General features: G+C 30.6%; 4 protein-coding genes and 1 pseudogene across 13 annotated transcripts; 3 read left to right on the forward strand and 2 right to left on the reverse strand.

Annotated features, from left to right (window-relative positions):
- The first annotated feature begins 9672 nt into the window (after window positions 1–9672).
- LOC142324029 (uncharacterized) lies at window positions 9673–109003 on the forward strand. Of its 2 annotated transcripts, XM_075364594.1 has the most exons (9): window positions 9673–9883; window positions 37981–38374; window positions 47079–47292; window positions 56950–56997; window positions 73814–73956; window positions 76984–77115; window positions 82642–82955; window positions 91424–92259; window positions 108700–109003. In XM_075364594.1, exons 1-8 carry the CDS (start codon window positions 9876–9878, stop codon window positions 92250–92252), a joined length of 2082 nt encoding a protein of 693 aa, XP_075220709.1. In that variant the 5' UTR covers window positions 9673–9875; the 3' UTR covers window positions 92253–92259; window positions 108700–109003. The 2 variants fall into 2 exon arrangements, with proteins under 2 accessions (XP_075220709.1, XP_075220710.1); XM_075364595.1 differs by lacking the exon at window positions 56950–56997.
- A 2266-nt stretch (window positions 109004–111269) lies between these two features.
- On the reverse strand, window positions 111270–113421 carry LOC142322738 (uncharacterized; annotated as a pseudogene).
- A 52858-nt stretch (window positions 113422–166279) lies between these two features.
- On the forward strand, window positions 166280–770133 carry Ypel (Yippee-like). Of its 5 annotated transcripts, XM_075362051.1 has the most exons (7): window positions 166280–166466; window positions 294844–294858; window positions 467188–467267; window positions 670154–670293; window positions 752408–752451; window positions 760599–760707; window positions 769640–770133. In XM_075362051.1, exons 4-7 carry the CDS (start codon window positions 670192–670194, stop codon window positions 769730–769732), a joined length of 348 nt encoding a protein of 115 aa, XP_075218166.1. In that variant the 5' UTR covers window positions 166280–166466; window positions 294844–294858; window positions 467188–467267; window positions 670154–670191; the 3' UTR covers window positions 769733–770133. The 5 variants fall into 5 exon arrangements, with proteins under 5 accessions (XP_075218166.1, XP_075218165.1, XP_075218168.1 ...); XM_075362050.1 differs by lacking the exon at window positions 294844–294858 and having other exon boundaries at window positions 166280–166714; XM_075362053.1 differs by lacking the exon at window positions 294844–294858.
- Window positions 770134–786147: 16014 nt separating this feature from the next.
- Window positions 786148–786516, reverse strand: LOC142322739 (uncharacterized). Its single transcript, XM_075361816.1, has one exon. The coding sequence runs from the start codon at window positions 786514–786516 to the stop codon at window positions 786148–786150; it is 369 nt and encodes a 122-aa protein (XP_075217931.1).
- A 24106-nt stretch (window positions 786517–810622) lies between these two features.
- On the forward strand, window positions 810623–1014373 carry Srrm234 (Serine-arginine repetitive matrix 2/3/4). Of its 5 annotated transcripts, none has more exons than XM_075364599.1 (12): window positions 810623–810933; window positions 845995–846262; window positions 867377–867484; window positions 934941–935228; window positions 936949–937017; window positions 955348–955506; window positions 959528–959615; window positions 985928–985992; window positions 999338–1001131; window positions 1004808–1005029; window positions 1010915–1011115; window positions 1014040–1014372. In XM_075364599.1, exons 2-12 carry the CDS (start codon window positions 846024–846026, stop codon window positions 1014086–1014088), a joined length of 3282 nt encoding a protein of 1093 aa, XP_075220714.1. In that variant the 5' UTR covers window positions 810623–810933; window positions 845995–846023; the 3' UTR covers window positions 1014089–1014372. The 5 variants fall into 5 exon arrangements, with proteins under 5 accessions (XP_075220714.1, XP_075220712.1, XP_075220713.1 ...); XM_075364597.1 differs by lacking the exon at window positions 810623–810933 and adding an exon at window positions 836910–837045; XM_075364598.1 differs by lacking the exon at window positions 810623–810933 and adding an exon at window positions 836919–837040.
- The last annotated feature ends 56329 nt before the right edge of the window (window positions 1014374–1070702 follow it).

Below are 1070702 nucleotides of genomic sequence, written 5' to 3' on the forward strand. Positions count from 1 at the left end.
ATTAATAGTATAATGAAGTACGATTACATTTTAGAGCACTTGGGAGTCTGCATAGTAAATAGCTGGTTAAATACTCTTGCATTCAAATTTTTTACTTTATTTTCTTAAATCAATATTATTATTAATTTTATGAAAATTACTATTCTATAGATCATATTTTATTTTTAATTTTGTCATACATGGTCTTCACAAAAGAATGGTGGGATTCTGAACATGGAATAAATGAAACTAAAAATACTTATAGTTAATGTAGTTTATTTATCAATTTTATCTCAAATAGTTTTTTTTACATAACTAATAAATTTCAATATGCGCACCATTAGTCGTTCCAGTCATTACTCAGTTTCTGCTCATACCTGAATTATCATACCTTCTGTTATGGTTACAATTGCTTCATTAAACCTTTCCTTTTAGTGACATATTTTTTGCGAATAAACAATGTTTTTATACATCCCTCAAGAATAAATTGTAAGATGTGAGGTCTGGATTCCTTGGAGACCAGGAATCCATTGATGTCCATCCATTGCTGGTCTTATCCATTGATGTCCAAATTTTCCATTCAAAGCCTGGCTGATGAATGCGTTAAAGTTTGTGGTATCTTGTTGGAAATGAATTCGTTGTATGTTTTCAGGTTCATCCAGTTGAGGAAAGCAGTAGTTGTTTAACATATCAAGATAAACACATTAACTTTAGGCATGCCATGTCGTTTCTCAAAAATTACATATGGATTTTCTCCATATTCATGAATTGTATCTGTTTACACACCCATAAATATGGAATGAAACTTCATCCATAAAAATGATATTGTTTAAAAATTATTCATTTTCATTAATTTTATGGAAAATTTCAGCAGCGAAATTGAAACATTTTTCTTCATCAGGTTTCAATTTCTGCAGTAGTTGGATTTTGTGTGTAATCAATCTTTTGTGTAAATCTTTGTGAATTGATGTTTTCAGAATATCTAACTCAAGGCTTCGACGAGAGGTGGATTTGTTAGAACTTCTGATTGCAGATTGTCTAAATCGTTCAATACTTTCTTCTGATACTTGCGGTCTGCCAGTTGATTTTTCTTTGAGAACAGATGCAGTTTCTTCGAACTGTTTGAACCAACATCATATGTTATTTTCATGCATTGGCTCTTTTCTACATTCACATCAAAATGCACATTAAACTAAAATTATAGACTTTAATTCAACTTGCTGTAAAACACACTTTGGTTTTTCTTGAACAATGAACATAGTAACATACTAAACACACCTCAGCAACAATACAAAAACTGATGTGGTAGTATGAACTACTGTTACACAAACTTTTGGATTGGAAGCATCAGGGCTATCAACATAACTTCTAAAAATTTCTCTACTACCTTGATCTGAATTACAGAAACCCCAATCATTCTTTTATGAAGACCCTGTATTTAATACAAATATTAATATTATAGTTTGTTTTTTTTTTAATTTTCTAAATAAAAGTAATATTTTATTCCTTAATTTTTTCTGATGAAAATAATCATTTCTGTATCCAGGATTATTTAAATTGTATTATTATTAATATATTTACTATTGAATAAAATAAAATAGTTTAATCAGTATTTACTCAATAAACTTAAGAGAAATTCAGTAATATAAATATTATACTAAATTTTGTTCACATTAGTTTTTAGTTTTCAGTGAAACTAAAAATATAAATGTTAATAATACTTACCTACGGAAGTAAAGAATTTTTTATATATGCTGCAAATCTTTATTTATTTTTTTTTTAATAAAATATATTTATGATATTATTTCCTGTTGTTGACATTTAAATCCAAACTTAGTGTTGCACATAACAAAAGTGAAATATTAGCCTCAAGTTCAGCCCACAATATTAAATATAGGTACCCAAGCAAGGATTTAAGTTTTTTTTTAATCTATGTTTAATCTCACTTCCTAATTTCAAAGGTTGTAGTACATGAAATGTACCATGCCTGATAAGGAATCAAACAATTGTAACCTTCCAAATGAAAGGTTAAAATTCTTCGACTCCACTATAGAAATCAGTAGATATACATTAAAATTATAAATTATTCACTTTCAAAGTGTATGGAAGCATACCAGGTAACCTTTTAAAACTAATTATGCAGCTCCTTCTTTAATAGAGTTACACTAATAAATGGCACTCATCTTGAAAAGGGTAAAAACCTTTTTAACATAGTTGAATTTTGAATAATATATTTAATCATATGCTGTGTTTATTAATTTAATAAGTTATCTTTGTTAAATTGAATACATTTATAAATTTTGTGTTGTTCAAATATGTACTGATCTTGATTGTATGTCATACATATGAACTTGCATATTGTAGTTATGTCTTGTTTAATATATATATATATATATATTATATTATCCTTTTTCTATGAGGTGATTTATAAAAAAAACTGATTCTGTTGTTTGTAATGTCTCAGTTTTTTTTTTTGTGTGGGTGAATGTGCATCCAGACTGTCCAACATGGACAGTCACATGGTATTTAATACCATGCACTCATACCATTAATAGTGCCGTTGATAGCTTCACTGAAAAACATGTGGAATAATTAACCCCAAAAAATTTTTTTAGAAAAACTATTTCAGTGAAAGTTAAAAGTAAATCATTTAATATTTTTAATTCCTATAATAAATTCTTATGAGAAGAGTTATTAACATAGGTTGAAACTGAGTGCCATTTATTAAAAATGAGTGATCTTCTTCATTATTTGAACATATGTTTTTATGGCGATCAAGAGGCATGAAATAGCTGTTTAATTTATAACAGAATGTTATCTATTATAGCTTAAAGTTCTCTATGTAATTATGAATTGGATACCAGTTTAAGAGGAGCTGTTGCTACAGAGGGATTTTATAATGCCCGGACGAGAAATAGTATAAATAGTTTCATAGCTTATATAACAATTTTTACATTAATTACAGTATACATTATTTTTAAGATAGTTAAAGAAGGCATGAATCTTAGTTAGCTTTCACTCTAAATGAAGCTTACTTAGAGATTGCCACTGGTAACACTGAATGCTTTGGTGTTTAGAAAATAACCTAGTATACAAAATCTAAATATTATACCTTATGTACAGCTGACAGAGAATGAAAACACTCACCAGTGTATAAAAAATATGAAAAATACACCAATATTATTTATCAGTTTTACAATTATTTTCTTAATCAAAAATATCAGAAACAAAAACCACCAAAAAATCATAAATGTTGAACTTTTTGTTTCCTAACATATGCTTATAAATTTATTGTACTTCTTCTGTGATATGGAACAACATTTTGTTCATTTAGAATGTTACGTGTTTATTATTATGAGATGCCCAAAGTTTTTTTCATGGATGGTTAAATTTTGAATAAAAAGCTAACTCAAGTAAAGTTTCCATAACTATTACGTTAAAATAAATTGTACTGTAAAAGCTGTTCAATATTTTTTTTTAACAATTTATCTCTTGAGTACCAGAATTCACAATTTTATTGCTTATACAGACTGATATTTTTAAAAGGGATAAGTGCGTTTTTCTTCAAAACTGTTCATCATCTGGTGAAATTTTTTTTATAAACAATAAAAATCTTGTTATTGCTCTAATCTGTAAATCAAGTCACTAAAAATTACTCCCATGTATTAATTTTTAAATAAAAAAATTAAACATACAGTAAGTGCTTGTTAATATATTTTTATAAATGTTAGAATGTATTAAATATGCAATATTATATTTAAGCTTTAAATTTGCTAATTTTATATTAATTTAATATGTGGACAACATTCTCATTTCTTAATTTAATATTTTTTCTTGTTAATGTATGTAAAATAATGAAGATTGTAAATAAATATATTTTTCAATAGCAAGTTGAATTGTTTTATAATTTATTAATGTTATTCTTTTGCTGCTGTTTTCTTTTTTTAAATTTCTATGTACTTTCTTTTATTACTGTTATATATGTATATTGCCTTTTATTATTACACTGCTATTAAAAGAACTAATAATTTTATTGACATGATTGTATTATTTTGTATAATTATTTTTTTGTAAATGTTATACATTAATAATGTAGTAAAGAAGCAAATAAACTGTACATCTTACATTAAAAAAACTGTAATTTTTTTTTGTGTTCTTTGAACTCATCCTTACCATTTTGCCTAGGTGAAGTCAAGGCCACTCAAACAACTTATCATGTTAGCAGTTTGTATTTGACTGCATTTTTATGATTTTTAAATACCTTGTGATTTTTATAATTATCTATATAAAATAATTTAGACTTAAAAAACTATATAAAAATTAAAACACCCATACAGTTTTATCACTCTTACGAAAAAATTCTTCTCGTAGTCAATGAGGATATATAACTTTTAAATTATTTTTAGTAATTTAAATAGCCAGAGGAATTAGCATTTTCAAATTCAAAATATCAACATAACTTTGATCACTGCTTTTGGTGCATCAAAGCAATGAAACACTGGCTTTCCATATTGGAAATTGATTGTTTGAGGTCTGACCAAACCAATTATATTTGAACAATAGCTGTTTCTCAATACTGTCCTTGGTTGCAATTCTATTGTTGGGTTCTGATTAATATTATATAGCTTGGTAATCCATGCATATAACAAGCTACAGGTACACTGGATAACAGAAATAAGGAATGCAGCTGCCTATGGATTTAAAATCAAAAAAATTGTTCCTGTTACTGGAAACTTGCAGAATATTTTATGTATCAATTGATTATTCCTTGAGTTCTGTATTGTCAGTGGAAGTGTAAAATAAATTGACATGCGACTGTGTATACAATTTTTAACTACAGTATATATAAATCTAGGAATACTAGCAAGAACTATTTTTTATTTTAAAGAAGACAGCATATTAAATTTATATATAAAATGTATCATTTACAATTAAATAAACAATAAATATTTATATATACTTGTACATTTACATATTATAAATAGTAACACACACACACACACATATTTATATAAATATATAAGCATGACAATGTATGTGTACACACCCCTACACAATCACATATCAAAGCAATTAACATGATTGAATGAAAAATCAAAAGAAATTAAATATCACAACAGACTGAACTAGAATACCTTGTGTGAATTATTATTGAATTTTGAGTGCATCTGAATGAACACATTAACAATAGAAGTGGTAATAATTGTATAAACACATGAAAATATATTTATATCTCTAAAAGAATATTTTAAATAGACATTAAATATATTGTTTTACCTTTTTCTGTATAATGTAAGAGTGGGTGTATAAGTTACAATGTCTTCAAATTACATTTTGAAAAGAAATTTCAAATATATTATTTTATACTATAAAAAATACTTTAGAACAAGTTCTTGGCTACCTGCCATTATTCATTCTACCTTATGTATCATCAGTTGAGTGTAAATAAATTTTATGTATATCCATATTCCTATACATCATTATTTAAGGACCTTAGGAACAATTAAACTATACTTTACTTATGAATTGCTTGATGAACATGTCTACTACAATATCTATCTGAATGTAACAAGAGCATTGCATTATTATTGTAAAAAAAACTTGTATTTTATTGGTAGAATATAAATCAGCCAAATTTAACACTTTCTCATCTGAGAAAATAATAATTTAATTATTTCATTACAGTAAATTAAATTATTTTCAAGTAATTCATATAATAATTTATTTAATTCCATGTATTTTAAAATTCAGTGAATATAAGAACAGAAAATAATATGTATACTTCATTTCTGTAGCATAAAGTAGCATAGGATAAACCCATGTTCAGAAATTTGGGTTAAGAAAATTTATACCAAAAAAAGAAGTTTTCCAGTTATGGCTGAAGAAAGTTTTTTTAAGAAATGCTTCTGAGGTTGTTGCTGTACACCTTCTAATTATAATAGTACGACTGAAGTTACTATACAAAATCATTAACATCAATTGTAGAATTCTTAGAGTTATTACTGTAAAACAATTTTGATTAATTATTATTTCATGAAGTAAAAAACACTCTGTCCTCACTTCCATAGCTACAGTATCATTCCCTGCCCAATAACAAGAATCTTATTCCTGTCACTTTCTCAAACAATCCTTCTCCCATCTACCACCTCTATTTCAGTTGTAAACAGCACAGCTTTGCAATCTATCAACTTAGTCATTTGTTAGTAAAATGTGCAACACACAACATTTGAATCTTCAAGGATAAAACCGCAATTACAAGTGAAAGTTTTGAGTGGAAAAAATATGAAAATTTTGAGGCTCTCTTAAAAAGTCAGAATGAGTTTTCAAGATATAAAAACTACTGTCAAATCACTGTTTACCAGCCTTCAGTATAAATCATGTTTATATATGAAAGTGAAAACTTTGTTAAAAAAAGAATTGGCTTAAGAATATCTTAAAAAATTGTGATTTCCAGCTTTATTAAACCAGACAAAAGAACTGTTTTTTATGTGACTCAACACAAGACTTTGGCTTTTAAGAAAAGACATTGTTATACTTCCATTGCAATTTTTAATAATTTACTAAACCATTTGAAAAATTTTCTTAGCAATTTATTTAACATTATTTTCAAAACAATATTACTCTGTCAATTAATTCTGAAATAATAGCAATTAAATCTTTTTTTCAAAAACCCCTCAATTTTCTGCATCCCATTCAATATATATATAAATATGTGATCAAATAATTTTAATTAACACTAGAATTGTGAATTATTTTATATGTATCCTTTTTTTAATAACTATATTCATGTTACCCTTATGAATAATTTTATTCAATAAATTGAAAATATTCACAGGAATTCAAGGTTATTAGTTTTACCAATTTAGGGATAGTTAAAAGGAACCCCGCATTTAAAAAAAGAAAAAAAATATTGCATAGTTTTAATTTTTCACATTTGAATTACAGCTTCTATCACATTTTTAATGAACACTTCTGTAATTTCAAGTTGTTAATTAAACTAATTTTTGTTTATTTTTCCAAAATATCTTCTTAGCAGTAACTTTGTCAAATTCCAATTTTCTAGTTACCCAATCTAAAGAGTTACTGGTGAATACATCAATGAAGATTCTCCCATTTACATAACAGATATAAAATAATATATTATTTTTCTCAGTTTTACAAGGATAATAACATGAAGGAAAAAAAACATTGTTAAAATAAGAAATACTATTTTTAATGTTTGTAATGTCCAGTAATAGGTTATGAACATTATAAGAATTACATTTTCTACTGTATATAAAACATTTTCATGATAAAAAAGTATAAACTATTTAAAAAGAACTGTAAATATCTTTTTGTTTGAACTTTGCCTTTTGTTTTTTTTGTTGTTGCAAAATGTGTGTTAGATAGTCTTATTCCCTAAAATTAAATTCTGATCAGAAAGTGATGTTATCTTCTCTTTAGTGAAAATGTTGTTTTGAATGTATGTTTAGCTTCAAACTTTATATTTTATTCTTTTATATTGTTTTTAAAGTTTGTAGCATCATTTAATTTTTGTTGATTAACAATATCAATGACTTGGTCATCTGTAAATGATCGTGTAACACTAATTTCTTCATCAATAGATAACCATAATTTAAAATCATTTGAACATAACGTCTTCATTTATCTTTACACACTGCTTCCATAGTTTCAATGATCTCTAATATAACACTTAATAATAAAACCTCAACTTTAATTGTAAGCTTTATTTAAATTTCAAATCAGAACAATCACTATTTATAATTTTATTTCATAGATTTTGGTACTGACCCAACATTATGTATAATTCCCTGATCCAGGAAATCTCATTTAGCAGAGTGTAATAAATACCACTAAGTCTGATTTGTTTAAGTGAATTATAATTTATAAAATAAAAATAATTTAGATATTTATTGTTAACACAGCAATAGGAGGCTGAAACCCAATAACAATTACTGATGGATGATAACAAACTTTTTAGTGTGTGGCAAAATGTCATGCCTTACTGGGACTCAAACCCAAAACTCCGGGTGAAAGACAAAGACACTACCATTTTGGTATAAAGATCAGTGGAATTTGAAATATCTACTGGAATTTGAAAGATTTTCTTTAACTGATTTGTCACATGGTGCTAAATTGTTGCAAGATATGTGATTCTGTGTTTTAAAAATGAGTCAGCATTGTGATGTCATACAATCAGAATGAATGTGCCATTATGTTAGATACTGATGTAATGAGAATCTACTACTACACTACTACTACTGCACACCCACACCCACACACACACACACACACACACACACACACACACACACACACACACACACACACACACACACACACACACACACACACACACACACACACACACACACACACACACACACACACACACACACACACACACACACACACACACACACACACACACACACACACACACACACACACACACACACACACACACACATGCACGCACGCACAGGATCTGATTACCAGATTTTATACTTTTCTTCAGGTGTTAGTAATTAACTGATAATATATAATGAACAGTAATATACTAAATTATAATAATATTAATTATTATTTTTCTAATAAAAAAAACTGCTAGCCATATAGGTAACTGCTAGGTAACAATCATTCTTGAAGTAATGAAAAAAATTAACCTACTTTAAAATTGACAAATTTTTTATACTTATAGCTAAAACTCAAACATTTATTATGAGGATAAACATATTTAAGAAAATAAGTAAATAAATGGTAAAAAAAAGAAATAATCATAAAAATTAATCAATCTTTAGAAAGTAAAATATCTCTATTCTTTTCTCATGGCATTAAAATTAACAGAATTAAATACATTTTGTAATTATAATTTTATTATTTGCCTCAGCTATGAATTTAGCAGATCAAAATTCATTCATGTGAATATGATGAAGGTATATTTAGTGAGGACATCTCTCAAATGTAGCCTAGGCTTTTAAGTACAGCTGATAGTAGATATGGGTAGAACCAACCAGCATTTGTAATGACTTAAATATTCACATACATTTTTACCTACTTGAAATTTAAATTATGAAAATTATTCGTTACTGCATTATTATCAAGTTATGTGTTTAACCTGATAAGTTTTTAATAAATCCAATATAACTCACATGAATTGGTTTACATGAAAATTATAGGTTAGTAGGAATGTAGTTTGCCTGTTTGTTTTTCCTGCAATCTTTAAATATTTCGTACTTAAACTAATAAAACCACAATTTTTTTAATTTACCTATTCTATTAGGGGTTTTAAATTGCAGTGAATCGACAGATAGTTAATTTGTTTCAATTACAAGCAAAATCGAACCTGCCTTTTCTGATTGGGTAATTCTTTTTTCTCTATTTTTTTAAATTTATCCCGCCATAAAAAAGACATTTTATGGTATTGGATGTATCGATGTAACGAGGAATGACTTTTACTGATTAATTTTCAACTTTTTTTTTAATGCTATTATTATTTTTATCAAGCCATTAAACTTTTTACATTTACAATCACTGTATCTATATAATCACAATAACAAAAAAATCTTAAGATTAAGTAATCAGAAGTAATTGATTAATTCGATATTGAAACTAAATCATCCGAATCGATTTATATAAGTCGATTTATAGCACCAAACGATAACGAAATGAAAACCAGTAAACGAGTGTAGACGCGTAATGGCCGACGGATTTTGTCGATAATATAAAAAATATTGTTTTTTTAGTAATTTATAAATAACCATTTTAAATTTATAATTTTTTAGTATTTTTTAATATAATAATATATCAAGTGGTCTAAAGCTGTTATTAAAAGGAAAGCATATGTATTATGAAAGTTTTAAAAGTGAAAAGAGCGTAGCCTATTCAGCAAGCCCATGTTAAGGTACATATATGATAGTTTTTTTGTTTGTAGATAATATTTCACGAATGGTTATAATAGTATCTAAACGTCTGAAGTATTATTTACAAAGTTTATTTTATGTAAATACTGCATTTAGCGTTTTCGTTTGGTTTCGGCGTGAGTACATTTTAGGTTTATTAGAAGATATGTAAAATTTTCAACCTATTTTTTTGTTCTAATCCCATATTGTTATTTTTGTTGTTTTTTTTAAGTTTCTATGTAAGTTACTTCATATTTCAATTTGTTTATTATTTATAATTCAGGAATCGAATAGGTTAAGTTACCAACCTGACTTGTATATATCCATGGTAAGTAATATTATCTTTGTGCAGTGGTTGTAGAAGTGAACTTGTGTGGTATGGTTTTTTATAAAATTGTAATTTTCGTTTAGAAGCTGTTTTAATTTATTTGAGTACTACGGTGTATCATGTGATTTTGTTTTATTACTTGGTTTTTATTAATTGTTTATTCATTGAGAACTACAGTATAATAATTTTTATATTTTGTGATAAGGTAAGTATGGTTTAAATTTTTTATAAAAGAAAATTTATAAATTGATTAGTTGTAATAAAATCATAAATGTAAAGGTTTATATTTCATTTTGATACTGTTACTCATGTTATTTTAAACATGAGTATCAAGTTTTGCAACAGTTACTCAGTAATTTTTGGATTAGTTATTTGTAGCGTACAGTTGTTAACTTGGTCCATCAATTTGTGTAAACATACTAATGAAGTGTATAAATTAACCTAACCTGAATGTGGATTTGCTGTACTTCATGAACTGTACTGGCAACATATAATGTGTCATTTATAAATTAAAACTTGAAAATAATTTAATTTTTACCTATTATTTACTTCCATAAGTATTGTTTATTACAAATAATAATAAAAATTATCGTAAAAAAAATTTGATAGCTTAAATAATAATTTAATTTTATCAACAATCTATCTATCAATCAATCAATCAGAGAAAATTTCTAGAGAAATATTTTCAGTTGTAGGATAATATTTTATTATCATACATTAGCAATTTAAACATAAATGAATAAATATCAATTGTAGTAAGGATGACTTAGTTTATTGTTATAAAAAAATACTTTGTATTTATTTTTTATAATTACTGTAAATATAATTTTATTAAAATTATTATTTTGGGGAACTCATATTTATAATGTGTTGGTAGCTGACACTAAAAAAATGTATAAAATTAAATTTTTTAGCATTTTAAATGTTTAAAATGTTCTGTTAACTTGCTGATTTTTTAGTATTTATTTATTGAAAGATACCAATTAAATAATATTTTTTTTATTTGTGATTTAATTTAAGGTTAACATCTAGCAATAAAACATTTAATTTGTATAATTACTCTTAAAAAAGGAGAAATGTAAATTTCTATGTTAGTGATATATAAATACAAATTCATACAATCATAATAATATGAAGGTGGTTCTTAAGTTTCTGTATTTAAAAAACTGATTAATAAAAATAATTAAAAAAGCACATCACCTGTCAATAAAGCTAGACTATTTTTTTTATCTCTTTCATTGGAATAATTATTTTTACAATTTTTTTTTCTCTTAATATAAAATATTATAAAAGATATATGTGATTACAAAATTAAAATTTTATTCAAAGAAATCATTGAACTAAATTCTTTGTAGGAGTATTCTTCAGTCTTAACAATGAAAATTCAGGTTGTTAAGGTACACAAAAAAGTGAAAAAATTGATTTGTTTATTATAACTATTTGGTGTTGTTAACACTTTTGTCAATTTTAGGCAGAAACTACTTTTAACTAGTTAACTACTACGTTGGTTTTTCCATTTTTGTCACTGGGCCAGTTTCATTTTTTCTAGTTTTCATTAAAGTGTAATTCACTGTGTGTGTGTATGTGTGTATGTGTGTGTGTGTGTGTGTATTTTTTATATACATATGTAGTGAATTACATTTATATATATATATATATTCATACAATATAAACACGTATATAAAAATTCCAGTAAAAAAACTAAATATTATTAAACAGTTATGTAAAAATAAAAAAATGTCTATAATAAATCACATAATATCATTATTGGAACTCACCCAGACCATAATTATTATACATTTAATAATGAATTTCACTTTAAGGAATAAGGTTTACTATGGGATTCCCATTAAATAATATTCTATTTGCCCTGTGGAGTAGATAATCCCCACGTTTGGAACATAACATCTATGTTCTACATCCAGAGAGGGAACAGCTGTACGTAACTACTATACATAATGCTGGCTACCCGGGCTCTGAGTGTTTTCCTTAGAAATTGAATTTTTTGTTGACCTGACTACAGCTACAAGTCATTCTACAAGGACTGGACTTTTCGGCCACCTGCAGATATGAAAACTTTAAAATGATTAGGGAAATGGTTTCACACCACCTTTAGAGCTGGCGGTGTGGAGGCCAGGATCGAAGTGATTGCAGGTGTAACAGAGACCCTTCTGCTGTCCACATGAGCCCTGTGATGGCAAGCATGTAGCTAAGGTGCCCATGTATGTCGGTGCATGGTAGCTCTGAAAGCTTGATTGTGTAGAGGCCTGAAGTCAGTGCAGAGATTGTGCATATGCTCTCTGCCAGGACATAAGCCGGTTCCACTGGAGTAACAGACCCGATCTCCAGGGTTGGAAGCCTTAGACTGGGGGTGTGCCTCAGCGGCTAGCCTTCTTACAGAAGGGATCAAATTATTCCTTGCAAAATCCCTGCATTATCATGCAGATTGAACAAAAACCAAATGTGGCAGAGGGTTCACGTTAGCATCCTCATCTTGAACTAGCCATTTCACCTGAAGCGAAACAGAGAAAGAGTCATGAGTCAGTAAGGATGATAAATAATGTTAAGAGTTTGCAGAGAGCTTTATTCAAGAACAATGTTCTGAAACCAAAGTATCTGATAATCACAAGAGAAGATGGCAATTTTTTGAGGGTAAGCCCATTTCTTATCACTTGAGAAATAAGTAATTGCACTGGAGGCCCAGTTAAGGAAATCTGAAAAACATCAGTCGACTTCACGTAGATACGACTAACGATGTACAGTCGCAGAAAATCCGTGGACTTAAGAGTATTGGCGATTTTACTATACATGTTGATCCACACAGCACACTCAACACCTCAAAAGGTGTTGGGATCTGCTGAATTGTAAAGAGCAGGAAATCGTAGAGGAATTGACACCACAAGGAGTAGAGTGCTGTAGGTTAAACATTAGAAGGAACAACAGAAGTCCTACCATCTGCTTCTCATGTTTTCACCTTTAACAGACCAACCTTGCTGGAGAAAGGGCATGCAGACCAATTGGATGTGTGGGCTTTTGTATTGCAATCAGTGAGATGCTTCAGATGTTGACGATTTGGCCACAGCTTCCTGATTCGTAAGACCACAAGTATGCATGTGTGGTGATGAAATTCACAAAGGGGAACTATGCAAGGATCCTCCTGCTTGTATTAACTGTAAAGGATAGTATTCATGCAGATCAAGAAACTGTCCTGTGTACAAAGAGAAGGTGGCTTTTCAGGAAGTAAAAACTCTGCAGAAGGTCAGCTGCTTAAAAGGCAAAAAAGATTGTTAGCACCTGTGAGCTTAGAGCAACAACATATGCTCAGGCAGCAGTTGCTGACTGCTGTTGATCTAGAGCAACTCTTTGGCAAGCCTGCACCTACTTTAGCTACTATGATTGAGAATAATTGATAGCAGAATGAAGTCTCTCTCTATAAGAATGTTATAAAACCATCGATCAAGATATTGCTTCTAGATAGTACATCGACCAAGAGCAAAAGCACATCTGATCAGAAGAAGAAGATACTAAACCAGAAGTTCAAGTTCATCTGCATAACCTGTCAGATGATGGTGTGAAAAAAGTTATTGCTTCAGCGCCTTCTATGGAGGCTCCCAAGCCTTGAACATCTGAGGTAGTCTCAAAACCACAGAGACCACCAAAAACCACATAGGGGGGCCTGTTTCCCCCTGTCTTAGGTGGTGACTGGTTTGACTCCTATTGTGGGGGTCTTCCAGGTTCCTGCTTTTCAATCAGCGCCTAAACCAAGTGCTGATCCATGCCCATTGTTGTCTGTGGCTTCAATGATCTCCGATTCAGAGGTCGAGAGCTATGTGGGCGATGACATACTTATTGAACACGAAGCTTTTCGAAAGATGGAAAAGAAGAGAAAAAAAGGTTGGCCAAAAGGTAAACAACGAGATTAACTCATTAAAAATAAAATCTAGAAATTGGTTTTTAGATATACATAATCATTCAGTTTAAACTCTGCTCACACAGTTCATTAAAGTTTGTGCTTCACCGGCAAATATCCACTACTATATATATATATATTCTTTTTTTTTGAGATGAAATATCAAAAAAACCTTCTCAGTTATGCCAAGAAACATAGGTAAAACTTTTGTTGCAATTGATCAGGTAGTTTTTTGTTTATCCTGAACAAACAAAAACCTCTTCTCTTTATATAATAGTATAGATACTTTATTTAATTCTGTTATGTAATATTATTCATTTGATGGATTCGAATCGTTCAGTTCAAACCCTGTTCACAGTGTATTAATTCACTTCATTAAAGTTTGTGTTTCAACCAGCAAACCTCCCCCTACTGCATATATATATATATATATATTTTTTATTTTTTTTTTTTAATTTTTAATACATCTGATGAAGTGGTGTATACTAAAAGGTGCACAAAAGCACTAATCTGAATGTATAAAATAAAAATAAATAAGTAAATTTTATTTTATTTATTATTTATAAATAATTAACTTATTTACTGCTAGGATGATAAACTACAAATTCATACACGTTATCTATATATATATATATATAATATATTATACATTTCTTAATTGGTCAGTACAATAATCTAAACACATTTTACATGTTAAAAACAGGCAATTTACAAAATCTGATCCATGCTTCTGGTAAAGTTTTTATCCAGAAACTTTTTTTTTTTGAGTTTTCAGCAATTCTGTTTCAAAGATAAAGTAAGGCTATATTAAAATTTAATTCGTTTAACATAATTTTACAGAATGAGTTATTGGTACTGTATGATATTTGATATATAAAGTGAATCTCAAAATTTTATCTTCAGTTTCTGAGAAAACTTGTAAAACCCCAAAAATTTGATACAACTTAACCACCTTTTTTAATTATCAGTAAACAACTAAGACTAACAAAATTTATAGCGAATATAGATCTTAGAAAATTGATGTTAAATAAATTCAATCTAAAACTAAATAATCTGAAAAAAATTGGATTTTATTTTAAATAAAATGGTAGAAAATGTTATGAAAAATAACACTGAAAATTTTACACCTAAATGAATGAAAAATTATCATTTTTAATATTTAAAGAATTAAAAATTATGTTTGATTTACCTTGAAGATATTATTTAATCCCTGTGATTGTTTATTTTTATAAACTAATAAAATGTATTAGTTTACTTGTCAAAGTTTAGAAAGCTTAGTTGGCATAGAGGATGGAGGTAGATTGCTGGACTAATGAATGGCTTCTTGTGATGTCCTTTTTTCACTAATATAGGCTATTATTGTCAGTGGCAATGCTAGTTTGAATACCTCAGGTAGAATTACTGCGCATCTATGTGTTAAACTTTCTAAAGTTTGACAAATTATAAATACTGAGAAATTTTTTAGTTTTGTAATTACAGCCAAATTTTGTTCAGCTATACTGATATTTACAATAAATTAATTTTTTTAAATACTTAAAAAAATGGCAGAATTGATGTTAAGAACAATTGTACTAAATATATCTTATTCAGTTTGCTCATAGAGTTCAAATTAACAAACTGCATGTACGAGTGTTCAGGTGGCCAATTCACAAACATCTGTAAATCCTAATGCATATAAAAGAACTACGTGATGTTAATCTAACCATGCGCTATTATATTTTACAAAAATTATATATATATAATTTTTGTATATATATATATATATATATATATATATATATATATAGATATGTATTTTAAATTTAAATAAATTTGGACATTTTATTTGAGTTTTTTGCAGTTATGAAATTGTCAGTTACCCACCAACAGTAAAATTTCACTAATATCTTAGAAAATTAATGCGATAATTAATAAATTCAATTCAGTTTTCATTATCTGATTGTGAGAAATCCATAGTGCTGTCAGTATTAAGAGATGATACAATGGGAGGCTCAATTCTGTTTTCTATTATATTATCCAGTTCCCAATAATTTGGTTCAATAATATCTGCTACATGATTTATACAGTTTTTCCATTACTGTTGGCCTGTTTTATCGATGGCTTTTAAGCATAAATCTTTTTAACATCAGATATTTTAAAAACAGTATTTTCTGATGCTGTACAACTTGATTTGTCCCCAAATTAACTCAATTTGGTTGAGTACATAATAATGGGAGGTAATTGAACGGTTTTACCACTGGATCCTGCTAACTCATCAATTTTATACAGATTAAAATTACTCTTAATATGTGAAACCCTTTGCAATAATTGGACCCTTAAGTTAACCCTCTTCAAAAAATCACTGCTTTTGAACTAAGCCACATTTTGATATCATTTATTTTCCAAGATGTGGCTGGAATTCTTTTTTTTTTTTCATGAATGATAAGGGGCATTGTCTAAGACAATAATTGAACTTTCTTCAACACATCTCTAAACCATTTCTCAATAAATAGAATTCGTTTTTGTCGAAATTGTCAACTCTTTCTTCAGTTGATCTGTGGGGGTAATTTTTTTTTTTTTTTTAAGGAAATCGTAATTCATTAATAGATTCATACTTGCAAATCACATTGTACATTGAAGCAGCACAACTTCATTTATGTTGGCAGTTTATTAACGACATCCGAAATCAACACTGTTGGATTACTCTGTAATTCACTTTGTAAGCATTTAAAATGATATGTTTTTCCGCACAACTTATGCACTTTTTTCATGGGCTTTTTTTTGGAGGGGATATCAATAATTGTGCACTATAATCGGTGGAATCGGTATCAGACACGTGTCAAAATGGTATAACTCAAGTCATACAGACAAATCTATGAATACACTACATGTTCCTGTAAACTTAAAAAAGTTTCATTATATTAATTTTAAATAACATTAAATAAATAAGTAACAGAAACATAAAAATTGTAACATGAGAACAAAATAGTGATTATGTGAAAAGATCAACAATTTTAACAGAACTGAGAAGACATAACATTATATAAACTTTTGATTACATTGACCACTATATGACAAATTAATTATTCGGTCACTAATATATGAGTAATGATTACACTGATAAACATAATTTTTGTTTCCTAACATGCAATACATGATTTTAATCTCTTTTTTGATGCTGAAAATGAATATGAACTCAGAATCATTCTATCGCCCACCATTATTGAAAATTTTTTTAATTTTAATTAAAGGATTTTTTTTCATTTTTCAATGTATAATTAGCATTTTAAGCTCCTATATTGCATTTTGTTAGCTCATTTTTTATAGTTTAATTTTGTTAACATAATTTGTAAGCTATAAATAAACAATACTTGACAATGAATTAAATCATATCTTAGTCACATATTATGACATCATACCTAATACTAAAGAGTGAGCCTTCATGGACAAGGTTAATCATATCTGTGCAGGTCAAATCATGAAGCTGAAAACACAGGTGTGTGGTTTGTATTAAGCACTGGATTTAGGGATGAATTAATTTTGTTCAGTCTTATTGTTGTTGATGCAACAGTGCAGTGTCATAATGCCTCGAAATTGTGTAAATGTCGTGGATGCCTTTTGTTATGTATATGGTGAGTTTACCGTAAAATGAAATAGAAAAATATTACACCCTTAATTAAAAAACCATATCATTTGTAATTTGAGTGTAAAATTGGTGATCAGGATAAGACATGGGCTTTTCATATAGTATGCACCAATTGTTCTGTATATTTAAGAGGATTGCTGAAAGGTACATGGAAGGCTTTGCAATTTGGTGTACCTATGGCTTGGCATGAACCAAAGGATCATGTAACAGATTGTTACTTTTGTTTAACACATGTCTCTGGAATTTAAAAAAAATCTAAACATAATGTAAAATATTCTTCATTGCAATTTGCAATCGGGCCTGTACCTCACAGTGAAATTATTCCAGTTCCTGAGCCACCTGTGAATGTGTTTTGAAAGTGGCATTGAAGAATCAGGCAGTGAAGTAGACAATGATTTTAAGTTATCTTACAATAAGCCACATCTTCTATCACAAGGTGAATTAATGACTTGGTTAGGGATTTAAATTTATCAAAAAATCAAGCTGAACTGTTAAGATCAAGACTGCAAGGTTGGAATTTACTTTAAAAAAATACAAAAATTTTGGGCCTTCAAAGCCGACAAAAAGAACTTTCTCAGTACTTTATTGATGAAAATAATTTAGTTTATTGCACAAATATAAATATTGATGAGCTTATGTTAGTTACACATAGGACAAGTTCATAAACCTGAGGACTGGCGCCTTTTCATAGATTTGTCGAAGTATAGTTTAAAAGTGGTTCTACTACACAACGGTAACAAATATCCTTCGATATCAATATTAATTTGAAAGACATGCATAAAGATGTTCTTGAAAAAATAAATTATAAAAAACGTAGCTGGAACATATGTGGAGACTTGAAAGTTATAGCTATTTTGTTAGGCATGCAGTTGGACTATACTAAGTACATGTGCTTTCTTTGCGAATGGGACAGCCAAGCTAGGGATAAACATTATGCTACTAAAGAGTGGAAGAAATAAGACAATTTAACTCCAAATGGGGAAAAATATTCATGAGTCCTAAATTGAACCCAAAAGAATATTTTTACCTCCTCTCCATTTCAAGCTAGGACTAATGAAAAATTTTGTAAAACCAATGAAGAAGGAAAGTCATATATATATATGGATTTTTGTACATCAGGCACAAATTTCTGAATGTTTTAAGTGAAGGGAAAATTAATGGATTATTTGTTGGTCCTCAAATAAAAGAGTTGATCAAAGGTGATGTATTTAAGTCAATGTTAAATAATGTAGAAAGTGCAGCTTGGGCTTCATTTAAAGACGTTTTCAAACACTTTCTCGGCAAACAAAAATATGATGATTACCACGATATTGTTATTCAACTTCTTACTTCAAACAGAGCTGTGGGATGTAATGTGTATTTAAAAATACATTTCCTCCATTCACATCTGGAATGTTTGCTGGACAACCTTGGAGATGTAAGTGATAAACATGGTGAACGTTTCCACCAAGACATTTCAGTGATGTCACTATAAAGGGAAATGGAATACTAACATTCTAACTGATTACTGTTGGAATTAATTCAGAATGTGCCTGAGTCTAATTATAAAAGAAAAGCATCAGCGAAATCCTTCTGACACAGGTATGGCCATGCAAAATTATAAATTTTACAGATTGTAACTATATTTTCCCTTAATTTTTTTTGAAGTGTAATTTATTTAAAACTAAGGATGATAGAAAAATTGTATTTACAGATCTGTAATGTATGCAAAAAAGCAATTCAAGAAATGGCATCACACTTAGAGAAACATTAAAAAAAAATTTTTTTGTCTATCAGTGTTATAATGTTGTATATAGATTTGGCCACATTGTGAATCGGTACTGATACAAGGGACGTGACTCAGCAGAATCATGACAAACTCACTAACACAAAAGCAATGTTTGTTTTTTCTTCACTGTATAAGCTAACTAAATACAGTATAGGATAATGTATGGTAAATATATTTATGCATACTGTTGTAAATTGCCTTATGCTTTGTATAATCGATCAAGGATTAATTTTAAACTATATACTTGTAATTTTTAATTGAATAAATGTTGCTAATATTGATGTTTAGTAAAGTTTGTAGGATTGTAATGTTTTACTGCCTTTTTTAGTGTTTTTTTTTATCTTAAAATTATATTTGCTTTTGATTTTATTTATATAAATTTTTTCAGAATTAAATTATCTGTAGATTTTTACCAAGCTACTTACTAAATTTTATTTGCTTATAACAATTTTAACAAAGTTTAGTGAAAGTGGATTTTTCAATTTTTCCAGAATTGAAAATGTAATTTTTTATGGGATACATTTGTTCATGTCAAGTATTTAAAATCACTAATGATCAATGTATAATTTATGTCCTAAGAATTTTAATATAGCATTATTTTACTTGAATAAAACAATCAGGGTGAAGCTTTTTGCCAGCTGTAACTAAAATATTCAGCTGCAAGATTTTACTTTATGATTAGCATGGTGAAAATGTTGAAATTTAAATTTGTATAATAAATCTCTTAAAATAGTAAACTTGATAACTTTGTTTGATTTATATTATTTAATATATTTTTAAATAATTGTAAATTTCTACATTGATATGTGATAACTAAATTTGTTTAACTTTTATTAAGTTTTAAGTAAGTGTAAATGATGTGTATATAGTATTGTATTTTTTTTTTATTATTTATAGGTAGATCGATTGATTTTCAATCGTGAGTCCTTTACAAAGAATGGTGAATGACCAAAGCTGTCAAGCTATCAAGAGTCTTGCTATTCTGTAAATTAAAATAGCAACGTGAAAAAGGTTGCGTCTTTCATTGATGGGCGGATGATAAAAGTGTAGGTTTATCATTTTTGCTATATTTTTGTGTCCGTTTTTACCTTTTTTTTTTATAAATATTGTTACATTTTTTATTATTGATCTTTTTGTCATTGACTTCCCAACAGATTTTTAATATTATTACGTATATTTTTTGCTGTATTTTACTTTTTCTAATTTTTGTGTTCTTAATTTTATACAACAAAACTATGATTATTCAAAGTAAAGTGAACAGACTGATTTCAGATAACTTTTGATTTAATTTATAACATTGTGGAAATAAAAATATGGTAATGCTGATTTCATAGTTTACCGATGGATTCGTGTAGATCACCATAGTTAGGGATATTTCTAGGCTCAGTTTTCCTTCAGAACTTTGAAATAGATAACTGCTTACTATTAAAATTTTAATGTCTTACTATGATTGTCCTTTGCAGTCAATGCCTTGTAAAACATAACCGAGTGAGTGTTTTGAGGTTTATTAACATTCATTTTTTTGGCTGATTTGAGGTTTTGCATTGTTCTCTGTTCTGAACTTACTTTTTCATGTATAAAGTGTATTTATCCTGCTTCAGGAAATTTCACTTTACATTATAGAATAATTAAAAACGTTCATATAAACATAGGCCCAAAAGTGTTTTGTTTTCTAGTTGCAGTTAGATTTCTGCTCTAATTTTTAATTAATTCTATATGAAAACTCAACAAACACAAATTAAGGGAAATTAGTGGTTTAATTTAATATGTAATCTTAGATGAAAAATAAAAAAATAGGTTTTAGAGTGAATAGTTTTATAGTTTCCAGAAAATAGTAAAAGCCAAAAGATTGAATTCAAGAGGCATGATTTTTTTAGATTTGGTGTTAATTTACTTTGTTAAATCACCAATAATAATATGAAGGACAAGAAATAAAAAACTGTCCAAAGTGTAGAAGGTCACCATTTATAAAATGGTGTATTAAATTTAAATAATCTCACTTTTTTACAAAACTATTATGAAAGAAGTAGTCTTATCTTTTAATGTATGACTTGTAGTGTTTTCAGAATTTTTTCTTTGGTTTCAATTAATATGTATTTTAAAAATTCCGATTTCATTAACTCTAATTGAATCAATTTTCTCAGAATTAAGTTTTCTACAAATTTTTTTTGTAGTTTTGTTTGGTTGTAGCCAATCTACTAACAAAGTAAATTTATGCCAAACCTAAAAAAAGAATGTTTATTGACTTCAGTTTTTTTAGGTTTTACAACAATTTTGTTTGAACCTCTGGAGATCAGATACCGTTCTAGTTACCATTTTTTTCAGTTTTTTTTTTTTTTTTTTTTTTTTTTTTTTTTTTTTTGTGTAAGATTGCATATGAAACCACTTGATTTGCACATTAATTTTTTATGTCCATTGTTTAAGTGTTGCATTATTTGACCTTAGAGCAGAAATCCAAGTAAAATCATCTACTTGTGGCAAGTTAAAATTAAAGCATTTTGAGATCTATGTTTTTATGAACCTTTTTCATAATTTTTATGAATCCACCTATCAGGTAAGGCAGAAACTTTCTGGAATACCGAGTATGAAGTATACACGATTCTGTTTACCAAAATATGTTATTCAATTTTGACCTAATAATAAATTGTATGTATACATTTTTTAAAATACAATGTATAATATAAAATATTGTATGTATCATATATATATATATATATATATATATATAATAGCAGTTGATGAATTATTATCATTGTAAATTAATTAATTAGTGTATTAATAATTTGATTTTGTTATAAAAATATTTTTAAATATTTAGGTAGGTAGGTCATCTATAAATTGTAAGTTTATATAATTTAAAATAAATATCGATTTAGAGTTCACTACTATTTGTTAAAACAGCCTGGTGTTGTGAAAAAATTCATTTTTTTATTCTAAGAGCAGGTTTTTTGGGAAATTGTTATTTCAAATGCATTTGATTGAGAGTTAGATAAGTTTTAAAGAAATAAAAGTTGAAAATTGTTAAATATGATAGACTACAAAAAATGATATTATTTTTTTCAATAAAAATGGAGATGTAGGTGGTAACTTTTGTTAATGAGCATCATTAGTTTGTTGATACCTGGATCTTGGCTAATCTTTAAAATGAAATCAAGTAAATAAATGATAATTCTTTATATTGTGTACCGCATCCAAGCAAAAAGATTTTTTTTTTCTTATATGGTATCATAATATGAACTGAATTAAATTTTTATGTACAAGTGATGTTATATTAAAAAAATTAATTTTGATTTGCTGTTGGTATTAATTTGGTTGCAGTAGCTTTTACATGTGCAGTAGCTACCAGAAATCTTGTTATGCATTCATCTGCTGTCCATTCTGTTTGCTGCTGGTGGAACATTATTCTTTGAAACATAGAATCTGCCATTTTTCTCACCACTTACTGTAAGATGTATGTTGTGATTGATTTTGTGCAGGCACAAAGATATAATACCATTGATATAAAATCTTTTGATGGTTGTGTTGTTTTTTTTAGTAATTACAGAAGATCCAATGTGAAATTAATGTCAGAAAGATAGTGTGAGTGATAGAGAGAGACTGATATTCAGAGATTAATATCAGAAATCAAAGATGGGTGGATAGATGTGAAAAAGGTTGTTGTTTAAATGTTGCTACTTGTTGATACAAATTCAAACAGGCAACGTGTAAAATATAAAAATAAAAAAATTGTGACTTCAGTGATATTATGGCACTCCAGTGGAATTTTGTTGATAAAATAACATCAATGTCAGAGTTTTGTTTATAAAACCTTTGGAGATCAATAGGAAAAAATAAAAGTTCATGAAGAGTGTTATTCTTCTGTATGATCACCTCACAAGTTATGCAAAGGCGTTACTTTAGAAGTTTGTGAAGGGAATTTTTCAGCTATGAACACTACATCTAAGTGTTGATGCTGAGTGACTATAATCTGTTCACCTAGATGAAGGCCCATTCAGAGGCCCTTCATATAATTTCAGTTAGAAGTCATTGAGGAGCTTCAGATAGGTTTAATAGTTCAGTACCATGGTGGTAGAGTTTTTCAATGAAGGTCTGCAGAAGTTGGTGTCACAGTTTAGGGATAAGCAGCTGAAAATTGATGGCGACTATAAAATATAGATTTGTAGGCAACTTATATACCAAGTTTTTTTTTCATTTTTCTCTAAGCGATGACAGTTTAATATCCAGTTAATTTTGACAGATAATTTTTTTAGCATGTAAAAATTGCAAAGTTTATCAGGATTCAGACCCAGAACATTCTGGATGAAAGATGATTTTTGTTTAAGATGTTAAACAAAAATTGTTTAACGAATTTCATTCTAGTTCCAGATTGTAATTATTTTGTTTGAATTGTTTTCACTTGTTTTTACTTTGATTCAATTAAGCACCTTCACAGAGATCTTTGCTTCTTTGAATCAGAAATAACTTTAGACTGCAGATGCATTCATTTACTACTTCAGGCACTGAAGTAAAGTTGGAAATAGTAAACATATCTGTGTAGTTTTTAATGTCTCTGTAGAGCACTTAACAAAAAAAGACTCGGCCAGTTAGAAGTTAATTTTGGAATAATCATCAAATTGCTCATTCATATTTCACTTATTTTAGATCAGTATTTGCTAAACTTTTTCCAAGTAATATCTTCCTGACCTCTTATGAGCTAATGTTGAGTTGATGTTTATCTCTGTGTAAATGTAGAAAGAAGCGAGACAAAAGGTGATTATATTCTGTTATTTATTTTTAAATGAATATAAAATTGTAAAGAAGTATCCAGTAAGGTATATAAGTATTGATTAATATAGATCCTGTACATACAAGTGCATATTTTTGTATTACAATTGACTTAAAAATTGATCTTTGATACTTGATTAGAATGTGTAGAGTTTGTTTATCTTATCAATAGTTGATTTTATTGTAGATTACCTGTTAGTTTTTTTTTTTTTATTAGTGATTCAGTTTTTACTAAATTTATAAAATTATATATTTAAGTTAGAAATATTTTACTTTAGTAAAAGTAATTTAAATTGGAACTATCTTAGAAACTACTAGAACGATATATCCAACCTTACATTTTTCTTTGGCAATAGCTAAAGTCATAAAATTGGTGTTTAAGCATGCTCAAACCCCGTGTATACTTAATCAGATGGATGTTTTATTATGCTTTATGACTTCTCTGTTTAAAGTAAAAATTACTGACTTATAACATTTAATATTATCTTTCTACAGTTTTGAATTATGGTAAGAGTGTTATGCTAGGTTGATGTGTTTTTGAAGGAGAATAAAAAGAAGATAGTTTGAAGAATTTAAATAGAATACGACATGTAACATACTTTTGTTTTAATGCTGTACACTTTTAACCACACTCTATGTAAATTTATGACTTCTTATTTATTTGGAGATACTTTCCACACAATGACTTTTTGCTCGCACACAACTTACATCAATCTATTTACATCTTACTAGATTTACATAAGTTTTTCTTAAGAAAAGATCTATATCTGCACAGCTCCTACTCACCAGACCTGGCACCCTGTGATTAATGGCTCCCTCCTAATCTTAAAATTTCGCTTTAGGAAAAAAAATTTGAAAACAGAGAAGTGATAAAAAAAATGCAACAAGACTTATGTGCTCACTAAAAATGACTTTGAAAAATGCTTCCAACAATAAAAAGTTTGCTGGAATAAGTGTAATGCATCAGAAGGGGCATATTTTGAAGGGGATAAGTCGTTGAACTAAATACATTAAGTAATTTTTTTTTATGAGCCAAGTTCAGATACTTTTTGATCACACTTTGCACAATCGAGCATTATTTTTCACTAAATGATTTTTTTTATATTTTATTAAAGTTTCTCTAGTAGTCCCATTGTAATTTTCTTTAGATAACTTGCGTAGAAGATTTTTTAAAACAAAAAATTACATGCCTCTATAGATGTTTGTCTGCTTAGTACTGTATTGAATTGTTATTATTTATCATAATGATCTAGAGCCAATGCTGTTCTGGTAATTAAAGTATTTAAAAAAACAGTTCAAGAAAATTATTTCTAACATTGTGGATGGAAAAAATATAGGAAAAGCAAAAATGCTGCTGGAATTTTTTCAACTTAATTTGAAAAATTTCTGCATGCCATACATCCTTATCTTGCACTTAGGTATCCTAAGAGTATTCTGTGGTAGCACTTTCTTCATGGGCATTTTTGTGCAGTTTTTTTATTTATCAAGGATGCTTCTTTTCATTATTTGATGTTTCATTCATTTTGGTGGTTTATTTTAATTTGGCACAGATTTCCAAAGAGTAGAATTTAAAGAAGAAAGAGATATTTTCCTCTTTTGGGTGGTTTTATTAAGTCGTTCTACAAAAAACAAAGTTTAATTTGAAATAAAATCATGAAACATTATGGAGATATATATTTTTCACTTTTCTCTTGTGAATCATGATATGAACCTAAAAAATATATTACAAATAAATTTTTTAAATCTAGTAAATATAAAATTAAAAAATACCTTGGATTAAGTTTTAATATCCTGAATTTATAGTAAGTTTTCTTACATGTCGATCTTAAGTTGTGGAACTGTTTTTCAAAAAAATTATCTAATTTTTTATTGATGATAATTTGGAGGAGTTTAAGGAATTGTGGAATCAGGACAGGTAGAAGATCTGTGATATTTTACAAGCATCAAAACATCAAATTAGATTTAATGGAAGATGAAAGTTAGGACTTATAGTATATTCCAATATATCATTCTAATATAGTTTAACATTTTATTTATGGAAAGCAAAAACATATGAGGTCTGTACAGATAATAACTGAACATTTTTAATTACCCACCAGTGGAAATATTTAGTGATGTGCGGTTGGCAGCATTGTGTTCCGCATAACCTCCTTTGTAACCACATGTTCTTGATATCTCATTAGTTTTAGTGTTGTTATTTGAGTGCAACGTGTTTGTGTTAGTAGCGATTTTTGTAATGTCCATTTTCAGGAGCAACGAGACAATATAAAATTTTGCATGAAATGGGAAAACTTGCAGAAACGTTTCAACTTTTGAAACAAGCTTACAGAGATGATGCTCTGAGTTGAATGCAGTGTTACAAATGGTTTTCATGATTTAAAAGTGGTCTTCAGTCAGTTGAAGATAACCCTTGACCAGGAAGGCCTTAGACGTCAACTGATGACACCCTCATTTAGAAAATCAGTGATCTGGTGCATGCAAATCACTGATTGACTTTCAGAGAACTTGCAGCAGAGGTTAGGATCTCAACTGGATCATGCCACAACATGTTAACTGAAAAATTGAACATGCATTGATTTGCAGCAAAGTTTGTTCCTCGTTTGATGACCAAACAACAGAAAGAACATCAATTGGATTCTTGCCAGCAACTTCTTGAACAAGCCAATGACTATGAAATTACAATATTTATGGCATCGAGACAAAAATTCAACCATAACAATGGATTAGCAAAAGATCTCCATTCCCCGAGAAAGCACATCAATCTCGATCCAATGTTAAATTGATGCTGTCTGTTTTTTCCAATTTCAATGGAATTTTGAATTTTTGTCTCAAGATTAAACAGTAAACCATGTGTACTATCAAGCTGTTTTACAGCAGTTACATGAAAAAATTCACAAAAAAGACGAGAGTTGTGGCAAGACATCTCATGGTTCCTTCACCAAGCCAGTGCGCCCACTCATTCAACTTTGTCAATTTGTCAGTTTTATGCCAAAAATCAGATTACTGTCCCCCCCCCTGCCTCCCTACTCGTCAGACCTGGCTCCTTGTTATTTTTCTTTTTTCAGAAATTAAAATCAGTGGTGAAAGGATGTGGTTTTGAGACTATTGATGACATTAAAACAAATTCGTTACGGACCTTAATGGCCATTTTAAATGAAGCTATCCAGGACTGCTTTGCAAAGTGAAGACACTGACGTGAAAAGTGTATGGGGAATGGGGTACTTTGAAGGAAACAAGGACCAATAATCTATAAAATTAATAATAAAGTTCAGTTACTTTCTGAACAGACATCTTACAATCAAATTTGACGCCTATCAATCTGTATTTAGCTTGAATACGTGATAATGTTTGGTAATAGTTTTTGCCTGATGTAATTTAATTATATTGATAAAGTTGCTACTCAAGGGGTTAACCAGTTGCATATGACATGTACATCTGGATCATTAGCATCCAAAAGCGGAAATATCTTTTTGAAAATGGGTGAAGCTTATTTATTTTAAAAACAATTTCAGTAAAAAAGTTCACTTTAAAACAGAACTGGCTTTCTGATGGTACATTATATTATGTATTTTTTTTTTATATATATATAATGTGCATTAAAAAAAAGTTGTCATATTTTCATATTTTTTCATTTTTAATTTATTTCAGAAAGCAATTATTTTTTAATTATAATAAAAGTAATAACCTTAGGTACTTCAACTGTTACACTCAAATATTTTCTTCATTATTTCATAAGAAATTTGTAAATTTATTTTATAAAGAGCAAGTTATTTTGTCAAATTCTCTCATTACCCAAGTTTTTAAAATTAATTTTTTTTTTTCAGTTGATAGAGTCAATCCATCTTTTTATTATTTCACTTGCACAGATTGTCAAAGGGTTTATTATAAAGCAATGTTTTTCCAAGCTTTTGGTGAAATTAGTGTGGTATTTGTGTTAATGAGTAAATTGGTTTTTTTCTGATTCCAAAAGTATACAGCTTTTTTGTGAGTGAACATCTAACTAGTTGAAAGTGGATAATATTAATAATTTATTGATAGAAAACATTTTAACACTTAATAGTTTTTTTTCTGGTTTAGTGTAGGGTATTCATAAGATTATAATGAATGTTATTTATTACCCATTCCATTATTGTGTTACTTTGTTTAAACATCATGCTTTTTTATGTTATGTTTATAAATTTTGTAAAAAAAATTCCTAAAATTGAACATATAGTGTAATGGAGAAATAATTTCTTAGCTCTTAAATTGTTTTATTTGTTGGAAATACAATTTTTTGTAATATTGTTTTTCAGATCAATTATAATGATTAATTCACAAAATTTATGACAAAGGCAATTAAATTTGTACAAAAAAAAACAAATTCTGTTTATCTTATATAAAAAATATTTCTTTAAAGTTTGATGTAGCTGTTGCAGATTTTGGTTGTTCACTTCAATTATTTCTTTATTAATTTTATGATGTGTTTAAAAAATAACAGTACTTTTATGTCTGGTTTTTATAAAGAGACATTTTGTGATGGTTGGCATCATTGCATAGTGTAGAAAAAACAAATAATCTCCTACCACCCGTGTATCTACTTGGTTTAGTTTTAGTGTAGCTATTGTTCAAAGTAGAATTGTTTGGTCTCTGGTGATGAGTGAATTACATGAATAAAGAGTTGAGGTGAAATTTTGCATCAAGCTTGGCAAAAAAATGATTCAAGAGGAGAGCCACATACAATGCTATAAGTGGTTCAGGGGTTTTAAAAGTAGTCAGGAATATACTGATTATTATGCTTTTCCAGGAAGGCTATCAACATTTACAGACATGTCCTGCATTGCCCATGTAAACAATTTGGTCAGTTCAAATTGACATTTAATAGTTCAGGAGATAGAACGGACTAGGATTTTGGTGAATTCATGTCACAAAATTCCAACTGATTAATTGGAATGTATTATATTGTTGCCAAATTCTGAAACTTGGCACAAGAGCAGATAGACAGGTGTGTAGCGATCTTCAAGAAGTTTTGAATCGTGCAAATGATGATAATATTTATTTTCTTATCAATGATAATAAACTGGCAATGAGACATGAGTTTATGGATATGACTTGAAAACAAAGTCAGTTATTGTAATAGCTCAAAAAAATCATCATCAAGACTGAAAAGTCATTCAAACACTTAAGGTGATGTTGACAGATCTGTTTTGACATTAAGGCATTGTCACTTGAATTTCTACCTGCAGGGCAGACAGTCAGTTGCTATTACTATTTAGAAGTTATCAGATGTATCTGTAAAAGTATGATGAAGAAGAGAAGTGAATTTTGGCATGAACATTTTAGTTCCCTCACCATGTCAATGAGTCAGCCTTCTCATCACTGTAAGTTGTACAAAAACTTCACTCATTGTCCTCATCCACTGTATTCACCCAACAGACCTTATATGGTCTGTTAAATAAGTTAAACATAAGGTTTAAGTCCCTGCAAGTCTGTTGCCATTTTTTTTTTTATGTACTACTTTGTTCATTCATCTTTACCATTAAACAAACGAGTTAAAATATTTCCAAGGTTGTAATAGTAAATGAAAAAGAAAATAATATGATGGTAATTATAGTATTATTCATATCAGTTGTTCAATGAAAATAAAAAAGGTAATAATTCCTATGTTTTAGAAATGTGAACACACACTGATGTTCAATGGATATTTATAAATTATACCTGATCTGGTAAAACAGTAGAGTTGATGCATTCTGGTGAAAAATGTTACCGAATGCAGTTGCAAGACTTGAGGAATCAGCATGTATAGTCCATTCTTTCACTCACTGTGATAGTTAAAGGTCAAAAATTTTATATCAGGATTAAAACTTTACTTCACAAAAATCTTACAGAATCAGATTGTTTTGTTATCAGCTAACAGTAGACCATAAACAGATTCCAGTTGGGCTGCTTGTTTTTATGAAGAATATGTAAGCATAAAGAATGGCCTAGATTAAAAATACTGAAATATCAGAATTGACCAACATATGAAAATGTCAAATTTTCTTGAAGACTTTTGAATACTGTGGGGGGGAATATCGTAAGCTGCCAGGATTCTAGCATCACTAGTACTCTTTATAATGTGATTTAAAGAAAAGAGAAATTCTTGCTGGATAATCCCTCGCTGCTGGACTACTGAACTGATAAAGAATTGCCTGGACAACACAGCATCTTTGAAACAAAGATTTGTCATCATAGGGCTTGTATTCCTTTTTCAATTTTTTGTTACTGATGAAATGCAAGTTAAAGATTTTGCATCTGACTACGTCACAGTCAAATGAGTAGAAAAGTTCAACCAGACTGCTCTTAAAACATTTTATGAGTATAATCAAATCTTAATCAGATGCTATATTATCATGACCGACTGAAAAAATTACTCATAAAAATTCACAAAAATTTACTAAAATGTATCGAGATGGGCTGTAATGTAATTAATATATTGCCAATTAAAATAAAAGTGTCAAGTGGTCATCCAATTCATCATTTTCTGTCATTTCAAATGATAAGTGGTATCCTTACTTGGAGAAGGTTGTGTCCAATTTATTGTGTAAATGCAAGCAGAACATGTGCAGCATATAATCCGTCTACCAAACTTAACTTCTTTCATAAGTCAAAAGAGCTAATGTTTGGACAGTGTTTCCCTCATATTAGAGCTTTTTGCAGACAGTTGCCCAGCATATTTGAGAGTTGAATGAAAGTGGTGAACTCACTGGAATAGTGAATTTTCCAAATAATTATTAGTCATGAAGAAGCAAAGCGGCTGCATGAAAAGATACTACTTAAAGTACATGTATGTGATTAAACAGTAATGTGCATTATTTATGAAATGTTCCACACATTATTGTTAGAACTACAAGTTTTCTATATTATTTTATGATAGAATGTTTTATATATATATATATATATATATATATATATATATATATATATCTGGTTATATTAACTAATAAAACCAAACTGATCATTAGATGAACTCTGAAAGTGACAAGTAATATTTTAGGAATTAAATTATAATAATAGCAATAATACAAAGATGGTGAAATATATACATGTATATTTGGGAAAGAATAATTTGTTTAAAAAAATTACCTGATTTATTTTGAACTATTGTAAGTTGTTATGCAGTTATGTGTGATGCAAACCTTCTAATTAGAAATTAGATGTGTATTGTAATTATACAAATTCAAAAACAGTAGTCCATGTATAAATGATATTAATTTTAATATAGTGTAACACACTTAACGATTGGTATAAATTTAACTTGGTATAAATAATTATATTGCAAGTACTTTAATTATGAGACAGTTGATTAGTTTGATGTTACTCCCCATTATTTATCTTTCTACATTGATATTTTAACTTCAACATATTTTTTCTATATCATCACCCTTATTTTTCTGATACATATGTTATGCTTTGACTAATTAGTTGCCGAGTTTTAAAATTACTATTGTGTATGATCAGTTGATAAAAATTAATTCTAAAATAATTACTTTACTATGCGCAAACTTTTAAACTTTTCAGTCACTCATTTTCTCTATTTTAACTCTACATAAATGCATATACTTACTATGTAACATATTATTTGCTTTTTTGTTAATGTTAACTATATTTTATAATAATATTTATATTATTCCAGAAAAATAATAATTTACAGTATTTTAAAACTGTAAAAATATTTTTGTAACTGTCTTTTCCTTAAGGGTTTTTTGTTTACATCAGATAATTTTAAACATCTTTTGTCTAAAATTACCTTATTATCCTATCTAGCAATTATCAAATTATCCTATTCCTAGTTTGAAGTAACAGTACAGTAGAGTCTTGCTTATTTGACATAAATGGGCCGGCAGAATGTCAGATAAGTGAAAATGTTGGATAATAGGGGTGTTAAGAGAAGCCTATTAAATGTCAAACTGTGTATAATTTTACACCTTACAAACGTAATAATCATGTTTTACAGCAAAACAGGAAAAATTGACTAAAAAATGAACTTACAGTCACAGAATTATCTGAAGTTTAATATAGTGCGTACAGTACTTCAAAAGTTCAGTCTTGTGATGATTAAAAAATTTTTGAGTGTAATTTACTTTTCTTTACTGTGAAGTCTTGCCATCTTTGCAGCATCATTATGTTGATTCCTGTTGCTTCTTATACTCAGTGTATTTAATTGCAGTTTCTAGAGCCTTAACTCCATCATTATGTGAAATTCTGGGAGGCTCAACAGCTGGTGTTTGATCTTTATCTTCACTTTTGTTATCATCGCAGTTAACAAGAGCGACGACTTCTTCATCAGTTGTTTCATACTGATCATCATCCTTCATCCAACTTTCGATTTCTTGCAAAGATGCATCCTCACATCCAGGGATACGTTGCACTAAAGGTAGAATGGTTTCTTTGTTTAATCTGTGCTTTCCATTTTCATACGTTCATCATCACCTAGCAACTTCTTCCATAATTTGGCAATTGTTATTGCCCATATGTCAGCCTAGGCCTGTGCAATCTAATAAGCAACATCCTTTGCATTTATGCATTTCAATTTTTTAATCATGTCTTGACCTTCTTCAGTTTCTTACTTCACTGTGGACATAGCTTCCCATGATAGTTTCTTTTTATTGTATCCAAAACTCCTTGATCTGTAGGTTGATATATGGCAGTTACATTAGGGGACGGATCTATTATCTAGCAACAAAACAGCTTTTCTGAGTAAATTATTTTCTTTTTAAAACTATTCTGTTGAAGGAATGAATTCCATAAAGAATCACTCTTTGAAAATTTCATTGCTCATCCACGCACTTTGCTGACTATAGTATTTTACAGTAAGAGCATTTTTTGAAAGTGTTTTAAAGGCTCTAGGATTTTGGGACTTTCCAATCATTATAAGGTCCATTTTTAAGTTTTCTGCATGTTAAAATTGTCAGCCTTTATTTACTTTGCTTGTAGCCAAGGGCTGCTGCTTCAGTTCTAGCTGCAATACTTACCAGGTAACATTTTGTAATTAAGGCCTGACTCATCCCAGTTAAGTATCTGATCACCTGTTAGGCTTTCAGTTGTGCTTAATTCCTGAAATGTTTTCTTGAATGTTTTCATTTTTTCAAAATTTGATGATAATTTTTCACCACAAACACGTAACTGTTAGATACTGTAATATTTCTTCCATTGGTTGAGTCAACCAACACTTGCTGTAAAATCTAGGTCCCCTTTATAAAATTTATTATGAAAATGCAATGCCTTTAGCTGTAAAGTAGGCACACACCTTGTCCTGTCTTCTTTTTCCTGTTTTAGCCTCCGGTAACTACTGTTCAGATGATACTCCAGAGGATGAATGAGGGTGATATATATCAGTGTAAATGAAGTGTAGTCTTGTTCAGTCACAGTTTGACCATTCCTGAGATGTGTGGTTAATTAAAACCCAACCACCAAAGAACACCAGTATCCATGATCTAGTATTCAAATCTGTGTAAAATAACTGACTTTACTAGGACTTGAACGCTGGAACTCTCGACTTCCAAATCAGCTGATTTGGGAAGACGCGATCACCACTAGATCAACCTGGTGGTTACACACCTTGTCCCCTGATCTGTGTAAACTAAACATATAAAGCTTAACTTACTTTTTCAAATTTACATTTTTTCATAGTTTCTCTTTCTTTTAATTTACCACCCATAACTCTTGATGCACACCATTTTTCTATTTCTATTCATTTCTTTTCCAGTCTCCTATTGTTACCTGTCTAGCACCAAAGTTGTCAGCTATCTTCTGCATTGCTTGTTGTATCTTCTTTGTCCAGTCTATTGATTGCGTCAAGTTTTTGTTCCATCTATACAACTTTCTTTTTGTCACCATTTTTTCTGTGCTTGTGTAAATTTCAATTTTTAAACACCACAACAATGTTTGTCAAATTAGACACACCATACACTGACACATACGCATAAACAGTAACAGACAATAAACCGATCTGCATACAATGATAAAATACATTTTACTGAATGACAGACATGTGAGTCCTAGTGTAGTTGGGCATGCCACATGTTAGAGTCAGGAGCAAAAAAAAATAGACTACGCTTACTACTTGCAGTTCTTGTTGCCGATTGGTGCTTTTTTGTGGTGGTATGTCAGATAAGCAAGACTTTCCTGTATTTTTATTTTAGATGTGAGATCCTAGATTTACCTGATACAGTTAATACCATGCATTTTGTACTACTGGACAAAAGAACACAGTCCAAGCTCAGTCCACAGGTTGCTGTCCTGTGTGAAGGACATGTGGCTTTAAGGATGCTGTACCCTTAAACTTGACCTTAGCTGGATCTTTTAACTCAAGATACTGAATTCAGGGTAGATAGTACGAAAAAAAATTTTCCTGTATAATAATATTAATAGAAATATGATGGAATCTTAGCAAGAGAAACAAACATACCCAACAACAATGTCATGAGAGATTGTGGATTTTTATTCTGATTGGTTACCTCACATTCAATGATTGTATGCATGCTGTAATAATTTATCCTTTTTCGAAACACTAAAGACCCAGCTGAAGGGTTAGCCTTAAGAGAATTTACTCAAGTTCAAATGTCTCTTGAATTGTATGGTTTGTTGAAGTATCCAGCTGGATAATTATTAACTTTCTCTGACAAACTTTTTTGTGTTTAGGACTGCTGCAGTAAGAAGAACTTGACACTTTATAGATAAAAAAAAGTGTTAGTTTTATTAAAAATCAAAATGGTAATTTATTCATAAAAGACTGTATACATTTTTACCAAACTTATAACAGAACTTTTTTTCATTAAATCTAACAGCATGGCAGATTTATAGTGTCATTCAGAAGGGTCTGGCTTTTAATCTTAGTTTGGCTTTGATTACTTCACACGGTACAAAATGCATGTAATATAAAAAAGAGAAGAGTAGGTTCTTCAGCTATTAAAGGGCGTTGTAATTCTGTATTCAATTACTTAACTATGTAAAGTATTGTCTGATCAGAGTTTGACTAAAATATTTCTTAAAAAAAAAAAATTATTACTCTGTTGATGAGTAACAGAAAAAACGATCTGCCTCCTTTATAATACGTTTTATTATAAATTATGTACTGAAAAGTTTTTTTTTTTAATCAATATCTTCAAAAAGTTATCTTATTTTGTACTGATTTTATTTATTATTATCTTTTTATATATATACATATTATTTTGTATTAATATTTATTAATTATTATGAACTTACAATCACTTGTTATATTTATTTATTTAATTTTTGATGCTCTTTTTATCAAGTTTTTCCCATTTTTTCCCTTGATTTTGCCAGACAAATATTCCAGTAACAGCATCGGTTACCCACAGCATATCAGTTAAATATACTAATGTATAATTATGTACTAATCAGAATAAAACGTTTATCTAAATGATTATACTTTTATGATATAAAACTAGTAAATATTAGCCACTGTTAATTCATTAATTCTTTTACAATTACAGTAGAATTAATTGATTTTTATACAACCAACTTCCTAGTAATGAAGTGAAGTTATGAATTATTTTACATGCAATGTAAAATAAGTTATATTTTACTTACTCCTACAAATATAATGTGCATATCAGGATTTCTGTCTGTTATAAGATTAATTAGCCTGCCTTAGGTAATCATAGCGGTAAGGTCATTGTTATAAATGGTTGAAGGAAGAGCTTGTGTTCTAACTGAAAGTAGTCACTACAGGGTCACTAGTTTGTTATAGTTTTCCTTTAAACTGTACATTTAGCTGTAAATGCATTCACACAATATACGTAAACTATATGCAAAATTTACTATGTAAAAACATAACATATCAAGCATTAGTATTAAATAATTAGTTCAACCAAATTACACTTGGAGAAAATAAAATTGTTACCTGGACTTTTATAAGTGGAAATGGTAAAGGGGCTTATAATAAACATAAAAAAAATAAATGTGTAGGTGGAGGTGGTGGAGGGGGGTTGAAAAATAATTTTTCGAATATAGAAGTTGTAGATCATGCAGAAATATACGACTTTTGTAGAGGTCAGTTTTTAACATAACCTCATAATTTCCGAGAGAAATACGAAAAATATTTTTTTTGTGTTTATTTTTCATTTCCGCAAAAATAATTTAATTTTGATGAAACTTTGTGAAAGTATACCTTTCTGTGTCTTAAATAACCACAAATCTTTTTGACGCCAACTTTTACCATAAATCGCAATAATACGATTTTTCGTCCCTTTTCAACCCTCCACCACCCCCACTCACGAATTAATTTTTTTTTACATTTATTATAAGCTTCGTTACCATTTCCACTTATAAAAATCCAGGTAACAATTTTTTCCCCCTCTACATGAGTTATTTGGATTGGTCTAAATTAAAAGAAAAGAGTATTAACTCTTTTCTTTTCCTTTTATAAATATAATCTAAACTTCAAGCTTTGTATCAAAAAATCCAGGTACTGTCTTTTATGAGTGGACAAAGTTAATGACAATATGTCCCGAAATCATTTAAAAACAATGGGTCATTTTCGATAAAGCCCATAAATGTAAACAACAAAAATTGAAGCAACAGAATGCTAAAAATTTACAAAAAATCCTTTTAAGTTGAATTGTATCAGCTAGAATTCCCTTTAAATGATTTCTTCTGAACAGAACACTTGGAATTATGGGCTGATTTGATGATTCTCTTTGGAGAAAATCATCTTCTCTGAAGTACAGAAGAACTTTCCTAATTGGAAAAACAAAAAGAAAGATACTTTTCGCATATTTTTCTATTAGTAGATACTTTTTACTTCCTTGTATGAAATAAAGGAAGTATCGTGATCATGCAAAATTTCAGTTATCAGATTTCAATGGAAATATCCATCTTGACCATAACACATATGTATCTTGCATAACACAAAAATGTTTAGTTGTATAGCATGTTGACATTTTTAATACAGGACTGTTGTAACATTTAGTTGCGCACCTCCCCTTTTGATTGCGATTGACTTAACCAGAAGTGACAAAAAACCCCAAAATTAAAATTTTTTTGGATATTGGACTTTTTCTTAACTGCAATAATAAGCCCTCATTGAGAGCTTTTCAAGATATATCGTAAGTGGCACTTATTTTCATTTGTTCCAGAGTTATAGCCAAATAAAATTTTAATTAATGAAATGCTTGGGTCTTGGGGGAAAGGCACCAGACTTCATCGGGTTTTTTTTTTTTTTAATTTAAATATATTGATTTATTCATAATTATTAACGTCTCATTGTAAAAAAATTTTTACAGTGAATAATAATTCAATAACAAAAAAATATGAAAAAAAATAGTAGCTTTTAATGAAATAAAATTTTATGTACTTTTCATTTTAAAAAAATGTGTAAATTAAATTTAATAGGCATAAAAGGAAGTCATGTGTTGTCCACATCAAATTTTTTAATAGAGGCTCTCTAGTGAATGGAATTTTAGTATAATTTCCTGAACTTTACTTTTTTTTGTTGAGATGATAGGTATAGACTATTTTGGTCATTTTGCCGTATTTGTAGTGTATGAAAGGTGAACATCTTAATTAGCTTGCAGTTTCTTATTTCCATTGGGATTGTCAGTTTGTTTACTGTTTCTTTCAAACGATGTTGCTATAAATTGTCTCTAAAATATATTATTTTCTTTTTTTAAATTTGATTTTCATAAACAAAATTTTACTTACTTTGGGTATTTGTTGTTTTAGATGTGACCTGGATGTGGGAAACTCTCCTCTGCGCTCAATAAAAGCTGTATCTGACCATTTGACTGAGAGGATTAAGCTTGATTTGACTGACGATCCTAGCAAACCACTGCATATAGTCGCCGAGCCAATAGTCTCCGACCACAGTAGCGAAAGCGCCGGAAGTACAAGTAGTGGACTAGTTAAACATTCTATAGGCAGGACGGCGCAGGCACAGGCTAGAATCAGACCGGACGGGCCGGTGCCGTATGGTCTCGACGACCCGCAGCCAACGTCCGCCAGCATGAATAACAATTTAATGTTCCGCAGTATGTTCTTTATGAATGATGAGGCCAGACATTTCCTTGCACCTGCTCTTCCGTTGCCTCCGACGGAGAGTGATTATTTTCAAAAGAAGGTAATTTTATTTTTTTAAATAGTTCAGAAAAAAGTGATTTTTTAAAAATATTATATTCATAGTTGAAAAATTTTAGAAGTAGAAATATTATGTAATATGTAAATGGTAAAAGAGATATAATATACTAAAAACATTTAGATGTAGAATGATATTTTTAGAATGTCTATCATTTAATGAACAATATGAAGCAAATAGAACTTAATTATAGTACAGCATAAATTTTGATTGTGTATACCTAATAATTATGCATTTGTTTGAATGAACTTATATGTACAACCTAAATTACATTATACCTAAATATTGAATATCTCTTTTATCTGTTCCAAATTATAATAAATATATTAAGAATAATATGGCATTCTAAAGACAAGATTTTCATTTTCTGTTCAGGTTAATTTGTAATTGATCAATCCAGGTTTTGAAACTAAAGTGGAAGAATCTTATTGAAATCTTACATTTAATAAAATGTTAATTTTCATCTGCTTTCAGTTCTGTTCTTTGTTTTTCTGTTGTTTGTGAAATGTTTTATTTATCTGATGTTATTCAGAGAATAAGTCTTTGATCTAGGCTTGTGTAATTCATATTATTTTCTGAAAGTCATTCATTGTACACTTGAGGTAATAGATTAATGTAAATGGGTATTCACAGTTTAGAAATAGATGCTTTCAAATTGTTTTATTTTTTAATTTTCAAGATTTTTTTTGTCTTCAGTCGTTTGACTGGTTTGATGCAGCTCTACAAGATTCCCTATCTACTGCCAGTCGTTTCATTTTGGTATACCCTCTACATCCTACATCCCTAACAATTTGTTTTATATATTCCAAACGTTGCCTGCCTGCACAATTTTATCAAAGCGACTATTCCAGGATCCCTTAATATGTGGCCTATAAGTCTGTCTCTTCTCTTAACTATATTTTTCCAAATGCTTCTTTTTTCTTCATCAGTTTGCTGCAACATTTCTTCGTTTGTCATTTTATTCACCCATCTGATTTTTAACATTCTACCACAGCACCACATTTCAAAAGTTTCTAATCTTTCCTTCTCAGGTACTCCGATTGTCCAAGTTTCACTTTCATATAAAGCTATGCACAAAACATATACTATCAAAAATGTTTTTCTGATGTTAAATTAATTTTTTATATAATCAAATTATATTTCTGACTGAAAGCTCGTTTTGCTTGTGCTTTTATATCGCTTATTTCTGCATTTTATATTACTCCTGCTTCACCCATCTTTAGTAATTCTACTTCCCAAATAACAGAATTCTTCTACTCCATAATCTTTTCTCTTCCTATTTTTATATTCAGTGGTTCATCATTATTTCTACTACATTTCATTACTTTCGTTTTGTTCTTTTTTATTTTCATGCGGCAGTTGTTGCGTTGGACTTCATGCAATACCATTCATTATTTCTTCTAAAAATCTTTTTTACTCTCAGCTAGAATTACTATTATCATCAGCAAATTGTAGCATCTTTATCTTTTCACCTTGCATTGTTACTCGGGATCTAAATTATTCTTTAACATCATTTACTGCTAGTTCTTTGTAAAGATTAAAAAGTAACAGGGATAGAGAACATCCTCAGACCCCCTTTCTTATTATGGGTTTTTTCTTTTGTTCTTTGATCATTACTGTTGAATGCAGTTTGATTCCTGTAAATGTTAGCAATCGCTCTGCTATCTCTATATTTGAACCCTAAATTTGTTAAAATTCTGAACATTTTTCTAGTCTATGTTATCAAATGTCTTTTCTAAATTTATAAATGCTATGTATGTTGGTTTGTTTTTCTTTAATCTTCCTTCTACTATTAATCTGAGCACCAAAATTGCTTTCCTTGTCCCTATAATTTTCCTGAGACCAAATTGGTCTTTTCCTAACACTTCTTCCATTCTCCTCTCAATTCTTTTGTACAGAATTCTAGTTAAGATTTCTGATGTGTGAGTAATTAAGCTAATTGTTCTGTATTCTTCACATTTATCTGCTCCAAATTTTTTTGTTATCATTACAATAACACTTTTTGAAGTCTGACAGAACTTCCCCTTTTTCATAAATATTACACACCAGTTTCTATAACCTATCGCTTCCTCACCTGCACTGTGCAGTAATTCTGCAGGTATCCTGTCTGTCCCAGGAGCCTTTCTGCTATTCAAATCTTTTAATGCACTATTAAATTCAGATCTCAATATTGTATCTCCCTTTTTATCCTTTTCAACCTCCTCTTCTTCCTCTACATAGTTTCTAATTCATTTTCTCTGTATAACTCTTCAGTGTATTCTACCCACCTTTCAACCTTTTCTTTCGTATTATAAGTTGGTGTACCATCTTTATTTAACATATTTTAGAGATAAGTAGAACAATTTATTAAAGAATTTAAAGTTATATCCTTGTATAGTTGTAGTCCCAATTAAACACTTAGTTTATCTATTAAACATTTTGTTTAGTTGATTTTTAGAAATGTTTTTAACTATGAGGTTATATTAGAAGTTAGTGTTGTGTAATTATTGGTCAGTTATGAGACTTCATTTTGGTGATCCTTGCAGGAAGTAATTTGATGATTAAGAAGCTAAAAGCCCTTCAACATCATTTAATTTCAAATTTCCTAAAATGCATAATTATCATGTGTAAGTATCATTCTTATCACAGTGCAGTGCAGGGGCATCTTATTAGAACAAGTATTGATCTCTGGTTCTGTGATGAGATTGAGTGATTCTGTGATGAGTGATGAAATTGATGAGAATTTCAGATTAGAAATCATTAAGTGTCTGTTAAAATTTTAAAATTACTTATGATCCCCAATGCATCTTCCGGAAATTCCAACACATATTCCAAGATGTCTTGAGTTCTTTTTTATAAAGTATCCTGACCCCCATAGTGGGGAAGACCCACTATGTCACTCTGCCTTGTGACAATCCCGGTTGCCACACCACCCCCCTCCATTCCTAGCCCTGATGGGTTTTACTAGGTCATCTTTTAGACCCTCTAAACTTGATAATACAACACTGTCATCAGTTTGACCCCTGTCAGGATGCCACCAATGCAAATTCCTTGGCAGACATTTCCATCAGTGTATTTACACAACCTACTATCGCCATTGTATGGCTTCTTCTAACCATGATCACCTATCATAACTTACAACCCTCAACTATCAAATTAACCAATTTGCGGAAGTGCAATCCCTGCGTCTTCTTCTAACCCCATAGGTTTCACACAAAAACAATTCTTATATCTAACCTCAATTAGACTATGCACCCAAATCATTACTTGGTTGAGTTTTTAAACACTGAAAATATTATCCTCATACCACCAAAACAAGTGTTGATCACAATAATGACAGTTTTTTCCTTCAATCCAATTTATGTAGAGTCCTTTGATTTACCTAAACATCAATAAATAGATTCACAGTTTTAATAAGGCTCTAATGAAAACATACTCATCTCTCTGCTCTGGTCTGCTTTCTGGAGCGAGGTCAATGTCTTCACCCTCCCACACTGCAGCTCTATCACAGAGTTCTTCATACATCCATTCTCATCTTAACAGCGACTATTTAAGCTAACCAGGGCTCGATGCCAAAACGCCTGTCTTGATGAAGTAAGCACCCAGGCAGGCCCCTAACCACCCGGGTTGCTGTTTTATTTATACATCTATACAGCATCAGATCCCCTCAGCCATCCTGTGCAGGGCTAAGAATCTAAGGAAGCCAGCAACTGAGTTACATTCGATTTGGTTTTCCAATTAATTTGCATATCAAAACCACTGTTGATCCTCGCAAGCTCTCTAGCTACTTTGGTATGTTGAGCTTCGTACCTGGAGCAGACATATAAGACATGGTGTGCATCATCAATGGCCCTACACTCCAAACACAGACCTGTATTACTGAACCTGTCTTGAAAAGCAACAAGTCCAGAAAGAAACTGTGTAATATGCCAGTTGGGGGATTGGAAAATTTCAAATAATGACCATAGATATGGGTATGTCTTCAAACAGATGAATTCAGGTTTAATGTGTAATCAAGCACATTGTCAAAGTTCTATGAAGAAGTAGAACGAAAAAAGTATCTTTGTACAGTTAATCATGGGAATTATTGATATTTGAATCCTATGAATTTCAGAGTACAGTGTATCATAATAAAATTATTAAATCTTGACTGCAGTTATGAAAAAAAAAAAAAAAATTTCATAAAAAAAAGTTAAGGCAATTGGTCATATGCCTGTTGTAACTAATAATTAAAGTAACCGATTATAAATTATTTTAATGTGTTTACAATAATCTGATAAAAAACTCATCATTTATCAAATCATAAGATGCATTGTTTATTAAAAAAATTGTGTTCAGAATTAAAACATGACAAAGGCAAAGTTGAATATACCTCTTTAAGTATCTTAAGACCTGTATTTTTTAAAAATATATTGTTCTATTTGTGCTTGAATTGCTGGTCATGCAGATAGTGTAGCATTTTTATCATGACATGCTGTTTTGCATTTGTCTCTACCATGAACTTTTTTCTACTTCATCAAATATGACCTATTAGAAAATCTCCATCTCTTCTTTAAAATGGATTTTATTAATGATGATAAACATTTAAAAAAATATATTTATTTTTTATTTAATGATTGCACTTCATTTTTGAGAATTGTAAAACGTTTTTAACATAATCATACATATATATAAAATAAAATGTTTGAAATACAAAACAATACCTAAATACACAATTGTAAATATAAAAACTCCTAAAAAGTATACACCTATAAAAATTCAAAAGAGTTATGTGAAAGATTCAGAATAAAACAAGAATAATTTTAATGAATAGTTCATAGTTAGTATTATTCTAATGGAATGATTCTAATTCTTGTAGTAATAATTATAATAGTTATCAGAAACAAAAAGCATAATCAAATAACTATTTTAAAAATGTTACTTTTACGTAAAATTTAAAAAGAAATAAATTTATTTTTAAGTAAAAATATGTAAATATATTTTTTGATAGTAAAGAAAAATTAATAATTGCAAATGCTTTCAAGTGTAATTTAAATGATAAGTATAATACAATAAAGAATGCCACAGTTGATATTGAATGCATTATTGAGAAAATGGATAATTTTTGATAAGAACAAATAAGAAATATAATTAGTCATAATATAAAAACTAATATAAAGAAAAAGGAAGTTATAATTAATAAACTAATGATTACAAAATATGAGGTTATCAAACTAAAAAATAAATTTCATGATAATGATCTAATATTATTAAAAGCAAATGAGACCAATACACCAATTATGTTTAAAAACAAATACAAAGAACCTATGAATAATTACATTTAAAAAAAATCATTTAAAAGACATAAAAGACCCAACAAACAAATATTTAAAAATTTTAAGATTTAATATCTAAATATAAACTGATATTTAATTATGATAAATTAAATTGCGATTCAAGATTATACCATCATCCCCAAAACTTATTGGACTACCAAAATTACATGAAATAAATAATCCTTTAAGGCCTTTAATAAATTTAAAACAACACCTGCATATTTCATAGTTAAAATACTTAGAATAAAAATAAATTTTAACTATAACATAATCTAAAAGAAGTCATAATTAAATTAAATTCTATAAAGTTAATTTTAAAACAAAAATGGTAAGGTGTGATATCACATGTACCCTAAAAAACCAGTTGACAAAACAACAGAAATAATAAAAAATAGATTAAATGAAACCTCAGAATACACCAGTGCATTTATCACTATTATAATAAGTATTTGTGTTCGAAATTATTTTGAGTATAATTATAATTGTTATTCACAAAACAGAAGGCTTACCAGTGGGATCAGCTATATCTATCATTATGTCTAAAATATTTTTAAACAACATTTTGAAAATAAAATAGTTCATGGTATAATAATTACACACCAAATGCTATTATCGATAAGATATGTAGAATATATTTTAGTCATATATAACCCAACTATAAGTAATGAACATTTGACCATTCTAAATAAACTTAAAAATTACAATAAGAATCTAAAATTATGTATGAAATAGGAAATAAAAAAAATCCATTTTTTAGATATTGAAATCGAAATAAAAATAGATAATACAATAGAAACATCAGTTTATAGAAAACCTACAATAAATATTATTACATTACATTTTTAAATTCTTATCATCCATGGTCACAAAAGATTAATACATATAAAAACTTGATTTTTAGAGCTATACATTATTCAAAAAACAATTAAAAAAAAACAGAATAAAAAGTACTATGATGTTTTACAGAAATACAACAGAAAAATGAATACTAGTTTATACCTAAAATACAATTACACAAATAAAATGATAGAAAAAAATACTAGCATATATGATAAAAATAAATACAAAAAAGCATATAAACTAAATTACCACATTATAAGATGACAAACAGCATATATATTGGTAAAACCAGTAGATATCTAAAAAAAGATTTGCAGAACATTACACAGCTTACAAAAACAAAAAAGAGGTAAATCTATTGTAGCTGACCATTTGTTAGAATGCAAACATAATACTACTGATTGCAAAAATAATTTAGAGATTTTGGAAGTTTGTAATAATGTTTAAAAAAATGAATATACTCTAGAAATATTATATTTATGAATATAAACAAAAGTATAAATTGATGAACCACCAAATCAATCACATTCAAAGTTGATGATTTAAATTAAACTATAGTAAAGTAAATCTAACAGTTGGCAGTAATGACATTAGAATCAAGGAAATTACGACGTATTAAATATTACATCATTCCCATACTGGATAGCAGAATTTGTGTATTTATCCATAATAATTTCAAAATTTTCAAACAAATTCAAAATTCACAAATTTTAAGAATTTATTTTAATGTAATTATTGAACAAAATACCAACTGAAGATGTGGAATCCAGTGAAAATTGTTTCTTGGAATTAATGTGGTAAGTTTAACTTATCTATTTACTGTGTTTTGGTGGTTTAAATTTCATTTAATGTTAAATTTTATTAACACAGTGGTCAATATGCTAATTAATGGATTATATGAATTTAAAAAAAAAATTGTGTGTGTGTGTGTATATATATATATATAATTTATATTAATCAGATCAAGCTAAGTACACAATAAATAAATAAAATAAAGTAGAATGACACCCACCTTTTTCCATAATTCATGCAAGAGTGCTTTCGCGAGTTTCTCGCGTTATCAGTTGCTCCATATAATTTTTTCAAATCATTCGTATCAAATTACATTACAAAATTGAAATTAAAAATCATCTTGTACTATACTTAAGATTTAAAATTTTAAATTCAAAAATATTTTTCTTATTTTTTTAAATTTAAAATTTAAATTAAAATTAAAAATTGCATGTATATAAATATGAAGTCATTTACTAAAATTAAATTAAAGGTTAAAACTAAAATCAATAATAATAACAATAAAATAAATAATTTAAACAAAATAGAAATCCATGTGGATTAGCTAGTTAAAAATTATGTGACCGTACAGAGTTGAAGTAATTTTTTTTTTTTTTACTATCTAGCCTTCGGGAATCACTGTCAGGTATTACTTCATAGGATGAATGAGAATGATATGTATGAGTGTGTAAGTGAAGTGTAGTCTTGTACAATCTCAGGTCAACCATTTCTGAGATGTATGGTTAATTGAAACTCAACCACCAACGAACACCGGTATCAAAGCTCTAGTATTCAAATCCTTATAAACGTAACTGCCTTTACTAGGATTTGAACGTTGGAACTCTTGACTTCGAAATCAGCTGATTTGTGAAGTCATGTTCTCCACTAGACCAAACCGGTGGGTAGAGAAGTATTATGAATTATCAATGAATCATAATACTTCAACTCTGTACAGTCATAACTTTGGCTAGCTAGTCCACATGGATTTCTATTTTGTTTAAATTATTTATTTATTTACTTTTTTATTGTTGATTTTAGTTTTAACTTTTATTTTAATTTTAGTAAATGACTTCATATTTATACATATGTAATCTTTAATTTTAATTTTAATTTTAAATTTTAAAAAAAATTTGGATTTAAAATTTTTAGTTTTATTTCTGTCTTGATTTTAATTTGGAAAAGAATTTTTTAACAATTTAAAATTTTAAATCTTAAGTATAGTACAGAATGATTTTTAATTTCATTTTTGATATGTAATTTGATAATGATGATTTGAAAAAATTATATGTAGTAACTGATGATGCGAGTAACTCGCGAAAGCGCTCTTGCATGAATTATGATATAAGGTGGTAGGTATCATCCTATTTTATTTTATTTTATTTATTTATTCTTTCTGTACTTAGGTTGATTGGATTAATATAATTAGTATAGTGCAGAGAAATATGATTCTTGAAAGGATCGACTTTAGAAAAATAAATATATATACATTTTGTTTTTTAAAGATTGTGCAACATTTTTGAGAATTTAAGAAGACTTTTTTTTGTTTTTTTATAGTAATGCTTCTAACTTATTTTTGAAAAAAAAAGAAAAGTTTTTTACAGAGATGAAGAAGTTGTATGTTGTATTGTAATTCACTGTGTCGAATTACTATATATCTGTAAGATATGTGGGGGGAGTCTTTGCCTAGAAAATTGTACATATAATCTTTATACCTTATCTACGATCTTTTTCTTTCAGTTTATTCTATTTTTTATTATTATTTTTTTTACTGATTTTTCCAATAGGTAACTGCATCTACAACAGGTGTGGGTAATGTTGGTTTAGAAAATCATGACAGTGGAACATCGGAAAACCAAGTACCTAGTGGCGGACAAGTAGATAAAGAAACGTCAACTGTGCCGTTGACTTTACCTAAGTCACGTCCACATACATGTGATGAATGTGGCAAGTCATTCCTTATGAAACATCATCTTGCAACTCATATGAGAATACATACAGGTATGATTTATAAATTTCATTGTAATTATTATTAGAAAACTCTTTGTATCAAAAATAATTTTTTTTTTAATTCAGTTTTTTCAGGTGAATTTCAGTTTTATTAAAATATTTCCATTGTCATTTTTATTTATTTCAAGTGACAGTAATTATTTGCAAAATATTTCATATTTATTTAAAACATTTTGTACAATAGGCTAGATGACAGTAAGGAAAAATGTGATAGAATTTTGTTTTCTACAATTGGTGTTAATCTAAAAATATTGAAAATGAATGTAGTTTGTTAATTTATTTAAGATTATGTAATATTTTCAAGAAATAAATAAGTAAAAATAAAGATCGATGGTTACGTGACATAAAACACTAATCAGAGCGCATGATGTCATGTCTTGCAAGACTCAGATTGTTGTTTACAGCTGTCTATGTGGTTTGTTGATTTTATGCTCTAGAACATTTTTTTGCGTGTTATATATGATTTTCTATAATAGTACCACAACTACAAGTCTTTGAAATGGAAGCAGGGTTTGCAAAAGCCAACAGCTGTAACTTGCCGAAAATTGATGTGGTTATGCTGGGAATGTTTTTCACATCAAATAGTGATTTCTGCTCAGCAGAATTTTCTGCTATATAAGTATTGTTGGTCAAAATCCATTATATGCCCACAACACTTAATAGCTTGTCAACCATGTAGTTAGTTAGTTCTTAGATGGCGCCACTGAAATGCTGACTAGCGAGCGAAGGTTAGTGAGCATAGGTTAAGTTTGGTTAGATTATATTTTTCATTTTATTTATTTATTTTCTTATTTCAAAATAGCTTTTGGGTGGCGCCATCTAAGAACTAACTAACTAATTATTGGTTGACGAGCTATTAAGCAGACGGCTATTAAATGGGCATATAATGGATTTTGAGTGTATTGTTTTTGAGGTTAGTTGTCAGAAGAAAAACCTATATCATAATTAAATAGTTATATTAATGGCTAAATTTGATTTTAAGCCCTCAAGAGCATTGTTTGGAGATGATGCTGTAAGCTACGTGCAGTTAAAGTATGATAGCAAAATATGTACAGTCAAATGTAAAATATGGCCAGAACATAAAGTTTGTGAAAGATTGTATACAGTTTCTTAAATAAACATGTGTACAGTTAAATAAACTAGTTGTTGGGAGTTTTAATGGTATTACTTTCACGCTGAGGCACTACACAGTACTTGTAAAACTTGGAATTCATTTTAGACTTAGTAATTTTTGAAACGCCTATAAAATTCCACTAAACATCTGATTGTTTTGTAAGACATGATGTCATACGAGAGGCCACGACAGTTTGCAGTGTTTTAGCAGGAAAATTTTAATTGGTTTATAAAAATGTAAAATACATGTGCAAATGATCTTTTATGTGCTATAATATTTATATTTTAAAATAAATTAGACCTTGAGGCATAATATAAGCCGGTTTCTCAAAAAGTCAACTAGCCTATTGTGATTAAGCAAAGTGAGATTTCTGTGATGAACAGTACACTGGATATTTTAGTTTTATTTGTTTTTGCCCTATGACAATTTTTAAAAGCTGTCTTTTAAGATTGGATTTTAATTAAACTCTGCGGGATTATTATTTGAAAGGTATGTGAAGGTCCTGACCAAATCTATGGCTTATAGTTTCTTTGTCGTTTTGCCCAAAGGACCCGAGTATAGTTTGTGAAATGAAGATGAAACCTAGCTTTGAATCTATTTATGTTGTTACTGACTAGTCAGAAAATTAGATTCATGGTGTTTTGTAGAGCTTCTTTCTTAATTAATAAGTAGTATTGATAATAATTAAGACCCTTTCTAGCAGTTAATGTTTTCAGCAGTAAAATTTTGCGTTATGGGAGAACCCATGCTATGTATATGACATGCTGTTTAGTTTTTTGGTTGGATGCTCCAAATATTTTCTGTTTGCTAAATTAGCTATCACACATTACTGTATTCTAATAGACACACATTATCCCAGTAGATCTACAGCTTGACACAAATCATACACTCTTTTTTCTAGATGGTTATTGATGCCAAACAATCCTTTTTTTCTTATTCTGTGTTTCCTTGCACTTAACCTTGACTTTTATATCCTATTATGTGAAGTCATTTACATGTTGTATATATTTGTTAGTATATTTTGTTCAGCTTTATCATTGCTCATCTTCTTTATGGTAGATGATTCTGCTTATATAACTTTTTAAAATTTTTCAGGATTTTTTTTCTTAGTCTTTTACATCTATAAATTGGAAAGTAAGAAATTATGCTTCAAAAATTGTTTGTAAAATTTTTTACTAAAATCTAAACCTCTAGATGTCCATTTCAGCTGTAAAACAATTATTATTAGTAGACACTACAGATACTATAAATAAATATGTAAAAAAAGTAAACAAAATAAAAATAAAATCAAAGAAATAATAAACATTATTAATTGACAATAAACATATCTCATAAAACATTATAAAACAAGTAACTGTTTTTTTTAATTTTTAGGCAATATTAATAGAAAGCATAAATTTAGTTTAAAGATATTTAAACCATATTAATCTCCAATTCAGATTGTACATTTCTGTTTAATTATAATTTTTCATATTTCTACTGATGATGAGTTGAAATGGCCATCTAGGTTTAAGTAAAATCTTTTGTGAATGGTTTTTTGGGCATATCTTGTTTCAATAACTGTTTTGTATACAAGTGAATTTGTATTTGTTCTCAGTTGTGATTTTTTAGTATAATAATAAATAAGTTCTCATTGTATGATATTTAGATAATCTTTACTCCCCAAGACGTGTTTATTGGTGAAAATCATTACTACCTCAGTCTTATGTTACAAGCACATCATATGTCAGATACTTCTCAAAAGGTTTAAAAAAAAATCTACGAAATTTGTTATTATATTTTTCAAATAAGAAGGCCATATAATGCCTTTTATTTATGACAAAAAGTCTCTTTTGTACATATATTCTCTTATATTTTTAAAATTTATTAATAATGTTTCCATCCTATTGTGCAAGGGGTGCTGATTTTAGAAGTTTTTACAAAATTTTAATTTGTGTCCTGATGTACTTATTGACATGTTTCAACCATTGTTATCCTTTTAAGGAATTTAAAAAAAAACACTAGAAAATTTTAGTGTATTTGATGGAGTTCTTTCTTGAGTTTAAAACATTGAGAAAAGTGACACAGATTTCTTATTAAGGTTTTAAAAAGAGATAAACAGTTATTAAGTGTAATGACCAGACAGCATGCTGGTTTTAGCTCTCTGTTATTCACAATAATCTTTTTCATCTTCTGTTAAATCAAAATTACTACTATGAGGGCGGTTCAGAAAGTAACCTCCGTTTGTATAAATAAAAAACCTGCATAGATGAAAATATTTTATTATGGTCAATTTAAAACTACAGCTTTTAACTATTTTTCAATATAGCCATCATTTAAATTCAAGCATTATCATATAGCATTTCATAAAATATATTTATAGCATTATATATAATTATAGCATTATATATAGCATTTCATACAGTCTTCATAAAATTCAGCCACCTGGATACCTAGCCAACCTTTCACGGCATTTTGAAGTTCGTTGTAGTCATTGAAATGCTGCAACGCAAGCCATTTCTTCATGTGATTGAAGAGATGAAAATCACTCTGTGCTAAGTCTGAGCTGTAAAAATGTCCCATTGGAATTGATTTAGAATTTCTTGAGTTCTTCGAGCACTGTGAGGACGAGCATTTTCATGCAAAAAACAACACTGGATGACAGCATATTGCGATGTTTGTTCTGATTGTCTTGCCTAAGTTTCTTCAAAGTTTCACAGTAGATTGCTGAAGTAAACGTTGTACCGCATTCCATATAATCAACTAGAAGACCTGTTTGCTTGTTATAACCTAAAAACATGAGCGCTGCAATAGGAAATCCTGCGAAATGCGAAGTGCATGCTGTGCAAAAAATTACAGATATTTGGTTAGTATGGTGACAGAGGATGGAAGAGTGCATTGGAAATAAAAGGAAAGATAGCAGAGAGGCAAAGGAAGGATTCAGTAAGTTGAGGAAATTATGATATGATGAAAGTCTGGACTTAGAGTTAAGGAGGTTAGCCAAACACTATGTACAGAGTGTCTTGTATGGGAGTGAAGCATAGATGATTAAGAAGATGGAGAAGGATGGGATTAAGGCTTTTGAGATGTGGATATTGAGAAAGTAAAATGGGTGGTTGAAGTGAGCAACAAGGAAGTAATGAACAGGATTAAAGAAGAAAGAGCACTAACACAGGAAGTACGCAAAAGAAAAGGGAACTTATTAGGACATATGTAGATATTTACAACTTATTTGGACATTAGAGGAAATCGAATCTTGATAACTGCATCGGAAAAGTCAGTAGAAGAAGTTAGGAAGCAAGGATGAAGAAGAATGGATGAAGATAGCAGTAGTATAAGATACTTGATGCCAGGCAGAATGCCAACAAACGATGACACACACACACACACACACACACACACACACACACACACACACACACACACACACACACACACACACACACACACACACACACACACATACACACACACACACAGAGAGAGAGACAGACAGACACACACACAGACACACACATACACACACAGACACACACAGACAGACAGACAGACTTACCATCACTATTTGATATTTTAACTTTTTTTATTACGTTGTGCAATTTTATAAAACTTTTAAAATTTTTTATAAGAATAAGATAATTAATAAAAATTAAAATTAGTTAGAAAACAGTTAGATATAGAATTTATAATGAGTGATGTAAACATTCCTAATAGCTCTTCAGACTGGACTACTTTGTTGCTGTTACTTTGCTCATTACTGTCTTATTTTTATTGTGGTACAAAAATATCACTTTATGTTGAAAATCTTTGAATACACTAATATATTTTTACAACTTCCTTTTTTTCTGCCGATCTCCATGGCAGAGTGGTAGCACTCGGCCTTTCATCCAGAGGTCCTGGGGAATTTGAATCCTTATTAGGAAGGGCATTTTTCATAAGCTACAAATTTCCATTTAGGCTAATGACCGTGGCAATTGAATGAGCTTGTAATTTCAAAAAAAAAAACACAACTTCTTTTACACTCTTATTTACAAAGATAACAAATGTTTGAAACATTTACCTAGTTCCATGAGAAAAATAAAGAGTGTTTAAAAACTTCATAAACCCCCCAACCCTTGCACAAAAGGGCTCAAACTTTTAAATTATACTAAACAAATTTATGAGATAATATTTGAAAGGAAAATGTTTACATCCTAAATTCCATAAATTATGTGGTTATGTGAAAAATGTAAGTAAAAATGCTTATTTCTTTATTAACAATTGAAAGATGGCTTTCTCATAATGTTTGTTAAGGATATTAATTAATTAAAAAAAAAAAAAAAAACAATGTTTAACTGAGTCATGAAACCAGTTTTTGTGACCTGACTTCATTCAGATACACAGCTTCAAAAACTAAAGATACACACTTTGTCTTTCATGTTATGGATTATACTGATTTTTGTGCCTATTGGGTAAATTGGTCTATAATCTAGAATTTTTGAAGAGAAAATTGTATAGGTTGAGTTGATATATTGAAAAATAAGTATGTTTTTTCAGTCACCAATTATTTGATGGGTTTAATGATCTACATATGGGTTTAAAGATCACTACATTGATCTTTTAATTTTAATATAATTATTATATGCTAGATCTTAATTTTGTTTCTATTCTTTGTTTCCCTGTAGTTTTTAATTTCTCTCTCCCACTCCTTTATTGAATTAACAAATTCTTGGTGCTTTAATGTATGACTTAATAGGCAATTTTTTCTTTTAGAAAAAAGTATCAGTCGGAATTTTTTTTATCTTCAATTTATCTTAAACCTCATTTTGTATTTTATAAACTTGTTAGGCTTCAGTATTCTACTACATCACTTTTTAAAACCTCTGTTTAAATTCTTTACTTTTTCCGGATGTTATTGTATCATTGTCACAGTAAAACTGCAGTTGATGCAATGTGTTTGAAGATTTTTTTTATTTTCTAATGTATGTTTTATACTAACAATTTTCTATTTAGCATGAAACCGCCCTTTTATGGGAAGTTTGATTTTAATGTCTGTCTTACATTTTGCAAACTGTATTTTATTGTTTAAATAAAAAATTCTTCAACATTTGATATATAATGTTCTCTTTTTTAAGTAATTAATTCAGTATTGTCTTGCCATCCTTGTTGAGATATATTTTTTGAAAATTTTTTTCTTGCGCATGAATCCATATTTTTTCATTTAGTATATTTTGTACATTCATATCTACTTTAAATTAAAAGGAACAATATCAGTGAATTTCAACTTAGTTTTTATCCCCTTTGAATTGTTATGCAACTTTCATTGCCTCTTCTAAATTCAAGTTTCAAAGCAGTAGGGATTGATTAAATCCCTATTATATTTATTCTAATTACAGGTGTCTGATCTTTATGTAGTCATAAATAACACTTTTCTACATCTCATCTGATTCTCCAGTAAATTGTTTAATCATTTTATTTCCCCATATACATTATTGAATGCCTTCTCATGACCTACAAATACTGTGTAAGTAATTTTGTTTTTCTTCATTGTTCCTCTGAAGATTATTGAGCTAGTTAATATCTCCTACTTCACTTCCTGTTCACCTGTAATTTTTTGTAATTAATGTTTTTGATACTTGAGATGTCAAGCTGATGGTAATTTCCTTCTGTTTTCTTTGGGACAATTATTCAATAAATTGAACTCAGGACTATCTACAGTTTCATCTATTCTGCAAACTGATTGTAGTGCATGTTCAATTCTATTTCATTTAAACAGAATAGTAATTTGAGCAGTAAACAATCTTCTCCTACTGTCTAATTCTTGCTTAAATTGTCCAGGTTGTGTTTATAATTCAATTGTTGTTTCTCTATTGTTTATCCTGAATTTAATATTAAATTTTATTGTTTGTTGGTTTTTCTCTGTTTGGTTCTATGATTTCTTTCCACTTATCCTGTTTGCTCTATCTTTAGTTTCCAACCCTGCTTTTTTATTTATTTACAGTACTTGGCCAGTAATTGGTTTTTAATAAAAGTTGATCAACATCTGCTAACTTCTCAAAGCATAACAATTTAATATTATTGAAACAAAGAAATAATACTTGGCACAAAATTAAATCATTTTGCTTTAAATTTTAAGCGTATTAGTTTTGAAGTGGATATTTCAATGAAACTATTCTGATATATAAAGTATTTATTTAAATTTTAATTTCTTACAGATAAAATACAGCGTCGTTTGGGATAGTTAATTATTTTGTAATACATATTTGTATGAATAAATCCATTTTCTAATTATAATTATGTGCAAGGAATGTTTGGAAAGTTAAAATAATAATTGAATTATTATACCTTTAGGTATCTTCTCTTATTTTCAATATAATCACCTGGAGACTATGAATATGAGTCTATGGAATTCAACCTATTTTGTTAGCCAGAAATAAGATAATTGATTCCTATGTCACAGAAGTATCCCGTTTGTTTTCTTAATGATGTAATAATACTACCTAGAACCTTGATTAGTCAGTTTTACAGTTAAGGTATTCTAACTTCATGATTTTACAATTTTGTTTAAAGCTAATATTAGTTAACTGAATTAAACTATGCAAAGGGTTAGCTAAAACTTTCTACATTAAGGTCTGCAATAACTTCTGTATGATACAAAATGTTTGTTAACAAGCATTATTGTGCTTTATTCAGACTCTGTGTCATCATCCTTTACTGTCTGTTTTGTATTGCTTAATGATCATTTGTTAGGATCTTGTGGAAATCAAGCATTTTGTGGTAACTGAAAGAATCACAATAAATAAGAATTAACAAACTTGTCAGTAGGGAACAATTTCTTTTCCTTCATCAACTTGTTTTTGTTCTGAAAATAGTCTTTTTCATATCCTAAAAGATTGCTGGCATGATTTTTTTTATAAATGCTTTGAAATTGTTTGCTGTTGGCGAGTATGTATAATATTTACTACATCAACTATTGCTTCTTTACATACAAGTGTTTCATTTTTAACAACGTAGTCCCGAAAATATCTGCAGTAATGCTTATACTTATCCTTATAATGCTTATACTGCAGCCTGCAACCGCTTGATTTTTCTTGTGGTAATCTGTTGCTATTTCCACCTATATTTCCAACCTTTATGCACACACAGTTTCTTGTTACCTAATATTTTTGTAACTGTTTCATGAACAACTGTTCTGCTTTCTACTCCATTCTACTTCAAATCCTGGAAATTTTTTTGCAGTGTTTGACCTATTCATAATATCCTTGCCAATAGAAACAATTTGGTAGTGAATTTTGTTTAAAGGAATCTCCTGATTAAAACATACTTTGTGCTTGTTAAGATTAAAAATTTATATAGACCATTTGAAATATACTGCAAGTACATTACTACTACTGAGATCAGTTAAACTTTACACATTGTGTGGACCCTATTAGACTAGTAGTGTTGGCAACTATGAAAAAAATATTTCGTTATCATTTTTATTAATATTGTAATAGAATTGTTTTACTTTCCAAATACTCCTTATGTTACATAATTTAAACAATATTCTTGTAACATCCCAGTTGATGGTAACATGCTGTTATCAGTGGTGTAGTTGTGTTAAGATTTATCTTCTGTTGTTTGTTATCATTATGTCATCATGCTGTTATATATATATATACATGATCCTTATTTATAATTATGCATTTTTTATGTTTCCTGTTTTGCTTTTTTTAGTTCAACCTGATATCACATCAATTCTAATTTATTGTATTTGCTTTTTTTATTTTGTTTTATTTTTTTGTATGTGTAAATTGATGTTTGTGTTATTTATTATTATTAATTTAATGCTTGTTGCACACGGTCAAATTTTTTGTCATATGTATAAATATATATGTATTTTCTTATTGATATTTCTTTTAAAAATATCTTTATGAGAATTGTTGCAAAATTTTGATTTGCTCACAGTCAAATTGTATGTTTATTAAACAAAAAATAGTTTTTTGGGTTTTTTGTTTAGTGAAATAATTTTTTTTAAAGAGAAAGTTATGTAAAACTTGATGAAAAAGATATTTTTATTTGCGTTTAAAAGAAAAATAATTTTTAAGTTGATTTTCCATTTTATAAAGTATATTATTGTTTCGTTAATATTTTTATGTGCAACAAAACATGTTCTAATAAAAGTTTGTATTTATTTTTTGCTTTATTATTCTTTAATATTAATTTTGACAAAAAATTACTGTACCTTGTGCAACAAGATTAGGAGTATGTTAAAAAATAACCTTATTTCCTGATTTGTGAGCTTCTTTAATGGAATCGTGTATATTTTATTATCAATTTCTTGAAAGTTAATTATTTTATATAGACAGAACATGTTACTTTAATTATTATTTTATTTATTTTATATTTTTTTATTTTTTTTGTAAAATTTTTATGAACTAAATTTGACAGAAATATTGGCCACACGCAACAGGCATTTTGTTAGTATTTATTAAAAAAACCTCAGTAACGATTATTATTATTGTTTTTTTTCTTTTTTTTATTAATTTCTTCATTGGTTCCTCGGGTTCGCATTACCCAACTACTTCTTCATGCAGTAAATCCTATGGGTCGTATAAAGAAGCCTCGCATGTCTGGAATGCAAGGTTTGTGTGTTTGTTTATGTTGTTGCTTTTTACAGATTATTGTGACTTGTTTTTTTAATACTCTTATTTAAAAAAAAATATGAATAAATAAATTTAGTTATATGTAATTTTTTTATATTAACGTGTGTTTTTAAATGTGTCTGTATTATTATATGTAATTAGTAATCGCGTGTGTGAGCAGTAAATTTGAGGAATACTGAGAATGAAAGTTTAGTGATAGGAAGAAGATATTGGAAGTTGAGAGTTTTAGCTATAAATCAGATTTTTCTACTTTTTGTTTGATTTTGTCTTGCAGTTTGACTGGAGGTTTTGTTGTTAATTTGAAAATTTTAAAATCAAAAAGATTACATCAGTGGTAATTTGTTTGTTTGAGGGCATACCGCAATTCTCCTTATGGATGAAACTTTTTTCCTTTGTTGTATCAGTATGTCCTTTCTAGTCATGTAAACAGAGTGATTTTTTTTTTATAGGCTTTACATTTAAATCATGCTGTATTGTAGATATCTTTTGTTCTTATTTAAATTTTTTTAGGATTTTACCAAAATCTTGTTGTTTTGATCCAATTTGTCATGTTTTTTTTTAATCTGCTAAAACACTTGTGATTTGAAGATAACTGTGCTTTAATTTTATTGTCAACCTTGTGGGTCAATCTGAATGATTTATAGTTCGAGTGGATACTTACACATGTTATACAATTTGAGATTTTTTTAAATTTAATAGGTAATCTGAACTTTTCTCAAAGAACTCTAATTTTTGGAAATGAAGTAATTTTTATTGTATAATTTATTTATTAGCTGGATGATAATGGTTATTTATCTCAGGAACGGTCAACCTAAGACTACAAGGCTGCACTTCATTTACATTCATACATATCATCCTCATTCACCCTCTGAAGTAATACCTTACGGTGGTTCTGGAGGTTAAACAGAGAAAAAGAAAAAGCTGGATGATGCAAAATTGTTGATCAATGAAGGTTTCCTCTTATTTTCAGTAAAAGTGTTCTGATATTCCTGAGGGTTTTTGGTCCTCCTCCTCCTCCTCCTGCTACTGCATGAGGGTGTTTTAAAACTTCCTTTTGTGTAGGATTGCTTAGTTGAAATATAATCCTGTTTGCTTTATATTGTTTTCGTGGTTCCATAAATTTATTTTGGAAAATTATATGATTTTATCTGCAATTAATAAAACTTTTCTAATGCAGTGATAGAAAGGAAAATTCATTTCAAATGAAAGATAATTAAAGAGCAAAAAGTAAAACTTTGAAACTCCAAATTATCCTCTTTAATTATTTAGATGATATTTCTCATATTATTTTAGGTATTTTATTTTAAAAGTGAATCAAGCCAAAGTACAATTTTAAATTTGATTTCCTGTTCATATTTCTGTAGGTTGTTTGTTGAATAGGAGTGCCCATCATTGCAATAATCTGTTCAGTAGACGTTACCAAACAAGTTTCCTTAGAGTTAGTTTAACAGTTTTTTTTAAAGCTAACTTTTTACAAGAAACTCATCCTAATGAATGGCAATGAATATAGATTTAAATCTTAAAAATTTACAGCAAAATTTAAATTGAAAAAATTTTGATATCGTGTTAGCAGATCATTATGCTATTAAAATTCAGTAATCTACAGGTGTTCAAAAAGTGATGCAACCTTATGGGAGAATGATTAAGTTACAATAGTTGTTGAAAGTGGCCCATTGCACACCAAATGCCCACTTTTTGTTTGTTCAGAGTAGGCTCTTGCGGCTGATGTGGATTTTCCATACACGAAATGCTGGAATTCTGTGTATTTGCGTATCCATCAAGATGGAACTACATCTTGTCAGATCAAAACCAATCATCGAGTTCTTCCTCATCTGCCATTACAGATGACATTAACCACTGACAGAAAGCTACATGTTTTCCAGTGTCTGCAGATAACTCGTAAATGACACAAACTGTGTATGGATGCATCTTTTAACACTTGCACAATGCTGAGAGGACATTACCAATGGAGAGACCAGACTGACTAGATAGGCGTCGCACAGACTTCTTGAGACTAACAGAATATGCAGCTTGGTCAATTTTTCTAGTGTTAGCACTTTCAGTCTTCCATTTTTGGCTGCATCTGCTACATTCCCTGTTTTTTGGAACTTGTCATATAGCCATTTCATGGAGGAATTATTTGGTGCATCCACACCATACTTTTCTGTGAAGACATTCTAGGTCTGAGCATAACTGGCACATCTAATGTATTGGGAGAAAATGAATATTCTTTGTTGCATTGCCTAATCTATGTTTCTTCAATTAATCCTGCAACAAAAAAGGAATCATTCTTCTATAAGATTGTGTCATTTTTTAACACCTGTGGCTTAGACCGAAATAAACATACAAAATATAAATGAGTGTTTCAATAAACATCAGCAAAAAACTTTACTGAACTTGACGATAAAGACAATGCCTTCACTGATGAACTTCACAATAATTAAAAAAACTGTTAAGTCACTTGGTGAATCTTTAAAGCTATAAATGACCTTCTATCATTTTTGTTAATAAAAGTGATGAGGGATTATTCATTGCTGTTTCCCAAGTTAAAATATTAACATTTAAATCTGACAATTTATTTAATTGCCATTTCTAAGCTATCCTCTTTTTTTTGTCTGTAATTTCTTTACAACATTTTGGGTTTTGTGGGTATTCAAGAACTCACATTTTTACCCAGCAGAGATTGCAAAATAATCCTAATGGCTGAAGTCCTTGTTGACTAGAGTCATGCATTCTAATCCTCTTAAGGTACTCACTCTTCTTTGTTGATTCCATTTTTGAGATTATATCCTACTATAAAAATCTTTAAATTCAAGATTAATTTAGCAGTTTTCATTCTAGTTTCAAGATTATCATTCTTGATACGGTACCATTAATCAGATTAATGAGTTATAGTATTCATTGTTTGTATTAAAATTTATTCTACAGAACTTGTATGTCTTGGAATTGGCAGAGTATTCTGTCATGGAAAGATTTCTGGCTCATGCGGATGTCTTTACTAAGGGAAGAAATAAGATAGTTATGATCTACTGAGGGTAGTTTGGCTCAAGCCTTTTGTACAACCCATGGAGAGAGGAAACAGAGTACTCGTAGCTTTACCAATCAGGCAACTTCTCTCCGTGGCTGACTATCACCTCGGCCTTTCAGATTGGCACTTTTTGGCAGCTAATGCGATTTTCATGATGTTTATCCAAGGAAGTAAAAATTCAAGCTGTCATGATAGTTTTTGGTAGAGCAACATATTGTTGTATGATACACTTTGGTTTCAGTTCCCAGCTTCAGTCTAATTTTTTTCCATTATTAATCATTCTGTATATCTGCATAAGTAAATGCTTTATATATGTTTATCCATCTAAGTAAAGGATAAAGGGAAGATGGAAATCTGCCATCAGTTCCACATTAGGACATGTATGTATTGTATTTGTATCCAATATTAGCCTTTTTCATATGCTTTGTGTGTATTGAATTAGAGCATCTATATGTCAGAAAGGACTAATGGATTTAAAGATGTCAGTTTTTCATCAGAACATTGGAGTAAATTAAAATTAGAAGCAATTTAACAGCTTAACTTTTTTTTCTGTGTTATATACTTACAAATTATGATTTTTTTTTTTAATTTCTTAATTCACAGTTACATTTTAGATTGGTGATATTGTTCTTTTGTAAATATTTTAGTTTTTACACTTTTCATTTGAATAGTTTTTGTGTTGAGTATACAATCATTTAGTGATTCCTATTGCTTATGATTACCATTATCTTTTGTCTTGTGTAGTTAAGGATATGTTGTGCAGTTATATCTTACGTTTTTGTACCTGTAATCATGGGTCTATTATTAAAACAGTTTCATCATAAAGAAATAGATCATTTTAATGAAATTATTAAATGTTAATTTATATGTATTTATATTCTAAGAAAAATAAATATATTTATTTTATTTAGATAATTACAAAGGTTTTTTTTTAACTTCAGAAAATGCAGCGGTTAAAGATTATTTTACCATGTGGAAATTAAAATAGGTTAGGTGCTTTATTCCATTTTTGTGTTTGTAATTTTTTTTCCCTTGTAGTATACTTTTATTTTCATTTAGTGTGGTAAGAATGCTTAATCATAACTGTATAACATCAGAATTATTTTCATTATAATATATAGTGCATTTTGTTTTCTAGTTTTTATTATACGCTTTTTTTTGTTAACGGTTAATCCACCACAAAAACCATAAGTTTTATGTGTGAGGTATATGTAAAATTTATTGTGCGATAAAAATGGCAAACCCGACCGGGATCCAATCCCATAACCTTTCATATAAAAGGCAGAGAAGCTATCATCCCACTGTGAAGGTAAATGGATTTTTTCTGCAAGTCTTTTAATTCATTGAAGAAAGCCACATTTCTTGATCAGGTAAGTTATTTTCTCAGTTATTTATTTTCATTGTTTATTAGTGTAATTTTTAGCAATATAATAAATTTGACTGAAAATTTAACTGTTATTCACTGAACTTTTTTTTATTCTGTACTTTCTTATTTACTAATTTATTGTAACAATAAAATTAATTTGTAAATGAAATTAATTGAAGCGATTTGTTGCTACTAGATATTGTTAGCTTATGACATTTTTTATTCATTTTCTAAATAAATTAATAATATATATATATATATATATATATATATATACATATATTTAAAAAGAATATATGAGGGGTGGCAATGATGTAATGCACACTGGATCATAACAGAAGAAAATGTTGTACAAAACAATAGCTACTGCCATCTTGTAGTTTCATTCCCCTTCTACTAACATTCTAAAACTTGTTTACCTATGTCCTCTCATTTGCTGTCATTTTCCATTGTTATGAGTTGAGTATGCCTGCTATGTTAACCTCTAAAACAGCAGTGATTTAATTTTTAACAGTGGAAAAATGTGATCCTGCTGCTAGGTGGCATGTGTGTCTTGTTCATCAATCCATAGAACCAATAATTCTTCATCATGATAATGCTCAGTCACACACATCATTTGCAACTGCTGAGGCTCTTTTAAAGTTGAATTTTGAACATATTCCATACCCTTCACACCCACCAGATATGTTACCCTGTGATTTTCACCTTTTTCTGCAGTTAAAGAGAGATAGTAAATATATTCATTTCATCACAGATGATGAACCGAAGGACGCAGTGATATCATGTATCAAGGAAAGACCGCCAGCATTTTTTATTGACCGATTGAGAAAACTGGGATACCACTGGGAGAAATGTGTAGCTGTAGGCTGTGGAAAAATAAATTTAAGCTTTTGTAGCAAATAAAATATACTTTTGTGCCATATTTGTTTCATTTCACTGTCTCTTTTCAATTGCAGGTTATGAGCAACTGTGCAGTATGTTTTAGCCATCCCATATATAAATTTTATTTTTTTTTATACAATGCAATAGAGATCATTTTATTTTTAAATCAGGTTTTCTTTTTATCTCCTTCTGTATTGTGTAATTATAGTTTCTAAACCCATCTCATATAACTAGACAGATAACATATTCAAGGCTATATAAGCCCATATAATTGAATTAATAGCAAATCCAAAGAAACATCCTATGCAAGGTTATTGCGACTAGTTGATTTACTATTATTTCTTTTTGTTAATTTCCCTTCAGAAATTAGCTTTTTTCTGATTGCAACATGTTTTCTGATTTTATAACATTTTTTGCTATATATATACTCCATTTTTATTATTAAGCCACAGCTACACTTAATGATCAAATATGGTATGAACAAACTATATGGAATGCAAAAATGTAGATTATTGGTTATTGATTGATACATCAGAGGAACAGTGGAATTTTTGTAAACAAAAATCTTTTAATGATCATTAAAGAATTATTTAAATGTTTACTTTCTGATTTTTAGTTTAAGTCAAACGTTAATTAAAAATAAAAATAACATTTTTGTGCTGTGTTATTTGGAACTTCGCAAAAGTTGAGTTCTTTTAATTTATTTATTAAAACAGAGAATTTTTTTATTTCATCAATTCCACTTTCTTTATGCTTAAACATTTAATGAATACAGGATTTAAATTTAGTGGGTAATGAAAAGATTTTTTTTTTTTGATTTCTGAAATCCTCAGAAAAGCCAGAAAAACATATTTAGGCCATATATAGTTTTAATTAAAGTACGAGAATGTCTAAAATTAAGTTTCCCAATTCACTACTTTTTTAATAGTTTAATTTTAAAAAAACATTTTTTTTTTGTCTTCAGTCATTTGACTGGTTTGATGCAGCTCTCCAAGATTCCCTATCTAGTGCTAGTCGTTTCATTTCAGAAACGACTAAAAAAAACATTAATTTTTTGAAATTATGTATACTTTTTTAAGGTATCTTTCAATATCGTTATCCTCTCAGTTGATGCACTTGCCTATCCATGAAATTTTCAGTAATATATCACTACTTAAATAATACAGATATATTTGTTCTTAACTTTTGGAATTATGATGTTTACTGGAATATCTGTTCTTCATTCACAGTCATTATTTGTTCCATGCTCTTATTATTTGTTCCATTATGTTCTTGAAACTGGAGAAAAACTGTATGAGGGAGATGCATCTGTATGATGATTTTTCTTGTGTTTCTCTTATCACTTACCATGGGTCTTTGAAATAAGCCTTGTACTTTCCTGTACTCTGAATTGTCATGTACAATGTTCCATATTAAGCAGTATAGAAAATTGAATTTCACTTCCAAATATTTTAGTGTTGCACAGCAAATAATACATAAATATTTGACTACCAGGACAAGATCTGCTTTTCTGATATAGTACGTTCAAAAAGTAACTTTACGCCTGTTTTACTTTAGTACAATACGTAACATCGACTTACCTTACAGTAGTAATCAGAAATGGTCCCAATATGAACATCCAAACATATCTGCATGTGTTATTTGTTCTTGAAGATTCTCATAGTTTGTTCAGTTGGAATGTTCTTGGTGAAATCACAATGAGCAGTTTGAGTTTCTGGAGGCTGCAGGGGGTTTTCTTGTTAAAGATTACTTTTTGCATAACCCCAGAAGTAAAAATATAATGGACTTAAGTCCAGAGAATGAAGTGGCCACAAGTCCTTAGAAATGATTCGTTCTTTGAAAACCTCTTGTAATAATTACATTGAACGCCTGCCTATATGCCCAGTCATGTCATCTTGTTGAATCCAAACATTATTGATTTCATCCTCAGTTAGCTTTCCCATGAACTGAATGATTTCACAATAACGAGCTGAATTTATTGTTTCTGCAAAGGATATCAAGCTGATATTCCTGGTTATTGTAATCCACACTGCAATCTTATGGTCATGTAGAAGAATTTCATGTGTGGCTGTGGTTTGTTGGCAGACTGTAAATGGGACCTCTGTGCATGAAAATACTCTGATAAGCTGAATCATGCTTCATCAGTATAGAAAACATTTCCAAAATATTTTCAGAATTATCTGACTATATTTGAATGATTTTCAGTTTAATTTGTACGACTTTCAATTTATATCAGATGCAACCAAGCTTCTTATGAACTGACTTGTGTGCAGTTGCAGTACCAATGTTTTTCTGTGAAGCTGACTCTTGCATGGACTTGTTGGGATTATGTTGCATAGCAGTTTGATATGTCTTGCAGTTTTTCTTCATCGGGTACTGATGATATACCAATTTGCTCATAGTCCTTTAGTGATCCCTTTTCCCTAAATTTCTCAAATAGTACTCTTACACTACGTCAATTAGGAACTGGTGTACCCAGAAATCTTAACAGAAAACTAGTATTTCACTATCTATATGTACTCACCATGCTCATGGAAGACAAGCTTAATGAGAAATATTCACTGTTCAAAAGTTAACACCATCATTCTGAGCACAGATGGAAAGACGTGGTCTCAAATCGTTCAAAGGCGACAAATACACAATGAACAAGAAAGAACTAGAGATATCTTCTCATTTATGGTCACCAGCTGATTGACTTTTGGAAGCAAACTACATACAATGCAGGATTACCAATCTTTGCTGAAAACACTACTCATAACGTGTAAAATTCCTTTACATACAATCGTGTTTATACACGATTATACTTGTGCAATTACTTTTTGAATGTACCATAGAATAATTACTCCTTTGTTTGTTCATAAAATTTACTCAACTGTTATGAAATTTCAACCTGATGTACACTCTTCACTTGAACGTTGTTTATTGCTTTAAGTTCATAGTGAATTTTGATTGATATCCTTTTCCTCACTAAAACCAAATAAATTGCAACCCTCTTCTGTACAGATAGATGGAACAGTCATCATTGTTTAATTACCTTCAACAGAAGAAGGGTTTGGTCAGATATATCAGTTACTCTAACACACAGCATCTAAACTTAAGTATTGTTTAAGAACCAACCCATTATATGTTGTACATTTGCAGGAACTGAAGATTTCCCCTTGCAAAGAAAGTTACTTATCTTATCAGATTATATTTTATATCAATCAATGGATATGGTTAGTTGACAAAGAATATATTTAAGATCAGAAAACAAAATAATATTTTTGAATTTAGAACAAATGTACTGTAATTGAATTTTTTGTATTTTTCCTTTTGTCCAGCCAGCGAGTATCTCTTTATATAATTTTTGTAATTAATCTGTTTGAATGGGATTAAGCTGATAAAAAATCCTTCCAAGTCATAAGTCTCCATTTCAATTCCAGTGACATCTATTCTCAAAAACATCACTGTAATTTTTTTTTGTTCGCTTTCTTCTTCAAATCATGCAGGAGTATAGAAATTTAGATTTCTTATTCTAAGTATTTATTTTTTTTATATATTAAATATTAAAATTTTATTGTATGAAAATTTATTATAAAAATCATTAATTTTTGCTGTTTTTGTCAACATTGTGTTGTAGTAATTTTTTAAATGTTATTTTTTGTTTAAATTGTAACTTTTTTTTCAAATTTACCTGGGGTACATTAAATCAAATTATTTTCATGTGTGTTTTTTTTCTCTAACTGTAATATCTCTAGTTCTTTTCTTTCTTCCAATACTTTTTTTACATGACTTCCTCCTTATTTCTGATATCTTGACTCCATTTTGGCTGAGACTTTTTCTTGAAATCTTACCTGTTTAGTTTTAAGTGTCGTTCTGATTTTTTGCCTATTGTTGATCTTTTCATGGATATTTAGTTCTTTCATATCTTCTTGAGTGTATTTGAACCAGTCTGTCTTGGTTTTTCTGTTCATAAAGAAGTTGAAAGTCAGTTTTGATTTTTTGTTTGATGTGTAGTAGAAGCCTGATTCTTCTTTTCTTCATCTTCAGATTTTTTGATTTTTCTGTATAGTTCTTTGTTCGGTATCAGTTTTGTTTCATCATTTTGAAATTTCTGCCAGAGGATTTTTCTGATTATTTTTTTCTTTCTTTTTCAATTTGTCCTTTGCTTTAGTATTAATGTTAATGTTGTGTATAGAGCTTCTGGATTTATTACTGTTCTGTAGTGTCTAAATTTGGAGTTCCAGGAAAGTAAGTAAGGTGTTTTTGGTTAGCTGGGCTAGTCCAATCTTCTGCATTTTGTTTTCTGTTGATCTCAATAGTCGATTTCTATCGATTTAGTGATACTTGGTGTGGTCTACTTTTTCAGTCTTGTAGTTGACTATACAAGATACTGTGATGCCTTATTTTTTTTTTGTCGAGTCAAGTTTTCCAAGAGCTAAATATTGTATTTTTTTGTCTGTGGTATAGTAAATTTTACTTTACCGTGAAAGAAAAGTATTTTAAAATAGTTAGTTTCTAATAATTACTATTTCTTTATCTTTTGACCTGTTAAAAGCATATATTTTTTTGTGTTTGCAGTTAATTGATTGATATGGAGGGCAAAAAAGTATCGGATACCCATTAAAAAAAAAAAAAAAAATTAGTGTGGATCTTATGAATTCAGATGTATCATTTTTCTTTGATCCTGATAAAGAGTAGCAAGAAGTTGAGGTGGAAGTCAGTGTAAAGTACTTGTGCTTGAGGAGGAAAGTGGAACCAAACTAGCAAACCTTAATACATCTTTTCTAGAGGTAACAATGGCCTCTTAGGTTGAAGTATCTGAAGATGCTGCTTCCATCTGTTTCCTTTATTTACTATTCTCCAGTGACCTTGCTGGAACATTTTAGTAAAGGAAGTATTATATATATGCTGAATAAGTGCTGCAGAATGCCATATAACATTCATAAGAATTAAAAGTGGATAGGTACTACAGATAAAAATATAAAATTCTTTATCGGTATAATCTTTATTTGAATTATTGTAATAATATAGATGACTGTTGAAAACCAATTTCTGTAGAGTGTTGCCAAAATGAGAACAAAGTATTATGGATATGATGATCCTTTTGAGCCACTTGCTGGAAGTGGTAATTAAAAACAAAACTGACTGAAACAAGCAGGTCGGTTCTAAGATTGTGCCATGTGGGGATTCGAAACCAATTTGTAATGTTGTAAAAGAGAAGGATTGGAAGCCCCAGCTTACCATCCAGGATTCAAGAAATTATTGTATAATGCATTATACAGTATGACGATGAATTTACAGTGGGGTTTTAGACTCTTGTAATAAACAAACAGAACATACTAAAGTGATAATATTGATATCTGGCAGTTCATTATAGAGCAACTCAAAAAGTTCTGAATTATGGAATATGCTTTGGATGTTTGCACAGCTAATCAGTGATTGTGACACAGTGTATCATATCAGTTGACAATAGATAAGGACAGTTTAGAAGATTTAATGTATTATTTGGATAACCAAATTTGAATTGGTGTCTATTGATTTGTAGTGAATATCATTGTGTTGTTTTTAATAATGCACCACTACATAATAATAATAATATTCACCATTGAGGTCACAAGCTTATGAAAACTTGCAGCTTTTTTGTCACACAGCATTCCAGCAGGTTGTCTTCTGTGATTATTGAGTTGATGCTAGTATAGAGAGCTACACAAGGAGCCACAATAAATTGATAGGATCTTACTTCAAGAACACAAACATAACAGTCACAACTTAATGTTTGGTGTTCCCTTAAGCATGATATAGAATGAGTACAAATAATTCCATTCCCTCATGTCCAAAGTTCTATGTTGTCATATAATAATACGTTGTCATATCTGATATGTTGGAATTATATGCAGTACTCTGTATTACAAATGAAAAGTAAGTTTAAATAAAATGGTACTTCTTTATATTACAGAAAAATTATTTATGTTTTTGTCATATGAGGGATTTCCATTGCTGGATAGGAAGGCTCTGTGATCACTGGTTTGTTACCAAGGTTATATCAAATAAAGATTAAGTTCATAGAAGTGATACTGTACTCTTAAAAGCAAGAATCACACAGGTAGTTGAATCTGTCATACCTCATGTGCTTTGTTGTGTATGACAAAAACTCCTCTATCATTAAGATGGCTGCTGGGTTTATTAATGTAATCCATATCAAGTTGCATTAAACATGTGAAAAGAATTTTGTGAGTTACTGTTTTATTAAATTTATCTGATTATAAAAATAATTTGTTCTTAATCTCTTCCCCCCCAAACTAGAGTATAGACACTATTTAGTATAATATTACATTTATTATTGTGCATTTGTATGTTCATCATCATAATTTACTTAGGTAATTGTGTTTTTATTGTAATTATATTTAATCTGTAGTTTTAGAATAAATATATTATTTCATAATATTAGTGTTTTTTAATATCCTTTATTTTAGTTCTTTTATATACTCTCTTAGCAAAACAGTGTTGAATTTTAGGATTTAAACAATAAAAAAAATTTGCAATTTTAATTTGAGGTGAACTTTTTCTTTTTTAAAGATCACCCCAAATATTATCTACTTTTACTACATAATATTATAAGGTTATGTACTACTTTATAATACATAGCCCCAAATATTAATTACATATTTATATTTAAAAATTATTCTTGTTGTATTACAGATAAAATAAATTGAAATACTTGGTTGATGGGTTTTAACTGTTAAAAAACAGGAAAATTATTCATTCAGTTGATTCAACTTAAAGGGTTAAATTAGAAAAAAAAAATGTTTCTATCGTTTGTCTAGAATTTTAGATGTGTAGATATTGTGATGATGAGTATACATAGAGGCCATATAGAATATATATAAAGGCTGATGAATATTTATGAGGCTGTTTGAAAAGTTCTCAGCCTGACAAAGAAAACAAGATTTTTCAGACACTTTATTTTTTAATATAGTCACTTTGCAGTTCAATACATTTAGACAACAGCTTTCCTTACTTTTTAATAGCTTCAGTATATTGCAATTTGTCCAGCTCTGTAAAATAAGCAGTTGTCTCAGCTTTGATCTCATCATTTAAAGTGAATTTTCATCCAACAAGCTATTTCTTCAGGTTTGGGAAGTAGAAGTAATCACTGGAAGTCAAATCCAGTGATTATGTCACATGTGGAAGCACTTCAAATTATAGGTCATGAAGTTTTGTAGCAAAATTTTATTGTGATGAAAGAGTACTTTTATTTTTGGCCAAATGTAGACGTTCAGCCTGAGTAGCACCCTTCAATTGGTCCAGTAAGTAAACTGTAATACTCCCTGATGATGGTCCTGCCTTTTTCCAGCACCATACCTTAAAAATCCCAGAAAACCATAGCCATGAGGTTTCTTGCACATGGAACTGTTTTTGTTTTGTTTGGCGCGCTTTCACCTGCTACTACCCACTGTTGGACTGCTGTTTGTTTTCTGGTATGCAGTGATGAATACATGTTTCATTTACTGTTATAAAATATCAAAGAAACTCAGTTAAATTGATTTTAAATAAGTCTAAACACGGCAACATCAGATTTGATAAAAATATGGCATAAGTCTCCCTATCCCCCATACAGCTCTAATCATGTATTATCAGTCACTGACTACCCCATTTGTGCAAGGCATTAGATTGTGCTTTGAGATGTGTGAGCCCAGCATTATGCAGTTTAATGCCATAAAGATTTTTCTTGGATCTTTTCTTTTTGATGGCTTCTCAGTGTGTTTTTTTTTTAATGACACCATGTAATGTTTACTGTTCATTGTTGGGCCTGTTCAAAAAAATCCAACAAAATGATTCCTCTCTGATCCAAGAACAAGAACCATTCTAGAACTGTTTAAATAACTTAAAATTATTTAAAAATGGATGTGAATTAATTGATGATTACTTGTATTCAAGAAAGTCCTCTTTCATCATCAATTGTAATGGACTTGAGCATTCTAATTGTAATTTGACTGTGTGGGAATTGATGATGTAACATTTCATTCGGCTTATATCATGATATTCTTGCCTGCTTTGTCTGATGTCACTGGAACAAAAAGATACTTAAAGATTAAGATGTTTAATCTTTTAGGATAAATATCTCAGTACAGAATAGAACTACTTTCAGAATTATCAATTTAATGGTCTTTGTGAAAAAAGACAAAGATCATTAAATTGATCTTGCCATCAAGACTGATGGCTACTTCTAGCCGAATAACAAAAGTTCTGTTATTTCTTTTAACAGATTTCATACAAGTACTACAGAATTATCTGAATCAAAAATTGCAAAAAAAATCATTTCTGTGTATGGAGGGGAATTACATGTTACATTTATAAATAAATGTATAACAATAAATATGAAGGACATTTAGTAATTAACGAGACAGATTGATGTAGAGGAAAAACAATTTATTTAATGACAGTGAAACTTACACTACTTTTCAACATAGTCTCCAGCAACATTTAGACACTTGTCCCACCGTTCTGTGAGCTTTCTGATTCCTGACGAAGTCTTCACCTTGCAGTTTGAACCATTTGTGTACTGCTTTTTTGATTGCTTCATTTTCATTGAACTTCTTGCTGCAAAAAAAGTCTTTGAGTGGGCAAAACAAATGAAAATTGTACAGGGTGAGATCTGGGCAGTAAGGAGGATGTGGCAACACCTCCCAACTCAACTTCTCAAGCATTTCTCTCCTTCTCTGAGTGATGTGGAGGCATGCATTGTCATGCAAGGGAATCACACCTTTTGAGAGAGCGCCCTGACGTTTTCTCCTTTTCGCAGTTCTCACTTTCTGTTGGAGCATGTTAGAACAGTACTCACTGTTCACAGTATGTTCTTCTAAATATTCACCAAAAATAGGGCCTTGCAAATCCCAGAAGACTGCCAACATCACTTTACCGGCTGACATGAAAGTTTTGAATTTCTTTTTGGTGGGTGAATCCAGATGTTTCCACTCAAGACTTTGCCATTTGGATTCGGACTCGAAGTGGTTTATCCACATTTCATCACAGGTTATTATATGATATAGAAAGTTATATTGTAATAATGTTTCAAACCGTTCTTTGAGCTCAGAACAGATCCAAATCTGGATGTCTTTATGGGCTTGAGTCAACTGTCTTGGAACCCATCTTGAACATGTTTTGCAATAATTCATCATGTCACGAATGAATGAATGCATGGTTCTAACATTAATATTACACAAACTAGCAATTTGGGAAATTTTGATTTACCTGTCCGTGAATAAGATCATTTATGCGATTTTGCAGCGCGGTAGCCAAAACTTCAAATGGTCTTCCAGAGTGATGAAAATAAGTCACATTTGTTACGTCTGAATTAAACTGTTCACCCTTTTATACACATTACTGCGGTTGAAACACTTTCCACCATACTGTTTCAACATTCTTGAGTAAATTTTTGCTGGTTTCACAACTTCTGATAGCAAAAATTTCATCACTTATTGTTGCTCTTCCGGTGTACATGTTTCAAGCAAAGCTGAAATCAAGAAAGTAGTTATGTTTAGATTAATTATGATCAAATGGCTGATTAAATTTGTTTCCAAGGTTGTCTACTTGACTCTCAAAAAGTTTAATTGTCATTCAATGAAGGATTTTTTCTCTATATCAATTTGTCTCATTAATTATTGAACGTCCCTTGTAAGTCTTTTCCTGATTAAAGTCAAGTCTCTCTGTTCTTGCAACATCAATGTTAACTGTTTAATGTAGTGTTTGCAATAATTTGTTATGGCCGAGTGCTATTTTAATAATTTATTTTTTTGAAATTACTTGTCATTGCTTTATCTATAAATTATCATACTACTCAACAATTTTCTGAGCAGTTGGCATCCATTAGAATTACTGTAGAAATATAAAATAAAACTTTATTGCAATCCTGTATCCATTTTCTTCAGTCTAGTAGATGTTGGATGCAGCTGATATTCAGCCCTGGAAGTGACATATTCATTTTGTATACCATAGGGTCTGGCTTAATAATGAACATCATTATTCTCAGAGAAGAAACACTCTGACCAGTGGCACTTGTGTCTTAGGTATTTAGTGTACTTAACAGTCATAAAGAAAGACTGTGACAGTTAGTGTAAAGTAACAAATAAATGTATTTGTTGTGTGATAGTGAATGTATTCCTTTGTGTCTCCTCTCATGTGTTTTGTTTTTTCTCAGCTTGCTTATTGTATTCAGTTTTCAAAAAAATTCTCTATTTTTCAGGTTTTAAAATGCAAGTATTGGCCACATTTCCAATTTCTTTTAAAATCTCACTATCATTCTTTTCTCTTCTTTCTATCATGTTAAGCATTTATCTTCTGTTGAAACTAAGTTCTGTAATTTTTTCTTTAGGCTCTGACATTTCAGTGAAAATTAAATAAACTAAAATACTTCAAAATAAAAATAAAGTAATTTATCAGTTTCGATTTAACTGTAAGTGTAACAAAAAAACCTCTATAAAAACGTTTTTTAACATTTTTCTTACCTAACAAAACACAACACTGTAATTCGTAAATTATAATAATATTTATGATCGACTTATAAAAACATAATAATATAAAGTAGTTGAAGTAAATTCATAAAAACAGTAATAAGATGTCAGTAGAAAGGATTACTGGATAGTTTGTTTAAATGCTTCACTAAAATGACACTGAAGGAAGAGCATAATTTTGATTTGTTGAAAGATGAGTCTCACAAAGAGTTGAGATACAATAAAATCATTGAGTAGTAAATCTTGGGCAAGTTGTTATTCAGGATCTAAATACATAAAAAAAAAAAACTGATGTATGGTAATGTCATCTTAAAGGTATAGTGGCAGAAGTACAAAAAGAGGTAGGGGAATTGTGATTACATCATAAATTGGTAACTTCAAAAGGCCTTATATCCTTACCTAAACAAAACTTCTGTACTACAGTGACACAAATACAGCACATGTAAGCATAATAAATTAAGTTGTTAAGCTTTTATTATTTTTTATAGAAAATTATTGGGATTAACCAAAATAAATTTCAAATAGTAATCGGACCTCATATTTGTTATTAGTAAATCAAAATTTAATAGGATTGAAAAATATATATAACTGCAGCGTTAATCTTGAATTGAGTTGATTTCACTGAAAGTGTTTATAAAATCAAAACAAAGATGACTACTTTAAAATCCTTAAAGATTTATGGATTATTTTTCAAGAGCCCTTGGTGAATTTTGTTTTCATTGTCAATATTAATAAATTTTATTTTTGTATCTATTTATTGTATCATATTTTATTATATTAGCATATAAAAAATTGCGTGATTCAGCACAGAGGTGTAGATATGTTTTTCTAGTTTAATGATGAAAAGTTATAACACAATGACTCGTAGATCATAATTATATTTTTTAATGAAATTTATTTTAAAAGAGATATAAGTATTATGTGGTGTTTGTTTATCTTTTTTTTCTAGATCTGATGAAACTTTTTTAACAACTTAAAATATTTATATTTAGTATTTTCTGATTATTTGTATTATTGTTAATTTAGGAGAACGACCTCATGTTTGTCCTGAATGTGGAAAGAGTTTTGCATTAAAACATTGCCTCAGTACTCATCTGCTTTTACATAGTGCTGAACGCCCGTATAAATGTCCTGAATGCAGCAAGACGTTCACTTTAAAACATCATTTGGTATATCTTTTTTCTTTTATTTTTATTTATTTTTAACAATTATTTATAGGTTTTTTATGTATGCAGTTTTGATTTATGTGGTAGCAATTATAAATTTTCTTAAAAATGAGCAAATTAATTTAAAATTAATAGAAATGTTTGATTTGATAAAATTTTTGTTGACATTATTGTTCCATAACTTTTAATTCTGTATCCTCTTTTTTAATTTGAGATAATGTCCTACATTTTCAATTACTGCTTTACACACTGCAGTAATTTTTATCTCTGTAAATAAGTGCTTCATAGCCCTTTGCATGTGCTTCTCGCTTAATGTAAAGAGGGAAAAGGTATGCAATATACTGACACTTATTGTTTCATACTGAATGTGGTGGTATTGCTGGTAGTAGAAATAGCTTAAATATTGTAGGAATTCTTATAAAGTGTAGTTTTAAGCTTTCATTGTTACTACTGGCACAGTAAAAAATGTTACATTTATTGTAGCATTCTGTTTTTATTAGTTGTGAAATTACAGATCCTTGAGTTAAGTAATATAGAAAACATTTTTAAGATGGGGGCAGACTATTCTGAAACCCAGATAATTTTAAGATACCTCAAAGTTTTGAGTCCTGTATTGACCAAACTGTTGTGTTGCTCTGAAGAAATTACTAGACACTTGATAGTTTCTATTAATTGACTAGACTTTTAATTGTTATTTATCAGTATTATTCTTCCAAGCATGAGGATAATGAACAGTGTGGAAGTCCATACCCCCACTGGCTAGGTGGGAAGGTTGAACTTCACTCACCCTGACCAGCTATTCTTAATTAAAATAGTCTGAAAAACATCTTATACCACACATAATCTTTGGTATGGTCCCTAAATTGTATTTAAGGTTCATAATCGTATCCTTGATTATGTAATAGATGTTAGTTAGGAACCTTCACAAAAGACGTGTTCAATGAGAATAATGCGTTCCTCTACTGAAAGAACCATTATGTTTCTCGCACTGTTGATCTCGATAAATGAAACTAAGTACGTTCAATCACAGCTCAACAACTGATGTCTTGGTTTATTACTGAGCAACGCCCAGCAAACCCACAGGCAACCATCCTAATGCTGAAAGAACAGAATGCACCACATAATTCTACAGCATACTGCACAGTGACTTTCCGAACGTACTGTATGAAATGAAGAATTATAGAGGAGAAATTATTTATGGAAATGTATGGTAAATAGCTAGATCCTGGATGCTTAGAAGATTGGAATGGATGAAGTAGTAGTAATATGATACTCTTGTAACAACATAATCACAGATTAGTCTAACATAGATTTTGAATTTTTTTCTGATGTTTGGATCAACAAAGAGCAGATCAAACATGTTGTTTATGATATTAGTTCTTATCATTAGATGTGTGGTATAAATAATAATGAAAGTTGTGCTTAGATGGATTTGTTGAGTACTATAAATTAGATATATTTTAGTTGCTATACGTACATTTACATGACAATTAAATTTATATAAATTAGATTATTTATATTAAATAATTATTACTAACAACATTATTAATATTATTATTATTAAACAATTAAATTATTTATAAAGGTTGAGGAAAAAGTAAGTTCTTTTTCTATTAAAATTCTATCTTTGTTTTGAAATTTTGCGTTAAAATGAATTTTAATGAAAAAGTAAAACAAGGTTTTTTTTTTTATATATTTTAAGTGAAGTTTATTAACCCATATGTGCTGTTTTGATTGATCACCTTTTGCCATTTTTGAGGTAAAACCATAATCCTCTTGCAGTAGAACTATGTTTTCTGGATGAAAAACTAAATAAGTAGTTTTCACAGGCCTCTTTTGAAGCCAATTGTACTGTTAAGAGAGTTCTTTAGACAAAAACAAATGGCAGTCAAGCTGTGCAAGGTTAAGACTATTCTGTAGAGGCATCAAAACTTCCCAACCAAGCTCTCTCAATTTTTGGTGGGTCACCGAAGATGTGTGGGATCTGACATTATATTGGAAAATGACACCTTTCCTATCTGTCAATTCTGGTCCCTTTATTTTGATTGCTTGGTGTATTCTTTCCAGTTATTGACAGCTGAGGTTAGAATCAGTTGTTTGACCAGGCGGCAGCAGCAAGTAGTAAATAATTCCTTTCCAATCCAACTATACACAGAGAAACATTTTTCATGATGTCAGACCTGCTTTTGCCTCCATTTGCCGAGCTTTACCTTGCATTGACCATGATATTTTCTATACATTATTTTTGTATGTGATCCATTTTTCATCTTCCATGCTGAGCTTTTCAAAAATGGTTCAATTTCATTCCATATTAGCAGCGATTAGCAGATGGAAATTCACTCCATTAAATTGTTCATTTTTAAATCATGTTGCACTCCAAACATTGAGTCTTTTCTGTCCAGCTTTCTTCAAATGATCTAAAACTGCTTTATGGTTACTGTTTTATTCTTTATTAATATTGTAATTGTTAATGTGTCAGGCTTGCTCATTTTTTTTCCCTGACTTTTTCAGTGATTGGCTGTCAAGAGGAGGGTGCATCATTGACATCAAGATTTCCAAACTGAAAACACTTGAATCAGCTTTGTGCCACATGTACTGATACTACATCATGTCCATAAATATCACAATTTTTTTTTGCAGTCTGAGTCCCATTCCCTTTTTTGCAACAAGATTTATAAATTTATAAATTTTTTTTTTTTGTAATAAAATCTCAAATTGTATAGAATTTTTTCTTTATCTTCACAAAACAATAACTTTAAAATAAATAAACTAAAATATATTGTAACATTTTTAAAAATACGCAGTGATATGGTTACCTTTCAAAAGCATAAAAATGTTGCCAAATTTCATTAATATTACCAGAGTTATGTGATCCTAAAGCCATTTACCAGGATAATATGAAGAAACATTTTCCCCAACCCCAAAATATATATATATATATATATATATATATATATATATATATATATATACACACAGTATATGTGTATAGCATTTTTTTTTATTATTATTAATTTTTTTAACTTGTAGGTGAGCCATGAACGTGTCCATACAAGAGATCGTCCGTTTGAGTGTCCGGAGTGTGGACGTAGATTTCCACAGAAACGCCATCTAACAACTCATATAAAATTCCATTCTGGTGAACGACCATACTCATGCCCGGTAATTATTATTTATTATTAAAATAAGTGTGAGTTCTTATCTGCATGATCCTTTAAATTTATATTCGGTTTGAAAAAAGAATAAAATTGTGTAATCATTAACTTCCCATTATTTGATTTTCTCCAAGTAATCTGGTTTTTTTATTTACCATATCCTTTACAGAGTGAGTATTTTAATGAATTTCGTTTACAATTAGAGTAAAGGAAACTATTGTAGATTGAAATTATTCAAGAAACATTAAAAAAAATATGATATTTCACAAATATATGTTTTTTATTCTCTGCAGTATAGATGATTTAAGATTATGATTTTCAGAGCAATCCAGGTACTCCATGTTCTAAAATTTTTTAAGTAGTAACTGAGGTTAGTACTTATGAAATTATTGATGGCATATAGAAACTTATCAGATAAAATTATTTAAACAGCCAGATGAACTTATTTATAAATACATAAGATAAATAACAGGCAAAAAGGGAATTGGATAAAGCATGGGTAAAAGTTGCACTTTGCCCTCTTTATAGCAATGTAAAAAGTCTTTAAAAAATTCATGCTCTAACATTACCTTGGGAATTTTTAATGTTACCATTTGTTATTTCAGTAATATTGAGATTCTCTGAAATGATACTTCACTGATTTTAGTCAATAATTATATTTGTTGTTATTTTACTTTTAAATTGTAACAAGTAGAAATAATCTTTTGTTGGTGTTTTATGTGAGTATTGTTTGTTTTTACTTACTAATTATTATTATGATTTTTTTATATTTTTAAGTGTTGAGACTATTTTATTCGAATCCCTCAGTATCTACTGCTTGTTGTAATGACTGAAATGGCCATTTAATTAAAATTTTAAATTAATTTCTTTTTGTAAACTGTTGAATATTTTATAGTTTTAGATTTATCTCTGTGACCATTTAGCATAGCTCTCTTTCAGTTAATAAGTACCTGAGTCAATAGAGATTTTAACCTCAAAAAAATTTACTATAGTGATTAAAGTATTGGAATTGGTTCAGAAAAATTTGTAAAATAAAAGTGTACTCTATGTAACTCTAGGGCGCGAAATAAATAAATTTCTATAACTCTGTACCTATTAAAGATAATTAAAAATTCAAAAAGGTATGGATTCATAAGACCCGAGGCTACAGATTAGTAAAATGTTCAAAGTATTTTTAATTTCTGATTGCTTGTTAATCCAGATTTACAGCGAAAATTTACAAGTTGGTGATAAAACACCTATAATAATAAACAAATTGCAAAAAATTAAAAAGTTAATATAGCATTCTCTTCTTCAGATTACCTACTCATTCCATAAGGGATATCTTATTTAATTGTTTATTTATCAATGTTTGAAAATTGCATTTTTTAGAAAAAGCATGTTCTGATATCTCAGCTAATACTCAAAACCGATCATTATTAACTTAGTTTCTCAAATATAAAGATATTGTAATTGTTATTTGTAAGGTAAAACACGTACTTTAAGATGGCAGAGGTGGTTTTACAAAAACTTTAATTTTTCAAAGAGTTTTAGAAAGTAAATGTTAGTTAACCTCATACATGAAAATGACACTACAAACAAATTGTTATAAAAAATGAATGAAAATAGATATTTTTATGCAACTTTATAGATTTATGTAAAAACATATCATTTATCAATATTTAACCGTAAATTTGATTGATTTTGCAAAACTTTTTGCTGTTTGTGGAAAAAAGTTTTATGAAAAAATATCTAGTTTTTCATCAATATTTTGTTTATTTTTAATCTTATGAAAAAATAAATACTTCCAATAGAAAACTAAGACAATTTTGTGTAAAAAAAGGCCCCAAACTCTTTTCTACAAGCAAAGTAAAGAAATTATGGATAAATCATTAATTTATATATTTACTGTTACTGTATACAAGAAGGTATCCAGTTTCCAAGCTACTCCACATCATAGCATGATTTTGGTGCTTATTGTAAAATTCGCTACCACCTTAGTTTTGCTCATAGAAAAAAGTACCTGGGAGGATTTTTATGAAAAATTTCCTCTGCTATCAATTGTTTTTTTTTTAATTTTTACATGTGATTTAAAATAAAACTGCTGTTGATGAAAAACTAAAAATTTTTCATTAATTGTTTTAACAAAAAGCAAATTATATAGTTATTTGCTCATGTCCACTAGGGGCACACTTTTATGCTACATACTTTTCCGAATCCATTCCAATAATTTATTTGCTGAAGTGAATTTTTTTTTGAGGTTAATGACTTTTTGAGTCTTTTGACTTAGCTAAAGTCCATGTGCAGGAAATTGGCCAATGTTTTAAAACATTAAAGATAAAACATGCTTGTCAAAAAAGGAGGCATCTATAAATAAACATATGAATGCAGTAATTCTAATTAAAAATGTTGAATAAACTACATGAAAAATTGAAATTAGAATAATGGGGCATTTGACAAATTATAAGAAAAGAAGCTCAAAGAATTAGGGCATGGGCCCAACTTTGATGGGAATTGATAATAAAATAAGTGAATTGTAAACCAGAGTTTTAAAATATTTCCATAATAAACAGCAGCTGGAGAATTTCCATACTTTATTAACAGTGGCTAGAGAAAATTCATTATCAAATAATGATATGTGACCAGTTTCTAAGTATTCCTAAATATCTTTTAATTTATTATAAACATTCTTTGAAACTTTTAGCATAAGAACATTAAACATTTATCCTGAATAAATTTTGTTAAATATAGAAAATGCTTTTTTACTTGAAATTTCATTTTGTCTGTTGTTCATGTAATAAATTTTATTTTTATCTTATTCCAACTTGGATAAAGGGCACAGATCTAGACACTAGTGACCAATTCAAGTTAATGATTAAAAAATGATTCAGACTGTTTTCAAGCCAACTTCCCATTTTTGACTTGTCCTGTCTAAAATAGTATTGTGTAATCTTCTGTTATTATTATCAATATTATTTATTTCAAGTTACAATTTTATTTTTATTTTTATTTATTGATGATGATTTTTAAAAATCAAAACACACATGTAGTTGTAGATTTTTACTTTTTTATAAATAATTTTGGACCATTTCAATTATAATTTATTTCAGTAACTGTTTAGCAAAGCTCTTCGAATATGTGAATGCAATAAGCAATTAAATGTTCTATTTGTAATTAATTTTAATGTAATTTTTTAATGGTTATCAGATGTACTAGAATATTTTATAATTGTTCTATACGTCTTTAATTTTTATCATGGGGGTTTGGTTGAACAGTTAATAGTGTAATTGGTTACCTCCATATATCAATAGTTCCAGAGATCGTCATGGTTATTTCTTTAGGAACTTACACCTGTTCTTAAATGAATTTAGTTTCTAGAAACTTGGCAATATAAAATCATTAGAAAGGTTTCTTTTCTGACTCAGTTCCTCCTTGGATTGATCATTCTTACTTGCCATCCATTTTTTCCCTTATCGTAGTCCGTTCTTACCCATTTTTAATTTTGTAGATAAACTGAAAGAACTAGATCTTTGATCCTTCAGATCATCCACCCATTGCATGATTTGAAGAATGCAGCTGCCCATAGACCTATATAGAGGCTCTATTTCTTATTGGCTGTCTGTGAAGTTTGTTTAATGGCTGAACTGTTTATTGGCTAAAGCCAGGTCTTTCAGTTCCTACTGTAATAAAAAAAAAGAAAGTATTGTTTGGAACATTTTAATCTTTATATTTTATTAGAAAATGACATCAGTAAAAAATAATAGGTAGTTTTTTCTTACCACTTTGATAAGTATATGTAACTCATTGTATGTTATATTTTTCTATACTTTTCCTAATAATATTTGTGGTATTTATATTCAGATAATGTAAAAGATTTTTGTATAACTTGTATGAGGTCTGTTCAGAAAATAACAAAACATTTTTAATTACATGCCAATGGAGATATTTAGTGATCTGAAGTTGACAGCATTATGTTTCACATAACCTCCTCTGGAACCACATGTTCTTGGATTGTTGATATCTCGTTTAGTTTTTGTGTTATTGTTATTTGAGTGCAATGTGTTTAAATGTTAGTAGTGATTTTTGTAATGTGTGATTTTCATGAGCAATGATACAATGTAAAAGTTTGCACAAAATGGGAAAATTTTTGTAGAAACGTTTCAACTTTTGAAACAAGCTTATGGAAATGATGCTCTGGATCTTACGCAAAGTTATGAACGGTTTTCATGATTTAAAAGTGGTCTTCAGTCAATTGAAGATGACCCTCGACCATGAAGGCCTTTAACTTCAACTGATGACACCCATGTTCAGAAAATCAATGATATGATATGTGCAAATAATCGATTGACTGTCAGAGAACTTGCAGAAAAGGTTAGCATCCTGGTTGGATCATGCCATGACATTTTGATTGAAAAATTGAACATGCATCAAAGTTTGTTCCTCATTTGGTGACTGAACAGTAGAAAAAACATTGAGTGAGTATTTGTTGGCAACTTCTTGAACAAGCCGATGACGAAACATTCGTGCAAACGATCATAACAGGAAATGAAAGTTGAGTTTACGGCTACAACATCAAGACAAAAGTTCATTCATCTCAGTGGATCGGCAAAGTATCTCCATGCCCCAAGAAAGCATATCAGTCTTGATCCATTGTCAAAGTGATGCTCTTTGTTTTTTTGATTTTAATGGAATTGTGCAATTTGAATTCTTGCTTCAAGATGAAACAATGAACCGTGCATACTGTCGAGGCGTTTTACAATGGTTATGTGAAAAATCCACAAAAAGAGACCAGAGTTGCAGCAAGACAACTCACGGTTCCTTCACCATAACAATGCGCCCACACATAGCTTTGTCAATTTTGTGCCAAAAATCAGATGACTGTCCTTCCTCAGCCTCCTTACTCACCAGACCTGGCTCCTTCCAATTTTTTCTTATTTCCGAAATTGAAATCAGTGATAAAAGGACGCCATTTTGAAACTATTGATGATATTAAAGCAAATTCATCACAAACCTTAAAGGCCATTTCAAATGAAGCTATCCAGGATTGCTTTGTGAAGTGGAAACACCGCCGGGAAAAGTGTGTGAATAGGGAAGGGCAGTACTTTGAAGGCGACAAGGACCAATCTGTAAAATTAATAATAAAGATTAAAAAAATATATTTATTTTCTGAACAGACCTCGTATTTTTGGAATATAGAACCATTATTAGTTATGTCAAAAAAATATTTTGTTTCAAATTATTAGCCATTGTATGTACTTCTGTTGTAAATTATAAATGTTTTAATCTCATTACAAGATCGAATCAGTTGATAAAAATAATGGATTATTATAACTGATTTAATATTTTTAAGTTCATATATAAAAATTAATTTATTTGCATTTTTTTTTGTAATTATCTTCAGCTCTTCACTGCTCTTATATTTTAGAAAATTGGGAATGTTCTATATCTATACTTAAACAAGCTCAAGATTATTAAAAACAATGCAGTGTGATTATATAAAATTAAAGATTTATTATTATTTTATAGTGGTTGATATCATTAGTAATTTGTGTAGGTTTGTGGAGAATCATTTTCAAGAGAAGAACATTTGGTTATGCATTCGCGTTTCCATGGTGGACAACGGCCATTTGTTTGCCCAGATTGTGGAGTTGGATTTCTGCGTAAATTTGAATTGGTGAATCATGAACGTCAACACGGTCGTAATCCGGAATCATGTCCTGCGTGTGGAAAAGAATTTTTGCAAAAAAGAACGTTGCTTGTTCATATTCGTACATGTGGTTTACCGCCAGCTACACCACCTACACCACCCAGCCAGACACCCTCGCCTCCAAGATATTTAGAACAAGCACAGGCTAATAAGACTTGCAAGTCAGTATTACTAAAAATATTTTCATAAACATTTTTTTTATTTGTTCTGGCACTTTTCATGTATGAATTCTGCCTACAATTGATTTTGCTCATAATGATTGTACGGTGTTTGAGCTTTATCTCATAGACCAAAGAATAGATGTTAACTGTTTTGTCTGTATGTTTGTAAACACTTTTGTATAATAGTTATAATTTAATAAGTGTTTGTGTTGAGAAAACTGTATTAGCAATACAGTCTTTTTTTAACAGGGTATCTTTTTCAGCCAACCTCAGACAGCTTTGTATCATTTAGGATCTAGGCTTAGCAAATTTGAATGTTAAGAGGTCTTTCAAAATGTGATTCGTAAAGCCTGTATTGGATTAAGGCAGTTTATAGGTATCAGATTATTAGATATAATTAGTTTGACTTATTGCATTTGCTAAATACCTTTAAAATACTGCCTTATTCATGTGAAATTTGTGATTTATGTAAACTTCTACTGAGAATGAGTCAAACCTCTGTGAAGAGTGGATGTATGCTTTAACCTTTAACCCTAAGTTTTCCATTTAGTTTTTTTTTTTTTAAGATATCTTTAATACTTGAATGACATTAAGCTATATATAAGGATAATAGTATAACAATCTTGTACTATGCAATGATGATGGCCAAAAAAATTTAATATCTTCCATTTGCTATCTGGAAGAATTTTGCAGTTAGACTACTAAACTGGCACAGAATAAAAAATGAATCACTGAAGTTTGTTTGATCCAGAGAAAGTTGTTATTACATCTAATTTAATAGTTCATCATAAGAAAATGGTAAAAAATTGTAGTTTCTGGAATCTAATAATAAACACAACTGCTCTCATCCAAGATATTGATAAGGACTTGGATTATCTGATCAGCAGTATCATGATTGATTGCATGTCAGTTAACTTGTAGAAGTCCTAAGGATTCTGCGTCAATTTTCTTATAACAATCTGTGTAGAACCCTTAGTACTTATATTTGAAAAGGTTTGATAAGAATTATCTCATGAAAAAAAAGAGTTGTACAAAGGCAATTTCCCTATCACGTATGTTTCTAGGTTGGTACCTATAGGGCTTGATAAAAAAATACATGGAATTTTTTTTCTGAAAAAATTTTTTATTTATTCATAAATATTGATTTTGTCACCTACAAAGTACTCCCCTTTAGGTATAATACATTTATGCTGGCGATTTTGTCTTTATCTCTTCAGTGTTGGCAAAACATTGTTCTTTCATGATTCTTTCCAGCTTGAGGAATAGGAAGAAGTCACGGGGTGCAATGTCCGGTGAATACAGAAGCTGACGCATCATAAATGTGTTGTTTTTGGCCAAAAATTCACAAACAAGCAGGGAATGTTGAACAGGTGCATTATCGTGGTGCAGTTGCCATGAATTATTTCACCATAAATCTTGGTGTTTTCTTTGAATTGCTTCTCACAAACAGCATATAACTTCCAGGTAGTATTCCTTATTGACCATACAACCTGATGGCAAGAACTCATGATATACGAAGCCGTTGAAGTCAAAGAACACGATGATCAGAACCTTCAAATTTTATCAAACTGGATAAAATTTTTTTCGGTCTTGACTCTAAAGGAAGCTTCCATTGGGACAGTTGGCCCTTAGTTTTGACATCACTCCCATACATCCTTGTTTCATCACCAGTTATGACTCATTTGAGCAGTTCTGGACCATTGTTCACTTTAAACAGCAATTCCTGAGCAATGTTCATTCTGTAAAAATTCAACAATTTTGAAAATTTTTCTTTCATGCCCAACATATCCGAAAAAATTGCTGGGCATGAGCCAATTGATATGCCAACATCATCAACAACCTCTCTGATAGTGATTTGGCAATTGTCCATAATCATTATCTTCACTTTTTCAAAGTTGTCATCAGTTGTTGTGCTGGGATGTCCAGGATGCTTGTCATCTTCAACATCTTCACAGCCCTCTTGGAAACGTTTATACCACTTGTAAACACTATTTCTTTTATTTAGAAGAATCATCAAAAGCAACATTCAACATTTCCAATATGGTGCTGTACGTTATCCCATTCTTAAAGCAACATTTAATGTAAATTCTTTGTTCCATTATTTTCCACAAGTTAAAAATCGCTGACTATGTAGATTGCAAAACATGTGTAATGTTTTCGACAGCCAACAATATTGAAAGCATCCAGTGTGGCTACCAATGTAAATTTATGTTAGGGACAAGCGTACCAATACAAAAAAAAAGAATTGTGACAGTTGGACTTGCACAACATGGGAAATTTCAAATTACATCTAGTTTTTGATTAGACCTCATATAAAGTCCAGGCAAAGATATTTTCGCTACTGCTAGAAATGTAAAAATTTGTAAATGATATAATTATTTATGGATAAGAAGCAATAAAAATATTGCTAACAAAAGAAGATGGTGGTCCAATTATTGTACAATTTAATTAAAAATGATAATTGCAGCTATGATATGGTTCTGCAGGTTAGCCAGATTTATTGGTAGAGGAGGTATGTAAACTGCATCTTTCACAAACCACCGTGAGAAAAAGTCACATGGCATGAGATCAGGTGATCTTGGAGGCCAGAACTGAAGAGCCAGATCTTCATTCCTAATGCATCCTATCCATCGTTGAGGTAGAGATTCATTCCGATATAGTCAAATATCTAGATGCCAATGGGATGAAGCTCTGACCTGTTGAATAATGAAGATGTGTGAATCTTCATTTAGTTGAGGGGAAAAACCAGTTTTCCAGCATGCCCTGGTACGTTATCCTATTAACTGTGTCTTCTGCTTAAAAGGTCCATAAAGCTTTGTTTACGTTAAGGTGCAAAACACCTTAACCTTGGGGGAGTCTCTCTCATGTTGCAGTGTGTCATGGGGATTTTATAGACCCCATATGTGAGCATTGTGTTCACTTTTCCACTGAGATGGAACATTGCTTCATCGCTAACAATGAAATGCAGAAGAAAAGTGTCATCTTCCATATTTTCAAGCATTTGATCATACGAGAGGTTATCTGTAAAGACTGTTTCAGTACAAAAAAATTTATTCTGAGAACTTTATAAATATTTTTTATTTCTCTTAAACTACATACCTTATACTACTTTATATAATCGCTACATAAATTAAGACATTTATCATAGTGATACACCGGCTTCAATATATCTTAATCATATTCTTCTGCTACCAGTCAATTTAGCCACTGATTAAAGGCATTTTTAAGTTCATCTTCACCTGCAAATTACGTGCCACTCAAAAATTCTCTCAATTTCCCAAACAAATGGTAATCAGAAGGAGCTAAGTCCAGACTATATGATGGGTGATTGTAAATTTCCCATCCAAATGTTCTCAGTAAATCACATGTCGGACCTGCAACATGTGGACGTGTATTATCGTGCAGCAGGACAACACCGTCGGTCAGCCATCCTTGTCACCAATTTTGAATGGCGCGCAGTAACTTATGTTGAGTTTTGCAATAGGCTTCTGCATTTATAGTTGTTCTACATAGCATGAAATCAATCAGCAATACTCCAAACTGATTCCAAAAGACTGTGGCCACCAGTTTTTGCCCAAATGGCTGTGGCTTGACCTTTGTTGGTCTGGTTTGTGATTGAGGATGCTACCATTCACTTGACTGATAATATGAAATAATAATATGAAATAATATGAAATCCATGTTTCATCGTCGATAACAGTTGAATTAAGGAACTATCTCCTTTTTCTGTGTTCCGTATCAAAAATTCTAAAGCAGATCCCATTCGGATTTTTTTGTGATGTTCTGTTAAGACGTGCGGCACCCAATGTGCACAAACCGTTCTAAAGTCTAAATAGTCATGAACAATGCGACCAATAACAGCTCTTAAAAATGTCAGGAAAAAGAAGGGCCAGGTATGAAATTGTTGAGCAACAATCTTTTCTGATTTTATCATCGATGCGTTTCAACAAGTCCTCAGTGATTACAGAGGGCCTCCACGAACATTCTTCATCACGCACATTAATTCTGTTTTTTCTAAACCTTTCACACCATTTTTGGACATTTCTTTCGTTCATTACATTACCATCGTACACAGCAACCAACTGCCTATGAATTTCAGCCAGTTTAACATTTTGATGGTTTAAAAAACGTATGACTCCACGTATTTCACAGTCGGTGGCAACATCAATTTTTATATTTATTTTATAACATAATCACATGTAATAATACTCACACATACAATAGATAATACTCACACATAATCAAAGATACTACAATGCGACTACTTACAGATAACAGTGCACTGTGTACATTACTAGCATGGGCATGAACGACACAGGTTCACCAACCTTAAGGAGAGAAATTTCTCTGCGGTCTTTACTTTAAAGATATCCCTTGTAAAATTCAACATGCTTTGGTTTATGTCACCTTCATGAAGAGCCGGTAAAAGTAGGCGGTATGGCTTGAAAAGTAAATGATGCCTTAAAACATGCCAGACAGTTGAGGTATTCCAAGTTCTCTGCTTGCTACTTTCTTTGGGTTGATTTTCTTGGGCTTTGTACAAAATTTTCTTTAATTCATCTCACATTCTCCTCTGTCACATGCGATCAGCTTGTGCTCTTCCATGTTGGGGGGTTATGGAAACGAAATGCACACTACACTGCAGATGGCGTCTGAGATTTTCTGTACTCGAGCACACAGAAAATCTTGTGTTGCACTATAGTCATCTTACTCACAACTGATACATAATGTCAGCACAAGCACTATAGCGGTCGCAATTTCTCACACTCTAATGATCTTATTAAAAACCTTTGGACCTACTCCCTCAACTACTACATAGTTCAGTCAGATACATTGTATAGTTCAGGAAATATAGAGTTAACTAAATTGAGTCCATCATTAGAATTGCCTTGTACTTCAATTAATGGAAGATATTGCCTGCAAGCATAATTTCTTGTAACTTCAAATGTAATCGATAATTTTATAATCAGTGTTATTTATATTTGTAAGTTAGATCTTGTTTAAAATATATATTTATTTATGAAATGAATGCATACTTATGTACTTTAAATAACAATAATTTGTTGTTAGAGGACAATGTTACCATTTTACCTATTGAAAAATGATTTAATTACAGATAGATATAAATTTATCCCAACAATTCATGATTTTGATTTTATAATTGATAAAATTGCTAGAATTAAATTTTACAACATATCACTAACTAATGAGGATCATAAACAAACCTGACTATAAATATAAATTCTTTTGAAAATGAAGTTTTTGATATTGTTTTAATTGACCACCTGATTGTTTGTATGTATATTGCAGTTAATTGAAATGAATTGAATAGTGTTATTGATACTATGATTAAGTCCAGGATAAATTATTGTTTACTTCGGCTTTAAATAGGATGCTGATTAGTATCTTTTGTATAATTTTGGGATATTGATAATGCAAATAATTATTTTATTAAAACATTTTTCTGAGCGTTTAATTAAAAAAGATAACATCCTGTAAAAATAAAAAAGAAATTAGTATGTTTAAAACCATGGATCAATGTAAATTTGGTAAGATAGCGAAATATCTTACATAGGAAATTAAAGTGTAAATCTAATATTAAAAATCATTTAAGGTGTTATAATTATAGAAAAGAAAAAATTTTGAAGAAATTCTAAGCAAATTTAGTCAATCTTTGGATGAATGAGATGTAGTTAATAAAATTGTAGAAAATAAAATTTGAGATATACAGGACGATAGAAGATTTAGTTTCAAAAGATGAAATATTAATCAGTGATAATTTCCAAATAGCAGGGAATTTTAATGCTTATTACTTAAAAACAGCACAAAATCTAAATAAAAGGTTTCAAGGCAAGGGACAGAAACAAATTCTAATTATAGTCATTTAAATAAAATATTGGGTAGATTTCCAATGAAAATGAAGTAGGCAAGAGTAACCTAGTTTTTAAAAATGGAAACATGAAGTGTAATGGAATTTATACACTATTAACTATTCTATTAACATTATCTATAATGGATGTTCAATAATTGACGAGACAAATTATTATATAGAAAAAATGATTTATTCAATGACAATAAAACTTACAGTACTTTTTTAATTAACATAATTTCCAGCAATATTTAGACACTTAATCCCACCATTCTGTGAGATTTCTGGTTCCCACAGCGGAGAGGTTTTTACCTTGCTGTTTGAGCCATTTATGTACTGATGTACTGCTTTTTTGACTGCTTTATTGTTGTTGAACTTCTTGCCATGTAAAAAAACTGAGTTGGCCAAACAAATGAAAATCAGACGGGGATAGGTTCCAACCCAACTTTCAGTGTTTCTCCCGTTCTCTGAACAATGTGGGGGCACATGTTGTCTTGCAAGGAAATCACACCTTTTGAGAGAGCACCCTGATGTTTTCGGCTTATCATGGGTCTCACTTTCTGTTGGAGCAATTTGGGAAATTTTGACTCGCCTATCTTCATGAATAAGATCATTTATGCAATTTTGCAGCGCAGTGTGATGGAGATCAGTCACACTAGTTCTGCGTGCATTAAATTGTTCCAAGCACTTATACACATTATTGCGATTTAAACACTTTTCCCCATACTGTTTCAACAGTTTGGGTAAATTTCAGCCGGTTTCACACTTGAGAGCAAAAAGCTTATTACTGAACGTTGCTTTTCCGGCATACACAATTCAAGCAGGGCTGACATTCTGAAATCAAAAAAGAGGTTATGTTTAGATTAATTATGATCAAACTACTGATTAAATGTGTTTCCAAGGTTGCCAATTTGACACTCAAAACGTTTCACTGCGATTGAATGAACCATTTTATCTCTATGTCAATTTGTCTCTTAATTATTGAACATCCCTTGTAAAATATTTGAATAGTGAGAATAATTAAATTTTTGAATAAGATAAACTTTTTTTTTTTTTAATAAGAATCAGTCTGTTTTTAAAAGAAAGAAAATTACTGAGATTATCTTAAACTCTCTACACCTTAATGATAGATCAAAATATTATGGTTTGAATCATATCTTAGAAGCAAAGGGTAAGGTTTAATAGTTTACTTAATAATCATGGAAGCATGATAAATGGAGTGTCCAGGGTTCAATATATGATCTTTACTTTTTCTTGTCTATTTTAATTAACAAATTTTCTTCTGGCAAATTCAGAGCACTGCCGGCCTCTGTGGCGCAAGTGGTAGCATCTCGACCTTTCATCCAGAGGTCCCAGGTTTGAATCCCAGTTAGGAATGGCATTTTCACCCATACTACAAATCTTTCATTTCATCCTCTGAAGCAGTACCTAACGTTGGACCCGGAGGTTAAACAAACAAAAAATTACGAGCACTGACAACTTTTGCTGATTATACTGCACTTTGTTACAGTTTTAATACTGTATTAGAAATTAAATGAAATATAGAAGCTGATTTATATTTTTTTTTTGTCTTCAGTCATTTGACTGGTTTGATGCAGCTCTCCAAGATTCCCTATCTAGTGCTAGTCGTTTCATTTCAGTATACCCTCTACATCCTACATCCCTAACAATTTGTTTTACATATTCCAAACGTGGCCTGCCTACACAATTTTTTCCTTCTACCTGTCCTTCCAATATTAAAGCGACTATTCCAGGATGCCTTAGTACGTGGCCTATAAGTCTTTCTCTTCTTTTAACTATATTTTTCCAAATGCTTCTTTCTTCATCTATTTGCCGCAATACCTCTTCATTTGTCACTTTATCCACCCATCTGATTTTTAACATTCTAATCATTAACATTATATCATTTAACATTCATTCAAAAGCTTCTAATCTTTTCTTCTCAGATACTCCGATTGTCCAAGCTTCACTTCCATATAAAGCGACACTCCAAACATATACTTTCAAAAATCTTTTCCTGACGTTTAAATTAATTTTTGATGTAAACAAATTATATTTCTTACTGAAGGCTCGTTTCGCTTGTGCTATTCGGCATTTTATATCGCTCCTGCTTCGTCCATCTTTAGTAATTCTACTTCCCAAATAACAAAATTCTTCTACCTCCATAATCTTTTCTCCTCTTATTTTCACATTCAGTGGTCCATCTTTGTTTTATATAAAATCTCTGATTTATATAAAATACGTTATGTTTAAAATGGTATATAATTAAATGTAGCCAAAATTAATTACATTATTTTTAATTTACAAGGGTTTGGAAACAAATTAATTACATTAAGTATAATTTACTCAACTATGTTAGACTTTTTCCCTGCTCCTGTGATTTGATATCTAAAGTTGACCGAGCCTAAAGCTAGATTGTTGATTTTTTTAGAAAGTGCATGTAAATAAAATAAAATAAAAGCTATACAGAAACCTGATTGACTTGGATTACTCTTCACAATAGTTTTTAGATGTGCTAATAAATGTCATGCTAGATTTTATTATTTAAATATTATTCTGTTATGATTACGTATTTTAGATTCAATGTTTCTGATTTTAGGGAATGTGGAGAAACGTTTGCAAGTGTTGAAGGACTAGCATTGCATTTGAGACTTCACGTCGGGGACCACAGTTTTCTATCAGACATATGCAGCCTTGCTGCTACTTTAAAACAATCTGCTATGACGGCAGCTGTACTCGGTAATAAAAAACCACATATTTGTAGCGATTGTGGTCGTGGTTTTAGCCAGAAACATGGTCTTTTTCAACATCGACAACGTCATGCCGATGCTAGTTGCAAATTGAAACCATTCTCTTGTGAAAAGTGCGGTAAATGTTTTGCACAGAAAAATCACTTATATCTACACGAACGGCAGCATATGGATAAACCGTACGAACCTAATCGTAATTCATCAGCCGCGCAACACCAGCAGCAGCAGCAACAGCAACAGCAACAGCAACAGCAGCAGCAACAACAGCAGCAGCAGCAGCAGCAGCAACAGCAACAACAACAACAACAACAGTTAATGCGACCGAAACCAGGAGAACATCCACCACAGCGTCCTGAAGGTATGATGCAACCCGGTGATAATAGAGGGTCATTAATGGGACATCAGAGTGGTTCTGATATGGATCATCGTCAGCACCCTGATCAGCAGCAACTTCAGAATCAACCCGATAGACGTCACCTTGAACAATTACCTGTATCGTTGATACAACAGCCACGCCAAGGTCAAATGGATCAACACAGACATATGATACGACAACCTATGTCTGGTGAAATGGGAGATCAAGTGGATATACTCCATCATCATCCTCAGCGCCCTTCACAGGATGAACCACCTTCTTCGAGTTGCCACCTACAACAAACTTCTAATAAAAACTTCTGAATATCTGGTAAGTCACTGAATAATATCAATTTTTTTTTTTTTAAATTCCATGCAGTACCTTGTACCAATTACACATTAATATGCTTAAGAGTGTTTTTTGTTTTCTATCATTTTGAAGTCTCAACAAATCACAAATCAGCTGATTTTGAAGTCGAGAGTTCTAAGGTACAAATCCTAATAAAAGCAGTTACTTTAATACGGATTTGAATACTAGATTGTGGATACTGGTGTTCTTTGGTGGTTGAGTTTTAATTAACCACACATCTCAGAAATGGTCGACTTGAGACTGTACAAGACTACACTTCATTTACATTCATACACATCATCCTCATTCATCCTCTGAAGTAATACCTGATGGTGGTTCTGGAGGCTAAACAGAAAAAGAAAGAAGGGTGTGTTACATTAAATTGTTATTTTTGTTTTTGGAAGTTGCATCCTCATGATATGTTCGAAGAATCCTAGTCTCCTCTTATGCATGGTATGAGTGGTGGGTTTTAACTCTTTGTACACGACTTTGTTGGGCACAATCCACCACCACTCTGGTACTTTTTATTGATGCAAGTTCTTCCAATTCTTTCAACTTTCTGGAGTCTGTCTCTTTTTTTTCAGGTGGAAGAGTGTTTCTGCAGCTTAAGTGGCTTCTGGTTTTATAAATGTGTTGTAGTGTCTTATTTTTACCTTTATTGATAGGCAGTTTTTATTATAACTGTACCAGGTTAATTTTTGAGCTTTAGCTAGTTCATTTCTTCTTATCTGGATTGAGGTTATTTCGTTTAGGTTGTTTCTTATTATTTTTCTGAGGTATTTAAATTGATTTACTATTTTAATTTTATTACCATATTTATGTTTACTTTTAATTGTGTTGGTTTTTGGGGGTCTGTCTTTTCAAATGTTATTTTGAGGCCAATTTTATCTGCAATGTTTTGAAGTTCTAATATCTGTGATTTAGCTTTGTTGATGTTTACTAGCAGTTAGAAGTCATTGGCAAAACTGTGACAGTTGGTTTTGATTTTTCTACTATTTTTATTTTTGGGGACATTTTTTGTGCCATTCTCTCATTCCCATTTATAGAGCGCAGTTGAATAATAGCGATGAGAACCCATCGCCTTGATGCAATTTTGTTTTGATCTCAAATGGTTCTGAGAGCTCGTCTCTGAATTTTACCTTCGACTTCGACTAGTTTTGAATTTTACCTTCGTCTAGTGTTTGTGAGGGTCAGTTTTATCATGTTTATTAATTTGGTATGTAGCCCAAGGTGTCATAGAATTTTTAGTAGGGATTCTCTGTGGATACAGTCTTTCTTGAAATCTATAAAGCTTATCACCATGTCTCTGTTTCTTTTCCTGTTGTAATCCATTATTAGCTTGAGACTCATGATCTAGCCTGGACTGCTTCCTCCAGGGTCTGAAACCTCCTGGGTATTGTAGTTCTTTCTCGAATTGTGAACCGATCATGTTAAGGATGATTCTTAAAAGAGTTTTATATATTGTATCCAGGAGTGAGATTCCCCTATATTTGTTAGGGTCTGTTTTGTTGTCCCCTTTTTTTGTGTAGCAGGTGGATGAGGGTTGTCATTCAGTGTTCTCGCAGTTCTTCTTTGATCCTGATGTTGACAAGCTGTTGATGAAGAGCAATTTTTGTTGATCTTCCTGCATGTTCTTAGATCTCTACAAAAGTCTGATCTTCTGCTGCTTTGCAATTCTTTATCTCACCCAGTGCTTGATAGACTTCCTTTTCTTGTGGGAAGGTTGATATTTTCTGGTGGTGTTGTTATTGGAGTTTTGGTGTTGAAGTTTAGGAGTTCTATTGGTTCTTCACAATTTGGGAGTTTGTTGAAGTATTTTGCTAGTGGTTCTTCACAATTTGGGAGTTTGTTGAAGTATTTTGCTAGTATTTTTGCGTTGTCTTTATTATGGGCCAGTTTAGAGTTTTCATTTTATTAGTAGGGTTGGGGGTTCGTATTTTTGGAGCTGATTTTTGAAGGTTTTGTAGTAGTATCTCTACTGTGTTTTATTGAATTCTATTGACTTGAGTGTGTCTTTATGGTATATACAATCCTTTATAAATATATAATTTTTCTTTTTCAAAGTAACTATTTCAAATAACTTCATTCAGGTAACGGGCCTTCTGTACCTGCACTAAATCCTTTACTCTAAATGGGTGATGTTTCATACCATGCTGTAAAATACACTTATGTATAGATGTTTTATTTTTATTTTCTGCTTATTTTATTACTCTAGACTAGTGATTCTCAACCTTTTTTGCTTCACATCTCCTAAAAAGTAAAACAAAATATATAATTAATATTTCATGATACCCCAACCCAATGAAACCTTGTTAAAACTGTTCAGCTGCATTGATAGCGAAGGGTATGAACATGCTTGTGTGAGTCTACAAACATGAGTAATTTACAGGTTCCAGCTTGATGTGTATGTGCTCCTTGTAATTTGATCTGCTTGCATAATGTTCACTGTCAGAGCGTCATGTTTGAACATAAGTATGATTTGTTTGAAAACATCATACTCTCAGCAATATAAGGGATTGCAGAACGTGAGTTTAGTTTCAAATACAAAGCGTGCATCCAGTGCCTTCATTTAAGTCTTTAAAAGTGTAATTTCATTTTTGAAAATAATAATAATTGAGGTTTCGGTTTTTTAGGGTGCGTTCAAGAAGTATAACTGTTTTTCTTCTTTTTTTCAATTAGATTCTTACGCAAAATCGATAGATTTGTGAAAAAATGAAGTGAAACCATCTACATCCATTGAACTGATTGGTAAAACAACTAGATTGTACAATGACAGTTTTTTAAATTATGGTTTTACCTCATGGGATGGAAAGCCACAGTGTGTTATTTACTTTCAAGTCCTCTCCAATGAAAGCATGAAGTCGTTAAAATTAATTTAACACTTGGAAACTAAACATCCTGATCATAAAAGCAAACGCATAGAATTTTTTGAAACAAAACTACATACTTTGAGAAATCAATGAGCTTCTATTTGTAAATCAAGCTGTATGGATAAAAGTACATTTGAAATATCTTATCTGTTAGCATTAAGAGTAACTAGATATTCAAACCCCATACAGTTGCAGAAAACCTCATATTGCCTGCTGAAGTTGATATGATCAGTGTTCTAATAGGCATGGAAGAAGCAAAAAAATTGAAAAAATTTTGTTTTCTAATGACACAGTATCAAGGCGAATCGATGAAATGGCTGCTGATGTTCACGATCAGATAATTCAGCAAGTGAATTTTTTAGTACTCAATTTGATGAATCAACAGATGTGGCAAACACTTCTCAGTTCTTATGTTTTATGAGATATGAATGCAGTAAGGACAGATCAATAAAAAAAAATATGTTTTGCAAATCAATACCTGGTCATGCAACAGAACAATGTCTTTTCGATGTTTTTTTATGAAGCTACCAAAAACTATAATATAAATTGGACGAAATGTATAGCAGTATGTAGTGATGGTGCAAAGGTGATACAGAAAAGAACAGTGGATTTCTGAAAAAATTAAAAGATCGTCTTATACTAAGGGCAGAATGGACACACTGCTTCCTTCACAGACAAGCTCTTGCCACAAAAAATGTGCCGGAAAATCTCAGAAAAATTCTTTGTAAAGCAATAAAAATGATTAATTTGATTAAAAGTTGACTGTTGCAGAATAGGCTGTTAGCTAAACGATGTGATGAAATGGCCTAAAAGAAAAAATTTCTTCTTTTCGATACAGAAGTCAGATGGTTATTGTGGGAGAAAGTGTTAACCTGGTTATTGGAATTGTGAGATGAATTAATATTTTTCCAGGATAAACAAACGCAATTTTCAGTGTTTTTACAGAATAATCGGTATATGTTGCTGTTGACTTATTTAGCTGATGCATTTTCACATTTAAACAACTTGAATGTGAATATACAAGGACATGATAAAAACATTTTATTAATGACAGACAAAGTTCATGCTTTCATTAAGAAGTTTGATATATGTATTATTTGCCTGCAAAGCAAAAATTTTGATGTGTTTCCACTCCCTTATGATTATATTGGAAAAAAATGTGGATGAAGAAGACACTTATTATTAAAGTTTGAATAACTTGAAGATGCATTTGCATGAGCTAAAAATTCAATTGACGGACTATTTCCCAGAAGATAAAACTGATTTCTCAAAGAGTTGGGTACTGAATCCAGTTAGTGAAAACATTGCAGTTGCTAAGTTACTGTTTGATATTCATGACTAGCTCATTGAAGTGTCTGCTGATAAAATGTTACAACTACAATTCACATCTGAATATTTAGATACATTTTGGTTTGCTCATCAAAGTGAGTATGGAAATTTAGTTAGAGAAGCATTGAAAATCCTTTTTGCCACATCTTATCTCTGTGAAAAGGGTTTTTTATCTATGGCTATGGCTGCGCTAAAAACTAAATATAGGAGTCGTTTTTTAATCACTTGAAAACAATTTGCTTTTGTGTGTTTCTAACATAGATCCATGTATGGAGAAACTTTTAAATGAAAAACAAATGCAATTTTCTCATTAATTAATTTTCTTTACATGTGTGCTTATAAATATAGTAAAATGTTTATAATAAATAATTTTTTTGTCGTAAAATGATTTTATTATCATTTACATATAAAGTTGTAGACTAATTTCATGATCCCCAGGTTAAGAAACGCTGTTCTAGACTTTAAAAAAATGCATTTTTAATGTATACTAAAAATGCCCATTCCTCACCTCCTGACCAGATAATTTTCTGCAGTGCTTAGGTTTAACTTTTCAAACATGGCTCTTGTTGTTTTTGAATATTCCCATTTTTGTTTATCTGAAAATACCACTTAAAGGATCATAGTTTTAAATCAAAGAGGAGAAGATGAAAGTCATAATGAAACAGCTGATTGGGGCATTCCCAATTAGATTTACAGACATCTTTTTAACAGTGGAAAAGTCAATTAAAAACTTTTTCAAGTGTGTTAAGTTGTATAGGCCGTGTGTTGATAAGATAACTGCTAGAACCTAATGTAAGATAGTTTTGCTCTTTATTTCATTACAGTAGATACTTTTTGAACAATCCTCAAAATTTAACATAATAGCTGCCAGTGTTGTAGTTTTGCTGTTGCTTCTTTATTAGTTTTTTGTTTGGCTTTGTAATGACAGCATTTCACTAAACCATTTAATATTTGCTGAAGCTTGTAGAAAAAGTTAATGTGAGTGGCAACGCCAATTGTTTTCTAGGAATTTTTTTGTACAGCTTGCAAATATTTTAGTAGGACCTTTATGTCATGGTTTTTCGTGTTATTATTACTATTAAAATTTTGTATTATTATTATTATTACATGGTGATTACAAATGAAATAGACACTTTTGATGATTTGTAAAAGATTTATTTTTTAAAATATGGTGATTATTAGTTGCATGGTTTTACAGGAAATTCTTATATTTTGTATCTGTAGGTGTTCTATATATGCACCAAGAATCACGCAGCAGATATCAACATGGTGGTCTTAATTCATTCAGTTATGTGAAAGCATATCGTGTTAAACACTAGCATTTGTTAAATGTTATGTTAAGTCGTCTACATCAACAGGAAGGGAGGAACTTGTCTTTATAAAATCCCATGAAAAATATTCACAAGGAATTATGTCTGGACTTGGTGATTAGTGTATCAATACTATGTTTTTGTCAGTTGCATGGCTGATTGACCTCTTGGAAGGACTTATCCAGATAATTTTGGCTGTTCCATCTTTTATCAGAAAGAAATTCTCACTGTCACCTTCAAGTCAAGGCATTAGCCATTAACTTCATATTATGGGATAAATTCCTCTAGTATGTTATGTGTTTATAAAAAAAAAGAACAGTGCAGATCATTACACACCTTTTCACAGAAAATACCAAAAACATTTTAGGTGGAGTATGTGTTGCACAGTTTCTTTAGACTCCTTTGTTCCTCATATTAGTATGTTCTGCCTATTGACTTTTCCACTAATGTGAAATATCCACACTAAAAATTAGGTAAGAATGAAATCATCTTCATCAATACATGACTGCATGTTCACACAGAAATTTCTACATAAGATGCTACTGTACTTTCTTAAACTGTGTACTTACTGTAATTTATAAGGTGTCGTTTTTAACTGTTTCTGACATATTTACCACAGGATTGATTGTAGAATTTGTAATTCTAAACTAGTTTATTAATCTGGATGTTTTTGGTACATGGCATGAACATGATTGGCTTGTTCTTCTGAAATGGAAGGTCTTCAGAGCCTTTCTTTTTACTCAAACACCCTGTGTTTTGTAATTATTTTTTCCAATTATAGATGGATTCTCTTGTTGGCCATTTACCATACTTTTTTCTGAAACAGCATAATGTATGTTAGTAACAGAGTTTCTTTTGCCTAATTCAAATACAAAAAAGCTTTCTCCTAAGGAACTGTCATCTTACCAGCCTGGTTATGTAACACAATAATCAGTTTTGATGCCAACAACAAATGTACTAACGTAAAATGCAGAAAAGTTGGATTTTTTAAAATAAATCATCAAAAGTGTCTATTTCATTTATAATCACCATGTATTATATTGTGTGTCTTACAAAGAAACAGAAACTTTCAGGACAAGTTATACTAGTGTAAAATAATGAAAAACGTTCATATGAACATAGGTCTGGAAACGCCTACTATAATCTTTAGGACTCAAAAAGTAAAGTGGTGGTTTCTTATGTAATTTGAGCTGGGAAATAGGATAAAACTAGTCCCATAACTGTAACTCCAGTAGTTTCTAAGATATCTAATGTAAAAGACAAACTTTGGTGTCAAAAAACAAGTTTTTTTTTAGGTTTGTAGGTCAGACCTTTGTTAAATGGTTAATAAATGCGGAAGACTTTTAATAATAAAACTTGTACAGAATTTAATTCTGAGAAAATTAATGTAATTACAGCCAATAAAAAGTAGATAAAAAACTTTTAGAAATGGGTTTTTTATTGAAGCAAAACAGACAAAAAATAGACAGAAAATCATATTATTCTTTCTGTATCTAAAAAAAATATTCTTAATGTAGCAAACCAAAAAATTAAATACATGTAATGATAAATGGTAACAGAGTAACAAAACCTTAGTTACAGTAATTGTTTTAAATTCCCTCGTTCTCAATGTACACAGCACTCTACCTGATGTAAAATATTTCCAGTGACTTTCTGTATCATCTCAGGATCACTTTGTATAAATTCAGTAGCATTTCATATTTTAATGAGCCACTCTTTAGTATTAACTTTTTGTTGGTATACTATCGTTTCCATGTGGTTCTCAAATGAAGTAATGTAGTAGCATTATGTCAGATGATCGTCCAATTGATTGGTCCACCACATCCACTCCAATTTAAGAAATTAGCATTCAGATGAAAAATTATATTGGCATATTCCTCATTATAAAATTGAAACAGCATTTTTACACTACAATATGATAACTCTACACTTCCTTTATCTGTATGATAATTTATGACAACAGATTCAAATGAAGTACATAACTTTCATTGTTGACCAGCTGTTAGTATTGCCAACCTATAAAACAAGATTTTTAAAAATATTTCTTATGTACCATACATTTCAATTTAGTTTTTCCTGCGTAAATTATTGAATATACATAGCTAAAATATTGTTTTATAAATTTTGTATTTCTTTTAAAATTAATTTCAGTAATTAACATTTTTGTTTTTAAAAAGAATATTTATTAGGTACAGAAAAAATAATATGATTTTCTGTCTATTTTTTCTGTTTTGCTTCAATTAAAAACTGGTTAAACGTTTTTGTTGGCTGTATTTACCTTAATTTTCTCAGAATTAAATTCTCTTCAAGTTTTGTTACTAAATCTGCATTTAATAAAAAGCTGTTGTGCTACAAATCTAAAAAAAATCTGATTCGGCCACCACTGACTTCCTTGTACGTCTATTAAATTAGGTATACATATTTTTGCTGCACTTCATTTAAACTTATTTCATTTGAAAGTGAGATATGATCCTCCAATTCTTTAGTAGAAGTGGACAGTTACACAATTGTTAAAATATTAGTTTTTATTAACATCAAATATATATACAATTATTAATTCAATAATCTTACCTGAAATATTATGTTAGAATAAAAGTCCCTTGATTACTCTTTAAATAAACTGTTTACCAAATAATTTAATAATAAAAACTGATTATTCTACACTGTAAGGTCAAAATTAATATTTGTAACTAGTATACAGGAGTTCACTAAATGGAATAGTTTAATAATTAACTTTTATTAAAACGACACACCAAAAATCTGAAACTTTTGTTAATCATAAAGTCACAAACATGTAAGTAATACTGATCTGGAATAGTATATTATGTAACAGCAATTACAGTAAGAGCATATTATGCACAAGTGAAAAAAAATTTTCAACAATCATTTTAAATTGAATACAGTTAAAAATGTATTTTATTTTATTTTTTTCTTGAATTTTTACGGGCATCGACTACTAAGGTCATTAGTCCTCGTCACGTTCTTAGAAAGAAATTAGTATCACCATCAGGATCGTCATATGTAAGGGTGTAAAGGGCCCTTACATTTTATTTAAAAGTACAATCTACACAGAAACATTAATCACAACAAGACAAAACAACACTTATGGGATGTAAAGGGCCATTAAAATTTGAGATAAGGTTTTCAAAAGACCATGAAATTAAAAATACAAGATATCAATACCATTTCCTTCTTCTACGTGTCTCGTTTATAGTTTGTTTAAGCACCCTCGGGGCGACCAGAACCGCCGTTGAGCAGTATATCAGTCGCGTCAGGGCGCCGTGGCAGTTGACTCCTCCTTATAAATAAATAGGCTACAGGCATGCACCACGCACACCCATAGCCTCGTGCCCTCAATCCACCCTTGAGGGTCCCCCATGCCATCATTGGAACACCCCGACTCACTGCTCTTGAATGCAGATGAGCCAGGGTGGCTTAAGCAAGAGGGCTACCTCCCGTCACTACACGTGCCATGCTTCGAGAATTCCACATTTAAATGAAACTACCTCTTAGAGATTCTTTAACACAGCTTTAAAATTTTTCACATTTATAGACTTCTAAGAAGTCCACTGGGATGTAAAAATGCAACTATCATTTCTTCATTTCCATTATCCAGATCAGCAGTGATATCATTTCTAAGACAGAACCTCTTTCTGAGGTCCTCATATATGGTACACTCTTCTATTAGATGCTTGACTGTCAGTGTTTTATTACAAACACTGCACATTGGTCTCTCTTCGCCGGTTAACAAATATGAATTTGTTAAATCGCATGTGACCGATTCTAAGTCTGGTCACAGCTACTTGTTCTCGGCGAGTCAACTTCACGTCGCTTTTCCATTTATATAGAGAAGTTTTAACTGAGTTTAATTTTGTATTTAAACTCCTCCATTCAGTATTCCACTTGTTTTTAACTACGTTAGTTAGACAGTTTTTAACATCTGCTACTCTTACAGGAAATGCATCCAAATCATCGCAGACTGTTGCCTTTCTGGCAGCTTCATCTGCGCTCTCATTACCTGTAATACCAGCATGCCCTGGAGTCCATACAAATATGCATCGCTGTCCTCGTTGATTTAAAACGTATAAAATAGACAGGATGTTTGAAATTAGGACATCCTTAATGTTTTTGTTCCGAATTGCAACAAGTGCACTTAGAGAATCGGAACAAATTAGCACTCTCTCTTCGCAATAATGTTCTGTGAAGCGAAGAGCTTGCTGAATGGCAGTAAGTTCTGCCATATAAACACTGTCCATATCTGGCAGTTTCCAACAATGGGCTTCTCCATTTACATATATGGAGCATCCAACACCATGTTTGGTTTTAGAACTGTCAGTAGAAATTCTAATATGTTCTTCGTAACTACTGATGGTTGCCAAAGATTCCTGTTGGATGATCACTGCTGGCTTCTTTTTTATTTCTCCCTGAGAGAGATCCAACCTTGTATTTACCGCTGGCAAAAGCCATGGCGGTATTTCTCTTGTGGAAATTGCTATTGTATCTGGAATAGCAACTTCGTATTTTCTTCTTAATTCGTGATACCTAATTTCAGCTGGTCTGGAATAGGTAGCACGACGTTCATATACTGCAGCCATTGGATGATTCATGAAAAGTTTATTATTTATATGGGCAGGAAAAGCCCATAATTTGCTGGATATCTTAACAAAAGGATCTCTCTTCTATAATGTAGTGGCATTATTCTAGCTTCGGACATTAGACTTGTCATCGGACTTGTGCGGAAAGCGCCTGTCGCATATCTAATTCTGCTATTATGAATTACGTCTAACTTTCTTAAATGCGACTTCCTAGCGGATGAATATACAATACACCCGTAGTCTAGTTTCGATTGAACCAATGCCTTATACAGTCTCAATAATATCTCTTTATCTGAGCCCCAATTAATATTCGATAAACATTTGACAATGTTTAGGGCTTTTTTGCATCTAACACTCAAGTCCTGTATGTGTAATCCCCATCTAAGGGATTTATCCAATACTAGTCCTAAAAATCTCACGTTGTCTTTATTGGATCATTGCCGATTGTCAATGTAGGACTTTGATGAGGAATTCTCTTCCTACAGAAGTGTACACAGCACGTTTTTTCTGGTGAAAATTGGAATCCATTATTCCTCGCAACTTCATTTAGAGCGTTGATCGCTCGTTGCAATTTGTATTTCACCATAGCAGTCTTGTTGCTGGCATACACAATTGCCAAATCATCAACATAGACGCTTATGCTGATTTCTATATTAATGGCGATCATAAACAAAGTACCGCTCAACGGCGAACCTTGTGGTATGCCATTTTCCAAGATTTTTATAGATAAATATTCGTTGTTGACACGTACTTGGAAAGTACGGTCATTCATATAGTTGCTCAATAAGATTGGCAGTTTGCCACGAATGCCCCATTCATGTATCTGGAGCATTATAACATGACGCCAGGTCATATCAAAAGCCTTCTGAAGATCAAAGAAGACTCCAACACAATATTTCCTTGTAATAAAGCTGTTATATATAACGTTCTCTAAGTTAATCATTTCATCAGTGGTAGAATGGTATTGACGAAAACCTGCTTGATATGGTGATATCAGGTTTTCTTTTTCCAAAACCCAAACGAGTCGATTATTGATCATTTTTTCGAATATTTTTCCCATAGCGCACGTCAAGGAGATAGGACGATAGCTATTGGGATCTGTTAAATTTTTCTTTTTCTTTGGTACTGGAACAACGGCTTTTTTCCACTGCTGCGGGTACATTCCATCCCGCCATATTTGATTATACAATTCTAATAATCTGCGTTTTGCAGTGGTATTTAGCTGCCTGATCATATAATGGATTTCATCCGGACCAGCAGCTGTGTTGCCTGTTTTTTTCCAACGCTTTTACAAATTCTTCCATTTTAAATGGTACATTACATGAGTAATTATACTCAGTTCTAATAGACCTTCAAGTTCCTCTTTTTTGGTCCGAAAACCTTCTTCGTAGTTGGCCGTTTTGCTGGCCTTCTCGAAGTGATTGGACAATAGCTCTGCGATTTCGTTTGGAGTGTCCTTAATTCCATCTTCATCTTGAAGGCTAGTTATGAGCGCAAAATTTTTACGCCCACAAATCGCCTTCACTTTCCTCCAAACATCTGATGCAGTAGTGGTTCTGTCAATAGATGACACGTATTGCTGCCAGGATCGTTTATTCAAGTCTGTCATGAGACGTTTTGCATACCCCCTATATTTTTAAAGGCAATAAGATTTTCTGAGGTAGGACATTTCTTAAATACGCCCTTTTCTTTCTTTTTATAGCTTCACTTATTTCATCGTTCCACCATGGAACGAGTTTCTTCGTAAGTTTCCCAGATGCTTTGGGAATGAATCTCGATGCCGACTCAAGTATCGCATTTGTTATAGCATCGACATCGTCCCCGCTAACTCCAGTTGTTTCAGGAAGTATCGTTCTAGCTGTGAAGCTGGTCCAATCTGCCTTTTCAAACAACCATCTTTTAGAGATGGGATATATTTTTCTTGTAACATCAGTTACAATTTGCACCGGGAAATGATCATTTCCATGCAAATCATCTAAAACGTGGAAGCTGTACCTCGGTGCTATCGATCCGCTTATGAGTGCAAGATCTATACAGGACGTCGATCCATCTCTGGCATTGAAAAAGGTTCCTGACCCATCGTTTAACAGCATAAGTTCAGAATTCATCAGGAACCTTTCCAATTCTCTTCCACGGGGATCTACTCGATCCGATCCCCAAAGAGAATTATGAGGATTAAAATCACCCACCAGTAAAACAGGTGGGGGAAGCTCAGAAATTAATCGTGCTATGTCATCCTCCATCTAATCAAAGTACGGCAGGTATATCCTGCAAACAGTGACCTGTAGCGGACGCTTCATTCTAACGGCGACCGATTGTAGGTTTGTATTTAGATCAACAGCTTCGGCGGTAGCTCTGGTCGATGTTAATATGGCTACTCCACCTCTAACTCTTACATTTGGCGGTTGATCTCGCCGAAATATATCATATCCTTTTAATTTATAATTTTCATTTCGGCTGAAATATGTTTCTTGCAGACATATACAAATCGGGTCTACATCATGTACCAAGCGTTGGAGCTCATGGATGTTTGAAAAACATCCATTGATGTTCCATTGTACTATCGACTCGCTGATTTTAAATTAAATTATAGCCCAGGTTTTCCTTTCGGCCATCCTTTTTTTCTTTTTTTCTCCATATTGCGAACAGCTTCGTGTTCGCGGAGAACGTCGTCGCCCGTGTAGCTTCCCGTCTCCGAATCGGAGACAACAGAAGCCGCCGAAGACGACGGGCATGGATCGGCGCCGGTTTCAGGCGGCTACCTGGCCGACCCCCGACACGGGTGCAGCACTGGTTACCGCCTGCGGAAGGGGGGACACTCGCCCCCCCCCCTGTGAGGTTTTTTGTGGCCTTTTATGCTTAGAGGCCACTTCAGTTACAGAAGGCTTGGCAGTCTCCATAACGTATTGCGAAGCAATCACTTTCTTCTGATCATCTAATATCTCACTAAGACGGACTTGAACTTTTGGTTTAATGTCCGTTTTCTTTTGTTCAGGAGCAACTTTCTGTTTTGAAGATGTATCTGCAGGAGGCTGTACAATTATTCTTGGCTTAATAGCTTCTTTGCTGCTGAAAGGCTTCATTTTATTTTCAATGATCCTTTCAGTTAAGCCAGCCAAAGTAGGCGCAAGTTTGTTAATGATTGCATTCTCATCAACAGCAACTGAAGCAGGATCAGGAGTAGCAGCTGCAGCCTAGCATAGGTTGTTGTTGCTCTAGGTCTGCAGGCATTCACAATTTTCTTTGCTTCAAAGTAGCTGACCTTTTGCAGGGTTTTTACTTTCTGCACAGCTACTTCGTCTTTGTATACAGGACAGTTCCTGGATCTACAGGAATGCTGTCCTTTGCAGTTAATACAAGTAGGAGGCTCCTTACATGGCTCTCCTTCATGTACTTCGTCACTGCACACGCATATTTGCGGTCTCTCACACCTAACAGCTGTGTAGCCAAAGCGTTGGCACTTAAAACATCGCATTGGCTGCGGGACAAATGCTCACACGTCTAATCGGTGTATGCCCACTCTTATCTTCTCCGGCAAAGTTGGCCGGTTAAAAGTAAGAACATGAGAGGCTGAAGGTAGGACTTCGTCATTCCTTCTCATGTTCAATCTCCGACACTCTAATACTCCTTTCGGTGCTAATTCTTCAACAATTTCCTGCTCCGTGCAGTTAAGAGGATCCCGACAGACCACAACACCCTTTGAGGTGTTGAGCGTGCCATGGGGATTGACGCGTACAGCAAAATCTCCTATCTTTTGGAGCCCTAGGATCTTCTGAGACTGTGCATCATTCACAGTCTCCACATGAAGTCCATTAAAGGTTTTTCTTATTTCCTTCACAGGGCCTCCAGCGCATTTAGTTATTTCTCGAGCAATGAGAAAAGGACTCACTCTCGAGAAATTACCTTCCTCCTTTGTAATGACCAGATACATAGGCTTTGGAATATTACTATTCTTGAAAAAAGCTTTATGTAAGCTTTTTCTAGCTTCACCTTCAATTTTCTTAAACTCTACACTCTTTCTCCGTTTTGCCTCAGGCGAAACGGCCGGTTCTAGACGAGGGTGTTTACGTGAACCCTCTGCCACGTTTGGTTGTTCAGCTTGCATGAACATTTGATCCCTTCTGTAGTAAGGCTAACCGCCGGGGTACACCCCCACTCCAGGGCTACCAACCCTTGAGGTCCGTTCCGGTACTCCGGTGGAACCGGCATATGTCTTGGCAGAGAGCGGATGCGCAGTCTCTGCACTGACTCCAGGCCCTTACACACCTTGGAGCTATGAAAAACATGGGCGCCATAACTACATGCTTGCCATCGCGTGGGGGGGGGGGCATGTGGACAGCGAAAGGCCTGTTACACCTGCAAATAACTTCGACTGTGACCGCCACATCGCCAGCTCTAATGGTGGTATGAATCCATTTCCAAATCGTTTGTTTGTCCATATCCTGCAGGTGGCCGAAAAATCCAATCCGTCTGGTGACCTGAAGTTGAAACCAGGTCAAAAGTAAGAAGCGTAACCGAGGAATTTACTCGGAACCCCGTTAGCCAGCTATAAGTATTGTACGTAAGCACAGCTGTTTCCGCCCTGGACGTGGAACATAGATGTTGTGTTCCGGACGTGGGGATTACCTACCTCAGGGCATGTATTTTATTTTTGTCAATAATTAACAAAATGATTTTTTTAAAAATAAATATACAATTTTTGTAAGAATTTGCTAAGAAAATCCAAAAATAATGCAATTCTAAATTATAATTTTCAGTTAATATTAAATAGTCAGATGTTTCACCAGCTCTGTTGCATATACACATTCACAATAATGCCTATTAAATTACATATACACATTTTTAAAAGTACATAAAATTTTATTTCACTAATAACTTCTGATTATTTTTCAAAATTTTTTTTTTATTGTTAAATCAATATATTTAATTTAAAAGAAAAAAGTTAAAAATAAATTTAAAAAAGTTAAAAAATTAAAAAAGGAGATGAGTCTGGTTTGAACCAATTTGCCTTCCCCTTATAGATCCAAATGTTTTATTAATTAAAATTTCATTTGGCTATAACTCTGAAACCAATGAAAATAAGTACCACTTTATAATACATCGAAAATTTCTCAGAGGGCTTATTACTGAAGTTAAGAAAAAGTCCAAAATCCAAATTTTTTTTTGGATTTTGGGCTTAGTTGGACCCATTTGGTTCAGTAAATTGTAATCAAAAGGGGGAGGTGCACAACTAGATGTTACAACAGTCCTGAATCCAAAATTTCAACATCCTATGGCTAGTCGTTTTGGAGTTATGCGAGTTATGCGAATGTACATACATTCATACATATGTATGTATGTACAGACGTAATGCCAAAACTAGTCAAAAGAATTCAGGGATGGCCAAAATGGATATTTCCATTAAAATCTGAAAACCGAAATATTTCTCGATCACAATACTTCCTTTACTTCATACAAGGAAGTAAAAAACTTGTTTTTTGATACCAATTTTGTTTATTACATCGAACATTTTAAAAACTACTGGCATTGCAGTTATGGGATCAGTTTTATCCTACTTCCCAGCTCAAATTGTGTAAGAAACCACCAACTTCACTTGTGAATTTGGGTCCCAAAAATTACAGTAGAAACACCTGTTTATTATATTGTTTTATTTTACTAATAATATATTTTTGTGAATTAAAAAAAAAATGGATGGGTAGTAAGTGCAATTACCTGATATATTTCTAATTTTTTAAGCATTTTGAGAATACTTCCTTATGTAGTTATAATAAGGATACTTATTTTAAATAGTTTAAAACTCTTTTAATAAGTCGTATGTCTTAGATCACCAGAAACTTGTTTTATCATTTCATGATTTTTCATTAATGATTTTCCAAGTTTTAAACAAAATTGATTTGCTGGTCATGAATATTGTTTGATTATAAAAAAAGAATCTACACACATGTGAACAAACAGCTGTAGCTCAATGAATAATAACAGTGAGATTGTAAATTAATCACAAATGACAATCTTAAACAAACAATGCTGTAATTTCATATTGTACTTTTTAAAAGTTTGGAGTGAGAATTTTTTGAGCAGACCTTATAAACATTATGTAGAGTTTAATAGAGTAATTTCATTTAAATTTAAGAAAAACTTCAGTTTAAAAAAAAAATAATGAAATCAGAATCATAAAAAAAATCATTCCTGCAATGGGGAAAGACCAAATTATAATTATCATTATTGTTCCAAGTTAAATGATTAAAAGTTGTGTAATTTATTTATTTATTTTAATTAATTATTGTCTGTTAACATGATCATTGTTTATTTTTTTTACAGGCATGAATATGAATTAAGAGGGAAAGAAATAATTTTTGTCACCTGTTCGGAGTTTTCCGTTTAAAGTTTGTTTGTTTGTTTATTTGATTGGTAAGATTTGATCAATTGTTTGTGCTTTTGCTTAAAATATTTGCACACACATATTGTGAAAATTTTAAATTAATTTTTAAATAAATTAGATGATGTAAAAGTACGATGTAAAGAGAAAACAAGAAAAAAGAAAAATAGAGAAAACATCGGGCGATGGTGGTGATCATACTGGAAAGAATCTGATAACATCATCAAATAAATAGAATAAACAAGATCAGTTAGTTTGTTTAACTGTCGGTCTGTACAACAATATAAATGAACTGCCATCAAGTAAAATTATTATTATTAGTATCACTATTATTAATTAATTATTGTATTGTATATATTATATAAGATATACAATTAACAAACATAATATTAACAATATTATATAATATTCAGTTTAATTGTAGTTGTCAGTTTTTATAATTAGATTAATTAATATAGTAAATAAATTAATATCATCTTTAAAAGAAGTTCCCGTAAATATTAATCCTTCATCCATAAGTTCTGATTATAGCAGTCTATTATATTTATCATTTTTGTTTTATTAATTTTGATCAAGATATTGTTGTTTAAATATTATTCATTTTCGTAATATACAAATGCTGCATTCCAACAGATTTATGGTTAGGCAGCAATATTTAAAATTAAGTTTTTATATCAGTTCTTGTGATATAAAACATTAATAATCTTTTTAAATAATGCAGTATTATAAATATAGTTATATTTTCCAGCAAGTTGTGCAGCAATGTGGTGATGTTAAGGTGTAATCATGGTTGTGAATCATATAATCTTCTCTTGCTGTTCATTACTCTGGATTGTTTTGTTTGTTAATGCAATGGAATTTTGATTCATCTTGACTTTTATTAGTACTGCTTATATTAATTCAATTTTCTATTGTTTTTTCCAACATTAATAAAATTCATACTCGTGTATTGATGTTTGTGATTATATACAGTATAAATTAAAAAATATATATTATTTTTGCTGACTGAGCAGTAACTTAACTAAAGCAAGAATAAAATTTTTGATACCCGATGCATTTCTAATCTTTTTTTCAATTGGAAAAGCATGGCATGACCCTGTGGGTATCTACGTTGTTTAAGATAAAAATAGTATATTAACAAAATCTTTGAGTGGCATATAGCATCAGGAATCTTTTTATGGCTGATCTTGATATGTTTAGATGAGGATAATCATTAATTGATAATTAACAGTCTTTAACCGTAACATATTGCAGATGTAATGCAAACTACTTATTGTAAGGATAATTTATTTTAAACTCACCTTTAAAAAAGTATATGAAGTTTGCAATCTACATATAGTTAATTCATAGAAGATGACTGTTTAATTCCTAATTAATATTATCATTAATTAATTATAAGTTCTGAACAAATAGATTTATCAAATTTTTATAATCTGAAATTATAATTTTCATTACTTTATACTTCATAAAATAACCTGACATGATTTAATAAAATAGATATTGAAATCACCTGGTAAACCATTTTAGATTCTTCAAAATGATTCTGCTTTTTTTAATTTAATTAAAAAAAAAAAACTTTTTTTGACACCTTTTAAACTGTGTTTTAAACATGTTTCCATGCTATTGTCATCATCAGTTTTGCAATGAATAGTTTTAACCCAAATTTAAGAAATCCATTAAAAATGAATAATCTTTTGCAATATCTTTATCTTTAATATACAGTGTATAAATCAAGAGGTTATTAATTTTTAATGAAATTTCAATTTATTTTAAACTATTAATCATTAATTATATAACTGATGATAACCAGTATTGAAACGTGTATTATAAGTATTGGTTAATAAGAAAATAAAATTTCCACTAATCTCAAAATAAAAAAAATATTTTTCAAATTAAAATGTGATATATATTTTTATACTTCGCTGCATTGTTTTGACAAGATTCTAATTGATCTAGGTCTTGTTTTGAGAAAATTACATTCAAAGATTTAGTTTGTCATGACATGTTTATTTTTTATTTAATTTTTATGGTTTTAACATTTATTTGTATGTAAAACTAACTTTTATGCCTTGACAAAATCATTTTGCAAAAATCCACCTGTTTCTGTATTAAAAAAAAATAGCCATAAAAGCAATTAAAACCTTGGCAAACCAAAAGTGACTTATTTCAGTATGACAAAGTTCTAACCGCACTTAGAACCTTGTCAAACTTTACTTTTATTAAAATTGATAAAGGATTGGATAAAAAAAATTTCAGAGATGATGAAAACATTATTTAACACAACAAAGTTAAAAACAAAATTTTTATTTGGCTCATAAATACTTATATTACAGTTTAAGTACAACTTTGTAATAATATCTGTCCACAATGGGCATGAACGGGAAAGCAGGCTTTTTGTCTGTTTTCTGTAGATCTGAAACTTCTAAGACTGCTCTTGATGTCTTTGGCCTCACATCAAAAACTGTCGTGTGGTTTTCTTCTTGTAGGATTTTCTGTCACGGGTTTCAAGAAACTTAATATTTGCACAATTAGGTGGCTGATATTCATCATGGCTTACTTTGTAATAAATCACACTGACTGAGTGAAGTGTAGAGAAATGAGACCTGTGTGAAAGGTACAGCCCTGCAATTTAGGAGTTTGGCACACCCAAAAAACACTTTGAAATCATGTGGTTTCATTTGGATATTTCTGTTTGTTTATTTATTGTTTTCAAGATTCTGATTAATCTGATGATGAAATAAAAGTCTGTTTTTGCCATAGCTTTTTTGATTACACTGTGTGAGCTGTCAACTTCCTCAACACAAAAATGTCCAGGAAGGGAATATTTCATTGTAACTGATTTTATGTTAGGGTGTTCTCTTAAGAAATCCATCACAGCATTAGAAATGAAAGAATTTCTATTTTGTGGCATGCACTAATCTGACCATGTTATTAACTCTGATATCTCGTTTTCATCAACCACGACTTCTAATATTTTTCTGAATGTGCTGGCAATATCTTTTCCATCTGTCCAGCCATTACTTCTGTCCATAGGGCACAGTAAACTTTTTTTTTTACTGTGTAGTAAGCTACAAAATTGTACACATTCAATTTACGCAGGTAGAAATTTATGCATGCTACTTATATCAGCATGTGGTGTCAAGGTGACATTTTCAAGAGCAAACAAAAGAACTGGCAGGTCTTTGTTTTCCTTTTCTTTTTTCCTTTCAGCTCTCATTTGGTTTTTGAGCAACTGATGTCTGTCATAATTTTCCTTAAGATCAGATGTTATGGCTGGTATCGGATGTTTGTAACATGGTTTCAGTTTTTCATGCGACTTTGACAGTTTCTCAAATATCGTAAATTACTTTAGGGGATATGGAATCCAAGATTAAACTTTGTTGCAAAAATTCTGTAATACATGGATTTTTTTACTGGAATAATGTTTGCTTCTGTACATTTTTCCAAATACAGTTCAAACATTTTGCTTACACTTAAATGAGCACCCAAGTATAATCTGTTTGTGTTTGCTCTGCAATAATGTGATTCTACAGTTACAAAGTACTTGATATGAGCTCTTGCAAAGTCTGGATCCCCTGTGGGTTTCCTTCTGCTATTTTGATTTCTTCCCCTCTGATCTTGTGTTTGTGTTTTGATCGTTGGTGCCATGTGCTGTATATATCATTTTTTGAGATATATCAAGCTTCCCTAAATAAAATTGTTTACAGACCTGTATTTTTTCTCCATTTACAACAAAGAAATGTTTAAACGTGTACTTCCTTCTACAAAATTATTCTTCGTTGTTGCTTTCATCCGAAATGCCTACGTTTGCACCATCATCATGTAAATTATTGGTAACGTTTCTTTTTGGTCGAGCAGTTAAAATAAAATAATAATAATAATAATAATAATAATTGGTCGTGGATAGAATAAAATTGTGTTCAGAACATTATACTTACTCATTTAAATTTAGCCAATCATTATCTCTTTTTTGATCTTGTGATTGTTCTTGAAAACTTTCTTCCTATACCATTTGCATAGGCCTACTAGAATGGACTTGGCCTGTCGAGTTATCCACTTTGTCGGAGGTCTCATCAATTTTTGTTTGCTTTTGAAAAAAAAACTTCTTTTTGCAGTGGCTCCTTTTCTGATTCTTCCTGGAAGCAAAATAAAACAATGTGTAGTTTAAATCAAAACAACTGTGAACTGTGAACTTACCTTGCTTAATTAACCCTTTGATTGTCATTGCTATATATACTACTAATAAATTGGACCACAACTTACTTTCTAGGATAAACTGTAATGCAGTCCTTAAACTCAGACATAAGCCTAAAAATGCGCTAATGTTATTAGGCACAACAGGATGGTGGTGGTTAACAATTTATTTATGTCTTAGTTGTGTAAATTTTTTTCAGTCACTTTACTCTTTATTATCTTGGTTTTACGTTAAGCCTAGTATCTAACTAGTGTAATAAAAAAGTGTATAACCTACTTTTTTGTTTCAAAAGGAAACATGCATAACAGTGAGTATAATTGTATGTTTTAGTTAGGCCTAAGCTCCAGCGTACTTACCTTTTCAGAAAGTCAAATGGTGATTCGTCACTTTTGGAGCATGATGTTGGAGGCACAAAGTCATCCGAATCATAACTAAACAAGTCTGATAAACTTTCACCAGAGTCTGACATTATAGAAAACAAATAAAAGCAACTAAAAGATGAAATATAATTTCAAATTTAGCCCAAATGTTGAAGAATTCAAGCAATATGGAATTCAAGATAAGGTTATACGATTGTTTTACTTATTTTTATTTTTGATACTATGGCACAGTAAATGGAACAGTTGCCTGCAGTGCTGTAACTGAACTGTAGCCTGCAGTTAGAACCTTGTCAAAGGCAACAAAAATTAAACAAACCTTCAAGTAGAACTTTGTCACATTAATAGTTTGCTTGTTATCCGCTAGATCGCAACCAACGTAAGTTTCCTTAATAGCTAACCCAGACTCCATACATATAGTGAAGCACACATAACCACAATTTTTCTGAATATGTTAGTTTAGAGCTTTGTCAAACCAATGCAGTGACTGTATGTAATAAAGAAATAATTAGAATTATTGGAGTAGTTTAAAGAAAAAAAAAACTTTAAAATGATTAAGTGCTGAGTTTTAGTAGATTAATTTCTTATTGAGTCCACACTAAGTATTTGAATTACTACAATTTTTTATTATAGTATATTATATAAGCACTGACTTCAGTTAAATTTTTATAACCTTTTAAAGATTACAAATTATTTTTAATTTAATGATTCTCAAGACTGAGCAATTTTTTTTGTAAAAAAGGATTTTTAAAAACCATACTTTATTTTTATCAAACACAACATTCCAGAGCTTGCTAAGCAAGATCAGATAACATAACAAATTACTTCCATAGTCTAGTATTATTTAGGGAGAAGATAAACTCTTTCAGAACACCACTAGGTTGCACCACTTATTGAAAAACAGTTCACTGTTTATAAGGGTTGGATATCGTTTGAATGTTACTCATATAATTTGTTTTTTTTTTTTAAACTAAATATTATTACTGGGATGAAGAATTAATTTTTTTGTTTTGTTTTATTTATATATATATATATTTTTAAGGACTTAAAAAGTAATAGAGAAGTAATATTACTGTTTTAAACATTATTATAAATTAATATTACTTTATAAATAATGTCAGATTAAAAGATAAAATAACTCTAATATTAAATAGCGTATAATAATTTTTAATAGTTCTCAATTTTTTTTTATCTATAAAAAAACAGGTTATTTATGTATATACATTATATTCAGATAGTACTGATATAATTAGTGTATAATTACAATTATTATTACATTTCCATTACAAAAATAGATTGTTACAACTTTTTATCTATTATTTTTATTATTATTTTTTTAATTTATGTTTAATACATATTTTATTCTCTTAATAGCTCGTAACCCATTTGGAAATAAAATAAAATGTATCAAAAATTTTAAATAAACAAATTATCTAGAGTTATTTAAAAAAAATATTTTTGTTAATTATATTTTATTTGTTAATGAAATTTATTTCTTGGATTGTTGTAAATTAGTACGATTGATAGTAACCGAAAGTTTGAAGTTTCTGAATTATATTTTAAATAATTAGGGTTTTTTTTCTAAAAAGTCTATAAGCACAATTCAACATAAACCAGATTTTTTTATATGCATTGATTTTCAAAAAAATATTGTTGCAATATGTTTGAATCTTATTATTGCACTATTAGTACTGTTATTTAACCAATTAATTACAAAGTTATAAGAAAACTTACTGTTAGTAATGTTTTCACAGTATATATATATATATATATATATATATATACAGTATACAGTATATATATTAAGGTAATGAGAATAAAATAATTTCTTGAGAATCAAAAATGAAAAGTGTTTCTTATAGTTTATTACCTAATAATTTTATATATTTAAAAATTAACAATAATTACAAAGCTACATTATGATTTTATTAAATTTGTTTTCTTTTTATGATTAATCATGTGGCCTGCTGAATGCCAAATCCCATATACCATTGTTGCCTCCAGTTGTTCCTGTCTTGTGTCTGTCCTTTTGTTTTCATATAAATTTCCATTGTAACTTTTTCTCTTAGTTTCCTTCCCTAAAATCTCTGTTATTTCATTTTCTCTTCTTCTGTCAAAAGGTTGCTAGCGTCTCAGAATATGTTCAATCCGGTTTTCTTCTTTGAACTGTATGAAGGTGAACTTTTGTTTTAAGCAATCCTTCTTAAACTCATTTTGTTCCCTCTATCTTCATACCCTAATTCAATTTCTGCTTTCTCTCTCCTTATATTAATATCATGTTACACATCTGTACCATGAAACACTTCACACATATCATTAGACCAGTCTTTTCCTCAGCTCTAACCATCAATCATAATATTAGTTTGGTCTTAATAAAGGATTCCTTTACCAATTTTATTTCTATTTGATTTGTATTTTATTCTTATTCTATGTTGGTATATTCCTCCCCAGATATCTATACTTTTCAATTTGTTCATTTTTTATTATTATTTAAATTATTACCATTTTCTCTATTGCTTATCTATAAAACCTTTTTTTCCCTTCACATTTATTTTTATTCAATACTTTTCCATTCCTTCTTCTAATACTGTTATTTTTATGTGTATTATATTATAAAAGAACAAAACTGATGATGGAGAACTTTTCTAAAAAGGCATTTTTCTTAAAAAATAATGTATATATATATACACAGCATGTTTCAAAATTATGTTACCACTCAATTTGGATGAATATTTATCTACCTATCTATTAACCGTGCACCAAACATGTACATATTGAACTTTAGCCTATAGCTTATAGTGAGTTACATTGAAGTGGTAAGCAGTCTCAGCTAATACATAATAAACAAACACAGGCATAACCATTAGTCCTAATTGAGGGCTAAAGTTGGATATTGTACATGTTTAGTGCATAGTTAATAGATAGTTAGATAAATATTTATCCCAGTTCAATGGTAATGTAATTTTGAAACATCTGTATAATGAAATTAAGGTAAATATGTCTTCCTTGTGTTTACTGCTTAAAATAATATTTAATATGACGCCACTTAACTCATGATAATGTTTTTGTTGTTTCTAGCACCAACTTAAATTATGTTAAAAAATAATAAATTTCAAAAACTATACTTAATCATGAGCAAATAATTGAAGAAGAGAAATAATTATATGGATTATAACACTATTTTAGTGTATGTACTATTCACTCTGTAATTGGTCTCAGTTGATGAAGTTCTTCATTCACTTAATTTTATTTGAATACTAATGATGATGCTGTTGTAAACAATAAAATCATATAAGGGAACTGTTCTCAAATCTTCTAATATCATGTTGAAAAGTAGAAAGATTATTTATAATAATCAAGATATTGGTTGGTTTCAATACCTATCCCTGGCTTTCATTTAATAGATTGTGATTTTATTCTGGTTAAGCTTGGCTGCAATTTATGGGTAATGTATTGTCATTATTTATATTATGCAATATATTTAAAATTTATATTACCACGCTCAAGTCTTTCTGTAGTAAATTAGTTCTAAATTAAATAGTAATTTAATTCTTAGAAACAATTATTTATTTAGCAGAGTTGTTTAAATAAGATAAAAATTGATATAACTAATTCTAAATCTATCTTGGTAGGGTACAAAGACGTGAAAGCAAAACTTGGGGAAATGGGGAGTGTTGTAACAATTTTTTATTTCTGTATCTTTAAAGATTTATAATGTAATACAATTACATAATTTATGTTAAAACTACAAAAAGGCAAAACAGGTTATCAATAATTTATGAATTTTTTTTTAGCATTAAATTATTGAAAATTCTTCATATTTACTTATTAACATTATCAGTTTACAAACATTTTGAAAATTGTATCAAAGGTATTTGGAATTTTTAATATGACAAAACTATGTGCAGCTGTTTTTTTTTTCACCGCAATCTTGATGCTTGTGTTTTGAAAATGTGGTATGAAATTGCAAAGCCTGTTTAGGAATCAAACCTTATGGGTTCTGGGTTAAATGCTAAATATTTAGCTCTGCATTGTATTTAGGCAAGAATGTTGCCTTTTCTTTTGTTTTGATATATTTAAAAAATAAATTATACATTTTATATATAGTATATACATGTGTAATATATTTTATGTGCCATCATTAGGCTTTTTTTTATTTCTTTCCTTAAAAAAGGAAGCAAAAAATATTTATTAATTTTTTAGGCATTATTTATATATATATTTCTCTGTATTTTGAGAATTTATTGTCTTATAAGTCTATAAGCCCAGTTACAGTTAACCAGTTGCTTTTTTCCGGTTTGAGGCTGATAATGAGACTTGATACTGTTTAGTGAACTCCTTATAATTGAAGTAAATCGGTAATACTCAAAGTTTTGAAATCCAGTTAAAAATAGCTATTCTCTATTAATTTGAATATAAACACAGTCCTATAGCATCATAGAATAACAGCTGACTGGCAACGATGCTAACCACTTACTGAAAATAACAGGTTTAAATACTAATTTAAAGTTGAAATAATGACTGAAGGATGTAGGAGGAAAATGTTATACAGTTGTACCTCACCACAGTTTTTAATTGAATTTAGTTGCACACAGCTGTTTATAATTTATGCAGATATTTTTTGGATATGTCAGTTTTCATATTGTATATTATATTATCTAAACAATTATTTTCAGTTAAAAATGTTCAACATAGAAACCCAAAAAACTTAATAATTGATAAAGATAGTTGGTATTAATAATCCCCCCTATAGTTCACATCTGCAGCATTTAACAGTAAAAATTATACTTGGATAACTTATATTTTTAATATAGATTAAGACAGTCTGAGCATTTAAAATTGAATAATATTAATTTTTAATAATGATAATAATTTGTAACCTTTTAAATCTTTTAATAATACAGTATTTTTTACTCAAGAATTTTGTTCCTAGTTGTGTTTTTTGTGAATTGCGTAATTTGTTTTAAAAAAATTATCTTTATATGCATCTCAGTATCAATCTGTAAATAGTACATTGTGGTTGTGTATAATGCAATAAATTTAACATCACAACATTTTAGTTAACGTTCAATTAAATAAAAAAATATATAAGTATTTTTTTATTACCTTAGGCATACTATTCTCATTTCATCACATTGTTTTATTTAGATCTTTTTTTAAATAAATTTAGTATTATTAAATGATATTGAGCTTTGCTGTATAATTTTATTTTTTTAGATTTAAAATTATTAATTTAATATTTTATATTTTTTGACTTTAACCTTTTTTTCTTGTCTTGGAACAAATTATGTGCTATAGATATGTCTGATGTTTCATTATCTACATTTGCTCATCGGAATCAGCATGGTACAATCATGTATGTTGAAAAAGTTGTATTTTTTTTTTTATTATTGTATTACAGTTCTCTTTAATTGAAATTTATGGTTACAAGAAATTATAGAAAAATTTACTGCATTATATTTTTATTATTTAAAAGCATTTATATCAATATTCTCCCAAATACCTGATGGAATTTCTTTTTCTTTTTAAGAGTAGGGATTTCATACTTATAACCATTGTTTATATATATCTTGGATGTTTTATTTTAATCACCCCCAGGTGATTTTCTTGCAAGCAATGCACAATACAAAAAAAAATGACCTGAACAAAAGTTACTCAGATTGGAGGAGGAGGAGGACACCTCATGGTGACCTTGGATTTGAACTTGATCTTATTTCAAAGTTAACATGATTTTTTAAATGGAATGATTTATTTTTGGCACCACCAATTGAAAGAGCAAAAAATCTTACATAGTATTATGTGGGCATATATATGACCTCGAACCATTTTTTTTAATATCTTACGGCTAACCATCAGAGATAGCGCGTGGTGCTGGATTCTTTTTGCAGATATTTACAGTCACTGGTTTCTAAGTTGAGAAGAGAATTACTATCTGGTACTGTCTTGAATCAGCAAATTGTGTTAATCGGATACTGTATATGATTAACTTCTAAACCGTGAACTTCAAGAAGCTGGAAAAAAGTAAACAATCATAAAACATCATGACTAAAAGTATGTTGATGTGATATTTTTCGCTCTTTACACTGGTGCTATCGAAAAAGATAATTCCATTTGAAAAATCTCAATGACCTTGGGGTGACCGTCAAAGTGGTCAAGGTCATTATTAGATATCCCCCTCCCATCTACATAACTTCTGTAAAATCATTTTTATGTGCTTTCCCATTGTTTGCGAGATAAATGGCCCTGAATATAAATATTTCAGGAATATTGTGACCTTCAAAAACATGTAACTCTAATAACACTTTCTCTGATTGTTAGCTGTATGATAATCAAAAAAGGTTCAAGGCCATATGTGTGACCACATATTCCAATGTAAAATGTTCTGCTCTTTTCATTGGTGGGGTCAAAAAGAGGTCATTCCATTTGAAAAAAAATCATATTAACCTTGAAATAAAGTTTAGGTCAAATTCAAGGTGCTAATGGATAATTGGAGGGGGACATGAGGTGTCCCCTTCCAATCTGAGCAATTTTTGTTCAGGTCATTTTTTGTATGTACAGTATTGCTTGGGGCGATTAAAATGAAACACTTGGTATATATAACTATTGTTTTATATATATATATATATATATATTTATTTAGCGAAACCTCACTAAAACCCATGGGAAGATTAAACAAATTTTAATTTATTATAATAATTTTATTTCTATAATGCATAATTGATGCCAGATTGTAATTGTCACAGTATAGAATCAGAGTAAAAATTACTGTTATAAAGATATATGTATTAATATGCTTCCTCATATTGGAAAGTGTTTTGCATAAAATTCATTTTTTTTTTAGAACTTATATTACTAACTTTAAATGGAAAATGCATAGACTTACATCTACATTAACAACTTAAAATATCATTTACAACGATATTAATTGGACTGACATGAAATACTCTGATAAATAGACGTTATTTATCTTATTATCTAGTTGTTAGGATTATGCCATAGTAACAAAGAAATTTGCATTTCATCAAATGTTTTGCAGTTAAGTGGTTTGGTGTCTTACTTTGATACACTTAGATTTTATTACTGAATCTAAGCTTTTTTTTATGTATTTGTAACAGTTTGATATTCTAAGATGCTCTGGGACAGACGAGATCCTCCAGTTCTTTTTGAAATATAAACCAGCTACTGGAAGAGCAAATTGTTCTCCAGTCACATTTTTTGAAAATTTTAATTAGTTAATATACGGTTACCTAAATATACATATTTTTTGTTACTTTTTGTTTGTTTTTAAATACATCAGAATCTTTTAGATTAAGTTGAAATTTTCTTTAAATTATTTTAAAATATATTTAGTTAACTAAAATCTTAAAATGCAGTTTATAATTTTAAAAATGGTTCATATTTAATTTATTATTTAATTGTTATTTTATGTTAGTGATAATTATTTATTATATTTAGTTAAGTTTAGTTCATTTTTAGTTGACTAAAGTGTTTTTTTGTTTCTCTTTTAATAATGTGTTAATCTTTTAATAAAACCAATATTATTAAATCTGATTTATATAAACAGAAACAGTTTTAATTTATATAAAATTATTTTCTGTTTTCACTTTTTAATAATATATTTTGAATTCATTGTTTATTCTATATTTATATATATATATATATATATATATATATATATATATTTTTTTTTTTTTTTTTTTTTATTTGGAAGCATTGATATAAATTCAAAATTTTATAATTCTTTTTTAAAATTTATTTTGTGGATTATATTTACATCTGTAATTTATTTTCATTCCAGTTTTTTGTTTTGATATTTTACAATTTTTACAAGAAATACTCTTTAGAAATAATATAGAGGAAATGTAATGAAACAGTGTTGTTTTATTTCCCAAGAATTACAGGTATCTTGACAAAGGCAGTTAATTGTTTTTTAACACCAGTAAAATATATAAATAATGCTAAATTACCATTTTAAAATACATGCTTACCTACTTATAAAATATCTGGCAGAATGTATTAATAGATTTTTTTTGTTAATTTTGTGTCATGAATCTAACTTATTGTTAGTTGGTGATGCCTTTCTTGACTATTATTAAAGCCAGTGTTTTTTTTATCAGCCTAATTGTTGAGACAGTGCCATTAATTGAATCCTAATGACCAAAGTATTCCAGTAACATTGGTAATCGTTCTTCAGGTCCACTTAAAAAAAAATCCATATTTTTGCTTAAAAAACAGGAAACCACAACATTGCATAGTGATTGGTATGTAACTTAAGATTTTTAAACCTAATATGTGGAATTTTATGAAATTGTATATTTTCCTCCTCTTATGACCAAAAGAGACTGATTTTTTTTCAGTTTGTGAAGGAGTGTGTTAATTTTTGTTATATACACAACAAAATTTATTGTCTAGGAATGCATTAGTATTTTTTCACTTTATATACTTATATTATGTTGACTGTCCATATGACAAATTTATGAATCGTAAAATACTGTGCAAATTAATGGTGCAAAGTAAAAAAAAACTGTCGTTTTATTCATTCTACGCCTTTTTACACACTGATAAATACATATATTATCTGAAATATGCCCTCCTTTAGCAGAAATGAATGCCAAAATGTCTACAAGAACATTGTGTAGACATTTTGGCATTGACTCCACTAGATTAGTTCATGTATTCTTCAATTCATCATCATGGAACCACACTTTTATAGCATTAGTTATCATGCATTTTTTTTGTCATACAGTTCATCTTGCCTAAATTTCTTCAAAATATTCTACAAGTTCTCAATGGGATTTAAGTCTGGTAAATCTCCAGGCTAATCGAGTACATTAATTTGATTTTCCAGCATGAAAGTGTTGACCAATGTTAAATTATGACCAGGGGCCGTCATGTTGAAATGTTCTGTCAAAGGTTTGCTTGGATGGAACGATCCTATGTTGTAATATCTGTGTACTTGATGAATTCATCATACCTTGAACAGGAACTATGCTTCCAGTGCCATTTGTCATGAAAAAACCCCAAAACATCTGTCTCAGAGGATGTTTTAAATGTTTTTTTCTTCATTTTAGGAGTTAAAAATTTTTTTGTTGGTCTTCTTGCCTTCCAGCCAGCTTCCAGAAGCCTACAGCATTTAGTTGAATTACTAACATCAAAACCAATTGTCAGTAAATCCATCTTAAGGTCTGAGCTTGTTCTTCCTTTGATTAATTTTTCTATTTGTTATTAGAATTTTATCAGTTCTTGGAGTAGTTATCTGTTTGCGTACACATTTTCCTCGCCTTTTTGGAAATGATCCAGATTTTTTGAATGTTGACAGAATTCTTGATATACTTGATTTGTATACACCAAGTGCAGAAGTAATATTTCTCACTGTCATAGAAGTGTGATCTTTAAGAACAATAATTTTTGCATGCTTCCTCAGAGTAATATCCATTTTTAAACACACGAAAGCAACACATGTTACATAAAGCACAAAGACTAACATCCACCTGCCATACTCAAAGGCTCACAACTAAAGCTAAGGTGACTACTTCCACTTTAAAACCAGTTAGACTGCTTTCATATTATCAAGGTTGAACAGTCACACCACCTCAAGGGAGATAAAACCAGCTTAAAGCAATTTCAGGCATAACTGGTAATTGTATAACAATTTAGAGAAAAAAATAGCTTGTTCCAATTAATTCGCACAGTATAGTATATCTGTACTTGTAGACTGTGTGAACCAACAGCGAGTTGTAGGTCAAAATTTATTTCCAAGCTTAACGCTGTTACATTTTAGAACAATTATAAGTACATTGTTTTTTTTTTGTAACTGTATTTTCAAAGTCTACTTGTTTTTATAGATGCACCAAAGCATAAAGTTTTAAAAAGGATGTAATTTTCTTTTAATTGTTACGCATATTATCATTATTATTTTGATAAAATAAAAAAAATTAGTCAACGTAGTTGTAATACATTAAATTTGTGTTTTTATAAGAAAGAAATTATTGTTTTCCGTCTTGTAAATTGTTTTTATTTATTGAATATTTAATTCATTGAGACCTGTATATAAGAAAGTAATGGCTTGCAACAAAGAACTGATGATTCCTATATGTTATTTGAGAAATGTTGCCCGTTTTTTAGTTAAAAGAAAAAATAAAAACCCTTTTTTAAATGAAATTGTAAGTATATCATAAAAAGATACAAAAATAATTGATATTCAAAATAAGAAAAATGTTGGTGAGTTAAATGAAAATGTTTACCAGTATTAAATGACAATTAGTGTTTTATAAATGGAAAGGAATTCATAAAAATTGTTCTATATCTATGTAGCAAACTACACCTAAATTGTTAGCAATAGTCGTGTAATTCAGAATATAAATTGATAATAATGAATTTAATTTTAACATTCAGTTTTAAAAGTAGAATTCTATAATATTTGTTGAAAGTATTCTCTATTTACTTCCAGGTTAGCTTTCACTTGTTGATCGTATTTGGGGATACCTTTATTAATTCTCTCAACTTTTTTTTTTAATAATTCTTGGTTGATGAGATTATTATGTTTGGTGTTTTTTTCAAAAACTCAAAGAAAAAAATCTGAAATTGTATGTGAGATCAAAAAATTAAGGGGAGCAGCATTACCCTTGGAAAGTGATGATTATAGAAAAATTAGTGATTTTATTTGCTGTATCTTTAGAGGTATGCACTACCTGTCTTCAGTATCTAATGGTATCATAAAGTACTTTATAACATTATTGCATATATGTATTTATATCTTATGTAAACAGAAATTGGTTATTTTATGATTCATTCGTGAAATGACATACTAAACACTAATTTATTTTCACTGTATACAGGTGGATTCTTGAAAAAACTTATAAATTTTCAATTCCAATTCTTTGTTTTTATGATGCAACTTAGATGAACTAAGCTTTATCAGTAAAATGTATATTATACAATGTTGTATTTATTGTGTTGGTCGCAAGTGATTAATCTCTTTAGCTGTATCTGTTTCTATCTATATCTGTCTACATTTTATTTTGTTATGTTGCTCTAAAAAGTTTGTGTTAGGGATGATTTTACTGTAAAAATTTTTCTCTTAGATTTTAAGACGTTTTTAATATTATTGTTAAATGTTTAGATTGAACAACTCAATTGTAATTTCATATAAGTGATAGAACAAACATTTTATACTCAGTTTGACACAGGTGTCATTAGTCAAAATTCTATCTTATGTATGCATATAATCATAGCATTCATTCATAAATAATCATTTTTGAATTAAAACATTTTGCTTTAATTAAAAGGTTTTTTTTATATTTGTAACAATAGGCACTAGCAAAAAAAAAAAGATATGACTGATTGTAAAACTAATGAATGTAACGCTTGCCACATTAAAAAAAAAAAAAATACTGTAATGTCAAAATTATAACAGTAATTTCCCTAATTATCATTATTATTGTCTATCAAAAGGCACATTTAAAAATTTTGGATCATGCGATTTGTGGAATGCTTATTACTACTGACAGAAGCCTTTGATGGATCAAGCTGACCTTTGAGCATATACATATGTGTATTTTATTAATCTTTTTTTTATATCATTGCACTTATGAAAGAAATAATACAGTAGTAACTGTGTAAAGTATTACTTAACTGGAATGATGTAGATAGAACTTATGTCTTATTTTCTTAACACAAATGTGTAGTAAAATTTTAAACAGTTATCCAAAATACTGAAATTCATCCATAATTCATCAAAGATGATAAATATCACAAAACTTATAACAGTAAGGATTTTTTTAAAGTCATTTTTCATTTTGAATTTTTACTGTTTTTTTTTAAATCAACAAAAATACTTTGGTTTACTCATACACCAAATGTATTATTGTGAAAAAACTGTTCAGTGCTTCTATTTTTCACCTATAGTCCCATAATGAAAGAACTACAAGAAAAAATTATAAATTTCCATGAGTGAAATTTCATAAAACATATGGATAGTAACATTTTTACCCGTAAAAAATCTTTGGGAATGAAAAATGATAACGATAATTTTATTTTTTTGTCATCCAAAACTACTTGAGAAATACAAAAAGAAAGAAAAGTGTTTCTCAATGTAAACCTGTATGAACACTAACAACTGTTAGTATTTCAATATTTTATATATTTTTTTTTTACTTCTTGGACTTTTTGTTTCAAGATTTATCACTTTTTTTTGTTCTGGTTTTGTTATGTCTAAATTTGTGGAATTTAAATTAAAAACAGCTGCAATGAAATTCAAAAATAATCTTTTAAATTTATGTAAATAACCAAATTTAATACTCATAAAAGTGGGTAATAATTTTAATTTTTGCGCTTCCTTTTTGTTTTAAGTGACAAATTATTATATTAAAAAATAAAATAATTATATTACAATAGTACTTGATAGAATAATTATATTATTGTATTTTCGTTTATAAAATATTATTACAATAGAGAATTAAAAAAAAAATTATATATATTGGTGCTTAAAGATAAAGTGAAAATATGTATATTGATTGACTTCCATCTTAATAACATGTAGTTTATTATTATTATTTTTATAATAAATTTAATTAATTTATTATGTATTTATTTTTATTACAATTAATTATTATTAATAATTTATGTTTCTTATTTTTATTAAATAAGTAAATAATGCAGTAGGAAAAAATTATTTAAAAAAAAAAACAATTTTTAAAACCAAAATAAAATAATTCAAAATAGAAATTTAACAAACAAAAATTATATATATGTAATAAAATAAACGCATAAAATAAAATATTTATTATTAATTAATAAATTATATAAAAATTATTAATTAATATGAAAAATGTGTATTTTGTCGTAATTATTGAATAATGAATAAATTTAAACAAATAAAAAAGCATGTAGAAACCAGTTTATACATTACTATAATATAAATAAAGAGGGATGAATTATATTATTGCAATTATATAAATATATATATTGTAATGTGCATATTATTATATAAATGTAGTATATAAGATAATTATAATAAAATAAATGTATAATTCTCATTATATTGTAATGTTACAGTTATAATAATAATAAAAAAGGTAAATAAAGTTAGGCACGTTTTATTATAATTTAGTGAATTGATGTTGCACAGTTTTGTTTTTTTTATTAGTGAATGAATAAGTAATTTCTGCAATGAATAAATCACTGAAATACAACTATAGGGTGCTGGGTTTATTTATATAAATGTATTATAATTATTGTTTTTTTTTTCAATGCATTGCTGTGCAATGTTTATAACAAATCAAATTATTTATTATATATGTTACTATAGTTTATGATATTTTAAATTGATTATTTATATAATAATTTTTTTCAATTTTTATATTTATTTTTTTATCGTTATTTAAATTTAATTAATTTTAATGTATTTTTCTAAACAAAATTTCGAGAATAAAGTTGACCAAGAATATGTTTGAATGAGAGGTAAAAGTTGAGAAATTGTATGGTTCTTATTAGTTATTGGTTGTAAACAGATATTATAATTTGGGATATCCAGATACATTTCTATGTTATGGAGTTATGAAAAAATTTCCTTTTTTTTATTTTTTATTTACGTTTTTGATGTTGGTAATTACAATAAAAAATTTGTATAATTTTTTCAAACTATTGAAAAATATATGAAGAGTTCTTTTTTATGTATTACTATTCTGGAAACAGCAACCATTCCAAATTATTACACGTTCTAAATTAATAGATGCTTTGCTAATGTAATTCTTTCTTACTGTCTTTTTACTTTTTAATTCAAATTGAATCTATTAGAATTCAAACATCACACATCTGCATAAGTTAATTTTTTCACCTGCTAAAATAAACTTTCTATTTCTCCCCAAAGAATGAAAAATTTCATGGTAACCAAACTGCAGTCGCAGATACCACTCAATTCAGCATATAAAAGTAAAAAAAACTAAATTATTAAATATTTGCCCTAAAAAATTTAGGAAAAACTTTAATGGACAAGTGATGTTACAATTCTAAACGAAATTTTTATTATTAGGAAATCTAGGAAAAATTAATTTGGTTTCAGTTAATGATAAAGTTTGTTTTATTCACTGCTCTTTTACTTATTATATTAATAAATCTTTAAAAAATGCAATGAAAACTTATTTTCCTTACATATTTTAATAAATAAAATATATTATTTATTAAACTGCTAATCTTCATCATTATCTTTTTCAGTTGTAACCCATGCCAGTATTGTTTCATAAAATTGATTATCATCATCATCATCAATGTATTGTTGCACTTTAGATACATCCAATAATTTTTTTGATTCAATTGGATTCATTGACCCATTAAGGAAGGCTTTTTCAGTTGGTAGTGTGATTTTAGAATATCAATAATGGATTTTACGAGTTTAAATGTATGCTTCAATAATCCATCAGTGAATTAATTCTCTGGCAATCACGGTTCCATCTTGAAAATATTCATGATAAAAACCAGATATTTTGAAAACCACTTTTTGATCTCAGTACGCTTTTCCCATAATATTCCACAGATAACACACGATGTTTAAAATAAGTCTTCTACCGCTTTTTAAAATCAATAGATAAGTTCATTATTTTCTAACAAATTTACAGAACTATTTGTTTTCCACTGGCAGCTATGATTTTAGTGTATTCTCTGGAAAGTAAATGCGGTTTGTTTCCTTTATCGCTCATTTAATAACTACAAAATGCCGATCACAAGACTAATAACTATGATATCAAACTGGAAAAAATTGGTGGATTTTTTAAATCTCTTCATTAATGTTAAACTTAAAAGAAATCGTATTGCAACATGATTACTGTTTAGGCTTCTGTATCTGCTTCAGCAGAATCAGAAATGTTCTTCTTAATGAAGTCATAAATAAAACTTCATTTGGACTTTTCTTACATATACCTTCATGGTACAAGTACCATGTTTTAAATCGTGTATGTCAAAACAGTTGACCCACAACTGCCAATAATAAAATATCTATCTCTTCTACTGGAATGTGTAAAGGAAAATTTTGCATAAAATTTATAAGTATGCTGTATAAAGTCACTTTCCTTACATTTCTCCTCTACTTCTTTCATATTAGCATAAAATTTATTTCCTCTTTTTAAGTGCAGAATTTTTTCACCAACAGCAGCTCTTTTAACATTTTCTGCCAATACAGAACTCTAATTTTTACTCGTAGCTCCTCACAAGTGGAGCAGATATCAACTTGTGGCCTACCAAACTGGAAGGTAAACTTTTCTTTAAAATACGTATAATAATACCAATAACTAACTTAACTATTTGGAAATGTTCCCTTAAATAAATTGTGCGTAATCTTTATATTTAAGTGAACATCTAAATATTTTATTTTTCTATTTCCATAATGGCATTTTTTGACTGGAAAAGGAGCTATGCGATTATAGCTGATTTTTACATATCAGCATAGCATGCGATTTATGATTGATTAAGTCTCCTTTTATCAATAGGTGTCTCACCTGACAAGAGAAGACTACTTATTCTTTGAAGCCTAGCTTCACCGATGTCGAAAATGTTTAAAATTGCTGACTTACATACCTGAACCCAAGAATTATTTCCTTATTTAAATAATATTTGAAAATAACATGCTTAGTTTTTGACATTTCATCATCATAACCCAACCTAGGCCGTTTTCGTGCAATATTATTTTCTTTTAATGCATAAAACAATTTATCAACTGCTTCCTCTTTTTGTTTTTTGCTAAAACAGTTTTTTCCTTTTTTCTTGTTTGCTTTCCATGAGATCTTGTTTATAATTCCACGCTTTTGTTTTTTTAGATTCATTATTTTGATTTACTTCACTACTATCACTGTCACTTAGTTTCTTAAATTATTAAAATCTTAATATCAACTTAAAAAACTACCTATGAACAGCTTAATCCCATAAACAGCAGAAAAAGTGTAACTATCCTAGAAAAATGTTCATTCAAATACTAATCACTAATCAGCTAATTATCGCGTGGTTTAAAATTGTAACAACACAAGTCCAGGACATGTGCTGTTTCAACTAAACAAGTTTATTTAGTCTCCATAACTACCTGTTGAGTGCATTGGGACACATGATGTTTCTTCACTCAACAGATTTTTTTTTTCTCAATAACAATTATAATTACATTACCCAATAGAAATGTTCTTCCAATCTCTCAATGTTTTTCAAAAAATGAAAACGGGACAAAAGTGGACATGTGATACTTCAATTCTAAACTATTCAATTGAACTATGATGATATATTTCTTATAATTGCGTAAAATTTTTGTAATAACCAAATTACTGGTATACATTGCAAGTCATACTAACAGATGTTTTCCTCAAGCAGCTTATATAATGAAAAGTAACTTAGTTTTTTAATATTCATATAATAGTTTATTAATATTTAATATAATTTTTTTATAATTCTATATAATTTAATATAAAGAATATTTTAACAGGTCATTTACAATATCCAAAATTTGATTTAGCGTGGTATTGGTTAATCCATAACCATTTTAGCTACTGGTGGGTTTTTTTTTTTATTTGAATCTGTCAGGATTGGCATTTTTCATTATTTTAAAATATTGTAAGGATTCTAAAATTATTATTTTTTTTTATATCACTTTCTAATATTAATAATTACTTCTCTATATTATATACACACTTGAAATATGGGTTACAAGATATTATTTATTCCGTTATTGATTCCAGGAATTTTAAAGCATTGCATTTTACATTTAATTATAGTTTGTTTTTTTTTTAAATTACTCTTGATTTTTATTAATCTTTGTAGTCTGATTTAATTATTAGGAGAACCCTTTATTTCTCAATGATTTAGTATCAATAGTATGACCAGTTTCTAATTATAAACAAAAAATAAAATATAACTTATTCATTATATCTTTTATCAGAATTCTCTATTTCCATTTTATATTCATCCATAGGGTTCAGGTCCGGCATAACATTTCACACACTACAAAATTTATTATCATCTGTCAGTAACTGTTATCAGGCATCAGCCTGTTGTTGCTGTATAAAAAAATAATTAAAACTATTCTTTAATTTTAATGGTGTACACAACAAATAACACACATTTTGCTATTTTTTTTAAACAAATTTTTTAAATATTAAAATATGTTTATAAATTATGTTATTATTTGATTATAATGGAGCTCATGATCTCTGATTTTAAAAGTAAAAGCTAATTATTAATTATTTATATATATATATATAAAAATTTTTTTTAATGTTTTGTTGCATGTTTATTCATTAGACTTTTCATAAAGTGCCTCTGTTTCATTATGGTGCTAGATAAGAATTTTTAATGCTCAAAAATTAAGTTTTTTTCTAATTACATTTCTAGGCTATATGAGCAGATTATTCAGTGATCATGAACTCTTTTATTTCCCCGTTTTTTAATTTAATTTGAGATAAGAAATTTTTATTGTGTTTAAGAATTATTCAATGTTATCATTTTTATATTGCTTAAAACCACTGCAGATGTATTTATAGAATAGTATAATACAGGCACGACTTCTTGCCTCTCATAGGAGTGTGCTTTATTATACTACTTATAAAAAAAAATTATTTTTCTGAATAGGTTTCTTATTAGATTTTTTGAATGGTGATAAAAGAGTCAGTTCCTAATAAGAAAGTGTATTTAATTAAATAAATTTTCAGCTAATAGCATTTTAAAAAATCTATTAAAACCGCAAGTCAACCAAATTTTTCAGTTGAATGTTATATTTTTAAATTGTATAAGTGTCAACTTATTAGCAATGCATTCTAATGAATTATTTGCAAATTGAATTCATTCAAGACTATTGATAAATTATTTTTGAAAAATGTTCTGTATCTTGTGTGCTATAATAATGATGAAAGCTCATTTGAAATTCTGATATTAAGATGTTGATTTAAAATCATATTTTAGTGAGATGTAGTTTATTTAAAAAAATTATGGTATTTATAAAAAATAATGTTACAGTATATTAAAAATATAAACACATATTTTCTTAATGTAATGATATAATTAATTGAAAAATATTTCTAATGCTACTCATTTTAATGTGATAAAATTTTTAAAAAATATCAGCAATTTAGGTTTGTATCTCCATATTTTTTTCATTAATAAAAGATCTGCTATACTTTGCCTGATTTCCCTGTAGTAGAAATAAGTCATATTTGATTGTATAATTACTGAAGTTTTAAAGTTGAAAAAGCGCCTAATAGAAACCTGGTTGTTTACAGCATTTTAAAAGCTTCTTTAAAACTTTTAATATTTTGGCAGCTTTATATACATTTGCATTCATTTTTTTTCTTAAATGAATTCTTTTTTTATAGATATTATTTATATCATCGTTAATCAGAATGAACCATTATTTATTATTCTTTGTATGCTTTTTCTTAGTAAATAAATGAAAAATAACTGTCTGTGTAATTTTTTTATTGGTAAAGATAGTTTTTAACTTGTGTGGCCATATTTATCAGTATGATATTTTTTACAAAAATAAGATTTTTATGTTTAATTTCAATCATTCATTTTCAATTAATTTTATTAATCAATTATTTTTTCAAGATTTAACTGGATAATGTATTTACTTTTTTTTAGATATCAAAAGTTACTTTTTACATCCGTTATTGAATTTCTGCACACGTTATCAAAATTCATTACTGGCTCTTGTTACTTTTATAATATAATTTCCGCAATGGAAATTTGATTACTTTTGTACAGATATTATTTGTAAACAACCTGTGGTGTATAACTGATTTTATGAGTTAATTTTTTTTTTGTTTATAATTTTAATATTACATTCCCATATATATATATATATATATGGGAATATCTGTCTTATTTTATTATTTGATGGTCTCCAATCGGTTTAGTTATAATTAAATATGTAATGATAAATAGACTACAAAAATATTTCAATTACAATATAGAAAAAATGATGTAAGAAAATTGTTTCTTATTATATAAATAAATCCAATAAAGAATATTGAAGGTGTTTTACAATGTTAAAATTTACCATTTGTAAGAAAAATGTTTGCAATTAAATTCAATTTAATTGTAAACTACTATTTGTCTACTCCAAAAATATTCATTTATATTTCATATATTCAGTTTTAGCTCTTATCTCTTTTAAAGTGTGACCTTTGTTACTCAACTTACATAGCCTAACAGTTCTCTTATTGTTAGCTATGGAAATCAATGTTTTGGAATAACAGAAGATTTTTTTATGTGTTTTACAGTTTTGCAACTGTTAAGGGATTCTTTCAGCTAGAGTAATAATCAGAAATTACAAGGAGCTATATTTATAGAGTAGTGTTAGATGAACCTGGGGAATCACTTGTTTAGTTAAAAAGTTCTAAAATTGATATCAGAAATTGGTGAATGTTATCATCATTGGAAACTCCATTTGCGTGATTTCAAAATATCAGGTCTTTTGATGCAAACAACATCTTGATTATGCATTTATCGTTGACTGATATTTCTAATATAAAAAAATCAGTATTTTGGATTTTTTAATATTCTACAAGAATTTTGATAAATTTTCAGTAGAGTTTCTGAATTCTTTAATTTTTATTTGTTTAACACCTGTAATAATGTCACTGAATGCTCACTGGATCTTCCATGTCATTTCAGCTTTGGTATCACCAAGCTGTTGAGAAAAATTGGTTAGTAGTGTTCAACACATCCTGTTATCATGCATGAAATTATAAGACTATGAAAGCATTTAATATGATTGTACACAATTACTATATACATATATCTTGGTCTACACTCATATAAGATTCAACTAACTCAAGAATTAAAGCCAAGGTACGGACCATTCTTTATGTAGACGGTTTGCTGATTGGACTAAAGCAGCTTGAAGTAGATCCAGATTTTAATCAGGAACATTATCTTTTTATTTGAGGCTCATTTTTGGCTTGATGACTTTGTAACAAGCAAAATTTCCATATTTGAGATGATTACAACCCACAAATGATTCCACAGTGACCATAACATCTGAAAAAAATTACTATTTGGTGTGGATTTTGCACTAGTGGCATCATTGAGCCCCTTTTTTTCTAATGAGCAAGGAGTACTGTTACAATAAATGGCTATGATTCATGATTTTTTGTTTGCAAATTTGGAAAATTGATTTGATTTGATTAAGATGTGGTTTCAAAGGATGAGGTCTCATGCCACACAGCTGCTGAAAAAATTCAATTATTTCCTAAATTTTGGTGATTCGATAGTTTCATGAAATGGTAATGTAAGTTGGCCACTAATATTATATGATTTAACTCCCTTAGACATTTTTCTGTGGGGTTATGTTAAGTCAAGTCTATAACAGCAACAGATAACTAATGATTGATAACTTAAATGCAAATATTCAACATGTTATTAGTGGAATTCAAACTGATTTGTGCAGAATCTTCTTACTAGAGACTTGGCTATGTCAAGCAAAGCCATGGAAGCCAAATGAATGATATTGTTTTTCAAACATAGTACAATGTTATAAGCTTCAAAATAAATTAAAAAATTGGTTGATATTACACATATGTTTTGTTTTATTCAATTTTATACTTTTTCTGCCGAAAATGAAGATCATTCATTGCTAGGTTAATTGTTAATAAGCAGTTAATGTACAGTTTATTTTTTTTGTACAGTTAATGTAAGTAGTCTTTTTTTTAATTATTAATATGCAGTTAAAACTAATCCCAGTCAAACGTCTAACAGCTTCTTAATATTTTCAGCAGCCATTATGTTGTTGGGTTCCAGTTGATGACATATCATAGTTTGGCAGTCTGCAAATGTTATAAGCTACAGGCACAGTATGCAATTAACAATGACGTAGCTGTCTGTACAGGCTCTGGATTAAGAAAGTTCTATTAAATATCTGAAGTATTGATGTTTAGCATGTTGATTTTTTTTTTACTGCAAGTACAGATTACACTATTACGAAACTACATAATTTTTTCTTGTTCATCATAAAACCAACCATTACTGAAAAATTGCAATTATATATTTTAATAAATTATTCATCTGGGTTATTTAACTGGAGCATTAAAAATAATGCTTACCAGTAACTAGATTAATTTTTTGCCTGCATCCATTGCAGAATAATAGGATCCTTTCATCTTGAAGGTTCTAGGTTCAAATCCTAGTGAGGTTGGCATTTTCATTGTTATTAAAATCCATTCTTGCCATCATTAGCAGCAGTAATTGGATCAAAATACCTACTGTTACTTAAAAAGTAAATTTATAATATTCAAGAGTTTTTTTTTTTTTTAACTAAAATAGAATGTAAAAAGAACTCAAAACTTTTATGATCACAGGTTAAATTTGCTGTATTTTTATTATTTTAAATAAAAATATTGATTTTTTTTTTTAATTTAAACAATTTGATTCAACTATTGATGTAAAATTAATTATAAATTTATCTTTTTTTAAAATTATTATTACAACTGCTTGATTTACTGAAATGTCCTAAATTCAATTATTTTAAATCCTTAGATTAGATTTAGTTGTATTTTTATTATTCCCTTGCATTGGAAAATTTAATGCTAAGGTAGAATTGTCCAATAAAAAAATAAAACATTGGGTAATATATTATTTTAACAAATATAAATCCAGCACCCAAAAAATAGATCCCATCTTATCAGTTACAAATAAACATTTAACTTTTTTATATATATATATATATATTTGTTTTATAATTTATTTAGATATAACTTAATGAATTATGTACCATAATATTAATTAATTTTATTTTAATTTAATAAACTATTGTTATTATTTTAACATTTTTTGTTTTTTTTTGTTTTTTTAATAATTACAGTATTAAAATTTGTCATTATTAGTTTTATATAGAATAAGTAGTCTATTTTTTAATTGTTAATATAACATTTATCTTTATTATTAAGATTTTTTTTTTCTTTGTGTATGATAAGATATAGTATATTTTCTTTTTGTCATATTATTTTAATTGTTATTAGAAATCTTGTTTTAATTATTATTATTAATATTATAATTAAATTTATTATATTGTAGTTCTGATACTGTTTAGAAATAATAATTATTAATAATTAATAGTTATTGTAATTATTATTATTACAATTTAAAGATAAAAAAGTTTTGTCATAAACAGTTTTAATATTTTGTTTATTTTTAGGTTTTTTAAAATTATATAAAATAATATATTATTTTATATATTACAATTTTTTTTTTTTCAGCCTGACAAAACTTTTTTGTTAATTCTACAATACCAGTGTACACAGTATACAGTAAATATAATATACAACATATACATATTTCACACAGCTGTTATTGTATTGTACGTACGTAAACATTATTACGAATGAATATATGGTGTTTATTATTTTTAAGTTTAAATTACATTATTATAATATATATATATATATATATATATATATATATATATATATATATATATATATATATATATATTATATATATATTTGAAAAAATACGAATAATTTTAAAAAAAGAAGAAATTAGGATTTAATGTCATTGTCAAATAACTCCATGCTATTTAATTTTTTTGCTGATTAAAATTACTATTGCTAAAAAAGGTTTGTTAATTCTTTCTTTTATTACAGCAAGAACATATTACATTCACTGTTGTAAAGAAAGGGATGTTTATGAATGTTTACCTAATTGAAGAACGATAAAATGTATCCTGATGAAAAATGTTAAAGCACCACTTTTAATCATTTCTTTAAATTTCTTTCCTTAACTGATATTATAAAACAACTATCTATTTATTCTTCAATATTCTTTACTCTTACTTTATGAGGGCCATTCATAAAGTTTTCAGACTGACAAAGAAAACAAGATTTTTCAGCAATTTTTTTAATACTTTCCCGTCCGGCACTGTAGCTTTAGAAAGGAAAGTATTGTAATCGGTTCAATTTGGGCATATGCGGGTTTCACCAGATCTTTATGTTTGACATCTAAGGAACCCAAAAAACCGAATGGAAATTTTCCAGATGTTCGTATGTACATATATATATATATTGAGTGTTGCCTCTAAATCACCTTAATTCTCCAGAACTACTCGACCAAATTTGGTCAGATTACTTCTATACGTGGGGCATTGATGTCATTAAATTTTCAACTTAAAGGTCAAGTCAAGGCTGTAGAACAAGGTCAGCCTCAATATCTCGAGATTTCGCCTAATTAAGGTCTTATTTTTCTTAGGCACATTTGTTAACAATTAAAAAATAATATTATTTCCAAAAGAAAGTTTTTGCTAAATCACACCTCCACCCCAAAAAATGTTTAAATAAACTAATGGCTAAGTGGGTACAATGCTTCAATAGTACCCCCTCTCACCACAAGGAAAGCTAGTGTAGCACTGACATACAGCTGCTGTAGTCGTTTGCTATTTTGTAACATTACAGGTGAGCAGTAGAATTAAATAAATGAATTACACTTAAAGTGTAAAAAGTATTTAAAGTGGCCGCTAGTACCGCCACACTCGTGTGAATTAAATATGTTGTGTGTGTGACTTAGAAGAATCATTGAATTAAATAAACCAAAAATGTTATATTTAAATAAAATGATAAATATTAACTTGTGTGTAAGCCATGCATCATAAAAAAGCCATTTGATTGGAAAGTCCTACAACTGTCAGCTTGTGTTAGCTTTTTTTAATGTAGTTACCTTGTAGTTTGATAAGTTTAGACTAACAGTTTTTTAATACCCTAAGTATAAAGTGATTTGTCACACTTGCAAAAAATCGATTGTCTCAGCTTTCATCTCAACATTTAAAAGGAATCTGTCTAGCAAGCCATTTCTTCAGATTTGGGAAGAGGAAGTAATCGTTGGGAGCCAAATATGACGAATATAATGCATTTGGAAGTATTTCTGGTTGTAAATCATAGATGAAGTTTTGCAGCAAGATTCTGAGATGTGTGCAGGCACATTATCATGATGTAAGAGCGTTTTCGTTTTGGCCAGATGTGGATGTTCATTCTGAATAGCACTCTTCAGTTGGTTCAGTAGTGAAGTGTAATATTCCCTGGTAATGATCCTACCCTTTTCCAGATAGTTTATGAGGACTATACTAAAAAACTCCCAAAAAAACCCATAGCTGTAACTTTTCCTGTGGTTGGAAATGCTTTTGCTTTCTTTGGCACACATTCACTTGCTCTTACTCTGTTTGGAATGTTGTTTGATTTTTGGTGTGTAATGGTGAATCCATGTTTGTTTCATCTGCAGTTGTAAAGCATTGATAAAACTCAGTGAAATTGTGTTTAAATAAATCTAAATACCCTTACGAAGTGTTCAGCAGAGCTGTTTTTGGTTGACTTAATAAACTGGCCCATAGAGCAGAAAGCATTTTTCATACCCAAACCATTGTGTAATATGTAGCGACACAGTCTATGGAGAAGTTTGTGATGTCAGTAAGCTCGTGACCTTCAGTCGGTGATCATTTAATTCTGCATTGTGGATTTTTATTATGATTTTGTTGGTCATAGTTGATTTTGGGCTTCCCAAGCATTTATCATCTCGAGTGGATGATTGATCATGTTTAAATTCAGCTGCCTCTTTTTTACCATTGGAAAAAACCATAAGAATCATTTAAAGTGGAATCTTAACTCTTTTTGTATGCCTGTCAGGTTAAACCTTTGGAAAAAGTACTTGATAACACCTGGAACTTCAGTTTTATCCATGTTTCAGAAAATGTTAAAACTTGTTTTTTTGCTTGATAGCCATAAACAATCAACTAAACAGGCATCTGTAAACTTTATAGCATGCTGTTTAAAGGTTCTTAGTTGACAAATATCACAGTCGTTTGGTCGTAACTTCCCATACTACCCTGGTAATCGAATTTATTTGTTTATCTTGCTTCATTGAATATTATCTTATTTATTTATCTATGCCAGCCTTTGTTTCCCCATAATTGTCTAGTCTGTCTATTAAGTTCTGTAAGGATAAATAGGAGGATGGTTTTTCATTATCATTTTAACTGCTGTTAACATATTGTATCTACTAGGCACAATGTATTACTATTTACAAATACAGTAATTTTCATATTTCTCTGCTTATTGTTGTAAACAAATGAAGTAGTTTCAATTTTTATACATTTAGCAAATTACACACAATGTCTTTAGATTACAGTTTATATTTCAATATTCAGGCTTCTAAGTTTACAGTAATACAGTTAGCTTTTTCTGTATTACTTTCCCGTCTAGATAGCGTTATAGCTCTAGAAGGGAATCTTGCCGTTTTGGCACCTAAGGAACCCAAAAAACCAGGTGGAAATTTTCTGGATGTTAATGTTCATATGTTTGCTTTTGGCCTCTAAATCAGCATATATCTCCAGAACTACTGGACCAATTTTGACCAAACTTGGTCAGATTAGTTCTATAAAATGGTCAAGGGGGAGGCTGTAGAGCAAGGTCACCCTGAGTATTGAGATTTCACCTAATTAAGGTCATATTTTTCTTAGGCACATTGTTAACAATTATTAAATAGCAATATTTACTAAAAAAATGTTTGCAAACTCGCACCCTCATCCCAAAAAACACTAAATTACTGCTATGTTGTGATGTCACAGGCAGTGTTCCCTTTAATTTTTAATGACCTATGTGTGCAGGTTTTTTAAAAATAAAAAAGTTTGTGCAGCCATTAAAAAAACATTTTGCATATGGCATAAAAAAATTATAAAACAAGAGTAGTCTAATATTACTACACAACAAATGCCTATCTATTAACCACTTAATGCATAGCTCTGTGGCATCTACAGCTAAATTAGATATAATTTAAAATTACATTTAATATCAGCATTAACTAAGTGGTTGACATTCAAATGAAAATAATTGAAAAATTTTAATGACTTACCTTGTAAAAACATAATCTGGTTCTAACTTTTTTTAACTGCAGGTAATTAACTCAGAATTGTTTATTATTAATATTCTACAATTTTAAAAAATAATCACATAAATAATTAAAAATATAAACATAAATATTATAAATTTAAAAAATACTTTTATTGAAATTATTTTTATTAAAATAGTAATTACTATTACCATATCTGCTAAGATCAATGTAGTTTCTATGTTGAGTACTGTTTACCTTTATTAGCTTCATTCTTTTATCACATTTTAACGTGTTTTGAAACCACTCCATTGTCAAAACTTATTGTAGTCCAGTGCAATAGAGCAGTTTCTCAATGCCTCATAATCCATAACCAAAATTGCATGATGTTAGAGCTGTTACATGAAATGATATCAATCTTCTACCTCATCTTTTGGAAATTTTTGTATAGTAAATTAATACACTTTAATAAATCATTTGTATTTACTACAATATTCTGGTCAGTAGCTTTTTGGTAAAGCATGCTCACCTTACTGCAACAGGCAATATTGCCAGTAAGATATTGTTCTTTTTTATTACTTATTTTTGCATGAGCAAATTGAAAAGCATTGAGTAGCTCTTGGTGCTGTAAAATTTAACATAATGCACGATGTTCTTCTAAAATTGTATTTAAAATTTATAAATTAATTTGAAATTCAATATTTTCTAATTTCTTTAAACAGAATTTTGAAATTACATAATCTTTATTTTCATTATAGTATACTATTATTGCCTTTGAAGCAAAATGTCTCAATAACAATCTCACCTCATTGATGGCCTTGAAAACTGTTGCTTCATTTTCAAATACATATAATATCTTTAAATTTACTTCTCTTCATTGTAGATCTTGAGAATTGAGTATAAATAGTTGTTACCACAGTTTCAATATCTTTCATCAATTTAACTTCTTTCCAAGTGTCAGAAATGCTAGACCAACCCGGTGGGTTGGTCTAGCATTTTACTGTAGATTTACTACTAGATTTAGCCTCCGGTAATTACCTTTCAGATAATACTTCAGAGGATGATATGTATCAGTGTAAGTGAAATGTAGTCTTATACACTCAGGTCAACCATTTCTGAGATGTGTCGTTAACTGAAACCCAACCATCAAAGAGCACTGGTATCCAAGATCTAATATTCAAATCTGTGTAAAAATAACTGACTTTACTAGGACTTGAACACTGAAACTCTCGACTTCCAAATTGGCTGATTTGGGAAGATGTAGTAAATCTAGTAGTAAAAAAAGAGATGATAAATGAAATTAGAATGGCTGATTTTCATACCGTAGTTACTGATGAAAGTACAGATTTCTACAACAAAATGTTTAATTTTAAATTTAGAAAATTTAATCAATATAAAACTATTTTTGGTGGAATAACCCAATTAAAGACCTGTGATTCCTTTTCAGTTGTTTCTGCAATTTTACAGTTTTATGTTGTTACCATATTTATGCCTAATTTGATATCGGCAGGCAAACACGGTAGCAACTCAAATGTGGGCTGGCGCACAGTATTCATACGCGCTCATACAAGCATCACTCCTGCATGCAGTACTCCCACCATAGCGGTGCTGTGTCCCCACCACTCTCAGGCCGTAATAAAAGTGTGCACGAGAGTGAATTTTCAATTCATCGACGACCACCACCTGGAGAAGGCCAAGAAGAAGAAGACAGAAGTTCCCTAGCCACCTCAATGTGGAACCTCCTGGCGGATGCCAACATCCCTGCCAGAGCAGCAGGCCTGGCCAGCCCACCGAGGGAGCTGCTAGACACGGATGAAACTTTCCTGCTTCAGCTCACCCTGGCTGGCAGACTCAGCAGCAGGAGCTGGCCCAGCGTGGGATTGCTCAGGGAGAACCGCCTCGGCTGTGCCGGCGAAGGACAACTGACGCCAACCTGACACTGTGGGCCATCACTGCCACGCTGTAGTGGAGACCCAACTGCTGTTAAGGGGAAGCCTGGTCTTAATTAAATGGACAAGCTGCAACTCCCCAACTTCACTGGAGACACGCTTTTGGACCCAACAGCTCTTCTCAGAGCTAACGCAAAAAAAAGACCCTTTTCAGGGCCACCACAAGGTTATGAATTACAAGCTGTTGAAGCCATTTGATGACAACAGCCCTTCTCAGGGCTACCATAAGGTTATTAAGTGCCACGTGCCATCAAAACCATTCTGCGACAATGTAAACCAGATTGATTTACAAAAGCTGTTATGTTTACTTCTGATGGAACTTCTGTGATGTTGGGAAAAAGAGACAGTGTAGCAGTTAAATTAAAACAGAATGTACCACATTTGGTTCAACAACATTGTGTTAAACATCGTGAAGATTTGTGCATTTCTGACACTTTCTTTCTTTTTCTTGTTTAGCCTCCGGTAATTACCTTTCAAATAATACTTCAGAGGATGATATGTATCAGTGTAAGTGAAGTGTAGTCTTATACACTCTCAGGTCAACCATTTCTGAGATGTGTGGTTAACTACTTCGAAAAATGAAAAGACAATTTTTACTCCACCAACTTTCTGGTATTTTGCCATGGGGTTATTTATCTCTTGAACTGAAAGCAAAGAAATTATCATTATTACTGCCAATAGTAAATTATCAATTAAAATTTTTACTTCCTCAAGATTTGATTTTTTTCACTTGCTGTCATTTGGTGTTTCATTTAATAAACATACTAATCTAATTGCTGGTAATAAGACATTTTTACTTCTTAATTTTTATACAGTTTCCAAGTGGGATTTACTAATTAAATGGCATTTTAAACAGTCCATTTTCCAAATACCGTCCCACATTTCTCCAGTAACAAAATCACTATGTGCCTGTCTGCATCCATCATTACAATAAACATAAATTATACTATTTTCTTGATGAAACTTAAATATTTCTTTTAACTGAATTCATATTTTATTATGACTTTTCGGAGAATCAGTTTCTACAAATTCACTAAGCCATTCGAATTTAAATTTATCTGTTGTTTTTTTTTTTTAAACTTATTTCCATTTTTAATGTGATAATTGAGGATATTGGTAATTTAATTTATGAACAAATTAGACTTCAAACTTTGAACCCAAAGGTTATTTATTATTAAATGAACACTTAATATTATAAAACTAATTACTTAGTGTACCAGTTATATGAATAAAATTATTTCACAATAATTTTCACCGAAACATTGATAAAATTAATATTTAATAATAAAAATTTGTAATCACATAATTATGATTTTAACACAAATAAGATGTTAACTTAAACAATGATGCATTTTTATGCACACATGGCACCATAGGCATGACAGGTTTCCCAGAACTAGCACATCTGTCAGATGAGCATCACTATTTCACATCCTCACCAGTCACCACTGAAAATTGCTGCTTTCTAAACAGAGTTTATAGTTGCTGGTTAATTTGAACTTAAAGTAACACATCAATTTTTAATTTTTGAAGCTTCTGCAAGCAAAAATTTTTTCTGCATGTGAATATTTTTCATGTTTAAAATCTATGTGTGAGCGCACGGCTAAGAGGGAACTCTGGTCACAGGTAAGCTGTAGAATTAAATGAATAATATTTATAGTGTAAAAAGCAACTTGGTCTGGCTGGGTCTTAAACTCGATCACTCAGTTGACTTGGTACCATATGTGTTAAGCCTCAAGGCTACACCAGTTTGCCAACCGTACAAGCGAAATTTGTTTGTAAGTTGTGAAATAACATTAGTTTAGTTAGTGTGGATTGTTGCTGCTAGTACCACCACTCCCAACCCACCGGCTTGGTCTAGTGATCAGATTTTTTTTAATAGTTGTTAATTCATCAAAATTTGTTGATGTCGGACAATAATAAATTTATTTATTCAAAAATTAAAACAGTTCTGTCAGTTGTGAAATAATATTTGTAATAAACATATAAAGCATTTTTTACACCCCATAACAAAGTGAGAAGGTGCTGGTACCAATATAAACAAATGTTTTTCTGTGGTAAATGGTGGTTGTTCTTGTACCTATTAATTATGACAGTAGATATTTTGTGATATTTATGCTAGATGTTACATTTCTGATGCTTAGTTGCAATTTTTAAATGAGAAATTAATTTTTCAGCATGTGAAAAATGCCAAGAGGAACTTAGATTACTTAGAACCTGAAACTAATTTGAAGTACCAGACCAGTTTTCAAAAATAGTAGCATCTTTTAGCTCAGGACTCGGGTTAAATATGAATAACTTTTAACTTAAAATAAAGTGAATTTTGTACATCAAAAAAAAACTTTTTAAACAAAGCTTATCATAGATAACAAAAGTGTGCTGATCTGTGACTTTTTTCTTAAAAAATTAAAATCAATCTTAAAAGGTTGTTTTCTAACAGTAGAAATGGATTAACAAAGGTTCACTGTAGGACTTGTGCATTATCCCACTAATAGAATGACAAGAAGCATTCCAACAACCACTAGGAGCAGTGCAATGCATACTAAATATACAGTGTTCAAAAATTGACACAACCTTATGGGAAAATGAGTAAGTTACAATAGTTGTTAAAAGTACCTCCAGTATGCAATTCACATAATTTAATATGATGTTTTTTGCTCTTAAAGACATGTAACATTTGTTGAGGAATTGCAGTGACGCATCGTTCAATTTCATTTTGCAATTCGGGAATGGTGTGAGGATGAGTTTTGTAAGCAGCACCTTAAGGTATCCCCACAAGAAAAAGTCAGGAGGGGATAAATCAGCAGACCAAAGAGGCCACAACCCCTTCAAAATTTTCATTCATGAAAACACAGGTTCAATAAAGTCATAATGTTATTGACTGTATGAGCTATAGCATTTTCCTGCTGAAACCGCATGTACTCTAGCTATTCTGCAGATATGGTGTTTACAAATTATAGCACCATTTGTATGTAGAGCTCATTGTGCCATGAAAGAATGTCTTAAGATTCACCTACATGACATTGCACCCATTATTTTGTCTGTGCAGAGGAGACTCTTACAGCTGATGTGGATTTTCAGTACAACAAATGTGTGAATTCTATGCATTCATGTATCCATCAAGTGGAACCATGCCTTGTCAGACCAAAACCAATCATTGAGTTCCCCATCTGGCGTTACAGATGACATGAACCACTGGCAGAAAGCTACACATTTTCCAGTGTCAGCAGGTAACAATTCATGAACGACAAATTCTGTATGGATGCATCTTTAAACACTTGCACAATGCTGAGTGGGCACTACCATAGGAGAGACCAGACTGACTAGATAGGCGTCACACAGAATTCTTGGGATTAACAGAATATGCAGCTTGCACGTCGATCAATTTTTCTGGTGTTAGTGCTTTCAGTTGACCACTTTTGGCTGAATCTACTACATTCCCTGCTTTTTTGAACTTGTACAGCCACTTCATAGAGTACTTGTTTGGTGCATCCACACAACTTTTCTGTGAAGGCAATTTGATTATGAGCATAACTGGCACGTCTAATGTACTGGGAAACAAATTAATATTTTCTTCTGTATTGTATAACTCATTTTTCCTCAATTAAACCTGCAACAAAAGAAGGAAACATGCTTCCATAATTTTGTGTCACTTTTTGAACTCTCAAGTTGCACCCTTTTTAGTGTTATATACGTTAGGGAAATTATGCAGTTATGATATGGTATTATGCATTTATAATACATAAATGAAAAAAAAAAATTGTATTGATTAAGCATTTAAAAATGATTAGTTTGCTATTAACTCTTGGATGATGCAGTTCTGAAATGAGTTAGAAGATGGCTTTCTTACAGACTTAGTCATCATTGTTTGTCAAAGTGATGTCACAAGCAACATCTGTTTTCATTATAACGTCTGAGTTACTGGTTGAAGCCATAGCCAGTGCTATATTCAGTGTTCACTTTATTGACATCTTTACATCTTTTGTGAGTATGTGCTGATATAATATAGTTCATTATAAATATTTCTCAGTTATGATGTATTCTAAATTTACATTTCATCTTTTGAAGACGTATAGTGAATATTTTTTGTAGTGTTTGTATAGTATGTGATTTTGCAAAATGTCTAGAAATTGTGTAAACCCCCAACAGCTTTTGCTACATTTTGTGGTGAGGTAACATTTAAATTTCAGAAACATAGTTTTACTCCTATCATTAAAAAATGTTATAAATTTTATTTTTGCTGCAAAGTTGGTGACCAAGACAAACATTGGGCTCCTCACATTTGTTGTGCTACTTGTGCCAGACTTCTTACAAACTGGTCAAAGGATTCTCGGCACATAAACTTTGTGGTTCCAATGATTTGTTGGCAGGAATCAAAAGATCATACCACTGATTATTTCTTTTGTCTGACTAATATTGCAGGTATTAGTTCACAATCAAAGCACGCTATTTCATACCCTAATTTACCATCTGCCATGAGGCCTGTGGCTAACAGTGAAGAACTGCCTATGTCTAAACCACTAGAAAATATCATACTTAGCGATGATCAACAACACAAAGATTTGGCTGAGGATAAGGATGATATAAGGATTAATCCAAACTATGAAGTTTTGTGTTCGTCTGGTGAACCACATTTACTAACACAAGGGGACCTCCCTCAATGACCTTGTACAAGATCAGAATTTATCAGAAAAGGAGGCAGAACTTTTAGGCTTCACAGGAGGTTGGAACCTCCTCCACCACCAAAGAAAAGTATGTATTTTAAGAAAAAGGCATAATGACTTCAAGAATTTCTTTGTATTTGAAGATGGACTTGTTTTTTGTAATAATGTTTTATCTATAACGGAATCATTTGGTCATGAGTACAAAACAGAGGAGTGGTGATTGTTTATTAATTTGTCTAAAGCTAGTCTAAAAGCCATGCTTCTGCACATTGGGAATGAGTTTCCATCAGTGCCACTAGCTTACGCTACAGATCTGAAAGAAACTTATGTGATCATGAAACTTCTGCTAAAGTAAAGTATGCAGAATTTCAGTGGAATATATGTGATGACTTAAAAGTAATTGCTGTGTTGCTAGGTCTTCAACTTGGTTTCACCAAATACTTTGGAAGTGGAGCAAAATGAACAGGAAAAATCATTTCATATAGAAAGAGTGGCTAAACCGAGCAGTATTAACTCCAGGAAAGAATAATATTGTTAATACACCACTTGTTGATTCAAAAAAAGCTTATTTACCTCCACTTCATATAAAGCTGGGGCTTATGAAAAACTTAATGGATGGAAGTGGGCTTGGATTCGCTTACTTAAAAAATAAGTTTCCAAAGATCAGTGAAGCAAAACTCAAAGAAGGAATTTGTAGGTTCTCAAATTTGTAGGACCTCAGAGATTTATTTAAGGATGACAACTTTGATTGTATGTTAAATGAGGTGGAGAAAGCTGCATGAAAGTATTTTAAGAGCATTTGCCAGAACTTCCTAAATCATAAATCCGAAAATTACAAAGAAATAGTGCATGATCTTTTAAAATCTTATGAAATCATGGGATGCAACATGTCACTGAAGATTCACTTCTTGGATTTGCACTTGGATTTCTTCATACCAACTCTAGGAGCAGTCAGCGATGAAAATGGTAAACGGTTCCATCAGAATATTTCAGATATGGAAAAGCAGTACCAGGGCAAGTGGGGTACAAGCATGCTAGCTGACTGTTGTTGGACCCTAAAAGAGATGAGATGTTCATGATGCAAAATGTCATTGAAAATTAAACATTACTACCTTTTAGGTAAGATTATTGTACTAAGAATGCATTTTATATATGCAGTTGTAAAATTTAAATAGTTATCTCTAAAAATTCATATGTGGTAGACTAATTCTGAAACCATATTTGAAATCAGCACAAAAAATGCTATTAGGATTCACCCATTTTCACTTCTGGGACAAAAAATCAATTAAATTTTGTATACCAGTATTTTTAGTTTTTTTTTTTGTATTTTGTAAGTCTGTAGGAATTTTTTGTATTGTTTTGTTAATTTTTCCTTTCAGTTTGTGGCATTAAACCAAACTTTTTTTGTTTATTTATTTGTTTCCCACTGAATCTTCATTAATTATTTCAATTAATCAAATAAATTTTGATTAAACACAAGAAAGGGCGATGATAAATGGTTATTAAAATAAATACAAAAATAAGATTATTCAATTTTAAAACTAGACAACCACTTCAATTGTTTAAACAACTGAAAAAAGGTTTTGAGTCCTTTTTTGTTTTCCTATTTTATTTATCAATTACTTTATCATTTATCTAACTGTTCATCTTTTAATTTATATTTATTATATTCAACTAGATGGTTTAATCCAATTATGAACCAAGTAAGTCGTGTTTGGATAACTACCTGCATATTAAAAAAATGGCTTCTTATTTTAAAAGCTTAGCCTGTTTTATTCATTTCACTTAGAATTAAAAATAGAAAAACAATCTTTTCAAATGTAATAGGCTTTTTGATGGTGTCACTGAGGAAATATTTAATTTAGGTAATCCCACATGAATATGCTAAAGGGCAGAGGAGGTCCATTGAACTGGAGAATGACATTTGGTAATTGGGATACTGCATACCCTTAGCTAACATATCCAGGAAGATGTTTCCCTTTATAGTTTTTTTTTATATAAAAACGAAGGGACAGATAACTCTGTATTGTCTGACTGCCACATTATCTTTTGGACTATCAAGTTAATGTTTGATAATGACATGTGGAGATTCAGTACGTCAATTATGAACATTACACTGATGTACTTGTCCCAAAACAAAAAAAATATAGCATCATTGAAAATAAACTCTTAAAAGCTTTCATCATGATATAACATAACAAGAATATCTGCAGTGAATTCAAATCATTTAATTTTGGCTTGCAGATAAATTTTATCTAACATCTATATTTATTTCATAACCAGTAAAGTGTAGTCAGTTTTTTAAAATGTTATGTTTTAAATGGTTTTTGGAACATCTAACTGTACAGTGCACAATAGTTTTGTTGGACACTGATGATTGTCCTGGAGGTGACTAATTCAGTAGGCTTTTTGTTTCTTTGAGTCTTTTGTTCCATTGATGAATGTTATTTTTGTATATCGGGAACAAGAAAAAGTTAAAGGGACTCAAGTTTGGTGATTAAGGTGGTTGAGGAACCACGGGAATGTTTTTCTTTGCTAAAAACTCATTAATTGAGAGTACAGTGTGACAAGGTGCATTGTCATGATGCAGCACCCAATTGTTTTTGATGGCTGGTCTCATGCGGGCAATTCTTTTCTGCAGTCTTTCAGAATTTATTTGTAAACATATTGATTTACAGTTTGTCCTTTAGGCAAAAACTCCTTATGGAAAATGCCATTACTATCGAAGAAACAAATTAACATGGTTTTGGTTTGATTCATGATGCTACATCATGACAATGCACCTTGTTACACCCACTCTCAATTAATGAGTTTTTGGCAAAGAAAAACATTCCTGTAGTTCCTCAACCACCTTATTCACCTGACTTGAATCCCTGCAACTTTTTCCTCTTCCCGACTTTAAAAAAACACCTAAAAGGACACCATTTTGTAACAGTAGAAAACAAAAAAAAATGTAACTGACCATCTGAAGGATATTCTGGTTTCTGTGTTCCAACACTGCTATGAAGAGTGGGAAAACTGTTTTAAACATTGTGTGGCTTCCTAAGGGAACTATTTTGAAGGTGATAGAGTTCATGTATAATTGGATTGTAAATAAAAAGTCTCATTACTTTGTTTATAGACCTCGTGTATATATATATATTTATATATTCCTAGTTAGAAGAGGTTAAAGTTTTAAGAGTATGTCCATCTTTATTTTCTGTGATACAAGTACCATGTGGATATAAAGCTGAAGTTTCTGCTTTTTCTATTTTTTTAAATCACAATATTAGACTTAAATATTTTTATTTCATCTGATGAAACTGTTGCCAATGACTCACATAATCATTATTGTTTTGCTACAATACTCTTTTCTGTCTCAAATAAGAATTTCAACCTATTATTAGTGTTAGGTATAATTTAGTTTGTTCAAGGTATATAATAATTGACAACACTTTTATTTTTTATTAAGAATTTTCCATTGAATGTCGTCATGGCCTCACAATTAGTTATGGAAATTATTCTAATTAAATAAGTGTCTGTTTTTGATTTTCATTCAGACAGCTGTTTATAAATACTTTTTATTGTTTTGTAATACTGAATATTATCTCTAATCATTTATAACTGTAGTTTTTTGTATGAATATACTCTCATTTTTTTTTGTATCTTTTCAATCAAGCATGCATGAAAAAAGGAAAGCAATGAACAATTACAATCTTGTGTTCATTTATTATTAGTTTCATTGATAAATTAATGTTAATCTATCTATTTTATTATTTTTTTATAATTATAAATATGTAATACATTGTAAATATTAAATAATTAAGTGCCATAACAAATTGGTTACAAAAATGGCACTACCACTCTCAGAAATAACAAGTATATTATGTCAGGATTACTTGGAAAAATATCAAAAGAAGTAGTTTCCTTAAGTAGCAAATTGTAATTCATGCCTATCAAAATATAGTGTAGTCAATACTCAAGTAACACCTTCACTCTGTTTATTACAGAAACAGATTTTAAACATTGCTATTTTCACACAGAGTTACTCTGATTAATCTGCTTGTATCTTAAATATATGTCTCAACTCAATTACTATAACATATAGTATTAAACAAAAAATTATTGATCTTTTTTTTCTGGGAAGTAGTGCTTTTTATCTGTTACCTCCTTCAAGTAAAAGAAGTAGATGTGGTATATTAATATAAAAAAAAGAAAGAGTAATGATATTAGTATCCACTTCTAACAAACCAAACAACAGAAAATTTTCATGTTTTGCGCCATAATAATGTGACCTTCAACAAAATAAACTTTGTTATGCTTTTATTTCTAATTTTTAATAAATTATTTAATAATATAACAGATTGTCCTACCAATTTATTTAAAATTAAATAAAACAATTTTCTTCAAGAAAACCAATATGTACAAGTAATAGTACAGATTTTAGCAATGAAAATTATTCAATTACGTGAATGGATTAAGTCTGGTAAGTTCTATTAATCAACTATTCCTACAATGAACCAATATGTTACCAGTACCAAGTATTGCAGCCAGCATTCATTGGTATTACACTAGATAAATTCCTTTGAATAAAACATTAACATAGCTATAAGAGTGGCAGGAGCCAAATGTGCTCCTGCGGTCATATCCCAAATTTTAATGCCCCTTCCCAGAATTACTTAACTGCACATTTGAAAATTTTTTTGCTTATTATTGATCCTTTGAGAATTCCTGGAATCTGCTTGAAACTTAACTGTTTACTTTATACACCTCTTTACATTCTCTTATTATCTATTCCCTCTACATCTTTTCCACCAGAAACTTAAAATACATAGGGTAAACCTAAGAAGCACCCCCAAGAAATTAATTCTAAATAGGTTGGGATCTACTGTTGTATAATATGTGACAGAAAGTGTACTAATTGGGTCAAATTTTGCGTTAGATTCTTACATATCTTGATGTGTCATGACCCCCCTCTACTAATTAAAAAATCACAAATTTAGCATTGAAAAATTTCAGACCAACATACCTTTGTACCCTTTTTTTTCTTGATATCTCCAGATTGGATGGACTGATTTGGTTGAATGATTTTTTGTATGGAGTGTTGATACCATTTAATTTTGGTCAAGGAGACAGGGAGATACAGACTTTATGGATCCTGTATATCAGAATTTTACTCAAAAAGTAGATAAATCTTTTCACATAACTTAATCCCTCTCACATAGCTAAGATACTTTTTGATTGTTCTGATTTGTTCTTATTCAAATCCCCATAAAGGGGTGGGGCTTAATACTATTTTTTTATTTTTTGTCATGGCTGGACTCAGTCAGATTATTATATCATTTTGGTTATTTATTCTGGGAATTTCATTTAGAGATGGGAGATGAATAAGGTATTTTTTTTTTTTTTCACTTGTTATCATTCTTCTTGACAACTTCTGAGTGGATTAACTGATTTTTATGAAATTTTGTTACAAGACTTCTGAATAGGAGTCATGAAATTTAATTTTGATTACATTTGGTCAAGGGTGTAGGGAGATATGTTCATCCTGATTCTTGTTTCTCAAACTTTTTTTGAAAATAGAGTAGAATAATCATTTACTGCATAATATTTTAATGATTTACTTAATTTTTGTCCTAAGCAGTAATTCGTTGATGTTGGAGCCCTAAGTAGCCAGCCTCTATGCCAGCTGTTTAATATTTAAATTTTAAATATTTTTGTGAAACAATGAAGATTTTAGAAAAAAAAATATTCTAAATAAATAAGGTTTTTATTGTTTTTCAGAAAAAAATAAGTCGTGCTCATAACTTTTAAGGTCTTCCATTGGCTAAGTTTCAAGAGATTTTATTATCTCAAGCATTTATTATTTCTGGGTTGATAATAATTAAATCACTTCATCAATTCCTTCTGCTCTATTTGCATCTCCTCTTAACTTCTAATAAAGCGGTGCTAAATTATTCTTAATTATTGAAGTTTTCATTAGACAACTATTCTGAAAGTTACAGAAACAAATTTTTCTAAACCTATTTTTAAGACATCATTTGCAGTTAACAGCTATTGTATCATTTACATCATACAAGGGCGTTCAGGTCAATCTGAGACTATTAATTTTTAATAAATGTAGAGCATAATTATGATAGTAAAAAATTCTTTTATTTCTCAATATAATCCCCTACTATATTTATACAATTATCTCAGCATTTCACTAGTGTCTGGATACTAGGAATGTAGGAAGATTTGTTGTTATGTTGAAACCAAGGTAGGACTGATTGCTTTACCTCATCTGCATGCTTCCACTCTTTTGATTCCAGGGTGAAATGATGGACCCACGTTTCATCGCAGGTAACAATTCTATTGAGAAAAAGCAGGCCTTTTTTGTCAAAATGTTGCGTTAACTCTTTGCAGATTTGCAGTCTTTTTTGCCAGTTGAAAGTAGAAAGCTGTCTTAGTACTCAAGTGCACTAACCTTACTAAACTTCAGATGCTTGTGAATGATTTTGTTTACAGTTCCCACCGACACATTTATTGCTTCTGCAATTTACTGACAAGTTATACGTTGATTATCAAGGATCAGATCTCCCACTCGCTGAATGCTCATGAGAATGATTACAGTAGGCTCTGAACCACCTTGATCGGGATTATCACTCTTCCGATGTACGACCTTCTTTAAAATGTTTGCACCACTAAAATGTTTTACTACAACTAAGATTCTCTTCACTATACAGTGCAAGGAGTTGCAAATAAATCTCACCAGGTTTTATGCTTTCATTCACGAGAAATTCATTACAAGGCGCTGTTCCACGTATCCATTCAGTACATTGAACACCATTGAATGTTCTTTACAACTGACTGTTGTTAAACGACGCTTCATGCCAGTGTGCCATGAGGTATTAGCTGACACTTGTACCTTATGTGTACAACCAGCAGAATGCTCAGGAATCTCCATTTACACTCTAGTCCAACAAAAGTCCCAGATTGGCGTGAACGTCCCTTGTATTATTTACAACAACAGAAAAAATTCTATTTATTTATTCTGTAGAGTGAATTTATTGTTTTATTCAATACTCCTACATTACCTAGAGTTATGACATTTTGTAGCTTATACTAGAAGCTATTTGAATCTTCTTTTTATCATAGTCTTGTCCTGTTAACATATAATAATTTAAAGAAACATCACAACACATATTGAATACAATTGGTTTTTCGTTGCTTCAGAATGGGCAAATGGTAAAGGAAGTATCTATTATTATTTTTTATAAGGCATTAATTTTAGTCTTAACAAATTTTATTATATGACTCTGTTAATGAGTTTTTAAATAATTAAATAAACTTAAATTTTTGCACACTCATTTATATGCAGTTAAATATAATATTTACTCAAATTGTAGTTCTGTACCCCTACTTAATCTAGTGGAATTCGGCTTCCTTTTAGTTTTGCAACAGCTGGATTTTTATAATCAAGTTGTGAACCCTTTACGGAAAAGGACCAGAGATTCTGGTTGGGATTACTGTACCTTAGTGAATTATTTTTACTTTTAGATACCTAGAACTCATCTTTTTATTCTCTTTAATCTAGTCCCACATACCATTATGCATTGCTCAGGTCCCTTGTCAAGGATTTATGGAAGTAGCATTTGCTGGCAAAACTGACAAAAATTGTAGAAAGCTCTGATTCATGACAAAACAACTGGCATGTATTGATAAAACTTATTGCCATTAGTTCCCTGCTAGTGTCCTACTAATTTTTGACCAGGGCCATAGTTAATCCTCTCTATTTGATTCCTAGGGCTCATTTACTAATGTCTTCAAAATTATTTTATTCTGTATTGATTTTATTATCTTTAAATGATAATTGCTTTAATATTATTATCATTTTTTGTTTTTGTGCATTAATATACTTAATTACTTGAACCATTTATCTTTTTTGTTTATTAACTGGATATTTTGCTATTCTAAATAAGGTTTTCTCATGATTTTTTTTTACTTCCAAACACTATTTTGTACTTTATGATTTGTTATCCATGGATGATCTAACAGTCATAATGCAATCAGAATGAAATAAAAGTACACTATTCTTATTTATAGTTTCTGTTAAATAAAATTTAAAACAAATAGTATATAGTAATTACTAATATATATTATGATGTTTTTTTTTTCTAAAAAGGCTAAGGTGAGCAATTACATTACTGTTTAGTTTGTTTTATTTTTTTAAACTTGGTAATTGAAATAAATTATTTTAAAATAAATTATAGAATGAAGGTCAAACTTTTTACCATATTGCTTGTAATTTCTGTTTTAAGAATCTGCTTCTTTTCTGTACAATGAAAATGAAATGCTTTATTATTCTTTCTGAATATTGGATATTTGCCATTGTTTTCGTCATTTTATTGATCTTATATCTTGAGCTGTGTTTATAAAATTCTTTTCTAAATGCTATTGTTGTACAATGTGTCTTAACAAGATTTAATTTATTATTTATGAGATAGTAAGTGATGTTATTATTAAATTTTATGTTTGCTCCAGTTACATGATAGTTTATTCTCTCCAAAGATTTTATACTGGTTAACAAACATTAAAAAACACTTAAAATACCATGAATTGGTAAGAGCTTACATATAAATTGAAGAAAAGCACTATCAACATCTAGTGTGAAATTAAAGACATGTATGATCTGAATATTTTTAGAATTTGAATCTTATTTTGAAAAATATTGTTCAAATACTCCTAACAAATTTCAGGTTATATTTTTTTAAACACTCTTTTCTACTACAGTTTTTTATTATCCCCATTTTTAAAGAGTAAGATTTAATAACATGGTGAAATGCATAAATCCAGGCTTCAATCTGACTTCTCAGTAAAATTGTTAGCTCTTTCACATTATTCCCCTGCCATAATACATTTACAAGTGTTTTTAGTTTTAATACAATGTTCTGCTACAAAAATATTCTTTTGTAATGAACAATTAGACACAAAATAAGAAAATTTTATTTCATAATATTCATTATTAGCCCTTATTAAACCCCTTCTAATATAACTTAGCTTAAATAAGTGTTATATATCGTTTTCTCATCCATATATATTTACTTATGTGATCTTGCTATGTTTGATGTTGGTCTGATTTATTACATGTTCTTTTTCTTGTGTTGGCTTTTCATTACTGTTTGTTATAATGTCAAGTTCCAGTTAGACTGTGATGTGAATACAGTAGAAAAGGCCTTTCAATTTTTACAAAACTGAAAGTCTTACATAAAAAATTGATTTTATACAAATGGTCATTCAATGAGTTTGTATATTACTCAAAATGCTGAGTACTGGAACTACAATAGATATGCAGAAGTTAAGAAGGAATTAGAAAAGGTACGTGGCTGGAAGGCAGTCATTTGCCTTATATTTTTTTATTTACTCATGTGTTAATAATTATACAACTGTTAGTTTTTACAAAACAGAATTTTAATTAGTGAAAAATTCAAGTTCTGATTAGAACCTTTACTTGAGATAGGAATGTGCTAATCATTTTTTGTCCAATATCCTTTCACAATTGCTGGAGAAGAACATTATTGAAATAGATAAATCCTGTTTCATGTAGTAGAAATGCAACATGCAGAAATTTGTCCACAAAAATGGTTTTTACAGAGGCATACACCACCAAACCAAAGAAATGAATGTGTACACTATGCCCGATAATAACATGACAACCTTAAAACAGTGTATAAAAGATAAAATTTTTCCAAAAACAACTAAAATTTCTGACTTATGGGAAGGATTCTGTGGCCTAGATAGAGATAAAGACATGCAGTATGCCTACCTCACTGTTAACCACAATAAAAAAATTTTGTAAACCTTGTCACAGATGCATATATCTGAAAGATAGAATTGATATGGACCAAAAAGACAACTAAACTAAATGCAGGACAAATAGAAGTCTTTTCAATTCATATTTATGTAAGCTCATGTAAAGAAACAGCAATGGGGGAGCAGATCTGTTCCAGAAAATATTCAAAAACATTGTTGAATTTGGTTTCACAGTGACAACAACAGAAGACAAAATATATTTTATATTTCAATTTGTACATTAAAGCTCACTTTTAATTAAAATGGCATACACGGAGACATAATGCAAAAGACTTATATTTTTGTATGTAATTTATTTTTATTTTCTAGAAATGTGTGAAATGATAAGTTACAACTATATTGTACATGGTGACTGATGAAGATTATAGAAAGGGTACTTCTGGACAGCCAAGAATTGTGGTCAAAACCTGTTACTGTATATGATGTTAGGGAGTTTCGAATGGTGATTGTTGTTTTACTCTGTTGATTTGTTTGTGAACCATTTCATATTTACTTTTCCAGCTATTTTTGTTTTGCTACAGCAGCATAGCTACTAAGGGGATGTATAGCAGCCTGCCAAAATTTTGGGTATCAATGTTTGTGCCAGTCATAATGTTTCAAGAAGATAAATATGTACATATGTGTGTTGGCCTGTATTTGATTTAACATCTTTGTATCAGCTGAACATAAATTGTTTTAAAATGACAAAAAATTTCTACATATGGAACATTGATGGGATTAAATTTTGGATAAATTAAAATAAAGGAGGGGTAGATTTCACCATTTTTAATTTTTGATTTTTTTTTAGTCATTCTGTAAAATTTTATGATGAAAATGTACTTAAGTTATTTAAAATTCTGAAGTTTTAAGTCTTTCAGATTTAAGAAATGCAGATATTCAACATTACTTCTAATAGTTTTTCATCATACTTCAAAATTTGTTGACTAAAATGTTGGAATTTGGCTATGTATATATATAGCGCCAAATTTCAACATTTTATATATATATACTCCAGTCATGATCTGATTTTTGATCCGATTGGACATACCAACCCCATAGGGAAGACACCCAGACGTTCCAGTGACATTCCAGTCGCCACACCACCCTCCTGTTCCTTGCCCTTTGGGCTTTCATCTATCGCCCTCTGACTTTTTACATCTCATAGTAATTAGCCTGGCCTTGCTGGGATGCCACCGATGCAAATGTTTTGGTAGACATTTGCATCGGTGATTTAATAACTCAGCTTATTGCCTTTGCTGTAGGCCTTGTTCAGACATCTTGAATGTCCTACATCATCACCCTCTGAACTAGCTAACTGAACTCGCGGAAGCACGAACCCCGTGCCCAGTTCTACATATTATGAGCCAATTTCGTGAATGTCTCATAATTCGAGGCAAAAACAACACAACATACCACTAAACATGTTGATTGCTACAACAAAATTTAGTCCTAGTTCCCTTAGTGAAACTCAGCTTACGCTTTAAAATAATCCCCTGACTTAGGTTAATTACGTACTCCGGTCTGCTCTACCAGGGAGAGGCGGATTGATCGCCTACTCCCACTCAGCTCCATTGCAGAGTCCTGCATGACATTCACCACCATAAAGTGTCGTCGAGATACCGCTACACCTCACGGCTGCATGGTGTCCCATGTCCTTTGGCAGTGCAGCCGCATCCCACCTACAGTGTCGTTTGCTCATTCTAAAATGCCCTCGTCAAAACGCTGCTACACCTCACAGCTGCATGGCATCCCATGCCCATCGGCAGTGCAGTCGCCGTTTCGCTGACAACTTTAACAATCATTGACACCTCTTATCTAACTAACCGTGGCTCGTTGCCGAAGCGCCTACCTTCGGTCAATCAAACTGTCCAGGCGGACCCTAGCCACCCGGTTTCCTACTCTACTAAATTCCCTCAGCCGCCCTACGTTGGACGAGGAATCTAAGGAAGCCAGCCACAATTGTCCAGTCTCTGCGAGTCCTCCAGTTGACCCGCAGATCAAAGAAGGAGTTCACTCTCTCAAGTTCCCTAACAATTCTGCTATGCTCAGCTTTGTACCTTGGGCAGACATACAGGACATGGTCCACTGTGTCATCGACCCTACATTCCGGGCACAAGCTGGAGTCAACCAACCTAAACCTAGCCAAACTATCCCTAAAAGCACCATGTCCCGAAAGAAATTGAGTAATATGCTGAGTGGAGGAAACCCAGCTAATAGCATACAACTCCCTAACATTTGGAAAAATACCATGCATATATTGACCAGTGGAAGAATCGTTCCAACTAACTTGCCAAGAGTTCAAAACCTTGGTCTTCAATTTCCCACATATGCCTTGATGTTAGAAGGCCTCCCTTCATTGAGATATACTGCTGGCTACGCTCCATAGCCAAAATATCCAGAGGTTTCATGCCGGCAATCACAGTGACTGCTTCTTGTGAGCCATCGACAACAGCTAACAAAAGAAGATGCTGGGCTTGTAAAAAAAATGTCCCTATAACATTGGAATTGTAAACGATGAGCCCAGACGGGTGCAGTGTATAACATTATGGCGTCACAGACGATCCGATTGGACAGTGGGGCATCATATACCTACTTTTTTTTTTTTTTATATAACTATAATTTTATTATAGCCTTGTTGAATAATGTTCCACCAAATTGAGCCAATTTATTGGAGTAAATCTACCCTATAAATTTTTAATCCCCCCTCCCAAAAAAAGGAGGTTAAATGTTACCCCTACTTTAAATAACAGTTTTTTTTTTAAACTTTATTTTTCAAGATTGAAGATCCAGCTCTATCTGGTATTAATTTACAAATAACAGAACTTTTTTAACAAAAAAAAGAGAGTCTCATGAACCTTGACTAAGCAATTTAAAAATTTGTTATAACTTTATTTGTTCTTCAAGTTATGGCTATTATTAAAAATGTTATATAAGATAGTTATTATTGAATAAGGGGTCAAATGGGATCCAAAATCTTTTATTGTTTTAGCATTTATACAAAAAATATAGTATAATTGTAATTATAAAAAAAATTATTTAGTCAAGGGAATCTTTTTACTAAGTATTTGATTTTTTCTCTGTTATATTTTTAATACTGTTTAATTTTAAGGTATAAAGGTCATTTGATCAAGGGTTTCAAACCGAATCTTAATTTTTTTAATGAACATTTTGATCTTTTTCTTAATTGTAGTTCATATCTGCTTTCTGTATTCAGTTAGCCAAACCAAAAAAAACACAATTTCACTGTTATTAATAATAATGTTTATAATCATTAATAACTTGTATTTAATAATAATATTCATAATTTTTATTTTCAATTATTTTATTTTGCTTTAATAAAATAAATTAGCTTCCTGGCACTAAATATTCTTTGATTTTTGGATTCATAAAAACCAAATAATAATATTTAAAATTAAATAAATTTTGTTGAATATAACGGGAAAGTTTTACAATCTTTGGCTGGCTTGTTTCAATTAAATTTTTCAGAATCCCTCCAAAAAAACTTTCTTATACTTGTTAATATAATTTTTATACTAACTGACAGCAGTGATTTTTTTTATATAAAAGGTTGTAATAATATCATGCATCCTCTTAATGAAATCAGGCTACCCTGTCACAATAATTTTACAACTCAAGGACTGTAGCTGTAATTTCAAAATCTTGGTGGAATTTTGCTAAATAATTATAATTAATCCATGATTAAAAAATAATTTAATTTTGGAAAGAGTGAATATACAATTAAATTTGTACACAAGATGAAATGAAATGTGTTTTTAAAATTACTGAATTTCTTCAGAAAAATCTAAAGGAAAAACATGAAATGAGGCAAAGTAGAAAATGAATCCGATTGATAAAAATAAATCACAAGATAGGAGAGAATAATTTTCACTAGAAATTCAGTTTATTTGTAGCAAGCGACATACAGTGTTCAAAATTTGATGCAATCTTATGGAAAAATGAGTAAGTTACATTAATTGTTGAAACTGGCCTCCATTATGTGATTCACATAATTGAATACGATGTTGCATGGTCTTAAACACATGTTGTATGTTTGTTGAGGAATTGCAGTGATACATTGTTCAATTTTGCTATGCAATTTGGGGATTGTACAAAGATGAATTTTGTAAGCAGCATCCTTAAGGTATCCCCACAAGGACACGTAGGAGGGGATAAATCAGGAGACCACAAGCCACAACCCCTTTGAAATCACTTGTCCATGAAAACACTGATCCAAGAAAGTCATAGTGTTGTTGGCTGTATGAGCCATAGCATTATCCTGCTGAAACCACATGTACTTTAGCCTGTTTGCAGGTATAGTGCTTACAAGTTATAGCACCATCTGTAGATAGCGTTCACTGTTCACTGTGCCATGAAAGAATGTCATGAAGATTTGGCTACTTGACACTGCAGACCACCCACTCACTTTTTGTCCATGCAGCTGATGTGGATTTTCTGTACAACAAATTTTTGAATTCTGTGCATTCGTGTATCCATCAAGGTGGAACCATGCCTCGTCAGACCGAAACCAATCACTGAGTTTTTTCCCATTTGGCATTACAATGACATGAACCACAGACAGAAAACTACATGATTTTCAGTGTGCAGGAAACAACTCGTGAACAACACAAATTCAGTATGAATACATCTTTAAACACTTGCGCGATACCATGTGGGCAATACCAACGGAGAGATTAGACCGGTTAGAAAGACGTTGCACAGACTTCTTGGGACTAACAGAATATGCAGCTTGGACATCAATCAACATTTCTGGTGTTAGCATTTTCAGTCGATCACTTTTGCCTGCATCTGCAACATTCCCTGTCTCTTTGAACTTGCCGCACAGCTGCTAGATGGAGGACTTGTTTGATGCATCTACACACTACTTTTCTGTGAAGGCATTCTGGGTCTGGGCATATCTGGCACATCTAATGTATTAGAAGACAATGAATATTTTCTTCAGCATTGTGTAATCCATTTTTTCTCAGTTAAACCTGCAACAAAAGAAGGAAACATTCTTCCATAACTTTGTGTCACTTTCTGAACTCTCTGCATATCAGCAATACACTTTGCTGTTTGCCAGCTCGAGTGAATGTATTTTAGTATATTTTGGCGATGTATGTCGTAGTATTTATGTTATGTATAATAATTACAATGATTGATAATCATACATGAAGCAGTTACTCCTAAAAATGGCTTGGCTCTTCCCAAGATTAACAAGCATTACATGACAGGCTTACTGAGGAGTGAAGTGGTTTTTCATTGTCTTCTTCACTGAGTCAGATACACTACTGCATATCACTTTGCCACGCCTACTGAAAAGCCAGTGATATTCAGTTCTGTAAGCATATCTCTCTGATCACAACCTCTTAATAATGTACAAGTGTCACCAGTACATACTTCACAGTCAGGGAAAAAATTGTGTATGACAGAAAGTATCAATAAAGTAAACAAATTAAAAAAAAAAACATGTATATAGACAGTTTCTTTTTAAGGTGATTAATTTGGCATATGTATTTGTATTAGAGTATTGGAAATCTGATAAATGCCAAACTGACAATAATTCAAATTTTGGACCTTCCAGATGAAAGGACTGTATGTATATTGGTCAGTAGTTTGACTAACAGCATTAAAGTTCAGTTGTTTCCTCTACTAAATGCTTATAGTTAAAAATACCAGGAAAAGTTATAGAACTTCCCAGAAGATGTATGTATTTACATGTATTGGCCTGTATTTTGATTAATATTTTTTTCAAAATGTCTCAACATAAATTCCTCAAAAAGTTTCTATATATGGGGTATTGATGGCACTACATTTGGAAAAAAATCAAAAAGAGGAAGGGATAATGTTTTATTTTTGTACTTTTTGTGTAGTGGTCATAGAAAATTGAGCTTTATATGATGAAAGTATTTATAAGTATTTAAAATTAATATAAGGTTTAAGTTGATAAGATTTAGGCATTGGAATATTCTACATTATTTTTAAACAATTTTTACCTGATATCATGAAAATTCAATTGACTAAAAAGTTAAAGCTTTGGCCTAATTTTCAACCCCATTGCACAAGATGGCATCATTATTTTAGTAAACTAATTTTTTTTAGCCTGGTTGAATAACATTGCACCAAATCAGGCCACCTTATTGATGTCAATAATTAACTTTTAACTTTTAAGCCCCAAAGTACAAGGGAGTGAATTGGACCTATACTTTAACATAAATTTTTTTTAAATTTAATTTTCAAGATTGAAAATCCAACTGTATATAATATTAATGTAATGTGGGAACTTTTTAAAAAAGGAGGTCCCAAGAGACTTGATTTGACAATTTTGAAATTTTTTGATAATTTCTGGTATTTGTTCTATTTCTGGTAGCTGTTGAACAAGAGTCAGATGGTACCCAAAGTTTTTTACCGAGTTTTGTTTTGGAATATACTCTAAATACAGTATTAATTTGATGATAAAAACAACATTTGATGAAAAGAGGTCAAATGGAACTCAAATGTTTTACTAAGAATTTTGATTTTTTCTCAATTATATTTTTAATACTGCGTAATTTTTAAGGTAAATATGCCATGATCAAGGAGGTGAAATTGAGCCAAAATCCGTTTAGTGGTCATATTTATCTTTTTCACAATTGTATTGTAAATATTGCATAATTATGCCATTAGTATTTAAAAACCCTATACCATATTTCAAGTAAAAATTGGCTGTGCGAAAGTTATGCAATCGTTTGCAGACTTTTTTTTACTGCTATTAATTTTTAACACTGATTTATAGGTCATTGAAAATTATTCATATCAGGCCTACTTCATACATAATTTAAATTGTTGTTATAATTTGGTTGACTGTGAGTTATTCATGCATAGTATTCTGCCATTAGGGCAGGTCCAGTAATGGCTGCTGCTCTCCACTTTGTTCTATTCTTTGCTAACCTCTTTGTCTTCAAATATTTTCCCTTTTCCATAATCCCATTCATCATTTGAAATTTCTTTCTTCCTCTTCCTTTCTTTCCATTCACCAAGCCTTCTATCGTATCCACTAATAAACACCTTCTTCTCATATAATGCCTAGCCATTCAATCATGTTTAGCATTTTCCTGTTCTCTCTGATTCTCCTTAATACTTCATTTGTTACACGGTCTTGCCATCTGACATTTATCATTCTGTGCCACAACTACATCTCAAAAGCCTTAATTCATTTCTGTCTGTCTTTCTCCCTCATCCATGTTTTAACTCCATAGAACATCACACTCCAAGTAAAACATAGTATTGTACATAGTATATAAACAATAAATTTAACTTTCCAAAAAACAGTCTTCCCTTCTTATTAAATGTCTGATTACTTCTTGTTATTCTTGTTTTAATTTCTGTTGTGTGAGTCAGGTGATCATTTATAAAGCTCTCTAAATACTAAATTTTCTTCAGCTGCTCTAAAACTTTATTTCCTATCTTAATCTCAATCCTCTCCTCTTTTCCACCTAACACCATACATTTTGTCTTCTTTTTGTTTATCCTCATACTCTTGACTTTCACAAGCTTCATTCAAGTCATCAAGCATTTCATTTAGTTTACGTTGGCTCTCTGCCAATACCACCCTATCATCAGCAAAACATATACATTCTGTTCTTATTCTCTCGATCTTTATCCTCTTTTTCCATTCAGACAGCATTTAATTATTTCTTCCAGATATATACTAAACAGTGTTGGTGACATGCAGCATCCCTGTCTCACTCCCCTTCCAATCCCTATTCTTCCTGTCATTTCTTCTCCTACCCTCATATTTATTCTCTGGTTATAGTACAGATCTTTTATTTGGTGCCTCTCTTTCCAGGCAACTCCCTTCTTTTCCACAATAGCAGTAATTTATCCCATCTAACTCTGTCAAACACCTTTTCTAGGTCAATAAATGGAACATACACACTCCGCCTCCTTTCTATGTATCTCTCTCCTATTACTGTTAGCAGCCTTATTGTGCGACAGAGAAGGTAAAAATAAATCTTTACACTGAGTTGGTGGAGTTTTGTTTGTTGTTATATTTTCATAATTTATTTGTGTTTTTACTATAGTGGATTATTTAAAAATATTTATTTGTTAATATCTTAAGTATTCATATATTGAACTAAACATTAAATGTTGTTAAATGCAATGATAAAGAGTTATACTAAAAGGTATTGAAATATTGGAAAACCATAAAGTAGTAAAAACAGTTTAAAAAAATTACTTAAATCTAAAAAGTTTACTACTTTTGATAATGACCATGTTATTTGTTAGTCACAAATATCAGATTCAAAAGACTTTTTCATAAAAAATATACATATACATATATGTGTGGTGTGAGTGTGTATATATATATATATATATATATATATATATATATATATATATGGAGAGAGAGAGAGATAGAGAGAGAGAGAGAGAGAGAGAGAGAAAGAGAGTGATACCAAATTACGCGGCAATCTCTCTTGAGATTATTCTATAGCCAGAAATAAGGAAAAAAGCTCATATAAACATAAGTTAGAAAACGATTCGTTTGCAAGTTTCGGCTCGCGAAACATTTAGCCCTGCTTTCTGCCCCTCTGTGAAATTAAACCGCACCAAAATTCTTTCGGTACAAATCGAGGAATAAATTTGGTGCTTTCTACGATTTTTGATCTACGAAATTGAATGAAAGTGGTTCCAGACATCAATCTCACTAAGGTTTAAAAAAAAACGGGGTAAAAAACGAAAACGTTTTGTCGTAAAATACACTTTTTTAAGTTTGGAATAAAATAACTTTGTTGATTTACCAATAAACAAAAATAATTTCTAGTTAATTTTGTAGAGAATATAATTCTGAGAAAATTGATGTAAATAACGTTTATTAAAATTAAACACAAATTTCAGAAGTTCAACTTTAATTAGAAACAAAACGCGGGAGTGCTTTGTTTGCTTCAAGCCGATGCCGTTACTAATTTACCTTTCCCTTGTCTTTGGTCTAGGCATAATATCCAGTAGATACAATAATACCGCGTCATTTAAACTTGCTTTAGGCGACTGGGCCAAGGTCTTTTAATATGAACACCAATTGTTAAGAAATATATTAAAAAATCGGTATACTTACTTCTCTCACGTGTTTTACATTTTTAATATAAAATATTTTTTATCTTCATTATATATAAAGATTTATCGCTTAAATAATAAATATTAAACAATAGAATTAAATGATAAAAAAAGTACCAGTTAATAGGTTACGCTAAGTTCGAAGAAATTACAAACGGATGAGCGTCCGATGGAAGATTCGGTAACATGGTGGCTAGCCATGGTGAAATTTCTTGGACTTTTGAAATTTTCACATCCCTTCCAAGGATCTAGTAGATGTTTCACCATCTACTATCAGAAAATCCCACCAAAAGGGATCAAGAAGTATTATTGGATAATGAAAAAAATATAACTGTCCACAGAAAGACCGTGAAACAAGGAAATAAACAAAACCATTCAGAGTTCTTCAAGGCCTATCCAAGTAATGGATACTCAAGGCCACTCACAATTCCTAGGGAGGTTGGACTGCCTTTAGCGAGGATGGGAGCATCGATGTCAATGTTACTGATGAAATATTTTGCGTTCCAATCTGTGCTGCAACAAACTGCTTTTCTCCTAGACTATAAAACTACCTAAAGGTAGGCTCAGGCTTCCTTAAATAATTTCAGAATTTTGTGGCTGTATTCAACTGAACTGTAAATTATTCAGATATATCCTCACCAAAGGATGGTAAAGAAATTATATCACATAAAGGAATTTTATAACGTGTCCGGCTTCGTACAAACTCTTCATGTTGTGTAGTCTTTAATACCATTCAAATCAATGACGTTTCGTATGCCTGGATATTTTTGCGATGAAAAAGAATTACTCTGCTTTATATATTGTCTAAACCGATTGTAATATAATTTTCTGCGAAAACAAATTTTATAGAATAAAACTTCTAAAGCTTCCTATCATTAAAAAAAAAAAAAATTAATTTAGAGGTGAAATTTAAGTTTGGTAAAGGACGTTAACCAGTTTTAATTTTTTTTAAAAGTTTTCTTTCATAATTAAATTAAGATTCTTTAACTGAAGAGATAGATTCTTTAAATTGGAAAGAATTTTAAATATTTTCGTTTAGATAAAAAGATGATGCAGCATTCCAGTGAAAATTTTAAAAATAAAACATTAATTCTTAAATTAAGGAAAAATTGACATAAATTTCAAATTGTGATAAAATCAATTAAAATGTATTTGAATAAGATTACAAGAATTACAAAGAAAAAAGATCGAAATCGCGTCTGTGGCACGACATTCTAGAAACAATATTTAAAAAAAGTGTTTACAAACACGATTTTCTTGATTATAGTATAGAAGATATACGCAAAATTTATATTTTTTGTCTATTAATAGGTGGTAATGTTATTAAAACATAATATAAAAATTAAAATGAATGGTAAAACCGTATTCAATTAACAGAAAACGAACTGAGAACGGTAACTTGTTTTTGTTTAGTGATATTTTCTACTTTGTGTAATAACAACAATACAAAATATAGAGAGACGTAGAAGTCCTAGATCGACCATGGACTGCTAGAGGTACAAAGTGGGGGAAAGCAGGCTGCGCACTAATAATGCGCAGTAGTTAGTACTGTAGACTTGTCAGCAGGGAGCTCTGAGTGTTTATTAGTATATCGAGTAGATTACGGTGTCGGTGTATGGTCGTGGACCCGTGTTTTGAATGCGTCGTAGTACAGTAGTAAATAATTGTGTTATTATCTGCTAAGAACGAGAATCAAATCCTCGCAATCTGGCCTGCAAGCTACACCTGTCTTCTACTACGTCTAATACAGATCAGCTTTATGAATTGTCTTCTTTGATACGAGAGGTTAGTGCTTAGTGATCAGTGACATAACTAAAAATACATTTCGCGTTACATGATATATTATTAATATAAATAATAACAACTTTTTAAGTTCTTTTTTTATTGTTTATCAGAAAAAAATATTTAGTTTTTTTTTTTTTTTTTGTTTACAATGTTTGTTATTTTTGAACGGACAACAGTTGTTAATTGTATCAAGAGTACTGTTTGAAGATGTGTCTTTGTTGTCCGGAAGATGGAATGATTGCTTTAAGGTGAGGTGAAAGGTCTCTTTGTCTGGGTTTCCATGGATGTTTTGGCAGTCAGCTGGTAGCAGCCAGTTGGTGGGGGGATGAGGGGAGAGTTCACGGTAGATGGCGTTGAACGAGAGCTGTCTTACATAAAAATAACCAATTTCTTTTTTTAAAAATCTTTATACGATTTTATTTAAAAGTTGATATATATTTTTAAATTTATTTATGTTATATACACCTATCCCCAGATACATAAATTTTTTATTTTGTGTTGTCCTTTATCTTAAGGTAACTATGATTAAAATCAAACCTTTTTATTTTATAATTGGGACAAAGATTTGGTTTCGTTTACAAACAATGTTCAGTATCATTTTCTACGGATACTTAATTTTTTTTTATCAGATCAGTTTTATCATTCGAAGTATGATATTTTAAAATAATATTTTTGAGTAATTATTAATTTTACTTCAAAATTATTTCCTTATTTTTTAAAAAATAAATAACATATTCTTAAAGTGCCCTTAAAAACTCACTGATGTGTATATATATTAAATTATTACAATTTGGTTTAGAAAATAAAATTACAGTACCATTATTTTATGTAATTACATGTAGTTTAGTAATGTATCAAAAAAAAATCCAGATTTTTTTTAATTGATACATATTGTAAAAGAAAATCAAAAAAACAAGTTATTTATAATAAAAATGACTATTTTAATTATTAATTAAATTATATAACTTTTTATTGCGTTTACAAAGAAAAACAATTGATTCGTTTAAGTCCATTTTTTGTTTCTCCTCGTATCCTCCCATTACTGCCGAAAATTAAAAAAAAATATATATATATAATTTTTTGTAATTTATTTGTATAATGCATCATAAGCTACAAATAAAAGTAGAGGCGTTTCTTATTGCCATTATTGGAAATTGTTTAAAAATTATAATAATACTGTAATACATAAATGGAGAGTTAAATTGAGTACAATAGGCAAGGCGCTTATGTAATATGTTTTACGTAGCTGCAGTACAGCTGTTCACAAGACAAAATCAGCTGGTGTTTTAGTATATCTACGTATTATCTTTTTAATGTAGCATTGCCCTTTTTTGTCGTGTTGTTATTGTTGCTTGCGGTTGTTGTTTGATTTATTCATTATTTAGCTTAAATATATAAATATTTTTGTGTATATATACATATATATATATTTCAGTACTTATAATGTATAATTATATGCAGGCAATATATCTAATCAATATATTACGTAATCAGAGTTTATTGGATTAACAGTTACTAAATATTTGTTTATTTTTTTGTAGATGCTTTCGTTGACGTTACAAAAAGGCTAACGGCTATATTTTATACTTTTGTAGTATTATTTTTTTTGCATGTCTTAATTTATAATTAGAATATCTTTTTTGTATTATGTATATAATCGTATAATTGCTTGTAAAATATGCTTTTTTATAAATTGAAGTTTTGCCAGTTATACTTTTTAATGCTTTTTACTTTTTAAATCAAATTTTCGATCGATTTACAATTAATAGTATTCTGTTTGTCTTCTTTGCCGTAATTTGAATTTTCACATATTGAAGTTAAAAGATAGTATGATAACTGTTCTTTAAATAAAAAAAATATATATAGGTATTACTTATAATTCTATTATCAAATATTAAGAAAATGAATGAATACATATTTTAATTTATTATTTATAAGAAAAAATTTAATTAGTAATTTTATTAATTATTTTAGTGGCCGAAAGATTGTAGTATCCTGTAAAATTTAAAAAACAAAAACAAAAAAACAGATTTTACTCTGTATTTCGTCACCACAAAAAATTCACAATATGGATACAGTATGTCTTATAATATAAACTTAATTAAAGCCCTATTGAACAATCAACAAATAAGATAAATTGAAATTCTGTAGGTCTGTCGAAAACAAAGCGCGTTTTATGTCGTTATACATTTTTTACAGTTCCGTATATTATATTTCATATATATATATAATATATAATGTATTAGAGTGAATATTGCTCTATTGCATCAAATATGGCCTCCTACCTAATTTATATATATATATATATATATATATATATAATATAATATATTATATATATTAATATATATATATATTTAATATATATATAATTTATTAGAGTGAATAGTGCTCTATTGCATCAAATATGACCTCCTACCTAATTTTACATATTATCTAATTCATGTCACTATCGGTTGACCACTATTTTTCTTAATATTACTTTCCCGGCTCTAGCGATATATGCTGCTATTGTTTGTTATAATGGAAAAGTATAAAATCGGTCAAAAAAGATCCAAAAAATTTGTCCTTTTTTATCGTTTTTTCCTGAGACATTTCAAAAAATAGATTAAATAAATTGCAAATAATCTACGAAAAAAATGTCTTTATTCCAATGCTCCCAAACCAAAAAAAAATTATTTTTGTCAGAATAATAATTATTGTGCATATTTGTATGTACTATATATAGACATGCATTTGGTCTTATAACTCTGGACTCCGTTGACTGATTTTCTTCAAATTTAGTAGACAAGTAATACTATCTTCTGGGGGGGGGGGGGAGAATGCATAACATTTTTGCGAAAATTGGAGAAAGGGTTAGGGATGGAAAACAAGAATATAGTCAAAAATGTTTATTGTAGTGTAAAATTGGTACTTGTGCATTAACCGGCACGCATGTTATTTTACATAATTTTCTTATTATTATGTATTTTTTTATTTATCTAACGCTAGTCTTAAAAGTAATTTAAAAAAAAATTATAAAATAATCAATTCAGACTGCATCATTCATGTGCGGGCCAGAAAAGTGATACTCCTTTCAGTATTTCTCCAAACAGTGCATTTTTTTGGAAATTTTTGTCGAAACATGAATTCAACCAGGTAGGATTGCCGGCCTCTGTGGCGCGAGTGGTAGCGTCTCGGCCTTTCATCCGGAGGTCCCGGGTTCGAATCCCGGTCAGGCATGGCATTTTCACACACGCTACAAATCATTCATCTCATCCTCTAAAGCAATACCTAACTGTGATCCAGGAGGTTAAACAAAAAAAAAGAAAGATTCCAAGCGGTGTCGAGCGGTACCCAGTGTTTTTTGTTGGCTCCACTTAACTGATCCCCACATTCTTTAGATATGCTGAGTATGTGATCCCGTCTCCGGGTCGATGAAATTGTAACTGCGATTAACTTGGAGATGAGTGTAACCAGCTGCCTCCAGCTCATCACGCTGATAACCAAGCCGACAGTCTTGATAAGACGATCGATCCCGCTTCAACTTTTTCTTTAATAATTCCCAGCAGCGTTTTTGTAGAACGATCAGGAACTTTGACGATGAAAATTTGATTTATTTCTTTGCAAATTCCCCCCCAAAATCCACTGTTGTGGAAGAACCCTGCTCGCATATTTTTGCATCCTGTAAACAGACTTTCATCGATCTTCACGACTGCGCCGTTTCCACCTATTTTGCCCGTCAGAAGGTGATTCTAAATAAAAGCACGTATTTCTCTTGTGTACATATTCCGGTTGACCTCAGTGCGTCGACTTAATTTCATTTGTTGATCGCAGAAGTCTACTGAAATCAGCTCTCGCAACGACAATAAATGAATCGCGTAACAGTAACTTTCGGAAGCCTACTATCCTCCAAGCCAATTTCCAACACGAAATCGCTTAGTTTCGTTACAAGTTATTTTGTTACATTTCTACTTCATACCGTCACTGAAATATAATTTCATACCGTGATCCTGTCTGCATTTTCGGGAACGTAACGCTACTCCTTATTCCTGTAACAACTGTACCGCTGCCTCTTCAGTATTTGGTAGCTGCGATAAATTCATTACTGTTACTTAAAATGGAAGGAAACTGAATGACGAAAACACGAAAGCTAAATAAATGAAAAAAATTATTGCGATAATAAGCAGATAACGAGAAATAAAACAACTTCATAACAGCGTGCACAACAAAAATAATGCGTAATAATAATATATAATAGCTATATATGTAAAATAATAACTATATGTGTACATAATAGCTGTTATATGTAAAAAAAATGTGCCTGCCTGTTGCTAAAGTGAAGTAAGCTCGAAATTTGTTTTTTTATTGAGAAGGGTATTAACATAATGATTATAATTAATTTAATTAGTGTGATTAATGCACAGGTACCGTAAAGTTAGACAATCATTTCGATTGTTAAATTATCATCAATAGATACAGAGTTGTAATATTAAAAAATTATTGGATGAGGTACTAATAAATAAACAGATGAAAAAATAACAATATTAATTAATAGATATAAAATTATAAGAACGAATATTTAAAAGAACGAATCTTTCTGGCAGTGTTTATTGAATAAAAGGAAAAAAAGTAGTACAAGCAATTGTCGTTTGAGGCAATTCCAGTCGTAAGTATAAAGTTAGATTTTTATATCGGTGGCGCCAACATAAGAGTTAGTAATGTATTATTAATTGATTTTTACTTCCTTATACGAAGTAAAGGAAGTATTGTGATCGCGAAAACTTTTGGTTATCAGATTTCAACGGAAATATCCATTTTGACCATCCCTGAATCCACTTTGACTAGTTTCAGCGTGACGTATGTATCTCGCATAACTCAAAAACGATTAGCTGTAGGTTGTTGAAATTTTGGATTTAGGACTGTTGCAACATCTAGTTGTGCACCTCCCCTTTTTATTTCAATCGACTGGACAATCTTTGTCCAGTCGATTTTGGTCCCAAAATCCAAAAACTGTGGATATTGAACTTTTTCTTAACTGCAATAATAAGTCCTCATTGAGAGCTTTTCAACGATATATCATAAATGGTACTTATTTTCATCGGTTCCAGAGTTATAGCCAAATAAAGTTTTTAATTAATGAAATATTTGGATCTTACATGGGGACGCCACATCGTTTCGAATCAGACTTCATTTCCTTTTTTTAACCTTTTTTTAAATTTAAATGTATTGATTTATTAATAATTATTAACCTCTGATTGTAAAAAAAATGATAATTCAATAAACAATAAAAAAATATATATATAAAAAATAAAAATATCAGAAGTTATTAATGAAATAAAATTTTATGTACTTTTCATTAAAAAAAAAAAACAAAAGTGTATATGTCATTTAATAGGCGTACACGGAAGTCATATGGTGCTCACATCAGATTTTTAATTTACGAGGGCCGCCTTTTAAGTTTTTAAAAAATATTCTTCTTTAAGATTTATACACTTTTGTATGCGTTTGAACCAATTCTCGAAACATTTTGACACTCTAAAGTTGATAACTCAAAAACATGGTTTTGGAAGGATTCAACAACTTCTTGAGGTGATGAAAATCGCTGACCACGCATTTTTTGTTTGTCATTCGAGAACAAAAAGAAGTCGTTAGGCGAAAAATCAGGTGAATACGGGGAATGAGACCATAACTGTTTTTCTCCGTCAAATAATCCGTTGTTTGAAATCCTGTATGAGAGCTGATAGTGTCAAGATGAAGAATGATGCGACGTTTTCGGTTTTTCCTGATTTCATTGATCACTTCTGTATCATTCAACATTAACTGTGCTTCCCGAACGAACCACTTTTGTTGGATTCTGTTCATCTTGGAACAGCCAAACAGTTGATTGTTCATAATCAACAAAACAATAAACAATGGTATGGTTAGTTTCCGGTTTTTACAAATGTATCTAAGATCTAAGTTTTGTCTCCTATTACGATGTTGTGTTGTCGGATTTTGGGTTTCCTCGGTCGAATTTTTTGAGCATTTCCTTACACCGATTGACACGAGCCTTTGAGCTTCGGTCAAATTATGCGGAATTCATCGGGAACAGATCTTTTTCACGGCTAGATGTTCAATGTACTGTAGTCTTCGATATGTCTAAGGATGCCTCTATATCACGCTAAGTCACATGCCGATCCTATTCAGTCATTTTGCTCACAGCGTCGATGTTTGTTTGGAACAAAAACCGATTTTGGTCGACTCTCACGAAATTCATCGCTTACAGAGACACGGCCACGTCGAAATTTTGCAAACCGATTGTAAATAGTCTGTTTTGGTGGTGATTCATTACCAAAAGTTGAATGAAGCGATTCGAGGCGTTGTTGAGTTAGATCCTTAGTAAAACTGAAAAAATCATCCAACAAAATCCTTCACGTGAAATTTCCATTTTTTCACAAAATTGTTTTTTTTTTTAACGTTCTCTGTAAACAAACTACTTGGCTTATTCTGAGCTGCCGCTGTTTTAACAATAAAAAAAGTAAAATTTTACATCAGCAGTAATGCCACATCTCAATAGCGCCAACTAGTGGTCGTTTGTAAAAACTTAAAATCCGACCTTCATATACGCAGATTTCTAACATTGGTAATTTAACAAATATAAAAAATATATTTTATTTTATTTAAAATATATATATATATATATTTAGAGCGTTAGTATTTTTATATTAAAAAAAGTTTTGTTTTATTACAAAGTTTATTTATTTCTACGTACATTTTGCTGAAGATATTACAATTTTTTTATTTTTTTTTTATTTTTATATTTAAGTTGTATTATTTACAAAAACCTTTTAGTATGAAACTTGTTTTACTTCGGATATGGTGAGAGGGTTTTCCCGAAATCGGTTATTATTTAGTACTTCTAAATATTAATATTAACATATAGATCTAGGTTTTTTTGATTTTATATTTATATATATATATATATATATATATATATGTTTTTATTAAATACTAATGACGTACTGTATAAATGTACACGTATAATAAAACACCGGTACCGGAATATGGTTTATAAAAAACAAGTTTAGAATAATTATTGTTGTTTATTACCTATTATGTAAGGTTATTCTTTTATGTATATATATTTATTTATATAAACTTAAAATCATGTTGACCTTGATGTTAAAGCGTTCTTCTTTTTACAGATATGTGTATTATAAACATAATCTACCTTTTGAGTTTTACTTAGATTAAAAGAAAAAAAATTAGTATTTATTTATTTTTTGTTTTACTGTATTACAGTTTACATTTCTATTTTAAAACCAGCCTTTTTTTTCTATGTTATTTACTTTTTAAAATGGAAATGTAAGGGATTTCTGGATGACATAGAACCTAACTCCTTTTATCTCAGTTGTATAGTTCTTTTCAAATTTTATTATTTTTTTTATAACTACGAAAGGTTAACGACGTCAGGATTTAATTATATTCAAATTATTTTTTTTCTGTTCTGATATAGTTGCCGTAAACGTTATATATATATATACATACATATATGTACGTATGTATATATATATATTTTTTCGGAATATTAGTAAACTTTTTTATGCGTATTAAATCGGTGTAGTGTTTAATCGTAATGCATAGTTGTTACCTATTGTAAGGTAAGTTATATGTACATACTACACTTCCTGATTGCAATGAAAATAATAATAATAAAACATTAGCATGTGACGTTAAGTCCTTGACATTATACTGAAAGTGAACAAATACCCTTGCCGCACACCCGAATGTAATATAAGTTTGTAACTTGTCAACTGTTTATTTTATTAATTCGCTTAATTATTCATTGTTATTGTTCTTATAATAGAATGATAAAAATAAATAGATGCCGTATTGATATCAGCAGTCCTCTTCGATTTTTATGATAGTCGATTTTTGTTTTTGAAATAGGTCGTTTAAAATTACTAAACTCTTAATTATTGAATTTTTGTATTATTATTTATTTATTCTATTTTACATAAAAGTGTTTTAAAACTTAGGATTAATTGTCTAAAATATTTGCATATTTAACAAATACATTAATTTAGTAACAGATATATACAAAGTGTCCCGAGAGGTGTTGACCAAACTTAAGGAACTGATTCAGGACATCAAAATAACTTCATAGATATAAATCTCCAATCTCGCTATATTTCCCGCCGTCCATCCTTTTGTGTCTTTTCAATAAAAATTTGTATCTTAAGAACGGATTGTGATGATTTTAATGAAATTTGGTGTACCTGTACCCGACAACAAGTTTTAAAAATAAAACAAGCTTGAAATATTTACATTTAAACATTTAAAAGTGGTGACTGTTTAAATCTTCCAATCATTAATAACTCCATAAATATTAGTTTTATCTAATAATTTTTCGTTAGGTAAAAACTAAGCCTTTTTCTGTGTACACGCATTTGTTCAAATCGGTTGAAAACCGACAAAAAAATCGGTTAAAAAGCTGAGACATGGCTGAAATTGTTAAAGTGGATCGCAAAATTTTGTTCCTGCTTTTACTAATTATAGAAATTATTATTAATCACTTTTAATTTAATTAGTGGAGGATATATTTTTACTTTCCTCTCTAGATAGCGCTATAGCAGAGCTGTAGCTCTATAGAGGAAGTGTTGTAATGTAGCACTTTAACGGAACGCGACTTTAGCCGCGTGACGAGAAAGTCCTACAACTGTGTTTTCAGCTTTATATATATATGGGTGTCAACAAGGTATCCCAACCCTGAAAATATCTTTTCAACAGTAAAAAAAAAATTAAATTAGCATTGCTCCTCCTTCAAAACTATATAATTTTCAGTAAATGAGACCAATAGACTCTCATGACCCTCTAAGGGGCAATTCAGAAATTTTAAATCGAAAGGATTGGGTCAAGTGTAATCATTTTAAAGGTCATTGAAAAACGAAAGTTTTGATGTATAAAAACATCGTGCTACGATAGCTTAATCAAAATGGCGGCCATTTAATGTTTTTTACGGCTAGTTTTAAAAGTGGATTACAGTATACCATAAGTAGTGGTCAATTATCGAAAAAAATAGATCGATTTGAAGTAGGAGTATTTGATAAATTTAATTTTTTTTAGTTCCAGACTTGGTTTATTTAATTCTGGCTTGTGTTTGAAGTGTAGGGCCATTGATGATGTGCGCCGTGTCTTATATGTCTGCCCCAGGTATCAAACTGAACGTAACAAAGTAGCTTGCGAGGATCAATTACGGTTTTGATCTGCAATTTAATTGGAAAACCGGAAAGGAATGGAACATAATTGCTGGCTTCCTTAGATTATTAGCCCTGTGGAGGATGGCTGAGGGGGTCTGATTCTATTATAGATGTAGAGATGGAATAGTAACCTGGGTAGTTAGGGGCCCGCCTGGGTTCTTACTTCGCCAAGATAGGCGTTTTAGCATCGAGTCCCGGTTAGTTGAGATATTGGTCATTAGAATGAGATGGATAACCCACCGGGTTGGTCTAGTGGTGAACGCGTCTTCCCAAATTAGCTTATTTGGAAGTCGAGAGTTCCAGCGTTCAAGTCCTAGTAAAGTCGGTTATTTTTACACGGATGTGAATACTAGATCGTGGATACCGGTGTTCTTTGGTGGTTGGGTTTCAATTAACCACACATCTCAGGAATGGTCAAACTGGGACTGTGCAAGACTGCACTTCATTTACACTCATACATATCATCCTCATTCATCCTCTGAAGTATTATCTGAAAGGTAATTACCGGAGGCTAAACAGGAAAAAGAAAAAGTTGTCTGGAGAACTGTGTGATAGAGCTTTCCTAACTTTATCGATGATAGTTTTAACAAAGCAATTTTATCGAAAGACTCCCTCACGGTATACTAATATGGCGTGTGTCATTACCTATTGCAGTTAATGAAAGGCCGACTTCAAAGTTTGAGCTTACTCAGCAATAGAGCTAGTAAAATCAGAAGTTTATTTGACTGGATTTTCCTTCTCAGGTGTAATATTTATTAATCGATATACCAAACGTGTTTCGATTTGAAACCAATTTTTTAATATGTTCAACCAATTCGTAAAATTGCTACGGTCGGATAAAGTTTGAAAGGGTGTTGCTTTTTTAAATTGTAAATCTCACTGTAAAATGTAATCCGGTGTATTGCATTATAAACAGTAATTCATAACAGTAGTTGTTTTTTCTGTCTTATTACATAATCGTTGAAGTAAATTTTACTTTTCTCAGCAGTTAATGTAGCAATTTAAAAATAAATATCATTTCATACGTATTATAAATATTATGTGATCGTTGAATATTGATACATTATATAGATCACGTCGAAATGAATAGATATGCTACTTCTAAGGATAAAAATGGAACTGCCTCGGCATTTCCTTTGCGTGGATAGATCAAGCAAGGGAAACCGTGATAAAACTTAATTAGTGCAGCATCACAAAATACATAATTAATTATAATATGAAAATGGAATCGGTTAAAGACCATATAAATAATCAAAAATATAAATTCATTAAAAAAAATTAAATTTAATATGCGAGAGTAGTAAATAAATAACAGAGTTTTCGGATATTAATTATTAATTAATAATATTAGGTTGTCTAACAAGTATTGAGTCTTTGGAGGCAAAAATTGAGAATACATTTATTGTTATTGGTAAATAACATTATGAGAACACATATGCACTATTTTTTTCGATGACCTGCCATTTTTCCGGCAACTTCCTAATCCCGTCGCTGTAGAACTTCCATGGTTTCTGGTCAAAAATTTGTGACACGTGGTCTTCACAGGCTTATTTTGAAACTAACTTAACACCATTCAGGAAGTTCTGCAGAGACCGAAATAAATGATAGTGTGACGGTGCCAGGTCTGTGGTATACGGTGGGTACATTAAAACTACCCAGTCAAGTTAATTCGTGACGGGTCGTTAAAGATGTATGTGGTCTGATGTTTCCAGCGTGGTATATGACACCCTTTCTGTTGACTAGTCAGGCCTTTTCTTTTGATTTGCCAAGGTGCAATCACGATAATTGTCGATAGTACGCGTCTGAGTCTATCGTACTGCCTGGCGGCAGCAGCTTGTGACCCTCGATGTCCTTCCAATTTCAGCAAACGCACAGCATAACCTTCTGTGTGAACTATGCCACAGATTGTGGAGCTTTTCCTCACTTCGATCACGATCTTTTTCGCACATTGTCTCATATGTTATGCACTTTTCATCAGTCGTGATCAACCGCTTCAGAAATGGCTCGATTTCGTTACGTTTCAGTAGAGATTCGCAATTAGAAATTCGATCGGGTAAATTTTTCTGAGTCAAATCATGCGGCGCCCAAACGTCGAGCTTCTTTTTGTAGCTAAATTTCTCCAAATGGTTTAACACTGTCTGGTGATGGAGTTTAGGTCATTGGCAGTGGTATGACTACCTACATGTCGGTCTTCCTCGACTTTTGCCAGAATATCATTCATTTTTTCTCTGATTGGTTATTGAGAGCAGCTTCTTGTGCATCGAAATTTTCAGAACGAAAGCTACTGAACTATCTTTTGGCTGTTGTTTTTGATAACATATCTTGCCCATAAACAGCACAAATTTCTTCACGGGCCTGCGCAGTATTTGCGCCTTTATAGAAATAAAGTTGTAAAATGTAGCGCAGTTTTGCGGAAAGTTCACTCATCTTCACGGTGCAATACCTTACGTCTGAATATTAAAACCTATAGTCTGAGTAAATTAATACTTTTCGTCAGAGTATTTAGTAAGAATTCCAACAATTTTTGCACATCTACTAGCTTCAACTTCCAGCTGTCAAATGACGTTCGGCCTGACCCACTGCGATTCATATACCCTGAGTTTTGAGACGCTAACTAGGCTGTTGCGCAAAAGCCTCATTATTTTTTTAGATATTATATTAATTATTAATTTATTTTCGAATATTGATGTAGCTTTGTTTAGTGTGAAGAGTATAACGCACTTATAAATATTAGTTATTTTTAATTTACGCATATTTTTTCTTATTCATCTTATCAAAACGAATGCACTAATTAAAAAAAAAAGTTGTTCTGAATGAAATAACTATTACTTGGAAATTCACCAAGATTACTTGGAAGTTGATTGGAGAATGCTTGGTTGAAAACAGCCGAATTTGCAAGGGGAGGAAATAAAATGAAATTAGTTTATTAGATTATTATGTTGAAATAATAACAATAAATGGTTATCTTGATTAATTTATTTTTAAGATAACATATAATGTTATGACAAAATTCAGTGATATAATAAGATTTTAAAAGTTAACAGAAAACTAATTTCAGAACAAAATAAGACCACCCTCGGTTTTTTTTTATGAAGCGTGTTATTAAACTTCAAATAAATTGGGAAATATATATATATATATATATATATATATATATATATATATGTTGCCACAAGTGTAGCAGTTTATAAATAATAACATTTACCGAAGTTTCAGCTGAAGTGGCTATGATCCACGCCAGTTAATTTATAACCTTGGTACTCGGCTACAGTCATTGTTATACGGTTTTTACCTTCTATATATATTTTTTCTTTTAATCTTGTCTAAATTGCATTATGGACAAATTATGTTCAGCGGTCGTTCAGGGAGATAATTTGTCTACGCTTTATTTTTTATTACTCATCTTTTATTATTATTTTCTTCGTCAATCATTAAATTACGAAAATAAAAACCTAATCTAAACTGTTTTATTTATTCTCATAAAACTGTAATGATAAACTGCTTTAATTTTTTTAATGTTTCCAGTTTTTTTTCTATATCTGTAAGTTAATACAGCGGTTCTGATTTTCATAATATCGATATCAAATAATTTGTTTAAATTAGGCGATTAAAAGAAACTTACCGATCTTCTTTGGGGAATGGTAACGTCTCTCTGCCTTTCATCTGGAAGTTCTGGCTTCGATCTTGGTCAGGCATGACATTTTTTCTCAAGTTACAAAAACATCGTTCATTTATCTTTACTATCGTACTATATAAAGAGAAAGAGGGTTTTTGTTTAATATATATAAATAGTAGTGCCGTATATAAATAGTAGTAAATTTATAGGTCTATAAATATTCTATATGAAAACCTTTATATATATATACATATATTATTGTATAAAGAGGAAGAGGGTTTTTGTTAGTTAGGGATAATCTAAAAAACTATTCGATCAGTTGCAACCAAATTTTTACACATATTTCGTGGCATAACTGAGAAGGTTTTTACATGTATTTCATCTTGAAAATACACACACACACACACACACACACACACACACACACACACATATATATATATATATATATATATAGGAGATTTGCCGGTTGAAGCTCAGACATTAATGAACTGAGAATCTCTGTCAGTGTGTGAGCTGGGTTTGAACTTAACGATTCGAATCAGTCGAATGAATAATATTACAAAAATAATAGAATTAAATGTACGTTAAATAAAATAATATTAAATAAATTTAAAAAAAATTCTGTTTAACAATAATGCGTTTGCCGTGGGGACTGTGTGTTAGGCTAGAGTGGTGAGGTATGTGAGCATCTCGTGCGAGGCCAGACCAGTCGTCACCAAATGGTAATAAACGTCAAATGGTAATAACGGGGTGTCCCTGGGGCGCTGTTTTGGGAGGTGCAATGTTTGATATCTTTGCAAATAATTGTCCGATTTTCAAGACTGAAACGGGGTATTTTTTAGTAGGTTGAAGGTTAACTTTTGCATGCATCAGGTACACGTCGATCTAATAGATCACGGTTATTCTGAAATGTATAAGTATATATATATATATAGTCTGTATATTTGTTTGTTATCTCGAGAAACGCGGTAACTTTTTAAAATTAGGGAAAATGTAGATTTATCCATTTACTTCATTATTATGTTTCAACCACCACGGTAAAGAAGTTATGAATTTTTCGTCGTCAGTAGTGTGTTTTTAGTTATCATAGTTACTATTATTCTGTCTTTGTAATTTAGTTTCTTTTACAGGTTTGTATGAAGCCTGAATAGTTTAATTGTTATTTATCAGTGTTATTCTCACAATCATGAGGATAACGAACAGTGCAGAGGTCCAGAGGGCGGAGGCCTGGACGGGAATGGCAACTAAGCGAGCTCTGCGGGTGTCCAGGGCGCCGGCCCCTCTGAAAAATTGGGAATGGAGAGCGAAGCGAGTTCTGCGCCCCGGGTGGCCCTGAGTTGGCCCCGGATACGCCTGGGCTGACCGGAGCACCGAGGTTCCAGATTCTAGCTAGACGAGTCGGCTAGTATATGTATAAAACCGATTTTTTTTCATTTTGATCTTTTTGTAATTTGCTTTAAATTAGCAAGTAGAAAGTTGGCAGGTATTTTTAATTTAAATTTGTCTTCTAAATATTCGAAATTTGTGGAAGACGTTTTTAAGTATTTATTTATTTTATTATTTATTTTTTTTATGAAAAAGTGGTAATCAGCAGTTACGGTCATTAGGCTATGAAAATTGCTAGCGTATGAAAAGATGCCATGCCTGACCGGGATTCTTACAGGACCTCCGCATGAAATGCTGAGACGTTATCTACTTAGCCATGGAGGTTGGCATTTAAGTATTTATAATGATTTAGCTTAATTTTCGTGTTCAGTTTTTGGGTTCTTTGTAAAAAAAAAGAAATGTGTGATTACTTAGACATTAAGAGAAATTAGTTTAATAAGATTTCGTGTAACCCGAATGATGATTATGAACAAATGAGACAAAATTATTCTTAAGGTAATATTAATAATTTTATTATAAAAAACGTAAATATACTGCCATGGGTTGAGTTTTGAAATAGTATTTAAATAGTTTTAAAATTAGTTTTTTTTATCAATTGGAATACTTTAGATTCATTTAAAAGTTGGGAAATATAAATGACCCATATTTGTACTATAATTATATTAGTACATGAATATATAACGAACAAATAATGGATATGAATTTGTTTTTTAATAAATGCTACAACACGTAAAAACATTCTATCTCTTCCTGTTTTATATTTTTTTTATCTGAGAAAAAATGTAAATACATATATTTTAATTACATCCGATTCTTGTCACCACTTCCTTGTGTACCTGTTCTGTAATTTTAATTATATTATATTATTTATTTTATTAATACAGTAGTTTAAAACGTTTTGTATTTACATTGCATATGCATATAAATTATGTGTAGATAGGTTATGAAGGCAGTGAATAGTGTGATTTGTTTTTTCCCCTGCTTCAGCTTTATGATTTTTTTCTTTATTTGTGAAATTACGGTCATTGACTGCTTGGTCATTTAACCCAATGGAATTGGGCGTATGAAAAATTTCATACTTAACCAGGTTTCGTACCCGGGACTTCCGGATGAAAGGCCGAGACGCTACCTCTCTGCCGCAGAGATCGATGGAGTGTATATATATATATAAAGCCTATTTTGCTCTACAGTAAATAAACCTGTCGCAGTTTTTATAATATTAAATATTCATTAATTCGAAGGCAGATTTTAACTATCCTATTTGCTATCAGCTTCTATAGAAAAAGTAGATATCACTAAAGAGGTTTATTTGTACGAAAGTTGTGATATAGTGGCGAACTCTTCGGTGATGTAATGAAATTGAAAAGTTTACAGAAAAAATTGAAGAACAGAATAAGAACACCCTCGTTTTTTTATAATTTTCAGCACTATTTTTATCATTAGTATAGCAGTTATGCATAATATAACCTGTTATTAGGTTATATTTTTAACCTAAGTGTTATTAGGTTAAAAATATAACCTAATAACAGGTCTTTGCTTGTCTCACAAAGACCTTTAAGACAAGGTATCACATGAGCATGTGTTCCGTTTAAAAGTTTTGAGTCGTCTCTGCCTCCCACCCTTCCAGAAGGCCGAATACTCTAAATTGGAGCTTACTGAGTTAGCCTGTCTTATCGGAGAAGACTTCCAAAGAAAGAATCGGGATACCTCAAATGACAAAAAAGGATTTAAGGGGAGCATACAACCGTAGTTTCTGAAACAAACACATGTTGGCCGGATTGGGTGATCCAAATTTAATTTTAATTGTATCATTTTTCTCGTTCAGCGAGCTGTTTTGAATGATATATCAGATGACCATTTGAAATTTTTGAGTTGACCCCTACCCCCGCCGATCAAAAATCGAAAAGAGTGAACTATACGTACATTGAAGTAGCTCCTCGGTACAGGAAAGAATGCCCCAAACCGCATCCAGTTATCTCAATTATAAAAAAGGTTGGAGAGGATATAAGTTACTTTTCAACCATCCGGTATAAATGAAAGACTTTCATTTTCAGCGCAAAAAGTAAAATTCCAATAAAACCAAAATTATGTGTAATATCAACAATTAACAATTTTTTTATGAATCTTATAACATTACATTATGTTCGAAAAACAATGTCATCTATATGGCTTTCACGGCTTGCTTGACTCATCCTAATCTGTCAACAGAATTTTGCGTGTCTTTTACGGATAAATAGCTAGAATTCCACTAATAACCCGTCGAATATTTGCTTTCAAGTTATCAATCGTTAGTGGATTAATTGTATATATTGTGACTTAACATAATCTCAGAAAAAAGTGCAAGAGAGTCAAATCAAATGGTTTTGGTTACCAGTTGATATTTACCATTCCCTGAAATTTTCGAATCGCCAAATGTTTGACGTAGTAACTGAATTACTTCAGCAGCTGTGTAGCATGTGGCACCATTCTGTTGAAATCACATCTCATTCAAATTAAAATTTTCTAAATTTGTAAACGAAAAAATCACGAATCAGCTCGTTTGCGTTCACCAACTACTGTAATAGCATCTCCTTGCTCATTTTCGAAAAGAAAATGACCCAATGATGCCACCAGCCCATAATTCACAGCAAACAGTGATTTTTTTCGGATTTAATAGTCGCTGTTGACTCATTTACGTACTAGAATCATCCCATATATGGCAATTTTGCTTGTTTACAAAGCCTTAAAGTCAAATATGAGTCTCATCTGAAAAAAATGATTTTTTGATGAAAATTTGGATCCACTTCGAGCTGCTCTAGAGTCCAATCAGCAAACTATCTACACGAAGAATGGTTCCGCGGCTTTAATTATTGAGTTAGTTGAGTCTTATATGGGTGTAATGGAAGCGCACGATACGTAGCTGTAATCGATTCCATATTTCGATAATAAATTTTTATGATTAGTAGAGTTTTTTGAGGTGTGTAGTGTTTCATCCCCACCTTGGAGACACCGCACCACACTGTTACTTTGAGCTGCGGAGAGGTTTTTGGTGTAGTTCACATGGGTTCTCCGACGTCCAGTACCAACAATTCTAGTTGAGTAGTGGATGCCTCGGCAGGAAACCCCACACACTCAGTATTACGGGCTGCTGGGCGTCTGGTTGCAGATTTTCCCTTCTCCGACGTAAAATAAAAAAAAAGTGGTTGCGGTTGAGGAAAACACGTGTTGTGAGTACTTCTTGTGAAACGAAGGCGTTTAGTAGTTTTTTGGACGATTTTAGTGTTGCTTTTTGGATTACTTTTTTGGTTAGCGTGTATGATCATAGTGGTGAAGTTTTGAAATATTCTACCGAAGGGTTCTCAAGATATTAGCCTTTTTCGGTGATCATTGTTTTTTTTTTTGGCATAATTACTGTTGAACTTTGTTATATAACTTATAAGGAAATTGCGGTGGATATGGAGTGTGGTGTCCCACAAGGCTATGTGGTTGGTCCAACCCTTTGGAACTTGGCGTATGATGACATCCTCAGGGTGAAGTACTTTAAGGGGATCTCGGTTACCGGTTTTTCCGATGATGTGTCGCTGCTCATAGCGGCCAAGACAGAGGAGGGAGTAGTTAGGAAAAGAGACGAAGCAATCACCCTCTTCGACAATCGGCCGGCCGGACATGGTTTGAGCCTTGCAGCGGAAAAACCAAGCTGCTGGTGATGGCTGGGAGAAGGCGGCTTGCTGCCATCAGGTTGCTCGTAAAGGGGTTGGAAATAGAGCCAGTTAGTAGGTCCAAGTACCTCGGGGTATGGCTCGATAACAAGAGGTCATTCCAGGTGGATGTTAGGGAGGAAGGTAGAATCGTGTCGGCTGTTTCTAGGCTCATCAGCAGGGTAGGCGAGCCGAGCTCATTCAAGAGGATGCTGACGGCAGTTGCTCGGTCCGTTGTCCTGTACGCTGTGCCGGTGTGGAAGAGGGCTCTTGGCAAGAAGGTGGCTGTTCCGAGGCTTGAGGGCTTGCAACGACGATTGGCGATCGGGGTTGCTAGTGCCTACAAAACAGTCGGCACGGAACTATCCTGGTGATCGCTTCGCTCCCTCCATTGGAGCTTTTGGCGGAGGAGCGAGTGAGGAAAAGGGAAGGGATGCTGAAGGGCATGGCCATCCAGATGGAAATGGGCTTCGTCACTCATCATAGGGCGTTTACATCTTTCGTACGAATGGCATTCATTATGTCACAAAATTCTTTGCATTGTACAAAATCCCTTTCAGTTAGCTGGTGGACGATCATTATTTTATGAATGAAATTTGAGATCATCGTGTAAGATGCGATGAAGCGAACGCTGTGACGTACCCAGCACTACAGCCTGTCGCCTAGTGGATCGTTTCGGACTAGCAGTAGCCATTCTCACTCTGTTTACGTTTTCCGGAGTTTGGAGTGATTGGGAGGGCCAGATGGTTTTATCTTCATCACAGATCTAATACTTCTAAACGCCTCATCCATCGGAGTATGGTGTTTCGATCTGGAGCTGCACCTCGATGTTTGACATTAGAATTTTGACTGAAAAGACGTTGAACCGTGACTACAGAATCATTATTTCTAAAAACTGCTCGACAGCAAACACGCGATGTTCTATTATATAAATATACAAATTTCTGTACGGTAATTATTGTTATTTTGTTTTGTTTCAGCTGAAAAAAAAAAACTAAACTAAAATGTCGTACTAAATTTTGTACCTTTTCACCTTTGATTTAGAAAGGTCATTCTGAAATGTTTTTTTTTTTTTTTTGCTTGATGGATTAGTTTACCATAGAAGCTTACAGAAAAGTTTTTTCGTGGGAATACGTAAATTTAATTTTTTAGCTTATGAAAAATGTCATGCTTGATCGGGATTCGAATCCAGGATCTCTTCAGATATAAGGCCGAGATGCCACCACTCCACCACTGAGATTGTGAATTTGATTTTGAATTAATCTATAAACTGACAGTAGTTTTGTTTTTATTTACTTTTTTTTATTCCATATGTGTTAACCAATTTAAATTTTAATGAATTGTAAAGATTATAAAATTTGACCTAAAATATAAAATTAACATATAAATAAGCGAGGGAAATGGATCTAGGTACAGTATTAATTTGAAGGTTAACAGAAAATTAAGGATAGTAGTTCAGGTTGTTGGTAAGTCGGTTATTGGATAAGAGAAGGGATATATATCCGGTCGTTTACTGTTTATATTGTTTGTTGTTTATCTTGCTTGGTAAGGGTATCATTTAGTTAAATAGGGATGTACTGTGTATAGGCGGGTGGGTGGGTGAAAGAGTGAGGAAGGATGATTCAGTGTTAAGATTTTCTAAGGTTAAACGTTTAGCTTTATTGTCTTTGTTTTGAATACATTCACAAACACACGCGCACAAATACACACTTAAATAGGGATTTATATATATATATATATATATATATATATATATATATATAGGAAATATATCTTCTCGTCAGGTTTTAACAAGGTTAAAAGGTCTTTGTTTAATTCGTCAACAACGTCGAATTAAAATTATTTGTTAAATTAAGCATATAATTTTAGTTAGTATGATCATATTATAAATGTGGATATATGCACGCTTTATTTAACTTTTTTAAATCTCTCCTCTTTAATTACTATTTTCATCTTATTTATATATTTTTTATTTTAATTTTTGCTTATAAATAATTAAATTTGTTAAGTTCTGTAGATTTTCTCTTAAATTAGTTTTGATGACTATTTAGTTTGTTTTTAATTATTACGCGTTAAGTCGTTAGCGCGCTTCTTATGTTAATAAAATATTAATACGAAGTTAATTATTATAATAAATTTCTTAATTTATTTTATTTCAATTAAATTTATTCAGAACAATTTTCAGTAATAATAATAATAATATTATGTAAGCAATTAAAAATATTATATTTCATTAATTTTCTTTACTTTTTGTCTATATTAATTACGTTTCTTTTAATTAAGATGTATTTTTCCATAATAATAAAAAAACGTACTTTAAAAATTAGTAAAAAAAATTCAAGTTCATCGTCATTAAACGAAGAAGAAGGTTATGTAAAATTTTTTAATTAAATGTGAAAATTTAGCAAATATTGTACAGAATGAGTAAAAAGTATTGAAACCCCTCAACAGCTTTAAAAATCGTTCCAGATACGGCCAGATATATAACTGGTCAACTACTTTACCTTTTGAAAAAAAAAATAGAATTTCAACCCCTTTTTAGGAGGTGGCCCAGGGTTGTAACACAAATATTTTAAATGGTAACACCCTGTGTGTGATAAATCATTTTAAAGGTCTCTTTAAGACAATAAAAATGGTATAAATAAAAAGTTGGTACAATGTCTGTACCCAAAATGGCGGCGGGATAAATTTTGGATTTTGAAAATTACTAAATTTTATAAGTTCATATAATAAAATTAAATAAAAAGAAATTAAACCGAATAAAATTAAAATGTAATGTAATTTAATTAAGATTTATTTTAAAAGTTAAATTTAAAAAGATTAAATAATCTTTATTTTTAAAACCAAAAATTGTTTTTGTTCCAATTTAATGAAAAACTAAATAAAAATATTGTCACCTAATCGTGCTGATCAGCTGATCATTGTTGGTCTCTTACAGTTGTTGCAAAAATGAAGCTTGCTTTATTGTTGTGTAGTACTCCGTTTGAAATGTTTCATTACTACACTATTGGTTTCTTATGCGAATTTACTGTGATCCGTTGGCTAATTGATTTTGTCTACCTTTACCACATTTGTAAGCCACTTGTTATTTACATATTTTTTGTTATTATTTTTACCGAATCAATTTTTTCTGTACTACTTGCTAACTTTGCTATCGACATGTCAGTTAGTGTACAGGACAGGGTCACAATTTTAATTATGGGCACTTTGGTGATAGAGTTATGTCGTATCATGAAGTCTGTGAATTGTTCAATGCGATGTTTAATAATCGTAACCCTATTTCAAAACGTACAGTGTCAAAAACTATCAAACGATTTGAAAAAACAGGGAACATTAATAATAGGGGAAAACCAGGGAGGCCTAAATAGGCAACAAATAATAACAAATATCAAAGTTCAGCTATTCGAACGTTAAAAAATGAAAATTTCAAACCCTTCAAAATTAATCCGGTGCAAGAACTTAATCAAGTTGACTACGATCGAAGACTTGAGTTCTGCGAAATTATGATGAACCATATTTGTGGAGATCCTAATTTATTAAACAACGTAGTTTTTAGTGATGAGGCTATATTTTTTTTAAACGACAATGTAAATCTCCGTAATTGTCGATACTGGACTGGTATCAGTCCTCACTGGTATCGTGAGGGACATACACTAATTTAGGCCAAAGGGCCTATACTTATTGATTGAATTTTAAATACAGTGAAATATGAGGCTTTGCTTCTCGACCATATCATTCCAAACATTCAAAACGTTGTCGGCCCCAGCTTCCAGAATATTTGGTTTTAACAAGATAGTGTCCCGCCTTATTTCGATGTTCAGGTACGTGAAATTTTAAATGCATTTTTTCCTAGAAGATGGGTTGGCGGAAGGGATCAAATAAATTAGAATAGCCAGCGAAATCACCCGACTTGTTACGTTGGATTACTTTCTATGGGGTTATTTAAAAAGTATTGTTTGTCATACACAATAAGCCCCAAGATATCGTTGATTTACAAAGTACAGTTTGAGAATCGGCACAAAATATCACTAAGGAATCGTTGAATAATGCAGTATCCTCCTTTTACAACCGATTGGCATGCTTTCAAACAACAGAAGGAGGACATTTTGAACATTTATTAAAATGAAATGTAAGTAAATAAGCAAACATTATGCTTAATAAATAATTAAAAAAAAAAAAAAAATATTCGGTAAAATCCATTTAATCAAATTTTTATGAGTTTATTTATTTGCGATAAGTTCCTAAAATTATCATCAATGTAATTTTTTCAAAATCCAAATTTTATCCCGCCACCATTTTGGGTACAGACATCGTACCAACGTTTTATTTATACCGCTTTTCTTGTCTTAAAGAGACTTTTAAAATGGTTTATCACACAAAGGGTGTTACCGTTTAAAATATTTGTGTTACAACCCCTGGGCCACTTCCTAAGAAGGGGTTGAAATTTTATTTCTCGTCAAAAAGTAAAGTAGTTAGGGTTATTTTAGTAGTTATTTTACCGATACCTTATCCTAAAAGTTGCGGTATTCTATCTGGGACGGTTTAAAAATTGTTGACGGGTTTACATACTTTTGACTCATTCTGTATGATGAAATAATATAAAACAAAAGCTTTTAATAACGCCCATTAACGTCTTTAAGAATTTTAATTGATCGTACTTTGAATTAGGTGTATGTTTAAATGCGCGAACGCGTTAATTTTATAATTCTGGGTTAAAAACCGTACATTAATGGGACTAAACAACTCATTAAGCAATATTAAATATCGTCTCAGATGGTTCTTTAGTGTCTTAATGCAAAACCTGTTTGATGAATTATATATTTAAGTTGAACTTTCATATCGTTGATCATTAATATACTGTTCTAATTCTGGAGAAACATCTAGTTCTCATAATATTGTGGGCAGGGTGGATGCTCATTGGAAAAGCCTGTAGGCGCTGTGTTGGATAGGGTTATTTGTCTCGTCTTGCGCTCTTTCTGAAGGTAGCTCGTCCTTTTATTACCATATTTCTCTTATTTTCTTTTTCGTAGTTTTCTGTAGGTTTTTGCTAGATCCAGGTTAAGAATGTGCGGACTTCTCTAGTCACTATATTCACTATATTCTTGATAATTGTGTCGTTTAACGTCTGCTGATCTGTCCATTGACTCTTTCTCCCAATAAGTCACGCCTCCTAACTTTTTGTAGTATTATACATCATAACCCGCGAATTTCACTATTGTTAAAATTACGAGTGTTGTAAATTTGCCTAATATTTTACTATTTTAACTTCTCTTATAGCACAATCGTTTCACGTAACCGTAGAATACAGTACATATCTTACTAATTATTCAGTCATTATATATTAATTTTTTAATGAAATTACATAGAAGCTTTGAAGCTTGTATGGAATATAGAAATGGAATTTTGTAGCGTATGTGAAAAATGCCATGCCTGACCGGGATTCGAACCCGGGACCTCCGGATGAAAGGCCAAGACGCTACCACCCCGCTAAGGAGATCGGCAATATATCTAGTTTTTTAAGCTTCGTAAAACGACTGTACTCTTTTTCTTTAAACAATCACCGAAGTTCTCAATAGTTTTATTTTAAATTCTTCCTTTTTTCGTAATACTTCTGTTTCCCCGATGTTGATTAAAGTTACGTAATAAGCGAATTTTTTTTATTGTAATACCGCATTTATAAAAAAATTTGATGACAAAAAAACCGTATATATATTTTTTTTCTGGCCGGTCGGGAGAGCGAGGGGATCCCCGACCGGCTTGTCAGAGCCCTGCGATGGTCTAGAAGGGGAGCCATCTTACAGACTACCGCAGAGCTCACTTCGCTCGCCATTCCCGTCTAGCCAGGACCCCACACTGTTCGTTACCTTCATGGTTGCGAGAATAATACTGATAAGTAACAATTCAGGCTTTATAAAAACCTATTTCAAGTATTCAGGCTTTATAAAAACCTGAAAAAGAAACTAAATTACAAAGGCAAAATAATAGTAACTGTGGTAACTAAAACACACACTATTGACGAGGAAAAATTCTCAACTTATTTCTGTTTCCGCGGTGACATCATTTAATTACTGTTTAATAAATATCTTTAATTCACCACTTCATCCCCAAGGGTACTAGAGGCTCGATCTATGATTTAAAACCTTCTCGGGATAACACGAATGTATTCTGCAAATTCGAAAGGTCGTTCGGGTCTCGCGTGATGCAAAAACATACAAACATACAGGCAGACAAACAAACAAACAAGCAAGCTTTCCACTTTATATATTAGATATAAGTGTTATTTTGTTCGATTTAATTTATACCCTCATACAAGCTTATCAAATTTTGATGATTCCCTCCCTCCTAAAAAAAAAACTATATATACAGGTCATCAGACTGTAAGTACGTAGAAGGTCAATGCTCCGAGGGTAAAGTCGTCACTCAGCTGTTTCCAGTTGACCGCATGAACTTATGGAGTATCGGCTGCTGTCAGTTTTAGTTCTAGACTCCAGTCGCTTTGTTGTCTATACTTTTAGTCACCGAAATCAATTCTTTAACCAAATGTATTCTTACTTTAAACTTGATTATCTTTTGTTTTTTTTTTTTACCATATTCTACTTTGTCGATTCAGAAAACCGACAACTGTAATTTCAACTTCTTCCTAACAATGTTTTTTTTTTCCGTTTGTTTTTGTTCCTTTTTGTATAACAATTTTAATTTAACCAATGCAGTTGTTGCTTATTTTCTACTTTTTTGTTTGTTGTTATTTTTAATTTAAAAGAAATTTATTTTATATAAATATATATATATATATATATATATATATATATATATATATATATATACCGGGAGATATTTAAGTATGGAAACAGCTTTATTCTACATATCTGAGAGGTATTTTGAGGCAGAAAAAATGGGTTCTACACAGTTAAAAAAAATCTGCATTGTGATGGGTTATTAATTTTTGTCCGCCATCTTAGGTCCGATATATTTAATCAAACTTAATTTTTTTACATAGGAATGTGAACATATGACACATGATTTCGGTTTAAAATTTTACAAGAAAAACAATGGCGAAACCCGTTTTTGTGTTATTGCCTTCGAGTTATAAATATTCAACGTTGCAAAAATCGTGTTAACAATAAAACGAGGTAAAACGCTCTGCATGAACAATTTTATTGCATTTTACATTCATAATGCATGCAATAACGAACTTTAAACAGTGCTACAATATTGTTAATGATAAACAACAACTAACAATTTACAACGCAACAACAAATTAAACGGCTATATTAACTGATATTATTTTCTAAATAAAAATTAACTTCCAGTGTTAGTAACAGCTGATATTTGTTACTTATCGTAAATGAAAGAAATCAGCTGAAAATACTCAATTAAAAAATGTATTACAAATTTAGTTGAGAAAATCATCTGTTAATTTACAACAATCAGTATTACGTTTAAACAAAGCAACTTAACTCCTCATTTACCTTTTTATATCAGCATACTTGTAATATTAAATTTGATAGTGCTAGTAAAAATAAACTGTAGGCCTAGCGGGTCAAATTTGTTTTTTGGCGAAAGTTTTATTGTAGGTTTCCTTTTTCATTTATTTAGTTTTGTTAAATATTAAATTTTCAAATAACAATGCCTTTAAGTGAAACCGATAGAATAAATAATTCGGTTCATGATGTACGGTTACGGTGAGTTCGGCTTTTACAAGAGGTATCTTATTTATTTAATAATAATTTTACAAAAAGAGAACCGATAAGTAAATCGACTGTGATCAAGACAGTACAGGTTACATTTGAAGAAACCGGTACTACAAAGAATCGTCCTTGCACCGTAGACCGAGAACTGTCACGATTGATGGGATGTCATTAGATGTATCGCAGACCTTTGTTGAAGACCCTCGTTAATAGATTCAGGAAGCTGTTGTTCAACATGACATCGGTTATTTTCTGTTCAAAAAAATTCTTTAAACAAATAAATCTCACCTTTATAAGCTACACTTGGTACAAGAACTTTCGGAAGATGATTTTGACCGCCGAGTAGAGTATTGTGATATATTGCAAAAATTAGACTAGACGCAAATTTTTCTAATTCAATAGTATTTACTGTTGAAGCGACTTTTATGTTAAATGGCCGCGTGAATAAGCAAAACTGTCGATATTGGAGCGATAATAATCCCAAATGGATGTCGGAAACTCATACACAGCACCCTCAGAAAGTGAATGTTGGGCGGGAATCGTCGGTCATTGTATTGTAGGGCCTTTTATATTTTAGATGACAATAGTACAGGAGATGCTTACTGCAACTTGTTAGCCGATAGGAGTTTACCAAATATCCGGGAAAATGTCGGATAAGAATTAAATAATAACGTATGATTTCAGCAAGACGGAACACCATTGAATACTTATAACTCGATAACAAAGGCATTAACAGAAAAACGGATTTCACCATTGTTCTTTTTGTAAAATTTTATACTGAAATCACGTTATGTTCACTTTCCTATTTAAAAAAAAATTAAGTTTGATTCAATATGGCGGTCCAAGATGGCGGATACAAATTAATAACTTACCAAAATGCAGATTTTCTTTTAACTATGTAGAACCCTATTTCTTTCTGTTTCCAAGTATCTCTCAGATTTCCAGTATAAAACTTTTTCCATACTTAAATATCGCCCGGTATATGTGTGTGGCATATAGAATTCCTTTTAAATTTAGTGCTAAATTTGATTTAAACAGTATACGGTAATTAAACGCTTTTAAGACTATATTGTGCATTTTTTAAATCTTTTTTGTCACGTTATTTCACCATACATTATTTATTAAAAAGTATTTTTTTAATTATTTGTATTTTGTGTTCTTACTGTCGGCGCAGAAATTATATGCATTCCAGTTTTGAAGCTGTTATTAAAAAAAAATAAATGTTTCATCCGATTTCAGAACAACAATGTGAGTAAGTTTATTTTTCGCTTAAAAATAATAAAAACATTGAACGTTTGCTTTTTACTAAATTGTAAAATATTTTTTTTCTGTGAGAGCGGAAAAAGACACTATTTTGAGTTTGTTCCTTTGCCATTAAAGAACTACTTCAGTAATACTATTTTATTTTACACGAGGTAATAAATTATTAATCACCCCTTTAATTTTATTAGTTTACATTTAACTGATTAAAACAATTATTTATTTGTATATAAAAATTTCTAAAAAAATTTATGACGGTGATAACTTTTCATTTTTCTTTTCCATATGGAAGGATGGTGCGTGGGTTTATTTGTTTGGTGCATGTGCTCACATTTTTATTGTAGTTGCTATTGGTGCAGAGAGGACCACGTGGTGCGCCGGGCGGCTGCGCGCAGCGTTCGAACGATTTGTACTTCTCGAACGAATCATTCTTTCGAACGATTTATATTGCTTGATACAAAAAATTAATCTAAAATTATATTTGTGTTTTCGGGATAAAAATGGAAAACACTGGGATTAGAGTTATATTAAAAAATTACAACTCAAGAAACAGCTAAAAATGTTCAGGATTTTGAAGCTTTTCGTTGTAAAAGTTTTTGTTGTTGTTAGTATGCTATATTCATGAACGTTATTTAATTAAACTTGGCTAAAATATTTAACAAAATATTGTGTAATGAAACATAAACTATGTAAGATTTTCGCGGTGAGCCATAGACTTGTCTTTTTCTCTAATATTCATAAAGTTAAAAGAACGATTACGGCATCTCTTTTTTTTTAATATAAGAAATTTCTGAGCTAAGAGATTAATGAATAAATTAAATTTTTGATTAACAGTTTATTTATACATTTAACGTAGTTAAGTTTTCAATAATCCACTATTTTGTTATTAATCACGGCAATAGAATCTTTGTTTTAATAATATTTTTACTCTCCCAAATATAGCATCTTGGAAAGAAATATTTCCTTTTTTGCACTTTTTGATGTGATGACCACAGCAGTCTCTAAAACTTCAACAAAAAAAAATTAATTTTTAAACAAAATAAAAAAAAATGTATTTTGCGATAAAAGTTCAAAATTATCCCAAGATGATAACACCTCAATTATAAAAAAAAGTTTGTCAGTAGTTTTAAAAGGGGTAGATATATATATAGAACCTTTTATTATTATCTGATAGAACGTATTACCCTCTTAAACCCTCTGATAAGGGTTGAATAATGTTCACAACCTGATTACGAATTCAAATTCAGCTTGTAAAAATGTTAGGTTTTAGATAAAGAAGTTAGTTGAACTTTAAGCCTCTATGATATCACGCAGTTGTGCATATATTTGATTACATATATCGTTCTTTAATTTTATATCCGTTAATAATATGAAATGTTTTTGATGTTTAGTAATTAATTCTTAATTATTGACGTTAAAAAATTTTCTTAATAAATTTCTCATTATAAGGTATTATTAGTCATTTCTACTGCCTTTAGTTATTTTAATCTGTTATTTTATTAGATATTTTCTCTTTCACATTCAACAATTATTTTTGGTAATTTATTATTTAACTAAAAATTAATTAAACTTTTAATTGATCCCAATTTAATTCTTTTTATTAATAATTTTAATTTCTTCCTGTTTTCTTTGTTCGTCTTAACTGCACAGTGTAAATTCTAAAACTTTACTGTACAGTTCTTTTTATTACAGATCGTTTGATTTAGTAAGATGCTTGGTCGAACGAGATTTCATTATGAATTATAAATGGTCAAAAATAATTATAGGCGGTGTTTACCACCTGTATGGGATGTTAATTCTTGAGGTAGATTTATTTGCTTTTTAGCCGCGATTTCTCCGAGTCAATTCTTCTTTCTCACAATCCATCCATTTTCCTTCTTTTTAATTGCTTTATACGGTGTGGATTCTATGAATACAGGTTAGGAAAGTACTGAGAGCGTTATGTTATATAAAGCTAATCTGTGTCATCTAGTTACTTTTATATGGATTTGAATACTAGATCGCGAATACCGGTGTTGTTTGGTGGTTGGGTTTCAATTAACTACACATCTCAGAAATGGTCGACCTGAGACTGTACAAGAGTAGACTTCACTTACACGCATATATATGATCTTCATTCATCCGCTGAAGTAATACCTGACGGTGATTCCCGGAGGCTGAAACAGGGAGAAAAATGAAATTAAAATCGGTGTCATCTAGTGATGAAATAAAAAGGGCTCGTTATCTCGGTCAAAATCTCGGTCGAGTGCGTTAATGAGCAAAATCGGACCATGAGGGTGGAAATAGGGGAAGCTTTTTGAAAAAAACAAAATATCGCTATAACTTTCTTATCAAGTAGAATATCGAATTCGTTTAAAGTTCCTACTATTCTTTAAATAAGGACATAAAACATACTTAAGTAAAGTTTTTTGATATCACCAACCCTTGCCCCAGGAGGTGGAAAAAATGGGGTTTCGAAGACAAGAAATCATACTTCCCTTAATAGGCACAGTATCGAATCGGGTAAAAGTGATCGTTAGTCCTCTAAACATCACCTAAAATATTTTTCTGAAACAATTTTTGATATGACCAACCCTTACGGCAAGGGATGACCAAAATGTTGCTGGAATTGTAAGAAGATGGGGCTTGTCATATGCTAAACATGTGAAACTTTTTTTCACTTGCAATCTTTGTCGTATTGAGTAAATTTGAAGTTTTTTTCTTAACTTTAAGGTGGAAATCTTTTTTATCCCCTACTTAGCACCGGTAAAATCTACCTCCGACTTCCGGCGTGCCGAAAGGGATCTTTTTACTTCCTTGTACGCAGTAAAGGAAGTATTGTGATCGCGAAAAATTTCGGTTTTCATATTTCAACGGAAATATTCTTTTTTACCATCCCTGAATCCATTTTGACTAGTTTCGACATGACGTCTGTACGTACGTATTTAACTCGCATAACTCAAAAACGATTAGTCGTAGGATGTTGAAATTTTGGATTTAGGACTGTAACATCTACTTGTGCACCTCCCCTTTTGATTGCAATCGACTAAATGAAAAGTGTCCAAAAGAGCTCAAATTCCAAAAGAATTTAGATTTTGGACTTTTTTAACTGCAGTAATACTCGTAAGTCCTCATTGAAAGCTTTTCAACGATATATCATAAGAGGTACTTATTTTCATTGGTTCTCGAGTTATAGCCAAATAAATGTTTAATTAATGAAATATTTGGATCTTAAAAGGGGAAGGCACATCGGTTCGAATCTGACTTCATTTCCTTTTTTTATAACTTTTTTTAAAATTTAAATATATTGATTTATAACCTCTGTTGTAAAAAAAAATTACTGTAAATAATAATTAAATAATAAAAAAATATGAAAAAATATTAGACGTTATTAATGAAATAAAATTTTATCTACTTTTCATTTAAAAAATAATGTGTATATGATTTGTAATAGGCGTACAAGGAAGTCATGTGTGTCCACATCAAATTTTTAAACAAATTTTATGTTTTTGTAATGGGATAAATTTTTTCTAGACCTTTTTCTTTTTAATTGGAGAATAAAACATAATATTATGTAAAACTAAAATATTGAGCCTTTTTTCTTTATAATGTATTTGAATAAAGAAGGGATAAAACCGCTCTTACCACTTTCAGTGATTTTTGTTTGTAAGTATTTTTGAAACAGACGGTTTACAAAATATCATAGTTTATTAACTATATTACGTTCATTTTTTTTTTTATTGCTAATTGGTTGGTTAGCCATCTTACGTATTTTTTGGGGGGAAAGGGGTTGTTGATTTAATTCAATCTTTGGAAACGTTTACATAAAGTTTAATTAAATTTTTTGAGTTCTAACTCAGTTACCATTTTTGTTGTTCCTAATATGTTACCATTAGGTAACATATTACACATAAACTACTTTACACAAATGTCACCTTTAAAATACTATAAAATATTTAATTATTTCGGTTTTAATTTTTTCAAAACTTAACTTTTTTTAATATTCTATTCTCATTAATAAAAGTACTATTTTAGTTTAAAAAAGAAGTTAGTTTTTGTTTGCAGTACTATTTGAGTTTTATCTTTGCATTTTTTTTGTCGTTAATTTTTTATAAGAAACGATTGTCAACTGCATTTTGTATTTATATTTTTATTAGTTTGTGTTTACATAATATGGGAGTTACTAACGTTAACTTGTTTTTATGGTAATTTTTTTTTAAATAGTAATTTTTATATTTATTATTATAAATTTACATACATTTTTCTTAATTATTCTTTTTTTACTTTCAACTTTGTTTATTTATTTATTTTTTAATTATTTTTTAAAATTAATAAAAGATTTTGGTTAAAAATTGTGTGTAATTTTTTCTCTGCAGGTATTCTCTGGTTTGGGGATGAAGCGTGGCGACGAGTAGGGCCTAGGGAGGTAGCCTTATTGCCTAGGGTGTTCTGGCTTCACTGGCAAGTGTAATGGGGTCGGGGCTCCCCGATGATGGCATTAAGGACCCTCAGGTATGAGGGGAACGCGAGGGGGCAGCGGTACGCAGGAAGCGTGCCGGCTGCAAGTAGGTTAGGGACGGGGAGGGTAGCTCCATAGCGGAGGAGGGAGTTAGCTGTCCGGAAGAGGTGGTTGGCTCGCTTCGATGAGGCTTTGGGGACCCCGGTGGGAGATCCTCCGGAAGGAGGCAGCTAGGGTGGGCAGAGACTGCTGCCACGGCACTGCAAGGCGACCCTGCTATGTCTTAACAGGCGGAGGCTGGTTTCCTTGGGGTGCTTAACAAGTTAAAAAAAAAGAAAAAAAAATATATATTCTCTGGTTAAACTTAAAATAATTAATAATTATATAAAATTTCTTTTATGTGATATATCCGTTTTTTATCAAACTGTCTTAGGGGTATTTTTAACATCTCTGTTTTTTATATTCAGAAACTCCTAGGTTTGAATCCCAATAGACTTGCATTTTCTTCATATCCAGAAAAGTTTAATCGAGATGCAACTGACGATAATGAAGATTCTGTAATTTTGTAATATAGAATAGAATTTAAATTTCATTTAGAAAGTAATAAATAAGACTTCGAAAGAAGAAAAATAACCACAATTATACTTGTGTTAGTTATGGTAGAAGTACTGTAAAATGGTTTTTAAAGTTTGGTATCTCAGCAATTTAATATTCAAAAAAGAATTTTATTAAAAAAAGTTGAAAAACTCGTTATTTTAAAGGCCATTTGCTTGTACGCGTACTAACAGTTGAGTTCGATTGGAGATTTTCCCAACTATGGGTGTCTCCTCTCCAGTTATGGAAAGATAACAGCTCTTTAACCGTGACTTAATATGAATAATTAATAGAAAATGATAACTGTTGTTGGTATTTATATGTTAATAAAATCGTTGGCGTGTCATTATCGCAAAAAGGATAAATAAATCAGGTAAACTTCAAGGATAAAAATCCGATGAATATTATTAAAGCTTCGTTATAAACATCAAAACAATATTGCGTGGTCTTATATTATTTTCTTTTTTCTTTTAATATTTATAATTTCACATTTTATAGACATTTTTCTTAAAAAAAAACCTGAAGAAAACTTAATAAAAGTTACCTTTTTGTTGCTAATTTGAACGTAATCGGGTTTGCCGATGTCTGTGTAAAACACACAAAAAAATTATTTCTAAATATATATTCTATTAAATAACTAATAAAAATGCCAAGAAAGGAGTGTAATGTATTTAGCGTGTATGTTTGTATGTATGTTTTTTCCACCGTAGCAGCTCAACGGCTGATCCGATCTAGATGTAGAGCTCCGCGTTGGAATCCTTACGTTACTGGGAGTGTCAAAGGCTATATATAATTATGTATTTATATACAGGATGCCCCACGTAGAAAGGAGAAACTTTCAGGATATTTTCTACTGGTGAAAATAATGAAAAAAGTTCACAATATAAACATAGGTATGGAAACGCTTTGTTTTCGAGTTACGCTTAGCAAAAGATTTCGCCAGGATTTCAGCTCTTATAATAAAAGAAAAGCACTGCTGTAATTTTTGGAACCCAATTAAGGAGTACAGCTGGTGGTTTCTTATGTAATTTGAAGTTCGAAGTAGGATAAAACAGGTTCCAGAACTCTAACTCCAGTAGTTTTTAAGATATCCGAGGTATCGAGAAGATAATTAAAAATAATGTAATATATATATATATATATATATAATATGATATAATATAATATAGATAATATAATTTTTAAGATAATTCCGATTCGAAAAATAGTTTTTTAGTACAATAGCTTTGTTAAATGACTAATAAATGCGAAAGATTTAGTAAAAACCTTGTAGAGAATTTAATTCTGAGAAAATTAATGTTAATATAACCAAAAAAAAACCATTAAAAAACGGTTTTTTATTGAAACTATAGGTGAAAAATAGACAGAAAATCACCATATAGACTTTGTGCTTGGAAATATGAAATGGAAATTTTGTTGCGTTTGAAAAATGCCACGCTAACCGGGATTCAAACCCGGGACCTCCGGATGAAAGGTCGATACACTACCACTACACCACGGAGATGGGCAAGTTACAAGCAGTATTACAACAGAGTATAAAGGAAAAGTAGTTGTTACACTAAAAACATAAATATAATATAGAAATAACGATAGAAAGTAAAAGCATATAGATGATATATTATTAATTAGAATTATATGTAACGTTTATAATAAACGGTAATGTGTAAAGGAAACACAAGTCGATAAGAACACAATCAAAAAGGTGAGAATGTTTTTATAAATGAACAGTAGGCCTATGTACGGAAGGCTAGACAGCTACTACACTTCCTGTTGGCTATATTATGTAGTTATTACAGAACTTACCGTTTTGTTGTAATTATTTAAAATTATTTTAAAATTTTTAAATCCTCCTCTTTTTTCCCACTGTTTAAATGTTTATATCTATTTTATACGTTTTCTTAGTCAGAAAATCCACCAGTATAAATAAAAAATATTGTGTACGTTCTATGTTAGTGTTTCCAAAATGTAAGTAAGTTTTAAAAAGCAATCAAAAAGGTTATTTTTTCTTTGAAGACAAATTATAGTAATAAATACTTATCGGCAATGATGTAACATTATTTGTATAATTTACTACTACTGCACGCAGTTCACATAATGGTGTTGTATTTTTTTTCACTCTGTGCATCTACAGTTTTTTTCTTAGCAATATCAACAAAATATTTTCAATATTTTTTTGTTATAATTAATTAAATTCAGGATTAAAACTTTACCATTGTTAAGTAAAAGCAAAATTGTATTATTTTTCAACAGGATTGGGTATAGTACATTAAAACCCACCTGGTTGGTGTAGTGGTGAACTCGTCATCGCAAATCAGCTGATTTTGAAGTCGAGAGTTCTAAGGTTCAAATCCTAGTAAAGGCAGTTATTTTTATTCGGATTTGAATACTAGATCGTGGATACTGTTGTTCTTTGGTGGTTGGGTTTAAACTAACTACATATTTCAGGAATGGTCGACCTGAGACTGTACAAGATTACACTTCATTTACATTCATACATATCATCCTCCTCTGAAGTAATACCTTACGTTGGTTCCGGAGGCTAAACAGAAAAAGAAAGATGGCTATGGTACATTTAATTGTTCTTTTAATCTCAATTTCAAGCATGCGCTTGAAGTACAGTCTTAAGCAGAATCTGAGGAGCTCGTATTATTTAAGAGTTGCTTTCTTTGAGAATAATAATTCATTATATCAGTCAGTAGGTACGGTGAACAGAATGAAAGCGTCGTTTTTAGAGTTGAACATCATATCTCCTTTTCAGATGGCCTAACATGCTTTTAACAATATTATCAGCTCTGTGAAAAAGGCAACGTAAACTGAAATTAATTAATTTTTCATTCTAAGCTTGACATGAATGCTTATTATTTTTTGAGAATGGCTATTCTATTTTCGGAAGTGTTTCTGTGCATGTTGTGTAAGAAGCATAATTTTTTATTATTTTAAAATAATAATTAATCGGTTAGAGCTTGGTTTGTACATGCACTGGACAGTTTCATTTCCTCAGTGGACAGTCCCGGAACTAATATTACAAGCATATTTTTACATGAGACAATTTATTTTACCACCGTGTGACGTTAGGGTTAGATTAATGTCCGGTCAAGGCTCGTAGTGTTTCGGTGGATCTCGATATTTTTCTGAATTTTCAGAACCGGCCTGTCTGTGTATAACTTCGAATCATGAGTCTTCATTTGTGTCTATTGTACAAGTGCTGTTAATTTGTGATTAGTTAGCTGTATTGTTATGAACAAATTTTTTATGTTTATAATATTATAGTCATACCTTTATTCATAAAATGATAGTTAATTAATTTTAACTTTTACTTATTAATTGTACAGGCACAGTGAATGACGAAAACTTAGTAGAGGTTGTAATACAATGCATTCCATTCTATAGTTCCAGCAATACATTGAACGAATATTGCGATATACAGGATATATTCATTGAATTTTCTTTCATCGTCGATAAAATGCTTAAAAATAACATACTCACCTTCAGTTTTGCATTTTTTACATGCAGGACGCACTCACCACCTTACGTTTTGTCTTCAGTTTTCTTCTTCTTTACAACCAGAGAAATTGTAATTACATGTAAATCTTCCGTAGAGAAATTCATTGTGAACATAACGAGATCAAACTGGCAATTTTTCTCCTGGATGCTGCTCGCTTACCTCCCGGTGTAGTATATAAATTACACCCACAGAAGAATTTGTTATAGAACGGAATCTGTCCGGTGCATTTATAATTGGACTTTAACTGATATCTTCCTGTTCCTGTTTTAACTCGACCTTTTGACTTGTCATTTACTTACCTTTGTGATATAGTTACAGCCAAACGCGTTTTCCAATTTTTATGATATTTTGCTGTAAAATTCGTTAATAGTGTTGAAAAATTGACGCAACCTTATGGAAGATTTTTTTCACCGGGCATGGCTCATTTAATAATTACTTAAATAAAGTAGGAAGGAGAACAGAGGCAATCTGCATGTATTGCGAAGAGATCGACGATGCAGAACATACTTTCTTCATATGTGAAAGATGGGCCACCCTCAGATTTGACATGGCGATCGACGGGATGACTCCCGAAGCTATAGTACCTTTTATGACTAGTCGGGAATCCAACTGGAAGAAAATAGCGTGTTACACCAGACAGATCTTATCGTAGACAAACATCGCCAAAGGAGACAGGGTTTTTGATTTAGGTTAGGGAAGGGAGGGCCGGCATGCCGAGATGTGTCGGTTCCAATGAGCCGCTGGGGACTCCTGGGGATATAGTTTAGGGAATAATAAAACACAAGATATAGAGAAAAGACTTCGACACCACGTCACGACACTCCAGGTATGGCGTGGTGTCTGAAAGTGGCATATAAAATAAAAGATTACTCTCAAAAAGAGCTACCGGTAGGCCGACCTGCAATGCCAGTATATAGCTGGTAGGCGGGAAGGTCTATTTGAGTATAAAGACACTCCCCTGGGTGGCGTAATACCAACAAGTCGGTCCGGCCCAGAGGAGCTGAGAAAAAAACCTTATGGAAGAATGTTTCTTTCTTCTGTTGCATGTTTAATTGAGGAAAAATGGGTTCATTGTGTCCCAATACAAAGGTGTGCCAGTTATGCACAGATGTAAAATGCCTTCACAGAAACGTAGGGTGTGGATGCACCAAACAGGAACTCCATGTAGCGGCTGTGCGACAAGTTCAAAGAGACAGCAGGGAATGTTACAGATGCAGCCAAAAGTGGTAAAACGAAAGTGCTAACACTAGAAACGTCGATTGACGTGCAACCTGCATATTCTGTTAGTTCCAAGAAATCTGCGCAACACCTATCTAACCGATCTGATCTCTCCGTTGGTAGTGCCCACACGGGATCGCGCAAGTGTTATAAGATGTATTCTTACAGATTTCGTGTTGTTGTTATCTGCAGACACTGGAAAACGTGTAGTATTCTGTCAGCGGTTCATGTCATTTTTAACACTAGATGGGGAGGAACTCGATGATCGGTTTCGATCTGACGAGTCATGGTCCCACCGTTGATGGATACGTGAATGCACAGAATTCACGCATTTGGTTTACGGAAAATCCAAATCAGCTGCACGAACAACAAAAAGTGAGTGTTTGGTGTGCACGGCGAATCTTTGTGACATTATTTCATGGCACAGTGAACAGTGAGCGCTATCTACAGATGGTGCTACAACTTGTAAACACTATACTTGCCAACAGGCTAGAGTACAAGTAGTTTCAGCAGGACGATGCTACAGCTCATACAGCCAACAACACTATGACTTCCTTGTATCAGTGTTTTCATGGACAAGTGATTATGAAGGGGTTGTGGTCCCCTCGGTCTCCTCATTTATCCCCTCCTGACATTTTCTTGTGTGGCGATACTTTAAAGGTGCTGCTTACAAAACTCATCCTAATATCATTCAAAAATTGCAGAGCGAAATTGAACGACGTGTCGCTACAATTCCTCAGCAAACGTTACAACATGAGTTTAAGAGCATGCCGTGTTACTCAATTAAGTGAATCGCATAATGGAGGCCACTTTCAACTACTATTGTAATTTATTCGTTTTCCCTTAAGATTGCGTCATTTTCTTGATGCCCTTTATTAGTCTGAATAATGAATGTTTAAAAAAAAATAGTCCGAATGAATGATTTTAAAAAAAATACTTTTAAAGTAGAGGCTAACCCCATGATATGCATCGTAGATCATCCTTACGTAGAGAGAGTTTGGAGATGTTGTGGGTGGAAATATTTAACGCTGAGCCACCGACACCTAATTTCTCCACTATTCTTCATGATACCCTTCTTTCCAGTCTGTCTCCCGGCGGCTAGGCGTTACATTGTTTTTTTACTTCCTTGTACTAAATAAAGGAAGTATCGAGATCACGAAAAATTTCGGTTTCTAGATTTCAACGTAAATATCCATTTTGCCTATCCTTGAATCCATTTTGACTAGTTTCGGCGTGACGCCTGTACGTACGTATGTATCTCGCATAACTCAAAAACGATTAGTCGTAGGGCGTGTAACATCTAGTTGCACTTCCCCTTTTGATTGCAATCGACTGAGCAAAAGTGTCCAAAAAAGCCCAAAATCCAAAAGAATTTGGATTTTGGAGCTTTTTCTTAACTGCAGTAATAAACCCTCTTCAAGAGCTTTTCAACGATATAAGTGGTTCTTATTTTCATTGGTTCCAGAGTTATAGCTAAATAAAATTTTAATTAATGAAATATTTGGATCTATAAGGGGAAGGCACTGCAGTTCGAGTCGGACTTCATCTCCTTTTTTTTCTAACTTTTTTTTTTTAATTTAAATATATTGATTTACTAATAATTATTAACCTCTGATTGTAAAAAAAAATTACAATAAATAATTCAATAATAACTATAAAATAAATAAATAAAAATATCAGAAGTTATTAATAAAATAAAATTTTATGTACTTTTGATTTAAAAAAAATGTGTAAATGTAATTTAATAGGCGTACAAGGAAGTCATGTGTAGTCTGCATCTGATTTTTTTATTTATTCCATCCTTAAGCTTAAGTCTGTCTGAGAATGTTTTCGTTACTCTACAGTATTGTGTCTTTCTCAGTAAGTTAATAACATTTAGTTTTTTCGGAAATTTTATTTATAAAAAAAGGATACGTGTCGACAATCACAATCGGTTGGTGGTGTCCAGTGTCCTTGGAAACAGCGTTAAGGAATCGTATTTAAATGTACTTTTTTAATGATTATATACTTTAATGAAAAAGTAATATTCCCTTTTAGGTAAATTACTGTCGTTAATATTTACATATATTCCTTCCTGTATAAAATACGTGACCAATAACATGTTTATAAAGATGACGAGTTATTTTTATCGTTAACCTAAGGAAATTCCAAACATTATATTATTTTGTAGAAGTTGATTATTTTATGTGATCGAAAATATGAGTCATGTTGTTAAAAACAATTTCGGGAAATTTATTTTTGTAATTGTTTTTCAATTGGGTCGTCCTTTTTATTTTGTTTGTCAAGGAGAAACGTAGAGTCACCTAATCATGTTTTTATAAAGTCAGTATCAGGGGATATGTTTCAAGACAAACCAATGATTTTTTTGGTATATAATAATTGAAATAAATAAAATGGTCGACGACAAACGTGTTATTTTCTGAAAATGAAAACATTGTTGAAACACATTAAAAAAGAAGTATCAAATAAAAGTATGTACTTTTGTGTAAAAAAATACTTCGTTTAAAAAGTATACTGAATATAGATTAGATTCTGTAGAAGGCATAATGTGGTACGTGTTACGTAGTTTTAAAATCAATTTTCTTTAATTTTCCTGTGATAATTCTTTGTATTTTTTATGATGTAAAGTTTTGTATTTTTACTTTATTACAATCCTATAAGAAATACGCCTCCTTTATGAATCATGAGACCTTGCCGTTGGTGATGGGGCTTGAGTGCTCAGGGATACAGAGTAGCTGGACTGAAGGTGCAACCATATCGGAGAGGTATCTGTTGAGAGCCAGACTAAGGAATGATTCCTGAAAGAGGGCAGCAGCTCTTTCAGTAGTTGTTAGGGGCGTGAGTCACAATGACTTAAACGGCCGTATCAACATCACTCAGTCCTCTGAGTACTGCGCAGCTGAAAGCAATGGAAAACTACAGCTGCTTTTTTTCCAAGAAAATGTGGCTCTCTGCATTTTCACATAGCAATAATGGAGGCGCCTTCCTTGGTAAAATATTCCGGAGCTAAAATCCGTTCCCCGGATTTCACCCGGAGATCCCCGTTCGGATCTCCGGGTGGGGACTACTAAGGAAGGGGTCACCAGAAAATTAAAAAATAACATTCTACGAGTCGGAGCGTGGAATGTTAGAAGCTTAAAAAAGGTTGGTAGGCTAGAAAATTTAAAAAGGGAAATGGGTAGGACAAATGTGGATATAGTAGGAATTAGTGAGGTTCGGTGGGAAGAGGAAGGCGACTTTTGGTCAGGTGAATTTAGTGTAATTAACTCAGCGTCAAATAATGGGCAGGCAGGAGTAGGTTTCGTGATGAACAAGAAGATAGGGAGGAGAGTGGAGTATTTCAAAACGCATAGCGATAGAATCATTGTAATAAGGATAAAATCAAAACCTAAACCGACAACGATTGTTAACGTCTATATGCCTACAAGCGCCCATGATGATGATGAGGTAGAGTGTGTATACGAAGAGATTGATGAAGCAATTAAACACGTAAAAGGAGATGAAAATTTAATAATAGTTGGAGATTGGAATGCAAGCATTGGAAAAGGCAAGGAAGGAAATCTAGTGGGTGAATACGGGCTGGGCAAAAGGAATGAAAGAGGGGACCGACTCATAGAGTTTTGCACGAAGTATAATTTAGTAATTGCCAACACCCAATTTAAAAATCATAATAGAAGAATATACACTTGGAAAAAGCCAGGCGATACTCCAAGGTATCAGATAGATTATATCATGGTTAAGCAAAGATTTAGAAATCAACTCGTTGACTGCAAAACTTACCCTGGAGCAGACATTGATAGCGACCATAATTTGGTGATAATGAAATGTAGATTGGGGTTTAAAAACCTGAAGAAAACATGTCAGATGAATCGGTGGAATTTAGAGAAGCTTGAGGAAGAGGAGGTAAAGAAGATTTTTGAGGAGGACATCGCAAGAGGTCTGAGTAAAAAAGATAAGGTAGAAAATGTAGAAGAAGAATGGGAGAATGTTAAAAAGGAAATTCTTAAATCAGCAGAAGCAAACTTAGGCGGAATAAAGAGAACTGGTAGAAAACCTTGGGTTTCAGACGATATATTGCAGCTGATGGATGAACGTAGAAAATATAAGAATGCTAGTGATGAAGAAAGTAAAAGGAACTATCGGCAATTAAGAAATGCTATAAACAGGAAGTGCAAACTGGCGAAAGAAGAGTGGATTAAAGAAAAGTGTTCAGAAGTGGAAAGAGAAATGAACATTGGTAAAATAGACGGAGCATACAGGAAAGTTAAGGAAAATGTTGTGGTACATAAATTAAAATCTAATAATGTGTTAAACAAAGATGGTACACCAATATATAATACGAAAGGTAAAGTCGATAGATGGGTGGAATATATTGAAAAGTTATACGGAGGAAATGAATTAGAAAATAGTGTTATAGAGGAAGAAGAGGAAGTTGAGGAGGATGAAATGGGAGAAACAATACTGAGATCTGAATTTAAGAGAGCATTAAAAGATTTAAATGGCAGAAAGGCTCCTGGAATAGACGGAATACCTGTAGAATTACTGCGCAATGCAGGTGAGGAAGCGATTGATAGATTATACAAACTGGTGTGTAATATTTATGAAAATGGGGAATTTCCATCACACTTCAAAAAAAAGTGTTATAGTTATGATACCAAAGAAAGCAGGGGCAGGTAAATGTGAAGAATACAGAACAATTAGTTTAACTAGTCATGCATCAAAAATCTTAACTAGAATTTTATGCAGAAGAATTGAGAGGAGAGTGGAAGAAGTGTTAGGAGAAGACCAATTTGGTTTCAGGAAAAGTATAGGGACAAGGGAAGCAATTTTAGGCCTCAGATTAATAGTAGAAGGAAGATTAAAGAAAAACAAACCAACATACTTGGCGTTTATAGACCTAGAAAAGGCTTTCGATAACGTAGACTGGAATAAAATGTTCAGCATTTAAAAAAAATTAGGGTTCAAATACAGAGATAGAAGAACAATTGCTAACATGTACAGGAACCAAACAGCAACAATAACAATTGAAGAACATAAGAAAGAAGCCCTAATAAGAAAGGGAGTCCGACAAGGATGTTCCCTATCTCCGTTACTTTTTAATCTTTACATGGAACTAGCAGTTAATGATGTTAAAGAACAATTTAGATTCGGAGTAACAGTACAAGGTGAAAAGATAAAGATGCTACGATTTGCTGATGATATAGTAATTCTAGCCGTGAGTAAAAAGGATTTAGAAGAAACAATGAACGGCATAGATGAAGTCCTACGCAAGAACTATCGCATGAAAATAAACAAGAACAAAACAAAAGTAATGAAATGTAGAAGAAATAACAAAGATGGACCACTGAATGTGAAAATAGGAGGAGAAAAGATTATTGAGGTAGAAGAATTTTGTTATTTGGGAAGTAAAATTACTAAAGATGGACGAAGCAGGAGCGATATAAAATGCCGAATAGCACAAGCTAAACGAGCCTTCAGTAAGAAATATAATTTGTTTACATCAAAAATTAATTTAAATGTCAGGAAAAGATTTTTGAAAGTGTATGTTTGGAGTGTCGCTTTATATGGAAGTGAAACTTGGACAATCGGAGTATCTGAGAAGAAAAGATTAGAAGCTTTTGAAATGTGGTGCTATAGGAGAATGTTAAAAATCAGACGGGTGGATAAAGTGACAAATGAAGAGGTATTGCGGCAAATAGACGAAGAAAGAAGCATTTGGAAAAATATAGTTAAAAGAAGAGACAGACTTATAGGCCACATACTAAGGCATCCTGGAATAGTCGCTTTAATATTGGAAGGACAGGTAGAAGGGAAAAATTGTGTAGGCAGGCCACGTTTGGAGTATGTAAAACAAATTGTTGGGGATGTAGGATGTAGAGGGTATACTGAAATGAAACGACTAGCACTAGATAGGGAATCTTGGAGAGCTGCATCAAACCAGTCAAATGACTGAAGACAAAAAAAAAAAGAAATACGACAAAAAATAAATTTTAAAAAAACTTTTTTTTTCTATGAAAATCATTTATTTTTTTCATTAACAAGAGATAAATATAAAAAATTAAAAAACACGACTACCAAAAAAAATTGCTGACAAACATTGCTCTTTTAATACAGGATAATTACTAAAGAGCGTGCAGGTGAAAATTTTGTATATAGTATAATTACTATTTTTGAAATTTTTAAAAGTTATTTAAAATTCTATTTATAATTTATATTTATATAGTCTATGACATTCCAAGGTATACTAAGTCCATATTTCAGTTAATAAGTACATCAGTTAATTTATGTTCTGGTTTGGTTCCATCGTGATTTAGTATTACACTAGCAAATACCCTGCTTGAATTTTTAAAAACGGAAGATCGGTTGCGAAAATATAACATTTCCGAATAACCGTGATCTATTAGATCAGGAGTGTACCTAATATGAGTAAAAGTTAGCCTTCAACCTACTAACAAATACCCGTTTGAATTTTGAAAATCGGACGATAGTTTGCCAAGATATTATAACAGCACCTCCCAAGACAGCGCCTCAAGGGAACCCCGTTTGTTGCCAGATGAAGGTGATGATCGATCTATCTCGCACGAGTTGCTCGCATCACCTCACCACTCTAGCCTCACACGCAATCCCCATGGAAGTTCATTGTTATTAAACAGGATTTAAAAAAAAAATTATTTAATGCTATTTTATTTTATTTAACGTAAATTTAATTCTATTATTTTTATAATATTCATTCGAATCATTCAGTTCAAACCCAGCTCACACAGTGATAGAGGCTCACTGTTCATTAATTCAATTCATTAAAGTTTGTGGTTCAACCGGAAAATCTCCATTACTACATATGTATATATTTGTGTAGTCTATGACACTCCCGGAATCGTAAAGATTCCTACTCGAGGTCATACATCCTAATTGGTTCAGGCGTTGAGCTGCTACGGTGGAACAAGTATACATACATACGTGCACCCTATATACATTACACTCTTTTTTGGGCAGTCGTGTAAAAACTGAAGTAATGGAAGCAAACAACAAAGAGTGTTTATTTAGTGGTAAGGGCGGATGGTATGTATGGGCTGTCTGGTTGTATGGAAGTGAGACGTGGAGGATATTGAAAAGGGTGTAGAAGTCTGGATTGAGGCTTTTGAGATATGGATGTGGAGAAAGTAAGATGGACATTTAAAGTGAGGAACGTAGAAGTGACGAACATGATTAAAAAAGAAAGAGCACTTATGCGGGCAGTACACAAAAGAAAAGGAAGCCGGTTATGTAATTAGAGGAAGTGGAATCTTGACAGCTGCATCGGATGGGTTAGTAGAAGAAAAAAGAAAACGAGGAAGAAAACGTTAATAGATGAAGTGACGATTGGAAATTATATGGGGAAGAAGTAAAAGGCTTTGTACAGAAATAAATGGAGACAGCGGTGGTGTAAGGAACCTGTCGCCAGGCAGAGCACCGAGTGATGATGATATGTATAAATTTATTACGTAGCCATCAAAAGGCAACTTCCTCTACATTTTTTTAATACTTATTAACCCTATTTAGTACTTGTATGACCTTATTGTGTTGAGATATAATGCGATTACAATTCCATATAGTAATTTACTTCAGTTTGGTTTTGAAACGTTATGAAATCTTGGGTAAAAAAGTAATAAATCAAGGTATATTATGTACTATATAAATAAAACTTTCAATACCATTTCGATATGACCACGGCCTTGTTGCGAAATAAGATAAAACAGCTGTATTGAAATACAGTTTGTAAATGTATTTATTACTATTTATAAATTAAATATTTAAAAAGAGAAATAGTGTGTGGACACAACAGCCAGTACAGTAATCAGTTGGATATTACTAGCCAGTCATGCCTTTCTTTCATACTGTGTTTTATTCCTACACAACGCTCTATTACGCTTACTACTATTATAGCATTAAATAGTGATAGTTGAATTATAGTAGTACTGTTGCGAGTACGTTGCTATACACAAGCACAGTCACGTGTATACATAGACTGGCTGTTGGCTTGCTTGCTGGCTACCTAGCTATCTATATGTATGCACGCGTGTAGGTTATAACTGCTATGTTGTATAGTGTAGGTCTTTGTCTGCATGGTAGACCAAACTACATTTTACCCCTTATTCTTATGCAATGTGCACCAAATGAAGTAACACGTGCGGTCGGTTGGGTGGTTGTATTTATTCTTATTTCTCTTTTTCTTTGACGTCTCATCTTATACGATCGTTTTTTTGTTGTATTGACATTGTTGTTATATTACTGTTCAGGGGTGGGAGTATAGAATTCCATCTGTAGACTATTGTGTAATGTATTATCTTTATTTTACTTATTATTTTTTTTTTTTGTATTTCTTTGACTTTTGTTATAATTTTTCATTGTGTGGTGTATATATATATATATATATATATATATATATATATATATATATATATATTACTCCACTTTTATTGTTTAACAGATATCTTTAAAAAAATTGATTTATATTATTATATTAATAGTAATTAAAATTACACGCATGATTAATTTTGCCTTAGGCTTTTAAAATGTAATCTAATAAAAAATAATGTAACTTTTATATTAATAACAACAAAGAGGTTCGTACAAAGATATTACATATGTTCATGCAAAGGTTATTTGTTTTGTAGGTGGATTAATAAAGGGTGGGATATTGCTACACTTTAAAAAGAATTCAGAAAAGAGTAAGAAGACAATGGTTCATAAATTTATTATTTGTTTTTTAATTAATAAAATTAATTAAAATGAAACTACAAGAAAAAAAATAAATAGTTTTCTATTTTAAAGAAAATAATATTTTCAAAATAAATCTATTTTAAAAAATACATTAAAATTAAAAATGAGGTTCAGTTTCTTTTTTTTGGTCTTGACTTTTGAAGTCAGAGCGCTTTTGACTACATTTTTGAAATTTATGGAATAGAAAAATGTTTTTTTGCTTTCTCGTCTAGATAGCGCTACAGCCCTAGACGGGAAAGTATTGTAATCGGTCCAGTTTGGGATATGCAGTTTTCACCGGATCTTGATATTTTGACACCTAAGGAACCCAAAACACTGGATGGAAGTTTTCCGGATGTTAATGATCGTATGTAGGTGTATGTGTGTATATTCGTTCGATGTTGTCCTCTAAATCATCTTATATATCCAGAACTACCGGACCGATTTTGACGAAACTTGTTCACATTACTTCTATATATGGGGCATCGATGCTATTAAATTTTCAACTTGAAAGGTGAAGAAGTGAGGCCATATTTTTCACATGCACATTTGTTAACGATTAAAAAATAACAATATTTGCAAAAAATGTTTCAAAATCGCACCCCTACTCCAAAAAATGCTGCTGTAGTCGACTGCTATGTTGTAACGTCACAAGTGAGCGGTAGAATTAAATAAATGAATAATATTTAAAGTGTAAAAAGTAACTTGATTTGGCTAGTCTCGAACTTGATCGCCCGGTCGACCTGGTACTTAGTGCATTAAGCCTCGCGGATACACCAGTCTGCCGACCGTATAAGCGAAATTTATTCTATGTAAGTTGTGAAATTACATTTGTTTAGTTAGTGCCGACCATCGCCGCTAGTACCGCCACACCCGCGCGAATTAAATACGGTATGCACGCGCGCTTCAGTTAGAATCACTGAATTAAATAAACGAAAAAATATTATAATTAAATAAAATTATAAATATTTTAAGTTGTGTGTGTATGTGTGTAAGCCGTGCATCAGAAACAACTGTATTTTGTTTAGGTCATTTTTTGAAGTAGGTTTTAATTTTTTTCATTTTATTTAAAGTATAAATAGGTCCACAAAAACATTGCCAGTATGATTAGAAAACTTGTTTACTAGCAACGAAATGTTCTCGTCTTTGATTTTCTTTTTAATAAGAAATTAGAAAAAAAATCTGCATAGTCATGATAATACCAAGAATGAAATAATGTTGTTTGGAATTCAAGAGTATCTGGAATTTTAAAAGTTAAGTTTTTTAATTGCTTTCCTGAATTTTGTGTGAAAATTGTTTTGAATATCAGTATATCTATATAAATGAAAGACATCTATATATCTTCGTTTTGTGTGTGCCCTAATAACTCAAAAACTACTAAACCGATTTGCTGAAAATTTCTCAATTTATCATTATTTGTCCCAGGAGTGTTAAAATTTATTTTCCATAATATCTAATAATATAATAACTGTCTAAGGAAGTCGATATTGACATAGATAACGATTGATGTAGACAGTGATATCGATATAGACTATATCTGTCGATATATACAACCACATTAAGGGGAAATATCTATTTTTTAAAATATAAGATTACGGTTACAATTGTTTGTCATACGTTTACAACAGTTATGAGTAACGTGTAGCATAATTTTCAACCACAATAGTTACTTACAACCCCTGACGTTGGGGTTGAAGTGGCAAAAACAGTGATTTGCTAGAGAAATCATAATTTCATTAATATTGAACCTGTAACAGCAAAACTAATGCCATTTAAAAGGCCTAACTTGGTTTTATGAAGTCTAATAACAAATTATAAATTTTCTAACTGTTTATTTTTTATATTTATGAAAAGTCAAGTTCATTGATATAACTATTTTTTTTTTTTAAATACCTTATACCAAAAGCATTATATATGGTTCTATCAGAACATAGATAAGGAATTCTGAACACTTGGAAAAAAATTATTTTTTACCTAGTTTTTGAACCAAAGATATGATTGATCTACCGAATGAAAACGTGGAAAAAATAAATTTGCAGAAAACAACAGAATAAAATTAACTAAATAAACAGTAATTAAATACTAAAACTCAGTCTGAATCAGAACTGCTCTGCTCCATATGTTACACCTTCTTCCTGCACTTTTTTCTTCATCTTTTAAATTCTTTAAACGTAACCTTCTCTTTCTTTCTTGGTATGTGTTTAACTGTATTTTACTGATTCTCTGTTTTCTTCTCCTGTCCATTTTTCGTCCAAGAATACTGGATGAACGCTCTGGGAAACCCCAGCTCTGTCCATCGCTGATAAAACTGATAATATTTCCAAAATTGTACTCGCCTTTTGTTACAGCCGTCTCAACAATTTTTGGAGAGACACTCCCGGCTTTGTTACATCTTCGCCATATGCAATTATTCAAACTTTCATTACCGTTTTGGGTTAGCCGTCTAGTGCATCTTGAAAGAAGTCGACTGATTGTTAGCTTTACACATATAGGGGCAATATGCTATAAAATAAACAAATTGATCGGTGTTTTCATATTATTTTTATGTTTCCCAGGAGTTTTACCGTGTGCTTACGCTCTATTACAAATGCACCAAGATTACTCTCCTGTTGGACACTTTTGATGCGTAAGTTTATCATCAGTCGGTGAGCAATGTTTAAATGTAGCTAAAATTGACGGCTTCATTTCGGTTGTACTTTTATTTGTGTTAGCCAAAATAGCATTTCCATATTACTTAGTTACTTAATAACTAATAACTTTTTAATTGTGGTGTCTGTAAGGGTGCCTTACTGTTTTTTGTTATGCCTTGTGCCTTACAGGTTTTGTGACCTCTTTTTGATAAAAAAACTCGAGTAAGCGTACACAGCTAACAGTGCTACCGCCGTATAGAAAAATATATAAACCAACAGAACAAAAAATTTCTTTCAACATAAAAAAAATTTACCTACCTCTCTAGCTTGTAGGTATCAAAAGTTAACGTGCGTTTTTTTTTTATAAAAACGGAGGAAATTTTCACACTGATATGCCGCGTAATTTTAAAATTTTCCATTTACGTAGTGGCAAGTTAGAAAAAAATAAATATATCAACATTTTCAGGAAATTTCCGAGAAATACAGAAAAAATTATTTTTTGATTCAGATTTTTTTCTGTATTTTTAACGTATACTATCCCCCATAAATTTAGTAAAAGAAGTTTTAGGTTATTTACTAATACTTTTTTTATAATTTATCCAATAGTGAGATTGGTTAGGTCTGAACTGTGGTAAACATTTCGGGAGCCATAAAAAGAAAAAAGAAAATTAATATTGTACAATTTAATGTTTTCGTAATATTGTCAGTTTCATTGATTTCGTAAGTTACAAAAATGGAAGAAAAACGTAAGTAATAATATTTATGTAGAATATAAAACTTTTATAATTTGAAAATAATGCGTTCAAAACGACAAAATATTGGTCAACCCACAATTAACCATATGTAACCATATAGGGCGGGCAAAACCGCGACGGGTATGCTGTGTGTGTGCGTGTGCGCGCGCGCGTGTGTAACTGAAAGATTAAAAAATGTTCCAATCGCCTTTTAAGGTAATGTAATTATTTTTCGTATCAAATATCTTTTTAAGTTTTCTGGAAAAACCTTACTACACAATCACAAGAGAGATTTCCTCTGTGAAATGAAAAAGTGGCAACGAACTCCATAACATTTTTCCCGCTTCGCCCTAAAAGTATTTATATACTGTATTAATTAACTGTTAAATTACAATAGAAATAGTAAAAACCGACCCTGTTTGAAATTTTTCCATTATTTACCAAACATGGAAGTCATTTTGCCAAACTTCAAGTTTTTATTTAAATTCAGTTCAAAAGAGAACTGAAATTAATTAGTATCACCATTTCTTTTAAAAAATTTATCAAAATAAGATTTTAGCATCTCTAAAAAATAATTTACATTAATGATTTAAACTGTTAAATTGTAATAAAATTAAAAAAAAAAAACATTTATTTCAATTTTTTAATTTGGCTTCACTTTTTTTGTAGTGTGTTTTCATATCATCGATAGCTCCTGGTAAAAGCCTTCACCAAGCTCATCAACTATATCGCCAAGATTTGATGGATGACCAAATATGAATCCACCTATGTATTTTTAAAAAATTGTTGGATCTCAGTTTTTATAATTTTCAAGACTTTCAGTCACCAATTCTACGTTTCTCAGCCTTCTTTTTACAAAAAAAAAAAAAAATATTCAATAATATTTTGTATTTAACCCGTGCTGCTTTCACAGATTTATTTAACCTTCTCTCAAAGTCCGAATTCTTCGTTAGCTTTCGTATCTGTGGTACAAGAAATATTCCTTTTTTTATTTTTCCTTCGCTGATCCTGAGAATTTCGCTCTTAAGGTATTGGCCGCTACGATTCATTACTTTAACAACATTTTTCATCAAACCAAGTTTTATTTGTAACGATGGAAGATACTCATTTTTTGGCTTCATAAGGGCTTGACTTATAACATTTTTCTGCTTGGCTAAATGCTACTTTCTTCGATTTGTCTTTTTTTATTGTAGTGTTTTTCCCGTTTACTTTCCCACTCGCATAAACAACAACGCTATAATCTTTTTTTTCAATCTTTTATCATGAAATAATTCTGGGTTTATTTTTTTCTTAAAAGTTATTTTCATCATAATTTCTTGTTGATTTTATTAATAAATATTTATATATTCATAAGGGTTAGATTAATTACAAACTGTATGAATCTCGGATTTTCCTTTGGACAGAAAATCTTATTTATTACCTTTAACGAAATCCTCAATCGAAATTCCAATTAATATTTCTAACGAATTTGTTTCAAATTTCATCTGCTTTAATTCTTGTCTCCTATCCTAGGATTCATCATGTTAGAAAAAATTATCTCCAGAAAATAAGGAAAGAAAAATTATTTTAAATTTTAGACAAATTTCTGTAAATATTATTTTAAATTTTCATTATTCGCTATAATTTTCATTATTTTAACATTTTCACCGAGATTTGTTCTCGGCATGTAGATCATAAAACCAGTTATTATGTCGATTGAAGAACGGAATCCTTGTAATCGGATGGAAATAATTTTGTAGGAAAGTTATTTCGAACTTATTTTCCTCCGTTAAAATATTTAGCTGATATTCATTCTGAGCGTGTAATTATAAAAAAAAGTTTCAGCAATAGAGGAGCGGATTTAATTTTTTCAATAAAAAAAGTTTTTGATTAAAATATTACATTAAATTTGTATGTACGAGTATGCACACACACACACACACACACACGCGCGCGCGCGCGCATATATATATATATATATATTCAACTATTTAATTACAAATTCAACTAATTCGGGTTCGATTCCCGGTCGTCGGATTTATTTTTTTTAACTTTGCTAAAATAATTTTTTGTTGTAAAATATTGAAAAGTTGCGTTAGTGTTTTTTTATAAAAATAATTTTATTAAAATTGTTTACTTTCCAACTAAAATTTTATTACCAAGAATAAATAATGATGATTAAAAATACGCAACAGTTTTTTAATGATCAGTGTTCGGACTTAGGTTTCTTTAATTTTTAAATACTCTTTACTTATTTTTATTTTGTTATCGTTTAAATGTTTGAGCTTTTTAATAGGATTTAATAGGATTTTTAAATTGAAATATCTTCGGCTTCGGTCGGATTCATTCGGATATTTACAGTACACTCGGCTCCTTTCGTATGGATTCGGCTGCTCACGATTTACCGACTCTTGCACATCACTCGGGCTCCTTTCAGATGCACTCGACTTCTGACGACATCACTCGACTCCTTTCGGATACACTCGGCTCCTGACGAAGCAGCTGCTCCAGCAACATTATTGAAGCTAGTCCATCGTCATTCTTGTGGTAATTCATTCTTCAGTCGTCACCTTTGTTCAGTTCCAGCCAGTCGCCTACAAATGCCAATCGCATTATTCTTGTACAGTCGCACTCAGTAACAGTTCAGTTTATAATTCAATTATAATAAACATTTAATAATATATAAATAATTCATTTAATATTTCAAGTATATGAAACATTGAATTTATACATACAAAGTATTTTCAAATATAATAAAGAATTGATAATATCAACTTATGACTAATTATTTAAGAATCAGCGCCGAACTACATCTATTCGTACAATCAGCACATGGACTTTTAAAAGAAATCCAAAAGAAAGAAAGACATTTTTAAAGAAAATATTTAGTCATATAAAGGACGACACATTTAATATATATTTATATATATACATTTTTTAAATGTGTACATGTATTTTTATCTATATAGTGGCTTTTATATATACGTTATTGCGTGTACACCGATGGTGGCGTAATAGTCACCAGAGTGTCCTTCAAAGTGACTTCTTACATCAATTCGTGTTTGATTCCCGGCCATCGGTTTCATTTTGTTTAACTTTGCTGAAATTAATATTTTTTTTTATTTAAACATAATAATATTAATTTTATAATAAAACTTCAACGTAATTATCTTCCACCCCAAAATATTTGGACCCAATTTTATGAGCAATTAAATGAAATGTAATAAATATAAAGGTTTTTTTTATTATAATATATAATGTTTTGTAGTTTTCCATCTTGCATTGTTGACATTCTGTTATAGACTGGCATCAGGAAGTGCATTGATCGGATTCGTTTAAGGGAATATAGAGAAATGGGAAAAATTCATTTTATTAACAAAAGTATAGAAAATTCCCTTTCATGAAAAAAAAAAAAATCAACATTAATTATGTTTTATTTTCACTAAAAAAAAAGAACCACAATAAAAAATCAGAAAATAAATTAAAACTGGTTAATTTTTCATTTTAATAACGTAAAGAAAGAAAACATCTTTCCATCTGAATGAAGGTATATATATATATATATATATCGACGCATCAATTTCCGTAGATATGAATACATTTATTTAATTGTATTCATTAAGCATTATAGTCTTTGTTAAATCTGAAACTTAATTATAACATCTGATATTCAAGCAACAAACTTAATAGTTTTATTTTTCTGAAAATAGTGATTATCGTTACACAGTTAAACCTACTGCGTCGTTTTTAATTGCTAAATTTCACCTGAATTTTGATAAGCGTGATATGCTAATGTGCAACAATATATTCACATCAATAAAGACGGCAAAAAGAAACTACTTAACTTCTAAATTTCCTTAATTAGCCTAGTGTAGAATTTTGCTATTCTTGAGGTAACAGTATTATTTTAGTAGTAAATAGTATTTCATATATTGAATCAACGACCTACAATCATTTACTTAGTCATCTTATATTATAATACTGTCTAAAAACAGGGAATATTAACAGAGAATAATAAAAAAAGAAAAGAAATGATTTCAAAGGGAAATAATGTAAATATTAAAAGCTATTTATAAAAAGTAGAAGGATTAAATATAAAATCCTCCGCTACTAAAGGGCATTTGTATGTGGGTCTGTGTGTGTGTGTGTGTCCGTCCCTCTTAGCTTAGGACCGGAATGTACCGATCACTAGCGGAAAATCCCGATTCGTTAGTACACATCTCGTGGTGGTCAGGTGTATACTTGTTCTATTATTATATATCGATATATGTGCGAAATATTTATTAATAATATATTCTTTTACTTATCTGATTGCTTTTCTTCATGAAATAATGAACTTTAACCAAAAAAGGTAGGCACCGGAATGTACCGATCACTAACGGAAAATCCCGATTCGTTAGTATCAATTTCTAGAGTTAAATTTCTAATTTAACTTTTGTTGTATCAGTTTTCATCATTCAAAAATAAATATTTTTACACAAGAAGTAATCAATTTTGGACACCTAATAATTACATTCCGAGATGCCGCCCGCCAGGGCAACCCGCCCAGAAGGCCTAGCTGCAGAGGGCCTACAAAAAAAAATTATATATATATATATATATATATAAAAATCAAAATAAAATATAATTGCATTACAGGATCTGCTTGAATTGTCGAAAAATATGTATATTGTACTATTATATTATAAGTCCGCACCAACGTATAATAATTATCTTAATGAAACATCATTATACAATGATCTAAGTCTATTTTTTAAACGATTATTGAGAAATTATTTCTGGAATCCCCTAACATTTTTAACTCTAGAACAGTCAATAAACTTATTTCCTTTGACATAATGGTTCCACAACACCAGTAATGACTCAAAAACAGTTTTGGTAAATATAACGATAGACTTTTTTCCTATTCAAATACTTCCAATTATTTTAGTTAGATATAGTATTTATCGTTCGGGTTAGGAAATAAAGTTAGTAAATATCGTTTCTCATTTCTAATATGAAAGTAGAATCTGCATTTGGTTATAAGGATAGATTTTGGTAAACTTGGTTTATTGTACTTCCTCTTAAATTGGTTGAAAAAATACTTTACAAAAAAAGAAGAAGATAAAGAACAGTTTGGCACAAGCAAGGAAACTTTTTCGTGTTTGAAAGAAATCGGTTTGTGTCAGATATAGGTCAAGAATTAGGATAAATATAGTGTAACAGGAAAAGTAGAAAGGAAATGAATAATAGACATTTGAAATGTGATGTAAAAAGATTTCGAAAATTAGTTGGTTTATAAAGTACGAAATGAAGAAATCTTAACGTTAATATAAGAAAGAGAGAAATTTATTGCACATTTTCGAAAAGAGATGTATTAGATGGGTTGGCCGGATATTAAAACAGGATTTAAGTTAATTTGATAATAGAGAAATGCAATTATATTGGGGGTATCTAACGACACAAACGAGCAGAGTCAGTGATTCTGATTAATTTTCTGTTTACGTATTCGATTTGAATTGAAATGAATATCGAATTTTAAAATAAAATTAAATATAATTTGAAAATATTCGGAAGGTTTATTTACTTACATAATTCACATTACCAAAACATGTTTGTTATTGTTTGATATTCTCTAAAAATGGAATTGAAGAATCATCGTATCCTTCACACATATATATATATATATATATATATATATATATATATATATATATATATATATATATATATATATGTGTGTGTGTGTGTGTGTGTGTGTGTGTGTGTGTGTGTGTGTGTGTGTGTGTGTGTGTGTGTGTGTGTGTGTGTGTGTGTGTGTGTGTGTGTGTGTGTGTGTGTGTGTGTGTGTGTGTGTGTGTGTGTGTGTGTGTGTGTGTGTGTGTGTGTGTGTGTGTATTAAAACATGTTGTAAGTGATTCGTAATCAACGCCTAACAAAAACTTCTGAAGATAAATTGATGAAATTTATCTACATGTCCACATGTATTTGTCTACATGTTCGTCTTCGGTGTAAGTGCACACTAAGAAAGGACTTTTTTGGAATTCCGAATTTAAAGGGTTAAATGGTAACTATGGAATTAACGATTTTTAGAATTTCTGGGTAACAAATGTAGATATCAACTTGATTTTTTGGTGTGCATAATCTTCGTGTGAATATAAAAAACCAATCTCTAAATTTTTTGAAATTCGACCTTAAAAGGTGTGGTGAAAGGTATAAACATTTTTAACAGTGATTGCAAAATGTCTCCCATTTCCGACTAGACTAAACGAGAGATTCTCTAAATTTGGGCTTGCAAGTACTCTTCAAATAAATATTTAAAAACCATTTTTTGTTTTTTTTTAATTTCAATTTTTTAAGGGGTGTAACGGTGTACGGCGCGGTGGCTCAATCAACACAGCCATTGCCACTGTTACTGTATGTGGAATGCGACTGGCTGCACCTTCCTCCGGTTACTTGAATAGAAATCATAAAATAAAAAAAATTTCAAAACAATGAGAAACGAAGTCGGTCATCTCCTAGTGATGTTTGTCGGGTAACGCTAAAAAACGGGAAAAATACATTTTTACCCGTACAAAGGACGGCTAACCAGCTATAATCTACTAATTTTAAGATAGAGGCCGATTGTTTTGAAATTCGTATTCTTCAGATAACTCAATGTTTCGGATCCTGCACGTATCAAACTGTTGCTTTGAAGAAATTACAATACACTGATAGCTATTATAATCTGAACAGACTTTAATTTTTATTTATCATTATTGTTCTCACAAGCACGAATTAGCAAGCTGACTGGCTAAAAATTTCCTGACCACGACGGAAAACGCAAGTTATCATATAGCGCGGGCGAAGCCGCGACGGAGATGCTATAATATACGTATAAAATAGAAATTAAAAAATCTAAATTACAATTAAAAAAAAATTGCTTTGTTTTCCGAATGGAAATTGCAAAATATCACAGGTTTCCAGGGAAAACAAAAACAATGGATGAAGTATACCTGGACTGAAGAAAGAAAAGGAAAACATCGGGAAATTATGAAAGAGATGTGAAACAAAAAAATGAATTAGTTGAAATAATGTAGTCCAACGAAAAAAATTATAAATTCATTACTTTAAAATATTAAAGAAATATTTTAATAAGACAATTTTTTATTTAAAATTATTATTTTTTATTTTAATTAACATTTGTAAAATTAAAAGTTTCCGTTTTTTTTTTTTTTATTAGTGCATTTGGTGTGAGTAATTGCCAAATATCTATTTTTTTGTGACGGGGGTAAGGAACTCTCGCATTAAATATTTAAATATTAAAACCAGTATTAAATATTTATTACTGGTAAACGAGAAGAAACACCAAACATAACTATAATTTCAATCGTGTAAATTCATATGTCTAAGTAAGATAAGTTCGTTTCTCCTGGGACCTCGACATTTCGTGCGGAAGTCCCGGGTTCGAATCCCGGTCAGGAATGGCATCTTTTCATACGCTACCGATTTCCACCGGGATTATGACCATAACTGTTGAAGGACGCTCTTTCATAACGAAAAAAGGTCGCTTCAAGTAAAATTTAACTTAACTTTAATGTAACAGAATATGATATTCATGTGGATTTAAAAATATTTTTGTTATTAATTCATCTAATAAGCTCAAGGATTATTCGAGCTAGTATATGAAATATTTATAATGTATGAAAAATATCAAGCTTAATCGAAATTCGAACCCAGAACTTTCTGAATTAAACTTTTTATTAATCCCTTTCAAACTGAAAAACAGGATCAGATCGAGGTAAATGGGAAGAAATTAGAATAAAAAAGCTATCTGAAGGTACTTAATTTTTTTACTAATCGCAAAGATTACACAAAATAAAATGAAACTTAATTTATAAAACAATAAATTTGTTACCGTGAAAGACCGATATCTGCCATATGTCGATATTCTCCGGTGAATATCCACATATGCTAAATACGTCGGCGAAAGACCGAAATATTTACTTATTCGGACCTTCGCCGGTATATGTCGACAAACACAGATAAGTTCTGGTGGGGCTCGAAACGATAACTAGAAATTAAAGAAAAAGAAAATCACCCAATACCAATCTCTAAGGTAATGAGATTATGAGAAACCCTCGTTAAAAAAAGGAAGTTTAAATTTAGGCTAGTTATAACTTACGCTCGCTAACCTCGTCAACGTTAAATAAACAAATTATTATATGCTATTCTCCAACTTTGGAGGCTATGAATCAAATTCACCGCATTTATACAAAAATTTAATCAAATTTTAAGCATTTTATAAAAATTTGCCAATTTTTGAAAAGAAAGTGCCAATCAGGATATACAGAATATGTTAACTACATGGATGAAGGATAAAGATCAGATGATTTGCTCTTTGTTCAAATTTTTTATAAAAATATTTTTATTCAGCTTTCATCATAAGTGCATGCTGAATGCGGTGAATTTGATCAATCGCCTCCAGTGTTGGAAAATAACATATATCATTTGTATATTTAACGTTAATTAGACAAGGTTAGCGAGCGTAGGTTATTTTTGACTTAAACTAACTTTTTTTACAAGGTTTTTCTCGTAATCTATTACCTTAGAGATTGGTATCGGATTTTTTTTTTTTTTTAATTTCTAGTTATCGTTTCGACCCACCGCCCCCCAACAGAGCTTATCTATGTTTATAACGAACTGTAGTGTTTGTACTTAATCAGGGTTTATACCGGCGAAGATCCGAATAAGTAAATATTTCGGTCTTTAATCAACGTATTGGCATGTGTCGACATTCACCGGAGATTATTGACATTTTCTAATTCGGTATTTCATGGTATCAGAATAATTATTATCTACGTATGCTATATGTGAATGAATAGCTAACATCGGTAAATAAAAATTTAGGATTGATTATTCTGATTTAGGTCAAAATAGTTAGGTATGCTATTTTATGAATAAAAAAAATAAGTATCTCCCTAGGATTTGTTCGTTAAGATCAAGAAAATTGTGGTATTATTGCTTCCTTGGTGTTTGATTTTGATGGAGAAGGCTTTGTCTATAGATACGTCTAGGGACTCCGGACTCATGTTATCTACTCTGATGGCTGTACTAACAGTCTGATCTAACTTGTAGCTGAGATATTTAATAGGATTTATCGGGGGAATCATGGCCCCTTTCCTATATTTTTCCGTTTATCTTTGTACTATTAATTTATAAAATTTATGAACTAGCACAAGTAAGTCTAGGAAACAAACAAGTTTACTCCATTTGTTGAACTAATTTAAATAATAACAATAGTAATAATAAGAATAATGATAATCCATTCAAGCATTAAAAAAATAATTCTATACTTTAAGACCGACTATTGTGGTTTCTTTGAATTGAAATACGTCAACACTTCACTGAACTTTTAAACATTCTTACAAATAAATAAAGGAAATCGGTAAAGATGATTTCAAAAGAAAAATCGGAACAAAGAAAATTTTTACGTTGTTACAGTACAATACTACAAGAAATAAGTAAATATAGCCTTTTTGAAATCGATCGCTACAAAAAAAAAACAAAAAAAACAGTATAGAACGTTATGATGCCCTTGAAACGAAATATCATTAAAATCAACAGAGCTTTTCGATGTGGTCTACTAACTCATCACTATATATATATATATATATATATATATATATATATGTTTTTTTGATGATTTATATATATATATATATATATATATATATATATATATATATATATAAATCATCACTGATATATATATATTTTTTTAAGGTGGGCCAGGAAGCTAGAATATGTAGGATCAACAGAAACAATATTCTGATCTTTATAAAATTAATGATTTTTTTTTTTGTTTTATTAGTTCCTAGCAGAATAAAAAATATAAAAAGAGACTACTTAAATACATAAAATATTTGTATTTTTATTTACTTGAAAATAGAGTAATTGTGGGGGAGGGGGATCGTCAAAGGATTCAGACCTTTTGAAAATTAGTAAGATCGTTTTACATATCGGTGAAGGTAGAACACTTATTTATAAAAGAAATAACCCAGTTTAAAAAATTCATTATTTTTTCTCTTATTAATCTATACAACTATATGTAATTTATTAATATTTGGCAGTAAAGCTATCCTCTTTCTGAAATCGAAGAGACAGGTTTGATAGTTTTGTGTACTACTTATATATATCTCTTAGGGTTCCTATTTTGAAATGCCCTATTTTTATTTAACTATATATCTCCCAAAATATTACACATATCGACATGAAATAGAAATCAAGTTAAAGCCTGTTTTATCAAGTTATAACAATTATAACAAAAAAAAATCACATTACATCACATCATTTCCATATGTGCCCTACCAGTCACACAAAGAATATCCAGCCGTTAGGCAATTTCTTGCCATGTTCGTTGAAATATTTCTGATGTGATGGTTGAAATGGCATTCCGAACGCTCTCAAGTAACTCCTAGATATTTGCTACTTTTGTCGTATTCACCATGTTTTTTAATTAAATTTTTAGAAAAATTTATAAACTAAATCGATTTATTTCGTGAACTTATCGCATTAAACAATTTAAACAAAATTTTTATTAAAATTGTTTAATTCTTTATTAACGAATGACTTTCTGTTTAAAAAGCATAAAAATGGCAGGCAGTCAGAAATGAACCATTTTTTTTAATCGGTTTATTAGTTTTACATTGTACATTTATGCATTTAATTTCTTTTCTTTTAATTATGATTCAGTTGATTGGTTTGATGTTATTCTCCATTCCTTCCTGTTCTATGCTAATCTTTTAACTTCAGTGTACCTATAACATTCTAAATACTTAATAATTTGATATATTCTATTCTGTATCTTCTTCTACAGTTATTTAAAAAAGATTTTCATGTCCGTTTATCACGAAATTAGGTAAATCTTGTTTTACCACATTTCAAAGGCCTCCATTTTTTCCTATTGTCTATTTTTCCTGTCACAAATCGTTACACAATTAACGAATAATTTCAATAATTTAATAACGAATAAACCTAACAAATTTTTATATTTAAAAAAAAATATTAAATTGAAATTCAAGCTGTTATATAGTACATTGTTTTAACATTTAACCGCGATGGACATACAAAAAGAGTTAGATTCCACGTTAAAGAATCCTTCTGCATGGGAATATACGATAGAAAGTTTTGTGATGTATGAAAATTGCCATGTCTGACTGGAATTCAAACCTGGGACTTTGAATAAAATACCGGGTCGCAAACACTTCGCCACGGTGGTCGGCATTAGAATAGATAATCATATGATGATAATATATAAGAATACACACACATATGAGTGGGAATATTAGTATGAGAAGAGAATATATACTTGCTTGTGTAAAGTTAAAGTAAACATAAGGAAACGTTTATTATAATAGCAAACAAATAATTATTATTAATATTTATATAAATATTCTTACTATTAATGGCGACATATATAATGTACAATGTATTTAACCTTCTGATGTGCCGTGTTAAAAGATTTGACATCAAATATTGAAGTGACAAGAATTTATTTAAGTATTAAATATCCTTGACAGTTCGAAACTTGAGTTTAATTATATTCCAATCTTATACATTAGATTTAGCCTAACTTATCCAAACAAACAAACAACACCACCAACAATATAAAACTGTTAACCCGGAAGTATTTTTATATACGTTAAGGAAAGATAATATGAATTGGCTGTAAAGTAATAATAATAATAAGCATTGTAAAGACCGGTTCACATTGTGGGAACGAACATCAACTAAAGCATTATAAAAAACCATATCAAGAATGAGTCTATTTACGTTCGTTCGTCTAATATGAATCGGATTAAGGAAATGATGAAGAATATATGAAGAAACTTTCTCTTATTTTTTTGTTAAAATAAATCAAATATATTATAACCTTGCGATATTATTATTTTGAAGAAGGAAAAATAAATTATTTTTTGATCTGTTCAAATTTCGAATATATCTGAATTTTTATCTCATTTTTTATTATTATCACATTACCATATACCAACAACCGTATATGATATTTTCATTTTCATATATATATATACACAGGTCTTCATAAAAGAATGGTGAGGTTTTGAAATCGATTAAATGAAAACAAAAATATTTACAGTTTATGTTTATTTATCGAATTTGTAATCATCTCAAATAGTTTTTTTGCATAACTAATAAATTTCAGTAAGTGCCTCATTAATCGCTCGGCAAATGTCCAATCGATACTCAGTTTCTACCCATACCCGAATTAACATCTCTTCTGTTACGGTTACAATTTCTTCATTAATCCTTTCCTTTAAATGACGTAATTCGCGTACTTTTTTGCGGATAAACAATGTTTTTTAAAATACCCTTACAAGAAAAAATCGCAAGGTGTCAGGTCTGGACTCCTTGGAGACCAGGGTATACGTCCTTGTCCGCCGCGTTGGAATCCTTACGTTACCGGGATTGTCATAGGCTCTCTCTTCCTCTCTATCTCTAAAAAAAATTAAATCTAAAAAAATTGAAAAAAAAAATTATACTATATTACAAATACTGTGTACAAAATTGTCACCCGCACGCTCTGTAGTTATTCTATATTAAAGAGCAATGGTTTATTTTGGCAGTCGTATTTTTTAATTTTCTCTCTTGTTTTTGTAAGAAAATAGGTGTAAGGTGATTAGGAAATGATAGTTTTTTTTTACTTTGTAACGGAAAAAATTCAGTTTTAAACTTTATTCTAATTTTGGGAAAAATAACGTCATTAACAGCTTTCTTGACAACAAAAAAATTGAGACCTTCGTACTACATGACGGATAACGTTGATATTATTTTAACTTTTGATGATTACTTGTTATATTTATAATTTTTGTTTTTAAAATTCAAATTAGTATAATTAATGATATGTGAAGTAAATAATAATAGCACATCAATGTTTCTGCGGATGGATTACTAATCCGAAAGCGCTCGAACATACTATTAAAGATTGTTGGTAAGTGGAAATTATTACATAAATAAATTACTCATATTTAGTTGGTTGTTAAATAAAATGGAAGTTGTGTAGGTAGTAGTTGAGCATTGATTTTAAATTTGTTTGCTCCTTTTATATCGAGTTGCAGTCGTTAGGGGGTGGTAGAAGAGGAGAAGGTGGTGGTAAACTACCATGCAAAACTGAGATGCCTTATGTTTTAAATTTCAACGTTCTCTATGTAGTTGTGACTTCGATTTATTTCATTGCATTGCGACAACGACCTTGGCCGTGAACTAGACAGTAAAAAAAATATCTTTCTTTCCTCTCTTTCTTTTATTCTCCCTCTTCTTTTCTGTATACTTAAATTAGTGTTTTGTTGAATTTATTAATTATTACTTTTTAAGTTAAAAATAACTCACGTCAGGGTTGTGCTTAGTGATTTTATGATTATATATAGATATGGTTCCGTAGGTATTAAACTTTGATAGCATGATGTTGAATGAAATTAATTTCTCTTTAAATTAACAATCTAGTCTCCAGTCTTTCCTGGGAGAACGTATTAATACTAATATTGATTATTATCATCTCCCTTACTAGAACGAACTAAAAGTACTTAAGTATTTAAAGTCGAAGTAAAATACTGTGAATAAAAAACGCCGCAATGAATTAATTGCATAAGTTTCCCGCTTCGCTGGACAAATTATGCAATTCATGTTTTCAATTCATTGAATCGAGGGGCGCTGCTAGCGCCCTCGCTGGCAAGTATGACAACTTGACAGAGAGGCGGCGACGCTACCTCTATAATCTTTAAAATAGGGTTTTTCGATACCTTCCGTACCTTCAATTCATTTTATTAAATAAATAAGAATGATGTGATTATGAATGATTGCATTTAAGAATTCTGAGTATAAATGCTACCTTATGCTCAAAACAGTTTTTCGATTAGCATTCTTGTTTTTTTATTGGAGCACATCACAGTCCCACAGTAACTACTATCAAAATATCCAGACTTCAGAAGTGGTCCAACCGGGATCAGCTGATCCTGATCGGTCAAAATCGACTCGACCAATTTTCAACAAATTTTAACATGATTATCTAAACTTCGATGAAACTGATGTAGTACTTTGGAGATTTTTGACCCTCAAAAAGTTTTACGTAGGCATATATATGTACATATATAAAATATATCCCGTCAAGTATTTTTCATGATTTATTTAATATTTATATTGAACACTTTGCACGCATACAACCACGCTTTTTAAAAACAGAAATTTGCCTCCGAATTTATTTTCAAAATAAGTGATTATTTTGAAAATAAATTCGGAAAAATGGAATCGACCAAGTAACCCACATCGATACTCGATTTATTTTCAATCGAAAACACATGGGTCTTTGACCATACTTGACCGGTCCGCCGAAAGAGATTTCAGAGTAAGTTATACTCTTATTTGGAAATAATTAGGCTGCTTGGACATGCAAAGATTTGTATTATAATATATGTTTAGAATTCTTGTATATATTATATATTTTCATTTAGCAGTAAATTATAAATGTGGGAAAAAATTCATTCAAACATCTACTCCGAGCTGACACCGACTCTGTAACTTCTGCTAACTACAGGTTTCATGAAACTTCGCTTTACTCGTTTGGATCAATATTTGTCCTTTCTTTAACTTCAATTCGCTCCAGCTCCATTTAAAATGCGTAGGATGCCTAGCAACCTACGTTACCTCAGTAAATTGTACTTTTTCCGTGAGTGCATTCCTAATATGGACCCTCAATCTTCTTGAATTAAAAAAGGTACTGAAGCGGTATTAGTGGGAGAACTAATCTAATCCGATTATGTATGAAATTCAAACTATTCAAATGAAAAGATAATAGTGAAAATTAGTAATTCATTAAGAAACTCTTAGCATAGTTGGATAAATTAACATTTTTTAGATGCTTCAATCCCTCTCGGCGGTCCGGTGAAGTATGGTCAAAGTCCCGTGTGTTTTCGATTGAAAATAAATCGAGTAACAATGCCGGTTACTTTGTGTATTTCATTTTTTTTATAGGGGTCCCATTATAATACGAGACATTGTTTTCATCCTACAACGAATTCTACGGGATGAATTCAGTAAGATACGAAACACTATTAAGAATACTATTTAAAAATAAGTAGTGATAAATTTTGTTCATCACATCTATTTCGTTGAGATCTAGTGTATAAATGGTTTGCAAAAAATATTAGCTGAACATTACTATGTTTAGGCATAGAGTTGTATGTAGAAAAAAACGTTTATACTGAAATTTAAAAGAAACTTCATGTAATAGAAAAATGATCGAATGAAAGCTTTAAGCTTAACAGATAATTTTCAATAATTTACCTTGAAGGCATTCTGGGTCTAGCCATAACTGGCACCTCTAATGTATTGAGATAATGAATATTTTCTGCTGCATTCTATAGTAACCCATTTTTCATCAATTAAACTTGCAACAAAAGAAGGAGACATTCTTCCTTAAGGTTGCGTCAATTTTTGAACAATCTGTTTATAAAACGAGTGTATAAGAATAAAAAATAAAAGCAATTGTTTTTGTTTTAGGTATATCGTATCGAAATTAAGTTAATATGATTAAAGTAAATTAAATTATCTAACCAACTTAAACTTCAAAATTCAATTTTCCCATTACTATTTAATGTACGCTGTTTTATTATAGGTTGGACAGAAAAACGTATCTCAAAAAAGATAAAGTAGCATGTACCTTAAATTAATCAAAAAGATATCTTCGCTCATGAAGAAAAAGATTAAAAGACGATATTACCGTTTAGTATTCTTATGACTGAATATTTTCACAAAAGAATTTTTAATAAATTTAAAATTCAAAAATGGGTATTCCATAACGCCTCATTTTCGTTTTTCAACAGTGAAGTTTATTACAATATGATAATTTGGTTTACTGGCATTCCTCCCGCCACCTGTGCGCTGAGCACTCCTTAAATTTAGAATAAGTGCTCTATTCCTGTCCAACCTATGTGCCCATACGGGCGCCGCGTAAGTGGTCATACTCTCCAAGACACCACGGTACACCATGTACATTTGACGGCCGACAGCCCATAGTCTTTCCGAGCAATCCACCTAAGTTTGTGTATCACAGAGACGGCGTTCGTCGCTACTTGTTTGACATAGTTGCTGAACAGCAACTCCTCATCAAACAAAACACCTAGTTACTTATGAACTGTTACCCGGCTGATTACACAACCTCTATATATTTAATGTGAGGGTTTCGACTATGATAATTTGTCTGCGCCCTTCAGAAGCATATACTTCGTCTTGGGCACAGAAATCTTTAAATTTTGATTGTCCATTCAGCCCTCTGCAATTTACAAGGCTGTTTGCGCTCTTTCTTCCAGCTCGCGAACCTGTCTTCCAGGTCGTGAATTTCCACGAACTAAAAGGAGGCAGTCAGCGGCGAAAGCCTGGGCCCCTTCTGGGAATGTCAATCCCAGAAATCCGTCAAAGACCAGGTTCCACAGCAGAGGACCAAGAGCAGAACCCTGCGGGCTTCCCTTGATGACGGACCTTTCCACAACTAAGCACGCATCTTTGAACAGAGCCGTGCAGTTAGACAAATAGTCACTCACAACGGCCTGTAGGGCTTCGGGAACATCGCTGCGTTCCAACTCATAGAGGACAGAATTCCAACAAAAGGAACGAAATGCTGCTTCTATGTCAATAAAAATTCACTATGATAAAGTAAGTTTCCATTTTATGTCATTTCTGTTTATTAAATACATTCTTGAAATAGAAAAAATTAATAAAAAATTATTATCATCTGCCACTAAGGATTAGGTTTTAGACCTGTTTCGTCCCTCATCTTCTAATCTTTCGCCTTCCTTTTCGATTGTAGTTCAATACATGTTTAGGTTCCATTCTCTGGACATGAACTAACCGGTTACCTCTGTGCTGTTTAATTGTTTCATTGACTGCCATCACCCGGAGTTCGTGCCTAATTCTGTCATTCCTGTATCTTCCAACGTAATCACTATCTTCACTCTCTTTAAAGATCTCATCTCTGCTATTTGAACGTGCTTTTTTTGTTATTGGCAACGTCCAGGTTTCACTTCCATAAAGAAGAGTAGGCAGTGCTAATGTTTTATATAACTTCAAAATGGTTCAGCTTTATTTTTAAATTTCTTATAACGGTTCTACAAATTTGGTGAAATCTACGAATCTTTATCTATATCATTACTTTTTTAATTAGAAATGTCACATCCTAAGTAAGTTAAAATACTCTTGTATTGTTTCAAAATATGACCGTTTATGATTATTTTAGATCAAACAGGTTCGTGGTAAAAAAAACCACGACTTAGGTTTTCATTATGGAAACTTTACAGTTGTATTTTCCAGCTATCTTTAGTAAATTTTTAGACTAGCAACTGGAGTTCGTCTTCTGATTCACTTAGCATAATCAAATCATCAGTAAACAAAAGGAAATTTATAGAACACTTATTATTATTAACTTGCACACCCAAAAGTGCTTTTCTTTTCCATTCTACAATTAAGGAGTTTACTAATTAAAAAGTATCGGCGACAAACTTCAGCCTTGTCTACTTCCTTTATTCATATTAATATATTTTCTATAAAGAAGATAAAAATTAAATAAATTTAATTACTGCTTCCAAAATTTATTAATAAATATATATTTATATAACCCAGATTAGTAATTTAAATAAACAACAAAGGATTTTGTAGTAAGAACAAGTGAAGGAAAAATAGAGAAAGTAAAATATCGCACATATTTGTTGAATAAGGTGAAAGAAAACTAGAATAGCACAAAAGATGGATAACAGGGGCAAAAAGCCTTCAGTATTATATAATAAAAGTTTGGAGTTAAGGAAGAAGTTAGCCAAATGCTATTTGTGAAATGTCTTTTTTTTTATGGAAGTGAAGGATGAACGATGAGGAAGATGGAGAGATCTGGATTGAGACTTTTGAGATGTGGATATTGAGAAGGATGGAGAAAGTAAGATAAAGTGAGAAATGAGGAAATAATGAATAGGTGTAAATAAAAACGATTACTTATGCGTGAATTACCCAAAAGAATGGAAAAAAACCGTTAGAACATATGGTTAGAGGACTATTTGAGAACTGCAGGGGAGTTTCTGTAGATAGAGAAAGGAACCGAGAAAGAAGGAGGATGAAGTTAATAGATGAGGTGAAAATGGAAACTATGAAGGGACGAAGGAGAAGGATTGGTACAGAAATGGATTGAGAGAGCAGTCCCGTAAGTGATCTGCCGTCAGGTAGACCAGATGATAATGATATATATATATATATATTTTATTTGATCTGTTGTGTATTCCATTTTAGGGTAGTATTCTTTAAACATTTTAAATTGTAGGTATTATGAGCTTAATTTCGTAGTTAAATGACCCGATAAGCATCATAGGTCATTACATGTATTGTTCAGCTCTAGTACAGCAAAACAGGTTAGTTGATTGGTCCTTAGGTAATTAACCTCTCTCCATCACCAGATTTAAAAAGAACACACCAGTTCTAGGTTCACACAGTTTCTTCATAAACTTAATGTACATACAAACTGAGTAAGAAGAATACTAACCAAAATAGGAAAGATAAAATATAAGAACAAAGCAGGATTGATGAGAAAAAATCTGTCTAAAGAAGAATCGTCCATGCATATAACAGCTCTTTTTTGTATTAGAATCTTCAAAATTTCTAATTGTATAAATTATCTATAATATTAAATAAAGAGGAAGAATTGTCTGTTCGGGATAAACAAAAGAACTATTCGATCAATCACAACCAAAGTTTTACCCATGTTTCTCAGCATAACTGAGAAGTTGTTAGATATATTTCATCTCGAAAAAAGTAGTGGAGATTTGCCGGTTGCAGCACAAACTTTAATAAATTGAATTAATGAACTGTGAACTATGAGTTTCTATCACTGTGTGAGCTGGGTTTGAACTGAATGATTCGAATCAATTGAATGAATAATATTACTAATGTAATAGAATTAAATTTACTTTAAATAAAATAAAAAATATTAAATTAATTTAAAAAAATTCTGTTTAACAATAATGGGCTTCTCGTGGGGACTGCGTGTGAGGCTAGGTTGGTGAGCTATGCGAGTACCTCGTGGGAGGCTAGACCGATCATCACCATCAGCTGGTAACAAACGGGGTGCTATTTTGGTAGGTGCAATGGGATGCTCTTATAATATCTGTGTAAACAATCATCCGATTTTCAAACTTCAAACGGGGTATTTGTTAGTACGTGGAATGCTAACTTTTGCATACATCATTCATAGTGAATCAAAACTAGTGTTTTCTTTCTTAAACCATCCGGTATTATACTCACCGGCAGCAGTCGACACACTTCGTAAATACTATTCGTTAATAATTTACCGCAATAGTCTAGTCACGAAGACAATCGGGAATGGTGAAAAGGATATTATACGAATTACAATTGATTAAAGAGAGTAAGTTAACTTTGTCAGAAGTAGTTATAATATAAAAACCCATCGGGTTGGTCTAGTGGTGAACACGTTTTCGCAAATCAGCTGATTTCGAAGTCGAGAGTTATTCCGGTGTTCTTTGGTGGTGAGTTTAAATTAACCACACATCTCAGAAATGGTCGACCTGTGTACAAGAGTAGACTTCACTTACACTCATATATACCATCCTCATTCATCCTCTGAAGTAATACCTGACGGTAATTCCCGGAGGCTAAAAGAAAAAAAAAGTTGTAATATAAAACATTAACGTGTAAATCATACTACGCGTCATATAACTTGGCGGATTCCTTTGTAGTGTTACTGTCTTAAAAAAAAATCATAAATTGTTACAGCATCAGTCATTTCATCAGTCATAAATTATCAGTCATTTCTGCGTAAAATTTATAAAATAATACTTGCGAGTCATTTACTGTTTTTTTTTTTTTTTTTTATTAACTTGAAAATAGAAAAAACTGAGTTTTTCAGGAGATTTATGCAGAAACGAACTTTAGACAGTTTAAAAAAAATGCTGACTACACAGTTGTAGGACTACGTCACGCGGCTAAAGCCGCATTCCGGGAAAGTCCTACAACTGTGGATTGTTTCTCATGCACGGCTTACACACACAACTTAATTTAAAATATTTATCATGCATTTAAATATAATATTTTTTCGTTTATTTAATTCAATAATTCTAACTAAGGCGCGCGCACATGCCGTATTTAATTCGCGCGGGTTTGGCGGTACTAGCGGCGACGGTCGGCACTAACTAAATTAATGTAATTTCGCAACTTACATAGAAAAAATTTCCTTTGTACGGTCGGAAGACTGGTGTAGCCGCGAGGCTTAACTCACCAGATACCGAATCGACCGGGTTATCGAGTTCGAACCCCGGCCAGAGTTACTTTTTTACACTTTAAATACTATTCGTTTATTTAATTCTACCGCTCACATGTTACGTCACAACGTAGCAGGCGACTAAAACAGCATTATTTTGGGGTGGTTGTGCCATTTTTCAAAAAACGTTTTTTTGCAGATATTGCTCTTTTTTAATAGTTAATAAATGTGCCTAAGAAAAATATGACCTTAATTAGGCGAAATCTCGAGATACTGACGATGACCTTGCTCTACAGCTTCACGAACTTTAACAACCGAAAAAGTTCCATCCGGTTTTTTGGGTTCCTTAGGTGTCATAACGTCAAAATCCGGTGAAAACCTACATGCCCAAGCTGGACCGATTACAATACTTTTTCTTCTAGAGTTATAGCTCTGCTATAGCGCTATCTGGACGGGAAAGTAAAAATAACTGATGGCCTAATAAGGATTTGCTATTCTAAATATTTTGTTCATCTAATCTTTAATTATCACTCTGCTGAATGCCAATTAGATTTTTTAAAAGGATTTTTTAAAGTAATCTTTTAAAAGGAAACAGTTTGTAAAAGAAGCATATTTTCGGATGTGATGGCCGTTTTGTGATAACTTGTAATAATTGGAAACGTCGGAGAAACACTAATTCAACTATAACAATTTGAAATTGATGTATATGATGAAGATGCTATTCGGTTGTAATTTTGAAATTAAAAGGGCGTGCGAGGAATAGGGGTTCTAAAAAAATTTGGATTAATGAAATGAAGACTAAAAAAAAACAAGTGAAATATATTAAAAATTAAGAAACGAGACTGCCAAAAAAAAAAAAAACATTGTTCTTTTAACATAGGATAATTACTAATATATGATAATTAAACACCGTGCAGGTGCAATAATTTATATAGTATTTGTATAGTATAATTGTTTTTTAATTTATTTAAACACTAGCGGACCCGGCAATGAAATATTATTATTTACGTTTTTTTACATTTTTGTAACTTACGGAAACAATGAACGGACATTATTAGGAAAAGAATAAATTGTACAATATTAATTCATTATTAATTTTCATTCTTTCTTCTTATGACCCCTGAAATGTTTACGACGGTTCAAATCTCACCAATCTCTGTTCTATATAAATCATAAATAAAAAAAACTGTATAAATAACATTCTTTAGCTTAAATTTTACTAAATTTAATGTCGTTATATACATCAACAAGAGATATCGTCTATATTATCGATTTTCATTGTCTGTATCGATTGTTGTCTACGTCAATAACATGACGGGAAAATTAAATTATGAAATTTTCAGCGAAATCGGTTAAGTAGTTTTTGATTTATTAGAATACACACAAAACAAATATTGTCTTTTATATATATATATATATATATATATATATATATATATATATATATATAAATATGTAGAGCCTGTGACTCCCCCGGTAACGTAAGGATTCCATGTGGGGTCATACAGCTAAATCGGTTCAGCCGTTGAGTTGCTACGGTAAAAAAACATGCATACGTACACACACACATATATATATATATATATATATATACACACACACACCCTAAATACATTACACTCCTTTTTGGGCACTAGTAAGACAACAACTTCACACGAATGAGATACGCTGTTTCCGAATCGCTCAGAATGAAGCGTTGAAAAACAAGTTATTCAAAAACGACTCATTCATCTGTTAGTTTTTCAGATTCTTTAAATATATTTAAATATATATATATATAGCCTATGACAGTCCTAAACTGGGCGCCGCGACCTCTTCACAGGGGCACCGCGAAATATTGTAAAAGTTTCATAATTAATTAAACGAAGATATTTATAATTATTAATTTAATGTTAATAAAGTAAAAAAAATAATGAAGATAAACGAGTTTTATTTATTTTTATCTCATACATACGAGTAGTCATACTTTTACTTAGGGTAAGGCGCCATGGAAAAAGTTTAATTTTTCCGCGACTCGGAAAAGTTTGGCAACCAATGGCCTGTGACACTCACAGTAACGTAAGAATTCCAACGCGGGGTCGTACATGTAAATCGGTTCAACCGTTGAGCTGCTACGGTGGAACAAACCAACGTACATATATACATACACCGTAAATACATTACACTTCTTTTTGGGCAATCGTGTAAAAATAAAATTTTTTGTCGTTACTATTTCCAAGGATATCGGACGTAGCTGAATCAAATTCAAATAAATATTTCCACCGTTTTCCCATAAGTTTTATTAATTTTTAAATAAACTAAAATATATACTATAAATATATCATGAAATTAGTAGTATTTATTTGTAAAGAAAAAAAAACACTTCGCCAAGCATCGATTCAGTGAGTATAGGTTTACTGTCTGGCTCTTTCCATTGGCTTAATGCGTGCCATTTTGAAACCGAACATTTTCATTAAAAAAATCACCATACAAAGGGCATTAGGAAATTTTTGCAGTACGAATTTATTTTTTATAATTTTTCAAAATATTTTCCAACACACATTATACATTTCTCCATCATTCGAAACCAGTCTTCAAAGAAACTTGAAGATCTGGGCACATTAATCGTCCCTTAGGAGATCATCATTGCTCGTAAAATACTTCCCTTTTGGTCTGTTCTTCACTTGGGGGAACAGCGTGAAATCACATGGAGCGAAATGAGGACTGAAGGGGCACTCTCCCTGCAGTTTTATTCCAATGATGGCCAATTAATTGGAGCAAACTTAGAATTGGATGCCTTGAAGCGTTATCGTGTTAAAGAAACCATGCGTCTATCCTTGAGAGCTTCGACAACTTTAGGTAGGCATTCCTTGGTGTACCATTTCCCTGTAACTATCTTATGGCATTTGAACACAGCTCACTCTAAAATACCTTTCACACTAAAACAAACGGCGACGATTTTTTTCTTTACTGATCTGGATTTTCTAACAGCCTCGTGGGTCTCCTCATCTTCGAATACCCACACTTTGGTCTGAGCCTTGATCGGGATGTCATAATAGTACAACCAAATTTCGTCACTTGTCACAATACTGTTCAAATCGGAATATTTCCCATTTTCACACTCTTTCATCATTTGACAGCACCATGAAAGACGACATGCCATCTGATCTTCGGTCAAGTTATGCGGAACTCAAAGGAAGCAGAGCTTTCTAACTTGAAGGTGATCTCAAAGAATAGCTCGAACTCCTGGTGCATTAATGAGCAAGAAGGACATTCTATATGGCGTCCTGTTTGCCGTAAGTATTTTTCATATTGCAGCATTGTTTACGAAGACGACCGACCTGGCCTTGGAGCGTATTTAAGATTAAAATTTCCTCTTTCAAACTCTCGGTATCACGTAAATATTCTTGTTGGATGAGCAAAAATCCTCTGCAAGCACAGGAGTCATTTCCTCTAAACACTGGTCCCACGTGCAAAATTGCCCGGTATTCAGCTTTCGACTAAAACGACATAATTTTCTTCTTTTCTCCAACACGGCTAAAAAGCAAATGACATTGAGACAGTGACTAAAGCGGCTACAATACAGGTTGGGACCTATCTAAATACCCACAAACTTGTAATCACATGTGATGATCCGTTCCATTGTATTGCAGAACTTTCCTAGTGCTCTTTATATTCACGTCGTTTCGCCTTATAGCAGCGAACAGTTTTAATAAAAATCTTAAAACTAGTTTTGTCTTAGCTGTATTACAAACATAACTAATGTGAAAAGAATTAAATTAGGACCGCTTTAATCGCTTTATTCGATTATTAAGATTTAGTTTTATTCATTATTGTATGTTTATATGGAAGGAGATGTAGAAGGTAAAAACTTTAAATAAACAAAGATGAAAATAAATAAAAGTTTAGGTTATGTTGTTAAAATATTAGCACAAAATATAAAGAAATTGAAAAGTGTGTCAAACCAGTCTAGTTGTTAATCGCTAAAAAAAAGAATTTATTTAAGTCTATAATACGGGTGTGCTGATTTCAGTATTAAAGTGATATTCCTGCTGCGGTACATTATATTCATGATATAGAACCGATTGTACGTATGTAAGCAGATCTGACATTATACTTATACTGTATATGTATATATATATATATAGCATGAAGTTCACTTAGCAAAACTTTCTCTCTGTTCTGTTATATACATAGTATGTAGTATGTTGAGTTGCGTAAAACACTATAAAACTCCCCCTCACCTCGTCATTACATTGCAGTTACTTTTTAGAAAAAAAAAAACCAGCTGTTATGTAGTGCTAGGAAATATACTAGCGTTATAATGTAGTGTAGAAGTGGGTGCACTTTTAGACCGTTTCGTATCTTTTTCTTTCCTTTATGTTGGCGCATACGACCGTTACCACTTATTGCATAGTTAAGATAAGAATTGCAGCACTTCGCTTTAAAAGCACACGAAAGACTATAGCTTATAACGAACCGCAACTCATATTGTATCAGCCTTCTCCCTCCCCTCCATTGTATATAATAATAAAAACAAATATATCTAACCTTATTTTATCAGTTTGGTTTTACCACAATAATATTGAAAACATATATTGATAAAATAAGAACGTAACCGTACCAGATTATCACACCTTTCATTTTAAGGATATTTAATTTAATTTTTCTTTATTATCCTGTTAATTTTATTAAATAATTCTGGCAAAAAATGTACCAAATAGTTTATTTTTATTATGCTAATGCGTAATAAAGAAGATTTTTATTATGCTAATGCATAATGAGCAGATACGCATTCCAATTGTTAAGAATTCATACGTTTCCTCTGTACTTAAGTACATGTATTAATGTACATGCATTTTAGTACATGTATTGTGACAGGTTGTGTCACAAAGAAACGGAGAAACTTTCAGGACATGTTCTGCTAGTGAAAAAAATGAAAAAGGTTTATATAAACATAGTTCTGAAAACGGTTTGTTACGGCTAGCGAAAGATTTCGCTTGGATTTCAGTTCTTTTAATAATAATATCCACTACTGTAATTTTTCTTACCCAAATTAAGAAGTAAATTGGTGGTTTTATGTAATTTCAGTTGGGAAATGAGATAAAGTAGATCCCAGAACTGTAACTCCAGTAGCGTTTAATATATCCGACGTAAAACACAAAATTCGGTGTTGAAAAACAAGTTTATTTTATGTTAATATATTATATAATAATATATTTTTAATATATTAACTTTGTTAAATGATTACTAAATGCGGAAGATGTACCTGAAAAACCTTTAGAGAACTTAATTTTGAGAAAATTAATGTAATTACAGCCAATAAAAAGTAAATAAAAGCTTTACACAATCAGTTTTTTTATGCAAAACGTACGAAAAATAAACAGAAAATCGTATTATTCTTTCTGCATTTGATAAATATTCCTTTTAAAAACAAAAAAGCTACTTACTGAAAATAATTTTTGAAGAAATACTAAATTTATACACATATCGGTGTATCAGGATTTACGAACGAAATTTTCGTTTCCAACGTGTTCGTTTTCTGTTTAGCGCCAAGTAAATCATCGTGTTAATGATGAACATCGTGTGATTCACCATATTTGACGTAGCCCAGGCACTAGTACAAGGCGAATTTCATATCGCACTGGTTTGTCAAAAAACATAGTGTAGCGCATCGTACGGAAAAAAGTCTTTATCCTTTCTGACTGCAGAAGGGTCAAGATTTGTGGCCAACAAATTAGTCCGGCGGTTAAACTTGTATTATTGGCTTCTAGAAAACGCTGATAAGGTTAATTCAATTTCATTTACTGATGAAGCCACTTTTACCAGAAGTGGAGTCTTCAATTCTAAAAATAGTCATTTATATAGTGAAAACAATCCACATGATTGTATGTAAGCTAGATTTCAACATAGATTTCACATTATTGTTTGGTGTTGACATTATTTATGACAAAATTCTGAGACCGTTTGGTTTCAATGAAAACCTTACAGGAGTTGTACACGCTCATTTCTTGAAACATAATTTGCCGGATCTTTTAGAGGATGTACCTTTACAAACAGGATTGCAAATGATTTTCCAACACGATGGTGCAACGCCACATTTTCTTTGGTAGCTAAAAATCACTTGAAAGCTGCTTTCTTATACTGGATTGAACGCGGTGGACCGATCGATCGAGCACCACGATCACCTGACGTAACGCAACTAGATTACTTCATTTGGGGTCAGATGAAAACGATGGTATACCGACATAAAGTTAGCACCAATGAACAGTTTACTCATTAAATACGAAATGCTATTGAACTTTTACGAAACGATCCTGAGGTGATACGGAAGCCACCGGAAATATTTTAAGTCGGGCAAAGTGCCTGTGTGCATTGTGAGAGAGGTAATTTCAAACATTTACTGTAACTGAGGTTTGCTATTCTGTTACCACTTATTATTTCATGTATTTAATTTTTTTTTTTGTTTTTCACATTAAAAATGTGTATTAGGTACAGAATAATACGATTTTCTGTCTATTTTCGTGTTTTGGTTCAATAAAAAACCGGTTTTTAATAGTTTTTATTTACTTTTTATTGGCTGTATTTACGTTAATTTTTTCATAATTAAATTCTCTACTGGTTTTGTTACTAACTCTCCCGCATTTTTTAGTCACTTCGCAAAGTTATTGTACTGTAAACCTAAAAAAATTGTTTTTTGACACCGAATTTTGTTTTTTATGCCGGGTATGTATTGGAGTTAGAATTCTGGTACCTGTTTTATCCTATTTTCCGGCTCAAATTACATAAGAAACCATCAACCTTACTCCTTAATTTGGGTCCCAAAAATTACAGTAGGGCTTCTTTTTATTAGAAGAGCTGAAATCCGAGCGAAATCTTTCGCCAGCAGTAACTCGAAAGGAAAGCGTTTCCAGACCTATATTTATATGATTTTTTTGTTTCATTTTTTTCACCGGCAGAACATGTCCTGAAAGTTTCTTTGTGGGACATTCTGTATTTGCAATTAAGTACGATTAGGTCCCTGATTTATCTGATAACCATTAGACTTATTTTGTAGCCTCCGAAGAAGAAAAATAATCCTTGGTCGGCCTGCAGGCAGTTTATTTTATCAGATTACGTAAAGGATGCGATGACTGTACAAGTCCCGCTTAGAATCAATCTAACAGGGTCAAGAACAACAAAAAATTTATGAAAAATGATCATCTAACCTTGAAGGAACCGCATCCAGTGGCAAATTCAGTTTCCCCGCTTACTTCCTTAAATCGGGAGATCAGTGGTCGGTTTTAGTCAGGATAAGAAAACAGTTTTTTCCTGGTCAACGATTTTTTTTTGTATTTACTAGCTTAAATATACGATGCAAAAAATGATCATTTTTCCTAACTAAATTAATCAACTAACAACCATCCCTTCAAAATTATTTGACATTTGAATGCATTCAGTTGAACTGTGAATCTTTACCTGTATCCTTATTGGATATATACCTTTGTAGGTAGACATCATTTTACAAAAGAAGAAGTTTTAAACGATTCAAATATCTTCTATTTAATTTTTCCAATGGCAGTCGCTGTGGTAGGTTACGGACGGTTGTACAATTACCATTCTTGACGATAATCTCTTTTTACTGGACCCGATGAACTAGTTACCAGAATTTTCTAGATTATTAGTCATTTATCTTATGTCGTAAAAACTAGTACAAGGCTCATGAAGTAACAAATTCCCCCACCCACTCCGGAATTATTTGACATTTGGAAATATTCAAATGAACCATAAATTGACATTTGGAAATATTCAAATGAACCATAAATTTCTATCTATACCCTTATGACTTATGGCGATGTCATGACTGCTTACACCGGGTCTTTCTTTACTTTTGCCAGAGTACCCTAAACGCTATCTCGTGCGCATAAGTCTCAATACTTTTTAGACTAACGATTACATAAAAGGGATTTTTAAAATCGATTCGGTGGTACCTGAGATTGACGCGAACAAACTCTCTCTCTCTCTCTCTTTAGTTACTATTATATGTTATGTTACATCATTATATATAAAATGTTTAAATCTTTTATATATATATATATATATATTAAAATAAATCCTATATATATATATATATATGTTGGATTTATTCTATATTAATAATTCATTTTTATTTTTTTTCTGCTTTGTTTACAGGTAAGAAAAAAATTATTTTTTCTACAAACTGCTATCATACATTGTTCATATGTATGAATATTGTTTCATTACGGGCATAGAATTTAGATGATTTAGCCTACCAGAGTGAGTACGCTTATATAAATGTTTTACATTGTACAATATTACTGATTTTGCTTTTTAAAAAAACTATTATGGAAATATAGGAAATATACCTTATTTGATTTGTTTTAAAAGTATTTAGGTTTTTATTATGATTAATAAAAACTTGACTATAATTATAACTACATATAGATAGGTATAGTTTCTTATAATAATTCGTTTAGAAAAGTTATAATTTAATACAAATAAATAAATTGAACCAAAAAAGTTATTTCAGAACAAACATGTCCTTTGTGTAGGATATGGGATGTTCGATTTTGTTCCTGAATAAATAAATTATTGAAGCGAAAACTTCAACCCTCACATGATGAATCACGTTCAGCTATAACTTTCAGTTTTATAAACTAGTACAGTAGCAGAGTGTAATGTTTTATCCTGGTCAAAAAAAAGTATTGATGTAAAAAAAATCGTTGAAGGTTGGGTTCTTAATAACCTCATAATAAATTAGTAGAATGTAGAAATGTTTTTATGTAGTAGAGGTTATAATTTCTTTTGAATATTTTTAAATTAACATAAACCTCTCTAAAAAATTGAATTTATTTCAAAATGTAGGGGATTTCACGGTACCTCTGTTACCGTGAAAGACCGATATCTGGCAAATGTCGATATTATCCGGTGAATGACGGCACATAACAAATAGGTCATTGAAAGACCGAAATATTCACCGCTACGTGTCGAAAACAAAGATAAGCTCTGGTGGAGGTCAAATGATAACTAGAAATTAAAAATATATCACCCGATACCAATCTATAAGGTAAATAGATTACGAGAAACTTTCATAATAAAAAGGGAAATTTAAATTTAAGCCAAACATAACCTACGCTCGCTAATGTAGTAGTATTATTTTAAAAATGCATGAAAAAATTAATATTGCTGCTGTAAAAGAAAATCTTTTAATTGTATTTTAAGAAGTATATGTCTAAAGTAAAGACCGCTGGGAAATTTTTCTCCTTGAGATTGACGAACTTGTGTCGTTCATGGCCACGCTAGTAATATACACACTGCATTGTTGTCTGTAAGTTGTCGCGTTGTAGTATCTTTGATTACATTTGAGTTATTACGTTATAAAATGAACAGGAAAATCGATGTTGCCGCCGAGTGTGAAATACGTGGAGTCATAAGTTTTTCAAACCATCAAAATATTAAGCCGGCTGAAATTCATGGACAGTTGGTTGCTGTATACGGTGATAATGTAATGAATGAAAGAAACGCCCGAAAACGGTGTGAAAGTTTTAGAAATAACAGTATTAATGTGCACGAGGAAGAACGTTCGGGGAGACCCTCGATAATCAGCGAGGACTTGTTGAAACGCGTCGATGATGAAATCAGAAAAGATCTTCGCTCAACGATTACCGACCTGGACCTTCTTTTTCCTGATGCTTCAAGAACTGTTATCGGTCGCATTGTTCATGAACATTGACGAGCCGCACGTCTTAACGGAACGTCACAAAAAAATCCGAATAGGATCTGCTTTAAATATCTTAATTCTTGTGGCGATTATATAGAGAAGTAGTATAAGGTATGTAGTTTTAAGAGAAATAAAAAATATTTATAAAGTTTTCAGAATAAATTTTTTTACAATGAAAGGTCTTTACTTTAGAGATAACCCCTTTTAAATACAGTTTTATTTTAAATACGAAACTCCGATTATCCGGATTGAAATTTGCAGGGCCAAATCAGATAATTGAAAATTAAAAAAATCGAGTGAGCAGAAATTTGCTAATAAGAATCAGCATTTAAAAAAGTATCTGGAAGAAATTAAAATTTACTACGTTACTCTTTTATAAAAAAATGTTTTTATAAAAAAAGGTATTTAAAAAAAATTACAAAACACTTATTGAAGATAAATTGAGTGTAAGTGAAAAATTGAGTATAAATACAGTATCTTATAAAAAAATGGAACCGACATCAAAATGTGCTTTAAAAAGTAGGAAATAATTTTGTCCAAATGCTTAATTAATTACTTAGACAATTTTTTGAATCGGCGTCGAAATACATGTTCTCATACTTATGTGGTATTTGAATGTACCTATGGATGGCGTATATAAAAACACGTAATAATCGCAAACGGAAAAGCAATTAAAGCGAATAAGTATGATTTCCACTCATGTAATACGGTATTTATTTTTATGTAGTATACGTATAAAGTATTTTAGAACAAATTTATATATCTAGAAATTAATTTTGTAGAAGCAGGCGCCGATGCAAAAAAGTGTCTTAAGAAATTAAGTTTTTGGACGAAATTATTTCTTAATTTTAAGGCATTTTGGTGTCGGTTCCATTTTTTCTAAAATCAATTATTTCATAATTTTCTGTGTCTGATTAATAATAAGTTATTCGACGGAGTTAACGTGCTCCTTTTTGGTGATATAATGCAGCTGCCTCTAGTTAAAGGCCGTTGGTATTTTGTTCAACCTTCTTGATGTGAAGCATAAATAAATTTGTGGCATCAGTTTTCATTTTGTGAGCTAACAATAAAAATGAAACAATGAAATGGTATGGGGTTCATCGATTTATTAAATAACTTACGTTTTGGCGAAGGTACAACTGGCCGGTTGGGATTTGAGATATCTCGATTTTTGACGATTTTATTGACGGTGCTACATATCTTGTACAGAAACTCACATTACATGTTCTATAGAAGACTATATAACATAACGCATACATATAGAATATCAGGATTCCCACTGACCCTTACTATCTGCCGGACGACGAAAATTTTTTTATCAGTTTTCAGACCCATTTTTTGGCCTAAATTTTTTCAACATCATGGTACCAAATCGAAAAACAACTACGTCAAACAAAATTTATTTGAATCGGATTAATAGGAAAAAGGTTACGCGCCAACAAACATAAAAAAAGAAATATAAGGGTCAAATACAAACCTCCTACTTTGAAGTCGGTTAAAAAAAAAAAAAACAAAAAAAAACAGAAAATTGCAATATGTTTAATAAAATGAAACTTAAGTATAGTATGTAATGAAAACATGTTTTTAAAAACAGTATTCCTTCTTCAAAGATGTATAATCTGTTCTTGCTTTTATGTTATCGTTTTTATTAGCTGCAAGATCACGTAATCGTTAAAAAAAAAATCGGTGTAGAGTCGCATTCTTTTTTTTGCTTCCAACAATAATAGACAAATATTTATGAGCTTTTTCGTATGACGGTGGCCCTGGATAGAAGTCATTACACATCATAGTTCATGTTGAATAATTAATGTGTTTTCATCAGTTTTTTTTTATAGAACTTAAGTTAATAATTATTTTAACAAATACCTAAATTTACGTATGTTTTGAGCTAAACGAATTTTAAAAAAGTCAATTAAAAACCCAGTTAAAAACAATGATCCAAAAAAATACATTTTCTGTTGATGCAAAACTTTATTTAAATATATTTTAATTTCTTCTTTTTTTTAATTTTCTAATGTAGATATAAGCATTCCGGATAGTTGGGCATCTGGAAAATCGACGTTCAGATAATCGATGTCCCACTGTAAATTGGTAAGAAACTTTTTGAATGGTTCGGTAATTTATTAAAAATTAGCAGACCCGGCAGTATTTCGCTATTGCTAGATTTGAGTATATGTATATATAGATTAAATGAATACAATTGAAAGTTTGATAAAACATTAACAAAATGAACATTACGGAACTTCACAAAATTTATCCTTTCCCTTTTACCCTTTCTCCCTTTACTTTTTCCTTTCCACTTTCCCCCATCCACATTTTCCTTTTCCCATTTTAATTTTACCAAATTCCCTTTCCCCATTTTCCAATTACCTTTCCCCCAATTTCTCATACTTCCCTCTCCTTCCCCCATTTCTATTTCCCTTCCTCTTTCCCCCGGTTTTCCCCGTTTCCCCTTTTTTCTTTTTTCCATTTCCCTCTTCTTCCCTTTTACCTTTTTCGATTCTTTCCCCCCCCGCACGTAAATCGGTCCAGTAGTTTTTTAGTCTGCAGCGGACACACATATCAGAAACACTGAAATAGAATCGTATAGTATAGTGTGTGTTGCTTTTACGTCCAACAGATTGCTCTGTTTAAAAAAAAAAAACATGTTTTTACCTGTCACAGATCTGACATCTTAGATATATAAAAACACGCGTCTGTTCGAGTGCAACGTTATGTCAAAATTTCAAAGCGGTTTGTGAAGAACTTTCGGAGATTTATGATTTTGAACAAACGAACATTTATTTTTTTATTTATATAGAAGTCAGTGGAAGCATAATAAGTTAAAATATTGTGATTTAAAAAAAAATATTTTTTTGTCTGGTTTGATGGAGATGAACAATTTCATTTTTTAAGAGTAAGTTTTGCTATTTCTTTTAGCAAAAATTTTATATTCATAAATGATGCAAAGATAAGTTAACTTTTTAATTTTCTAAATATCGGTAGGTACGATTCATATTTATTAGGTCGACAAATTATGATCTGACAGTCCATATTTGTATCTTCAAAATTCGTTCTAACTTATTGAGAGAGCTCCTAGCGATAAAAAAAAAATATATAAAAATAAATTTATAAATATTTATAAATTTTTAGTATTTTTAAAGGGTGTTAACTGGATTTAAATCACCGTCTGTTTTTTTAAAAATTAATAATTAAATAATATGAAACGTCATTGTTTAAACACAACGGGTTTAAATTTAAACTGCCTGATTTAAAGCTCCCAGTCGATGTTCAACAGCTAGTGAAGTTGGTAGAGTTATGTCATTTTAAGTTATTCTAGGTATGCTGGTATGCAGACGAGCTATAATAAAAACACGCGTGCATTTTAAAACACGACCTAGGCATACACATTGCACATTGTATGGGGGATATGTACTTCTAATACAAGTCACCCTTGTTTGCAATAAGTATCATTTAAGATGTAGGGGGTATAAATTATAACTAGTGTAAAGTACTAACAAATTTTTTTATCTTTCTTTTCCTAATCTTTTTACAGTATTTATTAATTTAGGGTGCGAATTACAGATATATACTCTAGAGCTATAACGGTTCATTTAATCAATGTGATATTTTTTTCAATTTCTATTATAATTTCCGCAATAGATTAATATATTTGTCCCATATCTAAATCAGTTTATTTATGCCTGCTGCAAAAAAAAATCTTGTTTCTTGATGTTAGAGTCAATTTAGCACATTTCGGGGAGTGCAGTCGTACTTCCCGATGCAATTTGTCGACGGTTTATCGACTTACCCGAGATGTGTGAGGCGGGCGTTATTGTGAAGCAAAATGATGCATATTCCCGCGCTTTTTATACATAATAAAACATCCCCACCCCAGCTATAATGTTTCCCGCCACAATCGACAATTGCCGGGAACGAAAACAGTCTGGTTACTTGTTCGGATCTTTTTACCAAAAAATCCAGTCCTCCCCGCCTGGCAGCCGAACGCAGCTAGATGAGACGGCCAGGCAGGACGACGGGCTCACAGCGGAATCGGAAGTTACGTAGCTAACGATTTCATAGAAAATCATAAATATACACTGAACTTCAGATCACTGGCTTCACTTTGTTGATAAGAATATAGTATCTGTTGTTCATTGTTCTCTGATATGGAGTATCGACAAAAAACCGGCCTTATTGTACCATAAGACATGATTTTTCCTACTAGTAGTCGGGAAAAATCATGATTCAAAATTCACCATACCTGCAGACCGGCTTGAGTACACATGATTTCAGCAGGACAGTGTTAACGGCTCATATAGCCAACAACACTCTAATTTTCTTGGATCAGTGATTTGAAAGGGGTAGTGACCCCCTCGGTTTCCTGATTTTTCCCCTCCTGACGTTTTCTTCTGAGGATACTTAAGGATGCTGCTTACAAAACTCATCCTCACACTATTTTCGAATTTCAGAACGAAATTGAACGATGTGTCGGTGCAATTCCTCAACAAACGTTACAACATGTGTTTAACAGCATGCATCGTTGTATTCAATTATGTGAATCGCATAATGGAGGCCTCTTTCAACAACTATTGCAACTTACTCAGTTCCCCATAAGGTTTCGTCACTTTTTGAACACTGTAGTGTAAGTGTATATTGTACTGCAGTGTTTCCCTACCTTTTTTGACCGATGACACATTTCAATGAACGCCCACGATATTGCGACACACTTATCTGGTTTTGGTTAATAATAATGATGATGATAACGGTAATAATAATATGTAGTATTTAATTCTAAGGATCAGACATCCTTAGCATCGTACATAGTCCGATGTTCTCGCAAGCGGGCGCATTCTTCTAAATACAAGCAGCATGTCGAGCGGCGTCAGAAAAAAGACGTATAGATACGTCGGCCTGGAATACTGACGTATCTGTATCGGAAGTCCGATTAAAAAAATATATATTATTGTTTTTTTAAAACTTTACTACTAAAATTAACGTGAAGTCTGCGCTAGATGTATTCCACAGAGTTTGTCAGCAAGTGGCCTTACAGTTGACGTAAATCCTCTTCATTCCTTTCTTTAGATTTCGTTATACTCATTGTAGAGAATGCTGATTAACACAAGTATGACGTTAAAAACGGCAGAAAAACTTTTACGGCCCTCTTTGCGATTATAAACTACTGACATCGCGCATAAATAAAAAAAAAGTGTACTGAAGTGTCCAAAAATCTTGTTTTCATGATAGAATCGCATGAAAAGATTAACAATCCATTTTTTTCATTGATAGATATGTTAGTAGCATTTTGTATGTTGATCTCACCAGATATACCAAAAAGGAGCGATTACCTATTCTAACTTTGAAACGGGTAACCTAGGGAAGTACTCTGTTAACCGACCGGGTTGGTCTAGGGGTGAACGCGTCTTCCCAAATCAGCTGATTTGGAAGTCGAGAGTTCCAGCGTTCAAGTCCTAGTAAAGTCAGTTATTTTTACACGGATTTGAATACTAGATCGTGGATACCGGAGTTCTCTGGTGGTTGGGTTTCAGTTAACCACACATCCCAGGAATGGTCGAACTGAGACTGTACAAGACTACACTTCATTTACACTCATACATATCATCTTCATTCATCCTCTGAAGCATTATCTGGACGGTAATTACCGGAAGCTAAACAGGACAGGAAAAAGAAAGGGAAATATTCTGTTACTGAAGTTTGTAACGCATTTAGGTTTTTTTTTTATTAACTTCATCAGACATTCCTTCTTGTTTTGTGTAAGCTGATTTTCAAAACTTTCCCTCAATCTTGAAAAATCCCTACGGTAAGGGATAAATCCCTCAACGTGACAACAATGAACTAAGTATCGTTGCAGGTATTCACCATCACTTAAAATAATTAAACTCAGCATTTTTGCAGTTGTTGACTGGTATAGTCTCTCTCAAAATAAATTTTACCGTTTCAAATGTTTCATGACAAGTATAAATTACGTTGTGACTTTCTGAATTGCATAAAATTATTTTTAAATTCTAAAATTTTGCGATACACCCCATTGAACTGAATGACACACCCTGTGTGTCACGATATACCAGTTGGGAACCACTGTTATAGTGTATACCTATACTGCTATACAAGGTAAATTATGTTAATCGAATTAAATTTCACTTTTCGGGTTTTTTCACATCTTTGACTTTCGGTGACTTCTAACCTAAAAAAAAAAAAACGATTTACCAGTGAAAAACTTCGAAAGGACATGTATACGAGAACATACGTATATTGGCCTATAGTTTGCTTGATATCTTCAAATTAGATGGACTGAGTTTGATAAAGTTGTTATGATGATTTCTGAGTATGAACTATTGCAGCTATTCTAGTGGCAGGGAAATACGGACGTTATAAATCTCATATCTCAAAATTTTACTTTTAAGGTTAGGTAAATTTTTTCACATAATTTATTAATGCTCTTTAGATAGTTAAAATATTTTCTAATGATGTTTTTTCCTTTATTCAAATCCCAATAAGGAGTGAGCGCAAAACCCCTTTTTTTTCGTTTCTGACTTTGTCATCTTTTTGTACTAATTATATGATTACGGTAACTATTATGTAATTTTGGTTGTGTGTTTAAGCAATTTCGTTCAAGGATGGAGTATAATGAACTATAATGAACTCTTTTTTGTTATCTTCAGGCTTGGTTAACTAATATTTTATGAAGATACGGTCACCATGTTTCCTGTTCAACCCAAAGAGTAGCATTTATTTTTTGCGTAACTCGCGTATTTATATACTTTAATGTTTCACTTAATTTTACTCGTAAGTACAAGTATTTCAAGTGCGAAGCCCTTTATAGCCAGCCTAGCTTTTTCAGCTTTCTTTTTAGAGTTTTAAAAAACCCTCATTCGTTCTCCGTTTTTTCCTTCAAACTCTATAATCAGATTATTTACTAGAAATTTCCAGCTTATAATAAATGAGTATAATAAAAAGTATCAAACAAAAAATCAGTGGCTCCCAATTGTCCCCTTATTTCCTTATTACGGGTCTCTTTTTATTATAATAATTAAATATCTTGAAAATCATTAGACGACACATTGTCTAATGAAAGTAACATTCCACATCAGATATGTAGTCAGTGTGGAATTTATTCTGTGAAAGGTTTTTTTTTAAATGTCACATCATCGTTTTATAACTTTTTTGTTAAGGGGGTAGACAACCCAATTTTTCTCTGTAATTTCTGGAATTCTTTTGCTGTTTTGGTCTGAAAACGAACTAGTATCTTCATTCAAATTATATTACAAAAAATCATATCCATATTTCATTTACAACCCCTAAAATTGATGGTGGGAGTAAATAATTGTCATTTACGAGAAACGCTTTATCTCAGTATGATTTTTCCGAGAAACCTAATTCTTTACCCAAAATAAACAGAAAAATTTGGTCTGTGATGTGTAGAGACAGTTTCTGTTTATCTGTTTTCAGTATGTCAGAATAAATGTTTTTACAAAAATGAACAAAGTGATAACGTTTCCTTTATATTTTATTTTTTATTTAATTTCATGCGAATTATTTTAAGATAATCTCTCTACACATCACAGATCAAGAATTAATTTGCAATTAAAAAAAAATATCGAAATATCATGCATACAAGTTTAGTTATAACGTTTCTAGCGTTTTAAAATCCTGGAAAAAAGTTTAGGAAAACATAAAAATATTTTTAGTACATAATTGATAAAATCAGGTCTGCTCATCATGAATTTCTGAAAGTTATGATTTTTTGAAAATCAGGCAGCTGTATACTAACATTTTCTGTGCTAATGTCACGTGTACTAGCATGAGAAGTGCCAGCCAGCCTTTGCTCCATTATCATGAATCTCTGTAGCTACCAGGGCAACTAGATTTTTTGTTTAACGTTTTTTGTTCATAATTTGTATTTTTTATTTTCGTCCTCTTACATTTTGTTTTTGTGAAACACGTCGTTTTATCGATCCCATATTATAATTTACTACATAGACTAATAAACTAATCAAACAAAAATTATAACAACTGTAATAAAAAAAAGAAAAGCAAATTTTTGTACGTATATACATAATCTGTGGCCAAACACATAATCTTAATACTACAGTCACAGGTGAACAATGTTTTAACGGCATCCTATTTATCCCAAATAGCTACGCAAAGTGAAATAAAAAACAGTAATTAACAGTGTAAATAATTTACATATCAAATCCAAAAAATCGAAATACCAAAAGTATTTATCGAAAGATTACACGGTAAACAAAAGTGCCGACACAAACAAATTACTATACTACTGAAAGTGTAGTGTTACTATCAGGTGGGGAAAAAATTGTCCTAAAAGAAGACAAAATACCCTTTAAAATGAGTCCTTAATGAACTACTTATCACTATTGAAACGCGAGAAATAAATTTTTAAAAATCGACAAGTTTTTTGTTTAAAGAGAAATTTTATCTAGCGCCTATAAAATATATTTTTAATATTTAGAATTCAAATATAGAAAAAATAATTATATCACATTAAAAAGCAGATTTTAAAGAATCGATAAAAGAAAAAAAATATTTTTAGTCAAAGTTTGGGTTGACTACCCCATTAATTTTGAGACTTAGATTTTATTAATTGAAGAGGTTTTGGAATGTTAAAGAGAATTTAACCACATTAATTATTTTTATGCTAGAAAATAAATCACTATTTTTCAGTCGTCTACTTCATTATATTTATCAGTTTCATTTTATTGTTATGTCTAATATATTTACCTTGTAAATAACAATAAAGCATACTTATTATTTTGTTTACAACAAAAGAATGCTTTTGTTTAATTATTATGTAATTTAACAGCCTTTAAGCTGTAAAAAGTTATCCCATTTTTTTTAACATACATAGACTCATAACAACAAATCATAAATTATATGAACAATATTTCTCAACGTAACAAACATATCTGTGTTATAATCTATTACGCCGTTATTATACTACTTTTACTATACATGATCGTTCATTCTGAATCACAAATTGCTAACGTATATTCATTGTAATGTATATAACATAAAAAAAAAACAAACAAAACACGCTGCTACTGTAAATAATATATAAACAACAGATGTTTTTCTGTTTCTTTGTTTTTATTTTTTGTAATAGAATAAAGAATTATAATTCGTATAAGTATTAAGTAACTATAAGTTGCTACTGTAAAACAAAGAATAAATTAAGGGTTTAGCTTAAAACTAGTGTTTTTGTCTGATTGATTATACTGTACTATAAATTTTGTTATTTCATTTTCAAATGATTGACATTTAAGTGTGTTGATTTTATAGATTAAATCATTTTCCTATACAGAGTGATTCAAAACTGTACGGCAATCTCTCGGGAGCTGATTCTATAGTTAAAAATAGGAAAAAAGGTTCATTATAAACATAGGGCTGAAAACGCTTCGTTAGCGATTTACGGCTAGCGAAAAATTTCGCTCGGATGTCGGTTCCCCCGGGGAAATTAATACTTCCTGAAATTCTGGGAAGATAAATTAATGGCCGATTTAGTTATATCTTATGGTTTTTGACTTGAATATATTAAAAAAATGGGTCCCAGAACTGCACCTCCATTAGTTTTAAGATATCTGACGTAAAACACAAAAATTAGGTGTAAAAAGGTAATACGTTTTTGGGTTTAACGGAAGAAAACTTTGTTAAATGGTTGTTGATTAATTCAATTCTATAAAGATTCATGTAAGTTACTTAAGAAAAAATTGAATACAGAATATTGAAATTTAACTTAAATTAAGGATATTGAAATTTAAATTAGATTTAATTTCTCTGAGAGTAATGATATTAATTTATATACCCAGTCGTTCATGTTTAGTGAAGGTGTCATTTAATATGCGTGAAAAAAGTAACCGAAAACCTCTTCATTCCTAACCTTTCTTACTAAGCCTGGCATGGGATGCTTGGTATTTTTTAGAATAGCCATAACTGTTTTGGAATTAACTTTATTACGCCAGGTCGCGTAAAGTCGTTATGTAATATAAAATATATTTGCGTATCTTTATATAAATTGTCAGGGTATATTTTTATATACATGTTATACTGATATTTTGTTAAAACTGAAGAACCACTAGTCCGATACAAAATATTCTTTTACTAACATTTTCATTAAATTTTGAAGAAGATTTAGGCGTAAATCTATCTAAATAACTTTATTATTTAGTGAGCAGTAAAACAAAGAGAAAGCGTGCTGTATTTTAACTACTTAATTACAACCAAGTGTGTAAATAGTTAAGATTTTCATGTGTTATCATTTCGTTTCATATAAAACTAAAACAGAAGAGTTCCCCTTAGTAAGCTTTGTTTGTTTAAATTTATACTCATTATCTCGATTTGTGTCTTGCAATTATTATTTGTACACATTACATACGAACGATGTAACGTGCAACGAAACTTGAGAAATGAACTAATTTTAATTAGAGATAGCAATTTACACACCAATTGAAATCTTACTAATGTCTGCTATTTCTTCACTTCAAATATTTATCCAGTGGCCATTCCTTCTTAATAAAAAGTATATTTTTGGAAACTATTCTTTTAAGGACTCTCTTTAAAAAAAAGTAGGGAATTTCAAATAAGATTTTCTTTTTATGTACCTATTCGGAATCATGCAAATTACAAATTACATACTGGAAGTGATTTTTATAAAAAAATTTCGCTTTAATGTTTAAAATAAATAACATTTGAAATGATTTCCAATAACTTTTCTTTTTAATTTTGAATGAGATTTCGATTTGGGTAATATATGTAATATTTGATATTCATGAAGATGATATGGGTCGTTCAGTTATTCTAAAATGAGAAAGTAAAAATTAATTTTTTACATCAAATAAAATCTACATAAAAGTAATATTATTTAAGTATAGGGGAATTTATGTTATTAATGAGTGAAAACTTGTATTGATTGAAACCAGTTTTTTGTGCTTGAACAAGTAAGTTTGATGATGACTAAGCCTTTTTCACACCCATTATGATGTAAGTCGTATTATTTCTACTTAATAATTATAATAATTTTTTCCCGCAACAAAAATGAAACGGTATTTATTAAATCATTGTTTCATAAAAGAAAAAAGTACATTAATGTTATTTTGATTTGAATATGTGGAATAGGGATTAATATAATAAAAGAAGTTAGTTTTATTGTTATTAATGTTTTGACTCATTTGTTTAATTTGAGTATGAGCAAAGATAAATTTCCCTCTATATTTAAAAAATCTGTGTTTACCTATATTTAAGAGCGGTGATAGACAAAATATTAATAATTACCGACCTATATCATTATTATCTGCGGTCTAAAAAATTCTAGAAATAAGTTGACAATACAGTTCTAATACTGATGCATGGCTTACACACACAACTTAATTTATTTATTGTTATTTTTTAATTGTTAACAAGTATATCTATGAAAAATGTGACCTGCATTAGGTGAAATCTCGAGATACTGAGGGTGACCTTGTTCTACAGTCTCATCCCAGTGTCCTTTTAATTTGAAAATTTAGTGGAACGATGTCCCATATATAGAAGTAATCTGACCAAGTTTTGCCAAAATCGGTCCAGTAGTTGTGAAGATATAAGGTGATTTATAGGCCAACACCGAACACACACATGTACATACGAACATTAACTAACATCCGGATACTTTCCATCCGGTTTTGTTAGGTTCCTTAGGTGTCAAAACGTCACCGGTGAAAACCGCATTTGTCCAAATTGGACCGATTACAATACTTTCCCTTCTAGAGCTATAGCTCTGATATAACGCTATTTAGACGTGAAAGTAAAAATTAGGTTAATAGATTTCCTTGAAAAAACAAAACTTTTCAGTAAAAATTAATATGGTTTTCACCAAGGATAAAATACTGTAGATGCCCTTTTGAATTTTACGTCCAATATAATAGAAGGTAAAAAACAAAGGTCAACAAGTAGCTGGTTTGTTTTTGAATTTTCAAAAAGCGTTCTACGTTGTTTATCACAATATTTTGCTTTACAAACTACAGAAAGCTGGAATAAGAAGTCAATGCAATAAATGGTTCGAGTCGTATTTGAGGGGAAGATGTCAATAGATCAAATTAGGAGAAAAAATGAGTTCTCAAGGTAATTTTAGGTTAGGTATCCCACAGAGTTCTGTTCTTGAAACTAACGGGTGTTTCAAAAAGGACGCAACCCTAAGATTAAAAAGGTGGAAGTCTTGCATAGGTAAATATTATTTCTCCTTACATGTCAGTTGGCAACACTGTATTCAAGGTTAGCAGCTGGTAGTAGTTGAATGTCCTTCTTATGCACTAGTGCTATACCAGTATAAATTCGTCTCTATTGCGTTAACTATGTCGTTTTCCAAGGATGAACGTGTGTTTATTATTGAGACTTATTGTGCGTATAAATCTTACGAACGAGTGAAAGACGAGTTTCGGGTAAAATTTCCCAATTCTTCAGTTCCTAATAAGTCGACAATCACCCGGGTACTTTTCTATGCAAAATTTCATCATCTATTGGTGCTTTCTATTTTTACATGCGATTAAAAATAAAGCCGCTATTCGCGAAAAACTAAAACGTTTTCCTTAATTTGTTAATAAACAAATTATTCGCTCATGTCTGCTAGGGCACACTTTTATTCTACATACTTTTCCAAACCGATTCCAATAATTTATTTTGAGATTAAAACCTCTATAGATTCAGGTACTTACAAAATATTTTTCATCGATCCTATTTTGATGTGAATCGGAGAAAGAAAAATATTTTGGGTTCAGCAAGAGGGCATATGGGATGTCTTCATCAACCAATTCTTTTTGTGCAGTTTTTTTTTTAACAAAATATTTTTATCAATATACAAATATTAAATGTATGTGTTTTATTACATGAAATTACAGTATTTAAAGTTACTTATTTACTTGTTAATGTAACTCAGTATGAGCACAATTCACCTTCTCTGGATACGTTAAACCGATAATCTACCTTATTTTATACTCTGGCAAGCATAGAATCGCTTCGACGGTTGCTGTTATTTTTTGGCGCAGGTGATCCAGTGAATGTATTTTTCTTGGCATACGATGTCTTTTACGTAACCCAAAAAGAAGAAATTTATCGCCTTAAAATCGGAACTTCGCAATAGCCAGACTGGGGGAGTTTTTCACCCCTATACGGCCCTCTGGGAACCTGTTATTGAGTGCAGTCCGTACAACTTGTGTATGATATGTAGGAACTCCATGCTGTTGGAAAATTAAGTCCTCCATATTTTCAATCTGTGGAAACACAAAATTTTCTAACATGTCCTAGTACACTTTCCCTATAATAGTCTGCCCATGGGAAAAAATGCCCAAGATTGGATTAATCGTAATATCACACTAGACATTCACTTGCTAACAGTGGCCGATGAATTCTACAAATTCGTGTGGGTTTTCTGAGCCCTATACTCGAGCCAAAATTTATGGCGATTCACGATTTCATGGACATGAAAAATTGTTTCATCATTAAATAAAAAGTGCTACATTAACAAAAATGAAAAATGGTCGTTACAAATTGAACTCTTTGTGGCTTATCGTCAGGTTAATTTCATGAAGTAGCTGCAGTTTTTAAGCAGGAAGTTTCAATCGCTTTCGAATAAAATCATGGACAGTGCTTTTAGGAATGCTTACTCGACTAACACTAAGAACAACGTTTTGGACTTCTTTGGAAAGACAGTGGAATTCTTTCTGTGATTTCGCCACTTTTTTAGGCCTACCTGGCTTCTGGTTTCCAAAACCTGTTCACACCACTAATGTATGATTTTGTCACTCGGAGAATTTGTACTGTCGATTCTCGTATAATTTCTTTTCTCAGCCATTGATTTTGTTTCTGCAAACCAGTACACGCACTGTGCTTTCTCTTCTTGCGACACGATGGTACTGGCCCGGACTAATAACAGCTTGGTCTGTGCAACATTCCAACGTATCTGTTATTTGTCAGAGAATGTGTAAATTAAAACTTATTTGTTATCTAGGATTACGTATAAAATAAAATACTATTGAGTGGTGCAAAAAAGAAATTCGTTCTTTTACGGATTCCCGGTATAGCTATAACCTTCTATATATAATAAACTATAACTAGTAAATTTAAACAAGATTTCTGGTGAAAATTTGATATTTGGAAAGGTATATTATACTACACTGAACAAAGTTTGTCTCTACTTGAAGTAAACAGTAAAAGATAATTACAATATTCACACCACTAATCTGCAGTGTTGCCAGCTGCGACCTCGTGAAAATACTAAATAATGGTAGAGGATGGAAATTAATGGTACAGTAACGTAAAAATGTAACGTGCTGGATGTTTTTAATGGTGGATATTTAAATTACAAACAAAATGTATAATTAAAATGATAATTTGGTCTCTTCGTTAATGTACTGCTGACCGGTATTATTAGACCATTGTATTAAATTTATATTATTTGGTCTTTCTTTTTTTATTAACACATATTCCTAGTGTTGAAAATATCAAAAGAATTTCATTTAGTCTAATAACAAATAAACTCTAAACTGTTGAGTGTGTGTATGTGTACTCACACATGTGTTTCAATCACATAAGTAGATGTTGATTGTTTGAACAGATCGTTTCTTAAAACCTATTAAGGTTTTCATTTCATATCAGTCAGTTAAGAAATATATTTTAATTCCCAGAGGAAAATTTAGAACTTATTATCCCAACAAAACGTTGTTATTACATTCGCAATTCATATTCGGGAAGAAAAGTTATTGAAAATTATTGCAAAGTTTCCACAATCTAACGAAACAACTCCGATCGCATTCGATATAAAATAATCTTTAAATTGAAGAAAAGAATTTTCCATTGCTTAAATAACTATTGTACATTTTTATTTCCTTTTTTATTTCTTTTTTTTAACACGGAAATAAATAGTATTGAACGTTTAACAAAAACAGAAAAAAGAACGAGATAAATTATAATGTTATATTACTGAAGTAGTTGCGAAAACATCTCGAATTTTGCAGAATTAAAACCGAATTTTTCAATAATAGAAGTAATCAACATAGAGGATTTAGTAGTAAGGACAAGTCAATAAAGAATATTAAAAGGAAAAAATTACAGAATTTGAGGTCTATGGTGACAGAGGACTGGTGTTCTCCCAGTCCTCGGATGAAAATAAAAGGAAGGGTAACATCTCATTTGACGGCAAAATCATGGGCTGATGACAGCGGTGCAGGACTTCATTTACCGATAAATAAAGGTGAACGCTTAATTATAATTCATGCCGAGGTGAAACGGGCTTTATAACGCAGTGTTTACTTGGTCACCCAAATCAAATAGTGGTGATTACCGTGATAGCGTAAATACTAAAAATTATTTGAAATGGGCTGAAGAAAAATTAGTTCCTAACCTTCCTCCTGAGTCTATAGTAGTTATTGACAATGCTCCGTAACATAATACCCTTTCTGAAAAACTTCCATTGTCATCAAGAAAAAAAAAGACTTGACAGAAATATCATACTCCATTTTCGTCTGAAACGATTAAACCAAAATGGTACGAACTAATTATGTTGGACAAAAGTAACAGAAAACGATAACGATTTTATGAATTGCTGGAAAGAAGCGGACATAAAGTTCTGCGGCTTCCCCCTTACTTTCCTGATTTAAATCCAATCGAGATGGTGTGGTCAAAGATAAAACCGACATGTGAGCTTCATCACCACGTTTAAGATGTCAGAGTGAAGAAACTGTGTGAAGATAAAATGAATTCGTTGAGTGACGAACACTGGAAACCTTGCTGTGAGAAGGTTAAAAAAAAAATCGAAGGTTATTATTGGAGCCGAGAATTGTTAACAGATTCTTTGACGGAATCTTTCATCGTCTCTTTATGTAGTGATAGTGTTAATAGTGACAGTTACACTGAGGATAGTGATGACATCGAGGACAGCGTTATAGCTGAGGAATTAAACGGATAATTCATTTTCCAGTAAGTAATTAAAGTTACAGTAATAACCATCTATTGCAATGTTCACCGTGTAATTAGTAATAGATAATACTTTGTCATCCGTTATTACATTGTACAATGTACATTACAGAATTAGCCGACTGTATTTAATTTCAAAATTGTTGCATTCATTTGTTAAAAATAGAGGAATTATTTCGTAAGGGGAATTATAAGAGCAAGGAACAAATTTTTACGTTATCGTTGCCATTTTAAGCCACTGTTACTTGGTGGCAACTGTACATGTTACCAATTACATGATATAACCAACCGAAAGGTTTTTTTATTATTATTAAAAATAACGTTAGATTAATTGAAGTTGAATCAAAATGTTCATCTTAATTATGAATTTAAATTATATTTAAGATAAAAATGTATATTATTATAAGTCTCATCCAGTGTTTCGATTATTACTAATTATGCTTTGTAGTCGCCACCTTAAAAAGGTCCGGCTACATGACTGCTATAAAATTCTATCTAATAATTGCTGGAAAAGTAAAAATTATTAAAACATCTTTTACTTATCCTTAAAATGTCAGATAGGTTATATGAATAAATAAATTAGTGATTGTGTGTAGTGCGATTTGGTTGTAACATCTGGATTTGTGAAACCATCGCTGTCACTATAGTGTGTATATAAACTTAACAGTTGATACGAGCGTAGGCGGATACATGTTGGTTGTTAGATTGTATGGTGGATATACGGGGATGAGGTTTGAAAACTAAGGATTTTAAGGGATAAGGAAAAGGTAGGAGGAGATTTAGGGTAATGAAGAGTGAGGAATGGGAAAAGGGGTTCAAGGAACTGTTAAAACGGTACAACGATGATAATAATAATAATAATAATAATAATAATAGTAACTTGTATTCAAGGTTGAGTTAGGAGGGAGGGTATTAAACTAATTTAATATGTTGACGGAAAACCGTGCTTCTGCTTTGCTACTATTTGCTGCAAAATCGTTTCTAATCAAATTACTGCATTAAGAACGATGTAGTAATGGAGGCGTTTGTTTGTTCTTAGACAAATAAAGAAAAATTGGATGTATAAGAGTAACACAGATGGATAAATTACAATTAACAAAAGAATAAAAATTATTGTACACTTTTTTTAAATATACTAATTTAAGTTTTAGTTATATGATTTATGCAAAAATTTAAATTAATCGAAAAACACATCCGTTTCTGTTATTGTTAAACAATTTTTTTTGTAAATTATATGCTGGATGCTGGATTTATTGAAACTTCTGTTTATTTGTTCATTAAAATAACTTATTAAATTAAATAATTAAATTAATTAAATAATTTATTAAATTAAAATAACTTGTATTTACTTGTTAAATTGTAAATTAACTTTTGAATAACAAATTAAATTAATTATAAATTTTTTAATAATGCAAAATATTAATTAAAAATGTAAATTATTTCAAATATTTTTAAATTTATCAGGAAAATATCACGAAAAACCCCGGCAACGAATTTTCAAAAATTTATTTCGTGATCACCAGAGAAATTTCGTTTATTTTTTTTTGTTCCAGAACTTAGTATACGTAAAATCTAAAGGCGGGTCCTCACTACAAGCTGCCTCAATACTTGCCTCCTCTATCCCGCTCCTATTACTCGGCATGTGGAGCACTTGTTACTGATTGCCACAGAAGTATTGGGTACGTGCTGTTTAAAAATAATTTTCGTAAATAACTACGCCACGTCAAAGAAAATAATAACATTATAAGTCTTTAATAAATAAACAACTCATTTCATATACTTTTGTATTACGTTATTGTTACTCTTTATTTATAGTAAAACCTTGGTTAACATACTTGAAAAAAAAAAAACATATACTTTCAACAAAAAAATCAATAAATTACTTTATATCCACCTTGAACAAAATATTAGGCATAAATAATTTTATATGTAATCAGAAATTACCAGAACATATTTCGTTACTATAATAGTGACGTCATAATTAGATACGGTGCAAGTCATTCCAATTAATTGATGTGACGTTTGGAATACACTACTTTGACTGCTGGTGTGAGAAGTCGCAGAATGATGTTAAGAGCAGTGGAGGGGATGCCATAGCGTACTACGGACCTGCTGTCAAATATTACATACACTATAGTATATTTAAAATCGGCTCCTTAAGTGGAATCGTAAGTAAATCGTTTGATAATAAGTACATGGTAGGGGGCTCTTAAGGAACTCCCATAATAAGTCAGCCAAAATAAGTTATCAGCAAGCAATAATCTTTAAGTTCATTAGCAAAGAATGCATCTACCAATACTTCATAGTTCATAAAAACAAAAAAATTAACAAATAAATAGTCAATAAAAAAAATTTTTTTTTTGAGTTTAAATATATTTTCATACTTTTTTTACAGGTTAAAAATTAACCATTTTTTAAAGTGAAAAGTGGATCTAGAGGAAGGTGGTCTCGAATCATTTAACCTTATTGGAACAATAGCACAAATACGAGTACATTAACAATTTTTAAAGTATAATTTTTACAAAACTAATTTTTATAAAACTAACGTTTTTCACCGAACGCAGATCTCCGTGGCGGAGAGAAGCGTATCGGCCTTTCTTCCGAAGTATCCGGGTTCGAATTCCGGTCAGGCGTGCATTTTTCATACTCTGCAAATTTCCATTTTCACATTTCCACGTACAAGTTTTTCTTAGCTTCTGTGGTAAATTAATTCATCATTTAAAAAAAAAATAATTTTTTAAAACTGAAAAATTTAAATAATTAAAGTAAAAATTCTATATACGTAAATCTGTATCAATATATCCCAATTCCTTATTCTAGTTTATAAAAATAATGACTTCATTTCTCTCAACTGCAAATGTTCATTAACCAAAATTAAAATTTGTAGCGTATGAAAAATACTATGCCTAACGGGGAATCGAAACCAGAACCTCCGTATGAAAGACCGAGACGCTATCACTCCGCCACGGAGCTCAGCAAAAAATGAAAAATGATTTATGAATTTTATACAACAAAAATTAGTATAATGTTAAACAGGATTAAAACTTAATCGAAGAACTACAAAAGAGAGAAAGAAAGAAAAATTATTAAGAAAAAACCTAGGACCCAAAAAAGTAAACAATAACTTTGAATTTCATTTTAAAAAAAATTTGAAAAACTATAAAGCCCAATAAATATAAGAAGAGTAGAATTATACGGTAATATCTACAGAATGAACAAAAATAGAAGTGGAAACTAGTTGGTTTAACACATTCAGTGCTGAGCACTTGCAGACGCGTGGTCTGTGAGTAAATGCAACCTGCTACGAATAAATGCAGTTTTCCAAAGGTGACGCAACCTTATGAAACAATGCTTTCTTTGTTGCCGGTTTAGTTCAGGAAAATTGGGAAAAATGGGTTACACAATGAAGCAGAGAATATTCATTCTCTCCCAATACATTATTTGTGCTAGTTATGCTCAGACCCAGAACGCCTTAACAGAAAAGTATGGTGTGGATGCACCAAACAATTCTTCCATCAAGCGGCCGTAAGACAAGTTCCAAGAAACAGGGAATGTGGCAGATGCAGCCAAAAGTGGCCGACCGAAAGCGGTAACACCAGAAAATTTGATCGACGTGCAAGCTGCATATTGTGTTAGTCCCAAGAAGCCTTTACTACGTCTATCTATTAGTCTGGTTTCTTCTTTGGTAGTGTCCATACGGCATAAAGCAAGTGTTTTAAATGCATCCGTATAGAATTCGTGTTGTTCACGAGTTGTTACCTGCAGACACTGCAAAACGTGTAGCTTTCTGTCAGCGGTTCATGTTATCTGTAACGCCAGACGGGGAAGAACTTATGATTGGTTTCGATCTGACAAGGCACGGTTTCACCTTGATGGATACGTGGGGATGCACAGAATTCACGCATTTGGTCTACGGAAATCCACATCAGCTGCACGAGTCTCCTCTGCACGAACAAAGAGTGGGTATGTGGTGTGCAATGTCACGTAGGCGAATTTTCATGACATTCTTTCAAGGTACAGTGAGCGCTACATACATATGGTGCAACAATTTGTAAACACTATACCTGCAGACCGGCTAGAGTACACGTGGCTTCAGCAGGACAATGCTACGACTCTTACAGCCAACAGTACTATGACTTCTTTGATCAATATTTTCGTGGACAAGTGATTTCGAAGGGGTTGTGGCCCTCTCAGTCTCCTGGTTTATCCCCTCCTGACTTTTTCTTGTGAGGATACGTTAAGGATGCTGCTTACAAAACTCATCCTCGCACCGTTCCCGAATTGCAGAGCGAAATTGAACGATTTCTCGCTGGTATTTCTCAACAAACTTTACATGTGTTTAAGAGCATGCAGCGTCGTATTCAGTTATGTGAATCGCATAATGGAGGCCACTTTCAACAACTGTTTTCCCATACGGTTGCGTCACTATTTAAACACTTTGTAAATAAAGGTCAACAAAAATACGATCAAACGTATATACAATTTTCAATATTTAATTTAATAACTTTTCCTCCTTGAATAATCTTACCTTTTATTTTGTTAACATGCGTTTAGCGGTGGTTATATTTGTTTGACTGATGAACAACCTCTCTCACCCTAAATGTTTTCTAAAGTTTTCACATCATAGATTTGGATTTGACATGCCAACTCTAATTAGCTGGCATCACGAAGGGTGTAACACCATTAAATTTCTGTCAGATTTCCCCATCACTATTTAAGTACAATAAACTTGCGAAATGGTGTGTAAAAAAAAATTAAAAACGGCACAGTCTAAGTACTGTATTATTACAAGAGAAAAGGAATAAGATTTTAGTGTAATAAATTATGGTCAATTTATAATTTAAAATGTTTTTATTTTAAAATGCTAGTATTTAGATTATATTTTTTTTCCTTTTTACTTTAAGATATTTTCCTTATTGGCTCACAAACAAACAAATAACAAACGCAAGAATAAAAAAAAAAATATTTTTTATCCATTGTATAAGGGTTATTAAAAGCAAGGTCGATACTAAACATTTGTATAATGTACACATTCAGACGTCAACTGTTTTATGTTAACTTTAAACAAAAAGATAAATAAATGCAATACGTAAATAAAACGTTTACAACACTCCACATCGCCTACACACATTTTTCCATGCATTTTATTTTTTTAACCAATACATTTAAATGTTTACCTGAAATATTGATTGAATCGTTTACCCGTGTTAATTAGTACTGTTACTGTTGTAGCACTCTATGTGCTGATATTATTATCACAAAACAGAAAATATTGAAGTACAAAAAACTACTTTATAATATATCTTAATAATTAGAGCATTGACGAATTGAGTCGAATATATTTATACAAAGTGCTATAAAACTTGGCGGGTGCCTTCGCCGTGTTACTTTGTCATAATAAAAAACTAGATAAATTTAATTATTTATTACTATGGTCAATCATTTCTTTATAAAATGTGTAAATCTTGTGTTTTTCATTTTCCTTTAATAGGCATGAAAATAAAAAAAATATTTTTTTTCAAAAGTCTTCCGAAAAGCAAAATTTAAATGGTTATAAAAAAATAACTGAAGGCGATAAAAATTTGGTACTCACATGTCTATCTAAACTTATTTATCAGTCGTTGAGTATAGCGGGCGGCGTGTAGCTGTGCACATTGCGTGCGAGAGAGATAGATAGATAGGACGGGTGGAACAGTTAGATAGTCATTCCGTTACGAAAACATCTCTTATACCTCTGTATACTTACATAGTATGCAGTACATTGCCAGGGTTGATCAGAATAGTTATAGCACGGTAAGCCAGCCGTCAGCCTATGTGCACAACAATACGCCGCCCACTATAACTCGTGTGGGTACTACCAACTGAGAGATCAGACCGGTTAGATAGGCGTCGCATGCACACCGGGTTGGTCTAGTGGTGAATGCGTCTTCTCAAATCAGCTGATTTGGAAGACGAGAATTCCAGCGTTCGTCCTAATAAAGACTGTTACTTTTATACGGATTTGAATACTAGATGGTGGATACCGGTGTTCTTTGGTGGTTGGGTTTCAATTAACCACACATCTCAGGAATGGTCGAACTGAGACTGTACAAGACTACACTTCAGCCGCTGAAGACTACGTACAGCCGCTCGATGTAGGACTTGTTTGATGCATTCACACCATACTTTTCTGTTAAGACGCTCTGAACTTAACTATCACTTCTAATGTATTGGAAGACAGTGAATATTCTCTGCTGCATTGTGTAATCATTTTTCCACAGTTAAACTTGCAACAAAAGAAGGAAACATTCTTCCAATAGGTTATATCACTTTAACACTATATATTATTTTTATGTTCGAGGACATCGGATATTGGTGGGATACTATTGAGGGCCATCGCGCAAAGTGTATACAAAGTATTTGTTTTAAAAAGGAACCAAATTTAAAGAAAAATAATGTGCTATATTTTATACGATTAGTTATAAATACGTATTACAATTATTCTTGCCAAACAATATTGAGATCAAATCTTTTTATCACAAATGTTGAAAGTGCCCACCATTTTCATCTATGCAAGTATTTACCCTCTTTTGCACATTCCGTGCAACCTTTCGAAGGTGTCCTCTTTCAATTTCTCGTAAATCTTTAGTTATGTTGGTTCTTCAATGGTGTATGTATTATTTTGAATACCCAACCTTTTAGATATCTCCAGAGAAAATATTCTGCAGGAGAAAGTCAGGTGAGCTAGTTGGCCATAAGCCAGTCGATATTACTCTTTCACTAAAGAAATTTCTCAAAAAGTCCGTTGTTGCTCTTGCCGTGACACATGACCCCCATCTTGTTGAAATCACGAATTTCTCTTATTTAATTCTACATCTGCAATAAATTGCGTTGAAATTTAAATTTGCAATAAATTGCGTTGCAATAAATGGGTTGACTTATACCAAGAAGTCTGTATTAAAATGTTTTTAAAAAATATGGGGCCAATTATTCTTCGCCTGGAAGTTTCACACCATACACCAATTTTTTGTTGGTGTAGAGGTTGTGAACGGATGATGTAAGAATTGTTGGAGCTCCAGTAGTGATCGTTCAGACTATGTACGTAATGACTCAAATAAAACCAAACCTCATGTGTAAAAAATACATTAGCCAACTCTCTCTAACGATTAAACCATTGACAGTGGTGGAGCCTAGCAACAAAATCAAATGGGTGTAATTCTTGCGATACATGTATTCGGTATGTTCTTAAGATAAGTAGACGGGTAGCTTTAAAGGCACTATTCAAAGATATTCCTGTTTGTTGCGCAAGTTTTCGTAACGATTTATTTGGTGGGTTTAAAAATCTTACCCTAACATCTTGCAATGTTTCGTTATTAAGTACTGAATGTTTTCGGCTGTCTGTGATTGCTAACAAAACCAGTCTCTATATTTCCTCTATATTTCTTTATAAAACGTGAAGATTTTTTCGGTACATTCTTACCCGGCAACTGCAAATGAAACGCTTCTTGCCACAGAACAAAAAATGTATTTGTTAAATACCTTTCCGCAAAAAAATATCCTTTCTTACGTGTTGAAAACCAATTCTTATTAAAAAACACAGATAACCAAATATAACTAACTGTTCACAAAAAAGAAAATTATATCAGCTGATTATAAAACAATAACTCTAAGTAGTGCTGCCAACCTCTTCACCCGAAATTAAATGTATTAACTTTTCTAAAAACTATTTTGCTTGGGTTGCATTTTAAAACAAACGCCTAGTACACGATCACTATCCCGAACCAGAATGGTCCCATATTTATACTGACGGCTATTTGAAGGAGGCTGGTGGGTGCGTTGCAGTTGGTTCTCTTTTCAGGTTTTATTTATCTGTAGGATGATATCAAACTTATTTTGATGGAGAGCTGGAGGCAATTAACACCGCTTTAAAACAGCTGTCTACCAGATCTGGAATTCCCAAGAAAGTAGTACTGTTTTGCGATCTAAATTTGTCCTCAAAGAAATCTTATCGTTTCTTCTGCTAGTAATGTCAGGAACATCTAAAATTAGGCAATCTGTTGATAAATTAAGTGAAGTTAACGTCTCAGTTATCTTTCTTTGGATACCATCACTTATTGGAATTGAAGGAAATTAGAAGGCTGACACTCGTTGGCGAAGCGTTTGTAAATCCGAATAATGACGACTAGAACATGTACTTGTCTTACCATTTCATTAAAAAAAAACTTATAAACCCAAGGTTTAAACGAAAGCCTCTGATTTATCTAATACCTCTGATGGAAGGTAGACAGTATATTGCTCAAATTAATGGCGATAATATAATTTTTGACAACCCTCAAAGGGAATCTGTGGCAGTCTTCAGGGTGACTGCGAGTCATGACTGCCTTGCAGAACATCTATTGGGATGAAAATCCTTGCATCTCCTGTGTGTGTTTTCCGTGGAAGTGAAGTTTCGGTTCTTTTTCGGAATCTGACTGCCACTTTTTAATCTTTTTAAATCTTTTCTTCCAAATCAGTGGTTATTTGAAGGTATTTGCAGAGACATTATAATTATAATCTAACCAAACTTAACCTACGCTCGTTTCGCTCGCTAACCTATTTTTTTTTATTTCTACTCGTCAATTTTATTGAAACGTGGGTTTCCAAGTGAACCTGAGAAAGGTTCAATATAAGTATTACGCTTAACCTAAATAAACTAAGCTTAAGCAAACTTAACCTAAGCTTGCTTCGTTCACTAACCTTTACTAGCGAGCAAATATAAATATATATATATATATATTTATATTAGCTAGCTCATGTATAAAGAATAGCAGATATATTTCATCATATATATATATATATATATATATATATATATATATATATATATTGTAGTAGTGGAGATTTTCCATTTGAAGCACCAACTTTAATAAATTGAATTAATGAACTGTGAACTATGAGCCTCTATCACTGTGTGAGCTAGGTTTGAACTGAATTATTTGAATCAATCGAGTGAATAATATTACAAATGTAATAAAATTAAATTTACGTTGAATAAAATAAAACATTATTAAATAAATTTAAAAAAAATTCTGTTTTAATAATAATGGGCTTCCCGTGGTGGTTGAGACGTGTAAGGCTAGAGTGGTGAGGTGATGTGAGCACCTCGTGGCTACACCAAACATCACGATCAACTTGGAACTAAAGGGGTGCCCCTGGGGCGCTGTTTGGCAGGTGCAGTGGGGTACTCTTATAATATCTCTGCAAACAATCGTCCGATTTTCAAAATTCAAACGGGGTATTTGTAAGTCGGTTGAAGGCTAACTTTTACACGCATCAGGTACACTCTCGATCTAACACGTTACGGTTATTCGGATTCGTTGTTTTATCTTCGCAACCGATCTTCCGAATTTAAAAATTCAAACGAAGTATTTGCTAGTATAATACATTATCACGATAGAATCAAACCAAAACAAAAATTAAGTGTTATTAATAAAAAAGAACTTGCTTAACGTTGCGTAGCATCTGAATGTACTATTAACAAAGCTACGTCTGTTATTTGAAATTAATGTGAAAGCATATTCTAAGCTAAAAATATATCCTAGATCTATAGATTTAGTGACGATAAAAAAGACGTAATTCAGCGAATTATAATAATTATTACTTGACTGCCCAAAAAGGAGTGTAATGTATTTATGGTGTACGTATTTTTGTTCCACGTTCTTGTTCCAGCGCGTTGGAATTCTTATTTTACCGGGAGTTTCATAGACTATATAAGTGTATGTGTTTAAATAAATTTTTAAATTTGGAAAAACCAAATTATACTATATACAAATATTATATACAAAATTGTCACCCACACGCTCTTTAATTATCCTATATTAAAGAGCTATGCTTTTTGGGAGACGTGTTTTTTAATTTTTAATATTTATTTCTTGCAAAAAATATCTAATCTATCATTTTTTACTATAATGTTAAGAAATACTGGGGTATTTTTAATTTTTTAATTAATTAAAAAACAATAAAAAGTTGCTTGTAAATTAATTTTTTCGACCGAATCTGGAAATAAATATTATATGATATAATAATATAATATTATATTATATGTAAACGACATTTTTTTTAGTGGAATCATTTACTTAAAATAACCATTAACGACTGTGTTGGCGGAAGATTGTTAACTCATTGTAAATTTTCCAAGATCTAACTGGTAATTGAACCTGGGATGTTTCGGTGTATCAAGCAAGCATGCTTTCACTGGGTGAAAGCATGCTTGCTTGAGATCAGGAAATATAAAATTTTTATTTATTAAAAAAAAATTCCTATTTAAAAAAATAGGAATGATAAAGGAAGTGGTTGTTTTTTTAAATAAAAAAATTATATTTTTTTAAACAAGTAATATTTTTAATTGTAGTAACAGTGTTAACAATTTTCAAAACATTAATCTGTAAAATCCTTAAAAGTCAAATTTTAATAAAAATGCGCGTCCTTTTTCCATTTTACAATCGGTTAAAAATGATTTTTAAACGAATTGGTCGCTGTATTGATGTAGACTATGTTTTACCTTATTTTATTTTTTATATTTTAGAAATTTCTTATAAATTTAATAAAAGGTCGCTTTTTATCGATTCAATTTTTACATTAAGAAATGGATAATCGACAAACTTTTGTTTAGGATCTTACGAAAGAATATTTTAAAACCTCCCTATTATTATAAGTCAAAAAAGATTTTTAAAACCCCTCCCTTCTTCCATTATCATGTTCTCTTAATAGAGGTCCCCTTGGAGTCTTTTACCGTATGACTTAAGAAATCCACGCGATAGTAAATCACAAATGACAAAGGATTTTATTACTTTGATATCTCACATCCGTTTCCATTACAGTAACTTATCTTTAGTGTAACGTAGTTATTGCCAGCGATATTCAACTGTTCATTCTTCCTAGATACTTCAAGTTGCACTAGAAAAAACAGATCATCAGAATTTTTAACACTCTTTAAGTGAAGGCCGCCGGCTGAGTGAGAAAACATATCCGCTTCCGTAGTGAATATTTTCTTGGAATTCCTATTTTGCTACGAACTCAGGGGAAATTGTATGTGCGCGTTAGTATGTTGGGCTGAAACAGGGGTTGGGTTGTTTTGGCCTAAATTTTATTTCGGTCAAAACACCCTCTGTGAAAACGGTTTTTCGTGTATGGTTGCGCTAAAAACTAAATATAGGAATCGTTTTTTTATCCCTTGAAAACAATTTTCTTTTGTGTGTTTCTAACGTAGATCTACTTATGTAGAAATTTGTAAATGAAAACCAAACGCGACCATCTCATTAATTAATTTTTTTTACGAGTTCTTATAAATGTAAATAAAATATTTATAATTATCGATTTCTTTCTCATAAAATGATTTCTTTATTGTTTACGTGTAAAGGTATAGGCTAATTTCGGGACTCCCTTTGATATCGCAGTGACCCCGTGGGGGTCGCAACACCCAGGTTGAGAAACGCTTCCATAAACCATAGGAAATGAACTTTTCAAAGAACTCGTGTACTAGCAACTTTGTGTTTTTTATTCATAGACTGATGGATCGTCTTGCTGTAACCAGCATCCACGTTCATATTTTTCTAGCAGCGTTATGAAATCAGTTATACTTTGCTGGGAGCGCTCAGATGTCATTGTTTCGTAAACAATATTTGACCCAATATTCTGTTCCGAGAAATTTTGCAACAAACTCTAATCTTTTCCGAATGTAATTTAGTCTCGTGGAAGACGTTTTTCGAAATCGGCCGGTCAGATCAAGGGCTAATAAATCGTTTATTTTTTTTATTTGGAGTCGAATTATAAAAGTTGAATTTTGAGAATTTAAGAAATGACGTAAAGTAATTACTGCCGAATTCCTGCTAAGGTTATCTGGAATGGGCGGTGAATAAATATTCACCCATTAATTATTATTTATATTATAATGTAAAATAAATAATATAAATTAAAATATTCAAGATTATATTTTATCTTTTTTAAAATTTTTCTAAAAATAAATTTTTTGACTTAAATTTGACGGCCGATCTCCGTGGCGGAGTGGTAGCGTCTCGGTCTTTCATCCGGAAGTCCGGGGTTCGAATCCCGGTCAGGCATGGCATTTTCATACATTATAAATTTACATTCTCACTTACAAGTTTTTTTGTAAGCTTCTGTGGTGAATTAATTCATCACTAAAAAAAGAAAAAGAAATCATATCAGATTATACACTGCGTTCGGAAACTCACTGTGCAGTATGTTTTAGAATTATGTAGTACGTTCTGTTCGTTCGGCGTTAGGTTTATTGCCCTGTGGGTTCGTTATAAGAGCAAGGTATCGGACTTGCTACCACATATAAAGCTGTAAGGAAAGAACTGAAAGTTTTCTCCTAGAATGTAATGGGTGTTCAAGAAGTGAAACCTACACGTCACGCCAAAAGACTAGATTATTGTCAATATAATTTAAGTGATTTATCGCCTAAAATTCCTCGACATTACGGTTTTTTAAGAATGAAGCGTGGTTTCATTTGGGAGGGTATATTAATTCATAAAATACACGACTGCGGACTTAAACTAACGCCCATGAATTACATGAACAATCTTTGCAATAAGCGAAAATTGGAGTCTGGGTCGGTGTGAGTAGAATATGCATTGTGGGTCCAATCTTTTTTGAAAATACAGTTAAAAGTGATCGTTATTTTGCTATTTTAACAAAGGTTGTTAGTTGGTTAACAGAAATGGAAGTAAATCACGGTTGGTGACAATAATATGGCGCCACAGTACACACAGCTAACAGGTCATTGGCTTTATTTTACAAACGAACTTTATTCTTTATTCGAAACTTTATTCTTTGGTAAACGAATCATTTAGAGGGGTTTGTGGTCTGAATGATCGCCCGATCTGACTCTTCCAGATTACTTTTTACGGTGGGCAGCGAAACAAGTAGTGTATCACAACAGACTACGCACAACTGACGAACTAAAAACCGCAATAACGGCATACGTACTAGACATTCCAGTAAAAACAAACTTAAACGTGTGCACTGTTGTATTCATGTTGCAGGCGGTCATTTTCAACACCTTTTATAAACTATTCTAGTTATTGTAATATCTGTTTCTATAAAATAATGAAATAAAAATATAAAGTTAAAATTAAGAAAGTTTTGTCGTTACACTATAATTCCAGTGCACAGCAACTTTCCAAGTGGTCTGTATATCTTAAAGCTGTAATGTAATATAAACAACAGTAATGATCGAAAAAAAAGAACCTAATGTCTTTAAAACGTTTATATTGATAATGTAATTTTTTCGCTTATCTTTCACTGATATTATTTGTTAGAAAATTAATTACGATTATCCTAACTCTATCTGTAAAATAGAATTAGAATCAGCCTTTAAATCCTTAAAGGATTTAATTTAAGGATTTTTTAGGATTTAATTTTAAATCCTTTACAAGTTTACAGTTTTGAATAAAATTCAATATATGTTATACAAATACATGGGTCACACGTTTTTTTCTTACCCTCTTACCATCCTCTAGGTATTGCCTCAGAGGATGAAATAAAATGGCAGTAACATGTGAAAATTCCATACCTGACCGGTATTCGAACCCGGGACCTCCGGATGAAAGGCCGAGACGCTACCATTCGCACCTCGAAGGCCGGCATAGGCTAGAATTTAGTCCTTTAAAAAAAAAAATTAGTAAATGAAGTTATTTACAAACTGGCTTTAACTACTTGTAAATGTAATAGAATATTTAAAAAAAAAATTGTATATGAACTTGAGGAGGATCTGTTTAAACAAGAATTTTTTTTATTATTTATTTTATTAGACATTTTGCTACCGTTTTGTGGCTATCCTGGAGTAAGATATTCGATATTTATTTGTTATAATATTTTTTCTTCTGTCAAATATCATACTTCATCATTTTTCAGTCTATCTAGAAAATCTGGTAATTGTCAGAAATAATCAGACGGATCCGCAAAAATCTGGATTATGTATATTTTCGTATAGAATTACTCTTTTATAAATTTTTTTTTTTTTGTTTATGTAATCTGTACACTTATTTATCCTTGAATAACTTTTAATCTTATTAACGTATCAATAATACAGTCCTAGTGAATTTTTTTTTTGTGTATCAATAACAGAGTTAAAACGTATAGTGTTAAACTATTATTAGAGGTAGAATAAATCTTTTTAAAATTTGTAGTGCAATAAGTAAGAGATCCATTTTGACTCTAAATATTGTGTGTGTGTATGTGTGTGTGTGTGTGTGTGTGTGTGTGTGTGTGTGTGTGTGTGTGTGTGTGTGTGTGTGTGTGTGTGTGTGTGTGTGTGTGTGCGTGTGTGTGTGTGTGTGTGTGTGTGTGTGTGTGTGTGTGTGTGTGTGCGTGCGCGTGCGTAGCAAACCAATTTAAATTTTATATCTTTTTAAAGAAAATGGTATTTCGGTGACAGTGAATAGCTATATATATATCAGCAAATGCTTGAGAAATTTTTCATTCCGGATCTTGAAAATGACGTCGAAGAGGCCTGGTTCCAGCAGGATGGAGCCACGGCTCACATCAGCAGAGCCACAGTTGAGGTAAATTAGGTCAAAATTTGGAAATCGAATAATTTCGAGAAATTTAAATTTTCGTTGGCTTCAAGGTCACCGGATTTGACGGCTAAAAAAAACAACATCCGAACCGGAATAGCGGCAATACCAGAAGAAACATTAGTTTTAACTATGCAAAATGAATTAAAAAGAGCCCAGATTTGTCAAAGCTTTTGACGTCAGCATTTAAAAGATATTATTTTCAAAACCATGTTTTGACTGAAATTTAATTTAAAGCTAAAGAAATTAGTTTTGAGTAAATTTGTAATGTTTTATTAAAAAAAGAATTATGAGAATTTACTTTTAACCCACTCGTTAGTACTTTATTTGTACTTGACTAATAAATCGAGAGGCGTCGCTAGCGCCCCCTATGGGAAGTATGACAACTTGACAGAGTGGCGGTGACGCTACCTCTTTAATCTTTAAAATAGGGTTTTTCGACTCCTTCCTTACCTTCAATTGCAGTTTATTAAATAAATAAGAATGATGTGTTTATGAATGGTTGGGTTTGTTTAAGGATCCTAAATAAAAATGTAATCTTATGCGAAAAACGGTTTTACGATCAGCATTCTTGTTTTTTTATTGCAGCGTATCAAAGTCCCACAGTAACTACTCTGAATAAAGATATTCAGACTTCAGAAGTGTTCCGACCGAGATCAGGATTTTGATCGATCGAAAACGAATCGACCAAGTTTCATAAAATTTTAACATGCATATCTAAATTTCAATGAAACTGAAGTACTAGTTTGGAGATTTTTGAGCCTCAATATTTTATACATAGGCATACACCGGGTGATCATTTGAAAAGTTACCACATTTATTATTCAACAGCTATCAATCCTATCGTATTTCTGTTTGCAGGTATGTACACCATTTTTGGGAGGGATCTTTTTAAAATTATTTTCAAAGGGGTGGAACCCACCCTCTCCGCTACACCTTCCACAACTTAAAAACCTTAAATGACAACGGTAAAATTTAATTACATTAAGTGACAACCCGAAAAAAAAATTTCACAGCGTTAATCCACAGATTATGGTTATTTCAAATGGTTTAAGAAGTAGTATCACGTAATTTTATAGTTATTTTTTCTGGACTGAAATTTAAAAAAACACAAATGGTTTTTCGCATGTACCGAGCAAAGGAGTGGGCAGATTTTAATTTTCGTTTCACCAAAAATCATTATTTTTTTCAGGTTGTCAATTAATGTAATTAAATATTACCATTGTCACTTAAGATTTTTGAGTTGGGGTAGGTGTAGCGGATTGGGTGGGTTCCACCCCTTTGAAAATAATTTATGATGGCATGTATACCATTCTCGGGGGTTCCCCCCGAGAATGGTATATACATGCCTGCAAATAGAAATACGATGGGACTGATAGCTGCTGAATAATAAATGTGGTAACTTTTCAAATGATCACCCGTTATATATGAAACACATCCCATCAAGTACTTTTCATGTTTTATTTAATATCTATATTGAATATGGTTCACGTATACTACCACTCTTTTTCAAAACAGAAATTCCTTTTCGAATTTATTTTCAAAATTAGGATCGTTCTTTTATTTTACAAAAATGTTTATTTATGAGCAAGTATGACTTTGACTTTACATGGAACTCTATGGAAAATTCCATCCGTAAAAGTTAAAATTATTAATTCAGTAAAAAACTCTTAGCATGTAGGATAAATTTATATTTTTTTAGATACTTCAATCTCTTTCGACGGTCCGGTCAAGTACGGTAAAATTCCTGTGTGTTTTCGATTAAAAATAAATCAAGAAACGATGTGGGTTACTTGCTCGATTCCAATATTTCTATAGGGATCCCATTTTAATAAGAGACATATTGTTTTTATCGTACAACGAATTCTACGGGATGAATTCAGTAAGATACGAAACACTACTAAGAATACTATTTAAAAATAAGTTGCGATACATTTTGCTCATCACATCTCTTTCGTTGAGATCTAGTACATAAATGGTTTACAAAAAAAATTAGCTCAACGTAAATATTTTTAGGCGTAGAGTTGTGTTTAGAAAAAAAAAGATTATATTGAAATATAAAAGAAACTTCATGTTGTAGGATATGATCGGATGAAATTTTAAGCTTGGCAGATTGTGCTTTGATTTCATTTTCTGCATGGAGTTGAATGGAATTGTCTATAGACTTCCACATAGATGAAGTCATAATTACTTCTAAATAATATTTTTTTGTAAAAAAAAGAATGGTCCCTAATTTGGAAAATAAATCGGAGGCAAATTTCTGTTTTGAAAAAGCATAGTTATATGTGTGAACCATGTTCAATATCAATATTAAATAAATCATGACAAATACTTGACGAGAGGAGTTTGATTTCATTACTTCCATGGAGTCCATTCATATACATCGATAGCTAATACAACTTATTTCATGTGCTTGGTTTACCTAAATTGAAAATCTTTAAATGAGGGTGACTGTATTTCTTGTCCTAGTTTATTTTACATTTTATTTTTTAGTTTTATTTACATGAAAGTAAATATTTATCATTTTTTCGTACTGCGGTAAGCTATACGATTATTATTACATTGTTATTGCGTTCAATGACACTGACAACCAGAAACCAATTATGTATTACTTTTTTCCCTTATGTTTGTCATTGTATTATATTATAACAGGTGTGACCTTATTTGATGACAGTGATTAAATATTAAATTTATTTTTCTTGACAGACGATTTTTTTCTTGTGCGTACAATACTTTCTTTGTAGTGTTATATTCTTCAATTTTATTGCTTTTGTTAAGACTTCTCATGTCATGTTATGGTTTGAAAATGACCGTTTACTATACATACTATGTCGCTGCAAATGTATGTTGATGATCAGGTTGAATTGTAAAAAAATTGAATTATTCTTGTTTTATTTCCCATTCATTCTCCCCCTCTAACAGGTAACCTATAAAATTTTATTTCATTTATATATTTAGAATAATTAAAGAAAAGACTTTTTAGCGAATTTCTAAAGAATTTGGAAATCACTACTGCACCCGGTCACGTTTATGTACGTATACAGAGTGTTCCACGAAGAAACGCAGAATTTTTCAGCATATATTCTACTGGTGAAAATACTGAAAAAAATTTAACATAAACATAGGTCTGGAAACGCTTTGTTTTCGATGGCTAGCGGAAGATTTCGCTCGTATTTCAGTTCTTTTAATATAAAGAAGTTGTACTGTAATTTTTAGGACGCAAATTAAGGAGTAAAGTTGATGATTTCTTATGTGATTTGAGCTGGGAAATAAGATAAAACAGAACCCAGAGTTTTATCTCTAGTAGTTTTTAAGGTATCCGACGTAAAACTCAAAATTCAGTATCGAAAAACGAGTTTTATTTAGATATACAGTACATTAGCTTTGTTAAATAACTAATAAATGCGGAAGATTTAGTTACAAAAATTGTAGAGAATTTAATTTTGAAAAAATTAATGCAAATACAGCCGATAAAAAGTAAGTAAAATCTTTTAAAAATCAGTTGAAGGAAAACAGACGAAAAATAGATAGGAAATCGTATTATTCTTTCTGTACCCAATAAACATTTCTTTTTTTTTAAATAAAACAAAAAAAAAACGCTAAACAGTGAAAATAATTTTAAACGAAATGTTCAATTTATAAAACAAAATTTTAGCTGTGTATATTCAATAATTTACAGAGGTAAAAATAAATAATTACGTAAAAAAACTAAATTGAAATGTTACTTTAGAAATATTTAAAAAAATTTTATTGTATAGATTGGCAATACTAACTGGTCAACAATAAACATTTTGTTACTTCGTTTCAATCAGTTTGTCATAAATTATCATACAGGTAAAGGAAGACTAGTGTTTATCATAATGTACTGTAAAAATGCCGGTTCAATTTTATAACGAGGAATATGCCAATATAATTTTTGTTTACGGATTTTGTAACGGAAATTCTGAAGCTGCTCGACGTGAATATCAGGAGAATTTTCCTGCAAGCAGATTCCAAATACGAAAATTTTTTCTTCGGTGTATCAGCATTTACGAACGAAAGGGTCATTTCCAATGTGTTTGTTTTCTATTGAACGTCAAGTAAATCATCGTGTTAATGATGAACATAGTGTGATTCAGAATATTCAGCCTAGCCAGGCACTAGAATTTGCGGCCAACAGATTACCCTCAGCGGTTAAACATGTGTCATCGGCTTCTAGACGGCGTTGATAAGGTAAATTCAATTTTATTTACTGATGAAAAGCCACTTTTACACGAAACGAAATCTTCAATTCTAAAAATAGTCATTTATGGAGCGAAGATAATCCACGGTTATGATAAATTATTGTTGCTAAAAAATCGATTCTGTCATTCCTACACGGTGGTTAAACAAACAAATAAAAGATAAGGTAATAAATTAATCTGGTTTAGTTTAATCTATAACTGATTACGTCTGGAGAGGGGATTTTTTTTTAACAATATGTAGTTAAGCAGTTAAAACTTACATTTTATATATATATATATATATATATATATATATATATATATATATATATATATATATATATATATATATAAAGAAAACTCCTCTGAATAGATTTTTTTTGTGACTTACTGATAAAGAAACCGTAAACTGCAGTTCTACCTTATCGTTAAAATCTGGATACTTGTCAATAGTCGTACCCGGGACCTTCAGTTTATTAGTTAGTAGTGGGTAATTTATTTATTGAGCCATTAAGGGAATTTGTTTTTTCTTTTTGTTTCCGGATGAATTAATTCATTGCAGAAGCTCAAAGCTTGTAAGTGGGAATATGAAGATAGGAATTTTGTAGTGTATGAGAAATGCTTCACCGGGATTAGAACCCGGGACATTTGGATGAAAGACCGGGACGCTGCTATTCCGCCACGGAAATCTTTTATTTCATTATATTCTTTGATTAATATAACTGTTAGATATATTTTATTATACCGGGTTATATTTAAGCATGGAAAGAGCTTATACTGACTTCATGTCTGAGGTGTATTTGGAGGCAGAAATAAATGGGGGTTCTACATAATAAAAAAAAAAAAAAAAAATCATGTCATATATCCACTTTCCTATTTAAAAAAAAAATGAAGTTTGATTCAATATGACTCAAAATTAAAAACCCAACATAGTGCAGATTTTTTTTAAATTATGTAGAATCCCATTTCTTTCTGCCTTCAAATATGTCTCAGATATGCATTATAAAGCTGTTTCCTTACTTAAATATCACCCGGTACATTTTTTAGGTTTTAAACAGAGCCGAAAATGTGATTAACTTGACAGGAACAGCCGATTTCGGAAGTAGGAATCTTAAATAGAAAAAAAAGATTGGAGGACCTTAAAATGTTGAATTACAGTAGGATTGTTTGATAAAATACAAAATGAAGAGGAGGATTTATGAGAAACGGGAAAGAGAGAAATTGTGTCAGGATTTTGTAAAGAGACAAACTAGGTCGTTGGACTATGTATTGAAATATCCGTCTTTAATTAATTCAGTAATAGAGGAGTGTATAGATGTTAAATACTATAGAGGAATTTATCAGACAGATAATTTGTGAATGTAGCACGTATTAATTATATTTAGGATAAAATATTAGCACAAAACTGATTGGAAATGCAGAGTTGCATCAAACCAGTACGATGATTCAAAAATGAAATAAAAATAATACATTTATAAGCTTAGTGGTAAATTTATTTTTATTTTTATGATACTTCTATCTGTCCAACTGTTTCATACGTAGTGCATATTTACTGTTGTTTATACGACATCTTGTTCCTACTTTAACAGAGTTGTTTGACCTTGCGTATATATCATTGTATACTACCCACGGGTTTGCATACATTATTATTCGTGCAGGATTTTGTTTTTAAAATTAATTTTTACCTGCTTTGTTTATAATAAAATTTATTTAGTTAGATAACCAACGTCTGGGTTATTTTATTTTAACTGATTTTCTTTTTAAATTTACATCCTCTTAAATCTTACGTAAAATTATGTGAGATTTTCTTCTTAATTATTATTGGAATGTTTTGAACCTGTCATACCAAAGGAGATAAATGCATATTATGTATGTTTATTTGTTTTGTATGTGTTTAGAACTACTGAACTGATTTTCTATAAAATAGATAACTAAAGAATATATAAAAATTTAAAGGAAATAAAATAGTAAATTGTAGAATTTACTTTCAGGGGCAAGTAATCAAATCTGAAATTCAATAAGTGAGATGTCTAATAAGTGTTCTGATTAAGTTGAATTTATTATAAAAAAATCTTTATATTTTAGGTTTTAATGTTTATATATGTATATATAAACATAGATATATATAGATACATATATGTATTTTTTTTCTGTACCGAGTGTAAATGTATAAAGGCGAGCTGTTACGACTCATGTCACATATGAAAATGTTCAAGAATATTAATGTTCGGAAAATTATCAAGATTATCAAGTAAACCATGCCAGGTGTATTAAATAAATTAATCGATGAAATTGTTTCCCGTTGCTTTCTTCATTGTACTGAATTTACTTTAGCTCATAAGTATATTAAGCCTGCTAAAATAGAAAGGTAATTTCGAGTTGATCGGAAGAGGTATTTTAGGCGCGGGTGAGGAAATTATACTGTTGAGCATTAGAATGGGGTGAAACATATAGATGAGATTAACTGAACATTAAACATTGCCTTATATCGCATAATAGTGCATTCCCCCCCTTTCCCACCAAAATTTGTATACGCTTACTATACCCGCTTAGCAATACTAAAACATAGCCAGAAAGAAGTAAAATGAACTATAGACGAGTTGGATTGATACAGGTGAAGCACGTGTTCGTTTTTTCTCTGCAATTAGCTGTGTTTTCGATTGGATCTGTGGCTTTTTTAACGGTACGGACATTTGGAGTTTTGGTATAGTGATTTTTGGACATGCTTAGTGGTTTTTGATTTTCGGAAAACGGACGGATTTGGTTTTTATTGGATTTTTTTCTCTACTAGGGTGAAGTCTAAGTCTACTAGGGTTATTGAGTGGATTAATAGTGTTTATTTATGGTGTGGAAGGACATTGGGCTTGGCTTTAATCATTTACAGGTTTGTATATAGTATTTTCTGTTATTATTTTGTGGTAGCGTCTCGGCCTTTCATCAGGAGGTCCTGGGTTCGAATCCCGATCAGGCTCGGCATTTTGCATACGCTACATTTCCATATTATCCCACTCACAAGCTTCAAGCTTATGTGGCAATATCAATCATCAAGCAAAAAAATAAAAATATTTCTCGCTTCTGGTTGAAGTTATTAAATTAATTAAGTTAAAGACAAGAAACAACTAGAAGGTGACGTTACTTGAGACGTACAGTATAACTAGGTTAGTAACAGCTGCCAAACCCACCGGGTTGGTCTAGTGGTGAACGCGTCTTCCCAAATCAGCTGATTTGGAAGTCGAGAGTTCCAGCGTTCAAGTCCTAGTAAAGCCAGCTATTTTTACACGGACTTGAATACTAGATCGTGGATACCGGTGTTCTTTGGTGGTTGGGTTTCAATTAACCACACATCTCAAGTATGGTGGAACTGAGAATGTACAAGACTTACACTTCATTCACACTCATACATATCATCCTCATTCATCCTCTGAAGTATTATCTAAACGGTAGTTACCGGAGGCTAAACAGGAAAAAGAAAGAAAAGTAACAGCTGCCAACCCATCGGCTTGGTCTAGTAGTGAACGCATCTTCGCAAATCAGCTGATTTCGAAGTCGAGAGTTCCAACGTTCAAATCCTAGTTAAGGTAGTTACTTTTATACGGATTTGAATACTAGATCGTGGACACTGATGTTCTTTGGTGATTGGGTTTCAGTTAACCACACATCTCAGAAATGGTCGACCTATGACTTTACAAGACTACAGTTCACTTACACTCATACTTATCATCCTCTGAAGTAATATCTGACAGTAATTCCCGGAGGCTAAACAAGAAAAAATGTAACAGCTGCCAGCCTCCGTGGCACGAGTTGTAGCATCTCGGCCTTTCATCCGGAGGTCCGGGTTCAAATCCTGGTCAGGCATGGAAATTTCACATGTTAAAAAATTGTCATTTCATCTCATCCTCTGAAGCAATACCTAACTATGGTCCCGGAGGCTAAGACAAAAAAAAAGGTTAGTAACAGCTGTTGCTTGATTTAGCGGTAAATCGGCTAGTTTGGCGGGAGTCTGTTAACATTTGTAGGTTAGCCTACTCTAATTGGCGCGAAAGTTGTTCCCGTGTTTGTTTGTGGATGCTGGCCGTCTACCAAGAAGTTATCTAAGAATTCATAACCTTACTGCAAGAGAATGAGCGTGACTGCTGTTTGCAAAGGAGAGCGCCACTTGCCGTATAGCTCGCTACATTATGGAGATGCAAAGGATTTTTTCGGTGGAAAAATCATTTCTAAAGGATTATGACCACTAAGATCTCCTAATCTGACAGGTCCAGACTTCTTTCTGTGGGTTTACATAAAAGAAATTGTTTTTATGAGCAATTCACACATCCTGCAGGAATAGAAAACAAACATATCCAGGAAATAGACAAGGTACAGCTAATAAGACTAGCCAGGAACATGGTTGCATAGAAGTGTGCATGGATAACATTTTCAACACCTTCTGTAAATGTTTGCCAATAAACTATTATTTATAGACTAAATAATTGTTACGACCTGCTTTATGTTGAACACCCTTGATTTTTATATATATACTGCTGTAATCGTAAGGAGAACGTGAAACTACATTATATACAGAGTAATTTACAAAAAAAAAAAAAACTAAACATTTTAAAAGCTTATTTTATTTGTAGAATTGAAGGAAAAAGATTTTTTTTTCTTAACCATATGTCACGAAGTATTTACTTGATCTTTGCGTTGAATATTTAAAAGTACGGATAATCAAGTAATCTTTAATTTTAGAACGGTTGATTTTTGTAGTAAAAAGTGGAAGACAGATCAAAGTTTAACGTAACGGTTTTAGTTTTATTTCTTTTTTCCTTATTCCAGCAACAATTGTTTTATTAGGTTCTACTTAACGAACGTAATGCAAAACAGGTTCGTTGGAGGATGCATTTCTCGACCCTCTATGTACCGCTGTGCTTGTGTACATTTGTGCCTTGATGTTGGGAGATTCTTATGTAGTGGCAGTTATGATGAGTAAAAGTTTAATTGTGCGGATGATGATAGGATTGCGTTCCGATGCTTTTCTAGATTATAGATCAGTGAATTTAATACGAGTATGTATTTAACATAGTATGTATATCTCGTATGTTTAATCCTTTGGAGAGTTGCAATAAATGCTTCGTTTTCCCAGCGTAGCTCCTTTTCAATTTATCCTTTGAAAGTCATTTATTTTGGTTCTAGATCTTGAGTGATCTAAAAGGAATACGTCTGGTGGGGTTCCCTAGTTTTGTGGAGGTGGTGGTTAGACACGATTTCGTGGAAAAAGATATATGGGGAGGCTGGAGGCGATTAACTGCCTCTCAGTTAGTATGTTTGGGGTGATGGGTTACAGTTAATATCTCCTGGTTTGCTGAACCTTGGATGTAACACTGCTTTGTACATTTATATCCGTACAATATGAGAAAGTATAATGTGTATCTTTATGAAATATTAGGTAAATAAAAAATACCTCCCTTGTTATAAATTCAGATTATTAAATTTAATATGTAATATAAAACTAAGATATCTGGTCAAACAAAGAAGAAACTCATAATGTAACGTTACTGGGATATCTTTTCAATACGGAAGTAACACACACGCGCGCGCACAGTATTATATACAGTACATATAAGTAGGTCAAATATATAATAATTAAATTCTATCGTCCTAAATCAAGCTACGTGTTTTACTTTTAGGTAGCTGTAAGAGCTGTTTAATATTGAATCTAGTAATAAAGTGTAAAACAAGAAACAAATTCATTTTCATAAAGCTTATATTACAATATATATAAGTAGCCTATCAACCAACCAAACAACACAAGGAAAAGAAACTACCTAGTTCACGCAGCTTTAATACCCTAAAATTATGCTTTTCTAAAGTAATATTTTATCTCTGTTACTTAAATCAAACACTTTTATTATTCATAATATATCAAAATGTCTGTGTATTTTTCGAGGAAGTAGGTATGTGGGGCGAGTAAGATTTGATATGTACTTAAATACAACTAAAACATTAACACGTAACTGTAAATTTATTTCTAATTATTCTTAATGAGAATAAAACGAATTATTTTTAATGTTTTTACTTCCTTGTACGAAGTAAAGGAAGTATTGTGATCGCGAAAAAATTCGGTTTAAGTTTTCAACGGAAATATCCACTTTGACCATCCCTGAATCCATTTTTACTAGTTTCGGCGTGACGTCTGAACGTACGCATACACGTACCTCGCATAACTCAAAACGATTAGCCGTAGGATGTTGAAATTTTGGATTTAGAACTTTGTAACATCTACTTGTATACCTCCCCTTTTGATTGCAATCGACTGAACCAAAAGTGTCCAAAATCCAAAAGAATTTTGATTTTAGACTTTTTCTTAACTGCCCTTATTGAGAGCTTTTCAACGACATATCATAAGTAGTGCTCATTTCCATTGGTTCCAGAGTTATAACCAAATAAAACTTTAATTAATGAAATATTTGGATCTTTACAAAGGAAGGGCGCATCGATTCGAATCAGATTTAATCTCCTTTTTTTAACTTTTATTTTCATTTATTTTTTTTTAACTTTCTTTTTTGTATTTAAATATATTGATTTATTAATAATTATTAACTCCTGATTGTAAAAAAAAAACTTTTACAGTAAATAATAATAAAAAAAAATGATATAAATCAGAAGTTATTAGTGAAATAAAATTTTATGTACTTTTGAAATTGTATGTAATTTAATTGGAATTATTACGTATGTGTTTTTTTTGTTGGTGTAACATCTGATTATTTAATATTAATTGAAAATTTAGAATCACATTATTTTTGGATTTTCTAGTTAAATTTTATTTAATTATTCTGGAATTTCAGTTTAATTTTATCTACATTAAGGTTAACTACAGATTGATTGAAAAATAGACCTTCACAAGAACAACATATACGCTGAGGCATACATGCCCGATCTTTAATAAATTGCAAAAAATTCTTATCTTTTAGTTCATTACTCCTCTGATATTGTCGGACAATATTCTCCCTAAGTCGGAGTTGATCATCATTTCATTTGTTTTTTTGTTGCCAATCATTTAATCGCTGTTTGGTTTTATTTAATTCTTCTGATCTTAATTTGTGTACACGCTCTCTAGTTTTTACAAATTTTCTCTCCTTGTATTCATCATCTCTCTTAATCTTTTTATTCTTGCCTTGGTCGTAACATTTTCTTCCTCTTCATATTCGTCTTCTTGTCGTTTTTTTGAGATATATTACTTCATGTTATCTTTTTTTCCTGTATGATTGTTTCTTTTTCATTTTCGATTATTCACCAAATAATCCAATAATAAAAACTGAATATTAAACACCATAAGGTTGAAATCAACATTTGTAACCCGTATACGGCAGTTCACTAAACGGAATAGTTTAATTATTATTATTAACTTTTATTTATACGACACACCAGAAATCTGAAATTTTTGTTAATCAGCAACTCACGAAGATCGAATAATATTGATCTAGTAATACGAGTAATAAAGGGGACTTTAACTCTGTCCTAATATTTCATGTAAGATTGTTGAATTAATAACAGTATAAATATTTGATGTTAATAAAATTTAATATTCCAGCAATTCTGTAATTGTCCACTTTATTAAAGAATTGGAGGATCGTATCTCACTTTCAAATGGAATAAGTTTAAATAAAGTGCCGAAAAAAATGTGTATATGTAATTTATAGGCGTAGAAGGAAGTCGTGTGGTATCCACATCAGAATTTTTTTAAACTTTCTCTAAAGTTTTAATTTAAATGTTAATTTTTAGATCAGCGGTCATGAGTTTAATACCCGGTAACGGACCGGCATTTTTTCCTATTGTTACATTTATTTTATAATTTTGTTTAAAATATGTGTGTACATGTCCAAGGACGTAATTAGTCATTTTTTTTAATCTATATAAATCAAAGACAATCTTCATTTTGTGTGTGCTTTAATATCTCAAAAACTACTAAACCGATTTCGCTGAAAATTTCATAATATATTATTATTTATCCCGGGAGTGTTTACATGTTCCATAATATTTAATAATGTAATAATTTAATAACATAATAATTGTCTGAGGAAGACGATGTTGAGGCCGACACCGAACACACACACACGTACATACGAACATTTACATTAGAAACATTTCCATCCGGTTTTTTGGTTTCCTTAGGTACCAAAACATCAAGATCCGATGTAAACAGCATATGCCCAAATTGGACCGATTGCAATACCTTCCCTTCAAGAGCTATAGCGCTATCTAGACGGGAAAGTAAAACCGATTATTGAGGACTTTTCGTCTATCACACTGGACGTTGTGTGTCGTGTACGGTTCGAATCAGACTTCATATCCTTTTTTTTCTAACTTTTTATTCATTTAAATATATTGATATAATAATAATTATTAACTTCTGATTATATAAAGATTTTTACAATAAATAATAACAATAAAAATACCTATGAAAAAATATCAGAAGTTATTACAGAAATAAAATTTTATGTACTTCTCATCTTAAAAAAGTGTGTATATGTAATTTAATAGGCGTACAAGGACGTCATGTAGTGTACACATCCGATTTTTTTTTTAGTGTTCAAGTAAAAATGTTATGTTTTGTATAAAATATGTAATTATTGAATAACAAAAATAATAATAATAAATAATAATAATAACAATAATAATAATATTTTCTTCTGTTTTGTTTCTAGGTGAGTTATTTTTTTCTATGTATAATTGAAGTGCTGTCATATACAGCTGCATATGTACGATGCCTCTTATAATGTACGTGCTTTGAATTTAAATGCAGAACTAATGTGAGTACAGTTTTATGAGCATTATATTATATATGTAATCAAAAATTTATTTGCTTATTTTTTTTGATTAGCTTATTGTTTTTTTTTTGTAATTATAAAAAAAAATCCCTATTACATTAATAAAACCAGATAAAACATAAAAAATATAATATTATTATCACGCACATAAAATTAAATTGAAATTGTTTAAATTTATATGTATTTTGATCGATATAAGTCAAAATTAGTATTTCTAACGCTTATTTTAATTTTAAATAATCGAGTAAAACTGTTTTGATGTAAGAAGAATCTTAGTAGCGAAGGTTGAACTTAACTTTAAAGTAAACTAAACACAGAGGTTCATTCCTCTCTTATTATTAATATAAGAGTGAATCTCTCTTGTACTGTTTCTTGGAACGTGGTAATTTCTTAGTACAATCAATGTATTTTATTTATGTTTGCAACTACAAAAGAAGTGGCAGACACTTCTTTAATGTATTTTAGTTTGTTTTCTATGTATATGTGCGTGCGCGAGAGTTTTTAAAAAATTAATTGTACTGGCAATCTTGATTAATTAATTATAATTGTTTGTAAGTATTTGTTTTTGCTCGATTTTTTAAAATTTATTTACAATTATAAATACCAATAGATTTATCTGCTAACCTGTCATCAAAGCTTTAAAATTGTATCTGTATGTATACAGTTATCCCACGAAGAATCGGAGAAAAACTTTCAGGACATGTTTTACTGCTGAAAATAATGAAAAAAAATTCATATAAACATAGGTCTGACAACGCTTTGTTTACGAGTTAGTGCTAGCGAAAGATTTCGCCCGGATTTCAGCTCTTCTAACAAAAGAAGCCCTACAGTAATTTTCGGGATCCAAATTAAGGAGTAAAGATGGTGGTTTCTTATGTATGTTGAGCTGGGAAAATGGAGGGAAAACAGATCCCAAAATTGTAACTGCAGTAGTTTTTAAGATATCCGACGTAAAACAAGAATATTTGTGTCAAAAACAAGTATTTTTTTAGGTTTGTAGTACAATAGCTTTGTTAAATGACTAATAAATGCGGAAGATAGAGCAACTAAACTTTTAGAGAATTTAATTCTGATAAAATTAATGTAAGTACAGCCAATAAAAAGTAAATAAAAACTTTTAAAAATCGGTTTTTTATTGAAGTAAAACAGACAAAAAATAGACAGAAAATCGAATTATTATTTCTCTGAAGAGTATACTAGTAGGACCGGGACAGTCATGACTATTTTTAAATTTTAATTCTGATTTTTAAATTTTGACTTTAATCCATTAATTTTAACTCCAGATGATGGCTTCCAAGTAAGCCGAAAGATCTAGAGAACGTATCAACGTGCTGCTAAGGTGGATTATATTAATTGTTAATTTATTTATTCTCTCTGTACCTAATAAACATTCTTTTTAGAAACAAAAACTCTAATTACTGGAATAATTTTAAAAGAAATATAAAATTTATAAAACAAAATTTTAGCTGTGTATATTCAATAATATACATAGGTAAAACAAAATAATTATGTAAAAAACTAAATTGAAATTTATGTTACTTTAGAAATATTTGAAAAAATTGTATAGTATAGATTAAAAATACTATCAGCTGTGGTCAACATTGAAAATTGTGTACTTCGTTTGAATCAGTTGTCATAAATTATCTTACAGGTAAAGGAAGTCTAGTGTTTATCATAATGTACTGTAAAAATGCCAGTTCAATTTTATAACTAGGAATATGCAGATATAATTTTTGTTTACGGATTTTGTAACGGAAATTCTTAACCTGCTCGACGTGAATATCAGGAGAAATTTCCTGGAAGGCGGATTCCAAATAAGAAAATCTTTTCTTCGATGTATCAGCATTTACGAACGAAAGGGTCATTTCCAACGTGTTCGTGTTCTATTGAACGCCTAGTTAATCATCGTGTTAATGATTAACATCCTGTGATTCAGAATATTCAGCCTAGCCAGGCACCAGTACAAAACAATTTCATGTCGCACTGGTTTGTCAAAAAACAAAGTGTAGCGCATCGGAAAGAAAGTCTATCCTTTCCGATCGCAGAAGGTTCAAAGTTTGTGGCCAACAAATTATCCCCCGGCGGTTAAACTTGTATCGTTGGCTTCTAGACAATGCTTATAAGGTAAATTCAATTTCATTTACTGATTAAGCCACTTTTACTAGAAACGGAGTCTTCAATTCTAAAAAAAATAGTCATTTATCTAGTGGCAACAATCCACATGGTTGTGTGTAAACTAGTTTCCAACATAGATTTCAAATTAATGTATGGTGTTGACATTAATTATGACAAAATTCTGGGACCATTTGTTTTCAATGAAAAATTTACAGTAGATGCATACGTACATTTCTTGAAAAAATAATTTGCCGGCTCTTTTGGAGAATATACCTTTGAAAACTAGATTGAAAATGATTTTCCAGCACTATGATGCAACGCCGCATTTTTCTTTAGTTGCTAGAAATCACTCGAACGCTAATTTCTTAAACTGGCTTGGACGTAAAGGACCAATCGATCGGCCACCACGATCACCTAACTTAATGCCAATAGATTACTTCATTTGGGGCCATTTGAAAACGATAGTATACCGATAAAACGTTAATATTAAAAAAGAGTTCCTCATTAACTACGAATTGCTATTGAATTTATACGAAACGATCCTGAGATGATACGGAAAGCCACCGGGAATATTTTATGTCGGGGAGAGTGCTGTTTACGTTGTGAAGGAGGGAATTTCGAACAATTACTGTAAATGAGATTTGTTATTCTGTTACCATTTATCACTTTTTTGTTTTGGTATATTAAGAATAATGTTTAATAGGCACAGAAAGAAGAATATGATTTTCTGTCTTATTTTTCGTCTGTTTTGCTTCAATAAAAACCGATTTTTAAAGGATTTTATTTACTTTTTGTTGACTGTATTTACATTAATTTTCACAGAATTAAATTCTCTACAGGTTTTGTTACTAAATCTTCCACATTTAATAGTCATTTTGTAAAACCTTTCCTTTATTTCAGCTATTGTACTACAAACCTAAAAGAAAGTTGTTTTTCTTCACCGAATTTTGTGTTTTACGTTAAAACTTACTAGCGTTTCAGTTGCGGGACTTGTTTTATCCTATTTCCCAACTCAATTTACATAAGAGTCTACCAAATGTACTCTTTAACTTGTGTTCCAAAACTGACAGTAGCGCTTTTTTCTACTACAAGAGCGAAATCCGGGTGAAATCTTTCGCTTGCCATAATTCAAAAACAAAGCGTTTCCAGACTTATTATTATTTTCGACTGTTCCCCTTTAGGAGAGTGCGGGAACTTGCGCCAATCATGATTTTGTTTCCTTCTTCTTTTTTCTTTTATTCCCAAAAACTCCTCAACCGTTCACTATGTTTCTTCTTCCTCTCCTCCGTCCATCTTCTTGCTGTCGTTTCTCTTGTTCAATTTTCGTATTTTTAATCTCATCTCTAAATTTCCTTCTGTCCTTGATTTCTTCTTCTGAGATGTTCAGTCGTTTCAGATCGTCTTGTGTTTCTTTCATCCAAATGGGCTTTAATTTACTTGCCTTGACGATGCTGAAAATTTTCTTAGTTATCTTCACCGATCCTGGATAAGTGTCCGTAGAATTATAGACGTCTTTTCTTAAACTTGTCAGTGATGGAGTCTGTGTTTTCATATAATTCCTTTGTGGATCGTTTGATCCAGGTTCCGTCTCTGAGGACCGCACCGTGGATTTTCCGTTCTTGCTTTTCGATTTCATGAATTTTGGTCATTCCTCTCATTATTGTGATTTCTGCTGCATAAAAGGCCTCCGGGAAGACAGCCTTATTGTAATGTCTAGTTTCGCATTGCGAGACATTGCCGTTTTGTTATAATGATTCCGCGTAAGCTTGTACGCCTTTAGTGGTTTGAGTACTCTTTCTGTGTTGGTTATTGTATTCAGTCCCGTGGGTCGGATGGTTTTTCCCAAGTACTTGAAGTGGAGTGCTTGTGAGATTTTGCCGTACTGTGTTTGCAGCGAGAATTTTCCAGTTGATTTGGTGTCCATATATTGTGACTTTTCATAAGAAATTTCGAGGCCGGTTTTACACGATATTTCATGCAGTTCCTCTAATGCGAAATGGCTTCATATTTTTGTTTGTTATAGCCATGTATGTAAAGGCCAAACATTTCACGGTAATTCAATTTTTTTCCGATTTGGATGCCTGTGAATTCCTTCTCCCATTCTCTGACAGCCTTCTCCTAGACAATGCAGAACAAGTGGTGATAAGCCGTCCCCTTGTCGGACTTCTGTGTAAACTTCGAATGGGCTTGAGATTTCTCCCATGAATTTGACTTTTGAGGCGGTTCCTGATAATGTTTCCTGGATGATGGCTCTGGTCTTTCTATCGGCTCCAAATTCTTGTAGGGTATTAAACAAGGTTTGTCTGTCGACAGAGTCGTAGGCATTTTTAAAGTCGATAGATGTGACTGTGGTGTTCCGAGGTCGTCTGATGTGTAGCACATGGTCTTGAGGTTCCAGATTTGTTTGATACAGAGCCTTCCTTTTCTGAATACTGCCTGATACTCGCCAATCTGTGGGTCTTCTTGGGGTTCGAGTCGATTCAGCAAGGCTCTAGAGAAGGTCTTATAGGTGATTGGGAGAAGTGAGATTCCTCTGTAATTGTTCGGATCTGTCTTGTCTCCTTTCTCATGGAGTGGGTGTATCAAGGCACCCTTCTATTCTTTTTGGGATTTTCTCTGTTTTCCAGACTTCCAATATTATTCTGTGAATTTTAGGCCTTACATTTTCGTGGTCCAATTTTCAGAATTCTGCGGTAATTCCATCTTCGCCAGAAGCCTTGTTGTGTTTCAATGATTTGATTATGTTCACTATTTCTTCGTGTGTGCCTAGAAGTGAGTCAGGATTTGGTGTAGGTTTTACAAATCTTAGTTGTTCTGAGGGCGCTTCGCAGTTGAGGAGTGTATTGAAATATTTGGCTAGAATTTCACAGTTATTTTCCTTGTTAGTTTCCAGGGACCCGTGGGGTCGTTGGAAGCACAGGCTACGAGACTGGTAGCCCGCAAGATTTTCTCTGAACGTCTTGTAGAAATTCCGGGTGTTGTTCTTGATAATTATATTTATATGAACCTTTTTCATTATTTTCACCAGCAGAACATGTGAAAGTTTTGTCGTGGGACAACTTGAATAAGTTTATTTAATTCCCAGTTTAACTAAAAGTAATCATAAATAAAGCAGTCTTACTCCTATTATCTGTGGTATATTTAAACGGTTTTCTGATTATTTAGCATTTCCTAAAGACGCAATCTACTAATTCTATGTACGAAGTCTATTCCATACGATGAAATATATATTCTATATACTGAAGTATTATTTAAATGATGTATTTAACAATCATTCAGTATAATTGTACAATTGTAGTTATTATACAGGATATGGAGTGAAGGCGATTTACTGATATGCCGCAACTCAATGCTGGTACATTACGTTGATTACGTCATTCTCTTTTAATTTATCAGGATTTTAGTATGATTGACGGTGTTATATATGTAACAGAGTACTTTCCCGTACTCTCGCCAGTTCAGTTACAGTAATTAGAAGTTGTTCGATTCACCATTAAACCTGTCTTTTACAGTTAATTGTATAATTACTCTTAGTTATTGATATAAATTATTTTTAATCGATACACTGTCAAATTAATTTTGTACTTTTTTTTTAATAAACGAAAATATTATTGGCTTTATCTCTATCCATGTATTTTCCCTCTCTGACTAGTTACTGGTCATTTGACAACATTCTCAAATCAAGCTTCTTTTTACATAACAACCTATACGTTATTAATGGGGTATTGATAATTTTTTTTGTATCTTTTACTTTTGATGTTTTTTTTAAATATTACAGTTTTTAAATGTATTAAAAAATTTAGCCTCTTTGATTTTTTTCCTTTTAATAATAGTAATAATTGTAAAATAAATTGATGTTTTAATATTTGTTAGATTAGATTATATGTACATATGCGTGTGTGTGTGTGCGCGTGCGCGAGCATTTAAAAAAAAAACAAGTTGTATTGGTGGTAATCTTGAGAAATTTAAGAATTGATTTTAATTAGCTGTTTTTGCTTGCTTTGTAGTTTTTGCCTATTTTCCTTTTGTATATTTTCATTATTTAATTTGTATTTTAATTGATTTGTTTCAGTTCCCTATTAATACTGTAAGTAATATATTTTAATATTATTTTTGCTTCTTTTTTTGCTACTCATCCGCTCTAAATATTGTGTCGAAAAAATGTGTTAATTGATTGTGTTTATGTCTTAGTTAATTAATTAATTTAAAAATGCGATTATTTAATTTTTTCGATCTTAAATCTTCGATCTTTAATTAAACGATCTTTTTTAAGCTGTAGCTTTTAGTTGTATCCTAAAAATTCAAAACCTTGCCGAAATCTGAACCCGAAACCTTAATTTAGAAATGATTAGACCTCAGTTAGATCAGATTTTAGATTAGATGGATTTAGACTTCAATTTAAGAAGGATAGTTGTTTATTCATCGACGTAGTCTGTTATAACATTTTTTTTAAAATAATTTTTATTTCTAAAAAAAAAATGTAGTATACTTTTTCATTATCGTAGGATTTAATACTAAAATTTTTAAATATTTTTAGAGTATTATTAAAATTATTTAAGATCACGCATTGTCATCCAGATAGAATGAAAGAAGTTCGCTACAGTATTCTTATTCCTTGTCACTTTCGCTTCCTCTTTACTCGCACCTTCTCTTTATTTGATTTTGAAATTACAAATCCTAAAATAACTATTCTTAAAAATAGGCAGACTGTGTGGCAATATAGCAACCTTGAAAAATGAAAAGAAAAAATATTACTTTCTCATTTTTAACTTTCCCGTCTAGATAGCGCTATTGCAGAGCTATAGCTCTAGAAGGGTAATCAGTCCAGTTTGCCCATATGCGGTTTTTACCAGATCTTGACGTTTTGACACCTAAGGAACCCAAATCACTGGATGGAAATTTTCCGGATGTTAATGATCGTATCTACGTGTATGTGTGTGTGTTCGTTCGGTGTTGGCCTCTAAATCATCTTACATCTCCAGAACTACTGGACCGATTTTGACGAAACTTGTTCACATTACTTCTATATATGGGGCATTGATGATATTATATTTTCAACTAAAAAGGTCAAGGGGGTAAGGCTGTAGAGCAAGGTTACCCGTATTTTGAGATTTTGCATAATTCAGGTCCTATCTTTCTTATGCTCATTTTTAACGATTAAAAAATAACAGTATTTTCAAAAATAGTTTAGCAAAATCGCACCGTCACCCCCAAAAAAAGTTGTTATAGTCGTCTACTATGTTGTGACGTCACAGGTGAGCGGTAGGCAAAGTAACTGAATAATGTTTAAAATGTAAAATAGTAACTCGATCGCACGGTGACTCGGTATCTGGTACGTTAAGCATCACGGCTATACCAGTCTGCTGACCGTACAAGCGAAATTTGTTCTATATAAGTTGTGAAATTACATTAGTTTAGTTAGTGCCGACCGTCGCCGCTAGTACCGCCATACCTGTTCGAATTAAATACGGTATGCGCTCGCGCTTTAGTTAGAATCGTTGAATTAAATAAACAAAAAATTGATATTTAAATAAAATGAAAAATATTTTAAATTAAGTTGTGTGTGTAAGTCGTGCATCAGAAACAACTGTGTTCAGCCTTTTTTTTTTTAAATGATTAATTCACTACATTATCCGAAGGTTTGTCTGCATGGGAGTATGATATGTAATATTTTAATTTCCGAGGGTCGATTCCAAAATATTACGGATGAGAAACAAAGTCAGTACTATTTTACTACAGAGCTTTAATTTTAATATTACATAAAATCTTGTAATTATGTATTATGCCTCGGAAAGTATTAGAAAGTGTCTTTGGTGGCTCCTTATTTGTGAATTTTAGGCCGTATATTATTTTTTAAATTAATCCTCAAATATTTATATTTATTTTGATAATTTTGGTTAAGATTCAAAATATTACCTGAAATTGTATTAGTGTAGTGTTTGGGAGAAGTAAAAGTTAAAAAAATCCGTGTGATTTTTTTTATTTTTTTTATGTAAGATTGTAGTCTATAGTCTACCAGAACAGAATTTCCCAGGGTAACGACCGGTTCATAGAAAGTCAAGAGTTTGACTTTTCATTTGGAAAGTTGATATTTTCATTGATGTTAACTTAATAATTTTAACTCTGCTAATTTCAGGTTCTAAATTCTTGATCCTATTCATTATCGGGGTCTAGTGGATGACCTAACGAAAAAAGCCTGTAATAACTTGTATATTTCGTATTCTAGTAACTAGCCCCGACATAAATAATTTATTTTTAGAAATTTAAAAAAATCGTACCTTCATTTTGCTTATTAGAACCATAACCTAAAGGTTTTGTTGGCGACCTGATAATTAACACACAAGTCACTTCCGCCACTTAGCTGGCAATGTGACAAGAGTGAAGTGGTTTTCTTTAAGTTAAACGTACTGCTGTATATCGGCATATTATGCCGACTTTAATATAGCCGAAATAAAGCTTACAAAGGATACTGTAATTTTATTTTCAATAAAAAATGGGTGTATAACGACTATCATTATTCGCAATGAAAGTAATCCTTGATTAGTGGATTACTTGTTTTATATACATCACAGCCGTAACAGGTACTGGTGTAGACAGAATAAAGCAATGAGTTAATATATTTACGTTGAGAAACAATATGTTATATATAAATCGATTTTATTTCATGGAAGGAAATTTCTACAAAGTTGTCTCAACTCTTATGAATATTTAGATTTTTTTTGAAACAAGGTATATCCACTAGTGTGTTTCAAAATAAATATCGGGATTTTAAAGCTATGTTTATTTCTCAAATTTCACGTACATTGATTAATTATACATGAAATGAAAGAGCTACTCAAACAGTTTAAGCTGTGCGCAAACTCATAAACTGTTTCCTGTACATTCTGCTTAAAAGCGCTAGTAGCAAAGATGGCGACAGCCCAACAGAAAGCATTCCGTGTTTTGCAGTTTACAAAGTGTGAATTTATTACCGATCAACGTGCGTTCCGTTTGAATTTCCATTGTAATCCCCCGAGTGACAATAACATTCATAGATGGTGTAAACAATTTGAAACCGCAAGCTATATTTGTAAAGGGAAGAATTCAGGACGACCGATTGCGTCCAAAGACAATGTTGAACGTGTAAGAGAGTATTTTGTGCGTAGTGTTACAAAGGCTAACTGCGAATTAGCGATTCTAGTGACGTCTGTATGGAAAGTGTTAAGGAAACTGTTACAACGGCGTCCATGTCGTTTACAGCTGTTACAAATTCTAAAGCGTATAAATTACGGTTTGCGTGCTAGCTTCGTAAATGAAACGATGCACCATGACGATAAAAACTTTCTTTATGGTGTGGTATTCAGTGACGATTCAACATTCTATGTTAATGGAAAAGTAAACACTCTTAATGTGCTTATATGGGGGACCAGAAAATCACGAAATATTACAGTGTGAAAGAGACTGCCTAAAACCTGATTGTTTTTTGCTCCGTATCCTGACGGCAAATTTACGAGCCATTCTTTTTCTCGGAAGCAAGTGTGTCTGGAATGGACTATCTTGATATGCTAAAACTGTGTCGTTTTTCCTCAGCTGCAATACGAACCACAGAATTTTCTTTGGAAACAAGATGGTGCACCTTTTCACTGGCATAACGTTGTACGTGATCGGTCGAATGAAATTTTCTCCAACTGCTGGATCGGTCACCGGGGACCAGATGACACGGCTTGTTTGCCGCGGCCTCCACGTTCGCCCTAATTGACCCCGTACAATTTTTTTCTTTTGGGGCTTATAAAGGATCAAGTGTGTGCGCCACCGTTTCCGGCTGCCCTACCCGAGTTGAGATACAGAATTGAAGCGGCTGTCGCATCGATTACTCTAGACTTGCTGATTAAAGCATGGGATGAACTCTCCTATCGGCTGGATATGTGCCGTGTGACTAATGGTGCTCACACCAGAGGAACACTTAGAGGAAAAGTGTTTTGATTTTATTTCATGTATAATTTATCAATGTAAGTAAAACTTAATAAATATTACATAACCGCGATGTTCATTTTGAAACGCACGTACTTTACGTTGAGCCTATAATCGTTAAAAAAAAGTGGCCACTGGAAAATGTTTTTTTATTAACATAGAGTGATGATTGAATTTATCTTAAATTTTAGCTTAAGGTCAGTTCCGCCTACCTGGCATCATAAACTTACAGATTCAAGGCGGGAAAAAGCTGAAATTATTACGTACGATAATTACAATGTATTTAAATTTTAACAACAAAACACATTTAAGCTTTTTTTTGTATTATGCAAAATAAACTTCCTTCTGTATTTTTTATTCGTTTAATTACTGTAATCTATCCAAATTTGTGTTTTATTTAATCCTTTTTGCAACTTATTTTTCTTTTAATTAAATTTCACATTAAAATCTGATAGAATATATAAGGTGAATAATAAAATTAATTAATATGCAAATAGTTTAACGTAACCTAACTGATGGGTAGATAGTCTTTATTATTTTTATGTTTGATTAAACATGACTTCACAAATTTAGCTTGCCGATAATAATTTGTTAAAAGATACTATGACAACGTCTATTTTATAATTTAACTGACAATAAATATTGCCAAATTACTTTTGAACTACATATAATAAATAATTCAATTTTAAAATGATTTAATTTATATTCATGCAATTTGTATTTTTTTTTTCTTTTTTTTTATTAATAAAATCGATTTTAAACATATTCAATTATTTGTCATTGTAGATAATGTCTATTCTAGTAATTTTATCAAGAAACTTAAGTTGATGTAAGAGCGACTGATTTTAATCAGTTTCGTCTTTAAATAATAAAAAAAAATACGCATGGTTTAAATTTATTAGTGATAATTTCAGTACTTTCCGTTCTTGTTAGAGAATCTGAATTTTTACGTTTGATTTTCTTGAACAGGATGAATTTAAGTAAAAAATCTGAAAGAAAATTAAATGCATGTAGGCTATTGTGTATATATTAAAAAAAAAACTTTTCTAAGCCTTTTATTTTCCGGGCTATTGTTGTCATTTATAGCATAAGGTATACTGTATAAGGGAAATTGTGCTAATCCGGTCAGATTCTGTGTGAAGGGGTTTTTGTAAGTCTTGCCATTTCATAACTGTCTTTAACCAAAAACTAAAAAGTATTAAAGATGTCCGAAAGGATGAACGAGATGTAACAACAAAGTAATGCAACTGATGTGATAAAAATTTTTACATGACGTATTTAGTCAGCTGTAGTGTAATCTCCTTCAAAGTAGTTCCCTTCTGCTTGCACGCACTTACTCCAATTCGTTTACCACTTCTGGTAACATTTCTGGAATTCTTCTTCTCGAATGTTGTCTAAGACCTTTGTCACAGCATTTTGGACATATTATGTTGTTTGAAATGGTGTAGCTTGACCTCCAAATTGATTCTTGTGAATAAAAAAAGAGTTATTCGGGGGGAGATCTGGTGAATAAGGTTGCTGTGATAGTACTTAAATACGTTTTTAAGTTTAAAAAACTGCTGTACAGATAATACACCATGAGATGGCGTATATCGTGAAGAAGAAGCCAACTCGTACCGATGTTTGAACGGACACGGAGGACTCGTTTTCGAAGTCTTTGTAGAAATATCGATGAACAATGCATTTGGAATAGAAAAAGCACATAAGCATGCATTTCACTTTGACTTCGACATGCGAGTGTTTATTGGTCTGGGTGATCCCATTGTACACCATTGCGAACTTTAATATTTTCTCTGGAACATACTGGAAGAACCAGCTCTCAATACCAGTGATAACACGGTTCAATTACTCTGGATTGATTTGTATTTGTTCCAGCAGATCAGTTGCCATATTATTCCGTGCATCGCGCTGTGAGATTTTTCGGGATCATTTTCGCAGAAATTTTTCGCGTGCCCAGATCTTCTGTTATTATTTGGCGAACCTTTTTCCAATTGATGTACACTTCTTCTGCAATACTTCTTCACTAATCAAGACTGTGAGGTTGTACGGATGACCGCTTGGACTATTAGTGGCGGAAATATGAAAGTAAATGATGGAAGCCAAATTTTGCTAAAAAATCAGTCTTATTATTTTGTTGTTGCATCTCGTATGTTTGCATATATGTAATTATACATGTATGTTGGCCTAATTTTTTGCTAGATATCTCTAGACTGGATGAATCGATTTGGATGAAATGTGGCAAGATAATTTCTGTATATGGGGCATTGATGTTATTTAATTTTGGTCATAATCGATCAAGACGGCATGGAGATATGGATCTTGTGGGGCCCGTATATCAAAGTTTTTACTTAAAAAGTATGGTAACTTTTTTCACGCAACCTAATGCTTAAAACTTTCACAGTATTTTATGTTTCCGCTTGGATTATCATAATTGATTTTAGTGTTATTTTCTGCCGTTAACATTGTCGCTTTAACATTCATAGTTGATGCGTTTTGAAGTACCTCCTTTCTCAAAACTACTTTTAGCATTGAGTCTTCTTGAATTGGGATCGCCGAATAACTAGTATAAAACAAATAATAACTCAATCGGAAGTAATGTTTAAAAATCTAAAATTGTTAAAATAGACAATCAGAAGGATTAGTTTCAAGAAATTGTATAACCGTTAGAGTGGGAAGGACAAAGCAAAAAGGCCATGGCAATAGTAATTGGAAGTGGGAGCAGCTTAACATCGCTTATTCGACGATCCCAACTCAGGAAGACCCATTGCTAAAAGCAGATTTGAGAATGGTGGTACTCCGAAACGCGTCAACTTCGAATGTTAGGGTGACAGTGCTAGGAAGGGCAGAAAATAAACATTCGAATCAATTTAACGCAACTGATGTAACTAAGGTATCTTCTGATGGTTTTTGGCTTTATTCAACCTGGAGAAAAAACACCTTTTTTTGTCGTTTCTGAACACAAAGTCATTTAGTTATTAAATGATTTCATTAAATTACTTATATGTTGTCATTTTGGTTATTTATTTAAACGATTACTTTTCGGGATGAGGGATAATGCTAATTTTTTTCCTTTTTTTATCATTTTGTTTTTATGTAGACTGCATTAACAGTTTTTTAAGAAATTGAATTATTGATCCATTTAATTTTAGTTACAAATTGTCAAGGGCTGAGAAGATAGGCCATCATGGATCCCGTTTTTCAAAATTTTACTCAAAAAGTAGAACAATTCATTATTTAAGCTGAATCAATAGAGATTTTAACTTCGAAGAAATTTATTGCAGCAAATAAATTATTGGGATGGGTTCGGAAAAATATGTAGAATAAAAGTGTGCCCTTGCGGAATGAGTGATTAACTACTTAATTTTTTAATTAACAAATTAAGGAAAAATATTTAGTTTTTCGTCAATAGCGGCTCTATTTTTTAACGCATGTAAAAAAAACACCAATAGATACCTGAGAAAATTTCGCATAATAAACCTTTCGTGTACGTTTTTCTGCGAGCAAAACTAAGGGCGCTAGCGAATTTTACAATAACCCCTAAAATCGATCGTAGCGTAACTGGAGGATGCGCAATAAACTTCCATAACTCTATTCCTATTAAAGATAATCCAAAAAGGTACGGAATTTTTGAAGTATTTTTAATTTCTGATCGCCCTTTAATCCGGATCTACTGTGAAAATTTGCAAGTTGTTGATAAAACGCCTATATCAATAAACAAATTGCAAAAAATGAAAAAGTCAATATAGCTTTCTGTTCTTGAGCTTACTACCTACTCATTCCATAAAGGATATCTCTATATCTTATTTAATTGCTTATCAACATTTGAAAATTGAATTTTTTTTAGAAAAAGCGTATCTTGGTACCTCGACTAACGCTCAAAACCAATCATTATTATTTCTGTGTTTTCAAATATAAAAATATTTTAATTGTTATTTGTACGGTAAAATATCTACTTTAAGATGGCAGAGATGATTTTTCAAAAACTTTAATTTTTCAATGAGTTTTAAGAAGTAAACATCTAGTATACTTCGTAAATACATGAAAACCACGCTATAAACAAATTGTTATAAAAAATTAATGAAAAAGTAACAAGTAACTGGTATTTTTTGCAAATTCGTAGATTTATTTTAAAATATTTAATCAATTTATCAATATTAAGCTTTATTTAGATTTGATTCATTTTTCAAAATTTTGAAATCTTTTTGCTGTTTGAGGAAATAACGTGGTTTTTTGACAAAATATCTAGTTTTTCATCAATCATTTGCTTTTGTTTAATCTTATGAAAAAATAAATGCGACCTATAGAAAATTAAGACAATTTTGCATAAAAAAGCTCACGAATACTTTTTTCTACGAGCAAAGTTAAGAAATTATGTATACATTTTTAATTTATCCATTTAGTCTTATTAGTATATTGTGTATTACATCAATTTTTCTCATTATTTTCACCAAAAGAACGTGTTCTGAAGGATTCTCCGTTTCTTCGCCGAATACTCTGTATAATCTACAGTAAACGGTAATTATGAATAACTAATAAATATTTACATTATTATGCTTAATGATATATTTTTGAATTTAAATTTACTAACTACATAAAAAAAAAATCCCTTTCGGTACGTTGGAAGGCGGAGGTTGATTTCACCGGTGCTAAGTAGAGGGTAAGAAATATTTCCACCTTAAAATTAAGAAAACTTCAAATTTACTCAATACGACAATGGTTGCATGAGAAAAAAATGTTTCACATGTTTAGCGTGCATGTCCATCTTCTTACAATTAAACAAAATTTTGGTCATCCCTTGCCGTAAGCGTTGGTCATATCAAAAATTGTTTCAGATAAATAGTTTAGGTAATGTTTAGAGGACTAACGACCACTTTAAACCGATTGGATACTGTGCCTATTAAGGGAGGTATGATTTTGTTTGTCTTCGAAACTTTATTTTTTCCACCCCCTGGACCAGTAGTTGATGATATCAAAAAACTTTACTTATACAGGTTTTAGGTCCTTATCTAAAGTATCGTAGGAACTTTAAACGAATTCTATATTTTCTTAATAAAAAAGTTATAGCAATATTTTGTTTTTTTCGAAAAAGCTACCCCATGGTCTGATTTTGGCCGTTAACGAACTCGACTGAGATTTTCGTACGAGTTATACTTGTACGAACAGGAAAGTGATCGAAAAGGAACAATTTGAAAGTGATCGGTGCAAAATTACGGCAGTTATCGTGTTCATAAGAAAGTGAAAAATATATATATAAACTTTTGAGTTGATGGTGGTTGGGGGGGGGGGGGTAAGTGAAACGCATAGATGTGTTGAAATTATCCGGAAGTCGAAAAAGTCGAATCATGGTACCCATTACAATAGGTAGTTCTTATGAAATCTACCTAAAACATTAGATTGTCTAAAAATATAATGAAATAAACTATTTTATAATTTGGGGGGTTTTACCCATTTACAACCCCTTAAAACTGGATAATTTATTCGGTTTGAAAAATAAATATTTTACATAAAAATAAAAACAATAATTTATTTTTAATTATTAAAGATCTTTTACTGATTTTGAATAAAAGTCCATTTAAAACCATCACCTTGTTTATATTGGAGTAAACATCGGACCTTTAGTTATTAAATATCGCATCATTATTTTCAAGTCATTTAAATATAAAGTGATGCGTTGCTATTAAACTGTAAGCTGTCCTATCCTATGCGAATTGTATTATAATATTACATTGAAACCTCTTGTTCATATTATAATCGTATAAATTACACGTGTATTATTCTTATTTTTTTATACATTTTGTTTTTATAAGATAGGCATTTTTAATATTACGTTCTATTAAATGAAATGTTTTATCTCTTTAATCCTTAAATAGATAATTAAATTTTTAAATAGCAAATGTAATAATATTTTTTATTACTTTAGACTGCAACACTCGTTTATAATTCTATTTTGTAATATGTTGACATTAGAATATAAATAACAAATATATATATATATGTATGTAACCGTTTACTTCAGGGTTATTATCTTTTTTCTGTTTAACCTCCGGAACTACCGTAAGGTATTACTTCAGAGGATGAATGAGAATGATATGTATGAATGTACATGAAGTGTAGTCTTGTACAGTCTCAGGTCGACCATTCCTGAGATTTGTGGTTAATTGAATTCCAACTACTAAAGAACACTGGTATCCACTATCTAGTATTCAAATCCATAAAAAGGTTATTCTTGCCTTTGCTAGGATTTGAACCTTAGAACTCTCGACTTCGAAATCAGCTGATTTGCGATGACGAGTTAACCACTAGACCGACCCGGTGGGTTTACCAATTAAGCCTGCTACTCTTCAAGATCTGTGAAATCGAATTGTTACTGCAGTGAATTCAATAACCAGGGACCAGTTACCTATAAAAATAATTTTGGACCGATTAAAATAATTAACTGTTATTTATAAATCTCGATTTTTACATCCTTGTACGAAGTAAAGGAAGTATTGTGATCGCGAAAAATTTCGGTTTCAGATTTCAACAGAAATTACCATTTGACCATTCTTGAATCCATTTATACTATTTTGGGCGTGACATCTATACGTACGTATGTGCGTATGTATCTCGCATAACTGAAAAACCATTAGGCATAGAATGTTGAAATTTTGAATGTTCAGGACTGTTATAACATCTAATTGGGCACCTTTCCTTTCGATTGCAATCGACTTGACCAAAAATCTTCAAAAAAGCCCAAAATCCAAAACATTTGGATTTTGGAGTTTTTAACTGCAGTAATAAGCCTTTATTAAGAAATTTTCAAGATATATCATAAGTCGTACTTATTTTCATTGGTTCCAGAGTTATAGCCAAATAAAATTTTAAATAATGAAATAATTGGCCCTTACAACGGGAGGGTACATCGGTTCGAATCTGACTTCATTTCATTTTTTTTTTTTTTTAATGAAAAGTACGCAAAGCTTTATTTCACTAATAACTTCTGATTTTTTTATTGTTATGATTGAATTATTATTTATTGTAAAACTTTTTTTACAATCAGAGGTTAATAATTATTATAATAAATCAGTATAATTAAATTTAAAAAAAAGGTGAAAAAAAAATTTCATCGGTGCTAATAAGGGGATAAAAAAAATGTCCACCTTAAAGTTAAGAAAAACTTCAAATTTACTCAATACGACAGTGATTGCATGTGAAAAACAGTTTCACATGTTTAACGTACGACAAGCCCTATCTTACAATTTCACCAACATTTTGGTCATCCCCTGCCTTAAGGGTTGGTTACATCAAAAATTGTTTCAGACAAAAGTTTTAGGAAATGTTTAGAAGACTATCGACCACTTTTAACCGATTCGATACTGTTTATTAAAATAGACATGGTTTTTGTCTTCGAAACCCCATTTTTTCCACCCCCTGAGCAAATGATTGGTTATATCAGAAAACTTTACTTAGATAAGTTTGAGACCCTTATCAGAGAATAGTAAGAACTTTAATTAAATTCGATATTTTACTTAATAAGAAATTATAGCAATATTTTGTTTTTTGGTTTTGGTCATCCCTTGCCGTAAGGGTTGGTCATATCAAAAATTGCTTCAGACAAAAGTTTTAGATAATGTTTAGAGGACTGACGAAAACTTTAACCGGCTCGATATTGTGGCTATTAAGGGAGATATGATTTGTTTTGTCTTCAAAACCCCATTTTTTCCACTCCCTGAGCCAATGGTTGGTGATATAAAAAAAACTTACTTACATAAGTTTTAGGCCCTTATTCGAAGAATCGTAGGAACCTTAAACGAATTCGATATTTTACTTAATAAAAAAAGTTATAGCAATATTTTATGTCTTTGAAATAGCCACACCATTTCCACCCCCTATGGCCCGATTTTGGCCGTTAACGAACTCTATTGAGATTTTTGGACGAGTTATTTTTAAAAAATCATTTGAAAGTGATTGGCACCCGATTGTCGATTTATATTGTCGGGGTGTGTGTGTGGGTGTGTATTTACTGTAGATTGTGTATTATGCCCCTTTTTTTAATTGTATCATTCCAATTTTACAGATTAAAAGAAAATTATCTTCCCGAATTTAAAAAAATTTTTAAACGAGTTATTATTATAACTTTTCATAATTATTTTATTTTTTTATTTTAGTGCACAGTTTATTCTGTTTTTTTTTTATCTCTTTCATAATGCCTAAAGCAGTTGTCGCATTTCGTTTACTGTTCTTGTTTACAGTGCCCGTTTATATGTAAGCAGTGTTGTTATTTTTCTAGTTTTTTGTAATAATTTATTATTATTTTTAATTATAAGGTATCTTTTTTTTAACATGATGAGGTGTACCATAAAAAAAACCCAATCAGTATTTTTCATACGATGAAATTAGATAAAGAAAAATTTAACGATAATACATAAATTCACGATATCTCATTTAAAATATATTTAAATAAATAAATTTTTAATTATAATTTGTGGATCAGAATTGTATATATATATATATATATATATATATATATATATAGGGTCGGCCTTCTTAAGAATTAACCATGACTTGATAGAATAGGACGTGAAATTCTCAATCTTAGGACATCAGATTTGAGATCTTATATAATCGTGATTACGATGAAGTAATTGTAGTTATGTCATCATTATCCCACATCCGTTACAGATGATGAATAACGGTAGTAATGGTTTAATCGAATTAAATATAATAAAAATAAATAGAAATATTTATTAATTTATTTTCTCTATGGTAAATAAATTTTGCACTATAATCCATTTTAAACATTACCCCTTCAACACAGCTTTTTATGATAAGAATTAAATTTTTGTAGCATGTGTAAAAATTCCAGGCCTGAGTTTTGATCTTACTAACTTCCTCTTGAAACGGAGAGAGAGAGACGCTTCCACTTCGCTAAGGAAGCTGTCAGCTTGATCTGTTTGCATATAATCTTCCAGAGAATTTTTGGAATTGTTAGATACATAATATTATGATAATACATTGTATTATACAAAGGTGATATTTAAATGTGGAAATCGTTTATATTATATATCTGAGAGGTATTTGGAGGCAGAAAGAATTGGGGTTCTACATAGTTAATAAAATCTGCGTTATGTTGGTTTTTAATTCTTAAAAACCTATATCGAATCAAACTTAATGTTTCTAAAAGGTAAGATGGACATTTGACACATGATTTCGATTTACACTTTTACAAGAAAAACAATGGTGAAACCTGTTTTTCTCTTAATGTCTTTGTTATCGAGTTATAAGCATTTGAAGTTTCAATGACGGAAAAATAGTATTAACAAAACGAGGTAAAACGCGCTGTGTGAACAATTTTATTACATTTTATATTTATAACACATACAATAACGAACTTTAAATATTGCTGTAATATTGATAATAATAAACAATAACTAATAACCAACAACACAACTACAAATTAAACGGCTATATCAAGTGATATTTTCTAAATAAAAATTAACTTCCACTGTTAATATTAACTGATATTTGTTATTGTAAGTGAAACAAATCAGCAGGAAATGTTTACTTAAAAAATTATTAAAAATTTAGTTGAGTAAATCAGCTGTTAATTTAGAACAATGCAGTTTGTATTACGTCAAAACAATGCGACTTATTAACTCCTATTTACTTCAACGTACTTGTAATGGTAAATTTTGATAGTGCTAGTAAAAATTAAATTCTAGTCCTAGCGGTTCAAATTTGCATTTTTGGTGAAAGTTTTATTTTAATTTCCTCGTTTATTTATTTATTGTTATTAAATATTAAATCTTCAAATAACAATGCCTTATTTAATTGAAACCGAAAGAATAATTCTGTTGATGATGTACGAGTGCGGTGACAGAGTTCGGCCTTTACAAGAGGTATGTGATTAATTAATAATAGATTTTAAAACAGAGAACCGATAAGTAAAATCAACTGCGATCAAGACTGTATAGCCCTTTGAAGAAACCGGTACTGTAAAGAATTGATCGTCCTCGCACCGGTAGAATGAGAACTGTCACAACCGGCGCAAATTCATTAGATGTATCGCAGACCTTTTTTGAAAACACTTACTCACCGATTCAGAAAACTGTTGATCAACATGACATGTTACTTTTTCGGTTCAAAAAATTTTTTAAATAAATAAATTTCACCCTTTTAAGCTGCACCTTCTGCAAGAACTTTCGGAAGATGATTTTGACCGCCGAAAAGAGTATTGTGATATAATGCAAAAATTAAACGTAGACACAAATTTTTCTAATTCAATAATATTTACTGATGAGGCGATTTTTATGTTAAATGGCCATGTGAATAAGCAAAGCTGTCGATATGGGAGCGATAATAATCCCAAATGGATGTCGGAAACTCATACGCAGCACCCTCAGAAAGTGAAAATTTGGGCGGGAATCGTCGGTCATTGTATTGTAGTGCGTTTTATATTTTAGATGACAAGGAGATGTTTACTGCAACTAGTTAGCCGATAGGATTTTACCAAATATCCGGCAAAATGTTGGATAAGAATTAAATAATAACGTATGGTTTCTGCAAGATGGGCTCGATAATAATCACCTCTTTATCATCTAAGGGCACGGTAAATTTTAAATGAAGAATTTCCAAATCACTGGATAGGTCATTAGAGAAGCCGTAGAATGGCCTGCCAGGTCCTCAGACCTCTCTCCTCTAGATTACTTTTTTTGGGGGTACCTAAAACATAATTTTTACAAAACTAAACCTGTAGATATGACGAATCGAAAAGAAGAATAATTGAAAATCTTCTCGCGTACCATCATACGTGATACAAGTTATAAACGAATATTACTTGAGGTTAGCACACTGTCGAGCTTTAGAGGGGAAGCATTTTGAACATTTATTATTGAATGGTATGCTTTCAAAATTTATTTCATTAGTAATTTACGATCGAAGACATTTATTTAAAATTTTTAAATAAATATTGTAATATTTAATGCAAATAATATGAGTTTATATTGCCGTTTAATTTGTTGTTGATTATTAATTATTGTTTATTATTATCATCAATATTGTACCACCGTTTAAAGATTGTTACTGCGGGCATTATGAATGTAAAATGTAGTAAAATTGTTGATGCAGTGCATTATATCTCGTTTAATATTAAAACGATTTTTCCGTCATTCAAACTTTGAATGGTTATAACTCGATAACAAAGGCACTAACAGAAAAACTGGTTTCACCGTTATTTTTCTGCTAAGATTTTAAATCGAAATCATGGGTCGTATGTCCACCTTCTTACATAAATAAATTAGTTTTGATTTAGTATGTCGGATTCAAGAAGGTGGATAAAAATTAAAAACCCACCATAATGCAGAATTTTTTAAAACTATTTAGAAGCTCATTTCTTTTTGCCTCGAAATACCTCTCAGATATACAGTATACAGCTGTTTCCACATACTTAAGTATCACCCGGTATGTTTATATATATATATAAACATGCACAGTGGAATTATTATAACTCGAATATTCAAGGAACAAAAAAATCGACTTAACGGAAAATTCGAGTTAGAGAAACATAAATGTTAAGAAATTACTACCCATCATAAATTTTAATCACGTAAAATGTACAGCTCTGTTTAAGAAAATATTGCAATTTTTCCATATACAGTCTTATTATATCACAGCAATATTATTACACGACTTGATTCAGCATTATAAATACAGTATACAATACCTATTACTGGTTAGTACGTACTAATATAGTATGTATGTAGTTAGTAAGTTAAACTTAACTAACCTGAAGAGTATTAATTACCGCGGAAGACACTAAACAAAATGTTAGCTAATATATACACACCAAAACACTGTATATTAATCACATTTTTTCTCACTGAAATCAGTTGATTGCTCAAAAATCGTTAATGAATGAAAAATACAAAAGGCTATATAACTTTATATGAATAGTTACACGTATCATTGTTGTATATAAAACACGGTTCAGTTTTTAATTCAACGATTGTGTTTTTAAAAGTTTTTGATATAAAATAAAAACAATACTAAAATTATAAAAAATAAAATAAAAAGTGAAGAATAATTGGTTCTTTCGTTAAAAAAACTGAATTTAATTAAAATCGATTAAAAAAATTGTTGGTAGTTGTCTGACGTTTATTCTGATGCAGTGTAGTGAACCATTTTTCTATATCTGCCACAGCTGAAAAAACCGATTCTGGTACGTCATCTTTTGACTCAACGAATCGTCGAACAGAATCAACGTTATCCGTAACTCCCATTAAAGTTATGGGTGGTACGCAGGGTAGTTCATCATTATTGTTATACGAACCAGTCTTTATGGTGTCATTCTCATTTGCTTTTGCGTTAATCGTATTGATTACAATATCTTCGTCAGTAGGGTATTCTGCTACAACCAAATCTTTGTTTATAGAAATATAATTCCAAAAGTTACGTCGCTGGGTACTTGAAAAACATCGACAACTGACTCCCCTTCATTATCATCGTCATCATAGCCATTATTGTTGCTAGAACAAAGGCTTTCACTGCTAGTTTGTTCACATTCCGACAAAATAACGGGTTGTTGTGGGTTTTTAAATCCAGATTTTTTAAAACAGTTAAAAATTGTTAAGATCAGTCACATCATTCCAAGATTTTTTAACTTCCCACAGGTAATGAAGAAGATTAATTTCTGGTAACGTTTTCATTGTAATCATTTTTCTGTACGTTTCCTTAAAATTTTCTATAATTCCCTGATCCATTGGTTGTAGTTTAAAGGTAACATTTGGTGGGAAAAAACGCATTTTATCGATAACAATTCCTGAGGAAACGATTTTGGATGTGCCGGGCATTTGTCAATAAATAGATCATTCTTTTTATTTTTTAAATGATAATAATGATCCGATTAGAATAAACATTTTTCGAAGATTTCATTGATAATCCTCCTTTTCTGTTGGCTTCGTACTGAATAGGCAAAGATTTAACGTTAGTGAAACAACGTGGATTTTTCGATGTACCAATTAACAGAAGTTTAAACTTTTCTGTCCCTGACATGTGATGAATGAACTGCGACGCGGTCTTTACTTCGTTTCTCACCATGGCATTTATCACCTTTAAAAACTAACATTTGTAAAACAGTCCAGTTTCGTCAGCGTTAAAAATGTCCGATTCGTTGTCTTTTTTTTTTTGTTTGTGGGCGTTATCATCGCCCGGAATTTTATTAATAAAAGTGGAAAATAACTCCAAAATAATAAAACTAATAAGGCATAAAATTAATATTAATCATTAATAAAAATGTATTAAAACAAGAGTCAAGAAGGTAAAATAAAACTCAAAACTAATACCGCAAACGAAGTCTTTAAAATAGAAAAGTTAAAATAATCGAATAAAGAAACTATATAAAATTCGTTGTATTTGCTCGTAATTTCTTTAAGCATAGTGTTTATCCACTTATTATAAACTTCTTCATTTACACTGGCACTTTCACCACAAACATTTTTAAAAATTATTCCACGCCTATCTAAACGTATTAAGCCAATCCACACTAGCTTTGGAATCCGTACAGTTGAACTGTCTCGCAAAGTACTCGGCGTTTTCACGTAAATTTGGTCTACTAATAGGTAAATTTTGATCGCAACTGTTTTTAAACCTCTCTAAAACAGAATAAGAACACCTTTGTTTACAGTAGCCAAAAAACCATACAGATATACGAAAACTATGCATACTAGCTGAGACGGTTATAAAGACACACTGACCGACACTTTTTACGACAAACGAGTTCCGGTGAATACTGACATCTGATGAATTAAGATTTTGCTTCCCTCTTTACCGTGTGATGATTCTTCCTTTTTTGTTATCGCATAGTCCCGGAAGTGAATCGTACTTGTTTCATATTTCTGAACTGAAAATAGGATCAGTATTATGGCCTAGGGTTTTTTAATATTTTGTAATAAACTAATCAACTTTTTTACTTCGATTTATAGAATTTTTGTTCAAGTTAAGGAATTATATTTCCGTATAACATAATACAGTACGGCCGAGAATTAAAATAAATTTTGAGTTGTGGAAATTTTCAAAATATAGGTATTCGATTTACAGGAATTTGACTGTATATACACAAACAACTCATAAAAAGAGAGATTTCTTGTATTTTATTCAGTATATTTTCGAATGGTTTTAATTTAATACTGTCATTTCACGTAGATAAGTCTTTAGAATGTAGAAGTTTGCTTTAGCGATATTAAATATGTGCCAATATGATAAAACTTTCTTATTAAATTAAAGCGTTTGTTCCTTATTTGAAAATTTTAAAAAATTGGTATTTTTACGCAGCCCATAAAGAATTTGTCATTAATGAACCATTCACGAGCTGTCGTTATTTTGTATTTCACGAAATTATTAATTTGATTATTCGCTTAAATTACGTAAAACTCATAAATAATTCTTTCGTGCAAATTTTATTTTAAAGTAAAAAATAAAATCGAAGAAATTTAAACGCAGTTATGCATTAAAATAGTATTGATCTCTCCCGCTGCCGGCTCGCAGGATTGCACAATCTAATCGCACGTTAAATCTGATAAATATCATTTTTAAATGCTTTTGTTCGATTGAATTACGTTATAATCTATTCTTTTTTTTATACTTTAAGAAATAAATATTAGGTTTATCTAGTTATTGAATTAAGATTCTGTTGGATCCAGTCGGAATAAAATGGTCTGTAGTTTTTACCCCTAGCCGGATCCATTCGACGATCACCAATTTGTATTTCGAAGGACTAATTTTATTTTACACTTATGTCTGTGTATGTTAAAAAACTGATAAAAAATTTATAATCTCGAATTATTTTTTTCCAAAAGAGTATTATATTTTTATATTGGAATAAAACAATTTTCAGATTTGGTCAAAAAATAAGGAGAATTTAGGTTCTTATTTAAAGAATCGAGGGGCGTCACTAGCGCCCCCTCTGGCAAGCATGACAACTTGAAAGGAAATTATATTTAAGAAATGAACGTTTGCATCTCCAGTATGGTTTGAAAACGAACGGGCCCAGATTTCTGTCATAAATAATGCCATACCAAACATTAATGGGAAATCTATATTGGAAACTAATTTCCAAACAAACAGTCCCATGTGGATTATCTTCGCTCCATGAATGACTATTTTTACAATTGAAGACTCCTTTTCTCGTAAGTGGCTTGATGAGTAAATAAAATTGAATTTACCTTATCAGCGTTGTCTAGAAGCCAGTAAAGAAGCTGGGGCTACTCTGTTGGCTGCAAGGTTTTGAGCCTTCTGCTGGCAGAAAGGATTAAGATCCTTTTTCCGTAGGATGCGCTACACTTTGTTTTTTGACAAACAAGTGTGACATGAAATTCACCTTGCACTAGTGCCTGGGCTACGCTGAATATGCTGATTCACACAATGTTTATTATTCACACGATGATTTACATGGCGTTCAACAGAAAACGAACACGTTGGAAATGACCCTTTCGTTCGTAAATGCTGATACATCGAAGAAAAGGTTTTCGCATTTGCAATCTGCCTTCAAGGAAATCTCTCTTGATATTCACGTCTAGCAGCTTAGAATTTCCGTTAAAAAATCCATAAAAAAATTATATCGGCATATTTTTCGTTAGATAATTGAAACGGATTTTTACAGTACTATATAACACTACACTTCCTTTTTCTGTATGATAATTTATTACAATTGATTGAAACAAAGTACACAAACTTAAAAATACTTGTTTTTCGACACTGAATTTTGTATTTTACGTCGGATATCTTAAAAACTACTGGTGTACCAGTTTTGTGACCTGTTCTATCCTATCTGCCAGCTCCAATTACATAAGAAACCACCAACTTTACTTTCTAATTTGGGTGCCAATAATACAGTAGGGCTTCCTTTTATAATAAGAGCTGAAATTGAGACGAAATCTTTCGCTAGCCGTAACTCGAAAACAAAACGTTTTCAGGCCTATGTTTATATGAACTTTCTTCATTATTTTCATCAGTAGAACATGTCCTGAAATTTTTCCGTTTCTTCATGGGACATTCTGTTGTTAGGACATCCTAACAATGAAATAAAAAGAAAAGGGAATGCAGGTTAAAATATAGTAATAATGAAAAATATATTTCAAATAATAAATTATAAAATAAAATAGATCAAACTGAATAATTCAGTTTTTATTTTTCCAATTATTATATTTTCTTAAAGAAAATCGCAGTATTTTAGATTAAATAAGGGTTATTAATTTACCGCTTAGGTAAAATCTAAGGCTTTTCGAAACCGTTATATTAATTTTAAGAATTTTGAATGTGTTAGTAGAAAATGGTCTGAGACTAAATGTATTATAACCGCTTTGAAAGTTGTTGGAGTAAAATGTTGTGTTTTTTTCTTAAATCTGTCTTATAATCGGGGTTTACCAAAATCCCCTTTTAAAATAAATTTCTAAATAACAAACAAGTTCTGAATGTGAATGTTCCAAGATAATTCATATATAATTAATACCTGATTGAGCATTTGCAAAGTATATTTGACGTATACTTTAATGTTATAGAATTTCACAATTAAATATTTTAGTTTTGTACAAAGGTAATCAATATATTTTTTCCATCTCGGTTCACTTTTCATGACTATATTCAAATACTCAGTGATTGAAAACTCTTTCATTTTTCTTCGGTTTATTAAACATTTTATTTCCGAAATAAAATTGTACCAGTAAATAACATAGCTGCAGCGAGTGGGCGGCCGCACAATGATTTTAGAAGAATTGTAATAAATTGCACAGAGAAATTTACTTCCCGCGCATTTACAATCAGCTATTATAAATATGCAAGGAATACTCAATAACATATTTAGTTGAGATTACAGAGTAGCACACACCGTGATTTTCTTGCAGGAATTTATAACTATTATTCACAATAAAAACATTCTGTTCAGTTATCGGCAGTTCACCACAAAAAAAAAAAAATTGTAGCCCAAAAACAAGATTGTTCGGAAGCCCGCACATTTTGTTTATTAACAACCCTGCTTAGGTGAAAATGCTTCATCTGAAAACCAAACATTGTTCAACAATATGTTTTGGTTCGCAGCCCGTTCAACGAATGCCGTTCTTTGATGTTTATTTTCAATCGTTAATTTAGGCAACTGTTATTTTGTACGCATACAAATGCAAATCAGTTTTTAAAATTCGCTGCAGAGACCGCCTAGAAATCCCAAGTCGTGCTGCTGCTGCTTTTCTTGTTGATTTTCCCGAGCTCCTCAGCAGCACTGCTCTGACAGTTTCGACATTCTGTGGAGAACGAACATTGGCAGGCCGTTCGCGCTTACTCTCAAATACTGCTTGAACCATCACTATTAAATTTTTCTAAAGTCTACGTATTGTTTTAAATGAAGGCGACCACCGAGTTTGAAAATATGCACGAAACCGTCTTTGTGTAAACATCACACTTTTCGTTTCATTAAAAAACAACACAGTCTTTACGCGCTGTTCAACAGTCAGTCTTCCTTTGTTAGCCAGTTTGGAGCGATACACAAACAGCGCACTCGGAAAGAGAAGAAACTAATATTCATGAAGTGCTGTCACTTCTGCCAACATAAAACATATTAATAATTATTAAACTAAACAATTACTGCCAAAACAAGTGTTGGATCATTTCGTGCGCCACTCTCTATTAATATATTGTGTAATTGATACATGTGTATATAATAACAATAAAACATTTTGCACAAATCGATTTGTGAATAATTTCTTTTGGCCACAATTGATTTTTGTGCGCGCAGCTCTGAAAAAAGTTAAAGACAATTTTGGTGGATTGGTAAATTATTAGGAATAAATTTAAGACCACCGTTAAAATTATTTTTCTTCTTTGTTATTATGAAGTGAATTATTCAATTTTAAAATTGTCAGCAAGGATATAACGCGAAAGTGAACAATAATTCAGATAAAAATGGGGCTTTTCCGGAAGAGGGGAAATCGTGATTATTTTGTAAAGTTCACTAATACATTAGTTAAATGGTTTATTTTAATGATTATTATTAAATATATGTATTTTAAATTAATATAATTTTTTATTGTACAGGTCGCGTTATTCCTTTTAAAGTAATTATTATACTGTTATATAACTTTAAAGTCCTTGCAATGACCATGAAAATCGTTAAAAAAAACTTTTTTTATATTAATGTTGTTAAGAAGGAGCGGTTTTTTTTTATGTGATACGCGCATCTGGAGGGGAGTTAACCGCTCTGTATATGTACAAAATTAATTATTTATATGGTTAATATATAAATTCGTGGTCTTATTAAAATTATTTGGCACGAATATATTTTTTTTATTGAACTTACAATAACGGTAAAATCGTGACGTCATTTTGCATAGGTTGTTGTTGACGTAGAATGGTGGGAGTCAAAAACGTTGTGCGTAGGTGGTTTACTGGGTTGGTCGCCTAGACGGCGCGACTGTTCAATTCTTCCTTTCTCTATTTTTTCTCTCCGTAGTTGTTTTTTTTTTTTTTTTACTTTCTTTTTCCTTCTAATTTTATTTATACTGTCTTTTTTTTTCAATGAGCTACAGTAGTTTACATTTTTATACCTCCATGATTTAACTTTTTCCCTTTTTTGCTTCTAAAAATGTCTTTTACTCTGTATGTGTTCCTCTTTAGTTCATTTACATTCTTTTTTTTTTTAGCCTTCATTTAATTTAATATGTTAATTTATTTGGTGACTGGTCATTTTGATTCAATGTCAATTTTTTTGTTAAAATTGATGGAGTTGTTTTTAATTTTATTTCCCAATTTATTTTCTGTTAATTTTTTTACTTTTATTTAATTATTGAAATTTATCTTCAAATAATTGAAGAAAACATACCATTTCATGAATTTCATGAAATGAATGAATTTTTAACCAAATTTGATTTTACGCCTATATTAAACGCGCAAAAATTTATAAAAAAATGCCTTATTAATCTACTGTTTGAAAACATTTCTAATAAAAATTTATCTCATTAATCTCCGGTCCAATTTTTGATTTTCCAATTGTTTTTGGGTATTAAAAAATGCTGACGTAATAGTTACGTTTGTTAGGAAGTAGCTTTGGGGAAAAAAAGAAAAAAAAAGATAAATAACTTCTGCAGAAAGAAATGTAGTAAGCAACGTTAAAATCTTCGTAACAGATATTTTCGACTAATAGTTGTAAAATAAGGTGTCGCTAATATATTTTTTCTTTTAAGAGTTATTTTACAGGGTGGCGCACAAAAGTTTGACACATTTGAATTTTGAATTACACGTTTATTTTTAAATTTTATATGATTACAACTTTACGTACAAATTACAGTGTTTGTGGAAAGTTTTTGTACTGCCTGACATGTTCAATATGGCCATCGTTACGCTTTACAACCTCTTCTAGGCGAGTGTGTACATTTCTGATGATTCTTCGACAGAAGTACTCTTGAATCTTTTCACACAACTGAACTATCCGCATACGTATTTCCATAAGATTTACAGGTGTTGACAGAAATAATTTCACTTTTAAATATCCCTATAAAAAAAGTCACAAGGATTTAAATCCGAGCTCAAAGGTGGCCAAAAGAAACCTCCATTGTGGTGGCTGGGATGGTGATTTGAAATTTCACGATTATCCAAAACTGAATTTAGAAAATCCAACACATAAGCGGTTTGAGGGGTAGCACCATCTTCTATAAACCACTGAGTATTTGTAGACAAATCAACCGCCAGCAGTTTGGATAGAAAATCATTCCTTAACATATCCATATAGCGTTGAGAATTAACTGTATCATCGAAAAACACTGACCCTATCAATCCATAACTGGATAAAGCTGCCCAAACGGTTACTTTAAGCCCATGTTTTCCATGCACGATTTGTGGTGCTGCTGTCGTCCAAAAGCGGACATTTTGTTTGTTAACAATCCCATCAATATGAAAATAGGTATTGTCTGAAAACCAATTATTGAACAGAACATCATCTTTCCCTTCCGGACAATGTGCAAACTCCATTCTTTTTTGCTTGTTACGTTGTGTTAAAATAACAGGTGAGTGTGCGGATGTGACGGTACTAGCGGAGACGATCAGCACTAACTAAACTAATGTAATTTCACAACATACATATAACAGATTTCGCTTGCGCGATCGGCAGACTGTTGTGGCTGTGGGGCTTTACGCACCAGGTACCGAGTCGACCGGGGAAACTAGTTCGATATCCGGCCAGACCGAGTTAATTTTTTACACTTTAAATATTATTTGTTTGTTTAAGTCTACCGTTCACCTGTAATGTCACAACATAGCAGACGACTATAACAAAATTTTTTGGGGTGGGAGTGCGATTTTGAAAAATCTGTTTTGCAAATATTGTTATGTTTTAATCGTTAACAACGTGCCTAAGAAAAATATGACCTTAATTAGGCGAAATCTCGAGATACCGAGGGTGACCTTGGTTTACACCCTCACCCCTGTGATCTTTTAAGTTGAAGATTCAATGGCATCGATGCCTCATATATAGAAGTAATCTGACCAAATTTGGTTAAAATCGGTCCAGTAGTTCTGGAGATATAAGGTGATTTAGAGGCCGGCAACTAACACATACACATACATACGAACATCTACATCCGGAAAATTTCAATCCGGTTTTTTGATCTTTTGGGTTTCTTATGTGTCAAAACGTCAAGATCCGGTAAAACCGCACATGCCCAAATTGGATCGATTACAATACTTTCCCTTCTAGAACTATAACTCTTCTATGGCGCTATCTAGACGGAAAAGTAATAATTACAAAACGGAATTGTTAATAAAAAATTAATTATGGAAGGTTTAGCCAAAACCAAAAAATCATATTAATATGTTAACAACATAACCACTGTTTCTGCAACATAACGACTAAGGGCATACGAGATCACTAAGTAATTACTGTGAAGAAAGTACTTCCACTATATTCCCGTTTTTTTTTGTTTTAAATTAAAGTAAGGTTAATTATTCTGATAAGGACACGATGTATAGTAATAAATGAGTTCCCTTAGAGATAAAATTTAGCCTTACATAAGATGTAAAACGTGAAATATAATGTATCTAACGCGTAGCCAGCATGAGATGATTGGAAATGAAGAGGTGACCTACATGTACTTACATATCATTTTAGAAGAAGTAATTATGAAAATTGATTAAAAACTAAAATAGCAATGACTAAGAGGAATTATTATAATTGAAAGAAGCATTTATTACGCAATAAGATGGGGTTAGAGTTTAGGAAGCATCTAGTAAAATGTTATGTTTGAAATGTACTTTTGTTATTAAAGTTAAATGTGGATACTGAGAAAAAGAAGGAATAGAAAAAATTGGAGGGATTTGAATTAAGAGCATGGGATAACTAGAAGATTAAATGAACAAAAAGAGTGAAAAGTGAAGATATAATGACGAGTGAATGATAATAAAAGCTGCAATAGAATAGGAAAGCTGTTTTTACTGGGACGTAAATGAGAGGAGAAGAATTGATTAAAACGATGCGCTAGAACAATCAGTAGAAACAGCAAAGATGAGAGAGAGATTAAAAATTATAAACAATTTAAAAAGAAATGAGAGCTATTAGAAATTCAGAAATTTTTCTGTCAGTAGGGGAGAATGGAAACAGGCATGATATTAGGGATCTGCTACGTGACAGAGAAATATATGATGGTAAGTTGGATCGGAGACTGCGTGTTCTATGATAACAGTAGCTTGGTGGCGGAAATTTCCTTTCCAACTTACCTTTCCGTTAATCCCCTGTTTAAAAACGGTAGCAGCAACCGCCATTTCGAAATTAAATATTTTATGAAAAGTTTATTTCTGTCTGTTGTTTGAATATGTTGTCCCTTGACCACCAATTTGACTTTTAGTGATAAAAAAAAAGTCACTTGGGCCAAGATCTGTGAATAAGGTTACTGTGGTAGTACTGAAATGCGTTTTCAGGTAAAAACTACCGTACAGACAATGCAGCATGAAATGGCACGTTATCGTGGTGAAGAATCCAATTCGTACCAATATTTTAACGGGCATAGAGGACTCGTTTTCGAAGTCTTTGCAAAAATGTCGATTAACGGTTTGTCCAGGAGGTATCCACTCTTTATAAAAAATGCCTTTGGAATCGAAAAAGCACACAAGCATTCATTTCACTTTTGACTTCGACATGCGAAATTTTTTTGATCTGGGTGATCTGTTTGAACATCATTGCAAACTTTGACGCTTTGTCTGTGGTTGATACTGTAAGAACCAGCTCTCATCATCGGTGATAACACGGTTCAATAACTCTGAGCTGATTTGTACTTGTTAAAACAGATCTGCTGCCACATTTTTCCGTGCATTTCAATGTTGCTTCTATATGTTGTCTCTATAAGTTTTTTCGGCACCATTTTCGTACAAATTTTCGCGTGCCTAAATTTTCTGATATTATTTGGTGAACAGTTTCCTGATTGACGTTCATTTCTACTGTAATCATTTTCATAGATAAATCTTCGATCGGATCGTAAGATTTCACGCACCCTGACCGTGTTGACGTCTGTCCGTGAGGTTGATGGTCGTCCACTGCGGTCTTCGTCTTCAAGATTCGTTCTGCCTTCACAAAGCATTTTATGGGCACGAAAAACTTGAGCTCTTGACAAAACCCCATTTCCAAAAGCTTTCTAAAGCTTACCGTAGGTTGTTGTCGCAGTCTTACCGAGTTTAATGCAAAAAGAAATGGCATACCGTTGCGCAGTATTTCACTATTTCATTTCCGTGATGACAGACCGAAACATGTGTTCACTTATTACACCACTACACAAGATTGAGAGGTTGTACGGATGTGCCGCTTGGACTATTAATGGCGGGAAGGTCAAGGTCAAAGATGGAGTGACTATGTAGGCTGCTGGGTTTTCACATTTTGTTCAAGATACCAGTCTTATTACTTTATTGTTGTACCTCGTGTGTGTGTATATATATATATATATATATATATATATAGCTATCGTCTTCAGAGAAGTTACCGGTAGCGTTGTGGTTAAACATTTTCTTAAAATGTTGTGGTATTAAAAAACGTATTTTTAATAGTTTTACTTATTTAAAAAAAATTTTAAATGCATAAAACTATTATAAAGTAGTACATTATTCCACGAACCATTAATAATTGCCATTGATGCACGAGTGTGAAGTAAGTTACACCACGAGCCTTGGCGAGTATCGTAAACTTCGCAAGAGTGCATTAATGGAGATAGTAGGTAGTTGCATACCGCATTTTTTCTACGGCTGAGAACATATTGGGATTATTGACTTAAATCAACGATAGAATATATTTTTTATGGAATGTTTTTTTAATTTTTTAAAAATACATCAAACATTTCTTTCGCGATAGGTTATTAGTCATAAGTTCTGCCTTTTCTTTAATACAAATCGGTATGAAAGATATTTCTTCCTCAGAATTCGACTTAATTAACAAAAGGATAAACAGTATAATGTATAGATTTAGTTACCTGTCGGTGTACTTTCAAATTAACCTCTGCTTGCTAACTACTTCTTTATTTTTCTGTTTAGCCTCCGGGACGACCGTAAGGTATTACTTCAGAGGATGAACGAGAATGATATATGAGTGTAAATAAAGTGTAGTCTTGTACAGTCTCAGATCGACCGTTCCTGAGAAGTGTGGTTAATTGAAACCCAATCACCAAAGAAAACCGGTATCCACGATCAAATCCGTATAAAAGCAACTGCCTTTACTAGGATTTGAACCTTAGAACTCTCGACTTCGAAAACCATATTGCTTGTTAACTATACTAAATCTGATTAAAACCAGAGCAAAAAACAGCTAATACATTAAACAATACCCGTTTCTGATCGGTCACTGGTTGAAAAGAGTAGGGTTTTGATCGTTTGAACACCTGCAGCTTAATGAAAATCTTTTTCATACAACAAATGAACTTATATCATAATGAGGGTTTAATCATCCTCATTTGATACAAGTTTCAGCCGCATGATTGAAACGTTATAATACAGCCGTAAATATATCTTTAACACATATAAATACATGTTTAACACATTTTTTTAACCGCGTAACTAGACGTGATGTTATGAAAAATTTAGAAAATCATCACTTTTCTTTAGTTTTTAAACGACTTTAATAACAATCCTTTATAATAAACAATTGCCAATCTCTGGTATTAAAAACTGGATTTCCATTTAAAAATGACCCCGACGATAAACTCCTAGAAAACTGAGCTAACATAATTTGCTCCGAAATTTCGTCGTAAATTGCAAGCCCTGTGTAATTTTAAAATTAATTGTTTATATTTAAATTTTAATCATTATAAAATTTTATTATAAGGTAGAATTTATGACAACGAAAACTTACACAACATTCATCAGTCGAAAGCGGAAACCCACAAAAGTTGTACCTCAGGAAAAAGTTGTTACGTAGAAAAATGAAATAAAAATTAAAAATTAAATAAAATTAGAGCAATTTTGAAAACTCTTTCGAAAATTTGTTGTCAAGAAATTATCTTGACAATCTATTTGTATACAATCTATTTGGTTCAGATATTGTCCTATCCCAAAAGTTGTAAGCTAAATTGCTGGAAGATATATTGATTTATCGACAAGTCATACTGACCTAAAAAGGTGTTAGCTTTTGTTAAATAAACTTCTACATACGTATATAGTATCGTACTATAGTGTGTTTTGTTTTCTTTTGTAAAATATTTAATCATAAAAAATAAAATAGTTATATTCTTTTTTAATGAAATTAAAACCAAGATATATTTCATAAATTTTTATAATGAATTGTGTATTTAGCTGTTGAATCTTTTAATTTTCAAAAACAATGATGATTGTTGTAGAAAAAATGATTGGTCAATATTAGTTGTACGAGCGAAATGAGGTCCTGTTTTAACTTGACCTTCTGGCATATCGTTTATTGTTTCTGTGACGCAGTTACGTTCAAACGAGTTTTCAGATTTTTATGAAATTTTGTGGTAATGGTCTTACTTAGTAAGTGAAATAACATTTTCAGCATAAATATAAATATATTTCTGTAATTATCTCCGAAATTTTAGTCTAGAATTTCAGTTAATATGTAACTTTAAATTTAGTCGATCATAATAAAATTTTAATAATGTTAAAATATTAGGTTTCATTATGTTATTCAAAGATTTTTTTTCGTTATTGAAGCATAATATCGATTTTTTTCCATTTTGTTATTCAACTCGACGTTAGTATACGCGTTCTTCTTGGAATAATATTTTTGTTAAATGGATAGAGATTATATTATGTTAATTGATTTGTAAGGTTTCATTTCTTTGTGAGGTATAAAACAAGAATTATACTGAAAAAATATTTTTGATGTGGAAAAATATATTTGTATTTCTACAATAGAATACACACACACACACACACCCGTGTGCCATATATGGAATTGATAATATAATCAATATGCATGGTGATATAATAATAAAAATAATTTACATGAATTACAAGAAATAATTTCAAATCTTTTATTTATCTAACTGTTCTATTATATTTTATCTAGGGCGATGAGGAAAGGGAAATAATTTTGAAATTGATTCTAGAGCTTGAAATAAAAAAAAAGTTCTTAAATCAATATAAATTAAAAAAATTATGAATTAAAAACTTCGCCTGGATTTCAGTTCCCTCGGTAAAATAAGGTCATACTGAAATTTTCAAAGGGTAAACTTGATGGTTTCTCATGTTTTTTGACCTCGAAAATTGAATAAAATGATCTCAAAACTTCCTTAGTTTTCTTGATATCCAATGTAAAATAGAAATATTCGATGACGAAAAACACTTTTTTTTATGTTTGAAGTACAATAATTTTGTTAAATGACTAAACAAATAGTAAATTTTATTATCAAAACTTTTAGAGAATTTAATTATGAGAAAATTGATGTAATAAAATCTATTGAATCAACTTTTATTATTAAAAACAAAACTTAACGGAGGAATGTCATGAATTTGTATAAATTAAAAATAGCTGTTTTTAGTAGAATAAATTTAGACCTTTGAAAAATAAAAATACTATTAATTTACTTTAAAAATAAAATACTCACAGTGGTTTAAACTGTAATAATCTACAATAAATGTTCGAAAATTCCACCGTTTTTATCGATGCACTTTTCAATTCGTTTCGTTACATTTTCTGTCGACAACCTGTTCAAACCTAAAAAAAAAGCGTGTCACCAAAATTTTCTGTTGTGCATTAGATATCATAAAAACTACGAGGATACAGTTTTGAGACCTATTTTATTAGATTTTTCAGGTCAAAACCCCTGAGAAACCATCACGTTTACCTGTGAAAAATTTCAGTATGACTTATTTCATAGGGTGAACAGAAATTCTGGCGAAATTTTTCACTAGCCATAAATGGATAATCAAGCGATTTAGGACATGCATGAAGTCTAGAATATGTTCCCAAATTATTTCTCTCTTCACCATGAATCACTTTTGTGTGTGTGTGTGCTCGCACACACACACACACACACACACACACACACACACACACACATACAACAAAGTGTTTTTTATGTTATTATCAAACTACATTTATCAAGACAGTGATAATATAACAATAATCATAATATTACGTAGTTATAGTAATTTTGGTATTTTTGATAAATGTATGGTGATAATGATAATGTGAGATTAAATCTAAACTCTTTTCATTACCGCTTTCAAATATAACTTTTCTTAATTACAGAGGGAAACACATTATAAATTGATACTGAGAAATACGGTTATAATATATAATTTAAAAAAAAGTTTAATTGAATTGAAGTATCGTACGAATTAGAAAAATAGATTATACTAATAACAGTAATAATAATATTATATATATATATATATATATATATACACACACACACACGCACAATTTTAACAAAGTATGGGGACCCTTATATAATTTTTCAACAGTTCATCTTGAAACCATTTACACGTATTTTTCGGTACGTCACCATTGTTTGGGATGTACTGTAAGACACTTTTAAATCTAACTGTGAAAAATATAAAAATATTCACTATTTTGGTATAGTTGTCGTAGCTCGAAACATTTTTACAAAAAAATCTTTGTTTTTCATTACCTTTTAAAATGATGTCACATTCCATCTTTTCCACTTAAAATGTTTTAGTTGTTTCCGCTGAAAGCCACCCTGGACCTAGACGGGTGGTGGGGTCTTATACCGAAAAAAAGGTTTTTCTAGGTAGGAGCATATAATTAATTTCATTTTTCAATGTTTAACTATTGTAAAGCTCTTTAAGAGTTGCCAAACTCTATTAGCACTTATATTGAGCTTAAAATTTAGCCTTTTCCTCAGCAATAAAATTTCAAATATTAAGATTAACTGTACGACCATCCTTGTTTCTTTAAGAAAAGTAATTTAAAAATAAGACTCATTCAAAATGATCTGTTAAAGTAATAAGAAACAATAAAAAATAAAACAAAGTAAATGTTAAGTTACTTATTTATGTACTATAAAATATATATATATATAATATTATTATTACTGTTATTACTATAATCTATTTTTATACCCACCCGGTATATATATATACCGGGTGGCTGAAAAGGAGCTTACACCCCCTCTAACTTTTTATAATTGAGATAACTGAATTATAACCGACTGAAAACATTGTCAGTTTAATACAGATGATATTTACAACCAAAAATACTATTCAATTAAAACTAGTTTAGTATCCCGATTAATATTATTATTTTAAAGTAGTTTAAAAAATTATTTTTTCTACTCACTTTATTACTATAATTCGCAAATTCCGAAGATTCGACGAAGTTCGCTGTCGATAGATTCTAAAGAGCTCGTGTCCGATTCTGAATTCACATTTGTCACAAAATTGTGAATATGCAAATCATATAAATGTTCATCTTCAATGTGTTGTTCTTCAACGTTAACAACATGCTTGCTCCGTTCAGTTTAAGACAGTTTATGAAATTCCTCTTCAGCTAACTTAAGAACGTCCGACTTGTTAAAAGTATTTCTTTTAGCTAGTTGTTCTTCCACTTGACTCCACATCATTTCAACGGCATTTAAGCAAGGGTGATACGGTGGCAACTCTAGAACTGTGCGACCATAATTTTCGAAAATGTCATCTATTAGAAATTTCTTTTGATTTTCTTTGTGTAATTTATAATATCATATAATTCAGTCTTCTTCGTAGCAGGAGAATACAGTTAATTCGTTGTTCGACTAACTATTTTATCATATAGATTTTAAAGAGTTTTGGCTGGCTTTGTAGCAGAACGTTGTGATACGATGCGTTATCTTGTTCAGTGAACGACCGAGCTGGCAAGTTGGGAATACACTTCTCTCGTAACCATTTCGTGTACTTTTCGGAATCCATCGATTTTTAATAATCTCCTTTCTTATTTGACTCATTCATAAATAAAGCATTGTTGATGAACCCTTTATTACAGCCGGCATGGAAAATTGTTAATAGTGAGCGCTTGGATATAGTATTTTCAGTCACCGGACTGAAAATAAAATCTGATGTGTACCCATGATTTTGGTGTCGCATGACTACTGTGAATGTAAGTTTCATCTGTGTATAAAATCCGTCTTCCTTCTTCGTGAAACAGGGAAATTTGTCGTAGAAATCTCATTCTTTACATTATAATGTCTTGCCGTTCTATCAGGAGTTTTTCGGGCTATCACTTTTGTGGGCTATTTGGATAATTGTATTCACAGTAGGGACGTGTTTATCGGTTACATGTAATTTATTTATTAAACGCTCCAAAGCATCCGTGTCAAGCGAATCGACTAGCACACAGTACTGGGACGATTTACACGTTTTCTCGGCGAAACGAACACAGATGGCTTCTCAGTTTCATTTGATTTGTACTGTTCGTTTTGATACTTTAGTTGCTTGAACAACCGTATTCAGCATTCAGTTTTCCTCACTATTCCGGTTCCGGCATTGTTTTGTAAAAAGAGATTGCAAACATTGAATACAATTTCCCTCGCCTGACTATGAACTATTCGTACTATACCTTTTCCTCCTTACTTGGGCATTTTAAAAGAAAATAATTGTATTGAGATATTAAAAATTTACATGACTGAATTTATGACAAAGCCTTAAATGAAAACAACACAGCAAATAGTAAAAATAAATCGCAACAGCTATTCACTTCATTAAGTAAAATATACACCGCATTAAATGTTTCTATAATAACTATTTCTAGAACATAATGACAAGCGATGTGTGACAAGATTACTCATAACATAATGATTAGAGTAGTTTAAAATAAAATCTTATGTGGACACCACATAACTTCCTTGTACGCCTGTTAAATTACAGATACAATTTTTTTTTTTGTAATGAAACGTACATAAAATTTTATTTCTTTAATAACTTCTGATAATTTTTTTTGTTTTGTTGTTATTATTGAATTATTATTCATTGTACATTTTTTTATAATGAGGTTAATGATTATTAATAAATCAATATATTTAAATTAAAAAAAAAAAATTAGAAAAAATGAGATGAAGTCGGATTCGACCGATGTGCCTTCCCCTTGTAAGATCCAAATATTTCATTAATTAAAATTTTATTTGGCTATAACTCTGGAACCAATGAAAATAAGTACCAATTATATATCGTTGAAAAGTTCTCAATGAGGGTTTATTTATTACTGCAGTTATGAAAAAGTCCAAAATCCAAATTTTTGGGATTTTGATCGTTTACACTTTTGGTCCAGTCGATTGCAATCAAAAGGGGAGGTGCACAGCTAGATGTTACAATAGTCATAAATCCAAAATTTCAACATCTTATGGCTAATTGTTTTTGAGTTATGCGAGTACATACGTACGTACAGACGTCACATCGAAGCTAGTCAAAATGGATTCAGGGATGGTCAAAATGGATATTAAAGTTGAAATCTGAAAACCGAAATTTATCGCGATCGCAGAACTTCATTTATTTCGTACAAAGAAGTAATAAGTAAATTAAATTTTAGAATTGCTTGTTGTGCTTACATTTCATAAACAGCACATTAATCACGTATGATTCGAATAATTCTACTATTATTATTTAGATCACAATATTAGTAAATAATTTAGAATAAAACTCAACAGTTATATATGCTACAGCAAGTTAATGAAAACTGGTTTTTTTAAAATATATTACCATACCAAAAAAGACATGAAGAAAATGACAGTGCTTTTAGTTTGTTTGTAACAGAGGCCAATGTATGCAACATGCTAGTACATAGACTTTCAGTCCCTGCGCCAACAAATGTACCGATACATCTTGAATATATTAAATGTAAATATTAATTGACAAGTTCATGGTCTCACATACGCACTTCAATTACACCCAACCATACACGCAATTGTAGTATAAACTTACGCACATCGTCTGTGAACATACACACGCAAAACTGTAAACTGTGAAGAGAAAACGATATACTTAGAACGGGAGCAGAACATACACGTCGGCTGCTACCAACTACTATCTTTAATTACCTCCTTTCTTTAATCAGTGCTCCTTTCATTCGCTGTGGTTTTCTGTTGGGCCTTTCTTACTGGATCTGTTGTAAGGATATAGTGACATCTTTGCGTTGTTGCATTCTAGAGATTTATGTGGTTTGATAAGGGCAGATCTGTCGATAGTCCTTTCCAGGGATTTTTATTTAATATCCAATGGCTACACCAAAAGCCCAATTTGTAACTAAGATCTCGGTCATAATAAGCATTTCCCCCTAATATACAAGGTTACGCACAAAATTTTCTCATTGTATTATGTTACATATTTTATTATATAAAACCAAGTAAAAACATATATCAAACATAAAATCACATATAAAAATATTGCACTTAAAAATTTAAATCGTAGTATTTTTTATCTCAAGCGCCACTAATTTATAAATCTTTGGAGCGGGTAATTTTTAATGGATACTAATATTTTCATTTCGTTACATAGCCGACTATAATAGCTAAAAGAGTATCATAACACCACAAAAACGATTCTGATAGGAAACAGTAAAACAATTAAACAGGTCTTAGACTTTGTTTTTAATATATTATTGTCTACAAAATGTTTTAACGATAGGAAATAATTAAAACGTGTTTGAATTTTGCCGCCGACTAATTCCAGTTAAACCACTTCTAATGAACATTTTAACTTTATCGCATTTGTTTATATTCGACTTCATTGATCGTGAAAATTATTTCAAATTAGAATTTCCCATTTCTCCGAAAAGGGTTGTCACTGAAATCAATATTTACTTATTAACAGAGACTTAGTATATCTAATACTGTGAAATAGTGCAATGTTCCAGCTGTGGATTCCATATATTACGTAAGTCATTTAAATATTAAAACATGAAACCTCCCTTTAATTTTTAAAAGGCTTTCTCTTTTTTTGAGATTTAGATCTACTTATATATTTATAACGTATTTATATATTTCAAATAATTTTGTTTCAGATCTATCTGAAACAAATGAAGTCGCTTTTATACTAGATAATACAACATTTTAAATAATATTTTACTTTATTTCAATAATTTATTTATTTATTCTCGAAGCAACATAGCGACTTATTATGCCCAAGTACAGTCACTTTATAGCATGGATTTCATTTCTAAGCATATAAAAAATGTTTCCCGGGATATGAACTCAGAACCTTTCAGATAATTACGGCCTTGACGATATTATTCCATTCTTAATATATAATATTAAGGATATCAACATTCTTAATATATTGTCACAAGGAAACCTGAAATAAAGTCACTCCTGAAAATGGCATCCATTTTAAAGAGTAACAAGCATGCCATGTGAAATATATTAAGGAAAATAAAGAAAAATGATTTTCCGCTACCTTCTTTACTTAATCGAATTTATTGAAGCTCATCTTATATCAAGCCCACCAAAATATTCACGTTCACAAGCAACCATACATCACTTCGTTCCCCATAGGGATTGACTGTACATGCAAACATCATTACTCTCAGAAAAATGTAGTTTGACTCTTACCTCAAGTTTTTACCTGAAGAAATGCATCAGTATCTCTAAATTATAACATTTTTGTAACGTCAATTTTTTAATTTTTTTTTTCTCTGTCGTTTTAAATGTAAATTATCAATATTTATTATTAAGTATAAATTATATATTATATTAAACATATAAATTATTATTATTATTATCGTTTTGAGAAAAGTTTTTATCTTTGTGTTGAAGTTAGAAACTGAACAATTTTTGTTCTAAATAAGAAAAGTATTTCCGTTTTTCTTTTATTGCAAATTGATGAATTTTTTAAAATTACTTTAAGATAGTAATTTGGATTTAGATTCAATCCAAAATTAATAATTTTGGATAGTAATTAAGATTTAGTTTGGTTATTTAAGAGAACTTGATATCTAGTTTAACAAATTACTCTAAAAAAAATATGGTTATTCTTCTTTTAATAATTTAAAAAAAAATCAAAAGTAAAATTATTATAATAATAATTATTAACTTTATTACTTGGAAAAGGTTTAATTTTATTTAAAAATTAGAAAACTTTGTTAATATCAGTTCATGTTTTTTTAAATATTTGTGATCCTAATATGAAATCCAATTTTATTTAAAAATCTAATTAAAAAAATTTAATTTATTACAGTTTTTAATTAAAATTTTAATCGGAAGTTATTGAACTTATTTAACATAAAAGAAACTTTAATAAAAATTGTTATTTAAATCTCTCTGTGTGGGTGGCAAATAGCTTCCTTGCTCATGTTTAATGATCGGTTCTATGCGGATGGCATAACATATCTGCACTGATGCTAACACTTCTTTTATTTATTTTAATTTTTTTTTGCACGTAACTATCTTTTTTATCGTATTATATAGTATAACTTTTATTTGTGACCTACAAATGAATGTTTTTCTGTTTATTGGTTATTATTAATTTATTTTTAATTTTAAAATAGTAGTGGCTGAAATTTTAAGCTTCCGCCTTACTAGTGCATTAAAAATGTTTTGTTTTTATGTTACTGATTTTTAGTCTGTATAGAATTTTTTATTTATCAATATACTTCTTTTTTTATGATTATAAATTATTTGTCGTTATGTTTTACTGCTGAAGGTTGAAGACCTTATATAGCATAGCACCCTCTATAGCATAGGCTAGGATCTATATTTAGATTAATTCATGGGAATTCAACATCTTTTCTAATATAATTTGCTGCTAGTATATTCCAATTTAATATATCGCAAGTGGTGGTCTGTCAAATTCTGAAGAATAGATTAAATAAATAAAATGCGTAGTAATATAAAAAAAGAAACAAATTCTACATTTTTCTAAAACTTTCATATGTATTCATTATTATACTAAAGGCAGTATAAATTGGTGGATGATTTTACCGGGTTACTAGTCGTGAAAAATTCCTTAAAAAAGTTTAATTATAATACAGTGTGTCCGTAAAATAACAGTGGTGTTTTAAATCGTTATAACTTCGGAACAAAACATTGTAGAGAGATGAACTGTACGTTAAATAAAAGAGAAACGCTCCAAGTTTATGTGTGCGAAAGCTAGCTCATGCGCGTTGTGTTTCCAGTAAACGTGAGCAGTACTTGCGCGTTAGTTATGTTTGCGGTGCAGAGAAAGGTAGAAAGTGTGTTGTGACTTGGTATGTTGAGTCAGTTACACGTGTCAGGCGTAAATACCATTCTGTAATGAAGACCTCCCACATGAAAATAGCATTCGGCGATGGGACAAACAACTCAAAGAAACAGGCAGCCTACTGAAGCAAACACGTCTAGGACGGCCATAAAACGATTGAAGCAGTATGAACAAGTTTCTTGCTTAGCCCGAAAAAATTAGTGAGGAAGGGTTCTAGACAGTTGCGCATTCCTAAAACAACTGTCCACAATGTGTTAAAAAGACTCGTTACATTTCACTGCGTACAAAATTCAGATGTTACAACTTTATCGACAGGACAAAGTGAAACGATTTGATTTTGCTATAGACATTCTGAATAGGTTAGAGCAGGGCGATGATTTTTTTAAACAAGTTCATTTTCAGTGGAGCAACGTATCGTGTTTCTGGACGATTCCATCGGCATAATGTTCGTGTGTGGGGGTACTGAACCTCCACATGCCGTTATTTAACATCAGCGTGACATTGAAAAAGTGAATATGTGGTGCACTAGAGTTATTGGCTTCTTCTTTTTTACTGAAAAAACAATAGCGGGGAACATCTTCCTGGATATATTAAAAGGGTATGCAGCGCCCCCTAAATACTGTAGAATTTAATTTTCCAGTTAGACGGAGCTCCTCAATATTTTGCTCAATCGTGCAGGATTTTCGTAATGAAACATTTCCTCAGCGATGGATCGGACGAGAGGGTGGATTGCTTTACTTCCTCAGTCTCCAGAAATTACTCCCATGGATTTTTATTTTTGGGATTATGTACGTAAAAACACAAGTGTATTCCGTGCAAAATCCGTACCATTTAAAAGAAGGAATCACTGAAGCTGTTTCTCTTATCACACCAGATGTTCTCATCCGTGTTTGCCAAGAGACTGAATATCGTATTGACGTCTGCAAGGCAACTAAGGGATCACACATCGAAATCTACTGAATGGGTAAGAAACTTGGAATGTTTTTCTTTCATTTAACGCATAGTTAATCTCTCTACAGTGTTTGTTTCGAAGCTATAACCATTTAAAACCCCACAATTATTTTACGAACACTGTATTAAATTTTATTTTTCCGAAAATCTCCTGAAAAATTGTGCTTTTTCTACTTTCACGCAAATAAAAAGAAAACGGGATACAGTAATAAAGTTTTATTTTAATACATTTTACGCAGAAAAAGTTTGATGATTTTAATGGTGTTAATTTATTTTTTACGAATTTTTTTGATGACACAACTACACGACAAAATCATACGCTAAGTTATCTAACAAATTCATCTTTCAGCGAAATTTAATAAATAAAATTAAAATTAAAATAAAATGAAATTGTCGGGCGTAAATGATTTTAGGAAATTAAGCTATTCCAAAAAAAAAATCTTATATTATCAATATAAGAAATGTTTCTAGGAAAACCATGAGGCATTGATTTATGACTGTCATTTTCTATTACGTTTTTTTTGTTCTCAAAAACAAGCATAGATAAAATATCTAATGGTGGATTAGAAATGCGCGGTGTGTATAATAGTAGAGGTGGTAGTAGTAGTATTAGAACGGTTTTGCAGATGAACTAGAATTTTAACTGTGGAGTCAACTGCTAACGACTGAAGTATCTAATGAGTAGCCGGTGAGAGATAAACTGAAAATTTGATGTGACTTAAGGTGTGAAAGGAAGAAGATCGCTTATTAAATCTACTGTAGCGACTTTTCACTGTAACGGAAACTTATTTCCACCACAGCTCTCTTTAAAACCCATTATAAGAAAGCAGCATTCCATTTTGAAATGGGAAATTTTTTAATTTTTTAAATCTTTACATATATGTCATTGCATATACGGGTAAGGAGCCTTAATATAAAATTCTATTAAAATCGGATAAGACGTTTGACCTTAATCGCATAAACACAGACAACAAAAAAAGACAGTTCCAAAAGCTCAATATTTAAAACAGTATCTCGCTTCACTTATAAATATTTTTCATAAAACGATTAAAAATTTTCAAAAAATTATACTATAAATTTATTTTAACTTAAAATAATGTACAAAATAATAAATGTAACATTTTTACAATATTCTACTTTTGAAAGTAGTAGTCAAAATGAAAATTACAGTGCATTTTTTTGTAAAACTTGTACTAACCCAAAAATTTTGTTTATGTTGTAATGTATTTTTATAATTTTTTTTTTAAGAGAGACGATCGTGTAAATGAGCTGATTAACTTTATACTGCAACTACCTGCGTGCTTCTAGGGAGTGCATCCGACCTTTTTGTTTCTTTGAAGGTGTAAATGTAAATTAAAAAAAGTTGAAAAAGTAAAATTATAAAGGTCGAGCCACCTAAAATTCCCAACAGGAGGTATAATTCTTTCAATGTTAAACACCCTCTTTCGCTCTTTCGTGACTCGATAAACAGCAGGGATAAAACCAAATAGTACGTCAGTCTGTCACGAGATGTTTTATTTTAGTGTAACTTAGACACTGAGCTTTATTTTGTTTTTAATTTGTTGGCAGAAACGTAAATATAACACTAAACTACTTTATATTTTGAACAATTTATAAATAAAACTATTTTATACAGTTTTCCATGAAGAAACTTTCAGAACATGTTCTATTGGTAAAAATAATGAAAAACGTTCATATTAATAAAGGTCTGGAAACGTTTTGTTTTCGAGTTACAGCTAGCGAAAACTTTCTCCCGGATTTCAGTTTTTCTAATAAAAAGAAGCCCTACTGTAATTATTTCGACAAAAATTAAAGTTGCTGGTTTCTTATGTAATTGGAGCTGTGAAATAGGATAGAACAGGTCACAAAACTGGTACTCCAGTAGTTTTTAAGATATCCGACGTAAAACACAAAATTCGGTGTCGAAAACAAGTTCTTTTTTATGTTTGTACTACAGTAACTGATTAAGGAATGCGGTAGATTTAGTAAAAATGCTTTTAGAGAATTATATTCTGAGAAAATTGATGTAAATATAACCGATAAAAAATAAATAAAAAATTTAAAAATCGGTTTTGTATTGAAGCGAAACAGACGAAAAATAGACAGAAAATCGTATCATTCTTTCTGTAACTAATAAATATTCTTTTTAAACAATACTTTAAACCATCCTTTTTAAACACTCTTCAGTGTATTAGCATTTACGAACGAAAGGGTCATTTTTAACGTGTTCGTTTTCTGGTTGAACGCAACTAGATTATCGTGTTGATGAACACCGTGTAATTCAGCGTATTCAGTGTAGCCTAGGCACTAGTATTAGGCGAATTTCATGTCGCACTGGTTTTTTAAAAAACAGTGTGGCGCATCCTACAGAAAAAAATCTTTATCCTTTCCGCCTGCAGGATGTTAAAAATTTGCAACTAACAGATTACCCTCAGCAGTTAAACTTTTATCATCGTCTTCTAGATAACGCTGATAAGATAAATTGAATTTTATTTAAGATGAAGACACTTTTATGAGAAACAGAGTCTTCAATTCTAAAAATAGTCGTTTATGGAACGAAGACAATCCACATGGTACTATGGAAACTAGTTTCCAACATAGAGTTCACATTAATGTTCGGTATGGCATTATTTTGACAAAATTCTGGGACTGTTTGTTTTCAATGGAAATCTTACGGGAGGTGAATACGTTCATTTCTTGAAAATAATTTTCCGGCTCTTTTGGAGAATGTACCTTTACAAATTAGATTGCAAATGATTTTCCAGCACGATGGTGCAACGCCACATTCTTCTTTAGTTGTAAATCGCTTGAATGCTAATTTTTTAAACTAGTTTGGACGCGGTGGACCAATCGATTAGCCACCACGATCACCTGACAACGCCACTAGATTACATCATTTGGGGCCATATGAAAACGATAGTATACTGACAAAAAGTTAGTACTAATGATGAATTATGCATTAAAATACAAAATACTATTGAATGTATACAAAACTATCCTGAGATGATACGGAAGCCGTTCGTAATATTTTAAGTCGGGCTAAGTGACTGTGTTCATTGTGAAGAAGGAAACGTCGAATATTTACTGTAACTGAGCTTAGTTATTGTGTTATACCATTTACCATCTCATTTATTAGTTTTTTCTTTTTGTTTTTTTGTATTAAAAATGTGTATTAGGTATAGAATAATACAATTTTCTTTCTTCTATTTTTCGTGTTTTGCTTCAGTAAAAAACCGATTTTTAAACGTTTGTGTTTAATTTTTATTGGCTGTATTTACATTAATTTTTTCAGAATTAAATTCTCTACCAGTTTTGTAACTAAATCTTCCGCATTTCTTAATCATTTAGCAAAGCTACTGTACAACAAACGTAAAAAAAAACTTGTTTTTCCTCACCGAATTTTGTGTTTTATGTCGAATATCGTAATAACTACTGGAGTTACAGTTCTGTGACCTCTTTTATTCTATTTCCCAGCTCAAATTATATAAGAAATCATCAACTTTATTTCTTAATTTGGATCCCAAAAATTATAGCAGGGCTTCTTTTTATTAGAAGAGCTGAAATCCGGACGAAATCTTTCGCTAACCGTAACTCGAAAATATAGCGTTTCCAGACAAAGAGGACGGTTCATTTAAATATAGATTCGAAAACTTTTCGTTTTCGAATTATAGCTTGTGAGAAAAGATTCGTCCTGAATTCTGTTCCAATAATGTCATATTTAAATTCTTTGAATTTAAATTAATGGATAAATTTGATAGCTTCTATTGCTTTTCACCTGAAAATTTGAATAAAACTTTTCAGAAATTTTTGTGAAAATTATTATAAAACGCAAAATATTTGTCGAAAAACATAGTTTTTTTGTAGGTTTAACGTAAATTTCTTTATATTTCCAGTTAATATATGATATGTTGCAAAAAACATTATGAATAATCTATATAAGTGTCATCGATTGAAGGGGTAGTCTAGTTTAAGATATTTGACTTTTATTAAAAACAATAGAGGCCGAAAAATGGTAGAAAAATATTTCATTATAATTTTAAATAAAAACAAAAATTACTTTAATTTTGGAAAATATAATTTTCGTTTTTACAAATTTTTAGTTTCAAAAACCAGTATTTTAGCTTAGTTATTCCAAAGTGGGGTTTAGGTCAGGCTAAGAAAAATTACTTTGATTAACAAACCGTAACGGATTAAATTAAAATTCTATCTAAAATTTATATTCAGCCCATTGTGCTAGTCTAGTGGTTAACTGGTCGACTCAAATCGACTTTTTAACAGCTGATTTTCGTAGCCGAAGGTTCTGAGGTTCAAATCTTAGTAAAAGTTAGTTGCTTTTATACGGATTTGAATACTAGACAGTAGATACCGTTTTAATTTGGTGGTAGAGGGGTTCAGTTGAGCACTTGTCTCAAGAATGGTCGGCCTGAGTCTGTACAAGACTATACTTCATTTATATCTAATACATATCATCCTCATCTCATTGGGCCATTGTCGGTGGGGTTGCTTATTGTTTACTAGATGAACAGATTGAAACGTATACATTAAGAAATAAACAATAAATAAAATAAATTTATATTTGTATTTAAGGTTGTACCTCTATATTCCTTATTGAGTGGTAATTTGAGGATGACTGTTGAATAGGGAGACAGTAATCTCATTTCATATTCCCATTTATTCAAATCCCCCCCCCCAAACCCTAACTTATTATTATTATTATTATTTAGGAAAACTTTTTTAATTCAGGACATACATTTTTTAATACTTTTTTTTTAACTACAAAAAAGGAGGCTATGTATTCGAACCGTATTTTTTTAAATATTTGTTCGCGCATAAATTTTTTCCTATTATCCGATTGAAATAAATCTTATTTCAATCAACGCAGCTGCTTTTTGCGGTTGTACCATGATGTTGAAAAAAGTTTTTAGATACAAAAAATTGGTCTGAAAATTAAAAAAAAAAACTTTTTCGCCGTCAGTGGGTAGGTAGGGACAATGGGGATCCTGATATTGTATTTGTATGCGTCACGTTAAATGATGTTATTTGGAGTTCTGTAGAGCAGGTAATGCGAGTTTCTGCACAATATATGTAGCACCGTAAATAAAATCATCAAAAATCGGGATGTCTTAAATCTTTCCGACCCAATTTACATTACATATTATATACAGGATCGGTAGGGAAAATGAGAATCTTTTCTATATACGTGCATCGTATTGGTCTTTTGCGGTCTCTCGTAAGGTCGGACAACTAAGCTGAATCGTCTAAGCTTTTCTTTAGATTTAGAGTTACATACACTTGTCCTTCTACTTCTGCTCTATTTAATGTTTTACCTTGGAATTTGTGCACTGTTACAGCCCAGCTTAAAATTAAAGGTAGCATACGTCTTCCTACATTTCCATATCCTTTAGTAGCTCGAAACGTTGTACTTACTGGTTTAATAGGTACACAACCATCTTCATCTTTCCTTTTTGTACCTACTGTTTTGTCATCGAATTTTACTAATACAGCTTTTGGGAACACCCCTTTCCAGTCGGTCCCTTCGTAGGGCAGACCGTTTGAATTTATTTACAATTCCCATAGCGCCGTTAACTAAACAATCAGAAATCGATATATCATGCCTTAACAGAACTCTTGAATCCTCTGCCGATTGTACATTAAGCAACAAGCCACCACAGTTATTGATGACTTCCGGAATAACATTTTCGGAGGGAATTATCCGATATGTTGCAGCTTCTAATGATTCATCAATACCGTTAATAATATAAACCCTATTTGTTTTTCATATCATATCAGTTGTACTACGATTATACTCATCAACAAAATTAATAGTCGGGAATATTCTTACAGCATTTCCATCTGCAAATTCATCTGTTAAAGGTATCGTCCTTTCGCAAAGCATTTCCGATTGGCCAGTTGTTAAGTCTCCAAAACGTAAGTTATTTAATACATCTATGAACTCCACGTTATTTCTTTGTCTCATGTTTATTATTAGCTTACAGAATGAAAATTGATGCTACAAATTTATTTCTACTTCTCACCAAGGAGGTTAAACAAAACACCAAAGGCCTTTGACTGAAGGCAGATGCCTTATATCACCAGAATTAATCCGTTAAATAACTTATCGTTATTAATCAGACACAAAAAATTAAAAAAAAAAAAAAAAAAAACTGTACCGACATCAAAATGCGCTAGTAAATAACAAATAATTTCGTCCAAATATTTAATTAATTCCTTAGAGACTTTTTTGAATCGGCGCAAAATACACGATCGTACTTCGCGGTACTTATGGACCTATGGCGTATACAAAAATACGTAATAATCGCAAACGGAAAAACCAATCAAAACACATAAATATGAAATCCACTGATGTAATATCGGTATTGGTTTTTATAAAGTATACATATATAGTAATATAAAACAAGTTTATGTAATATCTAGAAATTATTTTTTTTAGATGCAGACGCCGATTCAAAAAAAATGTTTAAGGAATTATTGATTAAATATATGTACAAAATTATTTCTTTCTGTGTAGTGCATTTTGATGTCGGTTCCATTAAAAAAAAAAATTATTATCATGAAATTCATTAATAGTAGTAGTAAGCTAGTAGTACTAGTTGTAGTATAAAGGTTTTCTACAGTCGGATTAGAAAGTGACTACTTATCCTTAGTTTGAATTTATTTACTCTTTTAAAGGTAATTGCTTAGAAACTTATACATTTTAAGAACTACCGGTGGTTTGGTACTTTGCGCCTTTTATACACTTAATTTAAAATTTAGTTTAAATTACAAATTTTTATAATTTTTTTAATAATTTTGTTATTCTACATTATGAAAAATATTCTATATGTATGTAAACAATTTATAGGTTACTGTTATTTTTTCTTGCTAATAAATTTCAAATTAAGTAAGAATCAAAAGTATATCAAAGACCGGAAGAATGGGAAACTAATAACCTTAGCAGATATAGTCTTCTTAATTTATTATAGACATCTACGACGAGTATTTTGTTTTTACTCTTTCTCTCGCATTTACGGATTTGAAAATAACTCTAAAACCGACTTTACATTAAAACAGGAAGCTCTTAATAAATTTAATTATATATTAGTTTTCCCATTTTCTGGATTACTAGAAAGTATAAAAATTTATCATAGATATTGCTAAGTAGAACCTTAACCGATATAAATAAAAATTAGTTTGATTAATTGATTAATAATCCTTTAATGGTTGAAATGGGATTTAGGTATTGTATGAGTCAATTAAGTATTTAAACTGCCGACCTTCGCGGCAGAGAAGGTAGCGTCTCGGAATTTTTTGCTAAGGTTCGTCGAATCCCGGTGATCTTTTCATACGCTACCAATTTCCACCGGGCTAATGATTATAGTTGTCGATTCCTTCTCTTTCGTAATAAAAAAAAGAAAAAATATTTAACCTTGCAAAGAATAAGTTTTTCATGCAATGTACGTATACCTAATAATAATAATATTGCATAATTACTGTTGAACATTTAACGATGGTGACAAGTTATTATTTTCATATTAACCGAGGAAATTAAGATAAACAATACCTATATTCCTATATTCTATATTATTATTATTATTATTATATAAAGAGGAAGAGAATTCTTGTTAAAACTACTCGATGAATCAACCAAATTTTTACCCATGTTTCTTGGCATAAATGAAAAGGATTTTTAAATAAATTTCATCTCTAAAAGTATAAGTAGTAGTGGAGATTTTCCGGTTGAAGCATAAACTTTAATGAATTAAATTAATTAACTGTGAACTTTATGAGTCTCTATCACTGTGTAAGCCGAGTTTGAACTGAATAATTCGAATCAATAGAATGTATAATCCAGAAATAATAGAATTAAATTCACGTTAAATAAAACAATATTAAATAAATTAAAATTTTCTGTTTAACAAAAATGGGTTGGGTTTCCCATGCCTACTGCGTGCGAGGCTAGAGTTGTGAGGTATACGAGCATCTTGTGGGAGGCTAAACTGATCATCATCAACTGGTAACAAACGGGGTGGTGCTGGGGCGCTGTTTTGGGAGGTGCAGTGGAGTAGTGCTCTTATAATATGTATGCAGTCGTCCGATTTTCAAAATTCAAACGGGAATTTTTATTAAGTTGAAGGCTAACTTTTGCATGCATCAGTTACACTCTCGATCTAACAAATCGCGGTTACTCGGAATTGTATTATATATATATATAATATATATATATCACCTATAAAGTATGTCTGTTTGTTTGTTATCGTATCGCGAGAATCAACCGACTGATTACTTTCAAATCAGCAGGCTACATTCCTGTTACCCAGGGAAGGTTTTAATAACAGATACAGGGTCTAGCCCCCTTGAAGGTTAAGATGTTAAAGATATTCATTATTTCTTCGCTTCCAAAAAGGGTGAAGTTGAATTAAAGATATTCATTAAGGAAAAAATAGATTAATCCTTTTACTTGGTTATTATATTTCTGTCACCATGGCAAAGAAAAATTTACGAATTTTACGTCGTCAAAGGTGTGTGTAATTTACCTAACTAATGTAATTATCTTTTCTAATTTAGTTTCTTTTTCAAGTTCCTGTAAAGCCTGAATACTATAATTATTATTTTTACTAATATTATTCTCACAACCATGAGAATAACGACCAGTGCGGGTGTCCACGGCAAATCGGGAATGGCTTGCAAAGTGAGCTCTGGGGCCATAGGGTAGGCTCCTTGGCCTACCCTCCGAGATTGAATTTTGCTGACCTGAACCCCGAAGGTTCATGTTCTGGCTAGACGGGCCGGCTAATATATTCGTATTTATTTAAATGGTCGACCAAAAATGGTGCAGTAAATGGTTTCTAGACTATCTGATCTCGGATCTGATTTCCGACAAAAATTAATTGAAAAGCATGTCTGAAGTCATAAAGGGGGGAAATAACATGGCGCATATCTTTGCTGATAAGTCTGAAGCTTAATAAAAAATCGCTTTGTGATAACTAGAAAAAAATCGAACGTATGCTTATTTTATTTCTCAATTTTATTTTATTTTAGTTGAAAAATGTTTTTTCCAACTTAAGTAAAGAAAAATTAAAGAATAGTGTATTTTCTTGACACCTCCTATGAAACGCGGAAAAACATTCTAAAAAAATTAACTTATTATTCATGTTATCTAATTATTTATTTCCAATTATCAACGATTTTTCAAAAATTCCTAATCGGTCATGAATGTTTATGTTCTTTTTAACAAAGGCTGGTAAAAAATTGAACCACTTTCCCAGCTAAGTTTATTCGACACCAGTGACTATAGGACTACATAGAGTAGGTAACTTCTGGCTAGTTTTTTTAGCTCTCCAAAACGCTTTCATTCTTTCTATATGCCGCTTCCTTCTTTCTTCCCACCACTTTAGGTAACGCATTCTTTTTTCTTCTTCTGGATCCCTTTGAATTCTAAGATTTTCTTCTAAGCACCCTTCTGTTTTTTAAATCCGCCACGTTTATATTTACTACCCTTTTTTTTGTTTTCCGTCAGAAGTGGGAAAATTTGCCTCAAATAAACGCCCAGTAGCCCGTACGTACTGGTTGTGTGAGGTTCGCCGCATGCATGGTGGAACCCACTAAAAACCCATTTCCTTCCAATAACGTGGTGACGGAGCCACCTAATATGGTTTTCATCGCCATCACGCATGTCAACGGGCATACCTGTGTAGCCTTCGAGCCACAGCTTCAGGCGTCCTCCAAGGGCACCCAGCAGCGACGATCCAATTGAACCCCCTGCTGCCCATCTTCGGGAGCTGGCCCACCACCATCACTCACCAGCAATACACTACCCTCTAATACTCTTCCTTGTTCATCTTGGTAGAAAGAACTTCCCGGAACCATCTGCAACTCCTCTTCCATTCGTCATCAGAATTAACCATCCTTTCCATCACTTCCTCTGGGGAGATTTGTCTACTAACTGGCCGCATCGCCGCCCACCTCGGGCACTCCAAGAAAGTGTGTTCGGCGTTATCCGGGAGACCACAATATCGACACGTCGGAGTCGTGCGTCTTTTCCTGGCGTACAGGGATTTATTGAACGGTCCGCGGCCCGATAACCATTGGACCGTCTAAAAGTCCGTCACCCCATGCTTTTTATCACACCATGTTCTAATACACGGGATTAACTTATACGTCCAGCGACTAGTCGACGCATCGTTCCACCTAGTTTCCAACAATCTAACAGGGCAGTCCTAGCCATAGCTCTCTCCATTCCCTGATAGCGATCTATCCTTTTCTCCCTTGCGCTCTCTTTAACTTGCTTGAACCATTCAACATTCATCTTGTCACCATACACTTGTCAAAAATTCTCTTCGCAAGCCTGTTTGAATCCATTCTTGACAAATGTCCGTCGAATGCCAGTGTTCGCTTACACATTACTTCCATGATTCTATGTAAATCCCGGGAAAGTTCCTCATTCTTCCTTAATCTCCTACCATCATTAGTTTTTCTGGTCCTTAGGATTTTCCTTAGTATCCGTCTTTCAGCAAGTTCCAATTTAACTATTTATCAGAATTAATTTTCAACTATTCCAGCCGCAGTGTAGTAAGCTGGTTGTGATAATAGCATACACTAAGTAATTGCCGGATAAATAAACTATGGATAATTTACTCTTCCTTTAATTACCTTTAAATTTACATTGGATTAACTAAGTAATACATTAAATCAAAATAATTGCATACTTTAGATAAATACACATTTTTAAATATATGTAGCACATACTGTTTAGCTAGAACAGATGTAAAAAAGTAATGCTGTTTAATTCATATTTTAAAGGAAAGTGAAGTCATAAGTTGTTAATTGCTTAATAATACTTAAGCTCACAGCTGGTTCATTATTAAAAAATAAATAAGAAAATGACAGGATATGTTTACATTTATCACACACATGAATCTGAACATACTTGTTCCCAGCTATGTTATCTATGTCTATAAGACTTAAAGTTACGCAACTTTAAGTACCGAGGAAGAAGCCCTGAGTGAACTATTTACTTAGAAGGAAACTTATTAATAAGCCCGTAGCTTAAATAATTTAGTAGATCCGATTCGACACACTTTCTATTAAATTTATTACGTATATTCTTTATGGATTCCCAATTCTTACTGATTTTCTTAAGATTGAATTTTAATCGACGTTTGTGACTTCACTTAAGCAGTAGTGGAACAGTAATAAACAACCTTATTAAGCAGTAAATTTTTCTATATATTTCTATGTATTGATACCGTTAAATTAGGTCATAATTGGTAAAGGAGGCATTGGTACGGACCTTGTGGGTGTCGTATCTCAAAATTTTACTTGGTGATTAAGTAAGGTTTTTCACACAATTTAATGCCTCTTAGTTAGCTAAGGTAATTCTGATAGTGTTTGGTTTTATTGTAACCCCCATAAAAAAGGGGGTCAGAAAACCCTTTTTTTGTTATTTTTAGATTCAACGTCCAGAATGTCACTTTCTTGAACTAAATAGATAAGTCTATTACATTAGTATTCAGGAGATAATAAGCCTAATTTGTCTGCTTTTTTCGTCAATTTTTTACTTTCCCGTCTATATAGCGCTATAGCTCTAGAAGGGAAAGTATTGTAATCCGTTAAATTTGGGAAATATCACACGTGAGCGGTAGACTTAAGTAACTGATTAATATTTTAAGTGTAAAAAAATAAATTGGTCCGGCTGGGTCTCGAACTCGATCATCCGATTGACACGGTACCTGATGCGTCAAGCCACGCGGCTACACTAGTCCGCTGACTGTACAAGCGAGATTTATTCAATTTGAGTTGTGAAATTATATTATTTTAGTTAGTCCCATCCGTCGCCGCTAGTACCTCCAAACCCGCGCGAATTAAATACGGTAGGTGCGCGCGCTTTAGTCAGAATCACTGAATTAAATAAACGAAAAATATTATATTTAAATAACATGATAAATATTTTAAATTAAGTTTTGTGTGTATGCTGTGCATCAGAAACTACCCACAGTCGTAGGACTTTCCCTGAATGCGGCTTTAGCCGCGTGACAGGGAAGTCTTACAACTGTGTTGTCAGCTTTTTCTGCTTTTATTTTAAGATGATGGGCATCGACTGCTTTGATCATTTTGCCGTACGAGAATGGAAATTTGTATGGTATGAAAAATGCCATGCGTAACCGGTATTCAAACCCTTGACCTCCGGATGAAAGACTGAGACTTTACCTCTCCGCCACGGAAATCGGCAGTTATATTTTTGGCTTGATATCTTAAGATTGGATAAACCGATTTTTATGGACTTTTGAAATATGCGTCATTCAGGCCATTTAATTATCTTTGTTTTTGTTATTGTTTCGTTTGTGTCATGAGAAGTGATGCATATTTTAATATTGTATTTGAGGTGGGCTATCTTTGGATGGTTTCCTGTCAAGTTACTCTTAGCCAAAACCTTCTACTTATAATCTTAATCCTTTTGGCGACCGATTATAAAAATAAATTACTCAAAAAAAATATTGTTAGTAACAACGTATTCAGCTGTTAAAGCCATAGAAATGGTTGAAGATTTTCATCAACCAACACAAAAAAAGTTTCAAAAAATTGAAATTTTTATCCCGATTGGCTTGTAATGAACATTTTAAAATCAGATTAATTAATTTTCAGTTTTTAAATTGAGAAATAAATTTTCAATGTAGTTTTGTAAGGTTCCAAGCTATTTGTAACACTCTCAACCGTTTCCAGAACATTAACAATGGCTTCTATTTTTTATTAAAGTAGTTAAATGTACTGTATAAATCACCGGTTGATTACGTTAGGTGCGGTATTTCTAGGAAAACTAACCAAGTACGTGTTAATGAGGGGAAAGGTAGTATGATTTTTTTTTATGAAGGGTGGTAATACGGTAGTAGGGTTAATAAAGCAAATACACTATACAGTTTCCTCTTGTTTTAAAGAACAGATTTCTGTTATTTAAAATTACCAGTTAATGAGTATTCACTGATGTATTTACGTAGTTTTGTTAAAATCTGCATAAAAAAGTATTTTTTACTTATTTTTCCTGTTAACCAGTATTTGTCAAATAAAAGTTTCAGATTTATCGTTAAAACTAAAATTTCTAAAATCAACAGCATCTTGCTTATATTCCGTGATATCCGATTTCATATTAAACTTTTAACTTTGTGTGCATGTGTACGCGCGCTTGTATTCCATCATTTATTAGAAAGGGTTGGTGTATACCACACTTTATTAAATAGCGTATTATGAGATCTTAACCTAAGCTCGTAACCGATAAAAGGGATCTGGTGGTTAAGGCTATTATGATGGTAAAGCCCCCATATATTATTATATTATGCTATAGATAATATAATATTTATAATGATATTTTAACCCGTATTGAAAACTCATTAACATTTTCCTGTTCGTGCATTGGAATTTTCATTTTGACTATTATAAATATTACATACGATGAAAAAGATCTTATTGTTTAACCATTATTGAAATAGAATGGTATACAGGAAAACACTCAAAAACTGTAAAAAAGTAATAATAAATATAAAATTTTATTTACAAAAAATAAAAAAACGCAAAATAAAATATTATTAACCGAAAACTCTTTACGAATCGGAATGTTTAAATCTAAACCGTAAAATAAAAATTGAAAATTTTTAAAAATAAGAAAAAAAATTTTAGGACTTGAAAAAGAGAATTTGGAGAATACAAAAAATTCCGGAATACAAAAAAGAGAAAACTTTCAGATTCGATAAAAAAGAAAAGATTTTTTTGTTGTGAAAGAGGGGGCATCAATAGCTATGTCATTAGCCCAGTGGAAATTGGTAGCGTATGAAAAGATGCCATGCCTTAACGGGATTTGAACCCGGGACCTCCGTACGAAATGCCGAGACGCCTATGTACTCAGCCACGGAGGTCGGCTGAGAGATTAATATTTTATGGGCATCTTTTATCTCATATATTTTGTTTTATAGACAAAATAAATTAACAAAGAAAATATTCTAATTTTAAAAAAAGGAAAACTTGATTCTTAGAAATCTGAAAATACTTGAGAAAAAACATATCTGTAAACAGGAAATACAGTATAGAAAAATATTTAGGAAAATACATTTAAAAATTGGAAATTTTGTAGCCAAAATAAAAAAAAAAAGTGAATTAAGATTCAATGGTTGAGAGAAAGAAAAAACTACGAAATGAGGCGAAATAAAAGTTATATCGCAACCGTAGTGGCCAAATAAAAAAAATAACTGGATGGGCATAATGATTGTTAAACGACCATCGTCAGGTCGATATGAATAATCTATATATGTATAAAAGAACATGTCTTGATCGACTGTCAGATTCATCAACGCCCAGCAAAAACTACTGAAGATAAATTGATGAGAATTTGTATATTATATTCTTACGGTGTAAGAACACACTAACAAAGAATTTTTCGAAATTCCGAGTTTAAAGTGTTAAAATTGTAGTAGCAATAATATTTATTATTATTTTTTATTTCTCGGTAACAGATGAAGATATCAACTTGACTTTTGGTGTGTGCAATCTTCATGTGAATATCATCTAAAAATCAATTTCTAGATTTTTTCTAAATTCGGCTTTTAAACGGGAAAAGAAAGGTAGAAAGAAATTTTGAACAATAATTGAACATTTTCGCCCGTTACAACTATACTAAACGAGATATTCACTAGAATTGGGCTTGCAAATACTCTTCAGATAAATACCTACGAATCGTTTTTGGGTTTTTGTGAATTTCTTAAGGGGTGTGACGGTGTACGGAGCGGCGGCTCAACCAACACAACCATTGCCTCTGTTAACTACATGTGCGACGCGACTGGATGCACCTCACGCCGATTATTTAACTAAAAAAAAAACTTATTAAAACATATTTTTTTAAATGAGAAATTCGGGTTACCTCCTAGATATTTAATATACATAATAATAATTAAATGAAAAAATATATGCTATAGACATAAAATAATTAATAAATTAACCACAATTAACGAAATACAAAACAAAATAAATATTTTTATCAGTGTTTATGGAGTAAAAAAATTAAGGAAAAAAACTCGTTGATCAATAAACTAAGAAATATTGAGTTTTTTTATTCATTTGAAAACATGGACTTTAATTAATCAGTGTCTATTGACGAAGGTGATTTAACAATCGAAAAATCGATATCCAGTTGTAGAATTAAGTATATATATTTTTTTTTTACTTAAGAATTTCTCAATTCGATCAATTTTATCCACCAATGAACTGATCTTGACTAATTTTTTTTTTTTTTTAGTTTTTCTCTTTTGCCCCTTTTATGTATTTTTTTTAAAAATAACTTATTCAACAATTTTTTTTAATGAAGAATTAAATTGTCTAACGTAGACAATTATTCATTATTATATCGTACCCATTATTTTATTCTGATATTATATATTTTTCAATTGTTGAAAATTATATGGAAAATTTAGGTTAATTATGAAGTAAAAATAAAATATTTTTTTATACTACAGATACTAGATAAACTTCAAGTACAATCAGTAGCAATTGTTAACATCGTTTATCTGCAGCCTTTTTTATTACTTATATTAAAGCCCATTTTTCGTATGTTTCCATTTCTTAAAATTGGCTGTTTTTATACGGCAGTGTTTTTTTCTTTGAAATATTGTCATTTAAAATAAAAACAAGTTTAAAGATATTATAAAATTGACTTAGAAAACTAGACTTGGGAACTAGGGTCCCATCGATCGGGGCTCTAGCTTCCTTGAAAGTTAAGATTAAAAATATTCATTATTTCTTCGCCCCCAAGCAGGATGAGTTGTTAATTAAAGATTTTCATTAAGGAAAATAAATTAATCCTTTTACTTCATTATTATATTTCTGCCACCATAGCAAAGAAATAAGTTATGCATTTTTCGTCGTCAAAGATGTGTGTACTTCAGTTATGATAGTTACTATTACTATATCTTTTGTAATTTAGTTTCTTTTTCAGGTTTATTTAAAGCCTGAATACTGTAATTAATCTTTTTTATTTTTTTAACCGTCGGGACCACCGTTCAGGTATTGCTTCAGGAGATGAGATGAATATTTGAAATTTTTGAAGCGTGTGAAAAATGCCATACTTGACCGGGATTCGAACCCGGGACCTCCGGATGAAAGGCCGAGACGCTACCGGGGGTTCAGGGGATGGAGTTCTCTAGGTAGATGGGAATGGTGACTAAAGCAAGCTCTGAGGGTTTCCAAATCGAGGATGGCGAGCTCTACGGGCATGGGGTAGGCCTCTTGGTCCTGAGTTGGCTCCGGGATTCGCCTGGGCTGACCTGAGCCCCGAGGGTCCAGGTTCTAGCTAGACAGGTCGGTTAGTATTAAATAAAAAAATATTTAGTTCTATTCAAATTCTTCGAGAATTTTGTAATGTCTCTGCTAGTTATTTTTATTTTTTTTCTAAATAAAGACATAGTTGGATTACTGTCAGAGTTAGCGTATAACTTTCTTTATTATTATTTTTTTATTCTATCGTGATTCGCATACATAATCAACAAATCGTAATAATGGAACTTGCTTCAGTTTTTTTATGAAACGTTAAATTATAAGTAGTGAACGAAATATATTGCAAGCAGTAAGAATTCACAATTACAGGCAAAAAACTCAATTACATTATATATATATATTATGTCCTTTCCTTGTACATAGTGGTAGATTTATTTGCTCATTTACTTGTATCTTTTTTATTACATTTAAAAGGATTCTTTTGTGTAATTACATTTATGAATCGATTCTATTTCAGTTAGTTCTTTCTTTTTTTTTTGTAATTATATTAACCTATTATTTATTTGCTTTTTCATTTTCTTTTTTTATTCAACCATCGTACTTCATTCACTCGTAGAAAAAAGATCTGAATCAGAGCTTTATATTATAATTATATTTCTATTTATATCTACGAATAACATACAGTAGATATACAATTCATCTTTTTCCATTTATGTAAACAAAATTTAATTTATAAAATGTAAACGATTTCTATAAAATATGAAAAAAAAAACTATCCCTTTGTATAAAAGTGTATCGTGATTATATGTTACTACATGGAAGATCCTGGGGTTCCCGTTACTTTAGCAGAGAATGAGATTTATCAAAAAGAATTATAAAATAGCTGAAAAAACGTCCTCGATAACCAAGTTGCATAACTTTCACGGCGAAGGCCGGAACAGTTGGACTAGTTTTTTGAGAGAAAACAATTAATTGGAACATTAAAATGTAAATATACAAATAAATAGTTACGTAAAAAAAATTTATTGTATTCCTTGAATAACATTTTGAGATTAGGAAACCATATTTCCCCACCCCTCTGACCGATTGTAACCAAAATTTAAATAGCATCAATGAGCCACTTTATTCAAAAGTTATCGGACAAAATTTCAGAAAAAATCGGTTAAGTCTGAAGATATAAGGCAAAACGATTACTGATAATAAGCAAATCAATCTGCGATCTCCGTGGCTGAATGGTAGCATATCGACCTTTCATTTGGAGATCGCGTGTTCGAATCCCGGTCAGGCACGGCATTTTCCTTTCGTTACAGATTTCCATATTCATATTCTACACACAAGCTTCAAGCATATGTAGTAAAATCATCAAGCAAAAAAATTCGTTTATTTTCCCCACCCCTGAAGAAAAATTCTCAAATACATAACTAAAGTGTCGTAATTGTGTAATGGAATCATCCATTCATTTTCCAGGGATCGAGTCATCGACTCATGTTAGTAAGTTAGGAAGGACAGCTGACCAATTATAAATCGATGGCTCTGTCACATTCGAAACAGTCAGAATGTGCATTTAATAGTGAATCTATCCGAGTATATTCTCTTTCAGTCTATTTTACCAGTCTTTAATCAGAACCAAAGAGCCCCAAAATTAATTAAAATAATGTCTACTCAAGCTTCAATTCTCCTATTTTATTTATATCTACTGTTTGTTTTCAATTTTTATTTATTATTAATAATTCTTTTTTAATAAATTTATATACTTATGTATACTTTCCCTTAGTATATAGTGATGATGATGATGATTGGTTTTTTTAAATGGAAATGATCATCTAATTTTATATTTTTAAAAACATTTTTGCGAACGGGTTATGAGAATAATTTACTTTAATAACCCGTTTAGTATAGCTGTTTATTTGTATTAAGACATGACTGCCAAATGTCAATGCTTTCTAAGTATTCCGGAAGACTTTCCTGTTTATAGATACGTAAATTACTTTTCAACAGTCCCGTCTCCCGTACTAAAAATTAAAAATGATAAGAAACGAATAGAAACCTCTTCTAATAATAAAAATTATCAGCTTAAAAAATCACTATTAAATAATTAACTTAATTGTCAATTATTTCTACGGCATCCTTCAATTTTATTTTTTAAAAGAAATTTTTATAATCTACATTTAATAGGATGCATTACATTTTCTTGTTAAAATTATTTCTAGGATATTATATAATTGAGGATGTCTGTAAAATAGTTCGTTATTATTGTTTAAAATTCAAAATTAATTGACTAGTCTAAACAGTAGTTATTTTTCTAGAAAAATGATTATTTTATGCTAATCTGTTTGTAGTAATTTAACAAATAAAGTATAATTATTTGTGTATTAATACAAATGTTTATTTTTTTTCTGTATACATCACTATTAAATACAGACTCGTATGTATATTTATTTGATGATATATTAATGTTTTTGAGGAAATTATATAAATTGATTATTTATTTATATTTATTATTTTTTATTGAATTGATTTTTACGAGACGTACAGGATAAAGTACTTTTTGAAACTTTTACGATAATATGCTAACTTTTAATTGATATAGAAGTTATTTTAATTGACACTGAGTCTTTTTTAATTGAAGTGGAGGCTTTCCTATGATGAAAACTGGTTTTTTAGTATTCATTTACCAGTCGTACATCATCTTACCAACCGTAAAAAGGTAATTAAAATTTCTTTTGATAAAAATACACATATTAAATGTAGATCTTTATTTAAAGCTATAGAGTGCGGAGTGCCACACGGAAGAGTTCTTGGCACTCTTGCTTTTCTTTATTGTTTATTAAATGATTTATTTCAAATCTTGAATCGTTTATTATTAACTTCGCTTTGTATCTATATTCGAAAATTATTATCTAAAAAGAATTAAAACTTGTAATATAGAAGCTCAACAAATTAATGTGTGAACTGTAACCGTCTAAGTTTAAATATTGATAAAACAGTTGCATTGTGGTTCTCAGGTAGACATAACATTGCAGTCGCATAAATAGAATTTTCATTAATGATAACAATAATACTTCTATTGATATATAATATTATTACTTTTAAAATAAATGAAGTTTTATTACTTCACATTTTAAGATTCAAATACTCGATGATAAGAAATTATTAATTGGCAATAAATTTTGACAACATTTTTCAATTGTTTTGTATTCATAAACCTTTTATAATTAGATATAAAATAAATAAATGACTTTATTTTTAATTTCAAAGTAGTGATTGTCACTTTTTCCTTTCCCCCCACCCTTAAAACCATTAATTTAATTTTTATAATCTTTTGACTATTCTAATCTCTATCGACTTGAAATTTTGGATTATTTTTCTATAAATTAGAGGATATCATAATTTGATCATAGGAGTTAATTAATAAAGTTTTTATTATTTAATTGAGTAACCTAAAATATAGTATCCCAAAAAGAATCATCCGATTTGATGTTTACATTTTGAATAAGATTGAATTTAAAACTTAAGGTTAATTTTATATTAAAGGTTTATTAATGACGTTTTTTTACATACCAAGTCATAGGTGCACAATATGCCCCCCTTGGGATGCACGGCATACGTCCACGCTGTAGTCGTCCCACAACTTAGCAAGCGTTTCTCCATTCACTGCTGCCATGGCTGTTGCTGTTATGCAATTCTGCAGTTCGACTACTGTAGCTGGAAGGGGAGGCACACGGACGGAATCTTTTATAAAACCCCACAAATAAAAATCGCACACAGTAAGGTGCAAGATGAGTAGCCTCCTAGATCTGGCGATCTTGGAGACTATAGATGTAAAACTGAATCGTTAGGTCTCATATGGCCGATCCATCGTTGAGGAATACTATCGTTCATAAATTCTCGAACGTTCAGACTCCAGCGAGTTGGTGCTCCGCCAGGCTGGAAAATAAAATCTTCTTACTCTTAACTGAGGGAAAAGCCAGTTTTCAAGTATATCGAAATACATGTTCTCGTAACAGTGTTCTCTAAGAAAAAATGGGACCGTACACCTTTTTCCGGGAAATTGAACAAAAAACATTGACTTTGGGAGAGTCTCTCTCATGCTGTACAAATTCATGTGGCTTCTCCGTACCCCGTATTCTAACATTGTGGCGGTATACCTTCCCACTTAAATGAAAAGTATCCTCATCACTAAATAGTAAGAGTGTTACAAAAAATTGTAACGTTCTGCCACCTTGTTAAGGACGAATTCACAAAACTTCACACGTTGTTATTTGTCATCTTTATAAAGAGCTTGTAGTAACTGAATCCTGTACGGTTTCATTAGCAAATGTCGACGCAAAACACGCCAGATAGACATTCTGGAAATGTTCAGTTTTCTGTCACCATGGCGAGTTGTTCGGGGGCTGTGGGAGAAACTCTGATGGATGGGTTGCACATCTTCGTCTGACGCACGACGCGACTGCTTGAGTTCCCCTTACACAAACAACCCTTGTCTTTAAATTGTCTATACCATCGCCTAAATGCTGTGAGCGGTAGGAGGTTCACCACGGAAATCTCGCTGAACAATAATTACGGACTCAAACACTGCGCGAAGTGTAGAACACAAAATTATTTCTGTTGGGGAGTCGCCACTTTCTCAAACACTGAAATGAACGAAGTTCTGGTGCTTACCTAGCGGTAACCGCGCGAAACTGGAGAGTTTCCTCTTTCTAGCAGTACTTTTCTCGATCAAAACTGTATAAAAGCTGAGTAGTTATGAAATTTTAAAATCGGATCAGGTGCTTTTTCCTTTTACGCCCACCACTTTTTTTGCATTTTTTAAAATAAAAATTACTTAATGTAGCATGTTTTGTAATAATTGTTGAATGAAACATGAGAGAAAACACTAACATGCTGTTTTATAACCGGTCATTTTAAACATTCTCCGTAATAACATAGTTTACATATTAAAAAAACCACTGAATTATAAGCAGTAATTACTGAATTTATTATTTGCATAATCGAAACATTACTGTTAATTAGTCAAGGTTAGCGAGAGTAGGTTAAGTTTGGTTAGATTATATTGATCCTGTGTCCTGACAATTTGTACGTATATCAATATAACCAAACCAAACCTGTTTGGTTTAAAGATAAATAAACACAAATTTACTAAACCGAAATGTAAATAATGTATATCAAACAAAAAAAGTTTCACTTCACTTGATAGAATTCACTAATGTGTTTTAATATAATATTAAATCAATCTTCATTTTTCTGTCTATTATGCCATAAGATTTCACACAAATATGAATGCAGCATTTGTCGAGGGTTCCTCTTTCCCTCTTATTACGTTTCTTGGAACAAGCTATAAATTTTGAGTGATTTACAGTATGATGTTGAAAATTATATCCGTCCAAATGAGAAATACCGTCATAGGATTTTCATTTGTCAGACATTATTGTTGATCCTTTTCCGATGCATGCTGTTATTGTCTCATTGCTACGATCCGGGACAGCGTACATGAAACAATGACGTGTTTCTCTGCAAACACCCACTGATTTGGAAGAATTTTGCCTCTACTCTACTTTCTTTTTAAAAATGAGGACTCGTCTATTTCTACCGTCATTCCTGGACGGCCTAGCTTTTTTGGGTTTTTTAATAAACGATCAGCACACACCTATCTCAAGAAAATTTTCCAATCCGTTATCGCTTCACTTGACATTTGCAGTTCTCTGGAATAAAACTTAGTTGTTGTATATTCATGAGCCCAGCAGTATATAAACAGCAAAACGTTTTGTAGCGATAGTTTATTATCCGCGAGCCACCTGTTTTTTCTCAAACGAAATTCTTCTCTGCATGATCTTTTCGTAAACATCCAATGTGAGAATGTTTTAAATGAAATTTCAATTTAATTTGATTTTTTTTACACATTCTTGTAGTATATATATTTTTTTTTTTATTGCAAAAATTTCGCAGCTTTCTCTTCGTTATTGATATTGTGAATAAGAGAAATGAAGGTGTGTTATACAGTTCTATGATGTCTAATAACACCAAATAATACTATTTTTATTGAGTTAAAGGGCTAATACGCAATTTCTCTAATGTGTTTTCATCAGTTATTATAATATATGTTAATTTAAGTAATTTTTATATGAAATAATGTGAAAAAAGTTGGGGGCGTAAAACGAAAAAGTACTTCGGATGATTTTTTTAGGGATGCACGGTATACCTTTGTATTGTGAAACAATGACTTAAAGACTGGTTCAACAGCAAATGTTTTTTTATAGGTTCTTTATAATTATTTTAGTCAGGCGGAATATTATCAAAATCATACAATTTGAATAATAAATTAAACGTTAGGTAGATGTAATTTTTTGTCGTTATAGTTAATATGTTTGCAATAATTTGGATTGTACGTTTTTTTTTGTTTTTGCTTTTTTAAATAAAATAAAAAAGTTGTTTCCCCATTCTTATTTAAATAACAAGAGGAGGAATGGTATAGCAATATAGTTAAAGTAAATAAAGAATAAGTGGAAAATGAAATAAGTGGAAAAAAGGTCACACCGTTATTCGTGAGAAGATATTTCAAGTAGTAGATATGTTAGGATTTAAGAAGTGACATTACAACAGTTATTTTAATAAAGATAAGGAGTAAAATAAAAGAAGACAAGAATAAAAAATAGATGAAACAGAAGAAGAAGTAATAAAAGAAGAACTAGGAGATTGTTCCCCCTGGGGAAATAAAGAGTTATACATTGTACGGAAACTGAAACAAGGGACTATTCTGGGTATAGCTAACTCTTGTAGTATGTTGTACCCTGTTTCCCTCTTAACCCCCTCTTTCATCGTATTTCTCTCTTTTTTGTGCGTCTGTCTTTCTTATTTCCTTCTTCTTTTCTTAGTCATCAACATGTATCACATCCTTTCCTTTCACAAATCAACTTAAACCTGCTTACGTTTCAAACTTTAAACTTAGATTAGATCTTATTTGACGTTGGCCTTTTTTTAATATAAAGTTATTTTTCATTTACTATACTCTTGATAAATAGTAATGATTATATTAGTACAAGTTTCGTAACTGATTATACTATGTATTTCAGCATTATTATTATTATTATTACACTTACTTGAAGAAACGGAGAAACTTTAAGCATATGTTCTGATGAAAATAATAAAAAAAGTTCATATAAACGTAGGTCTGGAAACGCTTGGTTTTCGAATTACGGCTAGTGAAATAGTTCGCCCGAATTTCCGCTCTTCTAATAAAAAGAAGTCCTACTGTACTTACCTAAATTAAGGAGTAAACTTTGTGGTTTCTTGTAATTTTAGCTGGGATATTGGATAGAACAGATCCCAGAACTATAACTCCAGTAGTTTTTAGTATATCCGACGTAAAACATGCAATCGGTATCGAAAAAGAAGTTTTGTTTTTTAGGTTTGTAGTAGAATAGCTTTATTAAATGATTAATAAGTGCGGAAGATTTAGTAACAAAACTTGTAGAGAATTTAATTCTGAGGAAATTAATATAAGTACAGCCAATAAAAAGTAAATAAAAACTTTTAAAAATCGGGTTTTTATTGAAGCAAAACAGATAAAAAGTAGATAGAAGATCGTATTATATATATACTTTCAAGTCATTGCCATTGGAAAGGCAGTTGCTGTTATATGGATTTGAATGCTAGACTGTGGATGCCGGTGTACTTTGATGGTTGGGTTTTAATTAACCACAGTCTCAGGAGTGGTCGGCCTGAGTCTGTTTAAGACTACACATTTACATTTACACGCCAGACTGGGAACGGATGCCTTGGCATCTCTGCAGAGTACTGTTGACATCATGTCACTTTGCTGTTACTCAACTATGGAAAAATGTTGGCGTTTTAAATGTAAAGAAAAGTATTGTTTCATTTAATTATTAATAAACAAACGTATTTTGAAGAGGGAAATCTTATTAAAACTGCAGTTGCCAAATAGATTTGGATTATAATAAAATGGATCTGTAAAATTTTAAACAATATAAATTCGATTAACAGGTTGACTACCATGATACTTCAAATGATATCTCAGCCAGTTATCCATTATTGCTGTGAGACATCATATGATGTCTCAGTGTAATGTTACGCTTAAGATGCAATACCATTGGATATTATTAATTTTTTTTTTGTATTCAATTACATATTATTTTAAAGATAAAATTCTGTATATTTTTGTGTTGTATGTAGCACAGAAGTTTTTCTTTAAATTTGAAATTAACGAATGTTTTTTTGAAAATCACCAAATAAAAATAAAATAAACATAATTGAGAAGTGTTGTAATAAAATATGAATTAATTGTAGTTGTTTACTGACAAATTTTAATTAGATTTTAATATCAAGTACTCTTAGAAATATTAAATTCAAATTTTACTTTAAAAATCTCAATTCAAATTATATAATTATCAATAAAATGTGATATTATTACAGAAGAGAGTGGTGACTTTTAGTAATTTATGTTAAAAAAAAGTATAGTAATTAATAAAAGTTAAAGTAAATTAATAAAAGTTATTTAACAATTCTGGAACTGTAGAATTAAAAATAAACACAACCAGTTGTTAGGAAGTAAAAAGATTTACAATTCAATTAAAATAATTTAAACGTTCTGAGACATAGATTGGTGTCTGGTTAACCACGATTGCTGTGAGACACAAATTGATGTCTCAACTTTATTTTTGATTATTTATAAAAGTATAGTTGTAAAATGAAATTAGTATCAAAGATTAGTAATAAGGTAACAAAGTCTTAATTGAAATTGAAAAAAAAAATGGCAGCGCTGATTGATATTTTTAGCATAATAAATGTAGCTGCTTTGGAAATTTTGCATTTTTCAGTGTGACCTTCAACCTGTTAGTAATGGCAAATATTTTTAATATAGTTTTATGTCAAGCGTTATTAGTAATTCAATTTAGTGTTAATTGATATTTCTCTGTTTATTTTAACACAACAAAAATAAGGTATGAAATGATTACGTATATCTTAGAATGGATTAGGATTTCCGGCTTTACCCAATAGACAATGCAAAGTTTAGGTTTATTGTGTAGCCAGTTGAAAAAAATAGTCCTCTCGGTAGAACGGAAACACTTAAATACATGATGGGAATAGCAAATTATCGATCAACGATTTTTTATTAACCAGTCAAAACTTTTTTCCGAGAATAATTCTTACTTTATTCTGAAGTATGCCGTATGCCCTTTAAAAATTAGTTGTTGAAATAATTTAGTACAGAAATCGTTTACAATACGAAAATATCGTATATAAGAAAAAATATCATATTAATGTTTGAACCTTGATTTATAGGAAAACTTACTTTACAATTGAGGGAGCGCAATAACGATCCGTACATGTTACCAGTGCTCCCCGGCAGATTTGCGAGTATTTAAAGGATTTATTTTTTAATCTATCTTTTATATTGCTTTGTATTTCTAATTTAAAGTTTTTTTTACATTGTTTATATTTACATAATATTATTTGAATGGTATAGCAAAATTAAAACTCATGGATTCTTCAACCCGTGTGGCCCGCCTCAGAAGATTTTTTACTCCGCAAACCCAAAAAAATTAATTATAAAAATTTATTTTATTTTATTAAATAGTAGAAAATCGATCTTTAGTTAATTGAAAATATATGTTGTTTAAAATTTCAAGATTTTAAGCCAAAATGATTTATATTCATCGGGGAATATTCAACATTATTTCTTAACAGTTTTGTCTCTAACTAGAAAACGCAATCATGAAAAATACACACACACACACACACACACACACACACACACACACACACACACACACACACACACACACACACACACACACACACACAGAGAGAGAGAGAGAGAGAGAGAGAGAGAGAGAGAGAGAGAGAGAGAGAGAGAGAGAGAGAGAGAGAGAGAGAGAGAGAGAGAGAGAGAGAGAGAGAGAGAGAGAGGGGGGGGGGGAGAGAGAGAGCGAGAGAGAGAGAGAGAGAGAGAGAGAGAGAGAGAGAGAGAGAGAGAGAGAGAGAGAGAGAGAGAGAATGAGTGAGTGAAGGTGGGAGAGGTTGATGAATAGGTGTGGACACGAGGGGGAGATGGAACGGGGGGGAGAGGTCGGTGAGGGAGGTGAGAGAGACAAAAATATCTGCTACTTATATATAAAGCCGAAAGTGGTATGTTCGTTTGTTCTCCTATTACGCGAGAACCAATCGACCAAATTAGCTGGATACATTCGTGTTATCCCACGGAAGGTTTTAAGCCATAGACCAAGAATCTAGTCCTCTTGGGAATGAAGTTGTGAATTAAAGATATTCATTAAAGAAAATTAAAAAAATTAATCTTTTTATTTCATTATTATATTTTTGTCACCATGGCAACAGAAATAATTATGAATTTTTCGTCGTTAGAGGTCTATGTACCTTAGTTACCAAAGTTACTACTACTATTTTGTTTTTTATAATTTATCTTCTTTTTCAGGTTTCTATGAAGCCTGATTACTTTAATTATTATCTATCAATTTAGTTTCACAACCATGTGGGTAGCAAACACTCCAGGCGTCCCGGTTAAACGGGATTAGCGAGCGAATCGAGCTCTGCGGTTCTGACCCTTGACCCTTGGGTCAGCCTATCAATTTCATATCATATTCCATTATCAGTTTCATATTGTAGAGGAAATTAGTTCATATACAATCTGTTCGTCTACATAAGATTACATTTGTTAGAAATCCAGTTCGATTTCTAACAAAAGTAATCTGTGAAAAAATATGATTTTATAAGGAAAGACATCGTCGACCGATGGAATTGGCTGTGGCAATGTATGCTATCTGGAAATATCAAATTGAGTATTGACTGGACATACTTAATTAGTTTTTTTATAAATAGAATTTAAATGATATTAAAAAATTCTTTTAATGCAAAATACAAATAAATTTGGTAAAAATAGTATTTTTTAATTTACAAATATAAAATTAACGATATTAGATAAATCGCATTCCAGAAAATGAAATTGTGTTCTTAAATCGTATTATAAATTATTTAACATGTGTTAAAGAAACTTGTGCTACAGAATACGTATGGCACTAATATTCAGCTATTAACAGTACGTTGTATTACAATTACGCTATCTACAGAACTAAAATGTAACTAAATTAAATATTTTAAATAACATATATTTTTCTTTTAATCATGTCAAATCACTATTGTAATTATATTCATTATTGCGTATTAATTATTTAGTGTTTAAAAAAAAAAAAAAAATTTTAATTTATTTATACCATTACTGAAAAAAATTCACAAAACTACTCAAAAGTGAGGTTGTTAATATGTGGAGGTGCTTTGCGTGTTCTGCATGTTATATTCTCTATTCTTTTATTCCTCATAACGCGTTGTCCTTGTCTATGTGAAGTTTAAACGGGGGTATTTAATTTTTTGATCAATGCTTGCCCCATCGGGGCGGGCTGGAAAGGCGTTTCATATGTGCATATGTTTATTTTTATTACGTTGAGTACGCAATGGTTACTCCACAACAGTATCCATATTACATTATTTTAGAAGTATAGTTAAATTAAACATTTTTTGTATAGATTCAATTCGCTCGCTTGTGTAAGTGGTCCTTAATGTTACTGCCCGATTTCCTGCGAGGCCTTGACGAAATCAGCTATCTTTATTTAATGCCGTTCTCGATAATTTTCTTCGCGTCGTTCTATTCTCGAGCTCACAGCTAGCTGCCAGTATAGTTGGAAAATAACACAATGGATCAAAGTAAATCGTACCGGAGGCAAGCGATCTTAAGAAATTGGCATAGAAATAATAGGCATCCCACCGCCAGGTTTAAAGAAATTAAAACAAAAGTGGTTTATAGTTACATTTAGTGCAACATTTCATTCCATTGTTATCATCAATAAATTGACTGTAATTAAAGTCTCGTTTAAACAAAATGAAGTGGACAAATTGATAGTATTAATAAAATTTTAAATATTTATGGAACTTCGATGTAAGAGGTAGAAATTTGTTTCCTAATTCATGTCTTAAGGGTTGAAAAAAGTATTCTTTCTTTTGGTTTATATATTAAAAAAGTATATAAAAACACATTTGTTTAGCGTAATATCTTTTTAGGTCATTTATTATTCTTTTTGAAAAATTAGTGAAAATATTTTCGGATGTAAAATAATAAATCAATTTTCATTATTGTAGATTAAAGCGTTCCTGGAAGTTTTACCCTACCTATATGTACTTTGGACGCACAGGATTTCAAAATTATTACCAATGAAAAAATCGGTAATGAGGGTATTGTACGGTTTATAATATTTTACATCCTTTGTTGTTACACTACACAATCATCATGATTTAATTAACAAAAAATCATTTTTCTCTGGTAAATAATAAAGGTTTTTTTAGCCTCTAGGACCACCGTTAGGTATTACTTCAGTGAATGAGATGAAATGGAAATTTTTTAGCGTGTAAAATGCCATGCCTGACCGGAATTCGAACCTGGAACCTTCGGATGAAAGGCCGAGTAGCTACCACTCGCCGGAAAAAAATAAAGGTTACGTCGTTTACAGCTGCCCATTTTTTCAACGAACGACAGTTCGTTATTGAATTCATCAATTTGTATTTGTGTGAACACTTTTTTCTCGGATTTTGATTTCGAATTCGGATTAAGCATCATTAGAGGATTACAAAAATACACGAATGGCTGCGATCAGTTGTCAGGTTCACCTCAAATTGGTTGCCAAAAATAATCATTACGCAATAACGATCTAAGTTGTCAAGTTGGTTCAAACGCACTAATATAAGGTTTACTAAAATGGATAAAATATATAAATATCAATTTTTTATATCAAGTGTAAGACACGAAAATGACAGAAAAACTATTTTTTAGTAATTTAATAAAAAACCATAAAATCGCCAAAACACGGGATAAATAAATTATATTAACGTATGTAGCGTAAGTAGAAGTTAGAAATACAATGAAACCCTGCAAAACAGAACTTCTTAAAAACGGAAACCTCCTCAAAACGTACGGTTTCCCAAGTCCCGATTTATTTTAATAAAAATCTCTTCAAGACAAAAAACATTTAATACGGAAAAGAAACTTAAATTTCATATGTTACATTTACCCCATAAGACGGAAAGGAAATAAAAAGCGGGGTCGCCTGTAATAAAATAAAGTGATTAAAAAACTGATCGTACACAAACCACAATTTTTAAAATAATAAATGCAGAAGATGACTAATTGTTCAAGAAAATTCACAGTCACATTTATGGCTCAACTTCCGGCCTATAAGCTTACAGTAATTAATGAAGTACGGTAGCGGGCGAGAACTTATGTAAAGCAATCCATGTTCTGTATTTTGTCAATAAGTTAATCGTGTCTTAGAATTTCTATACATATCAATTGTTAATAATTTTTTATTCAGTGCCGTGGAAGCAGTAATATCTTTCATTTTGTCATGAGCAACTGTTGTTCTAGTTTCGCGTTTTGACTGTTCAATATCCGTTTAGAGTTTAAATATAGTACTTGGATTTTTTTATGATGAAAAATGAATTAGTTTCGTTTAAAAAAAAAGCAAGTCTAATCGGGATTCGACCCCGAAATCGGCGGATTTAAAGCATAACGCTACCACTGCAGCACCAAGATCAACTTGATGGATAATTATAAATTTTAGTTAATAAAGCTCACGTCCTGAAAGATGATATCTGTACTTTATACTATTATATTAAGAGGAAGAGGGTTTTTGTTAATTCGGGATAAACCACTCGAATTGTCGCAACCAAATTTTTACCCATGTTTCTTGGCATAACTGAGAAGGTTTTTAGATAAATTTTATCTCGAAAAATTTCAAAAAAAAAAAAAATTATATATATTTTTTCTTTACTAGAAAATCGTCCCAGGCTATTTTCTAGTAATCTACGCACGATACAAAAAAATTGCCGAGACAAAAGTTATTCAGATTCGAGAGGACACCTCATGGTGACCTTGGATTTGACCTTGATTTTATTTCAAGGTTAACACGATTTTTTCAAATGTAATGACCTATTTTTGACCCCACCAAGGAAAAGAGCAGAACATTTTACAATGGAATATGTGGTCACACATATGAATTTGCACCTTTTTGAATGCCATACGGCTAACCATCAGAGATAGTGTTGTACGGGTGATAGGGTTATACGGAGATAGTGTTATACGAGTTACACGTTTTAGATCATACAATATTCCTGGAATATTTATTATATTCCAGGTCATTTATCTCGCAAACTGTGGGTAAGTGCATAAAAATAACTTTACACTATAACTAACTTTACACTATAGTATAAGACTATCTCCGATGGTTAGTTATTCTACGCTGATGGTTACTATAATTCTGTCTTTTGTAATTTAGTTTCTTCTTTAGGTTTATATAAAGCCTGAATACTATAATTGTTATTTACCAGAATTATTCTCACAACCATGAGGATTACGTACTGTGCGGGGGTCCAGGGGGTGGAACCCTCTGGGTAGATTGGAATGGCGACCCAAACAAGCTCTGCGTGTGTGCAGGGTACTAGTCCCCCTGGCAAATTGGGAATGGTGAGCAAAGCGAGTTCTACGGTCATGGGGTAGGCCCCGAGGAGCCCTTGAGTGGCTCCTAGATTCTTTTGCGTTGGCTTGATCCGCGAGGGTCCAGGTTTTGGCTAGACGGGCTGGCTAGAAATAATATAAATTATAATCAGTGGGAGTTTTGAGATCGAAGAATAAAAGAAGGAATTTAAGAAAAATTGAAAGAAAAAGAATATAGAGGAAAATTAAAAAATTAAATAAGTATATTACTTGAAAGGTAACAATATTTCGTTGTTAAACAAGTATTTTAATATATTGGGATTTCCTAGCATTTACTATTATTTTGTATGTTTAACCTTTAAATTTTGTTCAGATTTTTTTTCAAGGAATTAATGAATTCATAATTTATTTTCCGATTCGTTGAATTAATTAATTGTTAAAGATAAAAATCATTAGTTAATTTCCTTTTCTTATTTTTATTAAAACGTGAATGTTTTTTCCTCTCATTTTTTACATAGTTAAACTAATTTCCACGTTTCCGTAAAAAAAAATCCCGTTCCATCGTTATTTAACGTTACATCAGAACTTCATTCTTTAATGTTTATTTTTTATTTTATTGTGATAATTAAATTAAACTGAAATTACATTCTGTTCGTCTTTTATTGTTTATTAAGTTACTTTCTTCAAGATGAAAAATTACACTTGTTATTTTAACCGATTTAAAAAATTAATTTCTCAATTCTACGTATCTAGGTACGGCAACAGTTAAATAAATTTTCAAACTTGTTAAACATAGAAAAATGAAAATTATAGATTGCTTCTATCTCAAAACGGTCTATTTTCGATGTGACCATTTTGCCCTCTGAGGGAAGGAGTAACTAAAAAAATTTAAATAGAATGGGTAGGGTTGTGATATCATTTTAAAAGGAATTGAAAAAAGAAACCATTACCAAAGTGGTAGCGGTTTATTGTTTTTTAGTTAGTTTAAAAAGTGTTCTACAACACTTCTTAAAGTAATTGACTAATAGTAACAACAAAAAGTAATAATAAAATAATATCCTTGAAGTAGTAATATCATCATACCTTGAAACATACTATTTTTTGGTGTAAGACTATTAATTGGGGTGTAACATAGGCAACTTTTAAAATTAGTTATGAAAAGTATATTAAATGGCTGCCATTTCAGTTAGGATTATCTTAGCCCAAAGTTTTTTATATAAATTTTTTCATTGCCCTCAAAAATGATGTCACAATCCAAGGCTTCCCCTTTAAAATATGTGAGTGCTCCCCACGAAGGTTTGGGGAGTGTTTGATGGTCTTATATCGATACATGAACGGACAGTAAAATTAAACTGTAGATCGTGGATACGGGTGTTCTTTGGTGGTTGGGTTTCAATTAACTACACATCTCAGGAATGGTCGACCTGAGACTGTGCAAGACTACAGTTCTTGTAGAAGAAATACTTTTTAATAGGGTTGTTAAATTTTTTTTACAGTAATTGTGTGTTTTTGTGTTTCATAAAGATTTTTATTTTGACTTTGTTTTTAATATTTTAATTTAAATTTAAAATTTGTTTTTAAATTTCTACTTAAAGTTTTTATTTTAATTCTTGTTATTGTTTTATTAGATTTTATATTTCATATTTTTGTGTTCCGGGCGATGATAACATAAAAATGTTTTTCGCCCAAAAAAAAAAGAATTGTAAAAGTGTTAGAGTTTATATGAAGCGATAGAAGTGTTAGAGTAATAAACAGAAAATAAAAAAATCGTTTATCTTTTACCCCAGATTTTTTGACAAAATACTAAAAATACAATACTGAGACCTATTTTTAAAAAAAATTTTTTCTTAAATTTTTTAGATCAGATATATAAAACGACGTAATTTACCATTTAATTTGAGTTCCAATAATTACAGCTGACTTAATTTTACCGAAGGCGCAAAATCAGGACAAAATATTTCGCCAGCCCACACTCTAATGAAGTGATTTCCGAACTTATATTTATATGAACTTTCTCCTTTATTTTCATGAGTAGAATATCTCCTGAAAGTTTGTTAAATTCTTCGTGAATCCTCTGTGTATATACATATATAAAACGTTTTACGGTGTGAGCAAAATATATATCTTGACCTGGGGTAGATTTTATGATAAAATATTAACGATTTTTTTAAATTATAACAAATAAATGTTTTAAGAAATACCATTACAAAAATTATCATATACACATTTTAAAAAAAATAAAAAGTACATAAAATTTTATTTCATTAATAACTTCTGATATTTTTTAATATATTTTTTTTATTGTTATTGAATTATTATTTATTGTAAATATTTTGTTTACAATCAGAGGTTAATAATTATTAATAAATTAATATATTTAAATTAAAAAAAAAAGTTAAAAAAAGGAGATGAGGTAGGATTCGAACCGATGTGCCTTTCCCTTGTAAGATCCAAATATGTCATTAATTAAAATTTAACTCTGGAACCAATGAAAATAAGTAACACTTATGATACGTTGTTGAAAAGCTCCCAATGAGGGCTTATTACTGCAGTTAAGAAAAAGTCCAAAATTCAAATTTTTTGGATTTTGGGCTTTTTGGACACTTTTGGTCCGTTCGATTGCAATCAAAAGGGAAGGTGCACAACTTGATGTTACAACAGTCGTATATCCAAAATTTCAACATCCTACGGCTAATCGTTTTTGAGTTATACAAGATACATATGCACGTACAGACGTCACGCCGAAATTAGTCAAAATGGATGAAGAATGGTCAAAATGGATACTTCCGTTGAAATCTGAAAACCGAAATTTTTCGCGATCGTAATACTTCTTTTACTTCGTACAAGGAAATAAAAAATCACTAAAACTGCTGATGTTTTTTAACAAATTTTTGTAACTTTATTCTGATACAATCTGTCGATGTAATTTAATTTTTTATGCGGGATTATCAGAATGGGTATTTCAACGTTATCAAAGGCTTAGTGCGATAATATATCCACACTCTTAAAAAACTGAATTCTGTCAAACTTTCCTGTTTCAAATTACAAACTTGAAGGTTTTTTCTAAATTTATGCTTTTATCCGAGTGGGAACAACTTTCTTTTTATCTTATTTGTTAGCGGTAACAACTTTTTCTAAAAACAGAATTTTTATAAATTTTTGTAACCTTTTATTGTTTTAACCTCTGGATTTAAGTTTTTTCCCTAAATTAGGGGTTATCAAGATAAAGATAAATTTTTTAATTACATAATTGAATTTTTTTTAAACAGCGATGTCGAGAAATAGAGAAATTTGGAGAAGAGTATTTTTACAAATAGCAATATCTTCACTCTTTTAATGTATAAAAATATAACAGGTTGAAAAAGAATTAATAAAAGTGAAGAGAGAAAGCGAATGAAGTAGTGAATGGGAGTATGCTTACGTGAGTTTTCAGTATTAAATTATGGATTCAGTTCTCGACTGTCTGTTCTGAAATAGGTTCGCTGCAGTTTTCTTTTTGCACTGAACGATATTGAATCCTTTGGCACTGTCCATTTATCACGTGTTGTATGAATCGGAAGTATAGGCATGTTCATTCGTGTAACACTATTTCCCTCAAATATCAAATCAGATATCTAGTTTTTGTTCGGTGAAACATTTTTACAAAAAAAAAACTCGTTTAAAAGAGTTCGTTCTTATCTCATTTTACTGTCGTATTATTTATTTCAAATCATGAATCTTTGTTTAGTTAAAATGAATGTTTATAAGCTGCACGTACACAGGAACACCATCACCACTGAAACTTAAATAATTACGATTTTCGTAAAATTTATTACACAGAATGAGATGTGATAGTCGATTTCCGGAGGAATACAACAATGAAATGAATAATTAATATAATAAACTGTTGAATTAATGTAGATTTAGATTTTTAAACACCATTTTCACTAATTACAACGGGATTTTGTAAATATTTATACAAAATTAAAAAAAAAAATGCGCAACAAGACAGACTTTTCGTTATTTTGTTTCCTTTTGAAAAATTATAAACTTGTTCTAATCAAAGATTTAAAAAACTTTTGAACCCTACACACACACACACACACACACACACACAGACACACACACACACACACACACACACACACACACACACACAAAATCATAAATTTTCAACTCTTTCACCACTCTGACACTGCACATAAGCTCGTATGAAAAAGACAGCACTATAAATCAACCTAACCCATAAATAAAAAACACATACCCAGTCGTCATAACCCTCAAAGCAGGTGATGCTAGCTGAATAAACCAAACAGTATTGATTGCTAACAATAGATACTGCTGATAAAGAAACGTCAACGTTCCAACTTGCAGCATCTTACGAACCACGCTTTTTCTTGCCCCTTTCAAATGTTTTCGGCCTTAAATTGAGCGTAACTTTAGAACGACTCAACCAATCTTCATCAAAGTTTCACGTACACGACTTCAGATATACTATTAGAAAATTTCTAAATTTCAATGAAATTGATATTGTAGTTTTGCAGATTTTCGAGCCACAAAGGTTTATACATAGATCTATACGTATGTAAATAAATTAATATATGTATATATAAATAAACATGTAAGGAAACCGCAATTTAATTAAATGGTATTTTCGTAAAGAAATTTTTTTTTCACCCCCCATAGTCGATAAAAAGAAAAGATACTCGCGAAACTATACAAACAAAAATTACTTTTATAAAATACAAGAAACAATAAAAACTGTGAGCAAATAATAAGAGGGCCGCCTTTAATTTTTTACAAAATAACAATGAAAGAAAAAAAAAGTTTTGATACAAATCGTTTTTATTTTTTCTCAAAATATTCGCCTTTAAGATTTATATACTTTTTCATGCGTTCGAACCAATTCTCGAAACATATCCACACACAGAAGTTGGTACCTCAAAAACATGGTTTTGGAAGAATTTAACAGCTTCTTGAGGTGATGAAGATCGTTGTACATGCATTTTTGTTTATCATTCGGGAACAAAAAGAGTCGTTAGGCGATAAGTGAGGTGAATACGGGCAGTAAGACATTAATTCAATGTTTTTCTCAGTCAAAGAATCAATCGTGTGACGTGCTGTATTAGAGCTGGCATTGTCACGATGAAGAATGATGCGACGTTTGTTTTTCCTGATTTCACTGATGACTTCTATTGTGTACCATTTAGCATTAACTGTTCTTCGATCTTGTATATCCAGTATAACCGAAGAAACAAGCGATAATTTTCTTGCCAGTGCTTCGCGAACGAACCAATTTTGTTGGATTCTGTTTATCTTGGAACACCCAAACAGTTGATTGTTACTTAGTTTCTGGCTTGTACAAATGTATCTAAGTTTTGTCTCCTAGTACGATGTTTTGTTGGATTTTGGATTTCCTCGGTCGAATTTTTTGAGCATTTCCTTCCGCAAATTGAAACGAGCCTGTTTTTGAGCTTTTATAGGAGATATCTTTTACAGCTAAATGTTAATGCAAAATCAAATTTACCGTAATCTTCGATATGCCTAACGATGCCTCTAACTCACGAGGAAGATATCTTAAAAACTATAAGAGGATATTTTAAAAACTACCGGAGTAACAGTTCTGGGACCTATCCTATTTTCCAGCTCAAAGTACATATGAAACCACCAACTTTACTCCTTAATTAGTGTGCAAAAATTTACCGTAGAGCTTATTTTCATTAGAAGAGATAAAATCCGGGCGAAATCTTTCGCTAACGTAACTCGTAAGCAAAGCGTTTCAGACCTATATTTATTTTAACTTTTTTTATTTTCACCAGTTGGAACATGTTTTGAAAGTTTCTCCTTTTCTTTGTGGGACACTCTGTATAGTAAAGTGCTATGTATAAAAGTTTAGTTTTATATACAGTATTTACTGTGTATCTAAAACGACCTGCATATTGTGTTGGAGAGTAATAAATGTTACTTTAAGGAGAATTGGTCAATTCCCTTACCGACCCCTATTGGATGAAATACTAATATTAATGTAGTATTACACTAATTAAGCATATTAAATTATGTAATTTTAGCACTGGGGGCAAACATCTTCAGGTAGCAGAATAGTTGCATTTACGTATGCGTGCGCACAGTATACATCTAGTATACATCTATACAAGTAAGTATATATCTATATACTTACAGTGTTGTCTATATTGTATGTATATATGTCGTCGGGAGATGATAAAAACGGAGATTTGATCAAATCTCTAAGGTAGATGATCAGTTCACGGAAGATGTTAAAATTACAACTCTGTGGGATGATTTACCTAAAGAAAGTAAGTGATTTGATCAAATCCCTTAACTGTTTTAGTGAAAAGATGAAATAAACAAGTCAGAACTCAAATAACATCAAATAACGAAGGGTAGAAGGTGTCACGACTTATTTATATTTAGTAAACCATGCATTATTAAATGTAGAGTAGGTAATACAACAATAGTCATTGAAACACAAATTATTTATCCGAAACTAATTGAAAAAAAAACTATGAAAAAACTTATAATTTAATTACTTAATAAGTTAAGTTCTACATTTAATAATGCACGGTTTACTAAATAAATACTTTTAATATCTAAGAAATATTATTTCATCTTTTCACTAAAACAGTTAAGGGATGTGATCAAATCACTTACTTTCTTTAGGGAAATCACCCCACAGAGTTTAAATTTTTACATCTTCCGTGAATGATCATCTACCTTAGGGATTTGATCAAATCTCCGTTTTCATTTCCCTGCGACATATATAAGTGTTAAACTAATACGTTTTAATATTCAAAAATATGCCCTCCAGTTTTTGTTATTGTCGATATTTTAAAGCGTACCCTGAATAAAAAAAAAAGGATATTTAAATTTTATTTTAAAGCAAACAGTCAGATGAAGGGTATGCTTAAAAAACGGGTAGGTAAAAAAATGAGGTTCTCAATTTTTGTTTGATGTATATTTAAGCCTTAAATAAATAAATCTTTTATTTGGATTCAGTTTTAAACTTTACATTATAGGTATCATAAATGTTACTAATGAACAAAGTTATACAATATTTTTATTTGTATAAAAAAAATACTGTAGCTATTGGTTAAATTATTTCTCATTTCACTGTCATCTGTTTAATTTTCATATTTGAAACCGGACCCATTACTAAGAATAGGCGTCCACCCCTCCGATATTCTATGCTTTCCTGTCCAATGCCAACCCATACCAAACTATTCCTGTAGCTTCCTTCAAATCATATTCTCACCGATTCTTCTATCTTCCTCTTTTCCTTTTCCTATGGAAAGGTTTTCAAAATCTAACCTGTTTATCCATTTCCTGTCTTATAACCTTTTCAGCTGGCCAGCCCATTTCCGCTTCGATTTCTTGGTTACTTTAACCTGATCTGCCTAACCAGTATGTTCCCCTATCTTTCTTATTTAACTCTGTCATTCCTTTTCAGACCGATCTTGCTTCTCTCCATCTGAACTGTAGGTTAGATGTTACACAACAGTTTAATAACTTGTCTTCGTTTACTTTTTTTTGATAATGAATTAAGGGAGCAGTATTTTTCCAAGCTATCCTTCTTTTGGTCTCATTTCCTGTTCTATTTCAGCCTTACTCTTAATCAAATGGAGCGATTTCGATAATTATTGTTTGATTTTGTAGAAGTTTCTCTGGTAGTTTGTGATTTCTAGGTATATTCATTGAAAGATCTTTTTAAAGGAAAATTTTATTTGTCTTCATGAGCGATTTAAAGTATGTTTGTTTTTTCTCATCATCACCGGGTATAAAATTGCATTATTATTCTTTAATAGTATTCGTTTATATCAAAGACCGATTGAGATAAAAATTTTCTACTTCCGGAGATAGATAAAACGATTGTTCCTCAAAAATTATAATTAAGATTTACCTCAAAACTAATAATATTTAAGCGTGGAGGTAGTTTCTAGTAAAACCACCTCATTTCAGTTAACATTAGGTGTAGAAAAAAGAAATTTCCGCTAATATCAGGCATTAATTTTGTATAATTCATATTTGTAGATTTTAAATTAATAAACATTCTTATTTTATGGAAAGGATCATAAAAATCGATTTAGAAACGATTTCCGCAATAAGTCATGAAAGATGATGTAATAGCAAAATTCATTATAAATCTTCAGGAATCAGACTGTGACTAAAATGATTTTGATACTTCAGACAACATTGAAGAAGAGAATGAAGCCTTGACGGATCGACTTCCAGTTGTACTGTAAGTAATCATTACAAACAATTTTACGAACTATTTTTGTATGATTTTTAACCGAGGGTCTTTACTTTATTTATTCGGAGTTTTTACTACTGTAATAAAAAATTAAAAATAAATTGTGTAAGCAGTTATACATTTTTAAAATTTCTGTGTTATGATAAATTGTATAATGTTTACTGATATACTTTTAATGGCTTTTTGTAATCTGTTATTCTTTTTATAAAGTTGCCTTTGAAAATGTTGTGAATAGTTATAAAAAATAAAAATATAGGAAAATATCATCACCAACAGTAGTAATAATAATATTATTTATAAAAATTATATTTTATAATAATTAACGAAGTATAAAGTAATCTGATAAAACTGTGTGAAAGGTAATATTTAACCATACCCGCGTATCGCTGGTTTGTGTAGCAACGAACAGGATGTACGCTTAACTACCAGTTGCGACTGTACTTTTTGAACGATCGCTTCATACCTTTCCCAACTCAATTAAATAGCTTAATATTAAATATTTTATTTTCAAAATACCGTCATCTTGTTCATATTGATTCACGGATTACAACGATGCGTTTTTTCCTGTAAAATATTCATTGAAACTAAAGATAAGGTTGTCTCGTAAAAAACGCTTTTCACGCTTGAATAATAGTAATTTTGGGCTAAATCTGAATTATAATTATTGAGAAATAATCTTTTAATCTATCTTCGGAAGTAGAAAATTTTTATCTCGATCGGTGTTGATTTTATAGTAATCAAAGTTGACGGTCTCAAAAAAAGTGCAAAAAAATTGTGAGTTTTCCGCTTTTCACGCCCCTAATTTTCAAAGGAATGACAGTAACTGAAATCGGCCGAATCCAGATAGCACAAAACTAATTGCAGTTTCCGACGACATCTTCATTTCTATTGTCCGATTTTTTTTGTAACAGAGATACAATAGTTTAAACAAAAGCGTTGTCTTTCGTCGTGAAATTATAATGGCCGTCATGGCCATTATAATTTGTTGTTATCTAAACATTAAATGTATTTAAAATAAAAAAAATATGTTGCAAAACTTAGGTTAAAAAAATCTTTCCCTTTATTCCAGATATTTGTAGCTCACACTTTGTATGCACGGTGTTAACGTCATTACTCTCTGAATGCCTTTTCTTATTTTTATCAAAATTTAGTAAAAAATGTTTTATATATATATAAAACATAACAGCCTTAACATATGCTTTGTTTATACACATCGTTTATCTACATTTCTTTTGTTACTTTTATGAAAACACTGGTTTCTCACCTTAGCGCCCTTTCTTATGAGCTGGTTTTTATACGGGGAACGGTTTTTTGTAGGTTTTTTAAATTTTAAATAAAACTAAATAAGTAAATATTAAAATAAGGTATATTTAAAAAATGATTATTAAAATATCTTGAAAAAACTGCAATAAAAAATTATTTAATTCTTTTAATAAATTTTAAATTCAAAATTAAATTAATAATAAGGGATATTTTGTGGTACTTATTTTTATTAACTTATTAAAATTGCATCGTTAAAATTATTATTAAAATTAAATGAAAATAGATAAAAATTGATTTGTTTTTAGTGTTTTAGATTTTACAGTTCTCTTATGAAACTTTCATAATGATTGTCATAAAATTTCCAGCAATTAAGAGATTACGACATATCGGTTGTAGAATAACTGGATAATTATGAACATTTTCCTACTATTTAATTTTTAATTTTTAATTAGCGTATCTGAATCAACATTTTTTCATTGATTAAAGTAGTTTTGTTCATTAATGATAGCTGTACGTCAAAATATCTTATTTTCATAGAAGTAACGTTACTTGACTTTCCGCTATGTCCTTCTCATTTTAACGTCATAGTAAATGATTGTACGTTAAACAAAAATTAGTTATTTTTTTTACTTTTCCAGTATAGGTAAAAAGGAAAATATAGTGATCGCACAAAATATTGAGTATTGGGGTTTTTGCAAATGACGACGTTTCCCGATGTTCTTAATCCAAAAATAAAAGGAATGTTACAGAAATTTCGGAAAGATGTATTATGTACTTGTGTTGTCCTGTATTTTGATATCTCCGGACTGCCTCAACATAAATTTTGCGAAAATGACTCAAAACATTTCTACGTATAGAACATTGAGGGCATTAAATTTTGGACGAAATAAAACAAGGGACGGAGTGTTATTGTCATTATTTAATATTTGAATTTGTATTTAGTGGTCGTAGAAAATTGAGATTTACTACGATAAAAAAGCTTATTACGAATAATTTATGTAAAATTCCATTTTACATACGTTGCTTTAAGTCGATTGGATTTAGGGTGTTAAAAGGTATTTCTAAACAGTTTTGGCCTCAGTCGAAAGCCCATTACCAAAATGTTGAAATTTACTTATATCCCATCTTTGTTCTGATTGTCAACCCGCATCGGACATCACGGTACGTATGTGTATATACTATATATAGTTATATATTTTTAATAAACTATAAAGGTAAGGTTTTAGCCTTGTTGAATATCATTGGTTTGAATCGGGCCAGAAAAGATAATTAATCCAATAAATACACTTCTGAAGGTGCAAAAACAAGAAGGTTGTATGGAACCCGTACTTAAAATCTTTTAATTATAATTTTCGGGTTTAGTTTTTGTCTTATTTTTTTGTTTATGAAAAAGAATTTTTTGTTATAGATCGCTTTAATTATTTTGCACGTTTTCTCCATTTTCCCCATTCTTTCATGGATCGTCATTTTTAAGCCATATTTTTTTATAATTTCTTCTGAATATTAAAATTTTCCCCGGTTTTTTGAGATTTTAACTTTAATAGATTCGGTGCATTTTTTATATTTGTTATAAATTTATTTTTTCTATAGAAATTTGTGATCAAGTATTTGCAATATTTTCTTTTTTTAGAATATTAGGTTGATTTTCTGCAGATCTCAGATTTATTAAAAAAAAAGTTTTTTTAGTTTATTATTAAAAATTTATTTTAATTTATTTTTATTAAATCTTTCATTTAGGTCATTTGATTATAAGTGATGAAATAATTTTTTATTATTTTTTTTTTTTTTTTAAAGAAATTTTACAGAATATATAACTTACAGCTTTTTTATATAATCATTCATTTCATTTTAATTTAATAAATAAAAAAGGGGTTATGCTTTATAACAAATAATATATTTTTATACAAAATTCTAACATATAAAAAAACTGCAAATAAAAAAAAGACTTTCAATGATTTTGTTAGTTGATATACTGTCACGTTATTTATAAATCCCAGACATTGATTTTCTCACAAAAGTTACCACTTGTCTCGTTTTTCTTCTCCTTTTCTCTCATTCTTACTCATTTTTTATCTCTTTTTTATATTTTTCTCTTTTCATCCTTTTATCTGTATACTGTTTGGAACTGTCTGTCCTGTTTTTTACTCCTTTTATATGTTATTTCCTTTATGGGTTTTTACGGTATACCTTGCTGTTGTGTCTTTTTAACAAAAAATTCTCAATACTTGAAATATACGCCATATTTTTCTTAAACATTAGAAATATAATTATATAATTAAAATAAAAAAATATATACTTATATTTTTAATATTCAATAACACTTTCTATATAATATGAGTTTGAAAATTGTACCAGTAAATCTTCAATATACGACTTATATACATGGTTTTCTTTCATTAACATAAATTTATAAACAAACATAAGTCTATAAAACAAACCTTATCTTTTGTACATAAATCTGTTTATTATTAATTAATTTAATTATGTAAACAAAAACCTTATCTTTTGTACATAAATCTGTTTATTATTAATTAATTTAATTATGTATTTAAATTATTAATTATTAAATCGTTGGATAATCATTTTTAAATTCACAAGGACAAATATAAATAAGTATTTTATTCAGATCATTACTACATATATTAAACAAATTTTATCAGGAAAAGAAAAATATTATGAATAAAAAAGGAGTGGGCTCAGAATTTGGTTGGAAGGTTCAAGAAATAAATGTAAGGAAAACCTTGATCAGAACAGCATTACAAAATACAAAATTAATTCGTGTTAAAATTATAAAAATAATAATTATATGAAATAATACTGGTCCAAATATGTTAATGATGATAAAAAAATGAAGTGGTTTGTTATATCTGAAAGTAATTATGTTCATTTTATTGCCAGTCTCTGTAGTAAACCTGAATAATACTTGCATTACGGATTGGTTTTTTTCTGATATCTGATAGTGTATTTGGCTCAATGAAAAAGACAGTGGGAAACTGCTTATTTCGTCATTTCTTTAAGTTGAAATCTTAATTATTCTTGAAATGAATAAGCTGTTTACGTAAGAGTATGACATCTCAGATCCGCTTAATATTGAATAAAATATTCAATATATCTCCGGTTGTATCTGCTTAATATTGAATTGTAAAATAAACATAAATAGATAAAATACAATAAAACAAACAATAAATAAATAAATAAATATTAAAAAACCGTTTTTTAAAAGTTCTTATTGGCTGTATTTTCTCAGAATTAAATTCTGTACGAGTTTATCTTCCGCATGTAATAGTCATTTAACTAAGTTATTGTACTGCAAACCTAAAAAAAACTTGTTTTTTGACACCGAATTTTGTGTTTTACGTCGGATATTTTAAAATCTACTGAAGTTACAGTTCTAAGACCTGTTTTATCCTACTTCGCACTTCAAATTACATAAGAAACCACCAGCTGTACTCCTTAATTGGGTTCCAAAAATTACAGAGCTAGGGCTTCTATTTACTAGAAGAGCTGAAATCCGGGTGAAATCTGTCGCTAGCCGTAACTCGAAAACAAAGCGTTTCCAGACGTATGTTTATTGGACGTTTTTTCATTATTTTCACCAGTAGAACCTGTCCTGAAAGTTTCTCTGTTTCTTCGTGGGACAGTCTGTATATATTTTTATATTAAGACTTTTTTTATTTATAAAGTATTACTAAAGATGTCTAAAAATTCGATTATTTAGTGAGTTAGTTAACCCGTTAGTAGTTTTTTAGAATATTTATGGCAAAATGTACTTAGAATTGTACGGTTTTTAAAGATGAATCTCACTTAAATTTAAAAAAAGAAAGATAACAAGTAAATAAAAATATTTTTTTATTCACTACTGGATTAACATTATTATTATATTTATATTTATTATTATTATATTTTGAGGTAAGATAAATTAAATGTATTTTTTTTTAATGTTCTACATATTTATTTTATGTGTGAAAAAAATGCTCTTAGGACATCATTCATATTTTTTGTATATACTGCACAACACAATGCGCGCGCGCACACACACACATTATTTATATATATAAGACATATTTTGTTAAAAGGGATTTCTGCCGAAATAAAAATTTAACTTTACCATAAATCTCAAAATGTTTTCCTTTTGGATTTATCCTTTTAAGTCAGCTGTTCTCTTTATTTTTATTACATTCTGTAGACATCATAACTACTCTGTTATTATGGCTAGAATAACTAATTACATTACATTAGGTTTCCTTTTTTTAAACATTATTCTAAGTATGAAAGTAATTAAACCCATTGGGTTGATCTACTGGTAAAACTCATTATCGTTAATCACCTGATTTCAAAGTCGAGAGTTCTAAGCTTCAGATCCTACTGAAGGTTGTTGCTTTTATACGTATTTGGATTCTAAATAGTGGTTACCTTTGTTCTTTGGTGGTTGATGGAGTTCTAATAATTACAAGTCTCAGGAATGGTCGGTCGAGTCTGGTCAAGACTGCACATTTAGCGGTATATTTCTACACTTATAAATGTAATCTTGATGATTTTAATTATAAAAAAAAAATTATTTTATTTTTTAATCAAATTTAGTATCGATCATAACTGATGTTAAATTATACCCATAAAAATCTGTTACTATAAATTCTTGATTATAGTTCTGATCAGTGGTGGATCCAGAGGGGGGTCCATGGTCCCTCTCACCAGTTCAGTCCCTGGACCCCCATTTTGAAAACTCAGTTGAAAAGAATTGAAACATTTTACCAATACTATATTGTCAAAACAACCGGTTGCAACTCTGTAATAAACGGGAATATATCTTTTTTCTTAATAGATACTTAAGATAGGCAGACGTCATTTGCTGTAATCCGTATTCATAACGACGTGAAAATTGATATAGATCGCATTATCCATCGCTCTGCTAAGATGCTAATCGTCGCGATGAATTTACTTTGTAAATAGAATAATGTATGAAATAAAATGTGTAAAATATTTGATTTTAATGGATTAATTATAAATCTTCAGTTATATTTTTTATCCCATCTTATTTTATTGTATAATTTTGATTGTTTGTATGGCAGTTTTGATTAAAGTTGTTAGGACTATATACAATCCAGAACTTAAGGTTAATCTGGCTTCTGGAGTCCCCGTGATGGTCACTTCGAATAACTTACGACTTAATTTTTATAAATCGAATTAAATTTAAGAATTTTTTTGGTTTTGTCGAAACCGTCCCTTTATGGTACTTTTAAAGCAATATTAATGATTCGTTAAACGACTTTTTGTGTTTAAAAATAGTTCAGAATCTAGTATGTGTCCAATAAAAGTGTATGAAATATTATATACCCAACCCAATTAGGAGTAGGGAAATCTGACCCCTTGCTGCCAATGGCTCCCCCAAATTCAGCTGCTGGATCCGCCCCTGTTCTGATACAATTTTAAACCATTTGTAAAGGTTACAGATCGGTATTAATTATTCATAAGTTGAAATTTGAGTACAGTATCTTCTTTATTAGAGTTGTTTATACACTTTGGCAGATTTTTTTTATGTACAGTTTGATTAGTAGAGATTTCTTTTGTGAAAGTAAGTGGATAAAAGAACTGCAAAGCTAGATAATGGACGATAGCTGAAACTGTTCTGTACGTTCTAGGAAGAAGTAGATGCATAAATTTATGAATTGAATTAAATTATGTAAGTAGAAACTAAAAAGCGTATCAACTATTAATTCAGTACTGTTTTTAAAAACTTCTACAATATAATTTACGAATTTTATGTTTTGACAGTAAAAATTATAGTTTTCTGCGTCGGGGAATTGCTTAAAAATGATTCAATAACTTATATGGTTGTGGAATTAGGTTTTCCTGTAAAAATCGAAACTTAAAGAATTTCTGGAAAATATTCTTAAAAAAAAGTTTCTAATAACATAAAAAATAAAAAATCTTAGTTTTTTTTTACATAATAATGTTTAATTATGCCGTAAATTATACTGAACATCTTTTATAGCATATAAATTGCTTTTGGTTTACTGTTTGAATAGTTAGAAAAATTTAGGTCAACTTTTAGTCAATAAATTTGTTTATTATTTATTTTTAGATTTTGTAGTTGAATTTTTTTATTGTGTAATAAAACACTGTAAGTAATTTCAGTTTTCTCAAATAGATACTTTATATTTGTTTGGAAGGACTTCTGTCAATGTTATAATTTTTTTGGCATTTGATAGCTGCCTCTTTTAGCATACTTAGAAGAAACTTGCGCGAAATTTTGTTTGCATCTATTAGTTTATGGTCATTATTATCATTGAATGCAAAAACGAACATTTTCCACATATTTTATTTTTTCTATTCCTGTAAAGGCAAGAGAACTGTTGAAGTTCACAAAGAGATATGTGAAGTTTGTGATGGTAGTCTAACAGAATGTATGTGTCAGAATCGGTTTAAAAAATTCCATTGTGGAGTTTTTTCAGTCAAAGATGACCAACGTTCTAATCGACCTATTGAAATTGAAGACCAAATCAAAGCCATAATTAAATCGGATCGTCTTATAACTGCGCGAAAGATTGCAGAGAGGTTAAATGTATTGAAAATTATATAAAATGTCTTGGATTCGTTAAAGAAGCACGATATTTGGATTCCGCATAAATTGAAAGAGATTGATTTAAAACAACGAATCAATATTTGTGATATGGTTCTCATACCCAATGAAGTTAACCTATTTTTTGGAACGATTCATCACTTATGATGAAAATGGATCGTCTACAATAATATTTGTCGAAAACGATCACGGTCCCAGCGTGATGAACCGGTACAAGCCATATCGAAAGCTGAATCGCATAAAAACAAAATCCTGCTGTCAATTTGGTGGGCTTATAAAGGTATTTTGAATTTTGAGCTGTTTCCAAGGAACCAAACGATCAGTTCAGATGTTTACTATCAAAAACTGATGAAACTGAAGAAGCGATCAAAGAAAATCCCAGAATCGCAAAGCAGTCGTGTTCCACTAAGATAATACAAGGCCTCACACATGTTTGGTTACTCGTCGAAAATTATTGGAACTTGGTTGGAAAGTGATTTTTCATTCCCCATATAGCCCTGATCTTTGACAAACAGATTACCTTTTATTTCGAAATTTGCGAAACTCTTTGAATTGTAAAACTTTCACTAATGATGATGACCTGAAATCGCAGCTCGATTCAGTTTTTTGCTGATAAGGATACGTTCTATGAGCGTAGAATCATGAAGTTGCCAGAAATATTACAAAAGGTTATCGAACAAAACGAAAAATACATAATTGATTAAATTTCATTCATTGTACAACAAAAAAATATAATTTTATTTCACATTACAAAACCGAAGTTACTTTCTTGCCAACCCTAGTTACATATTATCGCTTTTGATTCAAAATTTTGATAGATAAAAAAAAGATTTTTATAAATAACTAATTAATTAATAATTTTTCGTATAATAGATTATTCTTTAAAATATTTATCATAAACAGATCTCTTTATAAATTCACCACCTTTTATAAAATTTATAAATAGTGTTTATTTTTCAAAGATAAAATGACATGTTATAAAATGTAACCAATTTATAAAATAAGAATGAATATTAAAATATCAAATTATGTTGTCCCGGATACTGTACCGAGGTCAGATAATAAAAACAAAGACAGAAGGTAAACTAGAAAAGGGGATTTAAAAACAAAATACATAAAATTTACGGATGGTGCACTACTAACCTGCTGCCCTAAATAACCAGCCAACCCTTATTTGTGACAACCCCTTGTGTTCCACATTCAACAACCCCACTCCCCCCCGCACCTTCTCTTTATAAGAGAGGGATTGAAACAGGGATGCCAATGCCATTACTATAGCAACAAGATTCTATTTACCTTTCCGTCATAATCTTTATGTTACACCCCCCCACAACACACACACACACACACACACACACACACACACACACACACATAAAATATTGAACTACATACTTGTTTGTTCCAGGCTACAATCTAGAATTACATTACGTTTCTAGTTGAAGAGAGGTTACGAAATAAAACTACGGAAAAAATGTGTCCCATTTATTTTATATTACACTAATAAAAATAAAAGTTTATTTTAAATAATATATTAAAATATTACAATACATTTTTTTTACCGTTTTGAAATAAAAACAGTCTGTGTGTGTATATATATATATATATATATATATATATATATATATATATATATATATATATATATATATATATTTCATATTAGAATAGTCTGTTCATAGCACAAAGTATTTGCAGTTCATAATATTTTTTATACCAAAGTAACGTCTGATTTATTTTAGCGCACAGGGTTAACGCTTGTTTTTTGGATGTGGGGAGGTTTGATAGTTGGAGACTAAGTCATCAGAGCAGTCATATCTTTTTTATCGCATGCTGTTGTCGGCTATTATTCTGCGGTTGGATTTTAATTTACAGTAGATCCTGTCCTGATGATCCAGATATGTAACAACCTGTACAAATAAATATACAATTCTTTTACGACTCAGTTGAATGAAATTGTAACAAAATATTGTGATTTTTATTGATACACGAGTAATTCCCCAGATTTTAATATTTATGACAGTTCCATATATATCCAGTTTAATCGTACATATAAAATATATGAGAGATTTGAATTATATCTGTCATTCAAATACGTAAACCTTTTTTTCTGTAATGTATACATTGCAATCTCTTCGACTAATGAATATACCAACCCCCGTAGGGGAAGACACCCGCCTTGTGACGATTCGGTCGCCACACCATCCCCTCTTCACCGTTCCTAGCCATGATGAACTTTAACGAAGGTCGTCTTTTGACCCTCTAACTTTTTACATCTCACAGTAATAAGCCATGCCTCGTTGGCATGCCACCAATGTTAATGCCTCTGTAGACATTTGCATCAGTGAATGTCTCACTGATGCAAATGTCTACACTCGGCCTTCGCCTTCGCTGTAGGTTTCTTTCGGACATCTTGACTGTCCTATTTCGTTGCCCTCTGAACTAGCTAACCGAGTTCGCGGAAGCACGAGCCCCACGCCTATCTCTACACTTTGAGCTATTACTGTGAGTAAATGTCTCATAATATTCGAGGCAATTTCAATAAATAACATACCATATGAAATGTTCGCAACAACGAAATTTATCCTAGTTCCCTTAGTGAACTTTATAGTTCAAACCCCTGACTTCGACTAATGAACAACACGCAACCCTCCCCCCCCCCCCGAAAGACCCAATGAAATGATATTGAATGAGAATGATATTTATGACATGTAAATTAAGTAGTCCTTGTACAGACTCAAGCCGTTATCATTCTTGAGAGGTGTGGTTAATTTAACCCCAACCACCAAGTACACCGGTATCCGTTGTCTAGTATTCAAATCTGTAAATCTCTCAAAACCTTCGATATCGAAAATCAGCTGTTAAAGAATTGATTTACGACGACGATTTAACCAATAGACCAGCCCAATGGGTTAGATACGTAAAATAAAGTTGTATTTTAAAACGTAAAATTTAAACTTTTAAAATTATATTAATAAACTTTTTTATATTTAAAATATAATATTACTCTTATTATATCTGTAAATACTCTTTAAATTTGTTAAGGAAAACATTGGCTAGGACTTCTAGACAATCGGGGCACCATACCTCCATATTACGCGGACCGCCTTTGGAGTTTTGACAAAAACAATGAAAGAAACATATTTTTTTGTAAAAAATCGTTTTATTGATTCTCAAAATATTCGCCTTTAAGATTCATACACTTCTGCATACGTTCGAACTAATTCTCGAAAGATATTTTCCACTTTGAAATCTGTATCAAAAACATGGCTTTGGAAGGATTCTACAGCCTCTTGAGGTGATGAAAATTGCTGTCCATGCATTTTTACTTCCTTGTACGGAATAAAGGAAGTATACGAAAAATTTCGGTTTTCAAATTTCAACGAAAATATCCATTTTGACCATCCCTGAATCCATTTTGACTAGTTTCGGTGTGACGTCCGTACCTACGTATGTATCTCGCATAACTCAAAAATGATTAGCCGTAGGGTGTTGTAATTTGGATTTAGGACTGTTGTAACATATAGTTGTTCACCTCCCATTCTGATTGCAATCGACTGGGCCAAAAGTGTTCAAAAAAGTTCAAAATCCAAATTTTTTGGATTTTGGACTTCTTGATTGCAGTAATAAGCCCTCATTCAGAACTTTTCAACGATATATCATAAGTGGTACTTATTTTCATTGGTTCCAGAGTTATAGCCAATTAAAGTTTTAATTAATGAAATATTTGGATCTTACAAGGGGAAGGCACATCTGTTCGAATCCGGCTTAATCTTCTTTTTTTAACTTTTTTTTAAATTTAAATATATTAATTTATTAATAATTACTAACCTCTCTCGTAAAACAAAATGTACAATAAATAATAATTCAATAATAACAAGTTATTTGAGTTATTAATTTCATTAAATTAGTAATGAAATAAAATTTTATGTACTTTTAATTTTAAAAAAATGTATGTATGCAATTTAATAGTCATGTGGTGTCCACTTCAGATTTTTTGTTTGACTTTCGGGAACGAAAAGAAGTCATTAGATGATAAATCCGGTGAATACGGGCAATGAGACATTAATTCAATATTTTTCTTTGTTAAATAATCAAATGTTTGACGAACAAAGCGATTCGAGGTATTTCTGTTGAGTCAGTCTAAAATCGTAAAAAACCATCCAACGAAAACCTCCACGTGAAATTTCCATTTTTTCACAAAACTGTTTTTTTTATTTTTTATTTTTTGATTTTTAAACGCTTACTGTAAACAAACTACTGGGCGGATTTCTGAGCTGCCACTGTTGTAACAACAAAATAAGTCAAACTTTATAACATTAGTAATATCACATCTCAATAGAGTCATCTAGTGGCCGTTTGTAAAATCTTAAAAGGCGATCTCCGTAATATTACAAGATTTTTAAACTATAAAAGAATGATTCTGCTATTCTTAAGGATTTATTCATTACGATGAAGCTTAACAAAAGCTTGTGCGTTGAATTACGATGGATAAATTGATATTTAGTACTGTAGTGGATTTTTTAACTGAAACTGTAAATAATTCGGTTAAACGATTTTTAACAATTTTGCACGCAGTTGCTATTGAACAGTAATATACGTTGTGACAAATGTGAATAGATAAAAATAATAATAAATTACAGCTGTATAATGCGTCGCAACCAGACTGTACTTGAATGAGAATTCCACGTGAGTCTTTATGATTCGTAAAATAATTTCAAATCTACGTCATTGTACATGTCCATTATTTATTTCGATTTAAAATTGTTATGGTTGCATTCGTGTTGTTTTTTGAATTCAATAATACCAGATTTATTTCGTCAGATTTAGTAATGCGTTTCTTTTACAAAAAAAAAGTTATAGACATTTTAAAAATCGTTAAATCGAACTGGTACTAGGCAGAGTAATAAATACGCGTTAGATGAATAACATGTTAGAATATCAAGTTTTTATTTGCCATCGATATTTTTTTATAGCGGTCCAAATTTTACTTCTCCGAAAATATTTTTAAAAATGCGCTTTGTTACTAGGAAGATGACCCACAGAGTTTGAATATTTTACGCAGAAAAGATTGATTAAATGTGTAAATTAGATTTTTCTAAAATGTCTTATTTATCACAGTAATATATGGTAAAGTCATTCTCTGGGGTGAGGTTCATGACGTTTAATATAATTCTAAATGTTGGAAACACCTTTTACGATGTTAAGCTGTCTTTTTTGATATTTTAAACTCTTCGATGTTCTAAAAACTATTTAATACAATAAATGAAACTTTCTAGGCAAATCTGCTTCTCTGATATAGAAAAAAGCTGTTTGAAAAGGATTTATTTCCATTATTACCTATTTTTTTATTTTTAAATATTGGCTCTGTGTAAAATATACACAGACTATGAAAAATATACGCAGAACATGAGTGATAAAATTTTTATTTTCTAAACATGTAAAGCCGGTTGAAATTCACTAGCGGATCTTAAAATAGTGTGATAAAAAATATACCAGGTGATATATAACTATGGAAAGTGATTATGCTGCACATCTGAGAGGTATTTGGGGATGCTGAAAGTAAAGGGGTTCTACATATTTTTTTAAATAGGAAGGTATACATATGGCACATGATGCGATTTAACATTTTTACAAGAAAAAGAATGGTGAAACCCGTTTTTGTTAATGCCTTCCGGGTTATAAGGATTCAAATTTTTGCAATGACAAAAAATTCGTGTATTTCGGCTAATTTATGTGTTCCACCATAGCAGCTCAACGGCTGAACCAATTTAGATATATGATCCCGCGTGTAAATCCTTATGTTACCGAGAGTCACAGGCTACATAAATGTGTGTATGTGTGTGTGTGTGTTTGTGTTTGTTTGTTTGTTTGTTTGTTTGTTTGTTTGTTTGTTTGTTTGTTTGTTTGTTTGTTTGTTTGTTTGTTTGTTTGTTTGTTTGTTTGTTTGTTTGTTTGTTTGTTTGTTTGTTTGTTTGTTTGTTTGTTTGTTTGTTTGTTTGTTTGTTTGTTTGTTTGTTTGTTTGTTTGTTTGTTTGTTTGTTTGTTTGTTTGTTTGTTTGTTTGTTTGTTTGTTTGTTTGTTTGTTTGTTTGTTTGTTTGTTTGTTTGTTTGTTTGTTTGTTTGTTTGTTTGTTTGTTTGTTTGTTTGTTTGTTTGTTTGTAACGAGGTGCCCCTGAGGCGCTATTTTGGGATATGCGATGGGGTTCTCTTATAATATCTCCGCAAACAATCGTCCGATTTTCAAAATTCAAAAGGGGTATTTGCTAGTATAATATAAAATCATGATGGAACCAAACCAGAACAAAAATTAACTGATATAGTCAGAAATGGAACTTATTACACGACTACTCAAAATGGTGTGTAATGTATTTAGGGTTGATGTATGTATGTACGTTTGTTTCACCGTAGAAACTCAACGGCAGAACCGATTTAGATTTATGACCCAGCGTTGGAATCCTTACTTTACCGGGAATGTCATTGGCTGTATAAATAAATATATATATATATATGTTTAAATAAATTGAAAAAAAAGATTATGATATAAACAAAATTGTCACCCGCACGTTCTTTAATTATTCTATATTAAAGAGCAATTTTTGTCAGCAATGTTTTTTGGGCAGTCGTGGTTTTTAATTTTTAATATCAATCTCTTTTTTCGGCGGAGTAATTTTGTTTCTGTAATTTTTATTCGGCGGAGTAGTAGCCTCTCGGCCTTTCATCCGGATGTCCCAGGATCAAATCCCAGTCAGGCATGACATTTTTATGTACGCTAAAAAATTTATCACCGTTCCAAAAAATATGTTTTCGCTTTTTTTTTAATTTGGGGGCTCTTGCATAAGGAGGCTTGGGGCTTTTTAATGATTATAATATTCACTAAAATTGATTTTAAATAAATTAAAATCGAAATTAAAAAGAAAATTAATTTTTTTTTTAAGTAAAAAAAAATATATATATATATATCCGTGTCTTAGTAGGGGTATTAAGTTATTTTAGTATCTTAATTTTTCCAAAAACTACGTTCTGAGCATTAAAAATTTGAAGTTGCGAAAATAGTTTTGTTTTTTCGCACTTCAAATTTTTAGAATGGGGGCTCTCATCCTCAAAAGGAAGCATTCGGGTAAAATTAATTTTTAAGAAAATCACTAATATCTTAAGTGGTGATAATAAGTTTAAAAAGAGCTTTTTAAAATTGTTTAAAAAATAGAAAGGGGCAACCATAATTCTAAATAAACAAAATTGTAATTTTTTAGGAAGGGTGAACATCTTTATCTAATTTTTTTTTTTCAAGAAATACTAAAGAGTAAGGCCTATAAAAAGATTTTTACATGTTAAATGTTACGAGTAATTTACGAGATGGATTTAAATTTAAATCTAATTTAAACTAATTTTTTTTTTAATTAAAAAATAAATTTTATTATCCCAGACCAATGGAGTTGGATAGGCAAAAGATTTTTATAGCGGTTTGAATTCTCATCGATTTAAAAAATATAGAAGCAAAAAACTCCGCTTAGCTTCTTTTTTAAAGCAATATATAGCTAAAAAAGAAAAATACATAAAATCATTTTTTGGGGAGGGGGTGAATATTAAATAAAAATGTTTGACAATTTCTGATATTAATAAAAAAATTTCAATCGGTGTAAGAAATATTTTGCTCAAGTGCCCCAGTAAGTATTTGAAATTTTATTTCGCCCAAAATTTTCCCAGCCCTTTTTTTAAATTTTTGGAATAATTTAATACATTCTTTCCCCCCGAAGATAGAAGCAGATAGAGGCCAACATACATAGGTAAATCTGATAAAAATAAATTTTGTTGGACTTGGGGTACTGGAATAAAGAATTTTTTCGAAGATTTTTACAATTTATTTAAATTTGGTCTTTTTAATATCTCCATTTGGCAGAAAACTTTGGGAGTTCTCATTCTCAAGGAGGAAGCATAAGAGTAAATTTAATCTTTAAAAAAATAATCTTTAAGTAGTGATAATAAGTTTAAAAACACATAAGTTAAGTTTCTAAAGATGCATAATCCTAAATAAACATCATCGTAGCTGCTACAGCAGCATATATCGCTATAGCCGGGAAATTAAAACAAAGATATTTTAATTTTTTAAAGATTAAAAAAATAAAAGTAATTTTTATAAGTAGTAGCTTTTGAATCTGTTGTGGGAGGAATGTTTCTTTCCTTTTATTTTTTATTAGAAAAGACCTTGCAGTCGGTGGAACGTTGTGTAATACACCGAATACGTATATATTGTAATATAAAATAGTTTGTATTTATAATAGAACTTGTGCTATATTATATATAACCTAGACAGACTGTGACCTACTTTTTTTAAAAAATAATTGATTTATTAGAAATAAGGTTTGCATTTAAAGTTAGATATTACTTTATAATGCAATTTAATACGATATAAAATCTAATTATTTTATAAACTTTTGCAATTATAAAACACAGTAAAAAGTGTTTTAATGAGTAATAGCTTACAATTCCGAATTATATATTAAACGGCAGTCTTGTTAATAATAAAGTTATTATTATAAAAAGGATAATATACATCCGTTTCACACATTCTCCTTTTTGTTTTTATAACTTACTAATTTATTAATAATATACATAAATAATCTAGTATAATAATTTTAAAAAAGTAATAAAATGTTACGGTTATTTATTACGTACTGCATTACTTGAGTAATAATTATTATTAAATTAAATTTTGTAATTGATTGGTTCAATATTATATAATTATTAATAACTTGCCATTCAGGGCTCTGCCCCCTGGACCCTCCACGCGTTACCCTCATGTTTCTGATAATATTAAGTATTTTACAGAAATATTATAAGAAAAGAAATATTAAAGATAACAGGGAATTAGCTTGGGGACGCCGTCTTCTTCGTTTAGTCTTGTGTATGTTCGTGTGAGGTTGCGTTAGTTGCCAGTCCATTTGCTGCTAGTGGCTCAGAGCGGACCACGTGATGCGCCGGCCGGATGCGCGCCAACAACTCTCTATTGCTAAATAAAGAATCCTTTTTTTACTGTTAAATATTAACTAATAATCCCTTTCTTTTATTAATAAAATTAAATCAATAATAATAAGTAAATAAAGATTAAAATATAAATAAAAATAATGTACGCTTAGAAATTAAATAAAATAATCTGTAAATTAAGTGACAAGACTGCTTCAGGAGGGAGAGAGTCACCGTGTGCAGCCTCCCGGCGCACCACCATTGCTCCGCTCTTCGCCAATAGTAGCTAAAATAAAAATGTGAGCACGTACATCAAACAAAAAAACCACGCACCATCCTTTTCTTATAGAGTGATTTGTTCAGTTTTAAAGGTCAAAATCTATTTTGTTTAATTATTTAAAAAAAATCACTTACTAACAAACGACTAGCTTTGTAAACTACGCAATTCATACAGATACGTCACGCAATTCTGTGAGGGGGGTATGTGATGAGAATTTTCCTTAAGAAAGTCTAACTTTATTTTTTAGCTCCTTTTTTATGTAGAGGAATAACAATAATATATACAGGTAGCGCAGAGAAACGAGAACATTTTAAATAATTAGAAAAAATGAAGTAAAGTTACTAAACTTTATTTGATGTTGAAAATATGTTTTACAAGAGTGGAGATTTCAATATATATTACGTTTTAAAGGTTACTTCACTTAAGTGTTATCCATTTTTGCGTACACATTCAGTAATTCGATTTTGAAAATGTTTTCAACATTTTCAACAACAAATTACATACATATTTTCAACATATTGTGATACGTTCCCTGGGATGTTGGCGATTTCCTCGTCAATCTGCGTTTTAAGCTGGACAAGGTTTCTTGGTCTAGTCTGGTACACAAAATTCTTCAGATGTCCCAATAAAAAGAATTCGTAGACTGAAACTCGGGGCGGCCAAGCGATGTTAGCAGTCCTTGAAATTATGCGATCCCCAAACAAACGTCTCACTGCTGCCATAGACTGTCGAGCAGTGTATGAGGTGGCTCCGTCCTGTTGAAACCAGATTTTCTGAAGGTCAAGATTTGGTAGAGAATGAAGCTTAGGAGCAAAAAATGTCTTTAGCATGTCGATATAAAGTTGAGACGTCACAGTGACAACAGAGCCACCTATCTTCAAAGAAGTAAGGGCGTATCACCCCACGACACGTAACTGAACACCGTACAGTAAGTTTAGTACTGTGTAACGGACGCTGGTGAAGCTGATCAGGGTTTGTTTGTGCCCGGTGACAGAAGTTCTGCTTATTCATGTATCCACGTAAGTTAAAATGGGCGTCATCTGACATCCAAAAATTTTCAATAAAGTTAGCATTCCCATTGATTTTAGACAATAGTTTTTCACAAAATTGCGGACGCAATACACAATCGTTAGGTTTCAATTCTTGGACAGTTTGAATCTTGTAAGGATGAAATTTCAGGTTATGGAGTATTCTTTGCACGCATCCGACGTCCGAGCTCCGTGACTAGGAAATTTTCCGCACCAAACGATGAGGACTCCTTACCATTACAGCTTTCACGGCATCAATCTTTTTTGGCGTATTTACAGACAGTACACACCCATTAGGTTTTTTCAAACCCGAACCAGTCTCTTCAACGTTACGAACCCAAACCGGGTTCAGATTACATCTTTTGTACAGATTTTCTTGGAAAATATACACCAAATATACCACATTTGTACACCAAAAATATCTCAATCCTTTTATGATATAAATTTTTGTTAAAAAAACAAAATGTCGGACAGAGTAAAAATCAAGAAAGACAGGTCATTTATCCAAAATAAATATTGTGGATACCCCCATTCCGGGTAGTATTCGCTACCCTACCCTATATTCCGGGTATTCGCTACCCTATATTCGACATTTATGGGTGCCGCTGATGTGAAACGTTGACTCATAACTAATAATTACATTGTCTAAAAACGAATCGTCTGCAATGCTGTCCATCATTTCCAAACAAAACTGCAGCCGAGCAACTTTGTCATCTGTAATGTGTTAAACTACGGTTAGTTTGTACAGCTTTAGGTACAATCGTTTACGTAATACCCACCAATCAGTCATTTGTGCAATGCCAGTCTCACATGACGTGCGTCGAATGCAAAGCTTTCTCTGAATTGTTTCACAGCAGCTTCATTGTTTCAGGACGCGTGGGTGTCTTGGTGATTTTGTATGTTTAACAGAACAACTTGCCTTAACAGAGGTTTGGTATAAAGAGTAAATTGTACGCCTACTAGGAGGCTCCCTACTGAAAATTATGTTGAACTGCAGTTGTAGACCGCAAATTGTGTAACCAAAACACACAGAGGGCGCGTTCCGCACTAGTAACTGCATCCATTTTTAACAACACTGGTGCCGAATTCGGTACTAAGAAAAACTTGACGTGTAGCTATGAAATGAGATCTCAATCGAATCTAAATAAATTTTATCTAAATTTAAATTTTTGTATACTGTTAATGTTGTGAAGTCCTTTTCAATCATCCGGTAGAGTAGAGTGTATTGCTCATATATTTTCAATTACTAATAATTTTTTGTCATTTGAATCAGTTAAAATTAATTAATTTTATAGGTGAGTTTTTTTTAATAATCATTTCTGACTGAAATAATTTGTGTATTTTTTTAACAGCCGATAACTTGAAACATCCAAGTTGGAGAAGTTTTTTGAGAGAATGAATAGATTAATTATTTCGCGGTTAATTAAACATGTTTATAAAATTTTGCACGTTTCTCAAATGCGTTTTTCTTTAATTGTTATTTTTTCTAATTATTTAACATTTTTTTTTAGAGTAATTAAACTTTATTCATATTAACGTAAAAGTGATTAGGGAGTAAAACAAGTCTATCCTCGATAATTTACGGTTATTTAAGCGAATATTAAGTTTCTGCAAAGATGTAACAAATTAAGTATAATACTTGCGTAACGTATACTCTTTGTTGAATAGACGTTATAAGTTAATGGTTAAAACCAATTTTATTATAGCCTATTACGTACGACGTCTGTTATTAAAAAAATAGGCTGCATTTTATTTAAGAATTGTTCTATTGTCCCTTTATCCAATTTCCGTACGAGTTAAAATGCATAAACGACTGCTCTACTATTATAAATTTGTTTATTAGTATCCAGTCTAACCAAACAATGAATTAATTTAAGGTTTTTAACCCTTTATATATATATATATATATATATGTATATATATATAATGAAATTCGGTTGCGTATTATTTTTTCAATTCCAATTTTAAATAGATTATTTTTTTTAATGAACAGTCTTTTAAACTTTAAAGATCTCCTATAATCTTTAAAGATATCCTATGAGAAATGATGATACAAAATGCCAGAAAAGAATTTATTAATAATGGTTTTTATGATATTTGTAGACTTTTCGTACAAGTATATTTTTATTTTCCTGGCATACATACCCGATTACAAATGTTACATTTCAAGGTTTTTGGAGATCATAACTCCCTTTACGAAAAAAGTACAATTTTAGCATTGAAAAATTCCGAAAGCATGTATACTCTGTGAATTTTTGTATGTTGACCTGTTTTTTTACAAGACTGCCCAAAAAAGAAGTGCAATGTATTTAGGTATATGTATGTTTGTTCCACCGTAGTAGCTCATTGGGTGAACCGATTTAGATGTATAACCCCCGCATTGGAATCCTTATGTTACCGGGTGTTTCATAGGCTATATATATATATCTATATACACTTGTGCAAATGATTCAAAAGGAAAGGGAAATAATCTAGAAACTGATCCTAGAACTTGAAATAAGGAAAACGATCATATAAACACATATCCTTTGTTATCGAGTTACGGCTAGCAAAAGGTTTCGCGCGGATTTCAGTTCCTCCGGTGAAATTTCATTATATTTGGGGTAAACTTGATGTTTTCTTATGTTTTTGACCTGAAAGATTGAATAAAACAGGTCTCAGAACTGTATTTCCCGTATTTTTCATGATATCCGACGTAAAACAGAAAAATTCGGTAACGGAAAAATGTTTTTATGTTTGAAGTTCAATAACTTGTTAAACGACTAATAAATGCGTAAATTTTATTATCAAAATGTGTAGAAAATTCTATTCTCAGAAAATTTATTAGTAAAGTCTATGAAAAGAAAAAAAAATTAGCAAACTTAAGAAACAAATCTTATGAATTTTTAAAAATAAAAAACAATTGTTTTTAGTACAGTAAATTTAGACGTTTGAAAAATTAAAATATTTTTAATTTACTTTAAAAAAATACTTACTATGGTTTATACTCTAATAATTTATTACACGACAGCCCATAAAGGAGTTGAATGTATTTAGGGTGTATGTATGTATGTTCCACCGTAGCAGTTCAACGGCTGAACCGATTTAAATGTATGACCCCCCGCTGAATCCTGACGTTACTGGTGGTGTCATAGGCTATATATATTTTATGTGAGCAACATGTACACGATTAAATATATAATATGTTTAAACAAGCAATTATCCAATATTAAAGAGCAATGTTTTTTATATTGGAGTCGTGTTTTTTATATTTATCTCTTATTTTCTTGATATTTTCGGAGCGTATGAACCGATTGGATGAAATATCGCATTTGGATACGGGCCATTAATAAAATTTAACTTTGATCATAATCAGTCAAGGGAGCAGGAAGATACATACCATATAGATCCCGTAAAAACACTTTCACGTAAAGACACTTTTTTTTCCGTTTCTGAATTCGAAGTCCCATTCTTCTACTAATCAGATGATTAAGTATATTAGTATGTTATTTCGGTATATGTTCGGGCTAATTTGTTTAAAGGGACGATTAATAAGTCTCTGACCTTTTTACTTTCTTTTGTCATTTTCTTGATATTTTCAAAATTAATAACCGGATTTTTTAGAAAATTTGTACGATTATTTCTGAATATCGGTTATTCATGTCTTTTAATTTTAGTTACAGTTGGTCAAGAGCGGAAGGGAGAAACTTTATCCCGCCGCCATTTTGGATACAGATATCATACCAGCATTTTATTTATACAATTTTTCTTGTCTTAAAGAGAACTTTAAAATGATGTATGGCACAAAGGTATTTAAAATATTTGACTTACAACCCCTGGACCATCCCCCAAGAATAGGTTGAAATTCTATCCCTCATTGAGAGGTAAAGTAGTTGACTGATACCTTATCCTGAAAGTTACAGTATTCTATCTGGAACGGTTCTAAAGTTGTTAAGGAGTTTCCATACTCTTGGCTCACTCTGTATAATAAATTAAACAAATTGTAACAGTGTTTTTTGGCTCATTCTGTATAATAAATTAAACAAATTATTACATTGTTTCTGAAGTTTTTAAGTAAAGTCTAAAATTTAACCCTTTTATAACAACTTTTGTTAACTTGAACATTTATTTTGTTCTTATGATCTTATTTATTAATTTTTTTAATACATTTTCAATCAAATTGCACTATTTAAAAAAAAATTGATGTCTTAATCTTTTATATGTATTCTTACATTATAAATTCTCAGTTACAGAAATTATGACTCTGGCGCAAATATTTTTCTTTCAGTATTTCTCCAACTTTTAGTTCAATATTTTACAAAAACTTGATAGAATTAATTCCTGTAATACCCTATACTACCGTACTAACTTTCATAAATTGCAATCTAAATTCAGAATATATATATATATTGTTGTTGTTATAATTGATATTCAACCGGTAATCAATTTCATGCCATGTCCGTTGTAACATATCCACATCTGAGCTGGAATTCGTTATCAATTCTCTCCTTCAGGTCATCAATATTTACTACACGAGTTTTGTATACATTATCCTTGATGAAACTCCATAGGAAAAAATCACGTGGAGTTATATCCGGTGATCGAGGGAACCAAGCGATCGGTCCATCACTTCCGATCCAGCGATTTGGGAATGTGGTGTTAAGGGATTCACGCATTAATAAACCCCAATGTGGCGGCGCTCCGTTTTGTTAGAATACGATTTCAAATGTTAACTCTTCAAGCCTAAGTTAAAAAAACTGTTCTAACAAGTCCAGATAGATATTCACATTAACTACCGTTTCCGCAAAGAAAAAAGGTCCAACCATAGGATCGTGAAGCAGTCCGCACCAGACATTAATTTTTGGGCTACATGTAATACGATCAAATGTAACATGTGGGTTCTCTAATGCCCATATTTGAACGTTCTGAGCGTCTACTTTTCCAGATACGTGAAATGTAGCCTCGTCTGAGAACATAACGTTTTTAAGGTAACAATCATAATTTTCAATTCTTTCAATCATTTCCACAGGAAATTCTTTTCTAGCAGTGCGATATTGTGGTGTAATGGGCTGCAATATTTATTATTTATAAGGACTCAGTTTTAATAATTTCTTGAAAACATTGTGAATAGTAGATCGCGAAAGATTTTACTTGCGCGCTGCACTCAGAGTTGATTTCCCAGGGCTGCGAACAAAGACTGACAAATGATCTCCACTTTAATCTGAAAATTAATGTACATACAGCCAATAAAGACTTCAAAAATTAGTTTTTTATTGAAGCAAAATAAACGAAAAATATACAGAAAATCGTATTATTCTTTCTGTACCTAATAAATATACTTTTTAAAAACAAAAACTCTAATTACTGAAAATAATTTTAATATAAATACAAAATTTATAAAACAATATTTTAGCTGTGTATATTCATTAATTTGCAAAGGTAAAAGAAATAATTGCGTAAAAAATTAAATTGAAATGTATGTTACTTTAGAAATATTTTTAAAACACGTTTTAAATCTGATTTAAGTAAAAAAAAAAAAAAAAAAATTATGTTTCCTATTATCTTTCATAATTACATATATTTCATAAATTTAAGAAGGTTTTTATCATATATGTATTTAACCACCATTCTAATAAATCCGTGGTTTATATTTTCTATTTGTTCAATTTTTATTCACATAAAATAAATCGTACATTTAAAATTTTAATTTTATTATGAATATGTTAAAAGAAAAAATAAACAAATAAAATCATTAAAGTATATATGTGACAACAGGTCTAAAGTGACTCATGCATTAGAATGTTATTTAGACAAAGATAGATGATAGTAAGGGGGGGAGATGGTAAACGATGGACGGGTTTGCGGAAGAAGGCACCTGTAGCTCACAGCTGGTCTAATATTTATTGCGCATGCTTCAAATTCGCTCGATAATTCCCCCGCTGTTACGTCATGATAAACAAACCTCATGTGATAACTGGGTTAGTTTTATCCCCTCCTCTCTAAACATTAACCATCCCTTTTTTGTACACATGTATTCCCTTAAGCTAATTCTAATTCTAATACCTTTGCTGCCTGCCATGTTATGGATGTTTGTTATTAAATTCATCGTCATGTTACTCAGAAAAGTTTGTCCGTTTTATAATTTCATAAACAAATTCACCGTACACCTGCATCCCTCATACTGAAAACTGAATGAACGAATGAAATGCTTACGTAGGAATTAAATTACTAATACATCTTAATAAGAAATATAAAAGAGTACGTTATTTATGTTTCGGAAAAATTATGTTGATTTTTGTGTAGATTTTATACGTTTCATTATATGAGACCATAAATTTTGTTGTTTTTAAATCGATGAAACGGAGTCTGTGATGTACACCTTTAATCGATATATATTTTTTTAAGTTATTGTCTTAATTAAGAGGATTGTTGTATTTCTATACAGTTTTATTTAAACTATTGTTAATACTTAAGGCTTATTGAAAACAATGAGGAGTAAATTGGTTTCCGGTTATTTTTCCATTTAGCCGAATATATTGTTTTAAATATCGTCTTGCCATGTTAAGCTTGCTGAGATGCACGTGATATATAGAATACGTGTTTTTTTTCCTTTTTTGTCATCATAATAATCGTGTCGGTTTTCAGCATCATTAACCTCAAAGAAAGAAAATATAATAAGTTATTAATATATATATAAAATATAATATCACTTTTTGAATATTTATATTTTTTGGTCGATGATTAATTCACAACATTAATGCCGGTGAATATGGAATGGAAACTTTGTACCGGAATGAAAATGCCATGCCTGACCGGTATTCGATACCGGGACCTTCCGCATGAAATGTTGACATGTTATTACTCCCCCACGGAGAGTATAATATTAAACTTAAAGTAATATATATAATAATAATACACAGTCCGTTCAGAAAGTTTCTGTGCGCTGGAATTATGGAAGTATAATGACGAAATTTTCTTAATTAAAATTACTTTGTAGTTTTATTTCGTTATTTTACATAAACGGATATTAAAATAACTGGAATAGTTTATAGAAGGTGTTGAAAATGACCTCCAACATCAATACAACACTGCCACTGCATACGTTTCAATTTTTTTTTTTTTTTCAAACGCTTTAACCAGCTGATGAGCCCAGCAGAGATGCGACCTGAAGGGCAGCCATAGCAGAAGCGGATGAAGAGCTTCTACACAACCTCTCCTTTTAAAACTTACAAGTAGAGTAAAACAAACCAGCAATTGCGACTCCTCCGGAGTAGGGGTCGCATTGCTCCCTCCTTATAGTTAGTGCCCCGTTGTGGCGTATTCCTGCTAGCCTATGAAGCGTTAGCACCGAAAGGACTTCAGTAGACGGTCTGAAGGGGAATTGCGTCGGGAGGACAGGCTTCATAAGCCTAGCCTTCCGCGGTCGGCCCATAAAATGGGTTCGATAACGCTGGTTCAACAACGCATTGGAGTGCAACTAAATCCGTCTTAAATTAACTAAATAATAATAAACAAAACTTGAAAAATTATACCCGCTATATAAAATAACCCTTTTAAAAAAAACAAGCCCGATTAGAATGATCCAGCATCAAGGGACTCTGTCCAGGTTCTGCGATATGTAGGGAGAAATAAACTCCCGTCAACTTTGCATTCCATTCCATTCCACCAGCTGATATACTGGGTTGTCTCGTACGTACGCCGTTATTGCGGTTTTAGTTTGTCAATCGTTCGTGGTCTGTTGCGTTACACTACTTGTTTCGCTGCTCCCCATAGAAAGTAATCTGGGGAGTCAGATCGGGCGATCCTACAGGCCACAAACCCCCTCAAAATTATTGGTTCTCTAAAGACATTTCGTAAAAAAAAGTCATTGACCTGTTAGCTGTGTGCGCGATGGCGCCATCTTGTTGGAACCAGCCGTGATTGATTTCCACTTCTATTAACCGACTAATAAAGTTTGTTAAAATATCGCGATAACGATCACTATTAACTGTATTTTCAAAAAAGATAGACCCATAATGCGCGTTCTACTCACGCCGACCTAAATTCCAATTTTCGCTTCGTGTAAAAATTGTTCGTGAATTCATGGGGGTTAGTTGTCAACCACAGTCGTGTATTTTGTGAATTAATATATCCTTTCAGATGAAACCACGCTTCATCTGTAAAAAAACTTAATGTCAAGTATACCTACGGAATTTTTGTCAATAAAACGTTTAAACCATTGACAAAAATCTTGTCTTTTGGCATGATCTGTAGGTTTCAGTTCTTTAACACACATTACTTTGCAAGAGAAAAATTTCACTTCTTTTCTTACAGTTTTATGTGCACTAGCATGTCCGATATCGTGCTGCTGCGCTCACTTACGCATTGACTTTGATGGACTTTCGGTCATAGTATCCGAAATATCAAGCAGCTTCTGTTCGTTTAGTTTGGGTGGTTCTACTTCGATAGCGTCCTTAACAGAGCCTGTTGCTCGAAAATTTTCTATAAATGTTCAAACTGAATTGAGATGAGGAACAGAAGTATTTGGAAACTTTTCAGAAAACTTGTTCTTCACTAAATCAGTATAGTTGTCACCTTCCCGAAAGACGTGTTCAATGAGAATAAGTGGTTCCTATACCGAAAGAACCATTAGGATTCTTACAACTATTCATTCCGATAAACGAAACGAAATGAAGCAGGTTCAATCACAACTTAACAACTGACGTCTTGGTTTATTACTGAACAACGTCCAACCATCTCACAGGGCAACCAACCTAATGCCGAAAGAATAGAATGCATCACTTAACTCTAAAGCATATCGCATAGTGAATTTCCAGACGCGTTGAATAAAGACTATTTATAATAATTTTTTTTTTTAATTTTATTTTCCTAATGTGTACGTTGCAGTCTGTTCAATTATTGAACAATAAGCAACTGATGATATGTATGTCATGTAAATGAGGTGTATTCTTGTACAGACTCAGACCGTCTACTCTTCAGACGTGTGTTTAATTGAACCCCAACCACCAAAGTACACCGGTATCCACTGTCTGGTATTCAAATCCGTATAAAAGCAACTATTTTTTACTAGGATAAACTTTTACTTTTAAAAATAAAAGATTACTAATGTCTGGTTTTAATGTATTCGCATAATTTTTAATTTTATTTAAGTTATGATGTTTTCCCATAGTTTGTAACAACTGCTAACAGTCTCTGATGTAATCTCATGAGATAATAATAAAATAATGAGAGAATAATATTAATAATAATAATATTAATGAGAGATTTTTAATTCATAATCTCCGTGGCGGAATGGTAGTGTCTCGGTCTTTCATCCGGAGGTCCCGGGTTCGAATCCCGGTTAGGCGTGGCATTTTTAGCACGTTAGAGAATCCATTATCATCCATCTAGTAACTGTAAAAGGGCGTGAGCCAACTGTTACTATGTAAATAAATAAATAAAACTAGATCTTAATTAAACCCACTACGTGTGTCTAGTATTTGCATTTATCTATTTACAAGTAATGGGAAGGTCTTAAATTACCATATTATAGTTTAAGGAATAGATAGCCCCTTCGTCACAAAATTTCGTAATGCAGTTTTTAGTGATCATTGACTGAACTTAAACTAGGTTACTGACATCGTATACATCTAGATAGATCGTGTCCACTACATTTTACACGATGTTATGAGCATGAAAAATCTTTCCGCCCGGTGACCACGCGTCACTGTTGACCGCGTTTGTCACTGGTTGACCAAAACTGCATTTGACTGAATACTTCTCGACGATGTTTAGATATATTGATTCTCTTTGACACTTTATAATAGTAGATTAAACATTGATTCACCACGACACGCCAGAAAGCAAACAGTGGGTGGTAGCAGGTGAAAGTGCACCAAAGAAAACGAAAATGGTTCCATCTATTTTGACATCGCTACGGTTTTTTTGGAATTCTCGTGTTTCGGTATCATAGATTACTTAGAAAAAGGTAGGACCATCACTAGGGATTCGCTTCATTATTGGACCGATTGAAGGGTGCTCTTCAGGATTCACATCTGGCCAAAAGCTTATTTTGGCTAGAGATTACTTCTTCTTCCCAAACCTGAAGAAATAGCTCGACAGAAGAAGATCATGATATCAAAGCTGAGACGACCGCTTGCTTACAATGTATACTACGTGAGCTGAAGGTTTGCCCCTGTCTTTGTCAACCAAACTGTCGGCTATCTAACCAGATAACATCATCCGATTACTAATAACATTTGTATATAAAATGCAAACACGACAGACTAGTACAATACAATGACTAGTACAGTAGACACAGCAGTTGACGAGGGGCAAAATTTCAGCTCACGTATTGTAAAATTGGTCAGATCGCATGATATTGAGGATATTAAAAATTGGAATTTCGTTGTTCTAAATCTTTTAAATCTCAAAGTTTTGAACTACATTGAAAAAGATTTGAAAAATCTTGTGTTTTCTTTGTCAGGGTGAGAAATTTACGAACGACCCTGGTAAATTATACAGAATGTTTCAAAATGAATATCGGGGTTTTAAACGGATGTAATATTTCTCAAGTTTCCCATACATTAATTATTTATAGTGAAATGAAAGAGCAACTAAAATAGTTTCAGCTTTGTGCAAGCTCATAAACTGTTTCCTGTACCTTCCGCTTGAAAGCGCTAGTAGCAAAGATGGCGATCCCTCCCCGCAGTTCTGTGTTTTGCAGTATGCAAAATGTTAATCTCTAATTACCGTTCAACGTGCTTCCGTTGTGATCCACCGTTGTCACCTTCCGTTGTGACAAGAACATTCGTAGGTGATATAAAACAATTTAAAACTGCTGGCTGTATCTGTAAAGGGAAGAGTACAGGACGACCGAGTGTGTCTGAAGACAGTTGAACGTGTAAGAGTCTTTTGGACAGCATAGTCCTAGGAATTCTTTTCTCAACTGCAATACGAACCACAGAACTATATTTGGCAACAAGATGATGCACTTCCTCGCTGGCATAACGCTGTACTTGATTGGTTGAATGAAATTCTCCCCGACCGCTGGATTATTCGCCGGGGACCAGAACAGGATTGTCATCCCGACATGAGACACCGGATTGAAGCGGCTATTCGCATCGATTACTCCAAGCTTGCTGATTACAGTGTGGGATGAACTCTCCTATCGGCTGGATATGTGCCGTGTGACAAATGGGCTCACATTGAAAACTTATACAAAAAACTGTTTAAGTCGATCTTTCATTCCATGTATAATTTATTAATGTAAGTATAACTTAATAAATATTACGTAACTTTAAAACTCCGATATTCATTCTGAAACAGGTATTCGTTTAACAGCTTTCATTTTCATTCATGTTACTACGTAATAAAATAAAATAACAATAAATTAGTTGTATCACAACATAGCTTATTTTTAAATGTAATATTTTTAATTGTAAATATTGTTCAATATTTAAACTGAAGTTTTATTAATTATTATTGTTAGTTATTAAATTAACATAATCTAAATACAATGACTAAACAATGAATATGTATTTAGTTAACGGTTTATTTACCTAAATTGCAAATCACCTATATTTATTATTTATAAACAGTATAACAGAACGTTTAAGACTAGTACAATACAATTTGCCTAAGTTTTACATTTTTTTTCTTCTAAATATTTTTTTAATTAATTTCTTTTTTTTCAAGATGATTAATTAAATAAATTGTACGTATAATATTTGTAATTATTTATTTATATTTAAAAAAAAAACTTATAATAAAAGGTAAATATATTTTTATTTTAAACAAATAAATGTATATTTTTTTCACGATATAAAATGATTGACATATTTTTTAGTGACGTAATTTCAACCGATGGAATTTTGAAAGTAACCATAGCAACAGTAATACAGTAATTTTATTGTAGTTCATCCATCATACTTTATTTTTTTATTTGTAAAGATCAGCATTTTCCAATGTTCTAACATGGTACGTAAAGAAAACCAGTTTCGTTATACGACAAATTTATATGATTTTTCGGTGGTTTAAAGTAACAAAGTTTTTATTTTCTGTTTAAAAGTAATAATCATTAAGTTAAAGTAATATAATTAAGTTTAAAAATTTTTCTATATAAAAGATTTTTTTTGTAGGAATAAGGTGCAAGTTTGATACAACTAACATCAGAATATTTTTCATTACATTCTATAATTCACCCTCGAAGGGGAAAACAATTGTTTATGTTATTTTTAATAATTTACTTATATTTAAAAGCTTGTTATTAATTTTGGAGAAAAAACACAATAATAAAAATTTTATTTTTTTCAATTTCCGTTAATTTGAGACAGTGGTACAATGTGGTAAAAAATTAAACGACGTTCAATTATTATAAGAAACAACTTTTAAAAAAAGAAGCTATTTAGATCTTATATTAAAAGTAATTAAATGTTTTCCCATCGTAGTAAAAAATTATTTTTTGTGTGCGACTTTTAATTTTCGATTAAATTGGAGAAATAGTGCGAAAAATGTTGACTTTTTTAAAAGGAGTGAGAACGCACGGTTTTTTCTTCAAATTCTTTTGTTCATATCATAATTTTTAAGATACATTAATAAAATAAAAGCTAATAATTCCTCCCTTTATAGCTGAGTCAATAGAGATTTTCACCTAGAAAAAATTTACTACAGCAAATAAATTATTGGAATGGGTTCGGAAAAATATACAGAATAAAAGTGTGCCCCAGCGGACATGAACGATTAAGTGTTTAATTTTTTAGTTTTTCATCAATAGCGGTTTTATTTTTAATCGCATGTAAAAATAAAAAGCATCAATAGATAGCTAAAGAAACTTTGCCTAAAAAACCTCCAGTTCGATTTTCAAACTTAAGGACGCTAACGAATTTACAATAAGCACCTAAATCTCAGTATAACTATAATAAATATGTGGCGTAATCCGAGGGCGCGCAGTAAATAAACTTCCATCACTCTGTTCCTATTAAAGGTTATTAAAAATTCAAAAGGTTACGTATTTATAAGACCCAAAGCTATATATTAGTGAATTCTCTACATATTTTTAATTTCTAATCGTTCAATAATCCCGATCTACTATAAAAATTGATAAGTTCTTGATAAAACGCCTATAACAATAAACAAGTTGCAAAAAATGAAAAAAAATCAATACGGCATTCTATTCTTGAGCTTACTACCTACTCTTTGCATAACGGATATCTGTCTGATTTAATTATTTATTTATCAACATTTGAAAAATTAAATTAAATTTATTAGAAAAAGCATGTTTCGGTACCTTGGCTAACGCTCAAAACTGATTATAAATTTTTGTTTTTTTAAATATAAAAATATTTTAATCGTTATTTGTAAGGTAAAAGATGTACTTTAAGATGGCAGAGATGGGTTTTCAAAAATATTAATTTTTCAATGAGTCGTAGGAAGTAAATATTAATATATTTCGTAAACATGAAAATGATGCTATAAACAAATTGCTTTAAAAAATTAATGAAAACAAATTTTTGTGGAACTTAGTGTATTTATGGTAAAATACGTCATTTATCAACATTTAACCTTAGATTTGATTGGTTTTGCAAAATTTTGCAAATTTTTTGCTGTTTATGGAAAAAAACATTTAAAAAAAAAATATCTAGTTTTTCGTCAATATTTTGTTTATTTTAATCTTATGAAAAAATAAATACCACCACTAGAAAACTAGACAATTTTGCATAAAAAAGCTTCCGAACACTTTTTTACGAGAAAAATGAAGAATTTATGGAAAATTATTAATTTATCCGTTCAGTTATACTGTATATGAAAAGGTACAGTACCCAGTAACCAAGATACTACCTCAGCGCGATTTTGGTGCTTATTGTAAAATTCGCTAGCGCCCTTTGTTTTGCTCGTAGTAAAAAGTGCCCGGGAGGTGTTTTTAATTTCCTCATTTAACTATTGCTGCTTTTTATTTTTACTTGCAATTAAAAATAAAGCCGCTATTGGCGAAAAACTACAAATGTTTCCTTAATTTGTTAATAACCAAATTAAATAGTTAATCGCTTATGTCCACTTGGCCACACTTTTATTCTACATACTTTTCCGAATCCATTCCAGTAATTTATTTACTGTAGTAAATTGTATTCTAGGTTAAGGCCTTTCTCAGTCTCTGTTGATTCACCTATTAGTGATGAATTAAAGTGTCAAGCCCCAAGTATTTTTTCAAAAAAATTTACGAATTTTAACAGTTCACGATATTTTTTTTAATATTAATTCATTCAATCAACAAAACCTTAATTCAATACGAATTGTTTTTCTGGATCTCAAATCGCTGAATTCTATTTAGCTATTTGATTGTTAATCTCGATAAAAATATGAAAAACTAATAAGCAAATAATACTGTTTGCCATGTTTTTCAGATCGTATGGTATATCCATTTTATTTTCTATTTTACTTGAAGCTACTATGAGAATAAAAAATCACTAAAATTTTAACATTTCTGGTTGTTTACTCAATAAATTAATCTTTTTCTGTAGCCGGAAAATTAAAAAAAAAAAGAAAGCCTACCAAAATTAAAAAGAAAGAAACGCTTATTAAAAAAGACAACCCTCAAATATATTGTTTATTTTGTATTCATTTGAAATAATCTTAAAAAAACGTTTTTGGGATATATCATGTTAAAAAAAGTTTCGTTTAACCAGGAGGGGGAGGAAAAAACACCCATTATAACTTTAAAAAACATTCTACTAATATTACTGTAAATTTTACATGTTTTATTTTTACCATTTCAGTTATCATTTATTATTTTTAAATGGATTCGTTTGTAAAAGTAGTGATCCATTCAATATACCGGGTAGCTAAAGAGTAACTGACACTCCCTGTAACATTTTTTATAATTGAGATAACTGGATGTGGTTTGAGGCATTCTTACTTGTGCCGAAGGGCTACTTCAATGAACGTATATTTCTTTCTTTTTGGTATTTGGCTGACGGGGTTATGGCAGCAATTCAAGTTTTTAAATGGGACCAATGATCATGATTGAAATATCATTTTAGAGTTCGATGAAACGGAAAAATGTTAGAATTAAAATTATTCCGATAAAAAAGAAAACAAATGCGCTTACATTTCATCTATTAGTTTCTTATCACAAAATCAACAGCGAATATAATTTTTTTTAAAACGTAACTTACCTTTGTTTAACTGTTGAAGCTTTTGTCATTGGAAATAAAAACTACTTTCTTAAAAGTTTCTTGTGAGATTAAATTTTAATGTTAATAATCATTTTTTTCACATTTTAATTAACGTAATGAAATATATGGTCGCAATTTAGATTTAAATAGTCAGAATGTTTTTTTTTATACAATTTTGTTTATCTCACAAAGACCTTTAAAACAAAATATTTCATGACCATATGTCCCATTTAAAATTTTGAACTGCCACTGCTCCTCGCCCACCTGAAGGCCGAATATTCTAAATTGGAGCTTTCTGGATAGCCTATCTTATCGGAGAAAATCTCCCAATAGAGAATCGGGATACCTCAAATAACAAAAAAATAAATATTTGGATGATCAAAATTTAGTTTAATTGTATCATTTTTCTCGTCTCGTCGAACTGTTTAAAATGATTATCAATGGCCATAAGTCCCATTTGAAATTTTTGAGTTTATAGCTCTGCTTCAGCGCTATCTAGAAAGGAAAGTAGAAATTAACGATACGGATGGAGATAACAGAATTATTCATATATATTTAATAGAAATATGCAGAGATAGAGATAGAGCGAGAGAGAGAGAGACAGACAGAAGAGCTCAATTTTATGCCTAAATATTTCTTTATATATTAATTTTTCCATTTTTAATGTTGGTTTTCGTAAATCCCTTACATTTTCATTAGTTAAATTGAACGTAGGAGGGTTCAAATCGTTTCTATTGCATTCAAGATAAAACAGACAGGCGTATTTATCATATTATATATAGGAAGAGAAAGAAAGAGAGATAAATTCTATTTTGTTTTTTTTTATCAGATAATAATATTAATAATAAAATATTTCAGTTTATAACAGTTAGGTCTATTGCGCCTTGCAGATATAAAATATTTGACCCGCATTGCAGCTGAGATCAGATGTCGCCACCACTATGTAATACGTTTTGGTAAGAGTTGCGTATATCTTTTTGTTTGAAAACGTTATAATATATTCAGTAAACAAATATCTATTATCGTTCATGTGGTTTTTTTTCAAAAGGATATATATATATATATATATATATATATATATATACATTTTATTTTTGGTATTGCTGTGGTTTTTGTAAAAAAAAAATATTGAATTGAATTTAATTTATTTGCCATAATACATGATTAACCAGAGAATCCATTACATATTATAAATAAAAAAATCATTACCTTACTAAAGATTGCAAAAAAGTAACTAGGTAATAACCAGAAAAATAAAAACTGTACTTTTCACACCGCCACTTTTTTGATTTTTTTTTTATTTAACTTCTTTGTCAAAATATAATGTATAAAACGTATTATTACAATGTATTAAACAAAAAATATGTGTGATAGCGAGCGTAGATTTATGTTGACTCCGTGTACCCTCGAATCGTACGTTTATCAACATAACCTAACCAAACATGACCTACGCTCGCTTCGTTTGCTAACCTCGTCTAATTAACGTTAAATATGCATATTTTATATAGTTTTTTCACTTCTTTGGCGACAAGTGATGTAAAATGAGTAAAAATATGTTTTTCAAATAATATTACCTACCAATTACATGATTTCGTATGTCCCTCACCCAAGAAATTTTATATGATAGATATGTAAACCTTTGATTAGGAAAACTCGTTATTATGTTGTTTGAATCGTTATCGTTGAGAATAGAAAGTTATACACTGTATAGATATCATAAAAATATGGGATTTACCAAATACCGAAAAAAGGCAATTTCATCTTTACAAGTAAAAAGTCTTTTGCCGATATTCCGTAAATCTAAAAAAAAAAAACACTTTGACTTACAATTTTAAACATCAATATTATCGCTGCATGAAAAGAGATTGTAGGAAGGATATATATTTACGCAAAGACAATCGGTTGCAAGGAAGTCGGTTGCCAGTTGTAAAAATCGTTAGATTTATATAATGTTGGTGCTATGAATTGACAAGTGCAAAATTGTGTAAATGTGAGTTAGAAACGGGACAAAACGCCACAATCGTCTGGAATAATTATACGAGAGAAGTTTGTGTTCATGCCATTCAAAATAGAGATGTGTCAAAAATCGGAGGACGAGGAATGAGTAGAAATTGAAATGCTGGCAGAGTATTACCGCAGCAGTGCTTTTTTGGTGACAATTGTCGTGAGACAAAGGAGTGTTTTATAGAAATAGTACTTGATCGATCTGTTGTAACACAGGTAAATGTCATAAAAAGAGGAATTAAAGACGGTACTATTATATATTCCGACAGCTGGAGAGCGTATCAAACTTCCATTCTAGAAAAAGAAGGCTTTCATCGTGCTTAGTGAATCACAAATATAATTATGTAGATCCAGAGACATGAGTCCACACTCAAAATATTGAAAGATTGTGGGGTTCTTGCAAATGAAGGAATAAAAAATATCATGGCACTGCTCTCGTCATCATTTGGAGAGTTATTTAGCTGTGATTTCATGTAGCGTAAAAATACTAGAAACTGCGAAAATATCAGAAATAAAACCGGTGTTTTGTAATTTTTATTTAAAAAATGTACCTTTCCATCTTAAATAAACTTTTCTTTTCATTTCATTTTCTCATGATCTCTGAAGAAGTTGCGTAAAAAAGTTAAAAAAGAAGTGGCGGTGCGATAACAAACAAGTACCATAAAAACTTGTTCGTTGGTTGTAGTAGAGGTCATTTTTTTAAAATCATACATAGTTTAAAATTTTGCTAGCGTAAGATTCCTACAATATTAATTATAACTGATTAAAATAATTACGTTATACAAAAAGTAAATATGAAATTATGATGAACAGGGTTCATAGGAAATTAAGTAGAAAAATTTCCTTTATCCGGTCAATGATATAACGGGCGTTAAAATGTTTTTTTATTATAATCATTTAAATTATAATCGGTGATGAAAGTTACAAAAATTCAATTTATACAGATTAGCTGACTTCTCTGATAATTGTAAAATTATATAGTTAATATCTACAATTTTTATAATTAATCTTCCTTGCATAATAAATACATCGTGTGGTAATTCAAATTTATTACTATAGTTATAAAAATATTTAATTATACTCAGAAGATACAATCGTCTTATAGTCAAAGAATTATATTCATAAAATATTAAGCAATTCGGAAACGTTCTACATTTATTTGGTATTATTTTTATAATCATTTTTTGCAGTGTAAATAAATCCAGTATATGAGAATCAAATCCTTCACCCTGTATTAACAAACCACATTGCAAAACAGATTGTATAAAAAAATAATAAACTAATTTTAATACCGGAATGCTAAGAATGTTCTTCCTCATTTTGTAAAATTTACAAGATACATACTTATAAAATTGTTTACATATACTTTTTTCTTTTTTCTGTTTAGCCTCCGGAACCACAGTAAGGTATTACCTCAGAGGATGATATGTATGAATGTAAATGAAGTATAATCTTGTACAGTACCAGGTCGACCATTCCTGAGATGTGTGGTTAATTGAAACCCAACCACCAAAGAACACCGGTATCCACGATCTAGTATCTTCTTAGGTTACATGTACTAAGAAGAGAATAGGTGACAGTACAGATCCCTGTGGAAAACCATAATACAAAAACGACATTTTATTGAAATCAAAATTTATTTTTAAGATTTGTAATCTGTTTTGAAGTTAAGGGGTAACTGCTCACGAGTTCAACTTAATGGCGTTTTCATCCCGTGCGATGTCAGGGAGAAAAGGACACAGCTTAATATTAAGTTCAGGGAGATATACCGGTTGCTTGGCAGGGGGATGCCTAGTAATCGGTACTATCATGGGGTGTACTATCATTATCAAACAAGCAACCTAGGGAGGCTAAACAGAAAAAGAAAAGCTAGCTTACAGGCAAGCGCCTCAAATGTATTCGCCAAAAGCCAGAACATTGGCCTTAAACTCATTAAGGCTCGGGATCACTCGTCTGCAAACCGCTGCATAGGCGCTTCGAGGGTCTTCATGAAACTTCTGTATATGGGGCATTGATGCCATTAAATTTTCAACTTGAGGTCAACTAAAGGTCAAGGGGGTGAGGTTATAGAGCTAGATCATATTTTTCTTGGGCACATTTTTTAACAATTAAAAAATAACAATATTTTTTTTTTAATTTTTTGCGAAATCACACCTCCACCCTAAAAAAAATGCTTTAAACTACTGCTAAGTTGGGATATCACAGGTAAGCGATAGAATTAAATAAATGAATAATATATTTAAAGTGTAAAAAAGTAACTCGGTTTAGTTGGAGCTCGAATTCAATCGCTCGGTTGGCTCGGTATCTAGTGCGTTAAGCCTCGCGGCTACACCAGTTTGCCTATCGTACAAGCGAAATTTGTTCTATATAAGTAGTGAAATCTCATTAGTTTACTTACTGCGGCCGTCGCCGATAGTAACGCAACACCCCCGCTCGTATTAAATTCGGTATGCGCGCGCGCTTTAGTTAGAATCATTGAATTAAATAAACGAAAAAATATTATAATTAAATAAAATTATAAATATTTAAAATTAAGTTTGTGTATGTGTGAGTAAGCCGTGCATCAGAAACGACCCACAGTTGTAGGATCTGCATGACGGGAAAGCCTTACAACTGTGTTGTCAGATTTTTTTTTAAATTAATTTTGTTTTATTTCTTATGTATGTATGTGTGTGTTGTTGAACTTAGTATTTTCCTATTTTATTTCCCAAAACATTAATAGCTAAAATAGTATTTTAAAGCTGTTGCGTTTTATTACAATATAATTAAACTATTGCCTTCTAGTTAAAGAAAAGGATGCATTGTCCGCATTATTGTAACGTTATTTTAATATAATTATATTTTTAAAGTCTTTATTTTTTAGATATTTATATATATATCATTAAAGATAATCTTTTTTGTTTTATATTAACCTTTAAATTAAGGTTAAAGATTAAGATTAAGACGTTTAAAAAGTAGCATTTTACCGAATAATACTGGATTCAAAAGATTATTAAGGCGGGAATTCACAAAACTATATAATAAATTTAACTTTTTATTGTAGAAATACTCAATTTATAGTTAAGTATTATTATTTGCAAATTAATATATATATATATATTTTTTTTTTCGCTTGAAAAATCTACGGATCACATTAAAAAACAACTTTGCTCTGCATTTTGTTTCCTTTTTCCGAGCACTCTTTTATTCTTTCACCAACATCGTCCCCCGCTTTTGGAAAAATTTTTTTCCCTTTTTCCTCTCGACTTTTCTTGAAAACTCTTGAATAATTTTTAATTTTTATTTCTGAAAATATTTAAGTCCATAATATCTTCTTTAATATTTTATTCACCCTTTGGGTTGGTCTAGTAGTAAACTCGTTGTCGTAAATCACTTTTTTTAACCGACTTCAAAAAAGGAGGTTATGTATTCGAACCGTATATATATTTTTTATTCGTACATAACTTTATTCCTATTAATCGGATTGGAATAAATCTTGTTGCCATTTTTGCCGTCCGGCGGATAGGTAGGGACTGCGGGAATCCTGATATTCTATATACGTGCGTCACGAAAGATGTGTTTTATGGTGTTCTGTAAAGCAGATAACGTGTGAGTTTCAGAACAAGACATGTAGCACCGTTAGTAAAATCATAAAAAAAACTCTGATATCTCGTCTTAAACCTTTCAGACCCAATATAAATTATCTATAGGGACAGCGGGAATCTTATAATTCTACATACGTGAATCACATTACACGGCATTTGCGGTCATTCGCAAGGTTGGGCAATTAAATCCCTTCATAACACTCGTAACACTGTTGTTAGTAATCAACGTAACGACGCCTTCAGCGAAGTGTAGCACATTATTGAATCTTGTGCAGGGTTTCTCAATCTTTTCATCATTGCAGTTGCTTTTAAATGGTGTAGGCTGTTCAGTACTTTACGTGGATCTAAATCACTTAAAACTAAACCATCTAAGCTGAAAATGATGCCACAAATTTATTTATGCTTCACACCAAGAAGGTTAAACAAAACTTCAATGGCCTTTGATTGGAGGTAGCTGCATTATATCACTAAAAATAAGCACATTAACTTCCCGGAACTAACCGTTATTATTCAGACACAGAAAATTATGAAATAATTATTTTTTTTAAAATGGTACCGACATCAAAATGAATTTAAAAGTAAGAAATAATTTCGTTCAAATACTTAATAACTTAAGACACTATTTTGAAACGGTGCCAGAATACATGATCATACTTACGTAGTACTTGAATGGACCTACAGATGGTGTATATAAAAAGACGTAATAATCGCAAACGGAAAAGCATTCTAAGCACGTAAGTATGAATTGCCCAGAAAGTTCGAAACCTTTTCTTTTCTTCTGTTTAGCCTCCGGAACCACCGTAAGGTATTACTTCAGAGGATGAATAAGGATAATATGTATGAATGTAAATGAAGTGTAGTGTGAGATGTGTGGTTAATTGAAGCTCAAACACCAAAGAACACCGGTATGCACGATCTACTACTCAAAATCCATATGAAAGTAACTGCTTTTACTAGGATTTGAACCTTAGAACTCTCGACTTCGAAATCAGCTGATTTGCGATGACGCGTTCACCACTTGACGAACCCGATTGGTGAAGTTCGAATCCTAGTAAAAGTTAGCTACTTTTATACGGATTTGAATACTATGCAGAGTTTACCGGTGTATTTTGATGGTGGAGTTCAATTAACCACACATCTCAGGAATGGTCGGCCGGAGTCTCTACAAGACTACTCTTCATTTACATATCATCTTCATCTCATTGGGTCGTAGGGGGCAATTGCATATTGTTCACTAGTTGAACAGATTACAACGTACACGTTAGGAATAATAATATTTTTATTATTTTCAATATTTGCTGATTATAAAATTGAAGCCGTCTAAACTACTATGAATATTTAATTTCTATGTTTATTAATTTATTGTTGATTAATTCCACCTAATGATAGATTTTACGTAAAATGTTTGCCACTTTTTTTTATTGTAATATTTTTTTTATAATTTATCGGAATGGGGGCTATTTATTATTTGTGTTTTTAAAATTATTAAAACTGTATATTATTGAAGTGAAAACTTCTTTAGGCGCGTCAGGCACTTTTAGATGGGCATTGAAGAAGTCTGATCGTCAAGCTCTGAAGTGAAACCTTTATTCGTGTAAATTCGAGTGAGCCGAGTTTAGCTGAACGCGGGTGAGTCTGCCGGGTAGTGCGAGATAAATTTGATCCGTCAGGCTCCCAGGTAAACGCTCATTCGGGTAAACTCGCGGTAGCCGAGTTTGCCCGGGTAGGAGAGACATTCAGTTGTGCTTGTCTTCTGTGGTGGTTGGATTTCGTTTAACGTTAAATGCGTTTATAATTGTTCGGGTTCGGTGTATGTGTAATTATTCGTGTAACTAGTATACTTCTCTTTTAATGTGTAGGTTTAGTATATCATTGTTCTAATACTGTACGATTATCGTACTGTACGGTATCTCAATAAGATTACGATCGCCATAGAAGTTTTCAGTTGCCCGTGCGGGTCTTAAGGAAACAAAAACGTTTCTTAGAATGCTACAATTTTAATATTTTTTTTAATACTTTTTTTAATTGTCATTTATTATTATTATTATTTTTAGTTGATTTTTATTTTGAAGGAATTATATTTGTATATACTTGCGAACACACACGCATAAATAATATATACTATACTATTTCAGAACACTAGTAATGTTTATATTTTGTCTTTTATTGGAAATTGTTATGATGCTTAAATCAGAACTTGTCTTGCTATTTTCCTTGTCTACCTATCAGGTTTTTCTTTTTCTTCTTCTTTCTTTCTTTATTTAAAATAAGGCCACTTTCTTCTTGGCTGGTTGAACTTACTATTCTACTTTACCATTCTTTTTTTATTGAATCAGGTTTATTAGATATTATGTATTGAATGTATGTAGGTTATTTGTGTATCATATGTGTACACACACACACACACACACACACACACACACACACACACACACACACACACACACACACACACACACACACACACACACAAAACACGCACACACGTGCGCATGCAGTAATATGTTTTGTTTAAAATTTTTATTTTACTATTTTTAATTTTTTCTATTTGGTCACTGTAAATTTCGTTACAACTTTTATTTGTTTTATTCTGTTATTTTCTCTTTTTTCTATATTCTTCCATGATATCATGTTCTTTTTTTCTTTCATCCGACTATTGGATTTTAATTCATATTTCTTTTTTTATTTTGGCATGGAAACCTTCCAATTTTTTAATTACAACATTCGGAAAGTCTTTTGTATTTTTCTAATTATTATTTATTCTCCAGGTTTATTTCAGTAAATGTCTTAAAGACTGATATCAAAAGGATAAAATAAGATTAATAAGAAAAAAAAAATGTATAATTTCAGTAATAAATGTTTAGAGATATATTAAATTTTTGGAAATAAATTTTAAAGTAGAAACATTTTCAGTAACAAACTGTGTATAGTGGTACATAACAGTACTGCGCGTAGTGGCAATCAAACGAACTACATAATTTTTTAACACTTTGCAATTACTTTCTTTATAATAGTTTACTAAATTATAATAACAGTATTTCATCCTTTTATTTATTCCATCAAAATTCTAAAATGTTATGTTAATAACTGATATAAAAATTTGGAATAATGAAAAAAATTTTATTATTTTTTCTTATAATATTTCTATAACCTAGCCATTTCAGAATACGGATTTGAATACCAGATCGTAGATATCGGTGATCTTTGGTGGTTGGGTTTCAAATTAACCATACATCTCAGGAATGGCTGACCTGAGACTGTACAAGACTACACTTCACTTACATTCATGCATATCATACTCATTCATCCTCTGAAGTAATACACCTTACTGTGGTTTCGGAAAAAAAAGAGAGTTTATTCAGAATGAAAGTTTCCCATAATCTATGTCTGAATATTTGATGGCTACCTAAGTCCATAATTGCAATGTATTATCGCGTATTTAGTCATTTGCTTGTAGCTTTATCACACGTACGTTATTTTAAGGAGTTTTAAGTTGAGATAGAACTACTGAGTTAATCGCATCTTAAATATTGTATGCAAAGACGTTTTCTTAAAACAACCAGAACTTGAAAAAAAGATTAATAGATCCACATTTTCAGTATAAGAATGATGAATTTATTCGAACGGCTGGCTGTAGTAGTTGTTTTGAAGAAAAAATTTTAAAACCAATTTTATAAAACGGGGTAACAAAACTATTTTCGTGCACATAGAAAAAATACATCTGCTTTATTTTTTATCTACTGTTATTTTAATAAATTACCTAGACATCTTAAATATTTTCCTCTCGATTTACGTAAAGTTTTATTTATTTTTAAAAAAAATCAAGAACACTGAAATTGTAAAGAGTTTTAATATTTTTTGTAACCGTGAGCGGGAGACCCCGCCGTATGGAATTACCCTGAATTTTCTTTGTAATTCTTGTTTTATGAAATTGTACCGATTTTGAATTTACTAAACATGGTTCTAGGTGTATGTTTTTTTTTTTATAGTTTATTAAAGTAACAAGCCGATCTTTGCCACAAATCCTATTGGTGAATATAACAAAATAACGTCGTAAAGTTTAATTTGAATCTTTTATTTACTTATTATGTTTAAATATTTCTGTATAAAGTTATTGTTTTTATCTTTCTAAGTAAACTTAACTAAATATTTTGTAATTTATTTTATATTTTATGCAAAACTTACTTTTCTGCTTTCATTTACATTTTCTCTTTATATGGATTAGTTTTTTATACATGAAATTACACATTACCAAGGAGTGAATAGTGTTCCTATAGTGATCTATATAACAAATAATTACTTATTAATTTGAATAAAATATATATTTTTTGGATCAAGGTAAGATTTAATGAAAATATTATCTAAAGAAACTTTTATGAAATATTAAAAGTAAGCTTGTATGCATGGAATATCGAAATGGAATTCTTGAGCGAATGAAAAATGCCTCGTCTGACCGGGTTTTGAACCCGGGGGGCCTCGGGATGAAAACCGAGACGCTATCACTCCGCCAAGGCGCAATGATGAACGTTTGTAAGATAATAATAAACTAACTAAACATTTATCACTGATTACCGTAAATAATGATATTTAACTTGTACGTTTGTTTATTTGTGTGTTTGCCATTCAAGAACCGTTGAATCGATTTACATAAAATAGTAATCTAATACGAAATCAACTTGGAAGATTTTTCTAATTCTTCTTTCAAAATGGGCTCTATTAATTTATTTTTCCTTTATCGCTGGAGTAAATAATTTTTTTTAAAAATAAAAAAAATGGCTTTAAAAATTATTGTTAGAGTTATTTCTAATTATTTTGATTTCTTATCGGTTTTTCAAACCGTTCATGTCAAGTTATTAATTATATCCATAAAATAAAATTATAACGTTTTTATGATGTTACATATTTTTTTTTAAACTTTATCGCTTGAGAAGATTTAAATTTTCTGTGCTAATGTCCAGAACGTACAGCTAAATTTTTTAGCAGTTTTAAAGATTTCAGTTAAAATCTTTATCTTGTTTTCTAAATAATTTCTTTTTTTATTATTATAAAAAAAGTTAAACATTCATAAAAAGTTTTAAATGTACTTGAATCGGATAGACTAAATAAATTTAAATATTTTATAAAATACCGACTTATGAATGTAATCTTTCTTATTTTCTGTGATAAAACAAGAATATAACCTAAAATATTAGCAAAAGTAGGCTGACAATATCATTTTATTTTTATTTTTTATTTAATGCTTCTTCGTTCTTTGCACCTGCGCTGTTATGTAAATTTTAAAGTGCTCTGCAGAGTTTATGGTTTTCTTGACAGAATGTGCAGAGCTGTTTGTATGCTGGATTTAGGTTATACGACCAGAGAAGTTTTGTATATAAATGTAAATAGGCGATTCACACAAAAAAAAACTTTCCTGCATCCAGTCAATATATTTTGTTAAAACGTATAATATAGCCATTTCCCCATTCATTATTATGTAAAAATGGCTCATGTGCATGCGTATGTATAAACAAAATAAAATGAAATTATTTTTCATTCAGATTACAATAAAAATGAATTTTACTGACTGCGAAGTGGTGAAATGCTGTTTAACTTGACCTTATTTCATTTTTTTGTGTATTTTTCACGTAGATATGACCAAACCGTTCTCGGATTTTTATCCAGTTACAGTTCTTGGTATCTGTTTTATCCTATTTCCGAGCTCAAATTGTATAAGAAACTACCAACTTTTTACTCCTTAATTTGGGTCCCAAGAATTACAGTAGGGCTTCTTTTTATTAGAAGAGCTGAAATCCGGGCGAAATCTTTCGATAGTCACGCGCGCGTACACATACACACACACACACACACACACACACACACACACACACACACACAACACACACATGTGTATATATACAGTAAATGTAAATGATTTTTTTTTAGATAGAATTTTCCATTCTAAAGTGAGTGCTTTTTCTTATAAAGTGTTTATTCACATAACAGAATTTCTTTACATTATTTTTCACCGTACCGCTAATTCACGAATATTAATTAAATACACAAGTAGCCATATTTTGAGTATATTCTTTATTGATCAAAGTGTTATTGTGAGTGTAATATGTGTCGTTTGATATATTAAGAATTGCTAATTTATAATAATACATATTAACACAGTTAAGTACAAACAGCTGGTAACCATGGTAGTAACATAATAACAAGTTTCTAGAACATTTATAGAAAGAAATAGCAAACATCTTGATATTACAAATAAAGAGGAAATGTAGCCATATGGGACTGACCAAAAAAGAGTGTAGTGGAAAGTTGTTGTGATAGGAAGTTTTCGTTGCAAAGTCACTTATTCGTGGTTTCCTACACATTTTTGTTCGTGACCTACTTCTGATGTCACCAATCACTTTTATTTCGTGTTTCGATGGATATCCATTGAATACTTAATTCACGTTTCACTCTAACTTTAAGCCTAATCTTTGTCTCAGAGTTCATTTTTCCAATATAATATAGTATCATTCACAATTATCACTCAACATTATTAAGGTTTTAATTTATTAAATTATTTTTTATCGTTCGGATATCTTATTTTTTTAATTTAAAAAATAAAAATGAAAACATGGAGATATAATGAATGTACCTCCTCGATAGCGATTCCGGTATCCTTGGAAATAGTGATTTAGTATCGTATAAAATTATTGCACTCGTATTTTTAGCATTGACATAAACTTCCACAGTAAAAAGTATCCAAAATGAGGTTTTTTCGTTTTTTTAATTTAATTTTATTTTTTATTGATTAATTCAATTTTATTGTATAACTCAACTTGTTAAATTCAGTAAATAATTTGTGTAAAAAATGAGCGAGGTTTATTCACAGTACTATTGATAAGTATGTTTATTTATATAAACTTTTTTTGTTGTAATAGACAAAACTGATTTTTTCTTTATCTGTGTTTATTGAAGATAGATAAAAAAGGATTATTTCGATAGGTTCGTAATTAATGTATTATACATGTGACGTCAGTAATGTTAAGTTTGTTTTTAACCGTAAAACAAAGAAAAACTGTTTCAATCTTATCTGGAACATACAAGGAAAACAACTGAATCTGTTAATTAGAATAGTATACCAATTTTTTGAAGGAGAAAGGATTTAAAAAATTAAAATTAATGGTTCTGCAAAATATTTAATGCTTAAAAAATAGGTTTAGTTTCCGACTTTAATATAAGAAATATCATTTCATCACATTAGAAAGAAATATTTTCACGATAAAGTATGTATATCTTAACCTAACATTGGTAAATACCAGAGGAATATACGGGTTTTCACATTTAAAAAAATAAATTTTAGCCAAGCTGTATTATACAAAGCAGTATAGATGTTACTGTTGAGAAGTAAACTAACTGTGGCAGCCTGTTGTATCGACTTCTCTTTATATAAATTTTACTGTAATGTATTTTTTAGTGTTTTCACTAATGGGTTTTATTTGGGCTTTTTATACCGTATTTTTGTGTGTTTGTGTATTGTTAACACTTTTATTTTACAGCGTAGTTAAATGGGTCGAGAACAATTGTACTAGTTTTTCTTTTTACCATTTTATCTTTTATTCCAGTTTCTGATTTATATCTTTCTCACTTAACTTTTATTCTTTTTCCTTATTCTATTGTATTTTTCTGAATTTCTTTTTATACTATATATTCTTCTTTTTCCTTTAACCTACCTTAATTTTTTCTTTCTTTGATATTCTCTTCCATTTCATTCACAATTCGATTCACAAAAACGAGAAATAAAGTATAAATAGAAAATATAATTATACGGCTTTTTTTTTTACAAATTATTTCGTTCTGTTTATTTTTAGTTCACCAATTTTTTTTCTTTTAATGTATTGTTACTGATATATAACGGTTTTTATTATTTACAAATTGTTAATTAAACAGACTTTTTAAAAAGAGTGCCTCTCGATTAACATAGTGATAGAGGCTCACAGTTCACGGTTCATTAATTCAATTCGTTAAGATTTGTACTTCAACTGGCAAATCTCCACTACTACATATATTATATATATATATATATATTTATATAGCCTATGATATTCCCGGTAACGTAAGGATTCCAATGCGGGGTCATACATCCAAATCGGTTCTGTCGTTGTGTTGCTACGGTGGAACAAACACACTTACATTACACTCCTTTTTGGGCAGTCGTGTAATTATAAAAATTTGTAAAGAATTCATTTAATACTTTAACACCCTCTAATAAAGAAGGTATTATAATTATAAATATTATGATAATAAATTAAAGGTTTCTCGAAATAAAATCACCCTCTTGTATTAATATTTTAGGAGAAAATAAAACAGGACCACAAGCAGATCCCATCCACTTAAGGAAGGACTCGTATAAATGATACGACTGCCTTTTGGCCTACAAGTCCTTGTGTTCTCAGCATGGGTCTTACTTACGTCACACAATAAAAAATTAAACAAAGTGATGTATAATGTGTAAAGATTTGTCTGCACTCGGAGAAAGCGCAGCGTGATTCAAATTACCCCTTCCACACATGATTGGGGTCTTCCAAGCGACATATATCTTCCCTACATCTCCTTCGGTGTTGAGAGTATTTTTGTTCAGGACAGAAACAACTTTCCCTCTTAAATAAAACCAGGATATTCTGGCGTTAGCAAATAAAGAACTATAGTAGACAAAAGGATTTAGAGAACTAAATATGCAGAAAACAAGATTAAAGGAAATCCTAATTTTTCAAAGGTCTGAACTTATTGTACTAAAAACAGCTGTGTTATGTAAAATACTAGTGAATAAGGCAATACTTCGCTATTGCTATATCTGAGTGTATGAATTTAATAAATTTTGTAGTTTATTTGTAAAAAATTATATTACGAAAATGACAATAAAATGTAATATTTCAATTAAATATTAATTTTATTTCAGTTGAAATCAAAACCGTTACAATGCTGTGGGATATACGATGTTTATGCCAGGCTAACAAATATATGAACTAATAACATGTAAACACTCCCGGGACACATAATAATAATTGTGAAATTTTCGGCGAAATCGGTTTAGTAATTTTTGAGTTGTTAGAGCGCACACAAACCGAAGATTATCTTTTATTTATATGGATATATATATTTTTTTTATTTTTTTGCGGCAAAAAAGCTGCCTACAAAAATGTGTGTATGTTTTTGTGTTGTGTTTGTATGTGTACTGACCTATCACAGGAACGGGTTGATTAAGAAACTTTTAATTTGGTACGATAACGTCTCTATATAATTGATTTAATTAAAAGCTTTGAAAAAATCCTTTGAGGAACGAAGGAAATAACGGGATATCGTATCTTAATTTTTTTTTCAGTAAATATATTTTTTTAACTGTTAGAATTTCGAATTTTTTAAATGATCCATTTTCTAAAATGTTTAAATTTTATGAATTTCTATCAGTGCTTGTTTTTATGAATTCTGTTGTGATTTAATAGTTAATTAAATATTTTTTATGAATGCTTAAGTCTAGTATTAACACAATTTTCAGAAGGAATAGGATATACATACGCATATGTAGAAATTCATGTCTGATTTGGGTTAACGTAAATAGTATAAGTTAATGTTCCACTAACCAACAATTTTCAAAATATATTTCCAAGTACTTTCGGAGCCGTTACTCCATCATCAGGGATTTTTTATAAGATATTAATTCAAAATTGAAATGTATAAATATATTTAAATTAAAAATTGTTACGTTCATAATAGTCGGTCGTCAAGAAATAAAAAATAATTTGTACGTCAATAAGACTGTAACGTCATGTCCGAAAGATGTTTACGTCTATAAAATTATTATAGTCGTAAACATCTTACGGGCAGTAAGTTACAGAAGTCTTATTGACGTACAAATTATTTTTTATTTCTTGACGACCGACTGTTATGAACGTAACATTTTTTGATTTAAATATAATTATACATTTGAATTTTGAATTAATATCTTACAAGAAACCCCTGAGGATGGAGTAACGGCTCCGAAAATACTTAGAAATGTATTTTAAAATTGTTGGTAAGTGGAACTTTATACAATTGTATTAATATCAACGGTACCAAATGCTTAGTAAATTAAATCTTAACGTAAATATTTTACGTTTTCTGGTTTTTATGTATGGGACATAAATTGTTATTCAGTTTTTGAAAAATGATTCACTGAGTGGATGATAGATAAAAAGATTGTGGTGTTATATTTCAATTAAGGTTTTTCTTAATTATTTATTGCCTTTTCTATATAAATAATGTTTTATTATTCTCCAATCAGTTTTCCAGCTATTGCCGCTTCTGGATGTGTGTGTGTGTGTATAGGTGTGTAGGCAAACAACTCACCGGGTTGATCTAGTGGTGAACACATCTTCCCGAATCAGGTGATTTGGAAATCGAGAGTTCCAGCGTTCAAGTCCTAGTAAGGCAGTTATTTTTACACAGATTTGAGTGCTAGATCACGGATACCGGTGTTCTTCGGTGATTGGGTTTCAATTAACCATACATCTCAGAGACTGAGACTGTACAAGACTACACTTCATTTACACTCATATTTTTATGAACGATAATTACCGGAGGCTAAACAGGAAAAAGAAAGAAAGGTGTATTGTTAGATGGAATCAACCCGCCGAGTTGATCTACTGGTGAACGCGTATTCGCAAATCAGCCGATTTCGAAGTCGAGAGTCCCAGCGTTCAAGTCCTAATAAAGGCAGTTTGTTACTTTTATACGGATTTGAATACTAGATTGTGGATACAGGTGTTCTTTGGTGGTTGGGTTTCAATTTACCACACAACTCAGAAATGGTTGACCTGAAACTGTTCAAGACTACACTTTTGCATTCATACATATATATCATCCATACATTTATACATTATCATACATATAAGAACTCGAATATTAAAACTCTCGACTTCGAAAAGCAGCTGATTTTGCGGTGAGTTTAACCACTAGAGTAACCTGGCGGGATAATATAAGAATTAATTGAAAAAAATAATTTTCTGAAAACCACCCCCTATAATATTTCAAATTACGAATTTCAATTAGAACTGGGTTTTCGTAAGAAAATTTAAAAATGAATTATACTGGTTCTAAAATCATCTTAATTTGATGTCTTAAAAGAATTGTAGAAAATAATGAATTTAGATTATTACTCATTTCTCCGAACTACATTTATATCAAAATTTGAAATTTACTACCGTGGCTTTATATTACCATGAAAGACCGATATCTGGCAAATTTCGATATTCTCCGGTGAATGTCGACACATACCAAATACATCGGTGAAATACCGAAATATTTACTTGTTTCCGACTTTCGCCAGTATATGTCGATAAACACAGATAAGTTCAACTGGGGGTCGAAATGATGACCCACCGCGTTGGTCTAGTGGTGAACGCGTCTTCCCAAATCAGCTGATTTGGAAGTCGAGAGTTCCAGCGTTCAAGTCCTAGTAAAGCCAGTTATTTTTACACGGATTTGAATTCTAGATCGTGGATACCGGTGTTCTTTGGTGGTCGGGTTTCAATTAACCACACATCTCAGAATTGGTCGAACTGAGAATGTACAAGACTACACTTCATTTATACTCATACATATCGTCCTCATTCATCCTCTGAAGTATTATCTAAACGGTAGTTACCGGAGGCTAAACAGGTATATGTCGACAAACACAGATAAGCTCTAATGGGGGGGGGGGGGGGTCGAAACGATAACTAGAAATTGAAGAAAAAGAAAATCACCCGATACCAGTCTCTAAGGTAAATAGATTACGAGAAACCCTTGTAATAAAAGAAAGTTTAAATGCTCGCTAATCTCGTCTAATACCCAAATTATATATGTTATTCTGCAAAAATGCAGGCTATTAATCAAATTCACAGCATTCAGCATGCACTGATGAAAGTTGAATAAAAATATTTTTATAAAAAAATTGAACTAAGGGCAAACCCTCTGACCATTTATTTGCATCGTTATCGTTCATCCACGCAGTTAACATATTTTGTATATCCTGATCGGCCCTTTCAATTTATAAAATGTTGAAAATTTGATTAAATTTTTTTTAAAATGCTGTGAATTTGATTAATTGCCTCCATTGTTGGAGAATAACATAGATAATTTGTATATTTAACTTTAATTAGATAAGGTTAGACGATGAAACGAGTGTAGGTTATGTTTGGCTTAAATTTAAAGTTCCTTTTTTTACCAGGGTTTCTCGTAATCTATTTACATTAGAGATTGGTATCGGGTGTTTTTTTTTCATCTCTAGTTATCGTTTCGACCCCCATCAGAGCTTATCTGTGTTTGTCGACATATACTGACCAAGGTCCGAGTAAGCAAATATTTCAGTGTTTCACTGACGTATTTGGTACGTGTCAACATTCACCGGAGAATATTGACATTCACTAATTTCGGTCTTTCCCGTTATATGTGTATACATGAGAATGATAAACGTAAACTTTTAATTTAAAATAATATTTTTGATGCCCACTACAAAGATGGAAAAGTTATGCAATTTTTTATCCTTTTTTTAAGGGAGTGAAAGGAAGATATAAGTAAATAAAAGTAGAAATTATTAAAATACAATTTAGATTTTGAAGTTTTGAAGTAGGAAACTCTCTTTTTAAAAATAAATATTTACGGCTATAAATAAACCGGAGGTACGGCTAATGATACATCTTTTTTTAAGACTTCCGGTATTATTTGGAATGTACTGTTTTAGGGAATAATATTTGTATTGACCGGTAACCAATGAATCATGTTGCTATGAAGTTGAATAATTATGTAGTAGTGTCTAGTTATTAAAATGTAGTTTTTTAAGTTCTTTTAACAAATTTTAATGAAAAATGTCATATGTTAGGTATATCTTCCTTTTTCATTTTTTTTTTTTTTTTAAATATTGAATAGCTTATTTTCTATGACGTCATATGAAAAGTTTCTATCGTGTTTATGATGTAAAGTCAGTGATGGGAAAAGTGTATAGTGTTTGCACTTTTATGAATACAGTGAATAAAAGCTTTATTGGTGGTAAGTTTCTATGAAAACCTTATTGATTAGCTTTCGAACGCTGAGTGCTAAATTTTTTAGCTCAAAAAAGAAATTTCTTACGAATACGAAACTAATTTAATTTTCTAGCTCTCTTTTGGCTATCAGTTATAAATTATCAGAAAGGAAATTTTTTTTTTAGTAAAAAAAAATTTTAATTATGAAAATAAAAAATATGAAAATTTGTGTAGTTATTTAAATTGTCCAAAAAACAAATTTATATTTAAATTTTAAAGATTATTCATTTAATTAAAAATTTCTTGCACAATTTTAATTTTTAAAGTTTAACTATACGATTTTTAACAAGAAATAAATATTAAAAATTAAGAACATGACTTCTAAAAAAACATTGCTCTTTAATATAGTATTATTAAAGAGCGTGCGGATGAAAATTTTGTAAATAGTATAATTTTTTCAATTGTTTTTTAAATTTCTAAACATATATATATAGTCTATGACACTCCCGGTAACGTAAGGATTCCAACATGGGGCCATACATCTAAATCTGTTCATCCGTTGAGCTGCTGCGGTGAAAAAAACATATATACATACATAAATACATCATACTCCTTTTTGGGCATTCGTGTAAAAAAAATTAAAGAATTCTGAATTCAGAAATTTGTTTTGCCCAGAAGGTTATCGGAACATCTGCTTGAATATTTCCATACATTTTTCCTTAATTATTGTTTGCCTTTTAAGTTTTTTTTTAATATGCTTATATTTAAGCATATCTAGACGTCATATTTTGATTTTGAAAAAAATATTCTGTAAGTTGTTAAAAATGTTCAGTCGATTTTTTTTATTATACTATGAAAAAACTGAAATTATAACAGGTTATTTTTGTTTCTTATTTTTTTTTGTAAAACGCAATTATGTAATGGAAATTTGATATTTCAATTAAATTAAAGAATAGGTTTTTGGGTTTATTTATTTAATTAAAAAAATTCTACGATTCCATACACCACGAATCGTTATTTATAGTATTAAAAAAAGTAGTAGATAGGAAAAGTATACCAATAATTAAATATTAATAAACACGAAATCTAAAATTAGACTACGTGGAAAATTATCAGAAGCATTTGAGATAAAAACAGGCTAAGGTAGTAGGGTGATGGAATCTTCCCAATTGTATTCAACATTGACGTAGAAAAGTTAATTAGGGAATGAAAAAAACTGGTTAAACATTGAGTCTCAGAATCGCAGAAAAAGGATTCATATTTAGGATGCAGAAAAAGAAATTTGCCATTTGTAAATAGCGTAGTTATCCTTGCTGCCAATATAGAAAATTGCTACATCTCTTTTCAGAAAACAAAAAAAAAAATTGGTTTAGAAATATCCTATGAAAAAACACAACTTAAAATATGCAATGATAAGAACTGTGTAGAAGAAATAATCGTTGAATAGGGAGAAAAAATACACGAAGTAGGGAAATTTAAGTATCTTGGGGAGATAATAACACCGACTGTACTCGAAAAAAAGGAATTAAAAGTAGGATTTGTAAAATGGAAACAGCTTATAGACTGACAGTGGATTTTACAATAAGAAATTCTTAAGCTAAATAAAGCTAAATTACGACTGTACAAAACAGTAATTTGCCCAAAAGCCTTATATGCAAGCGAGTGTTTACGAAAGTTTAATGTAAAAAGTTTTTTAAAAGAAGAATCTTGAGGAAGATTTTTGGACCAAAAGAACAAAGGAAGATATAAGCTAAAATCTAATCAAGAAATTTACATATATAGGAACGGAAATGCGTAAAAGAAGAAGAGGTTTTTTTTGGCTATTTATATAATGAGTGACAGTAGACTTACAAAATAATTATTTAACTTTTACAAAGATAGAAAAACAAAAATAAGTGGCATCAGGAAGTAAACCAAGACCTAGAAAAACTATATAAAATTAGAAAAAATAATAATAGATAGAATAGAGTTTCGAAAAATAATTGAGTATTTGAAAACTAGATAAAAAAGAAAAACCAAGAAAAGCTCCAGAAAATTTATAGAAGAGTAAAAACAAGTACTCTCGGAAAGAATGAAAAAGTACTGGAAACAACCGAAAGAAGAAAGGAAATGCAACGAGATCTAAAAAGGTCTAATCGAAAGAAGAAGAAAAAGGAATAAATATTCAAATCAACCCATAATTTTATTTTTTAAATTTGTTTAGGTTTATTCAAGAATTACTTTTTATCAGTTCTGCTAAGATTTCTATTTTTTTAGAAACCTTTTTAGACAATTTCTATTTTTTATTTTAAAGAACTTTCGGTTATAAGTTTTTTCACATAAATTTAATGGAGGATATCTTTTTTCAATTTTTTATTGTTACTCATTGTTGGGGATTTTTTATTATAAAATAATGATGTATAGAATATCTCGAAGAAACTGAAAAAATGTTCTAAAAGTGAAAATAAAGAAAAAGGTTCATATATAAACACGAATTTGGAAACATTCTTTTTGCCCTACTGTCCAAAAAGGAGTGTATGTATGTATGTACGTAACTTTGTTCCAATGTAGCTACATTTTAGCTACATTCTAAAGCTCAGCGACTGAACCGATTTAGATGTATGTCCCCGCGTTGGAATCCTTACCTTACCTGGAGTGTCACAGGCTATATATATATATATATATGTTTAAATAAATTTATAAAATTTGAAAAAATTATACTATGTGCAAATACTGTAATAAAATTGTCACTCGCACGCTCTTTAATATAGAGTAATTAATTTTTGTCACCCGCATGCCTAACGCGCTCATTCGAAAATCAAATGCGAATTTCCAAAACCGAGCCTAGAAGTTTCGATTTCGACCACTGGATAGCGAACTCTATTTTTTTTGGCATTCGTCTTTTTTAATTTTTAACAGGTTTAATATTTGTACAAGTTAAAATCGATGCCATGCTGAAATTGTTAGAATTTAAATTAAGTGGTTAATTTTATTATTTTATTTTTTTATCTGGAAAATTGAATAAAACAGGTCCCAAGAACTTAAAAGTTCAATAAAAAAGTTAGGGTAGATTTGTTAAAAATGGTTAACTTCTTATTTTTAGTGCTTTTTTAAAAGTAAATTTTATTTATTTATTTTTTTATTTCTTTTAATAAGTTATGAAGAAGTAAAAAATATTCTTAACTAATTTACTAGTGAAGTCAGGTTCCTTGTATTTCCGCTAGATTACTCTGGCGTTAACAATAAAACATAAATTTATCTTGAAAGTATTAATATAAAGTACTTATTTCCCTAACATTTTAAAATGTATTTCTGCTTTCATGTTTTAATGGAAATATAAGTGCTGTCATAATGCAATTCTATTATACTGTATTTTTATTCATTCATTTCTTTCAGACATAGCTTTTATAAAGTTTTATTTAATTTTAAAAGATTAAAAAAAAATTTTTTTCTGTTACATTTGTTGAAAATATATTCTATATATATATATAAAATATTACGTTGCGTTTTTATTAATAAAGATTTAATACAAAGAAAGTTGTAAGCTGATTTTGAAATAAAATCATTAATTGAAAATGCTTAACAGATAAAATTAATTCTAAGTGCATATTTCGATTAATTCATTCAATTCATACAGTTAATTACAAAAAAATAAGAAACTGGGACAGACCACAAAATAAAATTGGGTCTGAAATAGAAAGTAACTGGAATTAATTGCCTTGCCTTTGTTGGCAATTTTATAAGATAATCGTAATTTTATAAGAGATATCTCAGTTTTATAAGATAATCTGAAAACAGCTGTACAAAAGTTTAGGTTTAAGCACAGCTGTGTAGTAAAATAAAAATAAAACGAATAAAAATATACAATAAAATTAAGTGGTTTACAAAACAACAAAACAGAACAAGCAATTGAGTATAAAAAAATTGTCACAAGTCATGCATGAGAAAAAAGAAAACATATAATATATTAACACTGGTCAAATATAAAAAAATTAATTAAGAAAAGCATTTTATTCAACACACAACAGACTGCAGATCCATTATAAACCGTCTCTTTAGTCTCCTCACATCTTCGCTATTATCCAAAAGGTTAATAACCAGATAGTTTGCGTGTGCGTTAAGTACATATTATGAACTTTGCCGGTGGATTTCTTCACGAATAGATGGCATCCCTAGGTAATCGTGGATATCGTTCTTCTTGGCAAAGCATTGCGCCTCCGATATGTTCCTTAGCTCTTTGTTCCGAAACCTTTGGATGATGTCGATATTGCTATTCCTTGTCGAACCACAAAATTGCATCCCATACGCCCATATTGACTTTAAAAACGCATTATACAACAGCAGTTTTCTATTTAACGACAATACGGACTTCCTTCCTAATAACCAGTTCAACCGTCTAAGCTTGATATTTAATTGTTTTCTCTTTTCTCTCACATTATTTTTCCATGTTAAGCGATGGTCCAAATGAAGTCCTAGGTATCGTACGTTATCCGAGTGAGGGATGTGAACTCTATCTAGGCAGACTCCCTTCCTCATCACATGACTTGACTTTTCAGAATTAACATGTACCATCCATTTGACTAGCCATTCACTGAGAAGGTCTAACTCCGATTGCAGTTTTTCCAACGCTACTGTTGGGTAATGTCAACCGCCATTATAGCCGTGTCATCAGCAAAGGAACAACAAATAAATCCATCTTTTTTTCCTGTTTAGCCTCCGAGAATCACCGTCAGGTATTACTTCAGAGGATGAATGAGGATGATATGTATGAGTGTAAGTGAAGTGTAGTCTTGTACAGTCTCAGGTTAACCATTTCTGAGATGGTTGACCCAATCACCAAAGAACACCGGTATCCACGATCTAGTATTCAAATCCGTATAAAAGTAACTACTTTTACTAGGACTTGAACGCTGGAACTCTCGACTTCGAAATCAGCTGATTTGCGAAGACGCGTTCACCACTAGACCAACCCGGTGGTTTACAACAAATAAATCGCCTAAATGTAATCGCACAGAATGGAGGACTTAAAATTTCCTTCAAAAATACGGAATTCATGACCAATATCAAAGATATTACCCAAGTCCCTAAATAATGAAATATGGGAAAATCAACGAAGTCAATAAATTTAAAATTTCTGGAAGAAATAATCCAAACTAATGTTTCAGATTAAAAAAAAACCGATCAAACAAAAACGAGTAAAATGGAATTGGCCTAACCACTAACAAAAGATATTTGCAAAAAAAAAAATCACCAAAATTATGCTTTAAAATACTGTAATCATACCAGAAAGCCTGTTATACATACATACTTTTTATTGGCGTATTTATATTAATTTCTTCAGAATTAAATTGTCTACAAGTTTTGTTACTAAATCTTCTGCATTTTAATAATTGAACGAAGCTATTTTACTACAAACATAAAAAAAACTTGCTTTCGGCACCGAATTTTGTGTTTTACGTCGGATATCTTAAAAACTACAGTTACAGTTACTACTACTGTTAAAAGTTGCAGTTCTGTGACCTGTTTTATACTATTTCCCAATTTAAATTACATAAGGAATCACCAACTATGCTCCTTAAATTGGGCCCCAAAAATTACAGTATGGCTTCTTTTTATTAGAAGAGCTGAAATCCTGGTGAAATCTTTCGCTAACCGTAACTCAAAAACAAAGCAGTTCCAGACTTATGTTTTGAACGTTTTTCATTATTTTCATCAGTAGAACATGTCCTGAAAGTTTCTACGTTTCTTCGTGGGACACTCTGTATAATTACAGAGTAAAGTCATAATTTTTATATTTTAATATCAATTTGTATTTCCCTGAGAATAGCGTGAGTGTAATGAAATAAAGAAAACAAAATCAATCCATAGCAAGATATATTACTTTCCTGGCATCATAGCTTCAAGGAAAATATGGTAATCAGTCAAAAAATGGAGTATGGTTTATTTTCATTTCTCGATTTTTATGACCCAGGGACCCCAAAAAAACAAAAAAGAGTTGTAATATTCGTGTACGTATATATGTATACGTGCGTTGGCGTGTTTAAAGCCTAATAAATTTTAACTGGATAAACCGATTTTGATGAAATTTTGTACTAGACTACTGTATATGGCGAAGTTTGTTGGAAAAATTTTGCGGCCAACATCTCCTCCGTGGGGGGGGGGGGGAGGTTATGGGGACAATTTTCTCAAAACTGAGCACACATATTAAGCTCACTCAGTACATACATGCGTGATTATGTTACGATTTTAAAAAGAGATTTTTTTGGAGCAAAATTCCCCCTTTTCCAAAAAATCGAAAAAAGCTATCTTTTTATTTATTGCATATTTTTTAACCGATTTTTTATGTCTTCTTAGGCTTAATAGCAGTGCAAGTGACCCAAAATAAAAATAAAAAATACTTTGGGGGGCAATTTGGAGTTGGCGGAGCCGATAAAAGTTTAAAAATATCGATTTTTTTGAATTTTTAAATTTTTTAAGGATTTTTTAAAAGTATTAAAAATTTAAATAATAAACTTTTAGTAATAATATTACAATAAAATTTCATCATAATTCACTCCCTACCCGCAAAAAAGGAATCTTAGGTAACTTTTTAGTGGAATTTTTTTTAGTTTCTTCCATTTAACATTGTGAACATAGAAAAAGTTTCTTGAGAAGTGATTTAGAAGGTGGGAGAACAGAAGAAATAAAACCTTTTTTTAAATTTTTATAACTTTTTTTGGTTTATTTAATCATATAATTATAATTTTACAATTAAACTTGCATCATAAATTACCCTACCCCAAAAAGAAATCTTGGTAACTTTTTCATTTATAATTATTTATTCATTATATAAGAATAAATAACCATTTTTTTCTAGTAGAACTACCCTGATGGAGTGCCTTGTAATTTTTTATTCACAAAAAATTGATGTGTATAGATTTACATATAATCTGTTCATCATTAATTATAAGTTTTGATCGGATCGATTGGGAAAAAGTAGGAACCTGATTATGAAAACATTTTCTTCTTCTTCTGGTCTTTTAAATACCGTCTGTACAAAATGGCTGGTATCTCTACGTCATGTTGTCTGCAGTATAACAGTTGTAGAAATAATATTTCCTATGTATCATTTTGTAATCGGGAATGGAAGATTTTTTTTAATAATTTATTCAAGCAAAATGCATTTTATGTAAATAGGAAAACCCAAAATCTTTCAGATTATCTTTTGTACTGTAACGCCCCTCTCTTTTACACACTTTATTTCTCCTCTTTAAACGAGGATTACATAGAGACTTTTTTGTTATTTAAATGGTAATTATAAATTTGTTTTAGCCAAACATTCAAGAGACGAAAATTCAAATAAATAATACATTTTTTTTATTAACGGTTTTATTGAATGGTCTTGAATTGACCTACAATTATTTTTCAGGTATACATATGAAATCGTAATAAGAGGAATTTTATAATTCATAAATCGCCTATTATTAATTACTTTAAATAATCTTTATTAAATGAACTAGGGAAATTATATGTATCTGTATGAAGATAAAGTATTATGATTCCTATTTCTGTACTGTTAAAATAGAATAAATATAAAATAGACAAGGCCAAACTCATTAATTATTATTATTGCATATATTGTTTTTGATATAGATTAGTTTGCGTGATAAATTTATTGAAGGATGTCCACGTCTACATTGCATAATGTATAATGAAATGATTATGTAACGTTAAAATTTAACAGTACTAAATTTTATCGTGACTAGTAATTTATCCTAGTCAGTAAAAAAAGTACAGTGTAATTTTTCGTCGTTTCAATTTTCCCCCTTCTTTTTTCCACCAATACTGACCTAAATTAACACCCTTCCGTACCGTGATCAGATATACAGTTTCAAATGGGATATAATGAATCGCATACCTCCTCTATTTCATCTTGCATCTAATGGACTTTTAAATCTCCTTTATTATAATGTTTATAGTTTTATTACCTAGGATTAAATGGTCGGACTTTACTTGATAACCACTGTAACATTTATACCAGGGTTGTCCCAAAGGTTCCAAGGGGATTTCATAAGCCAATTCATCTTTTTAAGAATTTTAATTTGCAAAAACCGGTTTGCATAGAAATTTAGTATAATGTATGGAGTTTTATTGAAAATTAGTTCCGCAGGACAGCAATCCGCAAATACCTGTCATTTTCAGGCTCTCAGATGTTTGTTTTTTCTGAGGTGTTTTCCATATGAGACGTTAAAATATCTTAATCTAAAAGCCTAATTTCAGCTCGGATGTTCTCTTTTAGATGTTCATGGATTATTAGTGTATTGAGGTAAACTTTCTCCTTGAGAAACAAGAAAAAAGTTGTCATATTAGGCGATCGTGGCTGATATAGATTCTCCGAATCTTGGAAATGAATAGTTCACCTATATCACATATCTCTGTTAAGAGTCCCATTGTTGGCTTGGTTGTGTGAGTGTGGGTTTATCTTGCTGGAACCACATCTCTGACATATTTTTTTCATCTTTGGCAGAACGTAGAAACTTTTAAAGTATAGTATACCGTTCACCAGTACCAGGATTTCTATCATCGTATTCGAAAAAATAAGGTCCGATGATGCCTTGAGTAATGATTTCATACCAGTCTGTATATTTTGTGGATGAAGTTGTCTTTCGTAGGTGACTCTTGGATTTTCCATTCTCCCAAGCCTACAGTTCTATTTATTTACGAATCTATTCAAATGGAACCAGAAATATTTTACCGTAAATATCTAAATGAACTGTAAAATCTTCTTTTATCGAATAAGAAAGAATCAGGACATTTTAATGAAGACTTCAAAATTGTCCTGAAAACAGAACATAGGAAAATAAGTAATCCATAATATTAAAATATTACTGATATAACACATTACACAGAGTATCCCGGGAGATTTTGAGAAAACATAAAGGAATCTTAAGTAAGAGAAAAAAAAAGCTGAAAACACAGTTGTAGGACTTTCCCGTCACGCGGTTTGTTTCTGATGCAAGGCTTACACAACTTAATTAAAAATATTTATCATTATATTTAAATATAATGTTTATTTTTTTATTGAATTCAGCGATTATAATTAACGCGCGCGCGCCTACCTTATTTAATTAGCGCGTGTGTGGTGGTACTAGCGGCGATGGTCGGCACTAAATAAACTAATGTAATTTCACAACTTCGATAGAACAAATTTCGCTTGTGCGGTCGGCAGATTGGTGTAGCCGCAAGTCTTGACAAAACCAGGTACCGAGCCGACCGGGCGATCGAGTTCGAAACCCGGCCAGATCGATTTACTTTTTTACACTTTAAATATTATTCGCTTATTTAATTCTACAGCCCACCTGTGACGTCACAACATAGCGGATGACTGCAATAGCAATTTTTTGGGGTGAGGGTGCGATTTTTGGAATTTTTTTTTTTTGCAAATATTATTATTTTTTAATTGTTAACAAATGTGCCTAAGAAAAATACTTCCTTAATTAGGCGAAATCTTGATATACTGAGGGTGACCTTGCTCTACAGTCTCCTTGATATTTTAAGTTGAAAATGCATCAATGCCCCATATGTAGAGGTAATCTGACAAAGTTTGGTCAAAATCGGTCCCGTAATTCTGGAGATATTAGATGATTTAGAGGCCAACACCGAACACACACGCGCGCGCCCGCGCGCACACATACATATGAATATTATCATCTGGAAAATTCCCATCCGGTTTTTTTGGGTTCCTTAGGTGTCAAAAACGTCCAAGATCTGGTAAAAACCGCATATGGCCAAACTGTACCGATTGCAATACTTTCCCTTCTAGAGCTATAGCGCAAGACGGGAAATTCATGTGGTCAAATGTCCTATCTTATTTCTCCCTCTGTCCCTTATTTTGTATTTTATTTTCTAAACTTATATCTTAAGTATAAAGTAGGATATTTTAATGAAATTTTGTTTATATCAACCTACAATATCGTAAATTGAATAAAATTGAAAATTTTACGTTTGAAAATACTAAAATGGTGACTATTAAAAAAGTGAGAATGTTTTTTAAAAAATTGGTGTCCCATGGAATGCAACTTACAATATATTTTTTTTAAATAATTTCTGTTTTTATTAACTGTTCTTCAAGTTGTGGCTGTTATTAAAACTATTATATGAAGTAGCTTTGCTGTCAGGTAAGGGATTTAAATGAAGTCCGATTTTATTTACTAAAATTTTTATTTAATTTGTTTTTTAACTTTAAAATTCTGAATATAATAATATAATTTTTATGATAAAAACGTTGTCTTTTGGTTAACGGGGTTGAGTAGGAGCCAACAAAGTATTTTGATTTTTTGTCAAATGTACTTTTAATACAGCATGACTTTTAAGGTAAAAACATCAATTGATGAAAGGGGATTAAATTGGCTCATTTTTAATTATTATTTTTATATTTTTCTTATGTGTACTGTAAATATTTGATAATTAAGTAATTACTTTTTAAAAACAGTATGCCATTTTTTAAATAAATATTTGTCAAGGGAAAAGCCGGGAAAGTTTTTCAACCCTTTGTCAAAAATTTTTTTTCTTTTTTTAGTAAGTTTTTATTAATTTCTTTTATATTCTAAGAGTTTAATTCAGAAATTTTCTCAGTTAATTTATCTTTTTTTTTAATTACGCGTAAATTAATTTGTACTTTAATTATGTTAAATTATACGCTAGTTTAAATGATATTCTTTTTTTCATTTTGTTTATATTTACAGTATTTTATAATACCGTAAACTAATTTAAATAATATATATTTCCTTATTGTATACGACGTGACGTATATATTTTCATTATGTCCCGTTTTTCAACAACAGAATTTCAATTTGCAATTGTTTCTTCATGTTGTATAATTCGTTGTTTCTTTTAAATCAGATAAGAACAGTTTTTCCCAAGACGTCTTTCCAGCTGCAAACCGGCAATCATTGTTATTTTCGATGAATATTTTTCTTTCTCATCTATATTATACATCCTTTTCACTTCTTTAACGTTCTTCGTTCCGTATTAGGATATTGACCTTCCTAACTTAGAACGACCGACTGATTCAGTATAGTAATTACAGTATACCCTAACGCGAAACGACCTCACCCGCAGCAAGGGGCTTTAACCTTCGTTTTAGTTTCAGGGCAACTGACCTTCCTTGTCTGATTTTAACCCATTAATTTTAAGTACGAATTATTACACTTTATATTGTTTTTTGCCTTTGTTGTTGATGTTTTTATTTTTTTTATTCTTTTTTATACGTGTTATTTTGTCCGCTTTATTTCATTATTGTGCAGTTGTTTACTTTTATCTATCGTACTGAAGTCCTATCCGTTGTTATTTTAAATTACAATTGCTTTGTTTTAACTAATAAAATATTCGGGAATTTTTTCGATAATGCAACACTATAATTACGTTATTTTACTAATTTTTAAAAAGTTTTATTCCAGTTGATGTAACAGTTTATATTAACTATTTTTTATTACGTCATTTACCATATTTTCCCTAATAAAATAATTGTTAAAAGTACTTTTACATTACCGTTATTATTTAGTGTCGTACGCAAAAAAAAAATTGTTTAATTCTTTCCGATTTCATTACACGATTTTCATTAAAAAAAAATTTATGTTCTTTGTTCGACTGCATAAATTATGATAGGAATCTCTTTTATGAAAGAGAAGGCTTCATTGGTAGCTTAAGAAATGATGTCATGCCTGACCGGGATTTGAACCCGGAGCCTTTGCAAAAAATGCCGAGACGCTACCTATTCAGCCACGTAGGTCGACCGCGATAGGAAATGGTTTTAATTAAAAGAAAGAATTTTATAAGAAAATTATTATTTGATCGTTTAAAAATATTTTCTTATTAGACACGAAACAAGGACTTATTTTGTTATCACCAAAAAATTTAACTTTCTTCAAAATGGTTAATTTTTTAAATTTAAAAATGAATAGGGTGTCCGATATAAAACGCAACCGATCTATGTCATTAGGTATATTTAAATAAAAAAGGCATTGTAAGTTATTAAATTAAATATTTTATTTCCAATACGTTAAATTCAAGAGTAAATACTGGAAGTGGTCGCCATCTTCATGAATACACGCTTCTACTGTTTTTTTTAAACTCAATATTCATTAAGTTTTAAAAATTCGTAAAGTTTTCTCCTCTAAAATTCTAACACCCACTTCAGTAAAAGCTAAAGTAAGAAAAAATAAAAAATTCTGCATTTTAAGTCCGGGTTTATAATTTTTTTTAAATCTGTTTTAGCAAGTGAGTCAGGAGGACGATTTCCGGTTTTAGTTGAAAATTTAGATGAGTTAGTTTTAGATGAACTAGGATTCCTAGTTGAGTTCAGTGGATCCTAAAAGTTAAAGATTAGAAAAAACCCCATACTCCATTATTGTTATGATCCACCATACTTTCACCTTTAGTACTGCTATTCCAGCTATATTCGCCAGGAAAGTAATACGTTATGTACATTGCGTCATTACAAAATTATAAATACAAAAACAAATTATAAGATAAAAAGTAGATATGATTAAAGTCCATAGTATTTAAATTACGAACAGTTGAAATTATAATAATGTGTATGTAAATACAATAAATATAAAGAATTCTTTACAGAATGTTAATAATTTCTTTCTTTATGTTTAGCTTTACAAAACTGTGTAAAAGATTTTTTTTTAAATTCAAATTTAAAATGTTTAATTATATTTTTTCAATCGATTTATATTTAATTTTTGCGAGCATGATCGACACTATTCATTCAAGTTGACTGTAATTGAGAAAATTTTACAGTTCATGTAGGATGTCTGGGCTAAAGGTATCCAAAAGTAAGGCCTATATTTAGAAAAAGAGTCGTTGTTGTTTCTTAAACGGAACCTCAATCGACCAGTCCGACCTTTACCAGTCCTGGAAAGTCAATTAGGCGAGCTAGTTACGAAGTGTAAATTCCTCGTTCCACTGTTTGCAACAATGTTTAGTTAATTAGCGGCTCCATTTGCTAGCGTAGAAGTTAGAACTCTTTCATCACATTAAGCCAAATGATCGCCGCCTACGATATCAGTTTGCTGGAGAGGTAATGCACCATGTTGAAAACAATCTTAATTAGCTTGATACATTGTTATTTAGTGGTGAGGCGACCTTTCATATGTGCGGAAAAGTTAATAGACACAGTTGTCGAATTTGGAGTACTGAAAACTACCATCCAATAATAAAATATGAACACACTGAAAATCAATATCTGGTTAGGACTGCTCAAAAATGGAGTTATATTTTTTTTAATAGAGCCCACTGTGACAGGACATTCGTGTCTCAACGTGCTTGAGAACTTTGCTATTCCTTAGATTCCTGATGGCTTCGGTTTCCAACAAGATGGTGCTCCACCACATTTACATCGAGATGTTACTATGTTCATGAACAACTCTTTCCCCGGGTGTTGGATCGGTCGAGGACATCCAACTGCATGGATACCTAGATATTCATATATTAATCATTGGGACTTTTTTGCTTGGGGATTTATTAAAAGTTGTGTCTATCAAAGATATGTTTGAGATTTGGACGATTTAAAACAAAGAATTATTAAAGCTGTTGGGTCTAATAACGCTGCAGATGCTCCTAAACACCTTTGTTTTTTGTTCTCGATGATTCGGGACCACTACGTACCCCCCATAAGTAGCCTCCGGTAATTACCGTTCAGGTGTTGCTTCAGAGGATGAATGAGGATGATATGTATGAGTGTAAATTACAGTCTCAGTTCGACCATTTCTGAGATATGTGGTTAATTGAAACCCAACCACCGGAGAACACCGGTATCCATGATCTAGTATTCAGATCCGTATAAAAATAACCGCCTTTACTAGGACGTGAACGCTGGAACTCTCGACTTCGAAATCAGCTGATTTGGGAAGACGCGCTCACCACTAGACCAACCTGGTGGATAGCTCCCCTAAACACCTGGTGGTTAGATTATCGTCTAGCTAAATACGATAACTTTTGTAGCTTTACAGAGCTACAAAAATTTCATGCTTTGAACTTGACTGACCTTCATTAAAACTTGGTGGGTTATAATAATAATCACAAAATTTTATTTCTGAATAAAAGATAATTAAAACAAATACGTAATCAAACTTTTATAGACATGACCAAGAACTGGTCGTTTGTCAGGTTTAGTTATATCTAATTATTCTACTACAAACAAAAAAAAGATAAGATAATGATATCAAAAAAATAATAGCAAAGTAATAAATAACCTAATTTCCAGTAATATTGGAAATTCTACTGCTATTATAGGCTAAACAAAATATAACAAAAATTATAGTTAATAAACCGTGTACAAGATTTCCATGAATCCTTATCCAATTCACTGAACATAAGTTATGATGAATTTAGCTTGATTATGACCTTACATTGAAATTATGAATTTCAGTGCAACGGAACTCAGCGATATATACACCATCTTAAATACAAGCACACCACACACACACACACACACACATATATATATATATATATATATATATATATATATATGCATCTACACCTACACTCCCCCCTACTTGCTTGCTATCATTTGTCAATTAACTTTTAACAATTTGTTTCCTATATACTAGTATTAAACTCAGCAACTAAACTTCATCTGAAAGACCATGCACACCTAATAAAACCTTTTAAAAGCCTTTTCCAATCCCTTCCATTAAGTCGATTAATTATCTCTTTCTCCGTTAAGATACTGTTGCCAGTTTAGCAGTTCTTATAACCGCTAATATCGGGCAGGTACCTTTCGATAATACGATGTTTTCTTCCTCCATTCTATTACCTAACGTGCATAACCACCACTGCCCCTCATCCCTCCCTCTTTATTTAATCTCCATAGCGCACCGCGCGTTCTAAATATTACCGCTTCTGTTAAATTTACCAGTAAAATAATTCTGATCCCTAAGTACAGCGTCCAGAAGATTGTGAATATTATGAAACAACGACATTTTTGCCCGTAAATCCCTCTTCATACATTCAGCTGTACATTCCAATCACTCACGACATCCACACCCTCGCTAAATTCACAGCGATACCTTTCCGTCATTGATTTCCACCTCCTATACCATCCGATATTTGATTCGATAACGTTAACAGCAAGTCTATGCGGCCAACGAACTTCTTCTACGGTTGATATTTTTATACTAAACTTAAAATGAATTAAATTATTCTTGCCCTTTTCCAAGTATACTACATAATTATGGGTGGCCTGCGGCAAACAAAATAACTTTTTAATAAAAACTTAACCTTAAAACTTAACTCATCATACATATAAAAAACCCAAACCTGTCCCCCGAATGTTACCATTACTGTCGTTACCGCTTAAAAAATGTCCCGCGTGCTTTTAACCGGTATTTCATTATTAGCCAAAAAACTATTTCATATACCATTCAAACCAAATTTAACTACCGATACCCCTTCACTTATGTGCCCTCAGCAATGAAGTGAAAGTAACGCCTAAGTATTTGTATTTATTGACCGGCTCGATGTATTCATTTCCCAAAAACCATCTTTTATGTCTCACTACCCTACCCTCTCTTCTGAAAATTTTAATCTTTGTTTTCTCCATATTAATTATTAATCCTTATTATTCACAATATAATTTTAGATTGTTAATCATTAACTGGAGTGCTCTTGACGAGGACAATCACCAGCGTCAATTCATCGGCATAAAACAATCTTCTAACATTCAGGTCATCAATTCAGACACCCTCTCCGATGCAATCCATCAGATCATTGATGAACAATAAGAACAAAGCGGATGATAACAAACATCCCTGTTTTAAGCCGCTATGTATATTAAGCCCTCAGAACACCACACAAACGCACGCCTATTTTTATATAACTCTCCAATAACCCTACAAAACTTGTAAGACCAACCCTTTATATAATTTATACAAAACCGCCGATTTATCAGTGCTATTGAAAGCGGTTTTAAAATCGACAAACAGACAATAAACCTTACCTTCCTTATTTGTAAGTTTCAAATTATTTAACATATGCAGATTAAAAATATCGTATTTAGCAGAATGTCCTTCTCGAAAACCAACTTGCGACTTATTTAAAATATTTTTGTCTCTAACCCATCTTATCAGTTTTTGTAATAAAATACCCGAAAATAGTTTCGCTATTGTATTAATAAATGAAATACCTCTGTAATCCTTAACATCCGATAAATCCCCTTTTTTATGAATCGGAAATATAATTCCTTCCAAAAAATTACTAGGAACTTGACCGGTCTCTAAAATATTATTAAAAAATTTAACCAATATTTACGGAAATCCTTTGGTGCCGCTTTGTAAAATTAAAAAGGGTACCTCAGCTGGCCTCCGTGGCGCGAGTGGTAGCGTCTCGGCCCTTCATCCGGAGGTCCCACGTTCGAATTCCGGACAGACATGGCATTTTCACACACGCTACAAATCATGCATCTCATCCTCTGAAGCAATACCTAACAGTGGTCCCGGAGGTTAAACAAAAAACCAGACGAGCCCGGGCTCGTCCGGGCCCGGGCTTTATTTTCTTTTGCTCTTTGCAAAACCATATTTAATTCTACCTCATCAATTGAAGAATCCATAGATAGTTTCGTCTGTCCTAAATGGTAACGCATGTGCAACTGGAATCGCTTCCCTTCCCACTGAATGCAAGCCACTGAAATGCTGCACTCATTCACTTGGTATAATTTCCCTCATACATTTAAATCCCCTCTTTTTAAGTATTTTAACCGTTTCCCAAAAGTTCCTTGAATCTCGAACTCTTAGAAATTTTTCCTTACCCCTTTAAAAAATCAGATTTTTTACATTACATAGACTAAGATAATTCTTTCTTTTTTTCTTCCAAATAAATAAGGCGCCTTCGTTCAGTATTAACTTGTCTATATAAATTAAAACAAGCAAAACATTTTTCATTGCCTTAAGGCATTCCCAGTCAAACCATTTCTGCTTCCCGGGTTTTTTTCCCCCTCTTTATCAGATTTTCCCGGGCTACCTCAAAAACCATATTTAACATGTTTCCTCAACCTGATCACATTCTCCAGATGAAGCCGCACTTCGAATCAAATTTATTGTATCTACCAAGACCACTTCAGTCTTGGTACCGGAGACAACAAGCAATTTTCGTTTGCAATTGGTCGCTGCTATTGTACCCTCACCTCACTGGGCAAGTGATCGGAGAGATTCGCGGAAGTAACTTTAAAATCGTTAACTCTACTTAACAACTTAACCGTTGATGTACAGCATAAATCTACAACTGAACTTCCCATACCTCCAATAAAAGTCCCCTCTTATCGTTCCTTGTTCTCCCATTCATCACACACAGATCAAACCTCTCATATAATTCAGTTACTTTATGCCTCCGAACATTAACCACCTCATCCTTCGAATGGCTAATAAAAGCTTTCCCCTTTTTTTCCTATTTTCCGAACAAAAGGCCTTGTGTACGATCATGCCATTTCCTTGTAACCTCCTGGTGTTTTTCAATATACAACTCGATATCGCTGTTAAATGGCTGAAGTACGATAATGGAGGCATAATCCTTTTTTTACCAAGTGTATTCGCCCGATTATCACAACAACGCTTTATTTGTAACACATCAGTACAAAAGTCCCTCAAAATCAGACGAAAATCCTTATCTGATTTAAATTTCAGTCCTTTAAGTATTAAATTATTACGGCTTGCCCGATCTTCGTAATTGTCCAGCCAACTTAAAATTTTGGCGATTTCCTCTTTCAAAATTAGCATTTCTTCTTACAACGATATATTTTCTTCCGTAAGATTGTAAATGCAGTCGATATACCCAAAATATCTTCTTTAGTTGCAGCTTGGCCGAGTTTTCTTCGAAGAATTTCTTTATCTTTGCTACCATGCCTTGAAGGAAATCCTCATTTTCAGATACAGAGATTCGTTTTGCGCCTGATCTTTCCCCGTCAGGCGAATCAAATGGGCAATTCCGTTTTCCTCCTTGACACTACGGCGTTAAAAAATTATCCATAATTTAAATAAATCGTTGCAAGGAAACACCGACTACCCGAAACACAATTAAAAATGTATATAAATAATTAAAAATCACACTTATTAAAAATAATGCTGATTTAAAAAATATTTCATATTTAGTAAAATACGCAGAAATCGTAATTAGTTAAATGCAAAGTACAGAAAACCGAACAAAACGTATAGCAACAGGCAACGCTAATAAGCGAGCGTACCCCCACTACGTTCACAATCAATCAAGGGCAGAACTCAACTCTCAACTTGGTGAGTTGCTGAGTTTATTAAAAAGAAATAAATTATATTAACTGGTTTTCTTAATACAGTGTTCAAAATGTGACACAACCTTATGGAAGAATGTTTCCTTCTTTTGTTGCATGTTTAATTGAGGAAAAATGGGTTACACAGCGGAGCAGAGAATATTCATTGTCTCTAAGTACATTAGATGTGCCAGTTATGCCCATACCCAGAATGACTTCACAAAATAGAATGGTGTAGATACACCAAACAAGTCTTCCATCAAGCGGCTGTACGACAATTTCCAAGAGAGAGGGAATGTGGCAGATGCAGCCAAAAGTGGTCGACCGAAAGTCGTAACATCAGAAAGGTTGATCGACGTGCAAGCTGCATATTCTGTTTGTCCCAAGAAGTCTATGCGACGCGTTTTCATGGAAAAGTGGTTTCGAAGGGGTTGCAGCCTCCTCGGTCTCCTGATTTATCCCCTCCTGAATTTTACTTTTGGGGATCCTTTAAGGATACTGCTTACAAAACTCATCATCACACCATCCCCGAATTGCAGAGCGAAATTGAACGATGTGTCGCTGGAATTCCTCAAAAAACGTAATAACATGTGTTTAAGAGCATGCAACGTCGTATTCAGTTATGGAATAGCATAATGAAGGCCACTTTCAACAATTATTTTTTTGAAATGAGAACTTACTCATTTTCCCGTAAGGTTATGTCACTTTTTAAACACATTTAAAAGATGTTACGTTTGGATACCTTCACCCCGGACATTCTATAAAGAAAAATTCAGTAAAATAAGATCATAGTGTTTGGCGTTACCATCATTAAAGCTTTGGCAAAGTCTTCTTAAGGTTCAATTTTGTATTTCATTTATTCTTTGAAAAGAGCAATTTCTTAAAGAAACAAAAGCAATTCCTTGTATTTAATAGAACGGTTATCCAGTCAGCTATCCAGTTTAGTATGTTGGATATTTTTATTTTTTAAGTATAAATGATTATTCTTGTTAGCAAAGATAGCTTATTCATAAATATAAATTCATGGATAAGTTAACAGGTTCAGTTTTCTAACTATAGGTGTACACGATTCATACTTATGGACGCCAGATAACGATCTGATAGCCCAATTTATGTATTTTTAAAACTCGTTTTAATATTTTTTTTTGAAGGAACCCCATAAGATGACATTATACGGGAATATATTATGGCATAATAAATATTGAATAATGATTGCAAGCTTAAACAAAGTAATGAACACAAACGAGATCAATTCGAACATCCTAAGAGAACGTTTTAGGTAATAAAATGTACATAAATTTCCATTTATGGTCAAAAGAAACAATATTGTTGTCATTAATAGGAATTATAACCACGCGATCAGCAATGTTTACGTCTGTAGTGGTTACCATGAAAGATGGCGCTTGTGTTTAAACTATTGTATATCAGTTAAAAAAAATAATCGCACAATAAAAATGAAGGTATCTTCGGAAACTGCAATTATTTTTGTGCTTACCGGATTCGGTCGATTTTAGTTACCGTCTTTCATTTGAAAATTAGAGGTATGAAAAGCGGAAAACTCACGATTTTTTGCACTTTTTTGAGAACGTCAAATTTCAGTTACGTACTATAAAATCAAAACCGTTCGAGATAAAACTTTTCTACTTTTGAAGGGCATTTGTATTATAATCTTTTACAAGCATTTAATTCAAACGTATGTTTATTTAGATGTCTTTTGTTTTATTACGTATAATAAAAATAATTGTCCGTTTTTATTTAATAAACGGATACGTCATATGTTCTATTGGAAATATTTTTTATGAAAAAAATTTAGATAGCGGGGTCAAGACAAATCATATTGTTCTAATTGTAATAAAAAAATAATGTAATATTTGCTAAAAAAAATGTCAAATTTTTTTTCAGGAACCAGATAAGACTCATTTATTTTAAATTAAATTATTATTGTTATTATTATTAATAATAAAGAATTACGCAAAAAAAATTATCATGTCCTCTTAAAAATTAAATCTTTTATTTGTTAAAACATTTAACCTTATGATATGCCTGTGTTATAAACGTTTTTGTTTTATTACTTTTATTAGCTTTAATATTACGTCGTACATTTATTTTTTTTATAATGGTTTTACTATTTGTGTAAAAAAAAAATTCTGATTAATAAACTAGGTCGTAATACTTTATCGCAAAATTTTCATCAATTAAATAAAATTTAATTTATTTAGTTGCGTTCCGTTTCGTTAAAAAAATAAATAAATAAATAAAAATCCGTGTTTATCATTGCCATCTTTCAAATAGATATAATTACTCTAAATATTTCATATGTCATTCACTCCTATTAGTAATACTTTTATATTACCTAATAAACTAGATTTTATGGGCTTTTAAAATTATATTTTTATACTTTTTTGCGTATATTTTTGGGAAAGCGCCTTTTCAAACTTATGTAATTCGTGATAAAAATTAGTTTATAAATATATCAGTTGAAATTTCCTTAAAAATCGCGCCCTCTTGGAACAAGCTCATTGTTCTGTAAGCTTAACGATTACGTATTTATGATTAGTAGAGTACTTGTATTATTTTACGCGTAGCTTACTTAACAAGTATATTTAGACTTATAAATTTATTGTTTTTCTTTGAAAAATAATGCGTGAAAGTTATATATATATTTTTTACTAATTTTCTGCTAATTACTGCAGTATATATCTCGAATCAAATCAGAGATTGTGAAATTTCTATACTGTGTAGCTATTCATGATATTTTTTTTATATGAAACTTTCGTTTCTGAGATGGTAGACATTTCAAACTTTAAAGGTAAATTTCGAAATTATACAAAGTGTCCCACGAATAAAAGGAAAAAACTATCAGTACATGTTCTACTAGTGAAAATAATGAAAAAAATAGCATAAACATAGGTTTGGAGACGCTTTGTTTTCAAGTTACGGCTAGCGAATGAGTTCTCCCGGATTTTAGCTCTTCTAATAAATAGAAGGCCTATTGTAATTTTTGAGACGCAACTAATTAGTAAAGTTGGTGGTGTCTTATGCAATTTGAGCTGGGAAATAGGATAAAACAGGTCTCAGAGCTGGAACTCCAGTAGTTTTTAAGATATCCGACGTAAAACACAAAATTTGGTATTGAAAAACAAGTTTTTTTTTAGGTTTGTAGTAAAATAGTTTTGTTAAATGACTAATAAATGCGGAAGATTTAGTAACAAAACTTGGAGAGAATTTAATTGTGTGAAACTTAATGTAAATAAAGTCAGTAAAAAGTAAATAAAAACTTTTAAAAATCGGTATTAATTGAAGCAAAACAAAAAAATAAAATACTTAAAATGATAAATGGTAACAGAATAACAAACATCAGTTACAGCAGCTGTTCGATACAGCAATCTGCCCGACGTAAAATATTTTCGGTGGCTTTCCGTATCATCTCAGGATCGTTTCGTATAAATTCAATAACATTTCGTATTTTAATGAGTAAGCATTAACATTTCTTGTTTAGCACTAACATTTTGTCGGTGTACTATCGTTTTCATATTTCCCCAAATGAAGAAATCTAGTACTTTAAGTCAGGTGATCGTGTGGCCAACTAATAGGTCAATCACGTCCAATCCATTTTATGAAATTAGCATTCAAGTGATTTCTAGATACTAAAGAAAAGTGTGGCGTATGGTGCAACGCCACACCATGCTGGAAAGTCATTTTCAGTCTAAGTTTGTAAAGGTTCATCTTTCAAAAAAGCCGGCAAATTATTTTTCATAAAATGAACGTATGCATTTACCCGAGTTTTCATTGAAGACAAACGGTCCCCGAGTTTTGTTATAAATAATGCCACTCCGAACATTAATCTGAAATCTATGTTGGAAGCAAGTTTCCGCAAAACCATATGGAATATCTTCTCTCCATAAATGACTTTTTTTAGAATTGAAGACTCCGTTTCTCGTAAAAGTGGCTTCATCAGTAAATAAAATTGAATTTGCTTTATCAGCGTTGTCTAGAAGCCGATGACTCAAGTTTAACCGCGGGGGTAATCTGTTGGCCGCAAATTTTGAAACTTCTGCAAACGGAAAGGATAAAGATTTTCTTTCTGTAGGATGTGCCACACTTTGTTTTTTGATAAACCAGTGCGACTTGAAATTCGCCTTGTACTAGTACCGGGGCTACGCTGAATATGCTGAAAATCACACGATGTTCACCATTAAGAGGGATTTACTTGGCGTTCAACAGAAAACTAACACGTTAGGAATGACCCTTTGGTTGGTAAATGTTGAATAAATTTTTACAGTTTTAATTAAACTGTATTTTTTGAAAGTTGGTACAATAATTTTAATATTTGTAATGATTTTCTTTTGTATTGCAATAAAATTAAAATTATTCTTTCCAAAAAAAAATATGTTTTGCAATATACAATACTGGGGTACTTTGCGCAGCAAATGTGTTTTTATTGACATAACGGACTTTTTCTCTGGAATTATCCGAGTTTAGAAGCTACATTTATAGTGACCAAGATTTTACTCTCATAAACTGGTTCTTTAAAGCTCGAATGATACTAATTTATTTAAATAAATATTTGTTTTTTAGTGATATAAAATTATGTTATCTTTATAATGTTAGGAAAAAAGAAGATGTGACCCATTTTTTGGCCAGATGTCCAGCTCTTGCTGAGTTCCGGTGTAAATACCTTGGAAAAAGGGCCTTATCCATAGATGATGTAAAAAAATATTTGAATTGCGAAAAATGGAAAAATTTTAGCTTCTATTGTAAGGGTTCATGGCAATACAGATTTTCACTAGTTCCAGAATTTAATAATTAAAATTAACTTAAAATGTATTAATGGTAAACCAAAACTACTGAAGATATATAGATGAATATTTGTATATATACGTTCTTCTCACGGTGTAAGTGCACACTAAGAAATAATGGTTTGAAATTTCGAGATTAAAGGGTTAAAATGGTATAACATTAAATTGTAATATTTTTTAAACATTTTTCGGTAACACCATGAAGATACCAACTTAATTTTAAGTGTGTATAATCTTCATGTGAATGTCTAAAAACCAATTTCTAGATTTTTCGAAATTCGATCTTGAAAGGGGTGAAGAAAGGTAAAAAAATGTTTGGAGCAGGGATTGGAAATTTTCCCCATTTTCGACTATACTAAATGAGATATTCACTCGATTTGGGCTGCCAAGTATTCTTCAGATAAATATCTAAAAACCATTTTTCAGTTTTTTTAATTTAGATTTTTGTAATGGGTGCGATGGTGTATGGCTCGGTGGCTCAACCAACACAATCACTGTTACTGTATATGCCACGCGACTGGCTGTACCTGCCTCCGGTTACTTGACTAAAAAACATAAGATAAAGAAAAATTGACCGCGACGGGAATCGCATATAACCATATAGCGCAGACGAAGCCACGACAGGGTACTAAGTATATAAATATATATATATATCTTCCAGCTACTGCCGGCTCTGATGGTGTGTGTATAGGCAAATGCAATTACTACTACCGGCATGTCAGACCTGATATAGCTGCAGATGTTAAGTGTAAATGTACCGGTAAGTATGTAGTCTGCAACAGACTAATGTCGACCATTTCTGAGACGTGTGGTTAATTGAAACCCAACCACCAAAGAACAACGTTTCCCACAGTCTAGCATTCAAATCCATATAAAAGCAACTGCCTTTACTAGGACTCGAACCTCTCAATTTCGAATATATATATATATTTAAAATTTATTAGTAATAAATATAAAATCTAAAATGGTCTATAATGTATTACTTAAATCTAGTTTTACTGATAATATACAAAACTTAGCTACTTACTACTTAGTAATTGCCCAAGTGTTTTTTTTATTTTAATCGCGACTTTTTTCTTCGTTTTTTACCTTTTTGGTTTGTTTAGAAGTTTAAAATTTGTTTCTCTTAGTACTTTGTATCCATTTCTTCAAATGCTATTCCATTTGTATCTGTAGTCATGTTAATAGTCTGATATTGTCTCTTATATCATTTGTCTATATTGTAACAAGACCGGTATAGCGGACCTGAGTAACGGATTCCTACCAATTATTATGAAAGTTAAAATTAATATAATAATTGGAGGAATCCAGAAAGGGACAAAAAGGATAATCCTTTTTGTAAATAATAGGTCCGTTTTACGATTGCAAAACGGACCTATTATTTTTTTAGACTGCCTACTAACACACAATAAACACCTGTTGTACGGTGAGAAGAGACCAGGCTTGGAATTCATGGGAATAAAGCCTCGATCGACTGTTCTCACGCTTCGAATTGGGTCCGGTCCGGCAGGTAAAGAAGCTACCATTATAAATAGCTCCGGAAGACCAGCTAAAAATCAGTTCTGTTCTGCGAGACCTTACTACGTCAGTCCAGCGAGGAGAGGCTGCGAGTTGTGTGAGTTCATCGGATTTCTGCGAACCAGTCCAGCGAGACGTTGCAACGTCGGTCCAGCGAGGAGAGTCACATGTGTGAATCTGCGAGACGTCAGTCCAGCCAGTGGAGTCATGAATCCAGTTTGATACGAGTAAGATAACGCCACGAGTAATTCCAGTAACCAAGAAATACTATTCGTGAGTTACAGTAAAACTATAAGTGTGTAAGCGAATGAAATAATGCAGTAAACTTCATTCTAAACTGTTAGGGTAGATAGCAAAGGTATTTGCAAGTGAACACTATACGATTGTTTGTTATTACAAGACTAGCGATTAAAAAGGGTTAAGACTAGCGGTTTCTTTTGTTAATTGGTCTAGTGTTCTATTTGTCTACCTGGAATAAATTCCGAACAAGTATTTATTTTCAACTCCGTCTTGTGTGTAATATATATTTATTATTTACTAATGACAGTTATCACTATTTGATGTGTAATATTTTGATTGTTGTCTTTGTTGATTAAGCTCTGTTTTTATGTAATGCTTATTATTTTGATTATGTTATGTTTTACGACATGTACTATATTATGTATTAATTATTTGATTTGTTATTATTGACATGTAATATTATTATCGTTTACTACTATTATCCTGATTATTATTGTGGTTGTAATTACTATATTAATATTTGTGTCCCTTAATTGTCACTTATTATAATTATTAATTTGTCTGGTTGTAATTATGAATCTTTTAAATCAATAAACTGTAATTATATAAACATTCTAAATTGTCAACCTCTCAATATCCTGATCAAGTCGCGAAACACGCGACAATACTATTAGAATTTGTATTTATTTTTTAATAAATTTAAAATTAAAAAAGTTTCAGAATGTTATGCTTACACATTTTATTAATAATAATTGTTTCATGTTTATTAATAAATTATTCAATTCATTTATATTCTAAATCTTGATTTTATTATTTTGCTATATTTTGTAGTATGATTATTTTTTCCTTTTTTGTGTAATTTTAAAACTCTGTTCATGATTATTTGTGTTTGAAACAGTTTTGGAGTTTAATGTTACTGTATGATTTGATTTATCACTTATAATATTTTATAAAAATTCAACCACTCCCCAGACGGACATTGTCTATGGGTATTTGGGCAGCTGAGTTCTCTTTGTATTATTATTTTTTTTGTATTTTATAATTCAATAAAGGCGTTGTATTATTATTACTGTTATTAATATTAAATATTCGCAATCGATGCGATCTTCCTCCCCGAAAACTGGACTGTTCTCTTCACCTCCCCTCCATTACTTGAAAATTAAATTACTGCACTTTCCCGACATTTGCATATACATTGAATTTTAACTCTTCTTCTTACTGGTAAAGTTACAAAATGTTATTATTTTGATTTCACGTTTTGTTTTTTTTTAATATTTTAACTTTCCTGGCATCATAGTAAGTCAAAAAATGAGGTGTGGGTTTTTCCTTATTTTCTTATTCAATTAAAAAGTATAGTCTACATTTTCAATTCTTATTAATAAAATATATTCTATTATAAGATTTAAAAAATAAAATTTATAAGATATAGTTTTATGCAATTGAGCTTAAAGATTAATTTTGGAAAATCATGGTGTTTAGGTATCGTGAAGACCTGTAATTAAGGAAAATATTGATATGATTATAGTGGTAAAAAGATAATATAGAAATATTTACTTATATTCTTAACTCTCATAACGAAGTAATGAAAATTTGCGTAATGAATATTTTTTAAGAAATATTAACTAAACGTAAAGCAGCTATAAATTTTACTTTCCCGTCTAGATAGCGCTAGAGCAAAGCTTTAGTTCTAGAAGGGAAAATATTATAATCGGTCCAATTTGCGCATATGCGGTTTTCACCGGATCTTGACGTTTTGACATCTAAGGAACCCAAAAAACCGAATGGAAATATTCCGGATGTTAATGAACGTATGTGTGTTTGGTGTCGGCCTCTAGATCACATTATATCTCCAGAACTACTGGACCGACTTTGACCAAACTTGGTCAGCTTACTTCTATATATGGGACTTAATAAAATCAAGGGGGTGAGGCCATAGAGCAAGGTCACCCTCAGTATCACGAGATTTCGACTAATTAAGGTCATATTTTTCTTAGGCACATTTGTTAACGATTAAAAAATAACAATATTTGCAAAATCACACTCCTACCAACAAAAATGTTGTTATAGTTGTCTGCTATGATGTGACGTTACAAGTGACCTGGAGAATTAAATAAATGAATAATATTTAAAGTGTATAAAAGTAACTCGGTCTGGTTAGGTCTCGAACTCGATCGCCCGGTCAACTCGGTACCTGATGCGTTAAGATTTGCGGCTATACCATTCTGCCGATTGTACAAGTAAAATTTTTTGTTCTATGCAAGTTGTGAAATTACATTAATTTAATTAGTGCCGACCTTCGCCGCCAGTACCGCAACACCCGCGCCAACTAAATATGATATGTGCGCGCGCTTTAGTTAGAATCATTGAATTCAATAAATGAAAAAATATTATGTTTAAATAAAATAATAAATATTTTTAATTGAGTTGTGTGTGTAAGCCGTGGGTCAGAAATAACCCACAGTTTTGGACTTACTCACAGTCCTACAAGTGTGTTGTCAACTTTTTTTTTATTAGTATTATGAAAAAAATACGATTTTATTATTTAATACAGTGTCAAGATCGATTTTAGATACAGCTATGCAATTTGGGATGAACTATTTATAAAGAACGTTTACAGTTTTTCATCGAATAAACTAGATTGTAATTGATGTACTAACACTGTAGCTTAATAAGTAAGTAATCGATAACATTGTAAGAATAAGTACGGGATAGATATACAGGGAATCCCGGGAGATGTTGGCCAAGTTTAAGGGATTAATTTAGGACATCTAAGTAATTTAAGAAATATAATATCTCACGTAGACAAGAGAAACCTAAAATATTACAGTTATTTAACTGTAATATATATAAGTGTTTTATAATTAAACAATAATTAAGTGGAACAGCTGGAACAACAAATATGTCTTACGTAAGAAAGTAGTACGGTTTACGGTTTGATACCAATTCGGAGGGATTAACTGAAAGGTTTTCTACCTGTTAAACTATGACTGAAATACTACTTCATCTATTTAGCGTTAAATTCGATGATCTGCACCGCCTAGCACTGCTAAATTTGATGTACCCAACTTTAACTCTCACTTTAATAAGTCGCAGATCATATACTAGCATACAGCCGAAAGGAAAATAAATGTAGCTTTCAACCATTGGAATTACAGGTACAAATTAAAAATATTGTACAAGACCATGCCTTATTTGTTACGTCAATCATTCTAGTGGTGGGTTATCACACATTATATAGCATAGGAGCTCACGTCTGTTTTAATAAAGGTTACCCTCAAATCAGATTAAGGTACAAGATGATTATGGTAGAGTAGTGCACATCCTGGATTTAAATATATATATATATCACCTTCCTGGTTGGTTCGATCGATAAGAACCACTGCTAGCCAGACGAGTCCATATCTCAATCGTTTGATGAAGTGGACCGTTTAATGTTATATCGTCCATGCCACTACAGAATAAATTTTCTTGTGCTACTAGAAAATCTAATCAGGAGTTAGTACATTAATTATTGCTTATTATACTACTCAGATTTGTGTCCTTTAACATTAACGCTCCTACAGGTGTCAAATTTCCGAGTTTATCCTACGATTGAATGAAATTAACAAATTAAGTAATTTTTCTGTTTTTGGTGGTCTAGGCTTCTCAAAATTATTTTCTTTAAGATAATTTTTTATTAATTTACCTCTTTGGTATATAAAAAATAATATTTTTTTAAATGAAAATCAAGTTCATATAATCAATGTCTCCCCACTTCTATTTATCGCTGTATATAAAAATACAAAATTTATGAAAAAAAATCGAACCGTCTACAAAAAGAGAAATTTAAAAAAATATTCCACTGAATAGAAAAAAAAAACTTTTTCATCGATGCATTCAATACAATTTATAAAAATTATTTTTTGAATTCGGCACCAAATTTTAAATGAATTGCAAACGTACGGAATACTATTTAAAAAAATGTTATTTAATTTAAGGCATTATGATATTTGGCGACGTCTTCAAAAAATAATTTTCAAAGATATATTGAGGGCGTAATGAAATAATTCTTTTTTTAAATTTCCAAAATGTATTTCTGTATGATGAATATACCGGATGATTGAAAAAAAACTTGGCAAATTTAAAAGCATGTAAAAATTTATTTAGATAACTTACAGATTCAGTTGAGGTTTTATTCCATAAAAAAACACATCGAATTTGTAACCCAACATTCACTTTGGTACGATATGGCTTCCATTTGTAATTCGATGTAAGTCCACTGTAAGTCGATTTCATCCCAGACTGTAGCCAGCAAGTTGGGCGTTACCTCTATAGCTGCGATGTTAATTCGAAGTCTAAGCTCAACAAGATCAGCAGGCAAAATTTGTATATAAACCCAATCTTTAATGAAATCCCACAAGAAAAGTTAAAGCTAGGTCAAATCTACAGGGCGAGCTGGTCAAGCAGTTGGACCTTCACGACCAATCCACCCACCTGGGAATCTAGTATCAAGGAAAATTTCTGACTTCTAGGCGGTAGTGAGGTGGTGCCCCGTTTATCTGAAATTAATTCGTCCATTTTGGTTATCATCGTCTAACTGAGGAATTAGAAAATTTTGAAGCATGTCCAGATAAACGATACTACTTAGGGTTGTCTTCTGGAAGAAGAACGGGCTGTATCGTTTTTGTTTGCCTAGGGTATAAAAAAATTGACCTCAGGGCCATCACGAAAGTGCTTCAAAGTTTCACGAGGGTGTCTTTCTACTCCATATTCGGCTGTTATGGGTATTCACTTAGTCACTGATATAAAACGTTGACTCATCACTAAAAATTACATTGTTTAAAAATGTATCGCTGTCTGCAATTCTATCCATCACTTCCACACAAAACTGCAGCTGATCAACTTAGTCATCATCTGTAATGTGTTGAACCACGGTTAATTTGTACTGCTTTCAGTGCAATCGTTTACATAATACGCGTCAAACAGTCATTTGCGGAATATCCGTCTCACATGACGCACGTCTAGTCGATTTCTTTGGAGTAGTGCAAAGCTTTCTTTGAGTTGTTCCACAGCAGTTTCAGGGACGCATGGGCGTCCTGGTGATTTTGTATGTTTAACATAACAACCTGTCTCAACTAATGTTTGGTGCCAAGGGTAAATTGTATGCTTATTAGGAGGCTCCCTAATCGTACTCTCTACGAAAATTACGTTGAACTGCTGACTCCAAATAGTGAAACCAAAACACACATGAGCTCGTTCCGCACCAGTAAATCTATCCATTTTTAACAACACTGTTGGCCAAATTTGGGACTAATGAACTACTTGAGTCAAAACTTGATATGTTTTGCTATGAAATGAGACCCCAAACCGAATCTGTTAGTTATCTAAATAAAGTTTTATATGCTTTTATAATTGTGAATTCCTTTTCGAATCACCCGATATATTGGTTATATTTCCACTCCGTTAACTTAATTGATTAGTGTTATATTCTGGCATTCCTATATTGTTGTCACTCTAGCATTCGTAGTTGTCGTATTTCCAAGTACCTCCATTCTCAAAACTACTTTTAGCAATCAGGAGTGCTAACAGTGACAATGCTAGGAAAGGCAGAATATAACACTCAAATCAGTTACTTTTTTCCTTTGTAGATTGTATTCTATTTTTAAAAAATTGTTATTTTTGAAGTCGATTTAACTTGTTCAAACATATTTTATTATTTTTAGTTTCGTAACTTCGTAAAAGCGGAAATATTTACAGGATTACAAAAGAGATTGCTCATAAGAAAAAATAATGTTCTCTTGCAACAAAACAGGCTCGTTCAAAACAGCTTATATTTCGAGGAAAAGGATGCGTAGGATTCGAAGTCAAGAGTTTGACATAGGATATGAACAAAGGCTGTTTAAAATGCGGGAATACATAAAATAGAAGTTATAAAATGTAACGCAGTTAGAAAGGAAATTTCAACATGATATGATCAAGCAAGCGCTTACCAAATATGTTTTTGAAAAACAAAAATCACACCGTTTATCCTCGATTTATGTACGAATGAACGTCCACGTCGACTGTTGTGAGAGAACAACAACGTGAAAAATTGCGAAACGAAAGAGCCGACATAATAGTTTACCAGAGAATGCGTCAAGTTTCAAGTAATTTCAGACACGTTTTCAAAGAAGAACTTTTCAAAAAACAATAAATATTCAACTGCGTAGATCGGAGTTTTTCGCCCAATTCCTTTTTTTTAAAGGGTCTAATATTTCTCGGTAATGATGTGAAATCACCATGATATCTTTATGTATTCCTTTAAAAAATGTTTATCCAAATTGGTGCACGGGGTGAAAATTTATGTCTGGAAAAACAAAAAAAAAGAATTTCTTCTTTTTGAAATGGGTTAAAAATGATTCGACTCAATCTCCGTAACGTAGCTAAATATATCAGTATTTATTATATCGTTTAAACCAACTCTTAAAATATAAAGAAAAATAATATAAATCTTATATCCACAAATTTTTTAAGTAAATTTTTGTGTTTTTGACTAAGAACTTTAGTCTTTATGTAGGCGGATGACTAGTAATCTTGGCTGGTCTTAAGTTGTTTGAAACAGCTGAATCACTTCTTCAAGAAAATTTTAATTCTTTTATTAAATGGACTCATGAAAGGCAACTTTGCCTAAATAAAGATAAAATCGTTGCGGTTCACTTCAAAACCAGTCACAAGCTTACTAATAAGCTTCCAGTTAACAAAGCTCAAGATTGTAATTGTTCTATGAATAATAATGGATGCGATTGAACAATTTTGCAAAATATAAAAGAAGTTGAATATTTTGGAATTACTTAAGATAGTAAATTAAAATGAAAAAGTCATATAAGAAATCTACTAAAAAAAACTTTATGTAGTTACTAGTAAATTTTACTATCTCAGTGATAGATACCTTCAAAAATAATGATTTTGTTATATAAATCAATGTTTCAATCATTAATTAGGTATGGAGTTGAAGTATGGGTTCACCTGCAAACTGTAAAACTGAAAGAATTAAAAAGGCTTAAAATAGAGTAATTAAAATAATTTTGAGTAAAGACCGTCAGATGATAGGAACAAAAAAGTATTTTAATGCTGTATGAAGGCTATTATTTGTAGGTTTATATCAGTTAATATTTATATGTATGTTCCACATGAAAGATGAATTTAAAACTAAAAAAATTATTCATCAAACTTGGTATAAAGATCTATTTTTTTTTGTTTTTAAATATAATAATTTATATGGTAGAAAGTCATTGAAAGTTGTTTCCCAGTTTATTTGATGTTACTTAAAGAAATAAAAGATATGACAAATTATAATTTGTTTAAAAAGTATTTCGATGGCTAGGATCTGAAACTAAATATTTAGAATATCGGTTAATCTTAAGCAACAAAAAGTTAAATCCTTTAATACTTTTTTACGATTGAAATATATACTTTTACCATAATGTATACTTTACGACGCCACTAAATATTTTTCATAATTAATATTATTTTTTATCGTAAACTTAATAGTAGTATACTGTTTTTAGTAATAAAAATTTTGTTTGATTTTTCTTTTGTAATAAATTTAATAGTACATATTTTTAACTTTTTTTTTTTTTTAATGCAATTAATAATGTATTTTCTTCCTGTATTTTTTATTGTTAATGTATTTGTTCTGTACTGAAAGGGTACTTGCCGATAAGGCTAACAGCCTTGGCGAGACGCAAATATGTATATTGAGGAATAACGTCTTTCTGTTCTGTTCTTTTCTTTAAACACTTAAAAACTATGATAATATTACAAATTGGAGCGAGGGATCAGTTTATCGACCGATAGCAGTGTTTTTCTTTGTTTCTGGTTTACATTTTAACATTGCATATGTGTTGTCCCGTAACTGTAACGATTTTAGGCGACTTTTAACTGTCTCATAACTCGTTACTAAAAATGACAGCTATTGAATAGAAGTACTAGATTATTATTTAATAATTTATTAAACTATAATTGCAGATATAGTGTGCGTAATCCAGTAACCAAATTTGATTAATTTTTTATTGTTTTATTTGTTTTCATTCTATTACATGTAATTTTATTCTATTCAAGTAGCTATATAGAACCATTTGTAACAATGTATTCAATGTATCTGACCTTGGACATGATACGTATTTTATATTAATCCGCTTGTGTTTTTGTTTCTCTTTGTATTTATTACTGACCTTGTTATTGCAGTGTTAAAAGTGATCATAACGTTTTAATATAGTTTAATTACGGTACCAATTTGTCGTTATTTAAATTTGTATTTATGTAGAACAATAATTGAAATTTCTTTGTATCAAAAAAGGTTTTATTATAACGATTGATTATTTATTAATATTTATCAAAATAAAAATAGATCACTGTTTACGTAGTATGTAGTGTTTTTTAAACTGTTTTTAAGGCCCTAATTGTATATTCACGTTTTTCAAGGGTAATGCTATCTTACAAGAATTAGGGAATGCACCCTTAAACCGTGTTAATAATATAGGTAAGTAACGGAAATCTTGACGATTTTTAAAGAAAAAAATAACTGGCAAACCTGATATGCTGGAATTGAAATGGCAGCACCATTTTTTTTTTTTTTTTATTTACCTTTAATCATGGAGTTGTGTTATGAAGAAGATCAGTGGTATCTCTCTCGACTTCTCGAAGTGGAATTACTTTTTCTTCTTGAATGATATTCCTGAAATATTTACCATTCCATAATTTTTCCTCATGTTTGAAAAATCTGCATAATTTTCTTCGCTTGAAGCAAATTAAATATCTCGTCCGATTCCACTTCTATGCACTTGTCAACACGTTTGACCATATTCCTGGTTACTCTTGTTAGCTGTACGCTATTTATTTCCTGAGTGGTATCTGTAATGTTCATCTTCAATCCCTGCAGGGTGTGCGAATTGCCCCCATAAACAATTTCTTTTAAGTAATCCCATAGAAAAAAGTCTGGACTAGTCAGATTGGGGATTTTCGTTGCCACAATCCTTTAGAATTGATTCTTTCTCCGAAAAAATCCTGTAACATCTCCTGTGTAGCGCGTGCTGAATTGCAAGTGGCACTGTCCTGTTGCAACCAGCAGTCACCCTCATTCTCTTGCAGTAAGACTATGAATTGTTAGATAATTTCTTGGTAGACGGCAGCATCCACAGTTTTTTTCTCAAAAAACAAGGGTCCTATTCGTCGCCTTGAAACAGCACACCATACGTATTTTTTGCTGGGTGTAGGAGAGATTCAGAGAAAATGTGCAGGTTTTCGTTATCCCCGGTCCGATATTTCTTACTATTAACATACCCACCAAGGTGAAAAAACGTTTCATCAAAACGTGTCAGTATTGCCTCTAATGAATTTCTTGAACCATTGACAGTAGTGAATCCTTTTAGCATAATCAGTATCAGTTAGCTCATGGAAAACCTGCATTTGATACGGATAACATTTCAGCATTCTCGTCACTGCATTCCGGGCTGAACGTAGTGAAATGATCGTTTCCTGGCTTAGTCTCAGTAAAAATTTATGAAGACATCTAACTTTCCTCTTCCTGTACGACCTGCCGTTAAAACTGACTGCATCGAGCAGGTTTCTGGTGTAAAACCGAACTGGTTTCACACAATATTTTAACTAATTTCTGAATAACAGTTTTCACTGGTGTTTTATTTTCAACAGTTAACTACATTTTAGCAAACAACACACGATTACGCAACCTCGTTCAAAAGCCTGTGCTCAATAAAAACTGGCAATGCACCTAAATGTGCAGGCAATAAACAGTTCTCCCCACTCCAGCTCTAGTTGTACCAACATCTTCCACATTACTTTACCCATTTCACACCAATATATGCATTTTAACAGAAATGTGCATTTAGTGTAAACTTTTGTTTTTCTCTATTTAGCCTCCGGAACCACCGTAAGGTATTACTTTAGAGAATGAAGGAGGATGATATGTATGAATGCAAATGAAGTATAGTCTTGTATAGTCTCAGGTTGACCATTCCTGAGTTGTGTGGTTAATTAAAACCCAACCACCAAGGAATCCCGGTATCCATGATCTAGTATCCAAATCCGTATAAAAGTAACTGCCTTTACTAGGATTTGAACCTTAGAACTCTCGACTTCGAAATCAGCTGATTTACGATAACGAGTTTACCACTGGACCAATCCGGTGGGTCTATTTAGTATGAAACTATTGAGTGATGGAGGGTCTCTTTTACGTTGAACATTCTGTATCTGGTAACAGTTTGAGGAGATGCGTTTCCTATTTCTGTAAAGCTTTTACGATTACAACGAATTATTAGATGCCGTTTACCATTTATTGCCACTGTTGATTACTCTCCTGTGAAAATTTATTCCTGTCATCATTCATCGAATTCAGGCTTTAATTTTTATATAAACTTAATTATTTTGTATTCGATTGATAAATAGTTGATCTCTATCACCTTTCAGTACGTTTTCCTCGGTTAAGTGCACCTTTTATCTCGGTAATATTATTTTTTCTAACTTTAAGACCCATTATCTCAGGACACAAGAGAAATTCAGCAGGCAAATTTAAGGTCTTTCTTTTAGCTACTGAGTAGCTAAAAGAAACTTTTACTACAAACATTTTTTCACTTACAGTTTTTATACGTTTCCTATTTTTTGAAGCTAATTTTTTACACGTAAAGTTATGTATCTTAGAAAATATAAATCATCAGATCTTAAAAAAACTCAGTAGCTGTATTTTGCGTACGCAAATACACTGTAAATATTTCATTCTCCTACTTTAAGCGGTTCATGAGATAACGGGTCTTTTATTTACAAAACATGCAATTTTCGGAAAAAGATTAAAAACATCATTTACTGCAGGTCAGTGCATCCCAGCATCATATTCTGCATTGTCTAGGTTTTCTTCCTCATCATCATTATATAAGAATGATGAGGAAGAAAACCAGAATATTCTAGTTGAATATTATATATTATATTGTTCTGGTATTCTTCCAGAATATTCTGGTTGATTTTTTTCTGTTTTTCTTAGTCCCACGTTAATAAACTATTTTTGCTTTCTTATCAGCTTTTCTTTTTATAATAGTCCATCATGTTGAAGATGTTCCTTGATGTTCCACGGACAAAGTCCATGTGAAGGGTTTTTATCTGTCGAGATTTTATGAAAATAAATAGCCCACCCATATTGCACGCTTCATGTGTTTTGTAGTATATGCATTTTTTCTTATAGCAAACACCATAGTAACCCTGAATTTCATTGATAATTTTTTTTTGTCAGTTGAGCCTTTCCTGAAATTTTTTTTGCCATTTTCTAACAAAGCATTCTTCAAGTATCCGCGGAGATTTCGCAATCGTGAACCCATCCGCTTCTGAATATGTCCAAAATTTCATATTTAACCAAAATTGACAAAATTTCTCTATATAAACACTAAATTTCCCTTTCATAATAACTAGACAGTGCCAACAAAAAACAAATAATCTTTAAAAAACTTAAAAAATTTTTTTTTGCTCATTGTGTTGTTTAATTTGCATAAAATAGCATTTGAAATAAGCAAAAATGCAACAAAAAAAAATCGAATTTTTAAAAGAATACAAGTTACCAGGTAGGTGCCCTTTTAAGTGATGTAAAAGAAATAAAAGATTATACCATTATAAAATTATTTCAGTTATGATAAACATTGAAATTTTCTTTAAATTCTGAATAAAGGATATGAAACTTTCCTTAAACAGGGTTTATCGAATATTTATTCATCCTTAATCCTTTTTTATTTCTGTAAGTGATATTTCAATACGTTTTCAAAGAATTTTGTGATTAGCCCACGCCGTTGCCAACTGACATCGGGAAAGATAAAAGTAGTAAGAAATTCATTTTTAAACCATTTTTTATTGCTAGGACTATATTTTAAGGGAAATGCTAAAAAGATTTTATTAGGAATATCGGAGTACATAATTCTCACATTTTTCATGGATGTACTGTTAGGAATGTAGGATGTAGGAGGTATACAGAAATGAAACGACTAGCACTAGATAGGGAATCTTGGAGAGCTACATCAAACCAGTCAAATGAGTGAAGACAAAAAAAAATACAGGACTCGATTTAAACAAAAATCATGTTAGAAACTTCTTTTATTTTTAATTAAAAGAAAAAGCTTCTTTATTAGAGGTAGCATACTATCTAAGTTGAATAACCCTAATAAGCTTTTATGTTTTCACCACTTACGATAGACGTTTTTGTTTAACTTAGTGGAAACAGTCCTTTTTTTATAATAGATTAAAAAATGCGATATTACTTGTACATAATAAAATATTTGCTAAAATATTTTTTACTATGAGGAATTTATAAAACGTATAATTTTTTTCAACCAGGAATTCGTGAGAGACGGATGTTGAGGTTATGTGGTCAGCGTGGGAAAGAGTTAATGTTCATAACAAAAACCTGTGAATGTATGTGGAGAGATGTGTAGACGCGGGCATTTCAGTATAAATGTAAGAATAATATTACCGTAGTGGCTTTTTAAATACCTTTTCATTTATGGTTAATCCGATATTTTTGTTCTTTTTAAATTTTTCTATTTTTCTATTGAAATTTATATTTTATCACTTGTAATGGAATTTTTATTACAAAATTGATAAAAATTGAATAATTAATTACACTTTTAATTGAAATTTTTTTTTTTTTTAGAATGTTAATATATATGTGTAGTTACATGGTCAGTGCAAATGAATTTATTTGTTAAAAAACATGTTCAACAGACATTTAAACGCATAAATACCAGGCTAAAACAATATGTTTAACTTATAGTAGATGCAAAGGATTACATAAATGTTTAAAATTGGACCGTTATTCTGATGATAGTATTTTTCCCCCTTCTGCTTATTTTATTTTATAGGAGAGAATGTTATATCAGTAAAAAACAAATCTCCTTTCCAAATTTGTATTTCTTTATGTTTTGAAGTTTCATGAGTTTAAAAATAAATAATAAAAAGTTTTGTGCGTGTGTTTATCGGTCCCTATTTCCCTTTATATCTTTAGTACGGTGTAATTTATTGTAATGGAATTAGATATGTGATAAGTTTGTATAATATAAGAATTATATTCAATTTCGATAATAATTGAGTGATTGGATGGGGGATGATATTGGGGAGGTGCTGTATTTTGAAAAGAATCACTCTTTGAAATTTATTACTCCCGACTGGGTCTTACCTTCTAAATTTCATTAACCGTAATTCCTTATTGTCGTTCAACATTTTTCTTTCTCTCTTTTGTTCGTAATTCTATCATAAATTTTTTCTTCTAAAATTCATTGCAGACTCATCATCTCTTCGTAACTTCATCACTTCGTGCTTTATCAGTGTACTTAATTTTCAACATTTTACTTAATCACCACGTTTCTATAGAATATTATATTCTTTGTTTCTGAATTCTTATGTTTCACTGCTTACTACTACTATAAGCGCTGCACTCTGTACAATTGTATATTTTTTTAGAAACATCACTTTTTAATTCCTTAATTTATGTTTGATACTAATAGATTTCTTTTATAATAAATATCCTCCTTGTTTTTATATCAATGTGATTTTATATCTTTATTTATTTTATAAATAATCTTTATAAAATAAATTAAATAATTATATTTTTAAATTACTTAAATTATCGTTAAAATAAAGAAAATTAATTGTTCTTTGAAATATATAATTGTAATTTATCTATCTAAATTTTATAATTTATCTAATATTTATAATTTTATTACCTAAATTACAAAATTCTGAAATTTGTAGTTTAATATTTTCCCTTTTATTACATGACTGCACAAAAAGGACTGTAATGTTCCTCCAACCACGACCACCTATCATTACTTACAACCCTCAACATCAAATTAACCGACTCGCATAAGTGCGATCCCTGCGCCTTCCTCTAACACCGAAGGTTTCACATAAAAACTCTTCCCATATCTAACTTCAATTGGCCTGTGCACTCAGATCATTCATTACTTGATTGAATCTTTTTAAACACCAAATATATTATCCTCATATAAAAAAAAATCAAGTAAAGATCGCGCCATTCCTACAATTTCTTAAATTAAAAAATGTTAATTTAATTTTTTCTAAAAGTTGTCCAACAATTCAATCTACTCAAAACCCTCTTGATCTACTCAAAACATCGTGAAATAGATTCACAAATTTAATAAGCCTCTAATGAAAACATACCATATCTCTCTGTGCTCTGATCCTCTTTCGGGAGCGAGGTCAATGTCTACACCCTCACCGAAATCAAACTACCGTTACTGGCTTGCCAGGCCTGACGTAGCTGCAGATGAATTTCAATGTAAGTGTAAATATACCGATAAACATTTAGTCTGGAACAGATTCAAGTCGACCACTCCTGAGACGTGAGGTTAATTGAAACCCAACAAATAAAGAACACCGGTATCAACAGTCTAGCACTCAAATCCATATTAAAGCAACTGCATTTACAAGGAGTTGAACCTTAGAATTCTCGACTTGGAAAATTAGTTGATTTTGCGATGACGAGTTTAACCAGTATATATACTTTTTTTGACTAACAGATAGAATAATTTATATATAAGATAATATATTACATTGTTTTTATAATTATAAAACTACGACAAAGTTCTGTATTATTTATTTAACAAAATCAACAGGCTGTTATGTTATGTATTTACTTCTACGATAATTATTTTCTAAAGTTTTTATATAGAAAAACAAATTCTTACACTTCTACGAGCTGTAGTCCGTTGTTTTAACATTTCTGTTTTACTATTATTGATGTTGTATATTATACATTAATCTTATTACTTTGATCGTTGAACTTCCTCTATATAATTTATTGATTGTCAGATCTAACAATAAAATTTATTTTTATGTGTTTATTGCATCCTGTATGAATAGTTAAGCTAATTTTAATAAAGAAGAATTACATTTTGTAATAATGAAGCTTTATCTTAATCGTGAATCCAATTTTATCTTTATTAAAATATTTATTAATACGTTGTCTGCCATACAGTATTAATGAACATTTCTATTTTAGCCAGAAATTTTATTTTTTCATATTAATTTTAACTACCAATTGTTTGCGTTTTTTTACTTATTTATCGTAGTGATTTTAGATAGATTTCATAAGAAAGCTACCTATTGTAATGGGTACCATGATTCAACTTCCGGAAAATTTCGACATATCTTCGATTTTCACATCCCTCAGACCCCAAAACCACCGTCAGCTCAAAAGTTTATATATATGTATATTTCACTTTCTTATGGACACGATAGCTACGGTAATTTTGCGCCAATCACTTGAAAATTGCTCCTTAAAAACAATTAGTCCCAAAATATCGGTCGAGTTTGTTAACGGCCAAAATCGGAACATGGGGGTGGAAATGGGGAGCTTTTTCGAAAAAAAAAACAAAATATCGTTATAATTTTCTTATTAAGTAAAATATCGAATTGGTTTAAAAATCCTACTATTCTTTGGATAAGAGGCTAAAATCTATGTAAGTAAAGTTTTTTGTTATCACCAACCATTGACCCAGGGGGTTGAAAAAATGGTGTTTCGAAGATAAAAAAGAATCATACCTCTCTTAATAGGGACAGTATCGAATCAGTTTAAAGTGGTCGTTAGTCCTCTAAGCATTATCTAAAACGTTTGTTTGTAAAACTTTTGATATGACGTACCCTTACGGCAAGGGATGACCAAAATGCTGCTCCAATTGTAAGAAGATGGGGTTTGTCGTATGCTAAACATGTGAAACATTTTTTTATATACAACCATTGTCGTATTGAGTAAATTTGAAGTTTTTCTTAACTTTAAGTTGGAAATTTTTTTATCCCCTACTTATCACCGGTGAAATTTACCTCCGCCTTCCGGCGTGCCGAAAGGAATTTTTTTTAAACTAGAAGACGTGACTCGTATATGTACCACATGGTCACACTTTGTGACTGTTGTGGGTCACAATGAACAATTAAATCCCTTAATTGTAAAGATAATTTAACTTATTTAAAAATATTAAAGTAAAAAATACTACTATTATATCTTAATTTACCAACATTTAATAACATCAATCTTTTACTTAAAATAGTAATAAAATATATTCATGATTAAAAAACATAAAAATCCATTTCTACTTTTGCCGAAATTTTAATGATAACTACTGTAACATAAAAGAATTACAATCATGATAAATAAAAATTTGATGTGATCACCACATGACTTCCTTGTACGCCTATTAAATTGCATTACACATTTTTTGCTGCATTTCATTTAAACTTTTTTCATTTGAAAGTGAGATACGATCCTACAATTCTTTAATAAAGTGGACAGTTACACAATTGCGTTGTGGTGGACACCACATTGCATCACATTTTTTTGTGGTGTCCGTATCAGGATTTTGTATTAGTTTATATATTAATTTTGTTTCACTCGCTCAAGTAGGTATGTGGCGTAAGTGAGAACTTATCAGCTTATATGTATATACACACATCGGTTCGAATCCAACTTCATATACATATATTTTTTTTAACTCTTTTTATTTAAATATCGATTTATTAATAATTATTAACCTCTGATAGTAAAAAAATTTGAATTAAAATAAAAAATACATAAAATTTTATTTCACTAATAAGTTCTGATTTTTTTCATATTTTTTTTTTTATTGTTATTATTGAATTGTTATTTATTGTAAATACTTTTTTTTTACAATCAGAGGCTAATAATTATTAACAAATCAATATATTTCAAATTAAAAAAATTATATGTACCGTATACGAAGTCGGATTCGAACCGATGTGCCTTCCCGTTGTAAGATCCAAATATTTCATTAATTAATAACATTTGATTTGACTATAACTTTGGAACCAATAAATATAAGTACCACTTATGATACATCGTTGAAAAGCTTTCAATGAGGGGCATATTACTGCAGTTTGGAAAAAAATTTGAATTTTGACACTAAATCGAAAATTCACTCCTAAATCCAAAATTTCAACATTTTACGTCTAATCGTTTTTGAGTTATGCGAGATACATACGTACGCACAGTCGTCACGCCGAAACTAGTCAAAATGGATTCAGGAATGATCAAAATGGATATTTCCGTTGAAATCTGAAAACCGAAATTTTTCGCGATCATAATATTTTCTTTACTTCGTACAAGAAATAAAAATAGAAATAATAATAATAACGATGATGTGTAAAAATTAACTGAAAGTTACGTGTAAAATTGCATGGTTTTTTATTTTTTATAAAAAATTGAACAGTGATAAAAAAAGATTAAAAGAAATCAACTATTCTGTGAATAATATTTTTTAATTAATTGAAATATGACTAATATTTTAGTGCATACATTAACAATAAATTTTCACTTGTGATTCGTTTTTAGTTCATACCATGAACATGTTATCAAATATGATTCATAAATGTGTCGCTTAACATCTAATGCGTTTGATCGAAATGCATTATATTATTCATAATAATATTATATAATTCAATATATTATTCAAAATTTTATACATAGGCTTATATATATATATGGAAATTACATTTTAATGAATGATATTTTCGTACTCCTCATACCTCAAAACATACAACATAACTTGAGCTCGAAAGTAACACCGTAATTTTCTTCGAAAAGTCAGTAAGAAATCCTTCAAAAATAAGAAAGTACTTTTTAACGTTTGCAGTTTTTTTTTTAAATTTCGACTGTTTGTACTCGGATTTAAATTTCTGTCAATTTGTTTTTAAATTTGAAGCCGACTTCAAATAAATTAAAATTTAAATAAAATTGAATAAGTATATTTCTTTTTATTTTACGACGTTGTGTTTAAATCTTTTTAGCAATGACTAAAAAGATACTGTAACAATAGTTTTTCGAATTTAAGACATTTCAATAAAATTTAATCATTATTGATTTTACTTAAAATTACGAATTTATTTCCTATGGTCTAGTACACTCGTCGTCGCAAATCAGTTGTTTTACAGCTGATTTTGAAAGTCGAAGGTTCTGAAGTTTAAATAATAATAAAGGTTAATTGCTTTTATATGAAATTTAAATACTATACAGTTGATACCGGTGTACTTTGGTGGTTGGGGTTCAATTATCACACACCTTAAGTCTGAGTCCTTACAAGATTATACCTCATTTACATGTCATACATATCATACTCATCTCATTGGGTCGTGGGGGAGTGTTTTGGTAATTGTTCACTAGTTGAACAGAAAAAAACTTATTAGTTTTAATTTATTGTGTTTTTGTTTATTTTAGATGCTGCTGTTCCGGGCGACGAGAAAACAACCCACAAGCCGGGGCAGAATCAACTTTCACAAGACCAGTTGAACCTCCAGGTACGGTAATCTTATTTACTATTTTTAATTATAACAAACAAGTTTATTAATAAATTAATTTTATTATATTGTATGTAATTATATTTTTTGTAATGTTCTGTCATATTTTCGTCTGATCTAAATTTATGGTAAAGATCTAAAAATTATTGATAACAGTTGATAATTTTACTTAGGATTTTTTTAATATATTAATTTACTATATTACGCAAATAAGATGTTATCACACCCTATCCAAGTTTGGATAAATAACAAAATAGCACGTTAATTACGCACTAATTTATCACAAAAAATTATTAATTACATTAAACATAACTTTTTTTTTATCAAGAATGTACGTCCATAAGAATGCTTGAAAAAGAATGTGTATGTTATCAAGAACGTATGTGTATTAAACACATATTTTTCATTACAGTATTGTTTTATAAAAAAAAAAGATACAAAGCTCTAAAAAAATGTATTTACATATAAAGGCATCATAAAAACATATTTTATGCTTCTCAAACTCTTTCGTAATAATAAAACGTAAAACAATTCAGGCTTTAATTTTTAGTAATAATTTGTTTTCACAACTGTTAATAAAAGAATTAACTAAATTAATTAATAGAATTAATAATTCTGTTATTAAGTACACACAGAATTTTAACAAATCAAAGTCTGTTTTCTTTATTTAGCCACACTGCAATCGCGATTTTTATTCTTTTGTTACTAAATACTAATAAATATTATTAAACAATCGATTTCTTTTTTCTATGTAAGATTTCATTTTTCATATTTTATAAATGTATTTAAAATATTTAATTAATAAATTTAAAAATGAAAAAATATATATACGAGTATATTCCTTTATATTATTATTAAAAGTTTTTTTTTTTGTATTATTATTATTATTATTATTATTATTATTATTATTATTATTATTATTATTATTATTATTATTTAAGCGCTTTCAAAATGTTCACTACTTCATCAGCAACTATATTGACAACAGATGATATTTTTTATAAAATATTAAAAGTTACAAGTATTAAGACTATACACAGATGATTGCAAATTGCACGGTAATTTCTCGGGAAATGATTCTATAGACAAAAACAAGGAAAAACGTTCATATAAACATAGGTCAGTAAACGGTTCGTTAGCGAGTTTCGGTTTGAGACACATTTAGCCCTGCTTTCTTCTCCATCTGCGAAATTAAATCGTACAAAATCCTTGGGGTACAAATCAAGTAGTAAATTGGGTGCTTCCTTATGATTTTTGATCTGGGAAATTGAATAAAAGTAGACTCAGACCTCTATGTGACAACCTTCTGGTCCTTGAGATAATAGATAATTGTACCGCATTCAATATTGTTTCTTTAGCGTTGGCAGTTCTCACAAAACATTCACGACCAGCATCAAATGGTTTAAGCTTACCTGTTTCTCGAACTCGCCTCTACAAAATCTCAAATATTTTACGATCCGGTACTCTTCGATGTTGATAATTTTCCCGGTATTCACGCACAGTAACCAATCCAGTTTTACTTAGTTTACCATAAATTAACAACATGTCCGTCAACTCTCCAAATGAAAACAAAGTTGTGGTATCATCCATTGTGAATTACTGACGGTACAATAACGGCACAAACACCGCTCAAATGAATATTCAAATGGTGGACACTAAACTTAATTATTGATAACCTGTTATTGCCAACGTATGAAAAAAAAATTAATATGTTTTAGAAGGATGTCTTTCAAATTTATTTTTATAATTTTTAGCTTTTGTATGTAAATTTTTCTGTTTAAGATCGTATCACTTTTCTAATCTAGTTCGTGTGTTTTGTTTCTAATTAAAGTTGAACTTCTCAAATATTTGTTTAATTTTAATAAATTATTAATATCATTTTATTCAAAATTAAATTATATACAAAGGTAACTAGAAATCTTTATTTGTTTGTTGGTAAATCAATAAAGTTATTTTATTCCAAACCTAAAAAAGTGTATTTTCTGGCAAAATGTGTTCGTGTTTTACCCCGTTTTTCTTAAAACATAAGTGCAATAGAGGTCTGGGACCACTTTTATTCAATTTCGTAGAAAACAAAAACCTTAACGAAGCTCCAAATGTACCTGAAATTTGTATAGTCGATCTCAAAATAATGACCATTTTAATGCTAGGCTTATTATTATTATAGAAAGTGAGGAATAATTATTATTAATTACTATTATTTCTCAATAATTATAATTAAGACTTAGCCAAACACTACTATTACTTAATCGTGCAGAGCGTTTTTTACGAGACAACCGTATCTTTAGTTCAGTGAATATTTTACGGGGAAAAACACATCGTTGTAATCCTTGAAACAATTTGAATATGATGGTATTTTGAAAATGAAGTATTTAATATTAAGATTTTAATTGATGTGTGAAAGGTATGAAACTATCATTCAATAAGTAGTTGCAAACATTATACAAATCAGTAAACATCGTACAATTTATTACACTGAAATTGCTATTGCACAACAATCTCTTATACATTAACAGGGGCCATAAATTTAATTCTATTAGGCCTACATCAGTATTTAAATAATAATTAAATAAAAAAACAAACAAAGAAAATAACCGTGTTTCTTAACAATTTCATTTTTATATTAGTTATCATTTTGTTATTTGTTTTTATTTCATGCATGACTTTAAATGTACACATAATTGTAATAATGTATTTATTTATGTATAATATAAATTAATTAACATAAATAATGATTAACACATGTAATAGTGTAAAAGATTAATGAATGGAACACTATTACATGAGTTATTACATAGTATATTACATGGTTGAGATCGAATCGCTCACTAAGACTGAGACGGCTTCTTCAGTTCATCATATACTGCCACGTTTTTAAATCGATTTTTATGATCTTGTAAATGATCCTCACCGTAAAACGCGGACGTTTATTAAATTAAACGCTACAAATAAATTTTTTTTTCTACACCTAATGTCAACCGAAATGTGATAGTTTTACTTGAAATGGCCTGTATGCTTAAATAATTGTAGTTTTGGGCTACATCTTAATTAATTATAATTATTAGGAAACAATCGTTTAATCTACTTTCAAAAGTAGAAAGTTTTTATCTCGATCGGTTTTCATTTTATAGTAATTGAAAGTTGACCTTCTCAAAAAAACTGCAAAAAAGTGTGACTTTCCGCTTTTCACGCCCCTAATTTTCAAAGGAATGACGGTAACTAAAATCGGTCGAATCCAGTTAACGGAAAAATAATTGTAGTTTCCGAATATATCTTCATTTCTTTTGTACGATTTTTTTAAACTGAGATAACAGTAGTTTAAACACAAGCGCCATCTTTCATGCCGAACACTATAATTACTTAATTCGTATTCTACTACTTGCAGCTAGGATGTATGTTCAGTTGAAACTGTATGTACTTAACAAGAAACTGCCGTTGTACTTACATCTTGTTAATTCATAAAATACTTACAATCTACTTCCCATCATTTTATTCCTATCTTAAGAAGTTTTAGTTTTAGTTTCTTTCTCTGAAAGTAGTTATATTAAATATATACGTATATTTTATAAATATACATATAAAACCCAGGTAAACAAGGTGAAATTGATCCATGTAGGCTTAAATATATCTACATTTCAATGAGTTTAGCATTACGGTTTATCAAAAAGTATAAAAAGAAATGTTTTTTTTTCTATTTTTACGCCGATAAAAAGAAAAGAGAAACATTGTTTAGTATATTTTATTACCCAGAAAAAATTGATGATCTAATTGTAATTACATTTGTATGATTTTTTTTGACATCATAGTCATCAGCTAAATATGTGGCTCTAGTGCAGTAGGGATAATTTAAATCTAATGCTTTAATTTTGCTTTTTCAGTCAAATTTAATTTGAAAAAGTTCACTGTAAAATTCATGCTTATTCTAATGAAACATTACTTTTTCTATATTTTAATCATTAGCTTTTAATATTTTACATATAAATTTATTTTTTTTTAAGTATGGCTGATTATGTAGTAATGTACTTTAAGAAAACTATTCCGTAAGAAACGTAAAAAAAAAACTGTCACCATTTTAAAGGCATATCTTTTAATTTATTTGTACTAATTCTCTGTTGCTAGGATAAATTAAATTATTTTGTAATTTTTGGTTCGTTGACTAGTGAATTGTACCGTATGTCTTTGGTATTTTGATCTTTTGAATTTGTTTTCTTTGATATTCAAATGTTGAATTAAAAATCTCTTATATGACACTTGATGTATTTCTCATTTTCTTTTTTTAATATGAATATTACATAAGGAATGGGTGCTTGTATGCTCAACTTGTCGTGAATATTATTTTGTGTGTGTTCATGTACATATATATATATATATATTTATATCATTCTTGACATCTTGTCATCTAACAATACTTTATTTGAAAATATTTTGATCTAATCGTTCTGTAGTGACAACGATAATTTCATTAGTGTTTATTTATAATTTATTTATTTTTTAATCTAATATACGTCAACTGAATATGTGCTATTAAGGTTATTATTACAAAAAAAAAATCATATCTAGAGGCGTCTAGGAATCGAGCAACACGGAATGAGAACGCTGTTGACAAAGATTGTCAATTCACACATTACGCTTTCTTTCCAGTCGAACTGCATATTTGTTATTATTAATTTCACGGTAAATTCGTAGAAGAAACTTTTAAATTATTGTTAACTCCTTACAAGTATATTATTTGTTTTTATAATTATTCAAATTTACTAAAAAGAATGACACGGAAATAACAAAAATCCCTTTCGGCACGCCGAAAGGCGGAGGTAGATTTCACCGGTGCTAAGTAGGGGATAAAAAAAATTTCCACCTTAAGGTTCACAAAAACTTCTAATTTACTCAATACGACAATGGTAGCATGTGAAAAAAGTTTCACACGTTTAGCATACACAAGCCCCATCTTCTTACAATTCCAGCAAAATTTTGGTCATCCCTTGTCGTAAGAATTGATCATATCAAAACTTATTTTAGACAAACGTTTTAGGTAATGTTTAGAGGACTAACGACCACTTTAAACCGATTTGATACTGTGCCTATTAAGGGAGGTATGATTTATTTGCCTTCGAAACCCAATCTTTTCCATCCCCTGGGGCAATGGTTGGTGATATCAAAAAGCTTTTCTTAGATACGTTTTAGGCTCTTATTCAAAGAATAGTAGAAACTTTAAACATTAAATTCGATATTTTACTTAATAAGAAAGTTATAGCGATATTTTGTTTTTCGAAAGAGCTCACCATTTCCACCCCCATGGTCCGATTTTGCCCATTAACGAACTCGACCGAGATTTTGGGTCGTTATACTTTATGTATCAATTTGAAAGTGATTGGAGCAAAATTACGGCAGTAATCGTGTCCACAAGAAGTGAAATATATATAATTTATATATAAACTTTGGAACTGACGGTGGTTTTGGGGTTTGGGGAATGTGACACGCGAAGATATGTCGAAATTTTCCGTTGTCGAGTCATGGTACCCATTACAATAGGTAGCTTTCTTATGAATTCAAATTGAAATTCTACAACTGGTTGAACACAAATCGATAACTCTACAAGTACATTTTTACAGACGAGGCAAATTTCATTCGAGATGTCGTCAACAGCTTAGCGATAAGCATACATGGGCAGAAGTAACTCCTCATGAAACGGTGGATGGCAATTTTCTATACAGATTTATCGTCAATATATGGTGCGGCCATCTTCATAATCAGCTGTTTGGACCGTTCACATAATATGGCTGCTTAAGTGCTGAAGCCTACTTGCACTTTCTTCAAGAATAATTGTGTAACTACTTGAAAATGTTTCTCTAGCACTAAGCCGCAAAGTATACTTCCAGCATGTGGCGCACCTCTTCACTTCTCTTGTGCCGTCACTTAAATCATTTTCCTGAGAAATGGATCGGTTGTGGAGGTTCACGTTCCTAGCCACTAAGATCGCCTGATCTAATTAACCTTTAGATTTCTGCGTCCGGAATGGATGAAAAATATTGTGTACAAAACATAAATACATTCTCATGAGGAATTAATTGTCCACATTGTGGATGCGGCTGAGCAACTTAAAGCCAACCCTGAAGAACTAAAAATAAAAACAAAAGCAGAATGCCAAGAAATGTATTGAAAATGGCGGGCTCATTTTTCAACATTATTATAAACTTGATGTATAATTCACTTTCATCTAGTGTACTGTATCTAAATAAAATTAGGATTTTTCTAACTTTTCTTCGTTTTATTCAACTTATCATACTGTAGCTAGAGAATGGCGAGCTGAAATCCGAGCGAAATATTTCAGTGGCCGTAACTCGCAAAGGAAGCATTGTAGGACATATGTTTATGTGTACTTTTTTCATTATTTTCACGAGTAGAATAGACTATGAAAGTCCCGGGAGAATTTCGTGAAGTACTCTGTATATATAATTAATTATTTCGATGAATGGATTTTTTGTTTAAATGTAGATATAGTTACTATTTTTCCCCGTCATTTACTTGAAACATACATTATTATTAATTAGTATATTTCAAGATTAGACATTATCAGGGAAAGGAAATGCTGTTTCAGTTTTTACAATGTTGATAAGTGGTGATAGGGTTTTTAGTTAATTTTTTTTTAATAGTCCAAAATATTATAATTTTATATATCTTTAATTTTTTTTTCATCTAAGGAAATAGTAAATAAATAAATACAGTTATAACGTGTTGAGGTCAGTGCTTTCATGTTTCGCAATTAAGTGTATGGCAAACATACGGGAGCAACAATTATACCCATTCCATGCCACACATTTACAAGAGTTATTACCACCTGATTTTGATAAACGGATGAAATTTTGCCTATGGTTAATTAGAAAGTGTGAACATCATCCCGATTTCCTAAGTAATATTCTGATTACTAATGAATCCTTTTGTTCAAGAAATGGCATTGTAAATTATCGAAACAACACTCACACTTAGGTAGAAGAAAATCCCCATGAGATCGCTACGAATCATTTCTAACGCACTTTTTCGTTTAACGTTTCTGTTGATATTTCATAGGCCCTTTTATCTCACCGCCAAGACTCAACGGAGAGCGGTACTTACATTTTTTGCAAACAAATCTCATGGGACTCTTGGAATGTATTTCACTTCCCCAGACTGTAGATGTGGTTTTTCAATTATGGCGCACCTGCTCATTACTGTCGTGACGTGATGAATCATTTAATTAGCACATTTAGTAAGCAATGGACTGGTCAAAACTGATAAAAAACTGGCCACCTCGATCTCCCGCTAGCGGATTTTTTCCTTTGGGGTCGGATGAAGTCGTTAGTCTATTCCGCTCGTACTGGCACGCAATAAAAATTAAGACATCGTATAATAGAAGTTGGAGATACTATTAGGAATAATAATGACGCTATTAGACGTGCCCGCCGGTAGCATGGATTCGCCGAGCTGAACCACGCATTGAATAGAATAACGGCCACATTCAGCAACTGCTTTGAAAAAATGTTTTCTGTTTTATCAAGTAACCATTTTGATATTTAATAATTTTATAAAAAAATAGTATCAGATTTTTATTTTTTTAAAGTTTAAGTTTTAAGTTTAAGTTTAAGTTTTTATGTTTTTAAGTTTTCTATTCGTTTTCATTTACATTATGTTGTTCAAACATTGATGAAAATTGTTCTGTTTAAAATCGTACTACCTCTCCGTTCCAATTTGTGTGTAATATTTCTATTTAAAGACTTCTCAGATTTTTAAAAATTTTAATAGATGTTATTTAATCAGTTTTCTCAAAATTATATTCTCTACAAAGTCAACTAGAAATTTGTATTTTTTTATCGGTAAATTAACAAAGTTATTTTCTTCCAAACCTAAAAAATGTATTTTTCGACAAAACGTTATCGTGTTTTACCCCTTCTTTCGTAAAACCTAAGTGAGATAGAGGTCTGAATCTACTTTTATTCTATTTCTTATATTAAAAGCCATGAGGAAGCACCAAAATTGACCCCTCGATTTATATCCCAAGAATTTTAGTACGGTTTAATTTTGCAGGGGGAACAGAAAGCAGAGTTAAATTTTTCGCGAGCCGAAACTCGCTAATGAACTGTTTATTGACCCATGTTTATATGAACTTTTTTCTAATTTTTGGCTATAGAATCATCTCTCGAGAGATTACCGTGCAATATGGAATCATTCTGTATATTCCTAATGTGTATGTTGCATGAAATCCTTGCGAATTTGGGTGCTAGGCAGTGGATACCGGTGTACTTTGGTGATTGTGTTTCAGTTAATCACACATATGGGGAATAGTCGGCGTGAATCTATAGAAGAATATGTCTCATTTACATGTCATGCACATCATCCTCATCTCCTTGTTCCTTATTGGGGGAGGATGCTTATTGTTCACTAGTTGAACAGATTGCAACGTACAGGAATAATAATAATGTATTATTCTTTAAAAAAAAAACAAACAGTAAAACAATTGATTGAATTAAATAGAACAACTGTTGTAAAATATAATTAATTACAGTTACTTCTACAGAAATATTTTCACGTTACACTACATAAAAATTTGCTTATGAAAAAATATTAAATAATGCCTCAATTCCCATTTTTAATAAATTACATAACGACCTAAAAGATACAAGATAAATTTATTTAAATTGAAACATTTCCTTTTACGAAGAAAATATTTAGTCAGTTGATAAGTTTTTAAATAATACTTATTTTTCTGCGTACTCATTTAACGTGTAGTTAAACACGTACTCAAATATTTATCAATTAAAGTCTTCAAAATGATTTCATTGCATACTTATTTTAATTATTTTATTATCTTTACACATCTGCACAATTATTATTTCATAAAATACTTATTTTCTTTTGTCAGTATGAATTATTATGTAGATTTCGCAAGAAAGCTACCTATTGTAATGTTTTTGTTTCATGATTCGACTTTCGAAAAATTCGACATATCTTCGCGTTTCACTACCCCAGGCCCCAAAATCACTGTCAGTTCAAAAGTTTATATATACATTTTATATATTTCACTTTCTTGTAGACATGATAACTGCCGTAATTTTGCACCAGTCACTTTCAAATTGATACATAAAATATAATGCCCCAAAATCTCGGTCGAGTTCGTTAATGGGCAAAATCGGACCATGGGGGTGGAAATGGGGAGCTTTTTCGAAAAAAACAAAATATCGCTAAAACTTTCTTATTAAGTAAAATATCGAATTTAATGTTTAAAGTTTCTACTATTCTTTGAATAAGAGCCTAAAACTTATCCAAGTAAAGCTTTTTGATATCACCAACCATTGGCCCAGGGGATGGAAAAGATTGGGTTTCGAAGGCAAATAAATCATACCTCCCTTAATAGGCACAGTATCAAATCGGTTTAAAGTGGTCGTTAGTCCTCTAAACATTACTTAAAACTTTTGTCTGAAAAAATTTTTGATATGACCAACCCTTACCAATTTTACTGGAATTGTAAGAAGGACTGGGTTTGTCGTATGCTAAACATGTGAAATTTTTTCACATGGAACCATTGTCGTATTGAGTAAATTTGAAATTTTTCTTAACTTTAAGATGGAAATTTTTTTTATCCCCTACTTAGCACCGGTCAAATCTACCTCCGCCTTCCGGCGTGTCGAAAGGGGGGATTTTTATTATTCTTTTGTTTTCCTTCATTAATTTTTTACTTTTTAATGTTGTTCTGATCAAGATTTTTCCACGACTTTCTTTGATCCTTGCAGGTAAATGCTATTATAGTTCTTTTGAATTATTATTTTTTAATAATTATTCCTGTTGTGATCTATATCATTTTATCTATTTATTTTTTTATGATTATTAATTAAGTACATAACGTTTTGAAACTAAAAAAGAAAATTAATTTTATTACTGAGGGATAATTAATTTTCTTTTTCTTTAATCGTTGGTAAATTAGCAAATAAAAAATATTCTAGCATTCAGAATAAAACCCAAGTTAATAAAAATGTACCACAATAAAAATATTCTGGGCGGGTGAAAACGACATGCTTATCGTATTACTGTGAAACTACTGACAGACGGAGGAACGACGATCATGTAATTTATATATTTAGACCTTGTTTAGTACGGCATGAAAGTATTCTTTTTGTTAGCCTTCGGGATCACCATTGCTTCATATTGCTTCAGAGAATGAGATGAAATGACAATTTTTTAGCGTGTGAAAGTGCCATGCCTGATCGGTATTTGAACCCGGGACCTCCGGTTGAAAGGCCAAGACGCTACCACTCGCGCCACGGAGGTTGGTATCAGCAAGGTATCTATCTCACCAGGAAGCCTGTAACAACAAACTTATAAATATAGGATCGGCGTATGTTTTGGGTTGCGTGTCTTTATAAATGCACTGTAACAATAATACGAGGATACATTCTGAAGTTACTTTAACATTCAAAGAATTTTAATGCGAAAATTCAAGAAACTTTAAAAAAAACAAACTGTAAAAAACTTACTCATATTCTATTTTAGATAAAAATATAATTAAAAATCCCAAACAAGAGAAGAGTCATCCTAAATGGCCTGTAAATCGGGCACACAAATCTAACCCATGCCCATCTATTTGGCTCTCCTCAGCAGAACTGTGAGGCGTGCAATTTAAAATGGTCTGTTAACCACTTATTCATAGATTGCCCAATGTTTGTGTCTATTCGACGACAACTAAACCTGGATTCAGATGATGGCTTTACTCAACCGAAAGAAATACATCAAAAGACGACTGTTGTGGTTTCTCTGTGATAGTGAAATGAAGAACTTAATTTTGCGGTTTTGCTTACGTGAAATCCTTTACGGAATACTGTGTGCGCAGTGAAAATAGTTTAGTGGTGTGTTCCAATATTTATTACCCATCTGTTTTTCATGTTCCAGTTAGTTATCTAATGTTTGATGTTTATTGTCTAATCATTTATGATCATTTAGTTTTAATTAAGTCGCTGATGACTACTATCGTTGATGCGATTATAAACAAAAGATGGAAAAAAAATATTAAAATAAACTTTACAAAAAATTAAAACTTACTTTTAAAAAATGAACTCAAGGTAAAAAATAATACTTTTGCAATTCTTTTTTATTTTTCGATGTTTTGAAGTCTATGCCAAATTAAGGGTATTTTTATTTGTTAGTGAATTTAAAAGTTTTTTAATTTAAAGTAAAATTGAAAAATGTAATATCTTTTACGTTTTATTTATTTATTTTTTTTTTTAAAATTGGTTTTGGTTAATTTTATTTAATTGTAATCAATAAATCAAACGGTACTAAGTAGTTTAGTATTTCAATTGATATGAGTGTTATTTTCTGTTCTTCTTAGCATTGTCACTGATAACACTTGTAACTGACGCGTTTTGGAGTACCTCTATTCTCAAAACTACCTTTAGCACTGAATCTTCTTGAGTTGGAGCCGCCTAATAAATAACAATGTAAGCTTCTTCCAATCACCTTCCCTACTGTCATGGCCTCTTCTACTTTGTCCCTCCCGTTCTAACGGTTATACAGTTTTTTGAAACTAATCCTTCAATTTCAAGGAATTGTAACCATTAGAATGGGAGGAACAAAGTAGATCTTTTTTTCGGGCGCACAATGAAGCATCATTATTAGCTCCCGAACACGAAATTTGAGTGGTAAATAAGTTTTTAAAATTGACAATTATTTAACTAAAACCTAGCAATGGTAAAAATACATTTTAAAATGAAAAACTGTGTAAACGTATGCTAAAAGCGAAATAAGAACACAAATAAAGACAGTGGATACAACATTAAAAAAATAACCTAAAAGAATAACCGAAGAATTACCATCCGACATACGCCAAACGGTATACACAGTTAACAAGAACCGTGTAAATAATTAAATTCTTGAATGAAGATGCACGGCCTTTATAAATCGCAAGACAGTCGATAACATCATTGCATTGTTTCCCAATATACTTCGCATGTCAGCCCCTAATTTTAACTTGCTACGGAATGCCGCATAACAGGTAAAATCCACAAAGATGTGGTACACTGTTAGTTGAGAGTTGTAGTGAGCACAAAGGGGTGCTTCTGTTTGCGTCATCAAATATCCATGATGAAGTTTATTGTTAACAGTAGTATCCCGTTCACTTTCCCATTCATCGTGAACTACCTTCTTCAGGAAACAAACAAGCTCGTTCGAACTGACCCGATTTCGTAAAAGTAAGCCGAAAACAAACCTTTTTTGCCGCACTATCTGCGCGCTCATTGCCTGAAATTCCAATGTGGCTGGGGATCAACCAGAAGTTCACAGTTTTATTACGTTGAGTCATCTGCGAAATATCACTCTGAATCTCACAGACAACTGGGTGTCTGAAGTAAACGTCATTAATTGCCTATAAGGCACTCATGGATTTTGAGAAAACTAATACGTGTCGAAATATTGGGCTAATTATATTTAAGGCCTTATTAATAGCATACAGCTCCGCAACGAAAATACTGGCGATGCTGAAAGGCCAAACATGTATGTTCTGTTGCCAACCAGAAAAGCAGAAGCGACGGAATTAATGTTTTTAGAGCCGTCTGTATAACCTGTAGCATCCAGATTAACGCTATTTATGATATTATAAAATTCGTTTCGTAGGATAACCGGATTTGTATTCTTTTTACGATACTGACAAAGCCCAAAGTAGTAATTAACGGGAGAGACCGCCAAGGGGGTAATAACATGGATCAGTAGTAAAATCTGAGGTAATTGTACGTTTATAACTGAGAAAAGGCTCTGAGCTCAAAAGCAGAAGAGAGCATGAGAGTAGGGATTAGGAATAGGAGGAGCTTAACGACGCTATTTATTCGACGATCCCAACTAAGGAAGACTCAGTATTAAAGTAATTTTGAGAATGGGTTACTCCGAAATGCATCAACTATAAATGTTACAGTGAAAATGCTAGGAAGGGCAGAAAAAACACTCAAATCAATTATGATATTCCTAGCGGAAAAATAAAATATTGGGATAATTTTAGTATTTAAAGATACTAAGTTCCTTTAATACCTAAGCTGTGCCTTTTTACACAAATAAAAATATTTTTTTAAATTACTTTTTTCCATAATTTAAAATATATGGATAACGTTTAAAAAAAATTATGAAAAACCTTTTTATCTCTTTAGTTATAAAGAAGCTAATGCTTTTTCGAATTATTTAATATTTTTCCTTATTAGTATCCGTAATATGAATATAAATTATAAAAATATAAATTAAATTTTTCTTTAATTATTTTTTTTTTTTTGTAATTATTATCAGTTTAAAAAAATACACCAATTTTATTCTAGTACTGAATTTTAATTTCACAATAGATTTAATTCTAAATAATTAAAAAAATAAAATATATTTATTTGTATAATTTTAATTAAAAGGTATAATTACAATTAATTATTATATTTAAGTGTTTTTTTTTTTTTTACAATAAAATTTACGAACAACGTGGCGTTTATAAGACGAACACGTACTTAAGTACATTTATTTTATCATTTCTTATCTTTTTGTATAAATTTATTTTTATTATCTATATTATTATTCTTCCGCTTTTACATCATACATTTTTGTTTTTATTACTGTTATTACTGTTCAAATTATATATGTTATGTTCAATATTTAAACTTGAGTAATTTTATTTTATCTTTCAATATAATTAAATAATATTTGTTATATGGTAGTGTATTAAATACAAAGTGCGTTTTCTAATCACGTTTAAATAGAAATCCATTTTTGGTTTAATATAATAAAATAAGTCACTGCAGGGATCAAAGATAAAGACTTAAATAAACTTAAAAACAAGTTTATTCATGACGCCATTTCGAGTGAAATTTCCCACGTCGGTAGACAAAAGATGCTTAACGAGTTATCGATTTGTATTCCACCAGTCGCAGAACTCCAAGCGTAGCGGACCGTCACCTGGGTGTAAATGTTGAATTGGCTGTTTATGATAAGGATGTGCCCACCAAACTAACGAATGCGAAACTCTGACCCGTTTAATAAGACGTCGTGACTGACACCTGGACTGCGCTGAAGTGCATCGACAATAATTTTATCAATAACAGTTGTCTTGGACAGATCGTTTGTAGCTGGTACTACGAATACTAGGTAGTGAATCTGTTTCCCAAAGATTGCAAAAAGTCGCGCAACTTGTTTTGGGATCTGGAATCCTGCGATTCGGAAAACGTATTTCATATTCTATTGCAACAGCTGTAGCATTACCGTAACACATTCCCAAAATGAATACCGTATCAGCGTATTCCTCTGTAATAAATAAGTACGACATTAATTTAATGGCAAACCGATCACGTTCAAACTAAAATTCACAGAAAACCTTCGCTAACGGCAGTACAGTCTACAGTATCCGATATAGTTATGTACCTTTCAGAATGATTCAAATACTAATATAGTATTGCGCATTGTTGATCAGCTGTTTTTATGTTATTGCCAACTTTGAAATAATAATTTTTCAAATAATTTATTGTATTTCTCTCATTAATGAAAAAATTATTAGCTAAAAAAAAATATTTTACGATTGTTGTGTAATTCCTAGTGTTTTTTTTTAATTTTTTAAAAACAATTTTTAACGTTAAATTTTGTTTCTAAAAATTTTAACAGCACCAAAAATTAATTTGGTTTTTGTTCCCATGAAATAACTTCTTTTCTTAAAAATGTTTATTAATGTTCTGTTTCTAAATTCAGTTCTAACTTTTCCTTGTTTTATTCAACATCTTACACTATGTTTTGTTCAGAATTAAATTCTCTACAAGTTTTGTTTAAAATATTTACGTGTTCATTACCCGTTTAACAAAATTATTGTAATAAGAAATCACTAATTCTTCTTCGTAATTAACGTCCTATAAATTTCAGTAGGACCTTATTACACCGGGGTAGCTGAAATCCGAGTGAAATCTTTCACTAGTTAACTAACTAACTAGCTAACTAACTTAACTCGCAAATGAAACATTTTAGAACACATTTATTGAAGTTCTTCCATAATTTTCAGGAGTAGAATACTATGAAAGTTCCGGAAGACCTTCGAGATACACTTTGTATGTTTGAAGTTAAAGAACTGTATGTAATAAATACTATTACAATTCTATTTTAATTTAATTCTAAAATTTCTAAATTTTTAAATTCTATTATAATTCTATTTTTACATGTGCGTAAACCCCCAAAGTTAATTAAGGAACTTCTGTACCTAAGCTGGGGTTTTTGACACGTTAAACCGTCTCACTAAGTTGTATAATATTTCTATATTTTTTTCTGTATATGTTACTACAAACTGAATTTATATATACTATTTTTACGAATATTGTATAAATTTAGTGTAGCAATGGTACTGAAACGTATTTCCTGAGCTGTGTATCGCCACCTCTCACACCTGACCGATTCCAGTTGTCTGTATTCCGTACTGTAGTACTAATAACATTGCAGTGCAGCTTCTACTCAATACGGAGGTTCACCGCCCTTTGAAGGTCACACGTGGACTATGACTATATATATATATATATATATGTATGTATAAAATATATACACTAGTATACAGATATATTTGTATCTTTGTATTAAGTTGCACGCGAAGTTACCGAACTCTATGATGACTTCTTATTTCATTTCATTATTTTTTTCCTTATATTTTTCCTCTCTTTTCTTTCTTTCTTTCTTTTATTTTGTTTATATCTTATAGACTTTCTTTGTTGTGTTCATTTCCTGGTAGACTATATCTGTATCACTTCCCAAACCGGATTTAATAACGCAACATTAGTTAGTTAGGTTTAGTGTCGTAAGATTTTTTTTATTGTTCTGTCTTATTCTTATTTTTAAATTCTTTACCTTTTTATTTTTTAAATTTCTTTATTTTTCTTTTTTTTATTTATTTAAAGTTCATATAAAAAGTTGTTTAAAACAACTTTTTTAAAAGATTTTTTTTGTTCGGCGCCGGTGATTTAATGATTAAATATTGATCCATTTTAGTTTTTATCTTTTAACATGCTTTCCCTTTCTGTTTGTATTATTTTTTTATTATATATTTTATATTAAATAATTTAATATATATATATATATATATATATATATATATAATTATATATTAAATAGTTATAGTTAATTAAATTTATTTTTAGTAATACTTCCTAAAACAATATTAAAACTTAGTTGTTCAGAATCGGGCTGACGAGTCCTGGAGAATGATAATTAGATCCTAGATGATAATGTACTGACAGACATAACAGGTAATATACAGATATAAAATATACAGAGTGTATCACGAAGTTCTCTCGGGACTTTTTTATTCGTGAGAATAATGGAAAAAGTCTATATAAACATATGTCCTAAAATGCTTCGTTTGCTAGTTATAGCTAGTGACAGCTTGGATTTTAGGTAACCCGGTAAAATGAGGTTGTACTGAAATTTTTCGGACGTTAATTAGGGGTAGAATTTGTAATTTCTTATGGTTTTTATTTATCTGAAAAATCGAATAAAATAGATCTCAGAACCTTATCTGTAGTAGATTTTTAGAAGTCTGAGGTGAAAACCAGTAAATTGGGGTAAAAACCCTTTTTTTTGTTTGACGCACAATAACTGTTAAATGGGTGATAAATACATAAAACTTGTAGTGTATTATTAAGAAAATGTAGAGAACTTAATTCCGAACAGAATGGTTTAAAATAAGTTGAATAAAACAAAGAAAAGTAAGAAATATTCGAATTAAATTTAGAAAAACTGTACATTATCAACATTTGTCAGAAAAGTAATTTTTTAATATAAACAAAAAACAAATAACTTTTTGGTGATGTAAAAAATTTATAAAACCAAAATTAATTGTTAAAGATTGCTGTTAAAAAATTAAAAAAAAAACAAAAAAAAAAACTGGAAATTACACAAAATTGTAAAATAACAATTACTTAGATAATAACTTTTTTATTAATGAAAGAAATACAATAAATTATTTGAAAAATTATTATCTCAAAGTTGGCAATAAAATAACAACAGCTGATCAACAAGGCGCCATACTGTATTAGTGTTTAAATTATTCTGTAAGGTCAGGTATTGTGAACTATGCTGTAGTTAGCGAAGGTTTTTCTGTGAATTTTAGTTTTAACATCATTGGTTTGCAATAAAAGTAATGACGTATTTATTTACACCGGAGGTATACTCTGATATGGTATTCATTTTGGGAATGTGTTACGGTAATGCTACAGCTGCTGCAGTAGAATATGAATAAGTTTTCCGAATCGCAGGATTCCAGATCCCAAAACAAGTAGCGCGACTTTTTGCAATCTTCGGGAAACAGGTTCACTACCTAATATTCGTAGTACCAGCTACAAACGATCTGTCCAAGACAACTGTTATTGATAAAATTATTGTCGATGCACTTCAGCGCAGTCCAGGTGTCAGTCACGACGTCTTATTAAACGGGTCAGAGTTTCGCATTCGCTAGTTTGGTGGGCACTTACACATCCTTATCATAAACAGCCAATTCAACATTTACACCCAGGTGACGGTCCGCTACGCTTGGAGTTATGCAACTGGTGGAATACAAATCGACAACTCTACATGTATGTTTTGATTACCGATGAGGCAAATTTCACTCGAGATGGCGTCAGCAACTTTCGCAATGAACATACATGGGCAGAAATAAATCCTCATGGATCGGTGGAAGGCAATTTTCAACACCGATTTGGCGTTAATTAATGGTGCGGCCTTCTTCACAACTAGCTGTTTGGACTGTTCATATTACGCTTAAATGCTGAAGTCTGCTAGCACTTTCTTTAAGAAGAATTGCCGCAGCTGCTTGAAGATGTTCCTCTAGCGTTGAAACGTAAAGTATCGTATAATCTTTTTTTAACAAAAATTCATAACTATATAGAACGTAATGAGAGTTTTATAAGTTTATATTTGATATTTAATGAAATTAAATTTTCTATGAAATATAAATAAATAAAAATCTTATTTTTGCGATTCTAGAATTTTCAAAATCGTGGCTATTTAATTTTTGTATATAATAGTTCGAACAATAACTTCTAATTTACTTAAAAAAAATAATAAAATAAATCACTAAACTATTAAAAAATAAAAGATAAAACATTTTTTCCACAGCCTTTTTTCAAAGCACCATTTACATAATTCTTCTTAGGCAGTTGAAATTTTATTAGGAACGGTCAAATACTCTTTACTTGATGAGAATGCGGTATGAATATTTATCATGTCAGAAATATACCGAGCCTCAAGATTTAAAACTGGAATCTTTCAGAATGAAAGCAGTTAAAACTACCACTCCTTAAAATAGACAAAAATAATTCATGTAATTTTGTATAAAAAAATTCTAAATCTTATTCTTGTTTAGTATAGACCACTTGCAACCTTTGTTTTGCAGATATAAGTTTGATTTCAGTGATATTAAAAACTTTTTTTTATGAAACTTTTCCAATCCTTCCGAAGGTCTTAGTGTTATATTAATGAAATTCAGTAAAATTTTTATTGAATTCATCCATTTTTGATGCTTGACTTTGATGTTAACACTTTGTAAAAACTTTCATTATTTTCGGTCATCCTTTTAAAGATTAACGGATAGACTTATATAAACAAATGTATTGTTTATGTAATAATTATTTACACAAAAACTGATTGCATATACAGTTACTAATGTTTTAAAATAGAAATTATCTTGAATTAAGTACAGAAATGTATAGAGAAAATAAATATCCTATAACTTATGCTTCTTTCGGAGGATTTAAAAAATGAAAAGCCTTGAACGTTCTTTAAAGTAATTTAAGTAAAAAACACAAAAATCAACTCATTCGCCGAGTTCTTTCTCTTTATCCATCGTAACCAGGCACAAACTGATATGAACACATAGCACTAAAATCACTCTTGATCTACTAAATCGTAAATGGCATAATTTAATACTAAAAATCTATAGAATCATTAACTTATAAATACATATTTTGCTTCAGTAATGAACGTAGCTTAATCGATGGGGGGTTGCTTTCACAAATGATTCATGTAATCTGTTTTACCAGAAAATATTTATTAATTGTAGAGTTCGTTTGGAAAGTCGCTGTGCAATAAGCTTTAGAATTATGTGGTGCATTCTATTCTTTCGACATTAGGTTGGTTGCCCTTTGGGTTCGTTGGGCGTTGGTCGCTAATAAACCAGGACATCAGTTGTTGAGTTCTGTTTGAACGTGCTTCATTTCGTTTATCGGAATCAATATTTGCGATAAACGTAACGGTTGTTTCGGTAGAGGAACGCATTTTTCTCGTTGAACAAGTCTTTCGTGAAGGTGATAAGTATACTGATTTAGTGAAGTAAACGTTTTCTGATAAGTTTCCAAATACTGCTGTTCCTTACCGCATTGCAGTTAGGATGAAAAATTTCGAGCAACAGGTTCTGTATAAGACGCTGATCGAAGTGGAAGACAACCTAAACTAAATCATCAGAAGCTGCTTGATATTTCCGATGCTGTGGCCGAAAGTCCATCAAACTCAATGCGTAAATTAGCACAGCAACAAGATATTGGACTTGCTACCACACATAAAACTGTAAGAAAGAACTGAAACGTTTCCCCTACAAAGTAATATGTGCCCAAGAACTAAAATCTACAGATCATGTCAAAGTACTAAACTATTATCAATAATTTAAAAGTTTTATTGATCAAACTTCGGTAGGTATTCTCGACATTACCTTTATTACAGTTGAAGCGTAGTTTCATCTGGTATATTAATCCACAAAATACACGACTGTAGTCGACAACTAACCCCCATGAATTACAAGAAGCGAAAATTTGAGTCTGGATTGGTGTGAGTAGAACGCGCACTGTGGGGCCAATCTTTTTTAAAAATACAGTTTATAGTGATCATTATTGTGCTTTTTTGACAAACTTCATTAGTTTGTTAACAGAAGAAGAAATCAGACACGGTTGGTACCAACAAGATGGCGCCACAGCGCACACAGTCAACAGATCAGTGACTTTTTTACGAAATTTCTTTGGTAAACGAATCATTTCAAGGGGTTTGTGGCCTACATGGTCGCTCCCAATTTGACTCCTCCAGATTACTTTCTATGGTGTTGGGGGGGTAGTTAAACAACCAGTTTATCCAATATGCACGATTAACACACTACAAACCGCAATAACAGCATAATACGAGACATTCCAGTATATCAGCTGGTTAAAGTGTTTGAAAACAACACTGTCATCACATGTGTGGGGCAGTGTTGTATTGATGTTGGAGGAGGTCATTTTCAACACCTTTTATAAACTATTCCACTTATTTTAATATACGTTTGCGTAAAATAATGAAATAAAAATACAAAGTAATAATTAAGAAAGTTTCGTCATCACACTTCCATAATTCCAGCGCACAGCAACTTTCCGATTGGTCTATGTAACATTTTCATTCAGGAACATATAAGTTATAAAAATATAAAAGATGTAGTTCCGCAGTCATTTAGTACAGAAGAATAGTATATATATATATATATATATATATACACACTACTCTCAGTTGTTTAATAAATATTTTTAACAACCGATCAGGAGTTCACAACAAACTCCCAATCATGTAAGAATTACGTTTAAATACATTAATCTTGTCATATTATATTGTCTGGAATCTTAAAGCAAAGAGAAAGGTATGTATGTATCCTTTCCTTGATAACGTCTTCTGTTATCATATAACACAGCGAATCACAAAATGGGCGTTACCACCTCCTCTCCTTGAAAGTTACAAAACTCTAGAGTGGGTGGAGGTAACTACAATTGTAGAAATGCTAATTTATAAAATTGGGAAATTTTAAACTTAAATTAGTCTCATCACTTTAATTTTATCGTTTACATTTATTATGTTACACAAAAGTATTATTTGAGAAAACGATTAAATTATACTATTTACGGGTTATTTGTTTTATTAATACAACAAATATTGCGTAATTATAATTTTTTTATGATAATTAACTACATAAACTTGTAGACTGTGCGTGGGTGCATACAATGGAAAATTTTTTTACTATTTTATCTCTTTTTGAGGTTATCAGTTTAATTAATGAGTGGTAACGTCTCGGCTCTTCATCCAGGGTCCCGGGTTCGAATTCCGGTCAGGCATGGCATTTTTCACACGCTAAAAAATTCCATTTCCACGCACAAGTATCAAAGCATCTGTGGCGAATTAACGAATTAATTCAAACAAAAAAAGTAATAATTCTATTATTCCATAGGTTTCTATTTTAAGAATTAATTTTTAATAGACTAAAAAAAAAGAAATGAATTTTATTCATAATTTTACTATTTTATTTAGATACAGATTTATTCATACAAAGTCTATTATAAAAAAGCTGACAACGCTGGAACGCGGCTTTAGTCGCGTGACGGGAAAGTCCTACTACTGTGGATTGTTTCTGATACACGGCTTACGCACACAACTTAATATAAATTATTTATCATTTTATTTAAATATAATATTTTTTCGTTTATTTAATTCACTGATACTAACTAAAGCGCGCGTGCACACCGTATTTAATTCGCGCGGGTCTGGCAGTACTAGTGGCGACGATGGGCACTAACTGAACTAATGTAATTTTACAACTTGCATAGTAAAAATTTTGCTTGTACGATCGGCAGCTGGTGTAGCCGCGAGACTTAACGCACCAGGTTGGTACCTGGTGCGTTAAGTCTCATCCGGGTGATCGAGTTCAAGACCGAACTAGACCGAGTTACGTTTTTACACTTTAAATATCATTTCTTTATCTAATTAATTCTACCGCTCGCCTGTAACGTCACATCATAGCAGACGACTACAACAGCAATTGTTTGTGGTGGGGTGCGATTTTGTAAAATTTGTTTTTTGCAAAAATTGTTATTTTTTAATCGTTAACAAATGTGCTTAAGAAAAATATGATCTTCATTAGGCGAAATCTCGAGATACTGAGGGTAACCTTGATCTACAGTGTCTCCCCCTTGACCTTTTAAGTTAAAAATTTAATGGCATCTGTGCCCCATATGTAGAGGTAATCTGACATTGTTTGGTCAAAATCGGTCCCGTAGTTCTGGAGATGTTAGGTGATTTAGAGGCCAACACCGAACACGCACGTACATACGAACATTAACATCCGGAAAATTTCCGTCCTGTTTTTTGTGTTCTTAGGTGTCAAAAGTCAAGATTCGGCCCAAATTGAACCGATTGCAGTACTTACCTTTCTAGAGCAATAGCGCTATCGAGACTGGAAAGTAAAAAAAAAAAAAAAAATCATTTTTCATTTCATAGGGCCTAATCAATTCTCAAAAAATAATTATCTGTTATTTTATTTCTATAATTATTTTTAAGTAGATTTCATAAGAAAGCTGTTTATTGTAATTGGTACCATGATTCGACTTCCACAAAATTTCGACTTATCTTCGCGTTTCGACAGAATCCCCAGAACCCAAAATCACTGTCAGTTCAAAAGTTTGTACATATAAAGTTTGTACACGATAACTGCCGTAATTTTGCACCAATCACTTTCAGATTGATACATAAAATTAACGACTCAAAATCTCGGTCGAGTTCGTTAATGGGCAAAATCGGACCATGGGATTGGAAATGGGGGGCTTCTCCCCCCCAAAAAAACAAACTATCGCTATAGCTTTTTTATTAAGTAAAATATGAAATTCGTTTAAAGTTCCTACTTTTCTTTGGATAAGGGCCTAAAACCTATCTAAGTAAAGTTTTTTGATATCACCAACCATTGGCCCAAGAGGTGGAAAAATTGGGATTTTGAAAAAAAAATCATACCTCCCCTAATAGAGACAGTATCGAATCGGTTTAAAGTGGTCGTTAGTCCTCTAAACATTACGTAAAACATTTATCTGTAACAATTTTTGATATGACCTACTCTTATGGCAAGGGAAGACCAAATTTTTGCTGGAATTGTAAAAAGATTGGGTTTGTCGTATGCTAAACATGTAAAACTTTTTTTCACATGCAACCATTGTCACATTGAGTAAATTAGAAGTTTTTCTTAAATTTAAGGGGAAATGTTTTTTATCCGCTACTTAGCACCGGTGAAATATACTTCCTCTTTCCGGCATGCCGAAAGGGATTTTTTTTAAATCATAAAATTTGATCAAAAAAGACAATGTGCGCATTCTGAAGAAACTATTGTTTACGCGCGCGTGTGTAAACACTAAACAACCTACGTTTCGGTACGAAGCCATCACACTCCATGTAACTATAGGTTTTTAGTGGCGGGGAGGGAACTGAAGAATTTAAAATGGAAATGATCTCGTTATGACACATTATTTTAAAGGGCATTGAAAGTAAAAAATATTTGTATATTAAACTTTGGACTGCAACAATCCTAAAAAAAAAAAAAATAGTTTATTTTTTCTTAAATAACTTTCAATAGTTGCACATTAAAATAAATAACTAAATTTATACAAATTTTCCTAATGCGATCACTATTTGCGATTGCTATTTACTTACTATAGACCAGTTTTGATATTGATTACGAAAAATATTGAATGGCCACCATTTTTGTTATCGTTGTCATAGCTTGAAGTTGTTTACGTAAAGTTTGTTTTATCATTCCCGCTTTAAAATTACTTGTCACAATTCCTGCCCTTTCCATTAAAAAGTATTGAGTTTCTTCTCTACGGGAATCTGGAATATAATGATCTCAAACCGAAAAATACATCGTTATAAGTTACAATTTTTCTATATTTAATTGTTGAAGCTATTTAAAGGTTCTCATACATAAAAATAATCTATTCCATTAAAAAATCGTTTTAACAGTTTGTGTGTTTAGGAATTAAGTAATTCCATATATATATATATATATATATATATATATATATATATTATATTAATTAAATAAATATTCAAGTAGTATTATTCCTTATTTCTGACAATCATTATTAGATGAGGGAGGTGGAGCGCTAAATAAATATTCGTCCGAAAAACGGACAGGAGATGGAAAATGTGTATGAATCACTAGTCTCCCTAATAGGCATTATTTATTTACGAAATCCGTACGGGTTCATAAAAGTGAAATTTCAGTTACGTTAAAATTTTATGTAGTATTTTATCTGTATAGTTATAATTTTATCTTTAATGACGTGTGTTTCAAAATTAATATTGGGGGTTTAAAGCTATGTAATATTTGTTAAATTTCACGTAAATTGATTAATTATACATCGGAAGAAAGAGCGACTCAAACAGTTTTAGCTGTGCGCAAGCTCATAAACTGTTTCCTGTACCTTCCGCTTGAAAGCGCTCGTAGCAAAGACGGCGATCCAGCAACAGAAAGCGTTATGTGTTTTGCAGTTTGCGAAGTGTGAATCTGTAATTTCCGTTCAATTGTAATCATCGTTACGTTGAAGTTCCGTTGTGATCCCCCAAGTGATAATAAAATTCTTAAATGGTATAAACAATCTGAAATCACTAACTGTATTTGTAAAGAGAAGAGTACAAGACGACTGAGCGTATCAAATACAATACGAACCACAGAACTTTATTTGGCAACAAGATGGTGCGCCTCCCCATATGGATAACGCTGTACGTGATCGGTTGAATGAAATTCTACCCGACTGCTAGATCGGTTGCCGGTAACCAGATGACAGGGCTTCATTGCGTAAAACCCCACGTCCGCCCGATCTGACCCTGGGCGATTTTTTCCTTTGCAGATTTATAATGGATCAAGTGTATTTGTCACTTTGTCACCGTTATCGGTTGACCTACTCGACTTGAGACACAGGATTGAAGTAGCTGTCTTATAATTACTCCAGACTTGCTCATTAAAGTACGGGATGAACCCTCCTACTGGCTGTATTGGTGCCGTGATGAAAGGTGCTAACATTCAACACTACAGGAAAGACTGTTTGAGTTGCCCTTTCATTCATGCGTAATTTATTAAAGTACGTAAAACATAATAAATATTACAAATATTTAAAACCCCGATATTCATTTAAACACTTATTATTTGCGTGCTTGATTTACTATGATAAGGAAGAATTAAAATTAATTTTAATTGTTGTTAATCGGTAAAACCCAAAACTAAATTCGATATCATCTCAACCTTATCATTTGTTATACTGGTCGTCTTTTCCAGGAAATGGCATGTCCAATTATTTACGATCGACTAACCATAATGAAATACAGTATACATTGTATTGTAAATGACACCGCCACGCATCATTAGAGCTACTGTTTATATTGAATTACATACCAAAACTGTTTTTAATTAAATTGAACTTTCGTAGGAGTATTTATTTATATTTAGCAGTAATTAATAAATTCGTTAATTTATTACAATAGAAAAATAATATATAAAAATAATAAGAGTAATAAATATAAGAATAATAATATAAAAAAATATTAAAAAATTGATTTTATATGTTAAATAGCATTATTAATTCTTGTAATACATTTACTAAATTGTTTTAATAATTATTTTTGCACATAATCATATTTTTAAATGTTCAGATTATAAAAGTTCATTGAACTTGATATTGCAATTAGTTCTGAATAGTTTTTGAATCTATATAAAAATTAAAACTTAATGTTATTCGTGTTAATAATTTTTCATGTTTTCTTTTTTTTTTAATTAATTATTTTTATTAATATGTAGGAATAATTATAGTTCCGGTATTTTAATTACGCAAGTCATATTTAATTTTTTTTCTATGTAATTTAAAAATACTTCCGGAACTATTTTCTCATTATAAGTTAACATACCTTTAATCTATTTCTGATTATTGTAAGTCATTTTTAGCAGATAATCTGCTTTTTAAGAATAATTACATTACCGGTTTTTTCTCTTGATGACATCTCTACATAAGCTTGAAGCTTGTGTGGGGTATATAGAAATAGAAATCTATACCATATGAAAAATGCCTGACCGGGATCCGAACCTGGTATCTCCGAATGAAAGGCCGAGACGCTACCACTCCACCACGGAGATCGGCCTAATTATTATTTTACTTCTCGGTGTTTTAGGTCCTCTACATTTTAAAATATAAAATTAAAATTAAAAAAAAAATTGTGTTGGCTCACATTTCATTTCATATGTCAAGAAAAAATTTGCGGTATTTTTAAGGAAGGTGACATTTAAAACTAGACCAAGGAGATTTTTGGCACTTTTTCGAAATTTCCTTCCACCCAAAACTTTACAAATTTTTTTTCATAAATCATTTGAATTTGGTTTTTAATCATTTTAATCCTAGTCGGATTAAACAAACTCTTATTAGCCTTCATTAAAGATTGCATCAAAGAAGTTTCGTAAATTATATTTGACTAGTGGAAATTTTATGAATACATTCCTAAGCTGGAAGGAAACAACTTTCAACACTTGACGGTTAACCATTCTGAAACTTTTATGGATCCTGAAACAGAAAACAATGCACAAAATATTGAAAATTTGTGGATGTGCGCTACATAACACAATAAAAAGGAAAAAGGAACTTCAAGAAATCTAATGGATTTACATATATTTCAATTTCTATGGCGTCACCGACATAAGGATGAGGAAGATGATTAATTTGATACTTCAACATTTTAATGAGTTTCATCCTGTAGTACAATTATCATTTAGTAAAATAAGAATAGTATTGTGTTTATAAAATTAATTGTAATTATGGTTTACAATAAATGTTATATTTAAAAATATATTATGTTTTTCGGATCCAAAAAATAAAAAATTTAGTTTAAATGTCACTTTTGTTATCAATAAGTTGTATATGATTTGTAAATTTAACGTTAATTAGACGAGCGTAGGTATGTTTGGTTAGATTATGTTGATTCCGTGTACTGACAAATTGTATGAATATCAATATAATCCAACCAAATATAACCTACGCTCACTTCGTTCACTAACCTCGTCTAATTAACTTTAAATACGCAAATTATATACGACAATAAGTTCATAGTTAATTCATAATTATTAAAGTGTGTTATTTTACATTGATCAAAAATAATTTTTTTTGGGCGTGAAATTCCGAAAAAGTAATTACACTCTCATTTCTCCAAAATAATTTTTTATAATCATTAAAATACATGCATTTTTAATGAATTATGATATTGCACAATATTACAAGTATGTAAGTTATCATTAAAAAAAATAAAAAAATTTTGGCGGGGTATTCCCCGCCAAGAGTTCCAGATTTTTTTTAAAAGTTATTAATACTGACTTTAATTTTTTATTATTTACAAAGTTGTATGTATGGTGTATAATTAGACGAAACAGAGTTATTGGTCCATTCTTTTTCCCTGAAAAAAATTCAACGAGAAACAACTTGCTAAATATGTTAGAAAACTACGCAGTGTTTTACCGTAGAATTCCATTCGCCATTTATAAGGAGCTTATTCATATTTTGTGCCAGATCTCTGCTCCTTATGGTTTTTTTTTATTAGTGGGGTTATATAAAGAAACAATAATGCTTTGTACAAATAAGAAATTTAGATGATTTAAAGAAATGGATTACTTTAGCCATTGTCTATCATACGGATGCTCTAGTAAAGCAAGACGTTGGATATCGTTTTGTTGTCTGCTGGACAACTAAAAGAGAGCATATCAATAGTGAATAAGTAAAATTTTTGAAGAGTTTTTTGAATTTTTTGTAGAGTATACTTCTTGTCTCTTCATATTTCGTTCCAAAATGATGACTTTACAATCCCATCGTTGCTTTACGGACACAATTTAATTTATTTAGTTATTTTCTTACATATAATTTTTCCTCAGTATCGACTGATGATGATTGTTTATCGGTCGAAACAATCAACATTTGATTTTTTTATTTTCTAATTTTTTTTGTGAGTAATTTTATTTTTATAAATATTTATCATAGCTTTTTATTTTTATTTTAGTTACAAATAATTTTTTTGTTTTAATCAGACTATAAATAGGTATTTTTTTCTACGTACATCAACGAAATCCAATTTATTAAAATTTTCAAAAATAACAAATTTCTAATTGAAATTACGATTAATAATTAAATCTAATAGAAGGTAGAAAGAATTACTTAGAACGTTACAGATAAGTTGAAAAAAAAAAATCGTCCGATTTGAACAAAGACAATGGAATTTTTTTTCTTACTGTGTAATTAAAATAATTTTTTAACAAGACATTTAAAACAAGAATTTTAAACTTCAAACGTAGCAAGAATAGCATTATGTAACTAGTATAGCAGAAGAAAATGTTTCCAGAAATAAATCTTTGTCTCTCGATTCCGCATTAGGGAAGAGATGAATTATTATTAAAGACAAAAAGGCAGGAGTATTTAAATAGTACGAGTACATTTAAAAGTTCAAGTAACCATAGAAAAATCTTGCGTAACATTTTTCTTTAATTTAAATGAATATACTACAATGTAAATAAATGACGACTTGTTTGCAAATTATTCATGATACTTAATTTGTTAGATAATTTTATATTACAAATAAAATAGTTGCAAGACATGTTGAAATAACAATTACACCTCTTGTTTTGATCCCTTTTTTACGTTGTTAATATCATTAAGATACATAAATAAAGATAATTATTTTATTAATGATTTTTTTTTAATAATAAACTTATTCATTGTGCGTTTCTTAAATAGTCATGCATACGAGTGCTGTATGTGCTATATACATAGAAGAAAGAAACAAGTAACAAAGACTGTTGATCGGGAGGGGAAAGACGAATGGTGATAGGTTGAGAGAAGTTTTATCCAATTCTTTCTTTGTGTTTCTTAGTAGCATATTACTTTTATTTTATCTTTATAGTTGTTTATTCATTATATCCAGTTTCTAAATAAAAATAAAATTTTTCCGTTTTTTTGTTTATATATATATATAATGTATTAGTATCCAATCTCATTAATTTATTTATACCGATTTTCGAAGAAAACCACGGTATTACTTTCGGTCGCATGGTGTGAATAGGGGGTGTGAAATTAATTTTCTTTACGTTTTGAGGTATAGGAGTACGGAAATACCGTTTACATAAAATCGGGTTTCCTTATATATAGAATGTATTACGAAGTTCTCCCGAGACTTATATAAACATATATCCTAAAATTCTTCGTTTCCGAGTTACGATTAGTGAATGATTTTGCTCCGATTTCAATTAACCCGGTGAAATGAGGTCGTACTGAAATTTTTATCATGTACAAAATAAAAATCCATTCTCGTGAGGAATTAATTGTCCGTATTGTAGATGAGGCTGAGCAACTTAAGGACAGCCCTGAAGAACTAAAAAGAGCAACTAAAGCAGAACTGAAACTTGACAAGAGATGTGTTGAAAAATGGCGGACTATTTTTTAACATTTATTATGCTCGTAAACTGTTACTTAATGTTAATGTACTTTTTAGTGTTTTGTTTCAAACAAAATTCAAATTTTTGTAATCTGTCTTTCTTTTTTCAACTCGTAAACCATTTTGTTCAGAATTAAATTCTCTACAAGTTTTATTTAAACGTTTTATGTATTTTTTACCAATTTAACCAAGTTATTTATTGTACGTCAAAAATAAAAAAACAGTGTTTTTTACCCCAACTTATTGATTTTCCCCCAGATTTCTCAAAACCTACTACAGATACGGTTCTGGGACCTGTTTTATTCGATTTTCAGCTTAAAAACCATAATAAATCACTAGTTCTGCTTCTTTATTAACATCCTAAAAATTTCAGTACGACCTCATTTTACGGGAGTAGCTGAAATCCGAGCGAAATCTTTCACTAGCCGTAACTCACAAACGAATCATTTTAATACACATTTTTATGTAAACCTTTTCCATTATTTTCACGAGTAGAACAAATTATGAATGTCCCGGGAGAAGTTCGTGAATACAGTGTTTATAAACACAGTTTCACGAAATCGGGGGATGGTCCCTCAAATCGAAATAAATAAAAAGATGTTATATTAGCATACATCTGGAAACGTTTAATTTACCAGGTATCCGCCACTTTATATTTTTAACATAAACATTATTTTTCAGGAATGGTTAATCGTATGGGATTGAAATTTCGTATACTGCTAGGGTACCTAGAGATTTATTTGTATAAAAATAATGAATCCATTTCAAAATGGCGGTCACGTAAACTTTTTAATTTCTAATATCTCTGCGAGATCTGGTTTATTTAAATGTTATGTTATTACAAAAAAATTAAGCCTTTCCTGTCAAATAAAATACACCTTATTTGTTATAATCCTTTCATAAGTAACAAAGTTATGGCAAAAATTCTTGAAGTGAGTCAGTCTAGATTAAAAAACCAGTTTTCATTTCCTCCCGAATAAAATTGAATAACTGAATATGATCTCAACTAGAATAATTTTATTAATGTTATCATGTAATAAATTATAATAATTTAATAATATCAAAAATATTACAATAAAATAGAATATTATTGAAATCATGAAATTATAATAATAATAAATAATATTTGTATTGAAAGATAATTTGCATTAGGTGTTTTTCGTTTAGTGAACAGACACTGGTTACTAAACAATTTTTTTTTCAATTAACCTTTTTTTTTAACAATTAATTACCGTATCAGATAATAAAAGAAACTACAGTAGCTGTTCAAAATGGCGGCCCTCATTCAAAATACATGCATCCAGCGGTTTTTTTCATTGACTGCTGGACTCTTTCAAAAATGCCAGGTGTCTGACGAATCTTCTCACTACCATTTAGAATTCTTGTGCGCAATTCTTCTGTGGTATTCACTGGGTTGTCGTATACAATAGTCTTTAAATAGCTCCATAAGAAGAGCTCGCGAGACCTTACAGGCTATGCTACTGGACCTCCTCGACCAATCCATCTGTTTGGATATGCTTTATTTAGGTGATCTCGAACTTGTAATCTGTAATGAACTGGAGCCCCATCCAGCATGAATTGTTGCGTGTATTTAATGGCAAAATGATGACAAAAATCCGGTTTGTGCTTGACTGACCCTCGTATTAAAAATATTGCAAGTTTTTTAAAACTTTTATTAAAAGTTTTTTCGAAACTAGAAATAATTACGGGACCCTGCTGGACATTTGAAAAAGAAATCATGAAAATTTAATAGAATTTAACTTTTGTTTAATTTTATATTAAATTAAAAGCTACTTTGAAATAAAAATGATAAAACCGATGAACTTTTCTTGCTGAGTGAAAACAATCTTTTTAGGTTTTTTATATCTGTGACTCATAAAAAGCATCTGAAGTTCAAATGGAATTAATCAAAATTTACTTTCCTTATAACTAATATATTTCTTACATAGCCAGATTAATAAACAAAGAGAAGTTGGTGTTATTTGCTTTTAATACACTTAATATGCTGATCTATTTTTGATGACTGTTTTCCTAACATAAGCTTTATACTTTTATGCTTGGAAATATGGATAGAACATTTTAGCACGGGAAGCCTTGCCTGACCGGGATTCAAACCAGGAACTTTTCGGATAATTGGTTGAGAAGCTACTACTCTACCTCGGTTTGCTAATATATATTCAGTTCAATAAAATTTAACAGCTATATACTATTTACCTATCTTTTCATTTTAAACCTGTTATGAGAAGATTTGTTATTCTTGGAAATTATTATATTATTTTCACGTATTACTTGTGGTAATGTCATATCAGATTGTTTACAACCGTTTTTGATTTTCGATATCTTAACAAATATTTGGTATTACAACGTAGAAATATTTTGAAATGAAGAAAGATAACTTAGGATAGGAAATATAAACTGAAAAATGCATTAAACCGTTCAATTGACTTCAAAATAAAATTACAATTATTATTTTTGTAATGTAAGTGAACACGTGCGCATGTGCGTGGAATAAATTATTATATGCTATGATTTTTATTAATCGACAGGAGTTCAAAGGGCAAATCTTTTTCATTTTCGTTGGTAATTGAGCGCAGTCGTTAATTTCTTAGTTAGTTTCACTAATGTAGTGTATTAGTGTACTGTACTGTCACACTGTTACAAAGTCGTTTGTATATATATATATTGCTATATCAAGATAAATTAATAAATACTGTAATGATTGAACATTGTGTTGTGTGTAACTATTAAATACGTTATACGTATTTTTCTTGTCTAGATAAGACAACTGTCTGTTTTACATGTAAGAGTGTGTGTGTGTGTTTTGTGTTGCTTTACGTTTATACACTGCATTGCAATGATGCTGCTGCTGCCTACTGACGACTGGCGGTGGCTAGCTGGCTTACTAGTTGACTGCCAGCCTGCCTGATGTCTGCAATACATACAAAACAGAACCAGTCTGCGTTCGTTGCATGTACGGTGAACATTGAGTCTATTTGGCTCTCTTTCTTTATTCTTTTCGACCAGCTGTTCGTTCGTTGTCTGTCTGTGTTGATTTCTTTTAACTCATTCCAGTGTGCTTAACATTAATATTACATCAAATATCTATCGTCGTCTTTGTATTCTTATATGACCTTTAAGAACAAACGTTACGTAATTTTTTAAGTACAGTTCTTTTATTTATTTATTTATCTAAAATTTTTGTTTAATTCTTGTAATTTTTTTACGAAAAATTAGATATGTCATAAAACCTAATAATTTTTACGTGAACCAAAATTTTATTTTGTTTATTTTAATTTTATTATAGACAATACTTTTTTTTATCATTTTACATAATTTATAAAAAATAAAAATATATTTAAAAAATAAGTTTGTTTATTTTTTCGTCGTTTGAGGATACTAAATTTATGAGGTAAGATTTTTTTTATTTTCACTGTATGATTATTGCATTATTTTAAAAAAAAATTATTTTGTTACTATAATTTATAATTGTTAGTTATTTCTGGTAATATTTTTAAATTTAAATAATATTCAATATACTTGTCCTTAAATTCTATTTGTTGATATAATTAAGCTCGTTGAACTTTTTAAAGTTACTTTTCTTTATTTACATTTAAATAAAAAGAGGAACTTTACACTTAAAAAAAAGCAAATAGAATAATTAGAAACAGTGTATTATATTATCCATTTTCTCTCTTTTAAAACAAAAAACGTAAAAGTAAATATTTGTTTTGATTATATGCGTGTTTTTTTCTCACTGGTCTGCTTTATGATATCGATAACTCTTCCGATCCAGATGCCGGGTTTCCATTTCTGTTTTGTAATTATCTCTTCGGTTATTTCAGGATATTTTTATCATGTTGTCTTCATTTAATCCTCTTTTAATTGAATAATGAACTTCCTACGTAATATCATATTTACTTAGAGAAATCAATAACTGAAATATTATGTGTTACCATATCCGGTATAGATATCAAACAGTGTGGTACAATGATTTTTTCCAATTTTTTAAACTGATACATGGTTTTCGAATCAACACGAATTTTTTTATACTATAAAATTCTATTATATTTGTTTATTATCTAAAACAAAAGGGATGATCTGTGAGGAAATACTAAATTTGATACTGTTGCGCTAATACTTGTGTATGTTTTTCCTTGTATATACTATTGAATGATTGTCCTGTCTGCCTAGTATAATATTTGATGAGCAGTCACTGCAGTTTAATTTATTTACTCTTACGCTTCTGTGTTTATCAGTGTGTGTGTTTTTTTATATTCTATATGATCTTGTGTATTTACTTTTTGTTTGTTTTTAATTTGAAAACGACAGAAATCTTTCTTCCAAATAGCAATACAATACAATACAAATAGCTCATACTATTAATAAATTAACTACAATATACACATTTATAAATAAGGAAATAAAAATCAAGATCTCACAACGCACTTGAACAATATGAAATTTAAAAATAATATGATAAACAAATACGTATAACCATAATTCGATTATATATTTAAGGAATTTCCTAACTCGTTTTTTAAAGGTAGGATCTATTAACAGTACTTCTGGTAACTCCAATGAGCTGCTAAGTGGATCCGAGAGGTCCTGCGGAGGAAACTTTCTAGTATTTAAATTTATTTTAAATTAAAAGTGCTGTTTTTTCTTTCTGTTTCAAACACACAATTAATTGAAAGACTTATTTAGCAAAATAATATAAAAACGAAATTTATATATAGATAAATAAGTTAGATGATATTGCAGGATTACACCTGATCCTTACGCCAATAGATAGCTTCAGATAAAGAAATTAAACTTTACCTTGTTATTTTTAAGTCGTATATGCCAACTATTAAGTTTATTAGCAAATAGGTTAACGTTGGTTATACATTTTCTGGCCGTGAAGAATCGAACCTGGCACCGTCGGTATGACGAGCAAGCACGTTACTTTCTAAGCCTGTACCATCGAAGTGGTAAAAATAATTCTTTTATATCTACGAGGTGGAAAAATCCTGCTATCAGTAATTGCATGTTTTTATTCTTTAATATACAAGAAAATTATTTATATTTTAAAATTATGATTTTAATGATTAGCTAATACAAATTGTTAAAGATCTGCGATATTGTTTCATATTTTAATTTTCATAGTCCGTCCGTTTGTTTTATGATATCTTCGCATATTAAAAAAGATTGAAGCAAAATATTTTGCCTCGAATTTCTGTTTTTGTCTGTTGGGGAATTGCGCAAAAACAGTTGAATCGATTTTTTAACGAAACGTGTAAGGGAAATTTATTGTAAATCTTGACTAAAATCAAGTCTATGTTTTTTAAACTAAAATATTCACAGAAGAATCCCAGTTCATATTGGCTGAAATTTATTTATGTTTTCTATATTCACTAGCTCAGTAATATGCATTTTATTTATAAAAACAGAAAAACAAAATTTATAACAAAAGTTTTACGAAAAAAGTTTTTTCATAATATTTTGTTATAGTGAATGAGTAAACAAGTAACCTGAAGAAATTTCACTGATCTTCGTAATGAAGCGTTCGGTTTTTATCCGTTAGGGTTTGGATTCGAATCTCGATAAGAGATTGCATGTTTCATAAGTTACGAATTTTCTATACGTCATTCCTTCTAGAATATATTAAGATTAGGAGGTTATAAAGGGTCATCCTCCCCTCTCAAAAAAAAAAATTTAAGTAATAAGTTGGTCAATACATTTGTAGTTATGACAACCTATATCCCCACCCTGATAATTTTAATTAAAAGTTTAAATCACTTTTATCGTAAAATGTTAAATATATTAGCGTTTTAATATTTTTGTTTAATTGTCCTTAGTCTTTCTTTTCAATCAGCTTTATAAAAACAGGAAGTTCTCAGTTCAACTCAAATGGATATTTTTTATGTCTTTTCTTAATCGATTTGAAAATATTTTGCATTTTTATCATAGTGCTTAGTACTACTGAAGTTTTAGATACTAATAATTCATTACTTTTTACTTGTATGAAAGTTTTTATACTAAAATATCTAGGAACTAAAGTTGAAAAACTATTATTAAAAAAAAGTATATTCTTGCATTCCATAGTGCCTAAGGTGACGTTCGGTAGTAGTCTATTCAGTAACTTATGTTATTTCTCTACATTTTTTATTTTTACAAAGGTGTAATTATCTTGCGTTTATGGTTTTTTTTTTTTAATCATATGTATATCGTATTTTTAGTCTCAAATAAAGATAAAACAAAAATAACCTTTTTGTTATTGTTTGAATTAAATAATTAAATAATGATTAAAGGGTAAAAAAGTAACTCGGCCTGGTTGGGTCTCAAACTCGATCGCCGTTCGACTCGGTACTTGGTGCGTTAAGCCTCGTGGCTACACCAGTCTGTCGACCGTAAATTGAGATTTGTACTGTAAGTTGTAATATTACATTAGTTTAGTTAGCTCCGACCGTCGCCGTTAGTACCGCCACACCCGTGAAAATGAAATATGGTATGCGCGCGCGCTTTGGTTAGAATCATTGAATTAAATAAACGAAAAAATATTTTATTTAAATAAAATTATAAATATTTTAAATTAAGTTTTGTGTGTGTGTAGCCGTGCATCAGAAACAACTCACAGTTGTAGGACTTTTGTAGGAAAGCCCTACAGCTGTGTTGTCAGCTTTTATATATATATATATATATATATATATATATATATATATATATATATTATATATAACAATCCAATACGGCGGTTATAATCTAAATCGGTTCAGCCATTGAGCTGCTACGGCTAAACAAACATGTATACGTACATACATACAACCTAAATACATTACACTCCTTTTTGGGCAGTCGTGTAAAAAAAAGCAATTATTTCCAATAAAATAGTCGCAATAATAATTATTATTATTAGTTTAGAAGTTCACTTATTATTATTAAATACGGAAGAAATAGAATACTAAATGAATATAGTTTCTCGTATTTAAAATTTATTTAATTTAAATTACTATTATAATAAATATGTATATCAATATAGGTATATATGAATAAATATTATATAAATATATCCGTATATACACATATATATACGCGTATATATATGTAGTAAATGAACAAATTGAATAAAATTATAAATCGCGTTTTATTGTTTGTACAAAACTTTCACACTTTGATTATTATTTCGTTACAACTTCTTCCTGATTACATGTTATTATTATCATTTTTATTTTATAAATAAATTTGCAGAGTTTTAATTAATAAATAATAATAATACAGTATATATTATAAACTTATTTCATTCATATTAATTAGATTGAGTCCATTGACCTATTTACTAATTACTGTAATGAAATATTTTAGTCTATTATTTACTTCGTATTAAAATACTGGATAATTATATAATTTAAAATTTAGTATGTAAATTTTTTGGAATACTTTTAGTTTGTGTAATATATTTAAGTTTCATATAAGAATTATGCTAATTATCCCAGTAACCCGATTTATAACTAGTTCAATTATTTGCCATCCTTTTAAAAATACTGAATTGATTTTAATAATCGATTAAAAAGGTAATTCTTTTTTTAATAAATCTTGGTCTTTGGGTTCGTATTTTAGGTTGTTATGTATATTTTCTACCCTCTTTTATTGTGCTCCAAGCATAAAAAGACCTTAAAGGAAAATAGCATTTCATGGATCTTGAAATAAAAATGTTTTTGTTAGAGTTATTAATATTGAAGTATTACAAAGACTTATTAAAATTTGAGGAATCCTAAAAATAGTTTAAAAAAAATAAAAAATTATGGAGCCTATGATAGAGGGTAAATTGTAAAATACTATATAAAGAAGGATATCGGTTAAATGTAGTCTAGTGTTGTATAAAATATCTCCTGACCTTCTTATAATAATCTTTTGTAAGGTTTATAAAGTTGAAAATCGCTGTGATTATATCAAATTTCCAAAAGAAGGGGGACACATTAAGGAGAATAAATATAGAGATAAATCAACCTTAACTGATAAGATAAAGGGTTTTTTAACGAGAAACACTCGCCTTTTTTTTTTATCTTTTTTTTATTTTATTAAAGCGAATTTTATTTTATTAAAGTGAATTTTATTTTACTGTAGTAAGAAGAATTAGAAACTCCGATATTTCCAAATGACCACTCAGATACAGGTTGGATCTTTTATTTAGTATTCAGATAAAGAAACAGTTCCCCCGGTAGATCTTCAGGCAAATTTGCCCTTACATGACATAATAATTAAAGGAGTCCTGCAATCCTTATAAGATTCAATAAGCGTCTGAAAAAGTCTAAATGAATACTACTGAGGAGGAACGATCCAAGTGCATTATATATATATTTTCATACAGGTGTCCCACGCAGAAACGGAGAAACTTTCAGAATATATTATACTGGGGAAAATGAAAAAGATTCATTTAAACATAGATCCGGAAACGCTTTGTTTTCGAGTTACAGCTAGCGAAAGGTTTCGCCCGGATTTCAGCTCTTCTAATAAAAAGAAGCCCTACCCTAATTTTTGGGACCCAAGGAGTAAAGTTTGGTGGTCTTTTATGTACTGAGTGGGAATAGGTGGTCTGTCCTCCTCTCGCTGGTAGACCAAACCGGAGTCCATAGTCAAATGAATTGAAAGTTTATATTGAGCAAGTTAAAAATCATAAGGGAACTAGGACTAAATTCGTTGTTGCGATCAACATTCCTGGTGCTGTTTATTATATTTACCAATTAGACTCGTATGTTATGAGACATTTACAGTCACTAGTAGCTTACTTAAAGTAGAACTAGGAGCGGGGTTCATACTTCCGCGAACTCGCTTGGCTAGTTCAGAGGGAAACGAAGTAGGACAGTTAAGATATCCGGAAGAGGCCTACAGCAAAAGCGAAGATCGAGTTAAAAAAATCACTGATGTAAATGTCTACCGAGGCATTTACATCGGTGGCATCCCAGCGAGGCCTGGCTAATTACTGTGAGATGTAAAAAGTTAGATGGTGAAAAGACGACCTCCGTTAAAGCCCATTAGGGCTTTGAGATGTTTTGAGATGCTGCTCTAATCAAGGTTTCCGCGTTTTTCCTTGATTCTTCCAAGCAAACGCTACAGTAATTCATTTTTAATATTCGTAGTAGCACGTAGTGATGTGTACTAAAAAATGTATTGTTACATAGCGATCTGAGAAATATTAATTTATAAAAGCGATTAAAAATCTCGACTTCCAAAAAAAGTGAAGGAAAAAGGTTTTGGTCGATGTACTACACTGCAGCTTGTTCGAGTAGTTCCTGAACCCTTAGTGAAATACGAATCGTGAACATATTTTACACGTTTACTATATAATTAATAATATACATTTAGTGCACATTTTGATCATTTATTATACTTTCTGAACTCTTCTTTGAAGTTGATATATTAATCATCTTTCTAATATTGGAAAGTTGAATCCATGTATTCATAAAAAAAAAACTCGAAAAAGTATCGCGATATCATCCCGATCCGTATCATTTGGTGAATTTCTTTCAATATCACTCACAGAATATAGAATTTGGTATTCTAGAAAAGCATATTCCTGGCGAACTAATGTTGGATAATCCAAAATTTCCTGCGTCAAAATTTGTAAGAATATTTGATTGTAGCTTAAACTACAAAACCGTTTATAAGATGTGTATTGGTTAAAATCGCTGTGATGATATCTAATCTCCAATAGACTTATTTTTTTAAAAGCACATTGCTACTGAACTGCAATAAAGTGTCACATCCAAAAGAAAACAACATTCTTGCGCTACACCGCATTTGAAAATCGTGCTAATGAACGCACAGCAAGTTACAACATATTTTTCCATATCTCTCGTCTTATAATTCATTAACAAAGATTGGTCGAAATGGATTCATATGCAAATATTTTTTTAATATAATTATTCATGATTGATCGCGTTATATTAAGTTCGTCAGCGTGATTTACGAATAATTGGAGACTGTTCCATCAAATCGTGTGTATGTTTGCAATCGTGTCTTCTTTCGTCCACTACGTGGCCTGTCTTTAACATTGACTATAGCAATGTACATTTCTCCCGTTCAGTTATTGTTACGAAGGAGGTCTTTTTTTAAAAATTCATGAAATTCACTCATTTTTTATAGCACTGTTTACCTCTGCCACCGTGCATCGTCGTTCGTGAACCTAAATGTACGTCTCTAACCGCTACTCAACATTATAACTGTATCCATTCACATCAACCAAGGGTTCAAACAAAGGAACTAATGATCCTGTGTACCCTTAAGATCAAGCATAAAAAATCGATGTAAAGAAATTATTTTTTATGAACCGCATCTGCGCAATTCTAAAAAACAGTATTAACATGTTCATTGCAGGAAGGGTACGGGGACTTCTCGGACGTATTTTATTGTCGCTGTGTTTTGCCGATGAGTTTAATGTCCAATAATTCCCTTTATGATAGCGATAAAATTTCATTATTATATTAATATATTTCCCTTATGCGATTATTATTCTTTTTAAGTTTAATTCCCGTCTCCCAGCCGCGTTCCGGGAAAGTCTTACAACTGTGGGTTGTACGGCTTACACACACACACATTAATTAAAAATATTTATCATTTTATTTAAATATAATATTTTTTCGTTTAATTCAATGATTCTAACTAAAGCTCACGCGCATACGGTATGTAATTTGTACGGATGTGGTGGTATTATCGTCGACGGTGGGCACTTAGCTAAACTAATGTAATTTCACAAGTTGACAAAACAAATTTCGTTTGTATGGTCGGCAGACTGGTGTAGCCGCGAGAATTAACGCATCAGATACGTAGTCAACCGGACGATCGAATTTGAGACCCAGACCGAGTTACGTCTTTTACACTTTAAATATTATTCATTTATTATATCGAGCGGTAGAATTTTATATGATTTTACCGTTCACCTGTGACTTCACAATATAGCAGACGACTAAAACAGCGTATTTAGGGAGGGGGTGCGGTTTTGCAAAAAACTGTTTTTTTTTTAATCGTTAAAAAATGTACCTAACAAAACTATGGGCCTTAATTTGGCGAAATCTGGAGGTATCAAGGATGACCTTGCTCTACTGCCTCACCCCCTTGACCTTTTGTGTTGAAAATTTAGTGGCATCAATACCACATATATAGAAGTGATCTGACTAAGTTTGATGAAAATCGATCCAATAGTTCTGGAGATACAAGGTAATTTACAGTCCAACACCGGACACGCACGTACATATAAACATTAACATCCGGATGATTTCTATCCGGTTTTTTTGGGTTCATTAGGTGTCAAAAGGTCAAGATCCGATGAAAACCGCATGTGCCCAAATTAGACCGATTACAATACTTTTATTTCTAGAGCTATTGCGCTATCGAGACGGGAAAGTAAAAGTTGCGTTTTTTTAGCGGTAATTATAATTTTCAAATTTTTTTTGTTGGTGGAAGGGTTGCATATTTTAATTAACATGCAAATTTCCGGTAGGTTTATAAATATGGTAACGTTTTTACATTTTTTTTTTTTTTTAATTTGTGAATAATATTTTTATGTATAAATTACAAATTTTGTGTTACATCCATCAGGCTTAACTTACCAATTATAACGTGAATTTCGTAAATTTGTTGTATAGTTTAAAAAAAAAAGATTTTCTAAACGACTTTTTTAAAAAGAAAAAATTATAGTTAATTCATAAAATGAATACTCTTTATTCATTTTTATTTTTTTATAAATTGTTTTATATATTTTAGTTTAGATTATTGTTTATTTTTGTTATAACGTAAAGAAACATTCTCATATTATGAATTCGGTGGTAATTTATCGATGAAAAAATTGTTCACGTGCTGAATTTATGTGCAAAAAAATTATAAAAATAAATATGTATTTTATACACGAAATTGTCGTATTTTGTCAAGCTGGTGTAAACATGATGTAAATATTGTTTGTTATTGGATAACAATTATCTAAAAAGATAAATAAAACACATAATAATTCCTTGTTCAACGACGTATTTAAGAATATGATAACTCGTCGTAATAATTGATGTGTTTAAAAACTTACTAAAAATTAGAATTATATATTATATATTATTTAATTACTCATAACATTTTTGTAGTGATAGATCTTTTACGTATCTTAATAAGAACTTGTATGTACTGATTGTCACGCGAAGAAACAGGAATAATTTTCTGGTTTTGTTTTACTAGTGAAAATTAAGGAAAAAATTCATTTACTCATTGATTCGGAAACTCTTTGTTTTCAAGTTATGGCTGTCGAAAAATTTCGCTCTGAATTCATTTCCAATTGTAAAATGAATCTATAATGTTATTTTTGGGATACATCATTATAGATAAAATTACTAGATTCTCTCTCACTCTCCCCCCTCCCACAACTCCCTCACGCACTCTCTATCTATCTATCTCTCTATCATACACACACACACACACACACACATTTTATATATATATATCTTAGGTTTTTGTCGTACTGTATTTTGTGGTTAAGTTGTTTTCTGAGTTTAATTGACATAGTGGTCAGGATGTTGAATTATTTGAATTTTCAGAAAGGTTTGTATATAAATAAGTATGTATACATACATGCAAGTGTCCCATTAAGAAACTGAGAAGAAATTCTGTACAAGTTTTGTTACCAAATCTTTCGTTTTTGTTAGTAATTTAACAAAGCTATCGAACTACAAACCTAAAAAAACTTCTTGTTTTTCGACAACGAATTTTGTGTTTTAAGTCGGTTATCTTATAAACAACTGAAGTTAGCTACAGTTCCAGAACCTATTCTGTTTTATTTCCCAGCTCAAGTTATATAAAACACTACCAACTTTACTGTTTAGTTTTGATCCGAAAAATTACAGTAGGGGTTCTTTTTATTAAAGAGCAGAAATGCAGGTGAAATGTTTCGCTAGCTTTAACTCGAAAACAAAGCGTTTCCAGATCTGTGTTTATATGAACGTTTTTCATTATTTTTACCAGCAGAATACGTTATGCACGTTTTTCCCGTTTCTTCATGGGAAATTCTACATAATAAAGTAAATAGTTAGATGCAGTTTATTTTTCAGCAGAAATAAACCGCAGTGTTATTAGCTAATTCTTGTAAAATATGTTTTTATATTTATATATAATTGAACAAATGAAGATTTTTCTGCATTTTCTAGTTATAATTTTATTGCTGTTTAATTACGTATGTAAAAATATATCTGCATTTCGTAATTTGTAATTTTTACTGATAGCTTATTATTACCAGTTCTTATTATATATGTAATTTCGTCATAATTAATGCTTGTTTATATCGTCTCGGTTATTTTTTGTGTTTTATCGCCTTTTATGATAACCTTTCTCTTATAAAAAAAAGAAGAAATTATAATTTTATTTATTTTTAATAAATAATTAATTACATGATGCAATTTAATTCATTGTTATTAGAAAAAAAATGTTAAAACAATATTAACTTTATTGATTAGTACAGCAAAAGTTTTTTCAGTTCTACGTAACTGTATTTAGAGTATTAAACAAAGGAAATTGTTTATGCACCTAATTTTGTATATTTATTATTACTCATTTAAGCTATTAGATTTTTCCGTCGATTAAGATATATATATTAAGAAAAAAGTAATGTTTAAATGTTAAGAGGAGGAGGGTTTTGTTTGTTTGGGATAAACAAAAAAACTATTCTATCAACCTTAACCAAATTCTATCCATGTTTCTTGGAATGAATGAGAACGTTTTTAGGTAAATTTCATCTCGAATAAAAATATGAATATAGGAGTGGATATTTGCCGGTTGAAGCAAAAACTAAAATGAATTGAATTAATTAACTGTGAGTCTCAATCACTGTGTAAGCTGGGTTTGAACTCAATTATTCGAGTTAATCGGAATGAATAATATTTCAGAAATAATAGAATTAAATTTACGTTTAATAAAATAAATTTAAAAAAAATTATGTTTATCAGTAATGGGACTCCGTGTGAGGCTAGAGTGGTGAGGTATGCGAGCGAGCACCTCGTGGGAGGCTAGATCGATCATCATCATCAACTGGTAACAAACGGGGCGCTAGTTTGGGAAGTGCAATGAAGTGCTCTTACAATAGCTATAGAAATAAATAATTGTCCGATTTTCAAAATTTAAACGGGGTATTTGTTATGTAGATTGAGGCTAACTTTTGCATGCATTGAGATCAGGTTCGCTGTCGATCTAACAGATCACCGTTATTCGGGGAAAAAAAAAATATATATATACACACACAAACTTTATATTTATATATATATATAATATGATCGTCTGTTTGTTTTTTATCTCATCAGGCGAGAACCAACCGACTGATTACTTTCAAATTTGCAGGATACATTCTTGTTCTCCCAGGGACGGGTTTAAGCCATCGACCGAGATCCTAGCTTCCTTTTTAATAATGAATATTAAAAATATTCATTATTTCTTCGCTCCTTGGAGGGTGAGGTTACGAATTAAATATATTCATTAAGGAAGAAATAGATTAATCCTTTTACTTCATTATTATATTTCTGCCACCAAGGCAAGCAAATAATTTTTCATCAAAGATGTGTATACTTTATTTGACATAGTTACTATTATTCTATCTGTGGTAATTAAGTTATTTTTCCAGGTTTCTATAAAGCCTGAATACTGTAATTATTATTTATCAGTATTATTCTCACAACCATAAGGATAACGTACGTGAGCTCTGCGGCCATGAGGTAGGCCCCTTGGCCCCGGGAGATCCTGAGGAGCCCCTGAGTTGTCTCCGGGATTCGCCTGGATTGACCTGAGCTCCAAGAGTCAGGTTCTGGCTAAACGGATGGTAAAAATATGTATGCATACATACATACAGAGTGTCACATGGAGAAACGGAAAGATTTCAAGATATATTTTACACTTGAAAATCAGAAAAAAATTTATGAACTTGTGTTTTCAAAGGTGCTTTGTTTTGAGTTGTAGCTTGCGAAAAGGGTTTCCTTAATTTCTACTTCAAGGGTAAAATAAAGCCATATTGAAATTCTAGGAATTAAGGGTAAAATTTGTTGGTTTCAAGTCATTTTTGAACTGATAAATTGAATAAAAAAACAGGTTTCATAACTGTATCTCTAGTAATATTTTTATAAAATTATTGTAAAATAAAAAAAAATTGAGATCGCAAAATACAATTTTTTAAAGTTTGACGTACGGTAACTTATTTTAATCGTTAATTAATAAAATGTTCCAACAAAATTTATATAAAACTTAATTCTAGGAAACCTATTTTAAATTACGTCAGCTTAAAAGAGAAAAATATAGCAGTTTTGAGGTTTAATATATTCTTTATATAAATTTTTTTTTAAGTTTTCTTTTAAAAATTATCAATTATATATATGATATATATTTATACTTTATTTATTGTCGCATCAACAATTAAAGTCATTAGCGACTTATCAGTGAAATGTAACTGTACCGGTATACATGTATTCTTGCACAAACTCGGGCCGATCATTATTGAGACCCAATCACCAAAGAACACCGGTATCCACGATTTAGTATTGAAATCCGAATGAAAGCAAACTATTAAGATTTGAACCTTAGAAATTCGACTTCGAAATCAGCTGATTTACGACGTTGAGTTTACCACTAGACCAACCTAGTGCACAATGTAATATTTTTGTAATCTAGTGGGACAAAAGTGGATTTTCTTAGCTATCTAAGCATGTTAATTTGTTGTTTATTTACAAAGGAAACAAACTATATTACGCCAAACTAAGGTTTAAATTCCAAGAAACCGTGCGGGACAGTAGAAAAAAGGGTCGGACCGGCCGACTACCTGTACTCTGGCTTGTGAAGTGTTCTAAAATATCGTGTCATCATCTGAGTTTGATCGATGAATATCCTGTGTTTCTGTGTGCTAGTAGTGGTGGTGTGTTTACTATTTTTCTAGAAGTTTCAAGGTACGTTTACATAAGATTTTACTTTACTATGTGCTTTAATTTAATCACGAACACTATAAGTATTGATCGTTGTTTATCCGTTTGAAAAAAACGTTTAAGTCAGTTTGAAGTAGAGTTTTAGTATATTATATCGCATATATCAATGTGTAATTGTATTTTCTTAAAAGAATTACTTATAATCTATAGTAAATATTTATTTATATATATTTGTTTTATGCTTGCGCATATTTGCGATTGTCGTACAATCCTTAATTCCTTAATTAAAGATGGCTACACAAATTTCGCGTCGCCTAACATTAACGGTAACGGGTGGTTACCGTATTATTTCACGGGAGGCAGTCTTTGTGATTGCAGGGTGAAACCGATAGACATAATTGCGTCTGAGAAGCAGCAGCGATATGTTGCTAAGAAGTCTGGTGAGTTAACTTCGGATAAAGTTCGAAAAATTGAACAACATGGCAATGCCTTGTGGCAGGCCAGATTGGATGAGACAGAGGGTGGGCATTATATGCATGATCTCTTTCCAGATATTGTTGGTTTGCGGGACGCCTCTTGGGTACACCCTAATGAATATGTGACGCAATTTCTTTCCGGCCATAGTGCTTTTAGGGACAGACTGCAGCAATTCGGCCTGGTAGATTCTGGGATGTGTCCTCAGTGTAGACAATTGAATGGAACCTACCATATTTTTTACGAGTACTAGAAAGTACGAGTTAATGCGCACGGAGACCATCTGTCGGCTTGATCTTATTGGGTCGGCGTTGGATCTTCGTGTAAACTGGAAAGTTCAGGCCGAATGGGCAATAGTGGAAAGTTTTAGATTGTCCTTGGCAAAGAAGAGGATTGCTGAGGGGATCTAGAGCCCTGCTTGGATTTCTCTTGTATTCTGTTTTTGTTGATGTTTTGTTTTATAAATTATATTTTTGTTGTTTTTTTTTTTTTGTTTCGTTGTTACTGTTTTGTTATTGATTCGTGTAAGATTTTTATGTTTCATGTTGTGTGTAGAACTCACTTTTACCTGCTACGGATAAGTATTTCAGTTCCTTTGTTTTGTTAAGTCCTTTAAGTCTTACTTAAGACTAAAAACTATCGTTTTTAGTTCACTTAATAATAGTACACCGATTGTAATGTCACTCGTGGCATTCACATCGGTAGAATCCCGACCAAGGCGGACTGGAATATGTCAAAACCCGAGTTTTCGAATATGACCTCCAATAAAGCCCATAAGGGCTATGAACGGATAAGGCGGCGGAGGGTGTCTTCCCCTAGGGGGTTCAGGATGCAAGAATTTGGTGTCCCGTCTCTTTCAGAAAACAGTTTAAATAATTTAAAAGTTAAAACCAGAAATGATAGCCAAAAAAATTGAACAAAGATGGTCGAAGGCAGGCAACGCTTCTTAAAAACGAATTCTTTGTGGTTAGATGAATACGTATCATTTCCTGATATTATCACAGGAAGTGTAGAAATTAGTTCACATCCTGGATCGAGTAGAAGAATCGGCAGACCACAAAAAGACTTCGAAAGTTGGAGTACCAAAACAAAAAAATGCCAAATTCAGTACATCCTGGAAACATCGAGCCAGGAAGAGATATCGATGGCGGTTGAAGTACAGCTTCGCAAAGAAAGCAAAAGAGATTCAGCAGCAATTATAAAAGAATTGTGCCATTCTTCTCCCAGAAGAGGTACTACAGTAAAAAAAGTGAGGAAGATTTTTCAAACCCAAAACAAAGTGGTCTTTTGGAAATGTCTTCCAGAAGAGCCAAACAAACACTACTTCCAAGCATTTTTGGTGGTCGACACATATCAATAAAATGTAATACGGCAGCAAACAAGCAAAATACATAAGAACACGTATCCTCCAGCGTATGATAAAATTAAAGTGGCAAAACATTTGTGCTATCCCGAGTGACGTCAATACAACAGAAACCTTCGCAGAAATAAAATTGTAATCTCTAGTGGATCACACTATTACACGATTGTGCAAAGTGCAAGAATAGGTCCAAAAATCTGTAAGAGACTTAAAAACTATAGACCTAATTGTTAAATGAGGTTGTGATGGGGCAGAACAAAATGGATACAAGCAGACATTTTTCTGGTGAAAATTGCTCTGACAAAAGTCTGTTTAGTTTATCGGTGGCGCCTATTCAGTTATACTCGGTGAATGAACAAGAAATTAAAAATATTGTATGGCAAAACTCTTTCCAATCTTCTACAAGAAATTGCCGTCCCATCAACTTTATGTTTGCCAGAGAAACTTAATTGTTATAAAGACAGAAGTTGAGAAGATCAAGGAGCAAATTACATCATTGTTATCTACTAAAATTAGTATAAATGCCATGGAAATCTTGTTGAAACCAACGTTGCTTTCTTCATGATCGATGGAAAAATTTGTGATGCCGTAACTGCATTTGCATCAACACAAACTTGTTACTTGTGTAGTGCCAAACCTAGTGAGATGAATGATGGAACGATCATCTTGCAAAAAACTGTAAAAAGTGGATTTTCTTTTTTCGTGCCTGTCACCTCTGCATTCTTGAATTAGATTTTTTGAATGTATATTACACCTTTCATATTGTCAAACAAAGTGGCTGAAAAGAAAAAAAACAAGTCCAAGAGAGGTTGAAGAATGAGCTAGGTTTGTTAGTAGACATGCCTAACAACAAAATGGAAATACCAATGATGGTAATACAGCTCGTAAGTTTTTCGCAATGCTGAAAAGTCAGCTAAAATAACGTGTCAACGTTAAGCTTATTAAGCACTTCCATGTCATATTAGAGTGCATAAATAGCGGATTCTTCATTAACAGTGAAAAATTTACAAATACCTAAAAGAAACCAGAGAATTATATGTAAGAGAGTACTCATGGTACGCAGTGCCCGTAAGCGTACATAAAATTGTCTTCACGGCAAAGATATTATAGAATCATGTATTCTTCCAATAGGTCAACTTTCGGAAGAGGCCAGAAATAAGGAAAACAGGAAATTTAGAGAACTATTCACAAGGAAATCATCAAGGATTGATACAAATAAAGATTTAATTAATAGATTACTATTAACTTCTCACCCATTTATAGCAAGCTTACACGCTCCCCCAAAAACCAAACGTGGCAAAATCAGTAGCGTAATATGTGAGCTCTTGGAGGTGAGAGCTCCAGCTCCAATTGACAGGAAGCAACCCTGGTTCTGAATCAGATTCTGATTCAGAAGTATCTGAAAGTGATTTCGAAGAATCTGATGTTGATTCCGAATAATCTTGTATTTAATATTACATGTATAATATTATATTTCTTAGTTCTTTCTTTCTATTTATTTTGTAATTACAAATGAATTCCTACCATTTTTTATGGTTTACTTTATTTTAGTGCTTTTATATTTCACCCAAAACCCTTGACCGTTTATTTAACTCACTGAGTATGGAGTAAATAATTTTGTCCTTCTAGATTTCGAAAATATTACTGTGCGGTAGGCTAATTTTATTAAAGATTAATTTTTATATATATTTTTCTAAATTTCTTTTAATTCATACGTTGTGCGCAAGAATGAAAAAAAAAATTGTAAAATATTGTACAAAAATTATGTTAATTGATCCTTTGTTAAAATATATTCAGTTACATTAATTTAATTGTCGAAGAAGAACACAAAATAGTAAATGGAAAAAGACAAAGAAAATAATTAATTAAATTAAGAAATATTTTAGACATTAAAAGATTAAATGGCTAGATACATTTAATCTTAAATTTAAAATAATTTAAAGAATAAATTTTTAGAGAAGAGTAAAAAACCAGAAAGAAATGGAGAGTAACATCAAACCGGTCAACAGATTAATTTTTATAAACAGTATTTAGTTCATGGAGGTCGACTCATGCATATCGACTGTCGATATATACGTATTTGGTATCTTAGGATACGACGGAGACCCTCATGTACACCAAATTATATAGTTTTTATTCTTGTTTACTTTCATATAATTTAATATTTTATTTGTAGAATATCCAAAGTAATGCATAATAATAATCTATCTGTTATATAATTTATCAGTATCAAAACTATAAGAGTAGATAAGAGGTTATTGTTTTTCCTATAGTAGTTGTGTGTTCGTGTGTGTGTGTGTGTGTGTGTGTGTGTGTGTGTGTGTGTGTGTTATCAATAAATTAATTTATGTATTTATTTATTATACTGCCACTTAATAGGTTTTAGTTTTCCCTGTATTACAAGGATACTAATAAAGCTAATATAGGTTGTATTAGATAATTTACGTGTTTTATCTGTGGTTCTATTTTAATACTATTATTACATAACAAAGCTAACTGTTGTATGTAAGTTCCGAATAGCGTGAGAACTACGATACTCCTTTTATAGGATGCGCAAAAGATTTCGTGTAATAGAATTAAAATTAATGATGTTTTTTTTTTTTTTTTTATTGTTTATAATTCATTTTTACTTCCTTGTGCGAAGTAAAGGAAGTATGTGACGGCGAAAAATTTCGGTCTTCAGATTTCATCTCCTTTTTTTTCTTTTTTTATCCTTTTTTTATTTCCTTGTACGAAGTAAAGGAAGTATTGTGATCGAGAAACATTTCGGTTTTCATATTTGAACGGAAATATCCTTTTTGACCATCCCTGAATCCATTTTGACTAGTGACATCTGTACGTACGTATGTATGTGCGTTTGTATCTCACATAACTCAAAAACGATTAGCCTAGGATGTTGAAATTTTGGATTTAGCACTGTTAACATCTAGTTGTGCACCTCCATTTTTGATTGGAATCGAAATTAAAATTAAAATTTTAATTAATGAATTATTTAGATCTTAAAGGAAAGACACATCGGTTCGAATCAGACTTCATCTCCTTTTGTTTTTTTTTTTTTTTTTAGCTTAAATATATTGATTTAAAATTATTAACCCGTGATTTTAAAAACAATGTTACAATAAATAATTATTCAATAACCACAATAAAAAAAAAAAATATGAAAAAAAATCAGAAGTTATTAGTGAAATAAAATTTTATGTACTTTTAAAAATGTGTATATGTAATAGATTTGGTGAAACATCTGATTATTTAATATTAATTGAAAATTATAATTTAGAATCGTATTATTTTTGGATTTTCTAATTTAATTTTATTTAATTATTCTAGAATTTCTGTTTAATTTTATCTACGTTAAAGTTGACTATAGAGTGACTGAAAAACAGACACCCGCACAAAAACAACATATACACTGAAGCATACATGCCCTATCTTTTAATAGATTGAAAAATATTCTTATCTTTTAGTTCATTACTCCTCTGATATTGTCGGACAATATTCTCCCATCATCTTCATTTCGTTTATTTGTTTTTGTTGCCAATCATTTAATCGCTCTTTGGTTTGATATAATTCTTCTGATCTTAAATTGTGTGCACGTTCTGTAGTTTTCAAATTTTCTCTCTCTTTATATTCATCATCCTCTCTTAATTTTTTTATTCTTTCTTTGGTTTTAACATTTTCTTCCTCCTTATATTTATTATCTTCTCTTAATTTTTTTATTCTTCCCTTGTTCGTAAAATTTTCTTCCCTTCATATTCATCTTGTTGTTTTTTGAAATATATTTCTTCATGTTATCTTTCTTTTTCCTGTTTTATTGTTTCTTTTTCATTTTTGATTATTCAACAAATAATCCAATAATAAAAACTGAATATTTTACGTTGTTAGGTCGAAGAAATTAACATTTATAACCAGTATTCAGGAGTTCACTAAACGGAATAGTTTAATTATTGTTAACTTTTGTTTATACGACGCACCAAAAATCTAAAATGTTAATCAGCAACCCACGAAGATACGAATAATACTGATCTAGTAATACGAGTAATACAGGGACGTTTACTCTATTCTAATATTTCATGTAAGATTATTGAATTAATAATTGTATAAATATTTGATGTTAATAAAAACTAATATTTCAGCAATTGTGTAACTGTCTACTTTATTAAAGAATTGCAGGATCGTATCTCGCTTTCAAATGAAATAAGTTTAGACGAAGTGCAGAAAAAATGTGTAAGTGTAATTTAATAGGCGTACAAGGAAGTTATGTGGTGTCCACATCAGAATTTTATTTTAGATGATTATTGAAACTGGTATATTACGTAATCAGTAAAAATAGTGTATAAATGCTTTCTTATTATTAGGAATTCACCATATTTTCGGTTTAATTTGATTTGTTAATGCTGCATGCACTCCTCGCGAGATGACTTTTATTTATTAATAACTAGTGGACCCGATATTGCTTCGCTATTGCTAAATTTGAGTGTATGAATTAAATAAATTTCGTATTATATTTGACAAATTATATTACGAAAATAATAAAATGTACAATATCAATTCAGTATTAATTGTATTTCAACTAAATAAATCAAAATTATTGTAATTCTGAGGGATATACGATGTTTTTTGTGATTCCATTTGGCGCATATGTAAACAGATCGCTAGGTTTTCCTACACAGGAGCATGCAACGTATAATTATGTTGAAAAAAAACATGGATTTTCCAAATTCAATCCGCTTACTTGCAACAATTGATCTTGTGATTTGTTTATCGTTTATTGCAAAAGCCAGTTTAATTAGAAATTGCAATCGTTTGAATTGGATGTAAGCTATATTCAGTTTCTGAATTTTATTGAAATGCAATACGATTAAGTGTTACAAATCGATTATTTTTACGTCCTTGTGATGATCATGAAGCCCGAATCTGTGACATATGTAGTCTATTTCGTACATTTCGTTGTGCTGTTAAATCCTCTGTTTCATTTCTTCTGAATTCTCTCGTTCTCTTGGCTCGAATTATGTGTCGACCAATATTTTTTCGTTTTGGACGCGTTGTTATTTTTAAATTATAAAGGCTTCTATATACGAGAGTAGAAGTTTATTCTTCTAACATATAAATATATGTATATTATGTCGATATACATATAAATACCACAATTCAAACCTCACCAATCTCACTACTGTAAAAATCATTAAAAAAAAACTTATAAATAAATAACTTCAAACTTCTTTTATAAATTTAATGTCGTTTTATATATGGAGAGGTATCATCTACATCGATTGATATTGTCTATATCGATCGTTGTCTATGTCAATATCGCCTTAGGCAGACAGTTATTATGTGATTAAATAAATGTTATTAATTGTCATTGTATTATTAAATATTATGGAACTAATAATACCGGGACAAATAATAATAAATTGTGAAATTTTCAGCGAAATCGGTTACATAATTTTTGAGTTACTAGGGCACACACAAAACGAAAAAAGAGTCTTTTATATTATTTTATAAAAAGTAAAAGGGTTTTTGTTTATTCGGAATAAACAAAAACTTTCTTGGCATAACTGAGAAGGTTTTTAGATATATTTCAACTCGAAAAATTTCAATAACTGAGAAGGTTTTTAGATATATTTCAACTCGAAAAATTTCGAAAACAAAATAACCAGTAGTGGAGATTTGCCGATTGAAGCACAAACTTTAATCAACTGTAAGTCATCACTGTATGAGTTGGATGTGAACTGAATTATTCGAATCAATCGAATGAATAATATTACAGAAATATTAGAATTAAATTTACGTTAAATAAAATAATATTAAATTAATTAAAAAAAAGTCTGATTAACAATAATGTTTTTCCTATTGGGACTGCGTATGAGGCTAGAGACGTGTGGTATGCAAGCACCTCGTGGGAGGCTAGACTAATCATTACCATCAACCGGTAACAAACGAGATGCCTCATGGGGCGCTGTTTTGGGAGGTTAAATGGGGTGTTCTTATAATATCTCTGCAAACAATCGTCCTATTTTCAAAATTCAAACGGGGTATGTTAGTAGGTTCAGGGCTAACTTTTGCATGCATCAGGTACACTCTTGATCTAACAGATCACGGTTATTTGAAAAAGTACATAAATGTACAGTGTGGGGGTTCAGGGAGTAGAGTCCTTTGAATAGATGGGAATAGCGACCGAAGCAAGCTTTGCGGGTGTCCAGGGGGCCGGTCCCTGGACATTCGGAATGGCGAATGAAGGGAGCTCTGCGGTCATCGGGTAGGCCCCGATGTTCTGACAAGACGGGCCGGCTAGTTTATTTATATAGACTAAAAAAGGCGGTTTTAAGGCTCGCCGCGAAAATATTACATGGTTTTTGTGTCATTACACATGATTTTGTAAACTTTTTTTGCCAATTGTAACTAAATAAAGTTCAAGAATTTAGCGTACTGACAACAACAAAAACCTTTACAACGAAAATGTCAAAATCCTGAACATTTTTAGCTATTTCTTGAGTCGTGATTTTTTAACACAGCTCTAACCCCAGTGTTTTCCTTCTCTATCAACAAAACACAAGTATTTTAGGTAAATCGTTTGTATAAAGAAGTATAAATCATTCGAACGAATGAATCGATCGTGCGCCGCGATCAGCCGCCCGGCGCATCACCATTTGTCCGCTCTGCGCCAGTAGCAACTAAAATAAAAAATGTGAGCATATACGAGCATTTGCTCGTACAGCCAGCAAACCCATGCACCACCCTTTTTTATGGAGAAGAAGATGATTTGGTCTAGTTACAAATGTGAGTAATCTTAAATTTAATTTAAATTAACCCCCTTTTATATACAAATAAAAAAAAAAGTTAAAAATTTAGCGAAAAAAAAATTGTAATCATTTTTATTAAAAGAGAAACGTTAATTCCTTAGGTTATTAAAAGAAATTATGATACATAATTTTGGTTTGATAAAATAAATAGGTACTTACAAAAAAGATTGTAATTTTCTATTTTTTACCATTCTGACATATAACTATATCGTTATCCTAATGACATGTTAGTTCAATGGTAAGCTCTTGATATGTAATTCGCATGAGCGGTATGTAAAAAAGAAAAACATTTGATAACCGCTCTACACTAAACTATGTTTTGTAAATTATTCATTTAGAAAAAAATAAACAAATAAATTGAAATATATTTTTTCTTTTCGTTTCAACTCACGTTTACGTAATTTTGACTTCTTTTTCTTTTCCCAAAAGGTTTTTTTTATTCTTTTGCTCTGTGTTGTCGTCTTTCTTCCGTTCTATCTATTCAGGTTTATATCCTTACATTTCTTTCTCTCTGAAACATAAATTATCGAACCACTTCACTAAATTTAAGGAAGGATTTCTAAGGATCTCTGTTATAAACAGAGCCTTAAAAATATTTAATGTTTTTAAATCTGTTTCTCTTTACTTAAACTGTTTGGTCTTTGTGGCTCTGTTTATGTAGAAATTAAATATTTGTTGTGTCAATCTTTGATTGTTCATTCTGCATAAATGTCTGCAAAACTGTAATCTTCCTTACCGAATTAATTCCCCTATTTTTTTTTTGTATGTTTGTAAATTTCATTTTCACTTCTCAGTTTTTAAATTCCACCTTCATATTTTAGTCCGTAAATTTTTCTTAAACTTCTTTTTCTACTTTTGCTATTTCTTGTTCTGAATACAGTGCAGATATTATTCCCCATCCAGTGTTTCTGGTGTGACTACAGTTTTATAGTGCCTCAATTTGGAGTTATATGACAGGGATTTTTTATTGTAAATGTTATTCGTGAGATTATAGGCTGTTTCCATTTTTCGTACTCTATTTTTTCATCCCGTTTTTCAGTTATATTCAGCGTTATGATTTTTCCCAAATATTAAAATTTTCATCTCTACTTATTTCTTTGTTGTCGGAAATTTTAAGGGTTCGAGTTCTGTTCTGTTATTGAAAAACCAGTTAATTATTTCAAAGGGAATTTGAAGACCGATTTTGCTCGCACATTCGCTTAGTTTTTGAATTTTGATTTTAGCTTTGTCTATATCTCTTGCGAAAATTGCAATATCGTTTGCGAACGCCAGAATGTTTGTATTTGTGAATTTATTTTTAGCGCCCTTTTTATGTTTTCTTTTACGTTTAACTTTTTAAGTCCTTTCTTCCATTCTCTTATAACTTTTTCAAAGAAGCAATTAAAAAGGATCAGAGATAGTCTATCTTCTTGCCTTACTCCAGTTTTAAGTTCGAAGGGTTCTGAATGTTCCCCTAAGAATTTTATTTTGATTTCGTGTTTGTTAATGTTTCTTTTATAATGTTTATTGTATTGGGATCTATTTTAAATTCTTCAGGGATTTTAAATAGAGATTCTCTGTGAATGGAGTTATAGGCTTTCTGGAAATCTATAAAAGTTTTAACTAATTTTGGATTTTTAATTTTTTGGTATAGTAAAATTTGTTTTAGATTAAAGATTTGCTCTGCACGTCTTCTTTCAGTTCTAAATCCACCTTGATATTATCCGATTTCTTTTTCTATTGTCGGTTGATTTTATTTAACAATAGTTTGAACAAAACTTTGTTTGCGACTGATATCAGTGAAATTTCTGTATATTAGTTGTTTGTTTTATTTCCTTTTTTGTGGGGGAATATATTAGAGCGTTTTTCCAATCTTCTGAAATTCTTTCGGTTTCTCAGATTTCTTTAAAGATTCTTTCCAGGTTTTCGCTGGCATATTTCAGCATTTCTGCAACACTGTACTGTCTTTCCCCCATATTTTATTATTTTTAAATTATTTTGTTATTTCTTTTATTTTCTCTGAAATATTTTTATAAAAAAAAATGTTTAGTATAAACCGAGATTTTCTGTATACACAATAATAATAGTATCCGAAGAAATGTCGACTAATTCAGCTAGTTAAGATATTGCATATAATTTACTTGTTGCTAAGCAGTTGTTTATTATAGTCCTTGTTAGTACTACGTATTTACTACCACAGTGCGTGTATTGTCACACTTTTAAGTGCAGTTTATTTATAGCGTTCAGATAATTTGAAATGCTGTTCGTATAATATAAACACTTCTTAACATTGGTTTTTCTTATTATTATTATTTTTAACTTTCTAATTTTAATGTTATACTTGTTATATTATGAACTATAAAATTTTATTTTAACAAGTTGTACCGATTAAATTAAATTTTGTCGTCGATAAATATCGATTATATTTGAATCTAAGGAAATACACTATTGTATATAAATAATGGTTTTCATCTTTTTGAAAAGTCAATTATTACAGACAGTGTGGTAAGAACATCTGTCAATTTTATATATATATATATATATATATATATATATATATATATATATATGATTGTGGTTTTGTCATTCTTCTTTATGTGAGGTTATGACTGAACGGTTTATAGTTGGGATTTCCATACGCTATACAATTCTGAGAATGCATAACGGTTTAGCATTATGACAGGAAGTTTTAACACTTTCTCGATCGGCTCTTTAAATATGTAGAAGAAAATGAGATTTGTTTTTTTACTTATATACGGAAAAAATTTGTTCTTACCGGATTTTGTTTTTTTGAGGAAATTGTAAGTAGCCGATTTCCATGGCTGAATAGGGGTAGTGTCTCGGCACTTCGTGCGGAGGTTCCCGGTCGAATCCCCGTCGGGCATGTACCTTTTTATACGCTACCAATTTCCACCGGGCTAGTGACTATAGCTGTTGATGCCCGCTCATTCATAACACACACACACATACACACATCAGGTTTGAATCTTAATAGTTTGTAAATGTATATATTACAGTGAAAGACCGATATCTGGCAAATGTCAATATTATCCGGTGAATGTCGACACATACCAAATACGTCGGCGAAAGAACGAAATATTTCCGTATACGGACCTAAGCCGATATATGTAGACAAACACAGATAAGCTCTGGTGGGGGTCGAAACGATAACTAGAAATTGAAATAAAAATCGATTCTATTTCCGTGAAGAGAGACCAAAACACGGTTCACATATTAACATATTACATTACTACTCAAGATTGACAGGTTGTACAGATGTGCCGCTTGGACTATTAGTGGCGGCAATATTAAGGTCAAAGATGGATTGTCTATGAAGGCTGCAGGGTTGCCACATTTTGCTAAAAAAAAAAAAACAGTCTCATTACTTTATTCTTGCACTTCGTGTGTATTGGCCTGAGAATTTTTAAAAACACCAACTTCATTGTATATGTTGTGATGTGAAGAGTAGTATGCGTTTCACGCATTTAATCAAGCGTAGAAAAATTTGCTGTTTTTCTTCGTACGACTTGTTGAAACGCTGAAATTCACCCATATTCTTGGAGGAAACGTAGCATCAGGAGAAATTTAATTAATCATCGAATATGTAACATGTGCATATTCCTATATTTTCTTTTCCGTCTGGTTGTAATGCCATTAGGTCGTCTATAAAACATTTGTCTGTGTCGTCGGAAATCCTGAAAAAGGTATAAATACTTCAAGAATCAGGTGGTGGGGTGTTTAAATGTTCGTATTGATAACAGTAATGGGGACGCAACTAACCGAGCCCGATCACTCCTGATTTCCCGACAATTTTTTGTTGGAAAGGATTTACCGATGATTCCACAATAAGCGATATGCCTGTCCGATAAAGCCGGGATAATATTCCTCGCCCATAACCTTTGTACGATAGTCGTCCAGAAAGTTGGGTCTAGATTTGATGATATTATACACAAAAGCTGAGCCTGGTATCTCAATGGTTTTTTGTAGTAATGGGAACATTGATTTTTTGCTTTGTAAAATATCTGCCTTATTACTTTTATTTTCCCGTCTAGATAGCGCTATAGCTCTAGAAGGGAAAGTATTGTAATCGGTCCAATTTCGACGTATGCGGTTTTCACCGGGTCTTGACGTTTTGACACCTAAGAAACCCAAAAAACCGGATAGAAGTTTTCCGGATGTTCGTATGATGCACGCGCGCGCGCATGTTCGGTATTGGCCTCTAAATCACCTTATATCTCCAGAACTACTGGACTGACTTTGACCAAACTTCTATAGACATTGAGGCCCTTAAATTTTTATCTTAAAAGGTCAAGTGGGTGAGGCTGTAGAACAAGGTCACCCTCAGCATCTCGAGATTTCACCTAATTAAGGTAATCTTTTTTTTAAGAACATTTGTTTACAATTAAAAAATAACAATATTTACAAAAAATAGTTTGAAAAATCGCACTCCCATCCCAAAAAATGCTGTTGTAGTCCCCCCTGTTATGTTGTGACGTCACAGGTGAGCGGTAGAATTAAATAAATAAATATATTTAAAGTATAAAGTAATTATAAGTATAAAGTATATCAGGTATACACCTGATTTAAAAAAAAAACAAAAAAAAACTTAACTCGATCGCATGGTTACTCTGTATCTGGTGCGTTAATCCTCGCGGCTACGCCAGTCTGCCTACCGCACATGCGAAATTTGTTCCATATAACTAGTGAAATCTCATTAGTTTAGTTAGTGCGAACGTCGCCGCTAGTACTGCCACACCCATGCGAATTAAATACGGTATGCGCGCGCGCTTTAGTTGGAATCATTGAATTAAATAAACGGAAAAATATATTTAAATAAAATGATAAATATTTTAAATTAAGTTGTATGTGTAAGCCGTGCATCAGAAACAACCCGCAGTTGTAGGACTTTCCCAGAATGCGGCTTTAGTCGCGTAACGGGAATGTCTTAAAACTGTGTTGTCAGTTGTTTTTACGATTATAATCCTTGTCTGGCATCTAGGATACAACTGGTACTTATTTGAGTTGCTTTTCTTGAAAGTAGTAATACTGTTCGTTATAGAAACCCTGTAATTAATAAAATGAATTTTATACTGTTAGGGTTGAACATCCCCTATATTTCTTTACATCTTTCAGTTTATATGGGAATTATAAAAATTATTAAATTTAATTCGTACGTAAGTTTCCTTTTTTATCCTTTATCTCAAGTTGAAAGAAATTAGATGATATACGTACCGAATTATAGTTAAATTTAAATAGAATTAGAACACTGATTTATTGTTTTATAGTTAAATTATTAGATTTTATATTATACGGTTTTTTATCAAGAGAAAAAGTACATTAAATTCCGTTTTAATGAATAATTCTTTGAAACTTCCGTTTTGCTTTGTATTCCCACATTTACTGTACATATTTATTCGTATTAGTCATAATCTTTATACGGTGTATTAACCTTAGTTCATATCAGTAGTATATGAAAATATGGGTTATATATAATACCTGCTACATATTATAGGGTACATTGTGTTATGTATTCATTCGGATTACAGAGAACAAAGGAAGTCGTTGAATTATTGCGGCACGTATAAAAAGTTCATACTGTAACGTACAGTCTGCATTAGTAGTTGTCTGATATTCTCTATTCTTACGGATATACAGCATAGTAAACTGCGTAGTTTATTTATTTTACACCGTCGTAAATACAGTGCTGTACATAGATGGATGGGTACCGTAATTAAAACAATTTTATACAGGAATCCAGTTAAAAAAAAGAAGAGAAATAAAGAAAAAGCATAGTTTGTTTGTTATTTATATAAATGTAGTATGTAGTTATCTTAATCGATTGATTGAAAAAATTGCAAATGTTATATGATCTATGGTTGATTTAATATTACGATGCGGCTGCTGCTCTGACAGCATCATTTAGTGACAGATAGTTTATAAGAGAAAAAGAAAGAGAAGGAAAAAGGCATATGAGGAGGGCATTGTACTTTTGTAATCTAAATTAATAAAATAGAAGTATAAGTTGGATGTTTTATTTTTAAGAACTTTAATGATTACGTTATACAATTTTGTCAGAGATAATTTTTTTTTTGTATTGTTTCTATTTATAAACTAAAAACCTCTGATCCGATTTGAATGAAATCTTTATACCGTTCAACATTTTGATTATCCAATTAAAAGTCTAATTAAAACTTTACACAGATTATTATATTTTATACAGATTGATTAACCGAACTGAAATCCGGATAATCAGTAAACCGGATAATTGAACATTAAAAAACTTGTTATTCGGACTGTACATATCATTCTATTGTTTAAATGAGTAATAAATAAACTTAATTAAAAAGATAAATTTTTTTTTTGTCTTTTGTCATTTGACTGGTTTGATGCAGCTTCAAGATTCCTTATCTAGTGCCAGTCGTTTCATTTCCGTGTACCCTCTACATCGTACATCCCTAATGATTTGTTTCACATATTCCAAACGTTGCCTGCCTGTACAATTTTCACCATCAACCACCTGTCCCTCCAATGTCAAAGCGACTATTTTACAATACCTTAAGATGTGGCCTATAAGTCTGTCTCTTCTTTTACTATATTTTTCCAAATGTTTCTTTCTTCGTCAATTTGCCGCAATACCTCTCCATTTGTCACTTTATTCACCCGCCTCAGCCACCTGATTTTTAACATTCTCCTACAGCACCACATTTCAAAAGCTTCTAATCTTTTCTTCTCAGATCGTCCAAGTTTCACTTCCATAATACAAAAATGTAATAAAAATACGAGTGAATTTATTTCAGTAGATTTAAAAAGATACTGAAAAAAATATATTCAATGCAATAAAAAAAAATCAAATGTAGTAATATGTTACAAAAAATCTAATCAAGTAAAAATGTGGTAATAAAAAAATCAGAAAACAGTAATTATCTGAAAGGAATTTAAATTTACTATACTCTCTTTTTCTGTTTAGCTTCCGGAACCAACTTAAGGTATTACTTCAGAGGATAAATGAGGATGATATGTATGAACGTAAATGAGTGTAATCTCAGGTTAACAGTAGTCTCGAAGGTTAAAAAAAAAGTCGGCCGTTCCTTACGTGTGTGGTTAATTGAAACCCAACCACCAAAGAACATCGGTATCCACAATCTAGTATTCAAATCCGTATTTACTAGGATTTGAACCTTAGATAGAAGACGAGAATTCTCGTCTTCAAATCACCTGATTTGCGATGACGAACTCACCACTAGACCAACACGGTGGGTTTGAAAAGTTTACTATCATGCTTAAGAAATTGATTTGAGTTACTGTGTCTTATAAAAAATATAATTTCTTAACAATTACGAAAATAACGAAATAATTACAATAGGTTTAATAGAAGAAAAATTTAATGAGTCCGTAATCAAAACATACATTATAACATTATTTCTTTAATGAAATTTGTTTTTTTAAATTGCCTAATGCGGATGTAAGCAGTCCGGTTAGTTGGACTTCCTGGAATATCAGTGTCCCACTGTATGTAAAAAAATTAAAATACGTTACAATTTTAAACAATATATATATATATATATATATATACACTTTTTTAAAGTAACCCGGACTGGGGGTCACTTTCCACTTATGATGAAAATCAGTTTTTTCTACTACTTGATTATTTTCTTAAAAATATTTAACTCAAAAATGAAATCGAATGAATTCTTTTTTTAATATCCCTTTCTAATGGTAACAGACTTATATGCAAAGTCTTATTACCTCAACAAAAAGGATTATTTTAATTTATTGCTTTTAATCACTATTATTCTTATAGTTGTAATTCTTTTCTCTAAGAGTAATGATGTTTATGATAGAGTCAAATGGTAAATAGGCTAAAGTAAAAATACGTTAATAAAAAAATCAGAATGCTGATTTTTATCGTGTTGTTGTCAGTTCGTTTTTTATTTACTTTTTATGTAAATATGATTTTGCGGACATCCTCTAAATAATATTCTAACGACGTAATTGTAAGATTAAATTACTTATAAAAGTACGATCTTGTACAGCATTAGAAGAACGAAGGGGAAAAATTATCCTCAAAGTAGTTGCATTACGTGATAGAATAACTTATTTAGTGCGTAGCCACCAAGTAATTGATTGGAAATTGTAGGTAAGCTCTCGATTGGCGGGGAAGCCACTTGTTCAGTCTCGTTCAGTTAAGCAGCAAACTTTCCCCTTAACCGCTTCTCTCATCATCCTTGTACAAGAGATGTAACAGCTGCTATTTAATAACAGAAAATTTTTATGAAAAATCGTTATACATATATGTCATTCTGACTAATAATAAAAGACCTTATTGTAAAATTACATAATAATCGGAAAACGCATTTGGCCGTAACTATATCTAACTCAAATACACTCACAGGAAGCTATAAAAGATCGAGAACACTCTTTTCATTATGATATCATGATTATGATATCTTAGCGTCATGATTAGGTATGTTTACCTGTTACATCATTATTTTTTTTAAGCATCCTAATATCTCATTCATTTGGTTTATACTTCCGTGCTAAGAGTGAAAATCGACTTCATATTTGGTTTTGTAGGTCTATTTAAAGTTTGATCTAAAAGATGTAATTCTGTCATTAAGGAAAAGGAAAAATATGTGTGGTTTACTGGAATAATCTCATCGCTCAATCTAAATAAATGGATCATAGAAATTTCATTGCCGACTATTGAATGTTCTCTCTCTCTCTCTCTCTCTCTATATATATATATATATATATATATATATATATATATATATGCATGTGTATGTATGTTACGGTGAATTTGATTAATCCATTGGTTATGTATAATTACCGGTGAATTTGTTTAATCACCTCCAATTTTGGAGAATAACATATATAATTTGAATATTTAACGTTAATTAGATGAGGTTAGCGAGTGTAGGTTATATTTTATTAGATTAATATAATCTAACTAAACATAACCTAAGCTCGCTTCGCTCGTTAACCTCTTCTAATTAACATGAATGTTTTCGTTATTTAAATAATAAATTCAGTAATTACAGCCTATAGTCGAGTTGTTATTTTAATATGGAGAATATGTAGAATGACCGGTATATTTAATAAATTGCTAAATATTAAATTCTCCAATATTGGAGGCGATTAATCAAATTCACCGATAATTATGCATAATCACCGGATTAATCAAATTTACCTTAACATATACATACGGTGCGTTCGGAAAGTAACTGTGCACTGGAATTATATAAGTAATGAGACTGTATCAATTATTACATTGTATTTTTATTTTATAGAAACGGATATTACAATAACTGGAACAGTTTGTAAAAAGTGTTGAAAATGACATCCTCCAACATCAGTGCAACTTTGCACACGTTTCAGTTTATTTTCAGACACCTAACTAGTTGATCTACGGAACGTCTCGTACGTAAGCTGTTATTGCGGTTTTTATTTCGTCAATCGTGCGCAGTCTGTTACGATATACTGCTTGTTTTGCTGTTCCCCATAGAAAGTAATCTGTAGGAGTGCTAACTTACGCATTGATTCTGATGGACTTTCGGCCGTACCATCTGAAATATCAAACCGCTTCTGTTCGTTTAGTTTTGGTGATCTACTTGATCAGCTTCTTCAACAGAGCCTGTTTGGCCCGAAATTTTTCAATAAGAGTTTGAACTAGATTGCGGGGAGGAACTAGAGTATTTTGAAACTTTACAGAAAACGTGTGCTTCACTATATCAGTTTACTTGTCACCTTCACGGAAGTCGTATTCAACGAGAAGAATGCGTTCCTTTACCGAAAGAACCATTAGTTTCTCGCAACTATTGATTCTGATAAACGAAACAACACGAAACGAAACGAAGTACGTTCAATCACAACGCAACAACTTACGTCTTTGTCTATTACTGAGCAATCCCCAACGAACCCGCAACGCATCCAACCTAACGCCGAAAGAACACCACATAATTCTAAAGCATACTGCTCAAACTTTCCGAACTCTCTCTCTCTTTCTCTGTGTGTGTGTGTGTGTGTGTGTGTGTGTGTGTGTGTGTATGTGTGTGTCTGTGTACAAACAGAGCATGTAATATACATTTTTTTTTAGTCTTTTCTTATTTTATTTACAAACTAACTTTACAGATTAAATTAACTTTTTCTAATTTCTGTATAATATCAAAATCATTTTCATTGGTTACTAAATAATTAAAGTGATGACATATTTTAACATCATTTACTTATCTTTTTGGATGCGAATGTAACTCTTTAATTTTCTTTTTCTCATACATCACCTGATTCACTGTTTTAATTTTTTAAGTTCTAATAATACTTCCGTTGCTGGGAAAATCTCGTTTAAGAACTTGTATGTACAGTGAAGTGCATAATTTTTATATTTTACCGGCTATGTAAAAAAAAAAAATTATATTCATAATGTTTATCATATGAGAATCTGGCCGAATATTACCAATCGGTAACGCAATCTATATCAATTTGCATGTCGTTACAAGTATGCATTAGAACGAGCCTCTCTCTCTTAATTACCTATTAAGAAAAAAAATATATTCACGTTAGTTGCAACTTGCAACTGGTTATTTTGACAATGCATTATTGATGAAATGTTTCAATTCTTTACAACTGGGTTTTTAAAATGGCCTTCGGGTCTTTCGGGTGCCCTAGGCCACATCCCTCCTCGATCCGCCACTGACTGTGACGGGTAATGAGGGCTTAAAACACTCAGGAAAATAATAAAATGTAAAGCAATAAAGAAAGGAGGAAAAAGGAAGAATGGTGAGGTATAATAACACTATTTTCCTACCAGAAACATTAATTTATCGTTTTCACTTTTTTGCTTCACTGTAGCGGGGTTGGATCGCAAAGCGGCCAGAGGGCGCAGCACCTTAATACGTAAAAATTTCTTTAAAGATTTCGTTTTCCTATGTCTCAAATCATTCTTGAAATTAGCAAATTTTCCTCTCTTCAGCAAGAGAGGCTTTATTAGAAAAATTCCCCGCTGCAGTACACCGTGAAAGGTACTTTTTACTGACGAATGTGCAATCTATCGCAGTTCGCGTACCAGAAATGTGTTATTTTGGGCGAAAGAAAATAAGAAATTCACCGCACGTAATGATATGGACTGGAATGACAGCTCATCATTTGTTTGGTCCTTATTTGTTTTGACGGCCAGTGAACACACAAACTTATTTAGAGACGTTGGAGGCACGGTTAACATCACAGCTTGAAGAGAAGAATCTCAAGAAACGAGTATGGTTGCAGCAGGGTGGAGCAACTGCACATTTTGTTCATTTGTTCGCGCGTTTCTGAATGAAACATTTCCCCGGACGTTGGATTGGCCGCGGTACTCCAGCGTCACTAGCTCCGTTATCACGGCCACCACGAAGTCCTGATCTCATCACATCAGACAATTCATTATGGGGAATTATCAAGGCACACGTATCTGCAAGTCGCTACACCGCAAATGAAGAATTGCGTGACGTTGTGAGGAACGCCTTCCGTAACGTAGCACCAGAAATGCTCCGTCGCATGTCACAGAGGATGTGGCGACGTATAGAATTGTGTGTGCAACATGAGGGCGAACACACAGAAGACCCATTGGACCTTTAAAATTAATACTATTTTTCAAGAAAAAATAATTCATTATTATATCGCATTTTTCATTTATATCTCATTACAAATTTTTAGTTCTAACTTTAGGGGGTACGGTGACTTACCGGCCACCTGTATTTCATCAGCTTGTTTTTTAGCAATAATATTAATAAAAATAACACGTTAAAATTATTTTCAATACAACATTTAATGCCAATTTTTATCTCCTTTCACTTATTTTATTTGTCCCACATTTATTTATAAATTAATGTTTTATTCATGAAATGTAACATAATAAATTTACGATCCGCGTTAAGATGTATCATCAGTTTAAAATTATATCGTTTAGTTACAATAATATTACCACATATTATGTAATACCTTTGTGTTAAAAAATTATAATATGAATTTATACATTTTTTTTAAATTTATTTATTTTTTTTAATATTACTTATAAGTGTACTAACTTGAAGAATAAATATTATATTATATACATACCCGTTATAAGAAAATTGGTTAGGCGAGTGGAATTAATAAAGTTGGTCCCCAATTTATTCATTTATTTGACAAGATTATTATCTTCCAACAGTGTTTGTTCCGCCAGCTATAATAATAATAATAATAACGTTAGTCTGTTCTGTTAAACCACCTTACTTTTCATGAAATGAGAACAGCATAAAGTGAAATTACTTAATTAAGATTACAATATGAAATATGATCCTTTTTTTTTACCACTGGGATCATCCACTATACATATATTTTTTTTAAAACTCGTAGTTTTTATAACTTGTATATTGATAAAATGACAATTTTTAACATATGCATATATTTTTTAAAGCCAATTTAATTTACGATTAAATTATGTAAAATCCTTTTATCGGCAACGTGATATGAAAGACAAATAACACTAGAAAATTACGTAGAAATTCTGAACTCTAATATGGATTAAATATTAGGCCTTCTAAGAAAGTGATTAAAGTGATTCCCAGTCCTTTTACTTTCCCGGCAAATTTTCCATTTTTTGGATATTATTTTGTAGTGGATCATGATGTTGAAAAAAAAGCGAACAAAATAAATTCTATTAAATTTGCGGACGTGCATGTGTATTTTGACGTATATTTCGATTAATTACTCGGGATTAGCTACAAAAATCTTCATTGTCGTTTCTTTGAGAGTTTTATTCCTGTAATAAAGAATTGTTCAATTTGGTGTTTGATTCATTCTTGTATCACATTCTTGACCCAGCTGTTTGTTGCCACGTAAAACCTTTTTGAGAGGAATAAACAAAGGAAATTGGTAGTGAGAAATACGGTCATATCACAATATTCGCTGTTGATTGTACATTCTTCTTCCAAATAATCCTAATAAGGAGTTTTTGAGTTTTTCCTGGCGGGAAAACTTGGATGTTTCCATTCTATACTCGGATGTTCGGATTCCAGCTCAAATCCAAGTTTCAACACAAGTTATTATGTAGTTTAAAAAAGAGATAAATATTAAAGTTTAAAAAACATTGCACTTTAATGTAGGATATTTAAAGAGCGTGCAAGTGACAATTTTTATGTATTATAATTTTTTCAAATTTTTGAAATCTATTTAAACATATATATACGTATTTATACAACTTATGACACTCACGGTAAGGTAAGGATTTCAACGCGGTGTCATACATTTAAATCGGTTCAGCCGTTGAGCTGCTACGGTGGAACAAATATACATACATAGACCTTAAATACATTACAATCATTTTTGTGCAGTGTTTAAAAAGGATTACCTTTTTTCTTAATAATTTTTTATAAGTTCCATTCAAATGTGACTATGATTTTTGATTCGGCCATCTCAGAATCTATTAAGCACGTTTTGTGGTAATTCAGTTTATCATTGTTATAAAACGGACATTGCCGATACTCGGATTACAGACTTAAGCGATTTTCTAACTCGTTATGCGTCTATCTTTGCGAATAAAATTGTTAATGCGATTTTGTAACGGTCAGTCGATCTTCCGTTATGATGAAAATTGATGACACTTGTTCTGTCCAATTTAAAACTGTTCGATCAAGTTATAAAAATTTGCATTTAATTAATTTTATACCACCATTGTTTTCACATCTGAGAGTGAATTTCGGTCCTTTTATGTATTCAGAAAATAAAAAAACTTATCTCAACACGCTGTTCTTCTACAGTATAGGTTTCAAGAGGAACCGACGTTTTGAAATAATCAAAAGAGGATTATTTATTAAACAGCTGATATTTTCTGTCAGGGGTGCCAACTTAAACGTTAGACAGTTTAAGTTTATTTTATTTACCAATTTTTCTACCGTTGACTTATGTTTGTTTAATTGCTGAATGACCTTCAGCTCTCAAAATGTATTGTTTCGAAAAAAACAACAAAAGTGGTTATTATTGTTTTAAAAATGTTTCTTTCTTCTTTGATCAATACCAATGTATTGATGTATTATATGAAGTTTTTATCGCGGTAGAAAGATAGAGAAGAAGACAAAGGTAATATCTTAGGTAATTTGTAAGGAAAGTTTTCCCAATTTATTATTTTAAGGTTTGTCACCTTAGTGATTATTCAGATCATGTGACGGAAATGTACTGTCACACGTTCTTCTGTTGTAGGAACTTCCTGACTATTGCATTTGTTTTTAGAATTATGGCTTTCTATATGTTGGAGTGAATATGTATTGGGAGTTCTAATTACTTAAGGTATCGTGTCATTATATTTGCTGTTATGTCTGTGACTAATATTATGATCGGTACAACTGTTTACTAAGTTCTATTTTTAGATCTCTTTCAGCTCTATTGAAAGGGAAGTATATATTTCTATTTTCTCTAGTATTAAATTATTGTCGTTCGGTATAACAATATCGATTATCTATATACATGTACTGATTTCTTGATTAATATGATATCTGGTCTATTGCATGTAATTGTTTCGTCTGCGAGTATCTGTCCCAGTATAGTTTATAATTTGTGTTCTCTAGTACGCTTTCAGTCGTGTACTTATAGTATGGTATGTGTGCTGTGATAAGTTCGTATTTAACTGCCAGTTCTTGGTAAAATATTTTCGCTGCTGTGTTGTGTCTTTCATTGTAGTCTAGGCGTGGCTAACAGTTTTTGCCTCCGGGCCGAATTAGAAAGAAAACTTTTTTCGCGGGACGAAGAAAATATTAAAATTAAAAAATGTTAAATACAAAAACGATGTTTATGAATAAATGTAAGTAATTTAGTACAACAAATTAATAATAAAAAACTAATGTGACGTGTTAAGTTTTTTAAATTTCCGTATTTTTCATTATTCTATTACTTATTAAAAATTTTTCGCGGGCCGCATAAATTCATTGCGCGAGCCGAATTCTGCCCGCGGGCCGTATGTTGGTCATGCTTGGTGTAGTCTGTTCCAGCGAGTATTTTACAATCTCCTGTTATATGTTCGATAGTTTCTTTAATTGTAGGATTTTTCTGCATGCATCTATTTCTATGATCTCTTTCGTGATGGATTTTCTGTAGTTTTTCGTGGCTATTACTTTATTTTGTACGGCTAGTGCAAATCTTTCAGTCTCTGGGAATAGTTGTCCTATTACGAGTCATTTATCTGATAATGTTCGGTTCTATGTTCGGGTATTGCATTATGTTGTAATGATTACCACTTTGTCTAGTGATGTGTTTTTGTTTTTGAAGTAAGATCTTTGATTTTCTATTTGCTTATTGTGTAATATTTTTTTGTCTGTAAGTCCTCTTCCTCTTCTTTGCGGGTAATTGTAATTCTTCCAATACACGAATTTGGATGTAATTTACGATTGTCTGCTAGTTTTGTCCTGTTGAGACGGTTTAGATCTTCCACGTCTGTGTCTAACCATTTAATCACGCCAAAGAAGTATGTTAAAACTAGGACTGCGTATGTCTTTATTACCCTGATGATGTTTTGGCGTTAAGTTTTGATTTGAGAATACCGGTTATTCTTTGATGTTTTTGTGATCTATGCTTGTATTTTGTTCAAAGCCGAGGTATTTGCATGTTTCCTGTGGTTTTATCTTTTCAAGTGTTTTATTGTTGAGTATTTTTGTTGTCTCTACTTGTCTGGATTTTTCACTAGTTACGTGAAGTATTTTGCATTTGTTAATACCGAATTTCATGCATGTGTCTTTTGTGAACTCTTCTACTATTTTCAGTAGCAATTACTTCTGTTTCGTTCTCTCTTCATTTCATTTGTTCTCTATTTTGTGCATATAACTTGATGTCATCCATGTACAGTAGGTGGTTTATTGTGTGTTGCGAAGTGTTCTGATGTTTTATTTTGAAGCCATAGAATGTGTTGTTCAGTATATTTGAAAGAGGATTGAGGCACAGGTAAAACCATAAGCCGCTGAGGGAGTCACTCTGGAATATTCCTTGTTGATCTTGATGTTTTGATTTGTATTTCTCGTTGGCCTGATTTAAATGTATTGTATTCCATGTTTGCATGTGTAGTAGATATGAATCAGTTTAGTTGATTTCTTCTTTTTATTCTTCTTCTTCTTTATTATTTTTATTATTATAAACTTAATATAATGTAATTACTTATATATATTAAATTTATAGAAACGAAGATGACGTAAAACCCCCCTCTTTTGTGATATTTTCATCACAGAGACTGTGTGCATTTGTAATTGTAACTTATCTTATCTAAAACGATTCAGAATGCATCAGTTTTTTTACATATCCATAAAAAAAAAGGCTGGGATAAAGATAAAAAATAGAAAAAAATAATATAAAGCATTTTATACATTCCATCCGCAGTCATCTATATAGTAGAGAAATGCGCTTTATAATTAATGCTCCTTTAATTGTTCTGGGAAATGCAATTAAGTAACACGAACCGAGCAGTGTGTCGCTAGCCACACTACTATTGTGGGGTTGACCATAAGTTCAGGGGTGATTAGATTATACATTTATTATCTGTTAGTGGTTATAACAGAAATTAGATTACAACTTAGGTAATCAAAGTGGAGTTTTTTTTCTTTTAAATAATAAAACAAAATATCTCACTTCTGTATTTATTTTTCTTTTATTAATTGTTTAAATAGTAAAAACAAATTATATTATTATATGATAAAAAGTTAAAATAAATATTTTTTATTTAATATACATAAATTTAAAAAATAATAAAACATGGAAACAGTAATCAGTATTTTGATAAGCTCTGTATAAGATACATGGGATTTATCTATTTAGTTCATTCGTTGTAATAACCTCTTAAATGAACTTTTGTTCATTTTTATTAATTTGTGGTTTTCTCATCTAAATACTAAAGTATGATTTATTCTCTATATTAAATATATATATATTTAAAACAGTTTACGCAATTTTTTACACAAAAAAAAAACACCGGGTTGGTCTAGAGGTAACTCGTCGTCGCAAATCAGTTGTTTAACAGCTGGTTTTCGAAGTCGAAGGTTCTGAGATTCGAACGCTATTAAACGTTAGTTGCTTTTATACGGATTTGAATACTATTCAGAGGATACCGCTGTACTTTGGTGATTGGGTTTCAATTAACCACATGTTTCAGGAGTGGTCGGCCTAAGTTTGTACAAGACTATACCTCGTTTACATGTCGTACATATTATACTCATCTTATTGGGCCGTTGGGAGGGGGGTTTGCTTATTGTTCATTAATTGAACAGATTGCAACGTACACATTAGGAAGGAATAATTTTACACAATTTTTTTTTCATAATATACACTTATTTCTGGTTTTATACAAAATTCTAGACTCCATGTTATTTCTATTTGTATTTTTTAGTGGTACGCAGATACAACCAAATTGATTTAAATTTAATTTTAAGAATAAACAAAATTTAATAAATTTTCATTTGATAATTACAAAAAAAGAATGGAAAAGTAGACTATGAATTGAAAAATAATTTTTTTTACGTACATGTTCGCTGACGATTAAAAACAGTTATTTTTGATGATAATAATAATATTTTGCAAAGCACGTTATCTAAACTGAGTAATATAATTAAATAATATTATTTTAGTATCTCTTCTAATAAAACAGTTGTTAAAGCTTTTTTTCGGGATTTATTCTTTTAGATGTAAATTGGTGATTTCTCAAAACATTATTCGCTAGTGGATTGATAATAGATTCGTGGATTTTTATGTTGCAAAGGAGTCCGTATACGCATAGGAAATCCTCTGAGGAATAACTGTTTAAGTGAGGCCTTGGGGATTTCTTGAGCCGGTCTGTATCTCATGTCGCTCATACACGTTCAGGAAAACCTATCGGTAAGTATAGTCAGTTTTGTTTATCTTAGCTTCACTTTTTGTTTTAGGATATTTTTATTGGCAAAAAATTATATTACAACTCACGTGATTAAGCATAATAGAAATGTATGGAGCAAAGGTAGGCTAAAAAAAAGAGATGGTGCATATTCCTATGTAAACCAGCTTTCTGAAATGAAGTTGTTACCTAAATATTGACATAATTATGCAGGGATGGATGAAAAAACCTAATTAAATTTGTTATTATCGGTTACAAAAATCGTTAAGAAAAATAATACTATCGTGCAAGCAGCGATGTCACTTCGCGAAAGGCTCACTGTAACCTTTAGGTTTATGGCAACTGGAAGAAAATGAACGATTTAGTTCTTTGTTCTCCTTTTTAAACGCACTTCACAAATTATTAATCTTTTAAATTACAGTTTCTTTATTAGTAGGCTCAATAATCTTATTTGTTCATTAACTGCGCGAAGTTGGCTTCCTTTTTTTTTTGTTCTATCGTAATACTCCTCGTTTTTACAAGCCAATGTCACGGATCAGTTTCATAAATTTTAATAGAATTTTTTAAATACTCGTGTGACATTTTAACTTCAACGATATTTGAAAGGTAGAGGTCGGCCTAACACTTGAACAGGTAAAAATGGTACCGTTGAGCTGTGCAATTCAGAACTACGCAGGGTTATCAAACGGTTTTTCGTTTGTACTGAGCTGGGCATTTCACCAGATTTATCTTGTTTCTTTTCACAATAATTCCGAAAATCCTCAAGTCCTATGCATTTATTCCTCTAAGGAATTCCCGTACATCTGTGGGCCGCTTAACATCTCAATTTACGGAAAAATATACATTAAGGAAAAGACTGAGACATTTAATTCGCTATTAAGAGAATATTAAGAAATGAAGAAAAACACTATGATAAAACGATATATCTATTGGACTATATGATAGCGAGGGTTGAATTTTGAATTATAAATTTTAAATATTTATAATTTTTAATTATTTTTCGGATTATGAAAGTGGTTTGTTGGCAGCTAAGTGCATTTTCTTTGTTCCGTATTAAAATTGCACGGAAACAGAATACGTAATAAGTAAGCTAACGGTTAAATATATTTAATTTAATGATAAACATCGCTGAGTATAAGTATCAATTGAAAACAACATTTTTCGTCTGTTCTGCCTCATTAAAAAACCAATTTTTAACATTTTTATGTACTTTTTATTGGCTATTTTTACATTAATTTTTTCAAAATTCGATTCTCTACAAGTTTTGTTAGTAAATCTTTCGCATTTATCATATCAAGCTATTGTACTACAAACCTAAAAAACAATTTTTTCGACATTAATTTTGTGTTTTTCGCCGGATATCTTAAAAACTACTGGAATTACAGTTCAGGGACCTGTTTTATCCTATTTCGCAGCTCAAATTACGTAAGAAACCGTCATTTTACTTTCCTTAATTTGGATCCCAAAAATTACAGTAGGGCTTCTTTCTATTAGAAAAGCTGAAATCCGAGCGAAGTCTTTCGCTAGCCGTTATTCGAAAACAAAGCGTTTCGAGACCTAAGTTTATATTAGTTTTTTTCATTATTTTCAGCAGAAGAACATGTCCTGAAAGTTTTTCCGTTTCTTCATGGGACACTCTGAATATTGAAGTATAAATATTTTCTGAATAAATTTAGGAGGCTTCCTATTGGAATTGCCTTAAACGATAACAATTATTTATGTTTTATTTGTTATTATTTTCTTAAAAATTAAACTAAAAAATATTCATTTTATTGTTTTTCATAATTACCTAAATGTAAATACTTTGGTTTGTTGATATATCTATTAATATTTTTTTTTTATTTATTTGTTTTAATTATTTTTTACACGTACGCACACATACTTTTCCGTTATGTCAGCCGATGATGGCTGTTAAATAATCGAAATTAAGTAACATTTTTCTATAAACGAATTTTCCAGTTTATTGCTACGACCGTTCAGAGTAGCGCCTTTATATTCTACATTATAAAAATCAGATACAACTTTTTTTTTATTTCTAGCGAAACTTATTATTTTCTTTTAATTACCTATTAGAGATTAATTTTAATTAAAAAAATTTATGTGGACAAGGCTTTCCTCCCACCTTTTAATAGATAAGAAGTGATAAAATATCAATTCGTTAAATTATATTTATAAATAAACTTTATAAAGTGTAATGAATTAGAAATATATAATTACTAATTACATAGCCTTTTGTTGTAGAAGTAGTAATAATAATAGTATAATACTCAGCACTTAATTGTGTTAACTGAGAAACGTGATTTCATGCTATGTTAAATTAAGATTAGCTCTCTCTGATTTTCTCTCTTTCTCTCTGTGCATTTCTCTATACGTAATACATAAGAAAGTGAACTGTTGGTTAACTAACGGAGATATAGGCATATATAGATCGATAGATACTGTGCGATACTTTCCTAATAAGAAATTAGGTTGTTCTTAATTTGTTTTGGTAATATTATATAACGTTAAATTAAAAGCGATTTCGCTATAACGTTCTACAATTGAAAATTATGCATCAACTAATACCTAGTATTTCTATCTAGTATACTAAACAATCTTGATAGTTCCGTATTATTTGATTTTCTACTCTTTTCCGTATTTACTTTTCCATGTATTCCACTTCCTTGTTTATTTTTCTGCCGTCTTTTCCTCATTGAAAAGATCATCACCATTTAGAAAATACTATTTTTATTTATGTTTATAAATTATTACTGCAAACATCAATAAACAAACGGCTTATATTTCTTGAATTATATCTTACGAATTATTTATTGGAGGAACAAAGCAATGTTTTTATACCATAATAACTTGTTTTTTGTGTTTTTATTGATGGTTTCAACTAATTTAAAGAATATTTGTAGGAATTACCAATAAAAAGAATACTTCTTTGTTTAATTTATGTATAAAACCATTTTATCGTTAAAAATTTTCCTTTAAAAACTATGTAAACGAGGGGCGTTACAAGCGTCCCCTCTGGCAAGTATGACAACAAGAGGCGGCGACGCTATCTCTATAATCTTTAAAATAGGGGGTTTGATACCTTTCCGACCTTCAAATTCATTTTATTAAATAAATAAGAAATTTGGATACATGAATTGTGTTTAAGAATCCTGAATAAAAATGTAATCTTTTACGCAAAGTTTTTCGATTAGCATTCTTATTTTTTTATTGGAGCGCATTAAATTCCCACAGTAACTACTATAAAAACATTCAAACTTCGAAAATGGTCTGACCAAGATAAGTTGATCCTGATCGGTCAATAACGACTCATCAAATTTTAACATGCATATCTAAATTTCAAAGAAATCAATGAGTAGTTTGAGATTTTTGAGTCTCAAAATTTTATGCATACATATATATAAAATAACGGGATTTTATATATATATATATATATAAATCCCGTCAAGTATTTTTCACGATTTATTTAATATTTATATTGAACACTGTTAACGCATACAAACATGCTTTTTTAAAAGAGAAATTTGTCTCCGAATTTATTTTCAAAATAAGTGATCATTCTTTTTCTTTTTTTTTTACAAAAAAGGTTATTTAGGAGCAAGTATATCTTTACATGAAACTCTATGAGCAATTCCTTCTTCAACTCTATGCAAAAAATGAAATCAAAACGTATTTTGTCAAGCTTAAAGTTTCATTCGACCATTTTCCTGCTACATGAAGTTTCTTTTACATCGTACTCCCTAAGAAAATTGCGTTGAAATGCAGTTTCTGGCTGCAAATTATGAAACCAAAATACACAGCGAGCACGTTCCGCACCTGTAAATGTATCCATTTTCAAAAATACTGTTAACGCTGGTGGCCGAATTCGATACTAATGAACCGTGCGAGTCAAAACCTGATGTGTTTTGCTATGAAATGAGATCTAAACCGAATATTTACATGCTTTTAAAGTTGTAAATTTCTTTCTAAATCACCCGGGTATATTGTTGTACCAAAACAAGGAAGTTTTCTTTTTAGTATATAAATCAAAAATTATAATTTTTTCTCGTACTAAATATTTTTGATCTAAAAAAATAGGTTCTAAATGTTAGGAAATAATAGGATTATTATTAAACAAGTTAAATGTCTTTGACGAAAAAAAAGAAAATTTTATTAATTCTTTCTTGTCGTTCTTACATTACAAAAGCTGAATGTCTTTTAAATTTAAACTTTTCTAGGACATTAAAAAGTGTCTTCTCTTGCTTAGATATAGGAAACAACACAAAGGAGTTTACTTTTATAGCCCCCATATGGTTGTAATTTACTCCCGAAGTTCTTTTTTCTTTTTTATATTTCTTTTGTAAACTCTGTATTTTTTATCTTTATCAATCTCTCTCTCTCTTAGCGCGCGCTTATGTATCAGTATTAATCCTTCTCATCAACATACTGTGGTTTATTCGGTTTTATAACCCTTAAGCTAAGTTTTCTTATATTTTTGCTTGTGTTTTAATTTTTTTTTTCACTCCTTTATTATTATTTTTTGTATTAATTATAACGCTTTTCTAAAGATATAGTGTGCGTGTTTGTGTGTGTATGAAAAAAAGGGTATTTTTTGTGTGTGTACAAAAAATACCCTTAGGAAAAATGGCAATTTCTCTTTCGTACCCCCCCCCCGTCCGCCATTTTGTTGTTTTTATTTTAAAATGTATATCTCAAGTACAGATGGAGGAATCACATTAATATTTGGTAAGCGTCTTGGTAATAAAATTTTAAAATTAGCTAAAAATCAAGACTTAAATACCTTCGCAAATTACAAAATGGCGGCCACGTTTATTTTTCACTCTGTTATGTCTCCATAAATATTAGTTTTATCAAAATGTATTTTGCTAAAATATTAAGCCTTTTATTTTGAACAAAATAACATTTTTTTTTTTTTTAAATCGGTTCACAAATAGTTGAGTTATAGCAGAAAATTGATGTAACTTTGTGTCGGTTTTCATGTCCCCCACGTTCAATTCGATTAAATTTTTTTTTTACTGGTAATTCTAGTATTGTAAATTAAGTAAATTAATTAAGTAATAATTTTCTTATAATAAAATTTAATATTAAATAATAATAAAACAATTGATATTAATTTTTCACTTTTGAATAATTCTACAAAGCGACTGTTACTGCTTATCATGTTAACAATGTAAAAATCCAGTGTACTTTTAAAAAAATAAAACCATATGATTTTCAAGTAATCTACACTCATTGTTTACTTGTGAGTGTTTGTTTAATATTTAGTGTCATCGGTTTAGTTTTAAGTGTTCTTATTTTATCATCATTTAATTTTAATATTCTTTTGCGGAAGTAACTGACATGTACTTAATGTACGGTTTAGCAAACTGCAACAGGGCAGAATTAAAAAACTGTATGAAAATAGGTTTCCTAGTAGACGTGTGCCAAATGAAAAAACGTTTGAAAGACTTCAGATACGGCTTAAGGAAACCGGTTCATTTACACCAGCGAATCATGATCGTGGTAGACCATGGTGTTCTAGGACTATTGAATTAGAAGAAAGTGTTCTAAATCGTGTGGAAGAATCCCTTGATAAAAGTACACGTTCTCTGGCAATACAAGAAAGTGCGACCCACGTGACTGTATGGCAGTATAACTCCCTTTACTCTTATCACTTGCAGCAGCGTGTACAGGGGCTGACTGCCGATGATTTCTTACATAGACTGGCTTTCTGTAACTAGTTTCGAAGAACATTAATTGAAGACCCTTTATTTTCGGCGAGGATTCTGTTCACAAATGAAGCTTCTTTCAACAGGAATGGTGTTCAAAACTATCACAACCAGCATATCTGGAGCGACGAGAATCCTCATGGTACCTTCCAAATAAGCAATCAACAAAGGTTTTCTCCGAACATATGGACAGATATTTTTAATGACTATCATTTGGGTCCTGTTATTCTACTGAATCGTTTAAATGGAGAAAATTATCTTGCTCATTTGATCGAAACCTTCCACATTTGTCGGAAGACCTACCTCTACAATTATGAGGAAATATATGATTTTATCCGATGGAGCTCCAGCACATTTCGGTCAGTTAGTATCAGATTTCCTCCATGAAAAATGGATAGGCCGCGGAGGGCCAGTGCCCTGGCCTACCCGATCACCTGACTTAAATCCTCTTGACTTCCACCTGTGGGGCTATTTGAAACATATTGTTTATTCAACTCCAATACTCAACATTGAGGATCTTCAACAAAGGATCCAAAATGGATTTCAAGAAATTATAAATACTCCCGGAATTTTTAACGGTTAAGACAACCTCTCTGAAAAAAACGGGAGACTTGTGTAATTTCTAATAGTGGACACCTCGAACATCTCTTATAACTTTTAACAATTTTGTTAACTGTTTATTTTTAAAAAATACATCAATGTTCTTCAACAATTAACGTAAGATTATGGCAGGTAGTTGTTTTATTCCTTTAATTATTAGTTCTATTATTGTGAGAAAATATTACGTAATTTGATACTAATTTACAATACTAGAATTAACAATAAATAAAAACAATTATTATTTAATCGAATTGAACGTAAAGTTAAGGACATGAAAGTAGACACAAAATTACATCAATTTTCTGCCTTAACTCTGCTATTTGTTAACCGATTTAAAAAAAATAAAATGTCATTTTTTTCAAAATAAAAGGCTTCATATTATAGCAAAATACATTTTGATAAAACTATAATTTATGGAGACATAACGGATTGAAAAATAAACGTGGCCGCCATTTTATAATTTGCGAAGGTATTTAAGTCCTGATTTTTAGCTAATTTAAAAATTTTATTACCAAGACGCTTACCAAATATTAATGTGATTCCTCTATCCGAACTTGAGATATACGTTTTTATATAAAGGCAACAAAATGGCGGACAGTGGGAGAACGAAGGAGAGATTGCCATTTTTCCTAAGGGTATTTTTTGTTTAGTTTTCCAAGTAGAATCCGAAAAAGGAAAAGTATAGCCAGCCTACCATTTTAGAAATATTCTTCCTATATACACACACACACACACACACACACACACACACACACACACAACACACATAATGTATTAACTTTAGAAGATGCAATATAGTTGTTGGAGGACATACAATACATTTTTTATTTTCATTTTGTTATCTCTAGTTTCATAATTAAAAGGAAATATTATTACTTTTTTTTTAAATTAAAAATTAATTTTAAGTGTTATAGATGTTTGCTTATTTGCGTTGTTGTTATTATTTATTTCTTTATACCGTAATAATTTAATTTTTTTTATGTCTGCCCTTGTAAAAAAAAATATGTTTTGATATTCTAACCTCTTAACTTTTTTTTATCGAAGTGTTGATTTGATAGATATATCAGTATTGATTTACTAAAATCGTTTGTATTTTTAACAAAGCAGTATTTATCGTCTGTATATTCTTTTCATTGTAAACTTAATTAGTAGAAACACTATTTAAAGATATTTTTAGGAGAAAAGAACAGGAATTAACTAACTGTAAATTTTATTTCTCTTATCCAACCCTACACCTTTGATTACATTTAAAATTAAAATAAAGTTTTTTCTCTCTGACGTTGGTACTTCAAAAACATAGTTTTGAAAGGATTCAGCAGCTTCTTGAGGTGATGAAAATCGCGGTTTACGCATTCTTTGTATGACATTCTGGAAGAAAAAGAAGTCGTTAGGCGATAAATCAGATGAATACAGGAAATGAGATATTAATTCAGTGTTTTTCTCCATCAAATAATCAATTTTTTGACGTGCTGTGTGAGATCTGGCATTGTCTCGATAAAGAATGATGCGACGTTTTCGGTTGTTTTTCCTGATTTCATTGATTACTACTTCTGGCAAACAAATTGTTGTATACTATCCAGCATTAACTGTTCTTCGATTCTCTAAAACAATAATTGCTGTATGTCCAGTATAATAGAAACACAAGCGATCATTTTCTGGGAAGTGCTTCGCGAACGAACCACTTTTGTTGGGTTCGGTTCATCTTGGAACACCCAAACCATTTATTCTTGCTTAATTTCCAGTTCTTACGAATATATCTAAGTTTCGTCTCTTGTAATAATGTTGTATACTGATTTTGCATTTTGTTCGTCGAATGTTTTGAGCATTTTCTTACGCCAATTTACACGTGACTGCTTTTGAGCTTCCGTCAAACTTTGGAGAATCCATCTGGAACAGATCTTTTTCACTAATTTTCATGCAAAATTGAATGTACTGTATATAGTCTTCGATATGCCTGAGGCTTGCTCTGTCTCACGGTAAGTCACGTATTGATTCTCTTCAATCAAGTTGTGCGCACAGCATCGATATTTTTTGGAACAAAATATTTTTGTCGACCTTCACAAAATTCATCGCTGACAGAAGCACGATCACGACGAAATTCTGCAAACCAGTTATCGTTTCTGATGGTGAATCATTACCAAAAGATGAAAGAAGCGATTCGAGGCATGGTTGTTGAGTTAGCCCCTTACTAAAATCATAAAAAATCATCAACGAAAACCTTCACGTGAAATTTACATTTTTTCACGAAACTGTTTTTTATTTTTAAACGCTCACTGTAAACAAACTACTCGGTTGATTTTGAGCTTAAAAATTCAAATTTTACAATTGTAATGTCACATCTCAACAGCACCATCTAGTGGTAGTTTGTAAAATTTAATAGGCGACGGCGTATTATACAATTTTTTCATTTATTGTTACTTTTTAATTCATTATCATACTTCTTTTTAATTGATTGATTCGTATAAGGTCACTTGGAGTAACTTTATTAATTCGGGGCATATATATAGCTGAATCTGTTGTTCATGTAATGAGTGATCCGTATCCGTGGATCACGAGGCTAGAATTTATTATTAATTAAAACTCATTTACAGAACGGTGACAAGAATATCAATTAAACGTTAACTTATGACTGCTTCGGCTGAGTCTCGACATCACATCTTTCCATACAAAAAGGCATACGCTAACAATCTTCTACACAAAATCTGTGTTACTTCTTGTGAGTTCATCAGAAATAATTTGACAGTTACGTGAATTTAATTTTGTGTTTTTTCTCTTTAACATTCTTTTGATAATGAAAGTTATATATAATTACCGTTCAGTTTATTGATCATCATTATTGTATATTTTACGAATAATGTAATGATTTAATTTTGTCAATATTAAAAAGAAAAACAACTTTGCACATAATCTTGCTGCTTAATAGCAGATAAAAAGTTAATTTAAAAATATATTAAAAAAGTTTAATTTAAAAAATTAAATTACACCGTAAAAAACTTCAGAAAAGCTTCTTTTTTGCATGAAGATATTAAACAAAACTATAACTGACGATAAAAGCAAAAAATATAACCTGATTATCTCCCATTTTTTAATAAAATTGACCAAATACATAATCAAAGCGACATATTAATGTAATCTAATTAGAACAGAAATGTCATTTTGAATCTAAAAAAAACAAAAATAAACTAATTTTTTTTGTCTTTCCTGTTAATGGGTAATACAACTGGGGTGAGCTTCTGCTGAATCCCCAGTCTTATTGGAATTTCAGGCAATGAGCGCGCTGGTAGCGCGGTAAAAGAGGCTTGTTTTCAGCCTACTTTTACCAGTCGCTTCGTTTCAAACGATCTTGTCTGTTTACTGAAGAGGATAGTTCGTGTAAAATGACAGAGTGAATGGATTGCTACTATCCATTAGCATTAGTGTCTAGTTAAGAACACTGTGTCACCATGGAGCTGCTCATTCAGAAATAACCGCCGAGAGGAGGTTGTCATTTGCCGCTTGCGAATAGGGCACGCTAGGCTCACTCATGGGTATCTGATGACTCAAACAGATACACCCGTTTGTAGTCGCTTCGACTGCCAGCTAACAGTTCGCCACATTGTATCCGTTATGCGGCTTTACGTCGCAAGTTTAAGCTAGGGACTAGAATGCGAAGTATGTTGGGAAACAGTGAAAAAATGTTATCTTTTACGATATGTCAGGGCCATCCGTTTTTTTTTCAAATATTTGAGTATTCGGTAGTAGTCTTCAACTATTTATTTATACCATTTGGCGTGGTAGATGGTAATAATCTTTACTGTTTTAATTTATATTATTGATTTAATACTTCATTGTTGATTTATCTCGTTTTTGGATTTATACTTTTCAATTTAATTTTTAATATTATTTATTTAATATCGTGTCCGGGTGATGACACACTTCCTTGTGCGCCAGGAAAAAAATATATATATATCTACTCATTGAGTAAAATTTTGAGATACGGGACCCAATTTTGATGTCCGGTATCTCCTTGCATCCTTAATCGATTGTGACAAAATTAATGTTCTTAATGACACATATACAAAAATTATTGTGTATATTTAATCCAAAGTGGGTACGTACATACCTTCCGGGATTTTTCAATACTAAAATTATTATTACTTTTTTTTTTGTTAAAAAGGATCATGAAATGTCAAAAACTGCAAAACCCGACTAACAAAATTTGATCCGCTAGCACACGCTGCGTTATATCTTAAATTGGCACTATGTAATTATTAAAAAATATTTTTTTTGTTTTCAGTGTTCATTTTCGGAATCAGTTAATCATGTTATATCTTTGCCGATTAGTTCCATTATAATGTTTCAATAAAATAAAAATTTTATGGTAGTTTTATTTTTTCCCTTACCAGTTTTATGTTAATCTAAACAATTTATATTACTTTGCTTTAAAAAACTTGTTAAAACTAAAGAATACTTTTTTTTTATTACGTAACACAACTTTTCATCCTTGTGGAACGAAAAAGTATTCTAAAAATTATGTCCCAATTTATATTTTTTCCTCATTTTCCTCTTCCATTTAGCGGGATACTTGATGAAGTTTTTTTATTTCATTTATCAGCCGTGTTCCAAGTAACAGTTACTTCAGTCAATTGATTATTTTTAAAATTAAAAAAAAAAATTTTCGTTTTGTTATGGAAAATTATATTAAGTAAAATATATTTAATAATTAAAAAGTAATCATTAGGTTGTTTTTGTGTTATTTCTATTTATTATTAACGTTCTCGTAATTAGCTTATCAAAAAATATACTTTTTTTTTTAATCTGCTTTCCTGAAAAAATAGATAAATTCTGGAAAATTGTTGATTCATGACTATTCAATAAACGTTGGAATTGGATGAAGCAACTAAAAATGGGGGAATATCGTTATTTATTTTTTGCCCTGTTTTTGACCTTATTATAAAAAAATCTTCATTTTAATTTTTAAGAAATATATTTTATGGGAAGCTTTAGTAGGTATAAAAAAGATTTATTTTACCTTTACCCAGTGAACGTCATATGAAGGGAACCGTAACTCACTATAATTCAGCGATATACTTTTTACAAGACTTCCCAAAAAGAAGTATAATGTATTTAGGGTGTATATATGTTTGTTTCACCGTAGCAGCTCAACGGCTGAACCGATTTAATTTCTTCCTGGCGATAGAATCCTTATGTTACCGGGAGTGTCATAGGCTACATATATATATATAAATATGTGTGTGTGTGTGTGTGTGTGTGTGTGTGTAGTATTGAAGATTTGCCGGTTGAAGCGCAAACTTTAATGAATTGAATTAATGAACTGTGAACTGTGAGCCTCAATCACTGTGTAAGCTGAGTTTGAACTGAATGATTCGAATCAATCCAACGAATAATATCATAAAAATAATAGAATTAAATTTACGTTAAATAAAATAATATTAAAGAAATTTTTAAAAAAATTCTGTTTAATAATAATGGGCTTCACGTGATGACTGCGTATGAGGCTGGAATGTTGAGGTGATGCGAGCACCTCGTGCGAGGCTAGACTGATCATTACCATCAACTGGTAACAGACAGAGTGTCCCTGGGGCACTGTTGTGGGAGGTGCAATGGGGTGCTCTTATAATATCTCTGCAAAAAATCGTCCGATTTTCAAAATTCAAACGGAGTATTTGCTAATATAATGCAAAATCACGATGGAATCTAACCATAACAAAAATTAACTGATATTAACAAAAATTGACCTTATTTATCGCTGCATAGCATTTGAATGTAGTGTTAACAAAGCTACTTCTGTTTCTTGAAATTAATGTGAAAGCATATTCTTAGATAAAGGTTATATCCATAGATTTAGTGACGACAACAAAGACGTAATTTAGCAAATTATAATAATAATTACACAAATGTGTTTAATAGCAATTCTATTTATACCGATTAAAATGATGTTCTTCGATCGTATCGCACGGTAGTTCTTATTGGTAGAAATTCTTACAAATGTAAAACTCATAATCATATAATATAAATCTCTGAATTAAAATTATAATAATAATTATTATTATTAGTTTTCCCTCATTTAAATTAAAAAACGGAACAAATTTTTTTACACATAAATTCCTTTCCTTTATTTACACATAAATTGCGTGTTTTGAATTAACATTTTCTTGCAGTTAATTAATATCAGTAAAATGATCAAAAGACGATTAACCAAAATATAAAATTTGATACTATTTACAAAATTGTCACCGCACGCTTTATAATTATCCTATATTGGTAATTATCCTATTTTAAAGACTCTGTTTGTCAGCAATGTTTTTTTTTAACAGTCTTGCTTTTTAATTTTTAATATTTATTTCTTATTAACATAGAAACACATTGTAATTCTTTAGTATTCCTTTTAATAATATAAGTTTTTTTTTATTTTACCTGCTGTACTCGCCAATCAGTTTATTGTATTAAAATGCTTTAGTAAATTTCCAACTCGTTGAACTGTTTAATGATTTCGATTTCCTATTAAAATGGTTCTTTTGTTTCTCTAATCCACCTTTATGAATAGACAACATATTGGTTTGAGCTACGTTAATTTTTAATAAATTAAGTTCACACGGAAGACCCCATTGGTGGCCCTGGAAAGGGGCTAAACTATGGTGAGGCAATCTGCTTCCACGTCACTACGGGAGAAACTAGAAGGTAATGCTGAAAAGTAATGTCGGTTACTCCCAGGGTGGTTAATAAGGATAAAAAAAAGGTTCACAATATTTACTGAGTAAATTCGATTTAAATTGTACATCTGTACAAGAAATTTCTAGTATAACACTCATAACGTATAGAAACACCAAGATTTCTTCCTGCTCACTGATAGTACTCCATGATCCATGATATAGTGTATGAATAAATAGAAAAGTAGAGGAATTAAAGATTTTATACCTGCAAAACACCCTCAGATATTTTTAAATTCCTTGTTTTGCCTACCGTCATTTTCTGTGATTATCTTTATTCATTAACTTTTTATATACTCCAGTTTTGTTATGTTTTCGAGATGTACCCAAAAATAACCGGAATCGTTTTGCGCTTGGCGAAATTCCTGTAGTACGCGGTTCTCCCGCTAGGAGAGCGTCAAGCGGCTTTTTACGTATCAGTATGCCAAGCGGCGTCACTTGGGAAGGTTATGTCTGACCATTGTGAATTCTTTTTTGTTAAAACTGTTTCACCTGGTTCTAGTTTTTTTTTTTTTTTTTTTTTTTTTTGTCATGGTGGACTTTAATGAACAGCGCACGATCGTATCTTTTTTCTTTCTGTTCGGATTAAACTCCGAAGAAACTATTGTGATGTTGAAAACAGCTGATAAGGATACTGCTACGGGAAAAACTCAAGTGTAAGAGTGGTTTTTGCGTTTCAAAAAAGGTGAAATGTCGATTGATGACCAACCACTTTCTGGATGTCTTTTAACTTCCTGAACGGACGAAAATGTCCAAAAAATTCGCGTAGTAGTACTTGAAGAGCGATGATTTACCATTGAAGAGATCGAGTAGATGTCTGGGAGTAACTTGCAGCTCAGCGAATTTTATCGGTAGATTTGGGGATGAAAAGGATCGCTGCAAAGTTTGCTCTTGACTCCTCAGCAAAAATAGATTCGTTTGGAGGCCCGTGTTTTGAGAGAACAGTCCCAAACCGATTTATTTTCAAGATCATTACTGGTGACGAATCATGATACTATGGTTACGACCGCGAAATTAAACAACAGTCAAACAGGTGGAAGACTGCAATGTCACCTCGCCCAAAGCATTCTGACTGCAAAGCTCGTCAAGCATGTTTTTCAAAGTTAGACGGCTGTTGCATGCGGAATTCCTTCCATCAGGTCAGACTGTTAACCAGGATTTCTTCTTGTTGGTTTTGAGAAGGTTGCGCAACAGTTTGCGGCAAAAAATACCCGATTTATGGCAGACGGGCAATGTGTTTTTCCACCAAGACAATCTGCTCGCACAGTTCTCTCAGTGCGCCAGTTTTTAACAGAAACGGCAGTACTTCCTGAACCCAACCCCCGTTGTTTACCGTATTTAGCTCCATGTGATTTTTTTTTTGTTCCCACGAATGAAGAGGGATCTGAAAGGAAAGTGTTTTGCCAACGTGGATGAGGTAAAGAAAAATATTACAGAAATGCTATAGAGCATCATAACAGACGAATTTAAAAAAATGTTTTGAATAACGGAATAAAAGATTACAAAAACGTCTTAGCTGTGATGGAGAGTATTTTGAAGGGTATCGAATGCTTTTTCTAAAAAAAATAGACATATATTAAAAATAAAATCCAGTTATTTTTGGGTATTCCTCGTGTTCCTTAGTTTAGAGTCTGACGCTGAATCCTTAGAGTGTGACGCTGAATCCAAAACCCTATTCGATAAAAAATTCTTATGTTTTTTTAAAAAATGTCATATGTTTCTTTGCATATCTATGTTTACAACAGCAAATATTTTATTCTGTTTTATTTTCCTAACCAGTCATATGAACTTTTGCCAAAATTCTGGTTAAATCAGATTATTAATAAATAATAACTAATTATTAATGATTCTAATCATATTATTAATAAAAAATATTCTTCTGTAATTAATGGGTTTGAGAGGTTTCCTTTTCGTCTTTTATATACGAGTACGTCATCCTTAATTTAATTGTCCACCATTTATCAGGAACTTTCTTTTTTCCAATGCATCTTTATAAAAATTATGTAGGTCTAGTTTGAAGAGAACACGGTGTAATATACTCATTTATTACACCGTTGTTACGTGGAGATTTATCCTTCTCGGCAATATTTATTCTCTCTATTACTTCCTTTGAAGTTACTTCATTATCTAAAAAAAGGATGCCTATTATGTATTAAAGAACTAATTCTTAAAAAATAAACTTGATTGGATATTTAAAAAAAAGTTCCAACGTTTTAATGTCAATTTAATCAATTTTTATTTTATAAAAACCATATATATTTAATATATATATTTAATTTATTGTAATACTCTTTATTTAATTATTGTATTTGACCGTTATTTATTATTATTTTTATTTTTTGCTGTGTGTTGGAACACTTACTGTAGAATGTAAAATTATTATAAAACTCTGTAATGAAATGAAAGTAAGTAAATTAAAGGGTAAGTGATTAGGGATCGTATAAGGCCAACCTCGATTTTTTATCGTATTATGAACGGAGTTATTAAACCACAAATTCCCAGCGAAGATATTACAAAACAGAAACAGACAATTTTTAATAAAGAGTATTAGACCACGAACCGGTTAATTTACTTTCCATCAGCGATGGTGCGGTAATTTTTATATTATCATTATCGTAATGTTTCCTTGTTTTTGTGGGTTTTTTAAAATCGGATTTTATATTGATTGCGAGTTAATAATAAAACTTATCAAGAAAAGGTCATTCTTGCGGGATAAATTATTTGATAAATAAATGTATATACAGACTGAGCGAAAAATTACGCAACCCGTATGTAGACTATTGTGTATATATATATATATTTATTTTTTGTCTCAAAATAAAATTTATAATCGATTACCCTGTTACAGAAACCAAAGTAAATATGATCACATAAAATTACACGTAGAATAGCTTCCATCGAATCTCCACAAAAATTATACACCAATATTACTGTAATGAACACGTATAACTTTAGATCAGAGAACAGTGTCAACGGTAGTTTAAAAAACAAAAACAATCATAAGCAAGAAACAAGAGACATAAGAGAGAAACAAACATTCATAACCAAGAGAAACCATAAAAATAAAACTAATTAATAATTAAAGAATAACTAAAATTTAACGAAGAGAAATAATGATATGATAGATAACACTAAATTACCCATCGGGCTGGTCTAGTAATGACTCATCATCGAAAATCAACTGATTTTGAAGTCGAGAGTTCCAGCGTTCAAGTCCTAGTAATACGGATTTGAATACCAGATCGTGCACACCGGTGTTCTTTGGTGGTTGGGTTTCAGTTAACCTCATATCTCAGGAATGGTCGACCTGAGACTATACAAGAGTACACTTCATTTACATTCATACATATCATCTTCTTAAGTAATACCTTCAGGTGGTTCCGGAGGCTAAACAGAAAAAGAGAAATAAAACCAAGTTTATGCAGTTCCAATTCAAATCACATAAAGTCACCAAGGGTATGTAGAGTATTTTTAGCCTTCTAACGTCTTCAGTATTGTTTACAAAATTAATAGCTAAATAATTAACGTAGTCGGTAGGCCGCAATTTATATTTTTTATCGAATCGCTATATTTCTTCTCGAACATACCGTAAAACCAGATATTCGTGGATTTCACTGTTTCTTTTGATACAAGGCACCTCTGTGATACTCCTAAGTAATTTTTTTTTTTGTGGAATCGCTGTATAATCACGTTGCCGCTGCTTGCTATACCCGTAAGCTAGATCCCGTAGGTCCAAATCGGTTTCAGGATCGTTGTGTACGATAATTGTTCGTTGTATAGTGAAAGCTGTGACCTCTTGCTTAGCAATCAGTCTTGTTATTCCTGATCATCATTTCGGCTTCCAAGGTGGTCACTTCACTATTTAGCAAACGCATATACTTGTTGAGGTTATCAGCAAGTTCCTTGAAGAGAATAAATATTCCTCTTCCTTCTTGGTTGTTCAGCAGGCCTTCGATAAAGTCTAGTTGCCTGGTCTGTTATACACAGTTTTGCATTCAAATTCATATAAATGCAACTGCCTTTACAAGGATTCGAACCTTAGAACTCTGACTTCAAAAATCAGCTGATTTTGCGATGACGAGTTTAGCTACTACACTAACTTCGCGGGAGTTAGCTACTATGCTAATACCCGCGAAGTTATACGGTAATGTATATATATATATATATATATATATATTACCGTGGAAGACCGAAATTAGAGAATGTCAGTATTCTCCCGTGAATGTCGACACATACCAAATGCGTCGGTTAAAGACTGATATATTTCCATATATTATTATATAATATAAGCAAATATTTCAGTCTTTCGTTACATTCAGACCTTCGCCGGTATATTTCGTCAAACACAGGTAAGCTCTGGTGGCGGCCGAAACGATAATTAGAAATTAAACAAAAACTCACCCGATACCAATTTGTAAGGTAAATAGATTACGAGAAACCCTTGTAAGAAAAAGAAGGAAGTTTAAATTTAAGCCAAACATAACCTACGTCCGCTAATCTCGTTTAATTAACGTTAAATATAAAAATTATATATGTTATTATCCAAAATTGGGGGCGATTAATGAAATTGACCACATTCAGCACGCACTGATGGTGAAAGCTGAATAAAAATATTTTTATAAAAAAAATTGAACAAAGAGGAGTCATCTGACCAATTATTTGTATCGTTATCGTTCATCCGTGCAATTAACATATTCTGTATGTCCTGATTATCCCTTTCAATTTATAAAATGCTAAAATTTGATTAGATTTACGCCCAAAATTTTCTTATAATTCATCAAATATAATAAAAAAAAAAAACATATTCAGATTACATTAGCAATTTTTTAAATTTTATAGGAGTATCGGTAGGTACACACTTATTTATTAATTTATATATACTCGTATGTATATTTAAAGATTATAACGTTTGTTTATGTGGGGTAAATTAAACTAAAAATGTTAAAGATAAGAATTTTAAAAATAAATAAAGGTTATCGAATCAAAAAACAAAAAAATTCACGATTTTACAAAGAAATTAAAAGAAAAGTTTGGAAGGAAAATGAATTTAATTGTGCACCAAGCCAGTCAAATTTCTAATAAAGAAAAACAAAATAAATTAATCTCTTATTTTATTTGTTTAACGATTAACTATTTTTTGTTTAAATTCGATCTCTTTACATTTCGTTTGCTTGCTTGCATCTTTTTTTTGCAATTTCTATCGGTAAATTTCCTATTTTTATGAAATTTTGCCATTTTATTCATTGAATTACACCGAACAAGTATGTAAATGATTTTTAATAAAGATTTTCCATATCAAAATGGTGACTAGGTATTTTTCTTATATAGAGAGTTAAAGGGTTGATGCGGCATGGAAGTTTCCACTAATAATATAAGACACAGATATGTAATCAGTCGTACAGTTCTGATGTTAGCGCCATTTTTAGTCGTCTCTCATCGGCTATGGGTTGGCAGATACCAACTATTACGGATTATATGTAATTTCTATGGACGTTAAGCTTCTTTGATTACAAATATCATATAGTCTTGTCGATGTTGATGGTTGTAGAAAAGCCGAACAAAATTTTAAAAAGATTTTCATCTAGCCCTGTCATAATAACGTACCATAATATGAGTGGTTAACTTAGGGATGAACGACCGACCGAAGTTTGTTAGAAAATTCCATTTTGTGAAGGGATGATCGTGCAATGATTCCAACCAAAGTTGGAAGACTGTATAGTTTGTCATTGCATGAGTATTACGCGGTTACTAGCATTTGAATATTTTGAAGGTAATGAAATTAAAGGAATTTGAATGAAAAGGATTTTGAAGGTTAATGGAATTTTGGGATGTAATGGAATTTATGACTTTGAATGGCAGCAGTTATTGATTATCTGTAATGCGTGAACGTATATTTCGTAGTATTAATGCGTTGCAGTTTTCCAAGCTCTAGTATTGTATTTTGTGTAAATTATCTTTTTTTTTTTTACTTATATATTTTTTTTTGTAAATCAACGTAAGTAGGTAATGTTTTAGAGTTAAAAGTCCATTTTTTTACGGATTTACCTTCAACTAATAGTAGATTCGGACTTTAATTATACATATGAGTCTAATGAAAAAAAAAATCAAACTTTGTCTTTTTTTAATGTGCATTGCTTTATTTAGAATGAGTTTCATGAACAATGAAACTATAAGTAAATTGTACAGTGTAATAATGACGTGAAAGAAAGTCATCCAGTGATACCTTCCAAGCCGATATAAAGGTTTAAACAAAGTACAGTACAATAAAAACTATAAGGAATAAAAATATAACTAAGTGTAACAAAGTACAAACAATTTGAAAATTAACTGTTAAGAACAAAAAATGGTAACATGACATAGAATAGACACTGGTCACATATAGGAAACAAAAGTCAAAACCAAAAAATTAAACAATTCATGATTCATAAACAACAAACAAAAGAATTCATATTACTGAATTAAAATAATTCATAAGTAGTATAAACAAGAAACAGTCAACGCACAACAGTCTCTAGATCCAATACATGCAGACTCTTAAGTCGTCTCACATCTTTACTATTATCCAAAAGGTTAACAGTTAGATGGTTTTCGTGCGTGTTAAGCTTAAGTATATACTTTGAACTTAGCCGGTGGATTTCTTCGCGAATAGATGGCATCACTTGGCAATAGTGGATCTCCTTGTTCTTCGCAAAGAACAAGAGATCACGGCGTCTCCGAAATGTTCTTCAGCAGTTTGTTCTGGAACCTTTGGATGATGTCGTTATTGTTATTGCTTGCCGTACCCCAAAGACGTATCCCGTAGGCCCATATTGGCTTTAAAAACGCCTTGTACAACAGTTTGTTATGTAACGGTAACACGAACCTTCTTCTTAATAGCCATTTCAACCGTTTACGCTTGATATTTAATTATTTTCTCTTTTCTCTCAAATGATTTTTTTATGTTACGCGGCGGTCCAAATGAAGCACTAGGTGTCGTACGTTGTCCGAACGAGGGGTGTGAACTCCATCTAGGCAGACTTCTCTCCTAATCGCAAACGTCATATGACTCGACTTTTCAATATTAACATGTACCTTCCATTTGACTAGCCATTCACTGAGATCTAACCCCGATTGTAGTTTCTCCGACGCTACTGCCGGTTTAACGTCAACCGTCAACGCATTGTATATTTTCAACAAATTGTTTTGAAAAGTAAACAATGAAATAAAAAATTACGTTTTTTATTTTTCACTTAATTAAAGTTCATCACAGAGCTAATTTTTTTTAAATTCAGTTCAAAATGAGTGATTTCTACGCTGTTCGAAGCACTGGTATAGTAAGGCAGTTGCGTATGGTGGAACAACTTAAAACCAAACCGCCTACACACTAAAAACCGTTGTTGAGACATATAAAATTTTATTAATGAAATGATAAAATGAAAACGTGTTTTTCACAGTCTCTTAAACGAAAATATCTCTGAAAAGAAAATTGTAATTCTTTGAAGATAGTACCGTACATCAAAATTTAAAAAAATATAAGCGAATTAAAAAACTAACTATGAGATAATCCCAAAACACCATCACAAACACCGAATGCTAAGAAATTAATCAAAAAACAATAATAAAAAAAAAGAAAATAATAAATATTCCAAAGCCAAAAGACGTAACAAAAAATGTTTGCCAATAAACAAAATTATAATTAATCCAAACATTTATTTTATCCAAAATTATTTTTGTTAAATTATTTTATTTCATCCAAACATTTTTATTTAAAAAATGGTCTTGTTCTATTTTAATACCTGATTTGATTTGTTTATTGTTGGGTTGAGATGGATTGGGTTTAGTTTCTTATTGTATAGTTATTTATTATCAGGATTTGGGGTTGTTTTTATTGTAAGGTTTTTTTTTGTATTGACAGCTGGCCGTTATTGGCCCCGCTATACGATTACCAAAAACAGTACACTATTCACCGACTGCGCATCCATCACCACCGCTCAAACATCCGGTGAGGATTTTCAGTCATTCGATATCTGGTATTGTGGGCATTAACATGCCCAGATAAATTATGAAAACGTGCCGCGTCTGACATTAAATATTCCTAGCATCGATCTATTTATCTGTCCATCAACAATATTTTTGAAAATCCAGTCGAAACAATTCTTTTGTCTGTTCTCTTAAGCTGTTGCGCATATATTACACGATACATTCAATTTTAAACCGTGAAGAATCTTACGGTAAAAACTGCTGTATTTTACATCAAAACAATTCTTCTTTGAATATCAACTATATCCTCTTGAAAACTAACAAAAGATCACCTATTTCGTTTGGCGTTTGAAACCGATCCTGTTGTGCTCAATTTTTTAACTAAATCGTGCATCCTGATATGCTGACATTTGGAAATTTTCCGGAAGTATTTGACGTGTTTCTTGAAAGGTTTCAGAATGCTCATAATTTTCCGCCATAACAACTTTTTCTTCATTCGAATAGATTATTTTAAAAAACACCAAAGAATAAAACTATATTGCAATTGTAAATGAAGAACTTAAAATAATAGACGAGTTTAGTAACATACACAACCAATATTGACATTATTAGTAGCAGCATTAAAGGTTACGCTCAAATAACTACCCGGTACGGTTCGGTATTAATTTGCTCAACCTGTATAAAAAAAAAATTTGTACTTTTGTATTAACCGGCAAGCATACTTTTGTTTAAATTTACAGGTATTATATTCACATATAAAGCTGTTATTTTACATATATAGTTATTATATATAATTATTACGCATTATTTCTGTTGTGCACGCTATATCGAAGTTTCTTTATTTCTCGTTATCTGCTTATTATCGCAACAATTTTGTTCACTTATTTAGTTTATTTTTCTGTCATGTTTTCTTCATTCAGTTTCTTTCCATTTTAACAACAAGTAACAGTAATGAATTTGTGGCCGCACCAAATACTGAAGTGGCAGCCGTACAGTTGTTATAAGAATATGGACTAGCGTTACGTTCCCTAAAATGCAGACAGGGTCACGATATGAGATTATAATTCAGTGATGGTGTGAAGTCGAAATGTAACAAAAGAACTTGTAATAAAACTAAGCGATTTCGTGTTAGAAATCGGCTGGAGGGTAGTAGACTTCCGATAGTTACTCTTATAAGATTCATTTATTGTCGGTGCCAGGAACCGATTTCAGTAGACTTCTGTGGCGACAATTAAACGTAAGTCAACGCACTGCGATCGACTGGATTATGTACATAAGAGAAATATGTGTTTTTATTGTACATCAATTTCCGACGGGCAAAATAGGTGGCAACGGTGCAGTCGTGGATCGATGAAAGTCTTGTTTACAAAGCGGAAAAATAATGCGGGCAGGGTTCTTCCACATCAGTGGATTTTGAAAAGAACTAAACCAAATGTTCATAGTCAAAGTTTCTAATAGTTCTGCAAGAGCACTGCTGGGAATTATTAAAGAAAGAGTTGAAGCGGGATCGATCGTCGAATCAGACGGTCGGCGTGGTTTTCAGCGCGATGAATTGGAGGGTGGCTGGTTATACACATCTACTAGATAACCATCGTCATCGACCCTTCTCAGAGACGGGATCATATTCTCACCATATCGAAAGAATGTGGAGATCAGTTAAGTGGAGGAACAAAAAACTCCGGGGTACCGCTCGACACCGTTTGTAATCCTACCTGGTTGAATTCATGTTTCGGCAAAAATCTACAAAGAATGAACCGTTTGGAGGAGAAGTACTGAAAGGACTCTTTTCTGGCCCCCAAATGAATTGATTATTTTATAATTTTTTTAAAAATTACTTTTGAAGACTAGCGTTACATAAATAAAAAAGCTGAACGCGGCTTTAGCCGCGTGACTAGAAAGTCCTACAACTGTGAGGTGATTCTGATGCACAGCTTACACACACAACTTAATTAAAAATATTTATCATTTTATTTAATTCAATGATTCTAACTAAGCGTGTGCGCACCGTATTTAATTCGGGCAGGTGTGGCGGTACTAGCGGCGACGGTCTGCACTAACTAAACTAATGCAATTTCATAACTTATAGAACAAATTTCTGCCTCGCGGCAGACCGGTGTAGCCGCGAGGATTAACGCACCAGGTACTGAGTCGACCGGGCGATTGAGTTCGAGACCCAGTCAGACCGATTTACCATTTTAAACTGTAAATATTGTTCATTTGTTTAATTCTACCATTCACCTGTGACATCACAAAATAGCAGACTACAAAATTTTTTTTGGGATGTGGATGTGATTTTGCAAAAGGTTTTTTGTAAATACTGTTATTTTTTAATTGTTAACAAATGTGCCTAAGAAAAATATGACCTTAATTAGGCAAAATCTCGAGATACTGAGGGTGACCTTGCTCTACAGCATCACCCCCTTGACCTTTTAAGTTGAAATTTTAATGGCATGAATACCCCATATATATATAGATGTAATCTGACAACGTTTGGTCAAAATCGGTCCAGTAGTTCTGGAGATATAAGGTGATTTGGAGGCTAACACCGAACACACGTACATATGAACATTAACATCCGGAAAATTTCCATTCGGTTTTTTCGGTTTCTTAGGTAGCAAAACGTAAAGATCCGGTGAAAACTGCATATGCCCAAATTGGACCGATTACAATACTTTCCTTCTAGAGCTGTAGTTCTGCTATAGCGCTGTCTAGACGGGAAAGTAAAAATACATAATTACAAGAAAATTATGTAAAATAATATGCGTACAGATTAATGCAAAAGTAAATAAATATTTTATTATATTAAGCAAACTTCTAAATTGCGTAATAAGTATAATTTCTTTATTTTGTTTCAGGTGAGATATTTATATAAGAAAGAACTTTTCTGCGTTGTATTAAATTTCTTGGAACCAACTGCAAGGCTATCAAAGTACTCATAATGTTATTAATACTAATTCTGAGTTTAAACAATAAAATTTTGTAAGTAGCAATGTATATATTTTTTCTTTTATATGAATCTGAATAACACTAGAGATTACAGTTATCTGTTTTCTTTTATTTATTTTATTATTATTAAATATCATGTTTAATTTTATCATTAACAGTTATAATAGTAATAAAAATGTAATCATTGATATTATTTTTATTTGGAACAAAATTATTGCCTACTAATCACATTTGGTTAATGTCACTAGTAATTATAGAGTAGTTAAATCTTTTTATTTGTTATTAATTTACATATTATTATCATCATCCTCATCATCATCGCTGTTCTATGTATTTTATCAGTGCAGGAAAATTGATTTTTTATTACTTTTATGATTATTCTTATGCTATCTAAATTATTACTAATTAGCGAAAATTCCATTGAATCTTTTAAAATGGATTTTAAATACTGTTTTATTAAATCTTTTTAAAAATATTTTCTTATATTTAGTAGAAATGATCTAATCTCTGGAAAATTTGTGGGTAATATATGTTTGCTATCTGCAATAAAAGGCCTATTTTCTGGTTGATGTTTTTCCTTGATATAGATAAATTTTATCATCCATTCATTAAACCCGTCTTTTCCTCCATTTTGAATTCTTTGACTGTAAATCAGATTCCGTTTGTTTCATGTAGGGAGGATGACCGTAAGTACGAGTATTACTTGTTGATACTTAAGAAAGCTTCAAAATTGATGAGGTAGTGTTAAAATGGATTTCTAAACCGCTATCTACCCTCTCGCACCCATACCCACTCCACTGTATATTTGCAGTTGCCAATATTAAATGGTGGCGCACGATTAGTTGACATATTTATAAAATCGATTATAAATAAATGTTTCTTACCTGGTTTTTCATATTGTGCATGCGTATTCCCTATTTCTTGGAAATACCGGTAGATGTCGCCTAGTCTTTGTATTCCCTTCTGATTCCGCAACTCATTTTTGAGCTATGACGTGTGTCTAATTCGTATCGCACTAAAGTTGTGCTTCTTTGTGCTGAATCAAAAAATGTTACAGTGACTCAGAGACAATTTCGAGCTCATTTTAACTCTCGATGGACTCAGAAAAATCACTATTTTAACGTAAATTTGAGGAAAAGGCACGATAAAAGAAGATAAACGACCTAAAGAAGCTCCCGTTCTTTCTCCAGAAAATGGCGAAGTACGAAGAATTGCCATGCAACGTAGTCCGAGAAAGTCTACACGGCGAACTTCACGAGAAATTGGAGTATCTGGTACAGTACAACGAATGTTTACCCAGTGATCACACAAGATGTTTTCATACAAGTTCTGCATAAGTTAACACAACCTAACAAACAATAAAGATTGGAATTTGCACAGTGTTGGAAGGGAAAGATTTCTGTTGAACATTTAGTTTTCAGTCGAGGGCTATTTTCATAATGGTGGAATTGTTAACAAACAAAACATTTTGAACATTTTGTTTGGTTGGTTTTACAGTTGGTTTTACCAACTGTTTGGGCAGCTTTATCCAGCCACCGATTGATAGGGCCAGTGTTTTTCGAAGATACAATTAATTCTCAATGCTATTTGGATATGTAAAGAAATGATTTTCTATCCAAACTGCTTGCGACTGAATTGCCTATAGATACTGAATGGTCTATGCAAGACGGTGCAACTCCTTACACTCCAAATTTTGTATTAGATTTTTTAAATTCAGTTATTGATAATCGTGTAATCTTAAATCCGTTATTCGGGCAGCCACAGTTGAGGTTTCTTTTGGCCAGCTTTGAGCCCGGATTTAACCCCTTGTGACTACTTTTTTTATGGGGATATTTAGGAGAAACTTTTCCTGTTAAAACCTACAAATCTGACGGAAATCCGTGCGTGGATAGTTCATTTGTGTGAAGAAATTCAAGAGGATTTGTGTCGCAGTCATCAGAAACGAGCACATTCCGCTTGAAGATATTGTTAGGCGTAACGGCAGCCATATTCAAAATGTCATACAGTAAAAGAACTTTCCACAAACACTGTATTTGGTATGTAAAGTTGTAATCATATTAAATTAAAAAATAAACATGCAATCCAAAATTCAAATGTGTCAACTTATTGTGCGCCACTCTGTATTTGACACCCCTTGCCCAAGTAGAGGTACTGCGCATCTATGCGTTTACATTACTCTTATCTTTGACGAGTAATACCTTCAGAAACGGTGTGTTATGGTACGCGTATTTTTATTATCCAGTTAATGACGGTACAGTAATTCAACCTAATTATGATCTCCTATTGGATAAAAAATTACAAATACAGAAAAGCAATTTTTTTTTTTGAGAAATAACTTTTGTTTCTATAAATTACCCTACTTTGTATATTAAATGCTTTGACTATAATGGTTATTTTTAATATGACTAACAAGCACACCTATGCCAGGCTTACTTAAGAAAATGAGGAGTGAAGTAATTTCCCATTTTCTTCATAACTGATCTAGATATCACCACCATCGTATCGTATCACCACCATTACTAGATTATTTAAATTCAAGTAATATTTAGCCGTACAAATGACAATTTTAGTCTGTCTACGACAGGGATTGGCTGTATAATTATCATCATTACTTTCAGAAAATCTTACTCTGACTGTTAAAATGTGTAGCTCAACTGCTTTACAACTATACAAAAAAACGGTTGTATCTGGTGTTTAGCAAAATTGATGTTCTGTTTTATTTTGAAATAACGACTTATATATACGGTTTCAATTCAGTTGAGAAAGCTTACTTTAAGATTTAGTAATCATAATTAATTTTAATTCTATGTTTGTTATAAAATTATTAAGAAAATTCTCTAAAAAAAAAAAATACCGCACAAAAAAAATACGTCATTGTTCATAATACGTATAAAGGAATCAAATTAAAAATAAACAAAAAAAAATTTTCTCGGTCCATAACTTATGTACTTAGCAGCATAGGTTTTTCATTTAATATACATTTTTATCCACACCTATACCTTTTACTTCTCACATTATTTTTTTCGTTTCCTGCTCTTACCCGAATTTCCTGTCTAACCTTTTCTTTATTCCTTTTTAACTGGTTGTATTACTTCAACCTGGGTGGGCTGCTATTGACCCTACCCAAAGCCTAGATTCGGGGAAGGGCTGTTATTGTTTTCTTAGGGCATCATGACCTGTCCAAATAACTCGTGTATCGAATATCTACCGGCCTCAAAAATAAATCTGTTCACTGATCCAGTATTCCGGAATACTCAAATATTTTAAAATTTTTTTATAAGATAAAACCAAAAAAATTGAAAAGTAATACTATTTTAAATTTGCCAGTCCGGTTGGAGAGTTTATCGGTTATTACGTTATAAACTGTTTATATCAAAGGTGTATTGACTCTGTATTTTTTACAATTATTTTTTAAATAATAAAATTATAGTGTTCCTCTATAATTATTTATAATAATTACAGTCGAAATTTGCTTTTAGTTGTACATTTTTATTTAATGTAAGCGTTCCACAGTATTCAAAACCGATCATTATTAATTCTGTTTTTTTTCAAACGTAAAAATATTTTAATTGTTATTTGTAAGGTAAAATATCTACTCTACGATGGCAGAGATGGTTTTTCAAAAATTTTAATTTTTCAACGAGTAGGAAGTAAATGTTAGTATACTTCGTAAACACGTGAGAATGGCGCTATAAACAAATTGTTATAAACAATTAATGAAAACAGATAATTTTATGCAAGTTCACATCACTTATGGCACTTCACACATGGTGGCCCTCCATTCCGGACACAAGCCTGAATTAATCAAACCAAATCTGGCCAACCTATTTCTAAAAGCACCATGTCCAGAAACGTTAGAATATGTCGATCGGGGGAAATCCACCTAACTACCTGTATACTTCTCAAATCAGGAAAAAATGTACGAGTAAAATGTAAGAAATTAAATATTGAAAGGAAAGTAATTTTAAAAAACGTAGGCCCGCAGATATGACATTCTTTTGCTTTCATTTTACAGGGTAGACTAAACCAACCGAAAAACGAATGAAAAGTATGCTTTAAATTGATCTAAATTTTTTTAAATCTGTTCAATTAAAAATAACGTAAAATCCAGTTTTATAGATGAGTGTAGAATAATTAAGAAAATTTACATTATAGCCCCTCTATTTTTAGCTATGAGAAGAAATAGAGTCTTTTCTCACAAAGGTCTTGATTTTATGTTTTGTAATAAGTATTTTCTTTTTTTTCGCCTTGCTCTCTTGTTATGTTATCTGGTAGAAAACACTAACTCTCACCGATAACTTTTTTTTAACAATGTTATGTTTAGAACAATCTTTTATGTAACATAACGGATCTAAAGACGACCTTGGTTATTTTTATCAGTTATGTTTATTTATTATTTTTTTAAACTATTATGATCGATTTTTTAAAGTTAACTATAATTCTTGTTTGTTTTATCTTCTAAAATTACGAAATATTAGAAAATATTTTAACATGTAGGATATGAAGTTTTAGATTAATATCTATTATTTTAATCTGCCTTAAACCAACTAACCGTTAATAATTTATTTGTATATTTCTAAATTGTTTTATATTTTTTTTGGAATATATCGTTAGTGAGGGGAAATATGCGTAAATTAATTTTAGTTAAAAAACTAGAAACGATAATGTTTAAATTATTCCAACTTTTGGATGGAACTTAAAATATAGCTCTCTCCCACAAGTATGTTACTTCTACTAAGTCGGGTAAATATGACGTGGGTTATTATTTCTTATTTATTTATTTTCTTAACTAAAGAAAAATAATATAAAAATGTTCTAATACTTAAATATATCAATAGAATATATCGAGTGTTTCAAAATGAATATCAGGGTTTTAAAGCTATACTTTGATTTATTGTACATGAAATGAAAGAGCAACTCAAACAGTTTAGAGGTGCGTAAGCTCATAAACTGTTTCCTGTACCTTCCGCTGGAAAGCGCTAGTAGCAAAAATGGTGCCCCCCTCCAACAGAAAGCGTTCTGTGTTGCAGTAGAAAGCGTTTGCAGTATGCAAAATGTTAATCTGTAATTACCGTTCAACGTGCATTCCGTTGTGATCTCTCGACTGACAACAACATCCATAGATGATATAAACAATTTGAAACCGCTGGCTGTATTTGTAAAGGGAAGAGTACAGAACGACCGAGTGTGCCCGATGACAATGTTGAACGTATAAGAGAGTATTTTGTGTGCAGTCCTAGGAAATCTTTCCTCAACTGCAGTATGAACCACAGAACTTTATTTGGCAACAATATTGTGCGCCTTTGAATGAAATTGAAATGAAATTCTCCTCGTTGGTTGAATGAAATTCTCCTCGATCTGTGGATCTATCGCCGGGAACTAGATGACAGGGCTTGTTTGCCGTGGCCTCCACGTTCGCCCGACCTGATCCCGTGCGATTTTTTCTTTGGGTTTTTCTTGTGTGTTTTTTCTCCTGCTTCCCTGGACAGATTCAACAATCAAGTATTAATCAGCCCAGGGGAATGTCCTTGCGACTCTAATGAGCCTACCGGCAGTACGTCCGGCATGACAGGTCGGGGCTCACCGATTCCGGATCTTTTCCTTATTTTCATCTTGCCTCTGCCTCTAACCACTAAAGCCAGAGACACCGGGCCCGGCTATGCCGTTCTCGGGCTCTACCCTAGCGGCCAGGTCTCAGTCGTTATGTTTATTTTTTTAAAAAGTAACTCCCCTCCCACTTCTTGTAATTCACTTCCTTTGCTCGTATAACCTCAGCCACGAATCTCTCTATTGTCAGCCATTCCTCTTTACCTCTCAGCATATACTTTGTTGTAGTTTCCGGGATAATCTCTTGCAAGTTATATCTTGCTTTTAGATCATCCCAACGTGCACATTCAAAAAAGGTGTGGCAGGAGTGTCCTCTTGACCGCAGTACACGCAATTTGTGAGCCCCCTCCTTCTAAACCTGTGTAAGTGTACACCAAATCCTTCGTTAACGGAGAGGAATTATGACAGATAGTATCTCACGTCGCCGTGTTTCCTCCCCAGCCACGGTCCTATCTCAGGAATAAGCTTCTTTGCCTACGCCCCAGTTGTAGCGGCGTTCCATTTCTCTTGCCATTCTAGTCGCAAGAGATTATTGGCATCTTCCCTGTCCATGCCCTCATAGATCCGTTTCATTTGGGTAGCCCGTAACTGGATCGGCGGTATCCCGGCCAGGATTCCCGTCGCATCCGCTGACACCGTTCGGTACGCCGCCACGATCCTTAAATTCATTTTGTCTTTGCAGTGATGTCATAATCTTCTTTGGGGGTTTATAAAGTATCAGGTGTGTGTGCGACCGTTGGATTTTAAAATCATTGTGTAATAGTATAATAGTTAGGTCTATTTGAAAAATATTATTTTTATAAATACGAGTATAAGAATTTGTCCTGGGTTGGAATCTGCTCTGAAATAGAGTCTTAAGGCTAGTTTTGAAAAATCCTATTCTTCTTCGTTTCAGATCGACTATTCTTATAATACGATTATTTCAACTGTATTATTAGTATGTTGATAAAACAGAATTAAAAAATATGTTATCAAAGAACACTATGTAATTAATAATAATTTTTTCCGGTAATTATTATCTTTTTTCCCTATATTCAGTGTGTTTTCTCGATTTGTCATAGCATGATTTAATGTTAATTTAAATTTAAATCAGCTATTTCTTAATTTAGTCATCTATTTTCTTATTAATTCAGTATTTTTAATATGATATATATAGAATTTGCTGATGTTAATATATTTTCTCCGGAGTTGCCTATTGTAATTTACAGAATGTTTTGTCTTCTTTTTAATTTTTTCCTTTTTGCTTTGTTCTGTTACGTCTACGACTAGCATATAGAATTTTTATTGTTGATCATGACCACTAATAAAAGTTGGCGGTCAATGTGAAAGATAAAATGTACAGGTGTAGAATTTATATTATGTTAGGACAGTACTTTGACCATTGAGGCTCATCTGGGTGTATAAAACCAGTTCCTCTTCTTCTGGTATTGCTTTATTATCTTTTGTTTTTATTTAAAATTATACTATTTTATTGTATTAGGCATTCAACCGTCTCTTCTTTTTTTTTATACCATAGAAAGTTTTGTAACCTAACATTTTTTTATAATAGTTATGTAGCCCTAATACCAAAAAAAGACATCAAATGTTAAATAGTTTCGCACGATTTGTAATTTAAAAAAAAAAGTTTCTGTTAAAAGTATACATATATTTTTTTTTATTTTCCACATCATGCAATTATAACCTTGTACAAGTTCACGTATTTTATTTGTAATAAGATGAACCGTGGAAAACAAAGGAGAAAAAATACTATATTTTTAATATACGCTTTCATTCAGAAACTTCCGGGTTCGACTGCACTTGACCAGGATTCTATTATTCAGGATTTTTCGTTAGCCATTTAAAAAAAAAGCAGTAATTATAATATGGGTGTCAACTTGTAATTACCATCAGAATAAATAAAAAAATAGTGGGAATTGAACTGTGTTGCATCATGTTATATTAATATTGCAATCAGGTCTGTCTCTTTATTTTACTACTCCAGCTGGAAAGCAATTTTTTTATGGCAATATGATGTGTTTATTTCTACTCCTATAACTACTGGACTGGTTCTCTTTAAGTATTTCTATCAAAGATTTTATCCTAACCTTAAAAGTGATATTTTGTTTTACTCTCTCTTCCCTCTCTCCACCACGCTCTCTCTCTCTCTGTGTCTGTTCAGTAACTACAGGCCTGTGCCTTATTACGATACCCAGCTCCTTCTTTTTTTAATGAAAAGGAATGAGTTTTAATAGCGTTGAAAAACATGCCAAGCCTGACCCCGATTCGAACCCAGAATTTTTCGGATATATTTATATATATATATATGTATATACACAGAGTGATTGAAGACTATCTCTCAGGAGCTGATTCTATAGCTAAAAATAGGGGAAAAAATCATTTAATCATGCACCCGAAAACGCTTCGTCAGCAAGTTACGGCTAGCGAAAGATTTTGGCCGGATTTCAGTTCCCCCGATGAAGTGATGGCTTCCTGAAATTCTGGGAAGGTAAATTAAGGAGCAAAGTTAGTTGTTTCTTATAGTTTTTGACATGAAAATATTTTAAAAAAAGGGTCCCAGAACTACACCTCCATTAGTTTTAAACATATCTGACGTAAAACACAAATATTGAGGGTAAAAAATATCACGTCTTTGGGTTTAACGTAAGAAAAACTTTGTTAAACGTTTGATTAAGTTTTATTTTTTTCAATTAGAAATGTAGAAAATTTAGTTCTGAAAAGATTCATGTAAATTACTTAAGAAAAATTTGAATATAGGATATTGAAATATAATTTTATTAAAAAACAACACAGATCGAATGTGAAAAAAATTTTAACAGCATGAAACAACTAATTTTGTCCATAGGTTTGAAACACCTTTTAACGTAAAATGTAATTTAACTTTGAAAATAACGGAAGAATTACATTAAAAAATTGATGACACGTTAGTGACCTTCAAAGTTGCTCGAGGTGGCCCCCGTTTATAATAGTATATATATATTTTTTCGGAGTCTGAAAGATTTGTATCTATATATATTTATTTATTTATGTATACCAGTTTCAGAGTAACAGCACAGCAATATGATGTAAACAGTACTCTGCAGAGATAACAAGGCATCTTTGCGCAGTCTGGCGTGTAATTGTAAATGTACCGGTAAATGTATAGTCTTGAACAGGCTCAGACCGACCACTCCTGAGACGTGTGATTAATTGAAACCCAACCACGAAAGAACACTGGTATCCACAGTCTAGCATTCAAATCCATAGAAAAGCAACTGCCTTTATAAGGATTCGAACCTTAGAACTCTCGACTTCGAAAATTAGCTGATTTTGCGATGACAAGATTAACCACTATACTAACCCGGATTTATATATATAAGTACCGTGTGTCCCACGAAAAGGTGTACACTTTTAATTTAATATTACTCGCCCATCCCCCTCCAATTCTTTGAAACTTTAAAGACCTTTTAACTAAGTTTCTAAAAATGTTCTGTGAAAATTTCAATTTCTAGATTTGATAGAAACAAACTGGTGATCTTCAAATAAAAACATCAACTTCACACAAACCAAATTTTTTTTTCATAAAATAGCTGGTAAAAATGATTAAAAACAGATGATAATTAGAACTGGAATAATTAAAAACAGTTAGATAATTAGTCGTGGTTATGGCTAATTATTTATTTCTTTTATTCAATTTGAACAGCTGTTTAATAATACATATGTTTTTATTCACTTTTTACCAGCTATTTTGTAATGAATATAAAATGTAGTTTATCTGAAATTTATGTTTTTATTTAAAATCAGCTATTTTGTTTCTATAAATCCTAGAAGGTTGACATTTTCTAGAACATTTTTAGAATCTTCGTTAAAGGTTGTAAAGTTTCAGTAAAATCGGTGGGTGAATGGGCGAGTGATACTAAATTAGAAGCGTATACCTTTTTGTGGGACATTATATATATATATGAAACTTTTACCAACTATTAGGTAAAACTAAAAAATTAACTTGTTTTATTCAATTTCGACAGTTGTTTAACAATGCATCACCTGTTTTTAATCATTTTTACCAGCTGTTTTGTATTGAATAAAAAATGAGGTTTATCAAAAATTGGTATTTTAATTTGAAAGCAGCTATTTTTTTTCTATAAATCCTAGAAGGTTGAAATTTTCACGAAACATTTTTCCAACCTTCGTTAAAAGGTGTGTAAAGTTTCAGTAGAATTGGTGGGGGGAATGGGCGAGTGATACTAAATAAGAAGCGTATACCTCTTCGTGGGACATTATATATATAGATAAATATATGAAACTTTTATCAACTATTAAGTAAAACTAAAAAATGAACTTTTTTTTATTCCATTTGGACAGCTGTTTAACAATACATCATCAGTTTTTAATCATTTTTACCAGCTATTTTGTAAAGAATAAAAAATATGCTTTATTTGAAATTGGTATTTTAATTCGGAAGCAGCCATTTTGTTTCTGTAAATCGTAGAAGGTTGAAATTTTCACAAAACATTTTTCCAACCTTCTTTAAAAGGTCATAGAACATAGGTACATAAAAATGACGATATAATTGATAATAATACTAATAATAAAATGTAGGCAAATAAATGGTACATAAGGAATAATAAAATATTTGATTTTGATAAAATAATAAATATTAAATAAATTAAAATAAATTTTATTCATTATTTTTTTTTAAAGAAAGAAATTTATTTGTATTCTATCTGCGACATCAGCGGTTGTTAAGTTGTGGTAAAATTAACATTCCAAGAAGATAAGGTCTTTTAGTAATTAATTGCATTAAGAGAAGTAACTGTCTCTTTCAGTTTTTGTATTAATGATATTTCTCTGATTATTGAAAAGGTTTATCATTTTCTGTTGGCCCACAGGGCTGGTCTAGTGGTTAACTCGTCGTGGTAGAACAGTTGTTTATAAGTTGATTTTCGAAGACGAAGGTTCTCAGGTTCAAATCCTAGTGCGAGGGCCACCTTTTAAGTTATTACAAAAACGATAAACGAAAAAGTTTTTTTGGTACAAACCATTTTTTTGTTTCTCAAAATATTCGCATTTAAAATTTATATACTTTCGAGTGCGTTCGAACCAATTCTCGGAAAATTTTTTCCACTTTGAAGTTGGTACCTCAAAAATATTGATTTGGAAGGATTCAACAGCTTCTTGAGGTGATGAAAATCGCTGTTCACGCATTCTTTGTATGGCATTCTGGAAGAAAAAGAAGTCGTTAGGCGATAAATCAGATGAATACAGCCAATGAAACATTAATTCAATGTTTTTCTCTGTCAAATAATCAATTTTTTGACGTGCTGTTTGAGAGCGGCATTATCTCGATGAAGAATGATGGGACGTTTTCGGTTGTTTTTCCTGATTTCATTGATTACTACTTCTGGCAAACAAATTGTTGGATACCATCCAGCATTAACTGTTCATCGATCCTTTAAAACAATGATTACCACTCCACTGTAACAGAAACATATGCGATCATTTTCTGGGAAGTGCTTCGCGATTGAACCACTATTGCTGGATTCGGTTCATCTTGGAACACCAAGATGTTTATTGTTGCATAGTTTCCGGTTCATACGAATATATCCAAATTTTGTTTCCTATTACGATGTTGTGTACTGAATTTTCATTTCCTTCGTCGAATGTTTTGAACATTTCCTTACACCAATTGACACGAGCCTGCTTTTGAGCTTCGGTGAAACTGTGTTGAATCCATCGGGAATAGTTCTCTTTCACAGCTAAATTTTCATGCAAAATTTAATGTACTTCGATATGCCTAAGAATTGGTCTATCTCACGGTAAGCCGATTCTCTTCAATCATGTCGCGCACAGCATCGATATTTTTTGGAACAACTAAATATTTTGATCGACCTTCACGAAATTCGTCGCTGGCGGAAGCAAGACCACGATGAAATTCTGCAAACCTATTGTAAATAGTCTTTTCTGATGGTGATTCATTACCAAAAGTTCAACAAAGCGATTCGAGTTATTGTTGTTGAGTTAGGCTCTTGCAAAAATCGTAAAAAAAATCATCCAACGAAAACTGTTCACGTGAAATTTCCTTTTTTTCACCAAATTTTTTTTTAACGCTTACTGAAAAACCAGCTACTCGGCCGATTTCTGAGCTTCCACTGTTGTAACACTAAAACAGAATGTTGTCACATCTCAATACCGCCATGGTCGTTTGTAAAAACTTAAAAGACCTCCTTCGTAAAAGACAGTTTTTTTTATATAGATTTGTGTACTAGACGGTGGACACCGATGTACTTTGGTGGTTGGAGTTCAATTAACCACCACCCGTCTCAGGAATAGTTCGCCTTAATCTGTACAAGGTTACACTTCATTTACTTGTTATACATATCATTCTCATCTCATTGAGCCATGTGGTGGTTGCTTGTTGTTCACTAGTTGAACAGATTGCAAGGTGCATGTTAGGAAAATAATAATTTTATGTTGACTTGTAAATAGCTTTTAAAATCGGTAGATGATGTTATAGTAACAATTAAAATTCCCTGTAGAAAGAATCGATGTTTTTTTATAAAAAAATATTAATTTTCTCTTTGGAATTATTTTTTTATTAAATTTTTAATTAAATGTTTGTAAATATTGTTAGTTGTTTTTTTCCTTGATGATATCGTCATGATTGAAGATTGTGGGTGAGATATTGAAATGGAATTTTGAAGTGTATGAAAAATGTTATGCTTGACCGGGATTCGAACCCAGGACCTCTGGATTAAAGGCTGAAACGCCACCTCTCCGCCAATGAGGTTGCTATTTAGTGAAATCCTTTAAATTATCGGTATTAAAAAATGTACGTATATACATATTCTCCTATAAAAGAAGAAGAAAAAATCAAGATATTAAAATCTTCAGAAAAGATAAGATATAATAAATTTCTTCATGTATCATAAATAGTACATTCTCTTTCCTGTGCGTATGTATTATAAACCTTGAATATTGCATAAGTAAAATCGAGTAGGGTCAGTCACTGTTGATATATTTCCTTTGTTTTCCTCAATATCCGTTGAATTGTCCTGCATGTATTTTCAATACATCTATCTGCTGTATATTTTACGGTACCGTTCCATTTTCTTTATTGTTTAACTTGCTTCAATTGAACAATTCTTTCAACGTTTTCCCTTCAGGTAAATTTTATTCTCTTTCCAATACACAGATAAATTGCTTTTCACCCAATTCAGTATTTATAAAGAACTAAAACATTTCTTTTTAATTATACATTTTTCAAATAACTGTAACAATTTATTTATTAGCAATTTTTTTTTTTTTGTTCTTCAGAACATAAATAAAAAAAATCATTATTCTGTTAGGTAAATAATAATACATTATACAGATGACTTCAGGAATTGGTAGATTTAATTCACTACGGATAACAAAAAAGGGGCATTTAAAAAAAAATTGATTTAATATTTCGCGACAGTGTAGTCGATTTACAGTAACTCTCGCCACAAAATAATTATCGAGCACGTTTCTTATGTGTAGCAGCATTCCCACAGGAGTAACTTGTAGCAGTTATAAGTGATCGATAATTTTTTTCCACAACTTTTTTTTTTTTTAGAATCACGTCATCCCCGTTTGAATAACGGTTACTTTTTACGTAGATATAGCTAATGAAAACCACTAAACGAGTATATATATATATTTTTTTTTGTAGTTATTTTTTATATTTAAATAATTTACCTTAAAGTTATCTCAAGTATTTATGTTTAAATAATTAATATGAACTTTAATCACCTCTATTATTGATTATGTTATAATTTGTTTTTATATTTATAATTTATCTTACATTGATTGTAATGTATTTTTATGTTCTAATCAAAATAAAAAATTATTTATTTAAATTTTTAAATAAACAAACAAAAAAACCAATTAAAGCAAGTACAACGAGTAAAAATACTTTTAGGCATTTAATAAAAAATATATTAAACAAGAGATAGCTGTTAAAAAACACGACTGCCAAAAAAAGTCATTGTTCTTTAATATAGGATAATTAAAGAATGCGCGGGTGACAATTTTGTATATAGTATTTGTACATAGTATAATGTTGTTTTTTCAAATTTATTTAAACATATATATATATTTGTTTAGCCTATGACATTACCGGTAACGTAAGGATTCCATCGCGGGGCGGGGTCATACATCTAAATCGGTTCGGCTGTTGCGCTGCGACGGTGGAACAAATATACTTACATACACCCTAAATACATTACATTACACTCCTTTTTCGGCAGTAGTGTAAAAAACCTATTTTTGCATGTTTTATATTATGAAGCAAATTATTAAGCTTCCAAGTCATTAAAAAATATATAAAATGGTTATTGTGGTTATCAATTATGTTTAGTATAAATTTATCTAAACAGTTTCTTCTAATCAATTAAATAATTATTATATAAATAATACATTTTAAAAGAAAATTTTTAATCAGTAATATTTAAAAATTAATCAATAGTGGATTTTTTTTGTTATGAAAGAGGGGGCATCAATCAACATCTATGGTGCCCCAGTGGAAATTGGTAGCGTATGAAAAGATGCCATGCCTGATCGGCAGTCGAACCCGAGACCTACCGGATTCGCAATTAAAATCTCCCAGGTTCACAATTAAAATTTTCTAATTTTATTTAAATAGATTAGTATGAACATTTTTTAAACGGTTCGGTTATGTATTAATAATAATAACAGACATGTAACTATAATAGAGCCGTTTTTCATAAGGTTAAGAACTGCTTTGAGTTAAACGAAAACAGTTCTGAATATAGAAATAGAGGTGTTCACTTTTAACAAATATTTTGCATGGACAATGTTATTTCTAATTTTTTATCTAGAAAGGGCTGTAGCAGAGCTATAGCTCTAAGTATTGTAATCGATCCAATTTGGGCATATGCAGTTTTCACCGGATCTTTACGTTTTGCCACCTAAGAAACCGAAAAAACCGAATGGAAATTTTCCGGATGTTAATGTTCGTATGTGTTCGGTGTTGTCTTCTAAATCACCTTATATCTCCAGAACTAATAGTTTGATTTTGACCAAACTTGGTCGTCAGATTACTTCTATACATGGGGCATTGATGCCGTTAAATTTCCAACTTAAAAGTTCAAGGGGGTTAGGCTGTAGCGTAAGGTCACCCTCAGTATCTCGAGATTTCACCTAAGTAAGGACGTATTTTTCTTAGGCACATTTTTTAATTAAAAATTAACAATATCTGAAAAAAAAGTTTTACATAATCGCACCCCTACTCCAAAAAATCTGATGCGGACATCACATGACTTCCTTGTACGCCTTTTAATTTACATATACACATTTTCTTTTAAATGAAAAGTATATAACATCTTATTTCAGTAATAACTTCTGATTTTTAAAAAAAATTTTTATTGTTATTATCGTATTATTATTTATTGTAAAAATTGTTTTACGATCGGAGGTTAATAATTATTAATAAATCAATATATTTAAATTAAAAAAAAAAGAAAGGAAATGAAGTCGGATTCGAATCGATGTGCGTTCCCCTTGTAAGATACAAACATTTCATTCATTAAAATATTTGGCTATAGCTCTGGAACCGATGAAAATAAGTACCACTTACCATATATTGTTGAAAAGATCTCAATTATTACTGCAGTTAAAAAATATTGTTTTGGATTTTGAGCTTTTTTGGACATTTTTGGCCAAGTCGATTGCAATCGAAAGGGGAGGTGCAAAACTAGATGTTACAACAGTCCTAAATTCAAAATTTCAACATTCTACGTCTAATCGTTATGTGAGATAAATACGTACGAACAGACATCACGCCAAAACTAGTCAAAATGGATTCAGGAGTGGTCAAAATGGATATATCCATTGAATTCCGAAATTTTTCGCGATTGCAATACTTCCTAGGAAGTAAAAATTCTCTGAACTACTGTTATGTTGTGACGTCACAGGTAAGCGGTAGAATTAAATAAATGAATGATATTTAAAGTGTAAAAAAAGAAACTAGGTCTGGCTGGGAATTGAAGTCGACTTAGTACCAGGTGCGTTATGCTTCGCGGCTACACCAGTCTGCCAACCGTACAAACGAAATTTGTTCTATGTAAGTTGCGAAATTAGATTAGTTTAGTTAGTGCTGACCGTCGCCGTTAGTACCGCCACACCCGTACCAATTAAATACGGTGTGCGCGCGGGGGCTTTAGTTAGAATCATTGAAGAATTAAATAAAGGAAAAAATATTATATTTAAATAAAATGATATAAATATTTTAAATTAAATTGTGCGTGTAAGCCGTGCATCAGAAACAACCCTAACCCAAACAACTAACTCCTTTCCTACAACTGTGTTGTCGATTTATTTTAAGAATAAGTGAGTAATTAATCTTTATAGTAAAGATTAAAAAATACATTGTATTATTACACAATCATCTGCTACATTTTAGAACTTGATATACCTGGTTTGTTGAGAAGTTTCGGATGGAATGACTCCAATATTCCTCTGTGGCTGAATATATCTCCGAGTGATTTTAATCTGTTTAATAAGTTGAAGTAATTTTTTACTGGTGAGTGATGAGGAATTAAAGGACGAGGTTAAACAGAAGTTAAAGACTAGCGGCGTAAGATTATATTGATGGTATTTTCATCGATACCAATATTTATTTATTTATTTTTTTATATCGTATCAATGCATAAGCATTGGTGTTGGATTGTAATTTTGAGGAATGTAAAAGTTATAGATTTAATTAAAATTGTTTTTTTAATTATTTATTCTTCTTGTTAATAATTTCTATTGGTTAATAAAATAATACTCCACTGTATGATACACTATTTCTTATTCTAATGAAAATTTGGGAAAGAATTATTTTCCTTACATTTTGATTTTAACAAACATTTATTTCTATTTCACCATTTTTCATAGCACTCTCTTTTATAAGAAGTCCATGCTGGCTCCGATGAAGCGCTACGTTTTTTAAAAATTAAAAAAAGGTATTTTTCTAATTCCTGAATTTATGATTGATATATCCAATTTGTTTTCTATATATATCTGCTTCGATTCCTGGAAGGATCTAGTGCGCTTTCACCATAATTTCATCCATCTCTTATTTTTAATTAAAATACTTGTGTCGGAGGTAAAATATTAAAATAAAAATTTCTCTCCTTGTTTTTTTGGAACGTAATTTTAAATATTTTCTTACGTTGTTTCCTGTTTAATAATATTATTTTTATTTTAGTAGGATATATTTATATGGAATACTGGTTGTGTTATGTTTTCGTGTTTTAATATTTAAATTAAAATTATCTTCGTTTATGTCACATTTCATTAACTTCTTTTTCATTTCTAACTTACTTAGTTTTAAACCGAATTTATCCTTCGGTAATGAATTCATATCACGCAATACCGTATTTTCTCTTTAATTTCATTCGGTTAAATTTCTGTTAAATTTCAAATAAGAAGCAATTTAAAAAATTGTATATAGATCTATATATATATATATATATATATATATATATACAATAAAAATAATAATTACCTTAAATGTTGTTACACCTCCCTTTTTATATTTACTTTTCTTGTATAATATATATAATATACAGCCTATGTATATACGAACTGATGTAAGAAATTATTAAACATGAATTGTTTTGTTTGTTACTGTCTATTTTCATGCTATATCTTATCGTAAGACTTCTCCCTTTAGACAAAATAGTTCCCCTGAGTAATGTGTTTAATAATTTTAATTTATTCATTGTGCGAATTCCGAATGTATTATACGCAGTTAAAACACACACATACATACATATATATATACAGGCATAGAGAGAGAAAGAGAGAGAGAGAGAGAGTGAGAATTTTGGTAAATAAATGGAGGAATTTGTATTTTTGCACAGAATAACACTTAAGGTTTAGATAACTTATCTTTGAAAGTACTATGTAAAATTTTCCAAAAAACAAATATTTGGTTTTTTGCGATCGTCAAAAGCGAATATTGTTAAAATTATAAATAATAGGTGAGAAAACTGGATTTTTCTCTGAATAGTGAAAAACACTACACGATGTATTATTTTAAAGGTTTTTTTCTTGTCAGTGAAACAGACAACGTATTAACAATTTTATGAGAGATATTAATTAAACTAATTATTTTTATTTGATTTTTTTTTTATTGAAATTTTTTTGTTTTATTTCGATGAATTATATAACAATTAGAATTTAGCAATTAATCAGTCCTGTATGTTCCTTTCTCAAATCAAAATTAGAATTAGTATTAACATCTTATTAAGGATTTTTTAAGTTTTATATGTTTAAGTAAAAATGAACAACCGCTGTATTGATCAATTTTAGAAGAGATGGCTTGTATGGGTACATGCATGCACTGCATACATGTGTTTGTAATCGCCTGCAAACCTTTGCACGCACACACACACACACACACACACACACACACAGTGCATGTGCAAAGGCACATAATAAATACTTACATATTGTTTCTTAAGTTTTGTAGTTTTAATGAATTTCTTTTCTCGTTTAAACGCCAAAGTGTATTCCGAACTTTTTGGTTTTGTATTTTATTATTATTATTATTAGCAATATACGTTTTTGGCTTGTTATGGCAGCATTTAGATCCGTGATTAAGAATAAAAGACTTCATAATCAACCACGTCAAATCGCTAATAATATTTATGATTTAATGAAAAAAGGGTTTTATGAAATGGGGATCTGAAAAATGAATTCCCAATCATCCTACTCAGTCAGTGGTAATTAACGATAATGCCCCACCCATATCGTAACTCACTAGTTGATAAAGCTCCGAATTCTAACTCAAAAAAAGTTTTGCAAAAACGATTTGATGTCTGTTTTTAAATCGGTTCAGTCAACCCGCTACAAACAAACCCTTTGTATCCTAGCTGGTCACCCAATTTTTCTGCCTGAATTTTCAAAATGGGTCCATTTATAGGAAAGTCTTCACTTTGAACCAAGTAATAAAGCTTCGTCCAAATAATTTTTTTCACATAGTCTTTCTTATCTTCTTTACCTGAGATTGATTTTTTTCGAAAGCTATCCTTAACTTATCACGTTGAGAGAGTGGAAGTAGAAACCCCATGAGTTTTACACGCGTCAATAATAGATCGCCCGTTTTCAAATTCCTCAATAGTTTTTAATTTGTCGCAAACTGGAAAAATATTTCTTTTGACTTCCGACTCTACTTCTGTGCTGTAAAAATTTATCAAAAAACTCCCCGTATGCTCGCAGAAAGTTCACTGACCAGCTTGAGTTAAACACAAGTATGTACTATAAAAAGTAGCGACAAACTTGTTTAAGAATCTACTACCTCAACTCGATTGTAAAATTACCCTTCCCATCACCATACTACTTATACAAACTTCATAATAGTGATGAATGGGGGATTTCTCAGGATCCAGAAATAGCCAGTACAATACTGTACACGGCTTACTACATATTTTTTCCCCTCTGTTTACCCTCCGGAACTACCGTAAGGTATTACATCACAGCATGATATGTATGAATGTAAATGATATGTAGTCTTGTACAGTCTTTTGTACAGATGCGTGGTTAATTGAAACCCAACCCCCACAGAACACTGGAACCCATTATATTTTATTTAAATCCGTATAACTGCCAGTACTAGGATTTGAACCTTTGAACTCTCGAATTCGATATCAGCTGATTTGCGATGACGAGTTCACCACTAGACCAGTCCCGTGGGTGTTACTACTGCATCAGAGATGAGATGCCTCACTAGTCTAATTGATCGACGCGTTATAAAATTCGGTATTACAAACGTGCAGTACTAGACACAAAAATTTAATTTCTCTACCTGAATTTTAAAATCATTCACGTTTTCAATTACTTAAAGAACAAATTTATTATTCGAATGAGAATAATTTATTCGTTATAACCGACTTCTAACTTCGTTATTAGCTCGTTAAAACAATCTTTACTACACATTAATAATATAGGAAACCAACCAATTTTTTTTTATTTTTACTCGTCACAACCGAATTCTCGTTATAATCGACATTGTTATAAGCGATTTCTACTATATTACTATTGATGCTAACCTCCTTGGTGGAGTGTTAGCGTTTTTGTATTCACTGAGAGGATTTGAATCCCAGTCAGACTAGACATTTTTTCACATGCTGCAAAGATTCACCTTTCATTAGCGGCTATAATCATGATCGGTTAGCCTGTTGTTGCTTAAAAGAGAAAATAAATTAATTAATTAAACAAATTACCAATAATTTTTTAAATAAAAATAAAGGAAATATTAAGCACTTCACAACTTTTTTATTTTAATTTACGCTTTCTAGAACTATTTCTGGAAGTAATTCTCAATGAAATTTTTCCACATTGATTCCAGGCTTTTGATTGGTCCATAGAATGGTAGGGGTGTTAACAGGTTGCTTAATAGGTTGTTCTTATTGGTTAAAACTATCCTTACGTATATATAACCAATTAGTTAAAAAAAAATAATGGAAATGATTCAAATCTACCAGGTTAATAAAATAAAAATAATAATTTTAAAAAATGTATATATTTTTTTTAATGTGTGTGATAACATCAAATGTTATATAAAGGTTGCAATTTACTTCTTCTAACTTGCAAACCCTTTCGTTTAAAAAAAAAAGAAGAAACTAAAAAGTTTTCACTTATAACTTTAAAGAATATAAATTTATAAAGTCGATTTTTAAAAGTGCGATGATGATGTTTGGGTTGATTCTGTAAGAATTTAAGACAGTTTTTTTTTTAAATTGAATTATTTTCAAAAATATTAGTTTTGAAAAACTCTAAAAGGAAAAACCGTATTGAATGAAATCACTGTTATATAATGTAAACCTGTCGAAAGGTATATATTAATTTTTTTGGTTTATGTTAACTATTTCAGTCTTTAATAAGGTTATGAGATACATAAAACATCTAACGTGTAAGTGCACTCAACCTTTCAAATTAATAATATTCACTATACAAAACGTTCCTGTCAAGGTATCACTAGTAGGGAGATCTATATTTTAGTAGGTTTGACATATAAATTTAATAAAAAGTATGATTAGCTCAGAGAAAAAGGTAACGGAAAACCACGTCCCTTCTAAATTTCTTAAGGAAGCTCGTCATCAGATACTTACTATTTTGAAATTGATTTTGCCAATTTCAGGTGACTAATATCTCGTGTAAAGTTGCCTATAATTTTTATGATTATAACAATTAACACATATACATATAACTTAAAGTAATATTTTATAAAAAGAATCACGTATGTTTACATCACTGCCCGAAAATGTGTTTAGGGTGTTTGTATATTCCACTGTGTATGTTAAAAATAAATTTAAAAAATTGAAAAAAATTATACCATATACAAAAGTGTCGCCCACACGCTCTTTAATTATCCTATATTAAAGAGCAATGTTTTTTTTTGTGGCAGTCGTGTGTTTTAATTTTTATTTTTTCTCTCTTGTTAATGTTGCTGACGATCTACTCCTTCTTGATAGAAAATATACTTCAATTTGTTGCTTTGTAGTTTCTTCCCCCCCCCCCCCCCAGCCTATTATTATGGCTGTTAAGTACATAAAGCATCTTAAGTACAAGCGGCAGTAATTAAAGAGTTGCTTTCTCTGAGAGTATTGGTATATATGTTCACAGTACAACAACTTCTGTGGTGAACAGAGTGATGGTGTCATTTACAATGTGTGATCAAAGTAACGATAATTTTAATTTTTATCAAAAGAATTTTCTTATCTTTTATATCGATATTGTCTCTTTCAAAGTAATTCCCTAGAGATGCGACAGACTTATGCCAGCGTTTCTTCCAATTCTGAAAACATTTATGGAAAACGTTCTTTTGACATACACAATGGGTATATTTGGTATAGTTTAATTTCAGGACGATTTTTTCCTTATTTCATTTACCGTCGCAAATCATTTTCCTTTTAATGTTCTCTTATTCAGTAGGAATAAGAAAAAGTCACAGAATGCCATGTCTGGCGAATGCGGTGGTGTAGAGCATCAATTTGATGATGATATTTTTGGCTAAATCATGAATTAACAGTGAAATTAGAGCTGGAACGTTATCTTGAATCAAAATCTATGAATCGTTTGCTCTACATTTTTTATGGTTTTCTTCGAATTGTCTCGTAAACGACGTAAAACTCCAAAGTAATACTGTTTATTGACAGTAAAGTCTTGTAGTTAGAATTTACGGTGGATAATATCATCGCAATCGAAAATAAACAACAATTAGAAGCAACTTTTTTTTCAGAAAGCTTCCAGTGGGATTATTTAACCTTCTTTTCAATCTTGTAACCGTACACCGATGTTTTGTCGCTTGTTATGATACGTAATTCTGATTCATCATCGATATAAACTAACATTTGTTCTATGTTTCAATATTGTTGAAAATTTAACAGTTTTGTAACAAATTTTGCTACTAATCGTTTCAAATCCAAAGCGTCAAGTGAAATTGGTTTCACACGAACCATAAGATATTTCCCATTTTCAGGATTTTCTATAGCAATGATTAGACTATAATTGATCATATTCTCCTTTACTTTATCGATATTTTCTTCATTTATCGATATGTTAGGACTTCCAACCCATTTATCGTCTTCAGTGTGTTTGTAGCTTTCTTGAAATTGTTTATATCACTTAAAAACCCTTAATGTCGATATACCATCCCCACCAAAAAGCCTTCTTTTCTTCACCTCTTTACTGCATTTTATTTTATTTTTACAACATTTAATGCAAATTCTTTATTCTGTCATTTTCAAACAAAATAAATCGCCACACGTAATATATAAAATACGTCCATATTTGTCGGCTATCAAGATTTGAACTACGCATCTAGTATGGCTGAAAATGTTGAAATATAAAGGTGTTCAAAAAGTGACTCAATGTCATGGGAAAATGAGTAAGTTACTATAGTAGTTGAAAGTGGCCTCCATTATGCGATTCACATAATTGAATCCGACGATGCATGATTTTAAACATATGTAGTAACGGTTGTTGAGGAATTGCAGTGACACAGCGTTTAATTTCGATCTGCAATTCGGCAATAATGTGAGGATGAATTTTATAAGCAGCATCCTTAAGGTATCCCCACAGGAAAAAGTAGGGAGGGTATAAATCTAAAGACCGAGGTGGCCCCAACCTCTTCGAAATCACTTGTAAATGAAAATATTGATCCAAGAAAGTCATAGTGTTGTTAGCTGTATGAGACGTAACATTACCCTGCTGGAACCGCATCTGCAGGTATAGTGTTTACAAATTGTTGCACCATCTGTATGTAGCTCTCACTGTTCACTGTGCCATGAAAGACTGTCATGAAGATTCGCGTGACATTGCACACCAAACACCCACTTTTTGGCCGTGCAAAAGGCACTTGCTGTGCATTCACGTATCCATCGAAGTGGAATCACGCCTCGTCAGACCAAAATCAATCTTCGAATTCTTTCCCATCTGGCATTACATATGACAGAAAGCTACACGTTTTCCAGTACATGCAGTTAACAACTTGTGACAACACAAATTCTGTGCGGATGCATCTTAAACACTTGCGCGGTGCCGTGTGGGCACTAGCAACGGAGAGATCAGACTGGCTAGATAGGCGATGCACAGACTTCTTAGGACCAAGAGAATAATACAGCTTGCATGTCGATCAACGTTGTGCTGTTAGTACTTTTGGTCGACCACTTTTGGCTGCATCTGCCACATTTACTTTCTCTTATCGTACAGCCGCTTGGTGAAGGACTTGTTTAGTGCATTCACACCATAATTTTCTGCAAAGGCATTCTGGGTCTGGGTTTAACTGGCACATCTAATTCATAGTGAGACAATTAATTTTCTCTGCTGCATTGTGTAACCCGTTTTTCTTCAATTAAATCAGCACTAAAAGAAGGAACCATTCTTCTATAAGGTTGCGTCACTTTTTGAACACTTTGTATTATACGCGTATATATTACAGCCATCTCGTGTGGAAACTCAGTGGAAAAACATAATTAAAAAGTTATCATTCTTTTTTTTATCACATCTCGTGTAGGACTGAATATCACCTTTATTTTGTCGAATTGGCATAAACCTGACATTGGATGCGTCATATTGTTTAAAATGTCTACTTCATTTTCAGAAAGTTTTGTGACTTATCAGGTCTTATAAAATTATTTTCGTCACAACATTTAACGTACAACATAATTATGTAGTTCCTTTAGGCTCGTGATATGAAGTGTATATATATGAGAAGCTACGTTAATTGCAATTTAAAAGTATTTATGTTTGATGATTAATTTAATTTTTTTTTAACATCTAAAAAATTTTATTTCCAGTTATGTACCACGTGATATTATTAACGCAGTTTAATATACAGGAATTATAGTGGGTAAAAATTCGTTGTTACATTGTTTGCATTTTATTATTCCCTCCTGTCTGTTCTGCAACAGCTCTTCCCATTTGGACACCGTTATTCTTCTTAACTAAAGCTCTTCCTACATTAAACAACTTTAAAAGTGTTGTTTATTTTTATATTTAACAGTTTCTTTTATTTATTTATTTGTTTAAAATGAGGTTTTTTTTAAACTGTTATTTAAAAAGAACTACGCAAAAACGTTTAACTAGTGAATACTTTTATCAGTTACCTAATTAAATATTTAAATACCATAAAGTAATTTATGCTAATTATTCGTTAAATATCGAGGAATCCAATTTTTTAGATACTTTTTTGTTGTTATTTCTTTTTATATTTTCATAATATTTATAATTTTACTTTTCCGTCTAGATAGCGCAATTGTAGAGCTACAGCTCTACAGGGGAAAGTATTGCAATCGGTCCAATTTGGACATATGCGATTTGCACCGGACGTTGACGTTTTGACACCTAAGGAACCCAAAAAACCGGATGGAAATTTTCCGAATGTTATGTTCGTATGTACATGTGTGTGTGTTCGTTGTTGGCCTCTAAATCACCTTTTATCTCCACAACTACTTGGCCGATTTTGACCAAACTTGGTTGAATTACCTCTATATATGGGGCGGCATTGATGCCATTAAATTTTCAACTTAAAAAGTAAAGGGGGTGAGGCTTTTATCCTATTCACCCGCGCGAATTAAATACGGTATGCGTGCGCGCTTTAATTAAAATAAATAAACGAAAAAATATTATAGTTAATAAAATTATAAATATTTTAAATTAAGTTGTGTGTATAATAAGCCGTGTGTATGATAAGCCGTGCTTCAGCCGTGACTGTGTTGTCAGCTTTTTTTTTATTAAAATAATTTTATAAGAGATTAAAATTAAAATATATCTTATTTAAATTTTAAACAAAAAGTAATTACTATTATTTTATTTTTATTATTATTGTTATTAACATTAAGGTCGATTTTTATTTATTGCTATTTTATTTAATCGAGGATTAAACTATTTTTAAGAGTTGATTGAGTTGTATTTATTTATTTTATTTAGGCATTTATTAATACAGCTGTTCATCACTGTTATTATAAATAAATATTAAAACTGGGTTGGTATTTAAAGGCCGTTATTTATTCTTCTTTTGTTTCTTTATTGTTATTCTAATATTAACGTTAAATATACTAACTGAATCATGTTATTTTGTTTTTTATTTTAATTCAGGTTAGTTTATTTAAGTTTTAACAATTAAATAAATATTTTTGTTTTGTTTATTTCATTTTTTCTTGATATTTTATTACGTATAATTAGAAATAAATAAAATATTATATATATATATATAAATAGAAATTTTTTTGTTCCTTTTTAAGCTTTTGGCTCAAAAAGGAACAAAAATATACATACTTTAATGTATAATGTGAACGGGTTGACACTTAACAGTAATTAGTAAACTAGACGGAAAAGGTTAATGTACTGTACTGGGTGTTTGGCACGTAAATGGTGCAATACAAATTCTAAAATATTCATTTGATTATGTCATTTAAGTTATAATGGTTGCTTTTTAATACCTCTTAACTTTTTTAAAATTATATTTCGTTAAATTTATTATTTTATATGAATTTTATTTTATCAGCGTGTTACACTAATTTCTTTCCCCGAGTAGAAAATCAGTATATCAAAACTTAATTACGCCACTTAATTTTAATAATATTGGTTTTATCTACTATTCACCCTTAATTATTCAGAGTTGAATCTAGAAAATAATTTGTTGGGAGATGTCGGCTATAATAAACTTATACGTTCTAAATACAGCATCTGCTGATTATTCTAAACTAAATAAAAGTACAAAAATTGTTCAAGAAAATTTTGAATTATAAAACGTTTCTTACCTATGAAATTCTTTGATTTGTTCATTTTACTAAATATAACCAGTTGCATCAGTGGCATCCTGACAGAGATCAAACTGATGACTGTGTTGTGTTATCAAGTTTAGAGGGTCTAAAAGATGACCTCCGGTAGACCCCATCAGGCCAAGAACGGAGGGAATTGTAACCGAGATCGTTACAAGCCGGTCTTCCCCCTATGGAGGTCAGGATGAATCAAAAGTTGTGGGATAAATTATTTTCTATTTATTAATTTCAGATAAGTCAGTAAACTTATTTGATTCTGCTCTCCAAATACAGTTTATAAATCTAGATGACCGCTTGATTATTAATCAGTCATCAGCACCAGACACCTAGGAAATAGTTCAGAGTGTTCAACTTGAAAGAGAGCCCCATCACAGTTTAGTCTACTAATAATAGTTATTGACAAACACGTACTTAATAATTTACACAAGGTGTTGAGAAAGATGTCCATCCACTTCTATGCAATTTTCAATACGTTTGATCATATTCCTGGTTATTCTTATTACCACCTGTACCTTGTCTGTTTCCTGAATGGCATTGGTAATGTTTGTAGGCCAATCAAATTAGATTTTGACGTGCCAAAATTAACTTCCATTAGGTAAGACATGTAAAAAAAAATAGGAAAAATTCCGTAGAATTGAATGAACTACTTTTCCAACCTCTCATTTTTCCGCATCATTTTCAAAATTGCGTCCAAATTTGGCGAAAAACAGTTTTTTTTTCGTTTTAAAGAAAAACTAGACGTTTTACAAAAAATTATTTTAAATAAAAGCTGTATAGCTATTCAAAGAAAAATATTTAAGCCCTGCCTGATGTCAGTTGATAACAAATTAATTAGTTATTGAAAAAAAAAACCATTGAAAATAACGTTATCTTCAGTTATTAATATCTTTAAAACGAAAAACGATTTTTGTACGAAGCTTTAAGAATATGTAGTTCTTGGCGAGTAGAACTAGTATGTTTTTTTTTACTTTTGCAAAATATAGACAAATGAGATCGTAGAAAGTTTTTGAAAAAAATTGTCTTGGCTCCAGTAGGTCGTAGAGCAAAAGTAATTTTACATTTTTTTCTTGATCTAAAATGCCATTGTTGCCTCTAATGAAGTTCTTTAACCGTTGGCAGTGGTGAACCCTTGTAGCCTAATTAGCATTAGTTAGCTCATGGAAAACTTGCATTCAATACGGATAACATTTCAGCATTCTCCTCACTCCAGTGTAAGCTGAACCTAGTGAAATTTTCTCGACTTTTGTCTCCGCAAAGATTTATAAGGAGATCTTGTACTGCCGCTTTAAGGACCTGTACGACCTGCGTCGTTAAAATTGGCCTTTGTGGGGTACATTTCTGGTCTAACACCGAACCTGTTTCATGAAATTTTTTAAATAACTTCTGAATAACACTTTTCACTGGTTCTTCCTGAACTTTCGTTGACACAAATCATAAATTCGTCTATAAATAAGTTTCCATCACGAATACACGTTCTTCAACTGTTAACCGTACTTTAACGACACACGATTACGCACTCTTGTTCAAAAGCCAGTTCTCGATACAGACTGACAATTCTCAAATGTGCAGGCAACAAACTGTGCTCCTCACTCCGGCTCCAGTCGTACCAACATCTTCCACATTATTTTATTTATCCCATACCAATATATGTGCATGCATAGTATAAACTACAGAGTGATGGGGCCTCTTTTAAGTTGACCACTCTGTGTGCATATTAAAAGGCCGAAAAAATTACTGAAAACTATGTTACTCTTGACTTATTTAGGAGGAAGATTATTAATAAACCTTTTAGTTTATCTTAATTCATGAAAAAATTAAATAAATGTTCTTTACCCTTAAATTTTTTATTTGGGGTCCTTTGGACCGAACACAAACCAAAAGTATATAAGTCACTTAAAAGATATTAAATTATATAAAACAAAAACATATTGTTCTCTTTGAGTAAGATTTTAAGTTATATTCTGGGGTTAATATCTCCCCATTCCTTTACCGATTATAACTAAAATTAAATTCCATCAATAACATATATATATTTAGAAGTTATTCTACAAAATTTCATAAAAATCTGTTAATCTAGCCTGAAGATATCCAACTAAAACAATAACTGACAAAAAAAGTAAATTTTATCTTTCACTCCTGAATTAAATCGCGAAATTACATAACCAAAGTGACAGACTCATATGATGGAATCATTTAACTAGTAAAAGAATGTGGCCAGAAAGTACAGGGTGTCCGGGCTAAATTTCGTTCAGTTAGCCATCTCCCGTCTGCGAAAGAGGCTATGGAGCCTCGCGATGGATGCATGCAGCTTGAATGGCACGCCACGACTAAGGGAAGATCCTTGTATAGGTTTATCCAGGATTTGGGAATGTTATGCCTCAAGTTCGTTTTTAAGGGCAAAGGGTGCCCAATTGCTCACCAACCATGTGGATTTAAACCAATATCTGTTTAGGTTCCCCCTGGCGGCTAATGATTTGTGCGTCTACGGGGAGGTCCAGTCGAATGAGCATATGATGTTTGACTGCCCTGCTCGTGGGGGGGGGGGGGGGGTAGATACTGAGCCACCCTGGAACTTGGAAGAGGTCAAGAGGAAAATTGGCCGCTCATAAACGGCGAGTCAATGTGGCGAGAGCCGCATTGTTGGACCGTGTGGGAGTTCCTAGATGAGATTGCGTTGTTCAACTGACATCGATGGATCTAAGGGTAAAGTTTAACGACTCCTATCGTGCTTCTGTGGGAAGCTAATCTTGAGATAATGGTTGACCACCAGCCAGATAAAGCTGCACCGCTTTAAATGGTGGACAGGTACTAGCTGGCATTCAGGGACGTAGGTGTGACAGGAAATTACTGTCTTTTTAATGTAATAACATGGGGTACGCCTTCCCGGTTTAGTTTTATTGTTTGACAAGTGAGCGGTTGGGACACGTAAGTAGGTGGTGTATGGCGCCTCGCTTAGTCCGCTCACGGTGTTAGGTAAACTCATTAGGAGCTTTTAGATTATAGGTCGCTAAACTGTTTCTAAGGCACAGTAGCCGTTTTTGGCTCGGACATTTGGTCATATGCTCTAGGGCGACCGAATGGGGTGGTGGCGGGAGAAATGCCAGTTAACCAAATTGCCCCTTACATTTTCTATTACTGTATGGGAATTTTCATTAACAAAAATTCGACAATTGTGTCTTTTAACTTTCCTGCGCGTATGAAAGGTTGCCTCATCACTAAATAACAATGTATCAAGATATTTGTTTTCGACACGGTGTATTACCTTTTCAGCAAACTGATATCGTAGGCGGCGATCATTTAATTCAATGTGAAAAAGGAGTTGGAAATTGTACACTCGCAAACGGAGTCGCTTGTGAACAATCTTAGCCCGGTTAGGACGCCCTCTTAACCGCTTAGGACACCTTTAGCCCGGACATCTTGTATAAAAAAAGTGTTTTTTCTCCCACTCATTTTTGGCGATTTGAATAAGACCAAACATCATCAGAATGTATCTTAGCTACGTAAGAGGCATGTAAATATTATGTGCAAAAATTTTCTTACTCTTTGAGTAGAATTGATTTTGGTCGGTCATAACCGTTTGCTAACTGAAGTGCGTACTTTACATTATATGTATAATTATTGAACCGGTGTGTAATATGACAATTTAGTCAAAAAATTAAAAGTGAAACTAAATAACTCTTAAAAATCATTGTAAACAAGTATCTTTTTACCGGGATTTTTGATTGAGAATAATAGAGATAAAAGAAAGAAGATTACAAATAATTGTACTACTGGATAATCTCAATAAAAAGCATAAATTTTATTCAAAAACATATGAACAGTTTAAACCTCCAATTTTGTCTGCTTGTCTCAACTTAATATACGCATTTTTCAATTTGTAAATTCCTTCTTTTTTTTTATTGTTTATTTTTTAAATAAATCTAATAGAATTTAAATTAAAATTTTTTAAATATCTCAAATAGAAACATAGTTATGGAAGTTTATTTATCGCGCGCCCTCGAGTTATGCTACCTATGTATGGTAGTTATAGCGCGATTTTGGTGCTTATCGTAAAATTAGCTAACGCCCTTAGTTTTGTTCATAGAAAAAGTACACGGGAGGTTTTTCATGCGAAATTTTCTCACCTATCTATTGGTGCTTTTTATAATTACATGCGATTATAAATAAAGCCGCTATTGGCGAAAAACTAAAAATTTTTCCTTAATTTGTTAACAAATTAAATAGTTAATCGCCCATGTCTGCTAGGGCAAACTTTTATTCTACATATTTTTTCTAACCCATTCCACTAATTTATTTGCTGAAGAAAATTTTTGGAGGTTAAATCTTTATTGACTCAACAAATAGCTACTAATAATTAGCAAATTTTAATAGCCTCCATTTTGAAATTTTTGAATTAAAAATTTTCAAACTTATTTTGTGGTAGATGTTGTCGGGTACATGTACGCCAAATTTAATTAAATTATTATCCGGTTTTAAGATATAAATTTTTATTTGAAAAAACACAAATTGGTGGAGAGACGAAAATTTCGCGAATAAAGGCGTTTGTCCATATGATTTATTTTGTTTATTTTGATGTCCTAAACCGGTTCTTTAAGTTTGACCAGCATCTCTCGGGGCATCTGTATAAATTAACTATTTTTTTCTAGTTATAGAAATCAAATTTTGTCGAATGTTTCTTTAAATTTTGATGTACGGTATTTATTGACCAATTAATTGGTATCTAATATTAACCAAATTGTATAATTTGTTTTTAAATTTTTAGGTGAGGGGGAATAGAATATCATAAACAGTTCAGTATTTATTTAACCAATTATCCAAGGTTAGATATTTTTATTACTTACTTAAGTTGTATGCAAAATTTATAAATGTGGGTTGTATTTATGAACGTATTTATTTCTGTTACGCATTAAGTTATTGGAAGTATGTGAACACAGTTAAACGATTTTTGGCACCGGACACACGAGCTTAATTTGACCGCATTCTCAATGTTCATAGTTTAAAGTTATTTTCGTTTTGTTTATTTATTTGTTTTTATTTTCAGTTGCACTTGTCGTTCATATTATAAAATATACGTCATACATTTTAAAGATTATTTTTACATATTTATTTATTTATTTCATTAATTATGTATCATTAACATTATAATAACGTCTTATCTTAGTTGTTTTGATTAATTACATTGGATTAAATTACTATTTATAATTACTTAATTTTTATTATCTTTTATGTATATATAAAAAATTAAACATTTTATTATGCAATTTAATTTAACTTATAACCTATTATCTTTTTTTATTCCTTTATTATTTTGTTATTGTAGTCTTCTGTTTATCAATAGAACGTATTTTTGTTGTTAAATAAATTACAAATAGTTAGCCTAGTCTTTTTATGACAAAAACACACATACCGTATGTAAATTTAGCCGGTACAAATAGCAGATGTATCCGGCTATATCCAAGTGTTAATAAACACTATGCATCTGTCGGACTACCTGCATGTTTTGTATGTGTATGCCTGGTAAATATTAAAGGAATTTGTGTAAGATCAGTTAAATTTAAAGTCTAATTTTTCATATCGCAAATATGTTTAAAACATACTTTTTACGCAAATGCTATAATATTTTAACACCAAATGATAACCGAATGTTTTTCTAATAAATTGAGGTCACCACCCTGTTGTTATCCTTGGAGTAAATAATAGAGTGTTCGTTTTTCATTCGGAAGGTTCTACGTTCGATCTTGGCCAGGTATTGCTTTATCCGGTACAGATAATTCATATGATATTCCTTCGCAACTAGAGTTTGTTTATGTAATGGATTAATGAACTAATTAAAAAAATAAATTCATTTTTGATTTTTAAAAGTTGGCGTCAAATTAAAACAATACTAGTAATTTACTGATGCTTTATATGCTATTTCAAAAAAACTAAATTTTTAATACGATTTCAAAAAAAGCATCATTTTTACGTCTTTTAACAATTTTTTTAAACTTTTTTTTTTTTTTAAATTTTATAATCGTATTTTTATCAGTGGACTCGGTAATGCTTGGCCATTGTCAGAATGTTTAGCACAGTTCATATGTCTCCAATCTCATTACTACGTATATAAACCTAAAACAAATAAATAAATAAATAATCTAAAACTTCTTTTAATAAATTTAACTAGAAAAAGGTGGCCGCGAATTTGGCATACTAACAACAAAAACTTTTACAACGAAAAGCTTCAAAATCCTGAACATTTTTAGGTGTTTCTTGTGTTGTGATTTTTAACATAGCTCTAACACCAACATTTTCCTTTTTTCTTTCCAAAATACAAATATAATTTTAGATAAGTCGTTCGTATCAAGAAATATAAATCGTTCGAACGAATGAATCGCTCGTGCGCTGCGCGCAGCCGCCCGGCACACCACCATTGGTCCGCTCTGAGCCAATAGCAGCTCACGTAAAAATGTGAGCACATATAACAAACAAACTCACGCATCATTCTCCAAAGAAAAACTGGGGAAAGACTGGGTCAGGTCTCGCTTCGCTCGCCCGACCGTCTAGCCAGGGGCTGTGCCCCCTGGACCCCCGACGCGTTCGTATCCTCGTTTGTGAGAATATTAAGTATTTTACAGAAATATTATTAAGAAAAAAAATATTAGTGAGTAGAGAATATTTTTCTGAACATTTTGGTGTTTTTGTATTTAAGATAGTCTTAAGGAGTGAGTTGATATAGAATGTAATAGTTTTTAATAGAAATACAATGTTTAACGCTAGCCACATTGATAACAGGGAGTTGGCTTGAGGACGCCGTCTTCTTAGTTTTGTCTTGGTCGTTTTCGTGTGAGGTTGTGTTTGTTACCAGTACAGCTGCTGCTATTGGCGCAGAGCGGACCACCTGATACGCCGGCCGGATGCGCGCCAACGACTCTCTCCCGCTAAATAAGGAATTCTTTTTTTTACTTTTTTTTCTTTTTTTTTCTTTTATTTTAGGAATTCTTTTTTAATTAAATAAATACAATTAATTAATAATAGTAAGTAAATAAAAATACAAATATAAAATATAAATAAATGTATTCTACACCTTAGAAATTAAATTAAATAATCTGTAAATTAATCAACTACTTTTAGCGGGAGAGAGTCGCCGTGCGCATCTGCCCGGCGCACCAATAGCTCTGCGTCAATAGCATCTAAAATAAAAATGTGAGCACATACACACACAAACACACACACACCATTCTTTTTTTTTATAGAGTGATGTCGTTGTATATATCGATCGTTTTCTATGTCAATATCGACTTCCTTTAAACAGTTATTACGTGATTAAATGTTATTTTATTATACTATTAAATATTATGGAATTAAAATTATTTCTTCCGGGACAAATAAATAATAATAAATTGTGAAATTTTCAGCGAAATCGATTAAGTAGTTTTTGAGCTAACGAAGATTGTCTTTTATTTATATAGATACCCGCCTACAGAAAACATTGGGATACGAATAAAGACCGTTCGCAAGAAAACCATAGGTGAGATACCATTATTTTATACAAAAAAAGTAGAGAAATTACTTAAAGAAACTATTACCGAGCGTAAGCTAAGGCCTATGGAATGCGAGAATAAATTTTTTTTTTTTTTCAATCAAGTTTTCATAGTTAATTTTGTTGAATTTCTCGCGAAATGAACTATAAATATTAAATTTATATCAGGCTTTCTTTTCATTATTTTATAAATAATCTATTACTTTAAACAATAATAAAGAAATAAAATAATCTCTAAATCGTCTATTCTTGTATTATTTTTTATTAAAAAAATAATCTTTTGAGTTTTTTTGAAACACATTTGCTGTGACCCTTTGTTGAAGGAAATTCCTCTGTAAAATAAAAATAAAAAATAATATTGAAATCGGTCTATTCGGTAAATATAGTTTATATAAGTATGAAAGGCAAAAAAAGAAAAAAAAAATTCGGGTGGAATTGTGAGAACAATTTTGGGGGAAAAAAAATTTCTTTAAATAATTTTTCAACCGATAAAGATAGAAGAGTGAAATTTAACATACTATTTCCCAAACTGATGTATTTTTTTTCACGACTATCAAAAAAGGAGTTTAATGTATTTAGGGTGTATACGTATATGTATGTATGTTTGTTCCACCGTAGCAGCTCACCGGCTGAACCGATTTAGATGTATAACCCCGCATTGGAATCCTTACGTTACCGGGAGTGTCGTAGGTTATATTTATATATATGTTTAGATAAATTAAATAAATTTGAAAGACAATTATACTATATGCATACAAATACTATATACAACCTTATGACCCGCACGCTCTTTAATTATCCTATATTTTAAACGCAAGCGCAAGTTGTTGCAAATTATGAGGATTATGAGAATAATTGTGACGATTTACTTGATAATATGTATGACGGTGAAATCATTACCACTAGCATAATGCCAATTGAAACCAATATACCAAATATGAACTTTCTTTTACCTGATGTTATTGGCGAAGGTCCGATACCTATTTATCAGTTGAAGCGTAAAACAGCCCCTCCCATCAGTGTTATGAGAGAACAAAGGGCAGAGGAATCGGCATGGATGAAACTGATGAAACTCTTTCCAGACGGTATGAATGGGTTCAGAGAATACCTGTCAGTACCCATAACTCCACATCAAGGGGGTAATGAGTAACGAAAGGAGATTACAAACTGACGAGTGTCTGTTTTACGCCCTCTCAACTGAAGCGTTACATAAAGCTCAGCAAAATGTTTCCGTTTGTGGTCGTTTACGCCAAAATGGAGTTGAGCCTAATACTGTTGTTCGGAACGTTCACCTTGTAATACGTAATATTCGAGGGACTCAATTGTATTGGCATAAATCCTTCACAGATCTAATGGCAATGGTCCGAAATTTAGGGGATCCACAATTCTACATTACACTGTTGTGTAATGTAATCTGCCCTGGCCGAACGTCTTATTTTTTATTTTTTTTAGTTTATTTCTGTCAATCCTGTGTTTTAATTTTTATCAGATTTAAAATTTGTTTCGGTATGAGACCACCAAATCACCATGTCAAATGTTTAATGATCACATGTTTAAGAAGCATTTGCTAAATTTTATTTTATTTTATTTATTTGCTTATTGTTGAGTAATTAATTTAAAATTAACTGTACACCACTTTTGAGATAAGTTGTGAAAAACACTAAATGGCCACCATAATAGTTAGGCTTGTCCCAGTCTGAAAGTTTTTACTTCTAACTGTTTTTTAATATCCATTAAAATTGTACAGTCTAATACCGAAAAAATAGATTGTTTCTACAAAATTTCATTTTTCTCTTCTTAAAGGTTGAAAAGTTATTTAAGCGTTCCATACATTATGAATCTTGCAGATTTTTCTTCGTTTTTGACCATCTACGGACCACAAGAAATAACAAACATTTGTTGGTCCTTTTTCTCTTCATTCTCCTCTTTTCTAGCCTTCCAAGAGTTCTTCATTCTTTCTGTTTTTTTCCCTAGAACCTTCTGAATCATTTTTCTGATTGATACTCTATGCAGTTCGTCTGTAGTGATTTACATTTCCTTCATATTTTATCTTATGCTCTTGATTTATCGGTTGCCGTTTTTTTCTTGTTCTCAAAACTCTTTGTTGTCGAGTTAAAGCTAGCGAAAGATTTCGCTCGAATTTCAGCTCTTAAAAAAAAGAAGCCCTACTGTAATTTTTTGGACCCAAATTAAGGAGTAAGGTTGGTGGTTTCTTATGTATTTTGAGCTGGGAAATAGGATAAAATAGATCCTAGAAGTGTAACTCCAGTAGATTTTAAGATACCCGACCTAAAACACAAAATTCGGTGTTGAAAAACAAGTTTTTTTTTTGTTTGTAGTACAGTAGCATAGTTAAACGACTAATAAATGCGGAAGATTTAGTAACAAAACTTGCAGAGAATTTAATTCTGAGAAAATTAATGTAAATACGGCCATTAAAATAGTAAATAAAAACTTTTAAAAATCTGTTTTTATTGAAGCAACACAGACTTTTTAATATCGGGATCCAATTGAGTATTTCTATTATTTTTTTGTGTTTTTTAAGGTAATACTAAAGTAAAAAAAGTTAACGATGTCAGAATTGAGATTAAAAATTATATAACCTAAAATAATATATTTGACTAGAATTAATTGATTGATTTGAATTTAATGGATTTGTTAGCTGTTAAACAAAAAAAAGTAATAAAAATTAATAATAATAAAAAAAGTACATAAAATTCAAGTAGAAGTTATTTTATTACATATCAAAAGAGATAAATCATATGTTATAGTTCTAGAGATGAGTTTTGTTTTTGACAGCTCATTATTCCTTGCCGTTTATAACTATATTTACTAGCCAGTGCATGAATATATATATATATATATATATATATATATATACACACACAGTGAGTATATATAAATATTTTATTTTATATATATATAAAATTAATATTATATTATATATAAATAAATGCATAAAAGTTCATTATTCCTTGCCGTTTATAACTTCATTTACTAGCCAGTGTATATATGTATATGTGTGAGTGAATATATATATATATATACACACACATTCTAAAATAATGCAACTTGTTTATATGTGGCTATTGATGTGTTTTTCTTTTTACTTCCTTGCACTTAGTACAAGGAAGTATTGTAATCGCGAAAAATTTCGGTTTTCAGATTTCAACGGAAATATCCATTTAGAGTAGTTTCAGCGTGACGTCTGTACGTACGTATGTATGTACCTCGCAAAACTCAAACACGATTAGCAGTTGAATGTTGACATTTTGGATTTAGGACTGTTGTAACATCTAGTTGTGCACCTCCCTTTTGATTGCAGTCGACTTGGACCAAAAGTGTCTAAAAAAGCTTAAAATCCAAAAACTTTGGATTTTAGACTTTTCTTAACTGCAGTAATAAGCTCTCATTGAGAGCTTTTCAACGGTATATCATAAGTGGCACTTATTTTCACTGGTTCCAGAGTTATAGCCCAATAAAATTTTAATTAATGAAATATTTGGATGTTACAAGGGGAAGGCACATCGGTTCGAATCCGACTTCATTTCCTTTATTTTTTTTTATTTTTTGTTTTAATTTTAATATATTGATGTATTAATACTTATTACCCTCTGAATGTAAAAAAAATTTACAATAAATAATAATTCAATAATAACAAACAAAAAAAAAATGAAAAAATGTAATAAAAAATATATGTAATTTAATAGGCGTACAAGGAAGTTATGTGGGGTCTACATCAGATTTTTTTGCAACATATCTATTAATTTTTATGTATTGCAATCTCAGATGTAACAAGTGTTTATTCGGTTTCATGTATGCATTTTTATTTTTGAAGAGATAAGGAGACTTGGTTTAAACCGTTATGTATTACAAGCTTTATTTTTCAGCCACTTGACAGGAAACCAGCACCCAAGACTAAATACGTAGCCTCTCTGGCATGTAAAAACAAAAATAGATTGCCTCTGCAAGTCCCAGTATTCTCTGACTGATGGATGTAGCACGGTATTAGACTTCAAACCCACCGGTTTGGTGTAGTGGTTAACTCGTCATCGCAAATCAGCTTATTTCGAGAGTTCTGAGGGTCAAATCCTAGAAAGAACTGCCTTTACTAGGATTTATTTTTATACGGATTTGAGGATACTAGATCGTGGATACCGGTGTTCGTTGGTGGTTTTCAGTTAACCACACATTTCAGGAACGGTCGATCTGAGACTGTACAAGACTACACTTCATTTACATTCATACATATCATCCTCATTCATCCTCTGAAGTAATGTCTTACAGTGGTTCCGGAGGCTAAACAGAAAATGAGAGAGAGAGAGACTTCAATCCCAGAGGTTCGATAATTGGGAAGGAAGGATTAAGGTTAAAAAAAGTAGATAATGAGAAAAATCTATACTTTCTTAAAATATTCCCCAATTAGAGAAAACTCCAGATAGTGGGTGGATATCCCATCCATAATCCCTCATAAGATCGGTGATTTTTACCTGTATGGAAGGAACACATTCCACACACCGAGGGATTATATGTGGGATTCGGACAAGTGAAAAGACAGCTTAATATATTCTCTTGGGTTAATTTTCTTCTGTAGTTTCTCCCTCTGGCGATTATTTTTTCTTTCACCACCCATCCCTTTTCATTAATCTTGATCCTTTATTCCACGATTTTGATATGACCTGAACATATGGAAGACGTCTAAACTCATTACATCTTTGGTTTATGGGGGTTGTCTGTTTGTTTGTTATGAAATTATTAAGAAACAATTATTCCCGGATGATGTCTCAAAAACATATAGTAACACGACTGCCCAAAAAGGAGTATAATGTATTTAGGGTGTATGTATGTTTGTTCTACCGTAGCAGCTCAACGATTTAGACGTATGACCCGCGTTGGAATCCTTACGTTACCGGGAGTGTCCATAGGCTACATAAATATATCTGTATGTGTATATATATATATATATAACCACTTGCTTCGAATTTAAAACTCAAATTCAGTAGATCATTTCTGAAAAAAATAAAATTTTCCAATAGAAATATTAAAATACTGCATAATTTATTAATTATAAAATACGGTAAGTCGTAACTATTTTATATGTATCAATATTTTTCATTAAGTAAATCCTATTTTGAAAAATAGATATTAAAATTTAAATAGTAGCTACTTGTTGAATAATCCAAATATACAGTAAAACACCTAAATCGAAAGCACTTAACACTATCTTTTGTATTATAGTGTCTCAAATGTAATGTAGTGTAATGTAGTTAGCTAGTACGTATAGCTCTACTACTACGTAGTAGTAGTACGTATTTAGGTTTATTAGCACTGTATTTTATCACTAATCATGGTAATTTTTCGTGACTAAACAGTGTCTCGTTAGCTTTCTGTGTTGTGTCGAGTCGTCGTTGTCAGTTTCATTTGAGTCAGATATTGAGTTTGATTCATTTGCGTCACTGTGGTTCCAAAGTACATAGTCTCGAGAACCATCCAATGCACTCGACAAGCAGCATTTCAAGAATGACTTTCTAACTATTTCTAATGGCAAATCATTCCAATCTTTCAAAATCCATTGTACAATCGTAGCTGCTGACGCTCATTTAATTTTGCCGCTCGGTGTAAGGGGATGATAGTTTTCAGTCGACAACTGGTTGTATTATGTACGAATGATATCTTTAAAAGATTTATTAACCCCGTCATCCAGTGGTTGTAATTAACTTATACCTCCAGGAGTTACAGCAATCACATTTTCTATTTGTTAGTTTAATTTTGTCAAAAAAATAACCACGAAAAGTATCCGACACTAACATACTGTTTCGTTTCAGAAGTCCACCCGGTCTACGTTCTCATAAACATCCTAGCCAGTCTTGCCCTAGATACTCGTCAACCAGGCGTTCTTTTGAGCTCGAACATTTACACCTTCGCAGAGCCTTTCTCTTGGCACAGTTTTTCTGGTCAGAATTACATACGGCGATAATTTATTTCTGTCGGCAATAGCACTCAAAATAACAGTTACTCTTAGTTTCTCGTATCCATTTGTTTTTACCGTTACTTGTTTTTGTCTCTTCTCACTTACGATGTAATTTGGTGGCATATCAAAGAACACAGCGACTTCACAGCATTACTAATTTGACTGAGACAGTATTGTTTCTTTATTCGTAGATCGATTTCGTAACGTTGATATTGCACTAATTTATGCTCGTAATCTGACGGTAACTTCTGGCAAATGGAGGTTCTGCGAATCAGTGACAGACATTGCCCTTTCATGAATTTCTCACACCATCCACGGCTACCTTTAAATTGAAGACCATTATTTCTGGAAATTTCCCTGGCCTTTAACATCAGTCCATCTCTTGTCACTGGATGACCTTTTGTGTGGAAATCCTTGAAGTAGGCAAAAACAGTAGCATCGATTTCTGGATATTTTCCAGTTTTTGGTCCCGAAAAAGATTTCTTAGTTCGTTTACTCGCAAATAATTTCTGTTTCATACTGCGCCATCGACGACACACATTCACTTCGTTTACCGGAAACTGTTTACCGGCGGCACAATTACCGATCTGTTCAGGGTGTAAAATAACCTTGCGTTTAAAGTCTGCGTTGTATGTGAAACGCTTTTCCATGATGAAACGGTTAGAAAAACACAACAAATACGTTCTACGCATGATGACAAATGTTCTTTCACATTTCCTGTCTGGTCTACATTCGATGTTGAATAGATCAAAAACTTCAGCTTTACACCTACTAACTACGCGTTATATGATTTGGCACTAGACCTCCATTTTAAGGCGCACCTCGAATTTAAGACGCACCTGACATTTTGACCCTATAATCTGTAAAAAAAGGTGCGTCATAAATTCGAAGCGCTACGGTGTATATGTTTAAGTAAACCTAAAAAAATTAAAAACAATTATACTGTGTATAAAACTGTCACCCGCACGCTCTCTTTAATTATCCTACATTAAATAGCAATGTTTTTTTTTTGGTATTCCTGTTTTTTTTATTTTTAATATTTTAATGATCGTATTGGAAGCTAGGATATTCATGAAGAGCTCTACAGGAAAAAAAACTTTAGTAGAAAAGTTGTTAAAGTATCGTGAAAGATGGTTGCACATGTGGAGCAGCATATCTCACTACATGCCTTAAAATGTCAGCTAATTGATGATGCAGTCTGGAAAGAAGAAACTGATGGGTTGGAGCTGGAACAGGCTTTGCAAGCCTTATCCGTAAATGAAGAAGAAAAAGAAGTATTTTCATTCTTTTTTGGAAATATTGTGCTTTGTTTGAAATTCTCAAAAATTTCACGTTGAAAGATGTTCACATTTATTTACAGAGGTTATTTCATTTAAGTAAAATTTGTTTTTTTACGGGTTATAGACGGCAGAGTTAACTAGTTTTATTATAACTGCACGTCCTGTTTACAAAATATTATTTTATAAATCAATCTCGATTATGATATTAATGAGGATAAATTAAAAATAATTCATTATTTTGACGACTACATAAATAATAAAGTAAAAGAAAAATTATATAATTTTATCGTGAAAGATGGTTGCAACGTGTGGAGCAGCATATCTCACTACATGCCTTAAAATGTCAGCTAATTGATGACGCAGTCTGGAAAGAAGAAACTGATGGGTTGGAGCTGGAACAGGCTTTGCAAGCCTTATCCGTAAATGAAGAAGAAAAAGAAGTATTTTCATTCTTTTTTGGAAATATTGTGCTTTGTTTGAAATTCTCAAAAATTTCACGTTGAAAGATGTTCACATTTATTTACAAAGGTTATTTCATTTAAGTAAAATTTGTTTTTTTACGGGTTATAGACGGCAGAGTTAACTAGTTTTATTATAACTGCACGTCCTGTTTACAAAATATTATTTTATAAATCAATCTCGATTATGATATTAATGAGGATAAATTAAAAATAATTCATTATTTTGACGACTACATAAATAATAAAGTAAAAGAAAAATTATATAATTTTTTTTTTTTATTTAATTTAATGAACCGGAAAAGAATTCTTATCATTTTTATTATTTATTAGAGTAATTTAATGATAAGATTACGTTTAAATTCTTATCATAAGTAAATATATTGTCTAAATATTTAAAAAAAAAATTAAAGAATTAATGGGACGGTATAAGCATAGGGACGAATCAAATTGAATGAAAGGATTGTTAGATGAGCCATTGTGGGATCTATGTTCACTGATAAAAAAGATAACACTGTAATAATAATAATATTTATACATTGTTTTGATATATTTAGTTTTTATTAATATTATTATCTTTATTTATAGCCTACACGAGTTTTAATTCATATTTTAATTTTAAATTAAATTTATTCTCATTATTGTCTTTAATGAAGACGGTTCTTTGTATATTAAACACATTTCAATTTATTTAGGTTGTTTCACGGGAGAAGTTATTACATATTTTAAAGGTATGTTGTGTTATAATGGTATATCTAAACTTATAATTTAACTTCAAATAATTTATCACTTCTTCATGAACACGAACACATATACCGTATCACTCTCTCTCTTATTCACTCTCCCCTCACCATATCACTTTTACACCTTTCTCTTTTATGTGTTTTAACTTGTTTTAATGTTTCGCGAACTTTATATTTATCTTTATTTAAGTGTATTTATTATATTCATTTTTATTATGTAATGTAATCTAAATTGATTTTTGTATTGCTAAAACATTCTTTTTTAATACTAGTTGAATACTTTATGCTCGTTGGGGTTTTGAATATTTTATAGAACAAAGACTATGAAAATACGTTGTATTTGTTTACTATAGCATAGTAATCCCTTAAGGTCGATTTATATAAGACTGACTTAACCGCTTCTTTTTTTTTTTAAATACCCGGACCGGCTAACCGTAAACGTGCTTTTTTTTGTTGTACATAAATATATATATAATGTACGTTTATGTAAAGCGCGTGCAATGAAAATAAAAGCTTGTGTTGGAGATGGTCGAGACTGCATTACTACCGAACCTGAAAACATTTACACCCATCTAATAAGACAACAATAATAATCTTTGTACTTTCATTTATGCACGTTTAATTTATTGCCGATTTCATGTTTTATTAATTGTAATTAATTATTACGTAATTAGTATTAATAATTCAATAAAAAACTATTGCAAAAACAAGAATTTTAATTTAGGTATATTTTTGAACTAAAAAAAAACTTAACTAGTACTTGAATATATATTTTATCCGTAATTAAACTTTTAGTTTAATTAGGGAAACACAGTACAGTTATTTTTTTTACACTATTTAGAATTTAAAATTTTTTTTTGTACGATTGTTTTTATTGATGATTGGACTACTATTATTGACACGTACTTGAAATTTGCATTTTATATCCAGTTCTTGTGCAAGTTCACCATTTTCTCTGTCTTAATTGGAACAGTCACTTTCACTACCAACGTCTTGATGTATGATAAATTTATCCGTCATTTCGTCGATTAGCGGTTCCATCTTCTTATACTCAGTTTGAACGTTTTTACATGTTTCCAATATGATTTCCAATTATCCTTATTAATTTTTTCTTCGGCTATTAGGCATTAAAAATGTGTTATTACTACTAACATGTATTTTCAGTACCGACCGTACCATCTAGATCGGATTTAAATCGGGATGTTAAGATGGAAGTCGCAGAACCTGATTCCCCTTCTTTTTTTTTAATAGTTCATCAAAACTACTTTATATTTGTATTTTTATGTGATTTAATTAGTCATACAACTGTGGTTTTAATGTTGCTTTATTAAACAGAATATTGTTCTTTTCTAACCAAATAATCATGCCACTTTTCCTATCATTTGAATTCGGAGGCTTTTCTAGAAGTGAACTGTGGTATGGCGCATTATCGATAACAGCCATTATCTGGGGGGGGGGGAACCGTGAATTGATTTTTCAGATGACCACTTCATGAAATTGTTGTTGTTGACGCTGTCGTATGGTAGTCACCGCTTTCTGAACTCGTATTTCAAGTTAACATCGCGTTCGTAATGAACCCCATTTTTCCTCCACCGTGGATTATGATTAACCAATCAATCACCTTTATGAATTAGCACTTTTAATCCTGCACCACTCTCATTCGACCGCGATTTTGTCATCGAGTGGGACATTAAAATATAAGATTCGTTCAAATAAAGTATCAAAGAATTTTCTTTTCTGCAATCGGTCATTTTTCTTAAATATTCTATCCTCTTCCACTGGATGTCTTCTTTCTCAATCAAACGTTTCCTATTATTATGGGGTTTACACCACTTAAACCCTAACTCTTTCAAGATAGCTGCTAGTGTAGTTCTAGAACTTCTAAATTGAATGCTCTTCTGAAGTTCTTTACGTAATTTATTTAATGTAGGCAGTTTCATTACTCTTGCCTGAAACTCGTTAACTGCCTTGATTAAAACTGTCTAATCCACTAACTGGTATGAACGTTCTTTGTACTAATGGGCACGATGCGATTTATATCTAAGAGAATCCTGCTTTTCTTTTCGACGTTTTTGAACTTGTGTCTTGAAATCCCACAAGTAAAAACATACGAATTCATTAATATATACAAATCATTAAGTAACACATCAAGAACATTGCATTACAGAAGGAAACAACTATACCATTCGCACCGGGACACGCCAAGAATTGAACTGAATCAGTTTATTGAAAATGAAAAGTAAACATCAGCATTGAATATTAGTCAACAATGCAGAACAAAGATTACTTAACGTATAAAATGTCTAAGCTATTAATAAATTAGTATAATTTCTATGGTATTTTTCTATGGTATTTCTATGGTATAGGCCTATGGTATAGGCCTATCATCATCATAAAATGATGATGATCATTACTACAGACATTATCAATAATACTAATACTCATTACAAGAAATACCCCCGGTGCGCGAGTGGTAGCGTCTCGGTCTTTCATCCTGAAGTCTCGGGTTCGAATCCCGGTCAGGCATGGTATATTCACACGCTAAAAAATTGCCATTTCATTATCTCATCCTCTGAAGTAATACCTATCGGTGGTTCCGGAGGCCAAAAAGCATATAAATATAACTCAATGATATATTTTGATAACCTTTATTTGTATAAAGTGGTCATTCATTTTATGACTCACTTGATTGAGGGAGTACAATAATAATCTATTAATAAAAATATAAACTATTCGTTTTTGTACTGTATACAGTAAGAAATATTTATAAGTACGCTAAATATTTTTAAAGAAATTATTGCCTGATATTAAACAAAATTGTAATAAATTTTAATTGTGGAAAGAATCTTTGCTATTTATGAAAATAGTTAAAACACTCTTTATTGTAGAATACTCGGTTTCTGAGTGAACCTATTTCGAGAAAAGAGAAATATATGCCCTGCCCAGAGACTGTGTGCCTCGTGCAAGTAAACTTTTATTTTCCTCCTACGTCCCCTATCGTTTTTCTTTCTTGTATCGTAGTAATTAAAGTTAATATTGTTTAATTATTGTTTCATTATGTTGTCAGTTTTTAAACTGATTTATTTAAGTCTCCATAAATTAAAATAATGGTTTTTTTTTAATGTAATTTTTTTCTAGTTTGGTCGACTGAGGATCATGTGATGCAAAAGTTTTCATTCATTTCTTTTTCTTTTGAATATTTTTTCCCGACCTTCTAATAATTTTTCATTCTTTCCCTTTGTTTTTTGACTTCTCTGTTCTGACCAGACGTTGTTTGTTTCATTCTTCTCCTTCTCTTGAAAGTTTTCTGAAAATTATTCTAAAAATATTGTATATCTTATACTATTTCTTCAGATCTTTTTGAACCATTGAGGTCGATTGATTTCCAGTTTTTATTTTTATTTTTTTAAATCTGATTGAAGATTTATTTTGTGAGCTTGTTATAATTTATTCTCGTAAGGTGGCCGAAGAATTTGGCTCGTCTTTTTCCGGTGGAATCTGATATTTTTTTCTGTTTCATTGTTTTTATAAAGATTTTTATTACTTATGAATTGTATTCGTTTTCAGCTATTGTTATTGATTCTGGGATTTTCCTAGGTAAGAGCAAGTTTTTTTCTATCGCATTTATTTAATTTGATTTCAAACTGATGATGCATTCTGATGCGTAGAAACCTGAACATATATTTATTTATTATTTTCACATGAAGTTACAAACAATAACACAATTACATATTTTATTTTAATAATAATAATGAAAAGAAACTTCAGTAAAAAAATTTAGGTACCCTCTGTAGATAAATCCATGTTGACGGTTACCATCAAATAACATTTTATAAAGTGAAACAGAAATTCTGAGATACACCGCCAGCAACCTTTTTTTTCTTTTTCCTGTTTAGCCTCCGAGAATTACCTTTCAGGTATTACTTCAGAGGATGATATGTATGAGCGTAAATGAAGTGTACTCTTGTACAGTCTCAGTTAGACCATTCCTAAGATGTGTGGTTAATTGAAAGCCACACATCCAAAGAACATAATAGATCCACGATAATAATAGATCCACGATCTATTATTCAAATTCGTATAAAAGTAACTGTCTCTACTAGAATTTGAACGCTGGAACTCTCGACTTCCAAATCAGCTGATTTGGGAAGACGCGTTCACCACTAGACCAACCCGGTGGGTTACTGCCAGCAACCTAAAATAACGATAGCAATCTATAAACAATGTAATCCTAAAATATTAATTTCTTTTAACAATTTCTGCAGTAATTAGATTAGAATAATAATTTTTCAATTTCATCGATTTGTAGTAACCATGTAAATAACAGACCATTGTATTCTCTAAAGTTTCTCTATTCCTTTGTATTATTAGGTTAGAAATTGTAACACCTTCGGAACCACAAATGAATAAAGATGTCTATACGGTTTCAATTTTGGCAAGGAACCATAAATTTATCGTGCCTACTTTAATTACTCTTGACATATGTGTGCGTTACTCTATACATATTACACCTTTCGTAAAAAATTTAGGACTCTAAAACCGTACAATATAAAGAGCAATATGTTTAGGTTTTTAAAAATTGGAAAAGATTTGCTAGATTTATTTTTATTTCAAATCATTTTAATTACATGTTTTTGTGCTACCAATAATGGTTTTATACATATAAAATAAACAGACTAATGATAATAACAAGTAAAGTTTATTAATGAATCTGTAACTGGATAGGTTGTCAATTTTTTTTTGTTTTAATTATTTTAAATTATAACACTAACGGTACACCACATCCTTGTGGACTGTGCCTGTTATTCGGCATTGCGTCGGAAGTTTAAATTAGGGGCTAACATCCGAAATATTTTAGGAAACAATATGACGATGTTATTCAATGTCTTATTATTTCTTAAGGCCGTGAGTCTGTTTCGAGTATTTAATAATTATTTATTAAATAATAATTATTGTGTTTTATAATATTTTTTTTTTTAATTTTATTAATATTTAGAATTTTATTTTGCCTATGATATTATACGTTTCGAATGTTAATTGTATGTGTTTCGTCTATTTATGCCGTATGGCGTAAATGGTAATTTTGTTCTTTTAATGTAGATTTTTACTATTGTTATTTCATTGAGGTTTTATTTCGCCTTTAGCATACGGCATAGGCATTATACTGTCCTGTACGAGGAATATTTTTCATTGTGTTATTGCGCATTTTAATTATTAATTTTATATGTTTACTGTTATTTAATTTTTAAGGTTGGTATTGTCCACATAAATTGTTTATTTTAATAATATTATGCCCAAGCGCTGATAACAACACTGTTTTGTGTAAAAAAAAAGTTATCGTAGAAATTGTTTTAAAATGTTTAATTGGAGTTAGAATAAAGACTTTACAAAAAAATAAAAAAAAGCAGGTAAGAAATTTACATTGTTTAACATAATCGTTAAAATTATTTAAAAAAAAAAACATTTTCTTTATCAGTTTAAGATACATGTTTACATAATGAACGGTTCAAAGTTTAATATTCACCAAATAAACCGGTTTTGATCGATCATCCTTTAGTCTGTTTTGTGAATGAAGTTCAATAGAGTTGTATTAACTATGTATATTTCTTCTAAATACCTTCAGTGGAATGTTTTTTAACGTAACATTTGTTAAATTAGAAGTATACTAAAATAAAAAATTGATCTTTGGTTGGAATTCAATACATAGTTTAAATTAATTATGATATTTCGAGTATTTTCACGTGAAATTAAAAAAAAATTTTAAAAATGCAGGTAAAAAATAATATATATGTTTGAATTTTAGGCAGTCTAATCTCACTTTCGGTAGTAGTAGTTTAATATTATTTTTATCTATTAGTTTATATATACAAGTGTTATCAAAGTATGACAACCCTTAAATAGATTTTCAACATTTAAAATAGAAAAATGAAATTAAGCTAATACCTCGAAACTCCGAGCGATCCCACGCTAAGCCGGATCCTGCTGCTGAGTCCGCCGGCCTGGGTGATTGAAGCCCGGCGGTCTGGAGCGGGGAGGTAGCGTTCGAATCAGCGGCCCCCTTGGCGGGCCTTCTTCAGTAGTCTTCAGTAGATCTTCTGTAGATTTTGCTGGGCATTGATAAATCAGCCAGTCAGTCAGAATAAGCTACTTTATAGGTACAGATGAATATATATATATAGAAGAACTTTTTTTTACGTTTACTCTGAATGTTTTTTTTTTCATACGGTCTACGTTTTATTTTGTAGATCTATTCAAATTAAAAAAAAAAGTAATTTACTTTCAAAAATAAAAATGGCTTCAAAAAAATATATTAAAATCTAAATAAATATTATATTATTTTTTAATTACAATTTTTTAAAACTATTAAGGATTAATAATTTTGTTCCATCCCTTTATTGATTTTGGTTTTATTTCTATTTTTTTAAAGTACGTTTTTGAAAGATTCTTAACATTAATAGTTACAAAAAAATAAAAATTAAACCACTTCACTTCGCTCTATTTTGAAATTTTATACTTAGCTATTTTTTTTTAACTATTGTATAGATTGTAAAGAAAAAATATAAAATTATTTGAGTATATTTTTGAATAATGTAACTATTTTCATTTAATATCTCTTGAGATAAAAATAAAAAAAATCAGTTACTTTTTTATTTACCTTTATATCACGGTAATGATTCCAGTGAATTTTATAGATTTTGTTTATTTAAAGAAAAATCTATGCGAGCATAAATCTGTTCACAGAAAGGAAAATATTTATTTTCCAAACATTTTTGCATTATTTCAGTACTGAAGGCATATATATATATATATATATAGCAAGTATTATTATTTGTTACATTCTAGACTGTGAACACAAATAAGTGCATTTTTATTCAATCGTGTTTTTTTTTTTTTTTGTATTTGAATTATTGCAGTACCAGACAAAAATTTAAGAATAATCAAAATGTAAATAAATACATATTTATTTGGTAATTCCTTAACCAGTACCTAGATAGCGGTTATTATTTAAAAATTTCAAATGATACCCAGGAGTTACCGTATTTACCGGTATTTAATATATCGGTCGATTCAAAAAGTACTTCACAAATTTAAAGCATATAAAAATCAATTGAGATAATTTAAAGATTTGGTTGAGGTCTCATTTTATAGAAAAACAGTTCACGTTTGTCACCCAACATTCACTTTGGTTCGATATGGCTTCCATTTGTAAAGCACATATATTCCACCTGAAGCCGGTTTCATTCCAGAGTGTAGCCAGCAAGTTGGGCGTTACCTCTGGAGCTGCGGCGTTAATTCGAAGTCTTAGCTCGATTAGATCAGCAGGTAAAGGCGGTACGTAAACAAGTTTTATAAGGGTTTTCACTACCCCATATTCGGCAGTTAAGGGTGTTCCTTGCCACTGATGTGAAACGCCGACGGAGTGCAGTCGTTTTCGTAATACGCGCCAAACAGTCGTTTGCGGAATGTCAGTCTCACGTGACTTACGTCGAGTTGATTTCTTCAGACTACTTGCAAACTTTCTCTAAGTTGTTCCACAGCAGCTTCAGGGACGCGTGGGCATCCTGGTGATTTTTCACGTTTGACAGAACATCCTGTCTCAACCAAGGTTTGGTGCCAAGAGTAAATTGTTGCCTGCTTGGAGACTCCCTACCGTAGTCTGCGAAAATTACGTTGAACTGCAGTCGCCGACTACAAATCATGAAACCAAAACACACAGCGATCACGTTCCGCATCAGTTAATGTATTCATTTTTAACAAGTCTGGTGACAGCGCTGGTAGCCGAATTCGATATTAATGAAGTACGCGAGACTAAACGTACGTAATGAGTTTTGCTATAAAATGATATTAACCAAATCTGAAAATTTTCTAAATAAATTTTTTATATGCTCTTTAAATTAAGTCCTTTTTGAATCATCCCCGGTATATCTTTCGGTTAGTATTTGATTATGTAGCATATTTTCAATAACATTTTTTTTATTTTTTGACTGACGAATTAATTCATCACAGAAGCTTGTACGTGGGGATATGAAAATGGAAATTTATAGCTTCTGAAAAATGCTATGCATGACCGGGATTCAAACCCGGGACTTCGGATGAAAGGCCGAGACGCCACTAGACCACTCCGCCATGGAGATAGGGTTTAATACATATATAATATAAAACATAATTTTAATATAAATTTTGTCAAATAAATGACAAGTTTTATATAATATGCAAACTATTTAAAAGTGATTAATTAACAAAAAAAAGGCGGAAAAAATTATTGCTTAATTAACATAACTGTGATAATAGTAGTATTAATAAAATTCTGTAGAAAACTATTACAGAGTGTGATTATAAATTAATCAGAGAATAATTAGCTTACAAAAATGACCTTGAAGTGACTTTTAAAACTATATTTATAACACCGTTAAGTGCATAAAAACTAAAACGCGTACATTGACTATTGTTGAAATTAAAACAAAAAGTACAAATCGTTTGTTTGGTTATTGCGTCTTCATATGTCTGCAAACAAAAATCAAAAGGATTCATATCGATTGTTTTCGCCTCGACTAAATCACTGTTCGGGAAATATTGTATTTAGGTAATTAATAATATTTGAAATTTTATTCTCCCATTACACTTGAAATAATTACACGTATTTATGTCATTAGTTGGTCATCCTTTAAATCAAGGTTGATGGTGGCTCATTTTGACAAAAGATCATTGGGTCGAATACTTTGGAAAACATGAGTTACAATAATTGTATATTGTACCTGTAATTTATGACGAAATGGCAAAAGTTTGTCACATTAATTTTTGCTATTTATAAAAACAGAAAACATTTGATTGGTTGAAACAATTTACTTTTATATTTGATTGGTTGTGAGAATTTACCTTGATTTTTGATTGGTTAAGACAATTTAGTTTGATATTTTATTGCTTGATAATGATAAAGATCTCTAATAAGATCCATACAATCGCATCACGATCACAAAATGTGATCGTGGTGCGATTGTCATTTTGTGACCACGATTTATAATCGTGGCCACGATTATAAACTTATAGTTTGGTTACTTATATTATGATTATGAAATCCTAATTTTTTATACCAACTAACTAAAGATTTTTAATTGATGTTTTCTCAAAAAATATCAATTTTTTGACTTCTGGATCGATTTTTAATTAAATTTTTTGATGTATTACATAAAAGTTGCGATCAGTCATTTAAGTCAAAATAAATAAAATCTTTAATTTATCGTAATTTGAAAAAAATGGAGTTTCCAAAATCGATACATATTTGAACTCTTTTTATTGTTTTGAATTTCATGCCTACAAAATGTTGTACGAATCTTCCTAATTACTCTTTATTGCTTAAACGATCACGTAATATTGTAATATTATATGTATCAGTTGAACATTTAATTATTCAAATCAAAATTAAGTTATACGGTATGAATTTAATTATATGATAAATATATTGGGCTATATTTATTTTAAAATAAACAAACAAATTTAGTGTAACTATTAAGAGGAATTGTCGCTATGCCATACGGATATATATGGCATAGTGGCGCATATATATACATACATGTATATATATATATACACACACACATGTTAATAAAGTAATGACTGCTAATATAAAATAATAGTCAATGTAGACATCAGGGCATGGCATTCATAGAACATAGAACAGAGGCAGTGACTTGTCTCTTCTATAGCGTACATAATAAATACAACAAGATTATTAGCTTAGAAAAGTTATATAATGCCCACTCATACATATACATATAGGCTATATAAACGAAAGCAAATGCAGTACTAACCAGATTGATAGGGTTCAAACCACATATTTGACGTCACTTCTTATCTTACTCCTACATTGATTTTTATTATTTTGCACGGCCTTGAACTTGGATGAGTAACACTTATTTAATAAGGTTATGATTGTGAAAATTATTTTTTGACTAATCCTCCTATTATAAATCAATTATGCATTAATCTGAGACGGTAAGGAACTGACTATTATTCTCTAAATCTTGTTTTGAGTACTGCTCCGTAATTTTGTGCAGACGTTTATTTGTATCACCTGACGATATAAAAAAACCGCATGTATCACCTTCTTCAACTATTAATTTTGTTGTTAAGAGGTCATAATATCCTAAATTGAAGTTTATTTATTTATAATTCGTGTAGGTTACACCCACCTAAAATGGTAGATCGTACACCAACCATTCTTACAATCTAATCTTCTGGCCTTAACCATAGTCGTATTTTTCTTTTTTTGGAACATTTTTTTCTTCATTGTAATGTAAAACCATAACGTGGCTGAGTTTAGGTAGATAACTCGCCAAGGATCTAGGTAAAACTGAAGTTCGTTTATGTAAGTTAGAATGAAGAGGAATTGATCTGGTAGGACATTCAACAGAATTTCCAGTCTGAACTTGAAACGATAGAATCTAAACAACAAATATTATTATTTTGCGATATTTCTATTTATTCTACTAAATAATCCTACTAAATAATTCTGTCCATAGACCTAGAAAAGAGATTCTCTTATAAATACCATTCTTAACTATGTAATCTTAAATGATGGTCGTTGTTTTCAAACCATTGTTCATGGACGATGAGGAAGAAGGAGAGGAACTGAATTTAGGCTTTTGAGATGTGGATTTGGAGAAAGTTAGATGGACGGATAAAGTGAGGAATGAGGGGGTAATGAACAGCATTGAAGAAGAAAGATCTCTTATACGAGAACTGTTCAAAAGAAAAGATGTCGTCAGAGAGAATGGAATCTTGACAGCTGCACCAGAAGGATCATTAGAAGAAGAAAGGACCCGAGGATGAAGCTAATAGAGGAGTGAAGGTTGGAAACTACAAGGGTTCGAAGGAGAAGGCTGGAGACAAAAATAGATGGAGAGAACGGTGGCGTAAGGGACCTGCCGCCTGGCAGAACACCGGATAATGATGTTTACAAGAATTAATTCATGCTAAATTAATTATATTAGAATTAATATTTATATATATATATATATATATATATATATATATATATATAATTTTTTTATTTTAGAATTAATTATACTCATGCTAAATTTTGAACATTCCCATCTACTGAATATTGTCCATCAAGGGCTGCCTTTTAAGTTTTTACAAAAAAACTACGAAAGAAAAAGTCATTTTGTACAAAGCGTTTTATTGTTTTTCAAAATATTCGCCTTTAGGATTTATACACTTTTGCATGCATTCGAACCAGATCTCGAAACATTTTTTCCACTTGACGTTGATACCTCAAAAACATTGTTTTTGAGGGAATCAGCAGCTTCTTAATGTGATTAAAATCGCTGTCCACGCATTTTTTGTTTGACATTCTGAAAGAAAAAGAAGTCATTAAGCGATGAATCAGATGAATACGGGCAATGATACATTAATTCAGTGTTTCTCTCCGTTAAGTAATCGATTGTTTGATGTGCTGTGTGAGAGCTGACGTCACGATGAAGAACGATGCGACGTTTTCGGTAAGACTTCTTTGTAAGCTTCCGTGGTTAATTAATTCATAAATTAATGGAATTGTTTTTCCTGATTTCATTGATCAGTTTTGGCAAACAAATTGTTGTATAAAATTCAATTAACTTCAATCGTCTAAAGCAGTCGTTGCCACTTGTCCAGTATAACCGAAAAGCGATCATTTTCTGGGGAAGTGCTTCTGTTGGATTTGGTTCATCATGGAACCCCCAAACGATTGTTCCTTTGTTTCCGGTAAGATTGTATCCAAGTTTCGTCTCCTGTTACGATGTTGTGTTGTCGGATTTTGCATTTCCTTGGTCGAATTTTTTGAGCATTTCCTTACACAAATTGACACGACTCTGTTTTCGAGGTTGGTCAAATTATGTGGAATCCATCGGGAAAAGATATTTTTCACAGCTAAATGTTCATGCAAAATCGAATGTACTGTATTATTCGATATGCCTAAGGATGCCTCGATCTCACGGTAAGTCACATGCCGATCGTCTTTAATCATATTACGCACAGCGTCGATGTTTGTTTGGAACAATAACCGATTTTGATCGACCTTCACGGAAGTCAACGCTGACGGAAGCACATCCACGACGAAATTCTGCAAACTAATTGTAAATAGTTTTTTGTGATGGTGATTCATTATCAAAAGTTGAACGAAGCGATTCGAGACATTGTTGTTGAATCAGGTCCTTAGTAAAATCTTTAAAAAAAATGATCTTTAAAATAGTAATGTCACTTCGAAATAGCTCCATCTAGTGGTCGTTTGTAAAACCTTGAAAGGCAACCTCCGTACATCCATTCATCAGTGTTTGTATTCAAACGAAGCATCCTCTGAAAATTCCTTTATCCGTGGACAACTGAAATGATGAGGCAGTCACAAACTTTCTGATCCGCAAACCTACATAAAATATTATCAACAGTACTTAATATTCGTAGATGGTGATTGAATATTCCATAGGTTGTTTATAAATGTGTTTATATGAGCCAATATGTTTTTTTTTTTTTTTTTTTTGAGAAGTATGTGCCAACAAAACCTTTCTTTTAGTGATATCTGTCCTATAATAAGTACTACTTTTTAGTTTCCTGCTATTTTTTCCCCAGTTAAAGTTTTGCCGATTCTGTATATATAGTAAACGGCTGGTTTTACCAGTTCAGGATCTCAGCCCTAGACTTTAGATAAAAAATCAAACAAATAAACTACTAAAAAAATAATATCCTTGGACATATATAAAGAAAAACTACAATTTCAAACCGACCAAACGCTAAGTACATAGTAATTCTACGTATAAGTACGTATATCCTTAGTATTAATCCTGATATTATCCAGTCAAATCCCACAAAACAAACTCAGGAAGAAGGAATTCGAATATAACGGAAAAAATTTAGATGGTGATAAAGAGATGATTTATCTACAGAAAAACCATGAAAAAGACAAAGAACTTTCTTTAAATTACTACTTCAGCCGGCCTCCGTGGTGCGAGTGGTAGCGTCTCGGCTTTTGATCCGTTTATCTCGGGTTCGAATCCCGGTCAGGCATGGCATTTTCACACGCTACAAAATTGCCATTTCATCTCTTGCTCTGAAGCAGTGACCTAGCAGTAGTCTCGGAGGCAAAAAAAAAGTTACTATTCAAGACTTTTCCAATTAGGAATGTACTTTTCCCATTCATACTGTTTGGAAGTTTGCTATGAGCCGGAGAACCACATTATTGTGTCGATCATTTGAAATATATGATGATGTACCAAATTGTTTTTCCTCCAGATACTAATTAGCCATCCGAGATAGGTTTATATTTTCCTAAGGAAACCTGATCTTATTCCCAAAACTGTATCATTTGTGGATATAATCAACCGATGAACTATAAATCGTTCACCCAGATCTCATTTCTTAAAAAAAATTATGTTATAAATAAGAATTGATAACGATAACTAAAATAAATCGTGTTGTTTATTTGTATATTATTACTGTTTCTATTTTCCCATTATTTTTGTTTTCTACAAAAAGAATCTTTCTAAGGTTAATAAACTTAGTTCATTATGCATTATCATTCCAGTGTTTTACATATTCGTGCATATATACGATTCTTCTGTTATGCGTATGCAATCTTAATCTATCAATTTTAAATATTTTATTCAATTTTACTTCAAAATAATAATAATAACTAAAGTTTATTGAACTTTATGATGGTTGTTAATCTTTCCAGAAATAAAAAAAAAAACCTAAAATAGAATCGTTTCACTTAACTAATCATTAGAAAAACTACTGAAAATTATTCAGTCCTACTTAATAATAAAAAAAAAAAAAAAAAATCGTTTTTGTTAATACGGTTCGTTTTGTGTCACGCTCTACCAGAATTCCTTTATTTATTATTAATGATAATACTATTGTTAAGATGTTTCAACTCCATGTTTTATTCTTTATTAAAAAAAATTAATAATTTAATTGTTTTTTTTTTTTTTGTTTATTAATTTAATTCTTCATAATTTTTTTAAATTAAATATCTATGTAATGTCATAATTATCTGATTATAATTAATTGAATTATGACTATTTTTCTGACGTTTCTTTTTTTTTGCAAAATAATTAAAAGTTTACAGTACACCAAAATCATGCTACTAGACTACGATTTATATTGTTTTTTCTTTCCCTCCTCTCCGGCGAATATACTAAAATAGCTTTATTAACAGAGAAAGTGTGGGGATCATTTAAAAAATGGGGTATTGGGGTTTTTTGGTAAATCTTTACGCTTTAGTATCCAACTAGTTCATCTAGACCAAAAAATATTTATATATATATCGTATTTTGGGGGGGGGGGGTTTATCTCAGGATTGACCCAATCAATTTTCTTCATATTTGGCTCAAATATTTCGTTATGGGGCATTGATCATATTAATGTTCCTTTTTTTCAAAATTCATTAAGGGGAGGTGGGGTTCTAAGGTTCAAATCGTAGTAAAGGCCGTTACTTTTATATGCATTTGAATACTAGGTCATGGATACCGGTGTTATTTGGTGGTTAGGTTTCAATTAGCCACACATCTCAGGAACGGTCGACCTGAGACACAGTCTCAGGTCGACTGTGCAAAACTACACTTCATTTACATTCATACATATCATCCTCATTCATCATCTGAAGTAATACCTTACGGTGGTTCCAGAGGGTAAAAAGACAAGAAAGAAAGAAATGGGTGGGGGATATCGCGCAAAATGTTTGAAACATTTCGGTCTTTTTTCAGAAGCATTTTGGAGAAAAATCTATTAATCAGCATTTGTTACCTGCAATGCATATATTACCGTGAAAGACGGATATCTGGTAAATGTCGATATTCCCGGGTGATTGTCGTCAGATAACAACGTCGGTGAAAGACCGAGTTATTTGCTTATAATATTATACATTTGGATCTTCGCCGATATATGTCGACAAACATAGGTAAGCTCTGGTGAGCATCGAAACGATAAATAGATTGCAATTGTATGTTACATTGATATGCAAAATAGATTACAAGAAACCCTCGTATAAAAAAAGGAAGTTTAAATTTAAGCCAAACATAAACTACGCTTGCTAACCTCGTCTAATTAACGTTAAGTGTAGAGGTTATACATGTTATCCTCCAAAATTGGAGGCGATTAATCAAATTCACCGCATTTATAAAAATATTTAATAGGAGGAAGTGGAAAATCAATCCCGGTTGGTTCCAACAAGATGGCGCCACAGCGGACACATTTAACAGATCAATGACTTTTTTATGAAATGTATTTGGTGAACGAATCATTTCGAGGGCTTTCTGGCCTACACGATCGACCGATCTGACTCCCCAGATTACTTTCTATGGCGGGCAGCGAAACAAGTTCTGTATCGCAACAGAACATACGATTGACGAACTAAAAACCGCAATAACTGCATACGTACAAGATATTTCAGTACATCAGCTGGTTAAAGTGAAAACAAATTGAAACGTGTGCATTGATGTACTGATGTTGGTGGAGATCATTTTCAATACCTTTTATTTATTATTCCAGTTATTGTAATATCCGTTTCTATAAAATAATGAAATAAAAATACAAAGTAATAATTAAGAAAGTTTCGTCATTACACTTCCATAATTCCAGTGTACAGCAATTTTCCGAACGCGCTGTAGTAACTCTGACTGATATGTTTTGTTTGTCAGGTACACTATAATCAAAAGAAGATTGCTGGGATAAAAAGTGCTAAAGGAATATAACGGTGTATCCCGTTTATTTAGAGAGAAAAAAACTTGTTTTATACTTTTTCTTTACTTAGAGAAAATTAAATATATTCCCTATTAAAATAAAAGCGGTATTAGTCCACACAAAGTAGTAACATATTATTTCGTAAATATTTTTCTACATTTAATCTATTTTACAGTATATCACGTATGATTGTATAAAAGATTTAACGGATTTTTCTTTAGATGTATGAATAAAAAATGGGGAATTATTGCGTAAAAAATTCCCATTGCTTTTTGTTGGTATGATTTTAAATATAAAAGCTGGCTTGTATCTACTTTTGATTCGATGTTTGATTAAACATATTTATTTTATATTAACAAAATGTTCAAAAGATTGACTGATTTTAATATTTTTTCAAATAAATGATAAATAAATAAAAAGAGTTTTAAAAGAAGATTAAATTTTCTTTAGCGGTTGAAATAATCAATATAATGCTAAGTATAGAAGAAGCTAATATAAACGTTTATTGTAGCTTACAGTTAACTACTTTTTATTGTAACTTTTCTACACTCGTGGCCATGCATGCTGCAATATAATAGTCCGTCAGTTATTATGTATATATATATATATGTGACGACATAATGTATAGACATATAAAACCATTTACAAATTAAAGGTAATTACGTTTAGACAGTGCATCTTTCATTTATATTATTATTATTACCACTAAATTAACCCGGCAGTAGAGCTAATCACGTTATTTAATGATTTCCTTTTATCACTACTTTAATTTAAAGTGAAATTGTGCATAAAATCCCGCGCTTTAGTAACAGTTCTATAAATAATAGACCTGACGTAAATCGTGTTAATTAATTTTATGTTAAAACTTAGTAACTTAGTAATTAAGATTTAAAACTAAATTAAGAAATTTTTTATTCAAGACAGCGTGGTCATGTTATTGATCCAACTTTTAATTTGAGGTTGGGATACGATTTATTTTAACGAGTTTGTAATTTTATACAAAATATAATGGTATTAATAAAATATTCTAAGAATTATAAATTTAAAAACAATAATTCAAAGTTGAAAAAAGGCTTGATAGTAATATACAGGGATGTCCCACGAATAAACTGAGAAACTTTCAGGACGTGTTCTATAAGTGAAAATAATGAAAAAAGTTCATATAAACATAGATCTGTAAACGCTTTGTTTTCGAGTTACGGCTAGCGAGATATTTCGCCCAGATCTCAGCTTTCTAATAAAAAGAAGCCCTTCTGTAATTTTTGACATCCAAATTAAGGAATAAATGTGGTGTCTTATGTAATTTTAGCTGGGAAATAGGATAAAATGGGTTCCAGAGCTGTAACCCGAGTAGTTTTAAAGATATCTAATGTAAAACATAAAATTCGGTGTCAAAAAACAATTTTTTTTAGGTTTGTAGTACAATAGCTTTGTTAAATGATTAATAAATGTGGAAGATTTAGTAACAAAACTTGTAGAGACTAATTCTGAGAAAATTAAGGTAAATACAGTCAATAAAAATTAATAAAAACTCTAAAAAATCGTTTTTTTATTTAAGCAAAACAGACGGAAAATAGACGGAAAATTCAATTTTATTTACTGATGGATCCTCTTTTACCAGAAACTGAGTCTTCAATTTTAAAATAGTAATTTATATAGCGACGACTATCCACGTGGTACCGTGGAATCTAGATTCCAACGTAGTTTAACATTAATGTTTGGTGTGGCACTATTTATGACAAAATTCTGGGACCCGTTTGTTTTCAATGAAAACCTTACGGTAGATTCATACGTTCATTTCTTGAAAAATAATTTGCCGCCTCTTTTGGAGGATTTAACTTTACAAACTAGATTGCAAATGATTTTTCACCACGATGGTGCGACGCCACATTTTTCTTTAGTAGCTAGAAATCACTTTAATACTAATTTCTTAAACTGGATTGTACCTGGTGGACCAATAGATTGGTTACCACGATCACCTGACTTAAAACCACTAGACTACTTCATTTGGAGCCATATGAAAACGCTAGTATACCAACAAACAGTTAATACTAAAGAAGAGTAACTCATTAAAATAAGAAATGCTATTGAATTTATACGAAACGATCCTGAGATGATACGGGAAGCCACCGGAAATATTTTACGTCGGGCAGAATGCTGTATACATTGTGAAGGAAAGAATGTCGAACAATTACTGTAACTGAGGTTTGCTATTATGTTACAATTTATCATTTCATGTACTAATTTTTTTTTGTTTTGCTATATTTAGAATAATGTGTATTAGGTACAGAAAGAATAATACAATTTTTTTAAAAATATTTTTCTTCTGTTTTACCACAAGTGTGGAATTTTCCCACACTGCAAAATTACCGTTTCATCTCATCCTCTGAAACAATACTTAACGATGGTCTTGGAGGTAAAAAAGAATATAACGTAAACAAAACTGATGCTGTTTCTCATCTGGATAAACACCTAACTTTATCATGTTTTATGTATATAATTGAATTTGTGTATCAATTACAATTCTATTACTATCACAGTGTTAGTTTACAATTGTTTTTAACTTTTTGTGGTTTTATTTTTATAAACTTTACTAATTTGTCCGTGTTTTCTAGGAAATTATAGACGATGTTTGCGTGTTGGTATCAAACCAATATTTGTAATATATATATATGTATATGTTGTGTATAAAATTTGCAACATTTAAAAGTTTCTAATTACGTAATTCATTTCGCAATAGGTCTCATTCAACAGGGATTTAGATTAATTAATTCTTTTCGTAATTTTACCATTATTATTATCACGTGTAGTTTATTGTATTGAACATATAATACTATCTATATGAAGTTATTATTTCACACGCTTTCACACACTACTTTACTTGTAATACTTTCATTTGTTCTGGTTTTTTTTTAATTTTTTTATTGCTAACTATAATATTAATAATGATAATAATAATAATATGACCGGAGTTAATTCTAGATTTTTGTGATATAAAATGAAATTGTACTTGTAATTATAAAGTAACTTTTTCTCTTATTGTTTTTTAATGGTTTTTTTTTTTTTTTTTAAATAAGATTATTTAAAATTGTATTCTATGTTTAGACGATATATTTTTCATAAAGTATGATATATACTACTAATTCTTAAAATATTTTATTCTCGAAACGTTTTGAAATTTTAATATAATGTAATAATTTTTGACTTTGGAAATCTTTTTTTTCGCTGTTAAGAATTAAGAACTCCAGTTCCTTCTCCTCCGTCGCTAAGAAGTTCTGCGATTACTCAAATATTGTGAATGGAAAATGTACCGATTATAATTTTATTTTTATCTGACTCATTTCAGGAAGGAAGAGGTTTGCCATTCAACCCGTCTGTAATTTATATACACCGGGTTCAGCTAAAGTCTGGAATATGTGTTTTTTCTAGGCTTGTAGTTGTTTGACACGGTGTCTAAAAGCTCTTAGAGTTAGTTATATACATCAAAGATACATGGTGTTCCGAAAAATAATATATATTTTTTTAAATAATTTTTATATAATAATTTTTTTAATTTCATATAGCCTCATACAACGGATTTTTTACTGATAATTTTTTTTTTTTTTTAAATTTAATTTCAGATTGATTTAAGGAATTGACTTTTTGAATTCATGCGTTGTTTTGTTTCATCAAACAAAGTTAATCGATCGAAATTTAAAAAAGCTATTTACCTAATCTATTTCCATTTTCATATTCCCACGAACAGACTTCTTTGTAAGCTTCTGTGGTGAATTAATCCATTAATTAAAAAAAAAATCCATAATAATTATTTAAAATAGTGTGTTTCAAAATCAAATCGGGGTTTAAAGTTATGTATTATTTATTAAGTTTTACTTACATTGATAAATTATAAATGAAATGAAAGATCAGCTCAAACAGTGTTTAATATGAGCATTAATCTTTACACGGCACACATCCAGCCGATAAGAGAGTTAATTCCATACTTTGATCAGCAAGTCTAGAGTAATTGAAGCGACAGCTGCTTCAGTCCTGTATCTCAAGTCGAGTAGGTCAGCTGGTAACAGTGACACATACACTTGATCCATTATTATAAACCCCCAAAGAAAAAAATCGCACGGGGTCAGATCGAGCGAACGTGGAGGCCATGGTAAACGAGCACTGTCATCTGGTCCCCGGCGTCCGATGCAGCAGTCGGGGAGAATTTCATTCAATCGATCCGACCTGATCAATTTTTTTTCTTTATGCCAGTGAGGAGGCGTACAATCTTGTAGCCAAATAAAGTTCTGTGGTTCGTATTACAATTTAGGAAGAGCCATAATTATATCATATCAAGTTAGTTCATTCCAGACACACTTGTTTCCGCGAAAAAGAACAGCCCGTAAACTTGCCGTCGTGTTACAACAGAAAGAAATATTCAGTTTAGGGAGTCCACACTGCAATATTTCGCGAGGATTTTCTGATTCCCAGATACGTATATTATGAGTGTTTACTTTTCCATTAACATGAAATGTTGATTCGACGTTCATTGAATACGACACGATAAAGAAAATCTTCATCGTCACGGTGCATCATTTCTTTCTCGAAGCTAGCACACAAACCATAGTCTGTAGGCGTTAGAGCTTGTAAAAACTGTAAGCGATATGGACGCAGTTGTAAGCGTTTCCTTAAAACCCTCCACACAGACATCATTAGAATTGATAATTCGCGGCTAGCTTCTTGATGGATTTCCTAGGACTACAAAATATTCTCTTACACGTTCAACATTGTCTTCAGACATACTCGGTCGTATGTACTCTTCCCTTTACAAATACAGCCATTGGTTTAAAATTTTTTTTACCATCTATGAATGTTATTTTCACCCGGGGGCTCACAACGGAACTTCAAACGAAACACACGTTGAACGGTAAACACGAATTCACACTTTGCAAACTGCATAACACAGAACGCTATCTGTTGGGTGTCGCCATATTTTTGCTACTAGCGTTTTCAAGCGGAAGGTACAAGAAACAGTTTGTGAGCTTGCACATAGCTAAAACTATTTCAGTTGCTCTTTCATTTCATGTATAATTAATCAATGTTAAGTGAAACTTGAGAAATATTACATAGTTTTAAAACCTCGATATTTATTTAGAAACACACGTATAAAAAAGTTAAATAATTTTAAGTCGGTACGTGAAAATATTAAATGTGAAAAAACTGATGTGGACATTACACGAATTCCTTGTACGCCTATTAAATTACATATACACATTTTTTTAAAATGAAAAGTACATAAAATTTTATTTCATTGATAACTTCTGTTATTTTTTCATATATTATTATTTACTGTAAAAATTGTTTTACAATCAGAGGTTAATAATTATTGATAAATCAATTTATTTAAATTAAAAAAAGAAAAGGAGATGAAGTTAGATTCGAACCGATTTGTCTTCCCCTTGTAAGATCCAAATATTTCATTAATTAAACTTTTATTGAGCTATAACTCGAACCGATGAAAATAAGTACCGCTTATGATATATCGTTGAAAAGCTGTCAACGAGGGCTTACTGCGATTAAGAAAAACTCAAAAATACTTAAAAATTAAAATTAAAATTTATTTTGGCTATAACTCTGGAACCAATCAAGGTAAGTACCACTTATGATATGTCGTTGAAAATATTTCTGTGAGAGCTTATTACTGCAATTAAGAAAAAGTCCAAAATCCAAAATTTTCGGATTTTATGCTTTTTTGGTCCACTCGATTGCAATCAAAGTTGAAGGTGTACAATTAGATGTTACAACAGTCCTAAATTCAAAATTTCAACATCCTACGCCTAGTCATTTTGAGTTTTGTGAGATACATACGTACGTACGTACAGACGTCACGCCGAAACTACTGAAAATGGATTCAAGGATGATTAAAATAGATATTTCCGTTGAAATCTGAAAACCGAAATTTTTCGCGATCGCAACACTTCCTTTACTTCATACATGGAAGTAAAAAGAACTACAAAGTTATTCATAATTCATATAGCATCAATGAAAATAATTTGAGCATACTTTTTTGTACCCGTTCGGGATGCGGCAAATTCAGGGTTTTTAAAAGTTTTCTAATTGGTATTATTTTTAAATTCAACGACAAAGTAATATTGTTTCTCCAGGAGAAAATTTTTTTCTTATAAATAAATTCGTGGGGAAGATTTTTAAAATGTTTCGTTAATTTATTAAAAATCAATGGAAGCATGATATAGCCCTTTAACCCTTTGTGTTAAATTAAACGAAAAGAGTTCTGTTGTCTGGATTGATCAAGGCGAATGTTGTTATATTTCAGAATAATTGGCTATGCTTTTTAGTAAATATTGCACTTTGTGAACATAAACACAAAAATAAGTTAGAATGTTTAATTTTTAAATATCTGTGTACACGATTCATAAATTGAATTACACAAATTCACGGATGAATTTCATCATCCCGGATGAACTTGTCATCTAATAGAACACCCAGTAATTTCGCTTTATGGACAACAGAAATATTACTATTATTATAATGAAAATTCTATCAAAGTGATTATTAATTTTATTTCTTATTTAAACAAAAACATTCATATAAATTTCAAAATCAAGTTTAAAAAAAATTATAATATCCTCGTTAAGGGCTTTATGTGCAAATGTATTCAGTGTAAAAAAAATAATGAAAATAAAAAATACGCAAATATGTTAGGTTGTCTAGAATGTATTCAGCGTTTGGAGGCCAAAATTGAGAATACATTTATTGTTATTGGAGAATAACATTATGAGACCACATATGCACCACTTTTTTTCGCTAACATTTTGCAATTCTTACGGCAACATTATATTCCTGTCGTTATGGAACTTCTGTGATTTCTGGTCATAAGATTTTAACGTGTGGTTTTTACAGCCCTCTTTTGAGACTAACTTAATGCCGTTCAGGGAGTTTTGCAGAGACCGAAACAAATAATCTGACGGTGTCAGGTCCGGGCTACACGGTAGGTACATTAAAACCTCCCTCTCAAGTTCTCTCAATTTCTTACGGGTCATTAAAGATGAATGTCTGGCGTTGTCAGCGTGGTATACGATACCTTTTCTGTTGACCAGTTCAGGTTGTTTCTTTTGAATTGTTAGGTGCAATCGCGCTAACTTTCGATAGTACAGTTCTGAGTCTACCGTTCTGCCTGGCGTCAGCAGTTCCTGATGTACGATGCCCTTCCGATCACACTAAACTAACAGCATAACCTTCCTGGGCGTTAGTGAAGGCTTTGCCGCAGACTGTGATGCTTCTCCTCGCTTCGACTATGAAATTTTTCGCACATTGTTGTTGTAGGTTATCCACTTTTCATCATTCGTGATCAGCCGCTTCAGAAACGGCTCGATTTCGTTACGTTTGAGTAGATTCGCCGATAGAAATTCGATCGAGTAATTCTTTACGAGTCAGATCATGCGGCATCCAAACGTCGAGCTTCTTTTTATATCCGGCTTTCTCCAAACTGTTTAACACTTGTTTGGTAATGAATGCTTTCGTGCCGGTCTTCCTTGACTATTGGCAGAACACGCTAACGCTATCTCGTGCGTAAATTACTCAATTCATTTTAGACTACCTATTAATTATTACTTTAGGTATGAAATTTTTTTTATATATGAATAAACTTTTAAATGAATTAATGAAAAACCTATGCAGCCGATCTCCGTGGTGGAATAGTAGCGTCTTGGCATTTCATTCGGAGGTCCCAGGTTCGAAGGCCAGGTCCCAGGTTAGCATATCGGCCATGCCAGTCTCCCTCTTAAAAGTACAAAAAAACCATTGCAAAAAATAAGATATTATTTATCCAGCTTATTAGGGAAAATAGGCAAAAAGTCGTTTCCAAATTGTTTTCTTCACTCCTCCGAATATACTGTGACATATCAGTATAATCAGAGTAAAATAAAAATCATTACTCTCAGAGAAAACAACTTATGAGCTTCTTTTACATCAGTTATTTTACATGGATCACAGCCGTTAGAAAAACTGGAACAGTTTAATGTATAGAAACATTGCATTATATAGGATTGGCCACAAAAATGTAGCCCCGCCATAATATGGAATATTGAATAGAACATTAACATCATAAGTTCGCACAGGGCATAGAAAAGTGGAACAAAGGAAGGAGACGTACATTTACCCTACCAAGAGTCATGTGATGGTCCCTTTCTTCCATGCTGCGACCGTCAGATAGCTCACTGGACTACCGACCGTTGGCGGGGCTACTTTGTCGTGGCCCATTCTGTATATACATTTTCTAGAAGGGGAATTTTTTTTCTTATTAAAGAATAAAAACATTGTAATGAATTCAATTAAAAGGTATTTTTTTAAATATCCGTTCAAAAAACACCCACACTAAAAAAATGTTACTTTTATCTCTTTCTTTTTAATTTTTTAATATTTAAACTTGTCAACATGAAAATGTTTTATTTAGTTATTCTGTTATTTAAATAAAGAGTTATAAGAATGTATTAGGACGTTATCAGAATCAAAATAATTGATTCTGTATTAGTGACTGAATTTGTATTTCATTCAACCGATTTGTACAACCTGTTATAATAAATAGGCGCGTGAATCAATCAAAAGTCAGAAACTTGAGTCTCATTTCAGACACCGGATTTCATTATAAATTCAGTTGTTATAATATTTATAGAAGGTTTGATAAAATTTAAGTCAACAGATTAAGTTATAATACGATAGTAAATAAAATTATTAGTTGAAAGTAATATTCATTGATGACGCAACGTAGTGGCAAAAATTGTGAGAATACACTAAAGGAGAGGGCTAATGATATGAAAAAATTTTTTATGAAATAACTTGCACAATTTTAAGATTTAATAAAACGAGGCTTCTAGCTTAAAATTAAGCAGTGTTAAATAATAATGATAATTCAATTTTTGAGCTATTATTAAGCACAATTTTCCCAAACCCTTTTTTATATGTATTAGTAACGTAGAAAATCTAAAATATTAGCGGGTCAATCTTTCCGATTTCCTTTATTTGTAATTTTAAGTAAATTGCTTTCTTTTCAAACTTACATTTTACACGTATTATATGTGCTCTTTTTGATTCTAACATTATCCCGATTTTTTTCGATCGATCCGTTTTATATAATTTGTCATCAGTTGGCCAGTTCCTTTCTCTTTCTTTAATGGCGCATATCACATATGGAAGACATGATATAAGATTATCTTAGTATTATTTTCCGTCGTTCTATTCTACGACAGGGTAGTGATACATTTAACGCTTTTTTGTTTAATATTACATTACAATTGATATTTTTAACGTTAAATGGTTTATTTGTCAGTTGTTTTCTCTCTATAATTGAAAATTGTTTCTTCTCCCTCCCATCTGTAATTGCAGTTTTTTCGCATCGTTTTGGATTTAGACTTATTATTACGAAGTCTTTTCGGTAGGGTTGTTTTATTGCGGGTGGTAAGTAAGTAAAGAAACTATATTTTAGTGGTTTAGTGTGATTGTGACATGTAATCTATTTGAGTTTTTCCCTCTCTGAAAGTAATTATGTTCACTATGTAGTCCCCCTATGAGGAACAGAGTATCGATCTGTAGGACTGAATATCATCTGTGTTTAGGTGTTTTTGTTTTTTTTTTGTTTTTTTGCTTGATATCGTTTTTTCAGCATCATGGTACCACCGCAAAAAGCAGCTGCGTCAATTGCAACAAGGAGCAAGCAAGCTGCGTTCGACACAACAAGCTACGTCGAACAAATATATAAAAAATATACGGGTCGATTACATAACCTCCTTTTTTGAAATCGGTTAAAAAGTCATATAACATCGATTTTAAACATAATTTCACTTCATTAATTCAATTTAGAAATGACATTGGATTATTCTTATTATTAGAACTATTTCTTTTTTTGGATGTATGTCTTTTTTTCATTTTTTTTTTTTTTTGAGGGTGTATGTCTTTTTTATCCGATCGCCTGCAATCGTTGAGACTATGATATTAAGCATATGCAAAACTATTTAGCGACAATCGGTTCAGTTGTTTTAAAGTTACAGAAAAATGAATAAATTAACATATCATTTAAACGACAAAAAAACGTTGCACTGCACCTAGCGCAGTCAAGCTAAAAATGGAAAAATCTTTATATTATAATAATGCATAGAAGTGAAATTGTATGGAATACCACTTGAATTTTTTTTTTCCAGTATTATATATAGTCTGTACGTATATACATAGGAGTTTTGTATATATAGTTCTTTTCTTTTACGAAAAATATGAAGCGTCTGCAATTTTTCGTTGCCGTTGAACGGTGTGGGTAAAAGTGGGTGGTATTTCATCGAGTATAGACGGGGTAGTTGTGGTTGAAAATATTGTAGGAATGAGTTACCGTGGATTGAATGGGAGGTATAAAATAAAGCTGCACGATTTCCCCCCCTCTTTCGTACTTTGTGTGTGTGTATGTTTGCGCATGCTCATTCTCTCACACACTCTCTCTCTCTCTCTGATGTGTGTGTGTGTGTGTGTGTGTGTGTGTGTGTGTGTGTGTGTGTGTATGTGTATGTGTAGCCTGTTTATGTGTTGTGTAGGATTTGGTATGTCTTGAGAGAGAAGAAACAAGCTTACTTGACAACGTTCCAAGTTAGTAAGTTGTTCAAATTTTGGTATAATGCATCTCTTTAAAGTTCTTTGCCTTCACATTATTATTATTACCGCCAGATTACTCTGTATGCTTTTCTGTTCTATTTATGAATTAAGAATTGGTATTTAGCTTTTTAATGTTAAAAAACACTGTTTTTTTTATGTTTTTGTTTATTTTAAAAATATACGTTCTTTTGTTTTTAATTATATTTCGTTTAGTTAAAATTTTTAAACGTATATATATTTTTTTTTCATTGAAAATCACTATGGTGAGAATTGCTTCTAAAAATAAAATTATTTTTAAATTTAATGGAATATGTGTATGTCAAACTCCTTCAAATTTATGTATTATTACTCGTAAATACTTGTCTTCCAGTTAAAAAAAAAAAAAAATCACCAAAAATAACTTAGAGAATTAACATTTTTCACTAGTTATAGCTTTTTTTCCAGTTAATATTGTATAAATTACTGTGGAAAGGGAGAAAAAATATTGTTATTGGTCAATAATTTTGAAACCTGGTTTTTTATATATTCATGTAAATATTGAGGAACTTTGAATCTAAAAATGAAAAAATCCGGCAAAAAGTGTTGCATAACTTTTCCGGATTTGGCAACAGATTTTTTTTTCAAACACGAGATAGGGTTTTACATTCGATATTACACCTTCATCAAATGAAATTTTTACCTTAAAGATTATGCAGTGTTTAAAGGTTATTAAGAAGAAATAATTATACTGTACTTAAAGTATGACTGTTAAAAACAAAAATCAACATTTTTATTAAAAAAAGTTTGAGATCCATCTGATCCCCTAGCCTGAAAACTTATATCATTTTTAATAAAAGCCAAAACTTGAAAAAAAGATAAAGTAGATTTCATAACTTTAAAAGAATATAAAAATTTATTTAGATAAATTACAGATTCTGTTAAGACCTAATTTCATAGAAAAACAAATTTTGTCACCCAACATTCACTTGATTCGGTATGGTTTCCAGTCGTAATGCGACATACATCCCACCTGAAGTCGATTTCATTCCAGACTGTAGCCAGCAAGTCGGATGTTAGCTGTGCAGCCGCAGCTTTAATTCGAAGTTTTAGCTTAATAAGATCGGTAGACAAAGGTAGTACGTAAACGCGATCTTTAATGAAACCCCATCAGAAAAAAAATCTAGCGAAGTCAAATCTGGAGAACGAGGTAGCCTTGCAAGTGGACTTCATGACCGATCCATCGACGTGGAAATCGAGTATCAAGAAAATCTCTGACTTCTAGGCGGTAGTAAGATGGTGCCACGTCTTAACGATAGTAATGGCATCTATCTTGTCATCATCGTCAACTGAGGAATTAAAAATTTTGAAGCATGTCTAGATAAACGATACCATTTACGGTTGCCTCCTGGAAGAAGAACGGACCGTGCAGTCTTCCTTTGTTTCGGGCAAAAAAAAAACATTGACCTTAGGGCTATCACGAATGTGCTGCAAAGTTTCAAGAGGGTTTTCGCTATCCCATAGTCGGGAGTTATGGGTGTTCACCTTTCTACTGATGTGAAACGTTGACTCATCAGTAAAAATTACATTGTCTAAAAATTTATCGTTGTCTGCAATTCTATCCATAATTTTCACACAAAACTGCAGCCGAGCAACTTTTTCGTCATCTGCAATGTATTGAGCCACGGTAAGTTTGTATGGTTTCAAGTACAGTAGAAGTCCATTAGTCCGGCATCCAACAGTCCGGAATGCTCGATAGTCCGGCATCGCTCCGGAAAATTGTAAAAATTTTGGTTTTCTCCAAAAGTTTGTCTTTAAAGCAAATAAAAACGCTTGAGAGCTATTCGGAAGTTTTCGGGGTAGTTCGGGATCATCCGGAAGCGCTCGGTATTGTTCGGAAACAATTAGCGGCCGGCTAGTCTCAGCTGTCACAACAAATTCAGGTGCAGTGCAGCTCCGTTAATCAATCACGAAGCGTCTTCACCATTTTTTTTGTGCATTGTTGTTTTGTGTCCCTTCACATCGCAGTAAACGTAACTTTTGAAACTGTTTATAAAAAAAGTGATTTTCTTTCTAACTGTACAGTGACCATGTTTTCAAAACCTAAGCCTTCGAATTCAAAAGGAGAGAAACGAAAACACGTAACACTGACTCTCAATCAGAAACTAGAAATCATCAAACGGCTAGAAAAAGGCGAGAATAGAAATGTTTTAATGAATGAGTTTAATATTGGCTCATCAACTATTTATGACATTAAAAAACAAAAAGATGAACTAATGAAGTTTGCTTCTCAATCGGTAACAACTGAAAAATTGGCTTCTAGACAAACATTAAAAAACCCAAAACTGGAACAGCTAGATAGTGTATTGTTCAAATGGTTTAGTGCAGTACGTTCTGAAGGAAAGCCGGTAACAGGGCCAATGATTGTTGAAAAGGCCAAGAAATTCGGCCAAGATTTAGGAGTTGCTGAAAGTGAATGTAATTATTCTGATGGTTGGCTCAGAAACTTTAAGTTTCGGCATGGAATTCGAAGACTTGATGTAACTGGAGAAACACAACAAACAAGAAAACAAAAAGACATTCGTGACTTTTTTAAATCTAAGTGAAATATGTTTTACAGTACATGTACATACATTATATGAAATGTAAAATAAACTTTGTTGTATGTATTTGCATACTGTATTTGTAGTTTAATTATTAACCTAATTGATCTTATAATTACCGGCACCGAGCCGGTCCCGAACGTGCCGGATTATCGGACTTCTACTGTACAATCGTTTACGTAATACGTGGCTAAACAGTCATTTGTGGAATGCAGTCTTATGTGATTCATGTCGGTTGATTTCTTTGGACTAAGTCCAAAGCTTTCTCTGAATTGTTCCACTGCATCTTTAAGGACGCATGGACATGCTGATGATTTTGTATATTTAACAGAACAACCTGTCTCGACGAAGGTTTGGTGCCAAAGAGTAAATTGTTGCCTCTTAGAAGGCTTGGAGTTTGTTGACTGACTGAAATGAGACCTAAACCGAATATCCAAGTTATATAAATAATTTTTTATATGTTTTAAAAGTTGTGTTGTCCTTTTTGAATCACCAGGATAAAAGTTTTTATTTAAAGTACTGATCCCATTGGGAGTCCTCTCGTTTTTTGTGTTTAAATTTATTTATTGAATAATTATTTACGTCAGAATTGATTTGGTTCAATGTTATTCATTCAATAAAGTTAAAAAAAGTATAGTTTGCTAATAAAAAAACAAAATGGGTTCTGCAATACCCTTTTTTTGATGGTGTAAAAATCAAGTTCATGTTGGAATTGTACATGTTGGAATTGGAATTATATATATATATATATACACACAGAAAAATAATTGTTTGTTCCAATTTCAATTTTTTTGATCAAACTATTTACAAATGGTGTTGAATACCCCTAATCCCTAAATCTGATCAATTTAAAACTTTGGAATTAAAAATAACTTTATTAGTAATTTTATTGCACAAAAGCTCAGTTTTCTACAGCTATTAAACAAAAAAATGGCAATAACCTCTTCCTTTTTAATTTTTTCCAAAATTTAATAACATCAAAACTACACATATATAAAGTTTTTAAAAAATTTAATTGATATGATTTTTGTAATAAACTAGCTCTTAATTAAAAACTACAGTATTGATACTTCAGGGGGCTGAGCAAAATTATATAAACATTTTTGTTTACTTAGATTTACTCAGCTAGGTAGTGAATAAGTGTTGGACTCCTTGGCGCGAGTGTTAGCGTATTGGCCTTTCATCCGGAGGTCTCTGGTTTGAATCGCGGTCAGGCATGGCATTTTAACACGCTATAAAAGTTGCCATTTTATCTCATCCCGTGAAGCAACATCTAACGGTGGACCCGGAGGTTTAAAAAAAATAAAAGGTATAAGGAATAAAAGGAATAAGTTTGATCCGTAAAGTTTTGTTGTGGTACGCTCATTCGGATAAGCTCGGGAAGCCAAGTTTTTTTTTTAAATTTTAGTAGTAAAATATTAAAAGCTTATAATATTAAAAACCATTAATAAATAACAAAAAATTAAAATATTTTAAAGTCATGTATATTAATATTAATAGATTTAATTTTATGAAAAAATGTTCAGTTTAATTATATTGAAAAACTTCCAACTTACCACAAGGGTAATTTATGTAACAAATTTAATAATAATCATTGAAATCAATTCAGTGATGAAAAATAAAGCTTAAATCTACTTAAAAATAATGTATACTGTTTTAACGTAGTACCTTTTCCTCTTTTCTTTCATTGAGATCGGTAATAAAAGAAAAAAAAACAGTTTGTGACATTATAAATTGTCAGAAACAAAAAAAGCACGACATCAAAACAAACATCCGAGACTAGTATCATAAAATTTAAATTAATTGTAATAGAATTTGTAATATTTAAACGCAGAAGACCATATTTTTATACGACTGCCCAAAAAGGAGTGTAAAAAAATGTATTTAGGGCGTATGTATGTTTGTTCCACCGTAGCATCTCAACGGCTGAACCGATTTAGATCTATGACCCCGCGTTGGAATCCTTCCGTGGCCGTGAGCGCCATAGGCTATATATATATATGTATATAAATTTAAAAGATTAAAAAATAAATTTTACTGTATACGAAATTGTCATGCTTTTTAATTATCCTATATTAAAGAGCAATTTTTGTCAGCAATGTTTGTTTTTTGTCATCGTGTTTTTTTTTAAATTTTTATTTGTCTCTTGTTTTAAGATTCGCAACCATTTTATTATACATTTCAATTAAAGTCATTAACAAATAAAATGAAAATTATAAAAATTATATGTGTTTGTATATATATATATATATATATATATATATAGAATTAAACTTAAGAAATAAAACAATAAATAATAATATAAACTTAAGTCATTGTAAAAAAACAATATTACTTAAAAATAATCTGAAGGTCACACAAGCAAATGATGAAAGAAGTTTTTTTTTAAAAGAACGTCTCGGTAAACAAAAATCAAGACAATACGATGACAAAAAAGTATTACATCTGTTGTTATGAAACGACCTAATTTTTAATTAGAGTAAAAAAAACCTTATTTATAACATTCACATTGAAAGCATTGTGCCATATGGAGTTAAACTGTAAACGCCAAATATAAAAACAAAAAAAAACCTATTGGCAGCTTACAGCAGCTTGCGTAAATTATATATAAATAAACATTATTTTGAAGTGAAAATTACTGAACCATATTAGAAATAAAAATAAATCAGTGAACGACCGACATTTACAGAGTAATATTCTTTCAAATCAAAAACTGCCGTAAGTAATGTAAGATTTTAAATTAGTTCAAATCGAAAATGAATTTACACTCATAGGAGAAACATTTACAATGAATAAATTTGTTAAATTTATGAAAATTCAGTTTAAAAATTAAAAATATAATGACAGTGTGTTATGCCATAAAATGATCATCTGACAACCAGTCATTACCCAAAAATAAAAAAATTAAACCAAACTGATTCACCAGTCGATTAATTTTAAAAAAATCACAAACTTATCAAAGAGCAATAATAGTATTTAAGTGACACATCACACAATGAGCATTCAATAGAATAGTCGCTTACAACCACCATTTTTTTACTTACCCGTCTATATAGCGCTATAATAGAGCTATTGCTCTTAAAGGGAAAGTATTGTAATCGGTCAAATTTGGGAATATGCGGTTTTCACCAGATCTTGATATTTTGACACCTGAAGAACCCAAAAAAGGATGGAAATTTTCCGGAAGTGTGTTCATTATTAGACTCTAAATCACCTTTTATCTCCAGAACTGGTGGACCGATTTTGACCAGACTTTGTCAAATTACTTCTATATATGAGACATTGATGCCATTATGTTTTTAACTTAAAAGCTGAAGGTGGTGAGGCTGTACAGCAAGGTCACCTTACTATTTCGAGATTTCGCCTAATGAAGTCATATTTTTCCTATACGCATTTGTTAGCAATTAAAAAGTAACAGCATTTGCAAAAGAAGTTTTCAAAATCGCACTCACAACTAGAAAATACTTTAAACTAGTGCTATGTTGTGACGTCACAGGTGAGCGGTAAAATTAAATGAATTAATAGTATTTAAACTGTAAAAAAGTAACTCGTTCTGGCTAGGTCTCCAACCCGAACGCCCGGTTGACTCGGTATCTGGTGCGTTACGTATGCGGCTACACCAGTCTGCCGCATAGAACAATTTGTTTTATGTAAGTTGTAAAATGACAGTAATTTAGTTAGTGCCGGCCGTCGCTACTATTACCGTCACACCCGCGCGAATTAAATTGGTATGCGCGCTTGCTTTAGTTAGAATCATTGAATTAAATAAACGAAAAAATATTTAAATAAAACGTGAAATATTTTTAATTAAGTTTTGTGTATGTATGTGTGTGTAAGCCGTGTATCAGAAACGATCCATAGTTGTAGGAAAGTCATACAACTGTGTTGTCAGCTTTTTTCCTTGATGAATTATATCAGGCCACAGAAGCATTGAAAGCTTGTGCATGGGAATATGGAGATATAATAAATGAAATTTTTTAGCATATAAAAAATGCCATACCTGACCTGGATTTCATCCGGGATTTCCGGATGAAAGGCCGAGACGCTACCATTTCGCCACGGGAATCAGCATTTTGATATCGCTGCATTAATAATAAAGTTATTCAATTAATGCGCTTCATTTATATCGACCTTATTTATATTTTTAATCATATTTAAATATGAATAATTTAAGAAATATTTTAACTTTATAACAGATATGAAAATCTGGATATTAATGCCGAAGAATAAAAACATTTTACTAGTGATATTACAGTGTCTCTTTTTAAAGTATGCTACAACAGGCAGACTAGTCAACAGGCAGGTTAGTCTTTAGAATTTCTAGTTAGGTATGAATGAGTATTGCAGAATTTAAAAAAAAAACGTATTTTTATAAACAAATAACAGATTTTTTACAAATAGACATTAAAGCGAGAGAATGAACAGTAAAGTTATTCCTTCAGATAAATATATACTGCTTACTTAAACAAAAAGTTTTCGACTTGATTTTTACAATTTACTATATTGTTTGCGTAGCACACAATTATCCCCAACCGTTGATTCTATAATATATTAATAACGATTCAGCTAAGCATAATAAACAATTCTTAGTTACGTTTCCCGTAAAATTAATTTAAGGATTTTTAATTTTATAGAAAACATTCTTGCAACTACTTACTACGTTATTTATGTATATATTGAATTTCATATTTTAATCGAACGTAATTCCAAGATATTTTACAGAGTCATCAAGTTTATGTGGTTACAAGAAACTGAGGATTTCAGAACACAATTGTTATCATGTAACAACTAAATTATCAGTATTAGGTTCCTTTTTCATATTGTATAAATACATTGATTTAATTTTTTCAGTGTTTATACGCAAAAAATGCCATCCAATATTTTTTTTCTAAATCCATTGCACGCAATTACGTATAATACCAACATATTAAGAATGATTAGATACAATACTTTGCTGATTAGCAAAGTATGAAGATTTTCCTGATTGGTTCAAAAGCTATGTGTATATTAAAAATAGAATTGGCCCTAAAACAGTCTTCTGAGGCACACCAGATCTCAACTGAATTGACATCATACACTCTGACGCTTTGCATTCTTTCATCAAAATATGAACAGATTAATCAAGGGTCCTTTAATATCGATATTCTCAAAGTTGTTTAATAAAATTACACGATTCAGACTCACTTCTTTATTTATTCCCATATTCCTAAAATAAGTAGCTTAAGTTGGATAGTTCGCGTTATCACATTTCATTTTTTTTCTTATTTTTGATAAGAATTTACGTTACTGCTAAGAAAATTTCTCGAAAATAGTTTTCTCTTTTTACGTATATATAACTTTGTTTAAATAAAATAATCTTTAAAAATAGTAATAAAGATTTCAACAGAACTAACGTCGCTGAGTTAATTGTTAATATTTTTTTTTAATTTGCCGCCGATTTTTAAAAGTGAAAAATTATTTTTTAATTTGTGGGGTTATTATTTTAAATTTTTTCGGTATTAATTATAACGTGTTTAGTAGGATTAACTGAAAATACGGCGCAGATTATAGCATAACATGTGTGTATTGCAAACTGCATACACGTTTTTGTAGGCTATTTAATATTGATCATATGTGTGTCGTGTATATATTATGAACAAAAGATATTGGTCACCAGTGTATTTTTTCATTCTTTTTATTATTAGTCTTTATTCTCTTTATGTAAACAAATCAGTTTTTTGTAGACATTAATTTAATAATATATTATTGAAATAAAATTAACTTATGACTATTTTATTTGGTTTTTTTTTTTCATATAAAATGTTTGGTTTTTTATAACGATATGATAACTTACTCATAATAATAGTGGTGATCTTTCTTTAAAACATTTACGAGTATAATAAAGTTATGGCAACAAAAACTTATGAAACATTATTATCAATTTTTTTTACATTTCATCCTCGATACGGACTAATTGCGTATCTTTTCTATAATTCATGGTAGAATATGTTATTAATTTTGTCATGTAACCCATGACAGCTTACAGGGCAACCAACCTAACGCCGAAAGAACGGAATGTTCCACATTAGTCTAAAGTATACGGCATAGCGACTTTCCGGACACTATCTATTATTTTTCTACAATATAATTTCAACCGAAATGTGATAATCAAATTATATATTACCCTAGTTACTAAAGGGTTGTATAATAAACATCATTATTCTCAGAGAAAGCATTTTTATGTTAAGTTTTACATATGTTAAAAGAAATGATTATCTAATATAAATAAATATAAATGTTTTGCATGAAATTAATAATTAAAAGAAATAAATTATTTAAATATTTATTAACTTGAGTTGCCTGTTAGTAATCTTACTTTAATAATTGAGGCAATTAATTTTTTTATAAAAAGCAGGTAATTCAGTGTTATTTTACCCATAAATAATACGCAAAACTAATTTAACATTTTTAATATTTATATTGCATCCGAATTGTACATCAAAGTTTAAACTTAACTTTAATTTTTTTTAATATTAAAGCTGTATTTTGAATTCTATTTCATTTTATTTTTTAATAACCTGCTGCCCTTTTTCATTTTAAATCATAAGTTTTAACGTTGAAAATAAAGTAAATTCATTTTAGTATATTTAAAACTTCAAACTTCTATTTAGTTACGGTTTTAACTTTTTCTTGTTTAATTTTTTCCTTTTTTTATAACGTTTTCTTATTTTTATTTCATTGCATAAAGAATATTTTTAAAATAGAATTTATTTTTTTATCGTTTAAGGTTCTATTTAGTTAAATTTCTTCTTTTTCATATTGTATTATAATTTATTTTATTTTAAAGATTAAAACTGTGCGTTTATACTGCATAATATACCAAGTGTTCTATTCTTTTTTATGTTTAATTTGTTAGAAATAATTTATTTTAAAAAATAATACTTTTTGCCGTTATTTTGATGTATGAAAATTATTATAATTTTTTTTTTTTAGATTATATTCTAAATATTCAGTTGGTTTTAAAACAATGACGTTACAACAATAATTCACCATATGTTTTTATTTTTTATTTTTTTATTCAATGAACGAAGATTGTTTTAAATTTTATAGTACGTCTAATGTGCTACAATTTCTATGCGAGTGTCAAATTTTAAACTTTTCTTCAATCTTTGTAAATTGTTGAGAATACAACATTCCTTTATGATATCCCCCAATAAGAAACAGCGTGCGTATCTGCCGATGTTTTCAGGTCACTGCATAATATCAAATCGAGAGATCAAACGACCCTCAAATATTTTACGGAGAACTATCATGCTCTGTTTGGTAATAAAAGCCATAACTTAATTCTAAGTTAAGGTTGAAACAAGTTCTAATGAATGTTTTCAAAATTCTCGGGAAAAAATAGGCCGATGTAACTGTAACTCTTTATTAATGTAGTGACATTTGATGAGATTTTTTTAACCTTTTCGGTTTTTTTTAATTTTGTTATGTAACCCATGACAATTTACAGGGCAACCAACCTAACGCCGAAAGAACGGAATGTACCCATGTAACCTAACACATCATGTGTTAACATGTTACATATCCAATTTTTTCTAACTGATTTTCTTGATGTTTCCCGTAAAAATTCTTTAAATTTTTTAATTACCTTATATGCAATTAGTATATTGCAATTTTTTATGATTAATTCACCATGACGCATAATTCGAAAATTCTATTCTATGTTCTCGCGCATAAGCGCGAGAACATAGAATAGAATTTTTTTAGATTATGAAGAATGCTACACCTTACCGAGATTCGAACCCGGGACTTCCAGGATGAAAGGCTTAGGCGCTACTACTGCACCATGAAATAGAATCAGTCTACTCCTGCTTACACTTTTTAAAGTTCGGAACTTTATAAAGAATAGTAGAAAAAACATCAATACTGCTACCGACTGCTAAGACTGTGAGCTTATAAGGGAATTTGTATTATTTTCTTTTTAATTTTCACGCGGAAATATTTTAATTGCAAAATCTATATCGGATTGTACATCAATAGGCTAAAATAATCCAATAATAACTACGACGGTCGTTCGAAAAGTTCTCAGCCTAACAAAGAAAACAAGATTTTTCAGAAATCTTTTTTTTTAAATAGCCACCTTGCTATTCAACACATTTAGGCCAACAACTTTCTAACTTTTTAATACCCCCAGAACCGATTTGTTCAACCCTGAAAAAAAGCAGTTGTGTTAGGTTTGACCTCATTTTTTGAAGTAGATCTTCATCCAGCAAACCGTTTCTTCCGGTTTGGAAAAAGGAAGTAATTTCTGGAAACCAAATGAAGGTAAATGGAGCACGTGGAACCACTTCGAAGTCGTAGAGTTTTGCAGTAATAACCCGAGACTTGTATTCAGGTGCATAATCGTGAGGACAGCGCACTTTATTTTTAGCCAGATATCGATATTTAGCTGAATAGCACCGTTTAATCGGTCTAGTGAAGAGTAATACTTCTCTGTGATGCTTTTTTCCAAGTAGTTAATGAGCCCAATCACGAGAATCAGAAAAGATCCATTACCATGACGTTTCCTGCTAATGGAACCGTTTACGCTCACTTTGGCGCACTTTCAAGTGCTCCTACTCTCTGTTTGAATTGCTGTTTCGTCTGTGGCGCGTAATAATGAATCCACGTTTCATATACTGTTATAAAACGTCAAAAAAACTCAGCGGAATCGCGTTTAAATATCTAACTATACTAATGAAGTGTTCAGTCAAACGGGTTTTTATTCGAATATTAGTAAACGAGGCACCTATCGAGTGAAATGTTTTTCATACCTCAAAAACCGTGTAAAATGTTATGGATACGGTATGTTGAAAGTTTAAAATATCACCAAGTTCTTGTACATTCAGTCAGCGGTCATGTAATACTCCATAGTGGAATTTTGTCAGTATTTTACCATCGAAAACGAATGTCAGGAATTCCTTAAAGTGGAATCGTAACTTTTTTGTGTGTAGATCGCAGTTAAGCCTTTTAAAACAATGTAAACAAATAGTTCAAACTTCAATTTTATCCATTTTTTAGAAAATTACAATACCTGTTGTTGATTTATTCGATTGCCACAAACAAGTAACTAAATGCATGCGTTTCAGACTTCGCAGCAAGACATCTAAAGGATCATATGTGACCAATATCGTAGTCATTTGGATCGTACTTGTGCCATCTCTGTGTTAGGCTGAGAACTTTCCAAACGACTCTCGTAATAATGATAAATAAATAGAAATATTTATATGATCATGTAATTTTTTTAATTTAATAAAAAATGTTTTAATTTATTTTTTCTAAGAAACAAATTTTAATACAGGACCTTCAGTGGAACTGTTTTTCACTCTCTAATAACATATTTACGTATTCCTTACGTGATCTATGTTTAACGTATTTACAGATATTTTTTTTTCGCTATAAAATAAAAAAGATAATAAATTCATCTTATCTTCCTCGTAAAAATACGTACAGTGATGACATACTCTAGGTCATAAAAACAAAAATAAAGATCAATATATCCATGAATAAACCTTGATTATATATATATATATATATATATATATATTTATTGTCGCGTGTTTGCAGTTCGACCAGGATATTTAGAGGCTAACAAACTAAACATTTCTTAAAAAGTACAATTTATTACTCTAATAACATATAAAATAAAGTAAATAATAATACCAGTAATAATCATAATGTATCACATACAAAATAGTAATTCAAATAAGGACAAGATTTGTTTAAAGACGGTTAAATTATAAAAACCAGAATACAGTCTAATTTACTAAAAACGTTACAATGTTCGCTAGAACATGATATTGCATTAACAACAACGTATCGCTAGAAAAGTCTTAAGTTTATACAATTCAATTTTCTGCAAAAACAGAATGATTACAAATGAAATATACATTTTTGATAGCGTATAAAAGATTAAAATGGTGTATGTGAATACAGTCAATGGTATGGTTTTACAGGGAATTTTTTAAAGTTTATGTGGGTATACCGCTCTGCTGCTAATATCACTGATTGATGTGTCATGTTACCAGTCTGGCAAGTTGGCTGCTACTGCAGTAGAGAAGCTTTTTGTGTGCTCGAATTAGCCAAAACAAACTCGGTTACTGTCGTGCGACGTTTCAGAACAAAATATGGTAAATCATCACCAACAAAAAAATCAGTGTACGACTGGAATAAACAGGGTGTCTGTGTAAAAATAAAAGAGCTAGAAGACCTCCCGTTTCAGAAGAGAAAATTGATCGTGTTCGTGATATGTGTCAACGTAGCCCAGGAAAATCGACTAAGTTAGCAAGTTTAGAATAGCAAATTCCTGAACCGACTGTGTGGAAAATTCTGCGGAAACGTTTGAAGATGACGCCTTATAAATTACGGTTACTACAAAATTTAAATGTCGGCAATAAAGTCTTACGTAAACATTTTCGTGTGGAGTTACAAGAATATGTTGAAAATGACGATGGCTTTTTTCATCGACTAAATTTTGGTGATGAGTATACGTTTCACATTAGTGGAAAAGTTAATAGACATAATGTAAGAATATGGGGTACAGAAAACCCAAGAGAAAGTTTACAACGTATTCGCGATTTTCCTAAAGTGAACGTGTTTTGCGCTGTATCTCGTGAAAGGGTGTACGAGCCGTTCTTTTTTCACGAAGTGACAGTAATCGGAGTAATTTATCTGGACATGTTAAGTGAACGGCTAATGCCCAACTCGACGAAGATAGTGACAACTTCGAGAATAAGATGGAGCTCCGCTTACTGGCAGTTACAGGTTAGAAATTATCTGGATAAACGCCTTCCCAGACGGTGGATTGGCTGCGCAAGTGAGGAAAACATGGTGTTTAAGAGTTGGCCACCACGTAGTTCAGACTTAACGCCTTGCAACTACTTTTTATGAGATTATGTAAAAGACAGAGTTTTTGTACCGCCTCTTCCTGTTGATATCGAAGACTTAAAATAACGCATCATAAATTCTGTTGCTACCGTTGGCCGGCATATGCTTGCACGTGTTTGGGACGTATTCGATTAACCGTATTGATATCTTTTGTTACAAACGGTGCACACATTGAACATTTATAAATAAAAAAAAAACTTAAAGAATTCTTCTATATAATCATGAAAGTAATCATCTGAACTCTAAAAAAAGAAATGTTTAATAAGCTATCGAAAGTGTATATTTCATTTGTAATCACTCTGTATTACTATTACTTTTACTGTTTACAATAGAAATACCGTAGACTTTATGAATGAATATACTACTGTGACTTTCATTACTGTTTGCCAGTAACTCACCGAACAACTTCCTGGATTCAACCACTATTCACGTTGGAATGCTTGTGACATACTCTCACTCGTAGTTATCATCCGCTTATTGATATCGCCGTCATCGCAACCGCGTCGAACTCGATCCTGTAAAACTACTCTTGTTACCGCTTGTTATGTTGACTACGCCAAACACGGCCTTGCAGAACTATTGACTCTCTCCACCGGTCCCTGGTATTATTTATATCCCCTGGCCTGCAGAACCAGTACCCTCCGCATCCCTTTAATTGTTACAGCATAATAATTTTCATCATCTGCGCCTTGACGTTTTTCTATAAATTCTTATTCCGGTTCAGTAACTCTCTTGGTCGAACAACAGTTCTTGGTGGTGCCACTGTCCGTGTTACAAAGAACAGATTGTTAAATGGATCAGTTACTCTAAGAAAAGGATCCCATTTATTCATTGTGTATTCTTTTTTCATTTTCATTTCCTCTTTCTTTCTTCTTAATTGGAACAAACCTTGATCCGTTTTACTGAACCAGTTACAGTATATATAAAATACCGGTCAAATTGAGAACCTCCTCATTTTAAGTCGATTATAAAAGAATCTCATCGGGGATTTAACTTTGAAATTGTTTCTAAGTAGCAGATGTTCATATGTTATCCTTAATTTTAGGAAGATTGGTTTAATTTTTACACCAAGTTTGGATTCAATAATTTACTCTTCAAAAAGCTCAGATATTAAAGAATTTATTCATTTATTCATTGTGTATTCTTTTTTCATTTTCATTTCCTCTTTCTTTCTTCTTAATTGGAACAAACCTTGATCCGTTTTACTGAACCAGTTACAGTATATATAAAATACCGGTCAAATTGAGAACCTCCTCATTTTAAGTCGATTATAAAAGAATCTCATCGGGGATTTAACTTTGAAATTGTTTCTAAGTAGCAGATGTTCATATGTTATCCTTAATTTTAGGAAGATTGGTTTAATTTTTACACCAAGTTTGGATTCAATAATTTACTCTTCAAAAAGCTCAGATATTAAAGAATATTTCTGTACATCGTTTGAATTATGCATCTATGTAGAAAAGTATATAATTAAACTATAAAAACGTTTAACTAGATTTCGTGTTTGTGATTACCACGATTTATAATTTACGTAGTTTTATTCTTTTAGGTAGATGTGTTTAAAAAATAATAGTTTAGTATTTAAATTTTATTATACTGTGTAGAAAAATAAAAGTTTTGTAAATGAATAATTTTTAAAAATATTTTTTACATACTTCTTATTGATGTAAATTCTATGAAATATTATATCAAAAAAAAGTAACGGTTAGGAAGTACAATAATATAGGTTAAATAACACGTCGGAAGATTACAGTTTCAAGTGAAAATCAGTGATTACGTACGTGTTGTCTAGCAGGTGGTATTAGTCCCTTCTATTGTATATGCTATGAAATGGCTTGTGTAATTCCCATGAACAAAGCTTCTCTATATTGTCTACAACCGTTATACCTCGTTCTAACATCTATTCACTTTTACCCCTCGACTTTAAAACTTAAAATTCTAATTTATTCCTACTTTATATTAACCTAAATGCTTCAGATGAATTCTTTGTTAGATTGTATTTTACAGTTCAGTATATATATAAATTAAAAATATATTTTACTCATATTTTATGTTTTTTTTTTTTTTAAATACATTTTATTTAGGAAGAATTTTTTAGTTTTATTATCTCTTTTCTTGTTGGTTTGTCGCTTATGATGCTAATTTATTTTATTTAAAAAAATCTGATGTGGACATCATATGATTTTCTTGTATGCTTATTAAATTACATATATAAATTTCTTTAAAATGAAAAGTACAAAAAATTTTATTTCATTAAAAACTTCTGATATTTTTTGTATTGTTATTATTGAATTATTATTTATTGTAAATTTTTTTTTACAATCATTAGTTAATAATTATTAATAAATCAGTATATCTAAATTAAATAAAAAAAGGAGATGAAGTCTCCTTTTTTTAACCTATAAAATTTGAATTTTGGACACTTTTGGTTCAGTCGATTGTAATCAAAAGGAGCGGTGCACAACTAAATGTTACAGCAGGTCTAAATCCAAAATTTCAACATCCTACGGCTAATCGTTTTTGAGTTATGCGAGATACATAACGAACATACGTACGTATGTACAGACGTCACGCCGAAGCTAGTCAAAATGGATTCAGGAATGGTCAAAATGGATTTTCCCGTTAAAATCTGAAAACCGACATTTTTCGCGATCACAATACTTCCTTTACTTCGTAAAAGGAAGTAAAAATAAATAAATGTATGATTAAAAATAACACTTGAGGATTCACGATAGTCTATTAATTTTTTGTAACATTATGCTTTATTTTAAAATTAAAACAAGTGTTCCGAGGATTTTTTTTCTTCCATTCTGTCTTTCGGTGAAATTACACATAATTTTTTCTGAGCTAGAAAAATATATCTTTTAAATGTTTACCTTAGAAAGTTTTTTTTTGAAGTAACAGTTTTTTTAAAAATAAATCTGCATCAGTTGGATGGATAATGAATAAAGATAGAACAAATTTTGCATTTAAAAAACAATAAAACAAGTAATAAATACTAAAAATTTAAAAAAATCACGACTGCCAAAAAAAAAAAATATTGTTCTATAATATAGGATAATTACTAATATACGTAGGATAATTAAAGAGCGTGCGGGTGAAAATTTTTTATATAGTTTAACTTTTTTTTCAAATTTCTTAAATTTATTTAAACACATATATATATATATATATTAATAGCCTGTTAACACTCCCGATAACGTAAGGATTCCAACGCGGGGTCATACACATCTTGATCGGTTCAGCCGTTGAGATGCTACGGTGGAACAAACATACATACATACACCCCTATACAATACATTAAATAATACACCCCTAAATAATACCTTTCACTCCTTTTTGGAAAATAGTGAAATAAGGTACCACTTGCACCAAGTCTTGAATTATTACTTGGAAAAAGCATAGTAATTTATGCTTTAGCACAAGTTTATTTTGCTTACCTAGATTCTCATTTGAAGTATATCATTTCTTTATTCCCTGTCAAAAAGTCAAACCGAATTTTCAAGATACAAAAATGGGCTATCAGATCCATTATATGGTACCCACAAATATAAATCGTGTAGACCGATATTCTTTCTCCACAAACATTCACTTGACATATTCCGTACCTCTTTTTCTATTTTTCGACGCCCATCACTGGCTTTAAATACTGTACCTGTCTCACCAATCATTTTGGGTAAAAGTTTAGCTTTTCCTTAGTAATCAGGCCTGTTGGATGCTATTCACTTTCTCGTTTTGGTACGTCTTCATTGTTTTGTTGTTTGGTATTATACAAGCGTACTCTTCAAACTCATTCTTTTTCTTGACCCAGTCATTAAGAGTAGAAATACCAACACCAAAATTGACTGTCACAGTTCGCAAAATCTCACCAGTTTTAAATGCCTCCAATTTTTCTTGAATTGTAAGCACAACCCGTTTCCGCTTTGTTGACGTGATACGCCAAGTATTAAACTCAGTTCTTTCAAGGTATCACAAAAGCCACAAATACCATCTAGCACGGACGATATGAACTACCAAAAGCCCCAAAATAACTCAACTTAATCAGAAAGCCTGTTATTCCTTTTTTTTATCTTCAAGGTAATTGATCTGACGAGTAAACCTTTTATGCTTGCTTTATACTTAATAATAAGGAAACGTATTTGTATTAAACCGAGTCGTTAAATCACAAATCACACTTTAAAGACATTGTTTATTATTTAATTTTTATTCTTCATCTGAAAAAACCAGCAGTAAAGATCCTGACAAGTACCTTCAGGAGCTGAAGTTAAAATATCTAAAAATGTTAGACAAGCCGAGAGTTCTATCTAATACCCGTTGGGGAGCCGGTCGTATATGCATGTTGCGCATCCACTGAGCTCTGGTCCATTCCGACTTAGACCACGGCTGCGTAGCTTATTCGTCGACACGGTCCACCGCTCTAAGGATGCTCGATGCGGTCCATCATTCATTCATCCGTTATGCCAAAGGTGCGTATTGCTGAACCCCCGTTGGTAATTCATAAGGCGGTCAGTGATGAATCATGTCTTAGGAATAGACGGAAGAAAATGATATGCTCCTATGTGGCTCGGATTAAAGTTCAACCAACTCATCCAACCTTTGATGCGGTATTCTCCAAGCAGCACGTTAATGGATACCAGGAACAGCCGAGATCTACTGCTCCACTAGCATCAGAGCTCAGCGCTAAATATACAATTACCTCCAGTCCTTACTGTTGCACCATGTTATTATTCCCCTGGGAGCCTTCTCTCATTAATTACTGCTTTGATCTTTGTTAGCATAATAAAATGAACAAAAATCCGGTTATGTTGCAAAACAAATTTTTTAATATTATAAATAGCGTGAATCCTGATGTTACAGTTTATTCGTATGGCTCTAAAAACGTTAATTCCGTTGGTTCTGCTTTTGTGGTTGGCAACAGAACATACATCTTTGGTCTCCCCAATGTCGACAATTTTTTTGTTGCGGAGCTGTTTGTTATTAATGAGGCCTTCATTATAATTAGCCCAATATTTCGACATGTTTGCTCGGATCCCATGAGTGCCTTACAGGCGATTAGTGACGTGTACTCCAGATACCTTGTTGTCTGTGAGATTCAGTGTGTTATTTTACAAATGACTAGACGTAATACATTTATTAGCTCCTACTGGATTCCGAGCCGTATTGGAATTTCAGACGAGTGGGCAGATAGAACGGCAGAAGAGGCTTGTTTTCAGCATATTACCAATCGCGTTGCTTCTAACGATCTTGCCTGGATTTCCTATAGATGGTAGTTCACGATTAGTGGCAAAGTAAATGGAATGCTATTACTGTATTAACAGTAAACTTTATATAATTAAGAACAGTATGTCACTATGGAGCTGCTTGTGCAGAAATAACCGTCGAGAGGAGGTATTATTTGCCGTTTGCGAATAGAGCACACAAGGCTCACTCATGGATATCTGATGACTCAAACAGATGCGCCCCTTTGTTATCGCTGTGACTGCCAACTAACAGTGCACCACATCCTTGTGCATTGTATCTGTTATGCGGCATTACGTCACAAGTTTAAACTACTTGCTAATATTCAAACTATTCTAGGGGATAATGAAATGTTATTTTTATAATTTCTTAGAGCCATCCGTTTATATTCAAAAATGTTAATTACTGTAGAGTGTTTCAGCTATTTATGCAATTTGCTGTAAAGCAGATGATAATTTTATAATTTTAACTTAGATTACAGGCTTTTTCCTTTTAAGATATATTTTTACATTGCTGAGTTTTAGTTTTTAATTAATTTTTAAATTTACTTAATTACAACCAATTTATCGTGTCCGGGCGGTGATAACGCGAAAGCGTTTTTCACCCAGAGAAAAAAAACGGAAAACCAACATTCATTGTCAAAATGAAGAATATATAATTTTCTTGTCGGTCGTTTCGGTTAATAGAGGTTCTATCTACTATTGAATAAAATAAAAAAGGAAAAGGAAATATAGAAAAAGAGAAGAATAAAATTGATTTGTATTAAGTAAATATAACATCCATTTAAAATAAGAATATTTAAAGTAATATCCGTAATATTTTTTTCTTTCTTTTTATAAAATATTACATAATTTACAATTTGTTTGTTATTTATAAGCTTACAAATTTTGATAATAAGTTTTGTATGTATGGAAGAAATAGAAGTAGCAAAATATATAAAGAGAAAAAAGAAACTAGTTTTTTTTTTGGTTGTCTGTTTTAGTTTGCGATTATTCTGTCATCTTAGTTTAGAGATTAGATTACCAAGGCAAACTATTATTATTTTTATTATTATTACCATCCTGTCCCATTGTGAAGCACGTGCAAACCTAGGCTCTTGTTTATTCTTTCAGTGAAAGCGGTTTATTGTGAATCATCTCGCTCTCTCTCTCTCTTGTTTTAATCTTATTTTTCACTTTTTATTGTCCTCTTTTATCTCACACCCTTATCCCTTTCTCTTAAATCTTCTTTTATATATATATATATGTGATACATTTCCTTTATTTATTATTATTTCGCGTTTATTATAATATATACTTTATCTAATTCTAGTTTTATTGTGTTGTGTGTGTGTATATATATATATATTTTTTTTTAAATTAAAGCACAAGAAAATATGGTGGGGAAGAAAATTTAATATGTTGGTGGTGGTAACTGGTTAAAGGGAAGGGAGATTAGGTTTAATACTATAACTTTATTTTAGTGTCGATGATAACGAATTTTTATATCTATATCAGTTTATTTACGTATCTTTATTCAGTTTAAATTTTACTTTTAATTTTTCCTTTATTTCCGAAGTATATTAATTTATATATTTTTTTTTATGAGGTTTTATTTTGTTTATTTTCTATTATATTGGATATAATCTGCTTTTTTTCATCGTTACGTAAGTTTGTATTAGTTTGGTTTTCTAAAACCTATTTATAGTTTATTGTATTTTGTATTTAATTTTGTTTAAAAAAAAAATAGTTAAAATTTCTCAAAATTTTATTTTTGTTTTTAACTAACTTTACTTTATGATAAAAAATAATTTAAATTTTCTAGATAGTTTTTTTTTAGAAGATTTATTTTACCTTTAAAGTATCACTGGAATTGGTTAATACTAACAATAAAAAAAGTTTTTAAAATTTCGTTAATTTTTTTAACGTTTTCAAAAAAGTACGTTATGTATTTGACCCGTATATTTCTTTTCTTTTTTCGCGCATAACATTTTCCCTATTAATCAGATTAAAATAAATCTTGTTGCAATCGACGCAGCTGCTTTTCGCGATGGTACCATGATGTTGAAAAAGTTTTTTAATTACAAATAATCGGTCAGCATCAATTGAGAATTGACGAACACGTTTTCTCGCCGTCCGGCGGATAAGTAGGTACAATGGGAATCCTGATATTCTACATGTATGCGTCACGTTAGATGATGTTACTTGTATATGGTCTTCTGCAGGGCAGATAGTGTGAGTTTCTGCACAATATATATAGCACCGTTAATAAAATCATCAAAAATCGAGATATCTCGTCTTAAACGTTTCTGGCTCAATATATATTATACATAATATACAGCCCCGGTACGGACAGTGGGAATCTTGTAATTCTATACACGTACATCATCTTACATGGTCTGGATGTCGGTTACATTTTTTTTTTTAAATATTATTTTAATATAGACTTGAATAAGTCTATATTAATAAAATAAATTACAGTTATACATTTTTAAATCTTTGTAATGCGTACTTTCAGGTCGGTTTTGAAATATTTTTAATTTTTTTTTCTAATTTATTATTTTTTGTTATGAAAGAGCAGGTATCAATAGCCATGATTATTATACCGGTGGAAATTAGTAGCGTATAAAAAGATGTCATGCCTGACCGGGATTCGAACCAGGGATCTCCGCACGAAATGCTGAGACGCTATCTACTCAGGCACGGAGATCGGCAGATTTATTTCTTCTTTATAGAGAAACCTATTAAAATAATTTTAAATTTAGTTATATCGAAATATAATGTTACGATAAAATTAAAATTAGTGGCTACGGTAATAAAAACTTAAAAAAAAAGAATATTGTGGTAAAAATCATTTATTGGCTTCTTCATAATAAGTAATATTTAATTGCTTATAAAGCTTTAACAGTTTATTTAATATATATCTTTCCCGGGGAATCAGCTATAAAATAGCTATATTTAAAGGGAACGTTTGATGATCATGTCAAAAATCTGGTATCGGGTGTTTTTCAGATCTTTATTTTTTTGGGTTCAACTGGTTCTTCTAGAAAAAAAAACCTTTTTTTTGTATGTACGTATGTGTCGCACTGCTTTTGACTTTATATCTCAGAATTGACAGAACCGACTTTCTTCAAATTTGGCTCATATATTTCTATATATGGGCTATTTCTATCTATTAATCGTAATTTTCCGATTTCGATTTTCTTGGTAGGTTTTTAAAGAGAACTTTATAAAAGTAAATTATTTGTTGCCTACAGTGCATGTACAAATCTAATTTTTGTTTTTAAGTCAACCCCCCAGCACTTATTAATATATGTTTTTTGTTCTTTTTCGCTGTCTCCCTTTGGTTTAAATATTTTTCAGAAAAATTATTGAAGGTTTATACTTCATATGTAGAAATATCAAGAAATGTTTACAATTTTTTTAAATTGTAGGTTTTTTTAAAAACTACCCCGGGATTTTATTTTTCGTATTTTAGTCTTTTTTAAAGAGGGTGTTAGAAAAAATTTTGCTTAAGCAAATTTATTAAGCTTAACCTATATATGAATATTTTTAGAAAAATTCTTATTATTTTCTTGTTAGAGATCACTTTATAAATAATTTTTCCCCATAATTTCCCAACAGAGTAGGGAAGCCCCTAAAATTGAAGTTTTATTTTATTTTAAATTTGGAAATTTTGATTTTTAAATCTTATTTTGTTAATCATGATTTGACCGGCGTTAATGGGAAAATCATGCGATAATTTTCCAGCTTCATATATATATATATGTGCGTGTGTGTACACACACACACACACACACACACTTACACACACACACACACACACACACACACACACACACACACACACACACACACACACACACACATACATACATACATACACACACACACACACACACACACACACACACACACACACACACACACACACACACACACACACACACACACACACACACACACAAGTAAAAATAATAATAAAAATATGGAAAGGAAAATAAAAAAAAATTTTGAAAAATATTGAACTGCCTTTTTTTTCTTTTTTTTTGTCTTCAGTCATTTGACTGGTTTGATCCAGCTCTCCAAGATTCCCTATCTAGTGCTAGTCGTTTCATTTCAGTATACCCTCTACATCCTACATCCGTAACAATTTGTTTTACATATTCCAAACGTGGCCTGCCTACACAATTTTTTCCTTCTACCTGTCCTTCCAATATTAAAGCGACTATTCCAGGATGCCTTAGTATGTGGCCTATAAGTCTGTTTCTCCTTTTAACTATATTTTTCCAAATGCTTCTTTCTTCATCTATTTGCCGCAATACCTCTTCATTTGTCACTTTATCCGCCCATCTGATTTTTCACATTCTCCTATAGCACCACATTTCAAAAGCTTCTAATCTTTTCTTCTCAGATACTCCGATCGTCCAAGTTTCACTTCCATATAATGCGACACTCCAAACATATACTTTCAAAAATCTTTTTCTGACATTTAAATTAATTTTTGATGTAAACAAATTATATTTCTTACTGAAGGCTCGTTTCGCTTGTGCTATTCGGCATTTTATATGAACTGCCTTAAAAAAATAAAATGTAACGCTAAAAATGAATAAATAGTAGTACTTCCTTTCACACTTAGTGCAATCTTTGAAAATTTTTTGTAGTCAGAGCCAAATTTTAAATAAATTATGAGTGCACTAGTTATTTTTTTCTCGTTATATAGAAAGAAAGGCTTCAGGCTAATTATAAAAAAACTGTGCCGACTTCAACAAATAAATTTCGTTGAGGAAGAAATGGGAAATATATTTTTTCAGTGTAACGTATTTTTTTTATTTTTTTATTCCCTTTGAAAACGATTTAATTTCTTAGCCAAAATCTTTTCGTTTTAGTTTTGTAAATTCGTCGAAGCGTAAACGTATGGTCAGACCTACATAAAACCCACCGGGTTGGTCTAGTGGTGAACGCGTCTTCCCAAATCAACTGATTTGGAAGTCCAGAGTTCCAGCGTTCAAGTCCTAGTAAAGTGAGTTATTTTTACACGGATTTGAATACTAGATAGTGGATACCGGTGTTCTTTGGTGGTTGGGTTTCAATTAACCACACATCTCAGGAATGCTCGAACTTAGACTGTAAATGACTACACTTCATTTACATTCATAATATCATCCTCTGAAGTATTTTCTGTAAGGTAATTACCGGAGGCTAAACAGGAAAAAGAAAAAGGCCTACATAAAAGACTACCCGTAAGAGAAAATAATGTTTCTTGAAACAAAACAAGGCTCATTGAAAACGATTTGAGGGAAAGAATGTGTAGGGTTCAGAATCAAAATTGTTATATCATACACGAGCAGAGGCTGTCTAAACTACAGAAATACATAAAATAAAAGCTATAAAAAAAATGCAGTTTTAAAGGGAATTTCGACGTGATTTGATCCGTAAGCGTCATTTAAATGTGACTCAAAAACAAAGATTACGCTCTTTTTCGTTTATTCATAAACATATTAGGATTGAAATGTCTGTAGAAAACTCACATCGATTGACTTTTGTGAGAGAATGTCGAAGTGAAAAATTTTGAAACTATAAAGAGCCGATAAAAGACTTTCGTTTACAGAAAAGTATCGAGTAATCTAAGATACATGTTTAGTATAAATGTTTTTCGAGTTGTAATAAATATATTCTACTGCCTGAATCGGAGTTTTCCCCTGATACGGTTTTTTAATGGTACACTACCATTCGGTAATGGTGTTACACCACCTTGAGATCATTCTGTATTCTTTAAAAACGTTCACTCAAATTGGTGCTCTTGATGAAAAGTTATGCCCGAATAAACAAACAAAAATATACGGATTGAGAGCCTTCTTTTGAAATAAATTAATAAAAAAGTGTAATTATTCTTCTGGAATTAATAAATAAATACTAATAAATATATAAACGTATGTACATGCTAATAAATATTTTATGTAATAGTAATGAAGTAACTATTCAAAATGGAAAATAAATAAATAAAATAAGTACATTTTTAAAGGCGTTAATTAATTAATATTTCATTATGTATTAAAGTAGACGTTAAAAAAGTACGCAATAAGTGTAGATTTATTCAATTAGTAAATATTAATTAAAAATTCATCAACAGAGTAATATTACAGAGTAAGTATTTAAAAGGAAATCTTTTTAATTTAGTTTATTAAAAATTATAAAATCATACACCCTCTCCTTAACAACGCGGTAAAAGATACGTAAATAACCGTAGAGGCAAATTTCATTGTTACCTTTAACTTATAAAATTTTCTGAAAAAACTTTTAAATCTTATAGAAGAACAAATAAAACCTCAAATTGGAGAATTCCTGGAGGTTTCAGAAAGGGATGGTCTTCTTCAGAGCAGATTTTTAGTTTAAAAATAATTATTCCAGATAACTGAAAAAGAGGTTAAAATATTGAAATCTTTTTGGTGGATTTTAAAAAAGCCTATGATTCAATAGTTAGAAAAGCTTTCTTCAGCATATTAGAGGAATTGTGAGTAGACAATAAAACTGTGAATTGAGTAAAAGAAACCTTTAGAAATTAAGATTTCAAGGACTAAGCTGTCTGAACCTTTTGAAATCAAAACAGATGTGAGGCAAGGTCTCTTGCCCTTACTGTTTAATATAATCCTGAAAAAAGTAATTAAGGAATGAAACAAACACGATGGAAATTTTATAGTTAGAAATTATGAAACTAGGAAATAAGAGTAAAAATCTCAAAATCAATTGTTTGGCTTTTGCAGATGATCTGGCAACTTTGCCCCGATATTAAAAGTGCAGAAAACAAATTAAACTTTTAAAAATATTTCCTCAAAAACAGATTTACAAATTTCTTTTCAAAAAACTAAATTCATGTAAAATATTAAAAATGCTGCAAAGACTTTAAAAACCGATTATCGAAAAATTAATGAACTGATAAATTTAAATACCCATGTGAAATAAGTAAACCCCAAGTCTTTAGATAAAGAATCGAATAAAATTAGAGCTAGTAAAATGGATCTTGCCAATCACTTAATAAAACATTTATACAATAAGAAATCAATTTCCAGAAAAACATAATTAGGCATTATAATACAGTTATTAGGCCTGAATATTTGTATGCCTCTGAGTATTTATATCTGAATAAGATAGGCAAAATTGAAGAGCTAGAGAAAAAAGAGAGGAAAATACTATTGACCCTAAGGTTAGTTGAAATTGAAGAGAATAAGTGGAGAATTAGAAACAAAAGATAATTATTAAAAATTAAAAACATTGCTGGCAAACATTGTTCTTTAATATAGGATAATTATTAGTATGAGATAATTAAAGAGCATGCGGGTGACAATTTTGTATTTATATACAGTTCATTCTTTTTTAAATTAAGCATATATATATATATATATATATATAGTCCATGACAGTCCCGGTAACGTAAGGATTCCAACGCGGGGTCATACATCTAAATTGGTTCAGCTGTCGAGCTGCTGCAGTGAAACATACATGCATACGCCCTAAATACAATACACTCCTTTTTTGGTAAATAAAACATTCAAGAATACATGCAGTTTTATTAATTTCATTAACATAAATTAAAATATACAGATTACATTAATAAACGACACCTTTCATAAGTAAAAGAAGTGACAATTTAATAAATTTATAGTGTAATCATACCTTATGTAGTTGAAAAGTTATATACATGCTAATAATAATAATAATAATAGTCAACAAGCATTTAAAATTCGATAATAATAGCAGAAAAATTTCATCTAAATTAATTTTCATTTCACTTTTACTAAAACTAAAATGATCATTACTATTTCCGAATAAACGTGGCGTGTTAGATCGAGAGTGTAACTGATGCAAGCAAAAGTTAGCCTTCAATCTATTAACAAATACCCCGTTTGAATTTTAAAAATCGGACGATTGTTTGCAGGATTATTATAAGAGCACCTCATTGCACCTCCCTAAATAGTGCCCCAGGGCACCCCGTTTGTTACCAGTTGATGGTGATGATTGGTCTAGTCTCGCATAAGGTGCTCGCATCACTTCACTAGTCTAACACGCAGTACCCACGAGAAATCCATTATTATTGAACAGAGATTTTTTTAAATGTATTTAATATTATTTTACTTAAGGTAAATTTAATCCTTTTATTTTTGAAATATTATTCAATCGTTCGATTCGAATCATTCATTTTAAACCCAGCTAACCCACTGTGTTGGTCTAGTGGTGAACTAATGGTGAACGAAATCAGCTGATTTCGAAGTTGAGAGTCTAAGGTTCAAATCCTAATAAAGGCAGTTACTTTTATATGGATTTGAATACCAGATCTTGGATACCGGTGTTCTATATATATATAGCCTATGACACTCCCGGGAACGTGAATCCTTTAGGATTCTAACCCGGGATCATACATCTAAATCGGTTCAACAATTGAGCTGCTGCGGTAGAACAAACATACATACATACATACGTACGTAGATACACCTTAAATTCATTACACTTCTTTTTGGGCATTTGTGAAAATGAAGAGCTTTATAAATTTAACGATAGACTTAATGATAAGGAAAAGAAAACTGATATGTTTTGGCTATCTTTTCACAATAGAAGAAAAAACAAATGACTAAAAGAATTTTTAATTTTGTCTATAACCAATAAAACTAAAAATACCTGGTTCAATGAAGCTTTAAAGGATATAAGAGAACTAAATATCGCCATAAAAATAATCTTAAATAGAAATAAATTTAGAAATATTATTTTAGAAAACAAGGATTTCCTAGAAATATTGCTCTTCATGATGCAGTGAAGAGAAAAAGTGAAAACATGTGAAGAAAGATTGAATAAATATTGAGAAGAAAGGAAGTCAAAAAAGAAAAAAAGTGATAAGAGATATTTATTGTAGTCATAAGTTGGGCAAGATAAGAAGAAAAATCTCTTTTTTTCTGTTTAGCCTTCGGAACCACCGTAAGGTATTACTTCAGAGGATGAATCAGAATGATGTGTACGAGTGTAAATGAAGTACAGTCTTGTACAGTCTCAGAACGATCGTTCCTGAGATATGTGGTTAATTTAAACTCAGCCACCAAAGAACATCAGTATCCTCGATCTGATATTCAAAAAGAAGAAAAATCTGAAACTAATAAGGCTATTTGTTGTCTTTTAAAGTAATATTTCGTTCCGACGTCCGTGGCGCGTGTCTATTTCATCCTCTGAAATAGTACCTAACGGTGGGCAATAAAGTACTCAATATTTTTACAACGCACATGGAGCAAACACATACGGCTCATGTAAAGCAGCTCGGTGAGTATCATTCTCGGCGCCGTTTAAACGGTAATGGTGCCTGTACAGACCTCGGGAGGGGCGGCGAAAACAACTGTCGTCTCCGGTCTAAACAGTGCCGTGAGTGTATGAAGACCTCCATCTGTTCTTTCATCCTTTTAGCGTGAAAACGGCGCTGTGTTCACGGTTGCTGTGTGTGAAACAAGCCTAACTGAACACAACGTTTTCCGCTTATAAAAGAGGATTAGCATTTCTAAACCATTTAAATCTAAATTCTTCATACACATTCATTTAAAATACATTTAAAAGAATTTTTTTACTGAAACAGAGTTACTGTGTTATTTAATTTTTAAATAATACTTATTAAAAAAAATAATAAATATACTTTTATCTCCAACCCTTCATAGTGGACATACAAAATAATTTTCATTAACGACTTCTGCATTTAAGTTATTTTCAATCAATTCTTTGTATTTCATGTATTTATTTTATCATTATTTCATCAGTTGATATTTAAATAATTAATGTGGATTTTAGTCGTATCTACTTTATTATCTAGGATATCTGGTATTAATGTTTTACGCTATGAAACCAATAACTTTTCAATACTTCTGTAATACCATATAAGCGTTTTTTTTTTTTTAACTTTCCTATTTTCTATATTTCGTTGCTTTAAGTGCTACACATCATGCAAATGGTAAAGGAAATATTTTATTTTAAATTGAATTTTATTTTAAACTGGAAATTTAATTCATACAATTTCATTGCTATTTATATATATATAAATATATATTTATTATTTGCTTATATTTATATATATATTTATTTGCTTTCAAATTTTGTGAATATTAATATTATCAAAAATTATTTTTTTTTTTTATCTCAGGATGTTATTTCGTTCTTGAAATTTTCTTTTATTTAATTTACTTTTTCTTTCATACACAAATTAAAAAGTTAAAGAAATATACACCTTTATTTCTTTTCATTTCTTTTTATACTTAAGTTTGTTTTTCCATATTTATTAAATCTTATTTAAATTACTATCCAATTTATGTAAAAATTATAAATAACGCGTCTTTCTTCTTTATATTTTGGTTTATTTTCTTTAAATCGTAAAAAGTTATTTATTTTTTTTTTTTTTAAATAATTGACCGATAATATACAAGTAGTTTTGTTTTTCTTCAATTTCCCTTTTAAAAATTAATGTTAGCGTAAAATTGTTTCTTATTTTTATATATAAATATAAATTATAATTTCTATCACTCGTTCTGTTCCATAAGTTAATCTTATTTATCTTAAAAATAATTTATTTATTTATTTTTTTTTATTATCTTAACTTCCCCTAAATATTTGTAGTACGATTATAAACTACCTCGAGCTTCCATTTTTATTCTTCTTTCATACATTTTTCTTACCCCTTTATTCCTTCTTCTTTGGATGATTGCCATTTGAATTAGGTCATCTATTACCCTTGTTCTATCTCTCATGTTTGCTGGCACCTTATAATAGCCAAGAGGGCAGCTGCTATTTTTTTAAGCTTAGGGTAGTGTTCTTTTGTGGACCTTTGAAACTGCCCAAGGATTTTTTGTTTTCTATTCGTAGGGAATTTTGTAAAAAGTACAATTAGCTACTTAGGTCTTTATTGTTTAAAGCCAGATCAAACATCTTATTTCTCGTAAATTTTAATCTAATTATGTTATATTTTTTTATTATTATATTTCCTATATGTATAGAGTACGGGAAAATATTATTTTTTCCCCATATTTTAATATTGTACGGGTGCTACAAGATTTTCTAGGTGTTTTTAAAAATTAATAACTTTTTATATAAGCTTTTCCTGTTCTTCTCCGACTTGAAAATTAGAAACTTGGAAGTTTTGATCTGAGAGATACAGTGTTGAACAAAGAGTCAGTATTACGGAAGTTTTTATTACGTAAATAAACAGAACTGTAAGCTTTAGGGAACGGAAAATTCAAGACTCGCCCACGAAAGACAACTTCATCCCACAAAATGTACAATTTTATTTGAAATCAATGCTCAAGACATCATCGTACATCATTCGCAATTTTTTCGAAGATGGAAATTCTGTAACTATTAATGGTGAACGGTATACAGCCATACTCCAAAGTTTTTTACGTTCTGCGTTATGAAATATGCCACAGATGTAGTTTCCAGTAGGATAGGACCCGCATCTTACACGGCCATTCCCAAAATTGAGCTCTTAACAGACATTCGGTGAACTAATCATTTCGAGAGATTCGGTAATTCCTTATCCGCCTACGGCAGGGTTGTATCCAGTAACTAAATTTGGGAAGAGGCCATTGGGGGCTAGGGGATCACATTTTCCTACTCCTGATTATGTTGAGTATGTAATATTTCATACACTTTTATTGGATATATTACTATATTCTGAACTATTTTTAAACACGAAAAATTGTTTAACCAATCATTAATTAGTATTGCTGTAAGAGAGGTAAAAAGGGACGGTTTCGACAAAATCAAAAAGATGCTTAAGTTTCTTCACTTTTATTTCGATTTATAAAAATTAAGCTGTAAGTTATTCAAAGTGATCCTCACGGGGACTCCAGAAGCTAAATTAACTTTAAGCTCGGACGTTGTAGTCCTAACAACTTCAATCAAAACTGCTATGCTAACAATTAAAATTATATAATTATGTAAGATGGGATTTAAATTAAGTTGATTTTTATTTGTTCTTTAATTTCAATATTTATAAATTAATTTTTACAATCCAAACTTTACATATTTTATTTCATACAATAATTTATTTACAAAATAAATTCATCTGTCTGGATGATTTCGCATCTTAGCATACCGATCGATAACGCGATCTATATCAATTTGCATGTCGTTATGAATATGCATTAGAGCAAGTGACGTCAGCCTCTCTTAATTACGTATTAAAAAAAAAGATATATTCATGTTAATTACAGGGTTGTAACTTGCAACTGGTTATTTTGACAATACAGTATTGGTAAAATATTTTAGTTATTTTCAACTGGATTTTCAAAATGCAAGGACTTTAGGAGGAGCCACGGCCTTTAGGGGATCTCCCTCCTGGATCCGCCCCTAGCTCATGGTCGACTGGTATAACCACCGTTGACATTTTGCTGCGGGGGTTACCTCAAGGAGAGAGTTTTCCAATAAACCAGGAATCCGTGAACGGATAAAAAAGAACATCCGACCTGAAATCAGACTTTTAAATGAAAATCTATTATGGAAAACATCTTAGAAAGAACAAGTATGAGCGAGGCTGAAAATGGGGGGGGGGGGCATTTGCAGAATGTCGTCTTTCGGAACTAATTTTTAAAAAACTCCATAAATTGTGCTAATTTTCTTTACAAATCGTTTTTGTAAATTTAAATTCTTAAAAAGGTTCTGAAATCCTTTAGAAACGTTTGGGACACTCTGTATAATGAATGAAATTATATTGTGTATTGTGGATGTATAGTTTATAAGAATAATCTATTAGTATGTACTTAGCAAAAGAAAGAAACAGAACATTTTATAATTTAAAACGAAAAAAAATTGTCTGTTAAATTTTTTTTTTATATTACTGTTTATGTAACCCTGACATTTAGCCTTTATTACAATAGAATTAGTTTGTTTGTTGTAGAAGCATTGCTTCCAGGCGCTAATAACGAATCTTCGTTGTAACCCCCACAAAAAAAAAAAAATATATAATTTAAAATAAAATAAAATAAAATAATAATTTTTAGATTAAAACAATTTGAGTTTTGTAAATAAATGAGATTTTTAATAAAGATAAAATTGTTTAATTTTGTTATCTTTTGATTATAAAATATAGTTTGTGTTTTTAATAAATTAGTCCACAGATATTCTTAATTACTGTAAGTAGTAAAGTGGTGCATGATGGTATGATGATAATAATACGCTACACCATTTGGAAATCGGTTGAAGAAGTCATTGTACTGTGTATACTTTGCTGAAGTCTTTGTCTTTTCAGTTAATGGAAATTTCAGCACTATACTTAAATTGTATCTCCTTCCACTCTCTCCCGCCACATATTCTTAGCAGAACTCTTATCTTTAGTGGTTTAGGGTATATTGCAAAATTTGTGTGTGCGTGCGTAAGCACACGCATGCGTTTGTATTGTTTTAATTTGGTGAACTGTATTAGTTCTTTAATGAGAACTTTTAACTGTTTACTTATTTGTTTGTTTTAAAGCTGAAAGTAAGATATTTCAATTAATTCTTAATTTGCTCCTACTTTTTTAATACATTTAAAATTTGTAATTTAATTATCAAATTAATTCTTAATTTCTAATTTTTTTCTGTTCGGATCCAGTCTCTATTTTTATTTATAATTTCATTATTGAAACATAATTTTTTTGTTGTAACCTCCTCCCATTTAATATTTTATGTACTTAATTTTTAACGTACGTTCTGTAGGAAAAATAGTATAATATTATTGATAAAAATATCACCCCTCAGTTAATTACTTTCCTCGTTGTTTATTTGTTCTTGAATGTAAAAATATTTTATATATGAATGATTTATATTCCTTAAAAACGGTTTAATCTAAAAAGGATATTATTTGATTACTTATTAATTAGAAAGAATTGCTTTAATTATTTAAATTTTTGAAGAAAAAACATATTATTAAAAAGATTTTTTTTTTTGGCGCTGTAATGTAATCACGAGCTAGTATATATTCAAATTTCACTCTTTCAATTTTTTATTTATAAAATATATATATATATATATATATATAATATTAATATCAAAAATATATTTTTTTTAACGCAACTACTTTCCTGTCTAGATAGCGCTGTAGCAGAGTTATAGCTATACAAGGGAAAGTATTGTAATCGGTTTAGTTTGGACATATGAGGTTTTCACCGGATTTTCACGTTTTGACGCCTAAGAAACCCCAAAAACCAAAAAATCGAATGGAAATTTGCCGGATGATAATGTTCGTATGTACATATGTACGTATTTGTGTTCGTTGTTGGCTTCTAAATCACCTTATATCTCCAGAACTACCGGACTGATTTTGACCAAACTAGTTCAGATTACTTCTATATATGGGGCATTGTTGACATTAAATTTTCAACTAGGTGAGCGAATTAATTATATGAATAATATTTAAAGTGTAAAAATGTAATTTGGTCTGGCTGGAACTCGAACTCGATCGCCCGGTTGACTCGGTACAGAGTGCGTTAAGCCTCGCGACTACACCGGTCTGCCGACCGTACGAGCGAAATTTGTTCTATGTAAGTTGTGAAATTACATTACTTAAGTTAGTGCCGACCGTCGCCGCTCGTACCGCCACATCCGCGCGAATTAAATACGGTATACGCACGCGTTTTAATTAGAATCATTTAATTAAATAAACGAAAAAATACTTTATTTAAATAAAATGATAAATATTTTAAATCAAGTTGTGTGTTTATGTGTGTGTAAGCACTGCATCAGAAACAACTTTGTTGTCACCTTTTTTTACGAAAAATGACATATGCTATTCTTGTAAAAAAAATAAATCACTTTTTCAGTTCTTTAAAGTTTTATTATAAAATTAAGGGCAAAAGAAGAAAAATTATCTACAGTCTTTTAGTCTTTAATTTGGTACCGACTTAAAAAAAATTACTTTTTATGAAGTTTTTGTTTAGAATAAAAAAAAATTAACTTTTCTCAAGAAACCGGCATATTGGTAAAGGTAAGAAAATAATTACAATTAGATAACTAAGAAAATTAAATACCAAGTTCGATTTCGATTTAAGACTCTGGAATGCGTGAATATTTATGTGTGTATATTTTTTTTATTCAAAATTTTTCAGTTAATTTTTTAAAATCATAACATAAAAATATTTCAAATAACAAAATTACATCTGGTTATAATAATTACGTTATGACAATCCGATGACAAGGAATGATGACGAACAGAAATATTTTCAAACCGAGTATATAGGACAAAGTAATTTTTGTTTGAAATAATTGTGTGGTAAATTTTGCATAGAAATTAACATCGAGAACTATTTCTAAAAACTAAATAAAGAATCATCCGCATCGAATCATTCGATAAAGAGTAAAATTAGAATTACACAATCAAAAACGATAAAAAAGTATTTTTTTGACGGGACGATGACCGAACGCCTTCCGGTTATCTAGATTCGGATAGTAGAGTGTCTGGGTGATCATGCAGGGGCTGTGAACATACCATATGGTTTAGATCCGGCCCGCTAGATAAGAGGGCGAGGTTTATTAGCGGGTAGAAGTCCCGCACTGCTGTCTGCCTGACATCGGCTGGCAGAGCTTTTTTCCCACCTACGGAAAACAAACAAAAAAATTAAAAATACAAATACGTTCAGGTCAAATTAATAATTTTTTTTAAGAATTTAATTTTTTAATGTTTTAAAAAACCATCGCGTGCGAACTGAATGTGTTGGACACATGTAGTCCATAGATTTGACAAGTTATAGAACCGAGTGATGATAGTGTTATGACATAATGTGTGTTTACTGGTTCTTAGTTGTTAGTATAAGTATGTTTACTAACATGGACGTTTACGGTTATTATAATATCTCTGTCGTGAGATATTTTAACGTATTATTTACTTATGGTTTTGTCAGGAAGAAAACGATTGTATATTTCGTTCTACAGAAAAAAAAATTTTTAAAGACTATTTTTAAACGGGTTTGACAATTCATTATAAAACTAGTTTTTATTATTTTTGTTTGAAATTATAAAATTAATTTATAAATAAATAAAATAGAAAATAAGTTCGTTTGTTAGTGATAATAATTTCTCATTTTATCTGGAAGAGGGAAAATAAATATCGTTATAGAAATAGCAAAGTTATCTTTATTTAATGTTAAACTCGAATCGGTAAATCTTTTGTAAAATTAAGACCGATGAACAAATACCAAACCTAAATCGGGAATTGAATCTGGTAGCCTTCTTATATCAATCGGTCTAGGGTTCTACCGATTAAATTTCAATCGGTTTGATTTACCAGAAGTACCATTGCATAATTTATCGTTAAAATTTCCCGGATATATTATTACATCTATCTGGTTCATCAAATTTTTTATAATCTACAAAGTAGTCTATAAATGTAAAAAGATTTTCTAGTACAGTAATTATATGATAAATATTACACATATATCTTGTCATTTGTAATGTATTTCCTTTTTTTTTTGTGGTGAAGAAGGAGATTGATAAAGCTGTTTTTTTGTAATTTAAATTACTACATTTATCTTATAGTTTTTTTTTTTAGAGTATCTCGTATGTTACCGTATATCTTGTTATCGTGGCACATTTCAGACATTAAATTATGTTACATAGAGCTTATACTGCTAAACATTTTTTTTTTTTTTTTTTTAATACAACGTTGGTTTTATTTTATCGTAGATTAAAATCTTTATTGCTTTTAATCTGGTATTACAGTTCTCTCGTGTTAGATATATATAATATCTTATCGTAGAGAATTAAAATGGTTTTAAAAAAAATTGTTAGCTTCATAAATTTTAAGGAAGTAAAAAAGAAACGTTTATAAAATTAAATTATTCAACAAACATTTTTCATTATTTATTTATGTTCATACATATATAGTGCACCCGTAATGATTTTATAAGAGTTACCGTAAAGGAAAAATATTTAATTATGAATGGTGTTTCAAATTGTACTTTGTTTCAAATCTTCCGTTAAAATGTTTCTGAAGGTTTAAATGAAAAAAAAATTACTTGAAGCAGTTTTTAAAAAATAAAATTGATCCCTGCCTAAAATTTAACAAAGTATTTTCTGCGATTTCTTTCGTATTACTTTATTTTGTTTTTAATACTAAAATTTTATACTATATTGTAATTATTATAATCGGCAATCTTATTGATTAAATAAATGAAAGCAATAAATTGTTCTTATTCAAAAGTAAGTGGAAGTCTCTTACAAGATTTTATTATAATTTATTCGAACACTTTTTTTTTCATTAAAGATTTATTTAGTTTTTGTTATTTTTATTTTTCCTAAGTGAAAAAATAAACAAGGGGAGATGATTTAATTTGCCACATTATTGAGATTATTATTTACCTTAGAAAAAATTCTGTACATGAGCAGGATTCGAACCCGAAATTTGCAGAATGAAAGGTTGAGAGGCCATCCATCTTCTAGCATCGATATAAAAAAAAGTGTAATTCTTCTTTAAATTTTGAAATCGACATCAAATTAAAAACAAAACAACTCACCATCTTTCTAACTTATAAAATTAATTTTTCTTTGTTTTAATTATTAAAATATAGGTGCATGTATTACGTATCTTTTATATTAATTTTTCTTTAATCCTACAATACCTGATGCAGAGTTAAAAAAGTGACGCAACCTTATGAAAGAATGTTTCCTTCTTTTGTGGCTTATTTAATTGAAGGAAAATGAGTTAATCAATGCAGCAGAGAATATTCTATTGTCTTAATATTCATTAAATGTGCCAGTTATGCCCAGACCCAGAATTCCTTCTCAGAAAAGTACGGTGTGAATGCACCAAAAAAGTCCTGCATCAAGCGGCTGTACGAAATATTCCAAGATAAAGAGAATGTAACAGATGCACCCAAAAGTGGTCGACCGAAAGTGCTAACACCAGAAAAGTTGATCTACGTGCAAGCTGCCTATTCTGTTTATTGTGTTTGTCCCAAGAAGTCTGTGCAACCCCTATGTAGCCAATCTGGTCTCTCTGTCGGAAGTGCCCACACGACATTGTGCAAATGTTTAAAGAGGCATCCGTGCAAAATTAGTGTTGTTCACTAGTTGTTACCTGCAGATATTGGAAAACCTGCAGCTTTCTGTCACGGTTCATGTCATCTGTAACGCCAAATGGAGAAGAACTCTGTGATTGGTTTTGGTCTGACGAGGCGTGGTTCTACCTCGATAAATTCCTGAATGCAAAGAATTCACTCATTTGATGCACGGAAAATCCATATCAGCTGCACGAGTCACCCCTACACGGACAAAAAGTGGGTGTTTGGGGTGCAATTTCTCGTAGGAGAATCTTCATGACATTCTTTCATGGTACAGTGAACAGTGAGCGCTACATACAGATGGTGCAACAATTTGTAAACACTATACCTGCAGATGTGGTTCCAGCAGGGTAATGTTACGTCTCATACAGCCAACAACACTATGACTTTCTTGGATCAGTGTTTTCATGACAAGTGATTTTGGTTGTAACCCCCTCGGTTTCCTGATTTATCCCTTCCTCATTTTTTCTTGTGGGAATACCTTAAGGATGCTGCTTACAGAACTCATCCTCACTCCGTTCTCGAATTGCAGAGCGAAATTGAACGATGTGTCGCTGCAATTCCTCGACAAACTCACAACATATGTGTAAGGGCATGCAACGTTGTATTCAATTATGTGAATCGCATAATTGAGGCAACTTTCAACAACTTCTGTAACTTACTTATTTTCCCGTACGGTTGCGTCACTTTTTGAACTCTCTAGAATATTGAATTTTAATTAAAAGATTCATTCCGTTTATTATGAAAACAATAAGATTTAATACTTAATCTTTTAAATTAAATGAATTTTACGATGTTAAATAAAATTAATTTTCCAGAAGATTAGAAAAACATTTGTTCATCAGAATTATTTACAAAGCCTTAGAAACAGTAATCTTAATAACCAGCTTAATACGATTAGATTTTTGGTGCTGACCTCCGTGGCTGACTAGGTAGTGTCTCGGCATTTCGTGAGGAGGTTCCGGGTTCGAATCCCGGTCAGGCATGACATCTTTTCATACGGTACGGATTTCCACCGGGCTAATGACCGTAGCTGTTGATGCCCGCTCTTTCATAACAAAAAAAATCTCTGTTTTTAGTTATACCGATATTTTAGCCAAAAACTTTATTCACGGTTAAGTTTATAATTTTTTATTTGTTAATTTAATACTAGTCGATTCGGCAGTACTTCTCTAATAGAAAATTTGTTGTATGAATTAAATAGATTCTGTATTATATTTGACGTATGTAACCTACATCGTTCGTTTCGTTGTGCTGTTACTTTGTCCGTTTCATTTCTTCTGTATTCTCTCATTCTCTTGGCTTGAATTGGGTGTCGACCAATATTTTTTCGTTTTGGACGCATTGTTATTTTTAAATTATTAAAGTTTTATCCTCTATATAATTATTAGTATTATTATTTACGTTTTTTTTTTTTTACATTTCTGTAACTTACGAAAAAAATGAAACTGACAATATTACGAAAACAATAAATTGTACAATATTAACCCGCTATAAAGTTTCTTTCTTCTTATGACTCCCGAAATGTTTACAACAGTTCAAACTACACTAATCTCACTATTATATATATCTATATATAACGTTTAAATGAATAACCTAAAACTTCTTTTACTGAATTTAATGTAGTTATAAATCAAGAGATATCGATTGTTGTTTTCTATATCGATCGTTGTCTGTGTCAATATCGACTTCCTCAGACAGCTATTATGCGAGACCAATTTTGTCGTTTTGGACGCAATGTTGTTTTAAGCATGTAAACTAATAATATGTAAACACTTCCGAGACAAATAATGATAAATTATGAAATTTTCAGCGAAATCAGTTAAGTAATTTTATTTTTGAGCTATTAGAGCACACACGAAACGAAGATTGTCTTTTATTTAGATAGATATTCAATTGGATGTTTTTTATCCAGTGATTTTTGTATCAGTTTGTATGTACGTTAAAAGTATTATTTTGTCAAAGTATAGAAACTTTGATTGACTCGCAGGTGGCGATGGATTCATATGAAGTTCCGCCCCGATACGCTATCCTCTCAACTGTACTTTTGTTAGTGCCAATACTACGTAAGTCTGCGGGCATTTATGTGTTTACGTTTTCTAGATTAAAAGAGTCATAAAATAATTTATTTTAGTTAAAATCGATTTATCTGTTCTTATCGTACTTGAAATGTTTCAACGAGAAGCTTCTTATAAATAAATTAAAAGATGTGATTTAATATTTAAAGTACCATAAACTGGTCCCTTTTAAAATAAACCAATTGTGATAATAACATTTAAATTTTAAAATGTAATTTAAAAAAAATTAATTAAATTTTTAATTACAGATGTTTTTTTTATGTTAACAGGAGGTACGAGTGATACATATGGCAGTGCCACCGCCACCATGGTAAAGACGTTCCAGGCGTACTTGCCCCATTGCCACAGAACCTACTCTTGCATACACTGCCGGGCTCACCTTGCTAACCACGACGAACTAATATCTAAGGTACTTATATTTTTTATTTTCGAAATTTTTATTTTTTCAAGAAAATATAATGTAAAATCGTTATAGGATTCAGGAAAGGAAAGTTTGTGTAAACAATCACACAAACCTCCGTAGCGCGAGTGGTAGCGTCTCAGCTTTTCATCCGGAGATCCCAGGCGTGGCAATTTCACACGCAATAAAATTGTCATTCCTTCTCATTCTCTGAAGCGATACCTAACAACGGTCCCCGAGGCCAAAAAAAGAAAGTAACAAATGGAATTGACAAAACTATTATAATTGGCTAGAAAAAACATGTATTTAATTCCTTTCAGAGGATATCTACAACTGATGATCACTAGTAAATGTGAAATATTGTTTGCTTTTCACTGGGATATTAAAACCGCAAATGATCAGAGAAAGTTACATCAGTGCCTATACTTATTACTAAGATCAATTTTTCGAAATAGCAAGGTAAAGTTTCCTACGAGGGACGCAATTGGCCGGGTTCTTTTTCAGACGGACGCAACTGACCGACGTCCTTTGAAACGAGTGGTAGATTAAGAAATCTTTTTTCGTTTTTTTTTTTTTCAAATATACTCTTTTTTCCTTTTTTACCTTTGACAAAATCTGGAAAAACAAAATTGAAGCACCCCAACTCTAATTTTTATTTTTGTAATAATTTTTTTTATTGTTCGACCGTTTCAAATTGTAACTTTGAATCTCTTTTTCTCTAAATGAGGTGTTTTTATTGTGGGAATATTTGTGAAGAAGAGACACCTTTTCCCATTTCTAAAATCGGAAATTATATAAATTTCATGAAATTAGTTTATTTTTTCAAATTGTCGACTAAAAAATGTTTGTATTTGTAAATATTATTATAAAATAATTCATTTTTCAAATGTGCTAAAACTATTCTCATTTCTCCTTTTTTTAACTACATTTTATGAAATCTTGATATTTTATATTAGAAAATGATTCCATAAATGTTAATTAAAAAGGTGGTTAAATAAATAAATCATAAAAAAAGAATAATGAATAAGTGAAACAAGAGATAAATATTAAAATTTAAAAAACACGACTGCCAAAAAAAACATCGCTGACAAACATTGCTCTTTATTGTAGAATAATTAAAGAGCTTGCGGGTGACAATTTTGTACACAGTATAAATTTGTTTTTAATTTTTTAAATCTATTTTAGCGTATATTCAGCCTATGACAGTCCCGGTAACGTATGGATTCCAACGCGGGACCATACACCTAAATCAGTTCAGCCATTCAGTTTCAACTGATATGGTATATACTATTGTTATATATATATATTAATCATACTTACATACATCCTAAACATTATACTCCTTTTTGGGCAGTCGTTTAATTAGAAGGACACGAACACTTTCTTCAAAAAAGGTTAAATTTTAAGATTATTAAAATGATGAAAAAGTTTTTGTTAGTATTGATTTTAAGTTATTTTTATTCAAATAATTTACATTACATTTTAATTATTGATATAAGCTGTAAAATAACTAATTTACACCCGAAAAATGAAGAGGTTTCTTTTTATTTTATTGGTGGACAATTTATACTGTAAGGTCATTGGCCGATGACGACTCTAGAAACAATGATTGTGACCACTATCTGTGCTTGGTTGGTGATTTATACTCATATATATATATATATATATATATTTCTGTAATATCGTGTTGTGTGGTGTTATATTATGGATAAACTAAACTATAATTAGTTATATGAGTTTTGTTGATAAATTCGTTGTGATACAATCAGTGTTCGTATACGCTGATTAAACAGTCGCGTGCGCGCGCGTATATGCCTGTTGGTGTATAATTTTATTAAATATGTAGTGCTGTGTCTTTACACGCCATCTATAGTTATATTTTTTTATAATTTTAATATACGTAGATTTAAAAATTAAGTTAAATGTCAGAGTATAATTTTAAAAATTTTGGATTTAAAAATTTTGATATTTTAATATTTTAGGTAAATTTATTTTTTTTAATCTAAAATATTTTCGTCCTGAAATTTTTTACGATCTGTCTTGTTATTTATATTTTACAAGTCTTACAAAATTAAAGTTGATTCAGTTCTAGATTTAGTTTATGACTTAAATTTACGAGGGATTTTTGGTAATCTATGTATATGTATACTATTATATACATTATTATGATTTATATATATAATGTGAAGTTTATGCCTGCACCTCTTTTAATGCGGAGACCGAACGTGCTGTTATGTACGCTCTATGTGCAGTGACCCGATATACTTGTAGTCCTATAGAACTTGTCGGCTTAATGCATGCTGGTCCTTGCGCGTATAGCAAACTCCATTATATACATATATATATAAGCTGAACCCCCTTTTGTTGCATGTTTGACCTTGAACCTTTATTGCTTCTTTTCATTCTGACCGCCACTACCCTTTCCATCACTGCTTCCTACTCTGTCACGATCATCATCCCTTTTCATTATCTTATTTATTTATATTTGTTTTAGGTAGATTCTTATTACTCCTTTTTGTACGTCAGTTTTATGGCTTATTCGTCTCGTATCTTTTGTCGTTTCTTCAGCGAACATTTAATGAGTAATAAAATTTATGAAAGCTTTGTGTTATTTATTATTACTATTGTTATTATGTCTATAAGAGTATAAACATCTTTGTCTGACTATCAACTGAAGATTTATTTTTCAAAATTTTGTGTTATTAACTTATATTTAGTACAAAACTAATCTTTAAGAATTCGGGTGTTCAATTTTGACTATTAAATATAATCATAAAACAAATTATTTCACCGTAAAAAATAAATATTATCGATTTATGTAATAAAACTACTGGATTTTTTTAATGAAGATAAATTGTGAAAAAGGTGATCCAGTGGAACTGGATTTTTGTATTTTACATCAGTTATCTTAAAACCAAGTGGATTTACAGTTCTGGTACCTGTTTAATTGTATTTCCCAGCTCATTTGAGCCGACCTAAATTACACTCCTTAATTTGGGTCCCAAAAATTAAAGCACGACTTCTTTTTGTTAGAAGGGCTGAAATCCGGGAGAAATCTTTCGCTAGCTGTAACTCGAAAACAAAGCGTTTCTAGACCTATATTTATATGTACCTTTTTCATTATTTTTCCCGGTAGAACGTGTCCTTAAAGTTTCTCGATTTATTCGTGGGACACTCTGTACATTAGTGAAAAAAAATTAAGAATACTTTTATTAAAAAAATTATTATTAATATTTGTATAAGGCTGTAGTATAACGTTTAAATTACGCGGCTGGAACATGTATCATAATGTGGATAATTATGAAACAGAATTTCATTACATTATGATATAGGTGTTCATCAGAAGGCTACTCTTTTCAACAACTGACCAGTCAGAAGCGGGTATTGTTTAATGTATCAGCTTTTTTCGACTTTATTTTAATCCGACTTAATAGTTAGCAAGCAGAAGTTAATTTGACAGTACACCGATAGGTAACTAAGTTTCTATATTACACTGTTTATCCTTTTATTAATTATTGCGGATTTTGGGGAAAATGTATTAAAGAAAAGGCAGAACTTATCACTTAAAACCTATTATCATAGAAATGTATGTTTTCATGTATTTTTTAAAAATAAAAAAAATTATTCCTTAAAGAATGATCATTAATTTAAATCAATAATCCCAATTTTTTCTCAGCCTTAGAAAACATACGGTATGTAACTCTACAATGACCGTTAATGCAGTATTACGAAGTTTACGACTCTCTCCTAAGCTCGTGTCGGAATTTACTTCGCACTCTTGCATTATAGACTCGTTGCATAATATACTATTGTAAATAGTATTATTTAAAAACTTCATCCACAGAGAGTATATTGGTTTCATAAAAATAATATTTCAATATTTACTTTCCCGGTGGTAGCGATAGTTGTTATTGCTTTTGCGGGAAAGTTTATAAATCGGTCAAAAAAATCTAAAAAAATTGTTTTTTTTTTTGATTAAGGAGACAAAAAAATTTAATAAATTGTATATAATCTGCGGAAAAACGTTTTTATTCCAATGCTCCTGATAAAAATCTATTTTTGTCAGACGGATGTTTGCACGTATGTATGTTGACCTTTAAACTGGTGAACTTTGAACTCTGGACCCTGTTGACAGATTTTCTTCAAATTTGGTAGATAGGTACTTCCCTCGAGGGAAAGGGAAAGAATATATTAAATTTTGCAAAAATTGTAAAAAGAGATGGGAATGTTTTTGCCAAATAAAATTTCAAATCTCTACTGGGGCACTTCAGTAAAAGAGTTTTCTTATAGAAGTTGAAGTTTTTTTTTATTGACATCACAAATTACCAAAAGATTTTATTTAATTTTGGCCCCTTCCCAAAAAATGACTTTTTATATTTTTCTTTATTTTAACTTTATCTTGCTTCAGAAAAGGAGTTAATGGGTTTTTCATCTACATTTTCTTCCCACTCCAATAGTTGTGTTAACAAAAAATATTTTTTAGTTTTTAAAAATGTATAAAAATTTATTTTAAATTTAAATTCATCTCGTAAGTTAACCGTTACATTTAAAATGTAAAAATTTTAAGTTTTTGATAGCCCTATATTTAGTATTTTTTGGAAAAAAAATTGCCAAAACTTTTACTTCCTTCCCAGAAAATTATAATTTTGTTTATTTAGAATTATGACTGTATCTTTGTATTCTTAAACATTTTTTAGAAGATTTTTTTTTTTAATTTATAATCACCTTTTACGGATTATTTTCTTAAAAATTAATTTTTCCCGAATGCTTCTCTTTGAGTATGGTAGCCCCTAAAATGAAAAAAAAAAATTAATATCGATTTAAATTCATTTAAAATCAATTTTAGTGAATATTATAATCATCATAAAAGCCCCTGTTTCATGAGCCCCATATTTAAAAAAAAGTCTAAAACAAATTTTTGCAATTGTTAGTATTATTGATTAAATATGTTCATTATTGGATTTTTTGTTGAGAATCTTGACTTCAGAAATTAAAATTAAAATATTTAAATATAATCAAACAAGCAATTCTTATTCAGGAAAGTTATGCAGTTCATTGTCAGCGTTTTTTTCTAATAAACTGCTGAAAATATTTTTTAAATAGGTCTGTAGTTTATTAAAAATATGGCAAAGGAAATATAACAGCTTTCTTGAAATCAATTCTTTTGGTCTACTTTGATAGACGTAAATATTGTTAATTTTCTTAAGAATAACTATATATAACTGGTTTAACAAAGATGGCAGGTTTGTGGATAGAAATACATGGGTAAATAAAAAATTTTTAGTATTCTAAATAATGGTCTGTATAATTTATAGTAGCTAGCCTGTCTAGCCAGAATCTGGAGACTCGGGGCTCAGGTCAGCCCTGGCGAATCCCGAAGCAAACTCAAAGTCTCCTTGGGAATTCCCGGGGCCACGGGACCTATCCCAAGGGGCAGAGCTCGCCATTCCCAACTTGTCAGGGGGACCGGCGTCCTGGACATCCGTAGAGCTTGCTTCGGTCGCCATGCCCATCTACTCAGAGGGCTCCACCCCTTGGACCCCCGCACTGTGCGTTATCCTCATGGTTGTGAGAATATTACTTATAAATAATAATTATAGTGTTAAGGCTTTATAGAATCGTGAAAAAGAAACTAAATTACAAAAGATGGAATAATAGTAAATATGGTAACTAATGCGCGCGCGCGCGCGCACACACTGTGACGAAAAATTCATAAAAATTCAGGATCTGTGTATATTAGTTAATTTTTTTCTGGTTTTTACCCATCCTGCTTTTGTATTATACTAGCAAATACCCCGTTTGAATTTTGAGAGTCGGACGTTTGTTTGCAGAGATATTGTAAGAGCACCCCATTGCACCTCCGAAAACAGCGCCCTAGGGGTATTCCGTCTGTTACCGGTTGATGCTGATAATCGGTCTAGCCTCCATGAGGTGCTCGCACTCCTCACTATAACCTCACATGAAATCCCACACATGAAATTACTGTTAAATAGAAATTTGTTTAATATTATTTTATTTAACGTAAATTTAATTCTATTATTTTTGTAATTCGAATCATTCAATTCAAACCCAGGTCACACAGTGATATTCACAGTTCATTAATTCAATTCATTAAAGTTTGTGCTTTTTCCGGCAAATCTCCACTATTACATATGTATTTTTTTTTAAGATTTTTCGGGATGAATGTATCTAAAAACCTACTCATTTATGCCAAGAAACATGGGTAAAAATTTGGTTACGATTGATCGAATAGTCTTTTTGTTTATCCCTAACAAACAAAAATCCTCTTCCTCTTTATATAATAGTATAGATTTATGGGTGCCAAACGATAATCTATCAAACCATTTTTGTATGTTTAAAACTTGTTGGTATTGAAAGAGTCCCAAGATATGTTATTAAATTTCAGTAGGGTATGTAGGTGTACGTAGATAGTATAATAAATATTTAATGATGAAACGCTTACAATTTTATTAATACATTTCAAATAAAAATATTACGATATATTTCGTTGCAAATGAAATAAATTTGATATTTTATTTACTATAATTATAACTGTATTGGTAAAGAAATATGTTATCATTATTTCACTCGATCAGCAGTGTTACTTCTACTATTGTGAGAAGCACAATCCAACGAACGATCTTTTACTTATAAAAAGTTATGTAATAAAAATTTATCTAGGGTTTAATTGTTTAACTGGTAATGTTTAATTTTCTATTCCTTTTAAATGTTAAATGTATCATTTTCATTTCATTGCAGATAAGTACTATGAATTTTATGTGTGATGTTAACGAATTAATAAATTATTATTTTTTAAATCATAATAAAATAATCAATATTCGGTATTGTAATACATTTCTTTTTTGAGGTTGAGGCGATAGAATCCTGGAAAATTTTATCATTTGCATAAGGTGTTTTTGTTTTTTATTTGCTTGATAAAATTCACTATAGAAACTCGAACCTTGTGCATAGGAATATGAAATGGAATTTTGTAGTGAATGAGAAATGCCATGTCTGACCGGGATTCGAAACCGGGACCTCTGGATGAAAGGCCGAGACGCTATCACTCGTGCCACTGAGTGGCGCGAATGGTTTTGTTATTATTATTACAGGATTGTAATAATTGGGTTGTGAAAATTGATATGCACGACAATCTTGTTATAAGTAAAAGGAATAGGTAAGGTAAATGCGAAGCCTTATGAAAACCTTTACTGCAAGCTTATATGTATTTTACTATACACATTTCAGATGGGCATGCGTACATAACGTATTTATTTCAAATGGTATTACGCAGTAGAAAGAAAATATTACTTTTTTTATCAATATACCGTAATAATAATAATAACAATACATAATAAATATGGCTTACTATCAAATCGGATTTACTATTTCTCAAATCGGTGAAAATTTGTTCAGGAAAGAAATAAAACCGAAATGTTTTGCTATTTTTCTGTTACATTTAACCTACCTGAATGATCAGTGATCAGATCAGTGAAAATGTTACTATGCAGTAAAATATATACACACAGACGAGTATATTTGTGTATATATATTTTAACTTTCCAGAATTATTGAGTGATTTATTTATTACTTGTAAAATGTTTCGTAACTTACGTCTGTTCCCGGTGAAGTAAATAAAAAAATCAGTTATTTAAGTCAATTATTTTATCGGTTTATAAAATAATTATATACACTCCGTGTTAACAAAGTATGATAACCGTTAGATAATTTTTCAACAGTTTTCAACTTAAAAATTAAATATATCAAATACTACTTAGAATTTACTACTTTAGAACCTCGAAACGATCTAACCATTGGTGTGAGACCATCACATTCCAAACACCCACCCAAAGTGGCATCTAAAAAAATTTAAATGGAAAGATAAGGAATGTAACAAATCATTTCAGTTAAAAAAAAAAAAAAAATACGGGTACTTTGACGATCCCTTAATCCAGTGGGGGTCGAAAATCAATTCAAAGCCGAGGTTCATATATACATATATTTTCAACTTTTTTGACCAACGGGTTTTTGAGATATAAAATAAAAAATATCAAAAATATGAAGTTTTTAATTCCCTTCTCCCTTTTATAATTTTTTTCCAAAACTTAATGCCATTACTGCCTCATGTATAGAAATGTTTTGAACCATTTTCGAAAAACTTATGTTGAACCAGATTGAAGATATTAATTCCAATTTAAATTCTTTGTATTCGTATTTCAGAGAAATTTCTATAACTCTTACTTTCCCGGCGAATATGACTAGAATAGTTATATCAAAGGGGAAAATATGGTGATAGTGTCAGAAATGGAGTATCGGGTTTTAAGTTCCAACTAGTTCATCTAGACCTACACCAAAAAACATGTGTATGTGCGTACATAAGTCGCACTGCTCTTTGCCTTACATCTCAGGATTGATCAACCCGATTTTCAAAAAAATAAACCGGTTTGAAAAACCGAAATTTAGCTAAAATATTTCTATACATGGGGCATTGATCATATTAATTTTTTTTCAAAATTTGTTAAAGGGGTGGGCGATATCGCGAAAAAACCAGTTTCGATTGCCTTCGAGGTATTTTAGAGAAAACTTTATTATAGAAAATTTGTTGCTTACTATGCATTAATCCAAAAAAAGAGTTTTTTTTGGTACTTGTTTGTTATCGCACCGATAACAAACAGATTCATTTGAAATCTGAAAGAAAGTTCAGATTTCAAATGAATAGTAACATTTATTTAAGGTAGACATTTTATTAAGTAAATATTTTAATGAAAAATAAAAATTACATAACACTTCAGAATATGTTGACTCCGTGTAATAAAGAACATAATATAAATAAACAACTTACTTCTTCTTCAATTCATGAACACTGCGAACATGATATGCAAGAAAGTGTAACGCTTCATCGCTCTGAGCACTTCCGTATGAAATGTCAAAGTACGCTGATAGTCTCCTCATGTTTTTTGAAGGCAATCGTTGCATCACCTCAGCCAGTTTAACATCAGTCAAAATGGCCGGTCTTCCATTTCTTTTCGTGATTGCAATTGATCCGCATACTCTAAAACGGGCGATTGATCTCGTTATGGTCGAATTGTTAGGCGTTGCCACATCCGGATATTTCCCACGAAATTCGTCTACAATACGTGCATAAGAACGACTGGAAAAATAATGGTCAACAATGAAAATTCGTTGTACTTGGGAAAACGACATGTTTTCCGAGTAATAGACAAAGCACTACTGCAAGCATCGTGTGATCACAATGGCGTCTAGGTTTGTTGCTGTTAATACCCATGTGTTCTCTTGAGGTAGCCGATAAAACCTTTTCAACTATATTAATATTTATGGGCACTTTAATTTTGATGTGCGCGACGCTTGGATCTCTTTCTTTATGTAAATATATATATGCTTTTTAAACTTTGACGAGTAATTTAACATTTTGATCAGTTTGTGCTATTTTTGTGTATGTTCAAATGTTATTGATGACTAAGTGCGTTGATTTGGATGATTCATTTTTTACCTTCGGTGGTCTTGTAAGTTTCCTCTACGTAAAATTAGAATATTTTTTTAAAATTAAAATTCGAAGAATTACCTGTAAGTAGACTATTTGTAGATATTTTTTGTTTTCGTCATCCATAAACGATGTTGCTTTTTTGTAGTAAATTATTCCTACTCCTTTAAAATGCAGATTTCCCGTTTTTTGTTTTTCTTGTAAACGGGTTTTTTATAGGCGTACTTATATTTTTTTTAAATATAAATAAAATTTTAAAATATAGCAATAATAATAATAAAACTATACTAAGCGTGTATAGTAACAAATGAAAAGTAATATAGTTCAACTCTAACTTAAGATTCAACTTGAGGAAATTGGCACCAAATTAAGATTGTATAATACGTTGGCAGTTGTGTTTAATTTGACCCTGAATTAAAAAGAAAAAAAAATAACACGAATAAGTGTCACGGTGTCTTATTATTTTTTTTTCCATTTGTGAAATTGGGTTTATTTTTTATTTAAAAAAAAGTTTCTTTTATATATATTTGTTTAAATTTTAAACCCATTTTTATGTATACTGAGCCATTTAAAACCATGAAAACTCCTCAACAATTTTAAAACCGTTCCACATGTAATACTGTTTCTTTTAGAATAGGTATTGGCCAACTACTTTACTTTTTGACGGAAAATAGAATTTCAACCGCTTCTTGGGAGTTGGCCGAGGGGTTGTAACTCATATATTTTAAATGGTAACATACTTTGTATGATAAATCATTTTAAAGGTCGCTTTAAGACAAGAAAAATAGTATAAATAAAAATCTGGTACGATGTCTGTACCCAAAATGGTGGCGGGATAAAGTCTGGATTTTTAAAATCCCTAAATATTTTAGTAAATTCATATAATAAAATAAAGTAAAGAGAAATTAAATGAATTGAATTGTATTTAATACAATTTAAACTATTTAATTAAAATTTATTTTAAAAATTAAATTTTAATTTTAAAAGATTAAAAAATTGTTATTTTTTAACACAAAAAATTTTTTTTGTTCCAATTTAATGAGAAAATAATAGAACTATTGTCATCTAATCATGTTGATCAGTTGATCATTGATGGTGTCTTACCATTATTGCAAAAATGAAGCTTACTTTATTGCTGTGTAATATTTCATTTAAAGTGTTATATTACTACATTGTTTGTTTCTTACGAAAATTCATTGTGATCGGTTGGCTAATAGATTTTGTCTACCTTTACCGCATTTGTAAACCACTTTTGTTATTTAGATATTTTTTACCTTTTTTTGTAATTATCTTTCACTGGATTAATTTTTTCTGTGCTACCTGCTATCATTGCTATCAATATGTCACGTTGTGAACAGGAGAAATTCACAATTTTAATCATGGGGGCTTCGGTGAGTTAGGTCGTATAATGAAATCTGTGAATTGTTCAGTGTAACATTTAATAATCGTAACCCTATTTCAAAAGGTGCAGTGGTTAAAAACCATCAAACAATTTGAAGAAACAGAGAGCATTAATAATAATAATAATAATAATAGGGGAAAACTAGGGAGTCCTAAATCTGAAACAATACAAATTGTTGGAAGTTATGTAAGAATTTACTGGGAATCCTCACTCCTCGAATCAAACAGCAGCACTAGAATATATAACATTAGCCAAATTTCAGTGATTTGAATATTAAAAAATGAAAAATTTCAAACCCTTCAAGATCCTTCTGATGAATGAACTTAATGAACATGACTACGATCGAAGACTTTAGTCCTGCGAAATTATGATGAACAATAATGATGGTCAAATAGAATGGTCAGCGAGATTACCCGACTTGTCACCATCGGATTACTTTATAGTGGACCGTTTAAAAGATATTGTTTATCATAATAAGCCCCAAGATGTCGATGATTTAAAAAATAGAATTAGAATAAAAATAGAATAGAGAATCAACACAAAATATCATTAAGAAATCACTGAATAATGCAGTATCATCCTTTTTACAAGCGATTGGCTCACTGTCAAACAGAATGAGAACATGTAGAATTTATATTAAAATGAAACGTTAGTAAATAAGCAAACGTTATGTTTTTAAATAAATTTATTTTCTATAATATTCATTTAATCAAATTTGTATAAATTTATTTATTTTCGATAACAGTTCTTTAAATTACCAATCTCATATTTTCAAAATCTAAAAATTATCCCGCCGCCATTTTGAGTATAAACATCGTATCAAATCTTTATATATACCATTTTTCTTGTCTTAAAGAGACGTTTAAAATGATTATCACACAAATGGTGTTATCATTTAAAATATTTGAGTTACAACCCCTTGGTCCTCCTCCCAAGTAGGGGTTTTTGTAAAAAGGTAATGTAGTTGACCGATACCTTATCCTGAAAGTTATCCTACCTGGATTGGTTTTTACATTGTTGAGGGGTTTCTATACTTTAGACTCGCTCTGTATTAATTTTTTTTTTATTTAGACAAAGGGGATTTTGGTGAAACGTTTACGGACGGATGCTCTTTCTGGACACCAACTTATTTAGTAAAATGTAATGTGAAAACGTTTTTTAACGTGTGAAAAATTAATATCCTGTTTGACCGGGATTGAACCCGGAACCACAGAGTATACCATCACGATTCACTTCAGATAACGTTGGAGTACCTTTTATCATTAAAAGTTACTTTTTTTGTTTCACTGAATCCCGCCTACGGTTATTGACCGTACTTATCAATAAAATAATAAGTGCTTTTTTTTTTAAACTATTTCATTCCGTGAGAATAATTTATATCAGAAAAATTATTTTAATAAATTTTTTATTATTAGAATATTTCAGTTTATAGATTTTTTTCTAATGATTATGTAATGAAGTAATCAATATCAGTTGAGTCATTTTAGATTAGACTCTATTTTTGGTCTATAAGTTCATATGGCTACGTGAAATGTTTAAAATTCGTAGTGTTTGAGTTTTAAATGAAATAAAAGATTCTCTTCTGGTATTATTAATTAACATTAATGTACATTAATTCATTAATTTTTTTCGGCATTAAAGTGATCCCTTTGTACTTCGCCTGAAACAAAATTTACAAAAATATCGCGCAATAGATTAATAATAAAATATTAATTCAGTTGTTTTTTATATATTCAGGGTGATATGTAATTATGGAAACAGCTTTATACTGCATATCTGAGAGGTATTTGAAGGCAGAAAGAAATGGGGATCTAAATAGTTAAAAAAATTTGTATTGCGGTGATTTGTAATTTTTGTTCGCCATCTTGGATCTGCCATAGTGAATCAAACTTAATGTTTTTAAGTAGGAATATGGACGTACGACACACGATTTCGATTTAAAATTTTACAAGAAAAAAATGGTGAGACCCGTTTATCTGTTACTGCCTTCGTTATCGAGTTCAAAGTTGTTCTTCGTTATTAATTAATTTCTTCGTTAAGCATTGAAAGTTGCAATGACAGAAAAAAACGTGTTAACAATAAAACGAGGTAAAACGCCCTACATGAATATTTTATTACATTTTACTATCATAATGCGTACAATAACGACCTTTATAAAGTGCATAATATTGATAATAATAAACAATAACTAATAATTAACAAAACAACAACAAATTAAACGGCTATATCAACTGATATTCTTTTTCTAAATATAAATTAACTTCCATTGTTAATATTAACTTTTTTATTACTTATTGTAAATGAGACAATCTGCTGAAAATCGTTACTTAAAAAATATATTACAAATTTAGTTGAGTAAATCAGCTGTTAATTTACAACAATGCAGTTTGTATTACGTTGAAAAAATGCAATTTATTAACTCTTAATTTCACCTTTTTACTTAACGTTCTTTTAATGGTAAAATTTGATAGTGCTAGTAAAAGTTAAGTTGTGCAGGCCTAGCGGTTCAAATCTGTTTTTTGGTGAAAGTTTTATTATTAGTTTTCTAGTTCATTTAATTAGTTTTATTAAATATTAAATTTTCAAATAACAATGCCTGTAAGTAAAACCGAAAAATAAATCTGTTGATGTACGGCTATGGCGACAGAGTTCGGCCTTTACAAGAAGTATGTGATTATTTAATAATAGATGTATAAAACGAGAACCGATAAGTAAATTATGAATAAAGTAAACTTTATTCATTATTTTCAGAAGTAGGACATGTACTAATAGTTTCCCCCTTCTTTGTGGGACACCTGTATATTTACCTTATTTTTACGAAAGATGCTCGAATTGAACGCCCTGCGTAACGATGCACTTTTGTGCTTTAGTGATCATATTGAGAGTCACCTGATTCAAAACTTTGTTTTTGTCAATGGCGTCAATTTCTTGTTAAATATTTGCGTTCAATTCTCTTAAGTTGTTTCACAGAGTCTATCCACAATACTGTTTAAAATCTATATCATGAAAAATCTTTCGGCAAGATGTGTACTTTTCACCAATTTGTTCTGATAACTTACTTATAAATTTTTTTCAGACCGGCAGAATCTTTGCTATGGTCTCTGGAATCTTAAAGAAAGATCGTCTATTTCGTTTTGTATATGAAATCAACCTCGTTGTACGGAATTGTTTTTGACCGAATCGTTTCTGCTAGTCTTTGCTGAGATTCGGACATTTTTCTGCAAATATTGGACACGTTTCTTGAGAGTATCTAGAACATACAAACTTCCGTTATAGAAACCATTTCCTTGATCGAATAACGCATTTTAGAAAAACACAACTGTAAAGAACGAAACTGATAGCGTAAGCTTATTCTGGCAAAAATCGAGGAAGACTTAACAACCCTTCAGACTGAGAGAATTTAACTGAAAGGTTTTAATGGATCCACCGGTTCTATGGTATAGCCCGGACCTGGCACTGTCAGACTATCATAAGTTTCGGTCTCTACAGAACACCCTGAATGGTGTAAAGGTAGTTTCAAAAGAGGCCTGTGTTAAAACCACCTGTCACAGTATTTTGACCGGAAACCACAGTAATTATACAGCGACCGGATTATGATATTGCCGGAAAAATGGCGGAAAGTCATCGAAAATAATGGTGCATATTTGGTCTCATATGTTATTTTCCATTAATTATAAATGTGTTCTCAATTTTGACATCCAAAGGCGCAATACTTTTTAGACGACCTAATATTTTGCACTAAAACATGAACAATACATTACCGACAGCAGTAGACGAAACTACGTAGTAATATACTCAACCAATAGTAGTGCTGTTTTAGCAGCTGTGGTAGTAGCATTTAAGGTAACATTAAAGAAACTGCGGTTCGAACTGGTTCGATTCCTTTTTAAGTTGCTCACCCACTATTATACCCAGCTATTATATACCTTTTACCCACGACTGAACGGAAACTGTATATGCGTTTGGAGTAAGAGGTTGTTTGCGTGTGTATGTGTCTGTTACCATTTCTCTCAAAAACTAATGGACTGATTTTGATGCGGGTTTTTGCATTACAAGTTATCACCTCAGATCAGGTTCTTAGATTAGTTTTACGGTTGTAAGCCGCCAGGGGGCGCTGCAGCTGATATGACGATGTTCATCATCGTCTTTCTAATTCATATTTAATTATCCAATTTAATTTCGTCGTGGGTTTTAAAATTTTTAGTTTTATTTATTACTTGTATTATTAGGAAATCGGATTCTAAATCAGCTGATCGTGATTTCGATTTCTAATAACAATCTGTCATTTATCATTGATTTCATACTGTATCTTTAATTATTTTTTTAGGCATGTGTTTATACACATTTTAACGAAACTGGTGAAATATTCGTAGATAAAATGCTTGTCATCATCATCAAATAATTATCTATCCTTAGGTAGGTCCCTTATATAGGTTCCTTTTAGCACTGTTGTAATCAATCCTTTTCCTTTTAAGATATTTCCTAGCCTGTTAGATTTCCTATTTAAATTTTCTCTTTAAGTTTCTATTCACATTCACTTTCCTTGTTACTTCATTTTTCGTTTTTTCAATTCATTTAATCTTCTCCAATATCGTATTTCCAAATGCCTCCTGGCTTTATTAATCTTCCGATTTTTTAATGTCCATATTTCGCGTACATAAGATCGCTTCAAACATAATATTTTACATCACGATTTTTGAAATCAAACTCCATTTTACTAATAATTGTTTTTTTTTTCTAATAAAATATGCAATTTTCGTTACACATTCCAATTCGTTCTTTTATTTTCTGAAATTACTATTAACATTTAAAATGAGTGATTCGTAGGTTAAATAAAATAATTTTTGTAAAAATTATTCGATAAAAGTTGTTTTAAATTTAGCAACGATTTCAAAAAATAAAAATTAAAAAAAAAATTTAAAAGTATTACTTTTTATCTTTTATTGCAGGTTTTTAAAAAAATATGTAATTATTTTTTTTATTAATATAGATGTATAACAAAAGGTATGATTTAAAGTACTCCGAACGAAACGAAAACGTAAGGTACATCGATAAAAAATTTAAAAAAACTACTGCATAGAAATGACGTATCCAATCTATTAAGATTATGAACTAAAGCTCTTTGAAATGTTGAAATATGTATTTGTTGTCTAGATTTTCCTAATATTTTTTATGATTCTTTTTTCGTAAAAATATGTTTAATATAGGAATAACATCCGGCGATGTACCATTATGTTAAGATATCTTTTAATTCTTTATGTAGATCAATTTTTCGTTAAAAAATCCTTCTACTTAATTTATTTGGAAAAAATTAAAACGGGACTACAATAGGAATTTACTCTATACGATAAAATAATGTTAATTGTAATGAATTTATTTTCTAAAGAGTAATACTTCAACATAGATAAAATAAATTTTCTAAAAGTAAAAGTCATCGAAAAAGGTTGCAGCAATTTAAAAAAAAAATCTTCTCTCAGAAACTTCTAGAGATAATCAAACGAGTATTTTTTTAAAAATATGTCCGATATACTCAATAACTTCATTGGGTTGCTAAGATCCCCATATCCTGCAGTTATGCCGGTTGATACATCCACTAATATGGGAAGTCGCTTTATCCGTAAACATAACACGTTTTAAAAATATTTCATCATCGTCAATATTATCAAGCGTGTTTTACTTGCGAATTCAACATGTTTTTGCAATCCGTAGTTTTAATTTGATGTTTAAGCTGAATTTTGTAAGCGTGAAGGGTTAAACGCTTGTGTAATACATTTTTAATAGTTTGTCTTTGGAATTCCTAACTGTAAACTTTGCCTAGAAAATTGAGTTTTTACGGCTTTTTAAACGACTTTGGCGTATACCCTCAATTGCCTAATCACTCGTTTTGGGCCGTCCGGGGAACTTTTTCACTTCCACGTTGCCAGATTCTTTAAACTAACTCATCGCGAATCAGCTGATTTCGAAGTTGAGTTCTAAGATTCAAATCCTACTAAAGGCAGTTACTTTTATATGGATTTGAATCCTAGGTCGTGAATACCGGTCTTCTTTGATGGTTGGATTTCAGTTAACCACACATCTTAGGAACGGCCGAACTGAGACTGTACAAGACTACACTTCAGTTACATTCATACATATCATCCTTATTCATCCTCTGAAGTAATACCTTACAGTGGTTTCAGAGACTAAACACAAAAAGAAATAAGATTCCTTAAACTGCTCATACCGCCGTCTAATACTGTCTGCATGATGGGGGATCATTGCCATAAACATGCCGGAAAGTTCATTGAACAGTTGTAATTGATTTATACTCCGCTAACTACAAAACGCAGTATGCCTTCTAATGAACTGTCGCCATTGCACTCACTGACAGTGGTGCGGAGGCGTTGTGCCATTGTGCACATCGGCTCAAGGTGACGTCTAAAAACACTTGATTGTATCCCGATTATTTTGCAGTTCCAATTAATATTTTTTCTCAGTTACGTAGGGAAATATGATTTTTTTTTATTGTTGAAATTTTTTTCGATGACCGTACTGAATACGAGTCAAATTGAAAAAAGAACCTTTTCCTTTAGTCAAATACGCGTAAAACCCCAGAACCATACCAGTGTTTAAAAAACCAAAACCAACACATCTAGAAGTCACTGTGCTAATCTCTTTGTCAAATGGCTTTAAAGTAACACGTTTATCTTATGTTATGACCAAAATTGTAATATTTGCAAAATAATAAAGTAATAATTTTTTTTAAATATACAGATATATCTTTTTTTAATTTAAATCACTGAAAAAAGCAGGCTTTCATTGAAAAGATAATTTTTTTTTGCCGAGTTTCAATTTTTTCTAGTCTGTTAAAAAAAAAACAACGAATGGAATATCTCTTTTTTTCTTACACTCACTGTTTTTCTACAACCCCTCTCAATCTTTCATTATTTCTTAAATATATAAATTAGAAAAAAAAAATGAAAGAGCGAAAAAATATTTCGTTTCATTATTATTATTATTTATTCTATAATTAAGGGTCATTGACCTTACAAGACTTAATATTACTTGTGTAGGTACGAGTAATACTAGTAATACTGTGGTGACAATACCACGCGAGATTGGATGAATCTTCTACAGAAAACTGATGACGTCACAGCGAACGAGCTCTATTGTTCTTAAGAACCCTCTTTAAAAAACTCCACCCCCACAACATCCCTCTGTTCTAACAGCACAGCAGCTGTATCTTTCATTATGGATATATATATATATATATATATCTTTTCCCCCTTAAACTATGGTACTTCAACCCTTATTTTTAAACCCTTCGGCTTCTATCTATAATACGACGCTTTGTAATTTATCACCGCGCGCGCGCGTGTGTGTGTGTGTGATGATTCATAGTAATTCTTATAACTCGGTCATATCTGTTATCAAACTTGTAAGTATTTTTAACCCAGATTTAGTGGTTCGATATTGTGATAAGGCATTGATTCGGTTTCTTTTGCATAAGATAAATTAACGATAATAATTATCTGGGCAATTGTTTCTTTCTTTTTTTACTATCCCGTTTAGATAGCGCTATAGTTTAAATATTACAGTTGTTCCAATTGGATATATGCGGTTTTCACCGAATCTTGACGTTTTGACATCTAAGGAATCCGAAAAACAACAAAAAAAAAACCGGTTGGAAATTTTCCGGATGTATGTTCGTATGTTCGGTGTTGGCCTCTAAATCATCTTATATTTCCAGAACTACTGGACCGATTTTGACCAAACTTTATCAGATTACTTCTGTATATGGGGCATTAATGCCATTAAATTTTCAACATAAAAGGTCCAGGAGGTGAGGCTGTAGAGTAAGGTCATCCTCAGTATCTCGAGATTTCGCCTAATTAAGACATATTTTTGGTAGGCATATTTGTTAACAATTAAAAAATAACAGTATTTGGAAAAACATTTTGCAAAATCGCACCCCCATCCCAAAAATCCTCTAATAAACTACTGCTATGTTGTGACGTCACAGCTGAGTGGTAGAATTAAATAAACGAATTATATTTAAAGTGTAAAATAGTAATTTGTCTGGCTAGGTCTCGAATTCGATCGCCCGGTTGACTCGGTATCTGGTGCGTTAAATCTCGCCGTTGCACCAGTCTGCCGACCGTACAAGCGAAATTTGTTCTACGTAGGTTGTGAAATTACATTAGTTTAGTTAGTCCCGACCGTCGCCGCTAGTACTGCTACCGCCACACCCGTGCGAATTATATACAGTATGGGCGCGCGCTTTAGTTAGAATTATTGAATTAATAAACGAAAAAATATTTTATTTAGATAAGATGATAAATATTTTATATTAAGGTGTGTGTGTGTGTGTGTGTGTGTGTGTGTGTGTGTGTGTGTGTGTGTGTGTGTGTGTGTGTGTGTGTGTGTGTGTGTGTGTGTGTGTGTGTGTGTGTGTGTGTGTGTGTGTGTGTGTGTGTGTGTGTGTGTGTGTGTGTATGGGTGTGTGTGTGTGTGTGTGTGTGTGTGTGTGTGTGTTTGTGTGTGTGTTTGTGTGTTTGTAAGCCGTGCATTAGAAACAACCCACAGTGACGGGGAAGTTCTACAACTGTGTTGTCAGCTTTTTTTTTTATTCTCAAATTTGTATCATACACTTATTATCTTTTAACTGTAAATATTTTAAGTCGCGTTTATAAGCCAAAAATTAATGATATGTAAATTTAAAAAAAAATTGAATGAAGACCAAAGATTTCGCAAAACTAGAAATGATAGGTGTTAAATAGAGTAAAGATTTTGATCATCGACGCATGTCTGAGTAATAATTATAGTTCAGTATATTAATTTTGTTATGTCATATGTTTTCTTTCAGACAATACACTAATCACTTTTTTTGAGAATCGGGTAGTGCATCAATTAAGCGCTTGCTTTCCTTTCCAGATTGATATCCTGAAATTTAGTAACACTAGTTTAAACTCTATCGGTTTCTTTATTTCTTCCTTATTACTCCTGCCTAACTTTTGTTTGATTGTTTTCAAGTTTTAGAAGTGATTTTGTAAAATAAAATCCTAGTAACATAACTACTTGTATATTATCATTTTACGAAGGAGGACGCACACTAATTAATAATATTCACCATAATGTAAACTCATTTAATTGATTGTTAATTGGATAATCTGTACCTGTAATAGCAAAGTAATTTTCTATTTTCTTTAATTTGGTTGAAGTAGTCATTCCTTCGATCAAAATACATGATAGCTTTTTGTAACAAATGGTTGAAACTAATTCTTTCCTTATGAAAATAAACTAATTTTCACGTCCCTTTGGACCGTGCGTTTTTCTTTTTTTATTTAAGTATTTAAAAATATATTATTAAAGAATACTGAATGATATAGGATGAATAGTTTGATATCATTGATCATGACGATTGCTATTTGATTCTGAAGAATCTAGTAGGTTCAAGATGATGTAAAGTATAGTTAACCTTAAATGCAAGATCTTTAGGAGTCGACCCATAGTTCTCCTCCAAGCAGGTATTTAAATTTACAAAAAAGAATACAGCTTGTCTGTGCAATAAGTCATTCATCTATTTACGAATACTGACCAGATTTTCTAGTGACATGGATTACTGTTAACCTCGTAATGGCGTCTCGCCATATCCCGTCTCGATCAGATCAAACCTGAGTTAAATAGCGGGTAATTCTAACCTGTATCTTGCCGATTATAACCAAAGGTCTCTTTGGTTACGAGTTTCAAGATGGGTTTCTCCCATTTGACATATTACTCGGTTTCTTTCTTGACATGATAATTTTAGAGATAAAATGGCTAGGTTTGGCTTGGTTAGCTGAGGTTTACGCTCGGAATATAGAGTTGATAATTAATGCTCACCATGTCCTGTATGTTTGCCCAAAGTCCGAAGCTAATGGTACTAGAATAAATCGAGAATTTGGGAGAATTAATCCTCTCTTAGTTTTGCAAGTCGAATGGAAAATCCAAAGAAAATGGAAAATAGTTGCTGCTTCCTTAGCTTTCTAGCACAGCAGAGAGTAGCTGAAGGGGTTTGATGTTCTGTTAGCTACAGGAGCAACACGGATGGCTAGGGGTCCAGTAAGGCGGTTACCTCGCCAAGATTGGCGTTTTTGCATCGAGCCATGGTTAGTTTAGCTACTCGTTTCATCCTTCGTTGAAGGCGGGAGCAGACCACATCGGAGGTAGAATGTGTTAGAGCACTGTTATGGAGCCGCAATATGGTGGGGGTGATAGCATTGACTTCGCTTCCGAAAGCGGACCAGATTGAAGTAAGTTAATGTTTGCAGCTTTATAAAAATTTCTTCATTTTCTTTCGTAAATTAAGAAATGTATCTGGGATATTTGTAGAATAGGATTTTTATTGTTGCGATCAACAGTTATTTAGAAGATACGAGGATAGAATCTTAGATGTTTATAGTAGATTAAAATGAATATATATATTTAATAGTGAAATATTATAAATATTATTTCACTATTATACTATTATATTGTACTATTATTTAATAGTAAATATTGTATATGTTTTGAAATTTATTTGTTATATAATTATTTTGTATCATTGCGTGTTAGAATGAGGCGTTCGCGTTTCCTCGAAACAGTTAATTAGTTGAGAGAGGTACAAATAAGTGTAGATCCGCAAATTTTATTTTTTTAAAAAGCATACTGGAAAAGGAATAGCATAGTTGAGTTAAATCACCAGTGGAAATATTTACCGAGACATTTGAATCGGTGGCATTCTGAAGAAGACCAAATTAATGAGTGTGTTGTGTTATCAGATTTAGAGGGCTTACAAGATGATCTCCGGTAACGCCTGCAGAGTACAGAAGGGGTGGTGTGGCGAACAGAGTCGTTATAAAGCGGGTGTTTTTCCCTACGGGGGTCAGAATGTTCATCGAAGTGGATTGCCTCGAGGTGAGTCGCCTGGAGCTATTTTATTGCACCAGATTAAGAACTGGCCGTGCTCGGAACTTGTAGTGAGCTCCGGATATTTCTAACCGGATAAATATTTCACGTAAACTGAGAAGTGTTGATTCCTTTGACATCGAATGGGTATGTGGAGTACGTACTCGAATTTGATTTACCGGTGGAATTCCAGTGAATGTACACGATTTAATCTTGTTCCACAACCGACGATGATATGCGAGTGGAAATTTAAAAGCAGAATATACACATCTTATATTTTGTTTTAATTTAATATATCAAGTTTTACAGCCCCGAGAAGTGTCGTGATTTCACTTTTATACGATTTAAAGTACATTAATAATTTTATAATCAATTTTACTAACGTTTCAAACTATAATAAAAAACAAACAGTTTCAGAATAAGGTTTATAAAAATCATTTCTGTAGTGGCCAGTGTCTATTTTCGTATACAACCAGCGTCAAAATCAGTAAGAAAAATAAAAATAACCAATTTTTAAATAAATATTTTTATTCTGATTGGTATATAACAATACATTATATAGATCAAGTCATTATAAATACAGTGTTCAAAAAGTGACGCAACCTTATGGAAAAATGTGTCCTTTTGTTGCTGGTTTAATTGAGTAAAATAAATTACACAGTGCGTCAGAGAATATTCATTGCATCCCAGTACATTAGATGTCCCAGTTATGTTCAGACGCAGAATGTCTTTACAGAAAAATATGGTGTGGATGCATCAAACAAGTCCTCCGTCAAGCGGCTGTACGACAAGTTCCAAGAGACAGAGAATTTGGTAGATGTAGCCAAAACGGTTCCGATAGTGCTAATACCAGAAAAATTGATCCACGTGCAAGCTGCATATTCTGTTAGTCCCAAGACGTCTGTGCGATGGCTATCTAGCCAATACGGTCTCTCCGTTGGTAGTGCCCATACGGCATCGCGCAAGTGTTTAAAGATGCATCCGTACAAATTTCGTGTTGTTAGTTAATTGTTACCTAAAGACACTGGAAAAGTTTAGCTTTCTGTCAACGGTTCTTGTCATCTGTAACGCCAGATGGAACTGGATGATTGGTTTCGGTCTTACGATCTTATGATGATTGGTTCCACCTTGATGGATACGTGAATGCACAAAATTTCCCATCAGCTGCACGGACAAAAAGTGGGTGTTTGGTGTGCAATGTTAAGTAGGCGAATATTTAAGACATTCTTTCATGACACAGTGAACAGTGAGCGCTGCATACACGGTGCAACAATTTGTAAACAGTATATCTGCAGATCGGCTACAGTACACGTAGTTGCAGCAGGACCACACTACGGTTCATACATCCAATAACACTATGACTTTCTTGGATCAGTGTTTTTACAGACAAGTGATTTCGAAGGGGTTGTGACCCCCTCGGTCTCCTAATTGATCCCCTCCTGACTTTGTCCTGACTTTTTTTTTTGGGGATACCTTAAGGAGCTGTTTTACAAAACTCATCCTCACACTATTCCCCAATTGCAGAGCGAAATTGAACGATGTGTCGTTGGAATTCCTCAACAAACATTACAGCATGTGTTTATGAGCGTGCAACGTCGTATTCAATTACGTGAATCGTATAATGGAGGTCACTTTCAACAACTATTGTAACTTACTTATTCTTCCGTAAGGTTGCGTCACTTTTTGAACACTGTATAAAAACATATTATAAGATAAAAAATTAGATACGATTAAAGTTCATATTATTTATTTTAATAAATACATGAAATAATGTTAAAGTTCATTATTAAATATAAAAATCACTACAAAATATTTCACAGTTCAGAATTCGCTGTTGAACGGAATGCAGAAAATCACTATTTTTTTTTTAGTTCTATTTTTTTTTTAATTAGTACTATTTAAAAATTCGGCGACAGAATAATATTTTTTCTGTCAAAGAAAATCGTTTAATTAATTTTAAATAAATTAGTGGATAGATTTTACAAATGGTTCGGCAATTAATTATTATTAAAAATTGCAACGGAAGCAAAATAAGGCTGTTTTTTGTAAGCCAAATTATTGTGTTAAGTTATACGTAAACAATTCTGTTATCTAATCCTATTGTTATTTTGTAAGAACAGGTGATCATTCTTTTTTGCATATATTGGAATGATTCATACGTTTGGACGCTAGATATCTGACTGCCCATTTTGGAATCTCAAGCTCGTTCTGATTTTTGACGGGGACCCAAGAGATTAGGTTATACTACATACAGGAATGTATGTAAGCTAAGTAAATATTTAATAATGATAATAAGTATAGCGTTTTTATTAAGGCGTTTCAGAGAGCAAAACAGTATGGTTTGATTTAGTTGCAATATTATTAATTTAACTTAAACGAATAATTTAAAATACTGTTAACGCTCGTCGTAATAATTTTCAGTGAGCTGAAGCAGTTCCGCTAATAAATCTGTTGAATAATAGTTAATATGAATTCAAACGTATAAATGTTGTGTTTATGAAATTTGAATAGTACTGGTAATTGTAAAGAAACAGTGTTGTCATGCATCAGGATCTATAAATACATATTTTTTATTCATAATTTAATTGTAAAACCTGATGAATTTTTATTTTTACCTATTAGTATAACATCAATAAAATAATTAAGAATAAATTAACTTTAAATTCAGAAGTTTGAATATATATGTTATTACTTTTCTGCATCTTTCTAGAGAGAATAAACAAAATTACTGATCATTTTTTTTTACACAAAAAAATATGTAGGAACAAGTATGACTTTACACAGAACTCTATGGACTCTGTAAAGCTTAAACTTTCATTCGCTCATTTTCCTTCTAGTTTCATTTTTATTTCAATATAAGATAATTTTAAAAAATGGAACGACCAAGTAACCCACATCGTTACTCAATTTATTTTCAATCGAAAACACACGGGATTTTAACCATACTTGACCGGTCCGCCGAAAGAGATTTCAGAGTAAGTTATACTCTTATTTGAAAATAACTGGGCGGCCTGGACATATAAAGTTTTTGTATTATAGTACGTCTTTAGAATTCTTGCATATATTTTGTATTTTCATTTAGCAATGTTACTTATAAACTTGGGAAAAAATTAGATTCAAACATCTACTCCGTGCTGAGACCGATTTTGTCAATTCTGCTAACTTGAAATTGCATGAAAGTTAGTGTATATTCGCTTGGACCAATATTTGTCCTTTCTTTAACTTCAGGTCGCTCCAGCTCCATTTAAAATGCACAGGATACCGAACAACCTAAATTACCTGAGTAAAACATTCTCTTTCGGCGGACCGGTCAGGTATGGTCAAAGTCCCGTGGGTGATCGATTGAGAATAAATCGAGTTGGTTACTTGGTCAATTCCATTTTGTAATTTTCCATTTTTTAACAATTATTTTTAATTGAAATAAAAATGAAACTATGTAGAAGGAAAATGATCGAATTAAAGTTTAAACTTGACAGAATGTGTTTTGGTTTCATTTTTTGCATAGAATTGAATGTGGAATTATCCATAGAGTTTCATGTAGAATTAATAAAAATGTGTCTTATATTGAAATGAAAAAGAAAGTTTATGTAATAGGCAAATTATCGAATGAAAGTTTAATCCACAAAGTAGTGCGGATCATAAAGTCATACTTGCTCATAGTTTTTTTTTTTTTTTTTTTTTTTTTTTTAGAGTGATCACTTTTTTTGAAAATAAATTCGGAGACAAATTTCTGTTTTGAAAAAACGTGTTTGTATGCGTGAACACGCATACAAACACGCATATATATATATATATATATATGCCTATGTAAAACATTTTGAGGCTCAAAAATCTCCTAAGTACATCAGTTTCATTGAAATTTAGATATGCATGTTAAAATTTCATGAAAATTGGTTGAGTAATTCCTGACCGATCAGGATCAGCTGATCTCGCTTGGACCACTTCTGAGGTTTGAATATTTCTAGAGTAGTTACTGTGGGACTTTGATGCGCTCTAATAAAAAAAAATAAAAAAAATAAAAAAAAACAAGAATGCTAATCGAAAAACTCTTTTGCGAACAAGATTACATTTTTATTCAGGATTCTTAAACACGATACGTACATCGAAAATCATTCTTATTTATTTAATAAAATAATGCAGTTTTAATGCATTCAAATGCATTTGAATGTACGGAAGGTGTCGAAAACCCCTACTTTAAATATTATAGAGGTAGCGTCGCCGCCTCTCTGTCAAGTTGTCATACTTGGCCCTCAATCTTCTGAATTAGTTTCTGAAGTTTGGCCTATATCTCCCGGGGTACCTTAAATTTCCCACCTTCCCAATTGTATAGGTGTTGCTCGGGAGGAAATATATTTTAAAAAATATAGGTACCGTAATGCTTCCTTGTTCGATATAGTTAAAAATTATAATGAAAATGGGATATATATATATATATATATATATATATATATATATATATATATATATAATTAACTAATTATATATGTATAATTTAATACAAATTTAAGCCCTGTGCCAAATTTCAGCGTTTTGGTCAACGTGTTTTCAAAATATGAAGTGAAAACTTATAATTTTGAATATACCACAATCCTAAAACCGATTGACTTAAAACTTTGGAATTTTAAATTCCTTAATAATTACTTTCATCGAACTAAAAATCAATTTTCTACGACCACTAAATTAAAAATGACAAAAACTACCCATCCCTCTTTTTTAATTTTACCCAAAATTTAATATTCATCATCACGCCCCGTAAATAGAGATTTTTTTAAGGGTTAATGTTGGATCAGTTCAGAGATATTAATCAAAATGTAGGCATATTAACAATGTTAATCAACAAATGTACGTACATCTTCCGGAAATTTCTACATGTCATTTTTAAATTCTTGGACTAGGGGGTCATGAAACGTCGACATTAAAAGAAAACCCACCATCGAAATTTTGGACCGATTTATATACTTTTCCATATTGTTGCATAGCCGGAAAAAATACAATATTAACAAATAATTACATTGTTTCGAGTAGACAGTTAATTAACTCTTTGGTGACACGTCCCACATTTACTTTTTTATGAGAGTATCTTGACAATAATGTGCGTTACTATGGATACTGTTTATAAATTTAAAAGTTGTTATTGGTTTTCAGCGAAGTGCAGTCGGTACATGATTAGTCATCATCCAAACGTCAATACGGTTCTAATTATTTGAATACCAGTGTAGTAGGGACAGTTATGGTCATTTGTCATTCAATTTGCAGTATTGTAGTTGTACTCGGTAAGTTGTAAGAGTATTATAAACGGTAGCACGATAGCAGTCTTTCGTGTTTACTTAACGACGTTGTTGAAGTCCAGATTTTGACAATTGTTGTTATAATTCTCTCTTTCGGTTAATAGGGTGTAAGGTAGTATTTCGCATGAAACATTTTCATTTTTCTTAATAGAAAGATTTTGTTATCTTTGAAAAGGTGTTTATTTTTAAGGGAATACTGTTTATTGGAATTTTTTTTAAATGTATCGTGATTTTAAAAAAAATACATTTAACTCCATTTGGACGTGGATGGGGGCTGAATCTATCGGTAACTCAATTGAAATTAAACAGAAAATTTTTAACTAAATTTAATCTCTTAATTCTTTTGTTTTTGTTCGTCCGGATCACTAAGGATCACGTTTACGTAATAGTTAGGAACTTTCTTTTGTTTTTCCAATATTTGTTTCATTTTTTCACTCTGTTGTTTTTCTTCCTTGGTTCAATTTCTTCCTGTGCTCCTCTTATCCTTCTTCTCTGGAAACTTAAATTCTTTGATTTATTTTCTAAAGGTTTCTAAACAGGTTTCTGAACATTTTGAAAGTTTTAAGATCGTTTTCTACTTCTTTAAACGAGCTAGTTTTTATACGTTCTATTATGAAAGTTAAATATTTGTTTTATTAACATGTTTTTGCTCATTCTGTGTAAATACCCATTAAAATTGTAGTCTTCTTCTCCGAATGGTGTTTTTTATCTTTTCTGTATTTTTATAAATTTCTTTTTCACTTTTTAGTTTATAAATTCCGTCCTAGTAATTTAGTCAATATATGTTTCGTAAACATAGAATAGACCTCTTTTCTATTTTTAAAAGGTCTTTATCCGAAAAACTTTGCAAACACTCAGCGCCATATAACGTCTTCGGAAGAATAACTGTTTTGTAATGTCGGAGTTTAGAATTATGCGAAAGCGATTTTTTATTATATAAATTTCGTGTTGAGTTGAACACTAACGCCATTTTCTGCGTCGCTCTTTTAGCGTTTCCTTTTCTTGAGCCTTTCTCTAATAACGTCTTTTTTTAGCGTTATTACTTCTCCGAGATATTTAAATTTTGATACTCTTTTAATTTCCTGATTTTCCAGAATTTTTAGTGTAATTTTATTTTATCGTTGAGAACCATTTTGTTTTTTTCTAAAGAAATCCGTAAGCCTATTTTATTAGCACATTCGCTTAATTTCTGAACTTTAATTCGTCCCTCCACCATGTTTTTTGCAAATATCGTGGTATCATCTGCAGTGAGGTTGTGTTATTAAATTTGTCCCATTTTAACATTTTCTGCAATGTTTAGTTTTTCAAGTTCTTTCTTCCATTCTCTAATTACTTCTTGTAGAGTCTGGTTAAAGAGGATCGGAGAATGTCCTTCTCCTTGTCTGACTCCTGTTTTTATTTCAAATAGTTCAGAAAGATCTCCAAGAAATGTAACTTTGGATATTTAATTTGTGTTTCTTTAATAATGTTAATTTTTTTATGTCTATTTTAAATTCTTCTAGTATTTTAAAGAAAGACTCGATGTATGGGATCGTAGGCCTTTTGAAAATCTAAAAATATCGTAATTAATTTTGGGTTTATTATTTTCTAGTACTGTAAAATTTGTTTTAAATTAAATATTTGTTCCACGCAACTTCTCCTGGGTCTAAATCATCCTTGATATTCGCCAATCTTTTTATTCTATTATCGGCTGTACTCTGTTTAACAAGGCTTTGGACAGAATTTTATACGTAACTGCTAGAAATGAGATCCCTCTCTAATTATTAATATCTGTTATTATTGAAGCATTTTTCCATTCTGACGGGATTTTCTCTCTTTCTCAGATTTCTTTTAGAATGGTTACCGATTTGGAGCCTAATCCATCGCTTGCATACTTTAGCATTTCTGCTACTATGCAATTCTCTCCACCAGTTAAGTTATTCTTTAAAAATTTAATGATCTCTTTAATTTCTTTTAAATCTGAAGGTTGCTAAGTTTTAGTATTTTCGTTATTTTTAATAAAATTAAAAGTTTCTTTAGGATCTAGGCAATTTAATAATTATTCGAAAAAATTGGCTAGTCTTCTTAAATTTTCATTCTTGTTCATTGTTAATTTTGTTTCTTTGTTTTCAAAGTTTGGACAGATGGGATTAAAAGTAGAAAGTTTAAACTTAGACTTGGTAAAATTCTCTAGTGTAATTTTTAGTAAAATTATATTTTATTTCTCGGAATCTTTGTTTTTCAAAATCTCTTTTTGTTTTTCTAACAATTTTAGAGGTTTCCTTTTTAACTTCTATCCAAATTTTAGTGTTTTCTTCAATCGGACTGGAATTATATTTTTTTCCAAATTTTTTCTCTTGTAACAAGAGCTTCTTCGCAGGGGTTATTCCACCAGGCTTGCTTGTTTCTTTTGGCTTGGGAATAGGTTTCTTCTGCGGATTTAATCAATTTACTTCTAACTTCGAATTTTAGTTTAATGCGACGAATAATTTTTTTTTTATTTATTAATACTATTATTATTTTTTTTTATTAATAATTATTTATTTGTTTTCACAGTAACAAGTTGGTACATGTAATTACAGTTACTGAATGATGAATTAAAATTTTTATTGTATGAAAAAATACCATATTTAACCTGTATTTGAAGCCAGAACTTTCCTGATAAATGATACAGACGCTACAACTTTACTACTCTGGGGGAAAGAGTGGTATAATAATAATAATAATAATAAACTTATTTATGGAGGGGAAGAATAGAAATATTAAAAAAAGGACGTCATGAGAAATAACTTCTTAATAGTTTATATATCTGTACGTTTTTTTTAGAAATATTTCTAAAATTTATTTGTTTTTTCTTTTTCCTTTATTCCTGTCAAGAACAGTTTTCTTGTCCTCATTCCAATTGTGTCGTTTGTCGGTGCCTTCGACAACATACCCAGACCTAGTAAGAAGACATTTGTTCAATAAATGTTAGAAAAGACCTAGTTGAGTTAACGACTGTAATCTGTCTTTGGCAGGAGTAGAACAGAACAGCAATGGACGCGATTGCATGGTCGGTTGGCTCGCGTATGCGCGTGACACGTGTCCAGAAGAGGTCATGACCTCATCAGACACGTGTCTATATATATATATATATATATATACATATATGTATATATATATAGTACTATTTATTTAAATTTATAATGATCTTTTTTTTTTTATTTAATATTTTATGTCATCCTTTTAATTTTGTTATTTTTAAAAAGCATTTTATGAATTTTGAAATTTATATAAAATTTGCTTATTGTTCTCTTAAACTGTTAGAATTTATAAAAAGTTAAATACATTTAAAATTGAAGATAACTTGACCTGTTGAATTTTTCTCTTAAACTGAATCATATGATTAGTAGAAAAATGTATATCTATATATATATAAAATTTAGTTTGTAAGCCGCCTGCTCATTCCTATTTGTAGTTAGACGATCCTTCGATTAACAACACACGCCTACTCTACCATCTCCACTGTTTGATTGGCGTTGTTGTAACTAATCGCTGATCATTGCGTATGTTGCGTCAGCAGTCAGCAAGATAAATTTTATTCATTTGAATATAAATATGTCGTTAATAATTATACGCACTTCTCTCTGGCTTGTTATCACAGTCATTGTTATGATTGGTTATCGGTCGACCATCAACCAATCAAGATAGATGTAAACAGTATTTTTTTAACATTAATATTGAAGTCACAACCAGATATTTTATTGAAAATAAAAATATAGTACCAAACATTTCATATTTGATCACTCATTGTATAAAGGTCCATTTTCTTATCTGTTATTAAAAAAAAAAAAAAATGAATTAAATGTGGATGAATTAAAAATTTATCGAACAATATTAGTTAAAAAAGATTTTAAACCAAAGAATTGATTTTACCAGTTTCACCTTAAGTAAATAATACATCTAAAAAAGTCTAAATTCTGGGAACGATATTAAATATTTCCAATTTTTGCATAGTACTTAATACAGAGTGAAACAAAAGATACGCAACCCAAAATTCGAAAACATTTTACAGAGGGAAATTAGTTTTTTGCCGGCGGGAATGTGTGTGTGTTGGCAACGGGTGGCCTTGTGATAGAAGAGTAGCACACGATAGCCAAGCAATTTCCTTCCTTTTTGATGACTGGTGAGTAAGCTGTGAGCGGATAAGCATGCTTTTCTCCCAGGCTCATCGTGCGTTTGTTGTTGAATGTTACTTTAAATCGCAGTTATTCTTAAAATGTCAGGGAGACTTTAGGGTAGCTTTTCCTGATTCGAGGGTGTCTAATAAATCAACAATATTACGTGTAGTCGCTCATTTTAGAGATATCAGGGTGTGGATGAATGAAAACGGTCCAGCCGACATACGGTTTTAAGTGGTGCGTCCTTGGAATGTATCCGCGTATCCTTGCTATGTTCACCAAAAAAGTCGATACGAAAGCTGTGTCAACAACCGGAATATCTTACGGGAGTGTTCGCAGAGCCTCAAAGAAACTGAAACTCCGTTTGTACCGTAATCCCTTTGTTCATAAGCTTCGAGAACCTGATAGGGAAAAAAGACTATTACTGTCAATGGTTTTTGCGTTTTATTCGCAGCAGTGTTTGGATGTTGGGCTGTTTTCTACTTTTATGAAGCTTAGTTTCACATAAGCGGCCACATAAACATCCTGAACGACAGATACTGGAAGGTTAGGATAACAGTGGCTATGATAACTAAAGTGCACACACCTTTGAGGACAAAAAATGCATAACTTGTTAACTTTTCCATGCAAGCAGAAATATAATAATGAAGTAAAAGGATTAATCTTTTTTCCTTAATGAATGTCTTTAATTTACAACTTCACCCTCCATGGGGATGAAAAAATAATGAATGTTTTTAATATTTTAACCTTCAAGGAAGCTAGACCCTCGGTCTGTAGCTTAAAACCTTCTATGGTGTAATACGAATGTAGCTTGAAAATTTGAAAGCAATCGATCAGTTGATTTTTCGAGATGACTGAAATGTATCTAAAAACCTTCTCAGTTGTACCAAGAAACATGGGTAAAAATTTGGTTGCGATTGATCGAATAGTTCTTTTGTTTATCCCGAATAAACAAAAACCCTCTCAAACAAAAAACCCTCTGATTTTTTTCTTTTTTAAGTATCGTTGTTAAGTTATACATTATAGTAAGTTATAGATTATAGTTCTGTATAATAATTTCACTTGTATAGAAATGATTTTAAAATATTTGAATAAAAAAAGAAAATTTATTTACATAAATTCAATTTATAAAAGTTGTACTTCTATTTTATTTCATTTAAAAATGAAATTAAACAAATAAAATAACTTAATTTAACTATTTGTACATAGTATTACGTTTTATCACAAATTTTAATCAAATTATTATTTGCATAAAATCTAATAACCGTTGAAAACTGTATTTATACGGCTTCATGTTGTTACTTATATGGTTGATAATAATTACATAGCTGTCAGTTTCAGTAATGCAAATTAGTGTACAGAATGTACACAGTATGTTAATATTGCAACTGATTGACAAATTTAAAATGCGTAAACATTATTTCTGTATTTTACCTAGCTGAAATATACTGTGTATTTGATTTATAATTATCCTTTGCGTCGGTGTTTAATACCCTTATAGTTTTATTCAAATAGAATGTAAGCATTATCCCTTTGTCTTTAAACTGCATGCGAAAAGAGATGTTAGTGGGTAGATGGTGGATTAGAATATTAAAAAAACCGTTATCGCTATACGTATAATAATAATGTTAAATCAAATAAATAAATTTAAAATTATTTATTTATTAATAATCGTAAATATGGGATAACTGTATATAAAATCCAAGAAAAGTATTATTATTCATTATAAAAATAATCCTCTCGTCGGAATTTTTGTATTTATGAAATTTTGATATCCCCTTCAAAGTAAGCATTTAAAATATTTGTTAAAACATGTTGTATTCCTGTTATTTGTAGCCATCGTAGTTTATTTCACGAATAGTTTCTAAAAAAAAATTATGAATTTTTATCTTTTGTACGTAGAGATGGCTCAATGGGGTTTGGAATTTTATTTAAATATATTACACGTTCATGGTTTCTTTTGAATATCTTAATTAATTAGTAATAATAATAAAAAAAGAAAAAAGAATAATGAAAAGTTGTAATCTAATATTAAATGTTAAAATGTATCACTGAACATTTTTTTGAAAAAAAAAAAGATATAAGTTCGCTATTCGTAAACATTTGAATTTTATAAAATTAATAGTTTTAAATCTATCGATTTGGAATTTTTGTTAAATTCTATAGCCTTTAAATTAGAATTTATCAAGGTAAGAAAGATTTCCAGTTATAATGGGGTTATGAATCCCCGTTTAAAAAAAAATACGAGTTTTATAACTGTTTTAAGATATCTACTAGAATTATTATTCTTTTCTTTGAAAACCGCTTATTTAAGTTAGTTAAAAACTTTTTTTCAATAAATTTATTAAAAAATGTTTCTTTACATATAAAAGCCGAAGTGCGGGAGGTTTATTCCCTCTGCTTATCTATTATATTTTTCTTACCCCCTAAGGATATATTGGAAGTTTAAACAAATTTCACTGGGATGTAGATTCTATATTGAGGCGTGTGTGTGTGTGTTTGTGTAGACGCATTTTCCTTCTGCTACGTAAACGGTTATATCTATTTTAAAGAAGCAAACTCTTATTAAAGGTTCTCCAAAAAAAAAAATAATACTAATTGTACCAAAATTGTTTCAGTTGTTATTTTACTTATTTATTACATTTCCCTCGGCAGTATTTTACTAAGTTCATACGATAGTATTTTACTATATCATATATCATATAATGTGTAAATATAAACTTTGTCCCGTAAAATGGTGGAGGAAGAACCCCAATTTTAAATTTAAAAAAAAAAACAATAACATGGTATAAAAATTTTATTTACATTAATTTTTGTTTTTGCTAACCAATATTATAAGCATGTAAATTAAACAATAAAGTTTTACAAAAACGGGACAGATCTATTTTTCTATTACTATATATGTGCAGGGCATACCAAGAGGTGTTGGTTAAATTTAAGTGATAGATTCAAACTTTTTTCTCTTCTTTCACTAATTGAATTAAATAATTAATCAAATTTCTATTATTAGTAATAATAGAACTGGCACAAAATTGTCAAACATTGCGTAATTTATGCGATTCAATTCAACAATTTTAGCCACATCTCAGCTATTGATCAATCGATTTGAACAATTAAAGTGTCATTTTTTATAATAAAAAAAAAGTCGAGAAAATTATACTTACGAAACTTTTAATTAGGATTAGAAAACTTTTAATGGCCACCATTTTGATTTTTTAAAAGTGAAACTTATTTATTCTGTTGAGTATGTTGTTCAGTACTTGTTCACCAAATTTCTCAAAAATATTATACGGCCTAGATATAAATTTTTATTGAAAAAAATCAGTAATTGGCGGAAGAGGAAATGAAGCGTAGGACATTTGTATTCATGAACATTTTCGTTTATTTTGATGCCCTGAATGAATACCTAAGTCTGATCAACACGTGGTCATCCTGAGTAATATATATAATTAAACTACCTTTTTTCGTTTTATAATTTGTTTATAATATACCGCGTGTCCCTAAAAGAATCATCCTATTTAAAAATGTCATAACTATTCAGCTTTTAATCCGTTTTGATCGAGCAAAGTACTGTTAGAAAGAAGGTACTTTCACTGTTAGAAAGAAGGTAAGTTTCACGCGGTTTCCGCTAGGTAGCACCAGAACTTCGTTCACTTAAATGTTACAGAAAATGGCGACTCCATAAATTTAAAGACGGGTTGTCTGAGTAAGGGAAAATTAAAGCGGTCGATCCCGTGTGTCAGACGAAGATGTGGAGCGCATCCTCACAGTTTCTCACGTAGTCCCCGAAAATCAACTCGCCGTGCCGGTAGAAAACTAAACATTCCCAGACTCTCTGTCTGGCGTGTTTTGCGTCGTCGGTTGCTTATGAAACCGTACAGTATTCAGTTACGGCAAGCTCTTTATGAAGATATCAAACAACGACGTGTGAATTTTTGTGAATTCGTCCTTGAAAAGGTGGCCGAAGATGACAGACAGTTTTGTAACACGCTTAATGTTTAGTGACGAGGTTACTTCTCACTCAAGTAGGAAGATAAACCTCTAGAATGTTAGAATATGGGGTACGAAGAAGCCACATGAATTTGTACAGCACGAGAGAAACTCTCCCAAAGTTAATGTTTTTTTGTTCAATTTATCGAGAAAAGATGTACGGTTCTTTTATTCGTAGAGAACATTCTTACGGGACAACGTATCTGAATATGCTTGAAAACTGGCTTTTCTCTCAGTTAGAGGCCGATTTGGAAGATTTCATTTTCTAGCAGGACGGAGCACCACTGGAATCTGTAAGTTCGAGAATTTTTGAACGACAGGATTCCTCAACGGTGGATGGGCCGTATGAGACCTAACGATTCAACTTTACATCGCTGACCTCCAAGATCGCAAGATCTCACTGTATGCGATTTTTACTTGTGGGATTTTATAAAAGATTCCGTGTATGTGCCTCCCCTTCCGGCTATATTTATCGAACTGCGGAACCGCAAAACCGTAGCAGAGAGAATAGAGAAACGCTTACTAAGGTGTGTGGCGAATTAGACTACCGTGTGGACGTATGCCGTGCATCCCAAGGGGGGCATATTGAGCAGCTATGACTTGGTATGTAAAACAACTTCATGAATAAACTTTTAGTACAGAATTAATTTTAAGTTTTTTTTTATTCAATATTTTTCAAAATATAAACAATTCGAATCGGATGATTCTTTGTATATTTATAATTTATCTTATGTTGACTTGATTTATATAATGTATTTTTATGTTCTCATCAGAATAAAAATTTATTTATTTATCTATACATATATATATATATATATATATATATATATATATATATATATATACATTTGTCATGTAATAACCATTTTAAATTTTAAAATTAAAAAATATTTTTATTAATCCAGGAAGAAAATAAAACTTACGTTAACTTTTTTTAATAAAAATAAATTAATGGGTCATGAGTATTATTACTGTTATTATTTTAATATGAATAATAAATAGGGTAGACGATTTGAATTTAAAACGTACAATCTTACATTATAAACCATGATCATGAGTTCGGCTATATCCGGAAGTTGGTCAGCCTGAACCGGTTAACCACTGAATATAATGATAATAATATACGCTAACACTTAGCACTAACAATGAACCTTGTTGACATTTAGGGTCAAATAAGCATCAAGTAATTTAAGTTACTATTTCTAGTAATATTATTATTACCACCATTGAATTATATATAATACGGTATTACGAAAAAAATAGTATTGTTTAAGCAGGCGTCTACGAATTAATTAGACTTGCATTAAAAAAAAAAAAAAAAAATTGTCAATAAAGTATAATCTTTGTACTTTAGATTAATGCTAATGTTAATAAGTTAATTTAAACATTAGAATAAAAGTCGTTGTGTGGGTTGTTGGTTGTTTGTATTTATTAACTAAGTACTGTACAATAAGTAGCTTAATTTATTTACGTGGTTGCTTAAATGAGTTTTATTTATAAAGAAAATAGGTCGAGTTTTTTTTTCCTTTTTCTTTGTGATCTGTTTAATAGAAAAAATAAATTTAAAATTAGATTTGCCAACCTCCATGGCTGAGTAAAAGTAGCATCTCAGAATTTTGTGCGGAGATCCCGGGTTCGAATCCCGGTCAGGCATGGCATCATTTCGTACGCTACGATCTCTATCGGGCTAATGACTATAGCCGTTGAGCCCACTCTTTGATAACAAAAAAAAAAAAAAAATTACACGGAAAAGATATGGAAGTTTTCCCGAAATTTACGTGGAATATAAAATTCGAATTTTATTGTCAGGTATGACATTTTTAATACGCTACAAAATTTCCACTTCATATTAACATGCACAAGTTTCGAAGCTTGTGTTGTGAATTAATCATCCAAAAAAAAAAATTCTTCCAAATTAATTGAAAAATTTATAAATTGTTTTTATTCTAATATCCTTTGTTGTGTTTTACACGACTGCCCAAAAAGGAGGGTATGTATTTAGGGTGTGTCTACATATATATATATATATATATATATATATATACATATGTCAATTCCACCGTAGCACCTCAACGACCGGACCGATTTAGATGTATGATCCGGCGTTGGAATCCTTACGTTACCGAGAGTGTCATAGGCTATATATATATATATATATATATGTAGTATTTTTTTCAAATTTGTTTGCAGAATTGAAACAAAATTTCAAACAAATTTTAATAAAAGATTATACTATATACAAAATTGTCAACCGCACGCTATTTAATTATCCTATATTAAAAAGCAATGTTTGTCCTCAATGTTGTTTTTTTGGCAGTCGTGTTTTTGTCATTTATTTTTACAAAAAAAATAAAATAAAAAAAAATACTTATACTTATTTTTATTTACAAAAAAAAAAACACATTAGATATGCTTTTTAAGTTAAAATTATTATTTTTTTAAATAATATAAATTTTAAATACAAATTTGCTTAACCTAAACAACAAAACGTTAACATAAAGTAAGCTGCTATAAAAATTTTATTTTTATTGAATTTTTTAAAATGCTGATTTCAGAATAATTTAAATTAACATACTCGTAGCTATTGAAAAAATACACATACATTTCTTTTCTTTTTAGTGCGCTTTTCAATGAGTTATTTTATTAAAATATGGCAAATTTACTAACAAAAACTGCCTTATTTTATAAAAAAAAATTTCTCTTAAGAAAATAAAAAACCAAAAACCTTTGTCTTTATAAATATGTACGTTAAAGTGAATAAACGTAATGATTGTAGATGGCATAGATCACTGTAGAAGATTATCTAAATATTCTTAAGAATAACAAGCATCTTATGTAAGGTTTAACATGGAAAAATGAGGAGTAAAGCAGTTTCAATCGTCTCTTTCTACACCGACCCATAGATACGGTTTAATATCAACATACTAAGCCCACCAAAATGCCGTTAATATTACCTAAAAATCCATAATTCATTCGTTTGTATGTGAATTTGAATAATATATTTTGTATTTATGTTAGATGTAATGTTTGTAGGCGAATAGACATTATTTAAAAGTCGCTCGATAAAACAACCTAGCCATTCTTACTGTAAATATTTTATGCCATGACCACTGAAATTTGATATACAAACGACACTTTCACTCTGTTTTCTGTAGAGACTGGCTATATATGGGTTTTTTGTCTCCAATCATTTGACTGGTTTGATGCAGCTCTCCAAGATTCCCTATCTAGTTGTAGTCGTTTCATTTCGGTATAACCCCTTACAGCCTACATTTTTTCCTTCTACCTCTCCCTCCAATATTAAAGCGACTATTCCAGGATGCCTTAATATGTGACCTATAAGTCTGTCTCTTCTTCTAACTATATCTTTCCAAATGCTTCTTTCTTCATCGATTTGCTGCAACACCTCTTAATTTGTCACTTTATCCACCCATATGGTGTTTAACATTCTGCTATAGCACCACATTTCAAAAGCTTCTAATCTTTTCTTCTCAGGTACTCCGATCGTCCAAGTTTCACTTCCATATAAAGCGACGCTCCAAACATATACTTTCAAAAATCTTTTCCTGACATATAAATTAATTTTCGATGTAAACAAATTATATTTCTGACTGAAGGCTCGTTTCGCCTGTGCTATTCGGCATTCTATATCGCTCCTACTTCGTCCATCTTTAGTAATTCTACTTCCCAAATAACAAAATTCTTCTACTTCCGTAATCTTTTCTACTCCTATTTTCACATTCAGTGGTCCATCTTCGTTATTTCTACTACATTTCATTACTTTCGTTTTGTTCTTGTTTATTTTCATTCGGTAGTTCTTGCGTAGGACTTCATCCATGCCGTTCATTGTTCCTTCTAAATCATTTTTACTCTTAGCTAGAATTACTATATCATCAACAAATTGTAACATCTTTATCTTTATCTTTTTGCAGTCGACGAGTTGATTTCTAAATCTTTGCTTAACCATGATATAATCTGTCTGATACCTTGCAGTTTCGCCTGGCTTTTTCCATGTGTATATTCTTCTATTATGATTTTTAAACTGGGTGTTGACAATTACTAAATTATACTTCGTGCAAAACTCCAATTTCCAACTATTGTTAAATTTTCACCTCCTTTTATGTGTTTAATTGCTTCGTCAATTTCTTCGTATACATACTCTACCTCATCATCATCATGGGTACTTGTAAGCATATAGACGTTAGCAATCGTTGTTGGTTAAGGTTTTGATTTTATCCGTATTACAATGATTCTATTGCTATGCATTTTGAAATACTCTACTCTCTTCCCTACCTTCTTTTTCATTACGAAACCTACTCCGGCCTGCCCAATATTTGAAGCATACATATTATGAATATTTTAGAATATTTGAATATTCTAAAATCATCTGATCAAAAGTCGTTTTCCTTTTCCCACCGAACCTCGCTAATTCCTACTACATCTACATTTATCCTATCTATTTCTCTCTTTAAATTTTCTAACCTACCAACCTTTTTTAAACTTATAACATTCCACGCCCCGACTCCTAAAATGTTATTTTTTAATTTTCTTGTGATCCCTTCCTTAGTAGTCCCCACCCGGAGATCCAAACGGGGGACTAGTTTACCTCCGTAATATTTTACCAAGGAGAATTTAATATTTTGCCTCCATCTTTGCTATATGAAAATGCAGAGAGCTACATTTTCTTGGAAAAAAAAGCAGCTGTAGTTTTCCATTACTTTCAGCTGCCCAGTACTCAGAGGACTGAGTGATGTTGATATGGCCCTTTAAGTCGTCCTGATCTACGCCCTAAACAACTACTGAAAGAGCTGCTGCCCTCTTTCAGGAATAGTCTGGCTCTCAACAGACACCTCTCCGATACGGTTGCACCTTCGGTCCAGCTACTCTGAATCACTGAGCACTCAATACCCCTCACCAACGGCAAGGTCTCATAATTCATAGTCTCATGGTTCATGGTCTCATGATTCATATATGGTTGTTCTCAGAGAAAGCAATTCAAATTGAAGCCACTTACATCTTAGGATTTTAAGTTATTTACGTAAATAAGAAAAACTGAAACAGATAAAAAGGGTTTTCTGTTACAAATAATGCAATAATAGGTACATATCTTGATTTTATCAGAGTGTAATAAGACTGGTCTGAAATAATGAGGTACCTTTGAAGTGTAAAAGAGTTAGGTATGAAGCCTATTTTGAGCCAATTCTTACAGACGCGGAAGAAACCTGGACGGTTCAGTACAGGCAGTAGAAATGAAATTCAAGTCAGTTGGAAGATCAAAGCTCAGGTGGTTTGGGCATATTGAAAGGATCGATGAAGAAAAATTACCAAACAGGATACTGAGTGCAGAGGAAACTGGTAGGAGACCAAGGGGTAGACCAAGAATGAAATGGATGAAGGGCGTGCGCAAGAGAGAGGTTGTGGTGAGAGTAATTTAAGAGAGACGGTACCGTGAGGCCCAATCCGAGGAAACTTGGTTTAAAGAGAACTGAAGATGGTGATGTATATATATAATTTGTATTTATTTATTTGTCTGCTATAGTCAAAGTGTACCTTTGGTATTTTAAATAAGTGTCGTAAATTAGGTTACGGATTTCGTACTTAAGAAATTCTACTACGTGAGAAAATGTTAAAAATCTCTTTTTCTGTTTAGTTATTTCTCATTGTCACTCTCTCTCATTATCTCTCTCTCTTTCTCTCCTCCTCTTATTCTCATTCTCTCAATACATTTATGAATATAAAATGAACATACGCTGTTGAATTTTTCATTAGGCTATACTTCTTTAAAAATTGAATAATCCAGGATTACAAAAATAAAATTTAAAAAAATCGCGGAGAGAATAAATACATATGGATTAGACGTGGGTTCATGAGATAAATGAATTTTAAATGCGTCAGAAGCTTTTTTAATTGTTAGTGTTAAAACAAAAACCGAAACCAAAAAAGAGTTTGATGAAGAGGGGTGGGGGAAAGAGAACGATTAAAGATGAAAATTAATTGGTACTCAAAAATAAATCTCTCAGTGAAACCCTAAATTGTTATTTCTTTACTATGAAATAAAAATGTTTCTTCTTACATTATTAACTGTTCTAAACAAACTAAGATGTATGCGGTTCATTAAAGAACACTTTTTCATGTTATTTGTGTTTAACAATTACAATAAAATGTCTTATTGAATATACCGGGTGATTCAAAAAGGACTTCATAACTTTAAAAGCATATAAAAATCTATTGAGATAATTTACACATTCGATTGAGGTATCATTCCATAGAAGAACGCATCACGTTTGTCACCCAATATTCACTTTGGTTCGATATGGCTTCCATTTGTAATGCGACATAATCCCACTTGAAGTCGATTTCATTCCAGACTGTACCCAGCAAGTCGGGCGTTACACCTGCAGCTGCGGTGTTAATTCAAAGTTTTAGCTTAACGAGAACAGCAGGCAAAGGTGTGGCAAGGCAAAGGTGTATATAAAATCTATCTTTAATGAAACCTCACAAGAAAAACTCTAGCGGGGTCAAATATGGGGTGCGAGGTGGCCATGCGATTGGACCTTCACGACCAATCCACCGACCTGGGAATCGAGTATCAAGAAAGTCTCGGACTTGTAGGTGGTAGTGAGGTAATGATCCGTCTTGCTGATAGTAATGGAGTCCATCTTGGTCATGATCATCATCTAACTGAGGAATTCGACAACTTTTAAGCATGTCTAGATAAACAATACCATTTACGGTTGCTTCCTGGAAGAAGAACGGGACGTTCTACCTGGAAGAAGAACAACCCTTCTCAACGAAGGTTTGATGCGAAGATTAAATTGTATGCCTACCTAGGTAGGAGTCTTCCTATCGTACTCTGTACGAAAATTACGTTGAACTGCAGTTACTGACTAAATCATGAAACCAAAATACACAGCGAACACGTTCCACACCAGTAAATGTATCCATTTTTTGACAGCACTGGTGGCCGAATTCGCTACTAATGAACTACGAGAGTCAAAATTTGATGTGTTTTGCTCTGAAATGAAACATCAAACGAATCTGAAGTTTTGTAAATAAATTTTTATTTGCTTTTAAAATTGTATAGTCCTTTTTGAATAACTCTGTATAGATGTCACATATTAATAATGCTTATTAATGTATCGAAGATTACTTTTTGATGAAGTAATTAAGAGTTTAGCCTATACAAGTGATTAAAATTGTAAATTATGGAATTAATATAAAAAGATTTTTTTTTTTAAGCTCTAGTATCAACAAAGATGTCAATTTTTCAAAATCAATTTTTTTTATGAACACAGGCTATTTTCTTGTACGCTTTGTAAATGAGGCAATCTGAATTATTTCGTAATTGTCCAGTTATAAGAATGTTATCTAAATTGCAATTTCAAAATCTTTGACAAAAATCATACCTTAGCGAATAAGAAGAATATTTGATTTGTTAGTTGATCCCCCGTTACATTTAAAAAGAATTGTCTTTTTTCAATCAAACCCCGATTTTTAAAGTTTTTATATACTTTTTATTGGGTTTATTTACATTGATTTTCTCAGAATTAAATACTCTACAAGTTTTTTTATACTAAATCTTTCGAATTTATTAGTCATTTAACAAAGCTTTTGTGCCACAAACCAAAAACAAATTGTTTTTCGACACCGAATTTTGTAGTTTACTTCGGATAACTTAAAAACTACTGAAGTTACAGTTCTGGGACCTGTTTTATCCTATTTCCCAGCATAAATTATATAAGAAATCACCAACTTTACCCTGTAATTTGGGTCCCAAAAATTACAGTAGGGCTTCTTTTTATTAGAAGAGCTGAAATCCGGGCAAAAATTTTCGCTAGCCGTAACTCGAAAACAAATCGTTTCCAGACCTATCTTTATATGAACGTTTTTCATTATTTTCACCAGTAAAACATGTCCAGAATGTTTCTTTATTTTTTTGTGGGACACCTGTATTTTCTAGGTTCGGTTCCTTATATGATTATTTAAAATAGACGTATTTATACTTTTCTATTAAATTTTTAACAACTTGGATAAAAAAATTAATTTTGTATTTTTTTTTAAATCCTTAATTCAAGTTCCAATAATATTGGTGAAAATCTTAGATTTTTCTTTTAAAAGAATTCAAATATCTTGTAAAATGATTACTAGTTTTTAAAACGGAAGATGTATTTTATTTTCAATAACTTTTATTTAATTTAAACACAGTTTTTGTGGGACTTCGTTTGCTGAAAAAGTCTTTTATTAAAAAAAAAAAAAAAAAAAAAAAAGTACTTAAATGAGAAACCTGTTTCAGTGGTTGTATTATCTACTAGTTTAAGGCAGAATATTTATCGTATTACTTTTGTTATAAAATTCTTACTATTTTCGCTTATATATAAGTACCGAAGTATATTATATATTTTTTCGTTGTTATTCATCTTTTTTATATGTTCATTTAGAGTCTTTTTCATTGACTAAGGTGTTGGTTTTTCTGCCTTTCATTTAGTATGTTCTAGGTTTGAATTCCGGGCAGGTTTTTTTGTTAATCACTCGTTAAAATAGAATTATTTATTTTATAGAAAAAAATAAAAAGTAGTTATAATCGGAGAACAGCCTATAATTACTAAATCAATAAATTGTGAATATTTTGTCCCTTTTGAGTGGGGACATTGTTTCCCATAGTGTTTTACTCTCAGTGTTTATTTATAAGTAAGATAAGTAACTTTCCCTGACAGTAGTGATGTTCATTATACAATACAGCCTTCCAGTCAGCAAGCCCTTGATGAACTGAACAAAGGATCCGCTTGTAAAGCTTAAAATCATCTGCATTTCAGTGGACTTGTCATGTCGATGACGACTGTACATTCGGCTCAATGAAGAAGGTAACGGAAAATTACTTCACTCCTCGTTCTCTAGTCACTCCGGGATAGTATAATTGTTACTGTCGGGAAAGGCTATGCAATTTTCGGAAGTTATTAGTGACACATGTTTATCGCGTCCTCTAAATCGCTACGGTTAACACAAGGTACATATGAATGTAACAGGTATTATTAATTGTCAGTAAAAGATTGATCGTTATGGTAGGTGGTCGTGGTTGGAAGAACCATACGAAGGCGACGGTAAGTTGTGTATATACACTGATGGAAATGTCTGCCGAGGTATTTGCATCGGTGGCATCCTGACAGAGGACGAACCGATGACTGCATTGTGTTATCAGGTTCAGAGTGTCTAAAAGACGACCTCCGGTAAAGTCCATCAGGAGTAGGAACGGAGAGGGTGGTTTGGCGACCGGGGTCGTCACAAGACGAGTGTCTTCCCCTACGTGGGTCGGATGGTTTGTAATCCTCAGGTTCCCGTTCAAATCCTAATCGTTCCGATTAAAATATTAAACACTATGGGTACGTATCTCTAGCAAATTAAATAGTAATAAAGACCTCATTATAATTGATAAACGAGTAATGAAGGTGATCGTGGCTGGTGTACTAGCTACTTCATCCCCTTGCGTACTGTTGATTGCGTAATTGATTACATTTAGTTATCTCACCGCTATATCTCTACATCGAGTAGACTTCTTGGTTTATAGTTTAATGTTAAATAAATATAAATGGTGCTTACATTTGCATGATAACTATTTATTGCATACTTTAAAAAAAAGGAGGAAAAAACGTAAATAGAAACGTTATTATAATGCAAAAATTAAAGAAAATTGTTGAATTGCGTGGTTAAATAACATTAAACGGTTACACTTATTTTATCCTAAGTAAAATTAATCTCCTTAACAAATATATTTTACCAAAAAAAAGTAAAAAAGAAAAAATCGAACAGTAGTTTGTAAAGGTAATTGAACCCCATACTTCCGGATGTTTTTTTATAAAAAAAAAAAGATAAAATATATATATATGGGTCATTACACGAGTTTACTGCACTATTGCCGAACATAATGAATCAATATGACGCAGTGTAACGAACGTGAGGTCACTAGCTTATTCAATTATTTATTATTAAATTGTGGCTTGTTGGTTCATATAAACTAAAAATTCTGTTAAGAAAATAATATTACGTCATATGTGATATCAGTTGATAAGCTGACGTAGGTCAGGATTATAATATCCATAGGTTAATAACAGTAATTGATACTAAAAATATCTTCCGATTTTAAAATTATTATTATTCGGATTGCTATGTTATGATGACGTCATTATACATTTATGTTTACATTGTTAAGTATAACCCCGAAATTTACAGTGATTTTTTTTTTTTTTTTTTTTTAATTTAATCAGTATTGTAACTTAGTATTTTTCTATAAGGTTTAGTATAGTTTAATACGTACTTAATAATTTCTATTTTTGGAGTCAGTAATAGAATTGTATATATTTTAAAAGAATAGACGAATCTATTTATATATTAAACTCCGGTCGAGTAATAAAAATTAAAAATGTAAATTGAAAAAAAAACTACTCTATACAAAAATTACACATACTAAATTTTCTAAATTATATTATTAATTATTTTATTTGTTAAATTAGATTTTGCAAATTAAATTAATTTTTTGCAAATTAGAATCTTTAATTCTAAATTATTTTTTTATTTACGCGCGTGTGTGTGTGTGTGTGAGTTTTATAGTAGGAACTGAACGTTGTATCAATGTAAAAATTTTTCGATAATAAACAGTTTATAAAATGACACCCCGTTTTTTTAGAAATTCGGCTATAAAATTTTTCTAAGTTACGGTTGTACTTTTCTTGAAAAAAAAATTATATTTATTGAATGAAGGGGCCGGTTCCTGTTTTATTATTTTAATTCATAACCGTTAATCCGAATGACCGTTCTCAATACTTGTTATCAGATTATCAAGATGGAATTGGTCTATAAATTTCAGTATTAACTGATCTCTACCGTTGTTCAAACACTGGTAAAAATAACACTGTAATATATATATATATATATATATATATATTACCGTGTTATGTACGTTACAGGTTTTAATCCCGTTTAGACCAGTTGATGTTTGTTGAATAACATAATTGAGTGTGGGGGTTGTGTGTTATCAGCTGTTTATCCGTCACGTTTACAATATGTGGATGATTTATAATAATACTGCCTCATTTTATTATTATTATTGTTGTAAGACTGTTAGTCATAACTGCGTTGCTTTGTTATTGAATGATAGCGTTAATAATAATAGTAATAACACGGAATTAACTTACTGCAAATTTGTGAAATTTTTTTGTTTAGATGATTGAATATACATTATTGATTTAATAAATCATTTGTCAATTCTCTCTGATTTTCATATAAGCTGGCAAAGATTTCGCTTAACTTATCTGATATTTATATAGGGCTTAAAGTTTTATCCCCTTTCACACAGTGATAAATTTGAAAACTATGCTTAATCTTTGAAACGTAGTTATATTTTTAAATGTATTTAATTATTTACAAATGTTCTTAGCTAATGAAAAATAATTTAAAACATTATATATTAAATAAATATTAAAAATAGTTAAAAACAAATGTATTTGTACATACATTACTCCCTTCCCCGCAGTCAAGAAAAGAATTTTTTCCTGTCCATTGATATTAAACTTGGATGACTCAGGAACAACGTAAAAAACTTTCAGGACATGTTAAGAATAAAGTTCATATCAACATAGGTTCGGAAACGCTTCGTTAGTGAGTGTCGGCTGGCGAAAGATTTCACTCTGATTTCTGCGCATTCGGTAAAACTAAGCCAGACGGTAATTCTTGAAAATCAAATAAAGAAGTAAATTTAGTGATTTTACTAAAACTATTTTTAAAAAATTGGGGTCTAAGACACACTAAATGGTTACACACTTATTTAACATTGTTAAATGTGTAATAAACACGTAACATTTTTAAATAAGACTTGTAGGGAATTTAATCTTTAGTAAAATCATACGAATAAAATCAACAGAAACTAAGATACAAACGTAACAATTTTGAAATTTATTGAAAAATAAAACATACCAAAATGTGATTTTAACTAGGAATTGCATGAAAAAATGTCAGTATTGCAAAACAAAAGAATTAAATATTTTAGAAAAATAAACAATCAAACAAAGAAAAATCTAACCAAACAACACATCGATAAAACAGTTAATTATAGACATCTTTAAAGCTAATAAAATATTAACTTTATCTAAATTTGTTTGAAATAATTCATTTCATAAGTTGGCAGTTCTAACAGCTGATTCCAGCAAAGTTTTTTGTGTTTTGTATTTGAACATCCTGACCACCGTAGGTGAAGACACCCGCCTTGTGACGATCTCGGTTGCCACTCCATTCCCTCTGTTCCTAGCCATTATCCGGCTTTATCGGAGGTCGTCTTTTAGATCTCAAAACTTGATAACAAAACACAGTTTGGCCTCTGTCAGGATGCCACCGATACAGATGGCTCGACAGACATTTCCATCAGTGTATTTACATAACCTATTATCTCCTTCGTATGGCCTTTTCCAATCACAACCTTCTACCGTACCTTACAACCCTCGACAACCAAATTAACCGATTCGCGAAAGCGCGATCCCCGCGCCTTCCTGTAACACCGAAGGTTTCATACAAAGCTTTTCCTGTATCTAACTTCAGTTAGACTATGCACTCAGATTTCTTGATTGAGTCTAAAAACACCAAAAATACTATCCTCATACCAACAAAACAAGTTTGATCTTAATAACGACAATTTTGTCCTACAATTCAATTTACTCAAAGTCAGTGGTTAAAAAAGACCTAAAAGAAATTTAAATATCTGAAGAAATAATAAAATACAGACAATGTTCAGAACAAGACTCTTCAAGGGTTTCCAAGAAGAGGAGAAAAACGAAACCAAAAACATCTCGTCAGAAGAAACAAGGAAAAAACAAAACGAAAGAATGAAAAATGTAAGACCAGGTAATAAAACTCCCAGAAAAAAAGAAATTAATGCATAATGTTGTTTTGCATATGCTCGTTCATCAGCCGTTATCATTAGGGTTTTTTTCTTATAAAAAAAAATTAATTTCTCTTCAGTCCCCTGAGAAGCAGTAATAATGAATCATCATTAATAAGTTCAAAAACATTCTGTTTTGGTTTTATTTTATAAATGTATTTATATGTAGGTATCCCACGAAGAAACGGAGAAACAATATACTACTGGTGAAGGTAATGAAAAAATTTCTCGTAAACATAGGTCTGGAAACGCTTTGTTTTCGAGTTACGGCTAATGAAAGATTTCGCCCGGATTTCAGCTCTTCAATATAGAAACCCTACTATAATTTTTTGGACCCAAATTAAGCAGTAAACTTTGTGGTTTCTTATGTAATTTGAGCTGGGAAATAGGATAAAACAGGTCCAAGAACTGTAACTCCAGTAGTTTTTAAGATATCCGAAGTAAAACACAAAATTCGGTATCGAAATCATTTTTTTTTTTTTTTTTGGTTTGTGGTAAATGACTAATAAATCCGAAAGATTTAGTAAGAAAACTTGTTGGTAATTTAATTTTGAAAAAGTTAATGTAAATAAACCCAATAAAAAGTAAATACAAGCTTGTAAAAATCGGTTTTTATTCAAATAAAACAGACAAAAAATAGACAGAAAATCGTATTATTATTTTTGTACTTAAAAAACATTCTTCGGTGTATCAGCTTTTACAAACGAAAAAGTCATTTCCAACGTGTTAGTTTTCTGTTGAACGCCAAGTAAATCATCGTGTTAACGACGAACATCGTGTGATTCAGCATATTCAGCGTAGCCCAAGCACTAGTACACGGTGAATTTTCATTGGTTTGATAAAAAACAGTGTGTGGTGCTTCCTACGGAAAATAATCTTTCCGCCTCCAGAAGGTTCAAAATTTCCGGCCAACAGACTACACCCAGCGGTTAAACTTGTCATCGCTTCTATACAGCGCTGATAAGGTAATTTCAATTTTAATTACTGATGAAGCCACATTTATGAGAAACGAAGTTTTCAATTCTAAAAATAGTCATTTATGGAGCAAAGACAACCCACATGGTACTCTGGAATCTAGTTTCCAATATAGATTTAATATTAATGTTTGGCGTGGCAATATTTATGACAAAATTAAGGGGCTATTAGTTTTTAATGAAAACCTTACGGGAGTTGAAAACGTTTATTTTTTGATAAATAATTTGCCGGCTTTTTTGGAGGATGTACCTTTATAAACTAGATTGCAAATGATTTTCCAGCGCGATACTACAAGTCCAACCTTTTCTTTAGTAGCTAGAAATCACTTGAATGCTAAATTTTTAAACTAGATTGGACGTTTGGACGGACTGATTGGCCATCACAATCACCTATTTTAACGCCACTAGGTTAGTTCAGGACCATATGAAAACGATAGTATACTGACAAAAAGTTAATATTATAGAAGAGTTACTCATTAAAATACGAAATGCTATTGAATTTACGCGAAACGATCCTGAGATGATACAGAAAGCCACCGGAAATATTTTACGTCGAGCAAAGTGCTGTGTACATTGTGAAGGAGAATTTCGAACAATTACTGTAACTGATGTTTGTTATTCTGTTACGGTTTATCATTTCATTACTTTATTTTTTTTTTTTTTTTTTTTTTTGCTGTATTAAGAATAATGTTTATTAAGTACAGAAAGAATAATACGATTTTCTTTCTATTTTTCGTCTGTTTTACTTCAATAAAAAATTGATTTTTAAAAGCTTTTATTTACTGATTATTGGATTTATTTACATTAATTTTCTCAGAATTAAATTCTTTCCAAGTTTTGTTCTTAATCTTCCGCATTTATTAATCATTTAACAAAGCTATTGAACTACAAAATAAACTTGTTTTTCGACACCGAATTTTGTGTTTTACTTCGGATATCTACTGGAGTTATAGTTACTTGGACTTGTCTTATCCTATTTCTCAGCTCAAAATTACATAAGAAATCACCAACTTTACTCCTGAGTAAAGTTGGTGATTTCTGGAGTAAAGTTGGTAAAGTTTTTGGGTTCCAAAAATTACAATAGGGCTTCTTTTTATTAGAAGAGCTGAAATCCGGACGAAATTTCTTTCTAGCCGTAACTCGAAAACAAAGCCTTTTGAGATTTATGTTTATATGAAATTTTTTCATTATTTTCACCGATAGAACATATCCTGAAAGTTTCTCCGTTTCTTCGTGGGACACTCTGTATACGTCATATTTAAAACCTGACTGTGTATATCATGAAATGAGTTAAATTTCACTCTATAAAATGGCGTAACTATTCTTATGAATAATAAGCATCCGATACCAAAGATATTCAAGAAAATAACAAGTTATTTTGATTACCGGTGATATAATGGTTTCCTGTTTTTCTTATATCTTCTTCACTCAGATAAAGATATTATTTATAAAAAATTAAATCTTTTTTAACCATATGTCTGTTTTATAAATATCATTACTCTCAGACAAAGCAACTCTGTTTAATGTTTTTTTCTTAAATTCTATATATATATATATATATATATATATATAGAATATATATAGAATATATATAGAATATATATATATATATATATGTCATAGTCATAATAAAGGTTCAGATGAAGTAAAACAAAAATTTAAGGTATGTGTTACTCTATTTACAAAAAAATTATACGTATTACATTTATTTAGTAAGATATATATTTTTTTAAATAATTAAAATCTAATTGTGAAATTAACATTTATCTAATAAACATACTTACCCGAGTAAACTCACTTGGACTTATCTGCTGAGTTCTTTCTGTTATTTGCAAAAATAGTGCGATTGAATTAAATTGTTCTAAATTAATAAATAAATAGCTTGTTTTAAAATAAAATAATTTGTGTATTTCGATAGAAGGAGGTGTTGGTCTCCTTAAGCCATTTGAATAGTTAACATATATTTTCTCCATTCCTTTCTGTTCGTACTAATCATTAAAGCTCAACATATTTACTACATCTTTCATGCTCAGTTATATATTGTCTATTTCAATGTTTCACATGTTGACTGCTGACAGTGTATGCATTGTTTCTAGACAGAATGGGTACATTAATTTCTTGGTTTACACTATCTGTCCCAGCTTTTCTTATGACTGACAAATGTAAAGCATATGAGGTACACGAGATTCGACATATAACAAGCGTCACATTTTTGACAATCTTTTGTAACACCACATTTTCAAACATTTTTTTAATATTTTTTTCCTTACTTTTTATATTGATCATGTTTCGTTATTATAATAAGCATTCCACACAAATATTTTTAAAAAATGTATTTTTAATTAACAAGTTTTTACGCGTTAAAGTTCTGCTTCATTGTGCTTATCTATTTTTATTTTTTTTATAAAATTAATGCCTGATTTTAGCGGAAATTTCTTTTTTCTACGCGTAATGTTAACCGAAATGTGATGATTTTACTTGAAACGATCTGTACGCTTAAATAATGGTATTTTTGAGTTAATTCTTAATTATAATTATTGAAAAACAGTCCTTTTTCTTTCAAAAGTTGAAAATTTTTATCTTGATTGGTTTGGATTTTATAGCGATTCAAAGTTGACGTTCTCATAAAAGTTCAAAAAATCGTGAATATTTCACTTTTCACGCCCCTAATTTTCAAACGAATGACGGTAACCAAATTCGGCCAAATTCAATTAGCGTAAAAATAATTGCAGTTTTCGACGTTACCCTCATTTTTATTGTGCAATTTTTTTTTAACCGAGATAGAATAGTTTAAACACAAACGCCATATTTCATGAAGACCACTATAGAATCCCAAATTGGAGAATTTCAGGAAGGTATCAGAAAGGGACGGTGTTGTTCAGAGAAAATTTTTAGTTTAAAAACAATTATTCGAGATTACTGCGAAAGGAATTAAAATATTTCAATCACTTTGGTGGATTTTAAAAAAGTCTATTATTCATTGTATAGAAAAGCTTTGTTCAACATATTTGAAGAATTTGGAGTAGACAGTATAACGTTGAATTTAGTAGAAGAAATCCTTATCAATTAAGATTTCAAGGACTAAGCTCTGAACCTTTTGAAATCAAAACAGATGTGAGGTAACGCGATGGTCTCTCGCTCTTACTGTTTAATATAGTTCTGAAAAAATAATATATATGAAATTTTATGGTTCGAAAATTTCTCAACTAGAAGAAGAAGGGTAAAAATTTCAAAATCAGTTGTTTGGTCTTTGCAGATGATCTGACAATTTTGTCTCCAAATATTATAGTGAAGAAACTCGGAAATTAATCTTTTAAAAAGGTTAACTGAAAAAATAGGTTTACAAATATCTTTTCAAAAAATTCAATTTATGAAAATTATTATAAAATGTTCCAAAGATTTTAAAAATCGATTATGAAAAAATTAATAAAGCGAATAAATTTAAATAAGTGAAATAATTAACCCATCGCTTTAGATAAGGAATCGAATAAAGTTAGAGCTAATAAAATGGATCTTGCGTATGATTTAACAAAGCATTTACATAAAAAATCAATTTCTAGAACAACAAAAGTTAGGCATTGTAATAAAATTATTAGACCTGATTATTTGTATATCTTGAAATATTTATGTATGAATAAAAGCGAAATTGAAGAGCTAGAGAAGAATGAGAGGAAAACATATTAGTGCCAGTTAAAATTGAAGAGAGTGGAGGATTAGAAACAAGAGAAAAATAGTAAAAATTACAAAACACGGCTGCCAAAACAAAACATTGTTGACAAACATTGCACTTTAATATACGATAATTAAAGAGCGTGCGAGTGACAATTTTGTATATACAGTATTTGTATGTTGTATAATTCTTTTTTTTCAAATTTTTTAAATTTATTTAAACATATATACATACATATTTATGTAGCCTATGACACTCCCGGTAAAGTAAGGATTCCAACGCCGGATCATACATCTAAATCGGTTCAGCCATTGAGCTGTGGAACATACACACATACATACACCCTAAATACATTACATTCCTTTTTGGGCAGTCGTGTAAAAAGCAAAAGAGGCCGATATGTAATAAAATTAATTTTTGAATAAACAAAACCGTATCATGATTCCTTGCTTAATAATTTGGTCACATATATTCTTCTCTCTCTCTCTCTCTCTCTCTCTCGCTCTCTCTCTCTCTCTCTCTCTCTCTCTCTCTCTCTCTCTCTCTCTCTCTCTCTCTCTCTCTCTCTCTCTCTCTCTCTCTCTCTCTCTCTCTCTCTGTGTGTGTGTGTGTGTGTGTGTGTGTGTGTGTGTGTGTGTGTGTGTGTGTGTGTGTGTGAGTGTGTGTAAACATATGCACGCTAAATCTAAAATAAAAATAAAAAATATCAAATTCGAATAGAAATATCCGAATGAAGAAATTTATTTATTTAATATAAGTGGAGAGGATTTGAGATGTCGGAAAATCATGAGAGATTCTTCTTCCGTTGGTTAAACATAGATGGAACCGCTGCCAAGTATTATTCTTAAAACATGAGCGCGCGCTCACACACATATACACATACACATATTTATAATCCAATAAACACAAATAGGGCCAACAATGCAGCTCTACCGTTATATGCTATGGTTATAAATATATTTTCATTTTATTGTGGTCAACAACTTTGGTGACAAAGCTAAGAAATTTAAGAAAAAGCGTTATTTTTAGAAAAAAAATATACAATATACATATTTAAATTTTTTCCACATTATATCAACAAATAATTTATAAATAAATATATATATAAGTCTCTGGATAATAATTATTTTGGTTTTGATTTAATCTATATTTATTTTACTTATAGGCACATATTTCTACATTGACCGTTATACTTTTATTTTATAATATTGATTTTTCTTTGTCCTTCCATACAAAAAATAAAGAAAATTAATATATTATTTTCGATTTTATCTGCCTGTTTAATAATGCAGCGTGCAAGAACGGTCGAAATGGTTTTAACAGATTAATTAGACCAATTCATATCAAAATTTTGATTATGTTAAGCTTGCCTAAACTTGTGAAACATTTGCGATAATTTTTAATGGTAAATTAATTTTCTTGAAAGTTGAAACTGCTTTGTTTTTTATTTTACGTTTCATAAATTATCTAAGTAATTGTTACGATTACGGGGCTTCTAATCTTTTACAAAAATAATGAAAGAAAGAAAATAATGTTTTAATACAAATCGTTTTGTTGTTTTTCGAAATATTCGTCTTTGAGATTTATACACTTTTGCATGCGTTCGAACAAATTCTCGAAACATTTTTCCATCCTGAAGTTGGTACCTCAAAAACATAGTTTTGGGAAGGATTCAACAGCTTCTTGAGGTGATGAAAATCGCTGTCCACTCATTTTTTGTTTGACATTTGGGAACAAGAATAAGTCATTAGGCGATAACTCGAATAAGGGCAATGAGACATTAATTCAATGCTTTTCTCCGCATTCAATAGTTGACGTACTTTGTGATAGCTGAAACAACAGAGTTATCATATTTAGAGCCGTCTGTATAAACAGTAGCATCAGAATACGGACGGTATTAAAAAGATTTGTTTCGTAAGATAACCGGATTTGTATAGGTTTTATGATACCGACAAAGACTAAAGAAATAATTTAAGAAAGAAGGTCGCCAATGGGAGTAATTACGTGGAGCAACAAGAGGAACTGAAGGTAATTGTTTATTTAGAGATAAGAAAATGCGATAAGCTCTGAAGCCGAGCGGGGCAGTAGATCTTGGTTGTTCCTAATACTGATTAAGATGCTGGCTGGAAATGATAAAGTAATGGATAGTCATGTACGAGGAATATCTCTAAAGTAACGACCGCTAGGAAATTTCTCTCCTTAAGTATGGCGAACCTGTGTCGTTTATGGCCACAGTAGTAGCGTACACACTGCATTGTTGTCTGTAAGTTCTCGCGTTGTAGTATATTTGATTACGTATGAGTTATTACGTTATAAAATGAATAGAAAAATCGATGTTGCCGCCGAGTGTGAAATACGTGGAGTCATACGTTTTTTAAATCATCAAAACGTTAAGCCGGCTGAAATTCACAGGTAATTGGTTGCTATGTTCGGTGATAATGTAATAAATGAAAGAAACGTCCAAAAATTGTGTGAAAGGTTGAGAAATAACAGAATTAATGTGCACGATGAAGAACGTTCGGGGAGACCCTCGATAATCAGCGAGGACTTGTTGAAACGGGTCGATGATGCAATCAGAAAAGATCGTCACTCAACGATTTCCTACCCGGCCTTTCTTTTTCCTGATGTTTCAAGAGCTGTTATTGCTCTCATTGTTTATGACCATTTAGGATTCAGAAAGGTTTGTGCACGTCGGGTGCCGCAAGTCTTAACGGTACGTAAAAAAGAAATCCAAATGGGATCTGCTTTGGAATTTTTAACGCGCTACATAGAAAAAAGTGATCCTTAATTCAAAAGTCCTTAATTCAATTGTTACCGACGATGAAACATGGATTTTGTATTACACGCCAGAGAGAAAACGACAATCAAGTGAATGGCATCATCACCAACGAAGGTCAAGTCGCAGCCATTTGGACGCAAACTTATGGCCACAGTCTTTTGGGATCGGTTTGGCATACTGCTGATTGATTTCATGCCACGTGAAACGACTATAAATGCAGAAGCCTGTTACGAAACTCTACGTAATTTACGGCGCGCCATACAAAATCGGTGACGTGGGCGGCTGACGGACGGCTGCTGCACGATAATGCACATCCACATGTTGTGGATCCGACACGTGATTTACTGAGAACATTTGGATGGGAAATTTACGATCACCCACCATATAGTCCGGACTTAGCTCCTTCTGATTACCATTTTTTTGACAAATTGAAAGAATTTTTGAATGGCAAGCAATTCGCGGGTGACTAACTTAAAAATACTATTAATCAGTGGCTAAATGGACTGGCAACAGAAGAATACGACGAGGGTATTGGAGCTGGTGTATCGCTACGATAAATGTCTTAATTCATGTGGCGATTATATAGAGAAGTAGTATAAGGTCTAGTTTAAGAGAAATACAAAATATTTATAAAGTTTTCAGAATAGACTTTTTACAATGAAACGGTCTTTACTTTAGAGATAAGCTGTTGTAGATGCATTAAAAAAAATAACACTATGAATTAATTAAATGAATTAAATATAAGTAATTATTTACTAAAATTAAGATAAATAGACTTACTAATTTTAGTAGGATTCGATATGGACATTAGTGTCTCTGTCCCGGTAAAACCTTTCAATGGTATTTTGAAATAACGAGTGAGCCGATAAAACAGGGATTTAAAAATGTATTTTTTTTAATTTATTGACGTAAAAGAGAATTATTATAAATTATCAGTTTATTTAAAAACATTTTATTATATCGTAAAACATTCTGAATTCTAAACACTTTACTTTGTGAAGCCGGCTGCCATTTCGAATCACAAGTCAAGATTTTATGTTTTCTATTACACGATTTAAGGTATCCTCAGGAATTACGGTAACTTCGTGACGGGGGTTTTTTATGAGTTTTTCAACTTTTTATGGAGATCAATGATTAGGATCATTCCTTACACTTCAAAAATTGCCACGCAAGAAAACGTCGCGTGCTATGAGATCCGGCACTATGTGTCAAGACACCCCATCCTATTGAAACCGTATGTCTGAATCGATATTTTTTTCCTCTGCTATTTAAAGAAACAAAAATTCTTCCGTCATTTTGTCATCTGATGTGATTGTAATAAAATTTTCATCATTGTGAGGAATGGTATACGGCTGCTAAGAGTAGTAAGTGAGAGGTACATAAAAAGGAGTCGGAGATGTTGCATTTGTCGACCTAGAAAAGGCGTTTGACAGAGTTAGGTGGGATAAATTCTGCTAATTTTTGAAAAGAACGGAGTTGACTGGAAAGACAGGCGCCTAATAAAAGAATTGTACTATAACCAGAGAATAAAAGTGAGGGTAGAAGACGAAATCAAAGGAAAAATAGGGATTGGAAGAGGAGTGAGGCAGGGATGCTGCATGTCACCAACACTGTTTAGTATATATCTGGAAGAAATACTTAAATTCTGTCTGAATGGGAAAAGAAGAACGAAGATCGGGAGTAGAATGAAGAAGAATAGAATTTATATGTTTTGCTGATATCATGGCGGTACTGGCGGAAAGTCCAGGTAAATTAAATGAAATGCTTGTTTACAAAAATGAAGACTAAAGTCAGGGTATGAGAATCAATAAAAAAAATATAAAATGTATGATATTAGGTGAAAAAAGGAGGAGAGGATTGAGATTAAGATAGGAAATGAAGTTTTAGAGCAGATGAAGAAAGTTTAGTGCTTAGGGAGCTTTATAACCGGTAATCTGACTTGCACAGTATAAATTAAAACAAGAATATCAAGAAGTAAGCAGGCATTTAATAAGAAGGGAAGAACTGCTGTGTGGAAAGTTAAACTTATCGGTAAGTAAGAGATTAATGAAATGTTTTTCTTTTTAACTGTGATGCTTTACGGAGCTGAAACGTGGAAGATGAGAAAGGCAGACAGAAAACGAATTTAGGCTTTTGAGATGCGGTTGTTGCGAAAAATGATAAATGTCAGATGATAATTAACAAATTAAGAAGTATTAAGGAGAAAACAGGAAAATGTTGCTAAACGTAATTGAATGTAAGAAAAGGAACCGGCTAGGACATTGTATGAGAAGAAGGCGTTATTAGTGGGTGCGATAGAAGGTTTGGAGAATGGAAGGAAGGAAAGGAAGGGATTGCAAATGATAAAGGAGATTGAGGAAAAGGGAAAATGTGCTGAAAAAGAGGTTAACAAAGGAAGAACAAGTGGAGAGTAGCAGCCCTGACAGGACCAGTTCTAATGGCAGAATACTATGAATGAATTCTTATAAATATGGACCGATTATTCCAGAGGATATTATCGTGTATTGTATGATGGCTTCAGTAATGTGCACTGGTTATTGATGCGTTTCATTAGGATCGTTTTTCACCTGATACCGGAAGTTTTGTTTTTTCACATGTTAAAACGTAAAGTGTAATTGTGATACATTATTCGTTAACATATTATGAATAACGTCTTCGTTTAAATTTTTATAAGTTTCAAAGTTGTCGGAAAAAATCATAAGATTAACTCGATTTTAATGTCTGTGTCACTTAAATTTTATATGGATGCTGTGTAAAATCCTTTTGAAGAATTCTTCGAACCCTGGTGTTCGACAAGCCGAATCAAAACGGATAGACCGTTTAGAATTTCGCAGCATTGCAGCTCTAACGTTGTCATGTTTTCAGTTGTACGTATATTCTTTGTTTACCAGAAAGTTTCTTGTTTCTTAAAAATTCTTCACGCAAACTTGAACGGACATCGTATGGTTTGTTGATATCGCATCACTGATTAATATTGAAGTGATGTCGAAATAACCGTTCTTCATCGTAATATTAGCGCATTTTTTGTAGATTCGCAAACGCATGCTGATCACCCGTCCAACTCTCTATAATAACTAAATGCTGTAGGAAGTAAAATCTAGCGTTACCAACTTATCCGAAATTTTTACCGGAATAACACGATATTTAAATTTATCAGTTTCAATGGCTCGTTAATAATATCCTGTAGTATTTTTGAAATGATGTTATTGAAATTATTACTTCACATATGTTCATATATTGAAAAGAAGTGTAATCTTTGTTCTGTAGAATTATCAAGATGAAATGCTAAAGGTAATGATGAACAGTATAAATCAGCTATTACAAAAACCAAGGGATAGATAAAATTTTGGAAAACATATTTTAAAATAACTTTTGAAATGGATTTTATATGTATTACTGATTAAATATTTACATGAACATTTCTGTCTAATGTAATACTAATTAATGTAGTTACACATTTACCAGCTTTGTTACTTTGACGTAATGCATTGCTATTATATTATTACTATTATGTTTTGCATTATATTCCATATATCGATTGAGTATTATCGATACCCTTTGTAGTCATCAACCACTTTCGCTTTATACTATTAGTATTATATGAGAAAATACCCAGAAAGATATTTAATATAATACCGTAGGTCGGGCCTATCAATATTGTAACAAGACCGTTATAGCAGACCTGAGTAACGGATTTCTACCAATTAAGAAGAAAGTAGTAGAAAATATAATAACGGGAGGAATCCGGAAAGGGACTAAAAGGACCGTTTTAGTAAAGGTAACAGGTCCGTTTAACTATGATCCTTTTGTAATACTACTTACTGATACACTAAACGTGAGAAGAAGTTATCGGACCAAGGCTTGGAATTTCGTGGGAAAATGTGAGGGCAGTCGATCGTTTTCACGCTTCGAGTTGGGTCCGGTCCGGTAGGTAAAGAGGATAGGAGTATAAATACTCCGGAAAAGACCAGTTAGAAATTAGTTCCGCGAGGAGACTCTGATAGATGTGAGTCTTACGAATCAGTCTCAGCGAGACGTTATGATGTGAGTCTGCGAGGAGGTCAGTGAAGTAGCGAACTTCGAGTGCAGGTTCGATGCAACTAAAGTAACGTTACAAGTAATGGTTCGGTGAGTTACTGTAAGATTATAAGTGAAAGAGATAAATTTGATTAATAAACTATAGGGTAGTTTTATTTGTGAACAGCAAAGGTGTTTGCAGTAAAAGAACTTTCTACTTATCTTATCTATTGTATTATTGTACAATACAATAAGATTGTACAATACAATCTTAGTATCATGCTAATATAGTTACTGTTAATACAAGACTGGTGGTTGAACGTGTTAAGAGTAGCGGTCATGTAATGTATTTTGTCAATGGAACTGAATTCTGGTTTTCATTATTTATTTACCTGTTAAATTCTGTTTTGTATGTAATCTCTGTTTATTTTTATTATTATTATTCTCTCGGGCAAGCCCAGTAAAAAGCATCCTGGCCGGCCCAAAGGCAAGGCGCAGGAGCTATAACTATTGTTCTGACATTCATTGTATATGGTAACATGAACTATTGAATACTATGGGTGAAATATATGAATGAAAGACAAAATACCAAACATAAAAATTTATGAACTGCCAGATGTTAACGGCCATTGTCCCCCGTCTGCAGCTCCATCTGATGACGATCAGGTGGCCAATGAAATGATAAAATGGCAATGAAATGATAAAATCCGTGAAAATATTACATTATGCAGAAAAAGGAATTTAAAGGTCAATATCTCCAAGTGGTAGTGGTTTTTGAGGGTGAATTTTTTTAATTTTTTTAAATATATAGCCCTACTTTATATTAAACTCGGTACCTGCGGGCACTCTTATCTTATCATTATTAAACAATTTGCCCCAAAATTTTCCCCTTTTCCAAAATTCGTCAAATTCTATCATTTTATTTAATGCATATTTTTAAACCGAATTTTTTTACGTCTTCCTACGCATAGTAGTTGTGCAAGCTACAAAAAAAAATACTTTGGGGGCAGTATTTTGCGGGTGATGGGGCCGATCAGAGTTTAAAGATATCGATTTTTTTAATCTTACTAACTTTTTCGGTTTATTTGAACTTTTAATAATATTAAAAGTTTTAAAAAATATTATGAACTTCTAATCATAATATTACAATAAAATTTCGTCGTAATTTACCGCCCTCCAAAAAAAGAAATCTTTGTTAACTTGTTATTGGTTGTACATTATTTAGTGGAATTTTTTTAAATTTCTTCTATGTAACATAGGAAACGTAAAAAAGTCAAAAAAATTTCTTGGAAGCTGATTTTGGAGCTGGGAGTGCAGAAAAAATAAACTAATATCGATTTTTTAATTTCTTTTTGGTTTAGTTAAACATGATAATTTTGCAATAAAATAACATCATAAATTACTCCCAGCCTCAAAAAGTAAATCTTAGATAAATCTTTTCACGTATAATTATTTTACTATTATATAAGAATAAACAACCAATGCCAGGAAAGTATTATAACTTTGTTTTATGAAACATTTCATAATGAAATTGCATAGATTTACAGAGAACAGATCGGGGTAAAAAATAAGACTGCTATCTATAGTTTATCCTGATGATGATGCGAATTATTAAGCTTTAAACTTATCGGCAAAGATATAAAGAGAATAGAACAATATAAATAGAAAATGAATTGTATTATGTTTAATTTTAAATTTAATTGTTATTGACAATTTATGCATATATATAAAACATCGTTAGAACTATAAAGGTCAAGGTAAATGATTTATTATATTCAAAATAGCTACCCGACCGATAGATATATTACCGGCGCACCGTATTTATCAGTCTATACAGAATAAAAGGTTGCGGTAAGAAGCCTTTATAAATTAAATTTAATATTCATACTGTCACTCTTTTGCACAACCAAGTAAATTTTATTTATAATTTAAAAACCCATCGATGAAATATTTTTATAAGTACACAACACTTTTATGTAAATTTATTCACTATTTATTTTCTGTTTAATAAAAAATCGGTTGACATTATTTACTAATGGTTTCCAATATTACCTAACATTAGACTACATACACATAAAAAGTGGATGTTTAAATTGTATATTATTATTTGCTGATTGTCAGTTGTGAAATTTAGAGTCGCCGATGATCGTCGTGTCAGGTAGCTGGAAGGGCCGATTTGACTGATACCAATTTATTATACAAGATTATCCTAATGGCCTAGTGGATGAAAAAGAAAACAACTTGCTTGTTCTAACCAACGTATGTATTATGTAACTGACATATATTGTGGACGTTCATTTCAAGGAGACCATCCTTGGAAAATATAAGAGTTACGAAAACTTTAAATGGGGTTTCTTTTTTTTAATGTAAAACAATATTTTATTCCTACGTCTTTCTTATTAAATTCACCTATAAATGAACCATTTTATTCTGATCGATACATAATAATACGTATTACACACAGAGTATATCACGAAGTTCTCCCGGAACTTTCATAACCTATTCTACTCGTGAAAATAATGGAAAAAGTTCATATAAACATATGTCCTAAAGCTTTGTTTGCGAGCTACGGCTCGTAAAGATTTTGCTCGATACCCCGGTGAAAAGAAATAGTACTGAAATTTTTAGGACGTTAGTTTAGGAGCAGAATTAGTGATTTCTTAAGGTTTTTGACAGAAAAAATCGAATAAAATAGGTCCCAGAACCGCATCTACAGTTTTTTTAATAAATCTGGGGTGAAAACCAATAAATTAGGGTAATACACCATTTTTTTTACGTTTGACGTACAATAACTTTGTTGAATGAGTAATAAACACGTAAAACCATTAAACAAAACTAATTCTGAACAAAATGGTGTAAGATAAGTAGAATAAAACAAAGAAATGTTAGAAAAATTCCAATTTTATTTAAAAACAGTACACTGGACCAAAATGCATTATACGTACTAGTTTATAATAAATGTTCAAAAATGAGCATGCTATTTTCAACACATTTCTTGGCACGTTTCTATATTGCTCTTTCTTTTTCATTTTTTAGTTTTTCAGGGCTGACCTTAAGTTGCTCACCCGCATCCATAATGCGGACAATTAATTCCCCACGAGAATGAATTTTTGTTTTGTATACAAAATTTCTCATGCATTCCCAGACGCAAAAATCTAAAAGCGTTAGATCAAGCGATCTTGGTGGCCAGGAATGTGGACCTCCACCAACGATCCATTTCTCAGAGAAATGACGATGTAAGCGAGTGGAAACTGCACAAGAGAAGTGGCTAGCCGCGCCATCGTGCTGGAAATATACTTTGCCTCTCAGCGCAAGAGGAACATCTTCAAATAGCTGCGGCAATTTTTCTTAAAGAAAGTGCAAGTAGACCTCAGCATTTAAGCGGCCAGGTAATATATGAGCGGTCCAAACAGCTGATTTTGAAGAAGGCCGCACCATACATTGACGCTAAATCGGTGTTGATAATTGCCTTCCACCGTTTCAAATGTGTTTGAAATGCTCATGTATGCTCATTTCGTAAATTGTTAACGCCATCTCGAGTGAAAGTTTCCTCGTCGGTAAACAAAATATACTTGAAGAGTTGTCAGTTTGTATTCTACCAGTTGCAGAATTGGGTGTCGATGTTGAACTGGCTGTTTATGATAAGGATAAAACTTGTTCTGTTTAAGTATCCTCCATACCATCCATCGCGAAACTCCGATCTGCTTACAAATACGTTGTATTGACTGCGCTGAACTGTATCGATAATAACAGCGTCGTGGTGGACAGGTCGTTCGTAGCTTGTAAGAATAATAGGTAGTGAACCTGTTTCCCGAAGATTGCGAAAAATCGCGCTAATTATTTTGGAATCAAAAATCCTGCGATTCGGAAAACTTATTTCATATTCTGCTACAGCAGCTGAAGCATTATAATTACATACACCCAACATTAATACCGTATTGACGTATTCTTCTGTTGTAAATAAATACGAAAATTCACAGAAAACCTTCGTTAACGAAAGCAGTTCACAGTATCCGATATACTTAATGTACCTTACAGAATGAATTATACACTAATACATTATTGCGCATTGTTGACCAGCTGTTGTTATTTTATTGCCAACTTTGAAATAATAATTTTTCAAATAGTTTTAAAATAAATCATTTGAAAAATCTATCATAAAAAATTATTATTTATTTATTAAATAAATATATAAAAAAATATATTTATTTATTTATTAATTTCTGTAATTATAAAAAATTATATCCAAGTAAGTTTTATTTATTTAATTATATTTTACAATTGTGTAATTTCCAATATTTTTAAAATTATTGAACGGCAGTTTTTAACAGTAAATTTTGTTTTTACAAATTTTTCATATCACCAAAAAAGAATTTGATTTTTATTTACATTAAATAAGTACTTTTCTGGCAGATATAGTAACATAATGTTTCTAAATAAAATTACAATTTTTTTAACTTTTCTTTGTTTTATTCAGCTAAAAAAAAACACTTTTTTGTTCAGAATTAAATTCTGTACAAGTTTTGTTTAAAACAGTTATGTCTAACCCGCGGCCCAGTTTTTCCTTTTGTATGGCCCTTATAGATTTTACATAGATACTTTTTTTTATGCATTAATAATCTAACATAAATTATAATATATTTTATAAAAGTAATTGAACATCTTTGTATATCGGCTATGCCTGCCTTAACAGCGTAATATACTTTTCATGGCTGTTTTTTATATTAAACTATTTACAACATTCATAGATGACTCGTATAATCCTAAGTTTTTTTTTTAATTTATGACGCTAAAGGTACACACTGTAAAAGATGTTTATTTTAAAAATAATATGATTTAAAAATAAAATATCCTACTTATTTTATATTTTAAATAAAACTTTAAGATTATGTTAGAAACAAAAAAAAAGAAGTTCAGTTATATTTGGAGAATTTGATTAAAAAAAAAAAAACAAAAAAACACCATTATAAAAAAATATCATATTAAAGAATTAAAACTTTTTAATTTTTTGAAAAATATTGTTCTATTGCACTGAAAACTGTATAATGATATTATTATAGTCTGCGGCCCTTATATCTCTCGTCTATGCGGCGTGCCGCTCACTTCACACTCCTAATATTTTATTAGCCCGGTAACGATTTTGGGTTGGACATAGCTGGTTTAAAAGTATTATGTGTTTATTACCCATTTATCAAAGTTGTTGTACGTCAGACATAAAAAAATAGGGTACTTTACCCCAATTTATTGGTTTACACCCCTGATTTCTAAAAAAAACTACTGCTGATACGGTTCTGGGACCTATTTTATTCGATTTTTCAGGTCAAAAACCATAAGATATTACTAATTCTGCTTCTTAATTAACGTCTTAAAAATTTCAGTACTATCTCATTTATCCGGAGTTGCTGAAATCCGAGCGAAATCTTTCACTAGCCGTAACTCATAGACGAATCATTTTAGAACATATGTTTATATGAACTTTTTCCATTATTTTCATGTGTCAAAAATAGATTATGAAAGTCCCAGGAGAACTTCGTGATAACACTTGTAGATCACTTCAGAAATTTATCACTCTGAATAAAATACAAAGGAACTGTGCTAGCATTTTCCTGGGTGAATCAAAGAAGATCGTGGGGTAAAAACGTTGATCATAGTAGCATCACAAAACACACAATTAATTTTATAAAATAAAAATTGATGTATTAAAGTCCCATATTATTATTTAAATATAGTGTCGAGTTAAACGAAAACAGTTATGTTGTTTGGTTTAGTAGAAATAGATATTATTATTTCTTAAACAATACGAGACTATATATATATATATATATATATATATATATATAGTATAAATCAATTTCGAATTTTTTTACATTTTCTAAATATCGGTTTACTTATAGTTAAACGATAATCTGACTGCCTATTTTTATATCTTAAAAGCTGGTTCTGACTTTTTTTAAAAGCTCCAAAAGAAATATACTTACGTGTAATATATATATATACATTAAGTCAAGCTTAATATTTTATTGAGGTGCTTCAAAGTAAAACAGTATTACGGTTGGATTTTATTGCAAATGAAATCAATTTTACCACCACCAAAACCAAAATCATGGCTTTTTTTGGGGCGACGAATCTTTTTGTTCTAAAATAGTCATAAACGGTGTCAGAATTTGAAACATGTGACACATTTTACTTGCTTAGGATTTGGCATTCCTTATTTAAAAATGAAATGAAATAGATAATAAGATTTCAACACGTTTGTGGAACGGTTATAAGAAATTTAAAAATAAAGCTCCCATCGATACCATTATGAAGTTTTATAAAATATTAGCATTATTCTTTATGGTAGTGAAACCAGGAAGATTTCAAAAAAGAAATAAAAACACATTCATACAGCTGAAATGAGATCTTTAAGGGAAGTGAAGAAAGTGATTAACTCGATCAGATACAGGAATGACAGAATTAGGGACGAACTCCCAGGTGATGGCTGTCAATGAAACAGTTAAACAGCACAGAGATAACTGGCTAGTTCATCTCCAGAGAATGGATTCTACACATGCATTGGGCTATATTCCAAGAGGAAGTCAAAAGATTGGAAGACCGAGGTTACGATGGGCGAAACAGGTCTAAAACCTAATCCTTGGCGGCAGATGATGTTGACGAAATCAATTAGTTCATCACAAAAGGAGAATTTTTTATCTAATAAAATGTACAAAACTTCGCTTTATGGGAACAAAAATTATATCGTCATTAATGGGAACCCTATTCATGTTTTATCAACAAAAGCAATCAGCAATGTTACGTCTATCTAAGAATTTACAGAAGATTTATCCATACTTTAAGTTAGATGGTTACAATCCATCCAGGGTATCATTCAATAAACGTAATTTAGTCAAATAAAGGTACTTTGATCAATTAAGGTACTTCAGTCAGTAAAGTTGGTAAAATTGATTACTTTGTAGATATGAGTCGAAAATTTACTGTAGGAAACATTAATACCGTGTGTTTCAGAATGAATATCGGGGTTTTCAAGTTATGTAATATTTATTAAGTTTTACTTACATTGATAAATTATAGATGAAATGAAAGAGCAACAATTTTTTCTATTAGCGTCCAATGTAAGCATCATTCGCCACACGGCACACATCCAGCCGATAGGAGAATTCATCCCATACTTTAATTAGCATGTCTGGAGTAATCGATGCGACAGCTAATTCAATCCTGTGTCTTAAGTCGGGTAAGTCAGCCGATAACGGTGGCACAAACACTTGATCCTTTATAAACCGCCAAAGAATAAAATCGTACGCGGTCAGATCGAGCGAACATGGAGGACACAGGAAACTAGCCCTGTCATCTGGTCTCGGCGACCTATCCAGCGGTCGGAAAGAATTTCATTCAACCGATCACGTACATAGTTATTCCAATAAAGAGGCACACCATATTGTTGCCTAATAAAGTTCTGCGGTTTATCTTAGTTGAGGAAAGAGCCGTAGTTGTAGCATATGAAGATCGTCCATTCCAGACACACTTGCTTCCGCGAATAAGAACGGCCCGTAAACTTGCCGTCGGGATATGGCACTAAAAACATTCAGTTTCGGGGAGTTTCATTCATACTGCATTATTTCGTGAGGATTTTCTGATCCCCAGATACGCGTATTATGAGTGTTTACTTTTCCATTAACATGAAATGTCGATTCGTCACTGAACACGACGCGATAAAGAAGGTATTCATCGTCACGGTGCATTATTTCATTTGCAAAGCTAGCACGCAAGAAATAATATAGGCTTTAGAGCTTGTAAACAGCTAAAATTGTTTGAGTTGGTCTTTCATTTCATGTATAATTAATCAGTGTACGTGAAACTTGCGAAATATTACACAGCTTTAAAACCCCGATATTCATTTTGAAACACACGGTATTTCAACGGAAATATTTGATCGATTATCTCTTTTGAAGTGATTTTATTTTTTTTTTACAATTACCTCCTGTAATGGTTTTTTTCTATCTTGTCAACATAATCTATTGATATTATGTCTTGTGCATCCAAAAAAGAACTGTAATCTTTTCAGCTGATGCAATGATTTTACCTTCTGTGGAGCAATTCTAATAGTTTTGTTGATCATTATAAGTTTTCATTAATTTCTTTTGTATAATTATGAATCCGTGTTTCGTCGATGTTATAAATCGACGTAGAAATGTATTTGGATGGATTAGATTTAAAGAGTTCTATACAATTTTTAGAAGTGGGCTTTATGATAGGGTTTTTTTTAAAAATTAAATGCGTTTTCCTATCTTGTCGATAGGTTTTTAATGTTTAAATGTTAATATAGTATAAGCTAACTTGTAAGATACTCATTATGTCGACAATCTCAAATCCTTTTGTTCGACGATATTTTTTAAATTACTTCTTTTGCATTTGTATATCAGATAAATTGGTTTTACTTCTGTTCTTATAACCTTGTTTACGTTCACCAAAAACTACAAATATATTGTTGATTTCGATGATTCAGAATCATCAAAAATATTATTGAGTTGTGTTATCTTGAGAAGTTAAATCGTTAAAAAATTATATATTTAATTATTGCATATTACTTATTTATTCCATTTAAAAAATATATATCATAATTTTTTAATAGATCCATAACTCGTAAAATAATCGGTAAAATATTACGAAGTTTTTGACAGGAATACGCGCAAGGTTTGCGGTACTTGTCTATAAACTGTCGCAACAAGTAAATTTCATTAGTGCTGTCACTGATGCATTTCCAGTTAATTATCGACACCTCCCGTATAATATTTTAAAATTCAGTATATGAAATTAAATATTCACCTGTACGAAGTACGGTTATTCAACTAGCATGAACGTATAGGAAACAAAGGAGGAGGCGCCAATGAGTAATTCAGCTGGCGAAGATGTAAAGCAGATGACTACTATAAGCTATGTTAATGATATTTTCATCTTTTTCTAAGAATTCAATTCTTTCATACTGCGCAGTCATTTTTAGATTGTATCTTTTAAATGAATGATCATAAGTTGCCAAATTATTTTCAAAACTAACTTGTTCAATATTTTCTATTTACTTTATTAATATTATTGTATATTTGCCAACTTCAATTTTTAAGTTTTTTACAGTTGGTACTTCTGTGATGTATTATATATTTTGTGTATACACCGTTGCAAAATATTTTCAAATGTTATTTGTGCTTTCCGTGCCAAAATTTTTAAGGTTCAAGGTTTTTTCTTTTATCTAAAAAAAGATTTAAATATAATTAATATGTAATAATGTTGTTTTAAAATTATATTCATAAAATTTCCGGATGTTGGACAACTACCCATTATATGATTTCCTTGTTCTAAATTTATGTACATAATGGAAAAAAATTAAAAATGAACTGAGATTTATAAATATTTTACAATATTTTTTCTTATAACTGTGTTTGTTAAATAGACATAACTGCGTACGTGAGTAAACACACGAGGACGATACAAATTCACTAATTTGTACCTCTACAAATCCAAAGTAATAACTTCCTAATTAAAGGAGTTTTTTTTAATAATTATATTCAGAAAAATTGTACTTTATTATTATTTAACGTTTATGAAAACGAACGGCTTATTTTTCTTAAATCAGAAAAAGTTTATTTAAAAATATTCTTTTGTTTTTCCACACATGGAAATAGTGTGTATCGTTTTAAAGATTGTTTATAATTTTATTGTTAGGAAGTTAATTCTTCAAAGTAATGATAGGTTATATATATACGCGCGCGCGCACACACACACACACACAACATTTCAAAAATAATTCCTGGTATATTTTTTTCCACGTTGTTTAATTTACTATCTGTTGCAGTTTACTGAATCCATAAGAAAATTTGAATACAAAAAAATGATACGCAGAGAGGGGTTTCCATTGGAATCCCTCAAAAAATTATATATGTATATATATTTTATACAGTATACATAAATATATAATAAACATAAATAAGTGCGTATAAAGAAAAGTCCAAAGAACATTGATCAAGTTCAGAACATAAAAAGCAAAGAAAATAGCAAAAAAAAAAGTCTTATCAATCACAAAAGAATAACAAATCAAACAAAGAAACATTGAAACAAATAAAATAACTAACAAAAATAAGTGTAAAAACGAAATGAAGAATTTTGACGATGCACAACATATACTGTTACGCACACCAAATCGTACGAGGTCAGATCTGGCGAATGTGGAGACCACAGCAAATTAGCCCTGTCATCTAGTCTCCGGCGACCTATCCAGCGGTCGGGGAGAATTTCATTCAACCGATATCGTACAGCGTTATGCCAGTGAGGAGGCGCACCATCTTGTTGCCAAATAAAGTTCTATGGTTTGTTTGTATTGCAGTTGAGGAAAGGGCCATGGCTGTAGCATACCAGGATAGTTCATTCCAGACGCACTTTCTTCCGCGAAAAAGAACGGCTCGTAAACTTACCGTCGGGGTACGGCACAAAAATAGTTCAGTTTTGGGGAGTCTCGTTCACATTGCAATACTTCGTGAGGATTTCCTGATCCCCAGATACGCACATTATGAGTGTTTATTTCTCTATTAACATGAAATGTTGATTCGTCGCTGAATATTAATAAAGTCTTCATCGTCACTGTGCATCATTTCATCGAAGCTAGCAAGCAAACCGTAATATGTAGGCTTTAGAGCGTGTAACAGTTGTAAACGATAAGGACGTAGTTGTGAGCGTTTCCTTACAACTCCACACAGACGTCACTGGAATTGCTAATTCGCGGCTAGCCTCCCTAATGGATTTCCTAGGACTACGCACAAAAGACTTTTACACATTCAACATTGTCTTCGGACGTACTCAGTCGTCCTGTACTCTTCCCTTTTCAAATACAGCCTGTGGTTTATACCATCTACAAATGTTATTGTCACTCGCGGGGGGGGGGGGGGGTCACAACGGAACTTCAAATGGAACTCATGTTGAACGGTAATTACAAATTCACACTTTGCAAACTGCAAAACACAGAATGCTTTCTGCTGGGGGTCGCCATCTTTGCCACTAGCGCTTTCAAACGGAAGATACAGGAGTTTATAGGTTGCGCACAACTAAAACTGTTTGAGTTACTCGCTTTTCCATTTCACGTATAATTAATCAATGTACGTGAAACTTGATGAGAAATATTGCAAAGTGTTAAAACCCGGATATTCATTTGGAAACACTCTGTACAATGACGAGATTATGATTTAGCTCCAAAACGGCAAAAGGTAGTCAATCAAAACGCCACATATTTGTTTTAATAAACTCCATTTGAAATTTAAAAAAAATCGTTTTATTTTTGCATTAAAGTACGAAGACTCTTTTTTCCCAACCCATTGTTTGTTCAAAATACTTATACAGTTAACACAGTTTAGTGGTTAAAATTTTTTTAAATAAAGAAATTTTTAAAACAGCTGATTGAAGTAGTTATTTACTATTTTAGACTAAATAGAGGAGATAAAGCTGGAAGAAACAACATCACTGGTTTAATGATATTAAAAACTTTATCACGAGAAGAAACCTGGAAACTAATTTTTTTGTAATTTTGAGCATAGATTCCACACTATCATTTTCTTTTATAACTCTTCTATTTCAAATCCATTTACCAAAAAATACCATCTTGTTTAAAATGAAACGTTTAAAATGTTTAACGGCAGTTAAGAATTAGAATTACCGCTATTTTGAAATTTACGAACATAAAATTTCCATATTTATTCATTTATTTCTGAGAGAATTTTAGCTTAAAAAGATATGCTAAATTTCATTAAAACAACTCGATTGTTCTGGAGATATAAATTTTTACTTAAAAAACAAAAAATGGCGGTGAAAAGGATAAAAAGATTTTTCCAGATGTATATTTATTGGAAGATTTTTTTTATTTTAATGACGTTAAGAACACGATATCGAAATATTGGAGAACCATTTTAAACAGTACACCCAATCCGTGAACAAAGTGAAAGTGCCACTTGTAGAACAGACAATGTCCTGAAAAGAAGGTAACGGAAAACCACTTCATTCTTCTTTCTTTTTATAGGCTTAACACGGAATTTTTGTTTATATTAGAATGCTCATTTTCGGGAATGGCTATTGCCTATGCATGTCACCTGCACCCTTATTATTTATTTAAAAAAACTTAATCACGCATGCATCAAAGAATACAATTATTTAAATATCGGCCTTTGATCTGAAGGGCCCGGGTAATGCATGACATTTTTCATACGCTACAAAATTTCGACTTCATTTTCCCATGCACAATCTTCCAGCTTATACGGTGAATTCATTCATCATCCAAAAAACAAAATAATAAAAAAAAACCTATACTTTGGTAGGGGGTAATTAAAAAAAAAATGTATTAATAATAGAATTTCGAAAATCAAAATACAATCTGGAAGGGTGCCTGCCTCATAAGTGAGAGAATTTTATAAATTATGCTTTCCAAAAAATAAATGAAATAAAATTTTAAAATCCCCGTTTAGAGGGGCTAGCCCATATCACAAATAACTTTTTAAAACGATAAATTTTCGATAATTAAATATTATTTTATTAAGTTGAAATTTAAAAAATGAGCATAACTTTTTCTTTAAAATTAAAAAGGATTTAAAGAGACATACCGCATGTGCGTGGGTATTAACTGGGGGAAAGAGAGAGAATCAATAAAACAAACTGTTCGATGAACAAGAAAAAAAGCTAAACGTAATTTGAAGTCCAAGGCAGTACTCTTTATTAAATGGACAAAATTGCAACAAAAAAAAAACTAAGAAAGAAAAATACTGGTTATCTAAATTGTAATAAGAATTGAGGCCGGTTGAACAATCTAAACATGTAACCTTGAATCAGTCTAGTCTAGAGTATAATACCAAATGGGATCTACCTAAGACCAACCAAAATAATATATATCGAAAATAAATTTCAGATATATTGAAAAAATATCTGAAACTTATATAATTTCATTAAGTAAAATTAATAGTGAATGTAGCGCAATAAAATTTTACTCGTTTGGCGGCTTTTTATTACTTTAGAATTCTTACCAACTTTAATTTAATTTATAACACGTGATATTTTTTATTTTGCTTTTTATTCACCAACGCTTTTGAATTATAACTCAAAGTTTCCAGTAAATCATGTATTTTAAATTACCTTATCATATAAATTTACGTGTCTACTGATGTATTAAATGACCATAAAATTTATCTTTATAGTTATATTTCAGTAAATATTTTCGTGGTTAATTTTATTATTAAAACGCTATTACGATCGCATTAAAAACAACCACATTTATTTCTTATGCTAAAGTCTTATCAAAGGATCAAATTCATCGATTTCAATAATTTTTTTATTGTTCTATATTCTCTTTATTATTATTTTTTTTTTTGTGGAAGATCCTGTGGTGATAGCATAAAAGGTTTAATTTGGATGACATCAATTTAAGATTTTTTAAATTACAATTTAATTAAACACACGATTTGAAGAGATTTTGATTTTCCAGGTTATACAGTTAAACCCCAACGGGGCTAGTCTAGTGGTTAACTCGTCGTCTTAAATAAGTTGTTTAGTAGCTGATTTTCTAAGTCGCAGGTTCTGAGGTTCAAATCCTAGTAAAGGTTTATCCTAGCCAAAATTTTGGGTATCGGAGTTTTTGCAAATGTTGACGTTTCGTGTCAAAAAGCACAATTATCCAAAAAATGTTTAGAAATTTTCGGAAAAGGTATGTACTTCGGGAAATAAGTGTCTCTGTATTTTGAAATATCTCCAGACTGGATCTACGTACGTTCTTCGAAAATAACTCAAAATATTTCTATATACAAGCATTTAGCCCTTCGGGCTGGAATATTGGTTAACTCGTCGTCGCAGATAGGTTGTTTAAAAACTGATTTTCGAAGTTGAAAATCAGCTATTGATTTATTAAGCGACCAGGTAGGTTGGCCAGACTTGGTTTGATTAATTCAGGCTTGTTTCCAGAATGTAGGGCCACTGATAAGGTGCGCCATGTCTTATATGTCTGCCCCAGGTACGACGCTGAACGTACCAAAGTAGCTACAACTTGCGAGGATCAATTCTGGTTTTGATCTGCAAGTTAATAGGAAAACCGAAAGAAAATTGAACATAGTTGCTGGCTTCCTTAGATTCTTAGCCCTGCGGAGGATAGCTGAAGGGGTCTGATGCTGTTATAGATGTAGAGATAAAATAGCAACGCGGGTGGCTAGGGGCTCGCCTGGGTGCTTACTTCGCCAAGATAGGCGTTTTGGCATCGAGCCCCGGTTAGCGTAGATATTCGATGTTAGGATGAGATGGATGCGTTGAGAACTCTTTGATGGAGCTGCGGTATGGGAAGGTGTAGACATTGACCTCGCTCTCGAAAGCGGACCAGACTAGAGAGAAATAGGGTGTAGTTTCATTAGAGGCTAATTAAATTTGTCAATCTGTTTCTTGATTTTTAAGTACATCAAAAGGACTAGTAAATTGAATTGAAGGATAAAATTATCGTTGTTAAGATCATACTTGTTTTGTTGGTATGAGGATAGTATCTTTGGTGTTAAAGATTTAAATCGAGTAATGATCTGAGTGCGTTGAACTTCAATTAAAGTTAGAATAATAGAAGTTAGAAGTAGGATAATTGAAGTTAGATATAAGAAGAGTTTTTATGTGAAACCTTCGGTGTTAGAGGAAGGCGAGGGAATCGCGTCTCCGCGAATCGGTTAATTTGATAGTTGAGGGTTGTAAGTTACGGTAGGTGGTCGTGGTTGGAAGAGGCGTTTGAATACTAGACAGTGGATACCGGTAAACTTTAATGGTTGGGATTCAATTAACCACACGTTTCAGGAATGGTCGGTCTGGGTCTGTACAAGACTACACATCATTTACATGTCATATATATCATCCTTATCTTATTGGGCTGCGGGAGGGGGAGTTTCTTATTATTCACTACTTAAACAGATTGCAGCTTACACATTAGAAAAAAATAAATAATAAATTACATATATATATTTATTTTATTTAAATATATATATCATTTATTTGTATCGTTATCGTTTATCCATGTAATTAACATATTCTATATATCCTGATCGGCCCTTTTAATTTATAAAATGCCAAAAATTTGATTAATTTTTTTTTATAAATGCGGTGAATTTGATTAATCGTCTCCAATTTTGGAAAATAACATATATAAATTGTAAATTTAACGTTAATTAGATGAGGTTAGCGAGCGTAGGTTATGTTTGGCTTAAATTTAAACTTCCTTTTTTTTTTTAAATGAGGATTTCTCATAATGTGTTTACCTTAGAGATTTGTATCGGGGGATTTTTGTTTAATATTTAGTTATCGTTTCGACGCCCACCAGAGCTTATCTATGATTGTCGACATATATCGGCGAAGGTTGAAATATTTCGGTCTTTCACCGACGTATTTTGTATATGTCGACATTCACCGGAGAATATCGACATTTGCCATATATCGGTCTTTCACGGTAGCATATATAAGAAATCTTTCAGAATAGAGAAAGCGGTACTGTTATTTAACTAACATCGCTGTACTCTGTTATACGTCACGTTATACGAAATAATTTTCTTTGCATAAAACGAAACTGTAGATCACATTTAATATGATTTAGACGATGTAACAAAATCATAATTTTTAAATTTATACTTAACCCTGAAAACAATACATGCGAATGAACATTAATTTATGGCATTAATTTATGGCATTAATAGAAATATAAAATAGCTTCTTTCACCAAAATTTTATCATTTATATTAGAAATATTAAAGTCGATTATGTTACTGAGAAAAAAAAATTTTTTTTTTTAATTTATATTATTTTGTTTTGTCATAACATTTTGTTGGCGTTTTAAGTAATAGAAGCTGGTACTTTATGAGATCATTTACCAAGAACGATAGACACATGGTTTAGCAGGAGGATGGTTTAATGTTATGTAATGTACTTATAAAAAGTAATAAGAATGATGCTACAAAATATTCTGGTGATGTGCAAGATTGTTTATATTTTACGAACCTTGCACCTTTTCCAGTTTATATTTTTAATTTCTAAAAGGAAAATATTTTTTGTTTTAGTATATATTGAAAATGGTCATTACAGATTGTCGATCGATTCTATGCAGCTATGAATGGTTAAAAATGACGTGATCTCCTGATGGATTGTGTGGTGCGGAGTTAGTGTCCGTTATCGGAAGAAAGATTATATTTTTCTCCTGGTAGAGTTGTTTGTCTCGTGATGAAGTTCCTTTAAGGGCACCATCCTTTCTTATTACCCACTCTTTTTCCTTATCTTTGATCTCTTCTTCCCATTACCGGCTCTTCTGTAGGTGTAAATCTGACCCTGTTGATATTCCGTACTGAAGGTACTTCAATAATAAAACAAATTTATCTACCCTTGGGGCGTGATTTGGTTAAGGTTTTCTATTCATTACTGAATATTTCGTTTCCTGTCCGCTTGTTGTACAATAAAGGTGTAAGGTATTCATTGTTCGTGGCTGACGCGTGGCGTGGGACGAGTTCGAAAGTTTTGCCGCGTAACTGCAGAAGTGGGGTCGGCTCGAGCAGCAGAGCAAACGATACCATACTCAAGCATTCTGCGGGGCGAACTACTCGTTGACGGTTTTTTAGCCCAACGGCTGCAGAATTTGATTCGAACAGTTGTGTCAGTATGAATGATTGTATTGTGTTTCTCTTATTCGAGCCACGAAAATTGTATAACAAAAAATGTATAACAAAAAGGTGAATTAAATTCAACTTCACAGCTTAAAAAAGTTGCTACTGAACTCAAAATTATCTAATTATCATATTCTACACGAAGACACTCAGGTTAATGGAAAAGATGGTCATACTTTTATGGCCGTCTTCACTTTATATACCTAACCTTTCCTGTACCAAAATGACTTCTTGAAAATTTGTGTTCATTTTCTTTACGTCGGTTTGATTCAAACTGGATTGGTTCCCACGCTCGGCAACCGTGCTCTCCCAAACCAGTGCGTGCCGCACTCGAACTTGCCTCGCGCTGCAGTTGTGGGAAATGTATATCCGCCTTAAGTCTAATGGCTGAAGCGCCTATTATAAAACGTTAGGCTCCCAAATTACTATTTCACAAATCATTTATCTAGCGAAGCGGTATCCTATTTAAGTCGGTTTTTTTGTTAAAACGTGTTATATACGATTTTTGTAAATATATACAGTTAAACTATTTGCTTTGGACAGTTAAACTTTTTGAGGAGGACATCGCAAGAGGTCTGAGTAAAAAGGTTAAGGTAAATGTAGAAGAAGAATGGGAGAATGTTAAAAAGGAAATTCTTAAATCAGCAGAAGCAAACTTAGGCGGAATAAAGAGAACTGGTAGAAAACCTTGGGGTTCAGATGATATATTGCAGCTGATGGATGAACGTAGAAAATATAAGAATGCTAGGGATGAAGAAAGTAAAAGGAACTATCGGCAATTAAGAAATGCTATAAATAGGAAGTGCAAACTGGCGAAAGAAGAGTGGATTAAAGAAAAGTGTTCAGAAGTGGAAAGAGAAATGAACATTGGTAAAATAGACGGAGCATACAGGAAAGTTAAGGAAAATTTTGGGGTTAATAAATTAAAATCTAATAATGTGTTAAACAAAGATGTTACACCAATATATAATACTAAAGGTAAAGTCGATAGATGGGTGGAATATATTGAAGAGTTATACGGAGGAAATGAATTAGAAAATGGTGTTATAGAGGAAGAAGAGGTAGTTGAGGAGGATGAAATGGGAGAAACAATACTGAGATCTGAATTTAAGAGAGCATTAAAATATTTAAATGGCAGAAAGGCTCCTGGAATAGACGGAATACCTGTAGAATTACTGCGCAGTGCAGGTGAGGAAGCGATTGATAGATTATACAAACTGGTGTGTAATATTTATGAAAAAGGGGAATTTCCGTCAGTCTTCAAAAAAAGTGTTATAGTAATGATACCAAAGAAAGCAGGGGCAGATAAATGTGAAGAATACAGAACAATTAGTTTAACTAGTCATGCATCAAAAATTTTAACTAGAATTCTATACAAAAGAATTGAGAGGAGAGTGGAGGAAGTGTTAGGAGAAGACCAATTTGGTTTCAGGAAAAGTATAGGGACAAGGGAAGCAATTTTAGGCCTCAGATTAATAGTAGAAGGAAGATTAAAGAAAAACAAACCAACATACTTGGCGTTTATAGACCTAGAAAAGGCATTCGATAACGTAGACTGGAATAAAATGTTCAGCATTTTAAAAAAATTAGGGTTCAAATACAGAGATAGAAGAACAATTGCTAACATGTACAGGAACCAAACAGCAACAGTAACAATTGAAGAACATAAGAAAGAAGCCGAAGTAAGAAAGGGAGTCCGACAAGGATGTTCCCTATCTCCGTTACTTTTTAATCTTTACATGGAACTAGCAGTTAATGATGTTAAAGAACAATTTAGATTCGGAGTAACAGTACAAGGTGAAAAGATAAAGATGCTACGATTTGCTGATGATATAGTAATTCTAGCCGAGAGTAAAAAGGATTTAGAAGAAACAATGGACGGCATAGATGAAGTCCTACTCAAGAACTATCGCATGAAAATAAACAAGAACAAAACAAAAGTAATGAAATTTAGTAGAAATAACAAAGATGGACCACTGAATGTGAAAATAGGAGGAGAAAAGATTATGGAGGTAGAAGAATTTTGTTATTTGGGAGGTAGAATTACTAAAGATGGACGAAGCAGGAGCGATATAAAATGCCGAATAGCACAAGCTAAACGAGCCTTCAGTAAGAAATATAATTTGTTTACATCAAAAATTAATTTAAATGTCAGGAAAAGATTTTTGAAAGTATATGTTTGGAGTGTCGCTTTATATGGAAGTGAAACTTGGACGATCGGAGTATCTGAGAAGAAAAAATTAGAAGCTTTTGAAATGTGGTGCTATAGGAGAATGTTAAAAATCAGATGGGTGGATAAAGTGACAAATGAAGAGGTATTGCGGCAAATAGATGAAGAAAGAAGCATTTGGAAAAATATAGTTAAAAGAAGAGACAGACTTATAGGCCACATACTAAGGCATCCTGGAATAGTTGCTTTAACATTGGAAGGACAGGTAGAAGGGAAAAATTGTGTAGGCAGGCCACGTTTGGAATATGTAAAACAAATTCTTAGGGATGTAGGATGTAGAGGGTATACTGAAATGAAACGACTAGCACTAGATAGGGAATCTTGGAGAGCTGCATCAAACCAGTCAAATGACTGAAGACAAAAAGAAACTATTTGCTATTAGAAGTAATGACGTACAAGTAACAATTTTTTAACATTCTCTGTTTCATAATGGCGGAAAGTATCTTTCTTTCAGGCGGTTGAAGGAATGGTTAGATGAAAGGAAAGTGTAAATCATAAAGCCATTTCCGCTACCGCTGTCCCAGATCGTTCAGTCTGTCGTATATTTACGTGGTTTAACTTTTATTTCTGACAACTCGCAATTTCCAGATCGTTTCTCAACATACCCACCGGGTTGGTCTAGTGGTGGACTCATCATCGCAAATAACTAATTTCGAAGTTGAGTTCTAAGGTTCAAATCTTAGTAAAGGCAGTTACTTTCATACGGATTTGAATACTAGATTGTGGATACCGGTGTTCTTTGGTGGTTGGATTTCAATTAACCACACATCTCAGGAGCGGTCGACCCGGTACAAGACTACACACTTCATTTACATTCATACATATCATCCTCATTCATTCTCTGAAGTAATACCTTACGGTGGTTCCGGAGGCTAAACAGAAAAAGTAGTAACAGGTCGTCTCTCAACGGTTAAACGTTAGATACATCATTATTTCACGATTTAATTCATACTTTAACCATAACTTTGTCTCTTAATACCAAGCTTTCCTATCTGCCATACAGTACTGTGCCTTTTTCAGTACACTATTGAAAACTAAATCTTAAGGTGGTTTTCAATCGTTATCGCGCCCTGTCTACTTAATTTACCAAAATTAAAAAAACTTATTTAAAAAAAATAATAAAGAAATGCTAACAAAGATATGTAAAAAAATAAATATGGGAGTGACTGGCGGAAGTATTTCTTCGACATTCATCGGTTTAGTGAGGTCCGGTTTCTTGGAGACCGGATCTTTAAGGTATTGCTAATACAACACAGTAACATTATTTTCGGTACTGAAAGGCTTTCCTTGGTCAATTAAGAACGACGATTTTTTTTATTTTATTTTCAATCTCACTTTATTATTTCGATTTAATTTTAATTAGTTTGTTTAGTGCTGCACAGTCAAAAACCACTGATTACACAACTAACAATAAAATATTAATTTTATATGTATTTTCATTCTTTGAAATGAAAAGAAGTAAGAAATATGCTTCAATTTTAGGATATGTAAATTTAAAGAGAAAAGATAAAAATGCCTGAGGACGTTGCTAAGGAATGAGATAGGGAAACTTCCAAAAGCCAAAATGATATAAAAATAAAAAGTCATGTTAAATTGTTTTGTAAACGACCACATACATACATGTCATATTACTATTCAAAATTGCAGAGAAAATATCAAAATTTTCGATAAAAATTTTTAGTTTTATAAAAACTATTAAATCGATAAAACCTTGGTTAATCCCAGATCTCAATCTGTGGAAATTATTGTGTATAATACAAGACAATTAAAAAGGACGGTATGAATATGTGTATCTATAAAACTGGCTATGATGATCGAAATCTGTCTAAAATTATTAAAAATAGCCCAGAAGTATCGACTTCCAGAATTTTAATAATTACAAATTTCTTTTTACTCATACACTTGGAGAAAGTTTAAAAAAGGTAGTCAATAAAGCAATAATAATTGTTTTTGTTCGTTGTATTCGGAACATGCAAAAAATAAGTGTGGTGTGTGTGTGTCTATATATTGGGTGGGGGAGCATGTTATACCATACGTGTTAGCTGATAAGGTTTCCGTAACTGTGCTGTGGTGTGTCGGTGAAGTTGGCGTGCGTGTCGCTTTGTTTTGGTCTGACGTCATTGGCGTCACGTGATACTATTGACCGACCACTCCCCCCTCCCTATTTCCTTCCCTCATCCCATAACTGGGACAGTGCATTTTCACCAGCTGAGCGTTCAGCTTTAACGGGATAGCCATGTAGGTTCTATTGCGCATTATCTTAATATTTACTTCGTACATATACAAGTACCTTTTATATTTTTATGATTCACTTTTTACGAATATTTATTCGTATAATATGATATTGTAACATATTCAGTAATTATTACTAATGTAGTTTTACTGCAGTAGTAAGAATTTAATATTTATTTATAATAATAAAAAAAGATGACGTTACAAGAGTTATCTCCGTACACGATTTCGAATTAACGTTTTAACCATAATTAACTGAACTTTGATGATCAAATTATTACTGGCAGGTTGGTTGGGGCCTTTCAAGTATTAAGTAGATTTTTGGTGATTTTAGCCCCTCCCTTTTTTAAGGAAATATCTTTCCCACCTACATTTGCTTACATAAATTTTTAAAATTTATTATTATTTCACTAAAGATTAAAATGTGTTGATTAAATAGGCGCTATGAATTTAGTGCCAGTTGGATCTATCCACCAAAAGTGCCAGACACGTCGATAAACACTCAAGAAATTTGCTGTATTCAACTTTATTTGTTTATTTATGCAATATATTTTAATTGGATGCCGGGACATAAATTAAGGGCAAGATATTATTTATTACTACTCAGAAATGGCAGTTATTAAATGAAGTATTAAAAAAATTAGATGGCAGATTTGACAAATAGGCTCATTAGCTTTAATTTTTATGTTACTGTGATATACCAAAACCACTACTCTTTTGGAATGTTTCTCATTTTGAACATTATAATAACAAAATGCTTGCAAAACATATCTGTATTGTTTTTAGATATAATGAAATAATTGCTATACTACTTAAAAAACCAAGTGTCAAACAAAAGATGTTGAAAAATATTTAATTATACAAGGATTATGTTACTCCCAAAACTGGGGAGTAGGCCTAGAAAAGAGCATCCAATGTCAGGCTTGCTAAACAAAATGGGACATGAAGAGGTTTAACATACCTTCTTCAATGAGTATAGCATATTGCGGCATGCAGTGACAACCCCTGTAATTCTATGAATGATACTGTGAAACATGAGTGAAGTAAAGTAATTCTTCACCATTACAAGGGCTGGTTGTATAGTGAACATCATTTCTCAAAAGAAAGCAGCTCTGAGTATTGCTCTTCTATCACATATGCTTTATGTGCTTTGTAGTCATAACAAAGACTTAGAGATTATGTAAAGCAGTAAATTACTGTATGTATCCCTTCTGTTAAGAAACAGTGTATTGCCTTTTATTTTATTCATATACATATGCATATGATCAAAGGTAATTGACTTATTATTATTATTGTTGTTTATTATATGACTTTCATTATTTTGTTTTGTTTACTTTTAAAGTGCATACAATTTTCTAAAATTAATGTATATTTTATGTTTCTTGCAGTCTTTCCAAGGCAGTCAAGGACGAGCTTATCTTTTCAACTCAGTGTAAGTATGATATTTGATTTTATTGATTAAAATCTGATTTTTAAGAATTTTTGCTATTTTGTTATGTATAATTTTTAATTGTTTTATTTTATTTTTATTACCTGACTCGCAAGCAATTACACCACAGCTAACAATACTGTAATAATTCCATCCATAATAGTAAGTAAATTTTGAACAGAATTTTTCTTAGTCTAGATAATACGAAAATGGTATATTTTATTTTATTTTATTTATTTTATCTGAAATTTCACAATCCCATCTGAAATGTTGATTAATATTAATACCTAAATAGTTTGTGAAACATTTTGTTTGAACATAATAATAGTTTGCAATTTCATTGCCGATAACATTAATATTAGTAGGAATATAGTCATAATGATTACCAAAAATTAAACAGTCTTACTTCAGTTAGAGCAAACTTATTAGAATCTAACAATACTTTTACTACAGTAAGTTTTTTTCAGTTTAACTTCAAACCAATGATTTCCAATATATTGTAACTGTGTCATCAACATAAGATAAAATTTTACGATCAGGATTTTGTAGTTCAAATACTATTAATATAATTAATAAAGACTCAAAAATTGTTCCTGAGGAACACCAGTATTCAAATTTTGTAGTTGCTTTTCATTCCATTAATTTTATTATATTTTCTTCTACACAGCAGATGGTTTTAAAGTAACCTCTGATACCAATTTTTTCAAGCTTTTCAATTAAAATTTTACAGTCTACAATATGGTGTATATCTGGCTTTAGCCAGATCCAAAAATAAGCAGCTATAAATTTAGGTTTTGGTAAATGATGTCATAATAAGTCTCTAGTTGCAACACCCTTTCTAAAACCATATTGTAAGTTAGAGGGAATTTATTGAGGAAATTCAAGAATGTATTATGTAATAGTTTTTCATATATCTTTGCAAAATTAGAGACAAGAGAAATAAGTCTATAATTTACAGGATTAGTTGTATCACCAGCTTAAATTGTATAAATACATTAAAGCATCAGTAAATTTAATATTATTGCTTAATATTTTTATTACAAAAGTATGTATCCCATCAACCCTAGTTAATTTATTTTTCAATTTATTAATTATTTTTTTATCTCATAATTTTTATAGATCTAAGTTACATAGACTTAACATTGGTTCTATTTTTACTCATATTTATTAGTTCAATCAGCCATTTCAACCTATAGAAAATTTCAGTTTATAAAATTTTCGATTTTTAATATTTTCTTAATTTCTGATTTACATAATTCCAATTTTTTTATTTTTATTCTGTAGCATAGTAATTATTTAAATTTATTTTTTGTTTCTTTCAACAGCTTGTTCAGTAGTTAGTCTGGATTTGGTATTTAGTTTTCAGAAAAATGTAATTTTTATTTTATCTATATATTTTTTTATAATCATTCCTTTCTATTAATCATATTAAGTAAATAATTGTGTAACCCATGAATTTTTAAGATCTTTACTATGTAATTGTTTTTTAACTTTCCTAGTTTAAGCAATAAATTCATGTACTAATTCAATTAATAAGTGCATTGCTTCATTTACATAATAAAAACAACTGTAAAAATTAAAAAGCACAACTGCCAAAAAATAAATAAATCAAACTAAAAAAAAGAAAATGAGGTACGGAAATAAAGGGCTAAACATCTTATGCAGTATTTAATTAAATAAAATAATAGGTTAAATCAACTTTCAGACAGTTTACATCTGTTTAAATATATTTTTCATGTTGTACAAGTAGCAGGCATTTAAAGTTCCAGACATTAAAAGCTGAGAATTTGTCACACACCAACCTATATAAAGCTAAAGAATCTGTCACCTGATATTCAGCTTAAAAGTATTATAATAATTCTAGGTACTCCAAAATACTTTATTTTAATTAATATTACACAATAAATGTTTTTATATTGGATAATTGGTGAAACATCTCCATGGTTTGTCTTTAATTTGGATGTTCTGGGTTCAAGCTCTGGTCAGGAATGGCAATTTCACAAGCTAAAAAATTTACTATCATCCACCAACAGCTGTTGCAGATAGCAGCCTGTTGTTAAGTAAATAATTCTTCACCTTTATTTATCAGAGTATGTTCTCCTTATTTTGGATGATGCATACATTTGATATTTTATCATTGAACTGTATATGTATTAAAAATATTGTAAAATACTTATCATAAAAATGATGGGACAGTTAATTTGGTATGTTTATTTTATTTCTTTTGCTATTCAAATATCATATATTTTCTATGGTGTGATCAGTTTTTATTTAAGTATTTTCTAAGTTTCTAATTTTAGGAAAGAATAAACAAAATGGTACAGCTAGATAGAATGCATAAGGCTGTTTCAGAGTTCATAACATAAATGTAAATGAGTTGAAAAACATTGTAAGATGCAAAACATTCATTTAAAGTTTATTAAAAAATATTATAATGATAAATGTTTGCTAAGCTGTGCAGTATTTATGTTCAAATACAAATTTGATAAATGTTTGCTAAGCTGTGTAGTATTTATGTTAAATACAAATCTCCAATCTCCATGGCATCTCTTCCTCTCATTGAGGAGATTATGGGTTTAAAATTGCATTGTTTCTTTTTTTTTCAAATAGTCCACCATGTATTAAAACTGTTTCTAGTTTGGCTTTAACTTTGTATCAATATTGTTTCATTCTTTTAGAATGTTCTTTTTTTCACTCTTTTACCCATGTTTTTTCCATCTGTAGTTTTTCTGGGAAATCTGAATTTTGTAATATATTAATTCTCCCTTTTAAGCCTTCAATATTTAGTATTAGTTTCTCCAAATCTTGTTTTGCTAATTTAAACAATACTGCTGCTTTTTTCTAAGCAATAGTTTCTTGGTTTATTGTACTTTCTATAAATTTGTCAAATACCAGTAATTCCTCATTGCATTTGATTTTTTCTGATTTGATAAATTTGCTTTTCCCTTTTTCATAAAATAACTATATTTTTTAGTTTATAAAATCTCTGTTTATATAAGTGATTTCAAGCTAGGAAAATTAAGCAGCAACATCGTCAGCTGTTTTATGTACTTTTTTTAAATAAATATACATGTACAGATTATTAAAAAAGATCTGTAAGTTTTTAACTCTGGCCAGAGAAGTAGACCTCTACGACTAATCTACATGGCAGAGATGTAGGAATCTCTGTATTTTATCTGAAATATTCTGGGTTCAAAACCTGGTCAGGTTTACCACTTTTATCATGTTGTAAACTTTACGCATCATTTATATCCAAGCATATGTCTTCATGCAACCTGTAGTGAATTAGTCTCTAAAAAATTATTCATTTGTAGATCATAATTTGATCAGTAGGTTTAATTTCACAATAATCTTTTTTTTTAAATTGTATTAGAAAAGTGTAAATTAGAGATTATTTGCAATGTAGCTTATAAAGTCAACATAGACTTTTCTAATGAATCACGAAGGTATCCATAAGCAGCTTTTAGTTAATAAACCTCTGGTGCAGTTCATCTTTTAAGGTTTCATGTGATAAGATATGAAAAATAATGCAACAAACTGAATTTTTGTCTGTATCTTTCTTTGCTAATGTCAACTTTATACGTTATCCTTCTTACACATACAGTATATAAACTTAAAATAGAAAATATCTATCTATGAACATACAATTATCCTTCTGAATTTTTTCCTGATTTCAATAAAAGGAAGAGGTTTTTTACCCCCTTTTTTTTTTTATTGAGTTATTTATTTTCTTTTTTTTTAATTTGGCTGACTGAGACCACATGAGCATTATTTGGCATTCATTTCTCTTTTTTGGGCGTTTCTTTCCTGGTCTTCAAATAGTTCATTCTTTTGCTTTGTTTTTGCTTTCTCTCTTCTGAAGAGATGTTGGTTTCATTTTTCATTGTTGAATAATATATTTCTTTCTTCACATATTTTCATTTCTTTTATATCTTTTTGAACTCCTAAGATTTTTTTTTTGTTGTAAATATAGTTTGAGGGTCACAAAGTAGATTGACTTTTACCAATTTTTTTTTTTTAATTTTGTAGAGAACTTGCTCTTATGATCTTATAAGTTTTCCCAGATAATTAAAGAGGAAAATTTTTTTAAACAAAAAATGTTATCATCTACAAAGATGATCTGATAGTATTTTTTGCCATCATCATTACTTAATATTAAATTACTAGAGCATTGGAATATATTTGAGTCATTTTGTTATTTATAGCATTTTCATATGAAAATTTAATTGCAAAAAAAAACAATATGTACGCTCATATCCCAGAAAGGATTAGCTTACACTTGGTTGTAGTTAAAAGTCCTATTGGAAGTCAAAGATCAGTTAGTATCTTTATGTTAAATTGCTATTTTATTTGTCATCATGTTTATTTTATTAATGAAATAAGTAATGTAACTATTTTGTATGGCTGTTTTTCTCAACAAAAAAAAACCATTAGTTATTTACTTCTTTATATCGCCCAGTGTCTGTATGTAATGTTAAAGTAGATTTTCATGAATGGTGAGGTTTATTAGATATTTTAGTATTAATGGTAGAGGGTTTATTTCAGTTTCAGTATTATTATTACATATATACTTAATGAACATCCAAAAAATAATTGTTTTATTTTTTCATACAATGAAAAATATATATCATAGTTATATCTATAATAGTTATAATATTAAATTCATTTCTGGAGTAGAACGATTTTTTTTTTGTAGACATCCTAACACATAACAGGAAAAATATAGTAATAAATTCTTTAAATAAAATAATTTTTCTCTATCATTTAAGCCTAACAAGTTAAAAAAAGAAATATTTAAATAAATGCATCATAAATAAAACAAACATCTAAATAATTTTGACAACTGTGCAATCTGTAGAATGACTTACTGAGTAATCTAATCATATTTGCATCAGAAAGAGGGATAAATCATCTAAAATATGATTTAGTGAGAAAATTCTTGCATTAAAAAAATTAGTATCTATAAGTTATTCTGATGTTATTGTAAGTTATTTAAATATAAGTCATTCAGATGTGGTAGTACATTAAATGGAAATGTATTATCATCATTACAGAAAATAACATTAGAAGTTATCAAAATTAATAATAATAAAACAATTAGATGGATCTCTTCAAAAAAATTCCACGTAAATAAATAATAGATAAATCTGCAAATTAATTATGAAAATAACAGTTTATTTTAGTTGGTAACACTGATAAAATAATATGTATCAAATTTTATGTTTATCTCATTGTTCTCCTAGCTTTGATTTTAACAAATTTTATTGATGATGTTAAAATAAGTAAATAAATAATTATTTTATTCTATCAATACATAACAATACATTATATAGATTATGTCATTACAATTAAATTATAAATATAAAACACATTATGAGAAAAATAAGTAGTTGAAATAAAGTCAATATTAATTATTTAGTAATTCAAGAACATGGAATAACGTTAATATAAATAAATTAAACATATAAACTTAGAACAAAATAATTCACATTCAGATGAAATTATTGAAAATTATTTTGAGCATATATCTGTACACTCGTTGAATAGGATACAGAAAAATCAGGTTTATTATTTTTATTTTTTTTTTTAAATTTGTGTTATCTAATAATTCAACATCGTAGTAATATTACTTCTATAAAAGAAAATCTTTTAATTGTATTTTAAATAATTTGATCAGAAGAGTTTTCAAATGGTTTGTTAATTTATTAGATATGGCAACAGAACACATAATGAGGCTCTTTTTTGTAAGTCTAAGTACTGTGTCAAGTTTAGGAAATCAGTTTCGTTGTCTGGTTTGATAGAGCTGGATATTGTTATTTTTTAAGAGTAAGTGACTGTTTTTAGCTAAGATTGTGTGTATTTATAAATATAAACACAGGGATAAGTTACACAACATATTTAATTTTCTAACCACGATTCATATTTATTGGTACCAGATAATGATCTGACAGCCCCATTTTGCTATTTAACAGCATTTTTAAAAATTTTTACATAATAATTTTAATAATTAGTTTTCTGGTGATGACATTAAAATCACAAAACATTTTAGATGAATATTGTATAATTAAACTAACTCCACTTTCTGTTTTGGTAGTACATTATTCTTAATATAACGTGAAAATATTGAAGTTTTAAAAATACTTTTCACAAGTCCTTGACATTTAATACCCTAAAGTAATTTTTTACAACATACAAAACAAACTTGGTTAAAATTACACATTTGGGACTGCTTCAGGATAACCAAGACCTGTGGGACCCATTCAAAAATAGGATAATTATGAGTATAATCAAAGATGAATGTAGCATATGAAAGAGGAATTATTTCATTACCAAAGATAATGGGGAAGGAATAAAATACTGAATAGAAAATACTGCTGTCAGAGACCTGCTTCAGGGCAGAACACCTTGGGATTTATTTATTATGTGCTACTACAAATACATAGCCTCGTGATAAACAGTATACATTTAAAAATATACATATAATTGCTCATGGTGAAGATTGAGCACAGTGTAATGTACAGAACCCAGCTCACTGCCATATAGTTGTCATGTATCATTGGATGATGCTCAACATGATTGAGTGATGAGTTCATATTAAAACCTTTGGTTATCGGGCAAAGCCTAATTCTGTCTAATTAAATTTTGTCACTAATTTTGAAATAAACCTGACAAAATCCTACTTGGCTATATTACCATCCATTACATAGCAATAAGGTTACTGTATAGCGTGCTGCATCATAAAGTGGCATAATTGGCCCATATTGCCTTAAAATTACTATTAAATTGACATAGTGCATAACTGTGCTAAAAACCTTAGTCTCACAAAAACTATAGATACACAACACAACTGAAAACAGTTAAAGACAAACTAGGATAATGCATAACATGAATTATTAATGGCAATTGTTGGGCAACATTTAATTTCCATAAATTGTAACATTTCATGGCTTCAAATCCCCTAACCTGTCAACATGCAATTTCTTCTTGTGGAGTCACATTGAAAAGATGTACTGCAGTTGGCTTGCCATGATGCAAGAATGACATGTATAAAATGCATAAGTATTGCATATAATAAATAAACAGTGGGAAATCTATTCCGCTATAATAAATGAACAATATATAAATATATTAATCATGATTCGAATGAAAACACTAATTAATTAACATGTACACTATTAAAGCTTATAAAGGATATCCTATCTAAATATGTTATAATCTATATAAATATGTGATAATCCATATACTAAATAAATATATATTGAACAGACTAACAATGAATTTATTTAGAGATATAAATGATCCAACGCCGTAAAGGTTCAGAATAATTAAGGGTGCAATAAGGCATAGTTATTCGAACATTTTTTTTGGTCTTCCATGCCAGATGTGAACCAGCAACCTATGGATATTTAAAGTTTTGAATAAATCTCCCATTGTTCATGTATTACATGCAATATTTCTGCATTTTATACACGTAAATCTTCATTGGAATGAGATGCTCATTCAGTCAATGGAATGGATTGAGTCAATGAAATGAGATGCTCATAAAAGTCAAGTTCTAAAAGAAAATTCCTAAAATTACAGTTGAAATGCTATACTGAACCATGCAGAATGTTAGTAAAAGACTTCAAGAATGTCTAAACATATGAGATGGGATTCATCTGTATGATTTCATCTTCAAAAACTAAATTAGGAGTATGTTAGTACATTGGCATATTTTGTACTATTATTTTTCATGAATAGATTTATTTAGTATTTTATCTTCTTAAAAATATTTATATTCCAAAATTTCTTGTTTCTCTGACTCATCTTATAATTATCTATACATTTAAATTTTATCAATAATTATTTTAATTTAATGTTCTTGAATTTATTAACACTTCGGGATAGTAAGTGGATTACTGTACTGCTATTTACATTAGTTAAGCTTAATTTATATAAAATTTTGTGGCAGCATAGAATTTCATTTTGTTAATTTGATGTTATTTATTTTTTAAATAGTAGTGTGTGTATGTGTGCGCACGCACATGCCTCTCTATATACATATATATTCTTGCAGGTATGTACATTGTGTATACATGCAAATATTTTTGATTCTTTTTTTTATAAATAATTCATTATTTATTATTATGCTATATTTATTTAATGTTTAGTGTAAATGTTGGCTGTGGACCGGCAGAAGAACGTGTCCTACTTACAGGACTACATGCTGTTGCAGATATTTACTGTGAATGTTGCAAAACAACTCTTGGCTGGAAATATGTGAGCTATTTTTAAATAAAACTTATATTTAAACATATATGCATGCATACTTGCATACTTATCATGTATCATAAATTCTAAGATACATTGCCTGCTTATATCCATGTTAAATTTAACATGTTAAAAAACCTTTCATACTGTATAAACTGTGCGTATGTGTGTTTTGTCTCTATTTTATGTAGAGCGTAAATAATGTTATTTATGTTTATAACCACACTTCCTGTACTGTTATTCGTTATTTTATACATGAAAGATTTAATTTATTTTGGTACGCTTTTATTTTAATAATACTTTGTGAAAAAGAAAAAATCCTTGTATTCTTACAATGGTTTAAAGGTAAATCTGTAAGTCTGTTTTTAGATAATACTGAAGTAAATCTTTTGTCAAATTTCAAGGTTCTTGTATTTCTCCATGGGTGTAATGTACATTGGTTCTTTTAAAATCATATTTCATTCCCTTTAGGGATGAAGGAAGAAAGATTACCTGTTTACTTGATACATTTATTGAACTATCCTGACCCTGCCAAGTTTTAACTTTACATGTTGTCTTGTTTGGAGTAGGTGCTGGGGAAGAAGATTTACATAATCTTGTGCAAATTAATGTGAACAAGGGTATATATTTAAAAATAATCAAATTTATTACACATAAAGAACGTTGTGTTCATTACAGTAATTTTTAGTATTTAATATGCCCTCCTCACGCTTCAATATATAACCATTTAAATTCTTTTAGGCATTGAAGCTATAAGTTTTTTCTTATTTCTTTAATTTCTCGATTATGAAACCGCACCTTTATCACAGTACAAATTATCTTCTCTTTGGTAATACAGTCACTTTTTCTGTCTTTTCTTCACAATTGTCCACAAATTTTCAATTGGGTTCAGGTCTGGTGAATTTCCAGGCCAGTCCAAACACTGAATTCCTTTTTGAGACATGAAAAACTTAACTTTTTTTGATGAGTGGCAGGGGCCAAATCTTGTTGAAAAATAACACTTTTGGCTTCACATAAATCTGCAAGTTTTTGAAATTCTGGTAGAGCCCTATTTTCCAGTAATGGGATATGCTTTTCACTGTTCATCATCCCAGAGATGGGTACTGAAGTTTTAGGTCCAAAGTAGCTGAAGCATCCCCAAAACATCTTTTTTAAAGGATGCTTTACAACATGCTTGATGTGCTTTGGCAAAACCCACTCATCATTGCTTCTTCGCACATGTGACACGCTTATGCCCTGAACTAGAAAATGACTCTCATCAGAGAAAAGGATTTGTCTCCAAATCTCAGCTATCCAGTTTTTGTATTTTTTTGGGCCAAAAAAGCCTTTTCTTCTTCATGGCATCTGTAAGAAGTTGTTTTGTTATAGGCCTTTGTGCCTTGCAACCGCTTTCCAGAAGTCTTCTGCTTACAGTAGAATCGTGAATTTTCATACCAGCTGCGAAGTCTTTTTGTAACTGAAAACTATTTTGCTGAGGATTAATTTTACTTATTCTATGTAAAACAGCATCATCTTTTAAAGTGGTTTTATGTTTTCTTCCACAACAACCTTTTCATTGGGATGAAATTGTAACCATCTCAAGATTTTTTTCTAATTATCTTATTAACTACACCTAGACTAACACTCTGCTGCTGTCTGTTTTTGAGTCATACGAGTATGTTCATTACCTTGCTTTTTTTCTTAGAAGTTAAATCCATATTGGTACTTTTATTACTAAATTTATTAACAAAATCACAAGAAGATCAGTTACACTAGAAGGAACCAAAATAGAATAGGTAAGCAATACACATAACCTCTCAAAACAAACAAGATATTTTCAGGCAATACTTGAAATGGAGAGAAACAGCTGTACTATGTCTGGAATCAGTGATACAACGTAACCAACTAAAAATGACCTCTTGTTCAAATTAATTTGCACAACACTGTAGTTCAGTTTCTATTTAATTTTTAGAAAAATAATTTAAAAAAAAATAAATACAAATAATCGACCACACATTAGAAATGCCTTTTGAATACTTTTTGCATTATACCATCAGCTTGAGAAAAAAAAATATATTCAGTCAAGTGTTTTAGTCCTGTTTATCTAGTATTACTGAACGTAAATACAATTAAAAGAACGTAATTAAAATTATACCAATGTTGTCAACTTAATAATACAGATTATGAACAATAATTCCCAGTAAATGGAACATTAGTTGTTTTTATTTTATTTATGTTTAAATCCTGTCTGAATTAAGAATTGTAGAAAATTAAATACTTCTTATAATTATAGAGAAAATTTTTGGAAGTCCACTGAACTCCAAAGTTTGAGTATAAGTTGTCTTAAGTAGGAACAAAGTTCATAGAGAAATTACCATGACATTAATACTTTTGCACATGATAAGTACCAAAATGTTAATGGTTTCAGGGAATCTGATATGACTCAACAAGTCAATCCCTAAAATAACATTCCTATTCTCAAAAATAACAACCTTCACATATCAGGCTTATTAGAAAAAATGAAGTGGTTCCCCATTCCGTTTTTCAATGAGCTAAGTGTATTGTTACACCATATCAAATCCAAAATGCAGTCGATACACGTTCTACAAATAAAATACCTTCTCTCTTTGTTCACACAAGGACTGGCTGTATATTAAACATCATTGCTATCAGAGAAAGAAACTGTTAAAGGTGCAGAATTAGATTTCAATTATATTTTTGACTTGCCCTATTCTCAGTACTAGTCACTAAGGAATGATGTCTAAAAAACTATTATATGATTTTGTTTCTAGGTTAATTCGTTTCTGTTCACTTATTGAACATTAAATTAATTAATGTTATAATGTTATAATTATGTATTTAAATAACACTTATTTAAAATTAAATGAGTTTTAATTTTGTATATCCAAAATAAAAACTTATTGATTATATCAGTTATGAAAATGCTGAAGTATTATTTTTATGAATGGTTGGTAAAGATTTTTGTATTTTGTTGATACCAATGAATTACAGGTATGTTAGATAATTTTTTTCTTTCAGCTTGTTTGTTTTACTATCAGTTATTTTCATCATATATTTTTTAACCTTTGACTGGTCTTTCACACTAGTGACTTCTATATTTTATTTTGTTCCTTATCGTTTTTTTCATTATCATTTATTTATTAGGAGTATCATTTTTTTTACTAACTTCTTATTGCCTTTCAAATCTTCTGTATACTTTTATTCTTTTTTTTGTTTCCTTTATTTTCATCATTTATTTATTCTTCCAGTTCTAATCTGTAAAACCTTTTTTTCATACTACATGCTCTAAATGATTACTTTTTCTCCCTAAAATTGTTTTGAGAGTCTTTTTTCCTATTCTATTTTGCTTTTTCATTTGTTTCACTGTTTCATTTCTTACATTATTCATCAATTTACTTTTCTCTTGACTTACAAAAATTTCAAATACTTTTTAACTTTTCGTTCTCACTCTTTTTTAGCATTCTTTTTTCATATCCATAAAACAGTACATTCCTGACATACCATAGTACTTTGTAAAATGCTTCTTATAAATTAAAATTTATAATTATGTAACAGTTCTCTTTTATTGACATGTTTCTTTTACTATTCTGGAAATTTCTCTTTGTTTGTTTTCAATAAAATTAATATGTAATTTCTTTTCATATCAATAATACGTAATTAATTCAGACCTTCATATTCTGAATTTTTTATTGTTCTGGGATTTCCCATAAGTTGTATAAAATATCTATCAACAATTTTGTAGGGGGGAAAAGTTAGTAGAAATGTTAAAATTATTCTCTTAGAAAATGGATATATTTATGAATGAATATATTTAGTATTTTATGGTGGGTCCATTGTTTTGGCCCATCATAAAATATTATGGGAAAATTTTCGCAGCATCTTCTTAGTGCTATATTTATTTTACATTAACATTCCAGTGCCAGTATAAGAATAAACAAATTATAATTTACACTTCAGTTTTTATTTTAAAAATCAGTAATTAAACCACTGAAAATTAAAATTTGAATTCATGTACGTAAATACTTTCAGTATTTTGAAGAAAAAAGTTATTTTTATTTGTGAGTAAAAAAATTAAAGGTAACACTGGACTTTCTTTAATCTTTAATTAGTGTGGTATTGTCAAATCTAAATTTTTACTGTATTTGATTCTAGCAAATTTCTTTTCTATTTGAGAATTATGGTAATAACACAATAATTTATTAATAATATAAAATGAATCTTCTTTTGGATGTGTCAAAAGAGCATTTGATTTCAAGATATTGAAAATGTTAAATATTTATCATACAGTTATTTGCCCCACCTTCAGCCACTAACTCTATTTATTTGTATGAAATTCATTTATCCACATTTTGAGTGATCACTATGCAAAAACCCTTCATTTTTTCAACAATGCTTTAACTTTTTTGCAACATGAATTTTTTTTTAAAGCATGCTTTAACAAAAACAATAAAGAATTGATTTCAAATCAGGTAACATGGAAGTTTACTATATTAAAAAAAAATATTACATTGAAGTATTCAAAAATATTCAAGCACAAAGAGTAAAATAAGATTCCTCTGTTTTAAAAAGAAAATGCTATCCTAAAAATTGTTATTTTACAGAGAATGATTACTGTAGTCATAGTTTGTAGTAATATTCATCACCACTTTCTTTCCTAGAATATATCATCATATATGTATAAATTCACTTATTAGTATATGTATTTAAAATATATTTTCTTTATTTTAGTATTACAACCTTCAACTTGCTACACATGTATTTTAATAAAGAGGATGAGAGTTGAATTAAATGATAGGTGACAAATGCCAAATCCTTGCTGGGATTTGAACCCAAGACTGGTTGATCTACAACCTAGAATACTAATGATTATACAAGTTACTGGTTAAAATGGTAGCACATTTATATGTTTCAGTGACATAAGATCATAATAAATGCCATGAAGCCTTTATAAAGCATAAAAATGTTGTAAACTTACAGACATAATTTTGGTCATCTTCATTGAAAGGTACAGAATTTTGTTTATACAGGTTAATAGTTGTTCATGCATAAATAAACAATGAATAAAACTAATTAATTAAACTTTACAACTAATACAAACACTAGGCAAATAAATTTTCTTGACATCATTGTCTCAAAAAGCAATGTACAAACATACACTTTCAATACATACAGAAACTAATAATGATGAACGTAGAAATTTGTAACGCCTCAAACCACCTAAACTGGATGAAATGTCAGTTTCTAGAAATATGATCCACAATTACATAAGTTAATCATATCACCTGAAGAAAATACAGAATTCAATATTATAAAATTCCTAGTACATGCAAATGGATATAAAGGCACCTCATTGACTCATTATACAAAACAAATAAAAACAAAAAAAGGCACAATATCATATTTTAAAAAAAAACATACATAAATAAATTACCAAGTAGTTCATTGCTGATCTCCTTGATGGAGTAATAGCATCTTGGTCCGGGGTCCCGTGTTTGAATCCTGGTTAGGCAAGGCATTTTCCATGTGCTACAAAATTCCATGTCCATATTCTCACATACAAGCTTCAAAGCTTGTATGTTGTATTAATTTATCAAACCAAAGCAAAAAAATCTCATAAATTAAAAGAAATCAAAATAAATTATAACTGTTAAAACAAAAAATAAAACAAAGCACAATCTTTAAACAAACACAATATCCCTGGAATATATGAACTGCAATCCTTTGACTGCACAATGTTCTGCATTAGAAACAGAATGTAGCTTCAGACAAAGGTAAAATAAATACAAACAACATCTTTGTAGCAATATAAGGTATGAGGCTACTCTATATTGCTACAAAGATGTTTGTACAAAGATGCAAATCATAAATCTGCCAACATTAACAACAAGTTTGATATATTCTACATGTATACATATTACAACTTAAACATAATAAGGTATTATGAGATATAAAAAAGTGCTTAAAAATTATGTGTTAAATGAACATATGACTCAAATTTAATGAACTTTTTATTTATTGTAATTATGAGTATTCCTAACTCCAAGAAAACCACCAGCAATAAAATTAGATGTTTCTGAAATGAAAACAGCAGTACCAATTACTGAAGATGACTACAAAATGACTGAAAGCATTATCATGTGAATTTTATTAAATTTTTATCATATAAATTTTTGTTTAGTTTGATTTATCATTAGAAGATTACATTATTTTCACTGTAAATAATGGTGTGTAAACTTTCATATTTTTGTACAATTTAATTTGGGAAAAGGTTTGGCCCTGATGACCCAATCTCACTACACAATAAATGTATTAAAAAAATATGTTTTGGACAATATGACAACAGAATTCTAACACATTTTATCATAAGGAGACCTGTACAGTATGGTGGTACTAAAGTGATGTTCCTTTACTTTTGTTATTAAGTTGCTTTATACTGGGATTTACTGGCTGTAAACAACTAACGCTGTGACTAAAGCTAACTAGGAGTAACATAACTTATTTCATTAACTACCATTAACTTCTAATTATAGTTGTCTAGTCAACTATGTTTTTATGAGTTACTGCACTCAGCTCAGGCATGCGCCTAACTGTTAATGCAATATTCTGGTTATATTCTAAGTGAATATTATAATATTACTCTGTTTTACAGCTACCATCAGGATTTATTAACTTTTGAAATTTATGACATTAGTAATTACACTCACATATTTCCCCTGAGTCAGCCAGACAAGTGGAAAATAAACCTGTTTAGTTACTCTGTCTTCAGTTTTAACTTACTTTTTAGATATTTATTTACATTCTTAATTGCTTTGCATAATATTTTCTTTCAATGATTAATTATTTCATCTTTACACAAGAACTATTTGAATCCCTTTCTTGACATCAAGAAATAAATATTCGGATTAATATAATTCATTCATATCATTAATTTATAACCAGTTGTTGATCCTCTTCTTGATAAAAGTTCCTATAATTTATCATTTGTTTTAATCATATTCCTACCATTTTCTAATTTTTCTTTAAATACTAGTTACAAATATCTCTTATTTCTTAGTCTCTTCCACATTCCTTATAAGTTAACTAAACTCAATTATTCTAAAAAAAAAAAATGTATAAAAGAAACTACTGTTTATTTAGCTATTTTCTTTTCCATCATAGCAATTCATCATTTCTTTTCATCATCATAGATGATGGAAAAGAACTCACTGTTAATTAAAAATTTTTCTTTTTCTTTTAACAGTCCCCTGAATTAAATTGTATAATAAAATGTATTTCTGTTTAAATTTACTTCATAATTTTTTAAGGATGGTCTTTGAACCCATGTAGTGATTCACTGAATATTCAGAGACTCACATGAGTCACTCAAGATGGTTGTAAAGAAGATTGAAAACTTTGTGGTTTTATTTTTTAAAAAAAACTTTACTATCCGATTTGCTTGGGTTGTCAAAAAAGTTTAGACTTTAAATTACATATATAATCTCTTATTTTGAAAATAAAAACACATATCTGATAAGTAAATTAATAATACAAATAAAAGCTATAAAACTAAAAAATAGGAAAACATATACACACAAAGCAGGTAATAAAAATAGTGTAATTTGTATTTTTATATACTATGAGCAGTGGCTGAAATGTGTAATAGACAGTTGCTTATTAATTGCAGATGAAAAGGGATAGCTTAATGAAACAAATTTGGTATAAAAATACATTTTATTTGCTACCAAAAGTTTACCTTTATTTTTCCATGTAGTTTCCATGCTATACATTTCTCCTTATAGTGAACAACCAGTTTTCACAATGAAGAAGGCTGGCAGTCTTTCCTTTATTCATAATCTCGCTTTGTCCTTCAGTTCACCATCCATTGTGAAATGAAGCGCTGAATATCCTTCTTTTGTTGTGGAAAGAAGTGAAAATCGCAGGGCACCAAATCTGGTGAGTAACAAGGATGTAAAGATAATCAGATCTCAACTTCACAAGAGTCTCTGCAGTTGCATACAATGTATGTGACTGAGTATTATCGTTTTACTAAGTTATTTGCAAAAACTTTTATTTCCCACCTACCCGCAATACTTCGTCAACAGTTTCATCACCATAAACTGCTTCTAGGCAATGATGATTGTCACTAGCATTCACTTTTTCTGCTGTTAAAAATCCAATAAATGCACATCATTTTAGATGCATTGACATACCAGGCATACCCGACTCCAAAACAACACCAACTGACAGAAAATGAGAAACCATGGGTCATTGAGTTTTGGAATTTTAGTAATTGGGAAATGAAACTACAAGATGGTAGCACCTTCTGTAACATATTGTTCTCCTGTTACATTCCAGTGTGCATTATATTTTATCTGCCCCTTGTATATTATTATAAGCTAATATTTGTTAATAAATGAATATGAAAAATTGTAAGTTTATGTTGGATTTGCAATCGAAGTATACTTTAAAGCAAAATATAGCACACTTATATATCATAAAAAAAGAAAGATAAAAGATTACACAAGGGACATAAAGAGATTCTATAGATTAGATTGAAAAAATTAATTTCATGTTTGTTTGCACATGGAGAAAATTGTTAACAGTTTTGAAATAGCTGCACGCCAGTTAACTAACTTTCTCACCAATTATAACTAACACTCTGGAAATCTGTTAAAAAATAGAGTGCGGTTCTATTTTTCCTCCCTTTAATTAAAAATGGAGGAAATGGTAGTAGGACATCTGATCAAGGTCAGTCTTTCTTTCTATTTATATAGACAAATTTAGGCAGTGAAAATCTCTGGGTCCGATATGTGAAAGTTTTATATAAGTTTTTAATATAAGCCATGTTTTTATTTTTATGAGAAAGTTTTAGGCATCATCACTTTGGTTGATGGAAAAAAGAATGTCAACAGCTTTCTAACTTTAGTTTGTATATTAATATGTTTTTTCTTTTCTTTTGTAGGAACATGCATTCGAATCTAGCCAGAAATACAAGGAGGGAAAATATATTATCGAATTGGCTCACATGATTAAAGAGAATGGCTGGGATAACTAGCAGAAGTGTAATTGCAAATGTACGCTGTCATGTCCTGACCTAACATAAACACCAAAACCAAAATGGAACCACGAGGACTTCAGAATTATAATAACAATAATAATAATTGAAAAAGATTATTATTATTATTATTATATCTGCAACTGTGATATCGCAAAATAGTTATTAAAAATATGCGAACTTTAATGTTGCAAAATTTCCATTGTTTACATTTTATTATTAAACAGTGCTACGTTATTGATTCAACATCAATTTGCGCTGTCGTCATTTGAAAAAACATAACAAAAATAAAGGCCGTCTTGTTATATATATAACCCCTCGTTGTAGTTTTTAACTCATGTAACTTATACCTCTAATAAGATCTTTTTCTTTATTATCTTTTTTTTTTTTTGAAGAAGTGATTTGACATACAGGATAATAAAAGTTAATAACATTATTGTAAAATTAAACGTATAAGTTATATGATTTTTAAATAATTATAATTGTACACTAGTAGTAGTTGTAATTAATATGTATTTTTTATTAATTAATTATTGTTTAAGAATTTATTTTTATTGCTTAATAGTAATCATTTTTTTATTTAAATTTTTTACTTTTTAATTATGTATTTTCTTTTATATTATTATTTTTATAAATTATAATGTAATTTTGTTTATATTACATTTAACAAATGATAAGAAATTGACAGTTTTGAGTAATTAATAATGTATATTATTTTAATTTGTCAGCAGTTTTTTTTATCTATTATTATTGTACTCTTGGGTTTTTTAAATATGATTTGAAAGTAATATCAAATTGGTTTATGCCAGTAAGTCATTTTATCTAAAAAGATGACCTGTCTAAAGGAAAACTACTCCCAGAATTTTCAGCTTTAGTTATCAGAAGAAAAGTGATATTTTATTTTTAGGTTATTTTAATGTTTTATTAATTCTTCTTTCTAAGAGATATTTTTCCCTGGATATTTTCAGAAATATTAGAAAAACTAAAATATATATATATATCATCACTATTATTCAGAAAACCCTTGTTTAAAAATTTATTTAATTGTTAAAATATTAATAAGAGTTTATTAAAGTAAATTAATAAAAACAAATATATAAAATTATAGTTTGTTTAAGTTCATTTAGCTTCTTTTAAATGAAACATTGATTATTTTAGTTTAGTGAAACTATTCTATCAGTTCTGTTTTAATTATTAAACTTTATTCCAAATGTAAGTTTTTAACAATTTATTGTTTACATTTTAAATCAAGATATTTAATAGTTCATTTCCCTACGAATCAGAAAATTATAATAAATTCAAATAAATAAATATTTAAATTTTTAAAGATAATAACTTAAAAAAATTGTTTTTAAAGAATCAATTTTTAATCATAAAATTTTACATTTGGACAAGACAGCATTTTAATGGTTATATTTTTCATTTAAAATTGGGATATTTAACTGTTATCATGCCAAGCAAAAGTTTTCATATTTAAAATTTTATAAAATTTTTAAAGTTGATGGTTTCACAAAAAAATTAGTCTTGCAATTTTTTAGTAAATATTTTAATTATGGTTTAAATACTTTCATTATTGCTGGCAAATAAATATTTAGTCAGTCATACCTCATCGATCACATGATGCATATATTTGAAGGTTTTTCAGTAGAGGTATTTGTTTTTTTTTTTTATTTTTACAAATAACAATTTAATTAAAACATTTAAAAAAAAAATTAACAATTAAAGAAACAAACTCCTGTAACTAGGTAAATATAATACTCATAAAATTCTGCAAGTAAATTACTTCTGTTGTATAAAGTCTCCTTAACTATTGAATCTTAAATGTTATGTCATTAAAAAAAAGGAGAAATCCATATGTTCACACCCCTCTCTCTTGAAAACTAATTCCAGTTACTATCACAGAAGAATGCTACAATAATTACCTAAAATGTAGCAAACTATACATTGAATGCAGTGTATTCAGCAGGCGTAGCTTTCCTCCATTGCGTAGAAACAAACGGTGAATATCCCTTTTAAAATCATTACTAACATCAATGCATATCTCTAAAATATTATTAAAATTTCTCTGGTTCTGTTATAATGTCATACTCTACAGTTTAAACTTGTAATACGTTATTAAAAATTATACTAATATTGATCATTATTCACTGAGTGAATTTAAAACAAGATAAAATTGATTTACATTTTTTTTTTTATTCAAGATTTGTTCTGTGCTGTTTTTTATAACTTTTATTAAAATTGTATAACTACGATTTCTTCTTAAATGAATTTTCTTTTTTGTAAATAATTAGGCATTACTATGTTAACTTCATCATTAGTATTAATATTTAATAATATTAATACTAATTGTAATAATTATATTATAATTATTATAATATTATTATAATTATATTATATATTATAATTGTAATTATAATAATATTATAATTGATAATAGCATGATAAAATCTTTTGATTTGTTCAAAAAGTTTTATTTATATATATATATAATTTTATAAAATTCATCACCATTTTTTTATTTTAAATTTTGCAATTTATTATATACAGAATGTCCCAGACATGGTATGATTAAAAACAGATGATAATTAGAACTAGAATAATTAAAAAGTTAGACAATAATTAGTCATGGTTATGACTAAATTATTAACTTGTATTATTCAATTTGATTTTAATAATTTTTACCCGCTATTTTGTAATGAATAAAAAATATGGTTTATCTGAAATCGATATTTTTATTTGAAAACCGCCATTTTGTTTTTATAAATACTAGAAGGTTGAAATTTTCTCAGAAAATTTTAAGAACCTTTGTTAAAAGGTCTGTAAAGTTTCAATAGAATCGGTGGGGGACTGGGAAAGCAATACTAAATCAAAAGTGTATATATCTTCGTGGGATTTTAGATATTTCTAATGTCTCATTATTTAAAATTTTATTTATTATAATCCATAATGCATTAATTGTGTTTTAGGAGGTATGACTGTGCTTATTGGTATATATAAATATATTTATCAAAATTTCTATTTCTTTTTTTTTATGTTATTGTTGGTTTTTTCCTTTCGTTGCTAGTTTTAATTCCATAAATTAAAAATAATAAAAATTACTTCTTATAATTAAAGTACTTCTACATTATTTTAACCATTCAATTTTTTGATTATGTCTAAGTAAATGACAAACACATTTTTTATAATCTGATTGTTGCTATGCATTTTATGTGTATAATACCTTTGCTTGCTTTTGCCAATACTTGTACTGATTAATATGATAAAGATAATGAAGAAGTAAACCTTATTTCAGGAAGTGATAGGATTGGCAAATAAATATTGGAAAAAAGAAAAAATTTCAACAATAACTTTGTATGTGTATATGTATAAACTATTTTCATTCAAAGTATATAAAATTCAAATTTTTTCAATTTATTTTTTTATTATTATTTGTTTAAAAAAACACTTATTCCCCCTTTTTTTATTTAATGATTAAATGATATTTTATAATGTTTCTTTTGTTTTAATTTTATGGCGCTATTAAGAGGAGCTTATATAAAATATGTTTGTTTACTGACTATTAATATGATATAATTATTATTGTATTATTATGATTAATTATATTATTTAATGTTTAATTAAATTGTAAAAAAATGTACATGATTATTTCGTCCATTTTTTATATATACAAATATTAATTAGTTATTTAAAAATAATGTATAAACTATTGTGTATATCAGAATATATGTTATCTATCATGCATATGTGTATATGAAGTTATATGTGTATAAGAATATTATTTAAATAAGCATATCTTCATAGATTTTTTCATATTTATTTAAAAAAATGTTTTGTTTAAGAATGATTTAATTTGTATTGCTGATTATTTTAAATCACTAAATTATTTAATGAATCACTTGATTTTTTTAAATTTATTTTTTATTTACTGAACGAATTGCTTCTTGGATAAATTCATGTTTAACATTTTCCATAATTTTTTGTTTATAAATATTTAAATAGAATTAATTAAATTTTTTGAAAGGAATTAATATTATAGTGTTGTTTTCATAAATGTATGTTATAGCAGTAACCAAACTTATCTGTTGCTTGAATTTTTTGCCTTTTAAACATTATAAAACTTTTATCAGCTGCCTTATGACTTTTTTTTATTAATGAGGAAAATGAAATGATTAGTTCAACAGTTATATGAAAAGTAAGTTATTGTTTATTTATTACATTTAAAAAATATTTATATATAAAACAATGTTTTTATATAGCACTTAAAATTACATCTGTATATATTATTCCACATAGCCTCTATGCAAACACTTGTAGTGTTCATCAAGCATTTGAATTAGATTTATCATAAAATTTGTCTGTCTATAATTTGAGCCATCCTTCTGCATCAGGTTGAAATTGCTCACAATCAAAGTTCTGGGATGCAAACCATTTCTTCATATTCAAGACGAGATTACAATCACTAGGTGCTAAATTTAAAAGCAAGGATACTAAATCTTAAAAAGCAATCTAAATGCAAGCAGGCTGATCAAATATTTCCACCTGAATTCTTTTAGCAAATTTTGAATATGATTGGCCGTGTGCAAACAGGCAATATTTTGCAAGAAAATGTTAATCAGATTACAATATGCCACAGCATTTGTTTTGTGGCTTTTCGTAATTTTTGTAATCTCTAATAATGCATTCAAATTGATTAAAATGTTGGTGCCATGATGTTCCATGAGATCATCTAAAAAGACTCTTTTCTGTTCCAAAAAATATACGAGTAGTTGTGATTTTTCTGGTAGTAAAAGTTTTGCTGAAACTTTTCTCATTTTGTTGGCTAATGAATTTGATCTCATTCCACGGGTTGATTTTATCATGTGACTCCTCAAATCTCACCATCCATAATAATCTTATGAAAAAAAAAGCAGCATATTTCATTATTGTAATGCTCAAGAAGGGTTAATCCCATTTACGTTGTATTTTTAAAGTAGATGAAAGAAGTCTAGGAACCCAGTGGTATAGCCTAGTTTTGGTACGTTCATATCATGAAGGATCCGAGGAAATGAATTGGAAAGCTCTGAAATTGTGAATCATTAATTATCTTGAACTATATCAAATATTCTTTTTACTAATTCACTATTCATGATAGTCAGTTGGGTCCTTTACTCTTCATTATGTACTTCAGATCCTTTTTATATATACCACATTTATTCATTAAACTCATTCCATGAATGTTGAATTTCAACCACATTATTTGAAGATGTGAATCTTATTACTGAGTATATTTCACAACCAGTGACATTTTCAATTGCAGCATAGATTTTAAACAGTTGTTATTAAATAACTAATAATAGCTCAGATCTTTTCTACCTCTCATACGTGCATATCATCAAGTTCCAGTATGTTTCTGCATTAAGATGTTGTTACACCCTCAGATCACTGAGACCATACATTTGAAAAATAAATTTTGGATAGTTCTCGGAATTGCAGGACAGCTTGTTTTGATGAGAATTTCAGCCATTAGGATTGTTATTACATAACTTAACAGGAAACGGATTCCTTGTTCCTGAATCTGGAAACAGATTTAGAGGTGACCTGTCGTCAGATCATATTGTACTATGAATCAAGTTCACATTTCTTAAGAGGTCTGTGGTTTTCAACACCATCTAAACATACAAAGAAAAGATAAAAATAAATAATTAAGTAGTTTATGGTTTAAAGAATATATATAGATGAATCACAATAAAAAAACAAGCAATTTGGGCAACAGGAGCATATTCCAACCACAATCCTTTATGGGTTACTGGGACATTATTTTCCACAATAGAACAATACACAATTAATGGTACAGCAGTACGGACTCCCAGTTGGAGGCTCAGGGTATAATGACAATATTAAAAATAAAATTATTATTAAAAACAAGAAAATAAATAGTAAAATAAACAATATGCATCACTGAATACTTTATTACTGAATAATAAATTTTATTAAATAATAATAATATTATTAATTCATATTAATGAATAATAATTTTATTAAATTTTTCATGGTATTTAATGCATTACAGGTAAAATATTCATGCAGTAAATGATTTAGATACTGTAAAAACATATATTTATTTATTTATTTTAATAGACCCAGATTTAAAAAAAGTTCTTACACTTTGACAAAAATATTTTATTTATTATAATATTTATATATAGCTCTTCTTTCTTGCACCAAAATAAGTAAATAAATAATAATTAGTGTTTGTATTTAAAAAAAAAAAAAAAAAAAAAATGATGTTAATGTAGTTAAAAGTGTAATGTTTCGATGTAGTTCCTAATAATAATTATATGTACATCAGATTTTCATGGAAAAAAATTGTTTAAAAAATGTGTAAAAAAAAAAAAGAAAAATTGGCCTGCAAATTAATTAATGTTTTAATTTTTTATTAAATAATTATTGTATTATTATAGTATTGTTTTTCATTCTATTAGTATCTAATTTTTATTTTTTTATTATAATGACATAAAAGTGATTAAAATCCAAAGTTGCCTTTTAATAAAAATTAAAAAAGTCGATAGACTGGTGTTTCAAATACAATGTTAATTATTCTGTTTTGCAATTGTATTTTAAATGTTAAATGTAAAAAGAAAGAGAAATGATAGTAGTTTTTTATTATTAAAATAATTTTCTTACAGTTGTAATTTTTAGAAATTATAACCAATTATTACAATTGTTTATTTTTTATTATGTAGTAAAGATAATTTTTTTTTCATAAATGAAACTAATTTTATATAATTTACATTATATATATTTTAAGTTACTAGACACTCTTCAATACTGTATAACATAGTTTGTCTTAAAATTACTTTTTTTTTTATTAACCAAGTTTTTAATACTAATTAATAAAACAGATCTAATGTGTTGGTATTATTCAGACTTTAAATAAAATACTATAATAAACTTAGTATTTTAAAGATTATACAACTTAAAGAAAATATATATATCTTTCAACTTAAACATATTTATATATTGTAAATTTTAAGTTTCTCACATATAATTTTATACTGTTTGTGTTGTTATTAGAGTTACTAATGAAAAGTTATAAGCAAGCTTTGCTTGCATGCTAAAAATCATTGTCATCTTATGATTTTTTAACAACTGCTAAGGTGTTTTTAGGTCTTTTAGTTGCATGGTGTTTTTAGATATTCATATTTTACTTAAACTCTTTTTTTTTCTCTTTGGCTCTTAATATAAATATTTTTATATTCTGCTGTTATTGATACTAGTTAATCTTTTGAAAGAATTGGAGAGTCTACAATTTTTTTGATTTATATAATCAAGTTGTCATATTTTATTTTTAGTATTAGGTAGTTTATAATTACAATTTTTCTTTCAAAATGCTTGTTGTGGTTTGTTACCTTCCTCTAACTTCTTTGTTCTCTATTTTAGCTAACAAAAAAATAATAATAATGATAGTTATATCAATCTAGGTCATAATTTTTATCATCTTTTTATACATCTAGTCTAATTGTGTGTTATTTTCTGTACTATTAGATTAGGTTACCAAAGTCTTTCAACATCCCTACCAGCATTATTCTAAACTTTGCATTGTTTTATTTATATAATTTCGCTGGCTTTGATATTAATTATAATATCTATTTGATTGACTATAATATTTGGTGAGATTTCAATATTTTCATTTTTAAATTCTGTAATAGTACTTTGTTCATAGTTTTTTTCATTGTAAGATTTTATTAAAATTATGTTTGAGATTATTTTGTATAATAAGGGATTTTTTCAATTAATAGCAATTGCATTATACATAAATACAAATATCATTCAATAAGTAAACAGACAAATGATTATAAATTTATTACTAATATGTACAGACATTAATACTTTATTATCTTGAAATTCCCCTCCATGTACAGCAGATGTTAACGAACCAAATATGTGGTAGTCTGATGGTGCTAAACCAGGATTGTATGCTGAATTTGGTAAGACTTCTCGGCCTAATTTGGTGATTATATTTTGTGTTTGTTTGGCTACATGAGGATAAGCATACTTGTATCAAAGAATATCACTTTTCTTCAACAGTCAATGTCATTTAGTGTGAATAGCCAGTTTCAATTTTTTTCCAACAACTGTAGCCAGTAACCATCAATTTACCAGAAATAGGTTGTTTTTTGAATTTCTTTGTCACTGGAGATCCAACAATTCCACTCTTTACTCTGTTGTTTCATTTCTGGTTGATACTTGTATATCCATGTTTCATCGTGGTCACTGTTTGACTAAGAAATGCCTCACCCTCACAATTAAATCAAAATTTATTTCAGTTGTGCATATATGTACCATCTTGATATTTTATGTATTTGCCAGCTTTTTCAATAGTCAGTAAATATATTTCTTAACAAATTGCAAGTGATCATAGATAATCTTGTGCACTGTACCAACATTAATGTTTTATTTTTGCACTATTTCTTCACGGTTACTTGAATATCATTGAGAATCATTTGCTCATCATTTTCTTCAAACGTTCTGTTGATGCTACTACTAGCCATCTGGAATCTGGCTCAACAATATATTTTTGACCACTTTTAAATCTGTTTGCCTGTACGTAAAGATTTGATGTGTTCATTGAAGATTCATGTAGCAGAAAATATCAGCAGGTTTTATGTCTTCAGATAACAAAAAACTAATTATTGCAAGTTGCTCCTTTAAGGTAAACTTTAACAATGATTTACACAATTGAAAATAAACAAAGTGCATGTGGATTGCTGTCAATTGCTCACTGCACAAGCTCACACTAATTCAGTTGATCTTCATGCAGTCAACTAGACAGGCTAGTTCTTAAATTTTAACGAGTTCTTCATGCACATCTCTCTGTGTACTTGTTGAATGCCCTCATAATTACATATTTGATAGATAGAATACTTCAAGTTACCTTGTTCTTTCTGAATAAACATTGGTATAAGCCCCAATCCATTCATCTCATTTACATTATAAATGTAGGAGGACTAAAAATTGAGTGTAATTTTTGTTTTTTTAATGATTTATTAGGTTTTTTATAAATTGGTATTTTAACATCTTTTTAAGTAATCTTCTTCTTACTTGATACACTAGTTGTAAAGTTTTTCCCATTGCTGAGGAAAGTCGCTACAAGTCTTCAGTGTTGATGTAATTGAAGGCCTTCAGTGTTATCTTTTTAATTTTGTTGACCATCAACAAAATATTTTCCTTTCATTGAAAATTCACGAAAGGGAACAAAGAAGGTAAAAAACGTGCAGCTTTCAGTCAAACAGTTATGGTAACATATAAATGCAGTTCAGTCAACCAGGCAAGTTTAGGGCTACTCTTGTTCCTCGTCTGCAGTATAGGATGGAGTTTTATTTTCTTGTAACTTCTCCAATTCATGTCATGATAATCAAACCCTGTGAAAATTTATTTTACAAAAGATAGATGTTTTATTTTAAATTTTTACATACAAATTTGAAAAAAATATTATATTATTAGCATTTCATTTTTCTAATGGCTTAAAAAAAATAGGTTTTGATTTTTTATTATTATTATTACATCAAAAATTATTATGAAAAAGTAATCTTTATTAGTTATTTTATGTAATTTTTAGGTGATAAAATACATTCCAGCATTTTTTGTCTTGATCTCAGTAATTTTATTAATCAGTTATTATACTTATTTTGTTTTATTTACTGATGCTTTATTATTTTTTCTCTTTTGTAATTATACTTTTTTATGCTTAAAACATTAAAGAAAAGCTGTTTATTTTTATTTTATTATTTATTTAACCTATAACCTATATTTTTTAATTTTTGTTAAAAAGTTGTACTAATTTTTTGTTTAAAACATTTTGGCTTGTTACTAACCAAATAACTTTTCTTTTTTTTTGAGTTTTAGAAAATATTAATTTGATTTTATCCCAAATTATTTTGTTTTCACTTTGATGAGTGAAAATTATTAACAAGAAATGTTTATTTCATGTTTTTATCAATAAAAAAATTTATTTTTTACATCGAAAAGGTATTTTGTTTATATAAAATATTTTATTTAAATCATTCATTCTTGAGAAATTATAAATCTTAAAATATTACTTTAGGGAATTGAAAGTTTGCTGAAAATATATTTTTATTCATTACATTATTTTGTAAAATTTATGAAAGATGTTTTTTTTAGTTTTTTCCTACAAGGAAATTGTATTATTTTTCCTTACCATATTAATAGAAAGCAAAACATTCTTTTATATTTCATAATAAATTTTTATTATTTTACAAATTATCTTTTTAAAATCATATTTTTTATGTTTATTTTTCAGCATATTTGTGCAATTAATTGTACATGTATGTGTATATGTGTATATATATATATATATATATATATGTATGTATATATATATGTATTAATATTTGATCCTTTTGCCACAAACTATAACTCTTAAAATTCCTATACAAAACTGCTGAGACGTAAATGTTTGATTTATAAAATCTTTTAAAAGGAAAATATAATAATTGTCAATATAAGCAGGATTTTTTTTTTTTTTTTTATTAAGAGTATATATTTTAGATGAATTTTTCATCATCATAAATGTATTATGATTTTAATATTACACTAGTTCAAATTTTTGTTATGGATTGCATTAACAAGTTTTTGTCAATAACCTATATTTTTATTGGTGCAGAATGAAATGTAATTTGAATATATGTAAAATTTGTTTATAGTAACAGTATATAATGATCCAGTGTAAAATATAGCATTTTTCTATTTTAAAAATTTACCATTTAGACTTGAAAACCTTGTTGTATATGATACAACATACATGGTACATATGTGGTACCTTGGTACATGATAAATGCACTAATTTAATTTTGGAATAATCTCATTTATAATAAATTATCCAGTAACACACATACACACAGTGCATTGTACGTAATATACCTACTTTGACCATCTAATCACTTCACAAATACAGGATTCCCAACCCACAGTGTTTATTGTATTTAATTCTTGCAAATTAAAATAAAATGTTAATATTCATAAAATAATTATATTTTTATGTTATAAATACAAATAAAAATATTAATATAATTCAATAGAATTGAAACTGTTATATCTCTTGGAATGAGGTTGATAAAACACTCATTATTTTTCAGAGTTTCATGGATTTAATGTATTTTTAGTCTTTTCTAGCAATTCTATATCTGTAGTTTCTTTTGTACAGTTTGTTATTTATGTTTTTGTTGTTAATAATATTTATTAAATTTCAGTTTTATTTGCCAATAATCTTTTAACATTAAGCAATATTTAATTAATTATTACATCTAAATAAACTATTTTAAATATAAATAAATATTAAGCAGTACAGATAATAGAAATTTTTATCATTCCATTAACCATTTTGAGTATCAAGCACAGTTTTATAACTTTAAAAAACTAATCATTTTCCATAAAACTTTAAAAAATACTGGTCTTTTTTTTAGTTGACAGCATTTAAATTGGCCTTCCTTTTTTTTCTTCATATTAATTCCTTTAAAATTACTGTAATGAAAATTTACTTTAAAAGATTGTTTGTATAATTTTTGTTTTCAGTTACTGTAATTTTTCACCAGCCCTGGTAAAGTGAAAATATTTAAATACAATAAAAAATATATATCATTATAATACCATGTGGTGGAGTGGTAGAGTTTCTGCCTTTAATCTGAAAGACAGATGAAGGTTTTGGATTCAAGCACTAGTTAAGAATGGCGTTTTTCATATGCTACAAAAAAAATAATAAATAAAAATTTCTTTATCTCTTATTTTTTTTTTCTCTGAATAGTTCCCCTTGGAACACATTAGATCATCTATTTATTTGGAGTTGTTTATTTTTTTCTGTTTTTCTATCTGCCCAGTACCTCTTCATTCTTTCTGATATGTCTTTCCTTCATTCTTCAGAAAGTTTAGCGCTGTTGTTCTTGCATTTTGGTGCTTATTGGAACCTTTTACTTTCAGCTTTTAATATTCTCATTAAAATTTCTCTTTCTCTTTTAATTTCTTCAGTTATCTACTGTTCTTTTAGGTCTTCTTGGATTTGTGTGTAAATCTTTTGCTTTTTGTTTTTTTTTACTTTGGAAGAAATAAAAAATTTGTGTAAATGCAATTCATCATTTCCTTATTGTGTCTGACAGTTTTCAGATTTAGTATAAAGTTTGTTATTTGGGATTAATTTTACCTGATTATTTTGAAATTATTTTGAAATTAGTACCTAAAATTTTTCTTATAATTTTCCTTTCTTTTTTTTCTAGATTTTCAATAGACTTTTGTTGCACAGTCTTAGGGTTTCTGCTGTGTTGAGTGCTTTCGACTTTGTCACAGTTTTATAGTGTTGAAATTTTGAGTATATAACAAAGACTGTTTGTTATATCTGTTTTTCATTAATTGGAAAGCTAATTCCATTTTATTAGTTCTAGCTGTTAATGCTTTTTTATCTAAAGAATTCCAACCGATCCATTCTTTGAAATATTTGAAATTATCCATTTTCTCTATTTTTTATATTAAGGAAATTTGGGCAGTTTTTATCATTAGCTAGAATTTTTGTTTGAAAGATTTGAAAAAAAAGAATCAAATGCGATTTTTAGTCTCATTTTAGAAGCTTGTTTTTCTAATTCTTTAATTTGTTGTTCAGCTTCTTTCCAGTTTTTAGCTAATAATGCCATATCATCAGCGTAAGCTAAACAGTTAATATTTATTCCTTTAGTTCCCAGTCTTATTCCACCATTTTTATCTAAATTTTTGTTTCATTCTCAAGCTACCTTTTCAAGAGCCTAGTTAAAAATTAGGGGAGAAAGTCTATCTCTTTGTCTTACTTTGGTTTCAATGGGAAAAGGATCTGATAATTCTCCCAGAAATTTTATTTTAGAGTATGTGTTAGTTAATGTTGCTTTGATTAAGTTTGCGAATTTTTTTATCTAAACCTAATTCTGTTAATGTTGAAAAAAGTGATGTTCTATCTACCGAATTGTATGCTTTTTGAAAATGAATGAAAGTTATAACACATATTCTACTTTGGCATTTACAATATTACATAATATTTTTGAGATTAAAGATTTGCTCTGCACAAGATCTATTTTTCCTAAATCCACCCTGTTATGGATCCAGGTGATTTATCTCATATATATATATATATATATATATACACATGATGTTTCTAAAGTCAATACTTATAAGACCCATATTCTTCAGTACCAGTATACTGTATTTTTTATAATCAAAAACCAACTTGAACAACCCAGTTACAGAATTACAAAGTAAATGAAATCGACTTTTACCTTATTTTTCTTTTCTTTATTCCAATAGCACTTCTGCAGGATCCCACATCATCAGTTGTATATAAATTATATAAAATTACATATCAAAACATAACAATTTTTTTTTTTTAGAAAAAATTAAAAGATTAATATATTAAAATTACTATCATATATAGAAAACGTGAAGTCAATTAAATAAAATAATTACATATATTTAAATATGACGTCAATTAAGAATTAAAAATTAAAATTAACTTTAAAAATAAAATAATTAGAAGATTTACACCATGTAACCCAGCCAGCCAATGTTACATTAGTGAGTGGATTTGAAATTATTTATGTACATTCTGATTATATCTATTTTTATCTAAAAGCATGTTGCCATTTGTTGCTGCTTTTATAATAGTGTCATCTTCATATTCTGTCTGAAAGTTGATCAAGTTGGAAATTCTTTTGTACTTATATATATATATATATATATATATATATATATATATATATATATATAATCCCTCCAAAATGTCCAAACCTTTACTATTATTATTTAAATTAAATTTCTTGATTTCCACTATTTCCAAATTTGTCCGAATATCAGATACAGAATATTTGTTATTCATAATGTGGTCAGTAACATTAGATAAACATTAGGTAAATTATATATATAATAATTTAAAATTATGACTTTTTAAAATTATTTGATCTAAAATAATTAAAATATTTTTTGCAACATCTGATACAGAGATTTGACGTTTTCCAAAGATATTGCCAAAATCCATATGAGGACATGACTTTATTTTAGCAAAATGTTGTGTATAAATGGATATCAGTAAAAACCAATTCGATCGAAACCATTTAAATCCTGTTGTTAAAGTTTCACCAATTCAATGAGGATATAACTTCTGAAATACATAAAATATAAAACAGAATCAATTTAATTGACTCAGGGTGGTTTTGTGTATAACTCATACTTTTTTTTTAAGTAGAAGAATTAAATATGTGTAATTTTGTAAATGATTTGAGGCGGTTTTGTGTATAAATCAATAGTTTTTTTTTCTAGGCAGAAGGATTAAATATATAATTTTTTAAATGAATTATTTATTGGTAAGGATAAAATTAAAAATATTTTACTCATATTACGTATGAGTTTTATTAACGTAAAAAATGTAATCATTTAAAATTATTTATTTTTATTAGATATATAAATTATCAAACAATCATTACCATAGAGTTTTAAATAAAAATTTTAATAATATAATTAAGAATTTGAAAAAAATTAAATGTTTATTTTTATAAAATAACATATTTTGAAAAATAAAAATGCATATTTACTTTATTGTAAAAAAAATTTATAAGTTAAATAACTTGTTCATATTATATGTTTGAAGTATATTAAATAATCTATTTTTATTAGTTTATGATTTTTTTTTTTTATAAATAAAAAAATATATATATTTGTTTCATTCACTAATTAATTATTATAGTTTTAATGTATAGAAAATTGTCCTGGACAGATAAACTTTTGAAAAATTAATTTATTGCTATGCTATGAAAACTCATATTGAATGCTAACTGACTAGAAATTAGCTGTATACTTTCATAACCTTCTTTGAACATTATGCATTTGCACATACCACTTGCTTGTACCCATTGCAAAAAGATTTTCTCTTTAGCGTCAGTGATAATGTCAAAGCAATTATGAAAGTAATTATGTTGTATTCAAGCTCAGGTAAATTTGAGATCTAATAGCGTTTGTTAGTAAAGTATGGCAATCAAGTAAATTGATGATAAATGTTTGTTCCAGTAAGTACAGGTACAATTAAGTAAAATAAACTTTAATTAGTGCGATCTTCCCAGGATATGCTTTTCTAGATATTACAACTACAAACTTTTGTGTGTATGTATGTATGTATGTATGTATGTACGCATGAATGTCTATGTATGTATGCATGCATGCAGGTCTTTCATTAATACATAATATTTATTTTTAATTTATAATGTTATTAATTGTTAGGTAATGAAATGTAATATGTATTCTTTCAGGTTAGAAAGCGATGTGTTTGACTGTGTCAGTCGTTTGTATTGTAAGAGGTAGTAGTATCTAATCTCGCTTTAATGTAGTTTTTATTAATATTACTATATTATATATTTATAAATGTTTGAATCTATAAATGTAATAATATGTAATTGTTGGCATGTTTGGATTATATGTATAATAGACGTATTGTTTTTTAATATATTGAAAATGATTTCTTTTGTACGTAAGAATAAAATTACTTTAAAAAATAATAGTTTTTATAGAAATATTATAGAAAATTTCTTGATTTTTAAAATTAATTTTTAGTTTTTTAGTTTAATTAAAACTAAAAATTAATTTTATTGCTGTTTTATTAAATTGATTTTATTGCTGATTTATTCTTTTATTAACTAAAAATATAATATGCTTTTTACACCTGTAACTTGTGATCTTATTATATATATATATATATATATATATATATATTGTCGAGGCATGTGTTTTTAAGTAAGGGCTGTTTGATATAAAAATTGAAATATGTGAAATAAAAAAATTTTATTATAAAAAAATAAACTTATATATATATATATACACACACACACACATACACAATTTTTCTACATATTTGCCATTCACTACAATGCATTTTTGATATCGATTTACCAGCTTCATTATTCTGTTACTAAAAAATTCTCCCGCTTGTGATTTAAACCAATTAATTGTTCTGTTTTGCAATTCCTCATCATCTTCAAACTTCTGCAATGCAAGCCATTGTTTTAAATGGTGAAAAAGATAATAATCAATCGGTGCAACATTTGAACTGTAAGGCGGATATTTAAAGATTTTCCAACGAAATCCTCACAATTGTTCAATGGTTTTGTTTACCTTTTGAGGTTGAGCGTTATCATGGAGAAACAAAATCCCATCGGTTAGCTTCCTGCGGCTTTTGTTTTGAATTGAACAGCCAAGTTTTGTTAGTGTTTCACATTACGTATCAGCATTAACAATTCTTCCACATTCAAAAAATTCATTCAGCAATATCCCTTCAGTATCCCACAAAACCGTAGCCATAAGGGTTTTCATTGAACTTTCTCGCTTAAATGTTTTGGCTTTGGGGATGGTGAATGCTGCCATCACATTGATTGCTGCTGTGTTTTAACATTTAAATAAGATATCCACATTTCATCACTAGTAACAATGTGTTTCCATAAATCATCACCTTCATTTTTATAGCATCTCAAAAATGTTTGAGCTGCAGCAAGGCATTTTTCTTTGCGTGTTTCTGTCAATATTTTTGGTACCCATCTGGAACACAACTTTCTGTAACCCAGTTTTTCAGTTAAAATATCATAAATTCCTGATCGCAAAACAAAATGAAATTCAATTGATAATTGAGAAATAGTAAGCATTCTGTTTTCACAAATTTTTGCATTCACATTTTCAGTCAATTCATCTGTGATGACAGTTGGGTGACCACTACATTCCTCATCGTGAACATTCATTCTTCCTCCACGAAACAAACGACACCATCAGCGAACTTTACCTTCGCACATAACAATGGATCCATAAGCATTGACAATTTCTCTTTGAATATCAGCAGCAGATTTGTTTTTCACCAATAGATAACAAATTACTGATCACACTTCACAACTTACGGGATTATTTCTTGTAGCACTCATTTCAGCCAGGCTATACACAGCAACTAACATGAATAACATTAACCTATTATTACAAAGAGATAATCATTGATGTAAATAAACAAGCTGCACTATTGCTATCAATTTCCACTGAATCTAATGGTGGCAGATTGAAAACGGCCCTTACTTTAAAAAAATCACGCCTCATAGGTTTTTATTTTTTACATTTATTTTGATAAATCACTAAATAAATATAAAAAATTTATTAATAAATAAATTAACATTTATGATTGTGATTTTTATGACTTCTCTGGGATTTTGCCTTAATTTATAATGAGAGAGATACAAAAAATAAATTCAGAGATGATGTTGAAGTCATATTATGATACTTGAGTAGGCTGGTTATTTCTACATATTTATCTTAAGTATGTTATGTTAAGATTTCATATAATCCTTGTATCAACACTTTTAAACAGCTGCCTTGATAAGGAAAAGAAAATTTATTTCTAATCCAGTTTATCATTCCCTGTAAATTACATGTTAATGAATTATGAATAAATATTCGAGAATATAACTTATTTTATAAAATAAAATATACTAAACGCAGTAATTTTCAGTTTACATTAGCATAGAGGTAACAGTATAATTAATAAATGTAAAATTATGAGGTTATAAAGTAATTGACATGGAAAAATGGTGTTTAATAAATCTAAAAATAAGTTTTTATAATTAATGTTGAAAAAATCCATCAAATTTGTGTTTTCCCAGGATCAGATTAAGTTGTTTTAAAACTCAAGGTTATGATATAAAAAACTGAGTTCCTATAATAAACAATCAATTGCTTTCAAAGTATTCTTAAAGTTTTCATCTATTTTATTTTAAACTGTAATACTTAGAATCATAGTTACATGCGTGAACTATTTGTCATCCTAAAAATCCATAATTAATTAAATTTTAGTAAATTCTTTTTTTTTTTATGAAGTGAATATTACTCATATTACATTGAATAAGTCTCTGAATATCTGGTTAATTTTTGTTGAACTGGACTTCATTGGCACCTTTGTCTTTGTTAATTTAGGGAACTTATGTGTGGCTTGTTATATTCTTGGTTTGCCAAGTTAAAATTTATTTGTTTTTAATTTGAACCCAACAACAAAATGTTAGTTAGAAGATTTAGTAAAGTAAATAAAAAAAAGTATCAAGCTGTCTATAAACTGATTTAGATTGATCTGAAACTCTTAATCTTCTACACAGGAAGACAGAAGTCTAATCCTCTACCTAGTCCCCAATGCAACATCAAACTAAAAAAAAGCCATACACATATTTTAATTATGGATAAAATTATAAAATATTGAAAATTGCATTAATAAACTTTAAATTTAATAGGTTATAGCTTTATAATTTCGCTTAGAATTTTTAAACCTTCTTCATAATTCATATTCCAAGTAATAATTAATAATAAATATATAAAATACCTTATTAAAAATTATCAAAAAAGTGAAAATCCACCTTACCAGCAAATTTAATGTGTTTCTCTAGATCTTTCAGTCCTTAGACCAACGTCAGGAGAATAAAATAATATTATAAAATAAATTCAAAAAATTAAAATGATTAAGCAGTCATGACTGTTTGCTAGTTATCAGTATACTCAAAAAGAAATTTGTGTATCAATTGAGAAATTGATATAAAATACTATTGGTTGTAACATGTTATCCTGTAAACATTATCTTTTGTCCTTACTTAATTCTGTATATAGAATGCTTATCTCTTTATTTTAGCAACTGAGTACTTTAAATTGTACACCTTACCTCAAATCTGTTAAACATTAATGATCTTCTGCAGAGCACTTTGTGGTACTCTGAAAAGTGTGCTGTACTTTTATGTATACAAGCACCCAAATCCCAAGGATGGTCGATGGTGCAATTTAGAGAAATTAATTCTAATTAATATGGTGATCATTGATAAAGTAGTGGATGTGGCAATACTATTAAATGATACAGTATTCTCTAATATTCATTCACAATCAAATTCAAAATGAAAATAATGTATCAAATGTTAATGCGCATTTACTGGACCAGTCAGATCAACAAGTTTCATGTTTTAAGTCCTTTGGAAAAAACGAGTATGGGTTAATCCTTAGTAAATATAGTATTAACCTCATAATATTATACATACGTTTCCTGATATGTTCCTTTGTATTAGGAACGTATTTATAACTAATTTTGCAACTATAAGACTATAGAAATAAAATGTATTCTTTTTCATTTTTTCAAAAATACATATTTACATGATTGTGAATGGGTATAACTTTCCAGTTTGTTGTTATAAGTAACACTCAAGCATAAATATAAAGTGTTTTGCATCAGAAACTTAAAAGTCCAAGCACAGATTATGATGGATTTATTTGTTAAACCAAAACAGGATTCAATAATGGAACTTTTATGTAATCTCTATTATTATGTTTTGTAAACAAATAACCATGTAAACATATGCATAAAAACAGTTTTGTGTAGTTTTACATTAACATATGATCAAGTTTAAGGTTCCATTTAAACTCCCAACAATTAAAACAGATAAACTATCATAAAAATGCTCAGTAGACTACCATGGGTTTGGTTAGGTTATAAATCTACTCATGATCCACGTACGAGTGATACGGGTGTCGAGTGTCCTTAACATACAGGTGGCTAAAACCCCCAAAATGAGCTCTGGCTCTCTCTATAAATGGATTTGTAATTCTTTGATCAAACATTATTTAATTATGAACATATGCTCAAACATCAATCATTTCTGAAATCAGTACCATGTATGAATGATTTCATTTCTCACAAAATAAGTTACATCAAACTTAATAATATTTTACAAAATTTGAAGTATTATCTAAAAGAGATATTTACATTTTAATTTAATTTTTTTTTTTACACTATTTTTAAGGCTAATTGACTTATTAAAACTAAAAGATAGAACATAGAGCGAGAAATTAGGTACTCCTGAGGATATACCAGCATATATTCGTTACAACAAAATAGTTAAGAGATATAAATGATCATTAGTATTAGTGACATTAATAGATATCACTTATATTATCAATTAATAGATGGTATCATGAACGTAATTATTAAATAATTTTCGTAAGGTAAAGGTTTTTAAGAAAAGATTTTTAATAGATGGTTCCCCTTGAGCAATAGCTTCCCTGCAGGCTTCTCCCATTTGTTTAAGGCTATTTAGCTATAATAGTGTACTTCAATGATAGAAGCATTTTATATAGTTTATAATAAAAACACAACAATTTAGTGTAATAAGTTAATCTTGTAAAAATTGATATATAAATCTTTATATAAAAAATAATGTCTATATCATTTGTTTCTTTTTTTCTTAACTATTAAAATTAATTCAAGGAAAAATAACCAGTAAAAAGTCGTCATATTAGCCACTTGTGCATAACATATTTAACAGCTAATAACAAAAATTAAATAACTTTTTCTTTTTCTTTTAATTCAGATATTAATTATAGAATGCTGTAGATATTAAAAAATTAATCTTAGAATTAATTTAATAATAATATTGTTATTTTTTTAATTTAAGAAATCATTTTCAAATAAATTATTGACTATTTTTTATTTTGTTATTTTATGGAATAGATTAACATAACATATATAATAATGAAAATAAGAATTATCATATTTTTTCTTTCTTTTTTTTGTATTTTAGTAGACTTATTAGTCACGAAAGTGTTCCAAAAAATTGATTGTTAAAAATAAAAAAAAAAAACAATAAACGTCGAGTTTGTATAAATGATATAATTGTTTGAAATTCTATTGTGCTTTCATTTTTTGTTTTTTAATAGAAAAATTGTCATTCTGTTATTTGTATTATTATTATTATTACTATAATACTCAAAAAAATATGAGGATGTGTTAAAATGAATGTATGTTATTACACTCATTTATTATGTTGTACATTGTATATTATTGGTTCCATTTTGAGTTTGTGTTTAGAAAAAAATATTTACAGTAGTGATAAAAACAGCGCATTATTATTAATACTGTTGTTATTTTTATTATATATATGTATTCTTTAATTTCATAAATTAAATTTTAATAGAATTATGTAATATTATTATTATTATTTTTAATTTAAAGAAAATATAAATATAAAAATAAAAGATATTTAATATAGCAGAACTAATAATATGTGGACTGACTTTTTGATAGTATATCAGTGATATCTTAATTTTGAACTATCCGGTACTTAAATAATTTTTTTTTTCTTTTTAATTGACGTGATCAATATTGTATTTTAGTGATTAGTTATAATTCAGTTTAGGTTAATAAATGTAATTTTCATTTTCATTAATTTAACTATGTATAATTATTTTTATATTATTATTTTACTAATTATAATTTTTCATATAAAGTATATACTTCTAATGACTTTAAATGGTTATTATAATATTTTATACAATGATTTTAGCTTTTTTTACATCTGCAGCTAAAATTTTATAGGGGATTTTAAAACCATTCCTTTTTTAATAAATAGTTGACTGTTGGTTCAACTGCTGTATATTTGACAGTTATTTGGTTATATAATGTTCTGTATCAAAGAAAATTCTTTGATTATATTATAAAAGATTAAACTAAAATTATGGATATACCTTTCAGTTTTAAGAGATAATTACTTCAATGCGTTTGATATTACATGTACTATTTTACTAAAAATTATTCATCAAAATCCTCTAACAATTTTAAGATATTTATAAATGGAACTGGATAATCTTCTTTGATATATTGAAACCAACCAACTTTCTGATGTAAATGAAAGATTCTAAAACAAACAACTCCTGCAATTTTGAACTGCCTGCCACAGTTGGTTTTGCATTTCAAAATAAATTAAATCATTTATTCTGTCACCTTTTATTGCAAACTCAACAAGAAGTGAACATATTTGGTCCCATGAGTGAAGCATCTGTTTTAACTTCTTGGGTTTTGACAGTAAACAAGGGTGAAACTATTCCACAATGATATCTAGGTGTATTGTAAGAAACTCAAATTTCATCAAGTGTTACGAAAAATTCATTTCCTTCCATTTAATATATCGATCAAAAAATTATAGCATAATCATTGTATTGATATAAAGTGCATACTTGTCAGTGAACATCCATAATACCCACCTCAGGTAAATTTTTACTTACTTGAAATGATAATAGCAGTTTTTCAAACTGCTATTAAAAGTTTGAAAAACATGTGAATCAAGTATGTGTTGTCAATCCTGCCCAGTAAATTTACTGAAATGATGCTGGAAGTCATCTGAAGTGACAGCCAGATTCCTAACTCATTAAGGATATCTTCCTTCTTCCTGCTTTAAACTGTTGATTTCATTTTTCATTCATACATGATATCACCTTAACTTTCTTAATCTGTTGATGGATGTCACATGATTTCATTTTTTTTTTTCATTAAGAAATTGAGTAACATATCGTTTAACATACCACAGAGCTTTCAGTTACATTACTTTATTTTTAAAAGCCATGGAAAGAGCATAAAACCTTCCAGATGATGCTTACAAGAGTACAATAAAGAAGTTACTGATACTAGCTGACCTACCTGTAGTTATGCAGGACGTATTACAATTATAGGTTATTAGTTATTATTGACCATCACAATAGTAATATGTAACAGTACCTTCTATGACTTTCATAGCAGTGAATTTTGATATATTAAAATCAAGCTAATGTACTTGATATATTGATGATTTAGTAGAAAATTTAAATAGTTTATTAATCAAAATTATAATATAATTAATAAACAGTATAACAATTACAGTGAAATAAATAAATTTTTGAATTTATCATTTAATTGAAATGAGAGCTATATAAATCTTCTTTTTTTAATTTGAAGAAATTTTAAATTATGTCTTTCACTTGATTATGATGTGACCATCAACCTTAAAACACCTGAGTAAAATTTACTTTGATACAAAATTAATTCAATAGTATTAATAAAAATCAAAGTACAAGTAATTAATTATTTTAATATTTATGATCTGTCACATTATAGTAATGTTAATTTTTTTTTCTGTGATAAGTCAGTTTTGTGTAAATAAATGGTTGTGATACACGTATTCCTGTTATAAGAAATGATATATATATAGATACAAAAAAATATCATATTTCTGTTTTATTTTAATGATAAAATTATTAATATTTTAAGCTAACAAATTTTATTAATGATTGAAAGTTGTTTTATAAAAATAATAATAATAATAATATGTTTTCTGTTTTTATAGTTAAAATAACTGAACCACTCCCAATTCAGATACAGCAGCAATGAACTCCCAACTATTATTAGTTGGTTTTAAATCTCCTAAATTAAACCATGATTGGCGGCAATTTAAACAACTGATAAAAAAGTTGTTTAATTTATATATAATATTATAATAAATTGTTTATAAGTTAATTAATAATATAATAATAATAATATAGAGATAAAAATATTGACTATTTTCTCTGTTTGTATATCTTATAATAATTCTAGTCTTATTTGCATGTTGATGATGATGATGATGATGATGATGATAATGATTATATGTTAATAATATTATTATTATAATTAATGTGTAAATATATGTAGTAATTATTAGATTATAGATTGTAATTACAATGACGATAATTAATATGTTGGTGATGATGATAAAGTTAATGTATTTTTTTTGTGTTCTCATTTTTTATATATGAATATTATTACTTTTTTATTTTTTACTTAAATGTATTATTATCAATGTTAATATTATTAAAAAATTTTAAAAAAATAATAAAATCGATATAAAAGTGTATTATTTTGATTATGTATTATATTGTTATATAACACTAATTATTGTAATTATTTTTTCAATGAAGAATTGTTGTTGGTAAATGAAAAAAATGTTAAGTTGTTGATGTGTCATTGTTGAATGTCACCCTATTTTTTTTATTTTTTGTATTCTACGTATTAATTTTTTTATTATTATTAGTTTGTGATTTGGTAATAGTTTTTAATCATAAAATTATGATTTTTCATCTATATAATCATAAGAAGTGTGTTTACAGTGATAATGGTTTTTTACATTTGTTCGTTCGTTTATTCTATGAACATAATACGGTTTTTTTTAATATATAGTGGCATTTATTTATTTCTTTAATTGATAAATAAAGATATATTTGTGATGTGATTATGATGATAATGGTGGTGATGAGTGTTAGCTGGTGCCTGAAAAGATATCTGGAGGACCAAAAATGATTACAAAAATAAATAAAAAATATAAAAAAATAAAGATGTTTTCTAGTGTGTATGTTATAATGATGTATTGATATGATGTTTTATATATATATATATATATGTATATATATATATATATATATATACATATATATATACATATATATATATATGAATTTAAAATAATGTAACAACAATAATAATAATATAATAATAATAATACATCCATTGCCTGTTTTTAATGTTATTTATTACAAAAAATAACAAAAACTTTATTATAAGGACATTTATTGTGTATGTATAAATATGTATAAAGGTTTTTCCGAATGAAAATTTTAGATTGGAATTAAAAATAATTATTAATCAGTTATAAAATATATTAACTAAGCTTTGTATATTAAATATATCTATATATTTAAAACAGAAAAAAATATTTTACTGAAATAGCATTTAAAAAGTTACATTTTGATTTTAAAAGAAATTGGCTGGTAATCGTACAAGGTTATCTAAATATTAATGTAACCAAAGTTGTTTTTTTTTTAACTGTTTTCTACAGAACTGCACCTCAGTTCTGTAGAAAACTGAACAGTAAATAATACAGTATCAATAATGCATGTCAAGCCATTTACAAAACAAATTTTTTATTATTACCTGCCTATAAAATATTCTTTTATTTAAATACTCATTTCTCAACAAACATTTTATGTAATATAATACATACATATTGTTTATTGTTTAACAATACTTGGTTATTGAAATAAGATGAATTTTTATATTTTGTAAAATATAAAAAAAAGATACAACATCCTTTCTCTATTTTCTGGTAGTTTCATAATTTCATTACGTTCATGTATAAATAATTCAGTAGACCGTAACTCATATTCATATCCACAATATAAATAGTAATGTTTATAATAACAATTGTTATTATAAAAAAATCATATTCCTCATTAATTTTTACAAATTTAGACTTTGCACAAAGTAAAAACAAATTATATTAATATGAAAACAGTATAAAAAAATGTTATTGCTCAGTTAGAAAAAAAACACTCTTTATATATATATATATATATAAAGTTAAGTTTCAAACTCAATGAGTTCTGTTTTTAAAAAATGAACTTTCTTTATACAATTAATATTATTACAAGTAATATCCATTTAACTGTTAATAATTAATTGTTAACTATGTAATATACATTTAAATAGTTTTATATCATTTTGCATACATGTTAATGATGAGTTAAATAGGACAATGATGTGCATTGAACGAGTCTACTATGAGAACTTTCCATATCATGAAAGTCTATGTAGAACTTTTAATATAAGACAATGTTCATCGAACGAATCTTGTATAACGACTGACAACTGAATAATTATCCTTTACACTCTACAAAGAGTGCAGCTGCATTGCATTCCATCACACAGTGGATTTCTTAGTATTTAGTGATATGAAGCACACATGCATGGCCAATGGAATGCAATGCATCAGAATTTTACTATATATATATATATATATATATATATATATAATATATACATATACAAAACACGTATTTATGAACAGTTAGAATGAAAAAATAATAAATTTAAAACAATATGTACGACATCATTTGAAACAAAAATATAAATCTAAAATTGTCAGTTATCAAAACTGTTGTTTGTTGATTAAGAAATGCACTCTGTTAACACTAATTAAAGAAATACATGGATTATAATATGCTATTATTTCATTACAAACGAGTGGCACATAGAAAACAACTGTTATTACAAACAAATGAGTTCAAATAAAGTAAACTATTGATCTGATTATATACATAGCATATCAACTGTTTGTCAGTTTTATAATTTACCGATTAAAATATAATATTTTCTCTAAAAAAAATTCTTAATTCTCTGAGGTTTCTTTTTTTTCTATGATGTGTAATTGTCTGAGCAGCAGATGTTTTATTCTTGTATTTCCAAAAGCATTTCATGAAACTGAGAAAAAAAAACAACTACAGGTACCTTGTACTGATACAGTTATAATGAAATTATTTAATATATATTATGATTGTTGTTAAAATTATCATTATTATTATTACTATTATTATCATTATTATTGATGTAGTTTTTATGATATGTACGTACATATTATTCTATATTTTATTCTACCCCTCAGTTTATTTTCTTTCTTGGTTTTAATTATTATTGACTATTTATAATAATAATAATTATTATTATTAAAATTTTCTCTGTGTCTGTAATGTAAAATAAATTTAAAAAAAAAACTAGTTTATGCCTGCGCTGGTATATGCTTCAAATAGAATTACACTATATCGACCAAACATTTGTGTAAATTTTATTATTTACTCATACTTATCTTTTTTCATTTTCAAATTCAAGAGGTACATTTTTTCTTCAATTGGTTATAGTATTTATTTTTTAATTTTTATAGTCTATTCCTCTTTAAATATTCAGAGTATTCTATTAAAAGAGTTACAGAAATGTTTCCATTTATGGGCATACTGTATAAATCAGTGTATAGATAGACAAGAGGAGTATTCAGATGGCAACAATAATTAGTTTTAAGTTTAGGTTTTTCACATGTGGATTTCAGGATAAATTGTCACACCTCGTATATTTTTATTTTTGTATTTGGACAGCACATGAATAATTAGTGTTACTTTGAATAGTGTTAGAAGGTTAAAAATGAAGATGGGTTAATTTATATATATATATATATATATATAGAGAGAGAGAGAGAGAGAGAGAGAGAGAGAGATGATTCTATAGCCAGAAATAAGAAAAAGAATTCATATAAACATAGGTCAGAAAACACTTTGTTAGCAAGTTTCAGCTTGCAAAACATTGTCCTGCTTTCTACTCCCTCTGCAAAATTAAACCATACTAAAATTCTTGGGGTATAAATCGAGGGGTAAATTTGGTGCTTCCTTTTAGTTTTTGATCTAAGAAATTGAATAAAAATGGCCTCAGACCTCTATCTCACTTAGGATATTTAAGAAAAATGGGATAAAACACAAAAAACGTTTGTTGGAAGATACACTTTTTTAGGTTTGTAATAAAATAACTTTGTTATTTTATCAAGGAACAAATAAAAATTTTTAATTAACTTTGTAGAGAACTTAATTCTAAGAAAATTGATGTAAATAACGTCTGTTAAAATTAAACATAAATTTGAGAGGTTCAATTTTAATAAAAAACAAAACTCACAAATCTGGATCGAAAAAGTGATATGATTTTAAACAGAACAATTTACATATGAATGCTAAAAATTATTTTGAAAGATATTTTTCTAAAATATAATAAAAATTTTTATTTTTTCATAGGTTGGCAATTACTGCTGGTCAACAATTAAGTTTAGTGCCTACCATTTAAATATTCATTGTGACGTTTGTGCTGTTATTCTTTGAGTCAGTCATTCACAATGGATGTTATCACAAATCTGTTTTCATTTGAGAGTTGATGGATATGTTGTTAGTATGGTAAAGTAAACAAAAATAGATTGGTTGCTGTGTGTTAATACCAGAAAAATTACCCAGATTGAAGAGTACCAGATCGTAAAACATTTGAGGCTTTGAAGATGCGAGTTTGAGAAACAGGTTTGCTTAAACCACAACGATTTGATGCTGGTCTTGAACGTTTTGTGAGGTATGCCAACACTGAAGAAGCAGTATTGAATGTGGTACAAGTATCTCCCACCTCAAGCACCAGAAGGTTGTCACATTGCTTTCATGTTTTACAATCAAGTATTTGACGATTGTTTCAGGAACAACAATTATACCCAGTCCATACAAGTACAAGAGTTATTACCACCTGATTTTGATAAACAGATGAAATTCTGTCGATGATTAATTAGAAAATGTGAACATCATCACGATTTCCTAAGTATTGTTCTTATTACTGATGTTTTACAAGAAATGGAATTGTAAATTATCAAAACACACACTTTGGCAGAAGAAAATCAAAAATGAAAATGTTACAGGTTGTTTCCAACCAGTTTTTCATTTAATGTATAATGTGGTCTTCTTTATAATAATGTCATAGGCCCTTTTTTCTTACCGTCAAGGCTCAATGGAGACCAGCCCTACTTTTTTTGCAAACAAATCTGATGAAACTTGGAAGATGTTCCACATGCAGATACTATTTTTCAGTGATGGTGCACCTGCTCACTACTGTCATGATGTGATGAATCATTTAAATAACACATTTAGTAAGTAATGGATTGGTCAGAATAGACCAGTAAAATGGCCACCTCGATCTCCCAATCTCATGCCAGCAGACTTTTTCCTTTGGGATTGGATGAAGTTTTTAGTTTATTACGCTCATATTGGCACACAAGCGGAATTGAGATATCATATAATAGAAACTACTGTTAGGAATAATAATGTTGCTATTAGACATGCTCGGCTAGCATGGATTTACCTAGCTGAACTATGCATTGAACAGAATGGCGGCCACATTAAGCAACTGCTTTGAAGAAATGCTTGCAGCTTTATCAAGTAACCATTATAATATTTAATAATTTTTAGAAAAAACCAAACAGTATGAGGTTTTTATTTTTTTAAATCTTATTTTTTATTAATTTTTTTCTGTTATTGATATGTTTTCTGTTTGTTTTCATTTACATTAAGTTGTTCAAACATTGATGAAAATTGTTCCATTTAAAATTGTATCACCTTTCCAATCCAGTTTGTGTTTTGTTCCTAATTAAACTGGATTTTTTCAAATTTGTGTTTAATTTTAATAAATGTTATTTACATGAATTTTCTCAGAATTAATTTCTCTACAAAGTTAACTAGAAATTTTTATTTGTTTGCTGGTAAATTAACGAAACTATTTTATTTCAAACCTAAAAAAATCTGTTTTCTGACAAAATATTTTTGTGTTTTACCCCATTTTTCTTAAAACCTAAGTGAGTTAGAGTTCTGGAACTAATTTTGTTCAATTTTTTAGATAAAAAACAATAAGGAAGCACCAAATTTACCCCAAGAATTTTAGCACAGTTTAATTTTTCAGAAGGAGCAGAAAGCAGGCTAAATATTTTGCTAGATGAACCCACTAATGAACCATTTGCTGACCTATGTTTATATGTACCTTTTTTCTTATTTTTGGCTATAAAATCATCTCCAAACAGATTGCCATGCAATTTGGAATCGCTCTGTATATTATACATGGGAAAATGAAAACTTAACAAATGTTCAAATGATCTATTTTTCACAATGAGATTATTATAACATCATGGACCCAGGAGACTCCTTTGAGTGAAAATCAATAATTTCAAATGTGAAAGGATTTGATTGTGACAAATAATTTTTTAAAAATAAACATTAGGATATGTCAATCCTAATCAAAATGGTGGTCATTTAATATTTTTCACAGATAGTTTTAAAAGTGGTCAACAGTGCACTCCAAATAGTGGTCTCGTACTGACAATTAGATTGTTTGAGATAGCATTTGCTAAATTTTGCTTATTAGTGTTTCACTGTTGAGCAGTTGTTGAAGAGGTTCTGTAGACCACTTTTGAAATCAACCGTGAAAAAATTAAAGGGCCACTATGTTGATTAGATTTGTAATAGCCCAAAATTTTTTATATCAAAATGTTTACTTTCTAATGCCCTTTTAATCTAATGCCATAAACCTATCCTTTCCCCTTAATACATTGTGTAGCCGCCTCAATGAATGCTTGGAATGTGGTAATCTCATACAAAAAAAAAATGATTTGATGGATCATTTGCTAAATTTCATTTTTTTATGTTTAATTATTAAAAAGTTAGACATTATTAGTTACTATATCATTTTAATTCCAAATATGTACAAACAGTGAGTAATACAAAATAGAAAGTCAGTAATGAAGTAAAATGCCTACATAACCAACATGAAACAGTTTTCAGACTTTATCAGTTCATTTTCTGAGTAGTAAGGCTTTCTTAGAAACTGTTCTCTCACTTTCTTTGAAGCCACTATAGCTTATATCAGAAACATTATTTAAGAAAACAATGCCATTACTATACTAGAATTACTTTTGTGCATCTAACAATGAGAAATCAATTATAGAACCTGCCTTCCTCGGAACAATTCTAGCTGCCTCTTTTTTTTTGCCATTTTGAAATGCTTTAGACATTTGGCAAATGCTTCCATATGAAAAGCCCAGAAGTCAAATGAAAATGAACAGAGTATCAATGAGGAAGATCAAAGTAGTTCTTGCAAATGGTTGTTTTTAGCTTCCTCAATATCAAAAGAGCCAAGAGTGTGTACTGGATACATTCTGGGGAGTATAACTTTTATTAATCTGTAATCTTTTCAAAAAAAAAATAACTCCTTAGTCCTGTAAAATCTAAACCTGATCTCTGTTTAAGATTCCTGAGGTCAGGAACGAGATACTTAGTGTTGTTATTCTTTATGTTTAATGTACATAAGAATTTTTTTTCCATATTAGTGTTAACAAAACTAAACATCTATTTGTAACTTTCAAAATACTGGAGCTTCTTCCTCCACAGAAATACTCCAAGCTAAAATTACAACATTATCAATAACATCACTGAAGAAGTTGGGAGGTAAATAGCTCTTAGAAGTTCTATGGAAGAAAAAATCCCTTATTTTGAAACTGAGTAATTTTGTATTTAAAAACTTTAAATGCACACTGAAAGTATCTTATTAATAAAAAAAAAGATTAGTAATTTTTTACTTGCAGCAGCTGCCAAAACATTAATTTCTGAATAATGTAACAATAAGTTGGAGGACATTTCATGACAATTTGTTAGAGTTGAGTTTTGGGATACATTAGGAAATAACCAACAAAAAACTTATTTTTAAATTAATCCTAGATTAAGCTAACAGCAGTTTACACCTTGAACTTAAATATAAAAGCTTTCTCTATTTTACTGTTAGGAATGCAACACCTTTTTTCTGAGGTTTGACTTGTTTAATACTGTAGAATAACTGTACTCATAGCCATTTATTTCTGTTGCAAAATAACGCTTTAACAATAACATGTTTATTAGGAATACTTAACATTACTGTCCCTGTTGTGACTGTAGATATGAAAATAAGCTACTTTAACCACTCAAAAATCTTTAAATGGTGTTTACTACAAAATGGAAAAAGTTTTAAGTTGCCATTTTGGATTTAAAGCAGAGATCCCCCCTTCTATCACCCTGAAAAAGGCCATCAGTTAACTTAGTTGTAAACTGACTTACCCTGCCATTGTTAGGAAAGGGAAGGTATATACTTATATATACCTACCTAATATACAATATCCTAATAAGCTATACTTCTCTGCACATACTGACTCAACAGTTAGTAATTAGAAAGCATAGCTTCAATAAAAACTAAATAAAATTAATCAATAACTTTCCTTTCCAATGTGTAATCAAACCAAAATATATGGATTTTTGTTTTCTGTCTTTCTGACAGACGTTATGGTAATGAGATGACCAGCACAATGACATACTAAAACCAGAATGATCAAACAATCACCAGAAATACTTATTTGCTAATCCCATCAACCATGTATGAAACAGGTGTAAAAAGTTTTTTTACTCCAAGAAACTAAAAAAATGATATTACCCAGTCTTGCAGCTACTGATTATTTTGTATACATATACAACTTAAAAGAGGCACCATCACTTAGTTTGGCTTATAAATAATATAGTTTATTGACCAATACTTGCATAGTAATTTACAGAAGATATTGAAAATGATGTCCATCCACTTCTATGCACTTGTCAACACATTTGACCATGTTCCTGTACCCTGTCTATTTTTTGGATGGTGTTGGTAATGTTTGTCTTCAATTCTTGCACAGTGTGTGGAATGCTCTTATAAATAATTCCTTTTAAATAATCCCACAGAAAGAAGTCTGGACTAATCAGATCAGGGGAACTTGGTAGCCACAATCCTTTAGAAACGATTTTCCACTGAAAAAAATCTATTGCATCTCCATAGTAGAGCGAGCTGTATGGCAAGCTCCCATAGCAAACAGCAGCCACACTCATTCTCTTGCAGTAAGACTATGAACTGGTGGATAATTTCTTGGTAGATGGCAGCACCCACAGTTTTTTCAAAAAGCAAAGGACCTACTATTCGTCACCTTGAGACCACAACAGGGGTCCTATTATTTGTCACCTTGAAACTGCAACAAGGGTCCTATTATTCATTGCCATAGGCCTATATTTTGTGGGTGTAGGGAAGATTTAAAGAAAATGTGCAGGTTTTTAGTACCCCAGGTCTGGTAGTTTTGACTATTAACATACCCTCACCAGGGTGTAACTATACTTCATCTGTGAAAAACACTTGTTGTGAAGTGCTAGTATTACCTCTAATGAAGTTCTTGAACCAGTGACTGTATTGAACCCTTTCAGCATAATCGGCATTAGTTACTTCGTGGAAAGCCTGAATTTGATATGGATAACATTTCAGCATTCTCCTCACTGCGTGTAAACTGAACCTAGTGAAATGTTCTTTTCCTGGCTTAGTCTTCACAAAGATATAGGAGAAAACTGTATCGCTAAAACTGACCTTTGTCGGGCACGTTTATGGTCTAACCTGTTTCACAAAATCTAAATAAGTTTTCCATCACAAATACATGTTCTTCAGCAGTTAAACACATTTTAACAAACAATGCATGATTACACAAGCTTGTTCAAAAGTCAATGCTCGGCACACAAACTGGCAGCACTCAAGTTTGGAGTTAACAAAGAGCCCTACCCTCTCCAGCTCCAACCGTACCAACATCTTCCACATTATTTTAGCCACTTCACACCAGTATATGAATTTAGTGTAGACTACTAAGTGAGGGGCCTATTTTAAGTTGAACACTATATTTGAGATTAATATTATACTATATAATATTATATTAGTATTAGGCCAAGTGGTAGCATTTTGGCCTTTCGTCTGGAGGTCCTGGATTCGAATCCTAGTCAGACATGGCATTTTCACACATGCTACATATCATGCATCTCATCCTCTGAAGCAATACCTAACGGTGGTCCCAGAGAAAGAAAAAAAAGTTATATTATACTGTCCCTCCCCAATACATTATCTGTCAAGTTTGAGTTTTTATAGTTCAGTCTTGTGATTCAGATTACTGTGCTATGTCATGTTAGTGCACTAACTTAATGCATATACACATAACTGCACAAGCTAATTCATATTAATCAGTAATATATTGAGTCTTAACATATATCTCCTTATCCACAAGAGATAGTCATTAACCATTAAACCTGGTCATCTGATCCTATCAACTTTGCAGACATCACACTCATAAATATTTAAATTACAATCAAGAGAACAATGTTCTTAGTTTCACTAGGAATATTCTTTTGTCTCACTTGTATTTATGATTTAGTTATTTTTTTTAACGATGAGGTAATATTTGCAAGAAGAGACCAGAAATGTTTAAAGTAGTTATTGTCAGTGAAGATCCATAGACAAAACAGCTGGATCTTCAACAAATACTCTTACATTTCTAAATAAAGTGCATGGTGGATAAAAGTATAAGTCAATAAAAAAAATATATATAATTTCATCAGTCGTAGCAGTTTTTGGGCATCCAGAATATTCATCATCGTGAATGGAGTATGACCACATTTAAAATCAGTAGATAAAACCTTTCATTGAAAATGAAGGGGAGGAATTTTTTAAAATGGAATTAATTAACTTTTTTTGTAAATCTCCCAGGTTAAATCTTTTAAAACAAAGTACTTTATAACAGACCAAACTTCAATTTTATCCATTTTTTAAGATTTCAAAACTTGTTTGAATTACTTGATCACCACAAACAAGTAACACTAAACCCACATCTGAAACTTCCCAGCATACCATTACAATACTCGGTAACAGTCATAATTATTTGGTTAAACTTTTGCTGTCTCTGTGTTAGGCTAAGAACTTTCTTAACTACCCTGGTAGTAGGAGGATTTACAGAGTACAAGAATTTTCGATATTTTTCATGAGAATTTTTGCTGGTCAGGCAAGAGATATTTGCAAAGCTACAGAGAGATAAATGTGTTTACATTAAATATATATATATATTTTATGTAGTTCAGTTATATAGAATATGATTAATCCACTTTGCGATATAGACTAAATACTGTGATATTGTTTTTATCCATGATGGCTAAAAGTGAGCATAGAAAACTAAAATTTTAATGACCATCCAAACTAAATTTATTTTAAAATGTTTTAAAACTTATATGATATTGCTTTTAGTTGTTTTTGTGGATATTAAGTTATAATACATTTTAGATAATGATCCCTGAAACTGTGATCTTTTAATGCATAATGATAGGCACTATCATATGCGTTTTACCTTCTGCCTCTCATGTCCTCACCTTTAAGAGATCTTCCCTGCCAGAGAGAGTGCACAGTGATATACACCGTCTGGATGCTGCAATTCGTGCAGTGCTTCAGGTGCCAGAAATTTGGCCTCAGCTTGTGAGACCTCAAATATGTATGTGAGGTGAAGAAGCTCATATGTAAGGATCCTCCCATGTGCATTAACTGCAAAGGAGAGCATTCATGTCGAAGAAAACATCCTGTTTACAAGACAAAGTAGCTGTTCAAGAAGTGAAAATTTTACAGAATGTTAGCTATTCAGATGCCATAAAAAATGTAAACAGCCACAAACCAAAAGCAAAAACAACATTTGCTCAGTAACCTTGCTCTAGTTTTGGCTACTATGATAGAGAGAATAATTGACAATAAAATGAGATCTCTCTCTCAAAAGTTAGCTATGGGACCATCCAAGTTACAGTCACCAGTAAATGTTTTGAGTAAAAGCAAAAGTGTATCAGAGCAGAAGAAAAAGGAAGACTAACTTGAAGTTCAGTTTTAGCTAGGTAATCCCTCTATGGAGAGGAGACTTTGAAGCCATTTACTTCTCAGGTGATCTTGCATCTAAACCATAAAGATCACCTCAGATTACACAAGGGGTGACTGTTTCACCCCTTTCCAAGGTGGCGGCTGGTACGTTTTTAAGTGCATCAATTGCACCAATCAAGGTTTTAGAAGACCTATACAGAAGTGACCAACCATTTTCTGGTGCATATTTCAACCTACTGATATTTTAACAAAAATATATATTCCCAGAACATCCGGGAAACTCAAGAAACCACCTCTTCCATGGTGGAATGATGAAATTAGTGAAGCGATAAACAGGAAGAAATAGTTTCAAGAAATGTCTAACATTGGAAAATTTAATTGCCTTTAAAAAAAAAAACAAGACGTATGAAAAGACATTAAAAAAATGATCCTGCAACAAAATATACATGTCATCTATTAACAGAAATATGACTGCAGCAGATATTTGGAAGAAAGTGAAGGTTATCCTGTGGGCTTGCAAACTATAAGCCCAAACTTGTCTTTAGTATGAAGGTAATCTAATAGATACTCCAAATGAAATTGCTGAATTATTAGCCAGTCATTTTGAAGAGGTCAATAGAATGCTTGAAAAATAAGAAAACAGAAAAAGTTTTCAAATCAAAATGGATTTTTCATATAATGTATCTACAAATGAACTTGTGAAAGTGATGGAGAAAATGAACAGTACAGCATCTGGTCCAGACAAAATATATTGTGTCATGATTAAACAGCTAAGCACCACTGCAAAACAGATTGCTAGAATTATATAACTGGATATGGTGGGATAGACTCTACCCGTGGCAATGGAAGAATTCCAAAAAAAAAAAGATAAAAATTTGATCGATCCCAATAGTTACTGTCCTATTTCCTTGAGGTGTGCTATTGTTAAAATCTTCAAAAAAAAATGATAAATAAATTACTCGTTTGCATTTTAGAAAGAGAAGGTTTTGATACTTGCATCAAGCAAGATTTCAAGCAGTACCATTCTACTGCTGACCAAATGATAAATGTAGAAAATACTATTTACAACAATTTAATTACTAGGAAATACTGTGTTGGAATCTTTTTTGATCTGGAGAAGGTTTTTGATATGACTGACTTGGCATCATAAAATAACACTTCAAATACATGATGGGGCATTTGCTGCAATTTACCAATATTGCTTGGCAACTACATGAATGACTGCACTTTTCAAATGTGGGTTTATAATGAGTACTCATCACAAAAAAAATTGGAAAATGGCATACCATAAGGCTCGCAATTGAGCGGTACCTTGTTTATGATCACCATTAATAAACAGATATTAGCCAATCCAAGAGAAATAGGCAAAACCATTTAAATGAATCTGGTAGTCATATATATACTAGTAACAGTAAAATTACAGAAAAGTATAAATTGCAACGAGTGATAAACACCCTCAATGAAGTTGCAAAGAATAATGGATTCAAATTTTAACATCAGAGAAAACTTGCTGAGTACACGACTGAAGGAAGAGACCTCATCATAATTTGGCCATCCTATTCAGCACAAAGATAATGTATACTTTTTAAATCATAAATCCCTTACTTGGGGAATACACATACAAGATTTGAGTGCTAGATCCAAGAAACCCTAAACATTATTAAATGTTTGTTGGGCATCAATTAGAGCTCAGAAAAAGAGACATTACTGCAGTTGTATAAGCACTGGTTCAATTGAAGCTCGATTATGGGTGTATTGCATATGCATCTGCTAGAAAGACACATCTAAGAAAGTTAGGTTTCTTACGGAATCATATATGCCACAGGCGCTTTCCATACAAAAAAAAAAGACTATAATAATATTGATAATCTCTTGTATTGTGATTTTATTCCATTTCTCACATATAAGCTTCAATCTTATATATTCATATGTGCCTACCCATAAATTTAGTATTTATTGTATTCTTTATATGCTTCTTTCATGTGAAGAGAGAAATATGTAAATATATATATATATATATATATAGTATAGGTGTCAAACTGGCGGCCCATGATGCCAGAAATAAAATGTTAAAGTTAACAATACTTTATGAAATATCAAGTAGCTGTCAAGGTGGTAATTTTTCTGTAATGCCATTGTACTAACCTAAATTGAGTCATGCACTGGTGAGTAAGTTGCAAATCCAGCCTTTCCTACATTTTATTGAAAATATATTTAAGTTCTGCTAGTTTCTTTGTCACGATCTGTGTTGTGTTTGTTATCTATGTTTTAACAAACACAAAAGTAACTGTTTTTTTATAATTTTTATTTCAACCATAGAATTTAAATAGAAAATTTCGCTTTCAACACCAGTCAAGAAATGGGAAATTGATGAGGGAAAAAATCCCAAGAAAAGTGGGAGCTGAACTATTTTTTCATGGAAATGAGCAATAAAATTACATGCTTAATCTGTAAGGAAACTGCTAGTGAAACTAAGGAATAACATTAAGCGGCATTATAACACTAATCACAAGGAACAATAGTCGTATATCAAAGGAAAAATAAAAGAAAAATTAAAAATAGTGATGAAATCACTTCACAGGCAGTAACAAGTACTTACAAAATTCATGTAAACTAAAAGAGCAAGTTATGAAATAAGCTGTTTGTTAGCAAAACGTTCAAAATTGTTCACGGATGGCTAATTAATCAAAGCATGTATGATAAAAGCAACTGAAATTGTCTGCCCAGAAGAAATCAATTGTTATTAAGAAATCTGTTTCATTATCAAGAAATACAGTGGTAGAAAGAATTAGTGAAATGAAATGGTAGAGAAGATCAGCTCATAACTACAGATTATAAAGAAGTCCTCTTCTTTTCAGTTATGACTGATAAAGTACAGATAAACAAGATGTTACTCAAGTTGTTGTATTTTTTTGATGTTGCGATAACAATGTGAGGATCACCAAAGAATTGTTGGAAGTTATCCCTTTTCTTAGAACTACATCTGACAAAGGTATTTTTGATACTGTGTGGAGCACTTTAGAAAAATGTAAGCATCCATTTGGCAGACCTGTATCTGTAGCAACCAACAGTACTAAATCAATGACAGATGAAAATAAAAGATTTGTATCTATTGATAAAGAAAATTACAAGCTGAGTACCCTGATAAACCGAAAACCATGGCTTTCCACTGTCTTATTCATAAGCAAGTTCTGTGTTTAAAAGTATTAAAAAAGGATGATATATTGAAAACCGTAACAAAAACAATCAACATTATTCAAGTGAGAGCACTTAACCATCGACAATTTACATATTTTCTTAAAGATTCAGAATCTGAATTTTTCTTATTACACAGAAGTTGCATGGTTATCATGCCACAAAATGTTCAAGGGATTCTATGTTTTTGGAGAAAATAACTGTTTTTCTTGAAATAAAAAATGAAAGTGTTTTAGTTATAAAAAAATCCTTTGGGTTAAGGATCTGGCATTTTTAATTGATATTACAAGCCACCTCAATAATGTTAACATTATTACAATTTCAACATTACACTGCAAGGCAAAAATGTTAATGAATATGTTATGACACAGTAGCAAGTTTTGTACAAAATCTAATGTTTAAAAATCATTTAAAAAAGTATGTTTTGACCCACTTTCCTACGTGTGTGCAATTAAAAGCACAAAATCAAAATTGTTCTTTCTCACAATATTGTGACAAAATTGAAGAAATCAAAATAAATTTGTTTTTATCAATAAATAAAGTGTTTTTATTGTTTTGCTGGACCATTTTTATTTGAAATTGAAAAAGTTCCCACTTTGATTCAACTGGAATTAATTGATTTTCAAAATGATTGACTTCTGAAAGACAAATGTCAAGAACTAGGAATTTCAAAAATATATTCTTTTTGAAATATATCCAGAAATTAAAAAGTTTGCTGTGCAAATTTTGTTCTACTTTGGGAGTACATAAACTGTGAGCAATTTTTTTCATGTACTCATATTTAGTAAAACAAAATCGCATATAGATCGCAACTGACAGATAAACATCTTTCCAAAGTACCAAAAATTGTAGTTCCCACTCTTTAAATTCTGATATTTAAAAACTAACAGGTTTATGAGGAAAAAATTAAATATTTTCATAAATACATTGAAGATTTAATTTTTAAATAAAAATAATTAAACAATCATTCACACTAAATTCTAATTACTTGTATTCTGTAGATCTGAATAAAAATTTAAATGTTAATTACATATGAGTTTTAATTATTCTGCTTATGTTACTGAATCCTCAATCATTAGAGGGTTACTTATGCTATAACATCCACATACTTATTAAGTACAAATCCCATTCTATTCCTTGCTTCCTTTTTTATTTTTATTGCAATAAAGGGTGTATTGATCTTATAAGGATTACTTTCTACTTTCTTCCTTTTGTTTCATTAATTCTTAGTGTTTATTTCTTCTCTTCACATCAGTCCTTTCCTAACTTTCTAGAGTGTGATTATGTTTTACAATGTCAAGTCTTATTTGATGCTCACAGATGATCTCATATAAGATGGCAAAGATTAATAACTTGTAGTTTGTTGTGCATTTTTGTTCTCTTCGTGGCAGTTGTACAGTTCATTCGGGATATTTTGTATCTTACTAGTTCTTATTTTTACTCATTCTTACTGAAAGCAATTAGGAACTAATTGCTGGCCCTAATAAATTTTCTCAGAAATTGGATGTAGGTACATAGGGATTAATTAAGTTGGATATTTTAAAATAAATGAAAGATTAATATATCAGTATTACATAAAGATTAATATATCAATATTAACATGACCCCCCCCTGGTAAATGTTGGTTGGAGGAGTAAAAACTCACTTAGGCAGAGTTGTTAAATGAAGAACTGTCCCTGAAGTAGGTCTGTCCTCCAATGGGAATGTACTGAAGTACATACTGGCTATCTCATTTTTTTTATATTGTATATACAAAATTGTTCTACATACATATTTGAATACACGTCATATAAACTAATAATGAGAACTATTAATTAAAAATAAAAAATAAGGATTAATTTGCCTACAACCCAACCATACATCTTTAAAATAAATCCAAAATAAGTGAAATATTTATATTTTTTAGGAAAAAATATTGACTTTGAAGATATTTAACAAAAACTATCAAAAATGTTTTTAAATGGGGAATGTGATAATTATATAACAATTTATTAAAAAACATAGCTAAATTTATTATTTATAAGTAAATAAACACATTTGCTATTTACAAGATGCTAGTTGCAGTGACTTGGCTATGCTCATGTCATCTAGCATTGAATATCGATAAAAATAATTACAGTACGTTTTAATAATCATCAATCAATATTTATCTACTGATTCTAGATTTCAGATTTTAAAATATATTTAAATTAAAAACTTAAAATACCATAATTAATAATTTATTTATTTATTTAAAAAACGTTTCACTAATTTTTATACATCATTACAATTTTAGGCAAATTTCATTTTTACTTTTATTTGATCCATAAGTATGTTTAGTTTAATTGTAATGCATATTCATTAATTTTTCCTGTTATAAAAATTAAAGTTATCATCACATTAAATCTACTTTTATAAAACATCTTTTTTGTGTTAAATTCAAAAATTAAGCAGACCTAGTTTATAAAAAAAAAAATAGTATTTTACAACTACAGGGATTTGGAAGCTACAACAATGTTTAGCCTTTAAATCCCTACGAACGTTCTAGTTCGTTGGCGTCCAAAGTTCCCTCCAAGGTGACGTACGTACCGGTACGTCGTGATCTTATTTACTACGCCCGTTTATAAACCTTTTAATAGTAGTAACGCACTGTTAGGAATTTAAGATTCTTTTCTATTTGCTAACACATTCAGAAGGCTGTGCTTTTTTGTTACTTTCTTGAATCGTATTCACTTTGCTGTCCAAGAGTAGCGTTTTGGTTATGTTTCTGTTGTCCATGTGTAGTGGGTGCTTTAATCCCGTATACCATTAATCCTAAATCAGACTTCAGTGTCTGATTCGGAGGAAATTAGTGGTAATAATTGATAGTATCATATTAGGAGCGAATTATAATAACAGTTACGTTACTGACGAAAATTAAGCAGCTGTAGAGAGATTATCACATCCTCCTGCACTGTTTAGAAATTAGTCGTAAACAGATTTGTAAATAGTTAAGAGTTTAGTGTATAAATAGAATATTGTCTCTTAGAATAAGGTAAGTTGATTGGAAATTACACTTGAATTTTGTGTGGATGATTTTTTATTAGAATGTGGTATTTTGCCCCCAGGTGGGGATTGTTATTTTGGCTAAATTTTCTAGTTTGTAAGTATGTTTAGTAGGCCTATTTATTTATATTCAGGTCCTAACCAAGTAAAAAAAAAAAAAAAAAAAGTAGGAATTTATTGCTGTTGTGCAAATAACATGTTTTTTTTTTAAAAAAAAGTATTATTAGAGGGAAAAATAAAAAAAACTCAGGCTGTAGGCACAGTTCACTCTGGAAGTACAAAGGGATTAAAGGTTAGTAGTAGCCTCCAGCTATTAAGGCAGGTAAATTAATCATCTGACACTTCATTTTATAAAATTGCTTGTTATTACTGCTGACTTCACATTTTCCTTTCCGCTGATGTAAGCCTGTCTATCCTTTTCTTTCCTACTTTTACACTCATTTACTCCAGCTCATATTCTTTCTTCTGATTGTTCTGTTGTATCATTCTACCATTTTATTTCTGTATCTGTTTTCTTCCCCAATGTTCCTCCACAAACTCTTTGGCTGCTTCTATCTCTGCCCTCTTAAAAATTCTCCATTCTGTCTCTGCATCCTTTAATCTGTTCTTTAGGCATATTTTCTTGTAGCAGTTTTCTGTGCCTCCATTCTTTCTCTTTCCCTTCAACTTGCATTTTCTTATCCTATGTATTTTCTGATTTTAAAATTTTAGAAAACTAACCTTCCAATCTGCAATCAGCAGTTTGTGATCTCCACCAGCACATTCACTGGGAATTACCTTAACATTCATCAGTTTAACATGTTTTTTAACATTCATCAGTTTTGATCTGTCCTTCTCAGCTATATCTTGTTATTATTTCATGACTTATGTTTTTTTCTTAAACCCGCTATTAGCTATTATCAAAGCATTCTTCTTATATAAGTTCAGCAGTCTCACTCCATCATTCCTTCCAACATATCCAAAACATCCCAGCACATTTTCATATCATTTCCTGTTACTGCCCACCTGAACATTAAAATCTCCCATTACTACATTAACTATCTCAATATGTCATTGTGTTTTCAACTCCCTCTCAAAGTCCAGTTTTTCTTATTCTAGGCATCCAGTTGGTGAGCCATATATCTGCGTGATAGTCAGTCTTGTTTTTTATAGCTTTACGGATATAATTGACTCACTTTGACACCGACTATAAGACTATGTATGTCCTTACTAGTAGATAAGGCTCCATTTTTACCAACTTAATTTCCACTCAAATACATCCTAAAAAAAAAAAAAAAAATTTTGTTAAACAAAAAATCTTATACCCTTGATTTTTATTATTTTATAACTATCTTCTTCATCGCTGTTACAATTAATATATTGATACTTTCACTAATACATTCGAGCAGCAATTTTATATTAAACAATTTGTTTTCATATTACATTCATTTCAAATCTACCTCAAAGGAAATGATTAATATCCTGGAAAAAAAAATTTGTTAAACTTAATAAAAGTCGGACTCTCACCCTTGGGTTTTATTATTATTATATCACTTCTTTTTTATTACTTTCATAATTAATATATAGAGTCTTTCACTGTTACATTCGAATAATAATTTTTTATTAAACAAATTGTTTTATATTATATTCATTGCAGACATACCTGAAAGAAGATTATTACTATCCTGAAACAAATATTTTTAATGAATAAATATGTTAAAACACGTTTCACTCCTAGGTGGCACATATATGTGCGATGAAGTTTATTTTCTCACAACAACAAAGGCCTGATCAGAATATCAGCCATTATATAAATTACTCTCTCCACAGACCAAAACTGAAAATGTTTTTAATTTTTAGAGCATTTTCTTCTGAGGCGCACATATCAGCCATGACTATAGCAATGAAAAATTTATTTATTTTTGTATACATTGTCTATATTTTTATATATAATTTGTGTTTTATATATTGTCTGTGAAACAGCCTTCTCTGCCATAGAGTCATGGCCTCATCAAGAGATAGATTTTTACAAGTACTGAATGCTTTCGTAAAATTATTTAAAAGATGACTTAGCACATCTACTTTGAGAAGTTTTTGTGCAGTTGAATCATTGTCTGCATCACAAAAAACAATGAGAATGCAAAATAGCTTGAAAACTATTCCTGGACATTGTTTTACTAAAAATCAGATGCTCGTATAATGGCAATGTAGACCAGAAATGCTGAATAGATAAGAAATGTAAATTACCTTCAGCATGCAAAGGCCTAAAAGCTTTTTTAGCCCTTCTAAATTGACAGGTTCCCACTTGTTCATGTTGGAAAGTCATGGTAAAGGACTTCCTCAAACAACTTCATGTTTATAAAAAAATAAATTTTATCTTAATGTCATCGTCAAAATTATTGCTAAATATTTGTACTGGATTTGTAGAATCAATGTGTATTTGTTCTTGGCCAACAAAATCATGAATTTTAGGGAGATTATTCATATTTCTCCATTGATTTTGTAAATTCTAATGAATTCTGTCTTCATCAGCAAGGAATTAGGATCAAGTAAATCATTTTCTTCATTGCAGTCATGAACAAATTCACCATCTGGATTATAAAGTAAAAGACTTTTTGGGTCCCACAGAAAAATCAACTCTTTCTTCATAGTTAGATTCGTTGTCTTCACTCACCGCACTACTAGTATTTTCATCTGAATCAGAAGAAGGATTGCACCCACCGGTCTAGAGTTCCAACGTTCAAATCCCAGTAAAGGCAGTTGCTGTTTTATGGATTTAAATTCTAGATTGTGGATACCGGTGTTCTTTGGTGGATGGGTTTCAGTGAATCACATATCTCAGAAATGGTTGACCTGAGACTGTACAAGACTACACTTAACTTACACTCATACATATCATCCTCTGAAGTGATTCCTGAAGACTAAACAGGGAAAAAAAGAAGAAGGATTGCACTCACTTTCTCCATCTGTACTGTATCAGAATGGTCCAATAACTGATGGCCATTATCAATGTCAGTCTTTAACATTAAGCCTATGTTCCATAACTATTTTTTCTATATGTTAAGTTTTGAAAAACTAAATACAATAGATAGCAAAAGAAATCACTTTCCAAATGTTTTAGGTTAGATTCACAATAAAAGAACAATCCACATTGAGTCAGCTTGAAAGAAAATGTAAACAACAGTGGTGTCAACCTACTTATATCAGTTTTTTTAATTGACATAGCCAGATACCAAGTGGCTCATGTGTGTTGCCACACATCTCTATAGCCCATTTATAAACTTTCATTCCTTTCACCTACACTAGATTGAAGTAAACATTTGTAGAATTTAGTGAGGACAGTGGCACAGATGTGTGTCGTCAGTTTATTTCAATGACAATGACCAACACAGATATGTACCAGCTGGGCTATTTTGGAGGAAAATATTTTATAGAGTGGGATTGAATGTGTTAAGTTGGCTGGCATTGACACTCGCCCTTATTTATATTATTTTATCAATTTATCTTTTTTATTGCTTTCGTAATTAATATATTGAGTCATCAATAATTACATTTTAATAATAATTTTATATTAAGTAATCTGTTTTTATATTACATTCATTGTAGATGTAGCTGAAAGAAAATTGGTAATATCTCCAATTATATATGAATAATTCAGTTTAGTAGGTTTGATATTGAATATGTACCATTGTAAAGTTACATTCAGTACACCTGAAAAATAGTTCAAAATTAGTTAAAAATAAATTTATTATTTAAAGAAAATTTAAAATAAGAATAAAAGTTTTTTGTAATTACTTTTTTATAATATTCTATTTTAAACTGTGATTATTCATTCTACTAATACGATTGTGATCATCATCACTGAACATTTCATTCATTATTAATCATTTTTAACATATAGTTTTCAACTGAAAAAATCTAAAAACAGTACCCTGAATGAAAATCAACAAAAAATACTATCTTATAATGGAAAATCATAATTAAAATTACTTTACAAATGAAGGTTTTCTCAGGTGGCAAAATAGATTTATATGATTTCTACTAAAAATTATAATAATGTAAATTTATGAAAGTAAACAATATTACTCACATAAGTTCATTTTTCTGTATCTAAATAAATTTCTGATATATCAAAAGTTTTAAAAAAGAGTCAAGAGAAAAAATATTTTGCACATTTATGCTAGATTTTTCTTTTTTTAAACACCTTCTCCTTAGCAAAGGTTGACAGTCCACGTACCCAGCTCTGAACTTGATGCTGCAGGATGGAAAGCTTCCTTCAACATGCAGTTGTACTATCTTCAAATATCCTTCAACTATGAATTTTTCTGCCTCCCAACAGATATTTTATCTTGTATCTTCCCTTCAATTATGAGTTGTAACAACTGGTCCCTCTCACCTCTCAATGGGGCCTAGATATTGAGTCTTTCTTTCCTTTATTCCTTGCACCCAAGGTATCTGCAACAAATGGCGATACAAATCATTTCAAAAGCATCAATTCTCTTCTCCACATTTTGATCAAGGGTCCAACTTTCGCATCCATAGAGAAAAGTGGACACATAACGACTCATTCAGATTCTCAGCTGCACACTAAGATCTGATCTTAAAAGGAGTTTCTTCATGCTAATAAATTGCCTCCTAGCCTGTTCTATTCTAGTTTATCTTTCTTACAATCACACTGCTCATTCAGCACAGTGCCCAAGTATTTTAAGAGAAGTACTTGATTGATCTTATTGCCCTTTATTGATAGGGTTACCTGAATTTTCCTCCTGATTACACCCTTCCTGATTGCAGTTGCTTCTGATGTTCCTTAGTCAGTTTTGACATCTGCGGTCTGATTCCAGTACAACTTGACATGTGCCAGTGCCAATACTATCAGTACTAGTTGATTACTGAACCTCTTACCATCTTTTCATGCCTCACACAGTTGAAGGCTTTTTTGTAGTTGATGAAACAGGTATATAAATAAATGACATTCATGTCCCTGCACCTCTGCACTAGTACATTTAAGGAGAAGAGTGCTCATAACAATTTAAGACTATGAAGGAGAAATTGTCAACACGCAAGTGAAAATAGAAAACGAAACTTAGGGACAGGATTATAACAATCCAACCAAAACTTTCACTAAATGCTTTACTTTAAATCAAAACAAGCAATATAAGAGACATAATGTTAGTTATTATTCTAAGTCTAATTATAATGAATGTTCATTCTGTAATTCAAATCATTACTTATATCGATATCAAGAATTTTTAAACTTATCCATTAATGATTGTAAAGCCTTTTTGGAAAATAACAATTGTTGTCTTAACTGTTTGCATAAGGACGATTCTATTAATCAATGTTATTCTGAGAATCTATGTAAAGTTTACGCAAAAAAACATAATACAGTTATTCATATGGACAAGTTTAATGATTCTAAAGTAGGAGAATAACTCTGAAATAATACTTATTGTTTATCTAAAAATCAGTCACAAAGAAAAACTGGTAGAGCTCACTCATGCGTATCATGTGTTGACAAAGTAATAAAGAAAAAAATAATCAAAGGAAAGTTAAAAAACATGATTCATGCTATTATGAGCATCAACAAATCCAGATCACACAACAAAGGTCAAACAGAAGATATTTTTGTTACTGAGAAACGACAACCTAGAGTATCGATATCATCGATCAGACAATTTTACAATAATAATAATAAACAATATTCTAAGAATAAACTAGATCATTCAAATATCGATAATAATCATAACTATCTGTCACAACGAGGTAACAGTATTTATCAAAACAGATCACATAAGTTATCTCAAGAGAATATTCCTCAATTGAAGCATAAATATATACGGTATCTGAAAAGGGAAAACTATTCTATAACCCCTAAAAAACAACCATTTGACTTTAGATTTGCTGAGTGATTTGGTGCATGCGATATTTAAAATCGCGTGAACCATAAATGATTCTTAACATTAATATAAATTTAAATGTGTTATCTTATTCACAAGGACAATCTTAATCGAAAGGACAATCTCTATATCGAAATAGTATTAAAAATACAAAAGATAATAATATTGATAGTAATAATAAACATAATCCTTATCAAGATGTAAGGCCAAAATCAAAAACTTTAAACGTACAAGCTACATCGATTATAGTGATATACTACCATTATCGCAAACAAATTCTTATCAATCTCTCCAATTATGAATCTTCATGGCCGGTAGAGGTCTAGAACATAAGCTCAACAATTTAGTAAAATACAGCTTATGGTCAGTTACGTAAATAAATTATGTTTATTACCATCATCTAATGATTTTGCTTATTAGTCGCATACATATTACAGTTTCATTTAATTTACATTTATTATTTACATACTTATAATTGTTACAATTTTAATTGAGTTTATGTTTGATGTTATCATTGTAATATTATAAAGGGAAAATCAATTTCATTTTGATGGGCAGCATATTTGGTTTCATGTATCTTTTCCTCCATACAATTAAGAATACTGTCTCGTCTCCTTCTTTATGTAAAATACATGAAGTATTTTAATTCAGTTGGCTCATCAACAGCTGATAGTTTTGTAATATTTTTTCTATTCATTATTTTCTATTTTTCATTGTAATTTCAGTATTTGTAAACATATACTTTTTCATACTTCTTGATGTACAATATAATATACATTAACCACATATGTAATGTAACCATCGTTACAGTTAATAAAGAGTTACACATCAAACATATCATCCATGAGTTATTATTTAACTAGTGAATGTGAATCAGTGACATCAGAGTCAATCAAAACATTTCACAAACAGGATTTGGATCTCTGGCTACTGATTGACGGATCATGCACGTTTATGTCGTCATCGACTGGTACTTTATTCAACATGCTCACCAAGTTTACACCCTCGTATTAATTTGTCTGTTGTGATGACTTAACGGCAGTACACCATTCCCACATCTGCTGTGGGGAGAAAACTTCATATTACTTGTGGATTCCACAAACAGTCTATCCTTGGCCTTATTCATGAAGGAAAGTTCCTTTTGCAACTGACTTAGCTGATTGTTTTTGTTCAGCCATGTAAGTGTGCGTTTGCCCTTATGTGAAACTGTTTTTTACGGTTGCAGATAGCCTTCTCCAATTGCTTTGTGCTAAACAACTCTTCCCTATTCATACAAATTACTTGAAATTTTGGTTTCTTTTTCTTTGAATTCTGGATTATGTTTACCCATTGTTCTGATAAATAAATATTATTTTCACACTTGCCCATTTTTCCAATCAAACCAAACTCTGTATCATTAGGATGAAAAGAAAGAGACCATAAATTTATGGTCTATTTCAATGTCTGTTTCTTGCCCTAGCTTTAGAAAAGCAAGAGCCATTTTTGATATTCATTTTGATAGGAATATCAAAATGGCTCTTGCTTTTAAGAATCAGAATAGAGAATGATCCTTTTGTGTGTCTTTGCATGTTTCATTAAATGTTTCCTCAAGCAAGATGCAAGCTCTTGTGAATCTCTGCGTCAGAGAGTTTCATTCCATACATAAACCCAATTGAGTCAATAAATGAATGTACTACAGAGTTACATACAAACAAGTTTCTCTTGTAATACACAATAGAAGTTGTTAACTTTGGAAAGGGTATTGCTTCTTGCAAGTCAAAAGTACAAACATAACTACTTGCAGAAGCAGATTCAGAATCTTGATGCAAGACTTGCTTGGCTTTCAGCATATGCAAGATGAAGAGGTTTTCATTTTTAAGTTGTGCTTTTGTATTTTCAACTTTAATCTTCAAATCAATTGCATCACATATTTGAAGTGTATCTTTAGATGGAACTTTGAAGTGCAGATTAAATTTGATTGAAAATACCTAATAATAGAATTTCTCTGTTAGTAACAGGTTGCTTGTTTGTTGACATTTGTCAACATACAGTTCATACATTTTCTTAATGTTTAAATTGGGTGATAAATATATTTTATTCACATTATCTTTCCATAGTAGCTCTGATAACAAGTAAAAAACTTTATGTGAACAACATCATCTGTGTCATCTATCTTCTTACTAGATAGAGCTTTCCTCTGCTTTCAATAATCAATAATGGCAAAGACTTGTGTTTTACTAATACATCAGTACAATCTACCCCAGCTAATATGTAATATTCTGAGATCAAATTTTTTACAAACTTGTACATTTGTTATCATTATTAATATAATAATCAGACTAGATTTAGCAAAACCACTACCATCTCTGATATGTGATCTTTCTGTTTTTGATGTTTTAATGGAGCCTCGCAAAAACTAATTTTGTTTAGAATAGTCTCTTAATCTCCAAAATGAATAAAAAAAAACTTTCTAACATTATTTGTGAGGAAAGTTTTCAGGGTATTTCCTAGTACAATTACAATCAAAATTAAAAATTGTATAAATTTTTTAGCTGTAACATTTTTATTTTTTGTTGTTTACAATTTTACTTCATTTTGAAGCATTTTTAGTTTATTTCTCAACCACCCCTTTTCATTCCTTGGCTGTTTCCTACCTCGACTATCACCATTTACTGTTTCAGCATTCTGTGGGGTTTTTTTGAACAAAAAACCAAATATTTCAGAAATCTCGCAAAAATTAAATTTATATAGAAAACAAAAACATGACCTCAATTCTTTAATAGGTAATTAGGGTAAATAATTTAAACTAACAGTTATTAGAATTTGAAGTTGTTGGAACCAGAGAACCTGTAGTTGTAGAATCATTTGAAGCCATTGGAACTCTAGAATTTGTAATTCCTGCTGTTGGATTCAAAAGTCTTACTGGCTTGCTAAGGGTGATGATACCATCTTGTGCTTCTTCATATCTGTATCTAGAAAATAGATAAAACCAATCTTTTAAAATTGTTATTCTCAAAATAAAATTTCAGTAACATTGAGTATTTATAGTGCATATACTAGGAATTTATTTCACAATGTCAAATTGTTACAGATATAACTTCAAAGTTATCTTAAATTTAATAGAAATTTCTAATTTAACAGGCTCATTTGTATAGATGTGTTATGTAGGTTTCTTTAAGTCATCTATATTTTTCTACATGAGCATAAATCTAGTAAGTTAGATTTTAGGTTAATTTGTATGTCTATTTTTTAAAATAGAGGTAGGTAGTAATTTATTGAACTGTTGACTGACGTATGTGCAATAAACTACAGATTAAATTAGTGGTAGATAGTAATTTATTGAACTATTGTCTAATCCAGTGGTTCCCATACTTTCCGAGTCGTGGCACCTGTTTTCAATTAAAATTTTTCCATGGTGCTCAACCCATGTAAAAATATGACTACTTGTAAGAGGTAAAAATAAATAAAACTCATGTACCTTCTTTATTTTTTTACTTTATTAACATTAAATTAATGTTAATAAAGTAAATAAATGTCTTGGTTCAATTAATTATGAAGCTTTTACAATATTTCAGGGCGCCTCTGTGAAGAGACTGTAGCTAGCTCCCCAGGGTGATGCAGCACACAGTTTGGGAATCACTGATCTAACCTACATTGTGTAAATAAACATAACCTATGTGCAATAAACTACAGAAGTAACAACAACAAATTTCCCTTCAACAAAATTGCTGTCATTTGCAGACCATTCTTCACCGAAGGAGATTTTATATCTCAATAATGTCACTTTACTAAAACTGTAGATAAATAATTACTAAATAATAATCAAAAACCAAAATCACATAAATAAACCAGCATTCAAACACCATGGACAAATAACAAAAATTCAAATATGGACTTGATCCACTACTGCTCTGAATCTTACTAACAAAATGTTTTAATAAAGACAGACTACTGCTATCTAGTACCTTATTTTGTAACTATTGACTTGTCCACTTTTGTCCTGAACCCTCCAATTTTATCTTTATCAACACAGAATTCATTGTAAAATATTTTGTATAAATATAATCATTTAATTTTAATTTGATTTCTTCTGCAACTTTTAATTTTCAGTTCAATTAAATTTATTTTCACAATTCCACGTAAAAATTACAAATTTTCAAGTATACAATAGTAAAGTATAAATGTTACAATATAATTACAGTAGTAAAGTACAAATTTGAAGTACAGTGTTACAATAAGAAATAGTACAAATGTCATATACATAGTAAATAAATGTAAAATAAGAGAAATGCCTGACACGAAGAATATGAAATTGTAAAAAGAAAGCGAATACAATTTTCAGATCTTTTAATACCAACTATTAGCTGAACTACTTCTTTTTGAGCAAGAATAATTGATTTGACATAAATAAAAGAGTTATAAGTCACTCCCCAACAGCAAATCCCATACTGAACTTTTGAGTGAACAATTAAAAAGTATAAAAAATTTCTTAATACATAAAGTAATAGATACTTTTCAAATAATAGAAATTACTTAAAACTGAAATCGTGTAATTATTCAGATTTTTTATATGTAATTTACAAGAGTAATTTTTATCAATGTACAAACCTAAGTATTTGATATTATCAGTGCGCACTCAAACCATACATTTGCATGTAGAATTTACTAACAGAAGATAACTGGCACACTTATAATACAATCCCTCAATCTATCTATCTCTCAAAGAAAAATGATAATTTATTACAGGTAAACTATATATTTAATGAATCAAGATCATGTTGCATTTCTTGTTTCAGAAGTTGTAGAGTTGTAGCACACAGCTATATCATCAGTAAAACAGGAAAATGCCTTGAAAAACCAGAACATAAAATATTAATAAATACTAGAAAAAGTATTATTAGATAGATTATTATTATTACTAGATACACCACAGAGGATAGATTCTTGGGGAACTCCACAAATTACTGATCTTTTTTGTTTAACTTCTGAGTCCATTGTTAGGTATTGCTTCAGAGGATGAGATGAATGATTTGTAGCATTTGTGAAAATGCCATGCCTGACTGGGATTCGAACCCAGGACCTCTGGATACTACACTCGCACCACAGAGGCTGGCACAAATTACTGATCTAAAAGCACTGTCTGTACTGGTCTTTGATTTTTACCTGTTGAACTCTTTCAGTTAAGTAACTTCTAGACCATTCTAAAGTTATATCCTGAAACCTGCTTCTGACAAATAAGACAAAATAATTATGGTCTGCATCAAATGCTTTCATGTTGTCTACGAATATTTCACCTACAGAATGTTTTTCATTTGGATCTTAATTTATACCAGATGGAAATTTTAATAATGCATCATCTGTTTATTTGCCTTCAATAAAGCCAAATTGATTTAGAGAAAAAAATGTTATAAGCTGAAAAAATCCTAATCTTTTTCTCAGTATTTTCTCAACTATTTTTGAGAAAACTGAAAGCAAAGATATTTGTCTATAATTATTTAAATCTAAAGAATTACCCTTTTTTAATAAAGGAACGACTACCACAGATTTTAAAACTGATGGAAATGTTCCTCTTTCGAAACTCAGGTTAATCCAGAAGGCCAAAACTGGAGATAAAACATACTTAACTTCTTTTATAGTAAATGCAGAAATACTGTAAATCCCTGGGGTTTTAATCATTTTTCCCCAATTCAGAGTTAAATTTTTCAGCCTTGTCTCTTAAAAGAGGCTACTCAGCCTCTTAAAAGAGGCTACTCACTGTAATTTTCTTGTCCTGCACTTGCTTCAGCCATTTCAAAACATACTGTCCACATCTGGGTTATCCTCTTAATCTTTAGCAATTTTTTCCATTGTCACTATCACTTCTCAAAAGTTTTTCTTTATTTTTTAAATAAGTTAATAATGTTAGGGGTTATCCCAAAATCCTAAGCAATCTCCAATTTCTTCTTTAGTTCCTTTTCCACTTCCTTAATCATGGCTTCTTTTTCGGCCAAAGATTTATAAGTACATGGCTTGAAAGATGACATTGTAACACAATGCACTCTCAAAAAAAGAACGATCAAAGAATAAACAAAATATGGTACATACTATATTGTGCAACTGTACAGTGTTACGTAACAAGGAAATCACTACATACACTATAGTACATGAGCTTTCACTAATGTGTCTAGAAAGGCATTGCATAACAAATGCATGGTGTAGATGGGATGTGTGGGTTAGGTTGGGGGCTTGGATACTGACCTTGCAGGTGGCCTGGTGGGGTAAGGTGATGGGGCTGTGACAGCTTTCCAATGGTATTACAGACAGAAAAGGTTTGAAGTAACCAAAACAAAACTCGAATTACCCATGATTTTTTTAACATAGTTTAGATACAAAATACAAGGGAGCAAGTAAAAAATTTACTTGCTCCCAAGAGCAAGTAAGAGCTCCTCAGCTCCTAAGAGCTGAGGGTTCCTTCCGCATCAAAATTTTTCCATTTCAAATCCACAAATAGGTATATTTCTTCCCAGTCTCAGTCTGCTGAGCTGCCACGACACTTCCTCCTTCCTGGACATTTACATAAATTGGAATTGCTGCTCGCATCATCCCCCAAGTCATTCTTGTTAAAGTTACGTTTCTCTTTTCACTTATCTAAAATGCATTGTTTGTCATCACATCTCACAAGTTTTGGAATGATCCCAGCTAGAGCATTGGAGTTGACCCTCTTCCTCACCCTGTGACAAACATTGATTGAGTTTTTTGTGATTTCTATGTCCAAAGCAGCAGTACCAATGTCTGTTACCACTTTATATATGTATTTTGGCTGCTTCAGACATTCAGTGAATCTCAGTGATGTTGGATCTTTAGTATTGCTCATTTTAATCGACTTCAGCCTCCAATACTTGAATTTATTTTTAAGATTGAAATTTTCCTACTTAAGATTTTCAATCATTGTCAAATATTTTATCTGCTAAGCTTGTTCATCCAAGTTTCTTTTTATCATTTACCATACCTTGTAAATATTCATAGGATGTGTTAATTTCTTTCTCTGTTCATTGTTTCTCTGTATCTTCTAGCATGAAGATAAACTGAGATAGATTGGATTTCCCTTTCTCTGCATCACTAGCAGCTTGCATATTGATTCATCTCAATGTATTGCAAGGCAGAAAGCATCAGATTTGATTTTCACTAGAAATATCCAACTCCTAAGTGATTTTAATGATCCAACTCCTAAGTAATTTTGACACAAGTGGGATGGCAACACTGTTTAACCATTGCATTTAACTCTATTACTTGTCAAAACAAATTTATTTTATACTTTGCAATTACTCAACATCTCTGTAAATAGACAGAAAAAATTACACAAAAAACAATGGCCAATAATCTCAGATTATTAACACAGTGGTTCCCACAAGATAGCGTTCTAATATAACATTTATTGTGAAGCAGAAGATATATAAGTGAATTTGTAAGCAAAATTTCTGACTAATCTGTGTTTTCAATTTGTTCAGGCACCAAATCCTCGGATGAAAATAAATTTTCAAAATAAACTTTTACAGCTTTTTCTTATTAAACTCTTACTTTCTTTATACCACAGTATTTAAAACTAATCCAACATCCAAATTCAGATTAAAATCACCATATAAGAAATATTCATAGTAGAAAAGTTTTGCTTTAGTAGCAGTAACAGGCGTAATGTAGCCATTAATCTTGAGCTTGCATCTGTGATGCTCCAGCAATGTCTAGGCAAGATTTTCGTAAGAGAAAGAAGTTTACATAGATGTTTTTCATCATGGCTGCGGACACTAATTTGTCATCTTGTTTGAAAATATTCTGAACAGTAGAGTTGCCCTTTTCCCATATTTTAAGACTGCACGTTGGATGAAGCTTTTTCCAAGTTTTGAACAGTTTCTAATTTTTTTTTTGTATTAAAAAAACTTTCTTCCTACTTTCAGTCATTACTATCTAATTTATGTAACACAAAACATGTGAAAAGAAATCATGTATAGAAAGATGACTGACACTTAAAATGGTGCCAGATTGACAAGATCATACAGTGTGTAATATGTATTACTCGCCAACTCCTCTTTTGGTATCAGATACATTTTTCTGTTAACAATAATTGCACTGTATAAAAAAATTAGTTTGCACGTCTTCATATAATGGGTTTTCATATATGGATTGTCATTAAACAGAGATAAGAATAGTATTATAATCTTTTTGTGTATGTGAACACATTAATATAATTTAATTTCTGCTTGTAAATTTTGATTAAAAAAAATATTGCTAAAGGTAATTAAGAATTTAATATATGTCACTTATACTTTTTGAGTGCTCTTATAAGGAACAGTTAGATTCATTGTTAACATTCAACAGTGTAAAATTAAATATCCACAGTTTTCTTAAATTAAAAGGTAAAATAATTTTATAAAGTTGTGTGATATTTCCTTTTAAACAACATTGCTTTTTTCTTATCGAAGCTATATAAAACCAATAACTACAAAATAACTTTTTATGTTCTTGTATATCTTTAAATGTTGATTAAAATAAGAATAATAACTATTTCACCTATTTAACAAAAAAGAGGTATTAATGTTTTTTACTTGTACATCACAGAATTGAATCATGAATTGTAAACAAACTAATATCTGCACATTTTGGGCCTCTAATATGATTCATTAAGTCATTAAACTGTGAAAGAAGTCATTTTAAGTGGGTATTATAATCATATTAATGAAAAAACACAAGCTTGATGTCAGGAACACTGCACTTGGGGATTTAACTTCAGTGTTCTATGGAAATCAGTATATTAAATGCAGTTTCAACAGTTTGTATATGATCCTCATTTAAAATTCGTAACTTTTCCAATATGCTATTATTTAAACCAAAATAAAACTACCATAAAAGTGTTGTAGTGTTGAATCAAAATTACTCACAATTGTAGTGTTATTTGCTTGTTGATAAATTATTGCCCTCAAGTGGTGTTGACTTCTCAGAGACTATATAGAGAAATGATGAAGGTGTGAATTGTGTATATTATTAATCAATAAATTTATTAAAAAAAAAAAAAATTACTGTTTATATTTGATTCACTCTTGTGAATACAAGAGAATTCATCAAACAACTTTGCATCATCTAAGGTCAACTCTTTTCCAAAATAAAATTAATACTAGCTTCTACCTTTGACCACAAGTACCCATAATAATACTTCAGTTTCTTTGAATACACTATTACACTGGTTTTTCAATGTACACCTCATAAAAATTAGCTACGGCGGGTTTAAATTTACTGACATTAATATGCCCAAATTTATCTGTTTTGCTTATATTTTTTTTAACATTTAAAGGCAATAATAATTCCTCTGTTCATGAATTTAATTCAGATTTTAGATTCTTGATAATCAGAGATATATTCGGCTTGGATATTTATTGGAATTCAATCTGGGCAATATTGTTTTGAAAAATAGAAGTCTTAGTATATGTGAATAAAAGTCAGACTTTAGAACATGGATTGTTAAAGGATTGCTTTAATATTGTGGGACATCTCTTTTCATTTATGAAATATGCCAAGATTTGTTCTATGGCTGGCTTAAGAGTTAAGCATTTAGTCTTACTGTATCCCAATAATTATAATATTCCACTTCAACATTATCACATTCAGTATTTCCTTGAAATTTTCAATTCACTCTGTATATATAAAAAAATAATATATCTTTACAAATATATTTTCAGTATCAATGGTAAGGAATTCTACTGCTGTTTGAATGCAAATGTTCAATTATATGTGCAACATAATTTACAGCAATTAATATATTTTCATTAGATGCCTGAATTCTACCAGACTTTCATCTTAACATGTTTAGTTGCATCGCCAAAGTTGCAATCAGTGTTTTCAGCACAAAGGGTAAGAAGTTTATCTTTTATATTGTAAACATGCATGGGTTCTTGGATATATTTTGAAATTATATCAGAAGTTTCCTCTGGCAGTTGCTTGTTTACTAAAATGTTTACATGAACTCCGTTCTTCAGTGTAAAGTATCTTACTAATACCGGACGTAATTTAATATTCCCAGGATTTGAACAATTGTAATAAAAAGTAATAAAACTTAATACTTAACATATCAGTCTTAATTTAAGTAATTGAATTTGATGCCAAAAATTGCATAAAATCGCTTCATTTTTTATGTGCACAAGAAATTATTTTGTCATAACAAAAACTGGCTGGATGGCATGCCACAGTAACATCAGGTACTGAAGTGGATAGGTGTTACAGTTGTTGGTCGGAGGGTCACATTGTATCTAGATGCAAAGGACCAGACAGAATTCATGTTTCAATTGTGGCAGAGATGGTCATTTTAGGCACCAATGTGAGAGACAACCAGGTGACAAGGATGGCCACAGAAAGGATAAACATTTTTGTAGTAAGGGTAGGAAATGAGATTTCTCCACCTAAATCTTAGTCAAAGTAGACTAGCCTTTCGTGGGCCACAGCTGGAGAAGTTGAAGGTGTCACTCTACTGGCCAATCAACCTAACCGTAAGTTGGTTGAGATCAACAGGTGTCCAATGGTAATGGTGACTATAGAATTGGGATGTTTCTAATCGCTTTGCCATAATAAACTCTGGAAATGGGAGATTTAGTTGTTTTAGGAGATTCAGTTGTTATATTTTCCCCAATATTGCCATAGATTTATTCAAATTGTGGACAAATTAATACAAGTAGTTAGGTGGTAGAGAAGAGGGGGGGGGGGTCTTAATTTAGGGAATTTTAATGATAATTGCTCTGAATGGGGAGGCCAAATTAATGATGAGAGGAGGTGAATTTTTACTGAGGTAGTGGTCTTTTTAGGGTTACTTTGCTTAAATACTGGGGATGTTGGCACATTCCAGAGGGGTGGGTCTGGGTCAGTTCTAGACCTAACGTTTTTTCAGAAAACCTAATTGGAAGATTCTGTAGTTGGAGAATGAATTGCTCTGCAATCATAAATGCATCAAGGTAGTTCCAGATAAGATTGCTGGGCAGCAAGAAGAGCATATAACTTGAAGTTTCAGAGGAACTGCCCTTCTGTAAGAAAGTGGAAGTTTTGGAGAATATTGAATTTGTTATGCTGTTACTAGTAATTGCAGAAATATATGTAAGGAGGTATTTGAAATGGAAGGTTGACACCTTCCATTTCAATATATATAATGGCTCTAAAGCCAAGTCGTTTGGCTTCAGAGAACGGAGGTCCACTGTAGAAGCTGTTAATAACAATAAACTTATATATAAAGTGGAAATGATTATAGTGGATATGGCCACTAGAGGATCTAGGTACACACGAATGCTACCTATAATATATTATTGCATGTTAACAACGCGTTTAATAATTTGTCCGTGATAGTGATTATGTATGAGCTTTAAAGGAGGAGGATTAGTCCTTAACAAGACTAATACAAGAATATTTTAACGGGAAGCAGCTTTCACTGATGGCAAAGAGGTGGTTGTTACCATGGAATGTGGGGTCCCATAGGGTTCTGTTCTGGTACCCATACTCTGGAATTTGGTATATAATGAATGTTAAAGCTGGACCTATGAGGGAGTGGAGCCCATTGCCTTTTCTGACAACCTAGTATTGATTGTGACAGCAAGAGGCTTAGGGGACACAGGGGAGAAGGCGAATGTAGCCATGGATATGGTTAGAGTGTGGCTCCTAGATAAAGGACTGCAGTTGGTGGTAGAGAAAACAGTGATATTACAGATGACTGGAAGAAGAAGGATCTAATAGTTCAGCATCAAGGTTGGGGACCTGGAGATTCAGCCATCTTTCGAAGGAAATACTGGAGTATGGTAGGACAAGAACAGAAGGTTCATGACGCACATAGACAAAACTGCAAAGAAACCAGGAAGGGTGGCTTCTGTTATAACTAAATTAATGACAAATGTGCCTACGACCTTAAAAAGTAGGCTAATTGCTTCAGTTGTCCTATATGTTGGGCCAGTATGGAAAAAGGCAGTTAGTTTTTAACATTGCATACAGAAATTACAAGATCATTTTTCTAGTTAAATAGTTTGTTTTTACAAAAATACGTTAATCAATCAATAATAATTGGAAAATTCTCATCACATAGAAGGCCAGCAGAGAAGAGTGACACTGTGGTTGGTCAGAGCCTACTATACAGTCTGTAGAGCATGTGTTGCTAAAAGCAGGTATATCATTGATGAACATTGATTATGGAGAGGTCTGAGAGAAGTTAGAGGCCAAGAAGGTCTTGTCTAGGAGAGGAGGTAGCAGGACAAGTGGGACTGGGCCACTCTCGGTAAGTGGACTTATTCTTTAATTCAAGACATTGAGAGCTAGATAGGGAGAGATCATGGGGAGGTGGGTTATTGGATAGCTCAATTGCTTACTGAATATGGGTCATATAATGGTTACCTCTTCAGTAGAAGAAGACCCTCAGTAGAATGTAAATATTGTGGGATGGAAAATATGGTCAGGAATACCTTTTTTGAATGTCCAAGGAGGGAGGTAGATAGACCAAGTGATGAAGAGTTTGTGAGCTCAGAGGTCATAATGTGACTTATGACAAACAATGAGATAGATTGGAGGTTGTGTGCCAACTGGTTTAGGACACTCCTATAAATGGAGGTACAGGAAATTTAGAGAGGTTTTAGAGCGAATGTAGCCGATTGGGTAAGTAAGGGGAAGGGATAGTCTGTACAAGGAGATAGCCGGGGGCCCCTAGGAGTTGCTACTATTGGTGAGGTGCGCAGGATTCTGAGCAATACTAAGGTAGTCCGTGGCGAGAACAGCATGTTCCGGGTAATGCCGATTTGACGGGTATGGGGAAGGGTTTTAATTGGTGAGAGCCCGACACTACCATGTACGGGCATACGGTGGCAGAGCTTTCCCCTCCACCAACGAGAAAAAAAAAAGATTACATGATTTGTTTTAAAAAAATGGCGTTAAACGGTGTCGATTTCGAATGCGGGAAAAAATAGGCGACCTTCCTTAAGACTCCAGAGGCCATAATCTATGTTCAAGAAGAATTTTTGCTGATCCAAAAAATCGATACGTAAACTATCACAACAGTGGTGTAAATACAACACTTTTATCGTAATATTTTTCAAATTTGAAACTGTATCCTGTAATAACTATGGAACAAAAATTTATTGAACGGACAAACCGAAACCTCTTTATTGCAATTGGCTTCTCAAAATCATTGTCGATGGAGAAAGAGTTTGTACTTCATGTACGAGGCACGGTTTCATTTAGCAGACGTGTTAATTCACATAAAATCAAGTATTGGGTGATTGAAAATCCTTAACGGATGTTTGAGCGTCCACTTCATAAGAATGAACAGAATAATTTTTGACTGGACTGTCAATACAGAATTGTACCGTACAATTTTTGAAGAATTTTACTTTCGGTTAACAGATCGTGAAAAAGTAAGTGTACCCTTCAGTACGAAGCAATGTATCACACATCAAACGATTTACTAGCAAGCATTCATGCGGCTTTTGCTATTAGAACCAACCATCAATAGAGAGTGGTGGCTTCCGTGTTCCCCAAATTTGTCCAGTTAGTTTTTTACCTTTGGGTGTATGAAGGATAGAGTTTACTAATCAAATTCTTTTACTGTAGATGAATTGAAGGTAAAAATTTAACAAGAAATTGGTGGAATTAATAACAATATTTTGATTAGGTGATGATCAACTCGAGCATTGAAGTGGATGGCTTTTCAGGGCGCTCACTTCAAACATATTTTATAAACAATATGGTAAATTTGTAACTTTTGCTAACGTAAGAGTAGAATTTAAATCTTACGTTTTCATTTCAGTCATAAAATGTTACATGTCCGAATTTTGTTTAGTTTGAAGCGATTCGTTTTAAATTGGTTACACAGGCATTTTCCAGCGTAGCAAACATGATTTTGAAGCTCTTCCATTGGTCTGACCACTTATGATGATCTTATCTTGAATTTCAACAAAAAAAGTACGGCCCAGTTTAAAGTAAACTTTAAATTTTGTTTTACTATATTAGGACATTCATTATTAAAAAAATTATGCCACAATCATATTTTGAAATTAATTCTACTGCATGAATTATTTAGAAAGTGTGACTACATGAAACCCTATTATACGAACTGGATGAATTTTAGGTTAATTAGTTATATTTTCTTTAGGTACTTTATAAGCGTCGTTTTCTTCGTCTACCATTTTTTCAATCATTTCGTTTGTTTACCACGCCGCAAACCTTTTCTGCTATTCAAATGTATTTTCACGAGGATACAAAGTCAATATATCAGATTTTCTTTCAATTCGTTATGACGTCTACCGCGTGGGAAAATATCTTTCCACCATCATACTGGTAACATTTCTCGATTGAATAGTCAGTTCGGCGTCTTTTCAACCGTCCTTCTGACGACGTCAAATACTATTATCCGTCTAATCTCTTAAAAATACAATCCTAAACGCTAGAATGTAAGGGAATGTATGGGCCACGGTAGCACGTTCGGGCAAATGTACCTACGTAAACGTTCAATGTTGTTTTTTATTTGAGTGCTAAATCTACTACGTTCTTCCACTTTTTGCCTTTTTTCCCCGTTTTTCTATTTACCATTATTCTTCATTAGCATTAGTTTTTTCTGTTAAAACCAAGGATTTCATTTTCTCTTCAGAACTTTGAAGTTAATTATTATGTTGATATATTAATACAGTGGAATGTCTCGTAGTATTTTCGAATTCACAGTGTTACAAACAGTCATTTTCATTATAGAAAGTAGTTTGACAATTTTAGTTGTCCATATTTCCATCATTAAACCTTAAACTTATACATGTAAAAGGTAAAATTTCTTGCGGGAATTTTTCATATTTTTATATGCAGGTTTTCCCTAAGTAATTTTATAATAACCTTTTTTTTTTAAGAAATATGTCCCCGAACCATATCCAGTCAATCCAACAATGCCTTCTTGATAATAGACAATTTATTTGACTAATTGTATATTCCAAAACAATTTATACTTCCGATCGTTTAAGATATCGATACCAAATTTCATATCACTATAATAATGATATGAACTCGTATTTATACTGAATCTAAACCGACGGGGTAACTATCATAAATTAGTTAGTTAATGAACAGTTCGTTTGTGTTGACTAATACTGATTTAAGCAAAAGCCGTGGATATATTGCGTTTTAGCTTTTATTTAAATGTTATTTTTATTTGAACCAACTTCAATATTCTTGTAGCCCATATCAATATTAATACTGTCTTTTATGTTAAATGTTTAAAATTAATGTAGTATTTAGTTTTTTTGCATGAAATAAATTCATGTTTGTAAAAACCGGCCGTTTCCACCTTCGGCAGGAATAAAGGATTATAAAAAAAGTAATTTCTATTCTTTGAGTAATATTTTAAGATTGGGCTCCATGGTGGTCGTATCTCCCGGCTCCATGATCAATTTTTACCAAAATTAAATGGCATTAATGATCCATATTCAGAAGTTATCGTGAAAATTTCATATAAGTTGGTTCATCCAGTTAGGAAATATCAAACCAACGGTAGCTGACGAGAAAAAAAAACGAAAAACAGGTTTTTTTATCACTCGCCAATGAATGAAATTGTCCAACTACATCACCATAATGACATATAAATGTAATGGAATCTATCTAATTAAGAATGCGATTTTGAATCCAAAAACGACAGAAAAGAAAAAAAGGTGTTTTTGCCTCCACCCTTTATGATAGTTTGAATAAGCCCAAACATAATCAGTAAATTTCTTCTAACTTTCTGATGCATCTATAAGTGTAATCAACAACGGTTTTAATCATAGTAGTTCAACATTTTGGCAAGGAGCATTTTCGCCATCAGTAGTACATGACATTTTGGTAATTTTGTGTAGAGCAAAGTATTTAATTGTCCTTCTAAAAGGTAAGAATTTGACATTAAATTGGACAGTGAAACTAAAATTTAATTACCATTAATAAGAGAAGTGATGTGTATCTCGAGGATTATGTGTAAATAGGCAAACAGATTTTCCAATTACTTTTTAAATCGGAAAGCACTTTTAAACGTAACCTTATGAGAATACCACAGGCATAGGTTTCGGATTGATGACCAAAGACCGTGTAATATCACGGACTGTCGTATTTATTACATTATAAATCTCAAGCGACTTGTACTTTTAGAGTTCACAGGATCTGTTCTTTAGTTTGTTTAGAATGACTCGTAAATGTTTTGTTGTACTGTTTTTTTTAAAAACATTCAACAAAAATTAAATGGTAACTTGGTTGAGGTTAGAATCGTTGTTTACGATGTATGTAAAGTCTTAATTCGCTGTGTTTGCGAGACTGATTTATATTATTGGTGTAAGTAAACATAACACTTATTAGTGTATTTAATTATATTTGTTTGAGAAAACATTTCGTCTAAAATGAGGAAATATTACCAATAAACAAGTGTCGGATCTTAAAAATAACATAATCGTTGAAACCGGATCTTTTGTGAGTCTGGGGACTGTGGACCTTGGCCTTAATTTGTCTTGTACTCGAACCAGTGTGGTTCGAGTACAAGATGGACAAATTAAGGAAATTATGTATTAGGAAATTTCTGTTATAAGTTTTATTTTGATTGCATGGTATTCATGAATGAAGCAGTGGAGCAGTATAACTGCCTTAGCACAGCAGCAGTTAGGCCAAAAAAGACTGCTTGCATTTATGATGTTGATCTCCACTTTTAAACTTAAGGAAGAAATTATCAAAGTACAAGGACTAGACAGGTGAAGTCAGCTAGATTTGACTTCAGAAGTGGATTATTTTGAAACCAATAATCCTTATTGATATAGATGAGGTACTGCATTTGATGAAAGGGCCTTTGAAATCATTAGGTGTAATAACCTCGATGTAGCCTCTATCTTCTGTATAAAAAAGTCATAATTTTAAAAATATGTGCACTGGTGTAAAACACTGGGTTATATATATTGCCCTGCAGGGCTGCCTTTGAAATGAAAATTTTTTGTTCTTCTAATTATACTCCCTAACCTACCTGCTGGGTAGGATTTTCAGAGTACACTCTGGAAACCCTTTCTTTCTTTTTCCTGTTTAGCCTCCGGTACCCTTAAGATAATACTTCAGAGGATGAATGAGGATGATATGTATGAGTGTAAATGAAGTGTAGTCTTGTACAGTCTCAGTTCAACCACTCCTGAGATGTATGGTTAATTGACCACCAAAGAACACTGGTATCCATGATTTAGTATTCAAATTCGTATAGAAATAACTGACTTTACTAGAAACTCTGAAAACCCTACCCAGCACTATCCTACGTATGTTTGTGGAAGCGGTAGTCAAGATCCTAATCTTTATGTCTTATCTTGTATTATTATTGATAAAAACGTTGCCAATAAAAGTTTTTCTTTGAGTAAGTTTTACAAGTTACTGACTGTTGATTTTGTATAATTTTTGAGCAAGAGAATTCATTATTTGTGGATCTACTTCAGTTTACAGTTTACTTCAGTTGTGGTCTTCTTCAGTTTACAAGTATAATGTATTTTTGGCAAATGATTTAAGCCCTAGTACATTTATCAGTTTCACTCGTGCTGGTTTATAGATGAATAAACCAAATAAGTATCATACTTTTTATAGAGGTTTTCTTATATATATATTTAATTTTTTTACAATTTTAAATTTATATAATGTTGAATGATGTGAGATTACATATAATATGTTGATGTAGAAAGACAATGAACTTTGTATACGGTAATAAGTAAACATAAAAGTTAGTAAATGAGGATGGGAGAAAGTGATTATTTTTTAAATTTATTATGCTCAGCTGATAAAGAAGTTAGTCAAATGAGCCTCGCTTATAATAATTCACAATACATTTCTGCTATAGTTATATTTAATAATTACCAGATTGCAGTAAAAAAAAAACTATTAATATGATAATTAAAATGATTACCAACAAAGCTACAAGTAAATCTGTTAACAAAGAGCTCAAGAAATGACAGTTGATCAATGAACTTATTGGGTTAGTTAAAATTAGTCCATCTTTCTGGATGATAATTTTATTCAGGATGGTTTAGCAATGGGATCAACCCTCTGGATTGTTTGCTGATATTTATCTTTACCATTAAAAAATAATCTGTTAAAAAAAATTAAATGTATAAAAAAATTCTATTGGCTGAAAAAAAATTATAAGATAATATGTAAAATCTGCAGCAGTTATTATATTGATAGAATGGGAGGAATTAGAATATTTCATGGAACATACACTCAAATTTAATACAGAAAATTATAATAAAAGAACATAAAATATGATACAATAAAACAAAATTGTATTATGCTTAGCTCTTAATTTAAAAAAAAAAAAACACAGATTTCAAAACCACATTTATACTTTGCATATATATATATATATATATATATATATATAAAACTCCTACATGTTGAGGAATTTGAATATTATATAGCTTGTATAGACAAAGCTAATATAGCTTGTATAATTAACCTTCATTGCACATCTTTTCCACTTTTATAATTGTGTAATGCTACCTTCATTTGTTTTTTTTTTTCATCTTTTGAATTTATTTGTAATTTTTTTAATTGTTTTTTGTGGAAAGTTTTATGTTGTTTCTTTTTAACAGATTGCCATTTACAATTATGTTTTTAGAGTAATCTGTATAATATTTCTAACACCTTTTATAATATGGTTCATATTAATTCTGATGTATTATAGGGAGGATTTTCCAACTTCTTTCTAATCGGTTTTCAACACATAAAGTTTATTTACACATTGGTCTAGATTATGCATTTTTGTATTTTTTGCAAATTTGAGGATATGAACTTTTATATAAGTCTGGGGGCATTATGCAGGGATAACCAAACTGGTTTTAACAAAATTTATTGGGAATTTAGCTTAAAATTATTCTGTTATATTAAAATAATTATAGAGAATATATATATATATATATATATACCCTCTTGACAAAAATTTTTGTATTTATTGTTTATGGTGCACTTTTAAGAGTTCATGAGGCAAAAATTAAATTCCATAAAATTCTTATATTTTTTATTTATACAGGTTTTTTTAACAATCTAAAATTTTGAACTGGTGCTCTGGTCCCCTTCTAAAAGATATTTTTTATTTAGACACAGGAGGAGGTTACATTCAAGTAAAGTGTAAAGAAACTGCAATAAATTGATTAATAACAATCTTAACACATTTTGTATTAAACTTACTTTTAATTTTAAGCAAATGCTTGTAAATCTTGTAATCCCCTCAGGATATATTTTGGAAAACTAAATGAACAAAAATTTGTTTAGTTAATTTTGAAGTACTTTCTTAAGATACTATTTTTTTAAGATTGAATGAATAGGGCTTCCTACTTTTTGACTTCTCAGAAAAATTTACAAGGGATAAAAAGTACCAATGATAATTTTTTGAAATTTTAAAAAATATGTGTTCAAACTTGTTCCCTTAGAAAAAAAAAATGTTGGCGAATTACTTACATTTTATAAGATCTCAAGGTACAAAAATTTAAAAAAATTATACTTTGGACGGCAACATAATGAAATTTTGACGAGTTCCTTCTGATTAGAATATAACAAATTGTACAAACTAACAGGAATGTCAGATAATATTCATCTAGTTTGAAATTACAAGATTGTCATAATCAACTTCTAAGTACATGGTACCGTCAAGTATAGCTTAGCGGTATAATGGGTACACTTAATTACAGATCCTGAAATCATATTTATTATTTGGATTCAGTAAAATAATATTATTGAAGTACCTCAAAAATATTTTTTATTTCCTATTGCAGTGTCTGTTAACTTTAATGAAAGGTATAATAAAAACGCTTTGGCTTTGTATTTTGCGAAATTTTAACTACTATCAGATTTATATTACAAATGCTAGTCTACTGTCAAATTGCTCTCAATTAAAAACTCGACACATATCTACAACAATGAAATGAATTAACGTTATGTGGATTTCCAGCAAAATCAAAATAGAAAAAACAGTGGTAGAAATATGTTTACAAATTACTAAGCTATCTTTATTTGAATATTATCTGTATACTTTGTTATCAGTTTTTTTTATTATTATAGTATGATATTAAAGTTATACCTCTTTGTTCGTACTAAAAGCCGATTTAGTTGTTGCCTGAAAATGGCGATACGTTTATGGTCGGTTGGATCATATTGTGTATGGTATCAGTGTTAGAGTTCATGAATGGTGTAAAACACATAATGTATTAATTTCTCTGTATTTGTATCTATGTTAATGTAAGGTAATTAATATTTATGTTAATGTTAATTTTTAGTATCTATTTAAATCTTTTTTACGTCCTTTTTATAGTAATAGTACTTGAGTTCCTTTCAGTGTTAAACGTATTTCACTTGATTTTTAAAACATTTCTTGTGAAAATTAATGTTCATTTATTTTAACTGGTTGCTAAAATTAACAGGTATTACGAATTCTGAATCTGTTCATCATTCGAATTTAGTCTTCTATAAAAACGGTTCTCTGGGTTACTTGTAATTTGTATAGAACATTTAAGTAGTGATTTGTTATTGAAGATGTTTCACTTCAGCGTTTACTTCGAATATATTATCCATTAATTTGCTATTAATAGCCATAGATAAATATTTTGTTTTTGTATTCGGTAATACATTCTGAAATAAACAAAGTAGTAACTATATTACAATTTTTCTTTTAAATAGTACTTAAAACTTTTTAACATTTTCTCTTCTAAAGATCTTTTCTAGGTCCATCCCTAGATCTTATTTTCTATTGTAAATTGTATTACACTGAATCAACTTACAGTGTAGTTTTGATTCAGTTGGTGCAATGTAAGTAAACATAATGCATGTTGATTGATATTTAAAATCAGTTTTATCACATAACATTCAATGCTAGATTTACCTAAACTTTTTGAATGTATTTTCTAAGGTTAAATGTAAATTATTAAAAAATATTTAATCTGGAAAAATGAATTCAGTTGAGTAAACATTTGTTTTATTGAGAAATTATTCCTAACTCAATTTTTACTAAAATTAAAATAAATTTTTTTATAATTTTGTCAGAATCTGTTTATGTTATCAGTGATAGTTTCTAATAACTATTTAATTGTATAATGTATGCATCTTAATTTTTTGAGCTTTTTTTTAGGAGAAAAAAAGTAGGTTTCAATACATTGTAGACTGTGTGTTACAACTTGTAAGATTAAATAATTCAAGTGTCCATAGTTGTTATGTAATCTAATTATACTGGCTATACTAGCAGTTATAACTTATAGGTTATTAGATATCTCAAAGATTTAGTTAAATAATTTATTTGATTTAGCAAATTTAAATGTAAACATTTTATTTTGGCTTTCGTAATTTTATTGTAGTGTAATACAATGTACAGAAGAAAATTGCTATTTTGCTATTGGATGAGAGTATTGTGCTAGGGATATGTTCATTATTGGCTTAAGATGAATTCAGGCATTCATTTCTTTTTTTGAAAATGTTAACTCATTTTACATAGTTGATGTTTAATTTTTAATTTTGATAAAGAGTTAGAAAAAGTAAAAAGAAAGGTACCAGTTGAGTGAATTTGTTATAGACCTTAGGCCTTAATAAGGTCTATTCATCTACTTTTTTCAGCATTAAATATAAAAAAATTCTTAAGATCAAAATGCTAAAAAATAGGCTAATCCTGAAACAATGTAATATTAATAACATTTAATAGTGTGCTGAAAAAGGATCAATGCTGTAAAGTTGTAACAATACAGTATCAGACACAAATTTTATATTTAAAGGTAAAGTAAAATATCTAGTATGTACCTACTGGGAGACTGGTGAGAAGTAACGGGTGACATCATGAGTGGTGGGGACGGGAGGCCGTATTATTGTTTATGGAAGAAACTTCTCTTCACTACTCTGTTGTATTAATAAAAGTAGCTACTCTAATAACAAAAACAACAATCTTTTAACAGAAATTTAATGAATAATTATTAGAAAAAAGCTAGCAAATGGTTATATAACTTTTTCTGGCCTTGCCCTTGACAGATTTTTATTTGAAAGTGTGCTATAAGATTTCTTGAAAATATTAATGATTTTGCAGTATTTAAGTAAAATTGGAAAAAGGATCAAAAAGTTGAGTAAAACGAATTGGGATCTGATTTGTTCCTCTTGATCAAATGACATTTTTATCATAAAAATAATACAATATTAAAAGTATAATTGAGAAAAAAATTCATTGAAAATATTTTTGTTCTCAGTTGACTTCCTTGACCAAATAATGTTCTTTATCAAAGTTGATTTAGAATATAATTGCTGAAAAATGTAAAAATATTTGGGTCCCAAGTCAGTACACCCCTTCTTAAAAAAAAAAGTTCGATGTCATCTAAATTAACATTAATTGGATTTTCAATCTTTAAAATTAAAGTATAAAAATATTGATATTTTAAGTATGAACACCATTCACACCACTTGGTTTTTTCTTTTGGGGGGAGGGGGCTGAAAAATTTATTTATTGGAGTAATTATTTTCTTAAATAAGTTGGCTTGATTTAGTGCAATGTTATTCAAGAAAGCAAAAAACAAAATTAATACCTTGGTGGGTGAATATCTGGCCAAAGCTGGGATAAATATGTATATATATATAACATCAATAATCCCATATGTAAAATTTTTTTGAAAAACTTAATTTGAGCCATTCCAGAGATTTTAATAAAATTACAAACAAACACATGTACATACATCATCTGGAGATTTCTTATCATTTTTTTATGTGTTTTAGCTAAGAGGTAGTCATGAAACATTGACATATGCAAAAACTACCAAAATTTTCACTATACTTTCACTTTGTAGATATGATGCTGTAGCAGCAATAGAATTATCGTTGAGAAAGTAAAAAAAAAAACAATCAAATTGCCTTATATCCAGGAACTTTGTGCAAACGTTTACAAAAATCAATTTACAGAAAACTTTCATAAAAATTATTCATTTAATTTTTAACTGCTTTACAAAGATTTACAAAATATAAAGTTAAAACAGGATCTAACTCTGTTTTTGATCAATTAGTGTAGATGATTATATTTACTTATGGTCTTGAGTAGGTAGAAGTAAATGACATAAATATCAGAGATTTAATTGAAGGACCAATTAATAATATAAAATAAAAAAACATGTTTTACTGTATTATCTCAGCAATAATGTATTAATATTTTACTTTCATGATGTTTGTTATATTTAACTAAACCATCTAAATAGATTAAAATTTGAGAACAGTAAATTCAGTGATGATTTGAAATTCAATTAAATATTGTTTAACTATGATGAATTTGACTACATGTTTAATATACGTTGCAATAATTCAATAAAAATACATTACATTATTTGTGTAGTTCTTTTATAAACATAATGCATTTTCTTTTATTTATAAGTTAACATTTTATCTTTAATTTATAGATAATGTATTCAATTGAGATATTATTATTTGTGCTTGTTAATAAAATATACTTACTAATTGAAAGGAGACAGGAAAGAGATTAAGTAAAAGATTTTGAAAAAAAATATATATTCCTCCATAGTTATACCAAAACATTATTTTTTATTATAATGAAAATAGTAGTTGTATACTGAAACAATAATATCCCCTTTAGTAGTGATTTGTGTTAAATGATGTTTAAGAGTTATAAAAACATTATGGGTTGGCAAGAAAGTGGTTTTCGTTTTGTAGTGTGAAATAAAACTTTTATTTTTTTTTAACAAATAATGACTTGATCAATTGTCCATTTTGACCGATAACTTTTGTCATCTTTCTGGGTACTTTCATGATTTTTTTTTTTTTTGTAAATGTGTCTTGCTGATTACGATTTCAGGTCATTATCATTAATGAAAGTTTTACAGTTCAAAGAGTTTTGAAAACTGAAATAAATTTTGATCTGTTATGAGGGGGGGGGGGGATGAGATATCACTTCCTGACCAAGCTCCAATAATTTTCCACAAGGCCTTGCATTATCTTAGTAGAACATTATTCATTTGTGATTTGCCAATTCTGGCCGCTTTTCTTTCATTTCTTCCTCCAGTTTCATTAATTGTTGACAGTAAATATCTGAATTGATTGTTTGGTTCCATAGAAGCAGTTCAAAATACACAATTTTATAATCCCACCAAATTGACAGCATGATCCTTTATTGATGCAATTCAATTTTCGATGTGGCTTGTGCTGGTTCATCATGTTTGGATCATGATCATTTTTGATTGACGTTATTGTAGACATTCCATTTTTCATCACCAGTGATGATTCATTTCAAAAACGGTCAACTTCATTGCATTTGAGATACATTGTATTAAGTGAATCTTTTTTCAATTCATGTGGAACACAGATATAAAGCTTCTTCACGAGTCCAAGACATCAACTGTCTTGGACTCATTAATAAATTCAAATCTCTTGGACCATTAGTAGTTTTCAGTTGTAGTGTGTGATACATTTAATCTCTGCAATCTCTCACACAGTTATATGAAAATCCAGTTCAATCATGTCTTTGATTTGGTCTTGATCGACTTCAGTCAGTTGACCAGAAAGTAAAGTATGTCAAAAATGTCTGATTTTGCAGTGATTATCTGATTTTCTAACAGGTGGAAACAAAATTACCTGCAATTTGATTCTTCTAAAGTATGCCTAAAGTAAAATCCTAACATTGACAGAAGTCTTTCAAAGGAAACATAAAGCTGACTGTTTCTAAAAACGTAAAATTACTTTCTGGCCAACTCCAATATAATATACAGGTGATTCAAAAAGTACTCCACAACTTTAAAAGGATTTAAGGTATTTACAGATTCGATTGAGGTCCCATTTCATAGAAAACACATCAAGTTTGTCACCCATGTTCACTTTGGTTCGATATGGCTTCCATGTGTAATGCAATACATCCCACCTGAAGTCAATTTCATTCCAGACTGTAGCCAGCAACTCGGGCATTACCTCTGTAGCTGCTGCATTAATTCAAAGTCTTTAGCTCAACAAGATCAGCAGGCAAAAGCGGTACATAAACCTGACCTTTAATAAAATCCCTTTTTTTTTGTCATCAGTTATTTGACTGGTTTGATGCAACTCTCCAAGATTCCGTATCTAGTGCTAGTCGTTTCATTTCAGTATACCCTCTACATCCTTCATCCCCAACAATTTGTTTTACATATTCCAAACGTGGCCTGCCTACACAATTTTTCCCTTCTACCTGTCCTTCCAATATTAAAGCGACTATTCCAGGATGCCTTAGTATGTGGCCTTAGTCTGTCTCTTCTTTTAACTATATTATTCCAAATGCTTCTTTCTTCATCTATTTGCCGCAATACCTCTTCATTCGTCACTTTATCCACCCATCTGATTTTTAACATTCTCCTATGGCACCACATTTCAAAAGCTTCTAATCAAATTATATTTCTTACTGAAGGCTCGTTCAGCTTGTGCTATTCGGCATTTTATATCGCTCCTGCTTCGTCCATCTTTAGTAATTCTACTTCCCAAATAACAAAATTCTTCTACCTCCATAATCTTTTCTCCTTCTATTTTCACATTCAGTGGTCCATCTTTGTTATTTCTACTACATTTCATTACTTTTGTTTTGTTCTTGTTTATTTTCATGTTCTTGCGTAGGACTTCATCTATGCCGTTCATTGTTTCTTCTAAATCCTTTTTACTTTCGGCTAGAATTACTATATCATCAGCAAATCGTAGCATCTTTATCTTTTCACCTTGTACTGTTACTCCGAATCTAAATTGTTCTTTAATATCATTAACTGCTAGTTCCATGTAAAGATTAAAAAGTAACGGAGACAGGGAACATCCTTGTCGGACTCCCTTTCTTATTACGGCTTCTTTCTTATGTTCTTCAATTGTTACTGTTGCTGTTTGGTTCCTGTACATGTTAGCAATTGTTCTTCTATCTCTGTATTTGAACCCTAATTTTTTTAAAATGCTGAACATTTTATTCTAGTCTACGTTATCGAATGCCTTTTCTAGGTCTATAAACGCCAAGTATGTTGGTTTGTTTTTCTTTAATCTTCCTTCTACTATTAATCTGAGGCCTAAAATTGCTTCCCTTGTCCCTAATTGGTCTTCTCCTAATACTTCCTCCACTCTCCTCTCAATTCTTCTGTATAGAATTCTAGTTAAGATTTTTGATACATGACTAGTTAAACTAATTGTTCTGTATTCTTCACATTTATCTGCCCCTGCTTTCTTTGGTATCATTACTATAACACTTTTTTTGAAGTCTGACGGAAATTCCCCTTTTTCATAAATATTACACACCAGTTTGTATAATCTATCAATCTCTTCCTCACCTGCACTGCACAGTAATTCTACAGGTATTCCGTCTATTCCAGGAGCCTTTCTGCCATTTAAATCTTTTAATGCTCTCTTAAATTCAGATCTCATTATTGTTTCTCCCATTTCATCCTCCTCAACTTCCTCTTCTTCCTCTATAACACCATTTTCTAATTAATTTCCTCTTCAATATATTCCACCCATCTATCGACTTTACCTTTCGTATTATATATTGGTGTACCATCTTTGTTTAACACATTATTAGATTTTAATTTATGTACCCCAAAATTTTCCTTAACTTTCCTGTATGCTCCGTCTATTTTACCAATGTTCATTTCTCTTTCCACTTCTAAACACTTTTCTTTAATCCACTCTTCTTTCGCCAGTTTGCATTTCCTGTTTATAGCATTTCTTAATTGCCAATAGTTCCTTTTACTTTCTTCATCACTAGCATTCTTATATTTTCTACGTTCATCCATCAGCTGCAATATATCGTCTAAAACCCAAGGTTTTCTACCAGTTCTCTTTATTCCGCCTAAGTTTGTTTCTGCTGATTTAAGAATTTCCTTTTTAACATTCTCCCATTCTTCTTCTACATTTTCTACCTTATCTTTTTTACTAGACCTCTTGCGATGTCCTCCTCAAAAATCTTCTTTACCTCCTCTTCCTCAAGCTTCTCTAAATTCCACCGATTCATCTGACACCTTTTCTTCAGGTTTTTAAACCCCAATCTACATTTCATTATCACCAAATTATGGTCGCTATCAATGTCTGCTCCATGATAAGTTTTTCAGTCAACGAGTTGATTTCTAAATCTTTGCTTAACCATGATATAATCTATCTGATACCTTGCAGTATCGCCTGGCTTTTTCCAAGTGTATATTCTTCTATTATGATTTTTAAATTGGGTGTTGGCAATTACTAAATTATACTTCGTGCAAAACTCTATATGTCGGTCCCCTCTTTCATTCCTTTTGCCCAGCCCGTATTCACCCACTATATTTCCTTCCTTGCCTTTTCCAATGCTTGCATTCCAATCTCCAACTATTATTAAATTTTCATCTCCTTTTACGTGTTTAATTGCTTCATCAATCTCTTCGTATACACATTCTACCTCATCATCATCATGGGCGCATAGACGTTAACAATCGTTGTCGGTTTAGGTTTTGATTTTATCCTTATTACAATGACTCTATCGCTATGCGTCTTGAAATACTCCACTCTCCTCCCTATCTTCTTGTTCATCACGAAACCTACTCCTGCCTGCCCATTATTTGACGCTGAGTTAATTACTCTAAAGTCACCCGACCAAAAGTCGCCTTCCTCTTCTCACCGAACCTCACTAATTTCTACTATATCCACGTTTACCCTATCCATTTCCCTTTTTAAATTTTCTACCCTACCAACCTTTTTTAAGCTTCTAACATTCCACACTCCGACGTAGATGTTATTTTTTAATTTTCTGGTGACCCCTTCCTTAATAGTCCCCACCCGGAGATCCGAACGGGGGGCTATTTTACCTCCGGAATATTTTACCAAGGAAGGCGCCTCCATTATTGCTTTTGAAAATGCAGAGAGCCACATTTTCTTGGAAAAAAAAACAGCTGTAGTTTTCCATTGCTTTCAGCCGCGCTGTACTCAGAGGACTGAGTGATGTTGATATGGCCGTTTAAGTCATTGTGACTCACGCCCCTAATAACTACTGAAAGAGCTGCTGCCCTCTTTCAGGAATCATTCCTTAGTCTGGCTCTCAACAGATACCTCTCCGATATGGTTGCACTTTCGGTCCAGCTATTCTGTATCCCTGAGCACTCAAGCCCCCTCACAAACAGCAAGGTCTCATGATTCATAGAGGAGGAATAAAATCCCATAAGAAAAAATCTAGCTGGGTTAAATCTTGGGAGCGAGGTGACCAAGGAGTTGTACCTTCACGACCAGTCCACTGACCTGAGAATCGAGTATCAAGAAAATCTTGGACTTCTAGACCGTATTGAGGTGGTGCCTCATTTTTCTGATAGTAATGCGTCGATCTTGTTCATCACAGTCTAACTGAGGAATTAGAATATTTTGAAGCATGTCCAGATAAACTATACCATTTACAATTTCCTCCGGGAAGAAGAATAGGCCGTACGGTCTTTGTTTGTTTAGGGCACAAAAAAACATTGACATTAGGGCCATCTTGAATGTGCTGCAAAGTTTCATGAGGGTTTTTGCTACCCCATATTTGCCAGTTACTGGTGTCCACCTTGCCACTGATGTGAAACATTGACTGAACTAAAAATTACATTGTCTAAAAATGTATCGTCTGCAATTGTATCCATCATTTCTCTACAAAACTGCAGCTGAGCAACTTTGTCGTCATCTGTAATGTGTTCAACAATGGTTATTGTGTATGGCTCAAGTGTATGGAATGCCAGTCTTATGTGACGCACGTCAAGTTGATTGTTTGATCTACGTTCAAAGCTTTCAATTAGTTGTTCCACAGCGGCTTCAGGGACGTGTGGTTGTCCTGGTGATTTGTATGTTTAACAGATTAAACTATCTCAACAATGGTTTGGTGTGTATAGTAAATTGTATGGTTACTAGGAGGCTTCCTGCTCTACTCTATGAAAATTACGTTGAAATACAGTTGCTGACTGCAAATTGTTAAACCAAAACGCACAGCGAGCATGTTCTGCACCAGTAAATGTAACCATTTTTAACAACACTGATGACAGTGCTGGTGGCCAAATTCAGTACTAATGAACCGTGAGTCAAAACTTGGTGAGTTTTGCTATGAAATGAGACCTCAACCGAATTTGTTAAGTTATCTAAATAAGTTTTTATATTGTTTTAAAGTTGTGAAGTCATTTTTTAATCACCTGGTATTTTAATGATAAGTGTTTTATATATATTTTAATAAATACTTTTTATTACAGGAACTGTTAATTTTATTATTGAGTACACCATGTACAATGGAATCGGACTTCCGACAGCCAGAGGCTCTGGAACTAATGGTTATGTCCAAAGGAATTGGGCCCTAGTACGCAAATCAAAAGATAAAACAAATTATAAAACAGAAGAAGAATTAGAAAAACTTGATGCAGCCAATAATAGACAGCCTAATAGAGAAATATTGGATCATGAACGTAAAAGAAAAGTGGAAGTAAAATGCATAGAATTAGAGGAAATTTTAGAAGAACAAGGGTATGTAATTAAATTACAATCAGAGTTTATTTTATGTATTATAAGTATGTGAGGTAGTGTCAAAAAGCTCCTGTTAAAAGTAGCTTTTTTTTTTTGAAATTGTAATTGTTTCATAAAAATTGGCAGTGTTCATTAATTTGCAATAAGATGTTATTATTTCAATAACAGCTGCATATTTTTTTTGTAACATTGTTGCATTCCAAAATGTGCTCCATTAAACAGAGAATAAATTAAATTTTTTTTTTTTTTTTTAATTACAATTATAGACATTAATGTTGCTTGAATAAATATATGGTAAAAGTATAATGAAACAAATATTCATGATGTCATAATTATTTCTGTGAAGGTTATGTTAATGGCAATTATTGCAATTGCTTCCGGTGTATAAATCAAGGGTTATGATGAATTATTGAAGATATCAAAATGATAATAGGAAATGTTGAGAAAACAGGTACAGAAGTTATATTATTTTTAAGGCCATAATATTGTCTGCAGTTGTCTAAATAAGCTTTGTATTTTTTGTAAAGATGTTATCTATAGATCAGAAAGAAATTCAGTGATACTGAGAGATCATTTCACTACATATATAATCATGTTAAAAATGTTCAGATCAGTATGTCACTAAAGATAAGACTTTATGAATTTTTATATGATCTGTAGATAGAATTTCAGTTTTTGCAGTGGAAATTAATATATTTCCTCAGACACGGAAAATCTGTTTGAAAAAAGCTAATGAAAAGTTATCTTGTAAGTTAGTTTTTGATTCTTAGACTATTCTCATGAAGTCATTCTGCATGGTTAAATTATAAATAAAGAAATGCACTTTATCATTCAATTCTTCACCATGGCCACAAAGTCTCTATAAAGAAGTAGACATTTATATTTTTCCTTATAAAACTTACTTTATATCTGTAAGTGTTCCTTCATTGTTTGCACACAGTTTTATCAGTTGTCAAGTGGGTTTAGTCATTTTATTCCATTGTGAAGATCAAAGTTATAAAAACAGTATCTGACAGTAATTTTCAGTTTATCAACATTTGCATTCCTTAGATTGAAAAGAGAAATTTTTTTTTTTTTGATTATGCCCCAAAGGGAGTTGTCACAAGTTAAGTGTGGACTTACAGGCGGCAACTGAATTTCTAAGCCCCTACCAATCCTCTGCCCTTCAATATGTTCATATTGACAATGAGTTGGAGCTCCATCTTGTAAAATGACAATTAATTCAGTACCAATAAAAAAAGCTGGTGAACAAAATATTTTTTAAGCCCACTAAGGTATGAAATTGTTTCAACTTGTCTTTAAAAATGTATGGTTATTTTAGATATATTTCAAATATCACTGCTCACATCATTACATATGATGGGTGGTCCATGATTTTCTCATAAAAGTGAGCATTTTCTTTATACTAAGAATACTTGTTCTAAGTCCTATTACGTTAATGGCACAGTCTGAGAAAAAACTGATTGAACATTTGGAAATTTTTTTAGAAGAGCTTTGCACAAGTTCTCCTTAAAGCAATATCCTGGTCAGGAAAAGCTAAAAGGGTTGTTCAACTCAGGATTTTTTTCATTGCTTTTTGAAATGTTGAATAAATAATATTAAGTTCTTAAGACCTTCAGTGGAGATTGTAAACAGGATTTCTGAAACATTGGAGCTATTCATTCAACTGGAAGGATGTCCAGGTAGTTTCAAATCGAGGACCGACTCTGTGGAAAAGGCTTATTTTTTCTCACTTTTGAAGTTTATTCTGAAACTGATAGAGCTCTTACCAAAATGATGGTTGAATCTGTTTATTTTTCAAGCTTATGCCAACAAACACTAGCAGCAACTCTTTCTTCGATTGAATATTCACTTTTATCTGTCATTTTATCTTAACACTACACAATTCAAAATTCTCATTGATCACATGAAAATAAAATCAACTTCTAACAAACCTTACACTTTGTCATCATCTGATGACATACACTTTATCAATATATATTTTGTATCATTGAAAAAGTCTTTATCCACTCTGTACGGAATGGAATACAAAGCCGATGTTAAAGTGAAATCTGTTTTGAAATGAAAACAAAACTGAAAAATGAGTACACACTTTATTACTTGCCAAAAAATTATATTTATTTATTAAACGTAGCTGCCTTCAACTTCAACCCATTTTTCATAGCGTTTCATTAGCTTCTTCATTCCCTGATCAAGAAATTCTACTGCCAGTGACTTAAACGACACAGTAGTGCCTTTTAAATAATTGCTGGGCTGTAAGGTGGGTGATTGAAGATTTTACAACAAATTTTTCCAATTTCCTCGGTGTCAGATTTGTCATGTGTAGCCAGGCATTGTCATACAAAAACAAAATCTTGCGAGATAGCATCTGTCATGCTATTTGTTTTTTATAATTCTTTTAAAAATGTTGAATGTTTTACAGTATGTATCGCCTTCGCTGTAGTTCTGCAATCATAAATTCAACAATCAAGACACCCTTTTATCCCATAAAATAGTAGCCATAACCTTGTTTACCTAAGTTTCTTGTTTAAACTTCTTCCTTCTAGGAGATGATGAATGACACCATTGCATTGACTACTGCTTTGTCTTGACGGAATAAGAAATCTAGGTTTTATTTCCAGTAATAATGTGATCAAACAATTCATACCTTGATTTTCATAACACAATAAAAATTTATGTTCTGCAGCAAAATGTTTTTCTCTTAACATATTTGAAATCCATCTGGCACAATTTTTCATAGCCTAATATTTGAGTCAAAACTTCATATATCAAAGATTGTCAAATATCAGGAAACTATCAAAAATGATTGTGATATGGTGAAGGTTTTCTCAAATTTTTCATCAACTTATTCAATCAAATCATTCATTATCACAGATGGTGGCTGCTATGTTCATCATGAACGCTCATTTGTCCTTCTAGAAATGACAAGCATTACTCATATTATTCAGCAAACATCTAAATTATATTCTGTAAATTATATATAAATTATTTTCTAAATTATATTTTCTGTAAACATAGCAAATTTGCCTGTGAATTTCAGCCACAGAATTGTTTTTTTGCCATAAAAAATTGGATTACTCATCTTACTTCACATTTGGTGGGAACTCATTATAAATGGATGAATATAAACAACTAACAACAAAATAACTAAACTATTGTTGGTTACAGTCATCTATTGACTGAAATAACTGAGCTACAAGCGCCATCTGTTTACATTGTGTGTGTAGACAGCGTGTTCAAAATGGACCTATTTTAAAAGCTCTCGTTGTTGAAGAAAATATTCTGAAAAAATTGAAATAAGATAGAAATTTTTCTTAACAATATGCCACTATTTAATCCATACAGGTCAAGCAGAAGTACCTTGCATAGCTCAATGTAATGTTAAGCATTCAGTATACTTTACCATTTTGGCACTGACTTAATTTTATTTGTTACCTCCTCTGAGTCAACCTTGAAAAAAATTATATAACATACCTGTCGTAATAATTATTGATGTGATGAAGCTGCCAAAGAAAATTTCTTAGAATAGCTTCCAGGAAGTTTTTCTGGAAACTGTAACAATAAAACTACTTTAAAGGAAAAAAATGATGAACTTAAAATGTCTGTTTATTTTTTGTGAAATAGATTTATTGTAAGAACTTTTTGAAGCTACCTGGTGTCATTTAGTATTTATATATTTTTATATGGTTCAAATTAAGAATATAAACTGAAAAATAAAAGGAAGTTTGAATGAATGTAATTATCTACATAATTGAGCCTGAACATTGTTTTTGGGTACTCAATGACCAGATTACTTATAATATATTTGCTTCTTATCTGCACCATGTAGCTTTTAAATCAAATTTTTTTTCTCTTTTAAAATATATAGAAATTATTTTGTGATGACTGCTTTTAATAGATTTTTGTTTATATAAACAAACAGCTTTTACAAAACCTGATAGCTGGATATTTTTCATCTTTATATGAATGTAAATAGTCCTGATACAGATTCAATTTGAATTTCATAATTTTCTGAATTTTTTTGTTCTGAGAATTTAAACAAAAATATTTAATTTACAAAAGGTTGTGAAATAAATACGACTATACGATACTACTGATTTAGTGTGATCATACTAAGGTATGCTTTCTTTTGGGCTTATCCACTGTTACCTATATTAAAAAACTCACAATTCCTGATATTGTTTTAGTTTCAAGTAGTAATAACTTCTCAGTTGTTAATTAGGTGTATTTTTAATGAATATAATCATATTTATTGCTTTTGAATTTACTTGGCTACTGTATAGTTTATTTTTGCATGTTATAAGGTTTTTAGAATATTTATCTAAAAATTTAATTTCATTGACACTAACATTTCTGTGCTAATTGTCTGTTATTTATTGAATAATTTTGTCTTGTTTTGAAATATTTATGTTTAACTAATTTTTATAAATTGAAAAAAAATCCATGTAGGAATTAATGTATGATGAGAAAAACAATGAAATGTTTTTTCTTTTTTTTTGTGTTTATGGGATAATATCCTATCCTTTTAATTGTTTATCGATAAAAAAAATCATTCTGTTTGAACATGATAAGAATTATATATTTTTCAGTGTTCAGTTCTCAGACTTGCCAAGTGTTTTACTTTCTGGTTGATTGAATCTTATGTTACCTCTTACTGTAGTGTAAGATTTCTTAGATTATGTAGTATACAAAATCCCCAACGGATTGATCTAGTGGTTAAACTTCATCGCAAATCAGCTGATTTCAAAGTCGAAGAGTTCTAAGGTTCAAACCCTAGTAAAGGCAGTTATTTTTATGCGAATTTGAATACTAGATCGTGGATACCAGTGTTCTATGTAGGTTGTGTTTCAATTAACCATACATATCAGGGATGGTCGACCTGAGACTGTACAAGACTACACTTCATTTACATTCATATCATCCTAATTCATCCTCTGAAGTAATACCTTACACAGTGATTCCAGAGGCTAAACAGAAAGAGAGAGAGAGCGAGAGAGAGATGGGCTAGTTGACTGTTTTTGAGAAACCAGTTTATATTATTATGCCTCATGGTCTATTTTATTATAATATGAACATTACAGCACATAAACGATCATTTACAAGATGTATTTTGCATTTTTATAAACCAGTTAAAATTTTCCTTCTAAAATGCTCCAAACTGTCATGGCCTCTCGTATGACATCATGCCTTACAAAACAATCAGATGTTTAGTAGAGTGTTTCAGATGTTTTGAAGATTACTAAGTCTAAAATGAATTCCAAGTTTTACAAGTACTGTGTAGTGCTTCAGTGTGAAAGTACTACCATTAAAACTCCAAACAAATTGTTTATTTATCTTTATACATGTTTATTTAACAAACTGTATATAATTTTGCATGAAAGTGTGTTGCAGGCATATTTTACATTTGACTGTACATATTTTGCCATCATGCTTTAGCTGCACGTAGCTTACAGCATCATCTCCATATGATGTTCTTGAGGACCTAAAATCAAATTTAGCCATTATTATAACTATTTAATTATGAGATATGTTTTTCTTCTGACAGCTAACCTGAAAAACAGTACGGTCAAAATCCTGCTTAATATGCCTACTTAATAGCACATTGACCAATAATTAGTTAGTTCTTAGATGGCGCCACTGAAATGCTGTATTGAAATAAGAAAATAAATAAATAAAATTATAAATATAATCTAACTGAACTTAACCTACGCTTGCTAACTTTCCCTTGCTAGTCTAGGTTAACGAGCGTAGGTTAAGTCTGGTTAGATTATATTTATAATTTTATTTATTTATTTTCTTATTTCACTACATTATTTCAGTGGTGCCTTCTAAGAATCAACTAACTACATTGTCAACAGGCTATAAGTGTTGTGAGCATATAACGGGTTTTGGCCAACAATACTTATATAGCAGAAAAACTATTATATTACGAAACTAATATTATGAAAAACTAATATATAGCAATGTTTTGTAGTTGTGTACTTACATAGAAGTTTTGATATTTTGGAATTCCGCTGAGCAGAAATCACTATTTGATGCAAAAAAACATTCCCAGCATAACCAAATCAATTTTGGGCAAGTTACTGCTGTTGGCTTTTATGAATCCTGCTTCCATTGCGAATACTTGTTGTAGTCATCGTACGATTACAGAGAATCGTATAACACGCAAAAAGATTGTGTCACAAAATCAACAAACCACATAGACCACTGTAAACAACAATCTGACATTTTGCATGTCATGCGCTCTGTTTGGTGTTTTATGTCATGTGACCAATGGGCTTTTTTTACTTATTTATTTCTTGAAAAATATTAAATAATCTTAAATAAATTAACAAATAGGTTCATTTTCAATATTTTTAGATTAAGACCAATTGTAGAAAACAAAATTCTATCAGGTTTTCCCTTACTGCCATCTAGCCTATCGTGTGGTATAGAAAAATGCAGACAATCTACTGATTAAAGTTATTATATTACTGCAATAATTTCTGAGACACGTATTTATAAAGATAAAAAAATTTTTTTCTGTTTTATTGATTAATAAATCTTTGGTATAATAGTATAGTTTGTTGTTCAGATTGTTGTCTATGTTTAATTTTATAAAAGAAAATTTGTCTGTAATGTAATTGCTTTCTTAGTTTTTTTTTATTCATATTGCTGTAGTAAAAAGAAAATTTTTAATTAATGATAAGTGAAACATTTTCTTTCTATATAATCAAAAGGTAAGAGTAAACTTATGAATCTGCTTGAGTGTTATAATTTCCACCTGTTTACACAATAGTGTATGAAGTTGTTCATCCGATTGTGATGATATTCTGTATATAGAAATTAATATCTGAGTGTAGTTTATGGATGAGGTGAATTCATTAAGAACTTGTTTGTTTTCTCATTATTTGTCTGTGTGGCTTTAATAGTCACGCTATACCCAAAACTTCCATACATTGTAGCTTTTTTTTTTTTTTACATTAATGTGTTATTTATTTCCAGTATAACATTATGAAATTATTTTTAATGAATAATTATTTATCTGTTTTTTTAAATATTCAACCTTTTGTTAGAAAGTACGTTATTCCCATTTCAGGAGAATAAACCAAAACTTTTTTGGGATCATTTAGTTTTATATCTAACTGAATCTGCTTGAAAAGAGGATAAAAAAAATGTGTATTGATTTTCTTTACTGAATAAATTAGTTTAACAACATAAAAAGTAATAGTAAAAGTTTAACCTTTTAGGAGTTAAGGACTTTTAGGAGCAAGAAACTACCACTTATTGTTGGTTTAGTTACCACTTTATATAGTTATCTGTTTACACATTGTTACCAATGAATATGCTCTTTTAATTTACCTTGTATTTCAACCTGCATATCTAAAATGATGAACAAAACATGTTTTTTACATCTATATTAAATAAATAAGCTTTTCAATTATGTAAGATGTAGAAGAAAGTGTTATCAGTTGGCATTAACCTCGCTCCCAAAAGCGGACCAAAGCAGAGAGAAATAGGATATGTCTTCATTAGAGGCTTATTAAATTTGTGAATCTGTTTCTTGTTTTTAAATAAATCAAGAGGACAAAATTGTTGTTATGAGGATAGTAATTTTAGTGTTTAAAGACTCAATCAAGTAATGACCTTAGTGCATAGTCTAACCAAAGTTAGATATCGGAAGAGTTTTTGTGTCAAACCTTTGGTGTTAGTGGAAGGCGCAGGGATCACGGTTCTGTGAATCTGTTAATTTGATAGTTAAGGGTTGTAAGTTATAGTAGGTGGTTATGGTTGGAAGAGGCCATACAAAGGTGATATTAAGTTGTATAAATACACTGATGGAAATGTCTGCTGAGGCATTTGCATCAGTGGCATCCTGACAGAGGCCAAACTGATGACTGTGTTGTATTATAAGGTTTAGAGGGTCTAACAGATGACCGCTGATAAAGTCCATGAGGGCTAGGAACAGAGAGGGTGTTTTGGTGACTGGGAATGTCAAAAGGCTGTGTCCTCCTCCTTTAAGGGTTGTCTACCCCTACGGGGAGCCTGTTGTCTAACAATTGCTAACATTTTCAAGAACCAAACTGCAAAAGTAATAATCAGTGTGCTTCTAAGAAAGAAGCAGTAATAAAAAAGGGAGTCAGACAAGGATGTTCCCTATCCCCATTACTTTTTAATCTTTACATAGAACTAGCAGTTATGATGTTAAAGAACAGTTTAGATCCAGAGTAACAGTGCAAGGTGAAAAAATAATGATGCTATGATTTGCTGATGATACAGTAATTCTATCTGTGTGTAAAAAAGATTTAGAAGAAACACTGAATGGCATGGATGAAGTCCAACGCAAGAACTACCACATGAAAATAAACAAAATGAAAGTAAGGAAATGTAGTAAAAGTAAAATAGATGGACCACTGAATATAAAAATAGGATGAGAAGACTACAGAGATAGAAGAATTCTGTTATTTGGGAAGTAGAATTACTAAAGATGGACGAAGCAGGAGCGATATAAAATGCTGAGTAGCACTGGCAAAGTGAGCTTTCAGTCAGAAATATAATTTGTTTACATTAAAAATTAATTTAAACATAATATGAATATATGATGTTTATTTTTGAGAGTATATGGTGGAGCGTAGCTTTATATGGAAGTGAAACTTGGATGATTAAAGTACCTAAGAAGAAAATATTAGAAGCTTTTGAAATGTGGTGCTATAGGAGAATGTTAAAGATCAGATGGGTGGATAAAGTGATAAATGAAGGTATTGTGGTAAATTGATGAAGAAAGAAGCATTTGGAAAAATATAGCTAAAAGAAGAGACAGATTTATATGCCGCATTTTAAGACATCCTAGAATAGTTGCTTTAATATTGGAGGGACAGGTAGATGGTAGATGTTGCCTACCTACATGTGCAGTTTTACAAATTTGTTTTACAAATATGTAAAACAAATTGTTAGGAATGTAGGTGTTAGGGGATATACCGAAATGAAATGACTGGCACTAGATAGGGAATTTTGAAGAGCTACATCAAACCAGTCAAATGACTGAAGGAATAAAAAACAAGTGGGGGGGGGGGGTCAGGGTGTTATCAGTTGGACCCTGACAAAATTTAAATTTATTGATAGGCCAAACTGTTTCTGTGCATTTGGTAAAAGTGTTAATAGAATTTTCACTCTCTATCTCTTACATCTCCTGTATTTTTCTTTTGATAATTGTGAATAATATGTTTCACTTTTAAAAAACTAGATTTTAGTACATAGATCAAAGATTTAGCATTAGCAAACAAAAATATTTTTTCAATACAGTATTTAAGAAGTAGTAAAATTTTATTTTTAATCTAATTTTAAAAACAACTAGTTTACCTAAACTGTGCAGATTTTTATTTTATTTTATTTTAATATATATATAATATATATATATATATATATGTGATACCGATTTGAAACATTTTGCTTTCTCATAGTAATTTATTTATTTTGTAGTAATAATAAAATACTTTTTGAAAGAAATTAATTCAAATTTAATGATTTTCAAATATGTGATCTGTGTTTATATAAATTTGTATCTGGAACAAAAATACTGATACTATGTGGTGTATATGCTGATGTTTTATTTTATAAATTACTTAGTTAATTTTAATTTTAATTTTGTTTTTGTTCTGTTTTATTATTTTTAGTAAAATTATATATAAATGAGATCTGTAATACGATCCTAACATTTTGATTGAAAACTAGTTGTAGTTAAGGAAAATAAAAATGTATATGTGATATAAATGTCACAATTGATTAAATAATTAGAAATATACTTTGTAAGATTTTTTTTTATTTTGCTAGAAAATTAGCTCATAATATGTGATATTTATGTCATATATTACAAATTTATGATCTTTTATGAGGATGTAAGAAAGTATTTCATAAATTTTATAAACTATATTAAAATACAAAAAAAAAAAAAATACAGTGTTTAATCTTTTCAAAAAGCCTTATAAGTAAATTTAATTCCCAAACAATAATTTTCTGATGGATTACAGCTGTAATAGACAACGGGAACTAAGTAGTATTGAATCTGTGAACCAGGACTGTAGATCCTGATGTGGACTGGTCCAGATTTGTTTAGAATGCTGCTTTTTAAGGGTTAAAAAAATTTAGTCTAGTTTGTTGTGAAAGTATTAAAAATAAATTCAAATGGTTGTCTCCTTTTTCTGAAGTAATTTGGATTTGGTACTTAAGAAAAAAAAACAACATGATTGTTACAAACTAAATAATTAATGAAATGGTTTGAATATAGATTTAACTTTGTTTTCAGAAGCTTATCTTTCTTTCTATCTAGCTTATAAGCTGAACTGCCTGATGTTCCTTTGATATCTGTAGTTGTGTAAAGCGTTTTCTACTATGTTGATTAGTACTGTGATAGTTTACAATTTTCAAGCTTATACATGTTAGAAATAAATTACATGAAATATACAAAACTTTTGTGTTGTGGTTGCTATTTGCACTCATCTCGTTTTTTGTTTGTATTGCACTTCGAATGCAATTTTCCATATGTAGTTCTCACTTTTTTTTAGGAGCAAAAAAGTAAATTGAAGTTAAAAAAAAATTAATTGTATTTTCACTTTTTTTTGTCTTCAGTCATTTGATTTGGTTTGATGCAGCTTTCCAAGGTTTCCTATCTAGTGCCAGTCACTTCATTTCGGTTTATCTCCTACATCCTACATTCCTAACAATTTGTTTTACTATTCCAATTGTAGTCTTCGTGTACAATTTTTCCATCTACCTGTCCCTCCAATATCAAAGCGACTCTTCCAGGATGTCTTAAGATGTGGCCTATAAATCTGTCTCTTCTTTTAGCTATATTTTTCCAAATTCTTCTTTATCAATTTGCTGTAACACCTCTTCATTTGTCACTTTTTCCACCCACCTGATTTTTAATGTTCTTCTACAGCACCATATTTTAAAAGTGTCTAATCTTTTCTTCTCAGGTACTCCAATCATCCAAGTTTCACTTCCATATAAAGCTACGCTCCAAATATATAATTTCAAAAATGTTTTCCTGATGTTTAAATTAATTTTTAATGTAAGCAAATTATATTTCTTTCTAACTGTAAGCTTGTTTTGCTTGTGCTATTCGGCATTTTATATCGCTCCTGCTTCGTCCATCTTTAGTAATTCTAGTTCCCAAATAAAAATTCTCCTACCTCCATAATTTTCTCTCCTCCTACTTTTATATTCAGTGGTCCATGTACGTTACTACTACTACATTTCATTACTTTCATTCTGTTCTTGTTTATTTTCGTGTGGTAGTTTTTGCGCAGGACTTCATCCATCCTATTCATTGTTTCTTCTACATCAGTTATATTATTTTCACTTATTTTCCAGTTTAATTCTTTCCATTTGGTACCACTTTTTAACAAACTTATGAATTCTTCCTGGAAGATGTTTTGGTCTTGTGCGTAATCAGTTTTGCACCACATCTATGATTTCTTCATTAGAACAAAATGATTCCTTTGCAGCTCTTCTTTTAGTGGATCAGAAGGATGAAAATCGCAGCCAGATCAGGACTGTATAGCGGGTTGTCCAACAGCTGAAAACTGGTGTTGAAGACAATTGATTGTTTGACTGGCTGTTGAAGAAGTTTTATCCCACACAAAATCATACCTTTGGAAAATTTTCACAATCTTTTGTGCTTGATTTTTGCCTCAGTGATGTCAATAGATTGCAGTAGTTTTCAGTATTCACCATTTCATCTTTAGGATAAAAACTGGAAATTCTACAGCACGCAATAACATCATCAACTGTGCTGTAGATGTGTAAATTTTGAATTTTTTTGTTGAGAAGGTGAAGGATGTTTCTAGAGTTAACTTTGTCTTGTATTCTATGGTTCTGAATCGTATGCCTCATAATTATTATCTGCTTCATACATGGCTGTTTCATCTTCTTATTTTTTCAAAAGCTTCTGGGAAATGTTTAAATGATTCTCTTTGAATGTCTGTCGTTTTACACTGGAACCCATTGAAACAAACTTCTTGAATGTTTAAGGAATGTGAATAATTAAACATACAGACCTTGTGGCTTTACTTCAATTTTAATTCATAGATTAATTCAGTAATCTAGTCATTTGCTTAACAGCTTTGATGTTGTCATTCTATGAAATTAAATGCCTATGCCTACCTTTCTGTTTTTCACAGAGAAATCTCACTTTACAAGGGATCAATTGATATATAGATTTTGCTTCCAATTGCATATCTTTGTATTGCTGCTGCATTCTACGAGTAATCTCAGTGTTTGTCACCCCTTCTTAATTGAGCAAATGTACATTGTTTGCAATTTAAGCAGCCCTTATTTTAAATTGATTTTTAAACATAAGCAAGAACCTCAGAACAGTCAGTGTTATGAGACATTTGATTTGGAGGGAAATAAAAGTTGCTGTTTTTTACTTACCCTTAAATTTTAATATAATTTTGGAAACTTTGTGATTTCTGAATTGTGGAATTACTGCAATTAATCAATCTGATTTTTATTAAATTGAATTTTGATGATAATTGAGGTTACAGAACTTAATTGTATTGGCTTTAATGACATCATTATCAGTTCTGCCTTATGGCAGTTCCAGTCATGTGTGCAGCAACCTCCAAGTCTCAGTCGAGCTCTCCTCTTCATTCCACTGTAGCCTTCCTTTCCTTGCCTGATGTTATCTAGCATCTGGTATCTTTTTCCTTTTTCTCTTGTCCCCTACAGCATTCCTCATCAGACAGTTTCTTCTCAAGGAATGGGTGATTAAATTATGTTTCTCTTCTTTATAACATTCAATATTTTCCTTTCCTCTTTAACCCTTCTTAGCACTTTGTGATTTGAATTCTGTCTTCCCACTTCACATATTCTCCATAATCACATCTAAAATTCCTTCAACCTTTTCTCTTCCTCTCCATGTTTCTGCTTCATATAGCATTTAGTCAGTCTTTTCCCAATCTTTCTCTAGTGGTGTGCATAAAAGTTTCTTTTTGTTTTGTTAAACCTTTTCTTAGCAGTAGGTAGCTATTTGAGATTTTACGTCTGTTATACGGTAAAGGTTTTCTTTTATAATGAATGCTTCCATATATCTCTTCCCTGTCCACTTTGATTGAAGTTAGTGTACCTTTTCTTCTTATCATGAATTTTGTTTCCTTTTTACAGATCTTCATCTCATATTCCCTGAATTTTTATTTAGATGTTCAATAATTTCTGTTACTTCTTTTTTTCTTTCAGCCAGCAGTACCAATGTAATTCACATATATTATATATTTCACTGTTCTTCCCCAGACACACTTCTCTACTTCCATTCAAACATTTATTATTTATTTTCTCCAAATAGACATTAAACAAGTTTAGTGATAGGCAGTAGCCCTGTCACCTCTGCCAAGTTCTATCTTCTGTCAGTTCTTCTCCAGATCTTACTCTTAACTTTCCGATTATAATATAATTCCTTAATTGGTTTCCTCTCTCTCTCTCTCTCTCTCTCCAATGTAGTCTGTGTTGTTTTTTTTAATATGACAATAGATTTATCCCATCTCATTTTGTTAAATGCCTTTTCCATGTCTAAGAAAATGGCAACACCCTTTTGTTTTTCTCTATGTATCTCTCTCCTATGTTTTAACAGTCCTTTTGCATCCCTTGTTCTAGCTCCTTTTTGGAATCCATATTGCTCTTCATCAAGTATCTTCTCTGTAGGACAATTTAATTTAACCTTCTATTGATTGCTCTTAGTAAAATTTTGCTGCATGTGATATCGCTGGTCCTAAATTCTTCACATTTTTAACCCAAATTTGTCATTTTTAATGACAGATTTGGGTTAAAATAAATGATAATCATATTTCAGAGTGTTATCCATTTAATAATTTTAAACCAGTGTATTTCGAAGACAATAAGCAATTACTTGGTCAATTTCTTCATCACTTCACTATAGGTGAACTTAACAGTTTAAAATTTGCTGTTGAAATAGTTAAATGTAAAAACTAAGTTTTTTTTTTAGGTTGGAATGTTTCATATATCTTGGATATCCTTATTGTTCAATTGTATTCAGTTTAACGCTTTGCAATTTCAACCACATACTGCAAGATAAAACTGCAGAGCTTATATTTAAACTGTATTGACTGCTATTAGTCTTATAAATATTCAATGTAAACAATTTTTTTTTATTATTTTCTTAAAAATTTCCATGAATTTTGTTTAACTTTGTTCACATCAGACTGGATTAGTTTTTTTGAACCTTTAAATGTTTTTACTGTGTGGAACATTTTTGTTTTGAGATTCAGTGTTGTATAGGCACTAATGTCATAAGTAGATGAGCTTTCTATAATTTTTATGTGATTGTACCTACTAAAGTGGCTTGTAGTGACAAGAGATTTAAAATGAAATTTGTAGAATAGTTGTAATCGTCATACCATCATATCCTAACAAAGATGAAATACTATGTTGAATCTGATGTTGAAACTTTTTTCCGAGGGGCTTTATTTTTTCCATAACTGCTTACTGGTTTTTAACAAGATAACTCATCATTAACTACCTTGATAAAAATTGCCCTTCATGAAATTACTTGTCATCCCCTTTTTTTTATTGAAAAGTGCCTCTGATGAAATAATTTGCCATTATGAATTGACCTGTTTTATTCTGTTTTTTGACAAGTTACTGCAATGTGTGCGAGTCTAGTTCCATTTTTACTCTAATTTAACAGTGAAGTGCTAGTAACATATTGGTTCTCTATTCTATATGTCTTGTTTCATATCCTTCTGAACAGCTGTTACCATGCATTTGTTTTCTTGTTTTGATCGTTCCTCAAGTTGCATAAGTGTTAGTTTTCTTATTTCTTTGTGTTGTTTATTGTTTTTTTTTAATCATTTTCGTAATTTTACTTTTATTTTCATGTAATTTTCAGTCATATTTTTATTTCCAAGTGTTTGTGTCAACGGGTGTGAACGTACATAAATAAGAAATAACAAGTGTTTACTGTTACCTAACTGTAGTAATTTTTTATGTGATTAAATGGTCTTTGTGCTATTATTTGAATTGCTTACTATTGTTTTACAATATTATTAATACGGCAACTGTCATATACCTAACACCTAACTAGGTGTTGTAAGTGATATTTATTAGTACAAGATGGCCTGTACGTTACTTGTAAATGATAGCAATATAATTGAACTTTTAAATATTATTTTTTACATTGCATGATAAGTAAAGTACATAAATAGGTCCTTGAATTAGTTTTTTTGTCATATTTCATTGTGTAGATCAAAAATGTGTAAAAAATGGACAAAATAACAAAGGTTTAGTGAAAAAAGGGCACAATATGATTTTCTGTAATTATTTATTATATGTAATTAATTTAGAATGCCAAAGTTGCAAGGAAAAAATATGAAGTCATATATGGTCATTAAAAAAAGTGGGATATTTAATTAAAAACATTTTACTTTTTCTACTTGATGTTTACCAATGTTGATATATCTATCCCTTGGCATTTTTAGTTCCTCAAAATTTGCTGTATAAAAGTCTTGCTGCTGTCTTGGGTAGATTGGGCTTCACATTCAATATGTTGTTCTCAAAATGTTAGCTGCCCAGGTGATTTATTGATTAATCACTTGTAGTTAATTTTGGACTATAGGGGAAATATTGAAGAATTGCCATCTTAATTGATTGATTGATTGATTGAAGTATTTGAGGGTTGGCATTGTCATTTTAGAGTAATATTTCTTTATTAAATGTGCCTGGACATTTTCTTCAATTCTACCTTGAGATATCAACGGCATTTCATAGTACAATAGAATATTCAAATTATTACCTTGCTTTTGAAGATGAACTTTTAGCTCTCCTTGAATAAAAAAAGTTGTAATCATAAACTTACAGGCTGATTGTATTTCCTTGAATTTTTGCATAAAAATGGAGATAAAGTGTTCTATTGAAATTAAATCATCTTAGATATATACTGGTAATGCATCAATGATTTACCCCCAGTAATAATCCTGTTATGTATTCTTCTTTTTCTTAAACATTGCAAAGGATATGTTGCAAGTATATTTCCAACCAAATAACTTTGATTCTTGTCAGTTGTTAAACACCCATTTTGAGTATACTTTCAGAAATCCATTTATGTGGCATATACTGTGAGGAAACCGTATGAAAGTTATGCTGACAATAGTTACTAGCCTGTCAACTCAACTCATCTCTTCGCAATCTGAACCTGATGGTCTGTTAGTCTAGCAATAATTTTTTAATGCCCTAAAAAGATTTAGCTGAAATGCACATTTACTAAAATGAGTAAAAATATGTAAAAAAATTATTTTCTACATATTTTTACAAACAAGTTATTAGTCTGAGGTAATGACATTTTGGCTACAAACAGTTCCATTAATAGTACATAAATACAAAAGGAAAAGTAATTGGGATGATTATTTTGTGCCAGACATTGGAACAAATATGTGAGACTTTAGCTAGCCTGAGTCCAGACCAGCATGACTAAAATTATTTTTAGACTTATAGTGTTTTATGAGGTAGTATAATATTTAACAAAATATATTTTAAAGTGGGTGGATAGTTTTGCTCATTTTATTTGAGCAATTTTTCATTTGACTTTTGATTTGTCCTGTAATCTTGATTGACTGTTATAATGTAGATAGAACTGTTATTTAACATTGAATTCAGAGTTGTTTTGTTGTTGTATATATTTCATTGATTTAACTGTTTAGTATTAGGTACGTAGTGATATTCAGACTGTGTTGAAATGTGGAGTGCATTCAACAGTGTTTAACATGTACTGTGGAATTGTTTTCTGCTGATTCATGTCTCTGCATTTATTACTTTAGAATACATTTACACATTTTTAAATAAATGTATATAATTTTTTTTTTAAAATATAAAAACCATTTTTTCTTAAAATTATTTAGGCCTGTTAGATTTTATTGTAAATTGTTTATTTTCTCTTGCTTATTTTTCCATAAATTTTTTATTACATATTCTTTTGTATTTATGTATTCTTAATAGGACTTTTGATAAAATATAAATCTTCTTTTTTTTAATGTTATTATTGTAGTCTAAAATTTTGTTTGTAAATATATAGAAAATAATTTTTAATAAAACTTAGACTTCTAGCGTCGGTAATCAATTGTATTAGTAAATTTTTTTTGTACTTTTTCGTTTCTTCCCCTCCCAAAAGTTTACAAGTTTTTCACCTGGAAATTACTCAAAGTAGCAGGAAGTATTGATATTAACAGTAGCCAGGTTGGAGAAATAACCCAATAACATGATATACCACTTACATTACCATTTTTACAACCATTTGTATTTATTTATTTTATAAATTAATCTAACCAAACTTAATCCATGCTCGCTTCACTCGTTAACCTTGACTAATTAACAATAATGTTTTCAGTATTTAAATAAATTAAGTGATTATTGCAATTATTTATTTTTTAAATAATCAAAATATTAACTGTTAATTATTCGAGGTTAGCGAGTGAAGCGGCGTAGGTTAAGTTTGGTTACATTATAATTTATATCTATAATTGTAAGCAGTATTATATATTTTTAATATGTAAAATTTGTTAATATGGAGAATGTTTAAAATGACCAGTATAAAACAGCATGTTAGTGTGTTATTAGGTTATCGGGTGGTGAAAAATTGTATAGTTATTTCCAGGTGAAAAGCTTGCAAACCTGTGGGGGGAGAGAAATGAAAAAGTATCTTTCCCCCCAGATTAAGTTAAACTGATATTTATTTTATTATTTTTTTTTTCTATTTTTTGTTTTGTAAAAATGTATCTTTTATAGAAAAAAAAAATTGAGTCTGTAAAAGCTTAATTTCAATCCGTTAAGGATTTTGTCCTATGTAAAAGTAATTCATTACATACTAAACATAGATTACTGATAAAACTGTATTGAAGAATCTGTTATTTATTTTATGATTTCTTTTCAGTTACTAGATTGTTTTGATATATATCCATTCTGTTCAGTTGTGGTTATGTCTTTTATACAGTCTCTCATACGTAATCTGTGTGTTTCTCATACGTTATCTCATATATTCATTTCGTTATCTTTCGTTCTTAGTTATGCTTTGAGCATGTAATCTTAATCTCCCTAAAGTCTTATAAGTCATGTAGCCCAGTGGTTTCCAAACGTTTTTGATTCTTGGTGCCCTTGCTGTATCCAGATTTTCCCAAGGTGCCTTTCGTCATATTTAAGTACTCGTGAAACAGCCAATAATTTTTTTGTAAAATAAAAATAAATATAAACAAAAAAACCATTAAAAATTAATTCAAGACATTTTAGATCACAAAAATGTGACATCTAAACTTTGCTAGGTGTCCTGTCCTTTAACATTGAATTGAAAGTGTAAATAAAGTTATGAAACATGTATAATATTTTGCAGCACCCTTATGAGGAAGTCTAAGCTTCTCAGAGTACCGAGGGACACACTTTGCTAATCACTGATTTAACCTATTGCTCTTTCATAAAATTTGACATTCTGTGTTGTGACTTAGTGTTATGATTCTTATTTTTCTTAATCACTTCATGGAATAATTCCCTGACAAAATTTACTCCATTTTATGTAAAATATTCTGTAAAAAGAGAGTAGGAATGATATACACATTTCCTTGGAAAAAGTAAGTGTTCTCCATTGTTTACAGCTGTAGAGTACTCCAATTGTAATTAAATGCTAATTTTTAGTTTTTGTTCTTGGTTTTCAGTTGATACTTACCCTTAAAAGAAGGGTAATTACTTTTCAGAAATATATTAGCTTGACTTTTCTATAGATATTGCCCATTATTGTGGGCCTTACAATATGGCTATCTGCTGTTCTTATATTTAGTTTCATACTTGTTTCTAATATAAGGTTTCATAATTGCTGCAGACACAAACAATACTATTTAATGAGCAATATTGTTTGTGGCAATATTGTGTTGCTTCTGAGCAAATTGGTAAACTACTCAATTATAGACAGTTACTTTATAGGTTGATAATTTCCCTTTCCTTTTCTTTCATCTTTTTTTTCTGGTATCCTGATTATTGGCGCAAACATTATTGTAAGAAGATAGGTCAACTTTCATCTGGACACATAAAAGAAGTAGATGCTACGGTTTCCATTTACGGCAGGTCACATGGACTGAATTGTCCTATGGCTGTTAGATGCATGATATTTTTCCTGATGTGAGAAGTATGCAAGTAGTTAGGTGGGTTTCCCCTGATGGCATATTACACAGTTTCTTTTTGAACATTGGCTAGATTTGGTTTGATTAATTCAGGCTTGTGTCCAGAGTGTAGGGCCATTGATAATGTACACCATTTCTTATATATCTGCCCCATGTACAAAACTGAAAGTACCAAAGTACCTAGAGAGCCTGCAAGGATCAATTCTGGTTTTGCTCTGCAAGTTAATTGGAAAACTGAAAGGGAATGGAATATAGTTGCTGGCTTCCTTAGATTTTCAGTCTTGCGGAGGATGGCTGAGAGGGTCTGATGCTGTTATAGATTTTTAGATAGAATAGCAACCCAGGTGGCTACGGATCTGCTTGGGTGCTTACTTCACCAAAATAGGCATTTTGGGATCAAGCCCCAGTTAGGTGAGATTTGCTGTTAAGATGAGAATGGATATGTGGAGAACTCTAATGTAGCTGCAGTGTGGGAAGGTGTAGGCTTTAACCTCACTCCCAAAAGCAGACCGGAGCAGAGAGAGATAGGTGTGTTTTCATTAGAGACTTATTAAATTTGTGAATTTGTTTCTTGATTTTTAAGTAAATCAAGAGGACTTTGAATAAATTGAATTGTAGGACAATTGTCGTTGTTGCGATCAACACATATTTTGTTGGTATGAGGATAGTATTTTTGGTGTTTAAAGTAAGATCAATCAAGTATTGATCTGAGTACATAGTCCAATTGAAGTTGATATAGGAAGAGTTTTTGTGTGAAACCTTTAGTGTTAGGAAGGCGCGGGGATCACACTTCTGCAAATCAATTAATTTGATAGTTCAGGGTTGTAAGTTATGGTAGGTGGTCGTGGTTGGAAGAAGTCATATGAAGGTGATGATAGTAAGCTGTATAAATACGCTGATGGACATGTCTGCTGAGGCATTTGCATCGGTGGCATCCTGACAGAGGCCAGACCGATGACTGTGTTGTATTGTCAAGTTTACAGGGTCTAAAAGATGACCTCTGGTAGCACCCTTCAGGGCTAGGAATGGAGGGGTGGTGTGGCGATCAGGATCATCACAGGCAAATATCTTCCCCAACAGGGGTCACGATTCAGTAATGAATTGAAAACTGTGCCTGTGAGACTTTCCAAATATCTGTTCTATCTAAGATTACATAAAAAACAAAATTATTGACTGAGGTACCTGCAGATAGTTAACTTTCATACCCCCTAAAACCTAATCTTAACATATTGGATGTAATTTTTATGAATTTTAGTTTACACCCAATTGACTAGTGCATGATAATCTACTGGGATGAGCAGCATTAATTAAATTTTTTTGTTAGCTGATTGAATGCAGTAAAAGTTTATTATCATGTTTCTATTTAACCTACATCAATAACTTTTCTCCCCATTTTTTTTTTTGGGGAAGTGTTAATCTTATTTACTTTTCTTTGGGTTTTTATGTATAAATGTGCTACTGTTGTTATTAAAAAGTAATAATATCAGATAACAAAACTATTATTTTATAATTCTTTACAATACTTTAAAACAATATTTAGAGAAAGGGCCTTATTATTGTGTGCTTCCTACCATTATGATTACCATCATTGATCATAAGATCTTCCCAACAATTTATTTAAAATAAATTACTTTAGTTCTGAACTAATATTACTTTATTAATGAATTTTTAAATAAAATATTAAAAAAGAGAAAAAACTTTAATATACGTAAATAGATAATGCCATCAGATTGATATTATTATTTTTTGTACTAATTTTATTTATTTTTAATGTTATTTCATACATTTATTAATCTTAGTATTAATATTGACTTGAACCAGTCTGTTATATTTTTTATAATTAATTTTGTATTTTGTGATGTTTTATAATACATTCCCTTGATCTCTTGAAAGAAATATTGGGACGTTATTTTTTATTGCTACCTTCAGAAAGTTAAAAATATTTTTTCTGTATTTGTTGCAGATGTTCTCAAGAAGAAATAGATAGTAAGGTGGCTGCATATCGCAACATGCTAATGGGTGGTGACAATAAATTGGAACGATTGCCTTGTGATGAGTTCGGCCGAGTTGTGTGAGTAATTTGTATTTCAGTCACGTAATAATAATAACAGTATTTTAATCATAATCACAGCTGTCTAGAACTGATCGGTTCATTTATTAACTACCAGTTTCATTTTTACAGTGAAATTTAGTTGTGTTTTTTGTTTTATAAGTTTAATTTAATTGTTAAATCTAATATTATTATTTTTAAATAAAATTAAAGATTCAGTAATTTTTTTGGTCAATCAGTGCTATTAACAATATATAATACAGTTAGCATGTTAACTTTATTATCGTTAAAATTATGTTCGATTACATTACATAGGTTTCTATTTATTGAAAAGAGAAAATTTTTGTTAAGTGTTAAATCTGTATGTATTTCAACATATAATTTGGTATAGTGATGACTTTAGTTGAGATTATCTTTCTAACAATTTTAAAAAGTGTGTATTGATCGTTATATTCCTTCATTTTATTGTGGCTTGTTGGTAAAAGGAAGTTCTGGAATATAAAGAATATTCTCCATGTGAAGTCTGATTTACCCTTTTTTAACCAGGATTTTTTGGTCAATTATTTGCACCATTAACACAATAACAATAACTCTGAATAAAAACAGATTTTGCTCAGTATGCCACTAGAATGATTAAATAACTGTAAAATTGTATAATTATTATTTATTGATATAATAATTTAAAAACAGAAAGAAAGATTATAAAATTTCAGAGGATTGAGATAACTTTCAATGGCTGACATGATTTATGAAAATTTTGTTACAAACTGTTGCTAATCATTTTGCGGAACTAAAGTTTAAAATATCAGTTCAGTAATGTACCAGTAGAATGCAGCATAAATTGATGATAGCTAACATGAAAAATTTCAATATTGGATTTATCAGCCATGTTGACTGTAGCACCTTCATTGAGGTTTACTTCTTCTGTTGACTACATCTGACAAAAACCACTAAGGGATTAATTACCTAAGCTAGTGTTTTAACTTTTGGTATTATTCAATTGTAGATGAATCTGCTGGTGCTTATATATATTACTCTGCTTTCTCTTAAGTGACTTGCTTCATCTTGTTACATTTGCCGGGTAGAAAAAATGAGTATTTTCCCCTCGTAAAATAATTTTCCCTTTACTACCATTGGCCACACCTTTTCTGTACTGAATATCCTGTTTTAAATTACATCATTGAGGATGTTAAGTTGGATTTTTTTTTTAGACGGGAATTAACCATTTGTCATAGATATTTCTAGAAAATGATGGATCTTTTTACCAAATTTTTTTGTGGACAACATACACCTACAAATAAGCTAGTCTTTTATTAGTTAAAAAATTCCCATTTATCAATATTATTATTGGCTAAAATACAGTAAACTTATTATTTGTAGGTTTGTTTATTTTTTTTATTCTAAAATATATTTCTTAAAAACATACAAATGATTGATACATAATCAATTTACATATTTTTAAATTCTAAAAAAAAAAGATTTAAAAAGATTACTAAACTTTAATCACTGTTACTGTTGACAAAGAAAGATATCCTCAATTACTGTTATATAAATCATTGTACATTGTGATCACAATGTTCAATGATTTGTTCATTGGTCACAATGTAGGAAAGAAAATGTTGGGATTTTGTTATGTTTTATTCCCATGGCACAGAATTTAACATGAGACCTACATATTATTTTTAAGTTATATTTTTAAACATGTGGCTGAGTGCATCCATCTTCCCATTAATCGCTAGAAAGTTTTAGAATTACCTTAGTTAAAATCACCAAATGGGTTAAAACCGTAGTACCTGTGATGCATGTAACTTCTGCAACATTTTCTCATAATCCCAGTTTAATAAAGAGATTCTCTCAATAACCTGTGCAAGCAGAAATAAACCCCCAAAAGCTTTAACCCTTTGCTAAACATAATGCTTCACAATCAAAAATGTTATAGACTGTATCTTTACATAATTATGTATCATAAATAATATGTGCACTCTGTGTTCCCATTTTTTATAATTGAATCGTTTAAGCTACAGAGTCCAGTGATCTATTTTAACTGTTTTGTAGTCATGATTAATCCACAGTCACTGAATTTAACAGGTGGGATATCTTCCCGCCCCCTCCTGTTTAGCCTCTGGGAATCACTGTTATTCAGGATGAATGAGGATTATTTGTTTGAGTGTACATGAAGTAGTATAGTCTTGTACAGTCTCAGGTCGATCATTTCTTATATGTGTGGTTAATTTAAACCCAACCACCAAAGAACACCAGTATCCACGATCTAGTATTTAAATCCATATAAAACTGCCTTTACTAGGATTTGAACCTTAGAACTCTCGACTTTGAAATTTTTGTGAAGACACGTTCACCACTAGACCAACCCGGTGGATCAGGGTGGGATATCTATTAGTAATTAAATTAACATTGTTATGAAAAAATCAAACATTACTTTATATTGTTAAAATACTACATCAACTAAAGGAGGATTATATTGTTCCTGGTGCTCAGCTTTCCATTTTCACATATCAAAACGTATCTTAACTATTTTTACATAGAATTGACTAGAAGCAGATGTAATTCAGTTCCTTCTACAGTCCTGGTGAGTTGAAATTCGGAAACTGTTATAAAATCTGTTATAACAGATATGTGGATGATTATAAATCTGAATGTAAAAAGAAATATATAAGTGCTTGATCATCAGAGGGAAATTCAACTGTATTGATGTGTGTGTGTGCGCGCGCATGCGCGTGTAACTATGATGAAACTTGTGTTACTCAAAACATGTATCAAATGTTCAGGAGTAACTGTGATAGAGGATGATATAATATGTAGATGTATAGTTAAAAATGTTAAACTTGAATATGAAATATAGATTTATATTTTTTGAAAATTCAAATAATTCATTAACCATTGTGCAAATAAAATTTAATATTATATGAAATACAAACCACCAAAACACAAAAAATAGATATGTTAAACTTACCATATTAATCCCAAGAATTGATTTTTGTGGGATCCCGAACCTTCAGTTATTAAATTCTATTATTACATTAAAACATTTATTTTTGATTTGTTAATTCATCAAAATTGTTATTTGAAGATTTTAAAATTATTTCTGACAAATATGAAAATTCTGCTGTCCAGTACAGGAATCTGCCTGTTCAGAAATTCAGCAAAATTTTCGTATTTGTTTATAATAAATTTCAGAGTTCAGAGTCAAAAAAATATTTCAGAATTGAAAAATCATAAATGAATATGTTTTAATATAATTATACAATTTAATAAAAACTGAAGATGCGGGATCCCACGAAAATCAATTCTTGGGATTAATATGGTAAGTTTAACATATCTATTTTTTGTGTTTTGGTGGTTTGTATTTCATTTAATATTAAATTTATATTTATGTAAGATAAATATAAATTTTACAGAGAATGATGTATAAATGAAAATGAAATTACAAAAATAAAAAATATCATTTATTAAAAAGTATTATTTACAAGTGAACATTGCTGCAGTTTTATACAGTAAAAATGTTACTTTTCCATCTAGATAGCATTGTATAGCTGTAGAAGGGAAAATATTGTAATCAGTCCAGTTTGGGCATATGCGGTTTTCACCAGATCTCTTGACCATTTTGACACCTATGGAACCAAAAAAACCAGATGGAAATTTTTCAAATCTTAATGTTTGTATGTACATGTGTATGTTCGTTGTTGGCCTCGAAAATCACCTTATATCTCCAGAATTACTGGACTGATTTTGATCAAACTTGGTCAGATTACTTCTATATGGGGCATTTATGCCATTAAATTTTCAACTTAAAAGGTTAATAAGTGGGTGAGGCTGTAGAGCAAGGTCACCCTTAGTATCTCAAGATTTCACCTGATTAAGGTCATATTTTTTTTAAGCATGTTTGTTAACATTTAAAAAATAACAATAATTGTTAAAATACGTCTTGCAAAATCGCACCCCCACCCACAAAAATGCTGTTGTAGTTGTCTGTCTACTATGTTGTGGCGTTACAGGTGAGCAATACAATTAAATAAATGAATATTATTTAAAGTGTAAAAAAGTAACTTGTTCTGACTGGGTGTCGAACTCGATCGCCTGGCTGACTTGGTGCCAGTTGCGTTAAGCTTCATGGCTACACCAGTGTGTCGACTGTACAAACACTTTGTTCTATATAAGTTGTGAAATTACATTAGTTTAGTTAGTGCCAACTGTTGTCACTAGTATTGCCACACCCGCTTGAATTAAATACGGTATGCGCACTCTTTAGTTAGAATCATTGAATTAAATAAATGTAAAAATATTATATTTAAATAAAATTATAAATATTTTAAGTTTAGTTGTGTGTGTAAGCTGTGCATCAGAAACAACCCACAGTTGTGGGACTTTCCAGGAACATGGCTTTAGCCGCATGATGAGAAAGTCCTACTACTGTGTTCTAAATTTTTTTATAACAGAAAGTTATATAAAAAGTCTGTTGAAATATGTATTTTTTTGCAAATACCTTTGTTTACTATCCATTGTTTCTTCTGATTATAAATATTCAGGTTTTATTGTTAAGTTGTGCCTAAATTTTTCAATATAGGTTATTGATTATTTTATTGCAAGTACTTCTTGCGAGTATACTAATTTCATTTTATTCATTTTGCTTTCTAGGTTTAGTTTTTCCATGGCATTGTTTTGTTATATTTCTCCTCGGTATTTATATTTTTCAACCAGTTAGATTTTTCCTTGTCTTGTTACTAAATGTCGAGACTTCTTTTTTATGATTGGTCATGCATTCAGTTTTTTCATAGAATATTTGAAGATCTGTTTTTTCTGCCGTTTCCTTTAAGATTTTTATTTGTATTTAAAATATGTTAAAATCATATTAAAATCAAGGTTTTTACCTTTTATCTTACAGTATTTTTTTTTCCATTCTTTGATGACTTCAAAAAAACACAAATGACGAGAGTTGGGGATTAACCACCTCTGTGCCTTACTTCAGTTTTTTTCAAAAGGACCGGATATTACACCCATAAATTTAATTTTTGAATAAACTCTTGTTACAGTTTGTTTAATTAGGCTCCTAATTTTATCATTCACTCCCATCTCTGTTAAAATTTGGTGTAGCAATTCCTGATTTACCGAATCATATGCTTTTTTGAAATTCTCAAATACTGCCACATATTTCTTGCTGTTAAACATTCTTTGACACTTAAGAGCAAGAGTAGAAATGAAAAATTACAGATTATTCACAGAAGATTTATGATCGGCATGATTTGCTCTTTCTAAAACCACCTTGGCATTACAAAGTTATTTACGTATATTCAAGTTGTTTACTGATATACATCTGTTTTTCTTGTATAACTTTGGTGAGTAATAATTGTTACTGACAAAAGGGAAATTCCTCTGCAATTATTATTAACTTTCTCTCTGTCTTCTTTTTTTTGTGTAGCGGATATGTTAGTGCAATTTTCTATTTTTATGGTATTTTTATAATTTTTCAAAGTTTTTCAATTTCGTTAAGACCAAACATTTATGTTTCTTCATTTGCTAATTAAAGAAGTTCTGCTTTAGTAAAATTTATTCCCAAGGCTTGTTCTTGATTAAAACTTTTTCTTGGAACAGCAAAACTGCTGGATGGTTGGAAAACTGGTTACTTTTTCTGTAACTATAGTTTTTTTTGAGAATGGTATATATTGACAGTTGTAGTTAGAATGCTGTTGCTGCTATTAGCAACAAGAAGTGTTATTGTAAAAGTTGTTTAAAACCATTTTGGTGTTTTAAACACCAAAAGCTTTATTCAGATTAACTTTATTCAGCTTTATTCAGATTAACTTGCATGCTCTAACTGGCTTCTGTGGCGTGAGTGGTAGTGTCACAGCCTTTCATCTGGAGGTCCCGGGTTTGAATATCCTGGTCAGGCATGGCATTTTCACATGCTTCAAATCATTCATCTCATCCTCTGAAGCAATACCTCCTAATGGTGGTCCCAGAGTTAAAAAAAAAAAAACAACCTCTGCGTGCTATGTCCTGTGTTACCTGCCCTGTGAACTGATAAATTTTACTCTGATGAAATAATGTGTAGGACTAATTGAACTATGTATGCATATTGTCCTTCCAAAAAATAAGTGGTATGCTGAATAACAAAGTTAATAATTGTACTAGCAGATGTCATATACTTCAGATCAAGATTAAAAACATTGATAAAGATTTTTGTGTTCTTAACTGTCTGTGAAGTTGTTATTTTAAAATGTATCCTGGTTGAAAAACAAATTGATAAGTCGTACGCTGAACATCAAAAAACATTTGGGCTAAAAAAAATTTTTATAGGTTAATATTTTTTTCACAATATTTGTGATTTGTTGTGATGTAGGGAAAATGAGGAAATAATTTTTCAGCAAGAGGAACTGAATTTTTATATTGTATAGGATCAGTAGGATTGGTATAATCAGATACAAATGTAGATTTTGACATTTCTTAGGGAAAGTCGAAATTGCTCAAATTCTGTAGAATGGTTATTCAAATATATTTATTAACTAATAATTGCTTTGTCTTCCTGAAAGTATCTCAAACTATTTTTCTGAACAATTTCCAGTAATTCATAATTTCTATTTTAGACTATCTATCTTTAATGATTTTCACCCTTAATGTATTGATTTTTATTTTAATTATTAATCCAAAAGCTGCTTAGGTACATTTTACGCAGATGACACGGCATATTATTATGAATCTGGAAGTGTAGATTACGCGATCGAGGGACTCCCAACGGCAATTGGATATAGTATAGCCGTGGCTTGATATGTGGAGAATCAAGATCAACAGTGAAAAATTGTTGGCAGTGATGTCGATCGACATACAAGACACGTGCTCTGGCCAGGCAGCTGGAAATCTCAGGAGAGAAAATCCCCTTTGGGAAAACAGTCAAGTACCTGGGAGTAGTCCTGGACAGACGGCTTACCTTAGGAGAACATGTTAAATATGTGACCCAAAGGGCATAGGCCGTCAGGGCCTCACTATACCCAGTACTGAACAGTGCCAGCCCATATCCACTGGCGACCAAATTGCCCATTTTTCGGCTATACATCCTGCCGATTCTAACATGCTTATTCGGCATGGGGAACTTTGTTGAGCTCCACGCTTCAAAAGAAATTAGAAGCCGCCTAAATATAGCGTTGAGGACAATATTTGGAGCACCGTGGTTCATCAGAAACGTCACTCTTCACTACGATGCGGGACTACACACCGTATCCAATGGGTGGCGCAGGCACGCAGACTGTTCGGGAGAGCGGCCGTGTCCGAACACGGCCATCTCCGGGACATCTGCCGAGAGGACTGTACTTCACAGGGTATAAGAAAACGGCCTCATGGCGTATTGAACGAACCACCATGAGGAGGCGGTACGAGAGTCAGAAAATGACAAACCAGGCTTAGGAACCTCTATATCGCGTAACTTAAAAATGGAACCGCGAGAAAATTCCGGCCGCCAAAGTGACCGTTTTTGCAATTAAATTTTGTTAAAACTATAAAAAGCTAGACAACACCCCACACCGTCCCACGAAGCGACCACAATTTCATTTAGTCAGCATATGCGACTCCCTCCGGAGAACAGGGCGCATTTCTCCCTCAAAATAACTAGGGCCGGACTCCGGTAGGCGCACTCCTACTAGCCCATAGGTGCTGGTACTGAAAGGACTTCAGCAGATGGACTGAAGGGGAATCACACTGGGATTACTAGGCTCAAAAGCTTAGTCTCTCACGGTCAGAACCAGTAAATAAATTTCACGATGGTCCATACGGATAGGAATGCAAATTGCCAAATCTGTCCATAAATAAATAAAACTTAAACTAACCGGCACTAAATAACCTATGAAATCCGCTCGATAATAGAAAGATACAGTAGCAAGGGACATTGTCCAGACTCTGCGATCTGTAGGGAGAAATATTGAAACCCCCACCATTCTTGCATTCTGTACCGTTAGGTACATTTGCCTCTTATTTTTCATTGTTAAGTATAAATACCATGTGACTGGTTTTTTAAATGTGTTTTTAGGTATGTGATTCACAGCATTTAAATATATGTTTTCTTGAAGTTATTTAATTTTTATTTTTTATTTAATGATTTCATTTTAACAGTGAAATATCAAAAAAAAAATTGTTTGATTACTGGGAAACAAAAAAGAATTTTTTTTTGCCTCTGGAAGAAAAATATGTGATTCTGATAGTATTTTTTCTCCTGAATTCAAATATGATATTGGTTTTTCCCCATCATGTAAGGTTTCCGTAAGACAAGCATTTATAATTTCAAACATTTTAATACTTTCTGCATTCTTTGTTTAAATATTTCACTCTCCAGTAAGAGTTGATTTTCTCCTATATCTCACCTGTGGAGCATCCCTCTTGATGTTCCAACAATAATCGGTCAGCATATTAGGATTCCATTTGCCTTGATACCTCTTTTCCATAGCTGAAATCTCCTGATGAAAGTGTTCCATGTGCTCATCGCTCACTGCATCAAGATTTACTGGGAAGAAATCTAGGTGTGAGTGCAGGACGTGTATTTTTAAGGACAATTTGCAACCCAAACTTTTATAAGATCGTTCATAATATCACGGTAATTTTCCGCCTTTCGATTTCCCAAAAAACTCAAAAAGTTACATTTTTGAATGCTTGGCAAGCTGTTTTTTTCCAGTAGATTCAGTAGTTTCTCAAACTTTTCATCATGCATTAATGATTGTATTTGTGGACCCACAAATATTCTTTCTTTAATTTTTGCATCACTAATTTTAGGAAACTTCTGTTTTAAGTACATGAAACCAGGAGTATTGTCATGGCCTTAACAAAATTCTTCATTAATCCTAGTTTGATACGTAACAGATGCAGATACACATTTTTAGGATTACACAATGGGTCATGTTTCACATTTTTCTGTTCAGGAATGAGTGATTCGTGTTTAGGCCACTCTTTTCTAATGAAATGGTTTTTTTATCCTTACTGTCCCATTCACACAAAAAACAACAGTACTTTGTGTAACCAAGCTGCAGACTAAGAATAAGTGCATCTACCTTCAAATCATCATAAATATTCCATTCATACACCGCATATTGAAGCTTTTCCAATATAAATTAAAATTTTTCATGTTTTTTTCATACTAGCAGAGTGAACCACAGGTACTAATGGGAATTTATTGCCATTATGCAGAAGCACAGATTTTAAACTAACTTTAGAGGAATCAAAGAACTCGTGCCATTCTGTTGGGCTATGTTCATTATAAAGTGTCTCCATTAAAGAAGAAATGTCATTACAAAACACTTAAGCCATTTTCTTCAGAAAAATAGACTTTAAATTCAGAATGTTGGTTATGATAAGTACATTTGTATTCTTTTGAAGAGGATTCCATCCTTATAGTTGGAAGCAAGCATTTCAGTTTGTTTTTTGTATAATCTCGTCTGAGATTGTTAAAATTTTCTTGAGTAGGTAAATGAGGCTCAGTGTAACTGCTTTGTCGAAAAGTTGTATCACCAAAATCTGTTTCTTTTTCTTCCTCATTTCCATCAGACTGCCAGCTCTCTTCTTCTGATATCACATTTTCTGCAGGCTTTGGTATGGGCAGTTCTTCACAGTGTGGAACTGGTCTTACTGCAGATTGCAAGTTAGGGTGCACCACTGTATGTTTTGATGTAATCCCTTTTGTTTGTTAAGCAGAAATAACAGTCAGAAAAGTGATCTTTGGGTTTCCCCCAAATCATAGGGATAGCAAATGGCATGTGGCGTGTGCCATTTTCCCATGCAATGAGAAGCCTAAAACACGATAAACAACAGATGTGTGGAGCCCAGGCCCTTGTTTGGTCCCCGACCCTACACCCAAAATATAGTTCATAACACTTTTTTTACTAATGGGGTAAGGTTTCGCCTTTGGGACTTGAGAGCATCACTTCCCCACATAAATAACAAAAATTGTTAGGATGATTTAAACAAACTTTCTAGGCACTTTGTAACTAACAACTAATTCAAAGAAATAAAGTTGTAAATATGTAATACACAATAATTCAGACAGAAAGCACTCACAATGACGTGTTTACTGGTTCACTACTATCTCACAACTGGCATCGCTCTGATGAATGTGTGCTACACTAGATCATGTTTTACAAGTCTATACACGTCTGAACCTGCACAACAGTAGCAACGCTACCCTTTTAGTTAGCTCATTTAGTTCTATCATATTTACAGTGCTCTAGGAGCTTTTACTTGACAATGGACAGATGGGCGAAAAAACATGTTAAAATATTTAAAAAAGTTAAAATAACAAAAACTGTGGCTGATGGAGAAATCCTGAATATATATTTGAAAACAGTATAAAACTGCACCTATTTGTACTTGTGAGACAAAAATCATGTTGACCAGTGTTATTTATTACAGAGTGGAGTTTTTGTTGCAGTTCATTTTGAGACTTGTACAGTTGTAAAAAAAAAAAATACATTTTTGTTATTGTTAAAAATACATGTATGCAATTTGTTTACTTGTTGTAACTTGAGATACATAATGGGCTGTTCAAAAAAAACTATACCCACTATAAAGTAGAAAAGCTGCTATATTATTGTATTACATCAATACTAAGGAAAAGTTACAGCAGAAGCAGTTTCTTCATGTTATTTCAATTAGTGCTCAAAGTGCAAACCTTCACCTTTTTTAACCCTACTCCCCTGGGCCAGATTTACAGCTAAGTAGAACTCAGCCCGAGAGAGTGTCCTTATACTCTAAGGGGGCATCCCCACCCACCAGCTCTATGTCCAGCATGCAGGTGAGCCCCCCTGGTCAGTCCTTGTAAGTGCCTGCCTGTAATCCCCAAGGGATGGTAACCGGGTCCGACTATGTTGTTCCCGGGCCGCCTGCTAGAGACTGGGACTCGATCTTAGACATTCCCTCCCTCAAACCGCAAAAAGAAGAGACCAGGTCCGGCTATGCTGTCCCCACCGAGGCCGTGACTCGGTTTTAACTTATTCCCATCCTATAATACCATGGAGTCCCCACCCGATCATTGGAAGCCACACACCTAGGAGTGCGACTCCTCACGAGTGGGGCTGTCCACCATTCCCTACGCTAATATCCCCTTCGTCTCCCCTCAGCCTACTTGGCAGTCAGGACGTTGACCGCGAAGACCTCGAACTTACGCCAGCTAGCCTCGGAAGCCAGAATAAAGGTGAGCAAACCCTCCGGCCTAAGCCGGTGAATACCCGCTCTGGCCCGCTGAGCTCGCCATTCGTTGCATTCAAAGATGGTATGTTCAGCGTTGTCTACTGCGTCGCAGTACATGCATGGGGGGGGGGGGTTACGCGTTTATGAAACCTGTGCAAATAGCTCTCGAAAGCACCGTGGCCAGTTAAGCACTGTGTGATACAACTTTTCTCGCCATGTCTGTCAATCCATGCGTTAAAGTCGGGTATAAGCCGCTTAGTCAATGAGGCGCGTGGACCGCCACTTCTCTTTCCACATATGCCGTACTAGATTAGCGACTTCGGCCCTGTCTATATCTTCGAAGCGGAAAGTGCGTTCCTGTGCCTGCAATTCTGTCAGGAGTACAGAGAACACGACACAGGCCGCCTCGTATGAGACGGTACGGTATCTCGAAATCGTGCTGAGCAGAATGTTCGTATGTATGCTCCGTGCAGTTGCGACTCACATCAATGGCTGCTATCCACACTGATACCGCGTAAAGAAGAGAAGAGGCCACCACTGATGCGATGAACCTCCTTTTTGAAACTTTAGGAGTACGAGGCCTGGTTTATTACTGTGAGATGAAAAAAGTTAGAGAGCAAAAGAAGACTACCGTTGAAGCCCATCAGGGGTATGAACGGGGGGTGGGGTGGCAACCGGAAGTGTCACAACCCCTACGGGGTTGGGATGTCCTGCTAGGAGAGCATTTAGTGCCTGGACTGTTTTACCTACTGTATCACATCTATCCACGACATATTGGCGAAAAAGCAGACCTTTGTCCAACTTTACTCCCAAATACCGTATACATGGCTTCCTCTGTAGTAACTGACCTCCCACTCGCAAGTCCAAATCTCTGATCACCCGTCAACCGGTGAATAAGATATTCGCATTTACCTGTAGATAATTCCATGCCGTGATTCCCTAACCATTCATGGACCGTCTGCAACGCCAGGTTTCCCTTCTCTTCCAGCTTTTCCTTAGTTCTGCCGCTAACCAGGACGGAGAGGTCGTCAGCATAAGCTATAACCTTAGTATCGGCGGGCAGTCGAAGACGTAAGATCCCGTCATAAACTATGAGCACAACAGGGGACCCAAGACCGACCCCTGAGGAACTCCCCGACTACGGCCTCACTCCATCGGACCGTCCAACGTGTCAGCCATCATTCGTCGTCCCGCCAAGAATTCACCAATCTGACGCTTTAAATAATTGCCAACGCCCTTGGCAGAAAGAGCAGCCATTATTGAGCTCTAGAGAACTGACCCAAAAGCATTACGCACGTCAAGTGAAATCATTTCACTTGACATGCGTAATGCATCCGTCTGGTCCGCCATGTACCCTCTGTTTCTCCGAGACCAGGAAACTACATTCTACAGGGCATGCATGGCTGAACGTCCCCGTCTGAAACCGTACTTAGTATGTAAGCTGTCATCCACCTCTTCTAACAATCTGCCTGCCACCATCCTCTCGACCGCCTTGCCCATATTGCTAATTAGACAAAACGGCCAGTAATCTGCCAACGTGTTGCCGGTTTTGTTTGGGAGGAAGATCACGAGGGATTCCTTTCAACACCTAGGGAAGGACTTGTTTTGTAGACCATGACTCGCTATGTCTGTCTTTTCTCAGGGGACCACCTGCATTAGTCCCTTGAGAACGGCGGCTTGGATGCCGTTTCGTCCCCGACTTTTCTTATCCTGTAAGCGAGCAATTGCAATAGCAACCTCTTCCTGCGTGAAACGGCCTCAATCGCACTCTATATGCTCCACTATATGGTGGTCTGCACACGGAACGAGTAAATTAATCTGTGCGACCGCCTGCGAGACCGTGAGAGCGGGCAGGCTCCTCCCTAACTTCATTGCCACTAGATATGTCCGCTCCCACGGATCAGTATCCAGGTCGAGACATAGCTCCTGCCATTTCCGCCGTTTGGAGTCCTTGATTTTGAAATTCAACGTCCTCCGTGCTGTAATAAAATTGTTATCGGCTTTTTCATAGGCAGGACAGCCTGCCCTCCTCAGCCGTTATTTCCTGCGGGGATGTGCCTGGAGAACTCGCCTTTGATCGGCGATTTCGTTAGTCCACCAGTGGGTCCACCAGTGTGGACTGGGTGGAAACGCCTACCCGTGGTCGAAAGCCGGGGGTCATTTCTCTTATTACGAGCTCCTGTAATATCTCTGGGGTAACATTCCGGCCGTCGGAGAGTTTACCAGCAACACAACCAACTACAGTGTCGATCTGGGCTCGAGTAAGTCTAGGTGGTTTATGTCCACCTGAGTCACCAGTTAGTGTCTCACGGTATTCCAGGAGCACAGCTCGATGGTCACTAGTAATCTCATCCAGAATTCTCCAGTGAAAGCGCCCACCTTCCATCCACTGTAGCTAGATCCAAAACAGTGCTTTGTCCACGCGCCACGTACGTAGGGGTACCATCGGTCAAGCATCTAAGGCCCAAAGTGTACAGCATATCAGCAAGAACTTCGCCTCTCCTATTATTTTGAGAGCAGCCAGCCGCCACAGTAAGACAATTAAGGTCACCCAACAAGATGACACGTCTATGCGACCCAGCAACGACGTCCTGTAGTGCACCAATATAAGCAGCGTACTCGTTTAAGGAGATGTTCGGACTAACGTACGCTCCAATGAGCGTGAACCGTCTTAACTGAACAGCCATGATATCGTTGCCACGGTGCAACAATTGCCATCCGTGTCTTTTACTAGCGTTAAATAATGCAACGTTCCCGGCCGCATCAGAACACCAATCATGTCTGGCAGCTGTGTGTATATTGGGCTCCGAAGTGACTATAGTATCCATACTTCCTTGCAACCTCCCACACCAAATCGTGAGAGGATGCTACGATTGCCATTTGTAAGCATGATCTTAATCATGCTTATTTCTGGTGCACATCTTGCCTCCGGTGCGGTGCGGTGGTCAGTTTGAATACAACCTCCACCTTTTAAACACTTTTGAGCACGATGCTGTACATTTCTGTAAATCTTCCAGAGTAGCCACAGGGATTGCTTTACAAGCCATTTCAGTTTCATGGCGTAGTTCCACTAGTAACCGTGGCTTTTTACTGTACACTACGCTCTTGATGATGGTCTTCCACAAGTAAAAGCGGGGTTAAATCAGGTGAAATGCGGGGAGGGGGGTGTACTCAGTCAGGCTCCTTTGTCGCTATCCAACATCCCAGTACAGTGTTGTCCAGGTAGACACGCATATCGGAATGAAAGTACATCCTGACTCCATAGGGGAAGACACCCTCCATGTGACTATTTCGGTCGCCACACCACCCCCTCCATACCAAGCCCTTATTGGCTTTACCGGAGATCATCTTCAGTACCTCGGCAGTGACATCTTTCGGTCAAGTCTCAGCCAGGATGTCACCGATGCGAATGCCACAAGAAACATTCCCGTCGGGGTCGTACTAACTAACATAAACTTCAAACAAAACACATCTAGCCAAGTCTCAAACAAAAGTGAATGACTTTCTAAAAGCGAAGAAACAATTCTACCTAATCGAAAGGTAAAAATGAGTTCGACACAACAAAAAACACTAACAAAACATAACAATAAAAATAAATAATGTAACATAACAGTAACATAAAACATAACTAACGAAAAACAAACAAATCTATAAAAAAACGGTTAGTCACCAAACAAAGCCCTAATGGATGATAAAATTAATGTCCATCATCTTGTAAGTCTGGACAGTAACCATACTTTGGGAAAACTACGGTCCAATTGTGCTATCGTGATTATAGCTTAACCAGACATTGAGTCCTGGAGAATTGACTTAATAAGCAAGTGAGCAATGCTTAGGCGTCTTGTGGCAGTTCTGTTCCATATTCCTGCCTTTGTTTGCAACAAAGGTTGCAAGTTCATAGACATTCTTGAACTTCCAACACCACGTCTGAATGTTTTTTGTTCCTCAAATGACAGCCGTGTTTGCACCTTCATTGCACTTTCTCAACAGATTGCATCACATCGTGCAGTACATCGCATCTCATTGATTAGCAGTAACACAATCTGTTGCTGTCTGTGAATGATAGTTCTGTATGTTAAATCCACAGCCAATGTAAATTGAAACGTATCGCATATGTGACATAAGTTGAGTGTACATACATTTTTTTGAATAGCCTGACAATATGCAGGTAACACATGGCAGATGGATGGTTTTTAAATAAGCAATACTCTGTTAATTTTAAAAGTAAATTGTTTATTGATACAAAATTAAAGCTCAATACGTGCCATTTGAATATAATTATGTTAAAATTTATTTATGAAAAATATGTTCTCAAGGTGATGTCCATCAATTTAAATGTAGTCCTCTAGTCTCTCCTCGAAATTCTTCATCACGCTGGCCAACATCTCTGTAGAAATAATAGCAATTTATTGAATTAAACATTCTTTAACTCGTCCAAATTGCAGGGTTTGTGGTTACTATAGACACGGCTTTTGAGGTACCCTCACAGAGAATAGTCACAGACTGATAAGTCAGGAGATCTTGGGAGGCAATGGAAAGTTGCCAAAACGTGAGATGAGGTGTCCAGGAAACATGCGTCAAAGAACTGCCATTGAATCATTGGCAGTGTGTGTTGTAGCACCATCCTGCTGGAACCAAACATCTTTTAAAGCGATTCTTCGTCTTTGCAGTTCTGGCCTGAAGAATATTTGAAGCATTGAGTGTATCAGGCCGAATTAACAGTGACATTAATGCCATTTTCTTGGAAAAAAAAAATACGGTCTGATAATGCCAAAAGAGCTCCAATAGCTCACCAGACTTTCACTTTTTGACAGTGCAGAGGATGCTGGTGAATGATTTGTAAATGTTCAGGAGCCCAATTTACAGTCCCGTTCAGACAAATATGAACTTATCACTCATCACTAATCAATCTTACGTTTTCATTCAATCCCAAAATCACTTGCATTCTGTAGGCTAAGTCCTCGCGTATAGCAAAATATGTCACTTTTAACTGTTGCACAATAAGAATTTTGCACGGGTGGAAACTTAATTCTTTATGTTAAATTTGTTTTAATAAATTCATAATTTACAGCTAACTCACTAGCAAGTCGTCTAGCTGACCGTCCTGGACTTCCCTTACCTCTGCTATATTTTCCGGTGTCGTCACACTGTGTCTCGAGCCTTAATACCTCTTATTCATAATGTTTCGAGTCGATCTTAAATGTTCTACCCATCTGAGGATTGTGTTGTGACTCGGAACAGCTCCATGCAAATCAAGATTGAATTTAATACGAATGAGTCACTGCTTAGGCAGTAATAGTTTTACCACTTGTAACAAAACTGTCACACGCGAACATCTGATGTTGCAAGTTCTACAGTTCCATTGTTGCTGAAATGGTGTCTTTTGAGGAGCAGAACTATCCCCACCATGACATTCTTCTACTTCCGTGCTCTCAGTACTATGCAGTTCAAAACCATCCATCTCCTGTGTATCAGCCATTATCCTCAGCTAGGTTTCTTAGCGTGACTAATAAACCCTAGCAAAATTTGAAATTGCTTTATGCTTCTGTCTTTATATTGACAATTAGTATAAAATTTTTTGTGTACAATTAGTTTGAATTTCTTTGTTCCCTTTTATTTCTTATTAAATGAAAGACGGTAATTTATGCGCTGGAATTTGAGATGTACATACAGATTAAAGCAAAATTTGAATCGTGTACTTATTGCCAAATTCAGTTTCTTATAACTAGCAATTTCATTTCGGTAGTATTGAAATGTTCTGTGTATGTGTTTACATAAGAATTAAAAATAATCGTAGTAAATAATAAGTAAGACGCGCTAATATTTACCAAAAAATTTGTACTAATATTTAGGTTAACCAGTTTTCGGTTGAAAATGTCATTTATTCACTCCAAATTTTTAAAAACACGTGTATTAATCCTTTAAACATTTTTGGAAGAATAAAAGTGGCATGCATTTTATAAAATTAATATAATTTATGGAACTGCTTCTGAAAACGTTGCAGCACAGTGAATGATGCTTTTTGTTACATAAGCTTCGTGTGATTTAGTTAAATGACCGATCTTTAATTGTTTTGATAGAATTTTTGCTGTTAGTTTTTTCCTAACTTTCATATCTATTTTAATTTATAACATTAATATGGAACGCTATAGTATAAATGTGTTAACAAATATTTCGTGATTAAATAGCTGAAGCCATTTAAAACTTGAAAATATTTTTATATATTGCTGCTATTTATTCTTATGTTGATAAATAAAAATATCAGTATGTAAAACTAGTACAAGGAACAGGTTGCACAACGTTTCACCTAAAATCATAAGGCTTTTGTCAAGTGCAGCTATTACATAAATACTTCATAGAGAAATTTTTAGTCAAAAAGCCGAAAATTGCAGCCATTGAATTACCTTACTTAGATAGATACTCTTACTCCTACAATTATTCCACATGAAATAATAATAATAATAATAATGATTGGCTGTTCCATTTCCTCCATTCCAACATGTGAAATGCGATGATATTCCGACACCGAATAAAGCAAATGCAGTATCTGTTCTATGACTTCAAATTTGCTCAGTTTGATGTGAATCACTCCATTACTGTTTCTCTACAAACATTATTTTACCATATCCAAATCTTCTTATCGATTATCAAACCAAAACTGTGTTTGTCATTGTTAATGTTTTGATCGAACGGTAACTTTAATTTGTCTTTACTTGGTAATGTGTAACCTCCTTTTCTTAAATAAATTTATATAGCTGAGCAGTTATAGCAAGGTGCTTGCGGAGGGAAGTAGATGTACCAATGTAAGTAGAGGAAAAAGCGCCTTGCTAGAACGGCTCTGGTATATACACATATACACCGAGTGATATTTAATATAGAAACAACTTTATACTACATATCTTATAGGTAATTAGAGGCAGAAAGAAAGTGTGTTCTATGTAGTTAAAAAAATCTGTATTATGGTGGGTTTTTAATTTTTTGTCCGCCATCTTGGATTAAATTAAATTTTTTTTAACAGGAAGGTGGACATATGACACGTGATTCCGATTTAAGATTTTACAAGAAAAACAATGGTGAATCCCGTTTTTCTGTTAATGCTTTCGTTATCGAGTTATAAGCATTCAAAGTTGCAACGACGGAAAAATCGTGTTTACAATAAAACAAGGTAAAACGCGCTGCATGAACAATTTTATTGCATTTTACATTCATAATACGTACCGTGACTAATTTGAAACAGTGCTAGAATATTGATAATAATAAACAATTACTAATCATTAACAACACAACAACAAATTAAACGGCTATATCAATATATAGCCCCCTTGACGGCAGAATTAACAGCCCCTTGATCAAATGATGTTTATATTTTAAAAATAATATATTTATATAATAATTAAATAAATTTAATAATTATATAAATTAAATAAATAAAAGTATAATTGAGAAAAAAATACAAAATTGTAAGCAAGATATTTGATCCCGATTGACCCACATGCCCGAATGATGTTATTCTGTTTACCCATTTCCTAAAAAAAAAGTTAAAAATTGCATGATGGCTATCTCATATAACTTTTATTTAATACAGCCACAACTTGAAAAACAAAATAAGTATAAGAAATTTAAAAAAAAATTAATTCTTAAGTCGGGTCCCATGTCTACGTTAATGGTTGGTATAGTCGATTTTTGATCTTGAAAATAAGAGGAAAAAAATTGATATTTTAAGTACGGGTCCCATTCAGTTCCATTGTTTTTTGGGACTTAAAAATTTTATTTATTAGAGTAATTATTTACTTCAATAAGTTGATCGATTTGGTGCGATGTTACTCAACAAGGCTGAATTGGATTCCGTGATGCCCCGTTCGAGGGGTTGAAAATCTGGACAATGCTGAGATTGTATATAAACAAATATTTGTGCCAAATTTCACCTTTTTTGTCAACAGTTTCAAGATGCAAGGCAAAAATGTTAAAAATAATGTTGAATATCCTGTCACTCCCCTTAATCCGATCTATTTAAAAAACTTTGGAATTTGAAATAGCTTTTTAAGCACTTTCATCGTACTAAAGCTCGATTTTCTATGACCGCTATAAATAAAGTAAAAAATTAGAAATGGCGAAAAGTACCCTCCCTCTTTTTAATTTTTTCCTAAAATTTAATGCCGCTAATGCTCCATATATAAACTTTTTTTGGGTCATTTTAGAATATTTTATGTCGAGTTTTTTTGTAAAAGTGTACGAAATCAACCGTAACACGATTTTTTTTTTATTGAAAAAAATATACAGGTGGGCCACAAGTAGCTCTTTTAAATGTTATGGCTTATTGACAAACATTTTCTTTCAAATAATCCTAATGAAAAAAAAATCAGGAGCCGTCAAATCGGGTTACCTTGTAGGCCAACGAAAAACTAAATTTCTGGAAATGATTGATTTCCAAAATTTGACGAAAGGAACTCCATTGTGGCTATGCTGGTGTGACCCGTGGTTCCATATTGCTAGAACCAGGATATTTCGACGTCATCTCCAAGATCCGGAACGAAGAATTCCTCGAGCATTAGATATCGATCTATCGCTATTCACCGTCACCGAAGCGCCGATTTCTTCAAAAAGATATGGCTCGATGATTCGTGGATGACACACCACACCATATCTTTTTACTTCTGTAAAGGACATTCATGTGTAACTTGGGGTTTGGCAGTACCCCAAAAACGAGTATTTTGTTTGTTGACTTAGCCACTAAGGTGGAAATGGGCTTCGTCACTCATCCGTAAATTAAGCAAAAAGGAATCGTTAGTGTTAAACTGCCGGGAATATTCCAGGCGTAATGCTTAATCGTTCGAGTCCATCTTATGGGCTGATTGTATTTTGTAAGGAAACATTTTTAAATTCCTGTGTAATATTCTGCGCAATGATGTTCGCCCTACTGAGTGAAACGTTTTCGTGCTGACATTATGGCATCATCCTATATACTGTTCCTTACAGAAACAATATTTTCTTAATCCTGGAAGATATTGGTCTTCTTGAATTTCTAACATTTTTTACCGATTGTCTGTTTATATCCTTTGCACAGACGGCTGCGCCAGAAGATGATCTAGTTTTGTAAAACTTTAAATTTGAATCGTGTTTCAGAAACACTCCTCTGACTTTAAAAGGAAAATGTCGCTATTTTTATTATTATAAAGTAATTTTTATTATTATAAGTGTAATCGGAAAGAAAAAAAAATTATAGTATTTTAAAAATAGGAAAAATGTTAATTTTTTTCATAGAAAGTGACACTTTCAGAACATGTTCTACTGGCGAAAATAATGAAAAATGTTCATATAAACATAGGTCTGGAAACGCTTTGTTTTACAGCTAGCGAAAGATTTCGCCCGGATTTCAGTTCTAATAAAAAAAAGAAGCCTTACTATAATTTTTGGGACCCAAATTCAGACGTTTGGTTGGTTCTTCTGTAATTCGACCTGCGAAATAGGATAAAGCACGTCCCAGAACATAACTTCAGTAGTTTTTAAGATATCCCACGTAAAACACACATAATATTGTATCGAAAAACAATTTTTTTTTAGGTTTGTAGTAAAGTAGCTTTGTTAAATGACAATTGTTAAGTGCAGAAGATTTGGTAACAAAACTTTTAGAGAATTTAATTCTGAGAAGATTAATGCAAATACAGTTGCTAACAAATTTTAAAAATCGGTTTTTGATTGAAGCAAAACAGACCTAAAATATGCAGAAAATCATAGTATTCTTTCTGCACCTAATAAACGTTCTTTTTAAAGCATTTTTAAAAAAAATATTCTTCGGTGTATCAGCATTTACGAACAGAAGGTTCCTGCTGTTTGATTGTATGATTTTTTAATTAAAAATAATATTTTTAATTGAAAACCCATTAAATTTAGGAACTTGTTACTGGAGCGAGACTGTTTCTTGCATTTTGATTGCTGTTTCTTACATTTTTGCGTTTCATTTTCATTAGTGTTTTCCATTTTAAATAATTTTACATTGTTGGTATTCGTTTCGACTTCTTAATAATAGTATTTTCTCTCCTGGTAGGGATCCAACTCTGCATTTCGCTTAAAAGTGCATCCTCGCCGCGATATTCTCAGTAGCCTAGTATTGATTCAGCCTTATTTTCTTTTCATCCCTTCGTTTAAAATAACCGTAAAAGCTCCGATAAAAGTAAGGTTTACCATATTTCAGCGTATTCTTTTCTTACCGACTTTACATGTGATATTTGAAAAATCTGTCTAAAGGAGCGAACTCATTCTGGGATTTATTCTTTTCTGTGTATTACAGAAACTACTTGCATACAGCTGTACAAATTGAATAAAACAAGCTAATAATTTAGTCATGGTAACCGTGATTAATTATCTGTTTTTAATTATTCCAGTTCTAAGTGTCATCTCTTTTTACTAGCTATTTTATATTGAATAAAAAATGTGGTTTATCTGAAATTCATGTTTTTATTTTATAGCTATCATTTTGTTTCTATAAGTCCTAGAAGGTTGGAATTTTCACAGAACATTTTTAGAACTTTCGTTAAAAGATCTGTATAGTTTCAATAGAATCGGTGGGGGAATGGGCGGGTGATACAGAATCAAAAGCGTACACTCTTCTTGGAACACACGGTACGTATACAGTATAATAAATATGTATAATTTGTATATATATATATATATATATATATATATAAATAATTTATTTATCTGTATATATACATATATAATTTATTTAATGCATGATGTGTCAGAAAAGTAACACTTATCTGGTAAATAATTCTTATATTCGGGTAATATTTTTATTACACTGTTGTATCGGCTTCAGGAATAGAAGCCTTTTTTTAGATCTCAGTGTTTGCGAACAGCAGATTTTTCGATCGCCAGAACATAATTTTATCATAGAATAATTAATTTCGAAGTAACGTTTGATCCAGACAACGTAGCATGATCGGCGTTCCAATTTTTAATTACAGTAAAACGATCACGAGTACGGAAAATTAAACGATCCATTCGACAGATACGGACGGCATCGTGGCATTTCTGTTCAAGCTTTTGTTCCTGCGACCGGTGCAGTAGTGACGTCAGATGTATTTAAACCGAGTTTAATTGTTTAAACAGTCGCATTATTAGTTAGCGGTGTTGTCCAGTGGTGCGTGCGTATAATCCATTACATTTATGTTTGATACCGATGTAAATAAACTGTTTCGTCGCAAGTAGACTGCGTCGAAATTAAATTTAAAAAAATCTGATGTTGAACCACATGACTTCCTTTTACGCCCATTAAATTACCAATACGAGTACACATTTTTGAAAATGAAAAGTACATAAAATTTTATTTCATTAATAACTTCTGATATTCTTTCATACTTTTTATTATTATTATTTATCGTGAAACCTTTTCACAATCAGAGGTTAATAATTATTAACAAATCAATATATTTAAAAAGGAGACGGACTCTGATTCAAACCGATGTGCCTTCCCCTTGTAAGATCCAAATATTTCATTAATTAAACATTAATTCGGCTATAACTCTGGAACCAATGAAAATAAGTATCGCGTAGGAGATACCGTTGAAAAGCTCTCAATGAGGGCTTATTACTGCAGTTAAGAAAAAGTCCAAAATCCAGATTTTTTTTTTTACGTACATATATACATACGTACAGACGTCACGCCGACACTAGTCAAAATGGATATTTCCGTTGAAATCTGAAAATAGAAATTTTTCACGATCACAATACTTCCTTTACTTCGTACAAGGAAATAATTAATAAATAAAGAATGTAATATTACATTATGTCTGTATTATATGCACAATTTAATCTGCCACGCCGATAGTATTTTCAGTGAGCTGGAGGATAATCAGCCAATAACAAAGTACAGTCGTCGTCAAGTAACGGCGAGCTTGGAGTGGCGACGAATACTACCCAACGTAAAAACATATTCCTTGCTTTTAGTAATCCCCTTACCAAATAATTGTTCTATTTTTAACAAATGAATGCAACAATTTTGAAATTAAATACAGGCGGCTAATTCTGAACTGCACATTGTAAAATGTAATAACGGATGACAAGATATTATTTATTAATAATTACACGGTAAATATTGTTATAGATGGTTATTACTGTAACTTACTTACTGGAAAATGAATTATCCGGTTAATTACTCAGCTAGAACGCTCTCCTCGATGTTATCGCTATCCTCAGTGTAATTGTCACTATTACCACTGTCACTACATAAAGAGACGATGAAAGATTCTGTCAATTCATCAAATCGGTATCGTTTTCTCTTACTTTTGTTCAACTTAATTATTTCACATAATTGTGGTTTAAGCATTTGAGACGAAAATGTAATATGATGTTACTGTAGCCAAACAGTTATGTCTTGCTTTTGCTTGATGACACTGGAAGTTAATTTTAGAAAGAGGTATTATGATGCATGGAGCATTGTCAACAACTATTACAGACTCGGGAGGAAAGTTAATAACAAATTTTTTTTCAGCCCGTTTCAAATAATTTGTAGTATTCATGCTATTATGGTAATCGCCACTTTTTGATTTGGCTGTCCAAGTTAACATTGCGTTTGGAATAAAGCCCGTTTCACCTCCGACGTGAATTGTAATCAAGCGTTCACCTTTATTTATCGGTAAATGAAATCCTGCACTGCTGTCGTCAGTCCATGATGTTGCCGTGGAATGAAATGATAAAACAGAATTCATCTAAGTATACGATCGCGCGGTTATATTTTCTAAAATCACCGATTGCCAGCAAATATGAAATCCTTTTCTGCCTAATACCATATTTTTCAACTAAAATTTTCGTTTTGGTTTGGCGTTACTTAAAACCTAATTCTTTTAAAATTCTTCTTAAACTAGTTTCACTGCCGTTATAATAATTTGTTATTTTCAATTATTTACAGAGTTTGTTAATTGTTGGCAGCTCCTCTGTCTTTGAGTGAAATTCATTCACAGTTCCCCTAATCACACGTTTATCAAAATCATCTAATCCAGTAACTGGTTTAGATAGTTTCTTTTTCGGGGTTATGAACGAACATTCTGGTTCCTCGGATCGAAGAAGTTCAATTTTTTCTTCCTTGTTTGAAGTAAAGGAAGTATTGTGATCGCAAAAAAATTCGGTTTTCAGATTTCAATGGAAATATCCATTTTGACCATCCCTGAATCCATTTTGACTAGTTTCGGCGTGACTTTTTTACGTACATATCTCGCATAACTCAAAAATGATTAGCCAGCCGTAGTATGTTGAAATTTTGAATTTCGGACTGTTGTAACATCTAGTTGTGCACCTCCCATTTTGATTGCAGTCGACTGAATCAGAAGTGTCCAAAAAAGCCCAAAATTGAAACAAATTAAAAAATAAATTATTTGTAAAATAAAATGTTATGTACTTTTAAAAATGTGTATATGTAATTTAATAGGCATTATTACATATGTGTATATGTAATAGAGTTGGTGAAACATCTGATTATTTAATTTTAATTGAAAATTATAATTTAGAATCGTATTATTTTTGGATCTTCTAGTTTAATTTTATCTACATTAAAGTTAACTACATAGTGACTGAAAAATAGGCCCTCATAAGAATAACATATACGAGTATACTGAGGCATACATGCCCGATCTTTAATAAATTGCAAAAAATTCGTATCTTTTAGTTCATTACTCCTCTGATATTGTCGGACAATATTCTCCCTAAGTCGGAGTTGATCATCATTTCATTTGTTTTTTGTTGCCAATCATTTAATCGCTGTTTGGTTTGATATAATTCTTCTGATCTTAATTTGTGTACACGTTCTCTAGTTTTTAAATTTTCTCCCTCTATATTCATCATCCTCTCTTAATCTTTTTGTTCTTTCCTTGGTCTTAACGTTTTCTTCCTCTTTATATTTATCATCTTCCCTTAATCTTTTTATTCTTTCTTTGGTTTTAACATTTTCCTCCTCTATATTTATCATCTCTTAATGTTTTTATTCTTTCTTTGGTTTTAACAATTTCCCTTCAGGTAAAGGTTCTTTCATCATGAAATCATACACGTTGTATAGAATTTCGCGCGCCTGTCTTCGAAGTTTTTACCTTTCGCAACAGACTTGAATTCAGCCATAACTATTCGCATGTGAACGAACTACTTTAAAAAGTTTGAACCGTTAACCACGATAAAAACCTTTACAAATTATCGTTTGGTACTTTGACTATGTAACAAAATAACACTACACACGCCACTACAACTGTTCCGAGGCAGAACGCAGAACTAAACTTTATATACATGGTAAACAAGAAGAGAAACAGAAATAAAATAAAAATAATTGTTTCGTATTTGAAACATAAGTCACTTTCTTAATAATGTAAACACACAAAGTACATTGCTTCGTAAACAACACTTGTATCATGTCTATGCTAATAAGAAATGACTAATCATGGTGTGCAAATGTTTCAGAGAACAATAGTACAGCGGTGACTTGTGGGCTGATCATTCAAACTCGCTGTTACGTGGCAGCTACCTTTTTTCTTTTTCCTGTTTAGGTTTCAGAGGATGAATGAGAATGTTATGTGTGAGTGTAAATGAAGTGTAGTCTTGAACAGTCTCAGTTTGACCATTCCTGAGAGGTTTGGGTAATTGAAACCCAATCACCAAAGAACACCGGTATCCATGATCTAGTATTCAGATTCGTATAGAATCTGTACGTATACAGAAACGTATAGAAGTACGTGGCGGCTACTGTAGAACATTTACGATTATTTTTTAACATAAGTGGAACGGACTTTAGGAATCAATTTTTGTGGAATTAAATATTATGTTCAGTATACATTTTTATTTTCTATTAATTTCGTCATTAACAATAGTTGTAATCTATATATATATTTTATGAGAGATTAATTTCTGTAACATGTGAAATATGACAAGTCTGTGACACAGGGTTTCGAACCTAGAAATTTCTCTTTTAAAGGAAGTTTGTATGAATGTGTATTAATAATAAAACTATGTAAAACAAAAAGATGCTTAATTATTATGAAGAAAATAGAAATGAATAATGGAAACTATGAGTTCTGTTTGTTTTATTATTTTATCAGAAATTTTCAATGAAATCTTCGGCAGATGCACAGCAATACTAGATCGTTGATACCGTTATTCTTTGGTGGTTGGGTTTCAATTAACCACACGTCTCAGAAATGGTCGACCTGAGACTGTACAAGACTACACTTCACTTTACTCATACATATAATCTTCATTCATCTTCTGAAGTAATACCTGACGGTGATTCCCGGAGGCTAAACAGGAAAGAAAAAAAAGGTGCATAGCAATTGTAATTTTTTCTGCTCATTTTCCAACCTATCAGAAACTTCATTAAAAATAAATTAACCTATTTATATCGTGAAATGTTTTTCTAGAAATTTGTCTTGACGGTTTTAAAAATTTTTTTCTCCATGCGAATTAAAAAAAAAAGAGTTGTAATGAATATATTTTTCCGTAATCCTGTTCTGAGTTATATACGTGACATTTATATTTTTTAATGTAATAGGTACGGGTTTATTATTTTCTTTATTAAAAATTGATCGTTCTATATATTCAGTGAGGTTGTAATTAAAAAGTCACACACTTGCGTGTATGAAATCGCGAGCACATTAATAATTAGTAATGTTATACCGATTGTTCATACCTTCAGAAATAGGTTTGTTTTTTATTTTGTTTATTACAAATTTTTTGTTGTTTTTAAGACCAAAACATTTTTCGGTTTCAGACATTTTATTAACGGTTTTATCGTTCATGGAAGACTAAATTGTCATTTTTGTCGATTTATAAATGTTTACGCATTATGCGTAATGAATCGTACGCGTGGAAATAAATGCTTGAGGTTCGGATGGGGAAGGGTTGTGAAAAATTATGGTGGTGGTAGGGAAATGAAAATTTCCGTTTGCAGAATCGATTGGCAGTGACGACATCGAGTGAAGGGGGTGAAAGGAGGGCTGCGCGTACGTTGCTCGCCGTTTTGCGACGGCGCGAGAAATTGTCGTTAGCGGTACCGGGGTACTGCCCCGAATAGAATATCTATTTCCTCCCCACCTCTGTTGCTTTTCGCGGGATCCTCCTCCGCGTAGTGGTGAGAGGGAGCGAAACTTTATTAAAAAGGTTTTACCGACCGGTGTATACCGCGGCGGTGGTAGTAGATGGAACAGTTAGGGTTCAGGGTGAATGAAAACCCCGTCCCTAAAATCCCAAAATCCATATCTTAAATACCGCACTTATTTAAGTCTTCCATTCATGTGATACTTTATTATTAAAATTATTATTATTTGTCTGTATACAACACGTTATTTATATTTGTCTTGGTCAACTTTAATAAACATTTTCATAAAATTATAATGAATAATTTGGTGTGTTGATATATAAAAATTTTTAATTTTACTAAAACTAAAACAAATTTACATTTTTTGGATATACATACATATCACATTATACATTCAAAATCACTTATGTAAACATTATAGACTTTTTTTGGTTGAATGTTGAAATGGTCGTCTAGTTTATTTCTTACTGTACCATTTCTATCTCTGAGCGAGCTTAGTGAACTTTAACAGTGGTTATGTGATGTGAAATTATTTTGTGTACCTTTCATCTCTTGATTATAAGTATAAATATTTAAACGTATTGTTCAATGGATTATGTTGTTTTAGAGTAATTGTTATGATACTAGGTTTTTATGTACGACTAATTTTATTTCATTTATTATATTTTTTGAACTTTTACTGTTATCATGAAAATGAAGTCAATCAGTCTTAATGTTGTAAAAAAGTAGGTGCTAAGTTAAGTTCTGTGAAGATATTTTGCGTGGAAGAATAATATAATAATTTTCAATATATACCTTTACTATATTTTATTTTGTGTATGTGTAATAGCAATAACTGTTAACTCTTAACATCTTCAGTAGATAGATTTCTTGTATCTTTTTCTTTTTATAATTACATGAAATCTGATTGCTTTTTTTAATACACCGGATTTAATGATGTGGACATGATTTTCCAAAATACAAATGCTTAACTTTGAAATTAGATAGGCAGTTTTGTATATGTGACTTTTTAACATGATCGCTGCCTTGTAAGTGCCTCTAGTGTAAACAAAGTCTTCCGATATAAGTCTTCCGATAAATTTGTAATTTTAGTAAATATAAAACTCTTTTACCGATATGTTGATGCCATCATCAACACGTCGACATTCGTCTTCTGTCGATGAAAGATTGTTATTTGAACGTTTATGGTTGCGTGCTACACAGAGACCGCCACCTGGTCGTTATAGACGATGTTGTCATTGTTGTATGCCTGCCGTACATTTGTGTATTTTACCTCAGCAACAACATGAATCTGTTATTAACAATCGATCTGATAAATTGCTTCGCTCTGTTGTCAGGTGAGAATATTATTATTATGATTTTATGATTATCAAATATGTAAATAATTCTGGTTTCAAAATTAGGTAATTTACAGCCAATATAAATTTGAATTAAGCAATTTGTTCTCCTTTTAAAAGTGCCCATTAAAAAACTTCTATTAGCCTGTTGTATATGATTAGGCTACTGTAATCCCATTCAGAATCTGATGTATTGAATGTTGATAGCTAGTATTGGAGAGAAGGTCTCTGAAATAAATCAGTTATTTGTTTTTGTTCTACTACTTTGAAAAAAATAACATTGCTATCTGTGGAAACTTTATCCCATTGCTTTGGCTGTTAAATTTGGTATACCTATCATAATACCAAAATGTAAATTGATTTGGTTTGTTCAACATTTATTCAGTCTTATGACTAATCAATCATATCATAAGGTAAATTATAGTCTGTTATCCAGTAATTTGGAACAAATTGGTAATGGAAAATACCAATTTCATTTCAGGTTATTCAGAGTGGATATGTTAGTTATTAGTGAAAAATTTACAAATCCCTTGAGATTCGTGAGTATGATATTTGTAATTGCTTTAACAATTATTTTTTACAGACCTGTTTATCCTACACTTATAGATGGCAAAGAATTTAGGTTCAAATTGAAATAAAGATACTATTACATGTTAATAGATATCCAATTCATTAAATTGTTTTTAATAAACATATTTAAATATAACTTCTACAACAAATGGTTTGTATTATTTTTAATCAAAGCTGAATGTTAAAAAAGAATTCTCATGTTTATGTTATTTGAATTATTTTTATTCAATCTGTACATTTGTGGTATATATTACAATTGATTTATAAAATCAGTAGATAGATTAATTAGTTTTCTTAACATTATTTCTTACTCTTTTAGAATGACTGCTATATGTAAGACCCTTGAGGTACAAAAGACATGTCAGCTGCTCTCTGTGAGAATAATAGTGTCATATTGTTAGATTTTGTGGTAAACTGGGTGAAGGTGTTGCTTGTATAGGTATATTGCATGTTGCATGTTATATGTATAGGTAAGAAGTTAAATACATTTATGTAAACAGTACATTCAAATTGGTGAAGCAGTAACAGGAAACTACTTCACTGCACAAGACACAAGATGTTTGCCCTTTCCTAGATCATGGATTCAAATCCTTTTGTATTTTGTATGCTATTACAGTTATGTTGTGTTTCAAAATGAATATCAGGGTATTAAAGCCATGTAATATTTCTCAGTTTCAAATAAATTGATTTATACTTTAAATGAAAGAGCAACAGTTTTAGCTGTATGCAAGCCCATAAACTGTTTCCTATACCTTGTGCTTGAAAGCACTACTAGTGAAGATGGCGCCCGCCCCCCCTCCCCCCCGTCAACCACAAACAAAAAGTATTCTCTATTTTGCAGTTTGCAAAGTGTGAATATGTAATTACCGTTCAATGTGCATTTTGTTTGAAGTCCCGTTGTGATCCCTCGAGTGACAATAACATTTGTAGATGGTATAAACAATTTGAAACCACTGGCTGTATTTGTAGAGCGAACAGTGCCGGACAAGTGGGCAGGTAGGTGGGCGGGTAGGTTTTTGTGGAAGCAAGTTTATCTGGAATGAACTTTCTTGATGTGCTATAGCTATGTGGCTCTATCCTCAACTGCAATACAAACCACAGAGCTTTATTTGGCAACAAGATGGTGTGCCTCCTCACTGGCATAATATTCATTGGTTTAATGAAATTCTCCAGCACTGGATTGGTCGCCAGGGAACAGATGACAGGGCTTGTTTGCCCGATCTGACCTCGTGTGATATTTTCCATTGGGGATTTATAAAGGACAATATTATTATTCATTAGAATAGGTATTACATTTTCTGCAATGATTTTTGGTTGATACCATATCATCTAAAATTCTTCAATATGTCATCTGACAATTCAGATTTTTTAGTAGTCGATATGGCTTAACTCAGTGTAGTGTCCATGTAGACATAATATGTAGACATGACTAAGTGAACACCACAAAATGTCGATTTCTCCATTACATTGAGTTGTTTTTTGGTAAATCATATTTGTTATGGTTTATTTATGTAGATTCATTTGGCCGAATTTGAATTTACTAAAGTACTCGTGTACATTAGCTATTGGGGTTTAATTAATTGCACCTTCTCAGAAATGGATTTTGTGATTGGCAAGCTACCACTCTTAATCAGTCATGTCTCAAAGTAAAGTAATTTAGTTAAAATGTGATGAATTTATGTCTTGCATGCTATTAAGTTTCATGTGAGCATAAGTTTTATAAAATGCATTAACGTAAAGTATTTTTTGTGGTCAACATTTAATGATTTTACACTTTTTCTGTATAACTTTTTCAACACTCATGTTTATATTATGATACTGTAGCATACAATACATAACCCTATATTTCTAAATTTTCTCTACATTTATGTTGTAGAAGTTATAGTGCCCATTTTTGAATTCACCCATATTTCTGGCAGTTGCTTTCATTGTTGTTGTGGCTTTTCCGTACTTTAATTAACTACAATTTAAGTACAATACTAAACTTTTGTTCTATAAAATTTGTTTTCTTTTCTTAAATCTGTGTCTGATACTAGAAGATTTATCCTTTTAGTGTTTAGCCTTTCTTTATTTACTTTCTGTTTTTCGTGTTTTCCTTACTAGATTCATAGTTTTCAATTTTCCTACCTTTAATAACATAATTATGTTATTATTATGTTATTGTGTGATTTGCTCTTCTGTACTATTCCTTTTAATACATTATTATATTGTTTTCTCTTATAATATTTTTCTTTTTTTATTATAAAATTGAATTTTTCCCCCAGAATGACTAATCCATTTCAATTAATAAATTTCTATTATGTTCTTAGTTTCTTCATAATATTAGTAATTCATTTACCTTTTAGTAAATTAATCATCTTAGCCTCTTTCTACTTTGATTTATGGCCATTTGACAAGGTTTATTTGTTCTTTTATTGTGTAAATATAATAATTAAAATTTAAAAAAAAGTTACATGGCTAATATAATAATTTTTTAAATGAATAAGGCTCTAGCAGCCATTTGTGCTGTTAACCTTCAACTGATGAGGTGACATCAAAATGATGGTGCATGTCTGGTCTCTGTGTGATTACGCCCATCCTTGATCACATAATGAAACATGTTTTGCCCTAGCTGGTTCTTTTTAAATTATATGTAGATTGCCATGCAGTGAGAGTTTTTTATTGTGTCTGTTTTTTCTCAATCGAGTATCCAATGTCAAACTGACGTGTGCTCACCTTTCATGTAAGTACAATTTCCTTTCGTAAAATGATCAAATAATGTGGATTTTTGCTTAAATATAAATTTCTTTCCATCCAGTTGTTTCAATGCTATTAGCAAATCATAATAATTTTTTTCAGTGTAAAAGTGAATATGAATTATTAGAATTTTGAAAAAGCAATTCTTCGTGAACTGGATGGATGGAAAAACAAGGATTAGGATATTGATGAACCAGTTACAGGTCAAAATAGGGAACAAGGTGAAAATGGTAATCAGGAATGGGCTACAGTTGGAAATTGAGAGGTGGTTGCTGTAAGAAATGAGGAACAGGCTGTTGATCGGAATGACTGTATTGTCAGCGAACATGATCAGATTTTGAGGTCGAAGTTTCAGGAGGTGGTGAAAATGAAGGGACTGATAAACATGGAGAAGTAGATGAAAACGTTAATTTGAGTAAATCCAATTTTAGATGGCCTAACTAGAGCCGAGAAGAAATGTCCAAGTTGTGACACATGTTATATTATGAATTGGTAACAGGCATAATATTCAAAATGAGAGTGAAATTGGAGTATGGAATAAACTATTTTCCAACAATATTTTACATATTATTTTGGATTGGACAAACAAAAAACTGCTTTCTTTGAGAACAAGCTACAAAAATTCAAATATTATTGAACTGAATGACATTGATATTGTTGAATTGAAAGCACGTATAGGAATACGGCTTCTTACAGCAATATTCAAATGTAACCGCGAAAACATTGACTCGATTTTTATCTACCGATGGACCAGGCCTAGAAATCTTTCAACTGGTAATGTCAAAAAAGTGATTTGTAGTGTTTACTTACTGTCTTAGATTTAACAATTCTGAAACAAGAACTCAGAGGCAAACCATTGACAAAGCAGCTTTGTTTACAGAAGTATTTGACGTTTTTATTGCTAACTGTCGGCACATTTACTCCATGGGTTCAAATGCTTGCGTAGATGAAATGTTAGTCCTGTTCCGCGGCAGATGCGCATTCAAATTTTTTATGCCAAAAAAAACCAAATAAATACGGACTAAAATTGATGTGTATTATAGACTCGTGAACTAGTTATTTATATAACGCATACATTTACAGTGGTAAGGGTTCTGATGGAATTGTATTGTCAGAAGAAGAAAACAACATTTTCTAAACAAACACAGTTCGCAATACAACTGGCAAAACCCCTTTATGGCTCAAATAGAAACATAACTGGGGACAATTGGTTTTCATCAACTGACTTGGTTGAAAAACTGGTATGTAAAGGGCTAAAATATTTTGGCACTAAATAAAAGAAAATGAAATATGTCAAAAAACAAAAAATTGGGGAAAGTTTATTTGGCTTTACTAAAAAATGACCTTGATTTCTTATGTACCAAAACATATCAGAGCAGTAACACTTATTAGTTCTATGCACCATAATAAATGTGATGACCATAAAAATAATATGCCTGAGATTATATCCTGCTATAATGCCACAAAAAATGGGGTTGATGGTTTAGACAAGATGTGTAGTAATTACTCTTGTTTACGGCGTACAAAGAGGTGGCCGAGATGATTTTGTTCTATAGAGTAATTGATATTTGTGCAGTGAATTCCTAAATCACTTACCAATCACAAGATGTAACAGTCTTAAACAAACATATAGTAGCAATGATGTTAGTTTCTACCCACGCAATGCAAAGATTTTATGTTAAAAGAGTTTCTTGAGATATACAAATTTCATTAAAAAAGATTTTTAAATTGCAAGAAGAACCTGAGGTACTTCCAACAACTTCTGGAAGGCTGCAACACTGAAAGACGTGCAGTGTCTGCCCTGCAAAAAAGAAGAAATGAACATATTTGTGCTATGAATGTAAAAACCCTGCATGTTTAGACTGAAAAAGATTTGCATGAGCTGCTATTAAGATTAAACTATAACTTTCTTTTTAATTTCAGTTATTATCATTATCGTATTATATTCACCCGTATTTTTATATAATATTAATAAAATATAATTGTATCTTTCAGATCTTAATAAAATGAAAAAAAGCAAAAGTAAAATCATCAACTCGTAATTATTACTTACAAATTCTCTATTTCTTTTTACTTTTTTAATATTGGTTTTTCTACTTTGGGATTCCAAGACCAAATTCCTCGGATTTGTAACCATGTGAGTCTTCTTGTTGGCAATTCCTTTGAAATTACAGACAATCATGTAACAATGAAAAAGTCTGTAAATCAGAATAATTTTAGCCACCAGTTAGTTACCTAGTTACCATATTTTCTAGGCGAAACCACCTTTATATCCTTCTCAGAATATATATAAAGGTACTAACCCTTAGAATAGAAACCTATTCAGGTAGGATCTCATCTAATGGGTTAATTATTTTCAACTATGAAGTATTCTTTCATATTAATTATATTGCACTTTAATAAATGCTGTATAAATTGTATTCCAGGCTTTATCTTAGTTGTATTGTAAATTTGTTTATTTAGGACCGTAAATCAATTATGATATACAGCCAACCACTCAACTTGTATATAATCTTTTACTTCTTTGTTGGAATTTGGAAAAGATACAAATGGTACTAAATTATATAGGATTTTTACTAGTTTTTGATAATGATTATTTTGTAATTTTTTTTTTAATTCTCTTAAGCCAAAATTTGATCCCATGTTAGTGTACATTTATATAAATTCTTAAAACCTGTGTTATTGTTTATCTTTGTTGATGGTGAAAATTCAATCACTACCCTTTATTTTGATCAGTACATATATTGGTCGAATTCCAGTTTCTGTGAGTCACTTGAAAGTTGCTCCAAACATTTTTGTTGTCTAGTATTATGTGGTTTAGTCAAACCCCTCAATCTCTCAAGTTCTTTTTTATCTTTACTGTATTAAAAAGTGGTTTAAAGTATTAAAGGTGTTTTAAAAAGCTTTATTCACTTAACAATAACTAAAATTAAAAATTACATAAAAGGTAACAAAAACTTAAGGGATGTCAAAATGATGTCACCTCACTGTATATGTCGGTGAAATGTCACCTCACCAACTGAAGGTTAACAACCAAGGAAAGGAAAGTTATGTCAAACAGTTATTTTATGAACGTAAATAATTTTCAACCATTTCATCAGCTAAGTAAATAAAAATTCATTGCGGTCGAGGTCAGAGTTATTTATAAATAATTTTTGTTGGTGTTATGACAGGTCCAGAAAGAATTTATTACAGTTTCTTCTTTGTTTATTGTTATTTTTGTTAAAAATAAGATTTAATTGCATCTATTATGATGATCGTTGCATCATAATCGATGCAATGGTGTTAAACTTTATACATTGTTTTATTAGCTCATTAGCCATTTGTACTGAAACCACACAGATCTTTGTAACTTTGTTGATGTACATAAAACAAGTTTATTAAGTGTGACAGGATAATAAGTAGCATTTAATTCTTGCTTCACAATGTTTAATTTCCTGGATTTTCTTCCTAAGACATCTTGGGTGCCTTAATTAGGTTATAAATCACCAGTGTTTATTGTCTTATCCAGGACCCTGTTTCTTTATTTATTAATTCTTATCAGGATTCTAGATAACAACAAAAGATGTGATCAAATAACAGTGGAAAAACTGCAGTAAATTTATTTTGTATTTGTCATTGTAGCAAGGAACATTATTCATAAATGACAGTATGGAAAGCTGGAATCTTACATTAGACATGCTACATATATCGATTTTAATTACTTAGTTGATGATGCAGTTGAAAACTGGAAAGTTGTATTATAAGATGAGTGACATACCCCTCTTTATTGTGTGATTCTTTTTTTTAAACATATATTGATTCATTGAATTTAAAATATTGAAAAATTAAATAAAATGTTATATCACAAATTTGTTAAGGGATGCTTTAAAGTAGAAATGACAATTTTTTTTATGTGGTATTCACAGTATTACTTCTAAAACTTTTAACTCCTATACCTGTCAATAAATATAATCCTATTGGAGTCATAAAGAAGCTCAGCCTAAGAAAAGTGTAGAATAAGAGGATTGTTTGTGATTCCGGTGTTTTATGTCACTCCTTATATTTTGGCTTAACTCTTTTATTTCTATCTATTTTATTGATTAAAAGTTGTTTCTTTTTTATTGTTTTTTTAAGTTACATTCCAAATGCTTCTTATTAGTTTAACTGAAAATTGTTTTTATTTTGTGTATTATTTTTTCTATTTTATTTTGATTTTTACTAGTTTTTGAATGATTAATTTGTAATTTTTTTTTAATTCTCTTAAGCCACAATTTATTTTGCTTTATAAATTAATAATGAAGGATTTTTAAATAATTGCATATCTTTAAAATCAGTTGGTGGCATAGGTCTGAAGACAGCCAGAGTAATTCAATTTTCTGTTGTGCTTGAATATTTATTATTAAAACTGCAGATGATTTTAAACATAATATAAAGTTTAAGATCCACAGAACATTGAAAATTAAATTTTTATTTAATTTTGAATTGTAAACCAACTGATAATTTTATTTATCAGTTGGGGATATTTCTCCCTCTTAAGGAATACAAACATTTACAGGTAACCTTCTTTCCTTTATCCGTGCCTTGCAATACTTAAGTAATAAAATTCATACTTTACATTTAGTAATAAAATTCTGTAACTTCACCATGGTGAAGTATTTTCAATTTTTTTAATATTAAAATTTTTGCTAATCTGTTTTCTATCTTTATTATATTCAAATTTATTTTCATACTGCACTTCTACTTTGTTAGTGAAACAACTGTGGTAATCATTACTCTTTTAATTAATTTCTCGTTGCTTCAAAAGAAAAAAAACAGCACATTTCAAAACATGCTGTAGTGAAAATCTTTGCCCAGTGCTAGTATCATCTGGTATTGTGTGATAAATGTAAACTATTTTGCCAGATCTCCATCATAGCGTTTAAATTAAGATCTATTGAAACTTTGGGAATATTTCCACAATTAGGTTTTTTTTTACTCTAATAACTCTTTTTATTCTTAAGGGGGGAATATATGTTAAAAATCCTGAAAAAAATTCATCAAAAAACCTTTTGCTGTATTTTTTTCAACAAAATTTCCTGAAAATATTGATATATTTATTTTTTTTCTAGTTGTCCTTAAGTAAATGGAAGATTTTAATATTACATTGCATGTCATTTTAAAAATTTTCTTCATTTTTGTAAAAATACGCGAGTTTACAAATATCAATAACATTTGATACATACAAGCTAGAGTGGTAAATTTATTTTATTTTGTAGGAAATGTTTTGTTCTGTTGGTTTATATATTTTTCGCTTGGCAGTAGCCCTATTAGCTGTGTGTTCTTTCAAGTTTTTTTTACCAAAAAGTGGTCAAAACCTAAGATACAAGACGCAAAGCATAACAGAAAACAGTATGGTGCCTTTACAGACACCACAATTAAAAAGCTAAATACTATGAAAGTACTATTTTGGCTAACACAAATAAAAGTGGAACTGGAATGAAACAGTCAATTTTAGCTACACTTAGACACTGCACATAGACTGATGATAAACCTACACTTCATAGGTGCCCAGCAGGAAAGGAATCTTGGTACTTTTATAATAGAGTGCAAGCACATGGTAAGACTCCTGGGAAACTAAAGATAATATGTAAACACCAATTAGTTTGTTTTGCAGCATATTGCTGCTATATATGAAAGACTAACAGACAACCAACTGCTTTCAATATGCACTAGAGGGCTAACTCAAAACTTTAATGAAAGTGTGAATAATCACATATGGCAAAGATATAAACCTGGAGTATTTCTTGAAAAATCGTAAAATTTGTGAGTACAATTTTGGAAAAAAATCAATTTTATATCAGTGATGGACAGAGCTGGGGTTTCCCTAGGGTGTTCATCCAATATTCTTGGATGAGAAATGGACAAGAGAAGAAATTGAAGATCACTAAAATACAGTCAAACGCATACCAAGAAAGGAACAAAAGGTTTTGTTTAAAGAATTGAAAAGATGAAGAAAAACAAGTGCAGGAAGATGTAACATATGGAGCAGGACAGTTCTGATTCAGAGTGAGTTTTAGTACTTAATTACTGTTTATTACCCATGATAAAACAGAGACAGTATATGCATTTGCGGTAAGAGGTTTTGTACCATTTTCCTTTACTGGTGGACCGATTTCGATTTTTTTTTTTGCATTACATAGGTATCACTTCAGAGCAGGTTGTTAGACATGTTTTATAGGCCACCAGGGGGTGCTGCATTAGATATGTTTCTCTCTAACGGCTGGGCCGATTTTGATACGGTTTATTGCTTTACCTAATATAGGTATCATTTCAAAGCAGGTTCTTAGACAAGTTTTATGGTTATAGGCCACCAGGCACTGCAATAGGTGATTGCCTGTAAAACAACTGGGCTGATTTTGATACGGTTTTTTGCATTACATAGATAGGTATCATAGAGAAGGTTCTTAGATTAGATTTACAGTTATAGGCAACCAGGAGGCACTGCAGTAGATATGTTTTTTTCAAAACGGCTTCATAGATCTGTTAAAATTTCTAATTTTATCGCTTGTTTAGTTAATTTTCTTTTATTTTTTGTGCAAATTTATTTTTCCTGTATTTTCATTTATTAAATCAATCATCATGTCTTTAGTTCTGTACTAAGTAGAAACAATCTGTTTTTCAAGGGTTCAGAATTCCTTGATCTATGTTCTGATAGAACCATATATAGTATAGTGTTTTTGGTTTTAATATAAATTCCTGCTATTCTGTTTTCTATCTTTTATTTTCATATTTATTTTTATACTGCATTTCTATTTGTTTAGTGAAACAACTATGCTGTTAAATTTTTTTTTAACTCATTTTTTTAAAAAATAATTACATCAATGAATCTTTTCATTAAAAACAAAAAATATTTTTTAGTTTTTCATGTCCCCCCACTTTATGTTCAATTTGATTAAATATTTATTGTTATTTCTAGAATTGTAAATTAGTATCAAATTAAGTAATACTCTTCTCAAAATAATAGACCTTATAATTATGACACAAAATTACATCAATTTTCTGCCATAACTCGACGACTATTTGTTAACTGATTTTAAAAAACAAAATGTCATTTTTTTCAAAATAAAAGGCTTAATATTTTAGCAAACAATATAGATTTTGATAAAACCAATATTTATGGAGATATAACAGATTGAAAAATAAATTTGGCTACCATTTTGTAATTTTCAAAAGTAATCTTGAATTTTTGCTACTTTTAAAACTTTATTACCAAGACGCTTACCAAATATTAATTTGATTCATCTATCCGAACTTGAGATATAAATTTTTATATAAAAATAACAAAATGGTGGACAGAGATAGAACGAAGGAGAAATTTCCATTTTTCGTAAGGATATTTTTTGTTTAGTTTTACAAGTAGAATCCAAAAAAGTATAGCCAGCCCACCATTTTAAAAACACTGTATATATGTATTTAAAAAAAAAAAAATAGATATTTTATTTTATTCTCCCTAAATGTATAGTTAGGCAAGTTTTACTGTCAATACTAATCATGCTGAAAAGAGAGTAATAAAATTTAAAATTAATGTAATTATGAACAAAGGATGTGGTCTTATGTTAGGTTACTAAAGTAACCTAGATCTAATCAGCAGCTAATAAACCATACATTACTTTGTAAAAAAAAAAATAATAATAATAATAGTATTCATGTTCAACTATTATAAATTTTAAAAATAATTAATACTTTATTCAGTTTCTGATAAGTATTTTGAGGTATTTATCTATCAATATATTGCAGTATTTTATTTCTTGAGAAGTGATTTATTTTTAATTTAATTAGTTAAAAATGTATGGTTATTAAAGAATTCTAAAAAAGCTAAAAAATAATTCAAAATTTGCCCTAATTAAGGATTGATCATCCATTTAATGAAATTACATGTAATATTGCATGTTCAAATGGAGCTATCGGAAATATTATCATATGTGGATAACATGTTTGTAGATTCTGCCACAAATTTATAAATCTTGTGTATAATGCTGAAAAAATAAATTTTCAGTATTTAAATTTTTATATTAAAAAACTAATAAAAGAGCTAGGACTCATCTTTATTAAAAAGTATATTGGTATCTCAGGCTTACATGTTTTAATGGTTTAAAATAATTACAAACATTACAGATATGGAGTATTGTTTAAAAGTATTTTTTTTTTTTTTAAGAAAACTGCTGCCAATTATACTACACATTTTTCTTATCTTATAAAACAGGAAAATATAAAATAAAATAAACTTTTGCTTTCACAATTATACATAATTAATTAATAAGAAATTAATTTGAAAAGTGAAAAGTGTTAATTTTAGATATGCAGTAGAAAATTGGAAGTCATAATAACTTCTTTTTTTGGGTGGCGTATTATTCTTTGCTTCCTTTTTTAATTTTATTCATAGGCAAAGTATTGTATAAGAATAAATTATGGTAAGGGGTCTTCTAAAATCTGACCTAGGAGAGTGAGAATATTTTTTGGACATTTAGTACCTTAATAACTGGGTTATCCATAGAGGAATTGTATTACATTACAATTGAAGGGGATTTTATCTGCAGCAGGTGAAACAGAAATTGATTAGTTTAAATCAAAATTATTTTCAAAATTGTAGTAATAATGAAAGAGATGTATATTTAAAGAAGCCCTTGCAATGCTATGCAAATAATCTTTGTTTGGTTTAATTCACAACAGTGTTTAAAGAATGGTAGGCCTAAGCATAAAGATAACTACTTGGTGAACTGTAATTTAATTTTAATAGCATGCTAAGGCAGTACAATATATGACTAATAAAGATTCAGAAAAAGTAAAAATAAAGCTAAACTTGTGTAAGTCAGTGTCATATTGAACAAGAAATTGTTATTGATTTAATTCATTGTTATTGATTTAATTCATTGTTATTGATTTAATTGGAATTGGTGTTTATATTGCATAAAAACGCTACTTAATTTTTAAACTTGTGCAAATTATCTTTGTTAAATTACAGTTGGTAGCCGCTAGGTCAGGAAGCGTGTCTGTTTCTGTGTTATTGACATGTCAGAAATAATTAAAAGTGACCTGATACAGTATACATTAATGTCATAGTCATAACTTGTGATTAACAGTCATTGTTTATGTGTGAGAAATTAGAAAAGTGAGTAGTTAAGTATTTCACATTGCCTACATCATTGAACCAATTATACTTATGTATACTTATACGCTAGCCCATTAAATTATAAAACTTACATTCTATTTATGATTTTAAGACTAATTATCAATCAGAGATAATCTGAGAAAAAAATCTCTGTTTTTTCAAAGAAAACTTTTCTATTTGGTGCCCCTTTAGCATTAGCTATGGTACATGACTGCTTTTCAATTTCTGTATTTTATGTTATGTGTATGTTATTCAACCTGAATGTGAAGATGAAAAAAGAACTGAAAACAAGAATTTTATGTTCAATATACATTGAAGATATAAAAATTAATTTAAACAATTTAAAATGTGATTGAATATCAGTTACATCCACTTTTGAGTAAAAGTAGTCAATATAATGAATTATTTTATAATAAAAAAAGAGTGTATAAATTTGTTATTTTACAATATTTGTCATAGTTTCTCTTATGGTTGTAATGTGTATAAAGTTCTGAGTTAAATTGCCATCAGTCAAAGTTCAATTATACAGAAAATCCCTGTGGAGAGTAGTGTGAAGATATTGCAACACTATATCCAACTTAGTGAAGAAAAGAAGGTAACATGATACCACTTTGCTACTCACTTTGCCTGATATCAAGATATGTTTCTTGTTTTTAAGAACAGTTATGCCTTTTCACAATGACAGTGTTTCTTGCCAAGCCTGTTATAAACATTTGGTTTTGTCACTGTGTTTTTACAATCATTATCTTTCATTTTAATTAAATTTTACAGCTGTAAAATTTGCTTCCTATTCTGTGGTTTATAATGTGTTGTTTCGCAACAGAAAGCATAGGTACATTAATTTATTGCTTTCTGTCTTTTGGATTAGATATGTGTAAAGTATTCAAGAAGTACAAGAATCATCAGTCAGAGCTGCTGCTTTCTTTACAAGTAATTATATTCAGTATACAACCAGTATAAATGTATCATTTGCAGTCCTAAATATTACTTGCATTTTGATGCATTTCACATACCAGTATGCAGCCATATACGAGGGTTATTTTTTTTTCAAGGTCTGAAAAAATTCAAGGTCTAGAAAGTTGGTACCACACTATGAAAAATATTTAAATCGGAGTGGTGACTTATGTAGAGAAATAGCTTAACTATGTAAGTACTTGTTACAAATAAAAATTTTTTATTTTCACTGTGGTTTAAATTTCGTGACCGATCGAACCTTGAAAAAAAATAATCCTCGTACATATACCTTTTCCCATGAAGAAGGCAACAGGAAATCATTTTTATTCTTCACTTTCCACAATAAAGCCTGGTATGGACTGTTTTGTTGTTATTCTTGAAAAACAGCTGTGATTTTTTGGGGAGTAATCTTGATCCATGTTAGATTAATCTACATTCATTGTAGTTATGGTTATGTATGTATTTACTACAATTTAGCCATTTTTCTTTGCATTACTTTATGTAATGTATTAGCTGTTCATACTACATCTTTTCAGTCATATGAACTCCGACCTTTTTGTTTTATTACTCTAATCTGATAAGGGGTTTTCCTATGCTCTGAAACATGCAAAGTTTCATTTATGAGGTAAAAGGTTACAGAAGTGCATTGGCAAGAATTCTGAATCCTTGTTAGGCAGGTTTGTTTCATCTCCTTGGAATTTTACAACAATTCTTACAAATCATAATTTGATAATTCTTTTAAGTGTAAACTTAGAGATTTTTCAATATCTTTGAAAATAAATTTTTGAGGCCTGTTTGTTGAATTTTCTTTTATGTCTGCTTATGAATATGTAGATGAGATTGTTCCAAGTGTGCTTAGATATAATAAAAGCTGACATAGTAGTGTGAAACACATGAAATGTTAATTGAATAATGTTCATCAATCTATACATGAAATCGTAATGAGACAATTGTATTAAAATGGGACTGTGTTAAATGAAGAATAATTTTATTCTGTTAACATTCAAAAGGAAGAATTATTGATTTTTTCTTATTCATTAAAAAATCATTTTCATTCAGTCCTTGGTACATACCCTGGTGCAATTAGTTCTTATTTGTCGATATAAAAGGGTGATAATATGAAGCTATTGTATGAACTTTTGTCAAGCATCAGTCATTATCTGGCTGTGTATAATTCTTTTGATAGAAGTGGAACTTGGCTTTCATATAACTCTTGACCTAGTACGCCTAGTATGCTCCTATTCTTTTTGTAATCTTGCTGTAAGCATTAATAAGTATGAAACCTGACTTTATACTTTAATTATTAACTGTGACAACATGTTAACCTGCATCCTGTAAATTTGAAATAGTATGAAATGTAAATTTCATTTATTAAATGTGAATTTTTTTTGTAAGTATGTAAAAGATGTTAAATGTGTAAATTTGAGGGTCATGATTTTCCATTAGTATTTATATTTTATTCTCTATTATTATTATTAAATATATGTATATTAAATAATTTCAGAATAATGCATTGTAATCTCTGATTTTATATAGTTTTATGATTGTTTGATTTTAAAAATGTTAGGTTACTGATTTAAGTTAATTATTATTACAGTTTGAGAGTATTCCAGGTTTTAATGTTTTTAATTTTTTAAAAATACAATTTTTTAGTTTTCTGATGAATTTATATTTTGTGGTGAAAATAATTTCTAACTGAAACACTAAAACCGATGTTGGTACAGTTATATCTGTGTAGTGTGATTGTGAATAAATAAGTAATACTAAAATTAATGAATTTAATTTGATGCATGTTCACGATATTAGTAAGCTTGAGTGATATAAAGAGCAAAATATGGCGTGTAATGTAATAATCTTTTGTAAATTATACACTTTAAAAGAAAAAAAATACAAATATTCTCTAATTTTTTAATTCTGTTTGTAACAGAGGAAAAATGCCACAGTCATGAGAATTTTCAATATCTTCTTTTTTATGATAGATAATTTTGACTTGCTTTGAACATTAAGTCCAGTTAAGTATCCTCATCTGTTAGTCTAGTAAACTGTATATGGCAAAAATAGGGATGAAATGAATACCTAGTTTTTTCCATTTTAATTTTTTTTTTTTTATGAATTGAGAATCGTGCTGACCTCTATGGCAGAGTGGTAGGCTTTACACTTTTCATCCATATGTTCTGGCTTTTGCCATCTATTCCCAGAAAATTGTGAAAATTGACATTTAGGCAAAAAACTTATCTCCCAATTATCTCAGGTTTTTGGTTAAATCTAGTTTCCTTCAATTTTTTGTGTAATTCTGCTTAATGGAGGTCTTACTTTGTACATTCCTGGTTGGTAGAGGAATTATCAGTAATTCCTTACAAAGTCATGTTCCATTATTTATAAAAAAATACTTCAACATTTTTAAAAACTTTTTTTATTCTTAATTGTTCATATTTTTTATATTTGTGTTTTATCTGTGTTTTGTATCAGTATTATAGTCCATCAATAAATTATTTATATTAATGCATGTATAATGTTTAACCATTAGATTTCATTCTGTATAATTTAAATTGTTTTTTTGCTAACCATATTCATAACCTGGTGTATTGGTATCGGGTAGGATCAGGATGCTCTGCTTAGTTTTGTTGGCACTTTACCCATTAGGTTTGTTGTACAGGACAGAAAACGGAATACTCGTAACAATATAACACAAATGCAATGGCATGTTTGGTTATAGTATCCTCAGCACAAAGAACCTAACAGGTATTAGACCTATATACACTGAACCACTTTTGGAGAAGGATCAAGGATGAAGAAAGGGAGCAGGTTGTGAAAAAGGACGATTACCAATCAAGATGGATTGGTGTATTTTTACTGTCTTCTTGAGGATCATGTAATCAGTTGTAAATTTTTTCCTGCTTGATACATAAAACTAATTAAAAATTTTAAAGTATACTTTCCCAACATATAGTGTGCACAACTGAGGGAAATAGGTGTTGCTATTTCTAAAAAGGTGGTAATTTTGTGAAAATGTAAAACACTGTTTTTTTTTGTTTTTTTTAAGCTTATCAAAAGTATAATAACTAACATTTTTGAAGATGTGCCCCAGCCCCTAATTATTAATTTTCTAATTATTCTTAAATCTTTCAACTATCCATTTGAAAAGTGATTGTGTTTTATAACCAATTAGTAAAAAAAAAGTAACTCTTAATTCTGTCTGTGTGAATGTGTGCACATTGTATATAAAATAGATCTGTTTTAGTGACTTTTAATTTTGTAGATGAGATTTCATTTGGTGGTCCCAATGTGAGTTTTTCCAGATACTGTAATGAAAAATTTTTTGAACAAATATATATCCTATGTAGGTTATTAGAAGTTATTTTTCTTTTTTTGTCATTGTTGCTTATTATTGGATTGCTGTAGCATTATAATACATTACTCTGATGTCATTCTGTTTCCAAATTATTTTAACCAAAAAATTCATGAAAATGATCAGAAAAACTTTTGATAAGAAAAACATATTCCCACATACCAGTGCCTTAGCTTGGAAGTTGTCATTGTAATTGTAATGACAGTGAACAGTTCAAAATATTCTCATTTAATTTAATTACATTTTATTGCCTTAATTTAGTACATGGTCGAATTTGTGAAAAATATTTGTAACATTTTATTAGTATAATTAGGCATTCTGACCATCTTGAAAATGATTTTCATTGGGTAATAAAATAAAATAAGTAAGGTTTGTTAATGTAGATATAATTTTTTAAACTTGCAGACAGGAATTTAATTTTAAGTTCTCTAGAAAACGTTCAGCAGTATTGTCGATAGCTTTTTTTTTTTATAACAGAGAAATCCTGTTAATAGTGAAAATATTTATTAGTTATTAATAGTAAGTTACTTTTTTCTGATTTTTTTTCTAGACCTCCTTTTGGAAATTTATTAATCTATAAGTAATATTTGTTTTATATATTAAAAAATATGAAGAAATGATTATTTTTATTTTAATCACTTATTATTTAACTATTTCTTGTTGAGAAATAATCTTGTACTACCCAAGTCAGGATTTTGTATTCAATAACTTGTAATAAACATCCATTCAATTTTAATTAAGTTAATTTTCGCTTAGAATCATTTTCATTCCTCCATTTTTATATAGTATCATATGGATTGAAATGAAATAGCCACTTGTTGGTTCCATTTCAAATTAATATTTAGTTTTGTTCTAGTTATTTGATGGTAAAGGGGGAAAATGCTGGCTCTACTAAATTTTAAAAGGTAGCCATAATTTTTAAACCATCAGAAGGAAAGTAGCTGTGATGCTGTGCGGGTTTTCAGTGAGGAGATGTAGGACTGTCTATCAGTGATAGTAGTGGGGAAACATCTTCTTATGGTGGTGGGTGGTGGTGGTGGCTGTTAAAGGTAGTGGGGGATTCTCTCATGTTGATGCGATGTGCTGTGTTGTAGACCGATAGCAGTGTGATGTGTGGTGGGGATTGCAGAGTTAAGGCCAGGGGCTTATAATAAAGTGTATACCGTACCGTTAGCAGTAAATGATTAGAAAGGGTTGTGTTATTGTTACTTTTTCTTCTTATTTTTATTAGACATTGTGATGCAGGATATATTTGTTAGTTAATAGTGTTTTATTCTTTTTCTGTACATTTTTTATGTATTATAGTGAATTAAATTTGTTTGGCTGACTATTTAATTGTTTGTTTCTAAATCATGTTTATTTTTTATTGTCTGAAAAATATATATTAATTTTCGTTTTCTACTTTTAAACGATAGTTGTGATTAAAATTTACTTAATTCTTTTTTAGCCATATTCTCACAGTTTTTAAAAAAATTTAACAAAGTAATGCAGTTATCATTATTATTAATTACTATCAAAGTAAATAAAAAATAACTGCTGTTATTTAAAGCTTTAATGTTGAGTATTTAATTTTTTTTCTTTGATTTACATTAATTTTTAGTATAATTAATTGTTAGTATGAACTATAGAAAACTTATACAATTGTATTCATGTTTCTATATAGAACAGTAAAGTCTGGTATTACCATATCGTAATGAGCTGTGATCAGTATTATAAATATATATTTTTATATTTTTAAAACATTTTTCTTTTTGTAAGAATTTTACTGTTAATTTTATATAATAGGTGTAGTATATCATTGTTACTGGTTGTTTTAGAAGTAATATTTATTAATTTTTAGTTGAAAAATGGAAATTTTATTATTGTTAAATATGATATATGACAATAATTTGTATTGGATATAAAATTGATATTCAGTTTTAAATTGAAAAGTTTTTATTTGATTTTTTTAAATTTTTTAAAATGTATAATCGCAGTTCTATTTTAAAAATAATTACTATACCAACTGTTTGTTCTGTTTTTTTTTGTTGTATAAAAAATTTAGTAGATGTATCTGTTTTTTTAAAAAATATTTCTGGTTAGATTTTTTTTAGTGTGTTTTCACCTAATGTAAGTTTGGTGATATAATCCATTGTTATTTATATATTATAATTTTTCTTCTCTCTTCAACATAATGATTCAAAATAATATCCAAGAAGTGAAACCATTTTGGAAAGTAACTGCGTTAACTTTGAGGGATAAGCTTAAAAAGTAAGAATAATTATTATTATGTTACATTGTATTATTTTTATTAATAATGTTAATAATAATAATTGTAAATAAGCTGCCAAACAGTATGAAGTGAACAGAACTTGCTGAGTTCAGAACTATATTTCAATGCTTAGATAATTTTCTGCCTTGATGTTTTACTATAATTTACATATACAGGTGTTTTATAAACTTCATTTTGCAAATACAGCTGTTTTTTCAAATTTTAATTACTTTATATACATTAACATTTGCTCTGTTCAGTTTCTTTTTACGTGAATATATATGATTCAATAATATGATTTTCTGTCATTCAACAAATCTTTTAAATAATTTTCATTATTTTATGTACTATAAAACATGTGAATATTCTAATGTAATCCAGCTTGGTAGAAATTTTTTTTGTAATATTTATCATCTGAATTGTAGTAAAATGAGAGTGTGCCCAGACCCTATCATCACTTAAGTTCATTGACTAAATTATCTGCACAAACAATTTGTCACTTGGTGCAGGATAGATGTAATCACTTTCGTGGGAGTTAGAAAGTAATCTTTCACCATTTCAGATTTGTATTAATCTCATGAGGGGGTAAGATGAAAGTTTACTAGACCGTGTTTCAGTCTACTAAACATGGCACTTGCGATTGATTAGTTTGATGATTGAAATGCTCTGGCTTTTCATGTAAAAGTCCATGGCTTATGTTGATGCAATTTACTGTTGTTGCCTCCAATGACTGTGTTGTTCTCACATAAAAATTTTCTAAGTTTCCTTCACCAAAATTAGTCTCTAGTTATCCTAATCCTTTCTCCAATTTTCCAGCAGATCAGTTCACCACAGTTTTTCACCTATTCAGGTGTTCTAGCTTCCGTTCTTTCAAAGACATTAGTTAGTTTGTTCCCAATCAATACATAATAGATCACTATTATTCGGTGTTTCCCATTGTTAAGGTGCTACAAAGAAAAATAAAAATAAATGTTTTACGCCTTCAAGATAATTTTAAATATTATGCATGACCAACATTCTCCTCTCCACTATATACATTAGTGAAAACTTCTCTAATAAAGTAATAATAACTTCTCTAATAAAATAATAATTACTAGAGCAATTATTTTTATTTATAAATTGGAATGTCTGTATGTATCTTTTGTATCAAAGTGTGACGAAACTACAAACTGCTGGGCCAATTTAAATATTAATTTTTCTGAGAGGATGTTTAACTATTCTTTTGTTATTGCAGTAGATAAAATTCGTCTCCCTTAATTTTTGTCAGTTTTTGCAATTATTTTTTTTTGTCGATTTCTGTTTACTGTCTGCTGTATATACAGTCAAAAGTAAATCAATCAATTTCAAAGATGTATTTTATTTAAATTTACCTTTGCATTCCATACAAAACCTACAGCAATAGGAATTGTTTCAATGACTAATTTGTTTCAATTTGCACTGATTATCTCTATGTGTTTTTGTTTTATTGTTAGTAACACAATTATGCATGATTGTCATAACCTATTCAATGAATCTTCAGGAATGAACTTTCTTTAATTAACTAGACAGCAGTTTACATGACTGAAATCTTAATTATGTCTGCTGTTTTTCATTTCAAATATTTACCTTGTTTGTTTCCTTTTCTTGATAAAAAGTAGACTTTTTTATAAAGATTTTTAGTTCAATTTATACGCTCAGGATAGTTATAAATAAAAAAAATAAAGATGAGTGATTATAATCAATTGTTAACTAGTGAAAACGCTTTATAAAATTTTGAACAGGAGTTCCATCTATATTGCAGGAATTTTTTTTTATGATATACATGGCGTGGATGAATTGTAAATGAAGTCAGGGGATGCCAATTAAAGCAAATAAAATTTGAGACAGTTTTTGTTTTTTTAATTTTGACTGGGTCACTGTCTGGTATTTCTTGAGGACACGACAAAGCTTTTAAAAATTTAAATGCGTGTATATGTAATAAATTATAAAGATTGAAATTTTTTTTAAGAATCAAAAAGTTCCATCTCTGTTATTGACTTCTATTTAGTTAAATACGGTATTTGGTGTTTTTTTTCTTCCCTGGACATCATCTACTTACATTATTAGCTTGATCAAATAATTAACAACAAAAACCCATACCTTAATAGCAAGTGAACCAAAAATCTTATCAAATATAAAATATATGTGTAAAAGCTTCATTTTTTGAAATTTTGTCTACTACTCATTCTGAAGAAGGTGTGTTGGGCCCTCATAAAAATTTATATTACAAAAAAAAAATGACAGATGTTATAACAGACCACTTATGTTTAAAATTTTATCAAAAATCTTTTAATTTAAAAAGATTAAAATGAAATTTAAGATTTTTTATCATTCTCTTTTCAGCTTTCTTGCCCATCTCAAATCATATGAAATGCTGCCTCTTAAATCTAGCCTTATTCTTACATCCAGACAATTATTGACAATTCTTCAACAATACTCAAGAAATGCCACACCAAAAACACTTGTATTGTATAAGTAATGTGTCACAGTTACTACAAACAGGTCGATTGTTACCAGCTATAATGTACAAAGAAGTTTCTCTGTTGTCACCAATTTTTAGCTTCATTAATACCACATGCTCCCGCCTTGTAAAATTTATATCTAACGTATATTCAAATTGAGTATTTTTTACTGCATTTAATTTGGTATTCAAATTCCTTCATTCATCTGGGCAACCTTTTTTATTATCCTGGTGACATGATTCTTAATATTGTGCATTCTTCTCTTGTTTTCTTTTTAGCCCCTGGAACCACCATAAGGTATTACTTCAGAGGATGATATGTAAATGAAGTGTTGTGCAGTCTCAGGTCGACCATTCCTGAAATGTGTGGTTAATTGAAACCCAAACACCAAAGAACATCAGTATCCATGATCCAGTACTAAAATCCATATAAGAGGCCTTTAATAGGATTTGAACCTTAGAACTCTTGATTTTGAAATCAGCTGATTTGCAATGACAAGTTTACCACTAGACCAACCTGGTGGGTAATATCATGCATTCTAAGTGGTCCATAAGTGCATTCTACTTTCATTTCCTTGTGATCCTGCCATTCTGGCTGTCTTGTCTGCGACTTCATTACCAGCAGTACTACTATGCTCAGGCAGCCACATAAACACATCTTTGCTCTGTGTTATTCTGATAGTAAAGAGTGACTTATAAATCTTTAATCAGACATCTGAGAACATTTTTTGTTGACCATTATATTGCACTCAGAGAATCAGAACAATTTAACATCCTCTCTTTATTGTAATTTGTATGAAGCGAAGAGCTTGTAGGATGGACTGTAACTTGACTGTATTGACCTACATATATCACTAAGGCCTAATGTGCATCGTCATTTACTACACAGAGCAACCAGTACCATTCAATGTTTTTGACCCATTGTTGTAAATGTTGATGTGATTTCTGTATTCAGATACTAACTCCATAAATTCATTCTGAGTGATATGTTTGATACAATATATATCTCATATCTTTGTCTACACATTAGAGAGATCAGCTCATACCATGACTGTAGAAATTAGGTACTTCCTTTTGTAAAATATCTGATAAGAGTGGAAGGAAAATGTTATATTTTTTCATAATTTCTGCTGGTCGTGAATAGGTCCTGCATCTTTCAATACGCTTTGGCCAGTCTACATTCAAAGAAGAGTTTGTAATTTAGGTGAGTTTTAAATGACCAAACATGTTGCATATCTAAGTATAAGGATATCTCTTCTATAACACAGGAGTAATGTCCCTGCTTCGAAGACTTCATACTGGGCTTGTCAGAAAAACTCCTCTCCCATAGTATACCAATGCATGATGTACAACATCATATCTTTCAGAGACGTGGATGAACAGATGAGTACAACACAACTATAGTCCATCATTCTGTGGACTATATTAGCGACTTGTATAAATTCAATAGAATTGAGCCCCAATTAATATATAAGTATTACATTACATTTAGGGCTTTCCTACATTCAGTCACTGTTTCTTGGACATGAATGCACAATACAGTTAATACAGAAAGGTCCAAAAAAATGTACTCACTGTTTGCTAGTTCTTATCTTGTGAAAAATTTGACATGACATGATAATTTTTGGCACTGAGGGAGGGTTATGGTATGTGTTTGAAATGATGACCACAGCAGCTTCTATACAATGCCCATGGCACTGAACTGCACACCGAACTACAGCTGTTAGTATATCTGGTGTAATGGCAGCACATAACTACAATTTCTCATGTAGCTCATCGATTGTTGTTGGTTTTTGTCGATACATGACATTCTTGATAGTTCCTCAGAGGTTAAAACCTCAGAGGTGTCAAATCAGGTGACTGAAGTGGTTACTCAACAGCACCTCTGAGAGGTTGAGCTCTGTTTTGTTGCATGTAAAACATTCATCACCATACAGGTTTTGGATGGCAGGAAAAATTCTTGTCTGAAGCAAATCAAGATATGCCTCACCAGTTACTGTACCCTCGAAGAAGAAGAAACCAATTAAACCACGCAGTGATAGATGACACCACACAGCAACCGTCGGTAGATTTATTGCCCTGTCCACATGAGCATGAGGATTTTCAGGAGCCCAGTAAACACAATTGTGGCAGTACACAGTATCGTTAAGTTTGAATTGTGCCTTATCAGTCCACACAAACTTCCCTGCAAATTCCTCATCCTCGCCAACCATGTGCTGAAATTATTCACATTACTCCATCCTTCGATCTGGATCGTCCTCATTCACTGCATGTAGTAGTCTTGGAATGTACACTTTCCACTTTGCACTCTTCAGAATGCATCTTGACCGGCTCATTGCACTTTTGCGCACTCTCTGGTTCACTGATTTTTGCGGTGATTGGGTAAAGTGTTGCAATATCACAGCACTGGACGCCAGATTTACGCAGTACTAGCAATTGGAATTTTAGGATTTATCGTATGAGCTCATCGCATATTCATCGCGGGAATAGATATTGATACATGAGCCTATTTTACTTAAGCAACTATAATTATTGCAATACCAACAGGAATTAAAATCTTCAGATGAATAGACTTGTAGCTGTTCATGGTCGGCCGGATCTTTCTTTATGCACATCTTTAACAGTTCTGTCGGCTTCAAATTAATCGCAAATGTGAGCACTTGTTTGACATGTTGGTGGCGGTGTTCCAAACTCTCTGCTACTGCCATTGTACCTCGTGAATGTTCTCGTACGTCCAATACCACTTCAGTACAGCCTTGGATTCAACAAACAATAACAAACCTCAGCCATTGTTACTACTTGATTGTCTTCTGCTGCACTGCCTAATATGACTGGCTCATTCCACCACCAACCACCTGCGCATATGCAGCATAAATTGCCAGCTCCGCCTACCACATCAAATTTAATACCTTACATTACACTACACATTAGATTGGTGAGTATAAGTCTTTTTGTTAGATATTATTTAATTACAAACAGTGAGTGCATTTTTTGGATCCCTTTGTATTTGTCAAATGTTACACCTAAGAATTTCACATTATCTTTATATCTCTTTTCATGTGTATCTAAACAGTGTCAGACTTAACATGTGGTAAACCCTTTCTGCAGAAGTGCAACACGTCTTTCTGGTGAAAAGCAAAACATTTCTTTTTGCTTCATTTACAAGGTTATTAATTACTGACTAGCTTGTATTTCACCATAGCAGTGCGATTGCTTGAGTTTTATACTGCCAAATCATCAGTATATAAAATTTACCAACATCCTTAGGTAAAGTGATAATTTATGCAGTGGTGAACAAGGTGTCATTTGAAGGTGAATCCTCTAGGACTCCATTTTTTAAAACTTGAGAATTCATATTTTATATTTTAAATGTATGACCTCAACAGTAATTATTGGAGAAAATTGGTAATTCACTTCTTTTATTAATATTGTTATTATTCTGTTACTACTACTGTTACTTATATTAATAATCACAGGGAATACTAGGTTTAAGTTATTTTAAAGCTTTTTTATTTTTATATAATGAATTAAATAATTTTTATATTTGTGTTTTTTGTCACTTCATGCTAGTGTTTATTTTTATCTCTTCTCGTGTGTAGACATCTCATTTTAATCTCTTAGATTAAATTGATTTGATATAAAGATTTTTAGTAGATACAAATTTTTCACTCTGTTTTCTCTCTCTCTCTCTCACTAGTAATTGTATTGAAAGAAATAGTGCAGTGTGGTGTTTTTTGTTACTGTTAACTGATGATGACATTTTTTTTTTTTAATTAAGTTTATTTTTCTTGTATTGAATCAATTTTAGTTGTCTGTCTTAACTTTAGTAGTTAGACAATTTGGTTTTATTACTTATTACATTTTTACTGGTGGTGTTATTTGAGTTAATTTTTTTTTATATTCATTATTCATTTTAATAGATATTGTTACAATTTTTTTTTTTTTTTTAATGCAGGCAAGTGTGTGAATATGTGCATGTGTTTAATTGTTTGGATAAATAATTGTAAAAATATATACTTATTGTAGATTTTCATTATTTTTCAGTTTAACATAGCCTATATTTTAAACTGCCTATTTACTACGAGTATAAATATTTAAAAAATTAAAGTTACTGTATGTACACAGTATTGATAAGATAATTTTTGTTAACTTTATCTTTCTTTCAAAAACTATTGAACCAGATACCTGAAACTTTTCCATTTTTTCTTCAGGCTCATAAGAGTTTTACTAAACTATCCAGAGTATTAATTATTAGTATTTTTGAAATAATAGAAAACCATTTTTTTTTTTTTGATGGTTTAAACAATTAGGCTTAATTTTATATTTGTTTTGAGCAAGTAGATTTTAAAAATTAAAGTTGCATGAAAGTAGTTGTTTATTCATAAATGTATTTTTGCTGATTTTTTCTTCTTAGAAATTTTAAATTATTCCATTATGTTAGCCAAGAAAAACGAAAATTTGTACTCGAAAGGAAAAGTAATTTTCAGGAAAATGTGATGAAATTAAAAGCATATGATTAATAGTTTGGATGCACACTTTTTTTTTTTTTTTTTTTTTTTTTTTTTTTTTTTTTTTTTAATAAAAAGACAATATTGTTTCTCTCAGATTTTTTTCAGATAATTTTTCTCTTTCTTCCTTTTAGTTTAATTTATAGTTAGTATCTGTTACTACTGCCCGTTTTTCTGTTGCATTACACATTATTATCTACCAAATTGGTTGACTGCAATTCTTTTAAAATAATGCAATGTTTTGCATTCTTTATTTAAAGGAGGTATTTGTGTTAATATTTATATTATTTAGGTATCAGTTTAAAACCATAATTGCTGTTTGTATTCATTAATTTTAACTGATATGAAGAAATAAACAAATCCTGATTTACATCTGTTCACTTATGGTCATATGTTAACACCTAATATGTAACGTATGCATAACATAAAACATATTCGTGCACATGTGCGTGCGTGTGTCTGTGTAAATAACAAGAGAAAGGTGTGAGAAAAAAGAGATCTGTATTTGATCTATTTTTCTCCTAAGGTTATTTTTCTAAGGTTGGCACAGATTTTGCTATCTAACCAGCCTAATACAAAAAACAAAAATATGTATACAGTGGTCAGCTTCTTCTATTAAAAAAAAATAACCTTTTTACAGAGGTAATAAAACAATATATTGTGATATTTTAGTTATAATAAAACTAAATAAAAATTAAAATAAAACTTTGAAAAATAGACATATTTAAAATAATGAAATAAGACTTTGTTCATTAAAAACCCAAAATTTGTTCAGTAAAATGTAACCAATCATAGATGTATCACACATCATAATTTTGATAGTAATACTCTTTTGAGTTGATTTTTTTATTTATTAGGTTTCATATATCTCCATCTATATAGTTAATAATCTAACTGATGTGGTCAGAAAGGTGAATTGAAAAAAAGGTTTTGCAATAACTGAAATGATCTGTCTGTAAAATGAACATGTTCAGAAGTGTGAAGACTATTTATCCCCTGTATACCAGTTTGTATAAGTAAGTGAGAGCTCCTCCTTTGAGATATTAAATATCAAAAGATGAAACACAATTTTTTTCTTTCATTGACTTTCGTCTTAATTTTCTGTAGAACAAAGACATATTTACATCTATTGGTAGATTAGAAATGTAGTCCACTAATTTTCCCCTCAGTTAAGTTAGATTGATATATCTTGTGGCTGCATAATCCAAGCAGAGTAATAGAATAGTCTCTATGAGATGTCTTTTAACAAAGTACAGAATTGTAAGTCTTGTTCTGTAACTGATATAGACCCTGGAATATCATGCAATTTACATAAGTTTTTCACAGGATAATTGAGAATCAATAAATATTCCTAAATTCTTTCCCTTAGTTACCTGAGGAATATTAGAGTCATGGGTCATTACCAGAAGGATAGCATATAAATTAATTCGATTCAAAATTTGAGAATTAACCAAGAATCTTATAATTGGAATTAGTTGAATTGAAAATTATCGGTTAGATAAATGATTGCTTGAGAGAAGTAGTGTTGGGTTTTTCACCTTACAGAAATAATTATTGTAGTTCAAGCAGGCACTTAAAGGTAAAAAGCTTGGTCAAAGGTTTTAGTTTGCCCTGCTATTTGAACAGTTCTCCGAGAGTTGTTCAGCATAACTAGAAGTTCAAAAGCTGTGTTTTGTAGAGGTCTCTTAAAATCCTTATTATTTTAGAATTTGGCTAAAGTGGTCAGCCTTTTTTGGCGCATATGGGCTTTTTTGAATTATGGTAGCATATCTTTACAACATCCATTAACCATACATTTAGAATGCAGTTATGCTAGGATATATTTTTTTTATGGTAAACTGAAAAAAAGTTTTAAAAATGGTTACCTTGTATTGGTTGTTTATGTATGTTTTATTGTTGGTAATATTCAGGAAATAATCATAAAAATTTAGGGTAAAAAGTACAAAATATTAACTTGCAACATGAGATCAATGCAGCGTTAGTCTTTATTGTCCCCATTCAGCACATGAAGCCCGTGTAGGCATCCACTTTTTTATATGTATAAACATTCTTTGTCTATAAATTCATGATACTGTATGGCTTCAGTTGAGTAGATTGTCCATACTCGTCTGTGTTTTTCAAGTTTTTTATAAATCATTTTTTTTACAGATATATACTTTAATCGGCTCGCTCATAGAAACTGAATTTTTTTGATAAAACTAGATGTAATGTAAATAATTACCCTCTAATATCCAAACTGATTCAGAATCTTGAGATTAAAATGGATAAAATTCAATTAAAAAATTTAATTAATTTAACACATTTTTTATTTAATACATTCTGTAAAATGCAAATAAGATTTCAATTACTGTCTCAGAAAGTAGTCAGTTACTCCTTTATATCTTTTTAAATATTTCGTACTAATGCTTCTTATTGGTCCAGTCACATCTCTTTCTAAATCAACATTGTAATTCTGTAATCATTTTACTCCTTTTTGTTCTTAGTCTTCTATTCAGAATTCAGAGTCTTTACTGAATGCAAAATTCAAGTAATAATCTTGTGATCGTGGTACTTTACTGCATCATGCTTTACGAGGATTGGAATCATGATTGTATTAAGAAACATTTCTGGCCACATACTTGCCACTGTTGTATAGATCCTAATCAACAACCTCATTTTCTGCAATCCTTCATTATACACTCAGTCAGTTTTATTTGGAACTCATATATCAGTTTCTAATTATTAACAAAATTCTTGACTATGATACTATACATATTTTTTATTCCAAATATTCCAAAGAATTCTTTCAGATATTGTTTAAAAATTATTTCTGTTATTTTTTATTTAAGTTTTGTTGTATATATTTTTCCCTTAAATTTTAACACTTTTTGAACTCTTGTCCAAGAGAATATAATTGAATGAATTATATTCATATAAGTTGACATAAGCTCATAAATTCTTTATTAAAATCCATCGTTTAATTGGCTGTGTTGAGTATTGTTTACATAGTTAATTTTGTTCAACACAGTCCTAACATAATCTGAACAGATTACATTTGGAAAATTGTAAACCAGGAAATTATCGTTATTTGATTATTCGTATTAGTTTTATTAATATTGCCGTTAGATGTTTTCCTGCAATAAACTTTTAATATTATTGTCTGTACAATTATTAGGCCATTTTGTTGTAAATCGTATTAAATACTTTTAAACATAATTTTTAGTAAAAATTGATAATGTTGAGAATCCTAAATCGTAATGGATTGATGAAAAATAATATAATAAATTATATTTTCATTGTAATTGTGTAATTCATCTCTCCCATTTTCTTCTCTGGAGAGTTAATTACCCCTAAACCTTCTAGGGATTTCATCAAAGTATTGAAGGACATAAAAATGTATTTAATTACAATATTGCAGATACAGTTCTATATCCAATGTTAATTGAGAGAACAAATGGGTATACCAGGATCACTTCTTTGGCTATTAATTATTCTTGAGACCCTGATTATATCTGCAGTAACATGTTTAAATATAATTCTTCTGACCTTTGGTAATTTTATGAAAATTCCCATTAAGTTTAAATAACTGAAAAACTTCCAGGTTTTGAGAAATATTAATATCCCAGGTGATTAGATTTCTAAGTGTTAATACAATTTTTAAAGGTTCATTATTTTTTAGATTTTTTTTTTTTTAATTTTACGCATATAACTTAAATATAGATTTTTGTATTTGAATACAATTATTTTATAGCTACAAAAAAAGAAGTTTGAAAGGGTGTTATTTTGGTAAGTAGCTTGTTGGGTATGTGTCTTTTATACCTCCTCTCTCACCATCCTTCTGCCTTTATGCTTGAGTGAACTGACCCACCCCCTTTGTTTTATGCTACATTGCATGTTAGAAAGTAGTGTGTTCATTTTTCCGTTGTTCTATGCAGCCGTGCTCTAGGGTATTTTCTGTTTTGCTCAAAAAAGAGTTTTAGTGTAATTAGCATCGCTAATAATTAATGGTAGGGTACTCTGCACAGGCTTTTGTGTTCTATATACGTCATTGCTGTGGGCAGTTCATGAATAAATATAAAGATATATTAAACATAAATAAGATATGAAATATCCTAGTTCATGGAGGTAGTATTTTACATTTAAAATAGTAAATCATGTATATTTTTATTTACCTATATTATTGTAATATAAAATAAATTACATGGAATTTTCTTTTAGATTAAAAAAAAATTTGCCTTGTATAAATTTTTGTTTATTTTATTTGTTGATAGTCTTTTTAAAAAGAACTGTAAAACAAATTCTCTTTTTTGTATTAGCCCCTTACTTGAGGAGGTTGAAAATAAGCGTGCCTTCATCATATTTTAACATTTCAAGATGAAATATAAACTTTAAAAATACTCAGCGAAGTTGAATTGTATTTGAACTATACATAATTGTTTTTTCATTGGAACTTGTCTAATTAAAATTTTTTATTAATTCAGAATTCCCATTGATCTTTTGAATCTCTTATACAATATAAGTGAGAGATTTTTTTATAATTTGTTTTTGTTTTGTGAAAAACTTCAGCTAAAAAGAAAAGAAAAAAACAAAAAAAAATACAAAGAGCTACCATCTGTTTTTTTTTAACTTGGTTACCTGTAGGAATCTGTTCATTGGATGTTACTTTAATTGTTGACATTTTACTTAACTCCCAGAATAAAGTAGTATGTAATCCAGAAATTGTACAACCATCCACTTACAAGGAGTGAAGTTTAAAATCTTACCAAGGTCCAAAACCTGCTGTTTATTTTTGTTAATTTGAAGTTAAATTTTTTGCAGGGATTTGTAAGGTCAACCTGGAATTTGTGTTGAAGAATAATGTTTTCATAAGGGGATTACTCTAAGGTATTGTACATTGAACCTGGATTTTGTGTTAAAGAATAATATTTTGTAAGGGTATTAATTACTCTATGCAACATTTCTCAACCTGAAGGGGGTTTGTGAGATTAGCCTACAACTTTACACATAAACAATATTGAAGTCATTTTATGAGAAAAAAAAAATCATTTATTATAAACATTTTACTTAGTACACATGTAAAGAAAATAAATTAATGGGATGATTACGTTTAAAACTTTAAAGTTTTTTATACATGGATTTACATTAGAAACACAAAAGCAAATTGTTTTCAAGTGACAAGAGATGATTCCTATATTTAGTTTTTAGCGCAACCAAAGACGAAAAACCCTTTGCACAAAGATAAGACATGGTGAAAGGGATTAATATTTTCAATTCTTTTGTGACTAAATTTCCATATTCACTTCAACAAGCAAGCCAAAACATATCTAAATCTTCAGATATGAATTGTAATTGTAATACAGTACCGGCAGACATTTCATGAGCTGGTTGTAAATTTCTACTGGAAACTTAGCAACTGCAACAATGTTTTCATCACTAATTGGATTCAGTACCCTTCTCTTTGAGAAATCAGTTTTTCTTCCGGGAAATACTCAGCCAACTGAATTTTTATCTCATGCAAATACTTCTTCATGCTATCCAAACTCTAGTGAATAATAGTCTATTCTTCATCCAAAATTTTTGCTTTGAAGGTGAATAATCCAGATATCAAGCTTCTTAATGAAAGCATTAACTTTGTCTGTCATTAATAAAATGTTTTTTTCACATCCTTGTAAATTCACCTTCAAATGGTTTAAATGCAAAAATACATCAACTAAGTAAGCCAACAGCAATTTACATACTCATTATTCTGTGAAAACATTGAAAATGATGTTTGTTTATCCTGAAAAAATATTATTAATTCATCTCGCAATTCCAATAACCAGGGTAACGCATACTCTCGCGATACTCATCTGACTTCTTTATGAAGAAAAGATTCTGTCTTTTTGCCCGTTTCATCTCATAATTTAGCTAACAGCCTATTCATTAACAATCTACTTTTAATAAAATTAACCATTTTTACAACTTTACAAAGAATTTGTTTGAGATTTTCCAGCCTTTTTTTGTGGCAAGAGCATGACTGTAAAAGAAGCGGTGCATTCATTCTGCCCTTTCTATAAGAGGATCTTTTAATTTTTTTTCAGAAATCCACTGTTCAGTTATCGTCCCTGCACCATCACTACATACTGCAATACATTTTGTCCAATCTATGTTATAGTTTTTAGTAACTTCATAAAAAATATCAAAAAGACATTGTCCTGTTGCATGACCAGGTATTGATTTGCAAAACAACATATTTTCTTATTGATCTGCCCCTATTGCATTCATATCTCACAAAAGATAATAACTAAGAAATGTTTGCCACAAATTGGTTTATCACATTGATTATAAAAAAATTCAGTTGAAGTCACTTGCTGAATTACCTGATTACAAACATCACCAGCCGTGTCATCAATTCGCCTTGATACTGTATTAGAAAGCAAACTTTTTTTCAATCTTTTTGCTTCTTCCTATTATTCCCTACATTGCCTATTACAAACCCCATATCAATTGCAGCAGGCAGTGTGAGTTATTTTGTTTGAGATTGTTTTGGACATCTTAGCTACTCTTAATGATACGAGATAAGATGTTTCAAATGTACTTTTATCAGTATGGCTTGATTTATAAGTAGAAGATTTTGTTATCTTCTCAAAGTATGTAATTCCTTTTTGAAAAAATTTTAATGGTTTTCTTTTATGATCCGGATGTTTAGTTTCCAAGTGTCAAATTAATTTTGATGATTTATGATTTTATTGGAGAGGACTTGATAGCAAAACAGGGCACTGTGGCTTTTCGTCCAATGAGGTAAAACCATAATTTAAGTAATTATCATAGTACACTCTTGTCATTTTACCAATCAGTTCACTGGATGTAGATGGCTCACTTTGTTTTTCCACAATTTATCCATTTTGCATAAGAATCTAATAAAAAACAGTTACACCGCACACTGTTGTTTGACCGCACACTGAAAAACCAAAATCTCAATTATTATTTTCAATGAAACTACACTTTTAAAAATTTAAAGGAACCAGGCGTGTGCTTTGTATTCAAAACTAAACTGACGGTCTGTAATCCCTTGTGCCTCTCTTGTACTGAGAGCACAAAATGTTCAAACATGATGCTCTCTCAGCGAATATTATGCAAGCAGACCAAATTACAAGAAGCAAATACAATTGCTCATGTTCATACCCATACCTATCAACACAGCTAAATAGTTGTGACTAGGTTTGATTGTGGTTGGGGGGAGTTGCAAATTATTTATTATACATATATAAATTTTATTTATTTTTTTTTTTAATTTTTGGAGGTCGTGGAACTAAAAAGGTTGTGAATCACTGCGCTAAGGTATTTTACATTGTTTAAAAACAGTCTTATAAGACTGCTATTGTACACAGCGAGTCTATAATCAAGATCAAAATTCTTAACACCTGCACTTGTAAGCTGATTTTTTATAATATTTTGGAAAGAAATTAGAAAGTTTTTTGGTAATTTCCTTTTTTAATTTAAGCTAGGTTATATTCTAATGAAGGAAATTGGTTCAATTCCAATACTGTAGAGCGCGTTTGACCTGTAACTTCTTATTTTAATTCTCTATTTTGTTAAGACATAGGTTTATTGCAGATCATCTGCACCCACAGATGAAGTAAATTATCAGTTTTGGTTTTTGTTACTTAGATAGTTTCATAAATATCTCAAGGGTACTTAATTCAGTTTGGATGTACATGTCATGTTTATTTTTGACAGCATAGATTTTATATTTTTGCTTACCAACAGGTATTAATCTGAATATGTGTAGATAATTGAGAGGTCTACTTTAAAAATGTTAGGTCTTGAAGAAGAAACTACAAAGGGTTTACTGGTAGTGATGACCAAGTAGAAAATTGGGAGACGAAGGAGATACTTTTCATTTTGTGACTGGGGAAAAAATTAAGTTATTTTCATTGATTTAAAGCAATTTGTAGTGATCATACCGCTAAGAAATGTCCAGATTATGAGCTGTATCTGCTGAAAAAAAAAATAATTGCATCGTCTTACATTCATTATATTTACTTCTTTTTTTTATTTTCAAGTATTTTTTTAGTATTGCTTTATTATTTTATGAATGTCAGTTATTGTAGATTTAATTTTAAGTAAATTTTAGTATAGTGTTATTACTTGCAAACAGACTGTCGACGACCTGCTGAAGATGGAGCTGCCTGACAGGGTGGAGGTGGTTGTGTATGCTGATGACCTGGCACTACTAGTTGCTGGCTGCATGGAAAGGGAGGTGGAAGACACCGCCAATATCGCAACAGCAAGAATGCTCCGACAAAGACGGCAGTGGTAGCTGTTGTGTGACTGTGTCAACTTCAGCCAGTAACGATTGAATTTGATGGAGTTAGGGTGGTGGAGCATTGAAGTGCAAGGTACTTAGGTATTTGGCTGGATAGCTCAGAGCACTTCACTACCCATTTCTGGGAGGTGGTGACCAAATGCGAGATAATTATTTTCACATTGGGCTGGTTGATGGCAGCGTAGGCGGGTCCGAGAGCCAGGAAGAGGAGCTGATCATGTCAGCTTTGCTGTCATCACTTATGTATGCAGTTTCAGTCTGGGTGGATGTGCTGGACCAGAAATGGAATGTGAAGAGGCTGGTCTCATTGCAGCGAAGAGCTGCAATAAAAGTGACAGCTGCATATTGGGGGATGCAGTGGAAGTGATTGCGTGCATTCCTCCGATCTCGATCCGGGCAACAGAATTCATACGGATGCAGCAAGGATTCACGAAAATGGTGGCACGTCAGCTACTACTGCAAGAATGGCAGGACCTTTGGGATGCTTTGTGAAAAGGCGCTTGGATTCTATGGTTGATCCCCCGGATAGCCCCTTGGATAATGAGGAAGCATGGGGAAGTTTCTCATTTGCTAACTCAGTTCCTTTCAGAGCATGGGGCATAGGAACTTTTCAAAAAGTTCCTATGCCCCAGGGCCTAAGGTCAGCAGGGGTCGATTCATGGACACATGTAGGGACAAGGGAGGTAGCCTTATTGCTGAGGCCATTTCTAGTCCATCCACATCCAATGACGCATTAAGGATCCTTAAGGTATGTGAGGTGGGCGTGCGATTTGGAAGGGGTATACTTGGGTTGCATACCTGGATTCTAAGCATGTAGGGATGGGAAGGGCAGCCCTTCTGAAGAGAGGCATCGGGGCAACTGTATACAGTTGTCATGATGTCTCAGTGAACCAGGGAGGGACCCCGATGGGCAGGGCAGCACTAGGGTGGGTTATTCTACAACCACATCAATTAGGGCTGACCAAAGTAGCGTCTTCTAGGCGATTACCGGTTGCCCCTGTGTGGTTAAAAAAAAATATCTATTATAAAATTATGCCCTTATAAAAATTCTAAAAAGTTATTTGTAAAGAAAATAAACTTATTTTTATTTTGTAAAGTTATTAGCATTAGACCCACTGAAAAATAATCTTTTTCATACAGATAAATTTTTTTTGCAATTCGTAGATGGTTTATTTTCAATTTTTTAATAGTGAACAACAATAAATAAAATTAATAATGTACTTAATTTCAGTGTTATTGCTTTACAAAGGATATTGAGATAATTCAGCATGTGCTAAAATTCCTACAAATATATAGTTTATTTACTCTTAATATTTTATGACTTACAAAATAAGTAAAAAATAATAATTCTGATTCTAATATGAAATTTATTATAACTAATAAAAATTAATACACAATTAATGTGTTATTGGTATTGAGATTACAATTACAAAATCAGTAATGAACTTTATATAAAAACTGTTTGTTCATTTTCATAATTTACAAAAGAAAAACCAACTTCTACTTTTTAAAAAAACCCTTGTCCCATTTTCACAATGAACTCACAAAACAGCATTTCTCTCACTTAACTTCAGCAGAGAACGCTGTCACACTTCATCACAAGAATGAATGCATTCATCGCATATTCTTTGCCCGTACTGTGACTTATCACATCTATTCTGCTATTCGGCTAGGTCTCAGTAGTATTTATACTCCCAGCCTAGATATAGTCCTGATATAACAGCAATCGATCAGTCTCTTTGTTCATTCAGTGGCCCCACTTGATATTCTTATTTTCCAGTATTATCTTGTTTTCAGACTTTTTCTACTCTATTCTAAAAATTCTTTCCATTGTTTCTTAATTTTTTCTTTTTACAATTTGAATTTGTACGTTAAAATTCTCCCTTCATTCTTTCTCTTTCATCCTCCCTCCATTTCTGGATGTTTATATGTTTACCTTAATATAAATAAAATAATACTATAATTGAAAATTAGAAAGACAAATTAACTTAAAATCTCCAACAGATTACAGTAAAAATCCATATATTTAGGTTACTTGTGTACACCATAGTTTTAAACTAACATCACAAATTTAAAGAAATAATTATACATATATGGTCAATAAAGAGATAAAAAACAATTAATAGTACACAATTCTGTTTAAATGACAACTCTCTATATGAAAAAAAAGAAGATGTTAGTTTGAATCTATGCTGAAATACAATGTCTTTTTACGTATACAAATATGTGTTTGGTTTTTTGTGTAGGTTCTCATTAAATGATTTTTTGTTATAATTTTTAATAAAAAAATATATGTATATATATTTTTAAGTGTTTTGTTGCAAGTAGATTCATCGCAGAAACTGAAAAATTTTATAATTATCTGTAGGTTCAGTTAATTACAAACTTATTTTTCAGATTATACAGTATGAAAACAAAAGGTAGTTTATAGTTTCTTGTTAACTAAACGCCTAAATCCTTTGATTTCTACATTTAAAATGATAAATAGTTTTAGTGACATATTGTTATTTGTTCTGCCATGTCTTCAGAAATGTTTAAATGAGTTGGTGAGTTATTTTTTGTATTGATAGAAAGTGAAAAAAATTTTGAGTTAGTACCTTTAAAAAAATATATATATAATTTACAGGAAGAAAAACTTTATTTTTTATATAAATTTTGATTTTTATGCTTAATCGAATTAATTTTTTTTCCATTAATTTATTTCTCATTGTTTCAGTTATTTTTTATAACGTTATTTGTTAATTTTTAGTAACACAGATAAGTGTTTAAAGTTTGCGCTGATGTGATGTATAAATATATTTTAATTTTTTAATGAGATACTTGAATGTTTGTCTGTCCTCCATTTTTCTTATGCTATGTTCTATAAGGGGATAATATTTACCAAATTTTATATAAAAAAAAAAAAAGTTGATTAGAATTGTGTTTATTCTATTGTATGATAGTGTCTGCAAACAAAGATTTTAATTACTGTAGTACTGTGATTGACATTATTCACTCATTTAATTTATGAAGTGATTGTTGTAGTATGTGTACTAATTGTAAGCAATTTGTTACTATTCATCGTGCTTCTTTTCATATCTTCATATAGTTTATCTTGGTTGTCGTCTTTCTCATCTTGTTACTTGATTGGTTTGATATGCGCTTCATCTATTTGTGTTTTAAGTCACATATTATTTGCTAACATGTTACATCTGCAATTATATCTCCTATGTATTCTATTGTTTTTTTTTTTTTTTTTAATCTTATATTTCCTTCCATCTAAATCAAGTTATGTTTAGTATTATAATAATACATTAGATATATAATCAGTCAGACCAATTGACATATACAATTGGATGTAAATATATATATTTATATTCTGTACATACATATTCCACTATATATATTATTAACTTTTGTGTTTACATCAATCATTTATAATTAATTTTATGTGAATGAAAAGTTAATTATATCTCTTCCTCCAGGAGCTCTTTTAATTTTAATTTAAATCAGGTTGCTTTAATTTCTGGAGAAAGAAATTTTTGTTGTAGTATACATTTTCATAAGTTGGTCATCATAAAATTATTGGCCAATAATGTACTGCTCCTGCATAGGTAAAAATGATGTCTTGAGAACTGCTAAGTTATTGTGAACAAGATTGACATATATTTTCTTGAGCTGTCCACAGGACACGGCTTTTGTCTAATATTGCAGTTCTTCTAGACTTAGGTGATTGATTTTTCTCATCATCTATTCCTTTGCCTTTTTTTTAATCTCATTTCTGTTTTCATTATTATGAGGGTAGGTCTGATGGTACAATTCCATGCCAAGAATGATGTAATCTGTTTGGTCTGCTGTGAATAGTCTGGGGACCTTGTTTTCTGTTTGTTGGCTGCCTGGTGATTGTAACAGTTAAAAATCTCATTGAGTAAAACAGCTTCCTAATCCCTCTTAATAAAGAATTTAAGTTTAATATATATTAATTAATTATGTTACATATATTTATGCAGTTATTTTTTATTATTCCCTGGGTGGGATGTACTGCACAGTTAAGTTAACTATGAACTTGGTGTTAGATGAATTAAATTAGCTTGTATGGATTTTATGTTGCTACAGTATTTTGTCATGACAAATATACTATTATTATCTTTCAATATTACTTGACCTTTATAATTTTTATTTATTTACCTGTAATACGTTCCCTTAGATTATATTTCATTTAGGCTGTGTAAAATTAATAGACAGAAAAATTAACAGCAATTTTTATTAGTTGTGAATCTGATTAAATTTTACTGGAATGTCTAGGTTTTTTCAGCTTTGTGTGTGTGACTAGATTTAAATATTTCCTTTTTAATGTTATTAAAACTAAATGTTTTTATTTATTTTCTTGTAGTTTTTCGCTTCTGATTCCAAAGTTGTCATTAAGTAATACTAGTGTAAAATATGCTGGTTAAATACTTTACACGGGAAGATTCATTGATTTAAACTTTTGAAGAAATCACTTATTTTCTAAATACGAAGTGAGATGTTTTAGTATTTGTTTTAAGAGTATGTTGCCAGTGAAATGACTTTATAACATCATTATATTTAGATTGCTTCATTTATTATATTATCATGTAATTATAAATTTATATTTATTTTTTATGTGTGCAGTGTCCGTGAAACGCATCAGATAGCTGAGGCACAACAACAGAAGAATGCTAAGCTGAGGGAAGCGTTTGGTATATCAGAATTTTTTGTTGAAGGCAGTAGTTTGGATCCACAGCGACATGTAAAGGAGGCAGCTGCACGAGCTGCAGCCGAACAAAATAAGGTGGCAGGTACAGGCATGGCTACTGGTACGGCAGCATCTAATAAGTATTCATTAGTTCGTACTCCAAGTCCGTTACCTACTACTGAAGTATCGGTTCATAAAAAGAAGAAGCGGAAAACAAAAGCGAGGTAAATGTTGGTATAAAGTAGATTTAATGTGTTATTTTATTTATATTTTCATACTTCTTTTAAAATCAAATGTTGAAATAATTTTTCTTTATTTGTTAGAGATATGTAACCAACCCTACAATGGTAATTTGTTTAAGTTTTATGTTTATGCTAGAATGAGATATTTACCACAACTTGCTAGATGGCATCCATAATCTTGGCTATACTGCTGTCCCAACTGAAAACAATTACCGTAAGGTCATTAAAATAAATTTATGGCCTCCCTTTCACTGATCTCTGGATGATAGCTTAAAATTTTTATACTAATATATGAAAATCTTTTTAGTCAATTTTTTTGTAGTGTTTATTCATGAATTCACCATTTAGTACTAGATATATTTCATGAGAAAGTTAAATCTACGTATTATATCATAACTACGTCAGGTATAGGATATTATTAATGTTTTTAAATGGATGAAAGCAGCACTGCAGATAATCATATTCGAATCAATGAAAAAATGTTAAAGATCTTAAATATCTGTTAAATCTTAAAATTCACACATTAAAATATCACTTTTGGGGGAGAACTCTCTAATAATAAGCTTGAATTCTAAATCAAATTTGAGGAAACGTTAAACAATGCTGCAAAGCTGGCTGGATTTGACCCACTGGAACCTGTCAATCTATATGATTTTGACATAAAGAAATTAGGAAAACCATCTTCACTGATAGAAAAGGATGTACTGCTTAAAACATTGAAGGATCAAAACATTGACTGGGTTTGGGTTTAAAACATTGACTGATGATTCATTTATTTCTGTCAAATGACACAAATATCCTTGATAAAAAATTAGATTCGATTGGTCTGCTAAAACATAATATAGGCAGTGTGAATGATTGTTAAAGAAATAGTGTTTGTATTTGTCCTTGATCTGCAGGTAACACTTTCATTGGTATATGAACCATCAGAGTTTTAAAGCTGTTGATATCATAAGTACATGATTTGCTATACTTTTCATTATTAATATTCTCTTGCCAAAAGAAAAAAAAAGAAAACCCAGTGTAGTACTAACTTTTCTTACAATTATGTGCTCTTAGAATTGTGTGCTACATTAAGGATGTCACCTATCTTCAGACTCTTCTTAAATGCGAATACAGACATGGACAGTTTTATAGAGACTAATTCTATTCCCTTAATTGATTTTGTTTACATGAAGTATATACATTTTACATATAAGAGAAAGAGGTGATCTGCAGAGGCTTTGTGAAACGAGACAAATAGTCCGATCTAAAGAAGTTTTAAGGTTCCCTCCAAACAACAGGGATTTGTCCTGTTCCTCAAGAGACTAAGTATTTTTATCTAGAGTAAAAGCTATACTTTTCTGATCAAAGATTTTACATTGACTCTCAAATATATTCTGCAACAAGTTGCTTTCCCTCTAGATATTAAAGAATCATTTGAGAAAAGATTCATGTTTCTATAAGGAAACTGTCATAACAAAATTGTGTAATACGCAGAAGTATTTAACTATTAACCATTTAAGCAAAATTTCTGTAGAAGCATTGTTTTTCTGTTTTAAATGCTTGTTATTTTAATAAAATAGGATTATAAGTATTGAGTTTCCTGTTTAACAGTATTATATTTATATTAGGAATACTATTTTTCTTTCTCTTATTATTATTATTACTACTTTTTTTTAATTATAGTTATTAATGTAATTGTTCTCTTTTTCTTTGCTAGGTCATCAAGTCCAGAAGAGAGAGAGAAAAAGAAGAAGAAAAGAAGATCAAAGCGCCATAAAAAAGACAGGTAACAATATAAAATATTACATCAGTGAAATGAAATTATATGATAAATTGTTTGAAATAGCAATTCTTATATAGAATATAAGGAAGCGCTTGGCTTAAAAACTTTAATAATGTATTTTTTTTTCTTCACAAATCTTTAGTTACTTGTGTGATAAGTCTTATGTGAAGAGTGAGCTGCTGTATATTTTGTAAACGTTTGTAGTATAATCGTATAGTAGTGTTTATTTATATAAATTTCAGTGATTAGTAATTGAATTTTAAATGACTGAATTAAAAATTTATTGTAATAAATAGATTTCATCTTATAAAGAAAAATTATTTGATTATAAAATACTTTTTATTGATTGATAGTTTGGTTGACTGACTGACTGATTGATTATGATATGATGATGAATGGTGATTAATTAAAAACGTTTAATTGATCTTTTTTTTAAATAATGGGGATGGTTAATGATTTCGACTATTTCTGTTTCAAGTAGTACACATTCAGGAAGTTAAAATTGAATGGAATTTAAAGGTAAGAAAAAATAAAATTTTAATGAACAAATTTGTATAATATATATGTATTTTTCAATAATTTTATTTTTTTGTTTTGAAAAAAGTTGGGTATTTTTTTATGGTGTTGAAAAGAATATTTTTATAAAAAATATTTTTTGGGTTACAATTGGTAGAAAATATACTTCTTGAAAAAAAATTGAATAGTAAAATTGAATTAAATAATTTAAATAAATTAATACATTATTAAATATATCAATCAAATATTAAATACATATAGTAGTTTGTTAAAATACATATAAAAGTATTTGTTTTGTGTCAGTGTTTAAAGTTTTATTATTTAAAGATGAGTATTTACAAGATTAAAATTCATTAAATTTTTTTTGAAGTTAAGTGTTTGTATTTTAATTATTTATATTCTTTTTAAACTGTTTTATAACTTTCCGAGTTATATTATGAGAAAAGACCTATTTGTTATAATGAAGATTTACTTACATTTAAAAGTTTTTTGTACTGGGGAAGTGATAGCTCGATGATTTGTTTGGTGTGAAAGTTTTAAACTTTTTTTATTCCATAAATTGTGGTTTGACAGTTTAGTTTGTAAGATAAATCTTTTTTATATCAAAATTATATTTATAAGATGTGTTACTCTTTCATAAGTAAGAAATTTTAAGCTATCCAGAAACAAAGAGGTGTGTTAATAAGAATATGCATTATTTCTGTTATGTATTACCATGAATTTTTCAGTATTATGTTTCATTGTCCCCATTTTTAACTACTTTTTGCAGTAATGAATAACATTTTATGCCTGTCTCACTGAATATTATTGATAAGCATTTCTTCAACCATCATTCCAGTATTTTTTGCTTTTATTCAATATTTGTAAACCAAAATGTTCTCATGTTGGGATGCTTGCAATGTGTAGCACACTTTATTGTGAAACATGGTAATGTTATAATTTATGTATAAATAGTAAAGTCGTCTTACATACTCTGTCATTTTTAGTAGATATACTTCAAGTCTGTCATAGACTTCTACAGTAAATTGAGTGTTTGAAGATACAAATCTCATTGTGAATACATTGATTGTTTTACCTCTCGTTGAATGTTAATGGCACACTTCAGGAACTTTAAGATGAATTTCATAGTGTTTTTTTTTTTATTAAAAAAATTCACAGCTTGGCTTCATACCTGGCAGGATTTACAGTAATTACATATCCAGTTGACTTAAAACCAATCAGCTATGATAATCCAGAGGTTACTGAATTCACTAGGATCGAAGTAAACTTTATTTGTTAAATTGATCAAATCATTATACATTTCTTTTATTTACTGAGGGCAATGAGTTATATTTTCATTCATCTGTTAGATCATTCATAATTATTACATATTGTATTCCTAATTTCATCAAATGTTAAGCTGGATGTATCATAATAAAAGTCTATTTTGAAGATTTAAAAAATATGGTTTTTTAACACGTTCACCACAGATCGGCACACCTGTGAGCCGAAGAAATGAATTTGTATACATCACTTCAGTACACCAGTGTGCCGCTGCATATTATTTTTGATAGGCGTTTCGGCACATCAATGTACTGAATGACTTGACTATTTTAAATCTGTTTCACTACTTGCAGTCTTATAATAATGAAACGGGCTTATTGGTGTCGACTCTAGGGAATGAGTATTTTATTAGTCTACTTTTGTTACAGGTATTCATTCTGATTTCCAAACGAGTAGTGTAGGAATACGTTTTTGGGGAATAAACTGCCAAAAACCTTCCTCTCCAAGGAATCACTATTATGAGTTACTAATTTTTTCCCTGGCATTATAACTGCTCAAAAATTACTTAATAATGTAATTAATAGTATTGCTATCTTAAAAATCTTACTAATATCATCATCATTTTCATTGCTGACAAAATGCCAGTGGTTTAAAATTGCATTAAATCTGTCTCTGGGCATCATTCTTTTTATGAAAGCATTCGCAAACTATCATCATTTGACCAATACATGCATATATGATCTGGCAACTGATCTATGCCCATCAACATTAAAATTGTGAGACATTTTTTTCATTTCATTTACATGAGTATCAACGCATTTAAAAAACTTTATATTTTTTTAGGCTTCTTTATTCAAACATTGATTAGTATAATGATCAGTATCAGTAACAATAAAATCTAATATATCCTCTGATAAAAACATAGAAAACAGCTCAAATGGATTTTCTGTTGAAATGTCAGATCTTAAGTACTGGTCATCATCTTGTATTTCATGGAAGGTATTGAAATCAGTAAATCATATTGAAATCAGTAATATGAGACCAATCAGGCCAGTTTATTTTTGCTTCATCTTCACTTGAGTCTGATGTACAAGATTTATGTGAAGAATATGAATCGCTTACGTTTTCCTGATAATCCCAGTCCTTGTCGGTGTTGTCAGAAAAATCTTCTTCAGTAGTTGCGTAGACAGACGTGTTGGTGCTCAGATTAGCGGTTGAAGTTCTGGCCTCAGAGGTAATTTTATTAATTGTAAATCGGCTGAATAACTGATGTACTGGGTTCAGAGGAATCTACAGGATTATTTTCTGCTAGATTAGATGTTAACTTGACAGGTTCAGTGTTATCAGTAGATAAATAATGAAGCTTGTGTTACAATCATATATATAATCATAATTTACAAAAAGATTATTAAATTATATTTTATTTTCTTTGAAATAAATGTATTCTGAGTCTACAAAGTTCATCATTGAAATACTTATAGCACTGCTTTAGTTATTGAAATCATTGAGAAAATTATCTTGCTATTTCAAACGTTAACTTATCAGAAATTTTAGACTTCTAGCTGTATTATGTATTTAAAGTTGTTTTGATTCTGTTATTTAAGTAACCGTGTTTTTATATTCGATTTCTTTTTTTTAATACTTTTAAAACAACATTTTGAATTCACTTATCATCTCTAATAAAATTCTTCCATTTTTTGTAGGTATTTTTCATGTGGAACAACTATTAACTTTTTCTTATTTTTTTTTAGCGAGGAATAATTTTATTTAAAATAATCAGTATTTTGTATGACAGTCATTAGAGTGAAATGTATTTAAAGTGAATTGAATTAGTTACAGATAAGTGGTCTTAATCATTAAATATAGTTAATTTGCTTATAATATACAGTAGTTCATGTAACTGGTACAGCGTAATTATTTAGCAAGTTTATTATGTCTTGATTAGTTTAATTTTTTTTTTGTTCTCAAAGATGCTCCAAAAGATTGTTATGCTTGTTTATGAGAATTTAAATAAGGAAAAAATTAAATAATTTATTCCTTTCTGTAATTTTCAACACTACTTTTCTTTTTTATTCCAAAATCTTATTGATTTGTTCACTTGGTTTATTATTATAATATACGTCAAAACAACTTGAAAGTGATTTCCTCAATTGTAGTTTATAAATATATTAAACATTTACTTTTACATGATTTTTTTTCTTAAAAAAGGTGCCATTTATATCAGGAGATTTAATCCTCTTCAGTGATTGGGTAAATAAAACTGTTCTTAAATGGTACAGCATTATAAAATAGAAAGTGTTATTTTGACAGTTTTATAACATAAAATTTCTCTTCCAACATTTTGCAAACACTGATGCAGGACATTTTGTATAATTTATGTAATTGTAAGTTTGTAACATTTTACTTATTTAAATTTTCACTTTTTTTAAATATTTTTTTTAATGTTTTTTTTTTTTTTTTTTTGTAGTATCGAAACAAAATATTTTGTATTTCTATCACATTTTGGTGTTTTTATTTTAAACTTAGTTTACCTAAATTTAGATTATAATTCTAAGTAATGTAATAATTTAAATTTTTAAGTTTGAATTTCTTACAATTACATTTATTGTCAGTCGATTTTACATAAAATTGATTTTATTGGCATTTTACCAGATTTATTTACATCAAAAAGGTGTTTTTAACTCCAAAAGTTTTTGAGCTTTTCAACAATTTTCTTCAAAAATTATTTGATATATAGTTTTGAGATACCTTTTTTCTGATATTTGAGGTCAAAAAACTTATTGCCAATTTGTATCTTGTAATAATTACACACGATTATATTGTTGAATTAGAGAAATTTTTTGTAAACTGTAAGACTTTTGGTGAACTATGTTTATATGAACTTTTTTCTTTATTTTCATCAGTAGAATGCATCCTTAAAATATCTCTCTTTCTTTGTGAAGTACTTGATATAAAATATTTAAAATTTGAGTTGTGATTTTTCATTAAAATATAAAATAAATAATATGTAAAGATTCTTCATATTTTTCTTTAAAATTAAAAAGTTTTTGATATAACTAATAGGGTATAGGAATGACTGTAAAACTACCCTGATTTTTCCTTCTTCCTTATTTCTATCGTTATTTCTTTAGATGGGTGCCATGGGAATTATGTTTACCGTCATTCTGGTTTTATCTGTGGTGTAGTGCTCTGACACTTTCATTAGAAAGAAAGTTGCCTTATATGTTATTAAACCATAACTGATGCATTTTATTTGAGTCTAGTGGGTAGACATCTCATATCCATAGAACTGGCCATAGGTGCTTCAATTCCTATACAGGGAGGGTTTGCACCATAAGTAAAAACAGTGTATGAAGTGAGTAAAGTCGGGTCTCCTATTCCTTGTAAAATATAATATCTAATTATGTATGGGAGCCAACAATTTGATAATAATGTAATCTCAATAAAGTAGAATTATTTTTCTCCGTATGGAAGTACTCTTGTAACAGGTTTTTCTGATTTAATAACTGTGGACTTAGGCTGAAACATGGGATTTATTTATAATTCTACATATTTAGGCTGACTACCTTTATTGTGTACGCTGAAGAATTTATATTTCTTGGTAATAGAAATTATCTAATCTTTTGTTTATGAAATATTATGAAGTGTTTTTATATTATGAAATATCAAAGATTACAAACCATTAATTTTATGTATGTATGTATTTTTTTTTTTGTTAAAACTCAATGTGTATTAAACTGAAGACCAGTTTTATAATCCAATTGTTATTAATTCATAGATATGCTTTATTTCTTTTCTGAATATGAATAGTCCTATTATTTATTGCTATGTACTGCACGCTTACTTTCCATAGATCATTTAAAATTAAACAATGCTTTGTACCGGTAATCGCATGCTTTTGGTATTAGATTTAATGCAGGCAATTGTATAAAAGACTTAAACTGAGATGTACTGCTTCTTAAACATTAGTCCTTATTTTAATCTTCTATAAATTCAAAATCATTGAAAGTGACCTTCATCTTCATCTTGTGAGTTAAAAAAGTTGACTGTAATCTGATTTATCAACTACTTCTAGTTTTTAATTGTGTTTATTTACTTTAACATGACTTCTTGAAGTATGCAAGATCTGTTCAGAAAATAACCAAACATTTTTAATTAAGCACCAACAGAGATATTTAGTGACGTGCAATTGGCAGCATTGTGTTCTGCATAACCTTTTCTGTAACCACATCTTCGTGGATTGTTGATGTCGCATTCAATTTTCATGTTATTTTTATTTGAATGCAACGTGATTAAGTTTTAGCGCTTCTGGTAATGTGTGATTTTTGGGAGCAATGCAACATAAAATTTTGCTTGAAACTGGAGAAAACTTTCATAGAAATATTTCAACTTTTGAAACAAGCATACAGAGATGATGCTCTGGGTTATATGTAGTATTACAAATGGTTTTCACAATTTAGAAGTGGTCGTCAGTCAATTGAAGATGACCCTCAACCAGGAAGGCCTTTGACTTCAACTGATGACAGCCACGTTCAGAAAAACAATGATCTGGTGGGTGCAAATCACCAAATAAATGTCAGAGAACTTGCAGAAAAGGTTAGCATGCCATGTCAGTTTGACTGAAAAAATGAACATGCATCGAGTTTCAGCAAAGTTTATTCCTCGTTCGATAACCAAACAGCAGGAAGATATCGAGTGGACATTTGTCGGCAACTTTTTGAACAAGGCAATGAGGATGAAACATTCATGCAAAGGATCATAATGGGAGACGAAAGTTGGGTTTACGACTATGATATTGAGACAAAAGTTCAATCATCAATAAATCGCACATTACAAAAACCTCTACTCACACTTAAGCACGTTGCACTCAATACCCGTAACATGAAAACTAAACTAGATATTAACAATCCAAGAACATGTGGTTATAGAGGAGGTTATGTGGAATACAAAACTGTCAACCACACATCATTAAATATAGTGCAAAATTAAAAATGTTTGGTTATTTTCTGAACAGACCTCGTATATTAAGATTTACAAATGCTTTTCACTTTTTTAATACCTTTCATAAGATATTCTTTCAAAGAAGTTGCCTGATTTTTTACATATAAAACCAGCTGGGTGTTATTCTGAGTTTTGCACAGTAGCACTTAAAAGAAGATATTTATTTAATTTTGCCATTGTGATTATTATTCTTCTGTTTTATGTCTATTATTAATATCTATTATTATTTTAGGCTATTATTTAATATCAACTGAATAAGTTGAGTTATCATTAATTATGTTTCAGTTGTATTTAGTAGAGGAAAAACTACATATACCAAAGAAGTTTTTTTATGAAGTATAAATAAACTTTCCTTAAAAAATTTTCTGTTCTATTTAGTATAAAAAAGAAAAAAGTATTGTTATATTTTTATAACATTAATTTCAAGTTGTTTAGTTAATGATATACTTGCCTGCTTCACTTGTTTTGTATTAATAAGTCAGGAGTGCTGTGTCATCTGTGCTACTGAGTCTGCCATTAGAATTATTGTCTCTTGTTTTGAATGCATTGTTAACCACTGCATACTAAGTACTTGAGAATATCTTACTAGAATATTTCCTCATAGATTTAAATTCACCATTATGACAAAAATATGGAAGCTGTTAAAATTGAAATAAATATTTCCATATGTTTAATGTGCATTTGCTTGTAATAAATGTGTAAGTTTGTAAATAAGTATTTTAAAGATCTGTCAATACTTTCCCTCTTTATTCTGGATTAATAAGTTTTTATCACCGTACCTGCTTTTAGTGTTTTTTAGATTTTTTTTTTATTCATTGTATTATAACTTTCAAAAAGTAGTATATGTGATTCATATAAAACTAAACCAAATATTTGAATACCATATCTTTCTGAATAAATTTATTTATGGCATGTTAAATTTGCCTGATAAATAATTAAATAAAAGCATAAAATCTGATGAGAAAAAACAGATGATTTAAGCTGGTTCTCCATATGTATACAGGGCAATTAATTATGGAGTTAATTTGATCTATTTAAATGTAACAGATCAATTTTTTTTTTGTTCAAGTAAAAGTTTTACTTTTTTTTTTAATGTGTTGTCCTTTGAACAAACAATAGGAGTCAATGAAAAATGTTGGATCGGTGATTTCCTGTTTCTCATCCTGGATAAGTCCCCAGGGATTGTTGAACAATGGTTACTTGCGGATTATAAAGGAGTACTTTAAGGTTCCTTCCAGGACCTTAATGTACTTCTTTTGATAGTTATTTTATCATAGCCCCTTTGTGGGAAATATTTTTTCATTACCCTTTCTCTTATTTGTAATCCTTACCCCCAGTGTGCTTTTTATAGGTTTTTGCCAGTCATGTTGGTCTGTTTTTATGCAACTATTTTCACTGTTTTTATAGACAATAGGATGTGGAGTTTAGATGCTCAATGGATGAAGCCAAACTTTGTGATATATATATATACATATATACATACCCAGATAAAAATCTATTTGTTTTTGGTAGGAAGTGTCAGAATAGTGTAAATATAATAAATTTTATTAAAATTATTTTGTTAAAGGAAGGCGACATAAATTTTTTCTTTTGATTTAGCAGAAATTTTTTGAATTACTTGAGTTTTACTTAACTGCAAGATTCTTTTGTAAGCAAAGTACCTTTTCCTTATTTCAAGTATGAAAATTATTGTTTTTCCTCTTAAAAGAAATTTTGTAAAAATTTGTTATATTGAACTTTTAGGTTTTTATTTATTTTTACAATTAGTGAGTCCTTTCAAATACTTTTATATTCATGAGTGTGTACATGGTGTATGTAAATATACACATCTGCATTTATGTCAAATCATGTCTTATGATAATATTATTATTATGACCCAATTAACCTATTTGAGTGATTTTTAACATATTGAAACAAAACATTCTTCTCTACTTAAAGCAGACAGATGTTTTTATATAAGATGTTAGCTGGTTTTATTATGGAAGAAACTTAAAATTAATTTTTTAATTTTAAATTACTTATTTTTGTTGTGAGAAGTGAAAGATTACTTATTGAAAATTTGGTTTGAGAAATTCTCTCCAGATACATGTTTTTTGTTTGTTTAAAAAATAATTTGAAAGCTTTTAATTGATCTGTAAAACACTTAATAATGGAGATAGAGATAAATGAGGTAGTGTTATACAAACGTTAACATATCTTTTTGTTATTTATAAGAAGGAATTAATGTGAGGACTGTTTAACTTTGTAAATATGAAAAATTTAAGTGGTATTTATAATTTGTTTTCATCAAAATTCAGTGTTTTTTAAAAATAGTTTTTGTTATTTAATAGTTATTAAAAGAATAGTTTGTATTTATATAATTGTAGTGGAATATTTTTAGTAAGTTCTACTGTGTAATGTTTATTTATATTGAGTGAATGAATCTGCTCATTTATAAAAGTTATCGGTTTTTTCCCTTCAAGTCCTACCTTCCAGTGACATTGTTAAGAGGTAAATGAATTTGCTTTGTCCATTATTATTATTATTATTACTATTAATATTTTGTTTAGAATTAACATGCATTTTTATATTTTATTAAATAAATTAATTCTTTTTCTATATTTTATTGTAGTTTGTTGAGCAAGTGATTTGTTGTGTTGTATTTTATATATATATATATATATAGTATGTGAATTATATTGAATGATGTGGTTTATTGGGATAATTTTTGTATATATATCAATGGTGTCGTGTCTTTGTAATTGGTGTTACCAGTTGTAACTTTAAAGACAAATGAAAAATCAATTATGTAAGAGATTAATCACTTTCTTGGCTAATTTATTAAGGATTTTGATATTTTTATTGTTATATAAGTGTTAGTTTTTTAAATTAAAAATTTAATTTTTTGATTTTAAATAATATAGCTAAAAATCTACATTAAAAATATTGAGTATTGATTTAACTGTTCTAGATCAAATCAGCAAAAGTCTTGGTTAAATGGAATTTAACTTGAATATCAGTTTTTATTTACATTTTTGTTATTGGAAACTTTTAACCTCATTGGATCATTTACTAGATTGTATAAGTAAAATAAAAATGTTATAAATGCAAATACTAAAAGGAGAAGCTGCTAAAAATAATGTTGTACTGTATTTACAATGTGATCTATTTTATTTCTAATTGTATATAGTTTGTTTTGTGATTAGTGAGTAATTCTAGTGAGATTTTTTATTTTTAAAGTTTCTGCTTTGATTAGGAAGTTGTTATAAAAAAAGTATAACACATTACTATTGATTTGTACTTAGTCCAAACATAAACTATTACTTGACAAAGTAAATTGTTTACCCAGTAGGAAACAGCAGTGGTTCTGTTTATATTTTGCTAGATAGATATAAACTATTAGTTTATAAATAATGAAACGGTTGCTTGTTTGTTTAAGTGTGGGGAGCATATGGGTCCCATCATAAAAAGGTTTGAGGACATGTCTTTGAGCTGATTGCACATGGAGTGCATGTCTTGTCTATGTTGTAGATGTTTTCTGGTAAATACAATTTCAGTATAATTTCCCAAATTGTTCCTGCCCAGTCCTCAAAGTCTTGTTTTTCTCAGTGTAGTTTATAAATTATTTTGTGCCAATCTTTCTATCTAGTTAACTACCCATCTGTTGCAGTATTGTTCACCCACTTTTTTGTGCTAAATCATTTGCTTTTTGCAGCAGGATGCTGTGATTAATAGGGGCATTCATAGAGCTGGCTCTGTTTAAACCACATCAGTAAAGCTTCAACTATTTGACTTTTACCTCCATGCTTTCTTTCCCGTTCAGTAACAGCAACGTTCACAACTTATTTCACTTTTTTATAATACTGCTTAATATAGACTGTGGAATTCCTAATTTAACTGCTACTTCTCTGTGGGTTTTCATTTTTAAATTCAATTCTTCAAATTGCTTTAAAATTTTATCTTTATCTGCTAAACTTAATCAGTTCTTTTCTTATGAATACAGTATAAAACAGTTAAACAAATAAACAGAACAATAAATAAATACAGTATACAGACTATAGTATGTGTTGTAGTGTACGGATCAGATTGCTGAACTAAATGACTGATGAATTTGAGTTGGATATGACTAACTTTAGATTGTATTTACATTATAGCATAAAGATAAGGAGTGATAAAAGATAAGAATCGAGGAGGAGAATTTACAGTGTCTCTCTCTTTCAAACATGATAATACAGTGTAGTCATAATGTGTCACATGCAAAAATTTCTTATCGGCTGGGAAAAAGGGACTGTTTATTATTTTGTGCCTAATGTATAATATGCCCCACATATTCATACTTGTACTGTGTGCTTTACTAACAAACATATCTCCTATTGGATTAAAAATAAAAAATGTCAAACTTTTTGTTTTATCTTTAAACATAATAAATGGTGAAATTAATATGTGATCATAAAACTTTGTTCTTTAATTGGAAAAATGTAAACAAATTAATATAAATTGGTGATTGGAAGCAGGCCTTCTTAATTTGATTGTAATAAGCCGCTGATCAGATTAACCAGTTAACATAATAACTGGTGACCACTGTAATAATCAGTAATATAATTAAATTATCAACAATAACATTGCAAAAATTAGATATTGTGAACTAATTATACAAATATCCAAAAACCCAAACTAAAGCAAACAGAAGAGATTACACAAATAAAATATTTAAAAAAATTAAAATGTCATGAATGAAATAGGCCATTATACTTGCACTGATGCGTAGAATTTAGAAACATTGTTTTTTTTTTAATTTTCATATTTAAATAGTCAAAAAACAGAGTTTAGGTCTAACACTTTTACATGTGGTATGGTTCATAACATTCAAAACACAAACCAGGAAGATCAGGACATGCATTACAGTGGTATATTGTGTCTATCAGCTTGCCATTTTTAGAATGTTGACAAGATTTTTTCCAAAGTATGCGACCTTGTATCTTGAAATCATGAAATGATTCCCTTTAACAATTGGACTAGGCACTATTTCCTCCTGTGATGAACTTTCAGATAACAATTCCTCTATTACTGCCAATCGAAGTCATGAAAAGAAATTTTGGTATTTTTTGTACTTGGAATAAAGTTTAAAAGAACATCTTATGAAACATCTTAAGAACATAATATGAAAGCCTAGTATTTTATACCAGTTTTTTATTGATAATATTAACATCCATCATATCTTCAATTTTATCATCACTTTCTCCCCAACAATAATCGGAGTCATCATCCCCATCAAAATCATTGTCAATCCTAATCATACTCTAGAATCGCTTTTTGTTCACCATCTGCAATAAAGTTTTGTGCCAATAAACATGTTCTCTGGTTGTGAAGATATTTTGATTATCAAACAATAAGAAAAAAACTCAGAGTACTCAAGTACAAATATATATTCTCTATAAACACAAGTACACGTCACAAAAAGAAACAAAGCTTAATTATATAACCAAATAACTACGACTGCTATAAACAAAGCACTGCATAGAGCGCCTCTATGGCGCTAGTGGGTGGCGAGATATCATATCGGTCACCATAGAGGTGTCCTTGGCACTGAACGTGTTAAACTGTAATTACAGGTAAATTAGTTGAATTGTACGTAATAAAGATATACATATACTAAGATTAAACAAAACTGTTCTTTAAACAAATTTAAGCAACACCACAAACAAGGTACATGAGCCTGTAGAATATTTAAGTGCACACCCAGTCACAACTACCATTCTGTGTATTTTTTTTTTTATAATAGTAAGAAATGAATTCTACCATGTGAGTATAATGTCAAGCCTGACTAGGATTTAAATTCAGAACTTTCTTGATGAAAGGCAGAGATGTTACCTTTCTGCCATGATGGTTGGCTTATGATAATGTGAAGAGGGCGTGAAAAAAAATATAAGAATGGATCAAAAAATTTAGTTCTGTTTCTTAAGGCCATGGAGAGCTATCATTATAATAGCAATATAAAAGTACAAAAAAATTAGATCTTGTTCTGTTAAAGTTTTATAAAGTTGATAAAAGAGATCAGATATGTTTTACTGATAGTGTGTGTTATAAATGTGGACTTGTGGACTTGTAAGGGGCTGTTGACTTACACAATGTGATAGGTTAAGTACTTGCACAACAAATTCTGCTGTTACCTGCTGCTACAGTAAATGCAATCTCAAAAGTCACCACCAATTATTGTCCGTTTAATTTTTACTTATAAACATTTATCATTAAGTGCTCTAATTCCTTGCTCTCACCATATTTTGTAAATTAAAGCGGCAAATTGTGCTAGTTAAATTCTTTTTCTTTATATTGCTTCTGTCTGACTCATATTTATAATTTTCATTCATTTCTGAAAAGTAATGACAATAAAGTCATCTACTATTAGAGTTTTAAATTATGTAGATATCCATTGTTTCTTGTCATCTGTCTTTTTCTGTTTTTTAAGTATTTAATTACTTTAATATTCAAATAATGTTATTGTTTTACCATATTTTTACATGAAAGTTGATAAAAATCTGCCAAATTTTTGATACAAAGTTCTACATTTTTAAATCCTGTCTTCCCTGTTAAAGATTGTATCGAATTTATGTAGATTCTAGTAATCTGTTAGGTAGATCTAACATAAATAAATATAAATTTGTAATAATTATTAAATAATAATAAATTGCCTAATAATTAAATTAATGTATACTAAATTGACAGAAGAGATCTACTGTCCTTCAGATAATCTGTAAATGATATTTTATTCCTGTTTTGCAGTTATAATGGCTGTAAAGTATCTGAGGATAAGTAATAACAATCAGAGTAGCTTTTGGTAAGAGTAATGATGTTCATTATACATATTGCTTCCCTAAACAAACTGAATTTTGCCTACATTTTGGAGAACTTGGCTTGTTGATGGGCATATTTTATTTAGTGAAGAAGAATTGGAAAAGAAGAAAGAAGCATTGCTCCTGAAAGACAATTATGGCATGACTTGGAAATATCATGCATGCGAGCTGTGACAATTCAATTTCAGAATGCATCTTTTACAAAACATCTGGCACTGATACATTAATAGCAACTATTATTTTTTACTTTTTCCCCGTGTGCATTTACACTCTGGTTTAGATAGTGTCCACGTTTTTTGGTAACAGGCCTGGAACTCTTTGTAGAATATCAAAGTTCAAAGATATCAAAGTAGAATATCAATTCAAGTTCCTCTATTACATTATCTTGGATATCAGCGGTATCAGAAATTTTTCAGTTCAGCACAGTCTTTAATCTTTGGAACAACTGGAAATCACAGGGGGCCTAATAAAGAGAATGACTTAATTAGATGATTAATTTTTTTGGCCAGAAATCTCATGTTGAGTGCACCATCGCTTGGTACATTTTCAGAATGGATGATCCATTTGTCAGTTACAATTCTGACCTTTTCCACCAAACAAAATGTAATAATTCTTTCATCAAGTATTAATCACAATTGTCTGTTGCACAATACCAAATCTCACACACTCTGTTCAGTTTGTGTCTAACATTTTTATTTTTGGCTGCCCAGTTCTAGGGTCTTGTTCACTTTTTTACTGTTTTTGTATGTCAAAGAAAGGCACAATTTTTTTTTTCTGTATCATGATAACTTTATGTAGCTGTTTGGGGAATTAAATTGTCACATCTTATGCATAACATTTTATATTATTAAAATTAATATGCTTTAAATAGAAAAATTAAGTATTGCAAACTAAATTAAATTTAGTAAGCAAATGTTTGGCATTTATATACTAGCATTAATTATAAGTAGATGGTTTTGCTATTCAAATTAAATTTCTTACCTGAAAAATGCTTTCATTATGTCTGCTGATCCTTGTGCCTTATTAAACTGCATTAACTTCAGCTAATAGTAAAACCTAGGTGTGTCATCAAACCAAGAAATAATACAAATAACTTCAATAGTAGTAAGTGTACGTAAAATAAAACTATGTTATATCAGTAACACCTTTGACAAACCCACGCCATACCATTTTTTTTTTTTTTTTTTTTTGTAGTTATTCTATTAAAAAAAAATGCTCAAGATTTTTTGTATCTATATGTATAAAAAAAAGTTGTGATAATTTTGAATTTAAAGATTACAGCAATATTATGCACAATAGAATACTGATAATCAAAATATAATTATTAAAATTTGTTTCTGTAATGGTTCCATCCAACTCGCACAACATTATTCTGTTTATTTACTAGAAATGGTATTAGTTATCTGATCATTTGGGTGGGTTGTGAAAGTTAAATTAATCAAGATTTTAGATCTCTAGGAAAGGATGTTTTTCAGATGTTTTGAATGTTTTAGTTCATTCCTTGTCGTTATATTTTAGAACTGTCTTTTAATTCATAGATATAGCAAACCTTTGCTCAAAATAGCCTAATATTGATTACACTGTATAATTCACTGGTTAAAGTACTGTAATTCTGAAAGAAATAGTTACAGAGACATGAAACAAACTCAAATTAAAGAGAAACATTGATGGAGTCTGATGAAGTATTAATTGCAAGATCACATTGACAAGGAAAAGGGTTGTACACATGGTCGATACCACTCCCATCTATTGAGGTGTGAGGAAATTTCAGCGCACATTGTGGTTTGCAAGTTTCAGATCCATGCTAAAAGTTGAAATTGCAAAAAACGATTTAAATCGGTAATGGTGCAAATATCACATTATCAGTAAAGATGGTCTACATTAAAACTGCAGCAGCAGTTAAGGCAAGAGGCTGAAAAAAAGTATAAATCTTCTGGATATAAAACTTTCAATAGGCATCTCTGAGGTGAAAAAATTGAAGATAGTTGTCTTTTTAGTAAAGAAATATGTTAAACTTAGATTGACCAAAAAAAGCATATGTGTAGGTGTTGAAGTACCTTTATCTTATTGTGATAAACTCAAATTTTTACATGATTACATCCAGTTGATAACCTAAAGAGGTATGAATTTGCTGTTGTTATTCTCGGTAAGATCGAGTAAAAAACAAGTTTAGACAGTGATTTTCAGTAAAAAAGCCACTTTTATGTTTAAAGGCATCTTCATAGGCGCAGTGTTAGGATTTGGGTCACAGAAAATCCACATGAACACATTGAACATGAAGAATTCTTGAAAGAAAGTATTTTGTGTGCTTTGAACCAGATCTAATAATTGAGTAATTTATTTTTTCATTTTTGAAGCATCTCATTATTACTTGGGTTTACTTGAATTGTTTGCGTTTCTCTAAACAGGAAATGATAAAGTAATCTATCAACAGGATGGTGCTTCTACACCACACAAACTGTGTTCATGATGTATTTATGTGACATTTCCCTTGTGATTAATTGTAAGAAGTGGATGGAAGTAATTGTGCTCCCCTGATGTTATTTCTGTAGAATTTTCTTTTGAGGTTTTGTAAAGCAAAAAGTTCACATCTTCCCCCATCAATGATATCTACTACTTGAAACTCCAGATTGTGGAGCTAATTAATTATAATAATTCTGGAAATATAATTATAATTATATAATTCTGGAGCTCCTACTTAATTTCACTGACTATAAAGTTAGATGTTAACAATGTTTTCTTTAATTTGATGTTTCTTTAATATCTCCATAATTTTTCCTTTCAAAGTTGTATTTAAACTGAACTACTATTTAATGGATATGCTATAATAAAAAGATTCAGAGGCTGGGGTTGCAAATCATGTATTAAGATGATTGTTTAAAAAATTATAACTGTAATAATTAAGCTTAAATTATAAAATACAAAATTATAAATTACAAATTACAAAATACATCAAGTGTTAGTGAATTTTGTATTAAGATTTATGATGATTGAGTGTGCAAGGAAAATGGTTGTGTTTATTATGATTTATATTTAATTATTTGAGTTTATGTTTTTGAAATATTTTTATATTCAGTGGTATGTGTAGTAAAAAATACTAAGAATTTGCCTTTTAACTACTTTAAATGAGATATCTTTTTCTTTTCTGGGTATTCATAATTGCATCACACACATTTAATTACAATTGCTTTTCTTCAGCATAAAATGTCATAGGCTAAATTTATCAAGCCTTGTTTCTCTTTCATCTTGTCTGATAATCTGTTTTCAGCCTATGAGCGGGTTTTTTTTTCTTTCCTATTGTTAAAGAAAAAAGTTAACTAAAGTTGCCATTGCAAATCTAGTATGCCTTTATATGTAGTTAGTGGTAAAGCTACAAGTAAACATCTTTTCATCTGTATTATTGGTGTCAGGGGGGGGGGGGGTTATGCTTTTTTGTTTGTGTTTAAAAAAAAAACAGATTTTACCAGTTTTTATAAAAATATTGAACATGTTAAGATAAAAGTAACAAGTTCTTTATAGAATATCAAGAAAAAACTAGAACTTTTTTGACAGTTTTGTCCCGTTAGAAAAGAATTTAGTTGCTTCAGAGTGCTCAGCAAAATAGTTACAAGACTACAAACATTTGTTTACATTTAAACATGAAGAAATTTTTCCTGCCTTATCAAAAATCAAAATTATATTTTTTTTTAAATTCCTTGTTTTAAAAATTAAATACTTTTTTTTAATATGCCACCACCCTAAAACTGACCATCAGAAAAGATTAAAAATTCTTAACAGCAGTTAAAAATCTATTCATTGATTTAAGTATTAATTTTTTATGTATCTTCATACAAAGTTACGGAATGTTGAACTCGATTTTCCAGAAAAAACATGATACTTTTTATGCTTACTTTGTCGTACTTCTTGTGGGTTTGTTTAAACTCAGTTGTAACATAGAATTGAACAAGGTTTAATGTTGTACAAAACTCAATTCTTTACAAAGTTTATATATATATTTTTTTAAACTATTATTGTGATTCAAATCAAAAAGTTCTATTTGTTATGAGATATAACTTTTCAAATACAAATTTTTCTTTTGCAGTGATTTCTGTGTAAATAAAAATTGAAATTTGAATATTGTTCTTAGGTCATAGTGAGGGTTAAATGTAAAGTAATAAAAATGAAAGTAATTTTCTGCTTTAAATACTCTTTCTTTATTGAAACATTTCAAAAAATAGCTTAATATAGTTTTTTTGTTTTTACCTGAAGCAGGGGGACTGACATAATTGAACCTACATTTTTTTGTATGAAAAATTTATTTAATATACACATCTTTTAAAAATGTCAGTAGTACGTTTCTAAATAAATGTCTGTAGTTCATACTATTTATTTAAAGGTATTTAAATAAAAATGTGAAATTGAGAGATTACACAGCAAGTTCATGTCATGTTTGCTTCATAGGGTTATGTTTTCTATTATTTTGCTTTTTTTATGCTAGGATTTTATGTTATTGTGTTCACTTTTTTGTTAGTCAAATGTTTGAAATAATATATTGTTACTGCACAGATAAAAATTTATATATATTATTATTATTATTCATTTATTTATTGATGTTTTGTAGCTGTATTGTTGCACATATACATAAACTGAAATTTTTGTTTTATTTTATTATAAAAAAATATTAAAAATGGATTTTACTGTTCTAATGCGGGTCTGTTTGGCCTTTTTTTGTATATTTTAACAGGTCTGAGTCATCATCTCATTCCAGTTTGAAAAAGAAAAGTTCATTATCATCATCTTCAGCTAAAGATAAAAAGAAGAAGCGAGTTAAAAAGAAAGTGCAATCTTCTTCATCATCATCTTCATCTGATGCTTCTAGTTCTGAACAGTCCAGCTCTTCTAGGTTATAAAATTTCTTAGAATATATGTTAAATTTTTATATAAAATTTAACGTATAAATATTATTGTATATTTATATTTTGAAATTATTATAATGATTTCTCTTGCACAAATGAGTTTTGTAAACTTCATTTGTGAATGGCATTTAATTAATAAATCACATACTGTTCAATAAATTATAATGGTATGCAACTTAATATTTTAGTAATAAAATTAAATATTTACTGGGAATTTTTCTTCCTTACGGAATGGAAACTACATATATATAAATAATTCATAGCTTTCATAAATTTATTGCTTGTAATTTGTATATTATATATTTCCCTTTCTTATACATCTGATCCATCTCCTGCTTTTGTGGTTCTGATGCATCTAAAGAATTTGAGTTACAAGTATTTCTTTCTCCGAAAGTAATAATGTTCATTTTATAGCAAGTCTCTGTAGTAAGTACAAGGAAGGAGTAACTTGTAAGACTAAATGTCATCTTCCGTTTTTGTGGAGTCAATATACTGATATTACACACATATAAAGTCCAACTACTGCAGGAATTGAAACTGATTATGGAGAAAAACACTTCGATTTCGCTGTTGAAAATTTCCACAAAATTAATTAAAACGAATCATTTTTAGACTATATAATTTCTATGCATAAAGATATATTCCATATTAATGGGTGTGTTAATGAACACAATTCACAAATATGGGGATCTGAAAACCCACATATAATTTTTGAGAAATGACACAACACGCGTAAAGTTAATGTTTGGTATGGTGTGGTGAAAAATCGTGTAATCTTTTTTGTTTACTGAAAAGACTATTAATGGAAATGTTTATCTCGATATGTTAAAGAATTACTGCATTCCTCAACTGGATGAACTCGAAAACATACAACAAATTTATTTCTAACAAGATGGCACACCCCTGCATTTGAATGCATTCGTCAACCAGGCTTTGAATAAAACATTTGGAATATTAAGGTCCTTAATTAATGGAAAATTAGGTCCTTGCCAGCAACGACCTATACCCTAGCCTCCAAGGAGTCCAGACCTGATACCTTGCAATTTATTCTTGTGGGGGTATATAAAAATTGTCCATTTACAAAAATTATCCAACCTACGTCACTTAAAGAAAAGGAATTATAACTAATAACAGAGGATATGTTAATTTGGATGCGGATAGTAACCGAGTATTGATTGGGCATTTGCCGAGCAACTAATGCATATTGTAATTTATTAGTTATGTAAAAAACTGTTTGAGATGACAAATTTGATAAATATTTTTGTTTTCATGTAATCTGTATTCAAAACCCCACCATTCTTTTATTTAGTACATTATTTGATTCTTTAGTTTATAAAATAAAGGTTATTAAGGACCTAAATTCCTTGAACTTAAAAAACCCTCTCATACTCGTTTTTAATTTTTGAAAAATATGTGTGATTATACAATGTCTGTACAGAAAATAATCTAACATTTTTAATTATGCGCCAACGGAGATATTTAGTGCAGTTGGTGGCAACATTGTGTTCCACATAATCTCCTGTGTAACCATATGTAATTGGATTGTTGATATCTCATGTAGTTTTCATGTCGTTATTTGAATGCAACATGTTTATTAGTAGCAATTGTCGGGAGCAACGATACAATGTAAACTTTTGCATGAAACTGAGAAAAACTTTCACAGAAACATTTCAACTTGTGAACAGCTTATGGAGATGATGCTTAGGGTCGTATGCAGTGTTACGAATGGTTTTCACAAAAATAGTTGTCAGTTAATTGAAGATGATCCTCGACCAGGAAGGCCTTTGACTTCAACTGGTGACACCCACATTCAAAAAATCAACAGTCTGCATGCAAATTGATGATTGACTGTCAGAGAACTTGCAGAAGAGGTTAGCACCTTAATTGGATCATGCCATCGCATTTTGACTGAAAAATTGAATATTCATAGAGTTGCAGCAAAGTTTGTTCCTTGTTTGATGATCGAACAGCAGAAAGAACATCAAGTGGAAGTTTGTCAGCAACTTCTTGAACAAGCCAGTGACAATGAAACATTCATGCAATGAATCGTAATGAGAAACGAACGGGTTTATGGCTATGATGCTGACAAACTTTAAACACCACAATGGATTGGCAAAGGATCTCCACACCCCAAGAAAGCACCTCAGTCTCGATCAAGTGTCAAAGTGTTTGATTTTAATGAAATTGTGAATTTTGAATTCTTGCCTCAAGGTGATACAGTGAACTGTGCACTGTGAATACTATTAAGGCATTCTAAAATGGTTGCGTGAAAAAATTTGCAAAAAGAAACTAGAGTTGTGGGAAGACAATTCATGGTTCCTTCACCACAACAATGCGCATGCACACTCCGCTTTGTCAATTTGTTAGTTCTGTACCAATAATCAGATGACTGTCTTTCAGCCTCCCTGCTCACCAGATCTGGCTCCTTGCAATTTTTTCTTATTTCTGAAATTAAAATCAGTGATGAAAGGTCACCGTTTTGAGAGTGTTGATGACATTAAAGAAAATTCATCACGGGCCTTAAAAGCCATTTCAGATTAAGCTATCCAGGACTGCTTCGCAAAGTGGAAACACCAGTGGGAAAAGTTTGTGAATACGGGGAGGGAAGTACTTTGAAGAGGACAAGAACTAATAATCTGTGAAGTTAATAATAAAGATTAAAAAAATAGAGTTTGGTTATTTTCTGAACAGACCTCTTAATTATAAAATTACTTTTTTTTAAGAGCAAATTCTTTTGAGAATCCTGATACCATTAAATTGACATGAGGCATAACAACATATTACTTTTTAATATTCAAAAAAGTATTTTGTGATCTCTTTTCTACATTTTTTTATTAGGTCAGTTAATCAAAATTCACAAGAGTACTTTGTCTTAAATATGTTTATAAAGTGAAAAGAGAACTTAAATATTTCAAATCATTATAATGACAGGTATTACCATTCTTTTGTTAACCTGATATGGCAATCTTGCTTTATAGTGTGATTGCAACTATAAATATTTGTACTTTATTGAGAAAATAATATCAATAAATTAGCATTCTTTTTGTTTATGAGGATCATAATTAAAGAAACCAAATTTTGTTAAAAGAAAAGTTTATTTATCTTAATTATTGTTTTGCCTTATCTCCTTCAACGTAATCTCCTGAGATGTTAATGCATAACTCCCAGTGTTCTCCCCCTCTACTATTAGAAAGCTGGCATTCAGGTTTGTGGGGAAGATCAAAGATACAAAAGGAAATTTTCCTTTATTAAATTGTGTTTGAAAAAAGTGATTCTTAACATAATTTTATTTTTCTTATTAGAAAAAGTGCCCAAGTTGTTATTAACTGCAGTAAATATAAAAATAGGTATGTATTATGTTCATTGTGGTTTGTCATCTGTGTGTGATGTTTTTCTTCACAGAGTCTTTCAAATACTGCCCTACTGTCAAATAAAATTTTTTGTTGACTGATTGACCACATGAAACAAACTCCTGTTAAAAAACAATCAATATGACCTAGATGTTGTAGGGATTTAAGTTTTGTTGTTTGTTTTTTTTTGGGGGGGGGAATTAATAGACTATTTGTTCTTCAGTTTTCACATCATAACCGATCAAGTGCTTTTCTTGTAATCAACCATATCAATAGTTTTGTTCATATGAAGTCAGTTTTATGATACATGATAATTGTATTTTTCAAACCTAAGAAATTATTGAATTGGATTCTCAAAATTTTTATATTATTTATGCTTTTCTTTGTACTGGTTACATCAGAAGTGTAAAGGTGGCCTTTTAGTTTCCTTTATATAAGTAATCAGTAACGGTCTGTTACTACAACTTCAGCTGGTTATAAATTCATATATTAAAAAGAAAAAAAGTACATTTATCTGGCAAGAGTCTCTTTTAAACTTAATGTAGGAACTTTTCTTATAAGACATGGGAGGGCAATGCTCTATTTAGTTGTGTTTTAGCTTAAATGTGTGTTTATGACATGTAATGGCTAGTATTATTATTATAATTTTCTTTTTTAGTGATGAAAGTACTGACACTGAAAAGAAGAAAACTGTTAAGAAGAAGGTTTTTACATCAGCAAATGTTTCATCTACAAAGAGTTCAGAGGTAAATAATTTATTCTTAATGTTTTATAAATTGTTCATTTTTTTTATTTATAGTTTTCTCCTTTTTTTATTTAGTATCAGCTTGTGTTTCAACCATCCTGCCCATTAAAATACACTGTTTAAATTGTATTTTTTAAGTTGAATATAATTAGTTCTTTTGATTTTTATAATAATAAAGTTTTTCAATTTTAAACTAGAATGAAACTGATATTTCACAGTGTACTTAGCAGTTATTAGTTAAAACATATATTAGTATTTTAAAGTAACAATTTTAAAATCTGTGGTAAAATTAGCTTTTGTATATTTGTGTTTAATAATTTACTAGTTAATTTTTGTTTATTAAAAAGAAAAGTTGTTTTTATGTGTTTATTTTTTGAAAAAGAGATATCAATTACTTAGAATTCATAAATAATAGATTTCAAAACACAGTTGCATTAAATACAATACATTAATGTAAACTGGTACGTCACAGTGTTGTGATATATCAACAGTAACATTATTCTATCAATACAACAATATTTATTTATTTAATTTTTTTTAAATTTCTTATTCACAGTTTTACTTCTGTTTTTGCATTGTCATGATAAATGTAATTTAATCTGTTATTTTCTCCCCTGCTGTAGTTTCGAGTTCTTAATTTGTTAATTTTAGTTATTTATTTTTATGCATGTTATTTGTATAGACATATGTAAAACATGTTTTTAAAATATTTTTTTTATTCTATTTCTGTATTTTAAGCTATTATTTTATATAAATTACATTTTATTCCATACGACTATGTGATCAAATTACTGCTACCCTGTCTTGTTATACATTTTGAATAAAATGCATATGCATTAGAACAAACTGTGATCAGTATAGAGAAAATTGTTCAACTTAGAAAGAAAAGAGTGGAGCGAGAATGTGGTAGTTACAGTCACTGACACACGCATTTGATTGAATGCTGTGTTTATGGTTGTTGGTGGTTCTGTGGTGTATTAAACTGCTTAACAATGAAATATTGGTTTTAGCTGAATGTTTTGCATGTGGATGGTTTCTTTGTGGAGCACCATTTTTTAAATTCATTTGAATGAGTAGTTTCAAGTTACTTAATAAACATGCATTTATGTTATATAAATTTCTCTTGTTTTATATAATTATATATGTACACACACTCACCTATAATTAAAGCCTAATGGTAATACTTCTCAAAATAATCTCCATCATTTTTTTAGTTAGTCATTAGTCATCTGACTGGTTTGATGCTATTTACCTTTATATCTCTTCTTTGCTAATTTCTCCTACAATTTTTATTCTCTATCCAGCCTTCTAGTATTGAATTAAATGTCTCATCCTTATAAACCAAATTGGTCACCGTACTACCAATCCGGTATTTTTTTAAATGGTTCTACAAGCTTCTTTCTTTATCTGAAATCTTTCTCATGTACATTATCACGCACCTAATTATCATCCTCCCCACATTTAAAAGCTATTCTTTTATTTGTTTTTATATTTTTCCTGTTTTGTTACTGAAAAGCCTCTACACTCCACACAAGTATTTATTTTAAGGATTTTTAATTTCTGAATCTATATTTGATACTAGAAGATTTATTTTTTGCATGAAAGTTGTTCTTGGTGTTGTTCTGCTTTTGTTAATACAATAAAAAATACAACTAAATTACAGAAATTTTAAGAAATACTCATTTCTGATAGTTTTTTCAAAAAAAAAATTATACACGTTTATTTGTTGGGAAAAGTATATTGCCCCAATTTCTTTTCTTCCAGATTGCAATATATTTATATAAATCTGTAATTTATAAAAATACTCGAGTTGTAAAGGATAATTTTTAAAACATCTTAATGTAGCTTGCCACTTAAGAATATTCTAGCTACCAGTTTAGGAGTAAAGAAAATTGGATGTAGCAGGTATTTTGAAATTAGTGGAAGAAATATAATTGAAATTTACCCTAAACCTTTAAAGTGATTAATGACAAACAAAATCTTTATTGTTTGTTGAAAGCTAAGTTTTTATATAATATAAAAAAATTCACTCTTGATTTATTGAATTACATTTATTTAGTTTGATTTGATATTGCATATTATGATAAACTTGGTTTGATTGTTTAGCAGTTTTAGATAAAGATAAGATATATATAGCCTAGCAAATTGCATCCTAGAAACAGATTATAATTGTGTATAAAAACTAATTATGTATTCCTTTCTCCTTCTTTCAATTTCGTACTTTCATTATGATTTTTGCTTCATTTATGTATGCTAGATTAAAAATATATTTTAAAGAATTTAAATTTAGAGTGGTATGTTTGTACAAACAATGATTGAAGCTGTCACTTTATATCATTGTCAGAAGTTAAACATACCTCTCTGTATTTCAATTCTTTGTATACATATATACAATATTATAACTTGTACAATTTTATAAATTTGATGAAGTAGTGTTTTAGCAAAAATAGTAACATGAAAAAGAGAAAAGAAGAACAGTAAGAACATAATAACTAGTTTTTGTAGATAATTAATGTAGTGTATTACTCAACTTAATTACATCCAGGAATGTATATTCATTGTGTAGTAGTAAATATACAGTTTGTTTATAGTGAGATTTATTTTTCTCTAATGTTAATGTTATTAGCATTGAGAATAAAAAATTAATTAATAAAAATGTACAATGCATTGAGTAGAATGGTAAATTTAACTATTCCTTATAACCTGATAGTTCTAAACACCTGGAATTGCTCAGAGATAGCACTCTTGAAAATGAAGATGTGAATTAAAGTAAAATGCCTGAGACATAGCCATGTTCATTCAGTATACCCTACAAAAAAAATTATTATAATAACACTGTAGTGTAATGAGAAATTTTATTTATTTATTCATCTAAGTAATTACCAGTATTAATTACCCAAATTGCAGTCATGGTTAATGAGAGGTAATTTTAGTGCGTGGAAATTTCCAGGACTTGATATTAACCCAGCACAGATTTGTGCTACCTTTCTGCTATAAACATCACCAAAGTGGTATTCTCAATTAATAGTGATTGCAGTTGATCGATAAAAAGACTGAGCAAATCTCTTCAACATGTTTTACACGGCTAGCCGTGTAACTATAAATAAAGCTAACAACCACTGACCGGCCATTTTTTTCTGAATATGATTGGGGGGGCTCGTCAGGAGTAATTTAAAAGAAAAATTAAAATCTTTCACATGTCAACTTTTTATAAAAATTGTTTTAAACAATTAACATATTTTTTTTTAAATATTTCTCTTGGTAAAATTTATTTTCAATATATTTTGTTTGTTTTTTCTTTAATGTATTCACAATTTTATTATAAATAACCGTGTGTTTAAAGTATTTTATAAATAGATAAAAACAGTAAACTAATTGGCTTATTAATATCACTAATTTTTACATTCAAAGATGTCGTGCTGTATTTATACTAAGTTTAAGATGCGGACCTTATTTTTTGTATGCTTTGTATATTTATTTGTCTATGAACTCATGTATTTATTTATAAATAAAAATAAAACATTATATACAACATGTACACTAGTATGTCACGTTTTATGAATTGTGAAAGCAGTGTTAGAATTAGTAGTTTCTCACTGCTGCTCATGTCAAGTATTTTCATAAGTGTAGATACTTTCCGAACACACAATAAATTTTCAATTAGTTGTGTTTGGAAAATAATTCTTTTTAATGTGAATTAATGCATTCTTCAATACATAAGTTTATTAGGCTCATTAATAACTACAATGAGCTCATTACAAATATATAATCAGGGTTAATGATCTCAAGCTCATTGTAGTTATTACCTGTTTGGTCATTATGATTTCCGGTCCTGTTGTCTCTGTAATTATATTTCAGTATTAAAAAAAAATAATATGACATTGTCATAAAATTGTTAATACATTTAAGAAAAAAAAAAAAAAAAATTAAACATGTGAAATTTTACATCGCCAAGAGGAATAAAAAGAAAAAAAGCGTATTTCAATTGTTTAAAACAATTGTTATAAAATGTCGTTATGTAAAAGATTTTTATTTTTGTTGGAAATTACTCCTGACGATCCCACCAATCATATCCAAAAAAAAAAATTGCTGGTGGCTGTTAGGTTTACTTAAAGTTAGTTCAGGCCACCGGAGTTTTGCATTGAATTCAATATCACAGAAAAGCATAGGAATCGATTCATGTCATTCCTACTAGAAATAATGTGAGTTATGGAAGCGTATTGAACATATGCATCTAAAGATTTATGGTGGTATGTTAATTTGATTTATGGTTACTTTAATTCACTGTAAGATAAAATAATTAAAAAATCGTGAAGATAGCTTTTCATAATTTAATTTTTTCTTTTAGTTATCTTTGAAGTTCTCTTCTGCATTGTGCTCGGATAATTTTTATGCATGTTTAATTAGTTGTAAATTCATTTTAATATTCGCATAATATATTAACTTCCCTACTGGGTTGAAGCATTGTTATGACACATTGGTGACATCTTATGACACATGTAGTAGAATAAAAGCATTAGATTTAAAACATGGCTATAAATTTTCCTATCTATCCGACCAGGTGGAAAAGGTCCTAAGCGTGCCTCAATTAGCATACTGAAAGTTGAGAGCATCATTACCAATTTTGAGATATCTGGGTGGATCTAGTAAAATAGCCCACTCTGTATCGATTTAAACATGTCGTAGTCCCGTTTTTTCAGTTGTAACTAGTTAGATATTGATTTTATTGAAAAATGTTTTAACAAAAGTTGTACGAGGGTTATTTTTTTTTCAAGGTCCGATCAGTCACGTAATTAAAACCACAGTGAAAATAAAAAATTTTTTATTTGTAACAAGTACATACATAGTTACGTTATTTCTCTACATAGTCGCCACTCCGATTTAGACATTTGTCGTAGCGTGGTACCAACTTTCCAATACCCTCGTCATAGAACAGAGCCACCTGTGTTTTCAGCCATGTTTCTATGCTGGTCTGCAGCTCAATGTCTGTCCCAAAATTTTGTCCTCCTAGCCAGTGTTTCGTGTGAGCAAAGAGGTGAAAATCGGATGGAGCCAAAACCGGGCTGTATGGTGGGTGATCAAACACTTACCAATGAAAGCACTGCAGGAGCCTCTTTGTTACAGCTGCAGTGTGCAGCCGGGCATTGTCATAGAGAAAAACAATGCCTGATGACAACATACCTCTCCGCTTATTCTGAATTGCCCTTTGTAGATGTTGGAAGAGTCACGCAGTATGAGGCTGCAGTGATGGTCGTGCCACGTTCCATGAATTCCACCAAGAGAACTCCATTCCGGTTCCAGAACACAGTAGCCATACACTTTCTGTTGGAGAAGGTTCGCTTGAACTTCTTTGGTTTTCTGGGAGAATGAGAATGCATCCACTGTTTGGATTGTTCTTTTGTTTCTGCAGTTTTGAAATGGACCCATGTCTCGTCCCCTGTGACAGTTTTGTTAAAAAAAATCTTCTTCATTGTGGTTGCGCTGGAAAAACGTTAGGGAGGTGTGTCCATTCTCATTGTTTTGTTATGGTTGGGCAGCATCTTGGGAACCTAACTTGAAATTCAGGAAACTAATCACTCAATACAGAAGTTGTGAACCGACGATTTTCTCGAATTGCCTCATCCACTCGCTCAACGAGATCATCGGTTGACACTCGCTTCCTTCCCTGACCACCTGCATCATGAACATCTGTACGTCCAGCTTTAAAGTTCTTGCACCATTGTCGCACTTTGCTGTCGCTCATTGAAGTTTCACTGTACACATTACTTATTCATTTATGAATTTCAGCTGCATTACACCCCTCAGCCTGAAGAAATCGAATTACCGCATGCACTTCACACTTGGCGGGAGATGCTATTGTTGATGACATGTTGACGTGCTAGCTGTGTGTTTAGAACTAAACAAAGTGACATGGTGTGATTGAAGGCCGTACTAGAGATGCTGCGCAGCACATATGCACAAAGGTTCACCCGATTTTTGCGCGGGTTTTTATTTCGCGACTGATCAGACCTTGAAAAAAAAATAACCCTCGTAGAACAAAAAATGTTACATAAAAAAACTTGTAGCAACATTTTCATAAGATCGTAAATGAAAGTGAAAATGATGTATGCATCAAAAACAAGAAAAAAGTTGTTTTTTATTTTAAACAATTACATTTTTTGAAATTTTTAAAAGATAATGAAACTGCAGGTTTAACACGCAATAAAGTACATATTTCTCTGATAACTTTACCAAGTTTAACATAAAAATCTGTTCTTGTTTTACAAACATTTATTTATATTGTTATTTTCACTGTTTGGTGTGTACATTATGCTAAAAAAACCTCTATCAAAAATTAAAATTTATGTAAAACTGATATTACCATTTTTATTTTTATTTTTCCCTAAGTATTACTATTGTTTAATATTTAATTTCGTAAAATTTTAGTAAGTTGTGATTGGTATTTTGTACTTTGTAAAAGTCTCAAAATATGTTTTTTGAAATATAATGATTTTAAAATTATTAATATTTAAATATTTAAAACAGGCTCTCAATGTTTAGTATGTTAATTGAGGCATACTTAAGGACCTTTTCACTTGATCTGATCAACAGGAAAATTTTTCCCCTATATTTATGTTATGAAACTAGTGTTCCTACTCTATAAAGCACCTGAGGTACATGAGGCAGTAGTCAAGTAAATTTTTCTGAGAGTAATGATGCTAACTATTTGGCCAGTTTCTATGGTAAACGTAGTGAAGGTGTTTTTTGAAGAGCTGAGCATCTCCTCCACCTAAGTGGACTTGGCATGATGCTAGCTACTGTATATTTGGCTTAGTGAAGGTGATAAAAAGTGATTTCACTTGTAATTTTCCTTGTCATATTTCTAGTTTGATGTTTAGCATGACAATGGCTATTCCAATTTCTGGAGCATCTTGAACCTACAACCGTCAGTTACAGCTTCTAACCATAGCTCAAACAAAGGTGAAGGAACATTTCCATACATTAAACTATAATTCAATTTGGATTAATAATGATGCATCCATGCCAAGATTCATCTCCAGCTGTATAATCTTGTTAAGTATGTCTTTTCCTTCATTGTTGTGCCAGGAGAGTTGTAACACTAGGATTCATTTATTTCCTCAGTCAGTTGTCCAACAGTCACACACTGTGAGAAAACCTTTCAGAAATTTTAACAGATAATATGTTATGCTGTAGTTAACCATGAGAACCCTTTAAATGGAGCCTAAAAGGACAACCAGGTCAGTTTTCATTAACAACTTTTCATTGTTTTTGAGAGAATTTATATACCCAGTTTGCACAACTCATCATGCACAAAAAAATTCATCGTAAACAGGAAACATTTCCTTCTTGTATTGTTTACTAAAGTCATTTAACCTGCAAAACACAAAAGAATGCTGCTCTTCTAATATACACTTTACAAAACTTTTGGTAACAATTTTTAAACAGAGCTATGCATGCACATCTGTTCACTAGTACATCTTCAAGCCAGATTGTGCTGTCACTTGATACTTTAGAAAGTACAAAAAAATCTTTTTTTTACCTTTTTTCAGTTATTCCATATCATTTTGTGATTTACTTACTTTCATCCCCTCTGAATGTTAAATGAGTTTGATTATTATTCATTGTGTGGGCATAAGTTGCATCGTTGGTAGGATAATTATAAATATTAGTCGATGTATAACTGTCAGAGTGTCTTAATATTATTGTCACTGTACATTTAGAATAGTATTTTGAAAATGTAACATACACATTTTTTCTATGCTTTATGTATGCATGTGGTAACTTTTCGCAATTGGTTTTTATTTTTATTTTTTGTAACTAATTCTTGTTCTTTAGCACCAATTGCTGCATTGTTCACTCAAAAATGGTTTTTATTTATTTATTTATAATCTGCACTTATTGAAACTAATGACAGATTAAGATGATGTGGTTGAAACATAAGGCTTCATCATGAGATATCTTATTTAGATTTTTTTTTTGGCATATCAAAATAAAATATAGTTACTTATATTGTTATTAATATATTTTGTTTTATCTAAATATTTATAATTAATATGTAGTTAATAAATTAATTTTGTAGATTTTTATAATTTTTTTTCTTTTCATTTTTTATACATTGAAATGTTTTGGTAATGAATTTTATTTATATTTATTTAATGTTATTATCTTCCAAGAAATAATAACAAATAATTAATGGTATTAGAAATTAGTTTTATACATTTTTTTTTGTTTTCTTTTATTTTTTTTTTTTGTAATTTATAAAATATTGTTAGTTAAATTAAATCGCCTTAAATTAAAATATTGCAAAAAATATTATACTACTCTCTTGATTTGAAATATTGCTAGCATTATTTTTGGACGTTAGCCTATGGAATTGTTCTGAAATAGTAAGTATATTTAATTTAATTTATATTTTGTATTTATTTTACTTTTTTCTTTTCTTTTTTTCATGATTTATTAGTTTGTGTGGTTTATTTCATAATCATAGTTATTGGTTATTTGCAGTTTTTTTTTCTAAGATAAACAGTAATTTTTGCTTTATTATTTCAGGGTTTTTTTATACTTAAAAGTGATTGTGGTCGTTGATTACTTAATTTTATTATTGTATTTCATGTGTGATGACGATTATTTTTTTATTTTTTTTGTTATCAAAATGAGTATATATTTTAAAAATAGTTATTTAGCTTTGATTTTAGATAGTTACATTTAATTTAAATAGCTACATTTTTGTTTGAGTGTCATCCAAACTTCAGTTTAATTAACTACAGTACTTTGAAATAACTGCAACCATGGATCTTTCACAATATTATATAAAAAAATTATTGATTTATCATTAATTAGAGATTAGTATTTTTAAATATAGAAAAGATAGAAAATGATAAAATAGTATGTTTATTCTTGTAAGGAAACCTCTATATATGTATATAGTAATATAGTAGATCATTCATTGCTTGCTTTAGTTTCTAGTTAAAAATGTACATCTGGTTAGTTGTGAATTAATTAACATGTTGACTGCCATATGCAATATTGTGAATATTTTTATTTTGGCCCTCAGATTTTTTTTTTGTAGATTACATATCTTTTTTATTTTGCATAAAAACTGTTTGAATAAAAATTGGCTTTCCTTCTATGTTGCATAACATACAGGAAAGAATCCTTAGTTGTTGATCTTGTGACTGTTATATAGATCAACCAAAATGAATTAAAAGGTATATAAACAAAAAACAGTTTGTTTGATGTTAAAAAATAATAATTGATGTAAAAGATAATAAAATAAAACATATTTATATGCCTTAATACAATTACACTAATAATTATTTCCATGAAGTGTAAAATGTTAATAATATAAATTAAAAAAAAATAAATAAATAAATGCGTTTTTAATTTTGTGAAAATTTTAATAAGTTCTGTTATTGTATGAAAGAATTAAAAAAAATAATGGTTTCATTTATGTTTCATAAACTGAGTTCATAAAAGGACAAACTAGTATGAAAATTAAACATACTTTTAGCTATTCTCTTTTAAGTCATGGCTATCAGAACATTATATTAGAATGCATTGAAGTGAGATACAGTTGTGTAGTGAATGACATTGAAATAAATGTTTACCTGTGATTCATTGTCTTTTCACTTGGTCCATGTTTTAATCAGGTGTGACTCATAAATGTGACATGGTAGTCAACATGTTAGAAAAGATAAGATCTACATTTAATCACCAAATTTCACTAAGACATGGTAATTCTACCACTAGTTTCTAGAGGATTGTGAAATTGTTTTAGACATAACAACATACCGAGTACAAAATTTACACCTGCTGGTGGTATGTTTTAGCAATTTTTGACAGTTTTAGTAGTTTGTTAGTTTACTGTTTATACTGTCATAGTTTGACAGTTTTATTAGTTTATATTGTCAAATATTGCTTTAATTGCTCTGATGTGATATTTGTTATATAAAACAATCAAGCAGAATCTAAGCCCATCGTTATTTGACTTGTTGGCCAAATAATAACTTTAAGTTTGTTAAAAATAGCTCAGGCTATTGGTGTCATATCTTCACTTAATACATTTTTATTTCCTTGATTCTTATTTCACTCTTAAGATATTCTAAGTTTTATGAAACTTGTCGTATTTTAAAGGAATGATGAAATTTTTATTATCGATATCTAGATAATTTTTTTTATCTGGTTACACCAGGAGGAGGATAATTTGTGGAGCGTGCATTTTTATGTTTTTACATCTACTACTTCAAACAGCTGCACTTATTTCATTAAATATGTGAACCAATTTTCTTAGTGACACAAGTGATACATATTTTACAATGACTTTGAAAAAAACAATGCAGTTGATCGATATCATTTTCTTCTACCTGAAAATCCAAAATCATTAGAACACATAGTTTATAGAAAACACACACTAGCAGAAATAATCATGGAAATATTAAAACAGATTTTATCATCAATTAATAAAATATTATAATTATATCAGTAATATTAAACTCATTTATCTATTTCTAATGAGTAACTTAGATTATTTAGTGTTGATTTAAAAGAGAATATTTATATTTGTAACATTAAAATCTCTGAAGTTGCAATAGTCATTTCTGGACTAGAAATTCTGCTTTGTAAAATATTATTTTCTTCTTCTTTCTCAATGAAACTAATTTGTGTGCTCTTTTGATAGATATGTTAACATTTAGTAAAAATTAACTATTAAGCCAATTAATATATTAACATCTGATTGTAACATGTCTAGAAGTATTACATTTTTTATGGTTACTAGAAAGATTTTGAAATCCCATTATTTGTATGAGGGACATTCAATAATTAACAAGAAAAAATTGATGTAGAGAAAAAACGATTTATTCAGTGACGGTGAAGCTTGCACTACTTTTCAACATAGTCTCCAGCAACATTTAGATACTTCTCCCATCATTTTGTGAGCTTTCTTATTCCCGCACTGTAGAACTCTTTACCTTGCTGTTTGAACCATTCATGTACTGCTTTTTTGACAACATTGTTGTCCGAACTTCTTGCCACGTAAAACATCTTTGAGCAGACTTAACAAATGAAAATCGGATGGGGCAAAGTCTGGGTTGTAAGGAGGATGTTGCAAATCTTCCCAACCCAACTGCTCCAGTATTTCTCTCATTCTCTGAGCAATGTGGAGAAGCATGTTATCATGCAAGAGAATTACAGCACCCTGACATTTTCGCCTTATCGCGGGTCTCACTTTCTGTTGGAGCATGGTAAAATAGTACTCACTGTTCGCAGCACATTTTTCTTCGAAATAGGCACTAGAAATTTGGCCTTGCAAGTTCCAGACAACCGTCAACATCACTTTAACGGCTGATACGTTGGTTTTGAATTTTTTTTGGTGGACAAATCCAGATGTTTCCTCTCTGGACTTTTCCATCTGGATTTGGACTCAAAAGGTGTATCCATGTTTCATTACAGGTTATTATACGATTTAGAAAGTCCATTACCTTCTGCTTCAAACCATTCTTTGAGCTCAGAACAAATACAAATCCAAGTATCTTTATGGACTAGAGTCAACTATCTTGAAACCTATCTTTAACATGTTTTGCAATAATTCAGCATGTCATGAATGATTGAATGCATGGTTCCAGCACTAATATTTCACAAACTAGCAATTTGGGAAATTTTTACTTGTCTGTCTTCATAAATAAGACCATTTATGCGATTTTGCAGCATGGTAGTCGAAACTTCAACTCAATGGAGATCAGTCATACTTGTTCTGCCCAAATTAAACTGTTCCACCAACTTATACAGATTACTGCAGTTTAAACACTTTTCACCATACTATTTCAACATTCTTGAGTAAATTTCTGCTGGTTTCACCCCTTTCTGATAGCAAAAATCTTATCACTGAACGTTAATCTTTTGGCATACATGTTTCAAGCAAAGCTGACATTCTGAAATCAGCAAAAGAGGTTATGTTTAGATTATTTATGATTGAACAGCTGATTAAATGTGTTCTCAAGGTTGCCCACTTGACCCTCAAAAGTTTCATTATCATTAAATGAACCATTTTTTCTCTACATCAATTTGTCTCATTAATTGAACATTCCTAATTTTTATTGATGTCCCTTATATTAGCGACCACTATCAATCTATAAATTTTACTTGAAACTAAGGGGTTTACAGTTAATCTTCTTAGAATTAGAGATGTTTTAATTGATCATATATCAAGAAAAGTAAAAATTTACAGTGTGAAGGAAAAATGAAAATGATAAAGTGTGAAATATGACATAAAGAATCCAATCCATTTTATTACTGTTAAAATGATCTGTGTTTATTATCAGTGATCTATTAGACAATTTTACTGTTCACCTCAAATTAAATATATATATAAATAAATAGCAAATTGCATCCTTACAGCTGAAAGTAATTATTTATGTAATTATCATTTATTTTACCGCTGTTGTTTTTTTTTTTTTTTTTTTTGTTAATTAATTTCGCAGAGATCTCTGCTTCATCAGAACTTATTAAAGTATAAAATATTATATTCAAAATATATTCAAAAAAATTAAAGTGTAGTTAGGAATGCTCACCACCTATTTAAAATCAACTATTCTGCAGTCATTATAATCAGTATCAAATAATAGAACTCTTTTTTTTTTTATGAGTCCTAATGAATTGAGCAGAGTTACTCAATGGATTATTGAGTAGTAGCATTGTCCCCATTCAAGTAAAAAAGTTACATTAATTAATATTTTAAACCACAATTGACCAACAAAGCTAAATAGAATATGAGTGAGTACTCATATCGTATTATTCTACATAATCTTTTCAGTATAGGTTAGAAATCCCTCAAGTTTCACCAAAATGTAAAACAAACAGAAGCATGTTGATATTTCTTATCTTATTTTAATAGTAAGTAATGGCAATCTAATTAAGTGAAGATTTAAAAAAATGTATTAATTATTTAGAAGAGGAGCCTTATACTTAGATTCAAAGTCAAATTATAATGCAGAGAAAACCTGTCATATGCAAAACCTGAATTTGTATTAAGATACAGAATGAAAAAAATTGCATCTACTGAAATTTTAATTCCGTTGTCAAATTATTTTAAAACCAATGACAGTCATAGCATCCCTATTCTTCAAATTCATTGTGCTGACAGCTTTATCATCTTTTGGAACAGGAAGTTTTCTGGTTAGTTTACTACGTCTGATTATGTTTACTACAATCATTTCTTGTCCTCAATTTTGATCACGTAAATGACTTATAAGGTCCTATCTGGTGAGAGTATTAGACAACCAACCAGGTGTCCATGTAATAATGATGTTTTGTTGATGTAGACTTCAGTGGGCCTTCTTAAACAGTTTTTGAATGAAGATTCATCTTTTAAGCAGAAAATCTAATCTAAGTACCCACTTAGATTTCAGCCTTAAGTATAGTTAAAAATTAAAATGCAGTCCTTTGTACCATATCATAATTGAATAATTTAAATTAAATGTTCTACTTACCTATACCAATCATAATGACCAAACTTTATATTTGTTCATTAATTATATTTTCTTTGCTGTATTTTATTATATCTATTTTCATATGTAAGGGATTTAAACGTATTGTTTTTTTTCTAATGTTTGCATGGTATCTAAATTTAAAAATTTACTTTAACTCTATGATTGTTAAATTCTTTGTTTGTAAAGTTTTAAATTCTTTGTAAAAATGTTTATAATTTTGCTGTTCTCATTTTAGTATATAAATCCCTAGTTTTGGAATAAATATTTCAATTAAATTTCATATTATTTTTTTGTCTTCAGTCATTTGACTGGTTTGATGCAGCTCTCCAAGATTCCCTACCTAGTGCCAGTCATTTCATTTTGATATACCCCCTATGTCCTGCATTCCTAATAATTTGTTTTACATATTCTCGCAATTCCAACTACATCTGCATTTAATCTTATGCATTTTTCTTTTTAAATTTTCCAACCTACCAATCTTTTTTAGACTTTAACATTCCATGCTGTAACTTGTAGAATGTTAATTTTTAATTTTCTGGTGACCACTTTCTTAGCGGTTCCCAACTAGAAATCTGAACAGGGGACTTGTTTACCTCTGGAATATTTTACCAAGGAAGGCACTTCCATCTTTGTTACATAAAAATGCAGAGAGCTACCATTTTCTTGAAAAAAAAAAATAGCTGTAGTTTTACATAGCTTTCAGCTGCACAGTGCTCAGAAAATTGAGTGATGTTGATAATGGCTGTTTAAGTCTTACTGACCCATGCCCTTAACAGCTGCTGCTCTCTTTCAGGAATCATTCCTTAACAGGCATCTGGCTCAACAGATACTTCTCTGTTACGGTTGCACCTTTGGTCCAGTTACTCTGTATCACTGAGCACTCAATCCCCCCCACTATTGGCAAGGTCTCATGATTCATAGAGGGGGATCAATTATTTTATATAATTCAAATATACAGGGTAGAGCAGAGAAATGTTTTTGAAACGAGGTTAGTATTCAGCCGGTAGGAGTGGGAAAGCAGTGCAGGTGGGGGCATTCTGTTCCTGTGTTAGTAGAGTATTTCACTTTCAATTAGTCATATAGCTGTGGAGGTTAGAACACAATATTTTTGCGTATAGCTGTTTTGTGAAGAATGGTGAATCACTGACCACAGTTCATCGTGAGTTTCAATGCAGATTTAACATCCTTCTAACTGACTCTTTTCCCACTCATAACTCAATGTTATGTTGGGTTAATAATGTTCGTTCAGGACGCTTATTGGAGAAAGACAAATCATCAGGTGCCTCATGTACAGTATGTACTCCAGGAAATGTGGAAAAGGTTAGAACAGCATTGTTACAAAGTCCAGGTTGCACTGTTCAGAGACACTCTGCAGAACTTCAAATCAGCAATCGCTCAGTGAGGCATATTTTTTTACATGAACTAAATTTTCATCCGTATAAGTTAGTGGTTGTAAAGGAGTTGAATAAAACAGATTACCTTATGTGATTGAATTTTGCATGCCCTATGTTGTCATTTTATGAGGAAAATGAAAACATTGTCTTGATGAATGTTAAAGCTCATTTTCACCTCAATGGTGCAGCTAACAAAATTGTTGCTGAGAATCTCCGAGAAATCCACCAAAAACCTCTGCACAGCCCAAAGTTACAGTTGGGTGCATGTAGGGGAGGAATTGGTCCTTATTTTTATTAACAAAATGGTGTTACTGTAACTGTTAATGCTGAATATTACATTGAGATGATAAAACCTTTTTTGTGCATGAGTTACGGAGAAGGCGGATTACTATTCAGCGTGAGTGTTTTTTGCAGGATGGGCTAACATCTCACACAGCAGCCTGAGTGTCAATAAATGATCTTCACCCTCTGTTTCCCAACCACATCGTGTCCAGATTTGGTGATGTCGCATGGCCCCCTTGGTCCCTGGATTTATCAGTGTGTGATTTTTTTTATTGGGAATACCTAAAGTCACGGGTCTATGAGTCCAAGCCCCATACATGAACAAATGAATCAAAGGACAGTATTCATCAACAAATTATCCAAGTTGACAGACCTGCTAGGAAGAGTGGAGGCTAATTTCCATAAACACTTATAACAATTTGAAAAACAAAAATAGAGACCATTTGAAAGATGTGGTTTTCCAAACATCAGTATGATTAAATGCTCTGTAATAACAAGTGTGTATACGTCAATAAACTTTTTTCAAGCAAAAACTTTTGATTTTGAAAACCAGCATTTCCCTGCCCTACCTGTATTTTAGTACATTCTCATGAAGCATAAATCTTTGTTAAGTGCTTTTGTTTAAATAGAAAAGAGGAAAAAGAAGATATTATGTAGTAAATAAATGATAATCATTTTTCTATTATATATATATATATATATATATATGTGTGTGTGTGTGTGTGTGTGTGTGCATGTTTGTGTGCGCCCGCGTGTATTAATTTATTTAAATTAAACTTTTTGTATTCCATATCTCCTCTGTACGTAAATTTTAGCTAAACATATAAATAATATTTTTTCAGCCACTCCACAAAGCACAGAATTGAAGAACATTCTTACCTCTACTTTTTTTGCTCATTATAGTATTTTCAGGTATAAGCCCATCTTTGTTAGTTTTCTTTAAATTGTTTCTTCTTTTTTACATTTACATGTTAAAATAAAATATAATACATTAAAATCTATAAAACAAATATTTGCTCAGTCAATAATTTTTTTTTTTTAATTTAAAACGTTATTAATATTTAAAATTTTCTTATAACGTTTTATCTGTTTGTTAATACAGTACTGTACTCATCATCATTTATCAAGTAGTATATCATTGAGTCCATGTAAAAGTAGTAGCGTGATTAAGAAAGAAAAAAGTACCACAGTTTCACCCCCTTTGGCCCAACCATCAAAAAGAACCACTGAACCACCAACATTAATAATGAATGGCTGACATGTGTCTGAATCGTCATTGAACAGTCCGCACAGTAATGCTGGCAGTAGCAGTGGTAGCAGTACCAGTATTGGCTGTTCCGTTGGACAGTGGAACATAACAGAAATCACCAAATTTAGATTATGTTAGAAAGCTGAAACAGTAACGACTGAAAATAAATTGTCAACACAAACTATAAGAGAAGTAACACCTGAAGGTTCAAATGTTTGTAGTATTAATAATAGCAGTGGTAATGATAACAACAACAACAATAATAATAGCATCAGTAGTTGTAGCAGCATTAGCCAGCTTAGTGGAAGTTCTGGTACGCATGATTAGAGTGGTTCCAGTGTGAATGGAAATAATAATAAAATGTGTGGGATGGTAACCGAAACAGTGAAACTGTCAATGAATTGTTCATAATGTCTTATAGAGGTTATGGTACATCAAGTGTTAATTCATGGAATGGTGGAAAAAGACGTTGATAATGATAAACAGTAACAGAGAAAACGCTCTCATCATAGTCTTTATGATGAAGACTTAGATAGAGGCAAGGTAAAGAAGGTGAAAAATTATGCATACTCATCAAAAAATGATAGTTGTAACAGTAATGGAAGACTGTATAATCCATTCCAGGAGCATCAAAATAGAAAAAAATCATGGCATGGTAGCAGCAGTAATGGTAGTAGTACTACTAATAGTAAAAGGCATTTTTTTACCAGAATTTTAATAATATTGACTGTTACAGAAACAACAACAGAATGGCTATAATCGTTGGCGGCACTGATGAAAGTTCTAGTCAGCTAAGTTTAAATATTTTTGGGTGCAGTTTAATGCTAAGAGGATTTACAATTAAAGAATGATGGATGTTTAAGGTTGATAATTAAATTTTGAAATAACATATTGTTGTTTGTGTATTCCGTACATGTACACTGGATTAATTTTGGTTAAATCATTTGTTGGTTTGCAGTGACCATTTCTTCATTTCTTTTTTTTTAGTCATTATCTTGTTACCACTTTTACTTCCTCTAGATGATCAAGTTTGGTCACCTTTCCAGCAACATTGGAGACCGTGGATGCAGCCTCCACGCACCAGTCCGAAGACCTCACTAAATCATTCAATCGGTAGCGACAGTACTTAAGTACAGTACTGTATTCACATATAGATATCATGTTATAAGAAAATTTTAAATATTTATAACATTTTATATTAGAAAAAAAAAATTATTGACTGAGAAAATATTTGTTTTATAGATTTTAATGTATTATATTCTATTTTAATGGGTAAATGTAAAAAATGAAGAAAAATTTTAAACAAAACATTACTGAAGATGGGCTTATGCCTGAAAGCGCTGTAATGAGCAAAAAAAAAGTAGAGGTAAGAATGTTCTTTTATTCTGTGCTTTGTGGACTGGCTGAAAAAATATTACATTACATGATTAGCTGATTTAAAATTTTTTGTGGATAAAAAATAAATTCTGTTTTTTATAAATGCTATCTTTTCTTTTAATGAGTTCTGAAGTTAATTAGTGTTAACTATAATTTGAACATTTAGTAGGTGATAATTGCTTAAATTTTTTTTTTTTTTTTTGTTGGCCACATAGGCTCATTTTAGTCAGTCCATTAACGAAGTCTGTTCTAAGGGACTGTTCAGGCCTTGCAGTCCTCCCAGTATGTTTTCATACATTCCAATCTCTGTGTTCTTTGGTGTTCATGTTGTGAGTTTCTTTCTTGTGAGTGTGAAGTGAGTGTTTTTGTCCTCGATTTTTTTCATTTAATTTTGTCTGTGGTGTCTTCTGGTATAAGGCCAATTTTCTTCAGATCCTCTCAAATTTCTCTGATCTCTCTGTATCCTGTCTTGGTGTTTTTCAGGTGGAGATTGTACTGTACCAGCTGTTTCAGAAGTTTTGAATCTTGCATCCTCATGATGTATCCAAAGAATCTTAGTCTCCTTTATGCATGGTATCAGTGATGTGTTCTAACTCTTCGTACATGACTGTTGGACCCCATCTATCTCTGCCCATCTTTCTGGTACTTTTTGTTTATGCAGGTTCTACCAATTCTTTCAATTTTCTGGAGTCTGTCAGTCTTTGTTTGTCCAGGTAGAAGAGTGTTGCTATATATGTGGCATTTGGTTTTAAAACTGTGTTATGTCTTATTTTTGCGTTTATGGATAGACGTTTTTACTTAGAGTGTACCGTTAATTTTTGTACTAGTTATTTTGTTTGTTCTTGTTTGTACCGAGGTATTGTCATTAAGCTTGTTAGTTATTATTTCTCTGAGGTTTTTGGTACATAATGTCTGTCTTTTCAAATGATTTGAAGCCAATTTGCAATGTTTAGAAAGTTTTAATACCTTTGTTTTAGCTTCATCGAAGTCATTTGTTGAGCAATGCCAAGTTGTCTACTAAACAAAGGCAGTTTGTTTTTAATTTTTGGCCTATTTTTATTTTTGGGAGACATTTTTTGTGACATTCCCTCACTGCCATTTCCAGAGCACAGTTGAATAGTACAGGTGAGAGTCCGTTGCCTTGGCGCAATCCTGTTTTGATCTCTGATTCCACGAGTTTGTCTCTGAATTTCATTTTTGACTTAGTGTTTTCTGAGGGTCAGTTTTATCAAGTTTATTGATTTTGGATCTAGTCCAAGGTATCATAGTATTTTTAGTAGGGATTCTCTGTGGATGCAGTTGTATGCTTTCTTGAAGTCTCCAAACATTATCACCATATCTCTGCTTCTTTTTCTCTTGTATTCCATGATTTACTTGAGACTCATCTGGTCCGGACAGCTTCTCCATGGTCTGTAACCTCCCTGGTATTCTTGTTCTTTCTCGAGTTGTAAACTGATCCTATTTAGGATGATTCTTCAAAGAATTTTACATGTTGTGTCTAGAAGTGAGATTCCCCTGTAGTTGCTAGAGTCTCTTTTGTCTGCTTTTTTGTGTAGCAGGTGGAAGAGGACTGTTGTCCAGTGTTCTGATAGTTGTTTGATCCAGGTGTTGACAAGCTGTTTATGAAGGGTGATTTTTGCTGTCATACTGCATGTTTCCAGATCTCTACAGAGGTCTGATCTTCTGCTACTTTGCAATTCTTTACCTTGCCCAGTGCTTGGTAGTAGACTTCTTTTGTAGTAGGAGGGTTGATGTTTTCTGGTGGTGGTGTCGAAGTTTAGGAGTTCTGTCAGTTTATCTCAATTTAGGAGTTTGTTGAAATATTTAGCCAGGATTTCTGTGTTGTCTAAATTGTTATGGGCTAGATTATGGTATTCATTGTTCAATAGTAGAGTTGGGGTTTGTATTTTTGGAGTTGTTTTTTGAAGGTTGTGTGGTAGTCTTTACTGAATTTTGTTTTAGTCTTGTCGATTTCACTGTTTGTATATGATGTTGTCTTTTTATTTTCCTTAAGGTTTAGTTGGTTTCTTTTCTTTGTTTTACTAGATTTTGGAAGGATGTTTCTGATTTTGGGATTGGTGTAATAGTCGTGCTTGATGTCTCTTCTCCACTGTTTCGTCGTATTTACTGTTCCACCATTGATGCTTTTTACAGAGTTTTATTGGAACCAATTTTTTGGGGTTTTGTTTAAGGTTGTTGACTAATTCTTCAAGTTGTATCCATGATTGTTATTTTTTTTTTTGGCAATGTAATTCTTGATGGTAGGGTAGGGTCTATTTTTCTTTCAGTTTTAGGGGCTTGGTTTTGTTGCTTCCTTTGGGAAGTGAATTTAATTTTGTCTATGTAGTGACTTAAGCCTGTGTCTACGCAGAGGAAAACTTTTACATTGTAGATCCTTTTCTGGTGGTGTTTGTCCATGAAGATATGCTTTAGTTGCCATTCTCCTTAAGTGTAGTCAGGGTCTTTCCATGTTTTGAGGTTTCCTCTTGATGTATGTGGATTTTAAGATTAAGTTGTGGTTTCTGCAGAGATTGATGAGTCTCAGTCTGTTTTCATTTGTTCTCTTTTGGAGAAAGATATCCCAATATCATTTTCCAATGATGTTGGGATATCTTTTTCTTTTATTTGACAATAAATAACCAACAAGTCTCAGATTTGTTGTTGAACATGATTTTTGGAGATGTTATTTTTGGTGTGGTCAAATAGATCCCAGAACTTTTCTGTTTCTTTACAGTCTTTAGGGGATTTGTTTTTATTATTAATGGGGGCATGGGCATTTGTTATGGTATTGATATTATTAAACGCAAGTGTTGAGAATGTGACTTGAATTCTTGTACAAAGTTTATTATTTTGAGACTGTTCCAAACTATGGGACACTTTTCATCACTGTCTTCCCAAGTAAATGTTTGTAGAGCCTATAGAATTTCTTTGTTGGTCCGTTAGGTTGATTATTATTTTTAGTTCACTAGTCTGCATGAGTGAGTGTACATTGTGTGTAGAAATTTAGGTGATTTTCTTCAGTTTGATTTTGGATTCTGTATTGCTGTTGTTTGTGTGTGCAGTGTTAGGGCATTCCAATGTTTCCAATCACATGTTATCTTCTAAGCGGCAGCCCACTGTATCCAAATGCTGCCTTCTCTGAACTCTGGTGTTGCTTGATTCAGCAAGGGAGTATTCCTTAAAAGACCTTTTATGGTTGACTGTCAAGGGGTCACCTTGACAAGGTCTCACCTGTGGTGAGACTAGATCCCAAGTTACAACTCTAGATGTAATCTAGTGAGGTGATGGTGCGGTATGACTTGATAGATTAAGTTGTGAAGTTTGTATTGATTCAGTTCACCAGACAAATTTCTCCTTTTTGTTCTGGATATATCCAAACATACGTACCTCTTGGATGCTCAATCTGACGTTTGTAAATTCTTATGTTGGAGAAAAGTTAAAAAGTCCAATCCTAAACATGACATCCTTTAAATGTTTTGTAAATGATACTGAAAATTCAAATTATTGAAGTATGTTATTTGAAGATTTAGCAATTATCAAATAAAGTATGGCAAATTATTTTTCCTTTATTATTTAAATTATGAATATTAGTAAAAATCACAAAAAGCAGATGATAAAAGTTAGTTTTGAAGGAAGATAAATTTAATTTTTTGGTTATTGTGTAGTAAATAAAAAATAAATATATGCTTTATTATAGGCATGATGATGTGATAGGTATTCTTAATTTGAATGTCTGGGGTCAGGTATATTGGTATCTTATTTATTGCTGTAAGTTCTTAGACACCAGGTTGGTCTAGCGGTGGTGAACTTATCATCACAAATCCGTTGATTTCAAAGTCAAGAGTTCTAAGGTTCAAATCCTAGTAAAGGCAGTTACTTTTATATGAATTTGAATACTAGATCATGGATACTGGTGTTCTTTGGTGGTTGGGTTTCAATTAACCATACATCTCAGGAATGGTCAACCTGAGACTTTAGAAGACTACAATTCATTTACATTCATACATATCATATTCATTCATCCACTGAAGTAATACCTGATGATGGTTCAGGAAGCTAAACAGAAAAAGAATATAGGTTCTTACAAAGGCTTGTGGTACATCATGATATGGTTTTCTGCATTTGAATTTTTTTTTTTTGTAGAATTTGGTACTTTTTTTACGCATTAAAGTACAGTAAAGGTTTTTTATTTTTATATTTAATGTTTTAATATTTATATTAGAAAAATAATAATTAGTTTTTTTAATTTATTGTGTTAATATCTCCCAATACATTGAATTGACTTCACGATTATCATTGAATTGAATTTACTTGAAGAAGAATATCTATGGTAAAAATTCCTATCTCTCTCTCTCATCTTATCTCAAATTTTTTATTATCTTTTATTTTTGACATTATTTCTTGATAATTTCTTCAGTTTAACATATTTTATTTCATCCTAGTAATTATTAGTCTTTTTCAGTATTTGTAAAAGATTTGTTTCCTCAATTATAATTGCATTTCACTCTACATTTTTGATAGTTGCATGTTTCTTTTCCCTTTTTATTTTTTTTTTTAATCATAGATCTCTGCATTCACCTGCTTTTCCTATCTTGTATATTAATTAGACATAATTTTATGAGAAAGATTTTTATAAAAAAAGTGTATTAATACTATTCAATTTTATCATTAATTTAAGTAGATCTTTTCTGATTTATTTAAAAAAATTGGGTATTATTGCTTTAAAAATACCAGTGAATAGATCGCTAATTCTTTTGTTGTACATTTTTGAAAATATGTAAAGCTCAATGACCACATGCATCTAAATGTGAAACACATGTCTGTGATAGAGGACATAACCGGACTACTTGTAAAGAACATGATCTATATGATCCTATTGTTAGAAATGATCAGTGAAAAAAATGACCAAAGCATTTTTTCACTGATAATTTCTAACACTATAACTCCTCTTTGTTCAGATTTTTAGAAAAAATTATTTAGGTCAGTACATTCAATTATTTACTCATTTACTTAAATACCTGATACACTACTTTATTTTAAGTTGATACCTGCTATTTGATGTATTTTGTTATTTTCCTGATATACTATCTTATCTTTTAACCAAGCTGATAAGATTCTCATTTACTTAGTTAAATATAACTACAACCCAAAATTTTCCATTATGTTCATATTTACAATAGTTACATCCCCAATTCAGAATGCCATTACATAATGAACATAACTCACTTTGTTCTACCAAATCTACATAGAAAGTGTTAATTAATCGAATTAATAAGCTGTGAATTACAACATAACATTATTGGTACTTGGTGAAATTAGAATATTATTTTAGTTTTATTACATGTTCTGCATGTAATAAAACTAAAATATGGTACACACATGTTATAAATATTCATATTATAATCATCATATCATTTGTTTTTATTCTGTTAATTATAGTTTTGATACATGTACAGAACACATGGTTGCAAAGTATAATTATTTTCATTTTACATTTTAAAAAAAAATCTTATTTAAGTGAATTAAAAATAATTTATACCTTTTTTTATTTAAAGAGAAGTGTGTTTTGGCTAGCTTAATATATTATAGTCAGTTTATATATTTAAATTTTATATTATTAATTAAATACTCGTTAAATTTATGTTTATTTCCTTATACAAAGTAAAAGAAGAGTATTGTGATCGTGAAAAATTTCGGTTTTCAGATTTCAACAGAAATATCAATTTTAACCATCCCTGAATCCATTTTGACTAGTTTTGGTGTGATGTTTGTACGTATGTATGTATCTCGCATAATTCAAAAACAATTAGCTGTAGAATGTTGAAATTTAGAATTTAGGACTGTTGTAATATCTAGTTGTGCAACCTTCCTTTTGATTGCAATCGACTGGACCAAAAGTGTCCAAAAAAGCCCAAAAACTAAAAAAATTTGGATTTCGGATTTCAGTAATCAGCCCTCTTTGAGAGAGAGCTTTTCAATGATATATCATAAGTGGTACTTATTTTCATTGGTTCCAGAGTTATAGCCAAATAAAATTTTAATTAATGAAATATTTGAATCGTACAAGGGGAAGGCACATCGGTTCAAATCCAACTTATTTCCTTCTTTTTTTTTTAATTTAAATGTATTGATGTATTAATAATTATTAACTTCTTATTGTAAAAAATTATGTATATGTAATTTAATAGGCATACAAGGAAGTCATGTGGTATCCACATCAGATTTTTTAATAATAAAATTATATTTTGTAAAAATACTTTCTGAAGTTGTTTATCTAACTTGTGATATTTTTTTTAATTTTACTGCGATATGTAACACTGATAGGCTGGTATTCCCAGTACTGTAATCAGTTAAACATTATTTCTTAGTGTGAAGTATTCCAACTTCTGCTTACATGAGCCTGACAATGTTTAAGCGATAAATGTGTCACTTTAATGTAGCTTACATTCTTACACACACATATGCACTAATATATAAATATTTATATGTTATATTTATATACATTTATGTTACTGATTTGTGTTCTTGATGAATGTTATTTAGGATGTGTATATGAATATGTTTTGTTAATGTGGCCTGTAAAAAATTACTATTATTAAACATAAAGGTTACACTTTATCTGGGCAAAATAAATACTTATTTTTCTTCTAATACAGAATTAAAAGGTTTATTATTGTCAAGATTTAAATTTTGAGTTGAATTTTTATTGAGATTTAATAATTCAATGATTACAGTAGTAATTGCATATCTCACTGTCGCCAGTGAGCGTTTGTGTTGAAAACAATTGTTTATTTTAGTTAAAAATTATCTGTTGCAGGATTGTAATTTACACTGATTTATTAGTTTTGAAATCAGCATAGTTTCCTTATAGAATAAAAAATAAAAAAGTGTTGATCCATTTATATTAAATACTGTACAATTAATTTTCCTATTACAAATTGGACTATAGTTATTGTTGCTTTATCATTGGTACAATTTGACGATCTCTTATTTTGTATTAATGAATTGTATTTGTAATAGTAAGTCAGAGTAGTACACCGCCATAAAGAAATATGTTCTTTAGTTAGCATATTTTTTCTCCTCAGTATGTATAGCATAATATTTAATAATTTTAATTAAACGTTAGTATTGAAGTTTTCTATTTCTTTATACCAGGTGAGTTAAAATCTACTTAACATCCCATATAAAAATTGAATTTACTTATACAGGAAAAAATTGAACTCATAAAACATCTTTACCATTGCCAAATGTCTTTTTGTTTTTGTCATCCATCATCACCTGCCATCTTGAATTCAACTGAGAATTTTTAAATATTATTAATCTGATCATGTGAAACACCAAATAACAAAATAACTCTTATATGGATTCAATGATATATTACATTTCTTTTTATTTAATTGAGTGTTACACTGTAATCATCAGCTCACCACCATTTATAGAATTCAACTTCATGATAGGGTCATTTGCTAGAGATATTTTTGAAACTGAGCTCAATAAGAGTGCCATTGGTACTCATGCAAGGTCCAAACAATTAAGATCATGGTTTCTGTTTTTTCAAAAATTTACTATTAGTAATGTTTGGTTTATAGTGTTTCATTTAGTACAGATTATATGGTAATTAATATTTTTTACTATTATTCAGTAATATCTCATTAATATTTATGTTATAAGGTAGGTCATATAAGATTTTCTCATGTTATTCTTATTGCCATTATTAAATAATTAATAAAGTGATATTTGTTGAATGTACTATCTATCTATCTATATGTATATATAATTTCTAGAAATAATCACATTGAATTAATATTTATTTTCTGAGCTCAGCTATAATAAATAGGACTTGTATTTATTAATTTTTATTTCTCAATAACAGAGGTGTACCCCTTTAGGTGTTTTTTCCATTCTAAATACATAGTTGTGTAATTAAACTGGTCATGAATAATAAAAGTACATATTATGCCTATTTATTTGGGATATCTATTTTGACTGTACATTCTTAGCATTCATATATCCTTTCTTTCATACCTAACCTAACCATTTCTTTTTTTTTTTGAAAAAAGAAATTGAAAAAATGTATATATTTGCCACTAAGTATTAGTCTGTGAAAATCTGGTGTCAGTTCAGGTAAATTTATATTTACAACTCTTTATAATGACTAGTAAATAAATGTTTACTAATTTCACATTTAATGTACCCACTTGCCTATATATTCAAAATCATTCTTATAATTAATATTTCCTTGTTAAGAATTTTGTTTTTTCTTAGTAGTGATATAATTACAAATTTCTTTTTCTGTATCTATGTTTTTAAATACTGGCCAATAAACTGTTTCTTGCATCTCATTTGTTTTACTGCTTCTTATAAATATTGTCTCTATTTACAATAATTTGTGTGTATGCATAATTTGTATTTATTATTTTTGTCTGGATAAATTGGATGAAATGCAGTGCAATTTATTTAAATTATTAATATTTTATGTAATTACTGTAATTACTATTTTTGCTTTTGTTTCTTTTTGCTTCAGAAGTCAAGCAGTAAAACGGGAAGCAAAAGACATGCGAGATCACGGTCTGTCAGTTCACAAGACAGGTATGATTTTTATTAAGAAAACGATTTATTTATTTTTTTTAATTTTATTATAGCAAGTGCTGTAGCTCATTATAAAATTTTTGGTATTTTTCAAATAAATCTTAAATGAAATTAATTTGCTATAATATCAAAATATATTTGGGTTCTTTTATATGATATTTAAGTTAGTATGTGGGACTTTTTTATTACATATATTTATATACTGTCGTGGTTATTTAGCAGAATGTAATTATGATTATTTATCTCAGTTAAAAGAAAATCAATGTTATTTTTTTTCTTAAAAAGGTATCAAGTTTTATCAGCTTATCAACAAAAAGCAATCTGGTTGGTCGGTCTATTCTATTAGATCAAAATTCTTATCTAATCCTGCTGGTACTTGATGAAAATTTTCAGTTTCATAAATGTCATTGAGGTTATGAATTTAACATTTACTACTGAAAGAGTTAAAAAAATAATCCAAATTTAAATTTAAAGCGGCAAGTGTTTGTTTTAAAGTTTGTATTTCAGTAAGGTATTTGTAAAAGTATTTAAGACGTTATTTAAATTTTGAAAAAGTAATACAAAAATTTTCAGTCTGATATATCTTTAATTGAACAGCAAAGTTGAAAGTGATTTTTTTAATCTGGATGCAGATTCTTGTCCTTACCTTGAAATTTGCAGCCATTTTTTGTAATGATTATTTTTCTGTCCATGAAGTATGTGAGGACTGTTCTGAAAACTACATTGTTCAATCTCGAAAGGAAAAATATATTTATATTAAGATATGAAGAACTTGGTATCCACAGTCTTTTGTGTACAAAAAGTGACTAAAACATTTTTGCAGTGAAAATGACTGTTCTTTCATTAGCAGAACTGTAGCACCATCTTGATGAAACCAATCTTTTCCTTTAACATTCAATAAATTGATCGGTCACTATAAACTTCATCTTCTTATAGTTTTACCTGAAAATAAAAACATAGTACACAGCAGTGGGAGATTGTATACACCAAAATGCTGGTTTAATGTAAGTGAGGATTTTCACTGTTCACAGTTGGCTTGTAAACCAAAATAATCATGATCCATTATCTCAGTTCAGTTTTCAGCAACAAAAGATCAAGACTAATATCAATATTGCATATATTTTTCACTCATTATTGCATAATGTAATTTTTTCAACTCATTAACAATATCTATGTGGTGAGCATGCAATTTCAACGTTTTGTATTAGCTGTTGACAATCCAGTCTGTAAAGATAACTTCCTTAAAGATTTTCTGGTTGAGAAAGTCATTCTTTCACATTCTCAAGGATTTCAGCAGTTAACAATGACAGTCGGCATGTGCTATTTTGATTCAGTATGCTCTCAGTCGTAAAAAATGTTGTATCAAACATGTTATTGTTAACTTAATGGTAATCGTAGACTGAGGAAATTTCAACTTAGATTCATTATTATGCATGAAAAAATATACAGTAAACATACCCTTATACTTCCAAAAGTATGTAGCCCTCATATCACAAAGAATGGATAATGAAGTGAGTGACAAGGGTGTTTTGATTCCTAGTACAGCTTATGTCAAGTACAGTGTTGCTATTTGGCAAGTAGTTAACTGAAAAAAAAATTCCCCTGTACATTCATACCACATTTACTTACCAAATATCATTTGTAATAACCGATTAATTAGTGAATTACTTCATCTGACTGGTGGAATACATAATATACCCATTTATAATAATAGGATATTCCAATACAAAGACTAGTTCATTTTGTTTTATGTTACAATTAATTACTATACTAAGTAGCATTACAAAGAAATTTGATCCTTAGTAAAGGGCAGTGTAGTGACTAATTCCTCTCAAAAATAAGTATTAGTCAGTTTATCAGTGATGAAAATATTCCATTCTTGTTTACTGCTCAAAATGTTATAGTGTTCATTTAACTGAGATACTTGTGATTTTATTTATGTTTTTTTACCTGAATTAAGTAAAATATAAGTGAATTATATTAATTACGAAAAAGTGTTGTTTTTTACCTTGATCATCATATTTTCTAATTGTGGACATTATGCTGTAATGAACTATTTCAAATGAGCAAGAATGTTCTTAGTTACTTTGGATTAATAGATTTGTAATCTTTGCAAAAGAAGTTATTTTTTGTTAATCGATTAAATTGCCTACTCAATATTATTTACAAATCGTGTTAATCTATAGGTGATTAATTAATTAAATAAAAATTTATTAAATTAACATATTAATTAATTTATCAGTTATTATATTTCATAATTATTTTAAAACAGTAGGTTAGATATAACTATAATCCATTCTTTACATGAAAAATAAAAAATTTGAAATGATCTTTGTTTGTAGGAAATTTTTTGTTTTCATGTATAATTTGAGTTCTAAAGACAATAACCATTAGTTTTATGAAAAATCAAGTGTATCATGTGCATGCCACATGTATGTTTATAGATCGTGTTAATATGCAGATGTTAGTGAAGTCAAGGTGATTTTATTTTCATCTGATATTTATTTTATTATGTCTGTAACTTAAGTTTTACAACGATTTGAGTTGTATTTATAATTAAATTTGATAACTGTTTATTATATTTTTGAATTATCAGTGCTTTATATTAATGGACATGTTCTTAAGAATCTTTTTATGTACATGCACATGAGTTTATTTTATAAGTAAATTATTATGTATTAAATATTTTATTTATATTTTCTTTTGTTATTTTACTAATGGTCTTTTTCTGTTTAACACACTTCTATTAATTGTAATTCCATTCTTTATCTCCATTGACCTACCCTTTATTTATTTATTATACGTAAATATCTTCTTTTTTTAAAAAAATATCTAGTGTTTTACTAACATTTTTCATTTAGAAAGAATGTTTTTAACTCCATTGTATTTATAAATTTATTGAATTAGATTTTTCAATGTCCCAAAAATTTTCATTTTTTACTTCTTGCAGATTTTTGGGATGCATCATCAAATGAAGGTAAAAAAGTAGTTTAGTTTTATTGGTAAACTATTTTTTGTTAATCTGAAAAAAGTAGCTTCTTTATTAGAAGTTCTGTAATTATTTTAATAAGTTCTGTTTACGTTATTTCTTTTTTTTATCTCTTCTAGATATCATATCAATTTTACTAATTTTTTTTTTAAAGGCAGTGTATATTCAGTATTATTGTAATAACTTTTATTTTATCGCAGAATTTTTATTCATCAATTTAAAAAAGTAATAAAGAATTTTAATGAAAAGTATTATACTTTAACACACTAGTAATGTTTTGACAGTGAGTACTCAGAATTTTGTGAGAAGCTAAAAAATTATTGAATATTGACTAATAATAATAATAACAATTTGTTAAAAATTGGGAAACCATTAATGAATAAAAATTAAATTATTTCAGATTTGTAATTTCTGGATGCAGTCTAAATGTTTCTTTTATTATTATATTTTACAAGAATGAATTGTATATTACATCATGTCTTGTCTGCATCAAATGAATAATTGTGTTAGTTTTGGTTGTTTTTAACAGTATAAAATATATATCCCAAAGGTCATAATTATTCTCCTGTATTGAAATTTCAAAAATCTTTGAGTGTAAGAGTTTATTTAGAATTAGTAAGGATACTATAGCACACCTTAGCAATTGAATAGAAAGGTAAATTAATAATTTAGCTAAGTAATCTAATGCATTGCTTTTGTAGTGCCCTCTACTTCATCAGCAACAAAATTAATATACATGGTCTTTATTACAAAAATATAAGAGTTCAGTAATTAGTGACAAATGATTGAGAAAAAAAATTATTTTGTTCAATGACTAGTACACCTGCTCATTGTTGCCGAACTTGGTGCTACATAAAAACTATTTTGAGAGGACAAAACAAAACAAAAAATTTTATGCTGCAAGATCAGGACTGTAAGGTGGTTGTAATAACACTTCCCAACCAATTTCCCATGTCGTTTGAACAGTATGGTGGATACCGTTATCGTCCAGATTACTATATCAGATTATTATTTTGAGAGAGAGAGAGAGAGAGAGACAGGATGTTCCTCCTTGTTACAGGTTTCACTTCATTTTGTAGCATGTTAATAGTATTCACTGTTGATTGTATGTTGTTCTTCCAAATAATTGCAGTAAGTTGAGACTTTATAATCCCAAAATATTAGTAATCTTCACCAGTTGATGCGTAAATTTTGGATTTTTTCTTTGCAAGTGAACTAGAATGTTTCCATTCCGTACTCTGATGTTTGGATTCTGACTCAGAGCGTTAATCTGAGTTTCATCACAACTTATGTGATGTAAAAAAGCATTACCTTCCACAAAAAAATTTGTCTAAGGTCCGTAAAAATATGAATTTTGATGTCTGTGATTTTAAGTCTGCTGTCTCTGAATCTACTTGAACACCTTTTGCAGTTATTTAGCTTATCATGGATAATGGAATAGACGTGCTAATAGCTGCAATACTAATTTCAGCAACTTCCCAAATTTTTATGTACCTGCCCTTATGAGTAAGACAATTAATGTGATTTTACAAAGCACCCATTGAAACTTTCCATTAGTGTCTTTTGCTAAAATGAAAATCTGACATTTTTACAAATTTGATCAATTAATACACTTCTTATCACAAAAAGAGTGACTGACTTTTGGCAGGTTTTATATCTTCAGAAAATAAAAGTCTTATCATAACATGCTGTTCTTCTGCAGTACACGTTTCAAGTGGAACCAAAGTTTTGAAATAAAGAAAAAATGTTATAAATGAAGTAAAGAAAAATTTTTATAATAATTGAAATCTTTTTCAAACAGCTTATATTTTCTGTCACAGAATGCCAGCTTGAATATCAGACTCTTTCAGTTTATTCTATTGAATCGTTTTTCCATTATTGTTGTATTTATCTCTTTAATTATTTAACAACCACCACATTTACATTTATGCAGTTAGAAGTATAGATAAAGTGAAATTTCTTCGGTCATAACATGAACATGTTACTTTTCTTCAGTCATAACACAAACATGTTATATCTATTATTTTTTAAAACTGAACTTTGCTTTATGATAAAGATAATTTATTATTTGTATTATCGCTAAAAAAGCGGCATATAATACAAAATTTCTTCAGAAAGAAATAGAAAGGTAAATTTTTTATTTAAAATATATTAGTATAAATCTCCTCCCCTCTTGGGTTACATGTGTAGTATTATGCAAATAGCTTCTCTTGAATTCTTGTAGAAGTTGTCCCTCTAAAAGATTACAGCCAAAAAGAAAAATACAATTGAAATAATGTTGGTTTACATTGGAGATGTAAATTAATTATCTATTAGTGATTTTTTTTTAACCCTTTCTATAAATTGAATAATAAAAAATATAACTAACTATCACAACATATTTTAATGACTAGTATGTTTGTTTTTTTTTTTATATTGTATAAGCCCATGTTTTATTAAATGTCTTATGGTGGCATAGAATTATATTTGATGTAACAGTATGTTTGATAAAATTTTTTTAAATTATCAAAGTTAAATATAAACACTAGGTATAGGAAGTAGAATCTAATGATTTTACTTAATACTGTTAATCCCTGAAGCTCAAGAATTGTATTTAATTAAAAATCTGCTCTTAATTAATTGATATATATGAGGGCGGTCCAGAAAATAACTAGCGTGGAGCTGGGTAGGGATAGAGTCGCCATCTTGGCATCAAAACGTTTCTACACTCAGTACGCATCAAGCTGTCATAGCATGTAGGCTGTGATTTTTCTACTTTGTTCATTCTGAGTTATTGAAATATGCGCTTCAATAGAAACTCTCGCGAGTTGTAAGGTGCATTCAGTGATAAGGTTTTTACTGGCAAAAAACCTCAAGCCAATTGAAATTCATCAGCAACTTTTTGAGCTGTATGGAGATGGAATATTGAGTGAAGGTGGGGTGAGGCAGTGGTGCATTCAATTTAAAAATGGCTACACCAATGTTCATGATGAGGACCATAGTGGTCGGCTTAGCCTTGTGACTGATGAACTGAGATGAAAATCAATGATAAAATTCATGAAAATCGCCACATTACGATTACGGAACTCTCGCTTCATTCCCTCAAATTTCACAAAGTTTACTGCATGAAATTGTTTCAGGGAAGCTTGGCTATCACAACTTTTGTGCAAGACGGGTGCCAAAAATCTAAGGCGGCAGATTTCTACAGAGAAGGAATTGAAAAGCTTGTGCGTCATTATGATAAGTGACTTAATTTAAATGGCGACTATGTAGAAAAATAGTTTAAAATTGTCCCTTTCAAATGTATATAATAAAATTTTTTTTTTTTTATTTGGTTGGTTTTTTATTTCAAAATGTAGGTTACTCTCTGGACAGTCCTCGTGTGTGTGTGTGTGTGTGTGTATATATATATATAAATTATTATAGAAGTTACAAATAGCTGGACTAACACTAACATATAATTTAAATGTATACTTTATTCTGTTGTAAAGGATTACAAAAGGAAATTTATCAAATGCTGGATTAATTATGTTTAAGATTAAAACATATTATGTAATGAAGTTAATATGTTAAAATACTTAGAGACAAATTATGAAATAAATGAGGTGCGGTTCATAAAGACTAGCAGTTATGGCTGGCTAGTGTGACCATATGATGTCGGTGCCTAAAGCAAGTGGTTTTTAGAACCGCACTTGAAAACAAATAATTTATTTAACATTTTTTTATTACTGTCATTAATTATTTTTTATGATAATTATTTACTATTTCTGTGATAGACATTTGATAAATGATTGGTCAATTTGCAGAAACAAACTTTAGTTTATCCTTATAAGTGTACAGTATCATTATGAAATTATGAATTAACCAGGTGCATGTGTGAAATTGTTTGTTTATAAGTTTTAAAATTATTAATGGTCATTTCAAGGGTTGTCTGAAAAGTTTTGAGCCTAACATAGAGAGACATATTTTTTCTGTCAAATACAGTTTTTTTCAACAAAGTCTCCTTTCAAGTGTATACACTTTTTCCAGCAATGCCCTAACCTCTTTAACCCTTCCAAAAAGTAGCTGGCATCTTTCTACGCAACCTTTTTACCCTTTTAAAGATAATCAATAAACAAAATTCAGTTACTATCCCAAAAAAAAACAGTCGTCACCTTCCTGGCTGAAGGAACCATCTTCACCTTTATAGGAGCAGGTACATCCTTTGTAGTCCACTGTTGTGACTGTTGTTTCATCTCAGGAGTGTAGTGGTGGATCCACATTTCATCTACAGTTATTAATTGACATAAAAAATGTGACTCATTCTGCTCTAGCAGGGCCTTGGAAATGTTCATTCGAATGCATTTTTGGTCCAAAGAGAGCAGACGCGGCACCTAACGCACAGATAGCTAACACATATCCAATTCTTCAGTTAATATATGACAAATACATTCTTTCGATATGTCTATAGCCTCTGCTGTTTCTCTAACCTTAATTCATCAGTCATCCACTACCATTTGGTGAACTTTTGCAATGATATCTGTGGTGATTGCAGTTTTCCACCATCCCGAACGCTCATCATCAACCAAGCTGGTATGACCATATTTAAATTCAGCTGCCCATCTTTTCACGGTAGCAAATAATGGAGCAGAGTCCCCATAAACAGTGTCCAACCCTGTTTTAATTTCCGTAGGCATATTACCTTTCAAATGCAAGTATTTAATCATGGCACGATATTCAATTTTTCCATTTTCACAAAAACACTCACAATGACTTATTCAAATGATTATCAAACAACTGAGCGTCCAAAATAGCTGAAATTTTAGTGAGTACCTTTCAACACATGCGTGAATACATTCTCTAACTTTTGTTGACGAGTGCTGCCATCTTCATGTTGAGGCTCAAAACTTTTCAGACAACCCTCATATATCAAAGAATTGGATTTTTTCCTTTACTCTCTCCATTATTATTTTTTTTGTAGCAAGGTAATAATTTTTTGTTATCATTATTCCAATGTCCTATTGATATGAACAGCACTCTCTTATAATTTTTTCAACAAATGTTTTCAACAAATCAGCATTGTGGTGGTGCATTGTCATTTTTCCAACATGGAGTAACGGATCAATTTTGGTTATTTTCTACTGCAATAAACAAACCTCAAGAAGTTAATATATATCATACTATTTTTTCATTCATGCAAGGAATTAGTGAAGATTAGTAGAGATTGTGTTTTATTTCATCACTGCGCTATGTACTTTACATAGTTTTTTTAATTTAATTATTTTTTTCTGAAATTTGATAATATATTTTCTACTGTATAGACTAAATAAGAGGGTTATTTATTAATATTAATATACTCAAGATTAACACCTTAGTTTGGTTATAAAATATGTTAGATATAATTTATTTTTTAAATTCATGTTATTAGATATTAGATAGCAATTAAAAAAAATTTATTTATTTGACTATATTACATGACTATAATGTGATTAAAAAAAAATTAGGACAAAAAAGAAGATAATGTGTAAACCTCCACTCTGTATTTCAATTTTTTATTTAATTCTGTCCAAACACTTATAGATAGAAAGAGTATTTAAAATTTTTGTTATGTAAGAAATGCATAATAAAAATTATTATGTATTCTTCATGGGGGGAGAAAAAGAATGGAAATCATTTCTTTTGGCTGGATTTTTCAAATATTTTTTTTTATTTTGCACAATCTTGATGTATTTTCTCCCCTACATATATACTTTTCTTCGAAAAGTCGGTGAAGTATGCATACTAAGTGTCACAGGATTGTGAAAAAAAGACTGCGATAGACACATTTTTTCATAAAAATCTTTGTTGGAATTACTGTTAAACAAACAAAAGTATAGCCCATATCTCAGTTGAAGTTCCATAGCCGAAGAAGTGAGACAGAAATTCATCTGTCTCACACAATTCAAATCTTTCTGAAAACATGTCATTGCCCATATTTTAATATTATTCTAAAGTTGTTGTACTTAAGTTGTTAAAAAATAATTACCAGCTTTTTAAGTGAAATTTGCCTTTAGATAGTAAAAAGTATAAACTGTTGTTAATAATTTTCTTTCAGTATTGCAGTGATAATAAAACACTTATTATTATTATTAATTTGGAATTTAATTTTGAAACACACAGTTACTTAAATTGCTTATATTTTAGTAAAAATTTATATAGAATCATTCATCTTGGCTTCAATTCATATTTGTTTAGTATTAGTAATTTCTAGCTTTACTAGTATATTTTGCTAATACTTCAATCACCAAAAATCAAGTCAGTTGAATTCGTTCTCTTCCTCTATAACATTCTGTTAATGCATATTAAAACTTTTTTTCATGCTGTGGAAAGAAGCAAAGACAATTTAGTTTGGTTAAATTAGGGTAGGTTAGTTTTATATTTTACTGTAAATATTAATAATCACAAACTATATTGCAAAGATAATCTTGTGTGTGTGTTACTTTTAATTTTGAAAGAAGATAAGCTGTGTGTTACTTAATTCATATTACTTAATTCGATTTATATTTTAAAAAAATATAATTTATTTTTAATTAACATTTATAATAGTCTAAATAATAATTAAAATTACTGATTAATGGTAGTTTTAAGGAAGAATTGAGCACGTAAAACACTAAAGGTACTTAAGAAAATAACAGAAAATGGCAAATGAAAATTAAGAAAAAAGTATCATAATATTGACTAAAGGAGTATTTTTAATAGAAAGAAACAGTTGTTGTCTAAGGTGAATTTAAACTTCAGGAGTCATCTTGTGAAGTATTATGTTTATGAAACACAGACACTTAAAAACTGGAGTTATTTGAAATATGATCATGCTGGCTGGAGAAGATTAAGTGGATAAGATGAATAAATGATGAAATGATAAATAGATATTTAAATGACGGGGAATGAACGAGAATAGAAGCTGTATCAGAATAGGAAAAACAATTGACTAGGGGACATCATAAAATAAGGTAAAAATTGATCAAGATGTGCTGTAAGAAGAATGGCTGAAATAGATGAAAAATAATATTTATCTAAATGATAGCACAAGAATTCACCGATCTAACTGGTAATAGAGATAGGGCATGGTGAAGAGAACTGCCTAAGGGTAGATAACCATATAATTTTGATGTTTGTATATTTTACTGACTTTTTGAAGAAAAATATATATGTATGTATGCATACATATGTAGCTTTTGTATATATATATATATATATATATATACACACACACACAATGTATAAAATTTTGTGGCTTGAAAATCTCCAAAACTTCGTGATCAATTTCATAAAAATTTAGATATGCTTTATTAGTATATCTGGAGTTGTGCTGAAAATTGGTTAAGTTGGTAATTGGTTAAATTGTTCTTGAGTTATGCTCAATTTAAGGTCAAAAAAATTTGGGTAGGGCAAGTTAGAAGCGTGGTTGCTGCAAGTAGGAACATTGATGTTTCTTTATCTGCAGTATTTATTGTTGTTCAGCATATTCAAGTACATTACCTACTTTGAGGGTCATGATAACCCTCAAGAGGAATCCCTTACTCCAGTTAAACATGACATATTTTTCAAAGTACTGAAATTTTTATATATTTTTTTATTGTATTGCATGTTTGACAGGTAATGCAACTATTTTTTATGGATCACAGTTTTTTTTTAATTTTTTATTAGAATGAGTTGATACTTTTTTCAAAATATAATAAAAAAAGTGTCTACTTGTACAGAACTGCATAAGAGTTTTTTTTTTAATTTTTAGTTAAATATTTTGTAGTAATTTATTTTTTAATGAATTACAAATTATAATATTATGCTACAGAATAAATATTTTTTAAATATTTATTCCATAACCACATAAGTAATATGATTTTGTTTTTGAATAAATGTATCAGAAGCACTACTGCGATTGTGATTTAATTTGTATAACTTTGCTTCCTGCCTATGTGTTCTGTGGGACTTATACTGAGATGCTAATAAAGGTAGTCAAACACACATTATCTTCCTTTCACAATCTGGTAAAAATTATAGGATAAACCTGCCCTTTTCCTTCATATTATTTTTTCTGTTTATCTGTAAATTTAATCAGTTGCTCTTATAGTAGTACCAAGTAGTTAACAAATTTCTCAGATTTCTTTGTTTTTATTATTAATAATAATTTTTAAAATCTGTATCTTCTTTTCTTTAATTTCTTTATAAATCACTTAAAAAATATATATTTTAGATTATAGAAACATAAAGCATTGCACTCTTAATGTGTATTCTGCTAAAAGTAAACCTTGTTGTTGTTTTTTTCCATCTTTGCTATTTTGTTGTAGTGTTTTAGTTTTAATCCTCATCCAGATACCTTAGTTCCATTGTCAGCAATCTGTCCAACAGTCAGGTACTTGCACAGTATTCATTACTTAGAATTCATGTTGATATGTTAGATCCTATCCTTACACTAAAAGTTGAATAAACTTTAATAATAATAAAACAAAGTATTACTTTGTAGGTTATAAAATTAAAAAAAGTTGTGAGGGTCATTCAATAATTAAAGACACAAATTGCTCTGGAGCTTAATCAGTGTGGCATTTTTTCCACTTTTCAACATAGTCACCAGCATCAATAATAAACCCGTCTCACCTCTCAATCAGCTTATTTATGCCAGCTGCAAGGAAATCTTTGTCTTGATGTTGGAGACAATTTAGCACACATTTTCTTTAACATAATCATTGTCATTAAACTTCTTACCACATAGTACCTACTTCAGTGAACCAAAGAGGTGGAAATCTGATGGAGCCAAGTAAGGACTGTATGGAGAAGGTGAGTTAGTAATTTCCGATGCAGTTTTTGTATAGTTTCTTGAGTTATCTGAACTGTATGAAGCCAGGCGTTAGCATAAAACAATGATACTTTTGTGCCAAGATCCAGGGTGTTTTTTCAATGCTGCTGGCTTCACTTTGTTGATAAGCATGTCTGAGTAGTATGCGCTGTTTATTGCTGATCTAGAAAATTGACCAAACTAGGCCTTTTGCATCCCAAAAGATTGCCATCATGATTTTTCCTGCTTACGGTAGGTACAGAATTCTTTCTTCACTGGTGAGCTTGTGTGCTTCCACTTCATACACTTTCACATTGATTCCGGTTCATAATGGTGGAATCAAAATCTCATTACAGGTTAAAATACTGTGCAAAAAACACATCATCACTTTCCTGATGATGCTGTTGTTTCAGTTCTGTGCACATGTAACCCTTGTCTCCTTATGATCTGACCTTTCTCTTGGAACCCATCTCGTGCTTGTTTTACAGTACTTGAGCTTATCAGTGATACTGTTATGAACTGTACCAATACTTGTAATTTTTCAGCTATAATCTCAACTGTAATCTCTTGGTCTTCTTGGATGAGAGGAATATCCAAATTTAAAGCACTGGAGTAGAAACATCAACTGGACATCCAGAATGGTGCTCATCAGTCACTGAAGTTCATCTGTCTTTAAATTTTTCTACTTATTGTAAAAATTTTTGCAGTTCATACAACCTTGTCTATTTTGTTTGGCCATGCAAGAGTAAATGTTAACTGGTTATTCATATTTGGAAAGCCAAAAAATTATTCTCTGCTTGCTGTTTAACTAATTTTCAGACTTCAAGCAGATTTACCATCGTAAAATGAGCTGTGAAGTTATAAACAAAACAATTTTACTCAAAACAGGATCCAAAAGTTACCTCAATTATCAAAGAAGTCATCAACTTGCTGTTCTGAAAGTATTATAACCCTCTTACCAATTGTTTTGCCTCCTTAGCTATTTATGTCTTCAATTATTGAATGACCCTCATATTTTTAATTTATGTCTAGTGTATTATTATACAGGTGTGGGGAAGAAGATTGATGTATCTCATTTACTGATTTTTATTTTCACCTGTTGATGTGTGATTTATTCTTGCTTTTTGTATTCCTGTTACACTGCAAATTTTTATTATGTAGGTGTAATTAAGACCATAATACTTAAGCGATCCAACAAATTTATTGGTTTTTTTATTTTCTTTAGTGATTTTTTTTTTTTTTTTTTTTTTTTTTTTTTTTAGTAAAAAGAGTAAAAGTATTTTTTCTGTTGTGAACTCATAGATCAGCATGTCTAATAAAACATGTATCACAAATGATTTATATTAAGTGCAGGTGCACTTTAATATAAAAAATATGTTTCTTTGGTTATGGCATGGATTTGATCGTGGATCAGATGATGTCTCTTAATACTCCTTATATTTTAGCATGTGTGACAATATATATTTTTTTTTTTGGGGGTGTTTCAGGTTCTTTTGCTTTATTAAATGATTTTTCTTATGTGTAATAAAATAATAGGTCTACTTTGGTTTATTACTATTATTTTTTTTTTTTTTTGTTTGTTATAGCTCAGTTCCTTCTCCAAAACCAGTAGAAAGAGGTCGTCAAAAGAAACAGAAAGATTTTTCTCCAGTAAAAAGGGATCGAAGTGTTGATCGAAAACGGAAATACAGAAGTCCTTCCCGAGAAGATAAAGATAAAAGGAGACATTTATCTACATCACCAGATAAAAGGAGACGTTTATCTCCATCACCAGTAGCCAGCAGTAAACATAGGAAACTTTCTCCATTGCCAAGAAGAAGAGATCGAAGTGAAAGTCGTGGATCATCTGTGTCACGCCGCCATGTACCACAGGTCGATAAAGATCGCAAAAAAAAGAGGTCGGTAAGTCGCAGTCCAACTTCAAAAAGAGATAGTAGATCAGATTCTAAACACAGCTTTAACAGAAAAAGACGTTCTGTAACCCCTGTAAAAAAATCAGATCGGTATTCAAACAATGATAAATCATTTTCAGGACGTAAAAAAACTGAAAGAATTGGTTCTCCTGTTAAGAGAAATAGATCATTATCAAGAGAACAGGATAGGTCAAGAGAAAGAGACAGAAAAAGTAAAAGAGATCCAGGCCGATCTAGGAGTAGAAGTTCATCATTTTATGGAAGCAAGAGTAAGAAAATAGAAAAACAGTCTAAATCACCGATCAGAGAGAAAAAGTCTCGAAACATGAAAGAAAAATCACCACCTCCATTGAGAAAGCAGAATCGTTCACCTACTGTTAAGAAAAGGTCACTGACACCCAAACGAGATTACAGATTGGCTGACAGGAAACGTGATGATTCAAGAAGTCATAATAATACTTTGAAAGGAAGAAACAATTCTATTTCACCTAAACGAAGTAAACGTTCTGAAAGTCGTTCTCAGTCATATCGTAAAAGACAGTCACCAGTATCACAGAGGCAGAGAAGATCTAGAAGCAGATCTTCACATCATAAAAAATATTCATCATCACCGATCAGTAATATTGAAAAGAAACATAAATCAAAGAGTCGATCACCTTCACCAAAACCAAAAAGACAGTCAAAATCACCACCATCAAAAAAATCTAATCGAAGCCACAGCAGGTCTTCTTCAAAAGAAAAATCTAATAAAAAAATTGAAAAAGTCAGTAAGAGAAAACGAAGTAATTCAGATACGTCAAGTTTAAGTTATTCACCAGCTGAAAGAAATCCTGAAAGATATAGGGATATAATACCAAGACCTGTTGTTAAGTTGAGACCTTCAAGTAGTAGTGAAGATGAAGGTGGTGATGTAAAAGAAAGGGATGATGAAGATGTGGAAAAAGAAAAGGAATTAAAAGCTTTAAGGTTATTACAAACCGGTCTAGCAGCAAAAGCTAAAGAATCTATTGAAAAGAAATTACCTAAACCTGCTCCACTGGCTGTACCGGAACAAAATGAAGATAAAACCAAATCACCATCTGGTAAAGTGACTCCAGAAAGAAAAAACTCTGATTCACCAACTAATAAAGATACTGCCAATCCTGTGGTATATTTGCCAAAAACACCAGAACAGTCACCTCCCAGTGGTATTGTTTATTCACCAACATCTCCAAAAGTTTCACCATTATTGGAACGCTTCCTTGCCTCAGTGACACCACCTAAAACAAATGGCAATATTTCAAGTCCACGAACACCGCCTTCTAGATCATCTGTTTCACCACCATTAGATAAATCTAACATGTCACCACTTGACCGTAAAGCTCTCGCTTCACCGACTGTTAGCCGGCGGAAGTTGAGAAATCTTCGTTCATCTGCATCAACCGATTCATCTTCAGAAAAACACTCCAGATCATCTTCAAGCCGCAGGTAATTTATATGTAAATAAATAATTATATAATAAAATTTGTTTTCTGAACAAGAATTGACGATTGGGGATTTGTATTATGTAGAATTAAGTTTAGAGAATTAATTTCCTTGTCTATAGATGACTATTATTTGTAATTTTCTCTGCGTAATAATAAAAATGTTTATTTCTATATCGTTATTTTTAACTCGTGTAGGAAAAATTAATAAGTAGCAACAAATTTAGTATCCATGATCAGATTTAATAAATGATATTATTCTAAGTTGCTAGGGAAATAGAGACATATTAGCAAGAGTTGGGATATTTTATGAATTTGAAAGGATCTCTAAGATTAAAAGAAGTAATAACATAATGTCAATATCCCTCATATCTTAACAGGGTAATAATTACAGTGTAAAAATTTGTTTTAGATTTATTTATTAGCATGCCCTTTCCTAACCATGCAGATTACATTATATTTTTCAGTGTCTCAGCTTTAAAAATATTCCCTTCATGTATGAATATCAATTCTTTGTTCAGAAGAAAGTAAGTGAGTTTAGAAAAGAAAGCAGATTTTATTATTTACAATAGTGAATGATAACATTTGTGAAGTTGTAGCAGGAATTCATACAGAGCTCAAATTTGGTAATAACTTATTGCTCTCCACCAATTTTTTTATTCAAAGAGTTTTTAAAATTCTTTATATGTATAAGAATTATACATCATTATAAAAAAATTTGAACAAATGAATGATTTGTTTTTTGTTGGATGTTTGCATGAATGGAAATTTTATCATCTTATTTTTATATTTTTTGGGGGTACTGGATGAGACTAAACTGCATTCCTTATAGCCTACTTGTTTTACACACCTGCAGGAACTTCTTACAAAGTAGCATCTTGAAAATTTGAAAGAGTGAAGTAAGGGTATTTAAATTATCACCAAAGCTTATTTAAAAATTCTGTTACTATTAAAGTCTTATCTTCTTGTTCATATTTACCTGAATCCTTGGTGATAATGTCAAATTATCCATAACCATTGATGTCACTAAAGGTAGAGAAATAGTTTTTTTAAATGTTTTGCTACATTAGACATTTTTACATAATATTTAGTTTATTTTATGTAATTTGCACTCTTCAGTTCAGTCTAATCTCATGGTTGTCCTGTTTTCTTCAGATGAACTGTGGAGTGAAGTTATAAGGTGTTTTCTTTGATGCTCAATTCAGATTTAGAGATTTTATTAAATTTTGAATTGGTTGAAGCTGTTGCAGTAGTCTATAAAATTTGTTTTCATTAGTAATGAGGCTGGTGGAAAAGTATAATTTAAGGTACAAATGATACTACAAGTTCAAAGTCACCATTATTTATTTACCTTGCTTACAGAATTAAATAATAACAAAGATAAGTATCTCTGTCTATAAGTAAATGATATTAGTCATTCCTTCTACTTGTCAGTAGCCAGAAGCCACCTTATAGCAGTACAAACATAATTTATGTTAATTCAAACCTAAGTAAATAGTTTATCTTCTTTATAGTTATTTAAATTAAAATTGAAAATTATTTTTAAAATGTTCATTTAGATTAGTTTTGTAAAGTGAAGAATGTTAACTCTTGCTAATGTGTACGTGGTGGTGACGACACTACATAAGATGCCATGGCTTTTTAAATATTAATGATGAGTTTATTTTAAAATTGGGATAATTATTTATGCTAATATTTACTTGTACATAACAATAATCAATTTTTAATTTGTTAAAATTATGTTATTAGAAATTATGAAGCCAGATTTTATTTTATTTTAAATTATCACAAATCACAAACTATTCTTATTATAATAAGACTAGTTCTGCAGGGGGTATTATTTACCTGTGCGCAAACCTGATTACATATTAATTAAAATTACGAACTTAGACTTACATACCAGGTGATCATTTGAGAAGTTACCACATTTATTATTCAGCAGATATCAGTCCATCTTATTTCTGAATGCCAGGCATGTATACAATTCTCAGGGGGAACCTTTTTAAAATTATATTCAAAGGGTGGAACCCACCTTCTCCGCCACAACCCAAAAATCTATTATGGCATTGGTAACATTTAATTACATTAATTGACAACCCAAAAAAAATAGTGAATTTTGGTGAAAATAAAATTAAAATCCATGTACCCCTTAGCTCGGTAGATTAAAAAAACCATTTGGGGTAGCAGTTTTTTAAGATTTCAGTCCAACAAAATTAACTATAAAATGACATGATATTACTTCTTAAACCACATGATATAATCGTAATCTGTGGATTAAAACTGTGAAAATTATTTTTTAAATTACCAACACAAATTTTACCCTTAAATGTTTTCTAAATTTTGAAGGGTTGAAAATTTACATAATTCCACTTTTTTTATTATAGTTTTGGATTTTAGTAGCAAGATCTAGTTAATATTGTTCTTTTACATACTTGATGAAATTATTCAATTTATTTGCCTATTTCCAGAACGTACATCATTGAAATATCTTTGATTGTAGGTAAATATATTTTTTCAAGATAATTATTTAAACAGTTTTCAGGATCTTTATCTAGTTTTAAAATGTCTCTATTAAATTCGCCAGCAATTATAAGATTTTTAATGCTTGCATTTAAATTCAGATATAATGTTTGCAAATGTATAAATTCTTTTTTCTTTATAACATGACTTTTATATATTGCACTTATCTTTTTGCTATAAATTTTACAAATTACCTATTGTAGTTCACGACTTCATAAATTATTTAATTTAAATAAATACTTTCTTGGTATAAAGAACCAACTCCATCATTTTGATTTAATTTACTTTCTTTGTATTTCATGTCATATCAAGTTTTAAAAGAGGTAGGTGTTGTACACACCAGGTTTCTGATCAAGCTATTAGGCCTGGGTTTTTTTAGAAATGCTATCTTTGAATACTTCTACTTCATCTAAATTTTCATTTAAACTACGAATATTGATAAGTGTGGTAAGATCTTAATTTTTTTTAATTCTTGTTGAACTCATTAATATTATCATATACTTTTTCACTGGTATTTAGTATCAAAAAATTTGGATGATATAATTTCTTAAAGATGTTATTAGTAAATATTTTAGCATTTTGTAATTTGTGATATGAAAGCACAGCTATAGTAATGTATGTTAAACATTCAAAACCTTGGTTTTATCTTCTGAATAACTTCTTATTTATATGCCTCTTGATTACAGCAAGGTCATCAATCAATATTCCCAACAAGCAAGGCTAAATAAATTTCCTACAAAGATCCAAGTTTGACCAGGGAAGGCATTTTTTAATCATTTTCATTTTCCTCTCTTTTTTTTATATACTGCTGTGTGATTGTATGATAAAACTAGAAAGTTGAAGCATTTTACCAGTGAAGTTAAGGGTGACATCATTCCTATGCTATCTTTCGAATAGGAAATGAAGTGATAGGATAATCAACTCACACGGGAACTCCTGATCATGGTGTTCGACTCTCACCAAACAGCACTATGATCTAACATTGTCAATCTTTATTTTGTTAACCTTCTATTGTGATATACTTCATAGACAGAATCCCTTTGAGTTGTTTTTTTTAATTTATATTAACAGTTTAGACCATTGTTGTATAATTGTTATTTGTATTGTTAGACTTGTAAATTATTTTTTTTGTAACTGAAATGTTTTTGTTTTTAATGCAGTACTTCAAGAGATAGTGCAAAAAGTTCATCGTCATCGTTATCAAGTTCATCCAGTGACAGCAGTACCAGCACTGGCCGGAAGGATTGTAAACCTGTTAGAAGTCATTCACGTACTCCAACTCGGTCACATTCTCGTACCCCAACACGATCAAGATCCAGATCACCGACCCGTTCACGAACACATACCCCTCATTCAGATTCACCACTCAAGTCACGTAGCAGGTAGTTTGTTGATTTTTATGTTGACTGTTTTTACATTATTTCAAATAAAGTTAGTTTGTGAGTTTTAAGAAAATTTTTGTTCATTTTTTATTTATGTTTTTATGAAAAATGTAATTAATATCTTTTATCCTGAATGTGATTTTATAATAATTAATTCATTTTTCCATTAATTTTTACTGGTTTTACATAAAATGTGCTTTGCTGTACTAGATTTACTAAAAAAAAACAAACTGAACTTTTGAATTAGCATACCAGCATATCAATATTTAATTTACTAATATAATAGTCGCAAACATCTTACGAACTCACGTTACAGTCTTATTGACATACATTTTAATTTTATTTCTTGACAACCGACTATTATGAACATACCAATTTTAATGTAAACACAATTATACATTTGAATTTGAATTAATATCTTTTGGGAAATCCCTGATGATGGAGTAATGGCTCCAAAGGTACTCGGATATATACTTTTAAAATTTTTGGTAAGTGAAACTTTATACTATATTAATATTTCTCAGAGGCACTGCCTAGTGGAATTCTTTAGAAGTACAGTAAAACTTTTACGATGATTTTCATTAGACAGAAGAAAAATAACATTAGCAGGAATATATTACATATGAAATGTAAAAATCCTTTGTTTCTTGGCTTTATAAATGATAACCTTATTTTACAATTTCTCTACGATTTCCTGATCTTCTAATTGATAGAATATGAAAATAAATTCTCCAAATTGCAGGCATTTTCCCTTATTTTTGTGATTCTATTATCCAACCAATCTAACATAATAAATATTTTAAATTAATATACTTTATATAAATTTTTACAATTTATATAAATTAATATTTTTAATTAATAGCAATATCAATTAAATCAAACTTTCAGAAACTTAACTCTTTTCAGTATGACAAAATTAATTCTTATCTATTGTATTATTGTTTTTCTTTTACAGAAACAATATTATCAATGAGTTTTTAAATAATAATTAAAAAATTTTGAATTTTATGCAGTTCCATTTAACAGCCATATAAACATGTGCTCAAAATGTCATCTTAATTGTGATTTATTAAGTTTAGTTTTTATATGTTTAGGATCTTCATCTGTTTACTTAATAGTATTATTTCATGTATTTATATTACAAATCATTAATTGGAATTAATTAAGTTTTTAATCTTATTATTAATCTTGTATTTTGTGACCCTTCTCTTATAAAAATGTTACTACAGTTTCCTTTGATTCATCCATGCAAATTTTGGGTCATTTCGTCTGTACTGATCAGAATAAATTATTGACAGTAAAGCAGTTTTTCTTTTTCTTTTTTTTCATTTAACAGGGACTTTAGATTATTAGATTCACCACTGTTTGTTGAATGAGGAGAGGTGCTCAAATAACACACCGGTTGCCTGTGATTACTCTGTCATTGCCATTTAAATATGCCTTGTTTTTGCTAGAACACACAAATAGATAAGTAAAGATCAATCATTTTAATTTTGGAAGTCAAATGGAATTATCCACATTACTTAATGCAAAACTTTTATTTTGCTTGTAAACATCCAATTTGATTAATTCATGTCCAGCTTTATTTTGTAATCTGTACGATACATAATTTTTTCAATCTCTCTAATCAAAAGAAAATTTTTAATTGTCTTGTTTAAACTTCCCTATAAGATTGTTTGTGATTTGAAGTGTTTGACATGTATGTTTCTAGGGTTTTCGGTTTCTTTAAAAATCAGTGACCGGAAACTATTTATTCACCAAAATGTTTAACTATGCAGTGCACGAACCCATCGGGTTGGTCTAGTGGTGAACTCAGCACAAATAGTTGATTTTGAAGTTCAGAGTTCTAAGGTTCAAATCCTAGTAAAGGCAGTTACTTTTATACGGATTTGAATACTAGATCAGATACCAGTGTTCTTTGGTGGTTGGCTTTCAATTAACCACACATCTCAGGAATGGTTGACCTGAGACTGTACAAGACATTCATTTCATTTGCATTCATATATATAATCTTCATTCATCTTCTGAAGTAATACCTTATAGTGGTTCTGGAGGCTAAAGAGAAAAAGAAAGTTATGCAGTGGACAGAATCAAATCTCTTAGCTATCGAAATCCAATTTACTTTTCTATATGCTCGAGTAAAGTGTACACCTAAGCTGTGAATGTTCTCTTCCTACTTGAATATCTACAACAATTTTGTTTTATCACAGATTGTTGAACCAATAAAACTATCAAAATTATATCTTGCTCATTGAAATTTTTAGATTATTCTTAATATTGTTTTACATAAAGCAAACAGTTTATTCATCTATGATATTCCTGACCCCCATAGGGTAAGCATCCGCCTTGTGACAATCCTGGTCACCACATCACCCCCTCTGTTCCTAGCCCTGATGGGTTTTAGCAGAGTTCAAATAAAAATTAATTTTGCTAGTCATGCTTATATTTTTTTAAAGTTTTTATCTAAGCATATTATTTGACACTGGCAAGAGAATTGTGGAGGCTGTTTGGAAAGTAACTGCGGATTCATTAATAAAAAAAACACAATTGATAAAAAAACAATTCATTATATAGATATTATAGCTACTTTTCTACATACCTGCCAACCAAATTAAGACACTTGTCATACATGTAAACAGGTTCTTAAATACCCTCATCATAAAACTCATGCTGCCTGTGAATAAGCCAGGTAGTAACACTTTTTTTAACTCGCCAACTATTTCTTCATTTTTGGGAAAAATTGATAATCACTGGGAGCCAAATTAGGGCTGTATGGAGGATGGTTAACAATTCCCATTTGAGACTGTCGATTTGGTGTTGAGAGCATAGTGCAGTGTGCGGACTAGCATTGTCTTGAAGAAAAATGATGCCTGAATTCAGCAAGCCACATCATTTGTTTTGTATAGCCATCTGAATGTTTTCTACAGCTAGCAGCATGTTTCAGCGTTAATTATTGTGCCTCTTTCCATAAAATCAACTAAGATCACACCTTTACCCTACTCCATTGATTGAGCTTTTGTTTCCACATTAACTAATTTAACCTATGTCTTATCACCTGTTATGATGTGGCGAAGGAATTCATCCTTCTCGTTACAGTAACTGTGAAGGAAGATAGGTGCTGATCCCATCTTTCGAAGAAGATAAAAACCTAATGTATCGGTTATGATTTCATACAGCACTGTTGATGTTGTGAGGAAAAAATTCAGATAGTTCTGTTGTTGTAAATAGACAATTTTCTCATCAATACTTGCAACAAGTTCATCTGTGGCAATTGAAGGTTTACCCCTTCTTTTATTTTTGTGAATGTTCGACCTTCCCAAAAAATACAGCACCATTGTCTTACTGCAATGTCAATCATGATATTCCCTCCACACACTGCACAAAGTTCATGAAATTTCAGCAACTGGCACGTTTTTTACATGAAGGAAACAAATGATGGCATGCATTTCACAGTCTACAGAATTTTTTGTATCATTCACATAATAAACTAAAGTTTTACAGGAACAAACAAACAATATTTACAATAATACTTCTAGAACCGGGCTATTCAACTGTGCAAAAAGATACAATCTCTACACCCACTCCTTCATGCAATACCAAGGACCAGTTTCCAAATAGTCCTCTTAAATCAAAACAACTTAATGATATGATTTTGTACGTTTTTATTATTAGTTTTAAAGTCACACCTGCTACTGTTTAAGGCTATTTGACATTATTATAACCATAATTTCAGGTTAGGTGTATGAGTTCAGAAATCATGAAATAATATTACTGCAGAATTGTTTTCATAAATATTTTCCATGCTGAAAGAAACTGACAATGTTTTCCATCATATTTAGTGCTAATAAACTGTGTAATTACAAATGGACTGTTGAGTGTCCCTCTGCCCATGTTAACTTTTTTGACTGACCACCAAAGTGCAGCAACATGGTGTGAAATTTTGTTTCTGATTAGACAAGATAATTTACAAAAACTGGTGAAGAAGGTTAAGAAGAACATGTATATAAGATATATATATATAGAAAAAGGTCAGGTGCGTAGATTAATTCGTATTCAACATCATGAGTGTGCTCTCATATGTTGGCAACTCATTTTAGAGATTTTGCCAAATCATAACAACTGTGTATCCCCCAACTCCCTTATTCAAATTATTTAACACCTGAACCCTTCTTTCTGTTTTGAAAGATAAAAGCCTCTTCCGTAAAGGATGCTGTTTTCAGATGATAGCAAAATTCATTAAAAGACTTCTGCAGGCTATTCCATGAACCATATATAAAGAAAGATCCCTCAAAAGAGTGGTATTTCTCAACAAAAAAAATTTCTAGGCTTTTACTAAGAAAATTAAGGAGGCTGTATCACCTGGTTGTTTTTAATTTTTAAGAGAAAGTCATATTCTGGAAAGTCAAATTTTTTATAGCTTTTTTTAGTTTCTCCACAATATTCTATTATTTTTTACCTTTTCCTTCTTTGGGCAGTAACAAAAAAAATTAAAAATATATTCTCCCTTCATTTGTATTCATGATTAAATTACATATGAGCTTTAAATAATGTAATGAGACTGGTTCAGGAAAACCGTTTATTTACAATCCAATTATGCATGGACTCTTAACACTTTGAAATAGTTCCCTTGGGAAGTCATGCAATGCTTCAAACGGTTTTCATATAAGTGTTGGAACTCAGAAACTGGAATATCCTTCAGATGGTCATTTACATTTTTTTTTTTTTTAAATGTTTTCTACTGTTCAAAAATGATGTCCTTTGAGGTGTTTTTTAAAGTCGGTAACGGGAAAAAGTCTCAAGGACTCAAGTCAGGTGAGTAAGGTGGTTGAGGAACTACAGGAATGTTTTTCTTTGCCAAAAACTCATTAATTGAGAGTGCAGTGTGACAAGGTGCATTGTTATGATGCAGCACCCAGTTGTTTTTGATGGCTGATCTCATGCGGGCAACTCTTTTCCGCAGTCTTTCAAGAATTTCTCAGTAAATATATTGATTTTACAGTCTGTCCTGTAAGCAAAAACAACTTGTAGACAGTGCCATTACTACAAAGAAACAAATTAGCATGATTTTGATTTTCTCATTTCTGCTTTTTTGGGATATGGTGAGTTTGAAGTGTACCACTCCTTGCTTTGGCATTTTGTTTCTGGGTCATACTCAAATATCCAAGATTCATCACCAGTAATAACATTTTTTAAAACATCAGGATCAGTTTCAATTCACCCTAGAAGATTGCGACACACTTCTACCCTGTTGTTTTTCTGTTCAACAGTGAGGTTTTTTGGGACCAATTTTGCACAAACTTTTTTCATGTCCAATTCATTTGTCAAAATTTGATGAACTATGGTATGGTTCAAATTCAGTGGTTCTGCAATCATTCTGACAGTTAATCGCTGGTCGTACTGTATCAAGTCTCTGGTTTGCCCAACATTGTTATCACCTTTTGACGTTAACGGTTTTCTAGAGTGCGGATCATCTGCAATGGATTCCCGGTCATCTGAAAATACTTTAAACTTCCTAAAAACTTGAGCTCATGACAGAGCATCATCTCCATACAGCCTTTTCAATTTTGAAAAAGTTTCAGTAGCATTCTCACAAAGTTTAACACAAAACATGATTGCACAATGTTGCTCATAATTAGTATCACTCATTTTTGTAATGCACAACAAAAACTCATTTCAAGAAAAGTTTGTTTACATCTCACGTGGCAACAATATACTAAATATATTAATACCTACTATAAAACAGCTGTAAATATAACCTATGTTTACTAGTAACTTTACAGTGTTGCCACTTTGGCTGTCAAAAAAACTAGTAATTACTTTATTTACAGACCTTGTATTTCAACCAACAGAATATTATCCTTTTTTTTCTTTTTTCCTGTTAACAGAAGTGTTTCAAAAGAGCGTAGGAGTTTATCAACCAGAAGTCATTCACGTAGTGTAACACGTTCTAGAAGTAGAAGTCGATCACGTAGTCCCACACATTCACATTCTTCACGTTCGCATAGCCATTCATCCAGGTCACGATCTCCTTCCATACCTAGACGTCGTGGTTCACCCAGCTTTCTTGATAGACGTCGCATAACGAGGTAAAAAAAAGATGCTTTTTAAGTTAAAGATAGTTGTAGTAATTACAATAAATAAATCAGTTTCTTACATTACGGTTCTAATTGTTCATCTTCTGTTTATTTATTTATTATTTAATCTCTTATTGGTTTCAATTCTTAAATAACAATATAATGAATTTTTTCTCAATAAGGAAGTTATTTAGTGTTAATAAATATTAGTGGGGAGAGTTGGTTATCAAAACATGAAATTTTGTCAATCTGTTAATAGTTAAGCTGTAAATAATGATTCCGATAATAAATAACTTTCAGGCTTTTTTTATTTCTTTTTTTGCGTCATATTACTCATAAAACCTGAGTAAAGCAAATTTTACAGGTCGAATAAATTTTCCATTTTGAATAGGAGAATTACATTGAATTAACCTACAAGCTATAAAAATGTAGTGTACATAGTATTCATATGACAAAAAGTAATCAATTCTGCACTAAAACATAGTTTAGTATAAAGATTAATATTAAAACAAAATCAAATAGCCAACTTGGACACTTACCATAAAAATGTAGAGCTTTACTAAAAGATTTTGCTATAAGCTGTATTATAGTATCTATATTTTCTAAAAGAACTCTTTTAAGCAAGAAAAAACTTTGAAATAGAACCTTTTGAAAACAATCTCGGTTTATTTATTCTTGCTAGCATTTATACCACTAGTATATTGCAGTTGATAAAACTGCACTGCAGGACTTTGTTTCCATATCATTTACTATTGTTATATCTATTGGTGGTCAATCAGTAAAGCGCATTTTTGATGTCATTTACATGATATACAGTGTATTTTATTGCTGTTACTTTTACTGTTATCAAAACAACAAATAATATAAACTACTGGCAATTAGATTCCAATTATATTTGATTAAATAATGAAAAAAATATATTTATAAAAAAATAAAACAAATAAATTAGTTTAAACTTTGAAATGGAATCATTAAAATGAATCACTTACATGTACAATGACACACATCCAGTATAAATTGTTTCTTTAATATTGTACTCTTTTCTGTAAAAAGGAAATTTTTGTTTTCCTATTATATATAGGTTCTGTTGTAATGAACAATAATTCTAAAGGCCCAAGTGACTTGGTGGAGAGGGGTTGTACACCCAGTCCTTTCCAGCTTCTTTTATTACAGGGGAAATGGACATAAATTTACAAAAAATTTTTCTATACCAAATTTTTCTGAATAAAGGTTTTACTGTATTTTGTATTTAATTCTCCTACATTGTTTTTAAGTTTATAGGTCATGATTTTCCAAAATAAAAAGTTTTAATAATTAGTATGAAACTGTATCAGTTGCATCAGTAAATACTCATAAGGAAAATTGCCTTTATGAGAAGATTTGCTATTGTTTGCCTAGTACTAATATTTGCTGTTACTGCACAAAGGTGAAGTAACAGTCTGATAAAAATGAGATCAAGTTTTTTAATGATTAGAAGATAATAATAGTGATAAAAATTTAAATATAGGTGAAAAGAATTAGAGAATTTTATTGTATAACATGTTAATTTACTCTTTTTTTTGAGTCATTAAAAGTAACTTAGTGAGTGAAGGTTTCTATACAAATATTTTGTAAGTCTTCATTTTTTCTCAAAACTTAATTTTTATCCAGATGTAATTTCTGTTTTACAAAGATAAAGTAAATCATGGAGTTGACAAGTAAAAACTTTTTATTTTACTTTAACCACTTTACATATGTCTTGACCAGGAGTTACGATAACTTATTACTTTCCTTCCAAGAAACTTACATTACTGACTTGATTGATGTATTATTTGTGTAAAAATGTATGCAATAGAACTAATATACCTTGCATACATCAATTTATGACTAATCAGAACAAAATGATTGTTTGTTAATTGATGAAAAGTTAGGTGATTTTAAACATAAATCTAAGTATTAAAAATCGCTCATACTTAAAGAAAAAACTATTTAATTGATCACTCATTTCAAGATGTGGGATTCTATTACAAATTAGTTATAGTTAACAATTTTTAGTAGTTTTTTTATATCATTTTTTAAATTGGTTAAGTACCAAAAGATTATAAAAATTATGAATTTTTAATTATTAAATTTAAATAATTTAAAACAATATTTGTTTAAATTAGTGTACCTTAGGTTCACTCACATCTGATGCTGGAAATTTTGGCTTTTTAAGGCAAAGCTTTAGGATTGACATATGTTTCTTGATATTCAAAGAAATGTTTCAACTGAAATTTCCATTTAAATGTTTGAACTACCATGCTTTACATAAAATTTTCACAACATGAGGATTTTTATTGTACACTGTAAAAAATAGTTATCTGAATCTTGAATATGATTGAAGCATCAAAAAACCAGTTTTCAGTACCATAATTATTTTTGTGACACTGCTTGCTTCATCTTTTTGGTACCTGCATACCATTCACCAATGCATATCAAAGATTGAAATGTTGCTTCTGATTTACCTGGATTGATTATGATACCAGATGTCGTATGAGCAGTCTAACTCAAAATTTAACTTGCTTATTTGATGAATGTATTGTTCCAAGTATCCCATAATATAACTAATTGTAAATTATGATTAAATTTGTTGCTCTTTAACTTTGTGTATTGAACAAAAATATTTTTACTAGCCAATTTACGATACATAAGCTTTTGTATTACCATTCGGTCATACTTTAAAAAATGAAACTTATCTTAATAATAATATTTTTTATATATATGTTTCAATAGTTCAACCTCATGTATGTACAAAAAGCTTATAGCTAATAAACATTATGTGTTCCTGCCCTTTTAAAAATCAGGTGTTGGTGAGGTAACATCTTTAAATGCAGTGTACTATTTTTTTATTTTATTTACCTTTATATTTGTTCATTTTTATTTGAATTTTTATTTTTATTTTCTTTTTATAAAAACAGGAAAAGTGTAGATTCCTCATCATCAAGTAGCAGCTCAAGCAGGAGCTAAAACTGAAATCAAAGAAACTTGATAAATGCTTTTTATTCGAGTGAAATTTGAAGTATTGATAGAATCGAAGTCCAATGCTGAAGGATCGGATCCCTGAACATTGTTTTATATACTACATTTGTGTATATGTCTACCCATTTTGTATCTCGATACTCCATTACTACCACACCAGAACTGTTATTTATTTCTATCCTAATTTTTTTTTCATTTTCTTTTGTGTTTTGAGTGCTTTTATGAAGTTTTATTTTTTTTAATGTTGCTGTATGGAATGAATTTGTGTTTTGTAATGCACTGTGTGTACATTATTATTTTTATTATTTATTGTGTATGTTTAGCTATATTTATTAATATATTTATATATATATATAAATAAATATATATATATATATATATATAAATCCATTATTAAATGTTAGTATAAAGTATATGTAAAATTTTATCACTACCAGTTACATTATTTTGTTTAAATTATATTCAATATATCTTATTTATAGCTCTATATTAAAGATATCTTGGGTTATTTTGTAGATTTTATTATTATGAAAAGAAAAGACTCATCAGACATTTTATGTGTAAATTTATGCAATGTCCTTTATTTTTATATTATTATTGTTTTTATTTTTTTTCTCTGTTCAGTTGCTGTTGCTTAAGAATATTTTTTTAGTAGGAAACTGAGATAATAAAGGAGTAGGACACAATTAACATGCTATTCATTTTGCTCAGTACTGTTTTTACAAATTAAAAGAACATTACTGTCTTAATATGATGTTAAATATTAACAGGTTGATTGCCACACTGATTTTTGTTGGTATCTTGCCACTGGAGCTACAATTTTTTTTTTGTTAAAAATTTTTTTTAATGCATGTGGTTCATGCATTAGTTTTTGTTTCAAATTACTTTCTGATAAGAAATCCTTAATGACCGCAGCCTTTCTGTGGGTTTAACACTTTCACTCCCAGGTGGCACATATATGTATGTGCTAGGTAGTTTATTTTCTCACACCAACACTAAACGACAAAGATCTCATCAGATCTTTGTCGTTTAGTTTAGATAGACCACCTATCATATAGACTCTCCACAGACCAAAACTGAAAATTGTTTTAAAAGTTGTGTTTTATACAAATAATCAGTACTCTACATAAAATTCATATATCCATCTTTTTTTTTTAATATTCGGAGCTTATTTTATGTGCTACTCAGTGTATAGCAATTAAAAATGTATTTATGGCTATAGAAAACAGCTGTCACATATCAGCCGGCTGTATTGTATAAATTTAGGAGGAAATTTCATTAAAACAACATAAAATCCAATTATCCTTTATTCAAACTCAAAAACAAATGAATGAAAATATCTAGTAAATATATATATTTATTATGACAATGAAAATTGTTATTTTGTTCACTTATTGGTGCCATACTCTTAAACACTCTGGCACACAAAATACAAAGCTTTTGTCCTATTCTTCTGTACAAACACTGCACACATAAAAGATAGTTCACCTCTTCTTGTTTGTTTATCAGCAGTTGTGACATTTTATTTCTTCTCGAGCTTCGTAGGAAGGTGCGAAACAGGCCATCTGTGGTGGAGCACATTGCACAAGGAGTATGCATCTGTATAGAACTTTCTATTACGGTGACTAAATTTCAGGTAGGTCATCTGAGAGTTTGGGCATAGTTTTGAATGGATGTACACGATATTCCACACACTGGCATCCATTAAGTGAAAAAAATGCTTTTATGTGCCAACATGAGATTTTCTGAGAACAGAGTAGTAACTATTCATCTGGTCACTTCTGACAATACCACTCATTGACTCATAAGCAACAATCATGTCATGCTTGGATATAGTAGTTCCCTTGTTTTTCACATCTTCCATCTCAGACCCATGAGTTGTCGAAACATTGCTCGTCCCTACATTTCATCACTTTGACGTCCCCTTTTTGCCGACTAATGTGCTCACCTTTCTTTATAACTACCACAGGATTACCTTCTCTCTTTTGTTGAACAAAAAGATGCATATGTATATATATTATTCTGTGTGTGTCCATCAAGTCTATGGCCAGAGTAACACTGATGTAGAAATTATTTAGAAATAAAATATGTCCTTTTCCACAACAACTGCATAGGTGTGGCCTCTTTCTGGATTTACAAGTGTGTGTTGTAAATGTCTAAAGTAAATCCATTAGGCGTACAAAGTTTGTACAATTTAAACCTGTATTTACATTTTTTATTTGTTATATATAGTCTAAAAGAAGGTCTTCCCCATCATAGAATCACGGCCTCATCAAGAGATAGATTTTTACCAGGACTGAAAGCTTAGGTAAATTATTCAAAAGATAACTGAGCACATTATCTACTTTGTGAAGTCTATGTGCAGTTGAATCAATGTCTGCATCCTAAAAACAAAGAAAATGCAAATTAGCTTAAACGATTCCTGGACATAAAAAATCAGATGCTCATATAATGGTGAAGTAAGCCAGAAATTTTTTTATCCATGAACATGCAAAGGCCTAAAAACTTTTTCAGCTCTTCTGAATTGACATGTTCCCATTTGTTCATGTTAGAATGCTGTGGTAAAGGAATTCCTCGAACAAATTTTACATTTATTTATGCAAAAACAAATTTTATTCATAAGGTTGCCATCAAAATATTTTCAAGTATTTCTGATGGATTTGTAGAATCAATATGTATTTGTATATTCTGTAAATTCTGATGGATACTGTCCATAACAAGAATATTAAAATCAAGTAAATTATTTTCTTCATTATAGTCATCAACAAATTTAACATCTGGATTAACTAACAGACTGTTTGGGTCTCACAGAAAAATCAACTCTTTCTTCATACTTAGATTCATTGTCTTCACTCAACTCACTACTAGTATCTTTATCTGAGTCAGAAGAAGGATGGTGGTACTTACTTCATCTGTACTGAAGAGAGAACTTACATCAGAATCGTCTAATTGATAGTCACTTTCACTGTCAATCTTTTAACGTTGTAAGTTGTCTTTTAGGCCTACGTTCCATAATAATATTGTATAATTAATATTTTACATTTTCAAGCACTAAATGTAATATGCAGCAAAAGAAATCACTTTTGAAATGTCTTATGTTGAATTCACATAAAAGAACAATCCACACGCTTGAAAGAAAATGTAAACAACAGTGGTGCCAACTTAAAACATTATTTTTACCTGTTATATCAATATTGCCAGATACAAAGTGGCTCACATGTGTGCCACACATCTATATACTGCTTATAAAGTTTCAGACCTTTAACATAACACCAGATTGAAATAAATTGTCATAGAATTCAGTGAGGACAGTGACACAGATATTTGCTGTTTGTCTGTTTCAATGACATGTATGTGCCACTGATCTGCAGTGATAAATCAGATGGCATAAATAACTGCCATGTGTTTTGGAGGAAAATAGTTTGAGTATGGGATTGAATGTGTTAACCCACACTTTTTTTCACCTTTTCTAGTAAACTTGGTAAAAAAAATTAATATCTAATAAACGTGGAAAAATTTCCGTAGAAAACTTTTTATTCTTGAAATTAGCTATAATATTTTTAGAAACAATTTGTTTCTGTTAACAGGTCACCTACAACCTTTTGATTAGCAAAACATTTGAGCTTTTCATTGTAGTGCCTCTTACTTTTTCTGTTTCTAAGTAGATGTTTTTTAGTTAATTTTTTCAAAATTAAATTGGAGTTATTACACATCAAAATACATTGTCACATTTATTTTAACTGTGAATTTAGAGTGATTTATAATTTATAATCAAATTTATAATTAAACATCATGTGTTCTTTATATTTATATATTTACTTTTTTAATATTCTCTTATGTAGCTACATTTATAAAAAAAATACAAGTTTATTAAATTGTGCAGAAACATAATTAAGAGATTGTTTGTGGAGCCTAGATTTTTATTATTAATTAGACTGTGCTGTGCATGCTTTGCAATAGTTTTTTTTTTTTCATATTTTCTGATGATTTTTGTGATCATCATTTTTCTTTAATTATCATACTTATTTTTGTTTAACCTTGTGTTGCCAGTTACTTTTTTATTTAATTCAGTGATAACTAAACTAATTGTAAATAAATTGATTAAAAATTATGTTTTAATTTTTATTAAAGTTGAATGTATTTGTTAGTAGTTTTTTGACAGTGACTGCATTTTTTATCAATATTAAAATGGCTGTTGTAGTTTTTTTTGCACCAATTATTGTTGTGTTGAGATCACGTAATAGTTAATTTCATATGTTCTTATATTTGTGTATAGTTGTATATTAAATATTTGTAAAATCAGATAATATTATTATTTTCAATTTATTATTTAAAATATTATAAGAATTAAAATAATTTTTTTTTTAGCAAGTTAAATCAATAAATAACTAAAATTAAAAATCATTTTATTTTAATAAATACTTCATGCATCAAACCTGCAAAATAAGTTAATCAGTATTTTAAAACACTTGTGTAATGTTTGTTTATTTTCTTTTGATCAAGCATCAGATCGATTTATTATTAATTATAACTTGGAAAGTTATATTCATAGTTTTTACTCACTTGAACAGTTTGACCCATCCTAACAATTTTAACACTTTGGATCCTAGACATTTGTGATAGGCACAGTCCCTGTATCCTGGGGCTTTTTGAGTGTTTAAAAAAAATTCTGTTTGAATTTTGTACTTATAATAAATGAATGATATGAACATGTTTTGAAAGAGAACAAAATTCAATTTTTTTTAATGTATTATATGAAATACTTATTTTGCTTACTTAAAAAATTTTGATGTATAAAAATTATATAATAATATACAAAAGAAAATTGTGACATTACAGTTTTAGCTTTAATGTGGTAAATTTTTTAAATGGTCAGGTACACACAAAGCTACTGCACACTCAGAACACCATCAAGTAGTTTCCGTTCTTCCAGCTTTCCCTGTGGCTGCCTTTGTTTTTTCAGATCATATTTTACAGAACCTTGGGAGTTGCACTTTCAGGGGTATTTCCCCTGGAAAGTCACAACCTGTTAGTCTGTTTGTTTTTACTGCTGTTGGTGTGGCTTCCTATGCAAGAATTCATGCTTTTTTTCCTAAAGCCATTCCGATACAAATAATAAATTATTCTAAATGGCATTTTTGTCTCAAATGTGATGATCGTGATTCCCAGTGTAAGATAAATGTATTGGCAGTTGACATCATAAATAAATGAAAAATAATTCTTTCTGCCATTTTATTTACTTACATTTAATGGATAGTATGCAATAATTTGGTCATTTCTATCCACCTTAGTTCTATTTTTTTGTTTAGCTTGTTTGAGCTTATTTGTAATAAATACATTGTTTAAATTTTTCTAAACTTTTCACACTACTTCAGTAACATCCAGTTCTTAAAAATAGAACTATAGGCATAATATTTACGTGAAAGGTGTTTACTGTCAGGTGGCTACTGAACTGATGAAATATTTTGTTCTTAAAAAAAAAAAAAGTTTAAGTAATTAATAGGTAGGTAGGTATTCATGCAACCTGCAGATGGACACAACCTTTTTTAAAGTAAAGTCATTCTGATTTATCTAGTAGAAAACAAAATTGAAATTTATATCTTAACTTTCTACAGTAGCAATATCTTCAAAAATGTAGGATCAGTAAATTAAGTTTCTCGACAGTCTACACCCCACTGCACCAATGTTTATTGAAGTAGCATGGTAAAATTTTTATGTGGTCCACTAAGTAGAATCAGATTTCATCTGAGAAAAAATATAAACACAATTGAAGTAATGGCTCTTTAATATTGTTTATTGCTTTGTTAGATGTGTGAAAATTAAGATAAAAATATTCTTATATCTTTTATATTACCATGTGATTTTGTTGTTTAATGATGTTGTCCGCTGGAAAACACCAGTTTCTGATTTGAACAAAATTGTGTACACATACAACCATTGCTTATTCAACTGACTACTACTGTTAGATAGATGTTTAGAAACATTCAGTGATGCCAGTCAAACTGGTAGAACTCATTTTTGCCTTTTATTATTTTGTAGTGAAATTTTTTATATTTGAGATTTCTTTTGAAACTTATTCTTGGTCGTTCATGCCTATAGAGGAGAAAGTTACAGTTTATAAACAGAGTTTAAACCAAAACTTTTGAGAAAAAAGCACTTTATATAATAGTGATAAGTACTTTTAAATGCTGTATTTAGCTCTAGTTTAATATTAAATGTTTATCATATCAATATCCTATCCTATCCTGGTTAGTTTCTTTTTGGAAAATAAATTCTTATAAAGATGTGTGTGACATTAAAAAGAGAAATTTTGTATACTACAAATATTGACATAATTTTGCTGCTTCAAATTAAAAAAAGAGATATCCATTTTTAATAAAACTGTAGTTAACATTATTATTTGTTTGATCACTAGATAAATATGGTCCTAGGTTTTAAGTTATAATAAGGTCCTATATTTTTATGGGGTGATTTCATTTGTTAATTTGCCATTTTGGATTTTGTTATAAATACATATTGGTTATTTTGTTTTATGTATTTTCATTATACATAATGTAATGTAGTATATATTATGAGTATTATTGTAAAGTTTCTGGATTGAGGCTAGATAATGTTTTACCATTTGTATTTAAAAATTTATTTTATATACTCTTTGAAATAGCTCTTTTTGAAAGTCACATAGCTAAAGATATACCTCAGAATGTCGCTGGAAGTTTTTTCTTGTGTAAGTCCATCAGTTACCATTTTCAATTAATTCTGAGTTTCGTGTATGTTGTAAAAAAAATCATGCAATCTTCAGTTTTATTCTGGAGAATATAGCAAAATCAGAAGGGAATAAATCTCTGAAAAAAATTATCAGTTTACTGGTTGGAATCTTGACCGACCACATTCTACCAGTGGTATACACAAACATATGCGAGGAATAATTAATGCTTCACCTGAGATGACGTGTATTCTAATCATTATCATTTTCTTTTTAATAATGCTGTAAGTGTATTGGTAAAAACAGTTCAGCAATTATTAAATTAGAGATAAAATAGTATATAGCTTATACATTTTACCATAGTTTTCTTTCTTAAAAATGAATATGAAATTGAATAAGTAAGGTTAAAATTGAAAATTAATATATTTTAATTATAAAACTCTGGAATAAAATTGTTTTAATGTTAATTATTTTGTAACGCTAGCTTTGTTAGTTTAGTTAGTGCTTTAGTAGAGCTGCCCCTATATTATATTATCTGTTCAAAGTGAACAAAGCATATGTTCAGTTAATTTGTGTTATGCTTATATAATTTAATTCCATTACACCTGCATATACGTTGACATCTGATTTATACTAACTCGCTGTGAATTACTATGACTTTTAAAATAAAATTACTTTATAAAACTGTTTATCAGACTTAGAAACTATTATTAAAAAAAAAAAAAAAACAATTGCTATTTTTGTATCCAAAGGTTTTACCATCATTCAGTTTATAAAAGCTCATTTCTACTGCAGTTACACCAGGAAAATGTTACATAGAAGTGAGAGAAAGATAATGTAATCTCCCTTTTTCTGACAAACTATTTCTGTTTTTAAAAATATTGACATTGAATAATTATTTTTTTTATTTAAATATTCATATCTCATTGTGATCTTTCAAGAGTACGTTATTATTAATCTGATAAGTAAAACTTCAACACATGTACATTATTCTATAGTATACACAGTGTTCAACTCATTATTACAGCTTATATTATAAGCTCCAATAAGGTAAAATATTCTGAAGTGATATATGAGGGCTGTCATCCAAAAAGTAAATTTTGTTTTGGTTTTTAAAATATTCTATATAAAATTGTTGCATTTAAATTTTTTGTGAGAATTTTTTATCAACCTACTTTACATAATCGTCACAAACATCAAAGCATTTATTGTAGAAATCTACAAAGCTTCAAAGTACTCTCTCAATATTTTCTTTGCTGCCGAACAGCCTAATGTCAGTTCTTTGAATTCATCATCGTCACTTTACATCTAAAAAAATCCTTCAAATTTTAAACGGATGGCATTCACTTAGAATTTAAAATTATATAACAAGTGAAAATATTTCACAGCTGCATACTGTGGATGTTCATAAAATTTCCTTTGTCAGCTGTCTCGCATAGTTGCCAATTTTGAATAATGTAACAAAATTTGCATAGCAAATAGGTCTTACCACATTATATTAGACTTGTACACTGCTCATTGTTTTTTATAGCATTAGCTCAATCAATGGGATAGAGCATCAAACCAAAATGTCATTCATCAACTTTTAATGGTTACATAAAATACTCTGTATCAAATCTGTGTTCATTCTACTGGCCCAGAACATTTCTTTTATTGATCTTAAAACATTAAACTCTGAAAGCAGTTAGGGAAGTATTTAATCCAATATCGTGTTTTGAAAGTTTTAAACATCATTCACATCAGTATTTTACAACTAAATAAATTATATATATAAAAATGATTAGAGAGACCTGGCAAAGGATAGATTTTATTTAACAAATGACAAAATAACAAGACTTAAGTCCTGTACTACCCTTAGCATTTCACTACCTTTCCTTTTCAATTAATTAGCATCATCCAGAAACATTTTAATAGTAACTCTATAGTATATTAATTGTAAAAATTAATAACTTATTTTTGTTTGTATGAGTTTTGGATTGTTTTTTTTAAAGTAGTGTTAAGTTAAAGAAAAAATGTACTGATAATTTTTATGAAAGTATTATTATTTGCTATTATTAAATTACTTTTGTTGTACGTAATATAAATGTGTAATAAATAGACCAATAAAATATAATGGTAAACAAAGTTTGAAATTGTAATTTTTAATTTTTACATATTAATTTTACAGTGATTGACAATCTGTACATGTTATCTATCTAAACCAGTTCAATAAAAATGGTTTCAGTCTTTTTAGACTTCTTTACTATATCATTCTTTTATTTCTCAAGGATTAGTTCTTCAGAAAATGAAAGAATATAAAATAAGGATAAAGATCTCAAAACTTTATTAATAAACTACTTATTCTCCACGGTGTATATTGTTATATTAAAAATTGAACTTGGTTAAAGCTTTTAGTTAGGACTAATTTTAATTCTTACTATTATTTTTATGAAAAGTTTTTAAATTAAAATTAACTTGGTTGTGATTTTCTATATTTCACGTACAGCAGCTTAAATTATATGGGTTAAGTACCAGTAAAACCCTTGAATAAATTAAAACATCAACTAAATATGAAAATTTAGTTTTCTGACTAAAAGAAATTACCCATTGAGTATATTACCAGAGCACTTTATCATCCTTTAACAGATTGTAGTTGAAATGCAACTGAAAGAATTAAACATAATTCCTTTTACTATGTTGTAAATCAGAGAACTACTCTTGAAAAATTTGGTCATTATTTTTTAAGTGACCGCATTAAAATATTTTGAATAAATTGACTGCATTTTATTTTTAATAATTTTTCAATAAGAAAGAAATTCTAACTTTGTTTATAGTTTTTGTTATTATTTATTTACAATTCAACCATTTGAAACTTGTATACTATCTACAACCTGAAAGCAAGTGTCTTTGTGACTTCACAAAATTAAATCCTTAACAGTGGTAAGTAAAAAATCATTCTGCTGCACTACATAACTTTTGTATACAGAATATTGCACAAAGAAATGGAGAAACTTTTAAGACATGTTCTACTGGTGAATGTAATGAAAAAAGTTCAAATAAACATACGTCTGGAAACACTTTGTTTTTGAGTTATATGTCTAATGAAAGATTTTCTTCTGACTTCAACTCTTCTAATAAAAAGAAGCCCTACTGTAATTTTTGGAACCCAAATTAAGGAGTAGTTTCCAGTCTCTTATGTAATTTGAGCTGGGGAATAGGTTAAAACAGATCCCAGAACTGCAACTCCAGTAGTTTTTAAGATATTGATCATAAAACAAAATTAGATGTCAAAAACAAGTTTTTTTTAGGTTTGCAGTCCAATAGCTTTGTTAAATGACTAATAAATATGCAGAATGTTTAGTAACAAAACTTGTGGAGAATTTAATTGTGAGAAAATTAATGTAAATACAGCCAATAAAAAGTAAATAAACTTTTAAAAATCTGTTTTTTATTGAAGCAGAACAGACAAAAAATAGAGTATCAGATTAGTTCATATTAGAAAATCATTTTTCAGCTTTTGTTTTTATCATTGCTTAATATTAAGCAGCTAACTAACAGCCTGATGTCACTCTAATATTTAAATTATTCACGTGCAAACATTTTTAGGAAATATTGGTTAAAAAAATAATTTATATATTGCCACATTCCAAAAATTGCTCTTCTCCAACAGCCTCTTTATGTATTTTTTTCAGCACTCCTTTTCTTATTTTTATAAAGCTGCATATCTTTTACAGTACTGTCTCCACATTTTAAATCAAAATAAAAATTGATTGCAAATATATAATAAAATCTAAAATATAATGTTTCATTTCTGAAAATTTGAATATTTTGAAGTAATCACCAAATTATGGGCTAGTAAGTTGTTATAGTAGTCACCATGAAAGATGGCGCTTGTGTTTAAACCATTGTATTGCAGTAAAAACAAATTGCACTATAAAAATTAAGGTATCATCAGTAACTGCATTTGGCTGATTTTAGTTATAGTCATTCATTTGAAAATTAGGGGCAGGAAAACTCATGACTTTTTGCACTTTTTTGAGAACGTCAACTTTAAATTACGTAAAATCAAAACCGATAGAGATAAAAATTTTCTAATTTTGGTGGTAGATTTAAACAATTGTTTCTCAATAATTATAATTAAGATTTAGCCCAAAACTACTATTACTTAAGCGTTAAGTCGTTTCAAGTAAAACCATTATATTTTGGTTAAAATTAGGTGTAGAAAAAAGGAATTTCTGCTAATATCAGGCATTGATTTTGTAAAATTCATATTTGTAGAGTTTAGATTAATAAACATTCACGTTTTATGGTGAGGATCATAAAAATCTATTTAAAAACGTGGCAATATTGATGGGCTGAAGAAGCCGTCTCGGCGAGCAGTACAGTCTCAACTATGTAATACCTTCTGCTTATGAATCCTTTTCACCACTACATGTGTAAATCAGTATTTATGTTAATTAATTATACATAAATAAATATATTATTACCATTATCTGTATATTTCAAGTAATGCATGAAATAAAGCAAGGCCTTACTTTAGGTTTATAAAACAAATAAAATTAACTTATAAAAATAATGAAATTGTTTTAGAAACACAGTTGTGTATAATAAATTATATAATGTTTACTGATATGATTTTAATGGCTTTTTGTAATCTATTATTCTTTTTATACAGTTGAGTCTGTTATAGAAATATTGTGAATAGTTGTAAAAATAAAAATATATGAAAATAGCATTAACAGTACTTATAATAATAAGTATTTATATTTGCAAAGTAATCTAATACAATAGTGTAAAAGGCAGTATTAAACCATGCTCGCATGTTGCTGGTCTGTATTGCTACGAACAGGATGCACACTCAACTACTAGTTGCAACTGTACTTTTTCAATGATCATTTCATACCTTTACCACCTCAATTAAATATTAAATACTTTATTTTTAGAATACCATCATCTTATCAAATTGTTTCAAGGATTACAACAATGTTTTTTTTCCCCGTAAAATATTCATTGAAACTAAATAAACATAAGGATGTCTCAAACTAAACTAAAAAATGCTCTGCACACTTAAATAATAGTTTTAGGCTAAATCTTAATTATAATTATTGAGAAACAATCATTCAATGTACCTCCTAGAAGTAGAAAAATCTTTTCTCTATCGGTTTTGATGTTATAGTAGTAATTCAAAGTTGTTGTTCTAAAAAAAAATCTGTTGTGGACACACATGACTTTCTTATACGTCTATTAAATTACATATACACATTTTTTGCTGCAATTCATTTAAACTTATTCTATTTGAAAGTGAGTTAAGATCCTCCAATTCTTTAATAAAGTGGACTGTTACACTATTGCTGAAATATTAGTTTTTATTAACATCACATATTTATACAATTATTAATCCAACAATCTTACATGAAATATTAGGATAGAGTAAAAGTCCCTTTATTACTCATATTACTAAATCAGTATTATTCATATGTTCGTGAGTTGCTGATTAACAAAGGTTTCAGGTTTCTGGTGTGTCATATAAATAAAAGTTAATAATAATTAAACTATTCCGTTTAGTGAACTCCTGTTAAGAACAAGGGAAGGATAAAAAAATTAAGAGAAGATGAAAAATATAAAGAGGAAGAAAATGTTAAAAACCAAAGAAAGAATAAAAAGAGTAGAGTAAGATAAGATGATAAACTTAAAGAGGAAGAAAACATTCAAACCAAAGAAAGAATAAAAATATTAAGAGAGAGAAAATTTGAAAACTAGAGAACGTGTACACAAATTAAGATCAGAAGAATTATATCAAACCAAAGAGCAATTAAATGATTGGCAACAAAAACAAATAAATGAAATGATGATCAATTCTGACTTGGGAGAATATTGTTCGACAATATCAGGAGTAATGAACTAAAAGATAAGAATTTTTTGCAGTTTATTAAAGATTGGGCATGTATGCCTCAGTGTATATGTTGTTCTTGTGAGGGTCTATTTTTCAGTCACTCTGTAGTTAACTTTAATATAGATAAAATTAAACAGAAATTCCAGAGTAATTAAATAAAATTAAACTAGAAAAATCTAAAAATAATACATTTCTAAATTATAATTTTCAATTGATATTAAATAATCAGATGTTACACCAAATCTATTACATATATTCGTGCACATATATAATAATGCCTATTAAATTACGTATACACATTTTTAAAAGTCCATAAAATTTTATTTCACTAATAACTTATGATTTTTTTTGTATTGTTATTATTGAATTATTATTTATTGTAAAAAATTTTTTTCAGTCGCAGGTTAAAATGAAGATAAAGATTTTTTTAAAGTAGTGTCAATTACTATGATTATGTGTATAGCAGACAACTGATCCGGTGTAGTCTACAATAACTGATTTAATAAATATAGTTTTGTGTTATTTATGTATCTTACATTTTAAACTGTTAAAAAAAATTCTTATATACATATATATATATATACCAATATATAACGAATATGTATTTACCAATTTTTGGCTAGTTTTATTCATGTTTCACCACCTTCAGTTCTGGATGCTACTTCCAGGATATTTTAGGTGTTAAGGTTATTATTGTTATAATTATTATTACAGTTTTCTGTCTTCTCCAAGACTCAATATGTTTTTTAACAGCAGAAATTATATAAAAATAAATTAAGCACAAGTTATTACATTTAATTTAAATTTACAGTACAGTAAGAAAATTATGGATACAGTTGTAGCTCTCAGTCTTTTCCTAAAAAGTGTATACTGCAACAGAAATTCAAGAACAAAAAAAAACTTTTGTATATTTTATTACATTTATAACCACCAAATATTAAAAAATCACTTTAAAGAGGACCGTATGGTCTTTTTTGTTAAAAATTAAAAATCAAAAGCATGATGACAGATCAAATAAATACCAGTTTACTAAAAACCTTAGTTTGATAAATTATACTGTTAGATATTATATAATTTTTATGTTGCATGTTTGTATGATATGCAAGTATATTTTTATTGTTATATGTGTAACTAAAAATTTTATTTAAATATCATCAGTTAATATGTTCAACAAATCAAGAAGTTACATAATTTCTACTGCAACAGTACATCATGTGTATTAAATTATCTCATCGTTACATATGTAAGTAAAACTATTTTTTTTGTTTCTTTCTTTTTATTTTAATGTAGCTGCATGTGTTATAATTGTGCATGTGTAATGTCTTAGTTTATTTATCTATTTTATTTTATTATTTTTTTTAATAACCTTTACCTGTTTTTCCTATACTAAATGCATTTCTCTCCTTACTTAACAAATAACATAATGATCCTTTCAGCAAAACTAATTTTAATACAGAAACATTTATAATACATTAATAATGTTTTCTTTCAAAATCGTGAGATAATTCTAACATTAGAAATTAGTAAATATTGTCTTTAAGTATCATATTAATATTGTGTGTAATTTACAATTATCATTTGTTTATTTATAATATTTCAAAAATAATATAGATCAATTAATATATATATAATTTTGGGCTTGATTATTTCACCATATAAGCTTGAAGCTTGTTTTATGTATTTATCTTAAAACTAATTATTTTAATATTATTCTGTTTTTATTTATTAACCTCAATTTTTTATATTAGGATCTCAATTTATATATATATATATATATATATATTAGTTTTTTTACTTTTTGAAACTTTTACTTGCAGGTATAAAATTGTATTTAATTTTAAGTTTCTGTGATTTATATATATTTTATCAATTTTATTAATTTAAAACACAATCCTAAGAAAAATATTACAAATACTTGTAACAAATTTATGAAGCCATCTTACTACTGGTACCTTGAGTTATAGAAAGTGAAAGAAGTTGTAATCATGGTCAAAATAAACGATTAACATGCCAGCTTAAAACTAAATATCATCAAATTATCTAAGTGTTAGTGTGAAAGATTTTGTTGAAACATTTTAGATTGCAACTGAGCAATCTCTTGACTAATAGTAACAAAGAAAAATGACATGACATGGAAATAAATGTTTTTCTTTGTTGACTGAATAAAGCAAGATTCTGTTTTAACTCGGTCTTTTATCATTTCATTTTTTTGCCCATGTATGTGATAGCCTGATTAGAATCTTCAGAATAAAAGATAGTTTCTGTTAATGTTTGTTACAATAATTATATTTTAGTATAAGTTGGCTACAGTTGTAGCCATTACATATATGCCATTCCTGGCATATAGAAAATGAAGCTGTATTTCAAAAACTGCTTTCTCTAACAGTTTCAAGATTTCTCTGTTTTTTGAAAAGTTGCAAAATAGGGGGTCACTTTTTCCAAATTTTTTCATTTAAAGTGTAACTCAAAATTTTACATTAAAATTTCATTTCAATGTAAAATTTTGAGTTTTTGAGCAATGAAAGTAAAAAAATTTAGACATATTAAATGATAAATTTATAAGAAGTTTGTATTTTTTACAAACCTTTATCTTTAGAATGATAATGACTGAATTATTGATATATAGCAATTATCAATCCAGCGTGATTAAAGAAATTTTATAACTTTTCTTAAATGCATCTCAAAATTTTTGGAAATTTTGTGTCAAGCACACGAAGATCAAAAAAATATGTAAACATGTAAGATTGTTTATTTAAACGATGCAATTGTTTAAAGAGTATCCCTGTATGAGTATTTTAAACATATTTCTATTTCTGGCTGAAATATTTTAAAAAAAATTGTATAATTTTTGTAAAATTTTGAAGATGAGGGAAAAAATTTGGAATTCTTTTTCATAAAAGTTAGTGTACTCCCTAAGTGCTACATATTTTTACTAAAGTAGGTTTTTCTGAACCACGTAAGTAAAAAATTGAAAATTAAAAATTTATAAATCTCTCCCTCCCTCTCTGAAAATTTTCATAAAAATTTTAACACAATAATTGCCTCACGCACATATATATAAATATAATGAATTACATCAAAACCACCAAATACAGTAAATAAATGGTAAGAGTACGTACCCAACTGGAGTGCTTTTGAAGTTAAATATTTCATCTTCAGCCGTTAAAAATTACACATAAAATATCAGCATAACATACTTTGTCATTAAAATAAATCCTTCTTCATATACCATGGTATTATAGTGAGTTACAGTACTTCTTAAACTATTGGTTATATAACAGTACTACCATTTTAAATAAAAACCCATTTTATTCAGTTTTCTTATTCACTAATTTATAATTACTTTTAAATTTACAAATACAAGCTATGATTGGAAGGTATTAAGACAGGTGCCACCACTGCTAGGTGGGGGTAGGTTTTCCTACAGATATCGAAGAGGAAGCTTGTTTTGTCCTTTAACATCCTGAAAAGATCATTGCAATATTTTTTTTCAGTAGAGAGTGGTGTACTGGAGAGTGAAGATGTGTTTACAGTTTTCAGCAGATTATTGATTTCATAAAATTAATTAAAACAGAACAAGTTTGTGTAAATTTTGTTTGAAAACCAGGAAATCAGCTTCAGAGACTTATGAACTCTTAAAAAACAACTTTCTGGGATAAATGTCTGCGTCGATCAGATATTTTTATCTGATTCAACAGATTCAAAGATGACCACAAATCAGTTGAAAGATTTGAACATGTGTTGAGTGTCCAAGTTCAGTGCAAACTTTTTTCAAACTAGCAAAAACAACACTGACTTAAGTGTCCCAAGAACTGATAAATCGAGCCAAAATTGACCCAAATTTGTTAAATAGGGTAATTACAGGCAACAGATCATGGATTTATGGGTATGACCCAGAAACAGGCACAAGCATCTCAGTGGAAGAGTCCAAATTCACCACGACCAAAAAAACTGCAACAAAGTTGGTCAGATGTGAAGACAATGTTGGTGGTTTTCTTCAATTCTATGTGTTTCATGCATCACAAATTTGTTCCTAGGGAGCAGACAGTCAACCAGGAATCCTATAAAAATTTCCTTCAGTGTTTGTATGAAAACGTGCTGTAAGAAAGGCCTGCACTCTGGCGAGACAAGAATTGGGTCCTCTACCAACACTACGCACCAGCTCATCGTGCATTCTCGATCACCAAATTTTTTGCCAAATTCAAATTCTTTTGCTTCCACAGCCCCCTACTCCTCTGATTTAGCTTCTACCTATTCTTACAATTAAAATTTTCACTAGAAGGAAACCAATTTGACTCGATTGAAGACATCCAAGCAATACAGAGAGGGTTCTTAACACCCTTAAGAAAGAAAATTTCCAAATGCTTCAAAGTGGAAACACCTTTTTGGAGTCTATGTGTTCAGTCAGAAGGGGGACTACTTTGAAAGTGATCCATCACAATAGCCTGAAAGTTGCCATTTTTAAATTACAAGCCCAATCTTAAACTTTCCAATCACACCTCATACAGTATTTTTCTAGTACATCGATTTCTCTATTATTTTTATTTACCTCTAAATTGTTTTATACATCAGTAATTACATGTTTATTTTTTTTGAGGTAACCAGAAACATTTGAAAAGTTATTAGTACCTCCTTAATTACTAAAGTTTTTAACTGTTGAAGATGAAGTAATTTAACTTTGAAAGAGCTCCAGTTGGGTATGTGTTCTTTATTGATTGTATTTGGTGGTTTTGATATTATAATTACTTTATATTATATTACTCAATATTATATTAGTATTATATTATATTACTCAATACATTGGATGAGATAGTATGTTGGAAAAAAACCAAATTTGAACAAAATCATTTCATTCAATCTAAAGGTATTTAGTGAAAAGCAGTGTGACAAACATACATAAGTATGTACAAATGAAAGATGTTTTTGTTTTATTGGTTTTAATGGATTTGTTAGGATGTGAAACGTCAAGATTTATTAAAAAACAGGTAGGTGATTTTGACCGAACACACCTTCCCTTTTTCCATTATATAAAGCTGGGAAACTAAAAACTATTTTAATTTCAAGATTATACAAAAAAGTTTATAAAATAAAAAATGAAAACAGTGTATGTCCCAATGTATTAAATTACTTTTTTTTTAAATTACTTAAATTTGGCAAGTTAAACCAAATTTATTTTAAACTTCATAACTGTTTCAGTAACTGAGGACTAGTTGCTGATGATTCTCAGAAAAGTAAATAAACTATTAAGTTTAAAATAAATTGAATCCATTGTAATAAATTAAAAATTGTTTATAAGTTTCAATTTATTTTAAACTAAAATCATTTGCCACAATTGAAGCTTTTTTCTGTGACTGATGCAAGATTGTCCAAAGGTCAAATAAATAATTGTCAAATAAATTTGACACGATTATAAGTTAATAATCGTATAATTTTTAAAGGTGTGACTACTGCGTACCAAAACATTGCAAATCTTTTTTATTTTTAAAATAGATGAAACCAAATTAGTTATAACAGTATTCAGAGAAGCATTATAACAAAATATTTAGATATGGTTCTGAGTACCCATAGAAAAATGGAGTATTAATTAAATTCTTTGATAATTACTAGTTTGTCTTTTAGTTGTACATAAAGTATACTAATTATTACTTTTCCATCTATATAGCGCTATAGCTCTAGAAGGGAAAGTATTGTAATTGTTCCAATTTGGGCAAATGCAGTTTTAACCGGATTTTGATGTTTTGACAACTAAGGAACCCAAGAAACCAGATGGAAATTTTTCTGATGTTAATGTACATGTGTTCGGTGTTGGCCTCTAAATCACCTTACTTCTCCAAAACTACTGGACCAATTTTGACCAAACTTGGTTAGATTATTTCTATATATGGAACATTTATGCATTAAATTTTCAACTTAAAACATCAAGCGCGTAAGGCTGTAAAGCAAGGTCACCCTCAGTATCTTGAGATTTTGCTTAATTAAGGTCATATTTTTCTTAGGTCATTGTTAACGATTAAAAAATAACAATGTTTGCAAAATTGCAAACAATGCTGTGTATTCTGCTATGTTGTGACATCACAGGTAAACAGCAGAATTAAATAAATGAATAATGTATTTAAAGTGTGAAAAGTAACTCAGTCTGGCTGGGTCTTGAACTCAATCGCCTGGTTGACTTGGTACCTGATGCCTTCTATGTAAATTGTGAAATTACATTAGTTTAGTTAGTGGCAACTGTCACCGCTAGTACCACCACACCCACACAAATTCTATACGGTATGCATGCACGCTCTAGTTAGAATAATTGAATTAATAAAAGAAAAAATATTATATTTAAATAAAATGATAAATATTTTTAATTAAGTTGTGTGCGTAACCCATGCATCAGAAACAATCCACTGTTGTAGTACTTTAGCTGTGTGACTGGAAAGTCCTACAATTGTATTTTTATATTTTTGGTCAAAAGGTTTTTTTTTTCATGTAGAAACACTTATTTCAAATGTTTCATATTTAATGTTTGTTTGTTAAATATTATTTCTTTCATTATCAGTTTAAAAAAAAAAAATATTATTTATTAATTCCTCTCTATCATCTACTGATAATGCTGGTTTAATAGTCAAATGACCATTTAGCTTTAGATTTTAAGTAGATTTTTTATAAATCATTTTGAATGGTTTTTTTATATACTTAATATTTTTTAATAATTATAATTTAAATTGAAATAAAATATTTATTATCAAAATTCATATATTTTACAGTGCACGTAAGCGTCCAATACCATATCATCGTCCAACACCACCCACCCCATCAACAGTGACTAGTTGGAGCAGTCATGAAGATAATGATGCATCACCTCATAGTAGCTGGTCAGCGGGTACACAATCTCCAACTAGCCCATCATATAGTCGTTGATATTTTAGAAATTAATTACACTCAATCTAATAAATAATTGTTTGTAGTATAATTACAATAATAATTATGATTGTGATTAATACTGTATGATACTCTATTTATATTTATATATATAATATATATATATTTATATATATATTATATATATTTATATTATATTTATGTGATTCAAAGATCTCATTCAATAGTATATGTAAATGTACATATATGTATTGTTGTGCAATCTGTAGTAGTTTTATCTAATATTTATAAATATTGTTTATTGTTACCGATGTATTTATTATCCTCTTTTTTTTATAATATAAATTTATTATATATATATACATTTGTAGAAGTGAGAAAATAAAAAATAGATTGTCTCTTGATTTGTTAAACTGTTTATAACATTAATATTACTTCTTAAAATCGCTTAAGCTTTTTATAGTGGTGATATTATTTTAAGATTTCATGTCAAGAACTAATTTGATCATGTATATTCAGAATTTATTTACCATTTATTAATTTAATTTTGTATTAGAAGAAAAACTGATCTTTCTAATATAGAAAGAAAATATTTAAGTTGAAAATCCACTAAATTCTTTATAACATTTAGCTTGCCTATTGATTTATTTATACAGTTGCATAATGTAATTATAAGCAGTACTTTCTAATAGGCATTGATTGAATAAGAAATAAAGAAAATGATCAATTTTTTATAATTATTTACTGGCTTATTGCAGTAGACTCTCTGTAATCTGAACTGTAATGACTGAAACAACAGTTATTTATGTAATAGAAAAGTGCGAGTCAAAATTTCTTGTAACTTACAAAAAGAAAGAGAATAATACAAGTATTACTCTTTACTTCCTAGAAATCACATTACATTATTACAGACTGATTATTTGATTTATATGATAATTTGACAGTATACAGATATCTAGTGCAGATTTTATGAATCAGAGTCGTGTACTTCTTATTTATGTAAAGAATGTATCTATAGCCTTTTAAATACCTAGACTACCAGCCCAGAAAGTGCATCTATCAAAAGTGGAGTACACATAGTATACATTCTTTCTAATATGCTCATAGTTTTCTTAGTTCTAAACGGATGTCATTAAACAGTTCCTTCTACAGAAGAGGAATTTGTTAATCTATTCAAAATGATTGATATATACATAAACATGGTCATTCATATAATGTAAAAAAATGTTCACATCAATAGAAAAACCTTTAAATGCTAAAACTAGATAGAAATAATGAAACTGCTTACAAAATATTGTTTTTGTGAACATTTATTATTTAAAAATAACATGCAAGGGGTGGCAGAAATGTAACTCGCAAATGAAAGGAGATAATCAAATAAAACAAATATGACATAAAAGTACATTTTATTTGCTATAAAAACTTACATTTATTTTTCCATGTAATCATCATTTATAGCTACACATTTTCCAAGACGCTGAACTGGTTTCTGATTCTGTCGAAGAATGCTGGTGGGCTTTCCTTGATTTACTACTACCTTAATGCATCCTTCAGCTCATCATCGGTGGCGAAAAGAATACCCTTAATATTCCTCTTTAATTGCAGAAAGAAGTGAAAATCACAGGGTACCAAATCTGGTGAGTATGTAGACTGTGGAAGGTTAAAATTTCATCTTTACAAGAGCTTTGGCAGTTGTATGCGATGTGTGTTGTAACATTATCAACTCTGTGTGTTTTATCAAATAACACACCTATCAACTACAGTGTTTTAGAAGCACCAATAGACCTTTTTTTACTTCTCATCAGTCATAGAAACTAGATGACCACTGCGAGGTTCACCCTCAATATTCATTTTACCAGCTTCTGATGCATATAATTTAACTGCTCACTTAGTCATTTACTTTGGTCAACAGTTTCATCATCATAAGCAGTTTTTAAATGATGATGAATGTCATTAGCGTTCTCTTTTTCGTCTGTTAAAAATTCAATAACTGCTGCACATTGTTTTAGACACATTGACATTCCAGGCGTACTCGACTCCATAACAATTGTGACTGACAGAAAATGAGAGTTTGTGGGTCAGTGAGTTTTGAAATGTTAGTAGTTTGAGAATGAAACTACATGATAGTAGCATTTGTTGCTTTGAGCTACATTTTGTTCTTCCATTACAACTGTGAATTACATTTCAGCTACCATTAATATAAAAAAGATAGTATATATTCCATATTATTCATATGAAATGTAAAAAAAAAAAAGGCTGGGCTGTAGATACAGTTTACATCTGTAATTAGTTGACTGCATAAATTAGAATCCAACAACAAAATATGGTGGCCAGGAGCCAGTTAAGGAATATTTCTTCATGAAGAAGGAATTTCACTTCAATTCTTTGAAGAATGGGACTACATGAACTTAATAAACTACATCAAATTAATGTTAATTGAATTTTTTTTAGAAGCATTTTCATTATACTATTTTTTATAAAGAATAGAAATTTCTATATTATTTAGTCTCCAAATTCGATTAGAATTTTTTTTAAATCTACGTTATGTGCTGTAAAAAATTATAGGAAGCCTGACATGGGACACAAACTAGCCCAAAATTGGTGTGACCATTCTCAGGACTTATCCTATGCTAAGCCAAGCACACCGAGATAGGAGTGATATAACACCTTATATTAGCCTTTAACATCTACCCTCTGGTTACCAGCATAATCAGGGTGATAAAGGTAAAGGTAGCTTAGTTAGATACTATATTTTCCCACTTCTTTTTAATTGTGTTACAAATTGCTGAACCTGCATACGTTAAAAGTAAAGACAGTGAAATTACTGAGAGTCAACTGAATTTTATTAATTTATAATTTTTTTTCACTTCATTTATGTAAGTTATTTGAAATATATATTTTTTTATATAATGAGATTATTAGTATAATGTTGTAATAAATGTTTTTTTTTTACTTCAGTATAAAATATCTTTGATGCAGCTTTTTAAGAATTGGCTAAAATGATTGTCTTAATATAATAAATTCTCTACATTGATTTATCTTAGACATTCACTATTAATTAATATAATATATATATAAATTGTATTGATTAATTTTTTAATTAAACCGAAAAGAAAACATTTAATTGTATTTCAGATTTTGTTTTATAGGTAACTTTTCTCCAAGATGCTTTACAAACTACTGAGATTATATGTCTCAATACAACTCGCTGTCAATGAATGAAATATTACTTTTTCTTTCATCTGTTACTTTTAAGCCAATTTAAGGAAATAGTAATTTTAAACAAATTAAATTAATGTGCATGTGTGTGTTTACATACAAACATGTGCAAACAAAATATAGACTAGATTACTCTGCTCTTACTTACACCTTGGAAAAATTATATTTATGATTTAAGTTTTAATACCAAATTGAACTAAGAAAAATAAATGTTACTGTATGCAGGAGTTATTTCTATATTTTCTTTCAAACTTAAAAATATATAAAAGGTTTCTTTTTGATCATACTCCAATCATGAACATTATTAGCTCGAAGGATATATTCTTGTACTATCTTTTCTTTGTACTCAGTCAAGCTAAATCATCAATATTTAATAAGGACAACCCAGTGACAAAGCTCTTCAATCCAAGGTGTGCTGGATTTAATCCAGTTCAGACTAGCAAGAAGTTCTAATATAAAGAATTAACTCTCACCAGCTTATTTAATAATTATTGAGGTTCATTGATAAATGAAAAATAAAATTCAGTTGGATTTGATATTAAGCCACATCACATTCTCATATTAGGTTTTAAATAAAGTTGCTTTATCACCTTTACTCATTTACCAGGGGTAGAACCTTTCAGTTCACAAGTAAGCTAAATCTTTTTATTTAAACACATTAGAAGAGTTTGCACTGAACCTGTAATGATTAACTATAATAAACCAAAAAATAAAATTGTAAAACTTCAAATATAAGTTATTAACTACCATAAGTAGATAATAAATTACTATCAGTTTAATACAAATAGATTACGTAATTTGACATCAGTTAAAAATACTTAAAATCTTTATTTAAATAGGTACCAACAATTTATAATAATCACAATAGAGAAAGTTTTCTAATGTACAAAAATAATTAGACAAATCATGTAATATATACATATATATATCAATAATACTGATATTTATTAAACATTTATTTTGTAATGTGATTTCAGTTACAGAAAATGATTTATGTTTAAATTTATTTTATAGCGTAATTAATTATTTATTTAGTTTATTTATGTATACAGTACTGTTAAATATAACTGTTGTTATTATTTATTTATTTTAAATAAAACTCCAATTGATATAATTGGCATTCCATGTCTAGTCAGATTTTTGTGTTCATTATTATTTTATATATGTTCATATTTGTAATTAAATACTTTTTAATTTTCTTTATGTGTAAGTTATATATTTAAAAGGAAACCCATTCTCAATCTATAACGTAATTAAAATTTTAATCATAGACAATACACGTAGGCTATAGCTTCAGAAATATTAAGAAAATTATGATTTTTTGCTTTATTTATGCTAAATGACCAGCTCAACTTGATTCATTTTTCATCATTGTCTGCACAAATGACTTTCAAAGTGATATGCAAAATTAAATTATGTGTTGGATAACACATTTGGAGCTAGTAAACTGACAGAAATGATTGAGAGTAAAATCGATTCATTTCCATTTTGACCGTGTGGATGCTACCTGTCAGATGAATTTGCATCACTTAACACTGTGTTTGTAAGAAAGTAATTTCAGTTTTTGTAGTGTGAAATAAAATTCAATTTCTTTATGCAAAGAATGAACTTTAGTCAATTATATATTTTCCATTTTGTCTGATAACTTTTTCCATCTTTCTGGCAACTTCATGATTTGGCCCTCATAAAACTTCTTATCAGCTAAAAACTGAACAGTGTACGATTTCAGGTCAGTCTTCATTAGTCCAAGTTTTACCATTAAAAGAGTTTGCAAATTTCAAAATAAATGTTATTCTGGTGGTGCAAGATCAGGGGTATGGTAGAAGATGAGACATCATTTCCTGAACAAGCTCCAATAATTTTCCATGAGTTTCCAAAGGTGTGTGAGGCCTTGCATCGTCTTGGTGGAACATAATTTCTTTGCAATTTGCCAGGTCTGGCCATTTTTCTTTGATTGCTTCCTCCAGTTCATTAGTTGTTGACAGTAAACATCTGAATGATCGCTTGGTTCCTTGGAAGCAGCTCAAATACACAACACAAATCCCACCAATTTGATAGCATTACCTTTTTTTATGCGATTTAGCTTTCGATATGTCTTGTGCCGGTTCATCATGCTCGTAGACCATGACTGTTTCCAATCGATGTTATTGTAGACTATCCATTTTTCATCAACATCATAAACTTCACATATTTCTTTTTTATTCCTCAGCAGCAGCATTTTTGCCTTTATGGAAATAAAAAAGTTAAATATGTCTAAAATATTAATATTTGTACAATAAGAAAATTGACCTTAAACTAACAGATGCGAAAAAAATTACGCACAATTAGCTTCTAAAGCATGCTAAAAGTGGCAGCTACCAAATGGCAAAAGAAAAGAATCATAATATTGACTGAAGTCCTTCAAAACAAACATAAAGCTGTCTATTTGTGAAAACCGAAATTACTTTCTTACCAACCCCAATATCTGCATTTTACATGTATTGATATATATGTAAAATTTTTTACTTATGAATCTGTTAAGTATATTTTTTGTATAATAATCACACAAAACCATAGTTAATTAACACTCATGAAGCCGTAGCCTTTAGTAGAGATTAATCCATATATGAATAAACTTGTTAAGTATAAAAATGTCTGACCCACCTAATCATGTACAGAATTATTGTTAGTAAATCCGTGTATGATTTAGTTGTTTAATTAATTGTAATATAATTTTAATGTTAATAAGGGTGTGTATAATTATAGTAACAGTGTTCTAATAATAATTATGTTAGAATAGTATACTCTAATTATAATCTGCTAAACATTCTTATTTAGTATTATTTAGATAGTTATGAAAAGCAAAAATTTTTTGTCAATCCAATGTAATATTTTCTACAGAAAATATATTAATTTTATTGATAAAATGCTGTCTAGAAAATAGTTGCTCTTTCTAAGATAACAGAAGTTATGCTTTCAACAGTTATAATGATGTTTCCTAGCTGATTATATTCTCGTGGACTCTGTATATTTATATATTATTGTTATTATTTATTAATTCCATTACTTAGACCAAAGATATTGTGCATAAAATATAAAAACCAATGCTTATTTAACTAATAAATAATTAACACATAATTCAGTTATTAATATATTTAATAGATATAATATAAAGTTATTTTCTGGGTATAAATTTATCAAACAAAACAAAAATGTTTAGGGTGGTAAGGACATTGATTAACATTTACAAATAGAATGGTGCTAGCATATAGTCTCTTCTTACTATTTCCTTTAAGTCGCATAGAAATTCCAAGTTTTACTAGAAAACCAAAAGAAAGATGAAATGAGTAATGTTAAAATGTAAATGAGGAACTGTTGTAGATGCAAATTTTCTGTATATTAATGTTGACCTAAGGAGCATGGAGCATCTCGTACAAGCCACCATATTATGAATTTTCAAGTAAATTTAAATCTGTTTATTAGATTAAATGTTCAGTTAAAAATGACTGACTTTCTAAATATTTAGAAACATAGAAAGTAGCTTTAATCTACCTCCTAAAAGATCTTTTTGAAGAACTTTTCATTTATTATATAGTATTTAAAAAATCAAGGTATTTCTTAAAATTTGTTATATAAACGTTAATACAGTTGAAGTGCAGGGTCTTCATAAAAGAATGGTGGTGGGGTTTTGAACATGGATTAAATGAAAACAAAAATGCTTATAGTTAATGATGTTTATTTATCGAATTTGTCATCTCAAACAGTTTTTTTACATAACTAATAAATTTCAATATCTGCACCATTAGTCACTTGCCGAATGTCCAATTGATACTCAGTTTCTGCCCATACCCAAATTAACATATCTTCTGTTATGGTTATGATTCATTAATCATAACCCTTCATTAATCCTTTCCTTTAAGTATTGTTAGTCGCATATTTTTTATGAATAAACAATGTTTTTTATATACCCTCATAAGAAAAAATCATAAGGTGTCAGGTCTGGACTCCTTGGAGGCCAGGGTATTAGGTCCTTTCTGGCCTATCCATTGATGACTAAATTTCCTGTTCAAAGCCTGGTTGACAAATGCATTAAAATATAGGGGTGCACCATCTTGTTGGAAATGAATTTGTTGTATGTTTTTGAGTTCATCCAGTCAAGGAAAGCAGTAATTGTTTAACATATCAAGATAAACATTTTCGTTAATAGTTTTTCAGCAAAGAAAAAGGCCCAATTACAAGATTTTTCATCACACTATACCAAACATTATCTTTAGGCATGTCGCATTGTTTCTAAAAAATTATATGTGGGTTTTCAGATACCCATATTCATGAATCATGTCTGTCAAGACACCCGGGTATTAATATGGAATGTAGCTTCATCCATAAAAATTACATCATCTAAAAGTGATTCGTTTTCATTAATTTTGTGGAAAATTTCAACAGCGAAATTAAAAAGTTTTTCTCCATCAGGTTTCAATTCCTGCAGTAGCTGGATTTTATATTCATGTAATTTCAATCTTTTGTATATAACTTTGTGAATTGTTTTTTTCGGAGTACTCGAGGCTTCGACAAGATATGGGTTTTTTAACACTTCTGATTGTAGATTGTCGAATTTGTTCAACAGTTTTGTCTGATACTTGCAGTTTGCCAGCCGATTTTTCTTTGAGAACAGATACAGGTTATTCGAACTGTTTGAACCAACGCTGTATATTATTTTCATGTGGTGGCTCTTTTCCATATTCACGCTGAAATGCACGTTGAACTAAAATTATGGACTTTAATTTAGCCTGCCACAGAACACACTTTGCTTTTTCTTGAATAGTGACATATTAATGAACTAAACACTGCTGTTACACAAATGTTTGGGTTGGAGGTTATTAGGGCTACCAACATAACTTCTCAAAACTTCGCCACTGCCTTGATCTGAATTGCAGAAAGCCCCACCATTCTTTTATTAAGACTCTGTACTTTACATGAAATTAAGCAGAAGTAGTTAAGCTTTTCTATACCTTAATATAAATACTTTGATGTATCAAATTGTAAAATTTGTATGTTTTCTAAACACATCCAATATCTATCTATCGTATTTCACTTTCAGTAAAACACAGTAATAAAATAATTCTGAAATCCAAACTCCATGTAGTTGCAGTATGAACAGTAGTGTGCAAAACACTATCAATACTTGTAATAAAAGATTCTTATAAAGATCAACTTCTAATTAGTGTTACATAATAGTACATTTTATTTGGTTGCCTTGCTAAAGTAGATTGATTTGTAGCAACTACCTGTACAAAGCTCTATAAAACATTAGTAATACAAAACACATTCTACCATTTCAACATTCTTACCAACTTATCAGTAATACCTAGCAATTTTTTTTTTTTTTATTTAAAAATCTATCCTGGAAAAACTTTTTTATTTCTGTAAAAACACGTAATTAAATTGTGTATAGTGTAATTTTACATTGATTCCAGGTTTTAACATATCTTTTAATTCAAAGTTAATTACATTTATTTATTAATATTTTAGAAATTAAAATTCTTAGTTATGGTTTATATATATACATATGTATGTAGTTTTTAATTATTAATTTGTAAGTAATAATACTCAGAAAAAAATTATTTATACCAATATTTAATTTATTTCAATAATTTTTATTACTGCTTCATAATATTAAAAACTAAATTTTAAATGAAGTATCAAAAAGAAACGCTCAAAGAACCAATTACAAAAAATAAATTTTAGACCAAATTTGCATTTTAATTGTCAAAAAATCATCATCAGTATATATATACAGTGTATTATGTATTATTATCTTCCCAAAGATCAAGTTAAGGACCATTTTATCATGCCACAAAACAATGGAAATCAGTTGATATCTTCCAACTACATCAGATCTATTGATAAATTAAAAAATTTTTAAATGATAAGTTTTCATTTAGATTTTTTTTTTTAATCCTTGTTTTGAATTTTTCATTATGTTACATAATTTACATAATATAATGTGATATTTTGTTGTTCTACTATGCTTCTTCTTTCTTTTTGTTTTCCTTCCTACATAATAATTTCTTTCATCTAGGAAAGTGAAGATTTGATATTGGGATTGAAGAAGGAGAATCAGGTTTTACTTATATAGTAAATGACTTTATTTCCTAAAAAGTTTCTTAAAAGTGCTAGTGAAAATTTACTTACCTCAAGTGCATTTGCAATCTTATGAAGTAAATTTCAGGCAACTAATCTTAATCAACCTTACCTACTTATATAATGAATCTAATACTAATTCTGTTACTCAGACTGGCTGAAGAAGTTAATATCTTGCCTTTTTACTCATTTAAGCTATCCCACTGATTCCACAAGTATAAATTCAGAAGCTCTTTGTCTGTCTGTTCCGCCATCTTATTGACACCTACCTACATTGACCCCACGTTGATATAAAAAGTAAATAAAAGTTTGATTAAACATACAATTTGATTTAAAATACAGTAGTTTAGTATATGAGGGACGTTCAACAATTAGCGAGACAAATTCATGTAGAGAAGAAGTAATTTATTCAATTACAATGAAATTCACAGTACTTTTCAATATAGTCTCCAGCAACATTTAGACACTTGTACCACTGTTCTGTGAGCTTTGTGATTCCTGCGGCGTAGAAGTCTTCTTTGCTGTCTGAACCATTCATTTACCACATTTTTGACCACTTTGTTGTCAAACTTCTTGCCACATAAAAATTCTTTGAAGGAGCCGAACAAATGAAAATCGGACTGGGCAAAATCTGGACTCTAAGGAGGATGTGGCAACACCTCCCAACCCAACTTCTTGAGTGTTTTTCCCGTTCTCTGAGCAATGTGGGAGCGTGTGTTGTCATGCAAGAGAATCGCACCTTTTGAAAGAGCGCCCAGATGTTTTTGCCTTATCACAGGTCTCACTTTCTGTTTGATCATGTTAGAATAGTACTCACTGTTCATGGTATGTTGTTCTTCTAAATAGTCACTAAAAATCAGGCCTTGCACGTCCCAGAAGACTTGACGGTCTTCTGGGTTATCACTTTACCAACTGGCACACGAGTTTTGAATTTTTTTTGGTGAGTGAGTCCAGATGTTTCCACTCAAGACTCTGCCTTGATTACATTAGATACACGTTCCTTATATAGAAAGTCACCTTCTGCTTCAACCGTTCTTTGAGCTCAGAAAAAATACAAATCTGGGCGTCTTTATGGGCTTGAGTCAACCAACTGTCTTGAAACTCACCTTGAACATGTTTTGCAATAATTCAGCATGTCATGAATAATTGAATGCACAGTTCCAACATTAATGTTACACAAACTAGCAATTTGGGAAATTTTGACTTGCCTGTCTTTGTGAATAAGATCCCATATACAATTTTGCAGCATGATAGTCGAAACTTCAACTGGTCTTCCAGAGTGATGGAGATCAGTCACACTTGTTCTGCCCAAATTAAACTGTTCCACCCACTAATACACATTACTGCATGTAAACACATTTCAGCTTACTGTTTCAACATTCTTGAGTAAATATCCACCAATTTCACACCTTTTGATAGCATAAATCTTATCACTGAATGTTGCTCTTCCGGCGTAAATGTTTCAAGTGGAGCTGACATTCTGAAATCAACAAAAGAGGTTATGTTTAGATTAATTATGAATGAACAGCTGATTAAATGTGTTGCCAAGTTTACCCTCAAAAAGTTTCATTGTCATTGAATGAACCGTTTTTTCTCTAAACCAATTTGACTCGTTAATTAATGAACGTTACTCATTTAAAAATGTTAAGAAACTACATTTAAATGATAAATAAATAAGTAAATGTAGGTTTGTAAGATAAAATAATGGCTGAAATAAAGTTTCATTATCAACCAAATGAGTAAAATACAATATAATAATTTAAATAAAACAAATAGCAAAGAAAAAGAAATTAAAAATCAATTTAACTCAATAGTATGTGACGTAGTTTGTGTAATAGTTTTGTACAGTATTAACAAAATCATTTTGAACCTTAAATTGAGAATTTTTAAGAAGTAGTCATCTATTACTAGATCTGGAAAATCAAATAAAAATAACAGAAATCAAATGTAAAAGATTACTGTAATATAACCTTACAATCAACTTACCGAGTAGAGTGAAACAGGATCAACAGTGATCAGTCCAAGTGAGAAGTTTTTTAAATGATGCAGATTAAAATATTAAGTAACCTTTTACTTTTAACTTGGATAGTTGAAACTGGAATTTTATTGTATTATTTAAATTTTGATCTTTTTATATATATATATGAATCCACCTAGCTATTGATATGATCATTGTTAAACTAAATTTCCATGTAATTTTTTGTTTTTTTTTACGTTTTTGAGCATTTCTGTTTGATAGATTAACAGTTCAACATAATTCAATTTATTCAGCATGTTTTAAGCATTCAGTATGTTTTAAGAGGAATTATTTTTTTTGTGTAATATGTTTTTATGTTTCTATTTATTTATTTTTATTATTAAATTTTTTTATATCTATATAAAAACAGCAGTGTCTAGAAAAACAAGTATTGCCAATAGAATGAATGCATTTATAATTATTTTCGCAAATCTTAGATTCATTATTGTATATATTTATAAAAAAAATTTAATAAACCTTTCATGTGATATTTATGTACAGTAGTATAGAATTAGGATTACACACATGATCTATTAAAATAATAAGACGTTAAATAATTTTCTTATCAAAATTCATTCTTTGTTCCTCATGTCTCTAAAATCTTATCATGGAAAATATAAGTTACAAGAAATTATTCAAAGTGTACATCTTGAATATAAATGGCATACATTCCACATCTTTTATGCATACAGTATTAGTTACAGTTTGTAAAAAAAGTATTGGAATTTTCTTTTTTGTATATTTACATTTTTCGATTGGTTCGTGTGATATTCCAAAAGTCTCCAGATATCTTAAGCAGCTTTCTTGATTTGGAGCCTAAAAACATCTGCATCCTATGTTCATGTAAATGATATATTTTTAACTTGTTTAATTTATCTGATGAGTCATTATGCTAGGATGTGCTGTTAGCTAGAATCCAATGACAGAATGATTAATGGAGACTGTATGAAGGAACTGTTAATGTTTGACTATATCTGGTTTAACTGGATTAAAGCATAATTAATTTGGCGGTGCCTTGAACTTTCAACCTCCTGGATGGGAAACATAGGCACCTTTGCCAGTCTTAATATAAATTTTCATCCTGACAGTACAGTTTTAAAATAAAATTTCAAAATTCTAACATCCATGACATAGTACCATCTTTATACAGGAGATTTTAGATTAAAACTTTGCTTAGGTTTAACATTTTTATAGACTACAAAATTTCCATATCGTATTCATGTATACAATTATTCAGGTTTAAGGTAATTACTGAAAAAATGATAGGATTCAAATGACACAGAGCACTGAATGAAGAAAAATATTAATAGCTAAATATTAAAAAGTGAAGCTTGATTTGTAGTAATGCCATAGAAAAACTGCAATAAAGGATTTTCTTAAGAATTATTTAAGCTCAGGATTAGCTGTAATATAATTATTTACACAGGTAAACTTAGGTTAATAATATTAAATAAACTCTCTAGTTAGAATTATTACTTGCATATAATTTTTCAAACTTTGCAGCGAGTTAGGTTAACTGTTAGGATATACCAATTGTAGTAGAAACATAAAAAACAAGCGTGTGATAATATTGCAGAACTTTTAGGGACAGCTGTTTACAGATTACTTCAAAATAAAACATCCCTAAGTTAACAACTAATTAAAAACAAATAGATACACACATACAATTCACTATGCAAAAAATGATTAATTTTAATGTAGTTATTTGTAAGGAATAGGTTTAGTAATTTAATTGTTAATTGTTTAATTTGAAGACTGTTAATTAAATTAAGACTGTTCTTCTATAGAATTGAAATTGTATATGAAACACTTCCTCAATTACCAACAAATTAGGGGTAAATTAATTTATTTCTTTATGCTATGTTTCTTGTTTTTATGGCTGTGATCCGTATAAAGCTCCTGAGATATAAGAAGCACCAATCAGGATTACTTTCTCTAATAGTAATGATGTTTATTCTAGATGTATAGTGAGAAGAGTAGAAGTGTCATTTACATATCAGTTGCAGTTCACCAGGCTTAACATGTTATTTCACAGTAATATATTTGGCTTGGTAATACTGGTAATGGAAAATCACTTAATTCCTTAGTAAACTTTAGCATGTATTGCTTATTATTATTCATGAGAATGGATGTGTTGTTTTTTTGGAGTGATTTGCATCTAATTTTATGTTCCTTACAATTATTATGGTTATATTGGCTAATAAACAAGACTGCTAACTAATGTATTGTAAAAGAATACAGGTTGTAATTAATTTAAATTAAGTTTTGTTGATGACATAACTTAATTCAAACATTTGTTTATTGTCTTGCCTTAAATTATTCTGAAAATTCATTTATAAACAATTTTATATAATGACACAGAACAGCTATTATTAATAGAATTAAAACACAAATTATCAGCATGACATCATTAGTTTTTTAAAAAACTTACAGTGATTTGATTTTGATAAAATAGAGAGTCAATGTATTCAATCTAATGCAAATTGTTTTCAAAAGAATGTAACACTGTAATGCAGAAAGTTAGCCCACTAGTCTTATAGTTAACCTTATAGTTGCTTAGCTCACTGTAAACTTTGAAAAATGTACATGGTTTTTTCATATGCTCTGTTTTTTCATTGCTCAAATTTTTTTATGGAATTTTAACAACCATTATTTTAAATTATAATGATGTTATAAATACATTTTTTTTATAAATATATAATTTTCTTAATTCTTTCATATTCCTCATGTTTCAACATGGATGTTAAATAATTTATTTAATGTTCTAAAATTATGATTGTAATAATTTAGTGTTATTTTGTTATTTTATTAACGTTTCTTTTATAAAGGCTAAAACATTACTGTAGTTCTGACTTCTTCTTTAACTGTGATTCATTACTACACTTATCTAGATCAATTAATACTTTACATTAGAATGGTATTAACAGTAAGACGATGAATAATTTTGTAGCTGCTGCACCTTGTTAAAAGTTACTTAAGGAAGGTTCTGGCTTCAAACTGCAATTGCCAACCAAGTAATGTATTTAATTTTTTTTGTAATTATCAATTATGGTTTATGATTATGTTTGAGAAATTAATTAGGTATTTTTATACAGTTAACAATCTTATTTGATTTAATTAAATAATTACATATTTTATACATTTTCTCTAGAAAAATATTGATGGAGTAGGATTGTATAGCTGCCTTCATTTTTTTTAAAAATCGTATTCATTTAATAAAACAAGACAATAGATTACTGTAATCATTTATCAGGTATTAAAATTGAACTGATTTTTTAAATATTATAGATTTGCTGTATAACACATACTGTTCCAGTTTAATTACAGCTGTTAATACCATTTTACTGAGATTATAAATACATCTATAACTGAAACTTCCATGGTAGAACGATATATTTTTAATGCTGACCTCCATGGTGAAGTGGTACCATCTAAGCCTTCCATCTGGAAGGTCCTAGTTTGAATTCCAGTCAGGTATTTTTTCATATACTATATTTTCTATTTCATATTCCCATGCACAAGCTTCAAGCTTATGAGTTAGATTTATTATTTTTTTTTTTTTTAATTAAAATATAAAGCGAAAAATTTTAATTTCATTTCAGAGATAAATCTTTATTTACTTTTTTCACTTTTAATATATATAACATCATTAGAAAATTTTCTTACTATTGATTTATTAGATTTAATTATTTTTATTTTATTCAAAACAGGGTGATGAATATTAATATTAAAATTATAAAAGAGAAACCGTAGTGGCAGGGTTGATATAATACTGTAGTCAAGGTATGAAAAGGAATGAAGAATTCTGTTTTAATTCATTAATAGAAAATCGTAAATTATTCAAGTCATGGTAATTTTATTTATTTATTTTTAATCTAAAATGTTTATTTCTAGTCATTAAATCAATACGTGTAATATTTACCCTTTTTTGTTTTAAATTTACGTTTAATTATAAAATTATACGTAAACTAGTTTTATTTATTTGTACTTCACATTTAGACATGAATTTTGTATTTTAAACTTTGTTTTTATTTATCTATCTAGTCATTTATTAATGTGCAATGTTAACTATTTTTTTTTTTTTTTTATTAAGATAATTTATAAACAAGCATATTTTATTTAAATGTATGTATTACTTGTATGTTGCAATATTTATTTTTATTTTTTTTAGTTTTAAGATAATTCGTATTACACAGTAAATGTTGTATTTTATATATTTAGTATAATTGTTTGTATTTATACTTATTTTTTATAAAAAAATAAATAGTGTTAGTTTTTTTTTTTTGCTATAATATTTACAAGCAAGCTATATTATACATTCCAGTTGAACGCATTTCTATTTATTTATTGTCACATATTTAGTTTTTATGTACTACATGAAAGTTAAGGAAGTCTTTTATTTTTCTATTTTAAGTATACATATATATTAACACACAAATTCATATACTTTCTGTTAATCTACATTGTCATTCTAGACAAAGCACACATGTTTTTAAAAAAGTTTGTAAACTGTTTAGTTGTGAGCACTGCAGTTGATTTATTTTATATTTATAAAGCAGTTGAGTAACACCTAAGCAAGAGTTGATCAACTTCAAATTTTTATTATGTAACCTGTGCACCTGAGACTTTGATAAAACTATTAACATTTTATAATGTTTGAATTGAATGTACCCTGTAAAACCATTAATTTAAAAAAAAAAAAAAATATATATATATATATATATAAGTAATTAAAATTAGAAATATTTAATGACAAGAAGTATGGTATCGTATTCATATCTTAGTAATTAGAAAAATCAATTTTAATTAAATTCAATATTGTTATTGCTCATAATGAACTTAATATTAAAATAAACTTTCCATGTGCACATGTTGCTATTTTCATTAGAGGTGTCTGATAAAAAAGTAAGTTTTCTAATGCAGAAGTTGTAACATCAAAAAGTAATATTGGATTAGTTTTTGATAGCAGTGGAAATTAAATCTTAATTTAGTTTGAAATGGTTCTTCATGTTTGTTACGTCTTTCATTTACTTTAAGTAAAAACAAAAAGAACTGTTATACAAGGGGACTGAAATGTAATGCACAGTAGCTCATAACTTTCAAATGAAGATAGATAATCAAATGAGACAAATATGGAATAAAAGTACATTTTATATGTTACAAAAATTTAATTTTTTTCTCCATGTAGTCAACACTTAAGCTACACATTTCTCTCAACGGTGAACCAGTTTTCTCATTCCATCAATAAAGATGGATTGCTGATCCACAACTCACTGTGTCCTTCAGTTCCCATGGTAAAATCATTATCCATGTTAAAATGAATACTCAATATAAATCTTTAACTGCAGAAAGAAATGAAAATTGCAGGGCGCCAAATATGGTGAGCGTAAAGGCTGTAAAATAGATCCAAATTTCATCTACATAAAAGCCTGGTGATTTCATGAGTTGTGTGTGGCCAACCATATGGTGGCGTCTCCTAAAATGCATATGTTATAGAAGCAACAAAAGAAGGTGTTTCCACCTCATGGTGCTTTTTGTCGATTACAGAATGTCTGATTGAGCACTGCAAGGTTCGATTGACAGTTTCATCACCATAAACAATTTTTAAACCACAATGAATTTTACTAGCTTCATTTTGTTAAAAATTCAATCCTTGTACTTGTTTTAGACACATTGACATAGCAAGCATATGTGACTCCATTACAATGGTGACTAACAGAAAATGAGATGGTATGGGTCAACAGGTTTTGGAATATTAGTAGTAGGGAAATCAAATACAAAATTCATCTGTTGCTTTGTGTAGTATTTTGTTCTTGCATTATGTTCCAGTGTGCATAACATTTCAGTTGTAGCTTGTAAATATAGATATGACTTTGAGGAACACAAGGCCTGGCTTTTATCTGTGAAGCACTCCAGTCCTAAATTCAGTTTCTCCTACAATCGCTGTATAGGAAACAATCTTGGATAGATCCATAAGTAAATATTATATTTTAATTTAATTCTGTAGTAAATGTAATACTCCCAATCTAATTATTAAAGATTAATATTTTAGAGTATTGTAACATATTGTCAGAGAAGTGGATAACATCCTATTTTAGTTCGTGCTTTAATGTTTTACAAGTGTTCCAGACAAAGTGCAATCAAGTTTCAGTGGTCACTAGTCATAGAAAATCTATTTCATAACTTTATTTTATTGGTCGCTAGAAAATTATGTATAAAAAAAATTGACTTTTTTTTTTCCTAAGACATTCTAGATGTGTAATTCTCTCTTCCCACAAACTTAAAAATGTTAAGCCTCATCCTCAACCTGAAATACATCCATTTTACACATATACACATGGAACTATATTTTACAATCCATATATTTCTGTTTCGAATATAAAAAATTAAGGATTAAAGTATATAGTGCAAAATAAAATCAGTATTTTTTTTTTTTTTTGTAATTATGTTAAAAAAAGTGTATACTCTGTTTGTTAAAAAGACTATTGTTTCATAGAATTAAGCAAACAAATTAATAAAAATAATATTATAGAATTGTTACATAATTATTGTCATTTGTTATGTGAATAAGTAAATAAATAAATTAGTAACAATCTGTTTTTCCTTTTTTTTTAACTTATTTATTTTAGGAACAAAAGCTTATAAAAGCAAGTAAATCTGTGTTTATTATGAAAAATGAAATTACCTAGATTACTGAAAATCTATACTTTCATAGTGCATTAATCTATTCATTTTTAATTATTCCAGAAAATTTTAACAAAAATTGTTGATCTAGACTGTTGGAACAATAAATATTTATTAATATCAGAACTGAAAAAAAAATGTAGCTTTACTACAGCTTACTAGTTTGTAGCTTCATCAGTGTACCTTATTTATAAACTTCACCATTATAAGTTAACACGAGTAACACTGCACAATTACAGTGTAAGGTGTACATACCTTCCATGGTGTGTTTTTTTTTTACGTCAGAGAAGGGGAAATTTCTACCAGACACAGAGCTGATTAAAACCCCTTCCCCTCACAATACGTGTAAACCAGAGTCGCCATAAGCACAACACAGTGTATGGTGTAAATCGTAGGGTTACCTCCGCAACTGCACATGAAAATCACGTGCTCTACATCATCAAGGGCGTCATAATACCGGCACAAGTCGTCTTCGCTGCGCCCTCTATCTTATAAATACGACCTGACGCACCCATGACCCGACAGGAACTGAGTAAAGAAATAATCTACCTCTTCAAATCCCCTATCGATCCACGGCGCGATACATTTAATTGCCTGTATGTCCAATGCCCCTTTTCAGATGCAACCCATCTGAACCGTCATCTGTCTAGAACACCATTAGACAATGCCCTATACCTGGCCTGGCCAGCAAGTCTTATCGGCGGCATATTGACGATAACGAACACCGCCTCAGTTTTGTAACCCGAGCAGACTTGAAGAGACATCCTTCTCTGGACCCGCCCAAGGGTCATTATGTTACGCTGTGTCAAGGGTCTTAAGAGTAGGTGCCCCATACAGTAAGATCGAGTTCACGACACGAGTATACGCATCGTTTCAAGGAACTTGGCCCGTTCACATTGCTGAGAAGCCTTGGCAGCGCGACCTCTTTAACACCTTAGTCATCTCCGGGCCACTTGCAGTCCCTTCATTGAATAGCCACCCTTTCACTTGCCCTTGTCCATTACGTTGTGCTTGGTCTTACCCACTACGACCAGAACCAAGTCATCGGCGAAGGCGACTTGGGCGTCATCCTAAGAGAACTTTAACCTCAGGACTCCATCGTAGAAAACATTTCACAATAAGCGTGACAGCACGGATCACAATCGACTGTAAACATGGCCCTGCCTTGTTTACGTTAAATGTGATGATAGTCCTCTGGCAAGATAAGTCTGAAGCATCCTCCTCAGATAGCCGTCGACCCACATATCTGCAAGCGATTCGAAGATTGAGACCATTATAGACTGTTGATGGCGTTCCTGTCGTTGAAGAAGTTGAGCGTAGGGATTTATCGATCCAGAAACCGTACTGTCGACCGTATTCTTTACCCTGTTGGCGGCATCAATCGTCGAGATGCCTGTCCGAAAATCGTCTGGTGCGGACTTAGGCCTCCACTTCTCGCGACATTGTCAGCAGGCCGCACCAACACAACTCGTAAGGTTGTTGATCAAACAAAGCAGTCGATAGACAGAAGTGTCATCGACAGGGCATCCTTCCTACATGATCAGCACCCACCACAACATATTCCAATCGTCCGGCATATGCTTGTTGACCAGGATACAGTTGAACACATCAAAGACCTTGAATATGGCTGCGTAAACCACAACCTTGACCAAATCAACCGGAACACCGTCAGGCTCAGGTCTCTTCCCAGTTTTTATGCTTCGAATAGCAGCAAGTAGCTCTTCCAAGGAGAAGGGAGAGATATCGTCAGCGATAATCTCTTCCCTTCTGATATCACCACCTGCTGGGAAAGACCAGCAGCCGCCCGAATTTCCTCACGACAATTTGGCCTCTCCAGCCCCAGACATCTCCATCGATCTCCCTGCACAGCTGCCTCCAATAGTCCCTCTTAGACTTCATGATGGCCACCTTTATACCTCCACTTGGACTCGAAACAAACTCGCCAGTTCCATCCCATGGTGAAGTCTTTGGAACCGCCGTCGTGGTAACCAGAAGCATTCCTCAGTTCTTTCTCAGAAAGAAAACTTTCCTGATGTTTGAGAGTTTCTAAACCCAATATTCATTAATAGATATCCATTATTCATCCAGTAGGTCTGTGTGTGCTGAAATTATAGTCTATACCACTTCCTCCTTGACATGATGTAAAATATCTCCTGTGTTATGGTTTAAAATGCCTCCTCCACATTGTTGTGCAATTATTCATTCCTTTTGTACCGACATGGAGATTATTCCCAGACAGAATGAGTCGTTAGATGTGGTAAGGTTGGGGCTTCATGTGTCATTGCATTGAAGCTAGTGATGGTTGTGAACCATGGCCGATCCAGTATCCTGGAATTTTCATGTTATATCCATAGGCTATTTTTACAGAATAATACTTCAGTCTATAAGAAAGAACGCTTCATTTTGTAGTTTTAATAAAGTACTTAACAATCTAAATTATCTCCATCCTGACCCCGAAAGGAAGACACCCTCCGTGGCAGTTAGGTCGCCATACTCCATCCCCTCCGTACCCAGTGCTTAGGGACTTCACCGGAGGTCATCTTCAATACTTCAGCAACAGACATCTCTCAGTCTCGATTGCTTCAGTCAGGATGCCACAAATGGCATTCCTATCGATATACTAACACTAACTTAAATGGTCTCAAACGAGACCATACCGATTGAGCTGTTCCGTCCTAACCTACCCGAAAACGTAAAAGATGAGATAACACGCAATACCAGATGAAAAACAAGAAGATAAACTATGAATAAGGAAAACACTAAACTAATCCAAACAAAAACTATAAATAAGCACAGACTATAAACATGTAAATAACCTAAACTAAAATGCCAAAACAAGAAGTTAAACAAAAACACAAACTATAAATCAACCTAGAATAACCCAAAATATAAAATAACATCTAAAACAAACAAAACCTTGTAAATCAAAAATAAAAACTCAACTGTTATTACAACAACTAATCTAAACTGCTACCAAAACAGAAACATAAATAAACATGTAAATATATTCATAACCTAGACAAACAGAAACAAGAACAAAATAAAAACAGAAACACAAGATAGAACTAAAAAACCATTAAAAATATAAAAAACAAGCAACAAAACAAGAACATAGACCATAAACAGAACACCAAAGTAACCCAAAATCATAAACAAATTATTCCCTAAAAAACAGATAAGCATCAAATCCTAAGGCTGACAAAATATAGACGTAATCAAAAACAGAAAAATAAACACAAAAACATAAATAAAAGCAATAACTACATATATCGATCCGGCGACATAGAATGTCCCGCGCTCGCTTGTCCGCAGGACATTCATCTGATCGGCAGTCGTGCCCAGCCAGTTTCCCAACACGAGAACAGTTTAAGCATCCTGGCGACCCTCCTTCCCTCTTCATCAAGCAGTCTTTTGCACGATGGCCATCTTTACCGCAAAACCAACATAGTTCTTTTTCTTTACAAGATTTCAACACGAGCCCCAGCCAAAAATAACGACTCATCTTGACGTAATCCTTAACCCTACAAGATGTGAAATATACAAATACTCGACCTTTCTCTTTGAAAATCCTACGTAATTCTTTATCACACTCAACAATTTAATGGACCTCAACATTACTAAATGGACAAAGATTACTAAATTCAGTAGACTTATATTTCGTGTTTTGTACACGAATGGCGTCCAAGAAGCCTTTTTCTCCAAGTTCTCGCGGCACATTATATACGATCATACGGTGCTATAGAAGCTTGGCAACAATTGATTTAATGGTGCATTGATTCGCCTCTTCATTTCGTCTAAATTATTCTGTTTCCTATCATTCACTACGATTCTTACACCCTTGGAGTTTTCTTTTACACTAACGAATCGTAGCGCCTCTTCTTAGCCTCTAACATTTATTAATGTCCTTTTAAATGCCTTAGGGGTAACATCAGTTGGCCTATCAATCAGTAACACCTTTGTCGACAATACTGTGGGAGTCCGAACCACTTCTGAAGCCAATTGTTTCTTAATTAGTAGCGGCGTCGGCGGAGAACCATTAGATACTTTCTCCGCTCGCCCATACCAACCTTAAAGGCCCTCGATGTACCCCTGAAGCTATCGTTCTTTTAACCGTCAGAAGGTGCAAGAATCGCAGCTTGCACAATCAAGACAGTATATAATCACAACTCTTTTCTCTGACATTCCGTGTATTGCCTACAAATTCCTCTACCTCTACACACGTGTTATTAAACATAACAATTAATTCATTAACGACTTCATTAGATACTATGTCCGTTGTTGTCAAACGCTTTTCCAAATCTTTTAGAACTGCAGCCTCAACCTTTTTTCTTGCAGGGGCAGCAAGACCTGTCTATCATGTCGCATTAAACAACCAAATACTTTCAAAACAACCGAATATCTAAGGCAGAATTATTTCCTTCCTCGACTGTCATCTTACTTGCCGATTTTGCAGCCCCTGTCACCAGAACTTTCTTTTGCTGTTGCTGTTGGCTAAACGAACCACCCTCATCTAATATTTCATCACTACTACCACCCACGGCAACCGCCTCCACGGCCCGTTGCAAGCGAGCCTTCTGAGCCTCTTTTGACGCTTCTTATGAGCAACCCCAGCCACCTCCTCTTTGGCCTCACGGATCTCCTTCACCTTGGCTTCCTTTATTTTTCTCCCACCTTCCTGGAACCGCTCTGCAGAGCATTGCTTCGGAAAGGGGAAAGTAACACCGTCAGGTGCTAGTATGCGGAGTGCCCACTGCCTCACTGCGCCAGGACGACCCCCACATGCTCGGGGGCCTTCTAGGCGCTCAGTCGCGGGCCTGTCCGGGCCGGCACTTTGGTCTTCTAAGCCGCTTTCTTCTTGGCTTCCTTCTCCTTCCGTTTACACTCCCTCTCAAGCCGTCTTGCTTCTCTATTTGCCTCAGCATCCTCGCGATGTACCCTCCATTCATGAGCCCGTTGCCCATCCCTTATCTGGCATGCCGCCAGAACTGGGTCAGCCGCCGCTGTATCTGCAAGAAGTTTTCTAACTCTTGGAGACTTTCGTATCTCTTTATCCGAAACATTCATGCTAACATATTAATAAGAAACACACAAAATGAAAATAAAACAACTAAAGAAATAATAACGTTAAAATAAAAACAACAAATTCACAACGAAAAATATACTATCAACCAATCACCACTTTTTTCTTTTCTTTTTGTTTAACCTCCGGGATCACAGGACCACCCTTAGGTATTGCTTCAGAGGATGAGATGAATGATTTGTAGCGTGTGTGAAAATGCCATACCTGACCGGGATTCGAACCCGGCACCCTCCGAATGAAAAGCCGAGACGCCGCCACTCGCGCCACGGAGGCCTGCAACCAATCACCACCTATATAAACAAAACGTAAGAGCCAACAAAAACAAACTACAAATGTAAACAACGGCCAGCAGCCAATTAGAGAAGACTAATATGGATGCCGTTGCTAAGGTAAATAACAGTCCGAAAAGCCAAACAACTAACAACAAAAGACACTAAATTAGAATGCTATACCGAATTGTTAAACACCAAACACACAAACTAGGGGAAAAAAATACACCCCCAAAGGGGTAACCTAACAGTCAACTTCCTATTCAAAAAAACCAGATAACCTGAGCTATCCAAGCAATCAAAACCGTATAAACAACGAAAAAAAATAAAAATAAAAAAAAATTAAAACTAGCACAGAAAAAAATCCTTAATAAGCAAATAACACAAAATATTATAGTGAAAAACGTATCTAACCAAAGCATTTAAAACTCGTCCTATCTCGTCGGAATCGCCTGCCCAAATTCCTAAATTATCTCCACTCAATTTATTTAATAAAAGTTACAGAAATAGTAGGTTGAAGAGTTTTTAAGTAATACTAAATAGATACATCCTGTCGCCGAATAGCTTTGGCGACAAGTAGCATCCAACGTGGGACGAAGATCGTCTGGACGAGAAGACTGGACCTAGCCACACCTCTGCCGACCACATGTTAGCCGACAGACAAACATATAAGGCGTCCAACAACATTGGATACCTGATTGCGGGCATCCGTGGAGCATTTCCGCCGATGATTACGACAACCTTTAGCGGCCTGCCACATGAGGATCCAAAATTAATCCTCTCTCATCTACAAACTCAACTAAAAGAGCAGAGTGTCTGTTGAGCAATGAGCCGAGTACGCCGAAGGGCAGCTGAAAGTAGATACTCTGTCCTGGGCCAGGCAATACAAAGACCTACAACTCGATTAACCCAAGTTCATTAACCGATTTCGGCATCAATATAACCACCCGCTGACTACTACCAAGCTGTGGTTCCAACTTTACAGACGAACGGAAGGATTAATGAACCAGTGGAGCGTTTCCTGTTGCAGAAGAGGAAACTCATTCAATGACTAGCTCCAGGTAGTGATGTTGCCTTCCTACCAATACTGTTGGAGCAGCTCAGATCCCAGGTTCGACTTTCACTGCGAGCAACAACCATCCATGATATTGACGACCTGCTGCATCGGTCCATCATCGTTGAAGCAGACGAGCAGGAGATCCAAGCTACGATGAAGTTGAAGATTACTCGCAAAAGCCGCGATAGTTCTGGAAGGAGCTTGCTAGATCGAGTAGGTGGGCTTCAACTGGATACTTCCGTGGGTAGCACAAATGAAAACGCATCTCGACGTAGAAACATCTAGGCTCCGTGGTGTCATTACTGCCCGGAGCGCCATTTCCACAGCAAGGAAACGAATCAGCAAACCAGTCAAGAGAGAAACGAATAAGTGTCCCGGCTGTAGAGCCAACTGGGGCCCTCAATCAACTAAGCTCGGACATCCCTAGAATCACCGTCGAAGTAGGAGGATGACTCACGAAAGTAGCCATAGATTTTGCTGCTAACTTCAGCTTTGGAAGAGCTGAGCTGTTACCGTGGGAAGCCAATTCCAACATAGACATCCAGATAGATCCGGCATTGAATTCTACTTTCTGGCGCAGCTTCATCTTCTACGCCAGTACAAAGCACTTAAACAAAACAATACTACTTTTATCAAATATACGAGAACCCTTTTTAATTTCCTTGGCTGTCTGTTTCTGTTGTAAACGATATTTACTGGCTTTCGATATTTAAAGAGCCAGTAAAGAATACAATTTAGCTCTTAACCCAACCAATTCATAGATTGGTTGACCCTTCATTTCATCTTTTAAACGACCTATATCGTATTTACTCGATGCGTAAACATTTCGATTATTTTCAATCAAAACCTTCATATCCCCCAAGAATGATCAAAATGTTCATCTTTCGGTATAATTGAGTATAATAAATAATCTGTATCTGTCGTTAAAAGTTTTATGTTTTTATGAGCGTACAGGTAAAAAATGATTGTAGTGATAATCATACGTGATTAATTTTGCTAAATCTGTTACTGTTAAACTCACATACATGGGTTTATTTAAGTATATATTTTTATTCAACATTGATATTCCAACTACATACTTTCCGTAAATATAATAATGTTTCACTCTTGGACTAGCGTTTAACTTTTTAAACTTGGATTCGTCATTGAAACCCACCGGGTTGGTCTAGTGGTTAACGCGTCTTCCCAAATCAGCTGATTTGGAAGTCGAGAGTTACAGCGTTCAAGTCCTAGTAAAGCCAGATATTTTTACATGGATTTGAATACTAGATCGTGGATACCGGTGTTCTTTGGTGGTTGGGTTTCAATTAACCACACATCTCAGGAATGGTCGAACTGAGAATGTACAAGACTACACTTCATTTACACTCATACATATCATCCTCATTCATCCTCTGAAGAATTATCTAAACGGTAGTTACCGCAGGCTAAACAGGAAAAAGAAAGGATTCGTCATTGAGCAAACGCATATCGATTCGCTTTCTTACATTTTCAATAGTTTTTCCATATACACTGTTGATCAAAAGCTTATAAACTTTTTTTTTCAATCTTATCTTTTGTTCTACACCACGCATGAAAAGTTTTCTTAATATAATCTTTCAACCATGAATATTGATTAAAACAAACGGTACTATGTATTTTCAGCAACACCATACCCTGTTGAAGATACAATTTTAACGTTCTGTAATGTAGAACGTATTTGTGCTTATCTTCCAAAATACACAATAATTTACTCGTTTTTCATCAGAGACAAACGGAAAAATCATATTATTGGGAATGGATTTTTTCTCTGGCGCGAGTGGATAATCGTTATGCGAATTGTGAAGTGTTTAGGATATGCTAAATTAACTTCTAAAATATAACCCGTTTTCACATCATCTTTCACATCGTTAAGACGGTTTACAAACAAATATTCAATTTCGTTTTTATCACACCATCTGAATCCGTCTGCAGGTTCCATCATACATCGCCCGTAAAGAGATCGAACATCGTAATATTTAATGAATATTATTGGTTTATTTTTATCGAAACTTTCCTCGTAATTGGGATCGTTTGCCATAACGTAACGATTAGGAATCATTGACACGCCGCCGCGAATGCCTTTTTCAAAAAGGCAAATACATATCGGGTTCTGTAACGAGTTCTAATTGCACTTTCGTAGCCTTGAGGTTTAAATTATTCAGTATTGCTGTTAACATTCACTGTATATATATATATATATATATATGCAGATAAATAAAAATAATCACCAAATACGAAAAATTTCTGAAGAAAAGGGCGTATCTCGAGAACGGAGGCCGCTAGACGTATGGGACTAGCGGCTGTTCTCAAAGTACCCTTTCGCTTTAGCCTTTCAAAATCGGGTTAAAAATGGCCTAGGACACACTGTTTTCGAGATACGCTCTATTTTTTATTTAATGAAAGATATGTCTGAGAGATCCCGTTTCTTATGTATAATACAAATAAAATAACATCAGCCGTCAAATCATTAGCTATCTCAACTACAAAAAATAAAAATCCACAACTCCCGCTTTCGCTGAAAGTAATTATGACTGATTGATGCAGATCAGCATTATACAACTGAGTAGCTGTTAGATCATTTTTAATTTATTTTTTCATCATCAAATACGAAAAGTTTCTGAAGAAAAGGGCGTATCTCAAGAACGTATCTCAATTGTTTTGAGTGATCCCAAAGTACCCTTTTGGTTAAGCATTTCAAAATCGCATCAGAATTGGCCTAGGATGCACGGTTTTCAAGAAACGCCCCTTTTTTATATTTTTGATGTGATGAGAAAAGTTGATAAAAACCAAAATGATTTTGAAGTTTGAACTGTAAATAATAATCATCGTATACATTAAATAATGATGAATGATATAACACCCGTATTGCTGAAAATAATGATGACATACATCATTATCATAAATTTAAAATTAATTATGGTGTTTGCAGTTAAAGCACATGTTTTACTATGAATTTTTCAGTAAATCAACTGTTTCAACAAGTAAATTTAACGTGAACACACGTTCATCATTGAAAGTAGCCGTTCTTTAATGTACCGAATAAACCCGTGAAAAGAGACGTTCAGATTCAATCGTCAATTTCTTTGTTTTAATTTTGGGCTCATCTCAAACCCGTGTTTTACTATATATTTTGCAGTAAATTTATTCTTTCAGCGTGTAAATTTAACTAGAAAAACATGACCACATATTTAACCGTCAAACTTTGTCAGGGATCAAAGGTCAACATGACGACTGAACCTGAAAATTCCGTACTACTGTTCCTGCTTCGGCAGGAAACCCCACACACCCAGTAGTACGGGCTGCTGGGCATCTGGTTGCAGATTTTACCTCCTCCAACGTAAAACAAAAAAAAAAGTTGTGTATAGTTGTAATTTGTTCAATGTGTATTCAGATTTTCGCGTAATATTTTTAGTTATAAACAAATAATTATAAATAAAAAGACATTACAAAAAAATTGATGGAGTGAATGAGTCGAATATCTGTTTCACTGTAATTTAATTTTTGTTAGAATAATAAAAACTCTTAAGTCCTTTTTACTAATACGTTCGGCTAGTACTTGTACGTTTGATACGGGTAAACTGTCATATAGTATCGAGTAACGAATATTCAGTAACTGGTATCCAACTGGAAAATACTGAATACGTACGTGTACTAAATTTATCATTACTTTAACAGCACTAATAATTGTTATTCCATAAGGAAAATATTAAGGCTACTTGTTGGGAGGTATTAATGGCGATCAGCCTGTAGTGCTAGCTAGCGGTTATTACTCGGATGAAGTAAGATGTAACATAATTAACTTGTAATGAAATAAATTAATACAAGCAATTTTATTTTAAAATAATGTAACCTACATATTTTTTTACTGTAATAAAATCAATACGATTTGTGTTCGATAACATACATTCTTTTATTAGTTATTGTTACGTGAGTAAATAGGTTGTGTTCAGGTTATTTGTTATGGGCAATGCACTGGCTGGCAGGGCTATATTTATTGAGTTCATATGCGTTGTGTATTATTATAATAAGCCAGTAGTCAGTCTAACACGGAAGTGCGAGTGTATTGGTAACTTTTTATACCTAACAGGTATTATTTAATTTATTATCATTCAAATGATAATAATCAATTTTTATTATTATTTTTTTCTTTTAGAACTGTGCCGATAATTTAGCCCGCTTCGTAATGTGGTATTTACACATAAATTCTATTTTAGGAATGACAAAAATTATTTTAAAGTAATATACGTAAGGTAGTAAATATGTAAATTTCGGGTACGTATTTTAAATTACATAACTATAATGATTGTGGACAATCTTACGTGAGTCACTAATGAAAGCAGAACATAATCATTCTCAAAATTGTCTTGAACATTATACCCGAGTTACGGGAATAATGAGAAGTGAAGTAGTTTCCCGTCACTTTCTTTACTGATTAAAATATAAAGTTGAATATCAACATTACTCTGAACTAGTCATAACTGATTTCTCTGAGAATAATGATGTCTATTAATAAGTCTCTGTAATGCACAAAGTGAAGATATCACATGTAGGATCGAATATCACTAACATTTCAATGTATTTGCGATGCTGATACGCAACAGTATTTTCAGTTTAATAAAAAGATAAAGGTAATCTAAGATATTTCTTACCGTCTTTAAAAGCCTAGTATGGGATTCTTGTTATTCATGGAAATGACCGGTTGAAATTTTTTTGAAGAATCTTTTTTCTCATATCGAATCACTTGTGACATCTAAGCTCGCACATTAGATCACGTTGTGTGTATGGAGGAGACGTTTAGCATCAATATGTCAACCCCCTCCCACCGGAATGTTAAAAATATTTAGCCCTACAAGTGAACCTCTTTACTCTAACACTTGTAATTCCTATTACGGCTTCTTATACTTCAAACACAGAGTGTTCAAAAAGTGACGCGATCTTATGAAATAATGTTTCCTTCTTGTGTTGCATGTTTAATTGAGGAAAAACGGGTTACACAATGCAGCAGAGAATATTCATTGACTCCCAATACATTAAATGTGCCAATTATTCCCAGACTCAGAATGCCTTCACAGAAAAGTACGGTGTGGATGCACCAAACAAGTCCTCCATCAACCGACTGTAAATGACAAGTTCCAAGAGGCAGGATTTGTGGCAGATGTAGCCAAAAGTGCTCGACCGAAAATACTAACATCAAAAACGTTGATCGACATGCAAGCTGCATATTCTGTAAGTCCCAAGAAGTTTGTGCGACCCCTATCTACCCAGTGTGGTCTTTCGTTGTTAGTACCCACACGGCATCGAGTAAGCGTTTGAAGATGCATCCGGACAGAATTCGTGTTGTTCACGAGTTGTTACCTGCAGACACTGGAAAACTTGCAGCTTTCTGCCAGCGGTTCATGTAATCTGTAACCTCAGATGTGGAAAAACTCGATGACTGGTTTCGGTCTGACGAAGCACAGTTCCACCTTGATGGATACGTGAATGTACAGAAATCACGCATTTGGTGTATGAAAAATCCACATCAGCTACAAAGAATGGGTGCTTGGTGTGCAATGTCACGTAGGTAATTCCTCATGACATTCTTTCACGGCACAGTGAACAATGAGCGCTACATACTGATGGTGCAACAATTTGAAAACACTATACCTGCAGATCGGTTAGCGTACACGTGGTTTGAGCAGGACAATGCTACGGCTCATACAGCCAACACTATGACTTTCTTTCACGGACAAATGATTTGGAAGGGGTTGTGGCTCCATCAGTCTCCTGATTTATCTCGTCCTGACTTTTTCTTGTGGGGATACCTTAAGGATGCCGCTTACAAAATTCATTCTCATACCGTTTCCGAATTGGAGAGCGAAATGTTACATGTGTTTAAGAGCATGCAACGTCGTATTCAGTTATGTGAATCGAATAATGGAGGCCACTTTCAACATCTATTGTAATTTACTCATTTTCCGATAAGATTGCGTCACTTTTTGCACACTTTGCTGATGTAATACCAAAATTTTTACTTTATGCAATACAATACTTAGGTACTCGAAAAGTAAACAAATATTCTTATTATACAGATCAATTCTTAATAAGATATATTTTATACAGATCACTTCAGGAATGCGTAGATGAGCTATCCCACTGATTAAAAACAGATTGAGATGAATATCCCCATCATGTAAAATAAAAACTTTCATATTTATAATTAAAAATAATAAATATATCAAATAATAAGCAAATCCGAAGGTACTAAATAAATAAATAAATACAAGCAAAAAAAAACAACTAATAATAATAATTATTAAGAAGGCGTTAATAAAAATTACATTACATTTACATTAAAAAATCAGTATTTATTTTCTTCTTCGATTCATCCGACTTGGGGATAAGTTGGATCAATCACTTTTTTGTTCTATTTTTAAACAAACTAATCCACATGAAAAACGAATATACCAAAAAACAGACACAATGAGAAAAAGAAGAATCGACTCCAGCTGATCCATTCTCCAAGATATTTAAATTCCTCGACTATTTCTGTCTTTTGTTCTCCAATTTTAATGTCCGTGTGGTGGCTTTTTGATGTTTGTCACTATTTTGTCTTTTCTAAGGAGATTTGGAGACCTACTTTCGTTGCTTGTTAATAATTAACATTATTTAAAATTCAACTGGAGATTAATATTACTTCTATAAAATAAAAACTCTTATTTTTATTAATTAGTAGGGAAATTTTTTTAAATTGATCGTAATTTATTGAAAATGGAAGCGGAAGCATAGTAATGCCTTTCTCGTACGCCGATATTATGTTACCTACATGAGTATTCATTATTATACTCATTATACTTCATTATTATTTCCTGAGTTTCAGGAAACTAGTTCTATTGTCTAGTGTTGGTTGATAAATGGAGAGTAGCCATTTTTTTTTTATTACCGATCATTTGTAACTTTTCGCTTGTTTCTTTAAAATAAAAGAGTTTAGCTTAAATAACCTTTTATTCTGTTGATTTTTTTTTTTTAGATACTATCAATTAAAAAAAAATCAAAACTGCAGTACTTAGCATCTTGTTTAAAATGTTCAAATAATACGTGATCTTATAATTTCTATTAAAGCCTTCAAATGTTTTTTTTTTGTTTTTTTTTTTATTATAATTTTTATTTATTAATATGAACATTAACCACTTCTACTTTTTTTTGTAAAAAAAAAAAATATTTTTTTTGTCTTTTTTGACGTTGCTTTCATCAGTGTTTTTCTAGATCATGCAGGTAAATGCAGGAATAATTCGTTTTTTATTCGTAAAATAGCATACCCATCTATTCATGACATGATCTACATAATTTATATACAATTTATTAATAGATCTGATTGAAATATTTACCGTATTTATTCGAGTACCCCCCGCACTTTTTTTCTTGGAATTGGAGAGAAAAAATAAGGGTGCGGGGCTTACTTGAAACATAGCCTTTAGCCAGGATAATTTATTTTATCGCTTGTGATAGTGCTCGCTTGCCGTCTCAGCCCTCATAACATACCACTGAAACAATGTCGGGTCCCATCTATTATCTACTAGAGTGAGATCTAGTACCGAGCGATGACCCCGGGCCTCATAAGTATGCGATTCGTCGTTAAGGCAAACCAAACCAGTCATCACCATCATATCCGTGAAGATCTCACCTCGCCTGTTAGTATAATTACTACCAGCTGCTGTTGTTTTACAATTAAAGTCACCCAGAAGTACAACTCTTCTAGGCGACCGCACAACGACTCCCTGGAGCTCATTAATGTATTGTTCATAAATATCCAGGCCAACATTAGGGCTAACGTAACCAGCAATCAAAACCATACCCGGTAACACTGCGGCTATCATACCTTCACCCCGATAATGGAGTTGCCACCCGTATTTATTGCTAACATTCTTAACGGCAACATCGCCGGCGGTGTCTGCCCACCAATCCTGTCTAGCAGCTGTATTGTAATTAGGTTCAGTGGATATAATAAAGTCCACCTCCACCTCTTCAGCGATCTTCCCCACTAAATCATGGGAAAGAATGCTCCGGTTAGCATTTGTTAATAGGAATCTAGGCATCAGATCTTCGTCCGCACATCGTGCCTCCAGTGCGGTGTTCTACGCTGTTGCAATCTAAACAATTCATCGGCTCTCTGCAATCGCGGATGAGATGTCCTTTCCCGCCACAGTTGTAGCACAGCATAGTCCTATCAGGTCCCCTGCAGTCTATACTCTTGTGCCCACTCGACCAGCACCTATGACATCTCTCGTATTCAGTTCAGATGTATGCACGGCAGTGCACCCATCCCACTTTTATTCTATTCGCCACCAATTTCACCGCAGCCCTATAATTGGTGATTATAGTGGCATTTTGTGTGTTACCACAAGCTTGCCTTATGGAGGAGACCTTGAAGGTCTCGGCTCCTCCAACCATCTCGACTATTGCTTCTTGTATATCACGTTCAGTTACATCAGGCTCAAGATCTTTTATGTCCACAACTGCACGCCTGTCTCCTCTTGTTCTCATGTCTACCTGAAGCTCCGCAGCCCTTTCTCGAAGTACAGATGTGAATTGGGTAGCACATTCTTCGCCTTTAATTCTTACTTCAAGTTCGTTGTTCCTGTCCTTTCTTAGGGACAGGACTTCTCCTGCTTCTTCTTTGAATACTTTATCCTTCATAACTCTAAGTAACTCAGCATAGGATTTACCTTGTGCTTTAATGACAACGGTTTTACTTCCCTTGACCGGCGGCGTCGATCGATGAGCGGAAGCAGACCGCACAGAGCACGACTCATGTCTGTCCTTGGTACCACGACTGAGACAGGTTCCTCACAGGTCCTATGCAGGTATATCAGTATTTTCCGTATAATATTGCCATACGGTCCACTGGGCAAAATAAAGATCGCTTTCGGCGATTTTTTAAGGACCCTGCGTATTGCGTTCAAAGCACAGCTAGCAGCTTGTTTCTCATCGTCAGTTGTGTCGTGAAAAATTATAAACCTTCTTACGTAAGATGTCTCGTCATCAGCATCTTCCATCATGGAGGATGTGTCCAGGGCAATCATGCCTGCTTTTTTCCCCTCAGACTTGGCTCTCTTGGATTTGGCAACATCTACAAACTGACATGTGTCAGCCTGTCCTTTTACAGGGAGGGTCACTGTATTTACTCTACTCATGACCCGTGTGTTCCATCGTTGTGGGAGAAGTTCAATCAACTCCTCATCTGATAAATCGAGACTCAATATGTCTGGTTCCACGGGAACAAACTTGTATTCAGTTTGAGTGGCTTGTGTAGCAGTCTGTACAACAGCGGTCACTTCCTGCAGCTGCTTGAGAGCAAATGCTCCTAAGCTCTCTTTCGTGTTCATGCATATATGTGAGCATAGCCTTGCCGAAATGCTGTTTATGCCGTATCATTGCCTGACCTAGCCTATAAGTTATTTTCTTCAAACTATTGGAGTGTATTTCCTCCTCTGAAGACGATTTTCTGATTCGTTTTTTTCCTTTCTGGTCAGTATCTTTACGTGGTGGAAGTCCAGTCACTCTCTGTCCACTCGGGCCGCTCTGCTCCATTATGTCAGTAATAAATGAAAGCTAGCCGCGTCTAAATAATAGAAATGGGATCAGTTCCCAATTCCTAGTAAATTGATACCCCACAAGTGATATTCTGCAGGAATCCAAAAAAGTCAAAAAAGGGGGGCTTAAAAAAGGTGACAAGGAAAATTGGGCCCCGGATCCTGAAAACAGGGTCCGAGGTGGTCAAAAGGAAGAGGGATTAAAAAATCCCCCAACATTTTTGGGGGGATTATGGGGTCTATGGAAAGGTAAAGTTATGATCGGGATACATAAAAAGGATTTCTGAAAGAAGCTGTTATATGAGGAGTTATATGAAAAGGAAGATTCCCCCTATATACAGTCGCTGAGGACTTTGAAAAAATTTCACTGTTATGAATAACTTTTATAAAATTATTACCAGTCCTTGTTTACTACACGTTATCTTGCAAGACCAGACCTGTTTTTTAACTTAGAAAATTTTATTATAAAATTCTCAAAAATTTCCAAAAAATTGTCCAGATATTAACATTAATTATCTTATGTCTATACAATAGTAAATACAATATTTACCTGTAATGGACTTACGCCCTTTTACACACTTATTCGAAAAATAAACACCAATTTCACTTTTCACTACAGAAAAACAGAAAAATCGAAATATTTCATGTGTCCGTGATCCAAATCGCATAAAATTTTCCAGTAATATCCGTAAGCCCTTAATCTTAGATCCAGCCAAAAATCAAGAAGAAAATACGTAAAAAACCAATCCAAAACTTAGTAAAACACAGAAGCAAGCAATAGACTACCCCTGGGATCAAGCATCCAGGATCAACTTACAGGAATCAGGTTGGATGGACGAAACCTTAATTTTAGATTGGATCAGGTGTGTATGGCAAAAGCGATCAGGAGATTTACTTAATAAAAAAATAATGGTATGCTAGTAATGGATAGTTATCGGGGAAATACGACTGATAAAGTGAAAGACATTTTAAAAAAGAGTGATGATACTCTTTATTAGCCTTCTAAACGCATTAAATGAGCAGAATTATGGGAAAAAATAAAAAGAATATTAAAATCCTTTCTTTTTTCCATAAAAAATAATGTCGTACATATGAAGTAATTCTTTTGACGATTTTTTTTTGCAGGAAAACTTTAAAATTATCTTGATAATTAAAATTAACTTTAAAATTATTATTTTTTGTAATACAAACTTTTCAGTTATCGGTTTTTAAAAAATAAAATCTCAATTATTATTTATCAATAGCCAAATTTTTTTCTTGAATTACAGTTTAATTTTTAAAATCCATTGACACTCAGTAATTTGACCTTTTAGGTATTCGATACCCTCGGAATCTCATATTAACCGAACTAATAAAATTGCATTGTAATTGAAAAAGTTTTTAAAGAAACGTTTTTTTTTTTTTTTAATACATTTTGATTGCCAATTTCCTTCTGGGTTATAAACAACTGTTATCCTGGAGTCTCAGATAATGGGGGAAAAAAATAAATAAAGAAGGAATAATTGTGTATAAATATTAATTCCACCGATAAAATTAAATAAATACACGTGACGTTTAAAAAAGAAATTAAAAAAAGATTACATTCCAGCAGCTATTATTATAATTAACTTTTTTTTTAACGTTTGATCGAAATAGTTTTATCCTTTTCTAAAATACAATTTCCTGTGCAAAGTATAAGAAGAAACAGAATCCGGTTTAGTGAAGTGGTTACTAGGTTAGGTTAAAGGTAATTCACGTGTTGTTGTAGGCTATTAGAACATATTATAATAGTAATAATAATAATAATGATAATAATAATAATAATAATAACTGTATATCTTCATTAGGAAAATGACCGACGGAATCTTAGTCTTCTACTGTAATTTTTTTTGTCGCGATAAACTGCTTGTTCTTTTTTCTGTTGTGCGCGCGCACACACATACACTTTTTTTTAATGTGTAATTGTTCAGTAAATATTCATTAGAAACACGTATAAATAATAGCTTTTTGATAATAACTATATATGAATATTAAATTCCAAAAATGGAATGATTTTAAGCGACTTGAAACGAGTCATAAGTCATTTCCATTAATAAGTATTGTGAAGACTAGTAAATATTTCATGTATTAAACCTGTTGCCTACTTCACTCACCAGATACAGACTGTCCCACGAAGAGAAGGAGAAACTTTCAGGACATGTTCTACTGGTAAAAATAATGAAAAACGCTTATTTAAACATAGGACTGGAAACGCTTTGTTTTCGAGTTTCTTTTTTTTTAACCTCCTCCGGGACCACCGTTAGGTATTGCTTGAGAGGATGAGATGAATGATTTATAGCGTGTGAAAATGCCACCCCTGACCGAGATTCAAACCCGGGACCTCCGGATGAAAGGCCAAGACGCTACCATTGTTTACGAGTTGCGGCTAGCGAAAATTTTGGCCCGGATTTCAGCTCTTCTAATAAAAAGAAGCCCTACTGTAATTTTTGAGACCCAAACTAAGGAGCAAAGATGTTGGTTTCTTATATAGGAATAATTTGAGATGGGAAGTAAGATAAAACAGGTGCCAGAATTGTAACTCCAGTAACACTGATAGACAAAAAAAGTTTTTTTTAATGTTTCTCTAAGTGTGATAATATTTCTTGAATTGCTTTTTTGCGTACATTACAGATCTGTAAATACAATTTTTCTATCACCCTTATTTTTAAATTAATTACGCTTACAAAAAAAATTAAGAAAAAATATAGTTAGAATCTGTAAAATTTATAATTTTGTATGACCATACTTGTGTTACAATGATTTCGCTGATGCTTTTCTTTTATAAATTGCCTCAGGCACATCCCGAATTAATGTCCAACGGTAATCGGCTAGCATGTTAGTATTCCATTTCCCTTTACAGCGGATTTCCAACACCGAAATGTCTTGGTGGAAACGTTCACCGTGTTCGTCACTTATGTCTCCGAGGTTGTCCGGGAAAAAATCCAGACGTGAGTGGAGGAAATGTATTTTCAAAGACATATTACATCCCATGGCTCTGTATGAAGTAACAAGTTGATTAACAATAATGTGGTAATTGTCGGAATTTTTGTTTTCCGAGAAAACTTTTGCAAACGTCTTTAAATGAAGTCCAAGCTGTACTTTC

This window comes from Lycorma delicatula, chromosome 4 (assembly GCF_047948215.1).
Source record: "Lycorma delicatula isolate Av1 chromosome 4, ASM4794821v1, whole genome shotgun sequence".
NCBI classification, from domain to species: domain Eukaryota; kingdom Metazoa; phylum Arthropoda; class Insecta; order Hemiptera; family Fulgoridae; genus Lycorma; species Lycorma delicatula.

Excerpts from the sequence above, each read along its gene's own strand:
- LOC142324029 (XM_075364594.1), top strand. Across the intron at positions 77,116-82,641 it reads AACGACCATACTCATGCCCG|GTTTGTGGAGAATCATTTTC; the intron begins GTAATTATTATT and ends TAATTTGTGTAG. Across the intron at positions 82,956-91,423 it reads CAGGCTAATAAGACTTGCAA|GGAATGTGGAGAAACGTTTG; the intron begins GTCAGTATTACT and ends TTCTGATTTTAG.
- Ypel (XM_075362050.1), top strand. The coding sequence starts at position 166,674 with ATGTGTCTTTGTTGTCCGGAAGATGGAATGATTGCTTTAAG. Across the intron at positions 467,268-670,153 it reads AAGACCAGTTGAACCTCCAG|GAGGTACGAGTGATACATAT; the intron begins GTACGGTAATCT and ends TTATGTTAACAG. Across the intron at positions 760,708-769,639 it reads CAACTCTTGGCTGGAAATAT|GAACATGCATTCGAATCTAG; the intron begins GTGAGCTATTTT and ends TTTCTTTTGTAG.
- Srrm234 (XM_075364599.1), top strand. The coding sequence starts at position 846,024 with ATGTACAATGGAATCGGACTTCCGACAGCCAGAGGCTCTGGAACTAAT. Across the intron at positions 985,993-999,337 it reads TCTGTCAGTTCACAAGACAG|CTCAGTTCCTTCTCCAAAAC; the intron begins GTATGATTTTTA and ends TGTTTGTTATAG. Across the intron at positions 1,011,116-1,014,039 it reads GATAGACGTCGCATAACGAG|GAAAAGTGTAGATTCCTCAT; the intron begins GTAAAAAAAAGA and ends TTATAAAAACAG.
- LOC142322739 (XM_075361816.1), bottom strand. The coding sequence starts at position 786,516 with ATGAATGTTCACGATGAGGAATGTAGTGGTCACCCAACTGTCATCACA.